The following is a 965,000-nucleotide window of genomic DNA, read 5'->3' as shown; positions in this document are numbered from 1 at the left end:
ACATAATTGCTCAGGAGAGAGAGAGCTTTACAATGATACCTGGCATGACATGGGTCAGACAACAGGGACAGTATGAGAGAGAGAGAGAGAGAGAGAGAGAGAGAGAGAGAGAGAGAGAGAGAGAGAGAGAGAGAGAAAGAGAGAGAAAACTTTATTGATCCCAATGTCACAGTAGAATGCTTACTTTTGGTGAATGTAGGAGAAATCTACGGACGAAAGAGACAAAATGAAGTAAAATAAAAACCTTAATGTGGATTTTCTACCATTTCTTTCAACTTTTCTGAAAGAATACATGTTAAGAATAGCCCAAAATCTCAAAATTGATCAGTGTTTTTGCCTGTATAGTGTCTCGCCTATACACGATGCAGCAACACTTTCTGCAAAGAGACGTTGGTTGTTGTATTCAGTGTGCATGGAGGTGGTCCGGTGAATCTGGAGCTGCTGCTGCTGCTGCTGCTGTGCCATGCACGACATGTTGTGTGTTAGTTTCCTGCGGCAGTATGGAGACCGTGCTGCCCTTGCAAGCTGCAGGGAGGATTCCTGAGAGCTGGACGCCATGTGGGGGAGATACGGCCATTACTGCCAGCAATCCCTCCAGTGCTGGAACAGGCCACATCAGCGTGTGGGGCTGTGGGTCCTTGTTAACATTATTGGCAGGTGGTGCGTAAAGCCAGTTGTCCTTGTCCTTGTCAAACTAAAAATGCAAAACTAAAGAGACCCCGACAGCTTCCGTGTTAACCAGGGGCTGCTATAAAGGATGAAGATCAGCTGTTAACTCAGAGATATAAAACAGTGTTTGGGTTTGAACCGAGCAGTTGATGGTGAAAACTTGCTACCTTCAGCTGTAACATGAATATGTGAGATAAAAACTTTTTAACATATGGATGTTTCCTAGGGCAGAGTATTAACATCATTCGGCTGACACAACAACAGATGGTGCCGCGTGTGCGTTTGTGCTGTTTTCTCTTTGTGGCGACTGTCATAACCCTGCATACATAATATAACATAACATAATGTAACATAATGTTGCAGAGATATCACTGCAGCAAAAAATAAATAAAACAAGACTATAATTTAGTTTTTACATTGATTTATCTGTAAAAAAACAGACAAAAAACAAACAAACGACCACTTTCAGTGTCTGCCACTAAAAAAGAAGACTTAGATTTCCATTATAGCGATTCAGAGGAAACCACACACAGTCATTTATACGTTGAGTCACGACTGAAGTGAAGTAAGAGAAATGATAAAACATGAAGAACGAGAACAACTCTTCTTCAACTTCTTCAATCGCGTATAGCTTTATGCAGCTCTTGAAGAAACACATAACTGAGGATGAAGAGAATCTGAAGGTGAAGGATCATAAGGACTGAAACTGTCTTCAGGGAACATGCAGCTGAAGCTACTGAAGAAAAGACGAGTGTGGAGCTGAAAGGAGCGTATAAGATCCTCTACTCATCACAGGCTGCACCAATGGTATGAAATGATGTGCTAACTGTCTCCTAAGTGGGTGTGGTGGCCCGTATTGTGAATGTGTGTGTGGATGGATGAAAGTTGTCGATATAGGAAAGTGCATGAGCTATTTATATTTTTTATTTATGATACCAAACCATTAGGTAAATACACAGCTACATGTCATATTTAGCATTACAAAAACGAGTTAGTGTGGGCATTTGCGAACATTAGTTGACGTTACCAAGTTGATCTGTGCCAGATCTCGCGAGAATGTGTTGCTGAGACGGAGAGCTGGTTCTGGTCCTAGTGGTCCTGGTCCTGGTCCTGGTCCTGGTTCTGGTCCTGGTTCTGGTTCTGGTTCACACATGGCGGCGTAGCTGGGGAGCAAGAGCAAGCCCACACCAGCTCGCCGCCTCTCACCGTGGGCAACTCCAGAGTGGAAGAGAGTTCATTGCTATAATCCCTATAGTCTTAGCAGTAGGTTCGTTACCTTTATTTGTTGGTGCAAGCTATTTTTATAACGGCGGAGCAGAGCCGTGAGCTGCTCAGAGCTACGCTACGGAGGCTAATGGAATTTCTTGGTTTCCCTCATTAAACTCATCAAATACACAATCCAACAACTCCAAAACGCTCTGGTGGACAAGTTGTGACCTGCACATTCACCACGCTATGAGATAATAACGGGACGTTACAAGACAGGTTCAGCAGAGATGTGGCCTGTGAAAAACTTTAGTTTAGTTTACTTTGGTGACTATGGAGCGAAGGAATCGCCCATAATCTGTTGGTTGGAGTCAATAGACTCAAGACCTGCTGCTGCTGCTAACTGACAAAGATACAGGAAACTGACTCGTCGTGGGGCGTCTTGTTTCTAAACTGCACATCTGACCATCTTTTCCCTTGCACACACACACACACACACACACACACACACACACACACACAGACATTCACGTTCACACACACAAAGTTCTTGTTTCTATATTTGTTAATCAGCCTTCACCCACAAGGTTAAACTGTGCAAACATTTGCAGCCTCTAATTTATGAGCCAAACTCGCCCTCATGTTCCTGCCACATCAGACGTGACAGTAATGACGGAGGCGACAGGTGTGTGTGTGAGTGTGTGTGTGTGCAAAAGTCCATCTAATTTAATCCGGGGTCTCAAATGCCCCCCCCCCCCCCACCAAAATAATTGACAAAGAAAGTGCGTGTGTTTGTTTTTTATGATAATGAACCTCATTTATATCAAATTGTTAGTTGTAGAAAAACATGGAAGCAAGTGTAACAATTTATTCAGACAAAATTAATAGTTATAGAAAAGAAGAAGTCATCCCAGGTCAGTCTCTCCGTCAGTGAAGATAAAAGTCGTTAAAGTGGTTTAAAGTTTCACTCTCTCAGGATCGTCTGAGCAGAGGCGGAATGAGACAGACTGCTTGAAATGGACTGTATGTTATGTTTGTATCTGTGTTGTTTTTAATTAATAATCAAAGATGCATCAACTATAGAGTTCAATGGATGAATGTTATTGGGTATGTATTAATCCTTATCACTGACAAGTTGATATTAGAAAAACATCTCCTTGAAAGAAGCAATTAAAAGGAAATCTTAATTTATGTTGACTTCATATTTACTGCACTTGTTCTTGATTTAAAGTTGTGTTGATTTAATTTGGTGAACTTGCATGACCTCCATAGCTTATAGAAATAAATACATTCATTCCAAATTAATAAATATAGAAATTCTTCTCACTCAAATCCAGTAAAAGCACACCATGACAATATACTGTTGCATAAATGTTTTATTTTAATGGCTCAACTCTTAGTGCTTGTAAATTTCTTTAATGCTGTAATATTTCAGTATTTGAAAGTTGTTTCAGAGTTGCTTTGTTATGTAAAAGGGTGTTTATTGTCCATGTATTGTGAATAAAGTTGGTTAAACACACACACACACACACACACACACACACACACACACACACACACACACACACACACAAGAGCCGACTGTAAGTGCAGTCTGGTTTTCTCTGCACTCCAGTCCTTATGAGAATATTCTTTTTATGTTTTGACTGCAGCTGCTCTTTTTAAGTAATGAACAGTGATTCATTTGCAGGATTTTTCTTCTTATTTTAACACAGTACCTTTCTGTGAATCATAAATCTTAAATCAAGGCCAGTTTTTTGTGGAAATGAAATCAAAACAAATCAAAACTGAATTTATATATTTAGAAAAATGTTTTCATTCACAAATCTCCCTCATTTAAGACTCCTCAGGTTCTCTGCTGTGCAGCTTTATCACAGTGCAAAGTTTTTCTTTTCTTTTTTCATTACAGTTTTTTTCAATTGCTAACAAGCAGTGGTCGAAACTGAAGTCACATTTTCAAAACTCTTAACACAGTTTGCAAAACACAAGTCCATGTGGACCAAACTGTGAAGCACTTTTCATTGCTTTCACACAAAATGCATTGAGTGACCACAGTCACCAAAATTCATGGACTCTTTTCTCAGTTACTAGTTCACCACCTGCAAAACACTAGACTTTTACAGCACATTTTTCAAATGCTAACACACTTTGTTCAAAACAGTTAAAAGCACAATCAAAACAGAATGATGGGAGGGAGAGAGGGAGGGAGGGGATGGGGGGGCGTGGGGAATTTCTGTTGCAGGAACATTGAAATATATAAAATGTCAAATCAAAAATATTTTATTGAATAACATAAATAAAAATATTATGCAACTCCAAACACAGGTGAGGTTAGTTTCCAGCTCAAAACCGATCCAGGTGATCTGTGTTTGGCCTCATTAGAAACCATATAAAAAGTGTGTGTGAGGGGGGGCTTCTGGTTGTTTTTTCTTTGGAAATATGGATCAAAGAGCACCAGTTGAGGTTGGTAGAGAGAGAAGAGGAAGGAGAGGAAGACCAAGAGTTGGCACAGAGAAAATACATTTTCTTGACGTAAATTGCTGCATTCCTGATTCATTCTTGTTGCAATGTATTATCTAGAACACTCAAAGTGCAAAGATATTGCAGTATTTATTTTTATAATAAAACTGATTTACTGATTTTGAAAAAAAAATCATTCAAACTACAAAGATCAAATTTATTTTAAGTAATGTTCTTTGTTGTTAGTGTTTTGTAGTTCAGTGTGCTAAGAGTGACAGTGTTTGTTTCCAAAGTGATACTATGTGCTAGTGTTGTGGTTGAATGAGCTTATTTTGAGACATGTATGAAGTGTTTTGTTGGTGAGGCACCGTTTTGGGGAAGAGATGAACTGTTTAGCTGAGATGCCTGATGGAAATGCTGGCTGTGTTAAGAGTTTTGAACATGTGACTTCAGTTTCGACCACTACTTGTTAGCAATCGAAAAAAAACTGTAAAAGCAACAGTTCATAGTTGCCGCTTTGCAAATATTTCCTTGTTTACATGCCACAGTTGATGATTTAGCCTTTTCTTTTCACCACATGCACCCTGTTGTCATAGACAGACCCTTCAGCCAAGCTTTCGCTGGAAGAAAAAAAAAACCCTCCCTCCATCATCCATCCTCCACAACTGTTGGGGAAGATGAAGAATCTCTGACAAGAGTTTGTCTCTCCCATTCTACTGACAGCCCATATGTCTGCTCCTAGATCTCCACTCCAGGGGCTGCTGCAGCTGTCAATGTGTCTCGCAGTCCAGGTGAATCCGAGGGAAAGACAGACGAGAGCGTCTCTGCAGATGATGTGCTTTAATGCTGGCTTGGAATCAAATCCAGATCCTCAAACCAGCGCGCCTAATACTCATTAGGGTGGATGGCTGGGATGTAGTGTATAAATATACTTGCAGATGTTGATTTGCTCCCCTTCCTCTGGCAGGTTATCTTGAACAGACTGTGTCTCCTTAGCAGTGACACTATAGGTGCTGACACGCAGACAGATGGGTTGCTATAGCTGCACCCTCCTCCTCTTTGGTCTCGCCGCTCTGATGGTGTCTTACGAGGATGGATGGGCTTATTTTTAAAGTACAATTGGTCATCGCACAACCTGCTGTGTATTTACTCAATGATCTACTTGCATAAATCTTGTTTACTCTTGGTAAATAACTTCTAATCGCCAACACATGCTGTGCTTATGGCAGGAGCCAAATAAATAAAGCCTGCTAGAGCACAGCCACACACGTATCGAGAGGGGGAAAAAAACACAAAAAAATAATAACACACAGCAGTGCAAACACACAGAAACAGTCTTTGGCCATTTACACGGACTGCTGTTCACTTGCTGATGCCTGTTCGGAGCCACAGAAAGTAGAAACAAGCCGCTTTCTAAAGATGCTACTTTGCATTTCTGAGCTGCAGGATGATGAGGCCAGACTGTGTGTGTGTGTGTGTGTGTGTGTCTGTCTGTCTGTCTGGCAGGCTGCTGTGCCAGGTTGGAGAGGGAGTCAGGAACAGTTCCACAGATCTAGGCATTAAACTAATGTGCTGGGATCAGGGGCCAGCGCCTCGCAAGCTGTCTCTTTGGCTGAAGGCTATAATAGGAATGGGCTGTGAGTGAACGCTGGCGCCCGCCATGGCACAGAAACCAAACACCTGCCTTCGTCCTGCTCCAGGGCCGCCCCATAAACACATATATTTCCATCTATCCAGCATCTCCTCTGGTTGTGATTAGTGTGATCAACAATGGACCCAGGTGATGAGAATAATGCCCCTTGCTTCGTTGGCTGGGGGGGGGCAGTGACTGGTGGCAGCCGTGGGTGGGTGGGTGGGTGGGTGGGAATGGAGTACAATGGAGGGAAAGCCATTATAGTTTTAGCAAGCACATGGTGCGGTTTGTTAAATTTGCACCTGTTACTGTTTATCTCATGATTCTGCTCTCGCTGACCATGAATAGTGAAATTTATGGTGTTCGGTGTGATGTTCAACACCCCGGTCATTACTCCCTTTATTGTACACATGCTGCTCCAGAGAGATCCGAGGTGTTTCTATCACATCAGAAAACATTTACCATAAGGAGATCTAGACTTTTTACTTATTTAGATATGATGAACTATAGACACTGGATCTAATCAGTGAGAATAACCAGGAAGGAGACTGAGACTTACAGTAATAACTCAATATGAAAGGATTTTTATTTTTATTCCCAGTGATGAATTCCTCTTGACATGCTCGCTGGTAAGAAGTTTCTTGACTGAGCTGCAAGCCGTTGCTTCAGTTAAAGTGGATTTTTTTTTTTTTTTTTACAACTCCTTGAGTTATCGTTATGTCTCTCTAATTTCATCTCTGATCTGTCTCTGCCACAACACCGCCGTGTTGGGTACAAAGAAACAGTAAGAGAGAAATGAAATGGGAGGGATGGATTTGTTTTCCCACTGCCATCAACTTTGAGCCCCTCATGACACTCGGAGTTAAGGTAAAGAAAATGAAACACAGATCCCCGCTGAGTATTGTGTCTGTTCACGGGGATTTGATGCTGGAGTTTATTTTCATTATCATGAGGCGTCTGTCTAGTCTAGAGGTGATTAGGTTGCACTTGGTAAAAGCCTGCACTTAGATTTATTTTCCTTTTATTCTTTTTTTGTCTTTCTTTGAAATTGTGTCCTGCTTGTCATCGTCCTTCGTCGGCCGATGTCACCGGGGCGGCCTCCGTTCTCAATGCCGCGGCTCATGAGAGACTTACATTCTCTCCTTGTCTGGCATTAGCAATTACCGCCACAGTGGAAAAGGTCAGGAGATGTTTTTAAAATGCGACCCGGGCCTTTGCCTGACTGCTCCACTGAAATGTTGTCATACATTTATTGGGTATCAAATGAGGCCTCAAGTTCGGTGCCAAGCAGAGAGCGCTGACACTTTTGACATTTCATAACCAAGGTGAAAGCCTGTCAGAAGAATTTCTCTTCTCTCTGTCCTTTGTGTCTTAGAGTGTAATCCTCAGTCAGTGGTGACTTTGCAGGTGAAGTGTGTGCATTATGCGGGTTATTTTTAATATACTGTAAGAACACAGAGTTTTTTTTTTAATTCAGCTTCTATTTGACAATAGATTTATTTTTCCTTTTTCCACAGTTGGTGACAATTTTAATAGATACAGATCTAAATGACTATGCTTCTATTTTAGAGATAATTAATCCGACTTAGAGGAAACAATACCACTTTTATGCACGGTACAAAACTGAATTCATGTCGTGTTCGCAGGGTTGTTTAATTTTCTTTAAGGTTGATAACAGAATTGTCAAATATGTGCAGTAAGCACATTACAGCCCGTGTAATTAGTCGTTTCTATGTGTCAAAACAGATGACGCACAGTTTTACACACACACATGCACAAAAAAAGCACACACATAGGCTATATTTTCAGGTTACATATAAGTTAGATAACCCTTGACATTTCTTATCTAAACTCTTAATTGCTCTTAGTTTCATGCGGCTTTAATTCTGTTCATTAAGCTGAGTCTAAGCGCCATGCACTGGCTCTCTCTCTCTCTCTCTCTGGTTTTTCCAGACTTCTCCATTTTGATTGTAATAGTGAAATGTAAGCCCTAATGTGAGCCTAATTCACTTCACCCCTCAGCAGTTTGGGCTTTGCCTCATCCATCTCACTTAGAAACTGCACAGCTAGCCAGATCCCCTCCTGTATAAAGACATCAGCTTTATTACACTGCCTAGCGGTAGAAGATGCTAAATTATTTATCTTATTTAGCTATGGTATTGCAAATAACTGCTAGACGCGGAGTCGTAGCTTTCTAGTTATAGTCTGTCCTGTCCACTGTGCTGCTGTACTGGAATTGTGAAGGAGGTGCTTGAATAATGAAGATGAATAGAAAACATTTTTTAAAGGTCACATCTGTATATATCAGGCTTTTTCATTGCAGTAAACATCCATAAACGGCGCTAACTGTAATCCAACTGTCATTCTGTTTGGGCAACACTTTCCCTCTTTTAATCGTATAATTCAGAAATGTGTTCATGCATTAAAAAGTCTAAAGAGGTGTGACAGCAAAACAGGTGTCGCTCTGCTCACGTCAGTAGCTTGATAAGAATATTAAAAGCGTAGTGGATGAAGAACATGCATGTCTCTCTCTCTCACACACACACACACACACACACACACACACACACACACACACACACACACACACACACACACACACACACACACACACACACACACACACACACACACACACACACGTTTGCTTTATATTTACAAATGAGACGAGCCACGCAGTCTTTGCAGCGAGAAAAAGATGAATTCTGCCCCTGTGTAATTATAGAAAATGCATGCTGGGATATAGATTTGCTCCAAGCTAAATGGAACACAAGATGGATCATGGCCTTTTGATGAATACATTTTTTATGTCAAAAATACACACACACAAACACACAAAGAAAACCACCAGGTGCATGAACCCTGTAGCTACGGCTTGTTCTGTGGTTGCACTTCTACATGCATCCATCACATGTTGCAGGGTATTATTATTTAACCTTTTCACAGCTTCTCTGAAAAAAAAAAAAAAATTTAGAAACTTGTGATTGTTTTGTTATCACTTTGGAAAAAAAAAAGTCCATTAAAATGTCTTTTTTATTTCAGGATCTGTAATTAATAGAATGAATAGCCTAATTAGAGGAACAGGTATGTGGCCGGAGATGCCACAGCTCTATGGATTGGCTGGTTCATTATCATCTGCTCTGCTTATTGGCCTCTGTCTCCGCTGCTCTTTGTGCTCCATGCTCTCTCTTGTTCCACCTTCTTACAGCTGGGGGAAGATAAGGGCACAAGAACAATGGGAGGAAGGTGCGCCATTTGTTTAGCTGATAAATTATGGATTGCATTTTTAATAGGAAACCGTAGCCTTTACCTGAGTGTGACGCTGCCACCACACATGCCCTGATACTTCCATATATACTATATCCACAATGCTAATAAATAACAATAAGAGATCCAGATGAGAGAGGTTTGAAGAAGGGAAGTAAAGACAACATGTTTTTTTGTTTTGTTCAGTGCAACAGTGTGTTTTAAATGGGTGATAATGAACAAAAGGAAAATTCAGTGCTACTCATTTCTTCTGATTCAGTATCTGTCTGTATCTGGTTTGAGTGACGGCAAATTGGCACTTTTGTCACACTTCAAACTTTTTTCATTCATTATAATTCTCATTTCAATCTCAGCTGCTATGTGTTCCCATCCTTTCTTGTGCTGCTATGATTGTGTTGGTTCTCACCTCCTGAAAAGACTGTAGGCTTTATTTTATTTTTGAACTGGTATTTAAAGGGCTGGTCATTCAGAATCACAATGACCCACTGAATATATCGTACAGTACAGCCTGTGTCTTTAATATCTGAGTAGGTGAGGAAATTCAAACAACGTTCATTGTTAATAAAAGTACAAATAATAATTTTCTATCATATCATCAAATTCCCTGTAAGAAATAAGATCATTTTAGGAACTAGAATAGATAATATGTTTTATCTATAAAGGTCTCTTAAATGGGCCGACATGCTATGGAAGGAAACAACAAAGAATTGGCCACAAACAAAGAAGCCACAGCCACTGGGAAGAAAGTAATCAAAGCTCTAGCACAGAAAATGGAAAAATAACACCTTGATTTACCGTGTGAGGAAGAGCTACATCCCTGTGAAAGACATCCCTCTGAAAAGTATTTCTGGGAGTAACAGGGACAGATGTGAGCAATTTCAGAGCTTTAGTCAAGAGACACCGACAGAGGGAGAGGAGGAGAGAGTTTTCCTTTTAACTGTCACCCTGCTCCTTGTATTTTTATCTGGCTCTCAGTGTGATTAATGCCAGCTAAAAGCCCCTCTGACCTTTCTGATAGATTTATGGACTTCACGGTACAATAACTTAGTGTTTCCTTGTGCATTCATTTTCCCTACATTGATATTTGTCATTTACAGGGTTCAGTGTTTGGCCTTTTCCCTCCCACATGAATTGTTTTCTTCCTGTGTTGATTGGCTCTCTGTCCCCCCCAGGCTTGTCACTGACTGGGAGGTATAAGCAGTCTTGGTGTCATCTCCGCAGGTAGGCTACAGCGCCAATTCGCTGGAAAGGTTGTTAACAGGTTGGATGTGATGTGAACCAACCACCACAGGGTTTGATGCAGCAGTGCATCAGTCAGTCAGTGCCGGTGCATGTCCCATTTTAATACATCAGTGTGTCTTTTTTCATAGGCTATACGTATGTGTGTGTGTCAGTTTTATATCGTAACATATCACTTTGACACCACAGTTCTCACATGTTACTGCACAGTGTGGTGTTATTGATGTGTTTGTGCTTTAAAAAAATAAAAATGCAGAAAAAAAACAGCCCAACAACACACATTATAGAAGAAAAATTGATCTCCGTGTAGAAAAGGTTGAGTTGTCAGTGGCCTTATTGCTAAGTATCCCACTTATTCTCAGCTCTTACTGTATAGCATCCCTGTACCTCGCCCCAGGGGCAGTTTCTCACCTTATAATTGAGTTCATTTGAAGTAAATGGTAAATGTAGTGCACTTATATGGTGCTCTTCTGGCATTAAAGACATCTCAAAGTGCTTTATACGAGAAACCACACTCATCCATTCGCACACACAATTTCTACGGTGCTTTTCTATGCCTATCACATACATTCACAGGTTGGGGTTCAGTATTTTGCCCAAGGACAGTTCGACATGTGGACTGGAAGAGCCAGGGATCAAACCACCGACCCTCTGATTAGTGGACGACCTGCTCTACCTCCTGAGCCATAGGCACCCAAGGAACTAGCCTTTGAAAGAACTACCCTTTCTCCCCTTTAAGCAGGAATCGTACCAAAGAGGCCCTGAAAGTGGAATTCATTAGAACAGCCAGCATAAAGTTTGAGAGAATACAAACCCCCCCCCCAAAAAAAACCCATAAGTTTGTGAAGTGGGAACTTGAAATCAATCAGTTCTTCTTCTTACGTCACAGCACAAGGTAAGTAACCAAAACTGTAGGCTACGTGTGGTACCTGGAGATAATTAGCTACCTAATTTGAGCTCCTGAAGTATGACGCTATAGTCCTATTGGCTAAGGGAGCTTTTGAAAAGTCTTTCATTACTAATGCTACTCACCTTCACCAAGTAAAGCACTAATACTGAACTGCTCTCAACTGTGTTTTTTTTTTTTATTCTATATTTAGCCTACTTATTTATTTATTTTTTTGTTTTGTTTTTTGCTTCATTGTGTTTTTAATTGTGTTCTTATACCTGAAATTTATATCTTTTATACACATTATGGTTTTTATACGGTGAGCCAAAGGCAATTTTCCACCACGGTGGATAATAAAGATTTATTGTATTGTATTGTACCTTTGAAATGTTTTCAAAATATCACATTAAAACTACAGCAAAATGTTTGTTTATTTAAATAAAGTTAAAGCTATAGGATCCTGATTGGAATCTATCAAAATAGATTTGATTGTAGGAGCTATAGGCTTTTCAGGCTGCTACATACAGAGAGAAACACTGTGATTGCTCCAAACACACAGGCCTTTATAGCTACTATTAGCTGAATGGGAAAACACAATAAAAAAATTAAAAAAAGTTTTAAAAAACAGATCCCAGCTTTAACTGAAATGCATAGCCACTGTAGAGGTAGAGGAGTGGGGTGCAGAAGTAAAGTTAGGAAATGAAGGGGTTACGGTAAAAACCACGATTATAATTTTTATATATTTTTTCATTTTTATTTTATTTTATTATTATTATTATTATTTTTTATTTCATGGCTTTCCTGTTCCATCTGTTACTGTGTTAAATCTTTATTGAAATGCTGACATGTTAAGCTCAGTTTCAAAATGTATTTTATACTGAAATTTGCTGCTTGTAAGATTTGTATTTCTAATAATAATAAAAAAAAAAACAGAAAAAAAAACACGAAATAAAGTTATCCAATCAAATTGTCCCTTTGTTGTTGTCTCTAGGCAGAAAAACGAGCGGTTAGGGCGGTAAAGTCAAAACCGTCGTTGGTGAAGAAAACAAACACACCGCAACTAAACCGGAAATTGAAGAAAAAGAAATGGCGGCGGCACCTGGTCGGAAAAGCTGAAGAAGGAAGATTCTGGAAAGTTCAACGGACTTTGCGCATGGATGTATTATATTAACTTTGCGTGACAGTGCTTGGAATAATGCTACTTTTGTGGAAAAAAACGTTTTAAAGCTTTTTTTTTTTAAATGGCGGATCTGTGTGGACCTTTAACAGATGGAGGAAACGACGTTACAGCCACTTCACAGGTAGGAGACGCCACGGTGCTGCCATCTTGTTGTTTTGTGACGCATTTAAATTTTACTGAACCTTTGAATTGTGGAGAATCAATCAGTCAATCCGAGGGCTAATGATGTGTAGCATCATGCCAACTCTGCCTAAAGCCTAGATATACATGTATTGATCCATTTAGCTAAACAAGCTAACCTAAACTAACTAGTCATTAGTGACCAATTTAGTTTTATGAGGTGGTTCATTTACCACGTTTACATGATGTTTTTTAATTCGGAATTAAAACTCTCATGTAAACGGGGCAAGTGACTGATATTGATTTGATATAAAGGTCAATGATGTGATGTACCCCAGGTATCAAGTGGTTTAACCAGCATTTTTTTCATAAAAAATCTGACATATCCAATAATTCTGCAATCAAATGTAATATAGGCCTAAATATTATTCTCTAATGCAACACTGTGTTTCTTGATAAACTTGACATAATTTGCGACACATTAGAAAAAAAGCTGTGTTTTTAGGATATGTCCTGCCCAGTGTTGCAAATAGTAGAACATTTTAGTTAAAAATCTCTTTGTTACATAAAACCAACCAACATGTAGGCTACATTTTAACAAATCGGATGCATGCTTTTAAAACATTCTTTATATTTTAATTCCTCATCTTCCCAACCCCTTAGGCTATTTGTCATTGCCCCATAAGTCACACTGTGTTTGGTGATTAAAATGAATGATAAAAACATCCTTGTATTTGGTAAATGCAGGACCATGGAAACACTCTTTGGACCCAATTGGGTTTCGGTTGAAGTCCAGTCACAGCCAGGCTTTCCTTGTCACTCCTCACGCATTCTCCATCTTTCGCTTGCCCCCCTGCGTCGGACTAATCCATGGATTTGTGAGTAGTTATACTGCACCTGCCTTTTATTTTGGTTACCATGCATTAGCAGTGACATATTTCAGATCATTTTCAAGATCAAGCTAAGATTTAGCCTGTGTATATATATATTTTGGACATTATTTTGGAGTTGAAGTGTGTTTGTGTGCGTGGGCCTATTGTTTCAGTGTTAGAGGTTGGGTAAATAAGGTATTGAAAGGTCAGCTTTTCAGATCATAATGTAAAAGGTCAGTCCCTAAAAAGATTAAGCTGTATTGCACCTTTTTGGGAACGAGTTTGGTTCATAAGATCTATCTATCTATCTATCTATCTATCTATCTATCTATCTATCTATCTATCTATCTATCTATCTATCTATCTATCTATCTATCTATCTATCTATCTATCTATCTATCTTGTTGAGTAGTTTTGAAGTGATTGTATTTGTGATAATATTTCAGTAGAAACTGAGCTCACTCAATTATGTATAACTAATGTGTGTGGGTTTATTGATGATATTGATAAGCAGGAGGCCTCAGTTGGCTGTAAAGAAATATGATCGGCTACAGTCGGTACAGCACCATGGAGGTTGATGTTGTGTTTCCTAGCAACGCAGGCTATGGATGTCAGTCAAACTACTGCCAGGGGAATGCCCGACAAGAGGCATGACGTCTAGACAATGTTTCCCATAATATGTTTATATACACTTTTTATCCTCTTTTGTGAAGTGGAAAATAGGTTCAGTAGGCTTTTTACTGGAATATGAAGTTAAGATTGTGCAGCAGGACTTCAGGTTTTTCCAATGAGCACAGTGAAGATCAAGTGTCTGTTCTGCTTGCCATATTATCAGAAAACTGGTCTCATCATCAAATATGGGGCGTAGCTCATTTTGACACACATTTAACAAATGCGATCCCATAATATGCATTTCTAGTCATTCAAAAATGCCCAATAATTCATCAGAAGAGCTCATTGAACTGTGATTCATTTGTGAAATGATGAAGCGCACTCTGTGCTACAGAAGGTACAGTGTTTTTATTAACATTATAAATCTTTGTTGGCATGAAATTAGCACAAAAAAATCATCAGTGAGTGAAATCCTGTCCCACTCTGTGCGAGTAATGACAGGGAGGATGATGAGGCTTTTTTCCCCCCAGGATCCCAAATAGCTCTACTAGTGAGCCACAGTTTTTTATTGACTCCATATTGTCTGGAGAGGGAAAAGGCATCCACTTGTGTTATAATGTGAGGCATAACTCCAGACAACATGGTCAGCTCGGCCATCACTGACAAGTGACCTCTCCCTCCTCCTCCTCCTCTTCCTCCTCCTCCTTCTGGATCTTTCTATAGGCCATTATCAGCAGAGAAGCTCTTGCTCAGCTCTCTGCACTCGTCAGCTGTGGTTAGTGTCATGAGTTTGTTCAGATCAGGGGCACCGCTTCAGGCGACAATAAGACATTGCTTGATTTACACCCATTATTTTCTTGTATCTTTCAGTGGGATTTGAAGGAAGAAAAAAACAAAACAAGTTACAGCACAATAAATCTTACATGGAAACAAACCGAGACAGAGCCACACTTTTTTCTTCTTTTTTTTTTTTTTATAGAAAGTGAACATTTTATACACGTGAAGTGAAAACAGTAAAAACATAACTTTATTTTATTATTCTCTGTTTGATTTGTATCTGAGATAAAAATCAATTTCTGAGCTGCAGACAGACTAGATCGTATTAAGACTTTGCTTTAGGCTGGGTTTGGTATTTGTCATTAATTTTGTCACATCACAGGCTAAATTATGAATATGCTAATACAAAATAGATTGAGGATAAGGCTATGTTTTTCAATATTATTATCAGCAATTTAAAAATAAAAAAGAGACCTGAGCCCCCTATGAATTGTTTATTTCAGTCCAATGTTGTTTGAATATCAAAAGGCTGGTGCCATAGAGGAACAATTTAAAATGCTTAAAATACATCAATATATGATAACTGTATAGTAATGACTGTGCTCGTTTTATTCAAATTAGTCCAATGATTGGTCAAATGGATGTTGGCCACACTGCTATCTATAGCACTAGCTGCCTATCCATCTGAGCAGAAGGCAGTGAGATGGGCCAAAGTGTTGAAGGCTCAGCGAAGGCAGATTTCCTCTTACAAAGCTGTTTCAGTCGGCTCATAACTTAACGAGCACAGACAGCTCCTTTTTTTTTTTTTTTTTTTTTTTGTCTCCAGCGATCGTGCTCCGACACCTCAGACAAAACCCTTCTTGGAAAATTCAGGCTGCTTTCTTGGAGTTCTCCATCTCAATGAGTGAGTGCAGCCAGGTCCCGGGCAGACACCATGAAATGGGCACGGCTCTGGATCACAGAGCAGGCCGGCCAGCCCATACTACCCATAGCTGGTCCATTTACCATGGCCCATTAGTATGATCATGCTTTAGTGGCTCCACCACCCTGCCATTCATCCTTTCATCCTGCTGCGCTGAGGGTGTTTGACCACGCTAATGTGTAAGGTACTCTGCTCCGCTCACTAGGTATAGCTCCAGTGCTAATAGCCTTGGGCGGTGCAGGGCTGGTAATGACTACACACCAGACCAGACATGCAGGATTGATAGTTTTGATTAGATGGGCTATCTTAGAGAACGCAGTGCTAAGGCTTATTGATTTGTTTTGTGCGGGATATCAGTCACGACCAAGGGGGCAGTTGTCGGTCTGAGAAGTGAAGCTCACTTCCGCATTCAAAAAGCTGCAATCCCCTCGGCTGTCGCTGGGGGCTGGCTCCAGAAGGGAGCAACTCCAATCGAGCCCCATGTTAAAATAGCCGATTTTACAGCTTAAAAAAACATATTTACAGCCTGGTACATTTTATTTTTTTGGTCTCAATCGATAGTTTCTACCCCCGCACACACTCTGAGGGGGGTGAATTTTTTTTAAACTCTACAGTTTTACTATTATTAGGGTTAAAGTTCTGGCCAATCAGGGCGCAGAACCGTTGAGTGACAGGTCCGGCGACCGCTGCTACGAGGCCAGTGGGCGGGCTCTCGGCCGGCCAACGGCCGCACCGCTCCAAATATGGCAAGTAGAATCCAACATGGCGCGGTTCTAACCCCCGTAGTAGCGGCACAAAACAGACTCCCCAAAACCAATGGGTGACGTCACGGACGCTACGTCCATTCTTTTTACAGTCTATGGTCACGACACCAGCCTCATATTGCAACATTAGTGATGTCAGGCTGATGAAATTCTTATGAGCTGCTTCTTTTAATTGACAAAACAGATGAAACCACATGATATACAGTAAAAATGAAGATAATGAATGACGGTGATGATGATAAAGCAACCTCTGTGTGTCCACTGGTACATCAGCGGTCGAAGCAGGGCTCCAGACTGCCCCTAAATGGGAGCATTTTACCCCTAAAATTTGAGACGGTGCAAGTACATTTTTCATCTACTTGCATGTGCAACCAGTAAATTTGCAGTTTTTTTTTTTTTACACTGGTGAAACGTGGAAGGGGAGACTTAAAGACTCTGGTATCTGTCATTACAGGTGGCAGGCCAATGTGTGTGAGGATCATGAATGAAAAGGAAATGTGAATATTTGATTTGCAAGTCGATTTACAGCGTGCGCCCTGAATTCTCTGATTGCACACTAAAATTTTAAGTTAGGGGCCACTATGCTCCTAGTAAAAACAAGTTAGTCTAGAGCCCTGGGTTGAAGAAGAGTGAAGTGCAAGGTGAAATCGTCTGTTTTGTGTAACGTAGTGTATAACTGGTTGTTGAATCGTCTCCCACAGACACATACAATATGTGTTTTTGTGTGTGTGTCATAATGTAAAGGCCACTATTCCTGTCATCCCAGTGATTTATTACCCGGCTGGGCGACCCTATGGCCTGGCCGGTGCCCGTCTCCTCAGGCCACGGGAGTCACGCCATGCAGCCACATCACGTCGACAAACAGCACAATATTGCCGTGCTTCGCTTCACTGATGCCAGCTGACACATGAATCTGTCTGTTGACACCGTGGCACGATGTTCTGAGCCTTGCAGGTCAAGCATCGGATCAAAGGGGTTAATGTGGAAATAGATTAAAAACCCATGAGAGTAATGTGAGATTGTGTTTCATTCCTCTTTCCAAGTTTTGGGAGCAGGGCCAGATATGAGACGCAGGCTCCGGTGGACTGTTGACCATTATATTAGTCAGACCCTCACATTGCACATATACTCGAGCCTCACCTTAGATCACCATCAAGGAGATGTAGCAGTTTTGTTTGGGAGCAAAGTGAAGACTGATGAGATGACTCAGCGTTTCTGGCCTCCTACGCTGCACAGCATATTCTGCCTCTTCCCTAAATCACCCCGTGTCTGCAGATAGCTTTGTCTGGAGTGCACAAATTAGAGGCCTCATTAGGCCGGAGGTCTCTTTTCTATTCAGTTTTGCATGAAGTGGACAAGGCGTGAACTGAACTGAATGTGTTAACATCTGTTGTCTCCTTCTCTTGCCTGTTTTGTGTTGACATTGTTGTCTTTCCACAAAACTAACCATAGTTCTGTTTTTTTCCAATCACCTGCCTGTCATGGAAGCAGCAAGGCAAAAAGATCAGTTTCCATCCACATTATCGAATTAAAAATGTCTCACGGAAACGGTAAAATTCGATTAAATATCATGAATATCAATAAAAAGTTAATGCGGTCGATCGAATCGGATTTTCTCTTGATTGATACAAAGTTTATGCGACAAATGCTGAAGGAAGCGGTAGTTATTTGCCGGATAAATGTGAGTTGTGATCATGTTTTCCGCTACGTATTCCAGCTGTTCAAAGACACGGCGGGAGTAAACAAAGAAAGATGCAGGTGTACGGGTGGACAGACCGGCTTCATGTTGTGTCACCATCTCCCAGAACAGTTTGAAGCGCTGCCATTCACAAAGCACCTCCGGTGTCTATTGTATTTAGCATGCGGTGCATCTACATCTGCATCAAAGCGGTGTTTAGATGACAGGCATGTTGCATTATAAGCACCAGCCTACAGCCTATAACTTGTGCAATACCCTATTTACCAACTTAATTTGGCTGGCGTGCGTATGGCTCAGTGGTTTCGACTCAAGCAGCTCGTCACACTGGGCCTGTCCGCAGCCCGACCTTGGATAATCGGTTAAAGATGAAGGATGGACGTCCTTCTATTTTGCGGTTTAGTACAGAAATGAATGGAAACACCTTAAATTGCAAGAAAACAATTCAATACACCAAATATGGACACAGCTTACGCACAGCTTTATATTCGATTTAAAGGTCTTGGAAACACACTTGAACTGGCATTATTTGCATTCATATTTTAATATTTATATTGATCGATAAGTGGATGAAAACATGGTTTCTGTCACTTCCTGTGGTCGGAGCTCAGTGAACAGACAAAGTGGTAAAAGCCACACAGGTTAGTCAGCAGCAAGATACTGATGCTTTATTACTGTAGCATATTTAAGACATCTTCAGCATTTCTAACAAAGACATGCAATCAAACTTTAATTGGTTTCAGGACAGAGGAGGACACAGCAGAGGAGTCAAGTATTGTTATGCATAACTACACTTTCCAGTGATTTAGCTAAACTCCAGTTTTATTTAGATTTAACTTTTAAAGTGAGACTTGAATATAAAAAGCGGATCATTTGCTGGCTAGATGGCTCTGGGGAGGGCAATGTTGGTCTGTTTTTCAGTCCACCACTTTGGTCCAGACTGCAATATTTTAAATATCTGCAAAAGTGATGAGAAAGCTGTGACTTGTTTACCAACACCATCAACTGCAACAAAGCACTTTGTACATAGAACCTGCTAAATATAAGCATGTTAGCATTGTCATATGCACAAGCATGTTAATATAAGGAGCATGTCTGTGAAATGCATTATTGATAACAACAACAACAATGATAATGACAATACACAGGCAATCATGTGATCCATTTGTTTGATTCAATACGGAGCTGCTGTGTGTCCACAGCTCAGACGGGGCTTCTGCTGAGCGATCTAATGTGTTAGTTGATCAATATGAATGTTTCAGTGGCTGATGCTAATATCAGTATTTAGTTAAACAGGCTGATGCTGAATACTCTGTAGTTTTTCTTTCTTGCAAATGATAAATTACAACAAATTAATGATAACAAATGAGACAAAACATTGCTGAACTTAAATTAACATTTATTTAAGACTAATCTATTATTTATTTGAGCGTTTGAAATTAAAAACCTGTGCAAAAATTATATTTAATAGCCTAAGTGTCTTCGAGTAGCAAACAAAGTAATTGGTTGATAGTTGAAAATCTAGCGTACTTTTTGTGTTCAAATGTTTTTGTAGTCAAATATATTGAAATTGTAAATGTCTCTTCACATCCCTTTTTATAATGGAAAACACATGACTTGATACATTTTCATTGTGCCCTTAAATTTCTCTTGCACTGTTAAATTTTTTTTTAACTTAGGAGCACATGCGCTCCTTGGGAACAATGAAAATGTCAAGCCCTGGGAGCGGTTCCTGAAAAGAGGGCAGAAGTCTCTCTCCCTGGTGCTGTGATTTAAACCATATGTCCCATAATGAGTCTAACAAGAGGCTGTGAGGGGCCACGGAGTTGGCCCCCGTTGGCAGAGGCTTGTTAATGTCACTGTCACGTTGTCGATTCCTGGTCCTTGAGATCAAAGTGGGGGAACAGGAGGTGGGGGAGGGAGGGAGAGGGGGGTGGGGCTGGTCCTGCATCTCCATCGCCTAAACAAAAACATTTCATGTTGGGCACACATCCTGATCGCCCAGTACAGTGAGTTATAAACCCTCACAAGTTGGGTTTCCATTACAGGTTTTTGCAAAATAAAAGCGATATTTTTGAAAATTTCGGAAAAAAAGTACAATTGCTATTCGCAGGTGTTTCCATCGAAAGTTGTTTTTTGCAAATGAGCCGTAACTCTTGTAAAAGTCCAGGCTCTTAAATTCTCGTCCCGTGAGACTTCACTTTTAGGAAGATGGACGTAGCATCTTGCATTTCCATGGTGTTGGGACCACGATCTCAGCTGCCACTACAGCTGTTGCTGCTTTATCTATCTATCTATCTATCTATCTATCTATCTATCTATCTATCTATCTATCTATCTATCTATCTATCTATCTATCTATCTATCTATCTATCTATCTATCTATCTATCTATCTATCTATCTATCTATCTATCTATCTATCTATCTATCTATCTATCTATCTATCGTGAGCTGTTGTGATGTCCTCAAATCGAAATAAGTGTTTCCATAACACTTTTGCGATACACTTTTATATTGATATGTGTGAAAAACCACCTTTTATTGCGATATTTAGGTTTTGCTCATTTGGGGTAATGGAAACACAACTACAGATAGATGAGGATAGTTCATATAGAAGATGTCTGAGGTAAATCCTTCACCTCTGTGAGCAGACAGGTGTTTCATATTTCATCACCTGCAGAGAAACCTCTTTCTCTCTCTTGTTTCTTGGACAGCGCGCACTTAGTAAGTAAGTCCAGTGCTTATTCGTGTAATGAGTGTGTAAAATATAATTAGAGCTTACAGTTACAGGCTTGGCTACCGTGCTTTGTGCAAATCTGTTTCCCCTCATGGCGTATATCCAAAAACTGCAGGAGGACAAGAAAAGCAAGCATGTTAATATTCTCCCCTCTTTCCACTTCATTTGACATTCTAAGCGCTGCCCTTCAGCAGGGGATGGAAATAGGATTTATTTGTTGACTCAACCATAGATGTTCACACTTTTCAGGGCCATAATCTCAGATAACACTCTCTATATTTAATAATTCAACGCACTTTAAATTAGTAATGAATATTCTACTGTCTCTGTAAATGACAATGTAAATGTCACTCTCTGTGTGCGTTTGAATGACTGATCAGAGTCTGAGGCAGCATCCTGTCTATAAAGACATCAGCAAAGAGGCATTGCTGTGCAGTGTGGAGAGAGGGATGGAGTGGGGTTGGGATAAGTGAAGTGTTATTGACCAATATATTTGTGGTAAACTTTTCCTCCAGTCCCAGGGAACTGTGCACCGGGTAAATCCCTCCGTAACCTTTAAGAGAGGATCCGGGGGAAATAGAAGGATGTGTTTCACCTCTTGACTCTCCTTTTGCCTTTTCAGCTCATCCTGTAATCCACGGTGTTCAGTAAAGCCAGTGTTTGGTCCCCTGCAGCTGGAAGCAGGCCAGTTAGGAGTGTCGTTTTATAAATGGGTCGCCAGTGTGATAAATGTTCCCCTGTCTTGGGATCAGGACCCTGACACCGTAATGCTATGGGATAAGGCTATTCATGGAAGAAACCAAACAGGCACGTACAACAGCAGCAGCAGCAAAGAAACTTTCCTTTAGTACCACTTTCCGTACTGGATGTTTACCTCTGACCAAACATTCGGGTTCAAAGCACAACTTGACTTAAAGGTCCAGTGTGCAAAATGGGGGGAAAACCGTGACATCTAGCGTTCAGATTCTTGATTGCAACGAACACTCGGTCGCTCAAAAAAACTTGTTTACCACGACTGGGAGTATTTTCAGGAGCATGGAGCGATTAAGTGAAGATCTAAACCATTTTTCGATATGTCTGCTGTTTCGTACTCCTTCTTCTTTCCTTCTGCCTTCTTCTTCATTGGTTTAAACTTGTGAAACGTGCTCTCTGACTGGCTGGATTTTCCATTGGGGCTGCCGTACAAACATGGCGGCGCAAGATGGGGACACTCTCTAAAGCAAGAGAATAATTATAAGGCTACGAAAATCAAAATACATTTTATTTTGTAGCAATTATACACTTTCCACACACAATTATATTCATGGGTATATTCAGATTTTGCCAATAAACCTTGACAATTATTACACACTGGACCTTTAATAAAATAAATTATGACATAATGTGATGCAGAAGACTGTGTTAAAGTGAGTGGTGACAGGTTGAATGACGAGTCGACCTTCGACCATAGCAGCTCTCACAACCTGCATGCAGTTCTTTCTGTATTAACCAAATTAAATGGGTTTAATTAATAATTAGAGAGCACAATATATTAATTTGTGAACCCAAATAATTTGTTGGAGAGGATGAATTAAGTCATTTGAGGCTATGAATTATTAAATCGAGGGAGGAAATTACACATTGAAGTCCACGAACGCTGGAATTAATTTTAAGATTCATAACTCATCGTTTATGTGGGTATGTGGAGGGGAAACACTGACTGACCTGAAAATCAACAGTTATAAAGCACTTTCTAAGGCAGACATGAGCAACACATACATTCCCACAGATGTACAAATATAAACAGATCAATAAATAAGGGCTCTGAGGAAACTTTGCAATAAAAGTGAGGTTTTAGAGGCGAATTAAAAGATGATATTGAGTTTACAGGTCTCACACCAGACATGTTTAGTAGTCGCTGCCGTACTGTAACGTCACTTTATCTAAACTCCTCTGCTCTCCTTCTCTGTAATGTTTGGTCTGGTGTTTGTTCAGCTCTATTCATCTATTACACTGTGGATCTTCCTTTCACCAAATCTTCTTGTCCTACACAGTTAATGGGAAATAGGTCGAAGAGCCACTCATATATCATTATTATTACCTTCTATTCTGGTTTTAAACAAATATTTAGGTCTGTATTTTCTTCTCCTCCAGTTGTATTTGTCTTCTAGTTGCAGTTGGTGCCGTATGAGCAGCAGGAGTTAGGTGGTGTTAGGAGACAGATGTAGAATTGCACTTGTGTATATTCTACCACAAAGAGCAGTGTGTGTGTGTGCGTACATTAAGGGAGTCTAGTGTGCTTCTGTACCTTCCTGTGCTTTGTTGTACTTCACACATTTGCCTCATCTGGGCCATTGTTTCATCAGGGGGTTTGAGTAACATTGTTATTTTGAGCTGACTCTGCATACTGTAGGTCAGTCGTCTCTGCTGAGACCCATTCTGGGGCTTTCAGCTCCCCCCCGTGTCCCCCCCGCGTCCCCCGCAGCCAAACAGCCACACTAGCCGCCAGGCCCGTATAACTCATGCGGCTGACAACTCACAGAGACATCTTTGTAATTTAAGACGTAATTCCCTTTTCCAGGGAGCTGTATAAAATCTATATTGCAACCATAAACAACCCGGGCTTCCCTGTGCGCCTCGCCATCCTCCTCTTTATGTATGCAGAGAGATATTATTGGAGATGTGCAATGCGAGCAGTTCTGTTTCCTGAAAGGCCAAGCAGCTATAAAGTGTAATGGGGCCATGTTCTTGGTCATCCTGATGGAGCGGGCTTTCACCTCTTTTATGCCTCCAGGTCGACGACAGCTGTGGCCGAAGGCCTTATACTTTTAGGTAGTCCCTCTGTTAGTACGCCGGAGGAGTTCATCGCAGTTTTAGTCTGTGTTCTCTCTCTGACTGTGGCTGAAGACATCTGGAGATAAACACAGACCTAATTCCAGTCCAACAAGGGAACTGTGTGTCAGTGGCATCAAAAAGTGAAGAGTTTGCTCTCTGTGCAACAGCTGTGACCGTCCATCTGTCTCATTCTCCTACACAAAATATCACAGTAACGCCTTGAGGGAATTTCTTTAAATTTAGTACAAACATTCATTAGGACTCAGAGATGATCTGATGAAGATTTTGTCCTCAAAGGTCAAAGGTGAAGATCACTTACCCTACTACTGGACAAGTAGTTCACGTCCAGTAAAAAACAAAGATCATATAGAAATAAGTCAAAAATTGAAATTGAACTCTCCAGGTCTGGTCTCTCCTCCTCTGTGTCTCTAACCCTCCTCTCCTCCATGTGCATTTGTTTTCAACGAAGCCGGCGAGAAATCAATCCATGGAGCGGTGGATCACGTTATTTATCATCTACCATGTTACCATGTGTATATTTGTGTAGTCTTATCTGTCATAAACAAGAGATTACGGGTTACGGGGCGTGTTACGTTTGTGTGGCGGTGCCACAGAGACGAGAGCTGGGAGTGGACACTGGGTCGGAGGCTCTGATCTTACAAGGTTGGTTTTCAGCCAAGAGACGCGAGGTGGAAGGCAGAGAGCCTCCATTCTCCATTCTCCAAGTTACAAGTCATCGATTTAACCATCACAATTACTCTTAAGCTGCTTCATTAAGGTAAAAATGTAGCATAGTTAAGGTACAAATCCTGCATAGTTCTTCTTTAAAAGTAATTTAAAATTCTAATAAGAGAGGCCATTTCAGAGAAGCTATAGTCGACTTATTTCTGCAGCAATATAAGAAGACTAAGCCTTGTGCGTTACTGCAGACAGTCTCTACAGGTGCCCCAACTTTTTGTTGTTTACTTAGTTACAAACCATCTGTCTGAACAAAGGCGACGTGGGAGCAAACTGTGTTATGACACGCTCTGAAGTATTATGTTGACAGTAGAGCGCTGCAGGAAGTCACACTGTACAGTTCTTTAATAATGACGAGAAGGCAAGTAACACAGGAAGACGGAGCTGTTCGTCAGGGCTTCATCCTGCACACGGATAACGACCCGAGACGTTAGATGAAAGAACTTGACAGTGGAGCAGCGCAGTATCCAGACTTAACACCTGCATGGAGCTGGTTTTACTGTAGATGAACTGGACACCTTTGTAAAAACTTCTGCAACAACTTCTGAGCAGTATTTGATTCTTTAATAGTAGAAAGAAATTCTGCTGGAGGAGTCACAATGCTAACTTGTAGCTGAAAGATCCTTTTTTTAAACTCAAAATGTGTAATTCTTTGATCCTACTTTGAGTTCAGAGACACTGAGATATTACAAACTTCTTCAATTTGACTAATAAGTGGAAAAACTGAGGTGGAATAATTTTGGACCTGCGGTGTCTGGCTAGTGGCTACTCATTTTCAGGATGCTGGAGTTCACAGTGTTATGAATACTGGTGTACATAATGTCGGGGTCCTCATTACTCCACAGGCTCATTGTCCATCTCTTTTTTCTTTTAATTTTTTGTCCTTTTTTTTGTGTGTGCATCCGTTTAGAGCAGTGGATACTGGTTCATGACAAATAAGTGAAATAATCATCATTATTATTTCTGGTTATTTATCATTTGCCTGACAGAATGTCAAAAGCACTGAATTTCAATTTTGTATTGTTCTGCAGTAAGGCTAATTATGCATGTCTAAGTCTCCAGCTACCGTAACGATTTGTGCTTATGAGGCTGCTCATTGTGGCAGCTCCATGTGTCTGCTGCTGCTGCTGCTGCTGCTGCTGCTGCTGCTGCAGAGGCTCCAGGCGTTATTCCACTTCAGCCTGACACCAGTGTCTCTTCCAATTCCATCTCATTGCATTAGTCATTAAGCCCGGCACTGACACCACCCATCATATCATTGCCTTAATCACATCTGAGCTCCACTGTGTACATATGACCATATCATTAGCACAAACTTCCATCCCTTTCCCCCTCTCTTCCCCCTCCCTCCACCTCTCCCTCCCTCCCTCCCTGCCTCCCTGCCCTTCCATTTTGCTCTCGCTGTATTTTCCCGTCACAGGATTTGACCCCACCGCTTCATCCATCACACTCGGCCGTTCCGTGTATCAGTACAGTGACAAATGACGTTCGCTTTACAATGATTCATTCAATGATCATTTCCACTACCTCATATGCAAAATTATTCATCCTCAGGGCAGGTTGCTGGGGCGCTGTGGATATCTAACAGTGATGGAGTGCCATGTGGGTTTCCCAACCTTGTGCAAAATGGAAGAGGGGGAAAAAAAGAAGAAGAAGAAAAAAAAAACCTCACCATACTTTTCTATTAGCTATTCTACCATTAGCCATCCACCAGAGCAGGGAGATATGGTATTGGTGGGGATTTTTCTATCTCCTGTCTCCTGAGGTCATGATGAGGGAAGTCTGGCTTGCCACACTGATTATAGAGTGTCTCTGTGTGAGTGTGTGAGTGTATGGGTAATAGGCTGTCTGAACTTTGCTGAGGTGGTGATTACAGACACCCTGTCACCTGTCTAATAGACAACTCCGGTAGGTAAAAGCCAGGGTCTATCTGCAGCCCCGTATCCTGACAGACATGTCCCAGCTGCACACACACACACACACATGTTAAATCCACCACATCCACAGGGGAATATGTGTGCAATGGTAATAAAATAAAGAAAATCAATGGTAATTCATTTTCTTTTGTTTTAAAACGCCTTAGTTAAGAATTTCTCACCAGGAAAAAAAAACTGCATTTACGCAGAAATGTTAAATAATGCCTCTGGTGGTTTTTTTTTTTACTATGTGGAGCAAGCTATACGATGCGTCAGGCCATCCATCTTTGTTTTATTTTGCTGCAGCTTGCTTGCTCTGACTAAGTGATTGTAATACGCGAATTGACAAATCTAATCCCAGAGACAGTGCTCTCCCTCCACGGTGCACCGAAATTTACTGTTTTATTCGCATCCCGTGCTCCTTTAGTGCCTGTAACAGCATCCACTGCTCTCAAGACGTCGTATATATCCCAACTATTTTTAGCCCTGAGTAGAGCGAGACCTGCAGACACAGTCATTTCTGGACACAACTGCATAAAACGACTTTCATCTGCTGGATGACTGCATATATACATACATATACACACACACATATACTGTATATAAATAAATAAATGTCAGGGCTCCAGACTAACTTTTTTTTACGAGGGAACTTAACTTAAAGGGATATTTAAACACTTTCATCCGTATAGTTTTAGGAGTAGGTTTGTTACCTTTAATTGTCGGTGCAAGCTATTTTTAGAACGGCAGAGCAGAGCCGCGAGCTGCTCAGAGCTACGCTACGACAACTCCAAAACACTCTGGTGGACAAGTTGTGACCTGCACATTCACCACGCTATGAGATAATAACAGAACGTTACGAGACAGAGTTGTTTTAGAGGTAAATTCATGCAAAAACACTGATGCACGTTTTCATCAGGGGCAGTTTTTCAGCAAGCAGTCTCCGAATTTACCTCTGTCTCATAACGTTCTGTTATTATCTCATAGCGTGGTGAATGTGCAGGTCACAACTTGTCCACCAGAGCGTTTTGGAGTTGTTGGATTGTGTATTTGATGAGTTTGATGAGAGAAACCAAGAAATCCCACGAGTCTCCGTAGCGTAGCTCTGAGCAGCTCACGGCTCTGCTCCGCCGTTCTAAAAATAGCTTGCACCGACAATTAAAGGTAACGAACCTACTCCTAAAATTTAAGGGATTATGGTAATGGCCTAATCTGCCAAAATGTAGAACTATCCCTTTAAAATTTTAGGAGCACAAGCAGAAAATTTAGGGGCGCACACTGTAAATCGAAGCAAAGCAAATATTCACATTTCCTTTTCATTCATGATCCTCATACACCTTGGCCTGTCACCTGTAACAGCAGATGCCAGATTGTTTGAGTGTTAAATTAGTTTGTAACATTTGTTAGGCCATACACTTTTACTTTCATTGTATTTATATAATCATTTATATCTTGGAAGCTTGAATTTCCCTCCAGGGGATGAATAAAATATTTTTCTATTCTATCCTTCTATTCTAAAAGTAAGTAGATGAAAAATGTACAGTCTGGAGCCCTGATATATGTATACATAAACTGTGACCTCATGAAAGTGACGGGGGGGGGGGCAAAACGTGACTTTTATTTGGTCGTAACCTCATCATGTATTCATTGTGGAGGCCTTATGCGCATGTTTTCTTGTTACCATGTGTTGGCTGTTGGACGGTTTGATGTCAGAAAATGAGCTACAGTCTCATCTCCTTTCTGATGGATACTCTCACGCACGCAGCTCGCTCTGGCAATGCCTTGTATATTGTCATCTTCATTTTTTGGATGCGTTATGATAAGCCGCAGTGGCCTTTTCTCTGTGGAGCGTTTCCTTTGGAAGGGGTGGTGGTGGTGGTGGGGGAGTTGGTGTAGACGTTGTTTGATGGATTAAATGCATAGAAGCCATGACATTTTATCACTCCAGTGCAACAGAGGTCACTGCATGAAAGCGTTCCCTTGTACACCTCTCTCTCTTTGTAATACCTTCTGTTCTAACTTGTTCTGAGACACTTTGAGATAAGCAAGAAAGTTGGGGGCTATTATGTGAACTGTCATTGATTTATCTTTTAACATTGCAGCGACTCATGGAGGAAGGAAGTGAATCAATTTTTGCCTTTTTCTTTTCCTTTTTTTTTTGCAGGAATACAATCACATCACCCAGATAAGCTAGCTAAGCTATTCCTCAACCTGAATATACTATTTTTCTTTTTTACTGTCTAGTGATTGGCTGACTATACAGGCTGGATTATTGGGATTTCTTAAAACTATGCGAAAACTATCCCATATGCTGCAAGGGGCCTTACAGTATCTATGACAACAGAGATCCCGGCACTTCCTGGAGCTATGGGAGGATTAACCCCTATCTGTAAATTTGCCCTATTTTTAAGGGGCTGACTGATGATTGTCACACTCGGGGTACTCAGGAGACGCTGCGATCTGCTGCAGTCAGAGGTTTATGTGGAATTAGCGCAGCTGGAGTTGATGGTAAATGACAGCTGCTGGAGCCCCACCAGGGACCCACCTTAGCAGGATAAAGGTATTTCTGGCTGCTCTTTTCTTCAGCGCGTGTGATTTCACCGTAATGAGCTTTTTCCTGGCCACTCTGGTCCTCCGAGAGAGAACGAGAGAGAGAGAGAGCAGATCTCCTGTTGGCTCTCCACACCACCCCGACTAGATATTATCGAAGAATCAAATATAATTACAGGAACATGTCAGCCAGCATCAGCACCAGAGTGCCGTGATGGTAACTAGGGCTGCAGCTGAGGACTATTTTCATTGTTGATTACTCTGTTAGCCGTTTTAAATACGCAGAAGTGGTCTGTTTAACGCTCGGCTGTGTGGCATTTCATCGCACTGAACGAGTGCAGGCATCGGGCCTTTTCAAATGACTTTCAAGTGGACCTGAAAGTGAGAATAATTAACACACGGAGTAGACGAGAGCTATGGAAATGTGACACAAACAGCGCTGAAGCTCGAATGTATGTAAACATATTTTAGATAATCCGTTTTTCTTTTTATTGGACCAGAAGCCGTGTCTCTACTGAGTGTATAAACCTAAAGCTGCCCACTCACAGCAAGAGGCAATAAACCTCATAGTGCTGAGGCTGAGCCTTTGTTTTCCATTTTCCATTGTTTTTTTGTATGTGTGTGTGTGTCACTTGTCTCTCTGCAGTATTACTCACGATGTATACTGCTACGACTCACTGTCACACAGTTATGCTCAAAGTTCAACTTGACCTTTTTTTTTTAGAATTTTTTTGCCGACAGCTTATTAAAGGCAAAAAAGTGTGAGATTGAGGTGGAGGAGAAATATAAAGCCTTCCCAGCAGAAACTTATTTTACGCTTGTGTGATTCCCCAGAATTATTCAATACATCTTTTAAATTCTGTCATAATCTTGTTTTTAAAAGGAGCTTTGTTATGATCCAGAGCTAAAAGTATTAACTCTTTCGCAGTCCTTGTTATTCTAATATTTCCATTTTCTAGAGCTGCCACGGGCCCCTATGGTCTGTGTTTCAATCTGCCTGTGACATTGGTGTGTTGTTGTCAATGTTAAACATGTTTTCACACATACAGGTTTAATCTTTCAGCTATGGTTTGTGGTCACTCACCTTTGTTTTCTCTCTGGTCTAAATGCCAGACTGCTGGCCGAGTGTCATGTTTCCATGATGACTGACAGAACTCGAGAAGTAACACTAAACTTTAACAATGGACACACGAGTACACAGGTTATTTATAGCGCTGGTCATTTCATTTTATATTGTCTGTATTTACCACTTTATGCAAATAGTAGATTTTGATCACCACCACTACTAAATCGTAGCGGAAATACTGTGTAATCTGTGCTCCTCTCTCCCTCGCACACTGCAGTTCTCTGACTCGGCAGCTGCGTCGCCAATTCCTCTTGTTCTTCAAAAAGGGTGTAAATCACAGTACGCCGTGGTCAAAATGGGTGTAAATGTCCGCACTTTTTCCCGTCAGGTTTTGGCTTGATAGATCCCAAATTGGCGGAGAAAAGTGCGTATGCACAAAACGGGGGGGGAAAAGGGGTGTAAGAAAAGGTTCATCCATAATGATAAATGAGGCCCCAGGTTGTAGAAAACAACACTTCTCCTTTAAACTGGAAAGACCTAAACACTGTCTGTGTGAAAACACCCTCAATCAACTAGTATGTAAAATTAGAGACCATGATAAAGCGTCGTTTTTAGGTTGTAATTTGCAAACGGTTTAAGTCGGCATGTTGTTTCGGGTGCTATTTAGAGTCCTTGGTCTGAAAAAGTTTGAGAAACACTGTTTCACAAAATTTACCACGTCACTGTAATCTCAGGTTATTAACAAAAGTTAATTGTGATAACATTCAGATCTATTCCTTGTTCTTTCCTGAGTTATTTACAGTCAGTTGCCAGGGTTGTTTTTTCATTTTGCTTTTTCTGCTGTAGCTATAACTCCACAAGTCAAGTTCCTGACAGACAGAACCAGATTGTTGGTTGATTTGCTTTTGATGAAAGGTTCTTCTCACCACCGATAAAGCTGCAGACTTCCACAGATATTCAACTGCATTAAGAACCTCCTAGACTTTCCATATAAACAAAATAGACTGAGAAAAGTCTCACTTTAAAATAGGACCTTTTAAGTGATACAACAGAAGCAGAATGATGCCATATAGTAGAAACACTCAGTCTCCTCTGCAGCTGCATCCTGCAGTTTATACGTCTGCTGTGTGAGATACACAACAGTCAGTGGAGTATTGTATCTTTATACTCAATTGCTTTTGTGCATTTTCTTAAAAAGTTTCCTTTTGGATTGTATTAATTTATGGATTTAATAGGAGTTGTGTGTGTGTGTGCATGAGGAGTTTGTGTATTTGGGTACATCCACAGTTTCTTGAACTAGCCTCTTATGTATTCTGCAGAGTAAATGCCAGTGCAATTGTCTGAATGCTAATGACTACAACTTTTGAAATCTGTTTTAATCACGACTCAAGTCCTCTATCTAAAGTGGCAGTCAGACTTTGGGACGTGATGTTACCTTTTTTTTAATATCATTATTTATTTATTTTTACATTATAATATCCAGACGTAACAGAGCTGGTTTACATCTAAGCACAAAAAAACTGAAAAGTCCTGAACAAACCAGGCATCTGTCCAGTAAATGCAACTTCTAAATTCAATGACCTCAATGCAAGTGGCAGGTCTGTCCTATTAAAAGGTCTCTCCTCCCTGTCGTTGTCTCTGTGTAAACAGATCTTTAAAAAGGGGGATGAGGTTGCCAGGCCTGTGCTGCTTTATCTGCAAAGTTACGATTGTCTGGAGAAGATGACCCCAAGCTATTGATTCGTGATCCCCTATATTAACACACACACACACACACACACACACACACACACACACACACACACACACACACACACACACACACACACACACACACACACACACACACACACACACACAAAGACTCTGTTTGCCTCAGTGTCGCTCTTCGTTTGGCCTTCTAAAAGGTTATTTCTGGCCCGCTCATCAGGGTTGCTGACAAGAAGGAAACATGACAATCAGACTTGTCTATTTACAAGCACAAAATGGATCTGAGGGAAACGATCTAACCAAAATAAACATTAAAAAAAAACAAGAAGCCATCCAGACCGTTACTATTGCACTATTGCTTCCTTTGCTTCACAACCTTGCTATTTCTTGTCACTTAGCAGAGGCCTGACTGTGTCAAATCAATGTCAAATTTAAATGTTAATAGAATCTTAAATTATTCACCGTGCAGTTTAGCCCATTTGACCCTTTTCCTGGCGCCAAATGACTCTGCCATATAGATATATATGACGGAGAAATAAGGTCCAGCCTAACACCAAGGTGTCTTCAGTGGTAAGGACACTGGGTTTTAGTTGAGAACTGATTCAATTTCCTAACTTTATTATAAGGATAAGACATTTTTTTATTATCATTATCCTTCATTTATAATTTCCTTTAACAGCTCTTGCACTATTTTATCATAAATAGTATGGTTCAATCTAGAAACTGGTTAAGAGGTGTATATACTGTATAGGCTAATATAAAACAGTGATTATATATTGTTTATATATTGATGTAAGATGTAGACTATGAGCCAAGAATTGAAACTGGTTCTCCTTGCATGTACCAGGGGTAAACATCTTTAACTAATAAGATGTAACTAGTAATTGATCACATATTACAAAGTAACATGCCTTGCACTAATCTGGACTGTGATCAGTCTGGTTCTGGATGGGTTCTCAATGTTGGTGTCAGGGGTGAAAGCACTGGTTCGAATTATGCATCAATAACAGATGCTGTGTGAACTTTGCTAGTTACAAGTGACCTAATACAAGGTGTGGCAGCTTCAGGCTTTTTTTGAATGACTGAAGAGACCTTATGGCTTATTGCCTTTTTGTACAGGAAAAGACAATGGTCAAGATCGAGCCATTTTCCAGTAAGATCTATTGACTGTGTCACGATTTAGAGAACGCATTCTTCAGAGTGGCTTCTGCATTGTGTTGACCCATGGGGGCCACCATACCAAACCAAAGTTGGAGCTTAGGTGATGTTGAATGAAATAAAATGCAACAAATACCATAGTACTTAAAGATGAACTCTCCAGGTCTGGTCTCTAACCCTCCACTCCTCCATGTGCATTTTTTTTTCCAACGAAGCCGGTGAGAAATCAATCCATGGAGCGGTGGATAATGTTATTTATCATCTACCATGTTACCATGTGTATATTTGTGTATTCTTATCTCTAAACAAGAGATTATGGGTTATGGGGCGCGTTATGGTGCCACAGAGACAAGAGCTTGGACACCGGGTCGGAGGCTCTGATCTTACAAGGTTGGTTTTCAGTTAAAAGTCATTTATTCAACCATCACAATTACTCTGGAGCTGCTTCATTAAGGTAAAAATGTAGCATAGTTCAGCTAAAAATCCTGCATAGTTCCTTTAATTCTCAGTGTTGTAATGTTATGAAGCAGGAACTTTCTCTCACCCCCAAAAAATCCCATACTTTTTAAAAATAAGTGCAGCTACTGGATGTTGGATTCTACTAATCTTATATCATACTGAATAGTTTCTTTGACAGTCACATGATGGCAGCACTACAGGGCAGACGGCACCTTTGCACACACTACTCTCAGGCTCTGCAGTTATAGTCGACAAAGTCTTGAATCCCGACATCACAGTGACCTTTTGAAGGAATGCCGTAATCACTGCAGTGTTTCTCCCATGCAGGCTCCAGTGCTACAGTCTGTGCTCCCATCACCCTGAGGTGCCCCCTGCCAGTAATAGTATGTAAACTATAACAGCCACGTCTAATACTTTCGAATGTATTCAAATGTTTCTCATGTGGAGGTATCGGGGGGGGGTGAGAAAGGGTGTTGGTAGATATTTTAAGGCACACAGGGAGCGGCTAATAAGGAGCGTGGGGCGGATGAAAACGGATAAAACGTCATTAGCGAGGTGCAGCAGTTGACTAATGTGGACCGGGAATGGGCAAGTGGCATCGTCTGCTCCGGAACGTGATTTATTTTCACAGAGAAAATGAGCCGAAACTTTCATTGAATCGCAGAGAAATCATTTATCACTTTTATTAGTCTCAAGTATTTGGTTTGCCGTCGAGCCCAGGGCCATCCAAACAAACACAGAGACGAGGAAGTCGGAGAGAGATTGGACCCCTAATGGCGGTGGCAGAGAGGCAGATTCTGATATATTCCAGATGTTTTATGATTAGACATAATGGCCGCCTTGAAATGGCAACCGAGGCTGTGCACTATTAAACTGTCTTTTTGCACCCATTTGAGAACAATGTACTGCCCCAGAGAATACTAAACATCTATCATGTAATTATCGGGGGCCTGCGCACCATATGTAAAACCAAGATTTCCTGAAGTCCTGCATGTAAGGAAATGACAGCGAATGGCGGCGGTGAATGACAGTTACCATTATTGTTACATCCATCTGTTCACATCACATAATCGCATCAATTGGCCAGTTCTCTAACAATAACACACAGACAAACCACCTGCTTGCACCGAAGCTACAGAGACAAAACGCCGGTGGAGATATACCAGCATGGATGTTTTTGTAATTTCGCCATGAAGACAGTGATTCTGTTTTGTGTGTTTGTCTTTTTCTTGACTCAGCCAACAGCTTCATTCCTCAGAGCGAACTCATCACGCCAGCCGTTGAGCTTTTAAAGAGTCGTTTCCATTGAGATACGAACAAACAACGACAAGTCCTTTGTAATTCATCAAACCTGCGCTTTTGACTTATGGGATCTTTCAGCCAGCTGGTGTGAAACGCTTCGACATGCGTTGTGACTTTGTGATACTCCGACAGGCTCCATCCCTGTGTTTTTTTTCTTTATTTGCGTTGACCTTGACAGCATTTATCCCCCCCCCCTCCTCTTCCATATGCATAATTTTCTGAAAGCACATGTCACTCTTAATGCAGCTGGTGCGCTTTCGTGTCGTGTCAATTTTGACGCTTTAAAACATGTGACAAGCTTTGAGCAACAACAAGGCTGCCATGCTTTAATCAAGGAAATAAAACGCACACATGCACACATGGCAGATGTGTACACACGGACTGAAATCCACACGCTTATAGATTCCCAATCGTTGTGCACAGATACACAGGGGATATATATACTGTATATATGTATGTATATAAAGTAGATAAGGGCAGGATGTCAAACAAAAACCATCACATTTAGCGAGATGAGACACCTTAGCAGAAGGCAGTGTGCGGAATTTCTTCCCTGTGGCACAGACATTTAACGGACGATACCCAACAGCGGACAGGCAAATATTAGTTTTCTCCATCTCCCTCAGTACATATCTGGAGGGGTTCACACTCCCCCCCTCCTCTCGCTTTTACCTCCCTTACCCCAAATTGCACCTGCACTCATTACCTCTGCGGGATTGATGTTTTCTTTTCACAAAGCACCAAGCTGATATCCCCTGGATTTAGAATTAATAAAATATGAAGGACATTAATATTCCCAGTACTTCACTTTTTCTTTTTTCTTTTTTTGCTATTATTATTGCAGAGGGGGCCAGCGAAGCCCCTGACTGGCCAGCCTGTCAATCACCCTCCAGGTACGCTGCTCCCTCTCTGCCCCAGTCAGGCTGGAGGTGAGAAGCGCTGACAGGCTTCTAGCGGCTCCCTCAAGGGCATTAAAGGGCAGGTTATGACACAGGCAGGCAGCGTGTGGACATTTAGGGCATCCTTGTTTTAACATAAATCATGTTCAGAGGACTGGGAGTCATTTCTTGCTCTGCGATGACTCCCACTGATACAATTAGTTTCAAATGTGACAACACTGATACATGACTTTATAACTGCGGACTGACCAGCAACATTATTAAAGCGCCTAAAATGAAAACAATATAGTAAAGTGCACACTGAGGACTGGGTATTATTATTGTAAAGACGTTGACACCAATTTTCTCCAGATGCAAGGAAGCGGAAATTCCAGATGCAGAAATGACATGATTATTTTAAAGTTTTTTTTTTTCAATGGGAAATAGAGACACTCATTGCAAAGGATTTACAGTGTTTAGCCTTAAAGAGGAACTAAGCAGGTTTTTTCCCGTGGCTATGCTACATTTTTTACCTTAATTAAAAAGCTCCGGAGTAATTGTAACTTGTGACTTGTTACGAGTGAAAACGGAGGCTCTCTGCCTTCCACCTGGCGTCTCATGGCTGTCCCAGCTCTCGTTTCTGCACACTGCAACACAAACGCGCTCTGTAACCCGTAATCTTTTGTTTATGACGGATTAAACTACACAAATATACACGTTGTAACATCGTATATGTTATTAAACGTTATCTACCGCTCCATGGATTGATTTTTCGTCGGCTTTGTTGTAAACAAATGCACATGGCCAGGAGGAGGGTTAGCAAAACAGAGTAAAAGCGACCAGACTTGCATAGTTCCTCTTTAAATGATCTGATCCATTCATGTACATATAGTTAAACTGCCTCAGATGACACTGAACAAAACTCTGTTTTTCATGAAGAAGAGTGCAGTTATTTCGGTGTCTTTATAAACAAGGTGCAAGTAAAACATTTTTTACCTGAAACAAAGTGTCTACTTTATGTTTTTGTTTCCCAGACGACCAGCAGACTGGACAAAAGAGCATCCAAGGAGAAGTAGCTACTGCACACAGAACAGCGGCATAGCCTGATTGCCTCGTGCTCCTTTCTCTCTCATCATCATAGCGTCGTCTGTCCAGCGCTGTGGCTCTAGGTGGGTTTGTCTGACAGTCTTTAAACATGACAGATAAGAGAGAATAATTAATTTATCAGAGCAGGCCAGGCTTTAATCCCTGGTGTCCTGGTGATAAGGGAAGGTTTCTTCTCCCCTGATCCCTCTTGCCGATATGGGGCTTTTTCCTTGGCGGTTTCCCGTTAATAAGCCTGTCAAAGAGGCACATGACTCTGGGCTCCGTCCCGTACAGGTTATCTTGCCGCCACACATTCCCATCTCCTCCCTGACAGCCGACAGCAACCGGGTCGCCGGGCCTTTGAAACCCTGGGAGAGCGGGGGCCTGTGGGCGTCTCTCTGAGGCGGCCCTGTCATTTAAACCAGCTAATTCAAACATCAGGTGGGTCCAAACCCCACAGGTGACACGGGGAGAAAAGAGAACACAGCGCTGACAGGCCAACGGACCGACCAGACTCTCGCCCCCAAAGCTCAACTTTAATAATTCTCTTTCAAGGCACATAAAACTGCAGACATGTTTTTATACAACTGCTCTCCCTCCCTCCCCTCTATGCAGCCCCTACCTCTCTCCCTCTCTCTCTTTGAGCCTTTAGTGAAATTGATTGGTTGCCTGCGAGATAGACGGTGTGTAGACATTTTTCATTCTGTTATGGTATGAAGAGTAATTCTGGAAGGAGGAGTGATGAGATCTGTGTTGAATCTGTGCCTCGGCAGGAAATATGGTAATGCCGTTCCATGGGACTGTATAGACCTGCATGCAGTAAACACTTTCACTTTAAATAACTAAAAAAACAACAACAACAAACAGATGAGTGTTTAAGTATAATCGACCTCTTCTGAATGTCTAGTCAGTCTAAATAAATTGAACAATTATTTCTCTCGCAGAGCGATTTGAAACGAGGAAAGACAAAACAATTGAGGCTGAATCTCGAGGACATAACTGTGAATATATACGGCAACGTTTTAGATGCGACAATGATAGCGGCTCATTTAGTTTTTAATTTGGAGGCTGATCGGCCCGCAGACGGAGTGAGGGGGACAGTGTGTATATCTCGGGGGAGCAGCGGGATTTCTACTAAGTAGCAGCAAGCGTGGTGGCCTTCGCTGCACTGTGGTCCTTTATCATTTCCCCAAAGCCTCACCTATTTTGCAGGCTGACTGCATGAATTATCATATTTTATGTGGGTCATGAAAAGCACAAAGAAGTTGCACTGCTCAAGAGGATTTGTGTACATTTGTATGTGTGTAGGTGTGTGTGTGTGTGTGTGTGCTTATAAATGCATAAGTACAGTTAAATCTTGAACATTAGGCCTTATGATAATATCATCCCCGCCACTGCAGACATCCTCACTCCTGCTTCTTCTGGCCCCCCAGTAATATTTGGTTTTTAAATCTCCTTCTTGATACCGTGTTGTTCTTATTATTGATCCTGTGTACCCAGCTTTTTTATCTCTGAACCAGCAGACCAGTTTACGCACAACAATCAAGTCAAGGTCAGTTCTGAGTGATTCACTTTGTGTCCTCGCTCTGCCAGTCTGTCTCTGTCTATTTGTCTGTCTTCTGGCTAACTGGAGCACTTCAGCTTTTTTTTTTTTTTCGATCTGTCCAGCACCAGCAAAAAAAAAAAAAAAAACATTTAGCCAATGCTGCTCCTTATCTCTCTCGCTCCTCTAATCTCCTGTGAGCTGCAGGAGTGGAGGCAGAGGGGCTGTCATTGTCCAGGGATGTGAACCTGCAACCTTTTCAATTTCACCCCCGCGCTTCAAAGCCCTTCCGCCTGGACGATCGCACGTCCCGGACAAAGGTGCCATTTGCTTTTCATTTCCTCCACGATAAGAGGGGAGAAAAAAGTATTGTATATTGTAATGCTCCCTCACCTTTCTGACATCAGCAAAATTGAGGTGCAGGCGAAAGATCAATACAAATTAAAAGTAAATACAAAAAGAAGAAAGAAAAAAAAAGGCGGCAAAGAGGAGCAGATACATTACCATGTTTGGAAATCCATTTCCTTTTCTCTGGCTTCTCTCGGCCATCAAGCTTTTGTTTGTTCAAGATGGTGAGGAAAGGATGAGGAGAGGATTTGAAGGAACTGACATCGATATATCCTCAGAGTAATTACTAGGGTTGTCACAAGAACCGATACTTCGGTACCGTGAGTACCGAATATACAACTTTACCCTCGGCGTGTCCTGTCGGTCCGTTTATGTGATCGCAGCCGGACCTCGAGCCGCTCCAACTGCTCTGTGTGCCCCACTAGTTTGAGTTTGAGCTCATGTAAACATGACATGCCATGTGTCTTTCTCAGTCAGGTCAGTTATTGTAGAAACATGACGCTCTGACAGTGGTGCAGCGTCTGGACCATAATACACCCATGGTTTGGATCAGAGAAAAAACAAACGTGTGTAAACTCGAAACGTATGAGCTGAAAAATGATAATTGTTATAATTATATAATTGTTGCCCCAGTATGTGTGAAAACAGCCTAAAAGGGAATGAATGAGAACAACAGTTCTCTTGTTGAACTATATAAAAGTAATGACTATATTACTGTACTTTCTGTTTGTGTTGAGCCATATTTACCATTTTAACTCTGTTCTTACTTCATGTTTCTGCTGCTCTTTAGATTTTGTGCAAGTTGTTGAAACACAGTGGGCCTTAAATACAAGAAAGTTTGATGTGAAACTTTTTTTTTGTTCTTTTTAGTAAAGTAGCCTTATGAATTTGGAAGCACATGGGCTTTTTTTGTTTTTGTTTTTAAACCAACACTAAGTAACTTTTCAACCTTCATATAAAGAGCCGATACGTTTCTATTCTAGTCTATTTTTACCGGACGCCGGAGCACAGCGCATAAATTCAGCACAGAGCAGCTCGTGTGGGACAGGAAATCGTGTACAAAATACAAGACAAAACACCCGGATAATTTTCAAAATAAAATACACCGTGTTTACGGCGGATCATATTTCCTGCACTACACCTTGAAAACGTTGTAATGTAACAGGACGGACGTTTTCAGACACCGTTTCACCCCGTTTACACCATGAACATGTTTTTGTTTGTCTGTTGTTTTTGTTTTGTTTTTCGTCTGTTTGTTTGTTCTGCTTACTTTCTTTGTATATTATAATGTACTATGTATGTTTGTATTTCCGTTGATAACATGGACCCCCTCGAAAATGAGATGGCACATCTCAAGGGGCTATCCTGTAAAATAAAGTCATAAAGTCATAAAGATACTGATTGTAAAATCACAAAATAGGCAGATCAACAGGTCAGCACCGAGTTGTTGCACACGACCGGGAGATCAGGATGTTTATGACGCTACGCGCTGGCGCTCATGGGAAATCGTGGTATTGAATTAGTATCAAGAATCGTGGAAATGTACTGGTATTGGTATCGACTACTGAAATTCTGGTATCTTCGTGGCAAGCCTAGTAATAACATTAAAAGTTAACTTCCAGCCACACATCTGCCACCATGCTGCAGCTGGTGTCACCGGTTAACTGTGATGTCATCCCTCATCCAGACTGGTTTAACTGGGGTCCCAGCTGCGTGGTCAGCGCAGTGGAGAAACTGTACATCGCTTTTTACACAAGCTGCTTTTATATATTTATTTTTTTGCCTGTGTGCAATGAGCCGCACTGCTACAGTTTTAGCTCCCACTCTTGATTTATTGCAACATCTTTTTCTCCTTTTTTTTTTCTCTCTAACAGCAAATTCAACTATTCCCCACTTTGCCTTTAACTCTGCTGGCATCGTCTCCCCAGTACTCTGCTGCATTAGAGGAAAAACCTGCAACGTGATATTCTATCATTATAGTGGCAATATCTACACAACATTAAGCAAATTACATCTGGCTGGCAACATGTTCCAGTGTCTAAGCACACCTCACGGCGTGGCAGGCAGGTGGCCTTGCATCGATCAAACGCAGCACTGCCAAGATTGGTCGGGCGAATGAGGGAAAATGGCTGCTCGCCGTAATTGTGTTTCTTTTGCCCCTACCGCTCTGTTTTCTCTAACAGTCCTGCATTTTCATAGGAACGGCTTGATGGCTTCGCATCTATCCAGAGGGATACAAGGATATTGAAGATGCCGCTTTTTTTATTTTTTATTTTAACACCTGCACTTTGGTTACGGCTTCTCCGGGGTTTAAATGTGCAGGTAGAGCAGTAAAAGGACTGAAGGAGTATATAAAATAATGTTTAATCTGTGCAAACCCAGGAGTAAATGTGTTGTCTGCTCATGCAGGTAAAATATACCGTGTGTGGGACCATTACCTGCAGCCTCCAGCTTAGTAAACACTAGCCTTCACAGAACATTATAGCTGTAGGTGGAAGGAAGCAAGAAGGCTGGGATGTACTTTTCTTTTTATTTGTAGTTTTTAAATAGTGTTATGTACATTAAGTATACACTGAGGTGGGAAACAATATTGTCAGGTGGTGTTGTGTTGTGTTGCTCTGTCTGACCACTACAACACTCAGGCCCCAAGGTTTTCGTTGGTCAAGGACAGAGGCGATGGGAGAGATCAGGGAATAGATTGGCATCTACCGCCGCTCTTATTATCAATGTGACTTTGACTTATGTAGGTTTATGATATGACTTCCCAACCCGTGATCCCAAGGAATTACATTCATGCCGGACAAATCGCTACCGCACCATCTGCGCTCAGTGCCGACGCTGCTGAGGATCTGGGGTGTAAGAGGTGTGGAGATTGGGTTTGTGGATGGGCTTTATAGTATTTCACCACCTTCATACAGGGGACTGGAGTTAGCCTCCGGTCACAGGCCTGCATTTAAGGTTTTCTTTTTTTATTTATCTTAAAGGGATAGTTCAACATTTTGGCAATCCCTATAGGTTCATTACCTTTTATTGTCAGTGCAAGCTGTTTTTAGATCTGCGGGACAGAGACGCGAGCTGCTCAGCTAATGCATCAAATGAGACTTGTCCACTAGAGCGTTTTGGAGTTGTTGGATTGTATATTTGATGAGTTTGATGAGGGAAACAAAGAAATCCTGTTAGCCTCCCCTGAGCAGCTCACATCTCTGCTCCGCCGATCTAAAAAGAGCTTGCACCGACAATTAAAGGTAATGAACCTACTCCTAAAACTATAGGGATTATGGCAATAGGCAAATTTGCCAGAATGTCGAACTATCCCTTTAATCTAACCATTCCTTCAGTATCATTTATTTCCCATAACCTTTTTCACTGTGAGATCAGGCCGCCTGCGTTGGCGTGTGGTTGTTTTGCTGAGCTGCTCTGTGAGTTGACACTACAATAAGCTCTGTGTTTATGTTGGATTTATTTTCATTATAAACTCATTTATGTTTTGACAGAAAATGTCACTGAAGTGCTGCTCTCTGGACATCCACCCACTTAAACGTCTGTATCATATTCAGATTCACATTGACAACTATAGTGGAGGCTGCCCGTACAGTATCTGTGTGATGTCTATATGACTATCAACAGGTCTTTCATCCATATACAGTTTCTGCTGTGAGACACACAAGTAATAGGGGAGATGCCAAACCTCGACATCCGCTTGTTAACATGTGCACTGAAATGAAAACCTAAATGTTCTGCAGCTGTCACACATCCTGCTGTGTGTTCCTGGAGTAAAGGTTAAAACACAGAGGTTTGCAGCTCTAGATGGGATATGATCAATCATTTGGGTGATTTAGTGTATTTGTGTTAAATACGGCAGCAGTCAAGTGTGTCCAGATCCCGTTACAGATGGACAGCGGCGGAATAAATGTATCGAACTGTGAATGTACTTGCACAACGGTTGTGTGTAGGAGAGTAAGAGAGTGAGTGATTCCACAAGCTGTCTTGTAACCCGGCCATATCAAGCAGCAATCGACAAATGCATTACTAGCCAAGATGTTGTCCACTAATGTTGTCCCGCTCTTCACTTACTGCGGGAAAAAGACACACAAAGTGAGCGGAACGACAAGCATCCTGGGAGACGGCCGTGGCATTTACACTGTTATTGCTTCTGTATATCTGAGCTGAGCCCAGGGATTTCCATCAGTACAAATTAAAAACAAATAAAGGATGTGAGAGGGAAACACACGGCAAAGATCTGGATCTATTATGCTCTGATTTATGGACCACTGATCCATAGCAGGTTGGGTCAGTGAGCCAGTGAGTGTGCATTCTAGCAGCCTCATTGCCAACTCACCTGCCAGTCAATAACCTATTTAATTTAATGTCACAGCCTATACGGGCAAAGCATATTGACAAGCTGCAGAATACACCTTCGAGAGGCCCCCAGCTGCAAGTGCCAGATAAACTGCATTTGAAAAATTCAATCTTGCTTCCATGGATGCCCCAGAGTCCTTTATAAATTATTAAAATCCCCCCCCTCTGTTGGTAAAGTATTGGGGGAAACTAATAGTTGAGAAGCTAATGTCAGTGATTTAGAGGGCTGATCAGTTATTGCAAAGACAGGCAAGTCCACCTGCTCTCGGAGGTGACACAGTCACTAACTGGCCTTTATGAATCTTTCAGAGGAGGAGAGGAGCGAAGACGTGGCATTTCAACATTTAATAAAGCGTCTTCCCCCCCGAGCGTGACGCTGATTCTATATGTTACGCTGTAGACTGACACTTTCAAACAAGGTCTTTGTTTGTTTGCTTTTTTGAAACCTAAAAAAAATTCACATAGAGGTAAATAGTGAAGAAGACGACAAATCAAAGTGCATGATACGCTTTCCTGCCGTCTCTGTTTGAACCCTTTTTCTCGCTGAAAACAAAAATCAAGCGTTGGCATTACAAACCCACTGTGACATCCCCGCATGTGTGTGTGCGTGTGTGTTTCAAAGACTTTGTTGGGTGGATGACATCTGAAGGTGACTCCCTCTCTACAAGTCTACATTTTTGATGCCTCTGTCCTGTCGCAGTCAATAAGCCATTTAATCTCGGCGCTCAGCTGAGTCGATGCAGCCGATGTCGTGTCCGGGGCTTATGGTAGACAAGACGAGGGTTCTGCCCAGACCTGATAAACCATTCATTTCCTTGAGCTCCTTTGTCTTCCATTCATTTCAGAGAAAAGAGCTCTTGGCCTATTTCAATCATGGATGCCTCTCTTTTAATGAGCTGCTTTAATCCTTGGCAGCGAATGCAGCTTGCCTTTCAGCATGACAAAAAATGTACTAGATTAGAGGATTACGCACATTTTTTGTATTCATGTACTAATTCATGAACACAAGCCATTCTAAGAATCCCATGCAAAAGAATTAGAGTTGATGTCTGTTTCAATGCTCATATCAAAAAAGCTTGTGTTGTACAAACTGCCATTACTAATATGGGTGATTCATGCCTTTGGGATTATTAGCAGCTGCATGCGGCTGGTTTCATGATAGTTGTATTTATTTAAATGGGAAACTAGGCAGTTCTCTGTTAAAGGTCCCACATTGTGTAGAAGTGAGATTATGAAGTAGCTCTAGGTTCTGTATCAATACTGTTAAAATATGAAAACCTCACTCCAGAGAGAAACCAACATAGACTGTCATAAAACACACTATCAGGACTTTTGTAATATTGTGATGTCACAGCTATACAGCCCTCAGCCATGCCCCCAGGACAGCTCACCTGTTCTCGCCATCCAGTCTTGCAGAATTAGGTTTTTACCTGAAATCTGCAGTATTTGTTGATTTGATCACTTTGGAAACATTTAGCAATCAGAAGATGAGCTCAGGGCTTCCTCTGTTCTGATTGGCTCACTCACCTGTTGTTGCTAGAGCTACAGAGAAGCCTAAGAGAGGATTTTTTGGTTCTCAAAACCACAAATATATCTTCTTATGGCAATCAAAACTTCAAATAAAACACGTTTTTAAAAGTATTAAGGGTTTTATCTTTTTACTTTATTCAGCATAAACTCACTTCAGTAAAAAAAGAAAAGTCAGATAGTCGCTAAAGATCCGTTATTTCACATCTTGCACCTCAATTCAGAGCAAAATCAATCAAGGATGCACATTCATCACCTCTGTGAGTCTCTTTTAGAAGTACTTACCCTCACATAGAGACGCTTTCTGTATATTTCTTTGATTAGAAGCCGAGAAGTGGAGCACCCCGCCGCCCCGTTTCTATGCTTTTTCACGAGATGGACCATTAATGTTGCACAGTTGAGCTAACTTTTGATACATGCATACATTTGCATGTGATTACAGCAGACTGACAGGACCGGTGGCGATAATTATTTGAAAAGATGCTTGAATTGTAAATGAGTGACTGAACATGACGATGCATGTACTTTGATTTCAGTTTGTTTTTCCTGCTCCCTATTCATCATGTTTATTGTTTCTTATTTCAATTTTTTTTCCTATTTTATTTTGACACACTTTATTTCCTGGCTTCTACCATCCATGCACAGAGATGTATGAATATGAAGTCAAGTGAATGATTTTTTTTTTTTTTTTTGCAGAAGAAAAAACGATTATGTGGCGGAGAAACCGAGGTCGTCCATTGTAGGTTTTTTTTTTGTGGGAGACGGTCAATGTTGGAGGTGTTGGTGGGCAGACAAAGTGCAGTGGGACGCCTCGCAGGCTCCTCGGGATCTGGCCACAGAACATCTCGGTAAATGCGGTCAGACAGATGAGTCTCGCCTCGGAGCGCTGCCTCCCAAGGGCAGAGTGACATTTTCTGGGGACAATATGGGACTGCAGTGACATAGAAAACATTTCCCTCCCTCCCCCCCCCCCCCCCCCCCCCCCCCTACTACCTCCCCCGACACTCTGCAGTTCTGAACCCCCCCACCCACCCTCCCGCCCCTCCTTCCTCACATCTCCTCCATTTCCCGCTCCCTCCCTCCCTCCCTCCCTCCCTCCCTCCCTCCTTCCCTCTCCTAATTTCCCTGGTCCTGAGTGCTGCAGTAACCGCCGTCTGCCTTTTCATTCTGTTACAGGTCAAAAGACTTGACAAACTTCCAAAAGCCTGGTGGCACCACACCAGGGAGCGAAATGGATGAAAATGCGACTGGGTTCAACAAAAGAAAAAGAAAAAATGATTACTGACAGAAAAAAGATACAAGTACATTTTCTGAAAAATATTTAGAAACCTGTATAGTAGGTGTTGTGTATTTTTCATAAAAATCCAAACTCAGAAAGCAAAGTTAGTGCACGGATCAGTGATGCCAAACATATTCTGAGATTTACTTTTGAAGATTTAATGTTATGTTTTTTTTTGTTCAGCTTTGCAGAATACATCACTGCAGCTCGTCCTTGATTAGTGTGAATAAAATGCTAATCCTAATACTCTAAGCAGTTTGTGATGTTTAAAAGAAAGAAAGAAAGATCACAAAATACAGAAAATAATCAATATCCTCCTCACCTCGGTGTTGTCTGATTATATACCATCATCAATACGCACGTAGCCCAACGTTGTATGGCAGCTGTATGTCAGCGTCCCCACATGTATTTACTGTTTAGCCTCCTGTACTGTGCTGTCATGCGTTTGAGTCAGACTGCACATCTGTCATTGTGGATTGGTACGGCGGTCTGTGTGACAGATGAGTCCTTCCCTCTCAGCGGGGACTCTCCGGGGAGGTGCAAATTTCTGCGCATCCAAGCATTGGCAATCATGCATAGCACCTTGATGAGAGACAGGGCCCCCGCCACTTGATTGACTGGCATACTAATGTGACGCGATGGCTGCAAACACCGCGGGCGCACAAACATAAAGACCGCAGGGCGCACGGCCCCTGTCGTTGACACACAGAAAACACGCTTGGACACACAGAACGAATCAGCGCACATTAGGAGCTCGTCGACTCTCTCGCCCTCTTCTCCTGTACTAAACAATGTGACTCGCTGATATCCATGGCTAATCTCATTAGGATGTGTCACAGAGCAGGGGACAGGTTGGCCACCGGAGCCGTGCAGCAGACTAGGTATTATCGTTGATTACACAAACACAAGACAGTCCGTCATGGAGGAAGATATTTTATTGTCCACTTCAAATAGAGGATAATGTATTCAACCGGGGTTTGGAGAGTTCCTTGACATGGGCGGCGGAGGGTCAGACACAATTAACTTTGAAGGGTCTGGTGAGAATCAGGGTTAAAAGCATCCAATCAAGTCGAGAAGACAGTAATTTGCTTTCCCCCTCGTTGCGCCGCTAAAGCCAGTTAGTGGTCGATCCAATTAAGACTTTAGTTCAGACTTGCAGCGGCGTCCTGCAGGTTGGAGCACAGAGAACAAGATGAGATCTCTGTGGAGGCGCGTCTGTCACACAGAGACTGTTTGACACTCGGCTTTGATTGCTCCATTTTTCTGTGCTGGGTTCCACTGTAGGAGGCTAACAGGCCCAGCTCAAGACTGTCTCTCTCCTATCTGTCCTCCCTCCCCCCGATGAGGACAAGCGTCGCCATCCCACCCACCCGCTGGGTCAGCAGGACACTGATTGGGGCGAGAGACTCGACGTCCGCCAAGGGCGAGAGAGAGGATGGACCCAGCGGTCCCGCTGTTTGTTTAAGAGCAGGAAGCCATGAGGAAATGCATAATGTCTTAATTGGCGTGAGTGGCAACGGACGGTACCTGACGAGACTCATTAATCAACACGGGGTGAAAAAAGGCCAGAGGGCAGGATGGCGAGAGGGAGAGGAGGAGAGAGAGCGCGAGGGGGGGCCGTGGTGGTGGTATCGGGGCCGGTGTTGTGTGTCATGCAGGGCCCCTGAGCTACCTCGTCCTCCCGCCTCGCACCAATCCAAGACACCCACTGATCCCCTCGCAGCTGTGTCTGTCACACTCGGCCACTCAACCGCAGTGCAGAATGAGGGTGCGACGATAATTAGAATCCATTTACACCGACACACATTCATGTCTCCCCCCCCCCCCCTCCCTGCATGCACGCACAAACACACCGCACGCACACATGTGTCACAAACACAGCAAGAACAGCAACAAGAAAAGATCACCCAGATCAGCACGGTGCACCACAGAGACAAGATCTTTGTTGTCCTGAGGATGTTCTTCCCTGAGTTTCATCTCTTGTTTGTCGTGTCCAACATGGCCTTTTGCTCTTTTTTTTTTTTTTTTTTTGCTGTCACACATCTCTGACAGCTCCGGCCTCCAGAGACCGATGCATCAACCACATACAGCTCACATAAAGAAATCATCACAGACACACACAAGACGCATATACACGAATACAAAAGTTCTCCCTCTAGGTCAGTCCAGCAGACAGCAGCTATTGTGCAGGGACCGATGTTTTGCTCTGCACAAAGTGAAAAAATGTCCTTCTCTGCACTCTGTCTTTCTCAGTGTGTCCTTTCAGCATGTTTGCCCCGATCGCGTCCAGGTCACTTCACCTAATGGAGTAAAATGAAGGCCCCGAGGCCGGGAGTTGTCCTCTGGACACAAACATCCATGTTTCAGGACGGACGGCGACTTCCCTTTTTGTTTTTCACTGCTCTGGCCCTGTGTCTCTGCCCCGGGCTCACAACACAGAGGGAGAAGTCACTTAGCTGCCTTTTACGTTGCCATTTTCTCCGGCTATTCATGGGCGGACCATTAAAGCGAGGCTAGCCGTTTATGTTTGTGTCACTGCATTCTGTTGGCTGCCCCTCAACGTCCTCCATTTCTATGGTCGACACAACAACAACCAGTTGAAACATGATATCGCTGTAATGTAATGCAGTCCGGGTGGAGTGCCAGATACCGTGGGTCATAAATACAACATCTTTTCTATTGACAGATCTCATTCAATCGCAGATATCTGCAAGAGATGAATGTTTCTGTTGTTGTGGTAATGGCTTTGTTTTTATTGGAAGGTCAATGATGGCACGCTGTGGGCGTAAACTATCGTAATTCTCCCCAAGAGAAGCACATTAATGTCGCTTTTATGATCAGAGCAGGGACTTTGATTCGTCTGTGTATTGACAGCTGTCTCTTTCATGCGTTGCCAGTTTCCTCCAGCTCTCATGCACTTTCTATACATTTATTCCTTCTTTTTTTTTCTCTTCTCTCCTCTTTGTTTTGGATGCGTTTCTGTTACATGTGCAATATTATGCAAATGTTTGCACATTGTCATTCCCTCACCGTATGTCAGCGTGAAGAAGACACCACACAGAGACAGATTATGAATGAAAAACATGGAACTGCATCTTCAATGCAATGCAAAGATGAATGGCGGCTTTTTAAGACGAGTGTTATGTCACGCAAGTCCTCGTCGGTATACGAAGAAGTCATCCAACCACCGTGACGCATCAGTTGCCATGGCGCCTGTGTACTCCAGCACCAAAAAAGAAAGAAACAAGGGGATTTCAGTAAATGATCCACACACAAACTGCACAGGAGGCACCACCGACCCTCGTGGAGCTGTTTCTACCACAACAAAACGCCGTGCTGGGGTTGAAGCTGCTCCATTCAGCTCCGACAGACATGTGGTCAAAACAGGATGAGTGAACCACACATCAGTCTGTGTTGACAATGACTTTGAACTGAAAAGCTGCCGTCTGAAAATGTTGCGCTTCCCCCCGAGGATCACAGCGGAGTCGAGAACACAGCACAGCCCAGGGCTGGAGAGAGGCCTCAGCTGCGTGGGACCTGTGTGTGTGAGGCGTCGGCTCGATGTCACAACACACAGCTGCATTACCGTCGCACAAGTGTTGGAGTTTAATCACAGCGCTCACACTCGTCTACTGTGTTCACCTCAGCCTGCACCTTTCCATTGTGCAGTTAAATTGATTTGATCTATTCTATTTCAGTGTTATGCTTCTTTTTTTTGTTTTTTTTTTACTGCTGGCTCAAAAACAACCCAGTTTGGGTCTTTTCCACAACACAGTGTCACTGTATAACACAGCACTGACTCACTGGGTTATGCAGTGTGTGTGTGTGTGTGTGTGTGTGTGTGTGTGTCTGTGTAACCCAAAAGGCTGGGTCATGATGATTTCTCAGATGTAAGGTTACTGTGACCCTGTGCTGGGTCCTGCATTTGTTTCCCCTCTTAGTTACAGTCTGAGATTAGTTTTTTGTTCCCAGTTTACAATGAAAATAAATGTAAATACAAAACAAATGTGATACTTTACCATTTAAAGAGGAACTAAGCAGGATTTCTCCCGTGGCTATGCTACATTTTTACCTTCATTAAAAAGTTCCGGAGTAATTGTGATAGTTAACTACAGTACATGACTTGTGACTTGTTACTTGTGACTTATGAGTGAGAACTTGGTGTCGCACAGCTGAAAACGAACCATGCAACATCAATGTAGTTACTCGGTCGCCGCCCCGGTGTCCCAGCTCTCGACTCTGCACACCGCTCCGTAAACCGGCAATCTTTTGTTCATGACGGTCAAGACTACACAAACACACACGCCCTAACATCGTATGTTATGTAACATTATCCACCACTCCATTTATTGATTTTTTGCCAGCTTCGTTGTAAACAAATGCACATGGGCGAGAGGAGCGTAACCGAAACAGCGGAAAAGCGAATGGACTTGCATAGTTCCCCTTTAAAGCCCAGTATTGATTGAAAATACCACAAAAACAATACATCAAATGACCAAAAAAGTAAATGACCTCGATTGAAGTAAAGCAGAGACACTTATATCTGCAATATGATCAAATGTCCGACACGTTTAAAGGCTCCATGAAATGACAAATGTGTTTTCCAGTGTCCATAGTTCCTTCATCAGTTGATTTTTTTTGCAAAATTCATATCAGAAAGTTATTATCAGAGTGTTTTTACATCTAAATCTTCCTCTAAAACTATTTCAGACATTTGATAACTCATTCTGCACCCAAGGGCGTTCCTAATTTTGCGTTCAATTGAAATAGTTTCTTGAATTTTTTTTTTCCGTCCCTCCCCTGAATTATAAATTCTATCGGACACAAAACTGACAAACTCTTGAGCTGTAACAAGCTTGTTGTACCGACTGTGTGTGTGAGAGTTTGTTCTGGCTCGGTCCAAAAGTGTTTTCGTTGTTTTCTCCCCGTTTCATCGCCGAGGTCCACAGGTGTGTGTGAAAGCAGCAGCCACCAATCAACACAGGTGGTGTTAAATGTACATTCAACACGATTGGCTACCGTAAACAACAGCAATCAATATCCGTGACACGTCTTCCCTCCCTAGCTTTGTGTTTTCACCCGGAAACACAGAAGTGAGGTTAGAGGAAGGATCTCTTCATCACACAGGGTTAATCGTCTAATGATCGCCACACACTCTGACAACCATCCCCCCTGCCCCCCCCACCGGATCTGACTGCCCACTGTTCCAGTACAATGACAACAACGCTGTCCTCTCTTTACTGTATGAACCACCTACATCTGCAGTCCCACACAGTCCCTTCCCATCAGGCAGTGCACACACACACACACACACTATGGAGGGACAGTTTGGCTGGTGGGCCTGGTTTTCTTCAACTGTCCGCCCACCAAAACCCATCATCTTAATTGTCCCTTCTGTTGATGTGAAATTCAATAAAAGTGGCAGGGACCATTTTGAATTGATTGTGAATAGATGCCACTGCCTAGCTGTCTACATGACAGCCAGAGCTGATGTACTGTATTATTGTGAGTGTGTATGTGTGTGTATTTTGAGGTGGTGGTGTTGGGGAGGGGGCTTTCTTCATTATCTTGACTTGAAAAGTGTTTTGCATGGAAGCGTGGCACATCGGTGAACTGCGTCTGCATTGCCCACCCTCTGTTTTTTTTCCTTCTCCAGAACCTTTCTGGTCGTGCCGAGCAAATCTGTCTCTTCACATTTGTATAGATATGTTAAATTGCTCACAGGGCATGAATTCCTCATTGCTGCTGGAAAATGGGAAGGTAAAGATGAAAAACCATCAAGTCCTTACTTTTCACATGGCTGCGCTCAACTCATTGCTCTTTGATAGCATGCCCCTGCAACTTAAGCTGTGAATAATGATGTTTTTTAGTCCTTTTGACCTTGCCTTGTACATACAACCGCAGTAAAATATTTAATATGTTACATTTCCTACACCTGCTTTCTTGGGACACCATTAGCACAATATACTGTATACCTCTGTGACTTTGAGACAGCCAGAAGAGGTAAAGTCTTGTCAGCTTCATACTGAGATATGCAGTGACAGGTGATCATCTGCGGGGGGAAAAAAGCATTCATTAACTCAGAGCATTTGAAACCATAGTTATTTAATTCAATTACATTTATATTGCGCCAAATCATAGTGTATTTTATCTCGAGGCACTTTATGGAGTTGGTTCGGGACCTTGTTTCATTATATAGAGAAACTCAACAGTTCCCACAGAGACCAAGCACTTGGCAACAAATCCAGACTCAGGGAGGGTGGGTGGGCTTATACACAGGATTTTTTCTCATGTTTTCAGAGGAAAAGCACAAAAAATGCATTTGGCTGCTCTTTTCTTTTTTTTTGTTAATAAATCAATATTGATCAACAGAGTGTTCTTCTCTCCAGACAGCAATCAAAACACTGCAACGCTCGGCACCCATTTCCCCTGCCATCCTCCTCAGGCTACATTGATTTTATGAAAGCGGGGGCTCCTCTAAACCCAGTTGGTACTTTTAAAACTTCATCGTTCTCCAGCCCATTATTATCCTGACTCAAGGGGCCTTCTCTGCCCTTGGGAAACACAGATATTGCAGAGAAATTATTGCCCCAACATTTGCCTCATTGCCGTTTTATGTGTTTACATATATTATCTTCACAATTTTTATGTGAATTCACCTCGTTTTATTTTTGAATCAATCATCTCCATGCATTAGGGCGGTCTTGTTGGCATATGATCACCCTCCACTGCACTAAAAGGGGAACCATGCAAGTCCAGCTGCTTTTTTTGCTGTTTTGCTAACCCCTCTCCCGGCCATGTGCATTTGTTTAAGATAAGAAGGCAATCCATGGAGCGGTGGATAACGTTATATATTGTATACATTTTACGATGTGTGTATTTGTGTAGTCTTATCTGTCAGAAACAAGACATTATGGATTACAGGGCGTGTTTGTGTCGTTGTGCCGCAGAGACGAGATCTGGGACACCGGGTCGAAGGCTCTGATCTGGTTGGTTTTCAGCCATTCTTCCTGTAACAAGTCATTTAATCATCACAATTACTCCAAAGGTGTTCAATCAAGGCAGCAATCATTCACAGTTCCTCTTTAAAATCAAAGTTCATTGGAAATCTGCAGTTTACTTGTGTTAAAAGAAGACATTTGTAGGTTTTCTCTGCTGCTGATCATGGTTTCTTGCCGGGAGCATGATGATGGTGACTGTTGGTTGCTTTGGCCATCGTCTTTATAATAAAAGAGGTTATAAAACGCCTTCTGAGCAGCGCTACGGCTTCAGGGCAGATTTGAGTCCACACTGAATCGCTATGGAAAAGTGGGGAGATGGACTGTGGCTAGGCGATTAGCATGCTAACTTTAGCAGAAGAAAAAGCATGATGGAAACTGCTCTTTGTGAATAAAGGAATAAAGTGTGATGCTGAACTAACATAGTATATTCTTAAAGCCCCATTCATTCTCATGCAACTTCACACAGTCCCCACAGGCCATTGTTATTATCAAATCTTTGCTCTCTTTTAGTCCTGAATATAAAACGTGGAGAGCCTGGATGTGCGTGTTTTGTTTGCATCTATAAAGCATTTTGCGACTTATATGGAATAAATTTACTCACTTTATGTAGACTAGCAGCCAGAAAGGTACAAGAATACCGTCTAAAATCTAATAGTGGAAGCGGGTTGGTACAATAATGTAAAATATTCATGATTTGAAGTAAAGTAATATGCAAAAAGTGCCACTATGGTACTTGGAAAGAAACGTCCCACCATTTGTATACTCAGCAGAGGCAGCGATTAAATCTGACTCATCTGGAGACTTGGAGATATTTTCAGGCCAACAGCGTTATTGTAATTCTTCCCATGCAGTGCTTCAGTGTGAAAACTGTGGCATTTCATAAATACCTGTTGGCAAATTTATGAGTAACAAAAATATTAAGCTATTGGAACAAATTGCTTGACATTCTCTGGTCCAATTATATGAACACTTCCCAGCATTTTATTGTATTCTAGTTACATTATTAATAAGATAACTTCCAGCTGGTGCCTGGTGGTTGGCGTCCAATTGGAAGACTAAAAATGCTAACAAGCTTTTTTCTGACCCCAATAGATGCAGATGTGTGTTAATGGTGCAGCTCATACACAAACATGACCCCTCTGCACACTGTGACAGAAGCCTGACCAAACTAACAATCTGAATAAAATGTAGAAATCCTCAAACACGAATTGAAAATTGGCAAAGACATTTGGAAACATGAATATTGTGTAAAATTAGACCTGATTTTGGGAGACTCCTCTACCTTTTCTATTTCCCCAGGTGTCCTCTCCTCTATCTCTTCTCTCTCTTTATTAATTATGGGCTCAGCGTCAGCAGTGCATCTCACAGTACGGGGTTAATGCAGAGGAGGATATGTCGCCTGGGGAGGCTGATGGCTGATGCCAATGAGTTCCCTGCACCTCTCTCTTCCCGCTGTGTCACCCATAGTCACACTTGCGGCGCCCATGTGCAGCTAAGTGCACCTCTTAATCTGCCCACAGACCTTTCCCAAACATTGGGCATATTTCCATCAAAAATTAATCTTCTTTTTTTTTTTTTAGCTGGCTAAACGCTGTTGGACTTCTGAAAATAAAGTGATTTATTACTGTAGGACCAGTTTTTCCTTTTTAAAAATAATGCTTTTTAGTGTTGAAAGACTGGTTCAGGATTTTTGCTTTTAGCTTTAATAATAAGGTCTGTGTCCTTGTGTGTACAGGTGTTAAAGGCTTCGACAACTTGAGAGTGGCAGGAGGAGCCCAAGGTGTAGTTTGACTTTTGGTAGTGTAGCAACCCTTTGGTTATGTGTCCCATATTTTTTATAAATGTCTGGGTTGGTCCATAAGAAGACAGAATAAGTCATATACGTATATAGTTTTAACATCTGCTTCTCTGTAGAGCTCTAGAAAAAAACAGGTCGTTTTCTGACGGTGATGACTGCTGAAGTGTGACATCACAACGTTACAGAAGTCCTGAGGGATCGTTTTAAGGCTCAGTTTCTGTGCATTTCTCTGAGGACTGAGCGCTTTGATACTTCAACAGCATAAATATTCAATCTAGACCTGCTTTATTAAAAAGAAATAAAGACATGGAAATTTCCCTTTGTACAATATTGGACCTTTAACATTTGTGCTTTAAAGGGTCATTTTATCTAAATGAATGCTTTTCTCCAGCAGATATTTATGGTTTTGTTTCGCTTTGTTGGTTCACGCCGTCACCTCAATTGAATGAAAACTGTGACAGTAACTGTATGAAATAAATAATATGAATATAATATAATAAATCTCCAGCAGCGTCTGTTTCCAGCAACAGTGTTCCTCGGTAATCCTCAGATTTCTCTGTGAACAGTTTTCAGTGGAACTACTTTAAACCAAAGTAACAGCCTGCATGAAAAGTGTTGACAGAGCGCCTGTTCCAGGATTAGATGAGGAATACATTAATAAAAGGATTAGTACGATCAGTGTCAATCTCCGACAGGAATGATTTATATTGCCCAAGGTGTACTTATTCTTCTGAGACAAAGACAAGTCGTGATTAATTAGTTACAAAACGCTGCATTATTGCAGTGACTCAGAAAGTGCCGGGAAAAAATAAATAAATTCAATTCCAAGTGTCTTTTCGCTCTGATGTACGAATTTCGTCGGGATGTTTGTAATTGCGCTCATGCACGGTAAATCTCCTCGTTCTGTTCGGTGAAATGCAACACTCACATCTCGCCTGGGAAATACATTCTGTTATTGCTTTGGATAAATAAATAAATTCAATTACGTCCTATGCATCGAATAAGTTGGCTCTCACACAGCCAAGGCTCTGCCCGTTTCCAAAGTGATTAATGTTGCAGTGGGGAGAGGAAGCTCAAAAACACAGGAGAGCCGTGTTGACATTAAAGAAGATATCATCACACCGTCTCCAGACTCCCCCCCCAACACATCAATGAAAGAAACACTCCCACGTCCAGGAGCCGTAGAAGCATGGGACACAAAGTTTCTAATTTCAGCCAAGGTTTATTGAGGCATCAGATTGCACCTGCCGTGGGCTCACACTCGGATGGCCTCTCAGACCTTAACTTTCTGTCTCAATCAGGGAAAATGATTGCCTGGCTGGCTGCTATACCTGCCGTCGTCATCCTGTAATTACACTTACTTCCATTTAGAGACACATGCCTAGCAGCTCTGACTGGGACTCGACAGCTCCCACTCAGGGACTGCGGCGCTGGGTATCAACAAGGGCCCAGCTGGAGGGGATGAGATGAAGTGGCTGAGGGATGTCGGCGTTTTCCTCGGTATTTATTTAACAATGGAAACTACTATGTGACTGAAGCTCACCTTTTTTCATCAGCTCTTTTCAGCGCAGTTGTCTCATTGTGTTGTTGAATAGGTGATTGCTCCCTCTGAGCCTTTCTTTGTGTATCTCGATGATGATTCAAGGAAAACAAGCCAAATACTCCCTTTTTTTTTATATAATAGGAAGAACACAATCTTGTGATTATTTAACACAAATCCCCCCAAAAAACTGGCCCGACAGTGGAGCAGCACTGATTTGATGACGTTCACCTCTCCCCAGCGCGGCCCTGAGAGCCCGCTGTGGGTCCACCCTAACAGCTGCATCACTTCACAAGTTTGGCTCCGTTTCACAAAAGCTTCCGTTATTTGCCCACTTTTGTTTATTCTGCAAGTTCCACCAAAAGCGGTGTGTAGTCACTGTTCAAACCCAGCCCAGTTGTGTTTTTTTTTAGGAAGTTTGTTGGGCAGACCCATGGCACAATAGGCTGCGTTGCCATCTGCTAAGAGAAAGGAACATGAAACACTTCTATACACAGGATTGTTGTCTCGCTCCTTAATGAGCGGTACAGACTCGTACTTTCTCCCGAAAAGAAAAAGAAAAAGAAAAAAAACATAACAAAAACTGTACACATCAGTATGATTGTCTGCTAGACTTGTTTTCCAGTTGTTTTCTGTGTGCAGATGGCTCATAGACTCGAATGCCTCCTTGGAAGTGTTTGCATACGTCTCTCAAAACCGACTGCAGTTGTTTGGAAAAGATGAGCAAACCAAAGGAAGTTAGTGAAGGAGTGAGAGTATTTGGAAAAGAAAATCCATTAATTATTATAATTCAATGTCTAAAGGATTATATCTAAAAGATTTATTTTCTTCTTGTCAAACCCGCTTTTTAAAAATAATACATCATACAAAAATACTCCAAAAAATACAGAAAAATAAGCCTGGGACCCTCATACATGTTGCAGTTCTTCAGCAGAGTCCAAATATGCAGCATCATGACTTTATGTTTGTTTGAAGCTGCTCTTGTACATTATAAAACCATTTCACATACAGGCGCTGACAAGAATCACAATGCTGTGAAAGTGCAACTGTATTTGAATTTTCATCTCGGATTGCTTTGTGTGTAAAAGCTTCTTAGTCACAACAATATTATTTTCATGGGTTGGTTTTAGATTTGTATTCAGGATAATAATAAACACTGAAACATCACACTTAATATGGAGTTATTCAGAAAATCAGATTTCAGTTTAGGCATGTAGAGTTGGTGACGAGACGACAGTGGCATAGCAGGTTTGGCTAATACAGACAAACTGGTGTTGAATATGTGACGGATAATCAACAAGTTGGTGTGTGTTATTACACGGCTTACGAGTGAAATAATTAAATTAAGACATAATGTTGATCAAAACACGACTTGTATCGATTTATAATTTGCATCATTTAGCGCATCTGCAAGTCCGGTCACCTCTCTGCTGTGTTGCTAACCCTCCTTTCGATCGTGTGCATTTGTTTTAAACGTAGCCTTTTATAATCAATGGATTATTATCACATACATGTTACCATGTGTGTATTTGTGTAGTCTCATCTGTCATAAACAACAGATTACGGTTTACGGGGCATGTTTGTGTCGCAGACTCGCGGTGCCAGCGGGGCGAGAACTGTGACACCGGGTCTGAGGCTCTGATCACAGGTTTGGTTTTCAGCCACGATGTGGAAGGAGTCTCCACTCTCCCTGTAACAAGTTACAAGTCATATATCTAACATCACAATTAGTCCGAAGCTGTTTAATGAAGGTAAAAATTAAACAAAGTAAATATCCTTTATAGTTTCTCTTTAACAAGGGTGACAACGGTCTGTTGTACAGAAATAACAGACCGTAGAATGCACCAATTGACCAATCAGAATGTATCATTCAATAGAACTGTGTAATAACGGTTTTGATGTGAAATATTCGCCTGCAAAAATATTTTGCATTTTCTTGTCTTGTATTCGTCATGTGTCCGGTGTGTAAAAGTCTTTATACTGTGATAATGACAGCAACAGAGAGAAAAGTGTGGAGATAGTGGCCTTTATACAACAACAAAGTCGAGAGAAGATGTTAGTGGTTGATAAAACACAAAAATATGACAGCGGAGAATTGTGAAAACAGCAGTTTATGTTGTTTCTTTCATCCATGACGTGTTAACATAACAACAAAGATTGTGTAATGTTAAGGAAGTGCTCATTTTAACCCAAACTTACAATCTTTTCCTAAACCATAAGCAGGTAAATGTATGAGCCCTAAATCAAGCCAAGCCGTGTTTATTATTGGAGCCGTGACACGCTAGGTTGGCTGCACCTATTCTGCCCCCGGGGGAGGAGGAGGAGGAGGAGGAGAAAACCGACTTGTATGTTGTTCAGGGTTGAAGGACTTGTCGGACATTAACCTCTGGGGCAAATAGATTTTTAATGTTAAGAGAAGAGCTGAATAATTGAAGCGGTAAATTGCGGCCGGTGTTTGGCGGCAGCTCCTGAGTTTGAAAGTGAAATCAGGATAAAGTCAGGGAGCAAACACAAACAAAACACTCGGCCCCGACGCTCAGACAAATAACACACAAAGCTGTAAGTGACGCACCACAGCTGAATGCCTTGACAATGGCTAATTTATCTGTCATGTCCATGGCATATGCCTCAATTAGAAAGTAATTTTCTACAAACGTCATTGTTCAGCTTTCTGGTCTGTTTTTCTTGCTTTGCTCTGTGGTTCAGCTGCAACAATGCTGCTATACATTAGGCGCATTATCGCTGCCTCCAGGGGCTGTTTGATCACAAACATGGCAGGTTTTCTACTGCAAGTGGGGAAATTTGGGGCAAGGGTTATATATTGCATCATGATGATGGGCCATTTTGGTGAATGGAAACCCAATGTGGAATGACTTTTCTTCAGGAAGTGCAGAGAATATGACCATCAGAGCTGCGGGCCAGAACAAAGAGGCTTCATTATCGTCTGTGGCTTTCGCTCTGTTTCTCTGGGAGTAATGAGAAATCAAATAGAACTGCAGAGGAAACTACACACACAAAAAAAAAGCAGGAGTAAATATTTAAGGTTACACAACTGTTGAAATGTGTTGAAAGCATGTTTTTTTTGTTCTTTTCCCCTCCTCCCCCCCCTGTCTTGCTTGTCAATAATTGCATCGACTTCTGGAGGCGGCCATATCACATTTCTGCAGGACATAAAGGACAAGCCAACCTGCATGTGCTGTAATGAGCTTTTTGATTAAGAATGAAAATCCGCTGTAGGGGAGGGAAAAAAAAAAAAAAAAAAAAAAAGTCTTGTGATAGAGTAATTTCTCTCCGCTGCGCCACATCACTGCGCCTGCCTGCGTCCCTACATAGGAAGCATTAAGAAACCGCTGTAGCCAAACGTTTCTCATCCTCCTGCCAGCCCCAGTGTGCCCAGTCAGGAAGCCAAAAAACAAGCACTCCTACTTGACACTTATGCATCTGTGTGCATTGTTATTTAAAAGGAGGGGGGAGAGAGATGGCACGGACGGCAGTGGCTATTTATCCTTCAAACGTTCCTATTAGCGCTGGGCTGGCTTCACTCAGACGATGTGGATCCACGACGTCTCGGAGGGAGAAGTGAGCAGAATGGACTGAAATGGAGAGGAGACCATTGTTGCGAGCGCATTAACAGAGGGTTGTGTTCCACTGTCATTCCTTGGATAAGGTCTCGTGGTTAACACACTCTTTTGTCACACCTCAGCCTTGTTATCTGTTACCCCCCCTTCCCCTTCCCCTTCTCTTCTCTTCTCTTCTCTTCCCAATACCCCCCTGTCCTCACCAACCCTCTTTCCTATCTCCATTTCACTGCCTTTGTGTGTCTGTGCATCCTGTTCTGCCTCTGTCGTACGTTTGGCCTACGTGCAGAGTTCATTACTCTCTTCCTCGCTTCATTACAGCCTAAAGATGGGCTGTCATCACCACTGATGGCTGTGCATTAGTGTGTGCACCCCCCCCCCCCCCCCCCCCCCTTCCCTCTTTCTCTTTTGTCCCCCTTACCAATGTGACAGGACGCCCAGTGCAGCACAGCAGGAGTGTTGGTGCCATGTGGCATGTGCACTTTTTTCTCTCCTTTTTTTTTTTTGATATGTGTGCGTGTGTGTGTCTTATTTTGTAGATCGAACTATTCCTGTGCTCTTACAAGACCCCCCAGAGGTGTTATCAGCAGAGACAAAAGTCACTTGCCTGTAAGAGATCCAAGCAAATCAAGCAAGAAGAGTCCTAGAGGGAGGAAGAGAGGAGAAGCTGAGGTACGCGTCTAATTAAAGCTCATGGTGGTTTTTGGTGCGAGCAGCGGTAGGCAGGGTGCATGGCAGTCGTTGTCTGTCTGCTTTCCTGTAAAAGCTTGGGGGCTCTAGTCGACTTCCACTGGCCGTGTATTCACAACACGCCGGGGCTGCATGTGGAGATAATCAGCCTCTATTCAGATGAGGATCAGGCAGGTTTGTTTGCTGGAATCCTTAGCACCCTGTTCCTGCCATATAAACAGCAGACATGCCATGCCTGGCGGGAGATGCTGCTGCTGCTGCTGCTGCTGCTGTTGCTAGCGGTGACACAGATGAAGCAGAGCTGCTGATTGAATTACAGCTTTCATCAAGTGATTTTCTTTTGAGTTACCGAGTGAGTGACAGTAGCATGATGCTCATCCTCTGAGAAAGCTTTGGTAATCAGGATGAACTGTGTTTTTTTTTCCATCTCTCTCTCTCTTTCGCAGTAGCAGCAGCAGAGTTCAAAGAGTCTTTGACGAGTCATTGGGTCTGGATGAAGGCTACCGAGGTATCAGATTGAACACTGACATACTGTATCATGTGTTCCTCAGTGTTAGTGCACAGATATTCATCTTCAACTTACATGGGGATACGACATCCGCGTAGAGACGTGCAGCCTACGTCTTCATAAATGTCACCCACTCATGAGAATAACAACATTTCTCGTTGCATTTGAATCAGAAGTGGAGCTGAATCTTTCACAGGGTTTTAACACCAACAAACCCTGTGGTTCTCCATGATGGGGTTATTTCCACTCTCACTCCATCCATAAGTAACACAGTGAACAAATGTTGGTCATGGGTTTCAAACATTTATTTATCTCTAACCTTTCACTTGTGGTACTGCTTCTTTCTTCTCCCCCTGTAAAGTATTCTCCTAATACTGACGCTGACCTCTAGGGGGCAGTGTGGGAGCCTGACTGCCTTGATGTGTCAGACAAATACTGTCGTTCTGATTTCATACCTCAGGGAAACATGCTGTACTCATGCACTTCCAAGAGGGAAGTGATTTTGCTTTTGATTAGAAACAAATATAGGGATTTTAAACCTTGAATTAAAATGTAAATCAGGAACGTTACCTCTTGTTTTTACTTGATAAAGTGCACAACGCCAACCTTGAGTGATCCTCTTCATTAATTGTTATTTCACTCATACGTTCACAAGTGTTACAGTACTTAACTGAAGCACTTGATTTCCAAAAATAATTGGGTACAAAAAGTAAATTTTGCCAACACATTCTTGTATTGTTCCACGGACACTGTAACAACCCACTGACTTAATGTTGAGACTGAAAAACTTGTAGATTATGACACAAAGCAAAAGAAATGGCCATAAAAACACAACTCACTTAGCAAAAGGAGCCATTATTGTCTCCATAGTTCTGTCTTATTTAGCCATTTGATTGTAAACAACAATCAACACATGAAAAAATGTGAAATATTTCTTTATCTCTGAAATTTCACACCATTGGACCTGCCACCAGCAAATTCAAATTGAGCTATTCAGAAATGCTAATGCGGCATGATTGATGGTGAAGGAGCTGGCAGTGATAGTTTCTGCTCTGTGAAAGTGCCTGGTCAATGAGATTTTCAAAATAAAAGACTAAAAGCTGCTTCAAAGTAAAGAGTACAGTAGGCCTATGTCGTGCATTCAAAAGTACAACATTTGTCTTGTATCTTGTACAAAAGTCTTAAGTTTCCAAAAAAAAAACGTAATACTTTGTTGCCTGTTACACAGCTGTCGAAGGTGTCGGTCTTCATGTCGTCTTCTCCATGTTTTGGTAAAAAGCTGTAAGGATGGATGTAGGATGGAGATGCTATGGGCTGTCTACTAGTGTGTGTGTGTGTGTGTGCGTGTTTGTGTGTGTGGTTGGGTCTGTAGTCCATCTGTGGCAGAACAAGAAGGTTCCTATGTCATTACCCACTCCACTGCGCTAACATCTTCAATTAACAGCGGCAAGCTACTGATGACATATTTCCAGGATGTTGCTCTTCCTCTGTGACCGATCTCCTCACACTCTGCTGGGCTCCAAACTGCCAGCAGAAAAAACAAAGGTTTCACACACACACACACACACACATATACACACACACACACACAGTGGAAGTGTACGTGCCTCTCAGTAGCTCCTCCATCGGTTTACTGCTCCTGCTGCTCTTTCAGCCTGCTCGGGGGAGACAGAAAACTAAATGTGACTTAGGAATTGGTGCATAATCGCGTCTCCAGGTGTAAAGGAATTTGCAGCATGTTTTTTTCCCCTGGCTGCATATGGGGTGCATAATCACTTAGCACTTGACCTTGACTTGTATCATTAATTCAGTGAGTAAACTGTCAGCCTCTCTCACCAGCTGTGCTCAGGACTGTAACCTTGGCTCGCTCAAGGTCAAGTACTCCTCACAAGAGTTTTTACTTTTCTGTGGTGGTGGGGGATTCACAGTCGTCTGTCTGTCTGTCTGTGGACTCCATTGCTTTTGAATTGTATTAAATTATTTTGAATGAGCTAATTTCAAACTTAACTTCACCCGATACCTGAGAAAATGCAGAATAGGGACCAATTCACAACACACTACTAACTCTGAATAACTAACTAACTAAACAGACCCCGAGGAATTTGCTTTTGGTTATAAAAGAGTCTCATATTAATGTGGATGAATCTACGTTACCCACACTTGTTAATGGGTCCATTTTCGATAAATATATTTTATATATTTTTTATTATTATTTAGTGGTCAACTCGTCCAGCATTTCCTACTTTCGGTGTCCCAGACGCTGCCCAGCGAGTCATGGGAATAACGCCGCCGGATCGCTACTTGGCATCGTTTATGATCGGAACTACGACGGTATCTGATCGTCTTCCAACCTCCGACTTTCACTCATGATTAATGAAAACATTCTTGGCAAATGCTTTCACTTTTGTCCGTCTTGCGTAGTCTCCTCGTAGTCCCTTTAACCCAACTCTGGTAAAGGTGCCCCTTTACACTCAGGGTGTATTCAGACCTGGCTCGTTTGGAGCATTTGTTCCAAAACAGGGAGCGTTTCACCCCAAAGATCGTTTCGTTTGGGCAGATGTGAACACAGCAATCATGCTCGGCTCGGTTGTGGAGATCGCTTAAAAGGGCTGGTCTCAGCTCGTTTCCATTTGAGCCCTGGAGCAGCTTGTTTGCAATTTTCCTTTTTTGTTTTTTTTTGCCGTGTTCGGGTCGGGTTTGGGACGAAAATATACACAAATGACTCAAATCGGGTCGGATACGGGCTTCAACCTTGGTTCGGACCGGATCGGATTTATATTTCAGGCCCGTTGAGACCTCTATTACATGTGTTCTGTTTATCCCAGGTAACCACCTCCTCTTCCAGGTACTGTAGATTTCTGACCAATGAGAGAGCAGTTGGTTCGTGCATGGCATTTGTTTACAACTTTGGACAACTTGGGACTGTTAATGTGTGAACACAAACGACCCAAAAGAAATATGCAACAATTCTTATCGGTTTAGCCTCTAAATGGGAACAAAGCAAACGAGCCACAGGCCTGAATACACTTTTAATCACACACAAGTCACATCTTTTATATTGAAACTTCACAGTATGTCTTTAGCATTTATCCAACATGAGCTAGTAGCCCTGGTGATACCACACCACCAGCTCTGTCCTCACAGAGAAGCTGAACAAAACCAGCTGTTCGCTGGCTAACACTAGCCACCCAGCTAAGATGACACATTATATGAACGTATCAGTTTTAAAAGCTGTCAGATTCTGCATTAGAAGCACTTTGTCTCTGCACTAGTCAAAGCTAATGTTTCTGCCCTGTCTGTCCAACACACAGCACAGAACCTAATTTCAACCTTCATCAATCTCTGGTTATAATTATAATCAGGCAAATTCCCAAATTGTCTTTAATTGTTATTGCATTAGGTAACTGTAAAATAATTACGTGACTTAAATTGTAATCCCTTTAGTGTCTGTGTAAAAATTATTAGGGAGGGATGGACCGAGGGATCAGAAGAGGGGAAGGTAATGTAATGCACCTTTGCTTTGTAAGAGCGTCGCAATGTTGGGAATTTGAACTGAGATTTTGTATTTGGTTTGTAGATTAAATAAAAAAACAATAAAACACACAAAAAATGGTCACATCTAGAATATACAATCTTAAATTCTATATTCTCTGCATCTTTTGGTTATTATTGTGTTGGATATTTTGAGGGAGGGTTTTGTAGTTTTTCCTCCCTGCACAAATAACTTACACACAGCTCCTTACAAGTCGACTCGATAAGTAGGGAAAAAAGTAATCATGTTACTGTAACGCCTTAATGCCCAACACCATCACAACCATTGTTTTCCCACACTGTGCTTGGAAAGCGTTGGCTTTATCAGGTGGGATGGAAGAGATGGAGGGAACAGTATCTAGGTCAGTAAAGACAGACTGTGTTGAGTAACAATGGTATAGTAGCAGGTGAGCAGCTGAGTTACCAAGCCAGAAAATTCAATTAGAGCTCAGTGCCTGCCTGCATTCACTTTATTATGGTGTGGCTAACAAAGTCCTCCTGCTTGGTGAAGATAAAGCCCAAGACTTGTGCCTATTGTTGGTCCCATCGGAGGCTGCGCTGATCAGCCGGAGATGCCCTCAATCCTCCTCAGGCCAGCTGGGAGAGGCCCGGAAAGCACTCGGCTCCTTTGTGGAGTTTTACTTCAAATAATGTCCTCCTGTGTCTCCCTCACCACCACCACCAATAGTCCCCACCTGCCTTCAAATTACATTAAAGGTCCCCTGTACCACCGGACAAATCAAATTGTCGTTTCAAGAGAGGAGGATCAGGGTTAAATGAGCCTTTTAGGAGATTTGGAACCGGCGCTGACTTTTAAAAGCTCATCAAGCAAAAACACTTCACCTTGCCGTGCCCTTTAGACCTCGCCGCCCCCGAGTGGTGTCTCCCCGGCTTCTATTTACAAGGATGCGATGTCATCTGAGCTTCCTTGTTTGCAGAGCTATACAGAACTCAATCAAATAAAGCGTCGCTGATTGAGGCAGGGTCGCTGCGGAGATGCCGTCCCCCCCCTCCCACTCCCAACTCCTTGTCTTCTGTGTGACGTGGCTATCTCGAGTGAAATGAGCTGGAAAAGCTGCTGTCATGAGGTGGCGAAGGAGACGGAGAGCCACGGGGGAAATGGATTGTAGTCGGAGGCAGATCTGACTTTTGATAACGGGGCGAGCCGGCCCTTTGTGTGTGTGAGCGGACACACTGATGTGCAGTTAGCAGGGGCAGTCATCCTCAGAGTCAATATAGGTCGCATGAACCGTGAAGGGCAGAGGTCAGCGGAGGTCAGACGCCCACTTACGCACGGAAACAAGATTTTCCAAATGCTAAAATGCGAAACTGTGTCTGCAAAAGCACGAAATGAATATATTTGAAGCCCAGACGAGTTCACATCTGTTTTTTTTTTCTTTTTTTCCATTGTAGTGGTTTTTACTATGGACGCCGGTCAAGCATGAGTTTTCATCTGTAAGATGTGATAGGAAAGAGATACGAGGCGACTGAAGCCGTATTGTTTGTCGTCTCAGCTGCTTAAAGATGGGAGCTGAGAGTCATTGTTGCAAACACAAAGGGGATAAAGTCACCCCTTCTTTGAATATTGAGCATTTAGTCTGATAGTTGACCTACATTTCTCGCTTCTTTACTTTTTTTTCTTCTCAAGTTCAGATGGAAATACAGTATCCTTGTATTTTTGATTTCAAAGGGAAATCTGCTTCAGATATTGTGTTTTCTTTTCTCCCCCCTCTCGCAGGTCTGTGACATTATGGTTCGCTTCCAAACCCGGGGACTTTCAGCAATGCAGCAAGTCCCAAGTTATTTCACAACCAGACTTCGCTATCTGGTATCTATCTCCTCTTGTGGATTTTACTGCAGGCGGGTAAAAGAAAAAGTAGTCTGCCACAGGATGAGAGAATAAGTATCCTGACCGTTTACTCTTATCTGTCTTATTACAGTAACATCAGTGTCCAATTGACACTGAGAATTTAAAATCAGACTTTTTCATAGAGAGCAGAAAATATTCACTCTGTTTCCATGAAGCTACAAGCAACAGATTTCTTTTTAGATGTTGAATGTTTTTGCTCATTTATTCTATACAGGGAGGGAGCACATCCAATTCTGGCTGCCGGAGGTATAACAACATATATTCAGTCTAAATCCAGCTTTATTGGTTCCACAGGCCCTGAAACAACAGAGTCAGGGGCGCACGCAGCACGCCCACCGTTATTATCGGGTTTAAGAGAAAAAAGAAAGAACCTGGTGGCCACTAAAGCATAATTGCTTTAATGGTGGAAAAGGTGAGGGCAGTTTAAAGGATTGATTAAGGGATTTGGTTTCACGCTGAACAAACCAGAGAGGGAGCCAAGGTCACAGCCGGGGGCCAAGACAAACAAATATACCTGTCAGTCCCGCGCTCTCACCCATGGCCTCGCGCACATTCACACTCAACACACACACTCAGAGAAACCAAAACACACCTCAAGTCATCTTACACCTCAGTCATTTATATTTCCACAGGGCTGAAACAACACACAACTCTGACCAAAATGCTTTAATTATCGAGCTGCTATTTATTTGCTCTAAATTCAGTCATGTCACCAAAGGTTGGAAATTCCTTAATCCACATGTCACAGTCAGACAATCCAAATTTATGCTTTTGCTGTTTCCAAAACAAATAATTCTGACATTAAATGACATTAAAGCCGTAATTTAACATCGCCGCTATTGAGTGTGTGGCATGTCTCCAGTCTAAAGGGAATGAATGTCAGGAAATGTGGGATGTAATGGATGAGTGTTTACCCTCCACCAGTTTTAATTTCCCTACACGCCCTCTCCGTCACCCTCTTACCACAGCGAAACCGATTCTTCTTCTTCTTCTTGGCATAACGCAGGGTCAACGCCGCCGCCGCCACTGCTGAAGATAGTGGCCTGTAACTGAATTAGCAAAATTCAATCTCCTAAAAACAAGATCACGCTCACTTTCGAGAAAAAAAAGGACTCACTCCACACTTTTAGCGTAATTGCCCAGAACAATTATGTTAATTTAAAGGTTCTGTACTCTAATGCAGCGGCCTGTTTTTGTTCTTAACCAACAATCCTATGCTAATTTGAAAGGAGTGGTTCCTTCATTTGCCGTAAAAGGCTCCGATTAATTGCATTGTCTCTGTCATTATTTATCTCCTGGATGTGTTCAGATATAAACAAACATTTAATTTAATTTAATTTATTTTTTATTTATTTTTGTATTTATTATTTTTTTTAATCTTTTTTTATTATATTTGAATTCATTCATTTTCTATGTTATCCTATTACACCTATCTATTTTACTTCATTTTATCTGGTGTTTTCCCCATTGCAAATGGTTGAGTGTAAGATAGCGTTTCCTCGATGTCTCCAAAATCCGATGTTCTAAAATTTTTGTGTGTCTCCCAATATGTGTCCCCTATGTTCGTTGTTTTTATCATGTGAAGCACTTTGAGCTGCTGTGGGCATGAAAAGTGCTATACAAATAAAGCCTGATTGATTGATTGATATAGGATTCAGTCACAGTAGATGTTATTCTCGATTTGAGCTATATAGAAAAAAACAAAATAAAACAAATGTGTAACGCTCACAGAGCTGCACACAGTTTCTCTCCTACGCTTAGATATGTATTTGCCTCTGGCCCCTGCTCTTCCCAGCTGGTCACATCTGTGTGAACAAGCGGAGCCGTACGGCCTGTGTACAGCACTTATGAGCAGTTGTTGCTTGGCAACCTTAAAACTCTAGGTGATTGGGGATGTCTAGCTGCTTGGGAGGATGGGTAGGGTTAAACGAAGAGGTGGTGAGTTTGAGCTAAAAGGGCTGCATTTATCTGAGGCTAACCAGCGTCTTCTTTTCATGCTGCTGCCTCGGCGTTAGAACGAAGGCGCAGCGTTGGTTGTTGTTTTTTTTTTTCCCTCCCGCTGTTTGCCACATGTAAGACGCAGATATCTATTTGTACATGAGCAAAGTCATCTTCAAATCATACTCACAGGGCTTTAAAGGTCAGACTATGAAAATGTGTATGTTGGAGTCAGATATATAGTAAGTGTGTGAGTGTGTGGCTTGTTGAGTGCCTGTTTGTAGTCATGTGTGTGTGACACTGTGTCATCATGACAGTGTCCTACTGTATAGCCAAGGGCAAGCCATCATAATTGCTGCAAGTGATTCAATTATGATCCAATTCTATCTTCTCCGCGGGGGGGCAGGAGGTGCAATGGGACATTAGAAATGGATAATTTACTTCACTGTCAAGAGATGTACACTGCTTCTTCTTTTATCCATGACAAAAAAAAACACACATGATGCTATGCACCCATTAACTCCCAGCAGAAATCCCAAACAAATATGTACAGCTGTGGGTCTCAAGCTGCTAAAGTCTGTTTCTAACAAAAGGGAAATGTGTTTTTCCTCCTCTTAGTTTCTCCTTCTGTGATGTCTCATTGGGTCATGGCGCCATTAGCTCTATACTCTCAGAGGGAAGCTAGCGTCATGCTACATTAGGAATATGGCCTCATGGATTTCACATTAAGTAGCTCTTTTTCTTTTTTTTAAAGAAAAAAAAAAGCAAACCACAGTGTTAATAATAAATAGTGGAGCTTAAAGGGATAGTTCAACATTTTGGCAAATTGGCCCATTGCCATAATCCCTATAGTCTTAGCAGTAGGTTTGTTACCTTTATTTGTCAGTGCAAGCTATTTTTAGAACGGCGGAGCAGAGCCGCGAGCTGCTCAGAGCTACGCTACGGAGGCTAATGGGATTTCTTGGTTTCCCTCATCAAACTCATCAAATACACAATCCAACAACTCCAAAACGCTCTGGTGGACAAGTTGTGACCTGCACATTCACCACGCTATGAAATAATAACAGAACGTTATGAGACAGAGTTGTTTTAGAGGTAAATACAGGGCCTGCTTGCTAAAAAACTACCCCCGAAGGCAACGCACAGTGGTTTAGCATGAATTTACCAATAGCATGGTGAATGTACAGGTCATAACTTGTCCACCAGAACGTTTTGGAGTTGTTGGATTGTGTATTTGATGAGTTTGATGATGGAAACCAAGAAATCCCATTAGCCTCCGTAGCGTCAAATGAAGGTAACGAACTGCTGCGTACTGTATGACTATAGCGATTATGGCAATGGGCCAATTTGCCAAAATGTTGAACTATCCCTTTAAAGGGCCACACTCTCAAGACTTGAAGATGCACACGGGCAGAACAGTCCAGAGCAAATGCAATTGTGTCACATTCAGGAGGAGGTTTGCACAGTGTCTTAATGTTTTTTTTCTTTTCTCCGCCTTCCTATCTGCGGTCATAACTTGATGAGGCCTGCAGTCTGGCAAACAGCAGCCATGTGTGAACAGTAATCATGTGTTGTCAATCAAACGCCTGAAGCTTTCACTCAGGAATCAATCAGCCTTGGGCGGCTTACAGACAAATCAACACTTCTGCAGGTGGACAGGATGGACTGTCTGACTGGCAGGTTATTCTGTCTGTCACTGGAGAGTTGAGGAGAAATCGAACACTGCCTCTCTGCAAACTGGGCCGAGGAGAGATGCTATGACGTTTTTTTTTTCTTCCCAGAATGACTCACTATCAAAAACACACACATACACACTTTAAATATCAAGAAAACTTGATCTTTCCCTGTGCATTTTGTCTGTAATCGGAGCAGATAAATAAAAAAAAAGTCATATTTTAGTGTACTGGAAATGTGATGAGCTGTTTTTAAATAGTTGAAAAGACATAGAAGGAATCACCACCCATTGTTCACTGCAGACCTCAATGGTTTTACATCTTCGCAGAGTGATGCCACAATGTGAAACGGCCTCGACGGGTTACTCACCGAGACCTCAGTATCATTAGTGTATATGGGGGAAAGAGGGATATTGAAGTGCGGGATCTGTTCCAACACGCTTCTCCATCTGTTCCATACAAAGACGTGTCTGAACTAACCGGAGCCTCAGATGGACCGCGGTTCAGGGGGGAAGATTACGCTTTGATGGTCGGGTTCGCCGCTCAGATTTACACTGCAATTAAAAGGCCAATTAAATGCCCATTCTCTCTGTTTCCTGGTAATGGCACTAAATTAATACGTGTTGCGAGTTCCGCGGAGAACGTTGCACGTGCATGTGCTGCCATCCAGCTCAACTTGGCCCATTGTCTGCTGCAGAGCCAAACCCCCCTGTGTTGACGGGCTTCATAAACGTTTAACTGCCATTTTAACAGAGCTCTAACAAGTCATGCAGAGACACACTGGGTGTCCCTAACAGCCCCTCTTTTTTCTAAATTACTGACATTGTAATTTACCACTGGGAATGCGGTTGGTAATTAGCCAAAAGCATCAACAACAAGGAAAAAAACCACACACAGACAACACACAAAAGCAAGGGTGCATCCACAGAGACAGACTATTATATTATTCATTTTCAACCTCACGTACATGTTGGAGGGGGGGGTTGTGATGCCCACCCTCCTGGGCACTGCAGGGCTACTTTTGTACACATCATTCAAACAAGTCGGAATTATATTTCATTTTCCTGCCGAGGAACTCATTCAAACTTCATTAGCCTTCTGGGCTCAGAGGAGCATGATGGCAATAGCAGAATCCAGGTGTGATTTAACATTGCTGGGTTCAGCCATCATTCACATGGGCTGAGAGGGCTGGTGGGGGGGGGGGGCATGTAATGGTGTACTACCTCTCATGGTTCCCAAATGTAAGAGATTCATCAATACAGCAGACATGGTGTCGAATACACGTCATGTAAAGAATAGAGAATAAGCAGCGCTGCAGGCTGCAGGCATTTTCTTTTACAGGTTACATTGTTAGCTATTGTTAAAGAGCTCATTATATAAAGTGACATTTCCTGTCCTGTACTTTTGATTAAGAAGTTGGACTCAGATATATATAAAAAATATACTGTGGAATTATCAAAGTATTCAGGAAACTGTGCTTTAAAGGGATAGTTAAACATTTGGGCAAATTGGCCCATTACCATAATCCCTATAGTCTTAGCAGTATAGGTTCATTATATTACCTTTAATTGTCGGTGCAAGCTATTTTTAGAACGGCGGAGCAGAGCCGTGAGCTGCTCAGAGCTACGCTACGGAGGCTAATGGGATTTCTTGATTTTCCTCATCAAACTCATCAAATACACAATCCAACAACTCTAAAACGCTCTGGTGGACAAGTTGTGACCTGCACATTCACCACGCTATGAGATAATAACAGAATGTTACGAGACAGAGTTGTTTTCGAGGTAAATTTGTGCAAAACCGCTGATGCGCGTTCCTGTCGGGGGCAGTTTTTCGACAAGCAGTCTCTGCATTTTCCTCGAAAACAATCCCGTCTCTTTACATTCTCCAATCGGGAGAGTAGCTAACAGCCTCTCTTCTGATTGGCTAACCTCCCTGTACTTATCGCCTCCACAGAAAAGCCTTAAAAACCATAAATGCGTCTTTTCTTGGCCAACAATACTTAAAATAAAATACAGGAGAAGTTTAAGATATGAAACCTTTTGAAAGCCTGAGAAGTGTATTCGATTGTCAAATTTTTTTTCTTTTAATATTTAATTCTGCTCTTGTACCACTAACACAGAGAGCTGGCATTGCAAATTCATGACAGTAAAAAGAATGTTTTTTTCTTCAACTTTGTGTAAAGACAAAAAGATCAAGGGGAAGACAAACAAAATGGAGGATTAAAAAAAAGAAAGAAAACACACTTGAACAAAACAGACCCGGAGTCATGCTCTTTGTGTTTCAGACATTTCTACATTAACATTTGCATTAACAACAGAAACATTTTGCTTCCACTTTTAGCATAAATCACATTGAAGAAGGCAACTCTACCACATCCCTCCAGAAAGTGGATGCGACAGCTAAATAAATTTTTTTCTTCTATTTGACATTTCTTGCGGCCACACAACCATATTTTGCCTCGGATTAAAAAAAAAAGAAAGAAACAGAAATGCCTGAAAGCTCGAGCGAACTCATGCTGGAGACTCCCTGCCATCGGCCATGCCTGGTGTGCAGCGGGGCACATGCCGGGGCAAGCTGCACAAAAATAGCAGCATTACTAAGTAACTAACTATCTTAGGAGGGTTTGGCTGGTCATGGCACCCTGTGGAGGAAATCCTGATGTGTTCTCTTAGAAGTACACAGACACAAAAAAGAGAAATCCAAAGGCCGGAGCTGGAGAAATGAAAAGGAACGAGGAAGTGTAGACAGTGTAAGATTGGTTTCTGTGCACCTCGATGTGGATACGATGGCCTGTAAGAGATGGAGAAAAAAAGAGAGAGCACACAAGTCATGGTCATGCACAGACAAGGTCAATAACTGTAGCATCTGTGTTGTCGTCTTCTCAGTAGCTTTTTTTTTTTGGCTCCTGTGGAAAGAAAATTGAGGTGAGGTCAGTCGGGTACGAATGGCCAGTTGGTATAATTCAGTACTGTGGTCTTCATGGCTTCAAACATCAAACATGTGAACCTAAGTGGAGTAAAATAGGACGTTTCAAGGAAAAGCAATCTCTGTTTCCCTATATAAATGACATTGGTAGTTCTACCATACTGTTTGCAGAGGGTGAAGGGGACGTAAGAAATTATATAATAATATAGTAAACTAGAGCTCATCTATAGCAGCAGATCCAACACTCACCAACATGATGGTGTGCACATGGGTTATATTACACTGCTGTTTCATGTAGAGAAGTGTGATATGGCCTAAAGATAAAATTTCAATTTTAAACACATCATTTTAAATCTGTTTTTCAGATAGGTTTACGGCTCAGTGGCTTGTACCAGTGGAAGGCATTAGCTAATGAATCCAGGATCTTAAGCTGTACATAATGCACCATATCTTTGGTGATTTGAAACACCACCACATTTATAATGTCTTTCCACTGGCCACTCTTCTTCTCATGTGGTATACTATAGGGAAATGCTTCCACTAATGTTACTACGTTATCAGCTGTTGGAGTAAATGAGTTCTAGATGCCACAAACTGTTAAAGACTTTACAGTGGACAAATGGTTTACTAAACACCTGACAAAACTCTTCCAGATGACTGAGATCTCCTCTCCTTTATTAGCACATGCTTCCATATGATGTTTCATCCTTGTGTTACTACAAACTACGCCTGCACAATACCAGCAAAAATGTCCTACTGTATGTGCAATGTCACTGTTCAGTATCGCAATGAAGATGTGACTTGTGATAAATAAGCAAATATTCAGGTGTGCATATTAACCATACAGTTCCTGTGTCTTTCTGAAAACGACTCAACACGCTGTAGTACACACACCCGGCCTGTAGTGGCGCTGTATTGCGATGACGATAAAAATAAGATATATCGGTCAGCCCTACGAACTATGGAGGCTCAGTGAAGTGGTGGCGACTCTGTAGCGTAATAACATTGATTGAACAGTGATTTTTGTTTTTAAACATTGCCCTCGAGCATAAATATGAATTAATTGAGGAAATTATTGACCAGCTCTTAGTTTCTGACCTTTTTTTTCTTTTTCTTTTTTTAACAGGACAGAATGGAGAGACAGGAGACTAGGGTGTATTCACACCTGTTTAATGTTAAAATGATACATTGTTTCATTTTTCAGTTAGTGCGGTTGCGTTCACACCTGCTTTTTATCACTCGGGACCAAACTTGGAGAACGTCACGTCTCCATGACTACCGGTTGGAATCTCGAAGCGCTGATTGATAAAACTTTAATGATGGAGACTCCAGTAGGGCCGGTTGTTAGTAGCTCTGGTCATTTATTTCTATATTGTTTGCATGTATAACTCTGTTTGGTACTTCCGGCTGGTTTCCGGTTGCGTTCACCCAGCTCGGTCCCGTTAGTTCCCGGTTAAATGTTAAACACGGACCTCCGCTGCTCGGTAATCAGCTGCTCCGCGGCTCCGAGGGACGGACCCGCCGACCTGAGCGGACTCAGCGGACACGCACCGACCGGCTGCCCCGCTGCTGCTGCTTCGTTTGTGGGGACAGAGCTCCGCAGCACCGGAGCACCGGGCGGTCTCCCCGCTGCGTTAACCCGTTGTCAGTGACTACAGGAGCCCTTTTAGCTCAAACTTGTTGAGTTCGCCTGGCAGTTGGCTCGCACCAGAGTGCGGTTGCTTTCACACCTAAACTAGTGCGCACCAGAGTTCGGCTGGAGCCGAACCGAGACCACCTCCTCAGGCCGCACTAGTTTTGGTGCGCATTAGAGTGCGATTTGCTTTCACACCAACCCAAACTGGACCAAATTTAGTGCGCACCAGATTTAGTGCGCACTAACACTGCAGGTGTGAATACACCCTGATGGACAGAGACAAGACGAATGGCAGGCGTGAGGCGGTATGAACCCTGAACACTTTTGTGTCTCTATTGCATTTAATGAAATCTGTCCTCAGACATCCAAACACCTGGAGTACTCAAACCCACTTCTGTGGTAGTTTCCACAATGGTAGGCGTCTCTAGGAACACACACACACACACGCACACACACACACAGACTAACTCAAGGCAAAAACAATAGCAGCCAGCCCGACTGCTGCAGCTGCTAACGAGCATGTATTAATATTGAGCAACTGAGAGTAATTGTATAAGCAGTAATACAGGGTGGGATATGAACAGGCAGAGTCAGCACAAAGGTAAATACCACCAATTATTTAAATAAACTAGTTCTGCATTGCAGAGTGTGTGGCAACGGTATGAAGTTGTCATGTGTGCTTTATGCTGCTGCATCTCATTAACTCTGCACATGTGTTAGCATGACTTAGATAAATATTCCTGATCTCGGTCACTTTGCAGTCTCCACTATTGTTTTCCATCAATGACTAAAAGGAGGTTAAAGGAGTCAGAAATCCCCCAATCCAAATATGGAGATTTTATACATTTCCTTTTGCAGCGACCACAGTGACCTTCATTCCAGAAAGTAATTTCACATTCTTGTTTATTATGTTTTGAAAGCATCACTTGAAGAGCGATGAATCAGAGTTTTGCCGGTATTCACAGAGTCGATTCATTCTCATGCTATCAGAGTGTGTTTATTGATGCACATTTCGTTGCATTCAGAGTTACAGTCACACCTGCTTTGCATGCATTCGGCTGAAAGTTGTTGCAAATGCGATATGTCTCATAAATGTCTTTGGGAGAACAGAATCTTAAAGGCAGTCCTCGGGCGAGACGTACATTTTTAATATCATTTTTATAGATAATGATAGCCCAGAACTCCTACAGGATACATTTGGTGCTGCTTTAGAGCTATTTCAACGGTGAATAATTCATGATTAAGAAATGAAACTTTGAATTAATCTAATTTGAATTTTAATCTTTTGGCAAAAGCGAAGAATGATTGAAGGACCTGGTGTTGGCATCCAAATGCTTATAGTGGATGTTGGTGTCTGGCTTCCTGTTCTGCCCACAGGAAAGCGAGGAGGGGGTTGAGGGGGGTGCGGGTGGGGGGTGATAGTAGCAGCTCAGTTACAACCTTCATATCATGCTGCAAAAAACCTGATGGAGTCCAGCTGTGAAAACATCAATTATTCTTCATGGAAATATCTCATGCAATTACTGTTGATGAATATGGACCATATGGGCCGTGTGAAGAAAGCGATTAGCATAATACAGATTTGTTGTGTCTTTGTGTGTGTCTGTGTGTGTTACATGGACTTCTACTCTGTTATCCTGTTCCTGTGTTCAGGCCATTGAATGTTAAAAAAAAAAAGAAAAGGAAAAAAAAGAAGAAATCTGCCTGTGGATCTGTCTCTGTCACATTTTCATTTTCTACTTGTGGCGCCACGGCAGCAACAAAAAGTGATGGAGTTAATGACACTGTCAGTCTGTGTTGCTGGCATTTTCCCTATTGACATCTTCAATCCCTCCATTTACATTTCATATCAGGACGAGCCACTGACTGGCGGGCGGGGGCCCCGTGTGAAAGGCCAGGCCGGATTAAGGTATCACCGTGATGGTATGCCACCTTACGGACCGACAGAGACAGAGAGACAGAGAGACGGGCAGAAGACCTAAATCCCTGTCTGGATCAGAGCAGGTCTCAAGCTGCTGGTAAGCTCTCATCAGTCTCAGCCCCCCCTCCCCTTCATACCTCCAGAGATCAGGCATGATGGCATGTAATGGTGGATATAATTGCTTTGTCCTCTATCTACCTACCTTTTTTTTTTCCTTTCCCCACTCTGACTTGGAAGTAACCAAATGAGATGAGGTGACACATGAGGAGAACATGAGCTCCCTCTGTCAAAGAGCCCAATGGTTCCTGTCTCATGTCCAGAAGCAAATGTCAGATTGGCTGCAGGCCGACAATATTTTGTTGGTGGTGTATCTATCTGGCAACGCGTTCCTCTTCACCCACATGCATCTGGTATCTTGGTACCAGTCAGTCGACTGTTTTTTTTTAAAGCAGGAAGGAGCAAGCAGACGCAGCACGCTGACTGAATATGTTGTTTCTTGTCTCTCTGTTTAACCGAGGCTCATAAGCCCTAAAATCATGTTTCAGTTCTGCAAGCTTGCTCCTCGGGACTGTAAATAGCCAGTATCAAACAGCGAGCGAAGGTAGAACAGTAATCCAAACCCATCGCAGCCAGTTGTGGGGATTTTCCTCCTCTCCTACAGATACTACGGATAAAGTGATTGTCTTATTCTCCGTGTAGCACCCATGAGTCAGAAAATGTGTCTCTCATTGTTGCGGAACATATCCCATCCTCCATAACCGTGAAGGATAAGGATATCCAAGGTCCCTTGTTAGTATGCAAAACATTGCGTCATATTTATTTTTTTTCCACCACGTCTCATTTCCAATTGCAAATGGGGGGGAAGGAATGAAAAATATGCGAGAGATTACTGCGTTAAACAATTTGGTTCTGCTTAATAGTGACTCCTTTGATTTGGTCCCGGGCCCCTGAGATGAGCGTGGATGAGGGATGATTGAGATGCATGGAGGAGCTTGTTCCTGGCTGCCTGCTCTGCTGAGCAGGCCTCCACTTCACCGTAATAAGAGGTCATCCCTGTTGGAGTGTGGAAATGTGTCTAATTAAAACAAAATGCTTTATCAAGAGCCGAGGCGAAGTGAGCAAGCTCCAGTAAAATAAATAGCCGGCAATTTCCTGAGATTCATATTCTGATAAGCATCTTATTAAAACAGGCCGCTATCTAATGGAAATGCTTTTGCATTGTAAGAGGACTTTAAAAAAAAAAATCTCATTCTCTCGCTCTTTCTCTTTCCAGCCTCCATCCTGTGTGTGTTTGTGTGTGTAGTGTAGTGCACATATGTGGCCGTCGTTTGCATCCATGTGCATGTTGGGTAATTGTGGGTAACGGAGACGAGCAGCACAACAAATCGGAGGTCTACCTCAGTTGGTTTGGGATTTTGGCTTTTTGCTTACCTTGCAGTTCAGCAGCAGTGTAAATGACTCAGAGCTGCGGGCGCAAAGTACTTAATTGTTTTTCTATATCATCATTATTCATCTTCCCCGACAGCTCAATAGTGGCAGTGATGTGTTGAGAGATGGACCATCAGTACTTTTGCCTTCCTCTGTCTCCCTCTCTCTCTGTCTGTTGCTATTTTGAGATGCCATGTTTCCATACTGATGACATCTGAGTCCATGATTTGTTGCCACAAGTCTGATGATGTGAGATTACACGCACAAGGCTGCGGCTCGTAGAATGCCTCCGAGCAAGGACAAAATAATAATAATGATAATAAAACACACACAAAAAAAAAAAAAGCGCACAATGCCTCTCTGTGCTAACACATCAGAGCAGCTCGCAATTACTACGTCTCCTGTGATTGCATCTCTGTGGAAATTAATTGCTATTTTAATTTTGTTTTTTTCCATTGATAAATCCTGACAGCTTCCGAGTGAGAGACGCGACGAGACCATCGGGCCACAGATTATGTTCGACTTGAACGTCGGTGGGGAAGGGGGGTGGGGATTGTTTTTCACAGCTGTGAAACAACCTCTTCAAAATAAAATACAGACGCTGAGATCACCACTCTGAAATCCTGCAAATAGCTGCAATTTGACTAAAACTTGAACTCGGGCATGTCGCTGGTGTTCGCCTTGATTTATTTTACTTCTCTCTCCTCTTGTGCTAACTCGCTGCGTGTAATATTTTCAGAGTGGGGAAAGTGGCCGATCATCTGTGCACAGCAGTCAGCCGCCGCCAGGCCGCTGTCGCCGCCGCGCCGGGCTACCTGTATGAATGTGAGTGTGCATTTGCTGATCACATGGCATTAAGTCCCAGGAGCCTCTTGAGCAGCAGCCACTCTAACAGGTGGACGGTGGGAGGCGAGCAGTGGGGGTGGACTTCCCTAATGGACCCGGTTCAAATGCCACACACATCCTGAGTCCCGAGACACTTTACACCTCTGCAGTGAGAAATAACCCACGGAGTATGATGAATGTTTGTGTGGAGGTGTGTGTTGTATAGGTGCAGTCGCATCACCGCAAAAACCGACAATGATTATTAATTGGTTTAGCCATAAATAATGAGGTTAATGATAATGTCCCCCCTTTTTAATAGCTGGAATCATTCAACCTAGGAGGAACATAAATAATTGGCATCATATGCACCAGACTAACAGTTTAGTTTGTTTTTTTTCAATCTGAATGTTTCCTGGTATTTGTTTTTCTCTACAGTCGGGGCTGATTGCTTACACGGGTCAGAGAAGAGAGGGAATGGAGTTTCAGCGGAGTCGACAGGTTGCCACGTTCCCTCGTGATACCTTCAAATATGGCTGCAGGGGGAAAGAATTAGAGGCATCACAAGAGGCCCCTTTGAAACCTTCCAACTTGGTATGAAATCACCGCGTGCGAGCACTTTGATCAGCGGACGGCCAGGCGGCAGCCCCCGCGGTCGGCCATCTCTCCACATTACCGTTGGGAGCCTCATTCCGCCGGCGCTGCACACACGCACCTCTCCACCTGACCGCTGTTTGATTTGCTCACTGAACTGATCTTCCAACAAATAAGCTTTGTGCTTTTGCCGTGAATTACCCCCCTCATACCCCTCCAACCCATCTCTATCTCACCGTCACACATGCCTCGCAGCATCTCTTCGCATGCACCCGGCTGCCCTGTACATCCAGAGATAAACAGTAGGTACTGCAACATCACACAATCATAATTCCTGCAATTAACCTGTTCACCCTCCGTGGGCTTTGAGTCCCGCGAGTTCCCCTGCCTCGCCTCTTCACTCACAGAAAAGTCTTTGTCTTCCAGGCTGGAGTCCAAATGTAAACAATGCAAAAGTCCGAACCGACGGCCGGCGTGCCCCAGCTGACAACCCCCTAATGACCAATGATGTGTGCTTTGATTTCAGATGGGGTGTGGACAGGTGCCAGCAGCAGCAGCAGCAGCAGCAGCAGCAGCAGCAGCAGCAGCAGCAGAGGCTGAGCTGCATCACTGAGGATGTGGACACATCTTGGCACGGCGCTCTGCACACGGCGAGAGATCCTGGGGTTTAATGAAAACCTGTGACAAGAGGTGAATCTGTGAGTTATGAGCACATCAATAAGCATCTGCTGTATCTTTGCATTGAATTAAGGTGCTTGAAAGAGCACAGTCACCATGCTGAGCCTGACAGACAGGTGGGGAAATGCAGCTATTTTCCTGCTGGACTGTCTGTCACATGATATCTGTGCGTGTTGATTTGAAAATTGGATCAAATAGATGAAAGTTTAAGAAATTAGAGACCAAGTAGTAGGTTTGTTACCTTTATTTGTCGGTGCAAGCTATTTTTAGAACGGTGGAGCAGAGCTGTGAGCTGCTCAGAGCTACACTACGGAGGCTAATGGGATTTCTTGGTTTCCCTCATCAAACTCATCAAATACACAATCCAACAACTCCAAAACGCTCTGGTGGACAAGTTGTGACCTGCACATTCACCACGCTATGAGATAATAACAAAATGTTACCAGACAGAGTTGTTCTAGAGGTAAATTCATAGACTGCTTGCTGAAAAACTGTCCCTGAAGGCAACGCGCATCAGTGGTTTTGCATGAATTTACCTCTAAAACAACTCTGTCTGGTAACGTTCTGTTATTATCTCATAGCATGGTAAATGTACAGGTCACAACTTGTTCACCAGAGCGTTTTGGAGTTGTTGGATTGTATATTTGATATCTAAAAATAGCTTGCACCGACAATTTAAGGTAACGAATTTGGGCCAATTTGCCAAATGTTGAACTATCCCTTTACAGTAAGTGTTAATAATTGCAGGTATGTGTTTTCCTGTTTCAACACTGCACTTGTCTTTTCCACTGTTGCAGAATGTGCAACCGGCCTCGGCGTGCGAGTCGATATGTGTCCTGAAGTGAAACATGACTGATAATATCGTCCTGTATGTAATAACCAGACTTCACCTTGCAAAATGGGTTAATCTATCATCTCTCCTCCGCGCAAACACAGGCGAAACCCTCTTCCAGACGGTTCTGTGCAAGCTGTTCCTTCAATATGAATTGAGTTATGTTCCAATCAAACAAATCACGGCTCGTTCAAAACAACCCCTCGCTCCAAACTGGGCCGTGAGTAATGGATTGAAAAAGTCTGGATTTGATTACCCCTGCCGCCCAGGGTTGACTAAGATCCATTTGAGAGGCAGTGCGGTGGAATTCCAATATGGACACCCTCCAGCTATTGACCCTGTCTTTAAGTGGGCGCTGTGCTTTTAGTGTACTTACACTGGTTGTTCCACATCTTCTTCCTCCTGGCAGTTTTGCAATACTTTTTGATGGCAGACACTGGCTCCCTTTCCCCCACTCTGCATTATTGATGCATCAGAGAATGTGGATAGCCTACTTTTTTTTTTTTTTCTTCTTTTTTTTTTGTCATAACCCACTCAGGGCACAGACGCAAGGAGATAAAGGGTTGATGTTGGTGGGATGTTTTAACTCTTTCGATGTCGTTCCATCACTCTCGGAGGAAGAAAGAGGGAGATGTATTAGGTCGTAAACAAGGTCCAGTCCTGAGGAGGAGGAGGAGGAGGAGGGGGGTGAGGGGGTCGACACTTGGCAGCTGATGTTGAGATCATGGATCAAAAATCTATCATCTGTGGCGCGGCGGCGGTGCAGCGGTTAGCGCTGTCGCCTCGCAGAAAGACGACGTACGGTTCTGGGTTTGAACCTGCAGACTGGTGGTTGTGCAGAGTTTGCATGTTCTCCTTGGTTTCCTCTGCAGCTTCCTCCCACAACACAAAGACACACAGGTTATTGGATAAGAGCATAAATGGTTGTTTGTAGCCTGCCTTTGTCCTACAACAGCTAAATCGCTGTGGCTATTTGATGAATGAATGTTGAATGGATTTAAAGGAGTCGAGTAGCATGAAACTGATAGAGCAGCATAAAGAAGAGAAGATGCTGTGTCATGACTTGAAGCTCTGTGCACAACCTCTACTAAAAAATACCTCATCATGCTGTAAAAATGTATTTGGTCCCTGCACTGTGTCACTGATGGTGCTTTTTTTTTTTTTTTTTTTAGCATGTGAAACCTCTTGATGATTGTGATTATCATCTCCAAAGCGGAAACATTCCTGTTCAGTGAGTGCATGGTGTAAAAAGAACAAGAAAAAACACATGTCTAAGCCAAAGAGAGAGAAAATCAGAGAGTAAATATGAAACTAGAGAGAGAAAAAAGAAAAGCAGACTCTAGAATGAAGAGAGAGAGGCAGAGAGAGAGGAGGGAGAGAGAGAGAGAGAGAGGAGCAGGCTCTCGGTTTGGTCCATAGATGGCAGTAGTCTAACAGAAACAGAGTGGACACTCGCTGACTGGCTTCAATGTGGAGCTGCGCAGATAAAACTGTGATGGGTAAGAAACATTTTTCCTCTCATAAATATGATTTACTGTCCAAATGCATCATGTACTGTATCAATATTCAACCAGGTTTGAATATTCAGCTTTAAAGGTTTTCCAAAGGGAATGATGGGAATTTATCTTTCCTTCTTTCTTTTCTCTTTTTAAACCGGGTACAGTTTTATTTCTACAGAGATTTCACCAAATGATGTCACAAACTTGGGGCTTGAGCTCATTACTCTGTGAGCTTCCTGTAGGTAAGGTGTCTGTTTTTTTTTTTTTTTGGCAGGTGTTGGTGAGGTGTGGGGGGGTTGAGGTGCCTTGGAAAATTGTCATGCACTATCTTGTTCACATCAAAGTGCTCAGCGTTGTGTGAGAAAAAGAAAGAAATAAGTTCTTATTAGCTCAGTTGTGATGTTGCTCCAAGGCTCAAACGTTGCACCATCTTCAAAAAATGTGTCTTTAATGTATTTATTATTAATGTTTTCTTTCTTTGGGCGGAAACAGTTAACACCACAATAAGCCGTGTGAGTGAGTGTGAGTGTTGAGGGGGGCTGGGTTTAAACGCGCAGTGTGCCGGTGGCAGCGTAGCCTACACACACACACACAGTGACACACACACACACGCTCACACTACTGTACATTGATGGAGCCGCTAATCTGAGGCAGAGCTGTGTGAGGAAGCCACGCCGCGGGTCTGAGCCGGAGACGCTGCGTAAAAAAAAGGAAAAAAAAGAAAGAAGAAGGAGAAGAAGCTCCACACCGCTCCTCCTTCTCCTCCTCCTCCTCCTCCTCCGCTGCTGCCGTGCCCGGACGATGGTGGCAGAGCCCCGGACACTGCTGCTCCGTTAAGCCGCTGTACAGTACCAGGCAGCCCGGACTCAGAGGACGCTGCCGCTGAATCCCCGAAACTGAAGGAATGTCTCGTGCTCGTTGACACGGTCCGGTAAAGTAACCGACAGTCAGTCAGGTCACAGGTTCGTGCGGTGACGGCGCTGACGCCAAGTTTTACGCACTGAATTTGCAAATTACTCTCGGTGTTGAAGGTTTTTTTTTTTTTTTTTTTTTTACTTGAATGAATGACGCCGACACCACCACCACCACCGCTGCTGAACAGGTCTCGTGAGCAGATACATCCACGGATTTGGGAGAAGAAGTAGTGAACGTGAGATTATACCGGAGCATCCGCCGGTAACCGGAGACTTTATCCTGACAGAGCGTTTTTTTTTTTGGACACATTTCTTATATCTTTATTTTTTTTCTTTTTCTTTTTTTTGGGGGGGACTGTGGATGTGAGTCTCGCGCATCAGTTAAACCCCAGAAGACAGTGAAGCAAGCAGCCGCGCGCGCTGGAGGGAACAGGATAACCAACCAGGAGATCCAGTTCTTTTTTTTTTCTTCTTCTCTTCTAAATGATGAGGTGAGTCCACGATTTAACATGCACGCTCGTTTCGGCTAAATCTGCTTCAGTGGGTGTAAATGTTTCTTTAAATCCCTACATCACTGTCATATGCGCCACGGACACCAAAAAGGAACAGAAAAGGGAAAAAAGCAGCAGCAGGCACACTGTTGAGGAGGAGAGGGCTAATTTCCGACACTGCGGAGAGACAACTGAAGAGAGACATTTTTCATTTTAGGCTGCAGGCTGTGATGAGGTAGCAGGCAGCCCGGCAGCCTGGTAGCCTACTCCTACTCCTACTCCAGTGACTGCTCAAGTGCAACCATGAGATATTATTATAGAGGTTTTTTACGTTTGTGCATGTGGGAGATCATTGCATTGCATTGGAGCTGTGAGGTCTGAGCTTTGAATCTACCTATCCTCATTCATCACATTCATTATTTGGCTTCCTCCTCCTCCTCCTCCTACCTACACCATCATTATTGAGTTACAGTCTGCTCCACAGAAATGATCCTTCCAGGCAGCATCGTCCCGGCTGATGGGATGGGATGGGATGGGATGAGATGGGATGCTCCTGGCTTGTGTTAGCGAGATCTACTCCTCCAGTATTTAATGAAGTTACTGGAGTTATTTTTAGAGTCTTTATGTGCTAATGCTTACAAGCATCACCCTGCTGCTGCTGCTGGACTGTCTAATGATGCCGGTTTGTTGACCTTGATGATTGTGAGCTCAGGACTACAGTACACAGACCCACATATGTAAGGAACTACACACACTATGCACATGAACCAGTTTAAGACGTGGTAAATAACGCCGGCCGGCCGGCTGCCGGTCGGTCGCAGGCTTTCACAGACCTTGGACCTGTTTGTCACTGCAACAAGTGAACCTTCAGCCTGCAGACAGAGCCGATGATCAGCTGTCTCGCTTTTTTTTTGTGTTTCTTAAAAATAGAGACAGTGAATCACTTTCACAAGGTCACTGATCTAGTTACAGCCTCTTCTTCTGGTCTGTTCAGTCAGACTTGTTCTCCTCAAGTGGTGAAACAAAAACAAAGAAAAAACTAATGATAGAAATAACAAAAAGACAAATCGGCCAGTAAGAAAGAAAGCCTTTCAAATTGCTTCTAACTAGCATCAATTTAGGATCCCATAGTCAGTTCTAGACCTCATCTGTCCAGTTCAGCAGATGCACCAACAAATCTTCATTCTCTTGTCAGGCTGCCAGCGGGTCCGGCAAGCACCCGTGACAATGACTCTAAAGAAAATAAATGTTGTCTTAAGTAGAAAATTGCCTCACATTTGCATGAAAATAACTTACATCTGCCACGGCTGATGGGTAGCATATTAATCCCACCGCTCATGCAATCAAAACCCGCTCCTTCTTGGTTGAAATCATTGTTGCTGTTGTTGTTGGAGGTTTTTTTTTTCTTTTTCTTTTTTTTTCTATGCATGTGAAGCGTGACCCACTCGCATCATTATTCTAATATTCATCTCAAAGTGAAACAGTAGTTTGACCCCAGAGCTCAGCCACCAGGGTGGAAATAGCAGCCTTTTGGAATGAACAAACCAGAGCACAGCATTGGTTTGATTATTACATGCTGATTATGTTCACCTAATTAACTCCAATCCAATGGAAAAAAAAAACCCCACACTCAGAAATAGTGTGCTGTTACCACTGAGCAATCAGTCAGTCTGACCAGCAGCTGTTTGCTCCACTTCTGTTTGTTCGGCTTTGGCTCAAATTCGTTCCTTTTTTTTCACCGTCTATGAATGAACCCACATTAACCTTATAGGACTCAAGTTTAGTGCTGCTAACTCGTCTCTTTGAAGACGAGATCATACGAGAGGATCGCAGTTAAAAATATCTCCAAAGGCGTTGTTGATCGTCTCAATTAATTCTAAAAGCACGGCCGGTTTGTTCTGTCTTTTTTTTTTTTTTTTTAAATAATGGAGGATATGAGCAAAGATGTTAAGAATTCTGCTCATTGAATCACTTTCAAGTGATGCCTTTGAAGGCAGCGCTTGTCCGAGAGAGCTCTTTGGAGCACCACAACATCACACGTCGGCCCAATCAATAAGGTTAACCTCGCCGAGCTGGAGAGAAATTGCTTCGACTGGACAAACTTGGATCGAGCTTTTGGTGGAGTAACAGTCATGTTCTCTGCTGCTGCCGCTCCACTTCACCTCTCTGTAGGGGACTGGGAGATTTTTGATTGGATTTACGGCGAGGGGGTCAGCAAGGTAGTCAGTACTTAGTCGATCTGCATGAGTCTTGTTTACGACTGCTGCTGTTTTTTACCCCCAGGAGGGGAAAAAAACATACAGGTCTTGTGTTCTTTTAATGAAGCCGTTTCCCGCCTCTTGCCCTGAAATACAAGATGGATTATTTGAGTGAGTCGGGGAAACTGTTCGCTGTTCACTGTTCGCTGCAAACATTTCATCTTGACTTTGGGGAACAGACAGAATCAGCATCTGTCAGTGTTGGCGACAAACTCTGCTGACGGGTGCACACGGCTCGAGAGCGTCCTCTGTCGATGCAGCCCAAACAAAAAGCAGGAGCTAATTGTTGGACCACAACTAGACTGTACAGCCTCTCTTCATTCATTCATTCATTTATTTATTCATTCATTCATTCATTCATTCAGTCCCTTCCAGTTGTGCCGTCCAGTAACTATGTTGACGTTGTTAACTAATCTGTTTTAACTGCATGATTTGCTGCTGAATGAGTCGCTGCTGCTTTCCTTTAATGTGACTGTGCTGTGTCACCACCAGCATTCACACAGCACACTGCTTGCTTGCTTGCTCCTCTCTGGACACCCTCTCCCCCTCCCTTCTCCTCTCCTCTCCTCCCCTCCCTCCCCTCCTTCTCCTCCCCCTTAAGGCAGCCAGTCTCACCACAGTTTAGCTTGAGAGATTTTGACAAGTCGCTACGCATGCAGGCAGAATCCTTGACCTATTTCTTAATGAGTGAATACTGCAAATGCGCTCGGCGGCTGTGTATTCTTCAACAACACCCCCTCTGCCCCCCATCTTACAGCCTCCCCCCACCCCCCCCCAATCCCAACTGTCTTTTGCCTGCACACACACATGCAAAAAAAAAAGACACATGCAGATAATGGCGCTTTTGTGGCTGGACTGGCTCGTTCTCCCACAGATACAGGTCGGTCCTCCTGCTGTCTATCGGCTTCGAGTGTGCAAATAGTGAGTGTTTGTTTTGATGCATTTGGGCTCCCGTCTTCCCCCTCACTGTGGGCTGTTTATCTGAACCTCTCAACTGTCCAGCTGTCACAACAGAGATCTCAATCTCCCTTGACCCTGCACACACGCTTTCGCTCCTTCGCTCCTTGTTATGTGCATGTTTACCCCAGGAATCCCTGCGTTTCATGGCAAAGTGCGTACGTGTGAGGATTGACACGAGTGTGGTGGTGGTGGTGGTGGTGGGGGGATCTGGATCTGCGGTGACATTGATCAAGTGGAGTGCAGCCAGAGAGAACATTGAGTCTGAGGAGAAGATCTGGCAGGAGAACACGACCGCCTCTTTCTCTTAATCCACAAAGCAGGCGGACAACGTTTCTATCTTCCCCCTGTCTGGACAATTGTAAAACTACTCAAGTTTTTCTACCTCTTCAGGCGCCGGAGATGTTCTCTGTAGGCGATGATTATTCTAACAAACATTCACCGAAGCCGTTGTACCTGAGAACTTTACACCCGGTGTCAGATGACACGAAACTTTGAAGCAGTAACTCTGATACTCAGATACCAGGGGGGGGGTAGAGTAGAGTATCGGCCCTGAAATTGGGAAGTGATATTGGAGAGCTTCCACAGTGTTACAACATAATCTCCAGCGGAGCTCGTGTTAGAAAGCAGAGCAAATTGATTTCCAGACTCACTCCATTACGTAGATGATGAAGTGATAGATCTCATTTCTGTGAGAAATAGATAGATTTTCATTTACATCGCCGTCCCGAAGTCTTCGCAAACACTGAGTCTGAATCAGAAATATATATCGAGTCAGGATATTTATCTCAGTGCCTCTCTCTCCTCCTGCTGTTTGGCAAAAAGTAAACTCTACAGTTTGAATACCTGCTTCTGAAGATACTCACTTGACATTAACATATAGAGGCACGTGTGTGTGTGTGTGTGTGTTAAGATGCTCTTTGATAATTCCCACACAATAGCAGATGTTAGAAAACACCACGGGGCTGCGTTTAATGGTCCAGTCATGCTGCCGCAGCCGTTTTCATCATCTTGAGTAGTTGTGCGTGTTGCCTTCAGTGACTTATTGAATCGTTGAAACCATTTTAAATTGATGACTACAGGCCACTACATTGTTAAGTAGCAGCTTGCCCAGTATGAGCAACACATAGCACAGAGTGCAAAAATCAATGCCACTCCTTTGCATTTCATTTTTCACGACACACAGTGAGACTTTTTCCTTTTTTTTTTTTTTTACCGTATTACTGTGAGTACTTAATAAAAACAAAACACCTTTTTATGCTGTGGTGTTTTCCTGTGCTAGTGGGGTTTATTTCCCACCACCACAAGATGCAGGCTGCAGCCAACCAGCCTCATCAATGGGACAGAGGACGACGGTTACCAGTCGTCCTTCTGCCAGCCGCAGCCGTGGCCAGTTCGGATCCTGCACCCTCCATTGATGGCAGCAAGTTAGCAGTGAACCCCAGTGTGCTCTCCACTGTCCCAGCGGCCTGCCAGCTTGCTGAAACAAAGCCTTTTGTAGGACCACTAAATCCAACAGATGGAGAAATGGACAGTAAATGAAAGTAGAGAGAAAAGGGGGGAATAAAGGAATTTAGTGGAGCATGTTTGTGGGAAAGGCATTTAGGCAACTCCTCTGGGAAGCCTAACACCCTCACAATGCAGCGCTGGCACAACTTAAACGTCCTCTCTCTCGCCGACGTGCTGCATGCAGGACCGGCTTTGGGAGGGAGGCGGTCCGCACACGAGGTCTCTCTCTCCAGGGCCGGGGGGGGGCAAGCTTTTTATTAAGATGTTAATGGAACTGCCTTCATGACACATTTTCCATGGGACAGGATCCCTCTCGCCTTGTCTGCCTCTTTTCTTTTAGTGCCTCAATCCTCCCGCCACACTCATCAGTCTCTTTCCCTCACACAACAGTCTGTTTAGGTATTCAGCCCCATCTCCACACCCCCCCACCCCTCCCTCCCTCCCTCCCACCCCTGCCTGAACGCTCTCTCACTCTTTATCTGATCTCCGCTGTCAGAAGCCGTCCTATATTTTGCCACGTGTAACAAAATTACGCGATGCCAAAGATAAGGGGGCAGCGAGGGGCCTGTGGAATAACAAGTCTGGCTGTTTGTTTGTCACTGATCTTCACACCGGTTGGAAGTCAGACTGTCACCTCAGCAGGCCGTGACGGCCGCTGTTTATGAGTTTTTTTTGGGGGTGTTTTTCCACCAAACGCAGTCAGATGGTCGGTTGTTTCCATGACGCTACCTGCATCGCTCCCCTCCCCTCGGTCACCACAGCATTGAAACATCTCTCCACTTCAGCCCAGCTCAGCCCGAGAGGCTTATCAAAGCAACAACAACAAAAAGAGGGAGAAAAAGCTCCAGCTTTACATACAAATGCCTTGACTTGAGTTCATTTTCATGAAAGGCACTGAATGCATTGTCTCTACCATTTTCTCTTTTCACATCCACTTGAATATAAGTCAGTTTAGCCCGGCACCATCAATAATCAATTAGCTGGTGTCATGGGAGGATGTGTCTTTTTTGTTTGGTGGAAACTTGACAATAAGTGAGCAACAAAAAAGGAGCGGGAGAGAGAGAGGGAGAGAGGGAGGCTGGAGTGGGAGGGGGCTTGTGTAAGACGCCATGGGGCAGCTGTCAGGAACAGATGACTGTGTGTGTGTGTGTGTGTGAGACAGAGAGTGTGTATAATTTGTGCTTGGCTGCATGTGTGTGTGTGTGTGTGTCCATTTTAATTTATTTTTGTTTGATTGCATGGCACATGTGTCTCTCTCATGTGTGTGTGCACCAGAGTAAGGCAGTCATTCAGTCAGACAATGCTGTGCGCTGCCCACACTGCCCCCTGGTGATCAGGATGCCTCTGCCTGCCATTGTCGCCATGGTTACCGCAGGAGGAAGGGGTGCAGACATCGCTTGTCTAGTCTGCTCATGTGCCATAGGGGAGCCTGGCCAACAGCAGCTTTGTCCCTCTGCTACACACAGACACACACACACACTGGAGCGCGATTACAACCAGCACCACTTTAAACTCACAAACACTCCTTGTAGTATTTACATGAACTCAGGCCTGTGTTGCGTTATCTTCCCATGAGAGTTTGCAGGAGGAACTCACCACTCGGGTGACATGTATCTACCTGCAGCCATGCTTCCTGCATTGTTACTATTTTGCAGCGAGCCGTGGCGTTATCAGGGCGGCCGGCTCGTCTCAGCGTGTGAGGCAGAAGACTCATCCTCGGCCTTCAGCGGAGAAGGGAAGACAAGAAAAGAAAAGGGGAAATAAGACGTTCCAAAGTCATTCCTGAGTGAGATAGCAAACAGAAAACTCTGTCTGGAAAAGTCCCACCCCCCCTTCTTCCTCGTCTATCTCTTTCCCTCCTACACACAAAAACACGCACACACTCAACCTCTTGATAAACTTTTTCCACTGTTGTAGACCAAAGTAAATTGTGCAAAATTGATGATGAAAGACCCTGAAACTCCCACATCTTCAAAACAGAATGTGGGCCACCGTCTTCTTATTTCCCTGCAACATTGATAGAAGAAACATAAAGCCAAACAACTGCACAGAATGAGTCGGCTCAGTTTCATGTTTTCTAACGTGCACAACGGTGCTCGGTCCGGTCGGCCGTGACGCCACCAGGAAGGAAGGAAGGATCTTCGGTGCATCATCATGAAAAATAAGGAAAAAAGTCTAAAGCTGCTGCCGCCATGCAGTCCCGCAACTCCAGACTCTTTACTTTGGCCCAAGGTGATTTATAGTGTCCAGGCCAAGGGAAATGAATTCTCTCCCCTGGGATAACAGTTATGTTTATGCATGAATACATGACTCTGATCCACACGCTGAAGCCAGTGGGAGAAAAAGGATGAAAGGTACTTAAAAAAAAAAGAAAAGGGAGGCAGCTTGTTATAGAGCCCACACACAAGTTTGTGCCCAGGATGTCTGCTGGCTTTCCTGGCAACACTCAGAGCAAAACCGTTAATAACACTTTATGAACGTGCTGTAATTGCTTTTTTGCTGCAGATTTTGACCTCGGCTCGACCTTTAAGATTATAGCTCGGTGCACCACCATAAGCGCAGGGCTTTGTGGAATGTCTGGGATACTGAGAAACAATGAATCTTGTCCCCCCCCCCCCCCCCCCCCCCACCGGACTCAATGTTTTTTTTTCTTACGGCGAGCCCGTCTTATCGAATGATATCAACAAGAAATGGCCATTGTGAAATCGGGTCTGTACAAACTAAACAGAGCTGCAGCGACCGTGTGCCCATAGACTGACTGCTGTTTGTTCCTGCCAGCCAAACGTTATCAAGATGAATCTCTCATAGGGGAAGTTAGATGTTGTTTTCATTACTCTTACTTCCTAGTGCCCCCCCCCTCTCCCACCCTCCTCACTATCAAAGGGAAACACTGCATGTATTCCAACAAGAGCTGGGTCCAGACAGACACATTATCCTGCTTCCGTCATAACCGATGAGTCTTCATGTAACCTGCCCTGGATGCAAAGAAGATGCAAAAACCACACAATCAGAAATCACACATGAGCTGTAATGCGTCGTCCCGAGTCCTGTAATGTTTATTCGTATCTCAGCCTGTGATTGTGAGTGTGACAGCCGAGCCTTTTTTACAGCAGAGGGACTTGAAGGAATCCCTGTGTTGTCCATGAAGATGCTGATTAGTTTTGACTGCTCTGTTGCATTTGCCTGCCTGACGGAGGCAGAGGTAGAAGAACGGAGAGTGCACAGAGAGAGAGAGATAGATAGAGAGAGAAAGGCAGAGCGCCGGGCAGGTTTGTACTTGAAAGTGATGATTGAGCATCCTTTCTTGTCTTAATCTGCAACAGTTAGGGATTTACAGCACAGACGCTAATGGTGTCAACCAGCTGATCCACGCAGAAGCTGCAGCTCAAAGGATATTTGACACGTCATACGGCCGCTGCTCGAAAAAAAAAGGGAGAAAAGTTGTGATTTTTTTTAATATTTTCCCACCATGTTGCAAACGGCGTCTCTGGGCTTGTAGGTACGATGTTTACCGTTAAGCACTTTGCAACAAGCCTCATTGCCTTTGCTGCTGCGAGCCCTCCCCCACATTTCACAGTGAGCATGTTCAACCTGACAAGAGGTGAATAGGTGAGGTGAATTTGCATTTTATTACAAAGCGTGCACAATGTTTCAGGCATTTTATTCTTTTCTGAACATAATGCGGAATATAAACAATTTGCTTTTCTCTGGGTTTCAAGGTCCTTAATGAGTGTTTTTTTTTTTCATTCACACATCACAGAAGAAGAGGGTCTGATTAACCCAGCTCTACAATCTCTCCTCTCTTTCTTTTCGCCACCTCTCCTTCCTTCCTTCCTTCTCTGGTGGAGGGAGGGTGGAGGAGTGCGAGGCATAGTGAGAGTGAGCGGGTGGAAGGATGCCAGAGGGGACTGGCATGTGGCTCAGATGCTGGGAAATGTCAGCACATTTTTGCATTCACCTGCTTTTTTGGCACCTTAGCCTGGATTCTGCTGAGCATCCTCCGACAAAACAACTAAACAAAAAGGAAATAGAGTTTTAAAGGAGAGGAGGAGGAGGAGGAGGAGGAGGGAAGAGGAGGGGCTGCTGGGCAACGTGTCACTGCTGTGAATAGGTCCAGACTATACTGCTGTTACTCATCTCCACACACATGTACGCACACATCCCCTCGCTGCAGTGTAAACCCTTCATGGATTCCTTGTGTGCAGACATTGACAAGGCTGATAAAGGACACCTTGTCTTTGTTTACTTTGCCAAGGCTACAGTATTCATGGGTTGTGTTGTTCAAAGCATTAGTAGCTTCAATGGCTTCGGGTCTGAAAAGCTGAACATGTAGTGTGTGTGTCTGTCTGCCTGTCTGTCTGAAAACATGTACAGTCGTTTTTCTGTGTCAAGGTAAACAACCCCTCCTCTCTTTGCAGCAGACTCTGCTTTGATGCAAAGAAATAGAGAGTCTAACTCTCACAGATTGATTTTTTACTGCAGGAGTATTTTAGCTCAATTCCCTAATAACAGCAAAAAGTAACTGCTTTCTAATGGAGCATTTAGTGCTTCCATATTTTATATTTTTACACTACTTTGATATAAATATTAATATGTAGGACAACTTATAAAAAATAAAATATAAAAATCCCACTTTTACTCAGTAAGAGGAAGCAGTAGCTGGTGAAGATGCTGCTGATAATTCACCTCAAGACCGGCTCATACCTTGACCTTGACTCACCAGAGGTCACTTTCCCTTGTAGCTGTGCTGTAACAATGCACTTAGATCTGACGGAGCAGAAGAAACAAGGAGGCGTGTGTGTGTGTGTGTGTGTATGTGTGGGATTTTTTAACTCGTGACACTGAGTCAGACAGGAAGAGAAGAGGAAGCTGGGAAGGGAGGGACGGAATAGGAAGGCAGGAATGTTTTCGTAGAGGTCAAGGGCAAACTGAACCAGGCAGAGGAGCAAGCTGAGTGGCACCACTGGCAAAGCTAAAGAAAACAAGACGCCAGAGGGCTTGGGAATAGACGAGGGTCCCTCACAGGATGTCCAGCAGCAGTAGCAGCAGCAGGAGGGCGACAGGCTCTGAAGCTTTAAGCTGGGGACACGATACACGATTTTTACAGTCGTTCCCGATTTAGAAAAGACTTGGAGTTCACGCTAACCGACTGGCTTCAGCAGATTTTTATGACGACTGGGGATCAAACCAACTGAAGACACCTGGATGCACCAAACTCTAGCAAAAAACTCTTGCAGGAGTGACAGTTTAAGAGTGTAGTAGTGTGTAATTTCCACAGATGCGGTTAGTTGAGTTAACTTATGACTCGCTTTATTAGTGGATTCCCCCCCCGGATTCCCCCCGTGAACGCAATCAACGCATTTTACAAAGTGTAAACAAACATGGACGACATACGGCTCGCTGCTGCTGCTGCTGCTGTTGTTGTTTGTGCAGCTACTGTATCTAAAACGCGTCGGGATCAAGTTGTGGAGAAGTCGACGTTGAGTTCAGATGCTATTTCATTCGTCCCACCTCCTCTTTTCCATTGGCTGGTAACCAGTACACAAACAGATTTCTGCGCCAACTTGCCAGGCCGACTGTCCCTAACTAGAGCCGACTGGTGCATACTAGTCCCGACTGTGAATCGTGGGTAAAATCGGGCAAAAAATCGTGTCCCCAGCTTTAGGTGTGTGTGTGTGTTTCATACTCCAGACTAACGAAAAAACTCTCCCATTGACTCCGACTCTGTCCCAGTCAGACTGAAACAGCAGCGAACCAACCACCAAGTGTCCTAATTAGCCCACTTCAGCATGTTAGTTTGCCCCAGCTGCTCCTGTTTATGTTACCGATGAAATGCTGAATGGGTTGTTTTTTTTTCTCCCCCCCCACCCCCTCTCTCCTTCGTTACATTTTCTCGAGGGCAGCAAATAGTCAATTTTTATCGTTTTTCTCTTTCCTGTTATTGCAGTTTTCTTTTCTTTTTTCTGCTGGAGTATGATTATATGTTTTCCCTGCTGCTGATGCAGTTTATGGCGAGGAGTAGCAGCAGCAGCAGCAGCAGGGACTGTTTTGTTTGTCTAAACAGGGGTCGGCTGCCAAACCCCCCCCTCTCCCACCTCCCACCTCCCCCCCGTCTGTTGCCCCTCAGTCTCCCACAAACTGAGAAACGACAGAATGTGGACGATAGGAGGAAATACTTCAGGCCTTGCCCGCCGCCGTGTTTATGCTGAGTCTAATGCGGGCATCAATTTCATCATATCCTCTGCCACAGCGTACTTACCATGGAGAGGTTTCAGTTACATCTCTCAATTGGATGGAGAGGGACTGGCTCGCCCGCCGAAGCCTCATTTTACTGCTTCACTAAACCTCGCGGCCCGGTATGATGATCGCTTTTAAAGCAGCCGAGCCACGGCCGCCGCCTCCTCCTCCTCATCATCATCATCATCATCATCTATGTGTGCGGTCTCAGGAACGAGTTAATGTGAGGTGAAAACTTCCACACAGAGGAATTCACATCAGCTGGGTTTGGCATCGGGACGCACTGACCAAGCTCTGGCTGATTTATGTTCAGTTATTGCTCCGTCTCTTCATGTTCTTTATTGCTCTTGTTTTCTTTCCTCTCGATATTGCTCTCTTTCCCTCTTTATTGCTCTTTCTTTCACCCCCTTTTCTCTGTCTTGTTTTGTCTCTGTGCACTGTGGGATGTGCTCCCAGGCTGCCTCACTTCCTTAACAATGAAACAGATGCTAATTTTAATCATCTTACCAGCAGAGAGATTAGTCTTTGATCAAACTTAATGCTCAGAAAGCAACTGCTGCATTCAGCTTCAGAGAGAGGGAGAGATAGAATGAGAGAGGCAGGCTTGTGCTTGTAAATGTGATCTGGCAACTAAGGCAGTGGATAGAGGATACTCCACTGGAGAGCTGTTACACTTAAGCCCTTCTTTTATACATGTATTTCTCTTTTCGCCCCAACATTTTTACATGATGTGCACAGTCAAAGCGTTGGAAGAATTACAGTCCAGAGCTGGATTCAGACAGTTCCTCCTCTGTTTTTCTCCTCCCCCTCTCCTCTCCTCTCCTCTCCTCTCCCAAGACCTACTTATGTGCATGCAAGTGTGTGTGTGATTACATCAGTGACATGCTTTTGCAAAGATCCAAGCCTCTCCGCCGGGCGACTCTATCAAGATGTAGCGCCAGAACAATTCTGACGGACAGTTGTACGAGGCTCAGTGGCCACATATAAAGAGACGCTCTCCAGTGTCTGTCTGAAGAATATGGATGGCCTGACTATCTCTGTGTAATATCTACAGCTGAGCGAGGAGGAGGAGGAGGAGGGGGGGAGGAAGGGGGGGAGGGGGGTGGACTCTGGAGCCTGTGGCCTGTGAAAATGAGTGTGAAGCAGTTATTCCCAGGTTCACTGGTGTAGTGGACGGGCGGCGGTAGCTCTTCATACGGCTCTGACAGACTCGGAGCGGCTCTGACAGCCACGAATTGTGTATCGGTGTAAGCGAAGCAGCCTTACCTGTGTGTGTGTGTGTGTGTGTGTGTGTGTTTTAGTGTGTGTGCCTCAGCAGCAGCTGCCTCAGTCACCTCCATCTCATTTCAGGCTGCTTGACTTTCCATGGATCACCAAGAAGGGCAGAGCCCGAGCCCGAGTGACTGCAGGTGTAATGACTGCAGGAAAGGAGAGATGGGTACAAGGTGGAGGAGGAGAGAGAGAGAGAGAGAGAGAGAGAGAGAGAGAGAGAGAGAGAGAGAGAGAGAAAAAAAAGCAGATTGGCTAGTAATAGACTGTGGCCTTAAACAGTCAGGAAATACAGAGAAACCTTGGACACCACAGAGTATAATCCCCCACAAGTCCATGGGGCTGTTTCTCTCCTCTCCTCCCTCCTGTTCCTGTGACTTTGAACCTAATGAGTATTAGACCTCGTTCCTCCTCCTCCTCCTCCTCCTCCTCTTCCTCCTCCTCCGCTGCACAGTGATGTTCACACAAGCGCTTAATTTAATTTAATTTAGTTTATTTGATAGGGACAATGCAGGTTAACATATAGTAACACTTCCACTCGTTACAAACAAGTCGAAACGCGTTGGGTTCTTTTTTATTTATTAAATACTACATCCCTGCTACACCCAAGAGTGCCTCGGGATCTTTCCTTTTGACTGCACCAGATACCAGTCAGTTTTCTTTCTCAATTCATTTTACAATTTTTCCTTGAAGAGCACCTTGAGTTACTCTATTTCTTTCACTTTTCTTTCCTTTGGCCATGCAGCACTCACCCCACCTCATCTTTTTTTTTTTTACATTGACTTCAGTGTGACTGATGTTCTGCATACAGATATTATAGATAATGTAGTAGTTTCCAACTCCCGTCCCTAGTTAGGCTTTAACTAAAAGAGAGAAAGTAAGAAAAAATACATCAAAATGACACACCATTACAATAAAATGTACATCAATACATCTAAAATCATTCCAAGTCATGACCCATTAAAAATGCATACAGCTCTGATTTTGGTTCAGCCAGACTTTAAAACATTGTTAATGTCTGGGGTTAGTTTTATTGCGGTCGGTACTGTAGCTGCCTCCATCTCCAGCACAAAACTCAACCTTCACCACTGTGGTGAATAACACTGTTCACATATTCACTTTGCCAACCGACTATTTTTCATTTTACTCCTTCTAGGTCACCATGACACTTTATCCCCCCACCAACGCTCCCCCATTTCGCCATGAGCAGGTGTGGTGCAGTTGTTGCCACATGTGTAATAAATGTGCTCCTCAGTATTTTGTACATGTCTGGACTCCAGGGGACGTGTTTCCTTTCTGCTCTGGCTGTTCTTTACATTTTTTGCTGAGTTTCCTAAAAATGGTCTGTCCTCCCTTTTTTTTATGTAGACAGAAAAAAAAAGGAAGTAGGCCGTCTTAAGCATCCTCGCCAAATTCTTTCTTGTGCCGTTTTGTAATTCACTGCTACATCTACAGCTGTTTGGCAAAGTTTAGATTACAGCGTTCCTCAAACTTCACAGTTGTGTTTTGATACAGAAGTGTTTTTTTTCTTTTTCGGTGTGTGTGCTGCTCAGCTCTTAGTGCACTAACTTACAGGAAACCAGCCAGTGCTGATTTTCCACCGTATCCCAGCCAGCACTTGCATCCTGTACGGGGTTCACACGGAACAGGCCGGAAGGCATGCATGTGCGCTTCAGCACTGGTCCAGCAAGTCGCTCGCTCACTCACTCACTGAGCCGCAGCTCGCTTGCTCTCTGAGCTCTGTCCTGTCCTGGCATCCCGGCTCGGCCCCGATCTGGTCCCGGTCTGGTCCCGGTCTGGCCTGTCAGCACTCCAGAGGAACGATCAGGTGGATTTTTCATCCACCCAGGAAGCGCAGGGCTGAACTAGTGCTTACTGCAGCACTCACTACTGTTTTATAATTCATATTCCTTTGCTAGTCCTCATTGGACTTGCATGCAGATGGGAGCGTAAGCTTTTCTCTGAGCTCGCTAGTCTGCTCTGTGGCAGCAGTTTTATAACTTCGCTGCTCTTAAAAACAATTCCTGGAATTTTTCACATTTCGCCCCGAGTCGCTCTCTCTGCTGTTGTAGGAAGTCGGCCAGGTTCGGCATAATTACACCCCGAGCTCCCCCATCGCTCATTAATTGGCCATTGTTCTTTTAAGAGAACTCATAATAAATAATTCACTAGAATGTCTCGCTTCAATCATCAGCAAAGTCTTTCATTGATTTATTTAAAGGAGCGATTTATTAGTTTTCCCTGTTGCTACGTGGCTAATGTTAGCACTTTCCTTATCAGTCTGGAGGAAATGTTGTGAGTTTATTTCTTTACTCACCAACAGCTGCCTCCAGTTTTGAAAGAAATGTCAATATTGACTCTAGTCTCTATCACAGTTTATCATCTCCTCAAGTTAGCATGCTAACCAGCTAGCCTCAGGGCAGAACAAACAGTTTTTAGGCCTTAGTGCTTCATCATAACCTCTTGTCTTGTAAACTCAGCGGCAGAGAAAATGTGTAAATAGCTCCTTTGACAGTCTGGATTGGCTCGTACCATTCAGCCACTTGCTACCTGTTAAAACAACTATAGAGTCTGGAGTGTACACAAAGACAGAGAGAGAGGGTTGAACACCTTTGTTGTGTTTTGTGGCGGTCTTCACAGAAAACAGAGCATTGTGCTTGCGAGGCATGTTCCCCCTCTGTGTGAGTAAGCACCCAATTTCCTCCCCACACGCCGTTATTGCCTCTCATCCAAAGGGAGATTGGGCTAAGTAACTATCCGCAGACTTGATTCTGTGGCGTTTTATCACCTCTGATGGAATTAGAGTCGGGCCGGGCCGAGGCAGACAGAGGCGGCGGCGGCTGAACCGATGGCGACGTGTGCGATAATGCGTCAGTTAAAGCTACGTGCTGCCTCGGAGGGAAGGAGGCTGAAAGTATCGGCCTCAGGAGGAGGTGTGTGTGTGTGTGTGTGTGTGTGTGTGTTTGAGCTCTGGGTGATGGCAGGTTTCCTTCCCCCTTGTAAAAAGTTTACATAACAAACAGAGCAGACACCACATTATCTGTAATCCACTGTGTCGGCTGATTGTAGGAAATGTCAGGAGTATTTGTCAAGTAATAAAAGCGCAATAATTACCCTGTTTGATTATCGTTTTAATTTGTAGCTTTCAGGTTTTTTGCAGAGTCGTTGTCTGTTGGATCATTACAGGGATAGTTCAACATTTTGGCAAGACAATGCGCATCAGCGGTTATGCATGAATTTGCCTCCAAAACAACTCTGTCTGGTAACGTTCTGTTATTATCTCATAGCGTGGTGAATGTGCAGGTCACAACTTGTCCACCAGAGCGTTTTGGAGTTGTTGGATTGTGTATTTGATGAGTTTGATGAGGGAAACCAAGAAATCCCATTAGCCTCCGTAGTGTAGCTCTGAGCAGCTCACGGCTCTGCTCCGCCGTTCTAAAAACAGCTTGCACCGACAATTAAAGGTAACAAACCTCCTGCTAAGACTATAGGGATTATGGCAATGGGCCAATTTGCCAAAATGTTGAACTATCCCTTTAACAGACGGTTGTTACTTGAAGCTGTTTAACAGGAGACGTCTGGCTTTTGTCAAAAACCCCTTCTTTTTTTCTTTTTTTTACCCATAATCCAGTTTGGTAAGAAGAGACAATGTGAGGACGAAGCACAATGTTTATACTGTTGCACTCGGTGTGGAGGGAAGAGGGGCGGGTCACCGAGGTCGGGCGCTTAAACTCCTCACAAGTTCTTCCACCGCAATAAATCACAGTCATGAGTGCGAGATAAACTACCCCAAGTGTGTGTGTTTGTGTGTGTCTGGAGCTACTGCTGCTGACCCTGAGCAGACTTGGTGTGGATATGTGTGTGTGTGTGTTTGTGTGGAGTCACTAGATCTCGGGGCAGAAAATCGTAGTCGTGGTGCCGGCCAAAACATTTCACATCTGTTTGTTTGTTCAGTCTTTTGCTGTTTGTCAAAATGTCAGAGAGGGAGCGTGGCGAGCTGTAAACATCATTAACCCAGTGGTGAGCGTCCCAGAGAAGACTGTCCTGGATGAGCGCGAGGAATTAAATTGGCCACATGCACACTGACACACACACCCACACACTCTCACTATCGCTGCAGCTGTAAACATCATCACTCCATCACTTGACAGCTCAGATGAGTAAATGACAAATGTTCCCTGTCGCATCAGTGTAAAGAAAACTGGTGCAAAGTGTAGTTTTTGTTCACGGTGCCGTCAGCACAACAATCACACACGTACGCACACAAACACACACACAGACACACACACACTTACTCTGCTGTCATGATAATTGCATTGACAGGTTATTGATCTTTGCTGATAGACCCACAGCTGCACAGCAGCAGCAGCAGCGTTCACGTCTGCTATTACATCATCGGTCCTTTTCTCACCCGCTCACTGTTACATCACAGACCTGGTCTGTGGGAATCGCACTGTCTGTCACACACACACACACACACACACACACACACACACACACACACACACACACACACACACACACACACACACACACACACACACACACACACACACACACACACACACACACACACACACACACACACACATATGCACTTGAAACGACATCACATATAACCCCCCTCCCTCCCTCCCTCCCTCCCTCCCTCCCTCCCTTTTTAATCCACGTAGCAGCTCGTGCTGATCATCTATACTGTGTTTGATGAAGGAGCCGGAGAGAGAGAGAGGAGAGTGGCGGGACGAAATTGTGTGTGTGTGTTGTGAATAATAATACTAGAAAAAGCATTTCCAAGAATGGAAATGGTGTGAATACTGAAAGCAGCTGAACACTATTGCTGAAGCAATGCTGAATAAGCTGAAAAAATCATTGAAACAAAGTTGAATTAGCTGAAGAACTGTTGAAAAAGTCTGACGCTAAAGATGAAACATATAACTTGAAGGTTGAGAGATTAATGCCTTTATGAGGGCGAAAAGCAGTAGAAATGTTAAAAAGGTAAGAAAGAAAATGCAAGAATCCTGCATAGCATGTTTAAGAGCGTCGCCTGCTGCGTCTCCAGTGCTGGGTGTTAGCCAACGCAGCGCAGCCTCATCCTCTCAGCCAGCGTATGATTACACAGCCTATATCACACACTCCTTAGATGAAACAGTAGCAGGAGAAATTGAAGGGATTACTATGACTGACAGGATTCCCATCTTTTTTTCTTTTCTCCCCCCTCCTCATCCTCCTCCCTCTCTCTCTCTCTACCACCGACCCCCCAACAAAAAAAAAGAAAAAAGAAAAGCTTGCATAACCATTGTGGAATTTGGCTGGTGGCGACTGAGAGAAACAACATGTCTCATTGTCTAATGAAGAGATATACTGGAGAGCAAACCAACAGTGCTCACCTCCTTTTTTCTTTTTCTTTTCGACATGTCTCTGCTTCTCCTCATTTATCCTTCTTTATCTTGGACCCCACTACACACACACACACTTACACCCACACACACACTTACACACACACACCATCCCTCTCGAGTGTGCCAGCCAGCCTTGTGTAAATTTGCTCCAGATAATAGTGGACGCACCGTGCCAGCTTCTGGAGTTGTGGCTGCCGCTGCGGTTGTAACGGTTTGTTACCCAGCTGGAGTGATGTCTGCGTGGCTCCTTTGTCTCCTTACCTCCTTTCTTCCTCCCTTCCTTCCTTCCTTCCTTCCTTCCTTCCTTCCTTCCTTCCTTCCAGCTCCCATCCTTCTCACTCCCTTTCACAGGCCATCACTCACAGTTTCTGTCCCCTTATCTCAATCCCTCTCCCTCCCTCTCTCCCTCTCTCTGTATTTTATTGCTTGCCTCACCCTTTTCCTTTCTTCCCTCCCTCCCCCTGTTCCTTCTTCTCCCCTTCTCCTTCTCAATCCCTCCCTACAGTAGTTGCCTTGGCCACTGAGCCGTGCTCCCGGCTCCCGCTCTGATCCCGATGAGACAAATGATGAAGCAGGGAGTGAGGGGTGAGGGGTGTGCAGGGGGTAAATGAATGCTTGGGTGATATGTGGCTACTGAAATGGAAGCCATTTTTAATGTGATCTTCATTCATCTGCCTCCGTGAACCTGCTATAACGCACACACTCGGTGGAACAAGTGCTTAATCTCACACATTTCAGATCGCTTTCAGAGTTGTGTGGCGGCCGCTTAGCTGTGGATTTGCGATGATTATTTGACAGAAGGTTTGGACCATCGGTGCCCTGTTTCTGATTGGCTAACTACACACCAAAGGTCAGAGTCCAGGCTTTGTTTTAGCAGAGTGCAGCTGCAGGCAGATAACACCTCGCCAGGGAGAGACGGTGGAAAACGAAAGCAGATACACACACACATACCGCGTTTGACGCCGGTGTATGCACACACGCACGCATGCTCACGTGCACAACTGCACACACAGACAGGTCATGCTGTGGCTTGCCCTTGTTTGGGTTAATGTCATCTGTATCTTCTTGGCTGGGCTACTCCCCCCTCCCCATTCAACTCTGCAGCGCATTAATGACCTGGACTTTATGTAATCTGATTGCAGCGAGGTCGGACGAACTGAGCCGCTCATTCATTTCGTTCCAGTCCACACTGGACGCACAATTGCCTGCTCGCTCAGACCAGTGCCCCTCCAGCCGTCCTTTGCACCTGCCACCTGGCGCACCAGCCAAGCCTCCTCAGCTTTGCCAAGTCCATTTGTCTGCTTCAACAACTCTTAAATGTGCCGTAAGACTTGGCCGGAGCGACGCGAGCTCAGATATGAGAAGAAATGTCAGATTATCACGCTCGTGCAGTTTCACCTCCTCTGAGGAAAATCTGACCTTATTAACAGGTTTATATGACGTTTTATAATATAACACAAGACGTATCGTGTGTCATGGCTGCACATTTATATACCTTGAAACTGCAGTGATCAAAACACGATGCTTTCTGATGTCACAAACCTGCAGAACAAATCCTGTTAAAGGGACTATACGAGGACTTTAGCCTCTATGCGAACGGTGAAATTCTTGCACCGGCACAAGACGAACGAAAGCGAAAGCAATTTCCAAGAATGTTTTCATTAATCAAAAACGAAAGTCGGAGGTTGGAAGACGATCAGATATCGTCGTAGTTCCGACAATAAACGATGCCAAGTAGCGACCCGTCGCCGCTATTCCCATGACCCGCTGGGCAGCATCCACGAAACCAGGAAACTATAAATGCAGGGCGAGTCGACCACTGAATAATAATATCTAAAAACTATAAGACAAAACGATATATTTATCGATCGACATCTTCATTGATTTTTGTCCCAACAAGACAAACACTCCTCAATAAACTCCTCCTCTAACGCCAACCATCCTGCTCTTTCATCTCTCACAGTGGTAGAGGGCGGGGCTTAACTCCTCAGTGAGGAAGTAAAAGTAGTTAAACTTCCAGACCTAGTTTTCCAATGTTTTTCTTCTCTCTCTTCATGTGGGGAAACTGTGTTACATCAATTATTAATGATAGTGGAGTATTATTACATAGTTTAAACATGCCTGAAGAGAAACTTTAAAATTAGCGGCTTTGTTAGAAGGTGTAGGAGTTTTACTCATTACTCAACAGTTGATAAACACGAGGGGACGTCACTCATTTTGCAATTCAATAAAAATGCGATCACAGCCCGTTTTCTGTAGCGTTTCCCACACATCAGCCTCCTCTTACATAATCTGAACAATAATTTTAATATTCCTTTGGATTCTTACAACTGCGTGTCGGCGTAGCTTCTGTTTTTTAATAATTCATATTGACATAATTCATTGTCAGATTCGCCAGCCCCTGAAAACTACACCGCCCCACAGGTTCTTTACCTTTCATGCTACACGGCTGCATCCCTTCCGCATACGGCTTTTATAACACCGCTATTGACTTTCAAAGTGACAGGATCATCAAAGTGCAGAATCGGAAACACTCTTCAGGAACAGTTAAGACCCTCCGATTTGATAAAAAAAAAACCTGCACGGTGTCAATCAAAAGAGTCTGATCCAGTCCCAGCCTTGTGTGTGAGCTGAGGTGAGCCGTCTTATTCCGTGGCCTCCAGTGACATCCCGCTGTGTTTGTTTTCTTCGCCCACTGAGGATTCCCTCCGCTCTCGCCGAGGCCCTTTACAATTTAGATTTATGGAAATGCCTCCTAATATAGAGCTGCTTTCACAGGATGACAGACAGCCATGATGAGGCACGTACCGCATATCTGCGTGTAGTGGGACTGCTGGAGATGAAGCTTCAGGATCCAACCTCCAATTTATTGGGGAAAAGTACACGGGGGCTGTTGGTTGTGTCAGCGGAAATGAGGATTGAGAAATACCAACAAAAAAAAAAGATAATTTATGTGCGTCTCTCCTCTGGATGTGTGTCTGGGTGCTTCTGCCTTTGATTGAAAGTGTGGATACGTGGCTGTCTGAGCTTGTACAAGAGCACGGGAGTGAACGTCTGTGTGTTTTGGAGGAGGCGGATGACAAAGAGGAGGGGAAACAAAAAGAAAATATCATCAGAATAACAATGACATTGTAATCTCTCTCAGTGGATGCTGCAGGTTTTTTAGACTTCATGCCTCTGAGTGTGTTTTTGCTCAAACAGAGTTTGAAGGGGAAGCGTGAAGTGGGGGAGGAGGATGAGGAAGAGGAGGGGCTCAGTGGGGATAAAGGGTTAAAGGAAAGATTAGACACACGTGCCAGTGTTTGCATTCAGGGATAAGCAGCAAGGAGGAAGGGGAGGGTGTTTAAATAATATCTTCTACATGCATTCATGGTGTAATAACTTGGAGGAAGGGAGAAGTGACACAGTGGCACCGATGCATCAGCTGTCACCAACAGAGATGGTGCTGTGTTCAAGTGCCCTCGGAGCACATGCTTAATTGTGGACAAGCGCGCATTAATTTACCATGCACCACTAAATTACAGCTCAGAGCTCCGGCGCATGCATCACATGTACAAATAAACAAACAACAAAAATAAATGCGCATCGGTGGCCTTCAATTAGCAGCAGTTATGAGCAGGGCCTTTGTGACACTAATGTCACTCCACTGCACTTCCCTCTCCCTCTCTCTCTGTGGATTTTTGGATCCTGAATCGAATTCCCCTTCTGTCGCTGGAGGAAACGTTGGGCATAATCAGCTACGACCAACAGCACAGCACAGGAAACCAGACAAGAGTGAGTGATGGCGGTGAGTGGAGGGTGTTATCCCTCCGCTGTGCTACTGTGTCATTTCCTCTTGTGGTGGCTGGGAAAGGATGGAGGGATGGATGGATGGATGCATTGAGGTTTCTACTGTATGAAGCTGGCACCGGAGCAGAGGAATCCATTTCATTTGGAGACAAAAGACGAAAGTATAAATATAACTCAACAGCTGAAGATGCCACCGTGTCCTCTCATTATCTCTGCAGCAAAGAGAGACGGAGACTAATGGACGATTGCTGTTTTATTGCCTCCTATAGAGGAGGAATTTCCCTTTAGGGAAGATTAAACTTTCTATTTTTACTGCGCGAATGTCCACATCAGCTGTTCACCATGCAATCAGCATTCAGCATCAACATTTTAACCCTGTTTTCTTTTCTCTTCTTTTTTTTACCTTCATCAACTCGCTGGTTTGTTGATTTCCGTTCCAAGTTGTCTCTTTAATTTGCAGCGTATCACTTTTACTTAAGCATTAAGATTTCATGCTTTACATTAATCATTCAGGGAATAACACATTAATCCAGGGCATGAAATTATGATCTCCCCATTTGCTTTTTTTCCCTCTCTCTCCATCTGACAACAATGGATTTAAGCAGCGTAAATGGATTTTTGGTTTATGTTCTTTATCTTTTCCAATACAATTGCTCATAAGTATGAATTCAGGAGATCAAGCAAAAATTTGGCTGCATTGTTAAGAAGATTAGTATGTGTGTGGACAAAAAAAGGGGGGTAAAAAAGGAAAAAAACAGGCTCAAAAACAGAAAACCTGCCATTTATTCTAGGGCCACAGAGGTTTTGGAGCCGGCCGCCTCCTAAAGCTGCTGCAGCGTCCACACACAAACCACACTGATGGTTTGCATAGCTTATCATCTCACATTCCCTCATGTCTGCTCCCTCGCTGCTGCTGCTCGCTCCTGCATCTTTTTTCATGAGATAATCAAGCGCCTCCTCTTTTGGACCGTGGCTGTTGCGTCTCGCCCAGTGGCGTTGGAGAGGGAGAGAGAGAGGGAGGGAGGGAGGGAGGTTGGGAGAGCGGGGAGCGATTTAGCTAAAGGACCCACAACTTAGCAGCCGCTGGGAATGATGGTTTATTCTGTGCCAGACGTGTTGTGTTTTGTTGCCTGACTGTTCGTTACCAATGGGAAGTTTTTTGCAGAAAGTCTCTTTTCTCCGATCACAGCCTGTGCAGGAATGTGATTTGATTCTCTTCTGTCTCTTCTTTGCTTTGCTTCCCATGTCTGGCAAAGAGATTGTCAGAAGAGCGTTACAGTCTACTGACAATGACCGTGATGTTGTGAGTGTTTTCTTTTTTGCGAGAGAGAGGGAGAGGGAGAGAGGGGAGGGGCTTTGTATATCCTTTTTTTTCTGATGCAACAGACTGAAGCAGCTGACAGGTTGTCATCACGCCAGTCCGTCTCTCTCAGTGGAACCACAACAGTCGGGATGCGTCAGCAAACTGAACTCACTTCAGAACCAGGACTTGACTTTGTGTTTCGATGTTGTTGTCAGACACAAACACACACACACACACACATCTGCTTGTTGTGTGTTGTTGAAATACAGCTGATGTTGCACTTTGTGGTTTATTGGTTGAGCCACAGCAACAATGGCAAAAACACTTCTCGCACATCAGGAGCTGCACTCTCAAAAGCTGCTGACACCGATTTTGTAATTAGGCCCCCGAACGCACCACGTCTTCGCTCTACTTCACCCAGAATCCCGCTCACCGCCGACACAGTCATGCTCTCCCCCTTTTCTTTCTTTTTTTTTCTAGGTCAGTAGGTAACTATGTTTAAGTGTGAATCACTCCTGGTTGCATTTATATGTTAATTTCCTTCTCGGTAATTCTGACTCCTCATAAACAAAAAAAGAAGAAAAGAAAGTCTGAGTGGCTTTGAACCGAGGAGCACGAGGGGCGACCCCGGTGTTGTTCTCCTTCTTTTCAAGTCTCCCTCCTCGGCAGAAAAGTCTCTGTCAAGTGCAACAAAGACGTGGTCATGCAATCAGCTTAAACAAAGACTTTTATTCCCTCTGTTACCAGAAAGGCAATATGAATGGATAACACTTTGTGGGGCCTTTTATTTACAGCGTTCAGTCGCTCGCTTGCTCTCTCTCTCTCTCTGCTTCTGCAGCTGTTGCCTCACTGTGAGGCAGCGACGCATATATTTCTCCTGACGACCGGAGAAGACGAGTGAAAATAATGAGGAGAGGAAGAAAAAGATGGATGGGGAGTAAATGTTGTACACACATATACGATTAAGGGGGCGTGGGGTGGTGGAGGTGGAGGAGGTTGGAGGTTGTGGAGGGGAGGGGAGGGGGGGCGCAGCAAAAGCTCTAAAGGCCAAAAGGCTGCTGGGCTGCAGCAGAAAAGCTGGCTCAGCAGGCGGCTGATTATACCACCAAAGGGATCCACTTTGCACATCGAGCATGTACAAACTCAAACAAAAGGAGCAGGGCAGCTCGCAGGCAGCTGAACGTGAGGGTGGGGGGGGGGTGAGGGGGGGTGGAGGTGGGGTTAGAGGGGGCGTCGTCTTCTCCTTCTTCTTTTTTAGAAGCAATGGCACTTTTATGACCATGCTAATAAACGGCTCCTGGGACAGAGCGCCCTCCCACACCTCCTGCCTGCACACAAGCCAAGAACAGCTTGACTGGGCCTTTGGACCGGTGTTTATGGACACATGGATCAATACGCTCCCCCCCAGGGTCTATATTTAAGTCTGAGCTGAGGAGCGTACCCGTTGATCACAGGGGGAGGGAGGGAGGGAGGGGTGGAGGGAGGCAAGATGGCCATTACCAGATTTGGGGCCCAAGGTCCAAGGTGGGACGGTTCAGAGGGAATCCCAAATCAAACGGTTGCGGCTGCAGTTAAAGCAGAAGTAAGCGATCCGGTGGTTTTGGCTAACTTCTTGTCAGCCGATGGAGTTAGCAGTCCCCGCCCTCGTCCCTACGTCACCACATTCACGCGCATCCCTTGGCTGCACACACAGAGAGGACCGCCCCTTTATGCCGTTCTCTCTCCTCATTGGATAAAGGTTGTAGGATACAATGAAAGTTTTCTCCTGGGCTCAGAGCAGAGCAGAGTGACTGACAGACCCGTGTTTCAGACCAAACACTCTATATAAGTGATTGCTGTTGGAAGATATAACTATTTAAGACTTATATTAACACAAACATTCCGCTTACTTCTGCTTTAACTATCACAATTACTCCGGAGCTTTTTAATGAAGGTAAAAATGTAGCATAGCCACGGGAGAAATCCTGCTTAGTTCCTCTTTAAAACCTGGACGTTCAAGTATCTCCGCCTGTAACTCCACCTACTTTTTTTCAATCTTCACTCATGCAGCTTGTTAATTTCGAGGCGCGGCGGCGTCTGATTATTCCAGCCACATCTCTCACCCCTGCTTGATTCTCTGCGCCCCCCCCCCCCCCCCCCCCCCCCCCCCCTCACTGCTGGAAAAATGCAAATCTGGAGCGTGACAAACGATGTAGGGCCGTCTCTGACACGTTCGAGCCCCCGGCGTCCCCGTGTCGCTCCCCACAGCTTATACCTCCTCCAGCTCGGCGGTAATTACCCCTTGTTGGATCGCTACGCCTAATCATACTTGATTTTGGGATGCACTGCCATTGTCTCCACTTGTTAGCCCCTCACGCTGCTTGGTTCTGATAGAGTACACTGATAATACTTGGGAAATGAGCCACGCACACACACACACACACACACACACACACATACTGTATATTCTGCTGGCTTGTGTTTCAATGAGGAAGCTGTGTGGGGATCCAACACAGGAGCTGATTCATTTAAAGATGAGTGTTGTGCCGCCAGTGATTAATCCCTCCACGATTTGATCATGTCAGCAGGAGATGATGATGAGTACAATGAAACGATAAAGGAAAAAAAAACAACAGCAATGTTTAGAGAGCAATAATTAATAGATTCAGATTGTGTTTAACAGGCCCCCTTTAAAGAGCAGGGAACGAGGGGTCTGTGTGTGTCTGTGTGTGTGGGTGTCTGTGTGGGGAAGGGGGCTCCCAATTTGTTCTCACTTTGTTCCAGTAATAAGATCCAGGCCTTCCTTTCCAATGGACGAGATAATTAACTCCCGGGGACAGACTGCACAGAGCTCCGTCTCCTGGTTTTTATGGCGAGCGAGAGCGAGATCTCCACAGCACGGCTGCATAAATTGCCGAGTGTGCTTGATGTATGTTTTAACAGATAGATATGGAAGAGGGATAAATGATGGGGGGGGCTGTTGGTTGATGGCTTGTAGTCAGAGTGAGAAATGAGGGGGAGGAGGGGCAGCGGAGGGGAGGAGGTGGAGGAGTTTATGCTGTGTAGAGTGTAAAGTATACGGTCGGTGTCCATGTTTGTGGTCGTGTCGCATTAATGTCATCACAGTTTTGCAGCTTGATCTCATTTTAGCCTCATGCAAAAAAAAAAAAAAAACGAAAAGGCAAACTAAAGCTTTATTTAATATCATGATGATATGCAAATATAATAAATTAGATATGCTCTTAATAAAAGTGTGTCACGAGTCACTGCAGGGTGTCTTCAGGCTTTCTGGGAAATGTGAGCGTTGGATGTTCTGTTCTTAGAAACCGCTGGCTCAGTGTGTGACAGCAGCAGCAGCAGCAGCGTTAGCATGAGTCAGGGCAGGCTCATTTCCGCCGCCGTAACCTGCCGCTGCTTCCTGCATCGTCTGACTCGCTCCGGCTACTTCTTCTTAGGAATGTGCACCGTAATGGTTTCCGCCGATTGTCTCCTTCAGACCTCCACTCCCTCTTTCTCTCTCTCTCACTGAGGTTCAACTCTCACCTTTTTTCTTTCTTCTAATGAAGAACTTTTTCCATTAAGTCACAAGTGTTTCCTTTATTGGAAACGTGAGTCAAAATGCTTCACATGATGAAAACCAAGGAACATAGAGGACACACATTGGGAGACACACATACATTCACATACACATATGCATTCACACAATAATTTTAGCTCATTGGATTTTAGAGACATCGAGGAAACAATCATTTGCAATGGGGAAAACACCAGATAAAATGAAGTAAAATAGATAGGTGTAATAGGATAAAATAGAATAAGAATGAATGAATGAATTAATTAATTAAAATAGAATAAAAAAGATAAAAAGATAATAATGATAAATAAAATTAATTAATTAATTAAATTTAATGTTTTATAACGATAAAAATAATATGATTCAGTTAAAAGCCAGGCCAAAAAGGTCGGTCTTCAGTTTCAGATTCTCCTCAAGTCACACCTTTGTGTCTAACATCGTCTCTCTTTCTCTTTCTCCTTTGTTTTTCTTTTTCAGAAACATGTGAAGACCCTCCAGAAGCTTTGCCCTGCCAGTTCAACAACCACAAGGCGAAGGTCTCTTCCCTCCTTCCCCTCGTCCGTTCTCTCTGCTTCCTCAGCACTTTCCTTGCGGGCCCGTTGACCATGGAGGGCCGGCGGGCTGCACGCAGGACTTTATCGCCTGTGGGACCTGTAGCCACCCTGCTGGGCTTCTGGCTGCTCTTAGCGACCCCTCCCCTCCCGTGTAGCGCGCAGACATTTACCAGTTTCCACCCCGAACGCCGGGACTGGCTCTTCAACCACCTGACGGTTCACCAGACCACGGGGGCGTTGTACATCGGAGCGGTCAACCGCGTGTACAAGCTCTCGGGCAACCTGACCCTCCTGGTTTCCCACGACACGGGCCCCGAGGACGACAACAAGGCGTGCTACCCCCCGCTGATCGTCCAGCCCTGCTCCGAGCCCCTCGTCTCCACCAACAACGTCAACAAGCTCCTGCTCATCGATTACTCCCAGAACCGGCTGCTGGCGTGCGGCAGCCTCTACCAGGGCGTCTGCAAGCTCCTCCGACTGGACGACCTCTTCATCTTGGTGGAGCCGTCGCACAAGAAGGAGCACTACCTCTCCAGCGTCAACCAGACCGGGACCATGTACGGCGTCATCGTGCCTTCGCAGGGCCAGGACGGCACGCTGTTCATCGGCACGGCGGTGGACGGGAAGCAGGACTACTTCCCCACCATCTCCAGCCGGAAGCTGCCGCGCGACCCCGAGTCCTCGGCGATGCTGGACTACGAGCTGCACACCGACTTCGTGTCCTCGCTCATCAAGATCCCGTCGGACACGCTGGCGCTCGTCTCCCACTTCGACATCTACTACGTGTACGGCTTCGCCAGCGGCAGCTTCGTCTACTTCCTGACCGTGCAGCCCGAGACGCCGGAGAACAGCATGTCGTCGAGCGGCTCCACCAGCGACCTCTTCTACACCTCCCGCATCGTGCGCCTGTGCAAGGACGACCGCAAGTTCCACTCGTACGTCTCGCTGCCCATCGGCTGCGTGAAGAGCGGCGTGGAGTACCGGCTGCTGCAGGCCGCCTACCTCGGCAAGCCGGGCCGCGTCCTCGCCGCCTCGCTCAACATCAGCGCCCAGGACGACGTGCTCTTCACCATCTTCGCCAAGGGCCAGAAGCAGTTCCACCGGCCGCCGGACGACTCGGCGCTCTGCGTCTTCACCATCCGAGACATCAACGCGCGCATCAAGGAGCGCCTGCAGTCGTGCTACCAGGGAGAAGGAAACCTGGAGCTCAACTGGCTGCTGGGGAAGGACGTGCAGTGCACCAAGGCGGTGAGTTAGTGATTATATACTCACAGATGTGCCACACACACACACACACACACACACACACACACACACACACACACACACACACACACACACACACACACACACACACACACACACACACACACACACACACACACACACACACACACACACACACACACACACTCTGTCCTTCCTCTTACTCATTTAGAGTATGGAAGTGATGGTGACAGAAATATGCCTTTTCCATGCGCTGACAATGTGGTGACATTACACTCATATTAATCATCGGTGGTTCAAAGCTGCTGTCACTGTGGGAACTGTAAATCACTATTTATGCATAATATTAGAAATACTAAGGTGAAGCAGGAACTCACTGTGGTGCAGCAGAAACAGCGTTGGGTACGTTTTTGGGTAACGATTAGTTACTAGTTACTTTCCCCAAAAAAGTAACTGAGTTAGTAACTGAATTGCTATATTATAAAGGTAACTCATTACCAGGAAAAGTAACTATTGCAGTGGTTCCACGATCATGTGCAGTCATGTGATTGCAGCCGTCAATCAAGATGCACCAGTTCAGATATTTTTATATGCTGCATTTACTTTGAACTCGATTTGTATTCGAGAAAGTGAAAGTATAGAATACAGTTGTTTAAGATTGTGTGGTGTTTTTAATCATAATTTAATAAAGAATAATAATTAGATAAAAACCATATTTTATTTTTTTTCAGCGACCCCATTTGAATTCCAGGCGGCCCCACGTGGGGTCCCGACCTCAAGGTTGATTACTCTTTTATAAAATGCTCAAATATGTCTTGGACTCGCTCCCCGAACCTCCCGTTTATCTGGAACGAACCAACTCACTCAGCACATTGAGTGAGTTGGTTTGTTCCATATAAACAACCTCTTTTCCAACTAGTTGATGGATTGAAAAAATGTGCAGGCTATATATTATTTTGTGACGGGACTTCTTGAGTCAAATCATTTTATTGTCAGTAACGGTAATGACATAAAAACAGTAGAATCAGTAACTTTTTTGATTACTTGTTAACTAAAAAAAGTAGCGCTGTTAGTAACGCCGCTATTTTATAACGCCATATTCCCATCACTGAGCAGAGGCAGCGTTTCTATTCTCAGCTCTCAGCCAGTGTAGTAGCAGTGAATGTACTGTACATTTCAACAGTTTTATTATTTAATTTTTTTCCATTCTACACTAGTCCCACAGTATCTAGTTTCCTTTCCCAGAATCAGCAGTAAACAGTCCAGGACTGAGCGAAGCTTCTCCATGAGCCTGGAAACCACAGTGTTGAGAGTTTGAGGGCGTGTGCTCTAATGAAAACAAACAACACGGCCGTCATCAGGAAATGCTTTGGACTGCGTTAGCATCTGAGTTAGCGCGCAGTCCGCACACTTAACATGTAATGATGATGTCAGTGAGACGTCTTCATGATCAAAGCGATCATATTCTGCTTCAGCACAAACATAAATAAACACACTTTCACTCCTTTTTAGAGTGAAGGGATGAAGGCGGAGGGGGTCGGGGGGTGGGATTCCTCCTGAATCCCCAATTATCCTACAACACAAGGCCGCGTATCATCAGCTCCATGTTGTCATGTAGAATTAAGTTTCTTGATCCCCCCCCTCCCCACCCCCCCTTGGTTCCCACGAGGCCTCGGTCCTCGGTGCTTTTCATTAAGTAATTGCTGTTAAAGGAATTTCAAAATATATTAAGAATTAATGAGTTACTAAGTGTATGACGAAGCAGTTACAGCGTGTGTGTGCGTGAGTGTGTGTGAGGGAGCATCGGTCCTGGAAGGAAGGAAGGAAGGAAGGAAGGAAGGAAGGACAAAGGGAAAGAAGGAAGGAAGGAAGAAAGGAAGGCAGGACAAAGGGAACGATGGGAGGAAAGAAGGAAGGGAAAAAGGAAGGAAAGATAGATGGAGGGAGGAAACAGACCAAGGAGTCAACTGGATCAAAAAAGGAAGGAATAAGAAGTAAGGACGAAGGGAAGGAAGGAAGGGAGGGAGGCAAAAAGGATTGTGGAAAGAAGGAAGGGAAAAGGGAAGGAAAGAAAGATGGAGGGAGGGAACAGACCAAGGAGTCAACTGGATCAAAAGAAGAAGTAAGAAGGAAGGAAGGAAGGAAGGAAGGAAGGAAGGAAGGAAGGAAGGAAGGAAGGAAGGAAGGAAGGAAGGAAGGAAGGAAGGAAGGAAGGAAGGAAGGAAGGAAGGAAGGAAAGAAAGAAAGAAAGAAAGATGCAAGGGAAAAAGGATCGTGGAAAGAAGGAAGGGAGAAAGGAAGGAAAGAAGGAAGGAAGGAAGGAAGGAAGGAAGGAAGGATGGAAGGAAGGAAGGAAGGAAGGAAGGAAGGAAGGAAGGAAGGAAAGATGCAAGGGAAAAAGGATTGTGGAAAGAAGGAAGGGAGAAAGGAAGGAAGGAAGGAAGGAAGGAAGGAAGGAAGGAAGGAAGGAAGGATGGAAGGAAGGAAGGAAGGAAGGAAGGAAGGAAGGAAGGAAGGAAGGAAGGAAAGAAAGAAAGATGCAAGGGAAAAAGGATCGTGGAAAGAAGGAAGGGAGAAAGGAAGGAAAGAAGGAAGGAAGGAAGGAAGGATGGAAGGAAGGAAGGAAGGAAGGAAGGAAGGAAGGAAAGATGCAAGGGAAAAAGGATTGTGGAAAGAAGGAAGGGAGAAAGGAAGGAAAGAAGGAAGGAAGGAAGGAAGGAAGGAAGGAAGGATGGAAGGAAGGAAGGAAGGAAGGAAGGAAGGAAGGAAGGAAGGAAGGAAGGAAGGAAGGAAGGAAAGATGCAATGGGAAAAGGATTGTGGAAAGAAGGAAGGGTGGAGGAAGGAGGATGATATCCCTATCCTCACACACAGTGACAGCCACTGATCGGCCTCCTTTGTTGCTAATCTCCCCCCTCCATCCCTCCCCAGGGCGCTGCATTGACCACTCTTATTAAAATCAGTGAATTCCCCATTAGCGCCATGTCAGAGGTGATCGTCAGGAGGACGGAGACGCTATCGTCAACTCGCTATGTTTAGTTTTATTAGCTCCAGCGAGGAGGAGGAGGAGGAGGAGGAGGAGGAGGAGGAGGAGAAGCAGCAGAGTGGGCGGTGGTGGAGAGACGGTTGATGACAGCGCTGAAGAGACGTCCTGACTGTGTGGAGCTCAAATTAAAACCTTTTTTTCTTCCGGTTTCTCCCAGAAGAAGCAGAAGAATAAACGCCGTCATCGCTGCGGCGCTGCTCTGAAGGGCGCCAGCCGTTACCTGCAGAGCCGCACCTCCCACTCCATCCTTTTTAGAGACGAGCGCTGCCAAACCAACAAGGCTCACATTATACACCATGATGCTTTGTGTGTGTGTGTGTGTGTGTGTGTGTGTGTGTGTGTGTGTGTGTAGCCGCGGTGATAAGGAGATGTAAAATACAGTGTTTAAGACTGTGTCCCTGTGCTCAATGAACAGCCGGTAAATCCATAGTATAATATGGATTATGCAGATAGATGTCAATGGATGAGGAACTCCTTAAAGCCTATACAAATTACATTTAGCAGCCGAACATGTCAGCCGTGCTAACATCGCGCGCTTGTTGCTGTTAAATCCCCCAGAGCTCCTTCACATATGTTTCACATCTTGTCCTCCTTGAATAAATATGTTACTGTAACTCAGTGTGTGGTATTTTTGGAGCGGCCCCGCATGTCTGAGATCCATCAAAATATGAGGTGATTCAAGGTTAGACCAACCAGAGAGGCTGTTTTAAAAAAAAAAAAAACATAAAACATTTTTTTTTTTTTTTAACTGTTAAAGCTTCCTCGCTCGGTTTGGGAGTAAATTACACATGCAGACCGAGTGCCTTTCCTGTGGTCCCGCTGCAAACAGCAGGTAACCAGCGAGCTCAAAGCAGGGAACCTTAATTACAACCCCGGCGTCCAGACGTTTCAGCGTGTATGTGTGTGTGCATGTGTGTGTGCATGTGTGTGTGTGAGTGTGAGTGCTAAGGCCGCGGCCGGGGGAATGGCAGTGAGGTTGAGCCAGGGGGATTCAGACGACAGCAGCAGCAGCCAGTCAAAGATTTATCACCCAGCCGTCCGGCCTTCTGCCGTCTGGAGGTCCACAGCATCTCTGTCGTCGCTCTCTCTCTCTCTTTGAGCAACAGTATCATCCCGCCTTTCTTCTCTGCTCATGCAACCCAACAGCTAATTACCCATTCGTGAGAGCAAAGGGAAGCTGGAGGAGGAGAGTGGAGACGGGACGGAGGAGACTTTGTGTCAGTGGTGGCGGACGAGTCTCCTGGTTTTTCTCAGACGTTTGATTGAGGGATCCTGATAATCACCGGCTGATGAATTGTGAATTATGTGACGCATAATTCGTGCGCCTGCATTATCCAAAGAGAAAAAAAATGTTCACCCCGGATTTTCTCAAATAGCATTTTGCACAAAGTTTGGGCTACATCGTCTGATAGATGAGTGATTACATTAATGTTAAGACCCATAGTGGGCTCAAATTCAATTTTCTTTTTTGAAAACCTTTAAAGGGATAGTTCAACATTTTTGAAAATTGGCCCATCGCCATGATCCCCCTAGTAATAGCAGTAGGTTCGTTACCTTTAATTGTTGGTCCAAGCTGCTTTTAGATCGGGGGAGAAGAATACCGAGCGGCGCAGCTACACTACGGAGGCTAATGGAATTTCTTGGTTTTGCTCATCAAACTCAGCAAATACACAACCAAAAAACTCAAAAACGCTGTGGTGGACAAGTTGTGGCCTGCACATTTACCACGCTATGAGATAATAGCGGAAAGTTGCGAGATGGAGTTGTTTTAGAGGCAAAGTCGGACTTTACACTCTAGACGGCTGCTCGGCGGAGTGATTTCAAAAGCGCCTGTTTACTGCAGATACGTCCGTATACTACGGCACTGGCTGAGGTGCGCACACTGTGTCCCTCCGACCAGTGGTTCACTGAAGAAAGTAGTTCCGAGTATTTGCTTCACTTCTCTTAACTTTCCGCTATTATCTCATAGCGTGGTAAATGTGCAGGTCACAACTTGTCCACCACAGCGTTTTTGAGTTTTTTGGTTGTGTATTTGCTGAGTTTGATGAGCAAAACCAAGAAATTCCATTAGCCTCCGTAGTGTAGCTGCGCCGCTCGGTATTCTTCTCCCCCGATCTAAAAGCAGCTTGGACCAACAATTAAAGGTAACGAACCTACTGCTATTACTAGGGGGATCATGGCGATGGGCCAATTTTCAAAAATGTTGAACTATCCCTTTAAAGGAGAATTCCAGTCATTTTCTAAGTAACGCTCTACAGCTCTAGACCCAAGAAAAATATATGCAGACCGGACCTAGCTCTCCTCCTGCTAGCTGCACAACGTTGCAGTTAAACAGCGGAGTAGTGGGGGCAGAACTTTAAAACCGTGACTTTGGCTTCTATTATGCTCAAAATATCACTACACATGCTTTGCAACATCCACCAGTGCCTTACCACACAACACTGACTGTGCATAAACTCAGTGTTACATGTGTGTTTTTTTCACGTACTGTAGCTCTGTTCATGCTGGCTTCCTTGGTAGACCTTACTCATCGACTGTCGAGCGCATGCCCATTCTGCATCGGTGCAGAAAGTGGAAGAATGAGAATATGTCCAGATCCGATGTTGAAGAGATGGAGGAACATTTTGAATTTGATGGTCATGCGTGTTTATTCGAACCAGAATATACAGATGACGAACAGTCTTCATTGATATGGAAACAGTCCCGAGCTCCACAGTCGACTAGTAAGGTCTACCAAGAAGGTTCTGCCCCCATTTCTTTGCTGTTTAACTGCAATGTTGTGCAGCTAGCAGGAGGAGAGCTGGGTCCTGGCTGCACATATTTTTCTTGGGTCTTTCCCTATGGTTGCACTCGGGGACCTAGAGCTGTAGAGCGTTATTTAGAAAATGACTGGAATTCTCCTTTAATGTCACCATCCATGTAGGCAGACAGACAACCACCGCTTTTCTCACTATATTTTATTCAATAAAGATTAAACACTCAGGGGCTGTAGACCTATTTTTAGTCTCGCCCTGCTAAAGACAGTCAATGTCATTTGTGTATAAATCAGTCTGAGTTGTGGCAAGTCCACAGTTCTGCACTCGTTGTAAGATCTGTGATAAGAGGAGAAAGAGGAGGAGGAGGAGGGAAAAATAAAACGTTGTGTGAGAAGGTGGACAAGAAAAACAACAAACCGCACAGAGTCCGTTGGGATTCGGCTTGGCTGCCAAGTCTGCTAAGTGTACATCATCTAAACAATCTAGATATAATCAGAACCAAATGCTCCTGAGCCCAACAGACCATATGTGGAGTAGCTGCATGCCTCTGAGCCAGCAGCAGCTATTGATAAGCTCTAAGTCTGGAGCTGCTCCATCTGATCCACAACGTCTCTGTGTCCAACCAGCAACACCTACATATATAAACTAAGTACAGTTCATTTCAGTGAAGGAGAACACACTGTAAGCTCACCTGATGGAAACACTGCAGTGGTGAACCCTCACAGCTCTCTGTGCTATTTTGGGCCAAAAGGAAATAAAAGGAAATGCCACAAAGTGGGGGTGTGACTACAGGAGCGGAGGCGATTATTCCCTGTCAGCGTTATTGCTTCTTGTTCTGCTCGTGAAAGTGTGTGTATAACGCCGAACAGTGTGTGTGTGTGTGTGTGTGTGTGTGTGTGTGTGTGTGTGTGTGCGTGTGCGTGTGTGTGTAGTGCACAGAGAGAAGCTGATGTGATCTGCCTCCAAGCGTGGGAAATGTCACTCCACCTATAGTCTGTTTATATCGTCCTGACGGGGACGAAGACAAACAGCAGACAGCAGATATATTGACATGTAAGAGTTAGAGCGGATGAGACGAAGAACGAAGGTTAAAGAAAAAGAAGGATGTGTTTATCCAGAGGTGGAGAAGATTATGGGATGTATACATGGGCCATCTCACTTTTTACTCCACATGGCACTTTGAGGCCACCGCCACTCAGACTGTCTCGGCTGACCTGGTTCAACACCAGAGAGACCTCCTCCTCCCCCCCTCCTCTCTCCTTGTGCTCTCCTCTCTTGTCTTGGAGGACAGATGCACTCGCTCCCTCGCTCCAAATACTCCTCTAAAAAAACAAAAAAAACAAACATAAAACCACTCACTGAAGTCAAACTTGTGTGAGACTTTACAGCGTCGGCGGCCGATCACGGTCTAATGAAGGAGGGTCTTTATGCTCACGTGCATATTTCAGGGGTTCATCATCATCATGCAGGTGTGTGTGTGTGCGTGTGTGTGTGTGTGTGTGTGTGAGATAGTTATCATGCAGTACGTGTCTTCCTGCAGAGGTGTGATGATAGGCCAGGGTAATGAGCCACAGTGAGAGCAAGGTGGAGCGCAGTCAGGCGGAGCTGAAACATGTCTGCCAAGTGGAACAGAAAGGCAAACGTTTGTCTGGCCGGGAGACTCACTCATGCACCTCCACCTCACTCTGACCTCCCTCTCCCTCCCTCTCTGTCTCTCTGCCTCACCTCTCTCACCCACCTCATTTCCCTCTCAAGACACTCTCTGACATTGCTACTGTTTGCACAACTTTGACCATCACACTCTCCTTCATCTTTCCTCCTGTCTTCTTTTATAACGCTCCACGTCTCAGCCTCTCCGTTCTGCTCGTCTTACTTTCTAAGTCTGTTTTTTTTTTTTTTTTTTGGTCCTGCCCCGTCCTACAACACTTTTCTATGTCTGTATGTTTGTGTCACTATAGGTCAGTCTTTTTCAACCTTGGGGTCGGGACCCCACATGGGGTCGCCTAGAATTCAAATGGGGTCGCCTGAAATGTCTAATTGATAGAAAACAATTACTGAAAAAAAAATATTTTAACTAAAACACCACACACAATCTTAAACAACTGTGTTCTATACTTTCACTTTCTTGAATATAAATCGAGTTCAAATAAAATGCAGCATATAGAAATATCTGAGCTGGCGCGTCTTGATTCACGTGCAGTCACGTGATCGCCAGAAATTTGTGATGTCAAAATGGGGTCATGAGCCAAAAAAGGTTGGGAACCACTGCTATAAGTTAATTTCCATTACCTCTAGAAATGCAAACCCTAATTATCGCAATAAAAAAATGGTAATGGAAACACCTACATACATATCCCTAAAACATTTTTACGCTCTCATGAGATGGCTTTTCAGACGTTTTGATATAAAAGTGTATTAGCAAAGTGCTATGGAAACTCTTATTATTTAGGTACAAGAACATCACACAGCTCCGTGCACGTATCGCAGATCATCCTGAAATTTTGTATCCATAGTTCGTCTGTGAAATCCTCATTCCCAACGAGAATTTCTGGGATATCGCGATACTAGACTTTACGAGAGTTACGGGTCATTCTCAAAAAACACCTTTCAATGGAAACGGCTGCGAAATTAGCATCTTGCTATAATCCGGCACATTTACATGTTTTTGTCCATTAATGTGCACTGTCCCATTCAAATAAACAAATAAAGTAAAGTAGCAATTGGACTTTTTTTGAAATGTTTGAAATATCGCTTTTATTTTGCAGAAACCTGTACTGGAAACCCAGCTACTGTTATTCACTCAGACTTTGTTTCCCCCCCTCTCTCTTCCTCCTCCAGCCGGTGCCCATCGACGACTCCTTCTGCGGCCTGGACATCAACCAGCCGCTCGGAGGCTCTCAGCTCGTCACCGGTCACACTCTCTACACCGAGACCCGGGATCGCATGACGTCCGTCACCTCATACGTCTACAACAGCTACTGCGTCGCCTTCGTCGGCACCAAGAGCGGACGGCTGAAGAAGGTGAGCAACACTTCCTTTTCCTTTTCCTTTTCTTTCTCTTTCTCTTCCTCCTCCGGCTCGCTCCATCACTGTGACGCCGGCTGTCCGCTGGTCCGCGGGGGCGCAGACACAGTGAAGTGGTCCTATTTCCGTGCAGATGGATCATGGTCAGAGGGAAACGTACCTCCTTAATATTTAATGTCGGCTGTCAAAACGTCTGAGACATGTAATGGCGACGGCCGGCTCACTGTACTGTAGTGGTCATTACCAGTTCCTTGTTAAGCGGAGCTGCAGTGTTGCAGTGTTGAATAACCCACACTGGCCCATTAATTTTAATAGGCACCTTTCTTCCCCGTGGCCCACAGAGATCGACAGGAGGGAGCGGGGTCCTGCACTAAAACCTTCTGGGTCGCGCTTGGAGAATACAGGCTGCTGCCTCATAATCATAGATTTCACAGTGAAACCATCATATCAGAAATGTTGTGAGGTCAGAGGCCAGTCAAATGTCTTGTGTTTTGCTGTTGCTCTGTTTTGGCGCTGACGTCGCTCCGGGCGCCCGATGCTGACGTTATGTATCAGATGTTTAAATGTGTACTCTATGGTATATTTGCATGGATCTCTCTGTGTACAGTAGTTGTTTGTGTTGCATGCTGATTGGGGTTTTTCCAGGCACAGTTTAGACAGCTGGTTGAAGGATTTGTCAGTATTCACTTGGCTCCGCCTCCCATGAGGCTGCTGTTTTTTTTTTCCTTTTCTTTTCTCTTTTTGATTGACAGCAGGAGTGCATCACGGGGCCGTAACCGGCTCACACAGCCATGCTGCCTCCTCCTCCTCCTCCTCCTCCTCCTCCTCCTCCTCTGTGCTCCACAGCTGCAGAGGAAACAGTCGCTAAAACCACTTAGATCCCTCTTTTTGGAAAGTTCTTTGTTATCTCCAGCCCTGGCGATGCACAAACACAAATGGCGTTGGCCTGGGTTATTTTTGGTCTCCGTCTATTTATAATTAAATCAATACACCAATCAGCCTGTCGTGGAGAGAATATTCATTCCATGCAATCCCCCCCTGTTTGAGCTGTTTAATAATTCAGCACCCTTTTCTACTTGGTTACATTAGATGAGACAGGGAAAAAAGAGTGTTTTCCCCACTGTGTTGCTGCTGTTGCTTTTGTTTTTATCTTCCTGCTTCTTTCCACACTCTCTTGTCTGTGAGCTGCACGCCGCCTGCCTGCCCTCCCCGGTCTTCTCTCTCTCTCTCTCTCTCTCTCTCTCTCTCTCTCTCTCTCTCTCTCTCTCTCTCTCTGTCTCTCTCTCTCTCTCTCTCTCTCTCTCTCTGTGCTATCTTCTGCTTCTTGTTTGAGAATCCATGCAAAATAGCCTTGCGTGCTGCTGTGTACATAGGCTTTCCCCTCACATGGGGCATGACTGTAACCACAGTAACGCTAACGTGCTGCTGCTGGAATAACCACGATATGGGGAAGGAAGGGAGCACCTGGGAGAATTGGAAGTACCACGATCCATGCAGGCGCCAGAACAGGAGAAATAAATCTATAGCGAAGTGGAGCCACCGGAGTCCCAGAGCACAACACAATATGATTATAATAATGTCACCTCCACATGTATGGAGTATTCCCATCATCTGATTCATCATCATCATTCTCTTCTTGTGAAGTAGCCAAGAATATTATTTGCATAAGACACCATTATTATGAAAGGAAACCATCTTTTACCCCTGTTAACACTCTTCTGTAAGCTTTTATTTTTAGTCTTTATACTGTATCATCATCATTGAGTTTTCATGGACTCTGTCTGAACCTCATTTGTTTGACATCACGTGATCAGACGGAGCCGCCACCACTGTGAGTAAAAAAAGACAGAAATAATTTGCATTCATGTAGTATGTTGTTGGACGAGGACCAATGGGGATTTGCCTGCAACGTGCAATGCCGACTGTCCGTTTTAACGTGCGTGAAAGTGAAGCCGACCACAATTAGCCTGTAAACCTGCCGCCGCGCTCGGCAACAGCGTGGAAAAAGGGGGGAATATTACTTTTTATTTATAAATGGGTGATGAATAATCAATAATGCTGCGTGACTGGAGGGAGGTGCAGCTCTGTGCGCTGCGAAGGTGTGTCTGTGTGCGCACCGGGTTGGGTTACATTACACAGCTAATGAAGTGAGGAGGATGTTTCAGCCTTTGAGGGGTTAAAACTCGGTTTTTCGAGTTCGGCAACGGCGTGTGTGTTTTTCCTGTGTTTGAAATATGCATGTGTTGACTCTGAGGGTGTTATCCCTCCACTCCCTCAGGTGTCTCAGGGAGGAGGGGTGGGGGGGGGAGAGAGAGGGCGACCTGACGAGCGATGGCTGCAGCTCCCCTGCACGCGGCTGATAAGCTGCCACTGAGCGGCGAGAGACGAGTAGATGGAGGTCAAGGTGGGGGGGTGAGCAGGGGGTGAGGGATGTGCTGCAGGCTCAGACCCTCAGACCTGAGTATGCCACAGCTATAGGGTGACCAGATTTGATGCTCTGCTGGAAATACAGCTCCATACCTGCACTCTCGTTCACGCAAAACCGAGAGAGAGACAGATGTGTGTGTGGGGGGAGAGGGAGAGCGTGAGCCGTGATGAGAAAAGAAAAATGAGAAAAGAGGAAGAGGTAACAGTAAGAAAAAGCACCAGATAGAAAGAGAAGTGAGAAGGTATAGAGGAGGGAGGAGGGAAGAGACCGTTGAAATGTGAATTTAGTGCCGCCAAAGAAACCAGGGCTGCACCGCTGCCTGTAATTGGATTGGCTCCCTTCCCAAAGAATCTCCCCCCTCTCTCTCCTCCTCCTCCTCCTCCTCCTCTTGCCCTCCATCTCCCGCTTCCCCATTCAATCCCGCTCCTCCCTCCCTCTCCCTCCCTCCCTCCCTGCAGACCCAGCTCCTGTATATGCTGCTGTTTCCTGGGCTTTGCTGGAGCATGGCAAAGCAGGGGAGGGGATAGTGTTGGCGGATATCGCTGCCAGTGGCAGGCTTTTGCAGAGGATTGATTGAGAGAGAGAGGGGTTAAGAGGGGTGGGGTGGGTAAGCAGACACTGAGGTAAAGAGTATGCATTGCATATACAATATAGAGTGATGGACTGCAGAGAACAATAGCATTGAAGTTACGGGCCTCGTACAGTGAGAGCAGCACTCGTCCTCTTCCTGCTGTGGTTGTATGCACAGGGTGTGAAGTGATTACATTTGACTGTGTGATGCAAAGGTGCGGCAGAAACCAGGTACTATCATCTAACAGCTGTGTTAAATGTGTAGTCAGAGTGTCATGAGGCTTTTCAGAAATTGGTTGTGGACTTCTGGGTGGCACCAACAGAGGCAGTGATTGATTGTGGAGGGCAGTAGATTTTCACCTCAGCAGAAAGCTGCTAGGGGGCAATCAATGTTCCAGCTCCTCCTGCACTTTTTCTACTATAGCCACTGGTTAGAAAAAAAAGAAAAGCCGGCTCTAATCGGGGTCCGAAAATAAGAAACTTAGCCGAACGTTAGAAGGTTTCTCCCTGTGAGCTCGCCTTGTAGTCCGGCTCATGAGTTAATGTCCTATTTAAATTCTAGCTTCCAGATTTACATTGATACTCAGCAGCCTCCATCATCTACATTATCTCTCTCTTATGTACCCGCAGCCCTCCCCCCCAAAAAAAAATAAAACACAGCTACAGGGCTCCGTGGGTCAAATTATAGGAATAGGCGATCTGCTATGCCGTTTATTCTAGATACACATTACCCAGGAATTGCATCATTTAATTGGAATTGGCTGTGTGTGGTTCACTTTGTGCTTTAAGCGCAGACATATCCCACACAGGGACTGCTGGGATTGGTGGGAAAGCAGCAGCTATGGCGCTGAGGAGGAGGAGGAGGGGGGAGGTGGGGGGGGCTGTGGGGAGCGCTCTCCCTTTGATATAGATGGAGATGTAGGACACAGATGCACATGTAAAATTGGATGTTGAAAGACGTCCCAGCAGTGGATGAATGAGCGCTGAGGTTAGAGCGAGATCAGCCAAGGTGCGTTCAGGATCCCCCCCCCCACCACCACCACCGTTCATCAGAGTTTAAGATGATAAAAGTGAACATTTTCTGTCCCGGATTGGTCATTTAGCAGCAGCAGCGAGGAAGGGGTGGGGGGGGATTGAGACATGGGAGATGGCATACTCTCTTACTTTAGAGTAACTCAGGTTTAAATGGGTTTAAACTGAAATTTCCTTGTCTTTTTTAGCATTATAAGACAGCTCTAAAGGAATATATACAGTATAGTCCCTGTTCAGACACTGAGCCGTCAGGATTTATGTAACTTTGTGATGTCACAACTAAGCGGTCACCGTCCTTAGCCATGCCTCCATGTCCAACCCACTTTTTTGCAGGATTTGGTTTATCTGAATCTTTTTCTGAAGTTTTTGCAATATTTTTTATTTTATCTCTTAGAGAACAGTCTGTCATATTCTGATTGGTTCACCTCCCCCAGGCTCCAGAGAGAAACAGAGGGAGGGAGGAAGATGTTACACTCCCTGAAACACAAATACATCTTCTTATAAATATTGAAATTTCAAATAAAACACCAGAAAAAGGTGGAATATGTCATATTTAAAGGGATAGTTCAACATTTCGGCAATTGCCATAATCCCTATAGCAGTAGGTTTGCTACCTTTAATTGTCGGTGCAAGCTGTTTTTAGAATGGCGGAGCAGAGCCGCGAGCTGCTCAGAGCTACGCTACGGAGGCTCATGGGATTTCTTGGTTTCCTTCATCAAACTCATCAAATACACAATCCAACAATTCCAAAATGCTCTCGTGGACAAGTTGTGACCTGCACATTCACCACGCTATGCTACCATAACGCTACGTTACGAGACAGAGTTGTTTTAGAGGGAAATTCATGCAAAACCGCTGATGCGCGTTCCCGTGGGGGGGCAGTTTTTCTCTCTCTCTGAATTTGCCTCTAAAACAACTCAGTAAGTATTTCCTCAGCACTTGAACCTGGACTTCACACCTCGTTGTCCTTATCAGTGGATGTGATGAGCGCTAATGGAAATGGAAGGAGAGTTGTATCAGCAGGAAACAATTTATGAATAAATAAATAAAAAGTCTTCCAGCTCTTTATCCTTGAAGCTTTTGACCATGATGCACCACTTTCAGCCTAATTAAATCTTCTCATCATGCCCTGATGAATAATCAGGAATTGGTTTGGATGATGCCCCCGGCAGCTGATGGCAGGGTAGGGGTGGGGGGGGCGACTTGAAAGGGTGGTTCAGGTGTTTAACCGGACAAACTGTTGAACTGGTTATTGTAGTGAGTGTGTGTGGCTGTCTCTAGTGTGGAGGTAGCAGCTGATCGTGGGCCGTAAAGTGTTGGGGAGTTGAAAGGCTTGTAAACAGAGGCAGCTGCTCCTGCGGGGGCCCTGGTGGACAAGTGGTCAACCCCACACACACACACACAACCCCCCCCCCCCACCCCCCCCCCCCCACCAAACACTCTCACCCCGCCATGCTGTGTTCACTCCATAATGAGTTAGTCCTTCAGACGACACCCCCCCCACCCCCTCCTCTTTAGAGGAAATGTGATCTGAGAGCCTGTGGCCCCCGTCGGCCCAGAGGCTGCTCACCTGCTGGACTCGTCCACCACACTCTGCTTTGGTGTTATTCAACCTTCAAGCTCTTCTGTCTTTTGGACTCACATAGTTTGGGGCCGTTTGGTGGCTGTTTTGGTGAGCAGACAGGCCTTTCAAAATAAAAGCACCAAGCTAATAAAACGCGGTGAAACTTTTTTAATTTGAAGAATATAATCTACAAGAAAATCCAGAGCCTTTGAGTTAACCTTTTTCTTTTGTTGTATTTGATTTGATTTGATTTGTATTTGTCTCAAACAAGCACATCAAAAGACAAACAATCTATGTAACAAGAAACAAAACAACAATGATGCTGTGCAAGTTTGAGAAGGGGCTGAAAGAAGCAAAGCTTATCAAGTTCAGCCCCCCCTTACATTGTGATTCATGTCATACATCTGTAGTTCCATACAATTCAGAAGATTAAAAACATATTGCTTTAATATGAAATAAGATCATGATTATAAATAAAAGGAGTAAAATTAGCAGTCCAGTTCTTTATAACTGTCCAAGAGTGTATGTTTGTACTTACTTTTAAATTGTTTTAAGTTATTGCACATTTTTATATCCTCATCTAGTCTATTCCACAATACATTTAACTGTATTACAAGTTATTGTCTATTTTATAAGTTTTATGTTGGGGAACACTTTTACTTTGGTGAATTTGGTGAATTCTGGGTCCGCTCTCTAGACCGGAACCAGAATCCAGATGGAACTCAGAGTTATTTAAAGAATATAATTTATAAGAAAATCCTGAGCCATTAAGTTTTTCTTTTATTGTATTTAATGGGCTCTATGCACACTAGCTCCACTAATTCCTGAACGTAAGGCTGCTCTTTTTATTTCCTGTCTTACATTATTGAACAAACTGATTAATTCAGGTGTGTCTGAGTAGTCACAATGGTCAGACACACCTGGATTAATCAGTTTGTCCAATAATGTAAGACAGGAAATAAAAGAGCAGCCTTCAGTTCAGGTTCAAGTAGTGGAGCTGTGCATAGAGCCCATTGTTTTACAAGTTATTGTCTATTTTATAAGTTTTATGTTGGTGAACACTTTGGTGAATTTGGTGAATTCTGGATCCGCTCTCTAGACCTCTGAGTTAACAGAGACCAGGCTCTTCTCTTCTCTTCTCCGTATGACGCGAGGCTGGGACTCACCTGAGGTTTTTCTGCCTGGTTAATGGAGGAGGACAGGTGGAGGATCCAACTAGCATTGAGGATGATGATGATGATGATGATGATGTCCCTAGCAACAGCTGAGGCCCATGGCAACAACTGAACAGGAGCCAAACCTGTTTCCCCCCCTCCCCACCCCCCATCCCCGGGGGTACAAATCACTCTGCGAGCAGAACGGAGGAATCCTGTCACCTGCATCCTCTGCTCCACATGCACAGACACGTGTCGCACACACACACACACACACACTCACTGTCCTGTTACGTGTGAGACGAACATGAACTTTATAAAAGCAGTCGGTCAGTGGAGCCTCCGCACAAACAAACAACCTCAAAAACACACACACATACACACACACACAAAGAATGAATCATTTTAATGGCTTTATTAGACATCTCCATTGTAGCTGCATGACTTGCATTACCTTGAGCTCACATGAAAGGGAGCCACGATTGTGAAAAGCTGCCGTCACCGTCACCGTCACCGCCAGGTAGAATTTGTTTCCAATCATCACAGTCGCAAATTGTTATTTCTCACCGAATTACAGTAAAACCGACGCATCGCTTTGTTTCAGACTCAGTTAATCTCTCACTGAACAAATAATTGCATCCTCTTTGTTACACCTCTGTCTTTGTTTTCGCTCAAACCCACCACGATTCGACACACGGCGCAGCCTGCTACAGTAACGACGGCGAGCGAGCGAGCGAGTGAATGAGTGAGTGACAAGGAAACATAAGGAGGCTTTTAGCTGAAGTGATATCTGCCAGTCTGTTCCAGGACTCTCTCCCTGCTGGATCGCCCGCCTTGCAAATCTTTTTAATCATGTTAAACTAATGCAGTGCAGTCTCAGTCTGCCCACGGGCAACAGCTGGAAGCCGAGCGTAGCCTGCAGAAACGACTTTAGCGAGTAAAGGAACTTTTTTTTTTCTTCTCTCCCCTCCCACAACACAATACAACTTACAGTACAACACTTTCTCACAGTTTATTTTATTTATTTAGTTTTTATTTTTATTTTGGCTCTATCTGAACCTGCGTCAAACTTCCTTCGACATCCCAGGATGACCAGTTGAATATGATCCCACTGCACCGTGAAGTCTGTGAACATCTGCTCATCTTGTGCTTTGTGGTGGGAAATACCCTCCGATCGCCAGCGGGGCCCTGAACGCAGCATAACACAACATCCGTGAGGAGCTTCAGAGGAGCCTCTGTTGTATCTGTAGGAGCTATTTTTTATAATAAATGTTGTCGTTTATCTCCCAAAAACAAAAGGGGGACTTTTTTTTTTTTTTTTTCTTCCTGATGTGTGTGGGTATTCGCCATAGGTGTTTAATTTACTACAGCGATAATGACTCGTTTGTTCACTGAGAAGGATCTGAGTTAGGAACCTTCTGGCCTCCACTTGACCCCCCCTCCTCCTGGTCTGCCACCCCAGCAGCAGCAGCAGCAGTCTGAGTCTTTCATGGTCCGCCTTAAGAGTCCAAGCTGGTCTCTCTGCCAGACCTGGTCTAAACACTTCACTGTTAAAAGGCCAGCAGAAGACTGAGAGCCCCCGCCGCTCCATTCACCCAGCAGCCTTATATCTGCTTCTTCCCCCTCTTAGTCTCTCTGATTTACTCTCTTTCTCTCTTCTCTCTCTGTCTCTTTCTCCGTCTCTCTTTTTTCTTTTCATAGCGGTGAGTTAAATGCAGCCCGGTCACTCACCCCGCTGTCCCCTCTCATTTTCTTTCACTTTTCTTCCTCTTCCCCTCTCATTGCTCCATCCTGTCTCAGTCTCTCCCTTATTCTTTTTTTCTCCACATTCTTTCTCTCTCTCTCTGTCTCTCTCTTCCCAGCTCGCACTATTACAATGACACAGCCTACCCTGCAGTGATCTCATTAATCACATTCAAACAGCTCTCCGTTGCTTTCTCTCCTTCTATCTGTCTCCCTTCTCCATTCTCTCCCTCTAATTGCTTGCTCTTTCCTCCGCCAGTGTCTCGAAGGAAGCGTTTTTCATTATCTAACAACAAGAGACAAATACTTGTACAGTTTTACTACAGATGGGTTTTATACATGTAGGCTTAATGTAGCTGGAGGGTTAGTGCAGCAGTGTGCATCCAGAGCCGACGTAGAGAAATCCCCAAAAGACCCAAACGTCGGATCCTACACATGTCTCTTCTCTGTTCATTTATTACAGTAATCACATTTTTGCCAAACGCTTGATTTTATTTATTAGATTTGTTATTGGCATTTCTGTTTTTTTTTTCTTCTTTTCTTTCTATTTTTTTTTTTAAAGAAACAAATTACCCTGTTGAGTGCACCCCATAATTGGACATAACCTCATGAGTGAGATTAATTAACCCGTTGTTGATTAGAGGCACTTTTCCACCAGAGACTGCCTGTAGAAAAAGAGAGAGCGCAACCGTCGAAATCCAGTTTTCTCATCGACTGGGCGACCAACGAGGACGACGGCGGCGGTGGTATTGTTGTTGTTGCTGTTGTTGTTTACCTTGCTGGTGAAGATTTTCTCATGTTTGGCCTTGGAGGAGGAAAAAGAAAACGTGTCTTTGCTCAGCTTTTACTCTGCAGCTCACACACACATTCACACACACGGAGCCTGGGAGTCATCTGCAGCCTGGCGGTGGTGGTTTTGATGGTGGCTCGTGTGGTTTTCCACCGATGTTGGGAGCTGTAAGTGTCATTAGGACTGGAGGAGCCACATCAAATAACCCCCCTTCCCCCAGATCCATGTCTTCCTGGTTGAGGGTGAATATTCCCACGTTTGTTTTAATAAGAAGGAGCCGCCGTTCTTATAAATCGACTGTTTCTCGCTTCTGCATGTTTTATAAGCAGTAAAAAAAAACCACAACGGAATCATAAATATGTGTATGAGGCGTTAATGCGCGGGAGCCGTGTCGGGGCCTATCAATATTCCTGTTAAGTCCGCAGCCGATGTACTGTAGGCGCCACGGGAAGAACATTTGAAATTCATAGAAATCCTTATCAGTTGTTGCGTTGCTGTTATTGATCTGTTACTGTGGAAACGGGTGTAGGCCTTCTTCTTTTCTTTCTTGCCTGAGGTACAAGTCTTTGAGCTTCAGTGACTTCCAACACTTCCTCTAATCAAAGAGGAAATTTCTCCTCCCTGTCGGATGAACTTAAAGTTCGCAAGCGCTTGACTTTTGTCCTCTCCGCTGCCAGCTGGCGTCCAGTGCAAGGTTTGTTTGCTTTCTTTTTGTTTTTTGTTTAGCAGCTTCCCAAACTGACCTTGCTAAAGTACAGAGAGGTAAAGAGAGAGGGAGAGAGGGGGGGATGGATAGAAAGAGAAAGTAAACATCTTTAGGACAGGAAAAAACACACACACACACACACAAAAAAAACACACAGAAATAGATTAGCGAGCAACGTCTGTCAGAGTGGATGGCTGGCCCCGTGCCAGGTTTTATTGATTTGCTTTACAAAGCACTTGAATGGGGCAGATAACTGTGATTAGCCAATTCATTACTGCTGGATCTTAGAGTGGTCCAAAATTAGATAAAAGGGGGAGAACGGAGGAGAGAGGGGGAGGGGGAGGATGAGAGGGAGTGCGGGTGAGAGAAAGTTTGCACAGAAAGTACCAACAGTGACCCACAACAAACTGGATCTTTTTGAAGTTCTTGATGAATTTCCTCCCCTACTTTGCATGCGGCGTAATGATCGTCCTCATTAGAAGCCGTCGTGAAATTAAATGAAACAAAAAGAAAAAAGGAAAAAAAAAAAACACGCATTGTTTATGTGTTTGATAGCACGCGTAGCGATTCTCGATTACTCAAGCATCCCTCTCATCTACTTTGCAAATGTGTGCGCTTCCGTTTCAAGTGTCTTTTTCAAGTCGCACATCTCTAATAGATCTCAGAAATGAGAACTGTTTCGGCTTTGATGATATACTAAACTGTTGTCTGTGCAAAGGCAAACTGAGTGTGACAGCAACTAATGTTTCTGTCTGATAGGGAGACAGCTTTTTACTGCTCCTCTGTCTCCCACTTCATACGAGACAGCAGCAGCAGTTATCAGGGCCCTCCGAGTTAAGCTCGCCTCTGTGACAGCATTGTTTAATGCGTTTCTATGATCAGCCCAGTGTTTACAGGAAGAGTTTTTTTTTTCCATGGGCCCTTCTCTCTCTGATATATGTGTTTTGACATTGTACAGTCATCTGGTTATCATTTATTCTCAATGTTATGGCTGTAAGAATTAGGGATTATAGTAAGATGCCTTGTTCCTTCTTGCCGGGACATTAAATACACCAGCTGCCCTGTTTCCCTTTGAGATATTCCTGTTTACCTCCGTAACCTGGGCTGTGGATCTGTGACGGTGAAGGATCGAGGAGAATCTGCCTTCATCATTTCCTCTCCTCTCCCTGATTTTTCCTCTCGCTCCAATTTCCTTTCCGCATTTGTTCTGGGCCCACAGTCTTTCTTTCTTTCTTTCTTTTTTCTTTCTATCTCCCTCTCTCTGTCTTTTTCTTTCTTTCTTTCTTTCTTTCTTTCTTTCTTTCTTTCTTTCTTTCTTTCTTTCTTTCTTTCTTTCTTTCTTTCTTTCTTTCTTTCTTTCTACCCCCTCACTGTTTTTTTTACTACTTTCTTTCTTTTTTCTCTCTATCCCCCTCTTTCTTTCTTTCTTTCTTTCTTTCTTTCTTTCTTTCTTTCTTTCTTTCTTTCTACCCCCTCACTGTCTTTTTACTTCTATCTACTCTTTCTTTCTTTCTTTCTTTCTTTCTTTCTTTCTTTCTTTCTCTCTCTTTCTCTCTCTCTCTCTCTCTCTCTTTCTTTCACTTTCATCCAGCTCCTTCGCTCTTACCGCGGGGCTGTCAAGTAACTCCAGCTCGCCATCAGCCTAATGAACAGTGATACAGTGCTAATAGCATGTGATAATATTTCAAGCCATCGTAATCTCAGCTCACTCAGCCTTTACCTACTCGTCACTTCTTGCCCCTTTTAACGCACACACACACACACACACACACACACACACATGGGGGGGCATCTCTTTCTCTTGACAGCTGTGTGTCAGGTCTTGGCCTTCATGCTGTCATCAAACGAAGCTGTCAGCCCAGACTCTCTCTTAATAGTCCACCCGTCCAGTGAAGACACCTACGGTCTAATGTGATTGGACAGTTCCCTCTGTGCAGCTTGTAACACATTGTACAGTTCGCTGCGTTCACTGGTCAGAGCGTCTCCACGGTCTCCTGTGTTTTAAAGACCTGAAGATCTGCTGCTTTTAAAGGAGCTGTTTGATGCTGCATGAACATCTGTTCACTTCCCAGTCGATGCAAGTTCACCACCAAACTCTACCCCTTTTCTTTTCTTCCACTGAAGTTAACATGCAAAATAAAGCAGCATGTTGTGCTTTTATGCTCTTACAGAACAAATATAAAAAAAAATGCATGATAGACTAAGACAGTTAACTGTTAAGTCAGAGGTTTTCTTATTTTTTGTTGAATTTTATTAGAAATGTAAAGTCTACACAGGCTCTGAAGATATTACATAAAGGATTACTTACTACTCATGTCGCTCAGCATGAGTATCACACAAGACTTGCTAGAGCAATTGTAAGGTGGAATTCATTACCCGGTTATATTGTTCAAGCCAGTACAAAACAGGAGTTTAAAAAGCTGTTAAAACAACTGTGATCGATTTGTGTATGACCAAATAATATAATGATGAAATGACGCACCCTTTTCTTTTTCATTGTACAGTCTGTCCATGCTGGAGCTAGCTGGTTATCATGCTAACTTCAGTTGAAAATAAAGAACAAAAGGTTGATTTTCCCTGCTGGAGACATGATGATGATGATGAACTCGCACTTTTCTCCTCCAGACCCATAAATAAACAGCAGTTCATGCTAATGCTAGCTATAATAAGAACTGTAGGCCTTCACAAAGCCCCTTAAATAGTATTTATAGATGTAATTTCACCAGGAAAAACAACATTCAGCACTCGTCTTCTATTCCTTGAATTTCACCCAGTAGAGCAGTGACATACAGCACAATATCATGGCCATATATTGTCTTTATATAGCACACACTGAAAGAAGGAGATGTGTAAGAGCCAAGGACTCCAGGTGTTATTTGAATAGAGATAGAGAAGGAATATATAGTCCATGTAAATATGTGATGTGTCAGAGCGTGTGGGTGGAAAGATCGCTGGACAGATTCAGTCTAATGGGAAAGAGGGGGCGGGCAGAGTTACAAGTGAAGAAGCGAGGGAGGTAAGAAAGAAATCGTGAGTGCATGTGTGTGGTTGTGAACAGCACCTGTATCACCAGGACAAAAAAAAAAAAAAAAACGTCCATGCCGGGGCAACGAGAGGCCGTTAACGAGGTCATGATATCAAAGAACAGAGCAGGAGCCGACGGCCTCCTCCAGTCACAGGTCAGCTCAGCCACCGCTGTTATTCATTAAACCCTAATGGTTAGCGGTTGGGAAAACATTATCTGGGCCCCTGGTAACTTGACTAAAGGTAAAGGGGTCAGGGCCAGAGGCAGGGGTCAGACGTCCCCTCGCTCGGTGACACGGGTGTGCTTTGTCAGATTGGATTAGCCGCGGCGAGAGGCGATGATTTGATGGAATCACAGCGCAGCGGCGGACCATCAGCATTCCTCCTCCTCCTCCTCTTTCCTCCTCCTTCCTCCATTTAAAAAGGGCAGTTAAAACATTTCTGTGGGGAATAACGTGTTGCTGTCAGTCGTCGTTAAGTGTTTTTGGTGCGTTTGGCAGCCACACTTCGGAGCCGCTGGAAGCAGCTGTCGGCTCGGTGGGGCGTACGGACGGAGGAGGTGTGTCGTGTTGTTTGGCCCGCATCAGCCGAGTGTGATCACGAATTAGCAGAGAAACAGACAAACAGACGAACCAGGCGAAGAAGAAGCCCCGTGCCAGTTCAATGTTTTAGTGATCACAGGGCGAAAGGTTTTGTCTACATCATCTGCAGGTTGTTTCTCTGAGGTACAAATATGCACACAGCACACACAGCTTTGGGGGTTGGGGAGGTGGGGGTTTATGTATGTTTTATTATGTGGTGCACATGCACATTTGACTCATTGATTTGTATGAGAGAGGTGTGCAAAACTCCCCTTGATCATACATTCAAAAGACACTACGTGTTTTCACTCAATTTCAAGAGTGTTTCATCACACGCAAATGCATGCCCACACACACACACACACACTGGGGAGGGGGTGCAGCGTGCAGGGATTTGCCTTCCAACTGATTAGGAAACGAGAAACACTTGTGTCATGAGTTTTCACACTAATAAGCCCGGATTGTTGCGGTCGGGTGAACACTCTGGGTGCAGGTATGTTGTGTTTAGGCTGCGAGCGAGATTGGAGGTGGAGGTGGTGGAGGTGGTTGGGTGGGGAAGGGAAGGGAAGGTGTGGCAGATCAGATGACTTGCGTCGGCTCGCCGGGATCCGCGCAGCTGAAAGCGGATAGGACGGTGTTTGGGTTACAACACGCTGCGAGTGCTGTCCTTTTTTAAATAAGACACACTTGAACAAAGTGCGGCTGATCAGATTAGCGTGGCTGATCAGGTTTCCCAGCAGGTCGCTGGCTCCCACTGTCTGAACATCTTGACTAAGAAACGCTGCCGCTCGCACTAAACACACAAGAAGAACAAGAACAAATGGGAGGATTGAGGAGGAAGAAGAGGGGGGGTTAGAAAATAGAGGGATAAACCAGCAGTTGTTGTTAAGCTTCACTTTGGAAAAAAACAAAAATGACGATTTGTGATGAGCAGAGCCCGGGCTGTTAGCATGGTAAACACTCGTCTTTCTTGGTTTTTTCTACTTTTTCTTCCCAGCCAGTTTTTCTCTTCTCTCCATCTGCACTCTCTTCCTTCTTCTTCTCCAGGGGTGAACTTATTCTCCCTGGCAGCAGAACAGAAATCCTGCAGTAAAGTGGACCTCTGGGACTCAAGTCTGAAACAATGGTAGCTGGATGAATCGCAACCAATCGAGTTGTGCCCGGTCCTATTGTTGAGTTTTTTTGCTATTGTGTGACGAGAAGGAAATTGTTTCTGTTCTCTGGGAGCTGATGATGAACCCCCCCACCCCCTACACCCCCCTCCTCACCCCCCCCTCTACTCCTTCAAAAGACCAGAGATCACTGAGACACATCAGAGGAGGAGGAAAAACAAGAATATCACCAGAAAGGCGGCGTCTCGGTTTGATTCTCCATTTCTTTTCTCTTTCGTTCTTCGTCTCATCCTCCGTCGCTGTCGACAACTATTCACCACGTCTTCTTCTTGACGGATCCACTCCTCAGCATCTTTGTCTCCTTTTTTTCTCTTTTTTTTTTTATTTATTTCTCAAATGCCCGGTTCTCTCTCTACAGTTCCCTTCTCTGTCTTTTTTTTTTGTCCGGTGTTTCTCATTCTCCATGGCTTTTCACCCGTGATCCATCCAGGGCCAAGCCACAATCCCTTATAAGGCCTAGTGGAAGCCCCCATCTGGCCTCTTATTTCCATATCAGATCTCCAGTAACAGACAGGGTTTTATACAGGATCAGGCTGGGAATGTGGAGCTGCCTCTGCATCAGCTGTGCCACAAACCCCCGGCTACGCTCTCTGCTCCTGGGCACAACCCCTTCCTCACCACCAGCACCTCTACTTTATCTCCTCTCACCTCTATTTCTCCCTCAACTCATCTTCCCATCTCCTTCCTTTTATCCTCTCTGTGTTACAAGTATTTCCAACCAACCTCAACAGCAAGGAAAAAAAAAAAGCACAGTCACACTTCACTCCTCTTCCTTCTTCCTCCTCCTCCTCCGCCTCCTCTTCGTCTTAGCGGAGCATGCACATTTCACGTTCTGGGACAGGAACCGCACCACGCTCAGATGGCTGCTCAATGCTCGCTCTAAGTTTGTAGCTGCTGGTACGAGTCGGCGATGCAGCCGCAGACCGAAGCCAAACAAAAGACTGTAAGCCACATCTATCTGAGAGCAGAGAGACAAAGCCGTACGGTACAACTATGCAACAAAAAGTGTCTTTAAAGAAAAGTGTCTTTAAAGGGGGACATGTGTGGTTTGAGGCTTACACGCCCATTATATTTAAAAGCTCTTTCTTTCCTTCATCATCATTACATCTCCTTTGCGTCTTTCCGCCTCTTCCTCTCCATCCGTCTCCTACTCAGCGAGTCTGTTCCTCATTACAATTTGATGTTTCCACAGGCTTTTTTTTTCTCTCTCTCTCTCCCTCTCTCTCTCCTTGTCGAGCTCTAATATGTAAAGTGTCGACTTTCCTGTGTGAGTGTGGTTTGGTTTGTTGTCGTAGAGAGTCTGTTTCTGATTAGGCTGGCTCTCGCTAAGCCTTTTCCTTTACTGCCACATTTGGGTCTTGCTTGGCAGCAGAAACCCTGAGCGTGAATCTCATCCAGGCCTTAATTGTTTTAAAAGGCTGGCAGACCTGGCTCTCTCTCTCTCTCTGTCTCTCTTTGGCTCTGTTTGTTGTGTCTTTTCTATCCTTCACTTTCTCTCTCTCTCGCTCTCTTTTGCACCTCTACTTCCATTTCCACCACGCTCTCCTTTGTTCCTCTCTTTCTCTCCCAGGGTCTGACACAAATGGAGGGATGAAGGGATGAGAGGGGGATCTTGTATAGCCTATAATGCCTATCTCCTCTGGGGCCTGCATAGCTCATTAACCTACGTTAGTTCCCACATGCCTCCATTAAAGAGAGACACCTGGCTCCCGAGGGGGGCCACGGGGAAATGACAAGTCCACTCTCCTTTCCCTTCATCTGCATCCTAGACACATATAAGGGAAAGGACTCACACACACACACACACATACTTCCTGTGTTGTGGCTGCGGTGGTTATTGATGCTGATGTGTTGATTCCTCTGTGCTGTAATGTGACATGTATACTACACATTGAAATAATGACAGCCACGTTATATTCCAAGTGGCTTTTTCATGAATAACAAGCAGCCGCCTTTGAAGGAAATCAGGGGGAGTGTGAGCAACAGCTTCAGCTCTCTCATTCTCACACACACACTCACACACACACACACACTAACGCCACTCTGTTCAGCTGTGGAAACACACTGTAAGCCCCTCGGTACAGTGGCAAGTCTCAGATTAGCCAAAGTCCCCTTTCAGAGCCGGGGTAGCATCAGCTGCATTCCTGGGGGTTACGCATTGAAATGTATACTGTGAGTAATTGCCAGTGAAAAGCCTAAATCTTATTTAGGGGCGATGCATCCCAAATCTGTGTTCAGGTCCCCCCCCCACCCCCCCTGGCTGCCTCCCTCCGCCTAATCTGCTTGGTGGGGACTTAGCCTTTTTCTAACATTGGCCTCGTCCACCCTGCCACACAGAGGAATGCAGAGATAAGCAAGAACGAGCCGCTGCTCCGCTTCGGCCACGACCACCAAAACATATAAATACTTGTTTTTATTTTTTTATTCTAACGGCAGATAGACGGCATCTTTCTACGACGGATTACTACGGCCACATTGAGAAAAAAAAAAAAAAAAAACACAGACTCCGAGAATAAAGTCATAAATATATGAGAACAAAGTTGTACATTTCCTACGAGAAAAAAGTCATAACATTACGAGATAAAGTCGTAGATTTACAAGATTAAAGTCGTACATTTCTACGAGAAAATAAGTCATAACATTACGAGAATAAAGTTGTAAATTTATGAGAATAAAGTTGCACATTTCTACGAGAAAAAAAGTCATAACATTGTGAGAATAAAGTCGTAAATTTAAGACTTTATTCTCGAAGTTGGTGATTTTTTTATTTGTCAATGTGGCGCTAATACTCCGTCGTATCTTTCATTCTCTGCCTCTCTTCCTTTTATTTCCTCCTCTCCGTTTCAGTCTGCAGTCTGATCCCTCTGCTTTTTGTGTGTTTTTGTTGTTTCATTCTCCTCCCTTGTGTGCGTGGATCTCTCAACCATGCGTTTCTGGCACTAAAGTGAGTAAGTTGAACTGCATCACTTTAATGTCAGACTCCGTGTTTTCCACAACACTGACCTCTTTGTCTTCTGCTGGCTGCAGTTTCTCTATCTGCTGCTCTCTTCTCTTCTCTTCTCTCCCCCCTTTTCTTTTCTTTACTCTCCACTACTCCCTCACACCCTGTGCTGTGTATATGTGTGTGTTTGTATGCGAGTGTGTGTCTGGCAGACAAGTGGATGTTAGGGAGTTACAGTGACCTGGAACAGTCTGCAGATTGTCTTTCCTCTCGCTGCCCTCCGCCTCCTCACTCGCGGCGCATTTTCTTTTTCTATTGCATCTGGCTGCTTCTCATTCTTCTGTCCGTCTCCGCTGCGAAGAAATATTAGCATATCATTGCCGTAAGGAGCTTCCAACTTCACAATTAATGGGTTTTTAATGGTTCCCCGGGCCTCGCCATTATGTGGCCGGGGCTTCTTAGCCTAATCCAGCGGGGACCATATGGGCAGCAGCCCGGCTCCGTACGCCGGACCCAGAGGTGTATTGAAACCAGTGGGGAAGCAGAGCCAGAGTGTATTTAAATCCAGAAGAGCTCAGGGCTTTATTTAAAAACCAAAGAAAGTTTATTTGTTCAACGACCTCAGAGACTGGAGCGAGTGCAGGAGGGCTCTGCTTCTTTTTACAAGCCCGGGATTAATCGTCCACTTGGGTTCAAGGTGTGAAAACAGAGGCAGAGATGTGTGTGTGTGTGTGTGTGTGCGTGTGCTTTTGTGAACACACTTAGTCCATTTGACATCATCTTTGTCTTTGTTCAAATATGGGCTTTTGTTCTGAGTGTGAAAGTCGCATCTAGTGGATTTGGAAACGCACTCTGGGGAGACCACCAACGAGCCCGACCGCCTCAGACCGGAGCGTAAACATGACACTTGACACGCTGACAGAATTAGCACATTTAAACCCGCAGGGATTTATTGTTGTAAATTGTGTTTATGTTCATACGCTGAGCTCGTCCTGAAAAAAAAAAAAAAAAAAGGAAGGGAAAGTGTCTGTGTTTTAGGTTCATGAGCTGTTTAGACGAATGAGCCTCAAGTAAACTCAGGAGGAGACAGAGTTTATTCACTCAGACCGTCCTTGCACCTCCAGTCGCTGAAACTCACCATGGACGTCTGTGCCTGCAGGCAAATAATTACTCAACTCACACTACAGACAATGCAAGTGTGTGTGTGTCTGTGTGTGTGTTTGCCTGCTCTTTTTAAAATGACTCTCATTTACTTTTTCTGAAAGTAAGTTTATTTCTTCTTCATCTGTCCACCGCGAGTTTATGACAAAACTTTGAGCACCTTCAGACTTTGTCCTTGTTCACTCTTCTGTAAACTCACTCTGATCCAATTTGGAAATCCAATCCTTCCAGATGGACTCCAGAATAAATTACCAAAGGTCAAACCAACCGGCCGAGCGGGCTAACAAGCCGGCGCACCGCGGTCAACACCTGAGTGGAAAGCAGCCAGAAAAGCTCTTTACTCATTACAGTTTCTGTCAATGGAAAGAAGATTAAAAACGACTAAAGACTGTGTCTCCTCGGCTCGCATACACACTCGGTTTCCTCGACGTGATCCACTTAGGGCTTTTAATGTAATGCATGTTATATAGAGGGGATGTGGTGTTACAGTATGTATACAATCCTTGCCCTTCCTCCTCTCTTTCCTCTCTCTATGTGTGTGTGTGTGTGTGAGTGAATGCCAGGCAGTGCAGTAGAAGTGCTGACGCGGGCTTTCTGCGTCCCTGTCCAGGTAATAGCCTGTGGCGGTACCGTAGAGCAGCACTGCAGCCCGGGGGCCTGCCAGAGGAGGAATGACATTTACTGCCACCTTAACTAGCTCATTAGCCTGCTTCACAGCCTTCCTCTCTATCCACTCCACTGAGGCTAATGAGAATAGCTCTGTTTTACACGGCCAGTTGCTATTCCGCTCGCGTCTTCGGATCGGACCAGTCAGATTGTTTTGGGGCGGGGGGAGAGTGCTCACTCAGACTCAGTCTTTGGAGACACAGTTTGATGAGAGTCTTGAGTTTTCACATGTCTGCGATCTGTTGTGATGTCACCGCGGCACACTCACCTACAGTGAGTGAGTTCATCTTTTTACAATCAGGCCCCGACTCCAGACGGGCTGATTGGTCCTATTGTTCAGTGGAGCTGCTGTTGAAACCTGCCTTTCTGATAGACAGACAGACAACCACACGTTTGTATTCACACACACACACCTGGGCGCGCTGTTGCACAAACTCACATCTTCATTATGCCGCTTCCTCTTCTTCTGTTGATTGGAGGGTTGTTGTGTGATGGCGATGTGGGACAGACTCAACATAATCCTCCCGCTCCTCTCTCTCTCTCTCTCTCTCTCTGTCTCTGTCTCTGTCTTGCTGCCTGACATTTCTCTGTTCTTCATTAGGGGAAGGAGGGATTGAAAGAAGAGTGGTGTCGGCGGCAGAAATAAACGGCAGCGAAATGACATGCAAATAGCAGAAAAAGATGTGATTAAAACATCAACACGCCGACCTCAGCGCCTCCGAGCCCCGAGCCTCCTCCGACTGTTAGTGGCTGTTAGCTCGCTCTCTGCTGCTGCTGCTGTTGACTGACGTGACATCCAACATGATGAGATGTGTTTGTTTAGTAGGTGTGTGTGTGTGTGAGCACAACGGTTATACAGCCACACACACACACACACACACACACACACACCAACAACAAGTGTGTCCACTCAGACCAGAGGAATGCCCCAGGCCCAGGCGCATCCCAAGGCCTCTGTCTGGGCCCGGAACTGTTGTACATTTACAGAAGAGATGAGGTTGGTTCAGGAAACAACACAACTAGGGATGTCACGGTTACTTTGTTTGCACAATCATTTATTTAGTACTAAATGCCACAATTAATTAATAACATTCCTCAATACCGTCACTTTCCAAAAAAGATTATGTCTTAATCGTATCAGCAGATCAGTTCCACAACCAAAGATAACATTGAATTGGTAGAAATTTAAATTTGTACTTGCCGTTTAACCGAACTTTTACACAAAGCGGTTAGGTGTTTTATACCATAGCATAGTGAGTCTTTAGAGACCATGGTGGTTGTTAAATATTGCAGGGCAATGACGGCACTTGACTGATGAAAAAGATTCTGTCACTACACGAGATAAACCAAGTGACCTGTAATTTGAAAAAAAAGATTAAAATTAACTTAAACATTTGGTATAGATGACATACAATTACTGAAATAATTCAACACTAACATTTTCCCTGGTGGATTAATAATTGGTCCTATAAATACTTAAAATCTTTTGTATTTAATTAGTAATATAATTATATTTTGACTATATTTGATTGTTACACATTCATAGTGTTGTTAAATTGATTAATGCATAATAATCTAAGTCTCTGACAATAATCGTACCAAGAAAATCTATAATCATCACATCCCTGCTCAGTCTCTCTCCACTGTGTACAGAAAGTCTAATTCATCTTGGTACAGTCAGTTCTGTAGTGGCTGTAGTGTTGGTCAGCGTTCCCTGCTTCAGCAAAAACACCCCGAGGCTTGTTCTTACAGTCTGATCCTTCTTTGTCTTCTCTTCACTAATTGACTGTGTGTGAGTTTTGTTCGTGCGTGCGTGTGTGTGTGTGTTGCTACGCTGCAAACTGCCGCATCCTGTGTTTACAGCGCTAATGTAGCGGGTCAGACATTAGACTGTCTGTGACTCATAATGAGTTATTGTTGCCGCTCCGTGGAAAAGAGCCGTTGCAGACAGACTCGTGTCCGCGGGGCAGAGGAGCGCCGAGGCCTCTGCACGTCTGCGCTCTTAACAGGTATCAGACGGCATTACAGGTTCCCACAAGAAGTGGATTAGACAGCCCGCACTCGAGCTCCTCAAGGTAAACACACCTTTCCCTTCTCCCCGTGTCAACATCAGTCCCTCCGCCGGCTCCGGTCCAGACTTTGTGCAGGATCTCTCTGGGAATATGAAACACTCATGAGCTGTCAGTTTTGTTTAAGGAGTATTTCAGCCCCGCTCCGTTCTATTCTCTTTGACCCTGCTTGAACAGTAAAGAGAAATGAATCATAGCTGGCGATCCCTGCTCTCAATATTTACTCTCAGGATGTAATGAAGCGACACTAAAACCCTGTTCGGCGGCCGGTGGAATAAGGATATTTCAGCTTCTACTTCTGGCACGAGACTGTGTTTAAACAGAGTTTGGGCGGGTTGTTTTTTTTTTGGTGCCAAATGAGGTGCCCAGTTAGGCCAGGACCTCACACTACTACTCCATTCCCTATGAAAACCCCTTAGAGAGGAAGTGTCCTCACCAAGCAAATATGCCAGCTGTGACCAATATTAGAGCTCCCTGTATTTCCAGTCTGCTTTAACCGGTCTGGACCTCTGGACCAGCACTGGCCAGAATAGTTTTTTTTATGAGTATTTAAGTCGAAACGTAAACAAAGCGACTGCACGACAAGCGATTTAGTTTTTTCTCCCACTGCAGCTCGTGGCCTCTCTATCATTAAAACAACTGCTTATTTCAGACAGCTTAAGTAAGTTGTCTTCCTCTTTCTTTTCCCAGCTGCTTTGTTAGCTCCCTGTCTGCTTGTATTTTCAGCCTAGCAGTCTGCTCTGCTCGCGTAATGACAGCCTTGCTTTGACTTTCACAGTGTAAGTGGTTGTGTGGGGTGCGTGTGTTTGCTCGCTGGCGCGCAATGCCTGTGTTTTGCAAATTTTAGTGGCATTATGTGACGAAGAGGAAGAAGAAGAGGAGGCCTGTTTTTATGCTCTGGCTGGCTCCTTTTTGGGGGGCTCTCGTGAGGGTCCGGGGGTGGAGGGTGGATGGGGGGGGGGGCATGTCGAACCGTACCAGACTGTGTTAAGGCTTCTCAGCATGGAACTATCCAAGTGTAGTTAACATGTATGAGTGTGGATTAACATGGAGGCCTCTCTCCTCAGGCACACTCTGTCACAGATCTGTCAGGCCTCTCTGAGACCCCCCCCCCGCCCCCCCACAGCGCAGCTCTCATCTGTCAACAGGCACTATCCTACACACACACACACACACAGGAACAAAGGCATGCATGTACATGCAAATACACACAAAAACATGCATACAGATATATGGCTATAGGCGTAGTACACAGGCACTACATGCTTTCACCCACACAAACCCACTCCACTCGATGTGACCACTTCCCTCGGGGGGCATCTGGAGTTTTTTTGTTTTCATCACATGAATTTTTGAAAAATGTTTGACATTAAAAATGATGCCTTCATTTCCTCAGACGACCAGCTCAGAGTAAACCGCAGCCTGTCAGAGCCACATACCAAAAAGTCTTTGTTTAAGTTATGAAAGACAGCTGTCCAGGGTTGCAGACTGTCGCCAACAGATAGCCTGTGAGAAAGTTTGACATTTAATATGGTTTTTCTGCACGTCTGTGAGCTCGTCCAATAAACTAAACTGAGCTGAGTTTAAGAGCCAAACAGAGCTCCTCGTTTTTCACAGTAGTTTTTTAGTTTAAGGGCTGAAATTTTACGCATTTCCTGTGTTTTATTTGAAGTGCCCTAAGAAGATATACTTGTCAATTTAAGTGCTGAAGCTGTCTTGATGCAGTTTTAAATCTCCTCTTTCTGGAGTAATTGAGCCTCTCTTCTGATTTGCTGAATACACATCTAGCAGATTTCAGGTAAACAGAGTCGGAAAAATGAATACCCTGCAGCTCACCTGGATGGGCTTAGTTGTGACATCACAAAGTCACAGTAGTGACGGCGGCTTGTGTAAAAGCTCGGTTTCTGATCACAGGCTGTGTGCATTCCTCGGTGGACTGAGCGCTTTGATATTTTCGGAGTATTAAAATAAATCCAAAACCTGTTTTATGATTTAAAAAAAGACATGCAAAATCCTTTTATACAATGTGACCTTTAAAAAAAGAAAAAAAGACCATGGACATGAAATCTACTCAGCTGTGGATCAGACTTTTCAGTAACTTTAATTCCTGCTTGTTAAAATTTCCGATGGAAAAAAAAAATACTTGAAAAATACTGAAAAGCCATGCACACACATGAAACAACAAATTAGCTGTTTCTGAAAGATCAAAGCCGTAGCGCAGATGAGAAACTCCCATGCTTTAATTAAGTTTAATTAGTACATTCTTCTACCTTAGTTACTGTTTGTTGTCTGCTGTATTACATCTCCTAGCCTTATGAAAGCATTAGAGGCAATTTGGTCTCATCTGAGCCATTTACTGTTTTGTTTTGCGTCGTCGTAGCTGAGTAACTCTGAAGGGGCCCGAGCGACCAAATGGGGCTGGCCAAACAATAGTGAGTGCATCGCGCACAGCAACCGCTCAGATGGTCTTAATGCAAGTATAACACCGATATAAGCTCCTAATGAAGTCATAATCGTTCACATAGACAGAGAGGCTTAACGCACAAAGGTGCACACGTCATGCATGTGGGCAGCGACGCCGTTTCTTCATAATAACACATTTTCTGACCTTAGAGCATAATGATTTTAAATAGGCTCCAGATCTAATCCTTCTTCTCGCCTCAGGTGAAGTGGTGTACGGCTATTAGAGGTGGGGGAGGTTGAGGGTTGAGGGTCATGAATGTGTGGAACATTGTGTCATAAATAATAATAATGCTATGGATTCCAGAGGTCAATCAGCCGTCACGCCGCATTAAAAGACAGGTGATTGATTGGAGCAAAACAAGATCGATAGGTTGACCCCCCGCCGAGACACGCTCCTCTATACGCCGCTCTGTTTAGGTGTCAATTGTGTGTGTCGGTGTCAGAGTGTGTCAGTGTGTGTCAGTGTGTGTGTGTGTGTGGTGGGTTGCAGCAGGCCAGGCTAGCGGTCATGGCCGCTCAGTCATCCAGGGAGCTATGGGAGGCAGCTGCACTCTGCAGGGGAGCAGACAGGGGTGAGGTGGGCCGGGGGTCGACTGGAGGGAGAGGGAGGGAGAGGAGGCAGGATCCCTGTCTCTGTCTGTCTGCCTGGCTGCAGGCGGGATGTCAGCTGGGCCTGTTCCCCAGACCCCCCCCACCCCCCACCCTGCTAGCCCAGTTCACACTGCAAAAACTCAAATATCTTACCAAGAATATTTGTCTTATTTCTAGTCAAAATGTCATTTCTAGTCAAAATAAATTCTCATTATACTTAAAATAAGAAATATCACATAAAGAACAAAAGTAGCTTGTTTTTAGACAGTTTTTACTTCTTTTAAGCATATTTTCACTTGAAATAAGTAGATTAGATAGATATGAGATAGATTATTCTACTTATTTCAAGTAAATATTTGTTTGAAACAAGTGAAAATGATCTAAAAACAAGTTCATTTTTAGGTGATGAATCTTATTTTTTAGTGGAAAGAGATTAGTTTTGACTAGAAATGAGCCATTTTGACAAGATTTTGAGTTTTTGCAGTGCACCACCTCACTCTCTCTCTCTCTCTCTCTCTCTCTCTCTCTCTCTGTGCAATCAGTGATGGACGGATGGTTTGGAGGAGGAGGAGGAGGCGCATGGCCAGTTAGTTCCGCCCCACAGCGGCCTGCTTTATTGGGCTTTCATTGGGGATTATTGTTATTGAATTATGGAGCCCCCCCACCCACCTGCCCCCTCCTCCCTTTAGACCAATCTTCTGGAGCAGGAAGTACGAGCCGGCAGCCGCCTTCACAGAACCGCTGATGTGTGACCGTCTTCCTCCGCCTTCCTCACTCACTCACTCACCCTCTCCGCCCCGCGCCGCCGCCATCCTCCTCCTCCGTCCAGCTCGGCTTCGTAACGTCAGCTGGACCCAGTTAGCACATGCACACACACACACACACACACACACACACACACACACACACACACACACTGATTGGATCCCTTACATGTGCACAAGTGCCGCCACGTGCAGGTGCGCTCCTCCACGCGTTGAGATGGCGAAGGAATGCACCATTTATAGTCAGTTGGACTTTCAGCTGGCATTACCCAAGCAGAGAGAGAGAGGGGGGAGTTGTGGGGGGTGGGGTAAATAAATGGAAAGTGTGAGGCAGACAGATGAGGTGTATGAAGATGGGGAGGTGGGGGGTCATATGGTGGCAGCTCTGAGCCCTGACGCTGCCTGTCTGTTCACCACAGTTCATCCCTGTCGTTGCCCCCCCACCACCCCCACCCCCCACATGCCCCCCAGGACTCCTGCATTCCTCACACCCATCCCAGGACCCTTCTGCCCCCGTCTGGCCTCAATACCCCCCACCCCCCCACCCCACCTCCCTCCAGCTTCGTGCTCAGTGGAGGGGCACAGACCCAGAGACACCCAAGAGACTGAAAACCATTTATGCATGTATGAACGTTTACGCATGCTCTCTCTCTCTCTCTTTCACACACACACACACACACACACACACACACACACACACACACACACACACACACACACACACACACACACACACACACAGACACAGACACAGACACACTTAGACACACACACTCGTCATCTGCTCAGCACCAGCTCCTCGTGCCTTTGTAAGGAATTGAGATTATGATTCCCTATTGTGCTGCACCCTGAGGATTACAGTAGGTGATCCGGGCTTTGCTGATGTCTGGGACCTGCGTACAGTACAGTACAGTGGTAAAGTATATCATCCATACTGTAGATTAGATGCTGTCATTTCCAGAGAATCAGAGGATTGGTCGACGCGTTAATGAAAACGCGGCTGCGGCTGCTGGGTATAGACGACGACGTGGAGCTGAATTCTTGGCGATGATGTTTTAGCCGATTATTGTGGGGTAATCTGGTTAAAGACACACTGTTGGCTAAATCTGAGGGATTAACTCTGTATCCAGCAGGAAATAGTTCATGATACTAAAGACGGGGCCCCCATTAAGGTGACCCCCCCGCCCCCCTTACTCCTCCTCCTCCTCCTCCTCCTCTCCAAAACACACTCAACCACACAAGAGATGGCTTATGAAGGGATTTAGTGACCTCTGACCTCCCTCGGCCCCTCGTGGCTTTACACCTGCGTGAAGGGACATATGACATCTGCAGCGCTGCATTAACACCACGGACTCCTGGGACCACACTTTATGATTTCTATAAAAACAATCCTAAGAGTCTGAGATGGAGAGATTGATTCTCTCTCTCCGTTTTCTTTTCTTTTTTTAAATATTTGTTGTATAAAAACAGACAAAATGAAGCGGCGGCTGTTTCGGTGTTTACTCGGCCAGCTACGAGCTTTAGCGGAGCTCATGTACGCGGCTGCTCACACACACACCACAGCACCCAGATTTGTTTCCCTAACCCCTCTCAGGTACGGTGGGATATTCTGTTCCCGGCTGAAACTGATCCATACACTGTTTGTTCTGGCCTGTATGTTGTGTTGTGAGGAGTGCGCTGCAGTTCCCTCTCTTACACTCGATGATCGGTGGCTGCTCCCGTCCTCCTGGCGCGTTTTTAATCGGAAGTGGACAAAGTACACAACTTTATTATTTGAGTTAAAGTACAGATACTCCAATACAAGTAAAAAAAATAGCTTACTGAAGTGAAAGTAATTTGCTTCAGAAAATACTTAAGGAAGTACTTAAAAACATCTCAAGCATCATTTCCATCGATTCAGAATACACTGCTGCAGATTCTGCTACATCATGTTTACTTATAAAACAATTAGTGCATTAGCTCAAAGATAACGGGAACAAACAAAAGCAGCTGCTGAGCACAGAAGATATGAGAGCATTTATGTTTTAAACAGTCGTTTCAGTTGGTGTGCGGCCAGGCCCCTTGACCTCTGCAGCTGTGCAAAAATATTCCCACTTCTTTTGTTTCTTTCACTTCCTGCGTCTTTGTTAGCACCCACCATCATATGTCAAAACAAATAAAAAAAGAAAAACAAAAGAAAAAAAAAGTGCGTCCGTGACAAAGTCTCAGTTTCATGTTCTCTGGCGAAGCCGTTGTTCAAACAACACTGCTATCGCAACGTGAACCGCTGAAAAGTTCAGTTTAGTTTTCTCTGTATTTGCTCCAGCACAGAGGAAGAGGAGGGTGATGTAGTACTGTAGCTACAGTCAGGTACGGCAACACGGCTTGGACAAACTACACACCAATCAGCTAAACTATTTGTTCTCTTTGGTGTCAGAATTTAGCAAAAAAAGGAAAATACATCGGGAGTAAAAGTAAGAAGTACCCCCCCCCCCCCAAAAAAAAAAAAAAAAAAAAAAAAAAAAAACTCAAGTAAAGTAAATGTTCACCACTGCTTTTAATACAATGCAACGTTTCCAGTGTGTGTCTATCTGTGCCTCAAGGGGGTATCCCCTGCCCTTCACCCCCCCCACCCCAAACACCCTGGGTCGGCCTAAAGAGAAAAAACCGTTAACTAACCAAACACCCCCCCTCCCCTACTCCTCCTCCCCCCTCTTCTTCTTCTTTCTCTTCGTAGTTACTTCCCACATATGGACACAGTTATTTAGCCTCTTGTTGTCGGGGAACAAAGAGGGTGTAAGCAGCGGTCAGGAGGCGGTGGGGTGGGGGGCTGGGGGGGGGTCGACGCACTATATCAACTTGCTATGAATCCTTCCCAGAGGACGTCCATGTCCACCCCTCCACCTCACTATCCCCACATCAACCCCCCCCTCCCCCTCCACTCTTCTTTTTTTTTATTCACAGATTGAAAGACAAGCTGTTAGGGTTTTTGTTGACCCAAACATTTATGTGGTTCTTACAGTACGAAGAACAAGGAAGGGAGACGTGGAGAGAAAAGAAGGGAGAGTGGGAGGGAGGGTGAGGGAGGGGGGGGACGAAAAAAAAGAAATGTGTTTTTCCACAAAGAGACAGAAAGCCCAGTTGTGGGATAACAGGAAGCCAGAGAGTTATGGGGGGATCTGGGCCGAGGTACCAAAACACGGAGCCGCCTGGCCGGAGTCTGTGGTCAGCTCGTGAAAAAAGAAAATGGAGAGAGCGGGTATTTGTTTGATGTGGGACTCAACGGCCTCAGTGTGTGTGTGTGTATTATGTGTGTGTGTGTTTTAGCTAATTCAAGACAAAAACAGGAAGTTGTACCTGTTCAACTCAAAGCATCAATTACCTGACTACCGGTCTGAGATCTGACTCTGAAAGCATCCGACGTGTGAAAGCAGCCGAGCCGAGCCGAGCCGAGCGAGCGCTTCCTCTGAGGAGAATGATCTCATCCTGAATCTGGCCGAGTCCAGACGCAGCGAAGAGTACGAGAAAATGACAGTGTGCTGCTGTAACACGCTTCCTTTTGTGGATTTCACGGTAATCTTGTGCGCTTTTTTGGCAGAAGATTTTTACTGTAACAAAAACTCTCTCCCCCCCGCCTCCTTCTCCTCCTCTCCTCTCCTCTCCCTCCACAGCCCCCACTGTTAATGCTAGACATTACCTCACAAAAGTGGATTTTATACAGAGGAAATAGCAAATCCCTCAGGTAATATGGGCAGGAATCAGTCAGGCCAGACAGCGGGAAAGATCACGCTCTCTCTCTCTCTCTCTCTCTGTGGGCTCCAGACACAGAGGAGGAGAGAGACCTTCGGTGCTGCTGCAGAGCTGGACTGTGTTTGTGGAGAAGAGGATGAAGAGGAGGAGGAGGAGCTGTCACAACCCTTTATACTTCTGAGTCTTCGCTGCAGCTCAGGGCGAGAGGGTGTTACAGTAGCTGTGCTGTTTGAGCAGAGCTGCAGCATTGTTGGTTTAATTCCTGACGGTTGTTGTGTGCCTTGCTTAAAGGGATAGTTCAACATTTTGGCAAATTGGCCCATTGCCGTAATCCATATAGTCTTAGCAGTAGGTTTGTTACCTTTATTTGTCGGTGCAAGCAGTTTTTAGAATGGCGGAGCAGAGCCGTGAGCTGCTCAGAGCTACTGTACGCTACGGAGGCTAATGGAATTTCTTGGTTTCCCTCATCAAACTCATCAAATACACAATCCAACAACTCCAAAATGCTCTGGTGGACAAGTTGTGACCTGCACATTCACCACGCTATGAGATTATAACAGAAACGTTACCAGACAGAGTTGTTTTAGAGGTAAATTATGCAAAATTCATGCAAAACCGCTGATCAGTTTTACAACTATATGACTATAGGGATTATAGAAATGGGCCAATTTGCCAAAATGTCGAACTATCCCTTTAAAAGAGAGAAAGAGAGACACCTATTTAAACACAGAGTCATGCTAATACGCCCTCAAGGTGCAGCAGCAGCAGCAGCAGCAGATGAGTCGGGAGCAAGTTGCTACTTCCTGCGAATATTTACCAATCAAGCATCAGTGTGTGTGTGTCTCCTCCCCTCAGGGTGTTATCACACATCCCCAATTTCTTCTCCACACACACACACACACACACATATACAGACACACACACACACTGGCTGGCTTGCTGACCGGCACTAATGTCCTAATGGCGCTGTCCTACATACTTGGTGCACTAGTGTCTGTTGGCAGCCTCACACACACACACACACACACACACACAGACACACACAGCGACCCTGAGCTGTAGGCGGATGTCTTCATACACCTCTGCCACCGGAGCAGCTTTTCTTTTTTTTAACGCCACAGATAAAGAGACAGAAGAAGTGGTTGATTTAGTTATTTTTCATCTTTTTTTTTTTTTACTTTCCTTTAATCCTGAAAGTCTTTAAATAACTGATATTAATTTATGAGCATCAACACTTTAAGGGCAGTCATTAGAGTAGAGAAGCAGAAGTCACGCTGCAGTTCAGCACTGACAGGTTTTCTTGTTAAAATTAGAAACCAAATAAAAACGGCTGCTCGCTTTCATTCATCAGAAACTCGCTCGTTGGTTCTCCCATGATGCAACACTTCACCCCCCCTTCTCACCCTGTTTACCTGCTTCCCAAATGTGACCTGTGGACAAATTGAAAGTCTTGTAAAACACCCGGTAGTGTGATTGCCACATGGCGCTGTGTGTCTGTCGGCGTTAGCATCATAGACAGGAGACGACGGTCTGACAGGGCAGAGCTGGGCTGGTCCATTGCCCCCCCTCTGCCCCCCTCTGCCCCCCCTCTACCCCCCCTCTGCCCCCCCCTCCCACCTCCCTGAGCAGAGGGGAAAAGTGCCTCCACTGTCTGGGCTCCTATTTATCCATTCATCCCTGAACCCTCCGCTGCTCCACCGCTCTCTTTGCATATGGAAGAGGGAAGCAGAAGCTTTCGCAGTGTGATGGAGGTGTGTATTGACCCAGCCGGCCGATGAGGAAGGAATACTAATAGGGTTAATAGAATTAATGGTGCTGTCACCCTCGGGTGGGGAGGAGTGTCAGGCGTCTTGCCGGCTGTTTGCAAGCTGATTGCTTCCTGCTTTGCTGTAGCTGTGGACTGTATCTCTCTTATTTGTCACCATCCATGCACGTCTTCCTCTTCTTTTTTTCTTTTTTTCTTTGGTGAAGTTAAGTGATAGACAAGGTGACATAAGGGACAAATACGTTACAACACATGGACTAACCGTACAAACAGTCGACATAGGTACAGACAACAACAGGAAATGACATGTTCCGATGATACGATGATATACAGTATGTAGCATAAGTGTGTATGTGTGTGGATGAGAGGCAGGTGGAGTGGTATTGCCAGTAGTACATATGGCATAGAGGATGCAATAATAATAATAAAATGAAAATTATATAGAATGATAATAAATTAAAAAAGAAAAAAGGGTAAATGCAAAAATGTAGGGTCCCCCTGCCCAGCCCCAAGTAGCCCAGCCGGGAATCCCAGTAGGAGACAGACAGGACAGCAGTGAGAGAACGTCTTCCTCCTCTTCTTCGCCTCGTCTGCTTCTTTTCCCCAGAGCCGTACGAAGGCAACCGGGTTCGCTGATGCTCTTGAAAACGTTTCAACTCTCATCTGAAAGTCTTTGTCAGATCTGACTGACGTGTTGGAGAGTCTCAGGCGTTTAACATGTGGTCGCCGAGGTCGCACGTGAGCCCGTGAGTTTTATTCACATGTGACTTCGACCTTCGAAGAAACTCCAGCGAAGTGCAGCAGCAGCTTGTGTAACCATCCAGGCAAACATGTTTTCATTTTTAAGGGAGTTAGTAATAATAAAAACTAAAACTCGGTCTCCAGACAGTGTTTTAGCTCCTTAAGAGAAATAATCTTCATCCTCACTAACGCGCCTGAAATTGCACATGACCACGGCTGCTGCTCTGCAGTCGGCTGCTTTAGTCTCCGTGATAAAAAGAGAGTAACACGTCTTTATTGAGAGTTGTTTTCTTCTGGGAAATGGTCACATGATAGGAATGTGATGAGTTTGGGAAGGAGAGTCAATCAGGCAGTAAATTTTAGTCTCTGTTTGATTGTTTTTTCCTTTTTTTTTCTTTCTCCCCTCCTCTGTTTTCTCATTTTCCAAAACTCTGTTTAGGCGTTTGGAAACTCTGCGGTCGTGCGGACGCCAGGCGTAAACACTGTAGCAGCACTGATGCGTTTTAAAACTGAAACATATTTGTGAATCCTCGCTGACGTCTTGTTTTCCCCTCCTCTTCCTCCTCCTCTTCCTCCTCTCCACTGTATCTTTCTATTCTTCCCTCCTTCTCCCTTCAAACGGCTAAAAGCTGCTTTAATAACGCACCCTCGTGGCAAATGGCCTTTGTTCATTCAGCTATTGATTTTTATAAAGTGGTTTTGATCTATAAGTCTTCATATTCCTTCTTGTGTCCTTGCAGGAGCCTGATTTGTGAATGTGTATGTGTGTGTGTGTGTTTATGATTGTGCGCCGGTCCTGAGGCAGGCAGAGTGCGTGTAATAATGGAAGGTTGACATTTAAAGCAGTGTATTTAGTGCCACCGAATTAGCATACTTTAACTGGCTGGTCTCTTCCTTCTGGAGGGAAGCAGGCATTAAATCCTAACGCAAGATTGGTGGGCAATTTTAAAGAGCTTTAGTGAAGATTCATAGACTACAAAATGTGCTGGAATCGCACACAATGTACACACAGACACACACAGACACATTCCTCTCCATCTCTCCGTCTCTCTCTCTCTCTCCTTCTCTTTCAACTCACTCTGACCTGTGTGTGTGTGTGTGTGTGTGTGTGTGCTGCTCCTCGGTTCTGCATACACAGCAGTTTCCCCTCCTGCCGCTCCAGAGCATGTGTATGAGTTATGAGGGGATGAACGAGGATGTGGGGACTAGACTGTGTGTGTGTGTGTGTGTGTGTGTGTGTGTGTGTGTGTGTGTGTGTGTGTGTGTGTGTGTGTGTGTGTGTGTGTGTGTGTGTGTGTGTGTGTGTGTGTGTGTGTGTGTGTGTGTGTGTGTGTGTGTGTGTGTGTGTGTGTGTGTGTGTGTGTGTGTGTGTGTGTGTGTGTTTGTGTTTGTTGTGTCTGAGGGGATAAAGGAAGAGTCTCTGTCACCAACACATGTCTCTACTGATGAGCATCTCTGATCCCCGGGTCTGACTGGAAAACACAGGCCTGTTGCTGTTTTGCATGTCTAATGTGGAAACAGGGACGCACAGCCGCGGTCTGTGGTGATTCCCTGTAGAAAACCATCAAACCCCTTTGAAATAGCGAGATTATTTGTTATACAGGCTGAAATCAAAACCAATCAAAAAATATAAACTATTTTTTTCCAGATTTATTTGACAAATTTACCCTGGCAATTGTGAAAATTATTAGAGTTGGAAAAGTCTTCAGTCCCCTAATTTAATATTTAATCCACCTTTTGCTTTAATTACAGCCATCAGTCTCGACCAGCATTTGCACACCTATGTAGGTTGGGCAATATTTGCCCATTCTTCTTTGCAGAATTGTTTGAGTTAAATCAAATTCTGTGATGAGTGGTGATAGACTTCCCTCTTCAGGTCCATCCACAGATTTTCTCTCTCAGGACTCTCAAGGACGTTCACCTTTCTGTCCCATTGTGCTTTTAGTGGTGTGTTTAGGATCGTTGTCGCGTTAGGAGGTGAACGACCTGCCCATCTTCAGCTGTCTAGCAGAGGGACACAGGTTTTTCTCAACGCGCAGCAGCGGTTTAGCATGTATTTACCTCTAAAACAACTCTGTCTGGTAACGTTCTGTTATTATCTCATAGCGTGGTGAATGTGCAGGTCACAACTTGTCCACCAGAGCGTTTTGGAGTTGTTGGATTGTGTATTTGATGAGTTTGATGAGGGAAACAAGCAATTCCATGAGCCTCCGTAGCGTAGCTCTGAGCCGCTCACGGCTCTGCTCCGCCGTTCTAAAAATAGCTTGCACCGACAAATAAAGGTGACAAACCTACTCCTAAGACTATAGGGATTATGGCAATGGGCCAGTTTGCCAAAATGTTGAACTATCTCTTTAAACAAGACAAGAGTGTTGCACTTTTTGCAGAAAAGGTTCAACAAAAGGTGAAGGTCTTGTCTGGGTGTGATGACTTTCTGTAGGCTTTGTGTACGAGCATGCGCCCGTCTGATGCATGCACTCGTGATGCCGGCGGTAAATGTCGTAAATGCGCGTATAGAAACTCTGAGAACCATAAGACGTAATTCAGTGTTTCCTCATTAACACATGAATGAATCAAGGCCTTGTTTACTGCCCTCACATAGAACAAATATGCCTGAAAGTCATTAGTGTGTTTTATGTGCAGACAGCACAGTTACACATACTTCACTGTGTCGTCTAGACTCCTTCAGCCCGGCTTGGCTGGATTCTTTATGTACAGTTTTTTTTTTTTCTTTAATTCAATTAGCAATTTGCTTTTTCATGTGCACAACCTTCATAGACATTTCATTCTGAACACATTGATCTCATTGGCTGGATAATTAGGCCGCACACAAAGACGTATACAAACACATTTGCATTAATATGCGTGCTATATAGCATCATCTAGACAGCGATGCGGTAATAAAACAAATCTAATAAAGGCTTTCGCATCTGATTATTGTATTTTGAAGCATGTTGAATATTCAGTTACACAGGTTACATTATTTAAGAGGCGGTTTCATCACCCGAACACACGCAGGCTGTTTTCTTTAATGATGCTTCCATAACAGATCGGGGAAATATTTAATTTCAGTGCCACCACTCGGTAATATGAGTGGAATTAGTAAGGTGGAGTATGCATGTATTAAATTAGTGTGTGTATAGTCAGATCTTCCAGGGTGGATTCAGTCTTCCTTCTTCTTGAGATCAAATTATGTAACGAGATGGAAAAGATGAAGAGTTGCCTTTTGTTTCAGCATAGGAAACAGACTGTGTGCGTGTGGCCTGTGGAGTGTTGCTGTTGTATTCGCACCAAAAAAAAGTCTGTTAACCTACGGAGACTGAACCGGAGCCGTGACCCGACGTCGTGTCCTGTTTTCAGTGCCCGAGGCTGTTTGTGCAGGAATCCAGTCGTTTCCTGGAGAGTTGGAGTTACAACCCAAAAAATAAAAATCATCTGAATAACATGTTCTAACTCTTAAAGGGATAGTTTAACATTTTGGTTTTCAAGGCAAAAGCAGAGACTGCTTGCCGAAAAACTGTCCCCTGAAGGCAACACGCATCAGCGGTTTTGCATGAATTTACCTCTAAAACAACTCTGTCTGGTAACGTTGTGTTATTATCTCATAGCGTGGTGAATGTACAGGTCACAACTTGTCCACCAGAGCGTTTTGGAGTTGTTGGATTGTGTATTTGATGAGTTTGATGAGGGAAACCGAGAAATCCCATGAGCCTCCGTAGCGTAGCTCTGAGCAGCTCACGGCTCTGCTCCACCGTTCTAAAAACATCTTGCACCGACAAATAAAGGTAACGAACCTACTACTAAGACTAAAGGGATTATGGTGATGGGCCAATTTGCCAAAATGTTGAACTATCCCTTTAACCAGTTCATCCTGAGCCAAGGACGAGGCTGAACAATAGAGATGACATAATAGTTTTTCTTTCTTTTTTATACACACACATGGTTGCACATACACACACACACACACACACACACACATACAATCGCTGGACATGGACACGCACTTTCGGTTGATTCCCTGCTGATCCTGTGCCCAAGGGGAGAGAGGTTACCATGGTAACCCTTGTCCGGCACAGGGGTTTTTGGCCTGCTTTTCTTGTGAGCACGTTGAATGGGGTCAGACAATCCAAACACACACACACACACACACACACTCACTCAGCCCCCCCAACTCATCAGTAGCATCACTGTCTCTCTGCAAACAACTGATTGGATAAACCGCTGTCCCTCGTAGTTCATCCTACTTTTGTTACTCCCCCCTCCCTCCCTTCATCCCCTCCTCCTCCTCCTCCTCCTCCTCCTCCTCCTCCCCCATTACTTTTTTTTCTGTTGGCCAGTAGAGGTCAAAGGTTTGCCGTGCGGTGTCTCATCCCACCCCTCGCCTTTTGTGTCAACCTACAGGAGGAGCTCTAATTATGGGAGCTGCTGGGAACTCGGTGGGTCAGAGCTAACAGGAGGTGAAAGGTTGTGACATCAGTCTCTATGGAGATTCGTGTGGCATGGGATGGATTCATGGCGCTGGTCCGTGAAGTCGTGTGAAGAAGAAAATGTTGAACCTTCTCACCTGAGCGTGATGTGCACTGCAGCTTCTTTATCTGATCTGATTCTGTTTCTATTATATCGTTCATCTTTGTTCCGATTGATTGAGTTCATTACACATGATAAACTCAGAGGTGTGTACTGTAGATGTGTGTGTGTGTGTGTGAGGAAAATCCCCGCTGTGCACACGGTTGTAGTGTGTGCGTGATGAGCAGCAGTGATGGGGATTATGTGGAATCAGTAGCGTGCATAGAGAAGATATAATAATTTATGGTAAATGAGTGTCAGTAACAGTAAAACCCAAATCCAACCAATGCCAAAATAACTCAGAGAGTAGGGTTCACACATGCAGTGTAAAAATACCACAGCAGCGACTATCGACTGATCAAGGATGATGATGCCAGAAATAAACTAAAGTATGGATCCTGCAGATTACCATCTCCTCAGTGGGATCTTCCTCTTCCCTTTTATCTCTGTATATATCCATGTTACTGTTTCTTTGAGCTTCTGCTCCGTGTTGGCTTCATTGCATCACATAGTTTCAGCTGCAACAATCCCTGAGATGTCCAATCAGATTCAGCTCTGATGACTGTGGGAAGGCCACGACTGAACTTCACTGAACTCTCCAGCAGTCTGACGTGACTTTTGCTCTGTGACGTGGTGCATTATGGGTGTAAACTGCAGTCGTGCACATGCTCAGATCAGCTGTGGCACCGCACCGCAGCTCAGTTCGTTCTGTTTTTGACACCGTTCTGCTGTGTGTGAACTCAAGAAACTGTGAAGAAAAACGGGTGAAAATCCCAGGAGATCAGTCAGAGAGTCAGAAATACTCAAAGCAGCCCAAGTCATTCAGGTCACATTTTAACCCTTTCTGGGGTTTGATGAGCTCTCGACCTGCTTCTGCACCATTTAATTCATTTTACTTGAAGCGATAGTTCAACATTTTATTGCCATAGTTTTAGGAGTAGGTTCATGAAGGCTTTAATTGTCGGTGCAAGCTGTTTTTTGGCAGGGCAGAGACGCAAGCTGCTCAGCTAATGCAACAGAGGCGCAGGGTACTTTCCCTCATGAATCCTTGTAACCTGCACATTCACCACACTATGAAATAATCCTTTAACATTACGAGACAGAGTTGTTTTTGAGGTGAATGCAGCCGGAACTACATTCCAGACACAGCTGCTGGGCGGAGTGATTTCAAAAACGGAAGTAGTTCCGAGTATTTGCATCATATATACTGTACGTTATTATTTCATAGCCTGGCTAATGTGCAGGTCATAACATGGATTGTGCATTTGATGAGTTTTGAGGGAAAGGTGCAAAGTACGGCTTTGTGAGCAGCTCGCGTCTCTGCACCGCCGTTCTAAAAATAGCTTGCACCGACAATTAACGGTAATGAACCTACTGCTAAGACTATAGGGGTTATGGCAATAAGCGAATTTGCCAAAATGTTGAACTGTCCCTTTAACATTGTGAGGCAGCTGCATTTTCCACAAGAGTAGACTATAGAGAAAGCAACTACGGACAGTGTTTAAAACTCCTCAGGCTGCAGTGTCTTGTTGTGTTTTGTCTCCTGATAATATGACAGACAGATTATTCATCCAATCACCTGCTCAGTTTCCAGTGAAGCCGTCCCCAGATGGCTCGGCCATAACAAACCATCTGGCACGTCAGGTTAACGTTGTCCTGTCGCCCAGTGATTGGCTGGCTGGATGGATGGTTACATGAATAAACAGGTGCACATGTGTCCCTAATAAAACGAGTGTGTATCTATCTATATCTTCATCTTCATCTCCTCCTCCTCTTCCTCCTTCTCTTCATGTCCTTGGCTTCTCCCCGGGCTCCTTCACTCCCGTGTCTCATTACACGCCACACGCTCGTCTGTAATAGGTCCGGCTCGCGTTAATGTGGCCTTGATGAAGACTTCACAGGCGCTATAGCAACATTATACATTCATCAATAGCATGCTCGCTCACCTATAGGGAGGCTGTTGAAGCCCACACACACATCACAGGTGTAAAAGGCCGGGCTTGATTGAAGTGCTTTTATTTTCTCATTTACCGCTCGGATCCCGCTGGCTATAATTTCCCCTGTATCTCACTTCTACCTGCCAATCTTGTCCCACATTTAAATCTCACAAATCCGGTGGGAGAAATTGAAACAATTTCCAGCTAATTTGCCCCTCACCTGAGCCTCCTCTCTGATACTTTCTTTTTTTTTCTTCTTCTTTTTTTTGATTCACACATCTTTGTGATCTACTTTGAAAATACGCCGAGGGAGAAAACAGGCGGTGTGATATTTTTCCTCTGGTTCAGACTGTTTGACATTTCTGTAATAACTTTTGTCTAACCATCAGCGCGTCGGCTGTGTGTGCGTGCTCGTGTGTAATGGTTGCCTGATTGCTTTGTCCCTTGCTTATTTACTCACATAAAATAAGCATAGCTTCTCTTTCTTCTCTCTTCTCGAACACATGCATCACAGCAGCGAGAGCTTCACCTTTGAAACATCATTTTTCCCTGGAGAGACGGCGCCGTTATTAGAAGTCAGGCTTTTGTGAAGAGGTATTTGTTATTTGTGCGCTGATAACACAGGATTGTTAGGCTCGTGATTTGGAGGTGTGTGTAATTGTCAAAGCATGCATTTTATCCTGGGGATCATGCATTGTGATGCTGCTGCTTGTATAGAAGACCTCGATAGGACTAAATAGTTGTCATCACCAGGGGCGAGGTGCGAATGCTGCAGCGGCGCCACAGCGTTGACTCCGTCTTCTCACCTCCACCTTTAACACTCTGCCAATTTTCATTCCTACTCTTCATGACACCCTACTTTTCCTTTCTTTTTTTTTCTTTCTAAATCCGCCTCATCCTCTTCACTGTGAGATCTCTCTGTTCCTTTAGTCTGTCACTACATAGAAACCAAGGTGTTCTCATTTTAAAACGGCGTTTGGAGACAAAAAGTCTCTTTCCAGGTTACATCAACCTTCAGATACATCCAGCACAAAGCAACTTTACAAAACCCGGACAAATGTAACATATTAAAATCGTATTTACCACGCTCGTCTTTCTAATTCGTTCCTGACCTGGTGGTTTGTACTTGACATCAAACTGCTCTGCCACAAAAATAGGAATGTACAAGTAAATAATAATCTTATGTTGGCAGAATAAGTGTCAGGTTGTTCAGAGTTCAGTTTTATCTTCTTCAAACTGGAACACAGCTCTGTGACTGTGGATCTTGTTAAAGGGATAGTGCAACATTTTAGCAAATTGGCCCATTACCATAATCCCTATAGTCTTAGCAGTGGGTTCGTTACCTTTAATTGTCGGTGCAAGCTATTTTTAGAACGGCAGAGCAGAGTCGCGAGCTGCTCAGAGCTACACTACGGAGGCTCATGGGATTTCTTGGTTTCCCTCCTTTGCACATTTCGTAGTATTGTCTGATGGTTTGCAGGGGAGTTCCCCGACCAGAAGCTGATGTTATTTCTGGGGCCTTGGCACGGGAAAAGTTTGGGAACCCCAGAACATTCGACAACAAAAACAGTTTTGTATTAAAAAGCAGAACTTAGCTGCATCTGCTCAGCAAAGACAAGAAGCTGAAAACAGTGTTGACATTTGGTTTCACATTCACCGCTTGTAGTTGAGGTGGAAAAGACCCGAACAGAAACAGATCCAGACGTCTCTCTACTATACTGGACTCTGAAGGAGAAGAGACTAAGCTCTGAGCTACAGCGTGTTATTATGGGCTGTCTCTGTCTTCAGTCAGGTCAGCTAATAAAGGAAATTACTATGGTGTCAGCTATTTAGTCTCTGTACACAAACCATTCCTCTCGGTGCTGGAGTACAAACAGTGGCTTCTCCGCTCTGGTGACCCCCCCTCCTCTTCCCCTCTTCTCCCTCCTCTCCCTTCATTCTTGAGGGCTAAAGTAGAAAATCCCTCCCCACCACCACCGCCACCACATCCCTCGGTTTCTGCTCTCTCTGAACCTCCTTGGCCTGCGTCCATCGCCGGCGCGCTGGCCGCGGTTCAGTGTTTTAATGCCGGGGCTAAATATAGGCCTCGCATTGTGCCGCGGTGCCTAATATGTGTGTTTGGGCTGATTAGAGTCAAGGCCTGATCTCATCCCCGCCGCAGACCCCCTTAATGCATGCCGCTGGGCTCTGGTTTCTATTTGGACTCGGAGGGCAAACAGAGGTGGGGGGGGGTGAAAAGTGCTGATATAATCATGTTTAGGGTTGTGAGTTATGTGACCGGGAGAGACGGCGGTATTACGGAGCTGAATGAGTCTCGGACGGAGCCATTACACATACACAGCTGTCGTTAGAAACACTTTAATGGGATGTTCGGTTTTCCATATTCGCCGACAATCGATGTTAATAAAGAAACTTATTGTATTATTTGAACGGTTGTCGACTCGGACGTGATGCGTTCAGGGCTGCGGTGAGTCTCTGCTGTCCAAACGGATGAGGGAGGGTTAACTGCTTCGTATGAGGAGGAGGAGGAGGAGGAGGAGGAGGAGGAGGAGGAGGAGGAGGAGGAGGAGGAGGAGGAGGAGGAGGAGGATCAATAGGCTTTATGGTGCTTGGCCAAAAAAATATGAAGTAATTGCTGCGTGTATTGACTAAAGCTCAGGTCATTCTAGCAGATATACTGTAGTGCCACCATCAGAGCAGGTTAGGGAGAGAATTACACGTGTGAGGGGTCTGTTTCTCTCATTTTCCCCCCTCCCTCCCTCCTCTCCTGCGTCTGTATCCTCTTTCACTTTCTTTTTTTTTTCCTCACTCACCTTTCCCTCCAAACTTTTTTTTTTGTAACCCCTCACCTCCTCCTCTTCCCTTTTTTCTTCTCCTCCTCTGTCTCCCCTCATGTTCCTCCCCCTCCATCACCTCACAGAGACCTCTCCTCTCCAGCCTCCAGCGGTTTGTCCGATGGGAAGTGACACACAGCGCGTATAGGCAGGCGGGCTAACACGCGCCTTATGGGAGCTTATATTGTACAACAGGAGCAGGAACAAAAAAAGGGAGACGTCACACACACACACACACACACACACACACACACACACACTAACACACACGTATACACAGCACATTTCTACATGCCGCTCGCTACTGACACCAGAATTCTTCAGCCTGACACTGGTGATGGATTAGATGCGTTATCGAGGCGGAGAGAGGCTCCATGTTTTCTCCCAGTGCACTGAGAGAGAGAGAGAGAGAGAGAGAGAAAGAGGCAGAGAAAGAGAGAGAGAGAGAGAGAGAGAGAGAGAGAGAGAGAGACATACCATACGTACACAGTAGCTGGCGCCCATTCCACCTGAAGTAAAGAAATAAAACAGCAATCTGCTACATTTCAAACAGGGTTTTCAGGAGAGAAATCCGGATGATAGAGATACAGAGCCTGGTCGGTACACAGTGTTCCTCCAGCTGTCGAATACAGCCAGTTGATTGGTATCTATGTGCCTGTGTGTGTGTATGTGTGCATGTGTGTGTGTGTGTGTGTGGAAAAGAGAGAGAGAGAGAGAAAATGATCATGCATGTTCCTCCGTCAGCTCTGAAGCAGCGAGTACGGTGCGTTCAGGTCTCTGTACCTCAGGTGTTCTCATTTTAAAACGGCGTTTGGAAACAAAAGGTCTCTTTCCAGGTTACATCAACCTTCAAATACATCCAGCACAAAGCAACCTTACAAAACCCTCTCTGTCCAGACAAATGTAACATATTAATATCTTATTTACCACGCTCATCTTTCTTACTCATTCCTGACCTGGTGGTTTATACCTGACATCAAACTGCTCTGCTCAGCTTGTGCCACAAAAATGGGAATGCACTCTGGAAAACATTTTAGTAAATAATAATCTTATGATTGCAGAATAAGTGTCAGGCTGTACAGAGTTCAGTTTTATCTTCTTCAAACAGGAACACAGCTCTGTGACAGGGCCTTTCGATAGAAAACAAAATCAAATCAAATCACTTTATTTTCATTATGCAGTTTGGGGAGAAAAATAGCACAATGAGATAACCTCTGGACAGCCTCCAAACATACTGTACCTTACATGCACACACATACACACGAATAAGAAACCCGCAGCAGCAGCAACATTTCATCTCCTACGCTCTCACATGTTCACACACAAATAAATAAGACCATAAGATCATCAACAACAGCAGAAAATAGATCAATTGCACAACTTCAACATCATCCGTGCCTCTGTTCACTTATTACATGCAAAGAAACAAGGATGGATTAGTGTGTCGGACTTCTACTGTGTTGGTGATGAATCCCCTCCACCCCCACCACCTAGAGTGACTCATACCAACCAGTCCACTCACCCTGATGCGGCCCCAGAGGGAAATGACTCTTCATCCCAGAGGAAGAGTCATATACATCCATCTCCAGAGAGGAGGGAAGTGGGGAGGGGGGGGAGTGGATCTGTCAGCACACCTCACACCTCAGTGCCACCACCCTCCCGTCACTCTGACATGATGTCACACGATGTAGTCACCCTCACACCACCACGGCTATCGTATACACACACATGACATGCACAGAGGCTCATTACCAGAAGGTGTCGCAGCCGCCGCAGTGTCGAGTGTTTGAACATCCTGGTTTTGGTTTTGCCAAAAGCAAACGACAAAAGGACGAGCGACATACACTGTAGTATATGTGGACAGGGTTCCTACACATTTGAAATTTCCAAATTCCATACTTTTTCCCAACCCTAATTTCCAGACTTCTCGGTAAAAAAAATTCTAATAATTTGTGATATTTGAGTAAATAGATGTGTGCATTATATAAAAAAAGCATGTAATTAATCATTTGTTTTCATTATTCTGAATGTATAGTATATGCCATTATGTAACCAAATAATTTCCAGGAGATTGTAGCTAGGTACAATAGAAATAATGAACCCAAATAACTTCAGATAAGACCAAACCCAGATAAGTAAGATAAATATATTAGTTTCCATTTTCCATACATTTCCAGACTTGGACATACTTTTTTTTTCTCTTTCTTTTTTGTAAAAGCTAGACCTGCAATGCAAAAACCCAGTGTGGTGACATCAACCCCCCCTCCCACCTCCATCACAAAAAGCCTTTCACATCACGGCTGCCTCCTGACAAGCTTCACTGGCTCTTAAAACGCTGTCATCAATCTGTCACCTGTCATCTGGCCCAAGGTACCAACCGGCCTCCAGCATCAAATTGACGCCCATTAGGTGAAGCCGAGATTGGCCCCATCAGATGTATTGGATTTGATTGGATAAGGCTTATCATGGTCATTGTCAGATCCCTCTGACCTGTGTCTTTTTCAATCAGCACGACCACCAACCGCCCATTTTTCCTCAGCAGAGCCGCCGAAAGGGTCAGTGTATTGAGACAGAGCAGGAAGGAGTGTGGTGGCGATGGCGATGGCGTGCTGCCGTCGAATCTAATCCAGTGCGTGGGATCAGGCAGATAAAGGCTCTGCCTATCACTTCAACACCCAGGACTGTTGGACTGGATTAGCACAGATGCAGGAGATAGCTGCAAGATAGGTTACTCAGAGACTTCAACTTTCACTCGCCACTCCATTATCCCCTCCCTCTCTCCCTCTCCGTCCTCCTCTCCGTGACTTTTAACCACAATGCAACACAATCTCCCTAAAATCAACCTTCCATTATGCTATTCTTGCACAAGGTGTAGGTGGAAGCCCTACAATTTGACTTAATCCTGTCCCGGTTCAAGGTGTTAGCGCGGCTTGTGTTAGCGCGGCTTGTGCTACACGCTGCGGCTTTGGTAAAAGGTTCCCGTGCGTGGGCTGCAGAGTCAGGGCTGTGCCAGCTGAAAAAAAGGGAAACATGGTGGTGGTAAAATAAAATAATGCACAGCCTCGTGGATCTGTATTGGTGTTGGCAGCCACCTGTGCAAATTTGCAGTTCTTAGAAACACAGAAAAAAAGAAAATAAAGAAAAAAAAAACCTCCCAAGGCAAAAGGTTTGAAAATAGTTCTGAAAAAAAGCAGCTCTCAGGTAATAGTTAGCAGCTGTGGCCATTAGAGGAGAAACATTCTTTAGAAATTGAGTGGCTAATGTTGAACAAACACTCACAGAGCAAATCAGGAAATCAGCAAATCATCATCCTTCTCAATGTTCTCCTTGTAAAACATGTTTTTATTTGTTTTTTTTCTACCTTTTAAAATTCAATTTGAATGGTGGTGTTTTATTTTTATACAAGTGGAGGATTTTTTATTTTTTTTATTTTTTACAATTTGGTCATTTTGGTGCCTATAGAGAGACGCTCAGGCTCATGTTTGGCCCTGGTCTCTTATTTCCTGTATCTCTGAGCAGCAGCATCCACAATGTAGAGCAAAACACACATTTGATGCACTTTTACCCTGGATTTATTCAGCACTTTTCACTCAGCAAATTGCTTCACACAGACTTACACGGTTGGGGATCCAGCGTCTGGCACAGTGTTCAAAACCAGTGAGACCGAGTGAGAGAGGAAAAGAGAGGAAAGAGAAAGAAGGGAGAAGGGCAATTTGAATTGGAGTTTGGTCAATCTTCAAACGTTTTTTTCCAGGGTGCTTACATGGTCTGATCAAAAGCACCCCGCTGGCACGGGCCCTTGTAGCCACAAGGGGAGGCCTCTGATGCTGCTGCCATGGCTTCCCTGCTGGCCAAGCCCCCCCGCCACCGCCACGCCACCACCCACCCACCGCCACCATCACAACCTCCTCCCACCCGCTCATGCTTGACTGGCCGCTGTGACGTAAACCTCAACATTTAAAACACAAGTGCCTTTTGTGATTCATTTGTTTTTGCTGGATGAGGCAGCCTGGGAACTTTGCCCTCTCTAGTGCGAAGTGAAATATTATTATTCTTTACATTTGAGAGTGTATCTTCACCGCCAAAAGCAGATGTATGAACTGAAATAGACTACATAAACTATACTGAAATAGACATTATCATAATAATAGTGTTTATTCTGGCAACTTTAGAGTAAAGATGTAACATCTGCTTGAAGTTAGCACGAAAACCAACTCACTTTTGGACATTCTGAGTTTTTAATTATAACTAGTAAACCTGTATCTTTACAACATTAAAATACAATTGCCTAGATTTCAAATTGGACTTGAGTGTTAAATAAACAACTCAAATGCAACTAAAGGCACCGTCACATACACACAGCTGCACAGACATCATCTCCTCAGCTCATTTCCTCCTTAAATAAGTCCTCCAGTCTATTATCACTTAAGGTGGAACCATGTTTCTCTCAACAGGCAATGCCAAAATGTCAATCTGGTGCCACCTCCTTAATTTCTGAAGAGTGAGTTTGAAAAATGAGGGAAAAAAAGACACATTTAACTTTTTTAAATTAGCTAAACTCAAGATTCAATAAGAGTCTCTACAAACAATATGTGTCTGATTTGATTTAACGTGGGTAATTATGTAATGCACACATGCGGTCGCTCCCACTTTGTCACAACATTCGAAAAATATTTCTACATCCACGCTGCGCTGCAGAGCTGCACGCAGGAAAATATGGTCTGAAGTTATTTAAAAAGTGGTGAAAGTGGTTTGGATTTGAGAAAAAGAAAAAAAGAAAACGAAACTAAATATGGCAGCGCGGCGTGTGCTCCAGGATTCATAGCGAGCTGATTATAAGAAATCCTCCCACTCAGAGACGCCGGGGGGCGTTTTTTATTTTATTTTTTCGTTGCCGTTACTTCTCCGGGCGTCTGTGTGTCTTGTTTTGATTTGTTTGCACACGGAGGATGTCACATGTGAATATTAGGAGTGTGAGGCGGCTGCTGCTAACAGTAACAGGTGGGCTTCTTCCCCTCCAGCTCGTCGACGATATTAAGTCTGTGAATTGAAACTTCGCCTTTCAACACTAATGTTCAACACGGCTGTTTTCTTCTCCTTCTTTTTTTTTCACAAAATATTTAACTACAGAGTCCACAGAGCCCCCCGGGGTCCATGTGGAGTGTTTTTCACCACTCACACCCATCTTCACCTTTATATATATATCATACACCCCCCCCTTTCCTCACTTTTCTCAGTTGCAGCTCCTCGGCGCTGCTGATGGAGGGAGGTTAGCTAATGGCAGTGGTGTTGAAATAGGGAGGGAGGGAGGGAGGGGGGGAGGGAGGTGTGTGTGTGTGGGCTGCAGCTCTCCTGGGCTCCAGAGGTGGATGGGTCCTTGTAAAATAAAGGGGCAGTAATATTGTCAGAAGGGGGCTTTGGGGGTGGTATGAATCCAACCTGTTAGCAGCCTCTCTCATTCAGCCTGATAAATAATGCAGGTGTCAAATGGGGCAGAGAGGTGATGTGTTCAAGGACCGGAGAGAGGGAGAGATGGAGAGCCGGGGTAAAGGATGAAGTAAAACGATGCTGAGGAAATGGATGTTTTGGACCAGAGAGGTGGTGAGATACTGCGGGGGAGTTTGATGAAGGGATGGAGTTTTTGACAGAATTATTTTTGCTCTGGTAAAAAATAAAAAAAACCCACAGATTTCTCCTTTAACTCACTCAGACTTTTCATTTTTTTCTTCCTCGGTCTCATTCACCCTGCGAAGATCTCCACTAGTGTCAACACCACCCACCCACCTCACACACACATGCACATTTCTTCGCTTCCTTATAATGATGTGGGTGTGTTTGAGTCTGAATGTGTGTGTGTGTGTGTGTGTGTGAGAATGTAACACACGTTGCCAGATTTGCAGCTTCTCTAGAAAAGCATCTTCCTCATGTGAAAAGCAAGAAGTTGATTCTGGAGCCGTTGGATGTTGATTCAGTTTTCTGTACGTGAGATAGAAGTGTAAACACAGGAACAGAGGCAGTGTGTGTCTGTTTGTGTGTGTGACTAAATGTTACACACCTGCCTGCAGAGTAGATGTTTTGTTGTGGACACACTTTTAAGACACCACTCCCTGCATGCATTGCATTACAGTAGACAGGAAGTGCTCACCGATACTTCCAGGGTCACCGTTCAACAACTTAGCATTTTTCTCATAGACAATAATGGGAAAAGAAGCTGCTATAAAACTTACTGGATAATTTTTTTTGAGTGGCACAACCCACGCGAAACGACTCGTTTCACAACCAGAATTTGATCCATTCAGTCCGATTACGTTTGGAATGTCTAGAAGAGCCGCACGATTAATGCAAAAGTAAGCGTTCCGGTGGTTTTGGCTAACTTCTTGTCAGCCGATGGAGTTAGCAGTCCCCGCCCTCGTCCCTACGTCACCACATTCACGCACATCCCTTGGCTGCACACACAGAGAGGACCGCCCCTTTATGCCGTTCTCTCTCCTCATTGGATAAAGGTTGTAGGATACAAGGAAAGTTTTCTCCTCGGCTTACAGCTGAGCAGAGTGACTGACAGACCCGTGTTTCGGACCAAACACTCCTATAAGTGATTGCTGTCTGAAGATATAACTATTTAAGACTTATATTAACACAAATATTCCACTTACTTCTGCTTTAAATTGTTTTATTCCCATTCTAGTTAGCCGAGAGCTCAAGCAGAAGTTAGCCGGCTAGCTCGGCGTAGCACTAGCTTGGCTGAAGTCAGTGTGCCCACTTCCGGTTTCTGCCTGAATACAAATCCGAATCCTAATTTTTTTTTAGAAGCCCGAATCCGAATACAAATAGTGCACTGGCTGTACACCTCTATGTTATGTGTGTGTTTCATGTGAATTTGGCGGCCCCGGAGCAGCGGCGGGAGTCTGCGTGATAACAATCTGACTCAGATGAACTGCAGGCGTGCAGTGGGGGGGGTGGTTTGGGTTATCTGGTGATCCCCAGTGGCAGCCTGCTAGGACACATATCACAGCATGACAGACTGCTCCTGGGGTGGGGGGGGGGGCTGGTCTGGCCACGCACCAACATGCTTTATGGATGAGCATATTTTGCGGAGGTCTCCCTCCACGCTGCAGTGTCAGTAACCAGATGAAGACTGGCACCGCTTCCACTTCCTGCCTTCCTCCTCATCCTACATATGGTTTTCACATATGTCCGCTCTCTCTCTTTCTCTTTTTTTTTGCTTTCTTTCTTTCTTTCTTTCTCTCTGAGTTTGGATTAGCCAACCAAGGTCAAACGTAGGTCAGGCGTGGAAGAGGCTCAGCCACTCTGAGCTCTGCCTCTTCACTGTTGCCGCCTGCTGTCGTGTACTCGGCTAACCCTTCCAGCTTTGAAGGCAAAGCTCGAGGGGCTTTGTGTGAACTTGCATCACATTTCTCTTACTTGACAATCCAGCAGTTTGACACACATTCACACACACACACACACATACACACACATGTATGCATGCACAAAAGGCCTGTGTGTGCTTGTGTGTGCTTGTGTGTGCACAATTTGCCTACATCCCCTCCCACGCGCCCACTACATCTTCTTTTGACAGACATATGACCTTGACTTTCCCCTCTGTGATGTTTTATAGAGAGTCTGGCTGCTCTTTGATGCTGTCACCATGTGAATAGATAGATGAATGTTTGGGTGGAGGGGATGGACAGATGATAGAGCCATCAGCTTTCACGCGTGGAGGAGGGTCTAGTGACATGTGACATCACGGAGGCATCTCTCACGCCGCCGCGGCTTTGGGAAAACCCCAAGATTTACTGTCCTGGTTATATCAGCAACTGATGAATAAAGAAGAAAGCGGCGGCCCGGTCGGGTCAGAGGGGGTCACGTACCTCGTATAAGTCATTACAATGACTTTTCCCCCACTGTTTTTGTAGGAAGGTGGTCTTGGCCTGGAGTTCAAAAGCTGCTCAGTGGTAATACATCATTCATCAGCAAGAGAGAGCAAAGGAAAACAGAGCTAAGGTTTCACAAAGGTCTAATAATATCAGGAAAATAACTCTTAGCAGTTGTTGTAACCTCATCTTTCATGGCATCGCAGAGGGGCCTGACATTTACCTCATGTCGTATAATAACACGATGAGTGCCGCACATTCTCGGGGCAATTAAAGAGAAAGCCAGTAATCATCCTTCTGCTGTTTTCACTATTCGAACACAGAGCATCTCCCTCCACCGCCAATCTCGTAGAAGCCAAACGGAGAAGATGATAGATAGATGGTTTTGCTAAATATTATTTGACCCCTGTCTGTCATTCCTGTCAATCATTCTGCGTGTGTTTTTCTCTTCCCGCTGTCACACTGATATAAATAGTAAATCTCTGACCCGTTTCTGTGTGTTTTTTTCTTCTCTCAGATCCGTGTGGACGGGCCTCCCCACGGCGGCGTCCAGTACGAGACCATATCGGTCATCAAGGACGGCAGCCCCGTCCTGAGAGACATGGCCTTCTCCCTCGACCGCAACTACCTCTACGTCATGTCAGAGAGACAGGTAGGCGCTGGAAGGACGCACACACGAAAAAAAAGCTCATGTGGGAGAGGATATGGCATGTGTGTGTTTGTGTGTGTGTTGAAATGTCAGGAAAAGTGTGTGAATATGTTATAACCTTTATTTAACCAGGTTTGTCCCATTGAGATCCAAGATCTCTTTTGCAAGAGAGACCTGGCCAAGAATGGCAGCACATAAAGTTTCAACACAGTCACATTATAGACAAAGAAACAAACAAATAGAATACAAATAACAAGAATTTACAAGATTAGTCAAAACATTTGCACTCAAATAAAACATTTGCACTCCTGAAGCCTGGATGTAATGGAATTTATCATTGACTTGTCTTGAATACATTCAGAGATACCAGACTTTGGAGTTTGAGCTCTGACTGCAAGATGTTCCATGTACTCGGAGCAGAAAATCTAAAAGCTTTCTTCCCCATTGCTGTTCTCACCTTAGGAACAGTAAAATGACAAAAATCCTGAGAGCAGAGACTGTATACGCCCTATTATTCAAGATTAAAAGGGATGATAAATAAGATGTAATCATCTCAAGAATATAGCCTTGTAAATCAGCACATACCAATGGCCGAGCCGGCGCACATATAAAGATGGTCAGTTTACTTTATTGTATAAGACACAATGATGAGTTGGTGCTCTGAGGTTTATGACAAACTGTGGAGCTCTATGATACACACTATCCAGCATGTGGAGGCATTCATATATAACACATCACCGTAATCAATAATCGGAAGAAAGGTTGACTCCACCAGTATCTGTTTCACCCTAAAGGAAAAGCAAGACTTACTGTATTTCTAAAATAAAATCCAAGTAAAAGCTTCAGCTTCTTTACAGTATACTGAATATGTGCCTTAAAAGACAAGTGGTCATCAATCAAGAAGTAGATACAAGTTCAATTTGTTGACCATTTACTGGTGACAATGACAGACTGACTTGATCTTGCTGATTTAGAATGAGTGAAGAACATACGTTTTGTTTTACCAGCAGTTAGAATATGTGCTTGTGTGTGTGTGCGCTCCAGCAAGGCCTGAGATGGCCCACCTCTGAACATCACCCGCACCGCCACCCTCTGTTAGCTATAAATAACCTGGGTGGCACAGCAGGGGGACGCTGTGACAGCGTTTGATAATGAAGGAGAACAATGAGGGCAGGGAGAAGGAAAGAAATAGAGAGACACGGAGAAGACAAGGCACAAATGAGAGAGAGAGGGAGAGGAGAGAGTGAAAGATGAAGGGCACTCGCCGGCTGACTGAGGCAGAGGATGGGAGGAAGAGCGATGAGGGAAAGAGGAGCAGCTGGAGGAGTGAGTAAAAGAGAGACACTAAGAGAAAAAGAGAGGCAGACTGCAAGGTCATCCTTTCACACCTCTAATGAAGTGACACAGCAGCATCGCGGGGCAGGTGGGAGGAGGCCGAGAGCCATCAATGCAGCTGACACACCGAGTAGGCAGGAGTGGACGAGAGGGGTCAGACGAGGGGACGCAAGAGGCGATGGGGAGACGGACGATGAAAGAGAGAGAAAACAAAGTGTGGGGATGGATGGAGGGAGAGATGAGAAGAGGAGGAGGAGGAGGAGAAGTGAGGATGAGGAGAGGAGCAGCAGCTGCAGGAGAGCGCGGCAGAGCGAGCGACCCCAGAGACGGGAGGACGTGCGAGGCTGTCAGCGCGAGGTGATAGATTGCCGTCCTCTCTCCTTATCTTTGCTTTTAACACACTCAACAACCAGCTGGCCCCCGAGTCTCACAGGTGAAGCCGACACGGTGGGCGCCAACGCTGCAAACGCCGAGAGTTTGTTTTAGACAAAAGTGTCCGAACGCTGATGAGGAGGAGAAACAGATTGATTCACTTTCTGGATCTGAGACGAACACATCACACATCACTGCTGCTGCTGATGTGTGCTGTGATTCGTTTCTTTATTCCTCTACATGTTACAAAAACAAACACAAAAAAACTACAGAGAAGTTTCTGGTTTTTAGTCAGACCCTTCTGCGCCTGCTGCGAGAGTAAAAATATAAGTGTCTAATGCAATCACCAGTAATAGTTCAGTACTCAGCACCAATATCACAGCTGATCTCTAAGTAAGACAGACCGCAGACATCTGAGCCAGATTATTTAAAAAAAAAAACCTTCAAATCTCTCTGTTAGTAACATTTATAGAGTCTGTTCAACAGCATGTTCTGATCGCACAATCGTTTTCATTTAAGCGTGTTTTTCCAGGATAATAAGAGCTCCGATCTGTGAAGCTCATGCACAAACACACAATATATGCAGATGTATCTCAGAGGGTGGGTGGTGGTGGTGGTGGTGGTGGGATGAGAGGGAGGGGGGAGTGATGACTGTGTTGCGAGGCGTGACGCGAATTCAACAACGAGTAAAGAAGAGAGAGTTTGTGCAAAGTCTAAATTCTGTTTCCCCGTATTTATTAAATCCTTTATTCCCACTTATTCCACGGATGAAACGAGCGTTTGATGTGGAGCTCGTAACTGCTAGTCATCTGAATGAGGAGCGATGTTGGCGAATATTATTAGTATTCAGCATGTCGACCCTTCTGTCTCTCGCTCTCCCGGGGGTTCGGGGCAGGATCGAAGCAGACACACACACACACACACACACACACACACACACACACACACACACGTATTCACACACACACTCAGGGTGCAGGGTTGAAAGATACAACTATAGTTAGACTGATAGTCACACCTGATGATTAGGATTCAGCGTGGCCACACTCAGTCACCCTGTACGTGTCTAATAACAGAAACTACAAGTTTGTTTGTTTTTACATAAAAACTTGCCATGTTTTATATTATAATATATAAATATATATATTTGGTTCTTCACAGTCTGAATTAGATTTATTTGAAATGTAATCTGTGATGTTCCCAGAGCATCAAAGCCTGGACCTGCTCCAGTGTCAGTCATTTTATAAGTCAGGATGGAACTGCACATACTAATGTAGATCATATTAAAGGTCCCATCTTGTAGAAAATGAGATTGTATATGTCTTAAATGTTTTATAATAAAGCAGGTTTATGTTCTATAATAATTATGTCCAAGTATCAAAGAGCTCAGGTTACTTAGAATAATGTACACAGCCTGTTTTCAGAAAGAGCCGTCAGGACATCTGTAACTTTGTGATGTCACAGATAAACATTGCTGAAAGGCTCAAGGTCTCAAAAAGATGATCAGAGCCTCCTCTCTTCTGATTGGCTGACACCAACCTGTTGTTACCTGAGCTTCAAAGAGACAGGAGGTGTAAAGCTACTATTTTTTTTTTTTCAAATCGCATATCGTCTTCATGGATGAAACACTGGCCCTTTAATAATGAACTGCCTTTCTGCTCAGTGGGATTCATTCTGAAGGTAAATTATCTGCTACCTCACTGCATTTGTCAGTAATCTATTCTCCTCTATCCGGCGTTAAATCACATCCGCCACCTTCGACATCCCCCCACCCCACCCCGCCCCCCTTCCTTTTCACAACCAGCGTTGTGTGGAAAACATCTATTTGACCTTTATCTTATCGTTAACTTAAATGTCACCCCGAGCTACACTTGAAGTCAGACATCACGAGATCCATCTTGTCCAAAAAAGCTTCACTTGTTCCCATGCGTGGAGCTGACGATGCCGTCTGAGGCCAGAGCACATGGTGATGGGAGAACAAAGGAGGGGACGGTATCAAACAGAAAACCAGGGCAGATTTGGCTCCAGTTGCATTTCCTACTCTGAATAACAAAGAGGCCCTCTGTGTTTGGCACAGTGGGAAAGACAGAATACAGAGAGAGAGAGACAGACACTGGATGAGAAAGACAGAGAGGGAGAGAGGAAGAGAGACAGAAATAGGGAGAGAGTAATATTTGCTCGGCGAGGCCACACTCCCAGAATCTGGGCTCTTGCTCCCTCCAGTCCTCACACCTGACTGTGTGCGTGTGTGGATGTGCAAGGCCTTTGTAAACACTCACGCCGACACTCGCATGCTGAGATTTAATTTGCATAGGTACCGACATGATGATGCACTGGCTCTCGCAATCACATGTACACTTTGCACAAAAAACACTGTAATTACAGACACATGCAGGCACCAAGTCTCCCATTCAGTATTCAAATGGATCCTTTCCATAAAGCATCCGGAGGCTTTTTATCCAGCTTACCCGCATACGTATAGATTACACCTACTGCATATGCAGAGATCCTCCTACTCTACTTCAAGTACATGACATGAGTAGAAGAAAAAGAAAACTTTATTCTCATTTGTTTCTCTCTGACTATCACTCACCGGCCACCCCCAAACATATTTAATGGCTCTGTGTTTCATATTCGGTCCATGAGGCTGTCATGTTAAACTGTGCTTTTGTTTTGTAGATGTAATGACAATAGCATCCACCACCATATTAATGATGTGGTGAGATTGGCCCAACGCGAGGCAGTGCAGTGGAACTGATGAAAAGACCTGGCTCACTGACTTTCTCTTCTCTGAGAGCAGTGTGTGTGTGTGTGTGTGTGTGTGCGTTTGTGTGTATGTGTGTGGCTTCCTGTAGGGTGCTGTATCATTACTGACAGTCCTGAAATACATAACAGCAGGTTTTCATCTCAAGATTTATCTTCAGACGACATCTGTGTGTATCCACTGTGGCGCCTCTGTTGAAAAACCTAAAAAAAAAAAAAAAAAACAGAGAGAAAGAAAAAGAGAGAAACATGTTTGTTGCATCATTCTTGTGTTTTTCACACTTTGTGTCTTCAAACTGTCCTTGTGCATCCTGTGATTGTGCAGATCTATTCTATGGATTTCTGCCAGATCACATGTTTGAGTCATGTTGTGTGAGTCTCTCTGTGCGTGTTTGTGTGTGTGTGTGTGTGTGTGTGTGTGTGTGACTGCTGCTATATTTAGACCAATAATCCAGAGATTTTTGGTACTTGGCTGGGTAGCAGCGCCGGCGGCAAACGCAGTGATGGAGAGAAAAAGGTCGTAGCTGTTTCGGGAGATTCAGCTGAGCTGCCTCCTAGACATGTCCTCGACTCCTCTCTTCCCTCTCCTTCTCTTTTTTTTTCTCCCCCTCTTCTGTCTTCCTCCGTCTGCATCATGTGAAATGCCCCCTGAAATGTCTTACATTCCTGAAACACCTCACTTCATTTAATATTGCATCAAAAGCTGTAGATTTCAAACCGAATACCACATCTCGTGTGCTGCTCTAACAAAGCACACGCGGGGTGTACAGTATATACGCACCATGGAGCATCTGCAAAAAAAAAAAAAAAGCAGCACAGGGGGCTTTAAGCTTTATCTATAAGCCATGCTTTACATGCAGCCAGATACACTGTGCCTACAGTAAAGCCATGACAATTCCAACAGAGGCTCTAATCAAACAGGTAGAGAGAGTGTTCATGCGTGAATGGCAGCTGGAGCTTAGCTAAACCACTGGTGCTGTTGCCAGCTCATGCAAATTCATTCTGTTGGATCTGCATGTGTGTTTGGCCCCGGCCTCGTCCTCTCTCACTTGTCTCTCTCTCTGTCTTTGTGTTGCCTGAGAATGGGAAAAGGACCTCATCTGGCTCTTTAAACACACATACACACACACACACACATTTGTATGGCTATCTTTGTGAGGACACTCATTGACATAATGTATTCCCTAGCCCCTTAGCCTAACCTTAAGGGGCCAACCCATCCAAAACAAATGCCTAAACTTAACCTAACTTAAACCTAATTATAATAACCTAGTTATTATAAAGTCTTAAAGGGATAGTTCAAAATTGGCCCATTGCCATAATCCCTATAATCTTAGGAGTAGGTTCGTTACCTTTAATTGTCGGTGCAAGATATTTTCAGAACGGCGGAGCAGAGCCGCGAGCTGCTCAGAGCTACGCTACGGAGGCTAATGGGATTTCTTGGTTTCCCTCATCAAACTCATCAAATACACAATCCAACAACTCCACCTTACGAGACAGAGTTGTTTTCAAGGTAAATACAGAGACTGCTTACTGAAAAACTGTCCCTGAAGGCAACGCGCATCAGCAGTTTTGCATGAATTTACCTCTAAAACAACTCCGTCTGGTAACGTTCTGTTATTATCTCATAGCGTGGTGAATGTGCAGGTCACAGCTTGTCCACCAGAGCGTTTTGGAGTTTTTGGATTGTGTATTTGATGAGTTTGATGAGGGAAACCAAGAAATCCCATTAGCCTCCGTAGCGTAGCGCTGAGCAGCTTGCGGCTCTGCTCCGCCATTCTAAAAATAGCTTGCACCGACAATTAAAGGTAACAAACCTACTGCTATGACTATAGGGATTATGGCAATGGGCCAATCTGCCAAAATGTTGAACTATCCCTTTAACTCTCAAACAGCCCTTGGAAGGGGTCTGAGAAAGTGAGAACCAGCCAAAATGTCCTCACTCTGATGGTTTAAAACTCAAACTGGTCCTCACATGTATAGCTGTACAAGCACACATAAACACACTGACCAGTGCTGCCGCAATTTGTGCGCTCAGGCCACGGCTGCACGGCACAAACGCGCCCCAAACGCCGCGGCCCACACGAGGGGCCTTAAGCGGGGCGCCGGCTCGCTTTGTAGTGAGTTTATCGACACAATGCAGTGCACTGGGATAAATGGTGACAACTATACTCCAGTAGCAAATTCGTTGAGGGGAGGGGGGGGGTCTTCTGGGGCGGTGCTGGATTATCAACATTTTTATGAGGCCTTTTCATTCCCTTTGTTGGTGTATTGTGCCGTTCCGGCCGCTGGCACCCAGCAGTAGGGCTCGCACTCATCACACACGGCTGAGAATCAGTGACTGCATTATGTCGGCTGCTTTGGTCAGCGGCCAGTGCGCAGAGCCGGGGCCTGTAATGTATTATTCATGGCCAACAATCAAGATTTAACATCTGAAAGGGTTTTGAAGTGATACCTGTGGCGTGGCCTTAGTTCTGCCTGAAAAGGTTTTTGAAAACACCTTAGTAAGAAAAAAAAAAAAGAAGATACACACACAGACACACACACCTAGATGCACACTCACACAAAAAAATAAGTGTTTATGTTTTATCGTGCTATTAAATCCCAAGAAAACAGGCAGCTTTTGACTTTGTAATGGAGCTCAATGGTTTTTGTAATGTTTTACGGCCGTGGCGCACACACACACACACACACATAGACACACACGAGTACATAATACACCCTCACAGATTTAACAGTGTTCCCAGTGAAATACTGGCTCTCTAATTGCGAGCTCTTTATAAGGATAAGTGTGAAATTCTTGCTAGCATGACCAACTGAGGGATACTGAGCTGGCTTGTAAAACAGACTCGTCTTTCATGGACAGACACACAGTCAAACCCCCCCACACACACACACACAGACCCACACCCCTGCCTCTATATAGAGGAGGTCAGTCATGTGCTACTGTCACTCTCCAGTACACCCTTAGCTCTTTAGCAAGCATTAACCCCCCCCCCACCCCCCCATCCTATCCACTCAGCCTGCCATCCTTCCTCCCATGTATGGAACAGCAACATTATAGCTCAGAGATTATCAGAAAAAGAAAAAGACGACCTTTTTTTCAAAATCTAGCAATTTCTTCCAGGTGCTCAGCTGTGAAATTTGAAATCCATGCATGGATTCTTTCTTCTTCTTTTAAACCTTTCTCTTTTTTTGAGGCCTCTTCTCAGCCTGTCTCAGCCTCCCTCCCCACCCAGAGTTTTCTACCCTCCTTGCCCCCCTTCCTCTTACCCCCCCCAGCAGACCCTTTGTTTGGCTGGGGTGGTTAGATTGGGAGGAAATGGGTTCAGTGCTTATCAAGACGGAGAGGAAATAGGATTCATTCACACCTCGTCCAGGCTTAGATGAGCTGACATGCTACTGGCTCATCGTTATGCAGGACTTTAGTGTGTATGACACGCTGATTTCATGTGTTAATGGGCACAGAACACATGATGGCTGGCGGCCAGGGCCCCTCCGCTGTGCACACCGTGGGTGCCGCCGCGGCTCGTCCAGACCGGCAACAGCGTCGGAGGAGAGCCGTTTGTTTCCGGGGGTTTACTGTTGTTTACACCCGTCACAACAAGCAGATTGCGCTGGCTCACGTCCAGGCCGCTCATTCAAAGACAAAAGTATGCGTGCATGTTCCTGTTTTGTGTTTTCGTTCCCCAAGAAGTGCAACTCTTATTTTAGTCATCTGTTGCGACCCTTACCGGAAGATGCTTGTTTCCTTATCTAATAGAGAGGGGGGGGGGGGCGTAATAATAAGGGAAGCTGTCCAGCAAGAGTTCAGGTCAAAAGAATGGGCACAAACAGTAGAGGAAGCCAAGTCAAAACCGTACAGGGACAAAAGATTAGCGCTCCGTCTGAGCCCCCTCCTGGCTTTCCACCATTTGTTAGCTTGCTGTTAGTGGTAGTGGAGGGATTTCCGGCGGCTATTCCTCCACCTCAGTGTTGCCTTCGCCGTCTCATGACCCTCTTCCAGCCCTCGGGGGCCAGTCTGGTTAGCTCACAGCTGCCAGAGAGCGAACAAGACCAGAGGTTTGACCGTTGACCCTCATCTCGGTGTCGGTGACACTCCGACAAAGAGTCCCAATAGCTCCAATACCCACAGAGGACAATCAGGAGGAGGAGGAGGAGGAGGAAGCTTTCAGGATGAAAGAGCAATCAGTGGACTGGGCTGAACTCTGTTAGCAACTCTGCACAGTCTTCCAATCTTTTTTTTTTTTATTATTATTTTATTCACACAGCTAAAGTTCAGAAAATCAGGATTCTGAATATTCTCCTCTGTAACCTCTGAATGTGAAATGCCTCTCTGCGTCCCACAGGGTAGAAGAGATATCTTCTTCTCCTCAGTTCTTGAACGTTCCCTAATTCCCCCAATGTATCAGTGGCTTCCACCCCATGAATATGAGTTAAGGAAGATATATTGCGCCCGACTAAAGACCTTTAACCGAGGTCAAATGAGGTGTGTTTTATAAGGTACAGCTGATATATATAAAACCAGGCAGCTATTAAGTCTCCGCCAGCGACCAGCGACCTGTCGTGCATGAGGAAGCTGCGGGGCCGTGAGCCGACGTATGGGCCGCTCATTGGAGCCGATCACGACACGAGAGGGGGGGATCGTGGTGCACGGCAACAACAACAACAGCAACAACAGACAAACATCAGCTGGACGGCCTCCTATCAGCCAGACAGCAGACTCCGGCTCGGATAGATCGGCGGTCATGTTTTATCTGGGATGTGAGCGCGGCGCCGCGGGCTCAGTTTGGCAGCCGTCGGGGGGCGAGGGGGGAGGCGAGGGCCAGCAAATCAATCGCACCCTCAGCGGTTGGGTTGGTGGCGGATGGAGGATGGAGGAGACGCGGTGAGGAGCTGTTGCTGGGATACTTGGGTTCAGATTCTTTGTTGCTTCTCTGACGGCTTCACTTGATATTGACACCCGGACAAATGAGGATAAATTCCCCTGTCAATACGCACATCCAATGTTATTGATGATGCAATTTAGCTTTTCATCCTGAAGAAACCACCTTCATCCCCCGTCCCACTCGTCAAGCCCGCCTTAATCTGCAGCTTTGCATGTGCACATATATAAGTAATTAAACCACTCTGGTTTTACACAGGTCTTTATCTTGGTCGTGGTTCGTCTTTTAGTGCTTTTTCTCTCACAAAATTGTAAAACCTACACGCATTCATTAACATCCTTGAACACCAACTGCACCACATCTGAGCAGTTTAGTAGTTTATTTCCCCTCTGGGCAGATTTGTATCAATGTGATAGCATCGCAACAGGTGTGGAGTCGACATCAAAACAAAGGCTGAGCTCTGAGTTGGGTGTCATCTGAGCCGGGGAACCAGAGGTAGGGTGGTACGAGGCCACACCATAATACCCGCTCCGACCCGTGAGTCATTAGGACTTTATTAGCTGCTATTGTTTTCACCCATTGTCTGTGTGTTTGTCACCATGACAAAAATGTGACCCTGGAGACGTTTTTTTTTTTTATTGGAGCTGGAATTAGCACAGTGCTCATGCAGTGTTTATGTGTCTGGATGTGTTTTTGTTTTTCTTTCCACAGTAATATCACAACTGTGTGATTCACAGACTTCTTGAGTTGCCGAGATCGAAACGGCTAAAGATGAGTGAGGTCCGACTCATGGACCTGGCTGTTTATTTTCCTGTTTCCTTCTCGGCCTCTTGTCCATTCAGGTCCAGATACTCCGTCTGTCCTCGGCTCCGTCCCTCACAACAAGGCCTCTGCCCCATTCCTGGTTTATTTTTCCAGTGAGGCCGTTTTCATATCATTTGACATTGCAGCTGTTGAATAGAAAGCTGTGGTCTGATTATGCACATATGAGTCCACACTTCCTGCCTGGAATCAGACACGTTGTTGGAAGGTTTACGAGCACCTAATGTTGACACACATGGAGTTGAACCCTGTGTGTTTTTACGTCCCGTCTCTCAGCGACCCGAGGGTCAGAGGTTGTGGGAAGTTCAAGGGTTGACTGAATCTGTTCATCAGACTTGAAGGGGTCACTCTGCAGGTCGGACGGAGACGCCCCCTTCACTGAATCATGTTTTTTTTATAGCATCCGCTCGCTTGACCGCTGCTACTCAGCTCTTTTTTGATGACCGATACCAGTGTCCTTCCGCCTCTCGCCTGTGTTTCCGCCGATGTCTTACACGTCTGAACGTTGAGCCCCCCTGTTTGCTCCCCTCTGCGCGCGCCTACCTAACAAAGGCGCCTCATTTGCATGAGTCCCTGAGCAGGCATTGTTAATTGACTTAAGCCAGGATTAGTGTTAATCAGGTTTTGTGCCCTGGAACCATTGGCCAATCCTAACCTCATTATTTGATAGCAGCACACGTCCTGTCAGCCTCCATCATGCTGTTAATTAATAGAAGCCCGTGCACCCAGGTCCCTGCCTGAACCCCCTCCTTCCCCCTCATCTACCCACAACCCCCTCCCTCCTCCTCTCCTCTCATTTCCCACCTTCACACCCAAAGCTCCCGCCACGAGAGCAGAGGTCAGGACGCAGCAACGCGCTGCAACGAGCTGCGGGTGCAGAGACGAGGCCTCGCAGACCTCACAGACCTCGCAGACCTCGCAGCTGTCAGTAAACAACTGCGCAGGAGCTGTGACGCCTTTGCTTCAGGTGAAACGACTCCCAAATGGATTCGATAGTGTCAAGTCCGGTATGAACGGATTTGCAGACCCACATTGCAGAACCCTATGGCGGGTTTGTTTGTGTCTGGCTTTACGATCCTGTGTGTCTGCACATCCCCTAATACCAGCTTAAACCTCGCGGCTGTCTCACCCCCAGTTCCCCCCCCACCACCCCACCACATCCACATCCACAGCAGCCTCTCACTGGCCCTCTGACATAATATGAGATAATGAGGGGAAGGATACCTGATCCTTAGACTCTCTGACACCTCGGTCTCTGTCTGTCTGCAGTCTCCCAGAGTTTTCCATTAGCCAGTTGGCTGTTGCTTCCACAAACACAGCCCCCCACCCACCCACTCCCTCCCTCCATGAACAGAGATTCATTTTTATAAGCAGGCCTGCACTGTTTTTGAACTGTGAGGATTTGTTTGGGAAAATCTGGATCGATACGCTTAAGAATAAACCGGGCAATGATGAATTACAAATATTCAGAAGCAAACAGCGAACAGAAGCGGTCAGTGTTCTGCAGAAACTCATGGCTCTGAGTACCTCGAGCGGCGAACCCGTCCTTGAACTTGTTTAAAGCCGCTCATTATCTGGAAACGCTGCTATTAATCACTGATTAAGCTCCAGTTTCCATCCACTTGATGTTGTGTGTGCAGAGTTTAGAATAACGTCCTTTTTCATTTTCTTTCCTTTTGTTCTATCTATACCGGGGAGTATATATATCTATATATATATATGTGTGTGTGTGTGTGTGTGTGCTACCGTATGGGTATGTGTGTGCATGATCTTCACAGTTGTGTGCATGTGTGAATGTGAGCCAAAGGAGCAGTCCAGAAGCCATCCTGCCAGAATAATCAGCTCTATAATTAAGAGCTGTGAGTATGTCCCCCTTCTCTCTTTCTGTCTCTTCCACTCTCGCTGTCTGTCTGCCTCTATAATGGCGGAGCGTTTGTCTGTTTCCTCCCTGTGCCTATGCAGAATGCTCATGACATTTATTGTGAAACTAATGGCAGTGCTTCACTCCTCCTAATTGTAGGCTTTAATTGCAATAATTATTTACAAGCCTAATTAGAGCCTAGAGAGTGTCAGGGTAGAAACACGAGTGCCGGTTGAAGGAATCACGACAGGGTTTTGTCAGGAGCCAGGCGAAGAGTAAAGTGAATAGAGTGGTAATGTTTGGGCTATAATTGGGGGAAGCCATGTCTGCAGACTCCCTGCCTCCATCACCCTCACTTTTTCTGGATTTCTGTTTTTTTTTGTTGTTGCATCTGTCAGTCGCCAACCTCCTCGGTGCTGAGATGTGGCTGCGATCACCCGGTGAAGTGTAGTGTAGTCGGTGTCGGAGCCGAGCCCACACATCAGTGGAGAGCAGCAGGCTCGGCCCGCGGCCCCGCGGCCCCCCAGCCCCGCGGTAAAGGTGTTTATTTAGAGGTCTGAAAGCGGCTGACAGCTCACTTCACTACGCCGCCACCAGCTGTCTTCTAAAAGGGAGTAAATAAATGTCTATGTGCACACAAGTACACACATGATGCACACACGCCCTGCAATCTCACATGCATTTGTCACCGTGTAGGTTTGTTGCTGTGTGTGTTCTAACCGGGACCTTGGTTCATTTGCTGCAGTTTGGCAGACCCTCAGGAGGTCTTTTGTGTCCATGTTTGTGTGTGTGTGTCCATGTGTGCATGTGTGTGTGTGTGTGTGTTTTACTGTGTGATGCGGTCATGCTGCCAGGGCTGCAATATGCTCTTTGTCTGTCCTTCACAAGGCCAGTCTCAGTAAACAGACTACAGCAGGAGAGAGGTGCTGGTTTTGATGGGCAGCCCATGGCAGCTCAACCCTTTCTTCTTCCCAATGGAGGAACACACACACACACACACCCACACACACACACACACACACACATGCACTCTCTCTCTCTTTCTCTCTCTCTCTGTATTTGCCGGGGTTGTGCAACACATTCCCCCAATTTTCCCCACTTCTTTCCCCCCTTTTCTCTCGTCTCTTTCCCCTTTCTTCTCTCCTGTCAGTGCAGAGTCCGATGGGAGGACTCAATCCCACAATGCCATTCTCCTCTCCCCTGCGGCTCACTCTGACAAAGCTGTCAGCCTGAGCCCTAGTGATGGATGTAGTATTGTACAGTGTGTGTGTGTGTGTGTGTTGGGAGGGGGGGGGGGGGGGGGGGGGTGCTCTACTAAAATGTTAAAATAAGTCAGATATCCTGTTTTGGCCCCTCGCTGTGCTGAAGGATTATTTCTACACTCCATTGATTTCTCCTCCAGATGTGTCTGTGTGTCTTCTGTTGTGAGTCTATGAACTCGGCTCTGGGCCTGAATCACAGTAAATGATAACATTTACATGAGAGGGACAAATATTAGATGAAACACTGTCCCTCAGACGTACTAGCGCACATGCACACACATTCTTTGAACATTGAATGAAGATGAATGTGTAGGGATGGATAACGTATCTGCTAATGCAATATTTGAGGAAAAATATTAGAAAGAGCCCAAGCTAGATAAGGCCAGTGATTTAAACAGTGCGTCTGCCGACAGCCTGTTGAAATATTACCCTTCTTGCTGACTTGTAAATCGGATATTTGGAGCCAGAAGGATCACATGGTGGTAATAGATAGGGCCACAGAGTGACGGATGGGGCTGCGCGGGGGGATTTTTCTTTTCCTTTTTTTTTTTTTTTTTGGGATGGAAAAACTGCACCAGAGATTTTGTGGTGGACAAAATGAAATGGCATTATACCTTCACATTTTAAATGGAGGAGGCATCCAGAGTTGTTTAAAGGGGAACTATGCAAGTCTGGTCTCTTTTCTGCTGTTTTACTAACTGATAACAGCATCAGCCTGCTATTATTCTGGCCTTCCTTCCATCAAGTCTCATAAAAAAGACTAAAACTGACATTGCATTAAAGGGATAGTTCAACATTTTGGCAAATTGTCCCATTGCCATAATCCCTATAGTCATAGCAGTAGGTTCGTTACCTTTAATTGTCGGTGCAAGCTATTTTTAGAACGGCGGAGCAGAGCCGTGAGCTGCTCAGAGCTACGCTACGGAGGCTCATGGGATTTCTTGGTTTCCCCTCATCAAACTCATCAAATACACAATCCAACAACTCCAAAACGCTCTGGTGGACAAGTTGTGACCTGCACATTCACCACGCTATGAGATAATAACAGAACGTTACCAGACAGAGTTGTTTTAGAGGGAAATTCATGCAAAACCGCTGTTGCGCGTTCCCTTCAGTGACAGTTTTTCAGCAAGCAGTCTCTGTATTTACCTCTAAAACAACTCTGTCTCATGACGTTCTGTTATTATCTTATTGCGTGGTGAATGTGCAGGTCACAACTTGTCCACCAGAGCGTTTTGGAGTTGTTGGATTGTGTATTTGTCTGATGAGGGAAACCAAGAAATCCCATCAGCCTCCGTAGCGTAGCTCTGAGCTGCTCGCGGCTCTGCTCTGCCATTCTAAAAATAGCTTGCATTGACAAATAAAGGTAACAAACCTACTGCTATGACTATAGTGATTATGGCAATGGGCCAATTTGCGAAAATGTTGAACTATCCCTTTAAGGTAAAAAATCCTGCATAGTTCCTCTTTAAAGTTCATATGGAGAACCACACACACACACATATGCAAAGAGAAAACACTATATACCTCAGAGGCAAAACACTTATTTATCTCACACTTTCCAACAGCAACTGGGGAGCAGTTAATTTGGCTGCACAGAAGCAGCTGTCTGAGAGTCGTGGGATGAGAGGGAGAAAGAGACAGAGGGTGGAGAGGGAAGTAGGAGAGAGAGAGAGAGACGAGGAGAGTGAGACACAAAGGCAGTTTGGGCTCATTATGTTGATTTTTTTTCTTCTTCTCCTTCTCCTCTTCTGCCAAACAAAGACAGCCAGCCACTTTTTTTTTTTATTTGAGACACACAACCACCGGAGATCACTCACCACTTTTCCTTCCCCCTTCTCGCCCCACAGAGTTTCTTTTACGGGCAAATTTAATCATTTTCTCTCCACTGCAGGAGCGTGTTTGCCGATAGCCTTTGTCTCTGTATATTTCTTATGGAATCAAATTGGATTAAATCGCAGGCGCCATTATGGGGTCTGAGGAGGTCTTTCAGCCTCAGTAGCACTTGTAGGCTCTCATTAACATATCACCGCTGAGGTCCAGCTGAGGAGGATTTTGTGCGTGATACCCATGCAAACATGCGCGGCACACATGTGCATACATCCGTGCTTTGATTCTTGCAAACAAGTTCCTCGCACATAAATAAACACACACACACGCTCACACACATGCATGTCCGCATACACACCCAGTTTGAGATTAGATGAAGTGTCCCTCACCACCTAAGCCTTGTTATCAATGCCCCTCCTCCCTATATCTGTCTCCTTTCCTCATGTACACACAGACTAACATTCATCTGGGCACAAACACACACAAACACACACATTTACGCACAAGCAGCAGCAGCCCTGAGAGCAGTGGGGTGTAACCAAACCCTTCATTTGTATGTACATCATGTACACGGAGGAAGAGACACTGAGACAAAGAGAACAAACATGCTCACATGCATGCACGCACACACACCTACTCTTTGCACACACATGTACACGCGCACACACACACAAAAAACAACAACATACACACTCAGACATGCACTGTGGAGTCCCTGTGTGGATCAGAATTCATTTCTGTCTGCCTCCCCCTCCAAATCAATACCCCCATTGGTCGACAGACAGCCTTAAGTGTGCCAGGGAGGCTCCCTAGCCTTCACACCCCTCCCTCCCTCCCTCCCCAAAAACACACACACATGTGCACACGCTCATGCCTGTTGATGTGTGATGGCCTCTGCTGCTTCCTTATTAACTCCTCACATGCTGACTGAAGCATACACCTCATTACTGGCTGCATTGACAGTCTGGGATCCTGCTGAGAGACACACACACACACACACACACACACACACACACACACACACACACTCGCACACCAAAATGCTGGACCGGGACAGACAGGCCAGAGATCCATGGAAAGACAAAGAGCTACACTGAAGCAGCGAACAACAAAAGCGTCACATAGACATGCAGTCAAGACGTGGGTGGAAAAAAATGGAACTGACTGTCAAAAAAAAAAAAAAAAAACTCACTGAAATGCAAAGAATAGGAAAGAAAGAATAAAACAGTAGAATAAGGAGTGAGTCAGGTGTGTAGCCAGACACTGTGACTTCACCTGACCTGATGCAGTGGCCGCAGGAGAAGGCGGTGTGTGTTGAAGTGTATGTATATAAGTAATAGGCTGTTAATTAAATCTGTTAAGCGTCACTCAAACAAACTCACTTATGTATATTCCATTATATGTACATTAATCATTTCCCCGCGCAGCAGGTCGAGCACACACTCGAGCTCGGCTCTTTCACTCGTTCAGCCTCCTCTCAGCGTCAGCGACTAAAAGATTTCCAACCCACCGCTGAAGTCGTCAGCTTCTGAAGTGGCTGCAGCTCAGACGTCCTCTAGTCTATACCGGCAGAGTTAACGGCCCGGCTGGATACCATGTCTGATGGAGGAGAGAGGAGGGAGGCAATCAAGACCCTTATAGCCCTTTCTCACTGCTCAAAAAAACCATTTTATACCCGCTAACAAACGGCTTTTGGTGGCAGTGGGAAAGATGCACCGACGCGGGTTATAATCGCCTTCAATCGGCTCGGCTCTGATCGGCTTGCAGTGGGAACGCCAGACCCGGGTCAACCAGCTAATTTACGTAATGACGTTGAACGTTACGTGACGCCACGTCATAACATAACATAACATAAAAAAACACAAAAAACATGTCAGCTAGCAGCTTAATCCTTCAGTCAGCACTTGAAAATTGTTCATCGTCCGCTGCCTTTCGACCGCTTTAAGGACGGACAAAAGTGCAAAAACAAGAAAGAACCCTGACCACCCCCTGACTCGCTTCCATGTTGCTCTCCATTGTTTACTTCCCTAAAATCTGTCGCACTTATATCATCAACGCGATCCCAGCGTGATGGCGTCACGGTGGAAAGGGGGGGGGGGTCTGTCCCGGCTCATTTTGGTCAATGGGAAAGGAGCCAAATGTCGATTGTTAATTTCAGTTTCAGTTTAGTTTATTTGAAAAGGGACAATGCACATTAATAAACATTCTAAACACATGTAAATGCACCCGAATTAGCTTAAAAAGCTAGTTTTCATTGACTGTCCCTCTGCCAGATTGTACAAGGCAACCTTTAAACAGAACAACAATGGAATAAAATATTGTACCACATAGGGTACAATATTAGTACAACATAGCGGGGTTAGCATTTAAAAAACCAGTGTCGACGCGCTAATTTTAGTGGGAAATCAGTATACAGGGATGAGCCCACATGATGTGTGTATGCAAGGTGCAGAGTGATGAACACACACATGCATTGTCATAGAAAGATCTGCAGAGTCAGATAGCGACTTTCTAAAGTTTTAAATTTGACTGTTTCATCATATTGTGTCAGGATGTCTTTGCACACACACACTCTCTTAGGCACTTTCACAGCTCCCCTGTTTCCATCTCTTAAATGTCAGTGTGGGCCTTTAAACCAGTTGCCAGTGAGCAAGCAAGAGAGAGGAGGATGGTGGTGGTGGTGGTGGGGGGGGTTCAAAGTGTCCAGGCTGCATGGATGTAATTTCCTCCTCTTAGCCTCCTGACTGAATTACTGAGCAAAGAGGCCACCTCGACTGGGAGCAGCACGGTGGAGCGAACGCTGAGGAGGAGGAGGTTTCAGGAGAGAGGGGGGAGGGGGAGGGGGAGGGGGGGGGGGGTTAAAAAAACCAATAGGGGAAGAGATGGGGAGATAAGTGGAAAAGACAGACAAGAAATGTTCCAGGGGAAAGGAGCCGGTGAGTTCACCAACATCCATCTCCACATCTTTATCTTTGTATAAGAGCGAGCACACATGGGATGTGAGAAGGAGTAGCGGCTCTGGAGGGATCATTAGCCCTACTTGACACGGTGCTATTAAGCAAAGCTGTTAAGTTATGCATACAGTAAGAAAATTAATGTGTTTTTTTTTTTTTTTTTTTTTCACCTGTGTAGGTGTTCTGTTAAGGTTATTGGCTGCCACAGTGTTCCATTAAGACGAGAAATGAGGAGAGGGATAATGCAGTCGTGAGCCGAGAAGGAGCTGAAAGTCACATGTCTTTAGCTTTTTTTTTTTTAATGCAAGTTGTTGAAGTGTTGTGAGGCATTAGAAGCAGCCAAGGGCTTCGATTGTCTGCAGTTTATACCAACCCACACACACTCACACACACACACACATGCACACACGCCTCAGTCTCACCTATTCCCCTCCTCTTCTTGCCCAAAAAGAGGATTGGAGCCATACATAATTGATACACTGCTCACTGTATTGACTGGTTGGATTTTTCATCCTCCTCACTGGTCGATTCCCTCACTCCATTATTTCTATGGTCGCCCACCCCCCACTAGTGCAACGCCCCCCCCCCTTAAGTCCACTAGTCTGTAATATCTAAACACACATACACACACAAACAGAGATTAGGAGACAGTCTCATTTCCCTCCTCCACCTTCCTCATTGCCCACTGCCCCACTTTGTGTCTAATCCATACAGTTGGCCGTCAGTCCTGGGTGCACACGCTGAAATTCAATACCAAGTTGGTGCAAGTGTGAAGTGTGAGTGCATTAGTGTGTACTGTACTTACTAGTACGAAAGCCTGATGAATTATTGAAAGGTCCTAAAATTATAGTTTAAATGATTTCAAAATAAATACAGAGTTGAACTAAACAGACACTAACACTAAAGAGAGTATCTTAGTAACAGAGTAGGCTATACTAGATTGATGGGCAGAGGGATGAAGGATGAATATTTCAGTCTTCATTGACAGATGTTTGTGATGGATTGAATAATGGAGGCGTGGAGCTGTGGGTATAAAACCCAACATCCCTCTGGACCTGGCGCGCTACATCTCTCACCATTCAATATGAATAAGAAATTGTAAAAATTGATAATTGCATCACCCTGTATTTTTATACGTTATCCTATCAGCACTACAGCAGCTCGGCGGCATTAAAAAAAAAAGAAAAAAAGAAAAATGTGGAGATTTAGCTCGAGCTTGATGCTACCGCCACTGAAAAACGCCCAAGTATAGACTGCATGAATTCCACCGCGGTCCCCACAGCGACCACTGTTCATCACCAGAGATGTCAGGGTGGTGGGGCGGGGGGGAGAAAACATTGAACTGTATTATTTCCACTTTAAATAGATAGTTATGGTTCCTGGGTCAGTGTTAACACATAATGGCTCCGCTCGGCTTCAGGGTTCAAACCGCGGTCAGGAGGCACACGCCTGACCTGCTCCTCCCCTTCTCTCCTGCCCTGGCAGTTTGTCTCCTACCAGTCTGTTACTTCTGATGAGCTGCCAGGGACCAGGCCTGGAGAGGGAGAGAGAGGGGAGGGGGGGGTGCTGGCTAAAACCTGGGTATCGGGGTGGTTGAGGAAGGGGGGTCGGTGGTGTATAGTTTGATGTCTGCTGATGATGTTTGTCCAGGGAATTTCGCATCTTAATCAAACTGTGATGGGGAGATATCCATATTGTGCCTCTTTTCATTTTCTTTAAAGGGATAGTTCCCTCATCAAACTCATCAAATACACAATCCAACAACTCCAAAACGCTCTGGTGGACAAGTTGTGACCTGCACATTCACCACGCTATGAGATAATAACAGAAACGTTACGGGACAGAGTTGTTTTAGAGGTAAATTCATGCAAAACCGCTGATGCGCGTTGCCACAGTCTCTGCATTTGCCTCTAAAACAACTCTGTCTCGTAACGTTCTGTTATTATCTCATAGCGTGGTGAATGTGCAGGTCACAACCTGTCCACCAGAGCGTTTTGGAGTTGTTGGATTGTGTGTTTGATGAGAGGAACCAAGAAATCCCATGAGCCTCCGTAGTGTAGCTCTGAGCAGCTTGCGGCTCTGCTCTGCTGCTCTAAAAATAGCTTGCACCGACAATTAAAGGTAACAAACCTACTGCTATGACTTTAGGGATTATGGCAATGGGCCAATTTGCCAAAATGTTGAACTATCCCTTTAAATCAACCTTGCGCTGCTTTACAGCGTCTTGATGTTTTCAATTGACCAAACTCCAGACCAGATAAATGTGTGCATGAGCATTTTCTCCCCGACTGTGTAAGTAGACCGAGAGAAATAAGGAGAAGATTGGGTCGAAGGAGCCGGCCGTGACAATAAAGGTTAAAAAGCCCCATTTTCACAGTGAATCATTTCGGCAGCGCGGGGAGATGGCTGTTTGTAGATGAGGCAAACTGTATCATTTCATTTCGCCGCTGCCTTTTCTCCCTCCCAGCTTTTATTTAGCCTCTTAAAATCAATGGGTAATATCTACTATTCACTTTCAAATAAGTTTTTTCCAGAATACATCCAACGCTAAAGGGTCAGACCTTCACTCCTGCTCAGTGGAGCTGTATCTCCCAGTTATTTCACCTATCTTGCATTTATTCCTACGATACCCTGCATTAGCTGTATAGACAGTCCTTTAATAAATGTTGCACAGTAGTGAAAAAAAAAATCAATATTTTGGATTTCTACACAAAACTTGTTTCTCCCTAACAACTTGTCAGGGAGTCCTCTGACATCTGTAACAAGAGCAACAACAAAAACAAGACTGTAAAAAGCAAAAATCCTCTTGGTGTGGAAGTGAGCAGCCGTTGGCAACTGCACGTCTCCGGGGGAGAAAGGTTGCAGTTTTTTTTTTTTTTTAATTTACGTGACGAGGAGGATTTTTATGTGCAGTCATTATGCACACATGAGGCTGTGATTAATTATTTTTACGCATTTATGTGCGCTTGTTGTTTAGTTTTTTTTTTAGCTGTCTACTGTGGTGTTATTTTGCACAGTCAACCCAAGACCTCTGAGGGATCATCACCCCGTGTTCAGCCCTCGTGTTCTGTCCTTAATCAAAGCTGGGTGTAATTGGTGCGAGTCTCGAGGTCTGATTATCCCCGGACCAGACACAACACTTCAACAGAACCTCTCACCTCTGGTGTCGGGGCCGGCCGGGCTCACGACGAGTATTGACAGTTTGGATGAACCGCTGGTCGACCTCAGTCTCATGCTGCAGAAAAATAACCCAATAGAAGGCTGCCTGTCAAGGCCTTTTTATTGAGTATTTTCACAAAAATGAGATTTTTTTACCAAACCACCCACCAGAACTAGTTAGTCATGAATATTATGGGGTTACAGTCGTTGCCAAATCCCATGCAGAGAAGACGCAGGAGGCGAAGCGTCTTTTCTTCTCCTGCTGGAGATACTGTGTTACATAACATGACCTCTTTGACCCAATGAGAGAACACAACAAGTTGGGAGAAGGTTCGGTGCACCGTTGTACTTTTGAGTGTTTAGATCCACACACGCTCAGCAGGGATGGATCCATTTTGAAGATGTATTCAGACATGTGGCTCGTTTGCTTTGTTCAGATTCACGGGGAGTTTTTCTTTTGGGTTGCTTATGTTCACATTATAACATAATGATTAGGTTTACATGCAGTCAATATTCCGGTTTCTAAAACAATCATAAAAACCCATTTACATGCGTGAGCAAACAGGGTTATTCCTGTATACATGGTAATTGTAATCAGTTGGGATATCCCGATCAAATGAGCGATGCATTGGACAACGTCTCGCCGCATGGAGAACGTCATGACGCAGTATCCGTCCTTTTTGCTTCTTCTTCCTGTATCCAAAAACAACAACAACAACAACAGCAGCAGTACTTTCTACCATCTACAAAAGACATTAAATGCTCCCTGTTTTAGAACAACTGCTCCAAACGAGCCAGGTCTGAATAGGAGAAAGTATTCAACACTGACTAGAGTCCAATCTAATGCTACACAATCTGACCTTCGACTAAGTCAATCGGCTTGCTGTCAGGACGATGGCTGACAAATGGATGATGAGTAGATTTTATGGATCAAATGGAGGAGATTTACTCCCAATTTCTGTCGTCAGTATAAGTTAAAGTGGCTCTTTTCTTGCAGCAGCATGGGTTCAAGTCCGACCTGTGGCCCTCTGCTGCATGTCATCCCCTCTCTGTCAACAACTTTGCTGCCTGTCTCTTTCTCTCTCTGCAGCTGTAAGGAAATGGAAGAAAAAATAATGCACAAACAGTTTCAACAAAGAGTGGAAAAGATGGCACTTTGCCTTATGTAAATGTTTTTTGTTGGTGTGAGAGAATGCCGCTCCTGGGTGGGTGGATGTCAACACGCTGGATGAGATCGGCTCTGCTGTGACACTACAGAGCGAGAGATTTGTTTTTGGAGTACAGTTGGAAGGATTTCGTGAGTCGAGCACAGAGAGAGTTAGACAAGAAGGAGGAGGAGGAGGAGGAGAGAGAGAGAGAGAGTGCAGCTATCGTTGAGAAAACACCGGCCCCAGGGTCACTGTGGGACCTGGGGACTCGCCGGCCTGTAGATTTCATTGGTTTTCATTCATTCAGGAGCAAGTATTTGCTCTGCTTTTGTGCTTTTTGTCATTAGGTCGGCTCAAACACACACAGATACTCCCCCCTCCTCTCTCCCTCCTCTCCCCCCTGCTTCCCTGCTCTCTCTCTCTCTCTTCTTTCCCTCTCTCCCTCTCTGTCTCTCTGCTGGAATGGGTATTGTGTTCATGATCGATGTGCCTCATTCCAGTGACGTGGTAGCCGGGCTAATTCTCATTAAAAATGGATAGGGTGTAGGGGAGCCGTTACTCCGCGTGTATGTGTGTGTGTGTGTGTGTGTGTCTGTCTATACATGTTGAAATAGAGGTGTAGGTGGCAGGAAGTCCCAGAGGTGCCAGCTGTTTACTGTGTGTGTGCTGCTGAAGGTTGGAGGGAGTTGGTGGTGGTGGTGGTGTTGTTGGATGTGGGGGTGTTCCTGAGGTCAGTGCCAGGCCTGTTGCCCTGGCAACAGCTTACAAATTACAATTTCCTTTCCTCTGCATTACTGGTGACGGTGGGATTTTTTTCCCCTTCTCTTTCTGCTGCTGCTCTCCCTCTCAGCTCAGCATGGCCATGCACATCTGGCACCACTGGGTCTCATGGCAGCACAGAGCAATGGGCCATTTCTACTTCTTCTGCTCTCTCTGTCTTCCTTTACCCCCCCCCCCCCCTCCTCTCTACTCTTTCTTCTCAGTTCTTCTCTTCCTCTCTCTGCCCCATCCATCACAGAGGTGCAGCGAGTGTGGCTGCTGGGTCTCAGGGCAGAGGAGCTGAAATGGAGCCACCATTTATTCTCAGCCACAGAGATGCATGGGGGCAGATGAAAACGAGTCCTGCTGCTCTCTAATGCACAGACATTGTCAGCATCTCCTGGGTGCCAGAGCCAAACGCCTCTGCCCTCTGTTAGTGCTCTTCTTCACTCAGAATGACATTAAAAATGAGCAGCAGGCTGTCTTAACAGGTGGCCAGGAAATACAAGTGAATGAGAGCTTTTTTTTTCTTCTCTTTGGCCTATCTTCTTGCTGGAAGAAGGCATCAACACTTTCTTTTTATTAAGCTTGTGTCCACACAGTCCTGTCACCTGTTACCTCATTTGTGATCATCTATAAGAAGATATTGCGTCACAAAGGATCGCTAATCTCGGTCAGCCAATCAGAAGAGAGTACTAATACTGATTGGCTCATTATTTTCTGATTGTTTGAGTATAAAGCAGCAGATTTCCGGTTAAAAGGAACCAAATCCTGCATGTTTGGATGTTGGGCGGTGCTGGGGGGCGTGGCTGACCGCTTCACTGTGACATCACAAAGTTCTTCACAGACATTAGCTCATTTTAAGGCTCAGTTTCTGAACAATGCCTGTGTGAATTGATGTTAACTGAGCACTTTGATATTTTCAGAGTATTAATATCAAGCCAAGACCAGCTTTGTTATCAAAAATCACACGGAAATCTCACTTTGTACAAGATTGGACCTTTAATTGTTTTATAAAAACACAATGAAAGAGCTCATTAGCAACAGATTGTGTTATGTGGCAGCTGTTCTTTAATGTTGTGATTTAGGTTGATAAGAAGTTCAGTTGTATTACACCTGCTGGTGTGTGGACGGAGGCTGAGCATTGGCACAAGAGCTCAGAGGTTTCAGTGACAGACCCAGCAGTGCTGCACTATACTGACGGCTTGGCAGTAATCCTAATAATAATAATAATAATAATAATAATAATGGAAGCTGAAGCCTATTCAACTTGAGCCTTTTGAAAGAGAGGAAGCTGTTGTTTTAACCCCAGGCTGTCAGTCAGCGGCGCAGGTTGCTGCAGTATGCGGCTCCACTGTAGCCTCTCTGGTTGAATAACCCCCTGCTAAGGTCATCTTAAGCTGGAATTTTATTAGCATGCATTTGCCGGAGCGCTGTGCCTCTCGGTGACAATGCTGAGTCTGGCTCGGCTTGGCTCGGCTCGGTTGAGGCTGAAGCTGAAGCTGAGGCTGCAAACGTGTTGGTGTGGGAAACGCAGAGAGAGAGAGAGAAAGTTGGAGTGGATATCAGAGCACACGCAGCGCGTCTTTGTCTTCCCTGGAAACACAGGAACAACAATCTGGACATCCGTTATGGCGCAGTGCATGTGTGCCTACAAACACACACACACACATGCACACACAGTGGGAGAAGGGGCTTCATTGTGCTGCCCTGCTGGGTTGAGTGACTGTAGCGTGTGCTGGGTAACAGCTGCTCTGATGCCCCCCCCCCTCACACCCTCTCCCCCCTCATCTCCACTACTGGCCTATGTTGGGTCTACACATCAATACAGACACACACACACACACACACACACACACACACACACACACATACAGTACATGTACAGTCTCTCTTATTCTGCACCTTTTCAGTTGTCAGGTTTTTGTTTTCCTCTATACAACCCCCCCCCCCCCCCCCCCCCCCCCCCTCACACACACACACACACACTTTACCTTTTTGTATTGCAGTCTGTATCAGCTGACAGCAGTCGGTGTATGTCTGTCTCCATACGGGACCCCCCCCTCCCCACCCTCCCTCCCCCCTCCTCCCGCTGACAGCTGTCTCCACACTGTAACCCTTTCATGGAGCCGGAGCCTCTGTGAAAGTTATATTCTAGAGTTTCAGCAGCTTCGCCACATGTTTTGTGAAGCTTCTGAAGCCTTTTTTTTTTTTTTTTTTTTTTTTTTTCTTGGAGGGGGGGGGGGTTCCAGAGACTTTGAGATACGTATACGCAGACTTTGCAAGTTGCTGCTGCTTCCTCGCTCCTGGTGGGCTTGTTTGTCATCAGTTGTGGCTTCTGCTGCTGATGTGACCCCGTCTGCAGCTCATTACAGCATGCCACCTGTTTGTCCCCGAGCTACACACACACACACACAAATAGAGTTTGTCGAGGTGACAGGGGGTTAATCTAACAGGAGCGTCCGTGGCGGAGCTGACACACACACACAGACACACACATACATACATATACACACACACACAGGGACTATCAACGTCCCAGCGTGTCAATGGCTCTCTTTGTCCCTGGGGTCCATCTCTGTGTTGCCGCAGGGTGTAGGACCAGGCAGAGACAGGTGGAGGGTTATTGAGCTTTTGAGGAGCCAGAGACAAAACAAAGAAAAAAAGAAAAAAAAAAAAAATATATATATATATATATATAGGCTGGAACAGCAGCTGACAGATTTGCCAACTACAGCTTTTCATAGGCCACGCAATACTGAGCACATGTTACAAATTTTGCTGTCGGCTGTTTTCGGTTGTTTTTGTTCCGAGAAATTTGATGCATTGTAATAAAGAGCAGCCAGTGATGGACACCCAGCTGTTATCTCTTCTTCCTCACGGCAATTAATATCACCCAGTCGCTGGTGATTCGCACAAGGTTCTAAAAAAAAAAAAAAACACTTAAAAGGTGTTATTTGCGCCTTTCATTCACTCCCCCCCCCCCACGTTTTTGCAGAGGAGCCACTTATTAGGCATTGATCTGAGCCTGAGGTTGGAAGCCGAGCGGAGAACGCACTGTCAGAGTCGGCTGTCATTATACAACAAGGCAATTGCCAGGAAATTGAAAGACAGACAGGAGTGAAAATGAATCCATGTCAGAGTCTGAGCTTTTCACTTTTTCTTCAGCCTACGCTTTTCGTGCTCCGCCGCCACCGTCGCCGATGTTTGTGTTGTGCAGATCGTGTCGTGTCGGTGTGTGTGTATACGTTGACTCCTCCTGACACAGTGAGATGCAGGTGTGATGCAGCGGAGGCAGACAGACACTTAAAGACACACACACAGATGCGTGCACACACTTGCTGACCTGCTGATCGCACACAAGCAGACTGAGCGACATGTGGCTGAGCAGAGCCTTGTCTGGCATACACACACACACACAGACACAGACACACACTCCTGTACCTATACAAACTGTCTGTAGCAGCTGATCCCAGATCTAGCTCCAGCCGTCCAGCAGTCACACACACACACAATGCAAATTCTCCACCTTGTGTTTTACTGTCAATCACATAAGAGGTGTTTGTTCTGTATTCAAATGTGGGTGTGGGTGTGTGGACTCGTGGGTGTGGGAGTGTGTTTGCTTTGCAGTGGATGTGCTTATTCAAATTCTTTGCTGTTGACAGTCTCAACATGTTTTGCTCTGAAGAACCAGTTTTAAAAACTCCATTCGTTCTTTTATGTTTTTCAAAACAGCTTGAACTTCAGTTTCCTAATTTTGCCGCAGCCATGGAAGCTGTTTAGAAAATTATTGTTTAATAAAGTTGATCTTAATATAAGCTTGAGGGAGAAGTTGCTCCTAGAGTTACATCTACTGTAATTTCTGTAGCTCCTAAATTCAGTTTTCACTTTTCTAATAAAACTGAAGTGGTGAAAAATGGCCCTGTCACTCCTTATAATAACTTTCACTCCTGACACATTTCACACTTTTGTAATAAAGCCGGACTGTGCACATGCTGCTGTCACTCCTCCTCTGTGTACAGGTGTGTTTGTACAGGCTCTACCTTGGTGAACAGATGTAGCCCCGCTGCAGACAAAAGCCCATTGATGGCAGAGAGACAGCTCTCTCTCTCTCTGGCCAACTGATCCCAGCTGCTGCTCACTACTGTTTGGCTTAAGATGAAGGCAACAGTTGCCCGTGCAGTTGACATCTCACACGTTGACGTATACAGCGGAGGCCCGGGCGCTATAGTGTATTCATTCATTGTATATCTCTCTGGTTCATCAGGTCAACAGTTTAACACCGTGGCGGCAAATGGAGAAATGTTACAAACCTGGAGGCTTCGCTCTGTGCATCTTGTGATGTTTGTCAGTCTATATTGTAGCTTTGACCCATTTTTTTTTTCTTTTTTCAATGTGTTTCCAGGTCACACAAGTTCCCATCGAGTCATGTGAGCAGTACGGGACCTGTGGAGAGTGTCTGAGCTCTGGAGACCCACACTGTGGCTGGTGTGTCCTGCACAACATGTGAGTATCCTCCCTCATCCCCGATCGTTCAGGCTGTTTACAGACATTTTAGACCCAGACATCTCCTCACAAAATGCTCCTTCACAAAGGCTTTTATTTTATTTTTTTTCCCTCCTGTTTATCTGGAAGCTCAAGTAAAGAGTGTGTGGAGAGGAGCCGGTGTCTGACTGGAGATGGATGGCTGGCTGGCTGTGCCTTTAAGATGCAGCAGAGCTGGTTCAGAGTTTCTTGCTGTCTGACATGGCTTAATCTTAACAGGACGTGAGAGCATTCAGTCTGTGTGGAGAGATTTATTCTGAACCATCAGCCCTGAATATAAATTATCACATATGCCTCAATGGACGTAGTCTTTTTCACATCAAGGATCCATAAACTGACACATATTACACCACAGACCCCTTTGATCTCGTCTAAGGGTCTAGCATGTGATAAACTTTTTGCTTTTTAATGTTTTAATACGGAAAGTGTTTGAAACATACGACTACACCCTCTCATCAGGTTACTCGTGGATGCAACTGTAGTAGAAATAAATTATCCCCCTCTCTCCTGGTGACCCCTCAGAAACCTGGGGGGGGGGGGTCTCCACTCTCCAGACATAATAATGATTTATATTTTGTGCATGTTCGGAGCCAGGAAGGAGTTATTTACCTCCCACTGTAACATCAGCAGCCATAGGAAGAGGAGAACAGGCGTAAGAGGCCATGAGTGACACCTGCTGGACAGGGAGCGTTACTGCAGCAGAAACAACTTCTACATACAGGACCAGACATGAGGGGGGAAAAAAAGACAAAAACAAAAAAAATCAAAGCGCTTGGGGGGGGGAAATTGTGATATATTTATGAGGGATTCATCAACGTGTTCATCAGTAAATGGGCCTGAAGTGATGGTAGTTGGATGAGATGATGGCGAGCTGGTGAATGCAACAATGCTAAAAGACTCTGATCCAGCTCCATTACTCTCTCCTTTGTTTCTCAAGAACACACACACACTCACACTCACACGTTCCCTCATCAGTTTTCCTTGGCGGTTGTGTCTTGAATCCCCCCCCCCCCCCCTCTTCCTTCCCCACATACACCTCCTTAAATGCAGACCCTCGCCTCCCTCGCTTTAAAGGTATAGCTTGAATATTTGTGTGTATCAGAGCACCACCGCAATCATCATTATCGTGATGGCGGCCCCTGCAAAGTGCACTTAAAGTAATTTACATCACTCCAAAGCCGGGACAGGACAAATAATTGCCTAGCGACAAGGTAATTCAGCATCGCGCCCAGCCGAGGTGGGCGAGGGAGGGGCCGACGGAGAAAAAAAAAAAAAAAGGCTCTGTGCGTTCTCTCTCTGCAGCCTGCGTGCCTTCACACAGGGATCATTTACCACAACATTAGCCTCCGTGCTCGGCTGTTAATCATATGCTTTTGTGTAGAGGTGGTGGGGAATGGAATAATTCAGGTTGCTAGGAACTCCAGTCCAGTAACCAACCAGCGGCTGTAAGACGCCTGATGCTGCCGAGAGGTGAACGGGTCATGTTGAAAGTTGTTACGGTGGAAAAGCAGCTGCGAGGAGGCAACATCTGTTTGTGCGTCTGAAAATGGACGTGTGTGCATGTGTGTGTGTGTGTGTGCGCTTCAGTTTTTGTGTACATGCATAAACACCTGTGTTGATCGCTGTACTGTAGTGTGGGGAGAAAAGGTCAGCACCCCGATTCACGTCAGATCAGCCATCTGTTCTCCCAATGCCGCGGACCCTCGTGCCACCTGTCCCTGCTCCTAATCCACACCCCCCCACACCACCACCCTCACCCTCCCTTTTCTCCATTCTGACCCTGCGATGAGGGTGGCAGGACCCCTGTCAGCTCCGGCTGAGTTTACTACTGGACTGATAGTTTTAGCTCTTCATGCTGCTACATCTTGTTGTCTACGTAGTGTGCAGATAATGAACAACGTGGAAATGCCATAAATGGCATTGCCCAGAAATGGAAAAGATGAGGAAGGAGTTTTTCCTATTTTTTTGAGTATCAAGCTTCTTCTAAACTTAATCCCTGTCCCATTTTACCCACTTCCCATAGCTTTTGACCCTAGCACTTGGTTTTGCACGTTCTCGTGTAGGGGTAGGGTTTCCCAGTTCTTTTAAGAGCAGGGGAAGTGCTTTTCAACGCTTAAACCTTCCCAATAAATCGGAGGGAGGTCGGAGACAGACTTCGAACATGGTGCAAGATGTAATTACCCTCGATACTTAACAAAACCATCTTAATGAGTAACTCGTCTTATTTTCTTCTTTTTCTTCGTCTTATTACCTCATAGCGTGGTGAATGTGCAGGTCACAACTTGTCCACCAGAGCGTTTTGGAGTTGTTGGATTGTGTATTTGATGAGTTTAATGAGGGAAACCAAGAAATCCTATTAGCCTCCGTAGCGTAGCTCTGAGCAACTTACGGCTCTGCTCCGCCGTTCTAAAAATAGCTTGCATCGACATATATAGAATCTACTGCTATGACAATAGGGATTATGGCAATGGGCCAATTTGCCAAAATGTTGAACTATCCTTTTAAAGCTCATGCCACAGGTAACACAGCAGCTTCTAAAGTGACACTTCTCATTTCATCGTCAAGGTGGTATCTCCCTTTGGCGACCACTTGAAAACCAAGTGCTAGTGTTAAGGGAAGAGACATGGGATTAGATGTATACCACTTTATTGTCCATTTAACCTAAACAAATTAATATATCTTGAATAATGGCAAGAACTGCACAACAGATTTGTCATTATACATTATATAAGGATGGAATCACAGCTGAGGTACAAAGGACCAGTTGTCCAGCCTGATGGTAACAGCTGGACAGCACAATGGAGGGGGTGAGTGGGGTCCTGGTAGACCTGGGTCGCCTTTCTGTGGCTCGATTGTTGTTGTTTGTGTCCAGTGATCTTTCCGGCCCGGTTGATGCTGATTCGTGCCAGTTTGCTCTTGTTTTGTTTGACCGAGCGGTTTCCATGGAGTCTGCGATGACACGATGTTGAATGTCATGCAGCGGCAACACTCTCGGTCAGTGGTTTGCAGATCGTGGACATTGTGTCGCCGGCTGGTGTTAAAGTTCCTGAGTTTCCTGAGGAGAGCAAGACAAGGCAAGGCGCTGTTGTTTTTTTTCCCTTTCAGACAAAGACGTCACGTCGTGCTGCCACTTTACATCATCCGCCAGGAACTCACCTACAATAACACATAGGGAAGGAGCCGGGGGTGTGACTGCAGAAACCCTGGTTCACCTCCAGACGGCGGCCTATGTTCATTCACTCATTCATTATGGATAAAACTCACAAATGCCACGGAAAGCGGCGGAATGTGAAGAATTACAGGTGCTCGATTAATTATGTAATCTCGTTAAATTATCTGGAGCTGCTTGATGTAAACACGCTCTGGATGTGTGCAGGTTTGATTATCATGGAGACGACAATACGAACCGAGACCCGAAGCGACGACGACGACGTGTCAGACTCTGCCGGAGAAAAGCAGCTGCGCCCCCTCATTTCACACACACACACACACACACACACACACACACACACACACACACACACACACACACACATACCCAAAAATGTAATTTCTTACCAGCCGTGGTGCCATCATCCACAGCTGCTTTCACCAACCACTGCACCACCTCCTCCCCCCTTTTCTCCACTTCTATTTCCCTCCAGTTCTCCATCATCATCCATCCTGTAAGCCATTGTTGACTTTGCAAAATTATCTCTCGCCCACTTTTTTTCCCATGTTTGAGGCCTTCATAGTAAAGCTAGCATCTAAGCTACGCTGCTCATCTCATCTCCCCTTTCCCCCCCCCCCCCCCCCTCCTCTCTGGAATGAGCTCCTCCACACACTCCAGAGATGGCTGGATTGTCACACATAAACACCCATCACTTTGATCCCCAGCTGCCATGTAAAATATCCATCTCCTTCTTTCTTTCTTTTTTTTTTGCGTCTTCTTTATGTTTGTGTGTGTGCATGCTCGCTGAAGTGCGGCTTTCTAAAGGCGGCTAATTAGCAACACAGAGGGGCATTAGCTTGCTTTCCAGTGAGGACGAGGAGGAGGGATAGGAGTGTGAGACGGTGAGACAGTGAGACGAGGTGATGAGCTGGCCAGAAGTATATAGCGTCTCTTGTCTCTCCTGTCTCTCCGCTCTCTTTCTTCTTCCTCTGATTCAGTATGTTGTGAGACTCTAAAGTCCCTTTAATTACCAGCAGCTGCTAGGCATCCACTGAATGCATGAAGAATGAGAAGGAGGGAGGGGAGGAGGAGGAGGAGGAGGAGGAGGAGGAGGAGGGGGGGGGGGAAAGAGAAAAGAGAGAGAGAGATGGGTAAGAATGCAGGGATGAGAATGAGAGAGATGGAGAGAGTGTTTGATGCTGCACGCTCTCGTCGTCGGCCCACAAAAACCGAGCGGCGTTTTGATTGCAGCTCAAAGGAAGCTCATCATCTCGAGCGCTCTTCAGTCGCCGTCCTGTGAATGGGTCGTTCAGCCTCCGTCTGACCACAATCCAAAAACATGGAGTTATGCTGATGCTTTCCCTCGCTCTCCCTCCTCCTCCTCCTCTTCCCCCTCCTCTCCCCCTCCCCTCAGCCTCATGGTTGTTAGATTAGCTCTCTAATCACACCCAAAAGAGGCTTTTCCATCTCAAAAATGTCCCACATCACTCCGCTTCTCCCTCCATCCTCTTAGTTCGCTCACACGTTCCAGGAGAAGGAAGTCCTGGCGGGTTACAGATGGGGATGGGGAAGAGGGGAGGGAGGGGGGTTGAGATTTGTCCAGATTAGTCTGACTTTGTGTCCAAGAGTTGAGATTGGACGAGTGATCCGGTGCCAGGGGTCAGCGCTTAACCAGTATATCCAGTCCCTCCCCTTTCTGAAGCATCGCTATTTATTATACGCTTTGCAATCCGACTGTGGACGGCGATCGCTGTTCGTTATGTAACACGTACAAGAGGAATTCTGTTCAGCGTGTCCAAATCAGCGCCATAGTTTGTTGTGCGGATGACAGCTCAGGGCTATTGGTGTAGTACGGCCCCAGCAGAGAGGGAGAGAGTGAGTCAGCATTACAGGGCCCCGGCTCTGAGCAGAATAACATATCACTACTACGCTGTGATGCTGTATCGTATTGTACTGTCAGTCTCCATGAGGCTGAACCGCTCAGATCTGTTTCAGCAGCAGCAGCAGCAGCGGCGGCGGCCCACACGGCAGCCATACTGGCACCGCTGTCCACTGTTCGCAAATTGGTGTTACGAGCTTAAAGCCTGTCAGACGATTCGTTTTGGCGTTCCCGGTGATGTTTACTCGCCGTGCATCGACAGGAAGTGGCAGGTTTCTGGGACGCAGCCAGGTTCTTAAATAGAGGACTCTTATTTTGGAAGGTGACCCAGGTTTTAAGATGATGGAGGAGGAGGAGGAGGAGGTGGTGGTGGGTGTTGACGCTACTTACTTATCCTTTTTTTTTAAATGGCAGCATGCTCCTCTCCTCCACAGTGATGCCTCTGCTGCTGCTGCTGCTGCTGCTGCTGCTGCTGCTGCTGCTGCTGCTGCTGCTGCTGCTGCTGCGGATGATGTCGAACACCGACCATAAAAATCTCCTCTAATGTACCAGTGGCAACAACAATTAGCCCAGCAATGAAAATGGCTGCTTCAGCCCATTGTGGATGTCAGACTGTGTGTCTAATGGCCGACTCATCAGCCGCGGCCCGCAGTTAGCAGTCAGAGGGAAGCTGCATCCATCTTCCCAATTGTGCCTAATGAGATATCGATCAGGAACATGCAGGTCTATCAGTATTTCCATAGATTCCTCCCACACCGAGACATGACAGCTGTGTATGAGCAGGTTACAATACACACACATCATCTGACACAGGGACTAGTTTTAATATAAAAGCTAAAAGCTTAAAGCTCAGTGGGTGTGTCTCTGTCGCTTGCTCATACATTTTCCTTTTGAAACGTTTCCATCTCTCCACTGCATCCTTTTTTTTTCTCTCTCTCTCCTCCTCTTTAGCTTTCTCTCTCTTTCTCTCTTTTGTGCTCGGCCCACACAAAGTGAAGCTATAGCTTTATGCACAGCACCGAGCAATAGTCTCTTTGTAAAACCATCCGGTGGCTTCGACAGAGACCGACACACTCTGGGATTTGCATAAGCCACATGTGTGTGTTTTACCATTTGTGTCTTCATGAGTTTACACTACAATAGTTTCAGGATCTTTAAGAAGATGAAGTGGATGTGTGTGTGTGTGTGTGCTGTGGTCACGCTGTGCAGCGACATTATCAGTCGCCACAGGAGACGGACCACGAGTTGCACTGGGAGGGTTTTGACCCCTGACATGAACTGTGGGTTTCAAACGCGGCCCCCCTCACACCATGTCAGCCCCAAGAGCCCACACACACACACACACACACACACACACACACAACTTGAGCTGTTGTGAAGTTTGAAATGGAAAAAAAAAACCCTGTGTCTATTATTTTTATCCCTCCTCCACTTCCCTTTGTAGCTCCTGTGGTCTGCTGCATTTAAATGGATGCTCTCATACTTTAGATGCAGCAGTAAGAAAACAAATGCCCTGAATCACTCAAACAGTGAAGGGAGGAGGCAGCGTGTGTGTGTGTGTGCATCACCGCTCACCTAATGATTCCTCGTTTCATGTCGGGGAAGCCAAAATCCCAGTGCCGTCAGTCTTCATACATGTTTGCATTAACATGTCTCCGTCCCCCAGACTCTGCTCCGTTCAACCAAATCAAATCACACCGGTGATTCTGCAACATAACGGCTTCCCACTTAAGACTAGTAAAGCTTTGTTAGGCGCCATCAAATATTCAATATACATCTAGTTTCCTCCTCTCTGTACCTACATCTTCCCACCACCAGTCCTTCTCCACCGGTCCACCCCCTCCCTCTGCCACCGAAGCATCTCTGCTCTGTTCTCATTTCTTTTTTCTTTTTTCCCTTTTGCTGTGCTGCCTTCTGTTTTGTGGCCTGGCTTCTTGTAAAGGGAAGGAAGGTGATTTTTTAAAATGGCTCCCTCTGTTCTCCCCTCCTGTTTTTAAACACGGTGCTCACAGCCAGAGCTGCAATCAGACAGGCCTTCACACTTTCACTGAAGTCCTAAGATGTGGTAAGGGGAAGGGAAGGGGAGGAGGAGGAGGAGGAGGAGGAGGGATAACAGAACAGAAATCTCTCCCTGTCGCCTGCCTCTCCTGTCTCCTGCTCTGCTGTCAAGGCCAGGATGTGTGAGTGTGTGAGTTTGTGTGTGTATGTGTATGTGTGTGTGAGACAGAGAGGGAGAGAGGGAGGGTGTGAAGGTTTAATGTTATTATGCATATATATGTTCATTTTTATGTCTCTGGCTATGGTCCCTTGCACAAGGGGTTGTGTGTTTGTGTGTCTTCATATGCCTGTGTGTCTGTCAAGGCTCCACACAGCAGAGACAACAGTGTAATTGCCTGTCTGGGGCAATAGAATAAGAAGCAGGAGACCCAGAGGTCTTTTGCCTTCTGCAACCTTCGTCCTCCTGCACCGTAGCAAATGTCTCAACACCTCAGATGACATTGTACATTACACATAGGGTTACTGTATTAGATTACTAGATCTAATGTCTCGGTTCATTTGCACCTCAGAGCTGCAGCTCCAACAGCGTAGCCCACACAAAGCCGCCACAGGAGGAAACAGTATTTGCTTTGAGTTTTTTTTTTTTGTGTGTGTGTGTGTGTGTGTTCCTTTTTATGCGTACGTTTTTGTAGTTTTCACCTTACACGACCGTACGAGATGCGACTGCCACTTACAATCGCACTCGCATCTCAGAGCGGCGTTATATAGAGTAGATGCCAAAAGAGGGGAGTGATGATGGAAGTGCAAGCAGCAGCTATTTCAGCACCACGGACAGAGCTTAGAGAGCGTAACACCCAGGTCGACAGCCTGCAGCAGCAGCCGACCGAGACAGAAAACACCTACCAGATGCTTATTACGGAATAAAAACGGTGTGCATTTGTAACGTCAAGTGTGTGCATATGCATGTAGGCGTGTATATGTGTTTGTTGTTTTTTCTTTTCTTTTCTTCTTTGTCAGAGACATATTCAACATGCTTTTCGCTTCTTCTAACACACCTAATTTCTCCGTGCGCGCTCCCCCAAGCCCTCAGGAATTTGAGTGATGGAAACACAAAGCATCGGCCGAGCTGTGAGTGACAGGCCGGGGCCGGGGCGGGAGGATAAGGGGAGGGGAGGAGGGGATGAGGGGGGGTCAGGAGGGAGAATATGAGGAAGGCAGGATTCTAGTCAACACTCAGTGGCATGCACTTCAGCTAATGAGAGAGGCAAGGGGTCAGCTTCTAACTACACAGAGATAATGGCCATCTCCTGAAACCATGGCAACAGCAGCCGTCCTGTACTCCTCCTCCTCCTCCTCCCGCCTCACCCCCCCCCCCCCCCCCCCCCCTTGCTGCACCCTCATCTTACTTCACCGCACAGAAATGAATTTTATTTTTCAAAAAAAAAAGAAAAATCACAGTGAGGAAAATCAATGTGGGGCTTTTTGTAAGTTAATGACCCCCTTGTTTTTTTGCATCTTTACTTGTACAGCTGGAGTACGGGGTGGGGGGGTGGGGGGCATGCATAAAACATTTGCCATAGTAGCCCCACACCTGAAAGCACATTAAGTATCATTTTCTGCTGATATTGTGGATGTTAAAAGAAGACGGAGTAACACCTCGCCTCAGAACGGAGGAGAGAGAGCTAATTCCAACTTGTGAACGAGTGAGACAAAGGAACAGAGTGAGGGAGATGTGGCAAGCGCCGTAGTGGGGGAGTCAAATGTGTGAAACGAACTGAGCAAAAAAAAAGAAAAGAGATATCAGGACTAATAATAAAAAATAAAAAAATGTCACATTTAATATGTAGAAATACACTTCCCAAAGTGGTGACAGAGAGAACCAGGTAATCTCCCACCACCTCCCTCCCCTCCCCTCCCTCTCCCAGTGGGAGACTCACACTACTACATTAATTCTACACTTTCCTGCTCTCTAAAATCCCAAGGGAGCACTGTGCATACGAGCGTTTGTATGTGTGTGTGTGTGTGTGTGTGTGTGATTTCACATGTATGTGTGTGTGTATGTGTGTGGAAACGCTGGTTGTGCTTGTGCCTCCTCATGTGAGTCTGCTGGATATGGCTTGAACTTCTGACAACATAATTACACACACAGGCTGTGGATGAAGATGTAGCTTCGAGTCAGTATGTGTGAGAGTATGTGGTTAAGAGGCATGATATGGGCCCTGACACACACACACACACACACATATATACACACACATACACCACACAGTTAGCGGCAGCCAGGGGAGAATGGACAAGGCTTGTAGTGGCACATCAGCACCATGGACAGCGGCTGACCCATCGGAGTCCAATTAGAGCTGCTGTGACCAGACAGCCAGTTAGCCAGACACTTAGACTGCTGGGCTGGATGAGGACAGAGAGCCTGTGGTGTAATGGGGTGGCGGGCGCACACACACACACACACACACACACACACACATAGACACACACACACAGTTTTAATAAGAAGGAGGAGGCGGCAGCGACGGCTGAGTTTTAATGAGGGATGTGGCGGATTGTGGGGGTGTTGTGTGGTACTCGATACACTGTCTGACCATTAAGATCTCTTATGAGTGAACTGCATATAATTTGCACTAGTTACGGCTCCAAAGTTACACAGTGATTGAAGGATATAATTTGGGGGTGTGTGTAGTAGCTTAGTGCTCTGTGGCTTCATGGTTAATGTTGATTCGGTGTATTAAATCACCACACTGGAGGCTGTGGCTGTGGCTGCGCTGCCGTTGCCACCACCACCACCGCCACCACATCTTCATGTGGTTTCAGTGGGGAAGAGCCCCCGAGAGTCACGAACGAACGATCACCTACGCAGAAGCCAGATGCTGTCGATGGCGAGCGTGTCATGAAATGAAACTTTTCTGTCTTTCTTTCTTTCTTTTTTTCTACCAGCGTGATTTTGTAATTGATGTTTTTAAGCAATCCGACAAAACGGCAAAACTGTTTCACATTATGCCTTCAATATGCCATCTGTTCTGCTGAGCTCAGAGAGAGAGAGAGAGAGGGGAACAGTCATGAAACAACCGTATAACGTATCCAGGCTTTAGAGCGAGTCGCATTTACAACTTCAGTCGACATAAAACAAGCAAATCTACACGACGGATATAGAAACTGTAAAGCATCTGGTGACATTTGAAAGGCTTTTAGTGACCGGTCCAGATGCCTCCGAGGTCCCATAATTTACTTTTCCCCCAGTTTGATATGGGGGAAAGTGTTGATATCAGAGAAGAAGCGTTTGCAGATTTTATCACAAAATCCCATCTCATCTCTTCTCTCAGCTTCTCTCTTGAGCTCTAGAACAACAGGTGTGTCAGCCAATCAGAAGAGAGGAGGCTCTGATGGTTTGATGAATAGTCAAACAATCCCATAGCAGATTTGAAGTAAAACACCCAGAGAAACCAAATGGATGTAGGGTCCAGGTGGACCGGGCCTGTAGCAGGAACTGCTTCGTTGTGACATCACAGAGTTACAGAAAACTTGACGGCTTGTTTTAGAGCACAGTTTTTGCCTTTGGAGTGCAAATTTTTGATATTTTTACAGTATTAATATAGAACATGGACTTGATTTATTATCATAAAACACTTGGACATCTCACTTATAGGACAAGGATGGTGGATCAAAAGCTCATTAACTATACTGTGTCCATACAATGTCCGGTTGCAGTTAGAGCCAATCAATCATGCTATTTTTACGCCCCAGTCTACCCAGTAAAATATTCCTGTCACACATCCTGTGGAGGAAAGTGGACTATTAACCTCATGTAAAGGAGACACGCTGTTATTTCCTCCTCCGCAGCATCACTGCTGGATTTTTTCCTATTTATTTATTTATTTGTTTGTTACGGCAGTGTTAGATATTCCATTTCTTCGACAATGTTCACCATCAGTGTTTTTGACATTTCCCTAATCCTCGTCTTTTCCTCTCCTCCCCGCTGTTGTTGTATACGATTCGGATTTCTGTCACAACACTGGCAATTTGCCTTTCTTAGCCGCAACTTAAATTGTCACTTAGTGTTTTCACAGCAGCATTTTATTGTAACGTCTGTATTTATCTCCGTTCCATTGTTTTCATACCTTTCTTTTTACTTTTCTGAATGTTAGTTTTGATTCTAACTCCAGGCAGCACCTCTTTTTCTTCTTGTTAGTTGTTCATTAATGGAGTTATTTGTGTTTTGCACCCTATTAGTGCTTTTGTAACATGTCTGCTTTGTTGTTTCGCAGCAATGTCAGTAACCTCTTTCTGTCTCTGTCTCACTCTTTGTGTTCAGCTGCTCTCAGAGGAACCGGTGTGAGCGTGCAGATGAGCCGTATCGCTTCGCTGCGTCCCTCAACCAGTGTGTGAAGGCCACGGTGTACCCAGACAGCATTGCGGTGTCGGAGCCCAGCGTTCCTGTAAGTTTGCACAGACACACTCTCATTAGTATGTGCAGGATGTACACAACACACAAAATGCCAAACACCTGCAGTCTCACCACACCGCAAACTTGCACACACCACAATGGAAAAAATTAGCTCCCATCTACATATTTCTCTGCCCACGTACAGAGGCAGAACATTTTAAATGATCCCACATTCGCCCGGTCTTGATTGTGGTTGATGCATAAACATTAGATGGGAAGGTTCAGAAGAGCTCTACGTGGGAGTTTCAGCGTGCATATGCTCACTTGTTACAGAGCAGTCAATATGTGTGCCAAGACATGTTTGAGTGGGTGGGTGTGTAGGTGTTAAAGTTGTCCAAGTGCAGCAGAGTACAGTGCAGTATTTCCACATGGACTACGCAAAATAAAAAATAAAATAAAAGAACACAGAAAGAAAAGGCAGATAGAGCATCAGTGAAAGGTTCTGCCTGTCCAAGGTCCGCTGAATGCTGCACATGTGAAAGTAAGGACACGCTTTAGTTTTTTTTTTTTTTGTTATACACTCACACTGGTGAAGGTTCAAAAAAAGAGGCGATTTCCTCTGGTGTGTCTTTCACCTCGGATGCTCAGCAGCATTTGGTTTGGTTTTAATGTTCATTTTCAATTATATGGATGAGTCACGCACAGTTTTGGTGTCACAAGACGAAGGTGTGGGTTTAAAAATTCAGCGCTGTTCTCAGTCAGGCTGCTGTCTGGTTGGTACTTTGTGCTGTCTGTATCCACAGCGACGTTTGTGTCATTCAACATGTGCTTCAGAGAAATGTTTAACACTTTCGTAGAAGAAGCAGCTCGCAACGAGGTTATACACAACAGTTTAAAGGTTTCAACACATGAGAGTTGTTTTAGAAGTAAATTCAGAGACTGCTTGCTGAAAAACTGTCCCTGAAGGCAACGCGTATCAGCTGTTTTACATGAATTTACCTCTAAAACAACTCTGTCTGGTAACGTTCTGTTATTATCTCATAGCGTGGTGAATGTGCAGGTCACAACTTGTCCACCAGAGCGTTTTGGAGTTGTTGGATTGTGTATTTGATGAGTTTGATGAGGGAAACCAAGAAATCCCATTATATAATACAGTACACGAGCCTCCATAGCGTATCTCTGAGCAGCTCACGGCTCTGCTCCGCCGTTCTAAAAATAGCTTGCACCGACAATTAAAGGTAATGAACCTACTATGGTAATGGGCCAATTTGCACAAAATGTTGAACTATCCCTTTAAGTAGTAATATTTTGACACCAGGTCGTGCAAAAGAAGTGCAGCTCAAGCGTAGTGACAAAACCTGCAGTTCTTCACATGGCCACTAGAGGCCACGGCTCTGAAATCCCCATAAACTCCAACTTTCCAGCCTGGTACAATGGCTTTGACCACTTTCCTCCTTAATGACAACTCATTTATGAAGGATAATTAAGGGTGTTGTTCTTGTTGCTAACCAGATGTCCATTTACATCAGTTTTTTTTTCCACGGATGTATTTTCAGCAAAGTTAGTGTGAGTATATAACGATAGCAAACAAATCTAGGATGTAATCCAGCTGGCAACACTATAAAGTTCCTATCATCAGCAAGTCGAAGAGGTTTGAAGGATTCTCGATGGTTTAAAAGATGATTTCACTTTAAAATATTCAAAAATGTCTCCAATAGTTTTTTTTAATAGTTTTTTTTTTTTTTTTTGGAATGACATCTTTACTGCTTCTCTCGAACTGGTTAAACACGAAAAAGATAAAATAAATAAATAAATGTGATAACTCTGGCAGCAGCTCTGGCAGTGAGTCACCCTGCACCACATGAAATCTCCCCCCGGAGCTCGCCCTCGGTAAAACCTCGCCCCATTGTCTGGTTTACAAACATGTTAGCAGTTATGTTTGCTTCCATCTCAGCCATAACAGCGACAGCAGGGTCACCTCGAGAAAAAACACAAAAAATAAAAACACTCACAAATTCCACAGGGTCCCATCCGGCGGCCATCTCCATGGTAACGCATGTCATGAAACACAGAGAAGACAATCAGATTACATTTATCATTATAACTCTGTCACCAATTAGGAAAAAAAACACACCCATCATCATCATCATCATCAAGTTAACACTCACTTTCCATAGCAACCTGCTTTTGCATGTGTGTGTGTGTGTGCGTGCATGTGAAGATGTCAAGTGTTTATCTGTATATGTGTGTGTCTAAGCACAAAAAAAAAAAAAAAGCGATGAGAGCTAATTAATGTGAGAGGTTACTCAGGGAATTCTACATTGAACAAAAGACATTGATTGCTGTGATTGCTGTAATCAAGGATCTCTCTGACACAACCTCGGAGCGAAGCAACACAAACACGGTGACGGTAAAACAGAGGAAGACGAGAGGTCCTCAAAAAAAAAAAAAAAAAAAAACACATACACATACACACACACACATCATCCATTCTCTCAATGGGTACCAGAGTAAGCCGGCTAACGAGGGAGGCAGTGTAGTCAGCTACTGAGACAGTCAGCATCTCTTGAAAGGCCTGCAGTTAAGCTGCTCAGCTGCCTCGCCTGTCCCAGTAGCCCCGCGGTGTTTAGTGAGAGGCAGATAAAACAAAGAGAAACTTCAAACGCTATGGCCCAAAAATAACAGCTAATGGAACAAGGCTGTGAAATGCCATGGTGATAATTATCCAGGCTGCCTCAGTTGGCTGGAGGAGCCAGATCACACACCCTGTGCGCAGAATACATTTATTTATAGGCAGAGCAGCTGAACGCTTCAGCCCCAGTGTCACCACCGGCTCTCCAGAGAGAGACTTCAAACGCCTCCTATGTGTGTGTGGTATATTGCATATGTACTGCTGCGCTGCACATCGCGAGTGTGAATGCGTGTTTTTTTTTTTTTTTTTTTTTTTTTATTCGTTTGTTTTGTTTTGTTTTTTTAACAAATATGCGGACGTTCCTTCCAATTTCCCTTCACACGCGTCTCTGTCTCGACCACTGGTATCATTTCTTCTTTTTCTTCTTCTTCTTCTCGTCTCTCTAAAATAAAAGATGAAGATCTAAACGCAGTCTTATTGTGGCGCTGATAACATTTTTAAGACACAGCAACAATCTTTGGCAAAGTGGCTGAGCAGCTTTGCCAGCAGCACTGTGTTCTTATTCTATTTGGAGCTCATTGCACTGCTGCATGTTCTCCAGCCTATTATTGTCTCATCTCACCAAAGATGCTAATTTATGGTGCAATAGTGTGAATATATATTTACCTTGTTTCTTTGCCCTGTTGTTCGATTATCATACATGCACCTGGCTGTGTGTCTGTGTCTTGCTCCACATTTTGATCCATGTTCAAACAAGCTCTTCCTTTGTCCCCCCCCCACACCCTGCAGCTGCTGGTGAAGGTGAGCGATGTTCCAGACCTTTCTGCGGGCATCACCTGCTCCTTTGGCAACCTGACGGAGGTGGACGGGCAGGTCAATGGCAACCAGATACTGTGTGTGTCTCCTGCCGCCAAGGATGTCCCCCTCATCCCCACCGACCAAGGTACACACACACACACACACACACACACACACACAAACACACAAACACACACTAACAAACAAGCCAGCAGCAGTTACACTTACAGACCCTCACTCCACAAACACACACTCTGCCTTTTGTGATTCCCACATGTCCCCCTTCCTCTCCGCTCTTATACTCCTCATGCAACATGCAACATCTTTATTGATTCAACACTCAGCCACCATCTACTTAACAAACTCCCGCTGATCCAGGATCAGTTCTGCGGCTCTGAAGTGTGCTACACACAAGGCCGAGCCCCATTAGAGCTCCTGGAGGATCAGATTGAGGTCTCGGGGTCCTGCGGCTGAGCTGCAGCTCTCCACATTACTTCCCCTGGTGCCGGGTTAACAGGCGATGGGCTAACATGCAGGTTGAGCTCAGCTGGGAACTGGGGAGTCAACATGGTGGATTTGTGTGTTTGCATCAGGGCACCAAGGCATAGAGAGGCAAAAATAAAAATGATCATTCATGGTGGTAATAAACAGTATTTAAAGGGATAGTTCAACATTATGGCAAATTTGCCTATTGCCATAGTTGCCGTCTTAGGAGTAGCTTCATTACCTTTAATTGTCAGTGCAAGCTGTTTTTAGATCAGCGGGGCAGAGACACGAGCTGCTCACCAATCGATACTTTCGCCTTTCCCTGAAAACTCATCAAATACACAATCCAACAATGCCAAAACACTCTCGTGAAGAAGTTATGACCTGCACATTCACCACACTATGAAATAATAATGTATTTATGAAGCAAATACTCTGAACTACTTGAAATCACTCCGCCCAGCAGCCGTGTCTGGAATGTAGTTCCGGCTTTGCATTTGCTTCGAAAACAACTGCGTCTCGTAATGTTACATGATTATTTCATAGCGTGGTGATTGTGCAGGTCACAACTTCTTTTGAGAGTTGTTAGATTGTGTATTTGGTGAGTTCGATGAGGGAAAGGGGAAAGTACAGTGCGCCTCCGTTGTGTTAGCTGAGCAGCTCGCGTCTCTGCCCTGCCGATCTAGAAACAGCTTGCACTGACAATTAAAGGTAATGAACCTACTGCTATGACTAAAGGGATTATGGCAATAGGCGAATTTGCCAAAATGTTGAAATATCGCTTTAAGCAACATGTCAAGTCCAATCAGCCATTTTTATCTCCTCTGAGAAGAAGTTATTGGTAAACAACTCCCAGGTTCAGGTCCAGAGTTATGCTAATCACCTCAAATATAGTTTTTATAGAAATGCCACGACCTTTCCAACATTCCTGCAGCATATTCCCTCATATTCCACAGAGACATCTATTTGCACACATATACGTATATCATTATGAGCACAAACACCTGTTGTTTGCCGATAAATAACCTGTTGTTTGCAAACCAAGATGGCTGCAGGGCCGCAAAACCAAACACCCTGAATAATATATTATGTGCAGTGTGTGGAAATCACTGTGTGTTTTTTTGGGGGGGTGGGCTGGGGGGGCTGGGGGGGTTGGTAATCCTCCTCCCTGTGAGTAAATGACAGCCCTGTTTGCCCAGAGCTCCCATGGGGAGCGGTGCATCAGCCTCTAATATGAATGTTCTCCCCCAGGTAAATGTCAGCCAATCCCCGCTGTAAAACCTTCCTTCCTCCCTCCATCCATCCATCCCACCATTCTTCTCCCCCTCTTTCTATCTACGCCCCCTCCTCCTCCTCCTCTTCCTTTTCCCTTTTGACCATCTTCTCCATTCCTTCATCCTCTTTCCATCCCCTGCAGCTGTTTATACCTCCATTTTCACTCCACATTTATTCCCCTGGAGGCCACTTCCTCCCGACCTCCACGCTACACTCCTCCATCTTGTGTCCCCTAGTGAACCTTTCTATCTCTTACACATCGACATTGCTCGTGCAACAGTAGTGGCCACAGAAGAGGAGAGGAAAGGAGACGAGAGGAAATGAGACTAAAGGTGAAGACGAAGAGGAAATGAAGGGGAGATGAGAAATTAAAACAAAGCAGCAGCAGCAGCAGTAGAGGAGGAGGAGGAGGAGGAGAGGTTAGGATGAAACCAAGAGGACGATGAGCTTCAAATTCATGAGAAGGAGCTGCCACTCCTCCACTATGGAAAAGCAAAAATCCTAGAGGAGGTTTCTGTGTGGACTAGAACTCTGTACCACTTTGTTTGCCAGATCCTTTGAGACAAATGTGCAGTGGTAGAAGTCAGCGATGAGCCTGCATGCTGCGCAGACTCGCGTGAAACAAGAGTCTGATTCCCAACAGGTGCTGCAGAGAGAACGGGGCACTGAGGGTCATTCAAACCTCCTACACACTGAATGTCATCTGAAATTCAGGCTGCTCTACACTTACACATACACATACACATATACAAACACAACACAACACACACACACTCGCACACATATATTTATGGAGGCTGTAGTCTCGTGGGGGGATAAGAGGCTGTTTTCACAGAGAACAGAAGCAAAGCCAGATCTCTGTTCAGCAAAATGCAGGAGAACAAAATTTCATCAGATTAAATTATATTTTATTTGTGTTTGTGCTGATTTTATTTGCACATTTGTTCGTTTGTTTGTTCGTTTTTTAGTTTGGTGTGTAATGAACGTGTCTTTCCCTTTCAGACTGGTCGGGCGTGGAGCTGAGGCTCAACTCCAAGGAGACGGGTCAGATGCTCATCAGCACGGAGGTCAAGTTTTACAACTGCAGCGTCCACCAGCTGTGAGTATCTCCCTCCTCCCGAGTCCATTCATTCTCTTTTAATTGAAAAAACGATGCCCTCTCAGACCCGCTGCTCAAAAAAAACCTGCAGGATCAATGCTGTGGGAATTAGTTACAATTTGTCCTTAACCTTGCCCATGCAGCGCCCAGCCCTCCCCCTCCCCCTAAAAATAACCCCTGTAAAGACTAATGTAAGCTGATCACTGGCTGCTGCCACGGCACCGTAACAGGAAGTTTTAGCTAATGAAGCCTTTGTCTCAAACGTCCCGCAGCACAAAACACACACGCGTCTTTGTGCCTAACAGTTCTTCAGTGGGGATATCATGTCTGTCCCCCCCGATTGAGTGATGCTGGATTGGAGATCTCAGTAACTGTGATGCCTTTGCTTCATCACTTTCACTTCATTCCAGCGTGGCAGCTTCTGTTTGTGCCGGATCCAAAGGCCTGGTTGATTTGGGAGCAGCGCTGAATGGAGATCAGGGGGATAAGTGGTGGTGGTGGTGGTGGTGGTGGTGGTGGGGGCTGCACGAGCTGCTGCACGTCATATTATCCTTTCACTGTCCCCTTCGATGTTCAAACTAAACATTATAGCCGTGATAAAGATGAAAACAGGCAGTGTGATTCTCTGTCTCACGCACACAAACATGTCAGCAGATACGTACACACCACTATACACGCTGCTGCCCTATAGCTTGGTACTGCTGTCTGCTGTCGGAGAACCCGTCTCAGCAGCACAGAAAGCAATTACCGACTCTCGCATCAGCCCAGTTAATCGCCAACCACGAACATAGTTGCTTATGCAGCCACACACACACACACACACAAAGAAAGATACATACACTTGAAAAGGGCATTCGCTCTCCCTCGCACTCTGATGCCAACTCCTGCTCCCTCCATCTCCCTCCCTCTCACTCTCTCTTCCACACATACTGTACACACTATTCGCCTGAAGGTGAATCAGCCCTATTGTTCTGAATTAGTGTGCTTGCCAGAGATCCCTCCCTTTGCTTTTGCACCAATGAATATTTCACAATAAGCAAGTATGCATAACACAGCCTTAATTCTGAGAGTGAGAGAGAGGAGAGAAGGAGAGAGGGAGAGCCAAGTGAGACTACAATACGCTCTCTGAACAACTGTTCATGAATACATAGTGTAGTAAACGCAGTCACAATCAATTAAAAGTGCGTGTTGTCCCCCCACTATGTGCAAGACACAGAGAGCATTATGTCTTTTAGCCTCAGGCTGTCGCTTTTTCATTTGCTCATCCCTCCATCCATTCATCCATGTGACCAGTACACAGTGTTAGAAAGTGGAGTGCGTTTCCTCAAGTGCTCTGCTCTGCTGCGTGTGCACCGCAGAGGCCACTGCACTACAATAACCACTGTGAACACGACCATAATGAACATCAAACATTCAACGTGTTGTTACACGGTTCAATTCAACAACCCAGCGGTGGTTGAAAGAGTCAAAAATAACATGACAATTTTAACTCGTTAGCCTTAGAGAGCCGGAGCACGTTGCAGGTAAGCCTGTTGTTTTCAATGACCGGAGTTAGTGGAGAGAGAGAGAGGGTTTGACATGCAGAGAAAGATCCAAACCTGGGTCACTGCAGAAAGGACTCAGTCTCAAAGGTGCATGTGCTATCAGAACCGACATGTAGTCATCTGCATGTCTTGAGAAAATCCTTGTCCTTACCTTTGCCCCCATGTAGTGAGCAGTGTCAGACGTGCAGCCACAAAAGGTCCAATGAGTATTGTGGTTCACTCACTGATGATAATTATTTTTTGTCAAACATGAAAAAGCAAAACCTGAACGCAACATGATGTTCTGCGGATCGGTTCAATCCAGAGGTGCTGCGGTTGACAACAGGTCGCCGCCTCACCTGCCGTCCACTGTCAAACTTAGAAGTTTAGGCCTGAGGCAAGGCAAGTTTATTTGTTTAGCCCATTTTTACCAACAGTTTTTTTTGTCTCAAAGGGCTTCACACAGGATCATAACAACATCCTCTGCCCTTAGACCCTCACATAGACTGAGGAAAAACTCCTTAACAGGGGAAAAAAAACAGGAGAAACCTCAAGGTGAGCAACAGAGGAGGGATCCCTCACCCAGGACGGGCAAATGTTGTATACAGACAACAGTTCACAACATGGAATATGGAATAACATGGAAAATGGGGTAGCTCGGTCAAGAGGAGCTGATGGAGGCGGTTTCTGGTGGACTGGCAGAGAGAGGAGGGAGGAGTACATACAAGAAGAAAAGTCAATCAAGCCAATAAATTAATCTTTTAATTAATCAGCATCTTCTGTTAATGGAAAATAAACCAAAAAGAAACTTGAGTACGGCTCCTCCACACACAGAGAGAGAAGACACACGACTGTGTTGTTGTGAATCGACAGTGCGAACCGCTGCACCACCACGCTGCCCTACATTTATAATAATAATCCAATAATAAACAGACTGCACTTATACAGCACTTTTCAAGTCTTATTGACCCAGCACTTTACATTAAAAGCCAGAGTCAACCATTCATGTTTTATCCAATAAAGCACTTTTTCTGCCACACACACACACAAGTGGTGGGAGACACTGGAAGAGCAGGGAATCAAACCAGCGACCTTCAGACTAGTGGCTCAGTGGCTCAGTGGCTCTACCGCCTGAAGTTTGTTGGTAATATTCAAGAACTTGCAGTTAGAGGGAAGTATTTTTTCACACAGTGGTATTGATGCTGTAGTACAGTACAGTACACTATGTCCCCACGTTGGTGACACATGCACAAAAAACACACTCACTTACATATTGTGCATGCAAAAAAACACACACATACACGCACACACCTAACAGCTGGTAATTACAGTGACACTCCAACAATGCAGGGCTAATGGTAATTGCAGGATCAAGCTGCGCCAATGTCTTATTTGTCCTCATTACTCAACGTTCCTCCACTCCGTCTCTCTCTTTCTCCCTCCATCTGATTCTGGTTACCAGGGCTAATGTGCAGCCTCGTGTTCGCACATGACGCGCGGTGTTAATATATGGCGCTGGAAAATATATGCAGAGAGAGAGAGAGAGAGAGAGAACCGGTTCCCCAGCAGCCATCCATTAGGTACCGTGCCAACCGCAAGGGCAACAACAACAGCAGGTGCCCACTTGGGATCTGAACTCATTTCCTCTGTGGCACTTCCCCCCCTCTTTTTGGCAAACAACGACAACAACGACACACTCTCCTTGACTGTGTTGCCTTTTCTTGACTCTCACCCTTTGTGTGTGTGTGTGTGTGTGTGTGTGTGTTTATGTGTGCAGGTGCCTGTCGTGTGTGAACAGTGCCTTTCGCTGCCACTGGTGCAAGTACCGCAACCTGTGCACCCACGACCCGTCCAGCTGTTCCTTCCAGGAGGGACGAGTCAACGCCTCCGAGGTCGGTGCAACACAACCACATAATGTACATAAGCAAAAGCTTGGTTGCACAACTTCTCCTCTCTCTCCTACACATTTCTCTCTCTCCCCTCTCTCCTCTCTCTTCTCTCTCTGTCTATTTACTCCTGTCTGCATCCTGCTCTGCTCCGTGTGTTCCAGCTCTGTGTCAGCCTCGGGGCATGTCTTCAGAAAGACAGCCATCTAAGCTCTTCTATTTCCGAATTGGCCCTTTTTTTTTTTCTTTTTTCCTCCCCATTCGGAGCTCTTGTTCTCTCTGCAGTGCCAATTAACAGTCTATTATCTCTGGAGTTATTGAGCTTAGTGTGTCTTAACAATGACACAGGATCACTCTGACCGAATCAATCATGTGCAGTAGATCCAGGCCACCTGCAATATGCACGTGTGTGTGTGTGTGTGTGTGTGTAAGTTCCTATGTTTATCTGATGGTGTATGCTGCAATATGAGTTTTTACCTCTAATTCAATTTACTCATAACACAATCTATATGCTTACATCATATGGATCTTGCACTCAGGCTCCTTTCCCTGCAGCTGTTTCAATAGGAGACTTGAGATAAGGCATAGAGGTCTTCATGTGATATTTATCTGACAGGTCTTGAGATATATGGAGGCCACTCAGGTCAGCAAGAGCAGATCTTCAGTGTGCGATGCTGCTGTAATAGTTTTCTTGATGCAATGTTGCTTTCACGATACATTGCGAACAGATCTGACCTCTAAATTGCCGCCTTGGTGCTTTAAACCACTCAGTACTTCGTCTTTTTTTGTGTGTGTGTATGTGTGATAATTGTCAGTCTCCGCCAGTTGAGGAGTTTGAAAAATCCCACTCCTGATAATGAGCTGTTCAACACTCAGACACTCAGATATCAGCTCAGAGCTTTCCAAGGTCACAGGAGTCATTTCATCTTCAGCTGAGCACATCATGCTTCACATTTCTTCCTGTTCATCCTCTCTTTTTTGCTAATAAGCCAAACACCAAAGAAAAAAAAACATTTCTCTTTTAAAAAAGTGTTTATTATTTATCACCTGTTCCTGTTTTTCCTGCAGGACTGCCCCCAGCTGGTTCGCTCCGGGGAGATCCTGATCCCGGCGGGGGAAGTGAAGCCCATCACCCTGAAGGCCAGGAACCTGCCGCAGCCTCAGTCCGGCCAGCGAGGGTACGAGTGCGTCCTCCACATCCAGGGGGTCAGCCACAGAGTCACCGCCCTGCGCTTCAACAGCTCCAGCGTGCAGTGCCAGAACAGCTCGGTGGGTTTGAGGAGCCAAAATTGCCGATGCGTCATTAGTCCGTGTATTTTTCTGCTGTTTATTCGAGCAGGAGTTGTTTATTCATTATACAGAAAACAATACTGTACATATTATACATAGGCAATTACATCGGTTATATTAGTGTCAGTAGAAAATAAGCGCTACACACACCACTTTGCGTTTGTGTTTGTGTATGTGTCATTTAGTGTGCGCAGAGACAGGAGATGCAGCCGTAGTAATTACACTGGAGAACAGCGCAGCCTGGCTCTGCCCTCCAGTCAAGCACGTACTGACTTCTGCAGTATATTCCCAGTGGAACCACATGCATGCACATTTTACTCTCTCTATTTCTGTCTTCTACGCACTCAAACACACACACACACACACACAATAAAAGTCAGGCTTGGAATTAAGGGCACAGGAGGCAGTTAAGGACAGCAAAGGGAAGCTGGAGCTTCTTGGCCAGCTGTAGCGTTTCTTCTCCTTTCTCCCTGTGTCAGCTCTCTGATGACGAGATGATGTAAGTTTGGAGTAACAGTGGAAGGACATAGAGCTGCATCTGCAAGGACTCATGGGGATTCAAATTCCCAAACCTCCCATTGAAACCCTCCTCTCTTTTTTTGGTTCACCTTCATCTCCCCCTCTCTGTCTCTCTGTCTCTGTCTCTTCCCCTCTTCCTCACCATCCTCGGCCTCCAGTATCTGTACGATGGAATGAAAATCAGTGAGCTGCCTGTGGATTTCTCAGTGGTGTGGAACGGCAACTTCATTATTGATAACCCGGAGAATATCCAAGGTAAGAACAAGAGATGCTTCCGACAAACAGGATGAAGCTGTACAAATGCAACACCGTCCACCGCTTTAAAGGGATAGTTGAACATGTTGGCAAATTAGCCCATTGCCATAATCCCTATAGTCATAGCAGTAGGTTTGTTACCTTTAATTGTCTGTGCAAGCTATTTTTAGAACGGCAGAGCAGAGCTGCGAGCTGCTCAGAGCTCTGCTACGGAGGCTCATGGGATTTCTTGGTTTCCCTCATCAAACTCATCAAATACACAATCCAACAACTCCACAACGCTCTGGTGGACAAGTTGTGACCTGCACATTCACCACGCTATGAGATAATAACAGAACGATACGAGACAGAGTTGTTTTAGAGGTAAATACAGAGACTGCTTGCTGAAAAACTGCCCCCAACGGAAACACAAATTACCTCTAAAACAACTCTGTCTCGTAACGTTGTGTTATTATCTCATAGTGTGGTGGATGTGCAGGTCACAACTTGTCCACCAGAGCGTTTTGGAGTTTTTGGATTGTGTATTTGTTGAGTTTGATGAGGAAAACCAAGAAATCCCATTAGCCTCCGTAGCGTAGCTCAGAGCAGCTCATGGCTCTGCTCCGCCGTTCCAAAAATAGCTTGCAGACAATCAAAGGTAACGAACCTACTGCTATGACTACAGGGATTATGGCAATAGGCCAGTTTGTCAAAATGTTGAACTATCCCTTTAATTCTGTCTGAGTTCAGGACACTGTGTATGTGTGTGTCTATTTATATAGTATGTTAATCACAGCTGTACCTGAAAATGTAAGTGTTAGTAGGAGCTTAATCGACAGCCTGTGGGGATGTGTCACTCGCAGCAGTTCTGCAATCTGTTATCCTTAAATAAAAACACACTTCAAATTACTCAGGTTGGGGGTTTTTTTTGTGTTCACCATATATCCCCGCTGCCTCCCGTATCCCACAGTGCACCTGTACAAGTGCGCAGCCCAGCGGGACAGCTGCGGCATGTGTCTGAAGGCGGAGAGGAAGTTCCAGTGCGGCTGGTGCAGCGGAGAGGGGAAGTGCACGCTGCGCCACCACTGCCCGCCCATCAACCCCTACACCACCCGCTGGCTCAACCTGTCCACCAAGAATGTCAAGTGCACCAACCCACGCATCACCGAGGTCAGTACCCACAATCCCCTCGCCGTCCTTCCTGCCCACCCACGCGTATCCAGACGCTGATCAATGTCCAATAATCAGCCGCCATGTTGCTGCCGTTCTCCATTCATTCAGGATCATGAGGCACTCGGCTCTGGGACTTCGCTTAAAATGAAAAGCGAACAGCCATAACAGCTTGTATCAGCTTAATAAGACATTGTCACTGGCGACAGTAACAATCCTGTTGCATTGTTAAAGACCTCTGAATTCTCTTAAGCACGTCACAACAACTAAAGTGCAGTAAATCTGGATTACACCGGATCCTGGCCTGCTCTCTCTGTGTCTGTCTCCCTCTCTTTTTTAAAACATTTATACAAAAAGTTGTGACACTAACAACAGCAGAGTTCTTAAGAGACTGAAATGACTCTTGACAGTGAAATGTCTGATTTGCATTGAGAGGAATCGCATGAGAAGCACCTATACTACTCAGCTCTGTTTTCCTCTGGACCCGTGGAGAATGAGAATGAGGCTTAAAGACTCTCCCCGGGGCTCAGGCCCCCATCTGATGCATGCAGATCTGAAAACCTTCACTTTCTCTCTGTCTGTCTTTTGTCTCGTTTTTTCCCCTCTCTCTTTCTCTCTCTCTAATTGAGGAAGCTCGTCTTGGTTTTGCTTAAAAGGGAAAAAAAGTCCATACCCCACGGCATGTATGTACGGTGTGTATGTTTATGACAGTGTGTGTGTGTGTGTACCTGCAGGACTTGATGCCTCATGCTCACAGGTGCATATTCATGCAAGTTTTCACATTCAGGGATTATCCAAGGGCAAGGCCGCTGATACACACACACACACACAAGTGCACAGAGATATTCACTTTTAAAGGCCTGTCTCTTTGACATCTGCCTCCTCTTTGTGCCTGGGTGGGTGCAGTGTGCACAGATGCCTGCTCATAGATTTTAATGTCTTTTGTCCTCTCACAAGGTTATTCCAGCTCTTTGAAAAGTAACTCTGGCACCAGCCGATGTTAAACAGGAAACCATATAAAATAACCTGGCAAAAACAAAAGAAAAAGCAACCACTTTAAATAATTAAGTAGCTGCTCCTATTGTGGAGATCCGGGACTTTTCTTTTCTTTTTTCTTTTTTAAAAATATCTTGGAGGTTGAATATGTCGTCTGTCCCGTTCGCTGAGCCTGGTAGTTTAGTTTAGTTTGGTGTCTTCCCACCTCAGCATCAGGGTCACAACCTGGAAGTGCTTATTTGTTTTCCCAGAGGTTTTTTCCTCTTGTTCCAACCACCCGGCCTGGTGGGTTGGCTGTCACACGGGAGTCAGGCCAGGAGGACATACTATTTAATTAGGCCTCGGTAACGCACCAGTGCATTGTGGCTAAACCACCAGACCCCCCCCCCCCCCCCCCCCCCCAATATCCCCCTTAGCAATCGATTCACTTGGCTTCTCATCCCGCCAGCACATACTCCCATCTAACTCCAGCCAATTAAAACAAGTGAAGTTAACAACTTGGTTAATTGATTTGCTATACTACTGTATGCAGATAAGGCGGGAAAAAGAGAGGAAGGATGCTGCCCCCTCCTCCTCCTCTTCACTCTCCCTCTCTCTTATCACTATCTCTGACTCATCCGGTTGAGTTAAGTTACCCTCTCATGTACTGTAACTCCATTATGCTATGCGCTTTATGGCAGATGCTCACGGCCGTCGAGTGGGGACATACCTCGTTCCCCTCAGTGCTTTTATTAGTGTTATGATCACGGTATGCGGTTGCCAAGGCCACCTGCCATCAGCCCAGACCTTCATCTGCCACTCTACGACCATTAAGGGGACAAAGAAGGAGGAGAGGTTTACAGGAAAAGCTTTAAACTATGACATGTGTGAGGAGAGTGTTTGAAGGAGCTGGTATTTGTAACAACAGTCCAGCTCTATAATCATGAATGTCTCCAACTGACTGACTGACTGACTGAGCGACTGACTGACTGACTGAGTCCAATGCCGGTTTCTTCAGATGGAGAAGTGCTTCCAATACACTGAGGCTCACCTCCATCACTGCAGATAAACTATGTGTATCATTGTGACTGAAGGATGCAGCAAAATAACTAAACCTAAGAGACAGCGAGCAGAAAGAGCAGGAGAGGGGAGGTCATCGGCTGCAGGCAGCACTTTGCACTAACCGTTATGAGCAATTACACATATCGAAGAGGAGGGAGTTGGGACATAAAGACCAGCTTCTAATAAAAGTCTGTTACGTTCTGGAGCTGGAAGTAAATAAAGACGAAGCTGTTGTGGATCCTCGGGAGGAGACTGTGAGCCTGGCGAGGAGAGGCTAAATAAGAGATATGGTCTATCTCCGGCCGCATGCCTCAGTGGCTCACCTGCTGGAGCTCATGCCAATTGGGCTTTTAGTCCTCGACCCGGCAGTCTGGGTCTCCACCAATCATCCTGTCTCTTTTATCACTATGACTATAATAAAGACAGAAGCCTGGAAAAAAAATAACTTAAAAAAACACAGCGAGTCTGTGTCGCCAAACTTTCTCTGAGTGATGGTTGTTGTTTTCTTTTTAAAGTAAATACAGTCGATACGTCTCTGTCTGTAAATATATATGTTTGGTGTTTTGCACAGAGAACATCGCAGTTAGAAAATCCGGATTGTGCAGAAAGGCCAACGTTCAATTACAATATTTCACAGGAATCTGCTCATTTTCATCCGCAGACAGGCTTTGTGCTTTGGCCCAAACACAGGTATTATAGGTAGACTAGACTTATCATATCAGTCTGTTGCTGCTGTCCGATGTGCATATTGATTATAACTCTCGGACTGTTTTGTCTGACAAGATGATACCTTAAAAATGTTTGTTTCTGTGGGTTTGGCACAGCGAGGGCGTAGAAACTCACGGTCAGCAATCTGTCAGAAGTCTGTAATGTATTGAAAGCAAAGAGATTCAATTTGTCCGCCTACAGCAGCAGCTGCAGGACTTTGTATTCTGAGGTAGAGAGATGTTCCCTTATTGTCAGAGCTCTTTACTACTTACACAGTGTATAAGCCACAGATTGATGCAACAAGTTCATGTTGCAGGGGAGCTGTCAGATGAAGGAAAGAGGATTTATGCACAAATGCAATTATTAGAATGCACAAGTTAATAGCGATATCACAGAGACTGAGAGATGGATGGTTGTGAACGAGAATACGGAGGATGTGGAGGGATTGAGTGGGGTGAAGTGAGGCAACGGAGAGAGAACAAAGGACAGAGGAGAGAGAGAGAGGAGCTGAACCATGAAAAGGTGGGAGGAAGAAGAAGAAGGGAAAGAGGGAGGGCGGTGAAGGAGGAAAGAGGAAGCGGAGCCCCCCCGTGGGCCGACTGAACCGAGGTCTGTTTACAGCTGTAGGTGGCAAAAACCAACTCTGCATTAATTTTCAGCAGGCGCTTCACATGAGCACGCACTTCAGATGCACACGCTAGACGCGCCGGCATTTTCTCCTCCCCATCGTCGGTTTAAGGCGGCGTCCTCCCACCGCCGCCACCTCCTCCGTCTCTCAGTGATTACAGTTTCTTTAAGGAGCAGACGTTCCCCTGGTGGGCTGAATTTATTAATAAATTTGGTTTTTGATTGTATGCACCAAAGCCCCCATCATGAGTTGATTTGTATACATACTAGCACATTAGTAGAGGTGCCTACCAAAAGATAGGCCTTTTGAATAATTAATGTTTCTATTAAGTGCCATGGTGCCTCCCACCATGGGCCATTAATATTGAAGAGATGTAAGCCTCTGCTAACAGCACAGGGAACAACATCAAATAAAGCTGGGAGTTGGATGGGCATATGAAAGGCATCTCCTCAATAGGCTTTGGCTGTGGCTGCTGTATGGGTTTACAGCAAAGCAAAGAGGTTTCCTGCCTCCCAGTGACAGCCAATATAAAGATCCAGCCTCAGCCGCCTGTAGGAAAGAAAAAACACAGGATTCCCCCTTTTTTTCTTTTTCTCCTTTCCAGTGTATGTAAGCTTAGTGTTGATATTTTGAATACCACAGGGATGGTGGGGCCTGTCAGTCATCATCACAGTACGACTGAACTCTGCTCAGCTGTAACCCTGAGAGAGCTGGTGTACGCTATGTGTGGTATAGCCTTCATTATCCAATGATAATATATAATAAGTCATTTTAAAGCTCCTGTATAATACTTTATTCCAGGGTTTTATTTAAAGGTGTTGATCCAAAGAAGATAATTTGGGGTTTAAGAACCAAAATCCGATTCAATATAGTTCCTCTCTCAGGCTTCTTTCTGGCGATCCAGCAGGGGCGTTGCTAGCCATTCAGCTCCACTTGGGCACGACTCCATCTGAACTGTCTTTGCTTATTCTTTAAAGGGATAGTTCAACATTTTGGCAAATTAGCCCATTGCCATAATCCCTATAGTCATAGCAATAGGTTTGTTACCTGTAATTGTCGATGCAAGCTATTTTTAGAACGACAGAGCAGAGCCGCGAGCTGCTCAGAGCTACGCTATGGAGGCTCATGGGATTTCTTGGTTTCCCTCATCAAACTCATCAAATACACAATCCAACAACTCCAAAACGCTCTGGTGGACAAGTTGTGACCTGCACATTCACCATGCTATGAGATAATGACAGAACGTTACGAGACAGAGTCGTTTTAGAGGTAAATGCAGGCTCTGCTCTGCCGTCCTAAAAATAGCTTGCACCGACAATTAAAGGTAACGAACCTACTCCTAAAACTATAGGGATTATGGCAATGGGCCAATTTGCCAAAATGTTGAACTATCCCTTTAAGCATTAAAGTGTACCGCATATATGACATTTATACTGGGGCTCATGTCCCAGAAAAGGGGTCTGGTGCTGCCTCTGAGCTCCAGTATCAGTGAGTATCAGCCTAGCTCTGAGGTGGTGACTGCTTAGTTGTGACATCACAGAGTTATGGAAATCCTAGCCGCTTGTTTTTAGGTTCAGTTTCTGAATGCAGTCTGTGTGCATTTCTCTCTGGATGGAGGCTTTATTATATTCCAAGGTTGTAATAGGGCCTGGATCAGTTTTATGATAAAAACAAATACACAGAAATCTCACTTTATTCAACATGTGACCTTTAAATGGCCTCTTCAAACACACAACATCAGTCAGGGATACTCGTTGTCCACAAATAGCAACACCCGTCGCCCCGTTTCTTCATCTCTTGTTTTCTTCCTTTTTTCTTTGCACACGCAAAAAAACCTCCCTCTCATCCTGACCCATATCTCTTGGCTGACTACAAGACATTTAAGACTCCATAAAGTATTTAGGATGTAGTTTGTTCGGGAACAAGTGATCAGTGGGGTTTTTATCAAGCCCATTAAATGCTACTCACAATTAAATGTGACATGCTCGAATTAGTCTGAGCAGAGCCCCAAAGACAAAGAGATTAGCTGCAAGCTCCTAAATTGTATCAAGGGCGATTTCATTTCACAAAAAGAAAAAAAATACGCTACGCAGCTTCAAACAGCAAAGAATGGAAATCCATCCATCAGCTTGTGTTCCGTAATGTAATGTAACTCTGGGAGAATCTCTTCAGATAAAATCCTGTCAGAATAAATGTGTATGTTAAAATAAAAAATGCTGATGTTGGATATTTCTAATGGAAGACGAGGTGATCAAATGTTATTATGGCTGAATTGTCTCTCGGAGAATGTCGTTCAGCTCGGTCAGCAGTGACATGCGAGGCTTGCATAGCCTGCAGGCCGTTGTGTTGTGTTGTTTTTGTGTTGCTCTGAGTTTAGCCTTGGCTGCATCAGCACAACTTTCCCCACCATTACTTCAGCTGAATAAGTCAACACCACACTGGCAGACATCCCCAGGCTGTTCACCATTTCTCTCCAAATGTATCCACAGTTTTTTCTTTTTTTTTTCTTTTTTTTTTTATTCCTTAGCTCAGACTAGCAGATTATCTCCTCAGAAGAGAGACCTCTTTCTTCTCTGGAAGTTTCTGTCTCGTGGATTAGAAAGCCTCTCTCCCTTCCTCAATTTAGGTCATCACACCCCTCTTTAGTCTTTCTGTGGTTGTTGCCAAATCCTTGCAGATCGTCTGAGGAGAACGTGGTGGTGAATGGCCAATGCTCTGATCCCCTCCACCACCACCACCACCACCCATCCCCTCCGCCCCCGGGGTTTTGTAGAGCGCTAGATTATGCTGGAGAAGAGTGCAAGAGTGCGACGTTGCAAGCTGACTGGCTGTTTTGCTGGGGAATTACCCTCTATTGACAGTGTGACAATGCCAGGCGGGCAGCAGCACTGCTTCTAAAAGGATTACACAGGGAGCATGGCACGGCAGCGCTGGGTGGGAACGAGGGGAGGGGTGGTGGGTTTATGGTGGAGTTAGGGGGCAGAAGGCAGGAGGGTGGAGGGTGTGTGCATGTCCAATGAGCCTCTTCCTCTTCCTCTTCCCTCTGAAAAAGTCTGTGTGGTATAAGACAAACTGGTGCTCAGAGGGAGGAGGATGTGTCACCTCGCCTGAGGGAGACGAGATGATGAAAGACAGAAAGCAAAAAGAAGGCAAAGAGATGCAAAGAGGAGGGATGTTGCACTTGCAGTGAAACATAAAGACGTGCTCCGCCCCGCGATCCGAAGATTATCTACAGTGCATGAACGCGGCGGCAGGTTGAGGTTCCCCTCCCTCGGTCTGTAAAGGTCATCGGAGTCGGGTTTCAGGAGGCAGGAGGAGGAGGCTTCTTTATGGATTTAGTCCCTTTTGTTTGTGTTGGAAATATAGACACACAGACAAAGAGCGCCACTTCTCTCACGCCTCCCAGCCCACAGACATCAGTGGCTTCAGTCTTTGAAGTGCTTTTTTCTTTTCCTCCACCACCACCACCATCCCCTCCCAAACCCCCCCTCCCCTCTATGATCTACTGATGAATCGAGGCTCTATCTGCCAATGGGTTTCATGCATGGATTAGACCGTCTTCCTGCGCTCCGTCCACCGTGGGAAGGGGATCTGTCTCTCAGGGGCAGAAGGAGGAGAAGGAGGAGGAAGAGGAGGAGGAGGAAGAAGAGGAGGTGGTCTCCCAAGCTTTTAGCTTTTAGGCCGTCGCTGCCACCTCACCTGTCATCTATCATGGCCGATAGCACCAAACATAACAGAGTGGCATCCACCTTCTCCTCCCTGTTGCTCATCCTGTTTCCTCTCCTCCTCTTCCAGTGCTTTTCTTTTTCTTTTTTTTCTCCTCCTCTCCTTCTCTCTGCTCTCTATTTTTTCACTCCGTTATAGTCTCCAATCCCCCGTCTCCCCTCCTCTCTGTCTTGTTCTCTCTCAGGCCCCTCACATTGCTTATGTAACCATCACTAAGTCTACTCGAATAGCTGCTGCCATTGCCTGACATGGATATATTTAGCCATTATGTCCCCCCACCCCCCCACACCACCACAACCCCCCCAGCCCCTCTTCCCTCTATACCCTGCATGCCCAAGCAGTGCTAAAAGATTCATGTATTCAGACCCCTCGGGCGGTGCAGTGACACACTTACTTTACATCCAGAGCAATTAATGTCCACTGAATCTAGATTACAATGCCGGCATCCCACAGGGAAGCCGCGCTGCCCCAATGGGTGTTGGTCGGTCGGTTGGTCGGAGGGTGGGTGGGGGTATCAGGAGGGGGAAGGTGGTGCAGCACCTTTTAGAACGGGTCCTCGTCAGGGTGTTTTTTTGTTTTTGTTTTTTTTAAGCATGTGTTTATTAGTTTTTGTTTGCAATTTACAGCAAATCAAACAAGACATTCTTACAAGCAAGAAACAGAGCAAACTTTTTCTCCCTATTCTCCCTCCCTTCCCCTCTTCCCCTCGCTAAATAAGTAAAACATTAAAACTATAAAAAATAAGATGAAAATAAAACAAATAGGAAGGAAAAATAATAATAATTATAATAAATAAAGAACTAAAAAAAGTAGACAAATACTGATTGCATATGATGAATTTCAAGGGTGTTTCTCAGGACATTATATCACACATTCTACTCCCAAATTACCAACATTAACATCATGTGTTAAAAAACGTATAAAAGGTCTCCAGATGGCATCAAAAGCATGATGTTTCTGTTTAGTAATGTACAGTACGTTATATTTTCCAATGTCATGTTTGATGCCATCTCTTTAATCCATCTTCCAATTCTTGGTGCATCAACGTTTTTCCAATTAAGGGAAATGATAGGCTACGTTTAGCTTGTAATACACATATCTACTAATCTAGATTCTTTACTGTGTAAATATGGGATAGTTGGATGTACTATGCCGTCAGGGTGTTTTTGCTTTGCACCCCAGTGATGCTGCTGCTGTTGGTGTTTCAGCCCTTCTTCTGCTTGCATGGCCAGTAATAGCATATTGATTGTTTACATAGCATTTGCAGCAAAGTGACAGTCGTCTCCTCCCTCTTACCCTCCTCTCCCTTACCTTCCTCTGTCTCCCTGCTCGCCAAACACTGTTGTCTCTACTCTCTCTTGTCTTTCTTCATCTGCTTCCTTTTTTTTTCTCCCTTCCTCCCTCTCCTCCTCCTCCTCCTCCTCCTCCTCCTCCTCTTCCTCTGCTCCTCTTTTGTCTAAAGGGCTGGATGAAGGCCAGGTCAGAGCCTCAACAGGGGTTTCTGCAGCACAGAAGGCAGCTTGCCACCCTGTGCCAAGGTCATGCTGGGCAGCCATATTGTATTTTATGAGTAGGTGGTCTGCACTAAGCATTAATATGGCCCCTTGTTAGATTTATCATCCATGGCAACAGCAGTAGATTCTGTGCAGGCGAAACACTGAATTTTAATGCGAACGCCCCCCTGTGCTTTAGTGCTGCGGTTTATTCTGTTGGATTTACTGTTGAATAGTCTGAAGGAAGTTTAAAAGTCTGATCTCTGTGTGTGTGAAAGAGTATGTGTGTGAATGTGTATGTGTGTACAGATGTATCGCCATATTTAAGAGAAAGAGCTTGATGCCATTAGCCGCTGCTGTGATTAGAGACTCCTGGCACAAATGACTCATGGCGTGTTCTGACATTCGGTGGATGCAGGCGTGGAGAGAGTGCTCTTAATTGCTTTTACAGCCACCTGGACCGAAAGAGCACATTTACCCTTGAGCGTCCACAGAAAGAAACCTGTGTGTGCACCGTTATGATTTACATAGGACACGCCCATAAATACAGAGAGAGAGAGAGAGAAAGATGACTAAGAAGAAGAAGAGGAGGAGGAAAACATCCTTTTTCATTTACCTGTACCTGTTTCTTTCTGTGTGTGTCCTACAGGTGACCCCGGTGGCCGGACCCCCCGAGGGCGGTACGCGGGTGACCATCCATGGCACCAACCTGGGGCTGGCCTTCTCAGACATGGTGGGCAACGTGGAGGTGGCAGGAGTGAGGTGTACGCCCGTAGAGGACGGCTACATCATCGCTGAACAGTTGAGTCCCGCCGCTTTCTTCTATAACCATTTTTTTTATTAGCGATTATGTGGATCTATCTCTCTGTGTTGTTGCTGCTGTTATTATTATTATTTGAGGTCTTAATTCTTTCTTGTGTGTTGGTGCAGGATATTGTTCACAGAGCAGCATGGGAATAATACATCGCAATTACCCTGTTTTGTAAACAACACAACTTGGAAGCCGAGGCTCCCGATAGTAAACTCAATACAGAGCCACAGTGGAAGATAATGAACACGCAGCAAATCAGTAATAAACACTAATGCTCTGCAGCTTTCTATATGTTACATATGGGGATATTACACAATTTATATAGTGCAACATCATCTCTAACCTTAATGGCAACTGGATCGGGTCCAGACAGTCTGGAACCTAAACCCCCCAACACACACACACACACACATACACACACTAGCCTGGTTCCCCCTCCTTGCAGCTCATCTAGTCAGCAACAATCCCTCAACAGCTGTGTGTGTTTACTTGTGTTTACCTCCCTAATTGTCCCACGCTGTGCATACATCACGTAGAAGTCTCTCCCACTCACCCTGAACTAATGAAACGTGGCCCATGCTTCACTATCCGACCCCCCCACCCCCACACCCTCTGTGTAGGATAACACTCCCAGCACCTTATGGTTGTTCGTGCTCCACCTCCTCGGGTGATGCAGGTCGTGCGAGGTAAAAAAAAAAAAAGAAAAGAAAAAGGTTGCGCACACAAATACTGTTAAACGCGCTTTACCCTAAATATATATTAGCATATCTGCATGAGGATTACCAAGGATTGCCTTTGGGTGGTGGGAATGCAATTCTTAATGTAATCCTGTAATAATTTCACAAGGCACCACCACTGAGCTGATGCAAAAGAAAAAAAAAATTCATTATGCAGCGACTATAGGTTAAATAATTACACCGTGGAAAATCAATATGTTATGTGGCAGGACAAAAAAAAATGTATAAAACTGTAGTACAACTTAAACCAATTACTGGGAACCAGGCATTACAGCTCCCTATAGAAATATCATTGTAATATTTTTAGTTCTTTTATTCTTTTCTTTTTTAGGAAAAGACAAATGCTCAGAAATAATTGGCCTGTCGTTCAGTTTCAGTGTGATTTTCTCCTCTCCCCGCTGACCTAGAGTCAGTTAGAGAGTGGTATAAAGTTTTAAATGTATAGCTGCATAGCTGACACACATGCACACACACATACACACACACACACACACAGGCTATCACAGTGGTGGCTCTCAGAGGAGCCTTTAACCCTAATTCTTTCCTTGGCCTACTTCTGCCCTCAGAAAGAGAACAGCTCAGCACCGCGCCATCGCTGCAACTCACACACACTTTCACTCTTACAGCACCGTCACTCACACACACACACATATATATGTCACACACATGTAAATATCCTGCACTTTTCATGCATTTTTTACACATTGTTTTCAGCTCTTTGCTGGTGTTTGAAGAGAAGCATACAGTCGGTGCACCCACACAGTGGAGTGATGACATACAGTGTATCTATGGTTACTCCGCTGCTCTTTTTACTGGCCAGTTGTAATTAAAATTCACTATGTGCCGTTTGGCTGTAGGGGACAATTTGTCAGCAGAGCACTGATCTGACAGCACTTTAATCCAATTGGGGACAAGCTAGGGAATTCATTTATATGGCATGTGTTAAAAAAAAAAAGAAAAAAAAAAGACTGAGCCAAATTAAAAAACTAACCTCTGACCTCTTTAGTCTAACTTCGGAGGAGCTGGAGTCTTCAGAGGTGCACGTTTTATTCAGAGTGCTTCTGAGGTCGTTTAATGGCTCCGTGTTCATTATATGCACGTCTTTATCTGACTGCAGCTGTTTGTTTCAAGTCTTAATTCACTCGTGGCATCCAATGATAGACTTGACTGGACCGGACACCAAAAAAAGAAGGAAAGAAAGAAAGAAATCATACATATTTATGTGTCTTTTATGTTACTACTTCAGAGGAGTGTGTGAAAGCCACACCTGCTTTGAAGGAAAAAGTCCCAACTTTTGTGTTTTTCAGCCAGAAAGTACGTTTTTCTAAGGGCTGGTACTGTTCTGAAGGTTTTTTTTATTTATTTATATATATATTATCTATGTAGTGGCCAAATTGAGTCGTCATCAAGAGCAAGAATTCAGGTTAAAAGTAACCCTCAGGTTTTTATGGAAAGAGCAGAGCCGTCTTGATGGAGACAGAGAATATACCGTTTTTTTTTTTTTAAAGCCAAACACATTTACATAAATATTCAGCTTCGCAAAACAACCAGTGCATCAGGGCTCCAGGCTTTGGGGGGTTGGGGGGAGCGGGGGCACACATGCCAAACTCAAGGCCCAGGGGCCAAATCCAGCCCACGATACAATTTCATCTCACTATTATTAATGGTCTGCCAGTATGGCGCTCACACTACTCACACTACAAATCCCATATTACATTGCAACAGCTACCGTACCATCGTGACCAAGCGATAGATCGACAAGCACCAACCCTATAGCTGCTGCTCTGTTGTCAACAAATTGGTACATAGAAGTTGGCCTGCGACAGACTTTGTGTTTTATATTTTGGCCTCATGTATAATACAGTTTGACACCCCTGTATAGCGCCACATTATGTAATAACGCCACATTTTGTAATAATCTGCCACATTTTGTAATACAATTCTCGAACGTAATATGTAATGAACTTTGCCACATTTTCAAAGTTCAAAAAGTTCAAAAGTGTTTATTGTCATTTGTACAGTGGATAGGTGAGTTTCCCTGACAATGAAATTCTTACTTTGCTGTCCACATCACAAAACAAAACGCCAGCAATTATACAGCATTTTGTAATAAGTTGTTACATAATGCACCGAATTATAACAAAATGCGGGTGTTGAACTTTTTTTATGAAAAAAATGTAATAATTCAGTGCAAAATGTAACAACTTATTACAAAATGTGGCAAAGTTTATTACATATTGCGTTAGAGAACTTTGTTACAAAATGCAGCGTTATTACATCATGAGGTGAAAATGTATTACATTATTACATACATCTGCTCTGGAGGGTTACTTAGCAGAAAGTTTCAGCGAGTAAATCCTCCTCTAGCTCACCACCGTCGACTGTTGTAATTCAGGTGATCAGCTCTGCTCTGCTTCATCTGCTCCATCTCTTACCTGCTGCCATCTGCCTCACCACACACTCTGCCCCTCTTTTCCCTGCGTCTCCTACTCTATCACTCCTTTGACACCGCCACCAATCAATAGACGTCCTCGTTTTTATTATGTCAGTTGATGTAGTCACCTGCAGCGCCGGGGCGACACCTGATCACGCCGCGATGATGAAGCTCCATTGATCCCGACGCGTGATTTACATTGGACGTGCCGCCCCGCCGCTGTCGGGTGCCCGGCGGTGGTTGGTGATGATGGGGTGAATTTACTTCACCGAGGGTTTTGGGTGCGTTGGAGTTCCAACAGGGACGAGGAGGAGGAGGAGGAGGAGGAGAGTGTCATCGGGGGGGTTCTGGTCGATGTTTGGATGTGTCCCGTAATGAAATGAGTGAGACAACAAAGGAGGATCGCATTTAGAGCAGGAGATAAATCAATATGAAGCAGAGGAGTGTTTTGATTACTTTCTCCCAACTTCATTCAAGTATTCAGACATACAGTCAACTTTCTGAGCTTTAAAGGGATAGTTCAACATTTTGGCAAATTGGCCCATTGCCATAATGCCTATACCTTTAGCTGCAGGTTTGTTACTTTTAATTGTCAGTGCAAGCTATTTTTAGAACGGCGGAGCAGAGCCGCGAGCTGCTCAGAGCTACGCTACGGAGGCTAATGGGATTTCTTGGTTTCCCTCATCAAACTCATCAAATACACAATCCAACAACTCCAAAACGCTCTGGTGGACAAGTTGTGACCTGCACATTCACCACGATATGAGATAATAACAGAACGTTACCAGACAGAGTTGTTTTAGAGGTAAATTCATGCAAAACCGCTGATGCGCGTTGTCTTCAAGGGCAGTTTTTCGGCAAGCAGTCTCTGCATTTGTCTCGTAACGTTCTGTATATAGTTTTTTTTCTTTATCAAAAAAAAAACGTTACTTTGTACAATGACTCTAATGAGTGATTCTGTGTTTCTTGTAGGATCGTGTGTCAGATGGATGCAGCTCCTGTGGACAGCCGAGCTGGTCCGGTCCAGCTGTGCGTTGGAGAATGCCGCCCAGAGCTCAGGGCTCGCTCCGCACAGCTCTACTCCTTCGTGGTACGACTGCGATTCTCCATATCACTGCATATAATACACAACACTACACTGTACTATTGTCAACATGAGACAAACAAACCAGATGCATTAAACAGGATCAGAATATACACTTATTTCAATTAAAAGTCAATTTGTACCTCGCATGCATAAAGTAATTCTTTATGCACCAGAGGCAAATAACGATGCGTGCGTTGCCATGCCTACCACAGTATAATTAAGCAGCTCTGTGTGCACTTGGTTGTTATTTTGGATGTAACATTCTTCCAATAACTACACTACAATGTTTTCAGGAGAGTCCTCATTACTGATCTCTGCCGGTCTCTGGTTGAAGACGCTATTTGTCTTTATTGAATTAAAATTAGGATGTTAAGTTAATATAACCGCCCTTTTTTTTCCCACTAGTGGGTGTTTTCCTGTTCCCTCATGTTGCGAATCAATGCACGCTCTACAACTTACAGTTTGAGCCATGTTATGTGAGCTGAGTATAGCCCAGTCGATGGTGGAAATGATGATATATTCATAGAGTTCTTGGAGGTGTTTGTGTTTTTGTATGTTTTAGGTGTTTTCCTATGTTGTGTAAAATGTGTATGATTATAAAGCAGGTCTAGGATCTATGGAAGTATCAGAGCTCTCAGCACACACAGAAATGCACACAGCCTGTTTTCAGAAACTGAGCCTTAAAGGTCCAGTGTGTAAAATGAGGGGAAAACAGTGACATCTAGCATTCCGATTATTATTATAATCCTATTATCCGATCTATCATTTATCAAACATGGTGGCACAAGATGGTGACACTCTCTAAGCAAGACCCTTGCTATAAAAGAAGAATTATAAGGCTACGAAAACCAAACAGATTTTATTTTATAGCGATTATACACTTAAATATATTCACTGGTAGTATATTCAGATTTTCAGACTGGACCTTTAAGGAATTTCTGTAACTTTGTGATGTCACACTGCAGTAGGAGACAAGAGGCTCAGATCCTCTCCTCTGATTGGTTCACTGAGAGTGGCGACATAAAACTACACTGAGATGGTTTTTGGTCCTTAAAACCACAAGTAGATCTTCTCATGAACCTAAACACTTGAAATAAAAGTGCATATTGGGGGACCTTTGATCTTCTATCAGCAGCAGCTCTTACAACACGGGAAATATAAAATAGTAGATCTAACCTGATTGGACGACTGGTCAGAGGGTATAAGATGGAAAGAGAGCGACAGATGAACACACGACTTGGTAAAACGGAAAGCAGCACTCCACACAGCAGGTAGACATCATCCCATCCCATCCTCATGCGTTCACTTAAGCAACCCCCCCCCCACTCCCGTCATCTGCTGTTTGCCCAGCCTGCAGCTAACAGCTAATCTGCTCTCTCCCCATTTGCGCTACCTCACACCTTCACAATTAGCGCTCCCTCAACAATTAACAGCAGCCAGTAATTACCACCCCTTGTCTTCGGAGCTATACCTGCTCTAGCCTGCATCCTGGAAGTCGCTCCAACAGTTTTTTAAAGTCGTGTTGTTGATGCGACGCTTTCGGCTCCAGTAGTAAAAAAAAAAAAAAAAAATCTCCTCTGCTACTTTTTTTCTCACCAGTGTTACAGTGCAGCTGCTACTCTGGGAAGCAGAGGTATTCCCCTGGAGAATGACTTCACAGAGCCTGGAATTGGCACCACTTGCAAGTCCCCTGTATTGCAGGCCACCTAATAAAAAAATAAAAAAATACACCATCACAGAGATGTTCTTCAATTTTCCCAACAAGATACACTCCCTATGAGCCTGCTGCAGCAGAGACGGGCACTGTGCATTTAGTTTTCTTCCTCTCCTTCCTTTTTAAATCGCTGTTTTATGTTTGTGCAGATGTGTGTTCTTCTCTATGATGGGCTGTCCTCTTGGATGTTTCTCCATCTGTCTGTGTAAGGGGCGGCCTTCCTTGCCTGACTGTTGTTGCTGTTAACACTAGTTATTTTCAGACTTGCCTTTAAAACGCCTCACTCAGACACAACCCAGCTACACAGAGGATGATCTCTCAGGGCTTCTGAGAGCTCCTGGTTTTATCCTCTTTTCACCCACCAGCACTGCACTCCACCGCCTTCAGCCTGGCAATATGAATAACTGTAATTTACCAGGGATATGTGATAATACCTGAAGGTTTTCGAGAGAAACCACAGAGATGCTGAAGCCTTTGACTCGAGGAAATATCCATCTTTTTGTCTTCCATCGGCTCAACATCTCTCTCTTCTCTCTGTGTCTCTCTGTTCCACAGACCCCCTCAGTCACCGGTCTGTCCCCCAGCAGAGGGCCAGAGTCTGGGGGCACCAAAGTGACCATCATGGGGGAAAACCTCGGCGCCGGCAGCAGCGTCAACGTTCAGTTTGGAAACCAGACGTGCGAGTTCTTTGGGTGAGACTTCTACAATTTATATCATAAAAGTGCCATTAGAAGCCCATAAAGTTTAATTTCCTAAAGCAGCCTGTACAGCACGATGGGGCTTTTGTTTAACACAGCATATGGATGGAGAATAGGGGTCTTATTGTACTTGCATATTAACATGAGGTGGAAATGTGAAAAGTGCTTTTAGACGTTCAATAAAGTGCAAATGAAAGACAAATTTGAATTTCAGAGTTTCAATATTTCACGACAGCACAGTATATAGGTTGGATGTCAGGAAGGGAAACTAATCCTCTCACTGGGGAAGTTGTCACCTGCATTAAGTTATTAAAAAGAAAGTAAAAACTATTTTTTTTTTAATAGTTAGCACTTCTCTAATATCTTCACATATTGGATTTTTTTTTGCATTTGCATTTTGCAACCCTGACAACATTTACGCCTTTATAGTCACATATCATATTCTGATAGTATCACAATTCTTTGACTCAGTATTTGTTTTTGAGCTGCTACATACATCACTGTCAAAGAATATTAGATATATGGCGTGCTGTGAGCAAATGGGGAAATAAAAAAAAGGGGATAAGAGCTCTTGTTCCCAAAATGATGTGAATTATTCCCATTAAATAAGCTGCTATATTTCACGGCTTTCTTGTATTTTTTCCCTTGATATTACTGAGAAATCCCCCTGAGGAGAAGCCTCTCCCTCTCTCTGCCTCTGTCAGAAACTTGTGTAAATCTTAATAAGGTTTTGATGACCTACTGCATCAAACCTTGTAATAATAGCTTCCAGAAAAAAACGAAAGAAAAAAAACTGGTGCTCCAGTGGATCTTTCTTCCTTTTTCACTCCCCCCTCTCCTCCTCCTCCTCCTCCTCCTCCTCCTCCTCCTCCTCCTTGTCCTCTCCATCAATCTGTTCATCTGTTTCTAGCCCTCCTTGTTTTTCCAATTCTATCATCTCCCGTCTCTCTCGCCGCTTCCTTTCATTTCATTCCACCATCCCTCCTTCCCTCGCTCCCACACAGCCTCCTTCTACTCCTTTCCACTCCTGCAGGCGTCTATTTTAAGCCCTGCCACGGTCGTCTGACTGTAATGTTGTAAGGTTGAAGAGTCAAGCCAGCTTTAATGAGATATGGGGCTAATTACTGGCTGGTGTTTCTCCACTGTATTCTTGGCATGTGTGAGGAAGAGGAGTACGGAGAGGGTGGGTGAGTGGGGGTCTGTGCTACTACATGCCTGCTTCTTGCTAATGAATTGGGACAAATACAGGGGGTGGGCAGGTAAAACATGAAGCCGTAGAGGAAGGAGGGAGGGAGGGAGGGGAGGTGGAGGAGACACAGACACACATGTGACAGCGGCGGAGGAAGTGTTCATGTGTTTATGCAGAGTTAAAGGTACATTGTGTAGGAATTCTTCCCATCTAGCGTTGCGGTTGTATTTTGCAAGCAACTCAATCGTATTTTTCATGCTGCATTCACGTGAAATTGGGCAGACGGCAGACGGACGACAGCCGCTGCACTTAACGGCATGAACAAGCCTCTATGTAAACAAGCGGTCCGTCAGCACGAGGCAAAACAATACACGTGACAATATGTTGTCATGGCGATGTCGTATTGTTGACCTGACCCACGTTTTACCGTCTTTCTCTCGACTTCTGTGACTAAAATGACATCTGGTTTGTTACCGACGGCCGTCTACCCGACTGCAAGTGAATGCAGTATCAGTGTAACTCCTCACTGCGTTACTGCAGTGACTTTTTTTCATTTTTTAAATGTAAAGAAATGAAAAAATTAAAAATATGAACAGCAAATTCAGAGCTTACCGGAACACTTCAGTTTGTTGATGGGGGGGATTACTGATTAATGAAAAACAGACTTTTGAATGAAATAATCGATTTTCGTGAATAGATAACAGGAGAAGTTACACAATGTCCCTTTAAATAATCCCATTAATGTTGCTGTTGTTGTGCTTCGCCTGCAGTCGCACCATGGCGGAGATCGTCTGCTACTCCGCCCCCTCCCTGTCCGGCGTGGGCCCGGTGCAGATCAGCGTCAGCGTGGATCACGCCCAGATCAGAGAGAGCCTCACCTTCGAGTACATCGAGGACCCGACCGTCCAGCGGATCGAACCCGACTGGAGCATCGCAAGGTAATTTAACGTCACACCACACACACACACACAGCAGCATACACGCTCCATCCAGAGTCGACCGCCTTTAAAACCAAACCCGTCCAGGCCAGTGGCAATAAGCAGACACAAGTCAATATTGCACTTTCAATTACTGTTCAGTTCTCTTCCAATTAGTCTGGATCTGATAGAAGCGCCACAGCTCACAGATTGGAGAGGATGGGCACCATCGAGACCGAGATTCTGCGATCAAATACAGTGTTGATCCATCTGTTGAACGTCTTTGGCAAGATAGATACACACAGACACACAACCACACAACCACCACCATACACTACTAATTAAAAAGAGGAGAGGGATGAAAAATGAAATAGCGGCTTAGTAGAACAATGTGTTATCAGAGGTGTGAGTGCACAGCAGATGGTGTGGGCTTAGAGACGGAGAGACAGAGACACTGCAACAGACGTGTGAGGGAACAGAGGCTGGAGATGAAGGCTCTGCTGGCACACAGCTGGACACTGACGCTGCTGGTCGGGCTGAACCGAGGTGGAGATGTCACAAGACTAAAAAACTCCAACATCAGTTTGATTTTTTTTGCAAATCGGATCAGAATCTGGTAGAACAAGGAAGATGTAGCTGCAGTCCGGTGTTTCTCAGACAAAGGACGTAGAGACTAGAGAAAGGAAAAGGCTGGAACACAACTGATACATTCACAGCTTTAACAAGGTGCAAACAACTAATGTTTCAGCGCTACTGCGTCTTTGAAACATAAGTTGATTTGTCGGTGCCTTGAATTAACTTCCATCTCTCCAGAACTACGTCGGTGTCAAACTTCGAAATCCTATTTGAGCAACCGAAACAGGATCCGTACAAATCAGATCAGAATCACATTTGAAACCACCTGTAGTGTATATAGTGTTTCATATCTTTGTCTATATGTTCAACATCTATATTTATTTGTTTGTATTGTTTCATGTCTATAGTTAATTGTCTGGTGTGAATTTGTATTCTTTTTTTTGTCTCCATGTGTATGTTTTTGACCCCAGGAAGAATAGCGGATGCTAAGCAGATGCTAATGGGGATCTAAATTAACATAAACATCTGCATGTGTTTTGAGTCGGATTTGTAAAAGAAAATTCAATCTCATGTGGTTTTGGGCTGTTCAGACTGTCAAAAAATCAAGCTAGGTACAATCTGGATGCGCTCAAAATCAGATTTGGGTTGGCGGTGTGAGCGAGGCCTTGACGAGTGATTAACATAAGATACCAAGTTCTGCTTTGATACCACTGCATTAAAGACAAAAAAAGTAGCAATTCTATCCGACTAACTCGATGTGGATGTGATTCGTATCAGATTTATTCCCGATTCCAGTAAAGGGGACATTTCTGAGCAGCTTTGATATTCTGTTGGTTTTAAGTTGAGATGTTAAGTCGCCACCGTCCTACAGTACGTCTACGTGAGAGAGAGCCGTCAGTGCTGGAGTCGTATCTCCACAGGATACACACAGTGTATAATTTAATGAGCCACGAGACAGCACAAGGTCCATCTACAGTAACTCACCCTGCGCAGGAACACGGTGAACTCACAGCTTAATATCACACACACACACACACACACACACACACATACATCTGCCACATTTATTATCGCAACAACTCTCATCTGGCGTCTTTATTCGGCGCGACACACCGACAGGCGCAACAACAAAAACAACAAACATCAACAAACAACCCAAACAGCTGCAGGGCTGAGCCGCACATCCAGCCGTTTCCCCTCCTGCTTTGTGTTTGTGCTGCTGCTGCTGCTGTGAAGCCCACCACCACCACCACCACCACCACCGCTGCAGCCTCACACCAGCTGATTGTAGCCGCTGGAGTCGCTTAAGAAGCATCTCTAATCACCAAAGGCTTATATTGTCTCCCAGAAGAAAGAGCAGATTTGACGCTTTCATTCTCCACTGATGGTGAAATGTTTTTGAAGAGGTGCATCAGGGTTAGAGAGTTTTAGTTATGAATCGCCTTTAGACGTTGTTCTCTTAGTTTCTCTCTCTTTCTAATCCTATTAATTTGTTTTTGTTCTCCCTTGAGACATGGGAAGGCATTTAACAAGCACAACTGTCATCTTCTTCTTTGTCTTTTGTTTTTGTTTTTTCCTCCAGTGGCCACACCCCTCTGATGATCACAGGAACCAACCTGGACGTGGTTCAGGAGCCCAGGATCCGAGTCAAATACGCCGGCCGGGAGTCTGTGAATGTAAGAACACTGACTACACCGTCTTAAAGGGATTCATTCATTACCTTTAATTGTTGGTGCAAGCTGTTTTTAGATTGGCGGGGCAGAGACGCGAGCTGCTCAGCTAACGCAACGGAGGGGAACGGTACTTTTGCGTTTCCCCCATCAAACAAAATACACAATCCAACAACTCCAAAACACTCTTGTGACCTGCACATTCACCACGCTATGAAATAATAACGTACAATTATGTAACATTACGACACATGAAGCAAATACTCAGAATTAGTTGCGTTTTTGAAATCACTCCGCCCAGGAGCCGTGTCTGGAATGTAGTTCTGGCTACACATTTGCGTCAAAAACAACTCTGTCTCGTGATGTTACATGATTATTTCATAACGTGGTGAATGTGCAGGTCACAAAGGAGGAGGGAAAGGCGCGCTGTGCAAAGCTTGCGTCTCTGCCCCGCCGATCTAAAAGCAGCTTGCACCGGCAATCAAAGGTAATGAACCCACTCCTAACACTATAGGGATTATGGCAATAGGCGAATTTGCCAAAATACTGAACTACCCCTTTAACCAGTGAGCTGAGTGCTGAGCGTGCAGCTGCTACATACTGTAGACATATGGGGATAATGTCTGCTAACTAGCTTCTGCTTGATTCCCTAAATCCTACAGTACAATGCAAGTAAAGCTATGTGATGTTTAGCTTAGGTAAAAAAAAGAAAAGAAAAAAGTGCTATCTCCTCTAACAGCCCCGCCGGCTTACCACGCTTCCCTAACTTCCACTTGAACCCGGTCGTCTCAAGCGCTCCAGCTACAGTAACATCTGAATAATGCAGCCGGCAGTGAGAGTGGTCTGCGTGTCGTATTTAATTAAGAGTTTACTCTAAAGTTTCTCCAGGCAACACCACGACACACCACCTGCTAAGCCTTGTTGTTATTGTTCTGCCATCCTCAACAACGGTTTTCATGTCTGAGGCAAAGCAAGATTCTCATAGTTCTGCAGTAATAGCAGGATGGAGGGGTTTGAGGATGAGGAGGGGGTCAGGTCAGCGGGGGGAGTGTCAGAGGTGTGCATGATCAGGGGCTCGAGGAGACTCCTAATGGCTTTCAATGGAAGATTAACTACGGTCAGAAGTCTTTGGTCAGCATAAAGAGAGCTTGTATAATCAAAGTCTTGGGCTGCGGGAAATCGTTACAAATTGCTTTTGAGCCCCTGTCCTGGGGGTCCTTGTTTAATTAAGAGGATGGGATTTCTTCTCTGTGGTCTGGGGAAAGGTGGGGAGGGCAGATGAATGGATGGGACTAAAGAGGAATAGGCAGAAGGATGGCGAGGAAGAGGAATCAAAGAGGAGAACAGGGGGAAGGAACAATACTGCAGCTGACATTATCTAATGTAAGACACATTAACTAAACAGTTCCCAACCTTTCCAACTGGGATTTTCCAGGATTATATATATTATCCAAAGTATGTATGCAGTTATTTCTAGTACTGTATTTGTCAGCCATTATTCTTCTCCAATGCATATATAGTATAAAGTGTAATTACAGCTATTCACATGCCATTATTCAGCTAAGCAAGGCTGCACAGGTGGAGTCAAAGGTCACATGTTGTATGAAGTGAGGTTTCCCGGTGCTTTTTTGGATTATAGATCAAATGCAGGTTCTATATTAACATTGTGGGAAGAAAAAAAAAATCAAAGTGCTGAGTCCACACAGAGAAATTCACACAGACTGTATTCATGAGACCGTCAGGAAGACTTCTGTAACCTTGTGATCTTACAAATCTAAAGTCAGTCCACCTGGACTCATGATCCAACTTTACAGGATTAAAAAAAAAAAAAAGTTATATTTTTTTGTCAGTCACTTAGAAAACAGAGCCTCCTCTCTTCTGATTGGCTGACTGAGAGAGGAGATGCAAAACTACATGGAGATGGTTTTTGGTTCTTATTGATATCAACACTTCATAGAAAACACTTGTCAAGTGTAAATATTGGATCTTTGAAGTTGTTAACAAACACATTACTAAATACTTTTCCTCTGAGATCACTAACACAAGACATAAGTCCACAGAATAAACATCATCTTTAATTGGACGATTTACATCTTCTTGGTAATTATCTCATGACCTGCTGCTCTAAAGTCTGCTGAAGGCTCAACAACTTTACAAGTCCTCACCACACATGTACTCACTCCATATGGTTCATACACCTGTTTGCTGTAGCACTGGAAACTCAGTCACATGACGCACGAGTACTCTATGTAAAAACACCCAACAAAACTCCTCTGTCTCATTGATAGACTCTGAAAACCTCTCATCACTTTTAGATCTCAACACAGATTTGTGCCGATGTGTTTCCTCCAACTTCCCGTCTCTAAAACTGGCCTTAAGTGTCTGACTTGCTTTAGTGAAATGTTCCTCTTCTGAAACTATATATAACTCTGCCCTGGGTTTTTTTTCATTTATGCTACAGTGTTTTCCCCACGTACGGACACAGTTTCCCCCCGAAAAGACCTTTTTGTTGAGTTGAGTTATGAAAGAAGCCTGGTAATTACAAGTGCAAGACGGATCTCTGCTGTTTTATGTTTAGAGAAGTTACAAGAAGAAGAAGAAGAAAAAGAAGAAAACATCTGATGATTGAAAGACTGCAGCAGATTGGGTGAAATGGGATTTGACTTGTGTGTGCGTGTGCGTCTGATTTGTCAGTTTCCATCGCGGCTTTTTGAAAGAGAGTTGTTCATCTCCACCCGGCCTCATCTCCTGTAACCCTCCACCCTGTGTCACTGCTTTGATTGCCCTCACAGCCACGGAGAATGAATTTCTGTTAAATGCTAAGGTTACAATTACCCATCCTTCATCCAATCTCCTCTCTCTTCCCCCCTTTCCCTCCCCTATTGTCAGTGGAGGAAGCAAACAGCAGCGCAGCCTATAGCAATAAGAGCCGCTGTCTGTCAGCCGGCCTTCAAATGATCACCTGTCTCCCACTAAATTGCTTCTCTTCTCCCCCTCCCTTGTGTCACCTGCACACATTCACAAAGAAGAATCCGGGAATAGGGGGAGAAGAAAAAAAAAAGAGACTATTTTCTTTGTGGGAACGCTCTGTATCTGTCACCGGATTCACAATTGAAACATTTATCATAATCTCGATTAAAGCTAAAAGGGTTATTTTCCAGCTCTGGAGCATTTCCCTGTCCCAGAGAGATTTAATCTAGTAGCATTTGCCACACTTAAGACACCTGGGCTCAGTCCCAGTGTCAGGCTGCGGCACGTCGGCTGCATTTCAGAGCTGCTGCTGCTGCTGCTGCTTATCATGGGAGGTGTTTGAGCAATTGGGTGTGACAGCCAGGCCGCTATCACTTCTTAAGGACAATCGAGGCTGATTGTCTGAGCGCCAGCAGACGGTGCTGATCAGTTAGCAGTGATAATGGACACTCCAAACTTCACGCGTGATTTTTTTTTTTTTTTGTATTCAAAAACCGCCACACATCTCCCCTCAGCAGCGTCAGCGGCTGATTGAGTCTCATCATGGCATCTCGAGTGGCCCCTGCAGTCTGAAGGGCCCGGCGCTGTTTTCCTCCTTTGACTTCTTTGTTATGTAGGTTTTTTTTTATGGGTATTGATTTTTTTTTTTTAAAGAATGAAAAAGAGACACGCAAAGCCCAAACCGAAATTAGTCACACCCTCATCACGAGCAGCGTGGTGCAAAACGTTGAGAGATCAGAGCTGGAGTTAGAACTGAAGGGGACATATTATGGAAATATCCCTTTTTGAAGGCTCTTTAACATTTGGGTGTCTAGTCTTGCCTTTGAGCCTCCAAAATGTGAGAATTGACAAAAAAATCTGTAATTTTCAGGCTCCCTATAGGTTGAAATGTGGAAATGTGAAATGTGGTTTTACGAGCTGTTCCCTCGGTTGTCTAGCAGTGATGTAACTAGTTTTCGAATTTGCATAACCCCACCCCTACCTGGGACCGGTAGAAGGGGCGGGGCAAGCAGTGGTTAATTTGCATTTAAAGGGACAGGCACTGAAACCAGCCGTTGTGAACAGGGCTGTTTTGAGAGGATGAAAAGAGCTGTGATGTTTGATCCTTGGGGTATTTTGACCAAAGCATGTCACAGACATGTCTTTAAGACGCATGGGACCTATTTTAATTTGTGGAAAAGGGGCAGAATATGTCTCCTTTAATACCAGTATTAGTGTAGCAGGCAGGACAGAAAATAGACAAAGTGTAGGAGTAACAAAGTACGAGAACAGCGGAGCAGCCGGTGACTCGCTATCGAGCGCTGACCTCCAGCTGACCTTTCGCTGTGTGACCCCTTCGCATTTCTCCTACGCACATCTCCACAGCCAGGCCATCTTATCCCTTATCCAGCTCTCTCTCTCTCTCTCTCTGCTACCCTGGCCAAAGACCTTTGAATGGTTGAGTGGGCTTTAGCAGCACGGTAGATCACGGTAATGTATTCAGCCAGAGGGGCTGGAGTGTTACTGCCTTAAAACACCCTGGCTCCGTCCAACACTGGAGGAAGAGAAGACAGATGAGGCCGAGATTCCAATTATTTTCTCTATCTGTTGACCTCAATTCATTTTTATCAATGCTGAACAATGTGTAGCTTTCGCTCTGCACACGCCCCGAAGCAGCAGCTGCACTGTTGTGAGTGTATGTACTCTGTGTTGTTGGCAACATACAGAGATTTGTTTTTATTTTAGAGAGTGAAAGTTTGGTCTCTGCGCAGCGTAATGTCATGAGAAGTAGATGGAGAGTCAGCAGAGTGTTTCAAAATACCATAATCCTAATAAATCCTTCTGTAGTGCGAATGGATTGAAGTGTATATTAATAAAAAGCACCTGATATGGCTTTAATGAAAGGCAGAGTCTTGCAAAGGTGTCGCAGTGTTTTGAAATGCAGCCGTTTATTATCCCCACCTTCACAGAGGAACCCAAACACCCCGTTTTCTCCACTAAATCCTACAATGTCCTATTTACCCATCGCTCTTTACGCACTCACTCAAAACATCCTGCATGATAGCAGCGGTTTTCTATCCTGACAGGATTCAAATAAGGAAAGGATTTATTTAAGAAAAAAAAGAGAAAGAAAGAAAGAAAGAAAGAAAGAAAGAAAGAAAGAAAGAAAGAAAGAGTGAGGACAGTGTAGGAAATAATAAAATAATAAATAAAAAAAACTCTGAGTATCCATCTCAGGCAGAGCAGATGGTCGTCAGAACTGTACTTGACTTGCAAATGCCTTGACAGTCACGAGGACGAGGATGCTGCCGGAGCATCTGGGCCTGTCTATATGACATGTCGCCATGCCAACGGTAAGAAAAGCAGCCGCATCAGACTTAACTTGAGCTGATGCATCCATTTAGACCTCTTGATTCCCGCCGCGTCCCTCATCAGAGCCGCATGGCGTACGAGAGGGTGAGATGACTTTCAATGATCTGCTCCCCCTTTAAGTGCTGCCACCATGTGCATTATGGGAAATAAAAGTCTTCCACAAAGCTGTGGGTAGTAGGTGATACACTGTCAACACCCCACATTGTTATGCTAGTTATCTTGTTATGAGCAGCATGTACGTATATATATGTGTGTGTATTAATTTTAGAGCCGTGAGGTGTGAACACATGCATTGTAAAGCCTCTGTAAAGAAAATAATGAATTTAGAAACTCTCATCACTTCTTTGCAACTTTCTCATTGGTTAATGTGAATTCACACCGCCTGAGCTGGGTGAAAGTATGTCAGGAGGCCTATCTGGTTGTGCTATCTATTTTTAAAAGGGGCTTATCATCTCTCGCTCTTGTCACACGCCGCTACTGGAGCTTGTAAAGTGCGAATTCGAAAAAAGGCAAAAATAAAAAAATAAAAATGTCACAAGACCAGGTGAAAGCTGCTGAGGAGCGTTCAGGCCTTGTAGAGTGGTGGTGGAGCTGCTGCTGTATATGTTGCTGTGACAGTCGCAACATTTGAGTCATGTTTCTTTCATAAATCTGAATTATTTCTCGCCGACTTCCAGCTCAACAGACGATGAGTCTGACAGAGCCGACGCCATGATGATTCATTCCGACTCGATTCGTCAATTAGTTGACTGACAGGAAATTAATCAGCAACCATGCTTGCTTTGTTTCAGCTTCTCCAAACATGGATTTGCTGCCTATATGACATTGTAAATATGATATCTGCAGGTTAAGACATTGGAGGGTTTCGATTTTAGCTCCAGAAAACTGTAACTGTAACGGCCGGAAAATAGTAATGATAATAATAATAAAAGGTGTATTGTTACAGTGTCACCTGACAGCTGTGAACCTGTTAGCTGCCTGGGGCTTTTCCTACAGGACCGCTCATATTCTCCTGCAGCTGAATGGTCCCTTTAAATGTTATGTTACTATTACACATGATTGTTATTACCTGGTGCAGTGGTCAGGACTGTCACCGCACAGCAGGTCAGGTTAACTGGCGGCCGTGAATTGCCCCATGATGCCTGCCCAGAGTGTAGTTGCCTAACCACAGCTTTGATTGGCTGCAGCCCCCCAGAGAGGATAAACAGTACAGCAAATGATAAAATTATACAAAACAGTAGATAACACAGACTGTTTTCCCATATTGCACTTTCTGTATAAACTGTACATGTTTATATATACAGTATATCATTCCATACCTTGTACTTCTGCATATTTATATATTTAGATCATGTTACCTACTGATGATGCACTTCTGGTTAGATGCAATCTGCATTTCATTGCCTTGTACCCGTAAAATAAAGATTAATCTGATCTAATCTAATATAAAAAAATTAAATTGCAGTTTTAAACCACATGCACACTGCAAGATTCACTGTCACATTCAGAGTCGTCACTCTCCAGGGTGAAAACACACAAACACTTTATAATCTATATCCAGCAGCTGAGTAAAGAAGCAGCCCAGGTCCACTCCCTCCCTCCCTCCTCCCTCCGCCCTTCGCAGTCACACTCCCACCGCTCCCCTTGCACCATGTTGGCCAAACACAATTGGTGTAGCCTACACAGAATGAGTTTGCATCGATCTCCCTGGCTTTTCTCCGCAGCGGCAGACAACAGGTAGGAGGTGTGGTAGTCGCTCGTGTTCAGCAGCTTTGATGATATTTACCTCTAATTAAGTTTCTTCCCCAGAGAGAGAGAGAGCTAAGGGGGGGGGGGGGAGTGAAAGGAGATAAAAAACCTCTGTGAGCAGAGTGCTGTGCAGCAATCAATCCTCTCTCCCTCTTCTCCCATCCAAAGCCGAGCGGGGCGAGGATGGATGGAGGACAGGTCTCTCATCTGGGCAAACTGGAGAGAAGTAATAAAAGAGCCATAGCTCAAGCTCCAACTGAGGAAACAGAGAAGCAGTGCCTCCATCCTTTGTGTCCTCCAGTGTTTTTCGGTGAAGCTGTAGCAGCAATTTATTTTCGATTTTATGGAGGCTTCCTCTACAATAAAGATGGATTTAATGACACACGATAAATCCCTTTTTTTCTGTGCACAGAATGAGGATTTTCCATGCCAGGTATTAGCCTGGTGAGCTCCCTGCACGGTCCGCCTTGTTACCAATGTGTTTCAGTTAAGATCACACTATAGGTTATAACAAACAGAGCAGAGCTTTGCAGCAGATCGGCTTGAAAGTAGCCGTGTTATTTCAGAAATGGGGGGGGGAAAGAAAACCAAACATCTTCGTCCGCGCCTCCGAAGTTTATCCTGGATGACTGAATCACATTTCTGCTTTCATTTCAGGCTGCTCAGGCTATCACACCATGATGTGTCTTGTTTGAGTGCAACACATCCCCCAGAAGCGTTAGGGAAGAAAAAGTGTTTTCTTCCTTTTTCATACATATTTCCCCTCTCTCTCTCTCTCTCTGTCTTGTTTTGTTGGTTCTCCTCAGGTGTGTAAAGTATTGAACACCACCAGTATGAGCTGCTTCGCCCCCTCGCTGATAGCAGAATACCTTCCGGGGTTGGATACGGTGAAGCACGCGGACGAGTTCGGGTTCATCTTCAACAACGTCCAGGCACTGCTGGTCTTCAACAACACAAACCTCCTCTACTACCCAAACCCGTACTTCGAGCCCCTCAGCACCTCCGGAGTCCTGGAGCAGAAACCTGGCTCGCCCATCATCCTCAAGGTAAAGAACATGTTGAGTGTATTCAGATATATACACATATATACAGCCAGACAAACTCCTTTTCAAGAGCCAGGAAGTGAGCGTGATTGCTCCTTTAATGACTACATACACAGCAGATCAGTGGGTCAGAGTGAGACTAGAAAAGAAAGATACAAGAAATGACTTAATGAATAGTATAAAGACCAACATCCATGCAATAGACTAGAAAAGCAGGTCATTAGCAGGTAAACAAATAATGGTACAGTTATTTTACAGGCTATAACATTATGTAACACTTAAGCCATTGTTTTCCGACGGATACAAAAGGGTTTCGCTGTTACTTCCTGTTTCCTGCAACTAAGCGGATTTCAAAATAAAAGTTCTGCAATATCCTTCAACAGTCAACTTAAGTGTCTCTTTGACATATAAAACATATTCAGGGCAGAATATGTATTTAGATGATGCAGAAACTTAGTTTTCAACACTCACAGCTGATACAGACTCTGCAACATAAGCTACACATGCACTAGATATTTATTTTCTTTCATTAGTCGGGTTTAAAAAGCCTTTTGACCAGAAAACTGAGACATCATCTCATATTCTTTCATCCTGATTCCTATCTCTGCTCCAACCTGTGAAATCTATCACCTTGTTTGATCTCAGTATGGAGTCGTATTAAGCCGGAGCTGTGGGGAGTCTTTAGGTGACATATTGGCTTTGTGGGTTTAAAAAGAAGAAGAAAAAAAAAAGATTTCCATGGAGCCATTTGTTTGTGTTCTCCTCCTAATTTCACACCCTCTCTCTCCGTCCATCTCCACATGCCCACAGGGCAGAAACCTGGTTCCCCCGGCGTCCGGAGGGGTGAAGCTTAACTACACGGTGCTGATTGGAGAGACTCCCTGCTCCGTCACCGTGTCGGAGAGCCAGCTGCTGTGCGAGCCTCCCAACCTCACAGGACAATACAAAGTCATGGTCAGTGTGTGTGTGTGTGTCTGTCTATCTGTCTCTCCGCCCCACCACCACCACCTATGTATGTATTTGTGATTTCTTCTTTATAATAGTTGGCCTCTAAACTCCATTAGTCGTGCTCTCATCGTTGTTCATTCAGCTGAAGGAAAAGAGGTCAAAGGGAGAACAGCGGGAGTGTGCTATAGCTGTCAAAATGTCCTGCCAGAATCCACTGCAATTATTTTTAGTTGCCTGCTCGCTTATTGAGTGCAAGCCCCGGACTATTTCGCTCTCAGCGTCGGTGTGTAGGTGGCTGCATGTGTTTGCACTCGGTATCAATTTCAGCAGACAATATTTACCTACGATTTGGCAGGTTTTCTAAGACTTGGTGCGAGCAGCGCTGTACTGTATGTCAGTTCTCATGTGATTGATTTCACAAGAGCTGATCATATTCTATAGGAATATATGGTATGTTAAAGGAGAATTCCGGCCATTTTTGACCCCTAAAACATTTTCCTGATGGTCACCCAGTGTTGGGGGGAGCAAAAAACGCGACTAAAATTGATGCAGGCAAACCGGAGTTACACCATGGTTAGACGGCGCTAGGTATAGAGACAACGCTAACCTATGGGGGCAATTCTTTCAACCACAACAAACACTCAAAAAACAATCAAATATCTATGGTACATGACTCGAATCCTTATGACTCACCACTGAACTCATACTGTATAGTGTACAGTATAAACAGGATAAACTTTTTGTTTTTGCATGTAATCACTCACCTCAGATACATCCTAGAAAGACATTACTATCCGATTGCAGAGCGCCTGCTCTCCCCGCCACAGAAACAAACACTTTTTCCTTGTTGTGATGATTTCTTTACAAAAATAAACGGTCGGAGATATTTTGGATATTACCACTGCACTGCACTGCGTTTATTTTTGTAAAGAAATCATCACAACAAGGAAAAAGTGGCGGGGAGAGCAGGCGCTCTGCGAATGGATAGTAATGTCTTTCCAGGATGTTTCAGAGGAAAACGATTTAGGGGTCAAAAATGGCCGGAATTCTCCTTTAATTATGCATCTTCTGTGTGTGTGTGATTTGCATCTTTTCACAGGTTCAAGTTGGCGGTCTCCACGTTTCCCCCGGCTCCGTCCACATCATGTCGGACAGCCTGCTGACCCTCCCGGCCATCGTCAGCATCGCCGCCGGCGGAGGCCTCCTCCTCATCATCGTCATCCTCGTCCTCATCGCCTACAAGCGCAAGTCGCGCGAAAACGACCTCACCCTCAAGCGCCTGCAGATGCAGATGGACAACCTGGAGTCGCGGGTCGCCCTCGAATGCAAAGAAGGTTGGTGTCAGCGTTTAACGTTAGCTCAGCAGCCTGATGTTAGATTTACTCCCTCAGATTTTGTCTTTGCATGAAACATCCATTTCTCTTCATCTCTCTTGGGTGGGATGTAAACACAAGAGGCGTGAATGTTTATTTGTGCATATGGTGTTTGAAGTAAATTGTCACATTTCTGTATGTGTTAAATAATGCAGGGAAAATTTCTCCAAATCTAGGTCAGTGAGTCACCCTGGTTACATCCCACAACACATGGATCCAGTCAGAGCGCCCTGCGTGTGACCCGTCTGCTCACATAGTCAATCCTTGCACTTCTCGCTGCTCTCCCGTTTGCATGCTGTGCACAGACTCCCACATAAACTGACACGTGAATATGGAGTTTCTCATTAGAGTCGAACCGACTTCCTCCTCCTCCTCCTCCTCCTCCTCCTCCTCCCCCCAGCGAGAGACACATTACGTTTAGTACTTTTTCACTCTCGTCAGAACCGGAGGGGTAATTTCCTCGTTTATGTTTTTATGAGATTAGTGTGTTTCTGCACCTGGTGTCACTGTGTCGTCGTTGTTTCCCCTGCAACCGCATCAATGCGCCGCCGCTTTGAAAACCGCTGCTCCTTCCTCCTCCTCCCTCGTGGCTCAGGGTTAAAAGAGGCCGCCGTCGTCCGTCTGACCTTTCCGACTTCTTACCCAGAGGGAGGAGCGCAGATAACCCCACCCTGACCTCCAACAAAATTCCCTCCATGCTGCAACTCTCTGCTACGTAGGAATGCTTTTTTTTTTTTTTTGAATGGTCCATAGGGGAAAACTGTGATATCTAGCGTTTAGATTCTAGTTTGCAGCGCTCACTCACTTGCTCGCTCGCACTCACCCCTCCCGTCGGCAAAGTGACGGTGGCCTCCGAGGACAAAAAAACATATTTCATGGAGCGATGAGGTGAAGATCTAAACCATTTTACGATATGTCTGCTGTTTCCTCCTTCTCCTTCTTCTTCGTCGGTTTATTTATGAATGCGAAACTCTTGAAACGTGCTCTCTGACTGGCTGGATTTTCCATTCAGGCTGCTGTACAAATATGGCGGCGCAAGATGGCGACACTCTCTAAAGCAAGACCCTTGCTATATGTATATCCACAAGTTTCTGAACGTCATGTATGGTCAAAACCAGAAGCCGGTGGAATTGTACGTTTAGGTTTCCATGGTTTTCAGTCGTTGTCATAGTTGCGGTAAATACATGGATCTATTAATGCTGGCTTTTAACACGGATGTGACAAATTTAACAAATTTTATTTTATAGCGATTATACACTTATACATGGGAAGTTTAATCAGATTTTGCAAAATAAACCTTGTCAATTATTACACACTGGACCTTTAAATAAACACAACCGATTGGTCCCCGGTGTCATCACTGGCGGTCATTACGACCAATCACTGCCACAGCGAAAGCCCAGTTTGTGTTGCATTCAGGGGGATTTCATCAGCCGGAGAGGTTCTTATTACTCATCCCCTCCAGCTACTCCTGAGTGGCGTTTCTGGTGTTATCATGCAGTGGAAAAAACACCCCGACTGCAGCAGCAAACTTCCAGAGTGGTCAAAATGACAGACAGTTAATAGACGGACGGACGGGCTGGCAGATAGACAGACAGACGGAGCGGGAAAACAGGAGGGATCGGCCCCTACGCAGGCAGGCAGGCAGCCCTGGGAAAAGGAGAAGATTAATGTTTTAACCATTAGCAGTGGCTGGCAGTGTTCTGCCCTGCGGGGGAGATTTAGACGGTACCTGGGTCCCTCCTTATGAGTACACACACCCCTCGTGTGCCTTTAAGCCCATGTGTCAGTGTGTAAGCCCAGCAGTCACAGGGGGGACCAGGGGGCCAGGAGGTGAGGGATAAGACCGGCTGGAGATGGAGGAGTTGCTGCTGCTGCTGTGATAGGCTGCAGACGGGGAGCCTCCCCCAAGGGCGGCGAGGCAGAGCGACCGCGCCACGAGCCGGGAACAGGAGTCAGTCAGGATGGAGCCAATTAACTAGTGCTCACCTGCAGCCTCACACTGAGATGACACACACTCTTTGGGGCCTTAGGTACAGCCAATTTACTGGCTGCTAGATAAAAAAATGAGTGAGAAGTGGTGGGCTGTGTGTGTGCACGTGCAAGAGCAAGCTTTTATTTTTTATTTTTTTTAAGGGAAAAGATGTGAAACGTTGAGTTTCTCTGACAAGAAGACTATCTCAGGCTTTAACTGTCACCTTCATCATAATGGCGGTAAACACCATGAAGATAAGACGGGTTCACAAATTCGGTCCTCGGGGATTAAAGGGAAGGGTTTTATTTTATTTATGTGCTGCGTGTCACTCAAACCGGTCCCTCATGTGCCGTCTTTTTCCTTCTCTTCTCTTCCCTCCAGCCTTTGCCGAGCTGCAGACAGACATCAATGAGCTGACCAGCGACCTGGACCGAGCAGGGATCCCCCACCTGGACTACAGGACGTACGCCATGAGGGTCCTCTTCCCCGGCATCGAGGATCATCCCGTCCTCAGAGAACTGGAGGTAGAGACACAGAAGCAGCAAATGTGTTAATAAAAGACAAGGGGGGAAAAAGATAGAGATGGGGAGAGAGTGGGTTCTCCTGCAGGGGAAGTGGCAGAGTGCTCGAGGGGGAGCAGATAACGGCGTGCCACTTATCCTCTCTGCCCTCTGGTCTTACACCACACACACCAACACACACACACACATAGCGTGGGCAGCAAACACTCATACACACATGTGCACCCAGCTAAAACATGCAAGATCCCTCATGGAAAACACGGTCCCAGCACATGGCTATTTCACCCACCAGTGGCTGCACTATGAGGAGTAATGAACTGAGTAATTCCCAGTCCTCAGGCAGGACTGCAGGTCTCACCGATGGAGGTGGAGGAAGGGAAAAAACACAAAAAAACAGGCCTTTTTTTCTTTTTTCTTGTTCCTCTTCATGGTGCTGGGAAATGAGTTCATTGGCGTCCACTATCAGAGATAAAGACATTCATCGTGATTTGTGATAGAGGTGCAGCTTTCTATTTGTAGATGGGATGGGAAGACCGGACAGAGATGAGTCCCTCCGATGGGAGAAGACATATTATGACCAACTCTTTCACCACAGAGTATATGAAATAAAATATTGCCCCTTTATTCACAAGCCACATATCCTCCAAACATTGTGATGAACTAAATGTTTCCAACTCCCTTTCTCTATTTCAATAACAAACTCTCATGAGATCTTGAGATGCTGATTTTCATCTCTGCTGCATTATGACCAATCATTTATAAATAATGGAAGGACCGCAACGTCAAACCATGAATTATTGATACTATTTTTATTGAACTGTTTTTTTTTATTTTACTGATATTATCTTTTTCTGGCTTGATCAGATAAAAACAAGCAGAAAAGTCGGGCCATATCTAGAGTTGCAGCTTTGTTATGTTTTGACATGAACAAGCAATCACAACTACGCTCACTGAGGAGACAGGAAAGTTTAATCCCAGTTTGTGGGCTGCGTCCTTCAGAGGAGGAATTTGAAGACTGGTTGCATCCTTAAAGGGATAGTTAAACATTTTGGCAAATTGGCCCATTGCCATAATCCCTATAGTCATAGCAGTAGGTTCGTTACCTTTAATTGTCGGTGCAAGCTATTTTTAGAACGGCGGAGCAGAGCTGCAAGCTGCTCAGAGCTACGCTACGGAGGCTAATGGGATTTCTTGGTTTCCCTCATCAAACTCATCAAATACACAATCCAACAACTCCAAAACGCTCTCGTGGACAAGTTGTGACCTGCACATTCACCACGCTATGAGATAATAACACAACGCTACCAGACAGAGTTGTTTTAGAGGTCAATTAATGCAAAACCTCTGATACGTGTTCCCATTGGGGGCAGTTTTTCAGCAAGCAGTCTCTGCATTTGCCTCAAAAACAACTCAATAACACTCAACAACAATTTGCCAAAATGTTGAACTATCCCTTTAAAGTGTCCTTCTTTTCCTGGGAGATGAAGTATCTAACATGCAGATCACAAAAGAAGGGCCACACCTTTGTGGACTGCATTCTCTGAAGGATGTGGCCCCCACAGCTGAAGTGGATCTCATTTCAAACCATGGACACTGCTCGCAATGTGTCATCTTTTTAAGTATCTTGAATTTGATAAATTCACCACTGGGGCCTCTATAGTCTGCACATGTCTCTGACCTTAGACCTAAACTTTTGAAAAATGGCATTCAGAATAGAGTAAGACGGGGAGTTTTGTCCCGTCAGGATTGTCTTACACTGGCAAGTTGTTTGACATTTTGACTTGAAAGTGAAATGGCAGCTAACTCAGGGTACGATGCTTTTTAACAGACCTGGGTCAATAATTGATTAAGATCTTCTCAGTTACTCACCATGAGTGGGAACTTGTGTCTGCCTCGAGTGAAACATGAGTGAGGGGCCTTTGGAAAAATCTTTATTTTGTGTGAGACAAGGTCAGGATGGAAACACAACTCAGCTCATTACTACTCTAATTATTAGAGACTATTACCAACACACTTCCTCCTCTTCCCTCCTCCACCCAGGTGTCGGGTAATGGCCAGCAGAACGTGGAGAAGGCCTTGAAGCTGTTCGGCCAGCTCATCAACAACAAGGTGTTCCTGCTCACCTTCATCCGGACGCTGGAGATGCAGCGCTCCTTCTCCATGAGGGACCGCGGCAACGTGGCCTCGCTCATCATGACGGCGCTGCAGGGGCGTCTGGAGTACGCCACCGACGTCCTCAAGCACCTGCTGTCGGACCTCATCGACCGCAACCTGGAGAGCAAGAACCACCCGAAGCTGCTGCTGCGCAGGTAACAGAAGCACCGTGATCATGACCTGTAGCTCGTACCCATCTATTTATTATATGATATACGATAGATTTAAAGGCTTAGGGTGAATTCCAATTCCTATCTTAACGCCCAATCCCAAAAATGCGCCTCAATATTGAGATTTTCCGACACCACCATTGGGAGCAAGGGCTACTCAGAATGCAGTATTTTATTTACTAATACAATAGAGATATAAATATTACGAAAACCATTGTATGATCTTAGTTTAGGCCCATTTTATGGATTATTTACCTTATTGTTGCATAACATTGAGCCTATTTTTTATTTTACGATCTTTTGTCAATTATAGCCGGCCGGTGCGGACAAGCCATGTTGCTATCGTTTAGTTACAAAATTGTCATTTTTCTCTGTGGTAATGTAGTTGTTAAAGCAGAAGTGAGTGGTCCGGTCGTTTTCGCTAATGCTGCGTTCCAGGCAGGCTTTTGAAATCGTAAATTACAGCTTCAAGTCACAACTTACGACTTTGTAGCGTTTCAGGCAACCCACTCGTGTTTTTCCGACCTGTTTTACCGGTGAAAGTCACTATAACGGCCACTCGTAACTTCCGACCGGTGAACTCGTACCAGATCGAACTGGTACCACTTCACGGTCGGAAAAATACGAGTTTCCTTGAACGCACCATAACAGTCCTCGTCGCTACGTCACCACATTCACGGCGTTCCTTGGCTGCACACACAGCCCTGCATGCCGTTCTCTCTCCTCATTGGATAAAAACTGTAGGATACGATAAATGTTTTCTCTTCGGCTCAGAGCAGAGCAGAGGGACTGAGAGACCCGTGTTTCAGTCCAAACACTCTATGTAAGTGATTGCTGTCGGAAGATATAACTATTTAAGATTTATATTAACACAAATATATCACTCACTTCTGCTTTAAGTTGTTTTATCAAGAAACAGCCTACGTTAAATGTTTGCGGCGATAATGTTATAAGATGACCGGGCTAATGTCATCTCCCGTAGCTGCAGAGTTATCTAAAGATAGTTACAGCTGGTGTTTACCTTTCAATAAACCGTGGTATGCGGTGACTTTCAGATGAATATGTCCGTGGTTGTGGTATTTATACAGATTATTTGTATGAATATCAACGTATAACTATCTCAACTAACTTATAGGCTACAAAAAAACCTAATAACCGAAGTAATAACTGACAGATAGTCCAAAACAATTTCAAAAACATGGACCTGATGGACCTGTCGATTATAGCTGCGTTTGTGGCTTATGATTAAACTGGCAGGGTTAACAGTGCAAATAAAAAAATAAAATAAACTAATGCCACAGTCTGAAGACGTATCTGTATTTAAGGGGTGTCCCATTTCTAAGTCACAAAATAGCACTTAACACTTGGTTTTGAGGGCTATTAAGATTAAGGGTTGAGTTTGAGGTCAGTGATGCTTTACAGAACCGTCCCAGATGTTTGATTTGATTAAGTTCAGTCAAAACGTAGAACAAACAGTCCTGGTTCCAGGCCTGTAGGAGGATGTTAATACATATAGACAGATGGATGAGGATTGATTAAGAGCTGTATGTTCTTCTTCCTCCCCTTATATTTTTCTCCTGGTGGGTGGATGCATTCAGATCCCTCACCCCCCCGTGCTCCTCCGATGTAGTCGCTTCACCGAGTATACGAGTGCGACAGCAACATGTACAGTATGCTGAGATAAACGCGGCGTGTTCGTCACGTCAGCGGCAAACATCTGAATTCTCTGCATAATTCCTGCTTCTCTCCCGCTCTGCTTCTCTCTCTCATTGCCAATGTCAGTCTCACTTATCCTCCAGGCTCAGGCACCTTATAAAACATTCAGCAGTGGTTCAACTTAACTTTTCTCTCTCTCTCTCTCTCTCTCCTCCTCCTCCTCCTCTTCCTTGCTGTGTCTCCAGTGTACATTGTTTTCCGGGGGAGTTGGGATTATGTGCTAAAACTTTAAACACCTGCTAAGTCCTTGCCCAAGTGTCCTCAGCTGCTTCGGTGGCTGCGAATGTATAGAAACAGTGTGAAGGACTGACAATAAAAAAAAAAGGTAGAGAATGCACAAAGCTCTGTGAACGGAGCTCTGTGAGAAGCTGACTGTGCTCTGTGCAGGATTTTGATTATGTTTACACGACTAATAAGCAGAGACAGAGAGAGCAGGCAGCTGCTCCACTTTCAAACACCACCTTCATTCTGATGTTAATGTTCCCTCAGTGTCTGTGTTTGAAAAACCCACATTAATAGTCAGGGTAAATAACTGCCAGACAGAAAAGACGACGGCACGGCGGCGCAGAAGCAAACAGAGCAAGAGGTTGAAAAGACGGGAGGGAAGCCACACGGACCCAGATTAAGCTGTTATTTTGTACGACAGCGGGGGCCTCACGTCACCTCCAAGTTTCCATTATCCTCCTCCTATTAGGAGCGCAGTGGTACGTAATCCCGGGGTCCTGCCGCTGCAGCCTGCAGGGCTGGATGTCCCATAGTTTTTATATTTCACTCCAAGAATTTAAGGGATTAACGATTTGACATGGCTCTTTGCCGTTGTTGTCTTCCTCATCGCCTATTTAGTGAAAAGCCGGCAGTCAAGCCAGCCAGCTGACTCATACTCACTCTCACACACACACACACACACACATGTCTGTGATGATGTTTGTGCAGGGCGTAGTGAGTGAGGCTGCTGGGCTGTGCTTTGTTGCCATTTTCACATTCACTTGTCTTTTCTATTGGCTCTTCTCACTCTATTATCTCATATAATAGGATAGTGAAATCTTTGCTATTCTGCTGGCTGAGACCCCCCTCTGTTTTCTGGTATTAATGAACGCTTCTTACAGACAGCATGTAAGCAGATCCTTGTGTTTCTTGTTTTTTTTTGTTTTTTTTTTATCCGTCTGGGCTCAGCCTGTGATTGAAATATTACTCTAACGAACTGAAGCGATGCGTCTGAGTCCACTGTGCTCGTCAGGAGATCAGTGGAGGCAGATATCACTCGGAAAGTACTTCTGAATGAATCATGAGTGAGCTTACAGTCCCTGGGCAAAGTTAACACGGCTATAGGATCGAGCCGACACATAGGAAGGAGCTCCGGGTCGACCACCACACTTCCTGACTTCATTTATATTACAGCGAGTTGAAAGTGCATCCTCGAGACAAGCCTGAGCGAGAGTAAAGAGCTTTGCTTCTCTCACCGTCCCGCTGTCATTGAATGCCTCCCTCCAGAGAGGGGAGCATGTCCACACAGCCGGCACGCTCGACCTTTTAAAGAGAAAACCATAATTCGCAACAAGCGCAACAGACAAAGATACAAAAATAGCTCCATCTGTCACAGCGTTTTAACCGTGTTGTCCTCACAGTCCCTCGGTGACCTGCAGCGGTAATCAAAGTTTCATGCGTACAACCGAACCAAATGGCTGTTTAGTAAAGGATCGGGTCTGTACGTCTGTCACTGTCAGCAAAATCCATGGAAATGGTGAAAACCAACAAAGCATTAGTCCGTCTCCCAGCACTTTCCACAACTCACAAACTTTCATTTTATCTCCTCAAAACCCATGGGTGCTGTGGTTTTTAGCAAAGTCGTCCTCCAACAGGAATACATTTTTTGAGTGTTTCCTGCAGCATGACGGAGCATTGAGGGTCAGCTCTAGTCTTAAGTAAACCACTGTGCCCATGTTCCTTATGATGAAGGAGCTCATGATGCAGTCCTGCCTGTGGCTCATTTGTGTGCTTTTTTTTAAGTTTGGGGTCAGTGATTGGAAAGTATGAGAACCTTATGCTATAATCATAGCAGTAGGTTCATTATCTTTATGACTCAACAGGTCTTTTTACCTGGTTAAATAAAGGCTAAATAAAAATAAATACATTTATTTGTCAGTACAAGCTATTTTTAGAATGGCGGAGCAGAGCCGTGAGCTCCTCAGAAATTTTTTACCATGGTGGGACTAATAAAGGAATATCATACCATATCTTATCTTATCTTGTTTTAGTGATGTTAAAGGGATAGTTCAACATATTGTCAAACTGGCCCATTGCCATAATCCTTATAGTTTTAGGAGTAGGTTTGTTACCTTTAATTGTCGGTGCAAGCGGCGGAGCAGAGCCGCGAGCTGCTCAGAGCTACGCTACGGAGGCTAATGGGATTTCTTGGTTTCCCTAATCAAACTTATCAAATACACAATCCAACAACTCCAAGCAGCTCACGGCTCTGCTCCGCCTTTCTAAAAACAGCTTGCACCGACAATTAAAGGTAACAAACCTACTCCTAAAACTATACAGGGATTGTAGGGAGTATGACTCAATTTGGGTCAATTTGCCACAATGTTGAACTATCCCTTTAATGCGATGTCAGTTTTAGTCTTTTTTATGAGACTTGATGGAATGAAGGCCAGAATAATAGCAGGCTGATGCTGTTATCCAAATGTAAACAAAGGATTACAAACAAGATTAGAAGCGTCTGTCCGTCTCTAACTGATTGACAGCTCTATTAACACCAGGACTGACTCCAGACAACAAAGTAATTGTCTTTGTTTACCAAGAGGAGGGTTTCTCTTCAGTCTGTACTGTATCTACTAGTGTCTGGTGTGCAGTGTAAGACAGTGTGTAGGTGTAGTAGGTAGTAGGTACACTGTGTGCATGCCCGTGGCGAACAGGGAGGTTCTGACATAACAGCAGCACATTGTGGCTGCTCCAGAGAAGCTAAAGCGTCCTTAATTATTGAGCCCTGTTCCTGCAGCGAGGAGATGGAGGAGCATGCCATCACTAACCACAGCACAGAGGGGGGGAGGAACATGAGGGAGGAAGAGAGAGAAAGAGGGAGAGAGAGGATTCAGAAGAAGCAGAGTTGCAGATACTAATAAACATTTTAATTCGGCAGATTAAACGCAGCCTCTGAACGCTTGTTCAACTTACAGTACGTGGGCAGCACGTTAAAGATGCTGCATGTTAACTCCCTCTGATGCCTCTCGCATCTCTGTATGCCCCCGTCATACCTTTTCTCTTCTGTATTCCTCTCACACATACACACTCTCTCTCTTAAAGCAGATTATCTCCTGATAGTATTTTTTTTTCATATTTGAGTGTTTAATTGCTGATGTGCTATCTCTACCTTACCGCGGAGTGATAATATTAGATTAACTTGTATCAGTCCACTGTCACCAAACTCTTTGCTCGATAAAAAGTCCTAAATATAGATCTAGTTGCAGTGGTTTTTAGATGTCTGATAAGGATGAGCCAGGTTCTGGTTCTGCAGGACTGAACAACCTTCCTCCTCTTCACTCGTCGTCATGCAGAGATCTGATGGGTGCATTTGCTGACACTGGATTTGATTCGTATAGCGCCTAATGTGCTTACAGTTAGTTCATAAATATGCAACAGGGATGTACCGTGACATTTCTGCTCCCTCCCCCCTGAAACGAGCTGAATGGGCTGAAGTGGTGAATCACAGGAAGAAGACACGGATGCAAGATGGGAAAACAAATCAGCATCATTTATTTGACAAACTGGTTACCTACGTAATGGGTTACGAATGGTGACTGCAGCATTATGGGCTGCTTGTGTTTGAATGCCAGGGGGCAGTTTTGCACAGGGGCGTGACTAGGATGTCATCTGTGGGTGGGCATTTGGATAATTTGGGTGGGCAGCAACAAACATGTTGGGAGGTAGCAGGCTTTAAAGAGGAACTATGCAAGATTTGTACCTTAATTAAACTGCTTTGGAGTAATTGTGATGGTTGAATGACTTGAATGACCTAGCGTCCTTTGGCGTGTCCCAGATCTCTTCTTGCAAGAAACATGGAGTGTTTTACAGCACTACGACACAAACACACCCTATTATCCATAATTGATATATAGTAACATTCCCCACCTTGGAGGACATTTCTCCACGGATTGAAAACGGCATGCAAACAAATGCACATGCGAGTTGTTACGACAGTGAAAATATTTACTCTGAAACTGTAGAGGGAGCTCCACTGAGAAAAAAACGACCAACATGAAACATGCAACTCGCAAAACATGCAAACTCGACTGTAAGAACTAGAGAAAAGAACAAACAAGAATCAAAGGTATAAACAGTTTCATTTGGATGGCTGAGGATCTTGTGATTCACTAAACCGTGTCTCTACCACATGTGTGAAGAAGCGCTGTGGTTTGGCGCTAATGTAAAGGAGGAGCACAGCCACACCTTCAAAATGGCCGACAGGAAAGCAGAGCATGTTTTAATGACAAAATTACAATTGGCCACCCCAGCCCACCCCACCGACACGCCCCTGGTTTTGCATGATGTTGCGCCGTCGTCGCTCTGTGGATCAGGCTCAGCTAAGTGTTGGATCCCATTCCACCATCCATCAAACCAGTGAAAACAAATCATAGCAGTGTTTCTGCCTTCATGCAGCAGAGATGTAATAATGATAATAATAATATCCCCAGTCAGTTAAAGTCCTAGAATCGAGGTTTTTTGAAGGGTGCGCACTCGTGCTCCTCGGAGGCGCCTCGTTCAAAGACGCTCCGCTCTCCTCGGTATTTACAGCTTTTCAGAAGCTTCACACTTTCTTTGTCTTGATAAGAGAAAGATTTTTTAGCTCGCAGACACTCGCGCTCTCCTAAAAGCTCTTTGAAAGAGATATGTAAGCGTCTGATTCCCTCACTCCGCGGTGTGCTAAGTGGAAGCAATGCTGCACCTCTTGTTGTTTGTATTGTATTTCTCACCATTAGTGAAATATTTCTTCTTCTTCTGCTGCTGCTGCTCTGAACTCATCTCATCACATCTGTGGTCACTTCGCAGCATCATCCTCTTTCTGTCCATCCATTATTATAGAAACTCTTATAGTGTTTGATGACCCCCGCCCACCAGAACATCCCGGAACAGTTAACCACATCATCTATTTTCTTTCTTTTTTTTGTCATTAAGCTCTATTCTCCGTTCTCTCTCCATCATCCTCTTAAGTTTTGCACACAGCAACTCCCTTCGCTGCGCTTCTCTCTTTATAATGTTCTTTTAATGGAATCACAGAACATTGCTTCTATCACCTTGAGACTTTTCAATCTTGTATTATTTTTCTCCTCAGCGTTTTTGTAATGAGATTTCCGCCCATGCAGAGCAATGGAGTACAGCGTTATTAAGAGAGTCGGTATTGTGTTTGGCATTAGTTTCATTGAAAGACATTCCACCGCCTGCTAATATAGCCTCCCCTCCACCCCGGCTGCCATTAGGAGACTAGAAATGGGAGGGGTGGGGGTGGTTTGTGTGTGTGTTGGGGGGGTACAAGGCTCCCTTCTTAAACACTACGTGGGATAATGAAATCCTGATGTTCATTAATGAAACTCAATTAATAGAGAGAAGGAAGTGGAGGCAGATGAGGAGGAGGAGGAGGAGGACAAAAAGGAAAAGGAGAAGAAGGAGAACAAAGTGCGTCTTAACCCCCCCACCCCACCCCTCGCCCCCTCCGCCATTCAAAAGGAAGGATATTAAGGGTGGGGGGGGAGTCAGCAGCACAGCCCCCGCACAAAAGGCATTATTTGACTTCCTTCTTCGGGACTTGCTGAGCTTATTAAAATGCTTAATAGGTTCCATTAACTTCTAACACACTCAAGTCTCTCACTAGTTGGGAGGGGCGCATGGTAAAGAGAGAAGGGGGGAGAGGTGGGAGGGAAGGAGGGAAGGAGGGAGGGAGGGGGGCAATTACAGAGGGATTTGGGGGGTTTTGTCCATAAAGAAAACACAATATATTTAGGTTTATCCAGCGTGAAAGTCGAGCCGCCGGCGCTCGAACCCGCTCCTTATTATGAATGTTTGAATGAAGACTTGAATGTGAGCGCTGTTCGTGTTTCTTCCTTTTTTATTTACGTACGTATGTTGTATGTATACAGAGGCCTGTGTGTTTGTGTACTGTATGTCGGGATGACACAGAGGAGAGAGGCACAGAGCTTCTGCATGTATCTGCACACAACAGGAGCTTTCCTCCGTTTCCACTGATGTTTACTTTCCCTCATCCTGTCGCGGAAACTGGGTGAACTAATCTACATCTTCCCCTCCTCCTCCTCCTCCTCCTCCTCCTCCTCCTCCTCCTCCTCCTCCTCCTCCTCCTCCTCCTCCCCCTCCTCCTCCTCCTCCTCCTCCCCCTCCCCATGCTGGCACATGGCTGTCACCCGGCTCTCTCTCTCTCTCCTCTCTCGGTGAGCTGCCAATAAAGCCGACCGGCAGCCATGAAGCGTCGCTCTCGGAGGAGTCGTTCTGCAGATCATCATTCACAAAAAAACAAAATCTAACCTCCGCCACGACCGTCGTCCGTCCTGCAGCTGAACACGTCGTCCTCTATTATTCTGCATGCGAAACAGAGTCTCTCACTCTTATAGATCTCAATTTAATGAGACACAAAGAGTGACTGACACTTCTTCCCCCGGTCTCAGTGACTAAAACGTTCTAACCACCCCTGGCTCATACAATCCATCTGGGACTTGCCGCTGCTGCTGCTGCTGCTGCTGCTACTGCTGCTGCTGCTTGCTTCAGTCGCACACACTCTTGCTTATAGCCCTCAAACACGACTTAACGCAATTATCTCCATAATAGTCATAATCTCCCTTTAGGTCCATTCAGAGCCTGAATAGGTATAATCATCCCCAGCACTATTTAGCTCTGAGGAGACGAAAGCCTTCCAGCTTGTCTTTAATACCTGGCTGCTTCAATTCTTGCTAATCCCTGGTTCGGCACACAGTGTTGTAAGGCCGCTCCATCATATCCACCAGAGTAATCACAGTAATTTCCTGCTACATTAAGAGGGTCATTTTTTTTTTTTTTTTTTTTTGCCTCCCCGCCCCGCCACCGCCACCACCACCAATAATACATTGCTGTTTGATTTGGCAGCGCTCATGTACAAGCTGATGGGGGAGTGATCATTTTGCAGCCAGGTGACAATCACAAGCTGTCACACTCTTGCAAACAGCAGCTCAGTCTGTGTGGGGCACTTCACCGTGGCATGTTAACTTGTGATTAGCGAGTGTTGTGGAGCTGTGGTGGAGCTAGCGGGAGTAATGACAGTGATAATGGTGGGGACCAAAAAGCTTGGCTGCTAGGAGGAAAAATCCATTTCCAATCCAAAGCAGCTTGGTACTGCTGCTTTTTCAAATCACTTTTTTTTCTCTTTTTTTTAAAGGGATAGTTCAACATTTTGGCAAATTGGTCCATTGCCATAATCACTATAGTCATAGCAGTAGATTTGTTACCTTTAATTGTCAGTGCAAGCTATTTTTAGAACGGCAGAGCAGAGCCGTGAGCTGTTCAGAGCTACGCTATGGAGGCTAATGGGATTTCTTGGTTTCCCTCATCAAATACACAATCCAACAACTCCAAAACGCTCTCGTGGACAAGTTGTGACCTGCACATTCACCACACTAAGATATAATAGCGGAACGTTATGGGACGGAGTTGTTTTCAAGGTAAATTCATGCAAAACCGCTCCGTTATTATTTCATAGAGTGGTGAATGTGCAGGTCACAACTTGTCCACCTGAGCGTTTTGGAGTTGTTGGATTGTGTATTTGATGAGTTTGATGAAGGAAACAAAGAAATCCCATTAGCCTCCGTAGCGTAGCTCTGAGCAGCTCGCGGCTCTGCTTTGCCGTTCTAAAAATAGCTTGCACAACAAATAAAGGTAACAAACCTACTGCTATGACTATAGGGATTATGGCAATGGGCCAATTTGCCAAAATGTTGAACTATCCCTTTAACTCAGTCGGTATACACACACACACAGGCGGCGTGTGTGTGTGTGCACAGCAGTCAAACGGAGGAGGTGAAAGAGCAGGGCGGCAGCGTTTTTACAAGACGAGGGAGCTTGTTGCTATTCACCTCAGGTGCTCGTCCACATGAGTTGCGCAGAACTAACCCTTTCATCTGTGTTTCATGCTTGTTAACTATTCCCACCTGGCTGTTTGGTATTCTTTTCTTTTCTCTTCTCTCTTCTCTTTTTTTTTATTTTTTTTATTTTTTTAAGTCAAACTTCTGTTTCTCTACTGTTCCATGATGGTGCTAATGAGGCAGATGGGGGGATGTTAGTCTGCCATTCAGAGGGCGATATGAGTAGGGATCATAAAAGAGGTGCACACACATATACACACACACACATACAGTAGATATGTACACACACACACACACACACAACCCTCTTCTGCGCTCTGTGGTAGAAATAGTGAAGAGGTCATTGCACACTCGTGTGTGTTTTCATGCCCAATCAAGCCCAGCAGTGTGATGTACCTCCACATGTGATTGACTAGGGAGGTGGAGATGGTGGGTGTGTGTTGGTGTGTGTGTGCTTGTGTCTGTGTGTGTGTGTGGGGTGGGGGTGGGGGGGTCTTAGACGACAGGAAATGAGAGGAGAGGAGATGGTTTTGGCTGTGATCAGACATTACCAGGCTGTGACAGCACTCGTCTCTCTCAACAGCTGAGGCTTGTCACAGCTGCTGATGCCCTGCTGTGTTCAACCACACGTGAATACACACACACACACGTGCACACACACACGCGCACACACATCCATGCATACTCGAGTCACACACACACTCAACACACAGATGCCCTCTCTCTGCTCTGCTCGCTCACTGTGACACACAAAGTGTTGCAGGCGGTACACAAGCAAAAAAAAAAAAAAAAAACAGCGGCAAAGATGCACCCACCCAGGACGCTGAGATAACCTCCCTGAAGTCGTGCTCGTAACCTCATGAATTATGGAGCGTCTCCACTATCTGAAAGTTGTTGGGTTTTTTTAGTTTTTTTTACTGCTATATCAAGAAAAAAAGAAAAAGAAATGAGTGAACTTTGTTTCTCCTGTTTTTTTCTCATGTAATTTCAGAACGGAGTCAGTTGCGGAGAAGATGCTCACCAACTGGTTTGCGTTCCTCCTTCACAAATTCCTCAAGGTGAGTGCAACAAGCAACACTTACAGCTCGTGTGTGTGTGTATTGTATTGTTTAGTTTATTTAGTTTATAGCAGGACAGCGTGCAGTGACATTGATTATTCAAAGAAATATGGAGCGTTACACTGATGCTGCATTCACGTGCAGTTGGGCAGACGGCCGTCGGCAACAAACCAGATGTCATTTTAGTCACAGAAGTTGAGAGAAAGCCGGTAAAACATGGGTCAGGTAAACAATACGACATCGCCATGACAACATATTGTCACGTGTATTGTTTTGCCTCGTGCTGACGGACCACTTGTTTTCATAGAGGCTTGTTTATACCGTTACAGCTGTCGTCCATCTGCCGTCTGCCCAATTTCACGTGAATGCAGCATGAAAAATACGACTGAGTTGCTTGCAATATACAACCGCAACGCTAGATGGGAGTAATTCTTACACAATGTACCTTTAAAGAAGAAAGAAAAAAAAAAAACTAACCCTAAAAAACGGGAGGTCCACACTGCATGATGCGTTCAATCCGACAAGTTTCTGCTTTCCTTGTGGACATACATTAAATACACGAACCTCACATTTAGAAAATCTACATAAGATGCACAGTAATGTTCAGAGCATTCAGAATCATTTAAATACCTATGACTTCACATAAAGTGCTCATATTGTAAACACAGGTGCATAATGCATTACATCTAATACATTACACTTAACAAGTTTCTGTGACAGGAAACTGTCGCAGAAACTGTAAGTGTTATTACACATTATTAGATATGTGGAGTATGTGAGTGTAAAGGTGTTTCTCAGTTTTCATGTTCTCTCCTGTGAATATTTTGTGCGTGTGTGCAGGAGTGTGCTGGGGAGCCTCTCTTCATGCTGTACTGCGCCATCAAGCAGCAGATGGAGAAGGGGCCCATCGATGCCATCACTGGAGAGGCCCGCTACTCCCTGAGTGAAGACAAGCTCATCCGCCAGCAGATTGAGTACAAAACCCTGGTACGTCACACTCCACCAAGCACACGAGGACACACACACATGCACAGAAATATACACACAACAAACACACAGGTGGACACACACATGGTGCACGACACAGGGAGCTGTCAACTCAGATATGACTTGGTTTTTAGTTAAAATGGTGCAAACTTCAACACTATTTATTGATCATCCTCATGTTTCAGACCCTCCAGACTCTTCTCCAGTCCAACAGCTATGATCTTAAATACTGTAGATGATGCTCCACACATCTAGACTATCCTATATTGGAAAAACATCTCATTTATTAAAAAAGGGAATAAGTGAACATAAATGACCTGGTATGATTTCCCAGTAGCAGTGCACCAATCATACTAGACAGATATTGTTTTTCATTGCTTTGTATAATTCATGCTCTTTATTCTTTTAATCAATGTCTGCTGCTGCAATACTGGGAATAATAAAGGAATATCATACCATATCTTATCTTATCTTGTTTTAGTGATGTTAAAGGGATAGTTCAACATTTTGGCCCATTGCCATAATCCCTATAGTTTTAGGAGTAGGTTTGTTACCTTTAATTGTCGGTGCAAGCTATTTTTAGAACGGCGGAGCAGAGCCGCGAGCTGCTCAGAGCTACTCTATGGAGGCTCCAAAACGCTCTGGCGGACAAGTTGTGACCTGCACATTAACCACGCTATGAGATAATAATGAAATGTTACGAGACAGAGTTGTTTCCAAGGCAAATTCATGCAAAACCGCTGATACGCGTTCCTGTCGGGGGACAGTTTTTCAGCAAGCAGTCTCTGCATTTACCTCTAAAACAACTCTGTCTTGTAACGTTACATTATTATCTCATAGCGTGGTGAATGTGCAGGTCACAACTTGTCCACCAGAGCATTTTGGAGTTGTTGGATTGTGTATTTGATGAGTTTGATGAGGAAAACCAAGAAATCCCATTAGCCCTCATTGCGTGGTTCTGAGCAGCTTGCCGCTCTGCTCCGCCGTTCTAAAAACAGCTTGCACCGACAATTAAAGGTAACAAACCTACTCCTAAAACTATAGGGATTATGGCAATGGGCCATTTTGCCAAATGTTGAACTATCCCTTTAACCTTGACATCTCATCATCTCAGTTCTATCAATGGCAGTGAAAAAATGACTCCACCTGAAAGAGGAGGTGACATGGATGAAGCAGTATACTGGATATTTAAATTGCAAACACCGTTCCTTCAAAAGAACAGATGAGATCCCATCGTCAGCTGCATCATCACGCTCTTAATAATTGAGGGACTTTATAGATAATTTAATGGTGACACATAAAAAACCAATAAGTTAATATGATGACATACTGTGAAAGCTGCATAGCTGATGTTTGTAATAAAAAATTTTCTCCTCCATTTTAAAACACAAAACGCGTCTCCTAATTTAACATGACAGTGTACGGATGGAGCATTGAGGTTGTAAGAATGACATGAACTGTGATACTAAACAGGAGCAGTGTGCAGGATAACCCTCTGTCCAAAGCACCTGCATGTCAGTCAGATAATTGGACGTGTGAATATCTTCATTGAGTTCAGTTAAAATGACACATGTAGTAATATTTCTGCTCATTGTGTCGTTAGTTTTTTCAACATGAACCATTACTTTAAGGAGACGGAGCTGTGTCTGCTGCGCCTGGCTTCCTCCTTCCTGCACGGGAAGGAAATTAACTAATGTCCCCACAGGCCCCAGTGTTGGTCCAACATCAGGGTTGGTGGCTCTGGAAATTGGGACACATCAAACAGACACACCCTCCACACACACACACACACACACATGCACACATACATGCACAGAGAGGAAAAATCCACTCACACAGCCAGCATGTGACATGACAATGCTCTGATTGCTCTGACTGGGAATTTGGCTCATTACGTGCTAATACCCCGGCAGAGCTGGAAATTGGTGTCCCGCCGAAGGTGTGAAATTAGATTTTGGGATGCCAGCGAAAGCGGAAATGGTTTCTCAAAGCTCCTGCCATGCTCCAAGGAGACTCTAATGAGGGTGAAGCTTCAAGCTGTACCCGAGTCTGAGCAGTAACAGGACACCTCCAGCTCCTCTGCTTCTTTCTTTATTCCCCTCTGTGATTTTTTTTCTCTCTTGTTCTCTTCCCCTTTTTTTCTTTGCACAATCCAGATCCTGAACTGTGTGAACCCGGACAACGAGAACAGTCCGGAGATCCCGGTGAAGGTGCTGAACTGCGACACCATCACCCAAGTGAAGGAGAAGATACTGGACGCCGTTTACAAGAACATGCCCTATTCGCAGCGGCCACGCGCCGTCGACATGGACCTCGGTATGTCATCATGGACACGCCCACACACACACATACACACACACACACATGCAGTCCAGACACTCACAGATGCAGTTGGCAGGTGGAGGGTCCTTCATACCCACAGATTAATGTATCAGTGAGAGAAAACCTCGCCATGTGTACAGATTATCAGCGCATTAGTGTGATAAAAACTGTGTTCCAGCAGCACAGCCAGACAGCCAGCCTCGTCGCTCCGCTGCCAGGCCTTCTATCAAACCCACCGCCTGACTGACGGACTGACGGCGTTGTGCTGCACCCGCCGTCTGGCTGCTTCTCCCTGCATTGTAGTGCCAGTAAAGACAGACAAGAGTAGATTGAGACAGTGTGTGTGTGTGTGTGTGTGTGTGTGTGTGTGTGTGTTGTTGTGTCTGTGACGTGGCGAGCTGGCTGGCTGACCCAGGTAAGAGCTGACAGACGGAGCTCGCCAGGCTCCACTCCCACGCAGTCTGCCACTTCCATCCTCGCATGTACCGTACCTTACCTCCCGGCGCCCTGTCCCTCTCACTTCCCTTTCACTTCATATGAGTGAGGAGAACAAAAGCCCCCCCACTCCCACTCCCACTCCCCACTCCCCACTCCCCACTCCCTCTCTCCTTCCTCTGCTTCCTGCATATCAGCCCATCATCCGTCACTCTACAATATGACTCTCTGTCCATCCTCCGTCCTCCCTCTGCTTCTCCTTCAAGATAATTGAGAGAGTGCATCTGTGTCTGAATGTGTCCGTGTGTGGGTTTTTTTTTTTATATTATTGTTATTATTTTTTGGTTGTGTTTTTCCGCAGAGCTGAGTGTAGGTTAGACGGTCGGAGGATGTTGTGCCAGGCTCAGATATCATGTGGTCACCTGGCAAAGGCACGAAGTAATAAAACCCAGTCAACAGAGAAGAAAATCAATGATCACTCCCAGCATGAGAGTCACAATGGCTGTCCACTTTCCCATCAGAGCCCTTATTATCATTTCATTACCCCGCAACAAGCCGCCAGCCGCTGCCCTCAGTCAGCCCCGCTTATAGCCTCCACCTGTTTCCCCTCTTTTCTTTTCTTTTCTCCATTTGAAAGGAGGTGATTTCTCCACAGATCGCTTTTCCATCCTGTCTCGTCTGCTTTTTTTTTTGTGCTTTTTCTTGTCTTTTTCTGACCCTGACGGGCCCAACTGCTGCGTATGCTAATGCCGGCGCCGTCTCCACGACACAAGTACCAATTAAAGCCCGCAGCCCTGCCTGCGTATATCTTGGAATTGTTCGTGTGTAATGTTTAATTAAGATGCGTGTCAATCCCAAGTCGGTTTTAGAGGAGCACACGCACAAGAGAGTCGGCTGTTGATATCTACTCATTTGGGTAATGTGTGTGGAGAGCTCTCTATGGGAGCTGAGTTGCGTAGGGCGACGTCCCAGCGACAGAAAGGGAAAAAATGAGGTTTGAAAGAAAAGCGATTTAATGGTTTTGTTTTGTGTTACACTTATCTTAGCGCGGTTCACGCAAAGGTAACTGATTGTGAAAGCATTTCAATCAGCGAAGGTAAATAACAGGAACAAAAGACGAGGAGATGGAGTTTACACTGAGGAAACAGAAGAAACACTCTGGTGCTTCGATTCCTCAATCTGTGTTTTGTCTCATTTTATTCTTGTGGCATTTTGTCGGCACTTTAATAAAATGCTACTGGGGGTTGACATCCAACTTTTCCAATAACCTGTGAAGTCTAGGTGCAGATCTAGAGCTGGATGTAGGAGCTGTGCATCATCTCACCAAAATATTACACTTTACTTACATCTTAAAGGGGACATATCATGGAAATATCACTTTTTGAAGCCCTTATAACATATATTTGGGTGTTTGTCTTGCCTTCCAGCTCCCAAAATGTGAGAATTGACAAGAAAATCTGTAATTCTCAGGCTCCCTAGGTTGAAATCCATGTGGTTTTATGAACTGTTCCCTCAGTTGTCTTCCAGTGATGTAACTAGGTTTCAAATTTGCATAATACTACCCCTACCTGGGACCGGTTGAAGGGGTGGGGCAAGCAGATAGATATACATATATACGTATATACTGTGTATATGTATAGACAGATATGTCTTTAAGACACCAGGGAACTATTTTAATTTATGGAAAGCGGGCATAATATGTCTCCTTTAATTCAGAGCACACACACGGTCCATCTTAAACACATGACTGTTTTCATGTTTAGATGTGAAATACATTTCATCACCTCACAAACTGCAGCCTTTGATGTGTCATTTGCATGTGCGGTTGCATCTGACAGTTTGTGTGTGTGTGTTTGTGTATCCTCAGAGTGGCGCCAGGGGCGAATGGCTCGCGTGGTGCTGCAGGATGAAGACATCACCACCAAGATAGAGAACGACTGGAAGAGACTCAACACTCTCATGCACTACCAGGTAAATACACACAACACGCTTTGGTGAAATGTTTTCCTTAATTAACTCTCAAACTTCCACTATTTTTTTAAATATTTTTTTTAAACCCACCAAAAAGGCTCATTTCACTTTCACTTTTCCTGCTGCAGCTTTTATTATGGAAATGGAGCCGCACACCTTTGCCCAAAAACTTTGATGTTTCCTGCTCTTGACTTTTAGGCAGCCCAATTTTCAGCTCCTCATTTGCATGTAATCCAAGTGACTCGCAGAATAGAGGACAATTACTGTACAGGTGGCGGGGGAGATGAACTCTTAACATCTCAGCCGACACTTCTCCCTCCTCCCCGGAGAGAAGCAGCAGCTCAAGTCAGCAGGACGCACTCTCTCTCTCTCTCTCTCTTTCTATGCCGGAAACAATTAGTGTGGCCGCGGCTGCCTGCCTCTGTCTCTTCACATGTAACACCCTGATTCACACCTCACAGTTTAAAGGCCCATGGGCTCACCTGTCCCCCTCCTCCTCCTGCTGTTAAACAGAGAGAAAAGTGTTGGAAAGCTGCAAAACAAGAAGGAGTTTTGAATTTTTCAGGAGACTTTATGGCTTGTTGAAATTGTAAATCTGAAAAAAAAAAAGGAAAAGGGGGAGAAAGAGGGAGAGGAGGAAGTCAGAGGTAAGTGATGCAGAGGAATAAAAGCAGAAGAGGAAGAAGAATGAGGAGGAGGCAGCCGTCTCCACAGGTCATGAATCTTTCTCCGCTCGTGCTCGTCCGTCTCTCATTAATCAGCCATCTGCTTGAGGACGGCCTGAGTCTGGGTCCTGGTCCTATACCTGGTGGAGGATGGAGGGTTGGAGGGTTGGAGGGTTGGAGGGTTGGGACTGTGAGTGTGACTGTGGTGCAGCTGTGGCCTCCTGCAGAAGACCGGGGTTGGAGGACGAGGCCTGGCAAGGCTCGAGCCCTCACGTTGGGGGGTTGAGCCTGAACTCCGGCCCCCGGCAGAGCCAGCAGAATAATTTAACAGATGTAGGAGTCATTAGAAGACGGGACTCGCCGCAGTGTCCTTCACACAGGACCTGGCGCCACGCAGCGTCTCTCCCCTTTGTCCCTCACCTTCACCGTCTCCGCTTCCTCTTCACATTTCTGCTTTGTTTACTTCTTTCTCAACTTTTTTTCTTTTCTTTTCCTTCTCTTTTGGTTTGTAATTTCCTCCCCCCTCTCCCTTTCTTCCTGCTTTTGCTCTGAGCACCTCTTCTCCTCTGGTCTCTGCAGAGCTTTATTCCTTGATGAAGCGGTGCAGCATGTTTGCTTCCACACCACAATGGGCTCTTCTGTTGTCTTTTTTTTCTCTTTTCTTCTTTCTTTTCTACTCCTTCTTCTCCTCGCTATTGCGTCGCTGCCTGTCTGCCATCGTTAGCCAAGGGAGACGCTACAGGGCACAACGCACAACGCACACGTGTGGCCGCTTCACTTACTCACTTGCTCAATCGCAGATCTGACGCCGGCTATTGATCACGGATCTGAGGGACCGTGCGCCGAACGCAAGGCCCGACGGTGTGCGAGACTTCAGAGGAGACGCAGGCGGGCTGCAGGGCATTGTGGGGAAGAGGGAGGAAAAGAAAGAGATGGAGAAGAAGAAGAAGAAGAAGAAGCGTGAGGGAACGGGGCAGTTGACAACACAGACACTTGAGCATCATTACTGTTTTTGATGAGCTGGCAGTTGGCCCCTGTGAGAGGAGCCTGTGTGTGCGTTAGCGTCGCACATCGTGCCACCGCATTGGCAGCCGCGGCAGCACATCTGGCTGCCTATCACAACAAGGGAGCACAGCTCATTAGGCCCCAGAGAGAGAGAGAGGAGCTCAACGGAAAGAAGAAAAACAGAAGTGAAGTTGTAAAGAGGAAAATATTGACAGAGTCCGAAATGCGCCGAACGAGACCGAGCTTCATCACGAGTCTCCGCTAATTCTCCTGTAACGGAGACGGAGGCATTAAAATTCAGCTGCTGAAGAAATCCCATTGGCTGTTTACTCAGCCACAGGAGAAATAATGGTTTACATAACCTGGATATGGAAATACATACCTCCACTCCCCCATCCCCTTCCCCCAACCCCATGCTACTGTGAAATTAAAAACATAAATACACACATTGGAAATGAGTTCAGTATCTTCATGCAGCAGCTTTGCATTCACAGTCAGGGGACTGCGCTCCACTCCCTCCCTCCCTCCCTCCCTTCCCCCCTGTATTTTTGTACTTCTTTCTTGCATATAGATAAAGATAGAAAAAGACAGCAACACTTATGCATGTGCACGCACGCACACACACACACACACACACACACACACATATACAGATCATATCCACGCTGCTCATGCTTTTACACACAGACACAAACACCAGAGTTGAGATAAAAGATTTATGAGACCGGAGAGTTTTTTGGGGGCTGATTGCTGATTTGGATCTTTTCTCTTTTTCCTGATTAATCCTCCTCCCAGTCGTCGCGGCGACGCTTTCACTTGCACCTGCTTTCTTCTCCACCTACCATCAAGTTCCTGTCATCTTCAGACATGTTAGCATCAAAACCGCGGATACTGTCCAGGCTGCTCGGCCGCCACATGAATCACAGACTGAAGTCACTTTCCGGGGGGGGAAGAGGAGGAGATGATTAGTTCTCATGAACAGGTCGTTATCATGAGCTGCTTAAGTTATTCATGATGATTCGAATTGCAAACAGAGCACAGCACTCACTGAGGCACAGTGGGAGTAATTGCATTGACGATATTTGACAAAGCCTAGGTTTCTTACAGGTGGACTGGGGGTCTTTCCAGCATATTAATACCTATTTGCCACATCCGTTTCTACATGAATAGTGCGTGTTTTATCTGCAGAATTATTCCCAATGTGCAGAAAGGTGACAGTAAAGGACAGACTGCGCCAAAACAATAACAAAAAAAGTAAAGAGTCATTTTGTAGACTTGCAGCGTGCCCCGACCTCTGAGCGTCCTCCTCCTCCTCTCTGCACCGATGGAACAGCGAGAGCCGACACTGATGACCACACCAGGAGAGCCTGCCAGCTAGATCCTGTTACCCACCTTGCAGACATCACTTGGGGCATTTTGGGCTATTTTCAACAGCAACCAGACACAACGGATACTACTACATGGCTATCTGTTCATTAATCTAATGCTGCTGCTGCTGCTGCTGCTGCTGCTGCTGCTGCTGCTGCTGCTGTCTGAGCTCGCTGGTCCACGTTGTAAAACCTGAACACACACACACACCCTGGACGGATGAAGGGAAATATTCCCCGAGTAAATATCCTTAACAAATAGCGTGTTCCAGACGTGTTTGATTCCTCCTGCACCTGCTGCACCATGAGTCAAACAGTATGTGGAACTTCTCACTCTTCAATGACACATCTCATTGATTTAAAAAAAATGTAAGTCACATGAAACATAATGGAAAATCCTGAAAAAGATCATGAAGAAATCAATGAATTTATTTATTTTTATTATGGTTTCATAAATCATAATAAACCCTAACCCTAACCCCTAACCATTTATAATTAAGGGCACCACTGTGAGTGCTGTGTATTGTTTGCCAGATCCCACTGAGCAAGGGCTTGACCCGAAACATCTGTGGCAAATAAATCTTTCAACTTGGAGTGCTGTTTCTTACATTTTTTAAACTTTATACCTCATTAGAAATTCAGCACCCAGTTTTTGTTTTTGTTCATGTGAGTTGAGCCCATTTACAACATCTTATTGATTAAAATGCAACAAAATCTGCAGGATGGAGTTCTCAACGGGCCAAAACCGGACACACTGGTTCAGGTTGAAAACGTTATATACGGTAAATGAATCAAGTCGGGCCGCAGGCTTTAATTATATAGTAATTATATAGGATGGCTTCTACATGGTTCTCATGGCTGCCTGTATGTCTGGTCTGATTTCATTCATGTTTCATCACGTCATTATGGTTGGTAGAGTAGAAAATTAATTTGACCATCATGTCATCATCATGTTCCTGTATTACAACGCATCAGGCCTAGACGCATTTCTTCTTTTGGCCGAGAATTAATTCTAGTGGGTCGAGTTTTAATTTCTAGAGAAGTCTGCTGCTTCAGAGGCTGTGAGCTGAGTGTCCCAGTTCAGAGGCTTCATCCTGCAAGAGGCTGCATTTCAACACCAGTTGCGTCACAGCTGCAATGACGAGGCAGAGAGAGAAGTGCTGCCTTTCCCTTTCGCAAAGAAATATCCCAGGATTCATTGCGCTCCTGTGATAAAAGCAACCAACACAGGCAGACACCCGAGGGAATGCACTTTTTACATTTAAGTAGCAGGTTTCAGCTCCGTTCAAGAGCAACTGGTACAACTGTTAGAGCCACAGGCCTTAGAAACTGAATTATTTTTTTTTAGGGAGGGGGGGGGGGGGGGGGGGGGGGTTGTGTTGTCAGTGTTGCTAGGCAACAGGAGCCACACTTTGGATGCAACAGAGAAAGGCAAATATCACCCAAAAACCCCAGACCTTGGCTTGTTAGGCAGCTACGAAGGGTCTCGGCAGCCACGACGACGGGCGCTCATATGCTCAGGTTGTGTGTTTCCAAGCTGCTGGGCAGAGTCGACAGGTGTGTGATAGGCATCGTGATCTGAGGGCACGAGACCAGAAGAGACGGGTCGGCGTCTAGGACCAGGGGCTGGGGGGCTGGGGGGGCTGGGGGCTGGGGGGGTTGGGGTTGTGTGGACAGGGCTGAGAAAAGGAAAAGATAGAGGCTGACCACACTCTGCTGTCTGGTCGGCTCTGCACTGTCTAATGGAAGGTCTTATCACAGGCGGGGGCCCGCAGCCCTTATCACACCTGCACCGCTATCAGCCCCCACACTGGATTATCCCTGAAGGGCGAATCTGCACGCCTTCAATCATTTACTCTATCACAAGGACCCATCTCTGCTGTAGCCTCTCTGTCAGCCATAAAATAAAAAATAAAGCAGAGAGAAAGAGAAGGAGGGGAGGGGAGAGGGGGGCAGAGAAGCTATTTCATGCTCCCCAGGGAAAATGTATCATAGGAATTGCGTTGGAAAAAAGTTTCACGGAAGTGTCCGCGTCGTCGGTCTGTGCATCGTCAGGAGGAGGAGGAGGAGGAGGAGGAGGCCGTAGAAATCAGGTTTAGGAGAGCAGAGAAAAATGGAGCATGGGGGAGAAGGAGAGGTGGGGGAGTGGGGGGTCAGAGACCTGTGTTGGTGATGGAGGGGGGGTTGGGGGGTGGGGGTTAGCGAGACTATTTCTCATTTCTCCTGAAGAGGTCTGGGAGCCAGAGCTGCTGCATCTCTGAGAGGATTCCTCCAGATTTCATCCCCGGTCTCAAGTGTCTCTCCAGCGTGGCCGGTGGAGGCCAGACGGCAACTCCAGCTAATAACACAGACCAGATTAGTCTGGGAGGAGGAAGAGGAGGAGGAGGAAGAAAAGGGGTGAGGAGACAGACGACTGAGGGAAGATGAGAGGCGATAGATTCTCAAGAGAGAGGAGGAATTCTCTGAATGTCCATCCCAACATCCTCCCTCCTCTCTCCTCCTCCCCCTCCTCCTCCTTCTCCCCCCCGGAGAAAAACCATCCAGCTGAAGCAAATGAAAAGAGGAATTTTCTGTTTTGCCACAGAGTCTTTGAGGTATTCCTCTCGGAGCCTGGCATTTGCCTTTTTTGTTTATTTCTCCGATGGAGCCTCGTCAGTTTCTCTTCACTGGGTCTGAAGCAGAAATCCCTCCTCGGGGTCGGCTGGAAATGCCAGCCAACAAGCTGTTTGTTGTTCTGGCTTTCGACAAAAGAACCTCAAGTTTCCTTTGCTTCTGTTTTGTTTTTGGGGCTTGTTTTATCCTCTAAAACCTGATGTTTTTCGTGTACGAACAGCGCTAAACTAACATTTCGTAATTAATCTCAAGTTAACAAGCGTCCGTCAGTTGTCATGAGCTCATCTGAAGGGACTGGAGTTTATCATGAGGCCAGGAACCCTTTGTACATCTAGACCACATAAGGATAAGCCTTACTGGTTCTGGTACTGGTACTGGTTCTGATACTGGTGAAGTGAAGCTAACCTGTGGAGCAGATCAACGGCTCGTCACAGAGACACCACTCGTCCGGAGAGCTTGTGAGCCGGCCAACCTCCGTCGTCATCCCGGGAGAAATGACGATCGCTAATTAACTTACCCGCAGGTTTTTAGAGGTTTACTGCCGCTGCGGTTACATTCGTTTTAGGAGATAAATGCTGATCTCATTGATGAAATGTAACAATTGTGGCAGTCGCATTAGTTTGTTTGAATTAAAAGTGAAGGTTCATGTGTGTATTGGACAGAGGAGCAGCGCTGCCTGGGGGCTCTGTAGCCTACGTATAGAAATCACCACATTTACATTAAGTTAACATGGTTTTGAATACAGGGGTGTCCCAATTCGTAGGGGTTGACTTTCAACCCCTACCCTTTGTAGCTCAGTTTCAAGGGGCAAGGGTTAAGGGCTAGGGGTAGGGATAGGGATGAAAATTAGAATTGAAATTGGGCATTCTAGTACTGGTACTGGTTCTGATACTGATACTGGTCCTGGTGCTGGTACTGGTTCTGGTTCTGGTACTGGTTCTGGTAAGTGTCTCTTATTCATGACACACCGCCTCCTCTCCTTCGTCTTTCTCTTTGACTTTGACTCGGTGCTGCTCCAATGCTATTATTACACCTGCGTACCCCATTTTCTTTAAGGGTGTGAAGTGTACACGAGATGAGACGTTCAGCCTCCCAGTCTCCTCCTCCTGACACTCTGCCTCCCTTTCTCTCTTAGCATCTCATCCTTGCTCCGAAGCTTACATCATGTCTCTAATGTTTGTGAAGGGGGTGACAATAACAGTCATGTTGAGTGCAGCCATCATCATGCAGCCACAGCACTCTCTGCTCTCTGCTGAAGAAAAAAGGGCCAAGGGGGCTGAGGTGGAGAACAGCAGGGAGCACAGATATGACAGGAAGGGATGAGTTGTTATTCACAGAGGACCTGACATTCGCTCCTGTAGTCTATGACACAGACATTTTTATTTTTTTTTTAGAATAAACTCACTCTGTTCTAATTATAATATGGGAAATCATCAAAAAACAATATGACACCAGCAGATTCCCTCACGTTGCTCATGTGTCTCTTGTTGCAGGTGTCAGACCGCTGCGTCGTGGCTTTGGTGCCGAAACAGACCTCATCGTACAACATCCCGTCCTCAGCCAGCATATCACGCACCTCCATCAGCAGATACGGTGAGTCCTTGTTTCTTTTTTCGGTTTGTTTTGTTTTTGTTTTTTTTTCTCATTGTCGTGGCTTTGGCATTGATTGCTGCGCTGATTACTCCAAATGCCACACGGCACATATTTTAAGCAAATTGCGGACGGACTCTGAGAGTCAGTTAATCAACAGTTGATCCCATGCAGATGTAGTCGTGTTGCTGCACAAACACATCAAGAAGTTTTTTTGTTTTTTTTTAGATCAGTCATTGTTTCAGCTATGAACAAAGCCAAAGAAAGGGTCAGCTCTGTTTGGCAGCGCTCTGCTTTTTGCTGCAGAGGTGGGAGGGGGGGTGGGGGTGGGGGGGGTTGCAGCCTCTCACTCATTCTCCAACTGGGTCTGCTGCAGTTTGCTGCTCTTCAGGTCCAGTTTCTGTTGAAAGGTGGAAAAAAATAGAAAAGAAACGAAGATGATGTCTTATAATAATAAATATGCAGTGGCCTGATAGTTGCATGCACACTTGCACCCACACATGCATATACAGCACGTGCATGCAAATATATGCATACTTCAGTTTGTGCTGTGTTGGTGCCAAATTTGGTCCAATGCCAGACAGAACGAGTCAGCATCAGGCAAGTTGTGATTGCTAATTATTCTCTGTGAATGATGCTTCACACAAACAGAAAAAGATAAGTGAGCGTTGTCAATTATCAGGACCGGGGACAGAAAGCGAACGCTGCCTTTAAAAACTGCCAAACACAGCTTCTCCTTCCAAACAACTACAACTACAAGTGCTGTGTACAGATGTGTAAACTGAAGACACCTAAAGATATTAAGCCAAATTATGCGTTGAGAGATAAGAGGTGAGGTGATAACGGCTTGTTTCACCATTTGTCCCTTGACTCCCTTTGCTTTAAATTGTTCTTTTGGCTTTGCTCACTAGATCTAATCCTCCAGTGCACATAGAGTAGCAAGTTTTTAGACACTGTTATTTACAGTATACGTATATATTTTCTTTACATCCTCTAACCAGGATTGTACTGCTTCTCTGCTTTAGACAATTAATGATCCTCAGTCAGTCTCTCTCTCTCTCTTTGAATCAAAACACCACAGTGGTTGAGGAGGGGGGAGACAGGATGATGACAGATGTAATTACCAAAGAGGAAGAATCCCTCAGTGCATTACGCTTTTTTTTTAAATTTTAACATCTTATCTTAATTTGCCTTAATAAGGAGTTTTTGGGCTCCTCGATAATCTGAATGAAATCTGTTGTGAAATTGCGCTGAGCTGCTGAGAGGTTGTCGTCTCCCACACCTTCCTCTTCCTTTTTTTAAATTCATCCATTTATTTATTTATTTATTTATTTCGCGGCTGCTCAGGCGCTGAAGTCGGATGTGCGTGGCATAGGAAGCAGAAGCGCCGCTGGCACGAGCCCCCGTCCCTCATCAATCACGGGGGTTGGCACAGCTGCACCTCGACACCTGCTGATGGATTCGTACCAATTTGACGTTCAACACTTAGCATCTTGACTCAATTTACACCGCCAGCACCCCTTCGCTGGCCTTAAAAATCAGCCTCAAACACCCTCCCCTGCTGCCAGTGCTGTGTCCTGGAGCTGGGGGGGGCGGGGGGGACTGCAGCAAAAAGGGGGGGGGGGGGGGGGGTTGGGGTGGGCTGTGAAAATGACTGAAGGTGCAGGGAAAGATGGAGAAGGAGGGGATGAGGAAATGGAAGTGCAGTAAAAACCAGTGAGTGGATTAAGATGGGGATTTGGGACCTGATTCCTTCCTGCACACAGTCACATATATTCAAACCCCCCCCTGTACCACCCCCCACCCCCCGACCCCCACCGGTCCCTTGTGGCCACTCCAGAGGCGGGAGTCGGTCTTATTTGAAAGGTATAAGTGGCTGTAACGGCAGCAAAAAGCTTTGTTGTTGAGCTCGGCCTTTGAAGCCCAGGTGAGAAGGCTCCTCATTGAGATCCTCAGATCTTGAATCCCCCAGGAGAGCCGCGCTGCCAGGAGTTGGATGCCGGCTAATTAGAGAAACTGAAACCAGCATCATTTCTGAGTGAGTGAGCGAAAGGGAGGCACGAGGAGGAGGCAGGAACACAGGAGGCGCAGCGACTGGGAGAGGATGTATGGATGGATGAAGGAGGGTGGCTTCACTGCTTAACAAATTAGGGATCTTTTGATGCATTGATTAGAGTGTGACAGGGACGTTTGCAACAAGGCGTTGGCACACTGTGGCAGTGGAAAGAGCCAATTATGAACGCTTTTAAGAGGAGCCAGACACGACCATGTCTCAGCCAGTGAAGCAGGGATTATATAAGGACAGAGGGGGGGAAAAAGGGAACAGAGAAAGGAGAAGAGCGTATAGAGAGAGACACAAACGATTTATCAAGTCAGTCAGGAGAAGCAGAAAGCAGAGAGTAAATAACATTTTGTAAATCTCTTCCTTCCTTTGTCCTGCTCGAGCAAAACAGGTGTGGGGGCAGCGTAGTGGGGGGGGGGGGGGGGTTCTGTTTTCAAGAGGGCCACTGATAATCAATGCGATGCCACAGACCACAACATCTTCCCCTCCCTTTCATTACTCTGCTGTTCTATGAAATTATCCACCACTGCAATTTCCCTCCCAGCATGGCTCAGAGCAGGAGGGTTAGCCCAGGACTCGGCCCAGTAATGAGTTACAAACCAGAGATGGAAATGAGAGACGGGCTGCGAGTGTGTGTCTGTGTGTGTTTAATTTCCAAGATGGAGCACCAAAGAGAAGATTTTTGTATTTATCTGTATCTTATTTTTGTGTGTTTTTTTATGTCTTCTCTTCCGGACAGACTCCTCGTTCCGCTACACGGGCAGCCCCGACAGCCTTCGCTCGCGCGCTCCCATGATCACGCCCGATCTGGAGAGCGGCGTGAAGGTGTGGCACCTGGTGAAGAACCACGAGCACGGAGACCAGAAGGAAGGAGACCGCGGCAGCAAGATGGTCTCTGAGATTTATCTGACCAGGCTACTGGCGACAAAGGTACAGGAACACTCTAGTCTAACCTTTCTTTCCTATATTCACTGTATACTAACTTTTTTCTACGTATTTTTCGTTACCCAAAAGGGCTTTATATGAAAACCTCACCCATGAAGAACATAATCAAAAACCAAATTTGTTACAAAGACAAGAAAATGAGGAATAGTTAAAGGGTAATTGCCGTTTTTTACAATCTGGACTTTATTTCTAGCATAAAATACGATCATTTACTCACCCAGATAACTTTGGTGTCATTACAAGTTGCTCTGACGAAATTAGCTCCAGCCGAGAGCCGCGTATATCCATATAATGTGAGTCTACAGGGCAGCGCAATGCAGCCTCTAAATAACACATTATCTGCCGCGAAACCTTAGAAATAAGGTCCAGATTGTAAAAAAAACAGCAATTCCCCTTTAATTATTCCTCATTTTCTTGTCTTTACTTGTAACAAATTTGGTTTTTGATTATGTTATTCATGGGTGAGGTTTTCATATAAAGCTCCTTTGGGTTTCATACCTCCCCTTTCGCACATCATCAATCATAATGATTGTTCATACTATTTAAAATGACATGTTCGTGCAAAATAAATAAAAAAATTATAATCTTTGCATCTGTCTCACTTGTCTCCTCCTCTTCCTCTTCAGGGTACTCTACAAAAATTTGTGGACGATCTATTCGAGACGTTGTTCAGCACGGTCCACAGGGGGAGCACTCTCCCTCTGGCCATCAAATACATGTTTGACTTCCTGGACGAGCAGGCGGACAAACACGGCATTCACGACACAGACGTGCGTCACACATGGAAAAGCAACTGGTAAGAAACTCCTTCTGTGGTTTTTATGATGTCCTGATATAAGTGACCCAAGGTCAAAGATAACGTCTCCTACATCGTCTCTTTGTCTTTGTCTCCGTCTCGCAGCCTTCCTCTGCGTTTCTGGGTGAACGTGATCAAGAACCCGCAGTTCGTGTTCGACATCCATAAGAGCAGCATCACGGACGCCTGTCTGTCCGTGGTGGCTCAGACCTTCATGGATTCCTGCTCCACTTCAGAGCACCGCCTGGGCAAAGACTCCCCGTCCAACAAGCTGCTCTACGCTAAAGATATCCCCAATTACAAGAGCTGGGTAGAGAGGTAGGAGCTGCTCTCTTTCACATCTTCTTTTTTCTTTTGTATCCTCTTAAAATAAAAAACTACGATCTTTGGAAAAATGGATTCATCATTCTCTTTCTTCTTTGCCTTCACTTCTCAAGCAGATTCTTTAACAAAAAAAAGCCTCTTGTGAGTGAGAGTGACTGTTAGCAGCCGTCTATTCTTTTTTTGGAATTCAAGTTTTTATTGAACTTTTTAAGGCTCGGTACATGGCAAACATAGAGTATTTCTCCATACAAAACAAGTAGTTGTTATTAAATTATAAAATTATAACCGTGACAGACATATTTTGTCTCTCAAAGGGTACACAACAATATCAACTAGACATGTAACATATCTATACACATCCGTACATCATAAATCATAAAGACTTGTTTCTGGTGTATACAGTATTGTCAAATACCCCTAGGGAAGTACGACAAAACAAAACAAGAAAAGCAAAATATTAAATCCTAGTGGGGGTCATCATTTATCTTTATGTAATTCCAGAACCTGTCCCAAGGGGTCACCCCCTCCCCCCTATCATCACTTAATCTGCTGAGCATACATTCATATGATGCAGTTGCAGTCATTGTACTGACCCATTCTTTCAACTGCGGAATATCTGGTGCCTTCCAATGCCTTAAAATGACTCGGCAAGCTGTTGCTGTGCCTACTGAAATTACAGAAAAGTCACATTTACTAATACTGGGTAACTGAGATTTATCTCCCAATAAACAAAGCTCTGGGCTCAAGGAGATTTCTGCTCCGAGCCAGTTGCTCAGTATATTTAGAATCTGAGTCCAAAAGGGTCTGATTAACACACATTCCCACATACAGTGTATAAGGGTTCCAGTTACCTGTTTACATTTCCAGCACAAATCATTATCCAGTATCTTCATCCTATACAGTCTAGATGGTGTGTAGTAGTATCTCTGTAGTACATTATATTGTGTGAGTTTACCCCTTGCCTCTCTCACATATTTACCACATTCAGCCACAATTCTTTCCCATCTATCATCTCTAAACTCTACACCCAGATCTCTCTGCCAAGTCAACCTTAACTGGTTAGAGTCGTTACCAAGAGAAGAGTTAGCAATTTTGTAAAATTGTGAGGCTTTTCGTTTTCCAAGTGGGAGTTTCATATAATCTATCACCACATTATCAGTAATATTGTATGGTTTTGATGAGATACAACTTCTTATTTGCAAGAATTTCCAAAAGTTATCTTTTCCCGTCAACTTAAATTTCTGCAACAGTTTGTCATATGACGAAAACACCCCATCTACAAACAAATCATTAATGGTACTTAAACCTTTAGAGTGCCATTGTTTCCAAAACACAGGTTTCTTCCCAATACAGACATCAGGATTATGCCACAATGATGAATACCTTTGAAGAGTGTGTTTAAGTCTAAACATTTTATGTACCTTGCTCCAAACATCCTTTGAATGTAGAAGTACTGGGTTTGTAATGTTAGACCTTTTCTGTGATAACACCTCTATTGGTTGGAAAGGCAAGCATATCTCCTTTTCTACCTCCATCCAGGCTGCTTTATCCTCTGCGGCTGGCCAATACCTTGCTATTTTGGCCATCTCAAAAGCTAAATGATACAATCTGAGATCTGGGAGGCCCAGCCCCCCCTTCTCTTTATGTGTACATAACTTTCTCAGTTTAAGTCGCGATCTTTTCCCTCCCCACAGAAAATGTTTTATTACATCATCCAGTTGTCTGAAAGTGGTGGATGGTATGTTTAATGGTAACATCATTGCCACATAACTAAACTGTGGGGCAGTAATCATTTTTATAACATTAATTTTTCCCCACAATGTCAGTTTTAGTTTTCCCCACTTATCAAGGTTTGTTTTTATCTTTTGAAGTAAGGGGTTTAAGTTAAGTGCCACTATTTTGTCTATATCCTCAGAAAGTTTGATGCCAAGATACTTCATTCCCTGTCGTACCCACCTAAAATTAAACTTCTCTACCATAGATGAAGTGCATGTCTTGGAGACAGGCATTGCCTCAGATTTGCTCCAGTTGATGGAGTATCCCGAAAATCTTGAAAAGGCTTTTATGGTGTTCATCAAATGTGGTAGGGAAGTTAAAGGCTCAGATACAACTGCTAAAATATCATCAGCGTATAATAACAATTTATGTTCATTGTCTCCTCCCCTTACTCCTCTTATTCCAGGGTGTGCTCTAACAGACACCGCCAGAACCTCTAAAAAGATGATAAACAATAGTGGGCTCAATGAACATCCCTGTCGAGTACCACGGGTTAGATTAAAGAAGGGGGAGGTTATTCCATTTGTCATCACTGCTGCTTTAGGTTCTTTATACAGCATCTTTATCCATTTAATAAAGTTAGTGTTGAAGCCAAAATGAGATAGGGTGGAGAACAGAAACTGCCACTCCACCCTATCAAAAGCCTTCTCTGCGTCCAAAGAAATAGCAGTTATCGGAGTGTTTTGAGATTGACTCAGCCACATCAAGTGTAGCAGGAGTCTGACATTATCAGTAGAAGTTCTATTTTTCATGAAACCAACCTGGTTTGGGTGGATGATACTCGGTAAAACCAGTTGCAAACGTGTTGCTAAAATTTTTGTAAGAATCTTACAGTCAAGGTTGAGCAGACTTATAGGTCTAAAATTGGAGGGATCTGCTGCATCTCTGCCTGCTTTAGGGATTAATGAAATTACCGCTTCATTAAAAGTTGGAGCTACACGACCCTTATCAAACATCTCCTGATATACCCTCTGTAATACTGGCACAACAGTATCTACAAAAGCTTTATAATATTCTACTGGGAGTCCGTCATAACCCGGCGACTTCCCATTTTTCATTGAGGAAATTGCTGCTCTTATTTCGCCCTCAGTTATGGGTAATTCCAATCCGGCTGCCTCCTGAGGTGGGAGCTTGGGTATGTCTATATTAAGGAGAAACTGTTCTATGTCTTCTTGTGAAGCATTTGGAGATATGGAGGATGTGTACAACTTCTCATAATATTGTTGAAATATTCTATTTATATCTGTAGCAGCAAAAAATTGTACATCCCCCTGCTTTATAACTGGTATAGTATTAGCACAGAATTTTTCCTTTAACTGTCTTGCTAATAATTTCCCCATTTTTTCTCCACCTTCATAAAAGCTTGTTTTCAATCTATAAAGTGCATACTCTGCTTTTTTATTATAGATCTCATGTAAAGAGTATTTAAGCTTACAGAGTTCTTGAAATTTCCCATTAGAAAAGTGTTTCGACAGATCTAATTCCTTATCTTTTATCTCCTTTTCTAAATCCTTAGTTTTGGTGAGATTCTCTTTTTTCTTTTTAGCGGCTTGTGCTATGAATTTTCCCCTTACATAAGCCTTTGAGGCTTCCCACACAGTAGTTATTTCTTCAGTACTACCAATGTTGATTTCAAAAAAGGTTTTTAAGTCCTCTTCTATTGTCTTTCTAAAAGTTGAGTCCAACATTAAACCAGTATTTAGTCTCCATCTACCTCTCCTTTCAGTCTTTAGACTGGCCTTGATAAGCAGCTCAACAGGAGCATGATCTGTAAGAGTGATTGTCTTTATGTCACAGCCAGCCACATTGTCTGCCAGGGAAGTACTTATTAGAAAAAAATCTATTCTGGAATAAGTTTTATGGCAGTGGGAAAAGAAAGTAAAATCATTTGCATTTGGGTTTGTCAACCTCCATATATCTATTAGTCCCACGTCTCTTTTTAACATATGTAAGGCCTCTCTCTCCTTGGTCATGAGAGGAGGTCTGAATAAACTCCTATCCAGTACTGGATCCATAACTTCATTAAAATCCCCAGCTAGAACAATTTCACCTTCAGTATCTCCTAGTATTTTATTCACATTGTGGAAAAAATTGGGATCTCCCTTATTAGGTGCATATATGTTGCATAATACAAGGGGCACTCCCTCTACCATTGCTTCAACACAGATAATCCTTCCCTCTGCATCCTTAGTTTGTTTTCGCAAGATGAAACTTATGTTTTTGTGAACCAAAATCAAGACCCCATTACGTTTGCTTGAAAATGAGCTATGGAAAATATAACCCACCCATCCCACTTTAAATTTCTCTGCTTCTAAACCCTGCATGTGGGTTTCCTGTATTAGAACAATATCTGCTTGATTATTTTTCAAAAATGATAGTATCTTCCTCCTTTTAATAGGACTACTGCAACCATTTATGTTCCAAGAAATAAACTTAACTGGTCTGCTTGTCATGACATTGTTTCCTTACTAGATGAAAGAAAAATAATAATGATGATAATATCAATAGAAAATAAAAATAAAAAACAAAACAAAAAGGAGAAGGAGGATGGATAATTACTCTATACCATAAATGTCTAACCACAACCATTTGTAGTGGAGAATGTTATCATTTTTGATTCCATATGGTCATTTATTGCTCTGTACCTGCCTGTTTTTGAACACATATGACTAAACAACCATGTAACAATGCAAACTGAACTTGCACATAAACATGAAACAAAAAGTGTCCGGCTGCTATAACGCAACCAGTGTCCGAGTGCTGACCGCTCCTCGCTGTTGAAAAAAGGAAGAGAGAAAAAAAAGAGTAACACGCATAAGGTCCGTGGGATTAACGCCGCTCCCATGGTAACCGTCCCGTGTCAAGAGAAGGCCCTCTCTGACCTGCACATGTGTATAGTAATGAGTCCATTCAGTTCAGTACAAAACGCATCATCCAACATTGGGTGTAAACCGTAGCTCACCTCACTCCGTCCATCTCAATCCACGTCTCCTCCATCATTACTCATTAATGATCTTCTCCGCAGCTTCGACAGTGTTGCACTTCACGTTTTTTCCCCTCCATTTGAAGTACAGCGTTGCGGGGAAAGCCAGCGTGTATCTGATGTTGAGCTCATATAGTTTGCGCTTCACCGGTGTAAACGCTTTCCTCTTCTGCGCCAGCTCCCTGGACATATCTGGGAATACAGAAAGGCGACAGTTTTCCCAAACAAATCCTCGCTTTTCCTTGGCTACATTGATCACCTTGTCCCTCGCAGATTGCCTCAAAAAGCGGATCAACACTGGCCTCGGGGGCTGATCTGCATTTGGCATCGGTGCCAGTTGCCTGTGCGCCCTCTCGATCTCCATCTCTCCGTCAGTTTCAATCCCGAGCCCCTCCGCGAGAATCTTTTGAACACATTCAGGCAGCGTCCCATTCGTGCCGAAGGTCTCCTTAAGTCCCACCAACCTCACGTTATTTCGCCTGCTATGGTTTTCCAGGACTTGCACTCTATTCCACAGGTCCTCCATCTTTTTATCATTGTTCCCCTTGTCGTTCAGCAGCAGCTCCGAGGTTTCCTCCAGGTGTGCAATACGCACCTCGGCCTCGCCCAGCCTCTCCTGCATGGCCGTTACCGTGTTATTCAGCTCCGTCGTTGTTTGTTTAATTGCCGAAACGTCGGTTGCGACGGTCAGCAGTGTGTCATTCATCTTTGAAATTTGCGTAAGCAGCTTTCCAAAACTCCCGGTCATGGGGGGGTCAGCAGCGGCAGCGTGGTCGTCCTCATACATCGGTGTTTGCCGGGTGGGCATGCGAGAAGAATTCTCGAAGTATTTCGATGTCGTCATATCTTCGAAGCCTTTTCTTTAGCAGCCGTCTATTCTTAGTGAAAGTGATATTACAGCTCAGAAATTTGACTGAAAACGAATCTGGGTCTCCGTCGAGCGATTACACCGACTCAGTGAGTCTCTGTTATTGATGCCAAGTGTCCCCCCCCCCCCCCCCCCCCCCCCGTCCCTCGTCTCTCGTCCTGCAGGTACTACGCCGACATCAACCGGCTGCCGGCCATTAGCGACCAGGACATGAACGCCTACTTGGCAGAACAGGCCAGACTGCACTCCACAGAGTTCAACATGCTCAGCGCTCTCAATGAGATCTACTCTTACGTCAGCAAGTACAGCGAGGAGGTCAGTGAGCAGCCGAGCCTTCTGCCTGATGTGTGTGCATTCATGGGAAACTCCGACAAATTTGGGAAAGAGATTTCTGCAAGGATCTGCAGATTTTACACGGGACAGTTTTGTACAAAAACCCTGAGCATGAACAAATAGAAGAGTATTTTAAATTTTATCACAGAAAGGTGACAGCAGGTGGGGATGGATAGTGGGATAGTGTGTGTGGGTGAAAATAATCACAATGTATAATGAAAAATGACACAAAGTGAGGCTTTTTACAACTCTCTCAACATCCTCACACCCACTTTTAACATTGTCTTATCACACAGACTCAATCGAGCCATAGTGATTGAGCAATTTTCACTAATATATACTGTAGGCAATATATATGTAGGTCTGTGCAGGTCCAGATGAGACGTGAAGATGTTAGTGGCACCAGAGATAAAAACGTAACTGTCCTGATACCTAGTACTGTATGTGTATTCCACAACAATTATTATCAAGGTGAAATGCAATGATAAAATATTTTCAGAAGGAATCCCACAATATGTATAGATGTAGGGGGGTTTATCATTATCAAACACCCCCACCCCCCCTCAAATATTACAGTTACTCTTTTGAAATGTGAAACACTGGATAGGAATAGCTGCTGATTTGAACTGGATCCTGATTGGACAGGAGCTCACCTCTCCTTATAAACCTATAGAAGCCTTACAGACAAGAAAATGAATCCTATTTTACCACATTGAAAAACAGTTTGGCAAGAATTGCATGGGAAATGCATCCATATGGCACAATTCTGAAATGAAAATAGATAAACAAACAGTCTGTTGGGCTCAGTGATGTAAGATGGTCTGTTTGAAGAGGGCCATTTCATTTCATATCAGAGAACGGAAGAACATTTTTGAATTTGGACGGCATCTGGGTCGTCCTTCTGATCTCTGAGATAGAAATTAGTACATCTGACTATTATGTAACACTTTATATTATTATTCTACACTAATGATGCTCCATTCTGCTGGGTTATCGCTCTCTCTTTCCCTGCAATGACTCCCAAACATTAACAATATCAACTCCTACAGATAATAGGTTATATCGTATTCTCATTGACTGTGTCACTGTTTCTCTCATGTGCGGTTGAGCAGTGACATCAGTGCCTTTACTGTACTGCAGCATCATTTCCCATTTCCCTCCTCTGATCCGCACACTGCAGCTCCTCCACTTGAAGATTTCACCTGGAGGCCGGTCGCCACGGCGCCGGTTGCGGTTGCATAATGAGCTGCTGCTGCTGCCTTTGTAAATCAGACGCTAATTAACGGGGCAGATTGAACGAAAGCTGTGCTGCACATTTACCCCCCACACTTTAACGCACATGCATATATATACGTGCAGTCCTGGCCCTCGGTCGTTTCAAGGCTATTCATATCTGGCACCGAGGTTAGTGAGGTCAGCTCAGAGTCTTCAGCAGACTTCCCCCCGGCCCCGCAGGTCTAGTGAGACCGGAGCTTAACAAGGTGCTGCGTCTGATCTGTGGAGGAGAGAGTGGATGTCTACAAGCTCTCAGCATGGCGCTCTGTCCTTTTGCCTGTGCTGAGCCGGAGACTCGGAGTGGGTCTACTGTTGTATGGAGCGGGGAGGCGGGGGGGCTTTCATTGGACAGAATCACAGGCAACACACACACACACACACACTGTCAAATCACAGGAAGCATTAAAACGGAGGGAGGAGGATAGGGAAGAAAGAGAAGGAGAGAGCATTCATGGAGACATTCTGCTTCTAATGTCAGCTCCTCCTCTGGGAAGCATTAGCCTGACCTTTACATTGGACCACTGGATCTTTCTCTCTCTCTCTCTCTTGCTCTTTATTTCTTTCTCTCTCTCTTTCTTCCTGTACCTTCCTTCTCTTTTTACCCATTATCCAGTCAGCTTCTCCTTTGCTCCCCATGAATCTCATACACTCCCCCTTTTTTCTGCTGCCTCTGCAGTCGTGGCAGTCTGGGCTCACACATGCATGGAGATTGGAGACGCATGCAAAAGCGCGCTCGTCATCGTGCACGCATGCACTCTGCACAAGTGCCATCACTCCTGCAGCGTCCGCCGCCTCAACGAGTGCAGTGCGTAACAGACCTCATCCAGCACAGTTAACGGCCGTTCATTCTTACTCAGCCTCTTCACAAAGAGCCAGAGCTGCAGCAGCCTACTTTAAATGGATTTGGGGAGATGGCAGTAGGAGCTGCACCTGCATACAGCTCCACAGATTAATAATAGATTGCTATCTGGCCCGATGAGGAGGAGGAGGAAACGCTGCGCCGGTAGCTGCCAGCCTTTAAGAGCACTTAAGCAGATGAGTGGAAGATGGTAGGTGGGCAGCGGCAGCAGCAGATACTGTGTTCTGCCACAGGACAGGCAGCAAACAAAGCTTTGCCATGCTGTGCACACAAAAAAAAAAGAAGAAAAAAGAAAAGGGGAACAAGGATGGCGCTGAAACGTTCTCCAGACGAATAGAAGAAAAAGCATAAAAAGGTTGCCGGGCGTCGAGCCTGCCAAAAACCCAAACGGCTGAAAATGAATATTGGCACCGGAATGACATTCCCATCAGCTGAGACATGATTCACCTTGTAAAATGTCTTGAAAGCACAGAAATAAACAGAGCGCCGTGGTATTTTACAGCAGAGAGTCGGGGGTTGACAAAATGCTTTTACAACCCACATCTTTTATTAATATCTATGACTGATGTGTTTTCCTACCTCGGCTGGCACAAACCCCTGGGTGACCTCCAGTTTGAATAGGTGACCAAAAAAAAAACTAAAAAACTAACCAAACACTGGTGCCACTTTGTTTCCCCAAAGTTCCTTCATTATTTAATCTCTTACCTCAGAATGTTTTAAATCACACATTGCATAAGAGCCACTGATGAATTATTTTGTTTGAATGATCAATTATTGACTTGAACACCACATCCCAGTCTGGTGTTGTCTGGGGTGAAATTGATCCCCCAGAGCAAACACACACACACACACACACACACACACACACACACACACACACACACACAATCACACAGTCGTATACACCGTATGTTGAAACAATGGCTGCAGCGTTTGGATCCAGATCCATTTCAAAAGGTGATGGAGACATATTGTAGTATTTCTTTTCTTTCTTTTTACCCCCCCACTCCTCTCTACTGTTTTACATTCATATTAAAGGCCTTTGCCATGTGTGTTGGTGTCACTCTGACACAGATTCATCCTGACAGGGCAGACAGGAGATGAGAGAGTGAAGAGGGGAGGCTGTCTGGATCCCTTTTGAACCCAACTTGACAAATGCCAAATTTACACGATGGGGGCTCTGGAGATAAAACGGGGAAAGGGCTAATACACAAATATTTCTCAGCGTTGTCAAAGACAAAGGCAGTGATGTAATCCCTCTCTTTTCTTTCATGTCTTGTCCATGTATAGAGACACCTCCAAATATACGATTCTCTGGATAAAAACCTGCTCGTAATGTCAGTTCTGACACTCGTTATTCTGTATTAAACGTCATCAGCTTTGTGTTAATCAGTGACAGTACAACGGAGCAGGTGGTCTCAGACAAATATTTGGGTGTTGTCATGGATTTTTTTAATGGTCTGAGCTTTTTTTTGCACATACTTCTCAGACTGAGACAGTTTGACGTCAGCATCACAAAACGATGCTGTCGTTTTACGATGCTGTCTTCGACTTGCAGCCTGGTTCCACACACACCGTCCATTCAGAGCAAACTCAAAAACTGACAAACTGGTGAAATCTGCCAGGAAGATGATTAGACAAAAAAGACGACTCATCCCTTCAGTCTGTTTTCAAAGAAAACCAAGCACCAAAAAATCCTTAAAGTTACTTCTCATATTCTCTTTCCAGAATATGAAGACATTACAGAGCCTGAAAACATAAAACCAATCACTATAAACTCTCCGTCCATTACTCTCCTTAACAAACAGTCTGTCTAAATTCTAATTTTAATTCTTTTCTGCACTTAGGGCAATTACATCTGGTTTTATTTCAGGGTCTCTGTAGCTTTTATTTTTTATTTCATATGATTGTTTTAAAGTCGTTATTTATTGCTCGTCTAGTATTTATCACTTGGCGCTTTAGTTTCCTCTCAGGAACATCCATTTGGTGCAATAATTGTAGACCGCCAGACTGTGTCTGTGTGGACATCTTCTTCCTCTGCTATTTTTGAGTATCACTGCTGTCTAAGGGACAATAAAGTTTATCCTTATCCTTATTTAAATCTAGAGATGCATCATAAACAATAAGGATGTAATCACATCGTGTGTCTTTTTTTATCGCTGGTTTTTGACCTTTTTTATGTTTGTTTTCCTGAACAGATCACAGCTGCTCTGGAGCAGGACGAGCAGGCGAGGAAGCAGCGTCTGGCCTACAAGGTGGAGCAGCTCATCTCTGCCATGTCACTGGAGAGCTGAGAGAGAGAGAGAGACCGAGGACCACAGGCCCGACCGGACCTCCTGCTTTATTTACCTCTCATCGTGGAGCTACGACCACGAAAACCAGACCTGGGATCTCTGTCACCACACAAACGCATCGACTTTGTTAGAACCCCCCTCCTCTTCCTCCTCCTCTTCCTCCTTCCCTTCTTTCTCCACGTTGCCAGCTGAGGGGCCACAGACTGAGACAGGGGCCCCTGCAGCTGGAGCCGATAACGGCACGAGGAGGGATGATCAGCAGAGAAGGCAACAACATGGCTTGTACTTATTTATTTTTTTGGTTTGCTTTCTTTTTCTCAAAGGAAATTTTCTCTGTTCGACAGGAAATTGTGTGTGCGCGCGCGTGTGTGTGTGTGTGTGTGTGTGTGCATGAGTGTGTGTTTGTGTTGTACTGAAGAAGACTCCTGCAAAGACTGTGAGAGCAAAATGGAGAAGCAGATTTATTCTCTCTCCTCTGCCAGAAACTCACATCATCATAGTGTGAGATGGAAGAAAAGAAAAGAAAAAAACAAAAAAACAGGAGCAGATCTCATGTCGGACGTCAGCGTCCAGATTCCTCAGATTTTATTTTTGTACTTGTACATTTGAATATTATCAGTTGCAGTTGAAATATCCACCCAGGATGCCACACAAGTGTTGTTGTATAAAGACGATGTACTTTAAGAGCGGGTGGCACAGGCCATGGTCCATGTCTTCTCTCCCTCCTCGGGGACTGACTCTCCAACCACCACCACCACGATGACGATGACGGACAGAACGTCTCGCTCTCTTTTATCCAATCAGAAGTGTACAGGAAAATCACGGAGCCCCGCCCTCCTCCGCTCATCATCGAACGAGTTGAAATGAACTCCGCCGCCCACGGTGGTCACAGCTCAGCCAGCGCATGCTTGCACCTAAACTGAGGACGACAGAGATGAAGTCTATAGTGTATTTAGGAGATGACCTGAAAATCAGCATCACTTTGGCGTCTAAAGGCTTTTTTTTCTTCAGCAGTTAGGTTCATCTGTGTATGTACCGGTCGATACTTGCCAATCAGTGTATGTGAATGTACAAAATGTTCTTTTTTTTTTTTTTCTATTTGTTTTTTTGTTTGTTTGTCTATATGAATTTCGCAAACACAGAGCGGCTCAGTTGAACTGAGCGTCCTCGGATATTATGAGTGGCTCGTCCAGTGAACAGCTCCATTTTGTCCGTCCCACCGTCCCCTGCCCCCCTTGGCCCCGCCCACCCATCCAGGATCAGTTCTCTGCCAGAGGAGAGTGTGTTTGTTTCGTCTGCATCGTGCAGGTAGTCGACATCACCCGGTGTCTATAGGTCCATTATACAGTATATCCACTGTTTGTATCTCTTTGGGAACTTGATCAAAATGTTCTGTGTGTACTTTGCATGCGATCACAACATCAGAGGTGTTAAAGGGTCCAGCTTTGATTATTTTATTATTTTTTATCAAGTGCCAACGAGTCAAGCCAGTCGTACTGTAGTTGGCCAGTTGAGATGTTGAGCTGATGGGAGATCTAACCCACCCACTATCCACACCACCACCCACCACCACGTCTTCACACAGAGAACAACAAGAAGCTGCGTGGGTCCAGTTTGACCCAAGTGCCAAAAGATCCTGTCATTTCAGATTCTTCACTAATGTGTTCAACAAAAAAAACAAAAAAAACGGTTTATGCTTTACAGAGAGAGCGAAGATCTCTCCTATTGGAGCGTAGAACCGGTTCAAGTGCAACTGGAAGTGGTGGGTTTAGAAAAGAAAAAAAGAAACTCATAAACGGTACGAAATGTGAGGAAGAACTGAAAAACACAGACATTGGTGTATGTTTTCATGTTACGTGGATGCGTCGTCTCCTGACTTAAACCAAACCGTCACAAGCTAAAAGGCTGATAACACAACCTTCCAACCTTCTAGCTGGATGACAACCAACTGTAGACTCCGTCCTCTGGATAGGTGATTTCATTTTCTTCCGAGATATATATATATATATATAAAAATATATATATATTTGCTTGTTGTTTACATCAAGTACTTGAAAAATAGGTAGTGTTAAAGGTTTGTACAGTATACTGCAGTCTTGTGTGCTGAGAGCTTGATAAACACCAGGAGTAGGTGAAAGGTGCTTCTTTTTCTCCGTGGCCTTAGATACCCACCTGCTTACCTGTTCCTGATCTTATTAGTCCTCGACTCGGGCACAGTTCTTTCAGTGCTTCGGAGCCACAGTGTTTAGTTTTCTTTTTTTTATTATTATTATTATTATTATTATTTTTCCAGTGATACCTGGCCCAGGCGCTCTGCTGCGAACTGTCTTAGCGAGAGAAAGTTCCAAAAAAATAAAAATAAAAAAGGGAAAGGTGTAGAGGGTACGGCCTGGCTCAGGCAGACATTGCCTCGCTCAGCACTCAGTTTTGCCTGAGCTGTTTGAAGAGAAGTGTCGAGAAATGAGGAGAGAGGGAGAGGTAGAAAGAGAGAGAGAGAGAGAGAGAGAGAACCCCTTTAGCTCTAGTTTCCTGCTCCGGCTTTGAAGCTGCTCTTTGATCTGAGTCAGTTGTGTGCACAGTGTGATCAGGAGATGGGAAGAGAAAAAAAGATAAAAAACATCAAACTAGTAAGGCAAGGAGAAATGTAGAATGAGGTGATGATTGACGTGCTGTTACAGAGTCCGGCCACCGGGGGCAGAGGTGAGTTAAGGGCAACTGTATTGTGCTCCCTCATCTGGGGGAAAAAAAAAAAAAAAAGCACCTTCTCGCACCTTTTTTTTTAAAATCCCATAATGAACATCTATAGGTACACAGTGGTGCACATATACAGTACATACACACACAAAAACATAAAGCTTCTTCTTCCTTTTGATTAAGGTGTCTTCCCAATTTCAGCGAATAGAATTGTATCCTCCTCATACCTCACATTGCTTGTATGGAGTAATGCTTTTTATCATTTTAACAGGACCTAAATGCCTTTTCCTTTTTCCAAGGGATTAAAATGTATGTTTATTAGAGTCCTCCCCCTCCCCTTAGCGCCCCCCCACCCTACCCCATCCCCACCCAGCTGTATTCAGAACAATGACGAACGTACTAATCAGAGGCCTCGCAAATTAGTCGAGAGTGGCTTTGATTTTTTTTTTTTTTTCCTCTCAGAGATCGTTTATATCAGGATGTTTCCTTTTTTGTCTTGTGTGAGATTTTTTTTGCATGCGTTTTTTTTTTTTAATTCATGCTTTGGTTCTGCCTGGTATTTTTCCATATTGATCTGCGCCGTCATTAGTTGAACTGCAATTCTTCCTGAGAGCCCATTTGTACACATCTTAAATTACAGCTGAATGCACCTTTTTTTAAATTTTGTGAAAGAGATTTTTTAATTTTGAATAATGGCTTGTTTCCATGCTGTGCACTCAATTCTGGGAACCCTTTTAATTCAGTTTGAACTGAGAAGAGGGAAGTTTGTTTACTCTTTCTGCAGCGCAGAATCCCATTTGACTGCCAGTTGTGATATCGATAGATGCTCATAAACACAACCTCATTTCAGCTCAGGCTGATTGCAAATTTGAAGATGCTTTGTGCGCTCTTATTTTTATTTTTTTATTTTGCTCTCGGTGTAATGTGTTGTGATTTTGACTGGCACATGTCGTCATTCCTTCTCTTATAAAACAAAGTATTTAATCAGCATTTTGTTTTTTATTTATTTATTTTATGGCATCGGACAGAGGAACTGAAATCCAGATCAATGTATTAATCTCAAATCAAAATATCACCAAGTATAAAAACGAGTATCCTTCCATTTTAAACACATTGTAAACAAACCCTTTGTAGACACTGGAGTTCTGTAAAATAGTAATTACTGGCAATGATGATGATGATGACGACGACAACGATGATGATGATGATATTAATAATGGCTGTCTGTTCTTGTTTTATAAAAGTGTTGTGAAAATTGTAAGAAACTTAAAGTATTTAAAAAAGGTTGTTCTCTTGTTTTTTTTTATTTGCTTTGGTTTTGTTATGATAATATATTATTGTGTACCTATTGTAAATATGAAGCACACCTATTTTGCAAGCCAAGGATTCACTTTGTACTGTTGTTATATATAAATAAACTTTGCTGGTTAAAAATTGCATAGAGCTGAAATCTGTATTTGCGTCTTTTTTTGTCGCATGCACAACCTTCCAGGTCGATGTCATTACACATCCCACAGTTTACACTTGTCCTGCATTTAATTAGAAGTTTGATATCCATAATGTATTTGTTTGGGTAAGAGTGGCTTGTTGTGACATCATTAAGTTACAGGAAGTCCTGGCAGCTGACAGTGTTTTGATGTTTTCACAGTATTAACACATAAATCTCACTTTAGACTGTATGGGACCTTTACACAACTTGTAGGTGGTTACAACTTGAGTCCTGGGCTGGGATCACAAAAGTCAAAGTAACCTTTAATTTGACTAGTCACGCTGTAGAGAGAATTTAATTCCTTGAGCCGGAAACACAGCGAGCAGGACTGAAATGTTGAAATAAGGTAAACACCTGTGGAGAAAGTTGAACGATTGAAATACTAATTTAATATAAATAAGGAATTGAGTAAGTGATCAGAATTTAAATGACATCCAGAGATAAGTGTAAGTAAGCGTAAGTTTCCTGTCACAGGCACTTTTGAAAAGTGTATCCATCTGTTAAATGGAGAAATTTCACTTTCAGTGGGTTCAACAATGGAGGAGATTCATTTTTGTGGCAGTATTTTGTTTTGATGATGACACTTATGATTCTGTGTTCACATTGCTCATGACGGGCTTCATGATCATAACAGATGCAGCTGTTCTTTCTACAGCTCTCATGGTGGAAATATACAGTAGGCTAACCAAGGCCTAGTGGTGTTGCTTATATTGCTTCAAACCAGCGAATAAGACCCTACTCATTAGGAAAACTTATATTTTTTTGTCGTTTATTTATTTGATCAGTCTCTTCTTTTTCTGTAGGCCTATTTCCTTCTTCTGCTTAGGCCTACTGTTTGAAACTAAGTTGTTCATAATCATTTTTTATTTTTTAACTCCTCTTTTTTTAGGACCTCCACCTGCTCCTCTGTGGATGTTACTTAAATGCAACTTCTGGGTCAGGTGCTTTTCAAAACAAAAGCTCACCGCAGCAAGCTAGGTCGTTTTGAGATTTTTTTTTTCTTTCTTTTTTCGGCAAACTGGCACATTAAGAGTACTATGCCGAATTAGCTATTAGTGTTTCCTGTTTAATAACTAACCCAGGATGTAAAAATAACTTTTTGTGAATGAATGAAATCCAGAGGAAAAGTTGAAAACACGTTCTCCAGCAGGATCTCGCGTGCATTTTTCTCTCTCCTTGATTTCCGGGACAATGGACGTCGGAGAAGACGTGAGTAGCCTAATTATGTCCTTGTTTGGATTGAAAGCTTTCCTTAAACTTCTGTGTGGTGCTACCTGTCCTCTGTCCCTGTCCCCTTACATTTATAAAAACCTCTGTCCTCCTGAGTGTGTCTCTGACAGGCCGTAGGCGTCAGAGACACCTGTGTCTTCCTCTCCACCTGTGCTTCATCCTGTCAATCCACCTCCAGTTCATGGCCGGCGGTGAACACAACAGCCCACGGCTCTAACATGTGGAATTGTGATCGTTTGTCTTCATGGAAGTCTGTTATCTGAGGCCGGGCTGAGGCGCTCTGCAGCCCCGCGGGGCCGCAATCACATTAGGCTGCTAATGGAGGTTTGGGTCGGTGTGTTTAGCTGGAATGAAATGGCCCTGAGGTCAGTGAATCCTCAGAGGACGGCTGTGGATGACCACTGCAGCACGAGCTCATAGGTTTTTATAAGTGTCCACTATTTGGATGCACCTGTTTGTTTATCTTCTATTAGAGAGTAAACAATGGAAACGAGGAAGCTGAGTGGGCAGAGAGAGAAGTAGGGAAGAGGTTCAGGTGTCCATGAAAGCATCAAACACTGCATCAAGACAGGGTTCTGCTGCAACAGCCACCACATTGTCAAGGAAAATTGTGTTTTTCACCCATGTTTGTTTGCTTGCTTGCACAAAACACTGCTTATTTACATTTGAAGGGACTTGGTCCAAGAAAGAAATTACTAAAATTTGATGGTTAACTGGTTAAAAGGGAAAATCCAGGAATTTTATCCCTTTTCAATAACTCTTGAGTGACAGGAGGACATGTTTTTATTTTTATTTTTTTTGTCCGTTTCTCGGGAATCAATGTATGGATCTTGTTGAAAAACACATATTTATTTAGTGATGCATTATTGCATTGCATTATTACAATATTGTGGTGCAGATGTACAGATATACGTCTTGTCCAGTGCATGGTTCGATTTACTGCACCATGTAACACAGCCGAACACTGTGTGCTCCTGTGTTCCTGCTCTTATCACAGAGATCTTATTGCTTTAGACTTCACTGTCATAATGATCCACATAAGGTCATAGAGATACGACTTGCAATCCGCGGCTGGTTCTTCCATCTTACTCCATGGGAGGCATCGTGTCTCTGCTGGATTCAAACTAGTGAATCAATATCAGGTGTTGCTATAAGCTGCATACGGCCAACTGATGATCTCAACTGAGAGAATCTGTATCTTTACTTGTTGAAATTCAATACTGGGAATGTCTGTTTGCATCATGTGAGCTGATGCAAGAGAAGCAGCGTCCTTTGAGCTATAGGCTTCTTTCCATGTGTGGGAGGGTCTGATCTTTGAGATATGTGTTAAAACGTCAGTAATGGTTCTGATCCGAAGCGCTTTGACAGGAGTCCATTAGACCGCGGGTCTTTGAGTCCACGTCGTCCCATCACCGGGGGTGCTGATGATCCCATCACATGTAAAAGGAAAGGAGATTGTGAGCGTTTTAGTTTCTTCCGCTTTGAAGTCTTCAAATCGCCTTCATCATCGCCTTGCATCATCACGGAACGTCCTCAACATGGCTGCACGTCTGTTGAGTTGATGAGCCTCTTCTTTTAATGTGTGGAGGCGTGAGTCAACTTCTCCAGGGAGGAGCAGCAGCTAAGGGTTGATTTATACAGTACTTCTGCGCCAAGTCGACAGTGTACCCCCGCAGAGCTCTCTGTGGCGCCGCAAACCCCAATGCCATCGCCTGACGTGCACCCCCGAAGAAATTCTAACTTCAGGAAGAGGCGATGCAGACCACACAGGCTGTGATTGGTCTGCTCAGAACGTAATTTACGGCATTTAGCTTTCCCAGTTTCTCCTTGAAGGGATATTTCAACATTTTGTCAAATTGGCCCATTGCCATAATCCCTATATTTTTAGGAGTAGGTTTGTTACCTTTAATTGTCAGTGCAAGCTATTTTTAGAATGGCGGAGCAGAGCCGTGAGCTGCTCAGAGCCTACAAAGGCTAATGGGATTTCTTGGTTTCCCTCATCAAACTCATCAAATACACAATCCAGCAACTCCAATGACCTGCACATACACCACACTATTAGATAATAACGAAACGTGACGAGACAAAGGTGTTTATCGAGGTAAATTCATACAAAACCGCTGATGCGCGTTCCCGTCACGGGCAGTTTTTTGGCAAGCTCCGCCTTGTAACGCAATATTATTATCTCATATGGTGAATGTGCAGGTCACAACTTGTCGCGTTTTGGGGTTGTTGGATTGTGTATTTGATGAGTTTGATGAGGGAAACCAAGAAATCTCATTAGCCTCCGTAGCGTAGCTCTGAGCAGCTTGCGGTTCTGCTCCGCCGTTCTAAAAATAGCTTGCACCAACAATTAAAGGTAACGAACCTACTCCTAAAACTATAGGGATTATGGCAATGGGCCAATTTGACAAAATGTTGAAATATCCCGTTAATGCTATACTGTCAGTGTCATTTGTTGTCCCACATAAGTCATCTCCAACTCCAGAAAACTCTTTCCACCAGTGGCGAAAGTACCATTAATGCAAGTAATGCCGTTGCATTAGGGCCCGTGGCCAAAAAAGGCCCGCGGTGAACGGTAAAAAATAAATAAATAAATAAAACATAAAAAAAGTATCAATTGGTGGTATAGGCTACTGTATTAAATCATCTTGGCTTTTACATCATTACTGTAATTCATTAACGTTATTCTGGATTATGAACATGCGCGCGGGCATAGCCAGGTGACAGTTCTCCTGTTGTCGGCAGCGCGGCGCCGTCCCTGACCGTCTCTCCCTGTCTCTTGTCTCTGTGTCTCTCACGAGCAGTGACACGTTCAGCACCGAGACAGCGGACAGCGCTGTCACTCACTCAGGGCCCCGGTCCAGATGGAAACGGCTTTTTTGAATCTGGATAAATACTTTATCAGATCGGCATCGCGTCCAGGCGGACGGCGTTTTCGGGGGGGTGAAAACGGTATTTTTTAAAACGTGTCCCAGAGTGGGAAAATCTGAAAACGCCGCCCCAGCGTATCCGTCTGGACGGCCAAAACAGATTTTTTCTAAAACGATAATGTCATGCCCCCCACCACTGTAGCCTACCTGTAACCTGAGACACACACACACAACGCTGCAGCAGGCGACACATTGGACGTAACAACAGCGGCCGACTACCGTCGGGTCGCTCAGACGCTGCGGCTGAATCACACCTGTTTAATCATCACTGATATTTACTCTGACACAACTCCCTGTCAACATTTAATCCCAAATTTGAGTTTGAATACAGCGGGGGACTTTCCATCTTCTTCTCTGTCTTTAGTGTTTATGTGTGGCAGCGCTATAGCGCCACACACGCCTGGAGTAGCCCCCCCCCCCCGTTATTATTATAGGGCCCGCAAATTTTTTTTTTGCATTAGGGCCCGTAGAAGACAACTTTCGCCACTGCTTTCCACCATTGTTTCCACCATTGTTCACTGTGTCCAGAGGAAGAAGCAGGAAGATAAATAAAGTTTTGCAAATGAAATGAATAGCCTTATGGTGGTAAATTGTACAGTGATGCGTTCCCTCGATGCAGAACCAAGAAAGGTTTGAAGTTGATGCAGAAGCATAAATCAGCTTCAGTCTTAAAGACCTATAGGCCTCGTATCTCATGTACAGAGAAACACCTTAATTACAATTTTTACTTGAGTTCATTCATTAAGGGAAGTTACAGCTATGAAAAAAAATCAGCCAATGCGTCTGTGCTGGTATATTCAGGGATGTTCTGCCCCTTAATGTGACAAAACTACTGGATCTCTGACGTCTGGTCCCACACTCTCTCGAGCACTTTGCCCCTGCTTAGGCACCTGACAGCTGTGTGGTCGCCCGGCTCGTTCCCCTAACAGTGCAACAAATTGGCTGTGATTTAATGCTCTGGCTCTAATGAAGTCTACAACATTTGTAACAACATAAACCACATGGTTTATTTTCTGTCCCCGCGTTGCGTAGCAGCTCTGGATGAATTATGCAATGCAGAAATAAAAGAATCCGTTCAGGGTTAATCTCTGTCACTTTATGCTGCATCCTCCTTCAAAAGGGCCAGTGTTTCTCCTGGTTAAATCAGGGCGCCCATCAGCTGTAACACAGACGAACACCTCCCACTGTAGTTCTACCTTTTGCCTGCATGTATTTACCTCTGCAGATAAATTAGTAGCAGCTGTTTTCCCTTTCACCGCCTGAATGGAAGCCTGGTTCTACCTAATTTCAATCAGTCTTTGGTTATGAAGATCAGTAGCAGGGCTCTGTCACGGTCGTCACGGCTCTCATCCAGAGCCAAGCACAGGAAGCCGAAATTATCTGTCTTGCTTTTCAGCTCTAGCTCCAGATTTCTCACAGTGTCCTTAAAGCACCTCGACTTGACAAGGACAGATGTTGAAAAGCCTCTGGGCAGAGTATTTCTACTACCTCCACCAGGCACTCTTTGATAAATTTCCCCCCAAGAAAACGAATAAAATACATAACAGGTTTTTACATTCCCTTCATTTATTGTGTAAAGCTCTGTAAAGTCCTTACTGCTGTTGCAGCTTAGCTAGAGAACCCACGGCTGTGCTCACCTTCTTATCTCCCGATAGATTTCTGTTAATTCTTGTGTGCTTTGTCTTAATGTGGAGGCTCAACTTGTTGTCTTTGAATACAGCCACATTTACTACAAACTGGCAACATCTGTGAGAAATACTTAGCAGGCCACGACTTATTAAACACTCAGAAGCACATTTGGCAGCAATGCTTTTGCATTCAGGGGCTCGTTTTGTGTAGCAGGTGATTGTGTTGGGATGAGAATCCCCATTAACTTGCAAAGTCTCAGCAGATGCTTCTTTGATTTCCAGGAATTTCAAACATCTCTCATGTTTTGTATCTTTAGTATAGTGATTTGTCTTATATCTGCAAGGTTAAGCAGAACCAAGGGATGCACCAATCTGGCTTTTCCAGTCCCAATGTCGATACTGATACCTGGTTCTTAGTGTATTGGCTGATACCCAATGCCAATCCGAATGTATTTTGTAATGCAATTAACACCCCTTACAACATTTCAAACATAGAATTGAAGTGGATAGATCGGCATCATGGATCAACCCCATTATCCGATATGCGATCAACCTATTTAGTACCTATTTAGTCAGTATCTGGGCGGATGTCGGATCTTAATATTGGATTGGCGTATCCTTGGTAGAACCATTAAGAGGTCTGGTTATGTTATTCCTCTTATGCCCAGGTCTGATATAGTCAGTCACAATGCTGCTCAGCTTCCTGGTGCAGACAGTAAATCTAGCAATATGTATCCTATATCTTGGGTCCCTTGGCCTCCCCTTCCCCTGTATTTCCTCGAGGGAAGGTCTAATCCCTGCTGCTTCTAATCCTGTACTGCTGGGACCAATTCAAATCCACGTGGGACTTAACGCCCTGTAATGCCTTTACAAGTAGTTGCATAAAGCTGACATCCCATTCGTTCTGGGTAGGATTCTCAGCCTGGATTACAAGGCAAATTCTGAAATAATTAATGTGAGTTGGCAAAAGAGGATGCCAGGGGTGACTTCAACCCCATTTCTGAGAATAGAAGGGTATTAATTTCACAATGAAACAATTCCCTGACACCTTGTTGGACTTCAGTGCTCCTTATTCAAGTATCTGCTCTGATCCTGATGGCTGTTAAAGGTCGTTGTTGGTTTCCCTTTCGCATACCATTTGAGATCATCTTTTAATGTAGTGAGGACGGATTTATACCTCACACCTGTCACTTTGTAAACAGGTGTTTGATTATAAACAACGGTTTTTGGATTGCTATCTGTTGTCGCATTTTCAGAATTGTACATTTGTATCCGACAACCACTCCAGGGTTTTATCGGGTTTTTATCATCAGACGTTTCACTCCATTTATTAGTTGTATCTCTGCTTACATTCATCGGCTCTATGGTAAAGACCATGATAAGGCTTTATTGTATACTTTTCTTACCATCAACAAATCCCATAATAGATCTAATCTATCTAACAGTGCCTCTATCTCAGTACCCTCTGACTTCCCCACTCTGTCTGTAGCTCTGAAGACATAGGCTACTTGAACAAAAATGAACATGAAAATGTACAGAAACTTATAGAAAAGGTCTCATAATTTTCTTAATACATATGTGTACTGTTTTTAGCAAATGTTATTCAAATAGTGTATTTGTTGGGTACTATTTTCAGTCATGGATTAATATGTGTAGTGAGTATTTGTGGTAATAGGTCTTGACTACAGTGTTAGATGTTTATCATGATGTAGAAAGATTATGCCCAGGGTTTTTACTCTAAAAGTTGTAAAACATCAGCGATTGTACCAGTGATAATGACATTACCTTACATTTGAAAGGTGAATTGGACACTGCACTGAGTCATTGTTATAAGCAAGTAAAGTGATGGACCATAGCTAGCTGGTTATCATGCTCAAGTAGAAGAGAAGACATGACAGACAGATTTAGCTAATGGTGTTGCTTTCCACCTCTGCAGACAGAAGCTGGAGAGCAAAGGCATACAGTTTGGTGCTAATGCTGTGACATTTCTTCTAGATGTTAGCTATGTAGCTATAGAAACTTAGAGATAGCGCCTTTAGAAAGCAGGTTTAAGTTGAGTTTCCTCTTAGAAGGTTATGTTATATTTGAATGATTGATGCCAGCTCAAGTCTTTAAATTGAAGTGAGGTCATAGAGAAATGAGTGACTAGAAATGTCAAGAAAAGAGAGAACAGACCCGTGGTACAATCCCAAAATCCAAGCAGGAGAAAGTGAAAGTAACTGGAGATATTGTGATTTTGACCGAAATGCAAGAAAGGAGAGGAGAGCATGAGAAGAAGCTGCTGCTGCCGCTGTTGGGGGAAGTTGGTCTGTGGGAAATTGTGAACGAATATGAATCCAGGTGTCATAAGCTCTCAGCACAGGTTCTATTTATAGCCCAGCTCCCCTCTGTCGGAGCTGTCATTCCCAGCGTGCACTGCAGCCCGTCTCGTCTGCCGCCCGCTAGCCCCTCTCTCATTAGAAGTGCACAGCTATACAGCGCACGCCGGCCACGTCTGTGGGCGCTCTGCATAATTCACAGGTCAGAGCCTCGTTCAGTAGCATGTGTTCACCTCACACACACACACACACACACACACACACAGTCGGATGTTTGGAAACAGCACACACATGAACAAGCAGGTGGATGATCAGCGGGACGAGCCGAGGGAATTGTGCGAACACACACAGGTTGGTATGAGGAAAAGGAGACACAGTACAGATATTAATTAACTGCTTCGCTCATGCATAGTCGCTTGAAAAGTTTCCCGCTGACATTTGCTGACAACAAGTTCTTCCACTTTCCTGAGCGCTGTGACTGTCCCCATCAGCAGGCGAGGCTGACGATCGGTGTCTTCCTCCAGACGCGACTTGTCCCTGCTCCCTGAGATGGTAATGAGGCCGTCCCAGCAGGCCCGCTGACAGCCTCCTGTTGTGTGGCCTCATCTCTTTTAGCACCGCGCAGCAAAAACAAAGAGGTGGGTGGCGACGGCGTCCATTCGACCCAGTGCCCCCCCCCACCTCTGCTCCACCCACACCAACTGTGCTTCCAAAAAAAGTGCAGGCGTAAGTATTATTTCTGCTAGTATGCAAATGAACGGGGGACATTAAAACACACATGTGCACTCAGGAACAGGGAGGTGTTGTGAATATAAAGTCTCAGAGCACATATAATTTGATTTTGTGTGTTTTTCTGTGCACCCACACACACACTCACACACACACAGTGACACACACTCAACTCCCCCTGCTGCTTTCAGGCGCAGGGTGCAGGTGAGAAAAGCCTGCCAAATTTCCCTTGCTGGAGCATTCGTTTGCATATGCAGATGTTAATTACCACTGGAGCTTGTATGGGCCAATCGGCAGGCTGCTGGAACAGCTTGTGCATCCCACCCCCCCCTCCACCCCCCCTACAGGTCGCCGTTTCCACGGTTACTCCCCTGGCTGATAATAAAGATAATCACCTCCGATTTCCTTCATGGCTCATTTTCTCCTGCTCGCTTTCTGAAAGGCCAGAGCGCCGCTGTCTGATTTTCCACGCTGAGCTCTTATCGGCGCGCCAGGGCCGAGGACTGAAGCGGCGGCGGTGGCGGCGAGCGGGCGAGCAAGTCGACACCACCGCCACCACCTGCCACGCAGCTCACCAGAGGGGGACAGATTCGTTCAGTCAGAGCCTCAGATACGGAGGGGTAATGAGTGCGAGATCATCCATCCGGTATGGTGTAATTGTGGTTGGAATAAAGGTCTGGATGAGAGCAGGGTCAGATGAGATGAGATCAGGTGATGGTTGTTATCACACAGACTGACAAGGCGGCGCTGAGCCCCGGCCTGCGCAGCCAGGATGAAAGCTGTTTCTCAGGAACCTTGAAATTAAGACTTAGCCCTTTAAATCAATGGATAATATCCTTCTGATATTGTCATGATGGTTCATTCTAAAAGCCTTCACGGCTGTTGAAGTGTCCAGACCGCTGATGCTTCCATCTTTGTTTTGCCATCACAAAGCAATGTTTAAAGACCCCTCTCCGATGAAAATCTTGTTTTTTTTTCGTGCTTTTCACATGTTCCTGTGGCATTTTTCTTATGTTAGAGGACATATCAGCAGAAAAGGACGTGCAAAATTGCATTTCTGAGTTTTTCTGCCTTAAAATTTCTGTGAACCAATGGCAGACGCAAACTGGCAGTTTCAGGGAGACTGGGGTTGACGTGTCACAGCGCAGTCTCCGCCCACCACCCAGAGGTGCATTGCTAATGAGCTGCTGGTGATGTGCAGAAGAAGAGCCCTGGGAGATGGCACAGGTTTTGTGATTTTGGCTAAAAACTTCATAATCACACTTTAAAGACCACAGAGAATGCTTTAAAATAACCAAAAAGGATCGTTGGAGGGGGACTTTAAAACTTCTCGACACAACTCTTTACTGTCTATAACTCTGTAGACATTAAACATTGCCCACCACATACCCAGTTGTTACCTCCCATCTGTTATGGGTCAGTACTGCAGATCCAATTCCCTCTCTCCCCCTCCTCGCGCTCCCTTGAACCCATTGTCCAGATAGAAACGTGCCTGGGATAGCAAGGCCTCGCTTTCAGCACACTTCTTTGAGAATTATTTAAGGCTTAGGAGTTTCTGTGACATTAATATTTGATGTGCAGGACCTGCGCGTCTCCAGACGAGCCCAGAGCAACACTTCAGAGAACGACCGGGGTGAGGTGTGTAGCTTCCCTGCTTCAAAACATACACACACACACACATACACACACACGCATGCAGACTCACATCCACTCATCACCATACCTCCAGATGTTTTAGAGTGGGTTATTGAATGGAAAGGCCTGCATCTTAAAGTCTAGAGGCTGTCTGATCTGATCTTGGATGCATTTTGTCTGAGACTGTTCTTTTATTTGCCATCTTCTTCTTCTTTAACCCTTGAGCTTAGTTCAGTTTCTTGAAGGTCCCTCTCACTCACTACTCTGTTTTTTTTCTTCTTCCCTTCTGCTCGTCTTGGCATCCATCTCTTTCGCTCTCATACTTTCCTCAGGCTCTCGTTTTTACCTCGATTTATGACATGTTGACAGCTTCACGGCATGGCATTAGTCGATTCCACATGTTTTCTGTGGCAAGAATGGAGGAAATGTTACACTCTTAAACGAGGTCTTTGGGTTTTTTTTTCCCCTTGTTGCCACAAGAGTGCAGAGTTGAGTCATTCAGAAATCTCCCTCTCCCTGTGTGACGGGCAGGAGCTGGTTTTAAAACCCTGGTCTTATAGTGCCATCTCATGGATCTCGTGTGAAGTCTAAAACCACACAAAACAGGAACTTGCAACTGTTTAGACAACTGTGACAGTAATTGTGGTTTAAGGAAGAAATACTTTGATGCACCTGCAGATTTCAGTAAGTCAGTTATTTTCATGTTCAGAATTAAAGCTCAGCTCTGATCTGATCGTCTGTTTCAACACATTTGAACTTTATGTAGATTTTAATTGGGTCCCAGGAGATTTAAATATGAGTCCATATCAGTCTGGTAAGAGAAAGAACCCCCCCCCCCCCCTAAAAAAAAACACACTGCAGCTTTCTCGAATTACAGGTTTTACACTGAACCCCCCCCTCAGTTACACTGTTGACAGTTTGACTTATGTGAAGGTGAATCAAACAAATACATGTAATGAGAGCTACGTGGGCAGCCAGGAATTAATACCATAGAGCTTATCTGGCCATGTGCTGCCAGAACACACACACACACACACACACACACACACACACACACACACACACACACACACACACACACACACACACACACACACAGTATCCGGATGCCAGTTCTATGGTGGTGCTGGTGCTAGTGGGAGTTGGGAGTTGGGAGGGCGTTCTTGTCTGGCATCCTGCAGTTAAACACCAGCGTTTCGTTTCCAGTGGTTCCCTTCAGCTGTGATGGATGAAAGGACAGTCCATGAAAGTTAGCCAAACAAGTTCAAAGCTCATATTTCAGCTTTGGGTTAATAACATGACATCAAAACGCGCAAAAAAACAGCAACTGTTGATGAAAATTACACGGTGGTGTCTTGCCTTTCTTGTCCTCATTCGTCCCCTCTTTTTTCTCCCCTCTTTGTTTTTTTTATTTTTCTTTTTGCAGCAAACAGAAATCATCATACTTATATAACGTGGAGATTAAGGAGGAATCATTGCTCAATAAATTTTCAAAAAGTATAAAGAGTATTACAAATGAAAAATGTCTGGTAGTGAAATATGAGCTGTGAAATGCCTTTTGAAGTACTAAACACTTTGGTCTCTCTCTGTGCGAGAGCTCTCTCATGCATCTTCTGCATCAATATGCATAGATAATAATAATAGATACATCATAAATACACTCCAGATCGGGGAGTTGAAGCTCCTGGGGTTATGAGTGAGTATCTCTGGGACCCCAAACACTCCCAACCTTCACAACCCTCACAACCTTGAGCATAAATTACTTCAAGATGTCTCCTGAACCACCCAATCAGAGCCAATTAGGGCTAGTTACAGGCCTGCAGACTTTGCCCTTTTCAAGAAAAAAAAGGGAAAAGGAAAGGACACAACGAAGCTGAGGACAGAAAGAGAGGGAGAGAGAGGTGATGAGGGGTTTTCCACCGAAGTGTTGCCTTGTTGTGTTTTGTTTCTGACCACATGTGTTCAAGAGTGCGTATGCACGACCGTCACGCTCACGAAATCTGCTGCACACGGCTCAGCGCTCTGGGCTGGGTCGGCCGGTACCATGGGACCGGTTTTTATGAACAATAGGAGTTGGCTCCCAGCAAAAGGGGAGTGCTAAAGGAGAACATCTGTATGGGATCAAGGCAGCAGAGAGAATGAAGGCGAGTTGAAGGTGGGAGGAGAAGAGAGAGGGAGGATTCTGGCATCGCACTCGGTGTTGCGGAACAACGCAGACCTCTCGATCATTAACATGAGCAGGTCGTGCATATCAGAGGTAGAATAAGGAATGAGAAAGGGAAAATCCACTCTCAGTCCACACAAGATTATCAAGCCTGTGTATCAAATATTGCCTTTATTTGTTTCTGCAGCAAGAATTTTGTGTGAAAATTGTGTTTACACAGAAACATTCTTTGGGTTTCGCTGAACATGATGTAATAACAAAAGAGCTCGAGGCCTCTTGTTATATTTCCTGTTTGCTTCTGTCTCCTCTGCTCTGACGGCCTTGTGTTTCTTTGCAGCAGGACCCGTCGCTGGTGTCGAGATAACGTTTTTGGTGACATCATGTCCTGCAGGTTTGTTGTTGGAGTGAGATCAAGTTCTTTACAAACTGAACCCAGGACCATATTAGGTTTCCTCTCATCTGTGATGACCTGGGAGTGTGGGGAACACTGCTCTCGTCGTAGATCAACTCTCCATGGTGATCAGCTGGAGGCCTGACAGGTGTGTTAGCACCATATTCCTGCCTCCATTATGTCTTCCTGTGTTTCTCTTTCCACGCAGCTCCCCCGGTGAGAAACTGGACTCTGGTGCTGTCCCGTCATTATGCTACGGAAACGCTCGTCCAGGTCCTGCTTCACACGGTCTTATGTAACACGGCAGGGCACGGGGATAGCGAAGTGGTGAAGGAGTTAAGGCTGAATATAAATACATTTTCCATGTTTATCTTTCACGATGGTCGGGGTCGTCAGCGGTTCTGTCTGCACACGTCTACACACAGGGGGTCAGGGTGGACGCCTGGCTGTTAGGAAACGTTGTGCACATGGTCGATGGGAGGAAACAGACGAGGACTTTGGATACAGTAGACAGTGGTGACGGATCGGTGGGTCAACAGGAAGGTGAGGATGGAGAAGAGAGGAAGCCCATCACACTGAGTGGAGAAGCAGCAGCAGTGTCATCACACACAAATGAGGGTTTCTCTCCACGTTTACTCCAAATCATCACTGACGTCCTTTCCAGGATTCAGATTCCCAAACGAAAAGAAAAAGCAAGAATGCCTCTGAACTTCCACAACTGTTTGTTGACATTTTTAACTTAACAAACTGATGTAATTATGGTGGAAAAGACGCCCGGCCGGGTGACCTCACTTTTAATGGCATAATGTCATTACGTTCTCATGAGCTTCCTCTTAATTGTCGGTTAAAAACAATGAGGGATCAACTGTATTAGAGCGCAGAATGAAATGAAAGACATGAGCCTTGGTTGCAAATAGATGTTTTAAATCAAAGCCGAATGACTGTATATTAATGAAGGGTTCATAAAAAACATTATTGTGAACACATTGTTGCTGCAATTTAAAGGAAAAAAGCAATCTCGTGTTATTTGGCTTATGACTTTATGGCTTTATGACATGCAACAGCAGAGAAGAGAGATTCATAATAAAGACAAAGAGACTGAAGAGGGAAACTAAGGCCACCTTAGTTTTAGACTGTTACTGGGAACAACATCATCTCTTGCACGACTCATTTTATCAAAAATATGAGCTTTGAATATGACCAATATCACCCCCATCTTTTTGCTTGTTAGCCCGTGCAGTCACATGTCAGTCATGCTTCCTATGATGGCTCCATCCAGCTGGCGCAAAGACGCCAAAAACAGCAAAAAAAAAAAAAAACTCCTTTAGGAAAAAAAAAAAAAACCCAAACAGTTCCCCGAGGGTCAGACTCTGTGCTGCCATGTGCTGATCCTCGTGATGTCCTGGCAGTGCCCCCCCACCACTCACTGCACAGAGATTCTTTGTGCATGTAAACCAAAATAAGTCAAATGGTAAGATAGGAGCGTAACTAAAAGAGAATAGGCAGGGGGGTGGGGGGAGGAAATTAAAGAAAGGCAAAGAAATAAAAAGAGAGATGTAAGTAGACCCCCTCAGAAGTTACCCCTCTGCCAGACTTGGAAAATCCCGATTCACAACCATGCTTCACATTCAAACAACTGTTAACTGTACTATACAAAGATAATCATCTGCAAGCAAGAGAGGCATTGGAATAGATGTGATCTGAAGATGTTTGAAGTTTATTTAACTTATTTGGCAATTTAAAAAGCAAACACAGATGCGAGTGTAAAGACATGTTTGCAAGATGCATGTGGAAATGGCACTGAAATGTGGAAACAAATCAAAATAATAATAAAAAAAAACACACACACATTAAACAGGGTGAAGACCCAGAAAGCAAACATACAGTAGGTCTTATGGTGCAGCAGCAGACTGTCTGTGGCCAACGGCAATTTCAGAGCCGAGGAAAAAACCCAGTCACTGGCCTTGTCTTTCCATGAAAAGGGAGGATGTAGCTCCGTCTCTTTATTAATAACCAAGCAGCAGTGTTTGGAATAAGTTGGGTTGGAGATGGATGATCTGATAGATGCTTAAGTGGACAGTGGTGGTAATGGAAGACATGATGGTGCATGAATGAATCTCTCTAGATCCGAGGCTGATAAGAAATGAGGCCGGTTCTTAGCATGTGTAACAGTAACAGTGGTGCTGCTGTGGGGGCCCACAGAGTCTCTGTCTTGTCCTCATTCAACAGAAGGTTATTATGAGCTAACAAGTCTTTAAATATGTTGGAGACATATGTTGGGAATTGAGGGGGAGGTGGAGCTGACTCTCATCTGCGTACATGTAGCAGTGAAAAGAGATGTTGTTGTGAGATTGGAGGATTTTCTCCCAGTGGGAGCGCGTAACGACAGAAAAGAGGTGGATCTAAAACCAAACCCTGTGGAACCCCAGATGAAATATGTGCAGGTGTGGAGGACGAGCTGCCAAAACAGTGAAGCATCTGTGAGAAATGTTTAAGAATTAAACACCAGGCGAGAGCTGAGCGCGTCAGACAGGCCGAGGGAATCGTGTTGTTTATAGCGTCAGAGGCTGCACTGGGATAAGAAGATGTGAGATCAAGAACGTCGAGAATTTTGAGAAAATCTGAGTTTAAAACAACATTTTCTAAAACTACGAAAAGAAACAAAGCTTTGAAATTGACCTAAGTGTATTTGCAAAAGCCAGATCCAGTGGTTCATGCTTAGAACAAACCATGATGCGATTAAAAACATTAATTAGAAATGATTCAAATATCAAATTAGAAAGGACTGGGGAGGGATTTGTAGAGGAGAAGGCAGAGGCGTTTATAGCGTGTTATAGCGTGTAATGATTATTAATTGTGAAATCCTAGTGAATATTTCCACATATTATTCTGTCCAGCTTTAATAGCCAATTAACTTTTAATGAGGATTTTAATGTCACCATGTTGCATCACATTATGTTTATTCTTTTTTTTTCCTGCAGATTTTATTTGACTGTGTCACAACATTTCATAATGATTTTTTTTAATGTTGTGATAATGAGGGACAATTAGAGACAGACAGCTGGATCTGATTCCTACCAGGCTTTAGTTTAAAAAAAATTTTTTATCAGCTTCTGTAGAAATAAAGATTGAGATAATCTGAATGTTGTCAAGAAACATCTGAGTTTTTTTAAATTGTCAGAATCGACTTTACTCAAAATCTACTTTAGAGAATGCATTTCCTGAAGGAAATACGGATGAGTGCTGAAAGCTGGAAGCTGAATGAGCTGAATAAATTGTTGAAACAATGCTGAATTAAAGGGATAGTTCAAATTCAAATTCAATTTTATTATCTACTCACCCTCATGTCGACTAAGGGCTGGGAGAAGTTTCAGAGTCCTCCGTGCCTTCTCTGAGTTACAGCGGGGCTCCGTGCAGCACTGCATGTCCATATGATGGTTGCGAACGGAGCTCACTTTTCTTCGTCCAAAAAGACACACCAAAAAACATCCAAATACCTCCATAGTGCTCGTCTGTAATGTCCCTCTGGTATTGAAGCCCCAACATGAGAAATTGTTACGAAAAAAATTAAATAAGTCTATATTATAAGCTTGTTTGTAGTGGAAGCTTTGGATGTTTTTTGGTGTGTCTTTTTGGATGCAGAAAAGTGAGCTCCGTTCGCAACCGCCATATGGACATACTGTGCTGCGCCGAGCCCCCCTGTAACTCAGAGAAGGCACGGAGGACTCTGAAACGTCTCCCAGCCCTTAGTCGACATGAGGGTGAGTAGATAATGAGAAATTTGAATTTTGGGTGAACTATCCCTTTAAGTGAAGAAATTGCTGAATTAATCTTGAAAAGATGAAACAATCTGAAGAGTTAAACTAAAACATGTAAGAAGGAGGCTGTATGAAATGGTTAGAAATGACTAGTTAGTTAGTTAGTTAGTTAGTTAGTTAGTTAGTTAGTTAGTTAGTTAGTTAGGTAGGTGACCAGCAGCAGGAGTAGCCGTTTCCCAGACACCAGCAGCCCGCTCTTGGCTCGGCTCAGCCTCATATGGTGGAGCTCTTTGACGAGCAGGCCTCCAGGCAGCCCTCAGAAAACCCAGCGCTGGGACTGCAGTGCTTCCAGATGTGGCCCGCCTGGACGTCTGGAACCGGCACATCGGCCCCTGACCGGTGAACACCCACCCACCCAACATCACACTTGTTACAGCTCTACACTACACAACACAGCACACATCAGTGCAAACAGTTTGACACTTTTTTTCTTTCTTTTTTTTTTTGCTGATGTGGTGCGATTACGAAATCGCATGTGTGTCTATGTCTATGATGTCACTGTGTGCATTTGAAAAAAGGCGTGTGCGGTACATGGAGACGTGCATGTGTGTGTGTGTGGTTCAGTGGATGACTCACTACGGCTGTTAGTCATTTGTCCAGGGACACACAAAAACCTGCAGCCAAGAGTTGTGTGTGTGTGTGTGTGTGTATGTATGTGTGATGCCATGTGCTTTTACAGGCCTCTCAGCCATACACACACACACAACATTCAGGAGGAGTGTTTCCTGTTTACCAGGTGCATCCTCAACAACCAGAACTGGGACGCACTTTAACATCTTGAAGTTGTGTCATGTTTTAGATATTTAGTTTTTTTACATGCATTTTTTTTTCTGAATCTGTCGGTATTGAGCCACTGCGGAGGAAAACGCTTACATATGTAGAGCATCACCCGCAACCTCCTGTTTTTCACACACACAGATGTGTTCAAATTGCGCAAACATCGATGAAAGAAGTGGGCCCACTTTAGTTTGTAACGCGGAAACACAAACCTGCAACAGAGATAAGGCTCAACCAGGAGCCTCGTTCCAACCACAAACATCTCACAGTCTCATCCTGGTTGCTTGCTGCACATGTGCACACACACACAAGGACAAGGGAGGAAGCCCGGGACCGTTGGTGGGGGAAACGGGTTAACAAGAGGCAGTTAGAGAAAGGGGGTGTGGAAAGAGCAGAGCAGAGAGAGAGAGAGAGTTTGAAGGAGTGGGGCCATATAAAGAGCAACAGAACACAAGCCAGGCTTTATCCTGCTTGTCTGTCCCGCTCACTCAGACCTCACAGGAAACTCCTGACTCCCCCCTCGCCTCCACCTCCTCCTCCTCCTCACACTCACACTCACTCACCTTCACTCACCACACTTTTTCACTCTCACACACAGTCCCACCGGCTGCGCTGAGTCTGACCAGAGAAGGATGGCTGCGTCCATGTGGAGAATGAATGGGCTCTGGAGACGGGCGGCTGGAGTCCTGCTGCTCTGCGCGCTGTTGCTCAGCAGTGAGTACAACTTTTATTCACTCTCATATCTCCTGTATTTCTAACGTTGCTTCGTTATTGCTTCAAAAGAAAAGTCTCTAACTTTGTAGTGAGCAGAATTCAGTTGATATAAATCAGTGTTTACTTCTTATACAGTCTTTAGGGGGGTGTACTTTGATGTGTTCTGCCATTAAGGTGCACATGGATGCAAAGAGGGGTGTGTGTGTGTGTGTGTGTAGCTGTGGTGCAGACACAAAGAGTCCACTCAGGAGTGGAAAGTTGCCGTTGAGAATAGTTATGCTTTACATCCTGCAGTGCATCTGGGTGGAGCTAATGTGTGTTTGAAAAGTTGTAAAAGGACACACATACACACACATAAATGCATTCCTTCATTTACTCTGTATATGAGTGTGTTTCCAATGAGATACCTCAACTACATGTGACAAAGGGCCACACGACACATGTGGATTCAACACAGGGCAAAAATAGTGTGTTCCTCCTTATATCCCTACATTCAGTAATAACAGTGTGTGTCTGTATGAGTGTGTGTGCGCATGCAATCATGTGGATGTGTGTGGACTCACTGGGCCGTCCGTTTCAAATCAGGCTGAGGCTCCGATGCTAATTGCAGGGTGATGTATGGCTTGGATGTGTTTCCTCCTCGCCGGTTGTAAAGCAGGAGCGAGTCGTAGCTCGGCCCAGCGTAACGACTTCAGCAGAGGGAGGGGGGGCGTTAGGAGTGACCTTGGAGAACACGAGGAGGAGTAACTCCGGGCTGATGAAAATAACCAAGGGTTTACTTTAAAAGGGAAAAGATCATGAGATGGCGGAACATGTTCGTCGTTTGCACAATAAAAGCGGCACCACCACCACCACATACCATCTGCATCAGCAGCTTAGCAGATGGTAATTAGATTTACATGGAAATCTAATTACTGCAGGCGCTCCCCGCCAAGAAATCAAAGCCTCGATACAGGGACGACGATTTAAGACACATCTAATAATCAGACGTGTGTTTTACTCATTGTTTTTTTGTTTATTGCTGTTGTTGCTTCCGAAACAGACATCCCACTATCTTATTATCTCTATGATTAATGCCTTTGTTTGAAGCCATTTCCAATTAATATATTATTTCAAGCATGCTCATTTAGCCCTTTTTTTCTTTTTTCCCACATTTGCATTTCGCCTACCAGGCATAATCTATCTTTGATGTGGGATTTCCACTGAGGTTTCACGTTTTTAAATGTGAACAAACAATCCCGTTTGAGTCGGGATCTTTTCATCGGCGCCCTCGCTCAGCAAACAGCTTCTGATTTCTACTTTGAGAATATCACTGGGGTGTTGCCTCCAGTCTGCTGACCCATCCTCAGCTCTCTTACCACATCCAGCTGCAGTCCTCCCATCACACAGACTTGCAACATTGTTGACTCTTGTGTATCACTGCAGTGTGTATGGGCATGGGCACATTAGCTCTCATTTCAATATACTCCATATATATATTGATATTTTCTTGCATCTCCACCCTACATGCCCTTCTGTGGCTATTTCTGGTTTTGTTTTGGCACATTTTGCACCACCAGCCAAGTCACAAGAGACGGTCTGTCTCCCCGTTGACTCTTGTCATTACATAGGTCCATGCAGCTGCAGCAGTATATGGGTCAGAGGTCCCACGCTGTAACGACGTCAATAATCTCGCAATTCTGATGTTTCATGCTGCGTTACGACTTTCTCAATCAAATAGAAGAAGAAGACTCTTTGTTGAGTCACTCTTATCCTGATAAATACAGGGCCATTCCACTGCACGGCTCGGGTGTGAAATCGCCGGGGATCAGGAGGTCGACGACCGAAGCTGAAAAATGAAGCCACTGAAAAATGTCAAACACTGCAGTTCCTTGAGTGGCCACCGGAGGGTTTAATCCCCCATAGAGTCCCATGTTAAAAAGCCCAACTTCACTAAAGGAATAAACACAAATTAAAGGAGAATTCCGGTCATTTTTGACCCCTAAATCGTTTTCCTGATGGTCACCCAGTGTTGGGGGGAGCAAAAAACGCGACTAAAATTGATGTTACACCATGGCTAGGTGGCACCAGCGACAACGCTAACCTATGGGGGCAATTTTTTTCAACCACAACAAACACTCAAAATACAATAAAATATCTATGGTACATGACTGGAATCCTTATGACTCACCACTGAACTCATATAGTGAACAGTATAAACAGTATACTGAGACTCACCTCAGATAGCCGAACTCTGAAACATCCTGGAAAGACATTACTATCCGATCACAGAGCGCCTGCTCTCCCCGCCACAGAAACAAACACTTTTTCCTTGTTGTGATGATTTCTTTACAAAAATAAACGGTCGGAGATATTTTGGACATTACCACTGCACTGCACTGCGTTCATTTTTGTAAAGAAATCATCACAACAAGGAAAACATGTTCATTTCTGTGGCGGGGAGAGCAGGCGCTCTGTGATGGGATAGTAATGTCTTTCCAGGATGTTTCTGAGTTCAGCTGTCTAGGGTGAGTGATTACATGCAGAAACACAAAGTTTATACTGTTTACTGTTCACTATATGAGTTCAGTGGTGTCTCGTAAGGATTGTTTTTTGAGTGTTTGTTGTGGTTGAAAGAATTGCCCCATGGGTTAGCGTTGTCACTGTCCCTAGCGCCAGGTAGCCATGGTGTAACACCGGTTTGCCTGCATCAATTTTAGTGGTGTTTTTTGCTCCCTCCAACACTGGGTGACCATCAGGAAAACGATTTAGGGGTCAAAAATGACCGGAATTCTCCTTTAACACTTAACATTAAATAGAATTTGAATGACAGGTAGGTGAATCTACGAATGCAACAAAACACCTCTTTGCCCATTTGGATTAAATGTTGGACTCCACCCTCATTCAAAAACAGGTACAGTTCATCCATATAAAAGATGATGCATTTACCATTAGATGGCTGCAGCAAAGTTTCCCAAACTAATCCTGGTTGTGCCCATGTGCAGCTCTGCTGAGAGCATCTGCAGCTGAGCAGCGACTTGGTTTAGATTTACATGATTCAGACAAACAAGAGAGAAGGAGCTGATGGCAGGCAGGATGTAAGTGAGACAGGATGACAGCACTTGATTTGTGGATGCGTTTGACTGTGTGTGAGTGTGTTTATCACAGCAAACATCCTTGTCGTACATAAGCAGGCCAATCCACTCTGACGACTCTCTGGCAAACACCCGGATCCAGTCTGTGCTCCGGCTTCCCATGGCTGTCAGTCAGTCAGTCAGTCAGTTAGTCAGTACTAGTTATGCAGCGGTGCAAATATGTAGCACTGAAATGGGCATGGGCTGCAGTGTTGGATGATGTCATTCAATGCCTTTTGGAGAATGTTATAAGCTCTCCTTCGCTCTCTCTCTCACACACACGCACACTGTAGATTTTCAGGGGGAAAACCCAAGCTGTATATCAGCTCTGGAGGAGGGAGAAAAACATCTTGTCTCACTCATTTCAGCTCTCGGAGTACGATGAATGTTTCTGTTGTTATGTCAGGGGCCTCGGGACCTGTGACTGTCACAATATGCCACATTAAAACCAAGATATTTGCTCGGTATGTGTTTGTGTGTTCATATGCATGAAGCCATCAATGCTCGTAAAAGAAGATCTGAGAAGGTTTGAGGAAATAAAGATGCATGGGCTTCAAGCCTCCGTATCTTCCTGCTCAGACAGCTCGGCCCTGCCAACGTCAACATGGGCCCGATATTGCCACTCTCTTTCTCATGGGCCTCGGCTATTGACCAGCATTCCTTCAGTCCCAAGTCGTGATGATGGTGCACTTCGATTCACGTCATCTGCTCGGAGGGCGTGGGGCTCTCTCCCTTTTTCTTTTTCTTTTTTATGTAAGCCTTGGCAGATAGTGGTCTGATGTCAGGCTAGGGTGTGTGTGTGTTTGTGTGTGTTTGTGTGTCCCGGAGCTCACGGCTGCATGAGGTGCCACGTGAGCTCACGGACGGAGTAATTAAACCTGGAGCCTGTGTTCTGTCACGCTTCCAGTTTGCAGCAGAGATCCAGACCTAAGTCATTCAAATGTTCTTAAAACATCATCTTCTTCTTCATCGGTGGGAGGCGGCGGGGCGTTTTTAAATGATCTTCATTTGACTCAAAAAACACAACAACACAAGCCCCGCTGTCGCCACTAACTAAACGATAGTATATCCAGGAAAAGGAGCTGACTTGGAGAAATAGATTGTCTAGCAACAATATTTACCTAAAGAAACAGTCCTAATGAAAAGCAGACGTTCAAATCTTCCTCTTCCAATTACTGCTGTTTCTGGTGAGCTTATTGTTCCTTGTTCCCCTGGCACCCTGCTGCAATTTTACAGCTGTTGAGTTTTACCAGTGTAAAGGAGGAGGAGGGGGTTGTGTGTATGTGTATGTGTACATGTGGTGGTGTGTGTGTGTGTAGCAGAGGAGGAGGAGGAGGGGGTTTCTCCTCCTGTTTCTCCTTCATTTTTTAGAAAATTTGGCGCACAAGCAGAGAAACTCCAGATATATATCAGTGCCGGGATTGAAATCACCCCGCTCTGTTTTAGCTAATGAGCAGCAACACAAGATCAGAGTGTGAATCCCAACAAACGACAACGACAACAACAACAACAACAACTGGGAGGCTCCTCGTGTCCTCGCTGCTTTGTTCTTCAATTCAATTCAATTCCTTTTATTTGATAAAGAGGGAGAATGTACATTGATAAACATGTAAATGTACTCAATTCTAGCCAAAAGGCTCATTTCCATTGACAGTCCCCCTATACAAGTCCGGGTCATGTTTCTTGTTCTTCTTGTTGTCGTTTTTTAACACTGGCTCATCATAGCACTGATTGTTATTGTTTGACCTTTTTGTGATATACCAAACACCAGTATGGTCACAATGAAGCACAGAGTGTGTATGTGTATGTGTGTTTTGGATAGCCAAGTCTTTATGGAGGGGTATTCAGTTCACCCTGGGGGGAGTAAAAGCATTTAATGAGCCTTGGCTGAGGCCTGTTTGACTACCAGGGTAATTGTTGCTCCTGGTAATTAATGTTCAAGTATAAACCATGTTATTGAACTTAACTGGAAACACAACTACAACTAACATTCATTTGTACTGTACGTGTATGTTTATGTGCGTGTGTTTGTGTGCATTTTCTTTTGTGTAGCTCAGTATCTGGAGGGCGTTCCAGATTATTGCTGTTGTTTCTCAATCCTCCTCCTCCTCCTCCTCCTCTTTGCAGTTTTGGCTCCTTTAGCCTGAATCATATCAGAACCAGATTGTTTAGGGCTATAGGTTTCGATATCTTTTTACAACCTCTCCCCACACAGTCTTGTGTAAAAAAAAAAAAAAAAAAAAAAAACAGCAGCTGGAATCGGGCCACGGACATCTGCTGCCGAAAGCCCACCACGGTACTCCTGGTTCTGACATGGCAAGGGGGGGAGGGAGTGGGGGGCGTGGGCCACTCCAGCCTCTCGCAGGCAGCAGCTGGTGTTTCCAGATTTCTAATCTGCTAACAAAATGGATGGACTGTTTTGGAAACATGGGTTTTAGGTTTCACTGCCCCGCTGAAACCATTTTAATGAGTAAATTAGGGGGAAGAATAAAAACAATGGTGAGTAGCTGCTATCAATCATCGGCTTACGTTTCCATTCGTTATAGCTTCGATGATCTGGGATTTGAAAGTGGCTCGGTAACAAGAAGTGCATGAAGGAAACTGAACTGGAGTAAAAGTTTGAGGGAAATCATCACCGCTGGTCTGTAATCCAGCGTCAGTGTGTGTATGTGTGTTATCAGGAGCCCCGGCTCGTTCACCTCTACCAGTCGGATGACGTCACGTCGGTGCATGGCGAGCTCCTGTGACAGCCACATCCTGCTATAGAATGTGCATGGATAATAACATTCCTGATCTGGTGTTAATTCCTTTTATGTTTTTCTTTCTCCCTTTTTATTTTCTATTTTTGTTTCTTTTTCTGAGTCTATCTCGTGTTTGGTTTAAAAACACCAGGGATGTGTGCAGGGTGGAAAGAGTCAACTTTTGCCACCCGTCCTGTGCAGAAACAAAAATAGTTCTCACATTCAGGGACCCGAGGGATGTCTTCAAGGGATTTTTATTTTTTCCAGATTGTCCCTGAATGTGGCAAATAAGTACAGCAATATGTCTTCTTGCAGGCCTACTATAATAATATAGCATACTAATATAATCCCAAAAACTAGACAATAGCCACATTAGAGACTATAGTGCTCCACCAGTGTACAGGTTAAATGTAAGGTCAAATGTGTAAGTATTGTAAATCACTTTGAGTGGTTAATAAAGCTTAAAATGTGCTATAAAAATTCAGTCCATTTAACTGGATTAGCCTCATCTGGTCCAGTTGATTGATAGGTTGGTTGATTGACAGTAAATACAAGTCATTAATGAAGCAAAGTTTCCAAACGTGAAGCTCTTCCAGCCTCTTAAATGAGGGGATCTGTTGTTTTTCTCAGTTTAATTTGTCATAAATCAGAGAGGCCTTTGAGGTTTGACTTCATGGTCACTGTTGCATTGTTCTCTCTTGGACATTTCGACTAAATGATTCCTTACTTGAGGCTGAGGAGACATGAAAGAACGGGAGCATTAGGAGGAGGAGGAGGAGGAGGAGGCGCTGGGGTCTTCTGAGGACATGTTGCAGCAGTGGACAAGCATAGGTGACGATAGCAGGGAGTGGCTCGTCATGACGGCCAAGGTGTTGTCTCAGTGGTCTGGGTGGAGGTCCGATGTGAGTCCCAAGACTTGGAGCTGAAGTTTTCCCCCGTTTACACATGATGTCACCGATCTCACAGCTCTCTGACGGTACGGCGCATATGCAGGGAGGGAGGGATGGAGGGAGGGAGCTCCCTGAGGAGACTTAAAGCAGCTGCACAACTCTTCCCTCCTTCGGGCCTCCTCCCTCCGTTTTCCCCCCAGAGAGGAAGCCGACCTCTTCTTCAAATATATGACAAGTAAAGGACGGCATCAGTCGTGCGCTCGTGCCGTCTGACTGCGTCCGTTTAATCAGGTGTGGCGGTGTTTGTTTTTGTTGCAACTATCTCACTCCTCACTCAGTCTTTGCACTGGAATAACAGGAAGGGTGAAAGAGCGCAATTACAATGGAGAGACCATGGGTTGTCAGGCAGGGACATCACCAGTGAATGTGGATCCAACAGCACCAGTTGAAATCCAAACTCACTGAAGGAAAGCAGAGATCTGATGCCATGAGATCGCCGATATGAAACGAGCTCCCCATTGGCACAAAGACAGGAGGAGGTTCTCAAACTTAGGTTGTCTTTACACTACATGGTTCTGGTGACCCAATTCCAATTTTTTCCTCTCAAGTGGCCCAGATCGGATCTGTAATTTCCCAGCTTGGGATCAATAAAGTATATCTATCTAACATAATTGTGTAAACCGTAAGAAATGCATGAAATTGGATGTTGTCAGATTGGATTCAGACCTTTTTTTTTTTGCTGAACCGATGTAGATCACTGCTATACGCTCAGGCCTTAAACATAAGGGCTCCTATTCTTTCTTCTCTGCCTTAAATTCGACCAATAATATTCTGTGCGCCTCTAACAATGCTTCAGAAAGGGGCGTCGTTTAGCTAAGTTGGTAGAGCAGGCGCCCCCCATATAGAGGCTATAGGGTTAGTCATCAAAATGCTTTTGGAGTTCCAGGGGGGGTGACAGGTTTTCATATAATGGCGGCGGATAGAGTTCACTTTTGAATCGTCCAAAACACACACTATGAAACATCCAAATACCTCCATACTGCAAACTAACAAATAATTTGATCTTTGTTTTTAGCCTTGTTGTAGCAGTAGCTCCCAGTGGCTCTGTTGATGTTTGTGCGCATGCGCGAGATCTGCTGCAACATGTCCGTTGTCGTTGTAAACCATTGGATGTATGATGCATGGTGAATTATCGATTTTGGGTGAAGTATCGCATAGAAAATGTTTCAGAAAACAACAGCTTTAAGTATCACGTCCATTTCGTCAGCATCCATGTTGTTTACCTGCGTAGTTCACCGGTGTATTTCCTGGTAGCCAAACTATGTCTGCACATGCTGGTTGATTCATGCAAGCAAAGCAGGTAAAAATACCAGATACCAGATATGGGTCGCCTCTAGTAGAACATGTGAAGAAAAGTTGGATATAGGGCAGGCAACAAATTGGAACTGGGCATCAAGACCTGTGGTGTAAAAACAGCCTCAGGGCAGAAGATCCTATTGAAGTCCAAACTAAGGAAAAACAAAAGATTGATTCTGGTGTCACTCAAACACAAGTCCAACAGGAACCAGAACCAGAGCTGTCTGGTGTCAGATGTTGTGATCTCTGGTTTAAGTGTAGGTGCAACAGTTTCCACAGTATTAATTATTACCAATCAATTAAAATAATCACACCACCAATCAGAACCCACCGACCACCAGTTCACTGTAGTGCTTTGTTCTCCTGATATTTACGTTCTCACACATTTCACATGTTTTATCTGAAGGGTTGCCTTTTACTCCCTGTTTGACTTGCTCCACTGATTTCAGTCACATGTGGTGTTTCATTCACAAAGAAAAAACATAATGGACATAAAACCGTACCAAAAAAACAACTTGTTTTTTTCTTCTTTCTTCAACACTTGAGTGAATCAACGTTCGTTGACACTGTAAAAACAGGAAAACTTCTCCTTTTCTTGTTTTTTTTGGTTTGCTTTTTACTTCAGGGCCCAGAACCGAACTGTGTGTGTGCTGCACAACTCCACCTGTGTTTTATTTGCATGTCATTCAATATCAACAAAATATACTGTACAGTGTGTCAGTGTGAGGGTGTTTTACTGTGATAGCATCAGTTTGTGTGTGAGAATACCTCACCTAAAAGCCAGGACCCATCATCCCTCTGTGTTTGTGTCCATCTCCGCCTTGTCATCTGATTTATTTCCCGGCGTGGACTGCCACATATCACATCCAAGCAGTGAGTGATGATGTGCAATAAAGGGCTTGTCAATTCAGTAATGACCTTTCTTAATCCATTTCTGTCCATATATAATCCACCGCAGTCAGCTGTAAAACTCTTGACAACCCTCCCAGGCCTTAGGCCGGCTGTATTTATGGGCATGACATCTAATATGTTTACAGTGTAACTGCCTTTCAGGAGTCTCGCCTACATTAGCCTGGCTAAGCACATGAAATACAGTCCGGAGCCTGCAGCTCGGTAGCTGCAACGCATCAACAATACAGTAACTGTTGTGGTTGTGTAAATCTCCCCACACAGAACAAAGCCATTTGCCATTTGTTACGCGCACTAATTATGTAAGTAAGCATTTAAGCATCCGCCAGATTACAGTTGTCACTTTGCCGGTGAAATATCTGCCTTTGTCCTGCAACGTAATTGATGTTGCTTTGTCCGGCCACGGGCGGAAAGAAATGCAACATTTGAACTGTCACTCACAATCCCGAGCCCCGATCGTATCCCCTCTTTAACCCATGATTTAGTTCTTTTACATCTGGCACGACTACACACCACACACACTACGTCAGGGCGCTGGAACACCCAGGCTGAAAGATTCAAGGAGGACAAGGCCGAGGCAGGAAATCCACTTGACAGAGCGCGGCAGTGAACAGGGGGAGTGAAGAGCAAGATTTACTTGAACCCAGGGGTTATTTAGTCTGCAGCCTTGGCCGTGTGCGCTCTGAGCCCGTCAACACAGAGAGCATGGGTTGTGTTTATGGAGTTAGGAGTGTTACATGTGTTCCTCTGTGTGTTTGTGTTGAGACAAGAGGTCCTATAAGCCTGATGCTGAGAGGGCCTGACTGCAAACACCGTCAGATTTGTCATAAGAGTCTGTGTCCACAGTGTTACTGTCTATCGTAACGGTGTGTGAATGTGCCTTATCCTGCATTCATGTGCATATATACAGTGTTTAGTTTATATATCTGTCTGTGAAAGTAACTTGTGTTTAAACAAGAGAAGCCATTAATGCAGTGATTTATATTTTCAAGAATCCGAGGAGGTAAAAAGCTTTTAAACATAAACAATCAGACGTATTCCAGTCAACGCTGAAAATATTTTACTCCTCCGACCGTGAAGTGCTTTCAAAACATTCCACGGATACCGTTTGTCCTCAGAAAATCTTCACACCTATGAAGTAAGTCAACTCAGTGATGTTGAGGCTAAACATTATTACACTAAACATAACATCTGAAGGCGTAATGAATGAATGAATGAATGAATGAATGAAGCATTAGGATCTGTGCCCAATTGGACCAGCGTATGACCAGTTCTGGATCAGTGTTCAGCCAGTTGATGCCACAGTTGAGATTAAAGGCGCTGCAGGAGTGAAGCCCATATGTTACAGAGCCTGGTCCGCAATACTGGATTCAGACCGTCATGGTGGCCACTCTGTTGAAGTCGGTCATCTTTATAGGACTGGAAACACACTACACATCTACATCCAAAGGGAATAATAGTGGTGGTGTACCAAAACATGGCTTTTCCCTCTGATTGCAGCATAGTTTTGGTTTGATGTTAAAACTGTATACACACTGTAGCCTACTGCTTTCCCTCCGGGCCGAGGGGCCGGTTTAGGCACAATGGTGCACGAGGAGTTGGTTTACGATGCTGTAAATCCTCATTACCTCCTGATTCATTTTGGAAAAGTTAAAGTTCTCACACATTGGTGCTGCTCCAGTTCTCCTGCGTGGCTGTGGAGGTGGGACAAGAGGCAGTGGGCTCGGTTGTAGTAAAAGAAGAGCAGTGTGGTTACTGTATGTGTGTCTGTATAACACATCACAGGGTAAAATGTTTTCCTTCTAATTGAGCAGGACAGTCTAATAACATAATCCAGTTTGCTAGATCAGCCATTTACCCATGGAACTAAGAAACAAAAAACTTCACATGAATTATACATTTAGGGATTTTTTTTGTTGTTGTTGTTTTCTTTGTGATGTCAGAAAGTTTTTTTAACACCACCCAACTTGATGTCTCCCATGATGTGTAGTCAGAGAGGCCAAATTGACCTTTTGACTGAGTTTTTTATTTGCATTGGCTGCAGACGGTGAGAATTAGCCCATGTGACCAGCATTAGCACACGTGCCAAATTGATTTGGCATCTTTGGGCTTGAGTTTGGCCAAGCTGCTCAACCCAAACCCCTCGGCCCCCGTCCTCATTCACTCAGTCCACGGAGCGAGTGCCGGAAATTTCAGCCCCCAGCAACATACAGTACCACAAATCCTTACATGAGAGCGGTGGGATGTAATGATGAGCAGCCGAACGACAGTAGCTGTTGTTTTAATTCCTCTGCATCACAAGTGAACACAACAGCATGACACACATTATCACCACCTGTGTTCATTAAATATAGACTTGTAGGTGTATTATAGCAAACACCGTGTAATAATTACCATGCATGTATAAGTGCTAATGACTTGAACATGATGTATCCATGGCACCATTATATTTCCTGTTGACATCAACATCCCCCGAGGCCCAAAGTTAAAGAAGCTATGGTTTCAAATCCTGAACATGAGCTTGGTTATCCCTATAACTAACTAACTATAATATATTATTATAAGAATAATAATATAACAACACTATTATAATGACGATAATATAATAAGATGCTGCAGGGTCTCATGTTTTTCTTTCCGGAGTTTTTATTCTCAAAGAGCATTGATTCACCTGATGTCAAAATATTTACCTCTTTCTCGTTCTCTCTATTCCTTGCAGATAATGTGATATGTCAAGAAGACACAGCTGATGATGCAGGTGCACCTCCAACCGATGCAGCTGCTCCAACCGCTGCAGCTGATCCAGCTGCTGCCGATCCATCTGCTTCAGCCGCTGCTGCTGCTGCCGATCCAGCTGGTAGGACCTTTAATAAATGACGGTTTAATTTTCCATATCTCTCTATGTCCACATCTGAGAGAGGCTGTCATGACCTATACGCCTTCACACATTACAGAAAGTGTGTGGTCTGTGTATGATGGGATGCTCCATGGATTGTGTTCCTATAGCGACAGATGCTGCTGCTGCACCTCAGGACGCCTCAGCAGCCCCCCCTGCGCCCGACGCCACCGACGCTGCTGGTAGTGCAGACTCCTCCGCTGGTGCTGGTGACCCCCTGGCAACTATCATAAGCATCCTGAGCGGAGTGGCATCCGACACTTTAGGGACCCCCGCTGGCCCCGTTCTGAGAATCGACGAGGCACCTGAAGTCGCTGTAGTTCCTGAAGTGATCCCCGAGGCAAAAAAAGTGGTGGTGAGTTGAGTACCCAATGGCAGGTTTATATACTGTATGGGGCTTTTCTACTTTTAATTTGAAGGAATGAATGATGCTGAGGTTACAACAGTTAGAGTATGTGCCAGGTGTGCCGTCTCCCCCTGACCTCATTTGTCCATCTGACCTGGTTCATTATCTCCACAGCCTAATGTGCAGTGTGTTGGAAAGGAGGAAGTCCCAGAAGGCAATGCTGTCAAGGCTGTGGTCGACACAGCGGACTGTGTGAGTATGAGCCGAATAATATATTTTCATGACATATCCATCCACCACCACCACCTTTATGTCATTCAGCTCAGCCTTCATCTCATGCCCTGAGAGTTTTTGCCTTAAAGACATTAAAGACCAGAGAGCGGAGGCTAGTTACCATCTAATGACACGTTCTCTTAACCGAGACCTTTATCTGTCCTCCTTACACCTTTGGGTCCAGAGTGGCTTACTCTACTTATAAGGAGAGGAAGATTAATGAGGTTTAAAGAGCTACAGTTGGAAATATGGCCCAGATAAAGACAGCTCTTTTCTCAGACATTCCTAAGGTGTTGTAAATTTTCAGACTGTGATCTTTTGACAGTGGTGGGACATAAATGAAGAAGACAGCTACGTCAGCTCTCGCTCCGAAGTCCTTACAGCAAAAGGTGGAAGTGCAAGGTTTTTTGTTTTTTTTTAGATACATAGAGCAGCAGGTCAGATCCCTGTCTGTATACTTGAGTTAGCCTCTATTTCGGTCCATTACTGTAACATGCACTGAGCCAGGACCAGCTGCAGAAGTCATCTGTCCAACGCACCCTGAACTAAACATGGACTGCAGTGCCAGCGGCCTCAGCCAGCTGATGATGGGCTCAAAACGCAGGCCACAGTGGGTGAATGGCACAGAAGACCTTGATGAACCAACAACTTGTATCAGTGGAATAAGTTCAATGAAGCAGCAAAATGTTTTTTTTTAAATACCTGTGTAAAATTGTGAATCACAAAGGCATGAATCACAAATACAATGTTGAATATTACAAATTTAACATTATCTCAGTGCCATATGAGGCATTTTGTTTGCATGTAGTTTAAATATCTTTCCTCCAGTGCAAAAACCTACTGTAACTCCTGCACAGTTGCCACGTTAAGGTCAAGCAGAGCAAGTTATGCGACTGTAGAATTCCTGAGAGCAACATGTGACACAGACAGATGGAGAAGAGAAGAGGTTCCCCGGGAGTGATTCGACTTCAGCCTTCCTGAGTGTCTCCCACCCTTCCTTGAAGATCTGGATGTTGCAGCCGAGTCCAGCTGTGGGCCCACTCCCAAACTAGCTGAGGATTCAAGGGTTTGCTCATAGTGGTCCGCTGGGAACAGTGGGAGCTGTCTGGATCGCGTTTCAGAAAATGAAGAGCGCTCCCTAGTCCCAAAGCCTTAAAGTTGCGCAATGAGATGATATCATAACTCGGAGGTTAAAGTGGGGAGAACGAAGGTGTGGTCAGCAAGTTTTCCATCCAAATGCTTCTGGTCTCTTTTGCACATACACAAGGCCTACGTGAAAACTCAGGAGCCCACATATGACTGTGTTGTGATGTTTTGGCATTTTTGTCTCTGTGTAGGCCGGAAGCTGTATGTTACACTTTGTTCAGATGTTTATTCGGCTCATGTGGTTTTGGCCCCACTTCTCTTTGACATGCAAATTCTTCCTTATAGGAGGCAACTAAACGCATCATTCAGGAAAACCCTGCAGGCTGGTGCAGCACGGAAGACTGTAATCTAGATATCTTCCAAGATGGAAACCAAGTGCTGGTGGCCAGCAAAAATGGTGAGTGCTGATGATGATGCATCTACAGTATATAACAGTTAAATTGATTTGTGACACTTGAGGAGGTTATAATACAGTCTTGCTTCATGATTTTACAGAAAAAAACTGCTTTATTAAGTACTGTTATGTATTCTTGCAGCTGGCCTGGGAGCTTTGGCTGCAGCACTTCAGAGTGAGGATCTGAAAGGAAAGGTAAGAGAGCTGTAGTTTCTCTGCCAGCTAGAATATAATGATGTGTTGCTGAGACCTGCGAAGAAAAGTAAGACAACTGCTGCACCGCACAGCCTCTGAGTGAAATACTGACCTGGGTTACTACAAGTTCAAATCAAATTAAACAATTCACTGGCTCTAAATTGACCGCCTACTTCACGGACGACAGAGATGACTCCACTCAGGCTTTTGTTCGAAATGCCAAGAATTCACAAACATGGCTCCTTTTTAGCCGTAATCTCATCTCTTCTGTTTGTTTGTCCAGCTCGGTGTGACGAAGACCGAGACCCCATCGTCATCAGGTTCCTCCGTGTTGGCTGGAATACTGGTCACTGGTCTGCTCGTGGCAGTCGGCATCACCATAGGTTACTGCAAATGCCAACGCAAGGCTGACCCCAAGGGAGCGAGGCTGGTAAGCAACGTTTTCTGTCAAGAGTGAATATACAACCTATTGTGGTTTGTGTTGCCGCAGTGAGGCAGATTTATGACTTCCTTGCAGAGACGTTTAGTCGTGAGCGTGTCTATGGTTTATAACGTTGTTCAGATTGACCTTACATGTGACCTGCAGGTGTGTTATCATAAATTTCTACTTTTTTTTTTAACCATATGTTGTGAGTTTCTGCAACCTCAGCGCTCTATGCACACATATACTTGAGCAGAGTTCGTGTTTTACTACATCTGAAATCAAAACAGGCCCATTTCCTTTAAGTTGTGAATGAGCCGCTGCCAGTGTTTTAATTAGGGAATGTGGCTGGCCAGCTATCAGAGGGAATATGTCGAGAAAGAGAGAGTGCGCCTTCCCCAAGGACCCACGCCCTGGTGCTTTATTCATCTGTTTTCATCCAGTAACCAGACGCAGCTGTTTCTCAGTAACAGTCACACTAAGGCGTGATAGCGATCCACATTAGAGGGTTTGTTTGTTGTTTGTGTGTGCATGTTTTTAAGTAATAGCAGGATAGTGGATGCATCTGCGTACATGCAGACGGGTGACAAAATTAAAAGACTGATGTGAGGAATGAGTGGGAAAACAGGATGACAGCGCTCCCAATGCAGAGGGCAGGAGAGGTCACTGGATGAAAAATGTTGTGGATTATATGATGATGATGCATTCAGAGTCATCAGATTTCAACCCTGTTCAGGTTTTAGAGACCAATGAACATGGAGGCAACACACTTTCCTTAAAGGGATAGTTTAACATTTTGGCAAATTGGCCCATTGCCATAATCCCTATAGTTTTAGGAGTAGGTTCGTTACCTTTAATTGTCGGTGCAAGCTGTTTTTGGAACGGTGGAGCAGAGCCGCAAGCTGCTCAGAGCTCATGGGATTTCTTGGTTTCCTGCATCAAACTCATCAAATACACAATACAGCAACTCCAAAACGCTCTTGTTGACAAGTTGTGACCTTCACATTCACCACGCTATGAGATAGATTTTGCATGAATTTACCTTGAAAGCAACTCCATCTCGTAACGTTCTGTTATCATCTCATAGCGTTGTGACTAGGTCCACCCATCCCATTAGCCTCTGTAGCTTAGCTCTGAGCAGCTTGCGGCTCTGCTCTGCCATTCTAAAAATAGCTTGCACCGACAATTAAAGGTAACAAACCTACTCCTAAAACTATAGGGATTATGGCAATGGGCAAATTTTCCAAAATGTTGAACTATCCCTTTTAAAATTGTCACCTATGTCTATGTTTTTATATGAGTCTGATTATCAAATCAAATGGAGTAACAAAAAAATCAATACAAAATTAAAACACATAGTCTTAGAAAAAAGCGGTGGTGAAAAGTTCAGTTTCAGGGGGCCCTGTACCCACGTGTTTTCCATTTTGCCTTCCCCATTAACGAGCTATTCATTTCTGCATCTGCAGGCAGAGGAGGCCTATCCAGTGGATCAGGAGAACCAGGGGAACACTCTTGTATCTGTGGCCCCGCTCAACCCCCCTCCAGAAACCCCGGAGAAACCCAGTGTAAACGGAGAGTCCCCTGAGGCAGCCAAGACCCAGCCTCCCCCTCCCACCAACGGCCACTCCACCGCCAAGACAGCAGACACCGAGCTGTGAAATAGTCTATGCCAGTCCACTGCAGCCCCAGGAACTACCACACAACACATCCAAATCCACACACACCCATGAAAACTCACTTCCTTCTCTGAATCCACTCCTGCCCGACCTACACAGCAAAGTGGACCCCGGGGACTCGAACAATCTGCTACATCAACACTCCTCGTGTTATGGTCCCCTTGCCTCCTCCTTTGGCGACCTGCCTCAACAAACATCAGGAGAACTAGCCTGATGATGACGATGGTGGGTGATGATTGATGTTGATGACGACGAGGGCTGAGTCCCTGGGTTTTTGACGGCAGTCAGGCTGGAGACAAGACACAGGAGACGGGCAGTTCCGGGTGGGGAATAAAGTGAATTTTAGCATTAATCAGCAATGGCTCCCATGACGACTGCAACCTCGGGAGTCACAGCTATGAGCTGTCAACGCCCAGCAGGGTCTCTGCTTGTTGTTAGGTTTAAATCCTCCATAAAAAAAAAAGAAACACAGAATAAAGCACATAAATGAATTTGACAGACAGAGGAAGCGAATCACACTGCCTTGAAATCTGTTTACAAACTTGTCAGAGAGGAAATTCATCGGCCTCTCATCTTGTTTGTCTGATTGAGTTATTGCTTGCGTAGGTTGTGCGATTGTGTGTGTGTGTGCACCCGCGTGTGTGTGTGCTGCTGTCAAATCCTGCATGTGTGCGTTAACATATACTTGCATTTGTACTGTGCATGGACTGTATATATCTATACATGCATCTAAGCTTTCCTCGCTTACTGTATGTATTGTGTGCATGTTTGATGAGGAGTTGAGTGATGAGTTTGAATGTGCATGTGACATTAGCCCTGAAAAGTGTACAGTTTTGTAAAACAACAGCAAAATGATGGTTCGCCAAGTTTCAATCATACCACTTTTTTGTTCTTTTTGTTTTGTTTCTTTGGTGAATTCCTCACAGCTACAAACATCTTCAATCTGCTACTGCAAAAACCAAAGTGATCCATCACAAACATTCACAGGCCTCTTTACAGTGCCTTCACAGTCACTGCTGAAATCATGAGACTTACCCAACAGACACATAAAGAAAGGCCTCAGCCTCTTACCATCAGCTTTGTCCATCCTCCATATGTCAGTGTTATTCTCTTTTCAATATACTGTATAAACTCTTTCTACTATCAGTATTGTATTGCGCAGTGTGTATAGTACGGTGACTTTTTTTTGTTGTCTTGTTTTTATTTCTTGCTATGTTCATTTTATGTGCCAAAGAATATCATGTCATATCTTATGTTTTACTAAAAATCTGTTCTTTGATCCACCTCTATAATGTTTGATTCAGGTCATGATACAGAAAGATGCTCAAAGGCTAAGACTCTCTGTCTCTTTGTTTTGGGCCTGTAAGATCAGCTGTCATTTAACATACCAGAGAAAAAATACAAAAGGAAAATTAATTTTATTTTTGCCAAAGTAGAACAAAGAAAAGTATTCTGTTATATAAATTGGATGTCTCGCATGGATTTGTCCTTTCCGTTCATTTTGTATCTTTTCATTGCTAACATTCCAGTGTGACTGTTTCATTTTACTACCACCCTGTAGTTTAAATTGGATTTAACATGGAAAAAAAATAAAAAGCAAGAAAATAAACAACTTTTTTTTATGAATTGTCATGTTTTCAGCCACATTTTATTACGAAAGAACGCAATCATGAGAGCGAAGGGAAAGAGTGATGGGGTTTCTAACCACAGGGAATTGCACAGTACATAGACGCACACATATACATCAGTCAAGGCTCTAACACACTTGGAATTTAAACCCGCACAGCCCATAAGGTCACACATCAGCTGGTTTTCATAAGCAGTAGTAATGACATCACTCAGAGCTGTTTTGTCTTTCGCAGTTTGGGTGGGGCAGCGAAAACATCCCCCAGCTGTCTTTCCTAAATGTTTTTAGGGCATGCTCATGAGTCGCTCCAGGGTCTACTCACCATCCATCATCACCTTCATATACGTATTTTTAATTCCGTTTCTGTCACTATCCACTCTAGGGACAGTGCGACTTGGTTATTTCCCATCCACTCACACCCCGTCTTTCATCACAAGATCAAGTCCAATGTGAATTCCTACCCTGGCCTGTCACCTTCCACACCCTACAAGGAAAATATTTCCTCAAGGCCATTGAGTGTCACTATGAAACACTCCTGAAGTCACTATATACCACAACCATAAAGCAGCAAAATACCGTAGACGTAAATATATAAGGTTAAATGTCAACATCAACAACCCGAGACTGTCCAGTTGCAACATGGTTCAAATTTTAAAGGTGTAAATCCCTGTGTACATGAACATTGCTGGATGTAGGCTACTCTACAGTATGGACACTCCTCCACGCCTGTTATTTGCAATATACTTGACCTCGAGTTCTGTCAGGTAATTCCTGAGCTAGTATCGTCTTACTTACAGTGTCCAGATTAAAATCAAGAGCTATATAACAATATCAAATTCACCTCCCTAAATGGTCTGGTTTACATTTACTCCTCTGTCTGTACCTTGAACACTGGCTTAACACAAATCACACAAAAATGTCCATATTTTCCTGCTTACCCCTGATAGTGTTTAGCTATGGTTTTGAGACTTGCATCTCTGGCTTTTCCAGAGATGAAGATGAACAGATGATTTTCAGAAGAATATTATTGGTGGGTTATTATGAGCACCACAAATTAAACTATCAGTTCACTATTTAACTCCATTCTTTTGGGGTTTGAAGCAGATGTGATAGAGCCAGATATCTCAAGAACTTTGACAAATATAACAAGTGCTGAATTGCTACATGCCATTAGGGATAAGTAATTTGTAATTCTGACCTTTTAAATTTCCCACCCATCGGCCCCTGTACCCCTCCAGTGCATCACTCCCTGTCCTCTACAGCTTTTCTTCAATGTCACATAAATCCTCCAGCTCCAGCCTGTTCCCCTCCCTCCTTTCATCCCATCCAGCTCTCAGTTTCTCCACCCCTCTACTCCTCCATCCAGCCAAGAGTAGTGTATGTGCAGTGGAATCTGGGATTATGAACAAAACTCAGCTGGTTGTTTTTATTGTGGGGAGGCTCCCCCCTTAGCGTAGTTACAGCTGCCAAATACGTCATGTTTTCCCTTTTCATGCCAAAGCACACCCCTTCTAAACTCATTGATGGTAAGATAACATTGGGTGGAATGGAAGGGTGGGAGGTAGAAAAGAGCACACAAGAGACCGAGCAGGACCCTGAGGTCAGGAGGTGTAGTCTGCATATTCAGCCTGTGATGAAAATTAAAAGATGATGAACTTTCAGGTTCACAAAAAGGTTAGAAGAATACCTTGAGGGTACTAGGAATGAGAGCCCATCAAGTCTTTCATCTTGCAGGACAAAATGATTTGAAACATGAGATTATGATTTTGTGTTAACATGAAAACTACCAGCCTAGATATCTTTCTCCAAACTGTTAGAATTTGTGTTTAATCAACTCTCCCTGAAGAACAATGAATGCTTACCATTCCTCTCTGGAACATCATGCACGCTGTTTATCTGACTGTGAAACAACGAAGACAATATTAGCCCTCTGAAGCATCAAGATAATTCAAGATGATATATGCTCACAAATTGTTCTTCTATTTAAAAAAAACACACACATAACATTCGTTTATTGTTTGTAATTCCATCCTGAAAAACAGCTGATAACTGTATCAGTGACGCAGAACCTGCAATAACCACGTTTTGGCCACTTGGGGGCAGTAGACCGGAAGTGTAAACACCACAGTTTGGCCACTTGGGGGCAGTACACAGGAAGTGCAACACGCACACCTGTGTTAAATACCTTCATTTGATTGGGGCGCCTCGTTAGCTAAAGCAAAGCAACCACTGAGCAACACCACCATTCATTTGGAGGCTTGTTTCCCGTTACCTGGTGAAGGTAAGTTCAGAATGTCTCTTTTTTTTTTTTTTTTTTTTTTGCTGAGTGCTAACAGTTACCGAGGAAAATTCTGTGTTTGTGCTTTAGCTAGTTCGGAGCTACTAGGAGAAACAGACCTTATTTACAATGGTTTTAACGTAGGTTTAAAACAGCGAAGCAGATTATTATCTGTGAGAGTATCAAGAGTGAACCAGATGAGTAAAGCTGCAGCAAAAAGAAGAAAACAGTGAGCTAGCTAAAATGCATTGCTTCATTAGCCTGAGGGAAATCAGATGATACTGGGAGGCTACTACATAACCCCATTTCTACTGTATAGGCCTACAGGTTGTCATGCGACACATTATTTGCTCTAAGACCATTTAAGATTGGTATTAGAAAAATAAAACGGCTGTTTAAAAAACGCAAAGAAATTTCTACTTTACACAAGACCTGTTGTGTAGCTACCCACATTTTCAGAGCTAATATAGTACAAAGCAATCGTTAATGTTCATTTATTTGCATGATTTTACATTGGCTGAAACATGGTGAATCAAAGCAGCAGGGTCAGGCTGGGATACTAGATGGCTAGATATTTCTTCCACAATGGATAACATGCTGATAATAATCTTAATATAGCCTAATTAACTCTGGCTTGGAATCAATTACCACTCTGTGCAAGCTGTTTAACCCACTCTGGGGGAAAAAAAAGAGGGGAAAAAGTATAACAAACAAAAGAACCAACTAATAAATGAGAGTGTTTTTAGGAATTTACTCCATTTTCAACTTGTTCACATGATTTAGCAATGAAACTACGTTTTTCCCTTTATGCAACAACTCTGCAAGGACACAACAGTGCATATCCACCCATACTCACATAGACATTCTCTCGTAATCCAAAACGCATGACAACAGGGAAAAATTTAATATACTTTCACATACTTTGGGGGGAAAAAAACACACACAAAAAAAAACATGCATCATGGGAAATGTACTATGCAGTTTCAAAGCTGTGATCCCCATTAAGGGAGGGGCCCACCAGAAGACAAAATATGGGGCCCCACTGACTAATGTGCACACATGAGGGAGTGACCAGATACATCCTACAAGTAACTGTCCCATCTGACAGCCCTGCCAAAGGCCATTTAACTTTTAATCGTTTTTGTGGAGTGACTGTTTACACTTTAAGCTCTAGTTGAAAAATTATAGGGTTTGTGTGTGTGTGTGTGCCTGCACGGTGCACGCACCCCCTTAACTGACAAAGATAGTTTTTTAAAACTGTATCTGTGTGTGATTAGCTCTTTTTGCTCTATAACATCTTTCTTGCATTAATAAGATTACTCTAAAATGAAGGGACATCACAGCTTTACTCGGGTATGGATACACCGAAGAACAGCTTATGAAAATTAACAAACTCTAATTTAATATTTTATCTCCATAGACACCTAAACAACAAATAACAATGGAAACTGAAATTGATATCTTGTCTGTTTCCTGCACATTGCTCTGTGCTGTCGTTGTCTATTACCAACATCTGCTGTAGGAAACAATCTGGAAAGCATTGTCTCCCTTTTCCAGTGATGCAACTGTCCACAGATGGGTCACACCCTGTGCTAACTACACTGTAGTAAAAGTCCATGTGGTTGATTGTAATATAATGCTAATTTGCAAACTGTAGCTTCAGTGTTGTGAACAAATTACATAATAACAACACATATAATGGTTTAATTTATGACGCTGACAAAAACGTATGACATTCCCCTCGAAATTCTTTTTTACTGAAATGTTTGTTTAAACATGTACGCACTTGGAAACTGGCACGTGCACAAAATTCTGCAAGTGATTTATAACGGTGCACATTGAAATGATCCAAACTATAGAAAAAGTTAAAGCAGATATCAGCTTCACGGCCGTTTCGGCTAATGCTGCGTTCAAGGCAGGCTTTTGAAACCGTAAGTTACAGCTTCAAGTCACAACTACGACTTGGTAGCGTTCCAGGTAACCCGTAGCTCGTGTTTTTACCATCCTGTTGTCTGTGAAAGTTCCCTATAACGGCCACTCGTAACTTCCGACCCGTGAACTCGTACCAGATCGAACTGGTATGACTTCACAGGAAGGAAAAACACAAAGTACGAGTTTCTTTGAACGCACCATGAGTTAGCAGCCCCCGCCCTTGTCAGGCATCAATTGGTCCTCGTGCTACGTCACCACATTCACGCGCATCCCTTGGCTGCACACACAGCCCTTCATGCCGTTCTCTCTCCTCATTGGATAACACTTGTATCCCACAAGGAAAATTTTCTCCTCGGGTTACAGCAGAGCAGAGTGATGGAGAGACTCGTGTTTAGGCTGAAATACTTCATGTAAGTGATTGCTGACGGAAAATAGGACTATTTAGGACTTATATTAACAAAAACATTCCACTGATATCTGCTTTAAGGTCACAGGAAAGAGTGAAGTCTTGAGTGTGAAATTGTTGGGTTAGGATGCCCCCTGCTGTGGCCTTGGGGCAAACTGGGAACAAACCTGGGATAAACTTAACAAAGCCAAGTCAAAATCAAAAGAAGCAGATAAAAAAGGAAACTGAATGCATACAAAACCCTAGAAAATCTTTTTCGCTAAGCCCAACCAGAGTTTTATGTGCAGCTCAGTGGGAGTCTGTTCCACGTGGTGATTTGTCCCATATACGTTATATAAACCACAATCTGAGCAGCTCTAGTAAAGCTGCTTGGTAAATATGTTGAAGTGATCATCACTGTTCATCCCGTGTTATTTGAATCTGTTAAAATGCTTTGCAACAAAGGACTGCAGCTGTTTATAGCCTGATTAGTAATGTTTTTTCTTACCCACATCTTGGCACTGGATCCATGAGCTGATTGGTCCACCAGTTGACTTCCATGCATATGCATGTGCAATTGAAAACAGCCTGAATTGAAATTGCATGTAAATAAAATAAAGACGAGTTAAACTTTATTGATCTGATGCAAAGAAACTGAATAGTTACAAAGGAATAAAACAGATTGATATGGGAGTTTGAGGCATTGAAAAATGAAACAGTAGCCTACTTAATGTTGTATATAATATACACACCAGACAATAACTGCAATAATAGCTCAAGGTAGCACATTTCCAGTTCAGTACCATTAGCCTTGTTGATTGTTATTAAACCTCATATTATATTAACCCTGCAGTTGGCTCTTGGGTGCAAACTCAAATAACAGGATTGTTTTCAAAGCGCTGAAAAACCTGTTCTCTATCAACTTCTTCCTGTCTATGATGGGATCCTTCCCAACCACACACTTTCCTGGTGAAGTTATAAGAACAGTTTGCTCCGTTCACATGAGGGATATCGGTAGTGTATTTGTTTGTGTTGTTGTTGCTGTTTTACAGTGGGCTGGACTTAGTTAGAAAAGGTTGATGTCATGGATTTCAGTTTTATTAGTGGTAGGTTGAAGTGATATTTTCCTTCAGTATAAAACCAGTCTGGGCCTTTTAAGTGTAGTGTGGATTTCAAGTTTTCAAGTATTGGGTGTTGTGCACCTTTTGGGCCACTAGAGGTCAGGGCACGCTAACAAGATGGTGGTAGGAAGGAGGAGAGCTAGGACAATGGATCATTATCTTTTCAAATATTAGCCTAAGCTGTAGCAGAGCATCAGCAGATTAATACATACAGTTAAAGAGCATAGGACCCAAGGCAAAATATAATTCAGTCATTTGTTACAGTATATGCAAACTGAACTTTGACAAAGTACTCTTTGTACCACTTTTTATATGCTTTCAATCACATGGTTGGCAATTCGGTTCTTGAGTTAGGAAAACCTAAAAGCATTTTTCATGTTGGACTTTGGAGTGAAGGTAGGCCTATGTGTTTCCCTCCAGTGACAAAATGTTCATTTTCATTTTATGCTGATTCATTACAGTTCAGTTGTGTGGTTGTTTTGCTTATATTGACATCTGGCAATGAGATCCAAGTGAACCCACAGCTACACTGTCCTGAGGAAATAGATTAGTTTTGCTTTGATTTGGTTTTATTTAATTAGCGTTTGGGTGGTAGACACTTTGGAGACAATAAATGAGGATGCTTCTTTTTGGTTTTTAACACTAAGATTGATTATGCCACATTTAGAAATTAATCTGAAATGTTGGAGAGAGAGTGCCTAATAGATGCTAATCTCACTCATTTTTATAGTGTTTCCCTCAGAGCAGCTTTGTGATTTTAACCCCTACTAAAGCTTAGGAAAGCTGCACATTAATGTGCAGCTTTCCCATCTTTCCTTTCAAGTAAATTTTACTTGATTTTTAGGTGAAAAGAAGAAAATATTATTGCTATGATTCCTGTGCCACTGGCTATAGCAGCAAAGCACAACATTTCCTCCCTCACTACTAAACAGTTAGCAAAGTATTGACTGCAGGCTGAGATTTTCTTACTGTGTGAGTGCCCAAACATTTTTACATCCCATTTACTTTATGAAATTCATGAAATAAAAAGCAGTGCACTGTATTTCATGCAAAATAATACGTTAGCCCATATTAGCATGAGGTGGTGTGGAGGTGAGAGCATAAAGTAAATGAAAACTGTGTAAAGTTTGGTAAATCTGATATCAGAGTAATGAAGTGTAGACATAGATTTAACTTATTCCATAAGAGTATTTTGTTACCGGAGACAGTCATCATATGCTTCATCCTGAGCTTAGAATAAAACTATACACTACCTGTCTTTATTGCTCTGAGACATTAACTGTACATTAGTCGCTGAAGTATTGTATTAAGTGTTAGGCTATCTATTTGTTGCACTGATGGGAAATTCTCATTGTGGTTGTCAGTAGATGATGAGATAACTGGGAAGTGAAGCTGAAAAGATAAACAGACTGGACTAAATGTGTTTTTATTTAAACACGGGCTGCATAGTCTTAGGGTACTTTCAGAGCATTTCAGTTACTGTAGCCTATATAAAATGTCCAACTAGTATATGTTGAAATATAGTCATTAAAACTGTTAAATGTAAAATAAACATGATAATTTAGCCTACAATTTTAATCTAAATACTCTTTCACCTGTCAATAATTATACTCAGGAGGCTACTACTGCTGGATCAGACTGTAGGGTCACAATCATACATCTATCATCATAATTTCTCATCCGATCATAAATTTTTCATCCCTTCCTACCCGCAGCACTTTGCCTCCATCAGGCCACAGCTGAATAAATAAGATGAATATTATATAGCAGCCTATGTAGGAAAAACAAACAGTGGCATTTCAGCACTGCTGCGTCAGAAATGAAACTCTGCTAAATAGTTTGGTTGAATAAACCGTGTCAACTTGCATTAATGCATTAATGTCCACTGGATTAAAATGGAGGCTCTGCTCTCTCTGTTTACCAGTTGCCATAGTAGTGAATCGCAGTATCGGGGCTCCATTGATGATGACTTTCTGTTTTTCTTTTCTCTCTCGCTCTCATCCACCACGGTCTTTCAGAGTTGACTGAACTTGAGCAGATCATTTTGTTCTGCAGCTTTTTTTTTTTTTACTTTTTTTTATTTTTTATTTTGTCCCACCTCACCACCTCCTTCAGAGTCTCACAGTGTCCGGCTCCTCTGATCCTCAGCTCCGCTTTTTTTGTGAAGCGAACTCCCGCTCCGAGCCTGTTTGTAAACATGCGTCAAAAGCACGTGATCCTGTCGACGCGTTTCGGCGCGTCGTCCAATCAGGAAACGGGGGTGTGTGCGAGTGGGCGTGGCCCCAGCGTGTTGTTGCTGTGAAAATGTCGATGCACTGGATTTTTATTTATTTATTTTTTTTTTAAACATCAGAGCCGGAGAGAGAGAGACCACTGTGAATTGAACAACAACCACAGAGAACCACAACCTCCCATCAACCCTGATGGGAGGTTGTGGCAGCAGGGACGGGGTGCTGCTGCTGCTGCTGCTGGTAGTGGGCAGTCTACACGGACCCGAGGTGTTGCGAAAGCGGCGCTGTCGGTAAGTGCCACCCACCCCTCTTTACCACTTCCACCCCCTCCAAAAGAAACTGTTTATTTACACCCATGAGTCATGTATATAGCCTTCCATCATCCATATGGATTTAGGTTACAGTGAGTCAGTGTGCGTGGCGGTATCCTGCTTCAGCAACGTCCTCCTTTTGACTTGTTCTCATGTGTAAATAATATCTTCATGATGTCATTATAGCTTATACGGTGTTAATTCTCTTAATTAATTAATTTATTTGAATGCTAAATAATATTCTCTCACTTAGGAGCGGGGAGGAATTACGCATGGCCGTGATTTCAGTATGTGCGATGGTAGTGCGCAGTTTCCAGCGTTGCTTCCAACGTTACCCGGAAATAAGAGAGGTTATTTGCTCTCAGCTGTTTCCTTATAAAAACATGTCTGTGCGGATTTGTGGCTTCGTTCATTTTTTTTTTTTTTTCTTTTCCGTCGGAGCCAGTGACAGGGGCAGAGGAGCAGCAGGGTGGGATGGAGAGGTGTGCTCGGATGCTTTGCTGCGGGAGGATGTTGCGCACTTCGTTTCTACCTCAGGAGTGAGTGGTCTGGTCATCCATGCGGTAAACTGCGTAATGATTTCATGTTTTGTGTTTGTAGTGCTGTGCTGTGTGTTTGTTTGCATCAGAGGTTATAGATTTGATTCAAATCAAGGTTATCAGATTAATAAGTGACAGGTTACTAAGTTTTTATTAAGTTGCAGAGGAGGAGAAAATACTAGAAAGTCTAGTGTACTGTAAAAAGAAATATTTATAATGGACTCTATGTTCTTCAGGAAATGTATTTTATAGGATACTGACTTTGAATTTTATCAGTCAGTGTCTGAACAGATTCTCAGTGTGCGTCATGTTGTGTGTTTATTGTCCCTTTCCAGCTGAACGTAGTCTATTTAAACCAAAACATGTGTGAAGAAATGTAAAAATTAGTGACCACTTCATTCAGGAATCTTTTGTTATGTAAAGGCCTGAAGTTAAAATTATGTAATATTGTTTTTCCGACTGTCTGTTTGCAGGATTATATTAACTTCAATGGGTTTGTATTTAAAACTCATTATCAGATGTTTTATAAAATAAGGCTGTTTTCAGTAATTGTTTGTCAAGCTATAGTGCGTGTGCCTATACTGTGCCAGCGCCTTGACTCAGCTCCATCCATCCAGAGGTTTCTATGTCATACGCACTTTTTATTCCTGATGTAAACAAACCCTCCAAAGGCAATACTCGTCTTTGACACAGGATGGCGTATTTGTGCAGCCTTCTTTTTTTATTATTGCACAGCTTGTCCTGAACACAAAGTAACAAAAACACTGTTCTTGGAACGAGTCAGATATTTTATTGGAATTTATTGATGCAACACTACAGAGTGAGGGTACAACAGCAGCTTGCACATCTTTAATGAGAGCCAGTTAATGGGAATTTTTCTTTTTTCTTTTTTTCATTCGTAACTATTTTGTTGACAGAAGGACTGGCACATCCATCTGTTGTGCTTTTAGAAAACAAACCGAGAAAAAAAAGGACATTTAAATACCAAAAACCTCAGACTGACTGCGATTGATCCGACGAGTTGTTTGAGAAGCACAGTAGGAAATAAATAGGAATATAAATTTGTTGAAAAACAAATGAATATGTTAGAGATTCTGACAAACCAACAGAGCTAAGATTAGAAGTTGAAATCAATTGTTTATTCATCTTTTCACAGAAGAAAATTAACAATTCTTTCAACTGCCTGTGGCCAGCTCACTGCACAGAGAAACTCATGTTGCATAGTTGATATTACTGTCCAAAAAGTTGCAGAAAAACATTCAATCACATGCACATTAACATTATTTAAATACAGGGTGTGGCCAGTGATCAGCAGCAGACGTATCATTTTGATTGTGTGCAGGTAAATATACATAAGTTTGCACAGCATCAGTGTGTCGCATTATGTCTGTACAAAGGTCACCGACTGGTCTGTAGAGCCGAGGGGAAGTATTTCAAGTCACTGTGGGATGTTATGTCATGAGATAACTTCTGTGTGTATGTTAAAAATATATATATATATATATATAACACTGCAAGACTTCTCCTTTTTTTTTTTTTCTTTATACAGCTCATGACGCTGGAGCACATGATGGCCGAGCCAGAGAGAACCTGTTTGCATGTGGTAACAGCAAAGCAGGTAATACCAGGAAATGGCCACACTGTTTACCCTAAATAAAACCATGTTAAAAAACTTAGTACTTTTTTTTATTTTAAATTAAATGTATGTGTGGGAGCACTTAGGATCCATGCCCATTGTTCCCAGTACAGCCAAAAACAATATCAATGGAGCTGACTGGGCACCTCTCCAAGGAAGAGATTAAGGTTTAGGAAGTGGAACAGGCATGGCTGATAGATGACATGGCTAAAATTAACACACACTGCCCACTGGATGAGCATAAATAGCAGACAGGAAGGACCAGTGCTTGGATGTGTCTTTTAAAGCCGTAGTGCGTCTCTTGTCAGCATTAAACGCAAACCACTGTCACGCTAAAACTTCCTGTGCCTCTCTGAGCCTACAGGCCACAGGGATGTTGCGTAAAATCAGGAACTCCCAAACTTCTCAACAATGCTGGACTACCTGTAATGATATGGGTGTGGATACAGAAGAACCAGTGCAGGCATGTGACGACAGCGTTCGGTATTAAATGCATCAGGTATTTGATATAGTTTGCAAAGGAATCCTTTCTAACGTGTTGATGTTATTGTAGTTATCTTGCATAGGACGCACATATAGACGGAGGAGAAGGTAGACCTCAGTCGTCAGATCGATATCCTCAGCATCTAGCAGCGTGCTCAGAGCAAACATGCTTTGATCCCTCAGATCCCTTTACATTTCCCATATAGCTCCAGGGTGAAAGCTGATGCTTTTACCAATGCTCTCCTCTCCTCGGCCCTGTAAGGTGAAGCTGTGGGCTCCGTATCCTCCAGCTCCAATGGGGAATTGGAAAACATCACGAGCTACAAGTGCTTCAGGGAAGAGAATTTACGGGGCCACATGAAATGCAGGATGAAAATCTAGACGTGTAACTGGAGGATAATGTGGAAAAAAGGAGGGGGAAAAAAGAAAAATTTAAGGCACCAAAGTAATAAAAGGATGGTTTGTGCTCGTGGCCTGTGAATTATCCTTTGTAAAACTAACAAGGTTTTAGCAGCGACTGAGACCGCACTGCAGCATAAAGAATAACTCTCAAAACGTCGCTGGCTGCAGCTCAGCATTTGATTTCGAGCCAAGAGTTATGATATTAGAAATAAACATTGTTCCCACAGTGGACGTGTTTTGTTTTGTTTTTTTTTCTCCAGGTTTTTGTAAATTATGAATTATTCAAGAAGGCACTTGTTGAATGCACACATTATTATATATCTCTGTGATAAATGAATGTAGCGGCGAGCTGACACAGACAGTGGCTTTGTTTACCCTTTGTTAGCTGAGACAAAGCTTTCATTTCAGCTTAGCATATAAAGAGGACTTTATGCTTCAGACATGCAGACGGACCTAATGGGCACAGCCTTGTTGAGAACAGACCAGCTCATAAAAGAGACAGTGCCAAGACTGTGCCTCATGTTTACCATGCTGGACACTGTTTACAACACTAATTGACATACTTCAGACCTTTTAACACGTTATTAGTTTTCATTGATCTTCCCCAAACTAATTATGGGCATTGATGCCGAGAAATCGTTTATGGAAGCCCAGCGTAATTAGATTTATTATATAATAAATAATATTATTATATATTAGCATGAACCTATATATTACCCAAGACAAATATAATAATTTCAGATCTGTAGAAAAAATATCATTGTTGTAATTTGAAGCTTTATTTTTATTGTTTTTGGTGTTGAAATCTCAAATCTGTTTTTCTCATTTTTATTTTCCTACAGCTCCACGTCATTGAACGTACACGAGAAACGAAGATCATCTGATCAAGGTACGTGAACAATCAAGTGAAACAGCAAAGGCCCCAAATTCTTAAAATAAACTCTGCTAATGTTTGACTGAACTACAACAAGACTATTTATAAAACAGGAGCGCAGCTCTTTTAAAGACACAGCCACGTTCCTGTTTTATCTTCAATACAATAGTATAGGACAGTAGTATGTGTGAGTTTACAGTGACGTTTCCTCAATCTAATCGTTTTACATGATTCGTGATGCATTCTCGTGGATCACAGTTTAATGTTGAACAGAGGTGAGAGGATAAAACAGCCCTTTGTCTCCTTTGAATGAGCTCTATTGTAGGAAACACCTAGAACTAACAGAGGAAGTAGACGCAGTGGGCCGACTCACGGTACGGTGTCGGGGTTTGAACAGCCAGTCACCTTCATCGGTAGCTTTGTCCTGGAAGTAAACAAGTATTGACAGTGAAGGAGCAGCGGATCAGGTTTTTATACCAGAATTCACAGCATTAATGAACATGTTGTGAATCTGGATCTGCACCAAGGGGAATATATTTACATGATGCAGTTACGAGTTAAGAGGAATCCCTCATTAGACTTTGGTATTTTAAAAAAGCCAGAAGACCATCTGAGTGCTTATGCAACTGATACATAAGCTGGTGATGTGCCTTTAAAACCAGTGGGTTGTCAGGTGATCGAGGAGGCTCAGTCAGCTCAGCCTCACAGACAGAGAAGCCAGAGTGTGTCTGTAGCCGAGAGCAGAGAGGAGAGGAGAGGAGGGCAGCTCAGCTCACAGGGAGAGAGACCCAATTATAAGGGGACATGGGGGGGGGAATGGGGACACAGCAACGTCACAGAGTGGGGGACAGGGGAGCCATGGTGGTAGGGTCCCTTTAACTGCAGTGTGATTGTGCTGACCGGCCTTGTGTGGCAGCTAGCAAGTGTGTTTCTGGCTCAGCTTGATCAAGAAGCTACGCTGCGTAGCCACAACAGTGGTATAAGAGCACAGAGAATTAAGTGCTGCGTCACACTCAGGAAGAGGAATAGCGTGATCATGCGCGCGTGTGCACGGCGGTTTGCGTGCGTGTGTGCATGCGCACGTACATATGCATTTTGTGTAGGGTGCTGCTCTCTATCTGTGTGTATATGTGTTAGGTGGAAGTAGCAGCCTAATCGCAGATCTGCTGTTGCAACCAGATGAAAATAAAGAGTGCGTGTGTTTGAGAGGCAGGGAGAGAGAGAGAGAGAGGGAGATACAGAGAGGGAGGGAGAGCAAGTCAGAGAGAGGGAGAGAGAGAGAGATTTTGGATTAGTTGCTACGTCACTTTTTCATGTTGGGAGAAACAGAAGCCGAGATAACAGAAGCCCAGAGTCATCGAGTTTTCCACCTGAAGTGGACACAATGGTTTCGGACAACCTCGGCTTTCTCCTCCTCTTCCTCTTCCTCCTTGGTAGTTGGTCTGCTCTGCCTGTCGCTACTATATATGTGTGTGTCTGTGTGTGTCTGTGTGTGCTGTGCAGTTCCTGTGAGCTGGAATCGGGGAGTTTCAACATGGATGCTGAAGATGTGACACAGTTCCTGTAGGTGTTGTTATGATAGTATGGTAAGGTGTGTATGTGTTGGATGGGCAGAGGTGTTACAAAGGGGTTAACAAAAGAATATTCTGGAGGTTTCTTAATACCACAGCGAAGCTCAGTCAGGAATGTTTTGCCGAGAATTATCGAGGTATTTGAACATCGCTTTTTTTTGTGTGTGTCTGAGAATCCGGATGATTACAGTGGTGTAAACAGGTGAAGAATACAATCCCGCACGGTGCCGTAGCGGTGTTATATGTTTAATACACCGTTATATAGGAGCGTGTGGCGATGCAGCCAGGTGGGCAGAGCAGCAGCCATCGAATGGTCGTTGCTTTCAGCAGAGAAGCTGCCAATTCTCATCTCCCTACATACGTATATATATCTGTGTGTGTGTGTGTGTTGGAAGTGTAGACTGCTGGCCTACTTGTTGTGGTTAACTCTTGATGGAGTTGATGGAAAAAGTGAGCATGAGGGTGGGAGAGGCCGGCGTGTACGGAGGAGGCTGGGGCCGGTGTGTGTGGATCCAGCTGTTTGTTGCTGTCAGACAACAGATCGGCTCGCCGTCCGCGGCTGGCGGCCGTTATTTTTCTCATGTGATTTGTTTTCACCCTCCAGAGCCACCGGGATTTGGCAAAACCCTTTCCCCCAAGACACATTTGTTTCTGCGTAGTTAGGAGAGACAGAGATGTGACGCAGTCGTTTCTGGGCTGGACTTCATCTCCAACGAGTACACAGCTTCTATCTCTCCCTCTCCCTCTCTCTGTCTCCCTCTTTCTGTTTATCTGTATTTATCTGTGGGAGAAAGGGAGAAGTGGATGGGGGGCTAAATGTCACGACTCGGCATCAGGGATGGAGAGAAAGAGAAAAGGAGGAGAGAGAAGCTGAGATGGAGGAGAAAGGGGGAGGGAGAGAAATTGTTTACCTTGCTCTCTTGGTGACTCTGCTTTGGCGTCTCTCCAGTTCTCATGCACTGGACTTCCTAAAGCTGCAGCATCACAGGCCGTCGGGCCAGAGCCGGATCCTCATTGGATGGGAGGAGCTCCGCTGGGCCCACGAGATGCACAGCAGCACTTTATTGGCTCGGCAGCTGGAGTTGAACATCTAGTAACTGGTGAAGGAGCATTGTCCTCTTATACAAAGGTTTTGTGCGCATGAGCATCATGTATGTCTATATGGGCTGTCTCGACCACATGTTTTTATTTGTTATAAAGGTGAAGGGATTTTATAGAAGCGATAACAAGCGTCTCCTTTGTGCGTTCAGAGCGCTGCTAAGTGATGAGTCAGATAGTTTGCAGAGGGAACGTACAGTAGCTGCCTGTGTTTCTCAGCGTGTATCAGTACAACAGGACAAAAGCTTCTGTCAGCTGGTTATCAGCTTCGTCCCTGCGCTGACGTTTCTGTCTGTACCTGTCTGTAAAGATGCAGCAGAGGAACTTACGGCTTTTATAACGCACTGTTTCACAGCTCTTATCGATTTCCCCTGGGTGTTTTTATGAAACATGCTCTAACGACAGGGAGGACTTGACTTTGTTTTGTTCAGTTCATCAGAGGTTTTGTTTTGTTTTCCAGAAACATTTCCTTGAAAGAATCGCAAAGACCTTTTAATGACTGGACCTGTTTAAAGCCGAGTAAATATTTGTTCATTTGAGCTCCATATGTTTGGCTGCAGATGGATTTTCACATTTTTCGCTCGTGACTCTCTGTGCACCGACCAGAAGTGTCTCTGGGCTGCACCAGCAATTAATCAAATTAATGAAATGCAAGTGTAGCAGCAGAGCACAGCCCTCCTCTTTCCAAGAGTTTGTTCCAAATTACTTTTCGGACTTTTAGGATATTGTTAATTTGCTAAGAACTGCTAGTGGGAAAGTATGGGACCTGTAACCAAGGCCTTCCTCCTCCTCCTCCTCCCCCCTCCTCATTTGGACTGTCGGTAGGAGAGAGTTTGCTCAGCTTCTTCTGTCTGACACTCCCTGATGATGCTTTGTTTGTTTTGTTTTTTCACATTGAGGATGAACGATTTTAAATCCTGAGATGAGAAACCTGGTCTTCTGGTTTCTCCAGCGTCCCAAAGATGCCACATATCTGAGATGATGCAAGAGAGCGTGTGGCTGCCCCGTGGTCTGCATTGCAGCTCCTGTTTCTACAGTCAGCGGCTCTCTCTCCCTTTTCTATCTTGCCCCCCCCACCCCTCTCTACTACTGCGTATTTACTTTACCTTTGTATTTTTTTATTTTAAAGAGGATTGTAAAGAAGTTTCTTAGCATCGGTGCTAACGGTGATTCTGTCCCAGTCACGTCAGCACTGTGGGAGGTCATTCCTTGTCTGTGTCTGATAGAAAGTCACTGTTTCTTGTTCTCTCCAGTTGGTTCATTCATTCATTATAATTTAGTTTGTTGTCTAGCAACGATCTGTGTTTGATTTGAACACATCTGATACCGACAGTAAATCGCTGCTTCCTGTAAAAAAACAAGCAAACAAACCCCGAGGTGCTTCGCAGGTCCGTCCTCATGTCACTGACCACTTCCCTGAAGGCGTCCTGTCTCTTTAAATATTTTATAAGCATTACACAACAGGTCCAGTCAGTGACACACAAGCAACAACAAACAGCCCCGAAAAAGAAAATTGACAGGGTTGGGTTGAGCCAGCCGGGGCGAAGGAACCAGACACCTACCAACACACACAGTCCCTGAGATCATGTGATCAGAGCCGTCACTGTGGCTACCATGCAAAAACACACACACACACACACACACACACGGACATTGCCTTACACACTCTCACAGACAGACAGCCCCCAAAAAACAACAACAACAACAAAATCTGGACTCATAAAAGCCTCTTTGTCCTCTCACTGCGGAAATCAAAGTAAATCGCATCTGATGTTTGCAGGCTGGGCCAAGGCCGACCCTGACTGGGCTGTAATCAGTTTAAGGACAAGTAGTATTTGTTGGAGTTGGCGTTGTCGTCGTTGTCGTAGTGAAACATGAAGTCGCCCGTCGTCCTTTCACCTGCGAAAGGGTCAAAACAGCAGGAGGAAACCGCGGCAACGGGAAAAGACTGGGCCGGTTTTGTACATTGTTGACGCTCCTGGCAACAAGTCAGCGAACTGGCCACTACCTGTCCTTGCCCCACCCTGTCAGTGTATTGTTGCTGTGTTTGAGTGTGCGTTTGTGCGTGTGTGTGTGTGCGTCATGTGCTCTCATTGCCAGCGATTGACTGCCACTTCCTTGCTTTTTTTTTCCTCCCTCGTAGTGGCTGGAGAGCAACAACGCACTCATCCTCACTATTCTACCAAGCAACAGAGCAGAGACGACTCACCGGGGGTTTGTGTGTCTGTGTGTGCGTTTGTTATACAGCTGCAGGTGAGCCTGTACGTCCAACACATACACTGACGGGTGTGTTTTGCGTCGTCTGCCGTTGTTTCGGCCCCATCACACGTCCGCGAAGCTTCGGATCGAGTGTCAGATCAGTCACGTAGATGTGTTACAGAGATGGATTGAGAGAGAGGTGTGTGTGTGTGTGTGTGTGTGTGTTCTGGTGCTTTCTCTGTGGTTTTCCATTTCATCTCTGTCTCTCTCTCCCTTCACCTGCCTCCCCTCCTCTCTCCTCTGCTTTCCAGGATGAACCAAGGCAGTGAGTCAAACTTCTATACGGACACAAACATTTATGAAGCATCCAGTCCGATTAAAAACGAGAGGAGACGGGGGCGTCACTGAAGGCGTCCTCTGGCTGTGACTAAGTCAGTGATGAGCTTAATGGAGACATTGTTTTAAAAAAGAAAAAGAAAAGAAGAAATTAATTGTTCTATTTGCAAATGTTTAGGCCTCCGGATGAACTGGGATTTAAGACGGCGACATGTCTAATAGATTTCCTCCTTGGTCCTCTCACGATTTGCTAATGAAGTCGGCGTTCCCCAGCTCAGAGAAGGAACCTGTGTAACCACCGTCTATTGTGATTAAATGTCATGCATATTTGTGTCATGGTATTGTGGGTGTTTGATGCATGAACAATTCACGTGTGAGCGGAGCATGCAGCAAAAGTGTTAGTGTGTCTTTCCATGCCTTTGTAAAGCGCTCCCCAACTCCACCTGTTCCAGAGTGACGGGTCCTCGTCCTCCATGACTTATTTTACCTTCTCTAAAACATTAATTGCAAACATGGAAACATTTCTTCGGTGATGTGAGCTGGCCCTCAGGTGTACAGTATCTCTGTATCTCTACCTGATTCACATCCACAGTGTCTCTCCTCAGCTCTTTGTTCGTCAGAGCCTGACGACATCGAGCTGCACTTGGATCGGCTGCTTCATCTCAACCACTCTCTGTCTCTCTCTCTAATCTTTTTTGTTTCAGAAATGTTTCCTGAATCCACTCCATTGGAGATAGAGAGCTTGTGATCGCCAAGTTTCCAGTGTTTTTTCCATTAATAACTTTTCCACTGTTTTTTGCTAATATCAACTTAATTTCTTTGTTTTCCACTAATGATCAAATTTTCCACTATTTTCTATCAATAACTAAATGTTCTATATATTTTGTTTTACTAATACTAACTTAATTTTCAGTTTTCCACCAATTACTTTATCTTCCAAGTTTCCATAATAGTAACTGCATTTTCCACTGTTCTGCTAATAATACCCTAGTTTCCACTATTTTTCTATGAATAACTTTTTCTTTCTATACAGGTTTTTGTCACTAATATTGATTTTCTACAATATTAACTTTATTTCCCTCTATTCTCAAGACTCAAGGTATTTCCTAAGATAAGGAGCTCTTTGACATAACTTTAAAGAGTGCCCTACTTCAAAGCCAAACTCACCCCCTGTACTGGAGATTGACAGCTTTTCATCACAAAGTTAATTTTTCCCCCCTGTGTTTTCTACTAATTATAACTTAATTTGTTACTATTTTATACTAATAACTTTATTTTCCACTGTTTTTGGCCAATTCCAACTTAATTTTCCATTGTTTTCCATCAATAATTATCTTAATTTTCATTATTGCCTATGAATAACACATTTTTCTATACATTTGGATTTACTAAAACTAACTTCAGCTACATAGTTTTCTATTAAAGCAGATGTAAGCGATCCGGTCGTTTTGGCTAACTTGTCAGCCGTTAGCAGTCCCCGCCCTCGTCCCTACGTCACCACATTCACGCGCATCCCTTGGCTGCACACACAGAGAGGATCGCCCCTTTATGCCGTTCTCTCTCCTGATTGGATAAAGGTTGTAGGATACAAGGAAAGTTTTCTCCTCGGCTTACAGCAGAGCAGAGTGACTGACAGACCTGTGTTTCAGACCAAACACTCTATGTAAGTGAATGTCGTCAGAAGATATAACTATTTAAGACTTATATTAACACAAACATTCCACTTACTTCTGCTTTAATAACTTAGTTTAGTTTATTAGCAGAAAACAATGGAAAATTGATTTCCACTCTTTTCTATGAATAACTTAATTTCCCCCTGTTCTCCAGACTCAAAGGGTTTCTCATCAGACGAGGGACTCTTTGGAGTACCTTCGTTAAGGAGTGCCCCCCTTGGAAGCTGGTTTCAGATGGTGGCTTAGAGTATTGTCACCTATCTAGCACCATTTGAAATCAGTGTTCTTGGGGTGGGAAGTGTGTTTCACTGACCAGCAACAGATGCACATCGTCTGTGAACGAGCGCTAAAACACTGAGATGAGTTCACCTGGGAGGCTCAAGCTCTGTGTCCTCTCTCCAAGGTTGACCGATTTCTTTTGGTGTTCAGAGTCTGCTTTTGTTTCTAGCACCATTTGAAATCGGTTACAGTGAAGGACAGATCTCGTCTTACCTTGAGGAGGATTTTGCAACGAAGCTCTGTTTCACCGGCCGTGCATTGACTTGAGTTACGAACACCTTTTTGGGAATTTACTTTTAAACAATCCAGGATATCAGTGATGCTCTAACAGTAACTCGATGTAAAAATTACTTTTATAGATGATTATCTAAAGGAAAAACATATCTAAGTTAAGCGAAATTACTCAGCTATTACGTGTAAATGGTGTTGTTTTTGTGCAGCATCTTTAAACACTGACACATCTCATGCTTGCATCATGTAAGCTAATGCAGAAGGTAAAAAAAGTGAAATATTTGCACTTGAAATGAATTGGAATAAGCCCAGGGAAACATAGAATGACTATAGTTAAATAGAAACAATTTAAAATTGAACACAAGTACTTTATTTGAAGCGCTGTACTGATTTATGACATTCCACCACTTGACCACGGCCACCAGAGGGCGCTCTAACATAACGTTTCTGATTGTCTCTGCCCACAATCATTCACTTCGTGTTTACAAAGGTTACACTGTTGCTGTCCCCATTTCAATTGTTATTGTTAATTTCTTATGTCTGTTATTTACATTATAAGTATATAATATTTATTTTTAAGAATATTTGACTGAAAACTGTAAGTAATGTTCACAAGATTAATGTTGACATCCATAGGGTATAAGGGCCATGTGTATGAGATGGTTCTTCTAATGTAAATAATTAGGCCTATAATTAGGCAGTAGGTCTTAAATATTTGAGTGTTTATGGCATTGATCTTAGTTCAGACAGAAATCAGAAAGATCATTCTCACAACTCTTCCTGCATTTCTCCTAACCTATAAATAAGTTGTGCCAACATCTTAACAATTGAAATATGTTAAGTCAGTCAGTTCAACATTGTTACCATGGAATTGAATCTTTTCACCAGTGCTTCAAGGACTCGGATGCCAAATGTTCAAGAGTTTTTACCAGACTGTAAACCTTTGCTTTGTTTTTGTTCTTCTGTGTGAGGAGGAGACTTCGTTCTCTGAAAATGGAGCAAGTCTGGAGGACGCCACCCTGTTCCAGCTGAGATGAAGAGGTGCTTCGGTTGCCATGCTGGTGGTGCAAAGGTTAAAGGAACATTGTGTAGGAATTACTCCTATCTAGCGGTGCAGTTGTATATCACAAGCAACTGTTTTTGGTTTTATTTTAAGTATATATTTGGGGGCTTTTTGTGCCTTTATTAGACTGCTGTTGAGAGAAACAGAAAATGGGGAGGCAGCGAGAGGGTGAATGACATGCAGGAAAGGGCTGCCCGATGCGGGATTCCAACTGGGGCTGCCTGCACTCCCTGACATTGCATGTGAATCTGCTTGGCTGTATGAAGACGTGTGTAGGCTTTACAGTCAAAACATTTTTTTTTGGACCAAGTCTAAATTTTCACTAATATCGATACCGTTGACGTTTGAATTAGGTAACGTGTAAGATGACAGAGCAGATTCTTAGGTAAAATGTGAGTCATTTCATCAATGTTTATTTCAAACCACCATGCTTGTACAGCTAGTCAAACAAAGGATGACAGGGGTGGGGATGGTTGTAACGTCTTTTTTTTATCTTTGTTTTAAGTGTCATTAATCTTTCCTGGAATTTTACACGAATTATGAGCTGCTTCTGACCGCCTGCTGAAGGTTTCCATTCATAGATGTAGGCTACAACATTCATTCATCAGATCTAATGGTAGGATCCACACCACTGTCACTGTTCTCCATTTAACCATTAGTGTGGTCTCAGTTTTTAGTTTTCAGATTTCAATCCCCCAGCAGTGGGGTAGGTGGTAAGTGGTAACAGTGGCACTCTTTGCATTTTACATCAAATAATGAATTATATGATATAGTTTAAGAAGTTTTAGGCACTGCTATTTGTAGTGGATAAATGAGGGTACAATGTGTCAAAATTTGAGAGCCCTACCATGGACACACTGCAATTTATAGGAGCTGAGACAAAAAAGTAGGTGGTGTCGTGGTGGTTTTTGTTTTGACATACCCATCAGAGTGCTAAGATAGCTCTGATGAAAGCTGAGGGCTGAAGACATGGTACCTTCAACAGAGTGTATGTGGACAGATAGAGGTTGACATTAATACTTTAATGAGTTTATTTTCACCTATCAACAAAGCATGATGTGACCACAGTGCAGCTGCAAACTAAAAGTACATTTACAACAACACATTGGTGACTCTTTGTTCCTCCTTTATTTAGACTTATTACAAAAGCTAGTGCAATACAAAAAGCTGTTGTTCTCCTGTCTCAGACAGTATGAAAAATGTTAAGATTATATTCCAATAATAATAAAGATTATTTATTATTATTCCAACTGAATTTTTTTTTTTTTTTTAGATATAGTGCTAAGCAAGTGCAAACAGTTACAGAGGTCACATTTCTCATTTTAACATATTGTTAAAAATAGTGATATTAAACTGAAAGTGACACTCACTGCAGGAGGCCCCAGTTTGAATCCCGAGTGGCCCTGTCCTGCATGTCATCCCCCCCCCCCCGCCTCCCATCTCCTCTCTCTCTCTCTCAACTCCATTAAAGGTGAAAAAGACTTAAAAATATGTTGCTGAAGCTATAACTGGGTGCACAGTGCTGAGATTTTAAATTAAGATGAACATGAAAAAATCTCATTCCTTCAATATTTACAGGCCAGAAATAAAACTGATGAAGGACGGTGTCCTCAACACCACCAGGTCAAGTTATTAAGAATATTAAGGAAGTAGTTAGGCGCGGCCTATAGGAGGAGCCACTCGAAGCATAAGCTGTGGATTGAGATCGATTGGGTGAAGTTTTCTGAATCTCATAGCGACATTCATTCAGAAACTCATCTTCAGGTGGTTCCATGCACCTGACGCCTCCTGCATGCAGGTCACAAGTACATTCATGGATTCGTCAAGTGACTTTCCTCTTCTGAAGATGCTTTTACAGTAACCAGTGTTGGAGCAATAGCTGCATCAGTCCTGGAAAGAAAGACACAGCGCAAACTTGTGCAAACCTGTCTGAATGAGACAAGACAAAACTCCAAACCACAATGCCACTCTTCACCAACTTTTTTCAGTGAAAACCCACAGAAAGGGAAACAAGTATACCACAGCAACTAATGAAATTAATCATTGATGTGTCAGGTTCACAGTTGGTGTGCAAATGATCACGAGCGGTATCAGTGGTGCCAAGGCAAATTCTGCTCAGGGCCGGCTCTGTCTCACGGTCGCAACAGGACAGTTTGTTGATGTGAGTGAGTGCCCTCTCATGACTTCCACTGTGTAGCCTATCATTAACACAAGAGGGCATCATGATTTCATTTTGGGCCAACATTTTCTCACATTTTTTATAATCAAGTAGAAACTTACCTATAAGAACTGCTGCGGCAATTCCCACAGCCTTGCCTACGTTGTTACCTCCATTGCCTGTTTAAAGACAAAGAAACAAAAACAACAGGTGAGCTCAGAAGAATAGAGCAGAACAGAAACTAGTCCAAGATTACAGCTAACTTTTGTTGATTTACCTGATTTCTTTGCTGAGGTGGTGGCGGGAATTGTGGTAGTAGTAGCTTCAGGTGTGGTTGGAATTACTGGAATTTGAAAAGGAGAAATGACGATAGTTTGTTTGCTTGTTTGTACTGTTTATTCTGAATATGCAAATAGCAACTAACGCATGATTAAAGAGCTGTAGAAAGGAGCTACTTGTTTCATTTGTAGGTGGTCCAGTGATAAGATGCAACCCAATGTCAATTTTCCATAAGAATCCATAATCCATAAGAATCTGATTTATCTTGCCAACCCTGATTTGTCATTAACCCACGTGTGTTTGATTTGTTATGATACAGGGGCCCCCACTGCCTTATATACCAAAGGCTATATTTTTGATGGTTGCTTTGTGAAATTGATTTGGTCAAAAAAGCATTATAAGACAAGGCTTTCAAATCATAGCAGTAGTTCTGTCCAAATCGAGATTGCAGAGATTTTTGAGTCGGGGTGAAAATATTTTAACATTTTGGTAGCGTTATAAACAACTTCCAGACTCATTTTACATAGAAATTAGTATATAAAGCCATGCAGGAGAAGCAGGTTCAATATTATTTGTAGATTATAGTCGTATTCTTGAATTATGACTTACGTTTACACGTTGGAGGTTGAGGTGACCAGTTATTATCTTTTTCACACACAAAGGTATCTTCTCCTTCCATCTTATATCCATCATCGCACTTGTATGTCACAGTAGACTGGTATTTATAAGGAGGTTGAGCTCCCTGAACCCACTGACCATTTTTAACAACAGGTTCGTCACACTGAACCACCTGCAGGAGAAGAAATTGGAAATTAATACAGATCTCCACAATAACCTACTTCAGTTTCAGCCATAACTGGAAAATGTTGAGAAAGGTGGAGATGAAAAACACATTAAATGAACTTACGTCTGCACTCTGGAGGATTTGGTGTGAATGTTCCATTGTCTGAACATGTTAATGATGCTTCTCCAATGAGTGTGTAATCCCTTAGACAAGTGTACTTTATACTATCTCTATACCGATAGGATTCTTTCACTGGCGACACATTTGCATTTTCAACCCGAGGTACCTCCTCACAAACAACCGCTGCAAAACAGAAATGGAAACAGGCTTCTTTAGATTTTTTTTTTGTCTTTTGTGCAGTTTTTGCTGTTGAACATGTCAAGATTACCAACATTTACATTCAGGCAACCTGCCTTATTTATTTATTTAATTTATTATTACTTATTATCACATTATGCTGTGTATATATATATATATATATATATATATATATATATATATATATATATACACACTTATACATATATAAAAGAGTAGAACACCACCAACAAAAAAACATACAGTACAATCAGCTTCGGCTCAAAGACCAGCTTGTGTTGTTTACCACATAAAATATGCCACAATGAGCTTATCCCACATATACCACTCACCTTGCGCAGTAACGACCGCAGAGAGAGAGCACAGCAGCAGGAATTGAGTGATCATCCCCTTGACGAGATCGGTCAATGTGTCGCCTCTGGTGAAGAAAAAAGTTCAAAGATAAAAGTATTATTATTAGTAGTAGTATGTTAGTGATGTATACTCCAACTTTACAGGTGTTAACGGTTACCAGAAACAGTTCAGTGTCTCTTCTTAGTGAACTATCTGCCCTTTTCCACGACACAGTGCCAGCTCTACTCGGCCCGACTCAGATTAGGTCCTTTTCCATCGCAGCTGAGTCCTAGCCCACTTAATAGTTCCTCCTCAACGTGGGTGGGGTGAGGACAGGTCATCATAGTGTCACCTCTGTGTTGTCATCTGTTAAAGAGGAACCTTTGTCTCTGTCAACATGGGAATCAAACCCACGACCTTAAGGTCATCAGATCATCTTTTACTGAGCACTGTCATGGAGGAGCTGTCATCACATAAACCTGTGACCTGTGTGTGTGTGGTAAGGGAGTGCGCGCGTGTGTGGTTGTGTTTTATAGAGACTTGTGTGGGGGATCGGGATCCGCAGTAGATTATGCATGCATGTATGTGAGGAGTGTTTAAAGAGTGTAAATGTGGCACAATGTGATCTGAGAATTTTCTGCCTCTGCCCTGGTCTCACATTTGGGCCTATTCTGACAAACCGGTAGCTCCTATCAGAAAGAAACACAGACCATCATCACTGTAAGGACTTCCTGAACGATTTTGTGTTTTTTGGTCATTTGACATTAAGAATTTTGGTAAATATTTTTAGTTTAAAACAGGGGTCCGTTTTGCTTCTCTCACAAAATCTTTGTATTGGAGTCACTGAGGAGCAGAGACAGACGTGGCCGCACTTGGGGGGCAACCGCCATTCCGACATCCCACCAGTCCGACACATTGGCTTGTAATTGTCTAAATGGCAACACTTAATTTTCTATCAAACATCCCGTCATTCCGACAATTTTTGCCTCCTATGGTCGGAATGACGGTATTTTTTTCTTTTTGTAAACATCCCGCCTTTCCGACAATTCCTTTAATAGTGTATTTTTTCCCCAAAATATTTTGCACTGGTTGGGTTTAGGCAATGATGAAAGGAGTTGGTTAAGCTTAGTAAAAAGGCCTAGAGAAGGTTTGTTGACCAACTCCTCGTCATCCTTTTAACACATCCAGTCGAATGCTACCATATGTACGTATTTCTTTGTTATGGAAACAATAAAAACAAATACACAATTGTCGATGCAAGCTATTTTGGGTTAGGGTTAGGGCCAATTTGCCAAAATGTTGAACTATCCCTTTAAACAAATTCTTCCCCATTGGGGTTATATGTCAAAATGTATTTATTTTTTAAAATCTTCTTTATGTGCATTCATTAAATGTGGCTTATGATTTACAGGAGGCCAGCCCAGAGCAGCTGAGGTGGGTTCACAATTACAGTATGTGATAAAGAGGGCAGATATGTTTTTGTGGTAGAGAAGATAGATGGAGAATACATTATTAAACATATACAATCCTCCCGAAGAAGGGACAAGTTTAATTGAGAAAATTATTGATTTAATTTCAGTGCAAAGTAAAGGGATAATTGTGTTATGGGGAGACTTTAACTTACTTATGAATGAAAAGATGGGTTCACAAAGTAGTAGAAAACATAAGGCTCAAAAAGATGCTCATTTGATGAGAAAATTCTCCAAGGACATGGGATTACTTGATGTATGGCGAACTTTAAATCCAACCCAAAGGGATTATACATACTATTCCCCAGTTACAGGAAACTATTCAAGGCTTGACTATTTTTTTATGTTCTCTAAAGACCTACCAATAGTTAAAAATATTAAAATTGTCCATATATATCTTTCAGATCATGCCCCCTTACAGATGACAATAAAGAATAGCATGGAGAAAAGTGCTGGTATCTGGAGGTTTAATAATTCTCTTATTTTAGAAAAGGAATTTAAAACAAAGATAAGAAGTGTGCTACAAGAATATATAAGGCACAGGATGTAAATCCATTAATCTTATGGGAAGGGGCAAAAGTTGTTTTACGGGGGGAAATAATAGCATATGCCTCATTTAGGAAGAAACAAAAAGAAAAGGCAAGGACTTCACTTGAGAGGAAAATTGAGGAGTTAGAAAGAACACGCAAAGCCTCTGGGGAAACCTCAGTATTGGATAAACTTAAAGAAGCCAAAGTGGCAATGAACGACTTTTTAAATATGGAGATAGAAAAATCATTGTCTTTCCTGAGACAAAGGACATATGATGGAGGACCCAGAGCAGCAAATGTGTTAGCCTATAAACTTAAAAAACAGCAAAAGAGAGTATCAGTAATGCAACTTAATTGCAAAAACACAAAAGCAGTAATTAGAGGTCGAAAGGAGATAGGAAATCAATTTGCAAAATATTATCAAGAATTGTATGATGCTGTTCAAAATCCTATAATGAATCTAAGTAATTTTTTTCAGAAGCTGAATTTACCTAAAGTGACTGAAGAACAGAATACTACACTTGTAAAATCAATAACAGAGGAGGAAATTTATAATCATATTAAAAAACTCAAACTTCATAAGTCACCTGGGAGTGATGGATATACAAATGAGTTTTTTAAAGAATTTCAGATGGAACTCCTCTTCTGTGTAAAACATATAACTATAACATATAACTAGGCACTAGACAATGAAACTTGGGCAGCAACATGGAATTCTGCTATTATAACAGTGCTGCATAAAACAGGGAAAATCATATATGATATTTCAGATGGTTGAAAGCTATGTATAAAGAGCCAAACGCCAGAGTTAAGGTTAATGGGGTAATATCTAACTCGTTTAACATTTTTAAAAGGTACGAGACAGGGAGATCCCTTATCCCCATTGATTTTCGCACTATGTATAGAACCACTGGCAGAACGCATTAGATTAGAGCAGAAAATAAATGGTATAGAAATAGGAGGAGTGAATCATAAACTGTCAATGTATGCAGATGATATAATAGTCTACTTGTCAGATCCTGAACAGTCAATTGAAGCATTGATGAATGTAATTGGGGAATTTGGAGCCATCTCAGGTTACGTAAATCAGAAGTAATGACTATGGGTGGCATAATTAGTGATGAACTTAAACATATGCATTTCATTGGGATGTGGAAAGGATGAAATATCTTGGGATTAATATAACAAAGAGACAATTTGTTCGTAAAGAATTTTGCAACACCACAGTCATATATGTTGGTCCTGTAAAGTTTTAGATGGTTTTTGGTTAGATTCTGTTTCAGAATTATCAAATATTTTTGGCATCTCTGGGAATAATAACCCTTTAGTTTTATTACTTGGAAAACTACCAGAAAACATCAAGAAGAATATATTTGTTTTTAATAATAAGAGTAGCACTAATTAAACAAATTACAAGAAATTGGTTAAAAGATGATAATTTAAACAATTCTAAATGGAAGGATCTTGTTAATGAGATATATGTAATGGAGAAAATAACAATGAGAATTAGACATTAAGTTTGTGTTTTTGAAAAAAGATGGGAGAAATGGGTGAGATATATAACAAAGGATGTGTAAAGTATTTTCAATTGTAAGTGATGTATTCCAGTCCATAAAAATAATGAACAGAACCGGTGACAAAGGGCAGCCCTGCCGGAGTCCAACACGCACCGGGAACAGGTCTGACTGCAATGCGAACCAAGCTCCTGCTCCGGTCATACAGGGACCGTACAGCCCTCAGCAGAGGGCCTCCGACCCCATACTCTCGGAGCACCTCCCACAGGATGCCACGTGGGACACGGTCGAAAGCCTTCTCCAAGTCCACAAAACACATGTGGACTGGTTGGGCAAACTCCCATGCACCCTCGAGCACCCTGCGGAGGGTGTAGAGCTGGTCCAGTGTTCCACGGCCAGGACGAAAACCGCATTGTTCCTCCTGAATCCGAGGCTCGACTATCGGCCGAATTCTCCTCTCCAGCACCCTGGAATAGACTTTCCCCGGGAGGCTGAGGAGTGTGATCCCCCGGTAGTTGGAACACACCCTCCGGTCCCCCTTTTTGAAGAGAGGGACCACCACCCCGGTCTGCCAGTCCAGAGGCACTGTCCCCGACTGCCACGCGATGCTGCAGAGGCGTGTCAGCCACGACAGCCCTACCCTGCAACATCCAGAGACTTGAGGTACTCAGGGCGGATCTCATCCACCCCCGGTGCCTTGCCACTGAGGAGCTTCCGGACTACCTCAGTGACTTCAGCTTGGGTGATGAATGAATCAACCTCTGAATCCTCAGCCTCTGCGTCCTCGACGGAAGGCGTGCCAGTGGGATTGAGGAGATCCTCGAAGTATTCCTTCCACCGTCCAACGATATCCCCAGTCGAGGTCAACAGCTCCCCTCCTCCACTGTAAACAGTGTTGGCGGAGCACTGCTTCCCCCTCCTGAGGCGTCGGATGGTTTGCCAGAATTTCCTCGAGGCCGACCGGTAGTCCTCCTCCATGGCCTCCCCGAACTTTTCCCAGACCCGAGTTTTTGCTTCCGTGACCGCCCGGGCTGCCGTCCGCTTGGCCTGCCGGTACCCGTCAGCTGCCTCGGGAGTCCCCCGAGCTAGCCAGGCTCGGTAGGACTCCTTCTTCAGCTTGACAGCATCCCTTACTTCTGGTGTCCACCACCGGGTTCAGGGATTACCGCCGCGACAAGCGCTGGAGACCTTACGGCCACAGCTCCGGACGGCCGCGTCAACAATGGAAGTGGAGGACATGGTCCATTCAGACTCAATGTCTCCGGCTTCTCTCGGAATCCGGTCAAAGCTCTCCCTGAGGTGGGAGTTGAAGACCTCCCTGACAGGGGATTCTGCCAGACGTTCCCAGCAGACCCTCACGATACGCTTGGGTCTGCCAAGTCTGACCAGCTTCCTCCCCTGCCAGCGGATCCAACTCACCACCAGGTGGTGATCAGTTGACAGCTCAGCCCCTCTCTTCACCCGAGTGTCCAAGACATACGGCCGGAGATCAGATGACATGACTACAAAGTCGATCATTGACCTCCGTCCTAGGGTGTCCTGGTGCCACGTGCACTGATGGACACCCTTATGCCTGAACATGGTGTTCGTTATGGACAAACTGTGGCTAGCACAGAAGTCCAATAACAAAACACCGCTCGGGTTCAGATTGGGGAGGCCGTTCCTCCCAATCACACCTCTCCGGGTGACACTGTCACTGCCCACGTGAGCATTGAAGTCCCCCAGCAGAACGATGGAGTCCCTGGTTGGAGCACTTTCCAGCACCCCTCCCAGGGCCTCCAGGAAGGCCGGGTACTCTGCACTGCCGTTCGGCCCATCGGCCGAGACAACAGTGAGAGACCTATCCCCGACCCGAAGGCGCAGGGAAACGACCCTCTCGTTCAGTGGGGAGAACTCCAACACATGGCGGCTGAGCTGGGGGGCTATGAGCAAGCCCACACCAGCTCGCCGCCTCTCACCGTGAGCAACTCCAGAGTGGAAGAGAGTCCAGCCTCTCTCAAGGAGTTGGGTTCCAGAGCCCAGGCTGTGCGTGGAGGTGAGCCCGACTATCTCTAGCCGATACCTCTCAACCTCCCGCACGAGCTCAGGCTCTTTCCCCCCCAGCGAGGTGACATTCCATGTCCCTAAAGCCAGAGTCATTGTCCGGGGATTGGGTCACCGGGGCCCCCGCCCACGGCTGCCACCCAAAACACACGGCACCGGCCCCTCATGGTCCTTCCTGCGGGTGGTGGGCCTACACGAAGGCAGGCCCACGTCGCTCCTTCGGGCTGGGCCCGGCTGGGTCCCGTGGGCGGAGACCCGGCCACCAGGCGCTCGCCTGCGAGCCCCAACCCCAGGCCTGGCTCCAGGGTGGGGCCCCGGTGACGCCGATCCGGGCGACGTGCACGTCCTTGATATTTTTTATTTTATTTTTATTATTATTTTTCATAATGTCTGATGTTTTTGTTTGTCTGTTTGTTTATTAAAAGAAAAAGATAATTTAAAAAAAAAGAAACAATTTAAAATTGAACACAAGTACTTTATTTGAAGCGCTGTACTGATGACATTCCACACTTGATCACGGCCACCAGAGGGCGCTATAACATAACGTTTCTGATTGTCTCTGCCCACATTCATTCATTTCGTGTTTACAAAGGGTTAAGGCATTGCTATTTGTAATGTGTCAAAATCTTTTTACAGTCTATGGTCAAAATTTGAGAGCCCTACCATGGACACTCTGCAAGTTATAGGAGCTGAGACAAAAAGGTAGGTATCAGTGGTGTCGGATTGTTTTTGTTTTGACGCACCCTACCTTCACCATGCTTGCGGTAGAGCGGCGGTCAGTCCGGTATGAAAGAAGAAGAATAAGGTTTCCTAACCCTGTTTAGTTAAGGAAAATGAGGTATGTTTATTTATATATTATTAGTGTTTATATTGTGCTTTGCAACTTGCTCTCATCTTAATTAGTAAATTTGAGGACAAAATACTCACTTTTCACATAATTTATTCTGGTTCACATCATGCAAAAACACGCCGATGCTGAACATATGATACCTTCAACATAGTGTATGTGAACATATAGAGATTGACATAAATGCTTTGAGTTTCTTTTCACCTTTCAACAAAGCCTGACATGACCACAACACAATGACCGCATTTACAACAACACATTGGTGACTCTCTGTTCCTTTATTTAGACTGATTACAAAAGTTAGTGCAAATACAGTCATTTTCTCCTGTCTCAAGACAGTATGAAAAATGTAAAGATTATATTACAATAATAAAGATTATTATTCCAACTGAATTTTAATAAAAAAATATATAGTGCTGAGCAAGTGCATCTCTCTCTCTCTCTCTCGCTCTCGCTCTCTCTCTCTCGCTGAAGCTATAACTGCCTGGGTGCACAGTGCTGAGATTTGAAATGAAGATGAACATGAAAAAATGTCATTCCTTCATATTTACAGGCCACAAATAAAACTGCTGTGATGTGATGAAGGACGGTGTCCTCAACACCACCAGGTCAAGTTATTAAGAATAGGAAGGTAGGCAGGAAGTAGTTAGGCGCGGCCTATAGGAGGAGCCACTCGAAGCATAAGCTGTGGATTGAGATCAATTTGGTGAAGTTTTCTGAATCTCATAGCGGCATTCATTCAGAAACTCATCTTCAGGTGGTTCCATGCACCTGTGCCTCCCGCATGCAGGTCACAAGTACATTCATGGATTTGTCATGTGACTTTCCTCTTCTGAAGATGCTTTTACAGTAACCAGTGTTGGAGCAATAGCTGCATCAGCCCTGGAAACAAAGACACAGTGCAAACTTGTGTGAACAAGACTAGACAAAAGCGTTCGTAAGCCTCAGAATTGTTGGCAGCTGTGTTCTTATGCCAACTCCTCGTAAGTTGAGGGCGTGTGCCAGGTGAGTCTAATTAACATAGGATTAGCATACGTAACCGCCCCATCAATGCCCGTAAAAGGGCATGAGACTGCAGGGCCGTATGCACACAACACCCACAGGCACTGAGCAGAGAAGGTGAAGTGAGAAAGAAAGTTGAAATGCTCAAATGAAAATCTGGGAGGGAGCACCAGACTCCAAACGTAAAAAGAACTTAAGTAGTGAAGTGGCGCTACTGCAGCAGGAATGAAACAAAGAAAACAAAAAGCTTATATTTAGTTTATATTTTTATATTAAGGCTATATTTAGTAGCGTCAGCAGTGGATGCAGCTCTTCGGGTTGTTATCAGAGAGGCCACACTCTCACGTGTGCCATCATAAATATCATCAAATTATCACATATGAAAAAAAAACCAGTTGTGTGTTGTGTGAACACTTACAGTAAGTGCACTGTTGCAGCCCGCAATTAGGGAAAAAAAATCATATCGGCAGCTGTATGTTGTGCACAACAAAACCGATATGAATTAAGTGTCTATAATGTTTTTTAAGAGACTGCAATGATTTGTCAGTTATTATTGATATATACGATTATTAAAAACATCATAAAAGATACGAAAATAATTCTTATTCAAATCATATAATATCATACAACTGCAGAACAGAAGAAAATGCTATAATCTGTTATTTTTGCAGAAGTCTCAGCACTTAAAAGTGCGTAAGTATACTCCTGACTGTTCGTAGATTTTGTTCTTAGTTAAAGGGATAGTTCACCCAAAATTCAAATTTCACTCATTATCTACTCACCCTCATGTCAACTAAGAGCTGTGAGAATTTTCAGAGTCCTCCGTTCCTTCTCTGAGTTACGGGGGGGTCTGCGCAGCAGTATTTGTCCATATAATGGTTGTGAATGGACACCAGAGCTCTTCGTCCAAAAAGACACACCAAAAAACATCCAAATACCTCCATACTGCTCGTCTGTAATGTCCCTCTTGTATTGAAGCCCCGACATGAGAAATTGTTCCGAAAAAAATTAAATAAGTCTATATTTTAAGCTTGTTTGTAGCGGAAGCTCCCAGTGTCTCAGTTCACTGCTCTGCCTGTGTAAGTGCAAATCTCACGTGATTTGCACTGACCGGCGGAACAATTTCTCATGTCGGGGCTTCAATACAAGAGGGACATTACAGACGAGCAGTATGGAGGTATTTGGATGTTTTTTGGTGTGTCTTTTTGGACGAAGAGCTCTGGTGTCCATTCACAACCATTATATGGACAAATACTGCTGCGCAGACCCCCCCGTAACTCAGAGAAGGAACGGAGGACTCTGAAAATTCTCACAGCTCTTAGTTGACATGAGGGTGAGTAGATAATGAGTGAAATTTGAATTTTGGGTGAACTATCCCTTTAAGAACAAATTCTGGATAAGAAAACATTCATGAATGCCACAATCTTCGTAAAAACTTCGTAAGTAGGACTTAAGAACAAATTTGTTCTTAAGAACGGTTCGGGAATGAGGCCCATTGTCCATAAAAGCTGATTTGAAGATACTGTTTGTCTTCAGTTATTTCATTTTATCTGGAGTGATGTGCATCATAACTTCTTATATCAGCTGTACTAAACTTATCTACAGTAAAAGCACTGTCTGGTAGTTTATCTTGTATCTTGTTATTTTCTTGTTATCTTTTTTTTTTTTTTTTTTAAGTATATTTTTGGGGCTTTTCCACCTTTAATGGACAGGAGAGAGAGACAGGAAATGGGAGGCGGGGGGGGGGGGGGGGGGGGGGGGGTGCTCTACCAACTGAGCTACACACCGCCCCATCAAATCAGATCATTTACTGTAGTTGAAACTTACCTAATAAACCTGCTCCTACCACACCACCACCCACGGCCACAGGCACGTTGTTATCTCCGTTGCCTGTTTTTAAAAAACAAAAAACAGATGAGATCAGAAGAAGAGAAGAAAACAGAAACTAACACCACAGGTACATTTTATTGATTTACCTGGTGGATCAGGATCATCACCACCACCTGAAAATAAACAGTCACAACATTAAAAATCCAATCTACCATATGTTATACAGACACATCAACTGGAGCTGTGCAACTTATTAAAAGGGATTGTTCACCCAAAATTGAAATTTCACTCATTATCTACCGACCCTCATGTCGACTAAGGGCTGGGAGAAGTTTCAGAGTCCTCCGTGGCTTCTCTGAGTTACAGGGGGTCTCGGCGTAGCAGTGCATGTCCATATAACGGTTGCAAATGGATACCAACTGTCTTCGTAACAAAAAGACACACCAAAAAACATCCAAATACCTCCATGCTGCTCGTATGTAATGTCCGTCTTATTGAAGCCCCGAAAAAAATTAAATAAGTCTATTTTTCAAGCTTGTTTGTAGCGGAAGCTCCTCTTCCCGGTTCGTCCAAATTTGACGAGGAGCTTCGAGAAGCTTCCACTACAAAACAATTTGCAAAGACATTTGCAACCGTTATATGGACATGCACTGCTACGCCGAGACCCCCTGTAACACGGATAACTCTGAAACTTCTCCCAGCCCTTAGTCGACATGAGGGTGAGTAGATAATGAAAATTTCAATTTTGGGTGAACTATCCCTTTAAGGAAATGTTACTGAGGTGAAGGTTAAGTGTGAAGTGTGTTTCCTTCTTTGGCCACAACAAATTTAACATGAGCGTGCTGTCATACTCTGAAATGTACACTGCCTGCTGGTTTCTTTGGTGAGGTGGTGGCGGTGGAGGGAGGGCTTTAGGTGTGGTTGGAATTACTGGGAAAAGTTTGTTTGTTTGTACTGTTTATTCTGAATATGCGGCACGGTGGCACAGTGGTTAGCACTGTTGCCTCACAGCAAGAAGGTCCTGGGTTCGAATCCCCGGCCGCCCAGGTCCTTTCTGTGTGGAGTTTGCATGTTCTCCCCTCATGTTCTCCCCTCTGCGTGGTTTCCCCCACCACTAAAAACATGCCAGCTAGCCTGATCCGCCAGTCAGTGCCCCTGACCAAAGGCACTGGCTCATAATCTGGAGTTGGTCCCCGGGCGCTTCACCGTGGCTGCCCACTGCTCCTCAGGGATGGGTTAAATGCAGAGAAAGAATTTCACTGTACTAGCTGTATATGTGACAAATAAAGTACCTTTAAAACCTTTATGCAAATAGCTTACAATCTAACGCATGATTAAAGAGCTGTAGAAAGTAGCTGCTATTTGTTTTGTTTGATGTGTAAATTGAAATAAATCTGGACTCAAATGTGGAATAAATGCAATTCAATTTTCCAATGCAACACAATGTTTCTTGACAAATTTTTATATAGTTTGTCACATTATTTAGAAGAAAACCTTTTTGCTTTTAGGATATGTCCTGCTCAGTTTTGCCAAAATGCATTTCAATCTAAATATCTAGAAAATAAATCTATTTCAATTGAATGTTTTCGGATGAAAGCATATTATTAAAGTACACTTAAATCCACTGTATGTGGATAAAATATTTTATATTTGTCATTCTTTTGTCATTACACCCTTTGGCATTTTCAGTCTGACTTATCTAAAAAAAAAAAAAAAAGTTAGAAATGTCATTTCCAATTACATAAAACCAACATAAATGTACATTTTAACAAATCTGATGCTTTTTAAACAATTTTTAGATATTTCTGAATTGCTTATCTTGCCAAACCTGATATGTCACTGACCCACGTGTGTTTGATTTGTTATGATGCGACAGGGGCCCCCACTGCCTTATATACCAAAGGCTAGATTTTTGATGATTGCTTTGTGAAACTGATTTGGTCAAAAAAGCATTATAAGACAAGGCTTTCAAATCATAGCAGTAGTTTTGTCCAAATTGAGATTGCAGAGATTTTTAATTCAGGGTGAAAATATTTTTAAATTTTGGTGGCGTTATAAACAACTTCCAGACTCATTTACATACAAATTAGTATAAAAAGCCATGCAGGACAAGCAGGTTCAGTATGCTTTGTAGATTAGTTGTATTCTTGAATTATGACTTACGTTTACACGTTGGAAGTCGAGGTGACCAGTTATTATCTTTTTCACACTTAATGGTACCTTCTCCTTCCATCTTATATCCATCATCGCACTTGTATGTCACAGTAGACAAGTATTTATAAGGAGGTCGAGCTCCCTGAACCCACTGACCATTTTTAACAACAGGTTTGTCACACTGAACACCTGCAGGAGAAGAAATTGGAAATGGGCTTTATGCACAGCTCCACTACTTCCTGAAATAAGCCAGCTCCTTTATTTCCTGTTTTACATTATTAGACCAACTGATTAATCCAGGTGTGCCTGACCATTGTTGTGAGGTCAGACACACCTGGATGAATCAGTTGGTCCAATAATGTAAGACAGGAAATAAAGGAGCTGGCTTATTTCAGGAAGTAGTGGAGCTGTGCATAAAGCCCATTAATACAGATCACCTTTCTCAACATTTTCCAGTTATGGCTGATACTGAAGTAGGTTATTGTGGTGGAGATGAAAAACACATTAGATGAACTTACGTCTGCACTCTGGAGCATCTGGTGTGAATGTTCCACTTTCTGAACATGTTAATGATGCTTCTCCAATGAGTGTGTAATTCCTTAGACAAGTGTACTTTATACTAGCTCTATACTTATAGGAATCTTCCTGTGGTGACACATTTGCATTTTCAACCGGAGGTACCTCCTCACAAACAACCGCTGCAAAACAGAAATGGCACGTCAGAATGGAAACTGGCTTCTTTTGGTTTTTTAAAAGTCTATTGTGCAGATTTTGCTGTTGAACATGTAAAGATTACCAACCTTCACATGCAGGCAACCTGCCAGTCCACCCCCCCTGCACACCACATGAGATGACCCTACTGCCTCCAACTTTCATGAAACTAATGAGCAACAACAAACAACTAATGTCATGAGGGGAATCTGTGTTAGTCCTTTCATTTAACATTCAAAAATAAAGTACGTCCTACTGATCATTCACTTCAACTAGAATTTGCTGATTCCTCTGCATTCAACTGCATATTAGAAACTAACCAAACATAAACCACCAGTAACTGGTTGGTTCGTTACTAACCCAGGGTTGCAGATGATCTGAAGCACAGCACCAAACAGCGTCCCATTAGGGTAATCAACGTCACCATTCAGAACAGGATCAGCACTACCACAGTTCCTCTCTGGAAAGAGAGAAATCTCATTAAAAGGGCTTATTTGAACTCATTACTGTAGGTGAGAATACACTCCCTGTCAGACTTGTCACCAGACGTTATCAGTCACACATTTCTCACTTGCTGATATGAGATTGTTTATCACAAGTTTCCATATCCAGACTGTACCATTTTGAAAAATTGCCACCTTGAAAATATCAAGTGTTTATACTCACTTGTGCATGTCATCAGGGTACTCCATGTGCCTCCTGTACAAGTGAGGCTTGAAGGTCCTGAACCCAGGTAACCAGGATCACATTCAAGAGAAACTGAAGATCCTTCTGGGAATGTGAGTCGAGAGTCCTTCAAAACCATGTTCTCCTCTAGCTCAGGTCTGCCACAGTCTTGCAGTGCAAGTAGAGAGAGAAAATCAAGCTCACAGACCAGCTTGTGTTGTTTACCACATAAAATATGCAGTTTGTCCCACTGTACTATGCCACTCACCTTGTGCAGTAACGACCACGGAGAGAGAGCACAGCAGCAGGAAGTGAGTGATCATCGACACAGCTTAACAGAATCGCCTCTGGAAGAAAAAAAAAATACAAAGATAAAAATATGAATGTGTCTCGTTAGTCCAGAACTTACAGATGTTGTCGATTACTCGGGAATTCAGTCACATGTCTCCTCTTAGCCAACCATCTGCCCTCCTTTTCAACCACACAGCTCTACGTAGCCTCGCGTCACCAGGCTCTGGAGAACACGGATAGAAACGTTTATCTATGGTGGAGAAGAGCCTGGGCATCTTTATCACGTTTCTATATCTATGAGCCTGGGTGTCTGTTCCGAAATTGATCTGCATTCTGGTGCCGGTTTCGTGCCTACTTACCTGGTCAGCGAATTTTAGGAGGGTGGAGCGTGGATGCGAGCCAATCTTCTTCAACCATGCACGGAAAAGGGGAATGATAGGAAAGGTTTTTCTAATTTATTGAGAAACAATGCCCAGGTCAGCTGTCAGGTTGGGGAGAACAGGACCCAAATGCAGACAGAGAGGTTCGGTGACAAAAAGGGATTTATTTGTAACTCACAAGTACGGGGAAACACAGGAACACAAGGAGCATGAAGCCAGGAGGACAAACGACAAGGACAAAGGGGGGCACTGAGGTTAAATAGTTCACGAGGGAATGAGACACAGGTGGTGCAATCAGACACAGGTGAGACACATGGGGTAATCAAACAAGCTGGAGAACACAGGAAGACAGGAACTTCAAAGTAAAACAGGAACTCAAGACACAAATCATGACAGAAACAGAACTTCAAAATAATACAGGAACTAACTTAAAGCAGAAGTAAGCGGAATGTTTGTGTTAATATAAGTTATATCTTCTGACAGCAATAGAGTGTTTGGTCTGAAACACGGGTCTGTCAGTCACTCTCTGCTGTAAACCGAGGAGAAAACTTTCCTTGTATCCTACAACCTTTATCCAATGAGGAGAGAGAACGGCATAAAGGGGCGGTCCTCTCTGTGTGTGCAGCCAAGGGATGCGTGTGAATGTGGTGATGTAGGGACGAGGGCGGGGACTGTTAACTCCATCGGCTGACAGGAAGTTAGCCAGAACGACCGGATCGCTTACTTCTGCTTTAAAGGTGTACAGAAATAGCCGTTTGTCCTGTTAGTCGCGCCGAGTTGTCACGAGCTGCAACACGAGTTTACCCGAGTAAGGAAAACAAATTTGATTGGTCGTGATATTCAAAGCTTGGGGCGAGACCGAGCTCCGTGTGTGTGTGCGTGTCTCAGACGTTTGAATGACGGATCCAATATCAGTGGCTGATGAATCGTGTAGGCTGACGTATAATCTGTGCGCCTGCAATGCGGAAAAAGAAATACACACTTTCATCCCGTATTTACTCAAAAATAGAATTTTGCACAAACTTTGGCCTACATCGTCTGAAAGATGAGTTATCACATTAATTTTATGATCCAGAGTGGGCTCAAATTCAGTTTTCTTTTCTGTACACCTTTAACTAACAAAAAACCGAGCCACTGCGTGGCGGAATTCTCAGGGCCTAGACTAGTCAGCAATGCAGTGCCAAAAAAACATTATTAACCCTCCATCCAATCCAGGTTAAATATCACTTTGGTTAAACTGAAATTCAGTTTGGTGTACAATTACTGTATTGTATTGAGTGTATGTGAAGAGATTGACACAAGTAGGTACTTTAAAGCAGAAGTAAGTGGAATGTTTGTGTTAATATAAGTCTTAAATAGTTATATCTTCCGACGGCAATCACTTATATAGAGTGTTTGGTCTGAAACACGGGTCTGTCAGTCACTCTGCTCTGCTGTAAGCCGAGGAGAAAACTTTCCTTGTATCCTACAACCTTTAAGAGAGAGAACGGCATAAAGGGGCAGTCCTCTCTGTGTGTGCAGCCAAGGGATGCGCGTGAATGTGGTGACGTAGGGACGAGGGCGGGGACTGCTAACTCCATGGGCTGACAGGAAGTTAGCCAGAACGACCGGATCGCTTACTTCTGCTTTAATGGGTTTCATTTCACTTTTAATGCTCCGTCTGTTGAGAACAACAAAGCATGATGTGACCACAGTGCAGCTGCAAATTAATTAAAGTACATTTCTAACACATTGATGAGTCTTTGTTCTTTTATTCAATCAGACTGATTACAAAAGTTAGTGCAAATACAAACAGCTGTTCTGCTCCCGTCTCAAGACGGTATGAAAAAATTAAAGATAAAATCCAACTGAATTTCAATAAATAAAAATATAGTGCTAAGCAAGTGCAAACTTCCAGAGATCACATCTCTACATATCCACAGACAAAAACCTCATCCGCCACAAGTACTCGTACAATGACAACATTTATTTCTTAATAATTTTCTAAAGGGATAGTTCAACATTTTGGCAAATTAGCCCATTGCCATAATCTCTATATTCTCTTAGAAATAGGTTCATTACTTTTAATTGTCGGTGCAAGCTATTTTGGGTTAGGGTTAGAGCCAATTTGCCAAAATGTTGAACTACTTTATCCCTTTAAACCAATTCTTCCCCTTTGGGGTTACATGTCAAAATTTATTATTTTTATTTTTTTAAATCTTCTTTATGTGCATTCATTAAACATGGCTTATGATTTACAGGAGGCCAGCCCAGAGCAGCTGAGGTGGGTTCACAATTACACCAGCAATCATGTTAACATTTAACAATTCACAAACAATCAATGCACAAGCTACAACACTTGGCTATTTGCATTAAGGCTTTTGAAAAATATTTATACATGTCAGGCACAACACTAATGACGGATTCAGATCCCACTGCTCAGAGTAGTGACAGTGACAAGAGGTTCATCGGCTGGGACCTTTCTACTTCAGTGACAAATAATGTAATGTTGATTTCAATAAATAGTAAGATGTGTGTTGAGTGTGATTTTTTTTTTTTGCTTTAAATATTTTCAATTTGTATACAACATATTTAATACAAACTGGATTGGTGTGGCTAAAGCTATAACTGCCTGGATGCACAGTGCTGAGATTTGAAATGAAGATGAACATGAAAAAATCTCATTCCTTCATATTTACAGGCCAGAAATAAAACTGCTGTGATGTGATGAAGGACGGTGTCCTCAACACCACCAGGTCAAGTTATGAAGAATAGGAAGGAAGTAGTTAGGCGCGGCCTATAGGAGGAGCCACTCGAAGCATAAGCTGTGGATTGAGATCGATTTGGTGAAGTTTTCTGAATCTCATAGCGGCATTCATTCAGAAACTCATCTTCAGGTGGTTCCATGCACCTGTGCCTCCTGCATGCAGGTCACAAGTACATTCATAGTTTCGTCAACTGAGTTTCCTCTTCTGAAGGTGCTTTCTCAGTAGGCAATACTGGAGCAGCTGCAACAGCCCTGGAAACAAAGACACAGTGCAAACTTGTGTGAGTGAGATGAGGTAAAACGGGAGAAGAGAGAGAGAAAAAAAAAAACTCCCAGCGTGCTGCAAAAGGAGGAAAGGTTTGTGAAGCGTAACACGGGCGGTGATCCATCTGTTCAGAGAGGTTAGTTAGCAGCAACAGGTAACCAGGAGGAAGAGGAGGGAGGAAGAACATTAATGCAGTAACAGCACAGCCAATAATGTGAGATATCAAGGAATAAACTGCCAACAGTACCACATACTGCTCTTGCTTATTTCATGAATGTCTGTGCAGGTGACATACATGAATGCGCTGACGTGAAGTGCTCAGAGATTTTGTTCTTGTTCTTGATCAGATCTTGTTTCCTTGAGCGCTACGTCCTCTCCTTCTTTTGTAGGCACATCGTTGTGACCACCTCCCCGAGTGCTGTAATCCAATAATGAATCAACATTACAGCTTATTATTATCATTATTATTAAGACCCAACTCACAGGAAGCTGAGAGAATTCAAGGAAGTCAACAGAAAAACCCTCTTCATCCACCACCAACACACACCACAACCCTGTGTGCTGCTACAGCCTAACCTGCTCTAGCCAAAATTTTAATTACAAATCTGGTGGGTTTGTAACCTTGAGAAACAAAATGCTACCCTGTTTTTGAGTTAAGCCACCAGAGTGTCAACAAGTCTTAACAAAGTTGCTCAAAATGGGTTTTGGTTTTTATTCATACCTGAGAAATACTATGAAATGTGTGTGAAGCTTGGATGCGTATTTAAGCTTCCTAAGTTTGAGTAAAAGTGTAAACTTGTTGTTTGTAAAAGTTAAGATACTCTCCTGTAGAGCAGTTAGGCGTTACACACAACCACAACAGGAAACAAGTTCTCTAAAATTTATTTCCACATTTCCTTCTTTATATTTGAAACAGGCCAGAACAAAAATAAACCCTGAATGAACCGGAAGCGCAATTTCAACAGTAACTGTTTATGTGGAGTGGTGACAACACCCTTCCAGATTTCACCAAAATTTACAATTATTGATCTGCGACCCCATGGGAAAAAATTAAATTAAATTCAAAAGAATAATAATAATAATCTGTAGCCAGTTGTTTTCATCCTCCTTCAGGCACTACCATGGCAACATGTGTGCCATATAATATCATGCAAATGAAGCATGTATTTTGTATGCCATTATATTCCTATCATTTCTTTTTGGCCTTAATTAGATGTGCATTAAGAAATTATGTAACCACAGCATATCTAACAGTGTACACTCTAACTTGGTGTGCTCGTAGCTGACCTCCACATTGGTGTGTATCATAATAAAGTTTTCTTTTTTTTCTCTCACTAAGTGACCAGAGGCTCTGTGCAGGAGACTCCTCTAAGGGCTTAAAATGTTGATACTGTAGCAGAGAAAAAAAAGCCTCACAAACACACGTTAACGTCAACATGCAACACTTAGTAACACACGACAGACAGAGAGGTTAGACAGGATAAAGTGCTGACCAAACACAAAACACTGAGACTGAAAACAAAAAGGTCTGAGGAGCTGTGAAAGCGACCAAGCGCCGTTAATGTTCAGTCTGAGGCGCAAACAAAAACATGGAGAAGTCATTTCTAGGACAAAGCCATGCAAGGATTAGTCTGCAGTCGAATAAAACATGTTACCTCTGTTTTTTCTTGTCGTTAACCACTTTAGCCACCACACCAGCTCCGACTGTCAGAAAGTGGAAATAAAAATGGAGATGATGATGTGAAAAAGGCGTCAACATGAAACCAACAAATGCACTGTTAATCGGTTGTCCAAAAAAGGGTTTTCTCTGTGATATGGCAACATCTTGATTTTCTTTCAGCAATAGCTTTCCTCAATGATATTGCAATTATAAAATGAGAAATGATGATGTAAACCTCCTGTCCATTCGCCTGCAAGGTGGAATACACACGTAAAACCACAGATAAGTGACAAGTTAAAGCAGATATCAGTGGAATGTTTTTGTTAATATAAGTCCTAAATAGTCCTATTTTCCGTCAGCAATCACTTACATGAAGTATTTCAGCCTAAACACGAGTCTCTCCGTCACTCTGCTCTGCTGTAACCCGAGGAGAAAATTTTCCTTGTGGGATACAAGTGTTATCCAATGAGGAGAGAGAACGGCATGAAGGGCTGTGTGTGCAGCCAAGGGATGCGCGTGAATGTGGTGATGTAGCATGAGGACCAATTGATGCCTGACAAGGGCGGGGGCTGCTAACTCATGGTGCGTTCAAAGAAACTCGTACTTTGTGTTTTTCCTTCCTGTGAAGTCATACCAGTTCGATCTGGTACGAGTTCACGGGTCGGAAGTTACGAGTGGCCGTTATAGGGAACTTTCACAGACAACAGGATGGTAAAAACACGAGCTACGGGTTACCTGGAACGCTACCAAGTCGTAGTTGTGACTTGAAGCTGTAACTTACGGTTTCAAAAGCCTGCCTTGAACGCAGCATTAGCCGAAACGGCCGTGAAGCTGATATCTGCTTTAAGTCACACGGCAACGCCAGCCCAAGGCGGTAACGAACTAAGCAGCTGCTTGGGGCCTCCATGGCCACGAGGGGCCCCAAGAGTGCTTGAAATGCCACAAAGGCTATATATGTTTATCAGTCCTACCAGAAAATCATTTTTTTTGTGATTGTTGTTGGCAAATATTCTTGAAAGAATGTGTTGGAATATGTGGGGTGTTAATGCAACTGTATGCAATGAAATTGAGGGAATTTACAAAAACTGCAGGAGCTGGCAAAAAATGCGGTTTGATGAATAAAAGAAAAAAAAGTGATTTCCCCAACACCCTGCTCTCAATACACTCACTTTTTTTAAAATCATAAACATTAACTCCTTGGTTTCAGTTAACTTCTAACAGTTTTTTACCTTCAATTAAAACATAACAGTAAACAGATTCCCCACATTAAACTGGTGGATTTAGGTCATTTATGATGTTAGATCAAACGTGAGCTTTGTTATCTACTAGTTAGACTGAGTTAAGTGCCAATTGTAAGTTAGTTAGAGACGTAGCCTTAAAGAGCTGTCTTTACTGACTGGTTACCACACGGTGGGAGCTGTACAGAAAGCTCACGTTTGACCAAATATCCCCATGTACTATAATAAATACTGATTCTCTGGTTTTAGGTAGTTTATCTTGTTATTTTCCATTTCCCACATAGTGCCATTTCCTGTCAGTTTAGCAACAGACTGCTCTTCAGTTTTCAATTAAAAAACAGAAAGGGAAAAAAGAGGCCGATACCACAGCCACTAATGATATTAATCACTGTTGATCCCAGGGAGAATAAGATGCCCTCTCATGACTTCCACAGTGTATCGTTAACACAATCATGCTGTTCCTCTGATGGCATTAAAATCTTATTTTGGACCAACATTATTTTCACAATAAACTGATTAGATTAGATCATTAAGTTGAAACTCACCTAGTAAAGCTGCTCCACCTACCACACCACCAGTCATGGCACCAGTCTTGGCACCAGTGTTATATCCGTTGTCTGCTGTTTTACCTTTTTTAAACAAAACAAAAAACAGATGAGATCAGAAGAAGAGAAGAAAACAGAAACTAATCTAACACTATAGGTAACTTTTACTGATTTACCTTGCAGATCAGGATCATCACCACCAACAACTGAAAATCAACAGTCACAACATTAAAAATCCAAACTACCGTATGTTATACGACACATCAACTGGAACTGTGCAACTTATTAAGGAAATGTTACTGAGGTGTAGGTTAAGTGTGTTTCATTCTTTGGCCACAACAAATTTTGGTGGCATTATAAACAACTTCCAGACTCATTTTACATAAACAATTAGTATAAAGAATGCATGCAGACAAAAGCAGGTTCAGTATTCTTTGTAGATTAGTCGTATTCTTGAATTATGACTTGCAACCAATTAATTAAATGCTTTTTCACAAAAATGAAAAAAAGTCAGTCACTTGTGGAACAGACAATCCTGTAAAAGCAGCATCCAATCATCTTGAGTATCACATTCAAGTCAACTGGATCCTGATGTGTCAGTCATCTCTGTCTCACCCTCCCTCCTCTGCACGTACCGCTCCTCGTGCACTTATCACGTGTGCGATCAGAGTCTTCAATGAACTACAATACAACTAAAGCGTTGTGTTGTCCTGCGCTCTGGAGGCATAGCCTCAGAAAGAAATCTGAGGAAAGGGGCTTGGACTGTTGACCTGTGTATTTTCAATATGTGGCCTGCTAGAAGCGTTTTTCCAGGATCTCCAACCCGACCTTTATTACAGATCTCCACAATAACCTACTTCAGTATCAGCTATAACTGGAAAATGTTGAGAAAGGTGGAGATGAAAAACACATTAAATTAACTTACGTCTGCACTCTGGAGGATTTGGTGTGAATGTTCCATTGTTTGAACATGTTAATGATGCCTGTCCAATGAGTATGTAATCACCAAGACAAGTGTACTTTATACTATCTCTATACTGATAGGATTCTCTCATTGGGGACACATTGCCATTTTCCACCCAGGGTTTCTCACAAGTAACCGCTGCAAAACAGAAATGGAAACAGGCTTCTTTAGATTTTAAGTCTTTTGTGCAGACTACGCTTTTGATGATTCCTTTGTGAAACTGATTTGGTCAAAAGAGCATTATAAGACAAGGCTTTCAAATCATAGCAGTAGTTGTGTCCAAATCTAAATAAGAGATTTTGGAGTCAGAGTGAAAATATTTTTAAATGTTGGTGGCGTTATAAACAACTTCCAGACTCATTTTACATACAAATTAGTATAAAAAGCGCATGCAGGCAAAACAGGTTCAGATGTATGTCAGTCGATATTTTTGATATATGACTTACGTTTACACGTTGGAAGTCGAGGTGACCAGTTATTATCTTTTTCACACTTAAAGGTACCTTCTTCTTCCATCTTATATCCATCATTGCACTTGTATGTCACAGTAGACTGGTATTTATAAGGAGGTCGAGCTCCCCCAACCCAACGACCATTTTTAACAACAGGTTCGTCACACTGAACACCTGCAGGAGAAGATAATGGAAATTAATACAGATCTCCACAATAACCTACTTCAGTTTCATCCATAACTGGAAAATGTTGAGAAAGGTGGAGATGAAAAACACATTAAATTAACTTACGTCTGCACTCTGGAGGATTTGGTGTGAATGTTCCATTGTCTGAACATGTTAATGATGCTTCTCCAATGAGTGTGTAATCCCTTAGACAAGTGTACTTTATACTAGCTCTATACTGATAGGAATCTCTCACTGGCGACACATTGCCATTTTCCACCTGGGGTACGTCCTCACAAGTAACCGCTGCAAAACAGAAATGGAAACAGGCTTCTTTAGATTTTAAGTCTTTTGTGCAGACTATACTTTTGATGATTGCTTTTGTCTCAAAGAAATTTAAATCGAACGCAACTGGACTTGGTTATTTGTCTTGGAAGACGTTTCACCTCTCATCCAAGAGGCTTCATCAGTTCCTGCTCGCATCTGACCAGGCTGGGACTGGTCATCCTGGTCAGATGCGAGCAGGAACTGATGAAGCCTCTTGGATGAGAGGTGAAACGTCTTCCAAGACAAATAACCAAGTCTGGTTGCGTTCGATTTAAAATTTCTTTGAGATAACTATGACCTGGATAAATGAGAATATTCACAGGCCTTTGTGAAATTGATTTGGTCAAAAGAGCATTATAAGACAAGGCTTTCAAATCATAGCAGTAGTTGTGTCCAAATCTAAATAAGAGAGTTTTGATTTAGAGTGAAAATATTTAAAAATGTTGGTGGCGTTATAAACAACTTACAGACTCATTTTATATACAAATTAGTATAAAAAACGCATGCAGACAAAGCAGGTTCAGATGTATGTCAGTCAATGTTCTTGATATATGACTTACGTTTACACGTTGGAAGTCGAGGTGACCAGGTATTATCTTTTTCACACTTAAAGGTAGCTTCTCCATCCATCTTATATCCATCATCGCACTTGTATGTCACAGTAAACTGGTATTTATAAGGAGGTCGAGCTCCCCCAACCCAACGACCATTTTTAACAACAGGTTCGTCACACTGAACACCTGCAGGAGAAGATAATGGAAATTAATACAGATCTCCACAATAACCTACTTCTGTATCAGACATAACTCGAAAATGTTGAGAAAGGTGGAGATGAAAAACACATTAAATGAACTTACGTCTGCACTCTGGAGCATCTGGTGTGAATGTTCCATCATCTGAACATGTTAATGATGCTTCTCCAATGAGTGTGTAATCCCTTAGACAAGTGTACTTTATACTATCTCTATACTGATAGGAATCTTCCTGTGGTGACACACTGGCATTTTCAACCGGGGGTACGTCCTCACAAGTAACCGCTGCGAAACAGAAATAACACGTCAGAATGGAAACAGGCTTCTTTTTTTTTGTCTTTTGTGCAGATTTTGCTGTTGAACATGTCAAGATTACCAACCTTCACACACAGGCAACCTGCCAGTCCACCCCTGCTCACCACACGAGATGACCCTACTGCCTCCAACTTTTCTGTAACTAATGAGCAACAACAAACATCAACAACTAATGTCATGAGGGGAATCTGTGTTAGTGCTTTCATTTAACGCTTAAAAACAACACGCACCTTACTGACTATTCACTTTAAATGGAATAAGCTGATTCCTGACTGGGAGATGGTGATGACATTTTAGAGGTGAACTAGGTTACCGGTACCCTCAACTGCATTTTAGAAACTAACCAAACATAAACCACCAGTTATTGGTTATACTAACCCAAGGTTGCAGATGACCTGAAGCACAGCACCAAACAGCGTCCCTTCAGGGTATTCAACATCGCCATGGTCAACTTCACCAGCACTTCCACAGTTCTTCTCTGGAAAGAGAGAAATCTCATTAAAAAGGGCTGATTTTCTTTTCTTACAACTTACATTTCCTGACTTGTTATCAGACGTCATCAGTCACACATCTCTCTCTCACTTGCTGATATGTAGGCTATTTATCACAAGTTTCCATATCCAGACTGCACTGTTTTGAAAGATTGTCACCTTGAAAATATCAAGTGTTTATTATACTCACTTGTGCATGTCATCCTCAGGGAACTCCATCTGCCTCCACTACAAGTGAGGCTTGAATGCCCTCTAGCCTCGTAACCAGGATTACAGACAAGTTTAACTGATGATCCACCCTGGAACGTCTCGTTAAATATGGCATCACCCTTCAAAACCATGTTCTCCTCTAGCTCAGGTCTGCCACAGTCTTGAGGTGCAACAACAGAGAGAGAAAAAGCAGCTTAGACTCACAGACTAACTTGTGTTGTTTACACAGACTGTTGTGTGACGGCCCACTGCTGTCCTAGGGCTTTTTTTCTGTCTCTTCTTGTTATCTGCAGGTATCTCTGTGGGCGGGGCTTGAAACCAGGAGCAGGTCCATGCTCGCTTACCACAAAATAATATGCCACAATGAGTTTATCTATCTATTATACTATGCAACTCACCTTGCGCAGTATCGACCACGGAGAGAGCGCACAGCAACAGGAAGTGAGTGATCATCGACACAGCTTAACAGAGTCGCCTCTGGTGAAGAAAAAGAAAAAAAATCAAGTACAAAGATAAAATTATAAATTTGTCTCCTTAGTCTACAACTTACAGATGTTATCGGTTAGCGGGATCATCTGCCCTCAACTACACAGCTCTACGTACTCGGCTCTACTCGGTTTTGCTGCGTTACATCTGATTTGTACCCGGAAGTCGGATTTTCCTAGTTCTGAGTCAACTGGACGCATGGATCTAAAAAGATGATTGATTCCTGACAACCCCCGAGTTTAGTGACGTAATTCCCAGCTCCGTTCCATTTAGAACCGATTACGACACATTCTATGTTCCGACTGAGTTCCCCGTTAAGTGGGCGCGGTCGGAGAGATTGTGGGCGTGATACGTGTCTTCTTCTACTTTCGGTTTCATGGCGGCTGGTAAACGTCGTTTCAGTGCATTACCGCTCCCGACTGGTTTAGGACGAGTGTGGTACAACTCTCAATCAAAAGAACAGAAACAAACAAACAAAACATTCGCTCAAACAACAAGTCGCTCGAATGCCCTCACTTCCTGAATCTCTTCTGCAACATATCAGCTACATTCAACCATGAGGTCCATTTGTACAGTCTATGGGTCCATCATTTCATTTGCCTCTTTTGTATGTCACATTTCCTACAGTGAACTAGGACACGCTCCTGCGGTTTCTTCATCACCACTATTCTGTGAAAATGGTAGCTTTTTAAACAGCAATTTCAGGTTTCATTTGTATTATTTTTTTAACAACTTAATTGCTCACATAACATTTATGGGTGATTCTCCAACTATGGTACCTTTTGACTTGGACATTTTCAGAAAATCCAGAAGCATTTTTAAATTCAATTAGGCTATTGGTATACTTTGTATTCCCATTCTGCCTAGATACCCGCCATGATGTTGGCTGTAATAATTTTTCATGATTAGCCTACATTTTTGGCATTTTTTCCAGACTCTGCAAAAAAATTGTCATTTCCATCACCCACCAAAAAATGTGTTTTAAAGCAAAAATGTTTAAAGATTTTGTACTATGAGCATATTTTATCAAAGATCACACTGGCATCTGTCCAAATCTAAGATTTATGTATTTCTCAGAAATGTAAGTGTCATGATTTTACAATATTAACTCTAAAAAACGCTTAATATTAGGTTACTGAAACCTTCAATTCAACATTATACATTTCCAAATCAGATATTTTCATCAAACCATATACATATACCCCACCTTCAGCTGCACAGCTATCAACACAACAACAATCTTTGCCTTAACTCTATTTTTAAAATGTGTTTTACGTAAAAACATGTGTGGTTGTGGAAATGACATAGGGTGGTGGAAAAGACAAGGAGTGGTGGAAATGACATTACCCATATTGGTAACACTTTATATTAGGGAACACATATTCACCTTTAACTGGGTGCTTATTAATATGCATGTAAGTAGTTTACTAGCTCCTTATTAATAATTATTATGCACGTATTAACAACACCTTATTCTACATAGCCTTATTCTACCTCTATTAGACCCACAGCCCTCAGAGGCTCCTCAACACACACACACGCACGCAAGCACATACACATGGTGAAAGATGATGCATGATCTGTGCTCTGAAGCCATGAATTTGTTACAGATTAGTTGTAAATGGCAAGGATATCACTTATGACTGACTGTTAAAGAGTTAAAGACTGAGTTAAAGGTTATCAGAAACACTCTAACCCACTCCCCCACCCCCCCAACATAGTCTCAGAAAATTTAGTGGGAAACACTGGACATGAAAAATAAATTATGTTTTTAAACTTTGTTTCTAATGAGTAAATAATAATTGGGCAAACAACAGTTTAGTAACACAGACATGTCATTTCCACTCCAACCTGTCTTTTCCACCACCATGGAGGCGGTAGTGGAAATGACGGTTGTGGAAATGACATTTTCTCACTTTTCCTCCAAAATCTCATGCCTGCTAGTGGTTAGTTTTAAAATTACCATTAAATGATCACAAATTACAACTAACAAACTTTTAAAAATCCAGTTTTTTTTCCCCCCTCATGAAATATGAGCAGTTTGGAAATGACGTACAAAAAGTGTTCACTAAGTTTAAGCCATATTTACCTTGATATTTCTTGTTTTTATTACCCCCTGTGGGGAACACTCTTTCATGAATCCATGAGGTTCCCTTTGCAGTGTCTCTTGCTATGGTTACTGAGTAAACAAATCTAGAGCAATAAGCCTGGGACTGTATTTTGTACAGGGTTGTGGAAATGATGGTAAACCCAAGGGACAAGTGTTCTACATGTGAAAAATATGACATATTGAAAATTAATATTTTAAAAAACAATATATTTCATTGAAATGGATAGTAATGAATACATTATGCTTGAATTTGACATTATTTTATCATTTACTTTAAAGTTAAACAAGGTCAAAGACCAAAAGTCTGACCTAGGGACAGAGGCGAAATGGCTAAAAACACATATAAAATGCTTCCAATTTTATAGAAAACATCATAATTGAACCATGATTAATTTTTTCCAAGTTCCCCTTAATGAGTAGTAAGTGTGAGAAAAAATAAAAAGTAGAAATGTTTTTTGACTTTAAAAATATCTGCCGGGGACAAGACACTCAAAAATTCACTGATACCATGTGCTCTTCCAAATGGACACGCCTCCAATGAACTCCTGACCCCAGAAGATATTTGCAGAGATGAAGTAGTTTTTCAAAATAAAGGGGTTTACAATAGTAGCACCAGTGACTTGAAATCAAGGGACAGCTATTTTTTGTAAATTATTTATTGATATTTTCATTTTAAAATGTCACTGAACCATGATCCTTACCCGAGGGACAAGCCAAATTCATGTCACTAACCAGATTTTCAATATATATATATTTTTTTTAATGTGCATTATAACTGTCTTATGCATGGTTATAAAACACTTAAATTCCCCCCAAAAAACATGTACTAGGCCTATATTTTGTGTCATTGTTGAACACTTTTAAGCGCTTTTCCTGGTGAATAATGCAGGGACAGGAAGCCACCATTTCTATATAGAATTACCAATTTTAGCCTGTTGCCTGTGCCCAAACCTCCCTCCTGTCTCTCCCTGGACCCATCTTTTCCCCTACTTTCCTCAGGATCCACCTCCCTTTCTTTCTCGCACTGCTTTTGCCATATTTACTTCAGTTTGTAGGCCCACTTAATTATGTTTTTCACTTCCTTCCTACTGATACTAACATTTCGCTCTATATTGTAATTTTATGTAGCCCTAGCAATCTTGTTTGCCATTTCATTCCACCCCAATGTGCACTGGTCTACCATCAAAATGACTGTTACATAGACTTGCTGGTGCTGAACTTGAATCAGATCATATAATTACTCATCTTTCACCCCCATAATGCTAATCTAATAGTAATGCCACCATTTCCCTCCTTTATAGATTGACATCTTTTCATCAATCTTTTCCCCGAACATCCAACTCTGGCACATCAAACTTACTCCTGTTTTATTGTCTGAACTCTTTGACACATCTGTTATATGAATATAACTAATAAACATCAATGTACACTTCTGAAGTTTGTGAATTAAAATGTACACATTTTGTCATACAGCCTTGCAAATTCATGTGCAAGGTCAGGGAGGGAGTGGACACACATGATATTGATCATGTTACTCTAATGTTGTCGCTTATTGGTGAAAGTGATGCTGTTACAACTATTCCCAATCTCCCTACACAAACAAATAAAGGCCGGCCCACATCACAGACTGGGGCAAAGTAACAATCCGCCATCTGGGACAGTCGCCATCAGACTACAGGAGCTGTGACAGTCTGAAGTCTCAGTTTTTTACTACTATGATATTCCAGATGATGGCGCCCTTAGTGGTTATCAGATTAATGGCAGTCTTGTATTGTGTGCCCAAGAGCAATAGCTTTCTAAAATCTTGAATAAAACAGCCTATGAGGTTAAAATATCACTTTGGTCAAACTGAAATTCAGGTCGTTTGTACAATACACCGAAGAACACATGGTACAAAAGAGTGTATGTGAAGAGATTGACACAAGTACTTTAATGGGTTTCATTTCACTTTTCAGGCTCCGTCTGTTGAGAACAACAAAGCATGATGTGACCACAGTGCAGCTGCAAATTAATTAAAGTACATTTCTAACACATTGATGAGTCTTTGTTCTTTTATTCAATCAGACTGATTACAAAAGTTAGTGCAAATACAAACAGCCGTTGGCCCGTTCTGCTCCCGTCTCAAGACGATATGAAAAATTTAAAGATAAAATCCAACTGAATTTCAATAAATAAAAATACAATGCTAAGCAAGTGCATACTTTCAGAGATCACATCTCTACATATCCACAGACAAAAACCTCATCCGCTCCTCCACAAGCACTCGTCTCATTCAAAATAGTGATATTAAACTGAAAGTGACACTGAATGATACAAATCTATGAAACAAATCATTTAGACAAAACAACAAATCTTTCTTAATAATTTTCTTAACCCAGTCTTCTCTCCTGGGATGACCTCTCAAAAATTTTATCATTTAAAAAAAAAATCCGATTCATGTGCATTTCAGCTTAGTGTGTGTCCCCTTCAGGGGCAAACTCTGAACGCTGAACCGACACAAGCATAGCTAATGATTTACAGGAGGCCAGCCCAGAGCAGCTGAGGTGGGTTCACAATTACACCAGCAATCATGTTAACATTTAACAATTCACAAACAATCAATGCACAAGCTACAACACTTGGCTATTTGCATTAAGGCTTTTGAAAAATATTTATACAGGTCAGGCACAACGCTAATGACGGATTCAGATCCCACTGCTCAGAGTAGAGACAGTCACAAGAGGTTCATCGGCTGAGACCCTTCTACTTCAGTGTAATGGTTGATTTCAATAAATAGAAAGATGTGTTTTGACTGTGATTTTTTTGCATTAAATAGTTTCAATTTGTATACAACATATTTAATACAAACTGGATTGGTGTGGCTGAAGCTATAACTGCCTGGATGCACAGTGCTGAGATTTGAAATGAAGATGAACATGAAAAAATGTAATTCCTTCATATTTACAGGCCAGAAATAAAACTGCTGTGATGTGATGAAGGACGGTGTCCTCAACACCACCAGGTCAAGTTATGAAGAATAGGAAGGAAGTAGTTAGGCACAGCCTATAGGAGGAGCCACTCGGAGCATAAGCTGTGGTTTGAGATGATCGATTTGGTGAAGTTTTCTGAATCTCATAGCGGCATTCATTCAGAAACTCATCTTCAGGTGGTTCCATGCACCTGTGCCTCCCGCATGCAGGTCACAAGTACATTCAATGATTCGTCATGTGACTTTCCTCTTCTGAAGATGCTTTTACAGTACCCAGTTATGGAGTAAAAGCTGCATCCCTGGAAACAAAGACACAGTGCAAACTTGTGTGAATGACACAAGACGAGACAGGAGAAGTCAAGTCGTTGAAATAGAAAAAACTCCCAGCGTGCTGCAAAAGGAGAAAGGGTTTGTGAAGCGTAACACGGGCGGTGATCCATCTGTTCAGAGAGGTTAGTTAGCAGCAACGGGTAACCAGGAGGAAGATGAGGGAGGAAGAACATTAATGCAGTAACAGCACAGCCAATAATGTGAGATATTAAGGAATAAACTGCCAACAGTACCACATACTGCTCTTGCTTATTTCATGAATGTCTGCGCAGGTGACATACGTGAGTTTTAAGTGTGCCAAGTGATCTGATCTTCTTACCGAGAGCGCTACAGTACGTTGTCTCCTTCTTTGTGACCACCTCCCCGAGAGCTGTAATCCAATAATGAATCAACATTACAGCTTCTATGATTCATGACCCAACTCACAGGATGCTGAGAGAATTCAAGGAAGTCAACAGAAAACCCTCTTCATCCACCACCAACACACAAACCCAAACCACAACCCTGTGTGCTGCTACACCCTAACCTCCTCCAGCCAAATTTCAATTACAAATCGGTGGGGGAGGTTGAGAAACAAAATGCTACCCAATGTTTTTCAGTTAAACCACCAGACCAGAGTATCATCAAGTCTTATCAATGTTGCTCAAAATGGGTCATTTCTGTTTTGTTTTTTATAATACCTGAGAAATACCACCAAAAGTGTGTGAAGCTTTGATGCGTATTTGAGTAAACTGGAAGCTTGTTGTTTGTAAGATTTAAGATACCCAGCTGTAGAGCAGTTAGGCGTTACACACAACCACAACAGGAAACACAAGTTTACTAAAATGTATTTCCACATTTCCTTCTTTATATTTGAAACAGGCCAGAACAAAAACAAAACCTGAATGAACCGGAAGCGCCCCTGTGGACCCCGGGTCATTGTCAAATTTCACCAAAGTTTCCAATTATTTACCTGTATGGGAAAGAATAATAAAAATCTGTAGCCAGTTGTTTTCATCCTATCATTTCTTTTTGGCCTTGGAAAAAATAAAGTTACGATAAGCACAACCAAATAAAAAAGGTGTGCATTATGTAACCACTGCATATCTAACAGTATATGCTCTAACTTGCTTTTTAATCAGCTCGGAGCACTTGGCTGACCTCCACATTGGTGTGTATCAGCATGATAAAGCTTTTTTTTCCTCCCACTGAGTGACCGGAGGCTCTGTGCAGGAGACTCCTCTAAGGGCTGAAAATGATGATACTGTAGCAGAGACAAAAAACCCTCAAGGCAAAAAAAAAGCTTCACAAACACACGTTAACTTCAACATGCGACACTTAGTAACACGCGACAGACAGAGAGGTTAGACAGGATAAAGTGCTGACCAAACACAAAACACTGAGACTGAAAACAAAAATGTCTGAGGAGCTGTGAATGCGACCAAGCGCCGTTAATGTTCAGTCTGAGGCGCAAACAAAAACATGGAGAAGCCATTTCTAGGACAAAGCCATGCAAGGATTAGTCTGCAGTCAAATAAAACATGTTACCTCTGTTTTTTCTTACGGTAAACCACTACTCCAATGGTGATGACAGCTATGATGCCTACCATTAAAGTGGAAATAAAAATGGAGATGATGATGTGAAAAGGAGTCAACATGAAATCAACAAATGTTCTGTTACTCGACATCATCCTGGAAGTTAATTTTTCTTTATGATATTGCACTTAAAAAAAATCATAAATGATGGTGTAAACCTTTATGTCCATTCGCCTGCAAGGTGGATTACACACACAAAACACAAACCATAGAAGTGACAAGTTTAGTTGCAACCCAAGGCATTAATGAACTAAGCAGCTGCTTGGGGCCCTCTGTAGCCACAAGGGGGCCCCCAAGAGTGCTTGAAATGCCACACAGGCTACATACTGTACGTCTGTGTATACATAAAAGTCAGTCCTTCCAGAAAAATATGATTGTTGCAGGCAAAAATCCTTGATTTGCAGCAGATTTTCTTGTGCTGGAATATGCATGGTATTGATGGAATCTTATTCATCAAATCACATTTCTTTCCTGCAATTTCATTGCATAAGGAAAAAAAACGGATATTCCCCCAACACCTGGTTCTTACAAGGCTACTAACTAAAAGAGGAACTATGCAAGTCCGGTCACTTTTCCTGTGTTGCTAACCCTCCTCCTGGCCATGTGTATTTGTTTTCCACAAAGCCGACGAGAAAGCAATCCACGGAGCGGTGGATAACATTATATCATATCCTATGTTATCGCGGACATAGGTGAAGACACCCAACGCACATTGCCAGAGCTACATTGCCACCCATGAGACTGAAGTGTGGCTTTTCCGCAGACGTAGGTGAAGACTCTGATCGAGAGGAGCGAGAGGGAGATCACGCAAACACTGCATATTCCGCACATTTTGCGCAAAAATCTGTGGTTTTGATGGCGAAAGTGCAACGCCTTTGAAAAACGGACCCCTGCATAATATGCAGGCTTGGGCTGATTTTTTTTTTTTAGTTAGATTATTAGTTTTTCTGAAGGGACTGGTATATATACACAGGCCTAGGGTTAGGTCTCTTGTCAACTGTAAAAAAAAACAAAACAAAAAAAACACAATAGCGTACACAATAATATAAAATGTTAATTGTCTGGGGAGCTAATGTTGGTTTAATAAAATCCAGCTGCCTCCGTGTCAGAGCTGACGTCAGGTTCATGAGTGAACATGCTCACTGACACATCAGCTGCTGCACGGTGCTCAACTGGTGCTGGATCGCAACAAGACAGGAAGTACTGTAAACCTCTGGTACAGAGAGAAGTGAGAGTAGGAAGAGGACAGGGGTGGAGGAAGAAACAAGTTTTAGAGTGTGTTCATTTTTTTTTATCATAAACATTCACTCCTTGGTTTCAGTTAACTTCTAACGGTTTTACCTGCATAACATAACAGTAAACAGATTCCCCACATTAAACTGGTGGATTTGGGTCATTTATGATTGTAGATCAAACGTGAGCTTTCTTATCTGCTAGTTAGACTGAGTTAAGTGCCAACTGCAAGTTAGTTAGAGCCTTAAAGAGCAGTCTTTATTGACTGGTTACCACACGGTGGGAGCTGCACAGAAAGCTCACGTTTGACCAAATGTCCCCATGTACTATAATAAATACTGATTCTCTGGTTTTAGAGTGGAGTTTTTCATTTGCTACTGTGTTACATACATTGTCAATAAAGGTGATTAGAAGATACTCAGTACATTTACATGACACTTGAAACACTTAGTGCATAAACGCGTTAGTCCGACTAATATCGGAGTTGCGATTGGAATTCGACTTTCTCCGCCATGTATACGCCTTAATCAGAGTTTAACTAGACTAACTAGGCATGCTCCACACCCCCCGCACTGGCGTAAGACCCCGGAACAAAAACATCCAAGAAAGCCGGTCGCAGAAGCTATTGTTGTAGCGTTACGGCGTTCTTGTCTGCCTCTTGAAATCACCATGACCACGAGGGATGGCGTGCACCTTATCTGCACAATAAGTAACACGCACATTACGTACGAGATGAACAAAGCTGTACGATTAAGCAACTTGCTGTTGTTCGAAAATGCCGAAAATTAGCCGCCTGGCTAATAGGTCAACCGGAAAAGGTTCTGTATTAACCCACTGAAATGACGCATGATCGCCACCTGGTGTTGAGGAGGAGGACATGTTCCCGTTAGTTATTTGATTTTCTCAGTTGCATGTAAACTGGGACAAGCACAGAAGTCTGATTAGACGCCAAAATCAAAATTTGAGCATAGCTCGATTAGACTGTGCATGTAAACGTACTGATAACTTCAGTTATTTCACCTTATCATTTTATATGTACGTCATGACTTCTTTATATCAGCTATTAACACGTTAACTTATCTACAGTAAAACCACTATCTGGTAGTTTATCTTGTTGTTTTTAATTTCCCACACAATGCCACAATGCTACTCGTTTGAGTTCACCAACTTTTTTCAATGAAAACCTACAGAAAGGGAAACAAGTATACCACAGCAACTAATGAAATTAATCATTGATGTGTCAGGTTCACAGTTGGTGTGCAAATGATCACGAGCGGTATCAGTGGTGCCAAGGCAAATTCTGCTCAGGGCCGGCTCTGTCTCACGGTCACAACAGGACAGTTTGTTGATGTGAGTGAGGGTAAGATGCCCACTCATGACTTCCACTGTGTATCATTAACACAAGAGGGCATCATGATCTTATTTTCACATTTTTTATAATCAACTGTTCAAATATGAAGTGGAAACTTACCTATAACAGCTAATGCTATTCCCACAGCCTTGCCTACGTTGTTACCTCCGTTGCCTGTTTAAGACAAAGAAACAAAAACAACAACAGGTGAGATCAGAAGAATAGAGCAGAAGAGAAACGAGTCCAACATTACAGCTAACTTTTGTTGATTTACCTGGTTTCAGGCCTTCACCACCACCTCCACCACCACCACCAACTGAAAATGAACAGTCACAACATTAAAAAACAAAATCTACCAAATGTTATACAGACACATCAACTGGGGTGGCGCAACTTAATAAGGAAATGTTACTGAGGTGTAGGTAAAGTGAGTTTCAGCTGCTGTAAAGAAAGTGTGTTTCCTTTACACACACAATATTTGAGAAACCTTCAGGGTTTCTTGGATGCTCAGTCCGAGTTTCAAGCTAATCTAATGAATAAATAAGCAACAGATGAGCCTGAGAAAACTCACTCACAGAATCACAAAAACACTTCAATGTTTGCATTGTACCGAAATGCTTTAGGTAAAATATAACATCACATTCATGCAGAAAAATTACAATAATTAAAAAAAAAATAGAGTCAGCAGTTGTGTTAAACGGTAAACCGCTCTGACATATCACCATCATTGTCATATCACTCAAAAATGAAATTAGCAAGGAGCAAGCATGAGCAGAACATGAAGCCTTGTTTATACTTCCAACAAAGTATTAGTGGGTGTTGCCCTGAAGAGTTTTTTTGGCCAAAACAAATTTCACATGCTGTCGTGCACTGAAATGCACACTACCTTCTGGTTTCTTTGGTGAGGTGGGGGTAGTGGTGGGGGTAGTGGTGGTGGTGGTGGAGGGAGTTGTAGTGGTAGTAGTAGCTTTAGGTGTGGTTGGAATTACTGGAAAAACATGAAAAGGAGGAATGAGGATAGTGACAATGACATCAGGGATGTGCCAAGATCAAACTCATGCAGTAGCTTACAAACTAATGCATGATTTAAGAGCTGTAGAAAGTAGCTGCAATTTGTTTTGTTTGATGTGTAGGTGGGCCAGTGACAAGATGCAACCCAATGTCAATCTTTTTCCATGAAAATCTGACTACATTCAGGAAAATAAATCTGGACTCAAATGTGGAATAAATGTAATTCACTTTTCCAATACAGCACAAATTTTTCACATTATTTAGAAGAAAACCTTTTTGTTTTTAGGATATGTCCTGCACAGTGTTATGCAAAATGCATTTAAAACTAAATATCTAGAAAACAAATCTATTTCAATTTAATGTTTTCGGATGAAATCATATTTTTAAAGTACACTTGAATCCACTGTATGTGGGTAACATATTTAATATTTATCATTCTTTTGTGGTTACACCCTTTGGCATTTTCAGTCTGACTTGTGTTTTTAAAAAAAGGTTAAAAATGTCATTTCAAATGACATAAAATCAACATGAATTTTTTTTAAAACAATTTTTAGATATTTCTGAATTGCTTATCTTGCCAACAGATTTGTCACTGACCCACGTGTGTTTGATTTGTTATGATGCGACAGGGGCCCCCACTGCCTTATATACAGTACCAAAGGCTAGATTTTTGATGATTGCTTTGTGAAATTGATTTGGTCAAAAGAGCATTATAAGACAAGGCTTTCAAATCATAGCAGTAGTTTTGTCCAAATCTAAATAAGAGATTTTTGAGTCAGAGTGAAAATATTTTTAAATTTTGGTGGCGTTATAAACAACTTCCAGACTCATTTACATACAAATTAGTATAAAAGGCCATGCATGAGAAGCAGGTTCAATATTATTTGTAGATGTATTCTTGAATTATGACTTACGTTTACATGTTGGAAGTCGAGGTGACCAGTTATTATCTTTTCCACACGTAATGGTACCTTCTCCATCCATCTTATATCCATCATCGCACTTGTATGTCACAGTAAACTGGTATTTATAAGGAGGTCGAGCTCCCTGAACCCACTGACCATTTTTAACAACAGGTTCGTCACACTGAACACCTGCAGGAGAAGAAATTGCAAATTAATACAGATCTCCACAATAACCTACTTCAGTATCAGACATAACTGGAAAATGTTGAGAAAGGTGGAGATGAAAAACACATTAAATTAACTTACGTCTGCACTCTGGAGGATTTGGTGTGAATGTTCCATTGTCTGAACATGTTAATGATGCATCTCCAATGAGTGTGTAATCACCAAGACAAGTGTACTTTATACTATCTCTATACCGATAGGATTCTTTCGATGGTGACACACTGGCATGTTCAACCGGAGGTACCTCCTCACAAACAGCCGCTGCAAAACAGAAATGGCACGTCAGAATGGAAACTGGCTTCTTTTGGTTTTTAAAAAGTCTATTGTGCAGATTTTGCTGTTGAACATGTAAAGATTACCAACCTTCACATGCAGGCAACCTGCCAGTCCACCCCCCCTGCACACCACACGAGATGACCCTACTGCCTCCAACTTTCATGAAACTAATGAGCAACAACAAACATCAACAACTAATGTCATGAGGGGAATCTGTGTTAGTCCTTTCATTTAACGCTCAAAAACAACGCACATCCTACTGACCATTCACTTAAACTACAATTTGCTGATTCCTTTGCATTCAACTGCATATTAGAAACTAACCAAACATAAACCACCAGTTATTCGTTCATTACTAACCCAGGCTTGCAGGTGACCTGAAGCACAGCACCAAACAGCGTCCCTTCAGGGTAATCAACGTCACCATTCAGAACAGGATCAGCACTACCACAGTTCCTCTCTGGAAAGAGAGAAATCTCATTAAAAAGGGCTTATTTGAACCCATTAGGTGAAAATACACACTCATTACCTGTCAGACTTGTCACCAGACATTACCAGTCACACATTTCTCACTTGCTGATATGAGATTATTTATCACAAGTTTCCATATCCAGACTGCACTGTTTTGAAAGATTGCCACCTTGAAAAAATCAAGTGTTTATACTCACTATTGCATTCCTTCCTCAGGGTACTCCATGTGCCTCCTGTACAAGTGAGGCTTGAAGGTCCTGAACCCAGGTAACCAGGATCACATTCAACAGTAACTGAAGATCCTTCCGGGAATGTCCCCTGTCCAGGGTCCTTCAAAACCATGTTCTCCCCTAACACAGGTCTGCTACAGTCTTGAGGTGCAACTGAATAGAGAGAGAAAATCAGCTTAGGCTCACAGACCAGCTTGTGTTGTTTACCACATAAAACATGCCACAATGAGCTTATCCCACATGTGCCACTCACCTTGCGCAGTAACGATCAGGGAGAGAGAGCACAGCAGCAGGAAGTGAGCGACACCCATGATGACGGGATCGTTCAATGAGTCGCCTCTTGTGAAGAAAAATAAACTTCAAGTACAAAGATACCAGTATTAATGTTAATGAAGATTCAAAACAAACGAGACTCCAACATACAGGTGTTAACGGTTACCGGAAATACAGCTGAATTCGTTTTCTCTAAGCAAACTAAATGATAAACATTACACCAGTTTGGGACAATTAACGACTGATATTTAGTCGTTAAGAGTCAAACCGAGCAAGACTAAATGCGCTTAGCCTCCTTTGTCACGCAGTTTAGAAAAGCAACGAGCAAAACTTGATTAGTCATGTAACGTTAACGTTATGTCGAGTCGAGCAGGTGAGCTAACGTGCCAATGCTAACTTAATTTAGCAGATTCGTCGTAAATGAAGTTGGCAGCGTTGTTTGGTGTGCTATCGCTGTTCCGTTTCTGGTTAGTTTAGAAACAGTGAAAGACATGGCGTGTTACTTACCTACCGAAAAGCTGGGAACCTACACAACCACTGACCACCGCCGCCGTTGCCTCTAAAATGGTGAAATGTGTGTTTCTTTGGGTTGTGTTGCTGCTGCTCCTTCCTTCTGGTCGGTGGTGGGCGTGGCCCTGACGTCGCGTTGCAGTTCCACGGAAACTGTGACGCAATCTCGTAACGTCTCGGTGACGTAATGTCGTAACGTCTCACATTTTTGTGAAATTTTAGACTTGTCCAAAGTCTATGGATTGACATTTAATGCTAAGTCTTGATAAAGAATTGAAGTTGTTTGTAAGGGAAGTGCTGTTTGGACTCTTTGATAATTTTAATATATAAATATATACAATTTTAATAAGGAAAAGCCCAGTGAAACATATATTATCATTAACCTCAACATACTAATGGCAATTATTTCATAAATGTAGGTTTACACCATAGACTGTATAAGGTTTACACTAAAACCCTCTTTCGTTGCTTTTTACAATGAGCTCAACTCAAACAGAAGCCTAACCAAAAATCGACCAGAAGTGTTAATAATAACTGTGAACAAGGATAAAATGTATGTGAAATGTTTTGTTGAAGCTCTGCATTTTGTAAGCTTCCTATGAAACAATTTCTAATAAAGGTTTTAAAAAAAAAGAAGAAGAAAAGAAATCTTCATAATGCTATTTTTCCCCACTGGGAGTGTTCTGGTCTCAATCATTCTTCCTTCTTTTACACTTTTTTAAATCGTTAGGCTAATTTAGTTATTCATTTCTTGGGAGTTTTTTCTCAGTCAATGTGAGGGTGTAATGGCACAGGCTTGTTGTTATACCTGCTATGTAAAAAAAGTCATGTGAGTCAAACTGTAAAAATGGGCAATGCAATGCAATGCAATCTTGTCTAGTCTTGTCTCATCTTGTCTTTTCACACTGTCTTAATTTTCTGTACTTTTTTTTTTATATTGCTGTGTGTTCTAAATAACTTTGTAACACTGTTGAAGAGTATAGAAATAAAGTTTATTATTTTGTATTATCATTAAGAATGGAATTATTTATTTCAGAAACATAGTCCATATGAGAATTAAGAAAATTAAAAGACAGACGAAGAATGGGAGGAAGTACGCTGTACAGTACCGCAAGTTACCATTGCCACTAAAAATACATTTCATATAAATATACACAAATCATACATGAAGCTGTATACAAGTTGAGTTTGTTTGTGTATTCTATTGTATTTTCTGCCCAACAAAGAATAAAGAATGTGAGGAAAATCACAACCTTAAAGAAAAGAAAAGAAACCATATCAAATACCTTGTACTTATCTGTGGAATTTAAATAGGCTGACAAGTCAATGGGCCTTGACTTGATTTGGAAGTCATATGTAAGTTTTGAAATGCATTGGTGTACGCTGCTGCCTGTCCTGTACCTAGAAGAACAGGCAGCTATTTAGAGCTGTTGGGTCTGTTTATGCCATATCATACATCTGTGTCTGTTGTCGGTACACATTACCATAACATTACAAAAAACCTGAGGGGACAAGCAGAAGGCCGCTCTGCAAAATGTGCCCTCTTTTGATCTATGAATGATTGTATCACAAGTTTATATTTCTGTTCTATCAATGGAGGGTGTGGAAACAAAGCATTCCTCAACAATGATGTAAGATGACCCAACCCAAAAAGGGTCAAAAGGCCTATGTGGTGGATATGATGCCCTTGTACTTCAACAAATTACAGAAAATCAGAAATATAAACTTTAAAACCATAGAGGTAAGTGGTGTTTTGGGGCCTTTTTGGAATATCTATCTATTATATCAATATCTATCTAAGTTGGGAGCCATCTCTCACTGATGTTTTGCCCCTTTACGTAATTGCCAGAACATTCCATGATGGTGGGGCAGCAGCCAGGGATGTCTCCCTGCCACTCCCTGCAGCTGGATTTCAATAGACAGGTCAACACGTGGCCTCTCGATTTCCCAAACTCCGATCATTTCTCCTCATCTGGAGCAAGAAGCTTTCCCTCTCTGCTTCCCCTGAGACCTCTTTTATGACCTTCTTGAGCTTTGCTGACATGAAGCCAGCTTGTCTCTCAAGAAGCGGTTGGTATAGATTTACTGCAACTGGGTACGTTTTTGCTCTCCTGCCCTGGCATTCCCTCGGTCACGGTCAGGTCGACTAACAGGACACACTTCTCCATTGTCGACCACAGGATGATCATAACATAGCTGCTTGTCAACGTCTGCTGTCATTGAACAATCTTTGCCTGCATGGGGTCAGGGCCGATGTTCTGTCCTGTGGTGGGAAGCTTTGGGTGGCATGTCCTGCTGTTACAAAACTGACATGGCACCTCTGTTGATATTGGCTGGCTATCTATCTATCTATCTATCTATCTATCTATCTATCTATCTATCTATCTATCTATCTATCTATCTATCTATCTATCTATCTCTATACTCCTCAAAAGAAGGTCGGAAATGTTATTTCAGTCAATCATTTCTCCCCTGTAATAATACCAATTGGTGTTGTGTTTTATATCATTGGAAAGCCTGATTAGTCACCTTTACAATAAGGTACAACTTGTAAGGATCCTGCATCAGTGGAATCAGCAACACAGCTAAATGTGTGGGTAACGTAGCCAGCCCCCCCCCCCTCCACACACACACACACACACAAAAAAGTCAGTTATGGATAGACAGCTTATACTTATGGACAGTGTATACAGAACAGCAAGGCTATGTGAAAGCACAGCCTGTCTAACTTAAAATTTGCAATGTAAATTAAATGATGTGATAATTGCAAGTGGTTTAAATTATAATTTCAAACATGACATTCAATTAGCTAACTGTTCTCATGAGTTGAAGGAAGATATCTCTGCTTTCTGGAGGCTGTTATCATACACTGTGTCAACAACTAAAGATATTCCTCTGTCAACGTCAGACAACTCATCTTGTGACTAGTTCCTCTTTTTGAAACAGCTCATCACTGATCCATTGTTCATACAAGAGGTTAGTTACCAATATGTGGGTGAGGTATTTGTTTCAGTTTACAGTCTGATGAAACCATATTTGTTCATGGCTGGCATCACTCATTCTGAAATTTCCATATCCTGCTAAATTGAACAACCACAATGGAACAACAATCAGCTTTACATAAAAAAAGACGCACCTTGAAATTCAGTAAAAGTATATGATCTATAATTCTCAACTCGATTCCGTGGTGAGTGAACTAATGCCACAAGTACAAAAATGAATATACACAGGCAACATGGAAGAAAGAGTGTATGTGTGTGTCTGTGTGGGGGCACATGTGTATGTATAGAAGTGAACAAAGAATTAATAACACAAAAAAAACAAGAGCAAGTCTGCAGATACTCATGTATCAAAGTAAAAACCCACATGTTAAAAATCAATAACTTCTACTAATTTCATAAAAATCTAGTGGGTCTGGTCTGGAAATAAGAAACGCATTGTTCATGGTCCACGGGCTTGGATTTCCTGTATGACAAGTCCCAAAGCACGCCCCGATGTCACATTTTCCTGTTCAAAGAATGGAATGAAAATAATCCCCAGAGAAAAAATGCCTCACTTCCGTTTTCACCAGTACTTTTATGGACATAATTCCCAGCTGAACAGAACAGGGGCCTTGGAAGATTAGTATGTGTATGTTTAGGTACTGGCATTTGATAGAAATCTGTTTCGATAAACACTGCAATGAGACATCTACCATAAACGTGCTGCTGACACACTCTCCTCTTGATACCACAGACCTTTGGTAAACAATAAAGCCACAAAACAAATGTCACAGGTTTTTTATGACTCCCAAGGAACTGTGAAATAAAGCTCACTCAGCTAAATGGGGCAATTGCTTGAAATGGACCTTCCTCCTCCTCTTCTTCTTCTTGGTGTGTCGTCTGCGTCTTCTCTTTGCACATTTGACAACTATGCACGGACAAATCAGCAAAAGTGCAAAAGAAGCCCAACGCAGCAGAGCATACCAAAGTGGCACCCCAGTCCACGCCCTGAGAAAACGAAGATAAGATTGGTTATTTTTTTAGGCAACATGTCAATAGACAAATTTATGAATAAGTCTCATTTCAGCTCTTTCAGCTGACTAAAACATTATGCGTAGTAACCTGTTCAAAAACAAATTGTAATGAGTTTGATTGCTCTGTAAAGACTGGTTTTCGGCGTCAGTGTGGGTGGCGTCGTCCGTGGGGGCTTGGCAGGTCGTCGGTGTTGGTGTTTGGGCCACAGTGGTGCTCATTCTGCCAGCGCAGTCATAAATGGGTTGGCCTGATGAGGAACAATAAAGTAAGTCAAGTGCTATTCATTTATGAGACCTTGTGAAAGAGATTTCATAACAACTCTGAAAGCAGCACATTGTACACAGAATGTTGATTATAAAAATATGTGATAATAAAAAAAGTTTCATTTTTTTAGAATAACAAGAGACGGTCATCAAAACCAATTCTGACACAAAGGGATAATGGAAAACAACAATGTACTATATCAGCAAATGTTAATTTACTACACGATAATCAACTATTGCTGGTATTAAAGGTCTTTTACGCAACATATGAATGGAAATAAAGACCCATGTAATGGTATCATGACAACATATTTACATAAGGCAGTGAAGAAATAGATGGGTGTTTCGGAAAAAGAAGTCACCAACATTGTGTTGATAGTGACATCAGCATCCTGAGGCAAAAGGATGGTGTCACAATGATTGTGTTTCTACTGAAGAAACACAATTGCCCAGCCACATCCAAGAGAGCAAATCTGAAGAATGTTCACACTGGTTCACACTGACACACACACATACACACACAAGGCTTTGTTGGACTTTGCTTGTTTACTACTCCCCCTACAGCTGAACTGAAGTTATAAAACGCAGGTCATGAGATGAATCTCAGTAATAAAGAATGCTCATATCAATCACTGTGCCATGAATCATGTGGTTGTACAGACTTTGTCTTGGTTAACAGCGGTGTCACTCACAGAACAACTGACCCAACCAACACGAAACAGCACCAATAACTTTGGTCATGCTCCCATAAACATGAACACCTACCCCACCCTTCCACTAGATGGGGCTTTACAAGAATGGGCACATCAGTATGCACACTATGGGAAATGTAGAGGAAAGTAGTCAGAGAAGAAAAATATCCTACAGCACAACTCACACAAAAAGAAAGAAACTGAGAATAACTAAATGCAACACTAAAACCTCCAAAATCAATGACTCTTTTAGACCTTTCTTCAAAGTGACATCAGAAATCCATCAGAATAAAATCATAACCTATTATATTACTACTGCAAACAATAGTCTCTCTCACTGTTTCAATTATTGAACCATATCATTAATCAATACAGACACAGGCATTGTTTATCTGTTAGGCTTGAATAATCAATAACACAAACAGATCAACCTGTTCCTTCAAGGGGAGACATTCTGCTTATAAAACAAAACTTATAAAATCCTATAATTTCTCTATCTCCACAATCAACACACCAGATTCTGTCAATAAACAAAACAGTAAAGGGGTAAAATATATTCAAATGCACATTATGCATTTTTCAAACTAAACTATGAAACTTGTGATGACAATGTCTTCTGTAGAGGTGTAAGAAAATACGGATATACTGTATTGCAATATTTATATTGAATCTTATCCTTATCTTATGCAAGTGCAGCTTTACTTAACTTGAAACCCACAGCGAACTGTCAAAGACTGATTATATAATATGGTATAACCACTCTGACCATGCATAGTGGTAACAGCACTTTGAAGTGCACACACTTTCTTGCATAATGCAGGAGAGTGGGCAAAACAAACAACCCTGAAAATGATTAACATCTAACAAATATTTACCTATTGTTACCTATTGTTGTGCCCCTCTATGACATGGTGTTGCCCTCTGTCCGTCTACAAACCACTTTTTTTGGTGCCTACATTACCTCTTCTTGACCTGGTCAAGTCTGGGACCAATGAAATGTGGGGCTTAAGTGTGTTTGACCTTTTATTTGGAGGTAGAGCTGTCCTAACCGGAACTCATACTAGATGTACACAGTACCAGCAAACAATGTGAATAATTAGGCTATCATTTAAACACAACATGTTTTAAATTTGAATAACAATCTCGAAATTAAAGACACTTTCTGTTTATGTTTGTATACTAAAAATGTACTGGTAGATTTTCTTCCGCTCCCTCTGGGCAACTTTGTGCAGTTGAATTTAAGTTGAAGTTGAAATTTATTTGGACAATAAGATACAAATGGGTGGAGATGTGGTGGGATGCTCTACTATATCTATTAGTCCACACAGGAAATGGATGCAGGAACATTATGCATTCTGATTGATACATCAGTGATTGCTAAGCTCCCAGAAACTGGGGTTAAATATTTCTCCTTAAAATCAAAATTCAGAGGGTTAAGATGTTATTGCAGTGTTATGATATATTTTGGAGGTATCAGTAAAACAACATCCCATCTGTTATTCTTACCTTGCATTTTAATGACATAAATGCAGTCAGTGTCTGCAGGAAACAGAACCTGCACAGAGATGATCTCACTCTCCTGTTTGCTGATGTCGTTACTGGCAGTGCAGTAGTAGCCGCTGTCTTTTTCCACTGTGGTGCAGTCTAGGTGCAAGTCTGAAGACGAGTGAAGATGCAAGTCTTCGTGGTTAGTGCGTTGATACCAGGCATAACGAATGCTGGAACCTTCTGTGCAACCACAGCGCACGGTCACACGCTGCCCCCAGCATGTTGGACCCCCAACCAGAGAGCTCAGGGGCCAGAGTCTGGGTTTAGAAACTGGAGCTGCCACAAAGAAGCAAACATGATATTTAAAACCATTCAGCTTGACATGCATAATATTATCCATGCATATTTTCCAATCTAATCATTTAAAGAGTCTGTTATTTCTTACCATCAGTGACACTAACATCAACTAAGGTCATGATGTCAGCGTGTATTTTATCGATCCCGACCCAGTACAGTCCAGAGTCATCATATTGGAGGTTTGTGCCTTTAACAAACAGCCCTCTTCTTCTTGCATCTATTACCTGAAACCTTTGACTGGTTTTACCAAAGTGATCTGAGTCCGCCATAATCCCACAGGTACTTCTGGAGTCTCCTCGGCACCAGTACTTTTTACTGTACAGGTAGTGCCTTGTGTCATAGCTGCAGCTGAGAATGAATTCACCTCTGATGTGTGCTGTGATCTTTGTTTTATCACACTGGAGCTGGAGACTTGCTGAAAGACAGTCCAGACACACAAGGTGATTCTTTCCTTCTCAATATAGTAGGGAGGTTAAGCCCAAAAAATAGGCCTTTGACTTCAAGTCATGATGCAAAGGTCCCCTTTGGCATGGAAGTACCTTAGGGTCAAACAAATACATTTATCCTAAGACACAAGTGAGATCACACTTTGTATCCGAAATAAACGCGTTTTTAAAATGCCTTTTTTTAATTGAGAAAACGCATGCTAAAAGCACATTCTATTTAACTCAGGCAGATCCCCTAATGCCTAATGCCTTCAGCTCCTGGATGAGATCTACAGCTTCTATGACAACATGGAGCTAATTGTGTGACAGGATATTGGGTTTTATTAATGTAAAAACATTAATAAAACTATACTGATACTGATTTGTTGAACATCAGAAGGAGTGCAACAAATATAGCCTACAAGTAGTTAAATAATAAGATGTAGCCTAATTCATACCACAGTGGTGTCAGGAAAGACCAATTAGCCAAATATTGTGTTGGTCAAAATATAGGCCTACCTATAACTACTTACTGCTGTTGATTTCAAAAAGTTGAATTTACATGTATGACATGTGTTTGACCCATTCTGGGTCATATTAGAAGTCAACTTAAAGTCAAAGGAAAAATGTTTTTACTGTTCTCAAATGTAAAAATGGGTCACATTGGACCCTCTACATTATTTAAGGCTTATATAACCTGATACTGAAATCATTTTACATTGTGCTCCTAAAGTAAACTAACAAATTTTAGTGTAGAGCGCCCTTAATAAGCAATGTTCAGCTTTTATGTACATATAGGGAAGTTTAGGTTTGCAGCTCCCACATAAAGCATATGATTAGGACCGACTTATTTCACCTGCGCAGTATAGCTGGCTAAGATCCTCTCTCAGAGTAATGCTGAAACTGGTAAGCTTCATTATTTTGGTAGATTTTTTCTTTTGTGAATGCTTGTTAATGCTCATCTTATCAATCTCACGATGTTACAGTATCTTTATTTCTTATTTCAAATTAGCCATAATGTAATGTCATGACTGGACTTTATGCTTCTTATGTGAGTTCGCCCTACAGATTAAAAGCATTAGATCCCTGTTCATCATTTAAACTGAGAAACAATCCTGAAATATTGCAATCATGTTACTAATAAGCTATAAATAACATCCAGGAGCTGAAGTCATTGTAGTTCATAGTGGATTCTAAATGGAATGTGCTTTTAGCATGCGTTTTCTCAATTAAAAAAAGGCATTTTAAAAATGTGTTTATTTCGGATACAAAGTGTGATCTCACTTGTACTGTATCTTAGGATAGATTTATTTGTATGACCCTAAGGTACTTCCATGCCAAAGGGGACCTTTGCATCATGACTTGAAGTCAAAAGTCGCTTAACCTCCCTACTAATACAATATCAATCTGATTTGAACATTGTAACTTGTTAACACAGTTATTTACAAGATATGGTCTGTAGATATGATACTATAATTGGTAGTAAAGTATAGTTCACTCACTGTGGAAAAGCAAAATTAGAGGCAATATCTTCATGTCCATGTTTTCAGAGGTAAGAGTATGAAATCTCACAAACAATAATCAGCACTCAGGAAACACAAGAGGTGGACTGTGGTGGCTGTAGCTTCCTGACAGTTGCATTGTGGGTTACTGTTGTTGCCAACACGTTGCTATAGCCAGTTCACACTCACTTTGTGACGTGCTGCACAAGTAGGCTGCACTTACTGTAATGTTAACATTTATTTGAAATGTATCCTTTGCAGAGGGGAGCCCCCTGGGTCTTCAAGGTATGAAGTGCCGGCCTTAATCAATGTCACCTACAGGAGCTGTAATGAAGGCCTATGTAACTCAAGTGGATGTGAACAGGTGTCGTAGTCAATCAAATTTTGTTAAATTGCGGGCGGAAAAATTTTGTCACATCATCCAGGTACTTGCGAATACTTTGTGGAAGTTGTCAGAGTGTTAGCAAGGAGAAAAAGTGGGTAAAACAAAGAACAGAAATGGCGGAAGACTGTGCAGTGACCGGGTTATTTGAAAAGTCTGTTTTCTGGTGTACAGGGTAAATATATGTCAAAGTCAATGTTATTTGTCAATGCTGCTTTATAGATGATTTACATGGTATACAGATATTGAAATTGTGTTTCTCTCCATTCACAGTGCAGTTTATATAAAAAAAAGTACACACAATATAAAAATATATGACACACATAAAAGTATATTAAAAAAATATATGTATAGTGCAAAAGGATATATACTGTGCAAAGTATGGGTGTGGTATATCTGGATTTGCAATATGAACGTGCAGATATGTATGCAACATTCTTTGGTTATGTTTGTTTTTTTGGTTATAGTGCAAAGAAGTGTCAGAGTAAAGTGCTGGTGGCCACACATCCACTAGATGTCACCATATACCATTTATAGTGTGCAACTGCTGATATGTCTTTCATATCATATCTGAATCTGATACCATACTGAGACAGGTGAACTGCATGTCAGCTCATAACGTGGGTTTTTCATTATGTGTGTGTTTTTGTTATGGCCATGACAACTAAAAGCCTAGTTCCTTAAAACAGTTCTCCTCCAACTGCTAGAAATCTCTCACTGGTGACATGTTGGCATTTTCCACCGGAGGTACGTACTCATAAGAAATCACTGCTAAACAGAAATGGAAACAGGCTTCATACAAATCAGTAGAAAAAGTGCATGCAGGCAAAGCAGGATGTACATCAGTCAGTGTTCAGGATTTATGACATGTTTACACGTTGGAAGTCGAGGTGACCAGTTATTATCTTTTTCACATGTAATGATCCCTTCTCCTTCCATCTTATATCCATCATTGCACTTGAGCATCACAGTGGACAAGTATGTATAAGGAGGCAGAGCTCCCCCAAACCAATGACCATTGTTAACAACAGGTTCATCACACTGAACACCTGCAGGAGAAGAAATTGCAAATTAATACAGATCTCCACAATAACCTACTTCAGTATCAGCCATAACTGGAAAATGTTGAGAAAGGTGGAGATGAAAAACACATTAAATGCTCTTACGTCTGCACTCTGGAGGATTTGGTGTGAATGTTCCATTGTCTGAACATGTTAATGATGCTTCTCCAATGAGTGTGAAATCACCAAGACAAGTGTACTTTATACTATCTCCATACGGATAGAAGTCTTTCACTGGTGACACATTGGCATTTTCCACCGGAGGTACTTCTACTTCCTCACAAACGATCACTGCAAAACAGAAATAACACAGCTCACAATGGAAACTGTCTTCTTTCGATTTTTTGTGCAGTTTTTTCTGTTGAAGACAAACAAGATTACCAACCTTCACACACAGGCAACCTGCCAGTCCACCCCCCCTGCACACCACACGCCATGACCTTACTGCCTCCAACTTTTCTGTAACTAATGAGCAACAACAAACAATGTTTGAAGAACTTCAAGAAGGATCTGTGTTAGTCCTTTCATTTACCACTCAAAAAGAAAGCACGCTCTACTGGCCACTCACTTGAACTAGAATTAGATTAACATAAACCACCAGTTATTGGTTCATTAGCTACTAACCCAGGGTTGCAGATGACCTGAAGTACAGCACCAAACTCTGTCCCTTCAGGGTATTCAATGGCGGCATTCATAACTTCAGCAGCATCTCCACAGTTCCTCTCTGGAAGGATAGAGATCTCATTACAAGGGCTGTTTTTCTTTTCTGACAACTCAAAATACACATACATTTCTTGTCAGACTTGTCATTAGACATCATCAGTCACACATTTTTTATACATTTTATATATTCACTTTTGCACGTCATCCTCAGGGTACTCCATGTGCCACCTCTACAAGTGAGGCTTGGAGGCCCTGAAGACACGTAACCAGGATTACAGCCAAGAGAAACTGAAGATCCATCCTGGAACGTCTCCTGAAGAATGGCATCGCCCTTTAAAACCATGCCCTCCGTTAGCTCAGGTCTGCCACAGTCTTGAGGTGCAACGAAAGAGAGAGAAAATCAGCTTAAACTCAAAGATCAGAGGGTTATTCCAGAAAGGAGGTTTAAGTTTCCCTGAACTCTGAGAAGTGAAACTCTGGAGTTTTCAGTTCCACAACAGCTGATCGGAGTTATTTCAGTTGACTCTTAGTATATTATCTCTACCTCATCCCCCATCATCATAGATCTCCGATACTATGATTCACTATGGCAACAAGGGAGAAAACAGGAATAAAATTATAGCTGCTGCGCAGCGATGGGTCGGGTCCGGGCTACTTTTGGGCAAATTTAGGCAATTCTGAGCAACAAACAGGAGAATAGGAAGACAAGAAAGTTGACCTTATAATGTTCAATTTGCATCAGTTGAGGATTGAACCCACAACCTCGGGAACCAAAGACCATTGTCTATCGCACTGAGCTAATTGACAAGTGGCAGATCAACAGTGGCTTCACAAATTGAGTAAGCCATTCACTGTCGTGTAGGCAGATTTGAAACCACAGTAAAAAGAAAAATCAGTTTTTGAGGTAAAATAATGATATGTATTTGTCAAACATCAACTACGAGTCTAAGATGTTAGGAGCCTTCGCTCATGGTCCAGTCCAAGCTATTTTTTTTTTTTTTTTAATTTAGAGGCTTGCTGTGATGCCACCATTAGGACAATTGTCTTGTGTTTCATATTGAGGTCAACTGACATTTTGATCTGTCATCATCATCATCGCCCTTGCTGGGTCTCGAACTCACAACCTCTGACACCAAGAACCAGCTCCTAATTCGCTGAGCTAATTGGCTGGTAGTGAGACCTGCTGTGTAGCTTCATTTATCCACTCAGGGAGTCAGTGCCCGGGCAGCTGTTGTCAAGGCAGATTTCAGAAAGTCAGAAATTCTATTATCTAAACAAAAATCTGTTAATACATAAATTGCATTTAGACAGCAAAACAGCTTAAGGACATGTGACATTTTGATCCATCATCATCATCATCATCATCATCACCCTTGCTGGGTCTCGAACTCACAACCTCTGACACCAAGAACGAGCTCCTAACTCGCTGAGCTAATTGGCTGGTAGTGAGACCTGCTGTGTAGCTTCATTTATCCACTCAGGTGAGTCAGTGCCCGGGCAGCTGTTGTGATGAAATGGTCAAAATGTCAATAATTCAGTTATCTAAACAAAAATCTGATAATACATAAATTGCATCTTGACAGCATGGAAATGTTGGTGATTTGTTTTTAATGATAAGTGTTTTGCTTCATAAGAGAAAATCTGATGTTTATAAATTCCACTCTCACATTGACTGCAGTTGTTCCCATGAGAGCAGAATTCAAAATGTTCTCAAAAATTAAGTTTTTGAGATAAAATTCTGATATTTGCCAAACTTCAGTAACCATGACTCCAGAATATTGTCATTTTTTTTCAGGAAGATTGAAAATGTATTTATCAAGAATTTGATGGTATATGTTTACAGTAGTGTTTACAGTCAAACGTTTTCATGCACTGTAGGCTCAATTTTTGCTTAATCAAAAATCCGAGAAACAAGTTTTGTGGAGGACAGTCTGGAGATGCTCTGTAGCAAGTTTGGTGTCAATTGAGCAAAAATTGTGGGAGGAGATACATTTTAAAAGTTTTACAGTTATTGAAAAAAACAGAGTGATGGACTTCATAATTTGTAATAAGTTTAAGTGGACAAAAGTTTCAGCAGTATTGAGGCTACATTGTGGTGAAGTTTCAACACTGTAGCATCTACCGTTGGTTTGGTAGGAATTTTTAAAGTTTTTAAATTTAAACGCTTATTGTGCCCCCCCTAGGAGGGGGGGGCACATGTGCTTGGAGTTGAGTGAATCTGGCATGGGACTGAACCTTTGTGCAAAGTTTGGTGAGTTTTCGCCCATGGGAAGTATGACTTCCTTGGAAGAAGAAAGAAAGAAAGAAGAAGAAGAAGAAGAAGAAGAAGAAGAATTCCTAGGAATACAATAGTGTCCTGTCAGCTGCGCTGCCCGGACCCTAAAAAACAACAACATGGCTGCAGGCGTAATAAGAATCGCTGACAGAGTTAATGCGTAAGTTTAGATGCAGTCGTCTCTTCATTTTGAATCTACCATCACTATCTTTTAATATCAGTGTAGCGGCAATCTTTCTTCCTTCCAGTACTCCGCTTTACCACTACTATTAAGCAGTCTTCTTGGCAATAAGCTTGACACAAAAGGAATCTTCCGAGGCAGTAACTCCGTTCAAAAAAGAACTTTACTTAAAAAGCAAAAACAAAGTTACAAGATTCACTCTGAGGTATTGTCAAAAAACTGTCTTGCTCCTTAAGCTGCTTAACATTTTAAAGGAAAACTACTAACTATAGTACGCAATACAAATATGGCTCTTACAATCAGCTTTTGAGAAAGTGGTTTAATGTTGTTCAGTAAGTTTATTTTTTATTAAAGTGCAGTCAGCTGGGGGCAGTGCATGGCGCAGTGGTTAAAGCGGCCGCCCCATGTATGCCCCGGTTCGAGTCCCGCGTCAGGCAGACCTTTCCTTTCCTGCTCTATCTATCTCACTGTGCTATCCAATAAAGCCAAAAAAAATACTTAAAAAAAAAAAAAAGTGCAGTCAACTGAAAATGAAACATAAGTCTTGTGATTGCTCCTCACCTTGGTTTGATTCAGATTCGACCGGATTCGACATAAAGTTTATTCAGTGGCTATTTCAATTTGTATTAGTTGAACTGTTTTTCCCAGTTACCTGTGAGCTTACAAATTAAAAGCACTTTGAAAAGGTCATGTGCATATGTGAATTATTATTAGTATATTATTATAATATTTTATTTATGTATGTATGTCACTTTGTGTTGATTTCGCTACAATTTGAAATGTTTGTAACAAAGAAAAATTTCCCTCCGGTGATCAATAAAGTAATTCTGAATCTGAATTTGAATCTGAATAAATGCAGGTTTGACAGCTCATGTATCAATGAATGTAATATATGTATTATATATGTATATATTTCATGAAAATTGCAAATACTTTCATGAAAATTGCAAATACTTTCACATGCACATACATTTGTGAATTTCTATTGCACATATTTAAAATGAAAAATATTTGTGTGTGTATCTCAAATGTGTTTTTAAATCTTATTTTTTTAATATGTCGATTGTTTTTTAAACTTACATATGGAATGCAACATTTTTTTTTAACTTCATTTATTTTGGACATACTACATGGACATACAGAAACACAGAATATTAATCCCAACCCCCATCTCCCACCCCAAAAAGTAAAAAAAAAAAAAAAAAAAAAAAAAAAAGCAAATAAATGAGTAAATCTAAGACAATGTATGTAAGTATGTTGTAAAGCCTACACATAATTAGAGAAAGAGAATGTTACAGAAAAAACCCCCAAAACAAAGTAGCTAATCGGCCTACATATAGTAAAATTTAAGCAGGTTGTCAGTGGTTGTCCTCATTAGATTGCTTCATGCAGATCTCAAAAAGGTTGCCAGATCTTATTAAATCTGCCAGGTGAACTCTTAGTGTATGTTTTTTTATTATTGAAAAAAAAAAAAAACATACACAAGGAGTTATTTTTCTCTGCATTTACTCCCTCTCTGGCTTGTGTTGTTACCACACAAAATAGATCACAATCAATGAGCTTATCCCACATATAGGGCCTACCACTCACCTTGCGCAGTAACGACCACGGAGAGAGAGCACAGCACCAGGAAGTGAGTGATCATCCCCATGACGGGGTCGGCCAATGAGTCGCCTCTGCTGAAGAAAAAAAAAACTGGAAGTACAACGATAAAAGTGTTAATGTGAGCGATGATTCAAAACAAACAAGACTGCCTCGTTATTCTCCAACCGTACAGGTGAAATACAGTTGAATTTCTCAACTAACTAAATCATTAACATCACACCAGTTCGGGACAAGATAATAACCCTATATTAGAAATAACTGATAGGCTACATGGGCGTAAAGCCTCCTTTGCCACGTAGTTTAGAAAACAACGAGCAAAACACCACCATTATATTAGCTGGTCCCTGGTCAGCTAACGTTACGTGCCTTTGCTAATTTGACAGATTCGTGATAAATGAAGACGTTGTTTGGTGTGTTATCGCTGTTGCGTTTCCTGTTAGTGTAGCTACCGTAAGGACGACACACACGTGTGTAACTTACCTACCGAGCAGCTGGGAACCTACACCACAACAAACCACCGCCGCCCGCCGCTGCTTCCAAAACGGTAAGGAAAATCTCGCGAGAATTCAGCGAGAGATTTGCTAGATCACTGATTGTTTTAGATACTTTTCATACTGAAAAAACTTGAATGTGTTGTAGTAGCCTATTACATGTGCCATACCGGTAGGACTCTTTGGCTTTTGTTTTTATTGCTTTGGTTGATTGTTTTATTGCCACGTGTGGTCCCATGGTCCTACTGGACCACGGTTCACCACTGGTCACTTAAAGACCCTTCACTGTTGGTTGAAATAGCCGATAAGATTTGGTTGGATATGACATTGTTTTTCTTTTGTTTATCACTTCTGCGCCCATTTCATTCATGCACTTAATAAATTGTCAGATTAGTCACTATTTGGACACTTAATGCCAGCAAATTATGTTTGTGATGATTTACTCAGACCTCATAAAATGACCACACTACCACACAACCACTAGATGTCACCATACTCTTGATAGTGTGCACCTGCTGAGGAGATGCATTTGCATTGTCAATGCATCTCCATCATATAGGTAGCCTATGTGATACCAGACTGACACAAACTGCATGCCAGCTCATCCAGAGGGTTTTTCTGGTGTGTTTCTTTGTCATCATGCTTGCCCATGATAACAACAAAAAGCCTCCCATTCAAAACTTTAAAACTGCACTGCCAACTACAGTTCTCCAAGAGCATTTCATCTCAAAAACATGTGGCTTCTGTGGATAAATGTAATAAAACGAAGGCCCGTAGAGCTGACTCAGTGTCATTGTCTGCTGAGAACCTTCCAGTGTTGTCAGTCAGTCAGACTCCCTTTTATTCCACCACTCCTTCTGCTTTTGACTCCATCCCTATAACCACATCCCTCCCTCTTCTACTCCTCTTGTGTGTGTGTCCTCCTGAATGCTGTCCAACAGGCGAGACTGCCCGCATTGCATTCTGACTTTGGGTTGGAGCAGCTGTTTGTGCCTGTTTCTGTGCATAATTGTTGTGTCCCGGTCTGTTCTGCGGCCGCCAGCCTCCCATTTCTGCGGTGACACTGTCATGCGATGAAACACCCGGGTGACTCTAGGACCCAGTGAGACACACACCAATGGAAGGGGGCGTGGTGACATTTTTTTAATCTGACCACAGAACCTGTTAGCTTACTCTTGCTTCCTCTAAGACAGTTTGCATAGTTCCCTCACTTGTAGTTCCTTGACGTGACAGACGCAGTAGAGAAGTGCTCTGTGAGGCAACAACAAGAAGAGCCACAGCCCTGAACCAAAACCTCAACGATCTTATACTCCATGAGCCCGGACGAGGACCTCTGTGTCCTGACATGCCTGTGAAAGGTGCCCTGTCGCAGGCAGTGTACAGCCAGCCATGGAGCAGCAGGCCTGGATACTGAGGAACTTCCTGGCCCAGCTGGAGAGTCGGGAGCCCGTGAATGAGGGGGAACCGAATGGCATTCTTGGGGAGTTTGCCGTGAGTCAAGATTTATGTTCCCTTTACTGATACAGTGGTGTGTAGTAGACGAAGCCTCCGCGCAGTAGACCTATTTCTTCTGTTATTTTCATTATCACATTATCAAAGAAGATGTCATTATGGCTAAGGTGTTATACTGGCGGAGTTGACAGTCACCACAATAAAAAGCGAAAGCTCCAAATTTTTTTACAAAAGACCCAGCGAATCGGGGAAGTAACACACTGTTCTTTGTATAAACAGCTCAAACACCACATTTGTGCTTCCTCTTTGCACTGATACTTGTTATCAAAGGCACATGACAAGTGGAGACCCATAGGCTACTGCTTTACAACCCCTAACAACATCCTCTGTTCATTTACCATCGGCAAACAACATTTCATGTACATTCACATGCAAGCAAAGTGTAGGCTGCAGGCTCCCATGGAGATGAGTGACATGCCAGCGCCTGAGGGCAGCTCATGCTGCTGTCATGCTGCTAACCAGCCCAGACCACTACAGAGGAAGGGGTCTCTTGCATCACTTCCTCTTCAGAAACAAAAAGCACTCTGTGGCGTTAGCACTGCAGATGGTCTGCGAGGCCTTTTAACAGACTGTGTGGAAGAAGTGCGAGAAAGAGGCTGTGAACAAAAAGACCAGTGTCTCACATGGACGCGCCATGAGCTCGGAGTGTCAAACCTTCCACCCAGTTAAATTTTGGATGGAAATCCTCTCAGCTTGTGTGAGCTGTCCTGCCAGTTTCTAGTAAGATGAGTCACAGATTCTGGTCATCAAGGGTTGAATCACATAGAAACTGACCATGTGTGACCATTGAGTAGTTGGTCACATGTAATTTGCCTGGCTCCTTTTCTCCCCTGACTTTCATGTACACAGAAAAGTAAAGCTTCATTTTTATAGAACTTGACACCAACAACTTTAAAAGCCACCGTAGACTATATAATACAGAAAGAGAAACAACTACGTCCATTTGTAAAATGCTGTTTAACCAATCTGAGAAACATTTATTTATGGACACAGCGAGTCAGAGATGAATTTAGACTTTTAACCACCTCAAAATTTTAAACTGAACTCTTAGAGAAAGGCCAAAATATTCTCCCTGTGCATTGTGTTGTTGAAGACCAGTTGTTGAATAGTCTATAGTAGCTGAGGTAGTAGAAAGCATCACACACATAGAATATGTCTAAGTGATCTTCAGCAAAAAAAAATTCATGTGAATGTCTTGCAGAGTCTCTGGTGCACTGTCTGAATAATAAGTGTCTCCGTTTTATCTCTATCGTTTGAATTGAGGAAGTTTAAAGACACCAGGCGTATCATCACCAACGATCACACTGCAGGACTGTACAGCTACAAAAACTATGTTCCACAACAAGTTTTAAAAGTTGAAATCAATCCTTGCTCGTGTTTTCCAGAGGTTGAAGTGCCTGTCAATCAAGTACCGCACCGACAAGACCTACCCCAGCAAGACGGCTGAAAAGCAGGAAAACATCAAGAAGAACCGATACAAAGACATTGTACCATGTAAGCTTTGCACAAGGATGTTTTGTGATGATGATGATAAAGTTTTTCATCACATTATGAATATAATTCTGCATGAGGGCTGATGCCAAAAACGAGCAGAGATTAATGAAAGAAGGGGGGTTGCATCTTTTTTGGATCTAAATACATTTACATTAGAATTGACAGTACAAATACTGTCCTAAAATTAATTTTTTTGATACAATAATGTCTAATAATATCCATGATCATAAAGATCTGTTGAGTCTTGAATCATACACTATATGTGGATTTATTTTTAATAACTAAACAATGGGGAACATGTCCACTCCAGGTATCCAGAAAATATTTCAAACACTAATAAATCTATTCATATTTATATTTCTACTTTTTCTAATTCTACTTAGTTTTGATTTTTTTTTTTACCCAACGTTTATAAAACGCAACAAACAACTCGTTGGTCATGTGTTTGCTATTAATTATTACTAAATAAGCACATTTCTCTCCTTTTAGTTGACCACACCAGAGTAAAACTCACTCTGACCACCACTAAAAATGACACAGACTACATCAATGCCAACTTCATCAAGGTAAATGAACAGAGTCCTTGTGAGGACAATATTATTAGGATTTCATGTGCATTATTGCATTAGTGTACTTAACTATATGCTGTGTTTTGTCCACAGGGGATGTCGGGCTCGAGGGCGTACATTGCCACTCAGGGTCCTCTGCCTCACACCGTGCTGGACTTCCTGAGGATGCTGTGGGAGTACAACGTACAGGTACAGCAGGACATCACAAGTTGTCGTTATTTTTTAACACTTGTGTCGATCTCAAAACAACTGGGAAGATGCCTCAGTGCTAAAAATGTTGTTACATTATTTTTTCTCTTTGTCTTGTGTGACTCTAGGTCGTAGTGATGGCCTGTCGAGAGTTTGAGATGGGAAAGGTAACAGTTTGTTTGCTTACTGGATCCCCATTAGCCGTTATTTAAAAAAACAAGATCATAATGGACACAATTCTTTTTCATAATAAATATATTTATCTGCATTTTCAACCGTTATTTCCTCTGCGTTTTTTTCTTTCTTTCTGTAGAAAAAGTGTGAGTGCTACTGGCCACAGAAAGGAGAGCAGCCCTTTGTTTGTGAGCCTTTTACAGTTTACTGTGTGAGTATTCTCTTGTCTCAGAGTTGCACTTCCTGCTCTGACATTTTCCTACAAGTGAACCATGACATATTCTGACATTATAAGTTCATGTTATCTTCATGTAACATCTGTGTCATTCTCTTTCCTCTTTTGTCTGTTTTGAATACAGCTAAAACAAAAATAAATTCACAATCTCAACCTTTTTTTTTTTTTTTTTTTTTTTTTTTTTTTAAGGATTCTGAGGAAAGTAAAGGAGATTATTTGACCAGGATGCTGAGGGTGACTTTCCGCAATGTAAGCTGTGTTTATACCCATATTGTTAGAATAACTGTCACGACAATTCACCTGAGATCAGCAAAAGATTATCTGCTCATGTGTCGGTAGCTGCAACAAAGACTGAAGGCAAATCTCAGAGTCTAATTCCTCAATACGTCGTTACGCAGTTGTGTGCGCCATGGCCATTAGTAAACTACTATACTTTTTATTTTATTTTTACAGTGTAGCCGAACTATGAAACAGCTGCATTATGTCAACTGGCCGGATCACGGCGTCCCAGACTCCATCCCTCCCATTCTGGAAATGTTGGAAGAGATGCGTTCCTATCAGGGCCACGATGACATCCCCATCTGCATCCACTGCAGGTCAGACACACCTTCATATAGAATTATGGGATTTTATTTTTTGTCCAAAGAATCTTATCGATGTTTTGTTCTGTATGTGTTTTGTTATTATTATTATTATCATTGACATAATTATTAGACAGAGGGGACTTGTTTTGTTACAGCGTGAGAAGATGAACAATGCGTGAACTGCCTCTAATGTGTGATCATGCCTGTGGTTGTGATTCACCAGTTACTATAGGAACGTAGTGTCTGTGGGCAGCACGTACAAGGCCCCTGGCTCAGGCCTTAGAGGTTAGGCACTTCCTCTCTGCCTTTAAGACAGGAAGTGTGTGTAGGTGGTTAGCCAACGACCCGCTTGGTTTTAATACACTCGATACTGGCAATCCCCCTCACCGTTAACAGCACTTTTAAAGACAAACATTTCACCATCAGTTGCTCTAAAAACTCCAAAAATGTGACGTCCATCAACCCGCACCCACACGGCGGCTTCTACATTCACCAAGTTTACGACAGACAGATAGATAGATAGATAGATAGATAGATAGGATAGATAGATAGATAGATAGATAGATAGATAGATAGATAGATAGATAGATAGATAGATAGATAGATAGATAGATAGATAGATAGAGTAGCAGCAAGACATACTACCTAAAAAAAGCAATATAACTCAAATTTGAGCACCCTATGAGTAATGAGTTAATGAAAATATACACTATATACATCCAAATGTTAATACATAAAAAACTTTAAAATAGAATAAATAGAAGAGAGAAGAGAAGAGAGTTTTGTCTTTTGTTGTTTCTTTTTGGTAACTAAAGCCACGGTGGAGTTCAGAGGTGTGAGACCATTTTCCTCCAAGCAAGTGAACAAGAAACTAAGCGTCAGACTTTCTTATACTAAAGAGAGAGAGAGAGAGAGAAAAAAAACAACATGATATAATAAAAACTCGGTGCGCATGGTGACCGGCCCAGCCCACACCTTTCAGAGGATGATGTGACTGAATGGAACGACGATGAGTCAGTGGCAGATCCAACCTACGGCGCTGCAACAGAAGGAGTTCACTGCTACAATAACACACTCCACAACAAGTGTGCGTGAGTGTGTTCCCTGACGCGTACAGAAAAACCTCTCAACTTCTTCAACACTGTTAATACCGGTTCAAGAAATTCAAACTAATACAGTGTGAATAGAAATGACATTATACAGATCACGTGACGGGCTCTGGTGCTTTCTACACAAGGCCATGTCATTGCAAACATCCCTTGTGGTTTATTGATAATTTGATACTATACTGATACAGGGTTCTGAAAGGAGATCACTCAGATTTCTTGAAATGACGAAGCAAGGGAAAAACCCTCCTACGGTTTATTTTTAGGATTTGAGTGGAAGCCTTAAAAAAAAAAAAAAAAACATCTTTTATTTTATTTATTTCCTAATTTGATCTCACAGTTTCAAAAAAATGTTGTAGGCTACTGTTTGTTTTCATGCTGCGTGAATCAGGAACTGACTATGACCATTTGTTTAAAAAAAAAACCAGCTCAGAGTATCGGATTGGGTGTGGTGAGTGTGATGCAGTTCATTGACACTGGGTTGTTGAACTTCTATAAACAGATGATTAATTGAGGAGACATGTCGAAGCCGAGCGGTTTGAAAAAATGTGACTTTGTGCTGTGGTTGCAGCGCCGGCTGTGGGAGAACAGGAGCTCTGTGTGTCATCGATTACACCTGGAACCTTCTGAAGAAGCAGGTGAGATATATATTCCTCCTCTTATTGTGCACATTGTTTTTTTCCCCCCCCAATGATTCGCACTGAAGCGTGACTGTTTGTGTGCTTTTTTATTTAGATGATCCCTCCAGATTTTAATATCTACGACCTCGTTCAAAACATGAGAACCGAGCGGCCCTCAGTGGTTCAAACCAAGGTATGTTTTTTTTTTTTTTTTTTTAAAACATGTCACATGGAGCAAAAATCTTCCAACAAGCAGAACCACATTTCAGGCAGCTCTTTATGTCAGTGCCTTCCTCCCTATCAAAGGCCTTGTGATGATTTGTGTGTTTCGTCGTGCGTCATGCCTCAGGGGCCTCGACACCTAACAGAGCAGGTTTTTTTTGTTGTTGTTGTTTCACCCCAGGAGCAATATGTGCTGGTGTACAGAACCATCAAGGTGCTGTTTCAGAGATATTTGCAGCAGTCCATGGATGCACACACCTGCAGAAAGGAGGTGAGCAACCAGAAGCACACACTCACATACACACATCCTTCTGAGTGTATTAATACGACTACAGTAACAGCCGTGACACACGGTGAGGAAGACACAGCAGCTGTGGCAGGATTTTCTTGTGGTTTTGTCACATTTATACACAGAACACCGTTACGTAATCCGAGTGGAAAAAAAGCACAATGCAGACTCAAAACTGAACAGTGAAGTCTGTGTCTGTAAAGCTGCTGATTTATTTGAACACAGGAAGTTAGTGATTTGTTTAAGTGCATTTTGCAAATGTGGTAAAATTCATATTTGTGTTGCATCATTCCCTTCATTATTATTATTATAATCTTTATTTAAACTCGGAAATATATTGAGGAGCAACCTCATTTGCAATATAGCCGACTCGGACAAGACATAACACACGTTTGAAGCAAACATTATCCGAAATACGAAATACCAAAAAGTAAAGTGACAAAGATAAATTGAAAACAGAGAAGTCTAGTTAAAAACAGGAGCAGTTGGAGGAAAAATAAGATGTAGTTATGGATTTAAATTGTCCCACTGATAAAAGTGTGGTAAGTTTCAGATTGTTCCAGGTTGCAGGTGCACGGGAAGAAAAACTGGACTTTACAAATTCAGTATTAACAGAGGGAACATGCAGTGTTAGTCAGTCCTTTGACCGTGTGTGATAGAGACTTGCATTAAAATATACTAAAGAGTTAATATAGGATGGTAAGAGGCCAGTGAGAGCTTTAAGAATAAATAAAATCCAGTGTCTATCATGCCTGTTAGATAGCGAGGACCATTCAACTTTAGAATACAGGTCACAATGATGAGTGTTGTAGCTGTTGCCTGTAATAAACCTCAGGGCTGAATGATAAATGGTGTCAAGTGGATGTAAAGTTGTAGCTGATGCATGCCTGTATAAAATGTCTCCATAATCTAAAACTGACGTAAAAGTTGCCTCAATAAGTTTCTTCCTGCAATGAAGAGGAAAGGATGATTTGTTTCTGTAAAAAAAAAAGCCTATTTTTGTCTTAGTTTGGTTACCATATTTGTCATCAATCCAGATTCCAAGATATTTGTATTCAGAGACTCTTTCAATAGTTGTACCATTACTAGCGGAGATAATTTGATTTTTGTAAGTGTTGTTTTTTGATTCGGTGAAAAGTATGACTTTGGTTTTTACCTGCATTAGGAACCAGTTGATGATTATTGAGAGCAACTTGTGAGTCAGTGAAACAGTGCTGAAGAGATTCAATTGCAGAAGTTCATGTGTTCATACTCCTCCTTTAAACTGGACAGGTGACCACCACGGTCCCGCCTCCTATCACGCCCGACTCTGAATCTGACACCGAGTTCGATTTGCTGGAGAGAGACTTTTCACCACAGTACCACCACCACCACCGCACAACCTCACCTTACGCTTCGGAGAATCTCATCGTCCTGAGGGGCGGGGACCAGCACGTGGACCGGCAGCAGCAGCAGCAGCGAGAGTGGCACCTGTTCTGCGCCTTCTCCGCCGACGCGCTCACCGGCGGCCGGGACCAGCAGGAGGGGGCCAGGACCTCGCCCGCACAGCTGCACACGAGCCAGAGAGCCGCCGCCGCAGTGGAGGAGGAGGCGGAGGAGGAGGCAGCGAGCGGGAAGGAAAGCGAGGACATCCCATCACTGAAGCCTCCACCTGCAGCAGCCGTGCCCGAGGCCATTTGTCTGATGGTGGAGGACCCGTACTTCGACACGCCCATGAGCTCCCCGTCCTCAGAGGAGGTGCCCGCGGAGCCTGGTGAAGACACCAAAGAGTGGACGTTTAGCCCCATCTTCGACACGCCCATGTTGTGTGTGAATGACAAGAATCTGATCTCACCTGTCTCAGGTATAGTATATGGTCATATATCTCACAGACAACACAGCATTAAAGGGGAGAGTTCAACATTTTGGCAAATTTGCCTTTTTCCATAATCTCTTATATAGTCTCTCAGGAGTAAGTTCATTACCTTTAATTGTCAGTGCAAGCTGTTTTGAGAACGGCGGGGCAGAGACGTGAGCTCTGCACGGAGCACAGTACTTTTGCTTCATCAAACTCATCAAATGCGGAATCCAACAACTCTTGTGAAGAAGTTGTGACCTGCACATTCACCACGCTATGAAATAATCATGTAACATTATGAGACAGAGTTGTTTTCTAGGCAAATGCGTATAGTAGCTGGAATGAAACTTTTCAGACACGGCTGCTGGGCGGAGTGACTTCAAAAGCGCAAGTAGACCCGAGTATTTGCTTCATGTGTCGTAATGTTACAAAATAGGCTTTATGCACAGTTCCACTACTTCCTGAACTTAAACAAGCTCCTTTATTTCCTGTCTTACATTATTGGACAAACTGATTAATCCAGGTGTCACAACAATGGTCAGACACACCTGGATTAATCAGTTCCAATAATGTAAGACAGGAAATAAAGGAGCTTGTGGAGCTGTGCATAAAGACCATTATACGTTATTATTTCATAGCGTGGTGAATGTGCAGGTCACAACTTGTCCACGGGAGCATTTTGGAGTTGTTGGATTGTGTATTTGATGAGTTTGATGAGGGGAACGCGAAAGTACCATGCGCCTCTATTGTGTTTGCTGAGCAGCTCGCGTCTCTGCCCCGCCGATCTAAAAACAGCTTGCACCGACAATAAAAGGTAATGAACCTACTCCTAAGACTAAAAGGATTATGGCAATGGCTGAATTTGCCAAAATGTTGAACTATCCCTTTAACATTGACTTTTTATAGATACTTGTATTCATTAATGTGCATTTGTGTTTAAATGTCATCCAGATGAGGAGGCGCCTCCTCCGCTGCCTGAACGAACCGCTGCATCCTTCGAGCTGGACATGGTCACAGGTTTGTGTTTGAGTGTAAATGTCGACTGTAGTATAAACCACAGGCCTCTGTCAGGCTCAGGCCTCTCTGTTGGCTTCATTATATATAAACTATTCCTACTTAAGAGTCTCTAATCTCTGTGCTTATACATCCTCATGTCTAACATATCACGATTTTGTCTTTCAGAGCGCTCACATCCCTCTGAAAGGTTATCAGTCATCATCCCGCCGAACGCTGCTGCCGAGGCCGTCAGGGAGCTGAGGGGTGAGGACGTCTATGAAACTCCTGATGTAGTGTAATGTGATGTGATATTTCCAGATAATGTGATTTTTTTAAAAGGCAGGAATGATTTTCTCAAAGTGAGAATAACTCTTTGATGGTAAATGGACTGAATATCACATTCAGGTGCTTTTTTTCCCTCCACTCACACACCAATCATACATTGCCACCTGCGGACACTTCAACATGAATCACTGACCTTCCAGTTATTGGACGACCCCTCCTCTACCTCCTGATGCTGCAGTGCTCACAACAAAATACCCAGAATACTCAATATAGCCTATTCATACTTATTTCATTTCTCATTTTCCCAGCCTGCACCCCTTCACCTGTGCCCCCACTTCCAGAGAGGACTCCAGAATCGTTTGAGCTCGCCATCGATCAAGGTCTAGATACAAAATAACACCACAAATCAATCACACACACAAAAAGGAATAAATATGAAATGTGCATTGTTAGGTTTAACTCATTCTCATTCTTGCTCACCATTCAGCTCCTGTGGAGCAGAGCTTCGAAGTCACACCACCGGTGGAGCTGAGCAGAATAGGAATGTCCTCTGAGTGGTCGGGGATCTCCACAGCAGCTGCCACGGCGACTCCGAACGAGCCCAAACCTTGGGCCAGGAGTAAGGTGAGAGTGAAATAACTTAAAGAAAAAGAAGAAAGGCCAGCAACACTCGTGTCCTTCTCATTGTCTTTTATTGCAAACTGTGTCGGCGCTTTAATTACATCACTTCCTGTTTAAAATTACACACTGAGGAAGATGTTGAAACCGGGTCTGTGTGTTTTAAGCGCCGACGCAGTTTGCAATAAAAGACAATGAGAAGGACACGAGTGTTGCTGGCCTTTCTTCTTTTTCTGCAGTTTTTGGCCGTGCACCTCTTCAGTTTGTTCTTGAAAGTTTTTTTGGAGAGTGCGTGTTTTTCTTTGTTTTGAGAGTGAAATAACTTCAACAGCATCTTAGACACAGACAGGTTTAAATAACACACATAACAAAGTCAGAAAGCAGCAGATAACATCTCTGTTCAAGTGACAATGTGTATGGTGCTGTGGTTTATGGTCACAGTTAATGGTTTAGACCTGGAGCATCCTGTCACATCAGGTTGCTGTGGCAGTTACGTAACAATAACATATTATTACATTTTCTTTCTTGCAGAGCCTTAAAGTCAAAATGAACTTCACAGGTAAGATTTATATGATAACATAATGTTCAGGATTTTGTATAAACTGTCTCATAATGCCATAAAATAAATAATAAAGTTCTGCAATAATATGATGATGATGAATTCAAATTTAATGCTGCAGCTCTGATGTTTTCTTTTGATATTTTTCTAGCACCAGTTGCACATTTTGATGTTGCATCCAATACACCTGCAAACCACCATCCTCTCCACCCACCTCCGCTCCCGTCGACTCCGCCTCCGCTCCCCTCAGTTCCGCCTCCGCTCCCATCGACTCCGCCTCCACTCCCATCGGCCCCGCCTCCTCTCCCCTCAGCCCCGCCTCCTCACCCATCGGCCCCGCCTCCTCTCCCCTCGGCTCCGCCTCCTCACCCCTCGGCTCCACCTCCACTCCCATCGGCCCCGCCTCCACAGCATCATTTTCACAGTAGGTTTTTTTGTCTGCAGAAAAAATATAATAAAGTTATTTAAGGTTTAAAGTTGTTGACGTTATTCTTCTATCTGATTGTGCAGCTGAAGACAGCAGCCTGATTCCTCCACTCCCTGACCGAACCCCCGAGTCCTTCATCCTCAGAGCAGAAGAGAGTGAGTGCATCATCATCATAATCATCAATTCTCTTGCAACAAGAGACACAATCCTGCAGCAGAATCTGTGAAGTGATATATATCTTTTTTTTTTTTACTCACTCTCTCGCTCTTTTTCCCCAACAGCTCACGTGACACCGGCCTCGAGCCCGCAGCCCTCATTGAGGGTGGGCTTGTCGTCCGAGTGGGATGTCAGCTCTCAGTCCAAGAAATTCCTTGATGTCGTCATGTGCAGGAGCAAGGTAATATCTCTCCCCTTCCTAACACTCTCCTCCCTGAGTTTCTATTTGTAAGCATATTCTAACTTTTTTTTTTTCCACTTTTAAATGCTCTCCACAGTCGGTTCGAGTCAGGAGTTCAGGGTCGGGTGAGTTGATCTTTGGTTGAACGCTGCTTCCTCTTCTGCTTTCGCTGAACTTGACGAGGGTGTTAAATGATGAGGGCAGCGGTGCTCAGTGTAGCTCTTCCTTCCCCATAAAAAGACCAAAACCAAACACAAACCATCTACAGTAGTCCACCGAGTGAGAATGAAATGAAATTTGTTGATATCTATAAGAAGATCTATTTTATGGTTTTAAGTATTAAAACCAATAATTCCCTCAAATTACAGCAGAGATGGGTATTATTACAGATTTGGTTGCACTAGTGAGTATGTACAGTCATCGTATGGAGGTTTAAACCTACATGCATGAGTCAAAAGTATTTTTTTGAAATACATGTAAATGTATATTCTAAGGGGTGGGTATTGTAGTATTTATATTTTTTTATCCTATTTTATTTAGAGAAAACAAATTATATACATCTACCTTCTAACTCTTTTCCATCGGGAGTTTGTTTGTAGCCGAAGAATTTTGCTCCGGGGGTTATATACTAAGTTATTCTGATTCTGAACTATACTACTATGCTTATCAAATTAAATTAACACAGTGCAAAAGTCTGGTTTATTCATAGGTTCTTAGTGGAGCTCTGTGGTAGAAACACCTTCACTTTATGTCTCTTTATTGTTGATCTTGGTCTTTTTATTGGAGTTGTTGATTGCTAATAATTTACTATAATAGTTTAGGTGAGAATTACATTTAGTATTCTGATTGAAACTTAATAGTCTTTCAGTAAGTTTCAGAGCAGTAGGAATCTTAGTGTCGTGGATAAATATAGCATTTAAAATACTTAAGTGCAGAGACGTTACACTGAGGAAGTAGACCTCGGGGTTGCATTTGCATCGTTTGCTGAGAATGTAGAAAAACTGGCAGATTCAGACTGATCTGTAGAAGTACCTGCCCACACCACAGGGAGGCGTCGTTTATCAAAGTGAGGGACAAACGTTTAATTAGTGAAATGACAGGTTTTTTGTTAATGAAATGAAATAACTGCTGGTGCTGTTGTTTTTGTAGTATGGGGGGTTGTTGAACATTGTGTTTCTTGCAGAGCCCCTGACTGCTGCTCAGCAGCTCGCTCCATCTCCTGTGGTCGTGGCTGGAGCAGGAAGTGGTGAGTCGCCTCAGAAATTAAAAAGGCGCTGCGCATCACACAGTAGCCTCTCTCACACCTACACCTATTAATAGACACACAACTACTTTCCTTATAGATGCTCGAGCACATACAGTACTATATCTCAACATCTAAGGCCTAACTGATTACTGTGGTAGTTGAGTTAATCACTCTTCTGCATGATGCTTTGATGCCGCGAACACTTTGAGATGGAGAAAGGAGGGAGGGTGGGGCAACAATCAGGGTAATTTCAAAAAGCAACAAATCATCTGTCTCTTTGTGTTCAACATCAGCACAAGTGGGACAGCATGAGCAGGTGAACCGCAGGCCGTCTCTGAACGCTGAGACACCAGGAAACAGATCAGACAAAGGCAACGAGAAGGGAATGTGCAGAGCGAAGGTAACACAACTCGTTAATAACACACACACACGATCTTAAAGTGAAGCCAAAGCCAAAGCTGAATCTGTCTTTTGTGTCTCTTTTGCACAGAGTCTGAAGTTTTTTAGACACAAACCAAAAAGTAAGTCACGCTCATTTAAAATTCAGCTGAAATAAATGCACTGGTGCTTGTGAGAAAACTTTGGACTAACGTGTTTGAAAAAAATGTATTTGATCAGATAAACCGACTCCTCCACCTCCTTTAAATGAGTCTGGAACACAACCTCCAACAAACGGTGCCTCGTTCTCACTGTTTAAATTTGGTAACTTCCTCATTTTTGCACATTTTACACATTTCTATTTCAATACCAATACATGCAACTTATATTATATGACACTGTTTCCATCTCCTCCTCCACAGGATTTGGGAACCGATTTGGAAAGCCCAAAGGCCCGAGGAGTTACCCAGAGACTTGGATTTGAGGCGGCCACCCCTCCCTCCCTGTCTTAAAACATTTATAAAAAGGTGGATCTGTTTTTAAACTGCTGTCGCTAACGATGTGGACATCTGGGAGTTTGACTTGGACCACACACTCACTGTCAGTGAAGAGCACCAGAGGCCGGAGGCTGATCCTCGTCTTGCACAGCACAGCACAGCAGCACTCTGAGCAGAGAACAAACAGGAAGTGCCTTAGTCGTATGAACTAATTTTAATTTTAAACTATTTTAACCAGGGGCTCGATGAACAACATGGGAAAGCTGCAAAACCTCTTGAAGACAATGCTGTTAAACTTCATATTAAGTTGTATGCGTGTGTGTATGTGTGTATATATATGCGTGCGTGTATCTGTATGCGTTTGTGCTTATGGCATGAAACAAGAAAACGGGTAAAACTTTGAATCTCGTTCAGCATCATGAGTGTTAGTTTCGTATCTACGCTGTCATTCACACTCCTGCTGCCATCTTTTTAGTATTCGAACCAACTTGAAAGCATCATCAACCTGTGAAAAAGGATATCTTAAAGGTACAGTACAGTGTATGTGATGCATATTAAATATGCATATAATGTCACTGTGCATTTAAAGTGTGTCACACAAATTTATTTATTAAAAAATATAAAGTCTATGCATCATCATTGGTTTTTCTTTTGTTTTTTTTTATCCTACTCCCACACTGCCTGTAAGAGATCGAGCCGAGCAATTGACAAATATGATTAAAAATGTCCTTGTACGAACATTAACAACAACAACAAATATTCGTAGCATCACGGCAAATATGACAAAGGCTTATGTGACAGTATCCCATCTGTCCATTTATTTCTACATTTATTTATCAAGTCAAGACCCTATGACAGTCATATTTCTGACAGAACAAAAAATAACCACTCTGCTTCCTGATTAGGATCTAATATGTATGAAAATGTCTCATTTTTTATTAACACGGGTGACGTGCAGATGTAGATGTAAAAAAAAAAAAAAAAAGCATCATGAGATGTCTTTTTTCTTTTTTTTTTTATAAAATAAACATGACAGACTGTGGCTGCTGTGGCCAGTTCTCATTTCACATCCTGCTCACGAACAAAATGCACCTCACAGTTTTTAAACGAGGCGAAACCCTAAACAGTTACAAGGCACTAAAACGTGGTCAGTGGTCGAGCAAAGGCAGCATCACACCAACACTTCCTTAGTATAGCACTAATTTAAGAAGACTACACCGAACAGACAGGCAGTGTTCGCATTCGCTTTAGCATCAACAAGCTGTTTCCCTAATTGTCTGGAAGACGTGTTGCAAGTTTAGCATCAAACTTAATCTCTCTACCCACTCAACATCTGTCTCCAGCTGTGGGGAAACTGACAGACTCTCATTAAACAGCTGCTGATGCCGTCGCGCTAACTTACCAAAAAAAATGACAAACACCTCCTTTACAGAAGTTTTTCTAGCGCTAGAATAAAAACAACAGCTGCTCCTGCTCACACTGCCTGTGTGACATCATCACCAAAAACTCACTCAACGGCTCCTTTTGCAATAACTGGACGTCTTCTCGCTCTGTAAAAACGTTCTCCTAGATCTACGTGATAAAAACAACTGATCTGATACCACAACGTTACACTCAGAAAACTGGATACAACCTTCTACAGCAGTGCCTTCATAGTGACATCACCAGCTTAAAAAAAACAAAAGTGTGAATCTGTGGATTTTTTTTTTTAAACCAAATGAAAAACATTGAGTGTGCCGACAGCATTCACATAATTCCCAGTGATAACGTAAAATAATATTTACATACCAAAATGCTGAAGACATACTCCACACCTGAAGAAAATAGTCACACTATTATTACTTCATAATATCAAGAGTAGTAATTCTTTTGTCATTGAAGAGGAGCTCCTATAATTAGATCTTTATTTAAATATCCCATCACTGGTTAAAAACCATAATGTTAAAGTTCAATCTCAAGAAAATAAATAAAATATCAAAAAACAGTTATCAACAATAAGAAAGAGGGAACTGTATAAAATGGTATTTAAATAAGGAATTGTGGAAATGGCAACTTATAAAGCTGACAAAGAAGTTTTAAGTGCTCATAGCGTTAAAAGATCACTATGTGATTTAAAGTCCTTCAAAATAAAAGACTAATTGTGTGGAATTTCTCCTCTGTACTGGCGGTGGCCGATCACTGGGTACAGTTAGTCTACATGCCTCTGGCAGAGAAATTAATAAAGTAATAAAATGTCAAGAGCTTAGCTTTGACCAGAAATGAAAAAAAAGTGTGTCTTGCAGTAAGTTATGTCAGTTTCAAAATAAAAGCTTCTTTACATGATACACTCTGGTTGGATGTAACCATGTTAAAAAAAGAAAGAATGACTGAAATGAAAAAACAGTGATTTGGGTGAGAAGAAATAAAAAAAACAAAAAAAACAACCCCCGACCATTTACAGATTTAAAAAAGTGTGGAGAATAATTTAAGTTGAAAGGCTTCCTGATTGACAGTCAGTTGTCAGTTTTAGTCTAAAATTCCTTCACATACGCTCCTCCCATCGTAGAGAGAGAGAGAAAAAGGAAGAGAGAGAGGGAAAGAGGGGGGGAGGTTTGCAAAGGGGAGAAAGATCATTTCGGGAACTCGGCGGTGTGGCCAAAAGCTTTCGGTAGTGTCGAGGGCGTGCAGCCGGAGTGGACCGGCGGTAGGGCAAAGTGGGGGTCCTGGTAGGGTGGGGGCGGGTGGGTGGACTTGGTGGGCTGCGGGGGGGCTGGCTGAGGCTCCTGCGGAGGCGTCGCTGGCCTCTGGAACTCGGGTTCCTCAGTCTTGGCCACTCCGCCGTGGACGCCGTCGCCCTGCCGCCTCGCGCAGGGGGTGACGGTGGTGTCGGGCCGGGCCGGGGAGGCGAAGGAGAGCTGGCCGGTGGGGGGGCTGAGGTGGCTGGGCCTCTGCCGCTGCTGCTGCTGCTGCTGCTGCTGCTGCTGCTGCTGCTCCTCCTGGTCCTGCTCCTCCGGGTGGTACTGCTTGAGGCGGATGTGCCAGGCCAGGCTGCAGACGGCCGACACCGTCTTGAACTGATGGATGACGTTCCTCGGGATGAAGTAGATGTCGTCGTCACACAGCTGCAGCCGGACGTAGCGGATGCCTTCTCTCCTCAGCTGGTTGAGTTTGGCATCGTCCACCCACTGGACGCACTGCACAGAGACACAGCAGAGAAGATTTAGATATATACAGTATTATTCCTTGTAAATCCGTGGTTCCCAACCTCTTTTGGCTTGTGATCCCATTTTGACATCCCAAATTCTGGCGATCACGTGCAGTCAGGTTATCGCGGCCGTCAATCAAGATGCGCCAGCTCAGATATTTCTATATGCTGCATTTTAAATATTGCGTATTTGAAAGTATAGAATACAGTTGTTTAAGATTGTGTGTGGTGTTTTTAATCATAATTTTAAAAAGAATAATAATTCGTTTAAAAAAATATATCTATTATCAGTAATCTTTTTTCAGGCGACCCCATTTGAATTCCAGGCGACCCCATGTGGGGTCCCGACCCCAAGGTTGAAAAACACTGCTGTAAATAGTATCATTATGTCTTCTGTGCCCTTATATGTCAATTGTTGGAGTTATGTTTATGCTCTATATGTTTATTTTCATGGTATGTAGCTGTATCTAAAAACCAAGGCTAATTCTTTGTATATGTAAACATACTTTGGAATAAATACGTCTCTTACATACAGTTGGAAAATAAGTATTGAACGCGTCAATAGACTTGCATGGTGAGCATGCATAGAGGCCATGGCGGTTGAGTGCTTTACTCTTTTTTTTTTTTTTTTTTAACAATTGTACCTGCTGATTCCAGGTCTGTCTACAGCTCTGTCAGGGTTTCTCGGCTCTTGCACAACTCTTCTTAGTTTTCTTTCGATTTGTGGTGAAATGATCTTTTCAGTTCCAGATTAACGGCACTAACGGATAAAACGATGCATTCAGTCACGTCTGTAACTGATGCATCAGTATGTTCTGCAACATAAGTTTCTGAAGGTCTTGAGAAGCTCTTTGCTTTTCCCCATCATGAGACGCCTCTTGTGTGACACATTGGTGATGAGAAACCTGTTCATAGGCGTCAATTTGGACTAAACCAGCTGATATTACTTTGCACTGACAGGGGACAGGATGACTTTCTAAACACTGACAGACTCCAGCTGCTTTTTTTTTTCAAATCTCCTCCTTTTCTTCATGTGTTCAATACTTATTCCCTGTATCATTTCACTTTATCACACATTACTTAATTTATGGACATAAATGTTTGGATTTCTTTGTATGTATGCATTATTTGGGTTGTTGCTGACATCTGGTGAACATTTGATGTCAGTAGCTCGATTAGAAATACATTTTCTGAGAAAAATGTTGACACGTTCAAAACATTTTGTATTTTAGCAGCATGTGTTATCAGCAGTCATCCCAGCTCTGACCTGAGACACTGGCGGCTCGTACAGATCGAGCTGCAGCCTCTGGACAACTTCATTGAAGTCTCCAGCTTGGAAACACACGACATCTTTGGTTATCCGGGGTCGGTTGTTCCTGTTAGAGTTCGCAAAAACAAACAACAACAAAAATCACATGTCGAGTCAGCTCGTCCCTCCACACACACACACACCATGACAAACCATTATTATTGTTTTTAACTCACCACTCTCCAAAGTGCACAGCCTTCAGCACCCCGACAGCAGCCGTGCTCTGCCAGTCAAAGCTCTGACCCACGTGATCGGCGTGAGCTTTGGTCCGGTCCTCAAACAGAACCTCTCTGGGCTCACTGGCTCTGGGCAGGTAATGCAGATTCTTTATCTCATTCATAGACCTGGATTAAAAGTATATATATATTTTGTATAAGTATTTCTGATGAATGGTTCCATGACTTTTCCCGTGAAGCCGTGTGTTTGTGTGTTTGTGTTTGTGTGTTTGTACCTGCGCCGTTTGAACGGAGACTTGGGCATGTCGGCCGTCGGCACCATCTGTTCTCCGGGTCGCACCCACATGATGGGCCCGTCATCACTCTGAGAGCGACAGTCCAACTTCAGACTGGAGAGGCTTCCCCACGGCAGGGTCATCTGCAGTCACACACACAAACACACACACAGAAACACAAACACAAACATAGCTGTCAGTGTCAGCCTGAAGGTGTCTGAGCTAATGGACCAGAGAAGATATGTGACAGCTGAGAGGAGACACTGTTCAAAGAAAGGAGCAAACGCATGGACAAATGTCTCCAGGGAATCATCATCATCATAATCATCATCATCATCATCATCAGCCTCCTGGGAAATGATAAACACTGTGAGTGTGGTCCATCTTTTGGTGAGTGGCGTAATACGAGCTCAGGACGACAGTGAACACTGAACCAGGTCTAAACTCAGGTGCATAGAGTCTATCAAAGGGAAGAGCTGAAGTATAAAACGTAGAGACTTATGCTGCGTTCAAGACAAGTCGGAAGTCACAGAGAAGTCGGGGCTCCAACTCAGAAACTTGGATGCTCAAAAGACGTTTGGCAAAAATATATGCAGCAGCAATTTGTGCTTATTTTGGAAGCAGATGAAGAGGAGAGAAGACGCTGCAGGTGAGTGCACATTTTAGATAATAGAATAAAAGTTATTTGCATAGTGATACGTGTCCATTGATGATGGCCGCCATGTTTGGTTGCTGAAAATCGGAGCTCTGAGATGATGCCTGAATTTCCGACCTGTAATTTCTGAGTTTGACGCCGTTCAATTCATTTTTCACAACTCAGAGCTTTTTTTTGTCGAGGTGCGAGTTGTCTTGAACGCAGCATCAGCTCCCGGGAAGTTTATCTATCAGTGATGAGTTCGTGAAATGGTCCTTTAACGCTGACGGCGCCTCTAAACCCAAAACACTATTCATATAAACAAAAGAGCAGGAGCCTGGGAGTTTTTCCTACTTCTTTTACACATTTCACTTTATATTTCCACACTTTTTAAATGTACTTACGGTATTTATTACTAGATCTAATCATGTTTATATTATTTTTCACAGAGTAACTAATTTGTCATGACTTCCTGCTTGCCTCCCACAGGCCTCTGTCCTGTGTGTAGTGAGGTTATTATTGAATATCGGGGTGATGAAATGACTTGTGCGTTGAACGGAGCATAATTTCCAGGCGTCGTGCCAACAACACGTGTGATAATAACGGAGCTGAAGTGCAGCTGACGACGTGGTTTGATAGAACCGTTGGTGTAAATGATGCTGGAGTCTCCACAGGGAGAGAGAGTGAGACCAACTTCTCCTCTAAAGCTCAGCAGGACGCTGCAGCCTGAGGTTAAACCAATTTATCAAAGGGTTTAATGAGAAGGAAGAAAAAGTATAATTTAAAGTTTGGGCCTGATCCAGCTTCCTCTGATCAGCAGTGGAGCTCCCACAAGTCACTTAGTAAATTTTAAGTGGAGTTTCCACCTCTGAGCTGCAGGGGAGGACGAAGTGAGCAGCGGTTCAGACGGGTCAGCCATAAACATTCACTGACAGCTGATCTCTGGAGAACTTTACTTGAATTACTTTATTATTTATTTAATAGTGTGTGAATGCGATTAGTTCAGTTTTACAGTGTTGTATTGTGTTTTTATTAAGCACTTGGTTAAGACAATGCTCGAATTTTGTTGTGTTTTTAATGCGACGATGATAAAGTGCCTTCTGAACTCTGATTTCTGATGAAGTGATGAGCGATGCATCGGCAACAAATGAACCAAAGTAGTGCCATAACACTCTCTGAAGGTTTGAAGATGTCTATAAACCCATTTCACCAACCTCGCTCCATTTAACGCCATTTTAATGTATCATATTTGATACATACTGTTTTAAGACTTCTACATCATCAGTGTCATACTTTGTACATTTTAAAAATGACGGATGTATCAAGTATGATAAGAATGAAAATAAAAACTATGCAATTGCTAAAACCTTTTTTTCACATTGTTTGTCAGAAGGTCCAATTAAGACTCCACAAAATTCAAATTTTCTGTCAATTATTTGACAATTCATACTTTAAGGGGTGACCACATCTCTGACAACAATTAAAACACTGTTTCTTGTACACATCTGTTCGACCCTGAGTCTCCTCTCTCTATAGACAATAACAGTGGCTCCACTTAGATACAAACAGTCACAACAGAAGCTGAAAAACGTGTAAAGATGTGAATGTTGTGTGACGGCCTGAACTCTGTGAAAATAGCAATGAATTGGAAATATAAACTCTGGGAAAGATATAAATGTTTGATTGCTGAAGAAAGAGTGTGGTCCCAGAGGACATTGTTGTACCTGTTGTTTAGTGATATTTCACAGTCTGGCTGAAGGTGGAGAAGTGTCTGAACATTACTTATCTACTGTATTTATTGGCAGCTTGTTTATTTACTGTTTTTTTTAAATGGGTATTTAAACACCTTTAATAGCACAGAATCAGTTTAAACATCATTTTAACTTTCAATATATATTCTTAATTTTAATTCTCTTGATTGTTTTAAATGGTTTTAGCTGTTTTAAATGTTTTCTTTTACTCTCATTTGTTGTCTGTCTGAGGCTGATTGAAATCAAACTTGTAGGACAAGTTTACCTTGTGAACCTGAACCTGAACAGATTTGGCAGCGGCATAAACAAACACAACCTGAATTCTTGTGTTACCACGCCGCGATGAGCCCCAGATGTCGACGATAACGTGATGAAGCGCGTCGTCTGGTACAGAAACTCTGGGTCTGATTCTGTGCGAGTGTGACTTGGTGGATGTTAACATTATTCTTATCAAGGAGTACAACAGATTGAACAGATGTTACAACAATAACGATGCATCAGTAATGGAGCGTGGTCCTTGTACTCCTTAATGAGCTTCCTGAGAGCAACATACTGTATTCAGCATATTAAGTGTGAGTCTGGCCTGGAGCCTGGAGGACGATGCACAATGAGTTTAAGTCTAAGTCCCTTCTATCAGGTGGCAGAATCAGCACAGGAAAATAAAGCTGGAGAACAACCTTTAGCCAGGTGGATATTGATAAGGATCAAAGAAATAACACTTGGTCCGACCTTGAGAAAGGGGGATTCCTCCAGCATGTCCAGGAACTCTGGGAAATAGTCTCCAACTTCCTCATCCACAGCTCCGACCAGGCTGATCTGCCTCATGGGTCCGGCCCGGTATGTTCCTGAACAGTAAGTACGGTTCACCTGAGACGGAGGGAACAGCTTGTGTTATTCAAAGCGACCCAGTTTCTTACTTCATATTAATTATATACAGGAGGACCATATTTGAACTGAAAACAGAATTAACCGTTGAGTTTTTCTTTCTTGTTCCACAGCTACAACACAGACGATGATGACCTTTGTAGCAAAAGAATCATCTGCATAATATTACCCTGTTACTTGAACACTGCTGTAATGAGAATATATTTTCTCTCCGTGGAGCCTGTGCTGTTTTATGTCCTGACCCAGAAAGAGCAGCAGATAAAACCGAGCACTTTGGTGCAATCATTTTTACCAATCATCCATTTACTCTCTGCTCTCTCCAGTGGTGAAAATGATCAAACTGGGTCTAATTTCCCTGCAGAAACGTTAAGAACGCTGAGCTGATCTGAGCCGAGCTCCCCGTGTCCTCTGCAGATCTAACATCCAGACATCCCAGGCAGCTCTTTTTCTGCCATCTTTCCCGCCGGGCAGCGCCAGCGAGAGAAGCTGTAATCCCCACCGTCATCACTGGAACAGAAGCGACTCCATTACATATCTGTCTCAACAACTTGGCACCAGCGCAGCGTTCAGACTTTACAACAGCGAGTGTCTACTGTACTCTGGTCTCAATCAACGTACTACAGAGGTAAAACATGTACACCACTCCAGCTCGGACTGGACCTTTAACTTCCTGTGCCATTCCACATGGATTTCTGCATGTTTTGTGCATGTTTTTGAGCAGACACCATATGATCCCTCCTTAAAATAAAGAATTTAATTGACTAATCCACAGATGTGTTATTTCCTTGAACTAAAATACACATTCCTTAAATGTAGACTATCTATTCAGAAAAAGTCTATTATGCACCCAGCTTGTTTTCCACATTACAACATGACGTCTGACTATAACAGGCAACAACAGCTGTGTATCCTGAAAGCATCCTATTATTATGCCACTGAACTCAATTCACTCTTACTGGACTATTAATGATATTCTATCATTTAGTTTAGATAAAAAATGATTAATTAATGATTAACTAGTTGACTTACAGCTCCAGTCCAATTATTATTACTGTATGCATACTGATTCTCTCAATTTCTCCCAACACTTGAATCATAATAATTAGGGGTGGGTGGGAAAAAATCAATACAGCACAGTATCTCAATATTTTAAATGGCAATTTTGCATCAATACACAGATGCCAAGTATCAGTCTGAACAGGGAGATACTATGGGCCTTTAAGAAGTTTATCTTAGAAAAGAAAAAACAGCACACCACAAAGTTTTCATTTGGAGACTTCATTTGCAGCTGAAACAAGCCAATAAACGGCAGCATATTGCAATATTTTTTAATATCGCAATAATATCTTATCACAGGGCCTCTGGTGACTCCCACCCATAATAATAATTATTATTATTTTATTCATAGAGCACTTGCAAGCAAACACACAATGTGCTTTCCGAAACCACAAAAGACTCAGACTTAAAACAGAACAAAGAGTGCATGTGCATAGAAATGTGCATAAGAATAGTGTGACCCATATTAAAAACACCTGGACCAGAGGTTATAATGTGAGAGTTTGGGTTTATAACTGTGTGTTGGACCAGAGATCTTAATTCTCACATACCTGAGAATGAAAGTTGGCAATAGTGGTGGTCTCAATGTCCTTCTTGCCCAGTATCTCCATCTTGACCGGTGTGTTGGGGAAGTTGAAGGCAAAGTAGTCCAGGAAGTCGGGCAGGTAGGCGGCGGCGCTGTGCACCACGGCCAGGGCGTAGGACGCTGCGCCTCTGGGCTTCTCAGCAAAGGCCAACTCCAGGAACTCCTGGGCGAAGCACTCCATCTCTGCCGGACTCAGACAGGCCAGCTCGTCGGCGTAGGCGTGCAGGACCAAGCCCCCACCGTTGGCCTGTCTCTCCTCGTGCATGAGGCGTCCGCACCAGGTTCCCGTCTGGAGAGAGGAGCTGCGGATGTAGTGATCTTGGTGGGAGACGAAGGGGACGTGTCCCTGTTTGAGAGCATGGAGGTAGGGCTGGTGGCGGTCGATGCTGCCGTCTCTGCTGCTGGGCTGACGGACGCCTTCATGCTTCACTGTGCCGGGCAGAGACGGATCAGGACGAGCCGGCAGAGACAGGTCGGCTCCCAGCCCTGCACACACGGTCTGGACCGCCTTGTTGTGCACGCGACGCACCTTCTTGGTGCCGTGTTCATCCTCACGGTGCTTCTTCTTCTTCTTTTTCTTCTTCAGCAGATATTCCTCCAGCGTCAGGGACTTGATGTTCTCGTTGTGAGGCCTGGGCTCTGACGAGGAGAAGATAAAAGAGAAAGTCAGACACTCAGGGCACATGATGACAGAGAGAGGGAGAGAGAGAGAGAGAGGTGTGCTGTAGTTGGACGTCCAGGTGATGCATGGTGTGTTGAATCATTAACGGTGATTCATGATGGTCTGTTTCCCACACTCCACTTTCCAAACTTCTGGATTGACATGCACATTAAAATGATTGACACCAGGCTGCAGGACATCAATTTCTGGACACCTATATTATCTGCTTAGGTCTTTATGATGTCATTATTACACAGGTGATGATGGACAGGTGTACAAATGTCAAAGAGAAAATCTGCTCTGTCCAAAACACATTTTAGATTCTGTTCCAGGACTAAACCATAGTGAGAGTGATTCTACATCTCTTACATCTTGATGCAGCTCTCCGAACAACAACATCTAAGAAATATGATATCATTTTATTTTATTTTATTTTATTTTATTTTATTTTATAAATATGCATGTAATAAAATAACTCACCCTTCTTTTTCTCCAGTGCCGCATGCTTCACGTTGGCCTCGGCGTTTTCCTTCTTGAGCTTGAGCTTCGGGTCTTTCTCCCGGTGCTTCTCTTTAAAATCCTGGGGCTTGGCCTTGACCACTTTGAGGGGCGTGAAAGTGAAGAGCGCAGGTGGCTCCGGAGGCGCCGCTCGCTTCTTCTGCAGCTGCTCCGCGACCTTCCGCTGAGGCGGCGGCTTCTGCTGCTGCTGCTGCTGCTGCTGCTGCGGCGCGGCAGGCGGAGGCAAAGTGGGCTGCAGGTTCTTCTTGGTACCGTTGCTGAGCCCGTGGTTGTGGGGATGATGGTGTTGATGGTGTTGGTGGTGTTGGTGGCGGCTGTGGAGGACATGCTGCTTGTCCGCGCTGAAGTTGTGGGGCTTGTTGGGGTTGTGCTGCAGCTGATGCGGCGGCTGGGTCCGGTGCTCGGCGTGTTGCTGCTGCTGCTGCTGCTGCTGATGGTGGTGTTGGTGTTGGTGGATGTGCTGCTGCTGCTGCTGCTGGTGGTGGTGGTGGTGGAGCTTCACTTTCTTCGCCTCCTTCTCCGCTCGCTCCCGTTTGTCCGCGGACGGAGACAGCTCCCGCTTCTTCTTCTTTTTCTTCTCTCTGATGAGCCGCTCCAGGCTTCCTCTCACCTTCTCCTCTTCTACTTTCGCACGCATCAAGTCCACTTCAGCTGCCATCTTTGCACGTACAGTACATTTAAAGGACTCGGGACTACCTACCGCGCAGGTCCCCGCGGACAGTTTGTAGTCCTTACCGCCACGCATTTGTAGTCCAGTTCAATGTTTTGGCACTATAACGCACGCGCAACACACGGAACTGTGGGTCGTGTAGTCTGTTGATATTGCAATGCGGCGCGGGAGTTGGAGTTTGTACTGTGCTGAACGCGTGCGGCTCTGCACGCACTCACTTCTGCTCGGCTGACGTCATGGTTAGTTTTGCAGCACGCGGCCACGGGAGGCGGCCGTTCACCGAGTCTGACTGATGCAGGACGGTGAAGAGAGAGAGAAATGAATAAAAACCACCGGGGTCAAACGAACCCAAGTGTTGAGTGGTGCGAGGTTTTAACACATTAATATGTAAACTATGAACAGGAACTCATGACACATTTAATAACATGCTGTTAAATGTAGGATCAATAAACCTCCAATAAATCAATAAACAGAGCTGCCATGTTTATTCAGTAAACCTTTATTTATCAGTGCATGAACAGAACGCCATGACCAGATTATTTATTTCTTTTCACCCATTTTATATCATTTCCTCTCAGTTCCCTTAAAAAAATAATGAAACAATTTACAGAGGATTTTTTTCTTTTCTGCATGAAGGCAAATATTTATACAGGTGCTGTACAATTTATTATAAACATTTACAACTACCATGATGTCAAAACTGAGAGACTTCTTCTTTCTTTTTTTGTTCTCTATGTTGGAGCAATGCAAGGCCACAGTATCATACATGGTAAAATGGCATGAACAGTAAATAACACAGACAGTAGCCCATCGTTCAACATTAATAAAGTGGACAATAAATTAGTAAGTAGATGGTCTCACAGACCCGAGAGATGCATCATGTGTTACTTCTGTACATCCTTAATAATAACAACAACAACAGGCAGGCTGATGGAGGTAACTGTTCAGGCAAAATGACTGAGGTGGTGGAGAGCAGTGGATCAAACACTAGATGTCTCTGTACTCCACAGTAGCAACACTGAAACAACACCACAGTTTGTCTTCAGAACAGGGCACAACTCCTACAAAATAATAAAATAAAATAAAAAAATAGTGTTTTTTTTTTCTTTCTTTCTTTTTTCTCATGTGGAACTTAAATCCCTGTTTAATTAAGTTTGAGAAACTTCATAGTGTCATTTCCAATAGAACTCCCAAAGAGGCAAATGAAGCCGTTTTCACACTACGCTGTATAATTCATCTGTGAGTGGGAAATTAACTACTTTCTTTTGAAGTGTGGTTTTATTTATAACACAAAAAAAAGACGGCCGTGATGTCATTAATAATTAACCATTCAGTGAAAAAAAAAAAAAAAAGGGTCAGGAGCTAAATCACAAATTAGGTAAAAAAAAAAAGAACAACTGACATTTATGATGGTAAAAAACAAACAAAAACAAAAAATATCTCTTAAGGTTTTTCAGTATAAGTTGAAGGCAGAGGTCTCACTTCCTTACAATCAAGCTCTTGTTAAATTCAATTTCATCTAAAATTATATATCAATATATGTGTAATTATTTCTGTTTAAATACATGTTTCTGATTAAGTATAGTCGATTGCTACAGCGATACCGAAAAATACACAGGCCTATACCAGTCTCTCTCTCAGACACACACACACACACACACACACACACAGCCAGAGGGCCTAAATACAGAGCTGCTAACAGTAGACAACATTATGGATCAGGCTCATGTGACTGTCTGAAAGCGTAGAAACAGAAAATATAGATCACAGTTTGTTTTTGTTTTTCTAATAGTCTCGCTGTCGGTCTATGCGTTCTGTTTCTACGTCTGTAACTTCACATCGAAAAGTGAAATGACTCTGCACGGGATATGTTTTGTTTTACATATATAATCTCAATAAATTACATTATGATTTTTATTATTAAACACACATAATAACAAACATTAGAACTATATCCACAAGTATCTGGTCTGGTGTCTGCTGCTGATTGATGCATATAAAGCTCCGGTGGCGAGAGGGGTGGGGGGTAAGTCTGTCAACCCTCTGATAAGCTAATGGGATCACACACACACACTCACACACATATATACTTCACAAATCTAGTCCTGCTCTCATAATAAAAAACACAAAAACAGTGCAGAGATGATTTAGAAAACATCTGGTCACACCTCTGCAGAGAAACTTAACCAGTCTAACTTTTCTTTCTTTCTTTCTTTTTCTTCTTCTTTAATTTCCAATACATCCATCAGTGAAAGCAACAGCTGAGTGGTGTTGTGTGGATTATGTCTTTTAAACCTTCAGAGAGACTCAAACAGAGTGGGATCCTTCATCGCCGGGTCGGTGGCAACGACATGCAGCGAGCAGTTCGTCCAGTTCGCCCACAAAAGTTTCACAACGACGAGTGCAACACGCAGCAGCTTCTTTACAAACCGGAGTCTCTGATTGGCACAAAATAAGACTTCAGTGTCACGTCTAACAAAAAACAAAAAACAAAAAACAAAAAACAAAAAAATCACAGTCACAGCCCATCTGTCTCACACACACACACACCCTCAGTACAGCACTAATACTCATGTAGGTAGAAGCATGTACTGTACGTCAGATCAGGCATCAGCAGCTTGATGCAAACTAACTGAGGCAAAATGGATGAAAAATAAAGAAAAAGAATCAGAAGCAATGAGAAGCTCTGTTGCTGGTTACACAGTGATCTGCTTTGTCCGAGATTGCTTTAAAAAACAAATTAACAAACAAAAAAAAAGTCCTTCCATTCTGAATGTCCATCCATCTGTCTGTCGGAGGCTCAGCTTTCTCTTGCAGATGTCACACATCTGCGTACGCTGTGTCCACCTGGGACTGGATCTTGGCGGTGCTGGGGACCTTCCAGGGTCCCGGGGTGATGGGGGGCTTCTTGCTGCTGCTGCTGCTGCTGGTGCTGGTCCCGTTGCAGCTGGGGTCCTGGATGCTACTGCTGGAACCCCTGGGGTCCTGCTGCTTACTCTCCCAGTATTCTCTATCGGCCTTCTCCCGCCCGCCGCCCCCCCTCCGGCCCAGGGTCCCGCCGCCACCGCCCCCGCCGCCGGCGTCCGACCCCGCCCTCTCCCTGTGCACATGGGAGGAAGGTTTCTGCGCCTCTTGCTCGGCCCTCCTGCCCTTCTTGTGGCGCTCGCTGGTCCCCCAGCCTTTGTCTCCGCTCTCTGCGACCCCCCAGGCCGTCGCCGCCGCCGCCTCGTCCTCTCTGAACCTCCAGTCCTTCCCGTCACCGGACGGAGCGCCGGGCTGCTGGCCAGCCGGACGCCGGGGGCTCTGCGGCTCCTCCAAGTTCCTCAACGGCGAGGCGGGGTCTTGTTGGTCTCTCTTGGAGCCCTTCCTCTGCCCTTGGGTTTTCCTCTCCTTGCTCATATCTTCCAAGGAGCCGCTGTGGCCTCGCTCTCGCTCTGCCTTCCTGGGGCTGTGGGAGCGCTCGGCGTGATCCGCCCAGCCGTCGGTCGGGGCTCTTTTGGGGCTGGCGGACTTGGAGTCGCTCCTGCTCGGCTTTCTGGTCTGGGTGCTGCTGCCGCTGCTGGGGCTGGTGGTGCGTTTGTGGTGGTGAGGGAGCTGCTGTCCTCTCGATCTGCCGCCGGGCTGCCTGCCGTGCTCCTGCTGCCCGCTGCCGGGGGAACCGGAGGCCCTGGGGTCGCCCCCGCCGGAGAACTCATCAGGGACGGAGACTTTGGGCGACGACGGGGACAGTTCGGAGGTAGAGAGGGAGACGGAGGATGGAGAGGCTGGAGATGACGGCCCGTCAGATACAGAGAGTCTGGGGAAGCTTGAGGTTGGAATGGTTACTTTGTCCTTTGAACCTGAGAAACAAGCAGCGCAGAGTGAGAAACCCTACGCACTCAGAAAGACGTCCCCTAAAGGGATAGTTCAACATTTTGGCAAACTCGCCCATTGCCATAATCCCTACTATAGTGATAGCAGTAGGTTCATTACCTTTAATTGTCGGTGCAAGCTGTTTTGAGATCGGCAGAGCAGAGACGCAAGCTCTGCACAATGTGCTGTACTTTGTCTTTCCCTCATTAAACTCATCAAATACACAATCCAACAACTCCAAAACGCTCTTGTGGACAAGTTGTGACCTGCACATTCACCACGCTATGAGATAATCATGTAAAGTAACATTGCAAGTTGTTTTTGAGGCAAATGCAGCTGGAACTACATAACAGACACGGCTGCTAGGTGGAGTGATTTCAAAAGCACAAAGTAGTTCCGACTATTTGCTTCTTGTGTCCTAATGTTACATAATTACACATGATTATTTCTTAGCGTAGTGAATGTGCAGGTAACAACTTGTCCACGAGAGGGTTTTGGAGTTGTTGGATCGTGTATTTAGTTTGATGAGAGAAGTGCGAAAGTACCACGCGCCTCCATTGCGTTAGCTGAGCAGCTCGCGTCTCTGCCCCGCCGATCTAAAAAAAGCTTGCACTGACAATTAAAGGTAATGAACCTACCCCTAAGACTATAGGGATTATGGCAATGCACAAATTTGCCAAAATGTTGAACTCTCCCTTTAAAGGAACTAATCTATTATTCTACAAAACTGAGGGAAAATTACATGTCATGCAAAAAAAGCACAATATCCTGATATTGCAACCTGCCTCCCTTTCTGTAATAACCCCCCCCTGTTATATCCCTCTAAATATTTGCCTTGTTTGAGATACATATCAGCCGGCGACATAACCATCAATGAAAAAAAAAAAAGGTGCTTGCGTTCACCCAGCACTGACGTTTCAATTTTCCCCTGAGCTGATAAGAATTGCACAGCTGTGATTGAGAGCAGATATATGCAGCAGAAAACCAGAGAGAGAAAAAAAGAAGAGTGATGGACTTAGTGGTGCTGAAATGATTTTTTTTTTTTTTTTTTGGATTTCTAGGAGCAACAACTCGTAGAAATTCATTCTAATTGGGTCTTCAGATTGAAAGGGTTGATGCCAGTGAATGCACACAAATCCTTTTTTTTTTTTTTTTTTACCACTTGTCACTCAACTGATCAATATCTAGTTAATTCAGGATGAGGTGCGCGTTCAGTGGCATCCCAGGTTTGGTAATAATACTCGTGGAGAAATAATAAATAAATACATAAAAACTAAAGTGAGCGGGGCTCTGAAGCCTCCCAGTGCTCCTGCAGGTCTGTTTGTTCTTCTAGGACTCACTGCTTTAGCTCAGCCCTCCAGAGACGCTCCTACTTTATTACATGTGGGGTGTTTACTTTGTCACTAATAACTGATATAGTTCAGATTGATCATGGGGGGGGGGGTGAGGTAAGGGGACAGAGGACGACACTTGGAGTCTGGGAGATGAATCACTTTGACAGGAGAGGCAAACAGTAGGAGGAGTACAAGGTTTTACCAAGGCCATTAGGGACAGACCAAGAAAAGCAGTGAGGCCTTTAGTGATGCTCTGGTTTCATGTAGAAGCACAGGGTGGAAGAAGAGTTCAGACCTATAGGAGGAAGAGATAAATAGGTAGAAACAGAGAGCCGTGCTGGTGCAGAAAACAGAGAAAGCAAAGGCAGATAAAGAGCACAAGAAAAAGACAGATCCAGAGAGAATGAGAGGAGAGAGGTCAAGAGAGAAGCTTGCAACACATGCATGAGAATAAAGAAACTCAGCACCCTGCTATCAAGCATATCCATACAAACGCTGCTATATATCTGTACGGTTAATATGCTAATATGCGTAGATCTGTGTACATATAGTATATATATATATAAATGCGGTGGCAACACCGTGTGAACATGCAGGCAGGTTCTCAGCAGCCACTCACTGTGATCTGGGACCAGGCCCTGGCCCGGTCGCAGCAGCAGGTGGACTTTGTTGCCGCCCGCTTGGATCAGCTCGATGGCCCGAGTGTGAGTGATGCCCTGCGTGGCCTCGCCGTTGATCTCCACGATCTGATCCCCGACCTGCGACGCACAGATATCACATGATGCACATGACGAGTCTTTCAGATTTTCTTTTTTAACCAAACAAGATAAAGTTTGGTGAAGTGCATTACAGTAAGTGACCTATGGATTTTGTCTGCACATCAGCATCAGTCTGCAGCTGCAGCTCATGGAAGCATTAAATGTTTTAAAACACTTCTTTCCCCATTTTACTCGCAATTTGCCTGAAAAAAAAAATCTCATATCTGAACATAAAGACATGGTACATGAATTTTTAGATTCAGTGTGAGTGGCAATTTCTGAGGACACCAGTATCTTGTGATGTACTATATATATAGAGAGAGCAAATAAACATCCATCAATCCACTTAGAGCCCACAGACAGAGGAAGCTCCATTAAAATAACAGGTTTTAAAGTTTTCTTCAGTATCAAAGTTTTCCAGTGTTGGCTGAAGAGAGCCTAGCTTAAATAAGGCTGACCAATTAATTGCAATTTCATCGTCATCGCGATACGAACATGTGCAATAAACACATTGCATTTAAGCGCAATGATTAAGCAGAGGAGGCAGGAGAGGGTTAAATTAAAGTTCTGTTTATTCGATTGATTATTTATGTGTAATTTGTTCAATAAAAGTATGCTCAAAATATGTTTTTCTCTTTCTATTCAGTGTTTCAGGACACATATTAAAGCAGAAAGACTCAGGAACTGTATGATTAATATGCACACCTTAATATTTGCTTATTTATCCCAAGTCATATCTTCATCACAATATTGACCAGTGTCATTGCACATTTTGCTCATATCATGCAGGCCTGGTTAAATACATTCAGTACATTACAAATTGGAAAAATATAATTATTGTTTTTTTGGACAGTGGTTTTGAGGGGTGCAATAGTGTCAGACTGGTGAAAACTCCTGAGGAAGATTTACCAGTGTCATTGAAAGTAGTATAACTCAGGGTCAGAGAGCAGTTAGGTGACTCACATGTATCCTGCCATCTTTCAGAGCCGGCCCGTCCTCGGCCAGGCGCAGGATGAACAGTCCCATGTTGTACTCTTTCCCTCCCCTCAGACTGAAACCGAAGCCGCGCTGGCTGCGCTCCAGCTCCACCACAAAACAGCCCTGTGGTTCACAGACAAGACGGGGACATGTATGAGACCGGTGCTCCTCCTCTTCTTCACACACATGCGGTAAAAGTCCCAAGTTTGATCAAGTTTGGAAAATCATTGATGCATGGTGCAAGAAAGTGCAATAGCTGCATCAATTAGCAGCAATTAAGGGAATTACATGCAGTATAAAAGCAGTAATTGTGACTTTGGTTGTACCTGCTTTGGACCTGATGTGATGAGTGTTCCTGTGTCTCTTTGTAGAAAAGAGTTCCTCATGTCAGTGTCACCGTTCCTGCAAAAAACAGAGGGTGACCCACATATTGTATATCACAGCTATATTTAGTCTCATTTACATAGAACCTGGTAAATGTCTCATATCCAGGGAGGAGAAATAAAGGTCAGCAACATAGTAACAGATATAAAAGTGTGAAACAAAATATCAAATCATATAAAAACAGAAGAATAAAAAATATGAAGTATGGCATAAAAATGTCATATAAAACTAAGAACCAGCACTGTAATATACACATAGTGATGCTGTGCACATATTATTAGTGGTAGAAAATGATGCAAAGCAGAAGAAATGACCATAAACATACGACTGAATAAAAAAAAGAACAATTTTTGTTCCTTTTTTTGCTTTTTTATTCTTGCTTGTGCTTTTTTTGGTTTATTTATTTCTAAAATTTCAGTCATGGACTTCAGTGGTGAAGAGTCCTTATCTACACTCACAGTGTAAGGACTTGGCTGTGATTGGTTTTCCTGTGGTGAACACAGTGTACGGATTATCACATTTTAGCAAAAATAAATCATCCTCAAAACACTGGAAAAAGATACTTCAGTATGCTACTCAAGTAAATGTAATTCATTACTGTCATATAATTTATTATGGACATGAAATTCAGATCCAAAGTCGAGGTGAGATGAGGGAGTTAAGAGCTGATGTGGGTCGACCTGTGCGTAAACATTGTCTACACTTCTTCTCCACCCTTCACCATGAATTATGTGTATCATGTTAACATTAATGCCTATGTGTGTGTGTGTGTGTGTGTGTGTGAGCTGCAGCATATGAAAAGTAGAGTTGTTCCATATTTTGGAGATAAAGCCTGAGTCTTATTCTCCTCCCTCTCTGTGCCTGAGGTGTCCACTGTGATCCACACACCGCCACGCCTCCATAACAGCAACACGAGCCTCTTTCCGTTTGGTTTCATTATACAACCAATGTAAATCCTTCAAAGAGCCGCGCTGCTTTTTTTTTTTTTTTTTTTTTACAGTTCAGTGGCAGATAACGGGGGGGGGGCACACTTTAATGCTCCGCAGAGCTCATTACAATGCCTTTGTGGGAACTTATCCGCGCTAACGCACTAAAAGGAGCTCGGGCCTTCTTAGCTGCTCGAGCATGGAGAACAGTTTACACACTGTAGTCTGGGGCTGACCTGAAGCATGTGATGCAGATGGAGGAGGAGGGAGGGAGGGAGGAAGGGTGGGTGCTTTGCCAAGGGATGGGCAATATGAGGAGAGGAGGAACACACACACACACAGAGCGAGACAGAGAGAAGGATGCAAAGGGCGAGAAACCATGATGGAGAATTTGCGGCAGCAGCGACGGGATTAAAAAGTCTGACACAGGTAATCTTGTTTAAAAAAAAAGAAAGATCAAAGAAGAAGCAAGACACCCCTGTTAATGCATCTCTTTTTCTTTGCTTTGCCAAACCCAACAGTGACCATGGCATGAGGGGGGGGATTTGGTCTGTCCATAGGGATAACAGGGAGAGTGTGGGGCCACAATGAGACGGTAATGGGGGGCCACAGTGAAGCAGGAACCGGCTCTGAGAGGATTGGGGCTAATTCATGGTTCAAGTGGCAGAACTCGTATTAGACTGTCTCCAGTGGCGCTGACAAGCCTGTGTGAATGCTGCTTGAGCTTCTTTGGGATCGTGTGTGTGTGTGTGTGTGTGTGTGTGTGTGTGTGTGTGTGTGTGTGTGTGTGTGCATGTGTGTGTGTGTGTACCTGTCTGGGTAGCTGGGAGGCTGTTGGCCCACAGCTCTGTGTTGTGCTGAAGGACTCTGCTTGGCTGAATTTGTTCCAGATGGAGGAGCGTTGTCTGTTAAATAAAAAAAAACAAAAAAACAACACACAACATTTAGCATGACTCACAGAAGAGAAAGTGTGTGTGTGTGTGTGTGTGTGTATGTGTGTGTGTGTGAGCCTCTGACCCACCGTCTTCAGGCACCACAGTGAGGGTGACGGAGGTGCCGGCGTCCTTGATGAGCTGGACGATGTCGTTGTGCGACAGCTCCATGATGGAGCGGCCGTTGACGGCGGAGATTCGATCCCCCACCTTCATCTGACCCATCCGGTCCGTGGGGCTGCCCTCGATTATACGGCCGATCTTGTGCGGTATCACTGAAACAGTCAATAAACCCAACATCATCGACTCAAATAACAAAGCAGAGCAAAAGACACAGGCCTGAACAGGGCAGAACATTATGTGAAACAATTTCATGAACATAATTTGATGAATTAATAAGAACTGATTGGAAATAACAAGACTGAATGTCTGCAGCCGTGCGAACAGCTGTGTGAGCTTGTGCTTGTGCAAGATTTCCCAATTAGCATTTGGCACAAAATAAAGGTTTTTGGGGATAAAGCAAAGTACAAATTAAAGAGTAAAAGACTCCGTAACCCTTTAGAGGTCTGAGAATATTGTGGGTTTTTTTTGTACACTTTTGATTTTGCCTTTATACACCACATAATACCATACCCATGTCTGGTATCCGTTTTCTTCAGCACAACTTCACCTCTATGATCTGCCCATCACATCCCACTGTTACGCTCATATAAATATTTTTGTCACATCAAATTAAAACTATTATATCTCCGGTTTTACAATGTCGATCAACGTCAAACAAAAACTGGGAGAGAGTTTTAAATCTGCTCTTTCAAGTGAAGTTGAAAGCAGTGCTCCAGGTGACCTAGTCTTTTTGTTACAGTGCTTTGAAAACGTTACATGTCACGGTGACACTTTCTCCCATTCATAGATTTTCCGACAAACTTTTTATGTTATTAATTAAAAATGAAAGTGAGTCTGTTTGTGTTGAGTGCCGACCTCCGGGTGGGGGCTTGTTCTTCGAGGTGAGGATGACGAAGCCGAAGCCCTCGTTGTCTTTGCGCTGCAGAGTCACGTCGAAGCACTCGGGCCGGGGGGGTGGGGCCTGCTGGACGGCGCCCGGCGCCTCCGCGCGTTGCATCTTGGGAGAGCTGTTGACCTGGGCCGACGCCACCTGGTGAGGCTGCTGACCGCTCTCCTCCTCCGCACCGTCTGACCAATCACAGATACACAGGAACATTAAAAAACTAATCTTATACAGAGAGACTTTTATATTCCCTCCCCAGCAGCAGCAGCAGCAGGACAGCGCTAATGTTTATTCTGAACACTGGTCATCCCAGTTTAGATGACCTACATTTTAATCCATTTACAATTATTTGGAAAGAAAAAAAAAATCTTTCCAATTTGTCCGTCTTGAGATCGCTCCATAAATAATTCAGCTCACAGCGGCTTCATTGAAGACAGCCTTTTTGCTGCGTTTATTACACACATGAAATACAAAGCTGTCAACTCCACACTTGAGATGAAAGCCCCCCTCTTTTTTTCTTTTTTTATAATTTGTTATTCATAAGACGAGCTGATCTACCTCAATCTCTGCTCATTGTGTGTTTGTTTTGCTGAGTCCCTGTTTTGTCAGTCGGCATCAGGGAATCTCTCTCTAAAGCTCGGCTCTGGAAGCACAAACCCTCACATGATTGATGCTTAATTTCTGCAACGTGATCAAAGCCGTTGTTGCAATACATCAAATCCAAAGTAATTTCAAAAAGTGCTTGTACTATTCATACGGCGAGTATTTGTGGGGTAAACAAGCCTGAATGCAGCATGGGGAGGGGTAAGGGGGGTTTATGCTTTTGAAAAAGAAAACTCAGCATATTCTTTTTTCTCCCTCTGTCTCTCTCCATCCTTTGAGATGTAATTCGTTTCCAGCAGCTGATCTAATCTTCACTGCCCTTTACACTGCCCCAAACAGACCGGACAGATAAACACAAAGCAAACAATCTGCAGCTGTTTATTGTCTGACATCTTTCTTTTCTTTTTTTTTCTTTTTACCTGTTTAGGGAGATGAAAAAAATCATTCACATTCCTTTGATTTAAGTAAACACACACAGAGAGAGAGAGAGAGAAAGGCCCTAGAATGAAATAGAAGTCGATCTTGGTTGAACTGAATCTGCTATAGGAAATCATCCAGAACAAGTTTAAAGGGATAGTTCAACATTTTGGCAAATTGGCCCATTGCCATAATCGCTATAGTCATAGCAGTAGATTCGTTACCTTTATTTGTCGGTGCAAGCTATTTTTAGAGCGGCGGAGCAGAGCCGCGAGCTGCTCAGAGCTACGCTACGGAGGCTAATGGGATTTCTTGGTTTCCCTCATCAAACTCATCAAATACACAATCCAACAACTCCAAAACGCTCTGGTGGACAAGTTGTGACCTGCACATTCACCACGCTATGAGATAATAACAGAACGTTACCAAGACAAAGTTGTTTTAGAGGTAAATTCATGTAAAACCGCTGATGCGCGTTCCTGTCGGGGGCAGTTTTTCCGCAAGCAGTCTCTGTATTTGCCTCTAAAACAACTCTGTCTGGTAACGTTCTGTTATTATCTCATAGCGTGGTGAATGTGCAGGTCACAACTTGTCCACCAGAGCGTTTTGGAGTTGTTGGATTGTATATTTGATGAGTTTGATGAGAGAACCCAAGAAATCCCATTAGCCTCCGTAGCGTAGCTCTGAGCAGCTCACCGCTCTGCGCAACCGTTCTAAAAATAGCTTGCACCGTAATTAAAGGTAAGGAACCTACTCCTAAAACTATAGGGATTATGGCAATGGGCCAATTTGCCAAAATGTTGGACTATCCCTTTAAAGGATTAGTTAAAAGAAAAAAACACAGTCGTAGACTTCACTCACCTGTGTGTGCCAGCTTCCTGCGGACCGTCAGCATCACCTGTCCGTTGCGAGCGGCGTTGGTCATCAGCTCCAGGACTTGTTTGTGGGATTTGCCCTTGACCGGCACACCGTCTATACACAGCAGCTCGTCTCCGGCCCGCAGGCGCCCGTCCTTCTCCGCCGCGCCGAGTGGCACGATGGCACCGATGTACACCTGCAAAAGGCGACAGGACAGGACAGGCGGACGGTGTAAAGACAGGACGGCAAAGTGAGCGTGTGAACATTGAAGGAATAAATCCTCTGAGCTGCTGCTGCTGCTGTTTCCTCTGAGGCTCCCTGCTTTTTAACAACCTATTTCCCACTCGTCCGACAGCAGCAGCAGCAGCAGCAGCAGCAGAGAATCACACAATTTCAGTGAGTGAACGCCGCTCAAGTATCGATCTTCCTGGTGTCTGAGGGTTTGTTTGGGATTTTAAATGTGCTACCTACCGGCTGATCCGGACCCTCGCCTCCCAGGACTCTGAAGCCGAAGCCCGACTCCTGGTTCCTCTTGATGAACACATCCAGGTCCTTGGTGTTAGGAGCTGCAGAGAGGAGTATAATAAAATATATCATGTGTTATCATGTGGTCATACGGGCAGTGTATGTATTACATTATATAATACAAGCGGGGGAGCTCTGAAATGATTCAATCAGTCAGATAAATCAGATCTTGCACAGATAACACGGATATTATTTTTCCTTTATTACAAAAATTGCCGTAAAATAACATTTGATTTCAAAAACTGAGCAATTTAGCATCATTTGCTCCTCAAATGTCAAGATGTTTTGCTGTTTTAATACCATGCAGTGTCGATATTGTTGCTGTTTAGGCTCTGGCAACCGGCTTACAACTGATTGCCGTCATTATTTCTGAGTATTTTCTTTCTTTTTTTTAAAGTGTTCGCTGTGTTGTCAAAGACCAATCTTTTCTTGGCTGTCTCATCTTACTCTTGATGATACATCATCACATCGTCAAAAGGATCAAATGAAAAATTATTTCGATGTGATGATTTTTGTGGAGACTCACGCTTGCTGTCCAGCATGGCTCTGGACTTGAGGTAGAGCTCGGAGGCGTCCGGTTTGGGAGAGGACGAGCGCAGCGTGTTGGCGGGGAAGGTGAGCGGGTTGGGGGGCAGCTCCGGCTGGCTGAGGGTCTCCGTGCTGTCGAGCATCTCCTGTCGCTGCGGCTGCGCTGTGGGCTGAGAGCACGGGTGTGGAAGCTGCTGCTGCTGCTGATTGGACGGCTGCTGGACAGCAGGCTGGGATATGGGAGCTGTGCACTGCAACACAGGAACAAAAGGTTAATATATGAGAAAACACTGCTGTGAATTTATCCTTAACCCTGTAGAACAGGTTTTCTTCAACGTATACTGTATAAAATACCCTACTGTATAAAATCATATCCTATATCAAACTGGGCCTATAGTGCCAAGTATAAACATACACCTTGTTATTGTGCATTTAATACTAAGCTAAGCAAATCATACACAGGTTCATGTTCTAGGTTTTCATTTTAAATGTGTACAGGTCCAGTGGGCAGACCTTGTTTATTGATACCAATGCCGGTATCAACAATGTCTGTCAATTGCATGATAATCATGCATGATGCAAGCTATTCAAACTGATAGTCGAAGAAATATCCAAGGCTCTCTCAGTCAACAGTTAAAAAGCCTGTATTGCTATGGCTTGATCATGTTAACATTTTAAAAAACTCCTACACGTTTTGTCTACACGCCTTCGTCAGGAAATCAAACCAAGCCATACTGTAGCAATAAAGGCTTTTTAACTGTTGACAGAGAGTGCCTTGGATATTTCTTCAACTATCATAACTGTCCCATCCAAAGAGCACCTCCAAGAAAAGATTTTCGAGTCCAGTAAGCGCCCCTGCACAGACATTTTGTTAGTCAAATTGATGTAAATGTCTAATCAATCAAGAATTTAGTGATTCCCCCCCTGTAGTACCTCCGCAGACCCCCTAGGGGTCACGGACCCCCTGTTGAAGACCTCAGCTGTATAATATGTTATAGAATAGAATAGAAAAAACACTTTATTGTCTACTATTGAAATGGAAATCAAGTACACTAAAAACATGACATGTCACATCCAACCAAAGAGCAGCAGGTGAGGGCTGAGAGAGAATAAACAGATATAAAGTGCTGTGTGATAAGGTCGTAGGACGTAATATTAATTCATATTAATATTAATGTAATATGATTGTTTTGATTATGATTGTTCTCTTTTAGTTCGTTCTTATTTACTTGTTATAATATCTTATTTCCTCCCAAAAGGCAGAGTCATCTAGCTTTGGTCTGATTGGCTTATAACTGGGTGATACTCAATAATGTTGATTACTGTCCGACCACCTGCAAGATGAGTTCATCTACATATTATATTATTATGAGTTTCTTTCATGCCTGATGAACAACTTTTCAGGTTGCAATGTTGTCTTACTCAAAATAACTATGAGCTTCATTGGGTGTGTGGATCCTGTCTTTGGTCTTTGCTTTGGATATTCTTGAATGTACACACTTTGTTTGGCTTAGACAACTCTGCATCTACATCTACATCTGACGTAGATGATGGTTGTTGTCATTAGGATTTTGTAACTTGTTTGCAGCCTGTAATTTCTACACTGCCCAGTTTGACTATTTTGGAAAGCTTTGTCTTGCCTTGTTTTGACTGTTTGTCGGTGCAGGAGGAGGCCGCACCTGCTCTTCATTTTTAAACCCAGGGCAACCACACAGCGTCTCTCTGTGCTGCACCAGTTCAACAGTATGAGTAAGCCTGTTGCTGCCTCAGCTCCTCTCTATTTTAAGAGAGCAACATGGAGCAGCAGCAGCAGCAGCAGCAGCGCAGGAACAAGCTGTTGAACATGGCGTATCATCTTAAACACCCATACACAGAGGGATGTTAAGTTGCAGTTTGCCAGGAGCCAGCATATTTACCCACATGCAGTTCCAGAAATAACAGCCTGGCTAATGTGGGCTCCCTGAATAATGTAGTTAACAACAGCTACCACAGCACACACACACACAGACACTGAGTGGTGCTTGCGGGGTAACTAAGATGAAGTTAAAAACCGTTTCTGTTTAATAATTCAGCAGCAGCTTTAGCGTCGAGTCTGTTCTGTTGTTTCGCTCAACGAGACACGAGAGGAAAAAAAGGCTTCAACTTACGGGTTTGAGTGATTTCACAGGAGACGTCTGACCTGTGGGCAGAGACAGACGGAGGAGAAGAAGTGGAGATGAAATCATTAATTCAGGTTATTAAGACAAGCAGCAAACATCTGAAGATCACACATACACATACACACGGCTCCTAGGCCTAGAGGAAGAGTCGGACCTTCCTGATCGGTTCAGCTTCACACTTCATCTTGTTCTGCACTTTGTCACCTTTGGGAACCTGCCTGGAGGTTGTTGTGTATTTGTTCTCATACTTCACTCTAGTGTGTCATACTGTAAATCAACCAGTAGGGGGCAGTACACTCCAGTAGCAAAAAAAAAAAAAAGAGAGATGGTTTTAATGTCAATATGAGACACAGAGGTGACCCTACACCTAAACCATGGGAAAACATGCACTGGTCTGGGTTCAGTCTGCCAGATGTTTCTACTGGTTCTAGCTTTCCAGATGTTATATCTTAAATAGATGACGTGTTTCAGCAAAAACCATTAAGTTTATAATAGTTTTTTTTGTTTTGTTTTTTATCCCTGTGTCTCCTATTGACGGCCCAGTATCATATAACACATCGTATCTCAGGCGCTGGGCACAGTGAACGTCCCACCGGGAAGGGGCGAATTGGTCTCATTTCCACATTACATTTAAATCCTGAACAGGGAGCTGGGCCAAATCATTTCCTGTTTCGTTTCTGTCTGCCGCTGTAATCGGAAAGAGAGTTCTTCTGGCCCCCGGCTGGGAGTAAGAAGAACCTAACCTAATCCTGGTGTGTGTGGTGACCTGAGGGAAGCCCTGCAGCACTGCTCCTTTTAGTCCTGGAAAGCTGTGATCTCCGAGTAGTAGTAGTACTCATATAACACACACATACACACACTGCATATGCACATATATCATAAAGTACATGTAAGGCTGCTGCACAAGCACAAAAAAAAAGTTATAAAAAAGGAAACACATGAGCAGAACGAGCCCCTGGAGCTCCGAGCATCAGCATCTAGGCTACTGCACTGCAGCGAGGGCAGACACGCAAAAGGAGCCCCTTCAAATCAGTGAATGCCTGAAGTAAGAAGAAGAAGAAGAAGAAGGGCAAAACGAATGCCCACCGACCGTGCTCCGTCTCTCCTGCATGAATCACACAAACTGCCATTTCTCTGCGCCCCTTCCCAGCACCGCTCACCGTGTGACTAAGCATGACTTGCTCCCTGTTTGGTGGAAGGCGCATGGTGGAGCGATGCAGAGTTAGTGTGGAGCAGAGCATGAAATTGCTTTATTTAACATTTGGGGACGAGGGGGGGGGTGTAAAGTCTGCGTGTCCGGGAAAATATCGACAGGACCTCCTCAGTCACCGTTACTTTTTAAAAATATAAATTAAAACACTGGTTGTGTTAAATCTCAAACTCTCTCGGGCTCAGGAGTTGACTTCTGTCGGCGCCGGGTCTTTTTTCGTACTGTTTTAAAAAATTAATTTCAAATCCAGCGGGGGGTCTCCTCCTCCCTGTTGTTTCACTCATTACTTTTTCTTTTAGGGGGAAAGAGAGAGAGAGAGAGAGAGAAGGGAGAGAAAGAGAAACAGACCACGGGCGACACAGAGCTGCATGGGGATTAAAATGATTTCAGAAGCATGAGACTACAGCGCCAGACTATCTCCAGGCTCTAACACCTGTTTGTTGTCAGTAACCTGAGTAGATTAATATAGACAGCAGCGATTTAACAACAGAGATGTCACACAGCATCAGCGCTGCGACCCGGGCCAGCTGGGACAGTACTTGTGAGGATTAAAGGAGAAGTGCCGCTTTTTACAACCTGGGCCTTATTTTCCGGTCGTTTCCTCACCCATATAACTTTGGTGTCATTAGGAGTCCTTCGGATGATATGTAGATCCATTCGAGAGCCGTATATCCATATAATAGGAGTTATTGGGGCACCGAGATGCAGCTTTGAAATAAGCATTATAAATATAATATGGTTTAACAGTATTGTTCTCTATATAACTGTTAATAAAGCAATTAAGAAAAAAAAAGGCTCATTCACTCTGCGACTCTCACTTTTTTTGCGATGGGTGGCTTGTTTACCTGGAATTTTCTCCTGCTAGTTTTGTGCAACCTGGCTGAATATTTATCAGATGGATGAGGAGCTCTTTGAAAGGAGGATGTGGAGGCAGAGAGAGGAACATCTGCCAGTGAATAGATGGTAACTGGTGGTGTTCTTGTGGAATAGCACTAGTGAATCATAACAAAATATTGGTGAAATGAACGAGTTTCACCGCAAATATTGTGTTATTTAGAGGCTGCATCTCGGTGCCCCCATCACTCCCACTATATGGGCGGCTATCGAATGGATCTAAATATCATCGGAAGGACTCCTAATGACACCAAAGTTATATGGGGGAGTAAACGACCGTATTTTATGCCAGAAATAAGGTCCAGGTTGCACTTCTCCTTTAAGTTCAGTGTTTGAGGGTTCAGCAGCGGCGGCGGTGACGGCGATGACGTGATTGTGTTGACCTTCCTTTTCTTGAACTCAAAAATGAAATAAAGGTTAAAGTAACCGTTGCTGATATAGCTTAAAGGAGAATTCCGGTAATTTTTGAGCCATGGTGTAACTCCGGTTTGCCTGCATCAATTTTTCTCGCGTTTTTTGCTCCCCCCAACACTGGTTGACCATCAGGAAAACAATTTAGGGGTCAAAAATGACCAGAATTCTCCTTTAACTTGACTCGTGCATGGGTGCAACTGGCTCCTCCAGTGATGACCTCACCTCCTCTGAGCACCAGCACGTTGACCTCGCTGCCCACCGGCAGGTCTTTGAGGATGTCCACCACCTGCGAGTGGCTCAGCGTCTGCACGTTCTGCCTGTTGATCTCCTTGATGACGTCGCCCTTCAGCAGGCCGCGGCACCACTGGGCGTCCAGGATCATCTTCACCTTCTGCCCCAGGGGGCAGTCGGCGATGGCGAAGCCGAACCCGCCGGGGCCTTTCACCAGCGGCACGCTCACCAGCTCCGGCTGCAGCAGCGTGGGGTCGGGGCCTTCTGGGTGCGCCAGGTGGTGGTGGTGGTGGTGGTGCGGATGCTGCTGATGCGGATGGTGGTGGTGGTGGTGATGGTGGTGGTGGCGCCCCCCGTTGGTCATGGGCGCCACCGCGGCGGTCTGCCTGGAGAGCGTTCCTCCGTCCGGGAGCGTGTAGAGAGCGTCCTGCGGAGTGGAGGAGGTGGGAGGAGAGGGGGAGGGGTCCTTGGAGGCGCCCGGGCCCCCCGAGGCCTCCTCGCTGTTGCTGGAGTCCTCGGGCAGCGGGTAGCCGCGGCACAGCACCATGTCCACGTACTGGTTGATGGGGATGGACTGGAACATCTGCACCACGTCAGCGTGAGTCTTCCCCAGCACACACGCGCCGTTGATGTCCACGATCACGTCACCTAGGAGACGGAGAGATAATCACATGACTGACTGGACTGACAGTGATCCGGCTGGATTACATCATCTTATCTTCGTCATCTGCTCCTTTTCTCCGCTCGTCCAACTCTTTGATTGATTGATTGATTGATTGATTGATTGATTGATTGATTGAAGTGTTTATACAAAACATTTAAACATGAGATATAGAATACATATTCGAAAAGGAGTGAGAAGAAGTAAAACGTATAAACTCCCACCCCCTCTCCTTGTATATGACTAACTAAGATCCTTGTCTAAACATATCTTATGTTACGAAATCATGAATATAATTTACTTATACACACTAATTATACATACATACAAACATACATACATACACATGCCCACATACAGATACATACACAAACACACGCGCACATACATACAAAAGGAAAAGAAACAACAACACAAGATACTGTAATGACCAGTATAAAAAGATAAAAAATAAATAAGCGCAGTAACTTCATTACACTTGGTGCTACCCAACATCTTCCTCATCCCTCTACCTCTGAAAAACAGACTCTTTGTACCTCATTTTAAACTGTTTCATGTTTGGACACTGCTTCAACTCCATAGTGAACTTGTTCCATCTAAAACCTCATACAGCGCCTTGCAGAAGTATTCATACCCCTTGAACTTTTTTCACATTTTGTCGTGTTACAACCACAAACTTAAAATGTATTTTAAAGGGATTCTGCATGATAGACAGACACAAAGTGGCACATAATCGTGAAGTGGGAGGAAAATGATACATGGTGTTCAAGATCTTTTACAAAGCAGAAACCAAAATTTAACTTTTTGGCCTAACATGCAAAACGCTATGTATGGAGGAAACCTAACACTGCACATGAACCTGAATGCACCGTCCCCACGGTGAAAATTGGTGGTGGCAGCATCGTTCTGTGGGGAGGTTTTTCTTTTTCTGGAGCTAAATCCAGGGCAATCCTCGAGGAAAAGCTGTTAGAGGAAGCAAAAGAGACTGAGACTGGGACAGAGGTTCACCTCCCAGCAGGATGACCACCCTAAACACACAGCCAGAGCTACAATGGACTGATCCATGTGTTAGAACGGCCCACTCAAAGTCCTACAGACCTGAATCCTACTGAGAATCTGTGGCAAGACTTGAAAACTGCTGTTCACAGATGCTCTCCATCCAGTCTGACTCAACTGCAGCTATTTTGCAAAGAAGACTGGGCAAAAACCGCAAAGCTGGTAGAGACACACCCCCAAAGACTTGGAGCTGTAACTGCAAAAGGTGGTTCAACAATGTAAAATACATATGCACACAGCACTTTTCAGATTTTTATTCATAAAAATTTAATTTAAATTTAAGTTTGTGTTTGTAACGTGACAAAATGTGGGAAAGTTCAAGGTGTATGTCTGTGAATATTCTCATTCATCCAGGTCATCGTTATCTCTGGGCAACAGATTGAATCGAAGGCAACTGGACTTGTATTTGACTGATGCGTTATGAACTGACGAAGCCTGTTAGATAAGAGGCGAAACGTCTTCATAGACAAATACAAGTTCAGGCGCCTTCGATTCAATCTGTTGCCCAGAGATTCAAGGGGGTAATGAATACTTTTTGCAAGGCGCTGTAGATATTAATGAGGACAGAGAGAATACTGGGGGGTGAGAGCAAAAATTGAACAAGACCACTGACACGCTGTTCTCTTCTTCCCCCTTTCATCTCCTTGTGCCTCATCATCACCCTTGGCCCCGGCCTGAGATATTGGTCTGGATGTGCGGCTGAACTGCTGACTGAGCTGCTTGGCTGGGATTCAGACCACCTACGCAATCAATAACCCCTCTCCTAGCAAAACACGAGCTAAGATTTCACTCTTGAAATGAGCTCCACATCCCGATCGGACCCACGATATCCAGTGACTAAGCATCCGTGAGGTAATATAAGTATTGGTGAGTTAAAAAAAATACATAATCTCACAAAGTTCAGACATTAGCATAAATAAATGCTCCTGGCATGGAGCCAGTAAAAGCCAGCATGAAGTTGTTACAGTCCACTGCTTGCTATTATAACCCAATGAAATTAATTACATTCACTTTTTTTTTTTTTGGTTAAATCAATTACTCTCTTTCTCCAGGGAAATGAAATCCTGAAAATAATTACTCTCTGTTCCACTTTCACGTTGATTCTGAGCAGAAGAAGAATAGTACTGGAGCGGATGTTAAGAGTTTTCAATGGAATCAATACGACTGTAATGTGAATCCTGAGGCTTCAACTATGAGTAATTCAACCTGCTTAAAATCATCACACGTGAGGTCACGTATCTATAAAAACGAGGGAATCGATGGAGTTGCTAACGTGTCAGAGGGAGGTGCATGCAACAAGGACGTTGGTGCCATCCCCCCCCCCACAGCCGCGATGGGACTCGGCCTATTAAACCTCTAATATACGACTGCATATAAAAGTCTGAGTGTCATAACCGTAAACTGAACATGTGCTCTAATGACAGAAGTTACTATTTTTAGATCCGCTCCACTGAGCAGCGAACCATCAACATTTGTCTTTGCTTGATCAAGCAATGTGACATTCACGGTGAAGAGCCTGTTCTAGTGTTTTCATCTAAATGTGTTTGTTTGTGTTTGTGTGTGTGTGTGTGTGTACTCAGGGTACATAAAACTGTATTATGTACAGTGTGCCTGCTGCTGCCAAGCCAGAGTGTCACTGTGTGCATAGGCAGACACACACACAATGTCAACAGTGCAACATTTGAGTGTGACACCGGATTGTGTTTTGTTTCATAAAGATCTGTTCCTCTCTGTGTGTGACTCCACAGCAGGGTCGTCAACCCTAACTCCAGACTGCAGTTCAGGTTCAGCAGCAATGAGCCTGTGTGTGTGTGTATATGTGTGTGTGTGTGTGTGTTACCTGAGGCGATCTTGTTGTCATGTGCGGCGGGTCCATCAGGGAGGACGTTTTTGACCTGGAGGAACTCGTCGGGTCGGTCTCCTCCGATGATGGTGAAGCCGAAGCCCTGGGGGCTTTTTCTGAGAGCCGTCTGCAGGATGGATCCCTGCAGCTGGGCGGGGTCTCGCGTGAAGCCCCGCACTCCTGGACCAGGCTCCTCTGATAAAACAGAGCAAGAGGAAACAGACAAAGATATAACAACATATATACAGAGACAGAGTCATAACATAACACAGTGGTTGAGTCCTATGAAATATTAACCGTAGGCTACAGCTATTATTATTACTCATGTTGTATGTCTTTTAATTTATTTTATTTGTATTTATATGTAATTGTATGCCTTATGTGAGCTGTTATGTCTTTTATTTCTGATGCTTTTTATCTATTTGGTCCAGTGTGGATGCTCAACAAGTGCTCAACAAATAAAGTTGGATTGGATTGAAATTCCCTCAAAATGTGCTCACAGGGTAAAAACCATGTTGATGAGGTCACTTTGATCTTTGACCAGCAAAATATCCTTGAGCCATTGCAGATGTTTGATCTGTAAAGGTGTTATTGAAATATTGATCTGATCCATGTGACCCAGCACGCTGCAGCTGCACATACACTATGCGTCTTTTTTTACACAGTTTCCCATAAAGTTGGAATAAAATTTTATATACTGTATAGTTTTACCTCTGATGGTGACAACGTGATTTATTCTTGATATATAAAGTGTGTATCTTCTCAAAACTGTTAACTGGAACTCAGGATGTAATAACTGCACCTGGTCAAAAGTGATAACTGATGTGTATACGTAGGAATAAAAAGAGGAATGTGTCTGAAAACAAAACCACTCCAACTTTATGGGCAACAGTGTGTTTATTCTTTTAGGTTATCTCAATTATTTATCATTATTATTATAGGGTCTATTTTGTGAATGTTATCTAATTTATCTTAACATATTAAATGACAATAAACTGAACTGAGAACTGTATACAATCCATGCATTTCACCACTCTGTTTAGAGCATCAGCCAGCAGAAATATAAATTGCAGCCTGCAGACGAGAGCAGCACCTCTTCAGGCTTCACAGGTTTGTGTGGCACAGAAGCCTCTGAAAAGCTCAGGATATGAAGGAAAAACTGAAAAACCTTCCTTCCTAAATTGCCACGTGTGTCCATCACAACAACATTCGCATGGTGACAACGTGACAGTACGGTAATTACACAAACACTCTGAGGACATGCAATTTAAAGTGCCAGCTCAAACAAATCACGCACACACACACACATACTTGCACACAAAACCTGTGAATCTACAGCTCTAAACACCGGCTTATTACTGAACGTCTGTATTTTTGACCCAGTCCTGCAACAAACAAACAGTTCTTTAAACTGCAGAGATAAATAAAACTGGGCCCGACTTTCTCCAGGTAAACTTTTCATTGCAAATTTTATTCCTTTGTCGGTGCCTGGCGGGATGTGTAAATGGGACAACTTCACAGGAGATAGGGAAGGGATTATATTAGACAGTGTGTACGTGTGTGTATGTGTGTGTGTGTGAGAGAGAGAGAGAAGGATAAGAGCAATGAGACAGAAAGAGACAGAGAGAAATCGAGTTAGCCTCGACAGAAAGAGGGAAATTCTGACTAAATCCCGGCTCGTCCTTCCCCGTGGTGCGAGCCTGCGAGACTGTGAGTTATGTGCAGTGTCCCCGCATGTTGGGCTTCTTCACTGACAGTTCCCACACTGATAGATGGTGGAGACATCAATCTCATTAGGGAGGGTGCAGATAGAAGCCCCCTCCCACCCCTCCTCTTTTATCCCTCCTCCCCCCCCCTCTCTGAATGTGTCATGGGATTGTGATTTGCATAACTGCACAGCAATTGGCAAATGAACGTGCTGGAGAAGATCATGCCAAGTATGATTAAGATGGGTTTTCCTGCACTGGAGCTGTGCCAGAGAGAAATTTTCATATTTTCAAGCATACAGTATGTAATTTTTTTTATAATTTTTTGTATTCATGTGTGTTGCACATGAAACACGAGCTTTCTCATGACAACTTAAAGGTGTGAGCATGTGTGTAATATGAATGCTGTTTGACAGGATTACGCCCCGTCAGACTGCCCGGGCGTCCCACTTTCACACACTGTGTCAAGGAACTGTCAACACTGTTTCTTACATGATCACCATGAAAGCAACACTGACAGAAGAGTGGTGGGGAGAGAGAGAGAGAGAGAGAGAGAGAGAGAGAGAGAGAGAAAGACAGAAGGGTGGGGAAGGGGCTACACACTAAAGCCATGTTTACATGGTCTTGATTAAGCCGTGGGCCACAAAGGGACAGTGTGTATTCTCCGGGGGTGAAGTGATTATATGAAATGTCAGACAGGATTGTCAGCGCTGTAATTATGGGCTGGGCATAGCGCTGCGCTCTGCTCCTCTGCTCTGCGGCATTGTCTGGGAGGTCAGGCTCGCCAGCCTTGTCAAAACAGTGTTTAGGAGCCACCTCACGCACGTCCACACAGTCGCACAAGACCACCGGCCATTAATTCTCATTAACAAGGGTGGTGAAGGTGCAGAGTGGGCACCGGAGGGGGGCGAAGGGAGGAAGGAGCTGCAGGCAGTGGCACACAGGAGGAAATATCATCCATGAGCTGCAGAGGGGCTCGGCTGTGGGAGGAGGAGGAGGAGGAGGAGGAGGAGGAGGAGGAGGAAGAAGGGTCTGCATGCAACAGAGTGAGGCAGACAGATCTGTCCAACGGGCGTCTGAAACACAGAGGCCAGTTTGAATACTAATGCAGCGAAGCTTTGTGTGTCTGAATACACACACACACACACACGGAGGATGCAATAATTCTTTACTCGAGTTACAGCGACGCAGGGTTTCTTCTTCCTCTTCTTCCTCTTCATCTTCTGCGCCTCAGGGCGTTTGTATTGACTGAGAGGATGATGATTAGCCAGTCATTCAGCCTCCGCCACAGGTGGCAAATGATGAACAGATGACCCGGTAGAAATGCAATTCATGATCATGACTCATCCTCGACCTCGGTCACCTCCTTCCTCCTTTGCTGTTTCCCCTCTCCCCCCGCTCCCCCTCCCTGCCACTGTTCTAACGAGAGATCTTTGAACTGCGGTGAACGACTGGGGCAAAAAGCTTTTTCAGAGAAACCTCGCAGCCCTCCCTATTTCATATCTACTTGTCAAAATGAATTCAGCCGCCCAGTGAAGCGCTGCTCCATTATTCAAATTGAATATCATTGCTTCAGAGGCTATGGGCTGTTTATCAGTGGCCTGTCAACTGTTGGAACATCTTCTAGACAGACATCTCAGCATGAAGGAGATGATAAAAAGTGCTCCAATGTTTGTGTAACACATCAAATACCTTGTTATATAGGTGTTTTTTCCCCTCAGTGAACAGGAAGCTGCAATGCCCCCGTGTCCTTACAACACCGCTGCAGCTCATTGGACAGCAGCAACGAAGAGGGAACGAGGCCTCATGTAAAAGCAAATGACCTGCAGAACAATGGGCCAAGCTGCTGACACTCAGTGCCAAGCTTTGATAAGTTAAATACACATTGTCCTCCAATATTTAATTAATCCAACAGCTCCGTTGAGGCAAATTAGGTAACATAATTCCAGCAAAGGGAAAAAAGTAACAAGAGTGTGAGTCCGTGTTGGCACGAGCCGCTCTGTGAGGACACGAACTGTGAAAGCATCGACCCGAAAAATGAAACCAACGCTGAAGACTGCAGTTCTTCGATTGGCCACTTAAACTAAAATTTATTAAATGGTATAAAAAAATGAATTAGGGCAGTGGTTCCCAACGTTTTTTTGGCTCGTGACCCCATTTTGACATCACAAATTTTCTGGCGACCCCGCGATCACGTGCTGTTTAATTCGAGAAAGTGAAAGTATAGAATACAGTTGTTTAAGATTGGGTGTAGTGTTTATAATCATAATTTTTAAAAGAATAGTAATTGGTTAAAAAAAATGTTTATCAGTCATTTTTATCAACTACTAGACATTTCAGGCGACCCTACGTGGGGTCCCGACCCCAAGTTTGAAAAACACTGAATTAGGGAGTCAGGCACTGTCAAGATGGCGATGGAGGAGCAGAACACTGAGAAACCTGTAGGTGACGTCATGGAGGCACCGTCCATCTTTATTTACAGCTTTCTGTGCTTGGAGCTATGTACATGCTAATGTTAGGATATGTTTACAAAGACCATGTGAGCAAACCAGCTGATATTATATCTACTATGTTCACTGTGGTAGTTTAGCATGTTAGCATTGCTAGTATTTGATAACCATCACCAAACAGGAGCTGAGGTTGAGATGGAGACTGGTGTCACCTGTTTTTGATGTAATTAGATCCTGACGTGATGATGATGCTGGATTGAAAAGATTGGCGATGGTTGAAGCATCTTTGAAGCTACACATGTCGACCTCGTGGTGGCGCTGTGGCCAAATGTTTAAATAAACTGACTGAACTTAAGGGGTAAATAGAAACAAAACAAAACATAAAAATAAGACTCCCATTTCTCTTGAGGATCATTTAAATCCCGACTCATTCAGCACATGTGCTCCCTCCTTCCCTCTCTCTCTGTCTTTTACATTCCAGGATGCAATTTGGAGCAAATGATCTCACTTCCTGTCCATTTCCAAAGAACAGCTAAAGGAAAAACTTCCCGGCTCTCAATCTAAACAGAGACATTTAATTCAAATTTTGCAAAACTGACTCAGAGTCTGTTTAAAACTACAATACTGATGTGTATCATGTCAAGTTTTTTCCTTAATTACTTTTCTTAAAACTAAAGGTCTCAGTGATGAGATTTTCAAAATAAATGTCCTCCCTTTAACTTTCTCTATGTTGATAATTGTTTATATAAAAACACAGACATGCAAAATGACAGGAATGATCTCATCCATCCACAGATCCCTGTACATAAACACATCTGTTGTGTGTGCGCTCACCTGAGGGCGTGGCTGCCGGCGGCGGTGCCACAGTGGGCGTGTCCACACTCAACTTCCTCTTTGCTTCCAGCACTGGATTCTCAAACTGGGTCTTCTGGTTGATGTGGCTGCACCAGTGAAACGGAAACAAGATAAACAGATAAACACCAGGTGGAGATAGTAGAAGCTGTTACGTAAATCTGGACCGTGCACAGCAAACATTTCTGTTTATCTTTTATTTTTCCCCTGTATTTGTTGGCACACGGCTCATCGCACACACACATCCTTCTATTTTTACTCCCTCAACTACGTCAGTGGTCGACTACACACACGCACACACAGTCTGAGCTGCCAGCTAATGTTTCTGTTTCTTGTATTTGTCTGTGGTCTTTTACCTTTTGCCCTCACACACACACAGCTTGTCCCACACGGTTGTGTTGATGCTGCTCTCTGCCTGTCATGCAAAACCTGCGATTTGACTACGAGGGCGGATGTGACATAACCACATTGGGTGCACGACAGCATGTCATAGCGTTTATGTGCAATACACAGACTACGCATTTAAACCGCAAATCCATATCTGCCTCTGTCAAAGCAGAAGAATCGAGAGCGTGTCTGAATCTCACAAATAAGAAATTGAATTGACACAACTGTGAGAAGAGGAGCCTCGGTCCACATCGCCCTGATGGGATAAACACCGGCTCAATGCATCGGGATCAAAAGAATCAATAAACTGTACATCCATGTAAACAACAACATGGCCTCCATCATCATGTTACATGCCCAGAGAGGGCGTCTCTTCTTCAGATAAACGAGCTTTAACGGCCGTGCCATCTGTGTTTTGGGGGATTCAACACTGAAACTCAATCAAAAGAAAAGAAAAAAAGAAAAAAACGGTTAATTATTTGCATGTCACACCTGCACCTGCAGGAAAAAAACCCAAAAAACCATCCAGTACAACCTGGAGAAATGTCCCTCCGCGGTTTCTTTCTTTGACGGTAATGGAGAGAGAGGTAGATCATCTGCGTAATGAGCTTTAACAGTTGTAAATTCCAGTCATGACGACGCAGTGGGAAGACAAAATGCTTTGATGCTGCACAGTGAATCAGCCACATGCTGAGACACTGGTGATGTATATGTGTGTGTGTGTGTCTGTGTGCGTGAGTGCACAAAAAAAACCAGAAAAGACTTTGCGCTCTTGCTGCGTGTGACTCATGCACAGAGATACCCTCCCCATTAAGTCTGAAGAGATAAACATTCCCCTCTCTTTCATTTCCACTCTTTCATTTACTTCCCGCTCTTACTCTCACTCTCTCACTCCTTAATTGCCACACCTCATGTTTTGTGTGGCAGTTGAGGAAATAATGAGACTTTGTGTCACGCTGGCGCATTCGCTCGCTCGTTCATTCAAAACAACATTTGCCAGACAAAGAGACATAGACGGAGGGACGGCAGCCTCTCCGTGACCCTCTTGCATAAAACTGGTGCGTCGAATACCCCCGCACCACCCCTCCTCACCCCTCCTCATCCCCATCTCTCTCCCCCCTCTGCCTGCAGGTCTCTTCCTCTTTGTCCACATTAATGGGACTAAAATGAAAACATTGTGCTCTTGTTTACACTCCTGATCAGAGGGGAATCTCGCCCTTGTTTCCTAAACCTTCATTGTCTGCTGCTGTCTTCACTGTCACACACACAAAGCTGCAACACACTAGTATTGTCAGTCCGGACGTAATTGGTTTCTGCAGGACTGTGGGAAACTACTGTATGGACAACAATATAATATACACCTACCACATGGTCCACAACAAACGCCACACCTAACACTTCTGTTTACAGTTGCACAACATGTGAATTCAAAGGGAAACTATGCAAGTCCAACCACTGTTTCGCTGTTTTAGTTGCTTTTTTTCCCTCTACGGAGCGCCCCCTTTGCATATTTTACAACACTGTCATAAAAACTCACAGCTAACCCTCCTCCCGGCCATGTGCATTTGTATTTTTTTTTAAGGGAATCCATGGAGCGTTGTCTGTGGGGCGTGTTTGTGTCGTAGTGCTAGGAGGAAGGCAGAGAGCCTCCATTCTCCCCGTAACAAGTCATTAAACCATCACAATTACTCCAAAGTTGTTTAATTAAAGGGATAGTCCAGATTTTTTGAAGTGGGGTTGTATGAGCTACAAATGGCCATTAAAGGTATAATATGTACGAATTCCCCCCATCTAGCGGTGCGGTTGCATATCGGAACGTATTCCTGATGTTGCATTCACAAATTGGGCAGACGTCAGACAGACAACAGACGCTGCATGTAACAGGATTTAAGCGTCTATGTAAACAAGTGGTCCGCCAGCACGAGGCAAAACAATACAGGCGTGACAATATGTTGTCACCTGACTGCACCTGAATGCAACATCAGTGCCTCCGTCCTTCCTCAAACTACACAGTGGTGACAGTTTTAACAGGCGCTACCTCGAAAACTTTGGGAGACCTTTCTACTATATTATACTTAAAGGTTCATGAGGCAAGATTTGTGAAGAAATGCACATGCGTTTTAAGTTTTTTACTGCTAATGGGCGATGAAGCGTTCAAAACCAAAAAGAATGAGCCCACTCGCGTATCTCTCTGTTGCCTTGAACAGGCTGTGTGCTGCATAATGCGCTGCAATTCTGGGTCCGAATTTCCCGCGCTGTCCGCGGATGTGACGTCAAATGACGCTGCATGCGCGTCCTCGACAGCTTTGGCTTTCCACTGCTTGCGACCAGCGGCAGTCGGCGGATGTCTTGCAGCAGTTATGTGAGCAGCGAGTAGAGAAATAACGTCACTTTCTTAAATTTTAATATTTTTTCATGCGAGAAAGTGACAGTTTAGATTCCCAATCTGTTGTCAGTTTATCCAAATAACGTCTGTAAGTAGATTTGCTCCGACATTTTTCAGAGGAGTGCAGAGCCACACACACGAGCGGCAGCAGCGGCTAGTCACAGAGGCTGCAGCCGGGGAGCTGAGCTCATCGGCCGGGCAGCAGCTGTCCTCCTCCCAGGGAAGAAAACGAGCCGAGTAACTTACCCTCAGGTTTTTAGAGGTTTTCTGCCGGCTGGTTGAATTGTTTTTAGGAGATAAATGCTGGTCTCATTGATGAAATCTAACAGTGGCAGTCGCATTAGTTCATTTGAATGAAAAGTGAAGCTTCAGGTGTGTGTGAGCAGCGCAGCCTTAGGGCTCTGTACGTACAAAAATCACCATATTTAGGCTACTTCAATAAATAAATAAATAGTTTTACAATGAGCCGATTGATTCATCTGTGGTCAGTTTATCCAAACAACGCCTGTAAGGAAATTCTCCGACGTGTTGGGAGGAGTGCAGACCCACTAGAGCAGCTGAGCGGCACCAGCGGCTCACAGAGGCGGCGGCCGGTGCTGACCTGATGCCTGGGCGGTCAACCTCCGGGTGTCGCGGTAAATTGAGCACTGTACAATGAGCGCGGCATGGCGCATTTACTGTTTATTAACAGCCAAGCGCGACGTGTGTGTGTCGTGAGAGAGACAGCAGGTAGAGGGGCTGACTGGCAGAGATGAGAGATAGTGAAAGCTGTTTTCTTTTTTTCTGTGAGAGACTGCTGCGGCGGACCCAAACGAAACTGTGGCGGCTGATTAATGTAAAACACTGGTATAGTAACATTACGCCGTTTCCAATTCAGCCACAGTGTCACTGTCACAGCATCAGCTGCACTGCTGTGGAGAGTTGATGCGCGCTCCCGCACCAGCTTGGCTGATGGCTGCAGTAACCCTGACGGCTGCTACGGCCGTTGTATCGCTAATGAGTTTTATTCCTTGATGTTGCCTCAAGCTCCTTTAATGGCCATTTGTACTGTACTTCATACAACCCCACTTCAAAAAAGCTGGACTATCCCTTTAAAGGTAAGAATCTTGCATAGTTCCCCTTTAATAACGCAGACCTCATTCTGAAAACTGTATCTCAATATAAACATGCAGGAATCCATTTCCTAGTCATCCGCCTGCAGTTTGCAGACGTGGCCATCTGCGCCCTGTCAGACACAAGGAGAAGTTTACTCACTCGACATAGTAGGTGCCGTACTGGGGGTCCTCAATCTTCTCCCAGCCGTAGGGCAGCTCTGAGGGGGGAGAACAAACAGGGAGAAAGGCTCCAATCAAATCACTTCAGATACTGCTGAGACACGACATGGACAATTGGACGCACGCAACGAGGCATGGTGCTTTGACTGGCAGCCTCGCAGCGGGCTCACCTCCACCTACAGGACAGGAGGCCTCCTTTTATTTCTCACTGTGTGTTCAGGATTTAACACACAAACACAGTGCAGGAAGAGAGGAAGGAGGAGGAAATGCTGGGAAATAAAATACCCCCCTTCCATCACCACTACCCCTTTTGTCTCTCCAGTGGTGTGTGAATGTGTGCAACATCTTGAGTTGTTCTGCCGCCGTGTGACAAACACATGCGTCACAGAGGAGATCTTTACGGAAGAGGGGCCAGAGAAAATTGCCTTTTTGAGAGACGCTGCGCTGATGAGCTCCCTGCATGTGTCCCCGAAGCCATTAGGAGGAGGAGAGGGGCCCGACTAGAGACAGTGGGGTTTGTGCTATGTCACCAGCGAGACTGTGACCAGGCCTGCTCAGCTGTTCACTCTCCGTCTGTTAACCCAACCCCCCCTCACCCCCTCTTTAGTGAGGCAGGGAAGGCACACTTTGCTTTCAGGGAGTTGGGTAAAAGTAGTGAAAGCGTGTATGTGACTTGTGGGGTGTGAAACGTTACCGTCGACCATCGTCTCACCTCCTTCCTCGCATTTCTCGGGGGGCTTGGCTTTCTTGGCGAGGCGGGGGTCCAGCCAGGTCGTGGTCTTGCTGTTGTGACTGAAGCACAAAGAGGAAAACAGGACTTTTAAGAAAAAATAAACATTTAAGATACTGTGAAGATTAGCACATTTCCCAATTAGCAGCGAGGGCTCAGTGGAGCCACTTTAGCCTGGAGTTATTCCTCCAGCTCTAACAAACAAAACACAGTTTAACAAAAAAAAAAAAAAAAAAAAACCTCCCGGGAAACAGGAAGTCTGGAGAACTTCTAATCTTTCGGGATCAAATGGTTTATTAAAGAAGCCTTTACGATATTTGTACATTTTCTTAACAAAGCTCAAAGGACTCTTTGAGGAACAAGGGAGAGAGAGAGAGAGATGGAGGGAAAGAAGGGATACATAAACCACAAAGGGAAAGAAAAGGAGTGAGCAGTTGCAGAGATTATAAAGAGTAGAACTGAGAGAGTGGAGGTGAAGGGGGTGGGGGAGGAGGTGGATGGCAAACTCCATTTAGCCTGTTGTTTCTCTCACTGGCAGAATGAGCTATTGATTTAGCGGCGAGCGGCTGCAGCACCTGGCTCTCCCTGCGTCTCGGCATCGACTGCTCGCCACACTAACGGGCCAGGTAAACAATGAGGGCCCGCTGCTTTCAGTGCCAGCCAACAAAGCTGACATCAAACACAGGATGGGTGGGTGTGTGTGTGTGTGTGTATGTGAGGTTTGGGGGGGTAAATAAAAGAAAAAACTTAATGGACAGCAACGTAAGAGCCTGCACCACAGAGCTTTCCCAGGGTCCAACACCTGGTTTCATGCAGCACTGAGGAATGCGGTGGGAGAAGGAGGGGTGGGGGGGGGGGGGGGGGGGGGGGCACGACGTCTCACTGCCAGATCTCTCAACACATTTGGCTCAAAGTGAGACATGAACTGGAAGAGGACTGGGAGGAGGATTAGCTGATGTAACGGGAGAGTAACAGGACCCAAAAATAAAAGACAGTCAGAAGAAGTCAGAACGGCGACTTACTCTATGAAATAGACCATGCCGGTCTCTGTGTAGGCCATCTCCCAGTTCTTAGGCAAAGGCTCCTGACTCTCGTCCTGTGTGCTCCACGCACGCATGTCCATGGCGGCGGCCGACTGGGTGTAGCTGGGCACCGTCTTCCTCCACTCCGCCTTGTCCTGCTTGTGCTCTGCTGCTGCTGCTGCTGCTGCTGCTGCTGCTGCCACCGGGGCCCGGGACGGAGACAGGAGGGACACGGGCATGGAGACGGACAGGGGAAGGGGAAGGGGTTGGGAGTAAGGGTACGGGAGTTGGTAGAAGGAGAAGGAGACAGGAGGTGAGTATGTGGCGCCATTGGAGCTCCTCTGGGCTCCTTGCATCGCTCCCTGCTGCTGCTGCTGTTGCTGCTGTGGCTCTGTGGACGGTTACATCCACAAGAGAGGAAGGGGTAGAGAGAGAGAGAGAGAGGGAAATAGAGGGAGAGAGAGAGAGAGCACGGAAGAGCAGCAATTGCCATAGGATTTGCATGTCAGCAGCGATGTACTGGGAACTGCCTCCCAGGCAGGGGCAGAGCTGACCGACGACGCTTCAGCCCGGCCGAGAGCGCCACACACATCACAGCTCTATTAGTATCACACAGGCTGCTTACGTGCATGTGTGTGTGTTTGCCTAATCTAGACAAGTGTGTGTGTGTGTGTGTGTGTCTGTCTGAGGCTCTTATCTGCAGGTTTTCATCTGGCTGTGTGTGACCTAGCTTCATCATCATGGCACTGAATGCTCAGTCTGTTTGGCCGGAGCAGCTGAATAGTGGGGATGCAAAGTGACAGCTGTTGACTGGAGGAAGTCGAGAGCTTTTTTTTTTTTTTTTGTCATTGTAGTGCTGAAATCAGAAGGCTCTCTTTTCCATGATGAGAAGAACCATGCAGCGTTTTTTTTCCTCCACTTCTAAAGTCGGGATAAATGACATACATACAGACAGTTGCTCAAGGCTACGGCCACTTTCAGCCACTGAAAGAGAAATAAACTGGGGCTGTGGGCACGCAGGCTGCACAAACCGACGAGGCCGCTACGAGCGATACAATAGAAAAATGGCCGTTCACAGTAAAAGCGTGACCATTATCAGTCTGCCCTCCAGTGCACTGGGGCATACGCTTCGGTTTACGTCGCTCCTTTTGTGTTTGCCGCACAGCATGATCTGATCCATGCACATGCCGGACCGAGGTACCGTAGAACACACTACACTACGTTAGCAGGAGTATAAGCGACGACATCCGTGGGTTTTTCTTGGCTGGGCTCCATCATTACAGCCCAGGGCCACAGTCAGAGATGATGTGTCACTGACATTGTTTTCACTCTTCTCCTCTCTGGATGTGAGATGAGAAACTCATTCTGCATGCACGAGGAATTTTGAGTATCACAGTGTGAAGTGTGCGGAGATGTTTCCAGAGGTGCTTCATACGAAGAGGACAAAGAGACATTACGGTTTGAATTGGCTAATGTAATAATTCCACATGGACATGTCTCGAAGGCCGGTGCTTTTTATATAAAAGATGTGATAAGGACGGCAATAATAATATGACGGCAGAAGAGGTTTATATTTTCATCACGTTGAGAAAATGTGCCTGCAGCCCAGGCTGAGAACAGAAAAAAAGCATATTTATTTAATTGCCTTTTGAATTGTAGTAGCTGTGCTGCATGTTTCGACATGATATTTATCTGATTCTCTAACATGCATTGGATGATATGTGTTTTTTTTTCTTGCACGGTTAGAGGGGCGAGGTGGGGGTGAGGACAGGCCAGCTGAGGGAAGCTGCTCCAGCTGGAAGTCAGAAGCTCCCACTTTGTTCAGCTGGCTGGTTTCACGATGGGTGGATGGTTACTGGATTATAAAACTATTTCATATGCATTGTGGTTATGTAATCTGTTGGCACATCATGATCCTGCTGTTTTCATTTTGCTGTGTCTAACTCACTAATTCACCAGGAAGCTACAACATCACAACATGTTTTTTTTTGTCTTTTCATGCTGTGAGGACGTCATCATGGAAGAATCTAACAAGGACAAGGTCTCTGTCCTTCCTAACGAAGCGACCGCTCCTACAGTATCGATCTCTGACGGACTTTGGCCACTTCTTCGCTCTGATTGAGTCGGAGGGTGGTTTGGTGCTGACCTTGCATGCAGAGCAGTTAATCCTGAGGTTGTTTGGAGAAAAGAACGATCAGGAGGAACAGAAACATTTGCATTTTGATATAATGAACCGCAAAGACAAATAAATAAATGAAGCAAAGAAAAACAAAATGCCAGGGATTTAAATTAGAGAAAAGCTGGAGCTGCATGACAACGAGCTGAGGCAGCGAGCATCTCTCTCTCTCTCTCTCACCGGGCAGACCGTTGGCCATGGGAGGCCTCTCGTCCTCGTCCTCCTCCTCTGGCGCGGCGCTGTCCTTCCTGTCCATCTTGCTGACGGAGGTCGTGCGTTTCCTCTGGACCTCCGTGTCGAACTCCTCGTCAAACAGAACCTGGTCCACCAGGTCCGGCTGCACCGGGCTGGGCTCCGCCGGCGGCTTCGGGGTCCCATAGTAGTTCCCTGGAAAGAGAAAAGACAAAGATATATGTGTTACATGTGGAGGTTCGGTCTTTGTCTTCACTTATTACACAACTCTACACACCTGACCATAAATAACTCTGACACTCAGCCGACACAGAGGCTATTTCTAAACTTGAGAGTGGGTGATGAATTGCAAGAAACCTTGTTTTGAAGATTTGGTCTTAGTGAGTGTAGGGATACCACTATGCACACACACACACAAACATATATGCACATGCACACAAACAGCAATGAAGATGAAATACTGTAGGAAAGAATTACAGGTCACTTTATGGCTCCACAGAGCAGATCAAGAAGAGCCCGGATCATTTCGTCTGTTTCTGTTGTTGCAACGTCTTTGAAGACGCGGGGGGAGTCTGGCCGCTCGTTACAAATCATGTCCGACACAGAGAGTCTCACCGGTTGGAACAAAGTGGAGCCAAGATATTGTCGTCATAATTCTTAGGATTTGGAATCGTCTCTTAGACAAGGGGGAAATGTCTTTTTTCTTTTTCTGCTAAATTTTTTATTGCAGTTCAGCCCCTTGCTAATGCTGCGTTCCAGACAACTCAGAACTCGGGATTTTCCGACCTCCTACTTGAAGAAGTGCACTGGAACGCCACCCGATGTTGGAGGCAGCTCCCACTTGGGGAAACTCTGACGTCACAACAATAATGGCGGCACCCGTACAGAACCACACTGTAACTTTTACAGATTAACTACAGTACACAGTACATTTATGTTGTTAAATTTCTTAGATTTTCATGATTTTAATTTTCATTTGCTTCTTTTTTTATTGTTTTTATGCCCTTTGTCACCTCATCTGAAGTACTTTCAATGCAAAGTTTGTCCTGGTCCGACCAAAATTTAAAACATGACTCTTTCCAATTAAAGGCACTGATGTTAAACAGTAAAGTAAAAACAATCAGTTGAGTTCAAAAACATTTTTCAAATGTGTTTGTTGATGTGAAAAATTATATTTTCCATTGCGTCACCTGATGTAAATGCATCAATGGTGCAAAAATAGCGTTCATTCAGCGCACACCAGACACTCTCGTGGTAACGTGAATATTCACGTTGTCCATTTGAAAGCAGTGATATTTAAGACTTTAAAAAATCTGAATCTAAGACTATTAAATACTTTTTAAGGCTTTTTATTAGTAAACTTTTTAAGGACCCACAGTCAACATGAATAAAATATGATACAACACACTATTTATGCAGTGTGGCTCCAGCCTTCAGACCAAAGCTGAAAAGCCTCCACCGCTGTTTGGTCATATTTACAGCTTCACTCCGCAGGGAAAGTGTGACTACAGCGTTTATACCAAGGTACATGCTCAAGCACTTGATTGTCCCTTTTAGTCTATTAGTCTGCCTTTGCTGTCATGTTGGTGCCGGAGGCAGCAAACAGAGCGAGCCTTTCCTCAACCATAAAAAAACGGAGGAGGGTGACCCACTTCTCTCTCTTTCCTGTGCAAGACTCTTAAGAATGAAGAATCATGAGCAGAATCAAAACTTAAGAAGAGGTGGGAAAAGTATCTGGTAAAGGTGTGTGTATGTGTGTGCAAGTATTGATTCGCTGGTTGTTTCTGTTTCTGTGGGGAAAAAAAGCCGAATCCTCCACCGTGTGTGTGTGGGATCACAGCTCAGTAGCTGAAAATTGCAGTGTAACAGTAAAATGGCTCATCAGGGAGTGGACGGAGAAGAAATAAGAGAACAGGAACAAAGTGGGGGAGGAAAACAAGACAGAAATAAAATGACAATGGATTTAAGGTTTTACACAGATCCTCATTGCCCTCATTGTTTGCAATATTCAAAGATACAGATTAATGGGCCTCACATGTTTGGATGACAGCAAAGTGGGAATGAATAACCTTCACGACTTTAAACGTCAGATTTAATTATAATGTGCTAAATAAACAGCACAAATCATCCGACCGTCATCGCGTTAAACCCGTAACGTCACGAGTGAAGGTGAGAGTAATTATATTAATCTGAGTTGTAATTAAATAAGTATTAATATCAGTGCCTTACTGAAAACCATTGGATCCTTTTACCAGGTTTGTAATTAACAGGAAGCAAACTGACACAATGCAAATTGAGGGAGTTAAATTAGAAGCGGTAATTTGCTCGGTGTTCTCTTCAGCTCCTGGAGCTCACACACACACGCACACACACACATAAAAGAGAGGGAAAAAAAACGCACACGTAGCCTCTGCTAAGTGCACATTAAGCAGGGAGCTGGAAGACAGTGGCCACAATAAGGAAGTGCACCGAGATGGATAGTGTTGTAATTATACTGCACTAATGAGCCACAATATGAGGGAACAAGTCTTGGAGGAGAATTTATAACATCATCCAGTTGGAGAAGTAAAAAAAAAAAGAAAAAAAAGAAAAACAGAGGAAACACACCCAGAGGCTGTGCGGTTGTAACTTCACCTGAACAACAAACAGAAGACGCCTCTTTTTCCACAACTCTGGGTTCATTAAATGAGTTGTTTGCTTCAGTCTCATGTGGCTAATCACTTGGTTTTGCTTTGTTATCTTAACAAAATGCAATTCTAATCTAACATTTTACATTCTGTGGCTGTGGGGCACACGCTGCTCCCTCGGCATCTGCTAACAGCTCTATTATTTTATTTAGTGCAGATGTATAATCATATTGTAACATCATAGTTTGCTAATTATCCACTGCTCCATTAGAATTTTTAATAGAATCTCCTCCTATTAGCATTCGAACATGACAAACAAGTGCCCTCGTCTTTCTTTTTGAAGTGACAAGCGTATATGTCGTGTTTTATCATATCAAAGATTTCAACTAAGCTGCACAAAAACAAGCGGGGACTGGATTTCATTACTGGAAGCAGCTGGGACGCGGACGACGACGACGACGACAATGGGGCCCGATCAAACGAGCGAAACATTTGTGATTCTAATAGATAATTAATAAATAAATAAGTGAACGGACGAGCAGGGAATATCAGATACACACACAGATGCTGCGTTTGTTGTTGTTTTGGAAATGTAGCGACTCATCATCATCAGCCTCTAAAGAATAGATCATATCAGACTGAGTGAAACCTCATGCAACAGTTAATCAATTGATTAGTTAATGAAGGCAGTTTTGATAACTGATTGATAATTTCAAACATTTAGTCAGTTTTGGACAGTTAGCTGACTTTTATGTATTTTTTTTATGCCTTCTTTGTCTGTACTTTTTTGAAACATGTGTTTTTAATTAACTGATTGAGATTAGTATTCAGCAGATTATCTCATATTGAAAATATCAAATGTGATGTTGAGTAACTTTAATATAAATATCATATCGTCATGAAAATATTGAACATACAGTCAACATAATATTAGAAAGTGTGTGATCCATGTAGACTTCATCTATTTTAAAATAGCAGATTCAGATCCTTGTTGTTGTTGTTGTGATTCGATTGCAAAGTAAATAAAATTTGATGTTTGCAGAGAGAACAACAAAAAAAAAAGACAAACCTAATAAAAAATGGTGTATTTGTTTCTTCTTGTAGGAACCAGCCTCTTTTTTAAACTTCACCGTCCTGACTGACTGCAGGACATTTGCATCCACACTTTGCTGATAATAAAAAAAATGAAACCTGCTCTTCCTTCAGTTCAGCCCAAACATTTTCATGGGCCACAATTACTCTGTTTTGTTTTGTTTTGTTTTGAGTTTCAGGCTCTTTTTTTTTTTTATTATTTCTGTTTCCTGCGGGCATTTCATTCACTTTTTTGTTTTAAACTCTTGCATACTTTGTTCACTCACAAAACTTTCCCATTGAATTAAAAAACTGCAGTTTGAGCAAATTTTATTGGCAAGTTTTTCTCAGTGGTTATAGCAGCCTAACATGCATTGTAGTGAATAACAGTGAGGCTGCTGTAACAACACTGATGTGACCTGCTCATATACACAGTGTCTGTGCCTCATAAATTCCTCCTGTGTCTAATTACCAGGACAGAGACCTTTCATTCTGGGATTCCTGGGAATGTCCGTTCACTCCAAACCACAACCGTAATTAGTGCCTTAGATTAATGAGCTGCTCATTATTGGAAACAAGATGAGGAGGGGGAAGTCTGATAGCCACTATAACAGCCCCCCCATGACCGTGTGTGTCTGTGTGTGTGAGAGAGAAAAACAGACACCTGCTGATTAGGGCACTAAATCAACCAATCAACAAGTCGTGCTGCTGCTCTGTTGTGTTTAGGAACAATCATGAAATTAGAAAAACACTAACATCTAACGAGCTGGTTCCTAATTTTCTCTTTACCTCTACGATATCCTGCAGCTCATCCTCTCACAAACATTTCTCAAAGTGTTTGTTTTGTTTTGTTGACTGAATAAAAACACAGCACAGAGAGAAACCATCCAACTACTGATGATGCTTTGTTGTGACATCACAAAGTCACAGGAAGTCCTGACGGCTGTTTTTTTTTTTAAAGGCTCAGTTTCTGGATACAGGCTGTGTGGATTTCTCTGCTGTCACAGTATTAATACAGACCCTGGGCCTGATTTATAATTTTAATAAGCGTGGAAATCTCATTTTATACAATGCAAAGATTTTAATATAGATTTCAGTTTCTATACCAAAACTCTTTTAGAGGAAAGATTAATTTTAAACTTCCAAAACGACAGTGGATAAAAACGTCACAGCTCGCCACACTGTAAAATAAAAACATCTCTGCTCATCAGAGGCTTCTGCGATTTGACTCTCTGGTCACACGGAGGCGAAAAAGACAAGTAGCGGTCGTGTTAAAGGTAAAAGCAGCAGGAACAATGTGCATAGGGGCAGATTACTCCAGCAGCACAGTGTTATTACATTTCACAGCTTTCTCAGAGTGGTGGGCGGGTGGGCAGCGTAAAGCAAAGCCATTTTCATTTTAACAGCCTGGGCCAACATTCGCTTGGCACTGTCAGTGAACTACACAGCCATTCGCTCATGTTACACATGCACGGCCGTGTTTCCTGCCAGTGAGAAGTAGTTTCATGTCAGGGGGAACGTTTTTTTTTTTTTAAACTTGCCCGCAGAGACTCTGAGTTTAAGTATGTGCTACGAGGGCTATGTGAGTTTATGGGTGAGAAAGGATGTGTGTGTGTGTGTGTGTGTGTGTGTGTGTGTGTGTGTGTGTGTGTGTGTGTGTGTGTGTGTGTGTGTGTGTGTGTGTGTGTGTGTGTGTGTGTGTGTGTGTGTGTGTGTGTCACGCCATCTGTTTCAGTCAGTAGCTGCCAGCGCATCTCATCTCCAGCTCGTGAGAATCTGAGTAAAAATCTGAAGTGCAACTGTGACCAGAGTTTACATCTGCAGAGAGAGACACGACCACCGCGTCCTCCATGAAACTCTCTTTATGAGCTGCCATGGAAATCCGAGAGCGCAAAAACATCCACGTCGTCATGGTTATTCATGCGAGCGAATGTTTCTGTGGCGATGCTTTCAAACACAAATGGAAATTGGAGACCTCCCATATGTTGTTAGGGGGGAAAGAAGAAGAAAAAAAAACAACGCTCAAGGGTTGGTTGTTTTTTTTTGTTTGTTTCAACCTCCCACCTCCTCGTTTCTATCCCCCTCTGCCTCTTTGAACCTGCCAACCACAGTCACAGATCCTCATTAATCACTGAGGATGGGCTCTCCCGCTCCCGGGCAGCGCCCCGTCTGCCCCGTCTGCCAGCGCCTCAGGCGGGTGAAGCCCATCTTTGCGCTCCAGTCCTGGCACGGAGCTCGGCCGCTGCTTGGCATGGACGGCCACACTTCACCGGCCAAACCCTGTCCACCCTGAATTCCTCTACTCACTCTGCTTGAAGTGTGTGTGTGTGTCCCTCCACTGCTGGATGACCTGCCTCTCATAAATAAACTTCCTCTCCGGTTTATGTTCATCTCCTCTCTGACTGTCTAGTGACGCCCTTTATAAATCACACACCCTCCCCATCTCCTTATTGAGCCGCTCTCATCCATCCTAATCCCTCTGACTTTATCAATCCATCTATTGTTCTCCCACTTTCTCTTTTAGCTTTTTCTCCTTCTTATTTGGACCTGCACAAAAAAAACAAAAAAAAAAACACAAACACACGCACTAATCCCACTTCTGTATCATCAGCAGTGCCGTCCTAATAGCGGAGCCACTTCATCTTTCAGGCCTCATGTGTTGCCAGTTCCTCGGAGTGGGGCAGCTGTTGCCATAGCAAAGCACCTTTTCACTCTCCTCTCTCCTCTTTGACTTCTGGCCCGTTGCCCTGTTTCTATCTCATCCACAGCTACGAAGCTTCAGCTACACAAACTTCACAAAGCTTATGACACCAAAGAGAGAGAGAGAGAGAGAGAGAGAGAGAGAAAACCTGCATATAAAACGTTGTAGGTAATGTGGTCCAATAAAACAAGGGTGACAATAAATGGTTATTCCTTTTCCAGTAAAGGTTGTCAAGGGCGATGAATTTTGTGTGGCACAACTCGCTCGTCAAATTGTCCCCGACCAAGTCTACGACTGTCGGTGGCGATGAAAGCACCACATTGCTGTCTTTGTCTATGAATCATGTCCTTGTGTCTTTCATGCCTGTCTGTAAGTCTTTATATGTTTGATGTATCTTTACAGCAGGACACAGTATGGTGGCCCTGAGCGCTCAATGAATCCTACAGAAAAACATCCTTAACATCAGAAAACATCGATTTCACAACACAAGAAAAACAGAAATGTGCTGCAAGAAGCACAAAAAAGGCAGTGAAAATGTCTCCAGTGCTTTTAACTTCAAAAGTCACAAAACACTGAACAACATGTCACTTCCTTGTTTCCCCTAGAAACAGTGATTTCAGGGATTTGTGCATATTTTCAGTGCATGAATGAAAATGAATTTGCTTGTGGGTTTTTTTTTCCCTGTTTGCATGTATTTCCTGCAGGGCCACCGTACCTCTGACCTACAGTACTGTGCAAAAAGTTTAAAGCACTGTAAGTAAAGTGAAGATGCCTTCATTAATAGCCTTTATTTATGGATTTACTTCATCCAAAGTTCAGTCTACAACCACACTTGTATATTTAAAACAGCCCCAGTTCTCCTCGACACACTTGCACACAGTTTTTTGACTGGCAGGTTGTTGAAGTATCTTGGGAAAATTTGCCAAAAATCTTCTGTGGATTGAGGCCGTCTCAAAAACTCAATTTTGAACAAGGCAAGGCAATTTTATTTGTATACCCCATTTTTACAGTTGGTCTCAAAGGGCTTTAAACAGCATCATAACAACATCCTCTGCCCTTAGACCCTCACATCCACTGAGGAAAAACTCCATAGAAAACCCTTTTAACAGGGAAAAATTGGAGAAACCTCAGGGTGAGCAACAGAGGGAAAAAATAACCAGTTCAGAGCCTGAAAAGTCAGATGTCAACAGAACCAAAAATGTGTTGATTATCCTTGCGTGACATCATCAGTGGGCGTCAGATTCTACAGTAGGTTGTGAAAACGAGCAGGAAGGACGAGAAAAAGGCAGCGACTGACAACACAGAGTAGAAGACTAGAAGTCCTTTCAGTGGTACAGAAACAAAATGCTTGGTGGTGATTTGAGCTTGTACAGAACCGTGTCTGTCTAAAAGCGATATGAGTGTCTTCTGTCTCTTCATGTAGTCCCACACTGACTCCAGACTGTTGAGATCAGGACTCTGTGGGTGGGGGGTGGGGGGGCTCTACCATCTGTTGCAGGACTCAGTCTTCTTCTTGTGAATTGAAATAGTTGTTTTTGACACTGGCTGTAATTTCTGGGCCACTGTCATGCAGCAGAGTAAATGTGGGACCGAGTAATATTATTATTATTATTAAATAACTGAAGTGCCTAAAAAAAACTTTTGCACAGTCCTGTATGTCACCACCTGAAACCACAGATTCTGTCATGAAGTTTCTCATGCTGTGCATCTTTCCTGCCTGTTGCAGTTCAGGCAGAAACTTCAAAAAAAAAAAAAGAAGAAAAAAACTTGGAGAAAAAGTCTGACATATCGTTACCGACGTTGAATTAGAGCAAGAAAAGAGAAGAAAGCCTGTTCTGTTTTGCACAGAGATTGTCTGACATATGGAAAACAGAGTGTATAAATCTCCAGCATAAATTGGGGGGGGCAATAAGACATCAAAGTTAACACAACGCTGCGTGTCTGATGGAATCTGTGTATCATCCACCGTGCTGACTTTTACTTCCAACACCTGCCTCTGTTGAATTTCACTTGTCCATTTCGGCTCCCTGTCTCCACCATGAATGATTCATACTTCTGTTTTTTTTTCTTTTTGCTTTCCCCCTCTGCCACCCGTCCACAGTGCGGGGTAGAAAATTGGATATGCCCTAATTCACATACATGCGCACACACAAGCAAATCTACCGCTTGAGAGTTTCAGCACAGCCAAGGTAACAAGTATTACTCACACCCTGACACTTTCATCTTTCTGTAAAACAAAAACTGGCAAACCAATCTCTGTGTTTTTCTTTTCTTCTTTCTTTTTTTTTCTTTCTTAACTTCGACATCCACATCCACTCCGACGGGGGGTTAACTCAACTTTGCTGCTGTGAAACCTACTTGGGATTCAGGCGGAAAGAGCTGCAAACGCATTGGATTAATGCTGAGGAGTGATTTCATGAACATGCCAAATTTCCCCCTCTTTTTATGCTTGGTTAAGTAGTTTCATAATACTGGCCTTTCTGAAATTACTTTCTATTATTGGTGAGCGATACGACAACCAATCTGTGGGACGCTCATTGTCTCAGATATTGGCTCCAGTGCAGCAGCAGCAGCAGCAGCAGCAGCGGGAGACAGAGAGGGAGACGGAGAGAGAGAAGGTGTCACCCCTGGTTACAGATTAACCGTGGCTACATGGAGCTCCCGTTGTTCACAGGTCTGCAGGATTAGTCACAGCGATGAACCTGGTCTCACAGGACGACATCTCCATCCCACCAGCAGCAGCAGCAGCAGCAGCAGCAGCAGCATATCGAGTACGGCCTCGTGAGACGAAGCCAAGCGTGTCACAAGAAGAAGAGGAGGAGGAGGAGGAAAGAGAGATGAATAATGACAGACTGCAATGAAACGGTAGACAGAGAAGGAGTGTGGTTTTTCTCTGAGCTTTTGACTCAGACGCAGAGTTCACTTTGGTTCGATTCGGTTCGAAGGGAAGGTCTGTTTGCAGCCAGGCGGCATGGAAACAACAATAACACAATAAAACACAACAGGGGGGAATATCATACCAGCAGTGACACAATAAAATAAAGAGTCTGTTTGATATCAGGTTGTAACACCAATCATCACAGCTATATCTCATTGCCTCCTTACCCCCACTACAACGCTTGCACTCACATCCTCCCTTTAAAGAGGAACTATAGCAGGCTTATTCCCGTGGCTAGGCTACATTTTTACCTGAACTAACCAGCTCCAGAGTCCTAGCGCTGGTTAAATCAATGACTTGTAACTTGTTCCAGGGAGAATGGAGGCTCTCTATCTTCCACCTAGCGTCTCTTGGCTGAAAACCAACCTTGTAAGATCAGAGCCTCCGACCCGGAGTCCCAGCTCTCGTCTCTGCGGCACCGCCACACAAACACAAACGTGCCCTGTAACCCGTATAATCTCTTGTTTATGACAGTTAAAGCCCCAGTATGTAACTTATTTGGCTTTTTATTAGCAAAAATCAAATACTGCTTTCATAAATATGTATTTCACTGAAGTGGAATCACACCCGCATACAAATGAAAGCTTTCTCGTCCCTTAGAATGAGTTGTTAGAAATACATGAATGAGAGTATTTGACATGTACATGAATGACGCCGTCAGCAAACCAACCGGATGTAATTTTACTTGATGAGAGAAAGACGGTAAAACGTGGGTCAGGTAAACAATACGACATCACCATGACAACATATTATCACGCCTGTATTGTTTTGCCTCGTGCTGGCGGACCACTTGTTTACATAGACGCTTGTTTATCCTGTTACATGCAGCGTCTGTTGTCTGTCTGACCTCTGCCCGATTTCACGTGAATGCAACATCAAGAATACGTTCAGATATGCAACCACACCGCTAGATGGGGGTAATTCCTACATATTATACCTTTAAAGGACAATTCTGGACAAATTCAACCTGGATATATAGTTTCCTAACAATTTAGGTCTAAGAAGGATTATGAAGATTTTATTTTTAATTGCTCCTGTTTTGCAGTAGTTCAGTCTGTCCCCGCATTGCCACGCGACGATGAATGGGAGCGGACTGATCTTACGCTGTTTAGGGCTGTTTACATCCCTCAAAACCTTTTTTTCCCGCCAGCTTTGTTAAAAACAAATGCATGTGGCCAGACTGAGGGTTAGCAACACAGAGGAACAGTGACCAAGTTGCATAGTTCCTCTTTAAAACACAAGTTAGTGCACACACGGCCCTTTTCTGTGTGAATGGACCCTGGAGGCTCATTTTACAATCTGCAGTTTGAGCGCTGCAGCAATCAGTGACAAACTCACCACGGGGCAATCACTCATTAAATGTCTCTCTCCTTTCCTTTACTGCATTCATATGTGTGTGTGTGTGTATGTATGTGTGTGTGTGTGTGTGCGTGTTTATCTTTGGAGACTCGCAGGTCGAAAGTCTACGCATTAATAATTAACTTTCAGAGGGTTTCTGAACCTGTGCCTTTCGATATACACTCGGCCGTGTCGCGGTGAGCAGGTGAGGGCAGAGCAGATCCATTATTCATCCCAGTGACTGGTTCACAGGCTCGAAGGGGGGAGGAGGAGGGGGAGGAGGGGAGGTTTAGGTTTTGCAGTGCTGGTCTGGTCTCCCAGGGGCTGGATGCAGGATGTGGGACAGAGAGCGACCAGCGGGAGAGAGAGAGAGCTGTTACTTCACCGACATGTTTTTTCGACAAACTTCTGTTTCTTTTTTCGGGAACAGAAATTTCCCTCGGGGATAAATTATCTCCGGCGCTTTCACATTTACAGTGACAGTTCGATGACACGCGGCCAATGTGTCGGCTTCACCTGGTGACCTGATGGTGCACAGCTCAGCAAAAATCACAGCCAGGACCGAAGCAGAAGTGGAACGGAGAGGGATTCGCTCCGTCCCCCGAGTCCACCTGTACTCTAACTTCATCTTCTCTTTATTTCTGGCCACTCCTCGTTTTCTGAAAATGTAGTTTTCCACTTATTTACCTTGATCACATCAAATCCTCATTGATTTGGTTCAAGCTGATGAACTCTGTCAGCAACAAAACCAACCGACCACAGGATTTCGTGACAGCAGGTAACTGTTTGTGTGTGTGTTTTTTTTAAAGGCAACTTTCAAAATTGTGTTATAAACCCATCTGAGCTCTGTATAAACAGGGGCGTGCAGCTACAGCCTATCTCATTCGGTAACTACGGCAACGCATAAGTGCATCAACACGGGTGCAAAGGTTTAACGGATAAGTCAGGAAAGTGAAAAGCAGCTGTGTTTACGTCTCAACTCTTGTGTGTTCGGCAGCTCCTCATTAAAACAAGACAGAAACACAGGGATCAAACAGGAGCTGTGCTCCTGATTAATATGGCAAGACGGTCTCCTTCTTCTTCTTTTTTTCCTCCATGTTCATCACATCAAGGTCGAGGTCAAGTTGCAGTCTTGACTAAACAGGCTCATTATTCTCAGAGTTTTCTTTGGTGAGACAATAACAGCACATAAAAGCACAGCAAAGAGTTCCATATGTAGAGATGATGATGAGGATGATGATGGATGAGGATGCAGGGTGACAGTTATCAACACTGCCCAGTACATGAGTTCCCTTTTAAAGGGGAACTATGCAAGTCTGGTCGCTTTTTCTCTGTTTTGGTCACTTTTTTCTCTACAGACAGTTTGGGTTAGGGTGCATATTTCCAACACTGTCATAAAAACTCACAACAAACTGTCCTCACTGCCCCGCCCGGCCATGTGCATTAGTTTTCAACAAAGCCGGTGAGACAAACCGTACAAGCATGGCGGTGCGAGATGGCGACACTCTTGGTGTATGTGTGTACTGTATGTAAGACCCTTGCTGTATGTATATATTACAGTAAAAGAAGAATTTTATCTAATAGTGATTAAACACTTATACAAATATATTCATGGGTAGTATATTCAGATTTTGCCAATAAACCTTGCTAATCATTACACACTGGACCTTTAAGGAATTTCTTTACTGGTAAAAAGAAGCTGTAAACATGAAGTCCTGTTGACTTCATGTTTACTGTTCTTGGTTTGTTCAAAAAAGAAAAAAGCCACTGTGGTGTGTTTTCTGTTTCTCGTTTCCTTCTGGGCCACATGAACCGAAATCCAGATGCGTGAGTATGACCTCAAATCAAACCACGAACTCTAATTGAAAAACCAAAGGACTCGCAACACGAGCAACTGGGATCCAACACAATGATAAAACATTAGTTATGTGGTAGATGTTAAGATCTGAGTTGAGTGTTACAGTAACATCCACAGGGAAAGCCATTCAAGGTCTTTACACTTCCAGTTCCAGTGAGTGTTGTGTTGTTTTGGGACATACCATCATACGTGCCGCTCTCCAGCAGCAGTCCACTTTCCTCCAGCTCGCGAAACTCCCCCACGCTGATGAAATTGTAGTCCACGCCGGGAACTTCCCCCTCTCTGGGCTGCCGAGTGGTACCTGCCAAAAATGACACAGTTTAAGACGGAGGGAAACATCCAGACAAGTGGAACATGCTATTCACCGACAGTGGGGGGGATTTGTAAGTGATACCGTCTCCAACATGCCCACGGGGGATGTGACTCAAGTCCAAATACAGCACTCGAGGGAGAATCAGTATCTACATCATGAATAGTCAACAGGGCCGAGAGCACTAAGCTACGAATTTATTAGTCAAATATGAAACGGAGGGAAAAGCAGCAGCAGAGCCGTCAGAACACAGAGGAAGTGTAACTGATGATAATGATAACGAACAGGCTTTTAATTGCACACTCAGTGTCCAACCACTGCACTTTAATTCCTTAAGGATGCAATTAAACACAAAATCAGTTCAATAAATAAAGAGAAGAGCAGGTTTTAGAAATCCATCTTCACTGTTGACCCTCTTGTACATTTGTTGAATAATCCTTTGCCATGTATTCATTTAGTTATTCCACCCCAGACTCTCACACAACCTCTGTTTACATGGCAACATAACAGAGTGTAACTAGATGTATAGTGTTGACTTCAGCTTAACATAGCTGAATTAAAGACATGTTTTATAACAGACTCTGTTCGGCAACCTCTTCCTATTTGCCAGAAACCAGATAATTTTTGTTTGTGCACTCCTGAAATTAACTTATAAACTTTTGTCCCTAGAGCAACATCACTGTCAAAAGTCCTTTCCAATAACATTACAAATTACAGCCAAACCACTTGTTTCCAGCACTGGGGAAAGATTTGTTCAGGTTCATATAAAAAAAACAAAACAGCCTAAACTCTCCAAGGTTATGGAGTAAAAGTAACTGGCGTGTTTTACAGTGTATGGTCTCCTTAGCCAGGGGTTTTGGTCAAGGTCATGTTTCTCTATGTTTGAGGGAACAGTTGCAAAAGAAGCAAAACTGTTCGAATTTCCTGTCCCTGAAATTTAAACACAACACATGCACATCGACAAAACACAAGCACATTCACAGAAATTGTGCTGCAGGTTGCACAAACGACAACGGCAGCGTTTCCAGGAGACACATGAACCAAGTGGGGACACGCGTTTAAAAAACCCTGAACAACAGTCAGGTTCATCACTCTGTTGTTGTCTGTGCATATTTGCATCCTTGCTCTGCATATCTGCAGGACGGATATTGTCAAGACGTTTTCTAAATTTGCTTGTGAGCCTTTTCTGCATGTGCTTTCATAAGTTATGGTGAGTTGACCACTCAGGGCCACCATACTTTCACCCCACACTCACTTCTTGCAACATCTTTTGTGTTTTTTCTGCCGCAGCTCCGAGAGTGGCGGCTCTGCACTTTGCAAAGTTACATCCATTAAATAATAATCTGCCTTAACTACTGCAACTAGTTAAAAAAAAAAAAAAAAAGTGTCATGTTTTTGCTCGTCTGACACTCTTATCTGCGAAACATTAAAAACAGATTGTTATGAAAACGATTTCACGTTCGCCAACATGTCGACTCTGCTTAGTGTCATCTTAGATGTAATCAGAGCTCGTACAGTACCTCAGCTGAACTGCTCTGCGATCTGGATGTGCTGCAGGCACAAGGAGGGGAGGAAGATGGAGGAGGGAAGAGGGGAGAGGAGGAGGAGGAGGAGGGGTGGTGGTGGTGGCGGTGGGGGGGTTTTAATAGGGAACCCATCCCATTCTTCATTTTCTTTCTGTGTCAACATCCATCCTGACTGCAAGATGAGCCATCACATCTGAAAACAGCTTAGTCTGTTGCCGAGGCCATTTTTTATTCTGTCAAACGGAGCAATCAGGAAGCGGCCGAGGCCACGAGAAGGATGGAAATATGAGCTTGTTCCAACAGGGGGGGGGATGTGGTTATTTCACCTTTATAGTAGTTCATTCTGCCGGCGCCTCCGCCTGACGACCCGCTCTCGAACGAGCTCGATCGCTTTTCTCTCACCTCGACAGTTTTTAATTCTCATCACACCACTGTGCGACTTTGTAACTGTTGTTTCATCATTTAAAGTCTGCCGTAGAATAAGTGCGACAAGAGGTGACAAGACGAAGAGGTCACCACTTAATAAAGGGGAGAGGAAGAAACAAGGACCGTAGCTGTGTCTGTGATGTGTGTGTGATTAGAGGAAGCTACAGTGCACAGAGAGAGAAAGAAAGAGAGAGAGAGAGACTGCTAAGACTATTGAAACTAGAAATCTAAGTGTTATCAGACAAGGAGTGTGTCGGGATAAGGAGCTTTGAGGAAGAGACGAAGGAAATTTGCTGCCAATTCTCGCTGGAGAGAGAACACACTGTTTATGTGTGTGGTTCCTCACAAGCTTTTTCTTTGAAGAGATGAAACGAGCACATGAATACGATATAAGACGAAAGCTGCAAAACAAAGCAAAGTGGGAAGAAATAACAGCAGCTACCAGGTCTATAGGGTGCACTGTGTGAGTCTGGGTGTTAACTAGACTGCACCATCATCATCATCATCACTGTATGAAACAGATACGAACTGCAGGCGAACAATAGAGAAATAAAATAATAAAGAAAAAAAAGAATAGTAAAATGACACTGACAGATATCTGACAGTGGTGTCGTGTTGAATGTCTGATGAATGTGCAGTAAATCACAGCACAAGTCTGGAAGAAGAAGGAGCACCGACGTCGACCTTCACTGTCACCAACTGTGGTAAACACACGTCAGGACTCTTCACACAGGCTGCATTCAAATTCTGACGTTAACAGAGACGAGAGACATGAGCCCGACATCAACACGTCTAATGCACAGACAGATAGAAAAGAAATAAATAAATAAAAACTTTGACAACTGTCTGTGTCCCACCACGTCCCCGTTTCATCTTAATTTCATCACTGTCTTACAAACGCCCTTTACTCACTGTCAGCAGCTCCTCCCGAGAAAAGAAATTAAAGCTACAGACCTGAGTTATTGCCTTCAAATATATTACATTCAGCAGTGTTATCTGGTGCATGATTGTGGCTGCGGCCCACGTTGTGTTGCAGTACATGTGAGTGTGATGATGCATGTCATCATGTTATTCGATTACTATGAATTCACTTAGTATGTGTGCTGATTTTCTGCTTTCAGATAAGATGAGATAAGCCTTTATAAATCATCACACTTCCACATTATGTAAAACACAGCTCAAACACTGACATGAAAAAATTGCTTTATAATAAATAAATCAAATAACAGGCAAGGCATATGAAAAGCACTATGTACTATCTGTACAAAAGCCAAGAATGAGACAGTCGTACAGTCTTTGATGAACATGAATTTTAACTGATACTGTCTGTAACATATATAATTTAAGTTTTTTTTTTGTTCCACAATAATAAACCTGTTTCCAAGGAGAAAACCTCATTTGATTGTAATAACAGTAACATGACTGATCCTACAGTACACTGCTCTGAAAAATCCTTTCCACCGTATTGTACTGTATGATACTGCCCACATGGCTTGTTCATATGTCTGATATAAAAAGGACATTCAAGGACAAAACAATGGAACCTGAGAAAACAGTACAGTATATCACAATGTACATAAAAGAGGAGAGAAAGAAAAAATCTGTTCAATTTACCGTGTTTGACCTTGTAGCAGCCCGATTTATCTCCTGAGGCGCTCCGGTCTGTATTTATGTAATTTATAGGAAACTGTAGATAAATACGGTCTTTATACCAAATAGATAAAACAAGTCATCTGATGTAGGGCGGTCGATATAATTTACTTTCATGTTCTCATTTCTCCCCCAGTGCAAAGCTGCAGTCCGACTTTTGTCTCAGTGGCTTAAAAAACTTAAAAGGAGCTCTCCTCAATCTTCTCAAAAGAGAGATAGAAGACCTGAGGCTTTTTTTTTTTTTTTTTTTTTTTACATTTCCACTTTATATTTCCTCAATTTTTTTTTATCTTGCAATGAGACTCATGGAGCTGATTGCTGTGCCGTGACGGATATTAATGCCCGGGGAAGGAGAAAGGTAGTTGGCAGTGAGGTTGAAGGAGTGGGGGGTGGTGGTGTGGTGGTGGTGGTGGTGGTTGGGATTTAGCCAAGCTTCAAGGATTTTGCGGTGCCCTGGACCCCTGGCACTGTCTTGAGCTCCTGTCATCTTTTGTGGGCGGCGGGAGTGACACTTAATGAAGCCTCCCAGTGTGTGAGTGTGAGTGTGTGTGTGTAGTGGAGAGAGGAAGTCATGCTCCTCTCGCTCTAAGATGCCACTCGGGCTGCTGTAATGAGCGGCGGCGGCGTCACGCTGCAGCGGCCATTTAGGCTCCCGGCGGGGTCACTGTGGCTCAGTGTGCGGCGATAAGCCACTGGCACGGGTCTGGGCGAGCTGAGTGGACGGTGGACATATGCTGAGCTCACTGAAGCCAGACCACAACATATTGCAGGGGATTCACATGGCACAGGATTTCTTATTCCTCCATGATGACTCGCTTAAGTGCACTCAAATGTGCAGAAATACTGTAGGTGGCAGCCTCTGGATTGTGATGCATTCAAGGTCCCTCCCTTTCTGTAATACTTTTCCGCTAAAGTGTTGATCCATTAAGAAGATATTTGTGTTATTTTTAAGAACCTTAAAGGTAGAGTCTGGGGGTTTTTGCTCAAAAATAAACACTAGGCTTATACAAATAAAATCCGTCTTAATCATCACCTATGGGCTTCTAGTCCTGTGTGGTGGTGACTGTGTCTGCAGAGCCCCCTCCCCCTGCCTGTGTTTTGGTCTTTTGCTTTGTTTTGTTGTGCATGGGGCTGGAGAGTGAGAGAGTGTGCCCTGTTAGCTGTCCCGGATGCTAGCAAGTGCTAGCGGCGGATGCTATCTGCCACCGCTAACACCCGCTAGCTCAACACAACAGGCGCACAACGTTTGGGAGGAATGTGTTGTCTGTTGTGGGGGGGGCATCTGGAACAGCCTTCCCTCCACAATAAGGGATTGTCCTACATATTCCTCATTTGAAGGAAATCTTAAAGGGATAGTTCACCCTAGAATGATATTTCGCTCATTATCTACTCACCCTCATGTTGACTAAGGGCTGGAAGAAGTTTCGGAGCCCACCGTCCCTTCTCTGAGTTACAGGGGGTCTTAGCGTAGCAGTGCATTTCAATGCCATGGTAGCAAAGGGACACCAGAGCTCTTCGTAAAAAAAACACACACAAAAAAACGCGCTGGCAGCGGAAGACCGGACAACAACACTGGGAGCTAATGCTACAAACATGCTTGGAATGTGGACTTATTTAATTTTTTTCGGGACAATTCCGCAATTTGGGGCTTCAGCACAAGACGGACATTACAAACGAGAATCATGGAGGTATTTGGATGTTTTTTTGTGTGTGTTTTTTTTACGAAGAGCTCTGGTGTCCCTTTGCTACCATGGCATTGAAATGCACTGCTACGCTAAGACCCCCTGTAACTCAGAGAAGGGACGGTGGGCTCCGAAACTTCTTCCAGCCCTTAGTCAACATGAGGGTGAGTAGATAATGAGCGAAATATCATTCTAGGGTGAACTATCCCTTTAAGCGGTGGCTTAAAAACAACCAAGTGTGCGACCACTAACCGGTGGTCGTATTCTGTCTTCTGTATTTTAATTGTTTTCATTCTATGTAGTGTATTGTTATTTGTGTTTTATTTATTTATTTATTTATTTATTTATTTATTTATTTATTAGGGACTGCGGATGTAAATTAACTACACTGTTATAATCTGGCATATTTACTATTGTACATTAATATGCACTGTCCCTATTCAAATAAAGGTATTATTATTATTATTAACTTCTGCTAGCGGTGGTGGCTAGCATTCGCTACTAGCACCTGCTTCCCAGCTCACCACAATGGCCCTCTTGCTCGTTACAGCCGAGCCCTCGAGGCTCCCATTGTCAGTGACGGCCGGGTATCGGCCCACCGCTCCAGCACTTCACTCGGACTGTATTTCCTTTCCTTTGCAGTCCTGACTAACTGCTGCTGTCTGGGGCAGGAGGCTGCACAGTTGAGCCCGAGAGGAGGGGCCCAGTTTACAAACTGCAATGAACAAACCTCCAGACTCAACCTTTAAATCATCTGAATGTAGTTTTATATCGCTATGTCAGCCAATGAGAAAAGAGCATCTTAACCTCTCATCTGGCTGACTGCTCCCTGAGTGATCCAATATGAATATAGCAGATATTCGGCAAAACACTCAGAAACACCAAGGTTGGGTGGTGAGTTCAGGTGTGCGGGGGTTTGGACATAACTGAGGGCGATGACTGCTTTGTTGTGACATCACAAGGTCACAGAGAGTCCTGACGGCTTGTTTTAAGCCTCAGTTTCTGATACAGGCTGTGAGCACTTCTCTGTGGACTGAGGCTTTAATACTTCCACAGTGTTACTATAGAACCAGGACCTGCCCTGTAATAAAAAAAGAGATGGAAATCTCACTTCACACCATATGGTACCTTTAACCAGCCAATGACTGATATGTTGTTGGTTTTAACTCTATATAGCCTATTCTATACTGTAATTAAGGGGCTATGCAGCACTCAGGCCTCACTTTCAATGGCAGCTTCATTCAACATGACGATGATGATGATGATCATGTAATTATCTCAAATTAATTATTAAAGCCTTATTTAATTTAAAAACAACAACAACAACAATAACAACAACAAAACAGGTTTTTAAAAGACTTTCCCTCCATGCAAAATGTCAGACATAAGAGCTTTTCAAACACTGAGCTTTATATAATAAACGACGTCTTGAGCAGTGGCTAATGGAATAAAACAAATTTTAAAAAATCAGCTGTACAGCCTAGAGAATCGCAGCTGTTCTTTCATTTACGCCTGTTGGCCTTGATGTTCATTTTAAAATCACTGGGGTATAAAAACTAAATTGTTTTGTCCTGGTTATTTATTCATGTACTTTAAAAGAAACAGTGTAGACGACTCATAAGAGGGAGAAAGAAAGACTCGAGTGTTGCAAGCAGAAAGACTAAAAAAACACCTTGAGTAAAAGCAGAAAAACGGAGAAATCCATGTCCGTCTTAATTCAATACTTCTTATATTCAGTCTCAAAACTTATTTCTGCTAAATTAAACATAAAAACAGAGACAACGCCTAATTGCCCTCACTTCCAACGCAGATTTCCTTTGTACAAGCCCTGGAGTTTTAAAGCATATCTCACTGTCAGCCTGACATATCAAAGTCTGCTCAGGTTTTCTTAGGACATCAGAGTCACATTAAGCAGAGGAACTGGTGCTTTTACTAATTATTTCGAGATTATGAACAGAATAGAAAAGTCTAATCAGAAATTCATATTATCAGCTGAACTGAGGAGCAAAGGAGGGTTGGGGAGGATTTAAAAAATGAAAAAGGGGATGTTATAATAAATTCATGCAGGTAAAAAGAGGTATGGTGCAGGTAGTTGTACAGATGTGAGCAGACCAGGCTCCATCTGGAGGGGTCAGAGGTCAGCGAGCAGAGCCCAAACAGAGAGAGAGAGAGAGAGAGAGAGAGAGAGAGGCTACTCACAGGGAATGGTGCGGAGGTACAGGTTGTCCCGGATCACCTGCTGGAGCTTGTGGTCCAGGGAGCCCTTCTGAAACTGCAGACTGAGGTAGTGACGCAAATCAGTATTCAACACCTTACCTGGAGGAAAGAAGCAGAAGGAGGAGGAGAAATCTGGGTCAGCGCAACAATTAAATCACGTAGGAAGGAAGGCGCTTATTTACACAACACCCACGCTGACAACCGGAGTCTGAGACAATTAAAAAGATGTTCTGAAATTTAAATTCATAAAAACAAACAACCTGCAACCAAAGTCAACTGACCCACCAACAGCAAAGCCAAATCAAAGGACTGTGTGTCTGCTGCTTCTACCTGAGAAAGTGAGTGCTACAATAAGTGGCGAGAGGTGGGGTGGTGAAGTTGTCAGACGTAATGAAACATTAATTGGGCTCTTTCATTAAAATCCAGATGTGCGCATGCATGACAAAGAGGAACACAAAAATTGGGGCAGTTGCTTCTCGGCGACATCAGCTGAAGGAAAGTGTTGGGGCTGCACTGTCGTCTTCAAGAGGAAGGGGACATTTACTATTCTCCTTGGAGCGACAGAGTGACAGAAGAAAAGAGATGGAGAGGAAGAAGAGGAGGAGGAAGGAACAGAGAGAAGTCCCTTGTGCTTGCTGTGGTAGGACTCTTCCTCTGTGCTGGACTCCAGCTGTGAGAAAGGGACACACGGCCGGATGGGCTCTGAACGTGACGTCAGTTTCACCGCAGGCGGCGCGAACCAGCGGCTTCTCCTCAGAGCCGCTCAGCAGGACGAACACGATTAACCTCGTACAGAAAGAGACTGAAAGAGAGCGCCGAGGTCCGCCATCTACATAAAACATCACTCTGGACTTTGTCTGATGGTTCGAGCTAAAAATGTGCTGTTGTTTGCCGTCAACGTCTGCCACAAGCTACAGTTTCCTTCCACATGTTTTCCCTCTTCCTGCTATGCATCGACTGGATCATGAAAGGAACAGCCAACAATAAAAAGACTGCTGATTAGATGACACTACACAGTCACCAGCAGATGCAAGACAAATCCCAACTGCAGCATGAGTGGGACTCTAAATAAATGGACTGAAAACCAAAATCATGCAGATTAACAACAAAAGCATGAGGCCAAATAACCATCAGAGGCCAGGCACTGGAAGAGGTTGAAAAATTCCCATAGCTGGGAAGCATATGAGCTGTGGATGGTGGGACAGAACAGGATGTAAAGACTAGAATAGGGAAAGCAAGAACAACCTTCAAAATCTCACTACCAACCGAGCTTAAAGGAATAGTTCACCAAAAAATGAAATTCTGTCATTAGTGACTCACCCTCATGCTGATTAATACTCCAGAGTAGTTTTTCATTCCTCAAAGTAAAAATGCCCTAAATGATGTAGTTTCAAATAAACTCTGGACTATATCAGCCTGTGAATATTCTCATTTGTCCAGGTAGTTATCTCAAGGAAATTTAAATTGAATGCAACTGGACTTGATTATTTGTCTAGGTCTAGGAAGACATTTCATCTCTCATCTCTATGTTTGCATCTGACCAGTCTCAGCCTGGTCAGATGCAAACATGAACTGATGAAGCCTCTTGGAAAACATCTTCCTAATAACCAAGTCCAGTTGCTTTCGATTTAAATTTCCTTGAGATCTGATTCTGGACAGTATCCCTTTAGGACACTTGGATTGCTGCGGACGAGCCGTACAGAGGAAGATTACAAGGTTTTTGTGTAGTTTTATGGACATTTTTGTGTTGGGCGCTATTGACTCTTATATAAGGATTATGTTGGACTACGAACCGGACTCCCGGGTCTCCAGATGCACTTTGAGGAATAAAAAACTACTCCGGAGTATTCATCAGCATGAGGGTGAGTCATAATGACTGAATGAATTTCATTTTTTGGTGAACTATTCCTTTAAGATCTTCAACTCTAACTCCAGTGTTAAAACTATAGCTACTGCTGCTGGAGAACCACCACCAACATCACCTATACATTGATTATTTTCATTAACCACTGCCTAAAATGCATCCTCTGAATCTTTTGGCCAAATATAATTAACATCATCAACCTGTGGGAACAAACCAAACCAAAAACAACAGAAGTAGCTACAGCTGTTAAGGAGAGAGTGGAGCTGGATTGTTCCCACAAACTGACAAGAGACAAAACCACCATACAGTAACTAACCAGGCACTAGCATGCATGGACCCCAGGTAAACTGGGCAGAGGGAGAGCACAGAGCAAGAGTTCAACAAGAAGGGACTGATGTGGAAACAGCTGGAGAAGATGGACCAAGACAGACGACGAGGGTGGAAACAATTCATCAATACAAAGGCCTGAGTAAGTAAGATAATTTGATTGACAGGTGGATGGAAACATAGCTACAGTCTCTGAGGTGAGTGTTGAATCCCGTCCCTGCTTCTCCAGATTAGAAAATGTTGATAATTCAAAAAAAAAGTCAAGCAGGAGCCGTTGTGTGTGTCTATGTCTGAGTGATGTCAAACTCCAGCTGAGCTCTGTGTTAAACTCCAGCGAGGGGGAACATCAGTCAGTCAGATAACACACCTCTCGCAGCAGGACACCTGCAGAGACTGTAAATATATGATTTCTATTTTTTTTTTATCCCCCCTCCTATTGTGAGCGTGATTCTACGAGCTGTTGGCTAATCTGCTGATGAATATTTGATCACACCACACAGCTCACAGCCTGTGAGTCACACACTTCTAATTTTTGATCAAGTGCACACACTAAAAAAGTCACTGCAGACCCGCTTTGATTCCCAAATTAAATATTTTTTCAACACGAATCTGTGTGAATCTGCTGTCTGCCAATATAAACACAATCCTTCTCTCTCTCTCTCACACACACACACACACACACACACACACACACACACACACACACACAGACACATGAACACACATACATGCAAAAGATTCGCTCTCTCAAACTAGTGCAAGTGAATTAGAAATATTCATATTACATAGTAACAAAGAGAAACATCCCAACTGTGAAAGTGATGAAAAATTTAAAACGTGTGAAGCGTCCTACGCATCCCACTCTCCACACGAGTTCAGCTCTGTAACATGAGCGATATATATATATTTTAAGCAGGAAGTATCAGAGGATAAACTTGGCTGCTGGGGGAATGAAAAGCTATTGCCGGGGCCTAATTTAAAAATGTTGTAAATTAAATGAAGTTCTCTCTCTCGGCCCCGGAGGGGATAAAAGCGACGACCGCTGGGACTGTAGATCAGCCGCGAGATGTCAGCTGGTTAAGGAGACGCTGATTCTCCTCCCTTCTTAACATCCATCAAAAAGTGGTGCTGAAAAATACTTTTGATTACCGCAAATGGAGTTTCTTGCTAACTGGGAGTTCAACGCTTCTCAATACTTTATGCTTTTTTTTTCCCTCCACAGGAGAGAGGATGCATGAGTGATTTGGCAATTTCTGCTTTGCCGTGCTGCTGCTGCTGCTTTACTTAAAGAGGAACTATGCAAGTCTGGTCGCTTTTCCTCTGTTTTGCTAACCCTCCTCCTGGCCGTGTGCATTTGTTTACAATGAAGCCAGGGAAAAATCAATACATGGAGCGGTGGATAACGTTATATAACATATACAATGTCACAACGTGTATATTTGTGTAGTCTTAACTGTCATAAATGGTTACAGAGCGAGTTTGTGTCGCTGTACCGCAGAAATGAGAGCTGGGACACAGGGGCGGCGGCCATGTTATAAGGTTGGTTTTCAGCCATGAGACGCCAGGTGGAAGGCAGAGAGCCTCCGTTCTCACTCGTAACAAATCGCAAGTTATGTAGTTAACTATCACAATTACTCTGCAGCTTTTTAATTAAGGTACACATTTAGCATAGCCATGGGGGAAATGCTGCTTACTGTAGTTCCTCTTTAAGTTGAAACAGTGCAGCAGTTGACACACAGTGGTAGAGGTACAAGTGAAGGGGGGGCCCAGGCCAACAGAAGCAAGGCTCTGCATTATGTAACTTTTTTTTTTGTTACTGGCACAACAGTGAATGTGAGGAATTTATGTCGAGGGAAACAAGAAAAAAAAAAAGCTGGGTCTGGCTTCACATCACAACTTGAAAGCCACAGGCCTGCGGTCCACGTTCCCAGAAGCTGTGAGACATGAAAAACCTCCAATACGCACATACACATGCAGCATAACAATATGGTTCCCCCCTCCTCCTCCTCCTCCTCCTACCGTGTCAGGACTGTGTTCCCATGTTGTTGGGGTGACTCTGACCTCTAACTACCTTCATACTCGGGAACGCCTCCCCCCCCGATTCCCATTTTTCACACACTGCCTAAAGAGATCAGCTGGTTTGTGTATGGGGACAATGGACGGTACTAATTGTTACCACCAGATTCCCAGGATTCCTGCGGGGAAGGGGTAGATACTTCAATGGGTCAACAAAATCAATCTCTCTCTCATACACACACACACACACACACACGCACGCACGCACGCAAACACATGCAAATCACCTCCCCTGCCCATAGCAAACTCCCACTCAAGTGCTTCCAACAGGGCAGCCTTTGTGGCCCGCCTGTCAGGTTGTGTTAGCGCGCTACATCATATCTCTAGAGACGGAGAGAGAGAAAAGAGAAAAAAAAGAGAGAAAGAAAGAAAGAAGAGAGCAGGGGGTGGAGGGGGGGCAACTCTCAGCTATCCCGCTAGGATACAAGGCAGCACATCACTGGTAGTACAGGCCCTGCATGCGGGGCACAATGGCCGCCTTTGTGCCTTGTCATCTGGCTATTAGACACTCTCATACAGAGGGAGGGTGGAGTGGTGGGGAGAGGAGGGGGGTTCAAGGATGGAGAATCAGTAAAAACAGAGGGAGCGAGGAGGAGGAGGAGGGGGGGTTGTTTGCAGAATGGAGTAATGATGATGCATGGGAATGCACGTGGAACAACCCCCCCCTCCTCCTCTCCTCCTGCCCCTTTCATCATTATTCTATCGCTCCATCTCTGACTCTCCCTCCCGACTCTTCGCCTCCTGAGCTGTGGAGATTCATCAGTCCTGGCAGATCCCCACAGGGCCACTCACACCTGTGTTGTCTGAGATCGCTGTCTGAGTAGCCATCTACCTTCCCACCCTCCCTCCACCACCACCCATCCCCTTTCCCTTTTTGCACAGCTAGCCACTTAACCTTTTGTTTTCTCTCATATCACAAGCCTCTGCTTTCAAGTGATGTGTGCAGCAACCTGTCATTGACGCCGCCGCCGCTGCTGCCGCCGCCCTTATCTGCCTGCCTGCCTCCTGCCTTGCAGATCAGTGGAGATAAAGGCTAATAAAAACCAAACCGTTCGCTCCGTCTAAATCTGACATTAGTTTTCACTCTCACAACATATGGAGGATGAGAGGCCTTACTCAGATCAATAATAAAAGACCCTCAGAATAAAAAAAAGAAACACTGTATGTGGGATGTAACACAAACACACACACAAACACACAGTCCCTTTGGACACTTACATTTTGGTATCTGCCGTGGGAAACTGCTACTCTCAGCTCACCTTACCATCTGTCACTTTTCAGTAACTGATGTCAAAAACTGTGCTTTGTTAAAAAAAAAAAAAAGTCTTTTCATTGAGAGACAAGTTGTTTTTGAGCCAAAAGAGCCGACAAGAGCCTCAGTTCTGCTGCTGCTGCTGCTGCTACAAAACAACTGTGATAAAACATGAAAGTCCGCTGCACAAGAAAGTGTTTAAAATGTCCACAGTTATTTGGTTTTATGTATGAGCATCAGATTCTTTTGGACAAATTGCAGCAAAAATGAGTGAAAATAAATTCAGTAGTCTACAGTCATGTTGGCAGCTCAGTGCAGCTGCACCAATATGTGTTGAGCTAAATGCTAACACGTTCACCTTTAGCAGGTTTAAAGATGTCCTGAAACACCTGTGCAGTTCTGCATGATTACGTGTTTCTGGTAAAAATACAAAGGGACATGTCATAGATATTTGATTGCTGTCTACAGTAGCCAATCACATTGACTGTATGCTAAAGGGATACTTCAACATTTTGGCAAATTGGCCCATTGCCATAATCGCTATAGTCATAGCAGTAGGTTCGTTACCTTGGAAGCTATTTTTAGAACGGCGGAGCAGATCTGCCAGCTGTTCAGAGCTACGCTACGGAGGCTAATGGGATTTCTTGGTTTCCCCTCATCAAACTCATCAAATACACAATCCAACAACTCCAAAATGCTCTGGTGGACAAGTTGTGACCTGCACATTCACCACGCTATGAGATAATAATGGAATGTTATGAGACAGAGTTGTTTTAGAGGTAAATTCAGAGACTGCTTGCTGAAAAACTGTCCCTGAAGGCAACGTGCATCAGTGGTTTTGCATGAATTTGCCTTTAAAACAACTCTGTCTGGTAATGTTCCGTTATTAGTGTGGTGAATGTGCAGGTCACAACTTGTCCACCAGAGCGTTTTGGAGTTGTTGGATTGTGTATTTGATGAGTTTGATGAGGGAAATCAAGAAATCCCATTAGCCTCAGTAGCATAGCTGTGAGCAGCTTGCAGCTTTCTGATATGGATTCTGCAAATATTAGCAGATAAATAAACAATCAACATGAGGATTAAAGCCGGAAAATACATTTTATGTTGTCTTTAATGTTTAGCAGCATGTTAGCATGCTAAGATCTGATGATTAGCACTAAATACAAAGCACAGCTGAGGTTGTTGATCTGATGGAGCCACAATCATAAAAGTGAAGCCATTACCAAACTTTACATCTCAAGCTTGTCAATGTGTGGATCAAATGTAATAGAACTCCATCCAATAGTTTAAGAGGCATTTCCCTAATAATAATAATAATAATAACAAACAAAAACCTGGAGAAAAGTCATGAATTCACCATAACTGGTTGGCTTCACCATGGAATCTGTGTTTAATGACAATCCAGACAGTAGTTAATGAGGTATTTCACTGATGGAGCCACTCAGGGAATCACCACAGACATTTGGCTTCATCTTTTGGGGACCATAAATACTTATTAGTTTCATGGCGATCTATCAAATCGATGGGGTTTTGAGTTGCAACCAAAAGTTTTGCACCGACCCAACATGAGCATAATCCAAGCCCCTCAGGAAAACACTGACCTGCTGAAACTTTGTGTCAGATAATCTCGAACACTAAATACTGAGCACTCAGCTGAAAACCACCAGAATCTGTGCTGCTGCATGAGTTTGGCACGAGAACCAAAAGCAAAAGAAGAGACCTGCCTTCTCCTAAATCCCTGCAGCTCAGCTCATTTCTTGGCACAGCAGCACATCCTCACTTTCGCCGAGGCCAAAACAATCGACTATCACCGCAGATATTTACCCGGGCCAGCCGGCAAACAAGCAGTTAAATAACAATGGGCTTTTTTTTTTCTCGTTGGATACAATGCTTTTCCTAAATGAGCGCGCGAGCAATGCAGAGATGTTACCAGCAGGGGTGTCAGTGGGCGTCTAATGAGGCAATTCTCTGACAGTAGAGCAGTTCTAGAAGCCCCCACCATCTGCTAATTACCACCTTGTTAGGTTCATTTGGCAACTCGGGGCAACATTATGTCCTGCCTCACTCTGTATGACAGGCAGGGAGACGTGGGAATCGACAACTCCATGAAATATCTGAGGGAAACCCACCTCCTTCGCTTTCTCTGTCCAATGGCAAAAAGACCAATAAGGTCAATAGTTGTGGTAGAAGGAGCAGCAGATACGTGTTGGACTTCCTGAAAGTGATGGTGGTGGTGGTGGTGGAGGTGCTGCATGCAACCTTCCCTTAAACACCTCCTCTTTGAAAACCAGGAGAGCTGTGGAGTGTATTTCCCATCTGAGACAAGCTCTGTTGCTCTTAGGACCGATCTTTAAGCCGAGAGCTGTAATTGGCCGGCGAAAAAGGGAGTGAGTCGGTCGGCGTGAAGTCAATTAGCGGCTGCCGAGCCCAAGAGATTAATTGCAGATGGATGAAGGCTTTGGGATAAAAAAAAAAAAAAAAAAAAAAAAAAGTTACATGAAGGAAATCAATGTCCCAATCACCCCGCTCTTTTTTTCCCCCCTCCGTTCTTCAGGTTAGATACATCTCTCTTGAAATCCAATTAGTTGGACTCTATATCTCAACGTAAGGTCAGTCTGCACAAGCTGTGTGTTTCAGCGATAAAACGGCTAATGATCCGGCTGAAAGACTCTTCACAGGAGACCAGATCTTTTTCCACTTGTATCGTTGCTTTATATATATATAAAATATATTTGTCTCAAGTGATTTTAAACCATAAAAGTTTTCAACATCTGCTGAATTCATAAGCCGTAAGCGTGACACTACCATCAATAACACAGAAGAAGGATGAGGTGCTACAGAGAAGAAGTGACTCTTCATGAGGCTATTTTGAGCTCGCTGTCCCACAAAAACAATGGAGTCATCCCCACACTGCTGGCACAACAACACCTCTTTTTTAGTGTGTAATTGAAAGGAATGGTCTCGCTACACATTGCATGCAGGCTTAATGTTGTGGGCTTATTATAGTCAATGTGATAATCATCGGCGCGTTTGGCAACAGACGCAGATGGCGTCCCAAAGCACTCAGTATTCAGAGATACGTTCTTGGCTCCGGATGGCTTCGCCTGCTATTGTTGGCCGACTGTACTAAATATCCATTAGTTACATGTTGGAGATAAAAAACTGGCCTAGTGAATTCTTGGCTCGTTTAATAGGACACACCTTTTCTGTTGATACATAGGAGTATGTGTGTTTACGGTATCACAACTTCAGAGCAACCAAGCCGGTGTGTTTTGGTGGTGGGTTTAATAAATAAATGCACCGAGAGGCGAGCGGTGTGAAGGCACGTAACGAAAGCTTTCAAGTGATAAATGACCTTGAAATTGTCCTTTCTTTTAATCCTATTGTGGCTCAGAGGAAGACAATTAACAAAAACGATGGAATGGAGGTGGGGTAACGGTGGTGGTGATGATGGTTTTGGATTCTTTGCTGCAGGATGAAGGTGAAGCGACAGTCGCAGCAGCACAGCTCTGTTCCTGTGGTGGAACGTGGAGCAGACCGACACATCATGACATTAACTTATCCTTCACCCTGTGTCCATGTCCTGCTATCTGCCCTGCTGCAATCTGCTGGGTCCTCTGCAGCTCAGTGGACACTCCCACCACCACCAAGGACAAAACACCACACACTCTTCCTGTGGTATACAGCCACCAGCAGCAGGTTGTAACAAAGGGACAGTTGTAGGAGCATCACTTTCACCAACCAGGGACAGCACTGGAGTCAATTTCACTTCCTCTCTGACTTTGCATGTGAATCTGTGCAGGTTTTAAAGCCAAAACACCAATCTTCAGGTAAGAAACTCTTCTTCATCTTCTGGACCAAGTCTATATTTTGATTAGTACTGATACTGTTGAAGTTTGAGTTAGCTGTACAGCAAAGCGCTAATTTGGTAATGCGTTACTGTAATTTGATTACTTTTTTTAGTAACAGAGTGATGTAATGAGTTATTATTTCTAAAAAAGTTACAACAAGCACAAGTGACTAGACATTACCATAGCACCTGTCCTGGGCTACACAGTGTCGGCCCGCCCTGCTGTCCTGCCAGAGGTTGTTTTTGTTTGTTTGTTTTTTGAGGGAATTGACTAACTAGTAAAGTTATTAATTACTTTTTTGCCCAACAATTGAATTAACTTGTATTATGTATTGTGAGTCATTTTATTGATGCTAATTTCAAACCACCGTGCTGGTACAGCTAGATAAACAGTGGCTGACAGAGAAGGGCAAACTTTTTGGCTCGGGGCCACAACGAGTATTAAAGTTTGACGGCCGGGCCAGTATCAGGTGGATGCAGAGTGTTTGTGTGAACTAATATAAATAATGGGAGTAGTGTTGTTGCTCACCCTTTTTTTTTTTTAACGAGTTGTACCAATAGTAGACGGGCCGGATTCAAAAGCCCCAATGGGTTGTATAATATATACATATCTGGCAAATTAGCCCATTGCCATAAATCCGGCCTGTCTAGTATTGGTACAACTGGTAAAAAAAGGTTGACCAACAACATATATGTGTATATTCATATATATATACATATACTGTATATATATATATATATATTCACATAGGCATAGGCATAGGCATATATATTGTTGTGTTTGTGTTGAGTAAGTGTTGGTATGTGCCCTGTTGTTTTGGTGTTTTCACTTTTGGCGCTTAGAGGCTGTAGAGAAGCAACTGAAAAGTTAGTAAAAAAAAGTTAGTTAGTAAGTAAACATGGCACTTTTTGCCTAACGTTCAACGGTGTGTCCTCACTTTACTAACACAACGTATATATGCCTATATATATATGCCTCTTGTAACACCTGTTAAGAAAATGTTTCCCTATGGGACAATAAAAAATCTATCTTACAACCACTGTTTCTCAGTATGCAATGTGTGATCTACAAAGTGGAGTGGCACAATATTTTGTAGAAAAATTCATTGTTCCCTGAGGATGCAGCCTGACGACTTCTCTTTTCTTTCCTCACCATGAGCTCGAGGTTTTTCAGTGAAATCTCTCCACAACTACTGTGAAATTTGCCGTCCGTCGGAGCCCAGTGCGGTGAATCCCAGTGGGAAGAGAGTTGTCACATACTCTCTGACTACAGCTACAGATTTTGTCAGTGACACACTAATGATTCACTTCGCTCGTGGACCGACCACCTCTGCAGTCTGTTCTGTTCTGTGCTGTTTTGCCATGCACACTCTCCACAGTCTGTGAGACCGGTCCCACAGTGCGGGAGCTGCCACTCAGAGCGCCACTGCAACAACAGAAGACAGTAACAAAAAAAGCAGGTCATTACAGCGAGACAGAGTCTAACAGGCCGCGGAAAAACCTCTGTTGTCCAGTTCTGCTGAGGGCACTGCTGCTTACACAAGCATTTCCAGAATTACAACCAAGGCAAAAGACGAGATAAGAAAAGCAGAGAGAGGAGAGAGGATGAAAAGAGGAAGATTTTTTTTAACAAGGTATCTTTAGGCTTTCGCACCTGTCTTTTTAAGCTACTGGTTTCCCTTTCATCTCCAGGCGCCGACGTCCCAGAAGCTCTAATCCACTCTAAAACGCAAAGCTCTAAACCTCTAACAGCGAGGTTAGCTCCCGTGTGAGGAATACACCAGATAAAATGACCGGATAAAATACTAACATAATGCAGCAGAGTTTAGTGTGTGTGCATGTGTGTGTGTGTGTGTGCTCATCTGGCTGATCTTTTTGGATGGGAGGCAGAGAAGAAGGAGCTCCCCTCCACACTGTGTGTGCATCATTGAAAACACGTTGCCATCCATCCACACACAAAGATACACACACACACAAACTTGATAGCTTTCAAGACGGACGGATCAAAGACTGATGCAACCCTGTCTCCATGATGGAGAGATCTTTACCTGCCATTGTATGGAGAGGGAGGATGCAAGAGGTGAAATGGGAAGAGATGAATCAGAGAGAGGATCCGTATACATGCAGCATCTTTAAAGGGATAGTTCAACATTTTGGCAAATTGGCCCATTGCCATGATTCCTATAGTTTTAGGAGTAGGTTTGTTGTTGTTGTTAATTGTTGGTGCAAGCTATTTTTAGAACGGCGGAGCAGAGTCGCGAGCTGCTCAGAGCTACGCTATGGAGGCTAATGTGATATCTTGGTTTCCCTCATCAAACTCATCAAATACACAATCCAACAACTCCAAAACGCTCTGGTGGACAAGTTGTGACCTGCACATTCACCACGCTATGAGATAATAACAGAACGTTACAAGACTGAGTTGTTTTAGAGGTAAATACAGAGACAGCTTCCTGAAAAACTGTCCCTGAAGGCAACGCGCATCAGCGGTTGTGCATGAATTGTCCACACTCAAGTTGTCCATGCTCTGGTGGACAACTTGATCACCAGAGCGTTTTGGAGTTGTTGGATTGTATATTTGATGAGTTTGATGAGGGAAACCAAGAAATCCCATTATCCTCCGTAGCGTAGCTCTGAGCAGCTCACAGCTCTGCTCCGCCGTTCTAAAAATAGCTTGCACCGACAATTAAAGGTAACGAACCTACTGCTATGACTATAGGGATTATGCAATGGGACAATTTGCCAAAATGTTGAACTATCCCTTTAAATAAGACCATCCCATTAACAGCAGATTTAATTTCAGGGGTCAAACCTATAGGAGGAAAAACAAAAACATGGCCAACGCCCCTGTTTTCTTTGAGTTGTGAGGAGAGCCAGTAAGCAGCGGCGCCACAGTTTGACTCCTCGCTAACGGAGCAGCCGCTGCCACCCCGTGGATTACGGTTCTGCAGAGCAAGTAAAGTAATGCGCCCTTAGCCTCAATAACTTGGGCTGTCACTGACAATATGCCGCCCGATGCATCAAAGAGAACCCCAGGGGACACCAAAGCCTCTCTATCCTTTATTCCCCCCTCCCTCTTTCTATCTATCTCTCTCTCACACACACACATATAAACATTTCTAACATTTGACCCAAAAAAAAAAAAAAAAGAAAGATGCTGTGAGCTCTGAAGACGCTGTTAGATATCAGCTAGTGAAAATTTAACGTGATGGTGACAATGTGGCACAACTGAGCATGAAAAGTGACAGGAGAGATTTACACAGGCCAGAGTGTGACTGAGGTATTAGCTCTGGACATGTGATGGTGTGGCTTTACATATGTGTGTGTGTGTGTGTGTGTGTGTGTGTGTGTGTGTGTGTGTGTGTGTGTGTGTGTGTGTGTGTGTGTGTGTGTGTGTGAAGAGCTGCAGCTGGTTTGATGTGTGCAGCTCTTGTTGCCGGGCCGACCCAGATGCTGCTGACGCCATCCTTGATCCGCACCCCATGGATATATGCACACACTCACACACACACCACGGTTATATCTGCACACACACAGAGCGCTGAAACAATTAGCAGGATCATCGATTAGTCGATTAATTATCGCAGCTAAACTCACCGACCGGTGGATGGTCTTTTATAGGAGGAGGGTTCAGACTCCGCTCTGTGTTTTAGTATTCTGACTGAAGTGTTTCAGACTATTGGTTGGGCAGAGAGGCCTAGAGGGTTGAGATGTGCTTTTTTTCTTTGGCATCTTTAATTAATCATATAATATCGGAGAAGCACCAGACATGTAACTTCAGAGAGACAGACTCCTGCTAAAACTACGATAGGCTGACCTTACATTATGGTTGCAGATTAAAATTTGTATTGATGTCAAAACCACAACATGTTGTAGGCAATCGACCTGCTGCAGTGAATCTGCACACAGCACTTCACCAAAATCCCAACTATGGTCTAATTAGTAACTTCTCTGGTGCTTTAGATCAAATCGCACAATCACTCTGAGATGATGAAGTTTGTCCTGAAACTCCCGATGTTTAAATCTTTCAAATCCATCTTCATGTAATCCAAGCACGATGAGAAAGCACGAGATAAAGAGGAGATCGTTTTATCAACTGTTGTTTGCAAAGGTAAAGTATGAAACTTCCATCTCAATGAGCCACAAATAAAACAGTAAAAACATTTACTGTGAAATTCTTTGACAACTTGACAAAAACTGCATCTGCTGAAGAAGATTATGTGATACGATCAAAAGCTCCAGAACAAGTATAAAAAGTCAATGTTACGGTGAGTTTAAGAAAATAATATTTAAAAACAGATAAAACACAGCAGTCAATGCAATCAGATCAAGACTTAATATACTATGACTAATACAGATGCATCTCAATAAATGAGAATATCATTGAAAAAGTTAATTTATCCCAGTAGTTCAATCCAAATAGTGAAACGTATGTATTATATAGATTCATTACACACAGACTGAAATATTTCATGTCTTTATTTCTTTTACTTGTAATGATTATGGCTTATATTTAATGAAAACCCCAAATTCCACCCCCGTTGAACCTCTGTATCTCCCTAATGCTCTCAAGTGTTGATTTTGTTTTATTGATATGGCTGCACACTCCCTGTTCTATGTATAATGTCTAAACTGTAAACTCTCTAAGAACTTTCCATGTAAGGTCCATTATAGTGTTGTTATTCTTGTGTTTGTTTTATTTCTACCGGTATTTTTATTCTTTATTTGGCTCTCTTCCTATACAGTATGTCATTCAGTCTATGTGATATGTTTTTACTTACCTCTGCTGTCATGTATGTTTTCTGTTCTGTGTCTGTTTAAAAATGAATAAAATATTGGATAAAAAAAGAAGAAAACCCCAAATTCAGCATCTCAACAACTTAGAATATAGTGAAAAAGTTCACTAAAGGTTTCTGAACCTTTAAATGGTCTCTTAGTCTGGTTCAGTTCAAGAAGAAGACTGCTGACCTCAGCCATATTCTACTTCATTGAGATGCACCTGTATGACCTCAGCACCCAGGGCCTTGGCTGGTCCTTCACTCTCCTGTCTCCACATGTGGCCTCACCACTGGGTGCAGCTAAAAAAAGCTTTTTCAGACTCAGGGAACGTCCTATTCAACATCTCACACATGCACAAACACACACACACACAGAGTCACAGGCTGATCTCTGTTGTCCATCTGCAGAAGGTCAGGCAGGATGGTGGGCATGAAGAGAAACCACTTTCCTACATTACACCCATCCATCATGTTGTGGTTGCTCTAACAGGAAACCGGCCTATCAGTGGAATGAGTCAGCAGACCAGACTGGGTCATCTCAGCCCTGCGTTTGTCTCACATCACATGACTGTATCTTGATGCAGCCTTTGGACATTGTTTGGCCACTGGATACTGACATTTAGTCCGTGATTTATCTGGGATCTCTTTGAAGGCTCACACACACAAGGCGCTTCTCAATAAGCCGGGGAGGAGAGGGCCAGCCACATCAGTCACTCACAGCAGATGAAAAGGCTTCACCGGCCAGACGCCAGAGAGCAGATACGAAGGAGAATCAGAGGCAAAAAAAAAAAAAAAAAACAGAAAAAAATCCCCTCTTCTACAGCCACTGAATGTCAACTGAATATTTACCTCAAGCTGTTTTTTCAGAGGCGCCCTGTGATGACAGAAATTTGTATTCTTTCTGCTGGTACACAGCAGACGTTAAGTTATGTTTAATAAATAATTCTTCCACATGACCGATGGACTGACGGAGGAGGGCAAGGCGGAGTGGAGGAGAGGAGAGGGGAGGGGAGGTGAAGTGGAGCGAATCGAAATGAGCATCTGTGTGCTCGCCTGCCGCTATGAGACGGTCAGAAATGAGGTTTGACTGAGTCAGCCAACAGCCTACATATATATATATATATATATATATATACGTATATAGCCTACAGTACTGTGCAAAGGTTTTAGGCAGGTATAGGAAAAAAAGCTGAAAGCTTTCAAAGATCGAAGTGTTAATTTTTTTTTCATCAATTAACAAAATGCAGTGAATAAAAAGATGGTAATCCTAAATCAAATCAATATTTGATGTGACGACCCTTTGCCTTCAAAACAGCATCATATCTATCTATCTATCTATCTATCTATCTATCTATCTATCTATCTATCTATCTATCCATCTATCCATCCATCCATCCATCCATCCATCCATCCATCCATCCATCCATCCATCCATCCATCCATCCATCCATCCATTTAGATGCCTCACTGATGGTATTGCATGATGGATAAGCATTCTGACTTAACAGCATTTTTTCACACCTGCCTAAAACGTATGCACAGCACTATATGTGTATATATAAACACTGCAGCGTGTGGAGGGATCACAGCGTGCGTGTGTATCTGTGTTGTACGTGTTCATATGTAAGTGTCAGACGGAGACATATGCATAAATGCAATTCTGCAAATGTGTATTCAAACCGCTCCCTGCAGGGTGCATTGCAGTGCTACAGAAAAAAAAAAACAGGCTGTGACTATACGCTGGAAGAAAAACGTACACATCTGTCACATCCAAAGCCAAACATCTTCACACATCTTATTCCTATTAGCATTTTTTTTAAATATAAGGGGCTTTCTGTCAGAGCTGCACGGAGAGAACGGCAGTAATGACACGCCGCCTGAGAAGGTGAGTCATGGCGTTGCGCTGCTCGGGGACCGATCCAGTCAGAGCTGATTTAATAGAGGCGAGTCTTCTCCCCGCTGATCCATAGGTCTTTGTTATTAGTATGATGTCAGAGAGATAGCACGCCGGAGCCCTCCGTCAGAGGAGGAGGAGGAGGAGGTGGAGGAGGAAGAGGGATTGTGTTAAGACTGATTCCTTCCATGTGTGATGGTTACATCTGACTCACAACAGATTTGCTCTCATTCATACTGGCAGGCAGTCACACACACACACACACACACACACACACACACACACACACACACACACACACACACACACACACACACACACACACACACACACACACACACACACACACACACACACACACACACACACACACACACACACAAACAAAAAGGATCGGCCGCCCCCCAACCCCCCCTCGAGAGGTTAACCGGCTGGTTTCAATCACGCCCAAAGAATTGGGCTCACGGGGCCTGAGCCAGATCTGTGAGTAAACGCCTGATTCAGTGGAGCAGCATCAACCGAAACACGACACCCCAACACACACACACACACACACACACACACACACACACACACACACACACACACACACACACAGGAACAAATCCACAGAGATATCGTTACGGTTTCATATTAAAATGTCAATAAAATGCTTGAGGACGTGATCACCCCTGACCACAAACATATTGACTCACTCCCACTGACTCACTCCATGATAATTATCCTGGATGCTTTTTTTTTGCTGATACAGCCAACCTGAGATGTGCTTCACTGTCAAACAATGGGGGAGTAAAATAACAATAAGACATGTTCTGCTGTGTCTTCATTTTCTCAAGGTCAACAAGGTGAAGGTAGGAGGAGAAAGAGGAGGAGGAGAAGGAGGAGGAGGAGAAGAGACGAAGTCAGAGACGGTCTACAAAGTTTGTTTGTGTATGTAGTACTGTAGGTGTACTCGTGTCCATCTTCAACGCCCCCTGCACAAGCTCGAGTTCAATGAATTCAGACGGAAACACTCGTGGCCTCTTTTGTGCTCTCCTCTCACACACACACACACAAACACACACTCCTCTAGGTTTCTTTTGACAGCTGAAAGCCTCTCACCATCTAACGTGCAGAAGTGTGTCTTTGCTCTGCTCCGATTTGTCGAGTGCTGTGAAAAGTTGCGGGTGGTGCTGGAGGAAGTGGAGAAAGAGGGAGGAAGAGCGTGACGGCAGAGAAAGATGGCTGCGCACACACACAAGCACACACAAATCTGATTTATTAAAGCTGATACCACCTTGGTGTACTTGTAAATTTCAGATCTACAGCAGGAACTCAGGGCACCTGCTGTGGCGTTGACAAGAGGTTTCTTCTTAAAGCTCCTCTCCAGGCTATATAAAAACACCCTGCTATCATTCATATCTGGTGTTCCACTTCCACATTAAAAATTGGGGAAAAAGGGGGAAAACTGTGGCCTGGTAGCACACCTGCGTTAAATTCCTGCAGAAATCTGTATCAAGCCCCTTCCACCACCACTACCACGCGCTCTCATCCGCTGCGCCTCCGACCTGGAACATGCTCCAGCAGAGGCTGAAGCTGTCCAGCATTGTTCCTTTAGGGGACTTCAAATAGCTTGTAGGAAGGGTGGTGAGACAGTCTGTGGGGGTCTGCACATGTACTTACTTTGCACTTTGTAGTTTGCACGGACTACTTTAATGTTTGTGTTCTGTGTCGTGTCTCCTGTATGTTCAGTTAGCCCAGTGGTTCCCAACCTTTTTTGGCTTGTGACCCTATTTTGACATCACAAATTTCTGGCGACCCCGCGATCATGTGACTGCACGTCAATCAAGATGCGCCAGCTCAGATATTTTTATAAATTTGTTTTTATCAATTACTAGACATTTCAGGGGACCCAATTTGAATTCAAAAAGCTGCTTAAAAATGTGCCGTTTCATTCATTATAGCTACTGAACAGTGGATTTCACAGATGTGCATCCCAAACATAGGCAATAAGTCTGTAAGAGACGAGATGTTTAAAGTTTCCTGTGACAATTGAAGTGTAGTGTGTATGTGTGTGTGTATTATAGGCAGGAAGGTACAAAATGTACTTTGCATTTTTGTGTATTTTCATTAGGTTACATAACAGTAGCAAAGGATTGTTGATCCTGGGCTCGCATTCAAACAAATAGACACAGATTAACCATCTACAGTGGGTTAAACACACACACACACACACACAGTCACACACAGCTACACACATAACCACAGGTGGATGAGCAGATTACCAGCGTGAATCCCCAGGTGAGGGGAATTCAAATTCATTAGGCCTAATTACTCAAACAGGACGTTCCCCTTTATTAGGGGCCACGCGTCCCCGTTGAGAGCGACGACGGGGAATGAAGATGCTCGCCCATATTCCCAGAGACAATGATAAATTCAATTAACTGTGAGATACAACTGCCAGGAAAATTCATACCACTTTGCATGATAATCCGCTTTCCCTGAGAATATATTTCTGGAGGATTATCAATGGCAGAAGGAGCAGAGAGCTGGCAGCCGGCGGAGGACGGGGCACCGTGGCACGGCACGGTTCAGCTTCTGCAAGGCCGTAGAGATCGACGAGCACCACCACCGGCGGAGCAATCAGTGGAAGTCTTCATCACAATTATGTCAGTTCTGAGTGAAGCCTCTCCACAGCTCCGTACCTCAGGGGCTGATGTTGTACCACCACTCTCGGTGTGAATGACAATCTGTCAGGACGCAGGCATGTGAGGGATCCATCAGGGCCGACGGAGAGGCGGCATGTTTTTTTTTTTTGTGGTGCAACCCCTAATTTTCAATTACAATAGTGGATTAATAGCAATCAGCACACCCAGGTGGTGCCTGTGATTAACTAATCTACAGAAGCATGCATAATGACATCTGTTCCACTCTGCACCTCGTGCCAGCTCGCCCCGGTTAATATATTGCAGGAAGCGCAGGGGGGATGAGGATGATAAAAGGAGGAAGGGAGGGGAGGGGGCGGGGGTGTCGCATATCAATGGGAAAATGTTTATCATGAAAATGTCTGAAAGTGTAAAACACACAAGGTCAACACAAGGATGTCTGGAGCTGCTCCTCTCGTTCCGACAGTGGAGAGGGAAGAACACAGAAGAGGCAATTACCAAGTAAATTTGCTCGGCTGAAATGGACCGACATCACACAACATCTTGTTCCGCTCTGCCCCAGTAAAGCCCCCCCTCCTCTCTCTCTCTCTTGGGGGAGAAAACGCCGGCACATGTGCGGAAATCGAACTCTGGCACTTCAAAGTCGGCCACTTAATCAAGTCGACATAAACCCATAGCAATGAGGATTTCTTTTTCTTCTTCTTTTTTTTTAAAAACCATTTCACTCGTTAAGTGGACGGACAAAGTTAAACGCTCACAGCCAATCTTCTCAACATTGGAGGGAGGGAAAAGCTGGGAGCTGGCGTTAATTCAGAGGAATAAATACATTTTCAATTAGCCAGCAGAGGCGGCGGAGGAAGCGCCATTTACACAGTCCAGTTTCCAGCACACACACACACACACACACAGAGACACACACACACACAGCCGGCCGGCCTTGGATGGAAGCATCAGTCATTGCCAATAAAAGGACTTTTAACGAACTGTCTGCCGTCCTCGGGACTTTGACTTTGTTTCTCACCATCTTTAGATCAAATCCACTTAGAAAACACTGAGATAATTAGACTTTATTGTATGTTGTGTAGGCTGTGCAGGTGTAATTACCCCCCCCATGTCATTTACTTACAAGGTCATCCACGGGGCAAGGAGAGACTGGAGTGATGTATGGCTTATTTCACTTAATTATTATTACTTCTAAGAGAGCAAAATTAAGTTACTGACCCTGAGATCGTATTTTATCGAGTGCTTAAGGAAGATATAATAAAACAAGACATGATACATCACAAATTTAACCAAATTTCGACTATTTTCTATTCAAAAGAGTCAACAAGCTGCTGAATATGTATCAAAGCTGTGGCAGAATAGAGATCAGGATGAAGCCAAAAGACCCGAGAGGCAAATCACCAACAGGAAAAAACGTGGCAGCGTATGATAATGAAAGGGTTCAAGCGTAACTACAAACTGAGAAAAAACATGTTTTGAAGTCGAGACGGCTGGAAAAGCACTGACCTATGAAACGATTCAGAAAGCCCACAGCCAGAAAACAGATTCTTAGAAGGGCAAAAGAGGCATTTTGTTAAACAGGCCTGCTGTTAGCTAAAAAACTTGACCCGCACCTCAGAAGAAGAGTGCGTGTGTGTGAAGCAAGAGGGGGGAATATCAGGATTTTTGGGCCTCAATCAGTCAGCGGTCAAGATATGGAATAAATTCAGTGATTGTTCATCTCACTCACAGATCAGAAGACATTCAGAAAGTTACCGGGGAAAATACGCCAACTTCTTTCTGCTGGATTTTCATATTGAAAGATAATTTTCTATGAACCCATGAGACAAAAATTTTATTTTAACAAGGCTCAATATTGCGTTCAGAAGGGGGAGAAGGAGATGAAATTAACATATGAGTAATATAAAGCTGCTCCACTCATGAGTCATGAGTCATAGTGTTAACACTATGTTGGATGGGGGGAAAATCCATACAGCATAGTCCTGTGATATTTTGCATGGCAATATTGTATCAATATATGGACGCCAAGTATCAATCTTTTATAAAATATAAAATACAAACATGAGTTTAACGTTTTGGTACTGGAGTAAACATCCGTTATTAGATGGTGCTGTTGAGTTTTCTCCTGGCGAGGTCAGCAGAGGTGACAGTCAGTGTGCAAGAAGAAGTTGGTCAAATAAAGATGGAGGCACCAGAGAAAGAAATCTGGAAAGCACCGTCTGTGTTTAAAATCAAACAGATTAAATCATATCTTTTTTTTTATTATCTTTCTTCTGCCAGTGCTTGCATCCATGCATGTGTGCCAGATATGATGTGGAAGCGCTGACAGGGTTCGACAGAGGTTACGCTCTACAGCTTTAACAAAGTTTTGGAGACACAATTTGCAGTTGAAAAATGCCAATAAATTGGAATATATCGCTGCAAATCTCAATAAAATGAGATAAGTATGGTGTTTAGATTGTATCGCAGGGCTTCTGATGATTCCCACCCCTAACTAATGTCTAAGCTTCATTTATTTTGAATATGTTACTGTTCATTACCGCATGTCGATTTGTAACCAACTATTCCTGGACTGCAGCTTCACTCAAGAGTTCGAGGCAATTATGTTTTCTGACTGATTAAATGATGCCATGACGACTTGTTTCAAGGTTCAGCTTCTGAATATGAGATGAATTTCTATGTGGAGTGAAGCTTTGATTCTTTCACAGTACTAATACAGAGCTGAGGCCAGGGAAAAAAGGACATGGACATCTCATTTTATACAATACAGGACCTTTAAACTGAGGAGTCTGGAAAAAAAAAAAAAACCTCTGTTAAGTCGTACACTGAAATAAAGCTGTCTGCTTGTCAACGCAGATAACAGTTTACTTTTATGACCCCCGGGTCAGATAAGAAAGCAACAAAGAGAAGGGTCGTTCAAATTGATAAAGCACAAAGGAGATAAAAGAGGAGAAGCAGACACGGGCTGTAAACACAACGAGTGAGGGAGCAGCAGCTTCGCTCCCCCTGCTAAACGATGTTTGTCTGAGGGCGAGCCAAGTGATGAACCAGCCTGTGATTGATGCCACTTATATCTGTCCTCCCCTCTCTCGTCCCCCCCTCCCCGGGCAAAATCATGCTGAGCATAGTGTGAAATGAACCTGGGCTCCGATTTATGATATTGGGACATTGTTATGAAAAATGATAAAAGCGGTTTCAAGGTTTCAGATGAATGAGAGTGAGAGAGAAAGGCAAAAAAAAAAGAAAAAAGAAGAGGGGGAGAACAATAATTGAATTCTGCAAGGATAAATGCTGGATCGCAGGCCCATATTGGATGCAGTTTGCTGTAGGGTCCATTTGAATGAGAACAATAACGAAGAAGAATAGGAAACAGGCAGAGGTGGGGGAGACGAGAGGCAGAGGACCAAGCGTTTGCATCTCCTGTGTTATTATCAGTGTGTGTCAAATCCAGTCTGCCAACACTGGAGTGGATGCATTCAATCAAGACACAGGCACGGGGTTTACACGTGGCACCTGGCATCTGACACCTGCTCTCATACCACATATCAATATTAGATGATTAGGACTGTCACGATCATGGCATTCTGGTTGATGATTAATCGCCTTTTTCTGCTTGTCAAACTTTTGAAGCCGTTCTTTTCTTTTCTTTTTCTTTTCTCTCTTTCTCCAAGTACAGTCGCTTACAGTTTCATCACTGCTAACCTGGCAAGAAATGATGTCTACTGTGGTAGATTATGGATTACGGAGCGTGTTTGTGTCATAGTTGTCATACTGTAGCTGTCTAAAGCAGTCCATGTTTCTGGTGAGACGAGATCTGGGAAACCGGATCGGAAGCGCTGATCTTGCAAAGTTGGTTTTCACCAAAGAGACGCTAGGTGGAAGGCAGAGAGCCTCCATCACAATTACTTTGAAGCTGTTAACTAAGGGAAAAAATCATGCATAGTTCCTAACCCTAACCCTTTAAAGGCTGGTCTTTCAACCATATTGAATGGCTGCATTTCTTTGGCTACATACTGCGCTACACTGTCTGTTTAACATGCGCCATCTGGTACTGTCAAGTTTATATTTAGACACTCGTCCGAAAGCTTCAGGAAAAGCCAGATGCTGGGACGGAACTGCAGCCGTGTCTGTCTCTCCAAGTTCAGTGAATTGGGTGGGATGGTGGATCCGTAGTTTGATTGTTCTTTAATTTATTTGTATTATTAGCGTCTTTGAACGCCACCTTTTTGCTGCAAAATCTGACAAATCACCTCCTGATTATTGGGCTCTCCAAAATATAAGTATCAGTATGAGACCACACAACATTTTTAAATATATAAATTACCCTGCCTACTTACAACAATTATTAGTTCTATATTCCTCCTCAACATATCAATTATGGCACTCAACTCAATAGTTCTTCTCCATTCCTTCAGTCAACAAATCAATAAAAGAGCATTTATGCTCAAAGCCTCATCAGACTGGAATAACCTTCCTTCAAACATTACGATCATCGACATCTTTTCACAGGTTAAATATGCTTTGTCTTCTTATTTTGAGTTAAATTGTACATGCTTCAGATGATGTTATATCCAATATTATTATATCTAACACACTGTAATTTCAATTTTCAATAGTATTTTTTTTTTTTTCATAGTTTTGCAAGACTAATATTTGCTTATTGCTTATGGTCTATTTGTGGCCACTGAGAGGTTGTGCTCACTTCTGTACTCATTACTTTTATGTTTGTGTGTACTGTTATTGGACAGTTGATTGTTGTTCTGTTCTGTTTTTTGTCTGTAATGTTAGGACCCCCTCGAAAACTAGAGGATTCTTCTCAAGGGGTTTATCCTAGTCAATAAATTTGAATGAAAATATGTGCTGTGGTGTTTGGCTTTGCAACTTAATCCATAGATGCTCATCGATATTATGCAGTTGTCGAAAATTAGAAATAAGTGCCTCGATATACGTAAACAGTTTGTGGCGCTAATTCACCACTTATGTGTCATGAAACGGTACAAAAGACGGGGGGCGTAACATTATGATGTCATTAAAAAAGGACCAGTCAAACCTCAAATAGTGGAAAACAATAAGGAAATAGTTTCATCCAACTGTTTTCATACAGACGAATGGAAACGACTTAAACGACTACGCAAAAATGATTGCGGTCAGTTGGAATGATCACGATCAGGCGATTATGTAATAAACTTGACAGTCCTAGATGTGATGCATTAAGACAGAGGGCCTCACTATGGTGCATAAATACCTGATCGGTAGACAAAGGACAGGCAAGAGGATGAATCAAAAATACCGATGTCAAAATTAAATGACTTCCTACATAATTGAGAAAAAGCAGCCTTCAGTCATTTCATTTCCCGGAAACAGAAAAGAGCCCACGAGCAGCAGCAGCAGCAGAGTCGTGACGTCAGATTAGTGTCAGAACGGTTTCAATGGAGTTGTCTTTTCATTACGAGGCTGCATTCAAGGCCGGGAGTTGTTTGGGAGAGAGAGAGAAAGAGAGAGAGAGAGAGAAAAGAGAGAGGGTGAAGCCAATCAGCAGACAGAGCCATCAATCATCCTGATGCCTTCTCGGGGATTTCAGTCCTGGTGACTGTGCAGATACACTGTGCAGGTTTCTTTGTCCACAAGTGAAAGCTGTGACGTGCACAGTTCTTCATTCTCCTGGGAATGAAAAATGCTGCTGCTGCTGCTGCTGCTGCTGCGTGCAATGTTTTATTCAGTTTCAAACAGGGCGACTGTGTTAAAACTTACTAAAGTAACACCTGATTAAACTTGGATGAGTCTGGTGTTTCTTAAATCCCCACAATAAACACTATTCTGTTTTCCAGTCATCAATGATCACGAGTCACGACTGGAAAAAGTTGGAAAAAACAACAACCTCCTCATGCTGTTTGGCTCTTTGGTTTTTGACAGCTTCTCTAACACAAATTTACGGTACATCTGATTTACAAAATGCTCCAGTTGTAATTTCTGAGCTCCGAGTTGTAATTTTAATCTTGAACACCCCCTGAAGTCGGACGAATCCTACAAACCCTGACATAAGAATCCAAGATGGCTGCTATAGCATCCACTGTAGTGAACACTAGCTGCAATTTTACTGCTTATTTTATTTCTCTCGAAATTGTCTCACATTATTGAAGTCAGATATGTACATAGTACAATTCTATACTGTTTGTGTGTGTCTAGAGTCGAGTGTCGAGTGTTGTTATCACAACAGTAGCTATTGCAAACAGTGGCTAATGGCTAATGGCTAATGGTGCATGTTACATGTTCCCGTTATAATGTTCATAAAAAGCTGTAAAAAACTTACAAGTATTTACATTGAAATTAACATTAACAACCATGAAAATGTTTTATTTTTGTTTCGTTATATTAATCATCCATTTTTCCTACTTCCATGTTTGTTTTTCAGCTAGGCAGACATCATTTAGAGCTCCTACTTCATAAATGGAGCATACTTTCATTACAACCCTATAACAACAATAAAAAGGGTTTTACATGGAGTGTTACTGTTCATATTGGAGAGGAGAGGAGTTAAGGTGGAAATACATCATCATGGTAAGCGGAGGGATTATATAGAGGAAGAGGAGCTGAATAAACAGCCTTCAGACGGTGGAAGGGTGTGTGTGTGTGTGTGTGTGCGTGTGTGTGTGGAGCACTGTGATTTAAAAATGCAGAGTGGGGTTAGTCCATATCTCCTCAGGCTTTTCTTTTTTTTCTCAGAACCTGATCCCACTGTCGGTTACACTTTCCGCCCTTCCACCTCTCCATCACCGCCACCGCCGGCTTCTTTCTATCTGACTGACTCAGTAAGCCATGACAGTGTGACAGTGGAGCCGGCGTGCGACACATCAGCAACCCCCGTGAAAAGCCGAAGCAGCTGGAACAGAACTCAGCCATTGTTAATTTCATTATTTACACCTGTGCTTTCTCTGCTGTGACATGTCAGAACGTCTGCAGACTGATGAGTGAACTCAGACGGAGGAGGAGGAGGAGGAGGAGGAGGAAGGACGAGAAACTTTTGCAAAGTTGTGGAGAAGAATTTGCTCTGAGCTCTGCTGCTCAGTCTTCACACACTGAAGGACGCAGGTGTGGGGATGTTAGGTTTGGAATAGAAATGTGCAACTCAGTCCCAGAATAAGGTCTTAGACAGGATCATAACACCACTTCTGTACCAGTATGCATGGAAAAAAAATGATAAAATGATAAGATGATAAGATTTGCAGTTAACTCATTGAGTGCCGCGCTGCTTTCCAAAGCTTTAATCCTGGTGCCAGCAATTTAGACTATTGTTGTAGAGCCACAATGTATTCTATATTATAACTACTGTATGGACACATACTATGGCTCGTTTGAAAGGTGAAACTTTCTGCTTCCATTGGAGACAAACCATTTATTTCTACATGCCTCCGTTCCTGAGCAATCTCAAGCTAAACAGTGGCCAGTTTTCATCAAAATTCCTGCTTGCTTTCTAGAAATGGAGATATAGCTTCTTTTATGAAATATGTGCTGTTTGTGCCTGTCGCTCTTCTGACACTGACTGGTTCAAAGGACTCGTGAAAGATAAATATTGTTGTTCTATTCAGAAAACCACCATGGTAAGACAACCCGTCTTTTTCAGATTTTTTTCAACAGAACAAATACTGTCTTATATTTGGGTCAGTACAGTAGATTTTGACCTGGTTTTGACCTGATGTCAATGCATGCGCCACTGATTCAACCCAATACGGCAACCATCAAAAGCCAAATTATGAGTTTTCATGAGTTTTTGAGTTTTCATCTATTTCAGTTCTGTTCATCATAGAGTTCCCAAATTCATACATAAGGTGTGTTAGGGTGTTTATTTTCTTAATTAAAAGAAAAATGTCCAAAAACTTAAAATTACGTTTTTGGCACTCAACGCATAGGCACAAAAAATGAACACACTCGTTTTTGGCATTCAATGAGTTAATTCTGCAGAGGAACTACGAAAATGACGCAACCTGCTATTATTTTCAAGCATAAACACCAACTTGAGTGCTGCACACAGGAAATACAACTCCAGTGATTCTCACATATGATCGCCAAGGACTCGATGTAATTCAGTGCGCAGCCATATGGCCTAATTTTCTCAGGCCGTATATGGCAGAATGATGGATGCTGGAGTGGCTGTACTTAATACACAGCAGAGAGGTTGTATAGTCGGTGCACTTGAGGCCAATCATACAGCTTGTCTGCATGCAGAGAGGCCAAGTTAACTTCTGACTGTCCTTGAAAAGCTGGCATCCTGCTACTCCACAGCTCCATAGCAGAGGCAAAGCACCATACTCCCCCCCTACCCACAACCCCCCTGGTCTCTGGGGGATTGCAGAGTCTGTTTGACTCTGAATGTGATGGGTTGTGGACAGGTCACAAAGTAGGAAGAGCCCCCCCTCCCTCTACACCACCACCACCACCTCCTTGTAGTCTCCTGAGCAATGGGCTACGGTGGCCCAGAGAGATTTCAGTTCAATTTTCCTCCCAGAGAAAAAGCCAGGCAGTGCGCTGCTCCGGGCGTTTGTATTATGACAGAAACTAACAGGACATTACAAGATGGAAATAACCATTTCACTGCAACTCAGAGAGGTGAGCGTGCTGGGTTAACCTACTTAGAGAAAGCTTTTAAATGGAGGGGTGTGGGGGGTGGGCAGGTGGCATCCAGTGTAGAAAAATAATCCAAATCATGAAACAGGTCCCGACTGTTCGGTACAAAAGACGAAAGAGGTACAAGAACATCACAGGTTTACCCGAAGAGTAATTCCGAAGTAATTTGCAGATTCGAGACAAAACCCCCTTGTGGTTTCACACTTAACTCCATTCTCACAAGTTCACAGTGTAAACAAGGCCACGGCTGGATGACAAAGAAGAAGGAGAAGAACACACTGCTCTTACCTGATGCAGAGGCGATGGTGAATTGGTGCGAGAGAAAGAGAATCCACATGAAAAAGAAAAGAAAGAACATAAAGTCAATTTTGACATTTCATTATGTATAAGTATAAAACAGCATTTGGCATTTGAAGAATCATTATACAACAGTAGCCTACAAAGACCAGATGGCAAAAAAAACAACTTCAGATGAAGTGGGACAGATTTACATTTACATACATTTCCCACAAAGACAGTATATCCCTCTCATATATAAAACCCTCCTGTACTGTGCACATGACGTACATTATGATAATGATACTGTAGCTACAGATGTGCCGAGTGGTCGGTGCAAAAAAACCATGAGGACTCTCAACAGGTTAAATGAATCAAAGCAGCACAAGCAAAGAAAAACAAGCACTATTCATATTCATTGTGCTGCGCTGGCAGACTGCCTGCAGCTCTCTCTCTCTATTGGAAATGTAAAGGCACAGTAATAAAGGCGCTCGGTATAATCTGCTGCGTCAAAGTCAATCTGGTGCGACGTGTGAGTATAAATATGGATCCACACAGTCACCTTCAGATGAGCGACATTAAAGCTGAGTGTGTAGAAACTGTAATTCCTCCATTGTTGAGAAAAGGCTTAGTAAATAGAGAGCCACAACATATAGAGGTTTACTTTCTACTTCCTATTCTACTTCATAATTCAAAATAACACACACACACAGTGTTGGAGATGCTGCACAGCAACTGTCCGTCAGTGACACTCAAACCAGCCTCTCTCCTGCTGTAACTCCCAGAATTTTAAAGGAGACGTGTTATGCCCCTGTTCCACAAATTAAAATAGTTCCCAGGTGTCTGTGACATGCTTCGGTCAAAATACCCCAGGGATCAAACATCACAGCTCTTTTCATCCTCTCAAAACAGCCCTGTTCACAACGGCTGGTTTCAGTGCCTATCCCTTTAAATGCAAATGAGCCACTGCTTGCCCCACCCCTCCTACTGGTACCAGGTAGGGGCAGGATTATGCAAATTCGAAAACTAATTACATCATTGGAAGACAACTGAGGGAACAGCTCATAAAACCACATGGATTTTAACCTGGGGAGCCTGAGAATTACAGATTTTCTTGTCAATTCTCACTCCCCCCCCCCCCCCCCCCTTTTTTTATATATACATTTGATAACCCTGGGATTTAATAATTTTGTATCTCCTCTTTCAATTAACTGAAGTGTATGATGTTGTTGCATTGTATTGATGTTGGTTTATGCCCGTGTGACTTGTTGACTGTGAAGCTCTTTGGTGCAAATGCTCTTTGCTTTTAAGGTGCTATATAAATAAATTAAACATAAACTTTTGGGGGGGGGACAAACACCCAAATATATGTTACCTTCAAAAGCCTTCAAAAAGTGATATTTCCATAATATGACCCCTTTAAAGCACAAAGAGCAGTGACAGCACATCTGCAATGATTGTGTTTGTGTGGGTTGTTTTGTTTTTTTTAGAGATTAAAACCACAAAAAAATCAAAGCCAATGCACTTAGGTTACCGCCTCTGACTTGTCCAGCCCTCGGGGGGCTGACCCCTGTCTGCAGCGGACGGGTTTTTAATCCTAATATCCGTCATGTTTCATTATGCAGTGCCGTTTTTCTTAGGTCCCGGTGCTGTAGTGAGATAGATATTAGATGCCAGCTCTCTCAGGGCCCAGAGGGTTTCTGCAGACTTTTTTCCCTCGGAGGTGTGGACAGCTCCTAACAATCAGTCAGCCTGCAGACAGCCTCTCCTCGTCATTACTCTCAGAGAGACCGACTCAGGAGGGAGAAGGGTTTTTCTTTTTTCTTCTCTACGCCTCAACCAGCGGGCTTTCTCTGAACACTCCTGGCGGGGCCCTCGGTCCCCCCTCATCCATCTGCTGGCCGTCGCTCACACTCATTAATTCTGCCCGTCCCCCAGGTGGCTGCTAGTTGGTGCGATGTGATTAAGCTCAAATGAACCACCAGGAATAAATAGAAACTTGAGTCGCCTCGGAGGAGGGAAAGTTAAGAGAAAATAATGACAGATCTTTCTGATTACACGGTGTGAGGGACCGTTGTGGAGCTGCAGGACGACGATTCGGAGGGGTTTCTCTACAAACGATGAGGTATGGCCACAGAAATGTCCTGATTAAATTCAACAAACCTGGTTAAAAGGTGATTAAATAAATACACATGTTTCCCTGTTCAAGCCCAACACCCAGTTAGAGTCGCATCAGTCACACAGATTACATCGACGCGACAAAGTCAGAGCGGAGGCCACCGTGAATATGAGTCAAAGATAATAATGAATAAGCCTCCGTTCCTTTCAAATGCAAACTAGTCTCCATCCAACAGGTTCCTGCAGGGTCAGGGTGACCCGGTGGCCGCGGCTTCTGTTTGAAAAACAAACTACAAAACAACTTCAGATACAAACGAGCCGCAGCAGCAATCAGGAGAACAAAGAGATAAAACTAAATCGGTAAAACAACTTGGCTGACCTCACCCAGCTGGGGGGTGTTTGTGTGCGTTTCAGGTCTGGCCTCTTATCATCCGACAGTGGATTATATGTCGTACATCATCGTGCGTTAAGGTAAATTATATACAAGACTTAATGTGCAGATCTCTCAAGGACACAGTTATCTCATGCAGAGAGCTGCAGCAGCAACATGTGCTGATGAATGTCCTGTCGCTTTGTCGGTAGATGTTGATCCTGGTGCTCTCTGTTACTGCCCCCCCACCCCCACACACACACCCCACTCCCTCCCTTGTGTGGTCCGTCATCACCGACAGTTCGACAGCTCCTCATTTGTGCACAAACATGCACTGATTGGCCAGATGTTGGTGCTCATCGCCTGTCACACCTCTGCCAGCCGCCCATGTTCCTCTGAGCTGCCCCCGGATTTCTCTATGAAAACTATAATGGAGTGTCTCTCAAGCCTTTGCCCCCCCCACCCCCACCCCCACCCCCACCCCCTCCTCTCTCTGTCTTTCTCTCTCCCTCTCTAAATCCTGGCAGCCCCGCTCCTTCCAGTGACTCAGCATATTGACAAGCTGTCTGAGGAGTGTCTGGGCGCCGCGTCGGCCCGACACGGTGTGGGTGATACTGATGCTATCCCCCGCCCGCCGCCCGGCTCTTTTTGAGGGGGATGTGACCAGGGTTGCAAAAATTCTGGGGATTTTAAAGGGACATTGTGTAACTTCTCCTAATCGATTATTTCGTTCAAAAGTATGTTTTTCATTAATCAGTAATCCCCCCCATCAACAAACTGAAGTGTTCCGGTAAGCTCGGTGCTGGCTGCCATGTCGTGTCGCCATGTTTTTACGTTCAGTGGAAGCGTGACGGTAGGAAACCACGGAAACTCAGAGTGAGTAAATGGTAAATGGACTTGCACTTATATAGCGCTTTTCTAGTCACTTGGACCACTCAAAGCGCTTTACAATGTAATGGTTGCATTCACCCTTTCACACACACATTCATACAGCACTGTTCGCAGACAGGCTTTTGGAAGATAGCCTAATCATTCACACACATCGTGTGTCTTGCCCAAGGACACTTCGACATGCGGACTGGGGGAGCCAGGAATCGAACCACCAATTAATGGACGACCCGCTCTACCACCTGAGCCACAGAGGAATGGAGCGTTACACTGATGCTGCATTCAGGTGCAGTCGGGCAGATGGCCGTCAGTAACAAACCAGATGTCATTTTAGTCACAGAAGTCCAGAGAAAGCCGGTAAAACGTGGGTCAGGTAAACAATACGACATCGCCATGACAACATATTGTCACGTGTATTGTTTTGCCTCGTGCAGACGGACCACTTGTTTACATAGACGCTTGTTTATGCCATTACGTGCAGCGGCTGTCGTCTGTCTGCCCAATTTCGCGTGAATGCAGCATAAGAAATACGATTGAGTTGCTTGCGATATACAACCGCAACGCTAGATGGGAGTAATTCCTACAGAATGTACCTTTAAAAAGTTGGAAACTTTCCATCGGGAATTAACAGGAACATATGATATGATATATAAACCGGAAACTGGTCCATCTTTCCGTGTGTTTGTGTTGTTTATGAGTTCACAGAAAGGACGATGGATGTTCAGGGCGAACATTAATAGCTCTGCTCTCTGCTGTCCCGAGTTTAATGGGGAGGAAGAGGCCGGGGGGTGGAGATGATGGGGGTGGGTGGGCTGCAGGCTTAATGAAACGAAGAAAATGAAAGTTGATGTGTGTTTGTGTGTGTGCATCACTAAGCATTTCTGCATTCCCCATTGATATGATAAAATAAAAGAGGAGTTCAAAGGATGAAAGGTGCCCTCCCACCCCCCCAAAGGGTCTTTTGGTTAATTACTTTGAATTTTTTTTTTTTTTTTTTTTTGCTTGATCACGCTCTCACAGAGTCGTGATCAGAGCGTGTGCTGGTGAAGATAATGAGAGTCATGAATATCTACAACTACAACAACCCGTCCCTGAACCTGCTGCCACATGTGTTTCTTCTTCTTTGCCCTCTAAAGAGCAGGACTCAGGATTGTCCATGTTACACATTGACCTCCTCCTCCTCCTCCTCCTCCTCCTCGACTCTGATCATCCCTTCGAGCCTTCATCTCACAGGTCCGGTCCTCCTAATCACATCCATCTGGATCTGTTTTGCCTCTGGACCGTGTTGCAGCATTTATGCAGAAGTTTGAGCCCAGACGAATCTGAACTGAAGAAACAAGATCCACTAATCCAAAAGGCAAGAGGCCATGATAAATCAAATTAAGTAGAATTAAATTACAGTTCAAAAACATAAATATAAGAACTTTGGCTGAGAATTATTATAATTTTTTTTTACTTTTAAAGTCTTTTCAGTTTATACAACTTAGGCAGGTTATATCATTTCCATCTGCCTGAGTCTGAGCTTAGAGATCTATCTGCTATTTAAAGTCACTGTAATTAATTTTCCTCATGCTTCCACTTTAGCGCTGCTAAATCACAAGTCAGTCATGTCACGACTATACTATATGTATGTATGTTTGAACTGAGCGTGGATGTGCAGGTATCCACAGAGCAGCTGAGAGCTCAGGAGATCAACCAGACTTCCACCTGTCGACTGACTCCTAGTTCAGCTTCTGCAGAAATCCAACTTCCAATTCTTACGGGGATTTGGGAGAAGATTTGCAGAGTTGAGGAGAAATTCTTCAAAAAAAAAAAAAAAAAAAAATCTTTTTCATACAAAATACTCATCCTCAGCAGCTCTTCCTCTCCTCTCTTGTGTGAGAGTGTGTTACCTGTAGGTTATCACTTCAGGTTTATCACCTGTAAGTGTGTTCGCTGAGGTGCAAATAAAAGCAGCGTATTGTATCCATAGAATTAAAGCAAGTGAAAGGTGTTTTTATATTTTTGATGTAAACAAGCAGCAGCCTGTGATTCCTATGAAGGACGAAGCTGCCTTTACCCAACGGCTTCCTTTTAGACACGACACAAAGGTGTGCATTGAGAATAAAGTTTCACAAGGTGATTCAAAAGAACAAAAAAAACAAACAAACTGAAATGTGAATTCAAGGTTTAGAGAGCTGGGTCTTGGTTACAGGGATGGAGATGATGATGTATCTATGGCAGCAGCTGTACAGCAGGGGGCAGACAGGCAGCTGGGACCATCCCTTATGGTCTCAACCTACTGTTTCACACACACACACACACACACCTGCACCCGCTACATGCTACGTCTGATTGTGGAATTCCTCTGATCGAATGCATCACGGTCCTGTCATGCGTCCTTGCAGAGTGGAATGTCTCTTCACTGACAGCGGCCGCCGTCACCTCGCTATAGATCCAACCCCCCCACCCCTCCATCCCCCACCCCATCCCTCCTCTCCCTCAGCTGCAATCTGAGCCGGGCCGCATTTCATTATTGCACCGTTGCACCAAAAAACCTTGGCCTCTCTCACCGTCTTGTCCTCGTCAACAAGGCCCGGAGGATGTGAAGTATGTGCACTCACCCCCCCTCTCCTCCTCCCCCTCCCCTTCCCATGCCTGCCTCCATTCTGACATGAAACCTAAACTGGTTTGAACAGTAGTAAGGCAGCGAGAGGCGAGAGAAGGACCGGCCTCTCCCGCTCTCTGAAATTCTCCACACATTCCAAATACTTCAGTGGGGAAATGAAAATCAGCCCCCACATAAAAAAAGAAAAAAAAAAAGATTGCTCCGAGCCAGGCGAGTCAGTCAGAGTGTCATTTTTCAGAACTACACTCACACTCACACAGCTGCATTAACCATATCTTGTATGTGTCGTTAAGATAAATGTTGAGAGGAAGAAGCGGCCTGACGGGCTGCTGACGTCACCGGGCCGACCAAACAGACTCAAAGAGTGAACACAGAGCCGCCACAATTAATTAATTGAATAATAATCGATTATTAAATTAATCATCAACTATTTTGATAATCTAATAATTGGCTTGAGTAGTCTAAGAAAAAAAGTCCAAATTCTCTGATTTCAGCTTCTTAAATGTGAATATTTCTGGTTTCTTTGTTCCTTTGTGACAATAAACTGAGCATCTCTTTGGTTTGTGGACAAAACAAGACATGAGGACGTCATCTTGTGGTTTGGGAAACACTGATTGACTTTTTTCAACATTTTTTTACATTTTATTACACTCCGCTGGGGAGCCGGCGTTCTGTCAATTTCTGCTGCTTTGTAAAAAAAATTGCTACGGCTGCATAAACCGATAGGTCTATCTATCAATTCAAGCTACCCTATCAAAAAATACTAATGGTTTTCTACCTCTGTATATCAAATAAAGACATAAAGTAAGTGTTTTGTGTCTAATGTACAAAAAGTCTAGTGAAATGCAGCGTATTCTGATAGTCCAATAGCATTCTACTTTGCTGAATAACCAAACAACTAATCGATTAATCGTTGAAATAATCAACAGATGAATCAATAATGGAAATAAGCGTTAATTGCAGCCATAGAGGCCAGGAGGCTAATAACTCATTGGTTATACAGCATTACTGCCCTCATAGAGTCTTTACTTAACTTCAGAGTGCTAACAAGATGCTGATGAAAAGCAGTCGTTACCTCACATCATTAATCTCACCTCATTCCTGAGCTGATGGGACACAATAGGCTGATTTGGACTTTTATCTACAGATCCAAGAGCAGCTTATGAAGCATTGCATAAGAGATACTGAGTTGAGTCATAGTTTTTATTCTACCTTTAATACACAGTTGCTAAGCTTCTTGTGTCGAGTGTGTTTTGCCGTGCGTGGTTTTTCCTTCAGTGCTGAACAAAAGCCACTGTCTTTACAACAACACACATCCTCCACAAACAGCTCACAACACTTGTCATGTGGGGGTGAGACATTTGGCCCGACATTCCCCGAGCGCTTCCAGCACCTGCCTAGTAAGACCGATCCGTCATAGAGGAGGAGGAGGAGGAGGGAGGAAGAAGAGGGAGGAGGATGGAGGAGGGAGGGGGGGATAGCTACTGTACCACCTCTGCCGCTCGGCGCTGTGGGGGGGGGGGTTAATTTATTGTACGTGTGCTGTCTGCTGTTGTTGCAAATCAGTTATATCCTGACGATGACAGCCGGCACAGGGCGCCCGGGTGGGGACGGACCGGTGGGTGGGTGGGGGGGCTGGATGCTGCTGCTGCTGCCTCAGTGGCACCACAGTCATATTTTACCCTCCATTCAGCAGGATGGAGTAATAGCCAGCAGTAGCAGCATCCTCGGGGACCCCCCACCACCACCACTACTGCTTTGCCCGCACTCGACAGAAAGAGTGGGCTGCACGAAGGAGCTCTCCTTGTCTAATTATACGGCGGGAAAAATAGCACAAATGACTTCATTTTAATGCAACAGGGGAACTGGTGGAAAATTTACTCTGGCTTATTAACAGAGAGGATGGAGGAAGCATTCATTCATCCCCCTCCTTCTCTCTCTGTCACACACACACACACACACACTGGAAGTTCTTCAATCAAAAGGTGCCCAACACGTTGGCCGCCAGGTACAGCCAGTGCTGCGATGTTAAAGGGATAGTTCAACATTTTGGCAAATTGGCCCATTGTCATAATCGCTATAGTCATAGCAGTAGGTTTGTTACCTTTAATTGTCGGTGCAAGCTATTTTTAGAACGGCAGAGCAGAGCCGTGAGCTGCTCAGAACTACGCTACGGAGGCTAATGGGATTTCTTGGTTTCCCTCATCAAACTCATCAAATACACAATCCAACAACTCCGAAACACTCTGGTGGACAAGTTGTGACCTGCACATTCACCACGCTATGAGATAATAACAGAATGTTACGAGACAGAGTTGTTTTAGAGGTACTGCTTGCCGAAAAACTGTCCCTGAAGGCAACGAGCATCAGCGGTTTTGCATGAATTTACCTCTAAAACAACTCCGTCTCGTAACGTTCCGTTATTATTTCATAGCGTGGTGAATGTGCAGGTCACAACTTGTCCACCAGAGCATTTTGGAGTTTGGAGGAAACCAAGAAATCCCATTAGCCTCTGTAGCGTAGCTCTGAGCAGCTCACGGCTCTGCTCCGCCGTTCTAAAAATAGCTTGCACCGACAGATAAAGGTAACAAACCTACAGTATACTGCTATGACTATAGGGATTATGGCAATGGGCCAATTTGCCAAAATGTTGAACTATCCCTTTAATTCTCGGCTGAAAACAGAAACAGCAGCTCTGTTTTCAGGTTGATGTGTAAGTGGAGGGGGCTTGTAGACGGAGCCTCTCCAGAGACAAACGGTTTAAAGGTCACACACTGAGCTGAATCTCTAAAAGGAGAAAAGGTAAAAGAGGGAGAGAGAGAGCGAGAGAGAGAGGTGCAAAGAGAGGGAGGTGGACAGACAGAGGTGAGACAGGGAGATGTGGACAGAGAGCCAATAAGCTGCAGGCTTTGCATTAATATGCGTCTCAGGTGATCCGACAGCTCTAAGCACAGGTGTGAATGCGCAGGCTGCGAGGAGGCTTTGGAGACGTGGATTGCCGGGACCACGTCGTCGTCGGGAGCTGGTCTGGACTACACACGGCCACATTATCGCAGCGGAAGGAGTCACAGGTCACGTCGGAGGACCGGGCTCTCGGCGGACGTCCTGCAACTGTTTCATAATGAACTGAGAAATACTTTTTACACCTCTTGCAGTGTTTCTCATACGTTGATTTATTTTGAAGCCGCTCGCCAAAGTATCAACATTGACCACCACATATTGATTCTTTCAATTTTTTTCTTCTCTCTCTCCACTGTTTCAAATGGCTTAAACCTTATTTCATTGTGAAGCTGTGTGCAGAGCATCGATTCACTCACAGCCGCTCCTTGACCTGCTCTCTCTCTCTCTCTCACACACACACACACACACAACAAACAAACTGTCTATCATAGTTAGGCTAAAAAACATCACACTCGCTCTTTAGCAGGGATGATGCACATGTTTATTTGCATACGGAGCAGAGACATGAGATCCCATCACAAGTGGTCACTCAAGAAGCAGGAGGAGATGCATGTTAATGTGGAAAGGTGTGAACTGAAGCTCGGAGCTCGTCCAGCCGCATGTTAATAATGACACGTCTGAACAAACTCCATCTCTCAGAGCAGACATGTTTCTGTTAATGTGCCTGAATCCATTTATTTCTATCCAGTTTTGTGTGTGTTTGTGTGTGTGTGTGTAGTTGAAGCTGCAGGGGACATTATTAGTTTTGCAAGAATTTGGTCGTAAACCAAAGTATTGAGCAAATTTTGACAATTTGTCCTGAGGGAGAGGGCAGAAACATCTGCACCACATTACATGGTAATTCATACAAAACGCTGTTAGGATGGTTCGTACTGGAGGGAAAGTCAGGGGATCTCCAACTAAAGGTGGAACCCTGAATGTCTGAGCGCTGTTTTATTCAGCAGCTCTAATGATGTCAACTGTCACCATCCATCCATCCATCCATCCACTACAGTTTTATAAAACATCCCACCCCAGACTGTTTTCATTCTTTCATTCTCCTTTACTTCCAACAAGACTAAAAACTTAATCAAACAGTGAAAAAAAAGTGAATTCATAGAATTATAACATGAGATCATTACTATTAACCATGATGTTGAAATGTGTCCAAAAGAAAATAGGACGAAGCATACAATAAGCTTATTTTGTCCTATCCTTACATTCACTAATATCTTAGTTAGTGAAAAGAAAAATAATATAATACAGTAGAACACCTGTCCCATTCATTGTTACACTGTTCCTCTGGACTGTAACTAGTGAAAATCCTTTGTACAGTTTTTTGAATTGCAATATATTGATACTTCTTCCATAAAACCACTCCACACAGATCCAAATGCAGTGTTCGATCTCCAAGTCAACCAAATAAACTCTGCTGCAGATGCTATTTATATACTATATGTGCTGACCATGGTGAGCTAAGAGCCGTGTTTAGTTGGTCATTAGTGAAAGAAGGAGGTCAGGGGTCGGCAGGAGCTGGTTTTTGAGGAAGAGTGCACGGGTTAATGAATTTCATGGTGAAAGCGGCGGCTGCAACAACCGGCTCCTTATTCATCAGTCCTTTCAGTTAATTAAATAAAAGGCATCGCAAAGGAATTTGGGCTGGTTGTATTATCAACGGCTAGAACTAATTAGTGTCAAGATGCTATTTAATTATACAGAAACCATTTTGGAATTATACACACCATTAGACTGTTTTCTTCTCCCTGTCAATAGTGGATCAGGCAGTGGAGGAGGAGGAGGAGGAGGAGGAGGAGGAGGAGGAGGAGGAGGAGGAGGAGGAGGAGGAGGAGGAGAGGAAGTCCTGTGCATTTATTTTAAAAGTGTTGATTTTCTTCTTGTTTTTAAACCGTCAGCCTCAAACTAGGTCTGTCTGTCTTTGGATATAATCATCAGCGCAGAGCTGCTGCTTGTGGGGGTTGTGTTTGTTGTTTGCTGTTTGTTGTGGTGATGGAAGGAGGAGAGAAGCTCAGGCGTGATTGTTTCCTGTTGATTGATCACACGGAAAACTCACTGATGTCATACATGCTCCGAGGAAACAGATTATTTGATCCATTTGCTCATTATCTTCACCAAATTTCACATTCATGGATCTACATTTTTAGGTGTAAGCCAGAACTCTCTGCTCATGTGAAGCAGTAGATACACTTCTTATCAATATCTGACTGTGAGGATAAAAAAAGCTGTGAAAACTTTTGAAGCTTTACAAAAATATTGATTTAAGTATGTTTTCTTTCCTGTTGTTAGTCTATAAACCCTCTGGTGTGTTTTTGTTTGTATATTTGTGTTATAATGTTGTTTACACTACAGTATATTTGACTGGTGTCATCTTTGTGTATACTGGTAATTTGTCAATAAAGCTGTATTGGGGGGTGGGGGATGTGTATAAAATACAATAAATTAGCCTGACTCCACTTCGTAAAAGTAATTAAAACACACAGTGAACTGAAAAAAGATGGATTAAATGCAGGATCTCTACTCGTCCTGTGTTGCTCCATGTGAGAGTCGTCTTCTCTTATTGGCTACTGACGAGTGTGTTATTGTGTGTGTACAGTATATCTATAAAAAATAATGTCTTCCTTGCATTTTTGTGCACTTTGCACCAGTGTCTGTGCCTGTGAGTCAGAGAGGCAGAGAGGTTCAGTGAGGGCGCCACGACTGGGCTGCTATCTGATCCGCTGTCATTCAGCTCACGCTGTGGCAGCACTGAGAGCTCTCACCACCTCCATGATGTGCCTCTCCTCTTCCCCTCTCTCCCTGTTCCTGCCTTTCTCATCCCTTCACTTATCTTGTTCCTGTCCATTGCCTTGAAAAGGGCCTTTTTTTATTCTTTTTTCCTTCTTCTTTCATGCCCTTTTCTTTTCTCCCTTCGCCCACTTCTCCCTCCAAACAAAGTCTTTTATCTGCAATGCGTAAATTCTCATTACTGGTATCTTAAGAAGTCATAACACTGCAGAAATCACAACTTCAGTTTGAACTGAACCCTCCTTGCTCTCTTTCTCTCTTTGTGAGTCGGTGGATCCTGACCCTGCGCTTTTTGTTTTGGATCCTCTGCTGTGGCGTTAATCTGACCGACGGAGCGACGCAACATTTCATCAACCGACTCATCGCATCGGTGTCACCGATCACATTCACATTCTGCTCTTTTAAATGACTCCTAATGAACGCTACCACCGGGATATTAATGCATCTTGCAGGAATACATTAACATAATCACAGCCAAAGTACTTTTTAAAGTGTGTTTTAATTTTTTGGAGTGATAGCCATCATTAGCTAATGACTGACTGCTGACCCGTCCTTATGCAATCCCAGCCGCGGCCAGAGAGCAGCTTTGCCCTTTTTTCTTTTTTTTTCCCTCGTCCTCTCGTAATTGAGGCCCCCTGATGGTTTAAGCCTTTGGATTTGCCCAGTTATAGTGGTGAGCTACTAAAAATAAACACACAGAGGACTGACCCAAAGGCTCCAATGCCTCCTGCCCCTACACACACACACTGTACTGTCTGACCGACGGTGTCCTCAGTCAAAGGAGGGGACGTCCTTGAGACAGTGGCATGTTGGCTCACTTGGCATCTCTCTCTCTCTCTCTTTCTCTCATATCCTTTCCCTCATTCCTTTGCTCTCCCTCCAGCCAGCTGAGGAGATAGTTAATAACAAAACGCTGTTGGGGAGGGGGGCAGAACAGAGATTGGACATGGACGCCTCTTCCATGCCAGCTGATCCGCTTTATCTGGGTGCCAGCAAAGACCGACGCTTGTCCCACAGTGGAAGGAGAGGAGAGGGGGGGGGGGCTTTCTGACAAAATAAGAAAAAGGAATGAGTTTTTTTTTTTTTTTAATCTTGTCTGGTTAGATTTTTTTTATGAAATAGTTGCTTGCGCAGAGATTAAGCAATGGTTTGCCTTGGAAGGAATTTGGGATATTCTAGACGCAGAGCTGTTGAGGCTGTTTGACTAAGCATATAATCTAAAGTAAGGTTCAGAGGAGCAGCCATACCACAGTGGTCTGCAAAAATATCACTCGCTGTATCTCTCTCCCCCCTCCCCAGCTTGCGTAAAACCACACACACACACACACACACATCCACACTTGCAGACATGCACATCTCTCTGCCGCAAAGTACTCATCAGTCTCTGAGACGCAGTGATGAAGTCCTGTCTTATCGCTCACTTTTCCAAGAGACCACGAATCTTCACCACCAGTTGAACAACAACAACAAAAAGAAGGCAGGACGTCTAAATAACTCACAATCCAGCTCTGATTCAAGATGACAACTTTGTGTTTGTGTGTATGCAATATTATATTAAAGGTATTCAGAAAAGAAAATTGAATTTGAGCCCACTATGGGTCTTAAGATTAGTGTAATCACTCATCTATCAGACGATGTAGCCAAACTTTGTGCAAAATTCTATTTTTGAGTAAATCCGGGGTGAAAGTGGGGTCATTTTTTTTCTCATTGGATAATGCAGGCGCACGAAATATGATTCATCAGCCAATGCTATTAGGATCCGTCATCCGTCAATCAAACGTCTGAGAAAAACAAGGAGACTCGTCCACCACCACCGACACAAAACTCTCCTCCATTCCTACTCCACTCTCCTCCTCCAGATCCCTGCGCTCCATCACTTAGCCTTGCTAGCTAAGTTAGCAAGCTATATCGTAGCAAGCCTACTAGCTAACAGTTAGCTAAACACACTCGCACATACACACACACACACACACACCGAGTTTGGTCCCGCCCCAAAAATTAACTATCCTGCCCGCTCGATAACGACCAATCAAATTTGTTTTCCTTACTCGGGTAAACTTGTGTGGCAACTAGTGGAAACTCGTAGAAGGAGGCGCGACAAACGGGACAAACGGCCATTTCTGAACACCTTTAAAAAAAAAAAAAAAAACTTGTGCACCACTATCTGAGGTCTGAGGTCCAGTGAGGAGCTGAGAATTAGAGAGGGATCAAGGAAACCAGCAGCAGAAAAAGAAGTCAACAGAACACAGCAGCCGCATTATCAAGATCCATTAACGTTCAATTTCCGGCTAAAGTTCAATTGATCAACCTTCAGAATGATTGTTTTAATCAGTGCTTCAGGAGAAAATAGGCTACAACCATAATGGGTACTACAGTAGCTGGATTTATTTATTTACTTCATGTGCAGGGGGTAAACTGAGCTAATGGGAGCACATTAAAATAATTATGGAGATATGTCAGACGCTGCTAAGAAGCGTCCAACAGAGGATTTGTGACCCAATGCCACTAATCTGTGGCTGCTGATAAGAACAAAAGGGAAACCCTGCCATCAGTGACCCTGTTATAAAAACCATTCTGGTGTGAGTGTGGGCTCCTAAACACAAGCGACGATGAGCTCGACTCATTTTCATCCATGTGCAGTTTCATTAACATTGAGCCATTGAAAACCAGAGGCAGAGTTCATACTGTTTATAATAGCCTACCTCTCTCTCTACGCTCTTGATTCTTTTAATGACCTGAATGTGACGTCTGAGCCTGAGAAACAGTTCGTCCTTGGCAAAGAGACTAAAGAGCAAGTGCAGAACACTCCAATCATCTGCACGATAAAGAAGAGTCGACATCTACATCAGGTTTGAAAGAGTTTTGCATCAAACCCATTCATACCAGCGAAGATGGGAATATGTGAAAGACGTGACGGTTATAAATTAAGGTTTATAAAACGTGATTGGTTGAGGCGTTTAGTCGCCGGGCGAAAGCTCAGATATGAGGCCTACATGTATGTCGCATTTTCGCAGCGTAACATTGGCTGTCTGTGTGTTTAAAACAAGTAATAAGTCCCCGGTGTGTGTGGGCCTTTATGTTGAGTTAGTGGTGAGTTTCCCCCTCTCTCTCTCACACACACACAGTTGGTCTGGATGAAAAAAAAAGACACTGCTGTCAGAAAATTGGTGTTAATTTATTGTATTTCAACTTCCCAGTGGGAGGACGATTTAATCTTCCATTTATATTTCAATTTCAGTTCTATTACTAATGTATCACCATATTAAAGCAGCAGATCTATGAAGGAGACGCCTGGCACATGTTTAATGTCTGAGCAAACTGTGCTGATGCTGCTGCTAAAGTTAGATAAAGAAGCACCAAACTGAGCTGTGTGGGACTTTGCTGTTGTTTTATTTGAAATCCAGAAGATATATTTGTAGTTTAAAGAACAAAAAAAACTATCTCCATGTAGTTTTGTATCAACTCTCTCTGCAGGACTGGGCACTTTGATACTTCCACAATATTAAAACAGAACCTAAACCTGCTTTATAATAAGAAAAAGACAGAAATCTGACTACAACATACAGTATAGGAGCTTTAACCCTCCTGTTGTCCTTCTGGGTCAAATTGACCCCATCTGTTCCCTTCCTCCCTCCATCCTTCCTTCCTTCCTTCCTTCCTTCCTTCCTTCCTTCCTTCCTTCCTTCCTTCCTTCCTTCCTTCCTTCCTTCCTTCCTTCCTTCCTTCCTTCCTTCCTTCCTTCCCTTCGTCCTTACTTCGTCTTCCTTCCTCTTTTAATCCAATTGACCTGATCTGTTCCCTATCCCTCCATCTTTCTTTCCTTCCCTTCCTCCTTTCCTCCCTTCTTCCTTTTTCCTTCCTTGAACAAATCTGTTCCCTCCCTCCATCTTTCTTTCCTTCCCCTTTCCCTTCCTTCTTTCCACAATCCTTTTTCCCTCCCTCCCTCCCTTCCTTCCGTCCTTACTTCTTCCTTCCTTTTTGACCCAATTGACCCAATCTGTTCCCTCTCTCCTTCTATCTTTCCTTAATTTTTCCCTCCCTTCTCTCCTCCCATCTTTCCTCTTGTCCTTCCTTCCTTCCTTCCTTGACCCAGGAGGACAACGGGAGCTTTAAACCAGGACGGCTGCCTCCATCAGCCTTCGACTGTTTTCCAGCTTCTCTAACGCTGCAGTCCTTTCAGTCATTAGGATGTATCAGTATTTACCCATGATCCACAGGGACAGTGTTTGCTCAAACCCGAATGCGGCTAGCCACTGCCACGTTAATTGCGGCTCTGACATATACCATGAGGGGAAACTGCAGCATATGCTAATTGTTGAGGTGAAGCTCGGCCCCGCGCTCGGCCTCGGCGTTCATCACATCACTTTCTTGGAGCCAGCGGGATTGTTTGTTTTCAACCCATTCAGGAAAAGGGAGAGATCAGCTCAACATGGTTCATATTTAAAATAAAACAAACCTCACAGAAACAGGCACAACACCACCGCTGCCTCCACCGCATTCCTGACTCTGGATAAAACACGTCAGACTGAGATCCTGGTCTGGTCCCTGCAGCACAGCGACACAACCACACTGATTGCTGCTGTTGCTGGTGTTGTTGTTGTTGTTGTTTCTTCTTGCACATGCCGCTGACAGCTTGCACCACACAATCTCTTGGGCAGCCTCATTTCCACCCCCCACCCCTCAACCCCTTACATCCCCCCTCCTCATCTGAATATTTATGAATGTTGTCGAGCGGCCACATTCCATTATCGGAGAGATTGCCTGGCATGGGGCTCCCCAATCCTTTCACCCCGCTCACGTCCGTCTGGGAGCCTTGCACTTCATCCAATTGCGGTCTGTATTTCACCCATGCCTGGCTGCCACCGGTGTTGCCGATGTTATGGAGAAAAATGAGAGGGCAGGGGGAGGGAGGGAGGGGGTAAGAAACTGCACAAGGGGTGGCAGTGGCACGCAGTCAAGTCACACAAAAAAAATCTATACAAGAGAAAGATGAATGGAGTTTTCAAGGTTACACAGCTTAAATGAAATGGAGGTGGAAAACATACGCCTTCACCCCCCCCGCCCCCCCACTCTGGGAGAAGAATGTCCAACTTTTAGGACAAAGGTAAACAACCAGAAAAACAACGACCAATGAGAGCAGACGTGGATGCGCGCCAGTTGCATTTACACTCGAGCTCTCCCTCTTCATCTGCACTTCCTGTAACAAGCTACGCGCTCAGATTTATTAGCAATCTCAGGCCGTCCTGCAGAACCGAGCAAACAAGAGGTGGTCAAGGAGCCGCTGCAGCTCCTCCACCGCACAATGTCCTCATTGTTCCCCCTGTCTGGTTTACAAGTGGGTGTATTTGACTAACATCCTCTATTCACCCTGTTGAAAACAAACACTGGTGAATAGGAAGGGAAAGGCTGATCCAAAAACCGCCTGATAACAATCAGGTCCGGCATGAAGAACTTCAGAGGAGGGAGGGAAGATATGAAATACATGTTTCTCTGTGTTGCAGCTGCAGAGGTTTTTATGTAAAGAAGTTACATTCAACCACTTTAATGTCTATAAACTCCTGCAATGTTCTATTCAATAGCAAAACATACTAATACTTCTCCATGTGAGGAAAAAAGGGCATGGGTTTGAATTTTAATTGATAGGAGAATCAACAAAAGATCTATTGAACGTGTTCATCAGTGACGCCACGGGAGAAGAGGGCGCACATTCTTGCTTCCCAAGGCCACCGCTTCTGTTAAAGAACAAAAATGACAAAAATAATAAATGTTCTTGTCATCCTACTCACATATCCCAAAGGGAACGTTGATGAATAAATTCACCGTGGCAAAAAGATGGCTTTGAGAATAAAAAATAAATAAAAAAAAGTGGTGGGATGCATTGAGCGGAAAACAGAATAAAGAGCCAAAAATACACACACACAAGTCATGTTTTTAATGTGAGAGGCGTGATTTCATTGAAGCCAGCTCTGCACACACACACACACACACACACACCTGATGTTTGCAGCGTGTCACTTGTCCGCCCTCTCCGGGTTGTAATCTATATTCAATGCAAAGGCTGGAGACTCGAGCGCCAGGAACAGGAACATGAGTGTAATTTAAAGACGATCCCAGGACGTGGCGTGTGTGTGAAGCCGTGGTTAAATGAGAAAGCTGCCTGGGTAAAGATGGGTGTTGGACGGACGGACAGACAGACGGAGGACACGGGGGTTATATAAGAAACCACATGTTTTTCTGCACCTTTGCACGATTTTTCGCCGTTGCACACTCTATCTCTCCTACATAACAACCTCCACTTTACTTTAAAATCATTCTCCCACTAGTAAACATATGCATCTGGAGCTCCTTCACCTCCAGACACACATATTTATATAAATATATCCCTGGTGGCAGCCCACAAAACACAGACACACATTTAATCTAATCAGCCTGTCAACAAGCGTTCAGCGCGACTCTCACACATCATTTTGATGCAAATGCACATAGCACGCATGCAGAGCTGAGATGTTTTAAGTGCAGGGGCGACGTGCGTGATGGACAGGCATCTGTGTTCTGCTCGGTCACTCGGACACGTATCGACGGGCAGAAAAGTCAAGGTCAAGCAAGCCTCTTTGTGCTGTGTGTGGGTTTAACCGAGCCGTGGACTGAGAGCAGCATGCTCCACACAAAGCGCCACAGAGGCTGCATGTAATCAGGATACAAAGACTTTTGTAAAAGTGTCGGGCTGTAGATCTGGTGTTATATCATGGCCTTTTCACAGGATGTCACTCTCATTTGTTTTTGCTCTTTGAGGGATGACCTTCCCAAAAATGTCACGACTGTCTGACGAGTCCTTGTGCGAGGGCGAGATAAGACAACAATGTGCCCTCAGCTGGTAATTAATGCTCAGTCTGGCCCGGGTGTGGGGGGAATTCTTAGAAAGGGCATGAGTGGTTAGTGGGCAAGGTGGGCGGAGGATAGCACTGGAAAACGTCCCGACAGTCTGACAGGTCCAATTATGTTAAAAGTACCGGGAAGATGAGGCAAGAATGAGAATGTGCAACGTGGGCTGACGGACGGCTGATAAGACTGTTTGGCCGAAATGATCTGACAGAGGAGGCTGAGTACACACACGCTGCTGGATGGGAAAAGATAAGCATCAGTGGTGCTATGGCTGGACTTAGGCCACATCCAGACATGTGCTTAAAAAACAAAACACTTAGCCTACTCACTTCAGTGACACGACGATGCTGAACACAGACAACTTCAGCAAAAACATACGTATATAAATATATATATATCATCCAGGAAGAACATATTCATTGGAGGAACGTTGTATTTATAGCTTTGCATTAAAGAGTTGCACCATAACAACAACAACGGCAACAACAGGGCCGATGCACCCAGACATTGCAGAAAGCCCCCAGCAGATGTGCACCTCCTCAAAGACGCCACAGCATCGGGCCAGGCAGCAGCTACACAAACACTGTTTGCAAATCCAAAGAACTTCCCCACACACCTTTATCCTTCTTGGGAGCCATGTTTCTATGAGTTTGTTTGATTCATGTGCACATATGTGACAAAATCCTGCCACATGTTTCATACTAGACCAGTGTTTTTCAACCTTGGGGTCGGGACCCCATGTGGGGTCGCCTGGAATTCAAATGGAGTCACCTGAAATGTTTGTTTTTTAAATGAATTATTATTCTTTTTAAAATTATGATTAAAAACACCACACATAATCTTAAACAACTGTATTCTATACTTTCACTTTCTCGAATATAAATCCAGTTCAAATAAAATGCAGCATATAGAAATATGTGAGCTGGTGCATCTTGATTGACGGCCTCGATCAAGTGATTGCATGTGATTGCGGGGTCGCCAGAAATTTGTGATGTCAAAATGGGGTCACGGGCCAAAAAAGGTTGGTAACCACTGTACTGGACACTCTAAGGTGGTGGTACGATGTCCAAAACATATGCATTTGCATGGTCATTTAAAATACTGTCCTATATTGTATAAAGTGAGATTGCCATGTCTTTTTTGATAATAAAGAAGGCCTCAGTGAATGTATCAAAGTGTTCAGCCAACAGGTTAATACACACAACCTGTAATCAGGAACTGAACCTTCAAATACCGTAAAGCTGTTAGGACTTTGCAATGTCACAACAAAGCAGCAGGCCACGCCCCCACAGCCCCACCACCACAAAACACAGGAAAAAGAGTAAAATATGGGGCCTTTAAAATAAACTCTATGGGGCATCTTTAAAGCTCAATACAGCCTCATTATGTACGATACTTCTATCTAGTTTTGTGGTGGAGCTATAAAAACATTTGAAAGCCCCATAAATTAATATCTATGACGTTAGTATATGAATATTTCTGCTGTTGATCTCACACTCATCAAGTCAGAAGAGAAACAACGGTGAGTTATTATGTTATAAACTCTCCTACTTCACTTCCTCACCACTGCCCCTGTAATTTCTGATCTGGAGACCCCTTTTAAAATGTAGAGATGAGAGGTTGGACGCTGCAGAGATTCACCGTGTTTACTATGTGACCCTGTGGTACGAGGGTGACTGGAGCGCTGCAGGTTTATTCTGCCCTGTGGTCAGACGGGTTCAGATGAGCAGCTCTGAAGTGATTAGGTCTGGGTGGGTGCAGCGGTGTGTGGAGGGTAGAGCAAACACAGAGAGAGAGCGGCAGCAGAGTGAGCTTCTATTGTATCGAATCTATTCTGTTCTATCTGAGGCGGAGGAGAGGTGAGACCCCATGTCCACGGTTACAGACGGTGCAAGTTAATGGGACCGCACATCGAGAGCAGGGGTGACACTGCTCTGTGCTGTTTATCTGCAGCCTGAAAGTCAACTCACTTTTACACACAAAGTTGAGAAAAGTGCAATGAGATGTGCACGTGTGTGTGTGTGTGTGTGTGTTTGCATGATGCTTGGATTCGATCCCACCTTGGGGTAATGATGCAAGGCCCTGACATTTCTACAGAGCTACGTCCCTTTAAGTTGTTGACAGTCACAGTCAGTCAAAGTGAGCGTGAAAACATTGGCTGCAACCAATGAGGCAGCAGGTGTATATGTGTGTGTGTGTGTGTGTGTGTGTAGCAGTGTGTAGTGGTGTGTGTAGTGGTTGTGGTTGGGGGTAGGGACGTCCGGCCCCCTCCTCCTCCTCATCAGGAACCTGTAATGTTCCTCAGAGAGAAGTGCCGCTGCCACAGAGCGGAGCAGCTCCTCACAAAGCCAGGAAGGAAAAAACTGAAAGGGGAGCAGCTCGGTGCACCTGGACCGAAGCCTGTGAGTCATGGAAAACAATAGTTGTTACAACACTAATGAGATTACATCAAATGTCCCTGGGAAATCAGCTTGATGTGATGAGGTGAATTACTTACTAATGTGACTGGATGGATGGAAGTCACATTGGAGTCAGTCAGTCAGTCAGTCTGCATAGCTCAACTGTACCAGAACTAAGAGCTAATTCACATCCATTTGTTAACTGTCTTATTTATAAGTATCAAGTGGCTACAGTTTTATTATAAAGCACATTCGAACGATTCAAGATTAAAAGAGCAGAATAGAAAAGCAAAAAATAAATGGAAACACAGCACAAGAAAAAACAAGTGTGCGAGTCTGCAGGACTTCCTGTGGTTGATTTAAGTGTTGAGTACCAGGTTAAGTACCATTGAGAGTTTCCTGAGTGTTTGAAAAAAAATGTTTTAGATTTCAGAAAAAACAAAACAAAACACTCACAAAGTCAAATCCTGCAAAACTGGATGGTCGATCAAAACAGGAAGCTGCTTTGTTATGACATCCCAAAGTTACAGTTGCCCTGATGGCCTGTTTTCATACACACAGCCTTTAAATCACCCATGACAGTTTTCTGACCTGAACCTGCACCACAGCCCTGGACAGCAAACACACCCTCAGGTAATGCCAACAATACTCGGCTGGACAAAGGTTATTTAAGTCCTGCAGACGATGATGTTAAGCCAGTGAAGGGACATGATCAGAACTGGGCTGATTGAGAATGATAAGAGCGCCTGATCCTGCTGCTGCAGAGTTTTGATCCAACTGTAACTGAGTCGCTGCATCGTGGCAGAAACAGGAGTTGAGGTTAGACCATAAACAGAGCCCCCCCCCCCAAAAAAAAAATCTAAGAAAATCATCCAGACCCCGATCTGCATTTTCATATGATCTCCTATAAACTCAAAAAAAAACCTGCATCTTAAAGGGATAGTTCAACATTTTGAGTAGGTGTAGAGTAGTAGAGTGGTAGAGTGGAGTAGGTTCGTTACCTTTAATTGTCGGTGCAAGCTTTTTTTAGAACGGCGGAGCAGAGCCGCGAGCTGCAGAGCTACGCTACGGAGGCTCATGGGATTTCTTGGTTTCCCTCATCAAACTCATCAAATACACAATCCAGCAACTCCAAAACGCTCTGGTGGACAAGTTGTGACACATTCACCACGCTATGAGATAATAACAGAACATTACCAGACAGAGTTGTTTTAGAGGCAAATGCAGAGACTGCTTACTGAAAAACATCAGCGGTTTTGCATGAATTTACCTCTAAAACAACTCTGTCTGGTAACGTTGCATTATCATCTCATAGTGTGGTGAATGTGCAGGTCACAACTTGTCCACCAGAGCGTTTTGGAGTTGTTGGATTGTGTATTTGATGAGTTTGATGAGGGAAACCAAGAAATCCCATTAGCCTCCGTAGCGTAGCTCTGAGCAGCTCACGGCTCTGCTCCGCGGTTCTAAAAATAGCTTGCACCGACAAATAAAGGTAACGAACCTACTGCTATTACTATAGGGATCATGGCAATCGGCCAATTTGCCAAAATGTTTAACTATCCCTTTAAGTGAGTCAAACAACCTCCACAGCGATCACATGTTCCCCACCACAAGATGTTAGTATTTAAATAACCCACAATCACAAGTTTGTCTCAGGCGGCTTTGCAGTCTGTACAGAACATGACACCTTCTATCTTTAGGAAGCGCAATGATCTCGAATCCATCGGACACTTCTACAAATCTACTGAGAATCCACCGAGGTGCTATCTATCTGTACCTGTGAGCATAGAGGGCATAGAGAGCCTTCACATCTTTAAAAAAAAAAAAAAAAAAAGGTGCTTTATGTTCAAAAGCCGTGACTTTAACCTGAATATGAGATCTAAGCAGCGCGATATGAAATATTTCTGTCTGACACAATTAAAGCCCAGATGACAGAAGGCCCATGCATCTTAATATGAAACCCATTTTATCCTTTTTTAACTCCAGAAAAACTAACTGAACTGTCTTAATATTTTCTTTCAGTAAATGTCGAAGGGATATTTGCATTGAAGCGAAACCAACTCCAATGTGTGTGTGTGTGTGTGTGTGAGGAGGAGAATAATGATCACATTTAATACGATATTGATTCGACCATAATAAAATACAGCGCGTTGTTTGCCCTTTCTGGAGACAAGGAATGTGGCAGGAATGTAATGGAGCTTCTCTGGGGAAGTTTGATTTGATATTGGGAGTTATTCACAGGTTCACTGATGTTGGAATATGAACTATTGACTATTCTCTATTATCTCAAATGTTAGTAAAACTGCAGGATCGTTCATGCAAGACTAAATTCACCCATCATCATCATCATCGCACAATGCTGAGAGACGCCCACCTCACTGCAGGCAGAAAGAGATCACACACACACATACACACACACACACTTAGGGTCAATTCTACCTCATCAGCTCTTAAATTAATGAGGGTGGTCCAGACACCACATTGGGTAATGAGACAATTAATTCCTCGTCTGGCATTTCCATCCCACAGCTCTTGAACAACAGAAACAGCCGCAGCAACCCACGGGCGCTGGAGTCAGAGAGCAGGCGGTGGGAGAGGGTGACGGGGAGGCTAAGGAGGGCGATGGGTGTGTGTGTGTGTCTCTGTGTGTGTGTGTGTGTGTGTGTGCAGCTGAAACCGGTAAACACAGCAATTCGAGGCATGTCAGAGAGAGAGACGACAGCCGACTGAGAAGGAGAGAGGGAATAGCAAGAAAACGGGAACAGGTCAAAGGCTGCGAGAGAGGAGCGGGAGGCGAGCAGAAATAAGAAAGAGACAGATTGAAAGGGATGGAGAAATGGGAGAAGGAACAAGCACCAAAACTGAAGCAATTACCCGCCGTGCCATGTCTCCGTCTTCTCTCCTCCTTGCAGGACTAATGGGAGAGGGGACGGAGGTGTGAGAGAGAGCGCTGCGGAGCTGAACTCAGACCTCAGACCTCATTACCCACAGGACGGTCCCCAGGCACAGCTACAGGACACTTAAAGCGTGTAAAGGCTATCCATACAAGAGAGCAGCATACATCTGACCCTCAGTGTGAAAACACACAGACAACATCCCGCACATCCAGTCATGACCCGGACAAAGGCCAGACCCATACAAAAAAGGGGCAAAATTGGACGATAAACACCTTTAATCTGAACTTCTATTTACCGCATTGACCAGAATATAACTGGTGTCAGAATAACAACAGTCTCAGTACAGTATCAGGGGGCGCTGCCATCTACTAGTTGTTATTTCACTGACACTGAAAACATTTGATTTTGTCTTAAAAAAGTAGTTTTCCAAAAACAGTTCTTGAAAAACGGGGGGGGGGGGGGTCATCTTATATTCAGGGTTGTCTTATATAGATTTGAGGTTTTGACTTTCAGAAGCATCTGGGTGTGGTTGTACAGTTCATCTCTCAGTTTTCTCTCTTATTGAATAGAAATAGAGCAGATTTCAGGTAAAAAATCACAACACTCGAGTCCGGCTCAGACTTCTTTGTGACATCACAAAACTGTAGATGTCCTAACGGCTCATTTAAAGACTGAATCTCTGAATACATGCTATGCATATTTCTCTGTGGAGTGGGCGCTTCCATACTTTCACGGTATTAATAGATCCTAGATCTGCTTTATAATGAAGAAGGCATGGGAATCTAGCTTCATGTAATATGGGACCTTTAAGTTTTTTCACATCAAGTCAAGGCAAATTTACCTAATTGCATGTGTCACACAATAATTATGAAATGTTCATTCCATTTATCTTCAAGTGAACACACCATTGAATTCTTTCGAGGGCGAGAAATCTGCATCTTTTGCACCAGAGCACCTGGCAACACCAGCACCTCCTCCCTGGTCCTGGTTTCTGCAGGACACTTTCCTATATTTCCAAATGGCCCATTATGGACCAGACCGTTTTGCATGTAATTACGTCTCAATAAGTGACACTATTCAACATGGCCTGGTCTGGATCAATGCTCTGCAGCGTTGCTTGCGTGCGGCTCAGGAGAAATCGATACGCCCTTTGTCAGACAAGACTCGTCCACGTGCCAGTGCTTAAGGTGCAAAATGCAGATTTCTGAGGATTGACATTTTTGGAAAAAAAGGGTGGTGCCTCTGCATCAGGGAAATAAGAGGAGGAGGAGGGGGGGTGTTATTATATGACGTAGTATCGATCTAAGTTGGAAAACAAGCCCCGGGATGCAGGAAGCTACGATGGGGAACGGATGCTCAATCGATCTGATCCCTGATGCCAGACAAAGCGCGGGGATTATGGATGTTTGCACGGACAAAAAGAATGGATGGGGGGGAATCGGGGATGTATGGATGGTTAGACAGCCAGGCTGAGAGATAAAGATGGATTGGACACATAAATCTGGGGGTCCAGCAGCAGAAATAAAAATGAGACATTGGCTGATGTGAAATAAAGGAAAGAAGTTGCACACACGTGCTGCAGAATTTGAATGTCACAGCGATGGATGTGAGTCCATGTTAGACCAACTTTACAGATGGTTGTTACGCAACATGTTCGTCGCAATGGATTGGAACAACGTGCTTGGAGTGGAGCCCGGTCATAATCCGGCCAATGTGTTGACAAAAACCATCACCAGGCCCCGGTCACTTTAATCCCTCATACTTGCTCTGTAGAGCGATGGGGATGTGTGTGTGTGTGTGTGTGAGGAGGGGGGGATTTGCTTCTAGTTCACCAGGAACACATTCGGTTTAGATGCTACAGAGGAAACAGTTAGTGAGCACACGCTGCATGAAAAAGCCATTTGTGTCCGTTGTAAAAACCCCAAACAGTTTCACCCAGTCTGCTCCTGCTGTTAGGTTTGTGGAGCGACCATTGATGATGTAAAAGCCACAGGCAGAGAGAGGAGGGAGGGAGGGAGGGAGGAGGGAGAGAGGAAGGGGGGGGGGGGGGGGGGGGGGTGATGTTGACCAGATTGAGCCTCTGCAGCCTCAGAGAAGACTTTAAAAAAAAAAAAAACCTTGCGTCCTCCAGGGATTACCGACGTCTTGCAGGAAATTGGCCTAATCCAAAACAAATCCAGTGGGATATTTCCCTCGTAATTCGCCGCCTTGTGCGACCGACCGTCCTTTTAAACCACGCGCCGCCGCCGCCGCCGTCTTTTGACAGATCTTTTGTTCTCACGCTTCACCGGCTGCGGCCTCGAGACATAAATCTAACGGACGTTATTAGCCAGCCAGGAGGACTCCACTTGATTACACCAGAGGCGCATTAGAGATGCAGGATGAATAATCCTGTGCAGATTAATGATAAAACGCAAACACGGCTGGATAAATGCTACAGACTTTATTTGAAATATCATTAATCAACTGAACACACAGTGTATTATCATTTATAAACAGGCTTTTCTCCAGCACATCCACGCCCGTGATTCACCATTACTTCAGACTGAACTACTACTGGATGTCAGAAATAATGTTTTTAACCTTATTGTGTTGTTCTGGTTTATTCATCAGTGATGTACGGTCGTACACTCACAGAGCAACAGGCTGGTGGTGTCATCAACCACTCTGTCATGGCAACCTTTGTTAACCACACTCTGCCTCCCTCTCGCTTCACTCAGCTGCTCTCGTCCTCGCCTCTCTCATCTCTCATCCTCCTCCCCCTCTTCCTTCCTCCCTCCTTCCTCCCCCTCTTCCTCCTAAAGTGGAAACAACAAGGCCCAGATTTTGTCATGCCACTTTTTATTTAGCAGACTATCCACCTTTTTACGAACGCCAAAAACGTAAGCTGGTTTTGCTCTTCCAGTGGAATTGATTGTTTACGTTTCCATGGTTTCAGTAGTCGCATTTTTTTTTTCCATTGAAAATTTCATGCCGCCAGCTTTTAACAATAGATATAAACATCCAGGTTTTGGGACCTGTGTTTATATAGTTTTGACATACCAACTGTATAATGGAGACTTTTTTTGCTATTGTTTTTGTTCTTTGGCTGTCTGTTGTTGTTGGTTTTTGCCTTTTTTTGTTGTTTTTAATAATTGTGTATTATCTTTAGTACTTTGAATTTGTATTATTTCATTTCTTTGAAAAAAAAACGTGTCATGTACTCCTACTATAAGTAGAACATATGAACCTGTCCCATTTCACCTGTGAAAGTTTAATAAAAACAAAAAAAAAACAATGGATATCACACAAATGGGCAAACATTGTTAAACGGCAGCGTTAATAGATCAATGCGTTTACCGCAACTACTGTATGACAACTAGTGAAACCATGGAAACGTAAACATACAATTCCATGTATGACATTCGAAAACTTGTGGATGAATCCCCCCCTACCCTCCTCACCTCCCTCCCTCTCCCCCAACAGAGTCCCCACAGGGTCCCGGCTGCCAATTAGCCTCCGATTATGACTCAACGCCAAAACAAGCCCCCCCCCCCCCCCCTCTTCCAAAAACGTTACATAAAGAGATCAGGAGCAGGACATATGCCCCTGACATATTCCCCCCCCCCCCGTTACACCCCCTGGTCAAAGTAGATGACAGATGATGAAGGTGGAGAAAAAAGAAGCAATCCCTCACTGTGTTGAGTTTCACATTAACTGTTGTGTTGCATCGGAATACACAGTATCTATACTCTAGGTCTCACAGACGGATCAATAGACGGCATGACTGGGAGGTTTCAGCTCAGGATTTACAGCACCCCTCCCTCCCTCCCCCTTCCTCCCCCTCCCCACCCTCCCTGCCCAGCTACACAAATGATTGGTCCTCTGGCCGTTTTAGGACACAAGCAGCAGAATCCATCATCCCCTTCTCCAGTGAGCAGGGCAGAGGGGAGTGGGAGGACCAAAGGTGTTGCCATAGAAGTGAGGAGGGGAGGGGAGTGGGAGGGAGGTGCATAAATAAAAACACACACAAAGACAAGAGAGAGAGAAGCTTGTTGCAGTTTCTCTCCACACAACAAACAAACAGCGAGTCTCTCTGATTTCCTTCCTATCCCAGCTGAGTCATCAGCAGAGCTCTGATTTCACCTGAGAGAGAGAGAGAGATGTTGACGGTTCAAGTTTTGACGTATTATCCCCGTGTTGCCGCTGTTACTCAAACATAGACTCGCCTCCCTGCTGCTGCTGCCGCTGCTGCTGTCTCCAGTTTGCACATGGAGAGGACGATGGGAGGCGAGAGAAATTAGACCAGGATCCTTATCAGTCAGGCTCAGTCCCAGATCCACGAAGATATCCCCCTCCATCATTTCAAAGGCCCCTTTCCACCACCGCCACCCCCAGCCCACAATATCTGCTCGTGGGGGTAAGCCTCACCAAACAGCGAGCTGCCGTTGCGGTAATAAAAAAGCTGCCTCTGAGCCGGATATATTGCGTGGCCCGGGAGGAGAGCAGCGAATCGCTGATTGCCGCGTGCGACCCGTCACCTCGGGGTCTAGAAGTCAGAGCACGGCGACCTTCATGTGGTGGAGATGGAGGAGTGATATCTTATCTCTGTCCCAGGAGAGGTGGTGGTGATGATGGATGTCTGACTAATGCGGCTTTTTTGTTGGTCTCTTCATAAACTCGATTTATATACAACCACGCTGCTGTTATTGATTAACATCATTATATAAAAAAACAACAAGAATAAGAATCTGACACATATTGAATTCTTGAATATTTCCGACATTCGTCCGATTTGCCTCAAAGACAACTCTAACACTACATTATTACCTCATAGCGTGGTGGTGAATGTGCAGGTCACAACTTGTCCACCAGAGCGTTTTGGAGTTGTTGGATTGTGTATTTGATGAGTTTGATGAGGGAAGAGGAAGAAGAAGAAATCCCATGAGCCTCCGTAGCGTAGCTCTGAGCAGCTTTCAGCTCTGCTCCGCCGTTCTAAAAATAGCTTGCAACAACAATTAAAGGTAACAAACCTACTGCTATGACTATGGCAATGGGCCAATTTGCAAAAAAGCTGAACTATCCCTTTAAACCCCTGAAGGCACCACAGGGGGAGACGAGGGGAGGTGGTGGGGAGGCTGATCCAGGGAGAAGGAGAGAATGACAGGACAAGAGGAGGACGAGGTCACCAGAGGTCAAGACCAGCTGGGTCGAGCCCGAGGCTGAAGGTTAAGACGTTATCTTTTATTTTTGTTGGTGACACTTCAAGAGAGGAAAAAGAGAGAGTGAGTTTTATCTCACAGAGAAAACCTCCGCTTGGTGTTTTTTTCTGTTATGATTACACAGAGTGAAATTCGAGCGCAGGGGCCAACATACACAGTAGATTAGATTACAGCGGTGAAGTAGCAAAAGCTCTTTCCCTTTATTTATCTCACACAATCCCTTTTTTTTTTTAAAGGGATCAATATGACGCATGTAGCTCTGCCGTGAGAACTGTAAACAGCTTCTCCACCTCACACCAAGTCAGGCAGCAGAGAATGAAACAAACAAACAATCCCAAAAAGAGGTTTCGGCGACTGGTTTATCGATTCGACTCGATCGCCCCCAGGGACCAATTTGACTCGGTGAGGTCGAGGCCTCCGACACACCGAGGGCGTTCGCTGCTTCAATCAGGAAATATTTGTTAAATCATCAGTTTGCTGCACATCAAAGTGCAGCTCGCTAATGAGTTTTTGCTCATTACAACAAAGCTGAAAAGTGCTGAAAGTCAATATGGACTTTGTTACTCACTCTGAGAAAGCAACAAACAGGCTTGTACTTTATAGTGTAGCATGAAAATGTGAATGAAAAAGGTACTAATATTGACCTTTAGCTGAATATTTACATCATAACTTCATACAGTTTCTCACTATGAGGCACGTCTCGACTTTTAAAGGTCACAAAGTTCACACTTTGTGTTGTTTTGATCCATAAGAAGATAATATTTGAGATTTTAAGGCCCAAAGTGCAGTTTAACATCTCGTCTCTCTGAAACTCCAGTAACAACAGGTCAGTCAGAGTGAATCTGAGCCTTTGATTGGCTTAGTGATCGAATAAAAATATGGCAGATTTCAGAATAAAACACTCGGAGAAATCAAATCCTGCAAGTGTTGGATGCTGAGGCCAGGTGGGCGGGGCTTGTTGACTGCTTTGTTTTGACATCACAAAGTTACAGAAGCCCTGATGGCTCAGTTTCTGAATACAGTGTGCATTAGTCTGTGGACTGAAGCTTTGATACTTTAGTAAGTATTAATTTAAAAGCTAGAAAACCGCATTGCACAAGACTGTAAATGAAGATCATTCCTCAAAAACAAGGTCAGAAACAGTCGAGCTATTTTCTTCTGGCATCATGTTTTATAAGAACCAGGAGCAGTTGCTTCATTCTCAGTGTTTCTCGGTGGTTTCAATGACACAGTTCTGTACAGTCTTTACAGCTCTTTGCATATTTTCACTGCTCAGCGTGACGAATTACAGAAATATTTCAACTTTCAACTACAGGCCATGTTTCAAATAGTCTCCCAGTGGTCACTTAGCAACTACAGCTGCTTCGATCAATGAAAAACTTCTGATGCATGCTACTTGGAAAAACAAGAAGTGCCCTGCCTCAAGGCCCCGGATTGATTTTAATGGTCTCCAGCAGCCGGCCTTGTTTTTCTGTTGACACTTGGACTGCTCAATGAGCTTGGACAAACATAAAGGCCTATTGTTCACAGGCGTGCTCTTACAGGAATGCTCCGTGCCTCTCCCGCTGATTGTTTCTCTCAGCGCTTGGATTCGGCACAGCACAAAGTGACCATGGAGTCATGAAGTTAGTATCCAAACTGTGTGTGTAAGTTTGAAAAGAAAAAATGGGGAGGGGGTTCAAGTGAAGGCCTCAGACTTGATTGCGACTATCTCACTGTGCAGTGGGAGGACAAAGAGGTTTCTGGCTTGGCTGAGCCGGGGAGCTGACAACTCTGGGCAGAGGTAGATAAAGATATCAAAGTGGTTGCGTACACACACACACACTGACAGCAGCTAAATGGGAGACGGGAGCGTTTTATGATCCTGAATACTCAGCGTTACTGAATATCTAGAATAAGACGGAGGGTCCTGCAGAGGAAAAGGGCAAAAAGGGTGGAAACAGATGACAGGGCAAGAGAAAACAAACTGTCTCCCATGGTTGCACAGAGGTTCAGACTGGGATGCATGTTTGTATTAAAGGGATAGTTCAACATTTTGGGAAAATGGCCTATTGCCATAATCGCTATAGTCATAGCAGTAGGTTCGTTACCTTTAATTGTCGGTGCAAGCTATTTTTAGTACGGCAGAGCAGAGCCGCAAGCTGCTCAGAGCTACGCTACGGAGGCTAATGGGATTTCTTGGTTTCCCTCATCAAACTCCCATTAGCCTCCGTAGCGTAGCTCTGAGCAGCTTGCGGCTCTGCTCTGCCGTTCTAAAAATAGCTTGCAAACATGTGTTTTTAGATCCATAAGATATATTTGTAGACCGTTTTCCGAGTGATAGAAAAATATAGCAGATTTTAGGTAAAAAACAAAAACAAATCATGCTTGTTTTAATGGTGGGTTCAGGTGGGCAGCACTTGTGACATCACAAAGTAACAAAAATCTTAATGGTCCGTTTCAAGGCTTAGTTTCTGAATACAGGCTGTGTGCATTTCTCTGTAGACTGAGACTTTGATACTTTCAGAGTATTATTTTAGAACCTTAAGCTGCTTTGTGATAAAATAGAGATGGAAAACTAACTTTTCAATATGGGACCTTTAAGTTATCGTGCACGTCCTCCTCTGCCCTTCAGCTGAAGTGCACCAGGGACTCTGGAGGGTGGACATTTAAATGCAATATTCACCGGGCGAGCCAGCAACTGCGACACAGGTCAGTACTTAAGAGCAACGCTGCTGATCGATACCGCTTCATGTAGAGGACAGGACACGTCGCTGCACATGCTCCAGGGCAAAAAAAATCAAGCTAGGTGGGTTATACCACACACGCACACACACACACAAACACATTAACATGCAAGCAGGTCTGGATAAAAAATCTAAAATGTTCCTTTACAAGTTTCAAGTGTTACAGAGTTGGGGGGGGGGTCCTATTTCAAGACTTAGAGCTCCACATTCACTGTGAGCCTATCTCCAGAGAGACACTAGTCAGGGAACAGAGAGTGCGGCAGCGCTGAGGCATGCGTGGAGAAAGGCCTTGAAATCAGTGGGCCTTGCAGCAGGAGTGGCCTGTCAGGAAACACTGGGGGAGAAAAAAGCGCGCACGAGAGAGAGAGACGAGACGGCTTCTTCATCTGCAGCTGCTTCTGCTAAAAAAAATAAAAAATGTTTGGGAGATAAGTCTAACGCAGATCTAATCAACACATGCAAACCATGCACACACATACACACACCTGTAATCGTGCAATTACAGTGAAAACGCATACGGCTCTTTCATTACGGCGGCATTGTGGCTCCACGCGCTCTCTCTGGGATTTATTAGGTAAAAATCTTTTTAAAAAGGAGGAAAATGAAGCAGTGAAGGGAGGAAGACAGACAGAGGAGCTGAGAGGATGCACGCACAACAGGAACGCTTCACTTCACACACGTGGTTCATACTTGCAACACACACACACACACAGACAACACAACACACTAATCCATACTTCACTTAACAATGACTTGGCGCTGTGCTCACTGGACTACAAAAAGTATGTATGTCTGTGCTGTGTTGTGTGTCTCTGTCTCTGTGTGTGCGTGTGTGTGTGTGTGCGTGTGCAGGGGTGGGGGCAGGAGGGGGGGTTAAGTAATGCCCCAGCTGGGCTCCTCCAGAGTGCAGCATAACACACTCATGTTGTTCTTCCTGACCCCCAAGACAAGGCTCGGCCAGGCACGCACAGCACAGTACCTCAACCTCACACAACCCTAAACTCCTCCTGACTGAGCCAACCCTCCCAAACACACACACACACACACACACACACACACACACGCTCTCCTGCAAAGTGCTTCTTCCCTCCCTGAGGCCTGAACATGGATCAGGAGAACAATAGGCTCCATTAGCCCACCCTCAGCTCCCTCCCTCTCTCAGGAGAGATATTTCCTTTAGTTGTGCAATTATTTTGAATGAGTAATAACACCCTGGTGGAAGCCGGTCTGAGGGAACAGATCCTGGCCTCAACGCAGCAACGGTGACTGTTTGGCTGCCACTATGTGTGTGTGTGTGTGTGTGTGTGTGTGAGCCACTCCTCTTGGCTCACACAGGGACCAGGACCAGAGCTGAGTGAAGTGAAGTGAAGTTTAAAGGACAATTCTGGGCAAATTCAACTCGGGGCTGTATTTTCCTAACATTTTAGGTCTAAAAGAAGGAATCTGAAGATTTTCAGTTTAATCGCTCCTGTTTTGCGGTAGTTGTGTCTGTCCCCGCATCGCCACGGCAGCGATGAATGGGAGCGGATGGAAGTTCTGCTGCTTAGGCTGTTTACATCCCTCAAAGCCGCATTTTTTTCCACAGACAGCGTCAGATGGCTACTCAAACATGCACTTCAAGCAAGTCAAGAGTTGATATTCCAAACGGGAGCTTCCGACTGCACGTCGTGAACACACCGAGCGCGTCAACTTGGGTCTTGCGCGAGACTTTGAATTAGATCTAGTTTTAGAAACATGTCAGCTTGCTTGAAGTAAATAAAGTTCTCAGTGCATGTTTGAGTAGCCATCTGACGCTGTCTGTGGAAAATAATTGTGGCTTTGAGGGATGTAAACAGCCTAAGCAGCAGAGCTTGCATCCGCTCCCATTCATCGCTGCCGTGGCGATGCGGGGACAGACACAACTACCGCAAAACAGGAGCAATTAAACTGAAAATCTGAAAATGAATTTGCCCGGAATTGTCCTTTAACTAAAAGTACCAGAATCACATTTCACAGTTTTTTAATCATGTGTCCCATCTCTACACACACACACACCATCCACACACAGCAGCAGAGATGCTCCGATACCAGTTGTTCTGTACACCACTAACCCTGTATGGATGTGATGACACTGCTGTTATTGTTGTACACCGAGGCTCATTTGAATTTTTCTTCTATTATCTCATCTGCCTGCAAATCACAGGAAAAGGAGAAATGACTGCACTTTCTACAGCAAAGTGGTGAATGGCACTTCTCATTCTTAACAACCACTCAAAGCACTTTAGTTACACTGAACTATAGTTATACAGCACTTCTTCATACATTAATGCACAACACACACACACTTTTACACACCAAAGGGGTAAAATGCAGTTTAGCGAGAATATCTTAACATGTGAAGTGGAGGAGCCGGGAATCGAACCACCAACCTTCTGATTACCCACTGAGCCACAACCTTCTCCTAGTGGCCAAGAGAACTTTATTTTTACCTGTAGGTAGGTTTGGTTTCTTCTCCCCCTTGAACTTATAACTTATTATAGTATATATTGAATAAGGAGAAGGGGTGGGACTTAATAAACTTTGGCTTCTTCCCACTCCTTTTGAACGTGTTAAGTCTTGTTGTTGTTTCATTTTGTGGTGTTTTCTTGTATTCATTGTTGTTTGTTAAGGATTTAATACAATAGTGACAAAGTGTTCAAGTAAAAAATACAGTATACGTATATATACACATACAAACATACAAAATAAGGATAGGAACCAAGATTTCCAAAAAAAGTCCCATCAAAAATCAATAAAAGTGAAAAAAAAAAAAAGGTAAACCATGGTTTAAGAGTGCAAGGTCAAGATCAACTTTAAGTGTTGGGGGGTTTCCAGTGTAAAAAATTGCCAGATTTGCTAATGGCTAACCTTACACCCTCACACTGTTAACCAGAAATCAGTTCTGCTTCTCTAAAACTATTCATTTCCAGTGGCTGCGCAGCTCAAGTTCCAGTGTAATGTCCTGTTTTAAAGCAGCAAATAAGTCCTGATTTCCAGGAACACTGTCGTTTCATCCAGGTATCAGGTCGGTGTACGGAGTTATATATTCGCCAATACACAATATCATATTTTAGGCAGCATTTGGAGGAGGCATCGGTGTCAGAGCATCTCTACAGGGCCGATTTCAATCAAAACTGTGAGCTGTTGTCCATGAAGGCCGCTGCTCTCTGCCCGGCCCCCCTCCACTTGAATCACGGCCCGCCGACTCAGTAAGCAGGATTCACATCACACTGTTGGAGAAAAGCCATCAAAACTTCCCTTCAACTCTTCACCTCAGCAGTTTTGACAGAAACAGCTCCAGAGTCAAATTCTCTTATGAGGCATTTCAAAGTGCAACCACTTCAAACAAACAGGTTCATTGCACCAGAGGGAGGTTTTCTTTTTTTTTTTTCAGTATAACTTGGACGCTTTTCAAAGAAAACCAGGTCTTATTACGGCCTCAATGCAACGATGTTCTTCTGAGCATATTTCTTCTGCTTCTGCACCTCACAGGCAGCAGCTCAAGCAAAAATGCCCAGCATGTGACCGGCAGCCCGAACGGCGGGAGCCTTAAAGCGTCACATGGTTAACTTATGCTCAACTGGTCAGACTTAATCTGTCGTGATTGGCAGACACATTAAATACAAGAATCACATGCTGCGCTGGCGTACAGGCTAATCCACAAATCATTGATATTCATATCAGACACGAGGCCGGGGCTGCCTGTCTGTCAAACGGGGCGAAGTCCAGCCTCGAGGGCAGGCTCCTCATTGGTTGAGAGAATTTCCTCAAAGGAAGTCGTGCATTCTTTGAAATACTCGGTGAAAAAGTGTAATAAAATGATTAAAAGAAGGGGGGGGGGAATCGACATTTTTGAAAGAACGTAGTTTCGACCCAAGGCTGAGATGTTGAAATGACACCGTAGCTGCAGGCAGGCACCAGTTAAGCAAACACTTGGTTTTACTTAGTGTTTGTACTGGAATATTTACACAGACCATGTCGTCGAGCTGCAAGAGGAACCAAACAATGTCTGCGTGAGTGTGGGTGAGTCTATATTTTAGGGGTTAATCTGATGATAAATACAAGTCAGCCACACAGGAGGTGCAGAGAGGGAGTTTATATCTTAACAAAAGTAATCAAGCTTTTTATCTGAATGTCTCAGATTGCGTGAAGGTAGATTTCCATAAAGCAGCTCCAGGTTTTTTATTAGTACTGTGAAAACAGACTGTAACAGCCTGTGACCTCACTGTGACCCGAGTGATGTCACCACACAGAAGCAGCTGTCCAAGCCCCGCCCACCTGGACCTACCTGGGCCTCACCGTCCAACCCTGCAGGACTTTAGTGTTTGCTACTCAGTCAGCCAATCAGAAGAGAGAGGCTCAGAGTGAAAATTAAACTTTAACTGAGAGGCTTTTTGGTACATTAAATCAAAAAAGATATCATTTTAATGGATCCACAGGGTGAAACATGGAGCCTTTGATATCTCCCACCAGCCACACTCAATAACGAAGGCGCGAGGTGATCAACAGCAATAACATGTAAACAGTGCACTGGTTGGATTTATAGATAACACTTGGACTTTGATAGAAGTCACAGAAACACAAACAACAGTTGTGCGCCTGCCCACACACACACACACACACACACACACACACACACACACACACACACACACACATGTACTGTACACGTCACGTACTCACACAAACTTCCATCTAGCAATAAAAACACAATTTCAAAGCAGCCGTCAAATTCTCCCCTTCTGCAGGAAACTGATTTTTCAATTATGCTTTCAAATGGACACAGTAAAAGCAAACATGAATTTATCACTCGCTTTGTTTATATGTGTATATGTGTCTGTGTGCACAGGAAAAATGTACATGCACAAACACATTCAAGTTCAGAGTCCAGCCGCCGCCACCGCTGCTGCTACTACTGCTGCTACTGTTGCTGCTGCTGCTGCTGCTGCTGCCGCTCTCCAGCTTAATGACCCAGTGAGGTACAGACGCTGCCGAGCGGCTGGAGAGCGGCTAATCAACACATGATTGTTGTGACATTTCCGACTCGCCATTATCTGCAATTGGCCGTAATTCGCTGCTACTACCGACGACTTCATTCAGCCCTCCCCTGCAACTTAGAGACGACAGCGCGGCTCATCTCCTCCCAGATGGGGCGTGTGGGGGCTTAGCTCAGACCTCATCCTCTCCTAATCCTCCTCCTTTTTTTTATTTTTCCCTCCTCTCCTGAAGTCCTTCCTCCTTCTCTCTCTCTCTATTTCCCTCCTCCTCCTCATTGTGTTCATCTCTCTCTCCGTTATTCTACTTCTCCTGCACTGAATTGAAACAGCCTGTAGCCTGCAACAGAGAATGTCAAATGCCTCCTCGTCCTCATTACAGAGTTTCCCGGGGCGCCCCTTTCTACCAAAAAGCATTCATTTCTAATGCACTTCGCCCCTGTTGGTAGCTACCTACCAAACACAAAGGAAAACATTGTTGTCTTAGAGCAAAGTTATTATTATCATCTCACATTTACATACATTTTTTTTCACCCTCTTTGCTCTTACAGTTTTGTTTATGAGCGACTTGCCGATGCAGGCGATTCATCATAACTCAAGTACGACTAACAGTGCGATTACAAAAGGAAATAAATTATTAATATATCATCAAATGCCCTTTGATTCCTCAGGATTGGCAAAGAAAAGCTGAAAATAGACTGCACAAGGCACCTTGGAGCAGGTTTAATAAAGGCAAAAAAAAAAAAAAATATGAGAGAATACTGGATGTGAAGTAGATCAAAGAGACGCAGAGAGAGAAAACACTTTTGAGCCTGACAACAAATCACAAACAGAAAATGCCACAAAGTGAGAGCTCAAGGGTTTTTATATTCCGTACTGCAGCAAGCTCATCTCCATGTGCATGTGCATGACCATGTGCATGTGTGCAACTGCTGCTGCTGCAGTGCTGCAATGCTGGAAAAAGGAAGTCAGACCTCGCTCCCACAGAGAGAGATTCCCCCCACCACACACACACACATACACACACACACAGTCGGGCTGGGATCAAGGAGCAAGCTAATTGGTCTCACTGCACTGTCTTCCTCCACACAAACACACGTGCACCGCATACATTCACACATGCCCGACAGCGCGCGTCTCTGCTGCTCTGAGATCAGCCCACCCTCTCCCTAAAGAAAAAAAAAAAAAAACACATGGGTCTTGTGCTGCCTTTACACGACGGGCTGAGGCTGTGAGGATTCAGTTTACCTGTCCTCAGGTGAGAGCAGTTCAAGCTGATCTGAGCCTCTGTGTCATTTTAAACCCAGCACGCTCCCTTTAAATCTTTAAAGGGTGTATACACCAGATCCCCATTCCCAGGGCTTGGATGTCAGCAGGTGTAAATTGACACCGGTTGGGCAGTTAGGCGACGCGGCTCAATACTTTCATCCTCGATACTGTCACCAGGGCAGCAGCCACACTGGTCGTCAGGGGCAGCGGGCCCCGGCAGCGGCGGTTGAGTTTCGGAAACAACAGGCTTTCAGGGTTGATTATCTCCACCTTCAATCTGCTGGCGCTGCTAAAGCCGCTCGCTTTGCAACGACAAACATCAACATCCCTCGATCTGGAAAAACAGGCTGCGTTAGGAAACACAATGCTGCGCAGAAACCACCACCGCCCTCCCTCCCTCCACCCCCCGAAACCATCAAACCCGTGTGGCAGGTTTCACGTACAGTACAGGACGAAGAGGCACGGCTCCCTGGTGAGTTTGAGGAGTGATGCTCTACATTACACCTGCTCCCTGCAGAATAAACAACAGCCTCCATGTTGCATTAATGAGTTATTTGGTTGATTTCACACACAAAAAAAGAAAAAACACAACACATGTAGGTTCAAGCGAACGTGACACCATCTTTTCATGATGTTTGCATGCACTGCATTACGGCCATTGTTCTCCTTCCCACCGACAGACCCTCCTTCCTTTGAGGCCAGCACTATAACCCACACAGAGGAAGAGAATAAAGCCTGCTCTACTTTCAACAGTCTCCTACGTAAACTGTCCACAGATGAGCGAGAGAGGAAAACAGAAGGACAGAGGAGATAAAAAGAGAAAAAAAAGGGAGGGAAAGAAGAAGAAGGGAGGAGGAGGAGGAGAGGAGGGGGGGCGGGGGGGCTGGTTTTGACAGAGGGCTAAGAGGAGGGAAGTGCGGGGCCACTTATGCGCCCTGCCACCCTGCATCACCAAGCAGCCAATGATGGATGAATAGGACCACGTCCCAATAATAGAAACTAGACTCGGGCACCGAGCAGGATCATTAACTGTGGAGCAGCAGGCGGTTTTTGGGAAGGGTGGGAGGGGGGGGCGAGAAAATAAGGGAACATGTATCTGAGAGGATGTTTATATGTTCAGTTCTATCTAGTTCAGTGTGTAGATCCATTTGTCAAGTACTTAGGGGGCGAGGTCTTAATGCGTCTCCATCTCAAGGTGCTTTCAAGGCCCGAGCGGAAAAGCAGCCAGCGAGCAAAGACCTGATCTGTGCAGCGTCTCTCTGCTGCTCGCCTCAAGTTTCAGTCGGAGCAAAGACCGGGATCGCGGCGTTATTTGCCGGGAGACAAAGCTGGTCATATATTTGCATATCGTAGCAGCGGCGCTCGCTGTAGCGCCGAGATAAAACGGACAATAAATCAGAGTAAACAAACAGATGGCTGGAACAAACAGAGCGCCGTGAGAACAGAGGGACGGAGAGGAAGAGAAGAACACAGGTACCAAGGACCCGTCAAGACTGAAGCTCATCTCATCTACATACTGTACATACACCGTTTAAAAAGACCTGCACCGGCGGCTTCCCTCTTTGTTCAATCAGGTCGACAATATTGTAGATTCAGGGATTCGATTTTTTTGTGCAAAAAAACTAACACAGTCTGTCTATGATGTGAATTGTTTGTCTGATTCTCCTGTTCACACCACATACTGTATGGATGGATACATGACTTTGAAGTAGAAATAAAAGATACACATCTTCTGGGAACGACATCAACTTCACTCATTCTGGAAAAATGTACATAACATAATTGAAGACATGTTGGGATATTTAATACCTATAAGGAATGCACCTTGGAAGTTTGATTGATTATAGGTATTTAATGAAATTATTATTGGTCAGTCACATGTCAGAAAGCAATAACAAGGAACTGGTGCAAGACTTAAAGCACCCACTATAACTCAGGTCTGCACCATGGTGGAAGGACCCAGCAGGTTAGAATGAGGGAAAGTGGGAGAAATACTGTATGACACAAACTAACTGATGTAGATTTATATTCTCAATACCTCAATATAATCGTCTTAATCTTTTTAATTTCAATTCAATTCTGGGACTGCGACGGAACACATAATTCAATATGTACTGTCTATCTTGTCTTTGTTTGACTGTAAAGTACAAAATCTCATGTCAAAATAAAAATAAAGATAAAAAAAAAAAAACTTCCATAGAAACCAAACAGCCTCCCCAGACTGTTTTTAATACCAGAGTGAAATGAATGAAAACCAATGATTGCCTGGAATGCAGCAAAACAGCCTGAAAATGACTAATGTGCTTTAAAAGCAGTCATTAGTTAGTAATGTGCTTAATGGGCCGGAACATGAAGAAACTATTGTATTGTCCTTTTAAATCTGTTGTGTCGGCACGTTTTGTGATTTACTGCAGTTTTTTTTTTAGGGTTGTGGTAAAAACCACCGGGTGATCGTCTCTCAGAAAAAGCAACATGACAGCAGCAGTGATGTAAAAAAAAAAAAAAAAAAAAAAGTTCCTGGAAGTCGGTGTGGTCTCATGGTCACGGAGGAATCCCTCTCCGCTCCACCAGCTGCTGCCAGTCACTGGATGTGTGAGTCACAGCAGAGCAGAGGTGAGTAAGTCATCAACTGCATTGCTGGAAAACCGCAGCAGCTTTTAAAGTCCCAAACACTCCCTGTGTGAGCCTCAGTGTGTGTGTGTGTGTGTGTGCGTGTGTGTGTGTGTGTGTGTGTGTGTGTGTGTGTGTGTGTGTGTGTGTGTGTGTGTGTGTGTGTGTGTGTGTGTGTGTGTGTGTGTGTGTGTGTGTGTGTGTGTGGCAGAGATCCACTGGCAGAACCCTCATCTTGTTTCAGCCTGACATTGAGGTGGCAGGGAGAAAGAAAGAGAGAGAGAGAGAGAGGATGATGCTGCAGTATCGAATATTGCCATGCCGTTTGTGTTGAGTGCTCTCCTTTTGTCGGCTTTTCATGTCTGACATCTGTAGTTTGCAGCTTGTGTTGATGTTGCATTTATATTTTCTGGCAAAGATTTGGGATGTTTTGATGTGCAGGAGGAGGAGGGGGGGTGGGGAGTGCAGGGGGACATAAAAGAGGTCTTCCTTCAGCCAGAACCAGGCAGGCAGCAGGGCGGGTGATGGTGGGTGTCACGATGTCGTGCTTTTCAAAACACAACAGAGAGACGCTCTGTGACCAGAACAAAAAGAGCAACGGCACGTCATGGATCATGAAATGTGCAACTGACTAACAAAAAAAGATCCTCAAGTTCACACTGAGATCGATCTCTGATTTAAAGGGATAGTTCAACATTTTGGCAAATTGGCCCATGGCCATAATCCCTATAGTCATAGTAGTAGGTTTGTTACCTTTAATTGTCGGTGCAAGCTATTTTTAGAACGGCCGAGTGGAGCGGCGAGCTGCTCAGAGCTACACTACGGAGGTTTCCCTCATCAAACTCATTAAATACACAATCCAACAACGCTCTGGTGGACAAGTTGTGACCTGCACATTCACCACGCTATGAGATAATAACAGAACGTTACGAGACAGAGTTGTTTTAGAGGTAAATGCAGAGACTGCTTGCTGAAAAACTGTCCCTGAAGGCAACGCGCATCAGCGGTTTTGCATGAATTTACCTCTAAAACAACTCTGTAACGTTACATTATTATCTCATAGCGTGGTGAATGTGCAGGTCACAACTTGTCCACCAGAGCGTTTTGGAGTTGTTGGATTGTGTATTTGATGAGTTTTTGTGTATTTGATGAAACCAAGAAATCCCATTAGCCTCCGTAGTGTAGCTCTGAGCAGCTCATGGCTCTGCTCTGCCGTTCTAAAAAATAGCTTGCACCGACAATTAAAGGTAACGAACCTACTGCTATGACTATAGGGATTATGGCAATGGGCCAATTTGCCAAAATGTTGAACTATCTCTTTAATGTTCCTTCCCCTGGAGGCAGATGTGTGGAGGCATATTGTTTTAAAAAAAAAACTGGGACGGCAGTGAGAAATGAAAATCTGTATGCAAGATGTGCAAGAGGAAGAGGAGACCTGTCGACACAGACACACTGTAGCTGCTGTCGGACCGCCTCCTGCTACACAGCAACATGCATGACAATGACAGCGCACTCCAGACAGGTCACTTAAACACAAACAGTATCAGTTTTGTCAAAAATAAAAGTGAAAGATAAAAACCCTGTCTCCATCTCCAAATAGATCTATATATTCAATCAAATTGTAAAATCAGTAGCAACAAAAAAATCTGCCTCAGTGTTTCACTGACACATCATCAATATTTCATGTTTTCAATCATCCAGAGTATTGCAGCACTTCTTTTTACTTCTTACCAGACACATGGAGGCAATATGGGAAAAGCTACGAATCCTGAGAATATGATGCAAAATTGAATCCCATTGTGCCATAATTTGATGACATCATGCTTAAGATAACAATTTCAACAGCAAAACCGAACCTCAAAACTGAAAACAGCCAAGAGTGTCGTCGTGTAATCAGAGTTATCATCATTGTGCAAAAAGACAGAGATGATTTTCTGCCCCATTTGAATCCAAGAGAGGAAACAACTCTATTTCACAGATGCCAGTATGTTATATATGCAAGCACCGACAGACACAAACACACACACACACACACTGCACACTGTGATCACAGTACTGCAGGCCTCATGTCAAGAGGATCTATTTCTTCTCACTCCCATATGTCCACTCCGGAGCCGTCTCGTGCTGACCTGCTGTGCGGGGGGGATGCGGGGGGGGGGGGGGGGTCAACAGACGGGTGTGTGTCTGTCAGGAGGAATCTCAACTTTATTCATCATTTGTGCGTTTGAGTGCGTAAAGCTGTGTCCGAGCCTGTGCGTGTGTGTGTTTTTTAACTTCAGTGTAAACCGTTCCTCCTTTGCCAGTTCCTAAGGAGCCCCCCCGACACACACACACAGCCAGGGCAACGCCATCCCATAACAGCTCCAGAGTAAGACTGATATCATGAAAGCAGGGGCCGAGCCGGGGAGTCGGACCTCCTCGGACCGGCTCGAGGGAACGCCCCTGGTCCGGAGCCAAATTTTTAAACTTTCTGAGTCAAAGATTTGCCAGTTTCTTTTCACTCTTTAAGTTTTCTCTTCTTCCTGAGCCAAGTCGAGCTCTTTCTGCTCTGTTTTAGGACCGAGATTCATCCTCCAGTTTTATAATTAGTCTGCGGTGTACAATAAGGATCCAAGCAGCCTGTTAAAACCAGGCCGTTCGGTTACAGTTGAAGATATTTTTACTACACGTGAGGAGGAGAAAACAGGTCGAACAGCACATCCACATTAAAATAACACCAGTTGGATCACATTCCTGTTTACTGACAGTATCCTCCAGAGGAGTACAGTACAGTACGAGCAGCACTTGTGCTTGATTTTCAGCCTGGTGAGATGTTTCAGTGTGATAACTTGACTGGAATCATAATAGGTTAAGAGACCTCTGTGCTGCACCACCTTGAAACCTCTTTTCACTCACAGGACATGTGGCTCAGGTGATTGAACGGCTGCCATACAAGTGATGAGGCCTTGAGTGATGCCTGATGAGGTTTTGATTTATTGTAGTAAAGAAAAGGAAGCTATAAACACCCACAGGAGACGTAGCAGGATGAAGCACGGCTGTAGCTAAGGAACGGGAACTACACAAAACACCACTTTTGTCAAAATAAAGACAAAAGAAACAGATGCTGTGGAATCATTACTGTATATGTGATGAGAAAACTGATATAGTCCTCCACTTAGCATTTACTCAATGTTTATTCAGCCACATGTTCTACCCAGATGTGCTCATCAGGGATGCATAATAACTTTTTTTCCCCCCCACTGATAACCAATAGCTTCTCGGATTACATTTTAATAGTTTATATTCACACCTGAGGTTGAGAAAGGCTTCTTAGTGAGTAAAGATTAATTTTACATTATACCTCTGCCTCTGACTCAACAAAATAATAGAATCGACATCGCTACTGTTGTAATCACAAGAAAAACAAGAACAGTAATTATGTCTCTTCAAAAATCAACATTTATTATTGTTTCAAATTAACTCAGGGGGCAAACTGACTGAAAATAAGGCAATGTTGCCTGATTGTTACTGGTAGTCATTGGCAAAAAATGTCATTATCAAACTTATCTGTGTATTTTGGCCGATAATTATTGGCTGATAATTATTGACCAATATTGGGCCGTTATCAGCCAATAAATAGTTATCATGCATCCCTAGTGGTCATGAAATAAAACTGCCAATGGTGGAAGAACTGGGAACAGTCAAATAGATCAGACTGCTGCAAATGCATCAAGTTTTTCCTTAACTTAGAAAGAAAGAAAGAAACACCCTTAAAAGGGATAGTTCAACATTTTGGCAAATTCTCCTATTGCCATAATCCCTATAGTCATAGAAATATTCATGTATAATTATGTAACATTACGAGACAGAGTTGCTGCAAATGTGAAGCCGGAACTACATTCCAGACACGGCTGCTGGGTGGAGTGATTTCAAAACACAACAAGTTCAGAGTACAGTATTTGACCTCATGTGTCGTAATGTTACATAATCATACATGACTGAAGCCCTCTCAGGGTGGTCGACCGTTCACCTCCATTGTGTTCACTGAGCAGCTCACGTCTCTGCCCCGCCGATCTCAAAACAACATGCACCGATAATTAAAGGTAATGAACCTACTGCTGTGACTATAGGGATTATGGTAATAGGAGAATCTGCCAAAATGTTGAATTATCCCTTTAATGTTTAGTCTCAGAAAGTTTAAGGTGTTCTCTGCAACAGGCCTCTGAGATTTCAACAAGCAAACGGTCTTTTCAGGCAGCAGAGGTTCTCACTGTGACCTCCTTGCAGGGTGGAGGGTGTGAACTCTGAGACAATGTGACATTTCTGCCAGAACAAGCACCTGTTGGTAACAATACACCGGTGTGACTTCGCACTACTACGCTCCGACAAATGTGAAATGACTGCATTCCACACATGATCGTCATTCCCAGATAAAGACTCATGCCCTCCTGCAGGTCGCTGCGCTCACAGCAACAATGGAGCCATTTGTCACACAGATACGAGAGGGAAATGTTTCAAACCGTGTCATCATTACCGGTTTCAACTCATTATGTAATAAAGCTGTCACAACATCATCATCCTCCTCGTAGACACTTTAGAAACATGTGCTGCTGGGGTAACACATTTTCCAGGAGATAACAGTTCTGACTGGAGGGGGGAAAAAAACGAAACAGACACAACCGCAGCCAACGGAGCCAAAACTAATGACAATCTTTATTCCACAAACATCACGCACCAAAAGAAACAACTGAAGGTGATCACAAGGGCAGGAACCGCAAATATTCAGAGCTTTTTTTTCACCAGTTACAGGTTACACGAGGGTCAAAGGGTGATGGGAAATATCCAAGAGCTGCTGCCTTAAATATATACAAGACATGACCTGCTGTTAACCCGCGAAGCAGGTGAGGAGACTCGACTCGACAACCTAGGCCAGACCGAAACGCTACCGTGCTTTGAAAGAGCACAAGAGAGAGAGAGATACTAGAGAGAGGAGGGAGGGAACGGACATGAGAGTTATTCAAACAATCTGCCTCGGCCTCCGTGTGACAGGCCTGAACGACTGGTCCTGGTGGATCCTCCGCTGATTGCATCACTGCGACGTCAGGATTGCAGAGCGACACGTCCGACTGCTTACTTTAAACACTGAGTAATATGCATGTGATCTCTTGAGTCAATTTGCTCCGAGACCTCTAGAGAGAGCCGGCGACGAGTCTGCTGCTTGCCAAACGCCTGGAGGCAAATCTGTCACTGTGTGTGTCAGTGTGTGTGTGTGTGTGTGTGTGTGTGTGTGTGTGTGTGTGTGTGTGTGTGTGTGTGTGTTGGCCTTTAAAAAAAAAAGAAAAAAAAGGGAAAACACAAGCTAAAACACCTGATCAAAAAACACAAACTCAAAGTGCAGCTGCAGACAGTCGTCCTCTCATGTCAGCAGCAGAAATATTCTGCTATTTGTGTCCTGGGGATTGGCTTGTTAGCAGAAAATAAGAAGAAAGCCTCCATGAGCTGAATACTGAGGAGGCTGGCTGTCAGAACGGATACGATCAGCGGTCACTGTGAACAACACACCACCACCACCACCGCCGCCACCGCCACCGCTGCTGCCGCTGCTGCCACTGCAAAGGCAAAAACATCAGGAATAAGAGCCGGGAAGTCACAACAGACTGTAAGCAGCGAGCGACGCGTCCTCCACGGCGTCCTCGACTTCTCATAAAGACCGGGGGCCCTCGGGCGCAAAAAGGCGACTCCCGGATGTGTCGGCCGACTTAACAAAGATGAGATTGGACCCGATCAATAACCTGTTAGGCGAGCTAAGGAGCAAAGCGAGCTAAATTGGCCCGAGCTGAGGATCCTGACATCCATGAATTCTAATGAGGACACTCAGGGAACCTCATCTCCACAGAGCATGACATCTCAGCACCGAGGTGGGGGGAGAGGAACAAGTACACACCGCGCATTAATGGCGTGGTGGTGAGAAAATGGCCGCTGCCCTCGTCCCCCCCCCCACTTCAGGACAAAATGCATCTTCAAATTGACTTTATTTTCCATCGGTGCAGCTATTTATCTGGAGGTGATTTCATCCACTTTGTTTAAAGGTCCCATAACGTATGAAGAGATGTTTCCATGTCCTTAATAAACAGGTCCGGACTCTGTGAGAGTATCAACCAGCTCAGTCCACAGAGAAACGCTTATACAGCTCATAAGAAAGAAGAAACTGTGCCTTAAAACAAGCTGTCTGGACTTCTACAAGTTTGTGATGTCACAGCTAAGCCACGCCCCCACCATGATTCACCTGAGTCAACCTGTTTGTTTGTTTTTGCATAATCTTTGGACAGTAGGAAGCCATTATAAATACAGTACACCGTTTTTCAAAGGCGACATTAAACACCCATAGCTCTAGAGACATGAGATAAAACATGTTAAAACTAAATGAAGATGGTTCTCTTATGGAAATCTTGAAAAAAAAACGTGGTAGGAGCGCACACCAGAATTGAAGAGGAGCTGACAGCCGGAACAAAAACAGTGAAGGAAGGAAAAAGCAGTCGCTCAACTCATAGCCTTGATGTAGAAAAATATATAATTTATTAAAAAAGGGCCGACGTTTCGACCTCACACGGGTCTTCCTCAGGGTTTCTTATGGAAATCAACACTTCAAACAAACACAGGAAATATGAACATGTGGGACCTTTAAATAACCTCTCTTACTGTATATCCTATCAAACTAATGATGGCAGCTCAGATTAGCCAGTGATAGAACCTCTATGTTAACTATAAATCAAATACATGGAGGCATACGGCATATAGGATACATGCATGTGCTTCATTTTATTCATTAAAAGATACAAAGGATTAAATGAAGGTGTAGTGGTCAGACATGAAATGGTTTGGTAGAAACATCAGTGATGCTGCAGCTCTGAGAGCAGCTGGTTATTGCGAGGGGGGGGGGGGGGGGGCAGTTTCACTACATCAGTTTGATATGAGATGATGTCACAGGCAAGAGGGGGGAAATAAGAAAAAAGGGCCGAAATCAATTCTTTGAGGTGCCGCGGTACCACGACTAAACAGTTCAGTGGGCTGCACCGGCAGAATGAGTATTGACGGAAGCCCATCAGCACGGGCGGCGGGCCAAGTCCACGAGTACCGGAGCCAACCAGGAGACACACACACACACACACACTGTGGAGAGATTGAGACTTCTCAGTGATTTATTACCCAGAGTGTAAAGAAAAGATCCCAAACTGAGGTACTACGCAGAGGTCCACCTTACACCGACAGGAAATCTGTCTCAGTTTTATCATTACCCTCCAAAATAAACTCCTGGCTGAGATCTATGGTGGGAGAGTAAAGTGAATCCAGAACGGTCCGAACTGCTGCACCACCTCCACATCGTCGTCTCCTGCAGCGTCACAGAACGGAGACACGGTGAAAAAAGAAGAAGACACGACTTGAGACGGTCTCCTGGCATGCTGCCTTTTCTCTGTGATTGTGTTTGGCTTCATAACCACAAGTGGAAACCAATTCAGATGTGACTTAATTTTTCATTATCATGCATGCCTGCACGCACATATGCAGTCAGCTCACACAGGCTGGCTACTCGCAGACATGATTGGAAATACAGACTGAGCGGTAAGTCTGAGATAGTAAGTGTTGGCTTGATGAACACTCCGCAGAATCATTCCAGACAGTCGCAACAGACAATCAATATTATTATCATGATTAATGGAAACAGAAGCGTCTTCGGCCACAAGATTATTATTATTCCTCTTTCTCATCTTTGTCCTCTTCCCTACCTCTGTGTCTTCTCATTCCCTCCTCCTCTGTTTTTATCTGCACTCCTCCCTGTTTGACCCCATTCTCTTTTCTTCTAAACCTGTTCATCATTTATATTTTTCTTTTGCCCCACCCTCCCCTTCCTGTTTAAATCCAATACACCCATCTCTGAGACAGCCATGTGCCAGCTGCCTATTCTTCTTCTTCTTCTTCCTCTTCCTCGTCTGCTTCTCTGCTCCAGCAGCAACACCACAGGGATGTTTCACACAGCCGCAGCCAGAAACAAAGTCCCCAAATAGGCTCTCACAGAGGGCAGCGAGCGTGCCTCTGGAAGAAACTCGGTTCAATCAGCCATCAGATCATCTATCCTCTTAAATCCCTCTATCCACACATGCACCTGTGTATTGATTCATAACAGTCCATTTCCATCACTCTATCCCCATTTCTGTTTTCCTTTTTTTCCTTTAAATCCCCTTAAAGCCCCTGCCTGCGGCTTTATGGCAACACAAAAGGGACATTTTCTTAAAGGTAGAGTCTCTAGTTTGTAAAAACACAACATTCAAACTGGGCTCCTCCTCTCGGGCTCAGCTAGGTTTTTTTTTTTTAGGAAAAGCCTACAGACTATACCTTTAAGAGACATTAGGGTCAAAAACGTGTTTTTTTTTTACAACAGCATAATATCTTATTGTGCAAAACCAGCACATTCCAACCAAAACACTTCTACCCGCCCTCCTCATGCTCGAGGCACAAACATTTCTTATCAGGAAGTCAGTGTCAGTGCAGTGAAGTAATGAGAGTGTTAATGGATGACCAGAGGGAGAAACCCCGGGTAACACTCGCTGTGCTGCTAGTCACTGATTTACATCAGTTTAACATGAGTTAATGCAGCAGCAGAAGCACTGATTTAACTTCACATGCGATGCAGGGACGGTGGTATTTTCCTAAAGGAAATGAAAACATCCATCTTGTTTACTTCTAACTCGGATTATCTTTGTCGTTTTGAATGAAACATTTTAAAAATCGCCGTGACAATCAGGATCAACGTGTATTAAACGCATCAGTGTGTAACTGCTGCTGCCAAATGTGAATGAAAACGGGAACAAAAAGAAGCCGTGCTGCGACGTTCCCGCCCTTCGACGCCACTTCTTGTTCGGCTTCTCCCAGTTCAGATTCCCTCCGTGTCCCGACGATCAGGAAGAGCCGAATTATCCACAGAGAGTCTCCTCCTCTCAAAACAAACAGAGCAGGGGATTAAGCAGGAACACTGAATGAAGCGGTTTCACTTCTAAAACTCAATGATTCAGCTTCAGCTGGGCGGACACAAGAGAGGTCAGGGTCAGGGAGGGGCTGCGAGCCGAGCTGCCCAACATTCACTTTTGTTTGTTTGTTTTGTTTTGTTTTTATCTGATAACGTAAGAGCCAGACGTCTGACGACTGAAATCCTTCTTCTGGTTAAAATACATCATGGTACTGTTGTCATATGTTGAGCCTCTATAATCCTGATGCAAAAACAATCACCAGAGGCCCTGAGATGATATGATAGTGTTTTCGCTAGGATTTTTTTAAGGAGTGGCAGCACCCACTAGCTTTTCCACTAGCATTCGAGCGATCGATCAAACCCACTAATATTAATAACACATCGGCAACAGTGACCACTGATCTGTACTGAGACTGTTATTCTGTTACCTGAGTAAATGATGCTGCGGAAAAACACGCTGTGGTCCGTCATCGAGGTTCAGACGAGGTGCAACAAGTAGGCTAGATACTGAGCAAGATAGTTATGGCAGCCTGCCACTCCTAAATGAATGTAGAGGAAACACAATCTCTAATATCTATTGTGATATTAAAAATATCGCAATATGCTGCTATATATTGTGGCTATTAGCTTTTTTCAACTGCAAATGTCTCTGATCTGTTTTTTTCTAATAAGATAAACTTCTCACTCTGTTCATATTGATACTTGGCGTCTGTATATCGATACAACATTTCCACGCAAAATATTGCGATGCTATGCTGTAGCAATTTTCCCACTGCCCGTATGGGAAATAAAGCCACTGACAGGTGGCCAAGTGAATGTGTGTTCACTCAAACTGAAACTCGGTATCATTATATAAGATATGGTTCAGGTGTTTTGAGGAATATTGAATGCGGGAAGGTTAAATTTTATAACTTTAAATGTGCATTTGTCAAAAAGGACGCGTTGTGCTGATATAGCACCACAGCACCGGAGGTTATCATTCCTCAAGACATAGGAGGTGCCGGGCTGCGGTCTCCGTTATGTATATGCACTGTTTAGAAGCTGACCTCATCTTATCTCAAAAGAGATAAACAGCTGCAGGGATGGCTAGCTGCTGGAGAGAGACCAATTAGGAGTCAAGCTGGGGAAAAGAGGGCAGCAGAGAGCGTACGTGTGTGTGTGTGTGTGTGTGTCGGTGTGTGTGTGTGCACATCCTTAAACGACACCATCCATTTCCACCAGCAGCAAATCTGGAGACGCTCCTTCTGCTGCTGCTGCTGCTGCTGCTGCTGCTGACGACATCACAGTACGACCACTCAGTGAGTAGACAGAGGCTGATTCTTGGTGAATCAGCAGCAGCACGCACACACACACACACACACACACACACACACACACTCTCATCTCTCCACTGCTTTTAAACACGCTTGCCAAGTCATGGTGCCTGCCAGTCAGAGGCACCACAGCTCATATGGAAAATGCTATCTTTGTTTTCTGGCCGGTTCGTTACCGCAATGCGGCTCCACAACCGACTGTGTTATCAAGGCAAGAATGAAGAAGGATGCACCTGTCACTAAAACATCTGGGCCAGGGTTTGTGGAGCTCTGTCGTTCCCCCCGATGGTTCCCAGACTGTAACCACGATGCACGAGTCCTTGAATGAGCAAAACTTGCATTGTTCCTGTTCCATCAGTCTGTTCTGAGGAGGAAAGAAATGCACAACAGCAGGAGGAGGAGGAGGAGGAAGAGGAGGAGGAGGCAGATGTGTAAATACTGAGAGAGAGAGAGAAAGGACCATAGGAGGGGTGTAGGAGAAGGTAGCTCCAGGGAGGGAGGGATGGAAAAGAGCAGAGCAGAGCAGGGGAGGGGAGGTGTGGTTTTTGGTATTCAGAGCAGCTGCTGCCGACCGTTACAAAGCTCAACCATTCGCACCGTCGTCTCTCACCGGTGACTGTCTGCCGGGCCGGGGGCAGAGAGGTGTGACGGGTTTGGGGAATGAGCCCAGTGGAGAGCGACTGTCCTAAATTATTATTTTTCACCCAATTAATCTATCGACAATTTTTTCGATTAGTCAAACAATGAATTTTTCAACTAATCTAGCGATTGTTTTTTGTTTGATGATTATTCATTCACAAAAACACTGTGGTACGCCAAAGGCTGCAGATAGGGATGAACATGATTAACCGTTTAACAGATAACAATAACTTTGACTCATTAATACCATCAGTTAACTTTTTATTTTATTAGCTCCAGGGCTCCAGACTAACTTTATTTACAAGGAGCACAGAGGCCTCCTAACTTAAAATTTTAGGGGCGCGCACTGTAAATTGACGTAAATCAAAGCAAATATCCACATTTTCTTTTCATTCATGATGCTCACACACATTGGTCTGACACCTGTAATGGCAGATTCCAGATTCTTTGAGTTGCCACTTTCATGTTTCACAAAAAAAAACAGCCAACTTACTGGTTGCACATGCACAAGTAGAACATTTTTTACTTGCACCGTCTCAAATGTTAGGGGCAAAATGCCTCCATGTAGGGGCAGACTGGAGCCCTGAGCTCCTTACTCATGGGGGGCGATTAATCGGGACAGCCCTAGTCACATCAGGAAACAGGAAGCAGCAGAGAGGGAGCAGGGAGGAGAAAGCTGCAGGTGAACGGCCTCCATGTTTGGAGCTCAACCAAGACATGACTGGGAAGACTGGGAAGTTTTTCTCTTGGAACGAGGCGCACGTTCACAGACAAACCTGAGCTTCGGTGTAAACGCAGACAGAGGAACAAAAGCAGCGAGACGAAACAGAAGAAACATCCACCGCAGGGAGAAGGAGAGAGGGAGAGAGACGGAGGGAGAGACGGAGGGAGAGATCCTGGCAGCTCCGCTCAGCTGCTTCAGAGCAGCTTAGTCATAGAAGCCTTGAACGCTCCGCGGGGGGAACCACATTAACACAGGCTGTGCGCTTATTGCTGCTCCGCTGCGCTGCTGATGGCAAACGTATGAAGTGTTAACCTCACTACGACACCACCGGAGAGATGGGGAGGAATGAGGTTTTTTTTGGGGGGGGGGGGGACAGGGGAGTAAATCACCACCTGGTGTGAAGGTTGGATGGGTTTTTATCAGCACAGTAAAGTGAACATCTCTGTGTTTTGGACTTTTTTTGTTGTATTTTTCTTTCAATTTTTAGGCAAAACAATCCCTTCTTTAAAAAACTAAAAAAACAATCCACAGATCGTTAGACAGTGATAATGATTGTTGGTGGTTTGAGCCATAAAAACAACATTGTTTTGAATACAGGTGCGACAAACCACAGGTGTAAAGCTCCCACAACTGGGAGCAACGAGCTCACACACACACACACACACAATCAGGTGGTTGTCAATGGGGATTATGGTACAATGTGGTGTAATGTCAGTTTTTAAAAACACCACGGAGATTGTGAATGTGGGCACAACACTTCACCAACTCCTGGGAAGCAAAGCACTGGAGGAGGAGGAGGAGGAGGAGGAGGAGGAGGAGGAGGAGGAGGAGGAGGAGGAGGAGGAGGAGGAGGAGGAGGAGGAGGAGGAGGAGGAGGAGGAGGCCTGTTGAAGAATAAAACTAAAACTCACACAGCTTATTGTTAGCCGGGTTCCTCGTAGCATTGTGTCCTTGAGATCTTTTCTAGTCTCTAATAAAAAGAAAGAGGACTTCATAAAAGAGTCCATTAGATCTAAAACCACATCTAATAACCGCCTCCGAATCTTCTGAATTAGTTTCCATATCTGAATAAAAGCTCCAGCTGAGACCGGCTCTTCAGAAAATCCCAACTTCTTTGTTACCAAACAAGAGATGGTAAATTTAAAAATAAAATGCAGATTTTTAGTGGCTCTCCTCGAGTTTTTAAGTGGAATGTGATTGTATGAAGTGACACTTTTATTTGCAGTTTATTTCTCCCCTTTAACTACAGGAGCAGCTGATCAGTACCATGTAAATGCCATATTAGGGACGCACCGATATTAAGATCGGATATCGGCCAAGATATCGTATGAATAGCTCAATCGTGTATCGGATAATGGGGCTGATTCATGACGCCGATCTATTCACTATGTTTCTGAGTGCTACGACACATGTCAGCATCAACAAAAACACAGAGCAACAACATTTTACAAGGATACCAGTGTCCACATTTTAGACAGAGAGGACAGATGGGATGACAGAGGAATGAAGGAAGCCGTCTATGTCCTCTTGTAAAAACCTTCCTTGTGGTGGTTTGCGACACCATCTGTCAGCCAGCGACTCTTTGACTGCGAGTCTGCGACCCTAATGATGGCTATAGTCAGGACTCTCAGGACCATCTCCAATGTGTTTGCCCCCACCCAGGGTTAAATACCCAAGTTTCCCACACTGGTCTTTAGAACTGAAGAAGACTTTTGGATGAGCGGAGAAACGTCTTCAAGAATCAAAATAAGGTCCAGCTGCCTTCGACTTCAGCACTTAACGACTACGACGACCTGGATGACTGAGAACCTTCACAGACAACGTTTTACAAAGTTAGGAAAAAGTAATGTTAAAGTCAAGCTGTGATGCCTTCACTGTCTTCAAGGTGTACAGTTTATTAATCCAACAGTGGTATCGCTACTGGGCATCAGCTGATATGCCAAACCCACGTATCGGCATTGGGACTGAAAAAGCTGGATCAGTGCATCTATTATTTATTGCTTAGGCTTTTAGGATGAATTATTATTATTGTTAACATTATTTTAAATGCTGCTATGGGTATCTGGGAATGCCTCAAATGGAAATTTCGTTGTATGATATACAATGACAATAAAGCATCTTAATCTTAATCTTTACCAAATCAATGGGACTCTATAAGATCCTTAAGACTCTTAAGTTGCATAGCATTTTCAACCTCATTCACATCCTTCATCCCCCAAGATTTCACACAAAATCACTGCTTTACTTATAATTGTAATCATATAGTACTATCTATGCTTCAAGTTAATTTAGTCATGACATCTCATGTTGTGGAGCATTTAAGGTCCAGTGTGTAATATGGAGGTAAAACCGTGATATCTAGCGTTTTCCCTCCTGTCAGCAAACTTGTTTACCAAGACTGGGACGACTGTGAGTATTTCAGGAGCATGGAGCGATGAGGTGAAGATCTAAACCTGCCGTTTCCTACTCCTTCTTCTTTCCTTCCTCCTTCTTTTTTGTTGGTTTATTTATGAACGTGAAACTCCTGAAACGTGCTCTCTGACTGGCTAGATTTTCCATTCAGGCTGCCGTACAAACGTGGCGGCGCAAGATGGCGACACTCTCTAAAGCAAGGCCCTTGTTATATTTATATATAAAACAATATTTATAAGCCAACGAAACCAAACAAATTTTATACACATATTCATGGGAAGTATTCAGATTATGCCAATAAACCTTGACAAATATTACACACTGGACCTTTAAAAGGAATAAAAGTGATTCTTTCAGTCCATAGGGAAGAACATTTAACACCAGTCAACTATCTGACAATCTGTGATAAAGTGTTTCTTCCATCTCAACCTTTGTAACTTCACTCTGATGTAATCTCCGAGGTAGCACAGGAACATGTGAACTCTGGTCATCTCACTATTATTATCATTATCATCAGCGATCTTTCAGACTTTGAATGGAGGAAGAGAAAACCTGTTTTCCACCTCGTTTCCATTACAGAGTTGATTTGTGATTCAAGAGTGCTCTGGGACCTGAGAGCTAAAACGCTCCATCCATTAAGCTCCAAGAGGTAACAAAAAAAAACAAAAAAACAAGCAGATCTAAGTCTGTTCAGCATTAATCAATGAACTGCCCACTCACAAGTCTCTGCAATAGGTCGCCTCTATACTCTCAATCTTCTCCTCAAGGTTATACTGACTAACTATCGCTGGGCTGCATACTGAGGCCAGAGGACCACTCCTGCTGCCGAGACAGACTTCTGTCTGAAGGAACGTGGCAAGTTTTTAAAGACTCGTTCGATTGCCTAAGTGCAAAATGTGGATGGTGGGGGAGAAAAAGAGGATATGCAAATGATCCCGGTGATAAAGAGGAATCAGGAGGAAGGGTATCAAGGCAAAAGGGTGAAATAATAACGTCTCGAAGGGAAGAAAATACCAGAGATGAGGAGGACTGGCAAGATGTGATGATAAGGCACATTCAGCTGAGAGGAGGAGATAAACCAGAAAGACAAACTAGACTGTGAGGAAAGACGGGAAAAAATCCAACTTGGGGGGGTAGGGGGGTGGGTAGGGGCAGGAAATGATGGAAATGCTTCTCTTTCATGCTGATGTTGTGCAAAACCCAAGAAACACAAGCAGAAGGCTGTATCCTATCCTAAGAAATCCTAAGTGTTAAACCAACTCCTGTAGCACCAGTTCACTCCCAAAACTCTGCAGCGTCGAGAGGAAACACAAAGTTTACATCCACACAGCGGCTGCTAACATCCGATCCGCCCCCATCTGCCACCTCATCCTGGCACGGAGGAGCCATCAATGATGAATGCAGCATGAATTAATCATGAAGGAGGGGCGGGGGGGGGGGGGGGGGGGGGGGGGGGGGGGGAGACAAAGACATAAACACATGGTAAGGCCCCATGAGGGAGCCACGGTGAAGCAGCTTGCCGCAGCATCAGTTGACACACACAACTAACACATTACATAACACAAGGTCAAGAGAAGATGTGAATGAATGAGTGACGTGATGCGGCTTCGACAAACTGGTTTTTCTTTTATTCCCATGTGACTATGACTTTTACCTCCAATCAACAGGTTCACCCACAGAGAGCGAGGATGATGCCCGACAGTCAAGGTGTCACACACTCACACACACACACACTCACACCACGTCTCCAGGACTGCACGGCATCCTGGGGGATTTAAGGATACGGGGGTCCCTAATTGATTCAATTAGACTTGGACTCAGCTCAGTGCTGCAAAGCCGCCTGACACCGACTGAGCCGAGGGAAGGCAACCATTAACAAATCCCTGCTAAGTATTTGCAAAGAGCCACGGTCTGCAGTGTCTCTATCAGATTCATCCATCCACATAAACACACACTCACACACACACACACCTTTATGTCCCACGTTACCGGTAGAGTTTGACTGTCGGGTATGTTTTGCCACATTGAACACATTCATTAGACATGAAAAAGTACAAACTAATTGCTTTGCTCATGAGTCAGGTAATTACAGACACATAAATCCAATCAATAAGCCCTCGGCTGAGCTCACAGACAGAGAATTACAATGACTTGTTATGTGTGTGTATGTGTATGTGTGTATATACGTGTGTGTGATGAGACTACGAGTGTGTTTCCTAGAGAATAGGACAGGCAACACTTGTGCAGTGAATGCAAAGAAGATTACATGCTGAGATCAGACAAAAGGCTGTGAGCTTATTGACCATTCATGGTTTATGTTGTAGTGCTGCACACGCACACATGCACGTCGTTGCTTTAACACAGCACGCTCTTCACTCATGTTGTTTGGCAGGATGCAGCAGGAACTGTAGTAGAAAATTGTAGCTGCGTCTCCACATGAATGGAAAGGAGGCGCGTGCAAAATGACCCATAGACTTACTCCAAAATACACACACACACTGACACTAACACACAGACACACACCTTGCTCCCAGTGCCCTGCAGGCAAACAGGAGCTCAGCTGTGAGGCTGAATCCCCAAGTTCCTCTTATTTATTCATGATACACTGCAAAAACTCAAAAATCTTTCCAAGAATATTTGTCTTATTTATTGTCAAAATGTCTCATTTCTAGTCAAAACTAATCTCTTTCCACTTAAAATAAGACGCATCACCTAAAAATGTCCTTGTTTTTAGATCATTTTCATTTGTTTCAAACAAATGTTCAAATCTACCAGTGAAAGCACGTTTTTTGTGCTTGTAATAAGAAAGAAAAACTTGCTCCACTATCAGATTTTTCTACTTATTTCAAGTGAAAATATGCTTGAAAGTAGTAAAGTGTCTAGAAACAAGCTACTTTTAATGTGATGAGTCTTATTTTAAGTATAATGAGATTTGTTTTGATTAGAAATGACATTTTGACTAGAAATACAGTAAGACAAATATTCTTGGTAAGATATTTGAGTTTTTGCAGTGTACCAGTCCCACCTGCCTCTGTCTCATAAAGCATTTCACACACTTGTCAGGTTTGTGTGTAGGTATGTGTGTCTGTGTGTGATTTCTACAGTAAATCGAGTATTGATTATGAGTATGGATGGACACACACCTGGTTTCACAGACTTCAGGCGGATGGGCTCCCTGAAGTGGCGGACGACAGCCAGCGTGTCTCTGTTGGTGAGTCCGCTGACCGGAGTCCCGTTCACCTCCAGCAGCACGTCTCCGCTCCCCGGGAACCTCCCGGTGAGACACACCAGCGCCTCCGAGACGATGTGTCCGAGGTACGGGAACTCTCCCAGCTCCGCGCCGCCTCGCACCTCGACCACCGTGACCAGCTCCCCGGATCCCCCCCACGACACGGTGCACTCCTGCACTTTGGTGGACCAGTGCTTCTTCTTCTTCAGTGTCTTGGACATGGTTCAGTTTGTATCACTCCTGTGTGTAAAACAAAAAACAAAAACAACAACAAAAAAACCTCGAGTCCTCAAGTCCAAGACCGATTGTCCTTCAGCGCTTCTGCTCCTAAGACGCAGTGACGCACGGAGGAATCATGGCAGATTGTAGAGAAGTTGGAAGCTGTTGTCTCGTGTTGTATTCCATTGAAAAAAAATGTTGATTTAAAAAAAATAAGTGTGGTTTTCTTTTCTCTCAGATCAAACTCCCTCTGTTGACGATCGATCCTTCCATTGGATCAGTCCAGCATCACCTGTCTGCGACTGGGATGCGAGAGACCAGCTGCGTCAGTGTCGCATTGAAGCGGAAAGTGCTGGTTCTGATGACTGACTGGGGCGTCTCGATCCCACCACACACACTCACTCACACACACCCGAGTCCAGTCCAGTCCAGTCCGGTCCTGTTCACAGCTATGGACACTCCAAAAAAAAAAAGAAAGAAAGAAAGGAAAAGAAGGAAAAGAAAAAGGATAAACAGCAGCAGCAGCTTCCTCCACGCTGTTAGATCACGATGTTACAGAGCAGCGGATCCACGGTGCGCACCAGAGGCACACACACTGACTTCTCCCCCCAAAATAATCCGGCTTGGGTTTAATCAGATGGATTTTTTTTTTAATTTTAACACAGTTCTCAACAAATACTGTAAAAACTTCAGGAGCAGGTTCATCAGCTGCTCCCGCTCCGACACAGTCCAACATCCACAGCTCGACTGGAGAGGTAACTTTACTCGGCGCACCTGTCCTCCGCTCCTGCCCTCCTCCTCCTTCTCCTCCTCCTCCGCGGTGACATCAGCGAGGCAGTCCTTGGAAACGGGAAAACATACCTGAGTCTCCTGAGTCAGTGAACCGGGCGGCTTGAAGCGACTGAACCCCCCCTCTCCTCCTCCTCCTCCTCCTCCTCCTCCCCTTTCCTCTCGGTTGTGTGTTCGCGCGCTCGGCGTCCTAGCTCCGCTTCTGCAGAGCGCGGTTTTTATTTCCCACACACACAAAAAAAATCAAACTACGCAGCAGCAGCGACATGCAACAGTCGTGATCCGATTAGGCTTCGCTCCATAACTTTTTTTCCCCCATCTTTTTCCGTGTTGCTTTCCTGAATTGCAGGGGATTGTGGCCAATCAGAGGTCGAGGGGCAGGTCCCAAAGCCGCTCGATCGGACCAATGGGTGGATGCGAAGAGGCGGGACTCCGGCGGCCGGGGAAGCGCTGGATTTTGTTTCCATGGTGTGTTTAAGGAAGGCGGAGTCCCCGCACTGGGACGCATATTTTCACGTGGGAAATGCCTGTTTGTGAGTCCGGCACGATCGAGCTGCCTTGTGTGTGTGTGAGTCTGTGTGTGTGGTGATGTTCCTTTGTGCCTGTTGCTATTTGCCCTCAGTGTAATAATAAACCAGGCACTTTGATGCGGTTATTGAGCTTTATCGTGCAGCCTCAGATGATCCATGAAAAGCTGCAGCCTGTCCGGGTCTCAGGACCGAGGTGGAGGTCGCTGTGGTGGAGGCGATTTGTTGCCCGATCCTGCCCCCTGCTGGTGGGAATAGTGAAAGACTATGTCACCTGCAGCTGTAGCTCAACACAAAGATGCACACACTGGTCGATTGTGATTCACTTAGTTTAATTATAGTCATTGATTTTTTATTTTTTTTATTTTTTTTACCTTTTTTAATTTGTTTGAAAATTGTATTTACTTGTTGTTCCTGTGTGTTGCTGATTGTTTTCCTAATGGATAGTTTCATAGCTCACTCTTGGGGTTAAGACCACCTAACCCAAGACTGCAGAGCAGACCAAGACCTCGAGGGGGTTAAGACCAAATCCAAGACCGAGACCAAACCAATGCAAGACCATTTTCAAGCATATTACTGTATTTAGTAAAAAAAAAAAAAAAATTCAGCTAAAATCTAAACCATATTTAATGTAAACAAAGTTTGGATTGAACAGAAGAACACAGCACAGAACCTGCTGAATTCTCTCACGTTTGACACTGGTGCAACCAAGTTTTAAAGGGATAGTTCAACATTTTGTCAAATTGGCCCATTGCCATAATCCATATAGTCATAGCAGTAGGTTTGTTACCTTTAATTGTCGGTGCAAGCTATTTTTAGAACGGCGGAGAAGAGCCAAGCGCTGATTAGAGCTACACTACGGAGGCGAATGCGATTTCTTGGTTTCCATCAAACTCATCAAATACACAATCCAACAACTCCAAAACGCTCTGGTGGACAAGTTGTGACCTGCACATTCACCACGCTATGAGATAATAAAAAAAACTGCCCCTGACGGCAACGCACATCAGCGATTTTGCATGAATTTACCTCTAAAACAACTCTGTCTTGTAACGTTCTGTTACTGGAAAACAAAAAATCCCATTAGCCTCCGTAGCGTTGCTCTGAGCAGCTTGCAGCCCTTCTCCGCCATTCTAAAAATAGCTTGCACCGACAATTAAAGGTAACAAACCTACTCCTAAAACTATAGGGATTATGGCAATGGGCCAATTTGCCAAAATGTTGAACTGTCCCTTTAACTTTAATAATTTCAAAGTTGTGAGTGACACACAGACAAATGTGATATTTCACTGGTCTTGAGAAAAAATCCCAAGTCCAGTTCAACCGAAACAAGACCAAGACCTTGAAAATGTGGTTTTGGTCTGAGGACCGGTCTGAAATACCACAACACAACACTACTGTCTACTGAGTCAGAGCCAAAACTCTCATCATGGTCACAGAAACAAAACTGACCTGAGCTCAGTGGTATGTAGAGTCAGTGAACAGTAAAGGTAACTGGAGCCGCAGGTGTGAGCACGTTTCTTTTTCTGTTATCATTTCTCTTTCATTTGTCAATGATTAAACATTCTGTCAACTTTCCATCCAGCTTCACCACGTCGGTCAGCGCCCTCTCATACACACACACACACACACACACAAACACACTGAGCTGAGCTGAGCTACATTTTTCTGAAGCCACTGATAACAGCTGTGTTATTTTCAACCTCTCTCTCCGCTGCTGGTAATTCTTCTATTATCAGGCTGGAAATGTGTGTGTTGTCTCGATCATGAGGGCCTCAGCGGTCAGGTAGGCAAACCTTAAAACCAATATGTAGCTTTTACACTTAATGACATCATATCTGATTACTCTTTTTCTTTTAAACTCCTCCACAGTTTGAGTTGTTTTTCTTCTGAGTTTCTCCTGTTGACGTGGTCAGCTGCTTCTTCTCTCCTCTGAGAAAGGTCAGCTGCTCCTCGTGGACATGGAAACACAATGTACCAACAATACCTCACTCCCAGAGTGCTGTAAGTTTTACACATCGCATTGCAAACAGCTGGAAGTTGCATCGTACTCCACACGTGCACCACAATCTGATTCCTCTCTTGTAAAGGTGTGACGATGTGCTGAACCTGCTCTTTTTTCTTTCTCTGGGCTTAGATGAAGAGTCATCGGGTCCTCTTGCTGTGATCATCATCCCTTCTCTCTTGGCCCTCAGCACTGTTTTAGTGGTGGCTCTGATCTTCTGCAGCCTCCACAAGAATAAGCAAAGACAACGGAGCACCTCATGTCATTTCACAAACGGTACAAACTGAATGAACAACTGAAAACGCCACAATAATAATAAAAAAAGTTACTGAGAGCTGTGCCAACTTCTTGTGCATCTAAACCCGCCCGTTGTGTGTTGTTGTTCTGTTTAACAGGCCAGCACAGCGTCACTCTGACTGCAGCCTCTGTTAGCACTCCAAAGGTCCAGCAGGCTTTGAATCCCTGGGAAATCCCTCAGGAGTGTGTGCTTCAGGGGCTTGAGTTTTGGCAGACCGGCCGCTACGGGCCCATTTGTAAAGGTCTGCTGAAGAACAGAGACGGCTCCTCCTCGGCTGTGGTGGTGAAGTGCCTTCGAGGTACAGTGTGAATCTGCAATTAAAGTATTTTAGAAGATCAGTGGGACAGAAAAAAACAGCCATTAAAGGAGACATATTCTGCCCCCTTTTCCACAAATTAAAATAGTTCCCAGGTGTCTTAAAGACATGTCTGTGACATGCTTTGGTCAAAATACCCCAAGGATCAAACATCACAGCTCTTTTCATCCTCTCAAAACAGCCCTGTTCAGAACGGCTGGTTTCAGTGTCTGTCCCTTTAAATGCAAATCAAGCACTGCTTGCCCCAACCCTCCTACTGGTACCAGGTAGAGGTGGGATTAATCAAATTTGAAAACTAGTTACATCATTGTCAGACACTTGAGGGAACAGTTAGTAAAACCATATGGATTTAGGGAGCCTGAAAATTACAGATTTTGGGGCAGGAAGGCAAGACAAACACCCAAATATATGTTAAAGAGCCTTCAGAAAGTGATATTTCTGTAATATGTCCCCTTTAACATTGTCCACTTTGTTATCATTTGACTGTGGATGTAGATGGCCCCAACCAGCCTGAAGCTAAGGAGTTTGTGGAGTGGCTCCTGTTCCACGCCAAAGTGTGTAAACACAAGAACGTGGTGCAGATGCTTCACTGTCAGACCAGACGTGTGCCCATGTATCTGGTGTTGGACGCCTGCAGCCCGGGGAACCTCCTCCACTTCCTCTGGACGCTCAGAAATGTAACAGTGGCGCACAGTGTTGGTCTGAACCTGAGCTTAAATATGACTAAACATGTTCATCTCTGGTTTCTGATTTGTGGTGCAATGATTTTTCTTCCCTACAGAGGAGTTCAGACTCTGATGCAGATCAACAGCAGAACTTCTCACAGAGGTCAGTGTTTCTGGTGGCCCAGCAGGTTGCAGCTGGTCTGGTGAGTCCAATTATTTTTGCTATGTTGCTGTTTTCTCCCCAGTGATGCAAGAGAGGAAAAAATAGTTTTCTATCTACCGTGAATGAACATTTCAACCAAAGATTCCTATGTTTTTCCTTAACGTATTCCTCCCTCAGGATTACCTTATGTCGGAGCACAGGCTGGTGCACGGCGATGTCGCTGCCAGGAACATCTTAATTGGCCCCGGCCTCTCGGCTCGGGTGTCTGGGCTGGGTGTTGCGTTTGAAGGACGCAGATCGGATTCGGCATTTAGTCGGAGAGCGGCAGAGGTGCCTCTGAAATGGCAGGCTCCAGAGAGGATGATGATGCAGCTCAGCATCGACAGGAGCGACGTGTAAGAGTCAAGGCTGAGAAAACACATCATTTTACCAGCAGTAAAACCAGAGCATCGTTATCATTCATGTCTTCTTCTTTTTTCCCCCTAGGTGGTCATTTGGGATCTTACTGTATGAACTCATAACCTTAGGTAAAACACAAGCGCTTATTCAGATTAGTTCCTTTTTAAGTCATATTTATATTTTTCAAATATACATTTTCCTCTTTTCACCTCAGGCTCTCCTCCGTACCCTGAGTTAGAGCCTCCGTCAGTCCTTCCAAAGCTCCAGGGATCTTATCGCATGAAGAGACCAGGACACTGTGGAGGAGCTTTGTAAGTGCACAGAGGCAAATGACAGAATCTTTCCTCATTTCTTGTCATTTATTAAAAACAGAGAATGAGACAAACCATGACACAGAGTAGATGAGCCTGTTACACAAACACAAACACACACATTATGTCGTAAATTATATTTTGGGTTTGGATGAACTATCCTTTTAAGCCTCATGTTCAGTTTTGCGCTCACATACCTCACTCCTGATTTTACTGATTTCCATTAATGTGGATTAATTTGGGTCCATGAAATTATCTTAATTTATCTAAACTACAGTGTTTCTCCCTTTTGTTCTGGTGACTTGAGGCAGAATAATCACATTACGAGCGAGGATCATGACATTATCCAAAAGTAAATTCAGCATATCAAGATCTCTTATACTGTATATGATTATTTAACACCTTTTATCTCATTCATCTCAACACTACAAAAGTAAAGATAAATAGCAGCCTATTGGGATGAACTGAGCTCTTCTCACTGTTGTCACATCTTCAGAGAACATGGATAAATGTATGCAGATGTGTTTTAAATCCCTGTATGTATTGCAGGTACGATCTGATGAAGTACTGTTGGATGTGGAGCTTCAAAGACCGACCTGCTTTCTCAGCCATCATCAAGCTATTGGACGCCTCACTGCACCTCGCAGATAATAAACCTCTGCATGTTCCTGAGCTCGTAGACGTATTTGACTACAACAGAAATGCAGGATTGCTCTCCTGAACGCATGTACTAACAAATTAATAAAACATATTACGTTTGATTACCTCAGGAAAGTAGCATCCTCTGCAGTTAAACTTGTTTATTAGTCATAAATAACAGTTGGATGTAGATGAAGTAACAACACTAAAGGCAAATTATAATTTTCTATTTATTGTCAAAATGTACAGATTTAAAAGCACATATCTTATTATTCATTAAGATAATTTTCTTTCTTTTTTAAATCATAGAGCAAAGTACAGTTTTTGTATCTTTAATGCTCAGGGCATGCATACATTACTGTGGCTTTACAGTTTGAAAAAAAAAATCAAAACACCCACACAGGAAAAGCTGAATGAAACTACTGAATCTCCTAGAGTAGATTTGTCCTCAGTTTGTGTTTTGCACTTTACATTGTAGATTTTCTGCACAATGTCGGTTACCATGAACCAAAGTAGTTTTTTTTAATCAATAGGACACAATCTTTTGTATTAGTATTTCTAAAACAGAGGTCTTGATTTATGAAATCTTGCTCAGTTTTCTCTCAGAAAACTCTGAGAGGCACAAGAACCCACTGTGTGATGCCAAAATGCCGTCCTTGCTAATAAAAAAAGAAAAGAAAAAGGACTGATCGACAAAAATATGATGCCCCTCAGACTTAATACTGGCCGAGTTAAAGATTATCGACACTTTCCTGATCTGTGTGGATTAAAAGTTTCAGTCTGCCGTTCACAGCTGACGTGCACTGTGCTGCAGCGGAGGTGAAACCTTCACCCACTAGATGGCAGGACAAGGAGGATTTGCAGCCTTTGTGTTGCTGTTGCTCTTTAAGTGTAAATTCACACTGAATCACCAGAGGCAGAGAGCTTCTGCTGCTGCTGCTGTAACTATTTATGGACTGCAACTTTGAGTCATGTTGCATTTCTGACTCCTTTCTGACGCAGGTGTTTTGACAAATCCAAATCCACCTGCAGTGTCATCACTGACCCAGCCACGAGAGGCGATCGTGATTCAGTGCGGATTCGGTGCTAAAACGGCAACGCCTCTTAAAACAGAGGCAAACACGTGCAACAACCCAATGAAATCACAAACTTATCACAAACGCTGAAGTCTTAGCTAAAACATCATTTCTCTGACTTGGTCACAGAATAAAAGTGTTGAAAACTAAATAACAGAAAAGTGAGTCCCCAATTTTTTTTTTTTTTTTTTTTTTTTTTTTTTTACAAAAGTCACTCAGGGTTGGTGGTCAGTTTGCTTTCACCTCAAACTTTTGCAAATACAAACATTCAAACAGCGAATTAAATAATGAGAATGACGAAAGCATAATGTTCAAAAAGGATTTCTCTGACTAGGGTTTATACTGTAATGGTACTGTGATTGTCAAGGACACAACCTGACCTGAATACCACCGTGAAAGTAAATATGACTCCAACCCCGATACAAACATTAGCTATAACTGTCAAACTGTATCATAGTGCTGCATGAATGAATGCTCATTACTTTGTTATAGAGAAAACCAGAAAGGGCCACATGAGGCCTTATCAACACAGTTTAACTATCCTCAACACTGTGGACATCAGAATAGGGGCTCATATATATACAGTATATATATATAATGTCCTGTGCGATTACAAAATGAAACAATTTCAAAACCAAATTATAACTTCATTTTAAATCATTTCTTTTTTTTTTCTTCAAAGCTATTCCCTGCTGCCACATGTTCACAACAACGAGGAAAGATTGGATTACGTAGGAGCTGCTAAACCCTAATGAAAATTCAGTTTCGGAGCACACACACCATCCAAACCCTGGCTTCAGTAAAAAAAAATGCAACAATGCAAGACATTAAAGACAGCATGAAGGTTAATCCTCCTTACCGAATAACATTAAAAATGCCCTTCCCGTTCCTGGCACATTACAACTCCCTTTAGTCTTTAGGTTCTGTCACATCAAGAAACAAAGGTTAGACAGAGAAAAGTTTCAACGGTGGCGCATGATGAACATGTTCAGCTTGAATTCTCTGTGGCAGTGGGGAGCAGCAGCGAGTCTGGAAGCTTCTCTTCACCCAGATGGGCCAGAGTAAAAACATCTAATGGGAGTTTTGGACAGAGCCCGTAACGCCTTTTTGTTTACACTTTACTGCTCCAAAGGGATGTTGGGAACAGGATGTAGGAGACGGACCACAGCAGATAGTACACACAGGCGGGGGGGAAGGAAGAACAGAACACCATGACAACGCCTGGAAATGAAAGAAAAATAAGAAGAAGATGAAGATGAGTGAGAAGTTGGAGAGAACTAGAAAATGAGCCAAAATAAACTCAGCAGCAGCATGAAATGCCAGGAAGGAAATATCCTGACTACTAAAAAATCACTGATGTTTGCATGCTGCTCATATCAGCATGCAATACCAATATTATATTTTTTACATAATTAATCACTGCTTTATCTATACTCCCTCATACTCAAAGCTGGACTCTACTTTAAAAAAACAACAACAAATATTGCATTTTTAATTGCTTTAAATGTGTTATTTTTTGCTCTTTATTCCTTTGACTTAGAGTATATCTTCTTATCTTATTGAATCGTATCATATTTTATGTTATCATACAGTATTGTATCGTATCTTATGTTAATGTATCATATCATATCTTATGTTAACGTATCATATCATATCATATCATATCTTATGTTATCGTATTGTATTGTATCATATAATTTCATATCATATCATATCATATCATATCATATCTCATGTTATCTTATTGTATCGTATCATATAATTTCATACCATATCATATCATATCATATAGATACCATGTTCTACCTAAATCAAATGTAAAATGCACTTCTTACATGAATCAATCCTGACATTATTCTCAACAGCCATAATTTTGTCAAAGAGAAATGCAGAAATATCTTTACCTCCGGCGTAAACTACTTTCTTCCAGGCCTGGGACTCCAGTACTCTGTCATGTGGGTAGAAGTTGTGACTGATCATGAAGAGGATCATGGCCACTGCGATGACACGCAGCGCGGCCATGTTTCCCCCCGACAGCAAAGAGGCGCTGGCCAGGATGGCTGAGGAGTAGATGCAGGGCAGGCCGCGGTACATGAATGGGATCCCTGTGGTCCAAACAAACAAACAAAAAACATCTCCAGTAAACCCTTCAAGAATCACAGTAAATACAATGTTTAATTGGGTAAATCTCTCAAACAACTCACCACTTGAAAAGAAACAGAGACGGACGAACACTGACAGGACGTAGCACATGCAGAGGAAGTTGTCCAGCAGGTCAGGTGTCCTCAGGAGCAGCGACGTCGCAATCCCAAAGGTTGTGAAGTCAGCGAAATCATCCAGCTTTGCACCTGAGCATGAGAGAGACAGATGTGAACACATGTACAGACCACTACTTATCATTTTACATATTAGTCTTAATACTTATATTACATTATGTAGAAAAAAATGTTTCTACTTTATTCTTATCTTGTTTTTCTATTTGCACTGTGTGTTAATATGGCACAGTAATTTCCCAGCCTGAGATCAATAAAGTAGCTATATCCTATCTTAGTTTAGCTTGACCTATGTGACTCTGTGAAATGCCCAAACTGCAGTTCCTAAAATGACCACTAGAGCCTGACATTTTTGGTCTCTTTATCTTATTTCACCTCTAGGCCAAATGTACAAGGAACAAATGTTTATATGACTTGAATTTTCATATTTACGAGGCAGCATAAGTGAGGACGCTGCTGCTTTGAGTGACGGGTGGGTGAAACTATGCTTGCTACAAACTGGCACTCACCAAAGCTACACCACCAGCTATGCACACACACACAAACACACAACACACACACAACCATCTCTTTGCCCAGTTTTGGATTAGCAGGCAGCTGGGCAGGGTCACGCGCTGCCAAGATGGCAACAGCACAACAGCCCGGCTCTGAGCTTCAAAACCTTTGGGTGATGTCACAGAGAGGTGATGTACCTCCATTTTTACATACTACAGTGATTCTGAGTTATCTGCTGTAAAGATGCTCCATGTCAGAACCACCTGTCCTATTGTTACACAACTAAAAGTCCATCAATGCCTTAGTCATGAGTGTATATGTTTTTAAAAAGGGGCAGAGAAGATATGTTATCATCTCGCCAGGACGGTCACTGCCAATGTTTCTGACATGTGACAGTGGTGTGGAGCGTGCATGTGCAAAAACCAAGTGGAAATTTCGGTGTCAGCCAAACAGGCAGCCATTCTATAAACAACATTCTCCACTGCCTTGTCTCTTTATCCCTCAGGAGCATGGAGCATGTTTTCAGCAGATGAGTATGAGGTGATTCAGGCCACGGCTCAAATGAACAGAGTGGAATTCCACAGCCCAGGGTCAACAATTTTAGCAATTTCAGATATGCAGAGAACCCAAAGCAACGGGATAAAATAGACAATTGGAGCATGATCCCGTGGAATTAGGCTGCTTAATCAGAAAGTGATTGTTCATTTGACAAAAATACGTGGGGGGTGCACAACAACATCCACCTGCAAAGTCATGCAGAAAAACCCCTGTCGGGACACAAAGCCCCCTGAAATGTGCAGCCAATGATGTATTGTGATGCACCTGGGAGCTATTTTGGGATCCTGAGAAAATGTTAACACTGGAGGCAACGTTAAAATAGCTATATATGGAACCATGGTCTTTAGTAAACACACTTTTATGCTCCTTTTATGCTTTTATCCCGGAATTCTTTAACTATCAAAGTCGACAGTGAGTTGACGGAGACCGAATTACTTCATATAAATACATGATTCTTCTTTTAAGACTTTGTAAGTCTCTCCAGTGTTTTTCAATGATGGAGTTTCGTTTCACTGGTTCGTTTTTGTTTATAAGACTTTTTTTGTGGCCAAATTAGAAAGTCCAGACAAAGGACTGTGCAGCGAGCGCTGCCAAAACAGCCCAGTTGGGAGTTTATCTTTGCTAAGAGCTATTGACCGTAGCACTCCACTTACCCAGTGCAGAGCAGGCATCGAGTCGCCTGGCAACTGCGCCGTCTGCCAAATCCAGCAGGTAGCCAATCAGAACCAGCCAACACGCTGCATGATGGTGCCTGCACAGAAAAAAAAAAAAAAAAAAAACTGAGTGAGAGTTTGCTTTAGCTATTTGATGACAACAACCCATTTCAAAGAGGGCAAATATCTGCGGGATCTCACCAGTGGGAAAAGAGCTTAAACTAGTGCTGGGTAGATTTGCACCCAACTTAAGTAGAGTTAAGAGTGACAAAACAAAAGGTTTCCGATGGTAACGTCCAATGACGGCGTGTTCACTCACCCGTTCAGACTGCTGAGGATGGAGGCCATGCCCATAACCATGTTGGCGACCGACAGAGCATTCGCTGCATTTTTACGTGCGAACTCCTTGATGTGGAGCCCTGTGGCCTGATCACTGAGGAAGAGCTTGTTGGTGCACTGGAAGAAACCTGAGACCACACAACATTGGGAGTTAGTAGTTGTCTGTGTTGGATCAATTACCTCTGCTGTGGTTTTAAATAAAAAAATAATAATAATAAAAATAAAAAAAAGATGAAAAAGCTAAATCCCTAACAAGTGGTTGGGTGACCGTATACCAGCTGACCTCTTGATGAATGAGTCTGAATGGGGGGAAGTATAGTCTAGGCTACAACATTATATCAAAGTTTGAGCCAAACTTTATTTCAGGTGAGAGCGGAAAGGTGTAAAAATCAGAAAGTATTCACCTGTCACACAAACAGAAAAATAATATTCTGTATCTTTTTTTCTGCATTGAATTCAAAATATAACTACGAATCTGAATCTGGATCTGAATCTGAATCTGAATCTGAATCTGAATCCCCCGTCTTTATGTAAAAGAAGTGTCACTTACCACCAAGGCGCATGTTTAATGGACGGAGACCGACCTTACGATACATTCATCCACTCTCAGTCACTAAAATGCATTTGTTACATTTGCACAATCATTCAATACGTTACGGCATGTGCAGCCCTGAGCATGCAACAATAAGGAGTGCCTCATCACCTACTCATTACATCATCATCATCATCATCATCATCATCATCATCATCATCATCATCATCAGTTATATGTAATCAACATATTATATTATACATATATATAGGCTATTACACACAATGACATGCATTAAAGGTCACTATGGAAAACTTGTAAAAAGGATACATATTCATGTCTGAACATGATGTGTATATGAAGTGTTAGCACTCAAGCGTGATCATATCAGGGGTCAAATACACACAAATACTGGTGTGGGTTGGGTGGGGAGGGGGGCGAAGCTATGAACATTTAGGGGACTACCACATACACTACAGTGAGTGTGAGTGAGTTGAGTTTGGACCTACTGCATTGACACATACCAGACGTGAGATCATTTAGCCTGTTAGCACCCGAATAGCTAACTGTTTAGATCTATTCATACGACTGACGCCCAGGCTTTAATAGAGATTGTGGTATAAACATAAAACGTGTTTTGTGTAACTGCATGAAGTTGTATCATCAGTTTAACACGTTATATCTTTGCTCCAAATACAATTAGAAAAACTTTTACATTTAGTTGTAGCCTACTGATGACATAGCCTACTGTAAGAATGATGGTAAAAAGCTACGTTCACTATCTTAGTCAGCAAGATGGGACTGCTGCTGACTCTGCCTCTCTGCAGCCAAAAGCCGCCTCTGCCCCCTGACAAAGCTCTGACGCTTTTTAATGAAGACAAAGAAATCTTTGTTTTCTAGTTGCCTCCTCTCTTGTGACTTTTACATATTTTTCTCTCAAGTCATAGTACTGTCCAAGACACTATGCACAGGTAATGCCCTGCAGAAAGGTATTTTCATTTGAGTATTTTGTTTTGTCTCTAAAATGTTGCAGTAGCAACCCTTCAAGTGTTTTCACCCTGAACTTCCTGTGATTCCAAAGCCAGGCGAGTTCAAGAGACTCTTCATCTGAAAGAAAACAGCGTATGAGACACAGCACAAAGCCAACAATAACTTACACTTTTACTTGACAGCATGCTTTTTTACTTTACTTAGACTTTAGAACAAAGTCTACAACCTGGCACTCTCACTTTTCATGCTCACTTCTCTGAAAGTCATGCCATTGAAAGTTGTAATTCTACATGAATAATCAGCTCTGCCACAGTAAATAACATTAGAGAGCCACATGTGCTGCTCTTCAGTCTGTGGCCTTGTGGTCCAGTTTCACTTGAACCACTTAACGCCTCTGTCTCGGTCACTAATGAAACACAGGCTGATGCCCAGAGAGCTGATCACATTGTCAATTTCAAGCAAGTGTCCATTTCTGGATTGCTGCCTAATGAGTGCAAAGCATGATGGGAAAGCCCTAGTTATGTAAGGCCCTGCTATGTTACCTAGTAACAACTAAAGGGACTAAATGCAAAACAAGAAAAAAAAAGCTTCACAACAGGGATAATTCGAAGTAAATTTACTGTACAACTGATCCTAGATAAATACATGACTACGAACTGCTATACACCAGACATCACTTTAATCCTAGGTGAGTTTTCTGAATGTGTGATGTAGTTTCAAAGTATGTTCCTAGAGATCTATAGACCCCAAACTACAGTGACATGAATAACATGCACTGTATAGCCTATCATTCATTTTTATATTGTATTGCATTTTATTGTTTGTTCATTGTATTGCAAATTGTTTTTTAATCCAAGTATCTTCAGAGCTGCCTTAGCACATCAATGTGTTCCTTCCCACAAACTAAGCCTTGTTGTTTTAATCTCTGGCACCTGTGCCCATGTAGGTAGCTATACAACAGTAATCCAGATTAAAGAGATTGAGAAATCTGGTACCTACCAGAGGAGGGAGTCAGGAGAATCATGATTGTCTCTGGCTCACAGAACAAAAGCTGAAGGATTAAAAAAGAAAAAGAAAAGTTACACATCATAAACTGGATGTGTCAGATTTTAAAATAACAACTCACTGCTAAATCAGTTCCGGATAAACATATTTTTTTCTCATAAATGTTTGCAGCCATAGCCTATGACTTCATCTATATAGAAACTTTTGTCTCACATGAAAATAAGAAAGTTGAACCTCCACATTATGAGGTGCTGTCTTTTCTTTATTTACTGACATCACACTGGTGAAATGTCAAACACATGAGGGGGGCAGCAGTTCACACTGCGCGGGGGAGGGGGGGCAACTACACTATCCTCAGCACCAGCACCACTTCTGTTGTGGGCCACACGCCTTCACGCGGCCTGACATCCCAAAGTAAACACACATACACAAACATACACACAAACATACACACACAACAGACGCGCGAGAATAACAGCAGAGCTGCTGAACAGTAACAGGTCCATGCGTGCGCAGTCGCTTCACATCCCATCATCACCGAGAAGAGATTTCAGCGCAGGTCGCGCAACTGCGTCACAACTTTCTCTCATTCGACAGAATAACAAAACAGGTTTACAATCTGTCTTTATATATCCACTATGCACAGACACACACGGACCCACACGCACAAGCAAGCACACATGCATCTCTTACCTGTGCGGACCTCCACAGATTACAGTCTACACACAAATCAAAGGATGGAGACGCCTATAAACGCGCACGAGCCCTCTCTCTCTTTGTTTCCCCCTTTCTTTTCTGTCTCGCGCACAGACAGGGTCCTGTTTGTCTCCACACGCACAGACTACAGAGTTTGAAGCTGTGACATAGACACAAACATATGAGCGTTTACCTGTCAATTTTAGAGCCGCTGCTCTTTCAGCGCGTCCTTTTAAAGACCAAGGGTAAACCCGCTGGAATATTCCACCGGAAGTGACGCTCCCTCCCCCTTCGCTTCTAGTTTTTTCCATAATATCGTTGGGTAAAAATTTTCGATGCCAAAGACCGGAGGGAATATTTGGACAAAAATGTGCAAACCGCAGGTGGCACGACGGGATGGGATGTCATGTGTTGTTTTGATCCTCTCGCGCTTTTGAATTTATTTTACAAAAAACTATCCTACATGTTAAAGCAGCAAATCTCTCATTGTTATGAGATCAGTAGGCTACTTATTAGCCTACTATTAATACTGTATTATTTAATATTGAATGTTTTTCTGATTTGTTTCCAAAAGGAAGAGTTGAGTCCATATAAGGGAATGTACCAGTGGGTGGGATTTGTTCTTGTCATGGCTCAAACTGCACTTTGGTCTCTCAAATTCTGATTTCAGAGAGCTTGATTTCTGACCATCTCTCTATCCTGTGTTGTTCAAGTGTCCTTTCTGTCTTTTTAAAATGTCCATGTCCCCCTACAGCAAAGAGAGGGGTCTGGCTGCAGACCTCCACTGTCAGGGCGCTTCCTTGCAGACCTCCACTGTGAGGCCACCTCCACTGTGGGGACGGAAGTTGATTCGAAGCTTTTCAAAATAAAAGCGAATAAACCGGAAGCATGTATTTGTGAAGTTTTTTTTTTGTGGTCAATAATGGACAAACGCTGGGCTTAATATATGAATAAAATTAAAACTAAATTGGCTATACCGTGTGTGTGTGTGTGTGTGTGTGTGTGTGTGTGTGTGTGTGTGTGTGTGTGTGTGTGTGTAACAGAGTTTTGACGGGCCTTTTTAATAATCAATCGGTGGATCAATGGATGGACATGTTAGGATGGGTGTATTTGTGTAGTCTTATCTGTCATAAACACGTTTACTGTCGCGGACTCGGTGCCACCGAGCTCTTTTTTTTTTTTTTTTTTCAACTTGACGAGAGCAGTGACAGGGGAGGCTCTGAGCGCAGGTTTGGTTTTCAGCAGCGGTGTGGAAGGCAGAGAGCCTCCACTCTCCCTGTAACACGCTACAAGTAGTGGAGTAGATAACAGAAAAATCATGCAAATTATGATACAAGCATGAAATTTGGTTTGGTTGTTCTCTAGGGCCTATTGATGAAATCTGTCCGACGTGAAAATCCAAGATGGCGGCCATTTTTAAAGATGGAGGCCAAATTAGCCCCCCCGAAGTTCTTTTTTTTCATATCAATGTGTGTAGTTGACTAATGTGAATGACATTAGTGATACATTGTATTGTATTTGTATAAAGACACATAGATGGCATTATTAATGGAAAAGGAGAAAAAAAGATTAAAGCAGAAGTAAGCGGAATGTTTGTGTTAATAGCCTACATGTATAAGTCTTAAATAGTTATATCTTCCGACAGCAATCACTTACATAGAGTGTTTGGTCTGAAACACGGGTCTGTCAGTCACTCTGCTCTGCTGAGAGCGGCATAAAGGGGCGGTCCTCTCTGTGTGCAGCCAAGGGATGCGCGTGAATGTGGTGGTAGGGACGGGGGCGGGGACTGCTAACTCCATCTGCTGACGGGAAGTTAGCCAAAACCACCGGATCGCTTACTTCTGCTTTAATGTATAACTTTACTGGAAAAGTAACGAAAAAGGACACCAATAGTGTAATAGGCTGTGTAACTTCACTCTAAACACAAAAGTCCCTCAAGCTGCTACTGGTCACATATGCAGATGCAGAGTGCTGGGCAAGGAAGCCCTGATTTGAAGCTATTGAACAATGTTTGATTAATTAAACATAAACTGGTCTTTCCTGTAGGATTTATGTTAGGCTACAAGCCTGTTTCTCAGAATAGCCTACCTATTGACTATCATGACAACAAAGCACTGACAAATAAGACTGATGTGAACATTCATATCGAACTCTGTAACACACTCATGACACAAGCCACACATGCTCTCCCTGTGCGATGGCCTGGGTAGTGGACAGTCTGAGGACGGACTAGAGCTTTCAGGTTGAAGTTTATCATAATTAAATGCACCGATGAGACTGTGCTAGTGTAGCCGATGTCATATCTGGCCCTCTGCGTTGTGTTTCTCACGGCCTGCCCACGGCTAGGCCCTAGCATTCCTGACGCGGTGTCACACCTGTCGCTCAGCAGCATACCTGACTGATGCTCTTATTTTTTTAAATTGGGATAGTTCCACATGAGCCAAAGTAGTGCTACATTCAGCCGAGCCTGAGACCAACATACAGTACAATACGTAACACACGTTTTTACAATTATTGCCTTATCCGACTATAACTGGACAACTGAGTTCATGTAAACGCATTAGTCCAACTAATATTGGAGTTCTACAACTCTGATTCAGACACCCAGATAATGCGATTGGAATTGGACTTTTCTCCGACATGTATAAAGCCCTTAATCAGAGTTTAACTGGACAACGCATGTGCTCATGCTCCACACCCCCACACTGGTGTAAGAAACATCCAAGAAAGCCGGTGGCAGAAGCTATTGTTGTAGCGTTCCGTTCTTGTCTGCCCCTGGAAATCACCATGACCACGAGTGTGCACCTGATCTGCACAATAAGTAACGCGCACATTACGTAGGGGAGAGTGGGGTAATGTGAGACACCGGGTAATGTGAGACACCCCCTACTGTATATCTAGAAAACGGAACACATTTATGGTCATCTGACCATTATGTTTTCAAGCCCCTTCCATTTCCCCATGGTCATGAAGGAGAGGACCTCATGATGCTGTGGAAAGCATGTTTTTTTCACAAAAATATGATTTTTGCATGTAAAAGTAAATTTTCTTGGTGTCAACTTAATCAACTGTTGCGCCAAAGCAAATTGATTCACGTAAAAAAAACTTATATGATACATGATGATGAACTACCAACACATAAAACCATTTGATGATGCTGGCTGAAAATTAGCCTGAATTTCTAAGAGAGGTCGTTTTTTCTAAAATGGGGGTGTTGGGGTAAAGTGAGACAAATGCTGCGGGGTAAAGTGAGACCATGGATGTATTATAATAAATCCATGAGTGAGACTGTGAGCACACCATACACAAAGATTTACACTAGAATCTCATCCCCCAAGCCAGAAATCTCACGTGATCAAACATGATCTGTAGCCACACTGCTTTGTTGCTATGTGCTCTTCAGTCAGCTCACTTCTTTATTGGTTACATTCAATTTTAGTCACATTCCACTTTGTCGGCTCCCCCCACAAACAAGAGGACTTTTGATCGAAATGGTCACCATTGTCGGGGCCAACAATCTGACCCCCAGCCTATCTAACTGGTTCTATCTATATGTGTTGTATTTGATTTTGGTCTTGAGTCACTTTGTGTTTAGAAAAAAAAGTGCTCAATTGACCAATCCCCATGATTCTGCTACTAGTCCGACATTAGTTCTGGAAAGTGTGGTTGTCAAGCTAGCTGTCAGGATTCTAACTGTGACAACATGTGTTGTTATGGTAGTTTCAGAGTGGAAAAAGTAAGTGGATCAGTTTACCCCATTGATTTCTCTGGTTTGTCTCAGTTTACCCCTGAACTGGGGTAAAGTGAGACACAAGACCACTTTTTTTTAAAAACAATCATATTTTCACTGTCCTTCCTCCTGAATACATTCTGATAATTTCCATTGCTAGGAAACATCCTGAATTAATGGGAAATGTGTAAATTTTACTGATAAATCATTTTAGCTCGCTTAGAGGGGAGCAAATGTAAAAAGTGTCTCACTTTACCCCACTCTCCCCTACAAGATGAACAAAGCTGTACAGCTGTAGTAGAGGAAAACTCGGCTCGTGCTCCAGTCATAAAAAAAAAAAAAAAACTCCCGTAACGACCGGGCTAAAATGTATGCGGAAGGACGCTGTAGGACGGTACCACTGGTCCTTCTGCATACCTGACGCGGTGTGGCACACCTGTCGCTCAGCAGCATACATGACGCTCTAATTTTTTTAACTGGAATAGTTCCACGGCCAACATAGTGCTACATTCAGCCCCAGCCCCAGCCCCATCCCCCTTTGTTTGCATGACAAATAACAGCATAATCGCAGCCTGTGTGTAACAAAATCACATTTGATCATATTGCATTAGAATTGCAAATGCAATTAATCATTGAGCCCTTTGTGCAGGTGACACTTCATTCACCTTTTGTTTTAATGTTTACAGTTCTTTTTTTCTCACGTCGTGCCCCCCCTTAAAAACTCTGGCGCCCGCCCCAAGGGGAGGCGCACCCCACAGTTTGAAAAACACTGTTGGGCGCTACCTGTATAAAATCACAAAATCCAACTCAACAGACTTGAAAATATAGGAATTGACACCAAGATCAATAAAATAAAATAGTGATTTATGAGGCTAATTTTCAAATGTCCAATCAGACAAATTTGATCAGAAGCCTCTCGAGAACAAATACACCAAATTTCATGCTTGTATCATAATTTGCACAATTCCACTCAAATTTATTGCTTTTATCTGCTCCACTAAAGTCATTTATTATGCTGTTAATGAGGTAAATATCCTGCATATTCTCCTCTGCTGTCCTCTGATCAGAGCGGAGTCCCTAGCAACGGCCCGTTTTTACCTAGCAAAGGTTTGTTGTTCTGGTAGCCTCATTCAACCTTTAAATTTAAATTTAAAAATATTTTTGATTATTAAATAGCCAATTTAGTTTTAATTTTATTCATTTATTAAGCCCAGCGTTTGTCCATTATTGACCACTTTTTCTTATTCTTCATGTTTAAATAAAATAAATAAAAAACATCACAAATACATGCTTCCGGTTTATTCGCTTTTATTTTGAAAAGAATCAACTTCCGTCCCCACAGTGCAGGTGGCCTCACAGTGCAGTTCTGCAGTCAGACTCTCCTTCCGGTTTATTCCTTTTTATTTTGAAAAGAATCAACTTCCGTCCCCACAGTGCAGGCTGCGCAGCCAGACTCTCTCGTTTTATTTTGAAAAGCTTCGAATCAACTTCCGCCCCCACAGTGCAGGTGGCCTCACAGTGGAGGTCTGCAAGGAAGCGCCCTGACAGTGGAGGTCTGCAGCCAGACCCTCTTTGACAGCAAAACAAATTTACCTATGGGTATTAGGCTAATAAAGTTACCTGACCTGACCTGCTGAGCATCAGGTGTGCTGCACAGCACAACACAAAGTGCTCACATACAGCATGAAAGGAAACATGGAAATAAAAATTTAAAAAAAATCAGGGACTGAGCTGAATTTAGGATATGCTATCTTAACGGTGATCACCTATGGGGAAACACTGGAGTCTTTCAAAATGAGGAAGAGACAGAGCAAGTCATCTGTAAGACTGGGGTCTTTAAACATCTGCAAAAAACTGTTACAGATGTTTTACCAGACTGGGGCAGAGCTGGACTCTTGATCAATAAAGTATCTAAATCTATATTACGAATTAATATTGCATTTGCGGAGGTAATTCAAAAATATTACTGAATACTTGTTTCTATGTAGATTTTTGTTTGTTTTACAGTAAATAAAACATAGAACAGACTGAAAACTAAATTATCTCAAAGTTATTTGTATTGAAGGTTAGAAAGAAAGATTACTGCTTGAAAGTTTTATGCAATGTCTATGCACACGTAATAAATACACCTTGTACAACTATAACTATGCGCAGGCTGAAATAACCAGACTGATCCTCCATTTATATGCTTTAATGAATTCATTTACATTGTCATCCTAGACATAATACTACATCAATATGGTATAAGGTGAATGTTTGAACATATTGTCTTTGCAGTCTCTACTCTGAGAGTAAATCCATGTGTCAGTCACTGGTTATTCACTGTGTGCAGAAGGTCAGAGGGCAGGTGAAGCGGACCTTGTAGTCCTGACAGCGCCGGCCACCAGGCTGCTCCTCATTGACACAGGCAAAACCATTAGCAGCGTCATATCTGAAAAATAGATAAAAAGAAAAAAAAAGGGCATGTTGCCAGTTTTATACATGAACTTCTTAGTGACAGTTGTGCTGCAGAGAGTCTGTGCAAGAAACTGGAGATTAAATGTTTGAAAGGTTTGGATGTTTACCAAACAACAAAGAGGATCTCATGAGAGAAAATATCCAGTTGCACTAAAAGTTTGAATCAAAGTCAGAATATCTCATTCACTCTCAAGCTGTGTAGAAGTATAATAATGAATCAAAAGTATTTAAAGGAACATTATGAAGTTTTTGACCTGTCAAAATGAAGCCACTGCCAGCAGCAGGTTAGTTTAGCTTAAGCATAAGGACTAAAAACTGGCAAAGCCCTGCTCAGTCCATTACATAAGTATGATATATGGTGTTTGATCCAGCTGCTGCAATATAATTAATGTCTGCTATGGAGAGAGTGACAAAAGTTAACATGATTGCTTTTAATGCATCATCTTCACCTCTAAATTTCCACTCGGCATCAACGTCATTTCTCTACATGCTGCTGCACCCAAGCGTTATGCAAGCTTTGTGTTTTGTCAACAGCAAATAACTGTGTTATTGTCAGCTCCACAACTCACACTTGGAAGACGTCACCCGTCCTGTGTGCAGGGACACCAGACAGCGTCATGGCTTCGATGGCCACAGGCCGGGTGCACACCTCACTGGGATACAGCATCTGCAGCTGGAGGAGCGTCTCGTAGTCCCCTCTTTCTTTGGGAGTGTCCACGTCAAACCAACGTGTCCTGCAGCCTGTACAACATTACATTTAGATTGGGATGTTTCTCTTCTTCACTTTATACATCCATAAAATAAATGATAATGTTTTATTGCTCTTGTAGCTCTGGTTTTGTCTGTCATGCATGAAACCTTACCCTGACAGAAGTCTGAGGGACAGGTCAGTAGCACCTGATAATCCTCACATTGTTTATTATTCTGTTTTTCATTGATGCATGCAAACCCGAAAGAGATGTCATAGCTGGAATAGAAAAAGAAACCTGGATGAAGTATTGGGCCTGTGACTAAACAAATGTTACATCTGAAGGCTGTGTGTTTGTGTCCGCTCACGACAGGTAGGTGTCTCCGGTGTGAGCTGCAGATATCCCTCTGGTCGTCTGGGCCTCGATGCTGACTGGGTTTTTACAGACTTGACCAGGGAAGGTTTTCATCAGCTGAAGTATGGACTCAACATCCCCCTCCTCTGACGGGCTGTCGCTGTTCAGCCACCGAGTTCGACATTGCTCTGACACTGAAAGAGGTTACAAATGGACGGAGTCAAAAGTGTGAACCCCAGACTAATGAAAAATCTATAATGTATATATAAATGGGGCATTTAGTGGAAGCTAATTTGCAGCTTTGGTCACTAGTTAGACTGACTGGATTGCCTGGTATATTTCAAAATAAAGGCACATATGAAAACAAACTTATATAAAACATATTCGATATTGGAACAATTTCAAATATTGCCATGAATTTCTATCTAGTACAAGCATGCTCATATTATAGATTATCATATTATGTTATTTAAATTTATCCAGCGATAACTTGAAATGTATGAAAAATTACTAATGAAAACATAAACAAGCATCATTGATGTATTATCTAACAGATTTGAGATGTTTTTGATTATAGACACATTTCATATATATTATTATCATTATTATTAAGATGATTTATAATGATAATAATAGGTGACATTTCAGGGACATATACAGATCATATATTGCATAGCCTATATTTAGAATATTTGGAATATAGTAATGGAAAAATTTAAATTTAGTAAAAAAAATAATACTAAATGACGATGATTGTTGTGAAAGTTAATTCTTCATCAGTGAGTTGAGCTGAAAGTAAAACAGGACCAGACCTTGACAGAACTCCTTGGGACACGTGAACCTGACTCTGTAATCTTCACAGCTCCTGCTCCCCTGATCTGCATTTACACAGGCGAACCCATAGGTGGCGTCATAGCTACATATAACAGAGGCAGACAGGCAACAACATTAGAAGTGCTGCACCACTCTTTCCTTATGCAATTTAAACATTTGCTGCAGGAGAAAATTAAGTTCTTAATCTCACTTTAAAAAGGTGTCGGACGTGTTGGAGGCCGGTTCTCCAGAGACGGTCTGGACCTCGATGGCGATGGGCTGGGGGCAGATCTCCCTGGGGTACCTGCTGAGGAGGTCACTGATGACCTCATAGTCTCCATTTCCTGTCGGGTCATCATGATCAAACCAGCGCGTCCTGCACTCTATAAACAATGAGGAATGTTATTAAACTAAATTAAGAATTAACAATATAAAAAAAACAGAGTTTAACCTTCCATGTTTCTCTTTCTAACCCACCTGAGCAGAACTGTCCAGAGCAGGTGAACATGACCTTGTAATCTTCACATCGTCCTCCTCTCTGCTCTGAGTTGAGGCATAAAAGCCCCTCTGATGCTCTGAAACTGTAAAACACAACCACCAGTTTCAGATGTTAAACTCACACTGGAGTTTATCTGCCACAAAGAAAAACAATCTACAGTCAAAACATCTGAGCCCTGAGTCCCCCGTCTCCTCAAATATCAAATTTAACGTTCAGTCTGTGATTATTGTAAACCAGACTTGGTTATTTCTAGTCAGCTGAACATGTTTTGTCCTTGTTGAGCTGGTTTTGGAAGGAACAAGCCAAAGAAAGGAGGCAGATAGATTGTCCTCTGTAAGTCCTTACATGTGGAATCTGTTCCTGCTGTTCTCAGACTTGATCCCAGACACAGTCTCGGCCTCCATGTCCACCGGATCGGAGCAGATCCTGGTCCAGTGCTTCCTCCTCAGGTCGGTCAACAGCTCCGAGTCTCCGTCTCTGGAAACATCTCCTTCATCAAACCAGGCTGTCCTGCAGGCTGCACGGAGGAAGAAGGAACATCTGCTCTGTGTTGCTGCTTCATGTATTAAAAACCAAAGACACAGAGTAACAGAGTGATACAGGACTTACTCTCCAAAGCTGTGGCGAAGAAATGCAGATCTGAAGGAAGAAGAAGTGACTTGTTAGTTGAAATTGTATCTAAAATAATACACAATTAAATAAATTATCTTTTTTTTCTTTTCTTTTTACCTGATACTAGGAGACACCATGTTGCAAAACTCTAAGATAACAAAAAGGAGCAGTAAATAAATACAGTAGATCACAAAGGATTCATTATGATGAGATGCACAATTAAAACCAGATGTAAAACACAAAAAATCAGAATTACCTGAAAGACCAACATGGTTCTCTGTGATATTTAGGAAGAAAGAAAAAGAGCATGAGCTGAAATAGTTTATACAAATGAAAATGAGATTTGTTTTCTATTTTACTCACATGGTTGTTGAAGAAGAGTCTGGTGTTGTGGAGCTGTGATCAGTATAGCAGAGGACAGACAGGGAGGGGGCACGTCTTCTTCTTCATCATCATCACCACCTTTACATTTGACGTTGCACCAATAGATTTGGTCCATCAGGGTGTAGAGGTGTGTGTGCTGTAGGTGTGTGTAGGTGTGTGTGTTCCTGCTCCTCCCACAGAGGTTGAACCTGACAGTGAATCCTCAGTGATGAAGCAGCAGCAGCACAGGCTCACTGTGCTTTATGAATTTATGTTTATTATGCGAAGATGCATTCAGAAGAACCAGCTGCTGCATCCCATTAAATTTCCCCGCATTATTTCTATTGTCTTATGCATCATTCAGATGAAGAGTCAAGTCATAAACATTTATACGTTTGTTCATTCCTATAGAATAAAGAATCTCTTGAAGAATTTGAGTTTTATATATCGTCTCCATTTCAGATCTCCATTTAAAATCAATGCTGTGGATATGCTTCAAGTATTGATATGATGATATAATCATGAGCTAATGTTAAAACATTATCATGCACCATCATCTCCATGGTACTTGTGTCAAATCATTATCTGTGCCACACTGTCAAATTAATTCTTTTATCAGAATTTGCATTGGGTATCATTTAATGTACAGTATTAGATAAAGTTGGATTTTTTTGTTTATTGATGAGAAGAGCATTGGTTTATTTATTCATGAATATACTTAAATTCTTTATGTTTCATCAAATCATGGTCTGACTGAGTTGTACTGGCTTAAAGGGCATGTAAATATGTTTTCATGTTTGTTTTAAAATAATAATGAGTTGCCTGAATGTTTATTGTAACAGTTTTTGATTGCTGTGCCATTTCTCCTCCTAACATGCGGGAAACAAAAATTTAAACCTTATTTTGAAAATCACTTATTTACTCCCACACTGCATCATATTTACGTGCTGTAAGGATCACTTAACAGTGATATACATATGTGATTGTTACTTAAACTGTGGACTGTGACTGTGTGTGATCAGTGCTTCTGAATTTATCTTAATAAAATCCAATCCAATTCAGCAGTCTATGGTTTTTATATGATAACTGGTGAAAGTCAAGTCTTTGTAATTGCCCCGGGGGAGTTTAACCTGAATCCCTGAGGGTCAAGGACAAAGAAAGAGCAACATGATCACACACTGAATGTACAACATGTAAACTAAAAGAGAATAAATCTTTCTACTCTAAAAGAAACAAAGATTTATCAAACTTGTTGCTCTTTTCTGTTTCCAGACTTTCAGACGTTGCCTCACATGGAAAAGGTCACGGAGCAGAATGCGCCTTTATGCTGCTTCAGGCAGGTGGACTGTCCCTGCTTATCGGGAGCGACTATTGAATTTCTGTAGGTAACAATCGAGTTGGTGGCCAAAGAGTCGAGCCTCAGGCCTGTTACGCTGCTGAATGTTCCTACAGGATCGGTGTTAAATAACCAGGATTAGTGTAGAGTGACTTCTGTTGCATGACAATGTCACACAACGCAACACACACCCGAGGAAAGTGATGACACTTTGAGTGACTGCGGGGGCTTCGCTGTGATATCACACTGACTGACTGAGTTTCTTTATAAAACAAAGGAAGAGATTCAAGTGTTGCAGAAGTGTAATGTGTTCAAACCGTATTTGTTTTCAATTATCTACTAAATGTTGGCCTCATGCCTGATCGGATCTGATTTCTACTGTCAACAGAAAGAAAAGAGTTCAGTGAGTGAGTGTGACATGTTTTAGTTTTACACTCTGGCAGTTTTCCTAAATGCCACTTAAAATGCCCTTAAAGTCTTGTTACTCAGAATTTAATGAGGAATTCACTGTAAAGAGAGATGGTGAATGATATGAATCCATCACACTGACATTTCTTCAAAGGATAAAAGATAAAGTTGGTTTTATAGAAGGGAACTCACATACAGTAGCTTTAACCAAACAAAAACTGAGGCAACCTTATTTTTTTACTTCCTTATATGGATCAAGAAATAAACACCAGACACACTAGACTTCCCATAATGCAATTTGATAGTTATAGCTATACCTCCCTGCCCTACAGTATGTGCCCTTAAACTTAAACACAACAGTCAACCCCTGGGTCACCAACACACACACCACCTCATATCACCGCACTTCTCTTATGACTGAGCTAAATATACGTGTGTGTTATACGAAACACATGTCAGATTAAAAAAAGAATTGAAGAATTTGTGATACAAACTAATGGAACATGCATTAAAATGTGCACTAATAATGAGAAGATAGTATAAAACTTGTGATTTCAGAGAAAGAAAACACCAGTGTGAAGAGTGATGGTTTATTTATTCATAGCTGTGGATGTTTGATGTGAACAAGCAACTTTTATTTTTCACCAGAAGAAGAAGACAACCTCACCTTTTCACAGGACGACACATCTGAGGAGCTGAAATTGAACACACACACGCTGGACTTGCGCTTTGATCCAACACACACACAAAAACTGTAACTTATTTTTGCTGTGACATTTCCTACGGAAGCATATTGCATTCACTTGAATAATAATTTTTAAAATCCTGGTTTTCTGAGTAATTTATATTTTGTTATTTTTTTTGAATATTTTTTTCTATTTTTCTGACTAATTATTTTCTGTAATGTAAGTGACTGATTTCAAAATAAAGGTGCTACATCAGACTGCTCTGAGAGTGACACTCTCTGCGGTGGTGTTCTGTAATAACAGGTAGTTTCCTTTCAATATAAATCTGAATTTACTGGGATTTACAGTGAAAATAAGAAAAATGAGTGGGGTTTTCCTTTGAAAATCTACAATTTAAGCGATGGCTCGACTGTATTTTATGTGGAGCATATCCATGGATGTACAGTATCTCATGGATCTAAGATGTAATAGATCTGTGATGAAGAGGAGGCTTGACCTTCTTCTTATAGTCTATGGGCTTGACTGCAGCGGTTAAACATTACTTGGGAGCTTCTCGTGGGATTTTGAAATCTCGTTAAGTCAGAAAAAAATTACCCTGGAAAAACAGAAAAATATTAGTCAGAAAAACAGAAAATAATTAGTCAGAAAAACAGGATTTTTTAATTAATTAATTAATTATTAATATAAACAAACCAAAAAATAAATGACTCAAGTGAATGCAATACGCTTCCATACATTTCCTTCCATAATCACAACATGAAAACTTTCCCATCATAATAATAAACCCTCCTCAACCCCCCGCTGTGGTGAACACCCTGTGACAGCCAGACAGAGATTAATCCTCATGTTTACAATATGAACGTCAGGAAACTAATTACAGTGAACAGGTAACCCCCCACCCCCCCCTTCCTAACCCCTTGGGCCTATAGGGGTCTAATCTCGTTACATAACTGCAGCCTGTTCACACGTTGTCAGGACAAATGCTCAGTTTACTTCAACAGCAGCTTCTCATATTATCCATCAGTCTGATGCACACAAGTTTTTAATCTAAACTGTGATATCACCATGGACATGATGAGCATCAACAGCAGCGTCTTCTCCTCATCGTACTCATCTCATGTTTTATTTATCCACTCCCTTGGCAGCTTAAATAAATACAGCAGACTCTGTAAGATGAGCGCGCTCTCCCCCTGGGACAGGAGTTATTTTAGAAAACCTGGGTGTAACCTCGTCGAGACAAAACTGGATCTTAACTCTGTAAATAGAAAGTCTTCAGGGAGCAGCAGGGTTTAAGGCTGGCAGTGACACAATGGATGATTTGGGAACAATGATGTGATGTGGTGCTTCAAAATCTAAACTCACAGAGGAAACACCACCACAACCACCACGACAACAACAAAGTGAAACAGCAGGTGAGAAAAGAAAACTCACGAGATTACAAATAGCACATGAATTTTGTTTTTAATTAAGAAACACCAAGGGGCGAGGGGGAGTGTCTTTCCAACACTGGAAAATGGAACAGTCAGTCAGTCAGTCAGGTTCGTCCTGACGTGGACAATAGATTCATCATCTGGTACAAGTTTCATTCATTTTGTATTTTTTTTTTGCGAGTGATTCGCTTATTTCTGCCATTTGGAAGTGAAACAGTAAAATAAAATAAAAAAAGATAATAATCAAAGTAAAAACTGCCATCGTTACCAAAAAAAAAGAAAAAAAAGAAAAAGTGCACCTTCTGTGTTTTTGTAATGGCGTGAAAACAAAACAAACAAAAAAAAAGGAAATCAGTGGCAGTTTCTTGACAACTTTGCATCAGTGTACAGTGTAAAATCCAGTTCAAGAGCAGATACACAAAAAGGTGTCCGACAAGGGACACACACACTCTCTCTACTTCTACTCTGCTTCAGTGTCCTCAACATGGAGCACGGGATCGGCTCTGCTCAGCCCACATGTTCATGATGACACCACTCGGAGGAAATAAATAAACCCAGTCATTGTATCAGGAGCCTAAGACTTTTTTCTTTTTTTTAAAAATCTGTAACAGTCGTTGAGTGAATCATAATGAGACCAGTTTCCAACCATGTGACCTGCAGGCAGCTGTTACACATCTGGATCTGTTTCATGGATTCATGTTGGGTGATTTCTGAAAGAACTGAGGGTAGTTGGGTAGCAGGGGGGGGCATGGGGGTAGGTGAAGGGGGGGGCATATTCAAACATGGAGGAGGAGGAAAAACAAAGGGGGGGATGTGGGAGGCAATACACAATAACCAGAGGAAAAGAAAAAAATAGCACAAAGCTTCTGTGATTGTTCTAAGAAACATCAGAATCGAAGCCGCGAAAACAAAAAAAAGAAGAAAAAAGGAGAACATGAAATAAAATAAATAAAAAAATGAAGCGACTCTAAGTGAAAGGATAGTGCTCATTTTTTTAGGATACTAATACAAATATTTTAAGCTTACAAAAAAAAGAGAAAGAGAGAGAGAGAGAGAGAGAGAGAGAGAGAGAGAGGAGGAAGATAAAATAAAAAAAAAGGTTTATGAACCCTAAAAAGTGATCGTGCCGTTCGTTGTTGTTGGTTTTTGTGTTGTGGCGTTGGCGAGCATGCTTGGTTCGAGCTACACTATCGGTCGCAGCGCTTTAAAAACAGAGATTTAAAAATCCTCCTACATGACCTATGACCTCATCATTACAACTGTTTCCTGCTGCGGAGCTTCGTCACTAAAAGCTACCAAACCTGAAAATGAAGTAACAACATCTTGAGGCAGTTCTGGATTGAACCTCCTGAGGATATGGATAATGACACATGCACACACACACATATACACATTAACACACACACATACACACACACACCTGACTCCATATTGGGGCTTAAAGTGAACTAACCTGTGATAAAAATGTAAAAGGGCTGACATATATACGTATATATAACCAGCAAACGCACACTCATCCTCAGCTGACACAGATTAATCTACCTTTTTTTTTTTTTTTACACAAAACAATATCTTCAACAACCACACATAAAAAAATGACGCCCTTCTTTTGCTTTTTTGTTGCTTTGTTTTGAGATCTACTCATAATAATAATCATATAAGGCTGTGGAGGCGACAAAACCAAGTCGTATCTTCATAAACTCAACCTCAGCATACTATATGAACAAACGTAACACTACAGGAGACTGGATTTTGTGTGTTTTCTTAATCTAAAGGAACCAAATACTAATAAAAAAAAAGAACTGTATCTTCATGTCTGATGTTAGCACCAAGGTTTCTTTCTTTTTTCATAAAAAAAAAAGAGAACGAGTACAGACAGAGAAGACACGCCGGCGCTGTGGTGAAGCAGAAAAAGAAGAAGCAGCAGCAGCAGCAGCAACTGTTTACTGTTTGCGGTTATTGTAACGTGTCATTTTTGTTTTTAACGACCTGAGTTGTGTGTGTGTGTGTGTGTACTGAAGCTGCGTGGGTGACCGTGACTGTTGTGTTGTTGTGTGTATGCTCCTCTCCCAAAAAAAAAAAAAAAAGACTGTAAGCATGCTCGCACGAGAAAAAAAAAGAGTTCCTCTACAGAAGTGAAGAAAGAAGGCCTAAACATCTTCAAGTATTAATACAGTTAGGCCTATCAAAAAAGCCCTGGACACACAGTATTAGAACCCAGAATAAACTCTAGGAAAAGTTCAGGTGAAGAGCAGGTTATGGTTAGTTTGCATGTTTTCCCCCACAAATATAATATATATATTCATATGTATATAAATAAAAATTCAGTGCTGTAAAAACATCTCCAACTCCATAGGATCTGACCCATCGTAGAAGGCCTAATATGTTTTACTCTTTACTCTTCTCATGACTAACACTACTGCTGGAAGTATGTAAACTGTACTGGTTCTCCTGTGTTAATAGTCCTTCATTGAGAATACAACACTGAGGAAGAGAAGACTTGTTAATATCATTTCAATTTTTCTCTCTTTTTTTGGTTTTACTGCACACAGAGAAATGAATCCTGTTGTGTCATCTTGTGTTTTTTTTTTTTAGTTTGTTTTGTTCTGTTTTGTTTTGGTAGCAGCAAAGCACCAAGTTTGTCAGGCTCTATGTGTGTAAGTCTCTCTGTGTGAGTCTGCTGTGTGTAAGTGTATGTGTGTGTGTGTGTGTGACATCACTCCATAGTCTCTGCGTGTGTGTATCTGTCAGTGTGTGTGTGTTGGTGTGTGTGTGTCTATGAAGAGCACGGCTGCACGTTGATGCCGTGAGCTGCGTGTGACTGCAGGTCGATGGCCTGCGCCGGCTGCTGACCCGGCCGGGCGTTCATCAGCGTCAGGTTCCTCACGCAGCCCGTCATTCCTGACGAGAACTTCCCTACGGTCATGGCCGCCATGTCTGGGGCTCCACCTGTCACATGAACACACACACACACACATACATATATAAGCATTAGGGGTGTAAATCACAAGTTTTATCACAATTTACTGGACAACGATCGTTGTTACAAAGTTTCTCACAATACGACTTCAATTTGATTCAATTCAGGGATCAGTGATCAATATCAGACAATATCATCTGCTGATTTAAAGGAAGCCTCACATTAAATATGTTAGGTCCAAGCTTTCACGCACAATAGGTATATATGTATGTATATAGGGAAGTTAAAGCAACCTTTTGCTCGTACCACGTTGAAAAGTATGTGCATATCTGTCTGTGGAGTGAAACTTTGGAACAGCTTACCAGAAGATATTAAAGATAGTAAAAATGTTGCCCATTTAAAAACAATGTTTAAAAATAATATTTTTGAAAAGTACAGAAGTGAAAATGTAGAGAGCAACAAAGGGAAATAATTAACTTAATTTTGCAACAAACATGAAGTTTTCTTGTTTGTTTGATTCGGACTGTTTCTTAGCTATAGGATTGATATGGGATGTGTAATGTAAACTAGGAAATTTAGACCTGTTTTGTTTTTTGAGTTGTGAAGGTTTGTGGATATAGGATGGTCGGTGGGGGACGTACTGTGTAGGTATATGTATGTATGTGTGTGGGGTGTATGTATATGCGTCATTCCGATCAGACTGCTTATGGTTTTTAATAATGAAATGAGAAATGAGGGTGCGGCAGCTATAAGCTTTGCTTCAGCCGCAACCCTTTTCGACCAGCGGTATAGTTAGTATTTGTTACTACCTTGAATTTGTTTTGTTGAAATTTTGATGCTGTGATCGAAATAAACACTCATTCATTCATTCATTCATTCATTCATTCATTCATTCAATCATTTCTGTTCACACCGGATCATAAAAAACAACAAAATGATCATTTGATGTCTTTGCAAATGACTGTATTAAGTATGAAACTGCAGCAGATTCTTGTCAGGGGAATTTCAAAATAAAGGCGCCGCTTACAAGTGATGATATGTATCGATATCTGATCGATGTTTTCATTTTGGATCAATGCTACTGACTCATTGATCATTGAATCATTATATTGACGTAGATCAATGTATCATTACACCCTGGCTGTGAACTGGCATTTCATCTGATGTAAGTATTCTTTTGTTTTAAGAAAGGGGTAGCTATTATAAGTTTTCTTCATCCTGCTCCTTTACAATCTTAGAATTGGAACAAATAATAAAATGAAATTATTTCAATTGTTCAGAAGATGTAACAATCGCAAACTGTACAACACAATTATCAAGCAAATTAAAATAAAACGTAATATGTTGAAAAGTTATGAGAAAATAATTTGAGCTTTATTATTTGTTCAAAAACATAACATTTCAGTATTTTTATATGTATTTCTAACAACTCAGTTTTCTCTGAGCTCCGAGCGCTCACTCTACTCACCAAGGTATATGCTGCCTTTGGTGTTGACCATGGAGCTCTTGCCTTTAGACTGCCCATGTAGCGCTGCTCCTCCATCCACCTGGATGTATCCGTCTCTTCCACTCCTACAAACAAAAGAAAAGAAAAAACTAATTTCAAAAACTGAATACACACTGATATACTGTAAGTACACACACACAGATGGCTGATAACAGACCACAGACATCTTGATGTGAAACAGCATCTACAGTGTATGAGTACAAAATACATAATAATAACATAATATAAGTACTCAAATAAAACTAATATAACAAAATAATAATACATAATAATGCATTGGGCTGTTTGGTTTTGTATAGGAGTGTTAATTGAATTAATTCCAGTTGTGCTGAGCTGATATATGATACATCTGCACACGCAGCATGTTCAGGTATTTCAGATGAGTGAATGTGTTTTTCCTGTTTTCCATTCAGTAATCATTCCTGATGAACATAATGTCTGCTTTTGTTACCGTGAAGTTTTTATTGCAGAATGATACAGATGTGAAATGCACAGTGATTTACAAAGAAAAATTGAGATAGTTTAGGAGAAACATCATCTAAAAATGATATATCAAATCATATTCTACCTGACTGCTGTGATCTTGTGCCACTTCCCGTCATTGACGGCCTGTCGGGACAGGATCTGTGCCTCTCCGCTGCCCAGCTGGTAACTGCATGACGCACAAACCATCAGTATTAAGTCTACTACGCAAAAAATAATCAATATTAGATATCAATATTGTGCACACAGGATCAAAAGGGGCCAAGTCACCTGAAGACAAGATGTCCGTTCTGCAGACCGAGGCTGATGAAGTCCTGGCCTCTGCCGTGATGTCCGAGCTCCTGGAAGTGGAAATGTGTTTGGTGAGAAGAGGAGGAGGAAGAGGAGGAGGAAGATGTTGATGTAACTGCAACATTTGACAGCTGACTAACATTTAAAACATGATGTAATGCAGTCAGAGTCTGTATTAACTGTGATGTTCCATGCAAAAATAAGAAGCCTTCATGCTCATTGTGCAATACAAACACATTATACCTTTTCTTTTCATTTTCACTTCAGTGTAATAGTTCTTGCTAGAAAATAAAATAAAGGTGTGTCTTGTGTTTTGAGTTGATACCTTTTTACTAGCATGCACCTTTCGCAAATTGCGTGCGCCATTGGTCTCCTGAAGAAAATGGAGGATGAGTTAGAGAAGCAACATGCACTTATTTAGTGGTGTCAGGTGGAGCCAGGCTCGCAGCCAACATGCCCGACAAAGTCACAGCCTCAGCAGCACAAGGACGAATTAGACAGTTTGATGATGACGATGACGAACATACAATTTATATGTATATATATATAGTATGTGTCAGTGCAGTGTTGTTGTTGGTGTGTAAGTCAGAACATGGATGAGTGATGCTTCTTCACAGATGAGGTGATGGTTAAGAGTGTGGACGTGAAGTAACAAAGTCTGTGAGGATGAGGATGAGGATGAGGATTAGGAGGTGGGAGGATGGAGGGATGTGAGTTGAAGGTTTAAAGATGTGGATTAAACTGCAGCTCAGTCTGAACCTGACATGCACCAGAACTCACCACTCCCTGCCACAGGATCAGACCCTCAGGGGAGCCGGTGTTGATCTCCAGCTCGATGGTCTCTGGTGAGTCATGGCCGCTGGAAAAAAAGAGGAAAAAGTGTAAAAAATAAAAGATAACTAATATATGAGTTAAACAAGGTTAAAAGGCAATTTCCACTTGCCTTCTTGGGAAAACTGATTTCGGGAGGGCGATGTATCCATTATTGTGGAAATGAGCTGCATATTGGTACGGTGAGTCTGCAGACAAAACAACAACACACACACACAAATTAAAGGAGAGTCAGGTTGGTTCTGTGAATTTCCTCACAGTTATGGCGCCCTCCAGTGGCGAAAGCATGGAAAAAAAACCCCTGGTAAGACAGGACGTGGTTAAATCCAACATTGACAGACAGAAACAGGAAACAGGAGCTGTTTACACAAAGCAAGACATGTTTAGAGTCTCAGTTTCCCCAACAGTACAGTAGGTAAAGTTAACCGTATGCAAATGGGCCAATCAGACCAAGTAAGGCTGCTCTGACATGAACAAAAGGTGTCTTACTGATTCATCATTACATTTTTATTTGGAAGTGTAATATAGGGTTATTTTTCTCCTATATGCTGCATAATTTCAGTTAAATACCAACATGTGATCAAATATTATAATCCTAAATTCCATTATGGGGACACTACAGGTGAATAGGGTAAACATTTTAACTAATAGATATCACCATGAAACGTTCCAAGTTTATCACCAACATTAAGACAAATATGTTTTGTATTACAAGGTTTTTCAAATGTTATGTTTAAATATGTAAATGAGGCAATATCTAATGAAATATGCGCTAATTTACATATATTTCCAGAACCGAAATCTGAACAATGGATAAAAGCCCTGTTTTATTTTGTTGACACATTAAAGTCAGACGTTTTTACAGAGGGGATTTTGGATATCTCTTTTTATCACTTTGTAAATGAGAAAATACTGTCACAAGCCCTAAAAAAAAAATCTAATTTTGCCATGTTTTAAGTAATAAAATGTTGTATAAATCAGGCTGTGAATGATATACGTAATGTATCAACAATCCGGATCTGGAAGGTTTGGTGTCTGCAAGTGCTGCTGAAGTGGAGATTTCTAGGTCAGATTCTGAGGAAAAACTCTTTTTGAGAAAACAGCCTTTAAAGACTTGTACTGTAAAATTCCATAGATGTAGATCGTACTTTTATGATTGCTTGTGGATACGGAGGAAATGACAATTTTTAGAGCCTACATAATTTAGAGAGAGCTTTACAATGATACCTGACATAACATGGGTCAGACAACAGGCACAGCACAGTATGTCACTGTAGCATGTTAACTTTTGGTGAATTTAGGAGAAAACTACTGAAGACAAAATGAGGGAAATAACCACCTTAATGTGGATTTTCTACCATTTCTTTAGACTTTTCTGAAAGAAAAATAGCCCAAAATCTCAAAATTGATCAGTGCATATTTTTGCCTGTAGTGTCTCACCTTATGTTGTTATTTTGTTGATCAGAAATGTCTCTGCTTGTAAGTTCAACAGCTTTTAATGATGTCTGTTTGACTGCTATGTTTTGTGTTGTTGTTCTGAATGAGTTCTATACGTTTTAATTTTTCCCTGTGCTTTTGACGTTGACACACAATGACTCCTGGAGATTTAAATAAAGGTTAAAGACAAAAAAATCTTCAGTAAAACCAATCTGCATGATGCAGAGTCATTCTCCTCACACTCATCAACATCTCTGGTTATTTCACAGAGATGGACTGAACTCAGTAAAAACAAAAAGAAACAAGTTCCATGCACAAATAACACATGAAGGACAAAATATGCATGAAATGCGTCTCAGCCGCCACACTGTGCTTTCGACAGACACTTGACGTTGTTAGTGTGTGGACATGGAGTAGATTTATTATTCTGACCAAGGGACAGTTTCTGTTTTTGTTGTTGTTGTATATAAACAGGCAGTTTTTAAAGTAGATGGAAACAAAGGACTGAATGTTGTGAGTATCTCTCCTGCAGACAGGAGAAAGGAAAACGAGGGGAATTCCACATTCTAACGTTTCCACTTCAAATCAGTTCATCAACCATCTGCGGTTCTGCTCCAACATCCTTTAACCTTTTTAGTCCAGATGCAGAATTCCCCTCTCTCAACTTTCCAAAGGGCACGAGAGCCTCTGTTTCCAGTTGAGTTACAGATGAATGTTTTTTTTTTTTTGTGTTTATGCGGGAACACGTGTTAGACGATGGACAGATCGGGTGGAGTTCGGGGGGAACGGTACACCTGGAGCCCCCCTGTTAGTCACGGTGGAGTCAGGGCAGGCAGACTGAACGTGGAGATACTGTACCGTTGGCCTCGTTACGGTCCGAACTCCACAGGGCGGCTGGGAGGCTGGACACCTGGCCTGTGTGTGCAGGATATAGCCACGAGAGCGTAGGGGTGAGACACAAGTAATCACTCAGGGTTAAACCTTCCCAGCATGCACTGCCACGCTGGGAGTGACGTGTTTGATGTAAGACGGGCTTCATACTGTGGAGAATGTGAGTCATCTGGGATTGTTTCTGGTTCTAAGTGCAGCTTTTCTGTTTGAAGATGAATGTGTCTGTCTAGAACAGGTGTGTGCACTGAGAGAAGACATGTGCTTCGGTTTTTATGCTAACTGTTATAACTTTGTGTTTTATTTATTTATTTGTGACACACGTATAATCAACGATATTTACTTACTTTCCTCACAGTTGAGTCCTGTGAACCCGGCCGTGCACACACACTGACCGTCCACACAGCTGCCGCCATTCTGGCACTGCAGGTCGCTCTGGCAGACTTCTCTCACCACCTCGCAGCGCTCACCTGCAGGGTCACATACCAGGGGTGAAAGGTCAAGGGTCAAGTTCAAGGCAGGGTTAGTTCATAGGGGCTGGAGAGATCTTTTTCAGTGTTGGGGAAGCTACATGTAGTTCAGCCTGGCAGTAGTTTGACATTACATTTCTACCCCTGGAGAAATGTAGTTTGTAAAACCACAGCTAAAAAAAAGGAGCTTTAGCAACTACTTCTACTCATTATACTAATTTAACTCAGCGTTACATAAATCAACATGTGGTGTAAAAAAAAACTAAACATAATAGCCTAAAAAATATGCCTCTCAACTCTGTTTTATTTTTTTAAAGAAAAAAAATCTGACATTTTGGGTCAACATACTGTAGGTTCACCATGATTTTCAAGAAAATGAAAATCCTACCCCAATATCCACTAAATCATAAATGTAAATCAGTCAACAAAAAATGTAATAAAAAATACAAAGAGGTCGACGTATTCTAGATCGGTGCATCTGGAACAACAATGTTTAAAACTATGACAGGAACGCCAGGGCCAGCCAATCAGAGGCAGAGTTGGCTTGGCAGGTCATGACATAAATCATGCTTTTTTTCAAAGAAAGTTCTGGAAACAATAATGGTAAACTAAAATTAATATTGTATAGGTCATTTTTTAATAAAAATATTTCATGTTATTGGCCAAAATTGTAGTTCATTGAATAGTTAAAGTACAAAAAATGACCCAAAAAGTAGTTGAAATACATGATGCAGCGCAAAATATAAATGTAGTTTAACTACCAGCAAGTTAAGTTAAGCTATGTGGTTCAACTAGTGTTAGTCTCCCCAACACTGATCGTTTTTCATCATGTTACATCTCCTGCTGCAAACAGAAGCTTTTTTTTTTTAGAGTAGGTCAATCATCAAGGAGGCAAATACAACCAAAAAAGAGTTATTTTATACATTACAGCTGCAGGTGCCACCAGGAGTTTCTGGAGAGATCTGACATTTGTTTTGTCTTTTTCGAGCACTAACCTTCAAATCCGTCCCTACAGAGACACTGGTACTCGTACTCGGCGTTGGACATGCAGTGTCCACCGTTGAGACAGGGCCGGCGGTCGCAGGGGCTGTTGTCCACACAGCTGCTGATCGATCTGCTCTCTGTGAAGCTGTAGGACAGATCCGTCTTCTTGTTGTTGATGAAGACCTGAGGAGAGGAGATGAGTTTCAGCTACTGGCTACGGGAAAATCTTTATTCAGTTTTGTTTTATATCCACTTTTTAATGCAGAGATGATCTCACCTCTCCGATACATCCCTGGAACATTTCGCTGACGTTGGCGGGCTTGGGCAGGATGTCCATGTAGGGGACGCCTCCCAGGTACATGGGGGTGTGGATGTTGAGGCCCTGGGCTTTTCCTGGAGACGCCCTCTTCTCCACTCGGCCCTGGTCCACCCTCAGGTGGCCCTGCTTCTTGTTCCGCTCGGCCACGACTCTGTGCCACTGGCCGAGAGAGACGGGCTCGGGACTGAGCAGGATCGCTTGGCCTGCAAAACAAAAACAGAAATTTAAAGTTTTCAGTTGCATCATGTATGAAAATCACTTTCTCAAGATCAATTAAAGGGATAGTTCACCCAAAATTGAAATTTCTCATTATCTACTCAAAGTTTGTTTTAAGTTTCAGAGTTATACGTGGCTTCTCTGAGTTACAGGGGGTCTCGGCGTAGCAGTGCATGTCCATACAACGGTTGCAAATGGATACCAACTGTCTTCGTAACAAAACGACACACCAAAAAACATCCAAATACCTCCATGCTGCTCGTATGTAATGTCCATCTTGTATTGAAGCCCCGAAATGCTAAATTATCCCGAAAAAAATTAAATAAGTCTATATTTCAAGCTTGTTTTGTAACGGAAGCTTCTCGAAGCTCCTCTTCCCTGTTCGTCAAACTTGGATGAACTGGGAAGAGGAGCTTCCGCTACAAACAAGCTTGAAATATAGACTTATTTAATTTTTTTCGGGACAATTTCGCATTTCGGGGCTTCAATACAAGACGGACATTACATACGAGCAGCATGGAGGTATTTGGATGTTTTTTGGTGTGTCGTTTGGTTACGAAGACAGTTGGTATCCATTTGCAACCGTTATATGGACATGCACTGCTATGCCGAGACCCCCTGTAACTCAGAGAAGCCACAGAGGACTCTGAAACTTCTCCCAGCCCTTAGTCGACATGAGGGTGAGTGGATAATGCGTGAAATTTCAATTTTGGGTGAGCTATCCCTTTAAACTTGAGAATTTGCTCGTTCTCCTCCGCTGTACCTGTGCCCAGCTCGTATCTGAACTCCACATGTCCGTCCACCATGGAGATGGCCACAAAGTCCTCCACCTTCATTTTCTTCCCTCCGCAGAAGAACATCAGGCCGTCTCTGTCGATGGGCTTGAACTCCAGCTCCACGCGCAGATCATCGTGGATGTTGGTGAGGGGCGGGTACGCGATGTAGGACTCCTCCCCGTCGAAGAGCGGCGTGGTCACCAGCTCTCCTGGTGAACACAAGGAAGGAAGAAAAACCATGTCATACTACATCTGTGCCTACAGGAGGCTGATGGTTTATGATGGTTTTCCCGTCTTACCATCCATGCATTTGTTTCCGGACTTTCCAAGGTGGCAGCGGCAGTCGTAGCCCAGGCCGCTTGGCCGACCGATGCAAGTGGCGTCTGGTCCGCAGGCGTCTGTCGTGAGGAGAAAAGGTCACACAACATTTATTTTATTGGCATGTTGTAAATCTCTGTTGTCGACACTTTAATTTGTCCGTGGACTTGTCCTTTACCTTGGTGACAGTGCAGGGACGAGTGGTGCTGACAGTTGCTTCCTGTGAATCCTCGGGCGCAGCTGCACCGGTACAAGCTGGCGTCCGAGTCCTCGCACGATCCTCCGTTCTGCAGCACAGGCGAGGAAAATCTTCTTTATATTATGGGATTTAACACAGGCACACACGAGTGCATTGAGATTTTAATGGATGCAACAGACCTGACACGGGTGATCTTTGCAGGTGGGGCAGTTGGAGACGCCGGTGGAGCTGCGGTCCAGGTCTTTGAAGATGACCTCCTCGCCCTGGATGAGGAGCTGACGGATACAACCTGCACAGCGCCAGATGATTCAACAACGTCAACACGTCAGGAAACACAGCGGAAAAAATAATGTTTCCTTTCGACTACATTTCTGTCTGTCTTGAGTGATGTCTTACCAACAAACCCGGTCTTGATGCCAGCGGTCTTGGCGAGGAGTGTGTAGTTGGGGTATCCGCCCACATACAGCTCCTCATTCAGATCCAGACCCTGGAACTTGCCCTGAGGACAGGAAATGAGCATTTACTGCATGAATCGCTGGATTCATCAAACATAAATGACTGGGGGAGGGTAGGGGGGGCATGGGGTATGAACCTGTGAGCTGCCGTTGATGGGCTCGCCACCGTCCACGATGATGTAGCCCAGGGTGTGGTTACGATACAGCTCAACAGTGTGAAACTCTCCCAGTTTGATGGGGTTGGGGTCGCGTATGGTGGCCATGCCGGAGCCCACATCAAACCTGGGACAACACAGGAAGAGATTTTTTCTTAAAATTCTCTATTTATTGCACCCTGCACTTTCTTTCTTTCTCCTCTCTTGGATATGTTTGCCTTTGTTACTGTTTTATTGTATATTATGTACTGTGTATGGATGTTTTACATGTGGCAGCTGTTACAACTCCCTTGCCCAAGACAAATTTCCCCTGGTGGGACTAATAAAGTTTATTTGATTTGATTTTGATTTGATTTGAGGTTGATTTTGCTTTGTTTACTTTACAAGATCATTGAAGCTCGCTGTGAACCGACCTGAACTCCAAACGACCACCAACCAGTCCCAGAGAGATGAAGTCGGCTCCTGTCGTCCTCCTCTGGCCGTTGTAGAGGATCATACCTACGACGAAACAGTGTTAGTGAGATCTTCAACAGCTCTGGTCCTGGATCAGCAAACAATAATATCCATCTTAACAAGTCAATAAATCTGCCAGTAAATTAAAAGTCAGTGAGATCTTTACTTTGAGTCAGATCTGCAACAACTTTCCTTTTTATCTCCAGTGTTTCTAACAGTCATGAAATAATAATTTGCTCCCACTGGAGATGTTTGTGTCAGAGGAAGTGACTTGTTAGGATGGACATTGTTTGTAATGGAGTGGTTGAACTCTTTAATGGTAAAGCAGCATGCTCTGGTGAGGCAGGTTAACAGCCAATCAAAGCCAGGTTATAACTTGCTATTCTACCATTAGGCTGCCAAGTGCAACCAGTTACAATGACAGAACCAGTCCTTGTTTTGTTTTGTTTTTTGTTCTTTCTCCACATGCTGGATATGTACATGCTTATATGAGCCACACAAGCCGATGGGGTGAGTGGGAACATGCCCTCTTACACCTCGATCTGGACACGTTGATATAACACTCTGATCGTCAGAGAGAAGTCTGCATAAATGTGCAACACGACTGATTTTCAAAGTGCAAGCGAGCTTACACGTGTCCTGTCAGTCTCCGCACATTTAAACAAATCACTTTTGCAATGAATTTGTAGCTTTTTTTCTTCTTTTTGTGCAGTTTTGTTGTAACCTGATGGACTGGATACAAAAATCCAATCTTGCAAATCAAAACTGTCAACATCGAGAATGGCAGCCACATATTTTCCTTTGATGTTCCAAGCGTTTTTTTTTCTAATAATAATTTTGCTGTCATGTCTCCCCAAATTGTGGGTCAGTTAAAAAAAAGCCAATTACTTGCAAAAGCTATTTGTTACCTCGTGCTTTCTCAGAAATGTATGTGATGCGTAGCATTGCACTTATGTAGCTCTAGCCAAAAAAAACTGTGATACTAAGCAGCAGTGCTGCTCTGGAGGCAGAGGCTGATGGAGTAAAGTACAGTCAGAGAAGATTTGTAACCAAGCTGATGACTGTAATACTCTTTAAAGTGTTGTGATCATGACCGAACAGCCCTGTACAGTAAATCTGAGGCCATGCACCAAATTGCATCTCTTTCACAGCCCATAAATCTGCTCTGAGCAGGATGCATTACTGTATGTGAAAGTCTGATGCAGCCAAAAAAAAGAAAGAAAATAAAGCAGGTTTGCCAACATCAGCCTTGAACTCCTGTGGATCTCAAACACTGAGACTCACCAGCGTACAATACGAGACCTTCCCACCACGTGGGTGAGAGGGAGGGGGGGTGGGGAGGAGGGAGGGGACAGAAGACGCAGTGAAATTACACATAAGGAAACAGGTGCAAGACTCAACAATTAAAAAGTATAAAATTAAAATCTGTACAATTAAACTGTCAGGATGATTTGAGGCTGTGCTTCCTTACCATCCACGTTATCAGGTCTGAAGGTGATCTTAATGCTGAAAGCCTTGTAGGCGTTTTTGATGGTGGGCAGAGTGAGGTAGGACAAAGGCTCCTGGGCGAAGTACGGCATCACTCTCTCTAAAAAAAATCGACAAAATCTCAAAGTTAGACTCTGACAACTATGAGGAAAACTTCTAACTGACATCCGTTCCTGTGGTGCTCTCCACTAACCGTGAACTTGAAGTGTAGTGAAGGCTTCCACTTTGCCCTGTTTGTTGGAGGCGGTGCAGACGTATGTCCCAGAATCCTCGTGGGTGACGCCAGGCACCGTCAGCACGTTGACGTCCTGGACACACTTGGGAGGGAGCTCTCCTTCCAGCTGGGTGAAGGAACAGAAACACAATCAATCAATCAATCAATCTTTATTTAAAGTGTAGAATCACCACGCAACATCGTCTTAACACTTTTACAGTTTACAATAAAATAGTGCATGAGGCAAACATACCAGAAATAACACGACAAAAATATAAATATATATACACATATACACACATACAAACATACAGTACATGTATATATACAAACATATACATATATAAAACTTATAAATATATACAGAAATATACATACACACACATACGCATGCATGCATACATACACATATATATGCATGCATTGTGCACACATATTAAACAGATATGTTTAAAGCGCCAAACAGTAGAGAAAAGAACAAATGACTATGTTAATGGATATTTAAGAAAGCAAAGTGATCTAAGATTGGTTGTAATAAGATGAGTAAAGGTGGGTCTTCTACAGTCTTGATAACAATCAGAAATATGAATGAAGAGGAAATGTTTAGGCTCTTCAAAGCCAGATGGGTCAATAGAAATTGAGATGATATATAGGAAACAGTATGAGGAAGACATAAGTTTACCTTGGACCATTTGATGTCAGGTACAGGATATCCTGAGGCCACGCAGGGCAACACTGCATCAGAGCCAACTGTCACCTCTTTGGATTCTGGCAGTGCAGCAATTTGAGGAAGCGCTGTGCACAGAGAGAAAGGATTTAAATGAATATGATGATAAAACACAAATGTGTGCGTGTGTGCATTTGGTGCATGTGTTGCAGGATCACTCACACTGGACATTGAGGACCACCTGAGACTCTACCGAGCCCACGTCGTTGGTGGCGGTGCAGCGGTACTGCCCGGCGTCGGCCTCCGTCACCTGATCGATCCGCAGCATGCCGCCCTTCACCATGATGTGATTGGGCAAAGTCCCGCCCACTTTGCTCCATCTGACCGTGGGCTCCGGGTCGCCGACGGCCTGGCACTCAAACTCCACAGAGTTCCCGATCATCACGGTCTGCACCGACGTACGCACGTTGATCATCACCTTCGGCAGGGCTGAGGGGAAAAATGAGGGATGACTAAGTTGTATTTGGGTTTTGTTATTAGTCTGTAGATGGGTGTATTAGCAGTGAGAGCTACAGACCTTGGATGGTCAGTCTGGCCGTGTCCTGGGCCTGACCGTACACACTGCTCGCTCTGCAGATATAAACTCCCTCGTTGCTCTGCTCAAGGTTCTCAATCCTACGGAGACATTAACACATGGAAACATGCCACTGTTCAGATATCACTTCACATATTACACATTAAAATGACTTTACCCATAGCTTTGACTGTCTCTGATCATTTTTAAAGGAATAGTTCAACATTTTGGCAAATTCACCTATTGCCATAATCCCTACAGTTATAGGGGTAGGTTCATTGCCTTTAATTGTCAGTGTTTAGATCAGCAGGGCAGAGTTGCTAAGGCAACAGAAGCGCACGGTACTTTTGCCTCTCCCTCATCAACTCATCAAATACACAATCCAACAACTCCAAAACGCTCTGGTGGACAAGTTGTGACCTGCACATTCACCACGCTATGAAATAATCATGTATAATTACGACACATGAAGCAAATACTCTGAACTACTTGCGTATGTAGTTCTGGCTGCGCATTTGCCTCGAAAACAACTCCGTCTTGTAATGTTACATTATTATTTCACAGCGTGGTGAATGTGCAGGTCACAACTTGTCCACCAGAGCGTTTTGGAGTTGTTGGATTGTGTATTTGATGAGTTTGATGAGGGAAAGGCGAAAGTACTGTATGCTTCCATTGCGTTAGCTGAGCAGCTCGCGTCTCTGCCCTGCCAATCCTACTCCTATGATTATAGGGATTATGGCAATAGGCGAATTTGCCAAAATGTTAAACTATCCTTTTAAGTATATTGGCATTTAATGTTCCATGTAAAAACAAAAAAAACTACAAATGCATTGTATTAACTAGTGCTGTTTGTGTAGCCACAGCTTGATATACTTTATTCCTCTATCTCATAGATTTCTATTGTTGTGGAGCAGCTATTTAAGACACATAAGTGAGCCTCACGAGTTCCCTCACTTAGATGAACATGGACTATGTCGTTTATTTTAAGTCGAATTGAAATTTCAACTGTCCTGTTGCTAAATATTTGCAAATCCACAGCTGAAAATAGTCCCTCATTCTTATTTGAGTGGTGTTTGCTAAAAACTACTTCGCTCATATCAGTTACCCCTTTTTGAAAAATAGATTGCGGATATTTTAAGAAGATATAAAATATACGTGACACATTTTTAATTATTTACATCTTTAGGTTTTAGGTTTGAGAACCTCAGATGAGGCAAGAAAGCTGGATTGCTTATCCTCGACAAACCTAAATAGAGCAAATCATGCTCCGTATTAAGTTCAGCTGTAAGGACATAACAGCAGATCCTTTAATATCCCACATACTCAGACAGTCAGGGCTGTTTCTGTCTTGTACTGTCACCTGAGTACTCCGTCCTTGACGTGGTGGTTTGGCGGTAGGGGGCCTCCCTCCTTCAGCCACTCGATTTTGGTTTCCACGCCACCTGCTGCTGAGCAGGTGAACTCCACAGCGCTGCCCTGAGCCTTCACCTCCACCTGGGGGGACACGCGCACTGCAAGAGGGGCTGCAGAGGGGGCAAGAACATCACTATTACATCATACATGAACCGTCTTCACAACATGATCAACCCGGTCTCATCGTCATCACACTCACATCTGACTGTGACTTTGGCGACCACCTCGCTGTTGCCCACTTTGTTGCTGGCCACGCACTTGTAGCTTCCTGCATCGTCAGCGGTGGCCAGGTTGATCTGGAGGTCGCCTCCGTTCACCTGAGCCCTCGGGGACATGTATCCATCCAGCTTGGTCCAAGTGTAGGTCAGAGGAGCGGTGCCGTGGGCCAGGCACTGCAACCTGATCACCTCCCCGACCCGCACAGCCACGTCGTCGGGCACGGACGTTGCATAAGGAAGAGCTAAACATAGGAGAGGAGAGAAAAAAAATCAGTGGCTTAGACCCAAAAAAGATACATTTTGAATTTACACCACTAAATATTTTGTTGGGAGTACTGGATGCAAAATGCCCGCAGATTGTAAACACGATCTTTTGATTTGATTGTTTAGGGGAAAATATTTATTGTTAACACGCAAACAAAAAAATTCTTGAATTTGGATTTTTTTAGAAATAAAGTCTGACGCCAATTTCTTTTGGCAAAAATTATCGCAAACTTACGTTTGAGTAAATGTATATCAAGTAGTTACTGTTAATTTAATTTTAGTAGTTTCACATCCCTTTTTTTTGTCTTTCTTTTTTACTTTTCTAAGACGGAGTATTAGGGCCACATTGACGAATAAAAAAAATCACAAATTTCGAGAATAAAGTCGTAAATTTACGACTTTATTTTCGTAATGTTATGACTTTTTTCTTGTTTGAAATGTACGACTTTATTCTCGTAAATTTACAACTTGATTCTCATAAATTTACGACTTTATTCTCGCAAATTTACAACTTTATTCTCGTAATGTTATGACTTTTTTCTTGTAGGAAATGTATGACTTTATTCTCGTAAATTTACGACTTTATTCTCGAAGTCTGTGTTTTTTTCTTTCCTAGTACTCGTCGTACTTTTCTGTTTTTGGTCAGTATATTGTCAGTTTATAAATGGTGTATGTTATTGCCTGTTTCCATTGAATAAATGAAAAAAAAAAAAAAAAAAAAAACTTAACAACACCCACTTTCTACATCCAGTGTGATGGTGATGTCATTGGTGCCCATGTTGTTGGTGGCACTGCAGATGTATTGTCCAGAGTCCTGTCGGCCCACGTTGGGCAGCACCAAGCTGTTGTTCACCACCTTGTGTCTCCACGGCAGAGGAGAGCGCAGCTTAGACCAGGTGATGGTTGGTGACGGGAAACCTTAAAAAAAACAAAAAACAAACAGTGCAGAGCAGAACATAAATCCTCAGCTCGGCTCATTTCTTGTTGTTTGCTGCAACATAAAAAAAGTGACACCAGAAGATAAAATAGAAGCTGTTCAAGTGGTATTAGATTTTTTTCCCCCCTCTGTTCATTACCGTGAGCCTCGCAGCGCAGCGTCGCCGTTTGTCCCTCCACCACGATCATCTCCGGCTCAGGAACGGCGGGTCGGGGCACTGATGGAACTTGAGAGCCTCCCTCAACAATCACCTCCACCTTGGTCTCTGTGGAGCCCTCGTTGTTGCGAGCCGTGCACACATACGTGCCGCTGTCTTCTGCACGAGCCACTAGAATCTGCACAAGAGGAAAAAAGGAATTATATTTAAGCATTAAGATGCAAAATAATAAAAAAAAAACATGTTTATATTGTCTTCAGGTGTCTCAGTAGTACCTGCATGACTGCATTGGACTCCATGGGAACGGGGCTGCTCAGCATCGTCTTGCGGTTGCTGTCCAGCCGGTGCCATGAAACCGAGGGACGCGGCTCTCCTGACGCCTGGCATTCCAGGTTGATGGGCTCACCCACTCTGACCTGGACCGGACCGACGGGTGTGACGGTGGCCACAGGAATCTCTGAGAGACACAGATGCAACAACAACACTAGTGCGGCTGTGTGTCCAATCAGCCACTAGAGGGAACCCTCTGTGAGGACTCTCTCTCTCTCTCTCTCCTCTTGCAGGAGTGTGATGATGTGCATGTGACTCACCTTTGACGATCAAAGACACGATGGTGTGAGTGATGCCGAACGGGTTGCTGGCCACGCAGCGGTAGGCGCCGTGGTTGATGGGGCGAGCGCTGCTGATGGTGATGACAGAACCGTCAGAGCCGACTTTGACGTTATCTGCAGAAACGAGAACGAGGAGCAAAAGCATTATTAGAGCTGCAGGCGACTTCTGAAAAGTTAAGAAGAGCTTAGTTTATTCATCAGGAATTTATACTATTCAGTCCTGGTGGTGAGCTTGATGATCTAAACTCTTTTTGAAGCTTTAATTTGTCTCTTTTTATGAAAATACACAATTAAAAAACTGAAGTTACTCTATAAGATGTGCTAAGTAGTCCTCAGTCTGAGGTCCTTCTGAACTCTTGAGGAGAATCAAGAACAGGGTTATAGACTGAGGACATGTATTGAGAATTTGCAATGAGAAGTCGAATGCTGTCAACTTTATTTTGGTAATTACATGAAAAAGCCAGTGTATGTAGTATTACTGTCTTTCTTAATTATAAACCAGGGGTGTTGAACTCATTTTAGTTCAGGGGCCACATACAGTGCGGTTTGATTTCAAGTGGGCAGGACCAGTGAAATAAATTTAGCATTATAAACTATAAATAATGAGAACGCAAAATTGTTCCCTTTGTTTAATGCCAAGAAGTACAAGTACATTATAAAGATGTTAACAGTTAATGAACTAATCCTTTTAAAAAACTGAAACTTCTTGAGAAAAATGCAAATTCAACACTGTCTATTATATAATTACACATGGCATTCATTCATCTCATGGGCCGGTTTTGGCCCATGGGCTGTATATGTGTTGAGTTCTATTATTTACCATAAAGTACAGAATAAAAGCCATCATGTCATTAAAAAACCTCTGCAGAGAAACTTATGTTTACACCTGGATTATGCAAAACATACTGAACTGATTTGTGGAGGAATGGAGCATAAACCAGGAAAGAAACCATTAAATATGGGATCAGATCATCTGCTATGAATTTAACTTTTTTTTTTTTTTTTTTTTACTTTTTCTCTGGAGAAGTTTCTTGACACTGGCCTTGGCAGAGTTCTGCACTCTGCGTGCCCTTTGAGTTAATGTCATGCGAAATTTTTAGTTAATGCAAAAATGTCAGTGTAAGTCTAGGAGAAAGAGATGAGAGCGAGTTCTCAATTAGTCATTGCGGTCATTAAAAGAAGTAACAGAGGAGTGCTTAATGGGTGGACTGTAATTGCTTGTAAATAATGACTTCATAAAATCAGAACTCATTAAGCAGGCGTATACCTCAGAGGCAGCCGAGTGTGTGTGTGTGTATGTGTGTGTGTGGTTATTACCTGGCAGCGCCTGGTTGCTGGCCAGTTTCCACTCAAGTCTGACAGGCTGGGCTCCGCTGTACACCCTGCACCTGAAGCTGGCCGAATCCCCCACGCGCACTGCAGCACTGTGGGGCTCGATGGCGATGATCGGACTCTGGAGACCTGCGGAAGAACGCGGAGCAGCAAGTTTTTCCTTTGGGCAGATTTGTTATTACAGAATGTCATGATCTCACTTAGTTTACGCTGACTTTTATTATTCACAGACACTCGAAAAGTGAGCAGATTACAATCCAGTGTCCAGCCACGGGGGCCCTCCCTTCGTTTGGCAGCAGTTTAAGGACTCAAACTCGGTGCTGAGGTCCAGGAAGGAGCGAATGAGGAATGAGATCATGGGGACAGTAGTGAGGGAAAATCACTCAATCTGAGGTCACACTGGAAAGACCGACTGGAAAGTTCATTCATGAAGTGAGGCAGTGTGAGGCTGAGAACAACATGCTGCCATGTAATGCCCTAACCCTTAATGTGTTTTTCCCAGCCGGTGACTGATGCTGCCATCAGGCCTAATTTCCTTGGTGAGAAAGAAACGGCTGTCAAAAAATCTGAGCAAATGGCCCCACCTCGAGCACAGCGGAGTACAGCAGGATTAAACACTTGGAAACAGTAGAAAATGGGCTCTTGTGTTGGGTTTATTGTGTTGCAATGTGACAAAAAAACAGATTAAGTGAGTCACACACAGTGGGACGGTCCAGCATGCCATCTGTGTGGAAGGACTTACGTGAAGAGGATGATGTGACGGACACAGAGACGGAGGCCTGGTGGACGTGGGGGCCGGGGTTTCCAGTGCTGCCCTGCACCCGGCAGATGTACTCGCCCGAATCCTCTGGAGACGCCGACAAGATCCGCAGCTGGTTCCCCAGGACCTGCAGGAAGGAAAGGAAACAGCATAGCTCAGCTTACAATACTGAACATGTTCCAGCTTTTATTTCTCATAACATTTCCCAAATTACCCCAATTACTGCTGCTACTGCTGCCATATGATACTAGCATTGCTACTAATAAAGAACATCAATACAACATTAACAGGAAAAATGAATAAACTGTATAAAAGATATTTTTTTTGTAAACACTGCAGTCATAATTTGACTCACTTACTGAAGTACATAAAACGATAAAAAAGTAAAGTACTCAGTGATAAGGACTGACACATAAGCAGGATTTTGCTTTAACAGCTGGTTGAGGTGGAGATAATTTTAACTACCTCATACACTGTTGGGTTGTTGAATCTATAATGATGCATAAAATATTCATGCATCATTTAAAAGCTGTTGTTTTTAATATCCAGTGGCTAAAGTTGTCAGACAGGTGTGGTGGAGTGAGCGCAACATTTTTGTGTCGTGATTGTGGTGGGTAAAGGTTTCAGTGGATTTGGAAAAGACATAAAGATATAGAAAGACATTTCCTTCACCAAATTCTGTTCAAATAGGGGAAATAGGGATGTCACGATTATACATTTTCTTGGTACGATTATTGTCAGACAAATAATTACGGTGTTATGATTATCACGATTATTATGCATTAATTAATTTCACAACACTAGGAATGTGTAAAATCAAATATAGTCAAAATATAATTACATTACTCATTGTTTACACAAAATATTTAAAGTATCTATTAATACATGACCAATTATTAATCCCCCAGGGGAAGTGTTTGAAATATTGAGGTCATCTATATCTAAATTGTCATCTATACCAAATGTTTGCGTTTATTTTAATCGTTTTTTGTCTTGTTTTGTTTTTTCTTTATATACAAATGACATGCTAACATTTAAATTGCTACCAATTCAATGTTATGTTTATTTTGGCGCACACCTGTCGATACATAATCTTTTCTGGGAAGTGAAGGTTTTTAGGAATCTTTACAATTAAATAATTTTGGCGTTTAACACCACGATTAATTATGAAAACAAGTAATCGTGACATCCCTAAGGGGAAACACTTATGCACAGTAAAGTACACACAGTATTTCTGTATCTTCCATATGTGTGTGGTTACCTGGTGGTTGGAGGAGAGGCGGCCAGTGGCTCTGGTCCAGCTGACCTGGGGAGGAGGATTTCCAGGGGCAACACAGTTGAGCTCCAGATTCTGGCCTTCCTGGACATCGGCTATGGAGGGCTGGATGCTGACCACTGAAGAGCTGTGGTCCGCTGTGAAAAAACATCCATCCATGTAACTACGATGGCACATGAAATGTTCCCATGGAAACCATATGGATACAATCAAACAATACCAAATATAATCCTGGAAACCTGTGAATCAGATACTGTATGTTGCCTCACCTTTGAGCACCGTCACCTTGATGGGAGCGCTGTTTGAGCCGATGCTGTTGCTGCCGACGCACATGTAGGTGCCGGAGTCGGACATCTTGATGTTGGGGATGAGCAGCGTGCCGATGTCGGTGCGCTCCATCCGGGCCTGGAGAGAGGACACATTAACAATGAGAACAGGTTAGACACCTGACCTGTTTGCTGCCATGACACACAGCACGTGACATTTAAAAATATGACTTTATAAAACACAGTAGAGGCCAAAATTATTAGAACAGCTGACAGATCTGAAAAGACCTAAACAAAAGACCCTCCAAAACATGATTTAATTTCATCATGTTCATGAAATATGCAGATGGTTTCTCTGAGCACAAATCAGATTAAGTGAGTCCTACTGTTTTTAAAGGGATAGTTCAACATTTTGGCAAATTCCCTAATCCCTATAGTCTTAGGGGTAGGTTTATTACCTTTAATGTTGGTGCAAGCTGTTTTTAGATCGGCGGAGCAGAACTGCGAGCTGCTCAGCGAACACAATGGAGACAAATGGTACTTTCGCCTTTCCCTCAAAACTCATCAAATACACCATTTAACAACTCCACCACGCTATGAAATAATAACGCATAATTATGTAACATTACGGCACATTGAAGCAAACACTCAGCAGCCGTGTCTGAAATGTAGTTTCGGTTACGTATTTGCCTCGAAAACAACTCTGTCTCGTAATGCTACATTATTATCTCATATCATGGTGAATGTGCAGGTCACAACTTGTCCACCAGAGCGTTTCGGAGTTGTTGGATTGTGTATTTGATGAGTTTGATGAGGGACAGGCAAAAGTACCATTAACCTCAATTGTGTTAGTTGAGCAGCTCGCGTTTCTACCCCGCCGATCTAAAAACAGCTTGCACTGACAATTAAAGGTAATGCACCTACTCATAGACTATAATTTGCCAGAATGTTGAACTACAGTAACCCTTTAACTTTAATATTTTGGGATGTCCACCTTTTGCAGCAATTACAGCAGCATTTCTCTGGCACAGTGTCAATATATTTCCTGAGAAACCACATGTAGTGGTTTGGTTACATACCGCACACAAGACAGAGTTAGGATGTGGATCTTTTAATGGAGCAACGTGTTTCATCAGCCTGATGATGAAGCCATGTTTTTTGTAAGGAAAATTATCTAAATCTTTTTGTGATGATTAATGGCCAATTCAACAGGAACAACTAAAACCTCTTGAATATGCCAAGTGTTCGAATAATTTTGTCAACCACGGTAAATCCACCAAAATCCAACACAGATGATTATTCTGAAGACAAAGCACATCATCACTTACCTGCCTCACGTCCCTTGAAACAACATAAATGAGACATTGTGACATCACTAGCTAACAGCGACACAAAAGCACCACAGCATAGATCTAACAGACAAGACAGGAGCTGTTATTGCTACAGTTTTTTTTTTTTCCTCTAAATGAATTTTTATTTATGATTTCTACAGCACATTAGCAGTGCCGACATCTCTACGATGATTGGTGGGGTTATAATTTGTTAATGTATAAAGATTGGTGATTATTACATGTGCTACACTACTATCTTAAAACTATAAGAATAAATGATTGATGATCATGAAGGAGTTAGTGTTTGTGACACATTGATTGGATTCAGAGGATACTTAATTAGCATAAAAAGGAAAACATTTTTTGGGGGGTAAATCTGAATAATTATGAACCAGAGCCCTTGTAATAATAATAATAATAAAAAAAATCCACAAATGAGAAAGAGGAAAATCCCGCATCAGTCTCCACACTCATATTTAAGAGCTCTCACGTCTTTCTGTCAACAAGTTGACTTGTTTGTACACTACTCCACATGGCAGTCAAGAGGCCCAACAAGGCTGAAAATTAGCTTTCATAAAGTTTGGAAACACCTCAGAGGGGAGGGGAATCAGGAGGGGAGGGTCTGGGGAGGGATTACTGTATCCGGGGGGTGCTGGGGCATCCACGGACAAAGCTGCTTAGCTCCGGCCCATTCAACCGTGAGGGAGAGGCTAAACCGAGCAGTGGCTGAGGCGGGCCTTGGCTCAATGTGTGTCTGAACCCATTGACGAGTTTTCAAAGCAAGCCGTTTGCTAGAGCATACAGAATTTCTGCGTGGTCGCACGGCAGAGCCCGGCTCCCCCTGGGAAAGGCTGACACAACGCAGTGGCTCTCTGAGGCAGAACTAAACAGGCCCCGGAGCCCTCGCCGAGCCGAGGAGGGCCGTGCAGAAACCAGACTAACACACAAAACACCCACCCTCATCCTCCCCTCTCCTCTCCCCTTGGGGGGGGGGGAGGGGCAGCGGCAGGGTGCGCCTGGCACAGAGCAAAATATGTCTGAAATACCTACAGTACCTACTGTATACTTAGTGCTGTTAATACACTGAGTGGAATGATGGAGGTCGACAGGGTGCTGAGAGCCCAAACATGTCAGGGATGGTTTTGATGTGGACAGAACCAAAAAAAAAAAATCGAAAGACTATGAAAAACACATTTGTAAAAAATAATTATAAATAAAACCCCAGAAAAAAAAAAAAACTGCATGCAAGTACACCAAGACGCAAACCAGAACCAGTTTAGATGATTTTTAGTTTTTAGTTTGGCACCAGGGGACTTTAGTGAGCAGCTGATGTAAATCAACAGGCGTGAATCACGGACACGTTTGATCATGCACTTAGTGGACAACGTGTGAGGACGAGGTCAGTAGCAGAGGACGATGGGTGTGATGATTCTACGAGACAAGGACAGACAAGACATCGGACAGATGGACAGACCTGCAGCTCCTCAATACGTCTCTGTAACACATCGACACTGTTGCTTTTAAACTGATGGAAACCGTGTGAGGGAATGGCCTGAGTAAACGTCAAAACAGGGTGGGAACAAAAAAAAAAGGGGGGGAGGAGGAGGAGACAAACAGAAGGGAGGGAAAAATAAAGGTAAGTGTTCAAAATGCTGAAAACAGTCATAAAAAAACTGACAAAGTATGATGAAATAAGCATCGGCACCACCGCACACGCCCTCGAGGTGCAAGATAAGAGATATCACAGCAAAATGAGAAAATCAATCCGTGTTAAAAGTCGCCGCTCAGGTTTCGGAGACAGCAGCAGCAGAGAGGGAGGATGAGGAGGAGGAGGAGGAGGAAGAGTCTCACCTGTGGAGGGATCTGTCCTCCATTCTTCAGCCAGGTGAGCTTCGGGGTGGGCGATCCGGACGCACGGCAGTACAACCTCAAGGTGTCGCCCTCGTGGACTTCAACGTTTTGGGGACTGACTTGGACTTGGGGCTGCGTGCCCAGGCCGCTAGGGTTAGACTCTGACCGGGACAAAGCATCGTGGTCAACCAAAGACAAAACACATCAGACACACCACATGTCTCATATTTGAAAAGCTGCACAGTCTGAGGCCTTTCAGAAGTTCAGACTCTTATCCACCATCAAGAGGCCTCTGATCGACCACACATTTATTCTGCAGCACCAAAACAATCTAAAGACAGTGTCAAAAGTCCTGATCTGAGCCCATAGACACGGGCTATTGTACAAAACCTCACAGTGCAAACAAGAGTATGATCTTGTATATGTCTATCAACCTATTTATTTTATTATTATTGTATTTTTTTCAGCTCTTCTATTCTGTAGTAGATACTCATTTTATGACCATGAAATATTGTTGTAATGCTTGATATGCTGGGTTCTTTCCTTTTTTCTTCTCTTCTCTTTTTCCTCTACTTATTTTTTCTCTCTTTTTTTTCTTTAAGAAGATCAATAAACATAATTCAAAAAAAAAAAAAAAAAAAGTCCTAATGGGAACATTATGGAGTCAGTCTGGGATTACATGAAGAGACCAATCCACACAAACACTATGGAAAGTTGCTTCAACACCCTGCCAGTCAAGAACCTGGAAATAAACTGTGTGCAGGTGTGTGGAGGAGAACTGGAGCTGTTTTAAAGACAAAACCAGATTATGATCTGACTTGGGTTTCTCCTGTTGACTGAACTTTGGATGAAGTTAATCCATAAATAAAGACTATTCATGAAAGCATCTTCACTTTACTTTAGTGCCTAAAACTTTTGCACAGTACTGTATTGTTGTATTTTTTGTACAAAACTGTACAGAAAGTCTCTATATGCATATTTGTTTTGGGTTTTTTTAACCTTATTGTTGTATGCTGCTATAACGCCTACATTTCCCAAGAGTGGGGTTAATAAATAGTCTAATATCATGTCTAACACTTACATTAGTCTCGACCTCTAAAACCTAACAATGCACATTGTGTGGACTAGTGTCCTCCAAAAGTGTGTGTGTCCTCACAATGTGAGTGTGTGAACACATTTATTTCAACACATAGATCATCATACTTTGCACAAAGAGGGAGCAGCGGGCCGTGTGCTCTCCGTGGGTGTTCAGGGCCTTGCAGGTGTACTCTCCCTCATCAGCTGCCTCCACTGTGCTGAAGATCAGTGCTCCGCCTCGAATCACCGCTCTGGGACTCATTCTGTTCCCTGGACCTCCTGCAATAACAAACACAGTTACACCTGGACCGCAGCCTCTTCAATCTTTTTTTCCTTCAATGTGACAAACTAAAACTGATAAATATCGTTGATCTCAAACAAATATGTATTTAAGTGCTGGTCGTACCGATCCATTCGATGGCGGGGGTCGGGTTCCCGGTCACAGCGCAGCGAAACTCTGCCCGCTGGCCTTGCTGGACGTTGAGCACCGAGGGAGTGATGGTGGCCACGGGCTGGGCCGCCTCTCCGGCTACAGAAGCAGACACAGCAGTCAGACACAGCTGGAAGCAGCAGAGACCTCTCACAGTGATAAAGTGAAGCATGGCCGAAGTGATGGGAGTGGAAGGGAACCGCATCGTGACTCTAAAGGCTGTGTGGGGGCATCGTATATATAAGCTGCGAGTAATGGATTGACCAGACTGTGTGATGTCCTGAGCCTGTGTCCCCACCGTCACCCCTTGGCAGTCCACATCCTCAGAGCAGACAAAACAGATGAGATGTGGCAGGCACGCCTTGGCATGGCCCTCTGGGCATACCGCTGTCTGCGCCAGTTTGGCTGGCTGCTAGACTTCATATTCAATCCCGTATGATCCCAGGCTGACAGAGCAAAAGAAAGGCCCCTTTCAGCGGGTTAAGGGAGGAGTATGAAGCTATCCAAGCAAGCAGGGAACCCAAAAAACTTCTGGGACCGTTCTGACCCGGGCCGAGCCGAGCCGAGCCGTGACTCTCTGACCTCAGTTACACCGTGGTGCTCCAGGGTCTGGGACCAGACTCACTGTCCTCTCTACAATGGACTCACAAATAACTGTGTTAAACCTCTGCCATGGGTCAGATTCACTACCTCGGCTATCAAATAGATATTATCTGCCCAGGTTTTGAGAAATAACAACTCAAAAGGAGCTCAAAACAACTACAAACAACCTCTACACAACAAACCAACTGCAGTTGCTCAGTTTGATTACTTGAGTATAGCTGAAGCTAATAGACTGCCATTACATATTTTCTCATATCTATGATGTTCAAAGTCTATAACATCTTCACACCATTTGAAAAACATCTTGATTTCCATCTATTTACATCATATTTACTGTGTTCTTCCATCTGCGTAATGCACTGAAACGCTGCCTCACACACACACATACACACACACTTGTGCCCAGCCTCGCTGCCCCTCACAGTCAGCTAATGATGTCATAAGGGTGTGATGGGATGTATTAAGACACAGTATGATGTTTGAAGCCCAGATGACGGCATGTTTCCTGAGGAGAGGAAGAAAAGAGAAAAGAGTGCAAAGAGGAGGAAAGAGAAGAAGAAGGAGGGACATCTCTTGTCTCTGAATGTGGAGACACTGTCACACAAATCATCAACTGTAACCAGGCAACGATTATTATTAATAATAATAATGGGAAAACTTCCAGAATTAATCATTGGGCAAGATTTAAAAAAAAAAAGAAGTCTCTTTTTATGGGTTAAAGAGGAATTAAATCTCCTCACATAAAACAAAGTTGGTGGATAATGTCAATCCCATTAACTTTAAGTGAATTTCTAATATAGATCATCCCAAAAAATCATCATGAAATAGGCTTGTATGATGTTTTTATCCACTTATTATAAGTTCTCCTGATTAATTAAATGGTTCATCGCCTCCTATATGAGCTCTGGGAGATGTAATCTGTACAGGACTGATTATTTGTAATGACAGGAAGTGGCTTCAACATTCAGACGGAGCTGCCCATGAGGATGAACATGCACTTTTTCCTGCAGTGATGGACCCCGATGAACCCAAAGTACCAGGTGGGAGCCGGTAATGATCATGTACAATCTAATAAGCTTTAATATTCTAATTAACAAGGACAGGAGGGTTATAACTGTTAAAGGGATAGTTCAACATTTGGCAAATTGGCCCATTGCCATAATTGCTATAGTCATAGCAGTAGGTTTGTTAACTTTATTTGTCCGTGCAAGATATTTTTAGAACAACAGAGCAGAACCGCGAGCTGCTCAGAGCTACGCTACGGAGGCTAATGGGATTTCTTGGTTTCCCTCATCAAACTCATCAAATACACAATCCAACAACTCCAAAACACTCAAGTTGTGACCTGCACATTCACCACGCTATGAGATAATAACGGAACGTTATCAGACAGAGTTGTTTTAGAGGTAAATTCATGCAAAACCGCTGATGCGCGTTGCCTTCAGGGGACAGTTTTTCAGCAAGCAGACTCTGCATTTACCCCGAAAACAACTCTGTCTTGTAATGTTATTATCTCATAGCGTGGTGAATGTGCAGGTCACAACTTGTCCACGAAAGCGTTCGAGTTGTTGGATTGTGTATTTGATGAGTTGGATGAGGGAAACCAAGAAATCCCATCAGCCTCAGTAGCGTAGCTCTGAGCAGCTCACGGCTCTGCTCCACCATTCAAAGTAACGAACCTACTGCTATGACTATAGGGATTATGGCAATGGGCCAATTTGCCAAACTGTTGAACTATCCCTTTAATAATGTGCTGAAATAAGAATTCATCTTTAGATTTGGATTCACCTAAAGATGCTCAAGGACGTTGGTGTGTGAAAGGACAGAGTGCACAGAGATCCTGTTTGTCAGAGCTGCTTGGTTGATTGTACATGGACGCTACCGGAACCAGCACCTGTATATCCATGCTGAGGAAGGTGAAGTGCATGCACGACACCGAGAGTGTGTGAGAGAGAGAGAAAGAGAGAGTGAGAGAGGCCGGGTTGCCGCTCCAGGGAAACCCGGCAGCAGAGAGGAAACCGTGCCCCGCAATGTCCAACTTACGCTTTCTGTGTCCTTCAAACATTTCATAGGCTGTGTAAAACATCTGAGTCTGTGAGGCCTCTGGAGGTGTTGGGGGGGAGGGAGGGAGGAAAGGAGGGAGGGAGGGAGGGGTAAACAGGTAAACTGACAGGTCAGTTCTCCATGGAAACAGCAGTTTACCTTCCATCTCCCCCCTCCCCCACAGAGAGACACTGTCAGATCCGTCTCCGGACGTAGGACCGGCCACGGCTTTTCTCCAGTTAACACCACAAAACAATGTCACACATGATGTAAACATGCTCAAAAAAAACATCATGAACTTGAATTCAACGAGCACCGATTTATCAGGAATTATTATTTTTCAGCTCTTCATAGATTTTTTTCTTTGCTCTTGACAGTTGGTGCCATTTAATTCATAGTTACATGAGTTCAATTTGCACACTCACCTGATGTTTGATTATTAGCATATCAAGATTAATGACCATACCATTCAATAACATTTAATAGTTAAAGGGATAGTTCAACATTTTGGCAAATTGGCCCATTGCCATAATCCCTATAGTCATAGCAGTAGGTTCGTTACCTTTATTTGTCGGTGCAAGCTGGTTTTAGAACGGCGGAGCAGAGCCGTGAGCTGCTCAGAGCTATGCTACAGGGGGCTAATGGGATTTCTTGGTTTCCCTCATCAAAGTGCATCGAGCGTTTTGGAGTTTTTGGATTGTGTATTTGAAAAGTTTGATGAGGGAAACCAAGTAATCCCATTAACCTCCTTTAGCGTAGTTCTGAGCAGCTCACAGCTCTGCTCCGCCGTTCTAAAAATAGCTTGGACCGACAAAAGGTAACGAACCTACTGCTATAACTATAGGGATTATAGCAATGGGCCACTTTGCCAAAATGTTGAACTATCCCTTTAAGTCACGCTCAACACCAACTGTAAAACAAAACAACGCTGCAAAATGCTTCTTCTTATGCTGTGGATTGAAAATCAAGATACACAAAATGCACAAACACACGCACACACACTCAAAAGTGCATGACGACTGTACAGGCAGCACGAGGGAGAGATGAAAATGTGCAGCTCAGTCACACATGAAGCATGCAGGTTAGTGGCAAGAAGCAGTTTTTAAAAACACACTAGCAACACTAGTTTTATTATTATTACTATTTCAGCTCACATACAGCTTGTGGTGGTTGATTTATCCTCAACTGATCCAATAATAATGATTATTTTCTAATCCCCATTCATAAAGTTTGCAAATCAGTGTGAGTGTCAGTACTGTGTCATTACTTTAATCAGTTTTCTCTTTTTCACAAAATATTTTTCACAGTTAAGATAAATACATTACAATGTGACGTGTGTAAAAAGAAAAAAACTTTAAAAATCTTTACAGAAGCACCTTTGGTTATATTTGCAATCATGTAGCTTTTGAGTCAATGAGAATAAACAAATTTAAAAAACAAACAAATAAAAGAAAAAGTCTGAACATGTGACCTGCGATTGTTGAGGTGAAAGATATACGTATATAAAAATATTTTCTTATAAAAAAAACATTTGATTGCCTAAATGTAAACACACACATCATGCAAACTCATTGCATTCACATGGCCAATTCCCTTAAGAACAAACAAACAGACAAACAAAACAAAAATCTAACATTTCTGATATATTTGATTTCATGGAAACATTAGGATTAGAGTCAGCTCTTAAATATTTTTACCTACTAAAAATCGGACAAGTAACAAAATCAACAAAAACAGCGAGCGACGTGTGTCGACGCTAAAGGAAGGAGTGATATTACAGTCGTACAACAACAACAGCAGTTCTGAATACAGGTTTCACCACCTCATGGCTATTAGCACCGTTTTTTTGTTCCATCGTTTGTTCATGATCAGAAGATTAACACACAGCAGAGACGTCAGGAGCGACATCCTCCTCCTCCAGAATTAAATGAATGAAGTCCTCTTTGAATTGTCAGCTGCAGAGTCACTAAGCGTCGCCATCGTGGCGTCCACATCCCCTCCTCATCATCATCGTTATTACACACTACAGCTCAGGTATCGGAGGGAGGGAGGAGAGGGGAGGTGGTAGGGGAGCGGGACCCAGGAGCCCAGAGTATTTAAAACAAATAAGATGAGACACCAGAATCCAGCACCCTGCTAGTAAAACCTTGTTAAAAATAATAATTGAGAAGCAACCAAACCACCACTGATTAATTCAACCAATGTGAGAAAATAAAAAGAAAAAAAAGAAAAGAACTGAAAGCGTTTCCCCACAAATCACTGATCCAAAAGATTATATTATAAGTCTAGAGGATGTGTGATGATGATGATTCCATGTGCGCCCATTTGTTAAATCTTAAAAACTCCATATCCCATATGTTATCTGGGCAGATTTGTAGCCTGCAGTTTTTTAGTTTGCAAATAGACCCACAAGCTGTATTTTCTTTCCACGTAAAAGCACAGAATTAATCGATCCACCGATCAGAGCGAGTTAAATAAAAGCAGTGAGAAGAGCAGGGATGACGACAGGACATGGACGTTTATATGCTGCTGTGTCAAAAAGCGTTGGGGAGTTAGAGCTGCAAGCTTATTATGCTGTTAACCCAGAGCTGAGTGTTTACAGTGCAGTCACACAGAAAAGCATGCACCATTTCAAGCTGGATGGGGAGAGGGGGGAGCGGGTGGGTTTAGGGGGTGAGATCGGGAGGGGGACTCAAGTTTATGGTGGTAAACTACAGGAGCCAGAGTGGGGTGGGGGTGGTGATGGGGTAACTGAATGCAGTGCCAAGGATCACGGACCTGGCACGTAGAGGATGGCGCTGCCCTCGTCCATGGCGAACATGTTGGAGCCCGTGCAGACGTAGACGCCGGCGTCCTCGGGCTGGACGTTCTGGATGGTCAGGATGCCGTTGAAGTCCATGGCCCGGTTGGGAAGCTTCCCGTTACCCCTGCGGGTCCACACCAGGGTGTAGGCCGGGGACTGTGGGAGGAGGAGGAGGAGGAGGAGGAGGAGAGAGGCAGAGAAGTCATGGGATGCATTCGTGGGGAGGGAAGTAACACTCAGTTTCAGGAAAAAGGAGGAAACAGGTTGTTCATCTTTGTCCGGAGGAAACAAAACCAACCTGGCATGTGTTACAGCTACATTGCAGTCACTTTATTTAGATGAATTTTGCAACCTGAAAATATTACTTAAAACCACTTTCATACATATTTTTTGTAGTTCACACATTAAGGTTTTTAAATATATTAAATTGGATATTCTATCTAGTGTAAAGGCTTTCTGATTTGTTGAGAAAAATGCAAAAAGTGTTACAACTGTCCCTGATCTCCCCTAAACATGGCTGTCAGGTAGGCCTATTTAAAAAAAAATAAAATTCTGTGATTCTCCAGAACACACAGATGTCCAGTTCGCCCGTGTGTACAGCTACACTTGCGCTTTGGGATTTTGTGAGCAGAGGCAGTGCTGCTCCAACGTCTGCTGTGGCGCAGAGCCGCACAGGGAGGCAGCTTCTCGGGAATTACGTCAAACGCAACATAATACCGGAGTGTTCTGTGCAAAGTGCCAGTCAATTTAAGCACATGCTTAATGGTACAATTTATATTTTAAAAAAAACTGGACATGTCTGAGCAAAAGAGGACGTTTGGTCATCCCATCATTGACTAGTCTTACCTTGCTCTTTGCAGTACAGATGAAGCTGACTGTAGACCCCACCCTGATAGTCTGAGATTTGGGCTCCTCAATCGTCACCTCAATGGGTTTAGTCTGGACGCCTGCAGGAACGCAAAGACAACAAACACAGGGGGACTGTTAGAAATTGCAATTTGTGAATTAGCAAAAGCTTAAAACTAAAATAACCTTCTTCAGACTCGCATCTTATCCCAGCTTCATCACAGTCCACTAAACATCTGCATATTATCTATTTATTTACCATGGGCCAATAAGCAGTTTGAGGATAAAAACCCTATTCGCTAATATGGAAGCGAGACTCATACACACTTGTGACAACTATCTCAGCGCGGCTCCTGTTGGTGCTGCGTTGGTCTCTGCAGGTGCAGACGTAGACGCCGGCGTCACTGGGCTGGACGTTGGGGAAGTACAGCTCTGCTCCTGCACACACAGGGGAGGACAAGGGTGTTGTATGCACACATAGCATGATGTCCAATACACTTATAGGCAATATATGTGTTAAATCAAACCAAAAATCTTCTACAGTTCGCCTCACCTTGTCTGCGTCTGTCTGCAGTACCGGAGATGGGCCGTCCGTCCTCTCTGGACCAGTAGAAATAGTGCGGAGGAGATCCGGACACCTGGCAGCGCAGGGTGACGGGGCCGCCCTGGGACGCCAGGACCCTCTCTGGATAAACCTTCACCACCAGGGAGGCTGCAGCTGCAAAGAGCAAAGGTCACAACAAACCCATCAGGGATCACAGACAGTGGCCAGAGTCACATTTCATGACCGATTGTCACTTGCAAATGGACGTGGACATAGTGAACCTGTGCATGGAGGTTCTCAAGTATGTTGTTAATTTTGATTGGATAAATGAATCTAAAAAACTATAAAAGGATAAATGACTGCATCTTGAATGAAATGCTTTTTTAAAGCTCTCACTGGTCTTTTACTAACTCTTTAGTATCTTTTAATTTAAGTCTCTATCATACACGCTCGAAGAACTGGCTCACACCTGCAGGTTCCTTCTGTCAACACTGAATTTAGAAAGTCCAGTTTTTCTTACTGTTGCACCTGCAACCTGGAAAACTCTGCAAAACCATCTGAAACTTACCACATGTTTATCATTAGGACAACTTAAATCCATAATTGCATCTTATTTTTTACCTCCAACTGCTCCTGCTTTTAATTAGACTTCTCTGTTTTCAATTTATCTTTGTCACTTTTACTTTTTGGTATTTCTAATATGCTCATTGTATGTTTCAAATGTTTTGTGTTTTGTCTCGGCTATATTGTAAATGAGGTTGCTTCATCAATATATCTCTGAGTTTAAATAAAGGTTCTAAATAAATTTCACAAAGCAAAACTGACACTAATGAAAACATTTTTCATTTTACGGAGCTTTACCATCGTACGGACGACACTTCTCCCTCTCCTGTGGGTTGCCAACGTATCCAGGAGCACAACTGGTGAAGGCAGAGACACAGTCACAAAAACAGAAAGCAGATTTAACCACACAGTGCTTCAGTGCAGTTTTATCAAAAATTATCACATGCAGAGATTATTTCAGCAGCATTAAGAGAAGGTGTTGGGTCATCTCACCGTTCACAGTACTGGCCGGTGTAGCCGGGCTGGCAGGCCGTGCACTGGTAGCCTCCGTTTCCGAGACTCTCACAGGTGGGAGAGAACCTGTTACACAGACAAGATGCTAAATACTGATGGTTCAATGAAATCCCTGCAAACACATCCTCCTTTTGCAAAACAGATTGTTGCAGAGGAAACAAAATATGGTACCCAATTAGATAAAAACAAGTGGGTTTGCACAGGAAGCAGCTGAGATCCTTTACTATTCTGCAAGATTTTTTTTTTTAATTCTCACTGATCCTGATTTGTTCAAACGTGTGAACAGGGAATCAGATTAATATTTGGTGCAAGTTGGCGGAAAACAGGTTAAATAATGGAAACGGACCAAACTCCAGAATTTACAAGACAATGGAATTTGGTGTGAACGAAGTGAAGTGAGCCGGACACAGACTTGTCTTGAGCTATAAATGGAGGTGGAATGCGGGTTCTTGTTATCTGTGCCAGGACTCACTGGTTGTCGGGGTCAGTGTGGGGGCAGGCGCAGGGCTGGCAATCCTCCGGAGTGCCAACAGTCGGGTCGCCGAAGAAGCCGGGGGCGCACTGCTCGCAGAGTTCACCCTGAGTGTTATGCAGGCAGCTCTGGAAGGAGGAACACATCATGGTTTAGATATCTGTCTGCCCGTCTGGTCATTGGGTTTACAGTACAACACAATGAGCTCATGCTTTGTACCGTGCAGATGCCGGTCTCTGGGTGGCAGGAGTCAGAGTGGCCGTTACATTCACACAGCTCACAGTGACCCAGGTATAAACCTCCTCCGGTGCGAGTGTATCCGGGGGCACAGTCCTGAAACAGACGTTATTCTGATGTTAGAGGAACAGGGAAAACACTAAATCTGCACACCAACAGCAGCTCCAAGGAAATAATTTATTATCACCTAGTGAGTGACGTTTCGGGTGAAAACATGATGCAGGTGAATGAACACACCTCTAATTACAGTATAGCCGAGTAGGAGGTTATGTGATACAATCTCTTTCCACTTAAAATAAGACTCATCACCTAAATATCAACTTGTGTTTAGATCATTTTCACTTGTTTCAAACACATTTTCATTTGGAATAAGTAGAAAAAGCGAAAGCGAAGGTTTTTTGAGCTTGTAATAAAAAAAGAAAAACTTGCTCCACTATCAATTTTTTCTACTTATTTCAAGTGAAAATATGCTTGAAAGAAGTAAAGTGTCTAAAAACAAGCTACTTTTTAATGTGATGAGTCTGATTTTAAGTATAATGAGATTTGTTTTGATTAGAAATGACATTTTGACTAGAAATTATACAAATATTCTTGGTAAGGTTTTGAGTTTTTGCAGTGCATATACATATATACAAGTACACCCTATTAAGCATGAAATACTGAACTCATCATTTATAACACACGAATACTCATTAGTATGTAGTTTATAAACACAGTTAAAAATGATTTACTCATCACTGATAAACAGACACTACCTGTGTTCATAAACATGCATTATGAATGCGTATTCATGCGTTATAAATGAAGAATTCAGTGTTTATTAATGCTTAACTAATGCTTAATAGTGTGTACTTATTAGAAAGTGTTACCAAAAAATTTATAAGCTCATAAAACCATGTTAAAAAAAATCACATGACAAACATCAGGGAAGAAACCGTCATACACACATGTAATATAATATAAGGCAAAAGTATGTAACAGGAAATCTCACAGCAATGGCACCCAGCCTGTAGATTTTGGGATGTGCGTGCAGTCTCTATTGTTTTTAGGACGTTAGAGAGTGCGGGGGAGCGTTTTAATGAAGCAGATTCATCCTGGGGGGGAAGGATGAGGAGTTACCTGGCAGGAGAGCCCCTGGTATCCCGGCGGGCAGCGACACTGCTCCACCTCCAGCGCCTGCGCCAGGCCGCTGTAGTTGGGCACGGCCACCTCCATGCTGACATCAGAGATGCTGGAGGAGAGCATCTCGGTGGAGTAGGACGCGCGGATGAGGATGTCGTCCAGATCGGCCAAAACCATCATCAGGTGCTCGCGGGTCGCCGGCATGCCATCTGGGCGGCGCCAGTTTTCCTACAAAACAAGACGACGGCGGTCGTTAACGCTCGTGCAATGTGCTTCTATGACAACACTTCCTGTTCCCGTGTGGGTCTGAGCCTCTCACCTCTCTGAAGACGATCTCAAAGCGGCGAGACTCTCTGTTGCCCTGCTGCCTCACCGGCCAGGGCTGACGGGCCACCAGGGTGATGTCGTTCCCCTGCAGCAGAAAAAACAACTACAGGTGAGAAAAACGCTGCAAATACAAACACACACACACACACACACACACACACACACACACACACACACACACACACACACACACACACACACACACACACACACACACACACACACACACACACACACACACACACACACACACACACACACACACACACACACACACACACACACACACACACACACACACACACACACACACACACACACACACACACACACACACACACACACACACACACACACACACACACACACACACAAACAAACCAACATGAGGAAAAGCAAACGCAGGAACACACTCACAATGATCTGGACGTCGGGGTCGTCCAGCAGCGTTCCCCTGGAACTGGCCACGTAGGAGATGGTGTATTTGAGTTTTCCTCCGTAAGAGCCGACCTACAGCGGGGTCAGCAAAGGAAGAGGCTCAGTTAACATTAAATCCTGTTTCAACACGTGAGAGAGAGGGCTGAACGATAAAAGAAAAAAAATTATATTACAATTATTTTGGCAGACATTATAATTACAATTTGAGGCAGAATGGTCATCTGAGCATTTCACTGCCAGAAATGATGACAGACTGTTCAGCCCTAATGTTTATTATCATGTCAACAGGCTGCTGAGATTTCATTATAAATGTCTGTATTTCAATGTGGAGAATGCATTTTAATTTACTTGTCATGCAAACACAGCAGCTAATGTGATAAAATCTGCATCTGCTGCTCTTCTGAGCCGCCCTAAACTTTATGGAAGCAGAATGTAAAACGACTGGAGTGGCCTTTTAATGACACCAAAATATATTGAACCCTCCTTGACTGAAGTTTAAAATTACAGACAGTCAAACAGGTTTTAAAGGCAGCGGCACCAAAAACTTTTCACATCAACTGACACAAATTAGAGACAAACAGCTTTTGTCCCATAGTCTGACAGCTAGTTTTTCTTTGAGATGTTTTATTAAAGAAAGCATAGTGAATATTGATTATATGCAATTATATTTTGTTTTATTAAAGGGGAGGAATGTGGTACAGGAAGTTAAGTGGACTGAGAAGTAGGGGCCTGACCGGTTAATCGGCTGATTAGAGCTCTTAGAGAATAATCGTTAATTGGCCAAAAGTTGGCCGATAGACAAACTTTTTTAAAAGCTAAATATTAAAGAGGCTTGTGATGTTGTTAGAATTGTTCATATGGCAATAAAAGTATTTGAAAATAGTAAAATGTTTTGCCTTCAATTTATTTCTTTGTTACAAGCGTTTGAACTATATTTATGGGATCAAAAGCAGCTATTTGATTAAAAAAAAAAGAAATTAAATGCAAAAATTTATCGGCAGATAGAAAAATAGATACATAGGTTTTATTTGTCATTCTTATGCGTCACATAAAAAACAAAATTATGTTTCATACATCCACCATTTGGAGATCAGTGCAGTTAATTTAAACAATAAATACGTAAAACATGGATAAATAAAAACCGTCAGGAATAAAAGAGAATATAAATGATAATTAAAAAGGTGCTCTGAAACCGTTCATGCAGTTCACATCCTTTTGTTAAGGAGTCTAATCACTGTGGGGAAGAAGCTGTTCAACGGATGGTGGTTGTTGCTTTGACACTATACCATCTTCCTGTCTGCATTACTGTGAACATGCTATGAAAAATCCTTATCAGTCCGGCCCTAATGAGGAGGACAGGAGTGTGGACAGGTACGGGTGAGGGACTAAGGAGACAGAAGTGTGACGATGAGGACTGAGGGGAAGTGAGTTAAAGGTGCAGTTATTCATCTGTTAGCTTGTGATCTCCAGGGTTCGACCTGGGGACACCGAGCTGCAGGATCATGGGCACAGTTGTTACCTTATCCCCCGTGAACTGCGCTGGGAGCTGCCAGTAGAGCAGATCATCCTGCTGCAAGCTGAAACCTTTGTAGACCAGAGCGTACTGAGAGAGAGAGAGAGAGGCAGAGGAGGAAAAAGAAAGAGAGAAAGAGAGGCAGCGAGACTAAAACACGGGCCGGCAGAGAAAAAAAGCAAAAGAAGAGTGAAACCTGACAAACTCCTCTAAGTACACGCTCTCTGGTACAAGTGCTCCTAGAAACCCCGGCTGACAGTTTGATAACAGCGTTACAAGTTGTGCCGTGCTTCTGTCTGACAACTTTAACAACAACTTCCACTGTTTTAACGCAGCAGCAACAGCTAAATGACAGAGCACTGTAGAAAAAAAACAATGCTACTTCTCAAGTGGTCAATTACAGCGACAGCAGTTAAGAGTGGGTGGGAGCTGTTTGCTTAACAATGGAAAAATACCACCCAGTCCATCACTGGGATTATGTGAGCGGCCCCCTAACTATGAATTAAACCTGTTCTGCTGCTGCTTCACTAGATCTCATCTTAAGCTTGTACAAGTTTCTGAACAAAACATTAACCACCCTAAACAAACAGAGTGACAGTCTGTTGTTAATTAACTTTGAAAGCTGTGACTCAATCACTGGTCCATGCTGCTGTCTGTCTACCTTGCTGCTGTCCGAAGAAACGCTAGATGAAGAAGAAGAAGTAGAAGAAGTCTTGCTCAGTTTGTTCTTGCTCTGTTGAATCAGACGCCAAAGAGAAACACAAGACAAGACGTCAGCACCAGTTATGAGCGAGAAACAACAAAACAATCCACACACACACCCGTCGTAAAAGTCCGACAGTGGGTATACCTGCAGATGAGGGGCGTGGCCGGGGGAGTAGGGCTGCGGTCTGGTTGGCCTAACTGAAGAGGAGATATCGGACGGAGGAGAGGGGGGGCTCAGGTTACGCAAAGACCATCGGGAGGATGAGGAAGAAGAGGAGGAGGAGGAGGAGGAAGTGGGGACCCGAGAGGAACGGGAAGAGGAGGAAGAGGAGGGGAAGAAAGGAGGAGAACCCGCTCGTCCATTGGAGAAGTTAGAGAAGAGTGCCCAGACCTCATCGTCCAGCTTTCTGACGTCACCCTAGGGAGGCAGGAGAGTGTTGGGGGGGAGGGGGGCACCGGAGATACAGTAACCATGGGAACCGTTTAAAAAAAAAGGGGGCGGTGGTGGAGTGGGGTTTTTAGTTAGTTCTTCAACGTGAAAGGTGAACGTGCTGACTCATGCTTTACAGTCCAAGTCTGTGAGGCCCGGAGGAGCGACAACTCATGCACTGAAGTAATCAGATTACTCAGAGGAACCAGGTTACTTTAAAAGGGATAGTACAAAATTTTGGCAAATTGGCCCATTGCCATAATCGCTATAGTCATAGCAGTAGGTTCGTTACCTTTATTTGTTGGTGCAAGCTATTTTTAGAACGGCGGAGCAGAGCCGCGAGCTGCTCAGAGCTACGCTACGGAGGCTCATGGGATTTCTTGGTTTCCCTCATCAAACTCATCAGATACACAATCCAACAACTCCAGAATGCTCTGGTGGACAAGTTGTGACTTGCACATTCACCACACTATGAGATAATAACAGAACGTTACCAGACAGAGTTGTTTTAGAGGGAAATGCAGAGACTGCTTGCTGAAAAACTGCCCCTGAAGGCAACGCGCATCAGCGGTTTTGCATGAATTTACCTCTAAAACAACTCTGTCTGGTAACGTTCTGTTATTATCTCATAGCGTGGTGAATGTGCAGGTCACAACTTGTCCACCAGAGCGTTTTGGAGTTGTTGGATTGTGTATTTGATGAGTTTGATGAGGGAAACCAAGAAATCCCATTAGCCTCAATAGCGTAGCTCTGAGCAGCTCACGGCTCTGCTCTGCCGTTATAAAAATAGCTTGCACCAACAAATAAAGGTAACGAACCTACTGCTAAGACTATAGCGATTATGGCAATGGGCCAATTTGCCAAAATTTTGTACTATCACTTTAAACCATGTTTTCATGCAACTTTCCAGTCACACTGATAAATCACTTCACTCAACAACGTCTCGATCTCAAGTATTTCTAATTCACTCACATGCAAACAAAGTCACATCTGACAACATGCAACTGTTTATCAAACCAGTGAAACCCTCCATGCTGCTACATCTATGAACCACAAGGACTCTCCACAAGAAACACTGTGCTGCTGTTACTCTGATTAGACGTGCTGCTTATCCTTCACAACAACAACAACAACAACAACAACAATCTCTAACGGTGCCGTTCACAACCCAATACCTGTCTAGCTCTTTTGGATCTGTGGGCGCCTTTACGTTCGGAGGCCATCAGGCTCCAAATGGACGCATCCTTCCTCAGCTGCTCCTCTGGCGAGTTCGAGTCACTCTATTGATGTGGATAAAGCAAGCTGGCTTTGATCACTTTCCTTATCACTGAGCTGATGGCATTTGGGAGTGTTGTGGCAGCGTTATTCGAGCAAAGTTAAACTGTATGAAGCTCTTTAATGGACCATTAATGATCAATCCATTTACAGGGCTCATGTGATGTGGAGCAGAAAGCAATCTGTGTGTTTGTATGTGTGTGTGTGTGTGTGTGTGTGTGTGTGTGTGTGTGTGTGTGTGTGTGTGTGTGTGTGTGTGTGTGTGTGTGTGTGTGTGTGTGTGTGTGTGTGTGTGAGCAGAATGAACTGTGTCGACATGAGTGGTCAAACTGAGGAGACACCGCAAACACAATATCATGCTCCTCACAATAAACTCACTCCACATGAAGAAATAATTGAAACCATAAATCAATTATCCGTAATATGCGCCAAATGGAAAATATATGGCATCCAGTAAATTAAAAATGCCACATGCCAGACAACACTGTACAGAAAACTACAGACAGAGCACCACAGCCACAGCCACTGACTGACAGCACTGTACCTGTTCTCCTCGTCTTGTGCGAGTAAAGAAAGAGTCTTTCTACAAAGAGCGAAAGGTAAAGACACAAGAAGAATGCTTGTAAAAGAAAATAAAAGTTTCACAGAGAAAAAGAAATCTGCACAAATCGGCTTGAAAAGAAAGATCAGAGAGAACAACAGAATAAGAAGTGGTCTACAGGTTTCCGACACCACGATGCGGTTTGGCTGCTTCCGCTGACTTAGCTGCTGTACGATACTGACCTTGTCTCCCTGGAAGGCGCCTGGGAGCTGCCAGTAGTGAGGCTCCTGCCCCAGGTAGTCAAAGTTGCTGTAGGACAGCTGAGAGAAGTCGTTGGAAACCTCCACAGTGAAACCGGTGGAGATGCGGTTGGTGCGCTGGCGGTTCACCAGAGCGAATCCCTGGAACTTTCCCGGAGAAAAGACTGAAGACACCTGGAAGAGCACATTTGGAAAATAAAATAGAATTAAGCACCGGTAAATTGCATAGTAAAGAACAGGTTGTGCACTCTTTAAGACGCCAAAACAATCTGACACCTCCTCTCCCAGAGCAGATGTATTGTTGCTGCATTTGGTTTAGTTGATGAGAGGATTAAATGCATTCTTGAAAGACCCCATCAAGTCATGAATGTATTTTCCCAGCTTTAACCTTTTATCTACATGTTAATTGTTCATTTATGTGTTGATTTTTGCCAAATTCATGTCAGAAAGTTCTTATCCGAGTTATTTTACATGAAAATCTATGTATTTTTTCATCCTGTAAAACAATTTCAGACGTTTGATGACTCATCTGCACTTGGGGACGTTACAAATTTTCTTGAATTTGAAATATAGATCCTGTTCTGTTCCTGTGTGTGTTTCTATTAATTTATCTATTTTAACAGGGACGATACATACAACATCGCCACAAAAAATGGGAAAATGTGATGCATCCAAGATGTCTAGCTTCAGCTCATTTGCAGTATTTGTCCCTGGTCAGGCTTTAGAATAGGATAAAATATACTGAATACAATAAATGCAATGATACAAATACAGTGGATAATACAGTGAATAGGTACCATGAATAAATAAACACAGCTGCAAATTTCAGATTAAAACACAAGTTAAATTTAGCATTAAACATTAGTAAAGTGCTGTATTGACAATGACTTGAGAGAAGTTAATGTTCACTATGGAGCATCAGCCCCATCACAGGGACGAACCTACATTCAGTGCAATTGGCAACCAATCTATATCTGTGAGAAGCCCCCCCTCTAGCTTTGTGTATTTTGCGGAAACATGTAATCATGTGGAACTGCAAAGCACTCTGAGAGCCGTTTCAGGACGTCTTCATGTATTCATTTACTTCTAACCCTCACCAGGTCTCTGTAGTACGTGGAGCTGGAGCACTGCTGAGTGACGCCCATGCAGAAACAGGACAGGCAGCCATCTTTGTTCTCCTGGCTGAGGTGGAAGGTCCCGGCCTTGCAGCTGGAACAAGATGAGCCTTCGACGTTCATCTGTAACAAGCAGCGTCCGGAGAGTGAGATACAAGGCGAAAAGGTTCACGCTCGGATACACAACATGAGAGACATGAGTGACTACAAAGTGTCTTTGTGTGGTCACCTTGCAGCGGCACGCACCACCCGTGCAGATTTCACTCCCTCTTTGGTCACAGTTGTAGCAGTTACCTATGAGAAAGCACATGGGTTACAGAGTGTACCAGCTAGCAACTGAAACAGGAACATTTGCAACTTTTATTAAGATAAAAGAGTTATTTTCATGAACCAGGAGACAAAAAGTACCATTGACTTCATTGTTGCCAACGGTGCATCTCTGTCCCAGCTGAGGGTTGCCAGTGTATCCTGCGGCACATCTGAAATAAAAATAATAAGACAAGGTCTCTGAATAAACGTTTCCAGTCAAGGAGGATACAACTTTTTTTTTTACCACAAGAACAATGTTGGCAGGAAGCTGGGAAGTCTGCAAGAAGTGATACATCTGATGATTTGCGTTGTTTAGGGAGTCGTTTTGACCCAGAGGACACCTCAATTCATGAACAAAGAACTGAGTCATTCAGGCAAGGAAGATTAAAAAAAAACCCTCGTTCCATCCAGGAAGGGCACACACATCTACACCGAAGACTGGTCTAATATTAACACAGACACCCAGATATTTGGTAACTATACAAAGATTCCCATAGAAAAAGATGTTTGCACTTGAGATGGAGGAAGCACAGCCGCCGATAAAACTCTCAACATGTCTCCGATGTTGATTCCATCTCTTACACGAGTGCAGTACCAGCTGAAAAGCCGTCACATAGAAACATTTACATTCACACAGAATAAGAAATTATCACCAGGTTTAAAAAAAAAAAAAAAAAATTAAAATAAAAAGCTTCACAAACACAGAGCTACAAACACAGAACGAAGCAGCAGTGAGCAGAGCTGAGACATCGAGCCGCAGATCAAGATGCGAAGCCGCTAAAGAGGAGAGTCGTCTCTTGATTTTCTGACACAGCGAAAGCGATAATGACTTCCAACCCAAGCAAACAACGCCACTGCCACCAGAGCAAAGGCGAATCCAACAACCACAGGGAACAGGTAACAGGTAGGAGTGAAGGCTGGCTGCCCTGAGTCGGTCTTACCTCACCTGTCCAGGTCCGCAGGGCAATGGCCAACAAAGAGGACTTCCATGATATGAACTTGCTTTAGGAAATCCTATTTAAACTTACTCCCTTAGACACACAGTGGTTTCTAAGGCATGCGGTTACTACAGTCCTTCCTGTCTGTGTGTTGTTTTATAAATTGAAAAGATACATATAATTTTGATTACATAGAAAATGTGAAAATAGATGATCTTGAAAATGCTAAAGTACCAAGGACACAGAGCTCACTATAAAGGATATTATATGACATGACAAACATAATAGTCGTACATCACAATAAAATGACACAATTTCACTACAATTTACATTTTTATTACACTCCTAAAAATTAATAGATATGATTTTGAAAGCTAGGTCTATGTATTCTAACACTTCTTTAAATGATGAGGATATGATCATATACGATGCAGTCAGTCTGTTGATATGTTCAACGCTTCTATCTTAACAACAACAAAAACAACTGGCCAGATTGGTATGGAAATGACTATGGATATTCATGGTCCCCAGCAGATGAATCCAATTGGTTTCAGATGCATTTAACGTTTATTAATTGGGCCATAAATATCACAAGTATATCAAAGGTATACTGTATATAAGGTACCACTTGCAAATAGTTTTCATGCTCCACAGAAGATGATCCCGTCAGATATTAGCCACAAACACACCAAAACCTTTATTTTAATTCTGACCTGATGGTTATCCGGAGCAAGAACATCTACCGAAATTCATTGAGATATTTCAACAAAACTTAACAGAGTCAGAGCATGATAAAAGTCAACAGGCTTTATGCTCTGGCGACCATGAATATCACAGCATAACATATTTCATATAGCAATCCATTCAATAGTTAGTGAGATAATTCAGTCTGAACCAAAGATGTGGACAACAGATCCTTCCCATCCCTTGAGTAACATCACTGGTACAGCTAAAATTAGACATACTAATATAAAAAAAATCTATCAATTAATCTATGAATAACAAAATAAGATTTTTTATTCTAAGGCCACTAGCAGGGTTGGGGATTGTGAGTCTTCTCTACAACGTACTAATTCTTTATCCTTTAAACTTTACACGATAACTAATCTTCATAACACAATAAAATAGCACCTAGCCTTTAGACTGAATATTAACACTTTTGTTCCAAGCGAACCTTGAATCTCCAGTCAGACTTTTACACTGAAAGGTGAAACTAGCCTAAACTTGTAGAGCGTGACATGTAAGTTTTTTTTTTTTACTGTACCATTTGAAACAAATACTGTTAATGGAGGAAACAGGCATAACATACAAACAATCTAAGAAGCGACAGGGGGGTTAAAACTTGAGGTAGTCTAGCTGGCCATAACAACATGGACAAATGTTTACAACATGAGAGGTACTAATGCTAAGCTATCTCTTCATAGCAAGATTTTGTGCAAAGGTTTTGATAACAACATTAAATACACCTCTGAAGCCAATAGTACCAAAAGAAAATAAACCAAAAACACTGAACACGTTTAGCATGACGTTAAACATCTGGAAGGTCCCTCTGCAATAAAACAGTGGCATTAAATTAGTCCCTTCATAAACTTCCATTGTTGTGGTAGCAGTATAAATATCATGATCAGAACCTAGAGATATAAACAATGATTAAAAAAAAACAATTGAATTAAAATGTAAAAAAAAAAAATAACATGGTTAAAGTCGACCCCTAGTCATCAGGGATGATTTTGATAGGAATGGCCAGCCTTCCCAGAACAACATGAAGAGAACCGCCGTGATCTTTTTTGTGCTTTCCGGACGTGTGTTCTCCTTGTAACAGCCTCAGTAGGTCCACAACAGCAGAATTGGAGTTAGTCTTCTTCTTCTTCTGCTGTGGCTTTTTAGCTAGCTTCTTTGCCGTAGTAGTAGTAGTAGTAGGCGTAGTAGTCGTAGCCTTGGTTTTAGCGGGAGTTGATGTCCTTTTCACGGTTGTGGTAACCTTCTTCTTTGCAGTCGTGGCCTTGGTTTTAGGAGTTGTCGCCCGTTTCGCTGTCGTTTTAGACCTTTTTGTTGTGGTGGTCGTTGCAGGTTTTCTCGTTGTTACCGTGTCTCGAGCAGATTTCTTTTTTTCGTTAGAGACCAACTTCTTAGAGTTGTTCTGCATCTTTTTCTCATTCTGGTTTGAATTACTCTTCTGTGGCTTTGTTGACGGTTTTTTCGGAACATCTTCCTTAGGCTTACCGCTCTCCTGAACCGTCGACGGAGTGTCCGATCTCGACACCTTTTTGCTCCCGTTGTTTTTAACGGGCGGTGCAGGATCCCTCTTGTTGGCCTGGTCCGATTGTTTACGCAGCTGATGGTTTTTTCTTGCAGGGTTTGGTTTGTGTGATGGCGGCTCCAGTTGGAACTTAGTGACCGTTGCCTCCTCTTTGACTCTTGGCTTCGGTTTTGTTTGACTTGGCCGTGAAGCCCGTTTAGCCGTCACAGCGAGCTTCCTGCCCTCTGGCCTCTTCGGTTCAGGCTTCTGCGTAGTTCTAGGTTTAATTTTAGATGCCGTCCTCGGTTTACTCAACGTTGTTTTTAACTTTGTTGTAGGACTCGTTGAGGCTTGCCTTTTGGATGACCTGGTGACCGATCGAGGCTTTGTAGTATTCTTATTTGGCTTGGCAGTGGTTGTTAGTTTGAGTTTCCTATCGCTCTGAGGAGAAGCGGAGGTGTGTTTGATTGCGGGGAGGCCTGGGGTAGGTATGCTTTTTGGCACAGTGGCTTTCCTGGTGAGTGGTGTTTCTGTCGGTATGACTCTGACTGTGGACACTGGAGGCCGAGTAGTTGAGTGCTTTGGTACGGCGATGACCGTCGTGATCGGCGGCAGAAGCCTCCTCTCTTGGGGCAAACGTCTTGTACGTTTAATCTTATTCATCTCCTGAGCCAGGGCGGTGAAGCCGTCGATCAGGATCTCCAGCCTTCCCTCCAGCCTGCTCAGACGGGACTCCATGTCCGTGTAGCTCTTCTCCAGCTCGTTCACCTTCTTGTTCTTCTCTCCGGCCGCGTGGATGGCGACGAGCTCCTTCAGCTGGGAGTTGAGTTCGCTCTGCTGGTCCTCCATGCTACGAATGCTGTCCTTCATATCCAGAGTGTTGCGCTCCAGCATGCTCAGGCGCTGGTTGAAGGTGTTCAGGTGAACCCGGAGCAGATGCTGGAAGCTGGAGTGTCTCGTCTCCGGGCTGGGCGTGAAGCGAGGCGAGAGTCTGGACGTGGATCTGCTGGGCGGTGGGGCCGAGACGGCTTTAATGGGCTGGCTAGTGCGACGGTTAGCTGCGGTGGACAGCAGAGCTCTAGTCGGGATGACGGTGGTTCCTAAGGTGGTAACACTGTCTTCATCATCATCCCCGCTGCCGTACGGCGTTATCTCTTTCTCCCAGCTGAAATTGAACACAGCTTCAGCTCCACATGCCACAGGTAGGAAGCCCTCTATCTGCTTCTCCAGGAACAGGTCCCCACAACTGTCAGCCGAGGGCTTCTCTTCTCTTAACATCAAAACAGCAGAATCAGGCATGATGCAGGCAGAGACGTTAAAAAAAATAATGAATCATTTATCAAGTTGTGTCTCGCACCCAAGTCACCTCGTTCATCTTTGCCCCTCGGAGCGGCAAAGATTCATTAGCCAGAGACAGGAGTCCTCATAAATGCCACATCTACATTTATGTCGTAGAGACCCAGAAAAACAATTTTTTTTTGGTCTGCACGCAGACAGAAATCACAACGAGCCAACACCTTGAAAAAATTCACTACCAGCAAAGCGCAAAAGCTGAAGCAGGAAGCGACCTGAGCTGAGAGGAGCTTTTGGAGTGAAAGCAAAAAGGCAGAGGAAAGCAAGAGTGAGATATAAAGCCGACTAAACTCCTGAAAGGTTTCCTGAGGACATTCAGCTCTGTTCTCTCTACAACCAAACAATACAATCATAGTGATGATATTTTCAGTGCCACCAGAGGCCCCTCATTGAGTCTTAAAGGAGAATTCCGGTCATTTTTGACCCCTAAATCGTTGTCCTGATGGTCACTCAGTCTTGGAGGGAGCAAAAAACGGCACTAAAATTGATGCAGGCAAACCAGAGTTACACCATGGCTACCCGGCTCTCGGGTTAGCGACAACGCTAACCCATGGGGGCAATTCTTTCAACCACAACAAACACTCAGAAAACAATCAAATATCTATGGTACATGACTTGAATCCTTACGAGACACCACTGAACTCATATAGTGTACAGAATAAACAGTATAAACTTTGTGTTTTTGCGTGTAATCAAACATCCTGGAAAGACATTACTATCCGATCGCACAGCGCCTGCTCTCCCCGCCACAGAAACAAACACCTTTTCCTTGTTGTGATGATTTCTTTACAAAAATGAACACAGTGCAGTGCAGTGGTAATGTCCAAAATATCTCCGACCATTTATTTTGTAAAGAAATCATCACAACAAGGAAAAGTATTTGTTTCTGTGGCGGGGAGAGCAGGCGCTCTGCGATCGGATATAATGTCTTTCCAGGACGTTTCAGAGTTCGGCTATCTGAGGTGATGACTACATGCAAAAACACAAAACTGTACACTATATAAGTTCAGTGGTGTCTCGTAAGGATTCGAGGCATGTATCATAGATATTTGATTGTTTTTTGAGTGTTTGTTGTGGTTGAAAGAATTGCCCCTATGGGTTAGCGTTGTCGCTATCCCATAGCCATGGTGTAACTCCGGTTTGCCTGCATCAATTTTAGTGGCGTTTTTTGCTCCCCCCAACACTGGGTGACCATCAGGAAAACGATTTAGAGGTAAAAAAAAATGGCCGGAATTCTCCTTCAATGGTACCGCAGGAGAAAACAACATCTGACAGCAGATCTGGGGGAAAAAAACAAAAAAAAACAGGACAAACAAAGACCTTCACATGTACTTCAGAATGGGTGGCACCGGTTTGCAACTCCCATCCCTCCTCTGACACCACTCAATCACAACTGCCTCGGAAAAAACAAAACAAAGAGAGATGCGAACCACAGACATGCCAGTTTCCCTTTCCTGCGAGTGAAACCAGTAGTGGGTGCCAGTGCCAGTGCCAGCCTCCTCCTCCTCCTCCTCCTCCTCCTCCTCACCCACTGCCATCCGCTGACCTTGCTGCCAATCGCCCCCCACCCACCCCCACCTCCCCAACCCACCTACAAACACTGCGCAGTGTCCAGACCAGCCTGACAGGAAGACAGAGCGGTGAAGAGGGGGGAAAATAGAAACAGAAGGAAAAAGAAAAGGTGGGAGGTGTTTTTACCTTTCACAGCGGCGGCCACTGTATCCAGGTGGACAGCTGTCGCAGGTCGGCTGCCCGTCGGACTCCAGGTAACAGGTCGGGGAGAATCTACGGCAACAAGAGGCCCGGTCAGGATTCATACACAGTTGTATGTCTGGTTGTTGTGATGCATTTAGGATGTGTTTGTGCACGTGCATGTATGTTCTGCCTTCTTGTCCACTTAATTTCTTGTATGCATATTTATTTTGTTTGATGAAGTTTTGGTAACACTTGACTTGAATAGGTATTCATAAGATTGACATAACACTGTCATAACCATGACATAACAGCTGTCATAAACATCAATGAATACTTCTGACAGCTGTCGTTAAGTGTCATTCGGTAAGTTATGTCACTTTTGATGCAAAGTTGACATTATTTGAGATGTCCTTGTTATGAGAACTTGACATCATTTTTTAAAGTTTGGCAATTACATAGGTCTGCTATGACAGTTTAAATTGTCTTTATGTCAAGTTGTCAGAACAAAAATATCTCAAACAATGTCAACTTTGCATTAAAAGTGACATAACTTACCGAATGACACTTAACCACAGCTGTATTCATTGATGTTTATGACAGCTGTTATGACAGTGTTATGTCAATCTTATGAATACCTATTCAAGTAAAGTGTTACCGAAGTTTTTTATTGTTTGATTGGGTCTTTTTTTCTCATTTTTATTTGGAAATTATTTTGTAATTTTGCTCTATAAATAAATGTATCATTAGTACAACTTCTGATTCAGAGTGACTTTAACAGAAGATTTGCAGACATGAACTCACTGGTTGCTGGATGTGGTTCCAGGACAGGGGCAGGGCTGGCAGGCCTGAGCACCGCCTGTTACAGGGTTTCCGTAGAAACCAGGCTGACAGCGTTCGCACCTTGGCCCAGCGGTGTTGTGGAGACATTGCTGTTGGTCAGGACACACACACACATATTAAGGAGGAGAAGAAGAAGAAGGAGGAGGAGGAGGAGGAGAGGTGAGATCCATGGAACAGTTGACTGTGTGTTTCCACAAGTTGGAAATCGCCACAAAACCATTAGTGCATTCCACAACAGAGATCAAAGCTTGTTCGACGCTGGCAAAGGAGCAAGAAAAAGAGAGAGAGAGAGAGAGAGAGTGAGGGGGAGGAAGAGGGAGGAAGAGTAGCTTGAGAACCTACCAGACACCTGCCAGTCTCTGGGTCGCAGCTGCTGGCGTGACCGTTGCAGTCGCATCTCTCGCAGGTGCCCAGGTAGAGGCCGGAGCTGGTCCGGGTGTAACCGTCATCGCACTCCTGCAACACGGAAAAGGGGAAAAACACCTCGGGGTGAGAGACAAGTAACGACAGAGAGGAGAGGAATACGTCTTTGTTCCAAAGCTGTGCAGCAGAGAGACAGACTGCAATTATCATCATGGACTGTAATGGAAAGCAAGACACCACGCCGCACCTAACAAGCTACGGCACAACTCTACTAAAGTAAACTAAACTAAACTAAACACGGGCAGTCAGTCAAGCCGATACTTGGCCTTGGGGGAAAGAAAATCAGCTTGGATCCGTTTCAGGGGCCAAATCTGAAGTTTCTGAACTGAAATCTGCCCTAAGGAGGATTTTCACCTCGCATTACCAGCTCCAGCCACATAACTTGTGCAGCTGTGCAAACTTCACCAATCCTCTTGATAAAGGGCATGGGGTTCAATGAAGGCTTGCAGGCTGCACAAAATTAAGTAAACAGACATTTTTGTTGTGAATCAGCACCTGGCAGGAGGGTCCTCTGTATCCCTGAGGGCAGGCGCACTCCTCCACCTCCAGAGCACGTTCGTTACCGGTGGAGTGAGGAACGGCCACGTCCATCTTGATGTCTGCAATGCTGCAATGTTTAACACAAAAAACACATACAGTAATTCAACTAAATGCACTTTTAGATACATGTGAATGTGAATGTGCCAGGTGTGGTCAGAGAAATCTGCCGCCGTACCTGCTCTCCTCCATGTTGTCTGCGTAGGTAGCTCTGATCATGAAGACAGTGACGTCAGCCAGAGCCATCAGCAGGTGCTCACGAGTGCACGGCTGCCCGTCACTGCGACGCCACGCAGACTATCAGCCAGAGAGGAAACTTAGTCAGTTAATATTGTAGGAGGAGCATCCGGTCAGATACTGGAGAAACATCATCTTCTGAGTTGGGAGAATTTCAGTAAGTAATGCACGTATCTTAAATGGTTTGGTCCGACCTCCACTACGAGACTTTGTTAATTTCCTCTCAGAAGGATCCATTAAATCCACTAGAACATCTTCAGCTGATAAGCCTGTGCATGTTCTCATTTGTCCAGGTCATAGTATCTCAAAGGAATTTTAAATCGAAAGCAACTGGACTTGGATGAGAGGTGAAACGTCTTCATAGACAAATAACCAAGAGGCTTCATCAGTTCATGCTCGCATCTGACCAGGCTGGGACTCTTCCTAGACAAATAACCAAGTCCAGTTGCTTTCGATTTCAAATTCCTTTGAGATCTTCAGCTGATTGTTCCACAACATTTCATCAACTTTTTGTATACAAGCTGTGGAGTGCCCTCCCAGATATCAGTAAAAACTGCAGCTCGATTTTTGCAGCTTTAATATTAAACTCCCTCTTGACTGAAAAACAACTTTGCGAGCTCTTGTCTTTGCGCACCGTGACTCAAATGTGCCCCATAACCATAATAATCTCTTGTTTATGACAGATTAAGCTACACAAATACATTGTATATGATATATAACGTTGTTTAACACTCTATTGATTTTCTTTCTCGCCACCTTCGTTGTAAACAAATGCACATGGCCGGGAGGAGGGTTAGCAAAACAGTGGAAAAGTGACCGGACTTGCATAGTTCCTCTTTAAATGGTAACATTTATGCTCAATATTGTACTTTTTTTTTTCCAAAAGAAAAAAAAAGAAACCCACTTCTCTAAATGTCACAGCAACGTTTTGTCGGACAGCTGGGAAGGGCTTGGTCAGGGAGTAGTGCTCCAGGAAGATGCCGTTGCCCTGGAGAACCACATCTGGCTTCCCGTCGATCACCCGCGAGCGCTGAATCGGCGTGAACTGCACCGTGTAGCGGAGCTCGCCGCCATAGGCCGTCACCTGGTTAGACACATGGTGGGAAGAGCAGCACATCTCAACAAAAAGCTGGAAGTAGTGGAAAGGTATTTCACCCCTATGATACCGTAGGTGGGGGGGGGGGATCACAAGACACCCATGTTGAGGTCGACTGTGAATCCAAGCAGGAAGGTTCAAAGGAGGCTCGCTGTGTGGATGAGCGCAGCCTTTCATTGGACAACATGTCGAGACACAGAGAGGACTGACACTTCAGAGTTATCTTCCTCTCTCTTATCCACAGTTTCCTGCCATTTCACTTTGTCTCCTCTCACCTTATCTCCTCTGAAGCTCTCGGGCAGGACCCAGTAGTAGATGTCGTTGGGGATGCTGGAGGTGGGGCGGAAGACGACTTCAGAGGAACCCCTCTGGGAGACGCCCTCCGTGGTGGTTTTAGTGTTGGCGCTGTTGGAGAGGTAGAAGAGCTGCCCGTTCACCCCGCCTCGCACCTGAGACGCACACACACAGAGAGAGAGAGAGAGCGGAGACCGTTTGCACGTTGCATCTCACTGTTTAGCGTCTCAATGGGATTTGCTGATAAAAGCAGAGCTGAGCAAACACTGAGTCACAAACCTCGATAACCAAAAATATTCACCCCTCCCTTTTTCAGATCTGAAAAACCCACCTGATCCCGACTCCAACTGGAGCTGGCGCACTGTTTGGTGACGCCCATGCAGAAACAGCGTAGGCAGCCCTCGGGGTTGGACTCGGAGAGGTGGAAGAAGCCGGCCTTACACTCGTCACACAGAGCTCCTGCCACGTTGTTCTGCAACACACACACACAGATATGCACATGTGTAATCCATCTGTCTGTCAAGATCTTTTTTTTCACATAAGATGACAGCAGCAAAAAAAAAAAAAATCTGGTTATGATATCGTCACCACCACGCTGCATGGTTACCTTGCAGCTGCAGGGCCGGCTGCTGGTGCTGACGGTTCCTCTGTTATCACACTTGGAGTTGGAGTTGGAGCTGGAGCTTTCTGCAGGGACAGAGCCATGGAAAGAAGATGACATAAGGGGGGAGGAAAGGAAAGTGAACCTGGGAGCGCTCCAGCCTCCCTGCATACCTGAGCCATGACCACATACACCAGCCTACTGTCTGTAACACCAAGGTCGGGAGGCGGTAATGATGGTAATCATTGCACAGGGTCAAGACCTCCTTGTGGTCACATTGATTGGATCAGCGAAGGTAAAGTAACACAGGTGCAGTGGTTGTTGAACGTATAGATTACATTATAGACATTAGATTGGCATGCTCAGTTCTTTTAAGAGAACTATGCAGGATTTGTAGCTTAACTATGCTACATTTTTACCTTGATTAAACAGCTTTGGAGTAATCATGGTGGTTTAATAAATGGCTTAACTTGTTACGAGAAAGAATGGAGGCTCTCTGCCTTCCACCTTGCATCTCTTTGCAAACTCTTGTCTTTGCGCACTGCGACACAAACGCACCCTATAACCTGTAATCTCTTGTTTATGATGGATTAAACTACAGAAATATACACGTTGAACATCGTACATGATATATAACGTTATCTACCGCTCTATTGATTTTCTTTCTCGCCGGCTTTGCTGTAAACAAATACATATGGCCGGGAGGAGGGTTAGCAAAACAGCAGAAAAGTGACCGGACTTGCATAGTTCCTCTTTAAATCTAAGATGAAAACACATCTTTTCTCTATTGCTTAAAACTGTTTGTCTAAATTGTTTTTACTTTATTTATTTATTTTACTGTTTTTATATCTTTTGTGATTGCTTGTGCTTTTTTGCTGTTCTTAACATCTGTAAAGCACTTGATGGAAAGTGCTCTATAAATAAATCTATTATTATTTTTATACTCACGGTTAGGAACACATTTTCCATTCGGCAGGAGCGGGTTGCCCTGGTAACCAGAAGCACACCTGGAATACAAGAGAAAGAAAAGAAAAAGGAGCTTGTTTTGTTTGGCTCTGCAATAAATATTAACCACCGATCATTAGAGAGTCATATCATTCCTTATAAATCACATCAGTTTCCTCACTTTTCACAGCGTCTGCCCGTGTAGCCGGGCCTGCAGGCGTCACACGTCGGCTGCTGGTCAACGTCCACGAAGCAGGTGTCAGAGAAACTACAAACCCCGACCAAAGAGATCAAGATGAAGATTTACGACAGCCTTTTTTTAAAGCGAGAGGCATTTTGAATGAATAAATCAGACCTCAAATATCTGAATGAGCTCAGCTTTGGGAATAAGAAACTGACGGGCAAAGTGGCCCGACTCCCAATGACGCTGTGTGTGTGGTATGTGTGTGTGTGTGTGTGTGTGTGTATGTGTGTGTGGTCTGGGTGGATGTGTGACCTTACCGGCGTGAGGTCTCGGAGTAGGGGCAGGGGCAGGGCTTGCAATCGTCGGTGCGGCCTCTGCTGGGGTCACCGAAGTAGCCGGGGCGACACTTGTCACACTGAGGCCCCTCTGTGTTGTGCTGGCAGCTCTGTGGAGCGGAGATCACACTCTGTCATTCTCTGACACAGATTCCCCTCAGAAGAATTAGACAATTTGGCAAAAAAATAAAGAAAAACACTTTCTTGCCACAAGTTGGATTAAAAAGATTTGCAACTCTTGTTTTCCTTTTCTGAATGTGAAGCTACAAAAAAAGAGACAATAGTGTAGAAGCTGGGGGCAGAGACAGCCGGGACGAAGATTGCCGTTATGATTATTATTTGCACATTTTATCTCAGATCTCATCTGTGCACAAACAGAAATATTAAAAAAAACAAAAAAAAAACAAGCTGGTGTTTCACAGCGACTTCATCATTCAGACACAGTATTTTATTTTTACTTTTCTATTTGTGAATGAAGGGCAATAAACAAAGAATGTGATAATTAGTGAGTTTTCTAGAGGCTGTTCTTGTTCATAAGCTTTAATATGAACTAAACTAATCACTAGTTTCAGAAATGGACAAAAAAAGAAAAAAAAACCTGTTTCTTATTATCTATTTGGGTGACCATGTAATTGATTTTTTTATTCTATATATATATATTTTTTTTTTGAGTCATTTGTCATTTATATTATATATGTATATTTGTGATTTATTTATTATTATATATTTCTTAAATTTATTTAGATTTTTTTTTTTTTCATTAAATTTCTTTTAATTTTAATTTATTTTCTTTTTCTTATAAGGTTACGCTGGATGTGGTGTTGCTTTACACATTTCTGATCACGGACTTTGCATTGCTGCACAGTCCGATATAAATTTGTTTATTAAACTGAAATAAGTTTCTTATTATAGCGTGTGCTTCATCAGTGACTTCCATTTCCCATGTGACAGAACAGATGTTGCAGTAATTACCAGACAGTGTCCGCTGATGGGATCACAGGCGCTGGCGTGTCCGTTGCAGTTACAACCGGCGCAGGTGCCGAGGTAAGAGCCGCCGGGCACGCGCTCGAAACCAGAGGAGCACATCTCACAGGAGAGGCCCGAGTATCCAGGAGGACATCTGGAGAATGACAACCGGAGCAGTTAGTTTCCAGAGAGAGAGGGAGAGAGAGTCGAATTACAACACCGCAAACTGAGCCACAAATTACTGTCTTAATCATGTAAACAAAAAGCAGCTGACTGAGGCGCAGCTAGAAAACACACACATGCAACACAACTTCTTGCCGGAACTGAAGCAGGGGAATTAAACGCTGGTGCACGATTACCAAGCTGTAATTTCACAACAGGAGTCAGGACCACCTATATGAACGCTCCTCAATCTAAACATGCAACGTACAATGCACACGTCCCAACAGGACTGTAAACCCGCTGATTGACACCTTGAACAGGAAACTCGTATCAAAGCTGGAATCCTTCACCTCGGGGTGTGTTTTTGTTTTCGTGTTTTTTTTTTTTTTCCCTACCTGCACTCTTCAACATCCTTGGCGTGACCCCGGGTGCTGAACTCCACGGTGGTGGTATCCATGACGATGTCGCTGATGGCCACGCTGACCATGTGGTCGTCGTAGATGGTGCGGATGCTGATGCTGTCCAGGTTGGCCAGCGTCATCAGCAGCTCCTCCCGGCTCACAGGGCGCCCGTTGGAGTGCTGCCATTTATCCTGCAACACAAAAAAACCGTTGGGTTTATTGATCGGTACAGATATTACAAGTTTGCTCGCATGCATTTCTTAATAATATCTTTGGCAGAACTATAGCTGTGTCATAATTCGGGGGCTGCATCCTTTGGAGGATGAATTTAAAGGTCCATCCCATTTATCCACCTCTGACAGATCATCTCTCCCAAACTAATATTCTAATTTAATAAAAAATTATGGTAATTCAGCTTTTATAGTGACAACTGTTACGAGCACTGCAGCACTTCTCTCATCATATTCATATTATACATTATGCCAATGATCATGGATTTGCATTGGTTCATTTACATACTGTTTACAGCTTCTTGTTCAATAATCTTGCACTGTATTATACAGCACTGTGTTTTGTTTTGTATTACTGTCTACTTTTTGTTATTTTTTCTGTAGTGTTGTATGGATGTCCCTCATTTAGTGTTACTGCCTGATGAATTCAATATCTGTTCTCTACATGGATATGTTGTGTTTCTATGGATGTCTCCACCTTTGTGACCTTTGTGTCCTTGTTTTATGTATTATGTGTTTTGTGTATTTTAATGGCCTGAGGTCTTTTTAACATCATGCCGAAGGACTACAGTTACAGTGCTAACACTAACACATTTACAGAAATGTTCATTAATGTGCACTGTTATCTAAATAAATAAATGAGATGTGTCCAATTACGTCACAGCGTCGCAACAAGGCCTTCTGTATCCCAGGATTCTTTGCGCACAGTTAATTATTAGCCGCCTAGCATGCTTCATTTTGCGGCCGGTGTGGAGGCGTGGTCGTCAGAAGTGTAAAAAGGTTTCAAATGTTTAACATTAAGATGTTTGGATGTAATCAGGAAATGCTCCGAAGACTGGACTGTCCCATTTACCAACGGTTGATGCGGCCGTCGGAGCCTCTGAAGCTGTTACATCCATAGACCAGGTAGGCTGCGTCCCTGAATTGGGACACAGCTTATGTGTCACCACCACAGTGTCTTGTTCCTCGTAGACCTACCTCGGTAAACTTGATCTCCTTCTGGTTGACCACCTGGGCCGGCGTGTTGCTGCCTCTGCGGTACACCAGCCTGCGTCCGTTTCCAACCAGCAGCACATCTGGCTTCTCCACAGGCTCAGACAGGCCGCGGGCCAGCGTGTAGCGCACCTTGTAGTTCAGGGATCCTCCGTAGGAGTCGATCTAAAGAAGAAGAAAAACAGACGGAATGATTTTCATGGTCATTTGTGATGTGATCATCTAGAGAAGTGAAACAAAACATGCAAAGAATAACACGCTCTTTACCTTGTTGCCCAGGAACTGACGAGGCAAAGTCCAGAAGGAGTCCAGGTTGAGGAAACGGCGCGACAGGTCGACGAGCTGGAACTCCTCCATCTCGGGGTTAATGAGGAGCTGAGTGGAGGAGAGAGGAGGAGTCCCCGGCCGGGACGGGTAGGTGACATTCACTCCTGCAGGGCAGAACGACAACAGGTTCACTCACAGTTATTCAATGTTAGGACAAGAGTAAATATTTTATTTGACAGCCGTGTCTCTATCAGTTTTGTAAGCTTCAACAGTTTCAGTGCCTTTGAAGTCTTCCTCGTCGGTGAAGCGCAGGCTGATCTGGTTGCGGTAGCGGCCGGTCTTCTTGCAGTTTTTGGAGATTCCAGCACAGAAGCAGGGAACGCAGCGGCCGTCCACGCTGAAGTGACCATCAGGACAGTTTCCTGCAGAGAGAAAGACACAGCATTAAAAGAAAGACTCGTCTTTTCAACCAGAATTTTTCTTTAGTTTTGTCTCTACAGTAAAAAAAAATGAAGTTTTGTCAGCACCTGGGTTGGGATTGGATGTGAGCGTTAGCACTCCATCGGGGATACCGAACACCAGGCCTTTAGCGTTGATGGCCTCGCAGGTGTAGGCTCCCTGATCGGCCTCCTTCACGTCACGGATGGTCAGTGTCCCGCGGCCGTTCTCACTGCTCATGGAGATCCTAGAAATGCAGGAATACAGCACAACATTGTCATTTTAACATAACGTACGTGTGTTTCAGCTGGGATACGCTAACATTATGATGAAATATTGTTTACAGATATTGCTACACAACGATCAGCTCTAATTGCCTAAATGCACACACACACACATAAATGTACACACACTAGAATGACACAAGAGCTCTTGGAGTCGGAGTGAACCACAAATATCTTGGTAATTAAAATCAGTTTGTAGCTCCAGTCAAGAGTTGAGCACTGATCTGGGAAAGCTGTCGACAGTTACTCTCTAATGTCGAGTGAAAAAAAAAAAGGAAATAAATTCATGGTCCATTTTCAAATATTCTGGTCTGGTACAAATATTCTGGGGAAGACTGGATGCAGATGTTTTTTATTCAGCTCACCCAAACAAGGAGACACATGTTTTTACGAAAAGTAGCATCAACAAAATCAACTCCATTAATCCTCAAACTCTTTGAACGGTTGAAGTTCAGCCCTGAAACCAGAAAGGAAGGAGGATTTCCCATCAGCCCCACCTGCCGCTGACGGGGATGTGACCCCAGTTGAGCCTCCAGGTGATGATGGGCGTTGGCACGCCAACCGCCTGACAGGTGAACGTCACCGTCGCCCCCCGCGCCGCCTGGATGGACTCTTCCGGTGGGCTCGTCACAGAGGGAGGGGCTGGGAAGAAGAGGTGTCGAGAAGATGACAACTGTTTAAACCACATAATGAATGCAGATGTACAAAACAGAAAAAAGAAAAAGAAAAAAAAAGGGGGCCGGCATGTGACTGGAATTTGGCGATCCAGTGAAGCTCGTAAAAAAAAAAAGCAGCCAGAGGAAAATATAATTCTCTGTCATGGACGGACAATTCCCTTTCAGTTCTGAGGAATGGTCGGTTCACAAAAAGCTCTGTGTCTCCGTCAACACATGTGTGAAAAGAACTCGGTTCACAGCAAATTAGTCACAGCGTGCACGGGAAGTCAGAGGGCGACTATGTAGAGAGTCAGAGGAGCGAAGAGGGAGAAGAGAGGCGGCAAAGTCAGTGACAGAAAGAAAGAAAGAAAGATAGACTGTGAGAACAGAGAGCTGTGGGTGTGTGAGAGAGACTTACTGCAGCCGTACTCGTCGGAGCGGTCGGGGCAGTCCGGCTCTTCATCACACTGGTAACTGGCTGGGATGCAGGTGCGATCGCTCAGACACTCGAACTGCTCAGGTGCACATCTGTCGCCAGGACCCTTGGTGGCTGAAGTTAGAATAAAGCATTAATTTGAGGCTGGAAAATTATGTTTTGTATAATTTGTCTAAAAAGAAAAGATCCCTGTGTGCTCAAATCAGAGCCGGTATACTTGGTCTTCATATCCAGACAGGCAGATATGTGAGCACAGTGGAAGAGGATAGAATTTGTACTTTGTGTGATCTCAAAGAAATGCATTTTGTGCAAGCTGTTTTTAGAACGGCGGAGCAGAGCCGCAAGCTGCTCAGAGCTACGCTACGGAGGCACCAGACCGTTTTGGAGTTGTTGGATTGTGTATTTGATGAGTTTGATGAGGGAAACAAAGAAATTCCATTAGCCTCCGAAGCGTAGCTCTGAGCAGCTTGCGGCTCTGCTCCGTCGTTATAAAAATAGCTTGCACCGACAATTAATGGTAACAAACCTACTGCTAAAACGATAGGGATTATGGCAATGAGCCTTTTTACCAAAATGTTGAACTATCCCTTTAAGTTGTTTATGTATGTGACAACATGAAGGATTGTCTAGTTTTTGATATTCTTAGTAAATGTGTCTTGTAATCCCATATGAGATGGGCCACAATGGTGGCACGACACGAAAACAAAATATTCATTCATTCATTCATATAATAAAAAGAAAAACTTTTAAATCACAGAAGGTCCAGGTCGAATGTGCACAAACGTTGATGTGGTTCAAGACAAATGGAGACTTACGGCAGTCTGTTTCATCAGAGTTATCCTCGCAGTCATTGTCTCCATCACAACGCCACAGCTTGAGAGCGCAGCGACCGTTCTTACACTTGAACTCGTTGGGTTCACAGGGAGATGGGGTTCCTGGAGGAAGACGGAGAACGACGATCAGAGCGTTACGTTGCGTTACGTCCGATCGCCTGCACACGCAGACGACCACCACGCGACAACACGACCACACTTACCGCATCTGAACTCGTCGCTCCCGTCCGAGCAGTCCCTCTCTCCGTCGCAGATGTAGTCTCGGGGGATGCACTCTCCGCTCTGGCACGTGGCCTGATCGGCCCTGCAGGGTCCAGGTGGGCTGGGGGGCCGCGGGACCTTCTTAGTGGTGGTGGTGGTGGTGGTGGGAGGAGTGGTGAAGACCGGAGGTACAGGAGGTTTTATATCTAAAACCCAAAACGTCTGATTAGACTCAACAAAGTGCACAGAGAGGAGACTTGGAGCCGTCACACATCATCATCATCATCATCATCATCATCCAGCCATGCCATGAGCAGCACGTTAGACCCCCCCCACAGCCAGTCGAGCTGAAGCCACTCACCACAGTTGGTCTCATCGCTCATGTCTCTGCAGTCTGGTCTGTTGTCACACAGGTATTCCAACAGGATACATGTCCCATCACCACACCTGTGTTCATCTCGCATGCATGGTCTGATGCTGGGGGAGACTAAGAGAGATGCAGAGGGAGGGGGGTGGGGGGGAGGATGGTTTTTAATGGATCAAAGACGTGCGGAGCCAATAAAGCTTCAGTGCAACATTACAAACGTGCGATGGAGAACAACAACAACATCCTGGATCGGCAGTGACGGTGCAACTCAGGGAGCTTGTAACATCAGCTGAGATCTGTGAGATACTTTACATATATTACATTTTTATAAATTTTTCTTTTGCACTGTTTTTCTATTGGGTGTCAAACTCATGCTGTGCTTTAACTAACCCAACCTGACAGGTAATAAACACACAGACAGATGAGACAAACTAGAGGTGGATGCATTAGACTTAACTAATCCTACAGGCTAGAAAAGACAAGAACAATCTATATAAGACACAGCACAGGACTAGTACAGACTAGAAAAACTAGACAAAGACTAGATTCTGGACTAGCAGACTAAGCAGGCTGCACAAGACTGGACATAAGCCTGACAAAACCAGACAGACTAGAGGAGGCAAACTAGACACAGAGACTAGAGGGACTAGATAAATAGACAGACGAGTTCCACAGATTCATAGATTTGATGTCCACATGTATATGAGATTTATATTAGACCACACACACACACTGGGCTGGACACAGACTAGACTAAACTAACTATGGGAAACACTAATTACTAATAACAGGAACTAATTACAAGATATAAATCAGACATACGGACTACTGGACCAATAGACTATACAAGACACACATACAGTAGTGACACAGATGGAAACCATGTCATATAAAATCATCACTACACTGATCTCATGCCTGTGTACAAAGCTGACTGACTCCAAACCAAAAAGTTGGTTTACGTGAACAGCAGCTTTTCTACTCGGACTCGGACTCCATGCCATGCAAAGGACCTCCTCCTTATCCACTGTGCACTTCTACTGGGCTTCAGGGGGCCACACTCAGGAGGAGCGTCTAACTTTACACTGGTGCTTCCATGCAAAAACATTCCCCAGACCACACAACCAACTGCTAGCACATGACGCAAAAAAAGTCATGGTAAAAAAAAAAAAAAAATTCTAGGAAATGCTCGACTGTTCCCTCTAAAGAGTGGTACAGTTTCTACAGTACAGTCGGCTCAGTGACCATGCAGCAGCAGTTACCCTGGCACGGCAGTACAAACCTGGCACCGCTAAAGGCTTCACAGGAGGCAAAGGTTGAGCTAGAAACCAGAGGGAAAACGTTAAGGACACCGCCTATACCGCTCTGCTGGGCCTCAAATATATTCTGCAAACAAACTTCTGGAGTCGGTGTGTTACGGGTCCATGGGTCCCTTATCTGCTGAGGTCTTACCTTCCCCGAGCCGCCTGAACTGAAAGCCCTGGACCGAGGTGACGTAGGAAGCGATGGCGCCCTCCTTGACCACGTTGTAGAGCACGCTGCGGATCAGTTCGTCGTCGCTGTTGTTCTCTGAGCCCACGTCCATCTCCACAAACACGTCCACGCCGTCGTCTCTTATTATCTTCCTGCAGAGAGCAACAAAGGTCTGGTGGTGAGGCTGTGCAGCAGACTCAGAGGTAAAGTTTCAGAGGTTAAAGGGATAGTTCAACATTTTGGCAAATAGCCCATTGCCATTATCCCTGGAGTCTTAGGGGTAGGTTTGTTACCTTTATATGTTGGTGCAAGCTGTTTTTTGATCGGTGGGGGAGTATGGTATTTCCACGTTTCCCATATCAAACTAAATACACAATCCAACAATTCCAAAACACTCTCATGGACAAGTTGTGACCTCCACGCTATGAGATAATAACATATAATTATGTTATTACTCAGAACTACCGTGTCTGAAATGTAGTTTCGGTTACGCATTTGCCTCAAACAACTCGTCTCGTAACGTTCTGTTATTATCTCATAGCGTGGTGAATGTGCAGGTCACAACTTGTCCACCAGAGCGTTTTGGAGTCGTTGGATTGTGTATTTGATGAGTTTGATGGGGGAAACCAAGAAATCCCATTAGCCTTTGTAGCGTAGCTCTGAGCAGCTCACGGCTCTGCCCCGCTGATCGAAAAACAGCTTGCAACAACAATTAAAGGTAACTAACGAACCTACTGCTATGACTATAGGGATTATGGAAATAGCAATTTTGCCAAAATGTGAACTATCCCTTTAAGTTTCTCTGCACACTGGCCTTGTGCAGTTTGGCAAAAGAGAAAAGAGAAATATCACCAGGCAGAGGCAGCTGCAGGGTCTCTACTTGTGGCGTCTCATAGTGTGATTTAAAGGATTCGTGTACTTACTTAATGAGGACCACGTTGACTGTCTGGACACCTGGAATCCTGTTGTATTCGGACTCCAGCTGTGGAGAGAAAACCAGACTCGCATAAGTTGGAATAAACAAGCATAATTTTCAACACACACACACATACACGCTTAAACCAGCACAGTCATAAATTACTTGCCTAAGCCTTATAAGGTAACTTTAGAGCTCACACACAAGCACGTTTCAGTGGAGTTTATCCTACAAAAGGGAAAGGACGTACCGTGTCCACCACCGCTTCAGAGATCTCATGAAAGGCCGAGGAGAAGATGTCCTCCAGCTCAGGGCTGTAGACCAGGGAGTCGGTGAAGTTGACGAGAGCTCTGTAATAAACTAGAAACACAGAGAAGGGAGGAGAATCTGTCAGCTAGAGAGACCACACAATAACAGACACAACGACCACAGGCTCAGCGTTATACTGTGAAGCCAGATTGGAGTTGCTAAATCTATTAAAAGGCAGCGATCTGATACGGGATAGTGTTTGGAAATTAATTCCCTTAGGAAAGCCTTTGGTTGCTTATAGCTGAGAGTAAAAACTGAAAAGCATGACTGTGGCTTAAATGAGAGCCACATACAAATTATGGCGTCTATTTCCATATCTCAATTGTGGTCGGGTCTGCACCGAGACCGACAACTGCAGCGCCGCTCCGCGCAGAGGAGCTAACAAGAGGCACACGCTGACACAGGCCCTCAAATATATGACCATGAAATTACAGCATCAAGGCATGTCTTCCTCCTCCTCCTCCTCCTCCTCCTCCTCTTCCTCCGTCCTACATGGAGACGTGTACGCAACATGTTCAAACAGCTGCTGATAAAGCTGCTTTGTTGCACAGTGAAAAGTGAAGACGTAATCAATACAAACATTCAGACACACAGTATTAAGTGATCAGTCAAAGCAGCAAAGGTCCACTCCGGACTGAAGGCCGATGATATCAGAGAGCTGGAGGGTGAGTCAGCATCGCTACAGACAAGCAGCTGCAGAAGACGAAGATGTAGATGAAGTAGAAGTGATATAAGAAGTGGAAGTTATCATGGTAGTATTAGTAGTAGTTAGGGTTGCAAAGGGGCGGAACATTTCCAGAAACTTTCCATGGGAAGTTAAGCTGGGGAATTTTGGAAATATTCCAAATTGGAAACTTTCCATGGGAATTATTGGGAATTAACTGGAAATTGGGGGTAATTTAAACAAACTATATCAAATCCAAACATAAATGTAAATATTTAGTTTTATCATAAGCAGACATCCATGCAAAATAATACAATTAAAAAACATGATATTTCAACAGATTTATTTGGGAGTAGAACTTTGTCAAGTTCTAATTATTGTATGAACAATCAATTTTACTCTTTTACTGAACAACAAAAACATGAATGTTGAGTAAAATATTGCTCCTCCGCCCTCTCCCCACCCAATCAAAAACTAAAATTTCGGATTTATTCCTGTTTATTCCCATATATTCCCGTTAATTCCCATGGAAAGTTTCCAACTTTGAAAATTCCCGGAATTTTGCAACCCTAGTAGTAGTAGAGGAAGAAGTAGAAGAAGAAGAAGAACAGCAGTGGGGATTATATCAATGGCCTACAGGGAGGCTGTGTTAACTGACTGGTCAGTAAACATGTAGGTCAGTTGGTTGAACATCTCCAGACATGAAACACACACACAAACTGCAATTAGTTGCCCATGTTTTAGCTTGACGTTTGGTAATCCCACCAGTATAAATCCTGTTTCTGCTTTTTCTCTGGTGATCTGATTTATTTTCAAACTCTGCCAAGCAGATGGTTGGTTTCACTTCTACAGCGCCGTCCACTAAAGTGTCCTTGAGTGAGGCACTGAGCTCTGCTACGATGTGGCTGAACCCTGCCCTGCAATCACTCCGAGGAAATGTAGCGAGAGGAGAAAAGACAAAATTCGATTCTCTCTTTGCAAAGTGGAATAAATCACTTTCTCTCCTTGGTCCCTTCTCTTCTAGCTCTCATGTTGTCCTGCAAAAACACACCCATCTGCTACACAAGTGGGTCACAACAGACCACAAGGAATAATTTTCATGCTTTATGTGTTTTATGGCATGCAAAGAATGACTAACTCCACTTTATACAATGGTAATAATTTAAAAAATTAGTAATCAACACAATAAAGGTCCCAAATTGTATGAAGTGAGATTTCCATACATTTTCTGCATTATTAAGCAGGTCTGGGTCATATAATGTAGTGTAAAAGTAATGAGTTCACTGAAAATGTATTCAGAAACTGCTTTACAACGTTGTCCCGACTTCCTGTAACTTTGTGATGTCACAACAAAGCCCGAAGCCCCGCCCACCTGAGCCCATCCTATCCTAGCTTGTCAGATAGTGTTCACCATCAGCTCTGAAGGAGTAAGCCAATCAGTAGAGAGACTCAGAGCCTCTACTCTTCTGATTGGCTGACACCGACCGACCTGTTGTTACCGGAGCTCCAGAGAGAGGAGATGTAAACAGTCAAGTCCATTTTCAACTCCACAGCTCATCAGCATGTCGTTTCAAAGGATCTGCTGCTGTTTCTAAAGTCCTGTTGCCTTTTGAGCTTTAGGATTAACTGTGACAAAAACAGATTAACTCAGCTGCAGTAATTTTTTTTCCATATGGGGTAAAAATAGTAAATATTATCAATATTGTCAAATTCTATGTATATACAGTAATCGGCTGTATGACAGATCTCCATGAGCTATATGAGTAGCTAATTATCATCAGAAATGTCAGATGTATTATTATAATTCCAATGTCACAGGCTTAAACCCATGAAACTTAAAATAGCCCGGGCCCGCGGGGCGCCCCACTCTCACACTCCTGCCAACACTTTGTTAGAGCGGGCCTGCCAGCCTCTGATTTCAGACTGGCAGTGTGGGTTTAGGCAGGAAGTCAATATTTGTACTGTTTCTTGCAGTGAGATGCTACTTACTTGCAATGCCCAAAGCAAAGAGTGGCGTTATAAGTAGGTATGTGCTGAGCCTGTAGCTACAAACATACATGCAAAAAAACCCAAAAAATACAATAAATCTGCACTCACATGCAACACAACATGCAGAAACTACACAGAATACTGTTCCTACTACTTTTTTCTGCTTCCCGGTTAATTAAATATCCGTGAACGCTTGGATACTGACAACATGCATTTATCATACCTACCAGGGGCTATTTAATTAAAAGTCAAAGATTTTGTGTCTCACACTCAGGCTGTGTGTTCACTGTGTTAGAGGCCTGTAGGGAGCCTCTGCTGCCTGAGCCGGGTCTGTAAACAGCTGTCCTCTCTTAACGCTGCTGAATCCCGTCTCCTCACACACACACACACACACACATACACACACAGCGTTGGCTCTACAAGACGTCAAGCTCCTAGTGAGGAAAAGCCTCATTTATGACAAAGTAAACTGAGCGCTGCCTATGAAAACACACAGCGAGGCGAACATGTAACAGCAGAAGTTACAGGCACCGACACGGCCCAACACGGAGTATTTGCTCTGCAGCCTGTTACTGTTCAGACTTACAGGAATAATTGTTCGGCCTGAATAAGGAACTAAAAGACGGGCAACATCAAAGTTTCCCATCAAAGCGCCTCATTTGACCCGCATATAATCTAATCACTTGAGTGGGTACTCGCCGCCGGGTCAGCAGCAGCTTGTAGCCCCAACTCTCTCTGAGCTCGCCGCTTCGGACGTTACAAGCTGGCGAGTGTGTGTGTGTGTGTGTGTGTGTGTTTGAGTGTGTGTGTGGGACCGCCGCCGCCTGAGATCCTTTGATTAGAGAGCAGAGTCGTGCCCTGCTGCTAACGAGCCGCTCTTTTACTCCGAGACCCATTCTGCTTTACATCACTTACTGTTTCCACCAGCAGGAGGGAGGGGAGGAGAGGGGGAGGGAGGGAGGGAAGGAGTGGGAGTGGGAGGTGGGGGGGAATCCCCTTGTCAAGCAACGCTACCATCAATGGTGGTGAAACTGTCACAGTGCGGAGATGACGGACGGGATGAAAAGAAAGAGAATCTGGAAAAATAGCATTCCACGCTCTTAATTCAAAAACTTATTTAGCTATTAAAGCTGTTCACCAGAACTGTGGCGGCTTTGTGCCGAGGGTCGACCCCCCCCCTGCCCCTGCCCCTGCCCCTGCCACCCCAACCCGACCCCCCACGCCCCCCTCCTCCTCCTCCTCCTCTGAACACATGGAGGCCTATGCACAAGACAAAGACTTGATTGAGCCGTGAGCCCTGCCTGGCCTTTAAAGCCCGGCCGCGTTGGGCTTGACCTTCAGCTCCCCAAGGCAGCGCTGCCTACGCCGCCGGCCCAGCGTCGGCCCAGCGCCGGCCACAGAGACGGGGAACGAGGCATGGAGGCAGAGCGGGAATCTGTAAGAGCCAGGCCCAACCGCACTGTCTGACTGACTGCACCACCGATCCCACTGAAGATCTTTAATAATAGACGTTTCTGCCTTCCCTGCACTTTTTCCTCTCTCTCCCTCTTTCTCTCTCTCTCATCTCCATCTCTTGCTCAATCTCTCTGTGTCTTCTCAGTCGTATACATTCGGATGCCAGCTGCCTCTCTCTCTCAGCTTAACTCATGTAGACAGGACCCCTGCTACTTAACCCTTCTGCTGGTGGCCGGCCAAAAGACTCCGACTCCAAGTCCACTCACTGGCCTCTGGGGAGCTCTTGGGAATAAATGGCACTACTAAACTACAAAGCTCCCACAGCTTGCAGTACCAAGCATTATATAAAAAAAAAATCATGTCTCTATACTAATGTTGTTGTGATTCAGTCCAACAGCTGGTTTGTATCACTGGGATGGGCCATCTGCATGAGTTCAAATTAAATTGTGGAAGTGCTGCCTGTCCACAATGATGTGTTATTATGTAATTCCAAGATAACTTTACAGAGATATTTTCAGAAAGCATCATGAACCCCATTACTCCATGGAACAACCCCATCATTTTTTCCCTCCTCCCGGCATCGAGAAAACACAGGGAGACGCCTGCGGGACACTTGGGAAAAAAAAAACAAGACACGCTGGACTCGAACACTGTACATGCCCAAGCCGAGTCCTTCCTTGGTATGTTATCTGAGAGTGTGTTTGGAGACGGGGGCTGCATAACTGAGAGGAGCAGGTGACAGGAGAGTGTGCCAAAAAAACAAGAGGGAGAAACCGGCGGCATTAAGAAAAGGAAAGAAAAAAAAAGGACAGAAGTTGCACGAGGACTTACTCTCTTCAGGTTCGACTGATGGGCTCTGTATGTTCCTCATATATGAAGAGTCCAACCAGAGCTCTAATGACAAGCGATGAGGGGTGGGAGGGGTGGAGGCAAGAAGCAAAGAGCAAGAGACAGTGGGGGGAGAGGAGACGTGGTGCAGGGGTCGATGGGGCACAAACAGGAGCCAGAGGTCAAGGATCAGACAAGAAAAAGCGACACAAGGGACCAAAGGGAGGAGGAGGAGGAGGAGGAGGAGGAGGAAGAGGGTCAAGTTAGCCAGGCAGGTGCAGAGGAGAGGGGTTAAAGTTACAGGAAAAGTTAGAAAGGAAATGATTGGAAGTGAGGAGAGAAAAATAGAAAGTGACAATCAGAAAAGTGGGGGGAAAAAGGAGAGTTGTCTTTACAGAAATAGAAAATCAGGAGGAGTGAAAGGGATAGTTCAACATTTTGGCAAATTGGCCCATTGCCAAAATCCCTATAGTCATAGCAGTAGGTTCGTTGCCTTTAATTGTCGGTGCAAGCTACTTTTAGAACGGCGGAGCAGAGACGTGAGCTGCTCAGCTAACGCTACAAAGGTTAATGGGATTTCTTGGTTTCCCTCAGAAAAACTGTCCCTGAAGACAATGCGTTAATGTTTTGCATTAATTTACCTCTAAAACAACATACAACACTCAAAAGTGTGGTGAATGTGCAGGTCACAACTTGTCCACCAGAGCATTTTGGAGTTGTTGGATTGTGTATTTGATGAGTTTGATGAGGGAAACCAAGAAATCCCATTAGCCTCTGTAGCGTAGCTCTGAGCAGCTCACGGCTCTGCTCCGCCGTTCTAAAAGTAGCTTGCACCGACAATTAAAGGTAACGAACCTACTGCTAAAACTATAGGGATTATGGCAATGGGAACAATTTGCCAAAATGTTGTACTATCCCTTTAAAGTGAAATACACATGAAATAACAGCAAGGAATGAAAACAAGACTTGTCATCACAGTTGAGTAAGAAGCTTAAGAAACGTCAGCATCGATTTCACATCATCAGCAGCTCCTCTCTAATCATTACCATCCATCCACATGCACTGGATGTTCATGCTTAACGGGGCAACGGGGGCTGGGATTTTTTTTTTTTTTTGTTGACTAATGAGTTCAACAAGTGTCTGTCTGCAGGCGCGCAAGGAAGTGTGTTTGCACGGCAGTGTGAAGGAGAGAAGGTCAGAGGGCGCCTCTTTAGAAGTGAGTCGTCTTTGGCGCAACCAAACAAAGAGGATATCCTACAAAACTAAACACACACTTCACATCTCTGTTGTCCGACACACACACACAGACACATCCACCCTGGGACTTTTGCACAGACATAGGGAGGAGCTGTTTCCTGTTTTCCCTCCTAAATGGAAAGAACTAAGTGCCATTAAAACCTTTTTTTTTTTTTAAACCAAAAGTAATGCCCTCTGCCCTGGCACCGGCAACAACGACCATGTTCTGTTTTGTGGTGACTCATTCATTCTTCCACTGCCTTGGATGGCTACACCATGGGACACGCTCTGAAATGTCAGCTCGCTCGCTCCGAGACATGGGTGGGTTTTAACACAGAGACACTTCTGTAGATACAACAGATTTTCTAGACTAATGTTCCAAAAAAGGAACTTTTATTATCTCATAAATTAATCGGTCCCTTTAGAGAAACGTGGTTGTAGGGGGTTGAATCACTTTTTTTCCCCCATCAAATTTTACTTTTTGCCAGCTGCTACAATAGGTGGTTTGAAGGAGATGTCACGTGGAAAGTTCACGACTGCAGATCACGGTCAGGATGTGATTTGCCGATTGGAAGAAAAGCTATACCAACCCGGAATTCCTGCGCTCTGTTCTGATTTGGTTTTGCTCCGTTTGACGTATCAAACTCGCCCAGAGCAGCTGGAGACCCGAGATCACGGAAGAAACTAAACGCTATCCTAATAGATTGCATCCAGTGGGCGAGGGTTTGATTCATCATAACTGTATTGGAGACAGGGTTGGTTGAATGAGTTTTATGAAGTCTACGGCTCTAACAACTGGTCAAATCGAGAAAAATACAAGAACTACTTTTGAGTTCTGAAAGTAATCACACACAAGGGGACAATTTAAAAAAAAAAAAAAAGCTCCCCCAAAATGGCGGCAGACGTGGATTTAAAAAACTCAGGGGGAGCAGAGTTGGACACTGCTCGGCTACAGTCATTGTAGTGGCAAACATTAAATTTACTTTCAAAGACACTCAAGTTATTACAAGTAGGCTGGGTCCAATTGGCTTGACTCGTTACCATTTTTTATTCCTCCCGTCGTCGCTTTGCAGTTTTATTTCACGTTGCTGTACATCCAGGTATAATATCTCCATCAGCATACATCCAAGCTTCTCTTACATTCCTCATATGAAGATATTCCACAAAAAGGTCCACAGGTGACACTTCAACAGCTGTAACAAGATCCTAACACAGTAACAAACGTAAAATATAACAGTCAAAAAACCTCTTTGCTCTGTCCCGAGCACTGCTGCTAATCCACCTCTAAACTGCCCTCCAATGTGTTAAAGTGCCTAGTCCAGGTGCGGACACTAGGCAGAAAAGGCAGTAATGGCATCACACAAAAATACCAAAGTATAAAACACACCATAATCTACAACAAAAATCTTAACTATCTCTTTAACACAATATTGGCTCCTACAGTCATTAAGCAGGGAAATTCATCGGCTCACTTTCTCCCCGGGATGACGACAGAGTTTGACCAGCCGATGGTCTTCACATTTCCGAAAACGTCGGAGCAAGTTTCCAAAAAGGTGTTACTTGGACAAACTGACATGTTGGGGATCTAAACCGTCACTTTCACGCTTTTGTGTACTCTGTGTGTGTCATTTCCATTGCCCCCAATCTGAACTTCACGCGTCATCGAAATCACGTTACTGCAATTTCATCGCATAAAATTGCATCAATACAACGCTGCACCTTCCGTCATATTTTTTAAGAAAAGACCGCATAATCAAGGATATTTGCCGCGACAATCACAACAAAACTCAGCATTTTTCTGGAATAATACTGAATAATACATTTTTTCTTCCACATGAGCTGTGCTGGTCAGATAGATTTCTCTGCTCTGATCCAGATTCTGTATGAATCCACTCCATAAACTTCAACAGACACTTTTGAACAACAGCTCCCTCATAATCAAGTGAGTGTGTTGGATCCAGCTGTTTTACAGCTGCACATTCAAAGAAACAAAAAAAAGCAACTTATTCCTTCTCATTCTCCCATTATTGTAGCTGAGGCATGTCTTTCAGAGGAGAGTGGATTGGGGAAGGAGTCGGTGTTATTTGCTTTTCGATTTGCCTGTAACTGCTGCAGCCAGGTGAGCAGCAGGTAAATGAGGTTAGGAAAGTGCAGAGTCGGCAGGAGTTTCTGTAAAACGATTTAAAGTCTACAAAGTCCAGCAGGAAACAGATGACAGAACAACCCCCCCCCCTCAACCCCACACACATACACACATACACACACACACACACACCACCCAAATGATCTAAGGTCTCCCTCGTGAATAGTGACCCAAACTAATTAAAGCTAATGAAGCATCCGCTACATCAAAGCCTGCAGATATGTTGAGATCCTTGTCGGAGTGAGAGGCCGACGTGTGTAGATCGGACCGTGATCACCAACTGAAACAAAGCAATCACTGTAAAACAGCACAGGAAAAAACATCAGAGTAAAAAGAAATGTAAGAAACAGAGAGTAAAAAAAAAAAGAAGAAGAAAAAAAACAGCAAAGTTTGTGAAGCATTCAGTCAGAATATACTGGGTGAATTATCCCAGCAGAAAATAAAACCGTTTAAGAGTTTAACGAATCCCACGAGAGGTATTATTTGATATGGATACTCTCTAGTGTTCAACCAGGAAGCCACTGATCAACCGAGCTTTGTCCAAATAAACTCTCAGATCTGGGGGAAAAACCACGGGACAATTAAATCTCCTGCCAATAACAACAAGATCTGATGTCGTGTTTGTTTTGGAACAGAACTAAACTATTATCTTACATGTAGCTCCGATTTAAAGGTACTCTATCTCCTCTCAGTGCAGCGTGCGTTATTATGAGGAGCATCAAAACAAACAAGATGCATCAGTTAGAAGCCGCCAGCGTGAGGAAAAAGACATCATTCAACCCTCCCTCCCTCCCAAAGCCACAATATCTCTTTCCTAAAGAGGAGCGGCAGCGGCCAGCTCTCCACGGCAACACACTTGTTATTGGTACAACAGAGTGCAGCATCATGGGGCAGGCAGCAGTAATGAGGCTGCAGTCGGTCAGTGACTCGACGACCATTCAGAGGTGGCGTTTCAGAACGGTGGCCACCCCTGAGCTCATTGTTGCACGGTCACACACAGACACACACACACACACACACCGACACTCACACACACTGTTTGTGAATGGAGACGAGGTTCACGCAGGTGAAACCAGACGTGTCCTTTAAAACGTTTGTGTGTTTTGTCTGCTGTGTTACAACCGCCCTTTGCCCACAAATGGGAGAAGAACTGCGTTTCCAGTGTGTGTGTGTGACCACCTTGAGGGCCCCCCAGCAGTGCAACAACAAGGACCTCATCCAGAATAACTGCAGCTGCCAGAGTTTGTCCTTCTGTGCAACTCAGTACCCAGGAGACTACACACACACACAAACACAGGGGCAGTGCCACTCATACAGTACACACACATGGGTGGCCCAAGCCGTGGCCGTGCCCCCCCCCCCCCCCCCCCCTCCGTCCTCTGTCCCCCTGCCCGGGCCAAACTGACAGACAGGCTACATTACCCTGATGTATTGTCCACTTACGCCGCAACATCTGTTCTCCTCCAGAGATAACGGAAGAATCTGAACCTGGATTGTGTTTTGTCAGCAAGCAGCCGCTAGTAATTGATGTGATTAAGAAGTAAAAAAAAAAAAAAAAAAAAAAAAACAGCTGAGGCTTCACAGGAATGCAGCAACCTGTCTGTCTGAGAGTCTGTGTGGTTATAAAGTTAGTAAAGTCTCTAAGCTGCATGTTTAATAATCTCAAGTCAACATGTCACACAGCACCGAGTAAATCAGTGACAGTTTATAAAACTATGAGGCTTCATTAATCGTCTCTTCTCTGTTGCATATGATCACAATTTAAACATTTAGTCTAGTTCAGGTTCGGGCCAAATGTGCATTAGTGTTTTTTCGGCTGCCCTTTCTAAACCATGACTCATGTTCAGAGGAATTTTTTAATACAACTCCCATAAAGGTGCTGATGAACTGGGCTGTGGCTAACTGGTTAGCATGCTAACATCAGACAGGAGTTAACACTTGAGTTGCTGTTTTCCAGTGTGTTCACTGTATGAACTTGAAAAGTGATGCAAATGCAGCATTGGACAAAAAAAATCTATCACTGCAACAATGCAGCAGCTTTAAATGCAATAGCAAAAAAATGTAATTTCTTGCTATTTTTCAGCTGATATGACACTGATGAACAATTAATCAAATCAATTATGTGAAAATTCAAATCACCAGTTGTTAATACATGAAAATATGGCACAATATCACAAAAACTTCAAAGATTCCCATTCACACACTAAACACACTGGCCGAGGTTCACTCGTGGGTCAGCAGGACATCAGTCTGGAGATTTGAATTCTCAAGCTTTCCATCCAAAATTAGTAACTGGGAGAGACTTGACCCTCGCCAGCCACCGTCACCAGTGCAACGAGGGACGTGGTAATCTCTGTGTCTTTCCTGATTTCTAAACAAAGTGGCCGATGTGCACGTTGCACTGGAGAGATGAGATAAACTAGATTTTGTCTCCCAGAAATCTCTTCGGGGCTCTTAGTGTGGAGGTCGAGACGAGAGGTCAGGAGGACATGGGATGCAACCTCCGTATCTCCAGAGGAGATCCCAGACTGAGATTAGACGGGAACAAAGAACAACAATGGACAAAAGAGGTTCAAAATAGCCTGATCTCAGCAAGTGTTTAGACTCCAGATGTTTGTTCTTTTTCCTTTTTCACATCATCAGCATATGATGCTGGGACACTGGGAAATGGAAATTCCTTTAACCTGCTGCAAATAGTAACAACAGGATACAGGGCATGATGAAGGGAACTGTGGCACCGACATCTCTGACTTTACAGAGGAGCGAGGGAAGGAAGGCAGAGGCTTGGTTGAATGGTTCGGACAGCCAACAGGACAGAGACACTCGGCAAAAGTACTCAGCATTCAGCACAGGAAACCGAATTTCCTTCCCATTGCTATCATGCTCAGATCTATATATGGAAATAGCGCTCACTGCCGCCGCCGCTTCCAATCGTAGGAGTAGGAGCAGCAGCGCTGTGATCAAACTGAGAAGAATGCAAATGTCCCGCCCCCACCTCCGCCTCTGGAGATAAGACGATATATTAAAGAAAAGACCTGCTCGATCTCAGCCTCCTGTTTAATTGCCACATTAAAGGAGCATTGTCAGAAGGAAGGGAAGTTTATGGAAACAGAAGCATTAAACCAAAGTAATGGGGCGATGGTTGTCGGCTCGTGTCACGCTACAAAATGTGACAGAATATATTTCTCCTACCTTGTGCTGTCAACACAGCAAGGCCGGCTTTAAATTATGTAGTTTTTATACTTTTGTGTACATCTGGAGCCATTGGTCTGAAAAATAAATGGTCAAATATGAACTGTTGTGTTTACATTTCATTGACTATGCGTTAGAACAGACAGGTTTGTTCAGATTCAGCTTCTTATCCCTCGGTCGACCGATGCAATTTTCTTCTCATACATTCCTGCTGCGTCTCAGTGCATTAAACCTGTTAAAACTCAGCGTCCAATGGACTTCAATGGGGCGGCAGAGAAACTAGACGGTCATTGGATAAATGCTGCAATGTTGACAGTGTCTCAGGAAGTGAATTGAGCAGTGGAGTGAATCGAGCAGTGGGCGGGGCCTGGATGCTTGGAGGATCTGTCTAGAGGCTGAATCCCTTTTTGATTGACAGCTATTTTGAAACATACATACACTGGCACCAGAGGAGTTGCTTAGTTCAGCCCGATTGTGGATTTCACAAGTCAAGATTTCCATTGAACATATCTTACGCTGTAAACACACTTACACTATTAAAGCATTTCCTTGTTCTCAGTTTGACATAATCCTCCCGTTTTTTTGTTCAAGTTTAATCGTTAGTTCGATCATTCATTCATACTTTCGCAGATCACTTTCTTGATATGGACAGAATTTACGTATAGGCTAAATAAAAAGGGACAAATTTTATGATGTAGGCCGAAAATCAGCTTCTCCTCTATGAAAGTTCAGCAGCCGCCACTGCTGCACGTGTGTGTCTGCCCAGCTGACTGTGACCTGAAGGACTGAGGTGCCGGCGTCGCAATAAACAACCTCAGATTAGCTGCAGGAGGCTGAAATAAAAACATTCAGCAACTGAAACGATCTGCAAACTTGCTGTATTTACTTTTCACTTGGTGGTGGCGCTGCTAAAAACAGAAATCAGACCTCAGGTTAAGCCTGCCTGACCTAATTCATCACAATCACATTCTGTCAACACCAACCAAGCTCACACCAACACATCACATCACGTCTCCTCTGCTCTGGCTTTTCTTTTTAACCAACCAACACAAATGCAGCGAGGCCTCACAACAGTTGCTATTTCGGTGTGCGAGCGAGGCGCATGCTATATGCCTCAGCTCTGATGTCAGCTCGCAATAGCAACCAAAACAATTACTTTGCCATGATGTCATCAGCTCAGCCAGCCAACCAGTCGAGTGCCAGCGTCTGGCACCAAGGACGAAAGTAAGACGGAGCAGCAGCTACAGTATCAGGCCTTTGTCCTGGATCAGGAGGGAAGCGATCTGATCTGATAGGGTATTAACTTTAGAATGAGAAGCTGAGTAATAATAGTAATTATGTAATAAATAGAGGTGGGACATGCATAGTTATGAAATAGCCACAGAAGTTATGTCAGTAGCTTATACTGTGCTTCCTCAAAAAACAAAAACTGCAAAAGGATCCTATGGAGACTAAAGGTCTATTCTGGGCTGTCTGTGATATAAGATGACGGAGAAACATGGTAAAATCTGTGGTTGTCAATCTCCTGCAAAGACCCATGTAAAAAAAAAAAAAAGTAACAATGAATATAAAGCCACCACTGCCACTGACACGAATGTGCCATGTTTGCATAGAAACTTTACACAACGAATGGAAAAATAATAAGTTTGTGCAACTTTGGCAAAGACAGAAACAAACAACAAAATAAAAAACTTTCAGAGCTGCGTTTTCAGCACAGATGGATGACACATGCTGATGAATGAACGAACCACAGCTTTCATACAGACTCTTTCTGTTAACCCCAACCCTTCATAAAGCCCCGCTCTCTTCTCCACGCTCCGACATGTCTCAACCTGATATCGTAAAGTCTGACACACAGCGAGGACAAGACTTTAGACACGGCACTCGCTGCTTTCCATTAAAGTGAGTGGCAGAAAAAAACGTATGTGCAGCCCGCTCTTGTTTTCAACACCAAGTCAATGAAAAAAAAAAAAAAAAAGATCCAACGGGGAATATAATTATTCACATTTTTTTCACGTTAGTCTAAAAAATGTATAAAAAATAATGACACTAAAGGGAAACCAGTATCTGGCCTTCAGTAATCTGACTCAGCGCACACCCCCGGTCCCTGGACTGAATCTGGACTATGTAGAGAATGATTGTCACGATACGACTTCCACATCTGGACTAATTCTTGTTGCACAGTAAGAAAATTATCCAGCTGTCAAACATACTCACACAACACTGGAAAATAACAGGCCAGATGTTGGCCAAACTTGTGCTGTGTCTCAATTCGCACACGCGTTCACACTGACAAATATGTCAAAATGCAGTGTACTGTTTGTACCTGGATGGTGGTTGCACTCTATTCTAGTCTATGGACTACGTCGTACTGTACAAATGTGTAGGATAGAATAGAAGCCATTATTGGGTTAATTTAGCCATCTGAACTGAATTACTGTTCATATGATGTGTGGTGTCTGTGGCTGACTATCACCAGCTTAAAGTTACCCACCGAGCTGACACTAGTTGTTGCATTACACGTATATTTACTATTTATTTATTATTTCATTTATTTGTTTATGAGACGTGACAGTGCACGGCTACGAGCTAAATTTCATCTGTAGTCCCTGAGCAGGAACAGATCAACATGAATCTAACACAGACAAGCACACATAAATATAAAAACATCATCACAAAAGCAGCCTTTCAAGCAACAACAATAACAAAGTTTCACACACTTAAAACACAATACAACACAACACAACAGCAAGAATAACATCACAATGTTAAGACACAACACTAAAAAGATTGCAGGATAGTGAGCTAATGTTTGAATTTATGGTTGGTGGGTGCATGACTGGGTAAACTTTACAACTTGTTAAGCCTCTGACCACACATCTAATGCTGAAATCTTCTACACTGTACACAATTTAACACACATGAACAACAAACTTACGCCATAACAAGCTACTATAAATGCAGCAGCTACGGTTCATCAGCTGGTGATAGCTTCCAGGAACTCTATTCAATGGGCCAAATGTTGCGATAGTCATTTCTGGTAAGTGCACAACGATCGTATTCCATTTGAGGCAACACTACCCTGTCGAAATTTGCGCAATACATTAGTAAGTACATGAACATACAAGTATAAGTCTACAAGTTAATGTACTATGTATCTGAGCTGAGACACAGGGTTGGACCAAGGAACCAGGTGCATTGAGTCCAGAAGTTTGATTTTATCATCCTAATGACGCATTTCCAGTTGATGTTTTTTAAGTCCTTCTTCTGAGTGGCTGAGGTCGAGCACCGTGCAGATATAGGCTACAGTATTCATCGAAAAAGTCAACTGTTAAAACTTGTTTTTTATTTTGCCGTCTGCAATGAGGAGAAATTTAAGAGATGGCATAAACAAGAAAAATGCACCAACAACAGAAGCGTAACGAGCAGCAGCGAACCGCAGGAATGATTAAAGAGTGGGACCCATCATGCAAAGTTTAATACGTTATTTACTTTCCGCTGCCACGCTGCCATGTGATATAGTGGGGTCTCTGCGTATAAATACTTTTCAAGTCCACATAAAAAGTGAAAAGAAAAAAAAAAGTCCAAAGTGCACTTGTGAATGGAATGCAAAACAGAGATGCTCTGCTGCAGCTTTTTATTGTTCATCGAGCTTTCATGTATCTTACAGCGCTGTCACCTCTGCCACCGGTTAAAAGGATGAAAGAGGAGAGGAGATGTTTATGTCTCGGAAGACAAAAGCCGAAGCCCCTGTGTTATGACCGGGCGCTGGCAAGTTGGCGAGGAGTGAGGAGGAGAGGGTGCAGCAGGATGTGAAGGCATCATCATTCAGGCACAGACAGACATCTTGCACAAATACACACACACACACACACACACACACTGCTGCTGCTGCTGCTTCGTGCAGCCACTAGAGTCACAGATGGGGGAGCTTTAGAGGGCTGAATGATCTTCCACACATAAATAAAAGCTGTCACACAGAACCGTTAGATTCACTCGATTTTCTGGGCGCTTACTTGTTCTGTCGGGGGCCGGGGGCCACGGTGTGCTGCCGTCATCCTCTCCGCTGGGCAGGTCTGGTGGAGGAGAAGAAGATTTTAATTTTTACAAACACACTTTATTTACATTTCTACCAGGTAAAAGCCATGTTGTTAAAGGAATAGTTCAACATTTTGGCAAATTCGCCTATTGCCATAATCCCTATAGTCATAGCAGTAGGTTCATTACTTTTCATTTTTGGTGCATGTTGCTTTATGATCTGCGGGGCAGAGACGTGAGCTGCTCAGTGAACACAATGGAGGTGAAAGGTACAGGGCCCCTGTCCCTCAAACTCATCAATTACACAATCCAATAACTCGAAAACGCTCTGGCAGACAAGTTGTGACCTGCACATTCACCAAAATGTTGAACTATCCCTTTAAAGTGCTACAGTACCCAAAGAAAATACAGATTTACTTATGAATAGAAGGAGAAGAAGACGAAGAAGGGATTGAGTGAGTTTGTAGGTTCAAGGACGGGACAACGAGCTTTGTTCACTTATGTAACAATAAAAATCTGCAAGTGATGAATCCTGCAAATATGTGTTCATTCACATAATTTGTTGCAAGTTTTTTGGGGGGCCGGGTTAACAAACTGAGGAATGCATCATGAAAAACAGAACTGCCATGGATTGACGGCAGCTGTTGCTGTGTTTTTTGTTTTCTGTTTGAGGTGGGGTAAGGGGTGGGGGGTCTCGTACCTCCTGAAGCTTCATCGGCAGCAAAGTCCTCATCGTCGTCCAGCAAGCTCTGAGACGCCTTGACGTCTTTCTCCGCCTCCAGGTCCTCTGGCAGAGGGACCTCCCCCCACACCTTGGAGGCCTGAGTCACCTGCGGAAAAACACAAAGGAGATTTATAGGGGTTGAAGTCTCTGCACACACACAGAGCGGTTACACCCAGCGCTATACATGGACCCTGGAAGGGTGGAGGGAAAACAAAGGCCCAGACGGGAAATAGGGCATTGTGATGTGTTTACTTTTACCATTCACTATCTCTTACGGGGCTTCTCAGGAGTTTGCATGTCGAGGTCTGGAGTTTTTTTTTTTCCATACAACACAAAGAAACTATTAGCATTTCCTGTTTGTGTATATTCTATTTCTAATCTAAATCGAAAGTTGGCAACAGATATTCGCAGCTGGCCGTGATGACACACTCTCACACACAAATCCTGGGAAAGCAGCTGACATTCAGAGCAGATTGACACAAATCTGTCTAAAGTATGCTTTAAACTTTGCCCCCCCCCCCCCCCCCCGACCAGCATACCACGACCTGTTCTTTACGACGAGCTCCTCAGGAAGGAATCTGTCACGGAAACATGATGTCACCTGGAGCAGCAGCAGCAGTAAAAACACCTGAGATAAATGCAACACCTTGAAGGGCAGGTTGCTTCAAAATCCTTCATTCATGGAACAATAGCAGGAGTGTAACTGAAGACTGGAGATGCAGCACTCGGCCTCAGGCTACAGATAAACAGAGCAGGAAACACTTTCCTGGTATCAATCAAAAAGCACTGGATCCTGACTGACTTTACTCTTTAATCAGATACTTTAGGGGCTTTTAAATACTTTAGATTTTGCCTTTATATATCACATACGGCATGTTTGGTGTCTTTTTTCCCCCCACACAACTTTACCTTAATGATCTGACCATTATTTTTTCATCTTAATCGACTTTATTAATATATTTATCATGTAAAGTTGTATCAGCAGATCCGACCATGTTTTGTCAAATGCCAAAAAAAGTGATGAATAAGAAATGCGACGCCATCTCATCCCACTATAACGCTCGGCTCTGATAAATATTTAATCAAATCCATCTCCAATTTTACACCAGGGGTGGGCTGGGGTGGGCATTACCCATCCACAGGAATCATCTGCCCATCCAATGGGCTCTTCTGAGCATTCATAGTTTTCTGTAATTTTGTCATTTGTCATCAAGAAATGCTCTGCTTTCCTATTGGCCATTTTGAAGGTGTGTGTGTGCTCCTCCTTTACATTATCACCAAATTACAGCACTTATTCAAATGTGGTACAGACACAGTTTAGGGAATTGTAACACCCTCAGTGATCCAATTCAAACTGTCAATACCATTGATTCTTGTCCGTTCATTTGTCTGGTTTTCATTAGCTGTATTGGCTTCACAGTCAAGTTGCACATTTTGCAAGCTGTGTGTTTCTTTAAAGTCGCCCCTGCCTCCAACATACTTGTTGTTGCCCACCCCAAATAATCCAAATGCCCCCCCAAAGATGACATCCAAGTAACACCTCTGTTTGTTAAGGTCAAACAAAAACTGGGAGAGATTTTCAAATCACTTTGAAAACGTCATGTGTGAGGGTTAAACTAAAACTAGAGGTTCTTGTCCAGACATAGTACGTGCAGACATCACCATCAGACCAATGGTGGGAGTGTGGGGTTAAAAAGAGGGGGGGGGGTTGTAGAGACTGTATTCTTCAGCAGCCTGAGGCAAAAACTACTCAGTGTGACATAAAGACAAAGACAGATCTGCCTCCTCATTGACCCACACACACACTCTCCATGAGGAGACACAGAGCTCAGCCAGCCATTCTCCTATCTGATCATCTTGATAAAGTTCACAGTGCCAGCCCAAGTGGAGCACAGTGCTGGTTTTTTTATCGTCTCTGCTCTCACCTCGTCTCATCTCGGCACTGTCCAGACACTGGACCAGGAACTCCGGCTGTAAAAGTTTAGTTACGGCCCTGGCCGGGTGCCACGCCTGGCATTTCCAGTTGGCATGGCCCGCCAGTTCCTATTTCCACCGATCTCTGTCATGGTAGTTTTCCCATTTAAATGGCTCCAGCTAATAAATAACTCGATCTATCCCCTCTAAATCCTCTCCTCCCCTGACTGAACACCCTTACAACAACAATCCCGGGCCATTTTCAAAAGGAAACTGCTGACTAACCAGATTCTTTTCAGTCGTGCCGACCAGCCAACCATCGGTGTGATCATCTCCTGCTTCCCACTCCCTTGGGATGAGGTATCATCTGACCACGCCGAATGCCATCTGGGCAAAAACAACGACCTCCACAAACGTATACAGATAATTAACCTTTTGATGGATGATGAGCGCCATAGTCTCACCTGATTTTAAAGCCGACATGTGAAGAAGCTGCACTTGTTTGAGTGGGTTTGGAAACTACATATGAATTAGCTTTTCACACTGTGCGACCGCGTTCCAGTTCGCAAAGCTCGCACGACCTTTACTCTCCCCAGGAGTTGAGACACGTCTGTTCTGTTGAAGTTATCGCTCCCTCGAGATAAAGGTCTTGACCCGCTCTGTAATTCTTTGAACTCCACCCTGAACCTACGAGGACGCCGGCCTCAGAAGCTCAGAGGTTCTTCTCGCTCTACGCTCCAGTGACTTGTTGCAATTTCCAGCGGGTCATATGGCTACCAGGTATACACTGGGGGGGGGGGGGGGGGGGGGGGGGGGGGGCACGGCGTCGGCACATATGCATCGGTGTTGTGCACACATGCAACACACACCGACACACACATTCCAGCCAAGAGGAATTCAACTGTTTACTTATGAATTACTCTGCACACAATGCACAGTGTTTGTCCTGCAAGACGGAGCGATGGCAGCTCCAAAAAAAAAAAAAAAAAAAAAAAAGATAGATAGATAGAGGGGGAACAACAGAATCCATCGATAATGAGAGACAGGTGATATGTTACAGAAACCTTCAGAATGAGTCTTTCAGTTTGCGCAGCTGTTTTTGTTTGGAACAGCGACATCATTTTGGTTCAGGAACAATAGATAAGCAAGAGAACAGGAAGCAGAACATTTTGGAAAAAGATTGATGGCCGAGCCAGCATCCTTTTCAAGACAGCGTATCGTCAGCTGTCGTTGAGCCCTGCAGCTGGAGACCCGCTGTCAGCTCCTCTCTCCCAAACAAGTCCTGGCTCTTCCACATGTACATTTTTTCACTGGGCTATTAACAGCTAATCAGATTTTCATGCTCCTTCGTTTTCCGCAAAATGGATAACGAGCTAAGTGCAGCCGTTCAAAGCCTCCTGATTATTCACTGCTTTTATTTTGAAGACCACAAGAACAAATGTCTTGTGTATTTTTTTTCTTTTTCCCCTCTAATCTGACTCGAGGGGAGAAAACAAAGTTAAAAGTTTGAACGAGGGGATTTAAATCTAAACATAGATGGAGTGTGGCATTCACTTTTCCATGTTTACTTGTTGGGTTATTCCTTCTATATGTTGAGATTAGTTCATCATTTCACAATCCAACTTCTTGCATCACTCACTTTCTCAGAGTGCCATTAATTTTCATTCATGTCTGTGTCTTATTAAAAACACTTTGACGATCTGTTTGACGTTTGTCATCAATCACAGTGAACGTCGTAGCATGGTAATTAAGTTTGGAGAACTTATGCCATGGTGGTGCTTTTAATTTGAAAGGCCAGGCTGGTTCAATCTGATGTTTTTCAGTGATCGTCGATAAATCAGTCTCACAAAACTTTATGACTATCCCGGTCTGTCTGTGTCAATCAACTCAGCCTACTGAAGAACCTTTATGAGTTATGAATATTAAATTCTAATATCTAATGAAAAATAAGACGAGATAGCTTCCTAAAACTTTACTTGAATGTATTTAAATGAATAAGCATGAAGTCACATGACAGATGAAGCAAACCAGTTCCTGTCTGTATCTTAACTCTCATCTGTAACACTTGAGAACTCCAGAAAATGACATTTTTGGCTGCCAAAGACGCTCTATAACTTCCTGTCACTAAAAACGCTCCAACAGGCCGAGCAGAGTGGGAGCTCTGTCTAGTAGGATACTGAGATCACTACTTTGCTTTAGTGCTTGCTCCTTCTTCCTGTGACCACTTCTGGGGTTTACCAACCACCAGTCACTGGGACAATCCTGGAGAGTTTATTTTTCAACCTACAATTTAACTGACCAAACCGGGCCTTTACGCTAACTCTAAAAATGTGCTTACTAAGACGGAGGTTGCTGGTTCCTCTGAGCCACTGCGAGCTGTGTTTCCAGAGAAGCTGCAGCGAGGTACAAATTTAAAAAGAACAGTTCAATCTTTTGTCTTTGCCTCATTGATTTTCAGATGGTTAATCCTGGCACCACATTTGAAGAGCCTTTGTGTGGTCCAGATGATCCATAATGGATCACATAATGAGCCAATTAGGCCAATTACCTCATCAAACTCAGTTAAATTATTACCCAATGATCATAAATCCATCTGTAAATGACAGAATCACACAAGAGGGCAGAGAAAAATTTGATTCAGCTACTGAACAGGGTTCATAAACAACTTTGTCAGGAAATTAGATTCAGAAGAGTTTGGTAGTTTCAGTAACAGATTCTCAAACATCAGGAATTACTGTAACGTTCAAAGACTTTTTGTTTCTTGCAACTGCGTTGCCACATTAAAGATTTAGTTGTAAAAGTATCAAAAACAACTTTTCAACCCCTCACAGACTTTATCTTCTACCAAACCGTGATGAATGTAACATGGACAGGGACCAAAACACCATCAATTTGTTTTATCAGTTGGATTACCATCAGATTACTGAATATGAGAAGTGCATGACTCGGAGAAGTAAAGTGATCCTTCACTAATCAGGATCGAGGTAGCTGAGTAAAGCGAGTTACTGGAAGTTGATGAAACCACAACAACTGGAACTTGTTCACAGATTTACTGGTAACGCAATAAAAAACACCCCCAAACCACGGATTCACTGACTGTGTGGTAACGGCTGCAAACATTCACCCACCCACCCACACTGTGCACAAACAGACGGACACCATCGTATACACCCCCACTTCGACATTCCCGTCCCAGTTACATGTGAGTGACAGCCAGAGCCTGTCAGAAGCAGCGTGAGAAGAATTCTTCTGGGGAGGAGGGGACGTGGTTCGCCCACTCGGTTAATAAACCCACTGATGCAGCTGCAGGAGGATCTGTGAGAAACATTGGACAGAGTGGACGGAGAGGAACCGGGACACTGGAGCCAGTTCAACCTGGACGAGTGTGTGTGGGGGGGTCTCACTCATTTCCTACAGCTAAAGCAGCAGCAGCAGCACAGGTTTACCACCACTTAAAGGGATAGTTCAACATTTTGGCAAATTGCCCCTTTGCCATAATCGCTATAGTCATAGCAGTAGGTTTGTTACCTTTATTTGTCGGTGCAAGCTATTTTTAGAACGGCAGAGCAGAGCCGCGAGCTGCTCAGAGCTACGCTACAGAGGCTAATGGGATTTCTTGGTTTCCCTCATCAAACTCATCAAATACACAATCCAACTACTCCAAAACGCTCTGGTGGACAAGTTGTGACCTGCACATTCACCACGCTATGAGATAATAACAGAACGTTATGAGACAGAGTTGTTTTCGAGGTAAATACAGAGACTGCTTGCTGAAAAACTTTCCCTGAAGGCAACGCGCATCAACTATTTTTCCTGAATTTATCTCTAAAACAACTCTGTCTGGTAACGTTCTGTTATTATCTCATAGTGTGGTGAATGTGCAGGTCACAACTGGTCCACCAGAGCGTTTTGGAGTTTTTGGATTGTGTATTTGATGAGTTTGATGAGGGAAACCAAGAAATCCCATTAGCCTCCGTAGCGTAGCTCTGAGCAGCTCACCGCTCTGCTCCGCTGTTCTAAAAATAGCTTGCACCGACAAATAAAGGTAACAAACCTACTGCTATGACTATAGCGATTATGGCAATGGGCCAATTTGCCAAAATGTTGAACTATCTCTTTACAGCATCTCACCACCTGTTCGCAGAGTGTGTGATAGGCCCACATAAAAGAAAAAAAAAGGGTGAAAGCCAAAAAAAGGCAGCACACCGTATTGCTCATGCCAAATCAATTGATTCAAATGGCGAGCGACCTTTCATGCACGTAATGGGCAGGCACTCAGAGGAAAAAAAAAACCTCCAACAGATGAATTCCCCAACCCCCCTTGACCTTCCATCTCTCTCCCTCGCTCTCTTTTCACTCTCCCTCTCTAACACCAACAATATCTGCTTAGACTTGAAGTAGCGGCGTGTACTAAACAGGAATGGAATGTAAACTGCAGAGGGCATTAAGTGGATGAAAGCTCGACACATACTCTTCTCTTTAGGTAGAGTCGGCTGCAAACACGGAGCCCACCAAGCACCACCAGGCACCAGCAGCAGCAGCAGCACCGAGCCGAGCCGAGCAGCTCCAGCTCCAGCACTCCCTCTGCTTGACCCCGCCTGCTATCTGTGGAGTGAGTGCGGGAGTAATAGCATGGGTTTCAATAAATCAGCTCCATTACAGCACCTTGATAAGGCAGAAATAAATGATGCACACGGAGAGATTTCAATCACCTCGCAGCTTCACACCAGGATAAAGCTGCATTATACTTCAAGCTGCACATTAGGGAGGTGTTTCCACCGTAGGAACTTCAGGGGCCGTTGGCGCGTGTCTCCACTGCAGGGATCGCCCCCGAAGGACCATCTCTCAGAACTTTTAGGGGGGCTGAATGAGTCTTGAGGTTTACTTGATGCTGTTTGGGCATACTTGGAGCGGGATGTGACGCCAAGAGAAAGCCCCAAAATAAGCAGCATTTTAAAAACCTAGTATTATTAAAAAAGCTGCACAATGTTTGTACAACAAAGCACTTTGCACATTATGTTGCCTAAAAAGTCCTGCGGGTCCTACTCTGCAGTGGAGACACAAAACATATCTGTTCTCACAAGCTTTTAATTAGCTTTTTGTTGCTTGTTTGTTTGTCTGTCTTAACACACTGGCTTTTGTTTTAATATGTACTCACATGTATTGCATCTGGCTTGTATCCTGAAGCACTGAGTTTATGCTCGCCATATGAAATGTGCTATATAAATAAATTTACATTGACACCGGCCTAGAGGAACCAGTGAGTCTTTACCAGGAACTTTCTTGGTAGAAACACACCTATATTCAGGTTTTTCTGTGACACACTTGTGTTGTTGAAAGAACAATATAAGAGGTGGAAAAAAAAACGGAAGGAGGGATCAGCTGAGGAGAAATATTCCTATTTTTTTTCCCCAGGTGTAAGAAACACAGGCGTCTGGACACGACCCCGGCGTGGCGACAGAGCAGCTTTGAGAAACAGAAGACAAGTTTTCCACATGTTGCGTGGAGTGAGGTGACTGAACTGACAAAACTGCCACTTCTGACACTAAAACCTCCGCCTGGGCCCCTGCTGCATAAAGGGGGCCCGATGAGTGAGGCCCCTCCACCTCTCTGCAGCTCTTTTGACATTTCCACAGGGGTTTTTAATCCGAAGTGATCGGAGGGCCCGGGGAGGAAGTGGAGGAGAGGAGGCTCTTCATTCAACAGACAAACACTCTTTGACAACATGCGCAAAAAGTGTTCCATGACGAATACTGTGGGTGCAACAAACACACCGGATTTTCTCAGAAAAGAGACTTTTGCAGTAGGAGGGAAGGGGCCCCGAGTGTAAAAAAAAAAAAAAGTGAAGGATAAGGCTGCATTTTTTCAACAAATGCTTGGAGTGCCTCGCCTGGCCATCTTCCCCCAGGTCATTTATTCTCTCTCCCACACAACAGCCATGCCATGCATTTTACAATAAGCTCGGTCTCCCACTGGAAATACGCACTGGAGCTGGCGCTTCCCCTGCACGCATGATGCCCTTTCAGATATATGTTGGTATTTGCGAGGTGATGCAGCAGAGAGCAATGGGCTGCACAGAGAGTTTTTTTTCCACCGGGGTTGGCACTGCAGAACATTAACACTGTCAAATTTATGATATAGAGAATAACACATTCCTCATGCGCCTACGCTTCCCACAATGCAACTGTACCAGCTTGTTGAAGCCACAGAGCTGGCTGCAAGAGGTCTGGGAAGCTTCTTTTTTTTTTTTTTTTTCTAACTACACTCCCAGATATTTTCTCTCATTTATAAACTTGTAGTCTTCAGCCCAAACCAACGCTACTTCAAATGACATCACTCGCCTCGCCTGCTTCCTCTGGAGGATTTGTTCAAGTTTTTCTTCCCACATCTGCAGCAGCAGCAGCAGCAGCAGCAGCACTGCTCCCAAAGACCAGTAGTTCAGACATCTGATGAGGTGAAAACATGGAAGATGCAAATCGCTTCTTTCTTTCAGGATGCAAACATCCTAGAAATGCATGGAAGAGAAATCGGACCTTTGACATTTGGATATGATCAAATCATATTCAGCAAGAAGATATAAGATAGCGTTTGGTTGTTTTCATATCTGTCTCATCTCTTCATGTGTGAGGTATATGACCAGACTGAAAATGTTCTCTCCGTGGTGAGTGAGCACCGCTTGCAGCTGTAGTCCACACACACACACACACACACACACACACACACACACACACACACACACACACACACACACACCGCTCTTTACACGAACATTCATTGTTTTGGGGGATGCATCACAAAATAAGCATCCAGCCTGTTTGGACTTGTGCAGCAACACTGAGGAGGTCGGGGGGAGAGGATGTCTGCAGAGCTAGAATTAAAGTTAGAAAAAAAATAAAGAAGAATCTGTCGGTGACTTTTTTTCTTCTTCTTTGCTTTGCTGAGATCAAAGAAGCAGGAGGCTGAAACAGTTGCACGTGTACATGCTTGCAAACCACGCCTAATTTCAGACGAGCCTTCGGTTTTTACTGTAGCCAGCCTTGCTGTTTGATATGGTGACATCATTGATGGGTTATACTTTTTTGAATGTCTTAAAATCACAAGCATGCATTTCTGCAGCTGACATCAGATGGCTGCATTAATAACTCTCTACTGGATTCACCACAACTTGCTCTACGTGTGTCTGAATCAGCTCCAAACGGCTCAAATTGAAATTGCAAACTGGGGTGAGTCACCACCGCCACCATGTATTTTAGGCCAAAGGTCACAGCCTGGCGACACCACGACCAGACAGAGTAGAGATCGTAAAGCACGGTGTGAAACCAGACACCCCCCCCCCCCCCCCCCCCTCCGCCACCGGGGCCTAACGCAATAACCAAAATACTATCTGTGATGGGGCTTTTTTCAGCCTCAGTGATAGCAAGATCACAAGACTTGTGCTAAGAGCAGTTGTGTACATAAAGCCTGACAAGCCTCCTCGTTTGTTGTTTGTGTTCCTCCTGAGATTTTGGGAATTTGAAAGTAAAAAAAAAACAGAGCGAGAGAGCAGAGGAGTTATTATTCTTCAGGCTACTTTAGAAAGTATATCTTTTTAAAGCTGTACTGTATTGCGTTTTCACTGTGGGTGGGAGGAGAGAGCTTTAACGCATTCCAGCCCAAAACGTCCCAAGGCGTGAAGGCCCAGTTGACACCCTCAGAAAGCCCTGTCTTTTTCAATTATAACCCCAGCAGGAGCCCCCCAGCAGGGACCCCTGCATCAACAGACCACCAGGAACCAGCACCACCTCCACCTCCACCGTTCCTGCAGCGGTGCAACCTGAAGGCCCCCGACTGTCAATGAACAAAAGCCCGGAAGCCACACCCTTTATTCACACATGCAGGTATTAAGAACACACACACACACACACACTGCTAATAGAGCTTGTTAACAGGCTGCTAACAGTTATCAGCTAGGAGTGAACCTATTCTGTTTTTAATAAGGCTCTGTGGTTTGTGGGGAAGGAAGATTTATTGGATTGTAGGTTTAGCTGTTAAAACTACTGGAGAAACATATTCCAGTTACTTTCTGTGCCCAAACTTGGTCTCAGAGAACACATAATATGTGTAACTTCCAGTAAAATACAAAAAAAAACTAGTGTAATAAAACACAGTGATATCCTATCTCACCTGAACTATATGTGACATCAAACATAAACAGCGTGGGAGTAATTCATGCCGTCTATAAATAGCGTGTGTTTCCGGTAACATTTCTGAGAGAGTGACCTGCCGGGTGGAGGGGACCAAGGGGGCCAGCTCCAGCCCCAGTCCCCCCCCTCCCCAGACGACAGCTGACAGTGGGCCGAGGTGCTGAGGCCAAGGGGAAGAGCAGCAGCAGCAGCAGCTCCGCCTTGGCCGGCCCGGGCCTGTTTATTTATAACAGAAAGAGTCTCTTTGAACGCGCTGCTGTGTCATTTAAGATGTCTTCTTTCCCTCCCACTGGAGAACGCAGAGGGATCAGGGATCTGAGGTGTCCTAACTCTGAGCTGACGCTGCGAGCACAGCAGCACCTCAGGACAAAGACCGACTTGAGCTTCGGCTGCAGGAAGCTGATGCATGAAGAACTGTGGATTTCCTTCTACAAGGAGAGTTATTTACTTTCTGCAGAGGGAATCAAAACACACAACTGGACAGACAGAGCTCCCAGCACTGAAGCCAAAAAACTCATAATTCTTCAAAACTTCATATTCGGATGCACATACTCCAATCATATCAAAGAAATCTAATTAAAACATTTGAACTTCACAAACTACAGTATTACAGCATCTACAGGCAGCTCTGTGAGTCTGAGCTAAATGCTAATTCTGAATGCTAATCTGTTCCCACTGATAATATTTGTGCTTGGCAGGTATAATGTTTACCATGTTCAGCATCTTAACTTAGCATGTCAGCATCCTAACATTTCCTAATTAGCATAACACATGACAGCCGTGCCTTTGTTTTGAAGCTACACAGTTAAGTTTAATGATGACTGGTTATTGAGGTTCATCCTAATGGGGATATCAATCAGTACGTTTACATGCACAGCTAAACCGAGCTATGCTCATAGCTCGGTTTCACTCTTTTCTGTTGACTTTTCTGTCACCGAGTAAAAAATGGAAATAAATAACTTAAGAGTTCTCAACTTCAGTTCCTGACCGGACGCGCCAGTCCGGGCTGGGTTTTGGGCTTAAAATAGGCTGTAGCTTTTGGGTTGGGTCGGTCCACGGGTACTAACGCATTTACATAGACTTCAGTTGTCCAGTTACAGTTGGATTAAGGCAATATCTCCTTGTTTTCAAGTGTTATGTAAACGTACTGAATGTCTGAAGCAGATTTCATGGTTTCATATATCCTGTAGTCGTTTCACTTAAAACCAAAATCAGGGGATTACCAAAAATATTATGATTCATCCTCTGGGGATCAGGAATCTCTGCACCTCATTCTGTCTGTACGTAACTCAAACAACAGCTGTCGACAAATTACAGTAAAAACCACAAAATGTCAACTTGACTTCTCAAGTGGTTAGGGTTTCTCCTCTGGGGATCAGGAGTATTCATCCAGATTAATTTCCTGGTCATGTATCAACAGACAGACAGAGACTTCCCCGTCCCTACAGCCACACTCTGACTGTATGACTAAATAATGATGAGTCTTTTTTTACAGAAGGACAGATTCCTCTGAGATGATCCAAAGGTCTGTGGGCCAGCTCAGCTTTAGAGAGGAAGTAGCAGCAGCTGTTTGATGGCTCTGTGATTATACTCTGGTTTCTCTTCTCTCATGGTGGTGGTAGTGTTAGATTTACCCTCTCTCCCCCCTCCTCCTCTCCTCTCTCCCCTCTCTTCCTCTCTCACTCATTCTCGCCTCAGGACCAACTAATCTGACACCACCTGTTGACTTGGCCACGCTCGCATTGTCCCACATAATCACAGGCCAGAACTCGCTCAGTCTGTCATCTCAACACTCCCAACCCCCCCATGAGTATCATTCTCGATTAGTTCATCATTACACTGTGTGGGAAAAGTGGGCTAAGTCGACCAAATCTTTGCAAGTATGCGGCTTATGCAACCGTTTATATGGAACAAACCGAGCCTTTCGGAGCAGCAGCGGCAGCAGCAGTGTGGTACTGTATGTAAAGCTTTTCATCGAGGTGAAACATTTTCATCTTTCCAATAATACAGCGCTGCTCATGAAGGCCGACTTTGTGCGAGAAGAATGGCCTCCAGTTCTCTTTGGCCAGGAGGAGGAGGAGAATACCCTCCAGGCATCCCGGCCGGAGGGAATAAATTTCATGTTGGTAAAGCCACTTTGCACCAGTTCCCAAGGTCATGCTATTCGGGATGGCGATTTCACAATTAACTGGGGTTTTGGCAGGATACCATGGTGAGGCTGCTGGAACGCGAAGCACTCCCAACATGTTTGACTTGGTTTTTTTTTTTAAACCGTCTTTGTTTGGTAACCCAAGATGCACTCTGAGCTTATAACATCACAACAAAACCTGCTGTTAACTAAACTGAACTCTTTGTTGGGCGCCGACTGCACATCAAAGTGGCTTTGCTTTTTTTTTTGTGTGTGTGTGTGTGGTTTTTTTTCCTTCTCTTCTCCTCTGCTATTTCAATAACACTCTGTTCGCACTGCCAAGATTTAAAAAGAGGTGACGGACTGTGAGAGTAAAAATATTCTTCCTCAGCTGTACGGGCCATTAATATAAACATAATAAGGTTGTAGCAGAAGACACGGCTGCGCTCCTCTCCAGATGTTCTGCAAACACGACTCTGCGGTCTGATGTTGACAAAAAAAAATCAAAGGGAGGAAGGAGGAGAGATGGTATTCAGAGGTTATCCTGGTCTTTTAAGATCCGCCTCAGTCCTCCCCGTTGGAAATTACCTGACAGCTTCTCTGAACCTGTACACCAATGAGAGCGCCGAAAAGTGGGAGTTAGACAAGAGACCGGGAGAGTGGGAGGGAAAAAAATTTGATCTGGCCTCGGAACAGCACATAATTTCCACAGGCAAACGAGAAGAAGAAGAAGGTCAAACTTTCATCCCAGCCCACACGGACATGCATGAAAATGGTCCTCTAATCTTTAAACAATCTGAAACAACCAGATAAAAATGTGAATCCATGTGAGCATCACAGGCTCGCTGCCCTAACTCAACGATTATAAGAGGAAAGCTGAAACAGATTTACACCGTATGCAAAGTCATTGACAATGAATACTTTTGCACTGGAGGATCATCTGATACTAAATTACACATGATGGATTCCTCCTTTTGTCTCCGGGCATAAACAACATCATTCACGGCTGCTGTACTGAGGTTTTTTTTTCTTTCTTGCATCCTAATAACACTCGGAAAGTTCCCCCTGCTCTACAATTATGCATGAAATCAGTGAACAAAACTTGTCAAATCGATCTGTCGCATAAATGTTTACTCACTTACAGCAAACATAAATGCAAATAATGCATAATGTTATAATGAGAATCAATAGGGAGGAAGTTTTCAAGGACAGTTGAGTCATCTGTGCCTCAACTTTTCTTACCCCCGGTAAACTGGCTCGTGTTTCTCTTGCAGATCTCAGATTTTATATTTACTCGCAGCACAGACATGGGAATGTACGATGGCTGAACCCTCATTTGAAGCAGTCACAGTTATGGGTCATTATAAATAACAGTATTATAAATGCCCTCAGCTGTTGTCACATTACATACAGTATGTTTTGGCAGAACATACCAATAAACCGATTCCAGATCAACAAACACAAAGACACTTTTGAATTTGCATCACTGCCTTTCTGTTCCAAATGCCAGCATATTTTCCAAGTCATCTGCACTTGTTTTGTTGGATTTAATTCAGAACAAGGCCGGGAAAGACGGAGAGAGAGAGAGTTCACTGCCTGTTGCCTGGTGGGACGACGATAGTGAAGGGACTGACAAATACTGATCCAGAGGCAGGTTTCCACAGCTGCTGGTGGCTTACGTCATGCTTGATACAAAACTCTGCTCTCACTTGAGTCACTTCCATAATGGAAAGTGGTGTGCATGCTTGTTAACACTGCATTTCCACAGAGTGAAGGAATTGCTCCGAAGCAGGTGACATCCACTGTATGTCAAGTTCCCACGCATTCAGACAGGAGGAGGACAGAGCAGAGGTAGAGGAGAGCAATTCCCTGCTGGGATAAAAATATCTGGAGGAGCTGCAGGTGTTATTACACCCTCGTCCGGAGGCCCCGACCTGCTGAACAGATCGGGGTGCATCAGGTCCACTGAGGGGGCATCACCTGCAAAGACATTTGCTAAATCACTGCATGTTCCCCAGAGCTTCTAGATATTACATTCAAAACAGTTTAATGTAATCGGACTTATATTTGGACGGCATTTTCAACCATGCTTTTGTGCACAAGCTTCTCCCCTAATGTAAAACTCCATACATGCACTTTCCAAGAGTTGTTGTTAAGAGAGTTGCAGCACAGTAGGCAGTCTGCTGCTGTGGTTGGCCTCACCTCCCCATTTGTGGTTAAGCCTGGACAAGAACCAATAAACACTGAAGAAAGCCATGTTTTCAGAGAACGCTCCGAGTGGTAGCAAAGCACAGCCAACTGCTGCCCAGTAAACTGGCACACCCACATCTGTGCAGCACAAGAAACATCACACTGGTGATGAGGCCCGCACAGCAGAAATGTGTCGCCTCACGGCCGCTCATCAGCAGTTTGCTCTTCATTCTCCATTGCACGTTGTGCTTTTTGTTGTTTTTGGACGTTTGGAAGTGAGCGATTTTGCAGTTTTGTTATGACAGTGTGCAATTCTTAATGACCAAAAATAGACAAGAATGTTTTGAAGTCTCTCCGGTTAGCAGAGATGTGACCTTAAGCTGCAGACTAACAAGGGGCTTTCCTGCACGTTGTCTTCTCTGTTTGGTGAAGGAAGCCATTTACCCCCCTTCCTCCCCCAACCTCAATCCAAGGATCAAGGAAACTCTTAACCCTCCCAAGAAAAAAGAAAAAGAAAACCAAACCCAGCGAGCGTCACTTCTTTAACGATACCCTAAAGCACAGAAACGTGAACATTCCTGAGGCCAATTATTGGGTTCAGCATGTGAGAGGGGATCAGGTACCCACTTTGTCGGCGTGACATGCCTTCGCTCTGATTGGCTCTCGTCTTCTCCCGTCACAGCCTTAAACCCCTGCATCAGACTCCCTCTGTCACCCCTCAACAAAGGATCAAGGGGCAGGGACACTTCCAAAGAACCGGATTATCTTCTGGAGGCTGGTTCAAGGAGCAGGATCTTGGGAAGCAGAGTGATACGAAGGTTGGATTTCTCCAGGTGTGAAGAGCTTTTGTTTTGGCTGGTCAGACAAACCAAACACTATAGATGGGATTAGTTTACCTGTAATACTCACAGTGCTTCCATTAGACTCAGCTTCTTCTCCTCACGAGCTCAAACATCATGTGCCGTCTCTATTTCATCCTAATTTGGTCGGACAGGGGCAGTTGTTAATGGGAAGAATTTATGAAGAAAAAACACTTGGCCTTAAACTCTTAAAAGGTTTTGGCAGCTTTTGTTTCAACAGCTCAACACTTAGACAAGAAGTTTCTGTTCTTATACTGCTGCAAAGTCTCCAACTTTAGAAACAAGTATGGAAATCAGAGCCAGCCAAAACCTAAGTCAGTCTCCAAGCAGACTTTGGATAAGCAAACAGAGAGTGCAGGATGAAGATATGGTTATGAATGAGGGTCGGGGGAAAAGCTGTTGGATGGGAGATAAACAGTAGTCCCCTCATTACTTTTGTCCAAGGTCAACAAGGGGCTTTGCACAGGCCTCTCGAGACGTCTCCGACTTTTCCTGCATCATTTACACTTTCAAAGGTCTGACGTCTTGCACAGTTTCAAGTCAAACTATCCAACTATATCAACAATGTCACAGGTATTTCTTAATTTTATAACGTATATCCCCTGCAGTCCCATTAAACGCAACGGCTTGACGAAATGAACGCGCTGCCCCGTTATTGCTTTTTAACAGCAATAACATCCTGCTTAACTTCAGATAAAACGTCTCGGTGTATGAGTCATGCTTAAAAGCTGTGACTTTTTCTCCATTTAGAAAACGACTGCATCAGCAGAATAACCTGCAGTTTATTAACTCACCTCCACTTGGGAATCTTCCTGTCTAGACTGTTTCCCCGCAGGGATCATTCACCAGCCTATCGTATAGATCTAATAGGTTGTGATATGGTTTCAATTCCAAATTGCAATGATTCACGTATTGATTGAAGACAGCAAAATGAAGCAAACCAAGCACATCAAACTCGTCATATAGCTCACAACTGACAACTGGAAACAGGTATAAAATAGCAGAAATCTGGACACTACAGTGACAGTAGAGCTTTGACTTTTTACTGATGAACTGAGGGGGAGGAATTCCCCCAGACAGGACCACGCCTGCTGGATCTTACGCTTTGAGAACCAGATAAAATCCCAAAGCTAAATTAAACACTTCCTTTCCACTTACCCTTCCCCCAACACAAGAGAGTCCCAAAAATATACTGCCTGCACGTTCAGAGCTGAACAATACTGAGATACAGACATAACATTCACCACAATGCAAAAACACAGTGGGTCACTATGAATAAGTGTGAGTTTACTGTACAATCAGCAAATATGGCACATCATAGTTACTGAAAAAAAGCCAAAAGGTTTTATGGTTCTGCAGCAATCAGTGAATTCAGTTTGTAGCTGGAAATGGCTAATGTGAAAGCATCTTATGGATGAGAACCCATGTCAAATAACCTGCACTTTTAAGTTTCTATTTGTAGCAAAAACCCTGCATCCACATATTCTGCAACGAGGCTGCTGAGTGAACTGTATCCTTAACAACAACAAAAAAAAAGTTTGCAATTAAATTCAGTTTTCTCCAAGTGGCTAACATGGAAACACCCCATAATATTATTTTGTCTGAGGCGAGCTAATGAGTAATAATCCCGCCATTGGGTAGCTAATTGGAACCAAAAACCATTACCAAGGCCATTCATTGCAGACGTTTTACCTTGGAAGTGGAGGCTTTTTTAACGACCCTGCGCTTTGTAAAAAGCTCCCATTACAATTAGCCAGGAGCAGGACATAAAAGTCAGCACTTAACCTAAAAAAGGTGGGCCAGCTGAACAGGAGCTCTGATTCCATTTAGTTTACTGTTTTCACATTTGGTTTCAGCACTTCTCGGGAACTCTGAGGAATGTCGTCCAGCGGTACCGTCCAGACTTCTCATCTGACCAAATTCTACCAAAGAGATGATTCCTCTCTACCTTCAAGACGTTCGTAGACTCAACTCCTCTGAGAACACCTCACCTAGCAGAGCTCACACATACCATAACCTGCCAGCCTAGTTAATGTCAGACTGGTCTGGAGAAGGTGCATTAACCTCCGACTTCCAAGAGGCGTGACCAACGGATGTAGATCAAAAAATTGCCTCTGTACGCAATTGGACAGACATCAAACCAATCAGAGCAATGATCCAGATGATGTCTGGAGGGTGATGTAATGCTAATGCTATGTTTTGTATGCTTAGTAACAAAAGGAAAATTACAAGTGTCAGCCAAATCGAACAATAGCGGCTCTTCGGTGGCCGACATGTTGCATGTACAAAAACTACCAGACGTCACTTTGACAGTTTGTGATTGGTTCCCCAGTTTTCAGGGAACTGGAAGTCGGCCTCAATGGCTTCTCAATGGATCTGCAAAAAGAAATGAAATTGGTGGCAGGTTCGTCTGGGTTCATTTCTAGCTCATAGACCTACCTAGGTTTGTAGTTATCGAAGCCTCAGGCATCAATCATCACTCGTAGGTTGTTTTTTTTAGATGGTGTCTTAGATCTCTGTTAAATGTAAATGTGATACCTGAGGAAAGCATTCCTGACTCATCATGTAAGGAATTCTTATACACAGCGAAGTATAAAAACAGTCATTACCGAGGCCTTCTGCATCATCTGCCAATCCTGTTTCAACCCATGTTTCTAGATTAAACACTGGGGCCAAAGATTGTAATCAGGACCATGTGGATTCTTCACTAACTCACCTTTTACTGGAAGGATTTTTAGTGATTCGATTCTTTCTAAAGGGGAGCGCTTTTAAAACACCTACAAAGGTCACCAAACCAAACGATTCACTTTAAATAAATACATTCTGGTCTCAATTCCTTCAGAAACTTTTGGAGGATGTGTCTGGCTTTGCATCAACTACACAACAAACCCAAGGGCAGACGTCTGATAACCATAAACAAAAGTCAGGGAGTATCCTCCTCTCTGCAGTTGACAGACGGATTTCACCTGTCCTCGTAATTCAACAACAGGCCTTAATTTGAAGGCGTGCTCGCACCTACAAAGACATCTGTTTGTGAGGAGTTTATGCAATAATTTAAGAAAGCAGAAGGACTAACCTGCCCATTCATTGGAAGCAGATGTGAGGGATCCATTTCCTGCTATAATAAGAGGTAATTATAGGCAAGAGGCCCTGCATGTCCGTGTGAAAATACAACTGGTTGCAGTGGTTAATCAACGTAGTGAACTCCCGTTAGGTGTACAAGAGGAGACAGTGAAACTAACTGCAGTCTGCTCCGTGTGTGATTTATCACAGTGCTAATGAACAAGCCTGCACAAGCCAGTTCATGACCTTCCCAGGAAAAAAAGGGGATAATTTAAGACTTGGCTTTCACCAGTCAGGTTACATCACTTCTTCCGACTTTGATAACAGTTCTTTACAGTAAATGTCACTCCTGACAATGACATAGCTGCAATTTTACATAAATACTTATTTAAAAAAAACAAAACCAAGTCTTAATAAAATAAGTTCTTTTGCTTGCATTTTTCAGGTGATCCTCAAACTATTCTATGTCAGTAAACACACATTCCTCAGCTCAGATCCAAGCATTTCTGCCCACGGGGGCTGAATCAGGGCAGGATGAGCCACGACTGACAATGCTTACTGCCCCCACCCGCTTCATGTGTATGTTTGACATGAAATAAATTATGTTATTTGGAATCAATGGTATCATGAGTTACTTGTTATTTTTCATGGCGTGTGTGCAAATCTGCAAAACAGCTTGAAGTGCCAATCAGATTTTATGTGTTCTGTAAAGGGGAGTGAAAAATGAAGTTTTTCTCTTTTGAAGATGGGTCTACAGCTACCAGAGACAGGTCTGCAGCAGGACAGTGAACTTCACTGTGGTTCAGGTGGATGTAGGACACCAGGAGGAGTGACTCCACCTCTGGGCTGCAGCAAGAATGCTGACTCGCCCTCAAGAGACGCAGCACCCAGGGCTGATCGGACCCTAATCTCTGCCCGTCTGGCCGGCCTGTTTTACAAAACAAATAGGCACAAAAACAACTCTGTTCTTGTTCTTCTATTATCTCCCTCAAATCTTGTTTTCCATTACTCCTGCATGGGGAAAGCCCTGATGAAACAACAGACGAGAGAGAAGTTAACCATGTGCCCACAGGCAAGGCTGATGTCTGTGCCAGAGAATCTGACTGCAGCCTTCAGTCTGGAGTTTGTGCCAACTTTTAGCCCCCCGTGTGCCCCCATCTCCACCCCTTGTACCCATGACAGGGTCATAAAGGAGCCTCAGCAGGTGGAGCCTGGTGAGGGGAAAGACAGGGCCTCTTCATCCTGGCACAGCTGAAAGAGTCTTCTCTATGTGCTCGCAGTCCACATAAATCACACAGTTCAGTGGAAGAACCATTTAATTACCCCTTTTAAAGCAATAATTGCCCGACTTGGCTGATGGTGCAGCCTGCGTGAAGACTAACAGAAAAGTGAGGCCTTCACCGATTCTGATGACGACTGGAAGGACATCAAGGACGGACGACCAAAGGATCTGTCATTTAGATTAGCTCCAACCAATGCATGGTTGTAAAAAAAAAAAAAAACAAAGCGCGATGAAGAAAAGAAAATCTGAAATTGACTTCTGGATGTCACATTAAATCACATATCACGCCAGCTGTGCACTGGTGTAAGAGAAAGAAAAAGTCTGCAACATTTAACAGCTGCTGTTCCCATAACTCCCGTCCCTGAGTGGTGTGGTGTTGTAAAGACACTGTTGGTGGTCACCAGCTACTTACTGTAAACTTTATACCCCAACTGAGGATGTCGGCTGACTCACGCCCCCAACTGAAATTAAACACTTCTATGGTAAAACATGTGACAGAAACAGACCAATTAAAAGAGGCTTTTCGACAAATTTCCTCCTCTCCATCATGTGTCTCTGCGTCGCCTCTGATCAAACATTACACAAAAACATTCGAGAGCGCATCAACAGGGGTTTTAAGCTAAGTATGTCGATGACTCCTCATCCTGTGGAATCAACAGATGGTTTGGGTGGAGAGAAAATTATACACAGCCACTTTAGTCTAAAACCACAGAAATTCCCTTTGCCTTACCCACTGTGCTACAAGGCCAACCTTCAGCTTCAATAGCCCTGCCAGGTACCAGGGTAGAGTCGCACACTGTCGAGCTTCTGGATGCTAAGCTACTTAAGTCAGCGTGGGGCTTTAGGTTCTTGGTATTTAGCTTGCAGCACTAAGATTAAATGAAATATAAAATAATAATATTAAAGAGCATATTTTAAAATGCTCAGAAGGGAAAAATGCTGTGATTTCAATCGAGGGAAACACACATTCCTCTCTTATCTGTGCCTTTAACTTTCATTTCTCACAAAGAAGCAGCTGTCTGGTGGGAAGCCTGGTTAACAAAAAACACACATATCTCGGTAGCGAGACTGTCATGGAAACCATATCAGCTGAAAGACACATCCAGTTTAAAAAAAAAAAAAGTGTAAATGTTGTGTGGTGGTTTGGGAAATAGCTTCCTCATGTAGCCACAGGCCACTCATAGCTTAGCAACTGTAGCAGGCCTGTCAAGCTTAAGATTAGTCCAACACACTGAGGGGAGTGTGCATGTGGCTGCAGCGAGAGCAAGTTTGGAGGTGGTGTCTTTTTTTAAAAGCCTCTAAGAAACCAAAAGCACACAAGCACAAGTGTAAATTAGAGGACAACTGTGTCTGTGTGTGCTCCAACGTGAGCTGTAATCGCTAGCATGTCTGGCTAACTGGCGTACTTTTAATCATAGCAAACTTAAAGCCTGTCCACAAGGATATGGGTTTCAGTGAATCCGCATTTTTATCGTTTCGTCTGAAACAACTTTTTTTGGATGGGAGTGGGCGAGTCCCAGAGTGGGAAAATCTCAAAACGCCGCCCAAGCGTTTTCGTGTAGACACTAAAAACTGATCTTTTGTGTATAACAATGATATCATACCCTCCATCGCTCTCACCTTTAACCTGAGCCACACCACTGCTATGGACGTCATGTTGCCTAACAACAACAAATGGTCGACTACTGGCGGTCCCTCGGACACTGCGGCTTAATTGCACCCGTTAAATCATCACCGATCGTCATATTTGCTCTGACACGACTCCCAGTCAACATTAGTCGACTGATAATGTTTGGAGTTTGAATCAGTGGGGAAGCTTTCTGTGGATCCGTGTGCACACAGATTCTTCTGGAAATTATGTAGCGTTTACAGAGATTTTTTTCAAAATGAACAAGAAAAAGATTGTTTTAGGTGAAGCTCCCTCCCTGTCCTTTTGGACATGGCCTTAAAGGGACAACGAGGAGTTTCTCCATCGGCAGAACGAAAAATTCTGCGACAATAAAAAAGTCTCATATTAATGTTGATGAATCTACGTTACCACTTGTTAATGGGCCCATTTTCGATAAATAGCGGAAATGGCGGAAATGCTGGGCGAGCCGACCAGCGTTTCCTTACTTTCGGTTTCACGGACGCTGCCCGGCGAGTCATGAGAATAACGCAGCCGAATCACCGTTTATGGTCGGAACTACGACGGTATCTGATCGTCTTCGAACCTCTGTCTTTAATTCTTAATGAATGAAAACATGAGTCTGTCTTGCATCGGTCAAAGAATTTCACGGTGCACGGCACGCGGAGGCTCATAAATATAGTGTGAAACACTTCGCTTTTCCACAACTCCTCGTTGTCCCTTTAATGTTGACTTAAAATAATAGTGGCATATTGGAATTACATACCTAATACCCTGGCCTCTCACGTTTCATTATCATACTTCACATTTCAAAATGACAAAATAAGAAACAATTTCTAATGGCTTACAACTTCAAATAGACATTGTCATAGTAAACTATAGTGACAATAGTGACAATAGTGACAACAGGCCACGTCTTTTAATTTGCTGTACCAGGCTAACTTTTATGTCATAGCTATATCAACTCAGAATAAGCAGCCTGGATGTTTTCTGTAAGATTTGTGTTTTTACAGCTTACACAGTCTGAGATCAGGTCTAAATCTGTTGTGATTAGTGCACTTTTAATTAAAAAATACAGTATGTGAATGGGCGTTTTGTGTGTTTTAATCAAAGACCTTTTTCCATTACGACACAGTTTGGCTCATGTCGTGGAACATGCATCTTCAGAAGCAGCAAACCTGGACGGAAAATACTTCCCACCAAGCGCTGAAACACACTGTGATGGAAATTCAAGAATCACATTCAAGCCGAGAGAGAAAAATACAAACAAGGGCTTATACTTTGACATAACTAATTAGGTCCAGGGGAATTCATTAATCTTTAAGCTTTAGAGTGCCAAAGTAATAAAAACTTCTGTGCACTTTTGCAGCTACACTCTGTGAGACTCAAAATGAAGTCAAGTCAATTTCACAGAGGAATAAAAAAAACAGCAGCTGAGATGCAGGGGAGATGTTTAAATAAGACTTGCTGGTTGCGATATGAGGAAAGATTAGGGGGATTTTCAAACATAAACACACTTCAGAGAGAAAATAGATTTAAAGTTGGGGGGGAAAAATGTGTACAGGGTTTTAGAAAAACAACAAATGCGCTGGGTTGTGTCTTTCAGCATTTATAGAGCAGGGCATCTGAACTGTGCACAGGAAAGCCTGAATAAACTTTGCTTCGGGGCATGTGGGGTCCTCTTGTCCTGCAGATAATTCCAGGTTTCATTTCCCCAACAGGATGGCGACTCAGCAAGGGACAAAAGTTTCAGACCATCACAAACCACTGCGCCAAAACAATGGGCTGCTGGCAACCTCTTAACCCACAAACCAATGTGCCTTCCGAAGCCTCTAAAGATATCTCATCAGGGAGCAAATCTCTTCACTACTGAAGCAAAAAGGTGGTTAGAAGGGTAAGAAGTGAGTCATCTTCAACAAGTGTAATGTAAATACTGGTTTACCACTTGTTTACAATGGGCAGGGTGAGAGCTAAGAGGACAGTAGAGACAGAGACAGAGAAGAGGACGGCGGGTAAAAAACGACCCAGGGGAAGTTCTTCCAAGGAAAAGTGGGTACATGTGCGAATGTGCGTGTGCAGATGTGGAGTATAACAAAAGAAGGAGTTGTTATGTCTCGTGGGACGACAGCTGACATGATAACACAGACCAGACTGGTGCCGCTCGCCTGCCGTCCCTCCTGAGGGCCTCAGCGGGCCCCAGCGAGGGGCCCAAAGACGTGAGCGCTTCTGTAAACCAGAAGTGATATGATGAATGTTGTAACAATGGATGAAAGTGGGATTTAAATGGCCGGTGCCCTTGGATGGCTATACGTACATGATATCATTACACAAGTCAATATCATCACCGCTTGATGATCCGTGTTCAATAACAGAAACAACTTCGCTCTTGTGCTGCAGTCGAAATAATTAGTGCTGTTTTCTTCTTCCAAACATTGTGTTTTCACTTGTAATGTAACAGCAAACAAGGCTATTATATTAATGAGTCACTGATGGGTTTGGAAAATGTACTGCTGTTTCAAATCTGGATCGCAGGAAAGCAAAGTTTCCTGTTATTACGAGATTCGGTTAACTGCATATAATCATTATATTATTACATAAACAATAATTGAGTTGATTTCTTGAGTAAAGCAGGTTTTTTAGTTTTCCGCAGTCTTCAGATTTGCTGTAGTTTGATATTTGAAACAAAAAACTCAATCAGCTCTGCTGTTCAAAACGATTTGTGAAGTCATTGGCTGATTAGACTCCTGCAGAGCAGCTGCAGACTTGTATGACTTCCTAAAACTCCCTAAAACAGGCTAATCTGAATTAAATGTGTGCAAGAAGGGGAAGATGGGGACTTGGGCGTGTTTACTTATTTCTTTCCCCTCCTTCTGTATTTAATTTTCTCTGAGCCTCTGCACACTAAAAGTCTGCAAATACCACGTTTCCGACCTCCCTCTGCGAACATTACGGGGGCTTAACAGCAGCTTAGGGCAAAAGTTGCATCTTATAACAATAAAGTCTCGCAGAGATGTCAGGCTTTTTATTTCACAGGTACAGACTTGTACAGTAGGAGGAAGTGGAGGAAGGAGGGCACAATACTAATCTGTGCTCAGGGAGTGAGAAATCATCAGCGCTGATAAGACACCAGGGTGGGATTTTTTTTATAAACACTTGACAGGATGTCAGGGTCGAAACCTGCGTTTAAAAGACAATGGAGGAAAAAAACATACAAGACTGATAGCACTCCTTTAGCAAACTTTAAGTACCCGGGGAAAAAAAGAAAAATCTATTCTGCTCACAAAACACAAAAACGCCTCTGGTGAAAAAGGGCAGCAACCCCCATTAGAGGAGCTGTATGAGCTGGGAGGGACCATCGGAGACAATGCAGCAGCTCCCTTGAGGAAAAAAAAAAGGAGAATACCCAAGTGACTTCACATCAGTGGCGCTGGCAGAGACAATGGCAGATTCAATAGGGTGCAGGCAGCTATAGAGCACCTTCAAAAGGGAAAAGTGCAATACAGTTAACTTAGCATTTCAATGAATCTCTAATAGGAGCGAGCCTGGGGTACGGTCCCGGGAAAACACAATGTGAGAGGACTGAAGCAGGCTGTTTAAGATGGAGGAGTGAGTCAGAGTCTGTACCAGTCCATTACGGCCTTTTGTTCTTTTTTATCAGGCTCGATGACTCGTGTTAGATTTAAGGCTCAATATTTCCAGGAGGAGCGGCGTGACCATTGGCGTTAAAGTACATCAAGTTAAAGAGCTGCTCGTCACTTGTGTAACAGAAATGTAAAGGACTGGAGTTTGCTCCGTCGTGTTAACCCTTTTTCTCAAAGAGAAAAGCAGTTGTGTGTGATTTGTTGCTCTCAAACTGCTCCCTGACCATTAGCTGCTTTTTTTATTGCTCATGGTTTAGACTGGTGTGTCCTCAGGAAATCCTGTGACCTCTCCATGACCACTCCGGGCCTTTTTTTATTGCACCTGTAGCTCCATAGCACGGGAATGAGGAGATATATGCCTTTTAACGGGCCACCTTAAACTTTCCTCCACATAAACCTTTAAGGATTTCATTTCAGAGCCTGACAGAATTCAGCTTCACTCTGATCTGAGGAAGAGGATACATAACTTTTAAAGTGTGATGAGCTGTGGTTTGAAACAAAAGCCATCCGCAGAGAGAGAAAGAAAGAAAGAGAGAGGGGGGGGGGGGGGTCGCAACTCGCTTCATGTTAAATGTGGACAATGTAAATGTGTGAAGAAGTGCGAATGGAAAGAGTGGGACTCTGGTTACAATAGGCGGTACTCAGGAGAATGTGCGCTCATGTCAGCACATGCACGGCATCGCTGCTGCTGCTGCTGCCGCTGCACCAGCTGAGGCGCAGCTGTGTTTGGAGTCGACTCTTCATGTCCGATGCAGACGCAACTTTGGGCATGACAGCGCAACGCTACCCAAGACTACAAAGCAGAGTTCGGGATGAGGAGACGTTGGTTTGTGTGTGTGTGGTTGTGTGGGGGGTTGTTTCCCAGACAGAAGGGGGGGAAAACCCAAATATACTCCATGCATCTGTAAAAGCTTTGATGCTCCTCTGTAATCTGTAATTCCTAACTTGCATCGCAGCGCAGATATCACACGGATCTCTGCGATTGAGGAAACCGTGGTTCTTTCAAGAAAATGCATGATTTGATTTTATTCTAACGTGAACTGGGATTACCTGCAAAAAAAACAAACTGAAAAAAAGTATATTCAAGCTTATAGTAATGTTGTAATGAAGATGTAAATCCATATTTATCTAGAAGGTCTGCACAGCATCTGTGTGGTACAGTAATGTAACTTTAATGACAATGATAGATGGATGCCAGTTCATTGTAACACTATAAAGGTCCAGTGTTTAAAATGGAGGTAAAACCGTGATATCCAGCGTTCAGATTTTAGTCCACCTCTCCCGTCGGCAAAGTGACGGTGGCCTCCGAGGACAAAACTTGTTTACCACAACTGGGACAACTGGGAGCATGAAGCGATGAGGTGAAGATCTAAGCCAATTTACGATGTGCCTGCTGTTTCTACTCCTTCTTCTTCATTGGCTTAAACTCGTGAACAAACATGGTGGTGCAAGATGGTGATACTCTCTAAAGCCCTTTGCTCTATGTATATATATATATATATATATATATATATATATATATATATATATATATATATATATATATATATATATATATATATATATATATATATATATATATATATATATGGCAACGAAAACCAAAAGGATTTTATTTTATATTATACACTTGGGTAGTCTATTCAGATTTTGTCAATAAACCTTGACAAATATTACACACTGGACCTTTAAATGGATTGAAACCAATGACAAAACAAGGAGGAAACACGACATGAAATACTACTACAGCATCATCAGTGATGTATGGTCAGAGTCAGACACACACACCAAACTACAGGCTAAATCAAAAGCAGCTCATTTCTCTGCAGGGGGGGTAAGAAATATTTCCAGCATCTGCATTCAATGGAGCTGTTGTTACTGTAAACACAGTGAGTAAAAGTTTGTTTTGTTTTTTTAAATGAGGGGAGTGCATTGTGGGAGTTAATCTTGGGCCTGTGACTAAATCATGAGGAAGTCCACAGAGTCAGGTTCAGAGTCCTCACCTCTCTGACCTCTGGACCGGCCCAAAGTCACACCTCGCTGCAGAGTCAACAAATGCCAGTCTGAGCGGCCTGGACTCCATATGTGCCAAGGAGGGGAGTGGGGGAGTGGGGGGGGGGGTGTGGGGGTACACTTCACTTTGCTTCACTTCAGCATTGTCCCATCATCCCAGGATGGCCCCCACCTCCTCCTCCTCCTCCTAACCTCCCTCGCTGGGGCTATAATTCAACAATGCAATGTTTACTGAACCCAGTCTTCAAGCAATTATGTGAATGGGTCTTGAGGGGTGGTGGGTGGTGAGGGGTGGGGGGGCAGCAGACCTCCCCTCCTTGTTCAAACTATGGAGTGGAGCTGCTGTTTGCTCTGCTGCGCTTTGCAGCTCCACAGAGTCTTCATCGACTCTGAATGGAAATTAAACCCCAGGTATCTGATGAGGCCGTGAAGCACCAATCAGAGAGCGGCCGCCTCGCCCGGGCAATACCTGACTAACCCAGAACAATATAAACAAACTGTTTAGATTAAACCACCGTGTGTGTGTGTGTGTGTTATATGTGTGTGTGTACAGTAATTTAGCAGCAAGAGGAATGATGGGGCCGAGCTTCGCACAGCTGAGACGGGAGAACAATTTACGCCGGTGTCACACGCTCTACAGGCTAAAGTCATAGGAATCCAGGCCGGCCCTCCTCTCCCCTCCCCCCTCCCCCCACACCAGTCAGACCCCTACCAACCAAGCCAAGGAGACACTTGCCCCAGTCTATGCTGGGAGACATCTACATGCTCACACACTGTGCAGCTGATCTGATGTCACACACCCACACAAAGTGGCCTCCCTTTAGAGTTTTACACGATTAAACACCAGCAGAATCAAAGAGCACTGATCTTATCAATCCTTTTTATGCATGACTCAGAAACTGTTTATACTGAGCAAGCATTAAACCACTAACGCCGCCACTGCTCGACCTGGATGATTCCTCACACTGCAGCCAGCGCTGCCGGTGGAATCACAGCAGGAGGAGGACGTGGGCGCTCATTTGCGGCGGCGGCGAGCTCGTACCCAATCCAGAGTTTTTTATTGACTTTGATTGTCTGGAGTTGATGCGCATGACCCTGACATTCCTGCGGGGAGGACGGAGGGCCCGTAGTAACACCAGTACGCGTGCTTAATTGAATCAAGAGGCAGTGGGCCGTCGGGGCCCTGCTGCAGTTCAAAGTCATAATGCAAGAAACAGATGCTTGTGGTTCCGCATAATTGAATTATGTTGGTATTGTCGGGCCCTGGTAGTCAATCAAGAGCTGTGGTGAAAGTGTAGAGGCCGTCTCCTCTTACAGTTCCAGTGTCAGAGCAACAACAGGCTATAACAGCCCCCCAGGGAGGGGACGGAGGGTGGCCGCGGGGGGGACGGGGGGATCGATCACTCTGAAGATGTAGTATAAAGTCTGTGCTGCTTTGAAGATGCAGGTAATGAAAGTTTTGTCTGGACTTGGTGTGATGAGAGCGTTCGATAGCATGATGGTAAATACACTTTGAAGTCATGGAAGCTATGGATTTTTTTTTTTTTAAACGTTAGAGATATCGCTGCTCATATAATCTATACATCCAGCAGGTGGGGGAAAAAAAAGTGAATCTGTGTGTGTCGTTCGTCCCATCGGCTTCAGATCAAATCAACACTGAGGAGTCACAGATATCTCAACCGTGACAGCTCTGTTTATTGGAGGGCATAAAGGTGAGCCACCAGACAGGGTTTCTAGAGGGTGGGGGGCGCAGGGGGTGGAGGTGTTGGAGTGGGGGGGTGGTCTATTCTCAGCTGCAGAGCTTTGGTCATCCTCTATATGATTCACATTACAGATATAGCAAAGTAAAAGACAACTTACTGTAAGAGTCACACATCATTAAATATTAGTTCTACACCCAACCGCACATGGGGGTGTTCATAAACTGATAAGTTAATCAACTATTAATCAACAGAGTCATTTATCAGGCACAAAATACTAAACATTCTCCAACTCCAGCTTCTCAGATAGGAGGATTTGCAGCTAGTTCTATCTTTAAATAGAATATATATTTGGGTTTCGGGATAACAAAAAAAAAGAGCAATTTCAAGTCACAATCATGAACCCCAGGAAGTTTTCTGGGACTATTTAGAGACAAGAGGATTATTTAGTAAATAATTGAGAAAATAATCAGTGCTGAAAGGAAGAAGAAGTTCATTCCGACAAGTGCGACAGAAAAACTGATTGAATAAAACCAGAGGATGCAATTTAGCAGGACATTCCTTTAAAAAAAATGGTGCACCGGCCTCTGGATGGAGGAGAAAAGCTCCGGACAAGTGGAGTCAAAGTTTGATTTCTCTTTTAAAAATCAAATGTGCATATGAACCCAACTTTGATCCTGATTGGAGTTTCAGAGTCATTCATTCATAAAGACGACAAAGATCTAGATCTAAAGGCTGGAGATATGGAGTCAGCCTCCCTTCATGTCCCAACAGGCAGGCAGTGAGTGGAGGTAAAGTCTAATGCCAGAGTGCAGCCTGACAAAGTTTGAGGAGGTTTAGGAATGGAGGACCTCAGGGAAGAAGACTATGAATAGCTTGTTTCTATGGACAAACTTAGAACAGGAGCTTCTAGTTTGTCATATTACGACTTTAAAAAGCATCTTTACGGTTCACGCTGTCTGATATGATGATGACTGTGGTGAACTGGAATCTCCTCCACAGCCCACCTGCAAAGTGAGCAGCCCTGCACCAGCAGACACCACACTGGACATATTTACTGAACATAAATAGCCACATCAACACATGCCTGTGTGTTGTGTGTGTGTGTATTTTTTACTTCTTCTTCCTTTAATAGGACATAAAGGCAGTGGTTTGCAACTTTGACTTGACCTCTGGGAATAAAAGGGTTTTATAGTTCAGCTCAGTGTGTGTGTGTGTGTGTGTATGTGTGTGTGTAAGGGAATGTGAATTCCTCAGGAGAGAGAGTGAAAAGACAGAGGAAAGTAAAAAAAAAAAAAAAAGAAAGAAAAGTTAGAGCAGACTTACAGTGACCAGCTGGCATGTGAGTATCAAGGCGAGGGTAAGTCCACAGATCGAAGTGGTCGGGGTGCCCATTTTCCACCAACCCCAGCACAGGCTGCAAAATGCTGGGGGAAACCAAAAAAAAGAGAAAAGAAAAAAAAAAGAAAAACGGAAAAACCCCGAGGTTCCTTCCTTCCTTCACTCCTCCTGGCCACCGTAGCGCTGTGTCGCCTGCACCTTTTTCACACTTTTCTTCTGTGCGTGCTGGAGAAACCCGACTGCTCCTCTGCGTCCCACACCCGGTGGGACTTCATCAACAGGTAAAAAGGAGGAAAAAAAAAAAAACCACCAAAACCAAACCACGGATCCTTTCCCGCGCGCGTTTTCCTTTCTATTTGTTGCGCGTGTTCTTGTGTTTTTTCTATTGAAGGAGACGCAAAAACATCGACTCGCAGCGGATCCAGACTTGTTTCTTCTGCCCGTGCGCTGCTGAAACTTGGGACTCGGTTGTGGGGCTAAATGCAGCCTCGCAAAGTCACTGGGAAAAGAGAGAGAGAGAGAGAGAGAGAGAGAGAGAGAGAGAGAGAGAGAGAGTAAGTAAAAGGCGGAGTGGAATTCAGGGAGTGTTGAAAGAGAAGACAGTTAATCCCTGTGTGTTGGGACGCCACCTAGGAGACCATGTGTGTCCACTCCTGAGGACAAGGCTGCTGCTGCGCTCTTATTACATTACATTATATTACATGTATTACATGTAGTGCATTAGAAGCTGAAGTGAAAGAAAGTCATATAGTCCTAGTGTTTACTTTCCACTGGTGAGAAATAACACCCTAATGTGATAATAGCACTTTTTCCTAATCTTATTAGATAAGGTGCTGGCTGCAGACGTAGTATTTTAAAGTTCCTGCTGGTGCAGGTGAAGATGCTTTTAATACTTTATTCTGTTTGGTAGTTCAGATGTAATAAACTTGTGTTTTTGTTTGTAATGAAAATAATAATAATACATTTAAAAAAAACTGCACAGTCAGACTAACCAGATGTCCAGTGCACATATAAAAAGGATTTTAAAAAAAGTTGAGATGCTCCATGTTTTCAGTGCAGAAGTGATGGAGTTTAACTGTAATACTCTTTACATATCAACTACAGTGTGGGAGCAAATGCATAATATTCCTATAACAACCTTTTACACACGGTTTTTATTGCAGAAATATTAAAAAAAACAAAAACAGGATTATCAGATTTTTACTATATGTACGACAACATCCGATGTTATGAAACCAAGTTAAATGGAAAAAAACAGATTCAATCTGAAGAGATTAGTCATCTCTGAGCAATAACCTAAACCTGCTCCACACCTGTAGTGAACTTTCTACACCCTCAGGACATGTTTTTCACGGTGCCTCAATGCTCTCTAGAACTATTCCCCTCACTTAGCATTGTATACATTTTATATACTAAAAGCAATGGGCCGTGATCATATACTGTTTGTGATCACTAAAACGTTTGAGATTAATAGTTTAATAGGTAAGAAAACAGAATGACTGTTGCAGGCTTGTTTAACACTGTACTGTATACTTGAACATTAAGCGCCCTCTGCTGGAGGCAGAGGAGGAACTACAGCAGAGACTGAGGCGACTTCTCTGTTCAGTGTGAGGAGACAAAGGACCAAGTCAAAGCATCAAGTAAAAATAGAGACAAAATTCAAGAGTCCCGTGTTACTGTCCCATTAGAGGCCCCGGTTTAAATATAACACACAAGCACATGGGAAGTAGTTGTTGCTGTCGGGGGTCGAAGTCAGTAAGTTGTCATGTTTGTGGGCATTCATGTAACTATAGTGTAAAGACCATACTGTATCACTGAGAGCGGTGAGAGAACAGCTGCTGCCCATTAAAACATGAACCATGAATAGAAAAGGAGATGAGCTGCTCTAGGAAGATGAACAGAGGAGTTTATCATGCTTATAAAACTTCTGCTTTTACAGACCAATTACTAAGTAACTTTGAATGATTGTTTGTGATTTTCTTTCCCTGTATTAAATATTATTCCATAATGTTACAAAAGGTCTATGTGCACCAGTATCCACATTACATTTATGCAGGTTGTACACTGGACCAAGACCAGCCTCCAGATTAACTGTGAAGTCTTTATGACAATATGTGTGTTGAATTTAACCACCTGATGAAGATGATGATGATCATCTACTGTCAGACTCTGCACTCACTTCACTTCATCCTGCACAATGAAGCTCAAACACCCCAGTGAGTTAATAATAATAAAAAATGTAAGGGGACAAGTGTGTGTGGATAACATCACACATGAATAATAAAAACCTTAAAGCAGAAGTGAGTGATCCGGTCGTTTTTGCTAATGCTGCGTTCCAGGCAGGCTTTTGAAATCATAAATTACAGCTTCAAGTCACAACTTACGACTTTGTAGCGTTCCAGGCAACCCACTCGTGTTTTTCCGACCTGTTTTACCGGTGAAAGTCACTATAACGGCCACTCGTAACTTCCGACCCGTGAAATCGTACCAGTACGTCTTTTTGTACAGTCTATGTACCAGATCGAACTGGTATGACTTCACAGGTCGGAAAAATACGAGTTTCCTTGAACGCACCATAACAGTCCTCGTCCCTACGTCACCACATTCACGGCGTCCCTTGGCTGCACACACAGCCCTGCATGCCGTTCTCTCTCCTCATTGGATAAAAACTGTAGGATACGATAAATGTTTTCTCTTCGGCTCAGAGCAGAGCAGAGGGACTGAGAGACCCGTGTTTCAGACCAAACACTCTATGTAAGTGATTGCTGTCGGAAGATATAACTATTTAAGACTTATATTAACACAAATATATCACTTACTTCTGCTTTAAAGGTCCAGTGTGTAAAATGAAGGTAAAACCGTGACATCCAGCGTTCAGATTCTAGGTTGCAGCACTCACTCGCTCGTTCGCACTCACCCCTCCCATCGCTTTACCACGACTGGGACGACTGGGAGTATTTCAGGGGCATGGAGCGATGAGCTGAAGATCTAAACCATTTTACGATATGTCTGCTGTTTGGCGAGATGGCGACACTCTCTAAAGCAAGATCCTTGCTATATGTACTATAAAAGAAGAATTATAAGGCTATGAAAACCAAAAATGTTTTATTTTATAGCGATTATACACTTATACAAATATATTCATGGGTAGTTTAATCAGGTTTTGCCAATAAACCTTGACAATTATTACACACTGGACCTTTAAAGTAATTGTGCTCTTCTTCAGACTCTTAAAGAGAGACGCCTCAGTTCTGCTCTGTGACTGTGATGCAGACTGGAAGTATCTCACTGACCACAGCTGATGTGTTCAGGGACTCCTCCCTCGCAGAAAGAGAAAAGTAACTACTGGAAAAAACATGTCAAACATGTTCGGTACAAAAACAGTCTCAGCCCATTATTATAGCTTTAGAAACCAACGTCACCTTCAACAAACTGTTGAGGATACTTCGGTGTCCTCGACTTGTCTGACCCAAACACCCTGTGACTCACTAACCGCAGCTACACGCTGGTGTCTGGACTTCAAAGATCTTCTACTACATGTGCCTTAAGCCACCGAATCAATGTTAACAACGATAACGTAACACAGAAGCTAATCTAATTTTTCTCTGAAGTGCTAACACAGCTGAGAAATGGATGTTCTACTGGAGGGGGAGTGTAAAAGCAAAATATCCACACCCAGGAGTTCAGCTTCAGGCTGATTTAATGCCTTTATGTCATTACTGAAGAGACGACAACTCAATCAGGCTGCAGCGGCTCCTTCAAAACACTCCGTTTAAGGGGGCGGTGTTCAATCTGGAGCCAAATCTGATCTGTGTTGTTGCTGCTGCTGCTGCTGTTTGCACTCTGTACACACTATTAGATGTAGAGCATGAGGCATGGTGGTGGTGGTGGTGGTGGTGAAGATGTGAGGCCGTCCGTCTCTTGTGTATTACATGATTACATTAGAGCAAACTGCAGCACAGCGTGTGTATGTGTGTGTTGCCAAATGGAGCTGGACCGTGCAGCTGCAGAAAACAGCTGTGACGACGAACTCCGTGTCGGCCGAGGAGGAGATACTTCCGCTCTCAGTGGGGACGTTTGACTTTTACTGGAGAGGAGAACACACAGGAATTTCCCATTTGTTTCATTCAACTCTGATATATGGGTCATGTCTTTCCTCACTCTCATTCTCACTCAATATCTCAAGATATTACTCAAGATGTTAACAAGATATTAAAGATACTTGAAGTAGTCAGTCATCAAAAGGATGTGTCTTCAACTGAGCATTATGTTCATTATCTCCTCTTAGAAATAGATACTACAAGAACTGAAAGTGACTAAAAAAATCTTAATATTGTGGAAAAATATATCTAAAACCATTAAAACATTTATAAAATTATATTTAAGAAAATATAATTAATACAACAAGAAATCACAGTAAGGACCTACAGTGTTGAAAAAGAGGAAGGAAGGAGGAAGTGAAATGAACGAGGTATTTGCTGGCTGATTATTTTGGCTGACTTCATCACTGCCCTGGAAACAAGCGAAGTCAATAATCAGATGTGTCAAAGCATAAAATAATTAGAATGACCGTCTGACCGTCGTACGCCTCCGCCAAGCAGGAAGCACGGTCACAATCTCTCCCTTTTCCTGAGTTACAGCGCTGAATAATGGCCAGAAGTGTTTCTGCAGAACAATGTGATGTCATAGTGAAGTTGATATTTGACCTTTTGATATATAAAGGGTTATGTCAGTTATATGGTCAAAAACACAAAATGTGTCACGGTGACTTTTGACCCTCAACCACCAATTTCAGTCATTTTTTGTGAGGTCACCACCGCCTTGACCACCAAAATCTTGAAATTCCACATTCATCAGGCTTAAACAGCTTTATTGAGGTCACTGTGACTTTGACATTTGACCTACCAAATCTAAAATCAGCATTGTTGAGTCCAGGTGGACATTTTTGCCAAATTTGAAGAAAATCCCTCAAGGCATTCACTGAGATGTAGCGTTCACAAGGTCAAAACCATGATTTATGAGGTCACTGCAACCTTGACATTTCACCTTTTGCCCCCAAAATGTAATCATTTCATCTTTGAGTCCAACCCAATGTTTGTGCCAAATTAAATGAAAATTGAGTGTTACCGATCATGTTCACAGGAGTGGGACACAACGTGCTTTATGAATATAGTCGGTGAAGTGTCTGGATGTACCCGGCGCCAGACTGAGCGTCTCCTCTGTCACAGTCACAACAAGCATTATGAAGACATACACACAGCAACTCCAGGCTATCTATAGCTCTGACCTGCATCTGACAGCCTGGGTCATTATCATTAACTAAAATAAACACTCATGTGAATGCAATCTACAATCTGCAAACACACACACACACACGTTCAAACGCCAAACACATGGAGAAGTTCAGTAAAACATAAATGTGTCACTCAGGGTGAACAGTAAGGCTCCTTTTGTCCAGTCCCATCTAGTATCCAGCAGCAGGACACAAACTGTTTCATCATTTAATCCAAAAGTCCATACAGCTGTGAAGCTTCTAAACACAACTCCTGTCACAGAATCTGGAACAACAGACTTTCAATCCCTGATATGAGTCAATCCCCCAAACGTAGCTAAACATCCGCCAACATCCCATAATGCAACTTGCATTCCCTCTCCTGTGAGACTCTCCCTGCCTACTATACACCCACATAGTAGCTTGAAAAGTTTCATTTTGTCTTCTTCTTATACAAGTTTTACTTTTTCTTTCAAACTGATATTCAAGATAATTTCCTGTATCCCAGTGTTCGATACAGACGTGAATATAAACTCTCTCCACAACTAATTATATAACACACGACGGCACAAAACCATAAACTGAGTCTGAATCTATAAAACTGGCGGATTTCCCGTTTTATCACAGTAGTATCTGGTAAAATATTAAACCATGCAACAACAACTCTGAGATATATCACCTTTTATTGTGGTCTTGATTACACCACCATGTCAGACCTTATTGTCACATGACCTATTGATCTCAGTCCTGTATATAGTTTTAAAACATATTGAAAAAAGAAAACAACTGTCTGAATTCCTGTTGGTTATAAAGTTTATGATATAAATGGTACCTGGATATTCTTCTATTGTCTTCTTCCGCATGGCGTCTGTCAGGTGTTCTGGGAGGGAAAAAACATGAATTTGTGTTAAATGTCAAGAAACAAAAAGGAAATCAGATTTTTTTTTACATGCACAAACTTCAATTTCTCTTTCTTTATTGTACTGGTTCACAAACTCTGGCTGATTTACAAATACTAGTTTTGTTAAGACCTGTGAATGTCACTTTACAAGCTCAAAACCATTCATGCACTCCTGCTGCTGGCCTGGGGTGGATTCAGCATCCCTATGAAAATGTATCATACAAATATATGACACTTTTTCCATTTCACGGCAAAAAACAAGACATTTTAAACAGCTCTTAAAAGTACAATAGTGAGAAACATTTCTTCAAAACGCATCAATGACAGGTGACTGGTGTTCAACCAGTTCTCATGTTTTGTTCCACATGTTTTTACAATATGCTCACAATCAAGAACCAAACAGCCTCACAAAAATATTACCTCAAAGGTTACAGGGCTCCACAGTCCCTGCTCACTCAGTTAAATACCAAAGCCATCACACACATTGCAAACATAATAATACAAGACCACACACACCCGCTACTTCACATTACTGCCCTCTGGACGCAGACATATAACACAGCACGGTTTAAAAACAGCCTCATGCCTTCAGCCATCACAGCACTGAATCAGTAGTCAGCTTTGTAAATCTGCATGCCACGTGTTTGTGAATATTGTCCAGTGTCACTGCTGTTGCTATTGTAGGTAAGACGCTTCTTATCCGTGTATAGAACCATGAAAATGAATTTCCCACCAAGGGAAAATAAACTAACTAACTAACTAACTAACTTGGAAGTGAAGCTCACGTCTGCTGCAGTTTCTCAGCACAGATGTAGAACAACAAAAGCATCAGACAGTTGAAAAGTTTTTTTTTGTTTTTTGTTTTTTTAATTTAATGAAAATGAATAAAGTGTTTTCCTTTCAAATAAAAAAAAACTGTTCTCTGCCCACTGAGATAAAACAAACACACTGAGCATCACATGACTGACACTGTTAATAAGTGAATTAATTAATACCCTTGATGAATTGCTATACAAATGTCCACTGGCACCATAACATACAACCATTGTTTCCTTTATGATACAAAGTTAGTGATTGAATCTGCCCGTTTGCTGTTTTACACTATGGTCAGTGGATGTTAGACTATCTGCACCAAGAAATTAAACTTCTCTGAAACAAACACTTCTCAATATAAATGGATGCTGTTTGACAGGAAATCTACATTTCAACAGGTTGCACCATTTTCCACATGTGTTCAGTTTATTACCAGTTACCACTGCTTCTTCAGCTCTGCATCGCTTACTATGACCATGTTTTATGTTTGTGTTATGTTATGTTATGTTAGAGTTCACACCAAGCACAGTCAGATACTGAAATAAACTAGTGTTACTTACTTTTATTATGTTCTTCCTTCATATTTTCCATTGTCAGTCTATTTGTTGTGATCCTCTGCAGGTCTAAAGTTTGGGAGGGAGCCACCGACCATTTCCTGGTTTTTTAAATCTTCTGTGATGTCATGGTGACATCACTGGGAGAAACCAAGAGGAGGGGTTTGGTTTTCTATCCTATACTTTAGTTTTTGCAGCCCAGAGTTTTTGGGGTTTGGATTGTTTAACATTTAGTGATGTGAATGTGTTAACAGGTGAGTCCCAGAGTGGTGTCTGGTTTCTCTCTCTCTGTTGCTTTGCAGGAAGACTTTCTGTGTTGTGGTTCAGGCCAAATCAAATTAGGAGTGAATTGATCTGTCAATAAGCTGTTAAACTGAGCTGTGCTGCCAAAAACATGTGCTCTTTGTTTAATTTGTCATGTCGATCTTTGTTATGGTTCAGAGAGCTGAGCGTATACATAATGCATTCATTCATTTGGTGTCCAACAATAGTGTATAACTCAACCCTACTTCAGTTAGGTCACCAAGTATTACCACATGTATTAAAAGCTTACCCAGACAAATACTGTATATAATGTGTAATTGTTTAAGAGTTGTGTGGACCAGGACTTTTCAGAGTCATCTAGGCTGCAGAAAAGAAAAAAATCTCGTCTGTTATATTTTTCTAAAATGTTATTTTATGATTTACTGCTATCCATCTGATGAATTGGGTACATTTAAAATGTTACCGCGCTCTTTTTTATGTATGGTTGTATTTGTTTGCTGCAGGTTAATGTCTTGATGTTGAACAAATCTCTACTGGTACTCACATTAAAATGAAATGCAACCAGTTGTGACGATCTTTCATGGCCTTATGCAGAACAAGTAGAGCGTGGGAATACCACAGGTACATACTGTATGTTCATACATGTCGCTGCACTAAAACCGCCTGTTAATGTTTGACACTATAAGAAAAGTCATTCTGAGTGTTTTCCATTTGTCAATGATTGATAGATGCATTATCATATTAGTATAAAACAGATTAATGAGATATATTACAACAAAGTCAAACTTAGTGAGTGTGGTTTATTTATTAGTTGCTGTGGTTTAGTCAACACATATATGGTATGATGGACAGGGGAATGTTGATAGATGATTATACATAATCATATGAGCCACAGTTGCATTGATTTATGATTCATTTCTTTTATACATTAATGTAAGTTATATCTGGCACTGATCAGACGTCTCAACAACATTTTGAGTATATACAAGTATATACTGTATATATATAGTATATTTTTTGGCTTTTCATGCCTTTATTTGATAGGACATTTGAGAGAGAGACAGGAAATGGGGGGGAGGGAGGGGGGGGGGGATGACACGCAGGATAGGGCCGCTCGACGCGGGATTCGAACCGGGGCCACCTGCAGTGAGGACTATAGCCTCAACACATGGGGCGGGTGCTCTACCAACCGAGCCAAACACCGCCCCAACTGTGTTGACTGTTAAGAAAAAACAGTCTGCCCTGTTTGTTCCAATCAGTAATATTTGGTTTTGGGGAGGACGCACAACATTTCAAAGAGGAGGTTGGCACCAGTCAATGCAGTGTTTCCTGGTAAAGAAAAGAAAAGTGTAAGTATAATATATATTATTTTGATGAGAAATTAAATGTTTTTGAAGTACCTGTGGTGTCGTAGGGTGGAGACACCTCCACTAGATCACATCCGACCAGATTCAGACCACGACAGCCCCGAATAATCTCAACACCCTGAAACAAAGATAATGCATATATTAAAATTTATTCATACAACCAAAAAAAGTGGTATAGCTGATAAACAGATGGAAGTGGTGAAGTAAAAGAATATTAATATGAAAATGTTGTCTCATAGATGGATTAAAGTCTGTTACAGCCTGTTTACCTGGATGGGGGTGAGTCCTGCGATCTCTGGGGTTCCTGTGCCGGGGGCAAAGCCTGGGTCGAGGGCATCGATGTCAAAACTGAGGTAAACTGGACCGCTGCCCATTTGAGCCCTGACCTCAGCCATGAGAGGGGCCAGAGATTTGAACCAGCAGTCTTCTGCTTGGATCACACGGAAACCCTGCGCAAATGACAAACAAGAGAGGTTTGTTAGATGGTTTGCAAACTGGTTTTAGCTCCTCAGATCTTTTAATAACTTTAAAAAACGTCCTACTTGTAAATTAGCTGTGCAATGAAACTATAGTGTTGGCCTTTGTCTGTTAAAACTGGATCTACAGAACATACAGTAGCCTACCTGTATCGAAGCAAATGTGTCTCATAATTAAAATTAAAATGGCGTAACAGAAATTCTTTTTCATTTTCAAAATATAGCTGCATTTTTTGACTCATAAATAAAATGAATAATCAATAATCCAAACTGCATTTTCATTTTCTTCTTAAAGACTGCTTATTCTGTGACTTCATTAAAATAATATAGATGAGGACATTTAATTTTCAAAACATCCTCCAGTAAAAAGCTGCCAAAATTTGAAATGTCAAATTTGCAAATTCCCAGCCAGCAACGCTACATGGGGTCCACATGGGCCCCATATATGGCTTGCACCCAGGATCCATATAGGCCCCTACTGTGGTGGTAGCCCATGGGCCCATAGTTTATGAAGTTTTAATATTTTTTCATGTGAGAAAGTAACCCCCCCACCTCCCCGGTCTGTGGTCAGTTTATCCAAACCTGGGCCCGGCTCCATTCGTATGAGTCTGGAGAGTAGCCCGTGCCCCTCAGGCCGATCTGGACCACTCTCTTACAGTCCAGTAATCCTTCCTCCACACAACGTCTGAACGGAGTACCGTGTCCAATCTTCTCCCCCAAGACTACGTCACTGGTGTCAGCATGAGCGTCCACATGGACCAGACCCACCGGACCATGTCTGAGAAAATACAACAGAACATATATTGTAGGAAAAAGGTGTTTTGTTTTTTGCATATGTAAATATACATCAACAAATAATGTATCATATCATCATCATGCAAAAGTCCCACTGATTATTATGGAATTCATTTTAGTTGTTAATCATTTTAAAAATAACTCTGTTTTGGTTCTGCTTATTGGACAAAACATGACAAAGCCTATTTTCTACTTTCCCATGAATAATAATCAATCTGGGTCATGTGAAGCCTGCAACATTCAACGTTACATAACCTACTTACTTCTCAGCAACAGCCTGCAGGATTGGATATGCAATGGTATGATCGCCACCTGCAGACACCAGAACTCACTGAGCATCTGACCTTTGATCCAACACGTAACTTCACTTTCTTTCTTTTTTTACGAGGCTGCACAAGCACTCAGACTTCAGACTGTCACTCTCACCCATGGTCAGAGGGATGCAGCCGGTAGCCAGGATCTTCCTGTAGGCCTCCCTGATGCGTTTGCAGGTGTCCTTCAGGTCGTACACGTTCACGTTCACGTCCCCGATATCGGCCACCATGAGGGACTCATAAGGCGCCGCCCTGGTGCCGCTGTTGTAGGACCTCAACAGGGCAGACTCCATTCTGATGTGACGGGGACCGAACCTGCGGTGGTGCAGAAAATATGTGCTGTTAGTGTTTAAAATCTGACTTCAGAAAGTTGTGCATTGTTATTTCTATTTCATGTTCAGAAAAGTCAGACATTAATGTGGAAGTTGCAGTTGTAAATTCAAAATCAAGTGCAGACTTTACAGACAAATCATCAACAAAACACAAAGAACTTTTATAGATTAACCAACCCAGTGTTGAACTTAAGTTTTAAGTGTAATATATTAACATTAAAGCAGAAGTAAGCGATCCGGTCGTTTTGGCTAATTTCTTGTCAGCCGATGGAGTTAGCAGTCCCCGCCCTCGTCCCTACGTCACCACATTCGCGCGCATCCCTTGGCTGCACACACAGAGAGGACCGCTCCTTTATGCCGTTCTCTCTCCTCATTGGATAAAGGTTGTAGGATACAAGGAAAGTTTTCTCCTCGGCTTACAGAGCAGAGTGACTGACAGACCCGTGTTTCAGACCAAACACTATAAGTGATTGCCGTCGGAAGATATAACTATTTAAGACTAACACAAACATTCCGCTTACTTCTGCTTTAACATGTGATCAGCTGACTGTTCATAAATAATTTATTATGGAATCATTCACTTTAGAAATGAAATTGCAGTTGCAAAATCCTGAGCTAAATGTTGGTAAAACTATTTAAGTTGTGTTGTACATTAACCACAAACTAGTAGCCTAGTTACAGCATAATGTAGTGCCTGTGTAGGCTCATTTTATTGACAGGCCTTATTTTTGATACAGTGAAGACAGTTGATCTTTAATTCCTCGGTCTGTGTCCTTTCACAATAAAAGTTTCAGAAATGCCCCACTGTATCAAAATGACCAGACACACATGTTCGTGTTGACAGCATGAAGGAACAGACCCACTGTTAATTACACAGGAGCTGCACAGACGAACCTCGCTCCAGGTCGGTTCGAGGTCCCGGTGTCTATCGGGACACCCACAAACGCCGCATCGAGTCCGTCCGCCGTCTCCTGGTAGGGCAGCTTGGCCATGGTGGGGATACCCGACACCCGAGCCACAAACTCCGCGCTCGGTGGCACATTGAAGCGTTTCTCCCCCGATAACTCTCTGTGCGGGTGGTTCGTGCGTGAAACCAACGCGTCGCTGCCGCAGAGGAACAGCGTCTGTCTCGGCCGCAGCGAGAAGAAACCCGCCGCTCTGCAACACGGTGGTGGAATAAAAGTGCGAGTTGCATTCAGGGTCCTTGTAAGTGAAAACATATTTACGGAGTTATGAAGCTGTTGTGATTCTTCTTGCTGAGACGGACTTGCACTGCTACTTCAAGTGTTTCCCTCCATGCTCGTAACTTCCAGCTTCGTGTTCAACACTGTGACCAAAAGTAGCCAAGGTTGAGTGGAAGTTTTAATTAAGTGGTTATACTTTGTTATGCAGCACGTCTACGTATTTTAAGAAACGACACACGGAATAATATCACCCCAAGACAGACATTTATTTGTTTGTTTTTGTCTTGTGGTGCGTGTGTCAAAGTTACGACACAGTTGTGAACTTGAAGGCAGCAACAGGTCAAGTGGGAGTTCACGAACAGAAAACCGATGGATAATGATTGAAAATATCTGTATCTGGAGGCTACGTATAAACACATAAATGTGACACTGGTACAGGTGTCATATTATAATATATGCCTTAACTGGGATACATTAGTTATTCACAAATAGGCTATTACACAGATTCAATACAGCCATAAACTAAATCCAGGAAACCACATTAGCCTACACTGTTCACTAATTTACTGTTTATTAAATGTTCATATCCTCATAAATATCAAACCAAAAGTGGACTTAAAGAATATACTGTGATGACACTGTAAGTCGACAATGTTACAGTCAAATTATAGATATTTCTTTTTTAGAGCTAATGCTGTTTCCATTGTGCCCAGTTATTGATTAACTTAATTTTGCTTTTACCCTCATTCATCATCTGAAATGTAACAGAAACAAACTGAAACAGCATAAAAGTCATTATCACATATTTTCCAGCAGGGTAGAGCTGACTGTCTGGTTAAATTGAGCAGGTGGAGGTGAATGGTCATCATTACCAATGAGTCTTCAATTTTTTATAGATTCTATTTAAAAAATAGATTCAAAAACGCATGTTAATGCCAGGTGTAAGTGTAAGTAATGTCATTGTACTATTGTCACATTGCCAAGGTATGATCTCCATCAACATTTCTGACTAAACAGTCATCTCACTCTCTCTGAGCACTGACATGAAGGAGCTGTCAACCTGTCCGTGTGTCTGTGTGAGGGAGTGTGTAGCCAGAAGAGTCCCCAGTCAACACATTCAGCAGGATAGCTCAGTGGGTAATGGCATTGTTATTGGATTGGGAGGCTGAGGGTAGCAATCCCAGTCACTGTCACATTGCGAAAATAAATTTGTAATCGGAAGCAAAACATGCAGTTGTGGCTATTGAATATAATCAGGAGGTGTAATGTGAGATAATATTATGGTGGACCTGAAGGCTCAACACAACCAGTTGGGTAGCTGTTATTACACAGACATAACACAGTACATAGGAAATGTCTAAAACATTATTTAACATGATTAATAAACTGATAATAATACTAATGTCAGTTGCAGTCAATACAATTCAAGGATGGCTGCACCATGTTAAAAAAATACATTTCAATAATTACGTATAGACCCATTATGGTAAACACGTCACAGTTATGGTGCACGAGCAACAGCCTCAATTAACAACAAAACAAAATATAAAAGAGCCTCATAATCACAAATGATCCAGATCAAATAATCATCATCGATCGACACGAGATCTTGGCTCGTGCACGTTTTTCTGGATGTGAAACAGTGCCTGGTGCTGTGCAGAAGGAGGAGGAGGATGTTATTGCGCACTTCACCTGTTCCTCCTCGAGAGGGAGAGGGAGCGGGCGCGCGCACCGGTGCGTCATCAGACCAGCTCGAGCCGCCTTACATCTCGGACGCACACACACACTCCACAGACTTGTCTCATTACATTGCATAATAACGACAAGCCATCATGGTGAGTACATTATTACATCTCATTTCTAACGCGCATCCCTCCGTCTGCTGCTGTGAATGTCCGTGACCTGCAGTAATAATAAGCAGGTGGTGAGGAAATTAGCTCGTTAATGTGACATTGCTCCTCCTTAAATTCGCTTGCCTTTGTGTGTTCCTTTTGCCTTTTGTCGCTGTTAATTAATCGCTCGCATCCCTGCAAACACACATTTCTATTAAAAAAAATGCATTTCCACAATTTGCATGTCTTCACAATGTGGTCTGATACATTCCTGTGGTGCAAACACCTAATCCTCTTCCCACATTCTCATCTAAATCAGCTTAGATACCAATGCCAATACCAACCACTTGCTTCACACTAAGTCCGTCAACCTCATTTTCTGACAATTAATTCAAATTTTAGTCACATTTATATCACATCAGTTCATTTGTTTGTTATTAATAACATTTCTTTGTGAAATGATAAATCCATATGACTGTCTTTATGTGTTACCTAAAACCAAGGCAGCTGTAATAACCCAATTTAATAATATATCAAAAATATATAATTGATATATAATAATTTTAAATCTATTTGCACATAACGTCATTGTATGATCTTAATGTGTCTTTTTAAAGAGACAGCACACTGCAACATGTCTGACCTAGATAATCCTCTCCGCCTATAATCCCATGCGTAGCAGACACAGTCTTATGGCGCACTGGCTCCACTGACACAAATGATCAGCTATAGACGCCTTTTCTTTTAGGAAAAAAGATGGTGGAAAGAAAATGGGAGGATACAATTAGCTGATACAGTTTCTGTTAACAATATAATGATTTAACGTTATATATGTATATAAAAAAAATCACCTTCTGTGTTTAAAGATGCATTAAAATCTGAAAAAAAACAACCTTTGTTTCTTTCCATCACTGTGATTCTTATGAAAGCATTTGTCGTGCTAATTCCCTTCACTATTTCAGAAATGCATCTTAATCCAAATCTTTCCCTTCACTCCCCCTCTCCTATAGCGTGAGTGTATCTCCATCCACGTCGGTCAGGCAGGAGTCCAGATCGGCAATGCCTGCTGGGAGCTTTACTGCCTGGAACATGGGATCCAGCCGGACGGACAGATGCCCAGCGACAAAGCCATCGGTGGAGGAGACGACTCCTTCAACACATTCTTCAGCGAGACCGGAGCTGGAAAACACGTCCCCAGAGCCGTGTTTGTGGACCTGGAGCCCACTGTCATCGGTAGCTAACCCCACCCCCGTCCAACCCCCTCCCCCTCCATAGAGATAGATATCATGGTTTCCTTTGAGTCGAAATCTCAAGTCATTTGTGATTCTCTGTGTCTTTTCAGATGAGGTTCGCACTGGGACCTACCGCCAGCTGTTCCACCCTGAGCAGCTGATCACTGGTAAGGAGGATGCTGCCAACAACTACGCCCGCGGACACTACACCATCGGCAAAGAGATCATTGACCTGGTTCTGGACAGGATCCGCAAATTGGTGGGTGTAAAACCTCACATCAGAAAATGATTAAAGGTATTCAGAAAAGAAAATTGAATTTGATCTCACTATGGGTCTTTAAATTAGTGTAATCACTCATCTATCAGACAATGTAGCCCAAACTTTGTGCAATATTCTATTTTGGAGTAAATCCGGGATGAAAGTGGGGTCGTTTTTTAATGCAGACGCACGAATTATACGTCACGTTGCTCACGATTCATCAGCCAATGATATCAGGATCCGTCATCCGTCAATCAAACGTCTGAGAAAAACGAGGAGACTCGTCCACCACCACCGACACAAAACTCTCCTCCGTCCTTACTCCACTCTCCTCCTCCAGATCCCTGCGCTCCATGACTTAGCCTCGCTAGCTAAGTTAGCAACCTATAACGTAGCAAGCCTACTAGCTAACAGTTAGCTAAACACACTCGCACACACACACATATAGACACCAAGCTCGGTCCCGCCCGCAGAATTTTTTCCCACTATGGCCACGCCAAGTCCCGCCCCACTAGGCCTCCAATTGGCTTATCACGATGCCCTCTACTCTGCTGGTTGGGTTTAGGCATGAAGAAGGGAGTGGTTAAAGCAGATATCAGCTTCACGGCCGTTTCGGCTAATGCTGCGTTCAAGGCAGGCTTTTGAAACCGTAAGTTACAGCTTCAAGTCACAACTACGACTTGGTAGCGTTCCAGGTAACCCGTAGCTCGTGTTTTTACCATCCTGTTGTCTGTGAAAGTTCCCTATAACGGCCACTCGTAACTTCCGACCCGTGAACTCGTACCAGATCGAACTGGTATGACTTCACAGGAAGGAAAAACACAAAGTACGAGTTTCTTTGAACCAGGGCCGGTTCTAGGCAGGCATATATGAGGGGGCAGTCAGAAATGTGAAGGGGGCATCATGTGAACACATCAAGCTCCAGCACTTTTCTTTCTCTGTGCTTATAGTAACTTCATTGAATTGGGTTGTTGGCTATGTGTCCAACGGCAACCTGGAGAAGTGGATTGCACTTTGTCAGGCCTCTACCTTCAGACCTGTCCAACTAGGGGTCAGGGTGGCCAACCAGGGTCTTAGAGCCCAAATTTTTGACTGTTGTAATGCAAAGAGCCACATTATGGGGGGGGGGGGGGGGGGGGGGGGTTGCATATACCTGAAGATGCATTGCAAACCCAGAGGGGGTGAAAAAGGTGAGTAGCTAAATACCTGTAGGGGGGTCTGGGGGCATCCCCCCAGTAAATTTTTGTGATTTTAAAATGTGAGTGAAGCATTCTGGTGTAGGGTGGATTCGCCTAATGTGGGACACTGCCTAATGTGGGACACTTAAGCTTAAATGGGTATAGGTCTTCCTATAGCAAAAGGAAGTTAATGTAAATGTGGTCTCACACAAGCTGTGATATTGCATTATCAAAATCACATGACATCTCAAATGTCCAATCATAGATTTGGGAGGGAGAGCCTTCAAACTGGATGCACCCTGTGTGAAGACCACCAAAATGCTAGTTACTTAGGGTTTGGACAAAAATAATGTTAAGGCCATAATTTATTAAAAAAAACAAAATTATTGCAATTTTTTGTCAAAATGTGTTTATAATATGCTGATGCATTAAAATATATCTTAATATGGTGTAACCATTCTCAATATTTAGGATTTTGATCAACATTTCTACTGTCCCACTTTAGGAAACATGCTTTCCTAAAGCGGGACAGGTGGTTGTTCCTAATGTGGGACAGGGCTTTTCCAGGTAAAACTAATAGGTTGAACAATAACAATGATTGTTTACATGGTTTTATTGTTATAATGCATTGTTTTGAATATTTTACAACGAAAGAAAATTATATCTATTAACTGCAGTGGTCATAATACTGTTAAAGGGGTAAATGGCTCTGATTTTTTTTCTTTCTTGTTTCTAAATCTTGTCTTTTTTGATAATGTTCATGAAAAATTTTGTGTTTAGAAGTAATCAAAGGATAGCACATTACTGATTAATTAAATGGAATGTATTTCAGATCACAGTGGCAAAAAAAGAGTAAGGCAATGAGACAAAATCAGGGAAAGAAAACATGGGAAAAGAAAGGAAAAGAATCAAGCAAGAGAACTCAACCAGTGGAAAAAAGACAGGATGAGGGGAAACATTACTGAATATAGGGAGATCACTGAGGATGGTGGTGTCCCACAATTGAGGTTGTTGACCAGGGCTTGGAATGACCCTAAGTCCACTCTTTAGCTCGGGGTAAAAGGTCACATCCACCACACAATTGGTAGAAAACCATTAACACTATAGAAGATGAAGCAGAACTAGGACAATAAGTGATATTATTGAACACTGGTTTGCAATCTAGCATTTATCATGTAAATTAAGATGACTTTTAAACAGACTTTTTAGTGTCCCACATTAGGAGCATGACTGTCCCACATTAGGGAACAGAAATTGCCGCAAAAAACTTTGCAATCAGAGTTGAAATATGTATGGTATTTCTTTTAGGAGTGTGATATCAGAATTTTCTCTTTGGATTCCATTAGATCACAACCTAAGGATTTCAGAATGGTACAGGATGTAGATTGAAAGTGTTTGCTTCATATCGCAAAATACACCAGAAGTCTAAATTGCAAAAAATGTCCCACATTAGGCGAATTCACCCTACTCTGAGAAGAGGAGGGGGGGGGGGACAGAACATTTTAGAAAAGAACACTGTCCCTTTTTCGGCGGATTTTTGTGCTACTGCAGATAATTTTGTCAATTTGATTAAGATATTAGGAGTAAGATTATTCTTCTTTCTGCTCCCTTTTGTTGAGATTTGGGAGGTTTTTGTTTTTATTGTAGCTTTGTTAAAATGCAAGATCATTTTTCTGACTGATTTATTGCCCGATGCCATGTAGCTATCTCGCTTTCTTCCCTCCGCCCGTTGTCTTTGTTGTCACTTTGTTGTCGCTCCACAGAGCACATGGCTAATTAATATGCACGTGCTGACCATATATGGTTGTGTCTAGGCATTCCGGGGACGGAGGTGCGTTCACTTGCGCAACTGCGCACCATTCTTGGATCCAGTTTGATTTATCGAAGAGAAATTGCTGAGAGTTGTGCACGCACAGTTTGATAGATCTGAAAAAGGTGTAAATATTTTGGGTGTCTTTTCGCCGTAGGGCTAAGCAAAACATTTAGTAGCAGCAGTTTTACACTGCTATACAGTTTAGATAAATGAGGCCCCAGGCCATAAGCCCAGAGCCCAGACGCTCACAGCTGCAGCTCCGCGGCTCATCCGCGGCGCTGTCCGTGGTGCTGAAGGTCACAGGTTAACTTGACAAACAAACTGCAGCATAGTTCTGTTTGTTTATCATGTGTGTCAGTTTTGTTTGTGACTTGATAGTTTAGTTGTTGAGATTAAGAACATCACTCCCTCATCAAACCGGTGATAGGCATGCTGAAAAGAAAAGAGAGAGAGAGACGCGCCTGGGTATCGCAGCTGTAAAAAAAAAAAAAAAAGAAAAAGAAAAAAAAAAAGAGACGCGCGGAATAGCGGTATCAAAAAGTGTCGGACTACCGGCATGTCTAGATAGAGGGATGTCTGAACCCCCAACTTAACTTCTTTCTCTTTGGTAATATACACATTTGTTGAGTATATTAAAATATGCTTTCTCAACTTCTAAAATTTGGATTTGAGGGGGCAAGACATTTATTTGAGGGGGCACTGCCCCCTCTTGCCCCTGCGTAGAGCCGGGCCCGCTTTGAACGCACCATGAGTTAGCAGCCCCCGCCCTTGTCAGGCATCAATTGGTCCTCGTGCTACGTCACCACATTCACGCGCATCCCTTGGCTGCACACACAGCCCTTCATGCCGTTCTCTCTCCTCATTGGATAACACTTGTATCCCACAAGGAAAATTTTCTCCTCGGGTTACAGCAGAGCAGAGTGACGGAGAGACTCGTGTTTAGGCTGAAATACTTCATGTAAGTGATTGCTGACGGAAAATAGGACTATTTAGGACTTATATTAACAAAAACATTCCACTGATATCTGCTTTAAGGTTAGGGTAAGATGCAGGTACAGGCTTAGCCTTGCAGAGGCAGCCAATTAGAGGCGGAGCAAGGCGGGTCCCGCCCCAAACATTGAATATCCCACCTGCTCGATAACGTCCAATCAAATTTGTTTTCATTACTCGGGTAAACTCATGCAGGAACTCGTGGAAGGAGGCGCGACAAACGGGCGCATGACGTCTGTCCGACTACCGATTTCTCCGACCATACATTTCTTTATTTTTGCGTCCATTAGTCCGACCTTCCATTTCTCTGACTTAAGTAACCCTAAGCCCAACCCGAACCCTAACCCTAACACTGTAGAATAACTCGGATTAATGGGTAGTTGGAGAAATGAGCGGTCGGACTTTTGGGCGGTCGGACTTACGTATGCTCCCCGCGACAAACAGGACTAACGGCCATTTATGAACACCTCTAAAATATCAAAGATATTGTGTCAATCTCCCTGAACCTGAACCGGTGTGTCTCCGTCTCTGTCCTCAGGCCGACCAGTGCACCGGTCTTCAGGGCTTCCTGGTCTTCCACAGCTTCGGAGGAGGCACCGGCTCCGGTTTCACCTCCCTGCTCATGGAGCGTCTGTCCGTCGACTATGGTAAGAAGTCCAAGCTGGAGTTCTCCATCTACCCCGCGCCTCAGGTGTCCACCGCCGTGGTGGAGCCCTACAACTCCATCCTGACCACCCACACCACGCTGGAGCACTCTGACTGTGCCTTCATGGTTGACAACGAGGCCATCTATGACATCTGCCGCAGGAACCTCGACATCGAGCGTCCCACCTACACCAACCTCAACAGGTTGATCAGTCAGATCGTGTCCTCCATCACCGCTTCCCTCCGGTTCGACGGCGCCCTGAACGTTGATCTGACCGAGTTCCAGACCAACTTGGTGCCATATCCCCGTATCCACTTCCCCCTCGCCACCTACGCCCCCGTCATCTCAGCAGAGAAGGCGTACCACGAGCAGCTGTCTGTATCTGAGATCACCAACGCCTGCTTCGAGCCGGCCAACCAGATGGTCAAATGCGACCCTCGCCACGGTAAATACATGGCCTGCTGCCTCCTGTACCGTGGAGACGTGGTGCCCAAAGACGTCAACGCCGCCATCGCCACCATCAAGACCAAGCGCTCCATCCAGTTCGTGGACTGGTGCCCCACCGGCTTCAAGGTCGGCATCAACTACCAGCCCCCCACCGTGGTCCCTGGAGGAGACCTGGCCAAGGTGCAGAGGGCCGTGTGCATGCTGAGCAACACCACCGCCATCGCCGAGGCCTGGGCGCGGCTCGACCACAAGTTCGACCTGATGTACGCTAAGCGTGCCTTTGTTCACTGGTATGTAGGTGAGGGTATGGAGGAGGGGGAGTTCTCCGAGGCCAGGGAGGACATGGCAGCTCTGGAGAAGGATTACGAGGAGGTGGGAGTCGACTCCATCGAGGGTGAGGGAGAGGAGGAAGGAGAGGAATATTGAAAAGGGACAGTAAGGAGATAGAGAACAACAGAAAACAACTGAGCGGTTTGTTCCTGAATACACTCCAAACAGAAATGTTTGTCTTAATCAACCAGTTAAAGCACATTCAGAGTGAAATCAATAAAACACCACTTTGGCTCTGTCCTAAATAAATGTCCTGAAACAAGAACATTTTGTTTGTGTGTCGTTCATGAACCATGATTTCTCTAGCATCATCTCGAAACACTAACTCCAATTTAGCCATTAGAGGGTTTTTTTTCTTTTATGGTGCAAGATGAGTGACTAACAGACAACACATAGTATGTAAAACAGGACAATAGAAACAAGAGTGACAACAGAACCAGGCAATAACCCAACAAGAAAACAACATGAACATAAATGGAATAAATCAAATAAATAATAATAATCAGAATCAGAATGATAATAATAGCATTCCTGCAAATAGTTTTTGTCATTATAAAGTGTGTCTTTGTGTTAGTATGAGTATGTATAAAGGCGAAATATGTGAAGAAAGAGAGAAAGGATGAAAAAACAACATAAGAGGTCAACATTGGTGCTGTTGGGGGGTACAACACATATATTTTTTATTTTCTCATTTTCTTTCAATTATTTAATTAGTATTTTAGAGGATTCATATACAAATTAGATGCATCCTCATAGGTTTATTTTAAAAGTATTTCAATCAGGATAGACCATTTTACGACGAGAGAGCCAGGTTTGAAGATGAAGATGAAATTACATTTATTGTGAACAAAATTAACTTTGGCGCTTAGACCACGGGGTGTAGACCAGCCGAGTAAACTGATCTGGGGATGAGAAGCTTGCATCTGAAGAAGTTATATCCCCCCCGGGCCTAGACACTGGTGGTGGTAGGGAAGCTTGAAGTCGCCTGATGAGGGAACTTCTCGGTTGAAGATCCAGATTAAGACAGTCTGTATCTTGATGGAGGAGGTGCCGGGGTGGAGGTGGGCTGAGAGTTTGCTGAAATGACGGCTGGATGACAGGAGAGAGAGAGAACTTTTAAATTTGACGCTAATGACAGGATTGGTGGAAGAGAAAGAGGATGGCAGACTGTGATTGGTTGAATTGTGAGAATAAGGGTGGAGCGAGAGGATAGCGGGAAAACAGGGAAAGGGCTTTGAGGCGTGCTTAAAGAGATAGTCTTCCTGTCTGAACTTTCGCTAAGCTTCATTTATAGGTAACAACTAGTCTGCACATCCAAGCCATGGTTTTCCTCACCACATCTCAAACCCAGCAGGGGTGGGAGGATTTAATGTATATTAAGTTAAAGCCTTAAGCCTGCAATTGATGTTGCAGTGTTTTCAGTTGAATTTGTGTAATAAGGACCCTGAAGTGTTGCTCTTCAATCTTCTTGTTTATGTAACCAACTGACAAATGAAGCTTAATTCGGTTAACTTGCAGAAACTCTGGAAGAGGAGGAGAGGAACGAGGCACACAGCTTTTTTCAGAGAGAAACCTTTATTCTGAAACACGGCAGAAAAATCTACATATAGCCAAAATATTTCTCACCGTCTATAAGTATGAAAACAATATACACTCTAGTCTCTCCATCATGTGATTACCTGGTATCTAAGATGCTTAAATTATAGACTTAACTGACTGGTTTTGATAACAGAAGGTAGTGAAGTGTTAAAGGTTAAATCACTCTATTCAAAGCAATTTACCAGAATATAATGTTCTGCATAAAGTTGATACAAACAGCCAATAACAGTGGCTCTGAGCAAGTGCAAACATGGACATAAAGTGCAAAACCATGGGGCCAGAAAAACACATCCATGAGGTCATTATTGTGTTTACAATGCAACAACATGATGGGGGAGATCATTGCATGCGTTACATTAAACAGAATTAGAGTAGAAGTGACTGTTTGACTCAAAAACCTCCCACAGACGTCCAGTGAAGACCTAAAACTTACTTTCACCCTACACAGTAGAGTCAAACAAGTACAGTTTATTGCTACTTTAATTTAAAAATATCAGAATTGGCGTTTACCATCATCAGTCCATAACCTCCACAAAGGCCAGTTTTCATCCAACACACAGGTAACGTCTGTGTGGCTTCTAGTAAATATATTTAAAAAGTGCATTAGAGCCTATAAGGAAAATATCTGATCCTATAGCAGAATTACCTGTTGCTAGTGTTTTCTTTTATCATAATTTGGTATTAAACATAGAAAACACAGGGATGCCAGCTTTATTTCTCCGACTACAGCAGCATCTGTATTTTATATTAGTGGCACTAGAATCACTGGTAAAACTTCTATTGATAATACTTTGGAAATTCAATCTGGGATTTGCCGATCAGACTCCAGCAGTGGGTTAGGATGGACCGGGAACATCAAACAGGTGAATTTACACCATTTGACAATTCACAATAAATGCTGGGATTCACTAACAGCCACACATGATGTCTAATTGGTGTTAGAGTGCAGAGCATCAAGGCTCAGACTCCAAATATTACAGATACAGATGTTTCACTGTATCTATGCAGACAGTATGCAGGCCTGAGGCTGCTCCCGTCCGTACAGCAGGAAGCCCACGGCCGTGCGCAGGTCCTCCAGCTCCAGGTTGGACAGAAAGCCCCTCTGAAGCTCCGCTTCCACCCTGTGGCCACTGGGTCCGCCGCAGCCCTTCAGGAGAACAACAGCCGACTGGCACAGCAGCCAATCCACCAGCTCCCTCATGCCCGCGCTGTCCTGATTGGCCAGAGCCTTCCTCCCCCACAGGCTGAGGTGTAGCATGTTAGCTGCGACACGGGCGCTGGGGCGCTGCAGAGACAGAACAAGGTCAGTGAGCACTGACGAACCAAAGAGTTGATTTATACCAAAACCATTTAAAAAGAGGAAGATAGAGGAATCGCATTGATTTCATGTCAAAATAACTATAAATGTACATGTTTCAACATAAATATCCTATTGATTATATCCATACGGTGTCTGTATCATGTTTTAATTGCTATAGGTAGATGTTAGCTTGCACCAACCATGAAGAGAATATCCCCAGGCTCTAGTATTTTTTATTTATTTATTAATATGCACCTTTAATAACTTATTTGATTTTTATTGTTGAATGTCTTATTATGTGTGGGAGAGTAGAAAAAATAATGGTATTTTGTTTCCCGTCATGTTTTGCACATGCTGTGGCAATGACAATAAAGCCTCCTTGAATCCTTATTACACCATATATGTCTTGTTTTTTTGGGGTTCAGGTCTCTTTCTAGTTATTTTTTTGTTTTCTTTTTACAATATTGTAGATCAATATCTGTGTTAACATTGATTCTCTTGAGATTTTTGTGACAATTTCCACTTTTGATCAATTATGTATTCTCTGTCTTAACAAATAAATGTTGATGTTTATATGTTGGATGTAAAAAAAAATAGATACCTGTTTGTTAACATATGAACATTATAAGGAAATAATACTACAGATCAGTGCTGCAAATTCCCAGGTTTAAGATCTTTTCAGAGGCATTAACCGTGACAAAGTTGTACTGAACGGGACCATTGCTTGTAGAACAAAACAAACACACACCTCCATGATTATATTTCAAATTAAAGCATAAGTAAGCGATCCGGTCGTTTTGGCTAACTTCTTGTCAGCCAATGGAGTTAGCAGTCCCCGCCCTCGTCCCTACGTCACCACATTCACGTGCATCCCTTGGCTGCACACACAGAGAGGACCGCCCCTTTATGCCGTTCTCTCTCCTCATTGGATAAAGGTTGTAGGATACAAGGAAAGTTTTCTCCTCGGCTTACAGCAGAGCAGAGTGACTGACAGACCCGTGTTTCAGACCAAACACTCTATGTAAGTGATTGCTGTCGGAAGATATAACTATTTAAGACTTATATTAACACAAACATTCTGCTTACTTCTGCTTTAATGCCTAAATAATTTGATTTCACACTCATAGAATCATATCAATCATTGACTGATCTCAGAGTCCTCATCAATCCCTCCCAACACCTGCTCTACCTTGCTTGGGTTCCTCCTGAGGAGCAGTTTGATCACCAGCTGCACATCAGCTGGAACAGTGGAGGGCAGAGCAGGAAGCTGCTTCTCCTGGTACTTCCTGCTCTCCAGCCCCACCCCTCTGTAGAATGGGTTACGCTGGCCGAAGATCTCGTAGGAGATGGCGCCCACGGCCCACGCATCCGCTTTGCTGTAGTCGATCACCACGCCGCTACCTGGCACGGCTGAGGCCACCTGTGGGCCAACACAACATGGAAAACGATCATGATATAACACATGTTGCCTGTAATGTTATACGTCTGTGTGCATAGGGGTGAAGAGCAGATGGCTCGGTAACTGTCGGCTTCTGATGTTTACCTCCGGCGCCATCAGCGACGCGTTTCCTCCTCTGTTGACCCACATGGTGTTGAACGGCAGCAGCAGACTGGAGTCGCTCTGAGCCAGACAGCAGCCGAAGTCAGTTATCACCAAACGGGGGCAGCCGTCTGCACCGAGGCAAAAATCAATTAACATTTTAAGACACGCAGAGTCGAATCTAAAATTGATGGAATCTGCTTTTTTTCTTTGATTTAAAGGGATAGTTCAACATTTTGGCAAATTGGCCCATTGCCATAATCGCTATAGTCATAGCAGTAGGTTCATTACCTTTAATTGTCGGTGCAAGCTATTTTTAGAACGGTGGAGCGGAGTAGCAGGCTGCTCAGAGCTACGCTATGGAGGCTAAGGGAATTTCTTGGTTTCCCTCATCAAACTCATCAAATATACAACCCAACAACTCCAAAACGCTCTGGTGGACAAGTTGTGAGCTGCACAATCACCACGCTATGAGATAATAATGGAACGTTACGAGACAGAGTTGTTTTAGAGGTAAATTCATGCAACACCGCTGATGCGCGTTGCGTTCAGGGACAGTTTTTCAGCAAGCAGACTCTGTATTTACCTCGAAAACGGCTCCGTTTCGTAACGTTCCATTATTATCTCATAGCGTGGTGATTGTGCAGGTCACAACTTGTCCACGAAAGCGTTTTGGAGTTTTGGGATTGTGTATTTGATGAGAAATTCCTTTAGCCTCCATAGCGTAGCTCTGAGCAGCCTGCTGCTCTGCTCCGCCGTTCTAAAAATAGCTTACACCGAGGTAACGAACCTACTGCTATGACTATAGTGATTATGGCAATGGGCCAATTTGCCAAAATGTTGAACTATCCCTTTAACCTCTTCCACCTGCTGCTGTTTACTTCACCTGAGTCAAATTCCAGCAGCACGTTGTCCGACTTGAGATCTCGGTGAGCGACGCCCTGTCTGCAGAGATGGTCGACCCCCTCGAGGAGCTGCAGAGTCATCAGAGAGCCCTGCCGGCGGCTCGGCGTGGACACCTCCAGGTACTGACGCAGCGTGCACGGGTAGCTGAGGCACAGAGGAAGACAGGCCATGTGTCACCTTTCATAGTTATCATCCTCACAACTGTCATACAATCAGATCTAGTTAATTTATGGTGGGTAGTAGTAGTTTTATTATGTACTGTATATGAGTGCTGTGAAAAAGTATTAGCCCCCTTCCGGATTTATTACTCTTTTGCATATTTGTCACAGTTAAAGGGATAGTTCAACATTTGGCAACTTGGCCCATTGCCATAATCCCTATAGTTTTAGCAGTAGGTTTGTTACCTTTAATTGGCTTTATGCACAGCTCCACTACTTCCTGATATTAAGACAGCTCCTTTATTTCCTGTCTTACATCATTGGACAAACTGATTAATCCAGGTGTGTCTGAGAAAGAAATCCCATTAGCCTCTGTAGCGTAGCTCTGAGCAGCTTGCAGCTCTGCTCCGTCGTTCTAAAAACAACTTGCACCGACGATTAAAGGTAACAAACCTACTGATAAAACTATAGGGATTATAGCAATGGGCCAAGTTGCCAAATGTTGAACTATCCCTTTAAATGTTTAGGATCATCAAACAAATTTTAATATTAGATAAAGATAACCCGAGTAAACATAAAATGCAGTTTTTTAATTTTTTAAGGGAAAAAAATCTATGCTGGAGTCCTAAATCTTTAGAATTCATTAATTTTTAGTGGCAGAGACAGGATTCAAATAACATGCAGATTCAAATAACATGCAAAAAGGCTTTTCATCAACATGCACCTACAAAATGAGACGAGTTGCAGCCTTTTCCTGACATAGGTGAATGATCACTTCTACATACTGCAGGGTGTAGTGAGGGAGCAGCCACGGTGAGGTGTTATATTAATGACTGCAGGAGCAGACGACACATCCTCCAACTCATCTGCATGATAACCAGCAACAACTGTCACTGTGCCTTGCTGTTGTGTGTGTAACACCTTGTGCGGCAATTGCATGTGGCACGATGGGACCTGCTTCCTTATTGAAACTACAGGAAATTGGCTGAATCTCAAAAACAAGGATGTTAGTTACCACTAGATTTCTGGGACCTTCATTAACTGTCCACCACTAAAATCTTACTAATATTTCTAAAAGTGAAGCTGGAGCTGTTTGCTTTTTAAAGGAGACATATTCTGCCTCTTTTCCACAAATTAAAATAGTTCCCAGGTGTCTTAAAGACATGTCTGTGACATGCTTTGGTCAAAATACCCCAAGGATCAAACATCACAGCTCTTTTCATCCTCTCAAAACAGCCCTGTTCAGAACGGCTCGTTTCAGTGCTTGTCCCTTTAAATGCAAATAAACCACTGCTTGCCCCGCCCCTTCTACTAGTTACGTCACTGTAGGACAGCTGAGGGAACAGCTCGTAAAACCACATGGATTCCAACCTAGGGAGCCTGCAAACTACAGATTTTTTTTGTTGATTCTTACATTTTGGGGGCCGGAAGGCAAGACAAACACCCAAAAAGAGCCTTCAAAAAGTGATATTTCCATAATATGTCCCCGTTAAGTCTTCTCTGTCTCATCCTGTCTGACCAGATTTTGAACATGAGGGTGAAAGATGGCGGCTTCTCACTTCTTCATCACCAGGAACAGTGTGCGGTTGTTGCCCAGGCCGTCAGGGTTGAGCCGGGCCGGCAGCACATCTGGATACTCCTCCTGGGCCCCCGGCAGCAGTGGAACATCTGCTGTGAAAGCCCGGTGCACTCGGATCACGTTGGGGTGAGCCGACACTCTTTTCGCCACGATGCCAAATTCCCTGCAGGTAGAAAGAGATGAAATATGTGTTAAGAATAATTGTTGTTCTTTTCTAATACTGTGGCACTGTCGCACAACAAAAAGATCTTACCCATCCAGAGTTATCTGTTCTCTCTCCTGTTTCAAAGCGACCGGTCCTGCAGGCACCAGCTCCTGTGACATGGATTTTAATATAGCTTCACTCGACGAACCTGCCTGCAAACAAACAGACCGGTCAGTGCTGTTCTGTGTAGCTTCCACATATACGTAGAGCTGATGCTAGGGATGTCGAAGGTAACCGTTTCAACGATGCATCGCAGTTATGTCACATAATCGATTTTTAAATTCAAATAATCTACCGCTAAAACAACTCTGTTATTATCTCATAGCGTGGCGAATGTGCAGGTCACAACTTGTCCACCAGAGCGTTTTGGAGTTGTTGGATTGTGTATTTGATGAGTTTAATGAGGGAAACCAAGAAATGCCATTAGCCTCCGTAGCGTAGCTCTGAGCAGCTCACGGCTCTGCTCCGCCGTTCTAAAATTAGCTTGCACTGACAATTAAAGGTAACAAACCTACTGCTAAAACTACATTATGAGGATTAGGATTATGGCAATGGGCCAATTTGCTAAAATGTTGAACTATCGCTTTAAAATCTCCTCTACTGTCAATAAACACACATGGATACGGCACTGCAACCCAACTACACAGCTATTAGATGATTGGCTGTTTGCATGTCACTTGTAGCATTCAGAGATGTTTCAATGTCCCACAACCTTGAGTTTTACACTGCTGACTTGTATCATCATACAGACATGTCCTGTGTGGGAACATAGAAAACTAAGGATGTGATGCATCGTATAATCGTATCAAACCGAATCGTGGACTTGTGAATCGTAATAGAATCGAATCGTGAGGCCAGTGAAGATGCACACCACTACTTAATGCCTGAAAACAAACTCTGTTGTTGAAATTGAAAACCCACCCCGAAGTTCCACATCATCTTAATCGCCAGTGGGAAGTTTCTCAGCGAGCAGCAGGTCAGAGATCGAGTCTTCTCTCCATCCTCTTCGTCCTCTCTCAGCTGCACCAGTGAGCACTTCCTGTCACTTTCCTTCGGGGGAGCGAACTGAGCCGCGGCCTCGTACACGGCGGCGTTGGAGCCTTTTCCAATCTGGTTCCCGATGATGTAATCCTCCAGTTTGTATCCAGAGGTGAAGGGTCTGTGTGGAGTCTGGAACCTCTTCTTCCTGAAAACGGCCTGCAGAGGACAAGAGATGATTTACTGACTTTTTAATTAAAACTCATAAACATACGTGGCAAACAATTTTATTTAATCACACATTTACAACTTTTGTCATTATACTAGTAAAATCAAAATGTCCTGTATATCTACAGGATCTGTATAGAGATGGTCAGATGGACCTTGGACACTCATTAAACAACACTTAAATGTGAGAAATGCACTTCAAGAATGACTGTAGGCTAAATGATACAGCCAGTATATGAATATGAATTTCAGTTTTGTAGGTAGAAAGACAATGTTGACACAGTGATTGCCTAAGAAAGTTGACTATGTAGGAGTCCTGGGGCCTCATTTATCAAAGAGCGTGTAAAAGTCCTCTTAAATTTTCAGTACGACGGAAAGGCAAAATGTGCGTACGACCAAAAAATATACACTCTTTTCAGATCTATCAAACTCCGCGTACACACGGCTGCACGGTATTTCCCTTGATAAATCACACCGGACCTGAGAAAAGCGTGGATGAGAACACGCCTCATACCCAGCCCCCTAAACAACCCCACACAACCATATATGGTCAATGCAAATCAGTACGTGCATATTAAGTAGCCATGTGCACTCTGGAAACGTGTGGAATGACGTCAGTGGAAGACGGTGAAGACAATAGACGGACGGAGAGCAGAAAGAAAGAGCGGAATTTCTCTGAAAGCGAGATACACGGTAACACGGCAATATCAGTCAGAAACATCATCTTGCATTGAAAGGCTACAATAAAAACAAAAAACTCCCAAATCTAAATGAAACAGAACAGAAAGAAGAAGAATCATATTTATTCTGCCCCTTATTTTAGATTATGTCATAATAATTTAAAGCAGGGTTTCCACTGCCAGTTAGTAGGCTACTACTTTGCACCCCTTTCCACTAACCCCCAACTGCCGTTCACTGGACGACTTTGATTTTCATTTGTGCATAGCTATATAGGCTATAAAAAAAAAAAAAAAAAAACATTGAAGTCCACCAGTCTGTGACTTTTCCTAAAATGATGTTGGGCAGCACCCATTTTTGTTAAAGCAGAAGTGAGTGATATATTTGTGTTAATATAAGTCTTAAATAGTTATATCTTCCGACAGCAATCACTTACATAGAGTGTTTGGACTGAAACACGGGTCTCTCAGTCCCTCTGCTCTGCTCTGAGCCGAAGAGAAAACATTTATCGTATCCTACAGTTTTTATCCAATGAGGAGAGAGAACGGCATGCAGGGCTGTGTGTGCAGCCAAGGAACGCCGTGAATGTGGTGACGTAGCGACGAGGACTGTTATGGTGCGTTCAAGGAAACTCGTATTTTTCCGACCGTGAAGTGGTACCAGTTCGATCTGGTACGAGTTCACCGGTCGGAAGTTACGAGTGGCCGTTATAGTGACTTTCACCGGTAAAACAGGTCGGAAAAACACGAGTGGGTTGCCTGGAACGCTACAAAGTCGTAAGTTGTGACTTGAAGTTGTAATTTACGATTTCAAAAGCCTGCCTGGAACGCAGCATTAGCGAAAACGACCGGATCACTCACTTCTGCTAAAATATTATATAAATATTATTCACACAAAAAATATCGATCATGTTTTCTCATTTGCTTTGATTTGCGCCGACATTATTGGGCTTGCTGCTTGCTTGTGTGTGTCCAGTCTGGCTATGTAACACACGCACGTCGCAGAAATTAGACTGGACAGACTGGTTGTGGAAGAGGTGTAGCCTACATGCAAGGGAAAAATATCAATATGATATCAAAAGAAAACGAAATTCGTTTTATAAAGCCAGTATTTAGGAGCAAACTAGTGTAAATGCACAAATCTGAGTCGCTGTGCTTTTCATGTAAAGTGCCGACGTCAACACGTGTGCGGTGGTGGTGGTGGTGGGGGGGGGTCATCATCAACACCACTTGCTACTTCAAACAGTGTCCGCGCTCCTCTCTCCCTCGCATACTGCAGTTCTCTGACTCTGCAGCGGCGTCGCCAATTCCTCCTGTTCTTCAAAAAGCGTGTAAATGCCGGTACGCCATGGTCAGACTGGTCGTAAATTTCGGCACTTTCTCCCGACAGGTTTTGGTTTGATAGATCCCAAATTAGGCGGAGAAAAGTGCGTACGCACAAAACGGGGGAAAGAGCGTGTAAAAAAGCGTGTATCCACAATGATAAATGAGGCCCCTGGTCGTAATTCCTGGCGAATGTCTTTCTGTTGTGTGTGTGTGTGTGTGCGTGTGTGGATGCATTGTCTTTGTTATACGTTAATAATAAAACATTAATAAGTCCTCTATGGTTTGGGGAGATTTAATGTAAAAATATTTCTTTGACACTGACGATTCAGACAAATCTGTGCAACCAAAATCTTTCTATTAAGCGGGCTTAACTATGTCAAGTGGAAACAACAAATAGGTCTCATCCTATTAGCAGTAAGAAGGAATCACACACAAGGGTTTGTGCAAAGCAGGTTGACAGCTCTGGTCATTAGAGTATGTCCTAATAAAATCCATAATATTATAAAATAATCATCATAACTATTGTCTCATTATACCACACCTCAACAAAAATCTTTAGTCTTCTTTACCACATTTCTCGTACAGTGTGAAACTAGTAAGTGTCCATGGGCAAGACACCTTACCCACCTTGCTCCTGATGGGTCGTGGTTCGCCATCAGTGTGTGAATGTGTGTGTGAATGGGTGAATGTGATGTACTGTAAAGCAGCTTTGGGTATCGTTTAAGGTAGAAAAGCGCTATATAAATACAGACCATTTACCATTTACCATTAGTATGTCCTGCATTAAAATATTCACCTCTGTAAAAAAAAAAAAAAGTTTTATTTTTGATTTATTTTATGTATATTGAATATAACTGAAAATCCTTTATACAATACTGTGTCGTTTCATCTACTAATCTAATTTAATTTGCATGTAAAATATAAATTTGCAGGAGGAGGCTATGGTACAGTCTGCTATGAGCATGCAGGAGTGTAAAATTATAACGTTACTCAGGTAAAGTACAAGACGCACAAACCTACATTTAAGTGCATCACCTGTAATAATACCTATGATAATAATAATTTCCAGCAGTATAATACCTGGATCTCCTGACATGTCGCCGCGCTCTGTCGGTCGTCCTCCAGCTGCTGCTCGATGAGCCCCACGCCGAGACCGAAAGCCAGGAACACGGCCCTGTTCCTCGGGGAGCCGCCGGTGAACCTCCTCCTGAAGCCGGCGGACTGCAGCTGGGCCGCCAGGCCCCGCAGAGAGGTGCGGTAGTAGCGGTACCGAGCCGGCAGGAAAGCCTGAGGCTGAGCGGTGCGGACCGACGGGCCTACACGGAAACGGTCAGCTCGGAGCTTTGCTGCGACTCGGCCCCCGGCTTTAAGGAGCCCCACCTGGAAGACCGAGCGGCCCAACTCGAGCCCCCGGCTGATGGCGTGTTTCACAGACATAATTTACCTGTGTGGAGGTAATTTAAGCTGTTGATAAAGTCCGACTCGTGCCGGGCCAGGCCAGGACGTGCTGCTTCTACTTCTGCCAGGCAAGGACACTGATGTAAACAAAACAAGTGCAACTGCGCATGCGCGGAACATGACAGCCGACCTACATAGCTGTAGTCAATTTTCATTGAATATCTTTGCTGCTCTGTTTCACACTGTTCACACCTTTTACAGTCTATGGTTCAGACAACTCTGGAGCAAACTGGAATGTTTAATCACGGACCATATTTAATTTACGATGGAAAAATTTCTGAATTTGATTTAAAAAAAAAAAAAAAAAAAAAATTCCCAGTTTGATTTGATTACATGGGCAACACAAATCTAAATTTTCAGGCAAGAGGCCACATTTCCTGGAATTGTCTGTATGTTAATATTTCCTCTATATGCGACTGTGAAGATTTTTTAAAAAGCTGTAAAAAATATGAGATTTTTTTTTTTTTGGCCAAAATTAAAAATTTCTTCAAATTTCCCCGGGCGTTGAAATTTTTTGAAAATCACCTTGGTCATTTTCTCCAAAACCACTGGCCCGATTTCAACCAAACCTTCTGCGCTGGACTCTCCTCAGCCCCCCAGATGACAGTGCAGCACCCGTCTGCGACATCCGTGCGTATTCGAGGCAGACTCAATGTGGACCCAAATATAAATTTTTGAAGGCTCTTTGTGTTTGGGTTTCTTGCCTTCCGGCCCCCAAAATGCGAGAATTGACAAAAAAAAATCAGTAGTTTCCAGGCTCCCCAGGTTAAAATCCATGTGGTTTTACAAGCTGTTCCCTCAGATGTCTTATGATGTAGCCTAATTAGTTTTCGAATTTGCATAATCCCATCCCTACCTGGTACCAGTGGAAGGGGTGGGCGGGGCAAGCAGTGGCTGATTTGCATTTAAAGGGACAGGCACTGAAACGAGACGTTCTGAACAGGGCTGTTTTGAGAGGACAAAAAGTGCTGTGATGTTTGATCCTTGGGGTATTTTGACTGTCACAGACATTTCTTTAAGACACCTGGAAATCATTTTAGTTTGTGGAAAAGGGGCACAATATGTCTCCTTTAATAACACAATTCAATAAAATAGTATAAAAGAACACCAGGTCGTGGAATTATACAAACATTATCATCACAATATCGCACCCTATCTAATCTTGTTAATTCATTTGACAGATTTTCATCCCCAAAAGATAATAATAAATACAAATATAGACTTTAACAATGTGTGCAAAATATAAATATAGTGTGATAGAATTGCATACAATGTCTCCTCCAATAAAAAAGTCACATGTTGATGAGTGAAGCTTAATAATACAAAAAAACAAAAACATTACATTAAATATTTTCTAACAAAAAAACATCTGTGAAAAATTGTGAGAAAGTATACATATAACACATTTTGACAACTCCACTTTCATGAAATTATAAAACTCTTTAGGGGAAGTTACAGCATAGGCAATTTGTGTCAAAGATTAGACCTGTGGCACATTGTTGCAAGTACATTATTTCATGGTCACAGTTGTAAAAAGAAGTTGGGTCATTAGGGTTGGGGTGAATCCCATCTGCCTTTCCACTGCAGAAATTGTTAGGATCAGTTGTAGTAATTGGAGAAGTGGTCAGTGTAGTAGTTAGCGTGGTAATTGGTGCGGTAGAAAAGTCACAACATTCACAATTTCGGTCAAAGAAAAGACCTGCGGGGCATTGTTGGATATGTGTGATTCCATTGGCACAGTTGTAAAAAGAACTTGGGTCATTAGGGTTGGCATGAATCCCATCTGCCTTTCCACTGCAGAAATTGTCAGGATCAGTTGTGGTAGTTGGTATGGTTGTGGGTGTGGTAAAGCCTGGAAAATCTGAACAATAGGGAATAGAAATACTTGGTTAATTGTTGCCTAACCCCACTTGACCGTTGCATCATCCTTAATATTCATGAGCAAGACTTCTTAGGTTGTTAAACAGAAAAGAGCTTACAATTGCACTATGGTCAACCAAAGTAGTAATGACAATCAATGGTGTTAACATGAAATGGCATTAAATAAAATAAAAAAAATACTACTTCACCACAGGACACCTAATGTATTTTTCTCACCTGGAACAAGGCGGTGATGCAGCTCGCTAATGAGGGGATAGTTGCCTTGGTTACAGAATTGTCCACTGAAGTCATCCAGGTCCAGAGACCAGACAAATGCTCCTCCAAAGTGGTGTGTTGTTATATAATTGGCCTGAGAGGATGAAGATGAAAATACTTCTCCAGCTGATGTTGTTTTGATAAAACATGTGTATCATCAAATTTACATAATATCAGCTACTTTTATATTTTTATTTAATTGAAATAAACAGATGGTTACCTTTGTTCCAACGCTGTTTCTGTTATCAAATCCGATCCACTGATTATTGCCCACAATAGCAAATGGAACTTTCTGATCAGTGATCAGCTGGACTCGGACCCCGACAAGTTGAGGGCAAATCTGAAAAGTAGGGTCAATTGTCAAAATTGTCAAATTAAATTTGTCAAACCAAATAAACTCTAAGTTAGAATATAATTGATATTGATGTAAAAAATGATAGAAATTTCTTAATTTGTTAACTTGTTTTACCTCATGATAGGCCAACCGTCCTTCCATTTGGGTGTAAATGCCATGGTTACCAGGACTATTGACTGGTGCTCCAACACCACTGCAAGTGGAGTCAACAGTATAAACTTGCCCGTTGAATGCAATACCCAAGTTAAGCATATGTGCAGGTGCTCCTTGGTCCATCCAGTAATTCATAGCAAAGTCCTGAAGTATGTAGAAAGACACATTTGGATGAGATGGCATCACAAAATAGAAATGTGGCTGTGTAGTGTCCAGATCATTTACAGTGTTGGAGTAGATTTTGTCTCCAATATCCTGGGACCCTTGGTACAAGGGGCTGTGATGTCCTGTGAGAGTTTCAGAGGAGCCGCGAAAGTCAAATGTCATCACATTGATGAAATCCAGGTTTCTGATCAAATGCAGAGAATATCAAGTCAACCAAAGCTCCTCAACACTTGATGACAGGTATAATGTGAAGAGTGACATTCAAATAGTTTACCTAGCAACCTGTGCAACTTCGTAACTGGCATCAATCACTGCTTTTTCAGCAGAGACACTTGCAGTGAGGATTAATCTGTCTTGACCACTTGTAGCTGCCTCGTTCACAAAGGCCTGTTTGAACTCCTACACAGGAAGAAATCATGGTTCAAATCCAATCAAGATTAAAATCTTTAGCCACCCACATAAATGTACTGTGTGGAACATTTCTCTCCAAAAAGAAAAGATCTGACCTGGCACAACAAGGTGAATCTATGCTTGTTGTTTGATTGGGTCCCTGCTTCTGCAGGAAATCTCCAGTCCAGGCTGAGCCCATCAAAACCATATGTTCTCAGTAGTGTGATTGCAGACTGGATGAACAATTGTCTGCTTTCTTGTCTTGATGCCATTGAACTGAATCTGGTAAAGATTGGTGCAAAAATTGTCTTTAACATTTACGTTCACAAAAGTATAATATACAGTATATCACATTTAATACATTTAAATACCATTTGATTATAAAAAATATTGTAGTTTGTATATTTGTGTATGTGACTAACCTTAGAGTGTCACCAACTGCCAACAGGGTTTTGAGCTGTGAATTTCTGCAGAAGAATCAAGATTAGTAATGACTTTTAATATAGACTTTTGTATTTTGTATTTCCAAATGTTTTGAGGGGTCTGACCTGGTTTTGAGTGCATTAAAAGACTGGTAGCGTTCTATGTCAGATGCTCTGCTAACAACCAGGTTGTTTTGACTGCTGATGCTAGAAAAGGCAAATATCAGATGGGTACACTGGTTTGGATCAATGTCCGAAATTCCGACCTTCCCACCCACATGTCTGTCCTCAGCCAAGCTGTTATAGTAACACACAAGCCTGGAGGAAGACTGTTGAGACTTGACTGAGAAATAGGGGGGGGGAATCAATAGATTTGTTTAGTTTTTTGCAGAAAGAACATTATGTATATTTAAGTAAATCTGTCTGTAATAAAATTACAAACTTACCCAAGATGGTGATGATCAAACACAGACCTTCAAAGTGACAGAATTGATCAGCACAAGGTTTACGATTTTACAAAGAAAAAAAGGAAACAATCAAACTATTGAAGGTGAATGGGATTTCAATGAAAATGTTAAACAGGGGCAACAAAGAATTGCTACAATCTTCGTGGTAATCCACATATCTCACTGTTCATATTGTTTGAATTATCCAGGGTAATGGCAGGCACTATTTCTGGAAATGTACATTTTCACAAAGCAACAGCAACAAAATTCCATTCATCTTCATAGTAAGGTACAACAATTTTAATTCAACACAAAACTACCTATATGAATAGAATAGTGCAAACACGCAAGTATTGCGATTTGGGTGAGTTGACCCATTCTGGAAGCATTCACTCAATAACTGTGGCTTACCTGCTGTAAGGAGTAGCTTGCACATGGTGTCAATGTGTAACTATAAAGAAACAGTTTGATAAGATTTTAAGTGGGGAATCTGCACAACTTTAATTCAGGTTTGATCAATCAGTTATGCTTTTCCTCAGTCGATGTGAGGGTCTAAGGACAGAGGATGTTGTTACGATGCCATGTAAAGCCCTTTGAGACAAACTGTTTGTAAAAACGGGCTATACAAATAAAATTGCCTTGCCTTGCCTTGCCTTGCCTTTTCACCAATGCTACTTAAAGGGATAGTTCAACATTTTGGCAAATTGGCCCATTGCCATAATTGCTATAGTCATAGCAGTAGGTTCGTTACCTTTAATTGTAGGTGTAAGCTATTTTTAGTACAGCGGAGCGCAGCAGCAGGCTGCTCAGAGCTACGCTATGGAGGCTAAGGGAATTTCTTGGTTTCCCTCATCAAACTCATCAAATACAAAATCCCAAAACTCCACAGCGCTTTTGTAGACAAGTTGTGAGCTGCACAACCACCACGCTATGAGATAATGACGGAACGATACGAAACGGAGCCGTTTTCGAGGTAAATACATACAAAACCGCTGATGCGCGTTGCGTTCAGGGACAGTTTTTCAGCAAGCAGTCTCCGTATTTACCCTGTATTTACCTCGAAAACGGCTCCGTTTCGTATCGTTCCGTCATTATCTCATAGCGTGGTGGTTGTGCAGGTCACAACTTGTCTACAAAAGCGCTGTGGAGTTTTGGGATGTTGAATTTGATGAGTTTAATGAGGGAAACCAAGAAATTCCATTAGCCTCCATAGCGTAGCTCTGAGCAGCCTGCTGCTGCGCTCCGCCGTACTGAAAATAGCTTACACCTACAATTAAAGGTAATGAACCTACTGCTATGACTATAGCGATTATGGCAATGGGCCAATTTGCCAAAATGTTGAACTATCCCTTTAAGCAAGCTTACTGTATAATAGTCAAAACATGGTCGCAAGAGGTATAACACACAATTATAATAACAGTATACACAAATTGAAGAGAGAAGGCTTTTCTTCAACTCCTCTTCAATTAGTTTAGTTTACTGAGCAAGCAATCTAGTTTAAGGTTCAGAACAGATGCACAAATCTGTAAATAGCAACACTTCTGAAAATCTGCAAAACTGATCGAGTATACTTACAAAGACAAATGCAACTGCATACACTGTCTGTCTCCCTCCTGTGACTTATGGATGACTGGATGCTCTTGTTCATAATATATGGGTAGATGTTGCTCAGGGTGTGGCACTTAAACAGGGTTTAACAGGTTGGGGATGTTTTTCCTTGTTTGAAGCAATTAAACACTAATAAGCCCCCTTATTATCAGTCCTTTTTGACTGCAGTATGTTAATTTACAAAGCAATCATACCACCATGTTGAGTTTCTTGTTCTTATTGAGGTCAATTTCAAAATCCAAGAGCTGCATGCAGCACTGTAACAACCTTGTGACCATCTCAGGTGAGAACAATTTTCATATTTTTCAACCCTAAAAGTAAAATAAAAATCTAAACTACACCATTTATGTAATAAAACTGTATTTTATTATAGGTTTAACAACATTTGAAACCGAATTCCAATTACCACTTCTGTAAGCAAATCTACTGTATTATTTTAAACATTGAGAATGAATTCGCTGTACTCAAATGCCTCAAAGAACACCTTTTGGTTGTGGTAAAAAAAAAAGGAGATTCACTCATAGAGCTGACAAATCTGCAGCAACTGTGTGATCATGTCAATATTGACCAAAACCTTATTGAATTTATGCCACAAAGACTGAAAGCAAAAGGAGGTCCAGCTGCTATAACACATGTGTATGCTGAATTCATTGTCCCAATCCATTTTGTCTTCACATGCCACTTCTAATGGAGAATGATCTTTAGGGGACAGTGATGTGTGAACTTTGTTAATTATCCTTTGCTTACTTTCATATCACTGTCACATTTCCTACCAGGTCACATAAAATGTAGGAATGTTAAATGTGCAGCAGATGTCATGTGACACATAGATAAACATACCGTACCTATGTATTGCAATTAAATACTCTTTACTGAGTGATACTGGGTGTCATTAAGAAGAGACATTTGCACTTAAAGCATTCCTTCCTGCCATTAGTGTAGGCCTAAGTTTCAAAAACACAGCCTCGTCATTTAATTCTCAGGTGTCAAGGACAACATACTGCAAAACACTCACCTGTGTAAGTGTGTGTGAAAATGAGAACATGACCTGGATTTTCTTGCATATTTTAGGTAATTGGCACAATTGGCATCTATAGAACCACTGTAACATTGGAGAAGTGACATTTTAATCAGTGCTCAACATCTGCCTTCTGACCAATTACAGTTTCTACCTCGAGGGTGTCTGCCTCTACCTTTCACATCACATCCCTGCTTCTTCAGAGGCATACGGTTGTTGTTTTCTTTGACTCAATTCTCAAATGAGAATTTGACCTCTTGACCTTTGACCCTCAAAATCTTATCAGTTCTTCCTCAAGTTTAACATTTGAAGAATTCCCCTTGAGTTCTTGGGGTATTACTGTACATTCACAATGATTTGTGAGGTTTTGACCACAAAATGCCACAAAATTATAATCAGTGTGTCCTTGTGTCGAGGTGAACATTTAGAATCCCAAACCCTTTTCAGGATCTCAATAAATGACAATAGCCTACCAGATGATTTATTTTATTTAGACTTTTGTTTTGTTTCTCTTGTTGTAAAATAGAGTCAGAGTAGAACATTCTGTCTGTGCAAATTATGCAGGTTCAACAGCACATAGACAAAAATAGAAAAACAGGAGTAACCACCATTCATTTTACATGTTAATAGAAATAATGTACTATTTACTGCCAAACACTTTCTAAACCCTACTTCAAAATCTCACAGATGGTAGGCTACTTGGTTGGTCAATTCCAATACATTTAATATTGCAGGGTAATGGAAAGAAACCCAACACCAGGTGCTTTGGTCAACTGATCTATCACCACACTCATTTAAATTCATTAATTCATGAATGTTTTCCCTCGCTGTCATACTGTCATACTGGCCAGCTACAGCATTTGCAGCTATTATTAAAGACTAAATTAGCTGGACAGTTTTGTATCCAGGTGATGCCGTTGGCACAACTGTAAAAAGAATGAGGGTCATCAGGTTTTGCATAAATACCACCAGTCTTTGTAGCACAGAAGTTGCTGTCCGGTACTTTGGGTGGGATTGTAGGTCTAGGTTGGACCGTTGCAGGAGGCTTTTGTGTTGCTGGCAAAGTTACGTGAGCTGTAGAAGTTCCTGCAGTGGGAAGTGGCGGGAGGTCTGGAGGAATAAAAGAAAGTTAAGGGAGGCAAAGGAAATCACCGCTTGGTGCATATGAAGCAAAATATCATAGCAAATTGCTTTTTCTGCTTTACCTGGAGACAAAAGAGAGCGCAGATAGGAGATGAGGGGGTAGTTTCCTTGTCCGCAGAAATGACCATTAAAGTCATCCAGATCCAGAGACCAAACGAAGGCTCCTCCAAATCTGTTGTCCTTCAGGTAACGGACCTTATGAACAATGATAGTGGTTAAATAGCTTTAGTTGCTCTTAAACACTGTCTTTAACCACACTTTGAACTATATTTTTTATAGGAAGATACAGCTGACTACCTTAGTCGCAAAACTGTCTTTGTTGTCATATCCAACCCACTCATTTTGTTTGACTGCATAAGGAACTTTCTGGTCTTCAATCAAATGGACACTGGCCCCTTGAAGAAAAGTGCAAATCTGAAAAGAGGATTAAATTTCAAATATTTACTATTATTAGTAGAACATAATCTGAGAGTTCTGTTCATTTAATAGCTGCAACATTCACCTCATAATAGGACCAGAAGCCAGCCTCCCTCGTAAAAGTACCAGCTGCTGCGGCGCCGCCGACTGGCGCTCCAACCTGACTCGACTGAGTAGACAGTCGGAATGTGCGTCCATATGTACCAAATCCCATGTTCAGCTTCTCTACAGGTGTTCCCTGGTCCCGCCAATACCTCATGGCAAAGTCCTGAGATTAACATTGAAAAAGATGGAATGAAGTTTCAATTCAAATTTATCACAAATCTTTACTGTGTTGTCATAAGACCTGTTAAGTTATTAATAATTATTAGTAAACACCAAAAGAGGGAATGGAAAATCAAATTATGATGGAAATATAAAAATATAAAAAGTATAACAGTAAAGTCTCCCCATTGCTCTACACAGATATGATTTTTTATGGCTGTATAGAAAATGTCCATGAAAGAACTGGGGATGGTAACCTACTCACTGAGGATGAAACAGAAAGTTAGAATTGAAAGACAATAAAGTATATTTAGATTCATGACATTAAAGAATAAACCCTTGTACTCACAGTATTTAAGTAAACATGATCCCCGGTGTCTTGGGATCCCTTGTATAAGGGGCTATGATGTCCCGTCACACTCTCCCATGTGCCATGAAAGTCATATGTCATCACATTTATAAAATCCACGTACCTGATGAAATGCAAGTGAGGTCAACTTCACCAAAACGTGATTCAGGAGTCAGGATAACCACAAGAACAACTCGAATAGTAACGTACTTAGCGATCTCTGCAATTTCATAACCAGCATCGATGGTTCCTTTGCCAGCAGACACAGCAGCAGAGATCATTAATCTGGGTTTGCCAGTTGTCGTTCCCTCAGCTGTGTAGGCCTCCAGGAGTTCCTAGATGGGAGGATGTAAATAACCATATATGTGTTGAAGGGATACGCCAACATTTTTTGTTGTGTCTTGCCTCACTCCCGAGTCCATGACAAGCAGATAGACACCATCCTTTTGACTGTGTGTGCAGTAACAAGGGAGATACGGGCAGAGCTAGCGCACCGCTAATTAGCTTAGCTCAAACGCTGGAAGTGTATGGGTAGTGTTAGCCTGCCTCCACCTAAAGTCGTCAGAGAAACATAACGTGAGTCACAACAAGCACACCGGACCGTTTAGAGATGCTGAAGAGTTTCTCTGATGACTTTAGGTGGAGGCAGGCTAACACTACCCATGCACTTCCAGCGTTTGAGCTAAGCTATTTAGCGGTGCGCTAGCTCTGCCCATATCTCTCGTTATTGCACGCACAGTTGAAAGGATGGTGTCTATCTGCTTGTCATGGACTCGGGAGTGAAGCAAGACACGAAAAAAAATGTTGGTGTATCCCTTTAAAGTTGAGCTGAACATCAGAACAGTAATTGTGGATCTGACCTTGCACAACGCTGTGAATCTCTGCTTGTCCTCCAGAGGACTTCCTCTAGCCGCAGGGTATTCCCAGTCCAGGTCCAATCCATCAAAACTGTATTTTCTCAGCAATGCGATAGAGGACTGGATGAATGTATTTCTGTTTGCTTGTGTTGACACCATGTTTGTAAATCTGTACAGAATTAGGCAGAGGTGATCTCAAATAGACAAAATACAAAACATAGCCTATTGATTCTTGTTAATTGTTTCATGTTAAATATCTCACTTTGCAGTTCCAAAATTCCAGCCCCCGACGGCCAACAGTGTTTTAAGATTGGGATTCCTGTGGGAATATTTTACTTTTGTTGGTATGAAAAAACATGGAAAACATTTTACACAAGATAATGGACTAAGAGGACTTTGCACTGACCTTTGTTTGAGTCCATTAAATGACTTATAGAGGGTGTCATCATTCCATTCTATGGTGACCAACTCATTTGCATCATTAATGCCAGCAAAGGCATAGATCAGGTGGGTACAAAGGTTAGGGTCTACATTTGAAGGCATAAACTTGCCTTCACCAGGTCTGTACTGGGACCAGTTAGTGAAATAACACACCAGTCTGGAGCATGAGACTAAACACAGAGGGAAGGAGATTATTCTCATTAAACATTGAAAATAATAATCAACTAAATACAAGAAATTGTGGTTAGGAGGACTGTTAAATATAGTGTATATGAACTCACCCAGACTGCCAAGGGAAAGACAGAAACCTTTAAAATCAGAATAAATCAGTAAATATTTTGTAAAAATAAAAATAAAATAAAAAATAGACAAAATTAATATTATTAATACCATAATGGCCTTTCATTGTGCCTTACCTGTGATAAGAAGTAGTTTGTGCATGGTAATTGTGCTCTGACAAGTTCTTGCAGAGTCTAAATCAGAGCACAGAAGAACTCTCTTTTAACTGCTGGAAAATAAACACGCCATGATAATCATTGACCAAGAACAAACTGAATCATCCAAAGTTTGGGGCTGAAAGCTGTTGCTACATCAAGGTAAGTCAAATAAGAGGTCTTGACCCCACAAAGAAAACATTTGGTTACGCGTGGGTTACCCTGGTTCTCTGATAACTGAGTGAGGTTTATCTCACATTAGACTGTACCCTCTGATGTGACCAATCACCATTAAGCACAGGAGGAACATATGCCATGAGTCATGACACATCCACACATTCTCCTTCTTTTCTTGCTATGCAACAAACACAGGTGTAGCATCTTGTTGTATAATTGTCTGAAGTTGGCAACAACACCCAACATAGAGAAGCATGAATAGGAAGTAGCTACGACCGTCTGTTGCATTTTTATAAGTCAAATTCTGCCATATCAAGACTATATGGGTGGAAAAAACCAAAAACTTTACTTTGGGCTTTTTCTTAGGCTATCACCCTAAATCCTCTTGAACAGTTGGCAGCCTTTTTTCCCCTCTTTTGTATCCAAGCAGTTTGGATGTCTAATCTTTAGTATGTCAGATGTGACTCTGGAACAAATGTACTCAAGATTTTTCATTTTTGCATAACATATCAAACATGTTGAATCATGAATAAAATGTGCAAACAAAAAAGTTGACTCAGCTTGGTTGACAAACAAACCTTCTACATTGTAAACAGTATGCGCTGATTGCGCAGCAGCTGCAACTACAAAGCTCGCACAGCTGTTTGATATGTTATTATAGTCTAATATTTCAATAGTCTCCATTACCATTAACTCAAGTAGGCTAGTAGGCAGGCTATATTTGTTATTACCACCATGGCTTCTCCTATCTGTTTTCGACGCTGACCCACTCACCAGCTCTGTTTACATATTGATCCGGTGGAGACTTCCTCCGTGGGGAAAAGGTTCATAATATAAATCCTTAAAAAGATTTGTGTTTTCTAAGTATGAAACATTTTTTTGTTCGACTTTTACTCTGGCTATTGACCTGCTGTGATTTCCTGAAGTGGCTCTTTGCAGTTCCGCATGTTTATGATTCCTGTGTAAACACATGATAATGGTAGGGAGGGACACGGTCGTTACGGACATTGATTGGCAGCCAATCATATTGAATTCACTAGGCTACTGTAAAGCACCACCTGTTGGGTTGTCTGCTCTTCACCTTCACATGCACCTGTGGACCTCGGTGAGACAAAACGGAACAAAGTTCTGGACTGTCTGAGACCATGCAGTTTACATCCAGAGGAGCAGCACGTATCTCAGGTGATATGGGGAGAGGGCGGGGCACACGCGGTCAGGTCATCAGTCTCCTCACATCTCCAAGAGAGAACCCATGGCACATAGCCTACAGTAGTCGTCAACCCGTCGATCGCGAACGACTGGTCGATCTTGGAGAGTTCCAGTCGATCTCGCTATACCGGAGAAGTGAGTTCATGCCCGATTAATGTTCAGATTGCTTTTTTTCTTTTCTTTTTCTTTTTTTTTTAGCGGATGGGTGCTGCATTAAATTAAAAAGGTTGGTGACCACTGGCCTTGCTATGCTACAGGATACTCTGAATCCATGCCCAGCCAATATAGTGTAGATATGAACTCACCCAGACTGCCAAGGGAAAGACATAACAGATCAAACATGTTGAATCATGAATAAAACGTGCAAACAAAAAAGTTGACTCAGCTTGGTTGACAAACAAACCTTCTGCATTGTAAACAGTAGGCTATGCGCTGATTGCGCAGCAGCTGCAACTACAACAAGACTCTGGCAGCTGTTTCATGTGTTATTATAGTCTAATATTTCAATAGTCTCCATTAACCACGAGTAGTAGGCAGGCTATATTTGTTATTACCACCATGGCTTCTCCTATCTGTCTGTTTTCGACGCTGACCCACTCACCAGCTCTGTTTACATATTGATCCGGTGGAGACTTCCTCCATGGGGAAAGGGTTCATAATATAAATCCTTAAAAAGATTGGTGTTTTCTAAGTTTGAAACATTTGGTAACACTACATACTCCGGTTAACTTACATCCTGCTTTACACCAACTCCCACAGAAGTACAGAGTAACTCTCGCTGTTTTACAGTAGCTATAACTAGGCTGCGTCTTAGCACGTAACTACTGTCCTACTTTACACCAATTTACAGAGTAACTCTCGCTCACTCCGCCACTAATTACCCCGCATTTTACAGTAGCCTATAATTAGGCTGTGTCTTAGCGCGTAACTCCTGTACAATTACGTGCTACTTTGCCCGGACTTACAGTGTAACTCCTGGTCATTTCCCACCAATCATTTTAACTACCAGGTATTATTAGAAATTAGTCTACTGTACAATATGAGCACAATTGTTACAATCCATTTTTTTCCTAAGTGTCAGCAGGGAAATTTCACCTCTATTTCAGAGATTTATTATTCATTAATTAATTGTATGGTTTGGAGAAATGGGTATAGAGTATGGTAATGGGCCAATAACAGGCTGGCTGGTAGCAAACTTACCTCTCTAAAATGCACATCTATTAAAGTCTAGTTCTGTCATCCAAGGGCAAAACACAAACTATACAGTAATAAATCCACAATAATGAGTAATTCGGAGAGTTAGAAAATGTTTTTATTCTTTATTAACCAGAAAACACATGACACATCCACATCCATGATCATTCATAAACTTTAAGTACAGTAAGTACTGTAAGTTAGCACTGTTATCCCCTCCTTAGTGTGCACCTACACTCTAGTTGTCCTGGAACAATACTCTAGTTGTCTTGCAACTACACTGTAGTTGTCCTAGAGTTACCCAGTACCTTCTACTGCAGCTGTAATTACTGTCTACGTAGAGCCAGTGAGTTAGAACACAGTTACTTAAATGTTTCACGAGATAACATCATCTGAAAGTACAGTAATACAAAGACAAAACTAACTGAAGTGTCCCTGACAACACAAAATAACAGATTTCTACTGGCTTTTGTTATTTACATGTAAATTCAGTTTTGTTCCTTCTGTTATAAACTGTTTAATTTAGTTTTGATCCATCTGTCTGGTCCTTCTAAGTCTAAAATAAGTCAAGTCAGTTTCATTTGACAAATGTACTTAGAAGTCGAGTGGAAAAGGTCATTGTGATACTATCACACCGGAGTGTGACTCTCAGTGACGGAGAATGGGCTCCTCTGCATAAAAGGTGATCTTGATCTTGATCCAGCTCCTTGGGTCAAGGTAGAGATCAGGGTCAGGTCCCAGCACATAATACGAGGCACCAAACATCTGTTAGCTTAGCCTGGTTTCTATTGAAAAGAGACAAAAACAACTCACCCACTCTCCTCCAGTTATACGCTATGCAGCAACTTTCCGTGTCCAGCATAACGTTAGAGTCCAGGCACTGACAACACGCACCGTGGCCGACTTGCAGCACAATCATCTGGTTTCAGCGGCCACCGACAGGCATTGACCACCAGACTGACCACTTGATTCCCCCAGGTCCAGCACATATCCTCCACCAACTCTCTCCCTCTGTCACTTTTAGCCTCCATTTCCAGAACATAGTCTCCACCGCAGCTGCCCCTCTTTGACTTTACTCCTCCATTTCCTTCAGCTTGTCTTCAGTAAACTCGGTCTCAAACGGATAGTGGCACCCATCGAAATGAAACCAGTCGGCTGTTGTTCTCAAACTCCATAAACTCAGCCGTGTCCGTGATGTCTCCTTCACTAAATTATAGACACGGCGTCAGATCGCTTATGACGTCGCGTCTAATCTTGCGCTTGTTTACGTAATTATCTCCGTTCATTTCCCTGTGAACACTCGATAATAACTTTTATAAACTGATAGGCAAGATACATAGGAACTTTGGCTGCATTATATGGAGTAATACACACACATTCATCCTTGAGCTGCGGGACTCTACTTCACTCGGTAATCGCCTCCATGTCAGCTGACAGACATCAGATAGGATATGGGGGAATCAAGTGGTCAGTCTGGTGGTCAGTGCCTGTCGGTGGCCGCTGAAACCAGATGATTTTGCTGCCAGTCGGCCACGGTATGTGTTGTCAGTGTCTGGACTCTAATGTTATGCTGGACGTGCTGGACACGGAAAGTTGCTGCATAACGTATAACTGGAGGAGAGTGGGTGAGTTGTTTTTGTCTCTTTTCAATAGAAACCAGGCAAAGCTAACAGATGTTTGATGCCTCGTATTATGTGCTGGGACCCTGTTTGTACTGTTGATGACGTTTGGTGCTGTTCTGAGCATTATTTGTGGCTGTAAGTGGCTTTTTGATTGGTGGATAGTGGATCCATATACTGCGCTGTTTGTTATGGTGCGGTCATTGCTAACGTTGCTACAACTGGAGAAGCTAGCAGTTAGCAGACTTCATCTCTCGAGGGGGGGTCTACTCGGTGTTACGGTGCGTTGGACCATGGGTTAAACTTACGCCGGAATATCCCTTTAAGTTAAGTGCAAACACGCAAGACCCATTCTGGAAGCATTCACTCAATAACTGTGGCTTACCTGCTGTAAGGAGTGGGCGCATGACATCCGTCCGACTACCCATTTATCCGACCATACATTTCTTTATTTTTGCGTCTATTAGTCCGACCTCCCATTTCTCCGACTTAAGTAGCCCTAACCCTTAACCTTACCCTAAACCTAACCTTAACACTGTAGAATTAGAATAGGTAGTCGGAGAAATGAGCCGTCAGACTTATGGGCAGTCGGACTGATGTATGCTCCCCGTAACATGGTGTTACTGTGTAACTAAAAAGAAACAGTTTGATAAGATTTTAAGTGAGAAATCTGCACAACTAATTCAGGTTTGATCAATCAGTTATGCTTTTCACCAATGCTACTTTAGCAGGCTTATAATAGCCAAAACATGGTCGTAAGAGGTAACACACAATTATAATAACAAACTGAAGAGAGAAGGCTTTTCTTCAACTCCTCTTCAACTCCTCTTCAATCAATCTAGTTAAAGGCAGATGCACTTCTGAAAATCTACAAAACTGATCAAGTATACTTACAAAGACAAATGCAACTGCATACACTGTCTCCCTCCTATGACTTATGACCAGATTTAGCTCCCAGCTAATTTCCATCTGTAGTCAAAACACTCAGCACTAGTCAAAACACTCACCTGTGTGAGTGTGTGTGAAAATGAGAACATGACCTGGATTTTCTTGCATATTTTAGGTAATTGGTACAATTGGCATCTATAGAACCACTGTAACATTGGAGAAGTGACATTTTAATCAGTGCTCAACATCTGCCTTCTGACCAATTACAGTTTCTACCTCGAGGGTGTCTGCCTCTACCTTTCACATCACATCCCTGCTTCTTCAGAGGCATACAGACTCAATTCTCAAATAAGTAATGGTGATTTAAAAAATCTCTGGCCAGGCGAACAAGACAGATGGGTGTCCCACATAAATGCATAAACATAAATGCAATGTTGAATCATTGATGTTTGAGCACAAAAAATCTCATCTGTCCAACTGAATATTTTTACTAAATTTGAAAAAATTCCTTCAAGGCGTTACTGAGAATTTGTGTTAATGAGGCCAAAACTGGTCACCACACTCTTGACCTTTGACCCATAAAATCTTATCAGTTCTTCCTCAAGTTTAAAATTTGAAGAATTCCCCTTGAGTTCTTGAGGTATTACTGTACATTCACAATGATTTGTGAGGTTTTGACCACAAAATGCCACAAAATCATAATCAGTGTGTCCTTGTGTCGAGACGAACATTTAGAATCCCAAACCCTTTTCAGGATCTCAATAAATGACAATAGCCTACCAGATGATTTCTTTTATTTAGACTTTTGTTTTGTTTCTCTTGTTGTAAAATCGAGTCAGAGTAGAAAATTCTGTCTGTGCAAATTATGCAGGTTCAACAGCACATAGACAAAAATAGAAAAACAGGAGTAACCACCATTCATTTTACATGTTAATAGAAATAATGTACTATTTACTGCCAAACACTTTCTAAACCCTACTACAAAATCTCACAGATGGTACTTGGTTGGACAATTCCAATATATTTAATATTGCAGGGTAATGGAAAGAAACCTAACACCAGGTGCTTTGGTCAACGGAGTTATCACCAAAGACACTCATTTAAATTCATTCATTCATGAATGTTTTCCAAAACAAATAAAGTTATTGTTACCAGGACATTGAAAATAAAACATTTGTGATTATATGTTAGTTAATAACTTAGTGTCATTATTTCTTTCTGTATTATCATTTCACCATCATTAGGGGCCTCTCTGGGCCCCTCTCAATCATGGGCCTCTAGAATCCGTCTCCTTTACCCCCCCTTTTCGGCGCCCCAGGGCGGGAGGTCTGGAGGAATAAAAGAAAGTTAAGGGAGGCTAAGGAAATCACCGCTTGGTGCATATGAAGCAAAATATCATAGCAAATTGCTTTTTCTGCTTTACCTGGAGACAAAAGAGAGCTCAGATAGGAGATGAGGGGATAGTTTCCTTGTCCGCAGAAATTACCATTAAAGTCATCCAGATCCAGAGCCCAAACGAAGGCCCCTCCAAATCTGTTGTCCTTCAGGTAACGGACCTTATGAACAATGATAGAAACGGTTAAATAGCTTTAGTTGCTCTTAAACACTGTCTTTAACCACACTTTGAACAATATTTTTTATAGAAACATACAGCTGACTACCTTAGTCGCAAAACTGTCTTTGTTGTCATATCCAACCCACTCATTTTGTGTGACTGCATAAGGAACTTTCTGGTCTTCAATCAAATGGACACTGGCCTCTTGAAGAAAAGTGCAAATCTGAAAAGAGGATTAAATTTCAAATATTTACTATTATTAGTAGAACATAATCTGAGAGTTCTGTTCATTTAATAGCTGCAATGTTCACCTCATAATAGGACCAGAGGCCAGCCTCCCTCGTAAAAGTACCAGCTGCTGCGCCGCCATCGGCTGGTGCTCCAACCTGATCCGACTGTAGAGTAGACAGTCGGAATGTGCGTCCATATGTACCAAATCCCATGTTCAGCTTCTCTACAGGTGTTCCCTTGTCCCGCCAATACCTCATGGCAAAGTCCTGAGATTAACATTGAAAAAGATGGAATGAAGTTTCAATTCAAATTTATCACAAATCTTTACTGTGTTGTCATAAGACCTGTTAAGTTATTAATAATTATTAGTAAACACCAAAAGAGGGAATGGAAAATCAAATTATGATGGAAATATAAAAATATAAAAAGTATAACAGTACTGTCTCCCCATTGCTCTACACAGATATGAATTTTTATGGATGACGTATAGAAAATGTGCATGAAAGAACTGGGGATGGTAACCCACTCACTGAGGATGAAACAGAAAGTTAGAATTGAAAGACAATAAAGTATATTTAGATTCATGACATTAAAGAATAAACCCTTGTACTCACAGTATTTAAGTAAACATGATCCCCGGTGTCTTGGGATCCCTTGTATAAGGGGCTATGATGTCCCGTCACACTCTCCCATGTGCCATGAAAGTCATATGTCATCACATTGATAAAATCCAGGTACCTGATAAAATGCAAGTGAGGTCAGCTTCACCAAAACATGATTTAGGAGTCAGGATAACCACAAGAACAACTCGAAAAGTAACGTACTTGGCGATCTCTGCAATTTCATAACCAGCATCGATGGTTCCTTTGCCAGGAGACACAGCAGCAGAGATCATTAATCTGGGCTTGCCAGTTGTCGTTCCCTCAGCCGTGTAGGCCTCCAGGAGTTCCTAGATGGATGGATGGGAGGATGTAAATAACCATATATGTGTTAAAGTTGAGCTGAACATCAGAACAGTAATTGTGGATCTGACCTTGCACAACGCTGTGAATCTCTGCTTGTCCTCCGGAGGACTTCCTCTAGCCGCAGGGTTTGCCCAGGCCAGGTCCAATCCATCAAAACTGTATTTTCTCAGCAGTGCGATAGAGGACTGGATGAACGTATTTCTGTTTGCTTGTGTTGACGCCATGTTTGTAAATCTGTACAGAATTTGGAAGAAACAGAGGTGATCTCAAATAGACATAATACAAAACATATTGATTCTTGTTAATTGTTTCATGTTAAATATCTCACTTTTCAGTTCCAAAATTCCAGCCTCCGACGGCCAACAGTGTTTTAAGATTGGGAGTCCTGTGGGAATATTTTGTTGGTGTGGATTACTTACAGTAACAAAATATTTTACACAAGATAATGGACTAAGAGGACTTTGCACTGACCTTTGTTTGAGTCCATTAAATGACTTATAGAGGGTGTCATCATTCCATTCTATGGTGACCAACTCATTTGCATCATTAATGCCAGCAAAGGCATAGATCAGGTGGGTACAAAGGTTAGGGTCTACATTTGAAGGCATAAACTTGCCTTCACCAGGTCTGTACTGGGACCAGTTAGTGAAATAACACACCAGTCTGGAGCATGAGACTAAACACAGAGGGAAGGAGATTATTCTCATTAAACATTGAAAATAATAATCGACTAAATACAAGAAATTGTGGTTAGGAGGACTGTTGAATATAGTGTAGATATGAACTCACCCAGACTGCCAAGGGAAAGACAGAAACCTTTCAAATCAGATTAAATCAGTAAATATTTTGTAAAAATAAAAAAAAATAGACAAAATCAATATTATTAATACCATAATGGCCTTTCATTGTGCCTTACCTGTGATTAGAAGTAGTTTGTGCATGGTGATTGTGCTCTGACAAGTTCTTGCAGAGTCAAAATCAGAGCACAGAAGAACTCTCTTTTAACCGCTGGAAAATAAACACACCATGATAATCACTGACCAAGAACAAAGCTGTTGCTACATCAAGGTAAGTCAAATAAGAGAGGGTTTTGATATTTAGTTACGCGTGGGTTACCGTGGTTCTCTGATAACTGAGTGAGGTTTATCTCACAATAGACTGTACCCTCTGATGTGACCAATCACCATTAAGCACAGGACAGAACATATGCCATGATGACACATCCATTCCACACATTCTCCTTCTTTTCCTCTGAATCGTTCCCCGTGCTATATGCACCAAACACAGGTGTCACATCTTGTTGTAGCCTATAATTGTCTAAAGTTGGCAACAACACCCAACATAGAGAAGCATGAATAGGAAGTAGCTACAAAGGTCTGTTGCATTTTTATAAGTCAAATTCTGTCATATTAAGACTTTTTCTCATCACCCTAATCCTCTTGAACAGTTTTTTTTTGTTGTTGTATCCAAGCAATTTGGATGTCTAATCTTTAGGATGTCAGATGTGACTCTGGAACTAATGTAGCTACTCAAGATTTTTCATTTTTGCATAACAGATCAAACATGTTGAATCATGAATAAAATGTGCAAACAAAGTTGACTCAACCGGGGGTGAGCTTGGTTGACAAACAAGCCCTCTTCTGCGCCATCTATGTAGGCTAATTGTAAACAGTATGCGCTGATTGCGCAGCAGCTGCAACTACAACAAGCAAAGACTTCCTCCATAAAGGTTCACAATATAAATCCTTAAAAAGATTTGTGTTTTCTAAGTTTGAAACATTTTTTTACTCGACTTTTACTCTGGCTATTGACCTGCTGTGATTTCCTGAAGTGGCTCTTTGCAGTTCCGCATGTTTATGATTCCTGTAAACACATGATAACGGTAGGAAGGGACACGGTCGTTAAGGATATTGATTGGCAGCCAGTCATATTGAATGCACTTACTGTAAAGCACCACCTGTTGGGTTGTCTGCTGTGGAGGACTTCCTCTCTTCACCTTCACATGCACCTGTGGACTTCGGTGAGACAAAACGGAGCAAAGTTCTGGACTGAGACCATAGATGCAGCTTACATCCAGAGGAGCAGCAGTATTTCAGGTAATATGGGGAGAGGGAGGAGCACACGCGGTCAGGTCACCATGCAGTCTATCTCCTCACATCTCCAGGAGAGAACCCATGGCACATAGCCTGCAGTGGTCGTCAACCCGTCGATCGCGAACGACTGGTCGATCTTGGAGAGTTCCAGTCGATCTCGCTATACCGGAGAAGTGAGTTCATGCCCGATTAATGTTCAGATTGCTTTTTTCTTTTTCTTTTTAGCGGATGGGTGCTGCATTAAATTAAAAAGGTTGGTGACCACTGGCCTTGCTATGCTCCAGGATAGGTGCCCAGCCAATCAAACCATGCGATCTTGAGAATCATTGCATTGAATCAGTGCATTATTATTTTTGTGTAGCCTAATTGCAGTTTGCTCTGGCAGCACTACAGCCGCCTGTGAGGTTTACCATTGTGTGTTTGGTCATTCTATATCCAAGAATCTTCTCAGTTTAGGGCTCTTCTCACCACTGGCAAAAAAAAGCAAACCAGTATAGAAAACCTTCCCAAAAGATTAAAAAACAAACAACAAACTATAATTTACGATTCATATTCAAAGCATCATAAACCATTGCTTGTTACACGTTTCAAATAAATCACGTCAGAAATCAACAACACTCACAATCTTATCAGATATGATAGAAATAAATATTTCTTCTTTATTTACATTAGGACATAACTGTAGTAATATTTGATGTTATGGAGTCAAATAAAGAAAAACTGTTACATAAGGATTAATAATATCTATGTCAAAAGTGAATCAGATGGGGAGACCTGTTCATAGAGAAATATGAACAACTTGATATGTACAGCTGGTTTATAGCTTCTTGCTGATTTCCCAAATGGTTTCACCTCATGCCTCACATCAGGCCATAATTTTGAATCTGTCAGTGCAGATGAATATTCAGCCCCTAGAAATATTACATAATCGTACACCAGTCACCAGCAACACTTTTGTACATTGAAGATTTGTGTGGCCAAGGGAGGGCAATTTAAATTCTGAGGTTACCATGTTGTTCACCTGATAGTGAAACTTTGACCCTTATTTCAGTCAATCAACATACAAAAGTAATAATACAAATGCCATTATTTAAATTAGCATAACTAGAAATAAAACAAAATAAGCTGTTACAACAGTGATTAAGTGGGTCCTTGCATCTGATTTTATCAACATGATAAAATAATCCACTTCTGTCTCTAGTGCAGCCGGTCTCTCTCCACAACTGAGCATGAAGTTGTGCATAAACACAGCCTTTTTATTACAAAATAAAAGGTCAAGCCTCCTTTTTGTCAGATGAGAAAGCCTATTTCTAAAAAATATTGTCCTAACCATCCACCGTTTTCTTCCTGAAATGTGAGTGCCGTGATGGCTGCAATGACACAAAGGGTGTAACAGCTCCGGCCTCCAGCTCTTCCCTCCTGCAAGACGAGCTGCAAGCACAGCAGGTTCCTCCAGATTCTTAATTTTGGGGTGGAGGGTACAAGCCAGGTAAAGTTACATGACAAATAGTTGAGCTATATAGTCAGAGAGAATGTTTCAGTGCTGAGTTTCATGCCAGGGAATAGATGGTGTTCAATGGCGAGTGAAGCTCAAGACCTGGTCCCTTACATCTCTCCTGGTTCCATTCGTTGAATGGCATCTCTCCTCCTTCTCCATAATCCACAAGACTGTCATCGCTGTCTGATCGCTTTATCATTGCCTCCATTGAATGCTGGCCTCTTTGAAGCCCTCTTTCTTCCTCCCTAAATTAAGCCAAAAAGAATGTTACATTTTTAGCACTAAAGGAGGAGAAATGTTTAAAATACAAACATTTAATTCAGTTTGATTGGCAGTGATACATTCACAATATGCATGTGCGTACCTTCGAGGATAGGGCAGAGTAGAGACACGTGCTATCCTAAAATATAAAAACAATTTGTTTGTGATCATTGTATGGGAGGGTGAATCAAATTTCATTGATCATACATTCACAACATGCTTTTAGTTTACTCTGGGACTAATAACTGAATATATTATCCCATTTATCCAATTCAACTGATTAAAAAAACCCTCTTTTAAAGGCTCCAAAGAGCTGTAGTGTCTCAATTGTATAGTAGAAATGTCAGTAGTGTCAACATCAAGAGACCTTGGTTGATCAGACTTTACCAACAAGAGCAGAGACTTCTGAATCACACAAACACATGCACTGAAAACCCACATAAACAACATTACCTCAACAAGATCTTCGAAGAACATGTAATGGAGGTTTGAATAAGTCTGTTTCTTCTCCCACCAGCCATTAACATGGTCATACCAGGATCCAAACAACACTGGAATAACACAATGTTAAACTGAATAAAGAGTGTGAAAATCTGTTGCCAGCCGGACCGCCTCTGGAACTCTCTGAAAGTTCTCCGAACGCTTCCTTCGGACGACGGTGAGTAGAAAACTGGTGAATTATTGATTTTGGGTGAAGTATCCCTTTAAACTGAACACTGAGTCCAGAACAAGGCGTCCCTTCAGGGTACGCTTTTGTTAATGTGTGTAAAAATCTGCCTTTTAACACCATCCGATCAAATAATGGTAAACTAGATCATGGGCTCTAATTTTGTAGACCAGGCGCAGGCGCGGCACACTTTGCTATTTTCATGCACAGCGCAAGCCTGCCTCTGTCCCTCCCACCGGCACAAGTGGCAAAAAGGGAGGAGAGAAGGTGAGGAGTGGGTTTAACATAGCCAAGTCTGTTCTTCCCCAATCAAATTAGCTCCTTTCCTCGCCTTTAAATGCGCCGTGGGCGAGGCGCAGTGCAAGTTGCATTTCACCATGGAAGAAGGAGACAGCAGTGTGACGGCCAAACTTCTCCCAGAAGGAAACTGATGTTCTGGTCCAGGAAGTCCAAGCTCGCAGTGTCCGAACAGGTCATGCAATCAAACCTCCACGGGCTGATGATGCAAAAGTTGTCCGGGAGAAGGTTACTGATATTGTTGCTCTGACATACTGAGAACCGTTGTCCAGTGTAAAACAAAACGCTCACAAACCAACCCGTGTAACAAACGGGTCGAGTTTCCATTACGCATGCCAACCACCTTTGATCTGTCATCAGATGCGACAGGAGAATTGATGTGCTGATTCAGATAGTTACATTAAATAGTGGTTGTTGTGATTATTTATTGCATAAAGTGTCTGACATTCTGAAAACCTGCCTGTGAGGTCTTGGTGATGTGTGCGCACTGTGAGCAGGTCAGCCAAATTACCAATTTGAAAACAATTAAATACACACACACAAAAGAAATTGCAATAGAAATCGTGTCTGAGGCAAAAGAGGTATCTGAAATATGGGGAAATTCATGTAAAAGCCATACATTAAGTTTTCATATTACCCCCTTCCAAAAAAAAACAAACAAACATTAGAATCATAACAAAATCATATAAAAGAGCACCAAATACCCTGATCACAAAACTGCATATAAAAACTGTATGATTTAGCTAGATTAGTTTAGTTGACACAAATATACAAAATGTGTAAAAAACAAACAAAACAAAAAACATGTTTGTATAAAAAAAGAGCTTAAATGAATATTTGTTTATAATACATATTACATCAGTACTGCTCTAAAGACAGTCTCTTGTTTTCTGCCGTTTGTCGTTTTACAGAATTTTGTAATTCATTAGACTGAAGATCAATCAATCAATCAATCAATGATAATCTATAAACTGACATTAAACAGTTGTTAATTGCAGGTATTACAGATAACACAAAAATGAATAAAGTTAATGGACTTACATCTGATTAATTTCCACAAACAGAAAAAGAAGATTCAACATGATCTTTGTCCCTTACAGTGTAATACGGTCTGACCTCTAAATTTCAGTACGAAACTTTAATGTGGAGTTCTTCATTTTCTGCCTGTAGTCCTCATCAAACTGCTCATTCTGGGTCACAGTGAAGTGGTTCTTCCAGTCACCAACCTTTCCTGGAGACAATCATTTAGACCATTTAATCAAATCAATGATCAACAATGTGAGTAATTTCATTGTTTCCAGACTCCTACTCCCATATGTTTTATTGTAGCCTACCTTTTCTCATGAATGGAGACACCTTTTGATCCATGATGTTGACAGTGGAATAGTTGGTCATTTTGTTTTGTTTCATATTGTCAAACGCCACACCAGTTATGACTTTCTCTTTTTCCTCAGCAGAGGGAGACAAACCAAGGAAGGAACAGAGTCGGTCAATCTCTCGCCCAGTGTCCTGCACAAAATAAAGATTCTCAGTGTCAGACTCGGATACATAGATTAAAAGGAAGTCAAATCCAGGAACTGTATATGTTGCACTAAATGGTTTTAATCAATGATGAGAGTTTTCCTGAATGAAGAGATAATAAATCTTCTTGAAGAAGCTTTATTATCTCTGTCTGTCCAATAAGGATTTCTAGGTTTTTAAAAGAGTAGTTTGGATTTATGGGATATTCTCAGTTACTTTCTTACTAAAAGACAGTTGAAGACTGATTATCTTTGATTATTTTGAACATTTCATTTGTACCAGGTATGTACAAAACCTCTGAGAAAAACTTGAATGCCTGTGCTCTAGAGTCTGAGATCACTTTGGTACACAGTTCTCAAGTTAACCTAATGCTCTATTTGTTCCTATAACAAATGTTCCATATATATAGCTGGAGCTAAATTTGGTAGCATAATATCCAACGGCTATATGTTATGCTACCATATAGGAACAAATAGAGCATTGGGTTAACTCACTTGAGAACTGTGTACCAAAGTTAACATGTTCTTACAGTTTTTTGTCTCAGCTCTTTTGTCATTCCGTCATTGCACTGATAATCTCCATCCAGCTACATGGACGTTTTCAGGCATTTGTCCCAGTCCTGCCCCTCAGCCACCAGACTTCCCACAGGCACCTGCCTGCCTAACTCTCCCCTTCCTCAGTTAATGTTAAACACTTCATTTGGAGTTGCTACCACTTGGTGGCACACCATCACCAACAAAGATAACAAGAAGGAGTGTTTTGTGAGGGAGTGTTTTAGAGGCACTCTCATGGTTGCCTTCTGTGTCTTTGGATTGTACTTAGCCTACTTAAAGCTGCTCTCTCTCAAAACCATCCTGTCCCTAGCGCTGACATCAGTCAAAAGGACAAGTGAATCACAGACTGTTTGCAGCTTTCAGCTCACCTCAATCAGATCTTCATAGAACATGTAGTGAATTTTTGAATAGGCCTGTTTCTTCTCCCACCAGCCATTCACATGGTCAAACCAGGATCCAAACACCACTGCAGCCACAGAGGAAAGCATGAAGGACAATTAGACAGGAAATAAAGTGAAACCTTCATTTATACCAAAACTAATGAACTCACCCTTTCCCTCCATGAACCTGTGTAGAAAGGAACTCCAGTCTTTTGGTTCTGGCTGGAGATAGTTCATGCGGTCAAAGTGGAAATAGGACACTGCATTGTCCTTTGCGTTACGGGCTACATAGACCACCTGCAGAGAGAGCAAAAACACAACACTTAATTTTTTACCTGAGTCAGAATTACGATATGTGACTCATAAATCCTACACTTCACAGGTGGTTCTTACCCTGCAGTTCTGCTCCCAGAAGGACTTGGGCACAAACTGGACAGGTAGATGTGTCTTAATAATGCGAGGAGTGGTCGGAAGTTGGTCTGCAAGATCTTTACCTTTGTGAAGAGAAGAGTTTGTCTTTGACTGACAACATGAATAGATTCTAACATCATACCTAATGGAAAAGACAGTTTTATAGCGATAGTCATTTTACATTCATCATGGCTTCTTGAACTTACACACTGACAGATGATGAAAACATTCATAGGATATGATCAAGCAAAAATAATTTTCAAACAACATGTATTAGTCCAGGGGAATTTAACAAAAGAATATTCTTAATTTGCTTATAGCTGCCCTGCCTACAACTTCACTGTTCTGGTTCCCTCTGCTGGAGGAAAAAGCAGAAGGACTTTTTTTTTTTGTGAGAATCACTCACAAGTGAACCAACATTTGGAACTTTTGATGTAGAGCAAATAATGAACTGGAAAAGTAAACACAAAAAGGTTAAGGGAAATGGGGTCAAAATCCCCAGTGGATTAATCAATGTGGGCTCACACTCAAATATAATTCAGGGTCCATCCATTAGGATTTGATATGATTCTTTCGGCTTGGTAACGGTGTTGCGTTACCGTTCACAGAAGAAGCTTTCTGTATCTTTTTAAGCAACTACAGAATTATAAGCTTTCAAGGCTGTTGAATGAGGGTATTATTCTGGCAGCAGCCCTTTCAGCATATGAAAGACACAACTGAGTGCATGTACACAAAGACTAATGTCAATTCATTCATTTTCTATACCACTTATTTGTGCAGGGCTCCAGGGGGGCTGGAGTCAGCAGATATAGGGCAGAGTACATCCTGGGAAGGTCTCCAGAATATCACGGGCTATATGCAGCTAATTGTGCACAAATCTCTTGGAATTTGCATGCAGAATTAATTCTGTTTTTACAGTTTGTAAATATGATTATGACAGCATTATTCAACCTGCATCAAGAGAAGGTACGTAGAGCTCCAGGAAGGGCACTCTCTCGTAAATAGGGATGGATGTCTGACGCTCTGGACACGTCTGCCCAAAATACAGAAGGTCCAGGATGTGTGAGACCCATGTGGTTCCTGAGATTAAAACACATGAAAACACAAGCTGTTCTGTGATATAACGGAAACAAACAAATCAAAGGTACTGATCAATAATAAAAATATACATACAATGCTCTAATACAACCAACTCTACCTGCTTTAGGATAAGTAGCTATTACAACATCATCTGGTCTTGCTTTGAAGTTTTGTATGTTTTCCCAGTTGTCCGTGAAATATTTGGTCATAGAGACCCCATGGAAGTCAAACAGTGTTGGCCGAGGTGGTAGCTCCATCTGTTAGACAATACAACATTTTCAATATTGGCCAAACTGTCAAAATAAGATTTACCTTTAAATGTCTAAATGTTTTTGATTTGGTCCAGTCTGGCGAGCTGTGGTCGTAAGTTCAGGAAATGCCAATAAGGCTTTTAAGCGCCTGCCACGCAAGGAAGTGACTTCAGTTGCAATTCTCCGTATATTACATTAGACTTACGTTTTGGATACTTTTGACCCTGATTAATAAGGATGTTCATTTTATTGTTAGTTTTTTTCTGTGTGTGTTTTTTCTGATTTTCAGTTGTAACTGATGTAAATTGCCTCATGATAGCACATGTTTAGTTGTGTTGATGTGACCTCCCTTATGGCACCAGAACTTCACTGATAGTTTTTTGTTAATTCAATTTTGAAGGAAAAAAGCCCCTATTTTACCAATCAAACCATCACTCCTTTTGCCTTTTGCATAGAATGATACGAAAGCAGTGAAATTCCAACATTACAACATTTCCTATTCAGCAAAGAGTTCCTGGCCACACCAAGTACAACACACTGAAAGACACAAAAGAACAATGCCAGCTTCCATTCATTTGTTTGTTTACTCATTGAATGGAACTTGTACAGGTAAAAACATACTCCCTTTAATCCTTTGGTCTTTATTTCCTTAAGTGTAATGTGGTGTTTGTAACCTATAGGCCTACAATGCTCCTGCTAACTCAGATACTCTGATACTGATAATGAATGAGGTTTGTGCCTCAACATTTTAATCATTAATCCAAAATACACACGCCAAACATCATTTAAGTGCAATTTGAAAAAATAAAAAATACATAAAAGCTCTGCCATGTTCCTGTAGTTATACTGTCTTATTGCACACTCAACCTGCCCAGTAATTACTTCCCAAAACAATGATTGTGTCTGGACCATGCACCGAATAAAGGTCTTTTTCTTTTGCAACACCCCCTGTGAAACAATTGCACAACTTCCTGCACTGAATGTATGCACGGACACTAGTAATTTTATCAGCATTAAGTCAAACACAATAAAGCACATTTCCAGGTCAGAGTCAAGCCAGGTCAAATCAGCTCATATGGCTACAGATGTCGAAGATTTGGTTTCCACCATGTTCTTTAGTCAACTTTACTGTATCATAATAAACAGGTTGAATGATTCAGATGCAAGCCTTTGTAAGTTATAAAGCTATTAACATAACTTCTTTGTGGGGCTAACAAGGAGCCTACCACTTATTCAACATGCTTAAAGCAGAAGTAAGCGGAATGTTTGTGTTAATATAAGTCTTAAATAGTTATATCTTCCGACAGCAATCACTTATATAGAGTGTTTGGTCTGAAACACGGGTCTGTCAGTCACTCTGCTCTGCTGTAAGCTGAGGAGAAAACTTTCCTTGTATCCTACAACCTTTATCCAATGAGGAGAGAGAACGGCATAAAGGGGCGGTCCTCTCTGTGTGTGCAGCCAAGGGATGCGCGTGAATGTGGTGACATAGGGACGAGGGCGGGGACTGCTAACTCCATCTGCTGACAGGAAGTTAGCCAAAACCACCGGATCGCTTACTTCTGCTTTAAATACAAGTCATATTTCAGAAAAGCGACCATTTGTGCTTGTTTAGCTAACTGCTTGTTAATTCCCTTTTCTGACTTTGTGGCTGTGCCCCTCTATAATCATGTGCATGTCCCTGCATGATGGTCATGGTTGGGAGTCAGTGATCTCCTGCACAAGGGCCAGAGCCCATGGGATGTGCTCAGTGGCCACTCACTTAACCTTTATTTAACCAGGCGAGCAAATTAAGAACAGAATTCTTATTTTCAAGTGCAGCCTTAAGGGGAAGGGGGAGGGAAGTGCTAAAAGTGAAAACACCTGCCAGAACAACACCTCCTTTTTCTTTTCTTTTTTCACATTTTCCAACTTTTTTTTTTTTTTTTTTTTTTACATATGCATGTGAATTTTATCCAGCTCCTTCCACTTCTGCCCAAAAACAAAAATGTTCCTGTCAAAAGTCATAACACGCACTTAGGTTGAGAGAATGGGGAGAGGTTGTGTGTGTGTTTGTGTGTGCATTAACATTCATTCATTCATTTATTGACCTTTGGCAAAAAATTGCTAAGAAGGAATTCGTATTTAGGCAATGGCCTGGTAGGAAGTGAAAGACCTCCTAGGGGGCTAAAGGGTGAGGGGGAGCACAAAAGACAACATTGAATAGACATTTAAAAGCACACATACAGTAGGCAACAGTGACATATAGTGACACTTAATTGGACATACAACAGTGACATACAACATAGCGACAGTTAACTTGACATGCAACAGTGACATACGACATAGTGGCACAAGACGTTCGTTCACAGTGTTCCTTCTAAAATAACATCGGGAGGTGACGATCTTGCCAGAATGGAAAGAACAAGAAGAGACGTTCGCACATTAACAAATAGCTGCAAACTGGTCAGACAACAACAAAAAAGAAAAAGAAAAGAAAAACAATAACACCCTCCAGACTTAGTTGTAAATTCTCATCCAAGAGGCCTTCTTCAGTTCTGACTGACTAGAGGGGACACCATAGTATTTGGCCTCAACCACTTGGCTGGTGTGACGACCGTCATAAAGTCACCTGAGGTCAGGTGGATGGTTGTTTATTAAGGGATGAAAGGGCAGCAGCATTGTAGGTGGGGGAAAAGTTGTGTCTGAGGCCTCTTCTTCTGTTGAGGAATGGTTTCTCTGCTTTGACATTTTTCAAACCACCCGCCTTTACCTTTCCAAAATGTGAACACTTAAAGATGTGGCATTGGTGTGGTGATATAAGGGCATTAGTGGATGAGAGGTTAAATGTCTTCAAGATTTACAAGTCCAATTGACCTGGATTGGATTCAACTTTCATCAGAGAACTATGACCTGGATGACTGAGACCCTTCACAGAGGAAAGTCTGTGATTGGTTAACAGGGGAGTGAGCCAACGTCATGACTCGTGACAGCACTCCCTGAAGAAGGAAGCTACATTATGACACCACACAGCTTCATCCTTTTGCATTATTGGCAGCGGTAAAAAAAAAAAAATTGCTGAATTTATAGTATTTTCACATGGTCTTGGGAGTGATTAGTAGGGATAAAAAATCTTAGCATTCATCCCACAACTGTACACGGATGTGAGATCCAAGTATAGATGATATTTTCTAAAATGAATCATGGTTGCCCATAAAGTTGGAATAATTTTGTTTTCAGACACATTCCCCTTTTTCTTCCTATTATTTTTAATTGTGGTTTTGTAATATTTAAACAGTGATTTGTTTGGAAGAGAAAAGTTTTGAAAATATATAGGCTACACTTTGTCTATCAAGAATAAATCACATTATCATAATCATTTCATGAGAAGAGGCAACCATGTGTATTGTTATTCTCTCAATAAATAGCCTTCTCACCTAAAGAGAAAAGTCTTAATTTGTTCTCAAGAAGAAAAAGCCAAAAAGCCAAATTTCACTGCAGCTCCTTAAAGAAAAGAGGAAAAGAAAAAAAGAAAACACAACACACATACCTTGACTGGATTGACTGGAAGTGACTCGTTGGTTTCTGCTGGTTTCTTTGCTGTGTTAGTGATGTTTCACTCTTCTCCACAGATTTGCAAAGAATTTACCTTCCTCTTTTTCTTCTTGTTGCATAACACTGTCCCATTGTAACACTACACCGAGCAGCACCACATGTGAGGTGAAATTCCAGCCCCCTCCCTGTCCATCCAGATTTCCGGGGACTTTTACTCCAGTCCCTGTTTTCCCAAGCACGTACTATATTACATAACTGTGCAGTGAAGATATTGTTATGTGTTGACATGATCACAATCAACCTCTCTCAACCCACTATACAACCATTGGCATGTTGGCAACAGAGCCATGCTGGTTCATGTTTGTGTGTAGCCTACTCTGAAGGGTAGAGATGCAAAGATAAAACTCTGCATCAGGATTAAAACTATATTTTTTCAATACTAAAGTATGTTTTTTTTTTTCTCATAGTACAAAATGCTATGACTCAGAGAACTCCCTTTGGACCATAAACAATCTTGGTGGATTCCATGCATACTTTTCAGTGGGTGGGAGCCTAGATACAACTGCAATCACTCTCTTCCTTCCATTAACAAATTATTTCGCGTTTTCACAGTATCTTCATGACAGAAAGTTTTTTGTTCTTTATAGCTTGGCCTTTATTGGTAAACAACAGGGAAATAAAATGCAGAGTTGTACCTTTTGTGTTGAAAATACTTGAGAGCCATAGCCCCATATGAATAAACAAAGATAAGGTAAATACGATGAAATCAGGAAACTTAGTTATTTAAAGCAATGTTTAGTTTGTCAACGTTGTGTAAAGACTGAGTCTGGTCTTGCTCAAAACACTCTAAATAAGACTACCGAGGCTCAAGTAAGAGTGGTATTATTAAAAGTTAAATGTATAGGGCCTAAACTCGAGGACAAAATCAGACAGAGGCTTCATACATATAGAGGTAGATTTGTCTCAGTGTGTGAGCTAGAATCAGGGGTTCCCAAACTTTTCCATGGCAAGGCCTGGCTGAGGACACCCTTTGCAAACCCACTGAGTTTTGAAACAGTTAGCAGTTAATGTTAATGGCGTCATGAATGATAATCTGTAAGATGAGCATGGCAAATAAGGTTAAATTAGATTTTATAATAAGGCCCAAAATACAATAATTCGATTTTATTTTGTTATTTGCATTTGTTGAAAAACAATAGAAAATGCATGCACATCCACAAAATCTAAAAGCTGGGTGCCAGACAAAAGAAAATGCATGAAATAGGCAAAACACAAAGTCTGCACACCAGTAGCAGCTCCAAGGTAATTGTTTATTATCAATGTGATAACAAACAATTACCTTGGAGCTGGTGTGCAGACTATGTGTTTTGCCTATTATTTGCATTTGTTCTCATCTTCCCTTCAATTTGCTGAGGACCCCCCCCCCCCCCCCCCCCCCCCCACCCCCCACCCCCCACCCCCCACTTTGAAAACCACTGAGCTAGATAACTGAACTGACACCTGCTGCATGGCGACAATAATGTTGCTCCTCATGGTTAATTTGGAGGAAGAGAAAGGCCACTACAGTTATGGTGTAATTATAGTATTTTCACATGGTCTTGGGAGTGATTAGTAGGGATAAAAAATCTTAGCATTCATCCCACAACTGTACACGGACCTGAGATCCAAGTATAGATTATATTTTCTAAAATTAATCATGGTTGCATAAAGTTGGAATAATTTTGTTTTCAGACACATTCCCCTTTGTATTCCTATTATATTTAATTGCGGTTACCATGGTGTAATTTAATTATTATTATTTTTTTAATCATAAATTTGAAACAAAAAAACACGACAATTCACATTATAAATGTACTATACAGTGTATAGGCTACGTACTTTTCTTTCTTATGTAATAAAAGGTAAATTAATTCAACATAACGATCCTTCAATACAGCATTAACATATTTATTTAAAGAAAATAGCGGGCAAAATATACATAATGCATTTTTTAAATTAAATATATAGATATAGATATACAGCATATGAAAAAAATAAAATAATGATCTATAATGATGATCCGACTCCGTAAGCGGTAGTTCAACCAGAAGTGACGTAGCTACTGCGGCTACACATCACAGGAAGTGGAAAAACATACACAACAAAGATGGCGGCCCCCAGCGAGGCAACGGCGAACGTTTCACACGTGGGAAAAAAGAAAAAGGTAACTGCGATTAAATTGTGAGTGAAAGTCACGACTGAAACGTCGTCGGTGGGTCGGGTTGATCTCCGGACACACGACGACAGACAGAAAGTAACAGTGGACGATTGTTAACAGTTGAACTGTTGTAGTGTCCTGGATGGGTACACACTAGCGTGACCATATCCAAAAAAAGAGGACACTCGGCTCTACTTGAAGTTTACAAAAAAGGCGACTCATTTATACATAATCAATAAGTATGCCTCGTCTGTATGGATAGAAAATTCAGCTACACAACAAGAGACAACAAGGAAGTTTTGGTGTGATCTTGGATCTCATTTTTTTGGTGCTGCTAACTCTGTCTACTCCCTTACCTTTAAAGATATAATTTGTTACTACATTAATCCAGAAGATCGCGCTCTTGAACACCTGATGAATTGTATCATCATTTACGCAAAGTTCTTTATTCACAAACAAAAATTCGCTAATTCTGTACCTAAATTTGCTCCTTTTTTACTTGAACTAAACTCCCTGTTTAAATCTCTCTATTTGATCAACAACAACAAAAGCAATACATTACTGGACAATTATGAAAAGTATTTCCCCCGAAACCTCTGACTAACCCTTTATTAATGTCTATTTTTTTATCTCTCTTTTTTTGAAATTATTATTATTATTATTATTATTATTTTATTTTATGTATCATCCTTGTTGTACCTATCGCTGACTTATTTTTATTTATTTATTCTTCTTACTACTACAGTAGTGTTATTATTTTGTTATTTTCAAGCTGTATTCTATATATTGCTGTATTGTTGTGCTGTCCCTTTGTACTTTTTGATGTGCTGTTGCACAGGAACGTATACCTTGTTGGTTTTTGTAAAATTTATTCAATAAAAAAAAAAAAAAAAACAAGAGACAAAATCAGACGCTTAGACTAGGGATTACAATGTGGACATGTCTGGGCAAAAGAGGTCGTTTGGTCACCCTAACACACACAAACTAAACTCTCTGTTTGTTTGTTTGTTTGTTCCTCCTCAGCAGCCTCCAGGTCGGTACTGGCAGGAGCAGAAGGAAAAGGGAGGAGATGAAAACAAAGTGGGAAAAGACGGAGGGCAGAGCGGAGAGGTTCATCAGCAGGGGGAGCAAAAGACTCAGAAAACCAGGAAAAGAAAAAACGGAAAGCAAACAGAGGGTCGTGGAAATGAAAAGAAATTCATATCAGGGGTAAGAGTTTTTCTATTTCATTTAATTTGTCATTTTGTTCTATGTTTTTATATTCTATTATTCATATTAGAACATCATATGTAAATAGGTATTATATTATCTCTCAAATGTTTATTAAAGCAGAAGTAAGTGGTCCGGTCATTTTCGCTAATGCTGCGTTCCAGGCAGGCTTTTGAAATCGTAAATTACAGCTTCAAGTCACAACTTACGACTTTGTAGCGTTTCAGGCAACCCACTCGTGTTTTTCCGACCTGTTTTACCGGTGAAAGTCACTATAACGGCCACTCGTAACTTCTGACCCGTGAACTCGTACCAGATCGAACTGGTACCACTTCACGGTCGGAAAAATACGAGTTTCCATGAACGCACCATAACAGTCCTCGTCGCTACGTCACCACATTCACGGCGTTCCTTGGCTGCACACACAGCCCTGCATGCCGTTCTCTCTCCTCATTGGATAAAAACTGTAGGATACGATAAATGTTTTCTCTTCGGCTCAGAGCAGAGCAGAGTGACTGACAGACCCGTGTTTCGGTCCAAACACTCTATGTAAGTGATTGCTGTCGGAAGATACAACTATTTAAGACTTATATTAACACAAATATATCACTTACTTCTGCTTTAACTGCCCCATATTCTTGTGTTAGTACTGTAAATCCTTAATATTGTTCATACTCATTCTCAGAAATCAGACCCTTTCCCTGGTCCTGCTCCAATCCCAAAAGACAGGATGGAGAAGTTCAAGAGGAAAGAGAAAATTAAAAAGGTAAACACCATGATGCATTTTTTTTCTATTATCCCATGTCTGGTAAGTAAGGGGAGTTCACTTGTAGCCAGCATCTCAGTTTTTTCCCCCTGTCTGCTCTTAGGATCGGCGTCACCAGTTCAAGCTGAGAGATGCGATAGCTCGCTCTGAACAAGCTTCAGAGATGGCCCAGAAACAAGCCGCCCGGTTTGACCTCCTACTCCCAGAGGAAGCAGGGTAATTTCTACTAAAAGTGTCACTTTTATTCTTAACACTTGTTGTGTATGAGGTTTGTTTAAGAGCTTGGTCGTGAATGTGTTCCTCTCTGGTCTCAGGTTTCTAGAAGGAGATGAGGATGAAGACACGTGTACGATCTCTCAGGAGGATATCGCAGAAGCTGTGGATATAACATCTGGAGCAAAGGTGAGGACACTGGTGAAAGTGCTGGATAATTTCACCTCTGACATCCAACTGCTGAGGTCTTAATACTTAAAAAAAAAAAAAAACATCCAGTTGAGTGAAGATGATTTATAGCTAAACTCTGTGATGAACTAGTTGGTCGTAAAGAGAAACCTTCTTCATTGTTTGTCCTTGAGATCAATAAGACAGAGAAGGTTCTTCTTCACACACACCGCATTTCTAGATACTAGTCTGCATGTGAACTCTTCAAAGCAGGAGTAGTACAACCTACATCAGCTGTAGGTGAATAAACTAAGTACATGAACAAGACACAGCACATGCTCACACCCATTTATTTAAGAGCTTGAGTCCAAATCAAATGTGTGTTTGATTTGCACCAGAGGAGCTATTAGTGGGCCAATGAAGATACAACAATCTTTATGCTAGAGGCTTTAGCAAAAATATGTAGCTAAGCTTAGCCTATTTTCCTTGCCCAGAACACGATCTCCGTCTATTAGGACTTGTATAATGTGATGTTTTCCAACAAACATGTTGAGTTGATATGTCACTGCAGTTAACCAGCGAAGTAATGGGGGCAGTTCTTCTAACCGCGACTTTGGCCTCTATATAATGCTCAAAATATCACATGGATTTGGGAGGGGAAAAAATTATTTTGGATGGGAAAAATAGCATCAATATGAATATAACTGCTTTTTTCCCATCTAAAATCTTTTTTTCCCCTCCTAAATCCATGTTTTCCTCGCGTTTTAGTCTTTGTTGATATGGAAACAGTCCTGAGCTAGACAGTCGACTAGTAAGGTCTACCCTGGAAGCTAGAGTAAACAGAGGTATGTGATAAAAACCCACGTTTACAGAGGAAGTGGTGGATGCTACAAAGATTTTGTAGTGATATTTTGAGCATTATAGAGGCCAAAGTCACAGTTAGAAGAACTGCCCCCATTACTTCGCTGGTTAACTGCAGTGTAGCGCAGCTAGCAGGAGGAGAGCTAGGTCCGGACTGCACATATTTTTCTCAGATTTTTTCCTATGGTCGCACTCAGGGACCTAGAGCTGTAGAGCGTTATTTAGAAAATGACCAGAATTCTCCTTTAAGGAGCTGTCAACCCGTGTGTGTTTTCATTTGTATATCAGTGTGTGTATGTGTTGGACTTTGACAAGTCAAGTAGGCAATAAACACCACACACACCCTATATGTCCACATGTGTGTGTGCTCAGAGGTTGCTATGGTGATTGTACTTGCTTAGTTTTTGTGAGAAAACTAAGTTCAATTAAAAGCAGTGAGATTCAGTTGAAACGTACCTCTCAAAGGTTGTGTGAGCTTGTGTCTCTGGTATGTGACCTATCACTAAATCAAACTTGGAACAGACCTGTTTCACCACCCTGAGCAGGTCTGATCTATTTGTCTAGCACATGACTGCTAGGAGATACTCACCCATACTCACGTCAACAGGGCGTGTCGGCCGATGACAAGTGATAGACTGGCAACATTTCCTAGTAGCACCACCCTTCATGCTGCAGCAGTGCATCTTGTTCATGTTTCCTTTTTCCTGAAAGCCGTCTCCAGTGTGACATAATAACAACAAAGTAATAACTTTATATAGCACTTTTGTAGCCAAAACTGCTAACATTTTGCTAACGGCTGGCATCACACCACGTAACATTAAAGCAGAAGTGAGTGATCCGGTCGTTTTCGCTAATGCTGCGTTCCAGGCAGGCTTTTGAAATCGTAAATTACAGCTTCAAGTCACAACTTACGACTTTGTAGCGTTCCAGGCAACCCACTCGTGTTTTTCCGACCTGTTTTACCGGTGAAAGTCACTATAACGGCCACTCGTAACTTCCGACCGGTGAACTCGTACCAGATCGAACTGGTACCACTTCACGGTCGGAAAAATACGAGTTTCCTTGAACGCACCATAACAGTCCTCGTCGCTACGTCACCACATTCACGGCGTTCCTTGGCTGCACACACAGCCCTGCATGCCGTTCTCTCTCCTCATTGGATAAAAACTGTAGGATACGATAAATGTTTTCTCTTCGGCTCAGAGCAGAGCAGAGGGACTGAGAGACCCGTGTTTCAGTCCAAACACTCTATGTAAGTGATTGCTGTCGGAAGATATAACTATTTAAGACTTATATTAACACAAATATATCACTCACTTCTGCTTTAAGTCTGTCTAATAAAACAGCAATGTCAGCCTGTCCTTAGAGTTTGCTATGGTGATTGTACTTTTTACTGAGTGAGATTCAGTTTTAATGTTCCTCTCAAATTCAGGTTTACAGCTTAAACAATCCAACTGTTATCACATAAATTTGCCTGTGTGGTTGTGTTTGACAGAGAGTTTATATAAATATATGGGAAAGGGGTCAGAAATATCAGTAAAAATGGAAGATGAAAATAATGATAAGAAACATGCAGTGCCTCAGAGCAGAGCCCAGTTGTTAAAAGGTGATCAGACTTTGAATAATTGATTGGATCAAATCTTGAAAATGGGTTGTTCAAAACCAAAAACGGAATCTGAGATCAGATTAGATCACGTAATCCAATCTTGGTTTTAATCTGGATCAAACCCTCAATTTGTGTTGTTGAAAACGTTTTGGTAAGATTGGGATACGGTCTGGCTGTTTTTGAAGAAACAAAAAACAGCACAGAAAACAATACACTCGTCCTATTCTCAAATAAATACACTTTGAGTGACCCCATGCTGCTATTCCAAGCAGCCTTTGGTGTGATATGTAGTCCCAATAAGGCACTCATTATTCGGATTTGGTACTTGAAAAGTTTGTATCTGGATCTGACTGATCCAATCTAACTGTGCTTTTAACAACTGGGATAAAAGTAAGATGGATTACCTGATCCTGGATGGCAAAACAAGGGATTTCAAAATCTGGATAGTTTTGATCCAGATTTCACTTTTTGAACAACTGGGCCCAGGAGCCTCATGGCAATAATATATAGACCCTATTAGTTAGTTACACCATAGTTGCCCTATGTGCAGTAGAGAATATGGTAAGATTTTTTTTTTGTTCATTAAGACATCAGTGTATAAAATGACATCTTTACCTTTTCTCTCCTCAGTACTTTAACCTGAAGCTGTCTCAGTTTGGACCTTATCGACTGGATTACAGCAAAACTGGACGGTCAGTTTCACGGTCTCTGTATTTACATGAGGTGTATATGAAGTGTTTGTCACTGAGTTGCTCTCTTGCTCTTTGTGTTTACATCACCAAACGGCTATCTTAGTGTAGTATAGAAAAGTCACCCTGATAGTGATATCATTATTGGTCCATAGTTTAATTTAATTCAGTTTATTTGATAGGGACAATGTAGGTTAATGTACAAACAAGTCAATGTGACTAATGTTCTGCATACAGAGATTATAGCTAATGCTAGTTTCCAACTCCCGTCCCTAGTTAGGCTTTTAGTAGAAAAAAGAAGGTAAGAAGAAAGACATCAAAGTTACATAACAACATTATAAAATGTACAATACTATACTATACTATACTATACTATACAGGGACGTGCACATGACTATAGAGGGGCAGGGGCTCAACATCAGAAAAGGGCAGTATGTACATTTTTTTTTAGGCCTTAATATCAAAATAAATACATTAAAATAAATTACTATTACTTACTACTTACTATTTAGTCGGTAGAGAAAGCCGGCTGCACGCCTTCAGGACTGCAGAGTCATGACTTCTGAATTGGTAGGCTAAGGCTAATATGGTATTGGGTGCACATTAACATGGCTTGCAGAAAAAAAAAATCATGTGAGTGCAAGTGCAAAATAGAAGTAGGCTAAGCCTAAAGGCTACACACACAAAACCAAGAAATGACTACTGTGACTGCTACTGTGCATATTTCAGAACAGCAGCAATATTTACAACAGCAAAGTCACAATTACCAGTAACTCAATATCTGGAAACAAATTCAAATAGTCAAGCAGAGTGAGTGATTCCTCCTGTTGCTGTTGTTCACTACATTCAGGTGATGTTAGACAGAGGACGGGGTGGGGCTTAACTCTTAACAAGCAGTCAGCTAAACAAACACAAATGGGGCTTTTCTGAACTATGACTCATATTAAACTTGTTGAATAAGTGGACGGCGACTTGTCAGAACCGACAAGGAAGTTATGTTGGTGGATTTATAACTCACAAGATTCGACACAAGTCGCTCCACTGTCACGTCTCATCTACGTGCAGCACACACAGAGTTATCGATGAGGCAGCAGCTTCTACTTCTCTCTCTCTCTGGACGTGCATGTGAGGGAGCGCGCACCGCGGGGCAGCCCCCCCCCCCCCCCCCTCCCCTCAGTGAGGGACAGAGCGGAGCAGCAGCGGACAACACACACACCAACGTACATACACAATACCGTGTGTATTACAAGGAAAAGCGTACGGTAGATAACCGTGGAATTTTTACAGCGCGGTTGTTTACATCCTCATGCACAACAGGAATGCATTTATTGAAAAAAAAAAAAAAAAACATTTTTAAAAAAAAAGGGCACTTTTTAATACGAGGCAAAAAGGGCAGGGGCTCAAGCACCCTTTGGGCCCTATGTGTGCACGTGCCTGATACTATACTATACTACTGTTTTATGACATTACTTAAAAGTCTGGTGACATAATCAATAAAAAGTCTATAGGGTTGCATTTCTTTAATAATGGAGGGTTTAAATGACTCACTGCAGTGAAAAAGTGACATATACCTGCAGTGTGATGTTTCATCTGCAATGAAAACAAGCCATAACATTTTTACTGGCCCTGTTGGTCTCTGCGTCTGTTCTCCACTATTCTCCAGCTAGTCATCAACTGTGTCTATCTGTAGCTTAATGCTCGGCAGGGAAATCTATCTCAAATAGAGAATGAATTTCAAAAGTTCCCCCCAGGAAGGCACTATTAGAGCTGCCAAAATTTTTTTATAAGAAGTCATTCATACCGAATGCAATTACAATATTAAATCCATGAACGCATTCCAGGACATTTTAGAGCTATGTACACCACCTTTTTACTCTTTCTTTGTGTATTTAATGACATGTTATTTATTTAATGTGTGTTATCGTGTGATTTTATGTGGTTTTATGTGGTGAAGCCAAAGACATAGTTCCACATTGTGGACAATAAAGGAAAGATGTTTGAGTTGCACATTTGTCGTCGTCAATGTTGTGTTCACTGTCCCGCAGGCACCTTTTGCTCGGTGGGAGGAGAGGCCATGTTGCTTGTATAGACTGGGTGTCCAAACAGCTGACGTGTGAAATTAACGTGATGGAGTCTGTCAATGATGTGAAGTAAGTCATCCAACGCCACACAAAGTCCAGTAAGTTCATATTTCCAGTCATGCTTCACCCTGCCAGCAGCTGTGAACATGCTCTCTGTAACTTTGTGCAGGTGGCTCCACACTGAAGCCATGTATGCAGTGGCTCAGAAGAAGTGGCTGTATATCTATGACTCCAATGGAATAGAGCTTCACTGCATCCGCAAATTCAACGACGTCCTTCGTATGCAGTTCCTCCCCTACCACTTTTTGCTAGCCACAGCGGTGGGTTCAGTAAAACTGTGCTTTACATTTTTGCATGTGATGTGTGACATGTTAATTTCAAATATATCATTTTTAGATTCAGTCATAAAAAAGTTATCTTCTGATCTTCTGGTGCTGAGTGCTGAATTTTCCACTGAACTGATGTTTTGTATCGGGTGTTTTTAGTAGAGACCTGACCAAGATGGCAGCAAATAACATGAGCAGACAACTTTAAACACTGCAAAACAGTAAAATCAAATAACAGTTCAAAACCCATAGACAACACAGTTTCTTTATTAAGTGTGCTGAATTAGCTGATAGTGGTCCCTGTTTGCAGGGTACCCATGTATGTGCACAGAGAACTGTTACTGGAGTATTTTGATACTTAAGAAAACGTCAAACGTAATAATCATAAGGGATTTATAATCTAATCTAATCTAATCTGATTTCTAGGGAGATTTATGGCTGTGTATTAGCGATGCACAGTGATTGTTATAGTGCATCAATATACATCTATGGCAGCAACTTTGCTCCATGTCCTACAAATTAATTTCTGACAGTTTTTCAAATGAAACATGTTTATTTTGTTCTTAAAGGGATAGTTTGGCAAATTGGCCCATTGCCATAATCACTACAGTCATAGCAGTAGGTTTGTTACCTTTAATTGTCGGTGTAAGCTATTCTTAGAACGGCGGAGCGGAGCAGCAGGCTGCTCAGGGCTATGCTATGGAGGCTAAGGGAATTTATTGGTTTCCCCCATCAAACTCATCAAATACAAAATCCCAAAACTCCAAAACGCTTTTGTGGACAAGTTGTGACCTGCACAATCACCACGCTATGAGATAATAACGGAACGTTACGAAATGGAGCCGTTTTCGAGGTAAATACAGGGTAAATACAGAGTCTGCTTGCTGAAAAACTGTCCCTGAACGCAACTCGCATCAGCGGTTTTGCATGAATTTACCTCTAAAACGGCTCCGTCTTATAACGTTCCGTTATTATCTCATAACGTGGTGATTGTGCAGCTCACAACTTGTCCACGATAGCGTTTTGGAGTTGTTGGGTTGTGTATTTGATGAGTTTGATGAGGGAAACCAAGAAATTCCCTTAGCCTCCATAGCATAGCCCCGAGCAGCCTGCTGCTCCACTCCGCCAGTCTAAAAATAGCTTATACCGACAATTAAAGCTAACGAACCCACTGCTATGACTATAGCGATTATGGCAATGGGCCAATTTGCCAAAATGTTGAACTATCCCTTTAAACTGTCTTGAATTTACCAGCAGCTACCACCTCTGACTAAACCTTCCTGTTGTCACTCTTGTCTCCAGAGTGCTACAGGTTTCCTGCAGTACCTGGATGTGTCGGTGGGAAAGGAGGTTGCAGCCATCTGCACCAAGACCGGCCGGCTCGACGTGATGTGCCAGAACCCTCACAACGCCATCATCCACCTGGGACACCCCAACGGCACAGTCACCCTGTGGTCGCCCAACCAGAAAGAAGCCCTTGTTAAGATGCTCTGTCACCAGGGCGGTGTGCGCTCTGTCGCTGTCGATAAGACGGGCACGTAAGTCACCTTGAAACTCTCTCTCTCTCTCTTTTTTTTTTTTAGAGGCAGGAACCTTTGGGTACTCGTTTGTTCAATTTACATAGAGACTGTGAGTAAAAAAGGCTGACAATTATGTTAAACTTTGTTTCTTGAGAGTATTAGAGGTTCTGAAACATTTTTTTAAGTCTTCAAAAACGCTCCACCTCCTCTCCCAGATAAGCTTAGCCAGCGCCCTTTCAGCAGACCTGTGGTCCACTATTGTGCACTATTGTGTGTGTGCATGGGCTTGGTTGTATGTGGACTTTCGGTTTATGAGGGGAGTTTTTCATTATCAGTTTAATGGGAACCCCTGACCTGCTGTTGTGAGCACAACATTCAGATATTGTTTGCCAAGTTTTACATAGCAAATAAAACCTCGCAAATAAGCCATCCATCCTCAGCAGCATTTGTTCGCAACATTCAACAAAGCTAAATGTAACTCACAGATAATTCACGCTCCTTGAAAACACGTTTCCTGCATAATTCAACTTGTGCAAGTCAAGAGCCTAAGCTGTTTTTAGATCGCCGGGGCAGAGACGCGAGCTGCTCAGCTAACGCAACGGAGGCGCACGTTACTTTCGTTTTTCCCCCATTACAGACCACAAAAGTTTCAAAGAGTTTCTGATCATATCCTTGTCAGTTTGTTCCAGGCAGCAGAGTTTTTGTATTTTTTTTATTAGAGGAAATACGGTATTTAATTGATTTTTCACCACGTCCATGCCCACGCCTACGTCTTGTGTGCGTCTGTGTCCATGATTTCATTTCATTTCATTTCTTTATTTATTGAATTGGGACAGTGCACATTCATCAACACTGACGCATTAAGCATTAGTGTAAATGTGACGGACTTAGCACAACTGCTAAATTTCAGCCGCAGTCCCAAGGCAGGTTTCTAAAAGACACAGAAGACTTTAAAACCTTGTGATGACAAGTCATACAATGGACAATTACAAGTCAGAACACAGACAGACAATATCAAGGCAAAACAGATGCAGACATACAAAATAAGAACAGACAATTTTAACCCACAGTTAAAGAACAATACACCATATGCCCGGGAACAGACATCAGATTAAACAGTATTTAAGCTATATGAGTACATGTCTGATTTGTTTTTAACCAATGTTTGAGATTTTTTTTTAAAGAGTAAGTAGTTTAGTAAGTAAGCAGTTTCTGATGTGTGGTGGTAACTTGTTCCAGTACTGAGTTCCTCTTACAGAACTAACCTGTAGTGGCTATTTGTCCTCGGTGTCAATAATCAAAAAACTTAAAAATATCAAAACTATAATGAAACTAAATCAAATCAAACGGCCACTGAGACACCTAGGGAGTGAATTTACGCAGGATAAACAAAGTCCATTGTCCAGGCAAAAAATGAAAGTTTCTTGGGTTTATTCTCCATTGGCAAACAAACAAACAAAGAACAATGGCCCTTTGCCGCCTCTCTTGCCCTGGTAAAAAACCATCTGCCCTCCCAGGTGCCTAGCTCACCTGTGACTGCCAACCCCTATATGTAAACTCACCCGGTGTGCTCCAGCTACCCAGTACCTTCAAAATAAAAGCATGGTTAAGTACCAAAATAAACGTAATCAATACTAAATATCATAAACAAACTAAAGGTGTATTTCCCAAAACTAAACCAAAATAAATACTAAATAAACTAAATAATAAGTGATTAAATACTACAAAAGTAACAAATAGCTCCGACATAACCATTTGACAAATTTTTGTTCTACGCCTCGGTACATTACAATCACCTCTTGTTAAGGCTCTGGTCCTTCATTATTTTTTTTCTGAATGAATTTATTCAGTGGTGGGGGGGCAAGTGCGTTTAAAACTTTGAAAATGAGGCAGACATCCATAAAAATCTGATAACTGTCTAAGTCAAGAATGTTAAACTCATGATCACTGCAGCTGTCTCCACTCCCATTTCTGCTGCTGCTGCCACTGCCACGACTGGGACTTCCACCGCTGCTCCCATGGCGACATAGAGGGCTATAGTCGGGGCCTGGACTCCCACCGCCGCTCCCATGGCGATAACGAAGGCAATGGTCACGGCCTGGGCTCCCACCGCTGCTCCCATGGCGACAACGAGGGCTGTAGTCGCGGCCTGGGCTCCCACCGCCGCTCCCATGGCGATAATGAAGGCAATGGTCACGGCCTGGGCTCCCACCGCCGCTCCCATGGCAACAGCGTGGACCATGGTCACGGCCTGGGCTCTCACCGCCGCTCCCATGGCGACAACGAGGGCTGTAGTCGCGACCTGGACTCCCACCGCCATTCCCATGGCGATGACGAAGGCCGTGCTCGTGGCCTGGGTTTCCATCGCCGCTCCCATGGCAACCACGAGGGCCGTGGTCACGATCTGGGCTACCACCGCCGCTCCCATGGTGATGAGGGCTGTGGTCGTGTTCGTGGTCAAGCTGTGGTTGTCCCGGTGGCGGTCGTGGTCACGGCCATGGCTACATTTCCTATGACTGCCTTCATGATAATCTCCATGGTTATCTCCATGGTTATCTCCATGGTTATCTCCATGGTTATCTCCATGGCGATCTCCTCCATGAACACCATGTGACCCCTGGTGCCCCGGCCCAGGGCCACAGTCGTAGCCTGAGGGGAGGCTGTCTGTGAGATACAAATACAGAGATTTACATTTAGGATAAACCTGCAGCATCTGGAGAGGTGGCGGCCATGTTGTTGACACACACCAAGGAGGGGATGGGCGGTGTCTCACCTGAGCTGGTGCTGAACTTTCCCTGTTTGTCGTATAGGTGATGAGTATCGTATGAGGCCCTATAGCACATAAAGACGATTAGTGAGTTGCCCTTTCAGATTTCAGCCAGTTCAACCAGCTGGGCTTGATCAAGAACAATGTTGATCAGCTAATAAGCTAGGAAGTTGCAGAGTGCAGTTGTAGCTGCCGAGACCTCGTTCTGGCTGCAGCGGCAGCACGATTCATCCTATCAACCAAGAAAAACTCCAAGCAATGATTTGGACGAGTTTTCAGTTCAGTTCGGTTTTTATTTATATCCCAAGGGAAATTGGATTTGCAGCAAGCATTACAAACACAAGACAAAAAAACAGCATCCAAGACATCGACATGTCACTAGCCACAACATAGTGCAGTAATACAGCAAAAAACAGTACGAATAATAAAAACATACTACTAATAAATTACTGTTGATGATAATAATAATAATACATAACGCTCTGCGCAAGTAAGAATGTAAACAGTCTACACAATGCATTAAAGTGCATAGTGTGCATAAGTAAGAACAGACTCTATAAAACATTGATAGAATAAGGTCATTAAGATATTGCAGACTTTGAATGAATTAAATTTTCTTAAGAAGAACAGGCGCTGCTGAACCTTTTTACATACTACATCTGTGTTTGCTTCAAAACTCAGCTTATTGTCGATGAGAGTCCCTAAATATATATATTCTGATACAATCTCAACCTCCTTGTCCTGAATGATTGTCCGAGGAGTACTGCTAGGTTGGGATTTTCAGAAATCAATAAGCATGTCTTTTGTTTTTAGCACATTGATTGAGAAGAAGAAATCATTGCACCATGTTATAAAATCATCTACCACAGCACCATGCTCAGTTTCACTGTCCTTTAAAAGACTTATTATGACAGAGTCATCAGCGAACTTTAGGATATGCCTGTTCTCATATGTACTCCTACAGGAGTTTGTCAAATGTCACCAACGTTCAGACATGCAGTGACGGGAAAACTCGTCAAAGGTCACGAAAGAGTTAAGGTGGAGAAACTACATAGTTTTATTTAAAGGCTTGATCGAGAACAATGTTGATGTTTTTCACAAATCAATGATTCAGCTTGTTTTTTGTTTTGTTTGTTTCCACTATCAGTTCAAACATTTTCATCCATAAAATTCATCCTGTTTCATTTCCCATAATGTACTGGTTCAACAGCAAAAAACTACATTTGTTTCATGCTAATCTGTGCTACACAGTTTATTGGGGTCGAGGCAGCCTATGCTACCAGGGGCACAGTAAGCGTCTAAATTTAAAAACTTTGAAAATTCCTAACAAATCAACCGTGCGTGCTACAGTTTCGCAACTTTTACCAAAATGTAAATGTTCATTCATTTAAAATTCTGCATTAAAATACCACGAACAACACCCTTTAACAGAAAGCTTCAGTCCTCCATGAAAACATTTCTAACAACAGAAAATAAATCTACTTACATGATGTGAAGAGCAGTTGTCAACTTCTCAGAGTGCAGAGGAGAGAACGCACTGTAATTAATAAGCACAAGGCAGAGTGAGAGGCGTCCACACCTAATAATTAAAGGAGCTATACAGTATTTTCTTCTGCATATGGTATATGAGCATGAAACAGCACCTATGTAACCTTTTCATCAAGTATCTGATTAGTAGTGTTCCCCATACACAGTGTTGGGTGGTTAAAGCAGATATCAGTGGAATGTTTTTGTTAATATAAGTCCTAAATAGTCCTATTTTCCGTCAGCAATCACTTACATGAAGTATTTCAGCCTAAACACGAGTCTCTCCGTCACTCTGCTCTGCTGTAACCCGAGGAGAAAATTTTCCTTGTGGGATACAAGTGTTATCCAATGAGGAGAGAGAACGGCATGAAGGGCTGTGTGTGCAGCCAAGGGATGCGCGTGAATGTGGTGACGTAGCACGAGGACCAATTGATGCCTGACAAGGGCGGGGGCTGCTAACTCATGGTGCGTTCAAAGAAACTCGTACTTTGTGTTTTTCCTTCCTGTGAAGTCATACCAGTTCGATCTGGTACGAGTTCACGGGTCGGAAGTTACGAGTGGCCGTTATAGGGAACTTTCACAGACAACAGGATGGTAAAAACACGAGCTACGGGTTACCTGGAACGCTACCAAGTCGTAGTTGTGACTTGAAGCTGTAACTTACGGTTTCAAAAGCCTGCCTTGAACGCAGCATTAGCCGAAACGGCCGTGAAGCTGATATCTGCTTTAATGATCAACAAGATGGCAGAAATAATCGATCAATGATAATCGGTTTCATTTTCCACAATGAATAACTTATATTTTCTGCTGTGACTTGGACTTGCAGTTTCCCCTTTTGTCCACCAGAGAGCAATCTGTCGTTTTTGTCTTCTCTCTCGATAGATACATGGTGACATCTGGAATGGATAAAAAGCTGAAGATATATGATATAAGAGCCTTCAAGCCCCTGAAGTCCTACTTCCTCCCAGCTGGAGCTTCCTGTTTGTCTCTGAGCCAGAGGGGGCTCCTCTCTGCAGCTACAGGAGATGTTGTTCAGGTGGTCATCCTCTCTACACTGCACCGTTAATGATTTGCCTCTGTAGAAACAACCGTGCTGTCAACCTTTGAAGAGGGGTTTTGTTTCGGACACACATAGCTGAATATATACCATGATGAGCAAAAACTGCAACTTTGGTAGAACTAAATGTTGAATTGAGTACAGTACTTACCCAGAGGCTCATATCACATTTCAACACCACACTGTTGGCACATATTAGACCTCTTTACATACTGGTTACCTCTACCTGAATGTCACTTAAGTTATGTCTCCCCACCTCTGTGCAGGTGTACAAGGACGTGTGGAGCAGTCCGGTGACTAAACCCTACATGGCTCACAGAGCTCGGGGAACAGTGTGGGGGCTGCACTTCTGTCCCTTTGAGGACGTCCTCGGCGTCGGACATGGAGATGGTTTCACCAGCATGCTCGTACCAGGTCCGACTTGATTTCACCCACCAAAATGGGTCGAGGTCAAAATAACCATTAACATATGACACAAACCACCAGTAATCTCATGACTCATGTTTTGTTTTCACATTTATTATTTTTTTTACTATCTGTTTTCTTCTCCTTCCCTCTTTACCTCTGCTGTCCTGCTGTCTGAATTCACAGGTGCGGGTGAACCTAACTTTGATGGCCTGGATGCAAATCCATACCGCAGTGCAAAGCAGAGGCAGGAATGGGAGGTTAAAGCCCTGCTGGAGAAAATCCAGCCGGAGCTTATCACCCTGGACCCCAGTGAGCTGGGCCATGTTGACCAAGCCACCCTTGAACAAAGGCACCAAGACAGGGTTGAAGCTCTGGTCAGTGTCTGCAAAGATAAATTCTTACTGCATATTACGTGTCTGCACAATTTAAAATGAATTGCTTTGATATTGATTTCAACTTTTTTTTTTGTCTTTTCAGGGCTTTGACCCACTTGCCAGAGAAAAATTTGTTCCCAAGTATAAGAAAAAAGGTCGTAGTTCTGCTGGCAGTGTTGAAAGGCGCAAGAAGCAAGTGGCTCACGAGGACCAGAGGGTGAGTAATCCAGAGTCTAAAATGTTTGTTTGATGGAGTTTGATTAAATCATGTCGTTTTTTCCCTCTGTGTCTGCATTGCTTGGCTCATCTCTTGACTTTTTTACCCCCACAGGATATAATCAGGCAAAGTTTGGAGGACAAAATGAAGATGGAAAAAGAAAGAGAGGAGAGGGAGAAAAAGAAGGCAGTGTTATCCAGCTCAAAGTCTGCTCTGGACAGATTCAAAAAATAGAAAAATAGGACCCTTTGTGTCGCCCAAACCCCAGTAATGTTCTGTGGGAGTGACCTCTTGAACTTCATACAGAGGACTTACTTTTTGAAGACTTAACCCGCACTATGGGAACAAAAGACAAGCTGCAGACATTCTGGATGTTGTCTGCTAATGGTTGGCAGTTCATTCGCAATCAATGTTGAGTGCAGTGGTTGGGCCGGTCCTATTTAATGTCTGTAGCCTCGAGCACTCTCTGTTGTTTACTGGGCAACAAATGTGAGGTGCCGAGGCTGGCATGGGTGTCACAGAGAATTAGTGTCAAATTGTATTTTTTTTCTGTACTGATAAACAGAATTTTCACCCGCTTCTGACCTTTACAAATGATGTGTTTTGGAGGCTGAACTGACTAAGCATATGTCAAATGTTTTTATATTAATATGTTTAAAATAAACATAGTGTTATTTGACATTGTGTCTAAATGTAAAGCACGCTTGAATAAAAAACATACTTCAATACTGTAAGCCCATTCATTAACTCATCAGGTGTATGGTCACTAGTAACAATGATAATTGGTTGTGCAAAAGAACTTTGTAATGATTATAATATTTACATTACATTTACAGTATAGTCAGAAGATTATTTTAATATTAGATGCGACAGATGGAAAGGGGAATCACACAAGCCTTGAAGCTGTATCTTCACTGCCTGATAAAAGTTTCCATTTATCAAATTCGCAACCACAGTTGAGTTGAAACTGAATTACAAAGGTTTTTCATAGCAGATCCAACTTGGGAAGACTTGTTTCACTTTACAACTTGAGTAACCTAATACATTAAAGTTCCCAGCATGCATTGCTGCTCTGAGAGAGTTAAGAGTTGTAATGAAAGATATGGTATTTATTTGTGGATCCGTGCCACTGCTTGGCACATAACTTCATATACTGTGGTTGCTTTGTATGTAAATTGCGCTCAGGTCTTCAGTGTGACAAACGATGGAAGTGATGATGATTCAATGATGTGTCATAGTTTTCTATAGAAAGAAACCTATGATGCCTGACGACTTTTCAACTCTTGTTTCCTTCTGGATTGTGGAAACTGTTGTAAGTTGTAAATTTGCTTAGATGTTCTTTATGAAGACTGAGAATTGAGAAGTGGTATAGAAATGTGTCACAACTGTGTGTGCATGTGTCTTAAAGAAACGACAGCAGGCAAAGCAACTAACGTACAGAGGTTTTTTTTTTTATTGGTTGTGGTAGTTGACTCACACATGTTTCCTGAGTGTACACACACTGACTTCCTCTTTTCTTTACATGTTGTGAGGAGCTTGACAGCCTGAGTCTTAACTTCTGATCATTTCAAAATTGGATCCTTCAAAACACCCCACTTCAGTGTCTAATACCGATACAGTTGGAAAGGCTGCTGTTCAGTGGTGAGTCTTCCCTCTCATCGAGATGCTCAGATACATCTCACTGTCTCCTGCAGATCAATTAATGCCCAGTCTTTGCACATCTGATCATGTCTTTATTATTGAATAACATCATGAATTCGTTTCATGTATAAGGGTGATTATTTTTGAACACAAGAGGTTTTAATCAATTATTACTTCCTTCCTACTGGGTATATGCAGCGTGTGATTTGATATATATTTTACTGGTTTTTGGAGACATGCATTTAAGCATCTTGGACTAAGATCTACAATTTAAGTACCTGGTGATAAACTACGTATATAATAGTAGCAGCTTAGAGATGTCAGACGTAATGGAAGGTTCTTACTGGAAGAACTGGTTCTGATGTGCAATTATCACATAAGCAACTGCATTTCCTGGTCAAATACTATCTGCATGCCTGTGCTGTTTGTTCTAAATCTACAGCATGTGTCAGTGTAATAATGCAGGATGCCATAACAGTCTAAAGGTTGGGTAAGGATAACTGTGACAGTTCTTCATACTACCCGCTGGTCTTTCCCCATTTCTGCAAAAAAAAAAAAAAAAAAAGACAGTAAAATGCATTGAAGTGTTTAAAAAAATAAAGCTATAAAAATAAACTGACATTTTCTCAGTGCACACAGTGTAGCTTCACAATCTGAAGAGCACTTGTGCTGTTCACAGTATTGAAGCAAGGCACAGCCTCACTGATACCAGTTTTCTCTCTCTCTCTCTCTCTCTTTCTCTCAGCAGACCTCACAGTCACAAGCCCTGCTCCAGTCCCAGAGCTGACCCGAGCATCGCCCTGACTTTGCACATCCCCAGTGAAGCACGCAGACTCAGCCATGAGCAGGGAGGGGATGAGTGAACGTCAGCCCAGAAGTGCAGCATCTCCCTGGGTGCGATGTGGTGGATGGACACCATGGCCTGATAGCAGCAGCGTCCATAGGGAACGCCCGGACCACCGGAGAAGAGGGGGCAGTGTGAAGGCAGCACCCCGGCCGTACGAGCACACAGACCCACAAACACATCCTCCGGTGGCAGAGGCGTAGACAAGGGCGAAGCAGAGGCTGCCAGGGAGATTTTGAGCAGTGCAGAGCGGGACAGGACGTAAGCTGTGCCACTGCAATAGTCTGGGAAGACAGAGGGAGGGTAGGCCCCCGCAGGGAGGTAGTGCTTGCTATCTGGGTCACGGTCCGGAGCCACGTGGAGATGAACCCTCCCCAGGTACAAGTCTCCTTGTTCATAGGGGTTACGGCTTTTGTTCAGGAAGTGCAGGAGGGCACTGGGGTTGAACAGGACATCGTCGTCCACTTTGGCCATGAAGTGAGCGTGAGGGCAGAACCGACGGGCCCAGCCCAGCATGGACAGGGTCTTCAGGGTGAGGTTGGAGTAGGTGTCCAAAAACCGCCCTTGGATCAGATCTCCTCGCTCCCGCGCCTCCTCTATCAGCAGCTTGGCCAGTCCCGGGTCAGACGCCACACCCACCATGAACAGGGTCATGACCCTCAGGCCCCTCACCTCCACCTCTCCTCCCCAGGTGTCCCTGATGGCTTGGCGGGCCCTCTGATTGGCAGGAGCCGTGGTAACCATGGTGATGAGGTAAGGCTTGGCACGCTGACACACGAGCGGGCTGGGCATGAGCAGGAACTCCTCGGGTCTGGTGGGAGGCACGCTCTGCGGGGGGATGATGCCGGCGTGCGGCTCCACCACCGTGTTCATGCTCAGCGAGGTGACCCACGACTCGATGAAGTCCACGAAGAGCAGAGCCAGCACGGCTGCGCACACCGTCGCCGCGCACACATACGGCATGGGTCCAAACCGGTTCCCTCTCTTCCCAAACCGGGGCTTAAACACCCCGGCGCATAGTCCCCGTCCGACCATGACCAACCTCCACCACGACCGCTGCGCAGCTCTGTAGACCGCTATGGCTGCTGCAACTCCCCCGTTTCTCCCTTACCGTTCTCCCCTTGTCTCCACGACGTGAAGCCCCCCCCTCTATCCGTCTATCATTGCGTTTTTACGCGTCTTCTCCGCTCTCGCGTCGCGGCTCTGCTCAGGGATCCAGACTCGCAGACGCAGCAGCAGCAGCCGTGGGACAGTGCCAGTGAGAGGATGCGGTAAAAGAGCTGGTAACTCCTGTGTTGATGCTCCAGCTCAGTCAGTTCCACTCAAGTGGGATATGCAGCTGCGCAAATGAAGCGGTCGATCCGCCAGCGGCCCGGAGCTATTTTTGCTCTATACTCCACCCTTAGGTAAAAACGCGCCCCGATGCTCTCTGACGATGTGACGAGGTTTGCTTTTGATGAGCACGTTTATTTTCCGGTCATCAAGCTGCGTATCGACTGTCCAGTGGACTGCATGACCAGCCGTCCACACGCACATTTAACAGGAATCCATCGATGAGTCGATCTAGTGCACAATGATATTCATGCTTGCATGCACTGGTGTCATTTAATTAGCTGGAAACAAAAAAAAAAAAAAAAAACGTTAGCTGTTTGACACTTAAAGGGCCACATAGGCGACAGCTTCTGAAATGAAATGCGGTTGCCTGATCTAGGTCCTGTTACCAGCAGACGGTTCTGATTACAGCTGCAAGATGGGCAAACAATGGCGAAGCATTTATTGGATGCATAAACAGCATGATGCAAATGAAAAAAAATCGTTACTTGTGCCCTATTTAAATTTACATCATAGCAAGAAAATACATAGCAATGTTCTTATCAGGCTTCATTGTGCACCCCTTTCCGCCTACGCATTGCGTGACGGTTTTCTTGTATTAGAATTCGGCATGATGGGGATTGTAAAGTTAAAGCTGGCACATTTTCTGCTGTGTAGCGTACTACCATGATAGCCTTTTATTATCTGATAGCATATTCGTTCATTCATCAAGTTTACGCTATAGGATTTTTATATTGTTTTTTCACAATCCAATTAATTGTGTAACAATGGGGCCCAAAGAGGAGGTATACAGCCCCTCTGAACAACCCGCAGTCAAACTGCAGCAGCTGTGCACGGAACGACCTCCTACCGCCAACACGTGGTGTGAAACCTGTAAAGAAACCTAATGTGGATCCACAGTGAACGTCTGTACAGCGTAAAACTATGATCACTTCAGAAAATGCCAGAGAGTATTTTATTTCACCACCAATATGTGAATCTGTCCCGTGTGCCCATTGTCCTCCTGCATATCATCCACGACTGGTGGTTCAGGACGACACTTGGTGGTTATTTAGTGGTACTGCTAGTTTGCTGTGTCAGGGCATGTCTTCCTCTTTCAGCCTGTGTTCCTCTTATCCCTTTTCTTTCTTTCTTTTTTTTTTTTGGAGGGGGGCTTAAGTTGGACGTGTAAGAGGTGCAAATATGAAGTGATTCCTTATTGTTCATTGCAGAAAAATCGAGTTGTTTCAGTATTCGAGTTGGCTGACATCCTTAGTTGATAAGGCACAAGGTCTCAGGGAAACCTCTGTCAGTTGTCAGACTAAACAGAATTAGAAAAAAAGTAATCTGACCAAAAGGCCTCATAAAAAAAGTTGTCAAGACTAAACGGACTCAGACAGTCTCATATAAAACTGACTATTTTTTTCTTCAAACTTTACCAAGACGGTGTGACACTCCATTTGGTTTTCCTTGTTTGAATTGCTTTGTTTAGCCTACATTAAAACTACAGGTCTCTCGGTCAGTGACTTTTCCTATAGTAGCCTGTGTTTGATGGTTTCTGAAGCTTACAAATTAAACACAATCGCCTACCTCGTTCAATCACAGCAAGCCAATTACAATGCTTTATTTATTTTTTTATAGGTATGCCGATCGAGAGAGAGAGAGCGCGCGCGCGCGACAGAGAGAGGCCGTGCGTGTAGGCTACCAGCAAAAACTGAAATGAGCCGGTTAGAAATTAATAGAAAAACCACAGAATACAGGATATGAGTGAGGGAGGATCGGATCGTGGCTCAGATACATATCACGAAGCGAGTTTAGTGCGTTATGGAGCTATATGTTGATAGGCTACCCATCACAAAGTTGGCTCTATTTTAACCCGTCTAGATCACCATAACTTAGAATAACCTGGCCTCGACCAGGTTATGTTCAGAGTTTCATCTTTAAATCGCCTATAAAAGCGCCGCTGTTTCACAATTTAACTCATTTAGAGCTGGCGTCACCTGCTTTGAAAGTCGAACTGGATCAGATCTGTTTACTTTCTCTCTGCGTCTCCGCCCAGATGTTCAGATGAGGGAAAACATTAATCTACTCACCTGTTGAGCCGATCATCAGGAGGTCATTCCCTATAGGCTATAGCCTATATATCTTACTTTTATACAGTGGATGACACTGAAAATTGTTGTGCGCTCGCAGCAGGACTGATAGCCTAATCAGTAGCCTAACTATACAGCCTAAAGTTAATAATTCACTTTTATGTGGCTATTCATGGAATATGAATGGCCCAAACTATTTTCATTGTTTCTTCTGTTATAGCAGTGTCGCCCAAAAGTAAATCTTTACCTATGTCTACGCTATATTCACAGTTAAAAAGGTCATTGTTGTCACTGTACAGAGACAATATGAGATTTGCTTGTATATGCACAAAAAAAAACTCACTGTACCCTATTACGCACACACAGCCTCGCTTAAACACACACTCGCATTCTATAATTGCGATTAGTAGGCCTATAAACAATATTAAACACAATTTAAAAATGACAGTTGTTGTTGATCTAGTTTATTTTGTTTAAATGGATAAAGCTTCATATTTAAAAGTAACGCAGTGTTCATCTGTCAAAAATTAAAAGCAGCCCCCATATTTGCAGCACTGTTGCTTTTGGCTGTGATCTTTTCTGTTGTTCATACTCTCCAATTAAAACAACTCCTCTTGGCTGAAATCAGCGTCTGTGTCGCTCCATTTTACGCGGAAGTAGAATCATATGACGCCAAACGTCCCCTTTGATGTGAACGCGCACAGAGCACAAAGACCGCTGCAGAAACAATGTTTCCATTTCATGTTTTTCGCGCATCTATTTTTTTCCCTCACTTGTAATGTTTTCACACATTTATTTTTTACCGGTAGCTTATGTGAATCGGGAGCGAGCGAGAGAAAGAGAGAAGACACCGGGTGTGTAGGCTACAGGTGTCGTGCCAAGGTGTGTATCCCCGATAGAAGTGTTCCCCCTGGCCGCGGGAGCGCGCTTGCATCCAGCGAAGATAAGGGACAGATATGATATGATACTGCACTTGATTTAAGCTAAATAAAGGAAACTAAGCACATTTGCATTGTTTGATTCATCGTTTTAGTGTTCTAGTTTTATCAGCGAGGTTTTGCAAAGTGGCTCGTCTATCAAAATAAATGATTTAATATAGCTGGCCTTATTCAACGCACTATTCACTACACTGAATTGAGATCGCTACTGAAAAACCGAAGCACATATTTGTGTTACTATAACTAATACGCTATGATGCACTATTTGTTGAATACAATTCAAATTCAAGTTTTATTTATGTAGGTATATGGCACCTTTCATGCTAAACACAACACAAAGTCCCTCACAGAGGCTAAAAACAACAAAGAAAAGAAAGAAAACAAAACAAAAAACAAAAAGAAACATCATATTCCCAAACCATGCAGTGGGTAAAACATGTATCTGAGTGAAGGTTCACATACACTGCTCTAGCACAGGGGTTCTCAACTAGTCTCACTCTGGGACCCACATTTTCCCATGGTCATTAAGTCGCGACCCACTTTTATAGAATTCAAACCAAGAAATTTTTTTTAAAGCCTTTAAAAACTCATTTTGCTCTTTATTGAGCAAAGTGCATTTCAGAGCACATGAATGAAACTGAGGAGGACCATGGCAACTGCATGTACAGAAGTGAATAAAAAAATATCAAACTGCACAAAATGGAGACCAACAAAACGATATATTTGACTTCTAATGCATCTCTGCATTTAGAGCATGCAAAAGTGAATAAATATCAAATTGCACAAAATAAAGACCCACAAAACAAGGTATTTTCACTGCATTCAGGCCACATTAAAGCAGAAGTAAGTGATCCGGTCGTTTTGGCTAACTTCTTGTCAGCAGATGGAGTTAGCAGTCCCCGCCCTCGTCCCTGCGTCACCACATTCACGTGCATCCCTTTGCTGCACACACAGAGAGGACCGCCCCTTTATGCCGTTCTCTCTCCTCATTGGATAAAGGTTGTAGGATACAAGGAAAGTTTTCTCCTCGGCTTACAGCAGAGCAGAGTGACTGACAGACCCGTGTTTTGGACCAAACACTCTATATAAGTGATTGCTGTCGGAAGATATAACCATTTAAGACTTATATTAACACAAATATTCCGCTTACTTCTGCTTTAATAAGAAACTGATATCTTTGCATTCAGAGCAAATGGAGCAAATAATAAGAAACTGAGGACCATTACAACTGCATGTGTTCACGTGTCTCGTGTGCCTTTCAAAATAAGTTATTTTTCAAAATAAAAGACATGTCCAACATCAGATGTGCATTAAATATTATTTACTTTTTTGACCAGCTGTCCGCGACCCATCCAGAACGGGTCCGCGACCCACTTTTGGGTCCCGACCCACCAGTTGAGAACCACTGCTCTAGCATATAATATATGCTAGAGAAAGGAAATCAGAGGCTTTCAACAAGTCCAGGCAGCAGCTCTGTGCATTTGGCTCACCAATATAATGAGTAAGTAAGTAAGTAAAACTTTATTTATATAGCACCCTTCATAGTACGTGTACACAGAGTGCTTCACATTAAAAAAGACATTCAAGTTTGCTTAACATTTGTTTAAATGTGATCAGATGCTTTTGAGTCTTAGAACAAACAGCAGTACAATTCTTTAAAGGGCATTAAATTATAATCAATCAATCAATCAATCAATCAATCAATCAATCAATCAATCGATCAATCAATCAATCAATTTGTTTATTTCGGGCATGTCAATTTAAATAATCATCATCACACTTCATCTTAGTTCAAATAATACAATACACATGGCCGAAAGGGAAAGCGGGAGAAGCAAAAGCTTATCTAGTCCCGCCCCCATTACCCACAGAATAAAAAAATCTTTATCATAATCTTTTCCTCATTGTGTGCACTCATTGTGTGTTTTACTAATACACGTTTATATTCATGACCTGTTACAGTGGCCATTTCGCCCTCATAATCAGCCTGAGGTATGTTTTAATCCGGACCAGATTTAACACAACCATGAACCATGAATTCTACATTATTTAAAGCTCGAACACACATGTTATCTGTGCAAAGTGTAACAGCATTTGGGTTAGTGGCAAAATGTACAAAATGTAACAGCATTTGGGTTAGGGGCAAAATGGAACAGCATTTGGGTTAGTGGCAAAATGGAACAGCATTTGGGTTAGTGGCAAAATGTACAAAATGGAACAGCATTTGGCACAAATTTGGTACAGAGGTATTTTTACACGGAAAAGGAACTGAAAGTGGGTGTTGGGTTGTGTTTTTTGCGTCATCCAATGTTATTTTGTTTGTAGTAGCGTATACGAATAAAGACATTTGTCACTGACTTTGTATTTAAAGCAGAAGTAAGTGATATATTTGTGTTAATATAAGTCTTAAATAGTTATATCTTCCGACAGCAATCACTTACATAGAGTGTTTGGTCTGAATCACGGGTCTCCCAGTCCCTCTGCTCTGCTCTGAGTCGAGGAGAAAACATTTATCGTATCCTACAGTTTTTATCCAATGAGGAGAGAGAACGGCATGCAGGGCTGTGTGTGCAGCCAAGGGACGCCGTGAATGTGGTGACGTAGGGACGAGGACTGTTATGGTGCGTTCAAGGAAACTCGTTTTTTTCCGACCTGTGAAGTCGTACCAGTTCGATCTGGTACATAGACTGTACAAAAAGACGTACTGGTACGATTTCACGGGTCGGAAGTTACGAGTGGCCGTTATAGTGACTTTCACCGGTAAAACAGGTCGGAAAAACACGAGTGGGTTGCCTGGAACGCTACAAAGTCGTAAGTTGTGACTTGAAGCTGTAATTTATGATTTCAAAAGCCTGCCTGGAACGCAGCATTAGCGAAAACCACCGGATCACTCACTTCTGCTTTAAGATGGCAGACCAGAAATACTTCTAGACAATGGATGAACAATGATTTTGAGTTTAATATTAGCTACCGTGTTACTTCATCAGTGGGGGAAAGCAGATAATACATTTACCCAAGTAGCCTACTGAAGTTTTGATGTAGCCCTATTGTACTTTAATAACCTATTTCAAGTTTCTTTTAGAGAATAGCCTAGTTTTGCTGCTTTATATTTATCTGACAGGTAAAGTGACTTTTCACATTAAGGTTTCACTTAAGGAAAATATAGGCTAAAGAACATAAAATCCACGTTAATATAGGCCTACTTAGACTATATAGTAGATCATGGGATGAAAACCCTAACCCAACGATTTATTTATTTATTTCTTTCAATTACATTGTTGTTTTTATTATTATTATTATTATCATCATTATTTTAAGTAGCCTAATCCATGTTGAATTTCAGTGAAACAAATGTCAGCACAATGACATCAGCAAACTCGTGTTTGTTTATTTTCCCTACAACAAAAACAAACAAACACATTAATTAGGCTAATTCACATTAATTGCGCTTCATATTTTCCCACCGTGAATAATTTACTCACTGTTGATCATCTCTACAACTTGACAATTAAGTCCCCCAGACATAATGACGTCATGGTGTCTGGCTGGGCTCGCGCTGAGGGGGAGGGGAGGGGGGCGCGAGAGAGGAAGGAGGAAAAAAAAAAAAAAAAAAAAAAAAAAACCTCAACCATCATCAACGCGCTGGCAGTGCGGGGTCACGAACTATGACCTTTAACAGAAGAAAACCAAAACAATTATTTTATAAAAATCACAGAGCGCCCTAAATCCGAGACCGTCGTTTCCCGGAGGTAAGTCCGAGCTCCTGGTTGAAAACCCTAGAAAAGAAAAAGCTCTCGGAGATACTGGAGGATAAAAAAAAAGAGAGCGCTGCTAATCTCCGCGGTAGCTTGTTAGCTGCTGGTAGCCGCTGCGGAGCTCCCGTCCCTTCCTGTCCGTCCCCAGCAGCTCGGGAGGCGGCGGGGGAAGGAAGGAAGGAAGGACGCTGCTGCTGGGCTCAGCGCGTGCACCTACGCGGATGATTTATAGTATTAATAGTTGAAATATTTGACACTTCTGTGTGTCGACTTAACCTGGACCAGTCTCCCCCCTCTCCCTCTCCCTCTCCCGTCCCCCTCCCCGGCATGCCATGATGACACATCCAGGGGGGAATCGAGCCGGGGACAGAGAGACAGTGTCGCTGCTGCAGAGTACAGACGCTGCTCGGTTTACTGGTGTTGAGCTAACTTAGCGTTAGCCACAGCAGCAGCAGCAGCAGCTAACATGGAAAGATGTAGCTACTGCAGATGAACTCGACCCTTTTACCTTTGCCATCCCGGGGACAGACAGACAGGAGTGGGCTGGGGGGAAAAAGCAACTTACGTTATGGATTTATTTAACAAAGCTGCATTTTTATTTTTATTATTATTTTTTTTTTTACATGTGCACTGAGAGTCGTCTGCTGCTTTAGTGTCTGGATATAAAACTGCAACTGCAACTGCAACATATTAAACATTAGGAACCGTCCTCCTCAGTGTTTCTGGCTGTCTGCCAAATTCTCCATTTTGTTCTGTATTGTGGTGATGCGTTCAGGGGAAGGAGGTATTGATGGACACTGTGTTGCAACCAATCAGTGAACATTATGGAGCAGAGCAGAGCCCAGAGCAGGCTGCGCCCTTTGGTCAGAGAGCCCTGTGTCTGGGAGCACTGCAGGCACATTAATCAAGTCTTCACTAAAGAAGGCTAGGTCATTGTACATTAGAAACCAAACCACCCAGATCAATAAAGACAGTCACAAGTTGATGGAAGACATTATTGCTATTATGGCTGAAACCATGAATCGCTCAATCAATTAGTTGACTTTTAATAATCTATTCAGCAAATAGTGATATTGTCAAACTTGTTCTTGTTTCAGACTCAAAATATGAGAACTACTGGGAGCTATTACTATATATTATTTCTATTTTTTTTTTCAATAGCCTACTACTTTACTTTACTACTTTACTGTGAAGTAAAATGTATCAGTGCATTCTCTTTTTCAATTATGTCCTATTTAGATCATGTTTCATTGGCTCTGTTGTGTTTGTTGTGCATCATGTGTTGTGGTCGGCTGTATGACTTTTTTTTTTGACCTGGTGGTAAATCAGTTTCCTTATGCAGAATTAATAAACCTGACCTAACCTAAAGGGGGGAAAAAAATCTGTCACCTGTACTGTATTTTCCTTTTTTCCTTTATCCCCCCCCCCTCAAAATCAACACATGCTGTTATTTGCTCACACGTGGCAACACTTTTTTTTCCATACAGCAGTACAGTATATATACACAGTGCTTCATTATCATTTCTGTCTGCTTTAATCTGATACACTCCCACCAGCTGTGTTCAAAGGCAAAGAAATGCAGTGAGGCTGTGATTCATCCGTCTGTGTTCACTTATACCCCTTTAATGATGTCTGGTTATTTTTTTCTCGCCGCTCTCTTGACTTTTCTCTGCAGAGTTTTTCTGCTTACAATAACAGTCAGTGTTGTTTCCAGGGAACAGAAATCTTCAGCAGCTCATACTAAACAGGTTGACTGTATAATAGAGTGCGAAGTAAAACAACACCATGTTTTGGTTACCTGCTGTTTGCTGAAGAAAAAAAATGAAAGCATCAGTAGTAGAGAACGCAGCTGTGAGGCGTAGTGGATATACTATGGCCCATTCAAAAAGTGTTCAGACACCTTAAACAAACATCAGTGTAGCCTTGTCATGTCAAAACATAATTGTTTTTTTACTTTAACTGGAATATCCCATTATACACTGCCCATCCAAAAGAAAAGTCCCTACTTGGCTGATAGGTAAAAGCCTCCCATTGGATAATTACTGCATGGATGATTATGTTTCAGCTAGTAAAGTAAAAAGTGGTGGTAGAAAAGATGTTAATCTGTTTCAAAATTATTGACGTTACTGCATCAAGCAAATAAAACATCTAAGGAGATTGCTGAGACTACTAAAATTGGGTTAAGAAGAACTGTCCAACGCATTATTAAAAACTGGAAGGACAGTGGGGAACCATCATATTCAAGGAAGAAATGTGGTCCAATGTGACCACAGACCCAGAATCTTTTAAAAATGAATGCAACTCTGCACAGAAATAAATATTATGACATTGCAGAAGCTTATTGAAACGATGGCACAGCAAATGCATGCCGTATGTATGTAATCAAAGCTAAAGGCAGTCCAACAAAATGTTAGAGTGTGTGTGACAGGCAGTCTATTATCCAGACCCTTTGCTATGCTTCATGATATTTAGCTCAGGTGTTTCTCATTTCTCTTGATCATCTTAACACCTTTCTGCACCACCTGTGGTAAATTCAATTGATTGGACACGATTTAGAAAAAGGCACACAATTGTCAATATATAAGGTTCCACAGTGACAAATACACAACATATCAGAGCAAAAACCAAGCAGTGAAGTTAAGGAAACTGCTGGCAAGAGCTCACAGGCCAAAGTGGGACAACCCCTAACCCTCCAACCCCCCCCTGAGGTACAACCATCATGCATCATGTGTAGTCGCCTCCAAATATGATGCTCAGACCTGAGGCCAGACGGTTCAGACAGTTCAGTCTTGATCTCATCAAACTAGAGCATCTTGTTTCTCACAGTCTGGGAGTCCTTTAGGGTTTTTTTTTTTGTAAACTATCACTGAGGGGAGGTTTCCGTGTGGCCACTGCCCAAAAAGCCCAGACAGACAGACAGATCTCTGCACATTAACTTTTAATGTCATAATCCTTGATGTTACTTTAGCATTAATATCATTTTTTTCTAAAAAATGTCCCGGCCTTTTCCTGCTCCTCTGTGACCGTTTGCACCTTTCTGGTTGGTTAATGCTTGTGCCATCTTTCCAAACAGACCTCACTAATGACCTTACATCATCATGACGGCCAACCCGAATCTGCTGTCTCAGCAGAAAGTGGATTCTGAGCACGAGGCAGAGGTGAGTGTGCAGAGAAAGAGATTTGTGATGTACATGTACATGCTGGCCTGCTAAGTTGTTCCATGTAAAGCTAATGAAGGTTTTTTTTTTTTTTTTATTTGAAGGAAACTCTCTTGTTAGTAGATGCTGCATTTGTTTGTTTCTGGATATTTGCATGTAGAGACGGTTCCCTCTTGTATTTAAATAAAAGTGTTTTTAAAATAATACAATATGCAAGGACCCCCCAAGTGAAATCTATTTGTGTTGTAGGGGTGTTTATTTTAATTTGTATGTTGTTCAAATGTTTTTCAAATCATAGGCTTCATCCTCTCCGTCAGAGTCGGTGATGAGTGAGTCTCCTCAGCGCTTTCAGGTCATCTCCACTGAGCCTGCCACAACACCACAGCGAATACAGGTAAACCACAGCTGGCCCTCAGACACGCTGCTTTCTGTCTGTTGTCCTCTTTCGGTGCATTAACAGCAGCAATGAACACGCTGATGATGTTACAACATGTGACTAAACTCTCCAATGTCTTCAGTGTTGCTTTTTCCTCCCTTAAACCCATTGGTTTGTGTTCATTTCCACCACCACCACTACCACCCATCTCTCTCTGTGTCTTCCTTTCCCATCTCCACCCCTCCCCTCCTCCCCCAGATTGTAACTGACCAGCAGACAGGTCAGAAGATCCAGATAGTAACAGCGATGAATCCGTCCAATGCTCCCAAGCAGCAGTTCATTCTCACTACGGCTGACAGCTCAGGGGCGGGCAAGGTTATCCTGGCCTCACCAGACAGCCACAACACTAAGCAGCTCATCTTCACTGCTGCAGACAGCCTGATGCCAGGGAGGATACAGGTACAGTTTTACCAGGAATATCACCCCCTGCAGAATAAAGTGGTGATGCCATTGACAAAATATTGGTCTTGTTACTATTTCCAGACATTGTAGACACTAACTATGACACATACCTGCTTGACTTTGCTTTTCAGATTGTCACAGATCCAGTGTCAATGGAGCGGTTGCTAGGTCAGTCGGGGGACTTGAGCCGATCACAGCCAGTGGAGTACTGTCTGGTGTGTGGGGACAAGGCTTCAGGTAATAAAGCTTATTTTTTACTTATTTATTTATTTATTTATTTATTTGAAAGGGACAATACACATTAATGCACATCAGTATGTGAATACAAAAGTAAATGTGTCGGAGTTAGCAAGCCTGCTAATTTACATCCGCAGACAGACAGAGAAATAAGAGGTAGAATTAAAAAGAAAAGAAAAAATACACAAAGAGTTAAACAGTAATTCACATCAAATACACATTCATACGTAGACATGAAGTGCAGTAATGTCAGCGTGAATTCTATAAAGTGCCGCGTATAAAGTGCCAGTTTTTAAAGTGCAAGTGCAAGTTTAAATAGATAAAGTGCATGTATAAATGGATGGATCCAAATGCGATGGCCCTCTCCCGACTTAGCAGCGGGTATATAAGTCCCATTCTCACATACATATATATATATATACAAAGACAATGTCCACAGTGCAATATAGAAAAATAAGGCAAGTGCAATGCATGCATACATACGTATATGTAGATATGCACTGCACAATAACAACAATAACTGTGTTACACATGTGGTATTTAGTTTGTGTTTTCACTGATCCATCCTGACATAAAATGACTGTATGTTTAGCTTCACATTGTCAGCAGTCTCCTCACTCACATCCACCGACTGAGACTGACTGAGTCTTCTCTGTGTTCAGGGCGTCACTATGGAGCAGTCAGCTGTGAGGGATGTAAAGGCTTCTTCAAGCGAAGCGTGAGGAAGAACCTGACCTACAGCTGCCGCAGCAAACAGGACTGTGTCATCAACAAACACCATCGCAATCGCTGCCAGTTCTGCCGGTTGAGAAAATGCCTTAATATGGGGATGAAGACTGAATGTGAGTTTGCTTCCCAATCCAGGGCACTACACATGAAGACAAGATACAGTTGCAAAGAAGTTTGGTGTTATCAGGGGGTCTGCTCGTCATGTATGCAATGCACACATACTGTACAACATACTAATGAGACCAGTCTGACAGGAAGTCATAAAGGAAGCGCACCATCAGATCTGTACCAACAATATTTTATTTTATTGGTTAATACATCTATCCATTTTCTATCACAGAAAGGCTACATTGATTATACTACTACTACTGAACTTTGTTATATTTATTAAGCTATCATAGACTTTATTCTCCTATTTGGATTTCTCTCATTTACTGACAAGTTACTGAAAATGGCACAAAATAATAATATTCCTCCATAAAAGTCATCTGCAGTGTTTAAAAACCCTTAATTCTGCATTTACGGGGTAAAAGAGAAGGGAGGCCTGCTTTTCACCAAGCAATCGAGATTCAAGCACTTGCATTTTTTGACAAATTTAAAGAACTCTAACCATTCAGACCAAAATTACATTGTGTCCTTCAGCAGCAAAACTCTGCGTTTCTATTATTGTTTCCTATTTCCCTTTGGGATTAATAAAGTATTATATTTGCAGATGCTAATGTGGGTTTAGGGGCGATTAAAAAGCAACATTCCTCTGGGATCACTTTTGGTGTTATAATAACCATTAATTTCTAACTATTGGGAAAATAGTAATTTGAGTCTGTCTGTTTACTGTTGGTCCTCAGCTGTGCAGAGTGAGAGAAAACCTATTGACCTAATGCCCAGAGAGAAGCACACCAACTGTGCTGCCTCCACCCAAAAGATCTACATTCGCAAGGACCTGAACAGTCCTCTCATCGCCACGCCGACGTTTATCTCTGACACAGAGACAGATGGCTCCAGGTCAGTGGGAATCGGGACTAGACACACCTCACCTCATCGTGGCTCTGTGCACTTTCCACTTCTCAGCTGTGTTTTTGATGGTGTGCTCTGTCGTGTGCAGATCCAGCCTGCTGGACCAGGGGATGCTGGTTAACATTCAGCAGCCCGTTATCCAGAGTGATGGGACTTTGCTGCTGGCCACAAACCCAAAGGTACAGATGTGTGTGCAGATTCAGTAAATATAACATCTGTCTGCCCCGCTTCCTGTCTATTTTATAAATAGCATCAGTGTTTTGTTTTTTTTGATTAAATGCTTTTTGCCAGGTTTGTTTTTTTTTTTTCTTTCAAAATTCTTTTTATTGAGTTTTCCTTGGATGCATTTTAACAGCAAATGTCAGGGCTTCAGGATTCACTTCAACACTTCAAAAAATAAGTAAATAAGATAAATAAATTTGTAAATATCAAAGTAAAAACAATGCCAAGATCATACAGAATCAAATCATACAAAAACAATGCAAGTTAAATAAAATAACCATATGAAAGAAATAGAAAAGCCAGGTTTGTTTTTTAATTGATTTGCAGCAGATTCAGTCTGTATTTTGCCTCTCAGTGCATTTTAAAGAAGCATTTTCCATCATTTTCATAACATGCCACTGATTTGGCATGTATGGAGTGGATAGCTTGGTAGGTGATCTTGGTCTTTTTTGGTGTAATAATCTGCACTGTATGTTTTGTCTTCAGATGGAGTCTGGGCAGGGGGACCTGGGGACACTAGCCAACGTGGTAACATCACTGGCCAACCTGAGTGACTCATTAAGAGAAAATCTAAACAATGGTGACACCTCAGACAACCAACATGAGGACGAGTCTGCCAGCGAGATAACACGGTCAGTCAGCAGTGCACAGGGAGGAGGAGAGTGTTGTTGTGAGACATTATCATTTGATGCAAAAGGGGTTCGCTCTTTTTTCACTACTCAAGAATGCATTTATAATGTCTGTGTGTGCGTTTATAACATGTTTATGTTGTGTGTGTGTGTATGTTTGTTGTGTCACAGTGCCTTTGACACTCTGGCCAAAGTCTTCAACCCCCCTGAAGACACAGGCGGACAGGGTCTTGCGGATAAGTTGCAGTGTGTCGGTGGTACAACGATCCAGCTGATTGGTCGAGACCAGGAAACCCCCATCATTGAGGTGGAGGGGCCGCTGCTCACCGACAGCCATGTTGGCTTCAAGGTGGGTAGAGTCATGTCGGTTAGGTAAAAGCCACAGTAACAGACACTTTGTTGTTGTCTGTTCACACAAAGTAGAACTTATTTATCAATTAGGATTAGATGGTAGAAAAATAGACAAATGTGAGTGCTGCCCTGGGTCAGAGTAAGAACAACCAGCCACTCAGATGCTCTTCAAGGACAAAGGACGGATAGGATCATAGATAAAAATAAAAAAAAACAGCATAACGACTGTCCTAGTGCAGATCGAGTTTCAAAGTAAAAGGTAGTCCAAACTGAAAGGTCCGACGGACTTTGGGGTAATATAAAAATCCTTTACTTCTGAGCCAACTGATTACATAGGTGTTTTAAATCATGTAGAGCCCATACTAAGAATCAGGAGCAAAAAAATAAGGGTTAGGGTGTGATCAGAAACATCACATTTAAAAGATAAACACAGCAGACAACATTATCAAGAAATATCATTCATATCATTCAAATTATTTCACAAAAAAGGAGAAAAATCCATCTCTCTCAAGACCAGGATATGATGTGGATTTCAATGTGTAGATCCAGAAAGTCTCGCGCTTTAGGAGGTGCTTCAGTCTGTCACATCTGTAGTGTTGGGCCATGGGATAGGATTGGATTGTTTTGCCTTTTTTATTTGATGATAGTAGCAGGGATACAGACCGTAAGTGTGGGATGAGAGGGCTGTGGCATGACATGCTCTTTGATCACTTTTCGGTCTTTGTTTTCTTGGGTATTCATCTGTCGGTAGTCATTTGGCAAATACATGTTTTTACCCGCCTTAAATCATTTTCCTGTGTCCCCCTCTGTCTTGTCTGTAGCTGACGATGCCCAACCCCATGCCAGAGTACCTGAATGTGCACTACATCTGTGAGTCGGCTTCCAGGCTTCTCTTTCTCTCCATGCACTGGGCACGCTCCATCCCTGCCTTCTCAGCTCTCGGGTGAGAACGTATTTATTATTCATGTTCTGTAATCCCCATATCCACAAGCTCACACTCATCTTTCCTCCCTCTATTCCCTCCTCTGCCCTTTTCAGTCAGGAGGCAAACACCAGTCTGGTGCGGGCCTGTTGGAACGAGCTCTTCACTCTGGGTCTTGCTCAGTGCGCTCATGTGATGAACCTGTCGACCATCCTCACTGCCATCATCAATCACCTTCAGAGCACCATCCAGGATGGTATGGACCACAGACCCCGTCATCCCTTCACAGTAGGACTCACACATTTATAAACAGGAGAGAAGAAATGTTTTGTTTAGAGTTGTTGCATAACAACTCAACCTGAAGAGTAGTGAACATTGTCGCCATTGTTGATAAGATGATGAAAAAATATGAGATAGGAAATTTTTACCACCATGTTGTTATATTTCCAGGATTACACTTCTAAATAGACATTTTGGCTTCAATACCACAGGGTGAATTCTGATTGTAAACTGGAAAAATTATGAAATTTATACAGTACATCTCCCAACAACTGACTTGATGGTTTAATTGAAGAAACCATACTGTATCTCAGCAACATGGCAAAATGCGTCTTGAACAAAGAGTGAGGCAGAGTTGCAACTTTTGATGGTGATGACAAGTTTCTCTTGATTCTTTAAATAACTCTTAATTTAATAATAAATAGCAAATTACAAATTCTGCATTTTCTTCCATCTCAGACAAACTTTCAGGGGAGAGGGTGAAGCAGGTGATGGAGCACATCTGGAAGTTCCAGGAGTTCTGCAACAGCATGACGAGGCTAGAGACCGACAGCTACGAATATGCCTACCTGAAGGCCATCGTGTTGTTCAGCCCCGGTGAGTCTGTGAAGAGGACTGTCCCATTTTCTTCATCAAGTTGATATCTGATCACTGATAAGACTAAGAGGCATAACAGTGAGAACTCACTGCCGCACGCCTGCTCATCCACACCCGCTCCAGAGACCACATCACCCCCGTAACCCTGTGTGTGTGTGTTTTATACTGTTTATTACTGTTTTTTAATTTATTTCATTCTGACTTTGCTCTATTTTATGATTTTGTTTAAATGTAAAGTGTCTTTGAGCATTTGTGAAAGCGCTTACAAATAAAAATGTATAAATAACCTGTATTTGTGTTTTTGTTTAATGACAGTTGTGTGTTTGACTCATCAGATCACCCCGGGGTGGACAGCAGCGGGCAGATCGAGAAGTTCCAGGAGAAGGCTCTGATGGAGCTGCAGGACTACGTGCAGAAAACCTATCCAGATGATACATACAGGTACATTCATGCTACTAATCCAACCAGTCAGCACAACATCCTGACCCCATTGTAAAGCAGTATCACTGATTTACAATGGTTAGGTGTTTATTTTACTGTCATATGCTACTGACATGCATTTATTTAATCCAATAATAGAGTACAGTTATAGTTAATTTAAGTCATATTAATTTGAAAACACACATTTCTCATATTACTGGATGGACGAACATGTTATAAACAGATGTAGAAAATAATTTTCATGGTGCTTATCGCCACTACCTACCAGACATGAATAGCATTTATCACATCAGTGATAGTTATCTGGACCGGAGCAGTGACATACAACATTTAGCTGCAGCATATGCCACTAAATCCACAGTGGTATCTCCTAGTATTACACTAGTGGCATGCTGTGTTCAGGTGCCATCTGTCACGACACAGCTAGTCCTGTTAAAACAATCTGTTTTAATATAATGTTTGGGGGATTGAACCACCACTAAGTCTTGTGGCTGCACCAGCCACCGTCAGCCTCTACACGGTGGTGCTTTGAGTTTGTTGAGGTAAAATGCATGCAGATGTGGATTTTACTTGTCTCAATGAAAAGTGGCAAATTGACACAAATTTGACTCTTCTTTGAGAATAAACAAGCAGCAAACACAGATTGTCAATGCAACTGTAAGTGTTTTGTGTTTCCTCAGGCTGACCCGTATCCTGACTCGTCTCCCTGCCCTGCGCCTCATGAACTCAAGCATCACGGAGGAGCTCTTCTTCACCGGCCTAATAGGTAACGTCTCTATCGACAGCATCATTCCCTACATCCTCAAGATGGAGACGGCTGAGTATAACAGCCAGGACTCTGATCCCGCAGAATGACATCGCATCAATACAGGACCTAGAACTGTTGATTTGAAGATGGTACTGTCTTTATCTCTCGAGGGGTTTGATGTTGAATCCCAGTCCAGAATCTCGCAGCAGCCCCCCCGATTTTAAAACCGATGCATGGTGCAAAGTCATGCAGGAATCCTTGGTAGATAACGATTATCTGGCATCGGAGAGCAGCCAGCGTGACACTTGGAACGAAGGCCCTCTGGAGCTGGCGCAGTCAGTGTGGTAATTTTGAGTTTCTGGCCTGAGCTCAGTCACTCTGAACTAAATGAAAGAGGGATTTTCTGCAGCTGCAACTATGCTTGTCTCCTTTAATGTCTTTATAGCACTTCAGGCTCATTATCGAACTTTAACCTTTGGTCCTAAGCCTTTCAGATGATTGCAGTTTTTTTTTTGTTATTTTTTCCAAACCTTACCACGTTGATCACATACACAACCTGCAGATATCAGATTAGATACTGTATAGTAATAAACACAGTCCAGAGTCTAAAAATCACAAATAGAAAATTTACATGTGGAATTGGAATCTCATGTATTTAATCTTAAACCTAAAGTAAATCTGAGTATTTACTTGTACTGTTAAGTATTTATTTATGTTGGCCTCTGTGAACATTGGCCCAGTATAATCCTATATGGTTAATGGCTATGCTGTTGAATTTGAGAATTCAGGCTTTAATAATGACAAAATATTACGTAATTGTAATTTTATTTGTTTGTTTTTTTCAATTTTGTAAGTGACACAATCAACATGAATGAACTGTTCCGTACCCTTATTAATTTTAGTTAATAGCTGGAACAAGCCCTTCAGTCAGGTACAAGAGCTAACTCAAACCTCAATCCTTTATGTAATTATATGCACTTGCTGTCACAACATTTGAGTTGCCACACAGTACATATATAGCTCTTCACAATGTCTGATTTAATTCTGTTTTTCAGGTTTGATCCACATTCAATTCAATTCATAAAATCATGTGAGCCACATTAGGCAGTTAAGTTGATCGCATGTCATTTGTAATATTGAATGACATCTTGGGGAGAGTTTAGGTCTTTTATGTTTAGGTACACGAGTATCTCTGGTTTATTTTGAATATGTTACTGCAGCATCATAAGCCGTGCAATCACCTCACCTCATCACTTTTCTCTTCATGACAATCAATCATATGTTATTTAGTTCTGTTGCATCTGTGTCACGACTGTTCGTCTCAATCTGCATTTTGTGTATTTAATGCGGCAGTTATTTCTTTTAAAGAATTAGATTATCTCAAAGATTATTGGTTCAAAAATGTTACTATGTGTAGCTATGCTGCTGTTTTTGTACTTGTGTTTGCATTTGTATTCTGCTAAGTGCACATCAATCAGCTTTGGTGGCGTTCCACTACATTCATGCTGACTAAAAGTTTGTGTTTTGTATGTTTTCTAAAAACTTTGATTTGTTGTGAACAAATTTGCTTGTTGCATACTAAGTGTACTTAAAGTACTTTTGGGCAGGTTTCCCTGGAAAAAGAAAAAAAAAGAACAAGAGCTCTTCTGGAAAGTCAGTCTCTAGTGCATCAGTGTCTTGAAGACCATACAGAGTTATGCATCGGCCTACACACTTGTATAATGGTTCAGAATAATTATCTACAGCAACATGAATGATAATGAAGATGTAAAGAATGGTTATGGTTCAATAATATGTCTTTGTGAATTTAATGTCAGATGTAAGAATTGGGTTTAAAACCCTTACAGACGGTTTGTTCGTTAAGGCACTGGTGTGAAATGACCTTTGTACATGTAATTTCATTAAAATGAGTGCATGTGGTTTTTAAGCAGGGTTTTATAATCTTGTCGCTGTCAGCCCTAAAAAGGAGCATTGTTATAATTTTTTATAGTGCATTGCCATGCATGAAGAACTTGCTTAAGTGCATTTTATTAAATGCTGTATGAAAAATGTTGATTTAAATGTTGTGGCTTTAAAACATCTATTATGAGCAGCTCCCACATTAGAGGATGTTAGAGCTTTTTTTTTCAGCTGTGAGGATTGAGTGTCCCATGGGTAAAATTTTATACTATGTACATACTCTCTGCTCATTTAAAATGTATTTCTTCAGACCTTTGGATTGAGCAATTTAAACGTTCATGTTTTGCTCAAGTTTGTCACAACCCTACATTTCTACCTCACTCCAATGAAGATATAAAAACAAATGTATTAATAACTGAGCTCCTTTATCAGCATTCCAGTCTTTGGGGCCGGCTTCTCTGAAGCCACACATTATAAAAGAAATAAACAATTATTCATGAAATATGACAAGACTGAGTCTGGTCTGTTCACAGGGTAAGAATGTTTCATTTACTTTTTTTTTTAACAGCTATCGAATGAATTTTATTTTTGGTTTATAGATACAAACTCCATAATAAGGATTTTATTTGTCCCTCTAACAGACACAAGGGAATTTCTTAGGTCGTAATTATGCATTTGTTGGACATGACACAAATAAAGAGTATAAGAAATGATCATGAATGTAGGAATTTATTGTAGTTTTTGTTAAAATCGATCAACAATTCAATTATTAAGACAATTACTGTGCTTTTACAAAATTGTTTTTATTATTATTTATTTTTCTCATTAGTCTTCATGTCCCCAAGCGGGGAGCTCCTGTTTTTTTTGCAGTAAATGAAAAAAAGAAGAAAAGAACTACAATTACCAGACTCCTCTGCCGGAAGAACCCCGCTTGTGATGTCATCAAAACGCGACTGGATAGCGTGTGCTTGTGCGACTTGCTGCTGGTGGCAGGTTTCAAACGTTATCGTGTAAATAATCATTTAAAAAAGCGTTTAAAATGCCGATGAAAGGAAGGTTTCCGATCCGGAGGACCCTGGAGTATCTGCAGAAGGGCGACATCATCTTTAAAAACAGAGTCAAGATCATGACGGTGAATTACAACACACATGGAGAGCTGAGCGACGGAGCAAGGTCAGAGCTAAAAGCTAAATCTGCAATAAACAGATATTTACAGATGAGACATTATAAGAGGTTAAATGCTCTTACTTCGTTGACTTACAATTAATTAGACAAAAAACAGCTGTAATTGTGGTTTGTGCAAAGGCTTGACGGCTACACCAGCAACTCATTGGGTTTAACTGAATTAAGACCAAAGCTGAATCAAACATCTGTTCAATGTGATTCCAGTTCAAGATATCCACTGTGTGAAATGTCATTAAACCATAGCAATGTAAATACTGTGGGAGTAAAAAAAACAACAACAAAAAAAAAACAAGATCTGGGAGGTCAAGATGAAACTGTACCTGGCTGCGAAGGAGCAGGGAAGTTTAGTTGATAGAGGAGAGGTGCTGAGTCTGCAGTGTACACACACACACACACACACACACACACACACACACATATCTGGGTAATCCACAGCTGTTTAAGAAACAAGTGCTGTGAACAGATGAAGTTAAAATTAAGCATTTTGGCCACCATTGCAACCATAATGCATGTGCATGGAAATATTCTGCTTTGGGGTTTGAGTGGCAGCAAATGGCACAGTAAGTTTTATTTTATTTTATTTATTTTATATTTAATACATTTTATCATCTTATTTAACAGGGACAGTGCACAACGATAAACATTGCTCTAAATGCACCACAGTTAGCCCAGAAAAAAAGCTATAGTCTAGTCTGTACTATAGACTATGCATATGTAGTTCTGAGTCTGGCTACCTCAACAAAAACCCAACGTGAAATATATCACAAAGCACAAATTGAAGTTTTTCACTGAGAATCATTGGATATTCTGGATGTTGGATGTTTTCTGCTGGGTTCTTACACATGCCGCTGCTATTATTGTATTTTTTTTTCTATATCTTTATGTCATTGACGTAAAAACCACTGTGTTAAAAGATCGTTTAGCTAATCCCCATGAGCATGGTGGACATGATTTTTGAATTTGTTTGAATTTTGACAAAATGACTGTTACAGTACAAGTGTGAAACGGCCTATGTACAGGTCAAGTGCATATTGTTTTTAAGCAGGGTTGTATAATCTTGTCACTGTCTGCCCTAAAAAGGAACATTGTTATTGTGTATGTGTGTTTCAATACTGTGATATAGTTTAAATAATAAAGTTTAAAATAATTTTAAAAAGGGGGGGTTGAGGCAGGTAAATTAAGTATTTATGGTGTGGTTTATTCAGGATCGGGGAATTAAAAAAAACATATTTTTTATAACAGTTTGTAAAAGTGATGAAGAAAGACTGAACACCTGTTTTATAAAACTTTATCTCTTTTTGTTTTGCAGAAAATTTGTTTTCTTCAATATCCCTCAGATTCAGTACAAAAACCCGTGGGTCCAAGTGATGATGTTCAAAAATATGACGCCGTCCCCCTTCTTGAAGTTCTACCTCGGTTCGTAGTTTGGCACTTTTTTTCATCATGTTCAATAACAACACTCATAATCATCATCATCATTTTTGTATTCTCAATTGTTATTATTAATTCTACAGTTATATAATAGCTGTATGAATTTACCTCTTGTCTCTCCTGCAGATGACGGAGAGCAGGTGCTGGTGGATGTAGAAGGGAAGGACCTAAAACAAATTTCACAACATGTGAAGAAGATTTTGGGAAAATCAGAGTAAGATATTCAGTTTAAAATGTGGACCATGTTTCCTAACACGTACATGACTGTACACTTGTGATCAGGACTCTTTTATTTTATCATGAGTAATGTAGCTGTAATTTCATTTCTCTTTGCTAAGGCAAATCACTTCAGTAATTTACAGCGGGGAAAATAAGTATTGAACACAGCAACATTTTTCTCAGAAAATGTATTTCTAATAGAGCTATTGACATGAAATTTTCACCAGATGTCAGCAACAACCCAAGTAATGCACACATACAAAGAAATCCAAGCATTTATGTCCATAAATTAAGTAATGTGTAATTAAGTGAAATGACACAGGGAATAAGTATTGAACACATGAAGAAAAAGAGGAGGTGCAAAAAAGTAAAGAAGGAAAGTCAAGAAAGCAGCTGGAGTCTGTCAGTGTTTAGAAAGTCATCCTGTCTTCTAATCAGTGTAAAGTAATATCAGCTGGTTTAGTCCAAATTGACGCCTATAAAAAGCTTTCTCGTTACCAAGGTGTCACACCAGAGGCATCTCATGACGGGGAAAAGCAAAGAGCTTCTCAAGACCTTCAGAAACTAATTTTGCAGAACATACTGATGGCATCAGTTACAGATGTGTCTGAATGCACCGTTTTATCCGTTAGTGCCGTTATCCAGAACTAAAAAGGACGACATTTTACCATAAACTGGCCACGACCAATCAAAAGAAAACTTAAGAAGAGTTGTCCAAGAGCTGAGGAGCCCTGACAGAGAGATTTAGAGAGGTACAGTTATTAAAATAAACCAATGAGTAATGCATTTAACCGCCACGACCTCTATGCATGCTCACCATGCAAGTCTATTGACACGTTCAATACTTATTTTCCCCGCTGTATATAACTTAATGGGATTCAGCCTTGAAGCCCAAGTAAAAGTAACACATAAAATATATGTACTGATGGAATTCAACCATTATTTATTCTCTTTATTTACACCTGTCTTCCTGTGAAAAAGGCTTGTTCCTATGGTGACCAGAGGACCTGTCTGTGTATTTACTGTACTCTCTCTGCACCCACAGAGAGGTGCTACAAGCTGAGGCTCGTGCCAAGATGCAGGCGTCCAATCCTGCCAACTTCGGCCCAAAGAAGTACTGTCTGAGGGAGTGTATCTGTGAGGTGGACGGCCAAGTACCGTGTCCTGGCACCACGCCGCTGCCCAAAGAGATGACGGGCAAATACAGAGCCCAGATGGCAGCGTCACAGGAGTAAGAGGCTGAGAAGGAGAGAAGTCTCTTGTTGACTTTACTGGACTATAATGTTATTATATTATTATTATTGTTGGGTTTGATTTTGTACAGTTACATAAAAGGACTAACACGTTGAAAATATGCACAAGTGACTGGGTACCATTATTCAGCGTGCACTGAAGATCGTCAGTTCCTGGACTGACAGGCCTCATCCCATCATAAATCCAGCACAAACACTTGTCAGCGTTGATACGTTGAGGCAGGTTTGGACTTCCTGACATCACACCTTGTGTTTGTACATGACGATACCCGGTTGAAGACTCCTCACATTCACGTGAGCTGAATATTGCAATGTAAACATTCAAATAAAACCTAAATTTGAGAAATAATACCCATAATATCTTTCATCTAAACAGCAGCATCAAGTTTAGATTGATTAAACAGAGGTTTACCACATCTATGAAAAAAGAGAAACAACCATATTTTACCGTAGACAACTTTTTATTGGTGCCGAGATGGATTTTTCTAAAGTTAATAAATCGATGTCTGTGTCCAAAATTTTAGTTTTTATTTATTTTTTGCAGTTATTGTTTCTAAATGCAGAGGCGTTAGTCAAATTATTTCCAAAGCTAAAACCAGCTGCTAACTAACAGTAAGAAGCTCCTCGACTTAAACTCAACACCGTCACAAAACACTTATTGTCACATGTTTTGCCCAGCCAGATGATCACACGCTGCTTAACGGACAACACAGAACACTTCGGTCAATGAAGAGAAATATGGACACTAGTCTGACAGGAAAAGCACAGTGAGATTCATGTGAGGACTCGGCACTGTGAGTAGTAATACTTGCTGGCATTCATGTAGTGTAAATATGTCTAAAATGTTGCTTTGAGTTTTTGATTTAGTCTTTTCATTTCTGTACACACTGGAATTTCAGTGACTTCTGGTGCATTTTTTTTTTTTTGAAGTTGCCTACAGTGTGCCTTGGCAGATAGTGTTCAGTATGTACATGTGTGAATGGACTTGTCAGATGAATCTACTGAACAGATAACATGCTTTACATACAGATCTTAAGTCGACGGTACAGAACAAGAGCAACTTGTTGAGATTTTTATCACTTTTGTCTAAATTCATAGAAAAACAAAAGCAGGAAGACGAGCTTGGCCACGAGCTGGATGTTGAAGACCGGCATCAAACAGCACTTCAAAAGACGCCACGGACACGTGAATCATGCAACCTGTGCTCAGCTGGATCAGTAGTGCCACTGTAAACAACAAGATCACAACCAGCAGGGGTCGCACAATAGGACGGGACATTTGGGGAGGGGGGGTGGGGGAGGGGACCTTTTGTTCACTTGGCTCTCTGTGGCATCTTAGAAAAATGAAAGGTCTCCAATGCAACCCTGTGAAAACCAGAGGCACAGAAACTGAATCTGTTAGATCGTTTCAACCATGCAGACAGAAAGCGTCGCCTAACAGGAACAGGTTAGCATTCACTTAGAATTCAGTTTTGCAGAAAAAAAAAAGGAAAAAAAAAATCACTGAAATTGAAACTGTTTCAACAAAAACTTATCATGTGTGTTTTCTACCACAAAAGTACCTGTAGTTATTTGCAGTGTGATTACTGATTGAAAGCGTTCCCTTACAATCATAAAGATGCATCACTATCAACATGACTGACCAGCAACAAAAATGGCTTTATAGTGTGTGTAATGAGCCTTTTAGTGTCCCTTCCCAACAGCCAACAATGAGAGGTTCAAGTGGTGTGACTGAATTAGGTAATGATCCGTTTCCTCCAAACACCAGGCTGCAGAAAAACAGTCTCAAAAGTCAGATTCCATTTGTTTCTCATTAATCAATGAGGTGGTTATTTGGTCTGTGGCCCTGTTTGGACAGTTGTGCATGGTTTGGTTCTTTGGCGTCAGTCAAGTGAACAGCAGGAAGTTCATTAACCACAGATTAATTGAAGTTGTAGGAATTAAAAAAGGAACTTGACAGATTTTAAAAGTTAAAGTATGTACTGATGATAGGTGAAAATGTGTTTTAAGTCTTTTGTGCCTCCAGAGGGAGCTGCACTAAATCTGTTAAGTTAGGAGTTAAAAATTTGCCACAACTAGTGTAACAGAAAAATCTCTGAACCGTGATAGGTGTGCTGTTATAGCTGTATGCACTACGTTCTGAGAAAATGAATGGAATTAAAAGATCACATCTCAGGTTTTCATGCATCAATCTGGTCACAGTGCAATGTTTAACTGGTCGAGTGCTCTTGATTTAATTTAACTGCAAAAAAAAAAAAAAAAAAAGCTGAGTTATTGTAACATTCAAAGTTTCTGCCAGAGAGCCAAATCACACATCCTGACTTCCACAAGACTCAACCCACTGTCCTGTTTAAAAAAAAGTGGCATTCTTGATTTGTTCCTGTTTGCACTGATACAACAGTATTAATTAATATCTTCAGCAACACTTTCTGTACAAATTCAGTTTTTACTTGTGGTGCTAAAAAAAACTGTGCATGCTGGGATGCGCTCCAGCCCTCGGTGACCCTGTGCAGGATAAGTGGTTTAGAAAGACGTTTGGGAGTTTTAACACAGTAGTCACTCCAGACTACTTGATCTTGTAGTACATTTAAAGGGATAGTTCACCCAAAATTGAAATTTCACTCATTATCTACTGACCCTCATGTCGACTAAGGGCTGGGAGAAGTTTCAGAGTCCTCCGTGGCTTCTCTGAGTTACAGGGGGTCTCGGCGTAGCAGTTCATGTCCATATAACGGTTGCAAATGGATACCAACTGTCTTCGTAACAAAAAGACACACCAAAAAACATCCAGATACCTCCATGCTGCTCATATGTAATGTCCGTCTTGTATTGAAGCCCCGAAATGCGACATTGTACCGAAAAAAATTAAAGAAGTCTATATTTCAAGCTTGTTTTGTAGCGGAAGCTCCTCTTCCCGGTTCGTAAAATTTGGACGAATCAGGGTCTGTCCTCTTCCCAGTTCGTCCAAATTTGATGAACCGGGAAGAGGAGCTTCGAGAAGCTTCCGCAACAAAACAAGCTTGAAATATAGACTTTTTTTTTTTCCAGGACAATTTCGCATTTCGGGGCTTCAATACAAGACAGACATTACATACGAGCAGCATTTGGTTTGAGGTATTTGGATGTTTTTTGGTGTGTCTTTTTGTTACGAAGACAGTTGGTATCCATTTGCAACCGTCATATGGACGTGCACTGCTACGCCGAGACCCCCTGTAACTCAGAGAAGCCACGGATAACTCTGAAACTTCTGTTGACATGACGGTGAGTAGATAATGAGTGAAATTTCAATTTTGGGTGAACTATCCCTATAATTTCAGGGCTAATCTAACCTTCCTGTGGTGCAGCAGACCTCACCCAAACTAAAACCAGTGGGCTCATCAGTCATGTGAAGGTAGCTCGCCTCGCAGGACTTGGTAAGTAGCAGGTGATCGGTGAAGAAAAGGTGTCAGTGCTTCTTCTTCTTCTTCTTCTTCTGTTCCTGCAGCGTGCGCTGTAGCTCTCTCAGGTTCTCTGACAGCAGCTCCACCTCGTCCAGACGGCCGCTCAGCTTGGCGTCAAAGATGTAGGCCCTAATGTTATCGATCTGCTGCAGCAGCAGTTCCTCCTCGATCATGTCCAAATCGGGCAGAGCCTCGTCGTCGTCGTCTCCGTCGAAGGGATTGGTCGAGACCCCCGGAGAACTCCCCGCCGCCTCCATGAAAGGGTTTCCCGAGTCAGTGTTGTCGTCATCCTCCTCCTCCTCAAACGGGTTTCCTTGAACGGTCTCGGCCTGTTGCTCTTCCGCCACGTCTTCATCAAAGGGGTTGTATTCTTTCTTCCCGTTGGTTACTTCTTTGTGCTCCTTCTTGATGTCCTCGAAGAAAGGGTTGGACGGATCCTCCTCGAGGGGGGATTCGTCCTCATCGAAAGGGTTCAGGGAGGCGCTGTTCTGTCCTTCGCCACCGGGGGGGGTCACGTGGCCCCCCAAGCTCCTCAACCTGGGCGGCGACTCCTCCTGCGCCGTGAGAACAGGGAACGCTCTCAGGGACGACGACGGACTCCTCTCGGCCGTCGGGGTCAGATCATCGCCTGCGTATGCGGTGTCTTCCTCCTCCTGGTAGCCGCCTACGGGGCAGATGTCCAGCGACCTCGCCCAGGAGACGGGAGGCAGCGTGGAGCCCAGAGCGGCGGAGGGGCCCCTCTGCTCCCGCTCCTCCCGCTCCCGGGCCTCCAGGCGGCTGAACTCCCCCTGCTGCAGGGTCTCCTCGGCCGCCAGCTTCTGGGAGAGCGCGATGGCCAGGCTGGTCTGCTGCTGGTCGTACTCGTCCTGCAGCTGACGCAGGTTCTCCTCCAGCATGGCCACCTCGTCCGCCCGCCGGGCCTCCCGGGCTTGACGGAGGAACGACTGGATGTTCTCGATCTGCTGCAGGAGGGGGTCCTCCAGCTCGCCGCGTGTGTGGACAGAGTCTGCGGACGGCAACCAGCCGCCGGCTTTGGTCATGCGCGGCGGCCCTCGAGGCGGCTGCGGCAGCTCGCCGTTGGTGCTGCTGACGGGTGGACGGTTTCTCTCAGAGTCTTGCCTCCTCTTCAAAGCCTCCTGAGCTGCCTGTTGGGGCGTGACGGCACATGAAGTACAAACATTAAAGGAATAGTTCACCCAAAATTGAAATTTCACTCATTATCTACTCACCGTCATGTGGACTAAGGGCTGGGAGAAGTTTCAGAGTCCTCCGTGGCTTCTCTGAGTTACAGGGGGTCTCGGCGTAGCAGTGCATGTCCATATAGCGGTTGCAAATTGATACCAACTGTCTTCGTAACAAAAAGACACACCAAAAAACATCCAAATACCTCCATGCTGCTCGTATGTAATGTCCGTCTTGTATTGAAGCCCCAAAATGTGAAATTTGGACGAACTGGGAAGAGGACGGACCCTGGTTCGTCCAAATCGAACCGGGAAGAGGAGCTTCCGCTACAAACAAGCTTGAAATATAGACTTATTTAATTTTTTTCAGGACAATTTCACATTTTGGGGCTTCAATACAAGACGGACATTACATACGAGCAGCATGGAGGTATTTGGATGTTTTTTGTTGGTATCAATTTGCAACTGTCATATGGACATGCACTGCTACCCCGAGACCCCCTGTATCTCAGAGAAGCCACGGAGGACTCTGAAACTTCTCCCAGCCCTTAGTCCACATGAGGGAGAGTAGATAATGAGTGAAATTTCAATTTTGGGTGAACTATCCCTTTAAGTTCCTCTTTTTTTTTTTTTTGACCAACGATAAATCAAGTGAGTCATATCAGTACATAATCTCACCAGTCTCTCTTGTTGAAGTCTCTTCTCTTGTTCTTGTTTCCTCTTTTCTTTCAGCTCTTCATATTTCTCCTTAGTGGGCAAAGACATGAGGCCTAACAGCTTCTCCTACAACAGGGGGGATAAACAGAAAAAGAATAAGTGGATCAAGGGAGAAAGATGTACGTAGCAGACATGCTGTATAAATGTAAGAGAATAATATTTGAAGGATACATAATTAATTTCTCTGAGGAAGGTAGGTTGATTTCAGCCGTAGTTGTGTTGGTCTGATTTAAATTCATTGGTTTGTTTTTCCAAGAAACTTTCCAATCCTCCCATTAGACAAGTCTGATATAAAGTGTTTGTCTGAATTTTAAACAAAGCTCAGCACAAAGTGTAACAGTGACGCTGCAAGTTAGAAGAAAGTGATTTTACTGACCTAATAGATGACTTATACTTATACAATGGAGGACAACGTGGAAAATAAACTTTACAACGACCACACAGCTCATCAACTGAGCTGTTGTGTCATATTATAGATGATTTGGTGTTAATTATTGTACTTTGGTGAAGCTGAACTCTACAGTACATGTGTCTAACACTGTTGCACCAGTGCCTTTCTTACTATCAACTCATCGCCTTATCAACATTGAGAAAGACGCAGGAAGGATGACTATTGTGAACTCTCCTCTATTTTCTGTCTAAATGTGGCATGTCTTCTTTCTGTCTTTTTTTTCAAATAATTTTATAAAATAACACATGAACATGGGGTGTTTTCTATTATAATAATACTGGAGAATAAATAATTAACCAAATACACCTTAATATATATATTTAAAAAAAGAACTTAAACAAAAGAAGGGCATTTCAGAGAAATATACATCTTCCATTGCTTCCAGATGTCTTCGAATTTAGATTGTTGATGCCTCATTGAGAAAGTGATTCTTTTCATCACAAATATATCATTAATAATATTTTATTCTTCAATAGATGGGATGTCTGGCTCAAGCCATTTCTTTGTGATTGCTTTTCTAGTCATACAGTATGTCTTCTTCTTGGTCTCACCTGGACAAATAGTGTGGCTGTATACCGGATCATCTTCTGCAGCTGGACCGCCTTTGGACGTGGTGGTGGGTCATTTTTAACTCCCAGTGTTAAAATCCTCTTGCTGATAAAAAAAAAAGAAGAAAAGAAAAGAGAATCATCAGGAAGCAGCTTATAAAATTCAATGTTTGACAAACATTATTCAATTCTGAAACAGTCATTCAGGACTGATGTTTACCTTAGAGCATCGATTAGTTCATAGTATTTCTGTACTTCCAGTCTCAGTCCACCAGCAGTGTCAAGATTGTATGTGGTTTCTCCGGCACTGGGGGAACATGCAGCCATGACCGTGAGCAGTGAAAATGATAAATGCTTATCCAATAATAAACTTTTTATATGAGACTTACTTGAGAGACTCGGCCATTCGAATGTACTCTGGAGCCTTTTCGTCCACTTTCTCCATGCACATCCTCAGCCTCTGACAGGAAGACAAGTTTTAAGCAAGTGAACAACAGGAAACCCCAAAAGAAAAACACGGCTTGACGGGAAGGATACAGGAAAATAAACCGAAGACAGCTTGAAAAGAAAACACAGATTTTACTGCACTGCAACTGGGACCAGAATAATAAGTGGTAGATTGTGAGTTGAGTTCCCTTTAATTGACCAACCTCATAAAGTTTCACAATATCAGGCGTGTGGTCCTTCTCTTCCAGCTTTTGCTGTCTCTTCAACAGCGTGTCCATGCAGTGGTGGCAGCAGCGGATCTTCTCGTCATCCTTCTCCTCCAGCATGGAGGTGACGCTGCTCAGGCTGCTGATGCTGCCTCTCCTGGAGCCCATGCCGCCACCACCACCGCTGCTGCCGCCGCCGCCGCCGCCTGCAGCCGGGGGAGACTGGGACTGACCGGGGCTCCCGTGCACGCACAGAGCTTCTCGTGTCCCATTGATCAGCTTTTCTGTGAACGGATCGAAAGGTAAAGACCAAGTCGAGACACACACATGACAAAAACACACTTGAAAATGCCACCTGTTGCTCATACGTACGGGCCAAAGGTATGGGGACGAACTCCATGCACTTCCGACACATGATGGACCCACAGAGGCGACAGTGGTGCCGTCTGTTACGAATGTTGAACTTGTTTCCACAGTCGGGACAGAACGGGACGTCCGAGTCGTTCACCCATGAAACTACAGACTTCTCAATGGCTGTAAAGGAGAGTCAATGCCCATTAGTTCATAACATTGCATAAACGTTACTGACATAGAGAGAGATTTAGATTTAATACTTGTGGTGCAAACAAACCTCTGATTTTTGCAGCATCTGAGTTGGTCCTGTCAAACGATGTCAACTGAAACGACAGTTTTCATTGCAAATGAACTAGCAATCTTAAACCCATCTCAAATGTAATTTAATTACAGGATGAAAATGATGGTTTGAATGAGTTTTACTATTGTAAAACAAACCTTTTCCAGTCTGATGATGAGCTTGTTGACCTCAATGACATAATGATCTATTCTGGCTGCCCGGTGTTTTTTAAATACATCTAGATGACTTCTAGTTGCTCCTACAAAATAAAAGAGAGGAAGCTTACAATTAGTGCACTCTTTAAGACAAATATCTTAACTTGGTTAAAAACAAGAAAATCCATTAGATTCTCTGGAAACAATATAATGGTCTCACCTAGTTCCTGAGGTTCCCACATATAGGGGTCCACTCCTCCATAGTAGAAGGACTCATAACTGCCAGTATCTGGTCTGTCCTCTCCATCTCTCTTTAACAGCTTGTCTTTGGCTTTCTTTGCCTTCTGGACCAAACCTGTGCACAAGGAAATCGGGGGAACAACTGACTTCATATGCAGAAAATGTAAAAAGAAAAGGATATTACATTGTATAAACCAGAGGCAATTAATATTTTTATTTGAATGCACTCAATCATCATTTTCCTATTTCAGTGATTTCTCTCTCCCTGAGAAGCTGCAGCAGCATTTTCTGCCAGTTCATCCTGGCAGCAGCTTCGCCTGCTCGTCACTGTACTGCAGTGTCCTTTTATCTATATCAATGAGCTGCTTGCTTTTTTGTTATTTTCATTTATTTACGCTTTATTTGCACATTAGATTCATATGGCTGTGAAGTCGATAAACACAATATTATACAATATGACTCACTTTTGAGCTGTCCCCTGACATGGCGGTCGTCTCCAGAGTGCTCCTCTTCGTAGTGGTCTTGGAGCTGGTAGAAAGACTGGAGGTCCTTCAGGCACAGAGGGCAAAGGAAGCCCTCCTTCACTTCACCTGTGCCCTCAAAGGGGGAGGGGTAGCTGGAGGCCATGATAACAGTCAGATATGATGGTGTTGGACAAGAGGTGCAAGGTGGGAGGGTCCTGCTTTGGTCCACATGTCACGGGGTGTGCAGCCCACCCCATAGTAGCTCCATTGCGCCAGAGAAAATCCTGGGACTCTGATGAGTAAGACAGAGAAGATTTACTGGAAGTCAGACATGTACCTTAGATAGGAGAGTGTATTTCAACAATTTCTCTTTTATTAATGCATAATTATAGTTACTTCTTTTTTACTTTATAAAAACATAATTCAATTTATACTGCATGTACAAATTTAGCAAAAGAGTTTAATTTTAATTCAATCCACTCGCAGAAAGCTACATCTGGTTGAATTATGGGTAACTAGGTTAAAACATAACAAACACACTATTATGATTTGCACCAATCGTGGACATAAAATATCTTACAGTATTTGGCCTTGCACTAACTTAGTTGACTGATCGTCTATTAAATGCTCATTAAAATGAACTTGATGCTACATGTTTTTCCAGCTAACGTGAACTACTTCATATCCCCAACAAACTCATGTTGTTTATCCAACCCACGCAGTCAGCGAATTACAAACCTATCTGCACGAGCAGCTGTGGCGAGCTCTGTTTGGTGTCTAACATTTGCATATAACGTTGAATTGTGTATTTAAATATACAACCTATGTATTGTTTTACTCGTGTAACGCTGGTCGCCGTTGTTGTGGCTACTGAACAGATAATGTGACGTTAGCTGGACAATGCTAACAGCAGCAGGTCTCGCCTTCTGTATCCAACCTCCCTCCAAAAACTCGCTGTTAGAAACGAGGGGATCGATAACTTCAACGAACGCTGATCAACACGTAAAGTCGTCGATACTTACACAATAAGAATGAATCCAACTATGACTGTGTTGTTGACACTTCACCCTGAATGTGACAGCTCGACAGCACCAGCTGCAGCAGCAGCAGCAGCAGCCGCCCGGTCATGTGATTAGCATCCAGTCGGTACGGGAGGAGGAGAGGGACAAACAGCGCGGAACTCACGCGAACTGGATTCCATCAGAAGCACCGCATCAAAATGTGAGTATCTCCCTCTCCCTTACCCCAACAACCACACCACAACCACCACCCACACGTACACTGTCTGTTAGTAGGCCACATTGGTGATGATTAGCACCAGCTGCAGCTTATACAATGTGAATATTTGCTGGTCAGTAATTTGAAGGGGTTTTGGACAGGAAAAAAAAAAACAGAAACAATTTGAAACTTGGGCCTCAGGGAACACTAACTAATGAACCTTTATTTTTATTATTTTTTTTTTTTCCTGAATAGTCTATGAGGCAGGGCTCCAGACTAACTTTTTTTTAGGATACAAGGAGCACAACATTTTAGGAGCTCAAGCAGAACATTTAGGGATGCACACTGTAAATTGACTTGCAGAACAAAGATGAACATTTCCTTTTTATTCATGATCCTCACACATGTTGGTCTGCCAGCTGTAATGACCGATTACAGATTCTTTGAGTCGCCCCTTCCATGTTTCACCAGTCACAGAAAGAAGGAAAATTTACTAGTTGCACATGTTCAAGTGAATGAAAAATGTACTTGCACTGTCTCAAATTTTGGGGGCAGTCTGGAGCCCTGCTTGAGATATTAGAAAACTGTCAGATATATTGATAATGAAAATATATTTGGGTTACAGTACCTGCTGCTACCTTGCCCCAGGTTTTTACTGTTAGAATTACATGGAACAAAAACTGAGTCAGGGTGGGGACACTGCAATAACAACAAATGACCACGATATGAACTAAAAAGGATAAGGATGCAGGATGGAGGAGGAAGGAGCCACTATCAGTGGAGGAAACTACAAATAGGCTATGTGATTAGTCATATAGACTCACAGGTGTTTGGTCAGTTGGTTATCCCGGCCTGTTGGCTTTGTGTTATTGGGTTTCTGGTTGTAGAGCAGAGTTTGAGACAATTTAATCAAATGCAACTTTGAGCTGGAATATACATTATAATATGAGCTGGTCTAAGTCTGAGGCTCAGTGTTGTAGAGTGGCCCTATAGGTCTGAAACCTTCAGTAACTTTAGTTTCAATTTACAGTTTTATAAACTGTACTTGTAGCCTCTGACGATCTATGGATAGATAGGGATGTTGAGAGAAAATGTCATGCTGACAATAGAGTTAGAAATAAAAGCAATGCAGAGCTGTTTTTCAGTGGCATAATGAACAACAGGAGTGATGGGATGGACTGTTGATGATGGAGGCCTCTTTGTTCAGTGACCTTCTGCTCCTCCCCTCTGACTCAAACATCTCCAGGTCTGGCTCGGTGAATGAGTTTATTCAGCCTGCTGGTATCTCTGGAACAGATGCTGCTCCTCTATAATCCGACCACACCAGAGTGGATGGCACTCAGACAGTACTACAAAGTGGTGGAAGTTTTTCAGCGCCTTCTCACACACATCGGCAGATCAGTGTAGTGTAGTCACTTTTAGTGCTCAGCTGCAGCTCCAACCCTCTCAGCCAAGCCTGATAATATCTTTGGTCACACTTGTACAGATATGCACTGGCAATCTTGCAGGTTTCTTCAGTCATTTGTAGTCTTCAGATGGAGCGCTCCCCTCTATATCCAACAGATAGTCAAAGATCTGAGAGACAGTAGACTGGTTAACACCCATCTTGAACAAATTGTCACCCACCAAAAGTAGTTGAATGGTGTCGAAAGCACTGGATAAATCAAACGCGTGATTAGGTCGTAAGGCAAGGTCTCTCCAGTGCTTTCATGACATGTGGCATTTGTGCACCCAGACTAAAGTCATTGGTCGTCTTGGTTAAAGGAATGGGAAGTCAAGATACGTCACAGGACACGTACATGTCTTCAGGACAGAGTGTGGAAACCTAACCTGAGCCCGATGGTTTGAAGAGTCAGAGAAACAAAAACTGTCTTTGGTTGAACTGCGTAAATCTCTCATCAACACTATGTGTGATACAGCGGCACAAAGAGACTCGGCTCCATTTTTAAGGGCTCATGAAACAAAACCTTTGGAAATAATAGTCGACTCGACTGTCTCTGAAGTGTGTTTGTCAGGGTGTGTGTGCATATGACTTTCATGCTTTTCACAGGAAGATGTGTGTTTTTTAAAGCCATTCATGATCTAAACATGTAAATATATAAATATAAAACAACAAAGACATGTAGATAGATGTATCATTTATATTTCCTTTATGTCTAAACAATTGAAATCTACATTTTACCATTCCACGTGGAGCATCTCTACTATTACGGTATATCTCAGTCTCTTAACTTACATTTTTCATGAATAATTAGCATATTGATCAGGCGTGTGGACAGCTGCTCCTAAAGCTGTGATGGAATAAGCCCAATTAAATAGAGAAGAGGACACCGGACACTCTCTGTCTGCTGCTGAAGTGCATTAATCATTCTAGATGAGGCTAATGCACAGCTACTGCTTTGTTGGACCACACACTAATAAGACTTTGGCTGGGGTTTAATCAGCAGTTTAATAGACTTTAACTCACGGAGGCATGCGTTTACTGCAACTAAAGCAAACAATACATTTTTTTTTTTTTTTTTTTTTTACCAATGCGCTTTATTGTCCAACAGAAACAGAAACATTGGTTGTTGCTCTTAATTTACAACATTGAAATGAAAGTAATCCATGCAATGAGGTGTAGAAAAATAAGCAATGACACAATTTATTTGCTGTGGTATTCATTATATTACACATAAGTAGAAAAGAATGACACACAAATGGGATCTCTATGCATAAGTGCAAACGTAGCCACTTTTATTTAATTCAAGCACGTGCTGTACTGACGAGCGTGTGTTGCCTCACAGAGGCGACATCGCAAACGCCAGAAGACTGATGCTTTCATCCTTGGACTTTATTTCAGTATAAGTAGCCTAACTTATAATATTAATGCTGATAAAAAATAATAATTATACATTGGTTAGATTTAACATAGGACACGTACTCTTATGAAAACCTTTTTTACAGGGATGTTCACTTTGGACAATTACGCACAAACTCCCCAAGGGAACAGTCAGCAGGAAAATGTTGTTGCGGTGATGACACAGTCGTTAACTGCCAAAGAAAACAAAAACAGTGGGACAAAAAGGTTAAATGATTTAAACTCTTTTTTCGTTTTTAATAATTCATGATGGTCACTTATTTTACACATTTATTTGTTTCCATTACAGCAGTATACGCACACCAGAGCCTGTTTTCTTGAACCTACTCTCCTTCCACTAGATCCTCCTCTGGTGCGAACCTTTTACCCGGGTGTTGTCTCTTCTCCTCGGCATGACTCTTGTTAATGTTGTCTAAAAAGTCGAGCAGCAGACTGGTCTTGCTGCAGCTCGTAGGGTCCAAAACGTCACACGGACTGTTTGTGCCCAAATCCGGACTCGAGTTATCCCAAAATCGTTTTCCGGGATGTTGACGCTTTTCCAACTCTGGCAGGTCTTCGTCTCCATCCGCATCTGCATCTGCATCCGCATCCCAGTCCCCATCGCCATCCTCATCCTCGGTATACCGCTTACCTGGGTGCTGGCGTTTGCTGTGCAGCACCAAGTAGCGCTTGCCGGGGTGCTGTCGTTTAGAAAGTTCACTCAGGAGGATGACGGGGTTGTCAGAAATGTGTCCCATGGTGGAGCGCTTTCCCGGGTGCTGCCTTTTCTGGAGCTCCGTGTACGAGTGCATTTCATCTTCGCGTTTGCCCGGGTGCTGTCTCTTTTGAACATCCAAGTACTGATCATCCTCGTCTTCTTCTCTCCTCCCCGGATGCTGTCGCTTCTCCAAGTCCTCGCTGTATCTCTTACCGGGATGCTGCCGTTTTGAAACCCATTCAGGTTGAGAAGGAAATCCATCTGGAGAGAGGAAAACATCGTTTAGATGATTTCAATCTAACGTGCGTAAAATACGCACAAATGGGCAATTGTGCGTAAAATACGCACAAATGGGCAATTGGTGCTCCACTCTCCATGCGCACTAACCCATATTAACTGGAAGTGTATTTTTTTCACGTAGCAAAACACAATTTCAAACATTATTTATATTGATTACTTGTAATTACACGTCTGGAAAACACCCCAAAGTGCGCGCAAACCTCCGAAATGCGTTGAGCGCCAGTGCTTAAAGATTTCAGGTTTAAACATTAAACGAAATGTCACGATTGAAGACATAAAATAAGTTTTATTTTTATTTATATTTATGGTTAGTTAATCCAAGACATGTGTTTTACGCACCGTCTTCATCTTGCATCTTCTTGAGGATGGACCGTAACAGGAGGTTCTCTGCTCTCTGTAGGATGATGTCGTCTATGGTCCTCCGGTCCGTCTCATCCTCAGCAGGGATGCCCTGTCCTCCACACACCGTCAAGTTGCAGAGCGCGAGAAAAGCCAAGATGAGAAGACATGTCGACTTCATGGTTAGTTTGGTCGTCTGTTGAAGAAATGCATTATGGTCGATGGGAAATAAATGTTAAAAATGCAATTAATGTTGGGGGAAGTGGCCTATATAAACATATGGCTGTGATGCAGTGAGTTTTTTTTTTCAATAATGAGACTCAAAGTGTTATTTTAACAGAAATTAATGTGAAACTACCGGAGGAGATAGTTTGTCCAGTGCAAACAGCAGCTCGTTATGCGTATTTCTTTTCTTGAAGGCGATGACTGTCCTTTAATTATGACCCAGTTGAAGTTATTATAAAACCCTGAAGTGGCAGCAAATCAAATTTATTTCGCACTAAGAAAAGATAGATATTCTAGTATAAAAACGCAACATAATAAATGGATGAGAAATATTCCATCCAGCTAATTCTCAAGCAGAACTTCTAAAAACAAAAGACAGACTTATTTGCTGTGAATATAAGAATCTATTGTGAAGTGTGTCAGACTCACATGGGAAGTATCCAGATCCTGCTTGTTCCCAGCCGCTGTTGAACGCACCGCCGGCAGTGGTGATAGATAGTTGCTCTCTCAGCCTCTCGCAGCGGTTGGTGACCCGCAAAGGCCCGAGTCTGGAGGTATGAGCGGATAAGTTTCCGTCTCAGCATTTATACTCACCGGTCACTGTCGTCACACCGAGGCTGGAGTCATTTTTCAGGATCCCTCGTCCCCATTGATGTCACTGAGTCGTGCGCAATTGGATGTGGTGAATGATGCTGCTACAAACCAAACAAGGGGGGGGCCGAGTCTGAGATAGACAGCTGGTGATACTACAGCATGACTGGGTAAGATGAATTCATTCAGAAAAAAAAAGAAGTTTATGACTTTAACACACACAAGATTTTATCCATAACTCTCTCAATCATTTAACCTTTAAGTTGAATAACCTTTCATTTTGTTTATATTTATATGTTTTTATTGCTGCTTGCAACTCAGATGAGGACATACTGTAAATGGTCCAGTGTCTGCACAGAGCTGTGTCCATATTTTTCATAAATACCCTAAGGTCACAGGACTCAGGAGGGAGAGCTGAACCCATCTGCTTTCTGTGTACAAGTCTTGCACTTTCTCGTCACGATGCAACAAAGCTGAATTTATCAGGTTTTTTTTTTTTTTTTTTTGAGGGGGTGTGAGGGATTTTGTGCAGTGTGCCAACTTCCGGAGGAGTTTTCATATTTATTAAACTCTTAGCTTCCATTTGCCTGCAGAAATCTTCCCTTCAGTAGCTTTAAGGTCGTTAAAACAGTTTTATTCAACTCTATCTTCATTAAAACTATATAGTGTTTACACTGAGTGACAATTATAACGCAGAACTCATTTTTGTGGCTGCACTAAAGTGTAAAATGAAAATATTCCACATAAATTGTGCATCAGTTCCTTCAGATTTCACTTTTATTGCTTTTATTGCTCTTGCTTTGTTGTCGGCACTTTGTAAACTTAGTTTTAAATCTGCTGTATAAATGAAGTTATTATTAAATATTTGGCCGTTTCACCTTTGGATATTTTACCAGAAGACTGAACAGAGCTTGTTCATTGGAGTTGATGAAATAATATAATTAGTAGTTATAACTGTTGATGCCTATACATGGTGCAATAGGAAACCTAAAGCAGGACAGTCGCATTTCGAGGCGTCAGTTCACAGAAATAGAACAAACCATTTCCTCCTTTTTTTGACACCAGAAGAGCTCTGGTGTGATTTGTCAAGGTCTGAAAGTGTCTGCAGATGTCCGCTGTCTATAAAAGATCCATCTCGAACTGTCTATTTCTATGCAGAAGGAAACGTGCCAGCATCAACTTCACCAGAAGACGTGACGACACGGAAGTGGATTTTAACTCATGTTTTTTTTTTTTTGTCTCAGCTGAACATCAGGTCAGTATACTCCAGTGTTGTCACCACTCACTGAGACAGTTTTTAGTGTGTTTTCTTGTTGTAAAACCTTCAATTATTGTGATCAGTGAACTAAAGTCTTACACCTTAATTCAAATCTCACCAAACTACCTGTCTGAAACTCTGTAGATAAATCCTATTCAGTCAAATCTCTCCAGTGTTTCGATGAACTCCTGCATGGTCACACTTAGTCTGTGGTGAATGTCAGGGCCCTAATTTCTTGGCGCAACTCACGGGGGCGCAGCGAAGCGAGCCCTGACGCAGCTGGCGCAGTGGCATTTTCCTCCAGTGCAACAAGGTGCGCAGCGGATTCGGTAAATTGGCAGACTGCTGTGCGCTGAGATGGGAGTGGTGGCGCAGCAGGGGGAGGTGTCGACAGATTCGCCGTGGCGCAGTGACAATTTGTTGCCGATAGACCGCGCGGAGAGTGCGCCGAAAGCTCGCCAGCTCCAACCTGGTCTAATGTCAGCGCAAGGCGAAGCGCAGCCAGCGCAGTGGCAATTTGACTGCCCAGCGCGCAGTGCAGACACGTCACCAAGACCTCACAGGCAGATTTCCACACTTCCAGGCACATTTAAATGCAATTAATAATAATAATAATAATCATCATCATCACAATAACCCCTATTTATTGTATCTGAATCAGCACATACACCTATATCTATATAGATTGTCCCGTCACACTGATGACCATCAAAGGCTTGCGTAATGGAAACTCAGCCTGACTGAATTAACACAGATGAAACCAGGGAGGGACTGAGACAGCCGTGGATGTCCCAAGAGCAGGTGTTGACACTACACACTGTGCCGTTGCAGATGATCAGCTATTTATTTATTTATTTACTTATTGATTTATTAGGGGCCAGCGCCGCATCGTCACGCGACCATAACAAATACAACTGAAAACAAATAAACTATAATCTCTCACAGCAAACCACAATCAGCCTCGGCACCATAGTGAGCAGATATTAACATCTCCCATCTCAGGTAAATTCTAAAGAAAAAAGAAAAAGAGAGACGCTCCGCGATGCCTCGTTACGCACAGCTGTTTGTTATGTTGTGATCTGTGCACACGTGTTTAAATATAGGTTACTAAATATGAGTGTCTTTATTAATGGAAAAGGGGTGTGTGTGTTTTGTTTTTTGTTTTTTTTTACTGGGCAACAGCTCTCAATCTGTCAGAGCAAACATCATAACCTCCTCCCTCCCAGACTACTTTTGCACCATCAGCCCGTGAGGTCTGTTCGCGTGACCGGACACTGCCAGCTTGGACTCACACCCCTTTTCCATTAATAAAGACATATTTAGTAACCTATATTTAAACACGTGTGCACAAACAGCTGTGCGTAATGGATGCATCGCGGAGCGTCTCTCTTTTTCTTTTTTCTTTAGAATTTACCTGAGAGGGGAGATGTTAATATCTGCTCACTACGAGCACTATGCCAGGCTGATTGTGGTTTGCTGTGAGATATGATACTTTATTTGTTTTCAGTTTTATTTGTTATGGTCGCGTGACGATGCGGCTCAATAAATCAATAAGTAAATACATAAATATAGCAGATAATCGTGTAGTGTCAACACAGCAGTAATCCATCCTCATCTTTCATCTGTGCAGCCTTTGATCTGTCATCAGTGTGACGGGACAATCGATATACTGTAGATGTGCTGAATGTCTATGCTGTAATCTGTAGGTGCTGATTCAAATCTTCTCTTCCACGGTGAAATCAAACGTCCGCCTTGCGCGCGCGGCGGATTTAAAGGCGAGGAGAGGAGCTCATTTGATTGGTGAAGATCTGACTCGGCTGTGTCAAACCCACTCCACGCCTTCTCTCCTCCCTCTATGCCATTTGCGCCGGTGGGAGGGAAGTAGGCGGGATGCGCTCCGCTGCGTCTCGAAGCAAAATCGCAATCTGCTCCTGGCCACTCCCCGTTGGCGAAGCGAAGGCGAGGCGCAGGCCTGATCCGCTCCGCCTGCACCTAGTTCACGAAAATAGAGCCCTCAGTGTGAACTGAATTGACCATGTAATGCCATAATTACTTACTCTCAACGTGCTGCCACGTCCAATACTTCAACTGGGTTCAGGCCCCTCTCAAGCCTGTATAGCAAAAAAAAAAAAATCAATAACATGGTTAAAGTCGTCAGATATGCTTTAGGATTGACTTTTTTTTATTGAAAAGTTTCACATATTTTCTGATCGAAAAATTGATTTCTTTTTTTCTTTTTTTTTCCCATGTGAGGAAACCATAGCCTCTGTCTCAGTTTTACATTCCCTCTAATGAGAAAATGAAAATAAGCCTCTGGAGAGGTTAGGTTTGCAAGAGTATTAAGATTTTAGTTACACTTCAAAAGAGGTTTTAAAAAAGACTTCAAGGAGTATTTTTGTTAAATGCCACCAGCTGAGTTCAGTGTGTCCTTCGTCGGTTTCACTCGGTAATAGTGTGAAGGAGGAAAAATTATTCCCTGTGAGACCATGCTCTCTGTCTGCCAGTGATTTCTTTTTCTTTTTTTTGCACTGAATTGCCTTAGACAAACACAGAAGACCATGGGTCACACAATTAAGACATGTCTGAATCAGGAAAAACCTGCTTACATCTGTCATGTATGTCCCCTCCCTCCTATTAGACCAAGTGTGTAACAGCATGCCCAAAGGAACCAATTAATTCCCCTGGAGAATGAGTATGTTGGATTTTAAGCCATTTAAAAGGCCACCGAGCCCTTAAACAAGTGAAAGTCTGCAGGATGTGTGTGTGTGCAGTGAATGAGCGGCTCTGACACTGACGATGTAGAACAATTTAAGCAGATGGATGGAGTGATTGCTGCAGGTGTTGCAGCAGTTTTTCCCCCTCTTTATCACTGTAAGGGGGTGATTAACATGAATACGCCCTCCTTTCTCTTGATTCACTCTCCGTCATCATCCTGCATAAGAAAGGCACGCTATCAGAGTCTTTCAGAGCTGGGAGATCATAACAATTAGTATTCTGGTCAGTATTATGTAGCTTGTGTACTGAGGGAGAGGACAGGTTAAGTATACAGTCTGTGTGGTGAGAGAAAATAATGAGACTCATTAGCCTTTAGCTTCTGTTTACCCATGCTGGAGTTGAGTGTGTATTTTCTTTTTTTTTCAGTCTTGGTGAATTTCTTCAGGCTTGGCTACGTATCATCCCGAGTGTGTATTCAGATCACCGCTGTCACAAAGCTGTCTTTCTTTCAACCACGTTGCATCACCATGGTAACATATTGCGTGGTATAGATGACTGTAACTTCATGAGGATCAGTCGGTGGTTTCATGTAGCCTAGATAAATTCTGACTTTGATTTAGATAGATCAAACTAAAAGTCAGACTTAAGAGAGAGGTCTACATTTATGAAGGAGAGGAGGATTGAAACATTGAGTTATTTATTGTCTTAACTGGGACAAATTTGGATAAATTACAACTTTTTTCTGAAAATAAGCAACTGTGTCAAACCGCTCTGCTCTGCTCACCCCTGCAGAAAATGTTTGCAATTACCTGGACACCATAAAATTAACATGACTAATGATCATTTATAAACTTTTTAAACCTAAAATAATCTCTGAAAATGTTAAACAGACTAGTAGTGTGAGGTATCATTATGAAAACCAGACCACCACAATGACAAATACAAGAAATGAAGATTTGTAAGTGGCAACCAAATGGTTAACAAAAACATACATAAAGAAATAAAACATCTTTTGTTCAACTTATTGCTGAAGGACTCTGTTCTTCTGCACAAAGGCAAAAATGCCAATATAAAAACCACGACTATTCAAATCACTGTAATTTTTCATGGCAATTATGCTAGAGAAAGAGAAAACTATTTTGTGTTTCCTCTCAATAACAGCCCCTCTGGTTAACTTCATATTAAACACATTCAGCTTCTTCCATCCTAGCGGCTTTTACATTCTTTGCTCCCATACCACAACCAAGGCAGGTTATCAATGAAATGATGATTATTAAAGAAATGTTAACAGATTAACACACATTAGAGTCTGTTTTCAGGTCCTAGTGTTTATTGATGCTATGTTCAAGAACAATCCTGTTGTTTTCAATAGCTCTTTGTGGGGGGAACCAACTCATATTTGATGAGCGCTGTGATCCAAATTTCACTGATCCCAGTTATTATTACACATGATTACACATTATTTCACAACAAAATAACACTTTGTAAAATAATATAATATATTTATGGACACTGTGATCAAACTCCTGCTGTTCAAGTAGCATTGTGGGTAATTTAGATACCAGGCTTTGACAATAATGAAGAGTTGAAATGATACATGTATGTATAGATGGATGGATATGAAATGATCTATTAATCTAGATCTATTTCAGCTATGGTAAAGGTCCCCGTAACCATGTACTTATGTTAAATTAAGCCAAAATCTTTGTAATTATGCAGCCTGAGCGTTAGAGTTGTTTAAGAGGTGTGTAATAAGTCAAAGTCATGAACAAAGGCTCTTAGCTGTTCTTAAATCACATTCAAGCTCAGCCCATCGTGACTTACTGCTATTTCTTTCAATTCTGAGAATGAAGGATTTTTTGGTTGCTCAAAAACAAATGAGTTTAAAAAAAAAGAAGAATCGAAAAGAATAGGAGAAAAAAAAAGTCTCCACAAAGTTCAATGAAACTCAGTGGAAGTAGAGAGTGGCTCTGTAGACAGGTGAACCCAAACACCTCGGTGTCCGTAGACACTCCAGAGCAAAGCGGCCAGAGGTGGCACGTTAAAAGGAAAGACGTCCGACTGTGACAGCGGGGGCATGTTAGGAACAGAGAGTAGTAGAAGACGGACAGGATGAAGGCAGACGCCAGAAAACCGAGCGACACAAACAAATGAATAAATATATAAATAAATGGGAAGGCGAGAGAGTGTGTGGATGTCGTGATAACCCCGTCCCCCCAAAAATGACACTGGCCTGACAGGGGTCACTGCGCTGGGGAGTGAGTGACAGTTTACAGGGCACGATGGTGGGGATGGCTGTGTGTGTGTGTGTGTGTGTGTGTGTGTGTGTGTGTGTGTGTGTGTGTGTGTGTGTGTGTGTGTGTGTGTGTGTGTGTGTGTGTGTGTGTGCGTGTGTGTGGAGCTGTAGGGTGTGAGCCTTAGTGGGGAGTGTTTCATCTCTGTCTTGCATGATAGTATCGTGCAGAAAGTCACAGGCGTGATTCTTTACAGGTAAAATAATTTTCTATTCATGGATGTGTGAGTGTGTGTGTGTTATAGATTCAATTTAAACCACTGTAATATCTTTCTCTTGATAAATTGCTTTACGAAGAGGATTTGGGCTGCGTGTTTGAAACTGTCACAATCTTACAGTGGTGTATTTTACTACAATATCATATCATGTAACATATCAGGCTAATTGTGGTTTAATTTTCACAGTGATATGTTTGGAAGTGATTGATCAATAAAGTTTGGAGAAGATATACACTTCATCTATCTAGAATAAATTACATTGTCACAATCATTTAATGAGAAGAGGACCAAGAGGTTAAAAAAAAATCCAACTTGATGGGCAACCGTGTAGATACAAAATATATTTCAAAAGTGTAACAAGGTACAACTTGACAACTGTGATGACTCATATCAGTGTTACTCAGCTTTACAGAGCTGTTTTGGCATCTTTCAGCTCATTGTTTTGGTTTTTCTCCCTTGTTTTCTTGCAGTTCTGGTTGAAGGTAAAGAGCCACATTTTCTCTCTGTAGTTAGTGATGAGACGGAGCTAGAAGGAAGGTAAATATAAGACTTCATACTCTGATTTAAACCACTGTAATATCTTTCTCTTGATAAGTTGCTTCACAGGAGAATGTGGGCTCCCACCTGAGATGATGGTTTCAGCCTGTAACTCCCCGTCATAGAGCTGTGCCAGTTGAATGGCTGCAGTTGTTGACCTGCAGCGCTCAGTGGGTGTCCATATTCAAATTACGAGAAAAGAGCAGGTGAGGGACAGGGGCAGTTTGAGTCAAAGTTCATGTTCACTGCCAGTATAGTCGAGGTAAATGTCAAAAAGGTCTCTTAAAGGGTTCACACAGCGGGTGGGTTTACAGTATCCCCCTGCAGAAATAACAACCAAGTGTCAAGACCTTGATCCACCACGGTGATGACAATCCTGCACGCCACACTCTCACATCTACAACAGGAGCATCCACAATGTAACACAGCTTCAAAGGTGAAGCTTTTTATATTACAGTATTTTATTGTTTACGTTCTTTTCATATTCGCCAAAGTTTCCAACTTTTCTGACTCGAAGAAAAGTATTTTCTCTCATAGAATTATTTTTATTGTGGGATTTTCATCCCAAGAATCTCAAATCGTCACATTTGTTTCTGTTCCCAGTTTGACTCATTGCTTTATTTCCTTATTTTTCATCACAGAACATTTAGATGGAGTCACAATGCACACACACACACACACACACACACACACAGCAGGAGTGAAGAAGCGGTTTTGCATTATTTATTTTCAAATTTCATCTCTGTCTTTAGCTCTGTGTCTGTTGCCCTGAAAATCCCATTATCTCTCAATAACCTGTGAGGCGCCTGTGTGTTTCTTCAGCCGGAGACCGTGATTAGTGCACTACTACCACATGCTACAGCTCACTTATCACTGTGCTGCTCCCTCTCTCTCTCTCTCTCTCTCCACCGTGTCTGTCCTCGCTCGACTCTGCACACTTCCATCACGATCAGGTGGCGGCTGCGACCAGCGATAATTGTGGTAGATTGAGCTGATCTTTCAGTCTCATGCCCGGCTGAAATGGCAGATGTGAGGTTTTTAAATATTTTACCCTTCAGAAGTGATGAAGGGGAAAATATTTCACAGAAAAACAAGTTCCATAGAAAGTCCTTTAATCAGAAAAGTGCAGAATAAAATCTCTATCCTATCAACCCAGTTTCTCTAAATTCCAGATTTTTATAAAACAGCAGTTCAGCTTAAAAAAGAAAAGAAAGAAAGAAAAGTAAAAAGACTTATAATCAGAATGAATTGTCTTTTCATTTTGCTCGATCCTTTTAAGTTGCTCATAAAAAACATAGTTATCACAGTTTTGAAACCAACCTGCTGCCAATTACACATCAACTCATTTCAACACTATTTAAGAATCAAGTGTCCATTTTGATACCAGAGCAGTGATCAGTTGTGTCTGTCTTGCTCTCAGATACCAACGCTTTCTTTTTAGAGATTTTTGAAACCAGTCGATTAACGGCCAGAAAATACTGCAGTAATCCTCCGTGGCTATTAGGACTCAATAACAGACTGAATGGCCTCCTTAAGATGAGAGGTTTTTAAGTGCAGGGAGTGGAGAAGATATTGAAGTTGAGTAAACAGCAGAGTTCAGTTTGTCTGGATTTATGAAGAGCCAAAGAGGATTTGGGCTGCGTGTTTGAAAGTATCACAATGTGGTGTATTTTACTACAATACCATATTCTGACTGGTCTGGACTGCTCTTTAAAGTACATGGTTGCCCATAAAGTTTGAATTTTACTTTCAGACTTATTCCTCTTTTTTTCCCTAATTGTGGTTTAATTTTCACAGTGATATGTTTGGAAGTGATTGATCAATAAAGTTTTGAGAAGATATATCTATCCAGAATAAATTGCATTGTCACAAGAAGAGGTTATAAAAAAAATCCAAGGTAACACTTTACAATAAGGGTCCCTTAATTAACGTTAGTTAGTGCATTATTAAGCATTAATTAACTGTTTACAGATATATTAACAATCATTATTATGTATTACTTAGGGTTAGGAAACACATTAATTAATATAGCCTATTAGTAAGCAGTTAATTAATGTTTACTACTCAAAGTTAGTTAATAAATTATTAAGTAATAATAAAAGTTGAATAATGTAATTAGTTATCATTATGAATGCATACTCAGCATTAATTAACACATTTGCTTATATATTAATGCTTAATAATGTACTAACTAACGTTAATTAAGGGACCCTTATTGTAAAGTGTTACCAAATCCAACTTTATGGGCAACCGTGCAGATACAAAATTAATATATATATATTTTTTTTATATCAATAGTGTAACAAGGGACAACTTGACAACTGTGATGACTCATATCAGTGTCTTTCAGCTCTTTGTGTTGGTTTTCTCCCTTGCTTTCTTGCAGTTTTGGTTGAAGGTAAAAGTCTCTGTATAGTGATGAGACGGAGCTAAAAGGGAGGTAAATATAAGACTTCATACTCAGAGAAAAAGACTGAGGGATGTTCTTGTTGTGCTTTGTGCTTTGACTTTGAATATGATGCATTAATCCTCATCAGTGATTACATTTTCATGTTTTTACAGCTGTTTTATTGTTTTCCTATTGTCACAACTCAAACGAAAGGTTTAGCCCATTGGACCTTGAATCATACTTTATAGCCTCAGAATATTTAACATGCATCTCATGGAGATTCAGTGCTGGAGTTAAAATCCGCCTTTTGTTTTCCTCTGTGGTTGTGTGGGAATGTATGAGGGTGTAACCTGATAGCGATGTGCTACCACATCACATAGTCTCCATGTGTGGTGAGCTGTGGCTGCGAGGTGTTTTAACTATTACGTGCACAATCTCTATCTTGTGTAGATAACCAGGGGAGATTGCATAGACACACTCAGTCCGCCTCCAGTATCCCACCCTGAACACCGCTCAGCTTAGTTAATGTGATTGGGCAGGCAATGCTGGGAAGCTGCAAAGCATATTAAAAGTATTTTTATCATCAAATGCGAATGCCGCAACATACAATCTTCGTAGCTTCCATCTTCATTAGCCGAGGATGGAGCAGTTACCGGTATGTCACATTTAATGCACACAGTCTGTGGAAAATACTTCAACTATAGATCTACAGGAATGGCTCATCAGAAACTCAATGAGCCTCTTAAATATTTCTGTGTGGAGATGTGTGAGAAAGTGTAACTGTCATGAAGCCGCAGCTGTTAGTAGCACATTTCCCATTTTGAGACTGTTTTCTGCATTTTAGTAAAAAATGCCTTAATGTTGAGAATAAATGAACCACTAACATGGAAAACAAAATAAAACCTATCCAGCTGAAAAAATCTCATTCCTTGTAATTTTGACAATCAATAATGTTACAAATTCAAGTAGCCTGCCACTATAACTACTACACCTACTACTCCTCAGTGCTTTTTCCCAGTCAGGTGGCATGAACTATTATAGTCTAATGACAATTTACATTTACATTGTGTTTCTTACCACCTGCCTCCACTATAGTTTATGTTCTGCATGGTCACTAGATCTCTTGTCCTTATGCTTCACACCATTTGTTCAGTGGTCTGCAGTCAAACAATTTGCATTTCTGTGGTCAAACTCATTGTGTGTGTCTTTAAAGTGCAGATTGATTGAAAAATAGATTGAAAAAAAGGCAGTGACAGTGACCAGGTATTTAGTTTGCAAGCAGGAAAGGAGCCAAACAGCACGAGCATAGGATGTTTGGAGTAAGTAAACCTGTCTCATTTCTGCTGTTTTCCTATGGGTTTGTACACAAACTGTGGAAAAAATGATGGGGTTTATATCACAGCAGGTATTTAGCAAGAAATCTGTTTCAGTTAGAAATTGGTCTTTTTTTGTTGTTGCTAGGCCTCCTTTCACCCTTATCTCTGTTTCTTGGAGCTTTCTAACAAGCAAACACATTCACTTGCACACATCCTCACCCTGCTTTCACCTGTTTTTGTGTCTCTTTTTAAAACCCTCAGTCAGAAGGCGCCCCATGGGGAGGCAAGCTGACGACTGCTTGATCGTATCTCTGAGGAGCGGAGTGCAAGCGGCTATTTACTTTCTCCCAGAGTGATCAATGGCAGCGGCAATGTGATGGACCGACTTGATGAGCAACACGTGGATCCAAGATCTCACGTCAGTTCAGCAAAAACCTTTTTCCACTCATCTGGGCAGGAACAGGTAAAAGTTAGTTCCCCATGACGCACAAAAGAAACCAATGGGAACACTGGTAACGAACCTCTACACAACTATAGACGACAGTGTCCTAAAATCTGTCTTAGCCATCCTGAAGTCCTACTACACTCGATGAAAAAAAAAAAATAGATCATTGAATCAAACAAGCTGGTTCATGCTTGGAAAGACCACCTGGGTAGAGAGTTGAGTTGGCAGCGTAACCTCTCTTAGACATATGACTGTCACAGCAGGCGGTAATTCTCCCTGTTGACTTGTTCCTGGGAGGCAGCAGAAGGGCAGGCCCTGTCTGCGCTGTCAGTTGTGGCGAGGCTGTATCCAGAAAACAATGCTCCACTCCACATCTTAATTTGCTGCCACTACCAAAAGAGATGCACCTGAATCAGTACTAATAACGTTGTTTTGATTATGTTAGAGTCAAGTGAAAGCACAACCCATTAAGGTTACAACCATCACAACCATTGTTCTCCAGATGTATCTTTGCTAATGAGGTTGTGTGCAGGTGAGGCTTCGCCGGCCTTTTCTCTCCTCAGCTATTGTCATTCCATCTGAATCTGGACTGTATTATATCAACCCAACACCAGACGAGTCTGTGGTCCCCTGGGATGACAACACAACCCCTTGTTTACAGTAAAGAGCAGCACTGACGGGGTCGTCTGTTCCACCAACCTAATTGTCCACAGGCGTGGATGAAGATGCACTGTCTCTCTGCAGTGTTTGGAGAGGTTGTAAAGGTCAGACTGCAAAGGGCTGATCTAAGGGGCAGACAATCATGTTTTGTTATGATTGAGCTCTTGCCACAGCGTTTTAAGATGCTGACAGAGTTGTGCAGCCTTGGAAGGCAGATGCAGGACAGATGAGCATTAATCAGAGGTGCCACACTGCTTTAACACAAGACTTTCTCTGGATGAAGTCAGGCATTATGTTTTAAATTTAATGTTTTCCTACCGGGCGGGCAGCCATGATGGAGGAAAAATGTATTTACTGAAAAGGTTATTTACGCTTTACTGTCACATTGAGTGAGTCATCGGCCACATTTTTAAAACCTGCTAAATTACAAATGGAAAAATATACTGACTTAACTCTTTTGGCAACTGACTCCCTGTTTTTTTAGGGTCAGAGGATAAGACGTGTGTTAAATTAGAAAATCTCATGAAAACAACAGCACCAGCCGTGTTTGTTTGTTTTTCAATCTTTTCCATCTTTCCTGTCTGTTTCACCAAGTCCCAAGCTCATTGATTACATATACAATTGGCTAAAACATAGGCTACTGGTAGGGTATGAGTTGGAAATTGGATACACAAAGTGGATGAACCCTAATGTTTTCTTGCTGATCTTTTTTTTCCAGCCATGTTAAAATTGACATTTGTTGCTGTGGATGAAATTTAGTGGGTTGCCTTAAAATTTCATTTTTCCTTTATTTGTTCGAGAGGGACAGTGTACATTAATGAACATTTTAAAAAGATAAAATGTAAATGCACCCAATTATAGCCAATAGGCTAATTTCCGTTGGCAGTCCCCCTGCCGGATGGAGCATGGCAATGAGACCTATAATAAGGGTAGCAAATTACATTAAGACAAATAGCACAATATCTACAACAGCAACATTACACTTTAACCCCCACCCCTCCTACCCATACGCACACATGCACAAACACTATCCAATCCGCAACCAGTACTCCCTTTACCCCTCAACCACACAGTAATGTACATCCCCCATTCAGACAGGGGAATTCAGCAAAGTTATTTACATTCAATCCTCTCCGGATGATTTATTATCACTTTGGTGACTCCATGAATTTTTCTTGCACTAACAGGTAAAATTTTTAATTTGCTTCATTTTTTTATTTATTCAACATTTATTTAAAATAGCCTACTGCTACAACACTGCAGGTAGAGACCTCGTTGATAATGTAGCAGAGCAAAGGATAAGTGAAAAGGTCTTTAACACAGAAACAACAATGTTGAGATGTTAGAAACTGTTAGGAAACACAAACACATTAAAAAGTTCCAAGAAATAACAACAAAAAAGCCATAAAAACCAACAGTAATTAAAAGTTAAAATGTAGGCTGTACAAATGGGAATATCTGAAAGTAAAATGTGATGTAATTAAAGCTGCAAAATGCCCCAAGGAGTATTCTGCAAGTTGTTGTATGATGCACCTGCACAAATAGGTACCAATATTTTGGCTTCTGACTAAACAACTACAATAAAAATTCTAATCAGGCTCTGCTAATTGTGTGCAAATTACTGTAGCAATGTTAGCAAGGTAATAGTCTACTCTAAACTAACCCTGTAGGATAATATACCTGCTAAACATTAGCATATCTTATAACATTGTGGGAATCTTGACATTAGTATTCAGCAAGTAATTGCTTTGCCTCAAATCTGACTTTTAAAAATGAAACATCTACTTAGCTTAGCTAGCTGTATCTTATTAGGGTAATACAGAAAAGAAATGTGCCGTGTAAAAACGAATGTGATTTTATGGGGATGGTGTGTGGAAATGTTTTTTTTTTGGTCATGTTAGAGGTCGTGCCACAGAGGGATTTTGGTGGAGCCAATAAGCTACATATGTGGAGCGCTACTGCATAATTAGAGCAGCAGGTCTGCATATGAGATTGACTTCTCTACTATCTTAACATTTTAACATTGACCAAACAGTATTTTTTTTCGGACATCAATAGATGCGAACAGCACAGGGGAGTTATCTATTCGGTTTCAGCTACATAGGCCAGTCTTTGTATAATCAATTTGTTTTTTGGTCTTTTCAAGAGGTTTGTTGACAAGAAAAATGCAGAAAACGGTCGTCTTCAATCCTTTCAGAATAAGCTACTTGCTTCTTCCTGTTCTTGGAAATTTAACCAAGCAGAACAATAGTGAATTGATTAATTCACATAGTCCTTGTGTGGTTGAATGAGACGGGTATGCTGTTGTTGGGGACAGGAAGTCCCTAACAACAAAGGTGGGACAGATGGAGGTCTCGTCACATGTAAGTCAGCTGAATCACAAAATCACTTTACTTAGGCCTTTTGTCATCGCTCAAAAACCATCGAGCTGCTCAGAAAATAAGCTGATTTCAGTCCAGAGAAAGGCCATTTAAGAAAACATAATGGTGTGGTGATTGTCGTGTAGGTGGCTTCCTCATTGTCCAGATAGTGTGTTTGTACTTTTTTTTTTACTATGGCAGCCTCAAACACACACTTCCTATAGCCTGCCCACACACACACACACACACACACACACACACACACTGTTCCTTCCATGAGATTGATTGTTATGAATGAGGCAGGAGTTTCTTTGTTTTCCACAGTACAGATTCTAAATAACACATGAATCAATTTTTGTCTCAAACTGATGCTGAAAATGAGTCATGTCGATGGTGTCTTGTTTACTCCCTGCTGACCTATTCCCCTGTCTAAGCAAGATGCAGTTATTCCCATTTGGAAGAAAGTTCAAATGTCATGATGTGGAGAATAAATCCCGACTCTGTCAAAATGACCTTCTTCAGTATTCCTACTATGTTTTGCCTCCTTTATCATTTTATCATGATGCTTCCAAGATTACCTCATTAATATCAGCCAGTCTGATTAATTGAGGTGAATAGAGCCTAGGAGCTCCACACCAATGCCGTGACTGATTCTCTGCAACTCATGGGACTCAGATAATAGCTTTGTGAAGTCCAGCACTCAAAGAAGACTTCCAGCTGTTCATGAAGGCCGCGCTCCACACACGTCCACTCACTGAGATTGACTCTTGGTCTGCTGTCAAAATTTTGATAGACTTCTGTTAGGGCTGTTATTAGAGGGCTGAGTTGAGATAATAGTTTTCAAAAAATGTCCTTAGGCTTGACTGTAATTGGTTTCAGTGAATGGGTGAAACAGAGAAATCAGTAAAACAGAAATTGAACCTGTTCTGCTTTTTGCTAGACTCATTTCACTCAAGTCACTCACTTAAGTCAGACTTCATTATATGATTATTTAAGAAACTGTGTGTTGTAACAGTTCTATCCTACCCAGGGGCGTAGCACCAAATTCTGGGCCCTGTACACTCTTATGTCAGTGGGCCCCTATCCATGCCAATGCACGAAGCGCAGAGTTGTTTTCGAGGTAAATTCATACAAAGCTGCCGATGTGCGTTTCTGTCGGGACAGTTTTTCGGCAAGCAGTCTCTTTTCGATACCCCGATTTATGTTTTTTTGGGCAGCATGAGGACAGTTAGCCTCCATGGTCACGTTACTATTTTCGCCGGCCGCTGTCTTTGGGCAGACTAAACCATTTTTCGCCTCCAAGAGGGGGCCCCAAGAATGTCCAATATGTTGGGAGGACTGTGACACAGAGTTCATTCTCTCAGTTGATGTTATCAATATATTTGAAATAAATTATGACACCAATTAATTGGAGGGCCCAATTCATTCAAAATAAAAACATAACACAAAAAAAATAATAATTTCAGGATTTTCATGGGCCCTCTCCCTACTTGGGCCCTGGGTAGTCAGGTCCCCTTTTCCCCCCACTACCACGCTCATGACTGTGATGCACAGGGTATGATCTCATCTTTACTTAAGAAAGATTTAGATTTCATTCTTTGACCAGTCTCAAGTCCCCTCCTGTCTCTGCTCCCTGTCAGACACCCGTGTCACTGTCCTGCTGCCCTGCCACTCTGCCAACCAGACGCCTGCCTGCTGCCACACTGACGGAGCTGAGAAACAGTGGGCTGACAGTCGGGGTGACTCACCAGCCCCAAATGAGTTCTCTAAAGACACCCTTAACCTCCAAAAGTACAGTACGTGCACGATCGACGCCCACAACACATCTTAAAATAGCAACAATACTGAAAGTTTGTGTTTCATCTTACTAGTGATGTGCAACTTTACATATGGTTTCAAATAGAGTCAGTTTATTTCTTATATAGCTTTTCTCTGCATAACTAATATTTTAGGCAACATGGATTTCTAAGTCGTTGTTGTTCAAAACGTAATATGTCCTGTGATATGTCCTGAAAATACAAACTGGTGTGATGTAAATGTTAAAAACAGTCACAGGAAGTAAGAATGAATTAATCCATAAATCAGATATTTAGACAATTACACAATCGACTTATACTATACGAGTATCATGCATCAGGTCATGCATGTTTCCACTTAATTATACAAATCCAGTATTAGTTGTCATTTATCTCTGTTTTGGTCTCTCCCAACTTTTTTTTTTAATTTTTTTTTTTTTATTGGTGATGAAGTGATAGACAAGGTGACGTGAGGGACAAAAAACGTTATAAGCACATATAACCACATAGACAAACATACGAACAATTGACATAAGTACAGACAACAACAGGAAAAGACATGCCACGTTGATACATGAATGTAGTAGGTGTATGTGTGTGTGTGTGCGTGTGTGTGCGTGGATGAGAGGTTAGTGGAGTGCTATTACTTATATACAATATGGTATATAATACGGTAATAGTGACAGTAATAATAATAAAGAAAAGAAAAGAAACAAATAATGATAATATTAGGGATAATGAATAGATAATAAGAGAAAGGAGCAATACATGTATATAATAATGAAATAAGACTTTGAAAATAAAGGGACAAAAAAATAAATAAATAAAAGAAAAGAAAAAGAAAGAGAGAGAAAAAATATATATATATATATATTATAATTTGTAAAGAAAAAAAAAAAAGGATGCATGTTATCATTTTCCTTTGTGTAGATTAATTTTCATGATAGTGATAAGTTGCAATCTCCCAACTTTTGAACAAAACATTTGGTGCTAAACAAGTAAATCAATGGTTTTTTAAAGCACAGCTGGAAAGGACACAGGACATGAGAGCATTGAGAGTGATCCAACAAAGTGAGGATGAAAAACCTGGAAAACAAAATATAATTCATCACAGTATCCATTTTTTTCCCCCTCAGTTTTGACTAAATTAAAGTTAAGTTTGTATTTGATATAGTTGAAAAAACCAGTGTGTGTTGTGACTGCATGGAAGGATGTCAGGAGGATTTGAGGCGGGCTTGATCAAACACACACAGGCAGGTCTGTTCACAGATCTCCCAGCAGGTGCAGGTGTAACTGAGTGTTTTTAGATGTGCGGTTGGCTTCAGCACAGATACGGCTCTATACATGCCCGCCATGAGAAACGCAGGCAGGATAACTGAGCTCTTGATTGGTCGCCTCTTTGAAATATATGAGGTAGATTCCCTTAATAGATATTTGATAGCATTGCTTGCTCCACAGCACACTTCTGATCCTGTGTTTTAATCCACGCTCCTGCATGATATGGATGGGTATGGTAAGTATGTGTCATTGTGCACTATAAATCAAATTAAATTGATAGAAGAATTGTTTTTCATTCTTTTCCAGGTTTCCAGGTTTAGTCAGAGAGTGTATGGATGTCTGTTTGTACTGTCAGGGAATCAAATCAGAAGCCCAAACATTTCCATCCAGTTGAATGATGAGATAATGATGTATATCAGTGATGTGTGTATTTTTGTGCATCTAAGTGTCAGAGCTCCTTTATGCTGGGGATGGACATCTGCCTTCAATTAACTTTTCTGCTCTTTGGTCTTATACAAGCGATAGGATCAAGTTGTATTTTGAAGCAGAGATGTAACATTCACACACACAACCACACACAGATGCAGCTTTTATCATCTATAAAATTGTGCTTTTCCTGCATGTAAACGCCACACAGAAAGCGTTCAGTGATCGTGAGCTCAGTTTCTGTGTTTGAAGAAGGTTTCCCTGTTTAATACATGAGCACTAATTGAGGGTCTTCATCGTTAGCATTTATGTCAGGTAAAGGCTTCAATGTAACTAACAATTAACATGGTTTCCTGACAGCAATTGCCACCTACAGGGAAAAAGAAAGGCCACGCAGGGTCTCGTATTGTTTTGGAGGCAACAGTATGACATCTGCAGGAGAGAATTAAAAAGACAAAGATAGCAAGGGGTTGTTTTTTTTCTCTCTCTGTCTGTGTGTGTGTGTGTGACGGCCGTAGTGCCGTGGGCTGTAATAGAGAGGAGAGAGCATTAGGCACACTCAACACTGAGGCAGCAGGAACTTGCAGCAGAACTCCACAGAGTCCTCTCCATCTGTAATCAGCGGAGTGAGAGGGGAGTCACACCTTCTTTCTCCTCCACACAAACAATCGCTGTCTCTCTCCCGCCTGCCTCCTTCATTATCACTCCTTTTCTCTTCTCCTCTTCTGCGTTGCCTTCTTTAACATCATTTTTACATTCATGCATATTCAGTCGCCGCTTTGTTCATTGTTGTTTGGAACCACGATACACTTGGACAGATTTCAAGGACAAAAACTAATTTGCAGTTCATTGACTGTTCATCGTGCTTACATTATAATACCCAGTAATACGTATAAGCATGTAAAAGAAAATTCTTCATTTTGTGGCCAGAAAACCAGCCCTGTTAGCTGTTTGCAAATGGCAGAGCCTCCCTCTCCAGATGCACACATCTGTCTGCTGTGACATCATTCAAAGTGACTCCTGGGAGTTATATCTCACGCCAACACGACTCCTCCCAAACTGTGTGGTTCACATTTAACAGTAAGCCTGCCTGTCCGTTTGAACTCTGTGCGGCCCATCCCTCCTCTTCTTTTCATCTAACTCTTCCCCTCTTGCTGAGTTTCATATAACCAGAAATGGCCCTCGGTAATATTACCTGCTGCCTGTCCTCCTCGTCTCCCTCTGCCTTGTCCGTTGGTATACCAGCAGGGTTTTCTGTCTTAGAGGTTTCATCTCTGTGCCGACGGACGGTCATCCCCTGGCTCTGTTAAGAAGCCAGTTCATGAATAAATGAATAGAACTGGCAAATGATAGAAATATTGCTCATTTCGATGCACAACATTGTGCATGCATGTGTGCATGTAGGAAAGGGAGAGAGAAATAGACTATAATTGTCTTAACTCCTGTTACCTGAGCTATACTTGAGCTGTACTTACTGGAACTACCTCCAAAATATCTCAATAGTGTGTCATGAAACAATTGAGAGCTGTGTTGTTTGTTTAATTTCCTGTTTTATTTTAAAATGTCTTCACTTTTCAGTGTGTTTGATGTTTTACTTCCTGTCCTCGAGTGTCCTCCACGCTGATTATTTTCACCTGTTCCAAATTACCCTCACCTTGTGTATTTAGTCTTTTATTGTGCCTCAAATCAAGTACTGCACCAGAGAGTTTCACTGCATAAACATGTTCACACTGTCACATGACACAGGAGAGTAACCTGTTGAATATCTTACGTCACGTTCAAATTGACGGGTGACAGGGGCAGTGACATCATCATGTCTACTCCTATAGATTGGAGACAACACTACCCTGTTGAAATTTAAACACTCCTGCAGCGAGTCTGATTTGAGACACAGTCTGTCTTCCCCTCACTCTGTCCAATTATCTGTTTTGCTCCTGCCCCACAGTTTTGCTTTACAACTTTATTGGAGTAACTGTTTATGTTCCCGCTGTCTCGTCGCGGATGTTCCTGAGTTTAGTATAGGTAGAAACTTTTACAACTAAGAGGATCCTGTGTTTTCACTCCTGTCCACGAGGACGATTAATGTCCTGAACTAAGTTTGCACAAAAACGTCATCTGTGGGCTTGCGGCAGTATTTGATAGTATCACAATATTTTCTTCCCTATGCAACATTTTTCATTATATCAGGGTTATTGTTTTTTTTCTGCCTTCGTTTTCCTGGCCCAGTCTTGGCCACGTTTCACTGCTTTGCTTAGCCTGGCATGTGACAGCTAAAAATTTTAACTGCACTATTTAGACCCGAGGCTTAATATACAATAATGGAATTTTTGTATTTTGTATAAAACTAGCAGCTGTTGAGATGTTTAAATTAAAGACCGAAGTGACTATCAGAGCAGTATAAAACCAAAATATCAAATGTGCCCTGATGAGATTTCTCGATTTCTCTTGCAGTGAGAATGGTGGAGCAGTTGGAGGATGCCACCTTACTGCTCTTTAATTCAACATCCATCCAATCCTTCAAAGATGGAGCAAAGCCAAGAAAGAACGAGAGGTGGGGCCTTAGCATATTGCCAACTCTGCACTGTAGTGATGGATGGATGCTTATCGGCCTTCCTCTATGCTTGCATATCTTATACAATTAATAGCATTTGCAATATTGAGCCAAGTTCTGTCTCGTCATTCATACGAAAGGATGAGCTTGAATGTTGCTCTGCAGTTGCAAAAAGTTGTGTCCTGTCTCTCTGATGCAAATCTCTTCTCTTTTGATGTGAATCTTGGAATGACGTGACCAAACACCAGGGAGCTTTGCAGGGATCATCAATGTGAACTCTGTGTAGCCACATGTCACAAGAATTACAGCATATGACTTTATTAAAGGGATAGGGATAGTTCAACATTTTGGCAAACTGGCCCAATGCCTATAGTTTTAAGAGTAGTTTTAGGAGTAGGTTCGTTACCTTTAATTGTCGGTGCAAGCTATTTTTAGAACGGCGGAGCAGAGCCGCGAGCTGCTCAGAGCTACGCTAGTACGGAGGCTAATGGGATTTCTTGGTTTCCTCTTCAAACTCATCAAATACACAATCCAACAACTCCAAAACGCTCTGGTGGACAAGTTGTGACCTGCGCATTCACCACGCTATGAGATAATAACGGGACGTTACGAGATGGAGTTGTTTTTGAGGTATATTCATGCGAAACCGCTGATGCACGTTTCCTTCGGGGACAGTTTTTCGGCAAGCAGTCTCTGCATTTGCCTCAAAAACAACTCTGTCTCATTTGATGAGGGAAACCAAGAAATCCCATTAGCCTCCGTAGCGTAGCTCTGAGCAGCTTGCAGCTAGCGGCTCTGCTCCGTCGTTCTAAGAAAAGCTTGCACTCACAATTAAAGGTAACAAACTTACTCCTAAAACTATAGGAATTATGGCAATGGGCCAATTTGCCAAAATGTTGAACTATCCCTTTAAATCTCTGGCGATACTAAAAGTAAAGCTAAGAAGCTGAGGTGTGTGTTCAGTGGAAAGGTGATATAGATCTGTGTGTCATTAAAGTTACAAACACACTCTACAACATGCAAAGCACACAACTGCTGACTGGTGGAGCCGCCTACTCTCTCTCCCTGTAATTGACTGGGTAATAAGGTGCTGGATTGAGCAGTCACTGGGCTGCTGTCACTGAGAAGGTCAGAGCTGTCACATGTAAATCGTTTGTTTGTCTCGGCACATGTGCACGTTTTTGCTATGATGTGTCTCTTTTTGTATGCATGTGTGCCTGTGTATACAACAAATGCTCAGGTTGTAGTCTCTGATTAAGACATGCATGTAAAGGCAGAACATGTGCACTTTACTGTGAGCTGTAGGCTTTGAATAATTTTGAACAAATGAGATTGTTAGAGAAGATATTGACTTGCTGTGAAGCAAGTAGAGTGTACGTACACAAGCGGCAGTCTACGGTCTATTAGTTTAAAGTAAATTTAACATTTTATAATCCTTTCGAGATGAATTTGTGTTTTATGCATGCACTTGCTGCTCAAGCAGTGGTGTCAGTAACAGTATAAGTCGTGGGAGAGGTCGTTGTGGTAATCCTTATTGTGAATATTAGACTAAAGGTGCTAAGAAACTGTTGGGATGGCCACAGAAAAGCCTTCTCCTTCAGCAGAGTGCGGTTGTAGCTTTTAATTGCTCTCACCATTACGGCCTAAAAGGTCTTGGGAGACTTCAGCCAAGAACTTTAATAAGACAGAATGTGGCTGAAACCCAAAGTGGCATGTCCTATTAGGACAACATAAAGAGAGTGGGAAACCTCAGCGTGTCACTGACGCAGACTGAAGCACATTATGTAAGTTGGTCTGCAGCGCAGGTGTTATCATCCACCTTCCTGCTCATTTTCCACTGTTTGGCTGACATGTATACATCAGTGGATCACTTAACTAATTTACTACAGGTTCACACTAGCTCAGTGTTATTGACTGATACTATGCACCTGCTCTTGTGGGAATATGAGAAGAGAACAACGAAAAAAGAAAAGTGGAAGCATAAAGTAAAAAGCCGATGACTTCTGGGTGATTTATTTTTCTAGGAAGAATATTTTGACATTTTAGGAAATAAGCTTGCTGAGTATTGTGATAAGAACTAAGGCTGTAGACTTTTTTTATTGATTAAGAAGAGTCGTTGCGCCTGAAAAAAGAAACTTTACTTTTTTCCTGTTTGAAACAGGTTCATAACGCTGTAGGACTTCAGCGGTGTTAGCTTCCTGAGCGGTGTCTTTCTCTCTGCGTCACAGCACAGGTTAAATACAATTGATACAGGTTTTAGATTCACTTCTGCAAATGGATGACAGTTTAATCCTTGAAGCTGCTTTCAGGTTATAGCCACATAGATAAATGACAATTACCTCAAATACAAATAGGTGTGTAATCCCAGTCTGCTCTGTGGTTTGATAAGGAGCTCACGCTTTAGTTGTTTGTCAGATTTAGAGGAGACAAACCATCAGAGCAGGTTTCAACCTTCATCTTTCATTAAAAGTGGAGTTAAATCTCACCTCTTCTGAATTTCACCACGACTCTCTAACATGAGTAATGATTGAACTTGTCTCAATTTTGATCCAGAGCAAAGAGATGACTCACTTCTGTACTTCTCTCCATGGATTCAGTAATCCATACAATTAAAATTTAGCACATCATCCCGTGTAGTGACTGCACCTTGGCAACAATTCGAATAGTCCATTTGCATTGACTCACAAGTTCATTATATTGGTCCGGTTCCATATGGATCACTTCAGTTCTTCTACAGTTGCCCTCATTACATTATCTCAGATCAATAACACATGTCACTGCTCACTGTAAGTCACACCAGCAATTCTTGTGTTCTGCTTTGCACTTATAGGGTTAAAAGCCAATTAAAAGTTGGCCAGTAGCTATGTGACGCAAAACAACAATGAACTTTTTTTGTTGTCGAAAGACAAAGTGAACATTATGCAACACTGATGCTGATGTTTTTCCCTGTGGCTTCTAAAAGGAAACTATAACATCTTGTACAGTAGCATATTCATTAGTCTGTATTAAAAGTGACTGTTAATTTTTAGTTAATTTATTTATCTCATGCAGTGAAAGACTCTGCAGGGACAACAGGACTCATTAATGGGAATCCCTCTTGTGTAACTTCAGGTATGATATAACTCAAAAACCATGACTCACACTAAACTGTGAAGTATTTGTACCAAAGCCCACCAATATTCCCTGATAATGAAGACACCTATAAGAGCCCGTGGCTGTAAATCAGGTTCAAAGAAAAGCAATTAGGACTCATCCTCACAGTATTTCTCAAAATATCTCAGCAGCCTCTTCTCTTCTATCCCATGACTATCAACGACTTTACATCTACCCTTTATTATGTGCCTGGAATTGAAACTGGTCATTCAGAAAAGCTCCCGATGCCTCTCTAAAGCACTCCAGAGAATTCACTCTCTATTTACTGTAAATTGGCAGCAATCAGATTTTAAACGCTGAGTTAAATCAGACTATGGATCTTTTCTACCCCTCTTCAGGCAAATTTCCATAAATACAGACATATGATATGAAGTTATTCATAGAAAGCAGAGAGTGGAAGTTTATGACAAACAGACACTGACAGTTTATAGATTGTACAGCTGTGTATAAAGAGCGTGAGGTATTAAATCATGCTGGCTCTTTGTGATTATAGGCTAATAAATCAAAAAGTAACAATTTATGGAGTGCTCCTTTTTAAAAAGTGATAAATACTTTATCTATTGTGTTCACTAGTGAAACTGTAGCTCTTTGAAGATGCATTTAAAAGGAACTGATGCTTTGTGCGCTGGGGGGAAAAAATCATAGGATCATCAGAGTTCACTGATTTCATCCTTTTTGGAACAAGGATGTCTGTACAAAAGTTCCCATAACAAAGAGACTGACTTTGCCATCTCAACTTAGTTTCCTTTGATGTCTAAATTGAAATATTTCTTTTGCCACAGCCCTGTCAAAGCTCATAGCTTCTCACAGCAGCAGGGGTTTCTGGGGGTCATTTTGTTAAACCTGGACAGTGCTTGTCCGCACTGATGATAAAAGAAATATTTGTAACCTGTTCTCTGGTGTTTTAACCATAATAGCTGTCTGTCAGTGAGCCTGTCGGTGAGCCCTCCCCACTGAATGCTAATCCAAAACTAGAAGTGGCAATTAGTCCTATTAGCATGCTGATCACTGTGGCGATGCAGATACACTGAGGAGGAGGCAGAGGGGTCCTGACCTTATCAAAGACTGAGTCGCAGAGGGCAAGTTCAGAATATAGAGTGAGTTTGTGCTTTTTTTTCCTTTTTTTTTCTCTTTTTCTTTGGATTTCTCTCCGCATGTGATGTCTCTAAAAAAAAACTTACAGTACAGTATATCCTCAGGTCTGACAGTAAAGCCTATATGGACAACCTGCCATTCACAGAATAGAGCTCATTAAATTTCAGGTTCAAAGGAGAAGGTGGAGATAACTCCCACTCCAGATGAACAATTACTGGCTCTGACAAGATTATCCTCAAACACCTGAGGATTGGAAAAACTCACTCCCCCCTTGAGCTTATAGTTAAACATAACAATACTGGATAATTCCTGTAACAAGACACTGCAGTTTTGCTTCGCAGTATACCAGCAACGGAAGTTTGGAGCTCGGGAGAGAGAATAATTTCCAATAGGAGTGAGTTTGATGACGTTGTGAGGTCAGAAGCAGACTAACATAATACACTGGCAAAGATGGAGCCACATCTCCTCGGCTGTGACCCATGTATGATAGAGGAAGAAGAAGAAGATCCGGTCCCTCGGTCCCCAGGCTTTTCCCATGCCGGGCCCCCCAGCTGTGCCCTCACCAGGCTGGGGATCGATCTCTCTCTGCCTGCCTCGGCTCCCATGCTTCGGACTCTTCATTAGGCCCCGCCCGCTGAAGTGGATGCTCTAATTGGCGAGGGCCACTGAGAGCCAGCATCCTCGTCTGCTGCGCTCGGAGAGAAAGGGTCACCAGGCATCAGCCGCTCACACTAATCTTTCCCATTATCCTCTGCTCTTCCGCGGCAGAAGGGAAAAAAAAAAAACAGCCTGTCCACGGTTTGTGTGTTTTTGTGTGTGTAGTCGTATGTTATATTTAGGCCTGTTTCTCTTTGTCTGTCATCACATGTGAGGTTTGTTTGAGTCTTTTGGGTAATGGGATTACATGGTCCAATGAGATCATGTGATAAACAGAGTAGACCATCACTGCACCCATCTATGACACTTGTTGACCGCTCACTCTTTGCCGACCATGTTGTGACGCTACTCTCTCTCTTCTGCAGGATGTTTTTCATGTACACTTTGCTGAACTTTGTTGCTTAGCACTGCACTTCCTGTTGTGAGAGCAACTCTGACACAGAGGACCTACATTAAGAGCTTTTATAGCCGAGTGGCACATAAATCCTGCAGCTATATCTGCTACATCTCTGTCACTGTTGAGAGTAGACTGATTTTTATTTTCATTCCCAGACCCTCCGGTGAGTCATACTTCTTCTTCTCATCGGTCTAATTTCATTCCTTAATCATTGTGATTGAACATTTTAATTTAGAGATTAAAGCAATTTACAGCGTGGCAAAATTAATTTGCAGGTCACTTACAATCTCACATGGTCTAATGAGGAATTTGATTGAGCTATTTTGATTTACTTTGCATGGAAGGCTCCTTTTCCAGGACGGGGCCAACAAACGGGCTCGGAGAGGGTCAGGGGCAGCACTCAGAGGAGAGCAGGGGATGGAGGGGGTAAATACACTGTTAATGTGCCTGAATAGTTTTCTGTTTCTCTGGGTTTTACTGCAGGACGAGCCTCCTATTAGGTATTCTGACAAAACAAAAACAGGACACAACATAAATCAACATTTTATAGTCAGAGAAAACAAAATTAAGAATAATCTGAGCAATAACTAATCTAAGTAAAACAAGTGAAAGGGCACATCCCACAGAAAGTTATTGAATAAATGAGGGAGCAGATTTCAATTATTTTTAACAAGTAATGCAAATTACTGCATCACCAGACCACCTGCCGCGTTTTATCCCTGTCCTCATTTGAGTTTAAATTAAGATTTCTCTCCCAGATTTTTCCTAAATTAACTGTGCGCTCAAAGGGAAATTAAAATTGTATAATGTCCTCATTTTCACTTAGAATAAAGCTTGTTATAAACACCACTTAATCTGCTCCAAGATAGTTTTGTCCCCATTCAAACTGATAGATTGTTCCAAGTGAAGATGATCCTGATTTCTATTGAGAGATGCTATGAGACCTTTACAACCTGACCTTTTGTTTGCATATTTGGCTTCTCGTTACAAACGCTGAAGGACGTCTCTTAGCATTTCCACTAAAACTCTATCTTTTTTTTTTTTTATCATATTGTTTGTTTGTGTCTAATATAGCCTACTGGTAATTGTCACTCATATCAGGGACACGTCTTTGCAGGTGGAGACTCTACTGTGCTTTCTCTTATTTTGTAAAACCTTCCAGGCTCTATTCAGCAGGGGTTTACTGGATTTCTTTTGCAATTATTTGGTCATAAAACCAAAATTACAAAATCAAACTTGAACCTTGTAGCACTAGATGGTGCCCAGCTAGACATACAGTCCAGTAATATCCACCTGAACAACACTCACATTAAGCCACAATCACTTAAAGTGTCTTAATGGAAGTTTGTGTTTCCTAAAGAACGGAGCATATCTCTACATAAAAATGAAGATTATAATTAAATTATTTATCACAGTCTTTGTTACATTTACAAAAACTGGATACTTTAATCGTTTTCAGTTTTTCTCTTCACCAATTCTTATTTATTCTGCATCATTAGGTGACACACTCTCATCTTTTTTCGACTTTAAAAGTATTCTTTTTTTTCAGTTTTTATTGAGAAACAGGATCCTTGTAATGCTCAGTACATTTAAGACAACCATGACACTGCCAAGTCCAGATGTTTGGGATCAGGTGTAAAACAACTGCATGAAGTCATGATGTGTTGAGAGGAAGTGCAGAACTGTGGGAATTCAGACATAACAAAACTATCAACAAAAAACAAAACAGCACACTCGCGTATTACACAGATTTCTCAGTCCATGTGTACTCTTCTTCCCATCCACCCCCTCTTCCAATCTTGCTCCTCTAAACTCAACCAGGACGCCCCAGTGAATTCAGCTGAACCAGATTAGACTAAAGTTTTCATGTGAGTTCAAATCACAGTGAAGTTTGAAATTTCAACAGCATGAGGCTACATACAGTGTGTTTTCACACAGAGCCCTGTCAAAACACACAGCTGCTCTCACCAGCATGTCTGAGTCACTGTTACCATCTAGTGGAGAGAAATTAGACCACAAGTACAGCGACAAACTCCTTCACCCAAGTAACATGTAGACTGTTCCTTCATAAATTAGCATTTCTCTAACTGTATAATAATTTAGATGGGTTAAGGTTTTTCTCTTGAGTCCAAACAATGTTTCAGGATGAGAAACGGAGAAAAAAGATATCCTGTATACTGTTGATCAAACATGACTATGAGGCAAAAAGAGCAGGCACGTCGGACTGACTTTAAGCATAAAGAAGACATCAAACATGATGATAAGCATTACATATCTTTAGATGTTACAGTTGGATTTTCATGAGGTCTGATTTGGGTGCCAATTACTGCTCTACAGCTCAGTTAAGTTGTCTTACACTACTGACATGTACCAGCCTATATGAGACTGTTACTGTGTTGCTACAGGCTGATGAGACAGAAAATGCATTACTTAATTAAATGTTTGAAATGCCTTTTCATGTCTGACTTCCCAGAAATGTGGATGAAAAAAGAGCGATTTACAACACGGACACTGGCGATACATTTTATGTTGCCATAGCTACTGAGGCTATGAGAAGGAGACCTTGCACTTATTATCCAGAAATGAAATGCCTCCACCGGCACGTCATGCCATCCTCTGAGCGTGTGAGAGAGCAGATCGGCTGAAGTTAAGCTCTGATGTGAAACTGTTTCTCAGGAATAAGACAATGACATTTAATTTGTCTGATTTCGAGCTTCTGTCTGCAGTGGATAAGGACAGAATAAAGCTCCTGTTGACCACTGCATGAGAAGAGATTAGGTCAGAGGTCTTTGACAGATGACAGTCATGGTGACGACTACATTGGGCTACTTTCTCTGCCTGTCCTACATAATCAGTCTATAAATAACAAGGAATTAGAGTAACTTTGTAGGATAGTTTGGAAAATGTCAATCAGTTAAATTGCAACATGCACTTCGCCAACAAAGGATTAACCCTGAATGTCCCTGATGAAAATGTCAAGAGGAATACGTCAGGATCTTTTGTTTTGGTGAGATAAACGAACTATAACAAATATTTTTGCATTGGTATTTTCCCACTGGTTTGACATCAAGGTTGAGTTATATAATCATCTGTTTTGTTTGCGGTTGGTTCTGTGCAGAGATATGGTGAACCAAATCTATGTGTAGAGAGAGTGGCTTCACTTTTTAATAAAACCCTGTAGACCATCTTGTTTTCTGAAAGTCAGTGACACACTGAATTTAGATAAAGCTACACAGTGTTTAAAGGTGTTTTGACTTAAATTGTACTAACAATTAGTCATGAACTGGTTGTTTTTTTCTGTGCAGAAGATGTAGTCAAGATCCCAACAAACCTATTAGGTAAAGAGAAGAAAACATTTCAGAGGAACCAAACATTCACTGTCATACAAAGAGAAATGTGTCCATGTCACTCCTATAGCTAAATGATCACAGATTTACATTTAGTTTTATGTCTTCAACTTCAACTGTTGATTTTTATAAAGCCATGGTGTTCATTTCAACTGCTCTGTTTCTGACTATAAACTCGAGTGCCCTGAATGCCCAGCAGGACTGTTCAGGAAGCATATTTTGTTTATTCAAACTAAAGATTTGTATTTTAATTGTATTTATTTATTTATCTTACAAGTTCATGGGATTCATAATTATACATAGCCTAACAGGAAATAGGGTGACATCAAGTGATCCAACAAATTGGCGAATCTGCCAATCTAGTCTGCTTTGTTGATTTGACCAAAAAATAATCAATTAGCCTACTCATCACCCCAAGGTCGAAAAAGTTATTTTGTTAGGCTACATGCTTGGCATTGCCATTTTCACAAAATAATCAATGAATTACCATTTGTGAAAGATATCTCTTATCTCAATGTGCAGACATCAGAAAAAAACGATCTCATCTTGTTTATATCATTTTTATGTCAACATTAATTTCTTACCGCATTTTTTATGAAAACTCTTCTCATCTTTTAAAAAAATAGAGACAATGTAACATTTTGAAGGACAAAAACAGCACAAATGTGTTTGGTAAGCACACAGTTAACGAGACAGAGGTGAAGATGTCTTTTTTTTTTTTTTTTTAAACACGCGAGTGAGACATCTTACCTTTACTATACAATATTTGGTTAACTTCCCCATAAATGTACATTAATTTCTTACCGCATTTTTTATGAAAACTCTTCTCATCTTTTAAAAAAATAGAGACAATGTAACATTTTGAAGGACAAAAACAGCACAAATGTGTTTGGTAAGCACACAGTTAACGAGACCAAGGTGAAGATGTCTTTTTAAAAAAAAAAAAAAAAACACGCGAGTGAGACATCTTACCTTTACTATACAATATTTGGTTAACTTCCCCATAGATTTACTATATACGTAAATGTACATTAATTTCTTACCGCATTTTTTATGAAAACTCTTTGCAGAATCTTTAAAACATTTTGAAGGACAAAAACAGCACAAATGTGTTTTAGTTAACGAGAGAATTATGTCTTTTTTTTTTTTTTTAAAGACGCGAGTGAGACATCTTACCTTTACTAGACAATCTTTGGTTAACTTCCCGCTATGTTGCGTCATGACGTCAGACTCGGGAGGGCGGGCGCACCGTCCGTTGGGCGGCGTACGGCAGCAGTCGGAGGTGGGGTGCCGCTCGCCAAACGTCTGTGTCAGCTCCAACAGTTTGCTCACCCGCCGTGTAAGTGTAAAGAAAAAAAGAAAAAAATACATTTTTTTTAGTTTAGTTTTTCGGGTTGTTTTTACCGTCCGTTTTATGCGTGTAGGAGATGTGTGGCGCGTCCGCGTGCTGCTGCGAGAAGCTGTTACAGCGTCGGTGTAGATATTTCATCGTATTTATTAGCGGCACAGTCCGATGACACATTAACGGGACTGTCAACCTGAGTCCGTTAACACACACACAACTGCTGCTGCTGCTGCTCACTGACAACACTGACAGGCATTGAACTTAACAATTCTACATCTTTTAAATCTTGTTACAACTCGCTTCTTGTAATTTCAACAACAGCTTTCTCAGGCTCGTTTGTTATCACTTTCTGTGCAGCGTAAAGTACCGTCAGGCACCCTGTGTGTTTGTTTCTCAACGGGGACATTTCTGGACCTATCTTTCTTTCGTAATGGTCGCTTTATTTCATCTCCTGTGGTGACATAGTATTCATGTGGTGAGGTAGCCTACTTCATTGACGAAATGACCACAGTGTTATTTAACATTAGTCAGATTGGTCTCTTTAGTTGTAAACTATACTATTAAATAGAAGGAAATAGGAATTAGCCTTTTATTTGTATTGTTATTATTATTTTTTACAGTTAATTTTTGTTTTTGTTCACAGTGATGATATTATTGATGGACCTCCGTGGCCTATAATATTAGCCATGGCCTTGCCAGTCTTTTTGCAAGCTGCAGAAGTTTTAATAAACCCTCAGCAGGGTTTATTTTAGTCTCAGCGGGCTCAACCGGCTAATGCAATCTTATGGGTTAAAGACATTTCATGGCCTGGAATGGGATGGCTGTCCACAGCCTCATTACATCTGATGCCTAGTATTCTTCACAGAGGAGCTTCTTCTTTTTTTTCTTTTTTTCCCCTGCAGCCTATTATTATCAGTGTCTGGGAGACAGACAGAGACATACACACTCTCACACAGCAGGCAGGGTGATGCAGAGAGTATGTGTGCCAAGGAAGCATTTAAGAGATTACAGTTTCCATCTCACTTTTTTCTTTTTTCTCTTTTGTTGAAGACCTGTGGGCCTGACGTAGCAGGTTGTCATCTCCCCTGCGATGAAGGAAAAGCTGCTCCACCATCATGATTATGGACTGAAGGTTTGTTTTCATCTTCTTACTCTCACATCTCTGACCATTTTTTAATATATAACCTGGTTGGTTTGATACTGCTTAGCGCATACAGTAGACACACATGTAAGGGTCCGGTATGACATGATCTACCCCACTATCTGTTCAGCATACTCTGCTAAGTGGCTGAGAGCTTGGCTGCCCCTCCAGGGCACTGCTAACACAGCCATTCATGTCTCACTCCGATGGTCAGACCACCACGATGACGCTACCCTCCTCCTCCTCCTCCTCCTCCTCCTCCTCCTCCTCCTCCTCCTCCTCCTGTTCCCACTGCACTCACGTTGTGCTTTCTCTTTCGGGAGCTGAGCTAAGAATTGAGAGTCTTTGTATGAGTGTGATGTGTTTGTGTGTGTGTATATATACATGTGTTTAAGTGTGCATGATGTTTACCGTCTAGGTGGTTTGTAAGAAAAAGTCGATTTCTCACCTGCTTTGTCCTCAGCTTCATGTAACACTTGAGCCTGAGATGTGGTGAAGATGTGCTTATCATAGATCAGATGACAAGAATAACAAAGCTTTGCTGTATATATTCGCCTGACTGTCACAGGTGCTGCTGATAAATGGGCTGTGTGAACAGGAAGCCTCATTCTTCTCACTAGAAATCTGCTGACACTGGATTAAAAAAGATGAAAACAGGAAGTGGATTCAAGTAAAGGTTATACATATAATGGTTTTATTGTTTACTACGTTGGTAGAGACGTGTAAAGTCTTGTTTTATAGGGAAGCAAGACAGATTGTTGGACGTTAATATGGTTTTTAGACATTAATACAGCCGTGTTTCACTGGTGTATGATGTCATGTTTCTTGCAATCTTTTGATTGACATAAAATGTAACAGGGTATCTAATGGGCTATGCAGAATTCATAGTTTGGTCTTACTGATGGAAGTGAAACATCAATCAACTAACCAAATAAAACAGTTCAAAACTATATTTTAGGGTACTGTAGAGTTCATTTAAATAAGTAACACTTCCTCTGGGAGCATGACTGTGCTGTCTCCGCCAGACTTTGTGCCATGCAAAGGCTTCAGCGACCTGCGACACACAATAGGACAAGTGGTATAGAGATGATCAGTGAGTCGATACTTTACTTGGTGTTTTAAAATATTTGTCACATTTGATAATGAGGTGACTTTTTTTCCCCCACTTTTATCTTTTAAGTGCATAATGCTTGGTTGTTCCCCTCTGCTTCAGAGGGTTTGTTGCACCCACAATGCCCCATATCCTGGGTTGCCTGGGCTCAATGCTTGGCACCAGCATCCCCCTGGCTTGGTCGTGCATTCCAACCAACATAATTGGTCGTGTTTGCAAATGGGAAGCCAGTGAGGGATTGTGTCTCTGTTCCAGCACTCAGTCTGGTTTTTGAGGGAACCTGAATACTCTCTCCACTGTAGCTCTAGGGGTGTTGATTAAGATGAAGATAAGGTTATATAGTTAATCATTTTTACTTCAGCTCAGTTAAAGGGATAGTTCAACATTTTGGCAATTTGGCCCATTTCCCCATCCCTATAGAGTTGTTTTCGAGGTAAATTCATGCAAAATTGCTGATGCGCGTTCCTGTCGGGGGCAGTTTTTCGGCAAGCAGTCTCTGCATTTGCCCCGAAAACAACTCTGTCTCTTAACGTTACGTTATTGTGAATGTGCAGGTCACAACTTGTCCACAAGAGCGTTTTGGAGTTGTTGGATTGTGTATTCGATGAGGGAAACCAAGAAATCCCATTAGCCTCCGTAGCGTAGTTCTGAGCAGCTCACGGCTCTGCTCCGCCGTTCTAAAAATAGCTTGCACCAACAAATAAAGGTAACAAACCTACTCCTAAGGCTATAGGGATTATGACAATGGGCCAATTTGCCAAAATGTTGAACTATCCCTTTAAGTCAAATCAATCTCAGCATCACTCAGATTTGGCTCTGTTCCCTTGACCAAAGATCCAACCATGGCTGAAGAGGAAGTGTTGTGTGTCAGAGAGGAAACACAGTTTTTCCTTTCACTCTCTCTCACCCTTTGTGTCACACTCTCTGTCACCTTCCTCTTCCAGCTGGGCTGTAAAAAAAAAAAAAAAAAAAAGCCGATAAGGTTGCAGAAGTGTCACAGTGCTGCTTAATCATGCCTCATCACTGCTGCAATCAGCAGCATCAACAACTCACGCACCGACAGCAAAAAGTTTGTCTGTGCCATCCTTGCTATTAATGTTCGAGCTGACAGACTGGATTTCTTCTACTTCAGTAGGACTCACTCCCACTCTCACTCCAGAGTGAAGGTGAAATTCCTTTATAAAGGCTGCTGTTTCTAGTGGCAACGAACTGCCTTCTTCCCTCTGATCCTTTCCCGTTTGAAGACCCAGGCAGAAAAGAGGCAGGGGTCACACAGCGTCAAGTTTTCACTTTAAAACATAGCTGAGCTCCGTATTTAGGAAAATCAGTCAATATCTTCCAAAGTTAGTCAACAGCTATCTTAGTAGGTTGCATTTAGGGGCACATCTATCACAAGTCTCAGTGCTGTCAGATGAACATATAGACGCTGCAGCAGGACATGCTAAGAGAGACAGACAGTTGAGATGAAATGCGTGTGCATAATCTTTTCTAATTACAATGCATTGTTCTATTTATCTTTATCTCACCACTTAAAGTAAAGTAAAGTAAAGTAAAGTATGCCTTTATTCATCCCACGACAGGGAAATTCGCAAGTTACAGCAGCAGTACATACAAACACACTCACACATGCCATGCACACTGTGGTGGACTGGTAAAAAAATATATAAATATAGACATTTATAAATATAGGGCAACCACTTTTTACTTTTTATGACTCACTAATCTTCACATTTAGCCTATTATCAGATATCAGATCTCTCTATTAGGCCGTGTAATAATAAACTGATAAAACAGTCTGTGTATTAGTGTATTAGAGTATCATCAATGTGAGTGAATACAACATGTAAGCAAACAGGAATAAAACAAGAGTCCCGACTTGACGTTCTGCTTTTTCGGTGCTTGTGTACAGCTCAGTTGTGTAAAACAGGCATTTAATAAATTTCCTGTCACACCTTTGAAGCCACAGCTGTAACATGAGTTGAGCATTCATTTTTTGCTTTGACCTGTGACAAGCTAGATAAAGCCAGCAATATTACGTGTCTTACAAGTCCTGATCCGCTTAATATCCATTTTATTTCTCAACTCAAATACATTTTTACACAGAACCAGGCCTGTAGATCCTTTAGAATAGGTATTTTAATTACTAAGAACAAAGGGAATGATTACAGCAAGCAATACACTTTACATAAACCTTTATATAGATGTGTGTAAATAGCGAGTAAGGAGTAGTGAATGAATGATTCTGATACAGTTTCAGTGTTAATATGTGCACCTGACTTTTGTCTGAAGACAAACTGAAAAATTATAAAACTATTCTTCGTTTTTGCTAATGCTACATAGTCGCCTAGAGTCACCTAGAGCTCCAGACATCGCTGTGTCTACAAGCCGAGGGGTTAGAAGACGCTGTGTGGATCGTGCTACTTGTTCCTCCTCTCATGTTGGACTGAGGGCAGACTGGATGCTCCAGTGACTCCCCATCGCAAAGTGATATCATGAGATGGAGTGAGCTGGGGTCAGCTTGTTAGGATACTGACTTCAGTGGGAGAAAAGTAGTGACACTAAGAGCAGAAAAACGTTTGACATCGCTTTCTACTGCTGGAAACAGCTCTGGGCGAGAAAACAAAAGAAAGTTTGTTGCTGAACTTGCAATGTTTCTTCTAGACTGGTGAGTAAGCTGTTAATGTTTATGTTGGATAGGTAGCAGTTACAAAAACTTGTAAATAGCACCTTTAAATGATTTCCATGAACACAGTAGGATTGAATTTACTTGAGTTTTACTTGAATTCATACCATGCACCAGTTGTTCAGACCAATATTATATGATATACGCATTTTCCTCAGCTTTGAACATCTTTCAATTTGTTTGCACCTTCTTATCTTAAAATGCTGGACTTGGGAAGAGTAGAAGTTGTGGTTTTGGGGGCCAGGATGAGTTTAATTTTTAACTTAAATCTGCAGATCTGCTGGCTTGATGTTGTTGACCCGCAGCGTACGTGCTGAGCCCGATATCACGTTCACAGTAAACACTTCGAAGACCAGAGCTTGGATGTGCTGAGCCCCACTAACCCCTCGAGTGAATTTGAGAGGTGTCTGATTACCTGAACCCAGAGATCCGACTGAGGAGTTATTTAAATAGGTGACAATACGGATGATTTATGTCTCGACTGGCGTAAAAGATGTTCCCACCTGCTGGCACCGCAAACGGCCAGATGGCCCCGTGGCCTTATAACCTGGCAGGTTTCTCTCTCTGTAGTTGCACAAAGAGAGAGTGCGTTGACCCCGACGTGCATTCCTCGTCCCATCCCTTATGGCCGTGCGCCTTTAACACAATCTCTGGTATGAGATTTCAGCTGGTGTGTAGGTGGTTTCCAGCCTGTTGACAGTCGATGATTCTCTGCCAGAGCCGGTGGAATATGAGCTACGTTGGCCAAGTTGAAAACCCTGGCCACTGTTAAACACCTATCAGGTTAGTAAGTAAAGGCCACTTTGCAGGACTTGAGATCTTTACTAATTCCTAACCTCTTGTCCACTTAAAATCCCCCCTTTGAGATAATATTGTACTTTGTAAACAGCGAGAGAATCAGATCCTCAACACGCTGCTGTGCTATTGGCTGGATCCATTATGTCTGCACCGAGCATCTGCACTGTACTGTAGCTGTAGTCAACACGGACCAGTGTCGGTTCCATGCACATGGTGAATTATTCATGAGGACACTTGCTGTGGTGTTGAGCATAGGTGCAGAGAGGTCCCTTAAACGCGACCTTCCCCCCCGAGTAAACGTACAGACTCCTTCAGCATTAAGTTTCATCGCTCACAGCCGGTCTTAAATTATGTTTCACATGACTGCCCCTGCTGTCTAGATTTATTCACCGTCCAGCTCCCTGCACACAACTTACACACAGAGATGCATGTGATATTTACAGCCTTGTACAAGCGCTCTGCTGCCACTGTTCCTCTCTCTGTGTTTTTGCAGCTTCCCACTTCACAGACTCTGTTAGGCTGTTTTTAGGTGACTCAGACTCAGCTTCACACTCGATATACCACCTACTGTTCCTATTGTCTCAGCGTGTTTGTGGAATAAATGTGTTTATATGCATTTTATTTCTTTATTTCTTTTTGTGATCAACATTTGTATTGTTTTGTTCAGCAATATATAGTGAGAGGAGGTAGAGAGGAGGGTGGTTACAGATGGTCCTCTGTTGCCTAAGAGATACAGTTAAAGAAGAAATATTAGGTAAGACAGACTTGCATATTCGTACTTGTGGGTTTCACCTGCACAGTCATATATTGCATCACAAAGTGTTAAAGGGATAGTTCACCCAAAATTGAAATTTCACTTATTATCTACTCACCCTCATGTCGACTAAGGGTTGGGAGAAGTTTCAGAGTTATCCGTGGCTTCTCTGAGTTACAGGGGGTCTCGGCGTAGCAGTGCATGTCCATATAACGGTTGCAAATGGATACCAACTGTCTTCGTAACAAAAAGACACACCAAAAAACATCCAAATACCTCCATGCTGCTCGTATGTAATGTCCGTCTTGTATTGAAGCCCCGAAATGCGAAATTGTCCCGAAAAAAATTAAATAAGTCTATATTTCAAGCTTGTTTTGTAGCGGAAGCTTCTCAAAGCTCCTCTTCCCGGTTCGTCAAATTTGGACGAACTGGGAAGAGGAGTTGGTATCCATTTGCAACCGTCATATGGACATGCACTGCTACGCCGAGACCCCCTGTAACTCAGAGAAGCCACGGATAACTCTGAAACTTCTCCCAGCCCTTAGTCGACATGAGGGTGAGTAGATAATGAGTGCAGGGTTCGACAATAACGGTTGCCCGATTGCCCGGGGCAAGTAAAAATTACCGGCGGGCAGGTAGAACCTGCGCGGACTTGCCCGGTCGGGCAAGCACCGACTCAGATTTTATTATTTTTTATTTTCGGACTTTTTATGCATTTATTTTGAAAGGACAGCTGGAGAGAGACGGGGGGAGAGGGGGGGTTGACGCGGAGCAAAGGCACTGTCAGGTGGGATCGAACTGGGTCGCTGCAGCGGGTGCTCTACCAGGTGAGATAGGTACGTCGCTCGCGGCTCGCCGTAATCGGCGATTTCACCGAGCATTTCACTGACGGTGAGCGGCCTGACGCTGCTTCATTAACGCCGCCGCTGTTTCAGACTCGGGGCAGACGCACCGTTTAGTTACCATACCGACGAGCTAACGTGCCCTTTTTAGGTTATAATCCTGTTGTCAATAAACACACGTGGAGACGGCGCTACAACCAGGGGTGTGAAACATGCGGCCCGCGGGCCAAAACCGGCCCAACAGTGGGTCCAATCCGGCCCTCAGCAAGTGTGAAAATTTTAAATTGCACATATTTTTATCAAGAAATTTCAGGTGGTTCATAATATGTTTTGTAAAAGGATAGTTCATTAACTGTAAACATCTTAATAATGTACTAAAACAGAGGAAAAATAGAAATTTTAAAGTATAGGCTATCATGATATTGTTTTACTGGTTAGGCCTACTTGAGATCAAATTGTGCTGTTTGTTACCCCTGAACTAAATTGAGTTTGACACACATGATTGGCTGTTTGCCTGTCACTGTTGTTTCAATGTCCCACATCCTTGAGTTTTACAGGGGCAACTCAATAAACTAGAGTAACATGGAAAAGTCTAGGCTATTTCCAGTAGTTCAAGTCAAATGGCCCCAACCAAGTATTGAGAGCATATAGATGGACATGAACATTTTCATATTCAAAATTATTTTTTAAATTGGTCTTTTCTAATATATATATATATATTTTTAGATACTGCATTAATACTGAAGCTAAATTGTCCACTGCAGCATGTGAATGCAATGAAAAGAATAAAATCTGATTGGAGGAGCCAGCTATCTGTTAAAATGTTGTCCAGGTTAATGTTTTAGCCATTAAAAGGCCCTTCAGTTCAAGATTTCAACTGTGATCGGGCATTAAACAGGTGGCTCACCTGTTCAGATAGGGCATGGAGGGTGTAACTGCTACTGGTCAAATAATGTGAAATAGCAGTTCATTTTACATGTCTGCAATGATTGCCATTTAAATGCAATTATAGATAATAATAAATACTGCTTTCTGAAGAAAGAAGTGTTGTGTAGTGTTGTGTATAGTCAACAGGAAGGATTTTAGTAAGATATAAGTCATGAGCGAAAGTATGCACCACACAACCAGAAAAAAAAACCTAGGCAGGGCAAGTAAGAATTTAGATGGGGCAAGTAGATTTGAAAAGTACTTGCCCGACAGGGCAAGTACGAAAAAACCTTAACGTCGGACCCTGGAGTGAAATTTCAATTTTGGGTGAACTATCCCTTTAAATGGTTTGGAAAGCATGTAGACAAGTGCAAAGCAAACATTCTTTCTTTCTTTAACTTTTGTAAACAAGCAAGCGCACACATGTGTTTCCTTAATATCTGTACGTTGATCAGTAAATAACTGTGCGTTTTCTGGTTTGTCCTGTTCTTGGAAAGCTGAGCGCGACTTTGGCAGTGCGGCCTCCCTTCGGGGTTTCATCTTGCACAATAGGGCATTTAGCCCGCCTGTGTCAGGGAACAACCTGCCATTCACCTTCTCATTCAGACACAATCTCTGCTGAGCGTCCGGCTGAACCCGACACGGCCCGGGCAGAACGCGCCGTGGACCGTTTGATGCCTTTGATGCAGCCCGGTCTCTTTCACTACCTCTGTAGCCCTCTGTCTCAACCTTCTGTCACTTACTCCCTCTCTCTGTCTGTCTGATACAAAGAGTAGTGTCTCTTATCACACTTTTTTCTCCTTTGCACTATGCTGAAGTCATCTCTTGCGCTGTCAGGACTGATACAACTGTCCTATTCTCTGCCTCCCAGCCCGACACACACACACACACACACACACACACACACACACACACATAGACACACACATAAATACAATAACGATTGTTCCTGTTTCCTGCCCATGCTGTCATTATGCAGCTGCTGAATGAGATATGGTCCATTTTCCATTGGTCAAAGTCAAGACAACACACACAAACACACACACTTACACATGTGCTCTTATGCACATTTCCGCAGAATATAATTCCCGTTATCTCTTTCTTTCTTTTTCTTTTTTTTCCTTTTCTCTCTGTCTGATTCAAAGACACACACATTCATGCACACACAGTCACACACAAACATCGCTGCCAGAACTCTCTGGCCTAATTCCCCTCTTATTGATGTGTGTCTGTCAGTGAAAGAGGCGCAGCACAAAGAGCAGCGATGGGCCTGTGTGTGGCTCAGTGGGAACAAAGAGCGGTCTATTCCACGCCAGCTCTCATACCCTTCTGGAAACACTGCATGGGCTTGTTTAAGCTATGGGCATTTTTTGAATTAACTGACTGTATGTTCAGCAATGAACAACATGGCTGCTTCAGTGTCAAAGAGCACAGGCCAGATTGACCTCCACTTGTGTTGGGCATGCCTGGTTTGCAACTTTTTTCTTTATTCTTTTTTAAAAGTCAGTAGTAGAATTGAGTAGAAAAGCCCAGAAGAAACTGGTGTCTGGCAATTGTGCATATATTTGGTTTGGATGTGCTGGAACTATTCACTGGTACTGCTATTTGCATGCAAAGACTATGACAGCGCAGTGCTGATAAATAATTTATCTTGCATTATGTTAAATTGCTGATTGTCTGCTTTATTGCTCAGTTGCTGGAGCTGTCACCTTCACATTTGTAGCTCCTGGGCTTAATCTCGTATTAAATAATTACATTTGACAGTCTTCCTTGTCCAATAATGATAATGGATGTGATTTTAGAACACTTTAATATATCATCAATATAACCTTTCTGCCTGATTGAATCTGCAGCTGCTTTATAGCCAAAGAGCTGAAGGGAACATTTAAAAGGGCGACGCTGTAATTTATTGTCAAACTCCAGCACTTGACAGACCTTGTTTATATAAAGCAGGGGAGTGAGGGGAATAAAGAAACATGATGATTGTTGTTTATCTTGGATCTATCCTGTGATTTCACACTTGCAGGTCGGTGTCAGCAAGATGACAAGTTGTGAATGTATGAGCTGTTGTTTTTGATTTTTTTTTTCTTGTTTTGTTTTTCCAGTCCACCAGTGCCAGAGCTCTGCTGAGCTTTCACTGTCTCTTTTAGCTCAGCTGGTCAAAGACAAAGACAGTAGGGCTGGATGATTGGCAGCTCAGCTGAAGGGAATGAGCAGCAGTGGTAGAGACAAGGGGACATAAGGTGCCCGTCCATGTGTATGTGTATGTGTATGTGTGTGTAGATACTTATATTAAGATCTGAGGAAAAATGCTGAGTCACTGACACTGCTGACCCCAGCTGTCACTGACACCTGTTAAACACTGAGAACCACACATAGTCTGTCACACATCTGTTTCTGTGGTGCACGGGGATTAAATACACTACAATACTATCATTATCGTGTTTTTGAGGTTTACCAGAGGTATTTTTAGACAAGCACTGAAGTATTACTTGGTTAAAATTTGCCTAAAGCCAACACTGTTGAACATTTCAGTGTTAGGTTAAAAAGGGACTTGAGATTTTTCCACTGCCACGTTATCTTTAAAACATTATGTGGTTATATCTTGTTAGCAATATTGTGTTAGATGTTTAAAACTATAACACAATCCAGATTTAGACTCCAGAGTTGTCAAATGATGTAGTTTCAGGTCAGAACAGAACAGTCCTTATTCAAAGACCCATCTGTTGTTTGTTCTATTGCGTCATCACGCTATCAAGGTGGAACGACAAGCCTTGCTTAAACTGACCAAAGATTCAGGAGCTCTCATGCGTACACAAGCATCTACACCAAGTCTGACAATAATGCTTTATCCTCTAAAGGCTCCTAAAAGAGGATTTAGTTTGAATATAAAACCATAGGCAATCAAGAAAACATCCAATCCAGCACCAGGATCAGCATGGGGGATGAAGGAGGGGATTTACAGACACACACAGGGAGGGATGGGCACCAGGGTCGGGACAGGGCTTGAGGCTCAACTTCAGCTTGAGGACAGGATAAACTTAGGTTTACCACCACTCACTCCAAAAAACACAGTCACTGTCATAATCAATCACTTAACTGTGACTCACAAACTCTGCATGCATATCAAGTGTGCATGAACTTGATTATGTTACTGTATGTGCATGCATGACTATTCATCCTTTGTGAGAAACTGTAGATTCCTACAAACAAAGATATTTTTTATTACCGGTAATTATTTCCACAAAGCAACACATACAAAAAGAAATAAAAACGTTATTATGAAGAAACAATGTGCGTTTGTCATGTCAGATATTGATTTTTGCACTCACTTTATTTTGTAATCATGATTTACTGAATCTCTACTGAAATTTGATTAAAATAACTGGAACTGTGAAAACACCCAGCTGCGGCTGTGTTATCATTAGTGCGAAAAGCACTGCTTAACGGTCGACAGCACTGTATCTTGATCGCTACAGGCAGCAGCAAGTTAACAGGTGACTATAGTGAACCTGTGAACACCTGCCCCCCCCCCCCCCCCCCCTTCTGTCTCTCCCTCTCTGGTAGGCGACAGTTGCATTAACTGATTGGCACCAGCATATTAACACGCAGTCTCTATATTAAGCATGTCAGTATCTGCTGGCTTGAATCTGCTTATTGAACTGAAAGGATTAGACAAGATCAGACTTAAGATCGGCTTGTGTAGAAAGTGAAAGCTTCTGTGCGCATGGGTGTGTGTGTGTGTGTGTGTCCTTTTCTTGGCACCGAACGTGTGGCCGCTGTGAAAAGTGATATGTTCCCTGCAAGTAGCTTCATGCTCTATTCTCTTATTCCTCTCTGTCTGAACCTATAGTGTCCAACTAAACAGCTGATGGTATTCGTAGTGATGTGAATTAATTCTGTTGCAGCCTCATTTGCATGGATTATACCCTTGCAGTTGTGAGAAGTGTTTGCATGTGAGCGCATCTGTCTGCCCAACTTTGTGTTCTTCTTCATGACCTGACACCGCAGCTGAAGGAATATAGTTTGAATATGTAACTGTCCCTCCCCAGGCTCTCGATGTTCCTGCCTCGTTTGTTTTCCTGCCCTCAATGGGAGCAGCTATTGATGCTGCAGGGAGGCTCGGGCTGCCTGCCTGCCTGCCTGCCTGCTGCCTGTCTGTCTGCCTGTCTGTCTGTCTGTGGGTCCGTCTCTGAGGTGATCGCTTCTCCACCAATAAGATTCCTGCTGGAGGAAGACGGCTTGTGTTTTATCAGGTGTCTCTGTCGGTTCTGTCAATGACTTAAATTCAGCCAGACAGTTTACGACAAGGCTGCAGGAGGCGATTGTGTGCACCGATCTGTTGTTTGCCACACTGCACTGTGTGTGTCGGTCCTAGTGCGGAAACCCTTGTCTCCTGATACTGCTGCACGATGAGGAAGGCTTGCTTTGGGGGATACTAAATGAGCTCCTGAAGGAACACGCGCATGCAAACACACATACACACACACACACACACACACAAACAAAGCGGTGAAGCGCACATGTTCTGTTCAATATTCCCAGCGTGTTCGCAGCAAACAGTGAAAATGTGTATTGATTGCAATCAGGAGGAGATGTGCGATGGTTTGAACAGGTTGAGATCAGCGAGGGAATTGAAGAGTGAAGTTCAACATCTTAAAAAATGACTCCTTGTTTTTCTTTTTGTCTCCCTCATCTCAGGTAATCCACCAGAGTGAGTGACTCTCGGCTGACAGTTGGGCTGATGGTAGGTGGGTTTTTCTTCTTTTGATCCAAGTCATTATTACTTTCCCTCTCTCACTCCTTTATTCTTTTCTGCATCGTTTTCCTCAGCCCCTTGTGTCTTTCTGGCTGCACCTTTCTCTAGGCTGTTGTGTATTTTCTTAAAGGGATAGTTGAACATTTTGGCAAATTGGCCTATTGCCGTAATCCCTATAGTTTTAGGAGTAGGTTTGTTACCTTTAATTGTCAGTGCAAGATAGAGCCGCGAGCTGCTCAGAGCTACACTACGGAGGCTAATGGGATTTCTTAGTTTCCCTCATCAAATACACAATCCAACGACTCCAAAACGCTCTCATGGACAAATTGTGACCTGCACATTCACCACGCTATGAGATAATAACGCATCGTTACGAGACAAAGTTGTTTTCGAGGTAAATTCATGCAAAACCGCTGATGCACGTTGCCTCCAGGGGCAGTTTTTCTGCAAGCAGTCTCTGCATTTGCCTCGAAAACAACTCTGTCTCGTAATGTTGCGTTATTATCTCATAGCGTGGTGAATGTGCAGGTCACAACTTGTCCACGACAGCGTTTTAGAGTTGTTGGATTGTGTATTTGATGAGTTTGATGAGAGAAACCAAGAAATCCCATGAGCCTCTGTAGCGTAGCTCTGAGCAGCTTGCGGCTCTGCTCCACCGTTCTGAAAACAGCTTGCACCGACAATTAAAGGTAACGAACGCACTCCTAAAACTATAGGGATTATGGCAATAGGCCAATTTGCCAAAATGTTGATCTATCCCTTTAACTGGCATGTACTGGCTTACTTTTAAATTCATTCTGCTTTATATTGTGATCTTCATAGTATGCTAGCTAACTTGGATCCAGCTTGTTTCCCTGTATTCCTTGTGTTTGCTCTTGAAACATTGGCCTGTTTGAATGTTGAATGATTCAGAGGACTGGCACGGCTGTCACCAAGGCAGCCTGTCCATCTGGTGATAGTGTATGTTATTCTTAAATTTCAATTGCAAAGTTACTTATCGGTCCTTCACGGCTGATTAGTGTTCTCCAGTCTAGAGATTATATAACTCTAGAGTAGTTTCTGTGCATTAACACTTCGTACCATTTGCATGAAATTTAAAAGATGCAAATGGTCAATAATAAAAGCAAAAATGAGTGACTGCATAATATCACTGGATTTGGCAACATTCAAGCCTCTCATAACCCATCTTCTCTCTCTCTGTACTAGACCAGCATGGCTACTTGTTCCTGAATGAAAAGATGCATGATCCCTCTTTGGATTCATCCCCCTGACCAGCACTGAGCCGATCGAACCCTCCATCAGACAGTCCCATCTCCACTTCCACAGTTCTCTGCTTGTACTCTACTGTAGCCCTTGTCCTCTGCATGTCTGACAGATAGTGAGAGAAGTGTTAGCAGTGCTGTTTGATAGGACAGTTCCTCCCCCTGCTATTCGTTAGTGGTCAGTGGGGCCACATGCACCGGGGGGATGACGGTCAAAGGGAGCCAGAGGGGGTGGGTCTCGGTCCTGGACTTGGAGCTAAGAGACAGGCCGAGGGGTCGCAAAGCTCAGGGCTGAAGAGGGCCTCGTCCCAGTCAGAGCACCCGTCTTTCAGTAAGATGAGCCAGAACGCCAGGGAGAGCATGGGGGTTCTTGGCCAGGGATTGAAACAGCTGTTCCAGCAGCGGCGTAAACGCCTCTCCTTCTCTGGCTCCACCATCACCTCCTCGTCTTCCTCCTCGTCTTCCTCTGTAGTGTCAGCAGGCGGCACCTCCTCCCTCGCCCCCGAGGATGCCCCCGGGTCCTGCTGTCCCGACTCTGACTGCCTCTCTGCTCCTGTGGTTCCTTCTTCTGCAGCAGCTGGCCAGGGCTCAGCGGCTGTGGGCACGATGAGGCGTGGGACCAGCCTGCAGAGCCGGCGCAGCAAGGGGTCGGGATCGGGGAGTGGAGACCGCGACCCCCTCCTGAGGGGCAGCCCCCAGGCCCCACGCCGCCGAAACACCACCGATCCACAGCAGCACGCCAGCCGCCCGCGCTCCTCCTCCACCACCGACACCACGCCCAGCAGCCCCGCCCCCGGATACACCGGCGGTGGCGATGTGGTGCTGTCATCAGGGTACCAGTCCACGGAGGAGACGGACAGGGTAAGTGACAGCAGCCGTGAATCATATCATCACCAGACAGGCTGATCGATGCGCCTCTTTTTTTCCCCCTTTACTGTTGTCAGGCTTTATTCGTCAGTGAACTGTCAATCAAACGCTGGGGTTCACCTTGGTGATGATGTAACAGTTCCTGCTATTTCAGCTGTGAGTGCAGGGAGTGGGCCTTTACTGCTGTCTGATGTCGTCCAGTACTGGGTGTTCATCAAGAGTTAAAGTGTCTCTCTCTCCAAACAATAGACAGGTGCTCATTTTAACACCGAAAACTCTACGAAAACAATAGTGGCAAAGTTCATGTTCGTTCAAGGCAAATATTTTTATTTATTAATTTAGGGATGCACACGATTAACTGTTTAACCGTTACCCGATAACGGTATATATAAAGAACTTTGACCGATTAATACTATCGGTTAATTTTTTTAAATTAGCTCCTTAAGTCATAAACTCATGGGGCGTGTCGACACGTGCAGACTTCCACCTGCCTTCAGTCATATTTTGCAGCAAAGAGTTACATAGGAGGACTGACAGTATGTGGTTTATGCAGCGCAGTCCCTGTGAAGGAAAGTCAGACAATAAATAGCCTACAGTACAGATGTGCATCACCTGTAACAACGGCACTGCAAAAAAGACAAAAAACAAAAGAGGACGGCGCTCTGCTCTCCAGCCGGTTCACCTGCAGCTCCACAGATGAGCTGACAATCAGCTGAGGCAGAGCACAATGGATGTTGCGCTGATCAGCTGTTGCAGCGCATACAGTATGTGTGTTCAATAATGGCAAGAAAAAAAAACATTGTCAATCGCTCCCAAGAGCATTTAAGCGTTTTTCTTAACAGTTAACGGTTAATAATCAGTTAACGAGCATTGGTTATCGGTCAGAAAAAAATAATCAAAATATGCATCCCTAATTCCATTCTGTTAGGAAACTAGGATGACTGATCATCTACAAAATCATGATAATTATTTTTACAGTACGTTAACCACAAAACAAAGACTACCCTGTATGACTTCCTCTTCGGAGTTGCTACAGGATGGTATTCGAAGGTATCTGAGAGATTTAAAAAATTGTGATGGGGGGGGGGGGTCTCTGCTTGGATAAACATTAATAGTATATTAACAGCGGGTTGCTCGCTTGTGGAAGGCTGTGTCTTGAACACAGAGATCAGTATTATCACTAAATTTCTGTGTTGTGTAATTATTATCATAGATCTGTGTTGTACTGGTTTCACTTCCTTTTACAATGTGATCTTTAAACATAACGTCATGATGACCACATCTATGTAGTAGACCTGCTACCAGGCTGTTACAGTTTGCGCTGTTCGCCACCAGAGGTCACTGTGTGATAAGCGAAACTAACCTGCTGTGTGAGCGGCTCTGGGGCTTGGTTCATGTTGAGGTTGTGTTTGCATTATGAGCTCATGTTTGTGGTGGACTGGCCTGTCCCTTTGATTTGTGAAATAAGCGTAGCCAGCCACAGACTCTGTATCAGTGTTGTCACAAGCTGACTAATCGCTGATTATCAATCCAGCAGCTGCTCGTACCGTAAGTCTAGAAAAGTGACTATGAATAACCGAAAGCCGTAATCTGTGAGCTAAAATTTGATATATCCGCCCGTTCTAGACTAGTCATTCCTCATTTCTTCATCTGTAAAACCAAGTGTCCTTCAGTCCTGTGAAAACGACCTCTCGTGAGATGACGGAGCGGGACAGCGAGTGCTGCTGCTGCTGACAGGCCGCTGTCAACCTTCCTGTGGCCTCGCCCCTTGTCTCTCTCATCCATCTACAGCTCACACACCACAGCCCCGTCTCTCCACACACAGCAACACAGCAGGTCATCCGAGCGGTCGCCTTGGTTACGCCGAAACTTGCTGCCTAGAACTACGCCCTGCTTGGGTTGCCATAGTAACAGTGCTGTCGACCTTGGAGGTGTGTGTGTGTGTGTGTGTGTGACATCCTGCTGTTAGTGTAGGTCGAGGGTAGTTGAGTGTGTTGCAGGGGTGGTTAATATTGTAATCAATTCTTTCTTTCTTTCTTTCTTTCTTTCTTTCTTTCTTTCTTTCTTTCTTTCTTTCTTTCTTTCTTTCTTTCTTTCTTTCTTTCTTTCTTTCTTTCTTCCTTTCTCTCTCTCTCTCTCTCTTTTACTCTTTCTCTCTTTCTTTGCTTCCTGCACCCCCCTTGCCTTTTATTCCTTTTTTCTCTCTCTTTCCCTCCCGGTTCCCCTCCCTTGGTCCCTGAAGAGAGTTAGTAAAGACAATCAGCTGGTCCCTCCTCCTCCTCTCCCATCTCCCCCTCCTCCTCCTCTTCTACTGCCGTCTCCTCCTCCTCCTCCTCCTCCTCTTCACCCCACCCTTCGGCTCACTGACAGGAAGCAGGAGGCAACCTTGCCTCGTCGTAGATGAGTGAGAGCTGAGCACTAGCTGTGTGTGAATGTGTTATCTGTGCTGTGGTTTAGAAGAGGATGTGGAGGGGTGTGTATCTGTGTGACTGTACTGTAAAACCTCATTGTTATTTACACCAGTGTGTGTGTGTGTGTTTGTGTGTGTGTGTACTGGAAATCATTTGTGCACTTGCACTGGCAGCCCTGTGGTGTGAGCATCTTGTGCGAGTGACTGTGTCTGTGTGAGAAAGCGACAGAGCTCATGGGATCACTGTGAATATGAGCAGAGGGCAACACAGCTGAGCTGTCTTTATCTTTGCCTGCTCTCCCCCTCCTTTTTCATCTCTCTCTTTCTCTCTCCTCGTTTGTGTTTGTATAGTAGGCGAAAGTGGCGTGTACTAGAAATGTGTGTGCACATGGATATTTGGAGAGGAGGGTAGCGCCGTGTGTGTGCCTTCAGTGTGTGTGTGTGTGTGTGTGTGTGTGAAGCATACTATGTGAGCAGTGTGTACTTTGGAGGGGTATGAGTGGGGAAGCGTAGAGCAGGGGGTCCAGCTGTGGCTGCATCAGTCAGTCAGTCAGGATGGTGCAACGCTTCAGTCTTCGCAGACAGTACTCCAAGGTAAGCTTAAAACACACAAGCGTGTCTGTGTGTTCTCATCTCCATGCTGCAGATCCATTCATGACTTACATTTTTTTTTTGCTGCAGGCAAAGTCTTTTATTATCTTTACAATGCTAATGTGAGGCTTTTGCATATCATTTTCCAACTCTCTACTCTTTCTCTCTGTCTTTGGTATTGTGCCAAGAGTGTGGTTATGGCTGCGTTGAGCTCTCTTGCACAGGCAGGCCAGCAGTGGAAATCGTAACAACAGACTCTGCTGTCATGTGCAGAAACAGTGTGAAGATCAGCTGCTTGACAACTTAGGATGGAGCAGGATTGTTTGCAGACTTTTTGCGTGTCAGAAGTTGATCAACAGAGATTTTTCTCCTAAGTTGTCCATTCACTTCTAGGTAGTTCAATCCATACAGTAACTAAATGTTTCGTCAATGCACTTTATCTCAGCTGTTGTTAAACAGTAACTCGTGCTGCAGCAGCGTTGGCCCATGAGGTCGATCGGAGCCGTCAGTAGGGGATGCAGCTGATCGTTGCTGATTGGGTAACATTTATGACTTGTTTGCAAAAGCAGGGTACTTTAGCTTTCACTAAAACTGTTCATAAGGTTCATATGTCTGTCCCATGGTGGTAGTTCTGCTAAAGAGAGCAGAGGGGGTGTGTGTGAAAACGCAGCATTAGGTCTCCTCCGCAGCTGGTGCTCAGCCTGTGGGATTCATTAAAATTAGCTGCTGATTAATAGATTGAGTGACTACACCCTCCCTGTTCATCTTCAGCTCTGCGTTAACAGTGCTGGTAGACTTTCCTCTGCCTGGTAGCATCAACGTGTTTGTGCACAGATTGACAGACAGAGGCCTGAACCCAGACTGATGTTGTCTGGTTGTTTTATTTTTTCCTCCTCTCAGCGGGATGGAGAGACAGAACAACAGTAAAAAAAAAACAAACAAACAGTGGAAGTGAAGAGCTGGAAGGCACAAAATGTTTAGCGTCAGGATGTAAGACTAGTTTAGGACAGGAGACGGGGGGAAAGAACAGACGAGTAGGTTCTAGTGGGATATGAGCTGCAGAGTTGAGACAAAACAGAAGCTAAGCCTTGGGGCTAGTTCTCTCTCGCAGCATAGGATTACTGTGTGTGAGAAAGACTGAAGCTGTGTTTGTCTTTGGAGAACATATAACCTTCTCCGGGGCCCATCTGCAAATGTTCGCTAACCTTTTCCCCTCCAATAGCGCGATGTTGAGAAATATTGGAAAACAGGGGGTTGGGTAGATGACCCCGTCTCCTTCCCCCAGGCCTCGTCTCCACATGCCCCACCTGCCTTTTTTTTTGTATTTTTATTTAGCACATAAAAGATGTATAAAACAGCATATTAAAAAAGTGGAACGACAACGACAAGAGACATACAAAGTATACAGTAGATAAAGCAAATGTGCAGGAGAAACCAAAAAAACCCCTAAGGGCTTGTCAAGTGGTCCTCCATAAGACAAACATTCAACATAAATTTAGTTTACAGAATGAAAAAACAACATAAAACAATTAAAAAAGAGAAAATCAATATTGTGTGGATATTCAGGATAAACATTTGACATTCAGCGTAAGTTCAGTTTACCATCATGTGAAAAACATGATGGCCTTCCTGCCAATCCCTCTTCTTTTATTGTCTTCATACTTACTGTACTGTTTTCCATGTTCTGCATTCATCCATGTTCATCTGCAGTATCCTTCACCAGCTCAAAACATGCCACAGCTGGATTCATGCAGCTGTATGCAGCAGACTAAAACTAGAAATGCTCTAAAGGAATGTAGTCAGCTCTTTATTTACATGCAAAAGACAAAAAAAGCTTAATTTTACACATGGAAAAATGTTGTGTTGTTGAAAAAATATTATGTATCAAGAAAAGAGTCCCTAAGGTAAAGTTGATTGTGTTGTTTCTCTAATCTGGCTGGGTTATACTTTTTAATAACAGACTTCCATTACCTGAAGAAGCAGTTCTTTGTTATGACCATACATGTGTAATAAGTTTAATACCTGGCAAACTCTCTCTTCACTGCAGGATGGGGGATTATAGAAGATCCTTTGTAGAGCCATCAGGCTTTTTAATATTCTGCAAATGGTAGATGAGCTGCTAGACACATGAATTCCCCCTTGGGGGTTTATAAAGTAATTCTTATCTTATCTTATTTTTTTAACTAATGACAAACAAAGTCATGAATTTTTTGCATTGAGGTCTGCATTTTTTTGGCAACCATCACCTTTAAAGGGATTGATCCTCCTTTGTAACGCCACCCTTGTGTTGGTCCTGTAAGAGAGCAGTAAGGAGCAGTGTCAGTGGGAGGCGTCAGACATCACCTGGTCCCCTGGGGCTTGTTCCTGTCCCTCCTAGTTTAACATCCTCATCACTGCGCTCTCATCGTCTCTCGCCTCCCCAGGCTACTGGCAGTGTGGTGATGAAAGCATTTGTGCCCTTTCCACCAGGACACACCACAGCTCGTCCTGGAACTATTTTAGTGACACTGAGCTATTTGAAAAGCTGCAAAAGACAAACACTGGGTATTGCTAGCTAGGTCACATTCACATATGCACAACCCGGGCTGCAGATGATGCATACAAACAGCAATCAAGTCTTATCAAAACACCGGCACGGCAGCTTGTCCTCTAGTCATCGTAAACACGGTCACAGAAGCACACGAACCTGTGTGTAATCAAACAACTGAGTTTCGATTGACTTTCATCAGGGAGAGAGAGACAGAGACAGAGACAGAGAGAGGGAGAGAGGGAGAGAGACAGCCATGGGGATGATGAAGCATGTGCTCTTAGTCCACACTGAAGGTGATGTCATCACAGTGTTGTGTTTGCCAACTACCAGCCTGTTGATAATTGTTTTTCAGGCACAGCGTGTGTGTTTACTGTCAGTGCACCATCATGACCCTTTGTGGTTCAGAGTTGTTCACATTAGCTAACTATGGGAACTTATTACAGTGTTAAAGTCAAATGAGGAACTAGTGGCTTGTGGTTTTTAAGGACCAAAAGCGCATTAATCTCCCTCCTCCACTCCACTGTTATCTTTCCCCTCTCTTGTCCTTGTCCTCTTATCTGCCCTCTAGTCATTTCCCCTTCCTGTCATTTCTCACTCATCCTCTGTCCCTCATCTTGGACAAACAAAAACTCCCTCCTTCTTTCAGCCATCTTTTTTTTTATGGCAAGTGTAATGTTGCCAAGCCTACTTGTCATCTATAAAGGATGCAAGTCCATTAAACTAACCACATATTTGTGTGTCAATTGATGATGAGCAGAACAAACACCGGTATCGACTGAATTAAACACAATGGATCTCCTGTTCTGACCTTTTACTCTGCCCTCCTTTCTGCTCTTGCTCTTGCTTTCCATTACTTGCTAGAAATGGGCCATGTGTGTCTGAGTTCTTGTTTATGTCTTGAACTGTTCTCAAGTAGGTGTTAATTTTTCCATAAGATGTTCTCTCATTTTATCAATGGTGGCAGTGCCGTGCCCGTCAGTAAATTGCATCCCATGATATTATACCCTGCTTTGTGGAGGTTAACTTGTAATGATGTCATTAACAGTGGTGTGTTACTGTACTTTGAGAATTTGTATTCAGATTTTAAAGCAGTCTGTTTTTGTTCACCAAATTGACCGGTCTACTGTATGACCATGATTTTAAATTGAAAACCAAAGACTTAATGTCATAGGTGATCTTTTATGAACAGGCACAGAAAATAGACAATGTTACTTGCAATTAAAATGCAGATTTTAAAATCACAACAGCTGCCAGAAAAGACAGTAAGGTTAGCAATGCTTGTAATGTGCTACTCATGTTATGTTCACCACTGCAATCCTGAGTGGGTGACAGAAGTGTCAGGTCCCTCAGTCTCTATCCAGACTAAAGCACCACCCTGGAGTATTAAGACTTAAATGGGGTCAGCAGCCTTTCCAGAAATCTCTATTTTAGGGCTTAGAAAACTCTGGAGTAATGCTGATGCCAGGTGTAAACATTAGCAAATGCGATGCCTAGTTGAATTAGATTAAAACACATAAGTGTTGATGTAGCCTGTGTTATACTATTTTATGAATTAGCACGTTTGTTGTAGCTCTTGTGAGCCAACTTGGACTTGAACACTGATGACTTGGATTTGGACTCTAACTCACAAGTTGGAGCACTCTGCATTCTGACTTTCCTTTCACTTCAAACTTTCAACTTTACTTTTTAGCTTGTATTTAAAACAGTGACAGCTGGGTCATTTATGTTTCATGTGGATTTTTTTATTTGTATGTTGTCATGGCTGGCAGAGGTTTAACTGGACAGGGGCCAGTGTTAGAGCATGACTGTTGTCAGCCTCTACCTTGATGACACCGACTCAGACTCAGGAAATGGGGCTTGACTTGAATTTTTCTTAGGTGACTCAGACCTGGCCTTGGGCATAAGATTTAGTGACTTAACTACAACACTGGCTTGTGTAGCTTTGTCTAGATCTGTATCAATTGGGAGGTTTTCCTTTCGAAACAGTGCTTTTCCGTGCTTCACGTCTTCGGTACTGTCCAGTTTCACTGTTTATCTCACTTCATGTCTTTAAGAAACGTCTTTCTTACACTCTCACCCCCCCCCTTCAGTTCACACTCACCCTGTCACCTGTGTCCGGACTCGGAGCTCAGACAGCAGGGGAGTTGGTTGGCCATCTCCATGGTAACAGGGTGATGTTCAAAGAGGGCCGGGGCACCTTCTGAATGACGTTCAGACAGAGTGGGATTTCACAGTCACCTCATCAGTCTGCCAGGTGGAACAAAAAAAAAAAAAACCCTTACGGTGTGAAAAAATGACTTCTAAAATTAGTGCAGTGTTCATTTCACCAAGTGCTAATTGTTCTAGACCTCATAATTAAGCTTTCTCCCTCTGAGCTGTATGAAAGACATGTTGAAATGGCGTCTTATCACTTCGATCTCAGTACTGAAGCAACACCGCTCGTTCTTGTTCCTGTTCCTGCTCTGACACGTATTTAAATGAAGTCTTCTGGGTGACATTTAAAGAGAGTTGTGGATGGTGCCGAGGTGTCACACTAAAGAAAAGTTTGTGTTTGACAGTCTTCTACTTCAAAGAGTGTGAAGGAAACAAAGTAAATAGATGCACTGTAAATGTGTTGTTGTACTATGTAAAATCAGGGGAGTTGCCTTGAATCAGGTGTTCATCTTTTGTGTGTGTGTGTGTGTGTGTGTGCGCTTGAACTCTCCACCCAACTGTTTGTGTTCCCTTTGAAGTGTAGCCTCAGCCTGTTTAATTAGGCTGTTGAATATTCATTGTGATTATACATGTAGGCCAACGCCCTTACCCGGCACTGGCTGCTATTAGCATTCACAACACTGGGAACACGTTTGGGCAGAAACACACACACACACACATACACACATACACACATTTACAGCTTCACAGTTGATACATAACAAGCAATTTTGTGTGAAACCATCAAGGCGGATGTGGTGGTGTGAAAGGATGGACTAAAGAGAGTTGCTCAAAGAGAGATGGGGTGGAGGAATGTTTGAAAGATAAATGTTGGTGTGTGTGTGTGTGTGTGTGTGTGTGTGTGTGTGTGTTCAGGGTGGGCTGATCAGCAGGATGGATCACGGAGTCATGAAGAAAGAAAGAAAGAAAGAAAGATAAAGCTGTGAGGCTGAAGCCGTTATTCCCTCTTAGCCAGTTTTATACTGTAGGTTTCTGATCTGGGTCTGAATGAGGAAGGAAAGTCTGCTACAGCGCTCTGCCTGCTTCTCTGCTTCTATTAATAGACAGATGTCTGAACCAGCGCTGGTCAAGTTCACTTTTCAAGGACATTTAAATACATCACAAGCAAAGACTCTGTCATAGACTTCTTTCATTTAGATCTGTACTCTACTCTTTAAAAGATTCTCTACATCTATTCCTCTCTGCAGATGAATGACATTCAATTATAACAACACCAGCTGACTGATGTTTCCAGGAAATAGCCTCATATTCTCTTGATAATTTTAAACTGGTTATTCTGATACTTGCTGGGGTGTGCTTTTGTAGTCTGAATGAATATTTTTAAAGTTTGTTTTCTGTGCGTGAGGTCATGTGCATTTATCTGTACATGTCAGCAGTGAGTCACTATGGGTCATGCTTTGTGTATTTATTTTTGGCTTGCAGCTGGTCCTTCCTCTTTGACTTGTTTGCGTGTGACTGGAAGGACATTAGAGTGGGCATGCACGTGTATCTATAGTGTTTTCTCAGCCGTTTGCAGGATTGCCACATATTTGGTCCGTCAAGTCACCGAGGATATTCTGCTCAACCTTGACCCACATGTCTGTTCCTCACACACTGTTGTCTGGATAGATTCATTTTGAGAGTCTACTGCTTTTTCCTTAACTGAGGAAATCAATCAGCATTAGCTGTGTGGGTATTACATCTTTGACTTGTTGTCTGAATAAACTGCCGTGCACCTTTCTGAAACAGTGATATGTTTGGTTTTCCTGTATTGACTCAGGACGGCCGGTAGATTGTTTTCGAAGGGAAATTGCTCATTCTGAGAGAGGGCGAGCAGAGGCAGACAGTCAGAGAGGGCACGCTCTGCATCCCTGCCACTCCCTTCTCAGACTATATCATTTGTGTGACTCTGATGAATTATGGATGAAGCTATAGATCGCTGAGCTCAGCACTGCTCCACTGACCCACTTAGAGCACACATGCACACAATTCAAATCTGATCACGTCCTCTGGGGAAATATCATCATATTTTCTGTCCGCTAACATCCACAACCACTCTTCGCATTCTCATGTGTGTCAGCCAGGAGGAATCCAAGGAATCTTTCACTTGTTTCACTGGGACTCTGGGAAAATTATCTGCAGACCATGGACACATTGTTCATTCATCATTCATGATCTGATAGTGCAGTGTAGCCCATTATCTCCCACCTTTTCTAATCCCTTATGATGACCTCCTGCCTTGCAGTGTTTCCCCAGTATGAAAATACGACCAGTGCTGCTGAATGTTTTCCTTTTTTATGAGAGAGGAGAGAGCTCCTTCTTACATTTTTGTGTAACCTAACCTGTATATTTATTTTGCACTACAATGCCCCACAGTCAGGTCAAACAACACACCTTTCAGTAAAGCATATAAATCAGAAATATGAGAAATGTGTGTACCTGATAAGGGCAACAGAAAATGACAAGAAGCACCATGGCAGCCAAGCAGAAATTAGTATTGATTATAGATTTAGGATTACTCTTTGCTAAAGGAAAAATTGCTCATTGATTGGAACATGCAAGAAAACACACATCTGTAGGAAAGACAACATTTGGAAGATCCATCTTGGTTTCTCCCATTTTTCCCTGTTAAAAGGGTTTTCCCGGGAGTTTTTCCTCAGTCGATGTGAGGGTCTAAGGGCAGAGGATGTAGTTATGATGCTATGTAAAGCCCTTTGGGACAAACTGTTTGTAAAAATGGGCTATATAAACAAAATTGCCTTGCCTTGCCTTACAAAGATAAAAGGTAGTGCACCAACTGTTTTCTCCCTGTGACACACGGAAGCTATCTGTCTCGAAGACAACCAAGACTCTCCCTCACAGAGGTGTTAATGTTATATATTCTGCACAGAATTTCCTGAAAAAACAGACAGTGACAGCTTGCCAGCTGTTTTGTGTCATGAATTTCAATAATTGTTATGTTCAATTAAAGCACATTTTCCTGAATTTCATATATAAGACAGACAATTCCCCTGCTGTGCACAAATGTTCTGTACTATGTACTTGGGCCTCAACAGCCCCTCTGGTGCCGGCAGTTACATTGAAACCTCCCAGCAGGGCACACTTTATGAACAGCACACACACAAAAAATATTGCCTCCACGGCTTCAACTCCATCCTAGGGGAAACTTATAGTCTTGACATATTATACAACCACAAAGGTTACGCCATTTGCCGCCCTCACTCTGACCACTTTTGCTGTTCATCTCCTTGACATATCCTCCCTTCCTCCCTCTTCGCAGTATCAGCCCACGAGGCACCTGTGTGCCTCGATGTAACTGCCACATCAGGTCTGAATAACGTTACGTAAAGCGCTGCACGTCTGTCTGGAGGAGGACGAGTGATAATGCAAGAATGCAACAAAAATAACAAGGACTTATTGAAAGGAAACGGTTGCAGGTAAAGACGGACTAGTAACGGAGTCAACTGTCCACACAGTAGACGTGTAGACATGTAGAATAGTTGGTGGTCTAGCTCCCCCTGGTGGGGTCTCACTGTAACTGGTTGTAACTAAATAGTGTGCAGGTTTCATGACCCTGTTGTGGTGGATGCTGGTTTGCTTTTAGGACATCTAAATATTAATATAAATTTAATTTGATTATTGTATTCATTAAACCTGTGCTCTTCTCATTGTGTCAAATCAAAATGTCAGATGTGGAAAGAAAAACAAAAAAAACCCTGTATATTTCTTGAGTTACTAGTTTAATCTGAAATTGAAATGTCAGTATGTTTATGAGAAGGGTTTTGGAAGTTATCCCCCATGTTATGTTAGATAATCACAAATGGGTAATGCGAGAATGTCATCTAAGATTTTCATTTGATGAAAGCTGTCCAGCACTGATGAGAAGCAAATGCCATTCTCCATTATCGGTTCGCTTGTTATAAAATCTGCTGCATCCTAGTGGCCTAATTCGCACAGTGGAGTATTGCTGAAACTTCTCAAACAGTGCTGCTCAGACACCAGGTCGTCTGGTAAGCCTGCTCCAAATTGGGTAGAGAGAGGTCAACGTGGGGCCACCATGTGTGGTTCAGGGTCTCGGTGGAAAGTACAAGAAAACCGAGAAGGTGCCAGACCAAATAATCTGTCAGAGCCTGAAAGCTGGGACTGTTTGTTCAAGATTCTTTATCTCTGTCCATATGAATAGGTTGGCAAGTGTGCTCAGGCCTGCATTACTACCCCGTGGTACTCTGGGTATTGTACAGCATCCAGCCACACCAACTGCATTTCTGGGCAAGTGCCCTTTCTGTTTTCATGTTGCATAACAAGGAAACAGTAAACAGAAACAACTCCAGCACCACCCGCTTCCATCCTCCACTAATGGACAATCAAAATGTCTCCCCATGTACGTACACACTTTGTTCCCCTTTATGTATACACACTCCTTTACTGTACATACACACATTGTCTGACCTGCTATGCCCATAGTGTTTCTTACTTATACTCATAGTATCACAGATCTGCACGTCCATTCATACGAGCAAAACACTGGAGGTTATAACCAGGGCAGTATTGGGATCTGTCGGCTGATTCCAATTTTGATTCATAGAGAGTCGGTAGATAATGAAATATCAGTAGCAGACATTTAGTAAATATAGACCTGACTGGAGATGCTCTGATGCCATTTCCTCCTTGCCCCGGCTGATACAGAGTACTGGTCTCAAAACAGTGTGTGAAAAGATAGCAGCTGTTTACTTCCTTTCTGTTTTACTTTGTTAAACATGAACAGATATACAGATGCCATGGAATATTTCCTTTATCATCTAATTTGATTGTCAGACAAAACACTAAATCCTGAATGGACATTTGCTGCTAACATTAGTGGCACCCGTTGAAGTGAAAGACTTACAGTACATACTCACAACCATACATTTTTACTAGGCGTTTCCAGTGTTACATATTGCCAAATGCTGGCATTTTGCTAAAGTTACGCTATTTACATGAAATCAATTCCTGTCCGCCACTCTCACTTCCTCTTTCCCAGCGGCTGGACAGCCCAGCTTCCTGTATAAACATCTGTTTTAGAGCAGTGTAGAAGAATTTGACGTCCGGGAAAACTGACGTTTTACTCAGATATGAAACTAGTTAATAAACTAATCTAGTTTATTAAGAGGTTTTGTGGTGTCAGACTGGTGCATAGACTTCCAGACTACCCAAAGAAAACATGACATTTCAAAAGCTAAATTTAATTGATATTTCTCTATTTTACATTTATCTGGTCAAATTAGACAAAGTATATCTATTTGGCTGTGCATGGAAAGGATATATTAAAAACAGTGTTACAGTAATGGAATCAATATGCTAATTTAACTGACATAGAAATGATGCTTCTGACTGTTATCAGTTTCCAGAAAGGGAATGAGACTGAGAACTCTTCATTATTTAGGTTGTTGCTGTTGGCGTGTGTGTGTTTTCCTTCCTGCCTGGCTCTTGTAGATGCCAATATTAGAGTTGGCAACTGAAATGTTTCATGCACTCTCACCTCAGCCGTCATAATGGCCTCTGTGTATAAAGTGCCCAGTGGTTTATGTAACTGCTAATAGGGTCATTGATCACACCAAAGCTTAGACTAGGAAGAAGTGGACAGCCAGGCCTGGACTGCAGGCTTCTTTTTGTGGCGAAAGTATTGTTCCAAAGGGCTTGAGCCCCAAGTCATGGTTGTCTCTTCTCTCAGGCTTGAATTACCCTCAGTCTGTGCAGACAAAGCTCCCGCTCTTCTGCCTTTATGTAACCTCTCACACCCCCAAACCATCCCACAGCACAAGCCGTTGCAATTTACGATCACGTGGAGGCGACTGTGGTGTTGGCACAGTAAAACAAGGAACTGGTTAATTAGATATATTATTGTCATTAAGAAATGTAAAGCCGTATAACATTATGAGGTTCTCTGACCGCTAATTCAATTTAACTTTTATGTGTTACTCTCACTCACTTTGTTTATTACTCAATTTGTCCTTTCTCCAACCCCAGTCCAGTTACATCAGAGCCAGTCTCTTCCCTTTCTCCTCTGGATTCTTCCAGAACTTTTTTTTTTTTTTTGGCGGCGTGCAGCTCGCCTGGCCTCAGTTCAGCACCAGGCTCAGTCGTCAGAATGACAATGACTATTATGTGTTATGCGAGTCTTGCTGCCTCTGTCCGCTGGCCGAGGAAGCATCTCCACAAAAGTGGTTTTCTGTGCCTTCGTGTGTGAGCTCATCGGTCCAGAGCATTGTCTATTCAAAACGTACAGTATCTCTGTTGTGAAACTGGAGAAATCGTATGTTGGTAAAAGACATCACATTTTTGTCCAGTTTCCCCACTGAAGCTTGTTACAAAAGGGCCACAGTGGTAGCTTCAAAGTAACTCATATTTATGAGTTATGGTACAAGAGGAAACAAGCAAGAAATTAGAAATGTTTATGGTTTCCACAGCAAGTGCCAAGCCCCCTAAAAACATACACCTTGTATCTTAATTGTAGTCAATTAATTGCCTTTGTCCACCCTCCATTCAAAATGTTGAATTTTCCTCGCTAATGCCAGTATTTGTCATTTTTGCATGCAGCCCAGGCTGTGTGAAAAACACAGACATAGAAAATTTAAATCAGTCTTTATTTACAATAACAATGTACTGTAGTAATTGTACGTGTTGTTTCATTGTGGTTGTTTTTAGTGCCCTTTGTCCTAAGAAAATGTTTGCACCCACTTTTTATTCCAAAAATGTGCAGGCCTAAAAGATGGTTTATTCTATGTTCTGTGTTAACATTCATTCCCCTAGTATCCCCTAAAGTGTAGCTCACGTGATACTGTGTCAGTCTAAACTCTGTGTGTCATTTAAGTAGATAAGCAGTGCCCGCGCAGGATTGGCCACACACATCACCAGTTCAGCAGGTTGTGCCCCCTTTACAAATGCGTAAAATGCATGTGTGTGTAAAGTCTATGCGGGAGACAGAGATATTGTAATGTGATTCATTCATCTAACTGGGTCATTGTTTTGTCTGCAAGGCACATCTGTCTCAAGCCCAGTAAATGAGATGCCACGAAAGGATCTCAGCCGAGGTTTTTCACTGACCCCGTTTGCATGAATATTGTTGAAATTCTCATTCACTTACACGTGAAGTTTAATCTGCTGTAAATCTCTTGTAAATGCTTGAGGTTAACTAAACTTCTTGCAACTCTTCATTCATATTTTTTAGGACCTCCAGATGTTTCTAGATCCTGCTCTATTGTCAAATGGGGAAATAGGCCAAGAAAACTTCTGATGAATGATATGACTGTTTGGACAGTCAGTAAAAAGAAGGGTTATTAATTATACCAGTGTAATTGTACCACTGTGAGACATCGAGTTAAACATTTAACTCCAATTCATTCTATTTAATTATAGTACCCCATTAGGCCTAGTCGTATGTATTATTCAAACTCTGGGATACATTACACAGATTAATCATCTTTCAAAGACTTATATTGCCGTATCAATTAATGTGCAGCTAACAATTTTCAACTCATTAGTCATTTTCTGTCCGTGTCAGTAACACCTATGGCAAGCCGCAGCTGTTCTTCCAATCCCCTAATTTTGAGCAGCTAATGTGGCACTAATAAGGTAAAACTCCCCTGCAGGCCAACATCTCAATTTTCTATTGCTTTTCAAGCATCAGTCACTTGTCAGGACATGAGAATACCTCCCTCTGTGAATTCATCATTGCGGAGCCGCTCTGCAATTTGTGGTATGTTATTAAGGCTTGCCACCAGAGAGTCGAGTGTGAAGACGTCCTGAGTCACCCTGAAAGCTCGCTTATTCCTGGACTGCCGTGACTTGCTGGGGGGCCACATTACCGCCACAGGGGACGCGGACGTCAGGCCGCTGGAATGACCCTGAGAGCAGAATGTATGTAATGCATTCACGTCTGATGGGAACCTGTTAGTCAACATATCCAGAGTGGGATTCCCCACAGTCACTAATGATTGACCCTAATCTGTAAAAAAGACCTTATGATGTGTTAAATTTTTACTTATTTCTGTACTTAGTCCCAGTACTGTACATTACATTTCATCCCGGAACTACTGTAGCTGCACCACCTGCTCCTAAAGCAGCTGTAATAAATACCTTTATACTAACTAAGGATCAAATTACAATGTGTCAATGGTAAGGCGATCTCGCCTGTAGTGTTCAACCTACAGAGAATTATCACCTCAATCTCCAGCTGGGGTGTGTGTGTGTGTGTGGGAGCTGCCATTTTTGACTAGAGATTAGACTACAGTAATATACTTAAAGCAGAAGTAAGCGGAATTTTTGTGTTAATATAAGTCTTAAATAGTTATATCTTCCGACGGCAATCACTTATATTGAGTGTTTGGTCTGAAACACGGGTCTGTCAGTCACTCTGCTCTGCTGTAAGCCGAGGAGAAAGCTTTCCTTGTATCCTACAACCTTTATCCAATGCGGAGAGAGAAGACAAGAAGTTAGCCAAAACGACCGGATCGCTTACTTCTGCTTTAAAACTTTATACGAAAATACCATAGCACTGTTGATATACTGCTATGGGAAACTAGCTTTCCTGTTGGGCTGGGGCCTCACACTTTAAACCTACGCCTACTTTCAGACCTACACATCACACACTTGCTCATTCATCTGAGTAAGTTGGGTTTGTTCTTATATAAGTCGTTTTTCCCCCCTAAATCCTACTCTCCTGCTCCCCTAACTCCTCCCGCTTTCTCATTAAAGCCTGTATTCATGTTCTCCTCTCCCCCTCCCTCCTGTCGGCCTCTGCACAGAAGTCTTTAGTAGCCCTTGTTCGGCCCTTACCCTCTGTGCTCCCTGCTTTGCTTTTTCTCCCTAATTGGTTTGTACACTTTTGGAAGTGATGGCTTAAAAACACCAAGGTTTTATCGTGGAGAACAATGCACTGAAGCTTATAAAATGGTGTTTGTGGGGAGCATTAGAGGATGAATTTGAAAAGGTACCTCAGGTCAAAATGACAACGTCCAATGGATGATAGTTGAAGTTGATGATTTCATCTTGACCTGACAGTTTTAAGACACTTTAAGCGTTATTTAGCAGTCTAGTAAAGATAATCACCACACTGTTGCTGTGAAATTGCAGTAGAATGTCAGCAAAGCCGCCCTGAAAAACGTCTTTCATCAGAGGATAAGTAACGCAGTGACGCAGCTACAGGCCATAGTCATGTGTACACATATATGCATAGTTGAATGGCTGCATTGTAAACATCATATGACTGTGGAATCTGTGTGAGTAAGAGTATGTGAGGTCAAAACTCTCCACGCCATTGTATCCGTGTAATTCACAGTATACAACCTATATTAAAAACATGCCATTTTAAGCACAGCTCGGTCAGGTCAGTGTGTGTTACTGGTCAGCAGAAACACTCGGTCAGTGCGCACAGGCAGCGGAAGGTGATTCATTACAGGATGATCACTCAGAAACCTGATTGGCTGCGACAATCAAACTGTGAGATAATTGAAAAAGAGGGAGTGGAAGATTTTTTTTCCCCTTTCTTTCTGCCTCAGCTAGCCACTGTTTTGGAGCTGAGCTGGCCTAGAAACTCCAGTAGAAGAAAAGCCGCCCCCCCCACCCCTCTCCCTTGACAAAGCTTTCTCACAACCCCTCTCTCCTTTGCTCCCTCTCTCGCTCCGTCTCCCTCTCAGTGACAGCTCCTGGTGGGCTCTTTTTTTCTCTGTCTGCTCCCTCGCTCCCCTCACATCCGTCCTCTGGGTCTCTGCCTCTCTTTTCTCCCTCTGAGGATTTTATGCCCGATGGACTCTTTGAACACTTAACTTCACAGTAAACTCTTTAACCTGTCTCCATCCAAGCCTGCGAGTCTTCATCCGATTAACCGCCCAGGCTCTGTCACCCCAAACCTACATCAGACGGACTCTTTGCTCCAGAGGAGTCCTTGTTCTCCCGGTAACGTCAGGCCGTCCGGGATTCGTGCTTGTCGAAGCGCATATGTGTGCGTTCCATAGGCTCTCTGCTGGGGGCTGCGTACTGCAGAGCATGTTTCTGCACTCAAGCGTAGTCATGGGCTTTGAGGAGCGGCTGCTCTGTGAACCAGCAGCACGACGCTCTGTAGACTCGGCGGCCATCAATTGTCACGGTTCACAGCTGGAAGGATTGAGCACTTTATGGATTCTGGATATTCAGTCAAGCCAACAGTAACTCCAAAGAGCTGCCAAGTGGAGTCTTTGTCCAGTGGACTTTAAGTCAAGTGGACTTTGTTTTGGGAGAAGTGTCCTGAGTGATGAGTGCTCTCCCAGGGCCGCGCTCTTCTCCTCTGTCCCGGCTGTGGTTGTTTCCCAAGGGACACACAAGCAAATAGACAAACCAAACAGAAATCCGCCCAGGCCGCGCACATGCGCCTCAGTGCCATGGAGGTCATCCTCAACCTGGTAACTGCTGACACCTCTCCACTTCCTACTCCCACCACCGTGAGTCTCTTCCTGTTTATAGTGTGTGAATGTGTGTGTGTATGTGTGTTCATGCCCATCTTCTCCATCATTTACGCCCTCAGGATTTGACTCATCTTATTCACTTCCTCTGTGATTCAGGCCCATGTCATGAATGCGGTACATGTGCTCACCCGTTACTCGCCTTGGGTTTTGTAACTAAAGACGATAGCGTGTTGAATCCATACGACATTTTAGAAACTAAGAAGGCGCGGAATCTGGCAGGAAACCAATCTCTTGGTGTGAAAAGGGTTTTGCCTTGAAATCATAGGGATTTAAAGTCTTTGTTGTGATAGTCGAGCCCTGGAAAAGCCGGTGTTTTCTCTCTCTCTCTCCGTCTCAGACCTGCACTCTCAGCACTCTGAGCTTCTTTCTTTACTAAAGGCTTTTCTCACACCCTCTGCATTCCTTAGGAAATGAACTGGCGGGCATCGAGACGATAGATAGATAGATAGATAGATAGATAGATAGATAGATAGATAGATAGATAGATAGATAGATAGATAGATAGATAGATAGATAGATAGATAGATAGATAGATACATAGATACATAGATACATAGATAGATAGATAGATAGATAGATACATAGATACATAGATACATAGATAGATAGATACATAGGGAGAGTGTGTATGTGCATGAGAGAGACTGTTCTGTATAATTATTAGAGTAACTTTGTGTTGTGTGTTCATTCATGAGTGCAGTGTTGAGTAAACTGCCCCTTGTCCAGCACCAGTTATTCAGGAGTTATGTAATTTTCCATATCTGGTGAATGGGGCTGATTGTTCCCACAGTCGATCCCCTTGAAGGAAACTAAAAGCGGATTTCCATTAAAAACTACTCTTTTGTGTAAATTTCATCACCACGTGTATGTCATGTCTGGGTGGGAACGAAAACCATGAGGGGCATGAGAGGATTAGCCAAAAATAGGTTTGGTGTCACACACACACACACTAATGCTTGTTTAAATGGATTTAAAACAAATAATAATTACACACACTCCATTGATTTACTCTGTACGTACTGTACGCTGCCACACAAACCCACAGACAGCCAGGTACAAACTGACCGTCTTAATCTGTTTAATAAAAAACATGCGGATCACTCAGTACTGTCATGATGTTGCCATGATGACCGTGTTCACTGTGTGATTCCCCCAGCTGCAGGGTTAAAGATCAGACCAACTAATCAGGAGTGTGAAGTTCAGTCTGCCACAGATGATTGGCTTGGAGTCAGAGAGTGGTGAAGCCAGCCACAGAGATATGAGCAGTATAAATGGAAAGGTGACAGCTGTAAAATGCAAAAGGATGTTTACAGGTGGGTAGATTACAGAACATATGGAATTACAGCTGTGAGTGTACGCTTAAAAAAAAAAAAATCCTCTATCTTACATCTTCTGTGGATCCAAGGTCCCATCCCTAACGGATATTGGACTCTATAGATAAGCGAACCTACAACTGCTAAAACTCTGTTGGACCGTGACATATCAGTGTAGAGCAGAGGAGATCTACTATACTGTACCAGGGAGAAACTCACAAAGTCACAGTATCCTCCATGGTGTTATTCTTGCATCGTGGCATGGCAAACCGCTGCTTCACAAGGAACGCCAGCTGACATTGGACGAGGCTCACAGCCGCTCACCAGGAATGCGAGGCTTAACGACCGTTAAGGTACTGTGTCTTTGCATTTCGGACATGCATCTCGTAAAAGCTCGACCTTGACCCCAGAGACCATAACGGTTTTTTTTGTGTAAAAGAAAACAGAACAGGGGGTTACGGCAAATCATGCGTTTCGGACCAAAATATTTATATCCAAAACAATCACAGCATAGCTCTGTGCTATTGTTTATCATTTCCATGTTTTTGCTAAATACCTTAAGGCCATTATGCAATCTATAAGTCCAACACATAACAAACAGTAGGAAGATTTTGTTTCATTCTTAAACAAGTGGTGTAAATATTCATACAACTTTAAACAATAAGCGGCTGCCAGTCAGGGGAGGAAGTGAGGTTCAAATTCCACTCACCCTGATCAGGTTAGCGTGTTGATGTTCATCAGTGTGTGACAAGAGGCTTAAGACTGTGTCTGTTTGTCCAACAGACCATCTCAAAATCAACTGAACCTAAACTTACCCGAGTCATCTGACAAAACAATTAATCCAGTAAACAGGACTGAAGTGAGTGGAAGTGGAGTAGAGGATAGTATGTCTGAAGCTATGGGGTCAAAAGGAAAAGAGAAGTGAGAGATCACCCAAAAAATAGGAAATGCCTTATGACTGCATCAGTCCATTTTCTGCTGTGTGACCTAGATCGAAACAGACAGGAATTTGGGGCATATGTGTGTCCTGTGTGTGGCTGTCGGGAGATTGAGTTGGGGCAGTACAAGATGTTCTTGTTGTGTGTATCTAATTATGTATGATGCATATCTAACAACATCATCCCTATAATGCTTTCTAAATGCTTGTTTGTGTTGGACCTATGGCCACAGGCCTGTGTGTTTAGGTTTGGTCGGGCTTTTCCCAGGGTTTCTGGTGGATCCTAGGTAAGTCAGGGTTGCCCTTTCATGGCTATAACCAGCTTTACTTGGATCAGAGGCTGTTGCACAACCAGGCCCACCAGCAGGCGGACCCAGTTTCAGTTTGGGACATGGGTGGAGTGAGAGAACATTCCTCGAAAAGTTTGTATGTGTGTGTGTGTGTGTGTGTGTGTGTGTGTGTGTGTGTGTGTGTGTGTGTAAGGGGCAGAGGACAGGTCCATGCAGACCCTTTGTCTTTCCGTCTTACTGATAAACTGTAATCAGAGTGGGATCAGGCAGCCCCCCAATTACACACACACACACACACACACACTGACTCATCTTCCCTCATTAGGCTCCACAGGCTCCAGTGATGAAGTTCTGGTGGCTTCGTGCTTGAGCGGCTCAGCACATCAACATGTTTGGCTCTGCTAACCTTGGGAAATTAGCCTGATCCTTCAGCTCGCCATCTTTAATTACATGTATGATTAGTCACAGAAAGACTTGACCATTTGGGGATGACACTGATCTCACAGACAATTTGCTAGTAACTGGAACAGGAATGGAGATGAAGCATTTCTTTGCTATGTGAGATAAAATAACAGTCTCCACATATTATAACTGTGCAGAGACCAGGCTTTCTGTGGAGCTCTAGAACTATAAACTGTTTTCTTGTATGTAACAACATCTATTGCACGTCTGCCCGTCCTGGGTGAGGGATCCCTCCTCTGTTGTTCACCCTGAGGTTTCTCCAATTTTTCCCTGTTAAAAGGGTTTTTCATGGAGTTTTTCCTCAGTCGATGTGAGGGTCTAAGGGCAGAGGATGTTGTTGTGATGCCATGTAAAAGCCCTTTGAGACAAACTGTTAAACTGTAAAAATGGGCTATACAAATAAAATTGCCTTGCCTTGCCTTGCCTTGCCTAGAAGAGGGCACCTCTCTTGGAAATCGCCTGTCTGGTCAACTGTTGCTCTTCTTTCTTCGTATCTGAAGGAAATCAGCTGACGGTGAATTTTTTGATCAATGAAAAGGGCGTCGATTCGGTGCCAGTGCGTACAGGTCATCATACAGGCCTTCTTATCGCACGGTCTCTGAAATCTCTATCTCTATCTGCAGGGTACTCCAGGTCAGCTGCCTCGTTCTTTGCCCTCTTTATCTATATCTTCAGTCAGAGGGCATATGCTTGCTGAATTATTCAAATAACTGAGTCATCTGTGAGACAGGAGCAAACTGGGACGTTTTCACATTTACCGCATTTACTGTAGTGCTCAACATGGATGAAATAAGCACTTCATTCATGCCTGCGCCCATAAAGCTATTAATACTGTTTTGTTTATAGCCGAGAACAGACCAGCCGCTGCCATGAAACGTCACCTCCTACTTTTTTTTTTTTTTTTTTTTTTTTGGTGCCAGCCCGACAGCCTGCTCTAATTCTGTGATTCATTTGATCGCGTTGGCTGTCTGTCAAGAGGATTTAACAATGATTAGACTTACTGTACACAGCACTTATTAGGTTAATTGACTCATGGATGTGGCCTGTCTTCTGTTCAGTGTTGCTGTTCAGTAATAACCACAAAATAAAAGCGTTGATTTTAAAGCTGAAGTACCCCAAAAGCTGAATTAATTGCCAAATGTGTATGTGTTTCCAAGCACTCAGGAATGTGCCCTTGGCTAAGTGAGTGAGTGAATGAGTGTGTGGTAAAGAGATGCTGGACTGGTTTTTCTTGCCCTCTGGTGCTCCTCTCTGTTGGCTGGCACTGATACAGACACAGTAAGTCGATGCAGTCTCATATTGTGGCCCCAGACTCTCGGTCTGCCCTGTAGCCCCTTGTTCAACTCAATTACAGGATTTCACTTCACACGCTAACCGTCTGTTCTCACTCGTGTCTGCACAGTTTTAACACTTAACTTGTTAATGAGCTCAGAAACTTTCTCTTCTTAGCTGTGCGAGTCTGGGATACAGCTCAGCGAGGGTCTGGAGTGCTTTCGCTTTGTATTGGTTGTTTGTGTCTCTGTTGTTGATTCTTCCATAGATTTGTCATATGTTTATTATCAAAAGTGACGCACAGATGAGGTCAATTATTAATGATATTCCCCGGCATTTATTTCCTGGAAACACTACTTGTGCTTTGTTCTATATTGAATTCTTAACTTGTATATCTGTTTCCATATTTTTCTTTATTCATATACTCAAATATGAAAATACAAGTAAAAAGTAAAAAGTTAAAGTCCTGAATTTATCATCGTGTCAGCTGAGTGAAGGTAGATACAGATTTACGACGGCCCAGAGTGAAAGTGCATGAAACAGAAAATTGGCTGCTGTGAGTGATATAGAGTTACATGTGTGACATTTTTGTCACATGTAACATTAAACGCATTTCTGTATAAATGGCATTTCCCTGGTTGTTTGCCTGCAACTATTTTCTATGCTGTTGGGTTATTTTAGTCCACAACACTCTCTTATGTGACATCTGAATCTGAAAAGTAACTTGTTGTAGAGCACAGGTATAAGATATTTATTTACATCCCACCAATCCGCTCTGTACAGTATGTAAAGAGCTACAGAGGTCAGAGGATGTTTTTATTTATTTATTTGTTTATTAAATTAAATTAAAATTGTATTGTTTATTAAATTAAATCATCATCATCACACTTCATCTTAGTTCAAATAATACAATACACATGACCAAAAGGGAAAGGGGGAGAAGCAAAAGCTTATCTAGTCCCGCCCTCATTACCCACAGAATAAAATCTTTATCGTAATCTTTTCTTTTCTTTTGCTTTTTACATTTTGACATAACATTTTCTTTACTTATGAATGTCCATAACCAATAAGTTGGTAGTGAATAATAATCAGGATGATGTCCGAGTAATATTTTTATGAAGTGTTATAATTGTAAACACATGTCCTCTTACCGTAAATAATAATTTAAAAAAAAAGTCCCTGACTGAGGATCTATTTTTGGGTGATTGGCGGCTGCCTGTCCTGCAGCTCTGGGCATGATGTCATCCCTCAGCCGGGAGGGGAGGGGCGGAGCGGGAGGAGCGTGGGAGTGGAGAGGGGCGGAGCGCTCCTCTCCGGCCGGTTCACTGAGTTTCAGGTGTGCTTCAACTTTCACAACAAGCCTGTCGGTCTGGAGCGGCTGGAGTGTCCGGTAGAACTGAAGGCATGCAGTAGTCATCAGCAGCACCGGGGGATTTCAGACAGACTTGGGGATTTATAGCTGCGTAACTTAAACTGAAGTGTCCGGACAAATGAAACTAAACGACTCGACTTCCCCGCGGAGAAAATGCATTGGGAACAATTTCTCCGTTTGACGAATGGAAAGGTGAGCGGCGCATTGTTTTTGTTTTTACGCATGGTGTCTCTTTTGTGATAGAAGGTGACTGACTGATTGAAAACTCCCACACTGAGGCTCTACTCTTTGTTTTTTACTTTAAATCACTTGACAGACAGAAACTTCCACCAGGAGTTGTTGGGGTTTTTTTTTTTTTTGCCGCTTTCTCCCGGATGCGTAGTGGTTTCTGTTGTTGACTGAGATGCCTGTCATCAATTAGTCATGCCGATGTGCACACAGGTGAGCCTCTGGTGCCTTGTGTTTTTTACCTGCTCTGTTTGGTGAATGAAAGCCCATTCCCAGGCTTATAGGTGGTGGTGGTGGAGGAGGCCGGTGTCAACAGCTGTCACTCGCGGCTTTTCGTTGCTCTGGCTTGGCTTCCCAAAGCTCCTGCGGTGTGCGGTGCTGTGCGGTTAGACTCAGCTGCTTGTTTCATGTGCACGTTCAGTGATGAGAATGATATTTTGATTTCACAACACTCCCCCCCCCCCTCCTTGAAGCCCGATTAGCTCAGGCAGTATCACAGTGTTCAGTGTTCTTCCCCTGAGGCGTTTGAGGAAATGAATCACACCGTCTGCCTGTGATTGAAGGTGCTAGTTTCTTCATCTTCTCAAGTGGAGTTCATCTCGTTTTTGAGGGGAAAATCCAGATAAAACTCAATTTAGGTTAATGTCTTTTATTTTTACACATGATTTTAGCCTGTTGGCAAAATCAGGTCAGCATCTGAAAAGGCAACACAAATAATCTTCATCCGTGAAACAGGACATAAACAAAAAAGTCAAATAGCTGCCAGTGTTATTCTAAATATATGTTTTTTCTACTATAAACAAAATAAAATCTAGGTAAGGTTAATACTGACATGTTCTGTTGTTGCGGGTTCAACCAAAGAAAAAGAGACTTGATTGAATTCACACCTTGAATATTAAGTTTCCTATGGAGGATATATTTTTCTTTCTTCTCCTTTTTCCTTCCACTTTCTTTTCTTCATAAAATATTAATATCTCGCATCTCCCTTGGCAGACAAACTGACCGCAAGTGGCCTATTCAACTGTTTCAATTTGCTCTTTTTCCAGCCAACTGCTGCAGAAATGCAGAAGCCTCTGTTTTCTGTGTGTCAGCAAAATGACTAAGAAAACATCATATGCAACTCACACGTTTTCTTTCCTGTTGCCCCCCACTCCCTTCTTATTTTTCTATCATCACATCCTCTTACCTCATCACCTAACCTTAATCTTCTTCTTCTCCTCCGTGTTTTCATTTCTTCAGATCGACCGTCTGGAGGTGAGTGGACTGGGCCAAACACCCCTGGCTGTGTCCTGTGGGGCAGATGGTTCATTCGCAGGTGACGATGGCACTCCTGACCCCCAGCGAACCAAACAGGCGATAGCCCAGCTGCAGCAGAAAATCCTCAAGCTCACAGAGCAGATTAAGATCGAGCAGACAGCCAGGGATGACAACGTGGCAGAGTACCTCAAACTGGCCAACAATGCTGACAAACAGCAAAGCACACGCATCAAACAGGTAAAATGAATTTTGACAGTTATAGTATTTTTTCTTGTTTTGTGTGAAAGGTTTTAGTCTGACTGGTTCACTTGTATTTGAATTGACTGGGATGTTTATGTGACAATTAAAGCAACACTTAGCTGTCTGGAATTTTAACACTTTTTCTTTGTTTAAATGAAAATGTTATTGATAATCTGTTTCACCAGCGATATAAACTCATCATTATTCCATGCTCATACGGTTCTGAGAAAATTCAGTCCGAATGAAATGATTGGACGACTCGACGAGCGACCTGAACGTACTTGCGTAACCGCTCGCGCGCTCCTCTCTACAGAGAGCAGAGGAAAGTCCAGATTTACAAGACACCACATATAAGGAAGAAAGCTTCTGGAAATAAACTGTTCTGTACAACAGACAGATATATGCGGGCCACCAGTTCCACCTCCAGTCGCTCACACAGAGAAATCAGTCAGCAAAAGAAAGACTATTTTTGAAAAACCCAGAGAGAAGTGGATGCGACAAGAGCCAAAACTCATGTCAGCATTGGCTCTGCTAATTGATCGATGGCGGAGACTGATGGTGGTAGGATGGTCGCAGTAGTAGTTTCTGCTGGATAGTGTTGTCATGTATCTGAGATGCGGGTGTTGAGATCCGACTCGGCCCGAACCCGGCCAAAAAATGAATAAATCTCGTCTGACCAGAGTCATTTGTAAATAACCAGTGCATCCGGTCAGGTTGGTCGGCACGGTCTGGCCCATTGAGCGCTCTACTATGTAACATAATCTTCCTTGTGTGTAACGTTACTATCTAACACTTAGGTATAAAACTCACTTATCACTGACAATGTTTGAATTTTAAAACTCTCTTGGGTTGCATTTGATTGCGTTGGTTGTACAGTACAGTAACCTCTGAATCAGTCTCAGAATCAGAATTGTCTCCTGTTTTGTTTACCGTTGCCTTGCCAACGCACGCAGCTGTTGATTTTCAAAACTGTTCTAATTGCTGTGTGAAATTCCAGAAAGGTAACAAAGTTGCTTTAACGTTTTCCTCTGTTTGTTTGTGCACCGAGAGGGAGGGAAGTCGACTGCATCGTCGTCTGCATCTGTATCAGCCTCATTAATGAAAACTTGTTCTGTGACTCGTCAGGTTTTTGAGAAGAAGAACCAGAAGTCGGCCCAGACCATCCAGCAGCTGCAGAGAAAGCTGGAGCACTACCATCGGAAGCTGCGAGAAGTGGAGCACAACGGTATCCCGCGTCAGCCCAAGGATGTTCTGCGGGACATGCAGCAGGGCTTGAAGGATGTCGGCGCCAAAGTCACAGGCTTCAGTGAAGGTGTGGTGGACAGCGTCAAGGGCGGCCTCTCCAGCTTCTCCCAGGCCACCCACTCTGCCGCGGGGGCCGTCGTCTCCAAACCTCGAGAGATCGCCTCGCTGATCCGCCACAAATTCGGCAGCGCTGACAACATCCCCTCCCTCAAAGACTCTCTGGACGACCCCTCGGTGGAGGAAGGGGTGACGGCGCCCGGCGGACGATCGCTAGGCAGCGCCGGGCATCACCTCCAGTCCAGTCCTAAATACGGTAGCGAGGACGACTGCTCGAGCGCTACGTCGGGCTCGGCGGGGGCGAACAGTACCACGGGGGCACCCGGAGGCCCACCCAGTTCCAAGGGCAACACGCTGGAGAGGAGTCAGAGCTCCAGCCTGGACATACTGCTGCACGAGATGCAGGAGCTGAGGGAGGGCCAGGCGAGGCTGGAGGAGAGCCTCGATGGCTTGAAGACCCATTATCAGAGAGACTACACAGTTGTTATGCAAGCACTACAGGAGGAACGCTTCAGGTACAGACAAACAGAGCATGTGTATCATAACATTCATCCTTAGGCATTTGTAGTTAACAAATGAAACCCCTCGAATTTGCAATCATGTACAATCAGGAAAGAACGGCCATATTTTAGAAAGGTACCACCGCCATCCATCACAGCACTGCACTCCCACTGCGTGCGATCCAGACAGCTCTTTATCAAAGCTTGCTCAAACTGGATCAAAACAAAACCCTGACCTGGACCTCATCTCCATAAACATGTACAGCTCGCATAAAGATGCTGCTTTTATACTCAACTCTCGGAGCATATGTGCCGCCGCCTTATTCATTATGCAGATTTTGAGTGGCAGTCTCATTGTTCTCGCCGTGTCCCTCATGACCAGGAGTGATACAGCGACTAACAAGTTCTTTTAGCATTCATCTCAACTCAGTAGAAAATTGGCCTCTCTCGCTTCTGCACTGTATTTTAGAGGATTTTCATTTTTATTGTTTGGAGACAGAAGTGAAGTTTACATTTAAACTGGTCGCTCCACTAAACTGACAGACACACCTGCGCGCTACACAAGTGTCATCTATGTGCGAAAGGAGCTTCAGTGTTATTTCAGCCCTCGTCCAAGCTCTGCATATAGACTCAGACATCTGTGTGAAGCTTCTGTGGCCAATTGGCCTTAAAAAAACACACATTCACATTCCTCCAGTATGTTCTTAGGACCAGGCACAGAGATTAAGAGGGTCGGCAAAGAGGCAGGACAATGGTTAAGGGGGGGAGAGATAGGGGAAGAACATTTTTCTCCCTAAAATGTCCATTTGAGTCCAAAACAGGCTGTTTTTGTCCTCTAAGACCAAAATAATACTGATCACTATGGAGCTGTTTTTAGCCTGCCCACAGGGAACATTTTTTTTCATGAACCAATCATATTGGTCCGTAAGTCCTCAAGGACTGAAGTATATAACCAAGAGCTGCCTAAAATATGACTGTCCCAACTTGGGCCTGCCAATTACGGTTATTTATTTTGTTCAACAATTTATATCTGACACAATTAATCAATCAATGTAAAATTAAGCAGTAACGTTTTTATAATCAATTAGTTTATAGTTTAACATAAATTATGACATTTTCTTGGCCATTGCCCAAATAACTCGTTCTGAAAGCCTTAGATGAACCTTTTGATTCTTTTTAAATGATGGATATGTTTTTAGTGTCTAAAATGTTAAATGTCTCACAGCACAGTATGACACTGTTGTTGAGTCTGATCAGCTATTATCATTATTTGAAAGACACAAAATTAGAAAAACAAGTGCAGACAATCCGCTACCCCACAGTATGCTATAAAATGTTTGCATTGACTACCTGTTTAAGTCTATGAATCTCTTCGTAATCTCTATAATGCTGTTAAATTCAGGCAGACCTATACAGAGGCTGTTTCTTTCTATTCTTGTCCTATGTTATCCATCCAATTGTATGTGCCTGCCAAAATAAACAGCAGTATAGCTTCATCTCCTCCTGCTGGGCACATCCCATTGGCCTGTCTCATACTGCCGACTGTCTCTGATTGGCCCGTGGGATCAGCAGATGAGTAAGCATGTCCTAATCTTGTCAGGGCAAGTCATCAGTCCAGTCAGGTGCCGTGTGGTCAGATGCCTCCGGGGTCTGTTTCGGCTAATTCCCACATGTGTTTCTTGGTCTAAGCCAATTAACGCCGCCAATCTCTCACGTGTGCGTTTTGTTTTTCCGTCTCCGTGCGCAGGTGTGAACGTCTGGAGGAGCAGCTGAACGACTTGACAGAGCTTCACCAGAACGAGATCCTGAACCTCAAGCAGGAGCTGGCCAGCATGGAGGAGAAAATCGCCTACCAGTCCTATGAGAGAGCCAGAGACATCCAGGTTCGTCTGTCCACAAGCACACAAGCACAACATCCAAGTGTCTGGAATAAATTAGCTGCGACAAAAAATCAGCTCTGTCAGAATTCAATTTCTTTTCTTATTCTCTGTGCTTAAAATTGGACGTTTTGTAAATAGACACAGAATGGCAGCATGTTGTGAGGATGATAAAGTGTTCAATATTCTGGTCCTTACATCTGACTGGTTGAGTCATCTTCAAGGCACAACAAACTTCTGATAAACAAACACCAACATGCTTGACATGTTATTATAAATATAACAATACACAAACTAAAATTGAACTGAAATCTTTAAAATAACATGAAATATAACATAACATCTTAATTTTACCTATTTTATTTTATGTTTCAGTCCTTTTGTAGTTTGTAGTTTCATGTCAGCATTTTCAAACGCCCGTTTGCTTCACTGTGGCATTTTCCTCAGTGATGCTTTTATTTTTATGTCATGTATGCTTCCTACACTGTCGACCAATCACATGCCCGTTACCTCTCAGCCCACTCAGCAACTGCCACTGTATTTATCCAGGTAGTTCCCGTTCGCTAGAAGAACAACAACAATGCCAAGGTGTCAATGAGAGATATCAGATATGACTGAGTTGTCCCTCTTGAGACACAAAATGATATTTTATAACAAATAATAGAATTTTTTTAATCATTTGAATCATATCCACATTACTGGTTAAAGATTTCAGAAGAGATTCTTATTACTAACAGTATTTCATTATGTATTTAATATCTGGTGGTCCGTCTAACTGACTGTCCTGTGTAGTAAGTTGTGAGCCGCTCAGACCAGACGTCATTAAGTTAAACTGAAACTTTGTGGTGGCTACACACCCTCCCACAGTTAAAGGCGTTATCTCATCTCGTTGTTTACACTTTACACAGAAAGATGAGACAGAAAATCCAGTCTGTCCATCTGGTTGTCTGTTTGCTCAAAACATACACATTTCCTTGTACATAACTCACATTACTTCAGTCATTTCCTGTTGTCAATGAGGGCACACTGTTTTTCCTTGTTTGTATGTTTTTTTGATACCTTTATGAAGTGTGTATTAACTGTTCCAGTTGCCCTTCGCTGCACTTCATCGTCCTCACAGCAGGGGGTGGTAGTGCTCCAATAAACGTGCTCCCACTGGCTACTTTATCAGGCACTTCAGTAAAACTTAATGCGCCCCAATAGGACAGGAGCTCAACCAGTTCCACTTAAATGAAGCTGTTAATGTTAATTTTTAATTTCACAATGTCAGAGAGGTGTTGATTGAACTTAATGTTTATTAATGAGGTTGTAATTTGCAGTGGTGTTGAACTGGACTGCTTCATTCTCAAAGGTGTTTGCAGTGTGTTAGTCCCACACTGAGGTGTTCACAGACATGACGGGTGGGTGGGCACTGTGATGGTGATATAGTTTAGTTTTTGTAGAAGTTTGTATGAGGGATGTGACTTGGCTGACTTTTCTGCTTCCGCTTGTCCTCTGCAGGAAGCGCTGGAGGCCTGTCAGACCAGGATCTCTAAGATGGAGCTTCAGCAGCAGCAACAGCAGGTCGTCCAGTTGGAGGGGCTGGAAAATGCCACGGCCAGGACCCTCCTGGGAAAACTTATCAATGTGCTGCTGGCCCTTATGGCTGTCCTTCTGGTCTTTGTCTCAACTGTGGCCAACTGCGTGGTCCCCCTGATGAAGACGCGCTCGCGCACGCTCTCCACCCTCCTCTTCATCCTCCTGCTGGCCTTCCTGTGGAGAAACTGGGACGCTCTCTCGGGTTACACGCACCGCGCGCTGCAGCCGCCGGGATGACCAGACCAAAGCCGGCACGTGTTGCTTTGGATGATGCTAGGTGATGTAACTGTAGCCAGAGGCGTGCGGGATGTTTGAAGAACGTGATTGCCATTAAGGTGGCTGTGTGGCCGGGCACTGAAAATTCGGCTGAGCACTTTCGGACACGGCCCTGGAATCAAGACAAAGTGGAAGAAACCGAGTACAATGGAGAACACTCATGATTTTCATTTAGGAAGGACAAGACTGTTTACATTTTTGAACTGAACTCTTGTGTCGTTATCCCTCACAGAATGCAGCATTGTACTGTTTTTATCTTTAGAGTTTAATCAATTATAATGTTATTATTTCTAATAATATTATTTTTATTTTCAATGTTATTTTATTCAGTATCATGTAGCGCTCCGCTTCCCTCACTCTACATGAAGGGGAGTTTAGTCGGGAAACTGGGCCGGCAGTGTTGCCCCAAAGGCCCAGTCCAGTTGTAGAGAAATACAAATGTGATAATGTGGTTGACTGCCTTTAGGAGGTGAACTCTTATATGGCTGTGACTGGTAGATCTGAGCCATGGCTGAAAAACCTTCCTGGGAGTTGCTTCTTTCTTGCTGTGATGAAATTTGTTCAGACAGAACATTTTGAAGGACCCATCATGGCTTTGGAGTGTCATGATAGAGACTTTTTTTGTGCTTCCTTACCATTTCTAATAGCAACAGATCACACGCTTTTACTTATTTCCTTTTTTTTGTGTAAAACAGGAAAAGGTGTGTTATATAGAGGAGATTGTTAATGAAATGTAAAAAGAAGAAAAACTGGCCAGTTTTAGAGGGAAAAGCTACAACAGGCTGCTCGCCATCGAGACAGCACACATGAACGCGGAGAACATCTGGCTATTGTCAAGCACCTGCCATGTATTGCAGCGTGTGTACAAAGCTGCATGTTTTCATCAAGAAAATTACAAAGGAGCCAGTTTTTTTCTTTTTTAAAAGCAATGAGAAAAGGCCATTGCTCTAGGAAAATCAATTTTGCCAGGATAATTGCTCCTCCCCCTCATATTTGATTTGATCAGGTTAGGGAAAAAGAGACTACTGGTGCTTTTCCAGATCCATCTCATTTGGAACAGTTACGCTGCTGCTTCATATCTACAGTGCAAGTCGTCTCCACTGCCAAGCCAGTCAAACCTACACTGCCTGTATGTGACATCGCACTCATCATCAGACACTCTTCCCTGCATATTATCTCAGTGGCCGTCCTTCTGTTGTCTACATGTGCCAAACCTTAGTTAACCCAGGGTTGCCCGGCGTGCACCCGATGGGTCCAACCTGAGAGGATAGAAAGGGGGAGTTGCTCCGCAGGTTTAGCTTCTACCCAGATCGGTCATGAATGTCCTGCTTGATGCCAAGGATGTATCTTTTTTTTTTTTTTTTGGGAGATGTAACATTTGCAAGGGAAAATCTATTAGAGATTTCACAGTCTGAACATGAACATGAACTTGAACCCTAGATCCTCAGTTGTGTCTCTGCACCTTGTTTCCTTGAGTACAACTCCTTTCACTCAGCGTCCAGTCTTTACACTCTCCCTCTTTGTCATCTAGCCAAGGACACGGCAAGATGACCCAGCACATGAAATAGTCCACCACTGCACCTCGTTGCTGAGACGCTGATTTCCTAACAGATAGTGCGATCATTTGAACCGTACAGCTGCACTTTAGCACACTGCTAGATAACATGTAGGTCAGACTGAGGCTTGAGAAACCTTTGATAGAGACTTCAAAGGTTGTCACTCTTAAGACATTAGTCCTCGGTGGGATAAGACGAGTTGACTCAGGTCAGGATCACTGTCATCTTTGTCTTAGAGATAAAACTCACACGGAGCAATTTAGCTCGCTCCATGTCAAAAACGTCGACAAAGTTGATTCCCCCCTCACGTCAAACACGCAATTAAAATGGCAGGAAGTAGATTTATTAATCTGTTTCAATTTTTGCCATCACGGTTGCAGCATACACGGTGAGAGTGAGCTGACTTTTGACCTTAGGGTGACCTTGAAGATTCTCCAATGATGTAGGGTTGTGTGCTAAACCACTCTAGTGCCTTCTGACGTCCTTTTCTAAGTGTGGAATAAATAAAGTGCATTCCTGACTAACTCACGTGCCATTACTATTTTTTTGTTCTTTTTTGAGTGACTTGTTTTAATTAAACACTCTCCCTGTGTGTGTTTGTGTGTGAGTGTATGTGTGTGAGAGTGCAAGTGTGGTGTCAAAGTCCTCTTGCAGGTTCGTCGTGTGACCACTAGATGGAGATCTTTTGCCTTGTATCCACTTGATGTTTTTCCCATGGCTGTTACACAGTGTGAGTGAATGGTCTGTTTCAGGGGTGGTGGTGGTGGTGGTTTGAGCTGTTGGACACATAAGGGTGCCGCGCTTCTTATCAGGAAGGAAACAGGTTGGGTGGAAGGCTCCTTTAACCGCAGTCTTACACTGCCAAAAGCCAGACTGGGCCACCGGGGACAATATTTTCACTAAAAACACAGGAGAGACCGTTTCTACCCCCCACTTTATTCAACTATTTTCCCTCACACACACATACACACACAGCTTAATTCCATTGGATGTGTTTGATTGAGCAGCACCAAACCGCAACACTCAGTCACACCTCGCCGCTGATATCTGATGCTGACAGCTCTGACCCACACTGTGCCTTATCCCTGCAGGACCTCATGTTCGCCTCCTCGCTGCCTGCTGAGGCTCGCGCTCTCACGCACGCACGTAAGCACGCGCGCACACACTGTTGAGACTGCTGGCGGCTCGGTCACTGTGCAGAGTGCAGTTGTGTGCGCGTTCGTGTATGTGTGTGGTGGTGGGGTCATTATGTTGCACTTTATCAGAGCGCTTTTCCTCCTTTTCTGCCCTGCCAGATAGATGCGCGTGGCTGTGCGCCAAGGTAAACACGGGGCGCACTTATCTGCCCTACTGAAAGCTGCAAGTGGCGACGGGGGAGCCGCGAGGGGAGAGAGAGAGTGAGTTTTCCCCCCCTAAGGAGTCCACAGTAAATAGGCACAGGCGATTGCGCACGATTTAGCATCAACTCTAATTATTGCATGATATTTCAGAGATAACACTTCACGGGTTGGCCTGCAAACTGATTAATGCAGTGTGAGACACGTTCGTGCTCGTTTCCCCTACAAGGGATCATTCATTTCTATTCAGAGATGTGAGCATATGCACACTCCATCCTCAGACAAAAAAAATGCTAACCATATTCGTGCATTTTTGAGTGGGGGCGCATGTGTTGCGCTTGAATATTTATGAGGTAAAGCGCGCAAGAAAGCTATGTTGGATAGATGTGGATGTCAGAAACAGGAAAGGTGTGCTGATGTGCCCATCTGGTAGCACTTTCACGGTGCTTACTGCGCCGTATGTGCCCAAAACGGAACCCTCCGGATCTGCAGAACTAATCTGAGAGCCGAGGAGAGTGGGGAGCACAGGAGGTGGGACCATGACCCGCCATTAACCCCGAGATGAGCGGAACCACGCAGGGGTGGAGATTCATCAAGTGGCACATCTTGAAAGGAAAGGTAGAAGGTCAACACAACTTCGTTTGGCACCGGACACGACTCCACCTTATGTTAAATGAATTCGTATTTTAAATGAACTTAATATTCGATATGTGGTAGGACAAGAACAAATTAGTTTCAAACGCAGATGGATCAAATGAAAAATGACATTCAGGTAAAATTAGGTCTGATAATTGTACAGCGATCGATCACAGCGCAGTGGCCTGACAGATGGGAGGTGGCATCACAGGGAGGAATGGCCACTCCTGAATAGATGGGCGCTGACACTCCTGTCCCTATAAAGCCAGCTTTACTTTTAAATATTTTTGCTACTTCTTATAATTCCTAATCCGTGAACCAGCTGTTTCATGAACATGGCTGAAACATGACTTGTAACAAGTTTGATTACCTTTAGTGAGGGCTTAAGGGTGTGACTTGATCCAAAAAATTGCGCATGGACAAATTAACTTCAACCAGGCTGTCTGTCACGAGTATAGTCTATTGTTTGGAGATCATAAAAAATCTCAATGAGGTATTGTGGCTGAGCGCTTCAGGAGAGAGGCTGCTGAGCCGCACAGTGGGCAGAGAGGGACAGAGGAGGCTGCCTGAAAAAGGAAGCACGACTCGCTTATCGCGTCATTCTGGGTCTAGGCGTTGAGCAGGAAACAGCCTTTCCTCTCGGATTGTCGCAGTCGGAACAAACACACAATTTTGTCTTTGCTCAATGCACCCCTCGGCACAGAACACGCGGAAGCCGGTCAGAAGGAAAAATGCCTCCTTCGATAGAGATAGCTGTTCTGCTCCTCGGCGTCCTGGCTTTGGAGACGCGCCGGAGTGCCAGCGCGCTGCACATCCAACAGGCATTCCCGTCTCCAAACCAGACCAATAACTTCGTGGTGGACCCGGTGTCCAGAAAGGTCTACCTGGCCACCGTCAACACGGTCTACCAGCTGAACGGCACCTTGGGCATCGAGGTGGAGAAGCGGACGGGGCCGGTGGAGGACAACCTGTTGTGCCATGCGCCACAGCTGCCCCAGGCTCCGTGCGAGCATCCTAAATCCCTCACCGACAACTACAACAAGCTCCTTAAACTGGATCGAGAGCAAGGGGTCGTGGTGGTGTGTGGATCCGTGTATCAGGGCTTCTGTGAGCTCAGGAAAATGGATAATATTTCGGAGATTGCGGTGGAGTTCCCACCTCAGGGCGAGAAGACTGTTTTCCCCAGCATGCTCAACATCGCTGCCAATCACCCGAACGCGTCCACCGTGGGGCTCATCCTCAAGAGCCACGGGGGAACCACCCGGCTCCTCGTCGGGGCCACGTACACCGGGGCTGGTACCCAATACTTCCCCAAGAATCACAGCAAGGAGGACCTGCGCTTCGAAAACACCCCGGAGATCGCCATCCGCTCCTTGAACGTCAAGGATTTATCCCGACTTTTCACCTATGACATTAACCCCTCGGAGGATAACGTGTTCAAGATCAAACAAGAGGTGAAAACCAAAAACAAGCTGAACTTCGTCCACGCTTTCATCCACAAGACTTATTCATACATCGCCTTCAATAATGACGCGAAAACGGGCCACAAGGAGAGTCAGCCCAACAGCATCCTCGCCAGGATTTGTCTGGATGCAGAAAACCCCCGAAAATCCTCCGGGGGGCCGGAGATTAGGAAGCTCACAGAGTCCTACATCCAGATGCCTCTGCAGTGTGGATACAACGGGAACATTTACAACCGGATGGTGTCCGTGTACTCCGCGGAGATCCACACGGAAGACGCGCCGGGCACCGAGCCGTACCTGTTTGGAGTGTTTTCTAAGGAGAGGCAGACGGACAGAAAGTCTGCCGTGTGCGCCTTCAAGTTTGGAGACATCGAGGAGGAGATCCGACAGGGCCGCAGGAACTGCTCCAACACCCCCAGCAGCGATGTTCAAGTGCTGGATAGCGTTATCCAGGGCTCCGGGGCAGCCTGCGTCAAGAAGGGAAATCTGGTGGTAAGGAGCACACATGAGTCTCTCTCACCCTTAATCAAGTTTCATCCTGTAATTCAATTTTCTTGTCAAATTAGTGAATTTAACAGACACACTGACAAAGACGTTTATTACTGCACTTGAGATAGTTCCACTTGACTTGAAGTTTTTGTATAAACTACACTCAGCAGCACTATGGAGCACAGTTAACATTCACAGTAAAGGGAATAACAGACAGTTTGTTATCCTCACCAGTAGATTTTCCACCTTATTTGACATATTAGATGCTTTATTATCACATTTATGTTTTGATTTCTTATCCTTGAGTTATTTTCGTTAACATAATCCTGGTTGTCCCAGGACTGTAGATGAAGGAAACTGGAGGTTTTATTTATCACCTTTTTTTTATGACCTCTGCTACTGCAAACCAGAGCCACCGTGCCTGCATACCTAAACATATGTGGGCGAATAAACCTGCTTCTCAGTGGTCTGATTTATGAAAGCTGCAGCCCTGCACTGCTGTTGTTCAGGATGTATGAAATGAGAAAGCCTCACTCATGACTTGCTGTAAATATCTGACAGTTCCCATTTATGCTTACAAGCCGGTTATCCTCTTTAGCCCCGAGGCTCATGATTCGCAGAGAGGATCTCCCATGTCACGAGCAGAGGTCATGATAGTTGGAAAGATGCTCCAGAGCCACACCCAGGGTTATGGGAAGGGTGAGACTCCTCTCGCATCCAGCAGCTCCCTGGTCTTATCAGACATGAGCAGAGGATCAGGGTCAATAGTTGAGGATGTTTTTCAGTTAAACCTCAGACATGTTTCCTTTAATGCATGTACGCTTCTTTAAATAACTCTGCCAAAAAACTGGTGAATAAATAGCTGCTTTGTCATGAACACATGGTTAGATTATCTTGTGTTTTTAATTACATGCTTTACTATTCACATACCACAAAAATATTTGCTCTCAAAGAAAGTTTTTTTTTTTCTTTACATTTCTGTGCTATAGTTGCACCCTCTGATTTATGGATATGGATATCTGCTGATATAAAAGACAAAGAAGGCTTTACACAGTTTTATGGGAATGTGGTCAAATTCCAGCTTTTCATTGCGGTGGCTTTGAGTGACAGGGCCGGGGTCAAAGGAGACTGTCCCGCGACCACTGTGGTGTCGGGTCAGACGATTGCCCTCCTCGATGGCACTGCCTTGTTGGCGCTGGCCCCTGGGCCACTCCTCCCGTGACCAGTTTTCTGAATCTTATCTGTCGGCCCCGAAGGCCTTGCAGAGATAGACAAGTGCTCAGTTCAAAGCGTCTTAGATTTTTTTTCTCTCTCTCTCTCTCTCTCTCGTCTCGCTGTAATACAACCTACTTATTCGTCTCAGAATAAAGTTAGTCTGTCTTACGTTGAGCATTTTTGTTGCCATGACCGCTGAAATGTGATCTTTTTTGTAGTCAACAGTCTGAAGGCCAGCACTGAGGGAAAGCCAGACACAATTTGAGATAAGAGAGACAAGGCCGTGAGCAGAAGGGCCCGTGGGAAACGACTCTACAAATATCCACTGTGCTTAATTCTTTGTCTTTCTTTTTTCTTTTCTTTTTTTTTGCCTCTGCGTGCTCTAAAATATTCAGAGAATTCCCAATAGATCCTGGTGCTCATCCAAGCGTGGCACTAATGTTTTATCATTGCCTGCTGAGGATTTGACAAAAGCAGAGTCTTATGAGTGTTGAAGACCCTTGTAAGCCCTTTTCAAGTATTCACTGAGATGTCTAAAAAGTGATTTAGGAGAATGAGCAGCACCATTGTGATAGCTGCTATCACTTCTTGTTTTCCACTTCACTTTCATCACACAGCTCTTTTTTCCTGCTTTGTTCTCTCCTGTTTTCTAATCTTTATGGCAAGCTCCTATATGAAAGCTGATGAGGACTGATCTCTCTCCCCTCTCCCTCTTGCTCTCTCTCTCTTTCTCTGTGTTCTAGTTGCAGCCCGAGCAGCTGGACTGTGGTGCGGCCCACCTGCAGCACCCACTGGCCCTACGGAGGCCCCTGAGGGCCATTCCTCTGTTTGAATACTCAGGCCTTAGTTCAGTCTCTGTGGACAATGTTCACAACCACACTGTGGTTTTCCTAGGGACCAGTAATGGACGACTTCGTAAGGTGAGATGCATAAGAATGAACACACACACCCACCCACACACACACACACACACACACACACACACACACACACACACACACACACACACTGAACCTATGCAGTGAACAAAGAATGAAACTTTTTATAAACTAACCCCAGGTAATAACGCAGTTGCAGCACATGGTCACCACTGAGTTGAGTTAATATTTTTAATGTGATTGGGCCCTCAAGCCTGGAAAAACTATAACAGGAACAGTTGCATAGTCCCGCTCTGATGTGGCTGCTGAGTCTTTCAATAAACCAAACTTAGGTGTGTGATGAAACACTCAGAGCCTCGTCCAGAGCAAACAGGAATGTCTCCTTTCATCTGATTCTGGTTCTCAGCGATGTCACCATCACCACCACCCCTCCCTCCATACAACATCGCCCCGAACCTGGCCCATTTAATAACCTTAAAGGGATAGTTCACCCAAAATTCAAATTTCACTCATTATCTACTCACCCTCATGTCAACTAAGAGCTGTGAGAATTTTCAGAGTCCTCCGTCCCTTCTCTGAGTTACAGGGGGGGGTCAGCGCAGCAGTATTTGTCCATATAGCTAATGGTTGTGAATGGATACCACTTTTCTTCGTCCAAAAAGACACACCAAAAAACATCCAAATACCTCCATACTGCTCGTCTGTAATGTCCCTCTTGTACTGAAGCCCCGACATGAGAAATTATTCCTGCCGGTCAGTGCAAATCACACGAGATACTGGGAGCTTCCGCTACGAACAAGCTTAAAATATAGACTTATTTAATTTTTTCGGAACAATTTCTCACGTTGTGGCTTCAATACAAGAGGGACATTACAGACGAGCAGTATGGAGGTATTTGGATGTTTTTTGGTGTGTCTTTTTGGACGAAGAAAAGTGGTATCCATTCACAACCATTATATGGACAAATACTGCTGCGCTGACCCCCCCGTAGCTCAGAGAAGGCACGGAGGACTCTGAAAATTCTCCCAGCTCTTAGTTGACATGAGGGTGAGTAGATAATGAGTGAAATTTGAATTTTGGGTGAACTATCCCTTTAAAACATGTGCACTAAATGTTCCCCGAGACTCATTGTTTGAGAGATCAACTGAGAGCAGTTTAACAAGGTCGGTTGACGACGTATGAGTCAGCGGCTGCCTCCCTGCCATGCGTTGGTCTGCGACTTCGGCTCTCGAGCATCTGCAGTGGGTCCGGCTTGTGAAAACCTTTTCCCATCTAATTAACGGCATTCCTTGATTCTGTCTCAGCCACATTCCTAGTCACCCCCGACTGGGCTTGCTAAGTAGCGGCCTGCCTGCCTTGCCTGCGAGCTTCTTCTCAGCTGTCTGCGGGAACAACATAAACTGACTCTGAGAGCTTTCTGACCCCACTGCGTTGCAATAGCTCGCTACCTTTTACAACAATAAAAGCACTCTGCTTACGGGGTGTTGTGTTCCTTGTTTTCCTCCCCAGATGAAGGTATACTGCTTTTTAGCCCCAGCTGAGCGCGCTGTAATTGGTTTTTTGGATAGTTTATACCAGATGCACTACCAGCAACACCGGTCGGGGGGGATGCGGTGTAAGCAACTGTGTGTATGAGTGTGTTTGTTTGTGTTTGTGTGTATGTCGGTTTCGCTTGATTGAGGGTTTGACTCTTGTTTTTCAGGTGTTTGACCATGTCTGTAGGCCAACGCAGGAGAGGTTTTCGTGATTTCATGTGTTTACTCAGATGAACACACACCCTGTGATTATGTGCCACACGTGTGTCCTCCTGGCGTGTGTGTGTGTATGTGTGTGTGTCAGCCTTGTTACACAGAGAGAGTTGTGTTTCTGTGACCTTGGGCAACAACAGGCTCTGTGCTTTTTAGCATTTATGTGTCTTTCATTCTGTCTGTGTCTCTCTCTCTGTGTGTGTGTATGTGTGTGTGGCAGCATCTATGGGTGTGTATGTGTGCTTCTTCGTGTGTGTGTGCTTGTGTTTGTGTGTGTGTGCCCTGAGGATAGAGCTGTTACAGAGGTTAATGGTGCTGTTAGTGTGTGTAATGTGATTCTGACTGCGAGTTTGGCTCAGACTAAACACAGGGGAACAGTGGTTGAGATTAAGTTAGGCCTCTTTTACTGTCTTTGAGAGAGCCCTCAGTGAAGTAATTTGTAATTACATGCATTTTTTAATGAAGTCTCTCCCTCCCCATTACAGCTGACTTCCATTTTCTGCCTCTCGCAGCGTCTGCCTTTATCTCACTCACTCTCGTCCAATTTTGCTCCCTCAGTCAGTCCTCTCCTCCACTCCTTCAGTTCATCGCTTCATTGTCCCCTCTCTCTTTTACTCACTCTCGCATATAAAAGGCCCTTTGATTCATTTCACAAACAAACACACTTTATCTCTTCCTCCCTTGTTCCCTCTCTCCTGCCCCACCTCTGTGCGTCTTTATTCTCCCCCTTTTTTTTTTACACCCAGGTACACACACACACACACACACACACAAAGAAGCACACACACATAGAGAGAGAATGAGCACAGAGCAGCTGAGCACTCCTTGGTTGAATAGGGTCTTTCATCTTCAGGCAGATAGACAGAGAATAGAGTCAGAGCGACCTGCCAGTACAGCAGGTGTTTTGTTGGTTGACCTGGTGGCGCTCTGTGCCGCTGCTCCTCCTCCTCCTCCTCCTCCTCCTCCTCCTCCTCCTCCCCGCTCCCCTTTCTGCTCCCTGTCCAGGTGTGTGGGCTGCTGTTGACTCGCCGCTCTCTGTGTCACTCTCCTCATGTGTTTGTAGTCACTGGGGTGTGGGGTGAAGACATAGCACAGCTGCTCACTATCTCCAAGGCAGAAATGTGTGCGTATATATATATGTCTGTGTGTGTGTGTGTGTGTGTGTGTTTGTGAATGGGTGGGTGGGTGGTGTTGTTACCAAAAAAACGACAGTGATATTTGGAGGCTGAGATAATGCCTCTCATCACAAGCCAATGGTTCACTAAGCTTCTGTCTGCTCTGGTTTAACAGTAACCAGCACGTCTCAGTGGGTGGTGATGGTTTTGTCTTGTGTGTGTCTGTGTGTGTCTGTGTGTGTGTGTGTGTGTGTGACGGCGTGTTTGTGTGTGTTCAGCGGATGGAGAAGTGACACAGCCTGTGCTTGTCTCCAGATGCTGGTCAGTTTGCCAGCTCCTCGGGATGGCAGGATGTCTCGACTGAAGGGAGACCCGACAAATCGCAGAAATAAGAGCTTTCACTGTCTGCGTGACAGGAAGTCTCACTCAGCACAGTTTGTTTTTCTACGCAGCTCCGTGTGTGTGTGTGTGTGTGTCTGTGTGCCTGTGTGCGTGTGTATGTTTGTGCGTACGTGAGAACATGTCACCCGTTTCATTATCTTGAGTTGTAGGAAGGCCAGTGTGTAGATAAATCACTGCTTTAGGGGAGCAAGATTAAGCACACTGCTTGAACAAAGGGCCTCCTAAAATATACTTGAGAAGGTTGAGCGTGTAAAAAATATTTTGAAATAAAAGATAAATACACGTCACTAAATCTGGCAGCTGTTGTTTATACATTAATTCCATAAACAATGAGAACTTTCTGTGGTGTTTTGTGAATCTCGGTCAGGCTCAGAGGAGCCAAAGTTTCCACATTTAAGAATATACATATATATATCTTGAGAAAACACATCAGTGCTCACTGCTGGTAGCTGCTGGCTCAAAGTTAGAGCTGTGAAGTGGATGTGAAAGGTTCTGGTATAAATCCATCAATATATATAGGTAGTAAAGCTGTTTTTTTCTGACGTGTTAATGAACAAGACCCTGAATTTACCCTCACCGAGCTGCCTGATGAACACAGAGCAACTGCGGTTATATTGAGCAGTTCTCAATATTTGAGATGTGAAGCAAGCTCAGTTGACTTTTCCTTGTTGAATCAACCTCGAGAACGTGTTTATTCTGCATCTGATCCAACCTGTGTCCTCTGCTCTGATTCACAGCTGACCCTGCTGGCGAACATGACCCTGGCCAATCAGTGGACCCTGAAGCTGCCAGCCAGCGAGGCCGTCCACCACATCATGACCTTTGACCCCAACGACAGGAACTTCCTTTATCTCATGACCTCTCACCACGTAAGAACGCAGCTTCAGGCTTCAGGCTTCAGGCTTCAGCCCTCTGAGGCGTGTTGATTCAATCCGCCTCCGTCACTGATTTATTCATGTCAGCACATCGGACGGATCATAATAGCCACAATCAGAACTCATTCACGGCTGCCGAAGCCTCCTAACCTCAATTTAGTCGAACACTTGCAGATATTTGGCAAAGATACCCACGCGTCTAGACCTTCAGTAGTTTCCTCTGCTGCATTTTGAAACAATCGGGACAGGATGTGGCTGCATCTCCGGCGCTTCTGTTGTCCACTGCAAAAAAAAAAAAGCATCTGATTGCGAGTTGGCTCTGCAGGAACCGGTGGTCTGACATGCACACTGATGAGAAGAAGCTCTTTTCAGCCTCTGACGTGGCAAACGCGATCATCCACAGCACGCTGGAATGCAACATGTGATGTTATTAGTAACACTTAACTTTAAAGTAATAATCCGTACGATTTTCATGACTTCAGCCAGTTCACACTGCCTGTACCTCAGTTTACCTACAGTATAGTGTGAGTGAGACATATACGAGTTGTTCCTCTGTTGGATTTATGACAAAATACCTGGTCAAAGTGTGTTTCACTTCCTCAAGACTTCTGGGACACGTGGTATTTAACTGCACTTACAGATACTACCAGTCACTAGATACTCACACTAGCACCTCTGCTTAATAAATGGTTTATAACACACTTTTAGTTATAACTGCAGTATTGCTGTATTGTATATTCAAAAAATCTGATGATGACTGCTCACTGATATCAGCCTGAAACACCATTATATGATATCTAGGCTACTGCATGTTAAACAGCGGTTCTACTTTAATGTTGGATTAATACTGCAACTGATGCCTTATCTTTTTCCTTTTTGGGGGGAATTAACTGACTGATTATTTGGTTAATAAAAGCATGATATTTTTAAAAATTGCATCTGACCTGTAGTGCAAAACCCCTAAACATTCAAATGACATAGTAGAGACAAGAGCTCGAACCGGTGTTTGAAACAATACTCTGATTATGTAACTGATTATGAAAATTGTTGGGTAATTATCTGTCAGTTGTTCCAGAATTAGCATTCATCTAAAAATCTGTCGATTTCATCTGAACTGTTTTGTTTTTGTGCCATGTTGTACAGATGCTGAGGGTGAAGGTGGCAGATTGTGTCCAGTGGAGGAGCTGCAGTGATTGTTTGGGAGCATCTGACGCCCACTGTGGCTGGTGTACACTTGAGAACAGGTACAAAACACACACACACACACACACACAAAAAACCACACTGTATTTGAAGAGTTCATTTGCAAAAGCAGAAGCAAAATTGTCCAAACAATTTTTAATTATTATTTACACCAGGCTATATCAGTCAAACCAAAGTTGAGTGGCTTTGACCAAAGAGATGAGACGTAACAAAACAACAAAAAAATAAAGCTTTATTGAAAACAACACTATGCAAACAATAATTCAAAAGCATCAGCTCATCTTTTTCAAAAATGGCATTTATCTGCTTTGGCAAATGAACTCTTCATTTGTTTCCCTCTCTTCCTCTATCCAGTTAACCCTCCTTGTCTCCTTCTCTGTGGCTCCCAGCCTCTCCACTGCTGCCAGTAAAACATAATTCAATCAAACTATCATACGTTTCAGTGTCACGCACACGCCACATGCTTTCTTGACGTAATCTGAGAAAATGGTAACATGCCCTGCTGCCTGGACCGTCTGTGTTAAAGCAGCTGGACTGGTTCACATGAGCGGTCGACTGAAGTTATACTGTGGCTTTTGAGGCAATAAACGATTAGACTGATGGCTTAATAAAATGATTTCAGCTTGTCGTTTTGGTACTTCTAGCGTTTGATTCAATGAAAACCACCGAGACGCGTTTTGCTGCTTTTCATCAGCCTCATTCTCAGTTTCAAAATGTCGCCGGGCTGAATGAGTCTTGGCAGGAACAGTGTGTGTTTTTTGGGTTGGAAGGCTCTTGTTGGATCGAGCGGAATTGCTTTTCATTAGGCCACAGACTGGGGAGTAACATCATTGTTTGGAGCGCTCTCTTGGTTCTTTGGTAGTTTGGGGAGGGAGTGACAGGCTGGGAGCGCCCAGCGAGGAGTGACTTGGCTGAAGTGTTACTGTGAGCGAGCGAGAGCACACTGTGATTAATGTGGCTCTGTCAGGACTGGCTCTCTGGCTCTGTGCTCATTGGCTTTTAGGAAGAATATGTGTGGAGTCGAGCTGTGTTTGTTTGGGTGTTGTTTGTCTACATGTTGGTGTGTGTGTGTTTGTGCGTGCGTGAGAGAGAGAGATGGTTCGTTGCTTGGTGATTAAAGCAGATCAGATGAGATAGTGAATTTTGTGATGAGCTGTGCTGCAGCTCTGGAGGCTCTGGCATTGCCAGGGGCCATTCAGAGCTGGAAGAGTGGAACTGATGAGAGTTGTGTGTTTGTGTGTCTCAGTGTGTGTGTGTGTGTGTGTGTGTGTGTGTGTGTGTGTGTGTGTGTGTGTGTGTCTCAGTGTGTGTGTGTGGTCAGGCTGTCTTGCTGTCATCTCCCTGTCTCTTCTCCTTATTTGTCTATCTGTCGTCTCTTTATCCCAGTCCCTTTCGCGCTTCGCTGCATTTTTTTTACCCTTGTGATTCCCTCTCCGTCTTTGGCTTCCTTTTCTCCCGTTCTTGCCCTCATATTTTCCAGTAGCTTTGTGAATTTAGTTATCCCTCTCTCAACCTCCCTCTCTGTCCCCCTGGTCCCTCCTCTTCCCCCAGTGCCCTTGTCCTCCTCTCTATCCCTCTACAAAGGAGCGTTGATTGTGATGATGGTGGTGGGAGGGAGAGTGCACACTGGTTCTTTTGACAAAGAAATGTCAAAGTGTGTAAGCCTGTGTGTAAGTGTCAGCGTGAATGTGTGTCGCTGTCTGGCTCTCGAAGGCCAGGGAGCTGATGTCATGAGTGTGTATTTGTGCGTTTGATGCGCTGTTTGGCCAGTCATGCTGGCTGCGGCGCTGGTGCTGTGGCCTCAGAGCCCAGGGGATCAGGGGGTCGATATGTGTGGGTGGATGGTGTCCTCCATCACCCCGCTGTCTGATACAACTACAGACACTGTGGACAGGGGAGAAAAAAAAGGGACCTCTAGAGAACTATCTACAATCTGTGAAGCCACCACAGTCTCTGCGTGCGTCCGTTTTGATTTTATGCATAACTGTGACGTCTCTCAGCACGACTGCATGTTAGAGAGAGCATGAATACATGCCTGCTCGCTCGTTGGAGTCTGCACTGTTCAGTCTGAAAAAAGGGAGAACTAGTTCCTCTGCCAGAGATACGGCTTAGTCCTTGATCACTTTTTTTCATGCCGGAGCTGGTTTAATCTGCCACATGTCACAAGAAAGCACTTTAATATCTTTATTTGAATCAAATTATGCGTCATGTGCAGTCTTTGCTATTCACAAATTATCATGCCTATCTGCATGTGCTTGTCTCACAGTGACTTTGTGTGTGTGTGTGTCTGTGGGTGTATGTCTGTGTGTGTTTCTATGTCTGTGTGTGTGGTTTGAAGTTCATATGCTCTCCTGCTGTTTAACAGTCTCACTGGCTTGCCACCTTATCTGACGTACAGACACTTAGGAGGTGATGAGTTTTCTCGGGTCATATTTTAGCTGCATATATTGACTGTGTTTAGTTTAAGGAGCTGTTTGAAAAGCTTTTAAAGTCAGCATGTTGCTGCGAGGCAGGTGAGGGGAATCTTTGTGTCTGTGTGTACGTCGTCTGCTGTGAAAAAAGATAAGTGTTTTTGAATTTATTGCTCCACACTGCTGCGCTTGATCAAATTGTCGTTGGAGTCAGAAGGCGAGTCATGACTGCATTTTAGGAACAAATAGAAAAAAGCAGAGACAGGAAGAAATATGATTACGTGAGTGATTTAGTGCATTTGCAGGCCAGTTGTTACAACTCGCGTGCTGTTTGTTGATGTTCATCAGAGACTTTGTGTCTTTTTCTTTGGCGATGGCACGATGAAGTTTCCTGGATGCCTGCTTCAGTTTATACCAAGTGGCATTTATGAGGTATTCAGTACTTAAAGATAAAATCTGGAGTTTACTGGATAATCTAAATATATTCTTCTACGTGCAAAACAAGGAAGGCTGACCCATCTGACCCATTGGATCCCTGGAGGAAGTTGAGTTTCAAAGTATATCTCAAATCACAAATGTGTGTAATTGCGATCTCAAAGACAGAGGCTGGTGAATTAAAGTTCAATAATCTATGAATGAACAGTGACTGAAATGTGTCACATCTGAAAGGCACTGGACGCTGTGTTATAGGTCTTGCTTGTGTTTCTTTGTCATGAATTTAACAGCTAGCTAACATCCTCACTCTGCTGGAAAGTAAGCATTTTATTTGAGTGAAATTTGCATGTTATTATTTGTTAATTAGCACGAAATGTGATATATTTTCCATGTATTTGGACATAAATCAAAGTAACATTTCTTATCTGATGATGGTCCTGGATTGAAGATCTGTTTGGGTCCGTTCACAGTTGACTGCAAATGTCTATAAAAACAGTTCAGTCCAGACCAAAGTGGCGGACCGAACCAACTGAGAAGTTAGATGCATCATTTCGGATCATTTCAGTCTCTGTGCTCACTCACTCAAAGAACAGCTTTCAAAATCGAAAATCAAATCAATAGCTAAACAAGTAATATAATTTCAGCCCATCAGACTGTTTATCCGTGAATCCACTGTAGTGTGACTGTCGAGTTTCCTGAGAATGCGTTCAGAGTTTATGAGTTTGTTTGTGTCGAGGGGATTTTTTGTGTGGCTTCCAGAGCCACTCTCTTCTATTTTTAGTTCAGCAGCTGACCTCATGGCCCCCGCTCAGTCCATCAGTGCCAATGGGACTGAGAATCTGGACGTTCACTCTCCTCGGTCACAAATGCTCACATTTACAGACATGCGGGCACACGGAGCACACGCTGTATTTTAAAACAACGGTGAACGTGCGAGGGAAGTGGGATGTGCCAAACTCATTATGTGGCGTTAGGACTAAATGGGAGCTGTTTGGTTTCTCCTTACTCTGAGGTCACTTTGTCCTTCCAGTCTGCACCGCACATGAACTAAGCTCTGTGCCAACGGCTGGTGAAGTTCATTAGTGAAGCAGAAGTCAGAGTATGGGGCCACCTTGTTTGTTGAATGCCCTCATACAATCCCTCTGTGCTGCACATACATTATAGTCACATAGAAGCGCACACACACACACTCTCGCATGTCCACACAAACAAACACACATTCATGGAGCCACTGTTGGTCCATGCACGTAAAGAATCGCTTGTTTTTTTTGTTTTATTCAAGTATCGGTAACTGGCCCCTGATCCCAGTGCCTGCGGGATGGGTTGCCATAGCAATGTGTGTGACCTAGAGTCAAGTAGTCTCTTGTGTTGAGCCAGACAAACTGACAGCCGAGGTCTGAATGTGACATTAGGAGACCAGAGCACCTCATAAATCTGTGGGAAGCGGACCATGAAACCCAGCGGTGAGAATTCGTCAAGTCCTGAAATGAAATGAAAACACAAAAGTTCGTGCTCTCCCCGCAAAGGATAAAACGTTGACCCTAAAACTCTGTAGTCACACACCAGTGTGGTATAGTCCAGCGGCTGGCTGAGTCTCGATTACCAGCTCTAGCTTTTGACAGGCAGTTTCTATATGGGAGATGATCGTACTATGATATGGCACAGATGTGCTGATGGAAAAACCTGAAAGTTACGCCAAGTTTTCATCTGCTGCCAAGTTTTTCTGTGTAGGCTACCCAAAACAACTGTGTTGTTGTTGTAACATCTGGATGTTGGTTTCTTGACATTTCAACACAAACTTACCATAACATATATAAAATGCAGAAAACATCCAAAAATGATAATAATAATGAAGTCTTCTTGCAACATAAACCAAAATATAATCATTGAATATGAAATACCCAGATATATTTGATTAACTTTCTCTCTGTTGCTCTCTGTGCAGATGTTCCATCCAGAAGGAGTGCACCCAGGGGCTGTTGGCACGCTCTTGGATCAGCATGGGCGAGGGCCCGCAGCAGTGTCCGTCCATGACCCTGACCCCCCCAGAAATCAGCATCTCGGCAGACATCAAGGTATCATCTGCTCCATTCACATTGTTGTTGCCTTCGACCCCCTTTTTCATAGGTCAAATACACACAACTGCTGCTACGGTCAGTGGGGACAGTGTATTTAAAGCCGATGAAACAGAATATGCCACGACCACCTGTATAATCCGACACCTCTCACTATTATTAAACACACTATTATTATTACCCAGCTGATAAAGTCACGCCAACACTGTTTGCAGCTGCAGCCGACTCTACTAAATATATACACATAGATAGATAGTTAGATAGATAGATAGATAGATAGATAGATAGATAGATAGATAGATAGATAGATAGATAGATAGATAGATAGATAGATAGATAGATAGATAGATAGATAGATAGATAGATAGATAGATAGATAGATAGATAGATAGAAGTTTAGTATACAGTCTAATGCTTGTGATGAAAGTATTAACTTACAGCTTATGACAGACAGTGGCTCTAAAATTAGCAACAACACCAGTCACCTTCACACTTGTTTCTGCAAATGAAAAATTGAGTTTATTTCCACAACCTGCAAGATGAACACCTGTCATAAAGTGTCATTTTAAACACTTCACCTACATCTCCCAGAGCATGAATGTGGGACACAGAGAAACAGTCACATATTGAGTGCTACATAACACCACCGCAGTGATTTTAATCAAACCTGGCAGGATTATATATCCTGGCGAAATGAGTGCCTGCATCACGCTTGGTGCTATAGCGCGTAAACTGTTGTTTTCAATCATTTCCGCCAGTCAGTGTATCGTGTAACAGAAGCATAATAACAATGTGATAATTAGCTCACTGAATTCTGACACTTGGAATATATTTGACCTTTAATTACAGCCCATAATTAGAGGAGGCTGAGAGACGACAGGTCATTAATTGGTTCATTAATTGTGGATATTTGCTTGCTATGTAGGTCATTTCGGCTGGTCTGTAATAGATCCACCAGCTGCCTGATCATCGGCATCCTGCAGAGTCACAGGAAGCTCGGCTCAAGGTTGTCCACCTAAACAGGAAGCAGCAGGCAGGAAGTCAGAGCCCGAGCCAGGAAATGATCAATTCCAACGAACAATAGAGCAGATTTTTAAGACTTGTTAGCACATGTTACCGACCACTCCACTTCACTCCACTTGTATCTGCTGAGCCACAGAATATGTGCTCTTGATTTTCCTCCCTGCCTACCCCCCACCACTCTTTTCTTCTCACATTGAAATAATTTAGCTGAATTTCAGTCATGTCAGTGAGGTGCGATGTTTCTCATTATTCGTCTGTCATACTTCATCACGTAGCCAGATTTAGATGTGAATCTAGCACTGTGCCATCTGTTTCTTCATTGCACTTTAGTTTTTTTTTCTATTTCTCTGCCTTAACTCCTGAACAAACTAGAAGTTATGCCAGCGCTGTTTCCCCTTTACCAAAGACTAAAGTGTCCATGTACTGGATTTTGAGGGCGTGTGTGGGCATGTGGAATTGAATTTCTAATTAATTTCTGTTAGGATGGAGATCAGCAGCTATTAATACTCACGCACCTATGTCTGCTCCTATCGTAGGATGTAGGAATCCTGATAAATGGCAGTGTTCCCGATCTGGTCGGCTCCCGGGTGGAGTGTGAATATGGGCCGGGTGTTTCGACAGCTGCCACAGTGCACCTGGACTCCGGTCCCGCTCAGATTCAGACCTGTCCCCTGCTCCCTCGAGTAAACTACCAACCGATCCTTCCTGGCACAGGTGAGACTACAAGCAGTCCTTTATTGGCTGTGTATCAAAGCTGCCAGCCATGTTTGTTCACACAATACAAGTACAGTTACAGTATGTGTTTCTGTTGTTTTTTTTATTTATTTACAAGATGTTGAGCTTTATTACAACAAATGTAATTTCCCCTTTCATCTATCAAAGACCTGCATGCTAGAGGACGTCTCGCTGTCTTGTTTGTGTTATGACACCGATACCATCTCGAATGCTTGACACATGCAGCTTTGTTTACATGCCTTTGTTTTTTTTCCCAGATCATCTGACTGTTTCTTTGGCGATAAAAGTGAATGGCACATCTGTGGTATCTGGGAGCTTCATCATCTACGACTGCGAGAGGACTGGAGCAATACACCCCAAGATGGCGTGAGTCATACATCCATTGTTACCGCTGTTTATCTCAAATTCTTGATTTACTCTGATGTGGTGATACTCGGGCAACATACAGCATCCTTGAGATCTGCTGCTTCCAAATACAGTCGATTTAAAGGACGAAAAACAACTTTAAAAAGTTGATAAAAATCTAGTGGCAACGAAGCGGTGTTCAGCTGGGGCCTCTTATCATGCTCACGATCTCAGTTCCCCTTTTAACTTCTCAAATGCTTAAATGTAAAAAACACTTTGTTATGCATTCAAAGTGATGAAATGACTGAACACTGTACAAACCTCAGCAAAAAAAAAGAAGCAACACAAACATCATGTGTAGTAGCATTGTCTTTATTTTTGAATAACACATTATGAACCCTCAGACTTATCTTGAGGCTCTTTGAAAACCGCTGAACCAAACTATTGTAGATTCAGATCTCATTTTGTAGGACTAGCTGTAATTATCTCTTGTTGCAGACTCTGTGGGATGTTCAAGTGAGTGATATCTTCCTCCGGGTTATCAAGTGGTTAAAGCAGATATCAGCTTCACGGCCGTTTCGGCTAATGCTGCGTTCAAGGCAGGCTTTTGAAACCGTAAGTTACAGCTTCAAGTCACAACTACGACTTGGTAGCGTTCCAGGTAACCCGTAGCTTGTGTTTTTACCATCCTGTTGTCTGTGAAAGTTCCCTATAACGGCCACTCGTAACTTCCGACCCGTGAACTCGTACCAGATCGAACTGGTATGACTTCACAGGAAGGAAAAACACAAAGTACGAGTTTCTTTGAACGCACCATGAGTTAGCAGCCCCCGCCCTTGTCAGGCATCAATTGGTCCTCGTGCTACGTCACCACATTCACGCGCATCCCTTGGCTGCACACACAGCCCTTCATGCCGTTCTCTCTCCTCATTGGATAACACTTGTATCCCACAAGGAAAATTTTCTCCTCGGGTTACAGCAGAGCAGAGTGACGGAGAGACTCGTGTTTAGGCTGAAATACTTCATGTAAGTGATTGCTGACGGAAAATAGGACTATTTAGGACTTATATTAACAAAAACATTCCACTGATATCTGCTTTAAAACCTGCAATTTTAAGAATTAATATTATCAGTTTAATTAAATAGAGTTTCAAATACAGGACCTTTATGTGTAAACGGTTGGAGTATTGTTACTTCTGGTATGTACCAGACTGGCCCAGTACTTCTCAGAGCTTTTGTCCTCCTCCTGTTTGATTTGCAGGATATCCCTCAAAACAGACTTTTCCTAATGAGACCTAAATACCAATAAACAATGATTCTAGCTGTCCCTAAATATAGAGCTTTTCCAGGCTATGGTATCTCTCAAATATCAGCCAAATGTCAGCCAAAGTCTCTGTGGTATTGTCGATGTGCACATATAGCTGGAGGCTAAGAGACAGCAAAGCTTCTCCTCTCTGTTTGTCTCAGTGGCCTTTCCACTTCCCCCCTGCTTCCTATTTAGGCCTCAGTTGGTAAATATTACCGACACGTCCTCTTGGAGGGCTTATTGTGTGTTTGGCTTGCTCAGGGTTCCTCAGCACAGGATCAAAAGTGGAATTAATATGCTGTAAACATTAAGCCAAAGGAAATTGGATATGTACGTATGTCTGGCTGGTCATGTCGATGTTTGTTTTTTTTTGTGAAGGACTGCGACTTGTATGGCCCGGTCACAAAGCGGGTTTTCTCCTGCTTGGAACAACACCAGCTGGCTGCCTCCTGCATGTTGGACCATGTCAGAGGAGCCTATCTGATGGGCAGATCTTAGACTTAGATGGGCATTAATGTGTGTCCCAGTGTGTGTGTGTGTGTGTGTGTGTGTGTGTGTGTGTGTGTGCGTGTGTGTGATTCCCAGAGATTGAAATTGTTTGGGTGTGTCCCTTTTGTTCACATTTTCAAAGCGGTCTAGAGGTGTGAACGCAGCAGTTGCAGGTACATGTGTGGAAGGCTCTACCTCATATGTGCACATGGCCTCGGAGCTCGGCGAGGTCCAGGAGTGTGAAATTAGATGGTGGTTTGTCGAAGGTGATAATGAGCAAAGTGCCATTCTCACAGGATGAGCAATGGGCTGCAAACTGTGGAGCTGCTATACTCTATCTGATTATAATCACTTCAAGATGCTTTTTTTTTTAAGTAATCCCTAAGGAGAGTCTTATGAGCCACGTCTCTTCGATGAAGGAGAGTGGAGTCTCATTGTTTTGTGTTGCGTGGTAAAAAGCCGTCACTTAGGGGTTTTTATATGTAAGGATTAATTCTGTATGTGTTCTGCATACGTAGGTGCCTGTTATCAGACATTAATGGAAATAATTTGTGCTCTACGATGTGTGTGATTGATTACTTGAGCAAAAACTAATTTTCTACAGTTGTCAGTGTAGGACATTTTCATTCAGCAGCAGAGCTGATTACAGGTCACACAACAAAGTGAAATGATTTCAGTGATGTGACTGTGGATATTGAACTAAAGGACTAAAAAAGGGGGCAAATCAAATTTAAACCAATTACATTCATTATTATTTAATTGTCAAAAAATATGAAAAATGTCCAAAACCCAAATCACACAGACAAAGGAAAGGGAAAGCAGAAAACTCACTATTGAGAGGTGGAAACTTATTAACATGACTCATTTAAATTTTCTATTTATGAACTAAATTTAACTTCAGACTTCTTTCAATTTGTTTTCACAGAAAATACTTGTTAGCCAGTGGAATCTGAGAGATTTCCTGTGTCTAATGGCTTAAGTTGCATTATGGGAAATGTAGGTTCCAACGTTTTTCGACTATTAAAGCCAGGGTATCTCAGCTCCCACAGCTCCAGTGTTGACCTTTATTTCTTAAATTGTGTTTCCAGTGTATCAACTGAATTAATGAAAGTGCGATGCTGAATCACCAGAGCAACCTTTAACCAGCCCTGCTTTGATAAATCGGGATAAACAGACTCAATGAGCCCTCGTAAGAAAATAGTATAGTGCACAGATGCAGTTAAAAGAAAGTGTTTACTACATTTATCATTAATTAGGCAAAATATCACAAATTTGGTTGAAGTTTGAAGGATATTTTAACGACATGGACGAGGCTCTCCGCTGTGAGACGTCTTCATTCAGGATATGACATGTGTGTATGTGTGTGTGTGCGCCGGATGAATCAGTCTGTGTGTTTTCATTCAGATAATGTGTGTAACCGTGTTTGTGCGTTAAGTGTGTTTAGACAGAGTTACCACGACCCCCTCGAAGTGGTCACTAGGCAAAGTGTTAATGACAACCAGACCAAAGCATTCCTGTCTCACCAGTAGGAGCCAGCCAGCAGCTAACCTGCCCTCTGTCTCTTTTTACATCTCTCACTCACACTCTTTCAAACACACACACTCATACACTTTGTTTGCTCTGTATGTCTCCCTCTTTTTTCTTTTTTCTTTTTTGCTTCTTTCTTTGTCACTCTCTGTCCGTTTATTCCATTGAGTCGTTCTGTCCTTTTCTATCGTCCCCACCACTGAAACTGCTCTTTTCTTCTGGACGTATTTCTCTTTGACAGAGACGTGATTGAGGATGTGTGTTTAACCGCTATGTCCACCGAGAGGCCCTGAGAGTGCAAGCCTGACTGTGTATTTAACATGTGTGTATGTGTGTGTATATGTGTGTGTGTGTGTGTGTGTGCATGGTCATTATGACTTGAGGTGGACTGTGTCGTGGGGTATTTACTATCAGTGTTAGGTCAAGCAGAGAGAGAGAGAGAGAGTGCAAACAGTGTGAGAAAATGCAGGGTTGGTGGTGGTGTCTAGGTGTTACAGTGGGACAGAAAGGGAGTCAGGGAGGGAAAACAGAAAAGCAGCAGCTGATATGAGCCTTGAGGGGTCTGTCTGCTTCTAATCAGAAGACACACACACACACACACACACACATACACACACACCACACACACATTTCAATCACGTTTCTGCATCCTCTTACACCCACTTCTCTTCTCTCTCTCCCCCCCGAGAGTGCTGCTATCACCGGAGGCGCTATCATTCCTAGTGTGGGACATCTGTCTCATCCTGGAGGCGATGCAGTGACACACACTCCACTCACGCACACAGACCCTCTGTACATTGGAGGTGTTCCACATTAGGTAGTTTATCTGGAACACACACACACACACACACACACACACACACACACACACACACACACACACACACACACACACACACACACACACACACACACACACACACACACACACGTTTCTACTCCATCCACAGTAAAGTCGATCACATGCCATATCCCCAACACCGCCCTTTATCATCTCTGCTATACTGTATACACATCTAACCTGAACAACCGCTCTGTTTTACTGTAGTAAAAGGAGAGATCACACAAGTTAACAACAGAGCAAACTTTAAGAGATTAAGGGATATTAGCTGTGCTACTGTGACACTTTGTCTCTTATGGGATTTATGGGATGATAAGTACCAAAGAAAGTATAATAGTTTTAGAGCAGCAGGAGTAGGCGGCTCGCTAACATTACCCTCCTCTGTACGTGACCGGTCATAACCAGACCCAGTGAGATTGTGAGATAAGATTGTGAGTACCGGACTGAGCAGGGATGTGTGCTAATGCATATGAATTCAATTTTTCATTTGCAAGAAGAGGAGTGTGTTGTTTCTTTTTTTTTAACAATTGCTTTAAAAGACAGGGCTGCTGATAGTGCATATTTTTGTTTTTTATGTGTCATGATGTGTCAAATCTGTGGCTTTCCTAACACGCACATGTTCAAAAACTGGTTACAGCTGGTTTATAATTCAGTAAAGGTTTGGTAATTCCTGATACTACAGGATGCTGGAGGGTTTTTTTTAACAAATGCTGCTGTAACTGAGGTAAACAGTGACTATGTGATCCAGTCAAGATAAAGTGCAGCGCCGCTGTTCATCATAATGAGAACGATGCAATAGTGTGGCTCAGTGATGTGTTTAATAGCTTATGGACTACAGCATAAAAAGAATAAACTATGCCAGTGTTTGAGCACACAGGCCATACTTGTGTGAAGGACAAATTCATGACAACACACGCGATATAATATCACCAGACTTCTTAAACTAAATCTTAAAATCGGGTTCTAACCATCAAGCATCCCTTTGAAGTTAAAGAGAAAGCCTTCACTTCATAAATACGGACATTTTCATCTTTTATACTCGCCACAAGTCACTCCCACCCGGCAATTTATAAAGGAGGTCTGTCTTTGAGCCATATACGAGGACATGTCTCTGACAAATGAGCATGCATTGAAGGGAGTATTAAGCTGCCGATGGACCCAAAATGTCATCACTTTAGGCGGTGCTGAAGTCTAAATGGATCTCACATAGATAGAAATTAAGGACAGTGCACACTCACACACACATCATCATCATCATTTACCAGTCGGAGGGTGTTTATAGAGGAGCGCCTTGTTTCATCTCAGCAGATTTGGCCCTGTTTGACCTCCAGGCTGACTGTGTTGTAACTGTGGAATGAATGTGTCTGCTACTGTGACTAATCATCACTTCCTTTTATTAAATCTCAACTTTGATGCCTGTAATCGGTTCAGCCTCTCCGTTTGTGTTACACTCCAAATGAATCCGAGTCAGCCATATACTCGGCTTTTCAAAAAAACAAAACAAAAAAAAAGAACAACATTTATTGCATGGGAACAGATCAGAGTGTGATACAGGGGGAGGAAACGGGCCAGATTTGGCAACATTTGATCCTTGTTTCTCAACTCTTTCCATGTCTGTGTGTGTGCTCTTGTCTGTGCCAGATGTGTGAGCTGTCTGAGCACAAGGTGGAAATGTTACTGGGACCAGGAGAACCACCTTTGTGTGTCCAGCAAAGATGAGTCAATGCACAATCTGCTAGAGGTGAGTAATGCTCCCTTTTCTAATCCATCACACAAACAGACGTCTGGGGGGATCTGATAATGTTAATATCCCAAAAGTCACAGCCTCTGACACAATCCAGACTCCGCTGTCCAACATCTCCAAGAGCGCTGTAATGATCCGAGTCCAGACGACTTAGGCAAGAGCAATCTTGTGGCAATGCAGGGTACAAGTGTCTCAACTATACACTATGTGGGAAATGTTGAAACCAGCTATAAAATCTCAGGAGACCGTGGTTTTACAGACACATAACAGGGTAATGTACCATTTTAAAAGTTCCCCTGACGTGACCTCCTCTGAAGTTTCTCTGTTTGCCAGTTTAGTTTGATATCTCAGCATGTGGGGAATTAGATTCACTGTGTCCCGGTTTTTGTAGGGAATTATTATTAAATGTCAAGACTGCTTGTTGCCTGCAAGGAGAAAAATCTACACCTACTTTTTCCGCCACGGTTTTATATATCATTTCATTCTAAGTAGGTGACTGTGCAAATGGATTGTGTAGGTACGTTTGGCAACGTAAAGCCCCACGAGGGCGTAAAGTACTGTGAAAATCAAACTAATTAAATAATGTAAAAGGCCCTGGCAGGAGCACATGAAACAACAGTGAGGCTGATAAATGAATTCCAAAACTAGTACAGCCTCGTTGAAACCAATTAAAGCTCCCCTGATACCAAGCAGCTATTGTGCGTGCTCCTGACACAACATCAAGACTAAGTCAGCCGTCGCTTCATTCCTGCTCCCTGTGAAGTTTTATTGTCCACCCAGGTCCCATGGTCTCTGTCTCTGTCTCTCTGTGTGTGTGTGGACATCCTCCTCCCAGCAGAGTCTGACCCCCAGGGTGAGGGGTCTGCCTGTGTCCAGTCATCCCACCAGCCCAATTAAGAGGGGGATGATGATGTGACTCATAGTCCTCTGGTCAGCTGCTGGTCAACTGCTCTTTTTGTTATGGGGTTTTTTATGCCCAGCTTTATATCACAAGACCCCTTGAAAAACAGGAAGGAGCACTTTTTTGTTTTGTTTAAGTAATAAAGACATCACTGCAATTTTTTTAAAGCAAATGCAATAAATCTTAGTCAGGCGTGCTGTTTCAGATCCCAAGATACACAAAGACAAACACAATAAAGCACATGAGGCTTGTTCTTTTTAAGTCACTTTTTAGTTATATACAAATTTTGTCTCTTTAGGTCTTTGTAATTTAGGTCATAGTGAGACGTTCTGCTGAGCCCATCAGTGTCCGGTGGGTCTGTTTTTCTAATCCCTCACCGTCCCCTCTATTTGAAGCTATTGTTGTTTCCCTCAGAGCGAGACTTCACCCTCTCATTTCCTCCTCCTCCAGATAAACAGGACAGGTATTTTGGGTTGCGGATGTGTGCAGAGGAGCCATTGTTTTCTTTAACTACTGTATGTCACTTCCTGCCCCCTACACCCCCCACCCCACCACAGAGCCCTGCTTCCTGTCCCAGCCTGGTTGCCTCAGAGGTTCCTCCATCACCATCAGAAATGGCCCAGGACTTCACCTTATCCCTGAGCAACATCCAGGAGGTACGGCCGACAACCCTCCAGCTATAGAGCTGAGCTTGGAATTTATCCAAAATGCATGTTGTGAAAATGATTGGAATAAAACTGAAACATATGGCGTGTTTGCTTCAAGCTGAGTTAAACACAGATGGGTATTTGTGTGCCACGGTTTGGGTCAAGGAACGAGTAAAAAAAGAAACAATTTTTGTGTGATCTCCGTCTTGTGGGACAGAGATGCAAATGAAAAATGAGCGAGTGTCTTTATGCTTATGTTTGCTCGTTGCTCAGCTGTCTGGTCACACACCATGCCTCTGGTATCGCACTGTGACGAGCTGAGTTGTGTCTTCGTCAGCAGCGTGTACAATGTGCAGTCGGTCTGAGGCAGCACACACTGCGGGAGCTTTATTTGCTTGTGTTCATTTTTAAAATCAGCCAGTCCTTCCAGATCGGTTTTTTAAACTCCCATTCTCATTTTTTAATCCACGCTGAGCGAGTCAGGCGCTGATCCTGCCTCGCTGATAAGGACACGACTCGGATCCTCAGAAAAAAAAGAATTCCAGAGCTGACTCGTTGCCAGGTGTGGTCAGTCACATATGCCGCCGAGCCCTGGTGGGCCTTTCAACCCTGATCCTGGCGTGTTGCTATGGAGTCAGACATTGAGTCACATACAAACTCACACATGTGACACGCAGCGTTGATGTAATTGGCCATTCATACTACTCTTTCTTATAAAAGTTTATACAAGCTGATGTTGTTTGAATAACGTCTTCATCTTGTCGGCGAGTCAACACAGCAGGAAATGTGGTGTCAGTCATTCGTTCTCGCCAAAAAAAAAAGCAAAAAAAAAAAAAGCGTTGCCATCACTCAGACCCCTGTGGAATGTGTGGTCAAGTTTGGTTTGGTTCCCACACTTTTACTTAAGGGCAAACCTAAACTAAATTATTTAGACGGAACTGTGATAAACAGGAAACATTTTGCGAAAAGCCGATTCATGCAAGTTTGTTTTGCAGTGTCTATTAGACGGAGTGTGCACAGGAACAGGGGATGTTTGGAAGTGCGGTATGTTGGTGTTTTTTCTGGAAAGAACAACCTGCCAGATGCAAGAAAAATCTAAGTTCTCTGGTGTCAAAAAGCACAGAGAAATAGCAAAAGTCTTGGAGAGGCCGATCAAAGTAGACCAATTTGAGCTGGCTGCATTCGCAGACAAATGGTTTCCCCTACTTGAAGTATTTATCCTTTACTGCTCCAGACTATCTGAGCCGAACATATATTTTCACACTTAAACTCAGGACACTCATTTCATGAAGAATACATTCATATTCATTACTCTGGTTCCCAGATGACATGCCGAGGTGTGGGAGCCCAGATGTTTATGAATATGAATTTTGAATAGATTGCCTCTTTTCCTGGCAGGGACAATTATTGTGGCTTATTCCAGTTTCCTGATACTTTTTCAGGGTTGTCAATTGTTACCAGACATGTTTGAAAAAGCATTTCTTCGGAGAAACTCTCTCCAGTTCTCTAAAGCCGTGATTATATCATTCCGATAAGGCCGTGAAATCGCATTTTGCTTGCTTGTTATTTTTTGAAATAATGCATATTGTTTCAGATATTATGTGCTTTGCCTGACAGGGGGAGGAGCTGGAGTGTGACTTTGGGACGGAGCAGCGATATGCAGCCAGATGGGTGGACAACATGACTGTCAAGTGCAGTGGAGTGACAGTAAGTACAGACGATGACCTAACTGGTCCACCATTCAAAAGTCTGAATAACGACCAGGTGGTTTCTAACCACGTCACTTTCCTGCTCCAGTGTGTTGATTGTTATTAGGCTTAAGCTTTGTAAGTTGTTTTTCTCACAATCACTTTAACCCTTGTTTATAAGTTGAATGGGAACCCATTATTATCTAAGGAAGCAAGAGTTAGTATGTGGTGGCAAAATTATAGGAAATAGGCCAACACACATACACATGGAGTAAAGTACAACCTGTTTGACTTGTACCACCTGTCTTTATTCTCATTTAGCTGTCCACTAATCAGAGGAGTCAGATTTACCACCTCAACCTGAGGAGGAAAGGACCCTTTATTGGACAGGGGAGGGATATTTTTGTCGACAGCCCTCAGCCCATGAAAGGTAAGACGTTACACCTGTGGTTTTGTAGATGTGTGGAGAAAAAAAAACAGATTAAAAAATACAATTGCCATCTGCTACGCTTGAGTTGTTTGCTCGGCTCTCTGGTATTTGCAGTGTAATTAGATGGCCGCAAAAACAAGACAAAATCTGATATAGCTGCCACCGTTGCTCTCCGAATGCATTTCACCTGTGCATGGATGTTTTTTTTTGATTAAACCTGGAGAAAAATAAAGAATCGCTCACAGGGACAAACAGTGTTAGACCGCCTTTCACTTACAATAATAGCAGTTTGTGTAGTACAACACATAATTTGCCAGCAACTAGTAATTTACCATAATATCATATTCTACCGGCATCTAATTACACATAATGATTATAGAACATAGAGAGAGCTGCAATTTAAGTTGTTATCAATGCCTCTTACGAGCTATGTTCGTATGTATTGTTGCAAATACAGTTTGAGCTCCATGACAACAGTGAGATGACGAATGGTGGCGTGCAAGTTGTTGAACTTGGCGTGTTGTGTATAGTGCAGCTACAAGCCAGTCCTTGCCTATCCCAGCCCCAGATGTGCTGTTCACAGTCCATGTGTCTCCCATGTGAACAACAGCCCTGGGCCGCTGCCAGACACTCAGTTAACGGACAAGACAGCGACGGCATAACATGCGGAGTCATCACATTTCAAAACAACACAGTCTTTATACCACACACATGCTGGGGCATAGACACTGTGATATGTGCACAAATACATGCGCAGATGCACATGCAGTGATACAAATGGGACTTCTCACTGGGAGGCACATTGGAACATGAACGTAATCATCTCTTTCTCGCTGGCTTTGTTCCACTCCACTCCACTAGCTGTCTTTTTTCCCCGGTTTATTTTTACAGCCATGAATATATCATCTTACAAATTCTTACGCTGTTTATTTAGAGCAGCAGCTCATATGGTTCATATAAACTTTAAAGCATAAAATAATCCAAGAAGAAGTCTGCAGCACTGAGAGTTTACCAGACAAGGCAAAGACAATTCAGCAATGCTGCGTTACAGTACTTACAACAATAACCGTCTCATCTCCCCCTAGTGGAAGTGTACAACTGTGGGGTGGGCAGCTCCGACTGTTCCCAGTGCTGGGGCCGCGAGGATCAGAGACACCTCTGCGGTTGGTGCGACAACAGCTGTAAGCCGCGGGATGACTGCCAGCCAATCAGGGATCAATGTCCAGCTCCTGAGATCAACAGGGTAAGATCACATGTTAACCATGCATGATTGTAAATGCTCCTACACCCTCCTCTCCAGCTCTACTCCTACTCCTTTCCATAGCCTCCAGGCTTTGTTTTCAAACCATAAAATGGCGAATCATGGGGTCACTCACATGGTGTGGTGCCCTGTCTGTCCAGTGTCAGCTGCTGAGGGAGTGTTTATACAGAGTCTCATTAAAGAAGTTGACTCAGTAATAACAGTAACACTCACTTAGCCACGGGGCCTCTGGGGACAAAGCTGAATTGAGCTGCAATCACTCAGGACGGCATGGGAAACACCTTCTGCCCTGTGTGACTACAGTGTGCGTGTAAACTGTTTGGATTGTGTTGTGAAAACTATATGTGTAGAGCTTTTGTGTAGAAAACCACAGAGACTAAAAGAAAGCAAAGTCTCCGAATCAGGAGGGAGTTAAGAAATGTGACCACAATAAGAGGAAAACCACGTTGGTAAAAGAAATTAAGAGTTTATCTTACACAGCATCTGACCGTGGTCACGTCAAAACGCTCGTCACCATTACCGGCAGGGCCCGTCTTTAAACCATTTATGGAGCTCATTTGCATGATTATGTTTATCTGTTTGTCCAGCTGTGATGCGTTCAAAGTTATCCTCCTCGCATTTTTTTTTCTGCCGCTACCAAACTTTACGGTACAGTAGGCGGTCATGGGAAGCACGGCTCACATGAGACCCAGTCGGCCTCAACTTCCTGTAGATAAAACCTGGTCAGCCCGAGAGAATAAGCGAACAGAACAAAGCAGTCGGACACAGACACACACTCACACTCACACACACACACACACGTAGGACCACAATCTGTCACACAAATAGGCCATATTGAAGCATTCATGATTATCCCTCACTCTTTGTAGCTGTCAGCACACTGTGACTAACAGGATGCTCAGTGAGAGTCTAACTTATGTGGACTTCTTATGTGACTGAAGTTAGTTGGGCTGAGATGCCGTGTGCGTGGGTAGACTATTGTTGCAATTCTCTCTCCCCCTCTCACCAGCACACACACACACACACACACACACACACACACACACACACACACACACACACACACACACACACACACACACACACACACACTCCCCCACCGGTCCTCTCAGGAGGACGGGTTGCAGAAAGGATACAGGGGCTGTGGTTCTGTGGAGTGTGTGATGCAATGCCTTGGCAGCCATGTTTTCCCAGAGAATCCGCAGGGGTTAGAGCCTGACTACTCCGAAGCTTACGGAGGGAAAGATTCACACAACCCCTAAACATTGACACACACACATACCGCAGCAGCTCTTTGTTATATAGTCCTGGTGACTGTGTGTACAGCTTAGATGATGAAACATGCTCCTCTTGCTCTGCTTTGTCACATACAGTCTCTATGAGGAGGCACAACATCAGAATGTCAATAATATAGAGCAGGATTTCATTATTCCCTTACATTTGCTACATATCACCTAATTGTGAAAAATGCCCTCTATTCCATGCATTGACGTAAGACAATGGAGACATTTGTTATCTCTGTTGGTCCTTTACTCTCATGTTAAGTGTGGGCTGGTCCACCGATTAAAAAAAACAACAATAGAAGAAAAAAAACATTGATTAGAGGTACTGTACTTTGGCATCCAAAAACAGGAACTGCCAGGGGTAGTTTATCCATTACATGAAAAGGGGAAGAAGAAAAAAAGAAAAGAGGGATCAGGGTGAGACATAAATGGTTTGGAAAGGAGGATGAGGATGGAGAGCGCGGTGGACAAAGAAAGGGTGGAGAAGTACAGTATAGTGAGAGCCTTTTTCCTGTTTTTGTCCGTACGTCCTCCCTGATTAGTGTGATGCAGAGGAACAGGAATGAGGAGAGGAAGATGAAAGCTTTGGCCTCAAAGCGATCTGTTGAGAACAAAGAAAGAAAAAACATATGGATTTTATCAGGCAGGTAGTTTATCTGCTGCGTGTTGTATATCGGAGTATTTTTGATTTGAATACAAAAACCTAATAGCTCCTGCATTCCTCCTGGAGGTTTTTTTTTTTTTTGTTTTTTCGCAGAGACACATTCACACTCTGTGATCTCCCTGTGGGCCTGGCAGAGTTTGTGCTGTAAATCAAGACTCTCAGACTTGTAAGAGGTGTAAATGAACAGCATGCCAGCTGATGTTGATGTCAATGCTCAATGGCACCGCAGAGACACACTAGGTGCTACAAGACGCATAGTGATAATAAATAACTCAGCTTACTGCTGAGCTCTGTAGAGAGGGTGGGTTCTTTTGTGCGTTTGTCTGCCACTATGTGTTTGCATACACGCTCACACACGCATTTCTGTACCATTTGTACTGTATGTGTGTGTGTGTGCGTGTGAGAGAGAGACTGAGACTGCGGGTTGAATGAGTGTGGAAGTATATATTGTATATGTGGTGTTATGTGGGTGCAGGGTGGTCACACTTAATATCCATAAGCTCAGGATAACCGCAAAAACATTTACATCATTTCCTGCGGTGTAGATCACACACAAATACAGTAAGTAATGGGTTGGTCTCCAACAGTTTGTTTTCACACAGTATTTAAAGTAATACAGCCTCTCTTTACTTAACCACCTCCACATTTGGCTGGGAAATATATGGTTTATTTATCTGCACTGTCACTCTTGCGGGCTTTAAATTATCTGGATGCAGAGCCTCTCACCTAGACGAAACAGAAATGCTGTTTTCATTCTTAAGCTGGGTTTGTGATAGAGCTGGAGCCGGGCTAATAACACAGAGGGGTCACGGTGACCTCAGCTCAGCCAGACGTGGGGGGGGCGGTTGGGGGGGGGCGGAGGGTCATTCAGAAAAGCAGGCACGCTGCTGGGCTAGCTATGCAACGGTGGCAACACGATGATGGTAGATTGCTTCTGTCTGTGCGCCGGAGATGCTATCTCTAAAAGCTGAGTTTCTGGTGGTGATTGGAGAGGTGACGGTCCTCTCCTTTTCTTTCCCTCGCCGCGTCCGAAACGGAAAGTTAAGAGACCAAAGGCAGGGAGGCTGAAATGGCGCGTGAGAGTGCGCAGAGAAATGGGACGAAGGAATTTGACAGAGCAGATACAGGGAAACAGATGAAAGCGGCTATAGGGCTGTGAATTAATTCTCCTACAGAGGCCTTGCTTTCTCTCTCTCTTTCTCTTTCTCTCTTTCTCTCACCGCCACCATCAGCGTTCACCCTCCTCTCGACACTCAGTTCCCTAAATTGGCTCGCTACTCATCCACCTTTCTGCTGTGCTCTCCACCTCGCCTCTCCAGCCCTCGCTCTCTCACTCTGTCTGTCTCTTGTGGGGTGTGAAGGGGGCTCTTAGGCTGCTCTTTATTTGCATGTGCTGTAGAGGATTAGAGGCTGAAGAGTCTCAGACTGGCACAGTTAAGAGTCTGCTTTGTGTGCATCTATGTGTGTGTATGTGTGTGTGTGTGTGTATATACCTAAACCGTGTGTCTATTCAATTAGATCCCAGTCTTCAGCAGAAGAACACTTACACAGGCCACTTGTCCTTATCTCTCTGTGTGCCACACTTCATGTCAGACAGCATCTCTCATTCTTTTAATTCTCTGTCATGTGTGTGTTATCACCTGTCATTAGTGTGCTGTTTTGAGGGCGGTAATCTACTTTTGAGCTCTAATTCATTGTGCACATCAGAGGGTTTTCACAGGCTTTCCTTTCTCCCCCGTTCATTACTTCGCTCTGTCTTTGTCAGATCTTCCCCTTGAGCGGGCCGGTGGAGGGAGGCACCCTGCTGACAATACAGGGCAGGAACCTGGGCCGGCGGGCTGAAGCAGTGAAGGTCTTTATTGGAGACGTGCCATGTGTTCTCCTGCCTGAGCTCTACACTGTCTCTGAAGAGTAAGTATTACAACATATGTCTGGTTTATTATGACTCACAGGTCTCTGTCATCGTTTGCCGAAGCACAGCGGAGTGCCGACACTTTAGGAAAAAAAAAAACCCTACCTTGTCAAAATGATGAGACAGAGGAAATGAAAGCTTGCCCTATACATCAATATCATTTATATTTAAAAACCCTGTTAAAATATGCAGCTATGCCGCAGTTGGGGCTGCCGAGTTGAGCTAACAAAGACCCATTGTCTTGGCAACCAGACATGCTCTCGACCAAGGTGAGCGTTCAGGTGGACGGCAGGAAGAGGCCGAGACCATCAGGGCAAGAGAATGAAAGATTTGTCACAGTTAATAAAGCCTAAAGAAGTCCTGACATGTGCAGTTCGTCTCAGCCGTGAGCTCAGTGTGAGACCAGACCTGAGCCAGTGAAACTAGAACTCAGATCAGACAGCGCACGGAGAGCTACGTGACTTATTACGTTTAATGGGAGCGAGCTGTCCCGCACTAGAATGACTTACACCGGTCGGGCAAAGGCATGAAAAAAAAAGTTTTTGGTTCGAAAAAAGTTTGGGAACTACAACAAAGTTTTAAATAACCGTAACGCAGGTGTAGCAGTTTATTTCAAGAGAAGCTGGACATATTTTAAACATCAAAGTGTTTACAGGTCCATTCAGGGAATGGCTGCATATTTGTTGTATAACATAAAAGTAATATGAAGCCTGTTTGTGGCTCCCGGGGGAGCTGTGAAATCTGATGAATTGATAAATCAAACATCAGATGAGCGTCTGGAAAATAAGCCAGTTGTGAGCCGATGATCCTTTTCCATTATTATTGATTTAAAGAAAAAGAAAAAAGCCCAAGATGAACCACCTTTATATAAATGACTGAGCTTATATTCTCAGAGAATCATCACAGATCATTCGCTGAATCTACGAGTCCGCCAGTCCTTAAAAAGAATTGAAAGTCTTTCCCTGTGTGGTTTAGTTTTCATGTATTCATGAGGCTAATTTTCACAAATGTTATTATGCAGCACACATCTCATTTCAAATGACTCCATTGCCGTCCCTTCGTAACTCAGGGACCATCACACTATCACCATGGAGACAGCAGGACCCCGCTTTGACACTGGCATAACAGAGAAGTCGGTTACTCTACAATTACATCCAAACTTCCATTCAGTATCTCTCATGTTACTTGAATTGGACTGTTTATCTGGTCTTGCTCCACTGAAGCCAGTCATTGTATTGAGACCGGTACGAGGGCGACCTGCGGGTCCTATACCTGTCACTCCGGCTGCCTGACATGAGCCGCACACGCCGAAAACAACGAATCGCATTTCACTCCAGAGGTGATCTCATCTCCTGTCGTCATTCCTCATTGGCTCCGGAGGCTGGTTGTTATGACAAAGCATATCCTCGTAGCTGGAAGTGGCATTGACAAATCACAACATGTCAGTGCATCTGACAGTGTCAGCACATTTGACTTAACATGTGCATGAACGCACATACATCTTTCTGCTATATGGTGTCCATGTGGAGACCTCCTTGCTTGATTTGATTAGATTTGATGCTGTTAACTTGAAGCCTTTACGTTCAACCTTGACATTAAATCTTATTGTTCTCTGCATTATGAGTTTTTTTTTTTACCAAAGCCACTTGAAGACACAAAGACTGGATTAAATAAACCTGCTACACAAAAATATCTTCATCCCCAGAAGATCTTAATTCAAACTGGCTGTCTCATAAATGCCAGACACATACACACACCTACTCACACATACGCACACTCCTACACACACTCATGTGACCTCATTTTCGAGGGCTGTTGAGACAGGTGTCTGCTCGTGTGCTGAGAGGTGAAAGTTCACATCTGCGTGCCAAAAGGAAAATGTGCAGCACAGAAGAGACGGTGCTCCAATCGCTCGGTGTCAACATTTTAATTAATGGCACCGTCAGTCTAGGCACACCTCATTTACCGGAGTACTTCTCTGGATATTTGGCTCACATCCTCCAGACTGCCCTCTCTATCATTTTAATATGAGCCTTGAGTGGCCTTCGCACTGTCCATTTAGCAGAGCCCAGACAACAATCACATCCAAACACACACACAGGCTTCATTGTTGATGATCCTCATCATCGACTCGAGGGAAATGATCACAGGCAGTATCACTTCTAGCCAAAATACTGCCCCTCTGAAACCCATAATATCTCCACGGTGGGGCTGTGCAGGAATGTGGAGCAGGGGTCAGCCCAGGCTCTGTCCGCTCCTACTGGGAGTCTCTGTGTCCTTTGACTGGGATTACACTGCGTCAACATCACACAAACACACGCACACACACACACGCACACACACACACACACACACACACACACACACACACACACACACACACACACACACACACACACACACACACACACACACACACACACACACACACACACACCAGGGAGTGCATGCCCTCTGCCTTAAAAACTATGAGTTCAGCCTTCTCTATAAAAAAAAGCCCTAGAAGATATTAAAATATGTTAAATTTTATTCACAAAAGTCTTATTCATGTTGTTATGAATACAAATTGATTACTAACATCTGCACTATCCCTTTTTTATTGTGCAAATATAATCAAACCTGCTACAACTGATGTCACCGCTGTTTATAGTAACAGTCATCATCTGATACTGTCACTCAACTCAAATGATTTAATCATTTTTAATTGGTTGATTTATCCATTTTCTGCCACTCGTGTGGCTAAAAGTTGAGTTAATTTGATTAATTATGTCATTATATCACATTGTTAAATGCAACTTGGAATCTATTGTATTTTCCTTTCATTCTTTGTATCTAGAGAAATATGAAATTACACAATGGGGCGTAAAAAAGGTCTTCAACTCTGATAAAACCCTGATACACCATGTGCTATTTAAATACTACACACTTCACAATGGCTTTTATCTGCTGATAAGTCTTTGGCTGTGCTCTTTAAAAAAATATTGGTTTTATGTTTGGCTCTTTTCCCCACAGAATAATCCTCAACATTATGGCTCAATGAGAGCTCACATATAATGTGATGTATGGCTTTGATAACTGATTGATTCCCAGCCTGAACTTAGTTCGGCCTGAAGCAGCCCTACAGGTTTAGGGTGACTCAGACTTCTATTTCTTTTATTTCCCTCAGGCTTGAATCTGTGAATAGTTGTGTTTCATTTTATCCCCCCCCCCCTTTTTTTTTCTTCTTTTCTCCTCTGAATCAGAGCATGTAAAATGATGCATTTTCTTCAAACAGGTGCACGTCTGCCCTCGTGGCATGTTACTGACAGGACTGTAATTTGAATGTAACGACATTCTTTACCTGATGCTCCTGTAATTAATGAGCAGGAATGTAGAGACCCTGCCATCAACAGATGGCTGGTACTGCTGGTACTTTATTTGAGAATATTTTTAACAGCTATTCATGGGCTTTATAAAGAAGAATCTGTGTGATTTAATGGGGGCTCATTAAAACCCGCAGTGTCTCGGGCTCAGTTTCGCCTTTCGGAGCTGAGTACATGTCAGTCTGTGTAGAATAAGACCTGACATTTAAGACCACTCTCGCATACAGCTCTCTCCCCCGGTCTCAGCTTGACCCCGGCCGAGCCCATATGTGTCCAGCCCAGCCTCATCTCACCGTATGTCCTGCCAGGTCCTCCTACATAAAACACAGCTCGTCAGCTTATGTAAACGATCCCACAATGCCTCTGTCAATCATCTGATCACTAGCTGAGAATTTATAACCACTGTAGCACCAGGCACCTGACTAAATAAACCGACATGGTGTCAAGCTGGACTGGGATCATGTGAGGTGATAAAGTTTGTGTGTGTGTGTATGTGTGTGTGTGTATGTGTCCCCGCTGAGTACATTTATCCCAGTGAGGCCCCAGAACAGTAGATCCCTGTGCCGTGGTACACCACCGTGTCATTAATATGAGACGTCCCTGTAGAGCATGCACTGATGACACAGGGTTTAATCACAGCCAGGAGGCAAGAGAACAAGCCTCAGCAGCCCCTTAATCTCCTCTGTGGTTAGACACATCTGGTCTGAGGAGCTTTGAACTTTACATCTCCTAATATCTGATATCTCCAGGCTTTATTGGATTCCATATGTAAATGCAATATAGTTTGATGAATTAGTTCATAAGCACCATTCTCCAAGTTTAATTATGTGTCTTTGTTTAGTCGTCGTGATGAACATCTCCCTCTTCGTCTTCATTGTGGTTGCTCTCAATTGCAATTTGAGTTGAGCAACTCTTTTAATTCCTGTGTGTTAAAATGACAGGATGCATCTTTTTCCACTGTCATTGTTGTTTTTTTTGTTTTTTTTTATCTCTAATGACAGCGTTTTGACAGACAAACAAGGCGTTCACGCTCTTTTTTGAAATTCCCCCAGGCTGGTGTGTGTCACCGGGAGGTCTGCGCATGGCAGGACAGATACTGTCCGAGTGGACGTGGATCAGAGTGGCCCGGGGACATCAAACGAGCCCTTCTCATACTTGGTGAGTATTCTTTAGGCGTCTACCCTCCTGCTGATCTTTGCTTTCTGTTCTGTCTGTCTGTCTCTCCCTCCACATTCTTCATCTTCTTCTTCTTGTTCTTCTTCTCACTCTCTTGTTCCTTGTTCCCCACTGGGAGAGCCTTCCCAAGTGTGTCGGTTGAGTGTTAACAGATGCGTTTTATGATGCGGAGGAATGCGAATGTGTGGGAATCTTCAAACGTTCATCTGAGCTGCAACTAAGCAGCATTGTCATTCTCCTCTTGTTGCCAGCAAAAACAAATATGGCGATTGTTGGAATGTCCCCTTGCTCTGAATTCATCGCTGGTTGAGGCGAGCTAGCCAGCATTGTGTTAATTGACCTCAACCCACACAGTCTCCCATTGGATTAAGAGCATAAAGCCGGTGGAAATACCCATGCAAGCAAGCGCTTTGTTTCCTTTTGTTTATAGACAAAGAGTTTTTCATAATTCAGACCTGGAAAAGTTTATCATTCGAGCAGCTTCTACCGGCGGCTCTGCCTGTGAGTCATCCCACAGAGAAATCAGCTCGGTCTTGAAGCCCTTCTTGACACATGAGGATGAAGAAAATCCAGAACAACAAACATCATGCTGGACTGGTTGTGGGAACTCCTCCTGGACTTCCTTATCTAGCCCTGAGATGCTCAGTGTGAGAGGTTTTTACTGCAGGGTTTTTGAGGGGAAGATGTGGGAGAAAAGGGAAAACAGATTCGGCCACAGGATATGTGCCTCCACTGCATCTCCTTCCTCAAACCTTTAGACGGAAACATCTGCCTCCTTAACGCCCACTCTGACACACAAACACACAATAGGTCTCCTCCGTCCGTGCACGCTGAGGAAGTGAATCCTGTCAGTGAGGATAAGAGAGTTCCCTTGAGGCGAGGTTCATGGCGGGGATAGAAAGTTTGGAAGGAGCGGGAATGCTGATGCTGGGTTGCTGCAGAGCCGGACAGGGCTATTCATCTTCGCCTGAGGAGCCTTTGTGTGTACCTGTGTATGTGTGTGTGCACCATACATGTGTTGGTATGTGCACGTAAGGCTGTGCCCATGCAGTTTTTCATGTGCATGCATAAACATTATTGCTGTCCTGCGAGCTTGGGCCCAAAGGCCTGTTGGCTTCAGCAGCACTATAACATACTGCAGCGTGGGCTGTCTTCACAGTTTTCTTCACTAATTTACTGTTATAGTCAGCAGCTGTCTCAGCCAATCTGTAAAGACGAGATATCTGAACCTCAAAGGAGGAGGAACGATTTTATTCAGTGTCAAGAGAAGCATCATGGAGCATAAAACCCAGTCTAAGTAAGCCTGTCTTTCCCAGTGACAGAAGCTGTCAGATGTCTAGTGATGAATCTGATGTCTTGTTAGTCATGTGCCGTCTCTCTCCCTCTCTCCGGCTCGTCTCGTATTCAGGTCCCAAAGCTGCTGTCCATGGAGCCGAAGAAGGGCTCTCGTGCCGGAGGAACCAGGGTGACCATCGTTGGGGAACACCTGAACATCGGCTCTGTGGTCAGAGTCAAGGTCAACAACACAGAGGAATGCTTCATCACAGAGTGAGTGTTGGATTTTGTTTTTCTCTAAATCGCTTGTAGCCACGCACACACACACTGTTATTTATGTGAGGCAAGTCCAGGTCGAGGGCAGATCTTGGGTGACAAGTCGTAATGGGTAAATTAGAAGCACTGAGTCTTGTGTTGTGTCCATGCATTAATAGTTATTGCACACCTGACACCGCGCGCTGTAAATGTGTGGACCCAATGATTAGATGTTTAAGCTGTGCCTCTTTGTTATTCCTGCACCTGCTCAACACTTCTTTGCAAAATTTCAAAATTTAAGGCGTAGACTAGAGGAAAACTCTTTCAACCTCAAAATGTTCCGTCTTCCAAACCAGTGCTTCTGCAAAACGGCACTAAACACAAGTTAGATTCTAAGTGGAAACATTTTTCCCAGGATTTGGAAACATCACAAGATGTGCGGTTACAATATTTGTCTCGTCTTCTTTTGTTTTTTTTTAGGAAAACAGATGACACCATTGAATGCACCATGCCTCCAGCCTTGCAGGTTCACACTGAAGCTGTAACAGTGTGCGTGGAGTTTGAAAAACTCCCCTGTCAGAGTGCGGAGCTTAATACCACATATACGTATGAGAAGAACCCCACTATCAGCTACATCCACCCCAAAAAGAGCTACCTCAGGTAGGTGGACGAACCCCAACACACCCACACACACACCACGATGTCTGAAACACCTGAAGCTGGTTCTCTCTGTGGTTCCTCTCCTAAAGCCACTGACATAATGCTCTCCTGATGTGCAGCATCTTCTGCCTATTGTGTTCTAAATAGCGCAGCATGTATGTGACAGAGAAGCAGCGTGTCTTTGATGACATGTGTGCACCGCCGCGGAACTACTTTGCATTATTACAAGGGCCCCTGTTTCTCTTGTTTTGGTGCTGTATCCCAGAGTATTTACATACCAGTGGGAATCTGACACATTTTTGTCATGGCTGAGATGTGACTCTTTGTTTCCCTGTTTGTTTGTGTTTGTGTGTGTGTGTCTTTGTTTCTCTGTGTGTGTGTGTGTGCGTGCCACAGTGGTGGCAGGACCATCACAGTGACAGGCCAGGGTTTTGATCTGGTGCAGAGTGTCATCATGCAGGTTCTGGGAATTGGACAAACAGTGAGTAATCAGCTGCTTTTTTCAGCCTTATAAGTAAAACGTGTAAGAATAAAATGTTACATTTTCAGCACTAACAGCAGCTTAAAAAAAACATTTTAAGGAATAGTGTAACATTTCAGGAAATCCAATTTATGTCAACAAGTCACCGTTCTCTGTTCTCAGCCGGGAAACAGCCTCACAACTACCCAGCCAGTCACGAACCAGTATGTGGTTGTTGTTGAGGAGACTTTTTAATGAGTTTCAGGTTCATATGCAGGTTTAGTTGCACACAGACAGTGGCTAGTTGTTTTCTGCTGCCTCCAAATGCTAAGCTTACCTAACCAGCTGAGTAATTATGCATCATTTAATGAACACATATGAGATCAGTATCAGTCCTCTCATCTACCTCATCTCTCTCAAAAAAAAAAAAAAAAGCACAGAGTATGTCTCCGAAAATGTCAAACTACTCTAGAGAGAATTAGATCATGTAATTAACAATGTGAAACGTGAATGAAAATGAATCTTTTAAGCTGCCTCGTGTCCTCCCTCGGCAGGACTGCGACGTTCTCTCCTCCTCCGTGATCACCTGCCGGTCGCCGGCGTCCACCCAGTCCCAGCCGACCTCGGTGCAGTTCCTGCTGAACGGAGTCCTCTACACAGGGGACAGCCCCTTCTACTTGGACGACGACATGGAGGAAGAGGAAGGGGAGCCGCATAAAGGTCACTTCCTGTTGGAGTACGTGGAGGACCCTCAGTTCTTCACCGCCAATAAGGAGAAGCTGATTAAACACCACCCCGGAGAGCCGCTGACACTCATCATCAACGTGAGTGACACCGCTGAGACAGGAAGTTCAGATTAATGCCGGGCTGCTGATAAGCCGAGCTGACATTCATTTTCCCTCCGCGAGAAAATTGTGGCGTCCACGTCCAGCCTCACAGATACACATCTCATCTGTGTTATTGATTACATATTATATTTATTCTGTTTCACACAACATGATGACGTTGATCTGACTCGACACAGCTGTGCAGCATTCGGGTTGAATCATGTTTGACTTTAGTTCACGTGCATCAAATCTGAATTATGTAGAGACTATTCGTGTGGGTTGGCACGGTGGTACGGTGATTAACCTCTCAGCAAGAAGGTTCTGGGTTTGATTCCCTGGAGTTTGCATGTTCTCCCTGTGCATGTGTGGGTTTTCTCTGGGTTCTCCTGCTTCCTCCCACATTTAAAAAGACATACACAGAAAGTTGACTGGTGACTGGTGAGAGTGAGAGTGTGTGTTGTTCATTTCTAGATGTCGGCTCAGTGATAGACTTGCGACTTGACCAACGTGAAACCCCACCCCCACCTTATGTCAGCTGGGATTGGCTCCGTTCCCTCATGACCCTGCATGGATATTCAGTACAGACAATGGATGGATGGCCGAGTAATTAAAGCAGATATCAGCTTCACGGCCGTTTCGGCTAATGCTGCGTTCAAGGCAGGCTTTTGAAACCGTAAGTTACAGCTTCAAGTCACAACTACGACTTGGTAGCGTTCCAGGTAACCCGTAGCTCGTGTTTTTACCATCCTGTTGTCTGTGAAAGTTCCCTATAACGGCCACTCGTAACTTCCGACCCGTGAACTCGTACCAGATCGAACTGGTACGACTTCACAGGAAGGAAAAACACAAAGTATGAGTTTCTTTGAACGCACCATGAGTTAGCAGCCCCCGCCCTTGTCAGGCATCAATTGGTCCTCGTGCTACGTCACCACATTCACGCGCATCCCTTGGCTACACACACAGCCCTTCATGCCGTTCTCTCTCCTCATTGGATAACACTTGTATCCCACAAGGAAAATTTTCTCCTCGGGTTACAGCAGAGCAGAGTGACGGAGAGACTCGTGTTTAGGCTGAAATACTTCATGTAAGTGATTGCTGACGGAAAATAGGACTATTTAGGACTTATATTAACAAAAACATTCCACTGATATCTGCTTTAAACTAAAATGAAGTAAAATAATTGATGATTTTGTCTGGTTGATTACAGTACATATAGAATTCAAATGGGGTCGCCTAAAATGTCTAGTAATTGATAAAAAAAAATTCTGATAAAAATATTTGGTTACACTTTACTTAGGTAAGAGTGACATGACACAGTCATGAACGTGTCATAAACATTATGTCAATGTCATAACGTTGTCATTAAGTGTCATTCGGTTAACCCTAACCCTAACCCTACAAAAACCGAATGACACTTAATGACAACGCTATGACACTGACATAATGTTTATGACACGTTCATGACTGTGTCATGTCACTGTTATGACGATACCTTCAAGTAAAGTCTTACCAAATATTGTTTTAACTATTCTTTTTAAAATTATGATTAAAAACACCACACACAATCTTAAACAACTATTACGATATATATTCCTTTACTTTCTCAAATATAAATTGCGTTCAAATAAAATGCAGCATATAAAATAGGTTGGGAACCACTGAGATAAAGGCTTCAATAAGACAAAGAGTGCTACAGCTCTGTGAGGCTCTGCTGAGACACAGCTGCTTTGTGCTAAAGGTCATCATGCTAAGTTGCTCAAAGTGATAATGTTTGACATGTTGATATTTCGCCACCAGGTTATTTGCCACGTGCAGCATATTAGTTTCACGTGTTGCTGTGCTAATGTTTGCGCTTGTAATTAGCACTGAGCCGATGAGTCGATGCGGGGACTGTCTGTCACTTTTCAATCTCAAAGACACGAACACTGGTTGTCAACGACGACGTCAGCTCTCACAAACCTGCGTTCAGATTTTACATTGAACAAAGTGACGGGATTTTTCTGAAGCTTGCATGTTCCTTGTGCTGAAAAAAAAGCTGCACTGCTGTAAACTGACTCCCCCCACTGTGCAACAGCAGACAGGGCTTCATGTTTCTTTATTCATATTCACATAAACCACAGGCACATAAAACACTTCAAAGGTGTTGATTTCTGCTGGGGGTCTGAGGGGGTTGGAGGGCGTGATGGCAGCTCAGTGGGGGGTGAGAGGGGGGGTGTGTGTGGGGGGGGGGTCCTATGTTCCTATGTTCTGGCTGATCCAAGCACCTGTCTGCCGGCATTCGTCACCCTTAAGGGCTACTACGGCTGTGACACCATACGACATGCACATGCTACCAGCACAGACAGGGAAATTTGAACATAATGCAGCTTCCTCTTT

At 43.3% G+C, this 965,000-nt stretch overlaps 24 protein-coding genes and 2 long non-coding RNA genes across 45 annotated transcripts in view; 11 read left to right on the top strand and 15 right to left on the bottom strand.

Annotated features, from left to right (window-relative positions):
- Positions 1 to 110,526: 110,526 nt before the first annotated feature.
- On the top strand, positions 110,527 to 296,114 carry plxna2 (plexin A2; the record flags this gene model as incomplete). Its single annotated transcript, XM_083976069.1, has 31 exons — positions 110,527 to 111,723; positions 120,342 to 120,524; positions 169,910 to 170,044; positions 197,598 to 197,698; positions 209,087 to 209,210; positions 212,580 to 212,733; positions 215,352 to 215,448; positions 218,749 to 218,863; positions 219,926 to 220,126; positions 220,825 to 220,921; positions 221,871 to 222,070; positions 231,312 to 231,463; positions 235,617 to 235,734; positions 238,001 to 238,137; positions 240,103 to 240,270; positions 242,408 to 242,501; positions 250,373 to 250,612; positions 251,420 to 251,563; positions 252,657 to 252,891; positions 255,287 to 255,429; positions 257,467 to 257,735; positions 268,578 to 268,644; positions 269,485 to 269,631; positions 271,788 to 271,947; positions 274,256 to 274,359; positions 281,503 to 281,602; positions 284,401 to 284,591; positions 285,233 to 285,402; positions 285,508 to 285,720; positions 291,518 to 291,668; positions 296,019 to 296,114. The coding sequence occupies 31 exons, from the start codon at positions 110,527 to 110,529 to the stop codon at positions 296,112 to 296,114; spliced, it is 5,703 nt and encodes a 1,900-aa protein (XP_083832195.1).
- A 22,281-nt stretch (positions 296,115 to 318,395) lies between these two features.
- On the top strand, positions 318,396 to 336,565 carry cd34 (CD34 molecule). The gene is made up of 8 exons (XM_083974655.1): positions 318,396 to 318,634; positions 330,363 to 330,500; positions 330,650 to 330,894; positions 331,060 to 331,137; positions 332,590 to 332,701; positions 332,841 to 332,893; positions 333,177 to 333,323; positions 334,781 to 336,565. Exons 1-8 carry the CDS (start codon positions 318,553 to 318,555, stop codon positions 334,970 to 334,972), a joined length of 1,047 nt encoding a protein of 348 aa, XP_083830781.1. The 5' UTR covers positions 318,396 to 318,552; the 3' UTR covers positions 334,973 to 336,565.
- Positions 336,566 to 344,716: 8,151 nt separating this feature from the next.
- On the top strand, positions 344,717 to 354,837 carry LOC310988308. Its single transcript, XR_014595475.1, has 4 exons — positions 344,717 to 345,438; positions 346,964 to 347,032; positions 348,778 to 348,824; positions 353,989 to 354,837. It is a non-coding gene; the product is annotated as an uncharacterized lncRNA (long non-coding RNA).
- Positions 354,838 to 368,007: 13,170 nt separating this feature from the next.
- LOC310988860 (membrane cofactor protein-like) lies at positions 368,008 to 414,099 on the bottom strand. 5 transcript variants are annotated; one of them, XM_083975659.1, is made up of 13 exons: positions 414,043 to 414,099; positions 413,548 to 413,652; positions 409,694 to 409,873; positions 409,463 to 409,562; positions 409,224 to 409,303; positions 408,944 to 409,129; positions 408,647 to 408,826; positions 395,638 to 395,739; positions 395,026 to 395,067; positions 394,872 to 394,925; positions 392,120 to 392,174; positions 390,912 to 390,962; positions 389,202 to 390,561 (listed from the first exon to the last, which is right to left on the bottom strand). In XM_083975659.1, the coding sequence occupies exons 2-12, from the start codon at positions 413,606 to 413,608 to the stop codon at positions 390,920 to 390,922; spliced, it is 1,083 nt and encodes a 360-aa protein (XP_083831785.1). In that variant the 5' UTR covers positions 413,609 to 413,652; positions 414,043 to 414,099; the 3' UTR covers positions 389,202 to 390,561; positions 390,912 to 390,919. The 5 variants fall into 5 exon arrangements, with proteins under 5 accessions (XP_083831783.1, XP_083831784.1, XP_083831785.1 ...); XM_083975657.1 differs by lacking the exons at positions 389,202 to 390,561; positions 390,912 to 390,962; positions 408,647 to 408,826; positions 408,944 to 409,129; positions 409,224 to 409,303 and adding exons at positions 368,008 to 368,416; positions 396,677 to 396,856; positions 396,974 to 397,153; positions 397,256 to 397,335 and having other exon boundaries at positions 414,043 to 414,090; XM_083975658.1 differs by lacking the exons at positions 389,202 to 390,561; positions 390,912 to 390,962; positions 408,647 to 408,826; ... (4 more) ...; positions 413,548 to 413,652; positions 414,043 to 414,099 and adding exons at positions 368,008 to 368,416; positions 396,677 to 396,856; positions 396,974 to 397,153; ... (3 more) ...; positions 398,123 to 398,226; positions 398,650 to 398,766.
- LOC310988874 (C4b-binding protein alpha chain-like) lies at positions 370,379 to 385,480 on the bottom strand (the record flags this gene model as incomplete). Its single annotated transcript, XM_083975678.1, has 14 exons — positions 385,302 to 385,480; positions 385,097 to 385,175; positions 384,679 to 384,858; positions 384,376 to 384,475; positions 384,063 to 384,139; positions 383,788 to 383,967; positions 383,491 to 383,670; positions 382,730 to 382,909; positions 382,433 to 382,612; positions 381,948 to 382,124; positions 372,530 to 372,709; positions 371,235 to 371,296; positions 370,513 to 370,539; positions 370,379 to 370,426 (listed from the first exon to the last, which is right to left on the bottom strand). Exons 2-14 carry the CDS (start codon positions 385,149 to 385,151, stop codon positions 370,379 to 370,381), a joined length of 1,626 nt encoding a protein of 541 aa, XP_083831804.1. The 5' UTR covers positions 385,152 to 385,175; positions 385,302 to 385,480.
- LOC310988862 lies at positions 376,590 to 379,515 on the bottom strand. Its single transcript, XR_014595509.1, has 3 exons — positions 379,235 to 379,515; positions 377,875 to 377,997; positions 376,590 to 377,566 (listed from the first exon to the last, which is right to left on the bottom strand). It is a non-coding gene; the product is annotated as an uncharacterized lncRNA (long non-coding RNA).
- A 1,287-nt stretch (positions 414,100 to 415,386) lies between the features above and the next one.
- ptpn22 (protein tyrosine phosphatase non-receptor type 22) lies at positions 415,387 to 429,139 on the top strand. The gene is given in 27 exon segments (XM_083975861.1): positions 415,387 to 415,429; positions 415,432 to 415,544; positions 416,951 to 417,059; positions 417,549 to 417,625; positions 417,722 to 417,817; positions 417,946 to 417,984; positions 418,131 to 418,202; positions 418,416 to 418,475; positions 418,680 to 418,822; positions 420,488 to 420,554; positions 420,652 to 420,729; positions 420,940 to 421,029; positions 422,320 to 422,890; positions 423,836 to 423,901; positions 424,067 to 424,144; positions 424,474 to 424,545; positions 424,653 to 424,789; positions 425,315 to 425,342; positions 425,494 to 425,766; positions 425,853 to 425,924; positions 426,051 to 426,166; positions 426,264 to 426,291; positions 427,350 to 427,412; positions 427,706 to 427,812; positions 427,903 to 427,933; positions 428,031 to 428,114; positions 428,213 to 429,139. Coding segments are annotated over 27 exon segments (2,763 nt in total). The 5' UTR covers positions 415,387 to 415,398; the 3' UTR covers positions 428,275 to 429,139.
- A 2-nt stretch (positions 429,140 to 429,141) lies between these two features.
- rsbn1 (round spermatid basic protein 1) lies at positions 429,142 to 440,039 on the bottom strand. Its single transcript, XM_083974654.1, has 7 exons — positions 439,285 to 440,039; positions 438,109 to 438,782; positions 436,346 to 436,483; positions 433,232 to 433,374; positions 432,957 to 433,124; positions 432,739 to 432,847; positions 429,142 to 431,460 (listed from the first exon to the last, which is right to left on the bottom strand). Exons 1-7 carry the CDS (start codon positions 439,979 to 439,981, stop codon positions 430,897 to 430,899), a joined length of 2,493 nt encoding a protein of 830 aa, XP_083830780.1. The 5' UTR covers positions 439,982 to 440,039; the 3' UTR covers positions 429,142 to 430,896.
- Positions 440,040 to 440,482: 443 nt separating this feature from the next.
- On the bottom strand, positions 440,483 to 582,529 carry magi3a (membrane associated guanylate kinase, WW and PDZ domain containing 3a). Of its 3 annotated transcripts, none has more exons than XM_083976174.1 (21): positions 580,623 to 582,529; positions 495,064 to 495,180; positions 487,452 to 487,571; positions 474,726 to 474,932; positions 472,370 to 472,565; positions 471,330 to 471,409; positions 470,598 to 470,655; positions 466,553 to 466,665; positions 461,560 to 461,757; positions 457,994 to 458,650; positions 455,242 to 455,273; positions 453,093 to 453,345; positions 452,513 to 452,607; positions 452,045 to 452,237; positions 450,136 to 450,348; positions 449,247 to 449,432; positions 449,037 to 449,130; positions 447,242 to 447,317; positions 446,901 to 447,038; positions 445,799 to 445,937; positions 440,483 to 443,832 (listed from the first exon to the last, which is right to left on the bottom strand). In XM_083976174.1, exons 1-21 carry the CDS (start codon positions 580,927 to 580,929, stop codon positions 442,814 to 442,816), a joined length of 4,491 nt encoding a protein of 1,496 aa, XP_083832300.1. In that variant the 5' UTR covers positions 580,930 to 582,529; the 3' UTR covers positions 440,483 to 442,813. The 3 variants fall into 3 exon arrangements, with proteins under 3 accessions (XP_083832300.1, XP_083832302.1, XP_083832301.1); XM_083976176.1 differs by having other exon boundaries at positions 466,553 to 466,659; XM_083976175.1 differs by having other exon boundaries at positions 472,370 to 472,562.
- A 942-nt stretch (positions 582,530 to 583,471) lies between these two features.
- LOC310988944 (tyrosine-protein kinase STYK1) lies at positions 583,472 to 588,219 on the top strand. Its single transcript, XM_083975764.1, has 10 exons — positions 583,472 to 584,029; positions 584,116 to 584,247; positions 584,381 to 584,524; positions 584,644 to 584,844; positions 585,358 to 585,539; positions 585,644 to 585,730; positions 585,868 to 586,085; positions 586,177 to 586,217; positions 586,304 to 586,400; positions 586,950 to 588,219. The coding sequence occupies exons 2-10, from the start codon at positions 584,205 to 584,207 to the stop codon at positions 587,119 to 587,121; spliced, it is 1,185 nt and encodes a 394-aa protein (XP_083831890.1). The 5' UTR covers positions 583,472 to 584,029; positions 584,116 to 584,204; the 3' UTR covers positions 587,122 to 588,219.
- A 188-nt stretch (positions 588,220 to 588,407) lies between these two features.
- Positions 588,408 to 595,940, bottom strand: tmem269 (transmembrane protein 269). Of its 2 annotated transcripts, none has more exons than XM_083975765.1 (7): positions 595,850 to 595,940; positions 594,955 to 595,006; positions 592,414 to 592,561; positions 592,095 to 592,192; positions 590,320 to 590,463; positions 590,020 to 590,220; positions 588,408 to 589,336 (listed from the first exon to the last, which is right to left on the bottom strand). In XM_083975765.1, exons 2-7 carry the CDS (start codon positions 594,977 to 594,979, stop codon positions 589,227 to 589,229), a joined length of 726 nt encoding a protein of 241 aa, XP_083831891.1. In that variant the 5' UTR covers positions 594,980 to 595,006; positions 595,850 to 595,940; the 3' UTR covers positions 588,408 to 589,226. The 2 variants fall into 2 exon arrangements, with proteins under 2 accessions (XP_083831891.1, XP_083831892.1); XM_083975766.1 differs by having other exon boundaries at positions 595,654 to 595,898.
- A 15,669-nt stretch (positions 595,941 to 611,609) lies between these two features.
- Positions 611,610 to 720,583, bottom strand: hspg2 (heparan sulfate proteoglycan 2). The gene is given in 87 exon segments (XM_083975730.1): positions 611,610 to 611,982; positions 613,422 to 613,525; positions 614,029 to 614,112; positions 614,214 to 614,284; positions 614,560 to 614,607; positions 615,015 to 615,093; positions 615,178 to 615,253; positions 617,361 to 617,417; positions 617,738 to 617,860; positions 618,856 to 619,027; positions 619,122 to 619,366; positions 620,143 to 620,364; positions 620,455 to 620,553; positions 620,652 to 620,760; positions 620,852 to 620,961; positions 621,069 to 621,171; positions 621,265 to 621,409; positions 621,696 to 621,780; positions 623,207 to 623,323; positions 623,417 to 623,564; positions 624,120 to 624,232; positions 624,327 to 624,593; positions 624,682 to 624,779; positions 626,039 to 626,201; positions 626,291 to 626,551; positions 627,312 to 627,491; positions 627,650 to 627,845; positions 627,943 to 628,124; positions 628,258 to 628,392; positions 629,596 to 629,739; positions 630,353 to 630,497; positions 631,632 to 631,783; positions 631,916 to 632,051; positions 634,718 to 634,795; positions 635,095 to 635,255; positions 636,298 to 636,450; positions 636,578 to 636,700; positions 642,026 to 642,206; positions 642,897 to 642,997; positions 643,224 to 643,334; positions 643,450 to 643,614; positions 644,302 to 644,360; positions 644,497 to 644,583; positions 644,990 to 645,117; positions 645,209 to 645,322; positions 646,346 to 646,576; positions 646,668 to 646,760; positions 647,093 to 647,185; positions 648,633 to 648,776; positions 649,477 to 649,749; positions 651,581 to 651,619; positions 651,820 to 652,011; positions 652,935 to 653,075; positions 653,182 to 653,246; positions 653,361 to 653,431; positions 659,490 to 659,576; positions 660,288 to 660,415; positions 660,669 to 660,782; positions 661,245 to 661,356; positions 661,465 to 661,583; positions 662,428 to 662,607; positions 662,895 to 663,068; positions 663,245 to 663,385; positions 663,521 to 663,590; positions 664,459 to 664,521; positions 664,641 to 664,727; positions 664,961 to 665,088; positions 665,951 to 666,098; positions 666,502 to 666,698; positions 667,716 to 667,895; positions 667,998 to 668,161; positions 668,279 to 668,426; positions 668,428 to 668,463; positions 668,466 to 668,682; positions 669,217 to 669,361; positions 669,794 to 669,925; positions 670,627 to 670,746; positions 670,848 to 671,051; positions 671,207 to 671,332; positions 672,495 to 672,533; positions 672,665 to 672,837; positions 673,609 to 673,667; positions 673,852 to 673,961; positions 678,850 to 678,912; positions 689,434 to 689,493; positions 690,156 to 690,285; positions 720,107 to 720,583. Coding segments are annotated over 87 exon segments (11,268 nt in total). The 5' UTR covers positions 720,176 to 720,583; the 3' UTR covers positions 611,610 to 611,809.
- An 8,129-nt stretch (positions 720,584 to 728,712) lies between these two features.
- On the bottom strand, positions 728,713 to 732,823 carry agmat (agmatinase (putative)). Its single transcript, XM_083974850.1, has 7 exons — positions 732,104 to 732,823; positions 730,990 to 731,192; positions 730,827 to 730,875; positions 730,351 to 730,546; positions 729,562 to 729,741; positions 729,326 to 729,410; positions 728,713 to 729,254 (listed from the first exon to the last, which is right to left on the bottom strand). The coding sequence occupies exons 1-7, from the start codon at positions 732,427 to 732,429 to the stop codon at positions 729,181 to 729,183; spliced, it is 1,113 nt and encodes a 370-aa protein (XP_083830976.1). The 5' UTR covers positions 732,430 to 732,823; the 3' UTR covers positions 728,713 to 729,180.
- A 2,417-nt stretch (positions 732,824 to 735,240) lies between these two features.
- Positions 735,241 to 741,216, top strand: LOC310988736 (tubulin alpha chain-like; the record flags this gene model as incomplete). The annotated part of the gene is made up of 3 exons (XM_083975433.1): positions 735,241 to 735,458; positions 735,568 to 735,716; positions 740,236 to 741,216. Exons 1-3 carry the CDS (start codon positions 735,338 to 735,340, stop codon positions 741,214 to 741,216), a joined length of 1,251 nt encoding a protein of 416 aa, XP_083831559.1. The 5' UTR covers positions 735,241 to 735,337.
- Positions 741,217 to 742,660: 1,444 nt separating this feature from the next.
- On the bottom strand, positions 742,661 to 753,159 carry pink1 (PTEN induced kinase 1). The gene is made up of 8 exons (XM_083975192.1): positions 752,697 to 753,159; positions 749,329 to 749,604; positions 748,456 to 748,559; positions 748,183 to 748,365; positions 746,446 to 746,609; positions 745,563 to 745,690; positions 745,209 to 745,439; positions 742,661 to 744,004 (listed from the first exon to the last, which is right to left on the bottom strand). The coding sequence occupies exons 1-8, from the start codon at positions 753,051 to 753,053 to the stop codon at positions 743,720 to 743,722; spliced, it is 1,728 nt and encodes a 575-aa protein (XP_083831318.1). The 5' UTR covers positions 753,054 to 753,159; the 3' UTR covers positions 742,661 to 743,719.
- A 970-nt stretch (positions 753,160 to 754,129) lies between these two features.
- Positions 754,130 to 763,776, bottom strand: LOC310988141 (putative chitinase 10). Its single transcript, XM_083974653.1, has 21 exons — positions 763,655 to 763,776; positions 763,520 to 763,546; positions 763,204 to 763,408; positions 763,060 to 763,116; positions 762,801 to 762,966; positions 762,151 to 762,275; positions 761,941 to 762,064; positions 761,413 to 761,595; positions 761,208 to 761,324; positions 760,973 to 761,105; positions 760,608 to 760,877; positions 757,142 to 757,168; positions 756,822 to 757,038; positions 756,696 to 756,740; positions 756,390 to 756,555; positions 756,158 to 756,282; positions 755,944 to 756,067; positions 755,680 to 755,862; positions 755,431 to 755,550; positions 755,172 to 755,304; positions 754,130 to 754,935 (listed from the first exon to the last, which is right to left on the bottom strand). Exons 1-21 carry the CDS (start codon positions 763,677 to 763,679, stop codon positions 754,517 to 754,519), a joined length of 2,991 nt encoding a protein of 996 aa, XP_083830779.1. The 5' UTR covers positions 763,680 to 763,776; the 3' UTR covers positions 754,130 to 754,516.
- A 5,760-nt stretch (positions 763,777 to 769,536) lies between these two features.
- LOC310989068 (acidic mammalian chitinase-like) lies at positions 769,537 to 772,598 on the bottom strand. The gene is made up of 11 exons (XM_083975956.1): positions 772,427 to 772,598; positions 772,300 to 772,326; positions 771,982 to 772,186; positions 771,839 to 771,895; positions 771,579 to 771,744; positions 771,370 to 771,494; positions 771,160 to 771,283; positions 770,626 to 770,811; positions 770,421 to 770,537; positions 770,183 to 770,315; positions 769,537 to 770,087 (listed from the first exon to the last, which is right to left on the bottom strand). Exons 1-11 carry the CDS (start codon positions 772,449 to 772,451, stop codon positions 770,053 to 770,055), a joined length of 1,200 nt encoding a protein of 399 aa, XP_083832082.1. The 5' UTR covers positions 772,452 to 772,598; the 3' UTR covers positions 769,537 to 770,052.
- Positions 772,599 to 776,883: 4,285 nt separating this feature from the next.
- On the bottom strand, positions 776,884 to 784,232 carry sult1st4 (sulfotransferase family 1, cytosolic sulfotransferase 4). Its single transcript, XM_083975193.1, has 8 exons — positions 784,053 to 784,232; positions 780,391 to 780,529; positions 780,144 to 780,272; positions 779,175 to 779,275; positions 778,952 to 779,078; positions 778,770 to 778,867; positions 777,661 to 777,835; positions 776,884 to 777,557 (listed from the first exon to the last, which is right to left on the bottom strand). Exons 2-8 carry the CDS (start codon positions 780,527 to 780,529, stop codon positions 777,445 to 777,447), a joined length of 882 nt encoding a protein of 293 aa, XP_083831319.1. The 5' UTR covers positions 784,053 to 784,232; the 3' UTR covers positions 776,884 to 777,444.
- Positions 784,233 to 786,191: 1,959 nt separating this feature from the next.
- Positions 786,192 to 802,758, top strand: wdr46 (WD repeat domain 46; the record flags this gene model as incomplete). Of its 2 annotated transcripts, none has more annotated exons than XM_083975158.1 (14): positions 786,192 to 786,260; positions 787,278 to 787,463; positions 788,149 to 788,229; positions 788,333 to 788,445; positions 788,544 to 788,631; positions 791,708 to 791,769; positions 793,812 to 793,916; positions 794,017 to 794,167; positions 795,476 to 795,711; positions 800,870 to 801,023; positions 801,311 to 801,458; positions 801,636 to 801,826; positions 801,930 to 802,043; positions 802,158 to 802,758. In XM_083975158.1, the coding sequence occupies 14 exons, from the start codon at positions 786,204 to 786,206 to the stop codon at positions 802,275 to 802,277; spliced, it is 1,806 nt and encodes a 601-aa protein (XP_083831284.1). In that variant the 3' UTR covers positions 802,278 to 802,758. The 2 variants fall into 2 exon arrangements, with proteins under 2 accessions (XP_083831284.1, XP_083831285.1); XM_083975159.1 differs by having other exon boundaries at positions 786,204 to 786,260; positions 787,281 to 787,463.
- Positions 802,759 to 804,441: 1,683 nt separating this feature from the next.
- On the bottom strand, positions 804,442 to 805,563 carry b3galt4 (UDP-Gal:betaGlcNAc beta 1,3-galactosyltransferase, polypeptide 4; the record flags this gene model as incomplete). The annotated part of the gene is made up of 1 exon (XM_083975036.1): positions 804,442 to 805,563. The coding sequence occupies one exon, from the start codon at positions 805,561 to 805,563 to the stop codon at positions 804,442 to 804,444; it is 1,122 nt and encodes a 373-aa protein (XP_083831162.1).
- A 6,935-nt stretch (positions 805,564 to 812,498) lies between these two features.
- Positions 812,499 to 823,758, top strand: nr2c2 (nuclear receptor subfamily 2, group C, member 2). Its single transcript, XM_083975151.1, is given in 16 exon segments — positions 812,499 to 812,619; positions 815,699 to 815,783; positions 816,082 to 816,177; positions 816,418 to 816,618; positions 816,753 to 816,858; positions 817,521 to 817,700; positions 818,433 to 818,590; positions 818,592 to 818,593; positions 818,690 to 818,780; positions 819,310 to 819,455; positions 819,624 to 819,801; positions 820,625 to 820,746; positions 820,842 to 820,981; positions 821,464 to 821,601; positions 821,937 to 822,042; positions 822,723 to 823,758. Coding segments are annotated over 15 exon segments (1,899 nt in total). The 5' UTR covers positions 812,499 to 812,619; positions 815,699 to 815,723; the 3' UTR covers positions 822,898 to 823,758.
- A 1,892-nt stretch (positions 823,759 to 825,650) lies between these two features.
- mrps25 (mitochondrial ribosomal protein S25) lies at positions 825,651 to 831,520 on the top strand. 2 transcript variants are annotated; one of them, XR_014595526.1, is made up of 5 exons: positions 825,651 to 825,862; positions 827,184 to 827,290; positions 827,432 to 827,519; positions 828,570 to 829,571; positions 829,876 to 831,520. XR_014595526.1 is itself a non-coding variant. In XM_083976216.1 (4 exons), exons 1-4 carry the CDS (start codon positions 825,729 to 825,731, stop codon positions 828,757 to 828,759), a joined length of 519 nt encoding a protein of 172 aa, XP_083832342.1. In that variant the 5' UTR covers positions 825,651 to 825,728; the 3' UTR covers positions 828,760 to 831,520. The 2 variants fall into 2 exon arrangements, 1 of the variants encoding a protein (XP_083832342.1); XM_083976216.1 differs by having other exon boundaries at positions 828,570 to 831,520.
- A 511-nt stretch (positions 831,521 to 832,031) lies between these two features.
- Positions 832,032 to 838,380, bottom strand: rbsn (rabenosyn, RAB effector). The gene is made up of 12 exons (XM_083974719.1): positions 838,282 to 838,380; positions 837,260 to 837,551; positions 836,776 to 836,910; positions 836,559 to 836,659; positions 836,398 to 836,443; positions 836,139 to 836,300; positions 835,764 to 836,050; positions 835,503 to 835,573; positions 835,334 to 835,420; positions 835,117 to 835,219; positions 834,076 to 834,180; positions 832,032 to 833,361 (listed from the first exon to the last, which is right to left on the bottom strand). The coding sequence occupies exons 2-12, from the start codon at positions 837,420 to 837,422 to the stop codon at positions 832,222 to 832,224; spliced, it is 2,400 nt and encodes a 799-aa protein (XP_083830845.1). The 5' UTR covers positions 837,423 to 837,551; positions 838,282 to 838,380; the 3' UTR covers positions 832,032 to 832,221.
- A 3,280-nt stretch (positions 838,381 to 841,660) lies between these two features.
- trh (thyrotropin-releasing hormone) lies at positions 841,661 to 842,854 on the bottom strand (the record flags this gene model as incomplete). The annotated part of the gene is made up of 2 exons (XM_083975064.1): positions 841,661 to 842,295; positions 842,674 to 842,854. The coding sequence occupies 2 exons, from the start codon at positions 842,852 to 842,854 to the stop codon at positions 841,661 to 841,663; spliced, it is 816 nt and encodes a 271-aa protein (XP_083831190.1).
- A 30,769-nt stretch (positions 842,855 to 873,623) lies between these two features.
- tmcc1a (transmembrane and coiled-coil domain family 1a) lies at positions 873,624 to 920,753 on the top strand. 11 transcript variants are annotated; one of them, XM_083974823.1, is made up of 8 exons: positions 873,624 to 873,719; positions 874,776 to 874,857; positions 886,683 to 886,728; positions 888,577 to 888,863; positions 914,185 to 914,439; positions 915,568 to 916,259; positions 917,992 to 918,127; positions 919,622 to 920,753. In XM_083974823.1, exons 4-8 carry the CDS (start codon positions 888,609 to 888,611, stop codon positions 919,934 to 919,936), a joined length of 1,653 nt encoding a protein of 550 aa, XP_083830949.1. In that variant the 5' UTR covers positions 873,624 to 873,719; positions 874,776 to 874,857; positions 886,683 to 886,728; positions 888,577 to 888,608; the 3' UTR covers positions 919,937 to 920,753. The 11 variants fall into 11 exon arrangements, with proteins under 11 accessions (XP_083830949.1, XP_083830950.1, XP_083830942.1 ...); XM_083974824.1 differs by having other exon boundaries at positions 888,475 to 888,863; XM_083974816.1 differs by having other exon boundaries at positions 887,947 to 888,863.
- Positions 920,754 to 924,120: 3,367 nt separating this feature from the next.
- plxnd1 (plexin D1) overlaps positions 924,121 to 965,000 on the top strand; it is a 63,858-nt gene continuing 22,978 nt past the window's right edge. Inside the window, 18 exon segments of the mRNA XM_083974759.1 lie at positions 924,121 to 925,459; positions 927,415 to 927,591; positions 931,552 to 931,683; positions 932,833 to 932,933; positions 937,684 to 937,813; positions 939,373 to 939,550; positions 939,829 to 939,937; positions 945,721 to 945,820; positions 947,282 to 947,380; positions 948,989 to 949,078; positions 949,381 to 949,489; positions 950,575 to 950,732; positions 954,463 to 954,608; positions 959,024 to 959,129; positions 960,556 to 960,695; positions 961,158 to 961,337; positions 961,734 to 961,818; positions 962,352 to 962,621. Of these exon segments, the coding sequence (XP_083830885.1) occupies positions 924,236 to 925,459; positions 927,415 to 927,591; positions 931,552 to 931,683; positions 932,833 to 932,933; positions 937,684 to 937,813; positions 939,373 to 939,550; positions 939,829 to 939,937; positions 945,721 to 945,820; positions 947,282 to 947,380; positions 948,989 to 949,078; positions 949,381 to 949,489; positions 950,575 to 950,732; positions 954,463 to 954,608; positions 959,024 to 959,129; positions 960,556 to 960,695; positions 961,158 to 961,337; positions 961,734 to 961,818; positions 962,352 to 962,621 (3,534 nt within the window). The 5' untranslated portion in view covers positions 924,121 to 924,235.

Source organism: Trachurus trachurus, assembly GCF_905171665.1.
Source record: "Trachurus trachurus genome assembly, chromosome: 7".
Classification (NCBI taxonomy): domain Eukaryota; kingdom Metazoa; phylum Chordata; class Actinopteri; order Carangiformes; family Carangidae; genus Trachurus; species Trachurus trachurus.
The sequence above is the reverse complement of the archived record's forward strand: the minus strand, read 5'-3'. Positions and strand labels throughout refer to the sequence as shown.

Coding starts and splice junctions, on each gene's coding strand:
- cd34 (XM_083974655.1), top strand. CDS start 318,553: ATGGCTGCGTCCATGTGGAGAATGAATGGGCTCTGGAGACGGGCGGCT. Junction 318,635..330,362: donor CTGCGCGCTGTTGCTCAGCA/GTGAGTACAACT, acceptor TATTCCTTGCAG/ATAATGTGATATGTCAAGAA. Junction 332,894..333,176: donor GTGAGGATCTGAAAGGAAAG/GTAAGAGAGCTG, acceptor TTGTTTGTCCAG/CTCGGTGTGACGAAGACCGA.
- LOC310988860 (XM_083975657.1), bottom strand. CDS start 413,608: ATGGGGATGATCACTCACTTCCTGGTGCTGTGCTCTCTCTCCGTGGTC. Junction 396,857..396,973: donor AAATCCTCCAGAGTGCAGAC/GTAAGTTAATTT, acceptor CTTCTCCTGCAG/GTGTTCAGTGTGACGAACCT. Junction 394,926..395,025: donor TGGTGAAGGCCTGAAACCAG/GTAAATCAACAA, acceptor TGTCTTAAACAG/GCAACGGAGGTAACAACGTA.
- rsbn1 (XM_083974654.1), bottom strand. CDS start 439,981: ATGGCAGCTGAAGTGGACTTGATGCGTGCGAAAGTAGAAGAGGAGAAG. Junction 438,783..439,284: donor GGCACTGGAGAAAAAGAAGG/GTGAGTTATTTT, acceptor TCTCCTCGTCAG/AGCCCAGGCCTCACAACGAG. Junction 433,375..436,345: donor AGGAATCCCCCTTTCTCAAG/GTCGGACCAAGT, acceptor GTGTGACTGCAG/ATGACCCTGCCGTGGGGAAG.
- magi3a (XM_083976174.1), bottom strand. CDS start 580,929: ATGTCCAAGACACTGAAGAAGAAGAAGCACTGGTCCACCAAAGTGCAG. Junction 472,566..474,725: donor CATGGCCAACGGTCTGCCCG/GTGAGAGAGAGA, acceptor CCCCGGTGGCAG/CAGCAGCAGCAGCAGCAGCA. Junction 447,318..449,036: donor CCTCCCAGCTACCCAGACAG/GTACACACACAC, acceptor TGTTTTTTGCAG/GAACGGTGACACTGACATGA.
- LOC310988944 (XM_083975764.1), top strand. CDS start 584,205: ATGGAAACACAATGTACCAACAATACCTCACTCCCAGAGTGCT. Junction 584,248..584,380: donor TACCTCACTCCCAGAGTGCT/GTAAGTTTTACA, acceptor CTCTGGGCTTAG/ATGAAGAGTCATCGGGTCCT. Junction 586,218..586,303: donor GTATGAACTCATAACCTTAG/GTAAAACACAAG, acceptor TTTTCACCTCAG/GCTCTCCTCCGTACCCTGAG.
- tmem269 (XM_083975765.1), bottom strand. CDS start 594,979: ATGATTCTCCTGACTCCCTCCTCTG. Junction 590,221..590,319: donor TCTCTGTTTCTTTTCAAGTG/GTGAGTTGTTTG, acceptor TTTGGACCACAG/GGATCCCATTCATGTACCGC. Junction 589,337..590,019: donor GAAAGTAGTTTACGCCGGAG/GTAAAGATATTT, acceptor TTTCATTTCCAG/GCGTTGTCATGGTGTTCTGT.
- agmat (XM_083974850.1), bottom strand. CDS start 732,429: ATGTTTTCACTTACAAGGACCCTGAATGCAACTCGCACTTTTATTCCA. Junction 730,547..730,826: donor CTGCAGGCTGTTGCTGAGAA/GTAAGTAGGTTA, acceptor GTATTTTCTCAG/ACATGGTCCGGTGGGTCTGG. Junction 729,411..729,561: donor CAGGACTCACCCCCATCCAG/GTAAACAGGCTG, acceptor TCTTTGTTTCAG/GGTGTTGAGATTATTCGGGG.
- pink1 (XM_083975192.1), bottom strand. CDS start 753,053: ATGTCTGTGAAACACGCCATCAGCCGGGGGCTCGAGTTGGGCCGCTCG. Junction 748,560..749,328: donor AGATGATGTGGAACTTCGGG/GTGGGTTTTCAA, acceptor GTTTGTTTGCAG/GCAGGTTCGTCGAGTGAAGC. Junction 745,691..746,445: donor GCTGCTGGAATTTGACTCAG/GTGAAGTAAACA, acceptor GCCTCGGTGCAG/ACGGCTGCCCCCGTTTGGTG.
- LOC310988141 (XM_083974653.1), bottom strand. CDS start 763,679: ATGCACAAACTACTTCTTATCACAG. Junction 761,106..761,207: donor AAGACAGTTTTGCGACTAAG/GTAGTCAGCTGT, acceptor ATTGTTCATAAG/GTCCGTTACCTGAAGGACAA. Junction 755,305..755,430: donor GAAACAGCGTTGGAACAAAG/GTAACCATCTGT, acceptor TCATCCTCTCAG/GCCAATTATATAACAACACA.
- LOC310989068 (XM_083975956.1), bottom strand. CDS start 772,451: ATGCACAAACTACTTCTAATCACAG. Junction 772,327..772,426: donor CAAACTACTTCTAATCACAG/GTAAGGCACAAT, acceptor CTGATTTGAAAG/GTTTCTGTCTTTCCCTTGGC. Junction 771,495..771,578: donor GATTCACAGCGTTGTGCAAG/GTCAGATCCACA, acceptor CCATCCATCTAG/GAACTCCTGGAGGCCTACAC.
- sult1st4 (XM_083975193.1), bottom strand. CDS start 780,529: ATGGAGCTACCACCTCGGCCAACACTGTTTGACTTCCATGGGGTCTCT. Junction 779,079..779,174: donor TCTGGGAGCAGAACTGCAGG/GTAAGAACCACC, acceptor CTCTCTCTGCAG/GTGGTCTATGTAGCCCGTAA. Junction 777,836..778,769: donor TCTATGAAGATCTGATTGAG/GTGAGCTGAAAG, acceptor TATTTTGTGCAG/GACACTGGGCGAGAGATTGA.
- mrps25 (XM_083976216.1), top strand. CDS start 825,729: ATGCCGATGAAAGGAAGGTTTCCGATCCGGAGGACCCTGGAGTATCTG. Junction 825,863..827,183: donor GAGCTGAGCGACGGAGCAAG/GTCAGAGCTAAA, acceptor TTTGTTTTGCAG/AAAATTTGTTTTCTTCAATA. Junction 827,291..827,431: donor CTTCTTGAAGTTCTACCTCG/GTTCGTAGTTTG, acceptor TCTCTCCTGCAG/ATGACGGAGAGCAGGTGCTG.
- rbsn (XM_083974719.1), bottom strand. CDS start 837,422: ATGGCCTCCAGCTACCCCTCCCCCTTTGAGGGCACAGGTGAAGTGAAG. Junction 835,220..835,333: donor GAACTAATCGATGCTCTAAG/GTAAACATCAGT, acceptor TTTTTTTATCAG/CAAGAGGATTTTAACACTGG. Junction 834,181..835,116: donor CAGCCACACTATTTGTCCAG/GTGAGACCAAGA, acceptor CCCCTGTTGTAG/GAGAAGCTGTTAGGCCTCAT.
- tmcc1a (XM_083974816.1), top strand. CDS start 888,195: ATGCACCGGGGGGATGACGGTCAAAGGGAGCCAGAGGGGGTGGGTCTC. Junction 914,440..915,567: donor AAAGCACACGCATCAAACAG/GTAAAATGAATT, acceptor GTGACTCGTCAG/GTTTTTGAGAAGAAGAACCA. Junction 918,128..919,621: donor AGAGAGCCAGAGACATCCAG/GTTCGTCTGTCC, acceptor TGTCCTCTGCAG/GAAGCGCTGGAGGCCTGTCA.